General features: G+C 39.5%; 10 protein-coding genes, 2 long non-coding RNA genes, 1 other non-coding gene and 5 pseudogenes across 67 annotated transcripts; 9 read left to right on the top strand and 9 right to left on the bottom strand.

The window, feature by feature from the left end:
• The first annotated feature begins 21,683 nt into the window (after positions 1 to 21,683).
• On the top strand, positions 21,684 to 58,710 carry LOC100894379 (glycerol-3-phosphate acyltransferase 4-like; annotated as a pseudogene). The gene is made up of 10 exons (XR_013525627.1): positions 21,684 to 21,809; positions 32,248 to 32,317; positions 32,481 to 32,780; positions 33,519 to 33,593; positions 34,680 to 34,769; positions 34,910 to 35,003; positions 35,625 to 35,703; positions 37,468 to 37,523; positions 38,022 to 38,107; positions 55,060 to 58,710. The product of XR_013525627.1 is annotated as a glycerol-3-phosphate acyltransferase 4-like (transcript).
• On the bottom strand, positions 36,537 to 170,826 carry LOC100399132 (disintegrin and metalloproteinase domain-containing protein 18). Of its 5 annotated transcripts, none has more exons than XM_054243875.2 (19): positions 170,740 to 170,826; positions 170,246 to 170,328; positions 168,994 to 169,049; positions 166,712 to 166,790; positions 166,271 to 166,347; positions 165,129 to 165,306; positions 147,613 to 147,678; positions 139,040 to 139,111; positions 138,676 to 138,842; positions 137,522 to 137,603; positions 130,019 to 130,155; positions 128,052 to 128,235; positions 112,193 to 112,288; positions 107,857 to 108,055; positions 98,218 to 98,323; positions 95,545 to 95,734; positions 71,084 to 71,164; positions 57,584 to 57,698; positions 36,537 to 36,841 (listed from the first exon to the last, which is right to left on the bottom strand). In XM_054243875.2, the coding sequence occupies exons 1-19, from the start codon at positions 170,795 to 170,797 to the stop codon at positions 36,624 to 36,626; spliced, it is 2,244 nt and encodes a 747-aa protein (XP_054099850.2). In that variant the 5' UTR covers positions 170,798 to 170,826; the 3' UTR covers positions 36,537 to 36,623. The 5 variants fall into 5 exon arrangements, with proteins under 5 accessions (XP_054099850.2, XP_035126249.2, XP_054099852.1 ...); XM_035270358.3 differs by lacking the exon at positions 36,537 to 36,841 and adding an exon at positions 47,084 to 47,998; XM_054243877.2 differs by lacking the exon at positions 36,537 to 36,841 and adding an exon at positions 48,442 to 48,561.
• LOC128929437 (small nuclear ribonucleoprotein Sm D2) lies at positions 120,254 to 120,765 on the bottom strand. The gene has a single exon (XM_054243885.2). It carries the CDS (start codon positions 120,702 to 120,704, stop codon positions 120,348 to 120,350), a length of 357 nt encoding a protein of 118 aa, XP_054099860.1. The 5' UTR covers positions 120,705 to 120,765; the 3' UTR covers positions 120,254 to 120,347.
• Positions 170,827 to 184,225: 13,399 nt separating the features above from the next.
• Positions 184,226 to 264,872, top strand: LOC100398771 (A disintegrin and metallopeptidase domain 3-like). Of its 10 annotated transcripts, XM_035270350.3 has the most exons (22): positions 184,226 to 184,352; positions 184,724 to 184,806; positions 187,369 to 187,543; positions 192,468 to 192,523; positions 193,539 to 193,617; positions 202,809 to 202,885; positions 203,278 to 203,455; positions 204,498 to 204,563; positions 212,741 to 212,812; positions 213,050 to 213,216; positions 214,590 to 214,671; positions 222,558 to 222,694; positions 223,782 to 223,968; positions 236,628 to 236,726; positions 237,389 to 237,584; positions 238,064 to 238,151; positions 238,436 to 238,616; positions 242,772 to 242,849; positions 244,770 to 244,884; positions 260,976 to 261,141; positions 262,124 to 262,174; positions 264,712 to 264,872. In XM_035270350.3, the coding sequence occupies exons 3-21, from the start codon at positions 187,496 to 187,498 to the stop codon at positions 262,170 to 262,172; spliced, it is 2,121 nt and encodes a 706-aa protein (XP_035126241.2). In that variant the 5' UTR covers positions 184,226 to 184,352; positions 184,724 to 184,806; positions 187,369 to 187,495; the 3' UTR covers positions 262,173 to 262,174; positions 264,712 to 264,872. The 10 variants fall into 10 exon arrangements, with proteins under 10 accessions (XP_035126241.2, XP_035126237.2, XP_035126240.2 ...); XM_035270346.3 differs by lacking the exon at positions 187,369 to 187,543; XM_035270349.3 differs by lacking the exons at positions 187,369 to 187,543; positions 203,278 to 203,455 and adding an exon at positions 195,387 to 195,444.
• A 20,830-nt stretch (positions 264,873 to 285,702) lies between these two features.
• On the bottom strand, positions 285,703 to 414,266 carry LOC100398050 (disintegrin and metalloproteinase domain-containing protein 5). Of its 4 annotated transcripts, none has more exons than XM_078347533.1 (22): positions 414,181 to 414,266; positions 413,360 to 413,439; positions 407,201 to 407,256; positions 405,762 to 405,899; positions 404,285 to 404,363; positions 403,867 to 403,943; positions 402,918 to 403,089; positions 401,962 to 402,027; positions 390,899 to 390,970; positions 390,563 to 390,729; positions 389,322 to 389,403; positions 384,361 to 384,497; positions 376,068 to 376,251; positions 351,485 to 351,580; positions 336,798 to 336,996; positions 326,288 to 326,378; positions 325,439 to 325,670; positions 306,150 to 306,236; positions 299,745 to 299,856; positions 292,686 to 292,848; positions 291,330 to 291,380; positions 285,703 to 285,871 (listed from the first exon to the last, which is right to left on the bottom strand). In XM_078347533.1, exons 4-22 carry the CDS (start codon positions 405,848 to 405,850, stop codon positions 285,859 to 285,861), a joined length of 2,169 nt encoding a protein of 722 aa, XP_078203659.1. In that variant the 5' UTR covers positions 405,851 to 405,899; positions 407,201 to 407,256; positions 413,360 to 413,439; positions 414,181 to 414,266; the 3' UTR covers positions 285,703 to 285,858. The 4 variants fall into 4 exon arrangements, with proteins under 4 accessions (XP_078203659.1, XP_078203658.1, XP_035126234.3 ...); XM_078347532.1 differs by having other exon boundaries at positions 405,762 to 405,884; XM_035270343.3 differs by lacking the exon at positions 405,762 to 405,899.
• On the bottom strand, positions 349,563 to 350,592 carry LOC118146794 (protein FAM133B pseudogene; annotated as a pseudogene).
• Positions 414,267 to 414,313: 47 nt separating the features above from the next.
• On the top strand, positions 414,314 to 451,058 carry LOC128929435 (uncharacterized). Its single transcript, XR_008475953.2, has 3 exons — positions 414,314 to 414,485; positions 439,352 to 439,469; positions 450,872 to 451,058. It is a non-coding gene; the product is annotated as an uncharacterized LOC128929435 (long non-coding RNA).
• Positions 439,313 to 621,222, bottom strand: ADAM32 (ADAM metallopeptidase domain 32). 11 transcript variants are annotated; one of them, XM_035270332.3, is made up of 26 exons: positions 618,556 to 618,664; positions 606,607 to 606,686; positions 602,166 to 602,281; positions 582,922 to 582,983; positions 578,761 to 578,836; positions 569,343 to 569,419; positions 567,729 to 567,906; positions 560,132 to 560,200; positions 556,335 to 556,406; positions 555,976 to 556,142; positions 551,736 to 551,817; positions 548,759 to 548,895; positions 538,715 to 538,892; positions 516,101 to 516,193; positions 514,579 to 514,777; positions 483,150 to 483,258; positions 481,206 to 481,389; positions 476,143 to 476,226; positions 469,148 to 469,244; positions 466,051 to 466,213; positions 453,381 to 453,419; positions 449,392 to 449,430; positions 447,879 to 447,917; positions 442,972 to 443,010; positions 440,559 to 440,597; positions 439,313 to 439,438 (listed from the first exon to the last, which is right to left on the bottom strand). In XM_035270332.3, the coding sequence occupies exons 3-26, from the start codon at positions 602,259 to 602,261 to the stop codon at positions 439,432 to 439,434; spliced, it is 2,325 nt and encodes a 774-aa protein (XP_035126223.3). In that variant the 5' UTR covers positions 602,262 to 602,281; positions 606,607 to 606,686; positions 618,556 to 618,664; the 3' UTR covers positions 439,313 to 439,431. The 11 variants fall into 11 exon arrangements, 8 of the variants coding, with proteins under 8 accessions (XP_035126223.3, XP_035126219.3, XP_035126228.3 ...); XM_035270328.3 differs by lacking the exons at positions 602,166 to 602,281; positions 618,556 to 618,664 and adding an exon at positions 621,186 to 621,222; XM_035270337.3 differs by lacking the exon at positions 602,166 to 602,281 and having other exon boundaries at positions 582,922 to 583,000.
• Positions 561,972 to 563,450, top strand: LOC118146793 (large ribosomal subunit protein uL3 pseudogene; annotated as a pseudogene).
• Positions 621,223 to 622,091: 869 nt separating the features above from the next.
• ADAM9 (ADAM metallopeptidase domain 9) lies at positions 622,092 to 743,124 on the bottom strand. 2 transcript variants are annotated; one of them, XM_008979358.5, is made up of 22 exons: positions 742,906 to 743,124; positions 729,116 to 729,213; positions 725,381 to 725,439; positions 723,663 to 723,741; positions 721,522 to 721,598; positions 720,324 to 720,519; positions 718,745 to 718,810; positions 716,201 to 716,272; positions 714,698 to 714,867; positions 712,239 to 712,320; positions 711,282 to 711,415; positions 689,097 to 689,268; positions 680,751 to 680,843; positions 679,563 to 679,758; positions 666,383 to 666,488; positions 660,466 to 660,649; positions 651,944 to 652,024; positions 651,589 to 651,694; positions 644,827 to 644,968; positions 643,367 to 643,454; positions 625,469 to 625,536; positions 622,092 to 623,478 (listed from the first exon to the last, which is right to left on the bottom strand). In XM_008979358.5, the coding sequence occupies exons 1-22, from the start codon at positions 743,000 to 743,002 to the stop codon at positions 623,385 to 623,387; spliced, it is 2,460 nt and encodes an 819-aa protein (XP_008977606.2). In that variant the 5' UTR covers positions 743,003 to 743,124; the 3' UTR covers positions 622,092 to 623,384. The 2 variants fall into 2 exon arrangements, 1 of the variants encoding a protein (XP_008977606.2); XR_013525623.1 differs by lacking the exon at positions 651,589 to 651,694.
• LOC108588027 (PRELI domain-containing protein 1, mitochondrial pseudogene) lies at positions 695,325 to 696,165 on the top strand (annotated as a pseudogene).
• On the top strand, positions 718,964 to 719,029 carry LOC118147061 (small nucleolar RNA SNORD38). The gene has a single exon (XR_004733233.1). It is a non-coding gene; the product is annotated as a small nucleolar RNA SNORD38 (small nucleolar RNA).
• A 429-nt stretch (positions 743,125 to 743,553) lies between the features above and the next one.
• TM2D2 (TM2 domain containing 2) lies at positions 743,554 to 752,375 on the top strand. Its single transcript, XM_002756971.7, has 4 exons — positions 743,554 to 743,845; positions 744,650 to 744,737; positions 747,249 to 747,364; positions 749,361 to 752,375. Exons 1-4 carry the CDS (start codon positions 743,619 to 743,621, stop codon positions 749,572 to 749,574), a joined length of 645 nt encoding a protein of 214 aa, XP_002757017.3. The 5' UTR covers positions 743,554 to 743,618; the 3' UTR covers positions 749,575 to 752,375.
• HTRA4 (HtrA serine peptidase 4) lies at positions 752,007 to 768,629 on the bottom strand. Its single transcript, XM_008979357.5, has 9 exons — positions 766,846 to 768,629; positions 766,449 to 766,548; positions 764,784 to 764,988; positions 763,304 to 763,498; positions 762,190 to 762,222; positions 760,005 to 760,119; positions 759,225 to 759,282; positions 758,742 to 758,837; positions 752,007 to 753,269 (listed from the first exon to the last, which is right to left on the bottom strand). The coding sequence occupies exons 1-9, from the start codon at positions 767,348 to 767,350 to the stop codon at positions 753,107 to 753,109; spliced, it is 1,470 nt and encodes a 489-aa protein (XP_008977605.1). The 5' UTR covers positions 767,351 to 768,629; the 3' UTR covers positions 752,007 to 753,106.
• Positions 768,630 to 770,571: 1,942 nt separating this feature from the next.
• PLEKHA2 (pleckstrin homology domain containing A2) lies at positions 770,572 to 844,505 on the bottom strand. Of its 4 annotated transcripts, XM_035270340.3 has the most exons (13): positions 844,310 to 844,505; positions 843,866 to 843,960; positions 827,742 to 827,905; positions 809,420 to 809,476; positions 800,984 to 801,032; positions 798,568 to 798,665; positions 793,266 to 793,406; positions 791,701 to 791,847; positions 791,310 to 791,378; positions 790,543 to 790,613; positions 785,594 to 785,657; positions 772,977 to 773,054; positions 770,572 to 772,164 (listed from the first exon to the last, which is right to left on the bottom strand). In XM_035270340.3, exons 3-13 carry the CDS (start codon positions 827,880 to 827,882, stop codon positions 771,802 to 771,804), a joined length of 1,278 nt encoding a protein of 425 aa, XP_035126231.1. In that variant the 5' UTR covers positions 827,883 to 827,905; positions 843,866 to 843,960; positions 844,310 to 844,505; the 3' UTR covers positions 770,572 to 771,801. The 4 variants fall into 4 exon arrangements, with proteins under 4 accessions (XP_035126231.1, XP_035126230.1, XP_035126232.1 ...); XM_035270339.3 differs by lacking the exon at positions 843,866 to 843,960; XM_035270341.3 differs by lacking the exons at positions 843,866 to 843,960; positions 844,310 to 844,505 and adding an exon at positions 842,067 to 843,647.
• Positions 829,979 to 830,102, top strand: LOC118146961 (U4 spliceosomal RNA; annotated as a pseudogene).
• Positions 844,506 to 849,446: 4,941 nt separating the features above from the next.
• Positions 849,447 to 854,614, top strand: LOC128929375 (uncharacterized). The gene is made up of 3 exons (XR_013525625.1): positions 849,447 to 849,565; positions 854,302 to 854,385; positions 854,478 to 854,614. It is a non-coding gene; the product is annotated as an uncharacterized LOC128929375 (long non-coding RNA).
• A 43,953-nt stretch (positions 854,615 to 898,567) lies between these two features.
• Positions 898,568 to 1,024,236, bottom strand: TACC1 (transforming acidic coiled-coil containing protein 1). 24 transcript variants are annotated; one of them, XM_035270308.3, is made up of 15 exons: positions 994,808 to 995,303; positions 964,787 to 964,973; positions 963,727 to 963,842; positions 931,882 to 932,998; positions 928,824 to 928,859; positions 927,488 to 927,548; positions 925,185 to 925,392; positions 920,905 to 920,957; positions 915,406 to 915,531; positions 913,549 to 913,625; positions 910,395 to 910,438; positions 908,534 to 908,694; positions 907,598 to 907,704; positions 904,789 to 904,909; positions 898,568 to 903,669 (listed from the first exon to the last, which is right to left on the bottom strand). In XM_035270308.3, exons 2-15 carry the CDS (start codon positions 964,945 to 964,947, stop codon positions 903,601 to 903,603), a joined length of 2,457 nt encoding a protein of 818 aa, XP_035126199.1. In that variant the 5' UTR covers positions 964,948 to 964,973; positions 994,808 to 995,303; the 3' UTR covers positions 898,568 to 903,600. The 24 variants fall into 24 exon arrangements, with proteins under 24 accessions (XP_035126199.1, XP_035126202.1, XP_003734643.2 ...); XM_035270311.3 differs by having other exon boundaries at positions 925,272 to 925,392; XM_003734595.6 differs by lacking the exons at positions 928,824 to 928,859; positions 994,808 to 995,303 and adding an exon at positions 1,024,161 to 1,024,236.
• Between the last annotated feature and the right edge of the window lie 3,862 nt (positions 1,024,237 to 1,028,098).

Below are 1,028,098 nucleotides of genomic sequence, written 5' to 3'. Positions count from 1 at the left end.
AGGGTGTGGGGAAATGACGAGAACAGAGGAGATTCTGAAATAATCCTTAGGAAACCACCTGAATTCCTGGGAGAATTTCAGACTTTCCAAGGCTATGAAATGGGTGGGCTCAGGCCTAGATCTCTAAGGGAACGAGAACAAGGTGACACCGGTGTCCCAGGGGACAGAAGAGAAAATGGAGCCAGGTCTGTCTCTGACAGGGTGAGCTGCTGGAGTAGGATCTGGTAGACCCAGTGGGGTGGAGGGACCCGGGGCTGGAGCTGAGGGAGGGACTGTGCTTCAGCCTCCTCCTCCCACTGCCCCTCCCCTGCACCCAGGAGCCCTTAGTGAGGAGGAGGCCCCAGCTATGTGATGCAGGCCTGGGCCCCAGTCCCTAGTCCCAAAGGGGATGCTCAAGTCTCAGTTACTTGACAAGACATTGCACTTCAGATGGAAAAAATGCTCTTTCGTCTGAAGAGTCCCAGTGCCACGTGGCTGAGCCCCAGCTCCACTCCCCCGGTGATGGATCTTATCCTCACTGGGGTGTGGGCCTATTACTCCCCACTTCCCCAGTGACCCACCCCCACCCCTACCCTACAGAGAAAGATTCTCTGGTTTTCCTCCCCTGGTTTCCACTTTTCCTAAGCAATGAGAGATACTCCTGGGATGGGAAATCTCATGATCCCGCAGGGCAGGTGCGGTGAGAGCGCAGAGAGGATTCCATGCCCAGCTCTCAAACCACCTGTGGGGTGGGCAGGAGGCTTCAGGCCACAGGCTCAGGAGAGGGCCAGGGCTTTGTGAAAGATAGGCCCCAGCCCTGGCTCATCAGCCCTTCCCGGGGCAGGTGCTGGGGCCCAGTTTCCTCTGTGTGGGGTGATCTGGAGCTGTGTGGAGACCCTGCCTGCCAGGAAGGGAAGTGGTAAGGGGCGGCAGCCAGTCAAGCCAGGGCACGCATCCTCTCCTAAAATCTGCCTGGAGAGGCCAGGACCACAATGGAGAAGGCGGGCCTGGCTCCAGGCTGCAGAGAAGCGCTGAGGCCCTAAGGGAGCCTGGCAGGATCTGGCTAGTCCTGAGCTCTGCTTCCAACAGGGTCTGGCCCTGTAACCCAGGGACAAGGCCGGCCAAGACATTGGCCAGGCACCAGGTGGGAAGGGTTCTGGCAGATCAGCCACGCATGCCCCACAGCCCCACGGTGGGGCCCATCCAGGAGCAGGACATCCGTGGGGCTAGAGTCCAGCTAGACGGGTGGGGAGCCTCACCCTGTGTTCTTTGACTCAACTTGTATGTGCTCTTGCAAGCCACTTCATATGCAGGAGCCCTGTGACACTGCCTTCGCCGGCCCCGATGGAGGTGACAGCAGAAGTGCCACAAGAACCAATGGAGGTGATAGCAGAAGAGCCGTAAGAACCAATGGAAGAAACACTGGACAATGGGGTAGAGACCCAGGGGCAGGAGGAGGAGAAAGGGGGCCCCCATAGCAATGAACCAACAGCATCTACCTCGAGGCCCTGGAGACTCAGGCCGGAAGACCCAATGGAGGTGATAGCAGAAGAGCCGTAAGAACCAATGGAAGAACCAATGGATGATGAGGTGGAGACCCAGGGGCAGAAGGAGGAGAAAGGGGGCCCCCGTAGCAATGAACCAACAGCATCTACCTCGAGGCCCTGGAGACTCAGGCTGGAAGAACCAATGGAGGTGACAGCAGAAGAAGCAGAAGAAACAATGGAAGAAACCATGGAAGAACCAATGGACGATGAGGTAGAGACCCAGGGGCAGGAGGAGGAGCAAGGGGGCCCCCGTAGCAATGAACCAACAGCATCTACCTCGAGGCCCCTGGAGACTCAGGGAAACCTCGCTTCCCGCGACTGCAGTCCCAGGGCCTCAAATGGAAGTGTCCAATCCAAGGCCCATGGAGTGCCCAGCGCACACAGCCCTGAAGGAGGCGTCCTTCCCTTTGGGAAGCCTGACCCAGCTCCAGCAGTGCTCCCTGGCCCAGTTCCCGGCTGCTCCCATTGGCCAGAGAAGGGGGCCTCTCAGGTGCTGGAGAAAGAGCAGCTACCCAGCTCCTCAGGCTTGCAGATCCCGGGGAAGGAAACCCAGTGCAAGGATCCTGCGGCTCCAGTAGTAGGCAGCCCCCCCCTCCACCGAGAGCTGCCAGCCAAGCAAAACGGTCAGGGCAACCCCAGCAGCTGCCACTGGTCCCTGCCGAGCAATGGAGGTGGGGCAGAGACGAGGGTCCCTCACCCGCTAAACGTCCCCACCTATCCTTGGAAGGATTCACAAACAACATGGGGGCAATAGGTAGCAATGCATGGCTAAGGAGACTGAAAAAGCGACATGGGAGGATAAACAACGTACAGTAAACAGCAGTGCCAGCCGGCCCATCTCCCCACCTCCCCCACCTCCCTGCCCCAGGCCACCTACATGTCACAGGTCCAAGCTCCTCCTCCTACCTCTGACTTGGCCCACGCAGCTGCGGGGCCCCTCATCCTGCCCATCCCCACCAGCTTCCCCGGCTCCTCTGGCTTCCACGCTGTCACCAGGCCCGACAACCTCCTCAGAGCCTTTTGGATCACACTCAACCCTGAGTGCCGCCAGGCCACCAGAGCCCTTGCCTCCCTTCCCTAAAACGCCGTGCACCCCGGATACATGAGTTTGTTCTTCCTTCACCACAGCCCCATGGGCTCGCGGCCTCCTCTCCACCCCCACGTGCCTCCGGCCTGGTTGGAATTCTGTGTGGCTCTACAACACGCCCTGGCCCCCACAGCTCCCCTCCACACCAGCAGCAGCCGCTGGCTCCAACCACAGTGATCTCTGGCCTTGGGTGCTCCAGCGAGCCCACCGGGGACCTCTCCTGGTGGAAGGAGGCTGCCACCACGTGGGGCCTCTCCACCGGCTCACATGGCAAATTCCAGCAACAGCATCTTCCCGACCACCACGCAGAGCCTTCCTTCTGGGGAGACCCCACACCCCAGCAGACGGAGGCAGGTGAGTGCACATTCATCCATCCTGACGTGCAGAAGCTGCTGGAGACTCTCATAGCCAAGAAGGCAGTGATGAAGCTGCGACAGAAGAAAGAAGGGACAGGGGTGGACTGCCCGCAGATGACACCACTGCGGAAGGAGTGGGACGCCATGACTCCGCATCCCTTCTGGAACCAGAGAGCCCAACCACAGCAGCCACCCTGTCCGCAGAGGGTCTCTGACGCCACGTCCATGTAAGACCACTTTCAACAGAAATGCAGCCAGCTCTTCTGGCTGCCCTTGCTTAGCTAGTGAAAGGAAAATGAAATTGACTCTTCGTCACCCCATTTGGGGCACCTTTTCTCAAACAGTCACTGAGAGTTTGCCACCAGAACCTAGTATTCCCAACGGTCAACCAAATAGTATCATCTCTTCAAAGATGGAAATAAGCCAACACTTCAAGTGGCATGTCTGTGGCAGGGAGCATGTCCACGTGATGGCCGGAAGGCACAGGCCTGTGCCGCTGTCCTGGAGGAGGATGCCGGAGGCACGGCTTGGCAGCTGCTCCTATGGATCCACCTGCACTATAAGCTCGAGCTCACTGACCACCTGTGCTCTCAGGAACAGCTGCCCTGGATTGTCAGCAACACAGACTGTGGACACCGAGGGGTTACTAGTGGTCCCCAGCGTCCCTGATCTCCTCAGATCCACCTCAATGCTTCCCGAATTTCACTGGGAGGGCAGGCAGGACCCCCGCGTGTCTTCTGCCTGATGCTTCGGACTCCCTGGGAATTCCCTCTGGGGCGGCAGCGGGTCTCCAGGTGGCCAGAATCTGCGAGGCGAGTCATGGGGCTGCTCCTGGTGGGTGGCACTCCTTCCTCGCCACCGGTGCTCTGGGAGCTCAGGCCTGGTGGCAGCCCCGGAAAGGATGGGAGCTGACTTGGGACTGCGAGGAACTGGCCTCTCCTGGAAAAGGTGGGCAGTGGGTTCACAGCCTGAGACTTTTGGAGGAGAGAGGGCAAAACCCTCTTCCACTTTGGTCACTTCTGCAAGGGCCATTCAAGATACTCCTTTCCAGGAGGGGTGGCAGAATGTGCCCCCTGCTGGGGTGTAAGGCAAGATGTCCCATGGCCCCTAATCTAGGGTAAAGAAGAGCACAGTAGGCTTAAGACACAGGGTGAGAAGTGGGCCTGGGTCTGGATTTCAGCCAGAGGTGGGGGCTGGGGCCGGGGCTTGGCTGGAGTAAAAGGTTGAGGCTGTGCCACATGGTGGGGCTGGGGTGGTGCCTGGGGAAGCTGTGAGGATGTTTCAACGTCACGTTCACGTGGAACAGAAGTAGCGGCTACATGGAATGATACCCTGTGCCTGTTTCCAGAGGAAGCCTCCTTCGAAACCCAGGCCGCGACCACCAGAAACTCGCTGTTGAAAGAGGGGAGAGCTCAAATGTAATACACTCAGAGTATACCGTTTTAGGCCAAGGCCTTTATTAAAATGATCTTATGTATATAATCTAGTGAGTGGAGAGGACTTTTTTTTTTTTCTGAGACAGGGTCTCACACTGTCCTCCAGGATAGGGTGTAGTGGTGTGATCTAGGCTCATTGCAGTCTTCACCTCCCAGACTCAATCAATCCTCCCCCCTCACTCTGCCAAATAACTGGGATCAAAGGCACAGGCCCCCTCCAGGGATTTCTCATGTTGGCCAGGCTGCTCTAGAACTCCTGGACGCAAGCGATCAGGAGTGCATGGATGAAAGGGTGGGTAGTCAGGGGCTGTGGGAGCAGGGAGTGCATGGAAGGGAGGGTGGGGAGTTAGGGACTGTGGGAGCAGGGTGTGAATGGATGGGCAGCTCTCATGCTGCTCTAATGGTGGGTAGTCAGGGGCTGGAGGAGCAAAAAGTACATGTATGCAAGGGTGTGTAGTCAGAGGCTGTGGCTGCAGAAAGTGAGAGGTTGGGTAGTCAGGGGCTGTGGGGACAGGGAGTGCATTCATGAAAGGGTGGGTATTCAGGGGCTGTGCAAGCAGGGAGTGCATGTATGTGAGGGTGGGTAATCAGGGACTGTGGAAGCAGCAAGTGCATGGATGGGAGTGTGGGTAGTCAGGGGCTAAAAAAGCACGGAGTGCATGGATTGGAGGGTAGGTACTCAGGGGCTGTGGGAGCAACAAGTGCATGGGTGTAAGGCTGGGTAGCGAGGTGCTATGGGAGAAGGGAGTGCATGGATGAAAGGGTGCGTAGTCAGAAGCTGTGGGAGCAGAAAGTGCATGGATGGAAAGATGGGTAGTCAGGGGCTGTGGGGCACAGAAAGCTCATGAATAAAGGGCTCTCATGCTGCTCTGAGGGTGGTAGTCATGAGCTCTGAGCTACACGTAATGCATGAATGAAAAGGTGGGTAGTCAGGAAATGTGGGACCAGGGAATGCATGGATGTCAGGGTGGGTAGTCAGGAACTGTGGGAGCAGGGACTGCATGGAGTGAGGGTGGGCAGTCAGGGGTTGTGGGAGCAGAGAGTGCATGGATGTGAGGGTGGGTAGTCAGGGGCTGTGGGAGCAGGGAGTGCATGGATGAGAGAGTGGGTACTCAGGGGCTGGGGGAGCAGGCAGTGCATGGATGAAAGGATGGGTAGTCAGGTGCTGTGGGAGAAGAAAGTGCATGGATGTGAGGGTAGCTACTCAGGGGCTGTGGGAGTAGGTAATGTGTGGATGTGGGAGTGGGTATGCAGAAGCTGTGGGAGTAGGGAGTGCGTGGATGGGTGACTGGGTAGTCAGGGGCTGTGGGAGCGGGGAGTTCATGGATGTCAGGGGAAGTAGTCAGGGGCTGTGGTAGAAGAAACTATAGATGGAAGGGTGGCTAGTCAGGGGCTGTGGGAGCAGAGAGTGTATTGATGTGAGGGTCTTAAAGTCAGGGGCTTTAAGAGCAGAAAGTGCATGGATGTGAGGATGAGGAGTTAGGGGCTCTGGGAGCAGGCAGTGCATGGATGTAAGGGTAGGTAGTTAGGGGCTGTGGGAGCAGGGTGTGCAGATATAGTAGGGTGAGTAGTTAGGGACTGTGGGTGTAGGCAGTACATGGACGAGAGGGTGGGTAGTCAGGAGCTGTGAAAGCAGGAAGAGTATAGATGTGAGGTTGGTTAGTCAGGGGCTGTGGGAGCGCACAGTGCATGCCTTGGAGGGTAGGTACTCAGGGGCTGTGAAAGCAGGGTGTGCATGGGTGTGAGGGTGGGTAGTGAGGTGATATGGGAGCAGAAAGTGCATGGATCGGAGAAAAGACAGCCAGGGGCTGTGGGGCACAGAAAGCTCATGGATAGAGGGCTCTCATGCTGCTCTGAAGGTGTTCGTCATGGGCTGTGACGCACAAGGAATGCATAAATGAGAAGGTGGGTAGTCAGGAAATGTGGGAGCAGGGAGTGCATGGATGTGAGGGTGGGTAGGCAGGCAGGCGCTGTGGGAGCAGAAAGTGCATGAATGTGAGGGTGCGTAGTTATGGGCTGTGGGAGCAGGGAGTACATGGATGGGCAGCTCTCGTACTGCTCTGAGGGTGCGTAGTCAAGGGATGTGGGAGCAGAGTGTGCATAGACATGAGGGTGGGTAGGCAGGGGCTGTGGGAGTAGGGAGTGCATAGATGGGAGGGTGGGTAGTCAGGGGCTGTGGCAGCAGGGTACATAAATGGACAGCTCTCTTGCTGCTCTGAGAATGGGTAGTCTCGGGCTGTGGGAGCAGGAAGTGTATGTATGTGAGGGTGTGTAGAAAAGGGCAGTGGGAGCAGGGAGTGCATGGATGGGATGGTGGGTAATCAGAGGCTGTGGGAGCAGGGACCGCATGTATGTGAAGACAGATAGTCAGGGGCTGTGGGAGCAGTGAGTGCATGGAATTGAGGTAGGGTAGTCAGGGGCTGTGGGACTACGAAGTGCATGGATGGCAGGGTGGGTAGACAGCGGCTGTGGAAGCAGAGAGTGTATGGATGGACAGCTCTCATGCTGCTCTGAGGGTGGGTAATCCGGCTGAAAGAGCAGGGAGTGCATGGATGCGAGGGTGGGTAGTCACAAGCTGTGGGAGCAGGGAGTGCATGGATGTGAGGGTGGGTAGTCAGGGGCTGTGGGAGGAGAGAGTGCATGGATGGGCAGCTCTCATGCTGCTCTCATAGTGGGCAGTCAGGGGCTGGAGGAGCAAAAAGTGCATGGATGTGAGGGTGCTTAGTCAGAGGCTGTGGCAGCAGCGAGTGCATGGATGGGAGGTTGGGTATTCAGAAGCTGTGGGAGCAGGGAGTGTATTGATGGGGGGGTGGGTAGTCAGGGACTGTGAGCAGGGAGTGCATGTAAGTGAGGGTGGGTAGTTAGAGGCTGTGGCAGTAGAGAATGCATGCATGGGAGGTTAGGTAGTCAGGGGCTGTGGGAGAAGGGAGTGCATTGATGCGGGGGTGGGTAGTCAGGGGCTGTGGTAGCAGGGAGTACATGCATGGGAGGTTAGGTAGTCAGGGGCTGTGGTAGCAGGGAGTGCATGGATGGGAGATTGGGTAGTCAGGGGCTGTGGGAGCAAAGAGTGCATGGATGTGAGCCGGGGTAGTCTGGGGCTGTGGGAGTAGGAAGTGCATGGAAGGGAGAGTGGGTAGTCAGGGGCTGTGGGAACAGGGAGTGCATGGATAAAAGGGTGGGGACTCAGGGACTGTGGGAACAGGGTGTGCATGGATGGGCAGCTCTCATGCATCTCCAGAATGGATAGTCAGGGGCTGTGGGAGCATGGAGTACATGGATGGGAGGGTGGGTACTCAGAAGCTGTGGGAATAGAGAGTGTATGGATGTTAGGGTGGGTTGTCAGGGGCTATGAAAGGAGGAAGTGCATAGATGGGAGGGTGGGTAGTCAGGGGATATGGGAGCAGGGAGTGCATGGATAAAAGGGTGGGGACTCAGGGACTGTGGGAACAGGGTGTGCATGGATGGGCAGCTCTCATGCGTCTCCAGAATGGATAGTCAGGGGCTGTGGGAGCATGGAGTACATGGATGGGAGGGTGGGTACTCAGGAGCTGTGGGAGTAGAGAGTGTATGGATGTGAGGGTGGGTTGTCAGGAGCTACGGGAGCAGGCAGTTCATGGATGTGAGGGTGGGTCATCAGGGGCTATGAAAGGAGGGAGTGCATGGATGGAAGGGTGGGTAGTCAGGGGATATGGGAGCAGGGAGTGCATGGATAAAAGGGTGGGGACTCAGGGACTGTGGGAACAGGGTGTGCATGGATGGGCAGCTCTCATGCGGCTCCAGAATGGGTAGTCAGGTGCTGTCAGAGCAGGAAGTGCATGGATGTGAGGGTGGGTAGTCAGAACGTGTGGGAGGAGGGAATGCATGGATGTGAGGGTGAGTAGTTAGGGGCTCTGGAAGCAGGGAGTGCATGGATGGAAGTGTGGGGAGTCAGAAAATGTGAAAGCAGGTTGTGCAGACATGGTAGGGTGGGTAGTTAGGGACTGTGGCAGTAGGCAGTGCATGGACGGAAGGGTGGGTTGTTAGGAGGTGTGAAAGCATGGATGTTAGAGTGGGTAGTCAGGGGCTGTGAAAGCAGGGAGTGCATAGATGTGAGGGTGGGTAGTCAGGGGCTTTGGGAGCAGAAAGTGCATGAATGTGAGGGTGGGTAGTCAGGGGCTGTGGGAGCAGGGCGTGCAGAAATAGTAGGGCGGGTAGTTAGGGACTGTGGGCAAAGGCAGTCCATGGACGAGGGGTTGAGTAGTCAAGAGCCTTGAAAGCAGGAAGAGCATGGATGTGAGATTGGGTGGTCAGGGGCTGTGGGAGCTCACAGTGCATGGATTGCAGGTTAGATACTCTGCGGCTGTGGGAGCAGGGTGTGCATGGGTGTGAGCATGGGTAGTGAGTGCTATAAGAGCAGAGAGTGCATGGATGGGAGGGTGGGTAGTCAGGGGCTGTGGGAGAGGAAAGTGCATAGATGGGAGGGTGGGTAGTCAGGGCCTGTGGGACCAGGAAGTGCATGGATGTTAGAATGGGTAGTCAGAGGCTGTGGGAGCAGGCAGTGCATAACAGGGATGGTGGGTAGTCACTGTCTGTAGGAGCACGGAGTGCATGGATGGCAGTGTGGGTAGGCAGGGGGTGTGGAAGCACGGAGTGCATGGATGGACAGCTCTCATGCTGATCTGAGGGTGGGTATTCAGGGGCTGTAAAAGCAGGCAGGGCATGGATGCGAGGGTGGATATTCAGGGGCTCTGGGAGCAAGGAGTGCATGGATGTGAGGGTCGGTAGTCAGAACCTGTGGGAGCAGACTACATGGATGGGAGGGTGGGTAGTCAGGGGCTGTGTGAGCAGAGAGTGCATGGATCGGAGGTCAGATAGAAAGGGGCTGTGGGAGCAGGAAATGTATGTATGTGAGGGTGGGTAGTCAAGGGCAGTGGGAGCAGGGAGTGCATGTATGGGATGGTGGGTAGTCAGGGGCTGTGGGAGCAGAGAGCGCAGGGATGTGAGAGGGGGTAGTCAGGGGCTGTGGGAGCAGGGAGCGCATGTATGTGAGGGGAAGTAGTCAGGGGCTGTGGGAGCAGAGAGTGCATAAATGGGAGGGTGGGTAGTCAGGGGCTGTGAAGGCAATGAGTACATGCATGTGAGGGTGGGTAGTGAGGAGCTGTGGGAATACGAAGTGCATGGATGGAAGAATGGGTAGGCAGCGGCTGTGGAAGCCGAGAGTGCATGGATGGAGAGCTCTCATGCTGCTCTGAGGGTGGGTAATCGGGCTGTAAGAGCAGGGAATGCATGGAGGCAAGGGTGGGTATTCACAAGTTGTGGAAGCAGAAAGTGCATGGATGTGAGGGTGGGTAGTCAGGGGCTGTGGGAGGAGAGAGTGCAAGGATGGGCAGCTCTCATGCTGCTCTCATGGTGGGCAGTCAGGGGCTGGAGGAGCAAAAAGTGCATGGATGTGAGGGTGCTTAGTCAGAGGCTGTGGCAGCAGCGAGTGCATGGATGGGAGGTTGGGTATTCAGAAGCTGTGTGAGCAGAGAGTGCATGGATCGGAGGTCAGATAGAAAGGGGCTGTGGGAGCAGGAAATGTGTGCATGTATATTAGGGTGGGTAGTCAGAGGCTGTGGCAGCAGCGAGTACATGTATGGGATGGTGGGTAGTCAGGGGCTGTGGGAGCAGAGAGCGCAGGGATGTGAGAGGGGGTAGTCAGGGGCTGTGGGAGCAGGGAGCGCATGTATGTGAGGGGAAGTAGTCAGGGGCTGTGGGAGCAGAGAGTGCATAAATGGGAGGGTGGGTAGTCAGGGGCTGTGAAGGCAATGAGTACATGCATGTGAGGGTGGGTAGTGAGGAGCTGTGGGAATACGAAGTGCATGGATGGAAGAATGGGTAGGCAGCGGCTGTGGAAGCCGAGAGTGCATGGATGGAGAGCTCTCATGCTGCTCTGAGGGTGGGTAATCGGGCTGTAAGAGCAGGGAATGCATGGAGGCAAGGGTGGGTATTCACAAGTTGTGGAAGCAGAAAGTGCATGGATGTGAGGGTGGGTAGTCAGGGGCTGTGGGAGGAGAGAGTGCAAGGATGGGCAGCTCTCATGCTGCTCTCATGGTGGGCAGTCAGGGGCTGGAGGAGCAAAAAGTGCATGGATGTGAGGGTGCTTAGTCAGAGGCTGTGGCAGCAGCGAGTGCATGGATGGGAGGTTGGGTATTCAGAAGCTGTGGGAGCAGGGAGTGTATTGATGGGAGGGTGGGTAGTCAGGGGCAGTGGGAGCAGGGAGTGCATGTATATTAGGGTGGGTAGTCAGAGGCTGTGGCAGCAGCGAGTACATGCATGGGAGGTTAGGTAGTCAGGGGCTGTGGGAGCAGGGAGTGCATTGATGGGAGGGTAGGTAGTCAGGGGCTATGGGAGCAGGGAGTGCATGTATGTGAGGGTGGGTAGTCAGCGGCTGTGGTAGCAGGAAGTGCATGGATGGGAGATTGGGTAGCCAGCGGCTGTGGGAGCAGACAGTGCAGAAATGGTAGGCTGGCTACTTAGGGTCTGTGGGAGCAGGCAGTGCATGGACTGAAGGGTGTGGAGTCAGGAGCTGTGAAAGCAGAAAGACCATGGATGTGAGGTTGTGTAGTCAGGGGCTGTGGGAGCACGGAATGCATGGACTGCATGGTATGTACTCAGGGGCTGTGGAAGCAGGGAGTTCATGGGTGTGAGAGTGGGTCATGAGGTGCTATGTCAGCAGAAAGTGCATGGAGGGAAGGGGGGGTAATCTGTGGCTGTGGGAGCAGAAAGTGCATGGATGGGAGGATGGGTATTCAGGGGCTGTGGCACACAGAATGCTCATGGATGAACAGATCTCATGCTGCTCTGATGGTGGTAGTCAGGGGCTGTGAGGCACAGGGAATGCATGGATGGGAAGGTGGGTAGTCACAAGATATGGGATCAGAGAGTGTATGGATGGGCAGCTCTCATGCTGCTCTGAGGGTGGGTAAATCAGGGGCTGTAAGAGCAGGGAGTGCATTCATACGAGGGTGGGTAGTCAGAAGCTGTGGGAGCAGGGAGTGCATGGATGTGAGGGTGCATAGTCAGGGGCTGTGGGAGAAGAGTTTGCATAAATGTGAGGGTGGGTAGTCGGACTGTGGACCCAGGGAGTGCATGGATGGAAAGCTTTCCTGCTGCTCTCTGGGTGGGTCATCAGGGGCTGTGGGAGCAGAAAGTGCAGAAATGGTAGGCTGGCTAGTTAGGGTCTGTGGGAGCAGGCAGTACATGCACGGAAGGGTGCGGAGTCAGGAGCTGTGAGAGCAGGAAGAGCATGGATGTGAGGTTGTGGGAGCAAGAAGCTGTGGGAGCACTGAGTGCATGGATTGGAGGGTAGGTACTCAGGGGCTATGGGAGCAGGGAGTGCATGGGTGTGAGGGTGGGTAGTGAGGGGCTATGGGAGCAGGGAATACATGGAGTGGAGGGAAGGTAGTCAGGGGCTGTGGGAGCAGAAAGTGCATGCATGAAAGGATGGGTGGTCAGGGGCTGTGAAGCACAGAAAGCTCATAATTGGAGGGCTCTCATGCTGCTCTGAGGGTGGTAGTCAGGGGCTATGAGGCACAGGAAATGCATGGATAGAAAGGTGGGTAGTCAGGGGCTGTGGGACCAGGGAATGCATGGATGTGAGGGTGGGTAGTCAGGGGCTGTGGGAGCCGGCAGTGCATGGTCGGAAGGGTGGGTAGTCAGAGGCTGTGAAAGCACAAAGTGCATGGATGTGAGGGTGGGTAGTCAGGAGCTGTGAGAGCAGGGAGTGCAAAAATGTTAGGGTGGCTAGTTAGGGGCTGTGGGAGCAGGCAGTGTATGAACGGGAGGGTGGGTAGTCAGGAGCTGTGAAAACAGGAAGAACATGGATGTGAGGTTGGGCAGTCAGGGGGTGTAGGAGCACAAAGTGCATGGATTGGAGGGTAGGTACTCAAGCTGTGGGAGCAGGGAGTGCATGGGTGTGAGGGTGGGTAGTCAGGTGCTATGGGAGCAGAGAGTGCATGGATGAAACGGTGGGTAGTCGAGGGCTGTGGGACACAGAAAGCTCATGGAAAAAGGGCAATCATGCTGCTGTGAGGGTGTCAGTCAAAGGCTGGGAGGCACAGGGAATGCACTAATGAGAAGGTGGGTAGTCAGGTGATGTGGGAGCAGGGAGTGCACAGATGTGAGGGTGGGTAGTCAGGGGCTGGGGGAGCAGGGAATGCATTAATGAGCAGCTCTCATGCTGCTCTGACAATAGATATTCAGGGGTGGTGGGAGAAGGGAGTGCATGGATGGGAGGGTGGGTAGTCAGGAGCTGTGGGAGCAGAAAGTGCATGGATGGACAGCTCTCATACTGCTCTGAGGGTCAGTAGTCGGGGCTGTAAGAGCAGGAAGTGCATGGATGCGACAGTGGGTATTCGGGCTGTGGGAGCAAGGAGTGCATGCATGAGAGGGTGGGTAGTCAGGGGCTATGGGAACAGGCAGTGCATGCATGGGAGGGTGGGTAGTCAGAGGCTCTGAGAGCAGGGAGTGCATGGATGAAAGAATGGGTAGTCCGGGGCTTTAGAAGCAGGGAGTGAATGGATGTGAGGGTGGGTAGTCAGCGGCTGTGGGACCAGGAAGTGCATGGATGGTAGAATGGGTAGTCAAGGGCTGTGGGAGCAGGCAGTGCATGGTCAGGAGGGTGGGTAGTCAGGGGCTGTGGGAGCATGGAGTGCATGGACGGGAGTTGGGTAGTCAGGGGGTGTGGAAGCAGGGAGTGCATGGATAAGAGGGTTGGTGGGCAGGGGATGTGGTGCAATGGGATCGCATAAATGGAGGGCTCTCATGCTGCTCTGAGGGTGGTAGTCAGGGGCTATGAGGCACAGGTAATGCAAGGATGAGAAGGTAGGTAGTCAGGGGCGTTGGGAGCAGGGAGTGCAAGGATGTCAGGGTGGGTACTCAGGGGCTGTGGGAGCATGAAGTGCATGGATGGGAGGCTGGGTAGTCAGGGACTGTGGGAGCAGGGAGTTCATGGATGTGAGGGTGGGTTGTCAGGGGCTATGGGAGGAGGGAGTGGATGGATGGGGGGTAGTCAGGGGATATGGGAGCAGGGAGTGCATGGATAAGAGGGTGGGGAGTCAGGGACTGTGGGAACAGGGTGTGCATGGATGGGCAGCTTTCATGCTGCTCCAGGGTGGGTAGTCAGGGGCTGTCAAAGCAGGAAGTGCATGGATGTGAGGGTGGGTAGTCAGGGGCTGTGAAAGAAGGGAAAGCATGGATGTGAGGGTGAGTAGTTAGGGGCTGTGGGAGCAAGGAGTGCATGGATGGGAGGGTGGGGAGTCAGAAAATGTGGGAGCAGGTTGTGCAGACATGGTAGGGTGAGTAGTTAGGGACTGTGGCAGTAGGCAGTGCATGGATGGGAGGGTGGGTATTCAGGAGCTGTGAAAGCAGGAAGAGCATGGATGTGAGGGTGGGTAGTCAGGGGCTGTGAAAGCAGGAATTGCAAAAATGGTAGGGTGGGTAGTTAGGGGCTGTGGCAGTAGGCAGTGTATAGACGGGAGGGTGGGTAGTCAGGAGCTGTGAAAACAGGAAGAGCATGAATGTGAGGTTGGGTAGTCAGGAACTGTAAAAGCATGGAGTGCATGGATTTGAGGGTAGGTACTCAGGGGCTGTGAAAGCAGGGAGTGCATGGATGTGAGGGTGGGTAGTCAGGTGCTATGGGAGCAGGGAGTGCATGGTTGGGAGGGTGGGTAGTGAGGTACTATGGGAGCAGGGAGTGCATGGATGGGAGGGTGGGTAGTCAGGGGCTGTGGGAGCAGGGAGTGCATGGATGTGAGGGTGGGTAGTCAGGTGCTATGGGAGCAGGGAGTGCATGGTTGGGAGGGTGGGTAGTGAGGTGCTATGGGAGCAGGGAGTGCATGGATGGGAGGGTGGGTAGTCAGGGGCTGTGAAAGCAGGGAGTGCATGGATGTGAGGGTGGGTAGTCAGGTGCTATGGGAGCAGGGAGTGCATGGTTGGGAGGGTGGGTAGTGAGGTGCTATGGGAGCAGGGAGTGCATGGATGGGAGGGTGGGTAGTCAGGGGCTGTGGGAGCAGGGAGTGCATGGTCGCAAGGATGGGTAGTCAGGGGCTGTGGGAGCACGGAATGCATGGACGGCAATTTGGGGAGTCATCGGGTGTAAAAGCAGGGAGTGCATGGATGTGAGGGTGGGTAGTCAGGTGGTATGGGAGCACGGACTGCATGGATGGGAGGGTGGGTGGGCAGGGGATGTGGGGGAACGGGATCGCATAAATGGAGGGCTCTCATGCTGCTCTGAGGGTGGTAGTCAGGGGCTGTGAGGCACAGGGAATGCATGGATGAGAACGTGGGTAGTCACGGGCTTTGGGAGCAAGGAGTGCATGGATGTCAAGGTGGGTAGTCAGGGGCTGTGGGAGCAGGGCGTGCAGAAATAGTAGGGCGGGTAGTTAGGGACTGTGGGCAAAGGCAGTCCATGGACAAGGGGTTGAGTAGTCAAGAGCCTTGAAAGCAGGAAGAGCATGGATGTGAGATTGGGTGGTCAGGGGCTGTGGGAGCTCACAGTGCATGGATTGCAGGTTAGATACTCAGGGGCTGTGGGAGCAGGGTGTGCATGGGTGTGAGCATGGGTAGTGAGGTGCTATAAGAGCAGAGAGTGCATGGATGGGAGGGTGGGTAGTCAGGGGCTGTGGGAGATGAAAGTGCATAGATGGGAGGGTGGGTAGTCAGGGCCTGTGGGACCAGGAAGTGCATGGATGTTAGAATGGGTAGTCAGAGGCTGTGGGAGCAGGCAGTGCATAACAGGGACGGTGGGTAGTCACTGTCTGTAGGAGCACGGAGTGCATGGATGGCAGTGTGGGTAGGCAGGGGGTGTGGAAGCACGGAGTGCATGGATGGACAGCTCTCATGCTGCTCTGAGGGTGGGTAGTCAGGGGCTATAAAAGCAGGCAGGGCATGGATGCGAGGGTGGATATTCAGGGGCTCTGGGAGCAGGGAGTGCATGGATGTGAGGGTCAGTAGTCAGAAGCTGTGGGAGCAGGGACTGCATGGATGGGAGGGTGGGTAGTCAGGGGCTGTGTGAGCAGAGAGTGCATGGATCGAAGGTCAGGTAGAAAGGGGCTGTGGGAGCAGGAAATGTATGTATGTGAGGGTGGGTAGTCAAGGGCAGCGGGAGCAGGGAGTGCATGTATGGGATGGTGGGTAGTCAGGGGCTATGGGAGCAGGGAGCGCAGGGATGTGAGAGGGGGTAGTCAGGGGCTGTGGGAGCAGGGAGCGCATGTATGTGAGGGGAAGTAGTCAGGGGCTGTGGGAGCAGAGAGTGCATAAATGGGAGGGTGGGTAGTCAGGGGCTGTGAAAGCAATGAGTACATGCATGTGACGGGGGGTACTGAGGGGCTGTGGGAATACGAAGTGCATGGATGGAAGAATGGGTAGGCAGCAGCTGTGGAAGCCGAGCGTGCATGGATGGAGAGCTCTCATGCTGCTCTGAGGGTGGGTAATCAAGCTGTAAGAGCAGGGAATGCATGGAGGCAAGGGTGGGTATTCACAAGCTGTGGGAGCAGAAAGTACATGGATGTGAGGGTGGGTAGTCAGGGGCTGTGGGAGCAGGAAGTGCATGTATATTAGGGTGGGTAGTCAGAGGCTGTGGCAGCAGCGAGTGCATGCATGGAAGGTTAGGTAGTCAGGGGCTGTGGGAGAAGGGAGTGCATGGATGGGAGGGTAGGTAGTCAGGGGCTATGGGAGCAGGGAGTGCATGTATGTGAGGGTGGGTAGTCAGCGGCTGTGGTAGCAGGAAGTGCATGGATGGGAGACTGGGTAGCCAGCGGCTATGGGAGCAGGGAGTGCAGAAATGGTAGGCTGGCTACTTAGGGTCTGTGGGAGCAGGCAGTGCATGGACTGAAGGGTGCGGAGTCAGGAGCTGTGAAAGCAGAAAGACCATGGATGTGAGGTTGTGTAGTCAGGGGCTGTGGGAGCACGGAGTGCATGGATTGCATAATATGTACTCAGGGGCTGTGGGAGCAGGGAGTGCATGGGTGTGAGGGTGGGTAGTGAGGTGCTATGGGAGCAGGGAGTGCATGGAGGGGAGGGTGGGTAGTCAGGGGCTGTGGGAGCAGGGAGTCCATGGATGGACAGCTCCCATGCTGCTCTGAGGCTGGGTAGTCAGGGACTGTAAGATCAGGGAGTACATGGACGGGAGGGTGCCTATTCAGGAGTTGTGGGAGCAGGGAGTGCATGGATGTGAGAGTGGGTAGTCAGGGGCTGTGGGAGCAGGCAGTGCACGGATGAGAGGGTGGGTAGTCAGGGGCTGTGAAAGCAGTCAGTGCGTGGATGGGAGGGTAGGAAGTCAGGGGCTCTGGGAGCAGGGAGTGCATAGATGTGAGTGGGGGTAGTCAGGGGCTGTGGGAGAACCAAGTGCAGGGAAGGGAGGGTGGGTAGTCAGGGGCTGTGGTAGCAGGGAGTGCATAAATGGGAGGGTGGGTAGTCAGGGGCTGTGGTAGCAGGGAGTGCATAAATGGGAGGGTGGGTAGTCAGGGCTGTGGGAGCAGGGAGTGTATGGATGTGAGGGTGGGTAGTCAGGGGCTGTGGTAGCAGGGAGTGCATAAATGGGAGGGTGGGTAGTCAGGGCTGTGGGAGCAGGGAGTGTATGGATGTGAGGGTGGGAAGTCAGGGGCTGTGGTAGCAGGTAGTGCATAAATGGGAGGGTGGGTAGTCAGGGCTGTGGGAGCAGGGAGTGTATGGATGTGAGGGTGGGAAGTCAGGGCTGTGGGAGCAGGTAGTGCATAAATGGGAGGGTGGGTAGTCAGGGCTGTGGTAGCAGGTAGTGCATAAATGGGAGGGTGGGTAGTCAGGGCTGTGGTAGCAGGTAGTGCATAAATGGGAGGGTGGGTAGTCAGGGCTGTGGGAGCAGGGAGTGTATGGATGTGAGGGTGGGTAGTCAGGGCTGTGGGAGCAGGGAGTGTATGGATGTGAGGGTGGGTAGTCAGGGGCTGTGGTAGCAGGTAGTGCATAAATGGGAGGGTGGGTAGTCAGGGCTGTGGGAGCAGGGAGTGTATGGATGTGAGGGTGGGTAGTCAGGGCTGTGGTAGCAGGTAGTGCATGGATGTGAGGGTGGGTAGTCAGGGGCTGTGGTAGCAGGGAGTGCATGGATGTGAGGGTGGGTAGTCAGGGGCTGTGGTAGCAGGTAGTGCATAAATGGGAGGGTGGGTAGTCAGGGCTGTGGGAGCAGGGAGTGCATAAATGGGAGGGTGGGTAGTCAGGGCTGTGGGAGCAGGGAGTGCATAAATGGGAGGGTGGGTAGTCAGGGGCTGTGGTAGCAGGGAGTGCATAAATGGGAGGGTGGGTAGTCAGGGCTGTGGGAGCAGGCAGTGCATGGATGTGAGGGTGGGTAGTCAGGGCTGTGGGAGCAGGGAGTGCATAAATGGGAGGGTGGGTAGTCAGGGCTGTGGGAGCAGGGAGTGCATAAATGGGAGGGTGGGTAGTCAGGGGCTGTGGTAGCAGGGAGTGCATAAATGGGAGGGTGGGTAGTCAGGGCTGTGGGAGCAGGGAGTGCATAAATGGGAGGGTGGGTAGTCAGGGCTGTGGGAGCAGGGAGTGCATAAATGGGAGGGTGGGTAGTCAGGGGCTGTGGTAGCAGGGAGTGCATAAATGGGAGGGTGGGTAGTCAGGGCTGTGGGAGCAGGGAGTGCATAAATGGGAGGGTGGGTAGTCAGGGGCTGTGGTAGCAGGGAGTGCATAAATGGGAGGGTGGGTAGTCAGGGCTGTGGGAGCAGGCAGTGCATGGATGTGAGGGTGGGTAGTCAGGGCTGTGGGAGCAGGGAGTGCATAAATGGGAGGGTGGGTAGTCAGGGCTGTGGGAGCAGGGAGTGCATAAATGGGAGGGTGGGTAGTCAGGGGCTGTGGTAGCAGGGAGTGCATAAATGGGAGGGTGGGTAGTCAGGGCTGTGGGAGCAGGGAGTGCATAAATGGGAGGGTGGGTAGTCAGGGCTGTGGGAGCAGGGAGTGCATAAATGGGAGGGTGGGTAGTCAGGGGCTGTGGTAGCAGGGAGTGCATAAATGGGAGGGTGGGTAGTCAGGGCTGTGGGAGCAGGCAGTGCATGGATGTGAGGGTGGGTAGTCAGGGCTGTGCGAGCAGGGAGTGCATAAATGGGAGGGTGGGTAGTCAGGGCTGTGGGAGCAGGGAGTGCATAAATGGGAGGGTGGGTAGTCAGGGGCTGTGGTAGCAGGGAGTGCATAAATGGGAGGGTGGGTAGTCAGGGCTGTGGGAGCAGGGAGTGCATAAATGGGAGGGTGGGTAGTCAGGGCTGTGGGAGCAGAGAGTGCATAAATGGGAGGGTGGGTAGTCAGGGGCTGTGGTAGCAGGGAGTGCATAAATGGGAGGGTGGGTAGTCAGGGCTGTGGGAGCAGGGAGTGCATAAATGGGAGGGTGGGTAGTCAGGGCTGTGGGAGCAGGGAGTGCATAAATGGGAGGGTGGGTAGTCAGGGGCTGTGGTAGCAGGGAGTGCATAAATGGGAGGGTGGGTAGTCAGGGCTGTGGGAGCAGGGAGTGCATAAATGGGAGGGTGGGTAGTCAGGGCTGTGGGAGCAGGGAGTGCATAAATGGGAGGGTGGGTAGTCAGGGCTGTGGGAGCAGGGAGTGTATGGATGTGAGGGTGGGAAGTCAGGGCTGTGGGAGCAGGGAGTGCATGGATGTGAGGGTAGGTAGTCAGGGCTGTGGGAGCAGGGAGTGTATGGCTGTGAGGGTGGGAAGTCAGGGGCTGTGGGAGCAGGGAGTACATAAACGTGAGAGTGGGTAGTCAGGGGCGGTGGGGCACAGGAAGCGCATGGATGAAGGGCTGTCATGCTCCTCTGAGGGTGGTAGTCAGGGGCTGAGAGTCCCAGGGAATGCATGAATGGCAAGGTGGGTAGTCAGGGGCTGTGGGAGCAGGCAGTGCATGGATGGGCAGCTCTCAAACTACTCTGAGGGTGGGTAGTAAGGGGCTGTGGGAACAGGAAATGAATGGATGGGAGAATGGGTAGTCAGGGGCTGTGGAAGCATGGAGTGCATGGATGGCATGGTGGGTAGTCAGAACCTGTGGGATTCGGAAGTGTATGCATATGAGGGTGGGTGGTCAGGGGCTGTGGGAGGAGGGAGTGCATGGATGTGAGGGTGGGTAGTGAGGTGCTATGGGAGCAGGGAGTGCTTGGATGGGAGGGTGGGTAGTCAGGGGCTGTAGGAGCAGGGAGTGTACAGATATGAGGGTGGATAGTCAGGGGCTATAGGAGGAGAGAGTGCATAAATGGGTGGGTGGGTAGTCAGGGGCTGTAGAGGCAGGGAGTGCATAAATGGGAGGGTGGGTAGTAAGCAGTTGTGAGAGCAGGTAGAGCATGGATGGGAGAATGGGTAGTCAGGGGCTGCAGAAGCAGGGAGAGCATGGATGTGAGGGTGGGTAGTCAGGGGCTGTGGGAGCAGGGAGTGCATGGATGTGAGGGTGGGTTGTCAGAAGCTGTGGGAGCACAAAGTGCATGGATGAGCAGCTGTCATACTGCTCTGAGCGTGGGTAGTCAGAAGCTGTGGGAGGCGGGAGGGCATGGATGTGAGGGTGGACAGTCAGGGGCTTTGGAAGAAGGAGTGCATAGATGGGAGGGTGGGTAGTCAGGGGCTGTGGGAGCAGAGAGTGTATGGATATGAGGGTGGGTAGTCAGGTGCTGTGGGAGCAGGGAGTGCGTAGATGTGAGGGTGGGTACTCGGGCTTTGGGAGCAGGGAGTGTGTCGATGGGAAACAGGATAGTCAGGGGCTGTGGGAACAAGGAGTGCATGGATGGGCAGCTCTCATGCTGCTGTGAGGGTGGGTAGTCATGGGCTGTGGGAGCAGGGAGTGCATGGATGGGAGGGTGGGTAGTCAGGGGCTGTGGGAGCAGGGAGTGCACAGATGTGAGCGGGGGTAGTTAGGGGCTGTGGGAGGACCAAGTGCAGGAAAGGGAGGGTGGTTGTCAGGGGCTGTGGGAGCCGGCAGTGCATAAATGGGAGGGTGGGTAGTCAGGGGCTGTGGGAGCAGGGAGTACATGGACATGAGAGTGGGTAGTCAGGGGCAGTGGGGCACAGGAAGCCCATGGATGAAGGGCTGTCATGCTCCTCTGAGGGTGGTAGTCAGGGGCTGAGAGGCCGAGGGAATGCATGAATGGCAAGGTGGGTAGTCAGGGGCTGTGGGAGCAGGCATCATGGATGGGCAGCTCTCATACTACTCTAAGGGTGGGTAGTAAGGGGCTGTGGGAGCAGGAAATGAATGGATGGGAGAATGGGTAGTCAGGGGCTGTGGGAGGAGAAAGTACATGGATGTGAGGGCGGGTGGTTAGGGGCTGTGGGGGCAGAAAGCACATGGATGTGAGTGAGGGTGGTTAGTCAGGGGCTGTGGGAGCAGGGAGTGCATGAATGTGAGGGTGGGTAGCCAGGGGCTGTGGGAGCAGGGAGTGTATGGATGGAAATGTGGGTAGTCAGGGCTGAGGGAGCAGGGACTGCATGGATGGGCAGTCCTTATGTAGTTGCTCTGAGGGTGGGTAGTCAGAGGCTGTGAGAACAGGGAGTGCATGGATGGGAGGGTGGGTAGTCAGGGGCTGCAGAGGCAGGGAGTGCATGGATGGGCAGCTTTCATGCTGCTCTCAGGGTGGGTAGTCAGCGGATGTGGCAGCAGAGAGTGCATGGATGAAACCATGCTCCACCCGCCGGGGATCCCCGGGGCGCAACGTCGCCGGGGCGTCCCGGACCGCAGGCCGCGCACGGCCGCCCGAGCCCGGCACTCGCGCCCCGATCAACGCCCCCCCGGCGGCCGGGGACTTTGAGGGAAAAGGCCAGCTCCCTCCTACTCACCGACCGCAAGGCTCGGCGACTCCAAACCCCTCTGCAACCGCTTCCTCCAGCCGTTGCCGCCGCCGCGGGCCCGGGCTGCGTCAGGACTTGCGCGCGCCCGCCGTTTTCTACGCCGCCCAACGTGACCCCGCCCCCACCGTCCCGCACGCTGCCGCCGGGCGCGCGAGCCGCCAGGGCGAGGACCTAGGGAGAGGCGAGTGCCCCAGTCCGCCGGGTGGGCGCGCCCGGGACGCGCGGAGTCGCCCTCTGGCGGGCGAGGGGCGGCTGCCTGGGGAGGGGCGGGGCGGGGCGGGAGAGACCGAGCCCTGGTCGCCCCTCGGCTGCCGCGTCCCTCTCCGGTAAGGGGAGCCCTTCCCCGCCTCAGGGCGGGAGACCGGCCCCCTCCCGGGCCAGAGGTTCGCACGTGTGTTCCGGAGAAGGTGAAGTCAGCCCGGCACCGCGGGAGGAGGCTAGATCACTAAATCACCTGGTCCTCTTGGGGCTGCTGTCGGTGAGCGGCGACATTCTGCCCGTAGAGGACTCGGCTCGGCCTGGCACGCTCAAGATCTGTTAGCTGCCGGTACCACCACCACCGTTACCACGACCGCCGTCACACCAGCAGCATCCGTGAGTCTCGCCTACTTTGCTTGTCAAGCAGAGGGCTTACGGCGTGAGTGTAGTCCGCCTTCGCCCTCCCTCGCAGCTGCAACTTTCCAACTTGTACCTCCGCGTGGACCTCCTCTCTCTACTCAAGTCTAGCTGGTGCCTGCTGGAGTTTGCACGTGTGTTTCTTTTACCGCATTTCTTTTGACTTCAGACGCCTAACCCAAGCTTATTATCTCCCCTAAAATTGGACCTCCTTAAAATATATATTACCTTTCTTTTTCCTTTTTTTTTTTTTTGAGACGGAGTTTTCGCTGTTGTTACCCAGGCTGGAGTGCAATGGCAGGAACTCGGCTCGCCGCAACCTCCGCCTTTTGGGTTCAAGCAATTCTCCTGCCTCAGCCTCCCGAGTAGCTGGGCAGGCGCGCACCACCATGCCCAGCTAATTTTTTGTATTTTTAGTAGAGACGGTGTTTCACCATGTTGACCAGGTGAAACCTCGATCTCTTGACCTCGTGATCCACCGGCCTCCGCCTCCCAAAGTGCTGGGATTAGAGGCGTGAGCCACCGCGCCCGGCCCGACTTCCTGTTCTTAAAAGACAGTTTGTGGCCAGGCGCGGTGGCTCTGGCCTCTTAGCCCAACACTCTGGGAGGCTAAGGCGGACGGATTTTTGTATAATACTTTCATGGGATGCTTTTTTTTTTTTAAGATTAAAGCCAAGATAAATTATTGTCTCATTTTCATCACATATGGACGCTAGTGTCTTTAAGGGAAGGTAAAGAATGTTTTGTTAGAAGTAAATGTTGACGTTTTAATGGTGGTGATAGTGAGTTTTGTGGTACCAGCTGTTTTGTATTTTAAACTTTCTGAACATCCGGCAAGGTATGGGTTTTCATGTTCAGGTTTTGTTGGGATGAGACCTTTTGATCCCAAGGTCAGGTGGATGGGATTTTTGGATTTGTATTTGCTCCTTGAGTTTCGGGGCAGTGTCTCCACGCGGGGTTTCCTGTTGAGGGGCATCACATGCAATAGTGTGAAGTAGGTACAAGGGGCAGTCATTGTATTCTATAGTATTTTGTAGTCTCCATTTCTCAGCTGTATCCTCATTCGGTTTTCTTCTCAGAAGTGTTTTTACTGGACTCATGACTTGGAGGCCAGACCTTAAATCCAGAGATGGCAACCTGGATAGGGACTTAAAAGGATCCACAAAAACTTGTGACACACTTGGTGCCTAGGCCCTGTTCCCAATAACCCCTTCTAGGGCTGTTTATCTAACATTTTGGTGCTTTCTTTCCCCTCCCTAATTTGTAGACGATCCGACCTTTTATTCCTTGGAGGATTTGCTTTGGGGATAAAATTTTGGTCCTCAGGCACAGAGACATTCACTTTTAATGAAAGAACCCTTGGGCATGACTCCAATCCCAGAATTGCTCACTGAGCGCTATGCCACCTAAGCATTGACCTGAACATATTAGTGCACTCCAGTCCAGATTGGACCACTGATCCTACGTGGAAGGGCTGTGTTTTAAAAAAAAAAGTTTTTGGTAAGCTGTAGTGTGTGAAATTGCTTTTTGTATACCGATCTATGCATGTTTTGTGCATGAGTAGTACTTGTGTTGCTATTCCTGTTGATGTTAAATTACTGTATAATATAAACAGTATGTGCTTTTCTATATCAGCGTGTAAATTTAATATAACACATATGCAGTAATAAACGATTTGTTTTACTGAAAAAAACAAAAAAGAGGTTAGTTGCTGTGTTATTTGGGTAGGTACTCATGCCTGGCATATCTTCATTGTAAATTGTAGCCTTTAACATTTTAAAGTAGACAATTTTTATTTGTCTGTTATCGTGTTGCTGTTCTGCAAGTTTTTCGAAACTAAATCCTACCTTGTGTTATATCAGAATCTCTTGTTTCTGTTCTCTGGAAATACGTTTACTCATCTCTATTTTCAGCCTTTCTGAATCACATTGTTTCAGGTATGCTTCTTTTATATGGCACCAAATTGATTTTTGTGTTGTGAGCCAGTACAATTTTTTTTTTTGTTTTTTGACACAAGGTCTATTTCTGTCACCCAGGCTGGAGTGCAGTGGCCCAGTCTTGGCTCACTGCAGCCTTGACCTCCCCAGCTCAAGGGATCCTCCTGCCTCAGCTTCCAAAGTAGCTGGGACTACACGTGCACACCGCCGCACCCAGCTAATGTTTTTTTATTTTTAGCAGAGACAAAGTCTCCCTGTGTTGCCCAGGCTGGTTTCCAACTGGTAAACTCAAGCAAGCCTTCTGCCTCAGCCTCCCAGAGCGCTGGGATTACAGGTATGAGCCACTGCACCTGGCCTGGAAATTCTTTTTCTTTTAGTGGGGAAACACAAATTCATTGTATTTATTAATATAGCCAACATGTTTCATCTCAACTTTGCCATCTTTTTAGTCATTTATTTATTGGTGTATTTTGCTCTATTTCCTTTTTTTTTTTTTTACTGTGTTTCCTTTTTATGTCTTTTTAGTGTTATGTGTTTAAACTTTTTATGTGTTTCATTTTTCTTTTTTAATGTTTTAAATTGCTAGGGAAGAGTGGAGTTTTGAAGGTTTGTGTTTTTGTTCTACGAGGTTCTCCTGTACTAATATCATTCTAAAAATTTATTTCTCTTTTTCCTTATTTGTTTTTTTACTATTTGGTTTGTCAGCTTCAAAAGATGTTATTTCACATCTACCTGTTAGCATCTAGAAATCAATGAACTTATTTCACTTTCTTCTTTCTCTTCACATTTTAGTTAGATTATTACTTTATTAGAACTCATACTTTTTATTTAGCATTTTTCTACTCTTACAGTATTTATTAATAGTAGTCACATCCCCTGACTACCCACCGTCACATCCATATACTCTCTGCTCCCACTGCCTCTGACTACCTACCCTCCCATCTATGGACTCTCTTCTCTCACATCCCCTGACTACCCAGCCTCATATCTATGCACTCCGTGCTCCCACATCTTCTGACTACCCACCCTCAGAGCAGCATGAGAGCTACCCATCCATCCATTCCCTGCTCGCACAGCCCATGACTACCCACCCTCACATCCATGCACTCCCTGCTCCCATAGTTCCTGACTACCCACCCTCACACCATGCACTCCCTTTCTTCCATCCGTGCACTTCTTGCTCTCTCAGCCCCTTACTACCCAACCTCAGAGCAGTGTGAGAGCTGCCCATCCATGCACTGCCTACTCCCACAGCCCCTGACTACGCACCTTCCCATTCATGCATTCCCTGTGCCCCATTGCCGCTGACTACCCATCCTCCCGTTCATGCACTTCCTGCTCCCACAGCCCCTGAATACCCACCCACAGAGCAGCATGAGAGCTGTCCATCCATGCACTCCCTGCTTCCACAGCCCCTGTCTACCCACCCTTTCATCCATGCAGTATCTGCCCCCACAGCCCCTGACTACCCCCGCTCCCATACATGAGGTCTTTGCTACCACAACCCCTGACTACACACCCTCACCTCCTTGCACTCCCTGTCCCACAGCTTCGAACTACTTACCCTTCAATCTGTACCCTCCCTGCTCCCACAGCCCCTGATGACCCATCCTCCCATCCATGCACTCTCTGCTCCTACATCCCCTGACTATCCACCCTCCCATCCATGCACTCCCTGCTGCCACAGCTTCTTACTACCCACCCTCACATCCATGCACTCCCTGTTCTTACAGCTGTTGACTACCCACCCTCAGTCCGGCATGAGAGCTGTTCATCCATGTACTCCATGCTCCCACAGCCCCTGACTACCCACCCTCCCATCCATGCACTCCCTGCTCCCACACCTTCTGATTACCCACCCTCACATCCATGTACTTTCTGCTCCCAAAGCCCCTGACTTCCCACCCTCACACCATACACTCTCTGCTCCCACAGCCCTTGACTACCCACCCTCACATACATATACTTCCTGCTCCCACACCCCCTGACTACCCAACCTCCCATTCATGCACTCCTTGCTCCCACAGAGGCTGACTATCCACCCTCACATCCATGCACTTTCTGCTCTCACAGCCCCTGACTACCCACCCTCAATTCCATACACTCTCTGCTCCCACAGCCTCTGACTACCCACCCTCTTATCTATGCACTCTCTTCTCTCACAGCCCCAGACTACCCACCCTCATATCTCTGCACTCCATGCTCCCACATCTTCTGACTACCCAACCTCCAAGCGGCATGAGAGCTGCCCATCCATGCACTCCCTGCTCTCACAGCCCATGACTACCCACCCTCACATCCATGCAGTCCCTGCTCCCATAGTTTCTGACTACCCACCCTGACATCCATGCACTCTTTGCTCCCACATCCCCTGACTACTCACCTTCCCATCCAAGCATTTCCTGTGCCTCACAGCCCCTGACTACCACCTTCAGAGCAGCATGAGAGCCCTCCATCCATGAGCTTTCTGTGCCGCACAGCCCCTGACTATCCATCCACCCATTTATGCACTTTCTGCTCCCACAGCCTCTGACTACCTACCCTTTCTTCCATGTATTGTCTGCTCCCATACCACCTCACTACCCACCCTCACACTTATGCACTCCCTCCTCCCACAGACCCTGAGTACCTCCCCTCCAATCCATTCTCTTAGTGCTCCCACAGCTTCTGACTACACAACCTCACATCCATGCTCTTCCTGGTTTCACAGCTCCTGACTCAGCACCCTTCCGTCCATGCACTGCCTGCTCCCACAGACCCTAAATAGCCAGCCTATTATTTCTGCACTCCCTGCTCCCACAGCCCCTGACTACCCACCCTGAGAGCATCAAGGAAGCTTTCCATCTGTGCACTCCCTGCGTCTACAGCTCCTGACTACCCACCCTCACATCCATGTACTCTCTTCTCCCACAGCCCCTGACTATTCACCCTCATGTACATGCACTCCCTGCTCCCACAGCTTCTGACTCCCCACCCTCGCATGAATGCACTCCCTGCTCTTACAGCCCCATAGTACCCACCCTCAGAGCAGCATGAGAGGTGTCCATCCATGCACTCCCTGCTTCCAAAGCCCATGCCTACCCACCCTCCCATCAATGCACTTCATACTCCCACAACCACTGAATCTCCCCCCGCATATCCATGCACTCACTGCGTTCACAGCCACTGACTACCCATTCTCCTATCCATGCACTCTCTGTTCCCACAGCCCCTGACTACCCCGCTCAAAAACATGGCCGTTCTGCTTCCACAGCCCCTGACTACCCACCCTTCCATCCATGCACTGCCTGCTCCCACAGCCCCTAACTACCCACGCTACCTTTTCTGCACTCTCTGCTCCCACAGCCCGAGTCCCCACCGTCTCATCCATGTACTGTACACCAACAGTCCTTGATTACCCAACCTCACATCCATGCACTTCCTGCCCCCACAGCCCCTGACAACCCACCCTCACATCCATGCACTTCCTGCTCTCACAGCCCCTGACTACCCACCCACGCATTCATACAGTCCTTGCTCCCACAGCCCCTGACTACTCACCCTCTCATCTATACACTCCCTTCTCCCACATCCCCTGACTACCCACCCTCACATCCATGTACTTCCTCCTCTCACACCCCTGACTGCCCACCCTCTGAGCAGGGTGAAAGCTGCCCATCCATGCATTCCCTGATATCACAGCCCCTGACTACCCTCCCTCAGTGCACCATGAGGGCGGCTCATTTATGCACTCCCTGCTCTCATAGCCTCTGACTACCCATTCTCACATCCATGTACTCTCTTTTCCCACAGCCCCTGACTACCCAGCCGCACATCTCTGCACCCACTGCTCCCACAGCTTCTGACTACCCACTCTCACATCCATGCACTTTCTGCTCCCACAGCCCCTGAACAGGCACCCTTGCATCCATGCACTTTCTGCTCTTTCAGCTGCTGACTACAGACCCTTAGAGCAGCATGGGAGCTGTCCATTTATGGACTCCCTGCTCCCACAGCCCCTGAGTCCCCACCCTCTCATCCATGTACTCTGCTCCCTCGGCCCCTGACTACACACCCTCACATTTATGCACTTTCTGCTCCCACAGCCTCTTACTTCCCACCCTTGCATAAATACACTCTCTGTTTCCACAGCCCCTGACTACCCACCCTCCCATCTATGCACTCCGTTCCCCCACAGCCCCTGACTACCCACTTTACCATCCATGCACTCCCTGCTCCCACAGCCCCTGACTACCCACCCTCAGAGCAGCATGAGAGCTGCCCATCCATGAATTCCCTGCTCCACAGCACATGACTACCCACCCTCACATCCATGGACTCCCTCCTTTCACAGCCCCTGACTACCCATGTTCTTACCTATGCACTCCCTGCTCCCACAGCCACTGACTACCCACCCTCACATCCATGCACTCCCTGCTCCCAAAGCCCTTGACTACTCCCCCTCACATTTATGCACTCCCTGCTCCCACAGCCCTTGACTACCAATTCTCACATCCATGCACTCCCTGGTCCCACATCCCCTGACTACTCACCGTCCCATGTGCCTCAAAGCCCCTGACTACCCACCCTCACATCTATGTGCTTCCTGGTCCCACATCACCTGACTACCCACCTTCCCATCCATGCATTTCCTGTGCCTCACAGCCCCTGACTACCATTCTGAGAGTAGCGTGAGGGCCCTCCTTTCATGAGCTTTCTGTGCCCCACAGCCCCTGACTACCCATCCTCTCATCCAAACACTTTCTGCTTCCACGGGCCCTGACTACCCACCCTCACATCCATACACTCCCATCTCCCACAGCCCCTGGGCACCGACCCTTCAATGCAAGCACTCCGTGCTCCCAACTCCTGACTACCCAACCTCACATCCATGCTCTTCCTGCTTTCACAGCTCGTGACTATCCAGTGTCCCGACCATGCACTGTCTGCTTTCACAGCCCTTACCTACACACCCTACCATTTCTGCACTTTCTGCTCCCACAGCCCCTGACTAACCACCCTCACAACCATGCACTCTTTGCTTTCACTGCCCCTGAGTACCTACCCTCCCATTCGTGTACTTCCTGGTCCCACAGCTTCTAACTACGCACCCTTACATCCATGTACTCCTGCTTCTGCAGCCCCTGACTACCCATTCTCCCATCCGTGTTCTCCATGCTCTCACAAACGCAGGCTACCCACCCTTTCATCCATGCACTCTCTGCTGCCACAGCCCCTGACTACCCACCCTGAGAGCAGCATGAAAACCGCCCATCCATGCACTCTCTGCGTGAGCTTTCTGTGCCCCACAGCCCCTGACTACCCATCCTCTCATTACTGCACTTTCTGCTCCCATAGCCCCTGACTACCCACGCTTTCATCCATGCACTTTTTTCTTTGATTGTAACTAATTACTCACCCTGACATCCATGCATTTCTTGCTTCCAAAGCCCCTGAATACCCAGACTTCCATCCATTCACTCAATGCTCCCACAGCCCCTGACTACCCACCCTCACATCCATGCACTCCCTGCTCCCACAGCCCCTGACTACCCACCCTCACATCCATGCACTCCCTGCTCCCACAGCCCTTGACTACCCACACTCACATCCATGCACTTTGTGCTCCCACAGCCCCTGACTACCTTCCTGATTTCCCACCCTCTCATCCATGCACTCTACACTTCCTGACTTCCCACCCTCTCATCCATGCACTCACTCCTCCCACAGCCCCTGACTATCCACCCTCACATTCATGCACTCCCTGCTCCTACAGCCCCTGACTACCCACCTTCCCATCCATGCACTTTGTGTTCCCACAGCCCCTGACGACTCACCCTCACATCCATGCACTCCCGTATCCCACAGCCCCTGACTACCCACTTCAGAGCACCATCAGGGCTGCGCATCCATGCAATCTCTGCTCTTACAGCCCACGACTACCCACCCTCGCATCCATGCACTTTGTGCTCCCACATCCCCTGACTACCAACCCTCCCATCCATGCACTCCCTGCTTCTACAGCTTCTGAATACACACCCTTCGAGAAGCATGAGAGCTGCTCTTTTATGCACTCCCTGCTCCTGCAGCCCCTGACTACCCACCCTTACATCTATGGACTTTCTGCTTCCACAGCTTCTGACTACTTTTTCGCAGAGAAGCATGAGAGCTGTCCATCTATGCACTCCCTGCTCCCAAAGCCCCTGATTACCCACCCTCACGTCCATGCACTCCCTGCTTCTACAGCTTCTGACAACCCTCTTTCACGTCCATGCACTCACTTCTCCCACAGCCCCTGACTACCCACCCTCCCATCCATGCACTCCCTGCTCCCACAGACCCTGAATTCCCACGCTGGCATCCATGCACTTTCTGTTCTTAAATCTTGTGACTACCCATTCTCAGTGCAGCATGAGAGCTTTTCATGCATGCACTCCCGGCTCTTACAGCCCATTACTCCCCACCCTCCCATCTATGCACTCCCTTCTCTGACAGCCCCTGACTAGCCACCATAACATCCAAGCATTCCCTGTTCGAACAGCCCCTGACTACCCACCCTCAGAGCATCATTTGAGCTGCCCATCTATACACTCCCTGTTCCCACAGCCCCTGACTACGGTATCTCTCATCCATGCACTCTTTGCTCCAACAGCCCTAGTACTCTCCCTCACATCCATACACTTCCTGGTCCCACATCCCCTGACTACCCACCCTCCCATCCATGCACTCCCTGCTCCCACAGCCCCAGAATTCCCATTCTCACATCTATGCACTCCCTGCTCCAACAGCCCCTGACTACCCACCCTGACATCCATGTACTTTCTGCTCCCAGAATCCCTGACTAATTTTTGTTCTATCTATGCACTCCATGCTCCCACAGCCCCTGACTACACACCCTCACATCCATGCTCTATGTGCTCCCACAGCCCCTAACTACCCACCGTCACATCGATGCACTCCCTGCTCCCACATCCCTTGACTACTTCCTCTCCCATCCGTGCTCTCCCTGCTTCCACAGCCGCTTACTACCCACCCTCACATCCATGCGCTCCCCGCTTTCACAGCTCCTGACTACCCATTCTCACATCCATGCACTCCCTGCTCCCACAGCCCCTGACTAACCACCCTCATATCCATGAACTCCCTGCTTGCACAGCCCCTGACTACCCACCCTCACATCCATGCACTCCCTGCTCCGACAGCCCGTGACTACCCATCCTCACATCCATGCCCTCCCTGCTCCCACAGCCCCTGGCTACCCAACCCTCACATCCATGCACTTCCTGCTCCCACAGCCCCTGACTACCCACCCTCACATCCATGCACTCCATGCTCCCACAGCTCCTGACTACTCACCGTCATATCCATTCACTTCCTGATCCCGCAGCCCCTGACTACCCACATTCACATCCATGCATTCCCTGTTTCTCACAGCCCCTGACTACCACCCTCAGAGCAGCATGAGAACCCTCCATTCATGAGCTTTCTGTGCCCCACAGCCCCTGACTACCCATCCTCCCATTACTGCACTTTCTGCTCCCATAGCCCCTGACTACCCACGCTTTCATCCATGCACTTTTTTCTTTGATTGTAACTGATTACTCACCCTGACACCCATGCATTTCTTGCTTCCAAAGCCCCTGAATACCCAGACTTCCATCCATTCACTCAGTGCTCCCACAGACCCTGACTACCAACCCTCATAGCCAGGTACTCCCTGCTCTGCCAGCCCGTGACTACCCATTTTCACTCCATGCACTCCGTGCTCCCACAGCCCCTGACTACCCACCCTCACATCCATGCACTCCCTGCTCCCACAGCCCGTGACTACCTACACTCACATCCATGCACTCCCTGCTCCCACAGCCCCTGACTACCCACCCTCACATCCATGCACTTCCAGCTTTCACAGACCCTGACTACCCACCCTCTTATTTATGCACTCCCTGCTCACTGTGTTTGGCCACTCATAGGCCTTTCAATGTAAAGTCGTGGGATTCTCCCATTAAAATGTTACTCCTGTCACTGGACCCTCCAAACATATGTATAACTTAAGTTCTTTGTCTGCTCGCAAGCAAAATTGCTGCTTTCTTAGAGTAATTTGGTTGCAGACAGTAGTTACAGGAGGCCTGCGTTTGCCGGTTTGCGTAGCTGCTGTGGGGCAGTGCGGGAGGAATTGTGAGGTCTGTGCTGTCAGCAAGTGAGTTCCCTACAACGTGGAGGCAGAGAGATGTAGGCAGTGAGGAACTGGGCCTGAGGAGCTCACCCCAGCTTCTTGAGTTCTTGCATTTTGCTATAGGTGACTTAACTGTTGGTCCCAGTTATCAAGGAAGGGGCCGCTCTGGGGAGAGGTGGTTTGAGTTTCCTTCTAGACTGTGTGCTTCGTGGCTTCGGTCTCAGGTGACTGGGACTGAGCATTTCACAGAACAGAGATGGACGTGTTCACTGATTGAAAACAGGTCTCATTCTCACTCCTGTATCTTGCTTTCTGACCCTCCCAGTGGGCTACCTCGAGAATGGAGCGAGGAGCCAAGGAGAAGAACCACCAGCTTTACAAGCCCTACACCAACGGTAAGACGTTGTCCTTGTCCTGAGAGGTCCATTTGAACAGTGCTCCCCAGTGCTTCTGGTGCCACACAGGCCCTTCCCTGCGTCAGTGCGGGATGTGTGCTCTGAGTGCGTCTCACGTGCTCTCCCCTAGCCTGCTGCTTGACAGGGACACATTCTTTTGCAGGAATCATTGCAAAGGATCCCACTTCACTAGAAGAAGAGATCAAGAAGATTCGTCGAAGTGGCAGTAGTAAGGCTCTGGACAACACTCCGGAGTTGGAGCTCTCTGGCATTTTCAACTTTTGCCGGAAAGAATGGAGACCATTATGGATGATGAGGTGACAGAAAGATTCTCCGCAGAGGAACGGGAATCCTGGAACCTGCTGAGCAGAACCAATTATAACTTGCATTCCATCAGCCTTCGGCTCACGGTCCTGTGGGGGTTAGGAGTGCTGATTCGCTACTGCTTCCTGCTGCCGCTCAGGTGAGACAGGGCCTGTGGGAAGTGGGGCTTGCTGCTGCCCCCCCATCCTGGTGCACGGCCACCTGCCTGCTCTGCTTGTGTTCCTGTTTTAGAAAGGAGGAGGGGATGACTGTCACTGGCCAGGCCACATGACTCCTTGGAGGGGTACACCAGTCATTCTCTTTCAGAGGCCCTTGGATGCTCTGCAAATCAGATAGAAATAGTTGCATTTCTTAAAGACAGCTTGCTTGTCTAGATGATAGCAAACACACAGACAGGAACATCGTGTGCTTTCTGGCCACTCCTCCCTGGGCATGGCTCATTCTTTCCTGAAGCTTGCCTCTCGAGTACAGAGGCGGTATTGGTCTCTCAGCTTCTCTGTACCGTGTGCTGTTCTGAGTGTGTCTCACCAGGTGCTGGTACCTTCAGGCTTCACCTCCTCTTGCTTCAGAGGGAAGCTGTGCTTCCACCGGGGTTTCTAGCCAAAGGGAAGGGGAGGGCAGCAGGGAGCAGCCCTGCAGCAGAACGGCCAGCTTAGGGATTTTCCAGCCTTCCAGTTGCCTGAGGCCTCAGGAGATGCTGGCAGCCGAGAGCCAGACCCACAGCGCACTGTCAGCTGGAATTGAAAGGATCTCTGGTTCTGATAGGCCTGCTCGCATTTCTAGGTGAACTCTGGTCCAGGTCCCGAGTGATCAGGTCTTGGGGGTGGTTTTTGTGATGCCCACTTTGATGCTCACACCTTCGGCTCTGTACTTACAGGATAGCGCTGGCTTTCACAGGGATTAGCCTTCTGGTGGTGGGCACAACTGTGGTGGGATACTGGCCGAATGGGAGGTGAGTAGAGTGGGAGTCCACACCTAAAGGGCAGTTCGTTCTGGGAATGGTGCTCACATATCGAAGGCCAGGCCACTTCTTTGGATGCAGCCAAATTCATGGAATCTCAGATGGATTAAATAACCCACTGGTGGCTGGGCATGGTGGCTCACGCCTGTTATCCTAGCACTTTGGGAGGCCAAGGCGGGCCAATCACCTGAGGTCAGACATTCGAGACCAGCCTGGCCAACATGGAGAAACCCCATCTCTACTAAAAATACGAAAATTAGCCGGGCGTGGTGGCAGGTGCCTGTAATCTCAGCTACTTGGGAGGTGGAGGCAGGACAGTCCTTCAACCTGGGAGTCAGAGGTTGCAGTGAGCTGAGATTGCACCATTGCACTCCAGCCTGGGTGACAGAGCAAGAATGTGTCTCAAAATAAGAATAATCACACAGTGATAACAGTGGCATCAGCTGTTAAGTCTTTACTTTTTTGATTTTGATCTATGACTGTGTTCTTTTTGCCCTTCAGCCCTCACATTCTTCCCACTTTAAAGACAAAAGGGAGAAGCCACAAACATTTGGAGTCTGAAACTCAGATGTTAGCAGATTTTATAGCTTGTTTAGTTTTGAGCATTTGACTGTGTGGATAAAGTGGTGAGACGATACTGTTTGTAAAATGGTCTGAAATGTCGGGAGGCTTTGTCTGTTTATGAAGAATATTTTCCTCCCTTCGGGAAGTTCTGGGGCTTGGAAACCTTTCCTTTGCCCGGGCTGGTGCAAAGGGTGGCCCCTGGCCTTGGGCCTGCCCCTGGTTGTTGATGTGGGGAACGGAGTTCCGCCTGCCTGTGGTCTCCCGATGCCAGATTCTAGGCTGTGAATTCTTCACCAGCTAACTTGAGTGCATGTAAGTGAGTGTCCCTGTTTCCTCTTTCTTTGCTCATGTGTGAACATAAAGGTGCTCTTGCATCACAGGCTTTCCTGTATGTGCTTATGTCTGTAAAAGCACTTTGCCATCCTAAAGGACTGCTGAGCTGTTCACGTCAGCAACTCTTTCTGTCTTACTGTATGTAAAATAACAGCCAGAATCCTCGTCCTGTTGTTGCAGGTTTAAGGAGTTCGTGAGTAAACATGTTCACTTAATGTGTCACCGGATCTGTGTGCAAGCGCTGACAGTCATCATCACCTACCACGACAGGTGAGCGTGCTGTGTACCCATACGAAGGGAGGTGGCGCTGGCGGGACACCACCCACCTATGCTTGGCCAACAGGAGGATGCTTCTGAGCTTTGAAGTGTTCACACTAATTTTGGTTGTTTTGCATATCTTTTAAACCCAGGGAAGACACACTGAGAAACGGTGGCATCTGTGTGGCTAATCACACCTCGCCGATCGATGTGATCATCTTGGCCAGTGATGGCTATTATACCATGGTAAGAGCTCTTTCTGGCACGTTCTTGAGGCAAGACTTCCTACATTAGACCGGTCAGGGCTAGGAGGCTCCTGGACCCTTCACATAAACACTTTTAAGCGTGGACCCCACCTACACTCTCACTCGGGGGTTCTGTGGGACTGTGATAGGAGATGCCCTGGGCAGAGTGAGCGGTGAGTGTGGCTGGAGAGGATGCTGAGGGTGTTCAGGTAGACCTGCAATGGGAGAGGGAGGGGCTGGCAAGGAGTGTTTCCAGGGCATCTGAGAATCTGCCCAGGGAGAGGCAGTTTTACACAGATAATCGCTCTACTTTAGTGTTTTAGTATTTTGTCTGAGGGGTTTCAGTTATATTTTTAACGACCTATTTCTAGTATGACTGATTAAAAGAAGTTTAAGATTTGGGGAGTCCTGGTAGTGGTTTCTTGGCAGTGAGCAACCTCTTGCCAGCTGGTGTTATAGGTGAGAAGTAGGACCAGCAAGCATTAGCGGTAAGAGGTTGGACCCGCAAGCGTTAGAGGTGAGAGTTTAGATTGCTTATTTATTGAGCTCTGGGGCTTCCTAGAGTGGGGAAATCTGTGTGAGGATGGCTTCACTACTAATGAGTCCTGTGTCTTGCGCTTAGGTGGGTCAAGTGCACGGGGGACTCATGGGTTTGATTCAGAGAGCCATGGTGAAGGCCTGCCCGCATGTCTGGCTAAGAGGTAATGGACAGAAAGTTGCTTTTCTGCTTGGCCAGTTAGAAAGAATGCTGACAAGGCTTCAGGGCAGTTATCCCTCCACAGTGCAGTTATGTGCCTTCCATCATGAGTTTCTACTGCCTAAAACATGAGATTTTAAAAGTGGCTGGGTGCAGTGGCTCATCCCTGTGATCAATCCCAGCACTTTGGGAGGCCGAGGCAAGCAGACCACTTGAGGTCAGGAGTTCAAGACTAGCCTGACCAACATGGTAAAACCCATCTCTACTAAAAATACAAAAATTAGCCGAGTGTGGTGGCAGGTGCCTGTAACCCCAGCAACTAGGGAGACTGAGGCAGGAGACTCTCTTGAACCTGGCTGGTAGAGATTACAGTGAGCTGAGATTATACCATTGCAGTCCATCCTGGGTGACAGAGTGAGACTGTGTCTTAAAAAAAAATCTATATATCTATAAATATATATATATAAATAAATATCTATACATTTGTATGAAATCCTAGTTTTATTTTCCAAGTTAAGAATGTTTATTAACCTTGCTTTATTCATTGTACCCATCATAATAAACAAAATAGGAACTTTTACTGCTGTTTGAAACCTCAAAATGAATTCATTCATCACAAATAAAAACAAACGTAAGGCAGTGGAACAAAGTACTGCTCTGTTTTCAGACTTTAAAAAGGTGAATCTGGTGTAAGTCATGCAAAGAGATTTGCAGCAGACAGAGACATCAAGACAGTTGAGACCAGGCCACACATGGAGTCTCACTCCTGTCATGCAAATGCTTTGAGAGCCCAGGAGTTGGAGACCAGCCTGGGCAACATAGGGAGACCCGATCTCTACAAAACAATTTAAAAATTAGCTGAGTGGCTGGGCATGGTGGCTCATGCCTATAATCCCAGCACTTTGGGAGGCTGAGGTGGGTGGATCACAAGGTCAAGAGCTCGAGACCATCCTGGTCAACAATGTGAAATTCTGTCTCTTCTAAAAGTACAAAAATTACCTGGGCGTGGTGGTGCGCACCTGTAGTCCCAGCTACTCGGGAGGCTGAGGCAGGAGAATTGCTTGAACCCAGAAGGCGGAGGTTGCGGTGAGCCGAGATCGTGCCATTGCACTCCAGTCTGGGTATGAAGAGTGAAACTTTGCCTCAAAAAAAAAAAAAAAAAAAATTAGCTGAGCAAGGTGGTACAGTCCTGTAGTCCCAGCTGCTTGGAAGGATCACTTGAGCCAGGGACGGTGAGACTGCAGTGAGCCGTGATTGCATCACTGCCTTCCGGCCTGGACAACACAGACCCTGTCTCAGAAAATAACAAATAAGACAGTTGAGATTATCTTCCACAGGGAAAGATGTTCTTCCCCCTCCCCAACTCCCTATGCTGCAATTCAGGGACCGAGCATTGAGCCAGCAGGGCTGGGCCCAGCCTGGCAGCTGTTACACAGTCTAGTGACACAGGTTTATTGAGGGGGCCATGCCCAGGCCTTGCGGCAGGCGTCTCCTTCAGGTGGTCCCCAGGTGGAGTGGTGTCAGTGCTCCTGTGTTCACACAGAATTAAACAGTTGTGTGAATTAAGTGGTAACCTGATTTTCTCTATCCAGCTACATTTTTTCTTGATGAGCATTAGATTATACGTTTAAAAGGATACAGCCATGCTTGTCAACTTGGTTTTATACTCAAATCTAGTATCACAAATAAATAGGTTATTTATAAATGTATTTTGACAATGATGCATATAAGGCTGTCTGAGCCTTCATTTTATTTTCCTCTTTGAAAGACTGACTGAACATGTGCAAGATAAAAGCAAGCTGCCTATCCTCATCTTTCCAGAAGGTAAGAAGAAGTTGATTGTCATAAAGCGCTTCTGTGGGGAGTGCAGGAATGTGACTGATGTTTCCTGGGAAGCCTCAGCCCTCGCTGGATTATCTGTTTTCACTGAGTCATGCTAGGGCCCCTTTAGATTGGTTGTAGGACTAAAAACTCAGGCACATTCAGAATTTGAACTAAGAGTACCACATTGTGAGTTTCCCCAATGCAGGAATTTCTTCTCTAACGTTTCAGCTCCTCATGGAGCTCACGGAGTCCTCCTGACCCCACTGTGTGTCTCTGCTTTATCCAGGCTGTGTGTGTGAATCAGGGAAAGTGGTCCTGTAGATAGAGAATTGGAGGCACCATCTTGCCTGTCTCTGTTAAGTGTTTAAGTTAGGTAGGTGAGAGATGTATCTCATTTGAGGAACCGTTAGAAGAATTTTGACTTAGTCTTTAAGAAATGCCTAGAATCTGGGGTAAAGGGCCAACAGAAATAGCATTTTATTGTCTCCTGCATTTTAGGAACCTGCATCAATAATACATCGGTGATGATGTTCAAAAAGGGAAGTTTTGAAATTGGAGCTACATTCTACCCTGTTGCTATCAAGGTACAAGACCTCCAAGGGTGCACACGGTCATGACTGCAGCTGCTGTGAGTGGGGTGCAGCAGGAGGAGGTGGAGAGAGGAGCTAGGGTCGCCAGTCCGCGGTCGATGCCCTCAGCAGAGTGGCGTGGGGCTGGGCTGACGTGGGCCAAGTGCTGCCAGAGGAGGATGCTGAGCGCTCAGCACCCCCTTAGAAGGGCCTGGGAAGTGTGGCATGGGGGAGAGCCAGATTCCCTCCTGCACGCTGCTGCCACCACCATTCAAAAAATGGCAAGCCCTTCCCTTCTTACCTTGCTTCATACACCTAGCTGGAACGTAGGCCCCTCCACCTGGAAAGGTGGCTGATTGCAGAGCATGGGAGTGTGGTTTCAAGCTGGATTTTTGCATTTTGGGGGAGCCGAGAGGATGGTGGGTCCTTACGTCCAGCCCAGTGGGAGAAGCAGCTCCACTGCTTTTAGTTGTGGTGTCATCTTGTAGACCAACGGCAGTTCCTAACAATGAGATGGACTCTGGGAATTTATCTAATCTACCTGGACCCTTTAGGAACTGCTCCTCTAACCCTTCAGGCACCCAGAACTATGGGATGTGATTAGCCAGTCCTCTGCACTTTGTTCCTCCGCCTCTCACCCACTTCACATCCACCAGGCCTCACATCACAACAGCTACAAAACACAGGCTATTATTTATGTTTTGTTTTGTTTTGTTGAGACGGAGTCTCACTCTTATTGCCCAGGCTGGAGTGAGTTCAATGGCATGATCTCGGCTTACCATAACCCACAACCTCTGCCTCACGCGTTCAAGCAATTCTGCTGCCTCTGCCTCTTGAGCAGCTGGGATTACAGGCATGCAACATCACGCCCGGCTTTTTTTTTTTTTTTTTTTTTTTTTGAGATGGAGTTTTGCTCTTCTTACCCAGGCTGGAGTGCAATGGCACGCACTCTGCTCACCGCAACCTTTGCCTCCTGGGTTCAGGCAATTCTCCTGCCTCAGCCTCCTGAGTAGCTAGGATTACAGGCACATGCCACCATGCCCAGCTAGTTTTTTGTATTTTTAGTAGAGACGGGGTTTCACCATGTTGACCAGGACGGTGTTGATCTCTTGACCTCGTGATCCACTTGCCTCAGCCTCCCAAAGTGCTGGGATTACAGGCTTGAGCCATCACGCTCGGCCATAAAACCAATTTTATGCTTGGGCTTTTTGAGGATGTGGAAATATCCTTCGTTGGTGTGAATTATTGTGTGTGAAAATTTTAAAGTAGAAGTTGTTTATGTGAATCACACTATTTTAGATATTTTACTTGCTGGAACATATAATTCTGAATCAGTTAAACCAAAGAAAATGCATTCTTCCACATAACAAGAGGCCTGGGCTGAGACAGAGCCATGCATGGTCCATGGGCAGCACCTGTCTGGTGGTTCTCTGGGCTCCTCTGCTTCAGGGTGCTGGTTTTACTCTCAGTCTGAAGCATGGATTTGGAGACCTTTCCCCCAAGCATCAAAAAAGGGGTGCTTCTTTCTTTATCTCATTCTTGAGAGTGAAAGGTCCTTCTCAGGAGCACCCTCACATACTTCCTGTCCTATATTTTCGGCCGGAATCGAATCATATATCTATCGTTAAGCCAATCAGAGGCAAGAGGAACAGTGTGAACAGCATTGGCTCAGACTAGTCAGGCTGCCCTTGGAATGGGGTCTCCTTCTCCTGAACTGCACAGGGTAGTTGCTGAAACAAAATAGGATTCTTTTAGCAAGGAGGAGGGGGAAATGGACACTTGGTGGGTAACTGCGCCTGCTGGATTTGTACATTTAGTATGGCATGCTATACACATACTGTGCCTCACCTAACACACAGTTTACAGCACCATAAACATAGCCTGCCGCACTATACATGTGACACAGAGCATGGTCCGCACTTCGGGGCTGCCTAAGATGATGGTGGAAAAACAGACCTGTTCAAAGTATTAAGTATAAGTTGGTATATTTTCCCTGGGACGCTAACTAAGAACAATGTTAGGTCAGGGGTTGTAGAGTCTTTTTCGATGATCTTAAAGACATGCAGAGAGGACAGAGGTGGGAGCTTCTGATGGATACTTTGCAAATTGCATCATAAACAAATGAGTGGGTAAAATCCTCAAGCAGCCTCTAGGAGCATGAGCAGTTTTTAGAACTTCTTTCTCAGAATTCCATAAAAAGCCACAGGAACTGCTCATTTGTTTTGAAGCTCAGAGGAGGGTTAGCAAGCCAAGAACCAAAGAAGAGCCTGAGACATTTCCAATTCCTTTTTTCTACTCTCTCAGTAAATAAAGATAGGAGGGAGAAACAATAACATCTTCTTAGAGATGCCAAGGGCACCCACCTTTGCCCTCACTTTGGTCCCCAGATGGCCTCGTACAAAACTGTCTGTTACCTCAGGAAACTATTCTGAACCTATATCAGGGTTTTGCAATTCAAACCCAAGACAAACACCTCTGTGGTCCTTGCAGGGTATTCCCAGCTGACGTTCAAGTCAATAGCAAAGGTAATAATTTTCTCATTCCCTCACCCTCTCTTGTTCCACTGCCGAGGTCTAGAGGCCTCTACATCCGGGTTGCTCACTAATCCTTCTGAAATTCCTGATAGGATGGTATCTATGTTAGTCTCTGGCTTGTATAAAACATCTTCCTATTATGACATTTTCTCCTTTTTCAAGCACCCTCATGTTTCAAAAGAGCTTTTCAAGATAATTATGCCAGCTTCATATATAAACGAAGGACAGTGAATTCCTTTACATTTGTGGTAGTGATGATTGTTGAGTTCAGAGGGGTAAGTGGCTCCCCAGGGGGATGCGGTGAGGTGGGATTAGGGAGAAATGGAGCTGGCCTCTAAATCTCTTACCTCACTCTCAGTATAATATTTTATATGTGGAACGTTTTCTCCCCGGACCCCACTGTAAGGAGAACATGCCCTGCCTTATAATGATGAAGTTAGTGATTATTTTAGGGGAGCTGGGGGAGAGGAGAAAGCATAGGAAAAGGAGAATATGGGGGTGTAGGCCTCCTGTGGCATCTCTGGACCCTCCACGTGTTCTGAAAACAGAAAGGGTCTCTTTAACTACTTCCTAGGTTAGGGGATGGCTGAGTCCAATCACTTTATGTAGCTTTCATTTTTTACCATTCAACACATTTTTATGAGTGAAGCCAAGTTAAGAAGTTCCAGAAAAAGTCTGAAGAGGTAAAAAGGAATCTTTTGGAGGCAATCGATCCAGTAATCCCACTACTGGGTATCTACCCAAAGGAAAAGAGATCATTATGTCAAAAAGATACCTGCGCACACGATTATTGCAGCACAATTCACAATAGCAAAGTCACAGAATCAACAAATGATTGGATAAAGAAAATGTCCGATCATTTTCTAAAATGAAATTGGATAAAGAAAATGTCCAATCATTTTCTAAAATGAAATTCAGCTCCAAAAAAGAGTGAAATCAAGTCTTCTGCAGCAACATGGCTTTCAGAACTGAAGACCGTTATCTTAAGTGAAACAGCTCAGAAACAGAAAGTCAGATACCACTGGTTCTCATTAATGAGTGGGTGTTAAATAACACGTATGCATGGACAGAGTGCAGGATGCTGGACGTTGAGAAGGGTCAGGGGTGAGGGATGAGGAGTGACTTAATGGGTGCAGTATGCACCGTTCGGGTGATGGCTACACTAACAGCCCAGACGTCACCCCTATCCAAGACATCCTTGGAACAAAAATGCACTTGCACCCCTTAAATTTATACAAATACAAAAGAATGTTTCAAGGTTAGCTTTAAGAAAAAGGCAGTTGGAGGAACTTCCAAGTTCTCTTAGGATCATAGTAGCTGCCAAAATTTTAATCCCTCCATATGTTCTGTAAAAACCATATAGAGCAACAAAGAGAGAACAAGTCCTAGCATCTATAACCCATGTCTACAACGTTACCAGATGACAGAGAGCCCTGCAAGCTTCAGTGTGTGTAAGGGACAGGCAACTGAAACAAGAGAGATGGTGCTGCTGCCCTCCCCATGGTGGAGTCAGATGAGGACTTCAGAGCAGAGGAAAGGGCACCTGGGCTCCAGCTCAGATGAAATCACTCTAGAAAGGGAGAGACCCATCCGGGCATGGTGGCTCATGTCTGTAATCCCAGCACTTTGGGAGGCCGAGGCAGGAAGATAGCCTGAGCCCAGGAGTTTGAGACCAGCCTGACAACATGGTGAACCCCTGTCTCCACTAACGACACAAAAATTAGCCAGCGTGGTGGTGTGCACTTGTAATCCTAGCTACTTGGGAGGCTGAGGCATGAGAATTGCTTGAGCCCCCGAGACACAGTCTGCAGTGAACTGAGATCACACAACTGCACTGCAGCCTGGACAACAGAGCAAGACCCTGTCTCAAAAAAAAAAGAAAAACAAAAATGAGACATCTGCCTGAGTGTAAGTGGGGGAAGTGAAAACAAGTCTGAGCTGGGTGAATCTGGCAACAAGCTACTGGAGGATCGAAAAGAAAAAGTATTGTCAGGGCAGTGGCTCACGCCTGTGTCCTAACACTTTGGGAGGCTGAGGCAGAAGAGTCACTTGAGCTCAGAAGTTTGAGACCAGCCTGGGTAACCTAGCAAGGTCCGGTCTCTATTTTAATTAGAAAGAAGGAAGAAGGAGGAAGAAAGAGGAGAAGAAGAGAAAAGAAGTAGAAAAACAAGAACAACAACAACATCGAGAAAAAGGACAAGAAGAGGAAGAAACGAAGGAGAAGAAAGAAAACAAGAAGAATGAAGAAGGAAGCAGAAGAGGAAGAGGAACAGGAGGAGGAGGAGGAGGAGGAGGAAGCCGCAGCAGCATAAAGGTGTAGTGGACTGGAGGTGGCAGTCTCAGGAAAGCAGCAGTTCTGGTTGGTGACCCAGAGAGGGCAGGTGTTCTTTGGAGGTTTAACAGGAAAGAGTAGGAATCCAGAGTCATAAAGTTTTTACATAAACAAAAGATCACCACAGGATCAAAATACACACCCAATCGTTTCCCATGAAAAAGACATTTGTATTAAAACAAAAGCAACAAACTGCATCTTATTATAGTGAAGGATGAGCGGAATCTTGAACTAAGAAATGTCGTCCCCTAAATCCTCCGGCCTGCTGCATCTGCTATTGCTGACCCAGGAAAATATCAAACCCCCTAGGGAAACGCAGCACAACGGACAACCTCCATACAATGCTACTGTGAGAGGAAAATGGGAAATGACAAGGACATTACCCTCCCCATCAAAACCACCACTAACTAGGGGAAAGGGTAAGTCAACACCTCATCCAATCTATGCATTCTTTACAAAGAATTCTGAGATTGGACGCAATCTGAATCTTGGATCAGAAAACTAAAGGCAAAGCGACTAACTGGACAAAAAGTTAAACAAAAATGACAAAAGTCAGACCTCTGTGAAATGAATGATGGACCACTGTCAGAAAAGGTAAGAACCACCTCAGAAACAAAAACTCATCACAAGATTCACCGAGAGAATGGATTCACCTGAAAATAAAACAAGGAAACTGAAGAAAGGAACAAAAATAGCCAGAGAACAAAAATCAAATGAAAATAAGAGGTAAAAATGGGGTCACAAAGACAATAACAGCTATAAATAAATAGGCAAAGAAACTCTCACTTACTGTAATTGAAGTAGAGGAATAAGGCTAAGGAGAAGAACAGCAGCAACAACTAATGTTTATGTAGAGCCATGACACAAAAGCTCTTTCTGAAACAAAAAACAGACAATCATTTTATTTCAAAGATCTATCATGTAACTAGAAGAACTGGGTTGAAACGATCAGTTCTCAACTGTCTTAATAAAACGATCTTACTTTCAAGACAAAGGAAAAAAAATCCATTAAGTGTTCAATACAATACTCCAAGCCGTTTACAATGAAAAGAAAATTGTGCTGGCATCAGCGTTCTCAACTTCAGATATGAAGAAAGACAACAGAGGAGCAATACTGAAATTAATAAATACTGTAAGAGTAGAAAAATGCTAAATAAAAATTATGAGTTCTAATAAAGTAATAATCTAAAATGTGAAGAGAATGAAGAAAGTGAAATAAGTTCATTGATTTCTAGATGCTAACAGGTAGATGTGAAATAACATCTTTTGAAGCTGACAAACCAAATAGTAGAAAAACTTTTCTAAAATCTAAATTTTTAGATTTATTTTTAGATTAAATCTAAAAATATTCTTAAGACTGAAGCAAATCCCAAGACAGTAATTATAGAATAACAATGAAATGAAATTATTTTTATTTCATGAATAAATTATTTTATTTAACATGAAGAAGCAAAGAACTTTAATAGAAGCAACTATGTGCATAAGTGTATTCTTTAAAAGGACAGAATAGACACACTTTGGTTTCTGTGTCCAGCACGTACAGAGTTTGTAAGTTGTCATTTCATCATTCTATAATAACAACAAATAAAAATCTGAACAAACTGAAAATTAACACTTTTCTTAGATCTGTTAAAGAATTGAGATCACAAGACAAAGAGCTGTTTTCCAAACTAGAGACAGATAGGTGGATATAACTAATTATAATTTACCAGAGCAGAAATTTATGAGCAGAAACTTTCATGGGAACCAGTACTAGGGTAGAAAAACCTAAACTATAACTGAGGAATAGATAGAAGCTCAGTGTGGACAAGTCTGAGATTCAACAACTTTATGGGGCCTTCTTTTAGTCCATATTATTATACGTCTGCCTCCAGAAGCCTATCAGGTTCTCACAATGAAAATCAGAGAAAAATCTTCTTATTCTTCTGGAATTAGGAGAGAGGAAAAGAAGCCAGTCTGAAATATGTCTAGAGAATTGTGTTCTTCTTAACAAGGGCTGCCCTCAAGAGAAACTCTTTCATCAGGACCTAAGCAGCTGGGGTTTTAGCAGAGTCTAATTGACCTGGGCGAACTCAACAGCAACCTTCTCTTGCTTTTCCTGTGGGAGAAGGGAAATGTCTCACTTCAGCCCCACTTTATCAACATGTAAAGGCATAGGAAAAACTTAGAAGTAAGAATGAAGGACATAGGTTCACTAAAAGACTAAAACCTAATCATAGAACTGCAAAATGCTTTCCACCCTCAACACCTTTCTAGCATAATCTATTTAGCACTGTTTCTTTAATGTAGAGTATCACGTCCAGTGTTCAACAAAAAATTACAAGCAATACTAAAAGACAAAAACACAGTTTGAAGAGGCAAAGTAAGCATCAGAACCAGATTCAGACATGGTAGAGATGTTGGAATTATGAGATTCGCAGGGCATAATAATTTGATTAATATGCAAAGAGTTTTAACAGAAAAAGTAGATAGCATGCAAGAAGAAATGGACAATGTCATCAGAAAGATTCAAAATCTGAGAAATAAATAATACACTTTAGGATTCAAAAACATCGTTATAGAAATGAAGCCCCTCTTGGGGTCAGTAGTAGACTGGACACAGCTGAGGAAGGAAACAGTGAGCTTGAGAATACATCAATAGAAATTTCCAAAACTGAATATCTAAGAAGAGAATACTGAAAAAAAGAAAGACAGTGTCCAAGAACTGTGGAACAACTACAAAAGGAGTCATATATGCATGATGGTAATGCCAGAAGGAAAAGAAAAATAAAACAGAATTATTTGAAGCAATAATGGCTGATAATTTCACAAAGCTGATATCAGACACCAACCCACAGATGTAGCAAACTCAGAAAACACTAAGCAGATTAGATGTCAAAAAATAATGAGTAGATATATTATATTCAAACTGCAGAATATCAGAGGCAAAGAACAAATCTTAAAAGAATATAAAGGAAAAAAATTTTCCTATAGAGGCTCAAATAAAGAATTACTTCTAACTTCTCTTCAGTCAGCGAAGAAACAAGACAGTAGGGTAAAATACTTGGTGTTCCGAGAAGACACAGACACACACACACACGCACACACACACTCTCTCTCTCTCTCTCTTTCTCTCTCCAGAATTATCCACCCTGTGAAATTATCCTTTGAAAATTAAAGAGAAAGACATTTTCTCATACAAACAAAAATTGAGAAATTTTTTTTGCCAAGTAGATCTCCCTCTCAAGGAATAAAATAGTTTCAGAAAAGGAGTGTGGTCAACAGTATCAGATGCTGCTAGGTTAAGAGAAATGTTCAAAAGTAGTAGTCAAATTTGACCAAAAACACAATATAGCAATATAGGTGGTTTTTTGGGTAATGCTAGCATGCATATTCTTTACTCTTCACTTGGATGTCATTTTCATGATCATAAATTCTGAACTCAGAATGATAATCCCAGCCAAAGTTTACATGTACTAGACACTATAATATAAACTAAAAAATGAATTGTGTTTCTGTATACTAATAATGAACTATCTAAAAAAGAAATTAAGAAACCATTCACAATAGCATCAGAAAGAGTAAAATGGTGTAAATTTTACCAATCTAGTAAAAAATTGGCACATGAAGCCCATAAAAATTAATGAAGAAATTAAAATACACATGAATAAATTAAAAGCATATGTACTTTTTAAGGATTGAAAGAAAATAGGTAAAATGTCCATATTACCCAAAGTGATGTACAGTTTTATTGCAATCTCTATCAAAATTTCTATGGCATTTTTCACAGGTATAGGAAAAAACTGACATTAAGAAGAAACCAATAAAAGATATGAAATAACCAAAGCAATCTTAGGCAAAAAGAACAAAGCTAGAGGTATTATACTTTCTGATTTCAAATTATGTTACAAAGTGACAGCAATCAAAATAGTAAAGCACTGGCATAAAAAAGACACATATATCAATGGGACAGAATAGAGGACAGAACTAAACACTTGAATACATGGTCGACACATTTTTGACAAGGATATATTTTGACAAGGAGATAAGGAACATACAACGGGGAAAGGATAATCTCTTAAATGCTGGTGAATAAATTGAATATTCACATGTAAAAGCAAGAAATTGGACATTACACACATAAATCAAATAAAGATGGACAAAATACTTTAATGTAAAGCCTGAATCTATAACACTTCTAGCAGAAAACAGAGAAAGCTCCTTGCCATTGGTCTGGGCAATGATTTTTTTGGGTATGTCACCAAAAGCACATGCAACAGAAGCAGAAATAAAGTGATTACATTAAATTAAAACGTTTTGCATAGCAAAAAAAAAATGAAATGAAAAGGCAGCCTATAGAATGAGACAAAGTATTTGCAAACTATATATTTGATAACGTATTAATATCAAAAATATGTATTGGAGGCCATACGCTGTGACTCATGTCAGTAATCCTAGCATTTTGAGAGACTGAGATGGGAGAACTGCTTGAGCTCAAGAGTTTGAGACAAGCCTAGGCAACATACAGAGATACTATCTCTACAAATATATATATTTGTATATATAAAGATCATAAAATAGTAAGTACAACCAACACCAATGTATAATTAGATCTAACTAAAAGAGCACTTGAAATAATGTACCAACTATATTCTTTACTGACCTAGTAAGTCTCTGATACAGCATAGCATACTCATTAGGAAAAGTTCTAGAACATTCAGAATTTTGGATTGCCCGATTATAATAACAAACTACTGAAAAACAAAATTATAAACATACCAGTTACACTAGATTTAAAATAGTATATTTAGAAATTAATACAACAAATGTTACATAACATGCATGACACTGGTTAATGAGTAGGATAATTTAAGGTAATATATTAATTCTATATCAGGTTTACCACTTATATTCTGTTCTCTCTGTTGGATAATTTCCTTATTTCATTTCTCTTAAAAATCACAATGATGAAAATTATGAAAAATGGCAGAAAAATGTAGAAACTCAGAATAAACCAGTTGTTCCACTGTTTATTGTAGCTTTTTTCAGTATAAAATTCATCTAGAAATGAATCATAATATAAATTAGTGGGAAGTTAGTGGATATTTAAATAAATTTATATTTTTTCACTTTAATAGTATATATGTGTATATGTAATAATTTAAGTTTTAATGTCTTGCAAGCTGATAGGAAAAAAACAGAACATTTAAGTTCATAAATGCAACCTACAGTGCCATATGTTTCATAGATTTTCTTTTTTTTTTTTTCCTGGTTTGATCTTGTTTTATTTTTATTTTCTTTTTTCTTATTGCATTTTAGGTTTTGGGGTACATGTGCAGAACGTGCAAGATGTTGCATAGGTACACACATGGCAGTGTGTTTTGCTGCCTTCCTCCTTCACCCACATTTGGCATTTCTTCCCAGGCTATCCCTCCCCAGCTCCCCCTCCCGCCGCTGTCCCTCCCCTATTACCCCCAATAGACCCCAGTGTGTAGTACCCCCTTCCCTGTGTCCATGTGTTCTCATTTTTCCTCACCCGCCTATGAGTGAGAATATGCAGTATTTCATTTTCTGTTCTTGTGTCAGTTTGCTGAGAATGATGGTCTCCATATTCATCCATGTCCCTACAAATGACACGAACTCATCATTTTGAATGCTGCATAATATTCCATGGTGTATATGTGCCACATTTTCCCAGTCCAGTCTATCATCGATGGGCATTTAGGTTGGTTCCAGGTCTTTGCTATTGTAAACAGTGCTGCAATGAACATTCGTGTGCATGTGTCCTTACAGTAGAACGATTTATAGTCCTTTGGGTATATACCCAGTAATGGGATTGCTGGGTCAAGTGGAATTTCTATTTCTAAGGCCTTGAGGAATCGCCACACTGTCTTCTACAATGGTTGAACTAATTTACACTCCCACCAACAGTGTAAAAGTTCCTATTTCTCCACATCCTCTCCAGCATCTGTTGTCTCCAGATTTTTTAATGATCGCCATTCTAACTGGTGTGAGATGGTGTTTCATAGATTTTCTATTTGTTTACACATATTTATTTAAATATTAATCTGCTATATACATGTTTAGAATGCTGTTTGCTGCATTCAACTTATTTGTAACATCAAACATTTAAAAGTTAATATAGTAATAGGGATTAAGTTACAATTTTTAAAAATGTATACTTTGAGAAACCACCATCCCATTCCCTTGCTAAATCAGTTTTTCCTCAGAGAAAACCAATTTTAAATGACTAACTTGTCTCCATCTAGTGTTTATATTCTATACATGTAAAGAAAATTCCTATTTATACCTACAATTGTATCTGCATCAATATCTATGCAGCTATACATAACATGTACATCTGTGTGTATATGAGTATGTGTATATCTTTCCACTCATTGACATTCTATAAGCATAGTATTTCCTTTGGGTTGTTTTTATACTTAAAAAAATTGACTTACCATATAATTCTGAAAACTATACAATATATAAATATATTAGTAAAGTTAGCAATGAGTTAACTAAATGAATACCCACATACCCGCTCTCCAGGTCTCAAAAAACTGTCTTTTGATTTTCACTATAGACAAAGTCTATATAATGCTAAAAGATTCAATGCACTAGAAAGGTTTGACATCTGAGCACCCAACATCCGAGCACATAAGTATGTAAAACCATGACCGAACTAGAGGAAGAAATAGAGAGCAATACAATGATGGTAGGAGACTTCAATGTCACATGTTCGATAATGTAAAGAACATCCCAAAAGAAGATCAATAAGAAAACAGAATTTGAATCATACTAAACACCAAATGGAACTAACATACATACACGGAATATTCCACTCAACAGCAGCCGAATGCATATTGCTTTCAAGTTCCCACAGTTCTTTCTCCAGGATAAATCAAATGTTAGATCATTAAAATAAAAGTTAACAAATTTTTAAAAGATTGAAATCAGAGTATGTATCTTCTCAGATCACAAGGGACGAAACTAAACAATTGCAGAAGGAAAACTGAAAAATTTGCAGTATGAGAGAATTAATACACTAGTGAACAATCTTTGTGTCAAAGAAGAAATCAAAATGGAAATTAAATACCTCAAGACAACTGAATATGAATATGCAACATGCCAGAAATTATTGGCTGCAGCAAAATTGGCACTAACAGGGAGGTTCATGGTGATTAACACTTGCATTTAAAAAGAGAGAGATAAAGATTTCAAATAAACTACCTAACATTACACTTCAAGGAACTAGAAAAAGAAAAATGAACTTAGCCCAAAATTAGTAGAAGAAAAAAAATTGTAAGTATTAGGGCAGAAGTAAATGAAATAGAAAATAGAAAACAAACAAAGATCAGTGACACTAAGAGGTGTTTTTAAAATGGTAAAAAAAATCGATAAAATATCTAAAAAATAGAAAATGCAAATAAATAAAATCAGGAATGAAAGGAGAGACATAAAAACTGAAAAGTTATGAGACATTCCTGAGAGATATTGATCCGTAGTTTTCCTCGCTTGTGAAGTCTCCTGGTTTTGCTATTGGGGGTAATGCTGGCATCATAGGATGAGTTAGGAAGTAGCACCTCTGCTTCATTTCCTTAAAGGTATTGCAGAGAATTAGTGTAATTTCTTACTTAAATGATTGGTCATATTTACTGGTGACTATATCTGGGCCTGAGAGCTTATTTAATAGAAGGTTTTTAATTATTGAATTAATTCTTTTTGTACATGTAGGCCTATTAGGATTATCTGTTTCATCTTGTGTGAATTTTGTTTTGTATCTTTTAATTAATTTCTTTAATGAAGATTATAAAATTTGTGAGTATATGGTTATTCACAATATTTCTCGGTTATCACTTACATGTTCATTTGAGCAGCAGTTAGCTTTCTTTCATTTTCATACTAATAAGTTATGTCTTTTTTCCATTTTTCTTAGTATGGCCAGAGGTTAATCAATATAACTGATTTTTTTTTTTTTAAAAGATGGGGTTTCACCATGATGGCCAGGCTGGTCTTGAACTCCTGACCTCAGGTGATCCACCTACCTCGGCCTCCCAAAGTGCTAGGATTACAGGCATGAGCCACCATGCCAGGCCTATAATTGATATTTTCAAATCACCAGTCTTTCATTGATTTTCCTTTATTGATTTGCTTTTTTCCCCTATTTTATTGATATTTATTGTACTGTTTTCCTTGTTTACTTTGGATTTAGTTTAACTTTCTTTCCCTAGTTTGCTAAGATGAAAGCTCAAATTTCTGACTTTAGATATGATATAAATTTTTCTGTAAGTTTTGCTTTTGATGAATCCCACAAATTTTGATAAGTTGTATTTCATTTTTATTCAGTTCAAAATGATTTTAAACTTTCTCTTGAGACTACTTTAACCCATGTGTTATTTGTGAATTTGTTATTTAATCTCCAAGTATTCAGGGCTTTACAGTTTTCTTTTTATTACTGATTTCTAGTTCAATTTCATTTTTGTTTCAGAACATACATAGTAGAGTTTCGTTGCTTTAGACTTGTTAAGGTACACTGTAAGAGAGAATTTGATCTACAATAGAGAATGTTCTATGTGGTCTTGAGAATAATGTTTAGTCTGGTCTCATTGTACGGAATATTTTCTAAGTATAACTAGATCAAGTTGATTGATCATTGTCTTAAGGTCAATTATACACAGTAAGTCCTCACCTAACCTTGTCTGCAAGTTCTTGGAAAATGTAACTTTAAGTGAAACAATATGAGCAGGTCCTCAAGGAAAAAAATCTTTTTTTTCAACAATATTTTATTATAACATTGATGAAAAAAGATGGTTTCATTGTATATAGTTTCATTTCAAGTTCTTCACAGTTTTGAAGAACTTGACCATATTAAGTGAGGACTTACTATACTTACTGATTTTCTATATGCTGTTGTGTCAGTTACTAGTAGAAAGGAGTTAGACTAGTCAACTATAATAGTGGATTTTTATATTTATCCTAGAAGTTCTTTCAGATTTTGCCTCATTTTTTTTGACACTGGTGATACACACACACACACACACACACACACACATACACATACACATTTTGTTTTCTTTAAGACTTGCTCCCCTTATTATAAAACATCACTCTTTATTCTATATGTTTCATTGCTTTGATGTTGACTTCATCTGAAGTTACTACAGATTATCAAGCTTTCTATTAGTTAGTATTATCATGGTATATCTTTCTCCCATCTCTTTACTTTTAATTTACCTGTGTCTTTACATTTAAAGTGTGTTTCTTGTAGACAACATAGAGTTTGGTCTTGTTTATTTAATTTTTTCTAATACACTCTGACAGTCTCTGTCTTTTAAATGATTTATTTAGAATATTAACATTGAAAGTGATTGTTGATATATTTGAATTAATACCTTTTGCTTTATTGTCTTAGCCCTTTCTATTTGTTGCCATTTAAAAAAATCTCTTATCTTGCACTTTTTAAAAAATTGGCTTTCTCTGATTTCAATTGACCATTTTACATTATTCCATTTTCTCTTTATGTTGTATTCATTATAAATTTGTGTGTGTGTGCTCGGCCCAGCGTTTGGTGCCTGACTTTGTCCTGTTTGGAGTTTGTTAAGCTTCTTGGATTTGTTTATTTATGATTTTCATAAAATTTTGAAAGTTTTGGGTCATCATGTATTCAAATACTTTTTCTTTTTCTTTCTTTCATTTTTCTCTCCGTGTGGTACTCACAAAATGAGAATGTTCCACTCGATAGTGGTCTTCAGGTCTCTTGGGCCCCAATCAAATCTCTCCATTCTTTTGCTTTCTGGCCTCAGATTCAACCATTTCAATTGTTCTGCCTACAAGTTTATTGTTTCTTTTTTCTCTCTGCTCAAATCACTTTGATTGTAGTGAATTCTTTTAGTTATTGTACTATTGAACTCTAGAATTTATTCAGTTACATTTAATAATTTCTATGTCTATTGATATTCTCATTTTGTCCATACATGTTTTTCTTGATTTCTTTAGTTCTTTGTCCATGTTTTCCTTTAGGTGTCTGAGTACATTTTAAAGCCTTTGTAAGTCTGAAATTTGGGCTTCTATGGGATGATTCCTGTCAATTAATTTTGTTCCTGTGAATAGGTCATGCTTTCCTTTTTCTTTTTAAGCCTTGTGATTTTCATTGTTGTTGAAAATTGGCTATTTGACTGTTATAACTAGGAAACTCTGATTATCTCCCTGTCTGCCCTACTCAGGGTTTACCAGTTTCTTGACTTCTGAAGACTTCGTTAGTATATATTTTTTAGTGACTTTCCAGGGTATTTTTACAAAGACTGTATCTTTTGGCTTTATGGTGTGATTTTCAGAGCTTTTGTTCAGGCAATGTTTTGACAGGGATTTTTTGAAAAACAGGAGCTAAATTTTAACACTAATAGTACATAGACAAAAAACAAAGGAAACAATACAAACAAAATAACTCTATTCAGTGCAGGTTGAGTCCTGCACTGAGAACTTGGTTACACTGAGCCAGACTTTCACTGAGCATAGAAATTAGCCTTGGGTGACAGCTCATTATCTTCTTAGATATTTTCTAGCATGAATCTTTCAATAATCATGAAACTGGCTTTCTAAATTTCTCCATATATCCATGTAATTTTGAATTTTCTTGTTAAATTCCTAGTTATTTCCTGGTCTGTCATTTGTTCTCAGCGTACCTATCCTATCAGCCTAGAAGAGCAGTTAGTCTTCCATGTTCTCCTGACAACATAATTGCTGATGTAATCAACAATACTCCAACAAATCTAGTCATTCTCTTTTTCTTCTCACCCCACCCTGAAGCAGCAAAATTAATGGCTTTTACAGATAGCTTCATCCTAGTTGAACTACCATGTTGATGAAGTTAGGTCAGGCTAGTCTAAGGTAAGACATCAGTCTAAGGTAAAGAAGGCTGTTTTCATCAACAAAGAAGTAGTTTTCATCAACAAAGGTTGTTAACGTGTAGCCGTGTTAACAGAAGTAGTTTTCATGAACAAAGTTTATTGATATTTAACTTGCTTAAGGTTCACTTAGCTTCTTGGATGCAAGTACTGACTTTCTTCAACTTGTTGGGAAAATTTGGGGTCGTTATTTTTTCAAATGTCTTTTCTGTATACTCTCTCTCTCTCATTTTTATCGGAATCACCCATTAAACATATACAAGAAAAATTTATATTGTCTTAGAAACATGCAACTCATTTAATCTATTTCCCCTTTCTCAAATGTCAGAATTGTTTACTCATTGACAAATGCTTCATACAATTTTCTAGAATTATTCTGTCACAGCCAAAAAAGAAAATCCTTATGGCTTTTTCTTTTAATCTCTTTTTTTCAGAGATTATTAATAATCTCAGAGATGTTTCTGAAACACTATTGCCTACAGAAGTTATCTCCAGTGTTTTTATCTCATCTCACTCTACACAATTGTATCATTTCATGAGTTACTTTATCTAAACACCTATAAACTAAGTATGACTATTTCCCAATGCTCCTAATGATACCACTATCAAACGCCCAATGATATTGTCAAATTAATCTTCCCACAGATAACTTCCATATATCCAAACGTAAATGCATTATCTTCATGCTCTGTTCATCCTCTGATAATTTCATGCAAATTTTTATAACTGTCCATATATAAAACACATTGATCATCATGCCTTTATTCATTGTTATTCACAAAAATTGATACTATGTAGCAACTTTTTTTCCCCCTTTTATTGTCTACTTTGGGACCTTAAGTTAAGGTTACTGATTTCTCAGCAATTTGCATTCCTTAAGACTTATATCACCAAACCTATTTCCCTCATTGCTGCTTGGGTGGACTTTATAAAATGTGAATCTCAATTTTGTTGCCTCACCAGAAACCCAATAACATGTTTGTGGAGGAAATGTGTGAATGAATGAATAGCTGAATCAATAAGTAGTTTATGATACTGACAGGGACAGGGGCAGAAAAATTCTAGGCAGAAAATGTTAATTGGCCCTAACTAAGGCCAACTCTCAAGCTGAAAAGCTTGAGATTGCAGCCCAAAGTGAGAACTTTTCCCGGTTGAATGCTGCCTATTCCTAAACCACCCATATTCCCATCCCACCCCCATCCTGTGCCTATAAAGACCCCAGACTCAGCTGGCAGAGAGGAGAAGCAGCCGGACATCAGAGAATGTGGCTAGACATTGAAGAGAAGTGACTTGACTTCAGAAGGAAACTTGACTGCATCACTTTAGAGAAGAATCTGGCCAGAGACAGCTGGACTTCAGGGGAAGATTATCTTCTCACCTTGGCCCCTTTTCAGCTGCCCTTTCCACTGAGAGCCACTTTCATCAGCAATAAAATCTCCTACATTTACCATATTTCAATTCATTCACATGACTTCATTTTTACTGGACACTAGACAAGAGCTCAGGAGCCATGAGTGTGGGTGCAAAAGGCTGTCACACTGGCCCTCTGCCCTTGCTAGTGGAGAGCAACCACCTCACACAAAAAGGCAGAGGGTCCACTTATCTGTTCATACCTAAGCTGTCTGCAGATGGCAGAGCTAAAAAAGCATGGCAACATGCCCTCTGGAGCTTCAAGGGTCACTGGAATCCCTCCAGATGCTGCTGCAGGGCCCACACCAAGTTTGCTTCTGTCGATGCTCAAAGTGTTCCCCCTGGTTCCTGCACCCACTTGCCTGTGCTCTCCCTCCTTCAAGGGTTGGAATACATAAGGTCCCAGTGAGTGGATTTTGCCCCTGCTGGCACTGAATCAGCCAGCTGGTTCCAGTGCTCATGTACTCCACTTCTCACCCCATTAACTCACACACTCCCTCCTGCAAGGAGTTGAGAACTGCAGGTTGTGTAAATGAGGCACCCCTGTCACAAGTCCCATGAAGGTGTCAAAGGAAATATCCTGCTTCAATATTGCCTTCATTTATAGAAACAAGTAAAGTATAAATATGTATGCCATCACTCAAAATGTGATTGATTTACTGTTATTTCTTTACAAATATGCATTTATATTTGGCCATGTTTTTCCAAAGTTCATTGAGAATAAACACTTATGGTACAGTTTTTTTTTAACAGCCAACAGAGTTTGTAACAATATGGAATGAAAATCTTTCATGTAGTTTTTATTCTTCTATATGTAAATTTTCAAAAATTTATTTAATGACATTCGTTGAAACTTACTCGTACTGTTTTGTAACTTGAGTTAATTAAAGCACAATATCTCTGAGAATATCTGGTTATAGATATTGTGTAAGATCACCAGAGTCATTCCCCCTTAGCTACAGTTTTGGTTGCACAGTAACAACTGTGGTCAACCACTGTCTGAAAATATTAAATGAAAAATTCCAGTAACCAACAATTCATAAGTTTTAAACTGCATGCTGTTCTTGGTGGCATGATTAAATCCTCCATCATTCCTTTCTGCCTCACCAGAACGTGAATCATTCCCAGGTCCAGTTAATTCATGCTCTATATACTACCTGGCCATTAGTCACTTAGCCATCTTAATTAGCAGGTTGCTTTTTATGCCATTACAGTGCTTTGTTCAAATCACCCTTATTTTACTTTATAATGATCTTAAAGGGAAAGATTAGTGCGGCCATAAATTTATATATGCCAAAGAGAAGTCAAACATTCTTTCCTTAAGGAAAAGGGTGAATACTCTTGACTTAATGAGGAAAATGTATTAATACATGCATATTCCAAATATATGTAAATAAAATATAAAGTATATGTATATTTACAAATGTATGTGTGTATTTAAATATTAAAATATGCATATTTACAAATGTCAACATTTAGCAAAATATACATACATACATATTTTCCTCAATAAAAAAAATTCATTGCTAAGATCTGTAGTTAAATCAAATCTTCAATCCATAAAATTGTAAAGAACAAGAAAGTAATCTGTACTAATTTTGCTGATGCATCTAAAACTACAAAAGTTAAGACTATAGGGGATGATAAATGCTTAGTTAAGACAGAAAAGACATTAAATTTATAAGTAGAAGACATAAACAGAAAATGTGTTCTGATTAACGGCAACATGTTGCACCAGAAAACATTTGAACCTGTAAAAATACTTCAGCATGGAATTCCCTGAAATAAATAAGCCATTTATTGCAAGTAAGAGATGGTTACACAGATTCAGGAACAGGTTTGGACTGAAAAATATAAAAATGACTGGAGAGGCTGTGTCTGCTGATGGAAAAGCAGCTGCCACATTTCCAGCAGAATTGATGTTAATCATGGAGAAAGGACATCATCCAAAGTAAGTTAACAATGGTATTGAAATCAGTCTTCTGGAAAAAGATGAACAATAGAACCTACAGTAATGGAAGTGCGAAGGAGGCGCCAGGGCATAAAACACGGAAGGACAGTTAGTTATTATTGTTACTATGCCTAATTGATGAATGAAACTTTATCACAGATATGTATATGTAGGAAAGAACATAGTACATTTAGAGGTTGGCACTATCTACAGTTTAGTTTCAGGCATCCACTGAGGGTTTTAGAATGTATCCCCCACAAATAAGAAGGGACTACGGCAATGTAAATGAAGCCACCATTCAAAATAACTTAGATTTCTTCAATTACTTTTACTTAAAATGATCTTCTATTTTTCTCTGGAAAATAAATTTCCACTTACCAGATTTCTGAAACTTTCCATCATCAATACTACCCCCTGGGGAACCAATCTGGAATTTACAATCTGGAGGCCTATGTCCAGGGAAGCATTGACAATTACCAAAATTATTACAGACCTGAAACAGAAAAATACAGAAAAATAGTTTGAGTCAGTCATCTTAGTCTTTGTATCTGATGTAAATACCTACATTTCATAGAATAATTATTTTTCTTAAGATTATTATGACTATATAATATGAGAAATAGGTTATAAAAAGTAGAGACGACATTTCACCACGTTGTCCAGGCTGGTCTCAAACTCCTGACCTCAGGGTGCCCACCTCGGCTTCCCAAAGTGTTAAGATTACAGACATGAGCCACTGTTCCCAGCCCATTTGGACATTTTCTATTCATGCACTTCAGTGTCTATACAAAATATTGTGATAAAAGAAACATCAATTGACTCGGTCACTTTAATTCTTTATCCTAGCCCCTTTTCAACATTTGACATTATTGATCAATGATGTACATTTTATTTTTAAGTGAATACATTTTCCAAAATAAAGTAACATACGTGCAAAGCAAATATTAAAAATCAACAATCAATTCGAACTTTATGATGAGCTTGCATTGCTAGAAGTTAACATTTGACAATGTTTGTATATTATTCATGCTTTTTGTATGAATATTTCAATTATTATTTTCATTTTAAAACTAAACAAATACATATTTTGCAAAATTCAAACAATAAAAGTGTATAGAACTCAAATTCCTCAGTAATGAATTAAGTCCCATTTCCAACTGTTAAAGATGTTGTGTTTCATTCATATATATCAAATGAATTTATAAATACACATACCCACATCCACAAACTCAAATAAACATACATTAATAGATTTTTGCCAAATAATATTCATAACAATATGCTATGAGCTTATTCTCATATCTGTATGTATGAAAATATCACAGGCACTTTTTAAAAAAGACTCATAATGTTCAATAGTGTGAGTATTCCCTGTAATTTTCCTAAAGATATTGTATCCTGCCCATTTATACTCATATTGCTGAGTTGTTTATACAGTTTGTTGAAATTGATTACCTCTTTTCTACATATCAAAAGAGATTTCAATAAAGTGAGTTGGAATTAAAGCCCTGAGTTCCATGAAGTAGTATTCTATTTTATATGTCCATGTTTTTGTTGTTGAATATTTAGTGTACAATATTTTAATATAAAGGTTTTAAATTAGAATCAGAATATCATATATGCATTTTTTTTGAAAGGGGGTCTCGCTTTGTTGCCCAGGCCGGTCTCGAACTCCTGGACTCAAGTAATCCTCCTGCATCAGCTTCCCAAACTGCTAGGATTACAGATGTGAGCCAGAATATCTGGCCTTATGCATCCTTTTTAACTTATTCCACAACTGTATCCTCTTCTGAATTGATTTACATTTATTTAAATACCTGAATACAACAAAGGATCTCATTGTTTTATTTTACTAACTTCAAAAGAAATAGTCAACAAGAGCAAAGCTATGCCAAATAAATAATAGAATTTTAAAATAAAGAAAATGTGATATTTTGGAGAATATGTAACAATTGGCTGTCAAATAAAAAAAAAACAGAGAAGCACAAACCTTAGACACTTGCTGGCAATAATTCTAAGAACACACATGCACAAAAGATAATCTTACCACATTCTGTACAGTGTAAAGAGACTAAATATAGCATCAGATTCCTCCCTGATAAGACTAAAAGCAACAGTATAGTACAACAGAGTTTCAAAGTTTGACGGTAAATCAAAATATGATAATTCTTAGACAAAAAAAGTGTCATTTAGGTGGAAGACCATCATTTTCACATTTTGATATCAAGATCTCTGAATGCATTTTTCTCACATATGTATTTTTCTGTATATTTTGACAAAGTGTTAATCCAGTACCCTACCCCTCCAATGAAAGCACAAGGACATGATAGAACACTTGATGTAGGATAGCAAATTTATATATATCACACTTTTAACTGTAACAATTTAAAAAACAGAATTAACATAATGCATATAATCCTTTATAATACCAGGAACTTCAAGTCCAAAATTGCCAAAAAAACACAAACGTTAGAGGTTTAGGATAAAGGGTATGTACAAGTGCAAAAATGGTCACTCCTTAATTGGATGTGCAAGGAGAAACAGGTTTTGTTTAAGCTCGGCCTAGAAATAGACAAATGAAAAGGAAACAAATGTTTAAATTTCCAGGTAACTAGGGTCCCTAGGGCCAAAACAGAAGTCACAATATAGAATTTTCTTTGTATTAGGGCAAGTCATGGCAAGATAAAAAATTAAAAATGACTTATAAAAAAATTAAAAGTATGTTGAATTTTATCAAAGTCTTTTCTGCATCTTTTGAGATAATCATGACTTTTTTATCTTTAGTTCTTTTATGTGATGCATCACATTTCTTGATTTCCGTATGTTGAACCAATCTTGCATCCTGGGGATGAAGACTATTTGATTGTGGTTGATAAGCTTTTTTGATGTGCTGCTGAATTTGGCTAGTCAGTATTTTGTTGAGGATTTTGACATCAATATTCATGCAAGATACAGGCCTGAAATTTTTGTTTTTTGTTGTATCTCTGCCAGATTTTGGTGTCAGCATGATGCTTGCCTCATATAATGAGTTACAGAGAAGTTCCTTTTCAACTTTTTGGAATAGTTTCAGTGAAAATGGTATTAGTTCTTTGTACCTCAGGTAGAATTCAACTGTGAATCTACGTAATTCTGGGCTTTTTTTTTTTTCTGGTTGGTAGGCTATTTATTACTGCTTCAATTTCAGAACTTGTTATTGGTCTGCTTAGTGATTCAATTTCTTCTTGTTTCAGTCTTGGGAGAGTGTATGTGTCCAGGAATTTATCCATATTTTTTCTAGATTTTCTAGTTTATGTGCATAGAGGGGTTTATAATATTCTCTGATGGTTGTTCGTATTTCTGTGCAGTCAGTAACAGTATCCCCTTTATCATTTCTGATTGTGTGTATTTGAATCTTCTCTTTTTTCTTCTTGGTTAGTATAGCTAGCAGTCTATTTATCTTATATATTTTTTCAAAAAATAAACTCCTTGATTGGTTAATCTTTTGAATGTTTTTGGGTGTGTCTCAATTTCCTTCAGAAAAGATTTCTGATGAAATTCAACATCGCTTCATGTTAAAAACTCTCAATAAACTGGGTATTGAAGGAACATACCTTAAAACAAAAACAAGCAATGGGAAAACGATACTCTATTCAATAAATGATGCTGAGATAACCGGCTAGCCATATGCAGAAAACTGAAACTGAACCCTTTCCTTACACCATACACAAAAACCAACTTAAGATGGACTAAAGCCATAAAAGTAAAATTGAAAACTATAAAAACCTTGGAACACAACCTAGGCAATATCATTCAGGACATAGGCACTCATGAAGATTTCATGATGCAGATGCTGAAAGCAATTGAAACAAAGTAAAAATTGACAAATGGGATATTATTAAAGAGCTTCTGTACAGCAAAAGAAGCTATCAGCAGAGTGAAAAGGCAACCTATAGAATGGGATAAATATTTACAAACTATGATTCTGACAAAAGTCTAATATCCAGATTTGATAAGGAGCTTAAACAAATTTACCAGAAAATAAACATTAAACAATAGACAAATAATATGAACAGAACGTTTTCAAAAAGAGACACAAATGCAGCCAATAGTTAAATGAAAAAAAAAAAGTCTGGCATCACTGATTATTAAAGAAATTAAAATCAAGACCACGATGAGATACCATCTCATGCCAGTCAGAATGGCTATTATTAAAAAGTAAAAAGAAGAAAACAGATGCTGGAGAGGTTGTAGAGAAACAGAAATGCTTATTGGCACGAGTGTTAATTAGTTTAGCCATTGTAGAAGACAGTGTGGCAATTCCTCAAAGACCTAAAGACAGAAATCCCATTCAACCAAGCAATCCTATTTCTGGGTATACACCCAAAGGAATAGAACTCATTCGATTATAAAGACACATGCATGCTTATGTACATTGCAGCACTATTCACAATAAAAAAGACATGGAATCAACCTAAGTGCCCATCAAGGATACATTTAATAAACAAAATGTGGTACATATACACCATGGAATACTATGCACCTATAAAAAAGAAAGAGATCATGTCCTTTGCCAGAACGTGGATAGAGCTGGAGGCCATTATCCTTGACCAACAAACACAGGAACAGAAATACCAGATACCATTCATTCTCACATATAAGTGGGAGCTAAATGATGACAACACATGGACACATAAAGGGGCACAACATACAGTGGGGCCCACCTGAGTGCAGAGATTGGGAAGAGAAGTGGATCAGAAAAATAACTAATGAATACCAGGCTTCTGTATCAGAAGCCCCCATGACACGTGTTTACCAACCTGCATATCCTTGCACATGTACCCTTGAACTTAAAATAAAGGCTAAAAATTAACTTATAATTAATTTAAAAATAAAAAAAGAAATGTTTAAATGTGAAATATAAGAAATAAGGAGCATATAATGTCAGGGACAACAACAAGCACTTAATTAATAAAATGCAGAGATTATCACAATGCATTAAAACGTGAAAATTAGGAAATAATATGTACATCAGCAAATACAAGCAAAAATATATCACAATGAACATATCAATAAATAAGAAAAATAAGCTATATCAGAAATATATTTTTAGAAAAAAATTAAAAGATGGATAAATCACTGATTTTTATATAAAATATAAGTAAACCACACTTGCATTGGAATAAATTTTAACTCACATGGAACAATAATTGGTAGGGAAAAAAAGTTAAAAATATAATCAATTATCTACATCTTATAATAACAGCAGGTCCAAATTATTAGTTTTGAGCAAAAATTTTGGAAGCAAATATATTTGCATAACTTAACCTTCTCAATCTCATATAAATAAAATATAAAAAGTGTCCCAAATCACTCTATAATCCAAATTTTTCATGTCATGTTATACTCAGAAATGAATGTCTATAATATCCCAATTAGGTAAATAAAAAGAGGGTGGGATAACTTATTTTATTAACTATTCATTAGATTACATAATTGTATAAGAGGATAAATTGCAAAATATTGGGACACATATTTGCCATTATATTTACCTAAAAGTTCTACATAGAAGACAAAATGTCATTGAGAGCATCACTTTGTAAATGTTCTCATATCAAATTCTGTGTTTACTTTGTCACACACATCCCCTGACCAAGAAATATGAATAATAAGCTCTGCAAAATTCCGAATGAGAAAACTGTTTACACAAGTAAGTGATTATAAAATGAAATTACTGTACATGCATTTAAAATTTGTGATAATTAAAATTATTCTAAGCTTCAACAGCATTCTTTTTTTATTGATAAATTTAATGTTAAAATTTCTTGTGATTATGTGATTTTTTTAAAAATCAATTTTTAATGTCATTTTCCAAGCAATGCTATATCTTTAATTTCTAGAATACACAAGCACTTTTAGAAAAATCACATTGTAGGTAATTTAAATGCTATCAAAGTGGCAAAAGTCACACACAGAGAGAATATTCTGGCCAATGCAGTCCCCCATTTCACATTGTTTTACACCCTATACTGTCTGAGTATTTAGAAAATATGTTTTTCTGTCACCTTCCTGTCTCTCTTGTTCACATACATTATACAATTAATTTCTGAGGAAAATGCACAGGTTGTTGTGTACTTCTTCGGATACCCTTAGCTCATTGGGAAAGATCAGAAATTTCAAGATTTTTCTAATCATCATTGCTGCCTACTGGGCAATAGGGTCCCATTATCACATTCTGCTCTGCTTTGTCACTCCTTGAAGATCCTGGGATGGGCTTCTCACTGCAACAATAATTACTCTATATTTTATCTCATTAACCTGTGGACCATCAGACTCAATATCTTGTGGCATACTTGTATTCAATTGGCAGTATAAATGTGGTCCTGTTATTAGATAAATAACTGTGATTTATAAGTATTGCATTTTTTCTAACAAGATTATAAAACATCTCATATTAGCATAAAAATTCTACACACCACTATAAGAACACAAATTCATATATATCATACATAATATTAACACATCTCACTGTGTAATATTAAAAAATAATAAACTAAAGAGAATTTATCCTAGAAATTAAAAGATAATTCAGTTTTAGGAAATTCACTACTATGTTTCACTGAAGATATTAATAGAAAAAAGACACATGATATAATTAGACAATAAAAAATAAATCAATAAAATTGAAGTCTTTCTTCATAAGTTTTTTAGCAACTTAAGTAAATATTGGAAACTTCCATGAATGTAGAATGAATATCATGTACATTATTAAACTTTAGAATACTTCAAGATGCAATTACTAAGCTGAAAAATATAAAAAACAAGTGAGACTTGAAAGTTCTTTAAGGAATGATAATTTCAAACCAATGATTGTTCCTTTATCAAAGAGGCATTTGCCAATTGGGCACATTTAGAAGTGTAACTCCAGCTTGACAGTAATGAGGGCAATTTTTAGTAGACAAACAGCAGAATTATTATCATTTTCCTGAAATGTGAGATTTGGAAAATGGAGTTGTGAAGGGCTAGAACATACAGCCATTATCTCCCTAAAGGTATTTTCCATATTCTTAAACTAAGAGCCAATTCAAAAATTTCTCTAAGCACTGCTGCAATTCTTAGAGTTTCTTGATACTGAGGAGATAAAGATGCTGCAGTTCTTTAGGTGAAAAATTTAGGTACTTATACCATTGAAATATGGTGTAACAGATTTATAAAACTAAGTCTTAGGTTTATAAAGCTGTGAATCTGTATTTACCTAGCTCAAGTTATAAATGGATTTAAAGTAATCAGCCCCACACTATTTCTGCCAAGAGAAAACTATAAAGCCTCTCCTGTAAAACATACCATCATTGTTAAACATTCCATTGCAAATTATGTAAGGAGGCTTGTAAGGAGATAGAAAGGTATCACGAAGAAAATCAGGCAATTGAAATGACTGTTCGAGGTAGCAGAAAATTACTTTAACATAATCAACAAAGAACACTTCTGTGACTCCTGATGTGTAAGGGTCTTTTCTCACACACCAAGCAATTCACCAAAAGATTCTCTAGTGGACACTAGCTAGGTGTCAATACAATACAAGGGAGTATGTAAATTAACAATACTAGGAAAATAGTGGAGTTAGCACTACAAATTCTGTAGACTTTACAAGGGTATAAAGAGAATATGCCAAATAATTACATAGATATGGGACAAATTGATTAATAAAATTCTAAAAATAGAGAAGATGAAATTTCCCCACACTATTGAAACTGATTAAAACTAAAAAGAAATTTAAAAATGAAAAAATAATATGAATAAATAGGGAACACAATACAAGGCTTTAAAAGAAATTAGAAACAGAAGAATAATAATAGAACTAGAAAATAGCTTTGGGGCCGGGCGCGGTGGCTCACGCCTGTAATCCCAGCACTTTGGGAGGCCGAGGCGGGTGGATCACGAGGTCAGGAGATCGAGACCATCCTGGTCAACATGGTGAAACCCCGTCTCTACTAAAAATACAAAAAATTAACTGAGCATGGTGGTGCGTGCCTGTAATCCCGGCTACTCGGGAGGCTGAGACAGGAGAATTGCCTGAACCCAGGAAGCGGAGGTTGCGGTGAGCCGAGATCACACCAGTGCACTCCATCCTGGGTAACAAGAGTGAAACTCTGTCTCAAAAAAAAAAAAAAAAAAAAAGAAAGAAAAAAAGAAAATAGCTTTAAAACAGCTGGATTGAAAAACAATGAATGAAAGGTCAAGAGATTCAGAACAAAATCTAACCTGTATTTGGAACACAGTACAAAACCATAAGTTTGGTGTAAATTTAATCCCAAAAGGATTAAATAGAGAATATAGAGAAAGCAAAATTAAGTAATAATTGAAAATTTTTCCAAATGGAAGAAACATAATCCTTAGTAGAATCCAGTAGCTCTGTGAGTTCCAAGTATAATGAAAGCCACACTGTAGCAAATCATATGCAAACATTTGAACCCCAATGTCAAAAAGAAAACATTTAAAGCAGGTGTTCCTCAAGAAGCAAGAGTAAATTGCATCTGACTTCTCAGAAGAGATCATGTAAGTCAATATAAAATAGATTATATTTTTTAAACTACTGAAAGAAAACTGATATAAAGATAAAACATTCAAAAAATACTTCTCAGAAAAAAACATTAATTTTAGCCACCATACTTTTTTTCAGGCTGAAGAAAAATTTTAACAGAAATAAACACAGAAACAAAGGAAAGGATACAAGAAATAGAAAGAGTAAATATATGATTAGGCAAGAGCAAATAAATAAACATAGACTGTAGAAAACAATAATTGTGGTATTTTGATGTTTAAAATACATAGAAGACAAAATAAATGAGGTCAAAAAATTCACTACCTTTTAAAACAACCAATTGTTCAAAGAAGAAATCACAAGGAAAATTAGAAAATATTTTGAGAAATGTAAATGAAAACACAACATACAAAAAGTTGTGTTATGCAGCAAATGTCTTGCCAAAGCAATTAGGCAAGAAAAAGAAATAAAAAACAACCAAATCGAAAAGAAAGAATAACATAAAATATATTTGCAGATAATATAGTAATATATGTCAAGAACCCTGAAAATCCTGTATAAACATCTTGGACTAATAAATAAACAAAGTTGCAGGATACAAAGTCAACACACACAAAAAAGAGCTGCATTTTAAAACACTAGCTAGCAACGCATAACCCAAAAAGGAAATTGAGAAAACAATATCATTTACAATATTATTAGAAAGAATGGAATACTTGAGAACAAGCTTAAAACCAAGACAAGATATATACATTCAAAATTAAAAACCATTGCTAAAGTTAAAGAAGACATAAAGAAATTTAAAAACATCTAATGTTCATGATTTGAAAGACTTAATATTGTCAAGATGACAGTACTACCCAACCCAAACCAATTTACAGATTCATAACAATCTTGATCAAAATCCCAGGGATGCTTCTTGCACAAATTAAAAAATGCATTACAAAGTTCATATGGAATCCTAAGGCATTTCAAATAGCCTTAAAAGTTTTTTAAAAAAGAATGAAGTTGAATAACTTGTAGTCCCTGAAGACAAAATTTAATGCAAAACCACAGCAATGAAAACAATGTGGTTTGATATGAAGACAGGCATATAAACAAATGGAGAAGAATAGAAAGCCCAGAAATTAACCCTAACATTTGCGGTCAAATTATTTCCATCAAGGCTCCCATGACCATTCAATGGATGAATGGCAATTGCTTCAATAAATGCTGGGAGAAGTGTATATCCATATGTAAAAGTATATTTAGAATCTTATCTCAAGCATACGCAAACATTGACTCAAAATGGATAAAAGATCTAACTGAAGAAAGAGTTAAAAAGTTAAAATTCTTAGATATAAACATAAGGGAAAAGCTTCATGACATTGGATTTGATGATTTCTTTAATATTAAACAAAAGACTAGACAATGAAAGAAAAACAAATAAACATCATCAAAATGAAAAACTTTAGTACACAAAAGCATACTATTAAGACAGTGAAAAGACACATAGAATTAGAAAATAGCAAATCACATATATAATAAGGAATTAGTATCCAGAATATATACATTCTAAAACTCAGCAATAAAAAGAAAACGCAATTTAAAAACCTGCGAAGGACTTGAAAAGAAAATTCTCTAGAGATATATGGATGGCCGATAATTGAAATAAGGCTCAACCTGGCTAATTGGGAAATGGAAATAAAAACTACAGTGATAGTCCATTTTGCAACTATTAAGATGGCTACTATTAAAAATAAATAAATATTGGCAAGAATGTAGAGAAATTGGAACCCTTGTGCTTGCATTGTTGGCGACACTGTGGCAGGGAATATGGTACTCCAAAAAAAATTGAAAATAGAATTATCATATGCTCCAGAAATTCTTCTGGGTATATACCCAAAAGGATTGAAATGAAAACAGGGACTAGAACAGGTATTTGTTTACCAATGTTCATAGTAATATTATTTACAACAGCCAGAAGGTAGAGGCAAATTCAACATCCATTGACAAATGATGGATGAACAATATGTGATATATACATACAATGACATATTTTGAAGCTTAAAAAATAATACAATTTTACTACATTATACAACATGGATGAACTTCTAAAATATCATTCTAAGTGAAAGAAGCTAGACACAAATGGACAAATACTGGATAACACCAATTATATGAGGTATCTAGAGTAGTCAATTCATAGAAACCTCAAGTAGAATATTGGTTACCAGGGGCTGGGGGAAGAGGATAATGGGGGATTTATTTTTAAAAAACAGGCAAAAAATTAGGACACTTCATCATAGAAGATATGTGTATTTAAAATAAGAGTAATGAAAGATGCTCAGCATCATGTATCATTAGAGACCTACAAATTAAAACAACATTAAATCACCATAAACAATAATTAGAATGCTTAAAATACCAATTGCTGAAAACACCAAATGCTGGTGAGGATGCCAAGCAACAAGAACTTTCATTCATTGTTGGTGAGAATGAAAAATGGCACACACACTTTGTAAGACAATTGAATAATTTTCTACAAAACTGAACAAACATGCTGCTATTATATGATTCAGTAGTTATGCTCCTTGGTATTTACCCAACTGATTGAAAAACTTAAGTCCACACCGAAACCTGTAAATGAGTGTTTGTTTAAGCAACATTATTCACAATTGCCCAAAACTGAAAATAAGGAAACCCACATTGTCCTTTAATAGATGAATGATCAAACACACTGTAATACATCTGTACAGTGGAATATTATTCAATAATAAAAGCAAATAAGCCAAAAAGCCATGAAAAGACATGGAGGACTCTTTAACAAATATTACTAAGAGACAGTAAAAAGATCATGGGTTTCTAGGAGTTTATGGAAAGAGATGAAGAGCTAAATATGTGGATCACAGGGCATTCTTAGGACAGTGAAACTATTGTGTATGATACTGTAATAATGGAAATATATTTTTAAGACCCATATACTTTTTAAGACCCATATATTTTTAGGACTCACAGAACATACAAAGAGAGTTAAATGCAATGTAAACTATAGACTGTAGTTAATAATAATGTAAAAATAGTAGCACAGGAATCATAGTGCAACACTCTAACGAAAGATGTAAAATAATAGGGCAGACAGGGAGGGAGAGGGAAAAGATAAATGGTAGTTCATTGTACTTGACACTTGTTTTTATGTAAACCAAACATTGATCTGAAAAACGTCTGCTAATTTTTTAAAAGCAACTATAGAAAATATATCATGAAGAATCACCATCAAAATAGCATAACCTTGATACAAAATCAGAAACATTAAGTATGAGATATGAAACAATCAAATTCATGAGATAGAAATGTTTATATCAAATAAAATACTCAAAAATTGAACAAAAACCAGATCATGGTCGGTTTTATTCTGGAAATTAAAGTTGGTTTACTATTTTAAAAATCAATAAACATATTTGTACATTAACAGATTAAAAAGGAAAATAATAAAGTCAACAAATGCTCAGAAAGTCTTTGATAAAATTTAACATTTATCCATAATAGAAAACACTTGGACTAGAAATAAAAGTATTATTTGAAATTGAAAATTATTATTAAAAATATTCCATAAATATCATAGTAAAGTGTGAAGTCTTGAAATTTTTTTTTCAAAATAAGGACAAGGCAAGAATATCCGCCACTTATATGGCAACTTGCATAAAATTCTATATTTAATATTCTGTTATTTTCTTGACATCTTGATATTGATGCTTAGATTACTAATTTTCAGAGTAATAAATTATAAATGTCTATGGCAACCAATGAAAAGCATATCATTAATAAAAAGAGAACAACACTATTATAATTGACAACATTTCCTGAATAATGGCATTTCACCTACATGCTAATAAAATTGATCTAGAATGGGCCAGGCGCGGTGGCTCAAGCCTGTAATCCCAGCACTTTGGGAGGCCGAGGCGGGTGGATCACAAGGTCAACAGATTGAGACCATCCTGGTCAATATGGTGAAACCCCGTCTCTACTAAAAATACAAAAAATTAGCTGGGCATGGTGGTGCGTGCCTGTAGTTCCAGCTACTCAGGAGGCTGAGGTAGGAGAATTGCCTGAACCCAGGAGGCGGAGGTTGCGGTGAGCCGAGATCGCGCCATTGCCCTCCGGCCTGGGTAACAAAAGCGAAACTCTGTCTCAAAAAAAAAAAAAAAAATTGATCTAGAATGATAAATGATAATGCTGTCTATTGAGATCTGTCACTGGAGTCTATATAAATTTGCCTAGATTCAGTAAGATTTCTATTAACTCATAATTATGTTTGTAAGTAGTTTTTTTTTTAAACATTTTAACTACAAAATATAACAAGTTTATATATAAATTAAAATAAATACATAAGTTATACCTTATGTATTTCCTTTATGAATGTAATATTTCATAGTAAGAGATTTTATCAAAAAAATCTAAAAAGTAGATGTAAAACAATGACTGAATGTAAATAACAATATATTAAGAAAACAATTGCGTACCCAATGAAACATGGTAGCAAAAATGGACAACGTATAACTTTGTGTTGAGATATTATAAAAAAATAAGGTTGAAGAACTAAAATATAACAGAGGAAGTAAAAAATTCAAGCTAAAATTATAATCACAGAAAGGAAAAAAAATGAAACAATAAAATGTGGCTATTTTCTTTGTCAACAACTGATAGCAAATGACTGATAATGTAGTAGCATTTTATATCCTCTGAATCCAAATAATTTAGAAATGATAGAATTAAATATTGATACATTCTGGTGAATTTGAGGTTACTCTTATAATGTTGAGTATAGCATGTACTGATATTTTTTTAGGAAAATAATTTTTTAAAACCCTAACATTATACATTTTAATAAATGGAAATTCAATATAAAAGTAACAAATTTAAATTACCAGATCAAAATAGACAAATAAGAAAAAATAAAAAAGCTTTTTTCAGGAAGTTGCATTTCCTATTGGAAATCTCTCCACGAGAACAATAAAAATATTCCCTGACATATCAACACGTTTTTAAATATACTTTGTAAAATGTTGTATATTCATATACCTTAATTATTAACTGTATGTGGGAGAAAAATAGTATGTTCACAATATAAGTAAAAATGCATTTATTTGTGTTTAAGGAAAAAAGTTTTTATTTAAACATATTACTAATGAAGTTATGAGTGCTTATAGTTCAATACATATCTGATGCAATTCACTTAATATGTAACATAGTGTCAAAATTAGGTAAGTTATTTTTCTTTATATTAGTCTATTTGATCTAGGCAAGTTAAAATAAGACTCTCAATTTATTTGGAGTGATCCACAACAATAACATGCAATTCAGATACAAAAGTGACTTACCCCTTTCCCTTTGCATTTTGTAGTGGCATTACAGTTATATCCCATTAAATGAGCTTTTCTGCAGGTTTTATTTACACAGTACTAAAACAAAACAAAAATTTTACAATTCACAAAACTCATATAAAACAAGAAAAAAATTAATAATTTGATATGTATGCATAAAAGATGCTTAAGTTGAAAGACTTTTTAGTAATATTAATATGGTTATTAATTAATATGATTAAGATAATATTAATCATATTAATATTTACGTTAATATACAAATAACAAAGTAATTGCAAGCAAAAACTCTGAAGGTGTTTGCCTTGACATGGTGTATGTAAGGATTACATGTAGTTTTGGTTTTTGATATTTATAGCTGCGACTGAATTGAGACATTCATCATATGAGTTTTCTATATTATGCTAATGTTTTGATATCAATAATTGATTACATGTTAATAATTTGTCCTCTCAAAAAATTGGAACAGAATTAATTTTGTGTTTAGGTCTTGAATATAATTCATAAATTATCATGTATCTTTGTCATAATATTCATCAGAATAATATGGCAAGAAAAACATTTAGCTTTATTTTTATTACGTGTAAAACTTTTATGGTGTCAAAATGGGTAATACAGTCATGAATAATCACCTGAATATGTGGTGTTTGGCCTCATTTATGTTTTTCTACTTTTTCCTGACTTTGTAAGCTTATTTTTTATTTCAAAATGTCACCATGAAATCTGTTTAAGTCATTCACAATATAACAATACTAAACATAAATAAAAATTACTTTTTAGTTATTTCCTCAAATCTGCATAAAACTAACTTATAAATTATACGTTGCATATGTCAACCCACTTTTGTCCCTCATATTGAGCAAATATCAGATGTTCTAGCCAGAGCAATTTAGCAAAAAATAAAAAGATATCCAAATTGTAAGAGAAAAGAAAAAATACAATAAAAAACTTAGAAATAAAATTAACAACGAAGAAGACTTGTACAATTAAAAACTCCAAATCATTGCTTAAAAATTAAAAGGAACGATTTTTAGCTTCCATGTAGGAATAGGAATATATGGTATTTATTTCTCCGTGCTTGGTTTATTTCAGTTAACCCAATGGTCTCGAGGTTCATCCATGTTCCGCAAATAACGTGAATTCATTTGTTTGTCGCTAAATAATGATTCTTTTGTGTGTATGTACCACATTTTTTTATCCTTTCATCCATTAATGAGCAATTAGGTTGATTCCATAGTTTGGTTATTGTGAATAGTGTGACAATAAACAGAAGACTGTAATTATCTCTTCAACATATTTATTTTCTTTTCTTTGAATAAACACCCAGTAGTAGGATTACTGGATCACATGGTAGCTCTATTTTCAGTTTTGGAAGAAACACCGTATTGTTTTCCATAATAGCGGTACTAATTTGGATTCTCACAAACAGCATGTAAGAGTTACTCTTTCTCTGCATTCTTGCTAACATGAGTTACTTTTTGTATTTTAAAAGTTTGAGGTGCTGAGCTTGCTAGTTAGCTGGGTATGAACATTATACATTATATACATGCACTGAATTACATTAATTGACATATAATTAATTGATATATAAAAATGGTACATATTTATAAGTACAGTGTACTTTTTTTATATACAGTGTACCTTGTAAATGCACAGTTTTTGTATAACAATTAAAAACAATAATTTTATGATTCACAAATTTTATATAAAACAAGGAAAAACATTAAGCAATGATTTAAATATATATGTATAAGGATGCATATACACCATCTGGTTCTTGTGTTATTTCCTTAGGGTAATTGCCTTTAGCTCTATTCATGTTGCTGCAAAGGACGTGATTTTATTCTTTTTTAGGGCTGCATAGTATTCCATGGTGTATATATACTACATTAAAAAAAATCTAATCTAGTATTGATGGACATTAAGGTTTATTCCATCCATGTCTTTGCTATTGTGAATAGTTCTGCAGTGAACACACAAATGCATGTGTCTTTTTGATACAGTGAATAATTTTCCTTTGACTATATACCCAGAAGTCAGATGGTTAGTTCAAATGATAATTATTTTAAGTTGCTTGAGAAATCTCCAAACTTCTTTTCACAGTGGCTGAACTAATTTGCGTTCCACCAATAGTGTGTAAGTATGCACTTTTCTCTTCACCCTCACCAACATTTGGTTGGTTGGGAGAGAATAACAAGGATTTATTTTTAAATGGGTACAGAGTTTCAGTTTGATGACAAAAAATGTTCTGGACATAAACAGTAGGGGCAGTTGCACAATAATATGAATGTAATTAATGAATCGTACACCTGAAAATGGGTAGAATTGTAAATTTACATTATGTGTGTATATTTTATCACAGTAAAAAAAGGGAAAATTGTATATGCCATATGAAGATTATGAAATTGTCCAAATTAAGCCTACTGACTGTAGCACCACCCACTGTAGCACCTCCCACCTATGACATTCCCAGTGCACCTGCTGGAGTGCCCCCTGCCCACGGGACCTCCAACAGAGCATCCTCTGTCCATGATGACCCCTACTGGAGTGCACACACCTTCCACTTGCCATGCTCCTGGAATCCCCTTCTAAGCACCCTGCCCATGGTGCCACATGCTGGAGTGCCTCTGTGGCACAACTCCCACACTCACCAGCACACCTACACCCATGACTTTCCACTATCTCCTATGAAGTGCTATGGCCGGTAATCTGAAAGCACTTTCACAACTCCAGTTCAACTGAAGCTCAACCTCAAAGGACCATCATCTCAGCCCAAAAGCTTCTAAAGCTGATAAACAACTTCAGCAAAATCTCAGAATACAAAATCAATGTGCAAAATTCATTAGCGTTCCAATACACCAAAACAGACAAATGAGTCAACAGTCAACAGAGTCAAATCAGAAATGTACTCCCATTCACAATTGCCATAAAAAAACATATCTAGGAATACAGTTTACTAGGGAGGTGAAAGATCTCTATAAGGAGAACTACAAAACACTGCTCAAAGAAATACAGATGACATGGAAACACATTCCATGCTCAGGGAGAGGAAGACACAATATAATTAAAATGGTCACACGGCCCTGGGCAATTAATAGGTTCAATATTACTCTCGTTAAACTACCATTGAAACTCTTCACAGAATTAGAAGAAAATTATTTCAAAATTCACATAAAACCAAAAATGAGCCTGAAAAGCCACTGCAATCCTATGCAAAGAGAACAAAGCTGGAGGCATCACACTGCCTGACTTCCAACTATCCTGCAGGAATGCAGTAACCAAAACTGCATGGTACGGGTCCAAAAACAAACACAGAGGCCAAAGTAACAGAACAGAGAACCCAGAAACAAGACCACACATTTACAACAATCTAATATTTTACAAACCTGACAAAAACAACCAGTGTGGAAAGCATACTCTATTCAATAAATGATGCCTGGATAAATGGCTAGCCATATGCAGAATATTGAAACTGGACCCCTTCCTTACACTACATTCAGAAATTAACTTAAAATGGATTAAAGTCTTAAACGTAAAACCCAAAAATATAAAAACCCTGGCAATACCATTCAGGACATAAACACAGGTAAAGCTTTCATGATGCAGATGCCAAAAGCAATTGCAACAAAAGCAAAAATTGACAAGTGGGATCTAATTTAACTAAAGAACATCTGCACAGCAAAAGAAACCAAACGAAGTTAAACAGACAACCTACAGAGTGGGAGAAAATATTTGCAAACTATATATCTGACAAAAGTCTAATAACCAGCATCTATAAGGAACTTAAAGTTTACAAGAAAAAAAATTAAACAAAAAACCATTATAAACTGGGCAAAGAACATGAACAGATACTTTCCAAAGAAGTCATACATGAGGCCAACAAACATGGGGAAAAAAGCTCAACATCATCGATCATTAAGAAAATGCAAATCAAAACCAAAGTGAGATACCATCTCATACCAGTCAGAAAGGCTATTACTAAAATGTCAAAAGATAACAGATGCTGACAAGGTTGTGGAGAAAAAGGAATGCTTATACACTATTGGTGGGAGTGTAAATTAGTTCAGTAATTGTGGAAGACAGTATGGTGATTCCTCCAAGTTCTAAAGACAGCGCTACCCCATTACTGGGTGTATACCTGAAGGAATACAAATCGGTCCAGCATAAAGGCACATGCGCAGGTATGTTCATTGCAGTACTCTTCACAATAACAAAGACATGGAATCAACTTAAATGCCTATCAATGATAGACTGGATAAAGAAAATGTGCTACATATACACTATGGAATACTATGCAGACATAAAAAAATGAAGTCATGTCTTCTGCAGGGACATGGATGGAGCTGGATGTCATTATCCTTAGTGAACTAATGCAGGAACAAAAACTAAATACTGCATGTTGTCACTTATAAGTGGGAGCTGAATAATGAGAACACATGGGCACATAGAGGGGAAAAACACACAGTTGGGACCTTTGTTAGTGTGGAAGTTGGGAAGAGGGAGAAGTTCAGAAAAAAATAATAAGTACTAGGATTAATACCTGGGTGACAAAATAATCTCTACAACAGCTCCCATAACACAAGTTTAGCTACGTAACAAACCTTTACATGTACCCCTGAACTTAAAATAAAAGTAAAAAAAGAAAAAATTGCTAATGAAAACCACAATGAGATGTCATCTCATACCAGTTAAAGTTCAGAAATAGGAGGACAGTGAGGTTGCTGAGAAAAGGCAACACTTATAAACTGCTGGTGGAAATATAAATTAGTTCAGCTGTTGTGGAAAGCACTTTGGAGATTTCACCATGAACTTAAAACAGAGCTACAATTTGACCCAGCAATATATATTTCTTTGATATACATCCAAAGAAAAGTAAGTCCTTCTACCAAAAAGACACATGTATTTATATGTTTATTACACCACTATTCACAATAGCAAAGACATGAATCAGTGAAGATGCCCATTAATGGTGAGCTGGATAAAGAAAATAGGGTACACACACATCATGGAATACTATACAGCCATACAAAAAGAATGAAATAATGTCCTTTGTATTATTTCATTCTTTTCATGGATGCAACTGGAGGATATTATCCTAAGCAAGCTGATGCAGGAACAAAAACCCCAAATATTTCATGTTCTCACTTATAAGTGGGAGCTAAACATTGAATATACATAGCAGGAAAAAAAATGGAACAATAAATACTGGTACTGCTTGAAAGGAAAAGATGGGGAAGGGAGCCTGGGTTGGGAGGCTACTTATTGGGTACTATGCTTAGTATCTTGGTGATGGAATCATTTGTACACCAAGCCTCAGTGACATATAATTCATCCACGTAAGAAACCTGCACCTATACCTCCTGAACCTAAAATACAACACAACAGAATAAAATTGTCTAATTTAGACAAGTGTATGTATGAGGAAGGGAGATGATAAGGAATCAATTGATGTATTCTTAACTACCATTTCTCACTGGATCATAGACTTGATTTAAAGTTATACATTGCTGATAAAAATAAGAAAATAAATTATGCATTGTAAATAATTTTAGGAAACAGAATAAAGTACCCTTCATGGCCACTTTAGTATGCTTCTAAATTTATATGAATATTGTATGGACATATTTTTAATGTTTTTGAGATTTTCTATCCTATTCTAAGCAGCACAAGAACTTTCTATATATATGCACAAAAGACCACATGGACATGTGAAAAATAGTTTTATATTAAAATGTATACTAATGTTATAACTGAACATATTTCATTTAATATCTGTATTTCTGCAATCCACTCTGGAAGTCTAGCTGGATGGAAGATACTTCAAGTAAAAAAAATAGGAATCTGTTTTAAAAAATCAATGTGGTCAACATCCTGTGATGAAGGCATTCTTAGCTAATGTTTAATAAATTGCCCCTATATCTGTTGACTCAATACGAATATGCACCGAAGAAAGTCACGGAAACATGCTTTTAATCACATAATACACTGCAAGTGATGGGCAGTAACATAGTTCAACAAAGAAATTTCTAGTTGCACACAGTTCTGATTTCTGTGCATTTCTTTTTTTTTCTTTTGAGATGGAGTTTCGCTCTTGGTACCCAGGCTGGAGTGCAATGGCGTGATCTTGGGTCACCGCAACCTCCGCCTCCTGGGTTCAGGCAATTCTCCTGCCTCAGCCTCTGAGTAGCTGGGATTACAGGCATGCGCCACCATGCCCAGCTAATTTTTTGTATTTTTAGTAGAGACGGGGTTTCACCATGTTGACCAGGATGGTCTCAATCTCTTGACCTCGTGATCCACCCGCCTCGGCCTCCCAAAGTGCTGGGATTACAGGCTTGAGCCACTGCGCCCGGCTGCATTTCTTAAAAGCAAATAATGAATAAAAAATATCTAAGAGTCTGAAAATAATTTTTCTTAATTTTTTTAATGTCAGAAATTGTAATCATTTAAGAAGAAAAGAGATAAGCTATAGTCATTATAGAAATGAAAAGGAAATACTTTAACCAAGATATTAGCAGGCTGTGGTCAGAATGTTTGTGTTCCCCAAAATTCACCTGTGGAAACCTAATCTCCAGTGCAATTATATTAAAAGGTGCAGCCCTTAGAAGGTGATTAGGTCACTAACCCCCATGAATGGATTTAGTGACTTAATAAAAGAGGTCCAAGGGAGCTTGTTCACCCTTTCTGTCATGTGAGGACATGGCCAGATACCAACTTGAAAGCAGAGAACGAGTTCTAACCAGGAACTAAATCTACTGGCACTTTGATCTTAGACTTCCCAGCGTCAAAAACTGTTAAGCAGTGTATCCCTGTTGTTTATAAATTACCCAGTCTCAGGTATTTCATTATAGCAGCATGAATGCACTAAGGCAGAAATTAGTACTGGGAGGTGTAATGATGCTGTAACAAATACCTAAAGATGTGGAAGTGGCTTTGGAACTCACTAATGAGTGAAGGCTGAAAGGTTTGGAAGTGCATACTAGAAAAAGCCTACATTGCTGTCAGTGGAGAATTAAGGATGATTCAGGTGAGGGCTCAGAAGAAGAGGAAAGCTATGAAAAGAGCCTCAGTATTCTTGCAAGTTACTTAACTGGCTGTGATCAGGGTATTAGTAGGAAAATGGATGGTGAAAGCCATTTTGATGAGAGCTCAACTGAAATGAATACCAAAGTACTGGAAATAAAGGGAAAGATGATCTTTGTTATAAAGTGACAAAGAACATGGCTAAATTGTGTTTGTGTCCTAGTGTTTTTTGGAAGGTGGAATTTGGTCAAGGGTGCATCATGCTTTTTTAAAAAAATCACTTTAAACTGTGAGATGAAATAAATAAATATTTATTTACAAATAAAAATAAAAAAACACAGAATTTATAATGAAAAGTAAAGCAAAACTAAAAGATTTGAAAAATTCTTAGCCCAGCCATGTTATAAAGAATGAAAAAGCACATTCAAGAGAGAACACCAAGGATATGACCAAGCCAAATTTTGAAAAAGAGATTAAGCTTTGGGAGGCAGAGGCGGGTGGATCACAAGGTCAAGAGATCGAGACCATCCTGGTCAACATGGTGAAACACCATCTCTACTAAAAATACAGAAAATTAGCTGGGCACAGTGGCATGTGCCTGTAATCCCAGCTACTCAGGAGGCTGAGGCAGGAGAATTGCCTGAACCCAGGAGGCGGAGGTTGTGATGAGCTGAGATCGTGCCATTGCACTCCAGCCTGGGTACCAAGAGCAAAACTCCATCTCAAAAAAAAAAAGAAAAAGAAAAAGAGATTAAGAAAGTTTGGAAACCAGGTGATATTCCCCAAGTCAATGTAAGAATGACCCTGAAGACATTTTAGAGATGATCAGTGCTGCCTCTCTCATTACAGAATCAGAGTTATAAGGCTTGAGGGGCAGATCTATGTCAAAAGAGAAGCCTCATGCACCCACAGGACTTTGGCACTTACTGCTTATGATGGTTCAAGTCTCTGTCCTCTGCATTCTGGCAAATTGCCCCTCAACCATACCAGGTATGGCTCCAGTGGGCCCAGATGGGATGAGGCCCAAGGGGATGTTCGTTTGGAGCACACATTCTATAAACCTTGGGGGTGTCTCCATGGTGTCTTCTCTATGAGGGCCCATAGTGAATAAGCTGTGGAGGCATGGCTGCCTTCAAAGGATGGACTTAAAAGGATGCCCCAGAGACCCTCAGAGCACAAGCAGAGAACTTTCATACTAGGACAATGCCCAGTGGAACTGGGAGCAAGAGTGAGGCCAGCATAAACAGCCCCCACTAGGGCAATGCTTACTTAAGCAATGAGTACAGAACTGTCCCTCAACCTCAGTCACTGATGTGCAACTCTAGCCTAAGAGTGCCTCAGACACACAATTACAACTTGTGAGAGGTATGGCATGGGCTGTAACCAGCAAATCCATTGAGACTGGGCTGCCCAGAATCTTGGGGGCCCAGTTCATGCCCCAGTGTGTCTGGAAGATGTGTTAAAAAATTGTTCTCCAACTCTAATATTTAATGTTTTTTGCCTCATTGGATTTTGGACTTAGTTGGAACCCTTTCTTCCTTCCTGTTTCTCCCCTTTGTAGTGGGCATGTGTATCCCAAAATAGACCCATAAAATATGCCTAATTAATCTTTGACAGTGGTGCAAAAGTAATTCAATGGAGAAAGAAAAGCCTTTCAATAAATGGTTTTGAACTAAATGGTCATACATAGGCAAAAAACAAACAAGCAAACGAAAAAACTTAAACTTCAAAAAAGTGTTAACTTAAAGCAGAACATGGACTTTAATGTGAAATAGAATATATATTTTTGAAAAGCAAGAAAACAGCTTCATGATCTGATAGCCATCCATGAGTGAAGTAATCTTCATCAGAACTCTGAAATCTGGGTCCCAGGACCTCACAGTCATCCCTTGTGGACCTAATCTCCACTCTAGCACTGCACGCAAAGCCTTCAGGTCAGTGGCAATGGACATAGACTCTAGGCCAGCACTTACAGCCCTGGTTCCAACACAGCAACAATACTTTCAAGTATTTTAGACCAGCACCCACTATCCTAGGCTTTAGACCAGCCCCTGTGGACCTAGGCTCAACAGTAACCACAGCCCTGGACTAATCCAAGGCTACAGGATGGCCCCCATGGCCCCAGGCTTCAGATGAACCAGGGTCTAGCACTACTTCAGCAGAACAAGAATCCAGGCCTACCCCAGTACACCACAATGCCAGGCTGTAGCCTGTGGGCTGAGGCTACAAGATCATTTCTGCATACCCAGGCTCTCAGGCCATAGCCCATGGACACAAGACCCAGACATGCCCCTGTATATTCAGGCCTAAGGCCTGCACCAGTGCCAGACCAGCCATCATAAACTTAGGCACCAGGTCCATGCCAGTGGACCGATGCCAGGCCCAAAGACCAGAATAAGTTCTTGCCTTTTCAAATGCATATACATCAATGTAAAACAACAAGAAACCTTATAAAACAAAGAGACATTACACTACCAAAGGAACAAAATACTCTTCCAGTAGCTGGCCCCAAAATATAGAGATTAAAAAAGATGCCTGACAAAGAATTCAAAACAATTTGAAGCAGCTCGGTGAACTTCAACAAAACAAAGAGAAACAAAAATAAATGATCAAAATGAGCAATTTATCAGAAATTAAAATATTTTAAAAAATCAAGCAGAAATTCTGTAGCTGAAAATTACAATAAATGAAATTTTAAAATGCAACAGAGAGCATCTATAGCCAAATTAATCAAGCAGGAGAAATAATTAGTAAACTGAAAAATATGTTATTTGGAAATATACATTCAGAGCAGATAAAAAATGAAAAGGAGTGAAGAAAGCTTATGAATTATGAAATAGCATGAAAGGAGCAAATGTTTGAGTCATAGGAGGTTTTGATGAAAAGAGGACAAAGAAGTAGAAATCTTACTTAAAAAATTAATAGCAGAAAACGTTTTCAATTTGGGGAACAATATAAATATCTGGGTACAGGAAGATGAAAGGTAACTAATCAGATTCAATGCAAACATGACTACATCAAGACATATTATAACCCAACTGTCAAAAGTCAAGTACACTGGTCTTCTGTTATCCATGGGAGATACATGCTAAGATATGTTTTAGAGGATACACAAAACCACAGACAGTGCTGAGCTTAATTGCCATCAACCAGAGCACATTTCTGTTTGTCTTCCACCTACAAATTTAATGTCTTTTTCATCTTATCTAAGCACCTATTATACTCTGTGGCTTGAACTGTGGCAATTTGAGATATGACAGCAAAACTAGCATGAATTTATTTTTTCATCTTTAGATTTTAAGGATAGAAGATTCACTCTTACCATAACAACCTCAGCATACAACTTTTTTCTTTCCTTACTGAAAACTTTCACTTTCTAACTTAAAGAAAATGCTCTAAAGCTTCTCCTTGGCATATATGAATTGTCTGCATCACTATTCTTGTGCTTTGAGACTATAATAGAGTAAAATATGGGTTATGTGAACACAAACACTGTGATATCATGACAGTCGATCTGATAACTGAGATAGCTATCAAGTGACTAATGGGTGGGTCACATATATAGTGTGGATACACTGTACAAAGAGACAATTCACATCTCAGGTGGGAGGGAATAGAATGATGTAAGATTTCATCATGCTAGAGAGCAATGCAGAGTTTAAAATGTGTAAATTTTTTACTACTGATTTTTTAAAAAATATTTTTGACCACAGTTGTGCACAAGTAACTGAAGCCATGAAAAGCAAAACAGGGCCGGGCGTGGTGGCTCACGCCTGTAATCCCAGCACTTTGGGAGGCCAAGGCGGGTGGATCACGAGGTCAAGAGATCGAGACCATCCTGGTCAACATGGTGAAACCCTGTCTCTACTAAAAATACAAAAAATTAGCTGGGTGTGATGGCACATGCCTGTAATCCCTGCTACTCGGGAGGCTGAGGCAGGAGAATTGCCTGAACCCAGGAGGTGGAGGTTGCGGTGAGCTGAGATCATGCCATTGCACTCTAGCCTGGGTAACAAGAGTGAAACTTCATCTCAAAAAAAAAAAAGAAAAAGAAAAGCAAAACAGGATCATTCTCCAAGATGAAGTGGGATTTATCCCTGGAATGGTTCATTGATGCAAATCAATGAATATGATACCTCATATTAACAAAATGAAAGGCAAAATCATATGAACATCTCAAAAGATGCAGGAAAAAAAAATTGACAAGAAGCCACATCCTTTCATGAAAGGAGCACCAATCATGTTAGGTATAGAACAAATGTTCCTCAACATAATAAAACCTATATATGATCAGTCTGCAACTAAACATCATACTCAATGATGAAAAGTTGAAAGCTTTTCCTTTAAGATAAGAGTAAGACAAGGATGCCTACCCTTACCACTTCTATTGAACATAGTACTAAGAGTCCTAGCCAGAGATACTAGGCAAAGTAAAGAAATAAAAGGCATCTGAATTAGAAAGGAAGAATTTAAATGGTCCCTGTTTGCAAATGATGAGTTCTTTTATATAGAATACCTTAAAGACCCTAAGAGGTTAAAAAAAAAAAACTATTTAAAGTAATAAATAAATTGAGGAAAGTTGCAGGATTTGAAATAAATATACAAAATCTATTAGTGTTTCTATACGCTAACAACAAATATTCTAAAAAAGAATAGTAAAGAAGTTATTCTGTTTATAATAGCTCCTTAAAAGTGCTTATGAATAAATTTAATCAAGGAGGAAAAACACCTGAACACTGAAATGTATAAAACCTCAATGAAAGAACTTGAACATGGTACAAACAAATGAAAAGATAGATCATTTTCACAGATTGTAAGTATATTTTTAAGGGTCCATACTATTCAAAGCAACCTACAGATTCAATGCAATCTGTATCAAAATACAAATGACATTCTTCATAGAAATAGAAAAACAATCTAAAATTTATATAAAGCAACAAAAGACCCTGAATAGTAATAACATTCTTGAGCAAACATAAGAAAGCTGACTATATACTACAATATCTGACTTTATACTACAAATTGATAGTATGCAAAATGGGTACTGGGATGAAAACAAATATATGGACAATGGGACAGAATAGAGAGCCCAGAAATAAATTCACACATGTAGAGTCAATGGATTTCAGAAAAATATGCCAAGAACACACACAACATGAAAATGGCAGTCTCTTCAAAAACTGGTTAAGAAAATTTGATATTATAGTCAATATCCATGGATATTATATGTAGAAGCATGAAATTAGACCTTTATCTCACATCATACAAATATTGACACAAAATGGTTTAAAAAACCTATAAAACTTGATTGTAAAATTAATACAAGAAAACAGGGGGAAAGCTCCATGACATTGGTTTGACCATGATTTTGGAAATATGAATTGAAAAGGCAACAAAAGCAAAAATAGACAAATGGGATTATATCAAACAAAATCTTCTGTGCAGTCAAAGACACACTTGACAGACCAGACAACTTATGAAATGAGAGAAAATTTTTGAAAACCATATGTCTGAGGAGGAGTTAATATCCAAAATATATGAGGAACTCTAACTAATGAATGGTAAGAAAACAATCTGATTAAAAATTGGTCAAAGTATATAAATAGAAATTTATCAAAAAAGATAAAAATTGCCAATAGATGTTAGAAAAAAATACTTAAAATCACTAATCAATCATTAGAAAAATGCAAATTAACACCACAATGGGATATCACCTCATACCTGTAAGCATAGCTATTATCAAAAAACTAGAGATAATAGGAGTTAAAGAAGATGTGGAGAAAAGGGAACTGATATGATTTGGCTCTGTGTCCCCACCAAAATCTCATGTTGAATTGTAATACCCAGTGGTGGAGGAGGGACCTGATGGGAGGTGATTGAGTCATGGGGGCAGATTTACCCTTTGCTATTCTTATGATAGTGTGACAGTGAGTTCTCATGAGATCTGGTTGTTTGAATGTGTGTAGCACTTCCTTTTTCTTTCACCTCTCTCTTCTCTTCTCTCTCTCTCGCCCCCACCATCTCTCTCTCTCTCTCCAGCCATGTGGAGATGTGCTTACTTCCCCTTTGGTTTCCTTTTTTTAAACTCTTTTTTTTATTGCATTTTAGGTTTTGTGGTACATGTGAAGAACATGCAAGATAGTTGCATAGGTACACATGTGGCAGTGTGATTTGCTGCCTTCCTCCCCTTCACCTATATCTGGCATTTCTCCCCATGCTATCTCTCCCCAACTCCCCACTCCCCCCACCTCCCTGTCCCTCCCCTATTCTCCTCAACAGACCCCAGTGTGTAGTGCTCCCCTCCCTGTTTCCATGTGTTCTCATTGTTCAACATCCACCTATGAGTGAGAACATGTGGTATTCCATTTTCTGTTCTTGTGTCAGTTTGCTGAGAATGATGGTCTCCAGGCTCATTCATGTCCCTACAAAGGACATGAACTCATTGTTTTTGATGGCTGCATAATATTCCATGGTGTATATGTGCCACATTTTCCTTGTCCAGTCTATCATCGATGTACATTTGGGTGGGTTCCAGGTCTTTGCTACTGTAAACAGTGCTGCAATGAACATTCGTGTGCATATGTCCTTATAGTAGAACAATTTGTAATCCTTTGGCTAGATACCCAGTAATGGGATTGCTGGGTCAAATGGAATTTCTATTTCTAGGTCCTTGAGGAATTGCCACACTGTCTTCCACAATGGTTGAACTAATTTACACTCCCACCAGCAGTGTAAAACTGTTCCTATTTTTCCACATCCTCTCCAGCATCTGTTGTCTCCAGATTTTTTAATGATTGCCATTCTATCTGGTGTGAGGTGGTATCTCAATGTAGTTTAGATTTGCATTTCTCTAAGGACCAGTGATGATGAGCATTTTTTCATATGTTTGTTGGCCTCATGTGTGTCTCCTTTTGTAAAGTGTCTGTTCATATCCTTTACCCACTTTTGAATGAGCTTGTTTGTTTTTTTCGTGTAAATCTGTTTTAGTTCTTTGTAAATTCTGGATAACAGCCCTTTGTCAGATAGGTAGACTGCAAAATTTTTTTCCCATTCTGTTGATTGCTGATTCACTCTAATGACTGTTTCTTTTGCCGTGCATAAGCTGTGGAGTTTGATTAGGTCCCATTTGTCTATTTTGGCTTTTGTTGCCAATGCTTTTGGTGTTTTGGTCATGAAGTCCTTGCCTACTCCTATGTCCTGAATGCTTTTGCCTAGATTTTCTTCTAGGGTTTTTATGGTGTTAGGTCTTATGTTTAAGTCTTTAATCCATCTGGAGTAATTTTAGTGTAAGGTGTCAGGAAGGGGTCCAGTTTCTGCTTTCTGCACATGGCTAGCCAGTTTTCCCAACACCATTTATTAAACAGCAAATCCTTTTTCCATTGCTTGTTTTTGTCAGGTTTGTCCAAGATCAGATGGTTGTAGATATGTTGTGTTGCCTCTGATGCCTCTGTTCTGTTCCATTGGTCTATATCTCTGTTTTGGTACCAGTACCGTGCTGTTTTGATTGCGGTAGTCTTGTAGTATAGTTTGAAGTCCAGTCGTGTGATGCCTCCTGCTGTATTCTTTTTGCTTAGAATTGACTTGGCTATGTGGGATCTCTTTTGGTTCCATGTGAAGTTTAAGGTGGTTTTTTCCAGTTCTGTGAAGAAGGTCATTGGTAGCTTGATGGGGATAACATTGAATCTATAAATTACTTTGGGCAGCATGGCCATTTTCATATATTGATTCTTCCTAAGCATGAACATGGAATATTTCTCCATCTGTTTGTGTCCTCGCTTATTTTATTGAGCAGTGGTTTGTAGTTCTCCTTGAAGAGGTTCTTCACATTTCTTGTTAGTTGTATTCCTAGGTATTTTATTCTCTTTGTAGCAGTTGTGAATGGCAGTTCGTTCTTGATGCGGCTCTCTTTAAGTCTGTTATTGGTGTATAGAAATGCTTGTGATTTTTGCACATTGATTTTATATCCTGAGACTTTGCTGAAGTTGCTTATCAGGTTCAGGAGATTTTGGGCTGAGACGATGGGATCTTCTAGATATACAATCATGTCGTCTGCAAATAGAGACAATTTGGCTTCCTCCTTTCCTATTTGAATACACTCTCTTTCTTTTCCTTGCCTGATTGCTCTGGCTAGAACTTCCAGTACTATATTGAATAGGAGTGGTGAGAGAGGGCATCCTTGTCTAGTGCCAGATTTCAAAGGGAATGCTTCCAGTTTTTGCCCACTCAGTATAATATTGGCTGTTGGTTTGTCATAAATAGCTTTTATTACTTTGAGATATGTTCCATCGATACCGAGTTTATTGAGGGTTTTTAGCATAAAGGGCGGTTAAATTTTGTCAAATGCCTTCTCTGCATCAATTGAAATAATCACGTCGTTTTTGTCTGTGGTTCTGTTTATGTAGTGTATTACATTTATTGGTCTCATTAAATGATTTGGGAAGGATTCCCTCTTTTTGGATTATTTGGAATAGTTTCAGAGGGAATGGTACCAGCTCCTCTTTGTGTGTCTGGTAGAATTCGGCTGTGAACCCATATGGACCTGGGCTTTTTTTGTGTGGTAGGCTCTTAATTGCTGCCTCAACTTCAGACCTTTTTACTGGTCTATTCAGGGTTTTGACTTCTTCCTGGTTTAGGCTTGGGAGGAGGCAAGTTTCCAGGAATTTATCCATTTCTTCCAGGTTTACTAGTTTATGTGCATAGGGTTGTTTGTAATAATCTCTGATAATGGTTTGAATTTCAGTGGAATCTGTGGTGATATCCCCTTTATCGTTTTTTATTGCATTGTTTGGTTATTCTCGCTTTTCTTTTTTTTAATCTGGCTAGTGGTCTATTCTGTTGATCTTTTGAAAAATCAGCTCCTGAATTTATTGATTTTTTGAAGCGTTTTTGTGTCTCTACGTCCTTCAGTTCTGCTCTGATCTTAGTTATTTCTTGTCTTCTGCTAGGTTTTGAGCTTTTTTGATCTTGCTCCCCTAGCTCTTTCAATTTTGACGATAGGGTGTCAATTTTGGATCTCTCCATTCTCCTCATATGGGCACTTATTGCTATATACTTTCCTCTAGAGACTGCTTTAAATGTGTCTCAGAGATTCTGGTATGTTGTGCCTTCGTTCTTGTTGGTTTTGAAGAACATCTTTATTTCTGCCTTCATTTCAATGTTTATCCAGTCAACATTCAAGAGCCAGTTGTTCAGTTTCCATGAAGCTGTGCAGTTCTGAGTTAGTTTCTGAATTCTGAGTTCTAACTTGATTGCTCTGTGGTCTGAGAGACTGTTTGTTATGATTTCTGTTCTTTTGCATTTGCTGAGGAGTGATTTACTTCCAATTATGTGGTCAGTTTCACAGTAGGTGTGATGTGGTGCTTAGAAGAATATATATTCTGTGGATTTGGGATGGAGAATCCCGTAAATGTCTATTAGGTTTGCTTGTTCCAGGTCTGAGTTCAAGTTCTGGATATCCTGATTAATTTTCTGTCTCATTGATCTGTCTAATATTGACAATGGGGTGTTAAAGTCTCCCACTATTATTGTGTAGGAGTCTAAGTCTCTTTGTAAGTCATTAAGAACTTGCCTTATGTATCTGGATGCTCCTGTATTGGGTGTGTATATATTTAGGATAGTTAGCTCTTCTTGTTGTATCGATCCTTTTACCATTATGTAATGTCCTCCTTTGTCTCTTTTGATCTTTGTTGCTTTAAATTCTATTTTATCAGAGACGAGAATTGCAACTCCTGCTTTTTTTTGCTCTCCATTTGCTTGGTAAATCTTCCTCTGTCCCTTTATTTTGAACCTTTGTGTATCCTTGCATGTGAAATGGGTTTTCTGGATACAGCACACCAATGGATTTTGGCTTTTTATTCAATTTGCCAGTCTGTGTCTTTTGATTGGTACATTTAGTTTATTTACATTTAGGGTTAATATTGTTATGTGTGAATTTGATACTGCCATTTTGATGCTAGCTTGCTGTTTTGCCCATTAGTTGATGCAGATTCTTCATTGTGTTTATGCTGTTTACCATTTGGTATGTTTTTGGAGTGGCTGGTACTGGTTGTTCCTTTCTATGTGTAGTGCCTCTTTCAGGAGCCCTTGTAAAGCAGGCCTGGTGGTGACAAAATCTCTGAGTACTTGCTTGTTCACAAAGGATTTCATTTTTCCTTCACTTATGAAGCTTTGTTTGGCTGGATATGAAATTCTGGTTGAAAGTTATTTTCTTTAAGGATGTTGAATATCAGCCCCCACTCTCTTCTGGCTTGTAGGGTTTCTGCTGAGAGATCTTCTGTGAGTCTGATGGGCTTCCCTTTGTGGGTAACCTGACCTTTCTCTCTGGCTGCCCTTAGCATTTTCTCCTTCATTTCAACCCTGGTGAATCTGATGATTATGTGCCTTGGGTTGCTCTTCTTGCGGAATATCTTTGTGGTGTTCTCTGTATTTCCTGGACTTGAATATTGGCCTGCCTTGCTAGCTTGGGAAAGTTTTTCTGGATAATATCCTGAGGAGTATTTTCCAGCTTGGATTCATTCTCTTTATCACATTCTGGTACACCTATCAAACGTAGATTAGGTCTTTTCACATAGTCCCATATTTCTTGGAGACTTTCTTCATTCCTTTTTACGCTTTTTTTCTCTAATCTTTCCTTCTTGTTTTATTTCATTGAATTGATCCTTGGCCTCTGATATCCTTTCTTCTGCTTAGTCAATTCGGCTGTTGAAACTTGTGCATGCTTTACAAAGTTCTCATGTTGTGTTTTTCAGCTCCATCAATTCATTTATATTCCTCTCTAAGTTGTCCATTCTCATTAGTATTTCATCAAATCTTTTATCAAGGTTCTTAGTTTCTTTGCATTGGATTAGAACATGTTCTTTTAACTCACAGAAGTTTCTCATTACCCACCTTCTGAAGTCTGATTCTGTCATTTCATCACACTCATTCTCCATCCAGCCTTGTTCCCTTGCTGGTGAGGAGTTGTGATCTTTTGTAGGAAGAGAGGTGTTCTGGTTTTGGGTGTTTTCCTCCTTTTTGAGCTGGTTTCTTCCCATCTTTTTGGATTTATCTTTGTAGTTGCTGATTTTCAGAGTGGGTCTCTTAAGTGGATGTCCAGTTTGTTGATGACGAAGTTATTTCTGTTTCTTAGTTTTCCTTCTAACAGTCTGGCTCCTCTGCTGTAGGACTGCTGAGGTCCACTCTAGGGTCTGCTTGCCTGGGGATCACCTGCAGCAGCTGCAGAACACTAAGGGTTGCTACCAGTTTCTTCTTCTGCTATCTTTGTCCCAGAATGATCCTAGCCAAATGTCAGTCTGATCAGTCCTTTGTGAGGTGACTCTTTGGATACACAGGGGTCAGGGAGCTGCTTGAGGAGACAGTCTGTCCTTTATAGGAGCTCAAGTGCTGAGCTGTGAGCACCATTGTTCAGAGCTGCTGCACAGGTATGTTTAAGTCTGCTGCAGCAGAACTCATAAACCCCCTTTTTTCCCCCAGGTGCTCTGTCTTGGGAAGTTAGGGCTTTATTTATGCGTTTTTATTGTGCTGCTACCTTTTTTTTCAGGGCTGCCCTGCCCAGCATAGAGGTATCCTATTCACTGTCTGCCTGCAGAGGCTTTGCTGAGCTGCTGTGAGCTCTGCCTTGCTGCCATGTGAACTTCTCTGCAGTCCTGTTTATATGGATGTGGTTAGAACTGCCTTAGCAATGGTGACGCACCTCTATAATGGGGGACTCTCTCTGTAGTCGCGGGTTACCTCAGCAATGGTGGACTACCTCAGCAATGGTGGACTACCTCCATAGGGGTGGAGTGCTTTGGTAATTGTGGACACCCCTCCCCCACAGAGCTGGATTGTCCTGGGTTTAGCTGTGCTTGCCATGAAACTCTCAACCCATGGTGTTTCCAATCGCTGTTTTTTTTGGTGGGGGGCGGGTGTGGAACCTGCTGAGCCTGATCAACTGGCTCCCTGCCTGAGAGCCTTTTTTTTTTTAAAGTTAAATAGTTGACTCTCTCGCAGGTGTTCCAGTCGCCTGCTGAAAAGGCACCAGGATCTGTGTGATTTCCCTTGTGGCAACCCACTGCCCCAGCTGAAACAAAGGCACTGCCCGGGAATCTCCTGGCCTGGCTCCCTGTTTCTGTCCCCTGTTTAATCAGATGAATGGGCGACTGCCTTCCTGGAGCTCCAATCCCCAGCTTAACAGGCCAACCAGACCACTGTATTTTGTACAGAGAACTGCCATGCTGGGAGGCTGGTAAAATAACTGCGCCGGCCAAAATAGCCACGCTGGTTACCCATGGGGCTCCTCCACATGGGAATCTCCTGGTCTGTGGGCGATAAAGATGCATCTGGAAATGCGGCCTCACTGGGGGCTTTCTGCACTTTCACTGGGGGCTGCAATCCTGAGCTGCTCCTAAACCGCCATCTTGGATCTTCCTCCCCTTTGGTTTTCACCATGATGGTAAGTTTCCTGAGGCTTCCCTAGCCAGGCCTCCTGTACATTCTGTGGAATTGTGAGTCAATTAAACCGATTTTCTTCATAAATTACCCAGTCTCAGTTAGTTCTTTATACCAATGTGAGAATAGACCAATACAGAAATTGGTACCAGAGAAGTGGAGCATTACTATAAAGATACCTGAAAATGTGCAAGTAACTTTGGAACTAGGTAATGGGCAGAGATTGGAAGGAAGTATTCAGCATGTGAGAAAGATGAAGGCTATAAGACTCAGCGAGCCAGCTTATCCTACCTTCTTCCTTCTGCTTTGTTCTAGTCAGGCTGTTACCCACATTGAGGGTAGATCTTCCACTCCCAGTCAACTGAGTCAAATGTTAATCTCATCAGGCAACATGCTCAAAGACACACTCAGAAACAATACTTTACCACAATCTAGGTGTTTTTTGATACAAATTAAGATGACACCTAATATTAACCAACAGAAACGCTTGTACTCTGTTGGTGGAAATGTAAATTCATATAGCCACTATAGGAAGCAGTATATAAGCTTCTCAAAATCTGAAAATAGAAATTCCATATGATCCACCAATTCCACTACTGAGTAAACAGCCTAAAGAATAGGATTCCAAAGAGATATCCACACTCTCCTCTTCAATGTAGAATTTTTCACAATAGCTAAATCATGGAAGCAATCTAATCTAAATGTCCATCAATAGATGAATGGATAAAGAAAATGTGGTATATGCATCCAATGGACTATCATATAGCCTTAAAAAATAAATTCTTGCCACTTGCAACAACATGGATGAACCTGGAGAAAAATAGGCTAAATGAAACAAGCCAAGCACAGAAAAACAAATGCTACATGATACTGTCTATATGATAAATCTTAAATAAAAAACTTACAGAGCAGAGAGTGGAATGGTAGTTACTAGGGACTGAGGGGAGGGAGATATCAGGAGATATTAATCAAAAGTTAAAACACTTTGGTTATCTGAGATAAGTAATTCCTAGAGATTGAGTGTATGTCACAGTTTATATAGTTAACAATAACGTATTATACACTTAAGCAATTCCTAGGGGTAGGCCATATGTTAAATGCTTCTATGAGAAAGGTAACAATAATAAGTAAGTAAATAAATAAAAGATTGGGAAAACTTTTTGGAAGTTATAAATAGCTTATGACATGGAAGGTAGTGATCATTTCACAGATGTATAATTATCTCTAAACTCATCAACTTATTGTTTATTTATTTATTTATTTCAAACAGGGTCTTGCTCTGTTGACCAGACTGGAGTGCAGTGGTGTGAAAGCCTCAATCTCCTGAGCTCAAGAGATCCTCTTGCTTCAGCCTCCCAAGTAGCTTGGACTACAATTATGTGCCACCACAACTGGCTAATTTTTAAAAATATTATTATTTATTTTAGAGACAAGTTCTTGCTATGTTTCCTAGGTAGGTTTTGACCTCCTGAGCTCAAGTGATCCTCCCATCTTGGTGTTTCAAAGTTGATTTTGTATGTCAAATACAATTAAACATACAATTCAACCAAAAAAGTAAGTAAAACAAAGTACAGAGTAGGAGAAAATATTTGCCATCTTGCCTTTAGGATATTTAAAGAACAATAAAATTGAACATCAAAAAAGACAATCTGATTAAAAATAGGCTAAAGATATGAACAGATACTTTACTCAGGAGGATACACTGATGACATGTAAGTTCATTATATGAATAAAGAAAAATGTTAAATAAATTTAACCATTAAAGAATGCAAATATCACTATGCACATACAAAAGTTAGTAAATAATAAGTAGTGATAATACCATGCTGGTGAGGAGGTGGAAAATGTGCTCACTTACACACTGCTGGTGGAAATGAAAAGTGGTATAGCCACTCAACCAAAGATTATATCAGTTTCTCATAGAACCAAAAACATACTTATCTTGCAAATCAGAAATTGCACCCTTAGAAGTTGATCTTAGGAAAAGGAAACAATATGCATATTATCTCAGTTTCATTGCTCCATTCTGCCAGCAATGAATTCTGGGAATGGTATAGCTTGTTCTTTTGCTTCAGATATTTGCATAGTCTGGTACTAAAACACCAACCAATTTCATCTGAAGGTTTTACTAAAATGAATATGCTTTCCAATTTGTCATGTGGTTATCATTTCCTCAAGGTCTTTTGGATGGAGGCCATACTCAGTTTCTTCCCATGTATTACTCTTCAACATGGCAGCTTGTTTCATCCAAGTAAGCAATAAAGAAGGGGCAGGAGAACAAAATGGAAAATACTGTCTGTTATAACCTAATGTTACAAGTTATATTCCATCATTTTTTTCCATACTCTAGTTGTTAGAAGCAATTCACTATGTCCATCCTTCACATGGTTGGTAGGGAATGAGTATTATAACAGAAGATAAGATATTGGAGAGTATTTTAAAAGCTGAGTAGCACAGTTCATCTTCTAATGTTACATATATTTTACACACAAAAACCACATTAATTGTCAAGCTCTCTAACATTCTCATTTCATTATAGCATCAGTTCAAAGCCTATTTCTTCATCTGAGTTAACGCCAGCTATGGATTAGGTTCATGGGTACACTTCCTCGAGTATAGCTCCATTTGTAGATCTTTGACACTAGAGAGTAATTTGTCCCTAACCCCATCAATATATAATGGTAATAAAGGCATAGAATATAGATATTTTAATTCAAAGTGTGTGTGTGTGTGTGTGGTGTGTGTGTGTTGGCAGTGGGTAGGGGGAAGGATTAGCGCTAATGAGGAATTACTGGTCCTTAGTAATTCTGAAATAGCTTCGGAGTTCCTTGATTGGGTTTCAAGGTCTGTGAATAATCTCTTTTGGTTCTCAGTTCTGCCTTCTCAGTTCTTATTTGACTCTCTAAGTATTCCTTCCTCTTTCAGGACAGGTAGCACATATTTACCTCTGAGCAACTGTCTCAGCCTGCCTCTTCTCAGTAGAATTTTGGGGGTCCTATAGCCTCTTTTCATTTCGTGTTCTCTTTATGGGCAGCTTCTCAAAAACTGTGGGCCTCCCATGAATCTGTTTGAGATTTATTACATTAAACAAAAGCTATGCTCACAAATATTTTTGAAATGAACCATTTTCTATCTTGGGCTTCTGCTGAGATGGCTGAAGGACAAAGTTCTGAAGTTTCTAGGTGCCCTGTTTTTTTAAAATGTGAGGCACAGTCTTTCTTTGAAGGACTTTTGTATAACTGAGTAACACTCTGAGTCTTTTACCGTAGAGCATTAAGAGTTGATCTTGACTAATCTTTTGGAACTCTTAACTAAGTTTAGAGTCTCACTCTTGTCTGGAGAGGCTCAGAATTTAAATAATGAATGGTTATGTTTTATTTAACAGTTCTTTCAAGTTTTCATTTCATATTGTTATAAGCTGCTAGAAGGAATCAGAAGCTAGATCACCAAGTTTATTATGTACACATTCTACTTTCCGCATACTGTTAAAGACAATATGCTAAGCTCTCTGCCACTAAATGAAAAGAACCTTACTTCCTCCATTTTTCAACAATTTACTCATAACTACCACTTGAGCCCTCAGCAGGCAGGTCCTCAAAGTCCAGAGTTGTACTTAAGGTCTGTCCCAGGCAATGTGAGCTTTCTGTATCTTGGTCTTTAACATTCTTCTGGTCTCTACCCACTTTCTGGTTCTATATTCACTCCCACTTTTAAGGTATTTCTTAAAGCAGCACCATATTTCCAGGTGTCAAATCTGCATCATTATCTATTGCTGCATAACAAATTATCACCTAAATCAATGACCTTAAACAACACATATTTATTATATCACAGTTTCTGTGAGTCTGAAATTCAAGCACATCTTATCTCAGTTCTCTGCTTCACAGTCTCTTACAAGCTGAAATCAAGCCGTTAGCAGTTATCTGGGATTGTTGTCGCATCTGTTAGTCTGATTTGCAAAGCTCCTCTTTATAGCTTGCCCATGTGGTTTTTGGCAGAATTCAGTCCGTCACAGGTTATTGAACTGAGGGCCTCAGATTTTCACTGTCCCACAATTGTTTTCCTTGTGGGATGTTTCATGATGGCAGCTTGTGTCAGCAAAGCAAGCAATTTGAGAAGGCAAGGGAGAGAGTCCATGCAAAACAGAAGTCATTGTCTTTTCTCACCTTCTTTCTTGTCTCTAGCCTCTAATCTTGTAAGTGACATTCCAAAGCATTTGCCCTGTTTTATTTGTTACAAGCAAGATGCAGTCCACAGGCAAAAGAAGGGATTACACAGGGGAATGAATGATGGGAAGTTGGATCAGGAGCAGGCCACCATACAGAAGTTTTTCAAGGAAATAGGGTTGCTGACCCCAGATATAACAATTGACTAACTCATCCTTTATTTCTAGGTTTTGTTTTATGTTTATGCCATGTTTTCTGGAATGTATGCCTTTATATTTCAAGATTAACCAAGTCCCAAAGCCTTTTTGTCCTATTTTTATGTTATGACTCTATAGCTATAAGTGTTTATATATATTCATGCATATATATAGATATATATATATATATACACACATGAGCTTGTATATGCACTATAGCAATGTTTTCTAATATAGATTCTTGTTTGGTTCTTCCAAACCTCTCACATACTTATATTTTGATCAGATACAAAGCAAATAATTTAAGAAATATGTAAAGTCAATTAATGCTCTTTATGAAGGAACAATGAAAAATTTGTATTAAAATTTTATAATTTAAAGCTACCAGATGTCAGTTAATAAAATCTTGTGCTTAAAACACATATGTACTTTTTTACATAAGGACTGATAAAATTTTAATCCAAAAAGCAATGTAATTGGATAACTTAGGCTTGTTTTAATTATCATTTAAATATCACATGGGAAATAAATGCCAGCACAAGGTTTAAATCCATTCAGTATAATTATGATAAATCATCATGGAATGCAGCATATGATAATTAACATAATTTAACACAGTTGAGTATAAATTATCATATTTTGTTACCATTTCTGGACCACACATGGTGCCATCAGCCACATAGGCATTGTCTGTTCCATCTGATCTCACAGAAGTCCCAGTAGCTATAGATAAACATACATGATCTTGAATGTATGAATAAACTGTAGCTTGAACGTCACTTTTATAAGTATTTTTATGTGGCTGAACACAAGCTAATTTTCCACAGAGAACATCCCTGGGTATGGAAACAAAAAATTCCTTATCAGTTTATCTCTTAATGATAAACTCCAAGCAGATAATGAATAGATGGCAACATAAATACTGTTATTTGATAGTATAACACCTGAAAAACACCGAACTAAAACATTCTATGGTGTACTACAACTAAATGCAAATGTCTGAATAGCAAAATTGAAATGTATATGCTTAACTCAGATGTGAACACATAACTTCATTTCCTATTATAGAGCCCAGTTTTGTTCTCTAGGTTCCAGTTGTCTTAGAGCATTCATATCTTACCACCCTCTGGGAGAATTAATCACTTGCCCCACTTTGATATAGCCTGGCCAGCCTGGTCACTTATGACACAAAATTTGCTGAGAGCGGTTAATTGCATTTCTCTTTCTGCACAATTTTATTGTGCCTATCATTCCTCTCAGATCTCTAGACAGTACATTTTGGCAGTATACACACTTTCCATTTTGATCCACAATTTCTCCCAACATACAGATATTTCCAGCATATTTAAGCTTGTCTGTTAAAAATTTAAGAACTTTTAGATCCCCTCTATGCCACAAACGTACCAAAGGTTATATCTTATCCCATTTGTAATCTATCATTGGGTAAAATACTAGCTTCTTTATGAGGCTAACAGTATTTCTAGACTTTGTTTTGAAAGATAATCTATGTCATTTTTTGTACTTGAAATTATTAAAATTTAATTATCAAATACCATCCTCAATGAGAATATCATTTTTAGCCATTGATATGTGTCTATTGAACATGTCATTATTATTTCATCAAAAGTCTCCTCTTAGAGAATTTTACCCATTTGTTTTGGTAGAATTTGTCCTAAAAGACCATTTGAGGTTTTTTCAGTATCAGAAGAATAAGCTTAATTACATCAAGAAGCAAAGATTAAAATGAGATTAAGAGCCGAAACCTAAATTGCATTCCACTCTTTTCCCTCCTCCACCATAACTTCTAGTTTACCAGTTCTCAATATTGCTTTTGATTTGGGCTCTGCTCTCTTTCTAAAATGTATTCTAAACCAGTCTTGCATAGTATGTATGTATCCTTCTAGTCTGGCTACCGAGTACAGATTCTTCCCCCAAGTCCTTTTTCCAAAAACTTGGATTTATGGTTAAATGTTTAGAACTATTTTTTCTTTTCTGAAAAGGAATCACAGTCTGTTTAGATCAGATGATGTATGCTATTCAATAATAGTTTCATCTAATGATTTTATTTTGGAAAACCCATGTACTATTATCACATAAGACAAAGTCCAAAGGAATCATGTTTGCTAACTTTCACAATTTCTTCCAAGTTTCTTTTATCTTTTTGTCATGAATAATTGGAAAGGCAGCAGATGTGCCTCTGAACATCAGGGAGAGAGATTAATAGGGCTGCCATGCCACCATCTTCTGTCTTTGTTAGGATCCACTGTTGCATAACTCAGACTGCTGAACCCTGGTGCCTTGTATTAATACCCAACAGGTGTGGCTGATTATGCAGGGTCTCCTCCTGAGATCCCCACCCATCAGTACTTTCTTTGTGATTCCATCTTTCTTCTTTCCATGTACTAATCCTCCTGTGTTGGGGCAAGTGAGAAGCTCTGTATCCTCTCCACAGCATATATAACCCATTGTAATTTCATGTATGGAGGAGGGTGATGGAGGATACTACTTTAGTCCCACCCTACTGCATACCTTCTTCTTCCATTTCTCATCTTCATAAAGGAATCATATGGTTTTGAACAATACTGAGTGTGGTGCTTTCCTGAGGATTTTATGTTTTTCCTTGGTTATGTCTTTGAGACTAAAAGAAATCTCTGCTTCTCCTTTAATTAACTGTATCTAATCTTTAATGTTATTTCCATTCTCTAATTTTCTGAATCTGGCTCTGTTACAAATGTTTACGATTCTTTAATTTTCAATGAAATTAAGGAAGATAAAATTAAGGAAACATTTGTTATGGGGTAGGCTCTTCTTTTGCTAGATTACTGGATTTCATGAATCCCTTTATTACATGGATTATAGTAACATTATGTCCCAATAGTCTGAATTTAGCTATTAATATGTAATTCCATGCTTTACATATTGATGTTTTGGACACAATCAACAAAAGCATAAATAACTTCTTCTTAACAATCCTATATCTTAAAAATCAAAGCTTGAGATTTGCTTTAAGATTGTTGCTATTTATAGGCTTAATACTAAACCTCATTTGAAGTCTCAATATAGTGTAGCAGTTCTGATTTATGGCAGTGTATGTCCATTTTCTTACTCTGTTACTAATTATTAGCCTTTATTGTTCAATCTCATTTTTAGGATAATATAAAAAAATAGAAAATCCTGAATGGTATAGAAAAAAATATATGCATTGGTATTTGAAAATATTGCTATGTGATAAAATTTAATGTTCATTACTCCCTAGTGTCTCTTGATAAAAATACATAATTTTATGATTCAAAGAAACAATCATTTTCTACATACGTACTTCTGTTCACAAGGCAATGGTTGTGAATTTTTAAAACCACAGTTTTGAGATCTTTCATTCAGAGAATTAACTTCTTTAAAACAGGCAAGTGGAGCACCTTGAGCACCTTAAAATGCAAACATGACAGTTGAGTTATCTTTCTTAATCTAAATTAAATGTTTATCAGTAACAGACTAAGGAAATTATAATTTCAAAAAGATCATGCACTTGGAGGAACAGTTAACATGTATATTTGCCAAGGTATTAATGGGGATTTTCTTCTAAGGCCCTTGCTACCACTTAAGTCAGTGAGTTCTGGTTCTGAAAATTGGTTTAGATTCAGAATGTGGACGTAAAATTTAGATATTTACTGAGACAACTCTCCACAATCTCCTGGTCACCTATTTTTATACATTTCCTTCAATGGAACAAATTGAGTAGTACCCTCATTGACTTACCATAGAACACTGGGAAATTGTATTGTGTAAACTCTCTAACACTTGGTAGAGAGTGTACCCATGTCTGCTACTGTCTGTCTACTGCTTATTAGAATAACACTATTCATCTGGCTTCTGCTAGTTAAGCACTGCTATCTGCTCTTGATTTTTGAAGATATTATCACCTCCATTGCTACCAGTGAGTGTACTACTATAGTGGCATCCCTGCTGTGGCCTACAGAGGAGGCCATCTTTGAAATTTATAGTAAATATGGTTTCCCTTTCTCTAGCACATTCCTTATGTCCTTGGGCTTTTCTGTTTTGCCAAGTCACTTGACCTTAAATACACAGTACAAAGATTATAGTATTCCCACTTCCTGAGCCTTTTTCTTCTTTTCTCCATTATCTGCTATGGCAATTCTGTCATTTAAACTTCACTTAGGGTGAGTCATCATGTTTTTTCTAGGCTACTGGAAGCCATCTTAGTAGAAAGATGTTACTGTCTCCTAGTATTCATGCCGTATGTTAAATGCTGTACTTTGGAAGAGTGTTTCCAAAACAATAAATACTTTCCTATCCCATCTTGTGTTCCTCCATTCAATCTCATGATCAAGCACTCTCAGAATTCAGTCCCGTGTTTGATTCCCTGATTCTGGCAGCAAATACTGACTGGGACCAAATCTTTTTTTGGGCTATAGTTTCTTTAATGCTTTGTAAAGTCCATCACATCCCTATCTCTATTATACTGTGCCTTTTCTCTATTTTCAGCTAGTGGACATGAAGGGTAGTGGGAAGATACCGATGAAAATATTCTTCATGTTATGAAGAGGACAGAGGAAAAATTAGAACTAGACCATTCTATAGGTTCAATAGACCCAAAGAAGCCTGGAGTCTTGAAATTAAGATGGTCATGTTTTCAATTGTCTCTATCCCAAGTGCAGGTCCCATTCTTCACCCATATAGAACCCTAATCCTGAAAAATATACCTAATTAGGAATTCAAATTTGATGGAGTTCAGCTTTTCAATTAAGTCCTCCTTATCACTCTCTAACCTCTTTTTTAAAATATGAGGGTATTTCAATGTAGCTTTGATTTGGATTTCTCTAATGACCAGTGATGATGAGCATTTCTCCATATGTTTGTTGGCCACATAAATGTCTTCTTTTGAAAAGCTTTTGTTCATATCCTTCACCCACTTTTGAATGGGGTTCTTTTTTTCTTGTAAATTTTCTTAAGTTCTTTGTAGATTCTGGGTACTAGCCCTTTCTCAGATGGGTGGATTGCAAAAATTTTTACCCATTCTGTTGGTTGCTGGTTCACTCTAATGATAGCTTCTTTTGCTGTGCAGAAGTTGTTAAGTTTAATTAAATCTCATTTGTCTATTTTGGCTTTTGTTGCCATTGCTTTTGGTGTTTCAGTCATGAAGTCCTTGCCTATGCCTATGTCCTGAATGGTATTGTCTAGGATTTCTTCTAGGGTTTGTATGTTGTTAAGTCTTATGTTTCAATCTTTAATTCATCTGGAGTTAACTTTTGTATAAGGTGTAGAGAAGGGCCCCAGTTTCGGCTTTCTGCACATGGCTAGGCAGTTTTCCCAACACCACTTATTAAACAGGGAATCCTTTCCCCATTGCTTGTTTTTGTCAGTTTTGACAAAGATCAGATGGTTTTAGGTGTGTGGTGGTACTTCTGAGGCCTCTGTTCTGTTCCATTGGTTTATATCTCTGTTTTGGTACCAGTATCATTTGATTACTGTAGCCTTGTGGTATAGTTTCAAGTCAGGTAGTGTGATGCTTCCAGCTTTGTTCTTTTGCTTAGGATTGTCTTGGCTGTGCGGGCTCTTTTTTGGTTCCATATGAAGTTTAAGGTGGTTTTTTCCCACTTCTGTGAAGAAGGTCAATGGTAGCTTGATGGAGATAGCATTGATTCTATACTTTAGGCAGTATGGCAATTTTCACGATACTGATTCTTCCTTATCATAAGCATGGAATGTTTTTCCATCTGTTTGTGTCTTCTCTTATTTTGTTGAGCAGTGGTTTGTATTTCTCCTTGAAGAGGTCCTTCACATCCCTTGTTACTTGTATTCCTAGGTATTTTATTCTTTTTGTAGAAATTGTGAATGGGAGTTTGCTCATTATTTGGCTCTCTGTTTGTCTGCTATTGGTTTATAGGAATGCTTGTGATTTTGGCACACTGATTTTGTATCCTGACACTTTGCTGAAGTTGCTTATCATCTTAAGGATATTTTGGGCTGAGACCATGGGATCTTCTAAATATACAGTTATGTCATCTGCAAATAGAGACAATTTGACTTCCTCTTTTCCTAATCGAATACACTTTATTTCTTTTTCTTGCCTGACTGTTTGGCCAGAACTTCCAATACTATGTTGAATAGTAATGGTGAGAGAGGGCATCCTTGTCTAGTGCCAGTTTTTAAAGGGAATGCTTCAAGTTTTTGCCCATTCAGTATGATATTGGCTGTGGGTTTGTCATAAATAGCTTTTATTATTTTAAGATATGTTCCATCAATACCAATTTTATTGAGAGTTTTCAGCCTAAAGGGCTACTGAATTTTGTCAAATGCCTTCTCTGCATCTATTGAGAAAATCATGTAGTTTTTGTCTTTGGTTCTCTTTATGTGATGAATTACGCTTGTAGATTTGTATATGTTGAACCAGTCTTGCATTCCTGGGATGAAGCTAACTTGATGGTGATGGATAAGTTTTTTGATGTGCTGTTGCAATCTGTTTGCCAGTATTTTATTGAAAATTTCTGCATCAATGTTCACCATGGATATTGGCCTGAAATTTTCTTTTTTAGTTGTGTCTCTGCAAGGTTTTGGTATCAGAATGATACTGATCTCATAAAATGAGTTAGAGAGGATTCCCTCTTTTTGTATTGTTTGGAATAGTTTTAGAAGGAATGGGACCATCTTCTCTTTGTACATCTGGTAGAATTTGGCTGTGAACACGTCTAGATCTGGACTTTTTTTGGTTTCTAGGCTATTAATTGCTGTCTCACCTGCAGACCTTGTTATTGGTCTGTTCAGGGATTCAGCTCCTTTTTGGTTTAGTCTTGGGAGGGTGTAAGTGTCCAGGAATTTATCCATTTATTTTAGATTTACTGGTTTATGTGCATAGAGGTGTTTGTAGTAATCTCTGATGGTAGTTTGCATTTCTATGGAATCGGTGGTGATATCCCCTTTATCATTTTTATTGCATCTATTCGATTCTTCCGTCTTTTCTTTTTTATTAATCTGACTAGCAGTCAACCTATTTTGTTAATCTTTTCAAAGAACCAGATGCTGGATTCACTGATTTTCTTTGAAGGATTTTTTTTCTGTGTCTCTATCTCCTTCAATTCTGCTCTGATCTTAGTTGTTTCTTGTCTTCTGCTAGCTATTGAATTTGTTTGATCTTGCTCCTCTAGTTATTTTAATTATGACATTAGGATGTCAATTTTAGATCTTTCCTCTCTTCTCATGTGGACATTTAGTGCTATAAATTTCCCTCTAGACACTGCTTTAAATATGTCACAGAGATTTTGGTACATTGTGTCTTCATTCTCATTGATTTCAAAGAATATCTTTATTTCTGCCTTCATTTCATTATTTACCCAGTACTCATTCAGGAGGAGGTTGTTCAGTTCCCATGTAGTTGGGCAGTTTTCATTGAGTTTCTTAGTCCTGAGTTCTGATTTGGTTGCACTGTGGTCTAAGAGACTGGTTGTTATGATTTTGGGGTATTTTTGCATTTGTTGAGGAGTGATTTACTTCCAATGATGTGGTCAATCTTAGAGTAAGTGCAATGTGGTGCTGAGAAGAATGTATAATCTGTGGATTTTCAGGGGAAGAGTTCTGTATATGTCTATCAGTTCCTCTTGGTCCAGATCTGAGTTCAAGTCCTGCATATCCATTAATTTTCTGTCTCATTGATCTGTCTAATACTGATAGTGGAGTGTTAAAGTCTCCCACCATTATAGTGTGGGAGTCTAAGTCTCTTTGTAGGTTATTAAAAACTTGCTTTATATATCTGGGTGTTCCTGTATTGGGTGCATTTATGTTTAGGTTAGTTAGCTCTTCTTGTTGCATTGATCCTTTTGCCATTATGCAATGCCCTTCTTTGTCTCTTTTGATCTTTGTTGGTTTAAAGTCTGTTTTATCAGAGACTAGGATTGCAATACCTGCTTTTTTCTCTCTCTCTCTTTATTTGCTTGGTAAATCTTCCTCCATCCCTTATTTTGAGCATATGTGTGTGTTTGCATGTGAGATGGGCCTCCTAAATATAGCACACTGATGGGTCTTGATTCTTTATCCAATTTGCCATTCTGTGTCAAATGTTAGGGCATTTAGCCCATTTACATTTAAGGTTAATATTGTTATGTGTGAATTTGATCCTGCCATTTTGATACTAGCTGGTTGTTTTGCCCATTAGTTGATGCAGTTTCTTCATTTTGTTGATGGTCTTTACCATTTGGTATGTTTTCACAGTTGCTGGTACTGATTGTTCCTTTCCATGTTTAGTGCTTCCTTCAGAAACTCTTGTTTAAGACAGGCCTGGTGGTGATGAAATCTCTCAGCAATTGCTTGTTTGTTAAGGATTTTCTTTCTCCTTCACTTATGAAACTTTGTTTGGCTGGATATGAAATTCAAGGTTGAAAGTTCTTTTCTTTAAGGATTATGAATATTGGTCCCCACTGTCTTCTGGCTTGTAGGTTTTCTGTGGAGAGATCCGCTGTGAGTCTGATGGGCTTCCCTTTGTGAGTAACCCAACCTTTCTCTCTGGCTGCCCTTAGCATTTTTTCCATCATTTCAACCCTGGTGAATCTGAGGATTATGTGCCTTGGGGTTGCTCTTCTTGGGGAATATCTTTGTGGTGGTCTCTGTATTTCCTAGACTTGAATGGTGGCCTGGTTTGCTAGGTTGGGGAAGTTCTCCTGAATAATATCCTGAAGAGTGTTTTCCAGCTTTGAATCATTCTCTCTGTCGCATTCAGGTACACCTACTAAACGTAGATTAGGTCTTTTCACATAATCCCATATTTCTTGGAGGTTTGTTCATTTCTTTTCACTCTTTTTTCTCTGATCTTGCCTTCTCATTTTATTTCACTGAGTTGATCTTCAATCTCTGATATCCTTTTTTCTGCTTGATTGATTTCACTATTGTAATTTGTATATGCTTTGCAAAGTTCTTGTGCTGTGTTTTTCAGCTCCATCAAGTTGTTTATGTTCTTCTCTAAGCTGGTTATTCTAGATAGCATTTTGTCTAATCTTTTTTCAAAGTTTTTGTTTTTTTTTGCATTGGGTTAGAACATGTTCTTTTAGCTCAGAGAAGTTTATTATTAGCCTGCTTCTGTCAATTAATCAAACTCATTATCCACCTAGTTTTGTTCCCTTGTGGGTGAGGAGTTGTTATCCCTTGGTGAAGAAGAGGTGAAAAATCACCAAGAATCCCTTGGTGATTTCAGTCTTTTTGCGCTGGTTTCTTCCCATCTCCATGGATTTATCTATCTTTGGTCTTTGTTGTTGGTGATTTTTGGAGGCAGTCTCTGAGTGGATGTCCTTTCTGTTGATGTTGAAGGTATTTTTTTCTGTTGTTTTTTTTTTTTTCATTTTCTTTCTAACAGGCCCCTCTACTGCAGGACTGCTGGAGGTCCATTCCAGCAAATCATCTGTGGGGGCTGCAGAACAGCAAGGATTGCTGCCTGTTCCTTCCTTTGGTAGCTTTATCCCAGTAGGGTACTCATCAGATGTCAGCCAGATCTCTCCTGCATGAGATGTCTCATACAGGAGACATGGGCGTCAGGGTCATACAGGATATGTGGGGGTCATGGAGTCACTTGAGGAGGCAGTCTGTCTTGTATCAGAGCTCAAGTGCTATGCTGGGAGCTCCATTGCCCTTCAGAGATCCTGGGCAGGGACGTTTAAGTCTGCTGAAGTGGAACTCACAACTGTCCGTTTTCCCAGGTGCTCTGTCCTGGGAAAGTGAGGCTTGATTTATAAGTCCTTGATGAGCTGCTTTTTTTTCAGAGATGCCCTGTCCAGCAAGGAGGGAGTCCAGTCACAGTCTGCCTGCAGAGGACTTGCTGAGCTGTTGCAGGTTCCACCCAGCTGCTGTGTAAACTTCCTTGTGATTTTGTTTACACAGGCAATGTTAGAAATGCCTTGGTAAAGGTGGAGGCTCCTGCATCTCACTCCAGTTAGAATGGTGATCATTAAAAATCTGGAGACAACAGATACTAGAGAGGTTGTGGATAAATAGGAAAGTTTTATACTGTTGGTGGGAGTGTAAATTAGTTCAACCATTGTGAAAGACAGTGTGGCAATTCCTCAAGGATCTAGAAATAGAAATACCATTTGACCCAGCAATCCCATTACTGGGTATATACCCAAAGGATTATAAATCATTCTGTTATAAAGACACATGCACACATATGTTCACTGTGGCACTGTTTACAATAGCAGTCTTAGAACCAACCCAAATGCCCATCAGTGATAGACTGGGTAAAGAAAATGTGGCACATGTACACCATGGAATACTATGCAGCCATAAAAAAGGATGGGTTCATGTCCTTAGCAGGGATATGGATGAATCTGGAAACTATCATTCTTATGAAACTGACACAAGAACCGAAAACCAAACACCGCCTGTTCTCACTCATAAGTGGGTGTTGAACAGTAAGAACACATGGACAGAGGGAGGGGAACATCACACACTCGGGCCTGTCAGGGGGTGAGAGAGCTAGGGGGAGGGATAGCAGAAAGTGGAGGTATTGGGGAGGGACAACTTTAGGAGAAATACCTAATGTTGATGACAGGGGGATGGATGCAGCAAACCACCATAGCATGTGTATACCTATGTAACAATCCTACAAGATCTGCACATGTACCCCAGAACTTGAAGTATAACAAAAAAATTAAAAATGAGGGGCTCTTTATAAGTTAGTAGAGACCCTCTAGATTCACTTTGCTTTCAAATGCATGCTTTTTTGTTATATTTTCCTAAGTTAAATGGTATTTGGCAATAGCGGTTTAATGCCATTGTCCTTAGAGTTATTATTTGCCCCATAAATTTCACTTGTACCTAGTAATGTATTCTTTTTCAGAAGCATACTATCCCAGTCTGCCAAGAGAGTGTATTATCACTTCCACCAGTGATAAGGTGCTCATTGATAGCCTGGCAGAGAGTGATTGGATTTAAAAACTCATCTTTTAGACTATGCTTACTCATTCCACTCTCATTTCCAACTGTTAGTATTTGGGGCCTCTAGGAACTGATATTGAAATGAGGTACACTGTAAAGGCTATTTATTAAAGATCAGAATATTTGGAAGTGGGAAGGAAGCTGGTTGGAGTAGACGAGAAGTCATATTGTGATGCAAACCCAACAAGGTTTTGAACAAACTAGTAGGTAGTTGTGTGGTATAAATAACTTGCCAGTATGTGTTTACCTGCCAAAATAAGCAAGCTTTTTTATAAAAACCCCACCTCACATAATTGTTGCATGTGTCCTGGCCTGAGAATTGTGTGCCTTTGGGCAAAGAGTCTTTGCAGTTGAGACAAATTCTGATAGAGCTGATAGCTGAAGACTACTTGATGACAGATGCAGTATTTTCCTTATTCACTACACCTTAATTTTCTTTTAGCATTTTATTTTTATTTTTTTAATGCAAAGAGCATAGCTATAAGTTTTATATTTATTTTCTTTTACTGTGTTTTTCTCTTGGTTATAAGCTTCATGAGTACAATAATCATGTGACAATGTCCATCTGGTTGAATATCATAGGCTCTTTGCATATAGACACTCATTGTAAAATTTTGAATGAGTAAATCCACTTATATTTCAACATTTCTTTAAAAGTTAAAATTTACTTAATAAAAGAACACAAAATTAATGTAACTACTTGTTAGTTAACATGTCCTATATAATATACCTTAAATCGTCTACTTTTGCCCTATGGTTTTTGGTAACAAAAAAGTAAAAAGCTAAGTAAATGAATCAAAGAGAAAATGGGAGATGAATGAATTAATGGATGAACAAAACACTGCATCAGAAGATGACATTTTGATGCATTCATATTAGTTTTGTAGAGATCCCAGAACATGTAGGAAGAAATACACAACATTTTCCTAAACATCCTCTTGCAATCAGAACTCAAAAAGATATCATGTGTCAAGTAAATCAATTCTAGTTTGAAGGCTTTTTAAATTGAAAAATAAAAGAATAGATTGTAGACTCTCCTTAATGAAACTTACAGAAATTATTAATTTTACTTTTAAGAGATATTTTAAACCCTGTTAAAATAACAAGTAATATTATTCAAATAGAAATAAATATTTAAAAAACAAAAAACACATAAAAGTAGCATCCTAGGAACATAGCACACAGAAAATAGTACTGACTTGTGATTTAAGAAATCATAGTTTTGCAGCTTTTGTTGAATTTTGGTTGAAACTTATTATTCAAATAATTAGGAAGAAAAGATGGATCAGATACAACGTCATTTGGTACAAATTATATTCCTGAGCTTACCACTGGGCAAACAAGTGAACTTTGGTATACCACCTTTACTCAACTAGAAAATAATTATATTTATATGCATTTCTCTGGGTAATTTTGGTGTGTTTATATTTAATTCCTATAAAAATGCAAAATTATATTTTGATAGTATGAATAATTGCTCACTGGAAAAGCAAGTATATATATATATATATATACACAAAGTCTTATTAGAATTACTCTCAAAGCTGTTTGAAAAACAAAATATAAAAATGAATTTTGATTAGGTGGGTTGGGACCACCATTATCTTAGCAGTTATTCCTCAATTAGGAAATATAATTTTTTGAATAAAATTCACTCTGAGCATTGTAAGCTTCATGCCATTAAAATTAGATAATGAATGTGGGGAGTAATAGGAAATTATGTAAATTTTATAATCTACTGATTTACTATTTTAATTTTTACATAAATGATCAGCTATAGACATGGATTTTTGCCCAGATAGCTAAACATCAAAAACAAAAATCAAACTAAAATAAAAATAATGTGTGGTATTATTCTTGGAAAATCTCAGGCACTCTTAAAAAACTAGGCTTCTTTTAAAAAATTAATTTTTATTAATCTTGTGGTTCAGGTTCTTCCACTTCTAGAGTTGTGTGGTATATAATGTACTCTACAGAGAAATGCTAATTTAAGGTAAAAGAAATATAAAAGAAAGAGCAATACCTTTCCCAAATATCTTGGCACACTGGTTATCAGTAGTTTGACATTGTCCATTATAACAATAGGCAGTTCCCAACTTGCACAAATGGCCATTTATTGCATAAGTGTCAGGAACACAACTACTAGAGGTTCCATTGCAGTACTCTGTAAAATCACACTCTGGATCAATACTCTTTCTACATGGAGTGCCTGCTATTAACAACTGGGAGAAAAGGGGAAAATTAAATTATGTTCTGTAAATCACTTTTCTCAATTGCTTAGTCAAAAGATTTATCACATAAAATGTTTCTAATTATTGACATTTGAGGGAACACCAGAGTTCCCAAGTTCATGAGTTTGCCAAAAATAAATAAATAAAATTAAATACAGTATTCATTGTGAAGCTCAGATAAAACTATTTCGAAGACACATAAGAATTCCTTTTGACAGTGAATTTGCAGCTGCTCACCTCCTTTGTGCTCTACATTTTGAGACAAGCTGACTCAGACAGCATTAGAAAAAAACTAAACGGATTAAACATACCTGTTTCTTGTATTTATTTATAGGAACACTGTCTCTACTTTTTTGTTCTTGGAGAGACTCAGGAGTCAAACTTCCTTGTTTTAGTTATTGTCTCTGACTGTTACTATCTTATTTGTATGAGTGAGAAACACAAACTCTCTGTTTTATTTTTGTAAACTTATATTAAAAAAACAAATTCTCATAGAGTTCTTATTGAACTGAACTAATGGAAAAATTTCTTAGAACAATGCATAGTAAACAGTTTACTTTTGCTCAGGCTGGAGTGAAGTGGCATGATCTTTGCTCACTGTAACTTTCATCCCGGAGCTCAAGCAATTCTCCTGCCTCAGCCTCCCGAGTAGCTGAGATTATAGGTGCCTGCTACCATGCCTGGCTAATTTTTGTACTTTTAGTAGAGGTAGGGTTTCCATGTTAGCCAGGCTGGTCTCGAATTCCTGACCTCAGGTGATCCACTTGTCTCAGCTTCCCAAAGTGCTGGAATTGTAGGTGTGAGCCACCATGCCTGTCCTCATTTTTATACATTTATTATTCTCTGAGAGCGTAAAGGCCTCCTTGCATCACTCAGATGAGGTGTACAGTTATTGTCAATATTTTGCAGTGGCCTGACCTATTCAGTTGCCATCCATAATGAAGTTCACCATGTTGAAATGCTGCCCTGCTATATATGTTGATAACACACACACACACACACCAATCCAGTTTAATGGAATTAATACTTGATATAGTTTGGCTGTGTTCACACCCAAATCTAATCTTGAATTGTAGCTCCCATAATTCCTACATGTGGTGGGAGGGGCCTGGTGGGAGATAAGTGAATCATGGATGCAGGTATTGAAAAGGTCTCACAAGATCTGATGGTTTTATACAAAAAAAAAGTTTCCCTGCACAATCTCTCTTATCTTGTCTGCCGCCATATGAGATGTGCCTTTCACCTTCTGCTATGATTGTGAGACCTCCCCAGACTTGAGGAACTGTGAGTCCATGAAACCTCTTTCTTTTGTAAATTGCCCAGTCTTAGGTATGTGTTTATCAGCAGCATGAAAATGGACTAATACAATGATTAATAATGAAACAAAGATGTATAATAAATAAATGAAGTGGCAACTTAAAAGTGATGAAATTTTAAAAAACGTATTCAATTTAAAATTCTATACCTTGTAAATATATATCTCAAAAACAAATGAAACATGAAGACTTTCCTAGACAAAAAATAACTGAGGAAGCAGGCATGGTGGCTGTTATCCCAGCACTTTGGGAGGCCTAAGTGGGTAGATTCCTTGAGCTCAGGAGTTCAAGAACAGCCTGGGAAACATGGTGAAATATCCCATCTCTACCAAAAAAAATACAAAAATTAGGTGGGCATGGTGATTTGTGCCTGTAGTCTTAGCTATTTGGGAGGCTAAGGTGAGAGGATGGCTTGAGTCCAGGAGATAGAGGTTGCAGCTAGCAGAGATAGTGCCACTGCACTCCAGCCTGGGCAGCAGAGCCAGACCCTGTCTCAAACAAACAAAAAAATAACTGAGATAATTTATTTTCAAAGGACATAAATTGCAAGAAAAGTAAAGGGAGGTCTTCAGGTACAAGAAACATGATCATAAACAGAAATCTGCAAAATGAAGTAGAGCTCTGAAAGGAACAATTTATGTTAATTAATTTAAATTCTTTTTTCTTATTTTATTTACTCTAAAAGATTAGACTATATACAGCAAAAATAGTAACAATTTAACAAAAAATATATTTTGTTTTTATAGTATATGTTCATGTTCTATTAGAATTATTCACTACACATGAAATGAGATATGAAATTAGCCTGATTAATAATTTATAAAGCAATGATGGCTAATCGGTAATTTATAATCAATAATTTGTATGTATCAATGATTTAAATAATTTTAAAAGGTATAAATAAGTAGCAACGATAAAATAAAACTACAATTTTATAGTTTTAGAGTTTACAAAGCAACTATAAGTCTCATAAGTGTCTTGTGGGAATTCAAGATAGTATAGTTGTTTGAAAGGTCATTTTTCAATTTCCTATAAAGTTCCATATTTACTATTAGATCCAGCAACCCCACTCCTAGGTATCCAGCTAAGTGAAATGAAACATGATGTTTGTACACAAATGTGCTTATGAATATTATTTATGGTAGCCATATTTTCATCACCAAAAGTGGAAAACAGCCAAAATAGCTCTCAACTGGAAAATGAATTAAGGTACTGTGCAATATCCTTACAATACTTGCAATACTTTTAATATACAGCCACTATAAAGGAATGACCAGTTAATAAAGTTAAGAGCATGAATGAATCTATACATTATGCGAAGACCCTAATTCACATTTGTATATATTGTATGATTCAATTTATGTGATAGTTTTGCAAAAGCAAAATTACAGCTTCAGAAAACAGATCAGTGTTGATCAGGGGCTGCAGGTGGAGTCTTGAATTGAGTAGAAAGAGGCACAGGGAAATTTGGGAGGGGAGTGATGACATCGCCTACTCGTAATTGTGATGCTAGTTATAAGCTTCAATATGTTTCTTCTGACACTTTGGAATATTCACTAACAGAATTTTAGTATATTATGTTATACACTAATAGCTGAATTCAACAAAAAGAATACATAGCATATTTACATAGAGGTGATTTACTAGAATTGGAATAATAAAATATCTTGCATTAAGGAACTTGTTTTTTATCCACATGTGTGTCTTGGACATAATATTATATTACTGCATGAATATTTAGCCCATATTTATTAACACTTGTACAATACATAATAATTTATGTAACCATTCCAATATCAAAAAATACTGTTTGTTTCAATCATATGTGTATGATTTGCATTTCAGTTATCAATGAGTGTGAGTTACTTTTTAAATTCTTTTTTCTTCTTTTATTTACTCTAAAAGTGTGAGTTATTATACACATTTTATATGCTGCACATTTTGTCTGCTATTCATGTTACACTTTTTCCAAAATCATGTATCATTTATTTGACATTATAATTTATTTAATAAAAATAAATTATAGTTTATTTTTATTTAATAAAATAATTTATAATTTATTACAAATTTATAATTATAATTTATTTAATAAAAATAAAAAGTTATAATTTATTTAATAAAAATAAAAAGTTAATAACCTTTTGGATATAGCAATGTGTGCTTTTTCTCCCCTTTATCTGATAATTTAGAATATGGTGAACTTTGTGATTTTATCACTAAAAAATAGAGTCATCACTCAGAATCCATGGGCATTTTGTTCCAGGAACTTACAGATATTACATTCATGGACACTCAAGTCCTTTATATAAAATCCTGTAATATTTGCATATGACTTATGCACATCTCATATATTTTTATCTCTATACTACTTATATTATCTAATACAATATAAATGCTATGTAAATATTTATACTGTATTGTTTAGGCAATAAGACAAAAATAAAAACAAACTGTAACATATCCTTACAATATTTGTACTACTATTCAGCAACTAAAAAAGGAATGATTTGCTAATATACACCACAACATGAATACATCTCAAATGCATCTGGCTAATGTGCCTAATTTATGTTTGCACATATTGAGTGATTCTATGTATAGAATCCATGCAGATAGTAACTGTAAGGGTACCTGTCTGAGATGACTTTTATATTTTATAGCAATTTTCCTTTAAATGTGTATGTTCATGTACTCTATATTTAATTTCACTGAATTTCTTATATATTCTTTTTATTTATCGTGCATTTATTCAGTTAATATAGACTTCTCTTACCACAGTTTAATTTCCTTTTAATAAATATTGATAACTTACCTCACACTTTGATGTACAACATGGTCCAGAACCACATTTTACTGAGTTCTTCAGTTTACATGTGTTATAATCACAGCACTTCTTAAACTGGCATTCCTAAAATTTTACAGGAAGAAATATTACTACAGGTCATCCACTTAAGAACTCTTGTTTCTTTTTTTTTTTTTTAATTTTTTATTGCATTTTAGGTTTGGGGGTACATGTGCAGAACATGCAAGACAGTTGCATAGGTACACACATGGCAGTGTGTTTTGCTTCCTTTCTCCCCTTCACCCACATTTGGCATTTCTCCCCAGGCTCCCCCTCCCACTGGCCCTCCCCTTTTCCCCCCAATAGACCCCAGTGTTTAGTACTCCCCTCTCTGTGTTCATGTGTTCTCATTTTTCATCACCCGCCTATGAGTGAGAATATGCGGTGTTTCATTTTCTGTTCTTGTGTCAGTTTGCTGAGAATGATGTTCTCCAGATTCATCCATGTCCCTACAAACGACACAAACTCATCATTTCTGATTGCTGCATAATATTCCATAGTGTATATGTGCCACATTTTCCCAATCCAGTCTATCATCGATGGGCATTTTGGTTGATTCCAGGTCTTTGCTATTGTAAACAGTGCTGCAATGAACATTCGTGTGCATGTGTCCTTATAGTAGAATGATTTATAGTCCTTTGGATATATACCCAGTAATGGGATTGCTGGGTCAAATGGAATTTCTATTTCTAAGGCCTTGAGGAATCACCACACTGTCTTCCACAATGGTTGAACTAATTTACACTCCCACCAACAGTGTAAAAGTGTTCCTTTTTCTCCACATCCTCTCCAGCATCTGTTGTCTCCAGATTTTTTAATGATCACCATTCTAACTGGCATGAGATGGTATCTCAATGTGGTTTTGATTTGCATCTCTCTGATGACCAGTGACGATGAGCATTTTTTCATATGATTGTTGGCCTCATATATGTCTTCTTTTGTAAAGTGTCTGTTCATATCCTTTGCCCACTTTTGAATGGGCTTGTTTGTTTTTTTTCTGTAAATCTGTTTGAGTTCTTTGTAAATTCTGGATATCAGCCCTTTGTCAGATGGGTAAACTGCAAAAATTTTTTCCCATTCTTTTGGTTGCCGATTCACTCTAGTGACTGTTTCTTTTGTCGTGCAGAAACTGTGGAGTTTGATTAGGTCCCATTTGTCTATTTTGGCCTTTGTTGCCAATGCTTTTGGTGTTTTGTTCATGAAGTCCTTGCCTACTCCTATGTCTTGGGTGGTTTTGCCTAGATTTTCCTCTAGGGTTTTTATGGTGCCAGGTCTTATGTTTAAGTCTTTAATCCATCTGGAGTAATTTTAGTGTAAGGTGTCAGGATGGGGTCCAGTTTCTGCTTTCTGCACATGGCTAGCCAGTTTTCCCAACACCATTTGGTGAACAGGGAATCCTTTCCCCATTGCTTGTTTTTGTCAGGTTTATCAAAGATTGTATGGTTGTAGATATGTTGTGTTGCCTCCGATGCCTCTGTTTTGTTCCATTGGTCTATATCTCTGTTTTGGTACCAGTACCATGCTGTTTTGATTACTGTAGCCTTGTAGTATAGATTGAAATCCGGTAGTGTGATGCCCCCCCGCTGTGTTCTTTTTGCTTAGAATTGACTTGGCTATGCGGGCTCTTTTTTGGTTCCATATGAAGTTCATGGTGGTTTTTTCCAGTTCTGTGAAGAAAGTCAATGGTAGCTTGATGGTTATAGCACTGATTCTGTAAATTACTTTGGGCAGTATAGCCATTTTTACGATATTAATTCTTCCTAACCATGAACATGGAATATTTCTCCATCTGTGTCCTCTCTGATTTCGTTGAGCAGTGGTTTGTAGTTCTCCTTGAAGAGGTCCCTTACGTTCCTTGTGAGTTGTATTCCAAAGTATTTTATTCTTTTTGTAGCAATTGTGAATGGCAGTTCGTTCTTGATTTTGCTTTCTTTAAGTCTGTTATTGGTGTAGAGGAAGGCTTGTGATTTTCGCACATTGATTTTATATCCTGAGACTTTGCTGAAGTTGCTTATCAGTTTCAGGAGTTTTTGGGCTGAGGCGATGGGGTCTTCTAGGTATACTATCATGTCGTCTGCAAATAGAGACAATTTGGCTTCCACCTTTCCTATTTGAATACCCTTTATTTCTTTTTCTTGCCTGATTGCTCTGGCTAGAACTTCCAGTACTATATTGAATAGGTGTGGTGAAAGAGGGCATCCTTGTCTAGTGCCGATTTCAAAGGGAATGCTTCCAGTCTTTGCCCACTCAGTCTGATATTGGCTGTTGGTTTGTCATAAATAGCTTTTATTACTTTGAGATACGTTCCATCGATACCGAGTTTATTGAGGGTTTTTAGCATAAAGGCCTGTTGAATTTTGTCAAATGCCTTCTCTGCATCAATTGAGATAATCATGTGGTTTTTGTTTTTGGTTCTGTTTATGTGGTGAGAACTCTTGTTTCTTAATCTCAATTTCAATTTAGTATTCAGTTGTGTTCAAACTAGTAATTATATGGTATAATTGTATAATTTTAATAAAGCTTTACTGCTTTACCATTTCTTTTTTCTCTTCTTTCTTTCTTCCTTTTTTTTTTTTTTTAACAGGATGTCACTCTTTTCCCCAGGCTGCAATGCAGTGGTATGATCATGGCCCACTGCAGCCTCAACCTCTGAGACCCAGGTGATCCTCCCACCTCATCCTCCTGAGTCGCTGGGACCAGAGGTGCAAGCAATCATACCCAGATGTATTTTTTTTTTCTTTTTGTAGAGATTAGGTATCACTCTCTTGTCCAGGCTGGTCTCAAACTCCTTAGTTCAAGCAATCATCCTGCCTCAGCCTCACAAAGTGCTAGGATTATAGGAGATATGCACCATGCCAGACCCTATTTTACTATTTCAAGAATAGCCACAGGTACGTGCAAGTGCAAGAACTACAGAAATAAAATCTAAACTAGCAGTTGGTCAGCAATATCTATTAGCTAAAATATTTGATAATTAACTCATAGGTTACCAACACCAAAATATATCCTTGGGGGAATAAAAAGGTGGTTTTTATGAGAAACAAATGTTTCTCAATAGTTTCATGGGTGATTTGTTTACTAAGGATTCCAACTGTAAATAAAGTTAGATTCTATGCACATAAACCAATAAATCTAGAAGAAATTGATAAATTCCTAGATATTTACACCTGCCCAAGATTAAACCAGGAAGAATTTGAATCTCTGAGCAGACCAGCAAAGAGGTCTGAAGTTGAGGCAGCAATTAATAGCCTGCCAACCAAAAAAAGTCCATGTCCAGATGGGTTCACAGCTGAATTCTATCAGATATACAAAGAGGAGCTGGTACCATTCCATCTGAAACTATTCCAAACAATACAAAAAGAGGGAATTCTTCCTAACTCATTTTATGAGACCAACATTATCCTGATACCAAAGCCTGGCAGAGACACAACTAAAAAGAAAACTTCAGGCCAATATCCATAATGAACACTGATGCAAAAATCTTCAATAAAATGCTGGCAAACTGAATCCAACAGCACATCAAACAGTTTATCCATCATGATTAATTCAGCTTCATCCTGGGAATTCAAGGCTGGTTCAACATACACAAATCTATAAATGTAATCCAGCACATAAACAGAACCAAAGACAAAAACCACACGATTATCTCAATAGATGCTGAGAAGACCTTCAACAAAATTCAACAGCCCTTTATGCTAAAAACTCTTAGTAAACTAGGTATCAGTGGAACGTATCTCAAAATAATAAAAGCTATTTACGACAAACCCACAGCCAGTATCATACTGAATGGGCAAAAACTGGAAGCATTCCCTTTGAAAACCAGCATAAGATAAGTGTGCCCTCTCCCACCATGTAACATAGTATTTGAAGTTCTAGCCAGAGAAATTAGGCAAGAAAAGGAAAAAGAAAGGTATTCAATTAGGAAAGGAGGAAGTCAAATTTTCTCTATTTGCAGATGACATAATTGTATATTTAGAATACCCCATGGTCTTAGCCCAAAATCTCCTTAAGCTGATAAGCAACTTCAGCAAAGTCTCAGGATTCAAAATCAATGTGCAAGAACCACAAGTATTCCTATACACCAATAACAGACAAACAGAGAGCCAAATCATGAGTGAACTCCCATTGACAACTGCTACAAAGACTATAAAATATCTAGGAATACAAACATGAAGGATCTCTTCAAGGAGAGCTACAAACCACTGCTCAAGGAAATAAGAGAGGACAAAACAGATCAAAAACATGCCATGCTTATGGTTAAGAAGAATCAATATCATGAAAATGGCCATATTTCCCCAATTAATTTATAGATTCAATGCTATCCCCATCAAGCCACCACTGACCTTCTTCACAGAACTGGAAAAAAACCACCTTAAACTTCATATGGAACCAAAAAAGAGCCTGTATAGCCAAGACAATTCTAAGCAAAAAGAACAAAGCTAGAGGCATCATACTAACTGACGTCAAACTATACTACAAGGTTACAGTAATATGGAACAGAACAGAGGCCTTGGAAGTAATGCCACACATCTACAACCATCTGATCTTTGTCGAAATTGACAAAAACAAGCAATGAGGAAAGGATTCCCTGTTTAATAAATGGAGTTAAGAAAACTGTCTAGCCATATGCAGAAAGATGAAACTGGACCCCTTCCTTATACTTTACACAAAAATTAACTCCAGATGGATTAAAGATAGAAACATAAGACCTAACACCATACATACCCTAGAAGAAAACCTAGGCAATACCATTCAGGACATAGGTATAGGCAAGGACCTCATAAGTAAAACACCAAAAGCAATAGCAACAAAAGCCAAAATAGACAAATGAGATTTAATTGAACTTTAGAGCTACTGCACAGCAAAAAAAGCAATCAGTAGAGTCTACAGGCAACCAACAGAATTGGAAAAAACTTTCAGAAGCTACCCATCTGACAAAGGGCTAATATCCAGAAGCTACAAAGAACTAAAGCAGATTTACAAGAAAAAAACAAATAACTCCATCAAAAATTGGGCAAAGGACATGAACAGATACTTTTCAAAAGAAGACATTTATGCAGCCAACAAACATATGAAAAAAAGTTCATCATCACTGGTCATTAGAGAAATGCAAATCAAAACCACATTGAAATACCACCTCAAGCCAGTTAGAATGGCAATCATTAAAAAATCAGGAGACGGGCCCCGTGCAGTGGCTCACGCCTGTAATCCCAGCACTTTGGGAGGCTGAGGTGGGTGGATCGCGAGGTCAAGAAATCGAGACCATCTGGTCAACATAATGAAACCCCGTCTCTACTAAAAAAAATACAAAAAATTAGCTGGGCATGGTGGCACATGCCTGTAGTCCCAGCTACTTGAGAGAATGAGGCTGGAGAATTGCTGGAACCCAGGAGGCGGAGTTTGCGGTGAGCCGAGTTCACACCATTGCACTCCAGCCTAGGTAACAAGAGCGAAACTCCGTCTCAAAAAAAAAAAAATCAGGAAACGACAGATGCTGGAGAGGATGTGGAGAAATAGGAACACCTTTACACTATTGGTGTGAGTGTCAATTAGTATGACCATTGTGGAAGACTATGTAGCCATAAAAAACGATGAGTTCATGTGCTTTGCAGGGACATGGATGAATCTGTAAACCATCATTCTCAGCAAACAGACACAAGAACAGAAAACCAAACACCATGTGTTCTCACTAATAGGTGGGTGCTGGACAATGAGAACACACGGACACAAGGAGGGGAGCATCACAAACTGGAACTGTGGGGGATTGGGGGCTACTGGAGAGTTAGTGGGGGGTGGGGAGGTTAGGAAGGGATATCATTGGAAGAAATGCATAGCAGGAGAGGAGTGATTGCTTTCCCTCTTCCCATTAGATAATAGAAATAGATTTTATATGATATCCAGTTGTCTTTTCTTTTTTCTGTATGTTTATAATGTCTTTGCAGTCTGTAATAGGTCTGTTAAAGGTGCCTATCAATTTGAGTAATTTGTTATATTCGTGTTTCTTTAGGACTATTGAGTTTTATGTATTGATTATCAAGACCTTCTCCATGCCAAGAGTCTAAAACAATATCAGTACTTTTTTCTTATATTTTATTGCTAATTTTAAGGCTGACAGTCTTAATTTTTGTAAAATGTATTCCTCTATTGAACAAATGCTGTGGAACATTTGTTCAAATATAACCCATCATTATATATTCAAACACATGTAGAAATAAGGTACATGCATCCACACATGTATGTGCGAGTGGGTACACAAAACAGAGCTTTCATTTGTGTAAAATGGTGGATATTTATGAAAATACATGTATCAATGCCCTTTCAACAAAGACTACCTAGAACATATCTGTAATGTTAAAAATTAGGCTTAGTGCTTGATGCAGTGAAGAACACACACCACCAGGCACTGTGGAATACTTTAGTAGGAGGGTTTAATGGTAAGATCTGGGGTATTCTGAATATACTGAAGAGTCATTCCTTACCCACTGATACAAATGACATATTACTATCAAGATAATTACAGTATCTTACATTTATTCAATCAACAAGTGTTTATTGAGCATGTGATATTTGCCAGACACTATTCTATGTATAGTTGATACAATAATGATTAAAATACGGACTATCTCTTTCATTTTCCTTATTGTTTATTCTTTTGCCAATACCATATCTCATTAATCACAGCATTTTTTAGATGGTTATTGTTCTAAATTATTAAGGGTATTTGGTTAGTTTTTATTTGCTGATGAAATTTAGAACCCGCTTTTGTAGAAAAATAGTTCAATTTAGGGCGGCATTTATGGAGACTTAATAGAGATTTAATTGGATGTAGTTTGACATTAAGCATTCCCATTCCAAAAAAAAAAAAAACAGTTTTTATTCACATCTGGTGTATGTGTGTGTGTGTTTGACAAAGAATATAACTTTATTTTTATTTTTTAATTGCACTTTAATTTCTGGAGTATATGTGCAGATCATGCAGGATTGTTGTATAAGTACATATGTGGCAAGGTGGTTTGCTGCCTTCAACCCCTCAATCACCTATATCTGGTATATCTCCCCACGTTATCCCTCCCCATTCTCCCCACCCCCACTATCCCTCCTTTAGCACCCCCCAAGTGATTGCAGTGTGTGATACTCCTTTCCCTGTGTACACGTGTTCTCATTGTTCAACACCCACCTATGAGAACATGTGGTGTTTGATTTTCTGTTCTTGTGTCAGTTTGCTGAGAATGATGGTTTCCAGATTCATCCATGTCCCTATGAAGGATACGAACTCATCACTTTTTATGGCTGCATAGTGTTCCATGGTGTATGTGGGCCACATTTTCTTTATCCAGTCTATAGTTGATGGGTGTTTGGATTGGTTCCAAGTCTTCACTACTGTAAACATCACTGTAATGAACATATGTGTGCATGTGTCTTTATAATAGAATGATTCTTTAGGTATATATCCAGTAACAGGATTGCGGAGTTGAATGGTATTTCTATTTCTAGGTTCTTGAGGAATTGCCACACTGTCTTCCACAATGGCTGAACTAATTTACACTCCCACCAAGGGTGTAAAAGTGTTCCTATTTCTCCACATACTCTCCAGCTTCTGTTGTCTCCTGATTTTTTAATGATTGCCATTCTAATTGGTATGAGATGGTGTCTCAATGTGGGTTTGATTTTTGCATTTCTCTAATGACCAGTGATGGTGAGCATTTTTTCATATGTTTGATGGCCTCATAGATGTCTTCTTTTGTAAAGTGTCTGTTCATATCCATTGCCCACTTTTGAATAAGTTTATTTGTTTTCTTGTAAATCTGTTTTAGTTTTTCGGGTAGATTGCAAAATTTTTTTCCTATTCTGTTGTTTCTTTTGCTGTATGGAAGCTCTGGAATTTAGTTAGGTCCCATAACTTTAGTTGCCATTGCTTTTGGTGTTTTAGCCATGAAGTACTTGCTTATGCCTATGTCCTGAATGTCTTTGTTTAGGTTTTCTTCTAAGGTTTTTATGATGTTAGGTTTTTTTTTTTTTTTTCCACTAGAAAAAAACACAGAGCTTTATTATTCTCAACATCAGCGGCAGCGGTCTCTGTAGGACAGGGGAGTGAGTTCTGTTGACTGACAGGGATAGGTGGCTCCTACTTGCCGGCGATAAGCGGATTCCTCAGGACCACGATGACCGAGTCCCCACGCAGGAACATCTTGGAGATGTAGCGGTCTTTGTTGACCGGCTTGGACTTCTTCTTGCCCTTGCCGCTCTTGGGTACCTCAGTCCACATCTCCTTCACGTTCTCCAGCACCATGTTGCAGTGCCTGTCAAAGGCCTTCACGCGGCCCAGGAGTTTCTTATTGTTGCGGCAGTTGATGAGCACTTGGGTGTTGTTCTTGACGGACTGCGTGAGCACAGAGAGTGGACCCGTGTTAAATTCCTCCTCCTCTCGCTTCTGCAGCTCCTCTGGGGTCATCTCACTCTTGGGCTTGTTGAGGAGGCTCATGTTGGTGGCTAAGCTCTCGGTTCACTCCGGTTTCCTCCGCGTTGCTGCTGCCTGAGGAGAGACGATGCTAGGTCTTATATTTAAGTCTGTAATCCATTTGGAATTAATTTTAGTGTAAGGTGTCAGGAAGGGATCCAGTTTCTACTTTCTGCACATTGCTATTCAGTTTTCCCAACACCATTTATTAAACAGGGAATCCTTTCCCATTGCTTGTTTCTGTCATGTTTGTCAAAGATCAGATGATTGCAGATGTGTGGTGTTGCTTCTGAGGCCTCTGTTCTGTTCTGTTTTGGTACCAGTACCATACTATTTTGATCACTGTGGACTTGTAGTATAGTTTGAAGTCAGGTAGTGTGATGCCTCCAGTTTTGTTCTTTTTGCTTAGAATTGTTTTGGCTATGCGGGCTCTCTTTCAGTTCCACATGAACTTTGAAGTCGTTTTTTCCAGTTCTGTGAAGAAAGTCATTGGTAGCTTGATGGGGATAGTGTTGAATCTATAAATTACTTTGGGCAGTATGACCATTTTTGCAATATTGATTCTTCCCAACCATGAGCATGGAATTTTTTTTTCATCTGTTTATGTCCTCTCTTATTTCTTTGAGCAGTGGTTTGTAGTTCTCCTTGAAGAGAAGATGATGGGGTCTTCTAAATATGCAATCATGTCCTCTGAAAATAAAGACAGTTTGAATTCTTCTTTTTCCTGATTGAATACCCTTTATTTTTCTTTCCTGATTGCTCTGGCAAGAACTTTCAATACTATATTAAATAGGAGTGGTGAGAGATGGCATCCTTGTCTTGTGTCAGATAACATAGGGAATGCTTTCAGCTTTTGCCCATTCAGTATGATATTGGCTGTTGGTTTGTTGTAATAACTTTGATTATTTTGTGATACATTTCATCAATGCCTAGTTTATTGAGGGTTTTTAGCATAAAGGGCTGTTGAATTTTGTCGAAGGCCTTTTCTGCATCTATTGAGATGATCATGTGGTTTTTGCGTTTGGTTCTGTTTATGTGATGGATTATATCTATAGACTTGAGTATGTTGAACCATCCTTGCATCCCTAGGATGAAGCCTACTTGATTGTGATGAATAAGCTTTTTGATTTGCTGTTGCATTCGGTTTGCCAATGTTTTATTTAAGATTTTTGTGTTGATGTTCATCATGGATATTGGCCTGAAATTTTCTTTTTTAGTTCAGTCTCTGCCCAGTTTTGGTATCAGGATGATGTTGGTCTTTTTATGAGTTGTGGAGGATTCCCTCTTTTTTATTGTTTGGAATAGTTTCAGGAGTGGTACCAGCTCCTCTTTGTCTGTCTGGTAGAATTTGGCTGCAAGCCTGTCTGGACTTGGACTTATTTTTGTTGGTAGACTATTAATTGCTGCCTCAACTTCAGCCCTTGTTATTGGTCTATTCACAGATTCAACTTCTTCCTGGTTTAGTCTTGGGAGAGTACAAGTGTCCAGGAATTCTTCCAGATTTACTGGTTTGTGTGCATTGAGTTGTTTGTAGTAATCTCTGATGGTAGTTTGTATTTCTGTGGAATTGGTGGTGATGTCCCCATTATCATTTTTTATTGCATCTATTTTATTCTTCCCTCTTTTTTTTTTATTAGTTTGGCTAGTGGTCTATCTATTTTGTTGATCTTTTGAAAATCCAGCTCCTGGATTTGTTGATTTTTTTAGGGTGTTTTGTGTCTCTATCTCCTTCAGTTCTGCTCTGAGGTTAGTTATTTCTTGTCTTCTGCTGGCTTTTGAGTTTTTTGTTCTTTTCAGCTTTGTCATGTCATTCAGCTCTTTTGAAGTATTTGAAATATTTATTTTAGAAAGTGTTTATTAACTTTTCTGTTATTTTACATAGTTTTAATTTTACTAGTATAGTAAATTGGCTTTTTTATTTTATGATTCATTGCATTTTTGGCAATACTATTACTGTTTCTTGTTGTTATTCACTCAAGGTGGTTGGCAAAATATTACAGAACATATTTAGGGAAAGTTACAGATTATAGTCTCAAACCATTTGGAATGCTAAAAGGTTTCATTGGGGCACTTCAAAGGCAACTGGTTGGTCCATTAAGTTAGGAGAAAATAGGGATGAGGCTTTTCCAGTTAAGTCTGTTTACCCCACATCCCTTTTTCTTTACTCTTAACTGTTTACTCATGTTAAGGTTGTGCTGGATGTCCCTCTCAGGGGAAATCAAAGGGGAATTACCTGTTAATGGTGTTTACTCTGGGCCCAGAACCTAAAGCTTTTATCATATAACCATGCTAATTAGCCACAAGTATGTTAACTTAGAACCTCTGTTGTAAAATATTAAGGGAAAAAATGTGTGGACAGACAGAGGGTCTGGGTCAACTGGTTGCATTTTGCCTTCTGAAAGCAGATAACGGCCATCCCTAGTCGAATTGAAACACTATAATGGTGTGAGAGTGCATTCATTCATCCATCATTGAGTCAGGGTCTGCAGGTCAGGCTTCCACAGATGGTGACCCATGTCTCAATTTCTCTCCCATTTTTATATTTAGCCTGATTCTGAATTCTCATTTGTTTTATTATTTTCATATTGTTTTATATTTTGTAGAAATTTTTGTGTTCAGTTAATAAATATGTTTCTTTTTTTTCAGTAAGTAATTCATTTCTGTGTTTTCAAAGTTGATGCATTCCAGTGTGATTATGGTCATTCTTACTTAATGTCAAATATGGTGGATATGCTTGTAATGACTCACTACTATGTATAAAATTTGGTAATTTATTGGCAGGAAGTTTCCTCAAATTGAGGATAAGTTCTCTTCCCAAGCATGTTTTTTTAAGGAAAGGGTATTTAGTTTTTTTCTCCATCAGTTGTGACAAGAATACATTTGTCTTAAAAATTGTTTAGTATAATCCTCTAATGGATACATTTACTTAGTTTGTGTTCCTCAGAGTAAACCTAAGTTGGTTAAGGTATTTTTATTTTGATTATTCTTCTGGATTTACTTGCTAATATTATAGAAATTTGCATCAATGTTTGTTAAACTAAACTTTGTGTGCATGTGTGTGTGTTGTTGAATTTTTCTTTACTACTGTCATGAGTTGAATATTGAGTCTTTATTGTCTATCAGTCAATTTGAATGGGAATTTTTCCAAATGTAGTTGAAAGATCTTAGGGGGTCTCAAAAATATTTTCAGTAGATCTCTGAAGTGAAAACATTTTTCTTAATAATACTTAGATGTTATTTGACTTTTCTATTGTGCTGGCATTTGCGTTGACCATGCAAATGCACGAGCAGATAAAACTGCTGAGGCCATAGAATAAATTAAATCTGATAGTCATTATATTATTCATGATCATGAACTCTAAAAAATCAAAACTGTCCTTGATAAAGCAATAAAACTAATTTGTTACTTTTTAACCCTCAAATACTTCTGAAGATTAGAAATACTCCATAGATGCTTTAAACCTTTGTTATATATTTTTGGTAATTTGTTAATATTTCAATAATTGTAACACTTCTGATGACTCTCATAAGTTAATACTTTAAATTTATATGATAAAATCAGCAATATTATGAAGACATTAGAATGTATTAATATCTTAAATATTCTCCATGTTTTAATGTTCTCTTTATCATTCCTAAATGTCCCTTACATGTTTCTTTAGTTTTACATAATAACTATGCCAAAGTTAATTCATCAATCTTTCCAGGGTCCCCAATACCACACATTTACATGATGATTAGCCAGAAATATTTATAGGACTTAAAAGGCAGTTTGATTCGCATAAAAGATTTATTACAACAGCAGAGCAAGAATACACATCTAGATTAGTAAGGGAAAATATATATCCTATAAAGTCTGGAAAATTCCTTACACAAATTTCATCTACCCAATTTAAGGGAAAGCATAATGAGCATGTTCCTTCTCCATTAGCAAAAAGGTAATATTGCATGTAATGCTTCTGCCCAGGGAAGCCCATTTGAGACTCAGCATTTTTATTTGAGCATGTTCATACTGGCATCCTGATCATGTACTTAAATGATCAGTCATAATAACCAAAATTCTCGATGAGGAATCAGGTGTCCATCATGAATTAAATTGTTCAACATCATAGTCTAGGAAAGCAAATCAACACTATCAACTATGGAACATTTAAAACTTCAAGTTCTGAGACCTGAACTGAAGGCCAACCTTACAAGCAGGTCTTTCTAAAGATGGCAACTTCGGGGCTGGTAGGGTAACTTTTTTGCACAATATTGGATTAATATTACACAGATTATAATGTTTGCATTTGCTATTATTGATTAAAATTATTACTTTGTTTATGCTTATATTTTCCTAATGACAGGACTAGAATATTCATATTATTCTTTTTTAAATAACTCTTTCATTACTTTCTTGTTAATTTTCTGTCTCATTGACATGTCCATTGTTGAAAGTGGAGAATTAAAATCCTCTCCTATTATTGTATGGCCATCTATTTCTCCCTTCATGTCCATTAATATATTCCTGATATATTTAGGTATTTTAGTATTGGTACATTTATAATTGTTATGTATTCTTGATGAATTGTACCATTAAGTAACGTCTTTTGTTGTCTCTTGTGACTGTTTCCAACTTGAAGTCTATTTATGTGTTGTTACTATAGCTGCCCCTTTTCTTTTTTGGTTACTATTTGCATGAAATATATTCTTCCATTCTTTTACTTTCAGCCTATGTGGATCCTTAAAGCTAAAGCTGATCTCCTGGATGAAGCATATCATTTAATCATTTAAAAAATTCCATTCAGTTACTCTGTGTCTTCTGATTCAATAATCTAATTCATTTATTTTCAAAGTAATTATTTATAGGCAAGAATTTACTACTGCCAAATTTTGTAGTTTATTTTTTTTTTTTTGCAGATCTTTTGTTCTTTGCTTTCTCTCTTGTTGTTTATCCTTGTGATTTGGTGATTTTCTTTTGTGTTAAGTTTTAATTTTTTTCTCGTTTGGGCACCTGCCATAGTTTTTTGCTTTGTGGTTATCATAAGACTTAAAAAAGATATCTTATAGATACAATAAATTATTTTATACTGATAATAACTTAACTTCAGTCACATACAAAAACTCAAGGCTTTACCCTTCCCCCAGTTTAAATGTCTTCAAAAATAAAGCATTTCGTTTCCTTCCCAGATGGATTTTCAGAGACAGTGTGTTTTAGGTTAATATTCAGGTTTATTATATTGTGGGAATACATGTTTATTTTCAGATTTTTTAAATAACTATTTTCAGCATGATCTAATGCATGACTGATTTTTAAAAGCACCCATGGAATTTTGAAAATTATGTATATTCTTTTATTCATTATAAAATTCCCTTGCTATTAGATTGTGCTTTTTGGTGACTGTTGTTATACATTATCTGATAATTGATTAGTTGTTTGATAGCCTGAAAGAGGTATATTAAAGGCTTATAGGCTATGGATATGTACATATTCAATGTACTTTGTTTTATATATTTCAGAGGCACTTCGTTGATTATATTAAGTTGAATATCTTGTTCATCTTCTTAGTTTTAACACTTTTAGTCATTGCTATTGCTTTTATACAGTTTAATGTTTATAATTTGATTTTCTTTCATAATATGTCACACACATACTTGCTTTTTGTAGTATTTGCTTTTTAAAATTATTCGTTTCAATGCCAGGGAATCCTTAGAAAATATGTTTGAAAATTGAGAATTTCTAGGCCATTTTTCATGTAAAAATCTAATCAATTCTTTAACTTGAAGAATCAGTATTAAATTGTCTCAAATTTCCCTGAGGCATTCTATATTAACTTAGATATTTTCATTCCCCAAAACTATTTTAAATGTTTTATAGCAAGAGCTCAAGTTGGAAATATGAAGTGTTCATTACATTTATTATTCATATTGTTCTCAATTTTGAAAATACAATATTTTAAAATGTTGATTAGAGAATATTTGAAATGCTCCTCTCCGCAATTCAAATAAGAAAAATTGTAATAGAACATCTGCCCACCAACATTCAGGTTATAATGAAGATGGGCATGTAAGGTACTCTTCAGAAGCATTATTCTGTTTTCAATACTCCCTAATGCAATGTTATTTTTACTTAGATTTCTGAGAAGGAAATCTCAGCAGTGGTATACTAAGAAATCAGAGTAAAAAACTTATGTACTATCTAGTATAATTTTGTTTGTTTTCTATTACTGCTGTTGAAAGTTACCATAAACTTAGTGGTTTAAAACAATAGAATCTACAAAGAACTAAAAGAGATTTACAAGAAAAAAACAAACAAACTCATTCAAAAGTGGGTGAAGGATATAAACAGACGCTTTTCAAATGAAGACATATATGAGGCCAACAAACATATGAAACAATGCTCTTCATCACTGGTCATTAGAGAAATGCAATTCAAAACCACACTGAGATAACATCTCATGCCAGTTAGAATGGCAATCATTACAAAATCAGGAGACAAGATGCTGGAGAGGATGTGGAGAAACAGAAACACTTTTACACTGTTGGTGGGAATGTAAATTAGTTCAGTCATTGTGGAAGACAGTGTGGCAATCCCTCAAGGATCTAGAAATAGAAATTTCATTTGATCCAGCAATTGCACTACTGGGTATACATCTAAAAAAATTATAAATAGCTCTATTATAAAGATGCATGCACACGTATGTTCATTGTGGCACTGTTTACAATAGCAAAGACCTGGAACCAACCCAAATGAAAATCAATGATAGACTGGACAAGGAAAACGTGGCACATATACAGTGTGTAATACCATGCAACCATAAAAAAAAATAAGTTCATGTGCTTTGTAGGAACATAGATGAATCTGGAAACCATCATTCTCAGCAAACTGACACAAGAACAGAAAATCAAACGCTGCATGTTCTTACTCATAGGTGGGTGTTGAACAATGAGAACACATGGACAAAAGGAGGGGAGCATCACATACTAGGGTCTGTTGGGGAGTCAGGGGAGGGATAGTGGGGGGGGTGGGGAGGTTCGGAAGGGATAACATGGGGAGAAATGTAGGTGACGGAGGCAGCAAACTGCATTGCTATTATGTACCTATGCAATAATCCTGCATAATCTGCACATGCACCCCAGAACCTAAAGTACAATTAATAAATATAAATTGTATAATATATATAATTATACAATATATTATATAATTATTAATTATATATATATATAGGTTTGGAAACATGATTCATACATCTTAACTCATCCTCATTATTATATTTTAGTTATTAATTAATGGCATAGTTGCATATTTCATTCAATATATACCATGACAAACATTTCTTAATTTTATCAGAAACATAAAATTGTGCTTAAGTTTCAATTTTTGTTACTGACCTCTTTATTACCACAGTCACATTCTTCATTGGATTCCAAAATCCCATTACCACACACGGGTTGGTTTTGATGTAATGGTTGCAAATTTGAAAACTTCTGAAGGCATTTAACCTCAAATTTTGAAACAAAATATCTGTAGTCTTGCATGCTGCAGTTGCTAAAAATCTTTATACCGCTGGCACTCCTAAAATAAAATAATATTCTTCAGGCAAATAAACCTTGCGAATAAAACCACATCTAGATAACACTCCAAACGTAATCATGCAAATCACAAGATAGCCACCCCATATCCTATACCTTAGCAGAGATTAATCTAACCATAATTAAATTTTAATTTCAATGTTGCTTATCTTTAACATTCTTTAAGAAAAATGCATTGAAAACCTATTTTTCCCATCAAAGTAATGCAATAAGTTATGGTGGTTAAATCTGTGTATCTACAGATCTATGCATTTACATATCTCTATCTCTGTATCTAACCATCTATCTATTGTTCCCTCTACACAGTGTGTTGCTCTTTTGTTGTATAGTTCAAGCTTTCTTCCTTCATTTCAGTCAGACGTCTGCTCAAATGTTACTTCCCAGAGATATCTGTCTTGACAGCACTATTTTCAATTGTGTCCCCTCTTCATTCTCCTTCCACTTTCAATATTTTTCTACATAGCACTTTTGCATTATGTAAAAACTTCATTAATTTTTATTTTCAAAACTTTATCTTATATTACCCAAACTATATACTAAAATATAAGTCTGGGGAGATCTTTATTTACATGTTCACAGGTATATTTCTACTATAATATCCAGGAGAAAAGTCTAACAGATGTAACAGACATTTCAAATATACAGTCTGTGATACTGAACTACTTATCACAACCATGTCTGTCTTCAGTTGCTGAATACCGCATTCTTTCAGTTGCTAAGGCTAACACTGGGGTGACCCTGGACTCTGTTCTTTCTCTCACAATCCATACCCAATGCAAATACACATACATGTTAGACTATAACATAACCAATTCACAATTTTTATTTTGGTTACTTGTTAAAGTGATAATATTTTGGATTTATTGGGTTACATAAGCTATATCATTAAAATATATTATCGCAATTAATTTCATCTGATTCTTTTAATTGTTAAAGCTTCTAGAAAATTAAAAATTACATATATGACTCAAATTTTATTTCTATTGGACAGCACCATATTAGACAATTATGTATTAGAGGGCACTATACCACTATGTTAGACAATCATGTCTGAGATAGCAATACTTAAACAGCAAAATCTGAGATGACAGGTTCGGAGTAGTCCTCTGAGCCTCCAAGGAAAGAAATGCACAGCTACTAAAGTGTCAGAGTTGGAAGTTTAAGAGAAAACAGAAATGCTTTAGCTTATATTAACAGCCATTTGGTGTGGAGCAAACATGAAAAAGTAAGAGAAATATTACACAGAATAATGTTATTTAATCAAATTCTCGCTACTATTTTAAAATACTGTGTTTTAATAGGAATAAGTATCATCAGACTTTTGCAAGACACTGTCATGCAAAAAGCTACAAATATTGGGCACCAAAATCGCTTTACACAAAGTTAGTGTACAAATAAATAGGTACTCAGAAGTTATCTTCTACTTGGAGCATACAATTTTCAACTGAAAATTATAAGTATTGTTTACAAAATGAGATTTTTGTTTAAGATGAGTACAAAACAATTAAGTTTTGAAACTTCTACTTAAAAATTGGACATGACAAAAAAGAATATGAATGTGGTGTCAGTGGGGTGTGTGTATAGATATAGATCAATCTGTAGTATATATCCCTAAGTATACAGAATTTTTGTGTGATATCTCTTCAAGTGTGATATACCTCTCTAGCCATTTGTGTTGTATTGCAAATAAAAGTTTAAAAACTTTATTGCGTTTTGGAAACAGCCTTATAAAAATATAAGTAAAATTAATTAAGAAAACATCTTACACCGCTTCTTGATTCATGATGCATGTAGCTCTCATACAGGAACACTGAGTGACATCGTCATATGTTAATCCTACATTAAGGCCAAGCAGTTGAGCTATAATAACGGAAAATCCCTCCAAACTTATAGCATCTGTATACTAAAATAAAGGACATTAAAGAGAAAAATATTATGTGTGAAAACAAAAGGAAGTAATAACTTGAAATATTTTTGCTCCTATCATATTTTCTATTTTAAATACTTCTTATGTTGAGCATACTTCACAAAAATTATTTTGGTATGCTACTTATTTATCCGCCATAATTGATTAAAAAGCATGAAACAATCAAACTGTGATATTCTCTGATTTTAAATTTTGCATGCTAAAATTCTGTAGCTTTGAACACGTGGTATTTATAATGCAATGAAACAAATTTATTTCACTTCATTAATTCATTCAATTAATAGATAACAACTCAGGGTACTCATGTGTCAGACATTGTGACAGATGATAGGAATATAATGGCATGTGTGAAAGGAAAATACTTTGTTCACATCTATAGCTTATATTATAGAAGAGGAGAAAGACAACAGTAATCTGCAATAAGCTTTCTATATAAAAATAGATTGTTACACATGCTCTTAAGAAAATAAGGTATTCCAGTAGAAAATTTTATGGAGGAGTATAAAATAAGGTTAAATAAGGTAGTTATAACATCTTCTTTGTGGAATTGATATTTAGGCTGAGACATAAAGTATGGAAAGTGACCCAACAATATGCGTATGTATGGGGGCCTGAATGGAGACCTAGTGGCTTAGGCCTGTAATCCCAGCATTTTGGGAAGCCAAGACAGGAGGATTGCTTGAGGCCAGGAATTCAAGACCAGCCTGGGCAACATAGTGAGACTCCGTTTCTACAAAAAAAAAAATTTAAAAATAGCCAGCAAGGTGATGCACACCTGCAGTCCCAGCTACTCATGAGAAGTCAAGGATGACTTGAGCCTTGGAGTTTGGGGTTGCAGTGAGCTATGATTGCACCACTGTACTCCATCCTCAGCTACAGAGTGAGACTCTGTCTCAAAGACAAGGAGAAAACAAAAAATAAATTTGAAGAGAAGAGAAAATATTAAAAAATTGTTGCTAACAGTATGGACTTGAAGTATATTTCATATTATCTATCTTTGATAAATAAATATTGATATGTTTCTTAGCTTTTAATTGTTACAAGCAAAAATCTGAGAACACGTCTAATTTTTCTATATCAATTTAAATTTATAACTAGAAAATGTATATAATGCATATCTAAAAGACAAACAAGATTGTGTACATGTTTGTATGTATGTGACTGAAAACAGAGATTTAGCAATATGAAAAAATAAACTAATAAATATCCTTTCCTATTACCCTGTAATAAACATGGTTAAAAGTCACAGTGTCAGAATTGGAAAGAAGTTGAAGCCAAAACAGAATATGAGGCATGATATCTAGGCTAGTCATCAAGTTTTGGGGCAAGATATAAGAACCAAAAGCTAGACTTTTGATACTTGATCAGAGAGGGAAATATGGTTTTGCACTTTCAATATAAATGGTGTTCTTATTAAAAGAAGGTATTTAGATACAGTGACAGAGACAAAGAAAGAACTTCATGTGAACGGAATGGTAAAAATTGGGGTATTGTATCCATAAGCCAAGAAATGCCAAAGATTGCTAGTAAACCAATAGAAGCTAGGGCAAAGGCAGAAGAGAGATTATCATTCACAGCCCTCAAGAGGAACAACTCTGTTCGTCTTGATTTCAGAATGCTATTTTTTTTTAAATTTTTTATTGGATTTTAGGTTTTGGGGTACATGAGCAGAGCATGCAGGACAGTTGCGTAGGAACACACATGGCAGTGTGCTTTTCTTTCCTTCTCCCCTTCACCCACATTTGGCATTTCTCCCCAGGCTATACCTCCCCACCTCCCCCTCCCACTGGCCCTCCCCTTTCCCCCCCAATAGACCCCAGTGTTTATCCAGAACTGTGAAGCAATACATTTCTGTTGATTAAAGGCTTAGTTTGTGGTATTTTGTTATGGCAGTCCTGGAAATCTAATACAGTCCCCCAAATATAACCCAATGCAATATATCATAAAAGTGCCCGAGGCATGGGGAAAATACATTATATAGTGAGGAACAAAAGTAGAATTACAGCAAAGTTCTCATCAGAACAGTGTAAAAGAGAAAACAGGAGGAAAACCTCCTTAAAACTAGCACTAGATAAGGATGCCCTCTTTCACCACTTGTATTCAAAATACTATTGAAGGGTCTAGAAAGGCAATCAGGCAAGAGAAAAAAGGTATCTAAAGAGGAAGTCAAGCTATCCCTGTTTTCAGATAACATGATACTATATCTAGAAACCCCACAATCTCGTTCCAAATGCTTCTTAAACTGATAAACAATTTCAGCAAAGTTTTAGGATACAAAAATCAATATGCCAAAATCACTAGCATTCCTATACACCAATAGTAGTCAAGAGGCAAGTCATAAATGGGCTCATTTTCTCAATTGTCACAAAAGGAAGAAAATACCTAGGATACAGCTAACTAGGTAGGTGAAAGATCTCTACAAGAAGAGCCACAAACCACTGTTCAAAGAAATCAGAGATGATACAAACAAATGGAAAAACATCCCATGTTTATGGATAGAAAGAATCAATATTAAAATGGTCATGCTGCCCAAAGCAGTTTATAGATTCAATACTATTCCTATTAAACTATCATTAACATTCTTCACAGTACAGGAGAAAATGATCTTAAAATTCATATGGAACCAAAAAAGAGACTAAATTGCAAGGCAATCATAAGCAAAACAAACAAACAAAATACAAAAATGAAAAAAAACAAACAAAAAACCAAAGCTGAAGGCATCATGCTTGCTCCCTGACTTCAAACTGTACTACAGGGCTACAGTAACCAAAACAGCATGGTACTGATAAAAAAAAACTGACACCTAGACATATGGAACAGAATAGAGACCCCAGAAATAAGACCACAGGACTACAACTATCTCATCTTCAACAAACCAAACAAAAACAAGCAAAGGGGAAAGAATTCTCTATTTAATAAATGGTACTGAGATAACTAACTAGCCATATGCAGAAGAATAAAATTGGACCCCCTCTTTACACCACATACAAAAATTAACTCAAGATGGATTAAAGAGTTAAATGTAAAATCCAAAACTGTAAAAACCCTGGAAGACAAGCTAGGCAGTACTATTCAAGACATAGGCAGGGGCAAAGATTCATAATAAAGATGCCACAGCAAGAAGACAAACACCAATAACTCCATAAATATTGGGCAAAGGAAATGAACAGGCAATTTTCAAAAGAACAAAGAAAAAAAGCTCAACATCCCTGATCATTAGAGAAATGCAAATCAAAATCATAATATCATCTCACACCAGTAAGAGTGGCTATTATTAAAAAGTCAAAAAATAATAGATGCTGGTGAAGTTTTGGAGAAAGAGAAACACTTATATGCTGTTGGTAGAAATGTAAATTAGTTCAGACATTGTGAAAAACAGTGTGGTGTTTCCTTAAAGACCCAAAGACAGGAATACCATTAGACCCAGCAATTTCATTACCAGGTATATACCTAAAGGAATATAAATCATTCTAAATACCATGCAGCCATAAAAAAGAAGGAGATTATGTCCTTTGCAGGGACATGGATGGAGCTGGAGGCCATTATCCTTAGCAAACTAACACAGGAACAAAAAATTAAATGCCACATATTCTCACTTACAAGTGGGAGCTAAATGATAAGAACACATGGACACATAGAAGGGAACAATACACACTGAGGCCTATCAGAGGATGGAGATGATCAGGAAGAATAACTAATGGGTACTAGACTTAATACCTGGGTAATGAAATAATATATAGAATAAGGCTACAGTAACTAAAGCAGCATGGTAGTGTTACAAGAACAGACACATAGACCAATACAACAGAACCCAGAAATAAGACGACACACCTACAACCATCCGATCTAACAAAACCAAGCAATGAGTAAAGGATTGCCTATTTAACAAATAGGAGAACTGGCTAGCCATATGCAGAAGAATGAAACAGGACCCCTTCCTCACATCATATACAAAAATTAACTCAAGATGTATTAAAGACGTAAATGTAAAACTCAGAGCTAAAAAACCCTGGAAGACAAGCTAGGCAGTACCATTCAGGATATAGGCATTGGCAATAATTTCATGAGAAAGATGCCAAAAGCAATTGCAACAAAACCAAAAATTGACAAATGGGATCTAATTAAACTAAAAAACTTTTGCACAGCAAAAGAAATGATCAACAGAGTAAACAGACAACCTACAGAATGGCAGAAAATTTCTGCAATCTATGCATCTGGCAAAGGTCTCCTATCCAGTACCTACAAGGAACACAAATAAATTTACAAGAAAAAAAATTATAAAGTGGGTAAAGGACATAAACAGACACTTCTCATAAGAAGACATATATGGGGCCAAGAAACATGAAAAAGAGTTCAACATCATTGGTCATTAGAGAAATGCAAGTCAAAACCACAATGAGATAGTGTCTTTTATCAGTCAGAATGGCTACTATTAAAAAGTCAATAAACAACAAATGCTGGCAAGGTTGTGAAGAAAAAGAAACACTTTTACACTGTTCACATGAGTGTAAATTAGTTCAACCTTTCTGGAAGAGTGTGGCAATTCCTTAAAGACAATTTTCAAAAGAACAAAGAAAAAAAGCTCAACATCCCTGATCATTAGAGAAATGCAAATCAAAATCATAATATCATCTCACACCAGTAAGAGTGGCTATTATTAAAAAGTCGAAAAATAATAGATGCTGGTGAAGTTTTGGAGAAAGAGAAACACTTATACGCTGTTGGTAGGAATGTAAATTAGTTGAGCCATTGTGAAAAACAGTGCGGTGTTTCCTCAAAGACCCAAAGACAGGAATACCATTAGACCCAGCAATTTCATTACCAGGTATATACCTAAAGGAATATAAATCATTCTAAATACCATGCAGCAGAAATACCACTTGACTTATGAATCCCATTACTGAGTATATACCCGAAGGAATAGAAGTCATTATGTAATAAAGACACATGCACACAAATATTTATTGCAGCACTCGTCACAATAGCAAAGACATGGAATCAACCTAAATGGCCATCCCGGATAGACCGGATAAAGAAAATGCGGTACATATACATGATGGAATACTATGCAGTCATAAAAGAAATGAGACTATGTCCTTTGCAGGGACACAGATGGAAATGGAAGACATTCCTGCAAACTAATGCAGGAATGGAAAATCAAATACCACATATTCTCACTTATAAGTGGGAGCTGAATGATAACACATAGACACATGGGGGGACAACACACACTGGAGCCTGTTAAAGGTTGGAGAGTGGGAGATGGGAAAGGATCAGGAAAAGTAGCTAAAGGATGCTGGGCTTAATATCTAGGAGATGGAATGATATGTACAGCTAAACAGCATGGCACACTTTCAACTAGGTAACAAACCTGCACATCCTGTACATGTACCCCTGAACTTAAAAGTTGGAATAAGGCCGAGTGTGGTGGCACACGCCTGAAATCCCAGAACTCTGGGAGGTCGAAGTGGGTGGATCACAAGATCAGGAGATCCAGACCAGCCTGGCCAACATGGTGAAACCCCGTCTCTACTAAAACACAAAAAATTAGCCGGGCGTGGTGGTGCATACCTATAGTCCCAGCTACTCAGGAGGCTGAGGCAGAAGAATTGCTTGAACCTGGGAGGAGGAGGTTACACTTAGTTGAGATCTCGCCACTGTACTCCAGCCTGGTGTCAGAGCAAGACTCCATCTCAAAACAACAAAAGTTGGAATAAAAAATAAAATAATTTAAAATTTTTTCTATCACACAATTTACTTCCCACCTTTCTTGTCAGTAAGTATAGAAGCTCACTTCTAAAAAAAATGAGCAAAATATAAAAGAGGGATACACATAACACAAAGGAAACAAGATTGAAAGTTCGCAAACCCTATTTAGGCAACAGGTCTAATATAGATTGGCACCAGACAATTTCTGCAGACAATTTCTGCAGAATGTCTCCAGGAAAGGAAAGAGGAACTTCTGAAATGAGGAGAAAACTAGAAACTTCTAACTTCAATAATGGGAAGCCAATAGATAATACTCATATTTTAATAGTCAGAATACTTCATGGGCATATATTTTAGCACTGGTAAAAGAATGAACAAACTATTCCTACCCATAAAAACATAAATATAAGTATGATTCATAAGTACCTTCTCAAGTGTTAATAAGATTCTGACTTTGCAAATATATAAAGTTTTAAACTAGATAATATCTAATAGCTCTACAAAATACTAAAATCATTGACTTGAATTAATTCACTTTAATACCAATGCAATTTCCTTGTGTAGCTCTTAAAATGGATATAATTTCATTAGCTCAAATCCAGCTTTGTTTGGTTACCAAAAGTTAAAGAGAAAATATTTTTTAATTTGTGAAAGAAGCAATCTTACCAGTCCTAAAGATAAGCATTTTTAAAAACTTAATAGTTTTTTAAAAACCAAATCACTCCTAGTAAAAAGTAGACATGAAATATATTAACTTATCATGGATAATTTTAACTGAATGGTCTCCATTTTTACATCATTCATATCATAATATTGAGCAAAATAGAGCACACAAGAATACACATTGTGTTCTGCTTACGTAAACTTCAAAAAGAAGTAAAATTAAATTTCCTTTGGTATGGGTGGTAGGTGGGAGGACGCATGATTCATAAGTACTTTCTGAAGGGTTGATAGCATTCTATTTCTTGATTTTTGTGGTGTTTACACCTATGTAGAAACTTGATAAAAGTTAATTGTGCTATATACTTTGACTTGTGGAATCTTCTCTATCTACTATATTTTGTACTTCAGTAAAACTTCTCTTTAAAAAGAAATTAACATGGAGTTATATGGTTGCAAAGAAGAAATTTTTTAATTGAGAAAAATGATTTAGGGGTTGTAGATTATGCAGGAAACAGTTTTATCAATATACAAATTTTCAGTATCTAAAAACAATATATATTATTTATACATACATATATTTATTAAGACAGCATAAAGTATGTGTAAAATTGCAAGCGCAAATTTGTAATTTTTGCTATTTATTGAACTTGGAGCAAATGTGCAAGAGGTTTTAACATTGCTCTAATGCTTTATTTATTTAAAAATCCAAAGCAAATGTTCATGTCCATTATGACCAGTTGGTGAGTGGTTACACTAAGGTTTGTTCACATAATATTCTCTGTGTTCAAACTTTATAAATAAATAAACTTTCTGAGATTCTAATAATTTTATCCCAATGAAATCATAATGAATATACACATACAGAAAAAGATCAAGGGGTTATACACTATTTAACCATTTAAATTAATACTTACATAACATCACATAAGGCTTAAAAACAGTGACATAAAGAAGAATAAAAATTACATACCATAACAATGCCTGCATCGTAGCTTTTATTGCATATCGTGCCTGGAAATGTTGCTCCCACATATTTAGGATGTTTCCTGTAACTACATTATGATAATATTGTCTTTTTATTAACATAGTTATGCAAAAAAATCATAAACTTATTTATTAAATTAAACCTTTTTATAAAATTTTAGAAATGACTTTGCAAATATATAAAATTTCAAACTAGATAATATCTAATAGCTATACAAAATGCTAAAATCATTGACTTGAATTAATTCACTTTAATACCAATGCAATTTCCTTGTGTAACTTAAAATGGATACAATTTCGTTAGCTCAAATCCAGCTTTGTTTGGTTACCAAAAGTTAAAGAGAAAATAATTTTCAATTTGTGGAAGAAGTAATCTTATCAGTCCCAAAGATAAGCGTTTTTTAAAACGAAATATTAAAAAAAAACCCAAATCACTCCTAGTAAAAAGTAGACATGAAATGCATTAACTTATCATAGATAATTTTAACTGAATGGTCTCCATTTTTATGTCATTCATGAACTAAGGCTTACATGTTTTCTAGTAAAACATGTAGTAAAGTCAATATCATAGAAGTTCATGAAATGCAAATTTAAAAAATATTATACTCCAAAATATTCTAATACAAAACTATTTATTGTACTTTTTATTATACATTTAAGTACACTAGCACCTCCACAGCAAGGCTACTTTTTTGTTTTGTTTTATTTTAGTTTATTATTTTATTTTTGAGACAGAGTTTTGCTCTCATTGCCCAGGCTGGAGTGCAATGGCGTGATTTCGGCTCACTGCAACCTCCGCCTTCCTGGTTCAAGCAATTCTCCTGCCTCAGCCTCCTGAGTAGCTGGGATTACAAGCATGCACCACCATGCCTGGCTAATTTTTGTATTTTTAGTAGTGAAGGGGTTTCTCCATTTTGGTCACGGTGGTCTTGAACTCCCAGCCTCTAGTTATCTGCCTGACTCGGCCTCCCAGTGCTGGGATTACAGGCGTGAGCCTCTGCACCGGGCTAAGGCTACTTATTTTTAAGTATTTTCAAAGGGGTTTAAGGAAAGTTAAAGAACACAATAAATTCACTAAGTTACCAATTTAAAATGATTATATATGCAGATATCTTTATTAATGTAGAACATTGTGCTTACACAAGTAAGTATGCTACGTCATGGGGCCGTAGGATAAGATAGTCCTGTTTCCATGCCAAAAATCTTTGTAATATATCATCAGCATTCCCACTGGTGGAAATCTGGTTTTCATTTGACCATAATTCCAAGGAAGACAGTATAACAGTCAATTTGAACTGGGTAAACATCTAAAAGTAAGATTTATGGTACATTTTTAAAGTAACAAATTATTACATTTAAAAAGTACATTCAAAAATTGAGAAAATGTTCCAGTATTTTGAGTATTAAACTAATAAAAGTAGTTGTTATTAATTTGCCAAGATAGAATCCAAATTATATTAAATAAACTTTCTGAAAATGGAAATGTGAAAAAGTAAAAACTTACTGTGTTGACAAGCCCAATAACCTGGGCAATTTTTTGTGTTACAGTCATCATTTCAGATCCCATGTAATCATACTGAAAAAGAAATTTGATTTTTTATGAAAGTATCATTTTGAATCCAAGTGAATGCAATGATGTTTAGGCATTGTATTAGATATTATAAGTAATCTAGAGCTGTTTTAAAGTACATAGGAGAATGTGTGTAGGCTTGAGCAAATTCTAAGCTATTTTATATAAGGGACTTAAGTATTTATGGATTATATATTACATATATACATATATATTATACACACACAGAAATATTATTAAGCCTTCAAAATGGTTATTCTGTCATTTGTGACAACATGGGTGAACCTGGAGGGCATTATAATTGAAATAAGCCAGATACAGAACAGAAAATACTACATGACCTCACTTATATGTGGTATCTAAACAAAACAAAACAAATATATTCAAATACATAGAAACAAAGTGAAAAGGTGGCTGCCAAAAGGCAGAGGGCAGAGTGTTGGGAGAAATGTGGAAATGGCATTCATAGGATACAAAGTTTGGGTTATGTAGAATAAATAAGTGAGAAACCTAATGTACAACATGAGAGCTACAAGCAACAATATTGCTTTATATACTGGAAATTTGCTAAGGTAGATTTTAGGTGCTTTTACCACAAAAATGTAACACTGTGTATACAAAAACATCCTGATGTAGACATCTTAAATATATATACTTAAAAAAAGTAAAAAGAGAGAAGATGTGAATTGCCAATATCAGGAATGAAAGAGGATTATGATAAATAAAAGGGTGATAATAAAGTATAAAATAGCTTACTACATTTTAATACATTTGAAAATATTATTTAAAATGTCATTTGCCAAAATAACCAAAGGTAAAGTTCAAAGGCTATATAATCACATAACTATTAAAGTGGATTCTGTAATTTTAAACCTTCCCATAAAAGAAATATGAGGTTCAAAGGATTATAAGGGTTAATTGTTGGGCAGGTGCAGTGGCTCATGCCTATAACCCTAGCACTTTTGGAGACTGAGACTTGGACAACATGGTGAGACTTCATCTCTATAAAAATTGAAAAAGAAATTATCCAGCCATTGTGGTGTGTGCCTGTAGTCCCAGCTACTCAGAAGGCTGAGCCAGGAGGATTGGTTTAGGCCAGGAGTTTGAGATTGCAGTGAGGTATGATTTTGTCAATACACTCCAGGCTGCACAACAGAGTGATGCCCTGTCTCTCTCTCTGAAAAAGAAGAGTTAATTGTTACAGATATTTAAATAATATGTAAAGAAGAAGTAAAGGCATTTGTACAGAAATCATTCAGAAGATAGGAAAAGGGCAGACATTCTGTTTTATGAAAGCAACACTAACAACAGCTTAACAAGAAAGGGTCTTTTTTGATCTGAGAAACATTTCTATGAAGAAACTGGCACGTATTCTCCAATAGCGCCAAGGTACATGAAAGACAAATATCATAGTACTGCCACAGATTGGAGGAGAAAAAAGAGACATGTCAACTCAATGGAATGTAGGATCTTATAATTGTGGACTAAATTAGGAAAAAGTCATTTATGAGAAAAATGTCAAAATTTTTTTAGTTGATAATAATGTAGACACATTAGCTTTTATGTTTTGATTACTATATTATGATTATATAAGATGTTAACTTAGGATAAGTTATGGAAAAAATATATGGGAACATTTTACTGTTTCTTAACTTCCATGTAACTCTAAAGTTCTTTCAAAATAATAAGTTTAAAATAATAAAATTCAGCTAAAGAGCAAAGGGGAATATCCCACCAATATCATTAGTGAACATTTGAAATGGTGATGCTACAAATTTACCAATTTTTAAAAGTTAAAAAGAATGTATTACAAATTCATTCTAAGAAATTTGATAATTGCCTCATGCCTTAAAGCCATAATATTGGCCATTATGTTTCAATACCTGAATTATGAAGAGGATACATTCAAATCATAACAATCAAACATGTAGAAACTAAAACAAGTTTAAAGAAAATCTAAACTTTCCTATGTATATCAAATAAATTTAATGTGTACTTTAAAATATTCCCTCAAAGAAAACTTAAGGTCTACAGGGTTTCAGAGTATTTTCCAACTATATGTGGAAAGGGTCATATTCATAATACCTAAATTCTTGAACAGATTATAATAAGAAGAAAACTCACTAACTTATTTGATGAGGCCAGGATAATCTTGATAACAAGGGGAAAAATCATTATAAGAAAGGAATATAACATACCATTGTTTCATGAACATAAACCCTAAAATCAAAATCAAAATATTAAATAAAAGATCCAGTTATTTGTAAAAATTGACAAAACTGTAATAAATAAGTGTGATGTATTTTTAGAAACACAAGTATGGTTCTCTACAACCATTGATCATCTCTGTAAGAGCAGGAAAAAAAATTGATGAAAAACAGCTATCCATGATAAAAATCTTGGAAAACAGGGAATATAAGGGAACCTTCTCAATATTACGAAGATCACCTACCAAAAACTAAGAGCTAATATGAAAATTAGAATGGTTAATCTGTAAGTTAGGAAAAAATTTAGAAATATATACATCAGTCTATTTAACACTGTACTTCAGAGTCAAGCTAGGACAATAAAAGAATAAAATGAAATAAAAGTAAAATAAATAGATAAAAATACATGTATACAGAAATAGCAAAAAAGGGGATAAAAATTGGAAAAGAAAAATTAAAATGTCATTATTCACAAGTAATATGATTGTGTACATAGAACAATAAAAAATCTACAAAAAATGAAACAATAATTAACAAGTAAATTAGGCAAAAATCACAAGATATAAGATGAATACATGAAACTCAACTATGTTTTTATAAACCAGAGCAAAAATACTTAAATGTTAAATTAAAAATACCATTTACTAGAGCATCACAAAATCATCAAATGCATAACAATAAAACTAATAAAGATGTCAAGAACACTATAGAACGCTGATGAAAGAAATTAACAAAAAATGTAAAGATGTGTGTGTGTGAGGAGGTTTTCCTTATTCATAGATCGAATGACTCAATATTATTAAGATCACAGTTCTTTCCAAAGTGAGCTAACCATTCAATGTAATTCCAAAATCCAAATTACAGAATTTTTGTAAAAATTTAGAGGGTGATTCTAAAATGGATTTAAATAAAAGGGACCCAGAATAGTCAAAACAATAATTAGGATTACTAAAAGGACAAAGCCAAATAAATTATATAACAATAAAGCTATAGTAATGAACACAGTGAATTATTAATTCAATAAAACAGAAATAGGGCAATGGAAGTGAGCAGTAACATAAGAAATAGGTCACACACAATTCTGCTACATAATTTTTTTAAATTGCTAACACAATTGAATGGAGTAAGAGATATTTTCCACAAGTGGAGATGAAGCAAAAGGTGCCTATATGGAAAAAAGACACTCTTTACTCCCTGCTCACAGCATACACATTCCTCAATTAGAAATATACTGTCATTTTTTTTCTTTTATTTATTTTTTCTTTTTTATTGCATTTTAGGTTTTGGGGTACATGTGGAGAACATGCAAGACAGTTGCATAGGTACACACATGGCAGTGTGTTTTGCTGCCTTCCTCCCACATTTGGCATTTCTCCCCAGGCTATCCCTCCCCAGCTCCCCCGCCTATGCCCCCCAATAGACCCCAGTGTTTAGTACTCCCTTCCCCGTGTCCATGTGTTCTCATTTTTTATCACCCGCCTATGAGTGAGAATACGTGGTATTTCATTTTCTGTTCTTGTGTCAGTTTGCTGAGAATGATGTTCTCCAGATACATCCATGTCCCTACAAATGACACGAACTCATCATTCTTGATTGCTGCATAATATTCCATGGTGTATATGTGCCACATTTTCCCAATCCAGTCTATCATCGATGGGCATTTGGGTTGGTTCCAGGTCTTTGCTATTGTAAACAGTGCTGCAATGAACATTCGTGTACATGTGTCCTTACAGTAGAACGATTTATAGTCCTTTGGGTATATACCCAGTAATGGGATTGCTGGGTCAAATGGAATTTCTATTTCTAAGGCCTTGAGGAATCACCACACTGTCTTCCACAATGGTTGAACTAACTTACACTCCCACCAACAGTGTAAAACTGTTCCTATTGGGCCGGGTGTGGTGGCTCAAACCTGTAATCCCAGCACTTTGGGAGGCCAAGGCGGGTGGATCACGAGGTCAAAAGATTGAGACCATCCTGGTCGACATGGTGAAACCCCGTCTCTATTAAAAATACAAAAAAATTAGCTGGGCATGGTGGCACGTGCCTGTAATCCCAGCTACTCAGGAGGCTGAGGCAGGAGAATTGCCTGAACCCAGGAGGCGGAGGTTGCGGTGAGCCGATATCGCACCATTGCACTCCAGCCTGGGTAATGAGCGAAATTTCGTCTCATAAAAAAAAAAAAAAAAAAGTGTTCCTATTTCTCCACATCCTCTCCAGCATCTGTTGTCTCCAGATTTTTTAATGATCGCCATTCTAACTGGCGTGAGATGGTATCTCAATGTGGTTTTGATTTGCATCTCTCTAATGACCAGTGATGATGAGCATTTTTTCATATGTTTGTTGGCCTCATGTATGTCTTCTTTTGTAAACTGTCTGTTCATATTCTTTGCCCATTTTTGAATGGGCTTGTTTGTTTTTTTCCTGTAAATCTGTTTGAGTTCTTTGTAAATTCTGGATATCAGCCCTTTGTCAGATGGGTACACTGCAAAAATTTTTTCCCATTCTTTTGGTTGCCGATTCACTCTAGTGACTGTTTCTTTTGCCGTGCAGAAGCTGCGGAGTTTCATTAGGTCCCATTTGTCTATTTTGGCTTTTGTTGCCAATGCTTTTGGTGTTTTGTTCATGAAGTCCTTGCCTACTCCTATGTCCTGAATGGTTTTGCCTAGATTTTCTTCTAGGGTTTTTATGGTGCCAGGTCTTATGTTTAAGTCTTTAATCCATCTGTAGTTAAACTTATTTTAAAGGGTGAAGAAAAAAACATAAAATAATATGGAAGTAAAATTATGTCCTTGGAATAAGAAAATATTTCTTAAATTGAAAACAAAAGAAATTTATGTCAAAAAACATACAATGGACTTAAATTAACTGTGATTCAGTGTGTAGGTCTATCAAAAGACATCATTAAATGAATATAAATATAAGACAGAGACTGGTAGAAAATACGGCTATCTGAAAAAGGCCTCATATTTGGAATACGTAAGGAATTCCCACAAAATAGTAAGAAAACTATTAAAATGGAGAACAGCTTATACATTTACTCTGAAAACTATCCAAATGGTAAACAATGGTATGAAAATATGCTCAACTTCAGTCATGTGTTAAATGCACCTAAAACCACAATATGATATCATTATATATCCACTAGAATGGCTGAGATTTTTTAAAGTTTATAAATTCTAATCATTTGTAATGGTATAGAACCCCTGGACCTTTCATACATTGCTGAAAGCACAGGAAATTATTATAACAACTTTTTACCTGTTTACCAATATTGTCTAAAGGTAACATACCAATCCCATGATATAACAATTTTGCTCATAGGCAGATACCAAATAAATTGTGTCTACCAGAAGACATGAACAAGATTGGTTATAATACTTTTATTCATAATGGCACCAAATTGTATTCTTCACAATAGTATACAAGAAATAAACTACTGTTATGGGGAAAAACAGGAGTAAATCTTGAAGACATTATAATCAACAAAATAACACAGATGCTGTAGAACAGATAATCTACAATTTACACTTTTGTATCTATCTAATTGTATTGTATTTATCTGATAAATATTAGCCATTCATCTAAATATCTATTCTATGAAGCCTTTCCTTAACAATTCCTGGCCAGGCACTGTGGCTCACACCTGTAATCCTAGCAATTTGGGAGGCTGAGGCAGGTGAATTACTACTAGGTCAGGAGTTCAAGACCAACCTGGCCAACATAGCGAAACCCTATCTCTACTAAAAATACAAAAAATTAGCTGGGTGTGGTGGTGTGCATTTGTTATCCCAGCTACTTGAGAGGCTGAGGCAGGAAAATCATGTGAACCTGGGAGATGGAGGTTGCAGTGAGCCAAGATCATGCCATGCACTCCAGCCTGGGCAACAGAGCAAAAGATGGTCTCAAAAAAAAAAAAAAGAAACAATTTCTACATCTTTCTCAATTTCATCCTGTAATTTTGTGCATGTATATATTTATATATATATATGCATATACAAAACATATTACATATATTCATATATAATGTATGTAGTGCATCATAATTATTTGATTACATATCTGTCTTTTCCATCAAAATGTGAATTCTTGAAAGTAGAATATCTAGTGATTAATCTGTGCTTTGCATTTAGTAAATACATAATGGTAATAATTTTAAAAATAAATATATATTTAAAACCAGAGGTGTATTTATTCAAAAACTATGCTAAAATATATCTTAAGAATAATAAACAAAAACCATAAATACTGCTATTATTGAAGTGAAATTTCTGTTAGAAATAAAGGTTTTGAAATGACGTGAAAGCAAAGAACTGAGTTAGTTGAAAATGTTGGATAAAAGGATGGGTCATTAGGGGTTAAAGTCAAAGAGATACTGACTGAGCCAGAGTGGAGGAAGCAAATAGTGTAAAACATTCTAGGTTAATTTGGGCTGTTATTCAGAATTGGGTTTAAAACATCACAATTGTTGATTTATCTAACACACCAAAACAAAATATCTTTATTTTAAAATATTAAGAAAATTTTTGGCCAGGCACGGTGGCACACGCCTGTAATCCAAGCACTTTGGGAAGCCCGGTGAGTGGATCACCTGAGGTCAGGAGTTCAAGACCAGCCTGGCCATCATGGTGAAACCCCATCTAATATCTACAACCATACAATCTTAGATAAACCCGACAAAAACAAGCAATGGGGAAAGGATTCCCTGTTCAACAAATGGTGCTGGGAAAACTGGCTAGCCATGTGCAGAAAGCAGAAACTGGACCCCTTCCTGACACCTTACACTAAAATTAACTCCAGATGGATTAAAGACTTAAACATAAGACCTGGCACCATAAAAACCCTAGAAGGAAATCTAGGCAAAACCATCCAGGACATAGGAGTAGGCAAGGACTTCATGAACAAAACACCAAGAGCATTGGCAACAAAAGCCAAAATAGACAAATGGGACCTAATGAAACTCCACAGCTTCTGCACAGCAAAAGAAACAGTCTCTAGAGTGAATCGGCAACCAACAGAATGGAAAAAAATTTTTGCAGTATACCCATCTGACAAAGGGCTGATATCCAGAATTTACAAAGAACTCAAACAGATTTACAGGAAAAAAACAAACAAGCCCATTCAAAAGTGGGCAAGGATATGAACAGAAACTTTATGAAAGAAGACATATATGAGGCCAACAATCATATGAAAAAATGCTCATCGTCACTGGTCATCAGAGAGATGCAAATCAAAACCACATTGAGATACCATCTCATGCCAGTTAGAATGGCGATCATTAAAAAATCTGGAGACAACAGATGCTGGAGAGGATGTGGAGAAAAAGGAACACTTTTACACTGTTGGTGGGAGTGTAAATTAGTTCAACCATTGTGGAAGACAGTGTGGCAATTCCTCAAGGCCTTAGAAATAGAAATTCCATTTGACCCAGCAATCCCATTACCAGGTATATATCCAAAGGACTATAAATCGTTCTACTGTAAGGACACATGCACACGAATGTTCATTGCAGCACTGTTTACAATAGCAAAGACCTGGAATCAACCCAAATGCCCTTTGACGATAGACTGGATTGGGAAAATGTGGCACATATACATCATGGAATATTATGCAGCAATCAGAAATGATGAATTCGTGTCATTTGTAGGGACATGGATGAATCTGGAGAACATGATTCTCAGCAAACTGACACGAACAGAAAATGAAACACCACATATTCTCACTCATAGGCGGGTGATGAAAAATGAGAACACATGGACACAGAGAGGGGAGTACTAAACACTGGGGTCTATTGGGGGGAAAAGGGGAGGGCCAGTGGGAGGGGGAGGTGGGAGGGATAGCCTGGGGAGAAATGCCAAATGTGGGTGAAGGGGAAAAAGCAAACAAACCACACTGCCATGTGTGTACCTATGCAACTGTATTGCATGCTCTGCACATGTACCCCAAAACCTAAAATGCAATACAACATAAAATAAAATAAATAAAATAAAATTTTTATGTCTTTAAAATTAAAACAAAACTTTCACTAACTTATAGAAAGAAAGATAAGTGAAAGAAAAAGGAAAGGAGGGAGGGAGGAAGGCAGAAAGGGAGGGTGAGAGGAAAAGGAAAAAAGGAAGGAAGGAAGGAAGAGAGCAAGGAAGGGAGGGAGGGGAACAAAAGAAAGGAATGAATGAAAGAGTTGTGGAGAAAAAAAGGGAAGACAGAGGGGAAGGGAGGAAAAGAGAGAGGGAGAAAATAGGGAGACAATGGAGGAAGGAAGGGAAAAGACAGGAAAGCAAGAAGGAAAATCTTACTTACCAAAGCTTTTTCCACTATAACATGTATTTCCAGATATTGGGGTAATAGTTTTGAAAGATTTTGTTTCTGGAAAACAACAACAGGGATTTATAAAATGTTAAAATTTATTGAATTTAAGAGAAAAAGATGACATGTAAAGACAGCAAAAAAAATGCATATAAAAACTTCATGAGGACTTAAATATAAAAATTAATTCCAATGTAGAAAATTTTACTTCAAAACATATTCCAAGCTTAAAATACTTCCAGTAAGCCTGCTAGAGTAATGTAGGGGTCTATGTAGTCTCTGTTAATGCTGAATGAGAAAAAAAGAGCATGAATATATAGATATACCTTCTGCTGTCTTCATCTGCTGACAAATGTATAATACCAGTTCACATTTGAACATTTTTCACTGACTGTCTTATGAAGGACTATAGCAACACTAACTGTGGCATACCAAAAATTGTCCATTCATGGAAATATTTGAGAAATCGTAGACTACACTGAAATTTAGATAAATATTGTACTTTATTAATAATAATTGATGATCTATGGGGTATGAGCACAATCAATGATTACTGCATTATATAAAATGGCTCACAAAGCTCATGCTCTGGAACTATTGAATTATTTATGATATTTTACATTCTGTTCTTTCCTGTGTATCCATATGATTATCACCTACAAATCATCCATTATTACCTCCTCATTTAACACTTTATTCATAATTTTACATGAGTTATATTTCTAACAAACTGAAGTACCATTTCACATATAGAAACTTCAGAGAAACTAAAATTTTTACTTTGCTCTAAGCATATTTATTGGTCACTAAATACAAGAGTAAAGAGGGTGTTGAATCTGCAATAGAATAGCCTGAGTTAAAATAAGTAAACAAGCAAAAAAATAAGCCAAACTATCATCTATCAAAACATATTTATTTATTTATTTATTTATCCATATATCCTCTTCTTGTGTATTCATGTATATATGCAATTTTATAAGAAAGGGGGCTCTCATTTTTTTCAACATTCTGAAATATAAAATAAAATAAAAAATAAAATAAAAGCTTTCTGTTATTGGTGGGCTTTTTTGTAATCATACTATTGTATTACCATACAACTTGTTGCTCAAACTGAAATAATGTGAAATGAGAAGACAGGGCACTAAAATAATCAAAATTATATAATTACTAAAATTGATATTTAATTACTAAAAATTTTAACTTTCTCAGCAGAAACCTTACAAATAAAAAGGGTTGACATTCATCTTTAGTCTCTTTAAAAAGAAAGACTCTGCCAAGAATTTTGTATCCAGCAAAACTAGGTTTTATAAATGAAGGACACATAAAGTCTTTTTTCAGAAAAGCAAATGCTAAGGGAATTTGTCACTAGATCAACCTTGCAAGAAATGCTAAAAGGAGTTGTACATCTTAAAACAAAATGTCAATATATACTAGAATAGGACCTCTTGAAAACATAAGATCTATAGGACCTATAAAACAGTAACACAATAAAGAATATAAAGTATCCAAGTGATAATCAGCATGACTGAAACAATATCTCACATCTCAATATTAATGTTGAATGTAAATGGTCTAAATATACCACTTAGAAGACACAGATTGGCAGAATTAATAAAAAAAATTATGAATTACAAATATCTGCTGTCTTCTAGAAACTCACATAACAAGTAAAGATTCTTACAGCCTGAAGGCAAGGGGTGGAAAAAACATTCCAGACAAATAGAAACCAAAGGCAAGCAGGAGGTGCTATTCTTACATCAGATAAAATAGACTTTTAAGCAAAAACAATTTTAAAAGACAAAAGGATGTTGATATGGTTTGACTGTGTCACCACCCAAATATTGTAATAATCCTCATCTGTCAAGGGTAGGGTCAGGTGGAGATAATTGGATCTCGGGGGCAGTTTCCCCATGCTGTTCGCATTGTAGTAAACAAGTCTCATGAGATCTGATGGTTTCATAAATGAGAGTTCTTTGCACAAGCTTTCTATGCCTGCTGCCTTGTAAGATGCCTCTTTGCTTTTCCTTCATCTTCTGCCATTACTGTGAGGCCTCCTCAGCCATGTGGAGCTGTGAATCCATTAAACCTCTTTCCTTTATAAATTACCAGGTCTCTCTCAGGATGTCTTTGTCAGCAGTGTGAGAACCAACTAATACAGATGTCATTATATAATGATAAAAGGATCAATTCAACAACAAAGTATTACAGTCCTAAATATATATGCACCTAACTTTGGTGCTCCCATGTTCATAAAACAATGACTATTTGACCTATGAAAAAAGCTAGACAGCAACACAATAATAGTGGGTGACTTCAACACTCCACTGACAGCACTAGACAGATTATCAAGGCAGAAAGTCAACAAGGAAACATAGGACTTAAACTGTACTCTAGAACAAATGGACCTAACAGATATTTACAAAATAGTCTACCCAAGAACTACATTCTTCTCATCAGCACATAGAACATTCTCTAAGACAGATAATATAATAGTCCACAAAATAAGTCTCAATAAATTTTTTAAAAATCAAAATTATATAAAGTAGCTTCTCTGAGAAGTAGCGTGAAACTAAAAACCAACTCCAAAAGGAACCCAGTGGCGTACTAAAAATTTACACGGTGGAGTAAAACTAAAAATCAACTCCAAAAGGAACTCTCAAAAGAATAGAAATATAAGGAAATTAAACGACCTGAATGATTTGGGGATTAACAATAAACTCAAGATGAAAATTCTCAAATTTTCAAAATGAATGATAATAGTAATACAAATTATCAAAACCACTGGGATACAGCAAATGCAGTGCTGTATATTGTATCCACCAAGTATTCTCTCATTATCCACCCCCTGCTCACCTCCTCACCCATTCAAACCTTTATTGTCTGTTATTCCACACTCTACATCCCTGTGTGCACAGCATTTCTATGCCATTTATAAGTAACTACATGCAGTGTTTATCTTTCTGTGTCTGACTTGTCTCATGTAAGATAAAGGCCTCCAGTTCATCTATGTTGCTGCCACTGACAGGATTTCATCCTTTCTACAATATAACTGTTGGCTATTTGTATGTGTTCTTTTAAGAAACTCTGTTCACCTGTTCAAGTGTCTTGTCCAATTGCAAGCAAAGGCTCTTTAGCTTGTTGCAGTGTTTGTTGTTATTGTTGCAGGTTTTTTGTTTGTTTGTTGTTTTTGCTTTTGTTGTATGTGCTTTTGAGGTTCTGTCTAAAAAAATCTTTGCTCAGACCTACGTCATGTAGTGTTTTCCTTGTGTTTTTCATCTAGTAATTTCATGGCTTAAGGTTTTATGTTTAAATTTGTAACACATTTTGATCTTTTTGTGTCAATTCAGAGATGGGAATTTACTTTCACTCTTTTGTGTGTGAATATTGTTTTCCCAGCACCATATTTTGAAGAGACTGTCCTTTCTCCATTTTGAGTTCTTGGCATCTGTGAGAAAAGAAAAAAAAGAAAGAAAGAAAGAAAAAGAAAAGAAGAAAGAAAGAGGAAGGAAGGAAAGAAAGAAAGAAAGAGAAAAAGATGGAAGAAAGGAAAAAAGAGAGAAGGAAGGAAGGAAGGAAGAATGGAGGGAGGAAGGGAGGGAGGGAGGGAGGGAAAGAAAGAAAGAAAAAGAAAGACCAGCTGTAAATGCATGGTTCTATTTCTGGACCCTCTAAGTTGCTTAATTGCTCTATATGTCTGTTTTAATTCCAATATCATGCTGTTTTAGTTACTGTAGCTTTATAGTATATATTGCTCTTTTTGCTCAAGATTGCTGTAGATATTTGAGGTGTTTTCTTGTTCCATATACATTTCAGGATTGACTTTTTTTCTTTTTCTATAAAGATTGGTATCAGAATTTTGACAGAAATTGCATTGACTATGTGTCTTTAAGAAATATGAACATATTAACAATATTAATTATTCCAATTCATAAACATTTCATATTTTCCCCCTTATTCTGTCTTCTTCAGTTTCTTTCATCAATGTTTTATAGTTTTCATTGTGAAGATCTTTAATCTTTTTATAAAAACTTACTAATGGTTATTTTATTTTTTATAGCTATTATATGTGGTATTTTTAAAAATACTTTATCAGATATGACACTATTGGCATACAGAAATACTACTGATTTTTTAATATGGAGCATGTTGCTTTTAATTTCCATGTATTAGTGCAGTTTCCAATGTTTCTCTTGTGACTAATTTCTAGTTTTATCTCATTATAGTTAGAAAAAAATATATGATATAATTTCAATTTTTAAAAACTTTGTTAAGACTTGTTTTGCATCCCAGAATATAAGTTATCCTGGAGAATGTTCCATATGCAGTTGAGAAACATGTGAATTCTGAAGTTGTTGAATCAGATCTCCTGTAAGTATCCATTGGTCTCTTTGATCTTAAGTGGAATTAAAATGTAACATTATTCATTGTTTTTTTTTTCTTTTTTTTTTTGAGAGGTAGTTTCGCTCTTGTTACCCAGGCTGGAGTGCAATGGCACGATCTTGGCTCACCGCAACCTCCGCCTCCTGGGTTCAGGCAATTCTCCTGCCTCAGCCTCCTGAGTAGCTGGGATTACAGGCACGCGCCACCATGCCCAGCTGATTTTTTGTATCTTTAGTAGAGACCGGGTTTCACCATGTTGACCTGGATGGTCTCGGTCTCTTGACCTCGTGATCCACCCGCCTCGGCCTCCCAAAGTGCTGGGATTACAGGCTTGAGCCACCACGCCCGGCCTATTCATTGATTTTAAACCTGCATGTTTTCTCCTCTTCTGAAAGTGAGGTGTTGAAATCCCCTATTATTGTATATGTAGCTATCTTTTCCTTTAAATCTATTAATGTTTGCTTTATATATCTAGGTGCTACAATATTGGGTGCAAATATATTTGTGATTGTTACATCCTTTTCTTGTATTGACCACTTCATCATTATATAATGTCCTTATTTGTCTGTTTTTACACTTCTTTCCCTTGGAGAATACTTTTATATAAGTATAGCTACTCCTAATTTCTTTTGCTTTTTATTTGCATGGAATATATACTTTTCAAATATTTACTTTCAGTCTATGTGTATACTTACAGTTGAAATGAGTCTTTGGAGACACCAAATAGTTGGGTCTTTTTTTTAGGGTTTCTTTTGTTTTTTTTTTTTACTTTTTCATTTCCAATTTTTATTTTAGATTGGGGGGTACAAGTTCAGGTTTGATAGTAATAATCTGTACATTATTTACATAGGTAATTTGCATTCTGTAGGGGTTTAATTTATAGATTATTTTGTCACCCAGGTAATAAGCATTGTACCCAGTAGGTCCCAACCCTACATACTCAAATAGACCCAATGTCTATTGTTCCCTTCTTTGTGTCTATGTGCACTTGATGTTTAGCTCCCACTTATCAGTGAGAACATGTGGTATTTGAGTTATTATTTCTGCATTACTTTGCTTTAAATAATGGCCTCCGAGTCCATTCATATTGCTACACAGAACATAATGTCAGTATTTTTGTCTGTGTAGTATTCCATGGTGTGTATGTACCAGATTTTCATTACACATTTCATCACTGATGGACACCTAGGTTGATTCTATGTCTTTGCTATTGTGAATAATACTATGATAACCATGGTGTACATCTGTTTTTATGGTAGAATGATTTATATTTTTTGGGTATATATCCAATAATAAATTTGCTGAGTCAAATAGTAGTTCTGCGTTCTCTGAGAAATTTCCAATCGGCTTTCCACAGTGGCTGAACTAATTTGCATTCCCATCAGCAGGGCACAAGTGTTCCCTTTTCTCCATAACCTCATGAGCATGTGGGTTTGTCATAAATGACTCGTGATTTTGAAGTATGTTCTTTCAATGCCTAGTCTGTTAAGCGTTCTTTACATAACAGGATATTGAATTTTATTGAAAGTCTTTTCTGCATCTGCTGAAATACTCATGTGGGATTTTGTTAACCTACTTCTGAATGAGATTCTGGTATGTTGTATCTTTGTTTTCATTGGTTTAAAAGAATTTCTTGACTTCTGAATTAATTTCATTATTTATCCAAAAGTCATTCCAGAGTAAGTTGCTCTATTTTCAGGTAATTGTATGGTTTTTATCGATCTTCTTGGTGTGAATTTCTATTTTTATTGTACTACATTCCAAAAAGTGTGGTCCTTATAATTTTCTTTAATTTATTGAGAATTACATTATGGTCAAACGTGGTTGATTTTAGAGTACATGCCATGTGTACATAAGAGGAATGACTTTTCTGTTGTTCTTGGGGTGTTGTACTTGGAGTGTTTTGTGGATGTATGTTAGGTCCATTTGGTCAAATGCTGAGTTTAGGTCCCAAATATTTTTGCTAGTTTTCTCCCTCAGTGTTCTGTCTAATGTTGTCAGTGGAATGTTGAAGTCTCCCACTGTTACTGTGCAGTTATTGATATCTCTTTGTAGGTCTCTAAGAACTTGCTTTATGAATCTGGGTGTGCCAATGTTAGGTGAAGATATATTTAGGATAATTAAGTCTTCTTTTTTTTTTTTTTGGTTTATATAAAATTTATTTCTAGTCAATTGACATTACAATAATTACTTGGAATTAATACACAATATTTCAAAAGTATTCCTCATTCACTCAAATTATGGACATATATGTATATATATATGGATACATTTTGTATTTATTTATTTATTTATTTATTTTTTTAATTTTTTATTGGATTATAGGTTTTGGGGTACATGAGCAGAGCATGCAAGACAGTTGCGTAGGTACACACATGGCAGTGTGCTTTGCTTTTCTTCTCCCCTTCACCCACATTTGGCATTTCTCCCCAGGCTATCCCTCCCCACGTCCCCCTCCCACTGGCCCTCCCCTTTTCCCCCCAGTAGACCCCAGTGTTTAGTACTCCCCTTTCTGTGTCCATGTGTTCTCATTTTTCATCACCCACCTATGAGTGAGAATATGCGGTGTTTCATTTTCTGTTCTTGTGTCAGTTTGCTGAGGATGATGTTTTCCAGATTCATCCATGTCCCTACAAACGACACGAACTCATCATTTCTGATTGCTGCATAATATTCCATGGTGTATATGTGCCACATTTTTCCAATCCAGTCTATTATCAATGGGCATTTGGGTTGATTCCAGGTCTTTGCTATTGTAAACAGTGCTGCAATGAACATTCGTGTACATGTGTCCTTATAGTAGAACGATTTATAGTCTTTTGGATATATACCCAGTAATGGGATTGCTGGGTCAAATGGAATTTCTATTTCTAAGGCCTTGAGGAATCGCCACACTGTCTTCCACAATGGTTGAACTAATTTACACTCCCACCAACAGTGTAAAAGTGTTCCTTTTTCTCCACATCCTCTCCAGCATCTGTTGTCTCCAGATTTTTTAATGATCGCCATTCTAACTGGCGTGAGATGGTATCTCAATGTGGTTTTGATTTGCATCTCTCTGATGACCAGTGACGATTAGCATTTTTTCATATGATTGTTGGCCTCATATATGTCTTCTTTCGTAAAGTATCTGTTCATATCCTTTGCCCACTTTTGAATGGGCTTGTTTGTTTTTTTCCTGTAAATCTGCTTGAGTTGTTTGTAAATTCTGGATATCAGCCCTTTGTCAGATGGGTAGACTGCGAAAATTTTTTCCCATTCTGTTGGTTGCCGATCCACTCTAGTGACTGTTTCTTTTGCCGTGCAGAAGCTGTGGAGTTTCATTAGGTCCCATTTGTCTATTTTGGCTTTTGTTGCCAATGCTCTTGGTGTTTTGTTCATGAAGTCCTTGCCTACTCCTATGTCCTGGATAGTTTTGCCTAGATTTCCTTCTAGGGTTTTTATGGTGCCAGGTCTTATGTTTAAGTCTTTAATCCATCTGGAGTTGATTTTAGTGTAAGGTGTCAAGAAGGGGTCCAGTTTCTGCTTTCTGCTCATGGCTAGCCAGTTTTCCCAACACCATTTGTTAAACATGGAATCCTTGCCCCATTGCTTGTTTTTGTCAGGTTTATCAAAGATTGTATAGTTGTATGTATGTTGTGTGGCCTCCGGTGCCTCTGTTTTGTTCCATTGGTCTATATGTCTGTTTTGGTACCAGTACCATGCTGTTTTGATTACTGTAGCCTTGTAGTATAGTTTGAAATCCGGTAGTGTGATGCCCCCCGCTGTGTTCTTTTTGCTTAGAATTGACTTGGCTATGCGGGCTCTCTTTTGGTTCCATATGAAGTTCATGGTGGTTTTTTCCAGTTCTGTGAAGAAAGTCAATGGTAGCTTGATGGGGATAGCGTTGATTCTGTAAATTACTTTGGGCAGTATAGCCATTTTCACGATATTAGTTCTTCCTAACCATGAACATGGAATGTTTCTCCATCTGTTTGTGTCCTCTCTGATTTCGTTGAGCAGTGGTTTGTAGTTCTCCTTGAAGAGGTCCCTTACGTTCCTTGTGAGTTGTATTCCAAGGTATTTTATTCTTTTTGTAGCAATTGCGAATGGCAGTTCGCTCTTGATTTGGCTTTCTTTAAGTCTGTTATTGGTGTAGAACGAATGCTTGTGATTTTTGCACATTGATTTTATATCCTGAGACTTTGCTCAAGTTGTTTATCAGTTTCAGGAGTTTTTGGGCTGAGGCGATGGGGTCTTCTAGGTATACTATCATGTCGTCTGCAAATAGAGACAATTTGGCTTCCACCTTTCCTATTTGAATACCCTTTATTTCTTTTTCTTGCCTGATTGCTCTGGCTAGAACTTCCAGTACTATATTGAATAGGAGTGGTGAGAGAGGGCATCCTTGTCTAGTACCAGATTTCAAAGGGAATGCTTCCAGTTTTTGCCCATTCAGTATGATATTGGGTGTTGGTTTGTCATAAATAGCTTTTATTACTTTGAGATACGTTCCATCGATACCGAGTTTATTGAGGGTTTTTAGCATAAAGGGCTGTTGAATTTTGTCAAATGCCTTCTCTGCGTCAATTGAGATAATCATGTGGTTTTTGTTTTTGGTTCTGTTTATGTGGTGAATTACGTTGATAGACTTGCGTATGTTGAACCAGCCTTGCATCCCTGGGATGAATCCTACTTGATCATGATGAATAAGTTTTTTGATTTGCTGTTGCAATCGGCTTGCCAATATTTTATTGAAGATTTTTGCATCTATGTTCATCATGGATATTGGCCTGAAGTTTTCTTTTCTCGTTGGGTCTCTGCCGGGTTTTGGTATCAGGATGATGTTGGTCTCATAAAATGATTTGGGAAGGATTCCCTCTTTTTGGATTGTTTGAAATAGTTTTAGAAGGAATGGTACCAGCTCCTCCTTGTGTGTCTGGTAGAATTCGGCTGTGAACCCATCTGGACCTGGGCTTTTTTTGTGAGGTAGGCTCTTAATTGCTGCCTCAACTTCAGACCTTGTTATTGGTCTATTCATAGTTTCAGCTTCCTCCTGGTTTAGGCTTGGGAGGACACAGGAGTCCAGGAATTTATCCATTTCTTCCAGGTTTACTAGTTTATGTGCATAGAGTTGTTTGTAATATTCTCTGATGATGGTTTGAATTTCTGTGGAATCTGTGGTGATTTCCCCTTTATCATTTTTTATTGCATCTATTTGGTTGTTCTCTCTTTTATTTTTAATCAATCTGGCTAGTGGTCTGTCTATTTTGTTGATCTTTTCAAAAAACCAGCTCTTGGATTTATTGATTTTTTGAAGGGTTTTTCGTGTCTCAATCTCCTTCAGCTCAGCTCTGATCTTAGTTATTTCTTGTCTTCTGCTGGGTTTTGAGTTTTTTGATCTTGCTCCTCTAGCTCTTTCAATTTTGACGATAGGGTGTCAATTTTGGATCTCTCCATTCTCCTCATATGGGCACTTATTGCTATATACTTTCCTCTAGAGACTGCTTTAAATGTGTCCCAGAGGTTCTGGCACGTTGTGTCTTCGTTCTCATTGGTTTCGAAGAACTTCTTTATTTCTGCCTTCATTTCGTTGTTTACCCAGTCAACATTCAAGAGCCAGTTGTTCAGTTTCCATGAAGCTGTGCGGTTCTGGGTCGGTTTCTGAATTCTGAGTTCTAACTTGATTGCACTATGGTCTGAGAGGCTGTTTGTTATGATTTCAGTTGTTTTGCATTTGTTGAGCAGTGCTTTACTTCCAATTATGTGGTCAATTTTAGAGTAGGTGTGATGTGGTGCTGAGAAGAATGTGTATTCTGTGGATTTGGGGTGGAGAGTTCTGTAAATGTCCACCAGGTTTGCTTGCTCCAGGTCTGAGTTCAAGCCCTGGGTATCCTTGTTGATTTTCTGTCTGGTTGATCTGTCTAGTATTGACAGTGGAGTGTTAAAGTCTCCCACTATTATTGTGTGGGAGTCTAAGTCCTTCTGTAAGTCATTAAGAACTTGCCTTATGTATCTGGGTGCTCCTGTGTTGGGTCCATATATGTTTAGGATCGTTAGCTCTTCTTGTTGTATCGATCCTTTTACCATTATGTAATGGCCTTCTTTGTCTCGTTGATCTTTGTTGCTTTAAAGTCTATTTTATCAGAGATGAGAATTGCAACTCCTGCTTTTTTTTGCTTTCCATTAGCTTGGTAAATCTTCCTCCATCCCTTTATTTTGAGCCTTTGTGTATCCTTGCATGTGAGATGGGTTTCCTGGATACAGCACACTGATGGGTTTTGGATTTTTATCCAATTTGCCAGTCTGTGTCTTTTGATTGGTGCATTTAGTCCATTTACATTTAGGGTTAATATTGTTATGTGTGAATTTGATACTGCCATTTTGATGCTAAGTGGCTGTTTTGCCTGTTAGTTGTTGTAGGTTCTTCATTATGTTGAAGCTCTTTAGCATTCAGTGTGATTTTGGAATGGCTGGTACTGATTGATCCTTTCTATGTGTAGTGCCTCTTTTAGGAGCTCTTGTAAAGCAGGCCTGGTGGTGACAAAATCTCTGAGTACTTGCTTGTTCGCCAAGGATTTTATTCTTCCTTCACTTCTGAAGCTCAGTTTGGCTGGATATGAAATTCTGGGTTGAAAGTTCTTTTCTTTAAGAATGTTGCATATTGGCCCCCACTCTCTTCTGGCTTGTAGTGTTTCTGCCGAGAGATCTGCTGTGAGTCTGATGGGCTTCCCTTTGTGGGTGAACCGACCTTTCTCTCTGGCTGCCCTTAGTATTCTCTCCTTTATTTCAACCCTGTTGAATCTGACGATTATGTGCCTTGGGGTTGCTCTTCTTGCAGAATATCTTTGTGGTGTTCTCTGTATTTCCTGCAATTGAGTGTTGGCTTGTCTTGCTAGGTGGGGGAAATTTTCCTGGATGATGTCCTGAAGAGTATTTTCCAGCTGGGATTCATTCTCTTCGTCCCCTTCTGGTACACCTATCAAACGTAGGTTAGGTCTTTTCACATAGTCCCACATTTCTTGGAGACTTTGTTCATTCCTTTTTGCGCTTTTTTCTCTGATCTTGGTTTCTCGTTTTATTTCATTGAGTTGGTCTTCGACTTCAGATATTCTTTCTTCTGCTTGGTCAATTCGGCTATTGAAACTTGTGTTTGCTTCACGAAGTTCTCGTATTGTGTTTTTCAGCTCCTTTAATTCATTCATATTCCTCTCTAAGGTATCCATTCTTGTTATCATTTCCTCGAATCTTTTTTCAAATCTTTTTTCAAGGTTCTTAGTTTCTTTGCATTGATTTAATACATGATCTTTTAGCTCACAAAAGTTTCTCATTATCCATCTTCTGAAGTCTAATTCCGTCATTTCGTCACAGTCATTCTCCGTCCAGCTTTGTTCCCTTGCTGGTGAGGAGTTTTGGTCCTTTCTAGGAGGCGATGTGTTCTGGTTTCGGGTGTTTTCCTCCTTTTTGCGCTGGTTTCTTCCCATCTTTGTGGATTTGTCTGCTGGTCGTCTGCGTAGTTGCTGACTTTTCGTTTGGGTCTCTGAGTGGACACCCAGAATGTTGATGATGAAGTATTTCTGTTGCTTGGTTTTCCTTCTACCAGTCTAGCCCCTTCGCTGTACGACTGTTGAGGTCCGCTCCAGACCCTGCTTGTCTGGGCTGCACCTCTAGCCGTGGCACAGCGAGGGATGCTACCAGTTTCTTTTTCTGCTCTCTTTGTCCCAGGATGATGCCTGCCTAATGACAGTCTTTTGGATATAGAGGGGTCAGGGAGCTGCTTGAGGAGACAGTTTGTACTTTATAGGGGTTTAATTGCTGAGCTGTGCACTCTGTTGTTCATTCAGGGCTGTTAGGCTGCTATGTTTGATTCTGCTGCAACACAGCTCATTAAACAACCCTTTTTTTTTTCTCAAATGCTCTGTGTTGAGGGGTTTGGGCTTTATTTTTGGATGTCCAATCAGGTGTCCTGCCCAGCTCGAAGGCAGACTAGCCACTGTTTGGCTGCCGAGGCTCCGCCCTGCTGTTGTGTGATTCGCGCTGTTCCTGCAGGCTCTGCTGTGGTCTCCGCCACGCCCTGCGGCGGAGTCTCTTCGTTGTAGCGTGTTGCCTCAGCAATGGCAGGCTGCGTCAGCAGTGGGCGTGTATCTCAGTAGGGACGGGTTGCCTCGGCAACGGCTGGCTGCGTCAGCAGTGGGCGTGTATATCAGTTGGGGCAGGTTGCCTCCGTAGTGGTGGACGCCCCTCCCCCACAGAGCGTCTCGGACCGTCTGCCCGGGATAGTTTGATCGAGGTTTTGTTCGTCCCACTGGGTATCCCAAACGATCTGTCCCTGCAATCCCCTGGGCTGGGCTACTGTGCAAGTCTCCTTCAGTCTCAAGTCCAGCCCTCTCAAGTCTCAGGTTGCTGGTTCAACAAGGCACCCGGAAAGCACACCCTGTGGGGATTGCTGGGTAGGGCCGGCCGCCGCCGCCCCGGCTGCCGGCTTCGCCAGGCAGACCTACTGCCTGGCGTCCCGTGTCTTTTTATACTTGGGAGTTTCCCCGTTCTGTGGGCAACAAAGATCAGTCTGGAAATGCAGCACTGACTCACCGTTTGCGGATTCAACGCGGGCTCCAATCCTGGGTTGTTCTCACAGCGCCATCTTGAGTCCCCTCCAATTAAGTCTTCTTGTTGAATTGAACCCTTTATCATTATGCAGTACTTTTTGTCCATTTTGATTGTTGTTGGTTTATAGTTTATTACATCTGAAATTAGAATAGCAACTCCTGGGTTTTGTGTTTTCAGGTTGCTTGGTAGATTTTTCTCCATCTCTTGCTTTGAGAGTATGGGTGTCTTTGCATGTGAAATGGGTCCCTTGAAGAAATTATACTGTTGGCTCTTGCTTTTTCATCCAATCGTCATGCTATGTCCTTTTATGTGGGGTGTTTTCCCCTTTACATTCAAAGTTAATGTTGTTATGTGCAGATTTGATGCTGTCATTGTGTTGTTAGCTGGCCCCTAAGCAGATCTGATTGTGTAGTTTCTCTCCAGTGTCAATTGTCTACCTACTTACATGCATTCGTGTGGTGGACTGTATGGTCTTTTGTTTCCATGTTTAGCATTCCCCTAAGGGCCTCTTGTAAGGCAGGTCTGGTGGAACAAATTCCCTCTGCATTAGCTTGTCTGAAGAGGATTTTATTTCTTCTTTGCTTATAAAGTTTAATTTCGATGGATATCTAATTCTTGGTTGAAATTTCTTTAAGAATGCTGAATGGAGGCTCTCAATCTCTTCTGGCTTGTAGGGTTTTGCTGAGAGATCTACTCCTCACTTAACGAGGCTCTTTGTAGGAAGCTTGCCCCTTGTCTCTCTTTGCAATATTTTTTTTTTTTTTTTTTTGAGACGGAGTTTCGCTCTTGTTACCCAGGCTGGAGTGCAATGGTAGGATCTCGGCTCACTGCAACCTCCGCCTCCTAGGTTCGGGCAATTCTCCTGCCTCAGCATCCCGAGTAGCTGGGATTACAGGCACGTGCCACCATGCCCAGCTAATTTTTTGTATTTTTAGTAGAGACGGGGTTTCACCATGTTGACCAGGATGGTCTCGATCTCTTGACCTCGTGATCCACCTGTCTCGGACTCCCAAAGTGCTGGGATTACAGGCTTGAGCCACCGCGCCCGGCCCTCTTTGCAATATTTTTTCTTTCACAATGAGTTTGGGGATCTGATCTCTATGTGTCTTAAGGATGGTTGTCTTGCATAGCATTTTCCTAGAGTACTCTGAATTTCCTAAATTTGAATAAGAACCCCTCTAGTAAAGTTTGGACATTTTTTGTAACAAATATCCTCAAATGTGTTTTCCAAGTTGCTTGCTCTCTCTTTTTCACTCCATTTCAGGGATGACAATTAATCACAGGTTTGACCTCTTTACATAATCCCATATTTCTCACAGGTTTTGCTCATTCTTTTGTATTTTTTTCTTTGTTTTTGTCTGACTGAATTGATTTTAAGAACCAGTCATGGAGCTCTGAAGTTCTTTTTTTGCTTTTGTCTATTCTGTTGTTAATACTTCTGGCTGTACTATGAAATTCTTCTAGTGTTTTTTTTCAGCTCTGTTATATCAGTTTCATTCTTTCTTTAAATGGCTATATCCTCTTTCATCTTTTCATTGTTTAATTGGATTATTTATATTCCTTGGATGGGGTTTCAACTTTCCCTTAAATCTCAATGATCTTCATTGCCATCTAGATTCTGAATTCTAAGTATGTAATTTCAGCCATTTCAGCTTGGTTAAGAACCATTGCCAGAGATAGGCAGGAAGACATTCTGGCTTTCTGAGTTGACAGAGTTCTTGTGCTAGCTCTTCCTCATCTGCGTGGGCAGATGTTCATTAAAGTTTTTGTCCTTTGGGTGAGGCTTTTTGCTTTTACATTCTTTGATGCCTTGAGGGTGACCATGTTTGTAAGTTGGGTTCAGTCAACTGACTTTGTTTCTGGATGATTTTTAGGGGGCTCATGCTCAGCTTAGTATTCCTGGCTGCAGGCTCTAACCCTGGGGGGTTGAAACCAGGCCCATGGCTTTGTTTTCTGGACCTTCAAGGTTAAACAATGGCTGTGCTTGAGGGGCCAAGGTATTCCCGATATACTGGCAACAACATTCCATTTGGGGATGCTGTTGAAAGTGCTTTGTCTGGGTGATGGCAGCAGGGTCTGCACTCCTGCATGCAGACCAGCAGCAGCTGGCTGGTGGTGTAGCAAGGTCTGCATGCATGTGTGTACATGCGGTGGTGGTAGTGGCCTGTTGGGTTCCACGCATGCATGCCTGGCAGCAGCAACAGGGAGACACGGTGGAGTCCACACATCCAGGTGTGTTCCAGCAGTGGTAGCTCTATGGGGTCTGCATGTGCACATGCACTGGCAGGGGTGAGGCTGCAACAAGTTTCATGCACACATACCAGAAAAATAATGGGGGAAGCCATGAGTGAGTGTGCACCAACAAAGTGGCGGGAGGAGGCTACTGGCACATGTGTGTTGGCAAGGGCCCATCTGCTAAAGCTCTCCAATGATTAGGTAGGGTCTGCTAGTGAAGGAGCTATGGCAGCAACAACAGGGAAACATCCCGGTTGAGTATCTGAGGTAGTGCTGCAAATGAATGTGGCCAAGGAGGGACCCCAGAAGAGTATGTCTGACAGTGGGGTCCACAGATCAGAATGGCCTTGTCCCACAGGCAAGGCAGCCCTGTTTTGTCCAGGTCCAACCATCAACAAAAACAAAAGCCACCTAGAGGAGTGTGGGGAGCCTTGGGGTAGGAGTGCTCCTGGCTATGCTCCAGGTGTTCCTTAACCAAATGCCCTGGACTCTGCACAGGCTGGAGGCCTGTGCCTGCCACTTCTTCAAGCAGCTCTCCCTCCCAGATCAAAGTGTCTGTGGGGGTCATGGGGTCTCCTGCAGCTAGAATTCTGGAAGTTTCTAGTGACAGTGGACCACACCTCTAATATTTAACTCACCCCTTCCCCAGGAGGTGCTGGGAGCCAGGAATGAGTGCTGGTGCTCAACAGCCTTGTAAAAGATTCCTGGCTTCCTCCCCAATCAGCACAGGGTCTGTATCCTCCCTCCATCCTTCCTTCCAAAGATGTGCTCTTCTTTGGTTGGAAGAAGACTGTGTTGGTCTTCTTTGTCTGGTTTTCTGGTGGGAGATAACCTTCCTGACTCTGTCTATTTGGCCGTCTTTGCTCCCCTCCCTCTCATTTTCTTTTCACTAATTAAGCCATGTTATTTCTTTTAGTTGGAGAATATAATTCATTTACATTCAAGGTAATTCTATATGAGTAAGAAGTTGGTATTACCATATTGTTATTTGTTTTCTAGTTGTTTTCTATAAACTTCTTCATTTTTTTCATTTCTTGCTATCTTCCTTTGTGGTTAAGTGATTTTTTTCTCTATCAAAGTAGGTTTTGATTTTTTGTTTTCTGCTTTTATTGTGTCTGTTAAAAATTTTTGCTTTGTGGTTATCAAAGCTTACAAAGAACGTCTTAAAGCAGGTTATTTTGAACTGATACCAAATTAATTGTAGTCACAAAAAAAGGAAAAAGAAAAACTCTATTTTTTATACATTTGGTTCCCATCACAACCTATAGACACTTTTTTTCTCCACATGTTGGTTAATGGTTTAATCTGCAATCTCAGCTTTTTGGTGTTTTCCATAAAAATCATTGATGTGCACTTTGTCCAACCTTTACTCTGCTGTACATGTGGAAGCAATGCTGTTTCCAGCTTTCCATATCTCTTATCTGAAGCCAGAAACCTGAGAGGAATACTTTCTTTATCCCAGTATATACTTTCAGCAGTAATGAACTACAAAATAGAGACAGATTTTAAAGTAGCATATAAGTGTAACATCTCTGGGGACCATACAGATAGATGGTTTCATAGCTCCTCGGGATTTTTTTTTCCCAGGATTCACACAAGCTAATTTAATTTCAAAACACATCAATTTACAGACCTAAGAAGTACTTTGAGCTCCAAGTACAGTAAACACAAAGAGATCCATTCATAGACGCATGATAAGCACACTGCCATAAGACAAAGGCAAAGAAAGAATCTCAAAAGAAAAAAGAGAAGCAACTCATTTTGTGTAAGGAATTCTCAGTAAGAGTAATAGACTATTTTTATCGGAAATAAAACAGAGGCCACATGGTGATGGATTGAAATATTCAAAGTGCTGAAAGAAAGAAACTGTCAAGCAAGAATTCTACATCTAGTCTACCAGCAAATTAAGAGCACTGAGCAATATGCAAATGGCTGCGTATTTTAGAAAGATATGTTCAAGTAGGGTGTAAGATATATATCAAAATATTAAAAGTAATGTTACCAAGGTACTAGAATAGTGGCGACTCTGTTCTTTCTGCATTTATAAACTTTTTTAATAGTATCCATTTTGTTTTTAAAAATATAAACATTATGTTACATAATATACAATAAAATACTAAGCTTGAAATATATAACTTTCCAAATATTTTAGATGAAGTTTCAAGGTTTTATTTAAAGATAGAAAAATATATAAAATGTAGTATTTGTGCTCAATAGCTAACTATATTCCTTTCATGATTTAAAAGAAAACTAGAAAACTACAGAGGCAATTTTCTAGTATGTCATAACATCAGAAAGATGACAGTCACCTGTGAGCTTAAATGAACTTTGTAGGGCTGGTCTTTCTGCCAAATATGGCTGTAATTTTCTGCTAAACTTGATACATTTGGATCATTATTTTTCATTTGATAAATTATATGTTCAAATCTTGCTGAAAATTCCAATGGTTCAATTCCATAACTAGTATTTTCAAACTGAAGCAATCCCCTGAAAATTTAGAAGGCAATAAGGGAATAATTATAAAAATCCCAAAAATGATCCCATCAAAATGATAATCTGAAATGGCATAAGAAGTAAGAAACTATACTAAAGAACACATTTAAAGCCCATTTTCTTTTTCCACTTTTTTGGAGGGGACAGTTTATCATTAGTGAAAGCCACCATATCTGGCTTAGTTTTGCTTACATTTTAAAGATCTAAATGCAATTAAGAATATTTTTGTAAGACAATCACATGAATTAAAGCCAAATTTACCTCAAACCAATATAATTGTTGAGAATTCCAGGAATAACATTACTGTTCTTGCAGAGGTTACATAAGGGAAAGGACATAAGTAGACTATACAGCTAAAGAGGTTGTTCTCTATAAAAACCACATTCAGAAAATGCCAATTTTCTGAGTTGATGTGAATAAATTTCAGAAATCAGCCAATTGAAACCAAAGGGAAGTTAGAGGGAGCATTTTTTTCTCTGCTCTGGATCCTTCTTTTCCTGATAAACTTATCATAAATGAGTATCCCAGCATCAGTAACAAAAATAATTCACCCTCATTCTTTATTCCTGAGGGATCTTCTTAATTAGTTGTTTTATATCTGGCACTAAGCTGAAAACATACTGTATTTTCCTATTATAATTATATAACTAATTAGTGCCATTTTCCATAACTATTTGAGAAAACAGATGCAGAATGCAATAATTACACTGAAGGAGTTGTTTTAAAGTTTTCTTTCATGAATCCCATTTTTCATGATATCCCTGGGTTGATTTCATGGGAATAGGCCCTTAAATCCAAGTATTAACATTAATATAAATAAAATAAAGCTGTTATAAAGAAAACTTTCAGCTTTGATTTCCCTTAAACTTCCACAATTTGCATGTGTTAGTCACTGAGTTTTGTTTAAAAGTGTTATCTTAAATCCTCCATCTATAGATTTCTTATAAGGTGCTATTACCTGAGACCAGAACATATACTGAGGGTCACAAATGAATTTGGAAATTCGGCAGCATATCCTTGGTAATAGCAATGCATCTGCAAAACGTTACAGAAAGGCAAGTATATAAAGTTGTGTTGAATAAAATATGTATTGTTGAACATTTCAGAAGATACAAAATACTAAAATATTTAATAATAAGATCATGAATCATACAGAATTATTAATGCATATTTTCAAAAAAAAAGATATTTGACAATTCTCTTTGCACCACCTAGGTCTCTGTGAGTGTTCTCTTATACCTGGGTTTCATCTCTATCACTTGCCATTTCTAAGTACAAAAGTCAGTAACATGTCAGTAAAGATAAAACATTTGTATTAAAATGTCAACATGAAAAGCATTCTAATGGTAATAATATATCCACTTCAACAAAAAACATAAGGTATCTTATCTTAGTTTACCATAAAATATGGAGACTCAGCATGCAAAGATCCAGTTTCACTATATGTAAAAACCAAGAAGTTCTGGGGTAAGAATGAGCTAAAAAAACCAAGAAATAATAAAAAAGTTTGAGTCATAATTTTAATATAAATGTTAAAAAACAAGTATCACATACATTTTCTATAACATGATTTAATTAGCTTTATATAATGGCATGATTTAATTAGAGTGATTTTATGAGGCATAACAGTTGAAATTCATACAACTGGTGAATCAAGGAGTTTAGACTTCCTTAGCATTGGGGAAGTCTCTGAGATTCCCCTGCATCAGATATTTGTGTGTATGGCTGTGTGTGATGACGTTCAGTAAATGTACTGAGTGTTCACTATCTGACAGACCCTCATGTAGGTGCTGAGATTCAGCAACAAACAAGAAACAAAAAGCCTTAGTCTTTGTGACAGCCAGGGGCATATAGTGCAAGCAATTAGATGACAATAGACAAGGCCTAGGGAGGGTGGTTACAAAATATAGATAGGATTGCATGGAAAAGCTCTGTGAATAGATGATTAAATACCTGAGGAATAAATCACATGGATTTTCACAGAAGTGTTATTCTAGACAGAGTTAATAGAAAATGCAAGGACCCTCAAGCAGAAATATGCTTTATATAAACAAGGAACAACTAGGGAGCAATATGACTGAGTGCGGAGTGATGAAGAGAGACTAGGGTAAGAGATGGTGTCACAGAGATGAGAAGCACTGGAGTGTTTGGGCAGATAAAGACAGCGTCAGACCAAATGTTTTAGTAAAATCAGATAGTGCTATGTTAAGAACAATCTGCAGGACAAATAAGCAGAAGAAACAGGGAGACCACTTAGATGTAAGAAGTGATGGTGCTTTGAACTAAAATAGCATCAGTCAGGGAGGTCTAATTCTGGATATATTTTGTTGGGTTTAGATGTAGATATAAATATATTTTGAATACATGGATTTATAATCCACTGTAGGGGAAAACAAAAGAAAGAAAGATATCAAGTATGACTCTAACTTTTTAAATGTTTTTTTTTTCCTGAAAAACTGATATATTTGCCAATTCCTGAAGTTATTGTGAGAAAGACAAATTTGAGAAGAAAGTCAGAATTCCATCTGGGCATGTTACCTATGAGGATTCTAGTATATACTTGGTTATCAACTAAGTACTCAGATAAGTGAATATGGCATTTATTGAAGAAGAACAAGGTAGAGATATTAATTTGGGAACAACCGATATGTGGATGATATTTAAAGTCACAAGAATTAAACAACCAGGTGACTGAATATAGCTAAAAAAAAAAAAAAATGCAGAAACAGTACCAAGGAGTACTCTAAAATTCAAGAGATAAGAAAGAATCTGCCAAAAATAAAAAGATTGAGAAGTAGAGATTAAGACTAAATAAAACACAAACAGGACATTCAAGAATATGAGGACCACTGATGAATCTATCAGAAAACACTTCTGTGGAGTTGTAGTGGCATGAAAGGTAAACATGAATTAAGTGGGGTAGTCACAAATTAAATGAGAATAATTTCCTCCAGCCTTGGTCAGTTACAAAGAAGCAGGAAGACAAGGGACAGTTGCTGTAAATATATATGTTTGAAGATATATAGAAGAGGCTACTTAATTTAATCTTTATAAAATATTGAGAAAATACAAATCAGGATACAAGAGCAGATTGTTGCTTTGAGTTGTGAGTGAGAACAGAGACTAACTGAAAAAACATGAGGGGTCTTATGTGGGGAAAGAATGTTCTAAAAGTGATTTATGTGTGATGGTGGCAACATTGTATAAAGTCATTAAAATTGTTGAATTTTATAATTTAGAGAATTTTATTTGTAAAGTAGGTTCAGTAAACTTGTTAAAAATAGATACATGTATAATCAACACATAATAAAAATTATGTCACTAGTTGAATTTTTCACCAATAATTATTTGATGTGTAACTGTATTTGATTTCACCAGATATACTTAATATACAACTTGCACTTTTTGGGTTCAATGGCTTATGCTCAATTGTAGATTTTACAAGTATGTAGTTTATTTCATAATTTGAAAATACCAAGCTAAAAATTAAAATGAAATAGTCCTCTAGATTTGATATTCAAGACATAATGAATCCTAAATTGGGAAGTCGATTGATAAAACAAGTCTACATCATATGGCATTCCTGAATTTAAATACTGCACAAAAACCTTAAGGCTGTAAAATCTAAGCTTAAAGCTTTCCCTTTTCCTTAATGAAAAAAAAAAAAAAACCATCTCTTACTTCTTTCTGAGATGTAGAGTATATGGTTGTCCATCAATTGTAATGATGTAAATAATCTAAAATGAAATAAAATAAAATAAACAGTAAAGATTATTAAGGAAATCAGAAATATATAAAATAAAACAAAATTCATCCAAGTTAATCAAAATGAGTCACTCTGTTTGTTAAAAATGAACATAATCTTTAGAATTTATTATTCTAAATAGTAAGAATTTAGTACCTGAATAAATTCCGGGACAGTGTGACCAATTTAATGTGTGGGGGTGACTTTTTAAAATAAAAATGAAAGGAAACTGTGGTATACATACTTGATGGAATACTACTCAGCCATAAAAAGAAAGGAATTAATGGCATTTGCAAAATGCATATCGTGCAAACATAAATCGAAGGGAAGTAGAAGTTGTTGCATTAGTATCAGAGAATGAGAAGGACATTATATAATGATAAAGGGTATCAATCTAGCAAGACGTAACAATCCTAAGTGGGTATGCCCCAAACGACACAGTTGGAAAATGTAAGAAGCAAAACCTGACAGAAATGAAAGACTCTCCTCCCCATTGTGTTCTTTCGGTGAACTTGTTGAAAATTTGTTGACTGTATATGTTTGGATTCATTTCTGGGCTCTCTGTTCTGTTCCATTAGTCTACATGTCTGTTTTGTTGTCGTTGTTATTGTTTTTTTTTTTAATGACAGTACCATACTGTTTTGAATTTTATGTTTTTTAAATACAATTTTAAATCAGGAAGTATGATGCCTCTAAGTTTTTTCCTCAGTAGCTATTTGGCTACTCAAGGTTATTTTGTGGTTCCATACAAAATTTAGCGTTGTATTTTCTATGTCTGTGAAGAATGCCATTGGAATTTTGATTGGGATTGCACTGAATCTGCCTATTGCTTTAGGTAGTATGAGTATTTTAAAAACATTACTCAAGAATAAAAATCAATGGACCCCATAACATAAAAGCAAACAACGTATTGCCAATATGGAGAAAGTTTCATCAGTCTGGATAGACAATCAAACCCACCATAACATTCCCTTAAGCCAAAGTTTCATCTGCAGAAAGGCCCTAACTTTCTTCAGTTTTATGAAGACTGAGAATGGTAAGAATGTCATTTAGACAAAAAGACTCTTTAACACGGTAAATTAGAACACAAGGACAATTTTACAAAGGGATGTGTATGAATTGATTGGGGCCATGTAGTCCAGAAAAAAACAAAACATCATAATTTTAAAAATGTGATCTCTTAATTACTTGCGTTTCTGAAACATCGCCATCATTGATGTTTGTCTGGATCTTCCGTGGTACTGTAATTTGCAGAACTGTTGTTTCGGAATCTGCATGAGGAAAAGCGTATGTGAGCACTCCCAGTGTATCATGCCACAGCGTCCTTTCTTCATTGTCCTCTCATCACCCTTTAAACTTCCATCCCATGAAGACACACACACAGACACACAAACACACACACAGACACACACACCCCCCCCACACAGTCCAGTTCCAGGAAGAGGTTCCTCCAGGTGTGGGAAGTTTACCCTGGCCCTTCAGGTCTTGGTGACCTCAGCCCAGCATGGGAGAAGTGTGGGCTGCCGGTCCCAGACCCTATCCAGCATCCCCCTTCCCGCCGAGGCCCGGGATCCCACACTTGTGGGCAGCTCTGAGGTCCCCATCCCCAGCCTGGCCTGAGCTTCTGGGCCCTGCGAAAGGCCAAAGCCGAAACTCGGCCTCCTCTCCTAAGGGTCACTTACTCGGGCCCTCGGATGTCAGCAGGCTCAGGCCTGAGAGGATCAGCAATAGAGACAGCATTGCGTGGCCGGCGAACCAGCAACAGGGATGGCTGTTGCCCTTGGAACGGCTGCAGCTCGCGGCCAGGGTGGTGGAGGCGGAGCAGAGCTGAAGGGCGGTGGGGTCTGCGGGGCGCTGTTGTGACTCAGCTCCAGGGATCCCAAGGCAGGTGGAGCCTACAGCCCCGCGCCCCCACCCATAGCCATCTGCTCTGGAGGAGGCATGTGGGAGCCTGAGCTTCTGCGCACTTGGGCTCCTTTTTTCCAAAAGTTTGACACCTACAATGCGTTCGGGGGTAACAGATGATTATAAAGTACATTTTACTCTAGACCTTTTGCTGGTGAAGCCTTGACAATATGACTATTCCACATCTTAGCTTTCTGGGAAGAGAGTTGAATTACTGTAGTGGGAAAAAAAAAAAAAAGCCAGAAAAACAGAAATTTACAATATGTTTGGTAGCACCCAGTTGCCAATTTTAGCCATATCTACTTCTAGTTTTCTGCTTTTAAGACTCAGGTCAAAACAAACACATTACATTTTTAAAAATCTATTTTTCTCTTATAAGCAAGTTTATTTTATGCCTTGTGTTTGCTTTTATTTTCAATTGGTTCAAAGATATTCTAAGTTCTCAATGATTTTATTTGATTCATGGATTCTTTTAAAGCATGTTGTATGTATTCCAAACATGTGGGCATTTTATTTAATTCTTAGAAAACTATCTAAAGCATCCAAATAACAAGCTGAATCTTGATTTATCATTTCAGCATCCAGCAAACAAAAATTATAACTAGAAAATGACTGCAAGGACAATTAAAATGCACTTATTAATTTGGCTTTGTATACTTTGTTTCTTAGAAAAATCTGTGGTTTAGAGACAGTAAATGAGAAGCTAGACATCAATTTTTCCCCATCAATGAGGGTAAAGAGTTTGGAAGTATTTACTGCTTTTCAAGTATACGGGTGATTCTGTGGAACGTTGGTGTTATTTCCTCCTTTACTATTTGATAAAATTCATCAGCAAAGCTATCTGGATTTGGAATTTACAAGTTTTAAACTAAAAATTCAATTTCTTTAATAAGAGAAGATTATTCATATTAATAGTTCCTTTTCAGTAAGCCTTGCTAGTTTTGGCCTTTGAGGATTTTTTTCATTTTATTTATCAAATTTACTGATATTAGCATTTTCATAGTATTTTCTCAGTATTTTTGATTGCCTGTAGGATCTGTGGTGATGTTTTTGCTCTCATTTCAGATAATGGTAATTGGTGTCTGACTACAGGTTTAGTAATTTTATTGATCCTGAAGAGATAGCTTTTTTATCTCACTGATTTTGTTTTTATTTTTAAAATGTATAATTTATATTTATTTTTACACCGGATTGAATTTGAAGATTTCTATAACTTTTTTGCATAGAATCTTAAGTAATTGATTTAAACTCTCTTACATTTCCTATGTAAAAGACCAACAATATAAATTTCCTCCAAAGCACTATTTTAAATATGTGCCACAAATTTTGCCTTGTGTTTGCTTTTATTTTCAATTGGTTCAAAGATATTCTAAGTTCTCAATGATTTTATTTGATTCATGGATTCTTTTAAAGCATGTTGTATGTATTCCAAACATGTGGGCATTTTATTTTTTGATGTCTTACTATTATGGGCAACAAATATAATGATTTTTTTATTGCATTTTAGGTTTTGGGGTACATGTGAAGAACATGCAAGATAGTTGCATAGGTACACACGTGGCAGTGTGATTTGCTGCCTTCCTCCCCTTCACCTATATCTGGCATTTCTCCCCATGGTATCTCTCACCAACTCCCCACCCCGAGCTGTCCCTCCCCTATTCCCCCCAACAGACCCCAGTGTGTAGTGCTCCTCTCCCTGTGTCCACATGTTCTTATTGTTCAACACCTGCCTAAGTCTCAGGACACAAAATCAATGTGCAAAAATCACAAGCATTCTAATACACCAATAACAGACTTAAAGAGAGCCAAATCAAGAGTGAACTCCATTAACAATTGCTACAAAGAGAATAAAATACCTAGGAATACAACTAACAAGGAAAGTAAAGGACCTCTTCAAGGAGAACTGCAAACCACTGCAACGATATAAGGGAGGGCACAAACAGATGGAGAAACATTTATTGATATGTTTAAAGTACATATTTTGCATGATCTGAATCTGTTTAAATTCATTGTTTGTTTTTTTTTAATGGCACAGAATTTGTCTAGCTTGTTAAATGCTTCAGGTGCTCCTGAAATAACTTCTGTTGTTGTAGTATGGAGTGTTACAAAAGATCACGTGATTTATTACTGTTTTTAGTCCGCTTATTTTATCATCACTCAGACATGTTGAAACCTCTGATTATATTTGTAGCTCTTTCTCTTAGTCATCTAATGAGAGCTTCAAATACGTAAAGCAAAAGATGTTAGAACAAAAGGAATTATATGTCCTCTGGATGACTTGCTATTTTTATTATTAATAAACTTATTATTAAATTATTATTTTTGTATAAAATATTTATTCAGAAATCTACTTTGCCTCATACGAATGCAGCCACTCCACTCCACCTTCCTTTTAGTTGGTGCTAACCTGGTATCTTTTTTTCATGTTAATTCATTTGTTTCTTTAGCGTTAAAGTGGATTTCTTGTTGACAATGTATTTTCCTCTTTATTTTTATTCAATCTGACATTTTCATATTTTCAGTGGAGTATTTAGAAATCTAAAGTTTGTAATGATTCTTGATATGGTTCAGTTTCAATTTAGTATGTTATTTACTATTGCTTTTCTTCCCTTTGTCCTCTTTTCTAGAGAAAGTACTGAAGAGTTGTTTGGATGGGACAGGTGAAAGGTTCAGTTTGTCTAATTTTTATGAAACAGTTTTAAATGTAGAGGACATTTCAAACAAAATTTTTACAGGGTCATATCATGTACCCTTCCCAAGGTTTCCTTTAATAGTAAAATCTTGTATATCAAAACCAGGAAATTAATATTAGTAAACTTACAGAGCTAATTTGAATTTCATACTTTTTTATATGTACTAATTTGTGTTCCTTTGCATGTAGACATGTATGCAATTTTATTATATGAATAGATTTGTAATCTCAACACCAAAATCAGCACACAAAACTGTTCCATCACTACAAGTAATCTTCATATTACCCCATATGGTAATATGGGGTAATTAATTTCAAATCCCTGGCAGATACTGATCTAGTCACCATCTATCATTTTATTTCAAGTACTTTATATAGACGGGAGCATACAGTAGCTGTTGAGTTTTTTTTAATTGCACATAATTCCCTTAAGATCCATCAAAGTCATTTTAATATAAATAATTCATTCTTTGTTATTTCTGAGTAGTATCTGTGTTATGAATGCTCCAAAGTTTGTTTAATCATTCCTCCAACAGAGGGCGTCTGGGTAGTCTCTAGTTTTGAGCTATGACAAATAACAATGCTAGGAACATTTAAAAGTTTTTGCATGAATAACAAATTTTATGACTCTAGGAGAAATACTCAAAAGTGAAATTATTGAATTTTATAATAAGGGCTGCTACTGTTTGATACAGTACCTAGTTCTGTTTTCTATCTGGACATTTTTTTTTGTTTTTTACTGTTGATCTTCATTTTATTTGTATATTCTAGACAGAAAATATTGGTCAGCTGGATGGTCTGCAAACATATTCTGTTAGTCTGCAGCTTCTTTTTCATCTCTCTAGCAAAATATTTTAAAAATATCTTAACAGGGTAATTAAAAGTATCTTTAATAAGTTCAATTTTTTGTATCGATCATGATTTGTTCTCACATGAAAGAACTCTGGGTCTAGTCCTATATCTTCAAAATTTTCTGTTTAAATTTTTCCAAAAGTTGCATAGTTTTCCCTTCTATATTGATGTTTATGGTCTAACTTTTAAACCTTTTATTTTGAAATAGTGTTTTATTTATAAAAACTTTCACAGCAATATACAGGGAGGTCTCGAGTACTCTTATCCAACCTCCTCATGTTAACATCTTGCCTAAATATACTATAATATTAAAATCAAGAAACTAACAATGATACTTTCTACAGAGACTGTTCAGATTTCACCAGTTATACATGCTTTCATACATATGGGTATGTGCATCTGCGTGTGTAATTCTGTGTAACTCGATCACACGTTGTTTCATGTAGCTAAAATCATATCAATATACAGAACTATACCATCAGCACAAGCTTTTTGATGTTCACCTTTTAGAGACACACCCACCTATTTACCTCATTAACCCTAACTCATGCAACCACTAATTTATTCTCCATGCCCATAATTTTTAATGTTTTAGGAATTATATATAAATACATAATATGTAAGCTCTTGAAACTGGTTTTATTTCACTTGGCATAATAGTCTTGAGGGTCTTCGGTGCTGTTATTTCTAACAATATTTTGTTCTTTTTTTTAATTAAAGTGTAGTATTTTGTGGTAGGGATTTGCCATGCTTTGTGTAACTGATTATTCATTGAAAAGCATTTGGGTCATTTCTAGTTTTTGGCTATTAGGTATTAAGGATTTATAAATATTTGTGTTCCAGTTTCTGTGAGGACATAAATTTTGTAATAAATGTCCTACAGTAATGATGCTGTACTTATAGATCTCTCAAGGTAACAGATTCATTTGCCAAAAACTATGGAGACGGTAGTGCTAAGAAGTTTTTTAAAGGCTGGAAGTTCCCGAGAGCAAGCTAAATTATAAATGAGCTAGAAGTTTAACAGAGAGAACTAGTGATAAAGAAAGCTGAGAAGAGAGTTCTTTTGGAGTCAGAGGAAGAAAAAATCCTCTGAAACTTGCTTGAAATACTATCCCTGCAAACACACTTAGATTAATTCAAGTAGATTGTGAAGGAATTTATGTTTTTTACAAGTTCATAGGCAGAAGGGACTTGCCTTGTCTTGGTTGAGATAATAGAGTGTGTACTTTTGCGTTAATTCTAGAATGAGTTAAGACTTTGGGGGACCTTTGGAAAGGCATGGCTGGTTTTGAAATGTGAGGACATGATATTTGGGAGGGGCCAGTTGTGGAATCATCTGGTTTGGCAGTGTTCCCACACTAATCTCATCTTAAATTTCCATGTGTTGTGGGAGGGACGCAGTGGGAGGTGATCGTTTATAAATATCAAAATATAAAATCTACATAGGTAACTCTGAGCCGAGACAAGTATCTGGAATGCCATATGAAAAAGTTTAAATTTTTTTTTACATGATCAGGGACGTTACTGAAGTATTTCTGAGGATAGCAGAAGAATTTGTCATGCTGTGGTTTGCAGTTTTCAAATTTCCTGAGATGAAGTAGAGGTCTTGAATTCTGTCAGCACTAGAGTCTAGTGATGCAGCTAAAAGACTACAGAATGCACATGGAAAGGTGGGATGAGGGCAGGAACTGATAGAAGGAAAAGAACAAAAATGTTCTCAGAGATATGACAGAGGCAGATTCTATTGGAGAGGTGACTGGATGGATGCATTTGAGTTAGAATAAAAGAGAAAAACTACAAAGATGTCTATTCTTCTGGCAGAGTGAGTAGTGACACCTTTTACCAGTGACATGCTGTATAACAGGAAAATAACTCACTTGGGTTGGAGTGAGAAAGCAGAAGGGAGCGAAGAATGCTCCCTTTGTTTGTTTTTTGTGAATGATGTGATATCACAGTCTAACATTTCTTCAAATGGATTGTCCTAACACAATTTGTTGGAAAGACTATTCTTCCCCACCCCCACTTAATTGCCTTAGGACCTGTATTAAAATCATTTGACCCGAGCATGACATTTAATTACTGGACTCTCTTTTCTGTATCTTGGATCTCTGTCAATCTTTAAAATGGATGTATTTTTCCTTTATAATAACTTTTGAAATTGAGAAGCATGTTTTCAGCAACAAGATTTTTTGGACAACTCTGTTTTCAAGATTATTTTGACTATTCTGTCAGATAATATTTTACAGCTTCCATTTGACAGTTAAGATCAGCTTGACAATTGCTGGAAGAGTAAATAGCCTGTTCAGAATTGTGTTGATTGAATCTGTAGATCAATTTGGGGAGTATTTCAACATTAACCATATTGAGTCCTCCAGTACATGAACATGGGATATCTTTAAGTTTATGTACATTTTGTTTTCTTTCAATAATGTATATTTATTTATTTATTTATTTATTTATTTAATGTATTTATTTGAGGCAGAGTCTCCCACTGTTACCCAGGCTGGAGTGCGGTGACATGATTTCAGCTCACTGCAACCCCTGTCTCCAGGGTTGAAGCGATTCTGCCACAGCTTCCTGGGGAGCTGGGATTACAGACATGCACCACTAAGTTTTAGACATGCCTGGCTAATTTTTGTATTTTTAGTAGAGATGAGGTTTCACCATGTTGTACAGGCTGATCTAGAACTCCTGACAAGTGATCCACCCGCCTTGGTCTCCCAAAGTGCTGAGATTATAGGCATGAGCCACCATGCCCAGCCCAACAATATATTTTTAGTTTATGATGTATGTCTTACACTTCTTTCATGATGCTTTTTTCTGGATATTGTAGTATTCATACTATTTGTTTGGTTATATGTATGTGAGACACCTATTGGGAATGCACAGAGGACTTCTAGAAGTCCTCTTCCCCTGCAGATAAAAATAGACAGATTATTATTAACTCTTTTATTTCTTCATGTATTCACATTGTTCTTTCTTTCTGATTCCTTGTTTCTATTTTTTATTTATGTAAAGTTTAGACAACTTTAAATGTGTAAATCAAACCTATATAAATACCAGTTTATAATAGTGCTTTTCAATGTAACTATCACAAACTTAATGAAAAAGAAACTTGTGTTTCAGTCCAAGGCCAAATGCTTGAGAGTTCACAGGAGGCCTCTGCTACAAGTCCTAGAGTCCAAAGTTAATTAACTTGGAGCCTGGTGTGCAAGGGATGGTAGAGAAAGGCATTTGTCTCTAGGAAGAAGAGAAGGCGTCAGGGAGGTGTGGGAAAGTATTCGCCCTCTTCTGCCTGTTTAACCCAATGAGGCTCCCAGCTGATTTGAAGGTGTCTGCCCACACTGAGAGTGGGTCTTCTTTCCTCAGCCCACTGACTCGCATACCAGTGTTGTCTGGAAATATACTTACAGGCACACCTACAATAAAAACAATGCTTCTACAGACTTCCAGTCATACCTCTACTGAGACAAGCTGATGCCTAAAATTAACCATGGCAATTATTTCCCAGTCTTTACTGATGAGTTTTACATTTCATAGATTTTCATGTTGCAAACTAGTATTTCATTTCAACATGAAGAACTGCTTTTGGTATATCTTCTAAGCCCGTTCTAGTGGTAATGAACTGCCTTTACTTTTGTTTGTTTGGGAGTCTTTATTTCTCTTTTACTTATGAAGGATGGCTTTGATGGATATAGTATTCTGGATGATTTTTTAAAAGTAAGTTTGAATATATCATTCCACACTCTCCTGACCCTCAAGGTTTCTGCTGAAAAATCCTCTTAGTCTTTTGTGATTCCATTGTATGTGGTGTTATTTTCTGTTGCGGCTTTCAAAATTCTCTCCTTATCTTTGACTTTTTACAGTTTGATTATAATATTTCTTGGCGAAGATCTGTTGATATTCAACTTTTTGCAATTTTTGTGGACCTGAATTTTGATTTTTCTCACTAGATTAGAAAAATTTTCTGTCATTATGTATCTAAATAGACTTTCTGTCCCTTGCTTTTTCTCTTCTTGATTTTCATAATGCTTATATTGGTTCACTTAATGGTGTCCTATTAGTTCCGTAGGCTTTCTCCTCCCCCCTTTCTTCCTTCCTTCCTTCCTTTTCTCTTTTTTCTTTCTTTCCCTCTTTCTTTTGCTCTTTCTCTCTGTTTCTCCCCTTCTTTCCCTCTTCTGTCTCACATTCTCTCTCTTGCTCTCTCTTTCCTTCCTTTATTTTTCTTTGTTTCTTTTTTCTCTTTCTCTCTCCTGTCCTTTCTTTCTTTCTTTTCTTCCTTCTTTCTTTCTTTCTTCTTTCTTTCCTTCTCTCTCTCTCTCTCTTTATTTCTTTCTTTCTCTCTTTCTTTCATTTCTGCCCGTATTGACCCTCTAACTGGGTATTCTTAGTAGGGTTTGTCTGATGTTTATCTCTTGATTAAACTAGGGTTATTGATTTTGGGTAGGAAGATTACAGACATTAAGTGACATTTTGATCCATTCTTTAAAAATCAAATGCTATTAATGGTATAGGAGATAGAAAGAAATCGTTTTAGTAGATAGGATGAACAGGGTCCCCGGCAGAAAATTTTCCTTCTAACAAAAAGCAGCTCTGAAACTGCTCCCTTTCTAATGTCACACAGGTCAAAGAAATAACTTCTTTTCCAACAAAGAGCAGCCTCGAAGATCAGGCTGTGAAACACAGATAAGCAACTGGGGCACCGAATGGGGAACTTCTTGGATAATCATCAAACTTCACATACACCATGGGCCCCAGTAAAAACAGTGGGCCTTAGTAAACACACTCCTTTCCCTTTCTCTGGGCACACTAAGATAGGGAAGCTGGAAGCATGGAATGTTTTTCCATCTGTTTGTGTCTTCTCTTATTTCCTTGAGCAGTGGTTTGTAGTTCTCCTTGAAGAGTTCCTTCACATCTCTTGTAAGTTGTATTCCTAGGTATTTTATTCTCTTTGTAGCAACTGTGAATGGGAGTTCGCTCATGATTTGACTATTATTGGTGTAGAGGAATACTTGCAAGTTTTGCACATTGTTTGTGTATCCTGAGACTGCTGAAGTTGCTTATCAGCTTAAGGAGATTTAGGGCTGAGATGATGAGGTTTTCTAAATATACAGTCATGTCATCTGCAAACAGAGACAATTTGATTTCCTTTCTTCCTATTTGAATACCCTTTATTTCTTTCTCTTCCCTGATTGCCCTGGCCAGAACCTCCAATAATATATTGAATAGGAGTGGTGATAGACGGGATCCTTGTCTTGTGCCAGTTTTCAGAGGGAATGCTTCCAGGTTTTGCCCATTCAGTATGATATTGGCTGTGAGTTTCTAATAAATAACTCTTATTATTTTGAGTCACAACAGTATGGTGATTCCTACCTACTTTATTAAGAATTTTTAGCATGAAGCGGTGTTGAATTTTATCAAAGGCCTTTTCTACATCTATTGTGATAATTGTGGTTTTCTGTGATTGGTTCTGTTTATGTGACGGATTATGTCTATTGATTTGCATATGTTGAACCAGACTTGCATCCCAGGGATAAAGCTGACTTGATCATGATGGATAAGCTTTTTGATGTGCTGCTGGATTTATTTTGCCAGTATTTTACTGAGGATTTTGGTATGGATTTTCATGAGGAATATTGCCTGAAATATTATTTTTTGTTGCGTGTCTCCCAGACTTAGGTATCAGGATGATGCTGGTCTTATAATATGAGTTGGGGTGGAGCCCTCTTTTTCTATTGTTTGGCACAGTTTCAGAAGGAATGGTACCAGCTCTTCTTTGTACCTCTGGTAGAATTTGGCTGTAATCCCTCTGGTCCTGGGTTTTCTTTGGTTGATAGGCTATTAATTACTGCCTCAATTTCAGAACTTGTTATTGGTCTATTCAGGGATTTGACTTTTTCCTAATTTAGTCTTGGGAGGTGTAGGTGTCCAGGAATTCATCCATTTCTTCTAGATTTTCTGGTTTATTTGCATGAAGGCGTTTACAGTATTTCTCTGATGGTCATTTGTGTTTCTGTGGGATCACTGGTGATATAATCTTTATCATTTTTTCATTGCATCTATTTGAGTCTTCTCTCTTTTCTACTTTATTAGTCTGGCTAGCAGTCTATATATTTTGTTGATCTTTTCAAAAAATCAGATCCTGGATTCATTGATTTTTTGAAGGGTCTTTCATGTCTTTATCTCTTCAGTTCTGCTCTAATTTTAGTTATTTCTTATCTTCTGCTGTCTTTTGAATTTGTTTGCTCTTGCTTCTCTACCTCTTTTAATTGTGATGTTAGGGTGTCAATTTTAGATGTTTTCTGCTTTCTCCTATGGTCATTTAGTGCTATAAACTTCTTTCTAAGTACTTCTTTGGCTGTGTTCCAGAGATTCTGGTACATTGTGTCTTTGTTCTGATTGGTTTCAATTAACTTATTTATTTCTGACTTAATTTTGTTATTTACTCAGTAGACATTCAGGAGCAGGTTGTTCAGTTTCCATGTAGTTATGCAATTTTGAGTGAGTTTCTTAATCCCGAGTTCTAATTTGATTGCACTGTGGTCTGAGAGACTGTTTGTTATGATTTCCATTCTTTTGCATTTGCTGAGGATGTGTTTACTTCCAATTATGTAGCCAATTTTAGAGTAAGTATGATGTGGTGCTTAAAGAATGTATATTCTGTGGATTCGTGGTGGAGCGTTCTTTAGCTGTGTGTCTGAGTTCAAGTCCTGCATATTCTTGTTAATTTTCTGTCTCCTTGATCTGTCTAATACTGACAGTGGGGTGTTAAAGTCTTCCACTATTATTGTGTGGGAGTCTAAGTCTCTTTGTATGTCTTTAGGAACTTGCTTTATGAATCTGGGTGCTCCTTATTGGGTGCATATATATTTAGGATAGTTAGCTCTTCTTGTTGCATTGATCCCTTTATTGTTATGTAATGCTCTTTGTCTTTTTAAAATTTTTTAAACAGACTTTTTTAAAGTCTGTTTTGTTAGAGACTAGGATTGCAACCTCTGCTTTTGTTGCTTTCCATTTGCTTGGTAAGTATTCCTCCATCCCTTTATTTTGATCCTCTATGTGTCTTTGCACATGAGATAGGTTTCCTGAATATAGCACACCAGTGATCTTGACTTTTTATCCAATTTGCCATTCTGTGTCTTTTAATTGGGTTATTTATCCCATTTATATTTAAAGTTATTATTGTTATGTGTGAATTGGATCCTTTCACTATTATGCTAGCTGATTGTTTTGCCCATTAGTTGACGCAGTTTCTTCATAGTGTCAATGGTCTTTATAATTTGGTATGTTTTTGCAGTGGCTGGTACCAGTTTTACCTTTTCTTGTTTAGTGCTTCCTTCAGGAGCTCTTGTAAGGCAGGTCTGGTGAAACATAATGACTACAATTTAAAAATACTGACAATACAAATCCTGGTGAGAATACAGAATATCTGGACCAATCATGCATTGCTGCAAGAAATAAAAATTGGTTCAACTACTGTATTAGTCAGAGTTCTCTAGAGGGACAGAATTAATGAAATATAGATATATATATTTATATATAATTATATATATATTTATATATAATTATATATATATTTATATATTATATATATAAATTTATGTATTTATAAAGGGGAATTTAACATTTACTCACATGATCACAAGGTCCCACAAGAGGCCATCTGCAAGCTGAGGAGCAAGGAGAACCGGTCTGAGTCCCAAAACTGAAGAACTTGGAGTCTGATGTTTAAGGGCAGGAAGCATTCAACATAGGAGAAAGATGTAGGCTGGGAGTCTAGGCCAGTGTAGTCCTTTCTGGTTTTTCTGCCTGCTTTACATTCTAGCCATGCTGTCAACTGATTAGATGGCAACACCCTCACAGACACACCCAAGATCAATAATTTGTATCCTTCAATCCAATCAACTTGACCCTCAGTATCAACCACCACAACTATTTTGGCAGTTTGTTAGCTCTTATCATACAACCTAACAATTTCATTCTTAGGAATTTATAATAGATATGAAATTTTACATTCATATAAATACATATACATGAATATTCATAGCAATGTATTTTGCAAATTTAAAAACTGGAAGCTACCGAAATAGCCTTTGATGGATGACTGGTTAAATAACCTGTGGAATATTCATGTTATGGATACTACTTACAAATAACAAAGAATGAATTATTAATACAAGAAAAAATTTGATATATCTCAAGGGAATAATCTGAGTGAAAAAACAAATTTCAAGAGCTACTATAAAATGTCTCTTATATACATATCACCAAAAATAATATTACAAAAATGGAGACTAGATTAGTGTTTGCCAGGGATTAGAAATTAAGAGTAACATAAGTCAGTATACGCTATAACCATAGTATATAGGTTCCTTGTGGTCATTAAATAGTTCATGTATATCAATATGTATGTCAACTTTTGTGTTGGGCACACAAAGCTATACATGAAATCACAAACGTAAATTAGATTATGTAAAAACTGGTGACATCCAAAGTTTTGGAAATGAATAATAATAATGATTGCACAGCAATATGGATGTACTTAATTCCACTGAAAAGTAGGTTTAAAAAGCATTAAGATCACCAGGCATGGTGGCTGATGCCTGTAATCCCAGCATTTTGGGAGGCTGAGGTGGGAGAATCACCTGAGGTCAGGAATTTGAGACCAGCCTGACCAATGTGGAGAAACCCCATCTCTGGTGTGGTGCACATGCCTGTAATCCCAGCTACTCAGGAGGCTGAGGCAGGAGAATCACTTGAACCTGGAAGGTGGAGGTTGTGATGAGCCAAGTTCGTGCCATTGCACTCCAGCCTAAGCAACAAGAGCAAAACTCCATCTAAAACAAACAAAAAGCATTAAAAACAAACAAACAAACAAACAAAAAAGCATTAAGCTCATAATTTTTATATAGTGTATTTTGCTACAATAAAAATATGTTACAATAGATAATAAATTGTGAAAAAATTGAAATTAGGCAAACCACTTACCTACATAGTAAGAGAGAAAATTATTTCCACCTAACTATGTTATCCTTCCTTGTGTTAACTCCATACTGATGGGCAAAAATGATTTTCATTTATTCTCCCTAAACTATAAAGTTTTTCTAAGAAACAAAGTGTAGAAAAGTCAATAAATAAATGAATGTTGATTGTTTTTATAGAGTCATTTTATGTGTTTTTTGCCTGATACTTATAAATTGTACTAAAATAATAAAACATAGCCATATATTCATATTTCAGTTTTTATTTAGACTCCTTAGTTTCCTACGAAACTGATTTTTTAGTTTTTTCCTGTGTGTTTCTGTTTTGACCTGAATCTTAAGAGCAGAAAACTAGAAGTAGATAGAACTAAAATTGGCAATTGGCTACTAAACATACTGTGATTCCTATTTTTTTGTTTTCCTTCACTACAATAATTCAACCGTCTTCCCAAAGGCTATGATATGGAATAGTCATATTGCCAAGACTTCACCAACAAAAGGTCTAGTGTAGAAATGTACTTTATAACCCTATGTTACCCGCGAATGCATTGTGAATGTCAAGCTTTTAGAAAAAGGAGCCCATGTGGCAGAAGCTCAGGCTCCCACGTGCCTCCTCCAGTGCAGCCAGCTATGGTTGGGCGCGTCGGGCTATAGGTTCCACCTGCCTCGGAATCCACGGAGTGGGTCCCCGCTGTGCCCCGCAGACCCCACGCCCTTCGGCCCCGCTCGGCCTCCACCACTCTGGCCGCGAGCTGAAGCCGTTTGAAGGGCAACGGCCATCTCTGTGGCTGGGCCACCGGCCACGCAATGCTGTCTCACTTGCTGATCCTCTCAGGTGTGACCCTTCTGACTACCGCGGGTCCGAGTAAGTGAAAAGCCCTGCAGGAGAGGAGGCCGCCCTTCCTCTTGGCCTTTTGCAGGACCCAGAAGCTCAGGCCAGGCTAGGGAGGGGGCCCTCACAGCCGTCCACCAAGTGTGGGACCCCGGGCTGCATCAGGAAGGGGGATGCCAGATAGGGTCTGAGACCTGCAGCCCACACTAGTGCCACACAGGACTGAGGTCACCAAGCCCTAAAGTGTTCTTGGGTAGGGTAAGGTAAACCTCCCACGCCTGGAAGAGCCTCTTGTTGGAAATGGACAGTGTGTGCGTGTGCGTGCGTGTGTGTGTGTGTGTTTTAAGAAAGGATGCCTTGACATAATACACTGGGAGTGCTCACATATGCTTTTCCTCATGCAGATTCCGAAACACCCGTTCTGCAAATTACAGTACCACGGAAGATCCAGACAAACACTGATGATGGCGATGTTTCAGAAACGCATGTAATTAAGAGATCACCTTTTAAAATTATGGTGTTTTGTTTTTCTGGACTATGTGGCCCCAATCAATTCATACATACCCCTTTGTGAAATTTTGTTTGTGTTCTAATTTACCATGCTAAGGAATCATTTGGTCTGAATGACAGTAAGAGTTTTATTTTTTTTTATTTCTCAATTAATATATGAATGTTAGATAACTGTTCTAAAATAGAGATTCAGAAAAAGAATCCCCAAAGTTCTGTAACACAAAGGAACATATACAGTCTACTGGGTTCTTTTAGAAAATATGTACATTTAAGTCTGTATTAAGATATAATTTAGGTTATACTAATTTTTACTGAGCAACATGTTTTTAACATGACAATATATAAGGACTATCTTCATATCTGTACATATATATATAAATCCTTTGTAAAAATGAAAGGGATTTTATCTTTCATCTGATTAGAGTAGGAAAGTAGGTATATTGTAAAATTAAATTGAGGTGATACAGAGAATTCTCTAAAAGTAATAAATTTGTACTAAATGAATGTTTAGACACATGCACATGGGCACATACATCTTTAATGATTATATATGACTGTAATTGACTTTTTCATTGATTTATAAATATTAGATTTACTTTTATGGTAATAAATATGACTGTCATTCTCATAACTTCATAATACATCATATGGATGTAACATCATATATCTTATTAAAATTTCAACTCATGATTTAATAAACCTTCTTTGATAGTTGGTTTATATAGGATCAATGGGCAAGCCATTACAATTTTTTGTGAACATTGCAGAATATCTTCCAGAAAAGTTGCATGGCATTTGGCTCTCATTAACAAACAATAATGATGCATATCTTTTTGAACTGTCACCAGACTTTGTTCAGTTTTCTCATTTCCACCAATGGACACACACACACACACGCACACACCATTGTGAGAGGTAAGAATTATTACTTAATGATGGAATGTTCAGCTCACTAGGAATATTTAACAATTCTAAAGTTGTATCCCAGCTACTCAGGAGGCTGAGGCAGGAGAATTGCCTGAACCCAGGAGGCGGAGGTTGCGGTGAGCCGAGATCGCACCATTGCACTCCAGCCTGGGTAACAAGAGCGAAACTCCATCTCAAAAAAAAAAAAAAAAAAAAAAAAAAATGCGTTCAGCACCTAGAAAGTGAAAATTCATAGCTCTAGAGGAAGAAATTGTCAAAGGCATTTCTACAGTGAGATCTTAAAATGTTTTCCTCAAATGATGGTTGACAAATCATAAGAATATTCATAAAGATAAAGAAAATTTGAACAATAAAAATATTTTTGTCCAGTGGACATATATAGAACATGAATCCAGTGAAATAAATGTATTGTTTTCTCCAGTTTTGGTATTTTTTAGGACTCACTAGACTCTGCAGTTTATCACACATGAATCCGAGAAACATTCATGGTGAGCTTCCTGTTTAGGAAGACAATCTCTGTGTTCCTAAAGCATACCGAGACTTTGACTTCTACCAACAAGGTCTATAGGAGAAACTTTGGCTTTTGGAGAACTCAGCTGAAATCTTTCAGTGATTCTTTAAGTGTTGACATCAAGCAGGGCTTGTCAAAATATTTAGGCAAACATTGAGGAGGCTTCCTTGGCCAGGGATGTTTTGAGCCCTAAAAGCCAATTATAAATATCACTGCATTTGTTTTGGACAAGAATCTGAAATCTCCAAATGTGTAAGGATCCCCAAATATAAAGATAGAGGTTTTCCAACCCAGTTGTAATTTAGCTTTATGCCACTGTAAGTAATGCACATTCTTCTGAACAATATGTAAAACAGTCAACAAAATTGATAACAATATAGAAAGAAAACTAATATTCAAATACTGGTAGTATAAAACTAGTCATTTGGTGACAATTAGGATAAAGCCTAACAAAGTACTCAAAAATGCATTTAGAAATTTTTAGATGTATTTTCATATATTTCACAGGGTGAAGAAAAATAAGTGATGATGGATATTATATAATAAATAATGAAAAAAATGAAGAAATTACATACAGAAATTTTATATGCACTTGAAAATTGCATAGAAACATAACTAAAAGCATATAAATAACCAATATTTTACCTGACGAAACTGTCATTCAGAAATGAGGGATTAAAAAATATCCTGTACATACAAAGGCTGAGGAAGTTTATTACCACTGAGCTTGCCTAATAAGAAATGCTAAAAGGAGTTATTTAAGCTAAAACTAAAGGAGGCTAAATTATAACAGGAACACATATGAAAGTGTAATACCCACTGTAAAGCAAATATAAGTCAATTTCGAAATACTATAATGTTGTAATAGAGGTATATGAGTCACTTATAACTCTAATGTAAAGGTTAAAAGACAAACGTGTTATAATAACTATCATGGCCATAGTTTGTTAATGAATACAAAATATAAAAAGATGGAAATCTTGACATAAATAACATAAAATTATGCATAGGTATGGAAATGAAAGTATATAGTTTTTATGTGATTGAAGTTAAATTTCTAGTATCTTAAACTAACCTGATATGACTATATATTTCATGTAGACCTCATGGTAAACTATGAAAGAAAAACCTATAAGAAATGCACAAAAATTAAAGAGAAAAGAATCAAGAGATACCACTGCAGGTTAACATCAAATCACAGAGGAACACAGGAAGAGAGGAAAAATGCATGAAACAACATATAAAGCAGCCAGAAAACAATGCTCAAATGGCAATAGTAAGTCTTCATAGCAATAATTACTCTAAATTTAAATGGACTATAAACTCTCCAACCAAAAGACATAGAGTGTCTGAATGGATTAAAAGTATCCAAAGATATGCTGCCTGAGAGAGACACACTTGAGCTTTAAGAACATGCAGGGACTGAAAGTGAAGGGATAGAAAAAGATACTGTATGGAAATCAAAATCAAAAGAGGAGAGCAGTTGCTATGCTTTTATGAGACAAAAATAGACTTTAAGTAAAAAACCATAGCAAAAGGCAAAAAAAGTTGTAATGTAATGATAAATGGCCAATTAATCAAGAAGATATAACAATTTAAAACATATATGCACCAAACACAGAGCCCCCTAAATGCATAAAGCAAATTTAAACAGAATTGAAATGAGAAATAATAATGTTAACAGAGAACTTCAATACCCCAATTTCAACAATGGACAGTTTTATATAGCAGAAAATTAATAAGGGACATTTAGACTTAAACTGTACTTTAGACCAAAGGGACCTAAAAGACCTCTGTAGATCATTCCATCAAATAGAACAGATGACACATTCTTCTCACGTGCATATGTAACATTTTCTAGAATAAATCATACTAGGTCACAAAACAAATTTTAACAAATTTAGGAAATGTATAATCACAATCATAATCAATATCTTTTCTAATTACAATGTTAAGAAATTAAATGTAACAGGGAAAAATAGAAAATTCCTACATAACTTGAAATTAAACAATATCTTCTTAAACAATCAATTGATCAAAGAAGAAAAAAAAAGATAAAAAAAGAAAAGAGTAAAATAGCCATAGAATAAAGCAACCAAAACTAAGAGTTCTATTTTTAAAAATATAAACAAAATTAATAAACCTTTAGCAATACTAGGAAAGGCAGAGGGCTCAAATATGCAATAACAAAATTAAAGGAGGAGACATTACAATTGACATCACCAAGTAAAGGCATCAGTCTATGAACATTTTATGCCAAAAAACTGTATAACAGGGAAGAAATAGACAGCATCCTAGAAACACAATCTACATAGACTGAATAATGAAAAATAGAAAATCCGAGGAGATCAGTAATAATTAAGACTGAATCAGTAATCAAAAATCTCCTACAAAGAAAAGTCCAGGACCAGATGACTTAACTGGTGATTTCTACCAAACATTTTAAAAGAAAAAAAGAGTAAATAATGATTATTCTCAAAGGGTTTTCCAAAAAATTGAAGAGGAACACTGCCAAACTTATTTCATGAAGCTAATATCACAATATTACTCTAACACCAAAGTTGGACCAAGATACTCCCAGATAAAACATGAACCAATATCCCTGGACAAAGACGCAAATATCCTCAATAAAATACTACCAAATTCAACAGCACAATAAAAGGACTGTATGTCATAATCAACTGGGATTTATTCCTGGGATTCAAGGATTGTTAAACATATGCAAATGACCACATGTGTATGCCACATTAAGAGAATAAAGGATAAAAATCACATCATTCATCTCAATAGATAAAGCAAAGGCTTTGGACAAAATCCAGCCTTCTTTTATGTTTAAAGTCCTCAACTAATTGGGTGTAGAACAAATTTACCTCAAAATAATAAAGACCATAAATGACAGGCCTACATCTAACATCATACTCAATATGGAAAAGCTGAACATTTTTCCTCTAATGTCATGAAAATGACACTGGTGCCCAGTCTCCCCACTAGTGTTAAACATTGAACTCCATCTAAAAAAAAAGAAGAAGAAAAGGAAACAGAAAACCTGCTTGTAACAAAGGCCAAGGATAGCCATACTCACTTCAACTCAAGTTAACTCCATTAAAATTGTATTTTGTGCCTCAGCTTCTTCCTGTAGGTCTTTTGACTCCTCCTAGCCAAGGACACTCAGTGGAGGCTCAGTGGAAGCCAGAATTCATGTCCTCGCCCACTGGGGCCCACAAAGCCTCCCCTCTCAAGGCTGGGCTAGGCCACCTTTTTGTGCATTCCCACGGTCAGTTCCCCTGCATTTCCACCAGGAGACTGGGCTACCGTAATCTCCAACATTCTTCTCTGACACCCACACCGCACCCAGCAGGGCTGTGCTTTATTCACTCTGCTATCTCCAGTACCCACTACTTAATGGGGCTTTATGGGTGTGTACTGAAGGAAGAAAGGGAGGATTGGAGGAGAAAAGCCTGGAAATGGTAAAGAGATCAGACCAGGTGCAGTGGCTCATGCCTGTAATTCTGGCAATTTGGGAGGCTAAGGTGGGTGGATCATTTTAGGTCAGGAGTTTGAGAACAGCCTGGCCAACATGGTGAAACCCCATCTCTACCAAAAAAGACAAAAAAAAAATACAAAAATTAGCTGGGCATCGTGGCATGTGCTTGTAGTCCCAGTTCCTTGGGAGGCTGAGGCAGGAAAATAGCTCGAACCTGGGAGGGGAGGTTGCAGTGGGGCAAGATAGCACACTTGCACTCCAGCCTGGGCAGCAGAGTGAGACTTTGTCTTAAAAAAAAAATTAATAAAACAAAATTGGTGTATATCTAGCTGCATTTCTCACATAACATCTCACATGTATTCAAAGAAATCTGAGACCAGCCGCTGCCTTACTCTCAGGAAGCAAGCACAGGAAAACTAAGTCATTGCATCCCATCAACAGTGGAGTGTGCAAGTGACAGCAGATGTGGCTCTTCCAATGAAGAGGCCAAGGTATGGGGACACTTGGAAAATCCCAAGCCACACCTGAACTGCCAACTACAGCCAAATGGAGTATTGCCTTCTCCAAACACAGACGGGACTCGGATTGCAGCCCCTGGTCTTAAGCAGGGAAGACCTAAGTCACCTCAATTGTCTTGTGAGAAACCACAGTCTATGCCAAGAGAGAAGTGCCCGTGCAGGCCTCGACATAAAGCCCCTCGGTTAGGAAGTCCTTCTGACCTTCTTTTCTTGGATAGCCCTTCCTTCACAATTAGATGAGAGAAAGTTACCTCCTTGCAAGTTAAGACTAATGTTATTATTGGACTTCACCATGGGTGGAAGTTGCACCAGAAGGATTATTCAAGAATATAAGGGCCGGGCACGGTGGCTCACGCCTGTAATCCCAGCACTTTGGGAGGCCGAGGTGGGTGGATCACGAGGTCAAGAGATCAAGACCATCCTGGTCAACATGGTGAAGCCCCATCTCTACTAAAAATACAAAAAATTAGCTGGGTACAGTGGCGCGTGCCTGTAATCCCAGCTACTCAGGAGGCTGAGGAAAGAGAATTGCCTGAACCCAGGAGGCAGAGGTTGCAGTGAGCCGAGATCGTGCCATTGCACTCCAGCCTGGGTAACAAGAGCGAAACTCCGTCTAAAAAAAAAAAAATGCCTCAAGTGAAATTGTCTATTATCAGATGGCACGATCTTATACATAGAAAATTATAAATATTCTATATGAAGAAAAAGTTAGAATAAAGATGTGAACTCAGTAAACAGTATACGAAAACCAACATAAAACAGATAAGCTGTGTTTTCACACATAGTAAACTAGCTGAAGAATAAATTTTTAAAAAATTTATACCATCATAAAGAATAAAATATTTAGCACTACATTTAACTATGTCAGACAAAATGGTATGACATTTGTCTCTGGGTATATGGAAAAAGAAAATGTAGATTGATAGATGATTGATCAATTGATCAATAAGTAGACAAACAATGGAAATACTCCGTTTTTAAAAAGAAGGAAAACCTGCCATCCATCATCCTGGTTGTACCTGGAGGACATTGTGCTAAGGGAAATAAGCCAGACACACCAAGACAAATATTGCATGATATCACTTATTTGTACTATCTTAAAAATAAACTCAAACACGTAGTAACAGAAATGAGATGGTAGTCACCAGGGGCTAGAGGTGTGGGTGAAAAGAGAAGACACTGGACAAAGGGTAACTTTCAGTTATCAGATTAATAAATTCAGAACACTGAATGTACATCATGGTTGCTATAGTTAATGATAATATTTTGTTTACTTAAAATTTACTAAGAGTAGATCTCAAATGTTCTCACCACATACGATAAAATGGTAACTGTGAGGTGATGGGTATAGTAATTTGGTTGTTTTAATCATTCACAATATATATGCATGTTAAAACATCATATACATCCTAAGTACACTTTAAATAAACACAAGACTTGTTTTTCAGTCATAGCTTAATGAAGTTGAAAAAAATCAAATTGCTTTGAAGTGTTCTGGAAATGAAAGGGACTTTGATTATTGATATAGATATCAATATATCATGAAGATATCACCATACTTAATCTGTTTGGAACACCATACTAACAGATATCAATATCTTCAATATCATGAAGATATCACCATACTTAATCTGTTTGGAACACCATACTAAATCTGTCTGAAACCAGAAACCACCATTAAGTGGAGAGGCTTCTAATTAAATGTGAGCACTCTCAGAAAGTTGTCACTTTGTATGAGATAACACTCTTGAGCTAAGGCAATAGCAAAAGCGGGTGGGGAGAGGAGGATTGCTTGCAGGTAGTACTTCTGGCACCTGGGCAATCATTCTTTTATTCCTCACTGGGAAACTGTGCTGCATTATTTTATTTTCAATTTATTTGTGCTGAGAACTTCAAAATAGAGCAAAGATAACAAAATTCAAATTTCTTCAACTGTTTCTCAGCATTTCTAAACAGTATCCTCATTTTAAATTCAAATCTCATAATAATACATGCTAATGATTAATGATCTGAGTTTTGAAATTTAGACTCCTTGTGTTTATTTAAATTACAATTCTGTTATACATTCCAATTTTGATACATGTAGAATATAATCTACATTTGTATGAACGAATATATGTTTCAACGAACTGTGATGTTTAACATTTACAAAGTTAGAATCTATACCAATTACTTTCCCTCTGAACATTTTGCTACAGGCCACTTATTCCATCAAAATTGAGGGGAAATCATATACTTTCCTGCTTGAAAAACAGTAAGTTATTGAAAAACATTCGTTATTTTGAGTGTCTTAAATTTTTACAATCACTACCCTAAATTGAACTTAAATAAGAGAATGAATATTAGATTTATTTAATAACATTTTATATCTTCTCTGTAATTCATTTTAGTCATCAATTACAGGTTGTCATTTTGAGACTCTTTCAGGGAGGGACTATGCCTTTTCCTAGGTTCCAGAAGGAAGGCAGGATGGCGCTGAATCTTTAGTAAACTTGTGAAGGACATTCATTGCTGTTTTAAGACACATAATAATTTTGGAGTTGTTTTTACCAAAGTATAACATTATGAAAACTAATGTAAATATATAAAATCTATTGTTACTTGTTAAACTAATATTAACTAAGGTATATGAGCCATAAAATCACAGTTGAATCTAAAAGAAAACCTATTTTGAAATCTGGCAGCCCTGCTTACTACTGTACAGATATCTGTGTTTGTCAGTTTGATTTTACTTTATTTTGTGAGACAGGGTCTCACTCAGTCGCCCAGGCTGGAGTGTAGCGGTGCAGTCATAACTCACTGCAGCCTAGATTTCCTGAGCTCAAGCCATCCTCTTGCCTTGGCCTCCCAAGTAGCTAAGACTACAGGCACACACCACCACGATCCACCAATTGATTTTTATTTTTAGTAGAGATGGGGGAATCTCTATACGTTGCCCGGGCTGGTCTTGAACCCCTGAGCTCAAGCAGTCCTCCAGGTTTGGCCTTCCAAAGTGCTGAGATTACAGGTGTGAGCCACCACACCTGGCCCTAGCTGATTATTTTGAATTCATTAAAGCAGCCCCACACTTTTTTCTGATTATACTGGTTATTATTCTTTCTTATATTCACAATATGCTATCAAAAAGCAGCAAGTTAATATAGAAATAAGTCCATTTCATTTTTAGATGTTTGTATTGAAGGCAAATTTTGTTTAATTTTATTACTCTGGAAATTATTTTTAATTAATGAAATAATTACAATGCAGTGTTATTATTTTGATTGAATTAGGTCATTTTTACACCCACGTTTCCTGGTGTATTTATACAATGAATCAGGAATATTGCACAGAGATTCTTCATTTTCAAACGTGAGTTTTTGTTTCTGCCAAGTAAAATTACATTTTTATGTGGTTAAGGTGCCATTGCTAGGGAGGAAATTAACGCTTTATGCCCCACATAATTATTGAGAAAAGAGAACACAAAACTAAATATAATGTGGCAATTAATATGAAAGCATATTGAATTGAACAACTACTTTTTAAAAAATCTGAAACTTAGGAATCATTCATCCAAAAAAAGACATTTAAGGTATGTCTGGAAGTATTAGTAGGAGTTTCGGGGGTGGGGGTGGAAGTGTTTCAAGGAGCTAAGACATACTGAGAAGTTTCAATTGATATACGAGCGGGCCTGAGCAGTGGAGAAAGTGGTAGGCCTTACAGAAAGACCCCAGGGAACCAGTGAGAGTGATGATGGGAAAAAGTAGACAGTGTACAGAATCTTAAGGTCCACATGTGAAACCGCAAAATTAGAGTTATCCGAAAACCTTTTTTCTTTTCTTTTTTTTTTTTTTTTTGAGACGAGGTCTCACTCTGTCACCCCAGGCTGGAATGCAGTGATACAATATTGGCTCACTGCAGCCTCTGCCTCCCAGACTCAGGTGATCTCACCTCACCTTCCCAAGTAGCTGAGCCTACAGGCGCAGGACACAACACCAGGCTTATTTTTGTGTTTTTGGTTGAGATGGGGTTTCACCATGTTACCCAGGCTAGTCTCAAGCTCCTTGGTTCAAGTGATCTGCCTGCCTTGGCCTCCTAAAGTGCTGGGATTACAGGGTGGAAGACATTTAAGAGTCAAGAAAGTTTTCATATTATGTAAGAAAGTTCACTTGACCCTGTAAGATATTTATTACACCCTATAAGGTATTTATTTCCCTGTAACACATTTATACCCTTGACTGGGAGGAAGTGAATGCCAATGACAGGTCACACTCTATTGCTATATTGGAACTAAGAGATGATGAAATCTACATACAGTATGGTAACTGATAAAGGATTTTCCCTCTCTACCAAATTACAATTAGAAGTCAGAAAAAAAAAAATCATGAGGCACCTGTTCTGAGACATGTGACAATAGGCAGATTAGGAATTTTGTACCTGAGAGAATATAAGCACAGAAGGTGAATTTCATGTTTAAGTTTACCCGCTACTGTAGATAGTCTGGACCATAGATAGCATCCAGAGGTGGAACCAAGCAGAAGTCTAGGAGTTTGGAGTTTAAGGTTGCCGATTACTGCCGATTTTTAAGTTTTCTATATTTTGAATATGTCTTTTGTCAAACAAGTGCTTTGCAAATATTTTGTCCCTTTCTGATTTGTCTTACTTTTCAAGTGGTCTACCACAGATCAAAATTTTTATTTTTGATGGGGGCTAATTTATCAACAACTCTTGTTATGATTGATTGTTTTCATGTCAAACCTATGGACTCTATGTAGCATTTGTTTCTAAAGACTTTCTGTTTTTTTATTTTTTAAGTTTTATACTTTACATTTAATTATTTACTTATTTTGAGGTAATTTTGTATAAGGTATGATATTGAGATCAAAGTTCAGTCTTTTGACTAGATGTATAATAGTTACAGCACTATTTACATTTCTAAAAGGTTATCTTTCTGCTTTGAATTGTTCTTCTAACTGCTTTGTCAAAAATCCATGGACCAAGTGTGGATATATTTCTGGGTTATAAACTACAGTGGTTTTTCCCACTTTGTCATACTTTTTAACCTTTTTCAGCTATTCTATTCCAGATATTTTGCTTTTTTATTTTAAATTTAAGTAAAGCTACTCCTGTTAAATCTGCAGATCAATTTGGGGAGAACTGACATCTTTACTATGTTAAGTTTTCCAATCCAAAAACGCAGTAAGTCTCTTAACTAATTTGGTCTGTTATGTATGTCTTTCACTAGTGTTTTTGTTATTTCAGTGTTCAGATCCTGTACATTTTTTAGGTTTATACCTACCTATTTCATTTTATTGGAATTTTAAGTGATATTGTGTTCTAATTTTAGTTTCTACATGTGTGTTGTCATTTTCTAGTTGCAGTTCACTTTTTTGGGTTTCATCTACTATTTTACTATCTTGCTAAATTCACATATTGGTTATATAAGGGCTTTTTAATAGATTCCTTGAGATTTCCTACATAGACACATCTTTTACAAATATAGATAATTTTCTTTTTTCAATCGATAGGTCAGTCTGCTTTTCTTTCTTTTTTTATTTTTTATGTTTTGCCTTGCCTCGCTGTAATTTGCTAAAATTTCCATTACCATGTTGAATAACAGTAGTGAGGGCAGACATTCTTCAGCTATTCCCAATTTCATGGAAAACAGATTCAGTCTTTCATCGTGAAAAAATAATGTTGGCTTTAGGTTTTCTTATATTCTCTGTATCAAGTTGAGAAAATTCTTCTCTATTTCTAACCTGCTAAAAGTTTATTTTGTTCTTTTTTTCATTAATGGTTATTTAATTATAGAAAATGCTCTTTTTATATCAATTGATAAGATTATAAGTTTTCTTTTCTGGTCCTTTGACATGGTGAATCCAATTGATTTACTTTTAAATCTTGAAATAGTTTTGCAAACCTAAAAAATAACAACCAAGTCCTGACATATATAATTATAATTCTTTTTACACATGACTGACTGTTATTATCTTGAGGTTTTTCTCACCAATTTTGATGAGATATTGATCTGACAGTTTTTTTGGACTGGCTTTGTTTTATTTTTGTATTAGGGTCAAATAATATATGTGTAAGGTCCTATAAAGGAAGTTGAGATTGGCTTTTTCTGCATCTATTAATTTCATCCTGTAAATAGTATTATTTATTATGTAATATAGTGTATCACATTAATTAATTTTCTTATGTTGAATCACTGTTGCATTTCAGAGAGAAAGCCCACCTGGTCATAGTGTGTAATACTTTTAATATGCTCTTGAATTCAGATGTTTTTAAATTTTTTTTCTATCTATGTGCATCAGGGATATTGGCTTATAATTTTTTTTCTTATTTATTTATTATACTTTATGTTCTGGGGTACATGTTCATATAATGCAGGTTTGTTACATAGGTATGTATATGCCATGGTGTTGGTTTGCTACGTGCATCCATCACCCCATCATCTACATTAGTTATTTCTCCTAATGCTATCCCTCCCCAAACTCCCCCAACCCCTCCTATTCCTCCCCTAGCCCCCCCATCCCACAAGCCCCAGTGTGTGATGGTCCCCTCCCTGTGTCCATGTGTTCTCATTGTTCAACACTCACTTATGAGTGAGAACATGGGGTGTTTGGTTTTCTGTTCTTGTGTCAGTTTGCTGAGAATGATGGTTTCCAGTTTCATCCATGTCCTTGCAAAGTACATTAACTCATCCTTTTTTATGCCTACATAGTATTCCATGGTGTATATATGACACATTTCTTTATCCAATCTATCATTGGTAGGCATTTGGGTGAGTTCCAAGTCTTTGCTATTGTGAACACTACCACAGTAACTATATGTGTGCATGTGTCTTTATAATAGAATGATTTATAGGTCAGATGGTATTTTCTTTTTCTTTTTTTTTGAGATGGAGCTTTGCTCTTGTTACCCAGGCTGGAGTGCAATGGCATGATCTCGGCTCACCGCAACCTCCACCTCCTGGGTTCAGGCAATTCTCTTGTCTCAGCCTCCTGAGTAGCTGGGATTACAGACTATTAATTGCTGCCTCAACTTCAATCCTTATTATTAGTCTATTCAGAAAGTCAACTTCTTCCTGGTTTAGAGTTGGGAGGGTGTGAGTGTCCAGGAATTTTTCCATGTCTTCTAGATTTACTGGTTTATTTGCATAGAAGTGTTTGTAGTAATCTCTGATGGTAGTTTGTATTTCTGTGGGATTGGTGGTGATATCCCCTTTATTATATTTTATTGAGCTATTTGAATCTTCTCTCTTTTCTTTTTTATTATTCTGGCTGACAGTCTATTTATTTTTGTTGATCTTTTAAAAAAACCAGCTCCTGGATTTATTGATTTTTTGAAGGGTTTTTTGTGTCTCTATCTCCTTCTCGGTTCTATTTTGATCTTAGTTATCTCTTGCCTTCTGCTAGGTGTTGAATTTGTTTGATCTTGCTCCTCTTGTTCTTTTAATAGTGACGTTAGAGTGGTGATTTTAGATCTTTCCTCACTTCTCTGGTGGGCATTTAGTGCTATAAATTTCTCTCTAGACACTGCCTTAAATGTGTCCCAGAGATTCTGGTACGCTGTGTCTTCATTCTCATTGGTTTTGAAGAACATCTTTATTTCTGCCTTCATTTCATTATTTATCCAGTAGTCATTCAGGAGCAGGTTGTTTAGTTTCCATGTAGTTGTGCAGTTTTGAGTAAGTTTTTTAATCCTGAGTTCTAATTTGATTGCACTGTGATCTGAGAGACTATTGTGATTTCTATTCTTTGGCATTTGCTGAGAAAGGTTTTACTTTCAATTTTGTGGTCAATTTTAGAATAAGTGTGATGTGGTGCTGAGAAGAATGAATATTCTGTGGATTTGGGATGAAGAGTTTTGTAGATGTCTATTAGGTCTGTTTGGTTTAGACCTGAGTTTAAGTCCTGGATATCCTTGTTAATTTTCTCTCTCTTCAATCTGTCTAGTATTGACAGTGGGGTGTTATAATCTCCCACAGTTATTGTGTGGGAGTCTAAGTCTCTCTCTGTAGGTAAGAACTTGTTTTTTGTATCTGGGTGCTCCTGTATTGGGTGCATATCTATTTAGGATAGTTAGCTCTTCTTGTTGCATTAATTCCTTTACCATTGTGTAATGCCCTTCATTGTCTCTTTTGATCTTTGTTGGTTTAAAGGCTGTTTTATCAGAGACTGGGGTTGTAATCCCTGCTTTTTTTTTTTCCCTCTCTTAATTTGCTTGGTAAATCTTCCTACATCCATTTGTTTTGAGCCTATATGTGTCTTTACAAGTGAGATGTGTTTGCTGAATACAGCACACCGATGGGCCTTACCTTTTTATCTGATTTCCCAGTTTGCGTCTTTTGATTGTGGCATTTAACCCATTTACATTTAAGGTTAATATTGATGTGTGTGAATTTGATCCTGCCATTTTGATGCTAGATGGTTGTTTTGCCAGTTAGTTGATGCAATTTCCTCATAGTGTTGATGGTCTTTGCAGTTTGGTCTGTTTTTGCAGTGGCTGGTACTGCTTGTTCCTTTCCGTGTTTAGTGCTTCCTTCAGGAGCTTTTGTAGGGCAGGGATGGTGACGAAATCTCTCAGCAGTTGCTTGCCCATAAAGGATTTTATTTCTCCTTTGCTTCTGAAGCTTAATTTGGCTGGATATGAAATTCTGGGTAGAAAATTCTTTTCTTTAAGGATGTCAAATATTGGCCCCCACTCTCTTTTGGCTTGTAGGGTTTCTGCCAAGAGATCCACTCTGAGTCTGAGGGTCTTCCCTCTGTGGGTAACCAAACCTTTCTCTCTGGCTGTCTTTAGCATTTTTTTCCTTCATTTCAACCCTGGTGAATCTGATAACCTTGGGGCTGCTCTTCTCCAGGAATACCTTGGTGGTGGTAGTTTTCTTTTCCTGTGGTGTATTTATGTGGCTTTGGTGTCTGGCCTCACAGAGGAAGTTTGGAAGTGTTTCCTCTTTCAATTTTTTGCAAGAGTTTAAGAAAGTTTTGTGTGGTATTAATTATTCTTTAAATGTTTGGTAGAGTTCAACAGTAAATTTCTCTGATCCTGCTCTTTTCTTGTTCTAGGTTTTGATTACTGATCTAATCTTTATTTTAGTTATGAGTCCTTTTAAATTTTGTACTTTATTATAATTCAATCTTGGCCATTTTTGTGTTGCTAGAAATTTATCAATTTCCTCTATTATCCAGTTTGCTGATATACTTGTTCATACTAGTCTCTTAAACTATCTTTTTCCTGTTTCTGTGGCATTAGTTGTAGTATCTCTATTTTATTTCTGATTTTATTTATTTGCATTCTTTGTATTTTCTTAACATAGCTATGTATAATTTTTTATTTTATCTTTTCCAAATATGAATTTACTTATTTGTTTCTATATGGATTTTCTATTTTTTATTTTGTTTATTTCTGTTCTAATCTTCTTTGCTAATTTGGAGCTTAGTTTTATCTTGTTTTTCTATCTCCAGGTAAACTGAAGTTGAGATATGTCATTTTTTAAAATGTAGGTGTATATTGCTATGACCTTTTCTCTTAATATTGCTTTTCATGCATCTGCTTGTTTTAATATTTTTCGTTAGTTTTTATTTTCATGTTTTCACTTGTCTCAAGGTATTTTCTAATTAGTTTTGATTTTTTCAGCCAGTAGTTATTAAAGTGTGCTAATTTTGATGTATGTGTTAATATTTTAGTTTGCCTTATACTATTTATTTTTAGCTTCATTCTATGGTGTTCAGAAAAGACGCTTGTTATGATTTCAATCTTTTTAAGATTTTTAGACTTGTTTTTTAACCTAATATTTGATCTATCTGGAAAAGACCCAGATGAACTTTAGAAGAAAGTGTATTCTTCCACTGTTCAATGAAATTCTATATATGTTCATTAGAACTATTTGGTTTATAGTAATATTAAAATATTCTGTTTTCTTACTAATCTTCTGTTTGGATGTTCTATTTATTATTTAAAATAAGGTATTAAAGTCTTCTATTGTTACAGTATTGCTGCCTGTTTATTTATTTATGTGTTCTAATATTGAGTGTGTACATATTTATAAGTAATCTATCTTAGCACACTTTAATAACGACTGGCTGAAAAAATCAAAACTAATTAGAAAATACCTTGAGACAAGTGAAAACATGAAAATAAAAACTAACGAAAAATATTAAAACAAGCAGATGCAGGAAAAGCAATATTAAGAGAAAAGGTCATAGCAATATACACCTACATTTTAAAAAATGGCATATCTCAACTTCGGTTTACCTGAAGGAGATAGAAAAACAAGATAAAACTAAGCTCCAAATTAGCAAAGAAGATTAGAACAGAAATAAACAAAATAAAAAATAGAAAATCCATATAGAAACAAATAAGTAAATTCATATTTGGAAAAGATAAAATAAAAAATTATACATAGCTATGTTAAGAAAATACAAAGGATGCAAATAAATAAAATCAGAAATAAAATAGAGATACTACAACTAATGCCACAGAAACAGGAAAAAGGTAGTTTAAGAGACTATTGTTATAAAATGTCAGTTTTTCTCTTACGATGATTTATGTGTTAAAATCTATTTTCTTTAATATGCTTATAAAAATCTCTGCCCCCTTTTGCTTATCATTCACATGGAATTTATTGTTTCATCTCTTTACTTTCACCCTGTATGTGTACTTAAGTCTCAAGTGAGTTTCTTATAGATTTGGTAAGAAATCTAGAATGCTTTGCATAGCATTATTTTTTGGCTTTTTTTTTCTTTCAGCACTTAAAAAAAAATTCATTCCACTATCTTCTGGCCAGCAAGATTTATCCTAAAAAGAAAAAAGTCTGCTCACAGTCCTATGGAGTTTCTTTTGTGTGTGACAAGTTGCTACTTTTTTGTAGTTTATAAATGCTCTTTGTTTTTGATCCTCAATGTTTTATTAAAATAGGTCTAGGTGTGAATATCTTTCACTGTCCTAAATAGAGAGTGACCCAAAACTCTCTACCAGCTTTAGGGAGTCTAGTTTTGCATCCTCCAAGGGTATATATCTCTATATTGTTTCTACTTACTCACAACGGTAATTTTTCCATATAATGTTGCTTCATTGGTATGCTTGTGGGGAGAAGAAGTATCTCAGGGTTTCTGTTTTACAATCTGGCTGAATTTCAGTAATAATATTTTGAATGTTATTTAAATTCTTTTTAAAGTATAAATTATAGATTTTTTGCTATTGTTTTACAAGTTGTTGAGACATTATACATTTTTTCAGCCACTTGTCCTCTATTTTGTAGGTTGGGTATATGTGATTGCATTCTCCTTAAATCTGGTGAGCTTATCCACTGTCATCTGTACTCTAGACTCTAGGGCTTATCCAGTGTTTCATTTTTTTGTTATATATTACAATGAATAAATTTGCATTTGTTTCTTTTTTGGCTTCTTTTTTATTTCCTAAGATTATATTTTATTTCAAGAGAATTTGTAATTGTTCATTGATGCAATTTATATTATTTCTTTCAAATTTTTTTGATATCCTATGACTCATGTTGGGATACTCCTGGTCCTTGGTATGATGACATTTAGTTAAGACTTGACATTTAGTTAAGACTCTTGACCTTATTTTAATATTCTATTTTAGAAGGTAGTCATTCAGTTTGAGTTTAGTTTTATTGTAGTCCACTGTTCCAATAACAATTTTTCTTTTCTATGATTTACCATATTATTGTGTTGCGTTTCATTTTTCTGGCCGAGTTGGACCTTCTGCTGCCTCTTAGGTGGTTAAGCTAGAAGTGTAAATGGTACTTCTCTGGGCCAAGTAGTGTTTCTAGTTGAGGTGGGTGAGGAAGGAATCATAGGGTCGAAAACATTTATCCTGTATTTTCTCTGCTACTAGATTTCAGTGTGCTTGATTCTATATGTACCGGTGACCCTAATATCAGAAGATAGCTCCTATCTGAATGATTTTTTCTGCTTATAGTAGGGAGAATTGGGAAATAACTCACGAGGATCATTTTCTTTTCCTGGGTGCATAGCCAGAAGCTTTTGAGTCTGGATTACTCTCTACTACCAGAGAGAGGTTGGGAACTGGTTTGCCTTCTATCTCTTGGTGAAGGGCTTATAGATTCAGGTTCTGCTGGCACCACTGCCAGTGCAGGTGACTGCTGCTGTTGCTAGACCTGGAGCAGGATGTAGATCACCCCTGCCTGAGTTTGTTAGTCTTGATGGTGTGCGTGTTAACAGTCACATTGCTGTAAATGTGTGTTGTGTAGAATTAATTGGTTCACCTGAGCTCTGATAACTGCTACTAGGGATAGATTTGGCCTACCAATGTCAGCAAGTGGAAGTAGAGATTATGCCTTGTTTTGAGAAAAAGTGTATGTTACTGATAAAAATGTTTGGGAGCAAATAACATAGCAGAAAAGAACTTAGAGGGAGAGATTGTAGGTTGATAACGGAAATTCAATACCTGATAAATAATATAACAATGGTTAAATACTAATGTTTTGACAGTAGATAGGAAGTAAAGATAAAAGCTAGGACTTTGTTTATAAATCATTTATGAATATATCTTTCTATATTCCCTTTTAGGGTCATTGCTTTTATCAAGGATATGCTGCAGACGTTCCAAAGTCAGCTGTGACACTACGTACCTGTTCTGGACTCAGGTAATGGCATATTCCAGATATGTACGTTGAGATTGTACCTGAGCCCTTCGTTTCCAGAAACTTCTTGAAGGGTAGAGTAAATATAGAGAAATAGAAACTTTATTTTCTTAAATACTTTTCTTTTTTATCTATTCTTTTGATCTTTTTTTCTATTCTCTTTTTCTCTATCCCAGGCTGGCAGTCACAAAATGTATTCAGATAAAATCTCTCACTAGTGTAAACTGTATTCAAATTCATCAATGGGGAATCTATACTAATAACACTTTTAGCTGGGCATGGTGGCTTATGCCTGTAATCCTAGCAGTTTGGGAGGCCAAGGTGTGTGGATCACCTGAGGTCAGGAGTTCAAGACTAATAACATTTTAATTTCTTTTTTGTATTTGAATATCCAGAGGATTATTTCAGTTAGTTAATATCAGTTATGGTATTGAACCTTTGGAATCTTCACCTTCATATGAGCATGTAGTTTACCAAATAAAAAATGACGCTATTAGTCATTACTCCTTTCAAGAAAATTACCCAGTGGCCCAATATATAGATCAATCTTACCGGATTCTTGTGAAATCAAACGTGAGTATTCCCATTTATGACTTCTTCATTTGTCTTACTGTTGATAAACTTACTCACTGTGGAATTTTGAAATTTGATGCATTTGAAGAACAAATTTATACTGGTTTTTATTATTTAAAAACTTCAATTGTAGGATATTTGTTTAAAACATATATTTGTTTATTCAGATAGTATTTAGAAAATGCAATTGATATAAATATATGTAATTCTAAAGCATCATAACATGTTTCCCTAATTGCAGGAATTTTTATACATGTATCATTATTTTTAAATTGATTTTGCAACTTACTAATAAAATTTGTACAAATTTGATCAAATTGCTTTATAAGTTTCTTAGACTTGCATTTTTTTATTTTAAAGTGTTACTTTGATAGAAAATATAAAAGTGAAAAGGAGGCAATACACTAGAAATTGCCTGAAACCTTATTGTTTAAAGATAGTGCTCTTAATATTTTGATGTCACTGTTCCAATTGTGCTAAATACCAATTTATAAATTGTGATGGTGTATACATTACTCAATAATAATATGTTTATACTGAATATGGACACATTTTATTGAATGTAAACCTCAATAAAGTTAATATAAAGAAGTAAAAGAACAAAAATAATAAGAAAATAAAGGCAGCATTTGGAGAAATGTATATGGATGTTAGTTTACCTTGAAGATTGGTAAGGGATTGGTGTGCTACAGAGTATATAGGAATGTTAAAAGAGGAAGGAAATATGGGATTCTTCCTCATTTCAATAACTTTTTGACAATTCTAATGATCAATAACATAAAATAAAATGCTTCTGATTTTCTTGTAAAATTTGTGTTTGGAATCCTACCTGCTAAGTAAGCACTCATCCTCTTATGTTATTATTTATATCTATATTTGTATATCTGTGTTCATATATCTATCATCTGTCTACATACAGATAGATGGGTAGCTACATGGATGGTCTATATCTTACCTGTGAGTGTGTGTATATATGCATTGCACATGACAACTGCAATGTAAAAATTTTGAAATTATTTAATTTACGTCCTCTATTTCACAGATAAATTTAGGAGCCGTGCTATTGAAAAGAACTCTGAAAGTACAAATCATTATGGATAAAGCCATGGTATGCAGTATCAGTATGTTTATTATATTTTTATTTTGTTGAAATTTAGAGGGAATATGAATAAAAAACTCTCAACGTTTTCAATGCACAAGTACATATATTTTTTTAAATTGTACTTTAGGTTCTGGGGTATATGTGCAGATCATGCAGAATTGTTACATAGGTACATACATGGCAAGGTGGTTTGCTGTCTCCATACCCCTGTCACCTATATATGGCATTTCTCCCCATGTTATCTCTCCCCAACTTCCCCAACCCCTGCTGTCCCTCCTCTAGCCTCCAACAACAGACCCCAGTGTGTGATACTCCCCTCCCTGTGTCCATGTGTTTTCATTGTTCAACATGTGCCTATGAGTGAAAACATGTGGTGTTTGATTTTCTATTCTTGTGTCAGTTTTCTGAGAATGATGGTTTCCAGATTCATCCATGTGCCTACAAAGGACACAAACTAATTGTTTTTTATGGCTGCATAGTATTCCATGGTGTATTTGTGCCACATTTTATTTGTCCAGTCTATCATTGATGGGCATTTGGTTTGGTTCCAGGTCTTTGCTATTGTAAACAGTGCCACAATGAACATACATGTGCATATGTCTTTATAATAGAACAATCTATAATGCTTTGAGTACATACCCAGTAATGAGATTGCTGGGTCAAATGAAATTTTTATTTCTAGATCCTTGAGGAAGTGCCACACTGTCTTCCACAATGTTTGAACTAATTCACACTCCCACCAACAGTGTAAATCAATGTAGATATATTTTAATCTGTTCCAAATTGTGTCTCAGTCTAGCAGGAGATAAAGAAATGTCATCACCTGCCTTTACAGTAACATGGAGGATTAATATTTATTTATTGATTTCTAAATTGGTATCAATTTTGGCAATAATGTATAACTTCATTTGGAAGAGTTCCACTATATTCTAATCCATTGTAGTGTATCTAGCTGCAGATACCTTTAGATCCACTCCAACTGTTGATTGAAATTCTTCAATCTATTTCTATTTTTTAAGCAAGCTATTTTACTACTCAGCTGGAAATCCTTGTTATTAAACATTATCCCTCAGAAGATTATTTTATGTTTTAGAGTTGTTTATCTTCTCTGGTAGAACTTCTGTATTTTAAAAATGAGAAGAATCAAAGAACGTTTAGTTGATTTTTTTCTCAAATGAATTAAAAACTATTGATGCAGGTTAAATAATACTTTGCTACTAGTGTTCTTATGTCCCATCAATTATCTGCTCATTTGTTTCTTCTTTCCTACCTTTGGACCCATGGCTTATATTTTACATTTATTTCTACCTCTTTTTTTTCTGCTTTGCCCCCCTTTCCAGTCTCCAACTTTAGTGGTTTCCCCAGGAATTCCAATTAGCATTCTTTACTTATCATGATCTAGAATTAATATTGTACCACTTCATTAATAATGTAAGACCCTCAGAGCAGTAAAGTTTCATTTAACCCTGGTAAGTCATTATGATTCTGTTTTCAAATGTTTTACCTCTCCATGTGTTATAAACTGAAAAATGGATTTTTAAAAATGAAGTGTTCAATTATTCTAAAAAGAAATTAAAAAAATAAAAATGTGTTTTTTATTTATTTTATGTATATGTGTGTGTGTACACATATATATGTACATATATATATATATACACGTACACACGTTTTTCACTTGCAGAGCTTTTCATTCCTTCTAGTAGGACTTAATATATGATACTTCTCTTTAGCCTGCTGGATTCTCTTCAGTTTCTTTTCATCTGAAATTTTCTTTATTTCATCTTCACTTTTTAAACATTTCATTTGGAAATAATTTGAAACTTTCAGAGGTGTTACAAAATAATAAAAAGAGAACCCTTGTTCTCTTTGCCACATTTATTAATATTTTATACAATTCTCACTTGTGCTCTCCATTTAAATTTGAAAATAACTTGTAAAGCTCATTATGAAGATTTGCTCTTAAATTCTTTAGTGTGTATTTACCCTGAATAAGACTATTATCTCATATACTCACAGAAAAGGTATCCATTTCACCAAAAATAGCCTTATTAGAATACTTTTATCAAGTCCACATTAACTCAGTTCCATTGCGTTCAGATAACGTGATTTAAGTGACACTCTATTTTTTATTCAAAGAAGTGTTTTATTGCCTAATGTTTGTTAATATGGATCCATGTGCATAAAATTTTATTTGTATTTGAAAAAAATACATATTCTTATTGTATATGCTTCCATGTATGTATGTTTTATCCAACATTCCTTTGGGTTTTTAAAGTTTTGAGCACCTTTCCTATGAATTTGTCTTATTAACCTATTTGTTATTAAGAGACCTATATGAAATGTATCAGTATGATAGTCAATTTCCATTTATAGTTGTGTTAAATCTTTTTTTTTACATATTTTGTGGCCACGTTTTTAGTTAAAGCAAATTTTAAAAGTCTCAATCTCTCTGATGAATTATTTTATCATATGTTGTGATAATAATTTCAATTTTTTGCCTTTAAGTTTTATTCTTATCAATGTATGTTCATCAATATAATTAACACATATTTTTTTTCTAATATTTACCTGATGCTCATCCTTTTATTATTAATATTTCTGTGTTCTTATATTTTATGGGTTCTTTACATTTTTCCTTTGCATATAGTTGTTTTTTGATTGTCTTTGTCATCTCACTAGTATTTGGTCTGTTAATATCTTTTGATTATTGATATATAATCACAAAACAGCTATGCTGATATGTAATTGATATGTAATCACAAAATTGACATATTGATATATAATTGATTGATACTCAGAAAATATCAACAGACTAAACACTAGCTAAATTACAGACAATCAAAAACAACTACATGCAAATTAAAAAGTTAAAGAACCCATAAAATATAAGGACGTAGCAGTATCAATAATAAAAACACATCATCTAGCATCAGTAAAATATTAAAGAAGAAAAAAAAGTTATGTGATAATTATATTAACTAAGATAATACATTGATAAGAATAAAGCTTAAAGGCAAAAAATTGACATGATTATTAAAACGTTGATATTTGGGTTTATTTTTATAATCATATATTTATTTTCTGTTTTTGTTTGATTTTTGTATGTTTAGTCTTGCAAAAGGGTACCTTAATACTACATTGTATAAATATACAATATGATTTATTGGAGAAGGTTACATAGAATTAGCAAAGTACAAAGCCATCTCTAAAGATATGGACCTCAAAGAGTTAGAACAGTATCTCTTTTGTCTGTCTTAGAGCAGAATCTATCCTTTGCATTTTATTTTCTCTCTGAAGTCTTCTGCACACTTACTGGTGATTATTGAAAGTCCCAAGCACCACTTATTATGTTGTCAGTAAGTGCTGAGATATGTGTCTGTACATACAATTAGAAATGATATTTCAGAAAAAATATGATTTCCATTCTGTTGAATGAGAACATATTATTGCAATTCTTTACTTTTATGGTACTCAGAGCTCTGTGTACATAAGTACACTGTTTATCCAGAATATGTAGACACCCAGAGATATTGTGAGTTCAGTTTCAGACTATTGCAATAAAGTAACAATTTCTTTTGTCAATAGGTAGCAAAGTATATTTGGAGAGACTAGGCAATGGGTATGGATGGGTGCTCTCTGTATTTGCATATCTATATGACAAAGACCAGAATATTCAAACCACTTTCTGTAGACAAAGTCTCATTCAACACAATAGCTGATTCAGAAATTCTTCCTTTTTTCTCTCTCCCTTTCTGTGAGAAGTCTAGACGACTCATTTTCCTCTTCTCTTTATTTCTGGATCCACTATTTTAGATTCTTTTTATGGGTCTCCTTTTTTAAATCCAGTTGTTTCAAACATCCAGTTATCCATGCGTCTTTTGTTATGTAACCCAATCTACTATGTCTGCTACCTAAGCATACCTACGTGTTATCCTGTCTATCAAAAAAGGTCATAAAAGCCCAGCAATACAAGTACAGATTCTTCTTTGGACAACAGCCATTGAAGAAAAATCTTACTATTCCTTAAATTTTAATATGTTTGTGATTATCCTCATATGTTACATAACTAAAGATAAATTTTCTCAGAAAATATTAATTTAACCTCTAAAATAGATTCTGCTACAGATAAGCAATAGTAGAAGCCATGAAGAAAAAAAACCAGAGATTAAGAATTTATGAAATTGGACAGGCACAGTGGCTCACATGTGTAATCCCAGCAATTTGGGAGGCCAAGGCAGGAGGATCGTTTGAGTTCAGGAGTTCAAGCTCAGCCTAGCCAGCAGAGTGAAACCCTATTTCTACTAAAAACAGAAAATTTAGCCAGCAATCCCAGCTACTGTGCCTGTAATCCCAGCTACTTGGGAGGCTGAGGCATGAGAATGGCTTAAATTCAGGAGGTGGGGATTGCAGTGGGCTGAGATTCTGCCACTGTGCTCAAGCCTGGGCAATAGAGGAAGACTCAGTCTCAATAAATAAACAAATAAGAAAAAAGAGTTTATGAAATTGTAACTGTTACTTTCCTTCATGCTTTAAAAGAAAATCTTAATTAAATGTATATTACTCAATATCTTAGTGTAAGTTCTGAAATGCTACTTAGCCATGTGAGTTTGAGAACTATTAGGTTAAGAGAAGCAGTCCCAGAGAGGCCGTTGTTGCCTAAAGTGGTGCAACATCTTTTTTCTTAACTTTTAAGTTCAGGGGTACATGTCCAGGTGTGTAACATAGACAAACTTGTTGTGAGGGTTAGTCGTACAGATTATTTCATCACCCAGATATTAAACCTAGTGCCCATTAGTTGTTTTTCCTTAGCTCTCCTTCCTCCCACCCTCCACACTCTAATAGGCTTCAACTGACAAAAACAAGCAATGGGGAGAGGATTTTCTATTAAATATATGGTGCTGAGATAACTGGTTAGCCATATGCAGAAGATTGAAACTGGACCCCTCCCTCACACCATGTAGAAAAATTAACTCAAGATGGATTAAGGACTTAAATGTAAAACCCCAAACTATGAAAACCCTGGAAGGCAACCTAGGCAATACCATTAAGGACATAGTCACGGGCAAATATTTGATGATGAAGATTACAAAGCAGTTGCAAACAAAGCAAAAATTGACAAATAGGATCTAATTAAACTAAAGAGCTTCTGAACAGCAAGGGAAACTATAAACAGAGTAAACAGACAACCTACAGAATGGGAGAAAATTTTTGCAAACTTTACATCTGATATGGTTTGGCTCTGTGCTCCCGCAAAGTTCCTGTCGAATTGTAATCCCCACACGTTGAAGAAGTGATCTGGTTGAAGATGATTATATCACAGGGGATCTTGATGGTTTAAAAATGGTGTTTCCTCCTTCACTCTCTGTCTCTCTCTCTCTCTGTCTCTCTCTCTCTCTCTCTGTCTCTCTCTCTCTGTCTCTCTCTCCTGCCACCATGTAAGACATGCTCTGCTTCCCCTTCACTGCCATGATTATAAGTTTACTGGGGCCTCTCAGCCATGCAAAATTGTGAGTCAATTAAACCTCTTTCTTCCTTCATAAATTACCCAGTTTGGGGTAGTACCTTTATAGCAGATACATATAGTATCTATATGCAAGAATGGACTAATGCAGAAAATTGGTATTGCAGAGAGTGGGGCACTGGTATAAAGGTACTTGAAAATGTGGAATTGACTTTGAAACTGGGTAAAGAACAGGCAGAGGTTGAAAAAGTTTGGAGGGCTCAGAAAAAGACAGTAAGATGTGGGAAAGTTTAAAACTTCCCATTGTATCTTGTGAGCTCCAAAAGGCTTGCTGAATTGTTTTGACTAAAATGCTGTTAGTAATATGGACAGTAGGCTGAGGTAGTCTAAGATGGAAATGAGGAACTTATTGGGAATTGGAGTAAAGGTCACTCTTGATATGTTTTAGCAAAGAGACTCGCAGCATTTTGCCCCTGCACTAGATATTTGTGGAACTCTAAACCTGAGAGAAATGATTTAGGATATCTAGTGGAAGAAATTCCTAATCAACAAAGCATTCAAAATGTTATTTAGCTGCTTCTAAAATTGTACACTTATATGTGTGAACAAAGAGATTATTTGAAATTAGAATTTATCACTATCTATGATGACTATACCCTTATGAAATTTAATACTTTAATAATAATACCTGAAAGTCAAATTACTCCTTGATTCACAGACTGAGGAATGTGTTGTGCTAGTAGGCACAAACACAACATTTATCTCCTTATTTCCATCAGAGCTCTGGATTTAACAGGTGCATTGTTAATATTCAGTAATATTTTAAAATATATATACTTTTTTGGAGAATTGAGCTATCTAGTAAAACAGGCTTTAAGCAGATGTGCTGTCATCCAGACTTTGTTGTTTCTTTTATAAAGCATGGGCAGCGTAGACTGAGCTAAATCTTAAGAACCCTAGAATTTTCAGAATGATAAGTCAGCCCTGGCTTCAATGTAGTCACCAGCTACGTTAGCCCCTAATAAGAGAGTCAGCCTATCCTTCAAAGGTTTGAAGTGAGGAATTGACTTCTCTCTAGCTGTGAAAGTCTGTGATAGCATCTTCTTCCGATAGAAGGCTTTTTAATTACATTGAAAATGTTTTCTTCAGTGTAGCCAGCTTCAATTATCTTTGCTAGATCTTTGAAATAACCTACTACAACTTCTGTATTAGCACTTGCTGCTTCACCTTGCACTTGCTTATAAAGATGGCCTCTATCCTTAAATTTCATGAATCAATCTCTGCTAGCTTCACTGTCTTCTACAGCTTACTTATCTTTCTCAGCCTTCGTGGACTGGAAGAAAAGTCAGGGCTTCCTCTGGATTAGGCTTAGACTTAAGAGATGTTATTGCTGGTTTAATGTTTTGTCCAGACCACTAACACTTTCTTCATATCAGCAATAAGGCTGTTTTACTTTCTTATCATTCATGTATTCACTAGAGTAGCACTTTTAGCTTTCTTCAAGAGATTTTCCTTTGCATTCACAACTTCGCTAATCATTTGTCAAGAGGTCTAGATCTTCCTCAGTTTTTAACCTGTCTTCCTCACTAAGCTTAATCATTTCTAGCTTTCCATTTAAAGTGAGAGACATGGGATTCTTCCTTTCACCTGAACACTTAGAAGCCATTGTAAGGTGATTAATTTGTCTAATTTCAATATTTAATTATTTCAAGGAATAAAGAAGCATGAGAAGAGGGAAAGAGATGAGGGAATGGCTGGGCAGTGGAGCAGTCAGAAACTACACAACAGATATAGATTAAATTTGTCAACTTATGTGGGCACAGTTCATGGCATCTGAAAACAATTATAGTAGTAACATTGCTAATTGCTAGTCATAGTAATAATACCAATAATAAAGCTTGAAATATTGCAAGAGTTACTAAATATAACACGAAGACATGAAGTGAGCATGTTATTGGAAAAAATAGTGCCGATAGACTTACTTGATTCAGGATTACCACAAATTTTCAATTTGTAAGAAATGCAATATCTGCAAAATGCAACAAAGTGAAGCACAATAAAACATTTTATTAGAATGAAGACAAACGACGACAGTATACTATAGTAGAAAAAGTAGACTTGGTAGTTTATTTAGTTGTGGATTTGAGTCTTGAATTTTATCCATAAAAATTTTTGGCAAAGCAAATCTTAAATATGACACTAAGAGCATGACCAATCAAAAAAATTAATTTGGACGTCATGAAAATAAGGCTAGTTGCAGTGGCTCACACCTGGAATCCCAGCACTTTAGGAGGCCGGGGAGGGCAGATCACCTGAGGTTGAGAGTCCAAGACCAGCCTGGCCAATATGGTGAAACCCCATCTCTACTAAAAATACAAAAAATTAGCCGGGCATGGTGGTGGGAACTTATATGCAGGAATACAGGTGCCTGCCACCACGCCCTAGTAACCAATAGATTACTCATTCTTCATACCTTAATACTTTGAATTTCTACATCTGTAAAGAGGAAGATGATCACAATTATCTCATTTTAATATCACTGATTACTTTATAAAATATTAGGCTGATGTTTAGAACTTGGCAAGCATGTGATGTATCTTAATTCTATTTAGGGCCTTTTCAATTGGCCACAGAATTATTTTTTCATTTATATTTAAATCCACTTAAAATGTGGTCGTTAGTTATTTTTACTAGTGATTAAGAAACAAAATTTGTCTTTCAGTATGATTATATGGGCTCTGCTGTGGCAGTTGCAGTTGACAAAGTTTTTCAAATATTTGGTCTTATCAACACTGTAAGTATTTGTATTTTATATTTAAGTAAGCAATATAGCATTGTGTGTGTACATATGTATAACATTTACATTTCAATAAAAAGTAAAAATGTAAATGTAGCCTAATCAACTAGTTTTATTCACCAATGATTTTATCTTCAAAAAATATTAAATTAAATATATTAGCATTAGATATTGAGATGTAATGCCATCTTTATGGTTACCCAAAATTGTAAAACATGTATCTTCTGTTCTCAGATGTTTTCCCAGCTTAATATGACAGTTATGCTGTCTTCCTTGGAGATCTGGTCAGATCAAGATAAGATTTCAACAAGTGGTCATGCTGATGAATTACTACAGCGATTTTTGTCTTGGAAACAAAAATTTTTGTCTCAACGGTCTCATGATATGACATATTTATTAGTGTAAGTACTTCATTCACTTTTAAAAAGGCTTTATCAAATTATTTGATATCTTAGCTATCAAAATTATTTATACATTTTATATAACAATAATCATTAAAAATCTATATGAGGCTGGGTGCAGTGGCTGTAATCCCAGCACTTTGGGAGGCTGAGGTGGACAGATCACAAGGTAAGGAGTATGAGACCAGCCTGACCCATATGGTGAAACCCTGTCTCTACTAAAAATACAAAAGTTAGCGAGGTGTGGTGACAGGTGCCTGTAGTCCCAGCTACTCGGGAGGCTGAAGCAGAATTGCTTGAACCCGGGAGGTGGAGGTTGCAGTGAGCTGAGATCGCACAATTGCACTCCAGCCTAGGCAACAGAGCAAGACTCCGTCTCAAAACAAACAAACAAAAAAGATATATGAAGACTGTTGGCCAACTGCAAAATACAAGATTCTAATAATCATGTAAGACACTAATTAAATCACAGTAGCCCATAGTATACTGTTTACTTTTAGAAAGGTAATGAGCTGAATAATGAAAATTCTTGGGATAAAAACATGATACCTCTCTGTTTGTAAAGACCTTCTCACTGGTGAATAATTGAAACCATCACCTTAACATTACATAAATATAAATTAATTTATAGAGTACAATAATCACATATAATGCTTGTTACAATATGAAATATGAATAAATAACTGAAATAGACCACTTTATTCTCCCTGTGGTTTCCTTCTGGTATTTTTATACTGACCTAAGATGTACCTATTTACCTGCTTGGTTGGTATCTTTCAAAAGTCTTTATATATTTGCATTTTACTAACTTGATTATTTCATGTGCTAAAATCAAAAACACAATTTTAAAGACCTTAAGCAATATGTGGAATATATCTATCAAAGTATTGGAATAAAGAGTCTCTAGGATTGCAGAGCAATGTTAAGATATAGCTATGTGAGGACAGTTTCTACACTCTACCTCTCTTTCTCTTAGTAAATCTGATGCATATTTTATCTCTCTCTCTCTCTTTCAATCCTACCTTTCTTCACACTTTTGGGATGGGTTTTCTACATACAAATTATAGCAATAAACAATTTGACTTTTATATCACAAAATTAATTATATCCTTCCAGTGATGAATAATATTTTGAAAGAATTAGGCACTGCTAGGTTTTGGGCTGTGTATTAGATAATGTTAAACAACTTTTAGAACTTAACTTTATGTGAGTGCTAAGAGATACCCAAATCTTAGTGACTAAAAGAATAAGATACTGCATGTAATTTCTGTGTTTTAGGGAAATACCTTTATATAGAAATCCATCTCATAAAATATGAGTAGTTATTGCTATTTTAAATTACACATATCCACAAGAAAAATTTCATTATTCAGTTACAGGAACCATTCTACTTATGTGGGAGCAACATATCATGGAATGGCATGTGATCCAAAGTTTGCAACCGGAATTGCTCTGGTAATCTTGCACACTGTTTTGACAAATCTTTGAAAACTGTATTTTTAGATTTGAGAATTCAAATGCAATTATTTAGGAGGTTTCTTATTGGAGGTGAAAACAGATAACATAAAATTTATGACTCTAGCCATTTTCAAGTGTACAGTTCTGTAATGTTAAGTATATTTCCATTGTTGTGAAATAAATCTCTGGAACACTTTTTCTTAAGAAAACTGAAACTATCCCCATTAATCACTTGGAGACCACCATTTAACTTTCTGTTTCCATTAATTTGACAACCTCAGTTCCTCATACAAGTACAATCATACAGTATTTTCTTTCTGTGAGTGGTTTGTTTCACTTAACATAATCTCTTCAATGTTAATCTATGTTGTAGCATGTGACAGAATTTCCATTCTTTTGATGGCTGAAATGTATTTCATTGTAAGTATATACCACATTTTCTTTATCCTGTCATCTGACAATGGATGTCTAGGTTATTTCCATATCTTGGCTACTGTATATAATGCTGCAATTAACATGGAAGCACATATGTCTCCTAGATATTCTGATTTTATTAATTTTGGATTAACACCATTTTAACAGTCAATTTATGTGGCTTATTACAAAATACCTTAAACTGTGTAATTTTAGAGAAATTTATCCTTTATATTTGTGGAGGTTGCAAAGTCTAAGTCTAAAGGCCACATCCAGTGAGTGCCTGCTGCTGATGAGGACACTGCAAGGTGACACAGGGCCTCACATGGCAAGGGAGCTGAGCATGCTGGCTCAGGTCTCTGTTTCTCTTCTTATAAAGCCACTAGGCTCACTCTTATTATAACCCATTAATCCTTTAATCCATGAACAGATTCATCCTTTCATAAATTTCTCTTATTTTTCTAAATTTTTTAGTAGTTAAATAGTTTGGGGTTTTAGATTTAAGTCTTTATTTTTATTTGAATTTTGGAAATCATGAGAAATAGGAGTCCAGTTTGATTTTTCTGTCTATGGATATCCAGTTTTCCCAGAACCATTTATTGAAGAGACACTCTTTTCCCCAGCATATGTTCTTGGTAACTTTGTCAAAAACAAGCTCACTGTAGCTGTGTGGATTTCCTTCTGGGTTCTCTATTCTGTTCCAATGGTCTATATGTCTGTTTTATGCCAGTATCTTACTGTTTTGGTTACTGTAGCTGTGTAGCATAATTTGTAGTCAGGTAATGTGATTTCTCCAATTTTGTTATTTCGGCTTTGGCTATTCTGGGACTTTTGTGGTTCCATATACATTGTATAATTTTTTTTTCTGTTTCTGTGAAGCATGTCCTTGGTATTTTGATAGGAATTGCATTGAATCTGTAGATTGCTTTGGGTAGTATGGGCATTTTAGCAATATTTTTCCAATCCGTACATATGGAATACCTTTTCATTTTTTGTTTCCTCTTCAATTTTTTATGTCAATGTTTTATAGTTTAGAGTTTTCATTACTGAGATCTTTCACTTCTTTGGTTAATTTCTAGTTATTTAATTTTATTGGTGGCTACTGGAAATGCTATTATATTTTATATTTTCTTTTCCAGATTATTTTCTGTTGGTATATAGAAATGCTACTGATTTTTGTGTGTAGATTTTGCGCTCTACAAATTTACTGAATGTATCAATTCCAATAGTTTTTCATGGAGTCTTTAGGTTTTCTCAAATATAAGATTATATCATCTGCAAACACAGATAATTTGACTTTTCATTTTTCAATTCTGATGCCCTTTATTTCTTGTCCAATTGTTCTAACTAGCACTTCCAGTACTATGTTGAATAACAGTGGTGAAAGTGGGCATCCTTTTTGTATTCCAGATCTTAGAGTAAAGAGTTTCAGTTTTTCCCCAGTGAGATTCTAGCTGTGGGTCTGTCATATATGATATTTATTATTTTGAAGCCTAGTTCTTCTATACCAAGTTTTTGAGTACTTTTATCATAAAGAAATGTTGAATTTGATCAAAGGCTTTTATAACATCAATTGAAATAATCACATGGTTTTTGTTCTTGATTTTCATTGATATGATGTAGCACATTGATTGATTTCCATGTGTTGAACCATCCTTGCCTCCCAGGGATAAATCACACTTGGTCATGATGAATGATCTTTTTAATGTACTGTTGAATCTAGTTTGCTAGTATTTTGTTGAGAAATTGTGTCAGTATTCATCGGAGATATTGGCCTTCATTTTTCTTTTTTTAATGTGTCTGTTTGGTTTTGGTATCAGGGTAGCATTGGCCTCATGGAATGAGTTTGGTGGTATTCCTTTCTACTCTGTTTTTCAGAATTGTTTGAGTAAGATTAGTATTAGTTCTTCTTAAATGTTTGGCAGAATTCAGCAGTGCGGTGATCAAGTCCTGGCCTTTTCACTTTGGGAAGATATTTTATTATAGCTTCCATCTGTTGTTATTGGTCTGTTCACGATTTTGATTTCTTTATGGTTCAATGTTGGTAGGTTATGTGTTCCTAAGAATTTGTCCATTTCTTCTAGATTTTCATTTTATTGGCATATAGTTGCTCATAGTAGCCACCAATAATCCTTTGAATTTCTGTGGTAACAGTGGTAATGTCTCCTTTTTCATCTCCAATTTTATTTATTTTGATATTCTCTCATTTTTTTTAGTCTAGCTAAAGGTCTCTCAATTAGGTTAACTTTTCAAAAGACCAACTTCTTGTTTCTTTGATCTTTTATATTATTTTCTTCATCCATCTTAATTTCTTCATTGGCCCACTAGTTATTCAAGAGCATATTGTTTGTCATATATGTGAACAGTTTCCAAAATTTCTCCTGTTATGAATTTCTAGTTTTATTCCATTGTGGTCAGAGAAGGTGCTTGATGTCATTTCAATTTTTTGAATTTTTAAGACTTGTTTTCTGACCTAATACATGATCTATCTTTGAGAATGATTCATCTGCTGAAGAAAAGAATGTGTATTCTTCAGTCACTGGATGAAATGTTCTGCAAATATATTTAGGTCCATTTGGCCTATGGTTCAGATTAAGTCTGATGCTTCCTTGTTGATTTACTGTCTGGAAGATCTGTCCAATGCTGAAAGTGGGTATTAAATTATCCAGCTCTTATTGTATTGGGACCTACATCTCTCTTTTAATCTAATAATACTTGCTTTATATATCTGGTTGCTCTAGGGTTAAGTGCATATATATTTTAAATTGTTATATATTCTCTTGATGAATTGACCCCTTTATCATTATATGGTAACCTTCTTCGTCTCTTATTATTTTTGTCTAGAAATCTATTTTGTCTAAGTATAACAACTCCTGCTTTTTCTTGGTTTCTGTGGTCATGGAATATTTTTTTAAATATCCCTTCTATTTGTGTATTCATAGGTGAAGTAGTTTCGCTGTAGTTTCTTGTAGTTAACAGATTATTGAGTTCTGTTTTGTTGTTGTTGTTTGTTTTTTAATACATTCAGCCACTTACTCCTGTCATTTTGTTATTTGTTTCCTGATTGTTTTGTGGTCTTCTCTTCCTTCCTTCTTTCATTCCTTCCTGTCTTCCTTTTAGTGAACATGGTGTTTCTCTGGTAATAGGATTTAATTTTTCACTTTTTATTTGTTGTGTATCCATCATGTTTTTTGATTTGAGGTTACCATGAGGCTTGCAAATACTATTTATAACCCAATATTTTAACCCGACTACAACAACTTAATGTTGTTTCTAGATCCTGTAAGTGTGCTTCATTTTTTTAAATTCTTTTTTATCTCCCTTGACTGTATCTCTTCAAATAGGTTGCCTTCAAGCTCACTAATTCTTTCTTCTGCCTCATTCATTCTGCTATTAAAAGTCTTTAATGCGTTCCTGAGTATACAAGTTCTATTTTTTAGCTCCAGAATTTCTGCTTGATTTTTAAAAATTATTTTGATTTCTTTGTTAAATTATTCTGACAGAATTCTGAATTTCTTCCCTGTGTTATCTTGAATTTATTTGAGTTGCCTCAACAAAGCTATTGTGAATTCTCTATTGAAAAGTCATGCATGTCTGTTTGTCCAAAATTGGTCCTTGGTGCCTTATTTATTTCATTTGCTGAGGTCATGTTTTCCTGGGTGGCCTTGATACATCTAGATGTTCATCTGTGTCTGGCATTGGAGAGTTAGGTATTCATTGTAAAGGTTATGTTTTCCTGGGTGGTCTTGATACTTGTAGATGTTCATCTGTGTCTAGGCATTGAAGGTATTCATTGTAATCTTCTGAATCTTGGCTTATTTGCGCCATTCCTTCTTGGGAAGGCTTTCCAGGTATTTAAAAAACCTTGGTGTTATAATTCAAGCTGTGTCTATCTGCTTTAGGGGACACCCCAAGCCTAGTAACACTGTAGTTTTGCAGATTCATAGAGGTACTGTCTTGATAGTCTCATACAAGATCCAGAAAAATTCTCTGTATTACCAGGCAGAAGCTCTTATTCTCTTCCTTACTTTCTCCCAAATATACAGAATTTCTCTGTTTTGAGCCACCTGGAACAATACAAGCATCCTTGTGGTCACCTCTACTAGGATTATGTAGGGCCACACCTAAAGCCAGCACAACCTTGGGTCTTGCCCAAGGTGTGTTGTAAACACTGTAACCACTCCTTGGCTACTGACTATATATGTTCAAGGCCCTGGGGCCTTATAATCAGCAGCTGGCAATGCCAGCCAGGTTTGTGTCCTTTGCTTCAGGGTAGTGAGATCTCCCAGGTCCAGGAGGATCCATAGGTGAAATCCAGGAGCCAGGGACTAGAGTAAAAAAACCTTAGAAGCCCACCTGGTATTCCATTGTACTGCAGCTGAGTTAGCACTCAAACCACAAGATGGCATTCTTCCTATTCTTCTCTCCCCTTTCCAAAAGCAGAGGAGCCTCACCCCATTGCCATCACCAACACAGGCTCAAGGAGAGCACTGCCAGACTACTGCTAATATTCCTTTAATGCCCAAGGGCCCTTCAGTCAGCTAGAGGTGAATGCTGCCTGACATGCGACACATCCTTCATGGACCGGCTCTCCTCTGGCCTAGGGCAGGTCCAGAAATGTTTCCCAAGAGCCAAGTCTCAGAATCAGGGACTCTGAGAACCTGCTTGGTGCTCTGCTGCCCTGTTGCTGAGGGCCTATATAACATACAAGACAAAGTCCCTTTTACTTTTCCCTCCACTTTTCTCAAGTGAAGGAGTCTTGTCCTGTTGCCACCACAGCTGAGAATGTGCTAGGTTTTACCCAAAGCCAGCAAGTCTCACAGGTTCACCCAAGGCCCATGGCATACTCCCTGGGTATCACTGCTAGTTATTCAGGTCTCAAGGCCCCTTCAGTTAGCAAGTGATGAAGTTTTTCAGGACTGGATCCCTCCCTTCAAGGCAGTGATTTCCTTCTCGAAATGACATCCCGGGGCAAAGACCTGAAAAAGGGGCCTCAGGACTCTGACTGGTGCCCTATCCTGCTGTGGTTGAGCTGGTATCCAAGATGCAAGACAAAGCCCTCCCCTCTCTCCTCTCCCCTCCTCAAGAAGAGGGAAGGAGTCTCTTTTGGAGCTGTGAGCTCTGCAGACTGGGGTTGGGGTGAAGTGATGCCAACACTCCCTTTGTCACACCAGCTGATATCTCAGTAGGCCATGTGCCCCTCGTCCACTGGCTCTGGGCCCAGTTCGGCACTAGGATTCACCTATGAATTGTAGTCCTTGGGGCCTAGACTGCCTTCCAAGTTTATTTAGGTCCCTTCAGCACTTTCATCCATGGTGGTGAGGCTTGCTGGAACTCAAGTTCCAACCACTGGGATCAGCAATTCCTCTCTTGACCAGGGCTGGTTTGAATATTCTCTCCATAGGTGGATGTCCACTGAGTTTGGTCCAGTTTTGTTTTCTGCTCTAACAGTGCAGCACGGAGTTCAGTGCTTCACAATTGCTGCACTCTCCCCTTCCCCAGCACAAAGAAATGCTCTCTGCACCATGCCACTGCTGCTATGGGATTGGAGAGGGTTGGTGTCCATGGTTTTTCTACCTCTTCAGTACCTCTTTTAGTTACATGACATTAAAACCAGAGGCCGGGTGCGGTGGCTCACGCGTGTAATCCCAGCACTTTGGAAAGCCAAGGTGGGCAGATCACCTGAGGTCAGGAGTTCAAGAGCAACTTGGCCACGTGGTAAAATCCCGTCTCTACTAAAAGTAAAAAAAAAATTAACCGGGTGTGATGGTGCTCACCTGTAATCCCAGCTAATCAGAAGGCTGAAGGAGGAGAATCACTTAAACCCAGGAGCTGGAGGTTGTGGTGAGCGAAGATAGTGCCATTACACTCCAACCTGGGTGACAAGAGTCAGATTTGGTCTCAAAAAAATGAATAAATAAACCAGGTAATGTATTGTGCTCACCTGATATTTTTGTTCTTATTAAGGCACTTTTTTTTGTGTTGATAGTTCTCAAATTGGTGTTCATGGTGGGCGTCAGGGGCAGGAGGAGAGATCCTGAGTGGAGCTTTCTATTCTGCCATTTTGCTCCATCCTCTTCCCCAGTTACAGATTTTTTAAAATTATTTTATTTTTTAGTTTCTATATTTGTGTCTGTGTGTGTGTGTGTATGTATGTGTGTGTGTGTATGTAATATATATACATAATGATGGACATACATATGTAATTTATCCCAGATATGCATGGCTGATTTATCATATGAATATAAAATAATGTCCTCAATTATATTAATAGGCTGAAAAAGAAAAAATATATAATTATGGTGGTAGACTCAGAGAAAACAAATCCAAGACTATTTATAATAAATACTCTTGGCAAACTAAAAATACAGGGGAACTTATATAACTTAAAGAGATCATAAAAAAAAAACAGGAAACAACATACTTATTTTGAGAAAATAATACATGACTACTTAGATCAGGAAAAAGACAAGAAAGTAGCTTACCAGTCATGGTCAACATTGTACACTAAAAACACCAAATTCTGTGAGACTAACAGGAACTGTCATTTATTGTTGACAGGAATGCAAATAATATAGCCACTTTGATAGCAGTTTGACAATTTCTTAAAATACTCAGCTTACCCTCACCATATGATCCAGCAATGATCCTCCTTGGTATTTATCTAAATGAGTTAAAAACTTGTATCCACCAAAAAATTAAAAAATTACTTCAAAAACGCACGTGTTTTTAGCTTTATTTATAATTGCCACAGATTGGAAGTAACTAAGATATCCTTTAACAGGTGAATGGATAAGCAGACTTTAGAACATCCATACAATGGAATACTATCCAGTGATTTAAATAATGAGCTGTTAAGCCATAATAAGATGTGGAAAAACCTTAAATTTGTGGTGAGAGAAACCCTTATAAGAAGACTAAATGTGGTATTAGTTTCACTATATGATGTTCAGAAAAGGAAAATATATAATGAAAAGGTTTCTGGAAGCTTGTGAAATGCTATTTGTAATATATTATATTATTCTGCTTTAAAAAATTGTTCTCGAATTAGTTCTGATGTCAAAACTGATTGCCAGTTTAACTTGCCAAAATCTGTATATCTTTTCCAAGTGTCCTTTTGAGAAATATCTTAGTTACTAAAATAATATTTCTCAGAATGTTTTCTGAAATTTGCTGGAATTAAAGTCAATAGTATGTCATAAAAATATATGATTGAATTATTCTTATTTTCGGTCAATGCCATTTTGATTAAAATATTATCACTTAAAAGGAATAAAAATTGCACCTATTTTTATTTCTAAGTAAACAATTAGAAATAATTATTTCTAAGTAAATAAATAGAAGTTTTTAAAGTTTGCATTTGCATTCATGTCATATAGCCAGAAACATTTGACAGGATCAAATGAGTAAAAAAATAAATAAATAAAAGCTTGGACAGTAAATCTAGGTTTTTGTTTGTTTCTATTTAGTATCCAAAGAAAATCACTTTAGAGGCCTTTTCGGTTGTTATGGCACAGTTGCTTGGAATTAATCTGGGATTGACATATGATGCCACCTACAATTGTTACTGTCCAGGAACTACGTGCATAATGAGCCCTGATGCAATGTAAGGAGTTGTTTTTATCAACTCTATGTTTTCTCTTAACAAGTATTTCTAGGATTCCTTGATGTATAACCTCTTGGAATATGATTTAAGAAATTTTATTAGATACAAATGTGCTTATTTAAGACACTAAAGAAAAGATAGAATGTTGTAGAAAATGTGCTAAATCGTTCTACATTCAAGGATATATATATAGGGAAAGTGGGTGCTAATGATACACCTTACAGCAGTCTAGTTGGATTTATTGAAAAACTGTTCAGCATCATCAAGTGAAATAGTACTTAGGTACTAAGAAGTTTGAAAAACAACTAAACTAAGAAGGCATGAGAACTAAAGAGACATGGGAATTTTGCAATGCTTGATTCTGAACTTGATTGTTTTGCTATAAAATGCTAGGATTGTGAGGTTTGGGGAAATCTGAATGGAGTCTGAGGATTAGATATCAATTACATATTATTTTGTGATTTTGAAAGGTCTAGTGTGCTGATATAGAATAACTCATTTCTTTGTAAGAACTACATACATGTATGCAGTGTTTGCAGAACATAATGCTGACCTCTCAGAAAACAAAATTTACTTTTTGGGCTATATTTGCATTATTTCTTTAAGTTTGAGATTATTATTAAATTACACAAAAACTCTTTAAGCAGTATGCTTAAATGTTTAGAAACACAAAAAATAAAACAAAATAAAGCTAATTTAGAGTTTGTACAATTTACGTACCTCAGTATTGGGATAACTTTTTTGATTAATTTTAACAAAGAATAAATAAATATGATTTTTCTTATTAACATAATCAACCATTTTTTATTTCTTAATGTTGACAATAATAGGATATACTCAAATGGAGCTTATTGTCTGCCAAATGTTATTAAATGTGTTGCCATTTGAACTTCCTTTACTCTCTCATATCAAATTACAATAGAAAATAATTTATTTTTTGTTTACTATCTGTATTAAAAATAAAAGCACTCATTTCTCCTTTGGGCTCTTCTCTAATTGAAGTAGTTCAGAATTCATGGCACTTTATTGAAAAGTATTACTTTGATTCTTTTAGTCCATTTATCTAAGAAGTACAATTTAATTTTAGACGATCCAATGGCATGAAGTTTTTTAGCAGTTGCAGCGTGGATGAATTTAAACAGATAGTTCTGCAGCCTGAACTTAAATGTCTTCAGGATAAAACAATTTCAAAAATGACTTACCAAGGAAAAGCTGAAACTTGTGGTAATGGAATTTTGGAACCTACAGAGCAGTGTGATTGTGGCAATGCAGAGGTTAGTGGCAAAGTTTACAGATTATCCAAAGATTTGTTCTTTTGTTAGGTTTTGTGTTTATTTTTTATGGAGTCTATAGATAAAGATGTGATGTAAATGAGGAAATTTTTAAAAATGTATTTACAATTTTGTCAAATATAAGATAGGGAGATATGGGGCATGCAATAACTGACTCATCCTAAATTTAAAATGTTTCAAGTCTAAACCCTGGGTGGGTTTGTATCATTTTATAAACATGAGTAGCAGTATCACCTGTTAGTATCATATACATCAGCAGCATCAACAATATAATCATCATCTAATAATCCTTTCAGTTCCATCAAAGTGACTACATTGGCTGGCTAAGTTCTTAAATGTGTGTTTTAATTTCTTACCTCCTTGTTTTAGTCCTTGCATTGATGTCAACTTGCTTCCAAAGAATTAAGCTACTCATAGTCTTTGGTTCATTGTCACTTATAATAATGTACACAATTCAATGATGATACATCCATGGCTCAACTATTTTTAATTTTTCACCCTTTTCTCTATCCAAAAAGTAAATTCTATCCATAGGCTTATTTAACAATATCATTTTATACTTTGACCACAGCTTTGAATTTTAGACCATTTTAAAAATGTACAGTAATCTTCTGGGACTGTTTTTTCATCCCCTGTATTACTGACAATGTCCATGTAATTTTGTGTGACTGTAGCTCATTTATTCACTTTTCGTGTAATAATTCATTATGTATGGAAATATACAATCACTTATTATATCTATTTATGAGCCGTTGGAGTGTTCATAGGTTTTTTTTCTCCTCCCATTCTGAAGAGTTTTATTATGTCTTGTACTTAACTCTTGATGTACACAAGAGTCTGCTGGCTATACACTTAGATGCGAAATTTCTGGGTTACCAAGTAGGTGGATAATGCCTTAGCAATAGGAAATTAATTTTGAAAATAAATGTGCTGATTAACATCCAATGGCTGTTATACTGGATAACAGATTGTTTACTTCGTGCCTTATTTAACACAGTATTGCCAGACTTTGTCATTTTTGGCAATGTATCTGTTAAAATATTATCTCCTTGTGGTTTCAACTAGACTTTCCTTAATTGCTAGTAAAATTGATTATATCTTCATAGTTTTACTAACCCTATAAGTTTTCTTTGCTGTGAAATGGCTGTTCTTTCCCGTGAAAGGTATTTTTGGTTTGTATTTTCATCTATTAAGTATTTTTTCCTTTTTTTCTTTTTCTTTTTTTCTTTTTGACATGGAGATTCCCTCTTGTCGCCCAGGCTTAAGTGCAGTGGCACGATCTCAGCTCACTGCAACCTCCGCCTCCGGGTTCAAGCAATTCTCCTGCCTCAGCCTTCCAAGTAGATGAGATTACAGGTGCCTGTCACCACATTCGGCTACTTTTTGGGTTTTTAGTAGACAGGATTTCACCATGTTGGCCAGGCTAGTCTTGAACTCCCGACCTCCAATGATCTGCTTGCCTCAGCCTCCCAAAGTGCTGGAATTACAGGTGTGAGCCACCTCACCCAGCCTATCACTTTTATTTAGATATGGAATCAATTTGTAGTTCACATGTGTGTGTGTGTATACACACCCATAAACATAATGATATAAAATTAAACATTCACCATTCATTTGAAGACTGTGCTTTTTTTATTAAGCCATATCATAACCTTGATCTTCAATCAAGTGAACATTTGTGCATGTTTCTGCTTTTGCTCCTCTCGCACCAATATTACACTGTCTTTATAAATACACATTTCTTATTAAGTTATGGGATTTTGTATTATATATTCCCACACTGTTTTCCTGGTTCATAGTTGTCTTGAATATTTTGAAACCTTTGGTTTTTATTGTAAATTTCTGACTTATTTTTCAATTAGTACCAAAAATAAAGAAGACTGATCTCCTGAAAAGAATTGCATTGAATCTTTAGATATATTTGAGGTATACATCTCCGTTTATGTCTGATTTTTTTTTTCTCAGCAGCATTTTGTAGTGCAGAGAATAGATTTGCTGTGAGAAGAAATCTATTTATGAAATGTTCGAAGTAATAGCTAATGGTGTTTGCCAGGAGGATTACTGAGTTGACAGGTCCAGCAAGTCATATAATTCAGAGGGGTGACTATGGGCTTGAGCAAAACATGCAGAGAGTCTTTTTTTTTCCTGGATAGTAATAGAGACATCCATATATAAAAAGGTGTGGCTAAAGGAAACTATATTAGTGTACAGAACTTTATGTTGGGCGGTGGCTGCCTACCTGCAGCATCAACAAGTTGTGTACAGACGGACATGGAGAGTGTAGCAGTAGGCTCTGGAGACTTGGAAAGGTGGGAGGGTGGGAGGAGCATAAGGGACAAGAAAACACCTTCTGGGTACAATGTACTCTATTTGGGTGATGGGTGTATTAGAAGCCCAGAAGGAACCAAAACTGCACTTGTACCCTCTAAATCTATAGAAATAAAAAACAAAATCCTTTTCAAAAAAAAAAAATCTCAGGTTAAGATTTTCTTAAGAAAAGTTTCGTTAAGGGGGGTACCCATTACTTAGGTTAAGAGCAGTGGTGATAGCCTGGAACGACATGATCACCAAAGCATTGTGAGTTGACAGGGCCAGCCCAAATGTCCCACAAGTGAGAGACAAGAGTTTAATTTTTTCTCCTTCTACTCTTGACTCCCCAGGGTCGAAGGTGTTCCTTCTCCTCCTGCCGTGGTTACTCTCGTTTCATGACCACATGATCAGATAATCAGTGTCTGTAGCAACCACTTTACCCTTTCTCCTTGCTCATGATACAAAACCAAACCAAATAGCTGGGTTCACCCCTAGGTGGTTTGGCAGTTTGTTTCTTGTATACTTTATGCCATCTTAAAACGTCCTCTATTCACTGATGTGTGGGCACAAAGTCTCATCTCTGATCTATGAACAAAAGACTGTGAGGGGCGCAGTGGAAAGAAAGGTTACTTTATTTAGAGGGAGAAGTAATCCGCAGATTGGGAAACGCCCTTTCAGGGAAAATCAAAACTGCACTTTCCACAAAAGGTGGGGGGAACTGATACATATCTTACAGAGTCAGCCCTACTTGCATATTTAAGCAGCTTGGGGGAAATCTATGAATATTCATGAGAGAAGTCAAGTACCTGCACAGTGGGTTAAAATATATGTAACATATATTCAATGTTCACTTTGGTGTAGGGTTTTAGCAGCAAGATGAGGTGCCATTTGGTATTTTATATCAAAAAGAGCCAATAGGATAAAAAGATAGTTTGTGCACAGTCTCTGTAAACTTCTCAAAACTGTCTTGAGGTTTGTGGCTGTTTATTAATAAAGGACCAGTCCTCTGTCCATCTGGAGTTATGGCAGGACTGAAAGGTGCAGGTCGGGGGTTTGGGGAGTACTGACTGGCATTAGCAGTCTATCAAGATCCGTTGGAAAATTTTGTGGTTGTAGTTGTTTCAGAAATGCTTTTCAGGAGCTTGCTTTTTCTTAATTACCGGAGAGAAATCTTAGTGCCATTAATAATATCGAGCTATGTGACTGATCCTCCATTTTGTTAGCAATGAGATTCTATTTTTTGCTAGGTCTCATTTTAGCCACAGGGAGTTCATTTTGTCTGTCTGTTGGAATATATATTCATTGTTTTCCCTGTTAGTTGAAACCTGCTGTGGGCAGCCTTGATGACCAATTTACATCATGTCCCATATAGGTGCCAGGATGGCATGGCTACCTGTCCTGAGTATATCAAGTCCCTTGAAGGGACCCATGTGGCAGAAAGACTTTTAGCTAATTGAATAACTTAGGCCAGGCAGGAGAAAAGGGTAGACAGGTTAAAAATATTTTGTTGGAGGTGGGAGAAAACTGCAATCTGGCAGGAAAATTATTAAAATGTTTTGCAGAGACATAGTAAACAAGCTTGTGGTTGGTACCTGTCAGTGAAATGCTTTAACAAACTCCAGTTACACAGGGAAGTCATAGGCATTAGGGTCACAGCTAAAACTCTCTGTCTAGGGGAGATTGCAACACTTACTTGTAAGTAGCATAGCTGTCTTTGTACATATACACATTCCTGCACCAGAACAGCACTGAGGGATGAGACTGTAGCTAGGTTTTCAGGCTCATTTTATCTATCAGTTTTGGATACCTTATGCTGCCATGAATTCTAGTTTTAACAGTAGACTTACAACAACTGCATATACATCTCTCAAGGCATTTAACTATTGAGAAGAAAAGTATGATGAAGACTGTGATTATAACAAGCACTTGAACATCAGCTCTAAAAGGGTTCTCCAGTCTGACAGGAATCCTACTAAATAGATAGAGGAGATCTGTAGTTTGTATAGCTCATAACTATTGAGCTAGTTTGGAAATTCTTTTTATAGGAACCTCTACTTTATCTGAGGTGTTGATGTAAGTGTAACCATTCCGTGGACCACTGTGCAGACTCTTCTTTGTTTGGCTAGGAGAAAATTTAAGGCAATTCTAATTGAGCCAGGGAGTCCAGAGACGTTTTGTCTGAACTTTAGCATTACTTAAGCCAGGGAGTTCAGAGACTTTTTGTTGAGCTCTAAGGCTTTTTGCAGAGTCATTAGCTATCTAACCAATGGTAGTGGATATGTTTCTGAATTATAGCTCTAGTAACATAAACCCAAGCACTTAGAAGTAATAGTTCTAGAATGTTTCTACCTATATTATCTTTACATACTGTTAACATAGACCTTTTAGTTTAATAGAAAAGAGAGAAAGAGAGTCTTTTTGTAAGCAAGCCTGAACCTTTTATGTGTAAGCTGCTGAGGCAATGGTGTGCCCATCCCTATGCAGGCAGATCAGACCCTATGTCACATATAAACACAAAGCCTGGTGAAGGCACAAACCATGCCCTCAAGGGTGTGTTCACTGATGAATTTACTCATGGTAAATGTTGACAGTATTGAATTGAATCATGAATCATTTGAATAGTAGGAACTTAGCTTTCTTTATTCAATCTAGACTATATTTATCTATCCAGTAGTTTAACGATTGGGGAGTTCTACCTGTATAGAAGGGGTTTCTAACATTAATAATATGGGACAAATTAAACCAAAGGGTGGTCATATTTGGGTCTTGAGGCAGCTGGACTCAGAGTCAACAGAGAAAGCAGTTGGTCCAGATAAGTGGTGATAAGGATACGTAGGAAGTCAGTGACAAGTATTATCAATGTCACATGTTTATCATGAATGAATTTGGAAAGTTATTGGTGAATCTAACAATCTAATAGGTTTCTTTTGGTGGCCTCACTTTAGGACAACTTAGTCAAAGCGTTAACATGTCACTCTATGTAGTGAGACGAAGGGAAAGTTATAAAGAAGAGAGTTAAATTTATTTTGAACTGTTCTAATCAACACAACCATTCACAAAGCTCTGGAACAAAAAAAGTTTAACCAGACAAAAAGGCCTATAGTTTTGTAAAGGCTTATGACTTTGCAACTAAGTGTTAGAATACATGAAACTGTCTTACTATAGTATAAGATATCCAGGATAGACAAGATTGCTAATGTTTTAGTAATAGAAATAGTTACAAAGTGATCATAAACACTGGGCATGTTCATTTGAATAAGTAAGGCAAAGATAAGTGTTCTATTTTACATTGGATAGTAACAATTGTGAAAACTCCTAAAGTGGTAAGAACAATGACTATTATAAGGTAAATATAAACACTGATTCATCCAGGCATCAGTGAGAGGGCAGTCTACCTCAGCTGTCATCCTTTTCTTGGCATTGAGGCTTTAGTCAACCTAAGCTTAGTGTCAGATATTGATGCTGAATTCCAGTTCTCAGCTGAGTCTGGTGTCAGTTTTAGGTGAGATATGTGTACCCAGGAGTTAACGACCTGTATGTTAGCAGCACAATGGGTTAGCTAAGAGTACTTGAAATTGACCTTTTTAGTGGGATTGGAGGGAGTCATTCAGCAGTATCTCTTCTAATATATAAAATCTTTAGGCTGGACATGATGATATTGGAGTTCATCTCCTAATTGTTGACTGTAAAGGAATTCACAATCATTTGTTAGTCTTTAGAGCCTTCCTCTAGGACTTGGCAGTAGGTCAGAAGATCTCCTTGTATCTGAGTGGGGGAAAACATTTCTTTGGTTACATACATGGATTGGCCTGTGACCATCTTAAAAGGGGAAAAGCAATGTTTTCCAGTGGGGATGGACTTTACCATTACCAAAACCAGAGAAAGAGCTTTAGGCTAGGGCAGATTGAAGCTGTTTGTAATTTTAGCCAATTGAGTTTAATATTTTCTTGGTTAATTCCACAAGCCCAAAAGATTAGGTGTGGTAAGCACCGCAGGAATGTTGTAGAATAGGCCAAACATTACCAACCCGTTTTAATACTTGGCCGGTAAAACGAGTTCCCTGATCACTATGGAACTTGGTGGAAACTCCACAGGTAGAGATAATTTTCTCTTGAAGTACTTTGGCCACTGACATCACTGTGGCTTGTCTGCAGCGGAAAGCTTTGCCCCAGTAAAACTACATATCTGTTATGACAAGTACATGCTTGTATCACTGAGAAAGGGAAAGTTGGATAAAGTCAAGCAGCCAGTTATAGAAAGGCCCCTTTTGCAATGGGAATTTGCCTAGGATAGCCCTTAAGGACTTCCCTGCATTGTATAAAGGGTGAATTTTGCCTAATGTATTCGCTTGAGAAGCAACCAAAGGGGAGAATCCCCCACAGCACTGTTTACACCATTGAAACCTTTGGGCAGAACTTAATGGTGGTTTTACATATAAAAGTAAGAGTGACTCTCGTAAATTTTCTAGGACTGAATGTCTGTTAGGTTTAGCCCATACTTGGGATCTGAGATTATAATGAGATTATAACCTTGTGTTTGTCTAATTTTCCTTTTTAAGATCTGAGGACATTTTTTGAGATTTCTTTTTGAGATACTGTTGGAAGAAACACGATGTAAGGATGGAGCCTGGATTAAGATAGGCAAAGCAAAAGAGGCAGTACTGTTTAAGGCTGCAGACTTAGCTGTACGATCAGCTACGTGTTTGTCTTTGCTATGTCTAAAGGAGTTGCCTTGAATTTTAATTATGGTCCAGAGCCTTAGGAACTTGAATGGCATCAAGAAATGACAAAAAAAAAAAAAGTCTCTGTTTCTGATGAGCAGTCCAGAAGAGGTTAGAAATCCTCTATTTCCAGAATATTCCAAAGTCATGAGCAACCCAAAAAGCATATCTGCTAGCTGTGTAAATGTTTGCGGTTTTTTCCTTGGCCAACAGGCAAGCTCGGGTAAGAGTATGTAATTCTGCCTGTTGGACAGAAGGCCTGATTCCGTAGTTTTTGTCAGGGAAACAACTGCAAACCTAGCTTGATAGAAGCCAGTAGGGTCTCTGAAAGGAGGCTCATGAGTCTACCAGGCAAAATCAGGATTGGGTAAGGGCATTTTCTTTACATTTATATGGGGTGAAAGAAGAGTGTAAAGGCAATGCAGTCATAAAACTGTTGAAGGCAAAAGGAGCAGAGTTAAGAAGATTATAATGAAAAATAGGTTAGGAAAGAAAAGTATTCCAGAAGCAGCCAATCGACCAGCTGAAAGACACTGGGTTTGGTGAGAAGTGAGAGGGGATTTAACTGAGTGAGGAGCATAAACAGTAAGACGAAATCCCTTTACTCTTTCCTCAGTGGCTTTTATAAGGATGGTGGTAGTGACAACTGCCTGTAAACATGATGGTAGCCCTGGATATTTGGGATTTGGTAGTTTGGGATTCTAGTAACCAATTGGGTAAATTATTATCCCCATGTGGTTGAGTTCAGACTTTCAAAGCACTCCCCTCTTGCTCATGAACAAAAAGGGAAAAAGGGAGGTCACAAACAGAGTGGCCCAAATTGGAGGGGGGAGTGCTGTGTTGGGCAGAGGACAGCTTATCTTTTCAAAGACTTAAAGTCCTGTTCACCATCACTAGTCCAGGTAAGGGGGTCAGGAGAAGAGACCTTAATCAGGGTATGTAAAGTTTGTGCCCCTAAAGAAAAATTAGTGTTATAAGCTCTGCAATAGTCCCTATGTCCTAGAAATCTCCTGTTTTATCTTTTCATAGTGAGAATGGAGAAGAAAATTATGCCCTGAAGGTAGAAAGTGTTGATGTTAAGTCTCGAGGGGTCAGCAAATGTCCAAGAGATTTAACTGAGTCTCAACAAAACTGTAGTTTATCTTTAGAACCCTTATGCCCTTTGAGACGTAGCTGGTAAAGTAAATGAGTATCAGTGAGACAGGTATTTCATATGGGAGAACATAAAAGCAAATCACCAATATATTACAATAGACAAGAAATGTGAAACGGTTGTGTCTTTTAAGTCAGCCTGTAAGATCTGGGAAAAGTAGTTAGGGCTTTCGGTGCATCCTTGAGGGCGCACCATTCAGGTGAAAGGTTGGCCCTTCCATGTGAAGCCAAAAAGAGATAGACTCTCAAGGTCGACAGGGATGCTGTAAAAAAGTACAATAGAGATCAACAGCAGAAAAATACTGGGTGTTAGGATGTATATTGGATAAGATCGTATGTAGAACAGGCAAGACAGGATGCATGGGAATAAAACTTTGTGAATAGCTCTAAGAGCCTGGGCAAGTCTCCATCCCTTTCCATTAGGCTTAAAGACAGGTAGAAGGGGTATGTTACATGGACTGGTACAAGGTACTATAAGTTCCTTGAAAATGAAATTATTGACAATAGGTTCTATACCAGCTAAAGCATCAGGGAGGAAAGGATATTATTTTATGTTTAGTAGAAGTTTGTTAGTATCTCTTTGTGTAGAAATGGGTGGTGCTGATTGGATCGGGCTGACATTGGTATTGATTTATTCCCAAAGGGCTTCAGACAGTTTCTTTAGAGCCTGATGTACAGGATCAACTGAATGACTGGAGACTAACATGGGGAATGCATGGCTGAGGTCAGAGGCTGAAGCGTCAGGCAAGGAGACCTTTAAAACAATGTCTCCCTTATGGGAAAAAAAAAACAAAAACAAACAAAATAAACTGTGTTTTTCAAGAAAGTTCCTTCCTATTATATGTATTGGGGCAAAAGGAACAAGTGAACAGCTGCAATGCCAGTAAGAGGCCCTATTTAGTAAGGAACTAGTTCAGACTTGAAGATAGTCATGGATTGGTTAGTGACTCAACCATCTGAGTAGCTTGGTCACTCTGGGTGGCTGGATTTTAAAAGGAGACAAGGTTAAGCATAGATGCAGTGTCTATTAGAGCTTGGACTATTTTGTATTAATTTTTAAGATAAATCTCTCCCAGTTGATTGACTGAAAGGAGAAAAAAAATCCATGTTTTCTGGGAGTACTTCTAGTTCTGATCAATAAGTATTTTCTTATTGTTTCTGCAGAAGGGGGCTTCTTTACCTTATTGGAGTCTTTCTGAAGCCCTCATTTATATTTTTTGCAGTCTCATTTCAAATGGCCAGAAAAAGCAAATTATACCTTTAGCAGCAGATGAAGTTGATTTCTTCCTATTATATGGAGTTTGCTGATACGGGAGAGACTTTATGAGTTGCTGAATATACAAGGCCATGAATTTCTCAGTCTTTCTTGCAATTCTAGTGCTTGGTGGCTTTAGTCTCTTTTTTCTTTTCCAGGATTTTAGAGAGGTGATTGACCAAAGAAGTTTTATCATAGGATCTCTTAAAGGCCAGTTGGGATCATAGAGCTTAACCAGGGTGCTAAGGGTTTTAACTTGCTTGAGGGAAAGTGAGTTAAAAATATTTATATCATCAGTTAGAGCTTTGATACCAGCATTTTGTAGAAAGCCTTTTGAATCAGCTGGGCATGGTGGCTCATGCCTATAATCTCAGCACTTTGGGAGGCCGAAGTGGGCAGATCATCTGAGGTCAGGAGTTCCAGACCAGCCGAGCCAACATGGTGAAACCTGGTCTCTTCAAAAACATGCACACACACACAAAAATTAGCCAGGCGTGGTGGTGGGCACCTGTAATCCCAGCTGTTAAAGAGGCTGAGGCTTGAGAACTGCTTGAACCCAGGAGGCAAAGGTTGCAGTGAGCCTTTGTGTGCAGTCTCTCTCTAAGTTGCCTGAGACTGGCTTGAAGTTCCTGAATGTCTATCAATAAAGAATGTTTATAAGACCAGTCTTCCATGCAGTTGGAGTTGTGGCAGGACCACAAGGTGCAGGAGAGGGTTGTCAGCTGGCATACAATTAACTATACAAGAATACAGGACTACCCCTTTATTTTGCTAGCCATGATATTCTGCTCTCTGGTGTGTCTCATTTTAGCCACAAGGAGTATACTGTGGAGGAATGCCAATCTGTCTGTTGGGGATACTTTAAGAGCCTGTAAGATCAACACAAGTTATTTGCTTACAAGCATAGCATACACATTCCCATTTTGAAAAGGAGAAATAGACAAGAAGCATTAGGTAACAGGCCTCAAGCAAGTCTGAAACCCAGGAGAGCCAATGATGGGCATTCAGACTCCTGAATAATTTTCTTTGATGACATGTCCTGCATCCTCTACAGACAGGTACAGTGGGCTCCAGGGCATCAGTTAGCCCCACCCATATGGTTTGACTGGGCTTAGTCAAGCCAGCACTACCAGGCTGGCCTTGCATGGGGGTTGCAGCATAGTTCTGGGGTCTCTGTGATAGTCCTACTGTCACAGTTTCACTAGGCACTGCTCTGGGGGACTCTGTGGTAGCTTTGCCCTTGCAACAAGTCTCTGTTGGGCCTCCAGGCTTTTAAGGACATCCTTTGAAATCTGAGTGGGAGCTGCCATGCTTCTACAGCTCTCACTTTCTGCAAGCCTGAAGAATTAGCACCATGTGGATGCCAGCCACCAAGGTTAATGACTTGTACCATTTGGAGCAGTGGCAGGAGCTGTACCTATTGGCCGTTTCAGCTGAGGCTGTGGTGGCTGCAGGGCATTGTGCAGCAGGGCCAGGAGCAGCATCCTGAGGTGGAATTGGTCAGTGAGCTCATGGAGAGTGCCCTGTTCTTATCCTCTGAAGCCATTCAGCCCTCCTAGGTTTCTGGGCCTCACAGCTGGGCCTTTCTTTCATTGCTTGAGAAACAGCACTTGGCTTCTGTATTAGTCCATTCTCTCAAAGCTATCAAGAAATACTTGATACTGAGTAATTTATATGAAAGAATAGGGATTTAATTGGTTTATTGTTCTACTGGCTCTATAGAAAGCATGCATCAGGAAATTTCCAATTATATCAGAAGGTGAAGGGGAAGTAGACATATCTCCCATGGCTGGAGAAGGAGGAAGAGAGAGTAGGAAGAGGTGCTACAAACTTTTAAACAACCAAATCTTGTGAGAACTCTATCACAAAAACAGCTTCAAAAAGGGGATGGTGTCAAACCATGAGAAACCACCCCTATGATTCGATCACCTCCCCCTAGACCCCACCTCCCACACTGGGGATTATAATTTGACGTTGTAGGGAGAATTGGGCAGGAGCACTGATCCTAACCGTATCAGCTTTCTTCTACCTTTGTTCGTCTCTTAAGCAAAAGTGTTCCTCAGCTTGGTTTTCTCTCCGTTCAATGCACTTTCCTTCCTTATTACATTGCCAAGCTATGAACTTTTCAAGGTTTTCTGCCCTATTTCCCTTTTCTCTAGCAGCTTACTGTAAGAAATTAGAAGCAGCCACACAACATTCTGAGCACTTCGCTGTGTAAAGTTTCTTCTGCCAGATATCCCAGTTCATCACTCTTAAGTTTGGCCTTCTCCAAAACCCTCAGGCATGGTCATAGTTCAGCCAACTGGTCATAGTTCTTGGCCATTTTCTAGCAAGGATGGCCCTTTACTCCAACTTCCAAAACCTTGTTCTTTAGCTTTATTTTAACCTCATGAGAATGACTTTTGCTATCTATATTTCTATCAGCATTCCGGTCATGAACATTTATCTAATCTCTAAGACGTTCAAAACTTTTCCTCATCTTCTTGTCTTTTACTCCCTAACAATAATCTATGCTTTTTACTCATATTTACTTATTATTATAAAATCTTCTCCGTCACCCAGGCTAGAGTGTAGTGGCCTAATCTCTGCTTACTGCAATCTCCACCCCAACTGGCTCAAGCAATCCTCCCACCTAAGCCTCCCAAGTAGGTGGGACCAAAGGTACACACCACTACGCCCGGCTTCTTTTTGGTATTTTTGGCACAAAAGAGGTCTCACCATGTTGCCCCAGCTTGTCTTGAACTCCTGAGCTTAAGCAATCCACCCTCCTTGGCTTCCCAAAGTGTTGTGATTACAGGTGAGCCACTGCGCATGGCCGAATCTAGGCTTTTTCTATCCTGCTCCTCCAAACTCAGCCACTCCCATTAAGAGGACTTGATGATATTGAAAAGTACTTGTGGAATAAAAAGCAAAAAAATATATAAAAATTCGCATGCATATTTATAGAAACAAAAATTTTTTTTAAATTGCACTAATTTTTAATAAATCAATTTTAGAATGAAATTGTGAGCACATTCACTATCATCTCTTTTTCTTTCAGGGAAAGTATAAGTTTAAATGAACTGGTGTAAAAATACAGAATCTGAAAGTCATGGTATGATTGGAATTAAGTTGGAGACATACCTTACTTTGAAAATAAATAAAAACTATTTATTTGACTAAAATTTGATGGAAAACATTTAAATGTATTGTATTTGCTTTTAGGGATGCAATTTTAAAAAATGCTGTAATCCTAAAGATTGTACTCTGATTGGATTTGCAGAATGTGGCACTGGACCATGCTGTAACAATAAAACGTGTACAGTAAGTTTTGTCACCTATTTCTTTTTCTTTCTCTTTTTTTACATTTTTTTCCTGAGACAGAGTTTCACTCTTGTCACGCAGGATAGAGTGCAGTGGCACGGTGTCAGCTCATTGCAACCTCCACCTCCCAGATTTAAGCCGTTTAGCTGGGATTGCAGGCTCACTGCACACTCAGCAAGTTTTTGGATTTTTAGTAGAGATGGTTTCCCCATGTTGACGAGCCTGGTCTTGAACTCATGACCTTGGGTGATCCACCTGCCTTGGCCTCCCAAAATGCTGGAATTACAGACATGAGCCACCACGACTGGCCTTTATTACCTATTTCTAATATTCCTACAGGTAATTTTTTAATAAAAACTTTAATACAGATTATGTATTAGTCATTTGTAACTGGTTGATGAATGTCCAAGCAAAGAAAAATGAATGCAAACATAGGTCTGGCTTCATGCTCCGGTGAACGTTTCAGACAGGATTTTTATTCTATGCGTCTCTTGGATATCCTTGCTTTTAAGCTGACAGTTCTCAAACAAGCGTTCTCAATATGTAGTATACAAAGGTCATTGAAGCTCTTTGTTTAACTTAGTCCATTTCAATTCTGGGTAGTGGAGATAAACCAGACTGAACCTGACAAATAAATGTATTTGTTTTTCTTTCTCTAACAGATCCATGAAAGAGGCCAAATCTGCAGAAACAGCATAGATATGTGTGATTTTCCAGAATATTGCAATGGAACATCTGAGTTTTGTGTACCTGATGTGAAAGCTGCTGATTTAGAGTACTGCAATAATAAGACTAGTTATTGCTTTGAAGGAGTATGCAGAGATAGGGATAAACACTGTGTAAAGTTATTTGGAAAATGTAATTGTTTTACCTTTTTTTCTGGGGTCATGTTTAAACTGTAGATATTCGAAAGTCAGTAACCCTCCCAAGAGCCATCCCTGAAAGTGTTTTACATTCAAATTTGGAAATAACATTGCAAATCAAAGCAACTTTGATGTCAAGGGTTAAAATAGACCTAATAACTACAGGACGCAAGAGTAGGACATTAGTCCAACTTAAGGTGGTTGTTGCAAAGGGAGCAGACAATTAGAATAGTAGACAAAAGAGCAGATAACTGATTTCTTAATTAATTCTACTATAATATGAACTTTTCTGTTCTCATGAGTACAGTTTTCAGTAAGTGCTTCTCCTTGTAAAGCCAGTAGACGACACGAAAAATTTATAGCAGATGACACTGACTGGGCAATGTTGTTGTCTAGATGTTTCTCTATTGACTTATCACACATTTACCTTTTAATATTTTTAATGCAAGTAACCATAACTTCTTGTGTTTTCAGTTGCTAAGTCTGCTAGTATTCTGTGTACAGAAGAAGTGAATTTTCTAAATGACAAATTTGGAAACTGTGGTTCCCGTTGTAATTTTTAGTACGTATTTAGAAAAGTATACATCTTCCAAGTGCATGTGTTGTGTTTTGTGTATGTACTGCGAAGAGTGATTTGGAATAAATGAGAGACAGTATCTAGTATATATGGATAGATTTATTTGTTGCATTTAATAAGGCATTATATGTGTTGTGAAGAGCTTTGGTGTAATGATCTGTGTAATATTTTGAATAATCCTCACTTTTGAATTGTTATTACTAATGTAATAACATATATTGTGTGCCAAAGTGACAAACAGGTAATTTTTTTCTGTCTTGTGTTGCTAGTGATATCCTTTGTGGAAAGATCGTCTGTCACTGGACACATTCACAGCTAGTATCAGTGAAAGACTATGATATACAATATACTTACCTTGGAGGCCATGTATGTTTCTCAGCACATGCAAGAAATGGTACAGAGCAAATGACAACCTATACAGAAACTCTAACTATGTGTGGTCAACACAAGGTAAATAAAATTTTTGTTGATACTGTATATAGTGAATTTGCAAGTGAGTGTCTGAAGTGTGTGTGTGTGTGTGTGAAAGAGAGAGAGAGAGAAAGAGAGAGAGAAAGACTGAGAGGATGCTTACATTTTCATTTGTAATTCTACAAATTTTGGTTACCATATCATGATCTTAAGATACACTGATGAGAATTTCTGCTGGTTAAAGAAATTCTTGTTTTATTATTTGTTATTGTTATTAAATTTTTACTACAGATCTTTAAACTTGTTTCCTCTTGCTTGAGAATCTAAGACTCCCTGTTAGGCCAGGATCTGATTTGTGATGATTTGTGTAAACCAAGAACAAAAAAGAATAAAATGGTGCAGAAACAAACAAACAAAAAAGTCAGAACAGCCTGAATAACAAGAACTTTAAAGAAGACAAAACCAAAAAGAGCCAAGTATTTAATCTTGTAGTTATTGATAAAAAATTTCTTTGGTTACAATTGAAATAAAGCACTTATTTTCTCATTAACCTATTGTCCTAATATTTCCCCATAAGCATATTTTGTCTAAAATGTGGCCTTCACATAAAACGTGAGAATAAAACATAGCATTTAAGTTTTTTTAATTTTTATTTTTCTTAAGAATTTTGAGATGCCTAATATAGCTTTTCAAACTAGTAGCCCTGAAAAAAGTATATAATTATCACACATTTTTCTACAAATAATTTACACATAGAAGTATATTTTTAAAATAAAAAATAAGAGATAAATTTAATTGAAAAGTATACTTATCTCAGAATGGGAAAAAATATTCTCCATAAAAGTAATGAAGTAACCAAGGAAGCATACTGATACCGACTCTACTGTGAAGTAATATGTCATTCCTTCAAAGACCATTTAAAACAAACTGAAAAAAGTATTTATTATGAATAAAGAAGCATAAATGCTTAAATATATTAACTGACTTTATCTTATTTTTTTTCTTTTCTCTTTTTCTTTTTCTTTTCTTTTTTTTTTTAGGGGGAGTCTCACTCTATTGCCCAGGCTGGAGTGCAGTGACACGATCTCAGCTCACTGCAACCTTCGCCTTCCGGGTTCAAGTGATTCTCCTGCCTCAGCCTCCTAAGCAGCTGGTATTACAGACATGTGCCACCATGCCCAGCTAATTGTGGTATTTTTAGTATAGACAGGGTTTCGCCATGCTGGTTGGGCTGGTCTCGAACTCCTAACCTTGTAATCCACCCATCTCAGCCCCCTAAAGTGCTAGGATTACAGACATGAGCAACTACACCAGGCTCAATTTTAATTTTTGTAATATATATAGCATAATACAGAATATATTCGGTCTTTGTCTCTGATTCTTGGCACACAGCTTCTAAAAAAACCCTTGGAATTTCCTAAGCGATGGAAGTGTTTTTTGTTCTTGAGAACGAGAACACATTCTCAAGTTCAGTCACACCTGAAATTGTGCTTATTTCTATCAGGTGATTTAGGGTAGGACCCCTAGCTGGCCTTAGAACAGGGCTGGTTATCAGGATGACCAAGTGATTAGAGGGTTGGAACTTTCAGCCTGACTCACTGGACTTTTGGAAGAAGAGAAGCAGGGCTGGAAATTGATCTCTGTTAAAACCCTTGAACAAAGAGATTCAGTGATCTTCTGGGCTAAAAGACATATCAGTTGCTGACAGGGTGGTGCAGCTGGAGAAAGCATGGAAATTCTTCTCCCTTTCTCCAATTCCCTGCCCTAAATATATCATCCATGTAGCTGTTCTTGAGTTGTATCCTATATAATAAACTATTGAATATAAGCAAAGTATTTTCCTGAGTTCTGTGAGCCATGTTAACATTGCTACCCTGTGGAGGGAGTCATAAAAACCTGTAACTTATATCTGGCCTGTCAGAAGTATGGCTTACTTGCACCTGATATGGGGCCAGTCTTGAAAGACGAAGCCCCTTAGCTTGTGATATCTAATGTGTCTTAGTTGTTGTGTTGCTATGAAATAATACTAAGGCTGGGTAACTTATAAAGGAAATCACTTTATTTGGCTCACAGTTCTGCAGACTGAACAAGAAGCATGGTGCCAGCATCTGCTTCCAGTGAGGGGTTCAGGCTGCTTCCACTCTTGGTAGAAGGAGAAGGGGAACTGGCATGTGCAGAGATCACATAGTGAGAGAAGAAGCAAGAGAGAGAGGAGGGAAGTTCTAGGCTCCTTTAAAAAATAATAATAATAACCAGATCTCATGAGAACTCATAGAGTGAGAATTGAGGTCCGTCATTACTAAACAGAGATTAAACAAAGAAAATAAAGCCAATGGATAAACAGGACAAAAAGTTCGTTCTTCAAAAAGATAAAAGTGAAATAATACTGAAGCAGGATATTTCCCCAAACCCTTTGTGGGACTCACGACAGGGGTGCCTTGTTTATTCAGCCTATTGCTCTGAAGTCCTCCCTGGAGGGAGCACAGGAACAAAGGAGGTGGGAACTGGAGTACATGAGCTCAGAAACCAGCCAACCACTTTGGTGATTGCAGGAGTGAACTCCACTCACTGGGACCTGCTGCATTCCGCCCCTCGCAGGAGGGAGAGAGCAGGTGAGAGGGTGAAGAAGCCGGGGCAAGTGCTTTTGGGTGCTGGCAGGAACAAACTCCCTGTGGGCCCCAAAGCCAGGTCTAAGGAGGTGCCTATAACCCCTGAAGCTCCAGAAGGCATGTTTCAGTGCTTTTTTTAGCTCTGCCATCTGTAGATGGTTTAAGTGTTAACAGCTTAGTGAGCCCACAGCTGCCCTCTGCCAGCCAGGGCAAAGGGCCAGTGTGACAGCCTTTTTTATCCACACTCCTGGCTAAATTTATATGACACAAAAACCGCTTGAATAGTCGAAGTAATCCTAACCAAAAGGAACAATGATGGAGGCATCACATTACCTAGCTTTAAATTACACTATGACCCTATGGTAACCAAAACAGCAAGATATGATTATAAAAACATACACATAGATCAATGGAACAGAAAAGAGAACCCAGAAATCCACATATTTACAGCAAACAGATCTTCAACAAAGCCAGCAAGAACGTACATTGGGGAAAGGAATGTCTTCAAAAAGGTGCTGGGAAAACTGGATAACATGCTGAAGAATGACACTGGATCCATACCTTGCAGCATGGACAAAAATGACCTCAAGGTGGATTAAAGACCTAAATGCAATATCTGAAACTATAAACACCTTGGAAGAAAACCTACCAAAAAGTCTTGGACATTGGCCTAGGCAAAAATAAATGACCAAATCCTCAAAAGAAAACACAATGAAAACAAAAATAGACAAATGGGACTTAATTAAACTAAAAGGCTTCTGCACAGCAAAGGAAACAACAGAGTAAACAGATAATCTACAGAATGGAAAAATATTTGCAAATTATAAAACCAACAAAGAACTAATATCCAGAATCTGCAAAGAACTCAAAAACACAACAACAACAAAATAACCAAGTAACCCCATTAACGTGGGCAAAGGACCTGAACAGACACTTCTCAAAAGAAGACATACAGTGAAAAAAACATAGGAAAAAATGCCCAAGATCACCAACTATCAGATTAAAACCATAATGAGATACCTTCTTACACTAGTCAGAGTGGCTATTATTAAAAAGTTAAAAAACAATAGCTGTCAAGAATGTGGAGAAAAAGAAACGTTTATACACTGATGTTGGGAATGTAAATTGGTACAACCTATTTGGGAAACACTATGGAGATTTCTCAAAGCACTAAATATAGACACACCATTTGACATAGCCAATCTACTTCTCAAATACAAAATGAGCATAAAAATATCTTCTTCTAAAAGTCTATATGAATAAATAATAGAATGATGCATAAAAAATATTAAAAGAGGCCCTATAAATTAAAACTTGCTAGTACAAGCTGGCTACATTTTTCTTATACCAGCTTGTAATAAAAATGTATATTTCTGCTTTCTGAAGATAAAATATCTCATTTGCAATATTTTTTATTAAGTAATAACATACCATTTAGAAATTGTTCATATGTTTTTTATTAAAATAAAATGTTACAAAATTCAGATTTACCTGTTCTGTATATCTCCTGTGCATATGATATTTGTACAAACATGATTCCTATCTCTTGACTTTACATTTAGTTGTTTGCTTTCTAACATTTTAGGCATGTCAATCAAAACAATGCAAATTTCTTGGTGACATAAATATAGAAAAGTGTAACAAAACTTGCGGAGGAAATGGGGTATGTAACAAGTTACGCTATTTCTTAGTATAATTAATCTATGGAATAACATTTTCTATGATAATAATAAAGTTCACAAGTATTAGATGTGAAAATTTCTTTTTGAAAATTGTAGATTCACTATATGTATAATATATATATAATTTATGTGTATGATCAGATTGTTATTGGCCTCTTGAGCAAATAAGTATACACTTTGTAAAAAATGCACTATGAAACAGAATCCGTTATTATAACGTTAGATTAAGATTACACAATTTTGGAAATGGATTTATTAAGGATTATGCTTATACTTTTATGCATATACATAATATTTATAATTGTATGTGTACTTAATATTTATGAACATTCACATACTATTATGCACATTGATTTATAGAATCGGAGTTTTCAGTCCATTAAGATCTGTTTCATTCCTCAGCAGCTTCAACTTATTTCACTACGTGGATCATCCATACAATATTTGAAATGCCATTCATTGACAGCATTTCAATTGATGTCAAATTTTAGCTTAATTATAAATAGTAATACAATAGATATTATTATAAATTTACCTTTGCACATTTACCTGCTTTCTTAAATGACTAGCAAATAAAATTTGTTTGGGCCGAATATATAAACAATTGAATTTTCCTAAGTAACATACTGTCTTCAAGAAACATTATACCAGTTTTTTTCTCCCACCTATCATATATGAAAATGTGCATTTCCTCATATTCTGTCCAGCTTAGTTGTATTAATCTTTTTAGTCTCTTTTAACATGCTAAGTCTATTGTTAATTTGCATTTATTTGATTTTTAATAATACAGTTCCTAAGTATGGTCATTTCTACCACTTGCATTTCTGTTTGTTCATGTATAGTAAACTTCTTTACTGGCTTTTGTAAACTTTATGTCATTCTAAGCATGCATTTGTCTCTTTATGGTCAGTGTCTTCTGCCATATTGATGGTTCATATTTTTTATAGTAATTTAGGGAAAAAAACTGACGTGTGTGGCTTACATCAATTTTTCTCCAAAATTACTTACATATCTATTATTTACAGTTTCTTTTTTTGTTGCTTAGTTTTAATTTACTTTCCTAACTAATTTTGTATGTATTGATTTCTAAATTCTCTACTGGCCCTTTTCCTTTCTTTCTTTTAGAGTCTTGCTCTATCATCAGGTGCCAGGCTGGAGTGCAGTGACGGGATATCAGCTCACTGCAACCTCCGCCTCCCGGGTTCAAGCAATTCTCCTGCCTCAGCCTCCCGAGTAGCAGGAACTACAGGCACGCGTCACCACATGCGGCTAATTTTTGCATTTTAGTAGAGACAGGGTTTCACTGTATTGGCCAGTCTGGTCTCAATTTCTTGATCTCGTGATCCGCCTACCTCAGCCTCCCAAAGTGCTGGGAATACAGGCGTGAGCCACCGCTCCCAGCCTACTGGCCCTTTTTCTAATCATCTGCCAGATCGCATTTATACATTCTTTCTTCTTTCTATATAAATGTTGATGTTGTATCTGATTGAGCACGCATCTTGAAATTTTGGCTTTCCCCCGTATTTTTAAATAAAATTTGGCTTTCATCACAATTATTTTTCTTAAATCCAGCACAATTCATAACAAATTTTTACTCCCACAATTCTATAGTTTGTAACATCATAACCTGCATGCCCTTCTAATAAAAAGCATTTAAATTTTATTAAGAATTATTCCTTTTATTTGGAAATGTAAGAGACAAGAAGATACCTCTATGATTTTTGAAAATATATTGCATGGACATTTATTATACTACCTTTTATTTCTAATTTTTTTCATATTAAATTTAAAGCTCCTTATATTAAATGGTAATATTTTAAAATTTTATATTGACTAACAATCATATATAAGGCAGTTAATTTAGTTGTATAATTTGTCTTGTTTTTTTGTTTTGGTTTTAGGTTTGCAATGAACATTTCAATTGTCACTGTGATCCTGGTTATGCTCCTCCAAATTGTGAGCAAGCAATATCATCACCAGGAGGAAGTATCGATGATGGATACTGGCTTTCATCAGGTTAGTCTCTAGATACAGCTTTCTGCTCTCATAGAAATGGTCTACATCTTTGCCATCCTGTGTGACTATCGAGCACCTAGCATGTGGAAAGTGCAACGAAGGAACTGAAATTTCAACGGTATTTTACCTTATTTAATTTAAATTGAAATGACCACTGTGGCTAGTGGCTACTAACTTGGATATAGAGCCAGACAGCTCTAAATCATTCTGCCAACCAAAATTTTCTGTATAGTTATAATTCTAACCTATAAGTGAGCATTTTAAAAGGCCTCCCCTTCACTTCAAGCAGGGTTCTCAGAATATTTCTATTTTACAACAGAGTTTTCTATATAGGAATAAATGATAGAAATGGTTGTAGTGTTATCATGTAGTTTGTGTATTCCAAGGATGTCACCTATTGTGATATCCCAATCCACAATCAAATTGAATCTTTAAATTTAAGTGTTTTTGTAATATTGAGAGAAAAAAATCATTAATTTTTTCATGCCTACAGCATATGAATAGTCTGAGGCACTGAACATTTTTAAATTGATTTGATGAAAAGTCATGAACAAATATATTTGTTTTTACTATTAGAGTTGTGTACTTGAATAAATGCTTGAGGAATTGATTCATATGTCAATATGCTGAAGTGGCAATTACTTTTTTTTTCTTTTTTTGAGGCAGAGTCTTGCTCTGTAGCCCAGGCTGGAGTGCAGTGGTGCAATCTTTGCTCACTGCAACCTCTGCCTCCCGGGTCCTGGTTCAAGCAGTTCTCCTGCCTCTGCCTCCCGAGTAGCTGGTATAAGATGATATTTTATTGTAGTTTTTATTTGTATTTACCTGATGATCAGTGATATTGAGCCTCTTTTAATATACCTGTTTGCCATTTGCATGCATTCTTTTGAGAAATGTTTACTCAGATCTTTTGCTCATTTTCAAATTAAAATTTTTATTGAGTTGTTTGAGCTCCTCTTATATTCTGGTTATTAATCCCTTGTCAGATGAATAGTTTACAAATACTTTCTTCTGTTCAGTAGGTTGTCCCTTCACTTGGTTGATTGTTTCCTTTTCTATTTAGAAGCTTCTTAGCTTGATGTGATCCTATTTGTCAATTTTTGCTGTGATTGCCTGAGTTTCTGAGGTTTTAATCAAGAAACGTGTGCCCAAATTAATGTCCTGGAGAGGTTACCCAATGTTTTGTTTTAGTTGTTTTATAGTTTAGGGTTTTAGATTTAAGTCTTTAATTCATTTTCATTTGATTTTTGCATATGGCAAGAGATTGGGATCTAGTTTCATTCTTCTTTATATGGCTATCTAGTTTACAGCACTATTTATTGAAGAGACTGTTCTTTCCCCAATGTACGTTCTTGACACCTTTATTGAGAATAAATGGACTTTAAATATGTGGATTAACTTGTGGGTTCTTTATGCTGTTTTATTTATCTGTGTATCTGTTTTATGCCAGCATCATGCTATTTTGGTTACTATAGCTTTGTGTAGTATCAACTCAGGTAACATGATTCCTCCAGTTTTGTTCTTTTTGCTTAGGGTGACTTTGACTAGTCTGGGTTTTTTGTCTGCATATACATTTTAGGATTGTGTTTTTGATTTTTGTGAATAATTGCCTTGAGTCTGTAGATTGTTTTGCATGGGACAGGTATTTTAACATTATAAAACTGATAAATTCAGTAAAGGTGCAGAATACAAAATAAACACACAGAAATCAGTAGCATTTCTATATGCCAACAGCTAACAATCTGAAAAACAAACCAAGAAAGCAATTCCATTTATGATAGCTATAACTAAGATGAACTACCTAGGAATAAACTAGGTGATATATCTCTACAATAAAAATTATAAAACATTGATGACAGAAATTGAAAAGGAAAAAAGAAAAATTATCGTGTTTATGAAAGACTTTATGTTTTACAGATGCATGTATTTTGTTGAATGTGTGATTTGCACATATTTTCTCCAAGTCTACAATTTGTTTTATCTCAGAACAAATTTCTTTTTTTTTTTTTTTTTGAGATGGAGTTTCGCTGTTGTTACCCAGACTGGAGTGCAATGGCACGATTTCGGCTCACCGCAACCTCCGCCTTCTGGGTTCAAGCAATTCTCCTGCCTCAGCATTTCACCTTGTTGACCAGGATGGTCTCGATCTCCTGACCTTGTGATCCACCCGCCTCGGCCTCCCAAAGTGCTGGGATTATAGGCATGAGTCACCGCGCCCGACCACAAATTTCTTTTTATATGGCTTTTACTTGAGAAAGTCTACTTTTCTAGTTACTGGATTGTGCTTAAGGTATCAAGTATATGAACTCTTTATGAGTATTAGGACCTGAATATTTTCTGCAATAATAGTTCTAAAATGTATAGCCTTATGGCTTCCATTTAAGCCCATAATACATTCTAAACTAATTTTATATGGAATGAGAGATAAAATGTCAAATTTTAACCTGATAATATGTCAGGTTAAATTTTTGATAAATGGGTGTTCAATTACTCTAGCATAATTTTTTTAATTTTTTATTTCCATAGGTTTTTGGGGGGAACAGGTGGTATTTGGTTACATGAGTAAGTTCTTCAGTGGTGATTTGTGAGATTTTGGTACACCCATCACTCAAGCAGTATACACTGAACCCAATTTGTAGTCTTTTATTACTCACCCCCTTCCCATTCTTTCTCCCTGAGTCCCCAAAGTCCATTGCATCTTTCTTATGCCTTTGCATCCTCATAGCTTAGCTCCCACTTATAAGTGATCAGATACAATGTTTGGTATTCCATTGCTGAGTTACTTCACTTAGAATAATAGTCTGCAATCCCAACTAGGTTGCTGTGAATGCCATTAATTCATTCCATTTAATGTCTATTTCATCATATATATGTATCACGGTTTATTTATTTTTAAATTATGCTTTAAAATCCGGGGTACATATGCAGAACATGCAGGTTTGTTACATAGGTATACACATGCCATGGAGGTTTCCTGCATCCATCACTCTGTCATCTACATTAGGTATTTCTCCTAATGCTATCCCTCCCCTATGCTCCCACCCCCTGCTATCCCTCCCCTAGCCTCTCCCAACAACGGACCTCCAGGTCTGTTGTTCTCCTTCCTGTGTCCATGTGTTCTCATTGTTCAGCACTCACTTACAAGTGAGAACATGTGGTGTTTGGTTTTCTGTTCTTGGGTTAGTTTGCTGATAATGATGGTTTCCAGCTTTCTTTATATCCCTGCAAAGGACATAAACTCATCCTTTTTTAAGGCTGCATAGTATTCCATGGTGTATACATGACACATTTTCTTTATTCAATCTATCATTTATGGGCATTTGAGTTGGTTCCTAGTCTTTGCTATTGTGAACAGTGCTGCAATGAACATACATGTACATGTGTCTTTACAGTAAAATTATTTATAATCTTTTGGGTATATATCCAGTGGATTGCTGAGTCAAATGGTATTTCAATTTCTAGATCTTTGAGGAAATGCCACACTGTCTTCCACAATGGTTGAACTAATTTACACTCCCATCAACAGTGTAAAAGCATTCTTACTTCTCCACATCCTCTCCAGCATCTGTTGTCTCCAGATTTTTTAATGATTGCCATTCTAACTGGTGTGAGATGGCATCTCAATGTGGTTTTGATTTGCATTTCTCTAATGACCAGTGGTGATAAGCTTTTCTTCCTATGTTTGTTGACTGCATAAATATCTTCTCTCGAGAAGTGTCTGTTCATATTCTTCTCCCACTTTTTGATGAGGTTGTTTGCTTTTTTTTCTTGTAAATTTGTTTAATTTCTTTGAAGATTCTGGATATTAGCCCTTTGTCAGATGGGTAGATTGCAAAAATTTTTCCCCATTCTGTTGGTTGTCGGTTCACTCTAATGATAGTTTCTTTTGCTATACAGGAGCTCTTTAGTTTAATTAGATCATATTTGTCTGTTTGGGCTTTTGTTACCATTGCTTTTGGTGTTTTAGTCATGAAGTCCTTGCCTATGCCTAGATCCTGATGGCTTTGCTTAGGTTTTCTTCTAGGATGTTTATGGTGTTAGGTCTTATATTTAAATCATCAATCCATCTGGAGTTAATTTTAGTATAAAGTATCAGGAAAGGGGTCCAGTTTCTGCTTCCTGAACATGGCTAGCCAGTTTTCCCAACACCACTTTTAAGCAGGGAATTCTTTCCCCATTGCTTGTTTTTATCAGGTTTGTCAAAATCAGATGGTTGTAGATGTGTGGTTTTATTTCTGAAGACTGTTCTGTTCCACTGGTCTATATCTCTGTTTTTAGTACCAGTATAATGCTGTTTTAATTACTGTAGCCTTATAGTATAGTTTGAAGTCAGGTAGCACATATCACAGTTTCTTTATCCACTCATTGATTGATGGGCATTTGCATTGGTTCCACATTTTTGCAAGTCCAAATGGTACTGCTATAAACATGTGTGTACAAGTACCTTTTTCATTTGAGTTACACAAACCAGTAGCTCCCCTGTACACCAACAGCAACCAAGATGAGAATAAAATCAAGAACTCAGATCCTTTTACAATAGCTGCAAAATATACAATAAAATACTTAGAAATTTACCCAACACAAGAGGTGAAAGGCCTCTGCAAGGAAAACTACAAAACATTGCTGAAATAAGTCACAGAAGACACAAATGAATGGAAACAAATGGGTAGAATTAATATTGTCAAAATGACTATACTGCCAAAAGCAATCTACAAATTCAATGCAATTTCATCAAAATACCAACATCATTCTTCACAGAACTAGAAAAAAACAATCCTAAAATTCATATGGAACCAAAAGAGAGCCTACATAGTCAAAGCAAGACTAAGCAAAAAGAACAAATCTGGAGGCATCACATTACCTGGTTTTAAACTATGCTATAAGGCCATAGTCACTGAAACAGCATGGGAATGGTATAAAAATAGACCAATGGAACAGAATAGAGGACCCAGAAATAAACCCAAATACTTAGAGCCAACTGATCTTCAACAAAGCAAACAAAAACATAAAGTGGGGAAAGGTTACCCCATTGAACAAGTGGTGCTGGGATAACTGGCAAGCCACATGTAGGAGAATGAAACTGGGTCCTCATCTCTCACCTTATACAAAAATCAACTCAAGATGGATCAAGGCCTGAAATCCAAGACTTGAAGCTACAAATATTCTAGCATAATTTTTTAGAAAAGCTGTCTCTCATATATTAAGGTGTTTTTGCACCTTTGTCAAAAATTAATTGAACACATTTTTGTTGGTATTTTACTAGGTCTCTGTTCTGTTCCATTGATTTGTCTTATTCCATACACCAGTACCACATTCTTTTACGTCTGAAAAAAAGGATTCCTGCCACTTTATTCTTTTTTTTTCAATATTGCTGCAGCTATTCTCAGAACTCTTCTTTCTCTTTATGCATATATAATAGCATAAGTTCATCTATGTTTATTTAAAAATCTTGCTGTGATTTCTACAAATCAAGTTAGGAAAAATTTACATCTTCATTGTTATTGGATCTTTCAATTTATGAACACAGTATATCTCTCCATTTGAAAGAAATCTGCTTTGATTTCTTTAATCAGACTATTGTAATTTTTACCATATATCATGTATTTATTTTTCTTTTTATTTTATTATTATTTGAGCAATTTTAGGTGATCTGTGTTTTTTTGTGTTTTGATTTCCCCTTGTTCCTTGTTGATATACAAATAAATCATTGATTTCTGCACATCAATTTTATATTTCCCCATATAATTGAATTCGGTTTTAGTTCTGAGATTTTTTGGTTTTTTTTGCAAGTTCTTGGGATTTCTACATAGGCGATTATGTCATCTTCAGATAACTTTGAAGATAACCGTTTTCTTTCTTCCTTTCCAATAAGTATTACTTTTATTATTTTATTGCACTTCCTAGACTTTCCAGGCCTATGCTGAATAAGAGTTGTTGAGTAAACAACTCACCTTAATAATTATTTTAGCAGAAAAGAATTTACTTCACCATTAAGTATGATAGTGGCTGTAGGGCTTTCGTAGATATTATTTGTTTGAGGAACTTCCTTTAATATGTATTCATTGAGATGTTTTATCATTAACAATATTAATCTTGCAAATTCTTTTTAGTATTGATAGAAATGTACGAACCTTGTAGACCACTGATATGATTAATTACATTGATTTTTAATTTTGAACCAATTTTGAAAATACAGAATAAATTTTCCTTCATCATGATTTATTAATTTTTGCACTTTATTAAATCTGATTTGTTAGTATTCTTTTAAGGATTTTTGTGTCTAGGTTGATGAGAGTCATTGCCTGTTTCTCTCTCTCTCTCTCTCTCTTCCTTGTACTTGTTTTTATGTTGTTTTGTTATCAACTAAAACTGAAATCATAAAATGAATTGGGAAGTGTTTACTCCTTTTCTGTATTCTAGAAGTGATTGCTTAAAATTAGCATTTAAAAAAATTGGCAATAATGTCCAGTGAATTCATATGGGTCTGGAGATTCATTCCAGAGGAGTTTTTAAAATAAAGATTTTCTTAAATAAATATTTTAAAAATAAATACACCAACAATAATATTATCTCTTTCTTATTAGATGAGTTAAAGTAGCTTATGCTTTTTAAGGAACTAACTGATATTTTTTTACTTCTATCAATTGCCAAGGAGTTTTTAAAAATTCTAATCATAATTATATATTTTTTATTTTATTATGTTAGTTTGTATTTCATTTTATTTTGATTTTTTCTTTATTACTGTATGTGTAGTTTAGATTTATTTCTGGTGCATTGTTGCTTCAATAATTTCTGTAATGTTTATCTTTGCTTTGAATTCTATTTTGTCTGAACTTAGACACAAACTTGTAGTTACCTATAACTTGTAGGCCCAAAACTCTTTTTTTATTTAAAAAACATATTACAGGAAATTTATAAAAGTAGAAATAAAAATAGTGAAAATCAGTTTTATGAAAAATTTCAATAAAAAATTTAAACACGGAGGACTCAAGATGGTGCTGTGAGAACAACCCAGGATTGAAGCTCTCGCTGGATGCGCAGAGAGGGTGAGTCAAGGAAGCATTTCCAGACGGATCTTAGTTGCCCACTGAACGGGGAAATTCCCAAGTATAAAAGAGACGCGGGACGCCAGGTACCCTGTTGAACTGGCAAACTGAGACCCGAGAGGGCTGAACTTGAGACTGAACGGGTCTTGAACCGTGACCCAGCCCAGGGAATCCTAGGGACTCAGTGTTTGGGGGAGCGCAGTGCGACAAACAAAACGGCGATTCCAAACTCTCCGGGTGAAAAGGTTTGCTTAAAGCACAGCTCCGTGGGGGAGGGGCCTCAGCCATTACTGAGGCAATCAGCCCCTACTGAGGTACACGCCCATTGCTGACACAGCCTGCCATTGCAGAGGCAACCCGGTACAACAGAGAGACTCCGCTGCAGGGTGTAGCCCCTGGCAACAGGGCGGAGACCACAGCACAGGGGCAGAGCCTGCAGCAAAAGGGCAAACCTCAGCAGCAGGGCGGAGCCTCGGCAGGCAAAAAGGGACTAGACTGCCTCCTAGTTGGGCAGGACAGTGAGGTGGTCACTCACAAGGAAAGCCCAAACCGCCCCCAAACAGAACATCTGAGAAAAAAAGGGGTTTTCTTATGAGTTAGGTTGCAGCAGAACTAAACATAACAGCCTAGCAGCCCTGCATGAACAACAGAGCTCACAGCTCAGCACTTGAGCACCTACAAAGTACAGACTGTCTCCTCAAGCAACTCCCTGACCCCTCTATACCCATAAGACTGACATTTGGCAGACATCATCCTGGGACAAAGATAGCAGAAAAAAAAACTGGTAGCATCCCTTGCTGTTCCGCAGCCACTAGAGGTGCACCCCAGACAAGCATAGCCTGGAGTGGACCTCAGCAGTCATACAGCGAAGGGGCTAGACTGGTAGAAGGAAAACCAAGGAACAGAAATACTCCATCATCAACAATCTGGGTGTCCATTCAGAGACCCAATCGAAAAGTCAGCAACTACACAGATGACAGATGGATAAATCCACAAAGATGGGAAGAAACCAGTGCAAAAAGGAGGAAAACACCCGAAACCAGAACACCTCGCCACCTAGAAAGGAGCAAAACTCCTCACCAGCATGGGAACAAAGCTGGATGGAAAATGACTGTGAAGAAATGACGGAATTAGACTTCAGAAGGTGGATAATGAGAAACTTTTGTGAGCTAAAAGAACATGTTTTAAATCAATGCAAAGAAACTAAGAACCTTGGAAAAAGATTCGAGGAAATGATAACAAGAATGGATAACTTAGAGAGGAATATGAATGAATTAAAGGAGCTAAAAAACACAATACAAGAACTTCGAGAAACATGCACAAGTTTCAATAGCCGAATTGACCAAGCAGAAGAAAGAATATCAGAAGTCGAGGATCAACTCAATGAAATAAAACGAGAAACCAAGATCAGAGAAAAAAGCGCAAAAAGGAATGAACAAAGTCTCCAAGAAATGTGGGACTTTGTGAAGAGACCTAACCTACGTTTGATAGGCGTACCAGAATGTGATGAAGAGAATAAATCCAAGCTGGAAAATACTCTTCAGGACATTATCCAGGAAAATTTCCCCCACCTAGCAAGACAGGCCAACACTCTATTGCAGGAAATACAGAGAACACCACAAAGATATTCTGCAAGAAGAGCAACCCCAAGGCACATAATCGTCAGATTCAACAAGGTTGAAATAAAGGAGAAAATACTAAGGGCAGCCAGAGATAAAGGTCGGGTCACCCACAAAGGGAAGCCCATCAGACTCACAGCAGATCTCTTGGCAGAAACTCTACAAGCCAGAAGAGAGTGGGGGCCAATATTCAACACCCTTAAAGAAAAGAACTTTCAACCCAGAATTTCATATCCAGCCAAACTGAGCTTCAGAATGGAAGGAAAAATAAAATCCTTTGCGAACAAGCAAGTACTCAGAGATTTTGTCACCACCAGCCCTGCTTTACAAGAGCTCCTGAAAGAGGAACTACACATAGAAAGGAACAACCAGTACCAGCCATTCCAAAATCACACTAAATGCTAAAGAGCATCAACATAATAAAGAATCTACAACAACTAACAGGCAATACAGCCAGCTAGCATCAAAATGGCAGTATCAAATTCACACATAACAATATTAATCCTAAATGTAAATGGACTAAATGTACCGATCAAAAGACACAGACTGGCAAATTAGATAAAAAGCCAAAACCCATCAGTGTGCTGTATCCAGGAAACCCATCTCACATACAAGGATACACAAAGCCTCAAAATAAAGAGATGGAGGAAGATTTACCAAGCAAATGGAGAGCAAAAGAAAGCAGGAGTTGCAATCCTCATCTCTGATAAAATAGACTTTAAAGCAACAAAGATCAAAAGAGACAAAGAAGGACATTACATAATGGTAAAAGGATCGATACAACAAGAAGGGCTAACGATCCTAAACATATATGGACCCAATGCAGGAGCACCCAGATACATAGGGCAAGTTCTAAACAACTTACAAAGAGACTTAGACTCCCACACAATAATAATGGGAGACTTTAACACTCCACTGTCAATATTAGACAGATCAACGGGACAGAAAATCAACAAGGATATCCAGGGCTTGAACTCAGACCTGGAGCAAGCAAACCTGATAGACATTTACAGAACTCTCCACCCCAAATTCACAGAATATACATTCTTCTCAGCACCACATCATACCTACTCTAAAATTGACCACATAATTGGAAGTAAAGCACTGCTCAGCAAATGCAAAACAACTGAAATCATAACAAACAGCCTCTCAGACCATAGTGCAATCAAGTTAGAACTCAGAATTCAGAAACCAACCCAGAACTGCACAGCTTCATGGAAACTGAACAACTGGCTCCTGAATGTTGACTGGATAAACAATGAAATGAAGGCAGAAATAAAGAAGTTCTTTGAAACCAATGAGAACAAAGACACAACATGCCAGAATCTCTGGGACACATTTAAAGCAGTCTCTAGAGGAAAGCATATAGCAATAAGTGCCCATATGAGAAGGATGGAAAGATCCAAAATTGACACCCTATCATCAAAATTGAAAGAGCTAGAGGAACAAGATCAAAAAAACTCAAAACCCAGCAGAAGACAAGAAATAACTAAGATCAGAGCTGAACTGAAGGAGATTGAGACACGAAAAACCCTCCAAAAAATCAATAAATCCAAGAGCTGGTTTTTTGAAAAGATCAACAAAATAGACAGACCACTAGCCAGATTAATTAAAAATTAAAGAGAGAACAACCAAATAGATGCAATAAAAAATGATAAAGGGGAAATCACCACAGATTCCACAGAAATTCAAACAATCATCAGAGAATATCACAAACAACTCTATGCGCATAAACTAGTAAACCTGAAAGAAATGGATAAATTCCTGGACTCCTGTGTCCTCCCAAGCCTAAACCAGGAGGAAGCTGAAACTATGAATAGACCAATAACAAGGGCAGAAATCGAGGCAGCAATTAAGAGCCTACCACACAAAAAAAGCCCAGGTCCAGACGGGTTCACAGCCGAATTCTACCAGACACACAAAGAGGAGCTGGTACCATTCCTCCTGAAACTATTCCAAATAATCCAAAAAGAAGGAATCCTACCCAAATCATTCTACGAGACTAGTATCATCCTGATACCAAAACCCGGCAGAGACCCAACAAGAAAAGAAAACTTCAGGCCAATATCCATGATGAACATAGATGCAAAAATCTTCAATAAAATATTGGCAAGCCGACTGCAACAGCAAATCAAAAAACGTATTCATCATGATCAAGTAGGATTCATCCCGGGGATGCAAGGCTGGTTCAAATACGCAAGTCTATAAATGTAATTCACCACATAAACAGAATAAAAAACAAAAACCACATGATTATCTCAATTGATGCAGAGAAGGCATTTGACAAAATTCAACAGCCCTTTATGCTAAAAACCCTCAATAAACTTGGTATCGATGGAACGTATCTCAAAGTAATAAAAGCTATTTATGACAACAGCCAATATCATACTGAATGGGCAAAAACTAGAAGCATTCCCTTTGAAATCCGGCACTAGACAAGGATGCCCTCTTTCACCACTCCTATTCAATATAGTACTGGAAGTTCTAGCCAGAGCAATCAGGCAAGAAAAAGAAATAAAGGGTATTCAAATAGGAAAGGTGGAAGCCAAATTGTTTCTACTTGCAGACGACATGATAGTATACCTACAAGACCCCATCGCCTCAACCCAAAAACTCCTGAAACTGATAAGCAACTTCAGCAAAGTCTCAGGATATAAAATCAATGTGCAAAAATCACAAGCCTTCCTCTACACCAATAACAGACTTAAACAGAGCCAAAACAAGAACGAACTGCCATTCACAATTGCTACAAAAAGAATAAAATACCTTGGAATACAACTCACAAGGAACGTAAGGGACCTCTTCAGGGAAAACTACAAACCACTGCTCAACGAAATCAGAGAGGACACAAACAGATGGAGAAACATTCCATGTTCATGGGTCAGAAGAATTAATATCGTGAAAATGGCTATACTGCCCAAAGTAATTTACAGAATCAATGCTATACCCATCAAGCTACCATTGACTTTCTTCACAGAACTGGAAAAAACCACCATGAACTTCATATGGAACCAAAAGAGAGCCCGCATAGCCAAGTCAATTCTAAGCAAAAAGAACACAGCGGGGGGCATCACACTACAGGATTTCAAACTATACTACAAGGCTACAGTAATCAAAACAGCATGGTACTGGTACCAAAACAGAGATATAGATCAATGGAACAGAACAGAGGCATCAGAGGCAACACAACATAGCTACAACCATACAATCTTTGATAAACCTGACAAAAACAAGCAATGGGGAAAGGATTCCCTGTTCAACAAATGGTGCTGGGAAAACTGGCTAGCCATGTGTAGAAAGCAGAAACGGGACCCCTTCCTGACACCTTACACTAAAATTAACTCCAGATGGATTAAAGACTTAAACATAAGACCCGGCACCATAAAAACCCTAGAAGGAAATCTAGGCAAAACCATCCAGGACATAGGAGTAGGCAAGGACTTCATGAACAAAACACCAAAAGCATTGGCAACAAAAGCCAAAATAGACAAATGGGACCTAATTAAACTCCACAGCTTCTGCACAGCAAAAGAAACTGTCTCTAGTATGAATCGGCAACCAACAGAATGGGAACAAATTTTTGCAGTTTACCCATCTGACAAAGGGCTGATATCCAGAATTTACAAAGAACTCAAACAGATTTACAGGAAAAAAACAAACAAGCCCATTCAAAAGTGGGCAAAGGATATGAACAGACACTTTATGAAAGAAGACATATATGAGGCCAACAATCATATGAAAAAATGCTCATCGCCACTGGTCATCAGAGAGATGCAAATCAAAACCACATTGAGATACCATCTCACGCCAGTTAGAATGGCGATCATTAAAAAATCTGGAGACAACAGATGCTGGAGAGGATATGGAGAAAAAGGAACACTTTTACACTGTTGGTGGGAGTGTAAATTAGTCCAACCATTGTGGAAGACAGTGTGGCGATTCCTCAAGGCCTTAGAAATAGAAATTCCATTTGACCCAGCAATCCCATTACTGGGTATATATCCAAAGGACTATAAATCGTTCTACTACAAGGACACATGCACACGAATGTTCATTGCAGCACTGTTTACAATAGCAAAGACCTGGAATCAACCCAAATGCCCATCGATGATAGACTGGATTGGGAAAATGTGGCACATATACACCATAGAATATTATGCAGCAATCAGAAATAATGAGTTCGTGTCGTTTGTAGGGACATGGATGAATCTGGAGAACATCATTCTCAGCAAACTGACACAAGAACAGAAAATGAAACACCACATATTCTCACTCATAGGCGGGTTATGAAAAATGAGAACACACGGACACAGAGAGGGGAGTACCAAACACTGGGGTCTATATGGGGGAAAAGGGGAGGGCCAGTGGGAGGGGGAGGTGGAGAGGGATTGCCTGGGGAGAAATGCCAAATGTGGGTGAAGGGGAGAAAGGAAACAAAACACACTGCCATGTGTGTACCTATGCAACTGTATTGCATGTTCTGCACATGTACCCCAAAACCTAAAATGCAATAAAAAAAAATTTAAACACAGAAAACTCAATATTTTACTCTAGTCTTTGAAGGATATGTAACAAAGTGCTCTATGTGTTTTGAATACAATTCCTGCTGTCAAACGTGTATCTAGAACATATCTTTTCTGTAATTGTGAGGAATATTTGAAGTACATCTTTAGTAGGTTAGAGTGACTATACTTTGTGATTTTTGTGTGTGTGTGTGTGCATTTACATCTTCAAAGGCAACATTGATGGTCACAGTTTTGCTGATATTATCCTCTTTGTACAGTAATTAAAATATTTTCAGTTTATTTTAATAACCATCAAAAATAATTACTCAGTTTTTGAACTCCTACACTGACTCCATTCAATCAACTCTGCATAAATTTAACTTCACTATTTGTCCATTTGTGAACAATATCCAATGGTTGTTCATGTACATCTTCCATAGAAGATTGAATACTATTAAGTCTTATTTACAATGCAAGAAATCCCAGGTTTTTATGAAAATATTGCATGCTGAATGTTTTCCTATTAAATGATTACCAGATGAGAATTCTATGTATCCATTTTGTCTTTTGTCTTTTTTCTTTTGAAATATTCCATTGACTCACTCATTCTTGACTTGAAAAAAAATTAGGATATCATCATCTAAAGACCTGTAGTCTGAAATTTCATTTATATGGTCAATTGCAATATTTTTATAGACTAAATGTTTGCATTTTTCAATATTTTTATCTTGTAACCTAATTCATAATTTGATGGTACTTGGAAGTGGAGCTCTTAGAGCCCCCTTGAATAGGATTAGTGTTCTAATAAAAGAAAGCCAAGAGAGATCCTTCATTTTTTCCACTATGTAAGGTTAGAACAAGAAGATGGTTATGATTCATGAAATAGGCCCAGAGAATAAACCTGACTGTGCCTCTATTTTGGAATTCCCTTCCTCCAGACTAATGAAAGATACATTCTATTGCTTGTAAGCTGCCCAGTTTATGATATTTCTGTTACAACAGCCTGAACAGTCTAAAACAACAATAACAGGCGAAACTGCTGCTTTATATTTCTTTGCATTTGTCAGATTAATAATTGTATAATATTTTCTTTTGTCAATAGTCTTCCTCATATTATTAGAAGAAGTAAAAAAAAGACTGAATTCTCAAATGTGTTCAACAAAAACTATGACAGAAAGACCAAAGTCTCCAGGACTTTGTTGTACTTTCTTGATAAGAAAGCTGAAGTTTTCCAAAAGAATAAAAAATGGATCCCAGAAATAAATTTTTACATACATGGTCTAATGATTTTCAAGAATGCCTAAACCATTCATTCAGGAAAGTTCAGTCATTTCAATGTGTCATATTGAGATATCTGGGTATTTGCGTGCTAGTGAATGAGGTATGGCCCTTATTGATACAACATACAAAAATTAACTCAAAATAGATCAACAGTCTAAATGTTAGAACTAATACTATAAACCCTTAAAACAGAAGACAATAGGAAATTGTAATAACGTGCAATTTGGCAATGATTTCCTTGATATGACTCCAAAAGCACCATCAGTAAATGAAAAAACATAAATTAGGAACCATCATGATTAAAAACTGTTGTGTATCAAAGGATACTCACAAGAGTGAAAAGATAATCTGTCGAATGGAAGAAAATAGTTAAAATAATGTATCTAATGAGGGATTAATATTAAGAATATATAAATAACTCTTACAGGGCAACAACAATAACAAGACAAATAATTCCTTTTACAAATGGGCAAAGTACTTGAATAATTCATCTTTGAGGAAATATAAAGATGTGGAGAGGGCTAGTAAGCACATAAAAAGTGTGTTTTTCACATGTTAACATTACTAATCTTTGAGGAAACGCAAGTAAAAACCACAATGAAATATCAATTTGTACCTATTAGAATGGCTATTAAAAAGAAAAATTCAAAGCATATTGAGTGTTGACCAGGATATGAAAAAATTGGAACTCTCTGCATTGCTAGTGAAAATGTAAAATAATGCAGTCTTTGTGGAAAACAGCATGCTAGTTGCTAAAAAAAATTAAACACAAAATTAGCATATTATCCAGAAATTCCACATCTACGTATATGCCTGAAAATGTTAAAAGCAGAGACTCGAGCAGATATTTGTATACCCATGCTTATAGCAACATTATTCACAATGGTCAAAACAGGGAAAACCAAGATGTTTATTGACAAATAAATGGATAACCGTAATATGATATAGGCATACAATGGAAGATTATTTATCCTTAAAATGAATAACTCTGTCACACTCTATAATGTAGATATAAACTGAATACCTTATGATAAGTGAAATAAGCCAGTCAGAACATGACAAATATGTAATTCTGCTTCTATGAGTCTAACTCAGAGTCTAAGTAGAATGGTGGTTGCCAGCGGCTGAGTTCCATTAGTACCTAGGTTAGTCAGATTCATGGAGTCAAAGCAGAATCGTGGTTCTTCTGGGGAGAGGGAAAAATGGTAGGTTAATATTGAATGGATAAAAAGTTTCAGCTTTGTAGAATGAGAAAGTTCTGAAGGAGAGTAGTGGTGATGGTTGCATAACAACGTGAATATACTCAATGCAGTTCACAAAACAATATGACACACTAAAATAGATGACATCATGTAAGTAAATATTAAGTATACATGAAGGGATTATAAGTAAATTTATGTCAACAATGTTATATATTGTCAATGACTGTTTATTGTCAAGTATATGTATAAGTGTATTCAGTTGACATACAAAATGTATCATGTACTTTGGGGCCCAGTGAAAGGATGCTGAATAACACTTTTAAATTCAAATATATTCATTCTTTAACTGTGTTATTTGAGTTCTAAATGTTTATAATTCAAATTCTGTATAATTTGCATATTATTTTTCAAATAGTTAAAAAGGTACTCTCACGTTTTCAGAAAAAAGTGAACCCTTGTTTCCAAAACGACGGGCTGCTCCTAAACACAATGGTCTTTTGATCAGTTTCTACGTTTTTTTACCTTTGCTCGTTTTAATTGCTATTGTCATTCTTACATGGAACAAAATGAAGAGATTTTGGAGCAAAGCAGGAACAGTAAGCAGCAGGTAAGTAAATGTATGATTTTTAATTTAATTTAAAATTCATTATGGGAAGAATTCAATGCAATTCAGAATCCAGGTAGGGATTCTAGGATGGATTGGATTAATGTTTAGAAATACTGAGTAAGTTCTCAGCATATAGCACAGTTTTTTGTTTGTTTGTTTTTTGTTTTTTTCAAATATCAGTCAGCTAAGTATTCCACATGTTCTTACAGGGCCAAAAATACTTAAAGCTATTCAGTAAAGCCTCATTGCCTTTCACATGGGAAACCAAGTTGTCAACAATTGTTTACGAAGTTCTGTTGACTTCCCAGGGACCCCCATTTCTCTTACATTGACAACCAGTTGTGCCAAAAAGGTCCACAGAAATAGTCAGGGAAGAAAAGTTTGTCAACAGAATATGTAGAAAGTAAGAAAATAGGAGATTGTACCAAATGAGTGAGAGAAGTCAGACAGAATACTCTGTATTTTGTGCAAAGTTAATATGGCTCATGTTTTTGTGAAATAAGGCTCATGTTTTTCTGAAATAAGTAAGGTACCTGCACAGCTTTTTTTTTTTTTTACTGTAACACCCCACAAACTGTAATTTGCTTCATGAATATTTAGGGTTTTGAGAATTCAAAAGGAAGAATAAACAAGTAGGATCATTTATTTAAAATGACAAAATCTGGTCACAGCCCAAGTTTTACAACACTAAGTGGTTTCAGGGCTGCAAGGGTAAGAAATGAAATAGAGCTGAAGCAAAAAAAGATAGTGATGAAACGAATGATCAGGAACTAGGAACTAGGTCATTCTCTTTATGACTCAGAGGCTTTAAAATTGATGTCACCCCTTCTTGCCTATGTCCACTGTTTCCAAATTGACTGCTCTGCTTGCATTGGCCACTTGAAACATATTGGTTGGTTAATTAATGCAAATCTAGCTTTTTAAACTTTTCTTGATTTCACTCAAGATTACAGTTTTTTCTAATGTTATCTCTTTCATACAGATCTATCTCAGAAGACAGCAGTAGTACAAACGGACAGTCACAGAGTTAAAGGTGACCTCAAATATTCAAATTGTTAAGAAAATGATAATTCATGGAGTATTGTTTTGCCTTTAACAATAGCTCAGTATTAGAAAACTATTATTCCCATATTTCATCATCTCGACCCCTATTTATTAATGCCATACAGTAACACCAAGATAAGAAAAATATTTGATGTTGATTATTTTATACTGATATAGAAATATTTAATGTTAACTAATATTAGAGATTTATTGAACATTTTGTAAACAAAATGATGTTAAAGAGATTATATTTTTGTAAAATAGTCATAAGCAATCACACCTCCTTTGGCCTTATTTAAGGTTCTCATTGGGTGATTTACACAGATTATCTCTCTACATTTACTGTGATTGATCTTCATTAAGTTGCCATAGGTATTGTTATCCATATTTTAGAGATGAGGAAATGGGTAAAAGGAAATCAATTGGTTTACCAGGAAAAAGTAATTTTAGTGAGTATTTTGTTGGAGTTTAACTTAAGGCAATCTGACTTTAGAGTTTAAACTCTTAAGATTGCCATAATCTTGAACAAATAATAGTCTGATACATGACTGCGGACTGGGAATGGAATTTACATTGATTGAGATGCCAGGCAACATGTTAAGTACACCTTCCCTCAAAAGCAGAAAGATACTTTCTTTTTATCTTTAAGTTGGGATAAAATAGGCATTCACATGTATTGTTCAAAGTTCTAATTCATATGTGTAAAGAAATGATGGTATTTGATGTATTAGGCCCATCACTGACAGTAAACAGAAAATTCAAAAATCCAACCAAGAGTGAGATCAGGAGTTTATCTAATTACTTAGCTCCCATTCACTCATATCTGACTTTGTTGATAGTTAAGTCAATGAGTCTCTGTTTCCCTATCTTCCACTAACCATTGGGAATTAGAGAGCCACTAGGGCCCATACTTTCTTATTTTAAATTGTAAATGGCTCATCATAAACACTACTTCCCTTATCCTAGCAAAAAGTCAAAACCAGACATCCAGGCTTTCCCAGAGATGAAGACAGAGCTTTTCCATTCCAGCTGCAAATCAAATCTATCTCACACAAGCATAGACCTGGCATTATCCATGCAAATATCTTCACAGCATCTTTCAAAACATATACGATATGATGCTAACACAACTCAGGAATGTTGGAAAAATATCAGGAATGTCATTCTATCTGGAGCAGAGTTACCAAGAGGGTTTCTGTTGCAATTAGGTCAGAGAAGTAACACCCATGGAGGGTCTTGGCACTCTTGGAGGCCATCTGTCTTTTACTTTGAGTGAAAGGGAGGAATAACCAGAGGGTGCAGATTCCAAGCATGCGACTTACACTTTAAAAAGCTGCTTTGTTGAAAACAGTCTATATGATGGAAAGAGTAGATGTGGAGAAACCATTGCAGTAACACAGGAGAGAAAAGATGGTGCTTCAGACCAAGGGTAGGAAGGATGGTCTTATGGATACATTTTGAAGGTGACACAATAGTATACTGACAGTTTGGATGTAGAATATAAGAAAAAGTGCTTACATAATATGGGTATTGATACACATCAGGAAAATAGCAGAGCTAAAAAGTAAAACCAGCCCTCTTTTTTACAAAATTTTGGCCTTTTTTTTTTTGAAATAGAGTTCTTGCTCTCTCACCCAGGCAAGAGTACAAAGGTATGATCTCGGCTCACTGCAACCTCTACCTCCTGGGTTCAAGCAATTCTCCTGCCTCAGCCTCCCAGGTAGCTGGGACTACAGGCACACACTACCATGCCCAGCTAATTTTTGTATTTTTAGGAGAGACAGGGTTTCACCAAGTTGGCCAGGATGGTCTCGATCTCCTGAACTCATGATCCACCCACTTTGGCCTCCCAAAGTTCTCGGAAATTGCAAGTTTATGAATACTGAGATATAAAATCCATGTAGATAACCATGAGCCAAAACAAGTATCACGTATGCCACAATGAGAAGTTTAAATGTTCTTCTATATGAATAAGAACATAGGTAAAGTACTTTTTAAGATGGTAAGAAAGGGATTTGGTACTATATGTCTTGCAGTTTACAAATTTCACTGGGATAAAATAGGAAAAATAGTTTCATTCACAATTGGAAAGTAGCGAAGCAGTTAAGAGACTGCTGAATGCATAGGCAGGATGTGCTGAGAGGAGGAAAAGCACGAAAACGTTTTCAGAGATATGACAGAGGCCTGATCTTTAGAGTAGTGACTGGATGGACATTTTGCATTAGAATAAAAGGGAGAGCTAAAAACACTCTTTGTTGATTTTCTTTTATCCATGTAAAGCTTAGAGACTGTAAATTAAAATATAAATATCAATTTAATATTCCCTTCTAATGTAGCTATTACAATTCATTTTTGAAAAATAAGTTTAGATTTATAAATTTTCTGATTTACAGACAGACTGCACTAGTATAATCTGTTTCTCATTATACTAACTAAGTGTTCTACCAATGGTTGAATAGTAAATAATAGCTTTTACTAACAATGAAGATTTAACATTTCTATTTTTCTATATTTCCTCTGCAACAGTAACCAAGTGATAAAATCAAAGCCATAAGATGAAGAAAGGACATTACCAATAAACTCACCATTAATTGATCTGATCTAAAAATGAAAACAAATTTTACTCTCATTTTGTTATGGCTTAAAGATTTCAATTTCACAAAGCAAAATAAATCCTATGACTAAAAGCATAGAAGTTTGTGTCTATTGATTCTTCTACCCACCATGATCCTTAGTAGGAAATAAGTGGCTTTGTTTCCTTTTAACTTTGGAGGTTGTTACATTATAAGCTTATAGCTTTCTGAAACATGAGAGTTCACTGATCTCCCTCACAGGACATGCGGCAGGGCTGTTCCATCACTCCCCACTCAAACCCCTCATCTGCTGGTCTGCTGGTCTGCTTCTCTTGCCACATCTGTAGTAGTTAACAGGTGCACCCTGGGAATTCTGGGGCTTGCCTGGTGGCCACTAAAGCCCTTGTCTCTTTCCTGTAATTCCTCTCTTTCCTGGGCCTCCCTGTCCTTATTATAAAAGATGGAGGTGACTACTTTCAGGAGGTTCTCTAAAGTACTACCTGGCCTCAGGGACTGTAGCTTCCTCCTCATATCGGGGGCTGCATGAGTAATAAATTTATCCCTTAGGATTAGTTGCCCCTCAACTGAATCAGGAGATAGAGAGGTGCTTTACCAAGTCATCTCTGAGCCTTTCCAAGAAGGCAGTGGGATTTTCAACTCCGTGGTCAACCATGGATAGGTTAGTATAATTGAGAGGCTTGGTCCTGCTCCTATGTAAGCCCTCCATTATGCACACCTGTAAGTATCTCCTCTTCCATTCTCTGATCTCACCATTGGGATCCCATCCAGGGTCCTCCATTGGTACTGTCTCTCTTCCAGTTGGATGATGTTCGCCCTCTTCCTTGATGCTATGTCCTACAAAGCTCATCCCCAAATCTCTCTGCTGCTTGTAGAGCAGCCTGTGTCTCAGTGTCTATCAGAGTCTGATTCAAAAGTAACATAATGTCTCTCCAGGTGAGTTCCAACACTTGGATGAAATTCTGGAAAGCCTCTATATATTGGACAAGGCCATCTGAAAACTTGCCAAGATCCCCCTTAATTTACTTTAAGCCTTGTAGAGAGAAGGGGATCTGGACTTTACTGGGTCCACATTCACCAGGCATCTATTGGAGGGGCAAAGGTGAGACTTGGGCTTGTTTCAGGTGAGGATTTCCAGGAGAAGGTGAGAGGCTGAAGCTGGATAGGGAGATTGAGGTGGACCCAGAGGAGCAGGGCTGAAGGGAGCTGGCTTCTTTGCTGGGGGTGCCTCTAGGATTTGTATCTTTAGTTCCCTAAGCTCACCCCTTGCAGCCTTTCTTGAGACAGCAAACAGGAGGGCTGGATCAATCCTACACTGTTGGCAAAGGTCTGGATTGCCCTTCAAGGTATAGACTTGAGATAGCCCTCAGACCATCTGTCCTCCCATCTACGGAAAAGGTCCAACTGCCAGATGGTACTGAAATGAATGGCATTCTAGTCCATAATTAGGCCACAAATTTATGCAGAGGGCTATGAGGCAGTTTCCCTCCATATTCTGAGTGTCAAAGCAGTTCCAGTGGTTCAAGATACACTCTAAAGGAGTACAAGCTGGGGTGGTAAAGACAGCTGGTTGCCCATTCTAAAAGACAGGTGCCACCTGCCAATGCACCCATGAAGCAGGGAACGCCTACCTTTGGATCCCTCAAATCTAGTTTTCCTTTCTAGGACTTCAGCCTGATGCTTGGAATCGAATTTGAGACAAGTTATTTCAGGGGCTGTTTCTATCTATTTAGATGGTCTCAAATGAGCCCTGCTGAATTTTCAGTTATCAGCCAGCAGGGGTCACTCTTCCATTATTTTCTCTATCATAAGCAGAGTGCTGGGGGTAGGGTGGATCACGAGGTCAAGAGATCGAGACCATCCTGGTCAACATGGTGAAACCCCGTCCCTACTAAAAACAAAAAAATTAGCTGGGCATGGTTGCGCGTGCCTGTAATCCCAGCTACTCAGGAGGCTGAGGCAGGAGAATTGCCTGAACCCAGGAGGCGGAGGTTGCGGTGAGTCGAGATCACGCCATTGCACTTCAGCCTGGGTAACAAGAGTGAAACTCCGTTTCAAAAGAAAGAAAGAAAAAAGAAAGAAAGAAAGAAAGAAACAAAGAGAGAGAGAGAGAGAAAGAAAGAAGAAAGAAAGGAAGAAGGGAGGAAGGAAGGAAGGAAGGAAGGAAGGAAGGAAGGAAGGAAGGAAGGAAGGAAGGAAGGAAGGAGGGAAAGAAAGAAAATGTGAAAAAGAAGAAAAAGCTTAAGAGGCAAAAGGGGAAGGTCCTGGAGGAAGAAACCCTTGTTCTGTGCAAATGGGTTACTTTAATCCTTGTATCCTTCCCCTGATTCAGACCTGGCTAAATTCCTTGGCTGGGGAGGAAATGTACCATTGGCACAATGGGCAGGAAGCGCCAGCCAGCTGGCTTTGCTGAATCCCAGTGGCAGCCATGGTCTTTTCCTGCCCCTTGGGGCCATTGGTCATGGCTTGTGCATGCTGTGGACACCTCCAGGTGCCTGAGCCAGGACAGGAGGGAGTAAGGACGGGACATGTGGTAGGCCACATGTGTCTGTGGCTTTTGGGCTGGGAATGACACATTTAAGAACAAAATGGAAATGACTTGTTCTGATTTGCATCTTTGATGGCTGAGACAAATGCTCATTCTATTTAATATTATTACCGCAGCCTACAGTAAAGCCTTTGACATTATAAAGGAAGAGATAACGAGCCATTTCAAACTGTGAGAGAAGAAACAACACCAAATGAAGTCTGGGGTCTTGGCCTGCAGAATTCAGTCCGGGGGCTTTCCAGAAAAACAAAAAATGCCTTTTGTTGCCCCACAGATTTACTCCAGTACCATGTGGTGGCTAGACCTCCCTGAAGAGAAACAGAGCAGGAAAGAGAGAGGTGGCAGGGTCTTGGAAAAGAGGCAGATCTGACAGTTTCACTTTTTAACTCACCTTACTTCACGTCCTGGACAAGACTCCAGCTGAAACAGGAGAGTTCCTAGATCTCCTTGAAGGATGTATGACAGGGGTGTGGCTTGCTTGTTCAGTCACCACCACTGCTCAAACCACAGACAGGCAGGTGCAGAAGCCAGGACAGCACTTTGGTCTCCAGGCCCATGGCAGTGTCTAGGGGTGGGTGCTTGCAACCCAGTATTACAAAGCTCTTTCCACTTTGCCATCACAGATGGATTATGTTAACCAGCTTAATGGGCCCTCTGCCTTTTTTCAAGGGCAGAGGGACAGTGTGACAGCTTTCTGTATTCCAGATCTCACCCAGAAGAATTTGGTCACACACAGGCTTGAAGGATGTGTAATAGTTAAAGAAAGAGGAAAGAAACACAAAAAGTGTCTCAACAGTCAAAGACAGGTTTATTTTAGAGAATAAACCTGAGAGGGGCTTCTGATTTTTTTTTTTTTTTTTTTTTTTTTTTTTTTTTTTTTTTAGTCAGGAGGATTCTCTTACAGACTAAGAGTATTTATTCTTTTCTTAGGGTGAGAGAGCTTTTCATAAGTGTGGAATGTTTCTGTGTTTATGGCAGGGTTGGAATGTCTCTGTCCAGAGGGCAGGTTATCTTGGGACTGACATCTCTCTGGCCAAAGGGGAGGTTATCTTGAGGCTGGTATGTCTCTGGTCAGGAAAGGTTTGGAATTTTTCTGGTCAGAAATGTTATTTGTGATTTATGGTCATGCTGACCTTAGCCATTAGGTTGATGCCCTTTGGATTTAGTTTTTTATCTAGGTGAACTTTAAAAGTGCTTTTCCAAGATTGCAATGCTCCTGCTCTGTCAGGATGAACGCAAGGTTTTATTGAGTGGTGGAGGTAGCTCTCAGTGGGATGGATGAGGAGCTGAAAGAGGGGGATAAAGTGGGAAGATAACCTTCCCCTGGAGCTGAGCCATCAAGCAGCCAACTGCTCCCACCTGAACTCCACTCAGCATTCAGATGTTCCTCCTGTTCTTTCTTTCTCTGCTGTGTCATTCTGCTGTCTGTCTGCTTGCTTTGTTTCCTCATCTGCTTATCTGCCTCTGGATGCTAGGGTTCAAGGTTTATGTGTGTACAGGATAGGGGTCATGGTGGACCAAAAGGCAACTTTTGGGGCATGAAAACAGGAATGCCTGTTCTCGTTTAGGGCCATGGTATCCAGGCTTGAGAGTGGGCCTTTTCTGGGGAACTTCCCTCTTTCACCCTGTGTTTCCCTTTCTCCTGTCCACATCACTTCCACTGTGCACTGGTCCTGACCACCCACTCTCAGATGCCCATGACCATACTGACTACTCTCATCCCAAGAGAGGATACCTGCAGCCCACCCCTCTCTAATAGCTAATTGTCCCTTTGTGTTATTCATTCCAGGTTTTGGAATCTTGAGAGAGGAGGTATTGCTGAGGAAGGTCAGCTCCATAGTCATGTTAGTCATTAGCCTAAATCCTACCTTAAATGAATTGCTCAAACTGAGCTCTGGGTCATAGACATCTGTATGTATCATCAGGTATTATGCTTCCTTGGCCCCATATAAACTGCTCTAGAATATTTCTCTGTCCTTTGGGAAAACCCAAAGCTTCCACTCTGTCTTCCCTTAAGCTGGGATTTTCTGGGTAATATTTTCTTGCCTCAGTCTCCCCTCCCCTCCCCAACTTGCTGAGGTGGGTGCATTTTTACACATCACAGAGCACTACACATGGATTTGGGATCCACCAGTCCACCTGGAGTCTAATTAGGACCTACAGAGTCTCCATTACAAACCCAGACTCTCCTGGGACAGGGGTAGAGGAACCTTACCACAGAGGTCCAGAGCTTCCTATTGCCAGTGTTGGTCAGCTGAAGAATGGATAAACAATATGTGGTATATCCAAACAATGGAATATCATTCAGCCATGAAAAGGAACAAAGCATTGACACTGGTAATTAACATGGTTGATCCTTGAAACCATTATATTAAGTAAATAAAGCCAGTCACAAACACCAGATATTTACATGTGCATTCATTTGTATGATTAGTCCAGAACAGGAACTGCTCTCGAGATACAAATTAGTTTAATGGTTGTTTAGGAAGCAGAGATGGGGGATAAAGAACTTATGTATAGGAGGGTGATGGCTAAAGGGTACAGGGTTTCTTTGTAATAGATGAAACTTATCTCAAATTGACTATGATGATGGTCACACATACCTGTAAACATATTAAAATTTATCGAGTCATATGCTTTAAGTGGGTGATTTTTGTGGTATGTGAATTATATCTCAATAAGTCTGTTTAAAATGCAAATTGGTATGGTTCTACTAGATTTATATCAACCTCATTGCCACTAACTTTGGGCCATTATACTCACTGACCTGCTTCTTCCCATGATTTCGGTTGCCCAAATGTACCAGTCTCTTGCAGTCCTGAGTTTTAGTCCTGACCAGAGTTTTATTTTGAAACTGTCAACACAGTTCATCCCTGTAACGTGGTGTACTGGGGTTTAGGTAAGGGATGGGATAAGGATGAGTTAGGGCTGGGTGCGGTGGCTCACACCTGTAATTGCAACATTTTCAGAGGCCAAGGCAGGTGGTTTACGAGGTCAGGAGTTTGAGACCCAGCTTGGCCAACATAGTGAAACCCTGTCTCTAATAAAAGTACAAAAAAATAGCCGGGTGTAGTGGTGGGCACCTGTAATTAATTCCAGCTACTTGGGAGACTGAGGTAGTAGGAATGTTTGAACTCTGGAGGCAGAGGTTGCAGTGAGTCTAGATTGCACCATTGCACTCCAGCCCATGCAACAGTACCAGATCCCATCTCAAAAAGGAAAAAAAGAGTTAGTTCTGGACACTTGCGGTTTAAGATCTTTGTCAAAGCTCAGGAAGGCAGGTGCATACTCTTCCTTTTACAGTGGTTTCACTTTTCCTCTCTCCCCTTGCCTCCCTGCCCTTCTGATCTCCACAGCTTCTTCAGCAGTGCTTAGGATCACTGTTTACACCAAAGTCGGGTTGCATTTTAAAGCTTTCCTTTCCCTTGCCTCCACTGATTGTTATCTAGTATCTTTTAAAGGATGCATAGTTGAATAAAAGTGTTTTTTGGTGGAATTATCAGGATAAAGTCCCATTTTCTTGATTTGTTCTTATTTGCAAAGATAATAAACATTTAAGTCAGCAGTGGTATGTAAGAAGTTGTTAGTAGTAATTGCTACTAATATATAGTTAACATTTCTATTTTCCTGTTTCTCCTCTACCACAAGAAATAAACCCTACCAGAAAACTGTGATGCAGAGACATTTCCAAGAACCTCACTATGAGAGCAAATGATGCTTACCTGCCCTCACTACAGTAGGGTTTAAACAATTTAAGCTTTTCCACAACAAAGCAGTTGTGCTCCATTGTGTGTACTTGTATCTGGCGTTTCCTCTCCCTGACCTGTAGAAGCTTCCAGGCCCTTGGATTCCATAATGTTGAACCTCAATTGTCACCTCCAGGGCCCTGGGACAGCACACTATACTCTCAAATGGCCTTTTGACCCAGAAACCAAGAGCTTCCAGGGGCCTCAGGTGCCCTTTGTCATTGTGCATCCTGCATTCTGGCCAAGCTGTGTTCTTTCTCTTTGCCTTGCTTGCTGAGCTGGGAACTCTGCAAGTCCACCTAAGTTGACAGTAGCCTCAAATTTATTTTCCTTTTGCTCAGAAGGAGGGTTGGACTATTCCTGGAGAACAATCCCCTGTATCTCTGAGACCCTCTACAGCCCCTTTCCTGGATACCATGCTGGTGCCTCCCATGTGTCACACCTTCTCAGACCCGACCAGGTGAGCAAAGGACATTAGCAGAGGAGATGTCTGAGCTACTCACACACAGCAGGTCTTCCAGGATCTCCCCACTCTGTGCTGGAGAATAGAGTAGGGGTGCACTGCCTTCAGAGAAGAAACAGTCTCCAGTGTGATTCTGAAGGGGAACTAGACTATCCTGTGGAACTGCAGTGACTAACTTTTTGTTTGATCTTTTTGTATCTCAATCACTTTCAACGTACCATGGATAATGTCATACAAGTGTACATAACGCTGGAGAGTGAACACTCATAAATAACCTTTCCTACATTTCAACCCCACCATTGACTCAGGATTAATAATCACTGTTTGGCTGAGATGATTGTTGATGCAAACAGCATAAAATCAGAAAACATTTTTCAACTACAGATTCTGAAGGACTATTCTTGCATACCACAGTTCCGCAGAAGATAGGGTAAGATGAGATTGAAATTTGAGAGAAGGTAAATGACCAATAATAATGGTTTTCCAATTTTTAATTTTAAAGCATTTTTACTTCTTGCATTTATTTTTGTTTTATTTATATTTACATTTGTACGAATGTATAGGGTACTTTTATTTTGAACTTTCATGGCATGTATATAATACACAGTACAGCCATCAAGTGAGGGTATTCAGGGTGTCCATCCCCTGAGTACATGACATATCACTAAGTATAGTCATCTTACTCTGCTGTCAAACATTTACTTTATTTCTTCTACTAGCCGTATGTTTGTAACCTTTAACAGTAAGATACTATTTTTTCTTCAAGCTTAGATTTTATTTTTTAAAAGTTTTTGTCCCATATTTAAATTCACAAATGTAGTAAAATGTACAGTTGTTTTATTGATCTATTTTTTTACTTAGGATTCACCAGGTCTTGTATATTAGATCTGTGAGGATTTTCCATTTTATTTTTATTTATTTATTTATTCATTTTGAGATGGAGTTTCACTCTTGTCACCCAGGCTGGAGTGCAATGGCGCGATCTCGGCTCACTGCAACCTCTGCCTCCTGGGTTCAGGCAATTCTCCTGCCTCAGCCTCCTGAGCAGCTGGGATTACAGGCACGTGCCACCATGCCCAGCTAATTTTTTGTGTTTTTAGTACAGACTGGGTTTCACCATGTTGACCAGGATGGTCTCGATCTCTTGACCTCATGATCCACCCACCTCGGCCTCCCAAAGTGCTGGGATTACAGGCTTGAGCCACCACGCCCAGCCCAAGGATTTTTCATTTTAAAGAAATAAGCTACATATTTATAAATCTCCAATTGAGTATAAGCCATTGAAATAAATAAGTTATATATTAAGTATATCTAATGTAAAATTGAATATAGTTATGCAAGTGGTTATTGGTGGGAAATTAAACTAGTTGCATACTTATTAATATATGTAAATCATATACAAGTTTATTTTTTTAAAACTTTATTCAGTATATTTTACATATCATAAAATTAACTGACATGTAAAATTCAATTATTTTAAGAACTTTATGCAGTCTCGCAGCCATCAACCATGAATCAGTTTTAGAACATTTCATTTTCTATATAAAGCTTTTATGTCATTTCAATTAATCTCTGTTCTCACCCATAGCTCCAAGAAACAATAAATCTCTGTTTTCTCTTTCCTGGTTTGCATTTCATATAAATAAACATTTATATGAACATTTCATATAAATAAAATCAAACAATCTGTTATCTGCCTGCATCTTTTAAAATACATATTTATAACAACTGCCTGCAACTATGTAGTTGAACAAGGCTAGAGAAAATTATTCACACTTAATTAATGACCACCCAAATGAATGAAGGCTTACTAACTTCATGCTGGTTTTTCATGACTCTACAACTGCAATAAAAATATTTACTTTTAAGAGCTCATCAATGGTTTTTATATTTTTTAATGTCAGTGGCTTTTTTTTAAATCTTCACTTTTCTTGATCCTGTTTGCAGCATTCACCGTAGCTGTGTCTACTCCATGAATTACTTTTCTCATTTAGCTTGCAGAGCATTCCAGTCTCATGGTTTAACTCTTGCCATTGCGGTTTCTCTCTTTCTCTCTTTCTCTCTCAACTCTCTCAAAGAGTTGCTGATAACAATAATGTCAATCATACAAAATTATTAATACACATTTATAGGAAGAAAAATGTTGCAAAAACTCTCTTTACTCTTTACCAACGATGGTCCAACATGTATTCTTTGTACCTGGCTTTTATCACTGTCACATGCACTGTCTATGAGAGTCAAATTGAAGTAGTAGTCAAATATGTGGATAAAATATTTGAACTGAATACTCAACATGGAAAAAAATATCAATCTTGAGTAACATATCTGGCTCAAGAGAGAAGTATGTGACAATACATGTCAAAGACAGCTAAGTCTTGCTTTAAAATGAGAAGAATCAGGGGCGAAGCATGGTGGCTCATGCCTGTAATCCCAGTACTTTGGGAAGCCAAGGTGGGTGGGTTGCCTGAGGTCAACAGTTTGAGACCAGCCTGGCCAACATGGTGAAACCCCGTCTCTATAAAAATACACACAAGAAGTAGCTGAGCATGGTGGTGGACTCAGGAGGCTGAAGCAGGAGAATCGCTTGAACCCAGGAGGTGGAAGTTGCAGTGAGCTGAAATCGTGCCACTACACTCCAGCCTGGGCAACAAGAGTGAAACGACATCTCAAAAAAATCAGGGGGCGGGTGGGAAGAATCAGAACACAAACAGCTGATTTTTTATTATATGTATAAAACAAACACTCTTTCAGGACATAGGTATGAGCAAAGATTTTATGCTGAAATTGCCAAGAGCAATTGCAACACAAGCTAAAATTGACAAACGGTATTTAATTAAACTAAAGATCTACTGCACAGCAAAGAAGCTATCATCAGGGCAAAGAGGCAATCCACAGAACGAGAGAAAATGTTTACAGTCTACCCATCTGACAAAGGTCTAATATCCAGACTGTACAAGGAACTTATACAAATTTACAAGAAAGAAACAACCCCATCAAAAAGTGGATAAAGGATGAACAGACACTTCTCAAAAGAAGACATTTAGGTAGCCAACAAACATAGGAAAAAAGCTCAACATCACTGATCGTTAGAGAAATGCAAATTTTGTTTATGCTTCACAAAGTTCTCATGCTGTGTCTTTCAGCTCTATTGGGCCATTTATGTTCCTCTATAAACTAGTTATTCTAGTTAACAGCTCCTCCACCCTTTTATCAAGGTTCTTAGCTTCTGTGAATTCGGCTAGAGCATGGTCCTTTACCTCAGTGAAGTTTGTTATTACCCAGCTTCTGAAGCCTACTCTGTCAATTAGTCAATCTCATACTCTTTCTAGTTCTGCAGCCTTGCTGGAGAGGTGCTGTCATCATTTGGAAGTGAAGAGGCACTCTGACCATTTGGGTTTTCAGCATTTTTTATTGATTCTTTCTCATCTTCATGAGTTTGTCCAGTTTCGATCTTTGAGGCAGCCCTCTGATGACCCTTAGATGAAGTTTTTGTGGGGACTTTCTTTGTGGATGCTGCTGTTGTTGCTTTGTGTTTGTTTTTCATTCAATATTCAGGTCTTTCTTCTCTAGGGCTGTTGCGGTTTGCTGGGGTTTCCTTTCAGGCCCTATTTACCTGGTTTGCTCCTGTACCTGGAGATGTCACTCAAGGAGGCTGGTGAGCAACAAAATGGGTACCTGCTCCTTTCTCTGGGATCCCTGACCTCAAGGGGCACCAATTTAATGCCAGTAGGAACATTCCTGTATAGGATGTCTGACAACCCCTGTTGGGGGGGGGTCTCACCCAGTTGTGTGGCATGGGAAACAGGACCCATTTAATGAGGCACTTTGTTTCTTGGTGGAAGGAGTGTGCTGTGCTGATAGGAAACCCACTTATCTAAGCTGCCCAGATTCCTCAGAGCTGGCAGGAGAAAAGACTAAGTCTGCTGGTCCACAAAGACTAAAGCCACATAACCCCCTAGAGGCTCAGGCCCAGGCCATAGTTCTGTCCCTGAGCCCCTGACTGGAGTTTGAGTTCCTGCAGGGAGGCCCTGCAGCCACCGTGTTGGCTGGCACCCCTCCCCCAAGGAGTTCAGATGGCTTAGACTGCAGGCAACCACAGCAGTGGTGATGGCCACCTCTCCCCCTGGGAACTCAGGCTTAGGCTGATTTTAGTCTAGAAGGTATTGAGAATCAGCACCTCTCCATGGCTGAAACCCAAGGTCCCAGTAGCATGGGATCCCTAATAGGATCTTCCAATCCATGGGTTGCACATTTCCATGGACAAAGCATGGTTTTCTAGGCTGGATATCACACTCATTTATTGCCTCCCTTGGATGGGGTGGGGCTCCAGTGCCCCATTTGGCTCTCTGGTGTTGTGCCACACCACATTGCTCTTCCTTTCTCTCGATGGGTCACACCAGTTACCTAGTCAGTCCTAATGACAGTACCTGGATACCTCAGTTACCAGTGCAGGATTTGCACACTCTATGGATCTTTTTGATGATAACCTCTGATCTCAGCTGCTTCTAATTGGCCATCTTGGCCCCACCCCCCAATAATGAGCTTTCAAATTGAATCACTAATAAAAACCTACCTACCAGAAAAAGACCTAGACCAGACAGATTCACAGCTGAATTCTACCAGACATACAAAGACGAGGCAGTACAAATCCTACTGAAATTATTCTAGACAACTGAAGGGGAGGAATACCTCCCTTACTCACTGCATGAAGCCAGCATTATTCTGATACCAAAACTGGGCAGACACACACACACACACACACAAATAAAATTTCAGGCCAATATCTCTGAGGAACATAGACACAAGACTCCTCAATAAAATACTAGCAAACCAAATTCACCAGCAAATTAAAAAGTTAATTTACCACAACTGAGTAGGCTTTATTACAGGGATGCAAGGTTGACTCAACATATGCAAATCAATAAATGTGATTCACCATATAAATATAATTTTTAAGAAAGCATGTTGCCATCTTAATAGATATAGAAAAAGATTTCAATAAAATTCAACCATTCCTCTGTTAAAAACCCTCCACAAATTACACATTAAAGAAAAATATCTGAAAATAGTAAGAGCCATCTATGTCAAACCCACAGCCAACATCATACTGAAATGGCAAAACTGGAAGCATTCCTTTTAATTACTTGAACAAGTTAGAGATGTTCACTCTCACCACTCTTATTCAACACAGTGCTAGAAATCCTAGCCGGAGCAATCAGGTAAGAGAAAGAAATTAAAGGCATCCAAATAGGAATAGAGAAAGTTCAACTATCTCTTTTTGCAGACGATATGATTCTATACCGAGAAAACCCTAAAGACTCTGCCAAGGGCTTCTAGAACAGATAAACAACTTAAGTAAAATTTCAGGAACAACAATAATGTACAAAAATCAGTAGCATTTTGATATGCCAGCAGTAGTCAAGCTGAGAGCCAAATCAAGAATGCAATCTCATTTACAATACTCACAAAAAGAAAAAATATATCTAGGAATACAGCTAACCAGATTGGACAAAGTTCTCTACAACAACAGCTGCAAAACACTACAAAAAGAAATCAGAGATGACACAAACAAATGGAAAAATTTTCATGATCGTGGATAGGAATTATCAATATTATTAAAATGGCCAGACTGTCCAAAGCGATTTAGACAAGATTCAGTGATATTCTTGTCAAACTACCAGTGTTACGTTTCACAGAGTTAGAAATAAACTATTCTGGGCCGGGCGCGGTGGCTCAAGCCTGTAATCCCAGCACTTTGAGAGGCTGAGATGGGTGGATCATGAGGTCAAGAGATCGAGACCATCCTGGTCAACATGGTGAAACCCCGTCTCTACTAAAAATATAAAAAATTAGCTGGGGATGGTGGCGTGTGCCTGTAATCCCAGCTACTCCGGAGGCTGAGGCAGGAGAATTGCCTGAACCCAGGAGGCGGAGGTTGCGGTGAGCCGAGATCGCACCATTGCACTCCAGCCTGGGTAACAAGAGCGAAACTTCGTCTCAAAAAAAAAAAAAAAAAAAAAAAAAAAAAAGCCTGAATAGCCAAAGCAATCCCAAGCAAATGGAACAAAGCCAGAAGTATCACACTACCAAACTTCAAACTATACTGCAAGGCTACAGTAATCAAAACATCATAAAAAAATTAAAAAGACACATAAACCAATGTAAAAGGTAGAGAATCAGAAATAAAGCCACAAACCTATACATATTTGATATTTGACTAAATCAACAATAACAGACAATGGTTAAAAGACTCCCTATTCAATTAATAGTGCTGGAATAACTGACTAGCCATATGCATAATATTGAAACTGGACCTATTCCATTTACCATATACAAAAATTAACTCAAGATGGATTAAAATCTTAAATTTAGGACTTAAAGCCACAAAAACATGAGAATAAAACATAGGAAAATACTATTGTGGACATCACTCTTGGGGCCTTGGGAAATATTTAATGACTAAGACCTCAAAAGCAATTGCAACAAACACCAAAAGTTGACAAGTGGGACTTAATTAAACTAAAGAGCTTCTGCATAGCTAAAGAAACTATCTAAAGGGTAAACAACTATATAATGGGAGAAAATATTCACAAATTATGAATCTGAAAATGGTCTAATATACAAAATCTATACAAAACCTAAACAATTCACAAGCAAAAATAAATAACCCCATTAAAAATGGGCAAATAATACTAACAGACACTTCTCTAAAGAAGACATTCATGTGGCCAATAAATATATAAAAAATGCTCAACATCACTAATAATTAGAGAAACTCTACTCAAAACCACAATGAGATACTATCTCCCACCAGTCAGAATGATTATTATTTAAACATCAAAAGATAAGATATGTTGGTAAGGTTGCAGAGAATAGGGAACACTTATATACTGTTGTTGGGAATTTAAATTAGTTTGGCCACTGTGGAAAGAAATTTGAAAATATTTCAAAGAACTGTGAGCTACCGTTTGACCCTGCAGTTCCACTGCTAGGTATACACCCAAAGAGGATAAATTATTCTACCAACGAGACACAGGCACTTGTATATTCATTGCAGCATAGCAATGACGTGGAATCACAATAGCAAAGACGTGGAATCAACCTCCATGCCCATCAAAGGTGGAGTGAATAAAAAAATGTGTACCTATACACCATGGAATGCTATGCAGCCATAAAAATAATGAAATCATGCCCTTTGCATGGATGCAGCTGGAGACCATTATCCTAGTGAATTAATGCAGGAGCAGAAAACCAAATACAACATATTCTCATTCACAAGTAAGAACTAAACTTTGGGTACACGAGGACATAAGGATGGGCACAACACACAGTGGGTATTATTAGAGGAGGAATGTCAGGAAGAGGGTGACAACTGAAAAGCTATCAGGTACTACCTTCACTACCTGGGTGATGGGATCATTCATACACCAACCATCAGTGGCACACTATTTACTGACATAACCAAATGTGCACATGTGTCCCTTGAACCTAAAATAATAGAAAAAAAGAAATAACCATTGCATTTAGAAGCATGAAAGTTACCAAAAATTTAACAAAGAGCATTTCTAGTAGAATTGTAGAGGCATTAAGGCCAATGCAAGAGTAGTGAGCATGAATTAAGTGGAGAGACATTAATTATTTATATGAGCATAATTTTATTCAGACTTGTTCAACTCTAAAGACTTATGCAGAAATAAGGCATTTTCATTCTACTAGTATGAAATGTAGTGAAAAGGCAAGTTTCTAGAGACAGAACATAAATTAATTGTTGCCTGGGGCTATGGTTGGAAACAGGAATTATCTGTAAATTGACAAGAGAGATTTTATGAGGTGATGGACGAAAATGCCCTAAAGTGATTTATGATGATGTCCTCAGCACAAGTTATTAAAAAGATTGAATTGTACAGTTGAAGTAGGTGAATTTTAGGATATGTAAAACATATATCAATAAAATATTTTTTAAACCCATAGAATGATTACACCCATAAAAACCTAAACCAGAAGTTGCATTTTCCACTGCCAAACCCCTGTTTTGTAGCCAATAGATTTTACATCAAATATACCTAATACAGAACTTGGGAGTTCTTGGATTCAATTGTTTATGCTCAATTCAAAATTTATAAGGGTATAGCTTATCTCTTAGCTTCAAAATAACAAACTAATAAACTAAAATGCAAGGTCTTCATGAATTTAGAACTCTAGACCTAATGAATCTTATACTGAAAAATGGATTGATAAAACAAATCTACATTTTACTATATTCCTGATTTTAGGTAACATAAAATCAGGTTTTTTTTTTAAAAAGATGTATCTAAACTTTTAAGGGAAAATAATATCTTATTATTTGTTATAAATTATCCCCTAATACATACTGTAGATTCTGAATAACCCTCCTGCTCAAGTATCACATGGCCTGCTTCCATGCCTCATGTCCTCTGCAGGGACATGGTTGAAGCTGGAAACCATCATTCTCAGCAAACTGACACAAGAAAAGAAAAACAAACACCACATGTTCTTACTCATAAATAGGTGTTGAACAATGAAAACACATGGACATGGGGAGGGCAACATCACACACTGGGGCCTATTGGGGGTTGGGGGGACTGGGGAGTAATAGCAGAGGATTGGGGGAGTGGGGAGGAATAACATTAGGAGAAATACCTAATGTAGAAGACAGGGGAATGGATGCAGCAAACCACCATAGCATGCGTATACCAATGTAACAATCCCACACTATCTGCCCATGTACCCCAGAACTTAAAGTATAATAAAAAAATAAAATTAAAAGAAAACCTTTATAGTGAAGTGCTTACACCATGAATCATCATACTTTTCTCACGCCAGGGTTGCATATGTTCATTCATAGTTACAGTGGAATAATCCCAAATAGATTACTTGGATTCCACCTATATTTTCTGCCTCCTCCATTGGGTAAGACACCCTTACCTCCTCCTGCTGATTAGAGCCTGTTTTCCTTAACAGTGAAGTCATTGTTCTTTGTTTGTTTGTTCATTTGTTTACTATTTAATCCCTGGACACAGGTTTCCAACATGAACTGCAGCATCTTCGATTTCTGTGAAAACGCAAAACTGGGCCACTCTGCAAACCCAGTGAGCCCAGTAGAGGTGGGTTTCATATCCTCAGAGCCATACATCCAGGAGTCCTCTGTCCAGTTCTCAGGATTCCTAATTTTTCCTGCAATACCAAAACCTTGACACAACAGAGATTTTTGGATGAGTGTATAGATTCTCTAGAGCTTGTAATTGCAGCAAACAGAACGCCTGCCTGCTTTTCTCCTGTCTGCTTTTCTCCTGTCTGCTTTTCTCCTGTCTGCTCTTTAAGCATGACTGATAAAGGCCTCTTTGTAAGCTACAACTGAAAGTCTCTGGGTCTCAATCATAGCCAGTAACTACTTGTTAACAGCCTTCAATCACTCATTATCCTTCTGCATGCCATCAATAATCAATAAAACTTAGTTACCAACTAACTCCACTGACACACACACACACACACATATATATACACACACACATACACACATACACACACACATGAATATATATATATATTGCACTTTAGGTTCTGGGGTACATGTACAAAACATGCAGGATTGTTGCATAGGTACATACATGGCAATGTGGTTTGCTGCCTCCATCCCCTCTTCACCTATATCTGGCATTTCTCCCCGTGTTATCCCTCCCCAAAATCCCTACCTCCGACTGTCCCTCCTCTATTCCCCTCCGACAGACCTCAGTGTGTGATGTTTCCTTCCCTGTGTCCATGAGTTCTCATTGTTCAACACCCGCCTATAAGTGAGAACATGCAGTGTTTGTTTTTCCGTTCTTGTGTCAGTTTGCTGTGAACAATGGTTTCCAGATTCATCCATGTCCCTACAAAGGATGCAAACTCATCATTTTTTATGGCTGCATAGTATTCCATGGTGTATATGTGCCATACTTTCCTTGTCCAGTCTATCATTGATGGGGATTTGTGTTGGTTCCAGTCTTTGCTAATGTAAACAGTGCTGCAATGAGCATATGTGTACATGTGTTTGTATAATAGAATGATTTATAATCCTTTGGATATATACCCAATAATGGGATTGCTGGGTCAAATAGAATTTCTATTTCTAGATCCTTGAGGAATTGCCACACTGTCTTCCAAAATGGTTGAACTAATTTACAGTCCCACCAACAGTGTAAAATTATTTCTATTTCTCCATGTACTCTCCAGCACCTATTGTTTCCAGATTTTTAAATTATCGCCATTCTAACTGGCATGAGAAGGTATCTCAATGTGGTTTTGATTTGCATTTCTCTAATGACCAGTGCTGATGAGCATTTTTTCATATGTTCATAGGCCTCATAAATATCTTTTGAAAAGTGTCTGTTCATGTCCTTCATCCACTTTTGAATAGGTTTGTTTGGTTTTTTTCTTGTAAACCTGTTTTAGTTCTTGTAGATTCTGGATATCAGCCCTTTGTCAGATGGGTAGATTGCAAACATTTTTTCCCATTTTGTTGGTTGCCAGTTCACTCTAATGATTGTTTCTTTTGTGGTACAGAAGCTCTGGAGTTTAATTAGATCCCATTTGTCTATTTTGGCTTTTGTTGCCAATGCTTTTGATGTTTTATTCATTTTCCTTAGAAGGAAACCTAGGCAAAACCATTCAGGACACAGGCATAGGCAAGGACTTTAATCCATCCAGAGTTAATTTTAGTGTAAGGTGTCAGGAAGGGGTTCAGTTTCTGCTTTCTGCACATGGCTAGCCAGTTTTCCCAACACCATTTATAAAACAGGGAATCCTTTCCCCATTGCTTGTTGTTGTCAGGTTTGTCAAAGATCAGATGGTTGTAGAGGTGTGGTGTTGCCTCTGAGGCCTCTGTTCTGTTCCATTAGTCTATATCTCTTTTTTGGTAACAGTTCCATGCTGTTTTGATTACCTTAGACTTGTAGTATAGTTTGAAGTCAGGTAGCATAATGCCACCACCTTTCTTCTTTTTGCTTAGAATTGTCTTGGCTATTCAGGCTCTCTTTTGGTTCCATATGAAGTTTAAGGTGGTTTTTTCCAGTTCTGTGAAGATGGTCATAGGTAGCTTGATGGGGATAGCATTGAATCTATAAATCACTTTGAGCAGTATGGCCATTTTCATGATATTGATTCTTTCTATCCATGAACATGGAATGTTTATCCATTTGTTTGTGGTCTCCACCTTCTGGGTTCAAGTGATTCTCCTGCCTCAGCCGCCCAAGTAGATGAGATTACAGGTGCCATCCACCATACCCAGCTAATTTTTGTATTTTTGGTAAAGACAGGGTTTCATCATGTTGGCCAGGCTGGTCTTGAACTCCTGACCTCAGGTGATCCACCTGCTTTGGCCTCCCAAAGTGCTGGGATTACAGGCATGAGCCACTGCACCAGCCTGATTTTCTTTCTTTCTGACATATGATCTAGCAATGTGACTGCTAGATCATAATGTATCCCAAGTTTTAGATTTTGAGGAACCTTCAGACTGTTCCCCATAGTGGTTGTACTAATTTATGTTCCCACTAGTAGTTTGCAAGTGTTCCTTTTTCTCCACATCCTCACCAGCATGTGCTATTTCTTATCTTTTTGATATAATCTATTTTCACTAGGGTGAGATCTCATTGTAGTTACTGTTTGTACTTCTCTGACAATCAATTATGTTGAGTACCTTTTCATATGCCTGTATCTCTCCCGGCAATTTTTATGTATTCTTTTGAGAAATGTCTATTCAGGTCTTTTGCCCATTTTTAAATTGAGTTCTTTGGTTTGTTTTGCTACTGAGTTGTTTGAGTTTCCTATATATTCTAGGTATTAATCCCTTGTCAGATGCATATTTCGCAAATACTTTTCTTAATCTGTAGACTGTCTTTTCACACTATTGATTTCCTTTGTTGTGCAGAAGAATTTTAGTTTGATGAAATCCCATTTGTCTATTTTTACTTTTATTTCCTGTTCTTCTGAGATCTTATTCAAAAAAATCCCTGACTGGTCCAATTTTATATAAAGTGTTGTCTCTGTAGTCTTCTAGTAGTTTCATAGTTTGTGGTCTTAAATTTAAGCCTTTAATTGACTTCAGGTTAATTTTGTTTATATAGTGAGAGATAGTGGTCTAGTTTTACTGTTCTGCATGTGGATAGCCAGTTTCATCAGCACCACTTACTGAGGAGACAGCCCTTCTCCCAATGTGTGTTTTGCTACCTTTGATGAAAAGTAGCTGGCCCTGAATACACGGATTTCTCTATTTGATTCCATTGTTCTATGTGATTGTTTTTATGCGAGTGCCATGCTGTTTTCATTACTATATTTTTGTAGCATATTTTGAAGTGGGTACTGTGATGCCTCCAGCTTTGTTCTTTTTGCTGAATATTGCTTTGGCTACCAAAGTCTTTTCCATTTCCATATACATTTTAAGATTGTTTTTTCTATTTCTGGGAAGAATTTCACTAGTATTTTGATACAGATTTCATTGAATCTGAAGATTGCTTTGGATAATATGGACATTTCGACAATGTTAATTCTTCTGTACCATAAACATGAAATCTTTTACTTGTGTCCTCTTCAACTTTTTTATCAATATTTTATATTTTTCATTGTTGAGATCTTTCACCTTCTTGATTTATTCCTAAATATTTAAAATTTTGTAGCTATCATAAATTAAATTCCTTCTTGTTTTTTTTCAGATAGTTTTCTATTGGTATATAGAAATGGTACTGATTTTTGTATATTGATTTTGCTTTCTGCAACTTTATTATATTTTATCTGACAATTTTTTGGTGGAGTCTTCATGATTTTCTATATATATGATTATGTCATCTGTAAACAGGAATATTTTGACTTCTTCCTTTCTTATTTATAAGCCTTTTATTTTCTTTCTCTTGCTAGTATCTGGCTAGCATTTCTAATATATGTTGAATAAAAGTGGTAGAAGTGGGAAGCTTGCCTTCTTCCAGATCTTACAGGAAAAAAATTTCAGCTTTTCCCCATTCACTATGATGTTAGATGTGGTGTTTAATTTTTAACACATGGCCTTTATTGTGTTTAGGTATATTCTTTCTGTACCAAATTTTTTGAGACCACTTGGGTATTCATATTCAGGAAGAGTTGGAGATAGAGTTGGAGATAGTTGGAGCCATGATAGAAAAGCACTTTCAACAAGCTATTGAAAACAAAAACAGAAAAAAGTTGAAATACTCCCCAAGAACAGTGGTTTGCTAGCAATTATTATACAGATATTTCTGTGATGTGAAAGAGGGGAAGTTCACATTGATAGGTTTATCAGTCTCCATGAAGGCTAATTTCAAGCTATCATTTGATATTTCTAGAATAGGAGTTGGTAATACATGCAAATCATACTTTCCCATAGTATAGTAATTACCATAATATAGTATTGTGTAAAGATGCAATAGTTATAACCTAAAAAGCTAAGATGAAAATACAACAAAATAATGAATAAATGATATTTTTTGAATATTAATTTTTAATTTATTTAGACTTAAGTAATTTTTTAGTAATGGCTGTTTAACAACTGGCTTGCTAATAATCTGAAATTTTGATGAACAGCTCTGGTGCATGGAGTGAACTGGCTCTAGCACACCAATACCAAAGGACCTTGTGAACAGCAGAGATGATTCAGGCTCAATGTGGCCTGAAACATAAAAAACTTGATAAATTCTAAAAATACAAAATTAGGTTTATGACTTTGAAGAGAATCTGTATAAGTAAGTTGCTCTTAATTTTTTGCTTCCTTAGCTTTATCATAGATCTACTTTTGGCAAACAGGTATTTTAACACACTAAAATGGGTATACAGCTTTCAAAAATGAGCAGCAGTAAGAAGACAGGGATTGGACTCAGATATCATTGGCATAAATGCCACTGTAACAAGTCACAGACTAGGTAGAGGCTAGGTTCTCTGAAGGACCAGAGATATGTCAGACTTCAGGGAGCTTCTGGTCAACCAAGGATCTTCAAGCAGAAGTGGAAATAGATACTTTCTGCTATGAGGCTAACTAGCAGTCCCTCTTGGCTTTATGAGATGAGAGTCTTAGGCTCCTTTCACTTCATTCAGAACACCTTTCTGGATCCAAATTTGATAGGGTAGAATTTGGACTGCAAATACAAAGAATACAATGGACATAAGTCATGAGATTCAAGCCAGGTGATTTATTTCATAGTTTAAAATCCTCAGCAGTGACAGAGCAGTGGGAGAGAAATTGTGTTTTCTTCCTTCTTGGTTCAGGCCAGTTTCTGATCATGTATATGTTACTCTCCTCTCTCCAAGCATTAACATTCAAGGTTGTTAGAGACTGGTGCTGCAGGAGAAAACAAAACAAAATGCCAGTGTTGCTCATTGTTCTTTATTGTAGCTAACACATTCCTAACTCAAGTAATTTTAAAACTATGGGTGATTAAAAGCAAAAAAATTAAGAAAATAAAAATTCCAGAAAAATATTACCTGTTATCTCAACTAAAGATACTCTTAGTTTTATAACAGAAGTGACTTGTTAAAGTACACTGATTTTTTTAAATCTGCATTTGGTAACTATTAGGTCAATAAACTGCTTTGGAAACTCCATTCTAAAAATATGCAATGGTTTTATTTTAAAATTAAAAGGTCATAATTCTAAGTACCTTTTTGTTAGATAACACCAATATGCACATGTGCACACACATGCATGCATGCACATTGATGAGTATATCTATGTAATGAAATTTTTTAATAATCATCATCCCTGGTGTTGGGACAAATAATGATTACTATTTTATTATTTTACTGACATATTTTTAATCAATGTTTATTATGTGTTAGTACTGTAATAATAATAAGAATGATTCACACACTCACATACACACATTATTTATTGAATAAGAGAAGAAAGTGATGGCAGATTCAAGCATTCCAATTTCTCTGGCTAGAAAAGAATTTTAACACCATTAAAAGTTAAAATCATTCTTTGGAACTTTAAAAAATGAAACCAGTTAAATATAAAATGAATTCAAAATGTTTATTGCAAACATAAGTATAAAATTAAAAATGACAATATTTTAAAACCAAAATAAATAATATTTAAAAGCAGAAATTTATTAACAGTAGGCTAAATCTAAAATCTCAATTACGTAACAGAAAGATGAGTGAAGGGAGAGATTTATTAAAGGTAAAATATACTAAGCTTCCCTCATACTAAAAGGAGTCTCAAAATGCCTCTAATTCCATATGTTCATATTTTGTATTTTCTGCTTCTATTTCCATGTTCTTTATATAAATATCTCATCACTAAGTGACATAGTGGAAAATTGCAAAGAAAATTCAATAAAGTAGTAAAATAAAAGAAGTAGAATTTAAGATATGCTAGGGCTCAGAAAGTATACCACTTGCATATCCAAACTAGCTAAAAAGTAAATAAATTATCAACGTTACAATTGGCTACGATGGACTGATAATTTAATAATAGATATTTTAAAACAATGGAAGTCTTCATATTACACTATATTTATTCTTTGATATCTTCTGGGTATTCATCTCAGTCTATAACTGGACAATTGCTTACAGATATATATTCATGCATACCTAAAAACTGGAAGTAGCATAAATATTCATAATAGACTTTTAAAATAAATGATTTTTTATTTGAATTTGAATAGTATATGCCACAAAATGATATGACTGCATTTTAAGATATAAAATTTTGTCCATAATATTTTCAAAGTAAAAAAATATTTTTAATACTTTGCTTAGAAAAATACTTGAGAAGATGTACATATAAATTGTTGGTGGAAATCTTCATTTATTGCAATTATGAAAATATTTCTCTTAATTCAAGTATCTACCAAAATTTCTCAGATATTTTAATCAGAAAATATACTTTAAAAAACAAGCAGGCTGGGCATGGTGGCTTATGTTTGTCATGCCAACATTTTGTGAGGCCAAGGCAGGGATCACCTGAGCTTGAGACCAGCCTGGGCAACATAGGGATATCCTCACATCTACAAAAAATAATTCGCCAGGAGTGATGGTGTGTGTGCCTGTAGTCTCAGCTACTTGGAAGGCTGAGATGGGAGGATCAGTTAAGCCCAGGAGATTGAGGCTGCAGTGAACTAAGTGAACTGTGATCATGCTACTGCACTCCAGCTTGAGTGACAAAGTGAAACCCCTGTCTTAAAAACTCAATGAATCAACAAACAAATAAACAGGTTGATATTTTAATTCATGTTATTTAATACTAAGGTTTACCTGGATACCACATATACTTCTTCCATATGAATTTCAGAATCTTTTTCCTGATTCTCCTTGCCCGTATCTCCAAAAAAGTTTTGACTGAGTTTAGGTTAAATAAACAGAGACCCACATATACATATATTATTGATAATGGGAAAGAAGGCAATAAGATATCAAGTCGGGTTGTTTTCAGTGTTTTGATCAACCAGTTCTGCCATGAACATTCTCGTGCATGTCTCTTGACCCACACATGTGCACATTACTAATGGTACACATCAATGAGTGGAATCTGCTAGTTGTAAAATACGCATTAGCCAAGTCTTAATAGATTTTACCAGTTTTCCAAATTGATTTTACAAATTTACATTCCCTTAAAGGGCATATCAAAGTTTCGGTTGCTCCATATTCTCACTAACTGACATTGTAAATTGTTATAATGATAGGCACCCAGCATGTGTTTAGTAGTATCATACTGTGTTTTAAATTTGCATTTCACATCTGATCATTGAGCTTCAGTACTCCTGACAGCCAGAGCTCTTACTGAACTGACACCCCCACTCCACTACATACCCACATACCTGGCCACCAGCAGCAGCTCAGCTGTGGTTTTCCTGTGCTGTAGATGGTTTCTTTCTGCATACCACACAACTGATGACCAGATCTGACTCAAGAAAATGAACAAACTTCCCTGCCTCAGTAGGTGGCAGCTACATCTTTTCCACTGAGGCATGGGAAGGATACCCTCTTCTAAGTTAGTCCTTCCTTATGTACTCCCCGTTAGGGTTTCGTAAGAGGATTTTCCCCAATATCTTACAGTTATTCTTCTACCATACTCAAATTACTTTTTATACCCACATCCCCTATTTAAATCACTGTGTGATATCTATTCTCTGACTGCTATAATAGATTACATAAGTATTCAGATTTAGAAGATGCTAAACTCTTGAACAGTAGTCAAAAATATGCTGTACTAGAAAACCCTCATAGCAGCACCACGTGAGAGTTTTAGTAGCTTGATATCCTTGCCAACCCTTGAGGTTGTCAAATCTTTTATTATTATTATTATTATTATTATTATTATACTTTAAGTTCTGGGGTACATGTGCAGATAGTGCAGGATTGTATATATATATATGACATGGTGGTTTGCTGCATTCATCCCCCCGTCACCTACATTAGGTATTTCTCCTAATGTTTATCCCTTCCCAATGCCCCCACTCCCTACTGTCCCTCCCCAGCTTTCCCACCCCCTAACAGGCCCCAATGTGTGATGCTCCCCTTCTTGTGTCCATATGTTCTCATTGTTCAACAACTACTTATAAGTGAAAACATGTGGTGTTTGGTTTTTCTGTTCTCGTGTCTGTTTGCTGAGAATGATGGTTTCAAGCTTCATCCATATCCCTGCAAAGGACATGAACTCATCCTTTTTATGGCTGCATAGTATTCCATGGTGTATATGTGCTGCATTTTTTTTCTTTTTCTTTTTTTTTTTTTTTTTTGAGACGGAGTTTTGCTCTTGTTACCCAGGCTGGAGTGCAATGGCGCAATCTCGGCTCACGGCAACATCTGCCTCCTGGGTTCAGGCAATTCTCCTGCCTCAACCTCCTGAGTAGCTGGGATTACAGGCATGCGCCACCATGCCCAGCTAATTTTTTGTATTTTTAGTAGAGACGGGGTTTCACCATGTTGACCAGGATGGTCTCGATCTGTTGACCTCGTAATCCTGCCTCGGCCTCCCAAAGTGCTGGGATTACATATGTGCTGCATTTTCTTTATCCAGTCTATCATTGATGGGCAATGGATTGGCTCCAAGTCTTTGCAATTGTAAACAGTGCCACAATGAACATACATGTGCATGTGTCTTTATAATAGAACAATTTATAATTTTTTGGTAGTGGGATTGCTGGGTCAAATGATATTTCTAGTTCTAGATCTTTGAGGAATCACCGCCCTGTTATTTTCTTTGATTTTTTCTCTCTATTCCACTTTGGGAAGATAGAAAGATGTGTTTTTGAAAAAATGTGTTGTATTTTAGCTATTTAAACTTATTAACTTTGACTTTTTCTAATGTCCAGAAAAATAAATATGATATCATTTTAGTACCTGATAGTAATGTGTATCATTCTCTTTTTGTTTTGAACTATTAGCTAATGTTAATCAATATTAATCTTTTCAAAGAATTAGCCTTTGTCTTTGCTCGTGTTTTTTTTCTCTTTATTTTCCTTCACATTATTTCTGCTCTTTATTATTTCCTTCTATCCACAATTTTTGAGTGTAAATAACTATTTTTTCCATCTTTTTTGTAGCAATTATAATTAAAATATTTCGATTATTTTCTCTTCTGTAATATGTATCACAAAAGGATCAAAGATAATCTTGCCGAGAAAGCAGAGATATGCTTAATTTTTGTAGAACCTAAAACAGCCTTGACAATAGAATTAGGATGGTGATGGCCCATACTTAACAGTGCTTCACTTAAAAGTAGGAATTCCTTCACTGCAGATATTTATCTCAATATTTGCTAAATGAATCATCACAGGGTTTAGCTTTGTACTTCAAGGATGAAAAGAGAGAACATGAGAAATCATATTAGATGCTACTTGAAATACTCTCTCATTTTATACTCTATCCAGCATTTGGTAAGAAAAGTCTCTATATACTGATAGTAAATGAGGATTATCTAATTTCATAATGTCATATTTGATTCTTCCATAATTTGATCCATAAATTTGCTGTCCCAGATGAATTGAGACTGGGAAATGAATAATAATTCCAAGGTTCAAACTTACTTTCAGTAATTTTTTTTGAGATAATAGCAGTACTGTAAGCATCTATGACATCATTTAGAGCAGGGGTCCTCAACTCCACAGCCATGGACTGTTAGCAACCAAGCCACAAAGCATGAGGTGAGCACAAGCCAGCAAGCATTACTGCCTGAGCTCTGCCTCCTGTCAGGTCAGGTCAGCAAGAGCATTAGATTCTCAAGGCAGCAAGAACTATTGTGTGTGTGTCTGTGAGTGTGTGTGTGTGTGTGTGTGTGTGTGTGTGTGTGTACTGCATGTGTGAGAGATTTAGTTGCATGCTCCTTATGAGAATCTAACTAATGCTTGATGATGTGAGCTGGAACAGTTTCATCCTGAAACTAACCCCTTAAACCCTGCCCTGTGGAAAAAACTTCTTCCACTAAACCAGTCACTGATGCCAAAAAGTTTGGTACCACTGATTAGAGCATCACTTATCTTTTTATATGCCAGTAAGATATCACTAAAACACAAATGCTCCTACTTGATGCTAAAGAAAGAAAAAAGCAAACCCATGATGTACATGCTCATAGATGTAGTTGCTAGTGTGAGTGCACAAAATCTCTCCTTTAGTATAAGTCAAGAAGGAGAGGCTCAGATAGCATAAAACCAAGTTTTATTATTTATTATTATAAAATAACCTATAGTGAGAATTAAACAAATACATAAAAAATGTTTGGTTTCAAACTAACCATTTTGAAGTGCTCCTAAGCAATGATCAAAACATACAATGCGAAATGATTCTACACTCACCTTTCACTGAGGGATGACTTGCTGTTACTGCTGCTTTCTTCTGACACAGAGCTACAAAATTGATAAACTTTGTTTTAAAGTGAGGAAAATTGTAATTCTTGAATAATTAAATAACTGAATGAAAAATATTCTTTCAAGAAACACCATGATTCAAATAAGTGAAATGTCTCCTTTTAACAACTTAAACAGGTACTGTGTTTCCATTAGAACAAATGCCACCAGTTACCTCACTCTGGGCACTGAGTCTTCTCATTCTCATTCTACATTAATCAAGAATTGTGTTTATAAATCCACATTTGTATGCTCAGGTCCCATTATTCTATGATATCCCTAATTCCTCAGTTCCAATGAGCCAAACCATAAAGTAGCACTCAAAAAGTTTAAATACTTTTCTATACAGTTCAATATATTTATTTCTCTCTCTCAGAAAATATAAACATGTTTTATCTTTGCATCTTGCAGTGTAAAACTAGATGTAAATATATCTGTGATGAAATATTGGAAATTATTAATAAGGGGCTCAATATGATATTTAAAATTTTGTATAACTGATTACAGACAGCATGATGATTTTCCTCATTAAATTGATGTAGCCAAAAGTTTAGATATATTGAAAAGTTATTACTATCTCCCATTCTGTAGAATTACAGAGAATAATATTAAGTAAAAATTAAATCACTTGCTCAAAATATCACAGTGTTACATGCAAGATTTACAACTTAAAACAAGGTTTCCTGAAGCTAAGTGTAATTCTCTTCCTACTGCACGGTGGTGCCTCCTGCCTCTTTAACCAGCCATTATCAACTACACATTTCTACTTAAGAAATGATTTTACAAATCAGCAATATCTATATTTAGAAAAAATAAATATTGTCAAATATTTTAGGTTTATAAATATTATCTCTAACTGAGAGAGGTGTTCTAATAAAGGCATTTATCACTGACCTGAGAATCTGTATCTAATAAATTTAGTTTTGGGAAGTTCTTTTGAAATGCAGTGTCATATAATTCTCATGGAGCTCATAGGTGATATGACTGTACAGACAGTGTCAGTAAACTAAGAAGCTAAACCAACCTCCAAAAGTCCCCTGGCAGCCATGTCTGCTCCTACCATGCTAGTGGTAAACTGGGTAGTTTTAGTAATTTGTAAAACAAGTAACAAAAGGGCATCAAACCATTTTAAAATGTCTCCCTGAGCCTCTCCTTATGTTGCCTTACCTATAGTTGGAGATTATTCCTGATGAAATGTGTATACATTTTTCTTGTCTTTCCTAATGTAATAAGAGTAAATATATATGTATATGTACTTTTACATACGTGTGTGTATATTATAAATATGTGTGTATGTATGTATACCTGTCACTTTCAGTTTCCCCTCTGTAGCATAGCTCTCTCAATTTTTTCCATTTTATTAAGACGGCAACAGTAATAATAAGCACAGGTAGAGATATGTAGAAAATGAGTTGAAACCGTTGTTTTGGAAAAGTGGCATGTCTTTCCTCCTCCATGTAGCTTTTCTCTGGAATGAAAAATAGTGATTTTAAGTTATTCCACAGATTTTATCAACACAATGAAAAGGAGAAGATATTATTACCAACATCATTTCCAAACATTAAGCATTTCTTTCACATATGTAAAATGAATATAATAAAAACAAAAACACTAAACTAATGTATAAAATGGGATCTTACTAGAGTTTTATTAATGATTTTTAAGTTCTCAACCTTCCACCACATGATGAACTAATATCTTATTTGTTCAGTTTCTCTGGAGCACCCTGACTAATACAGATTTTGGTACCAAGATATGAGTTACTGCTCTAAAAAATACCTAAAAATGTAGCAGTGTCTAAGGAACTGGGTAATGGACAGAGGTTGGAATCATTTTAAGGTGCAAATTGAAAACAAAAAAGTTTAGATTGCAATAAAGGACTGTTGATAGAAATACAGATACTAAAGGTGATTCTGGTGAGAGTTCAGATAATCATGAACAATGTTGGTAGAAATATGAATGTTAAAGGTGCTACAAGTGAAGTCTTAGAAGTAAAGCAACATATTATTGGACAATGATGGAAAGGTCATTCCTGCTATAAAGTGGCAAAGACTTGGCTAAATTGTGTTCTAAAGTTTTGTGAAAGATAGAATTCACAAGCTGACATTGGGTACTTAGCTGAGATGACTCCTAGGCAAAATGTTCAAGGTATAGCCTGAGTCCTCCTGACTGCTTATGGTAAAATGGAAGAGAGGAGAGATGATTAAAAGGCAGGTGCTGAACAATGAGAACACATGGACACAGGGAGGGGAGCATCACACACTGGGGTCTGTTGGTGGGAATAGGGGAGGGCCATTAGGTGTTAGGGAGGTTGGGAGGGATAACATGGGGAGAAATGCCAGATATAGGTGATGAAAGAATGGAGGCAGCAAGCCACATTGCCATGCATGTACCTATGTAACAATCCTGCATGATATGCACATGTACCTCAGAACCTAAAGTACAATAAAATATATGTATATAATAAATAATAAAGTAATTGAAGTAATTGTTAACCAGAAATTCTCAGCCTATCCATATTTCCAAAAATCAGAACACGTGTTCTGGAGAGAATACCAAAGGTGTAGCTCAAAAATCATTTGATAAAGGGACTATGGACATGAATAATGGAATTTAATCGGCCATCTTGGCAGAAACCAGAAATGTAAGACATTACCAGCATAGATAGAAGTATACTGGCAGAGACACTGCCAGTTGGAAATGAAGGAAAAAGAATGGGACAGAAGGGCTACTTGGCTATGAGCACACTTTATCTTTCAAGAAAAGTAAAGAATAATCATGCCTGTGACTCAAAGATTATCAGGGGTGCCACAGAGCCAAGGACCAAGGCTGCCTTCTCTTTGGTTATAGAGGGTGGGGCCTCCTTTTAAATTTCAGTGGACCAGGTTGCCCTATCCCAGCGCCTTACAGGTGGGACATTGTAAAGATGGTAAAAACAGGGGAGCCTCCCAATCCAAGGGAGTGAGGTTGCCACCTAGGATTGTGGAGGGAAGAACATTAAGCCAAGTAGGATTACTCGCAAGCCTAAGATACAATGGAACTTGCACTGCTAAGTTTTGGAAATGCTTGAAACCGATCACCTCTTCCTTCCTTCTAATTTCTCCCTTTCTGAATGGGGATGTCTGTCCTATGCTTATTTCACCATTATATTTTGGAAACACATAATTTGTCTGGTTTTACAGGGTCACAGCTGGGGAGAAATTTTGTCTCAAAGTGAATCATATCTCAAATGTTACCCATTCCTGATTTAGATACTAGTCAGATGAGACTTTGTACTTAAAATTGATGCTGGAATGGCTTAAGGCTTTTGGGACTCTTGGGATGGGATGAATGATTTTTTGCATATAAGAAAAACATTAATTTGAGGGACACAGAGTAGAATTTTATGGACTGAATTGTGTCCCCCTAAATTCATTTGTTTAAGCCTCAACCCCCAATGTGATGATATTTGGAGATGAGGACTTTGAGAAATAATTAGGGTTAAAAGATGTCATAGTGTGGGGTCCTAATTTGATGGGATTGTTGTCTTTATAAAAATAGAAGAGACCAGAATGCATGTGCTCTTGCCCTCCCTCTCTCTTTCTTTCTCTCTCTCTCTCTCTCAATATCTCTCTCCATTCACAGAATTATTGTTGAAAAGATGTGACAAAATTACTATTAATTGCAGTTTACATCATTTAAAAATGTTAGCCCCCAACAAAATAAGCTAAAAGACTTCTCAATATAGTGATAATCCATTGATCAAACTTATGCACAAAAATCAGCAGATTTCCTTCATGTAACAAGTAATGTTAAAATACCATGACAAAAAATATCTCCCAACAGCCAATTTTTAACCAAACCATACCCTTTTAAAAAATGATAAATTTCTGATCTATAAGATCCTATTATACCTATACACGGATGAAAGACACAAAAGGATACCACTTCACACCCATGAGAATGGCTATCAGAAAAAAGAAAAAAAAAAAAAACAGAAAATAACAAGTATTAACTGGGATGTGGAAAAATTGAAACAGAGAATACCTCATGCAGTGCTCATGGGAATGTAAAACAAAGTCACTTTATATTAATATTTTATATTTTGTTCTTTTCCAGGTAATCTTCCACACTAATCGCTAACCTGAAGTTTTCATCCCAGTGACAAATTCACTTGTGTATAAGATTTTCAGTACTACAACTAGGATAAGTTCTAGGCAAACCTGTGTGATTGATATCCTAGGCCTACCACTCTAATTCCAGATGGAAGTCCAGACGGCAGCACATGAGCCTGCACTCATAGAAAACCTTCTAACCCAACTAGTTTCCTTTAGCCAACTGCAATTGGCTTTTCTTTCATCTCTTCCATTCTGGGGCTTACTCATCTACCCTGAAAGACCTGGGATGATATGCTAGGTGGCTGTATGTTTTGTCCTTATGTAGTCCCTTCTGAGGCCCTGTACCCAGTCATGGAGGCCTTGGGCTTTCCCCAATACAGCCTGGACTCAACATGGGAGAAACACTTGTGATCCTGAATACATTTTAGGGCATTAAGAGTTTGGGTTGCAAAGGTCATCTCAGTGAGTTCAGGTTTATTTCATTATCCTTATTCTACTTATTTTTTAATATCACTGATTTGTGTTAACATAAAATGACCCAGAAAAAATGTCAAATTGTGGATTTTATGATTGCCTTAATTGTAAGCCAAAAACATTATCGATTTTTGTTACTATTTCATGGATATTTTTAAAGAATTTGTAATCTGCTTTTACAGTATTATGCATATAGATATAATCATATATACATATATAATTGAATATATATGTGTTTGTATATGACTATCTGTTTTTTGCATATGCTAGAGGTTAAATTCACATATATTTTTGCTTAATTGTCTACTTAGTACATACAATTATAAAGAGTATATTTTAATCTCATTTTATGATTTTTCTTCTTATAGTTTTCATTTTATCCTAACCCCCAGAGATAACCATTAATAATATTATATACATTCCTGATTTTCAGAGGTTATTATCAACCATTTTAACCTTTGACAAGCTTATAGTCCAGAAAAAAATTAAATTCTACTTGCATTTCTTTAATTTTATGGGGCTTCCCACTTACTTGATAGTGACAGGAAATTTGTAATTTTTCTGTGAATTACTATTTCATCACCTTTGTTTCTCTATTCTATGGGTTTGACCTTTTATAATATATACATGCAAACACAAACACACTTAAGTGTTGTACAGTTATAAGTTATAGACTAAACTATTATGGGTTTTTTTTTTGTTTGTTTGTTTGATACATAGTTTCATGTGGCTTTGTATTGTCTTTTTAAAAGTTGATCACCTGAGGTATGCCTTTATGTAGCATCCAAGCTACAGATGAGTCTGCTCTAAAGTTTCAGGACTTTCTTACAAGGTCCTAAAAGAGATGGGGATAGAGTTGGCAGCCCACCTACATCCCAGTTATTTTGGGTAGGCTTATACCTTCTAGAACTAAGGTATGCCCTTCCCCTCCAGTTGTCCCAATTTATCCATGCCTAATTAATCTCAAAATGCTACTCAGGAGAAAAGATCCAAGATGGCTAATCACTAACAGCTCAGGATTGTAGCTCCCAGTGAAAGCTCAGAGAATGAGAGGACGCCACACTTTCAGACGAATTTTCATTGCTCACGAACCAGCATATTTCCAGTGGAGGAGCCCCATGGGTCACCAGCACGACTCTTGTGGCCGGTGCAGCGGTTTTGCTGGCGCCTTGGCGCCGCAGCTCTTCATGCAGAGTAAATGGAACTGGTTCCCTTACTGACCAGTGTTTGGAGCTCTGGGAAGGCAGAGCCGCTTGTTGTGGACTCAAGAAGGAAGCCAGACCAGAGATTCCCGGGCAGAAAAGCACCATTAGTCTTATCGCTGCTGTTTTGGCTGGCGCAGTGGGTTGCTCGGATCCCAGCACTGGGAATCAATAAACTGGACATCGACTTAGAAACCTAATTAGAAAGGCAGTAATTGTAAAGATGACAGATGGATAAATTTATAATAAAGGAAAAAAACCAGCCTAAGAAGGCCGAGCATACCCAAAATCAGAACCCCTCTCCCTCTACAGGGGATTGCAGTTCCTCATCAGCAACGGAACAAGCCCTGATGGAAAAGGACTGTGTTCCATTATCTGAAGTAGGCTGCAGAAGGTGGATGATAAGAAACTTCTGGGAGTTAAAAGAACTTGTTCTAACCCAATGTAAAGAAACTAAGAACTTTGAAAAAAGGTTTGACAAAATGCTGAAAAGAATAGACAATATAGAGAGGAATACAAATGAACTAATGGAGTTGAAAAATACAACACGAGAACTTAGTGAAATATGCACAAGTTTAAATAGCTGAATTGATCAAGCAGAAAAAAGGATATCAGAGGTCAAAGACCAACTTAATGAAATAAAATGACAAGACAAGAATAGAGAAAAAAGGATAAAAATGAGTGAGCAAAGTCTCCAAGAAATATGGGACTATGTGAAAAGACCCAATCTATGTTTGATTGGTGTACCTGAATGTGATGGAGAGAATGAATCCAAGCTGGAAAATACTCTTCAGGATATTATCCAGGAAAATTTTCCCAATCTAGCAAATCAGGACACTATTCAACCCCAGGTAATACAGAGAACACCGCAAAGATATTCCTCAAGAAGAGCAACCCCAAGGCACATATTATTAGATTCACCAGGATTGAAATGAAGGAGAAAATACTAAGGGCAGCCAGAGAGGAAGGTCAGGTTACCCACAAAGGGAAGCCTATCAGACTTACAGCAGATCTCTCAGCGGAAACCCTACAAGCCAGAAGAGAGTGGGGGCCAATATTCAACATACTTAAAGAACAGAACTTTCAGCCCAGAATTTCATATCCTGTCAAACTAAGCTTCACAATTGAAGGAAAAATAAAATCTTTTATGAATAAGCAAGTACTCAGATTTTATTACCACCAAGCCTGCTTTACAAAAACTTCTGAAAGAAGCATTATACATAGAAAAGAACAACCAGTATGAGCCTTTCTAAAAAGTAAAGAGAATCAACATAAAGAAGAATTTACATCAACGAATGTATAAAATAGCCAGTTAACATCAAATGGCAGTAACCCTAAATTTAAATCGACTAAATACCCCCATCAAAAGATACAGCCAAAATCTAACGGTATATCCAAAGATACCCAAAGACTCAAAACAAAGCGTTGGAGAAAAATTTACCAACCAAATGGAGAGCAAAAATAAATAAATAAACAAAAAGTAGGAGTTACAATTCTCACATTGGATAAAATAGATTTCAAAGCAACAAAGATACAGTGGTAAAAGGATCAATGCAACAATAAGAGATCTTAACCCCCAGATACATAAGACCCGTATCGAGATTTAGGGTATCCAGGACTTGAACTCAGATCCAGAACAAGTAAACTCAATAAATATTTATAGAGCTCTCCATTTTAAATACACAAAATATACATTGTCCACTTTAAATACACAAAATATTGATCAGCCATTATTAATACCCATTTTTAGAATGAAGCAATATTCCTGTTCTCTCTCCCTCTTTTTCCTCCTCATTCTTCCTCTCCTTCTCTCCTTAAAAAAAAAAAAATGCTACTCAGGAACATCAGGACAGGATTAGAAAGAGCAAATTTCCAAAATTAGCATAGAGCCCTTACAATACAGGAGAAAGATTACTGAATTATGAAGTGAATGGGAAGAAAAGACAACCTGAAAGATTCTAGATGCATGAATATGACAATGACTATACTGACACTATTATAAATGGGAAATATAGGAGGCAATCTAAAGTAAACAGCTTAACTGGTTGGCCAGGTGTGGTAGCTCACGCCTGTAATCCCAGCACTTTGGGGTGCCGAGGTGGGTACATCACGAGGTGAGGAGTTCAAGACCAGCCTGGCCAAGATGGTGAAACCCCATCTCTACTAAAAATACAAAAATTAGCTAGGCGCAGTGGCAGGTGTCTGTAATCGCAGCTACTTGAAAGGCTGAGCAGGAGAATCGCTTGAATCCTGGAGGCAGAGGTTGCAGTGAGCTGAGATCACATCACTGCACTCTAGTCTGAGCGACAGGGCAAGATTCCATCTCAAAAAAAAAAATCAACTGGTCAAATTGTTTGCACCAAAGTTTCTTCTTTTAAAATTGTCTAACATTGACCATACTTTTTCTCAGTAGACAATGTCAATATGGATATAAAAAGAACAGTACAATCTTAAACTGTCAAATTTTTTTAAATCTTACAAATAAAATAAAAGCACATTTGTTGACATTAGTTGTTTTGTAGTCTGGCTGGAAACCTATAATTTATCTTCTTACATACTGTATGTAATTAATACAATTTTAGGAAACTAACCTTGTAGGACTAAGTGCCCATCATCAATACTTCCAAACGCTCCTTTTTTTGGTTTGCAGTGAGGAGGATTATACCCGTTTTCACAATGGCAATGGTCAAAATTATTGCAAACCTTACAGAATAAAAAAATAAAATAACTTCAATGGAGACTGATGAATAATCTATACTTAATCCACAGAGTATCTCATTCTAGAGAATTTATCTAAATAGATAAATTTATCAAATTTTCTCTTGCTAATGTTCATACTATAAAAAGTACATCTAGCTTTTGTTGTAAAATCAAATTTTTTTCTAAAAAATTATTTTAACTTTCCCCACAGCCAGGCCCAAATACCTCAAATTACCAGTGACCTGTCACTAATTATAATCTACTTGTGAGTTGACAGCCCAGACTCTAAATTAACTTGCAAGACTAGCAAGAAAATTCCACTGATCTTTATTTACCAGTTTCCATCTTCTATTGCTTATAGCACATCCACCTCACATATTTATCAAACATTTTATACATCCAGAATCATCTTAAATGCTTTCTCTTTGTCTTCTCTAATAAATAGTTTGGTAAGTTTCTTAAGAAGACAAAATTGGGAGGACTCAAGATGGCGCTGTGAGAACAACCCAGGATTGAAGCTCTTGGTGGATGCGCAGAGAGGGTGAGTCAGCGCTGCATTTCCAGACAGATCTTTGTTGCCCACAGAACAAGGAAATTCCCAGGTATAAAAGAGACATGGGACGCCAGGCAGAGGTTTTCGCTGGCGTAGCCGGCAGTCAGGGCAGTGGTGGCCTGTGCCTTAGCGCAGCGGTGCTACACAGTGCTCCACACAAAGCACACTGGTCTGGGTGCCCTGCTGAACCAGCAACCTGAGACTCGAGAGGGCTGAACTTGAGGCTGAATGGGCCTTGGACAGTGAGCCAGCCCAGGAGATTCCAGGGACACAGCGTTTGGGGTAGCGCAGTGTGACAAACAAAACGGCGATTCCAAACGCTCCCGGTGGAGAGGTTCACTGAGAGCACAGCTCCGTAGGGGAGGGGTGCCGCCATTACCGAGGCAACCCGCCCCTACTGAGGTACACACCCATTGCTGACACAGCCTGCCGTTGCCGAGGCAACCCGCTACAACAGAGAGACTCCACCACAGGGCATAGCCCGTGACAGCAGGGCGGAGACTGCAGCAGAAGGGCAGAGACTGCAGCAACAGGGCGAACCTCACACCAGCATGGTGGAGCCTCGGCAGGCAAATAGTCACTAGACTGCCTCCTAGCTGGGCAGGACAGCACAATGGACACTCAAAAATAAAGCCCCAACCTCCCCCAGACAAAGCATCTGAGAAAAAAGGTTTTTTTTATGAGTTCTGTTGAAGCAGATTTAAACATAACAGCCTAAAAGCCCTGAATGAACGACAGAGCTCACAGCTCAGCAATTGAGCTCCTATAAAGTACAGACTGTCTCCTCAAGCAGCTCCCTGACCCCTCTATATCCAAAAGACTGACATTTGGCAGGCATCATTCTAGGATAAAGATAGCAGAAAAAGAAACTGGTAGCATCCCTCGCTGTTCCACAGCTGCTATAGGTGCACCCCAGACAAGCAGGGCCTGGAGTGGACCTCAGCAGTTGTACAGTGGAGGGGCTCGACTGGTAGAAGGAAAACCAAGTAACAGAAATTCTTCATCATTAACAATCTGGGCATCCACTTAGAGACCCAATGGAAAAGTCAGAAACTACACAGACAACAGGCGGATAAATCCACAAAGATGGAAAGAAACCAGCACAAAAAGGAGGAAAACACCCGAAACCAGAACATCTCACCTCCTAGAAAGGACCAAAACTCCTCACCAGCAAGGGAACAAAGCTGGATGGAGAATGACTCTGATGAAATGACGGAATTAGACTTCAGAAGGTGGATAATGAGAAACTTTTGTGAGCTAAAAGAACATGTTTTAAATCAATGCAAAGAAACGAAGAACCTTGAAAAAAGATATAAAAAAAGATTCGAGGAAATGATAACAAGAATGGATAACTTAGAAAGGAATATGAATGAATTAAAGGAGCTGAAAATCACAATATGAGAACTTCACAAAGCATGCACAAGTTTCAATAGCCGAATTGACCAAGCAGAAGAAAGAATATCAGAAGTCGAAGATCAACTCAATGAAATAAAACGAGAAACCAAGATCAGAGAAAAAAGCACAAAAAGGAATGAACAAAGTCTCCAAGAAATGTGGGACTATGTGAAGAGACCTAACCTACGTTTGATAGGTGTACCAGAATGTGATAAAGAGAATGAATCCAAGCTGGAAAATACTCTTCAGGACATTATCCAGGAAAATTTCCCCCACCTAGCAAGACAGGCCAACACTCAAATGCAGGAAATACAGAGAACACCACAAAGATATTCCGCAAGAAGAGCAACCCCAAGGCACATAATCGTCAGATTCAACAAGGTTGAAATAAAGGAGAAAATACTAAGGGCAGCCAGAGAGAAAATTCGGGTCACCCACAAAGGGAAGCCCAACAGACTCACAGCAGATCTCTCGGCATAAACATTACAAGCCAGAAGAGAGTGGAAGCTCATATTCAACATCCTTAAAGAAAAGAACTTTCAACCCAGAATTTCATATCCAGCCACACTGAGCTTCAGAAGTGAAGGAAAAATAAAATCCTTTGTGAACAAGCAAGTGCTCAGAGATTTTGTCACCACCAGGCCTGCTCTACAAGAGCTCCTGAAACAGGCACTACACATAGAAAGAAACAACCAGTACCAGCCATTCCAAAATTACACTAAATGCTAAAGAGCATCAACACAATGAAGAATCTACAACAACTAACGGGCAAAACAGCCAGCTAGCATCAAAATGGCAGTAGCAAATTCACACATAACAATATTAACCCGAAATGTAAATAGACTAAATGTACCAATCAAAAGACACCGACTGGCAAATTGGATAAAAATCCAAAACCTATCAGTGAGCTGTATCCAGGAAACTCATCTCACATGCAAAGATATATAAAGGCTCAAAATAAAGGGATGGAGGAAGATTTACCAAGCAAATGGAGAGCAAAAGAAAGCAGGAGTTGCAATTCTCATCGCTGAAAAAATAGACTTTAAAGCAACAAAGATCAAAAGAGACAAAGAAGGTCATTACATAATGGTAAAAGGATCGATACAACAAGAAGAGCTAACGATCCTAAACATATATGGACCCAATACAGGAGCACCCAGATACATAAGACAAGTTCTTAATGACTTACAAAGAGACTTAGACTCCCACACAATAATAGTGGGAGACTTTAGCACTCCACTGTCAATATTAGACAGATCAACCAGACAGAAAATCAGCAAGAATACCCAGGGCTTGAACTCAGACCTGGGGCAAGCAAAACTGATAGACATTTACAGAACTCTCCACCCAAAAACCACAAAATATACATTTTTCTCAGCACCACATCACACCTACTCTAAAATTGACCACATAATTGGAAGTAAAGCACTGCTCAGCAAATGCAAAACAACTGGAGTCATAACAAACAGCCTCTCAGACCATAGTGCAATCAAGTTAGAACTCAGAATTCAGAAAGCAACCCAGAACTTCACAGCTTCATGGAAACTGAACAACTGGCTCTTGAATGTTGACTGGATAAACAATGAAATGAAGGCAGAATTAAGAAGCTCTTCGAACCCAATGAGAACAAAAACACAACATGCCAGAATCTCTGGGAAACATTTAAAGCAGTCTCTAAAGGAAAGTATATAGCAATAAGTGCCTATATGAGGAGAATGGAGAGATCCCAAATTGATACCCTATCGTCAAAATTGAAAGAGCTAGAGGAGCAAGATCAAAAACCTCAAAACCCAGAAGAAGACAAGAAATAACTAAGATCAGAGCTGAGCTGAAGGAGATTGAGACACGAAAAACCCTTCAAAAAATCAATAAATCCAAGAGCTGGTTTTTTGAAAAGATCAACAAAATAGACAGACCACTAGCCAGATTGATTAAAAATAAAAGAGAGAACAACCAAATCGATGCAATAAAAAATGATAAAGGGGAAATCATCACAGATTCCATAGAAATTCAAACCATCATCAGAGAATATTACAAACAACTCTATGCACATAAACTAATAAACCTGGAAGAAATGAATGAATTCCTGGACTCCTGTGTCCTCCCAAGCCTAAACTAGGAGGAATCTGAAACTATGAATAGACCAATAACAAGGTCAAAAGATGAGGCAGCAATTAAGAGCCTACCACACAAAAAAAGCCCAGGTCCAGATGGGTTCACAGCCGAATTCTACCAGACACACAAAGAGGAGCTGGTACCATTCCTTCTGAAACTATTTCAAATAATCCAAAAAGAGGGAATCCTTCCCAAATCATTTTATGAGACCAATATCATACTGATACCAAAACCCGGCAGAGACCCAACAAGAAAAGAAAACCTCAGGCCAATATCCATGATGAACATAGATGCAAAAATCTTCAATAAAATATTGGCAAGCCGATTGCAACAGCAAATCAGAAAACTTATCCATCATGATCAAGTAGGATTCATCCCGGGGATGCAAGGCTGGTTCAACATACGCAAGTCAATAAACGTAATTAACCACATAAACAGAACCAATAACAATAATCACATGATTATCTCAATTGACGCAGAGAAGGCATTTGACAAAATTCAACAGCCCTTTATGCTAAAACCCCTCAATAAACTCGGTATCGATGGAACGTATCTCAAAGTAATAAAAGCTATTTATGACAAAGCAACACCCAATATCATACTGACTGGGCAAAAACTAGAACCATTCCCTTTGAAATCCAGCACTAGACAAGGATGCCCTCTTTCACCACTTCTATTCAGTATAGTACTGGAAGTTCTAGCCAGAACAGAGATATAGACCAATGGAACAGAACAGAGGCATTGGAGGCAACACAACATATCTACAACCATACCATTTTTGATAAACCTGACAAAAACAAGCAATGGGGAAAGGATTCCCTGTTTAACAACTGGTGTTGGGAAAACTGGCCAGCCATGTGCAGAAAGCAGAAACTGGACCCCTTCCTGACACCTTACACTAAAATTAACTCCAGATGGATTAAAGACTTAAACATAAGACCTGGCACCATAAAAACCATAGAAGGAAATCTAGGCAAAACCATCCAGGACATAGGAGTAGGCAGGCACTTCATGAACAAAACACCAAAAGCATTGGCAACAAAAGCCAAAATAGACAAATGGGACCTAATGAAACTCCACAGCTTCTGCACGGCAAAACAGACAGTCACTAGAGTGAATCGGCAACCAACAGAATGGGAAAAAATTTTTGCAGTTTACCCATCTGACAAAGGGCTGATACCCAGAATTTACAAAGAACTCAAACAGATTACAGGATAAAAACAAACAAGCCCATCCAAAATTGGGCAAAGGATATGAATAGACACTTTACGAAAGAAGACATATATGAGGCCAACAATCATATGAAAAAATGCTCATCGTCACTGGTCATCAGAGAGATGCAAATCAAAACCACATTGAGATACCACCTCACGCCAGTTAGAATGGCGATCATTAAAAAATCTGGAGACAACAGATGCTGGAGAGGATGTGGAGAAAAAGGAACACTTTTACACTGTTGGTGGGAGTGTAAATTAGTCCAACCATTGTGGAAGACAGTGTGGCGATTCCTCAAGGCCTTAGAAATAGAAATTCCATTTGACCCAGCAATCCCATTACTGGGTATATATTCAAAGGACTATAAATCGTTCTACTATAAGGACACATGCACATGAATGTTCATTGCAGCACTGTTTACAATAGCAAAGACCTGGAATCAACCCAAATGCCCATTGATGATAGACTGGATTGGGAAAATGTGGCACATATACACCATGGAATATTATGCAGCAATCAGAAATGATGAGTTTGTGTCGTTTGCAGGGACATGGATCAATCTGGAGAACATCATTCTCAGCAAACTGACACAAGAACAGAAAATGAAATACCGCATATTCTCACTCATAGGTGGGTGATGAAAAATGAGAACACATGGACACAGAGAGGGGAGTACTAAACACTGGGGTCTATTGGGGGGAAAAGGGGAGGGCCAGTGGGAGGGGGAGGTGGGGAGAGATAGCCTGGGGAGAAATGCCAAATGTGGGTGAAGGGGAGAAAGGAAGCAAAACACACTGCCATGTGTGTACCTACGCAACTGTCTTGCATGTTCTGCACATGTACCCGAAACCCTAAAATGCAATAAAATATTTAAAAAAAGAAGACAAAATTGTTATAAATTATAGACTGTTAAATAACATGAAAATGGCAAACAAAAAAACTCATTCATTTTTTAAAATCCCCAAATTGTTAGATTGTTAAAAGAAGGCTGCTGAAAATAAACATTGCAGTTACTTACTCCATGATGATTGCAGTCAACAGAAAAATTACACGAATCCAAATCCATCAGGAATCTAACATGTTTACAATTCATTTCAAAACAGTACTAAAAACAAAGCAAAAAAAAGTACAAAATAAAGTCAGTAAAAAATCAGATTTTTGTGCATGACTAACACATTTAAAAATTCAGGAAAATACCAGAATTCATATTTATCTAAAATTTGCATAAAAAGCTATGAGTGTCCAGTAAAAAAATAATTGTGACTACATTGAAGTAAATGTGAAATAAACTATGTACTTTCAGCTTGTAAAGATGTCATCCTATGTAAGAAGCCAGAGATGTTATTTTTTTTTCCATCTAGTACCGGAAGCAACTTAGAAAGAGAAATTATTGGAAAAATAACTTGATTAGTTCTTTTAGTTCAAGAATTATCTGAGGAGCATTTTCAAATATACTCATGTTTGGGCTCCCCTTGAGAACATTATATCAAAAACTGTGGGGAGAGGATTCAGTTGATTCTCAGGAGCAGCCAGGTTTGAGAACTATTGAGGTGAGATCTTTTTTTTTTTTATTGTACTTTAGGTTCTGGGGTACATGTGCAGATCACGCAGGATTGTTGCGTAGGTGAGATCTTAAAACCATGAGTATGAGCCACATAGGAAGATAGTTTACTATTCCGTGTGACAAAATGCAGAGAAAGAGGGGAAAAAGGACAACAGGTCATTATATGAGGTAATAGGACAATAGGAAACTCCCATTGGTGAGACAGATAAAAGGCCTTCTAAGAAAAAAAAAAAGTTTAATGGGTAAATTTACATCTTTCTAATTTATGGCAGACACTTATGTGATCTTCTTTAATTATAAAACAAATTTTTCTAAATTTACCACTTTGTGAAAGAATTTTATATTTGGAGTGAGTTTTGTCTTTGGGTTATTATAATGACTATAGGCAGAAGCAGGAGAGTCAGGACTCTGTAATGAAGATTTGAGCTAATATAATTTAGATTTCAAAGGTAAGGGAGGCTTCAGATCATATTTGTATTCCATATGTTTCAAAATGAGCAAGAAGTAACAGATACTTTGTTTTTTTTATGTGTTACTTATTATCAAAATGTTACTAAATGGAAATAAATTTGTATTTTGCAAGTATACTCAGAAGCTTTTCTCAAAAACAGTATGTTAATTTAACTTCACATAGTATCTTGACTTAAATCAATTAGAATATTAAAATAGCATTAAATATATTGTTAATTTATAGAATACTAGATGTTTCTAACAATATTACATAATTATATTATGCTATATTAATTGTTAATGTTGTTTTTATATATGTTATATAATAACCATAATGTGCATTGTATTATAGTAGAACATAACATTCTAATACTAGTTTAATTAAAGTATTCATCTACCAATCAGAAAAAAATCAGAGTCCATTATAAAAATTAAAACCAGCATACATTGGCTTTTTTATTGAAACAATAAATACAATTCAAAAAATGTTATTGCAAAAACCATGCTAATGAAGAAAAATTCTTGATCACATAATATCTTACTTAACCAAAACTATTCTTCATCTGAGATCTTCAGCTTTTGTCTAAAAATTTACTCACTAATAATGTATGCAAAATTATAGCAGAATATAAAAAGAAATTATATATAAAAATTATTAAAATATAATATTCTTTTAGAAAGAAGTGTGGAGATCATTAATAACATATACTGCTAAACTTGTATTGCCTAACTTTTCAATATTGTATTTAAACATTCTTTAAGAGGTCCACCTAAGGTCCTCCTAAAGATTACTTAATCATCGGAGTGAAAGCTTACACCATATAAAGACATTACCAGGTGAATAGGTAGACCAGAAAGGAGAGATGGAAACCTAACAAATATATTAGCACAGAAGGCCTGTTTGAATGTGCAGGTCTGAGTCTGTTTTCTCTATCCAGAGACATAAGGAAAACTGTGAGAGTGAGAAACTTGAAACCAGATAGGGAACTCCAACACACCTCTCCCTGACAGAGAGACATGTTGTTGGCTTGCCTGAGGAATCTAATATCCTTCCAGTAGGCACCAGCAAAGACCATGGAGAGCCCCAGTGGCAATAGATAAACCAAGCCAACCAAATAACATTGTAAAGGTTCTCAAAATTAAATTGCCTTTGGAATGACCCACAAAAGAAGGCCAGACCTAAATGAGATTACTTCCTGCTAAAACAGGGCTTTATATTTGACACAGAGTCTCCTAACATAATAAATACAATTTCTGGATACAACTAAAGTCATTCCATGAACTAAGAAAAATAATAAAAATACAACCAATGATATCAGAACCAAGGTGATTCAGATGATGGGAAACATGACAAGGACTGTAAGGCAGCCATTATAGAAATACATCAATAATCAATTACAAATCATCTTGAAACAAAAGAAAATAAATACAAAAATCTTAGCAAAGAAACAGGTGATATAATAATGAACCAAATGGGAATTATATAATGAAAAAACACAATAATCTAAATTTTAAAAAAAAAGCCTAATGACTGAGCTCAATAGTAGAATGAAGATGACAGTGGATAGAGTCAGCAAACCTGAAATAGCAAAGAAGTGTTTATTAATAATCTTGGAACACCACAAAGGAAGGAAAAATCAAGGAAAGGAAAATGGGTAAATAAAATGGACTATCAATTCCTTTAAAGGTTTTTAAAATTATAGTTAATGATTGAAACAAAAATTATAACATCAACAATGACATTTAAATGTAAGAAAGGTAAATACAACTAAAATGGAAGTGAGATTGTTTTCTCATTTTACTCGAAGTGGCAAAATGCTTATTGTAGTAGTCTCTTTGGGCCACATACATATGTTGTAAAACCTTGAGCAGCCACTATGAAAACTACATAAAGAGATGGATGACTTAGAAACATCATAACTGGATCAAGAGACCATCCTCAAAAATGCTTAAATCACCCACTGAAAGGCAAGAAAAGAGAAAAATAAAAATAGGGAGCAGAGGAAAGAAGTAATGAAATAATAAAGACTTAAGCAATAACATTATACCAATCAAAAGACCATGCCACACTGTATTAAAGGCATGACTCAGCTATGTGATGCTTTTAAAAACTCACCCCAAATTCAATTGCAGAGATAGATTTAAATAAAAAGGACAGAAAAAATATATCATTCAAATATTCATCCATAAAAGCAGGAGTAGCTATATTTATATCTGATAAAGTAGACTTCAGAGCAAACAAAATTACTAAAGACAAATGAAGACAATATGTCGTGATATAATAATCATTCCAATGATAATATACAATTATCCTAAATGTGTACACCCCAAACTACAAAGCCTCCAAACACATGAGGCAAAAAGCGATACCACTGAAAGGAAAATAGACAAATCCATAATTGCAATTGGACATTTTGACACCTTTGTCTCAGCAATTTACAGAAATTATACAAAAAGTCAACAGATATTCAGGAGTCTCAATAATACAGAATTTAATTGACACATATGCAGGTCACTACCACCAGTATCAACAGAATAAACATTTCTACAAGTGCCTATGAAATATGAAGCAATATATATTATATTCTATATCATAAAAAACCTCAACAACTTTTTAAAAATTAAAATTATGAGAACATGATCTCATAATAAAATCAAACTTGAAATCAATGAAAGAAATACAACAGGAAAATCTCTAAATATGTTGAAATTAAACAATACATTCATAAATAATTCATGTATCAAATAACCCTCAATAAAACTAAAAAAAATACATAGAACCAAAAGGAAACAAAAATACACATTAAAATATGTAAGATGCAGCTAATACAGTTCTGAGAGGGAGATTTATAAGACTAAATGCTCTGAATGAAGAAAAACCTCAAAGAAATAATTGAAGTTACCACTTCAATAGAGGAAAGTAAGAAGTTAAACTCAAGTAAAATGAAGTAAATTATAATAAAAGCAGAAATGAATAAAATTGATTGCAAGTTCCATGTAAAATTAAAAGCCGGAAAATAATAAAGAAAACCAATATAACAAGGAGTGGATTCTTTAAAAATTTTTTATAAAATTAATAAATTTTTAGCAAGACCAAGAAACCCCATGAAACAAAAAGCAGATTTTTAAAAAATTTTTATAAAATGAATAACTTTAGCAAGGCTGAGAAGTAAAAAAAGAAGACACAAATCACAGATGTCAGAAATGAGACAGAGGATATTATTGCAGATCTTGCAGCCATTACACAGAATTATGAAGAAAGACAATGAACAACTTTACATTTACAAATGCAGAAACTTTGAGGAAATTGACCAATTTCTAGGAAACCATGAACAACCAAACATCACCAAGAAACAGCTAGCTTATAATTCAAAGACCATTACAACAATTGAAGAAATTGAATTAATAGTTTAAAACCTCCTAAAAATGAAATTTCCAGATCCAAATGCTTCCACTAGATAATTCTGTCAACATTTAAATGAAAAATTAACATCCATTTTACACAATCTCTTTCCAAAAATAGAAGAGTGAAAACAGTTTTCAGTTAATTTTATAATGCCATATAAAATGACCAAAATTAGATAAACACATCACAACAAAAACATACAGACTAATATCCCTCATGAATTTGGTTACAAAAATTATTCAACAAAATATTTACAAACTAAATGCAACAATTTATAAAAAATGTGTATACAATTACCAAGTGATATTAATACCAAGTATCTAATGCTGGTTCTACATTTAAAATTTTATTAATGTAATCCAACATTCAATGAACTAAAGAAGAAAAATCATGTGACCACATCAATTGACACACCGAAAGCATTTGACAAAATACAAGACACAATTATTATAAAAACCCTCAATAAATTAGTACTAGAAGCTGGTTGGTTCAACTTAAGGGGCATCTACAAAAAAAATCCTACATCTCACATCATACTTCATGATGAAAGACTTAATACATTCCTCTTAGATTAGGAAGATATCAGGGATATCCTTTCTCAACACTCTTATTTAACATTATACTTTTTGTAGCAATTGTGAATGGCAGTTCGTTCTTGATTTGGCTCTCTTTAAGTCTGTTATTGGTGTAGACGAATGCTTGTGATTTTTGCACATTGATTTTATATCCTGAGACTTTGCTGAAGTTGCTTATCAGTTTCAGGAGTTTTTGGGCTGAGGCAATGGGGTCTTCTAGGTATACTATCATGTCGTCTGCAAATAGAGACAATCTGGCTTCCACCTTTCCTATTTGAATACCTTGTCTAGTGCCAGATTTCAAAGGGAATGCTTCCAGTTTTTGCCCATTCAGTATGATATTGGGTGTTGGTTTGTCATAAATAGCTTTTATTACTTTGTGATACATTCCATCGATACCGAGTTTATTGAGGGTTTTTAGCATAAAGGGCTGTTGTATTTTGTCAAATGCTTTCTCTGCGTCAATTGAGATAATCATGTGGTTTTTGTCTTTAGTTCTGTTTATGTGGTGAATTACGTTTATCTACTTGTGTATGTTGAACCAGCCTTGCATCCCCGAGACGAATCCTACTTGATCGTGATGAATAAGTTTTTTGATTTGCTGTTGCAATCGGCTTGCCAATATTTTATTGAAGATTTTTGCATCTATGTTCATCATGGATATTGGCCGGAAGTTTTCTTTTCTTGTTGGGTCTCTGCCGGGTTTTGGTATCAGGATGATGTTGGTCTCATAAAATGATTTGGGAAGGATTCCTTCTTTTTGGATAATTTGGAATAGTTTTAGAAGGAATGGTACAAGCTCTTCTTTGTGTGTCTTGTAGAATTCGGCTGTGAACCCGTCTGGACCTGGGCTTTTTTTGTGTGGTAGGCTCTTAATTGCTGCCTTGACTTCTGCCATTGTTATTGGTCTATTCATAGTTTCAGCTTCCTCCCGGTTTAGGCTTGGGAGGACACAGGAGTCCAGGAATTTATCCATTTCTTCCAGGTTTACTAGTTTATGTGCATAGAGTTGTTTGTGATATTCTCTGATGATGGTTTGAATTTCTGTGGCGTCTGTGGTGATTTCCCCTTTATCATTTTTTATTGCATCTATTTGGTTGTTCTCTCTTTTCTTTTTAATCAATCTGGCTAGTGGTCTGTCTATTTTGTTGATCTTTTCAAAAAACCAGCTCTTGGATTTATTGATTTTTTGAAGGGTTTTTCATGTCTCAATCTCCTTCAGTTCGGCTCTGATCTTAGTTATTTCTTGTATTCTGCTGGGTTTTGAGTTTTTTTGATCTTGCTCCTCTAGCTCTTTCAATTTTGATGATAGGGTGTCAATTTTGGATCTCTCCATTCTCCTCATATGGGCACTTATTGCTATATACTTTAACTCACAAGGAACGTAAGGGACCTCTTCAAGGAGAACTACAAACCACTGCTCAACGAAATCAGAGAGGACACAAAAAAATGGAGAAACATTCCATGTTCATGGTTAGGAAGAATTAACATCGTGAAAATGGCTATACTGCCCAAAGTAATTTACAGAATCAACGCTATCCCCATCAAGCTACCATTGACTTTCTTCACAGAACTGGAATAAACCACCATGAACTTCATATGGAACCAAAAGAGAGCCTGCATAGCCAAATCAATTCTAAGCAAAAAGAACACAGCGGGGGGCATCACACTACCGGATTTCAAACTATACTACAAGGCTACAGTAATCAAAACAGCATGCTACAGATACCATAACAGAGATATAGACCAATGGAACAAAACAGAGGCACCGGAGGCAACACAACATATCTACGACTATACAATTTTTGATAAACCTGACAAAAACAAGCAATGGGGAAAGGATTCCCTATTTAACAAATGGTGTTGGGAAAACTGGCTAGCCATGTGCAGAAAGCAGAAACTGGACCCCTTCCTGACACCTTACACTAAAATTAACTCCAGATGGATTAAAGACTTAAACGTAAGACCAGGCACCATAAAAACCCTAGAAGGAAATCTAGGCAAAACTATCCAGGACATAGGAGTAGGCAAGAATTTTATGAACAAAACACCAAAAGCATTGGCAACAAAAGCCAAAATAGACAAATGGGACCTAATCAAACTCCACAGCTTCTGCACGGCAAAAGAAACAGTCACTAGAGTGAATTGGCAACCAACAGAATGGGAAAAAATTTTTGCAGTTTACCCATCTGACAAAGGGCTGATATCCAGAATTTACAAAGAACTCAAACAGATTTACAAGAATAAAATAAACAAGCCCATTCAAAAGTGGGCAAAGGATATGAACAGACACTTTATGAAAGAAGACATATATGAGGCCAACAATCATATGAAAAAATGCTCATCGTCACTGGTCATCAGAGAGATGCAAATCAAAACCACATTGAGATACCATCTCACGCCAGTTAGAATGGCAATCATTAAAAAATCTGGAGACAACAGATGCTGGAGAGGATGTGGAGAAAAAGGAACACTTTTACACTGTTGGTGGGAGCGTAAATTAGTCCAACCATTGTGGAAGACAGTGTGGCGATTCCTCAAGGCCTTAGAAATAGAAATTCCATTTGACCCAGCAATCTCATTACTGGGTATATACCCAAAGGACTATAAATCATTCTACTACAAGGACACATGCACACGAATGTTTATTGCAGCACTGTTTACAATAGCAAAGACCTGGAATCAACCCAAATGCCCATCGATGATAGACTGGATTGGGAAAATGTGGCACATATACACCATGGAATATTATGCAGCAATCAGAAATGATGAGGTCGTGTCATTTGCAGGGACATGGATGAATCTGGAGAACATCATTCTCAGCAAACTGACACAAGAACAGAAAATGAAACACCACATATTCTCACTCATGGGCAGGTGATGAAAAATGAGAACACATGGACACAGAGAGGGGAGTACTAAACACTGGGGTCTATTGGGGGATAAGGGGAGGGCCAGTGAAAGGGGGAGGTGGGGAGGGATAGCCTGGGGAGAAACGCCAAATGTGGGTGAAGGGGTGAAAGCAAACAGAACACACTGCCATGTGTGTACCTATGCAACTGTATTGCATGCTCTGCACATGTACCCCAAAACCTAAAATGCAATAAAAAATAAGAAAAAAAAAAACATTATACTGTAAGTTTTAACCACTGCAATAAAGCAAGGAAAAGAAATTTTAAAAATACAGACTGAAAAGGAAAAAATAAAATGTTTTTTATTTTTTCGATTTCCAAATTATTTTCTACATAAAAAAAACCCCAAGGAGTCCACAGTCAACTTCCTACAACTAAGTTAACACAGGACAGTTGCAGGATAAAACATCCACACCCAAAAATCAAGAAGAAAAGGGGAAGGGACTCTCTATCTAATAAATTGTTCTGAGAAAGCTAGTTAGCCACATGCAGAAGAATGAAACTGGACCCCTATCTTTGACAATATACAAAAATTAACTTAAGCCTAAAATTTGAACCTAAAACCTGAAACTATACAATTTAAGAAGAAAGTCTAGGAAATAACACCTCTGTACAAAAAATTTAGGACTAAAGTTCCAAATAGAACTTAGGACTAAACTCCAAAAGCAAATACAACAAAAATAGATCAGTGGGATTTAATTAAACTAAAAAAGTGTCTAAAAAATAACAATAAACACACAACCTACAGAATGGGGGAAAATATTTGCAAAGTCTACATCCAACAAAGAACTGATATTCAGCATCCACAAGGAACTCAACAACTCAAGTGAAAAACAAATAATCTCAGTAAAAGTGGGCAAAGGACATGAATAGACATCTCTCAAAAGAAGACATACAAGTAGCTAGCAAACATGATAAAATGCTGAGCATTGCCAAAGATCTGAGAAGTGTAATTTAAAATTATGATGATATCCCATCTTACACCACTCAGAATGGCTATTCTTAAAAAGTCTAGAAACAACAAATGTTGGTAAGGATGTGGATAAAAGGTAACACTTATATATAATTATATATATATGTAAAGAAAAGGTAACACATATACATATTTCATGTGGAGAAAAGGTAATGCTTATATGTATACTTCATGTAGAAAGGTAACACATATATAATACATATAATAAATGAATTATATATCTATGTATAAAACATATATAATACATGACTTACTACATAGCAATTAAAAAGAATTAAATCATGTTCCGTGCAGTACAGCAACATGGATAAAGGTGAAGACCATTATCATACATGAACTAACTCAGAAATTGAAAATCAAATAATATATGTTCTCAACTATACGTGTAATCTTAAAAGATGGGTACACATAGACATAAAGATGGAAAAAATAGACACCAGGGACCCCAAAAGTGGGGAAGAATCAGGGAGTTCTTACTGAAAATAAGAAAAATAACTTACTGGGGACAATGTTCCCTATTCAAGTGGCAGGCACACTAGATGCCAAAACTTCACCAATACCTGCACATATACTCCCTGAATCTATAAAAATTTAAAAATGAATTATTTGATGTATCAAAATTTTTAAATAATAATTTCTAATAAAAAAGCAAATTAAAAATTTTGAAAAATAATCTAAATAAAATTCTAAACTTCACAAACTATAGATGTTAAACAAAACACTCTTAAGCAACCAGTGGATCAAAGAAGCAATCACTAAGGAAATTTGAAAATACTTAGGAACAAATATAAATACAACACCCCAAAACATATGGAATGTAGTGAAAGAAGTTCTAGGGGAAAAATTTATTAGTATAAATGTTTACAGAAAAAGAGAAGAAAAATTTAAAATCAACAACTGAATTCTATAACTTAGGGAAATAGAAAAAAATTTAACAAAGTAAACTAAATTCTATCAAAAGGAAGAAAATAAAGATTAAAGCAGAAATAAAATATAGAGTAAAACAATAAAGTTAATAAGACCAAAAATTGGTTCTTTGAATGATGAACAAAATTCACAAACATTTATCTAGACATACTAATTAAGAAAGAAAACTCAAATTACTGAAGTCAGAGATAAAAGTGAGAACATTACTACCAATTCTACAGCAATAGCAAGGATCATAAGAGTACAGAGAGCAATTGTTTACCAATGAACAGGATAAGCTTGATAAAACTGACAAATTCCTAGAAACACAAAACCTACCAAGACTAAATCATAAAGAATTTAAAAACCTGAACAGACTTCTGACTCATAAGGAGATTTAATTAAGAATCATAAACCTGATGGGAGAACTCAAGATGGCGCTGTGAGAACAACCCAGGATTGGAGCTCTTCTCGTTGAATCCGCAAACGGTGAGTCAGAGCGGCATTTCCAGACTGATCTTTGTTGCCCACAGAACGGGGAAACTCCAAAGTATAAAAAAGACACGGGATGCCAGGCAGTAGGTCTGCCTGGCGAAGCCAGCAGCCGGGGCGACAGCGGCCGGCCCTACCCAGCAATCCCCACAGGGCGCGCTTGTCTGGGTGCCCTGTTGAACCAGCAACCTGAGACTTGAGAGGGCTGGACTTGAGACTGAACGAGACTTGGACAATAGGCCAGCCCAGGGGATTGCAGGGATTGGGATACCCAGTGGGACGAACAAAACCGCGATTTCAAACTATCCCGAGCAGACGGTCCGAGACGCTCTGTGGGGGAGGGGCGTCCACCACTACTGAGGCAACCCGCCCCAACTGAGACGCATGCCCACTGCTGACGCAGCCAGCCGTTGCCGAGGCAACCCGTCCCAACTGAGATACACGCCCATTGCTGACGCAGCCAGCCGTTGCCGAGGCAACCCGCCCCAACTGAGATACACGCCCACTGCTGACGCAGCCTGCTGTTGCTGAGGCAACACGCTACAACTCCGCCACAGGGCGTGGCGGAGACCACAGCAGAGCCAGCAGGAACAGCGCGAATCACACAACAGCAGGGAGGAGCCTTGGCAGCCAAACAGTGGCTAGTCTGCCTTCTACCTGGGCAGGACACCTGATCGGACATCCAAAAATAAAGCCCAAACCCCTCAACACAGAGCATTTGAGAAAAAAAAAAAGGGTTTTTTAATCAGCTCTGTTGCAGCAGAATCAAACATAGCAGCCTAACAGCCCTGAATGAACAACAGAGTGCACAGCTCAGCAATTAAACCCCTATAAAGTACAAACTGTCTCCTCAAGCAGCTTCCTGACCCTTCTATATCCAAAAGACTGACATTAGGCAGGCATCATCCTGGGACCAAGAGAGCAGAAAAAGAAACAGGTAGCATCCCTCGCTGTGCCACAGCTACTAGAGGTGCACCCCAGACAAGCAGGGTCTGGAGCGGACCTCAGCAGTTGTACAGCGAAGGGGCTAGACTGGTAGAAGGAAAACCAAGCAACAGAAATACTTCATCATCAACATTCTGGGTGTCCACTCAGAGACCCAATCGAAAAGTCAGCAACTACAAAGACGACCAGCGGACAAATCCACAAAGATGGGAAGAAACCAGCGCAAAAAGGAGGAAAACACCCGAAACGAGAACACCTCGCCTCCTAGAAAGGACCAAAACTCCTCACCAGCAAGGGAGCAAAGCTGGACAGAGAATGACTGTGACGAAATGACGGAATTAGACTTCAGAAGATGGATAATGAGAAACTTTTGTGAGCTAAAAGAACATGTATTAAATCAATGCAAAGAAACTAAGAACCTTGAAAAAAGATTTGAAAAAAGATTCGAGGAAATGATAACAAGAATGGATACCTTAGAGAGAAATATGAATGAAATAAAGGAGCTGAAAAACACAATACGAGAACTTCGCGAAGCAAACACAAGTTTCAATAGCCGAATTGACCAAGCAGAAGAAAGAATATCTGAAGTCGAAGACCAACTCAATGAAATAAAACGAGAAACCAAGATCAGAGAAAAAAGCGCAAAAAGGAATGAACAAAGTCTCCAAGAAATGTGGGACTATGTGAAAAGACCTAACCTACGTTTGATAGGTGTACCAGAAGGGGACGAAGAGAATGAATCCCAGCTGGAAAATACTCTTCAGGACATCATCCAGGAAAATTTCCCCCACCTAGCAAGACAAGCCAACACTCAATTGCAGGAAATACAGAGAACACCACAAAGATATTCTGCAAGAAGAGCAACCCCAAGGCACATAATCGTCAGATTCAACAGGGTTGAAATAAAGGAGAGAATACTAAGGGCAGCCAGAGAGAAAGGTTGGGTCACCCACAAAGGGAAGCCCATCAGACTCACAGCAGATCTCTCGGGAGAAACACTACAAGCCGGAAGAGAGTGGGGGCCAATATTCAACATTCTTAAAGAAAAGAACTTTCAACCCATAATTTCATATCCAGCCAAACTGAGCTTCAGAAGTGAAGGAAGAATAAAATCCTTTGCAAACAAGCAAGTGCTCAGAGATTTTGTCACCACCAGGCCTACTTTACAAGAGCTCCTGAAACAGGCACTACACATAGAAAGGATCAATCAGTACCAGCCATTCCAAAATCACACTGAATGCTAAAGAGCTTCAACATAATGAAGAATCTACAACAACTAACAGGCAAAACAGCCACTTAGCATCAAAATGGCAGTATCAAATTCACACATAACAATATTAACCCTAAATGTAAATGGACTAAATGCACCAATCAAAAGACACCGACTGGCAAATTGGATAAAAATCCAAAACCCATCAGTGTGCTGTATCCAGGAAACCCATCTCACATGCAAGGATACACAAAGGCTCAAAATAAAGGGATGGAGGAAGATTTACCAAGCAAATGGAAAGGAAAAAAAGCAGGAGTTGCAATTCTCATCTCTGATAAAATAGACTTTAAAGCAACAAAGATCAAAAGAGACAAAGAAGGCCATTACATAATGGTAAAAGGATCGATACAACAAGAAGAGCTAACGATCCTAAACATATATGGACCCAACACAGGAGCACCTAGATACATAAGGCAAGTTCTTAATGACTTAGAAAAGGACTTAGACTCCCACACAATAATAGTGGGAGACTTTAACACTCCACTGTCAATACTAGACATATCAACCAGACAGAAAATCAACAAGGATACCCAGGGCTTGAACTCAGACCTGGAGCAAGCAAACCTGGTGGACATTTACAGAACTCTCCACCCCAAATCCACAGAATACACATTCTTCTCAGCACCACCTCACACCTACTCTAAAATTGACCACATAATTGGAAGTAAAGCACTGCTCAACAAATGCAAAACAACTGAAATCATAACAAACAGCCTCTCAGACCATAGTGCAATCAAGTTGGAACTCAGAATTCAGAAAACGACCCAGAACTGCACAGCTTCATGGAAACTGAACAACTGGCTCTTGAATGTTGACTGGGTAAACAACGAAATGAAGGCAGAAATAAAGAAGTTTTTCGAAACCAATGAGAACGAAGACACAACGTGCCAGAACCTCTGGGACACATTTAAAGCAGTCTCTAGAGGAAAGTATATAGCAATAAGTGCCCATATGAGGAGAATGGAGAGATCCAAAATTGACACCCTATCGTCAAAATTGAAAGAACTAGAGGAGCAAGATCAAAAAAACTCAAAACCCAGCAGAAGACAAGAAATTACTAAGATCAGAGCTGAGCTGAAGGAGATTGAGACACGAAAAACCCTTCAAAAAATCAATAAATCCAAGAGCTGGTTTTTTGAAAAGATCAACAAAATAGACAGACCACTAGCCAGATTGATTAAAAAGAAAAGAGAGAACAACCAAATAGATGCAATAAAAAATGATAAAGGGGAAATCACCACAGATTCCACAGAAATTCAAACCATCATCAGAGAATATTACAAACAACTCTATGCGCATAAACTAGTAAACCTGGAAGAAATGGATAAATTCCTGGACTCCTGTGTCCTCCCAAGCCTAAACCAGGAGGAAGCTGAAACTATGAATAGACCAATAACAAGGTCTGAAGTTGAGGCAGCAAATAACAGCCTACCACACAAAGAAAGCCCAGGTCCAGATGGGTAAACAGCCGAATTCTACCAGACACACAAGGAGGAGCTGGTACCATTTCTTCTAAAACTATTTCAAACAATCCAAAAAGAGGGAATCCTTCCCAAATCATTTTATGAGACCAACATCATCCTGATTCCAAAACCCGGCAGAGACCCAATGAGAAAAGAAAACTTCAGGCCAATATCCATGATGAACATAGATGCAAAAATCTTCAATAAAATATTGGCAAGCCGATTGCAACAGCAAATCAAAAAACTTATTCATCATGATCAAGTAGGATTCATCCCGGGGATGCAAGACTGGTTCAACATACGCAAGTCTATCAACGTAATTCACCACATAAACAGAACCAAAAACAAAAACCACATGATTATCTCAACTGACGAAGAGAAGGCATTTGACAAAATTCAACAGCCCTTTATGCTAAAAACCCTCAATAAACTCGGTATCGATGGAACGTATCTCAAAGTAATAAAAGCTATTTATGACAAACCAACACCCAATATCATACTGAATGGGCAAAAACTGGAAGCATTCCCTTTGAAATCTGGCACTAGACAAGGATGCCCTCTCTCACCACTCCTATTCAATATAGAACTGGAAGTTCTAGCCAGAGCAATCAGGCAAGAAAAAGAAATAAAGGGTATTCAAATAGGAAATGTGGAAGCCAGATTGTCTCTATTTGCAGACGACATGATAGTATACCTAGAAGACCCCATTGCCTCAGCCCAAAAACTCCTGAAACTGATAAACAACTTCAGGAAAGTCTCAGGATATAAAATCAATGTGCAAAAATCACAAGCATTCGTCTACACCAATAACAGACTTAAAGAAAGCCAAATCAAGAGCGAACTGCCATTCGCAATTGCTACAAAAAGAATAAAATACCTTGGAATACAACTCACAAGGAACGTAAGGGACCTCTTTAAGGAGAACTACAAACCACTGCTCAACGAAATCAGAGAGGACACAAACAGATGGAGAAACATTCCATGTTCATGGTTAGGAAGAATTAATATCGTGAAAATGGCTATACTGCCCAAAGTAATTTACAGAATCAATGCTATCCCCATCAAGCTACCATTGACTTTCTTCACAGAACTGGAATAAACCACCATGAACTTCATATGGAACCAAAAGAGAGCCCGCATAGCCAAGTCAATTCTAAGCAAAAAGAACACAGCGGGGGGCATCACACTACCGGATTTCAAACTATACTACAAGGCTACAGTAATCAAAACAGCATGGTACTGGTACCAAACCAGAGATATAGATCAATGGAACAAAACAGAGGCACCGGAGGCAACACAACATACATACAACTATACAATCTTTGATAAACCTGACAAAAACAAGCAATGGGGCAAGGATTCCATGTTTAACAAATGGTGTTGGGAAAACTGGCTAGCCATGTGCAGAAAGCAGAAACGGGACCCCTTCCTGACACCTTACACTAAAATTAACTCCAGATGGATTAAAGACTTAAACATAAGACCTGGCACCATAAAAACCCTAGAAGGAAATCTAGGCAAAACTATCCAGGACATAGGAGTAGGCAAGGACTTCATGAACAAAACACCAAAAGCATTGGCAACAAAAGCCAAAATAGACAAATGGGACCTAATCAAACTCCACAGCTTCTGCACAGCAAAAGAAACAGTCACTAGAGTGAATCGGCAACCAACAGAATGGGAAAAAATTTTTGCAGTCTACCCATCTGACAAAGGGCTGATATCCAGAATTTACAAAGAACTCAAACAGATTTACAGGAAAAAAACAAAGAAGCCCATTCAAAAGTGGGCAAAGGATATGAACAGATACTTTACGAAAGAAGACATATATGAGGCCAACAATCATATGAAAAAATGCTCATCGTCACTGGTCATCAGAGAGATGCAAATCAAAACCACATTGAGATACCATCTCACGCCAGTTAGAATGGCGATCATTAAAAAATCTGGAGACAACAGATGCTGGAGAGGATGTGGAGGAAAAGGAACACTTTTACACTGTTGGTGGGAGTGTAAATTAGTTCAACCATTGTGGAAGACAGTGTGGCGATTCCTCAAGGCCTTAGAAATAGAAATTCCATTTGACCCAGCAATCCCATTACTGGGTATATATCCAAAAGACAATAAATCGTTCTACTATAAGGACACATGTACACGAATGTTCATTGGAGCACTGTTTACAATAGCAAACACCTGGAATCAACCAAAATGCCCATTGATAATAGACTGGATTGGAAAAATGTGGCACATATACACCATGGAATGTTATGCAGCAATCAGAAATGATGAGTTTGTGTCGTTTGTAGGGACATGGATGAATCTGGAGAACATCATCCTCAGCAAACTGACACAAGAACAGAAAATGAAACACCGCATATTCTCACTCATAGGTGGGTGATGAAAAATGAGAACACATGGACACAGAAAAGGGAGTACTAAACACTGGGGTCTATTGGGGGGAAAAGGGGAGGGCCAGTGGGAGGGGGAGGTGGGGAGGGATAGCCTGGGGAGAAATGCCAAATGTGGGTGAAGGGGAGAAGAAAAGCAAAGCACACTGCCATGTGTGTACCTACGCAACTGTCTTGCATGCTCTGCTCATGTACCCCAAAACCTATAATCCAATAAAAAATTAAAAAAAAAAAAGTATCATAAACCTTCTTAGGAAAAAAATTTCTGGGCATAATGGCTTCAAATATGTAAAGAAGGATTAATACCAGTCCTTCTCAAATTTTTCCAAAAACATGAAGAAGAGGAAATGTCTTCTAACTCATTTTATAAGGCCAGCATTATCTTGATATCAAAGCCGACCAAATACACTACAAAGAAAAAATACAGACCAATAATCATTATGAACATAAATGCAGAAATCCTCAGTAAAATGCCAGCAAACTGCATAGTGTATATTAGAAGGCATATACACTATGACCAATTGAGATTTATTTCTGGAATGCAAGGATGGTTCAATGTATGATAACTGATCAATGTAATAACCACAATAAAATGAAGGAGAAAAACAAAATGATCATCTTAATTGATGAAGTAAAGGCATTTAACAAAACTCAACACCTTTCATGATATAAATACTCAAAGTGCACTCACATGAGGTAGAAGAAAACTACCTCAACATGATAAAAATTCATATATAAAAATCCCATACTTACAGTATACTTAATGATAAGACTCTGAAGCTTTTCCTTTAAGATCAAGAACAGGGCAAGGATACTCCCTATCACCACTTTTATTCAACATTATAATATAAGTTCTAGTTAAAAATATTAGGCAAGAAAAAGAAATAAAAGGGATCATCCAAATTGAAAAGGAAGAATTGAAACTTTTCTGTTTCCAGAGGACGTAATTTTATAGATAGAAGACTGTAAAGACTACATCAAACTGTTAGAAATAACAAATGTATTCAACAAAGGGGCAAAATAGAAAATCAACATACCAAAACCGGTTCCATTTCTATACCAGTAACAATAAACGCTATGAAAGGGATACCATGAATACATTTCCATTTATGATAGCATCAAAAAGTACTTAAAGTACTTAATAATTAATTTAACAATGGAGTTTAAGATGTTCATACTATTCAAAGTGATCTATAAATTCAAAGCAATTACCATAAAAATCCCAATGATTTTTATTACAGAATAGAAAATTTTATACTAAAATTTATATAGAATCACAATACACCCCAAAAACAATCTTGAAAAAGAAGAACAAAGCTGAAAGAGTCACATTTCCCAATTTCAAAACTTACTAGGAAGCTACAGGAATGAAAACAGTGTGGTACTGGCATAAAGACTAATATATTACCAATGGAATAGAATAAATGGCCCATAAATAAAGGCTTGCATATATGGTCAAAAGGTACCACCGAATTTTTACAAGTGTGCTGAGACCATTTAATGGAGAAAAAACAGTCTTTTCAACAAATGGTACTGGAGAAACTAGATTTCCACATGCAAAAGAATAAAACTGAACCCTTATGTGGCTTTAACAACACATACAAAAATGAGCACTACATACAAAATGAACTCAAAATGGATCCTATAACACCACATACAAAATGTGTCTGTATAGCACCACATACAAAAATGAACTCAAATGGATCCTAAAGGTAAGCATAAGACCTTAAAACTATAATACTCTTAGAATAAAATATAGGGTGAAAGCTTCATAATATTGAGTCTGCCAGCTATTTATTGTATAGATCAAAAGTAGATACAACAAAAGAAAAAATAGACTAATTGGATTTCGTAATTGTTTTTCATTGTGCATTAAAAGACACTATCAACAGAGTAAAAAGCAAATGAAACAATGAAAGTAAATATTTTAAATCATATAAGAAGAGTAATATCCAAAATATATAGAGAATTCTTAAAACTCAATAACAAAAAAAAGGAGATTTTAAAACGGGCAAAGCACTTAAATAGACATTTGCCTAAAGAAGATATACAAATGGTCAATAGACATGAAAGATCTCAAAATCACTAATCATTAGGGAAATGCAAATCAAAACCGTGGTGAGATACCATTTCACACCCATTAGGATGGCTACTATCGGAAACAAAAAAAAGTAAGTGTGGTGTGGATGTGGAGAAACTGGAACCATTATGCATGGCTAGTAGAAATGTAAAATGGTATAGCCACTATGGAAGACAGTTCAGTCGTTCCTCAAAAATTTAAAAATAGAATTACCATGTGATCCAGCAATTCTACTTCCAGGTATATACACCTAGAAATTGAAAGCATAGTTTTGAAGATATATTTGTACTGCCTTGAGTATAGTGGCATTATTTATAACAGCTAAAACACAGAATGATCCCAAATGTTCATCAACAGATGAATGGGCAAACAAAATGAAGAATGTAAATACAACAGAATAGTATTTGGCTTTAAAAATGAGGGAAATTCTGACATAGTACAGCATAGCTGAAACTTGAGGGCTTTTGCTAAATGAAATAAGACACAGAGAAAAATACTACATTATTTTACTTATGTGAGATACCTATAGTAGTCAAATTTATTAGAGTCAAAAGTAGAATGGTGGTTTTTCAGAGAACCACGGGAGGAATGAATGGGGAGTTATTGTGTAATGAAATGAGTTTTAGTTTTACAACATGAAAATATTTATGAGGATAGAGGGTAGTGATGGTTGTACAACATTATGAATGTATATAACACCACTAAATTGTACACTTAAAAAAGTTAAAATGGCAACTTTATATTACATGTATTTTACCACAAGAAAAAAATTGGGAAATGAATGCATTGGAGAGTATATTGTCAAAATGAATATAACCAGAAAAATAATTTGTAAACACTTTAATTTTTGTAGTTCTAATTACCATATCAGGACCACACATGGAACCATCTTGCACAAATGTTTCATCTCTGTCTTCAACGTAATAATACATTGTGCTTGAAGCAGGTGGCTTTACTGGAGGTGGCTTTTTCCTGGGTAGAACTGTAGACACACATGTTTGGTCTCGTACATGTGCATAAATCACAGATAAATTTGGACGTGATATTAAATCTCTGTGTTCCCATGTACAGACTAATTTTCCACATAGAATATGCCTAGAAGCATATGGAAGAAAAAAATTACCTTATTGTTTATTGTGATAATATAGATTGCTGATACAGTGAAATTTTTAAAAAGTATTTTACTAATTTAAATCCAAATTTCAACGATTTTCTCTCAATACATATTTTTGGCATGACGACTTATGATATGGTTCTTTTTTGTTTCATTAGGCTGTCTGGCAAGTGAAAAACTAGTGGTTTTTACACTGTTACAGCTGTGATCTGTTCTATAATAGTTGCTGAAATTTGAGAAAACGATCTCTGGTCTTCAGTTTTTTCAATAGTATAAAGGATAAGTAATTCTTACACACATTTGATGTATATAAATATGTATGTTTATAACCTGTGTTATAAATATATCATATATATAAGCTGCATAACAATGTCTAGCTTATCACAACAATAGACAGAGGCCATTTTCATAGTCGTTGTTTTAACATCACAGGCACTGAACACATATTCTTGTAGGCAGTGGATAACACTGTCCAGCTCAGATTATGTAATAAGAAAAACCTGACCCCCAAAATGCCATTTTACTGCATATGTTTTCCAGGATTTTAGCAATCTCTAACCCACATTTCAAATAGATTTATAATTTTCTAATTACATACTGAAAAAAACAATATTCTGTGCCACAGTTTCCAAAGTTGTCTCCTCTGGTATTTATTTCATCAAAACAGAAAATCGGAGCACCTCTTGCACCTATGAACAACAACAAAAACTTAAGTAAATTACAATACAGAACTTAAGTTTTATCATAGAAATGATAGACTCAATCTAGAAATTACAATGTGATCCACAGGAAATTTTATAATTACTCAGAACTAAAAAATTTCTGGGGGCAGAGCTAGGATTAAAAATCAATCTCCTTTTTATAATCCTAGAAGACTTTCTTCTGCATCAAACAGAAAACGAACAGCAACATTATTATAATGGTTATGTACTGTTAGACAAATAAGCAACTGTTTCCCTCTCTATTTCCTATAAATTACTGCCTGCATTACCTCCCTATCCAATGTGAACATGCTGTTTACTCTTACTCCAAATGAAATGGTAGAAAAATAGTATCTGTAGTGCAATAATGATAACAAACACAAAGAACATTTAACTCTCTCCACACTAGAGTCCTCTTCCATTATTAGATTATGATTAGTTCCTAATAATTATTATTAGATCCTAATCACTAAATAAAAATTGTTGGATTTTAAACTTATGAGAATATCAACATTCATCTACTTCAGCCCTTTATATATTTAGTTACATATAATTGAAAAATTTTGAAAAATTCAAACATCTATGATAACTGTCCCTTTACTATGACTTGGTAGTTTAAAGGTAGCTTACACTGATCATGTTTGTCGTATGTAATCAAAATAGAGATCATTTGTTGTTAACACTGTGAATTAACAAGAGAGCTCTCTTCAATAATTTCACAGGTTTTCATACTTGGTGAACACGAACTATAAAGTTCATTCTCTTAAGAGGCACGATTCATACATGTACAAGATGCAGCAGAACGGGCCAGGACAGATTCATGAGTGAAATCCATCAGCAGCAGCAATTCTTTTTCAATAAAGCCTACTCTTGAACTCACCCAATAAGTAAACAGCTTTTGTGTGCATTGCTCCAAACGAAGTGCTTCTTTGATTAAGTCTAATTTAAACTTTCCAGTTCCTCTAAACTATATACAGAGTCACAATTTGGATGACTCAAAATTTAAGGTATAACTCAAGAATAAAAGATAAATAACATCTGAAGGCAATAGTATGAAGAAATCAAAATTAGTGCAAAAAAAATCTATGATGAAAAAAATACTAAAACTCTAGCCTGGGACAGATCATTTTTCCATAACCCTGCTTTAGTGAGGAACAAGCACAGCCTTTGCAATTAGCCAGTGGTTCCCTGGTGAGGCCCAGGAAGCCTTCTCTGCAAACTTCTGAAGCCCACTGACCCAACCCAGAGTGGCCCCAGCAGCCCACCTTGCCCAGGAGAAAAAGCAGCAAAACATGGGATATTACCACATCCCCTGAAATCTCCAACAATTCTTAATAGCCTAACAACTCTGTGGTGCCCCCTTTCAGCTCCATTTTTGAGGGTCAAAATGGAAGGAATTTCTGTGGGTTTTTTGTTTTGGTTTTGTTTGTTTGTTTTTGACTCTTAAGGCCCCTTTGCTCTGGGTGACCCACTGCTGGCCAGAAATTTCTTTTCCTTCCAGGATGATGATACCTGCCCAGGGCAGTCCTGCCACCTAATTATTCAAGGGCTCTGGGAGATTTAGGCATTTTCCTCAGCAGCAGAGATAACCCTGAAGAGGAGCATACGGTAGGGGCCAGACATTTACAAAAACCAGATTTGGTAAAGAGCTTAGAAAAAGGTGGTAAATAGTTAAGGTGTTTGTCCTTCACTCGTTTAATTTTTTTTTTTTTGGAAAAAAAAATACTTAAACTCATTCATTTACCGTAGATCAATAGATTTCCCTACTTTAAATGCTATTGCTTGATAAATAAGCTATGTCTTTCAATATGACAACTCATTAGCACATTTTGTCCAAAAACCAACAATTTGGGGGCACATGATGATTTGTATTAGGTCTGTGATATAAGAATCTTTAGATAGGTTTTACAAATAGTATATAGGTTTTAGCATACAAAACTAATGCCTACTTCAGAATTATATCAAACCTTGCTTAAGGATCATTCTAGCTAACAATGACAGGTCATAGATGACCTAGTCAAAAAATTGAACATTTTTGGGGATCACATGTCATAATTTAATAATACTACTACCTTATATTTGCTGAGTACAGTCATGAGTTGCCTAATGATGAGGGTATGTTCTGAGCAATGTGTCTATTGCTGTGTGAACATCATACAGTGTATTTAAACAAACGAAGATGGCATAGCCCACCACACACCTAGGCTATATGGTATAGCCTATTGCTCCTAGGCTGTAAACCTGTACAGCATGTTACTGTACAAAGAATTGGATCTGATATGCATTGAAATATAGCTACTAACAAGATGGCACTGTGAGAACAACCCAGGATTGAAGCTCACGGTCAATGCATGGAGAGGGTGAGTCAGGGCCGCATTTCCAGACGGATCTTTGTTGCCCACAGAACGGAGAAATTCCCAGGTATAAGAGAGACACCAGGAAGAGGTTTTGGCTGGTGCAGCTGGCAGCCGGTGCGGCAGGGGACCGTGCTGTAGGGGCGCTACACAGTGCTCCGCACAAAGCACACCGGTCCGGGTGCCCTGTTGAACGGGCAACCTGAGACTGGAGAGGGCTGAACATGAGACTGAACGGGACTTGGACAGTGAGCCAGTCCAGGAGATTCCAGAAAAACAGCATTTGGGGTAGTGCAGTGGGACAAACAAAACGGAGATTCCAAATGCTCCCGGTGGAGAGGGTCCCTGAGGGTGAGCTCTGTGAGGGAGGAGCGTCCGCCATTACCGAGGCAAACTGCCCCTACTGAGGTACATGCCCATTGCTGATGCAGCCTGCCATTGCCGAGGCAACCCGTTACAACAGAGAGACTCTGCCACAGGGCATAGCCTGTGGAAGCAGGGCAGAGACCGCAGCAGAAGGGCAGAGCCTGCAGCAATAGGGCGAACCTCACACCAGCAGGGTGGAGCCTCGGCAGGCAAATAGTCACTAGACTACCTCCTAGCTGGGCAGGAAAGTGCAACAGACACTCATAAATAAAGCCCCAACCCCCCCCAGACAGAGCATCTAAAAAAAAAGGGTTTTTTTATGAGTTCTGTTGCAGCAGAATTAAACATAGCAGCCTAACATCCCTGAATGAACAACAGAGCTCACAGCTCAGCAACTGAGCTCCTTTAAAGTACAGACTGTCTCCTCAAGCAGCTCTCTGACCCTCTATATCCAAAAGACTGACATTTGACAGGCATCATTCTGGGACAAAGACAGCAGAAAAAGAATCTGGTAGCATCCCTCACTGTTCCACAACTGCTATAGGTGCACGCCAGACTAGCAGGGCCTGGAGTGGACCTCAGCAGTCATACAGCGAAGGGGCTAGACTGGTAGAAGGAAAACCAAGTAACAGAAACACTTCATCATCAACAATCTGGGTGTCCACTCAGAGACCCAATTGAAAAGTCAGCAACTACACAGACGACAGGTGGATAAATCCACAAAGATAGGAAGAAACTAGTGCAAAAAGCAGGAAAACACCCGAAACCAGAACACCTCGCCTCCTAGAAAGGACCAAAACTCCTCACCAGCAAGGGAACAAAGCTGGACGGAGAATGACTGTGATGAAATGACGGAATTAGACTTCAAACGGTAGATAATCAGAAACTTTTGTGAGCTAAAAGAACATGTTTTAAATCAATGCAAAGAAACGAAGAACCTTGAAAGAAGATATAAAAAAAGATTTGAGGAAATGATAACAAGAATGGATACCTTAGACAGGAATATGAATGAATTAAAAGAGCTGCAAAACATAATACGAGAACTTCGTGAAGCATGCACAAGTTTCAATAGCCAAATTGACCAAGCAGAAGAAAGAATATCAGAAGTCGAAGATCAACTCAATGAAATAAAATGAGTAACCAAGATCAGAGAAAAAAGCGCAAAAAGGAATGAACAAAGTCTCCAAGAAATGTGGGACTATGTGAAGAGACCTAACCTACATTTGATAGGCATACCAGAATGTGACGAAGAGAATGAATCCAAGCTGGAAAATACTCTTCAGGACATTATCCAGGAAAATTTCCCCCACTTAGCAAGACAGGTCAACACTCAAATGCAGGAAATACAGAGAACACCACAAAGATATTCTGCAAGAAGAGCAACCCCAAGGCACATAATCATCAGATTCAGCAAGGTTGAAATAAAGAAGAAAATACTAAGGGCACCCAGAGAGAAAGGTTGGGTCACACACAAAAGGAAGCCCATCAGACTCACAGTAGATCTCTTGGCAGAAACACTACAAGCCGGAAGGACTGGGGGCCAATATTCAACATCCTTAAAGAAAAGAACTTTCAACCCAGAATTTCATATCCAGCCAAACTGAGCTTCAGAAGTGAAGGAAGAATAAAATCCTTGGCGAACAAGCAAGTACTCAGAGATTTTGTCACCACCAGGCCTGCTTTACAAGAGCTCCTGAAACAGGCACTACACATAGAAAGGAACAACCAGTACCAGCCATTCCAAAATCACACTAAAGGCTAAAGAGCATCAACATAATAAAGAATCTACAACAACTAATGGGCAAAACAGCCAGCTAGCATCAAAATGGCAGTATCAAATTCACACATAACAATATTAACCCTAAATGTAAATGGACTAAATGCACCAATCAAAAGACACAGACTGGCAAATTGGATAAAAATCCAAAACCCATCAGTGTGCTGTATCCAGGAAACTCATCTCACATGCAAGGATACACAAAGGCTCAAAATAAAGGATGGAGGAAGATTTACCAAGCAAATGGAAAGCAAAAAAAAGCAGGAGTTGCAATTCTCATCTCTGATAAAATAGACTTTAAAGCAACAAAGATCAAAAGAGACAAAGAAGGCCATTACATAATGGTAAAAGAATCGATACAAAAAAAAGAGGTAACGATCCTAAACATATATGGACCGAATACAGGAGCACCCAGATACATAAGGCAAGTTCTTAACGACTTACAAAGAGACTTAGACTCCCACACAATAATAGTGGGAGACTTTAACACCCCACTGTCAATATTAGACAGATCAACCAGACAGAAAATCAACAAGGATATCCAGGGATTGAACTCAGACCTGGAGCAAGCAAACCTGATAGACATTTACAGAAATCTCCACCCCAAATCCACAGAATATACATTCTTCTCAGCACCACATCACACCTACTCTAAAATTGACCACATAATCGGAAGTAAAGCATTGTTCAGCAAATGCAAAACAACTGAAATCATACCAAACAGCCTCTTAGACCATAGTGCAATCAAGTTAGAACTCAGAATTCAGAAAGCAACCCAGAACTGCACAGTTTCATGGAAACAGAACAACTGGCTCTTGAATGTTGACTGTATAAACAAGGAAATGAAAGCAGAAATAAAGAAGTTCTTCGAAACCAATGAGAATGAAGACACAACATGCCAGAATCTCTGGGACACATTTAAAGCAGTCTCTAGAGGAAAGCATATAGCAATAAGTGCCCATATGAGAAGAATGGAGAGATTCAAAATTGACACCCTATCGTCAAAATTGAAAGAGCTAGAGGAGCAAGATCAAAAAAACTCAAAACGCAGCAGTAGAAAAGAAATAACTAAGATCAGAGCTGAACTGAAGGAGATTGAGACACGAAAAATCCTTCAAAAAATCAATAAATCCAAGAGCTGGTTTTTTGAAAAGATCAACAAAATAGACAGACCACTAGCCAGATTGATTAAAAAGAAAAGAGAGAACAACCAAATAGATGCAATAAAAAATGATAAAGGGGAAATCACCACAGATTCCACAGAAATTCAAACCATCATCAGAGAATATTACAAACAACTCTATGTGCATAAACTAGTAAACCTGGAAGAAATGGATAAATTCCTGGACTCCTGTGTCCTCCCAAGCCTAAACCGGGAGGAATCTGAAACTATGAATAGACCAATAACAAGGTCAAAAGATGAGGCAGCAATTAAGAGCCTACCACACAAAAAAAGCCCCGGTCCAGACGGGTTCACAGCCGAATTCTACCAGACATACAAAGAGGAGCTGGTACCATTCCTTCTGAAACTATTCCAAATAATCCAAAAAGAAGGAATCCTTCCCAAATCATTTTATGAGACCAATATCCTCCTGATACCAAAACCCGGCAGAGACCCAACGAGAAAAGAAAACTTCAGGCCAATATCCATGATGAACATAGATGCAAAAATCTTCAATAAAATATTGGCAAGCCGATTGCAACAGCAAATCAAAAAACTTATCCATCATGATCAAGTAGGATTCATCCCAGGGATGCAAGGCTGGTTCAACATACGCAAGTCTATCAACGTAATTCACCACATAAACAGAACCAAAAACAAAAACCACATGATTATCTCAATTGATGCAGAGAAGGCATTTGACAAAATTCAACAGCCCTTTATGCTAAAATCCCTCAACAAACTCGGTATCGATGGAACATATCTCAAAGTAATAAAAGCTATTTATGACAAATTAACACCCAATATCATACTGAATGGGCAAAAACTGGAAGCATTCCCTTTGAAATTTGGCACTAGACAAGGATGTCCTCTTTCACCACTCCTATTCCATACAGTACTGGAAGTTCTAGCCATAGCAATCAGGCAAGAAAAAGAAATAAAGGGTATTCAAATAGGAAAGGTGGAAGCCAAATTGTCTCTATTTGCAGACGACATGATAGTATACCTAGAAGACCCCATCGCCTCAGCCCAAAAACTCCTGAAACTGATAAGCAACTTCAGCAAAGTCTCAGGATATAAAAATCAATGTGCAAAAATCACAAGCCTTCTTCTACACCAATAACAGTCTTAAAGAAAGCCAAATCAAGTATGAACTGCCATTCACAATTGCTACAAAAAGAATAAAACACCTTGGAATACAACTCACAAGGAACGTAAGGGACCTCTTCAAGGAAAACTACAAACCACTGCTCAACGAAATCAGAGAGGACACAAACAGATGGAGAAACATTCCATGTTCATGGTTAGGAAGAATTAATATCGTAAAAATGGCTATACTGCCCAAAGTAATTTACAGAATCAACGCTATCCCCATCAAGCTACCATTGACTTTCTTCACAGAATTGGAAAAAACCACCATGAACTTCATATGGAACCAAAAGAGAGCCCGCATAGCCAAGTCAATTCTAAGCAAAAAGAACACAGCGGGGGGCATCACACTACCGGATTTCAAACTATACTACAAGGCTACAGTAATCAAAACAGCATGGTACTGGTACTGAAACAGAGATATAGACCAATGGAACAGAACAGAGGCACCGGAGGCAACACAACATACATACAACTATACAATCTTTGATAAACCTGACAAAAACAAGCACTGGGGAAAGGATTCCCTGTTTAACAAATGGTGTTTGGAAAACTGGCTAGCCATGTGCAGAAAGCAGAAACTGGACCCCTTCCTGACACCTTACACTAAAATTAACTCCAGATGGATTAAAGACTTAAACATAAGACCTGGCACCATAAAAACCCTAGAAGGAAATCTAGGCAAAACCATCCAGGACATAGGAGTAGGCAAGGACTTCATGAACAAACCATCAAAAGCATTGGCAACAAAAGCCAAAATAGACAAATGGGACCTAATGAAACTCCACAGCTTCTGCATGGCAAAAGAAACAGTCACTAGAGTGAATCGGCAACCAACAGAATGGGAACAAATTTTTGCAGTTTACCCATCTGACAAAGGGCTGATATCCAGAATTTACAAAGAAACAGATTTACAGGATAAAAACAAACAAGACCATTCAAAATTGGGTAAAGGATATGAATAGACACTTTACGAAAGAAGACATATATGAGGCCAACAATCATATGAAAAAATGCTCATTGTCACTGGTCATCAGAGAGATGCAAATCAAAACCACATTGAGATACCACCTCACGCCAGTTAGAATGGCGATCATTAAAAAATCTGGAGACAACAGATGCTGGAGAGGATGTGGAGAAAAAGGAACACTTTTACACTGTTGGTGGGAGTGTAAATTAGTCCAACCATTGTGGAAGACAGTGTGGCGATTCCTCAAGGCCTTAGAAATAGAAATTCCATTTGACCCAGCAATCTCATTACTGGGTATATATCCAAAGGACTATAAATCGTTCTACTATAAGGACACATGCACGCAAATGTTCATTGCAGCACTGTTTACAATAGCAAAGACCTGGAACCAACCCAAATGCCCATTGATAATAGACTGGATTGGGAAAATGTGGCACATATACACCATGGAATATTATGCAGCAATCAAGAATGATGAGTTCGTGTCATTTGTAGGGACATGGATGAATCTGGAGAACATCATTCTCAGCAAACTGACACAAGAACAGAAAATGAAACACCGCATATTCTCACTCATAGGTGGGTGATGAGAACACATGGACACAGGTAGGGGAGTACTGAACACTGGGGTTTATTGGGGGGAAAAGGAGAGGGCCAGTGGGAGGGGGAGGTGGGGAGAGATAGCCTGGGGAGAAATGCCAAATGTGGGTGAAGGGGAGAAAGGAAGTAAAACACACTGCCATGTGTGTACCTATGCAACTGTCTTGCATGTTCTGCACATGTACCCCAAAACCTAAAATGCAATAAAAAATTAAAATATATATATACAGTTAAAAAAAAAGAAATATAGCTACTATTGAGGGCAAATTTTCAACAGCCTTCTATTGCCCTCAGGAGGCTAGCAAAGTGAGATTGTTTTTCAACGATAAGTACAAAAACTAACTGGCAGTCAGGTGCAGAATTATCACTTTCTAGATGCATTAACACAAGTGGTCACTAGAAGTGGACATACATTATTTTAAAATTAAGATGCTTTAGAAGTCACTCTTGCCTTCTCCCCCAAAAAACTGTACTATTTGGAACAAATATCCCTGTACTCCAGCAGTTCTCACAAAGGACTTTAAAATCTCTCAAAATCACTGATAATACTAAATATGTAGTGAAGAGCATAGCCTGAAAGACACCTGACTGGCAACCCACTATGTGGCTCTAATTAAATTTGCCTAGCATTGAGTCCTGGCTTTACTTGAAGAAACATTCATTATAGATCTGGAGACCTGTCCCATTCCTCCTCATTTTACTGGTCATTTGTTTGTATGGTTTTGTTTTCGTTTTCCCAGACAAAAACAGGCTTGTTTTCTGAGACAAGGTCTTGCTCTGTTGCCCAGGTTGGAGTGTAGTGGCACAATTTCAACTGACTGCAAACTGCTTGCCTCCTGGATTCAAGTGATTCTCCTGCCTCAGCCTCTCAAGCTTGCCAAGCTAATTTTTGTATTTTTAGTTGAGATGGTGTTTCCCCATGTTGGCCAGGCTGGTCTCTAACTCCTGACCGTATGATCCATCTGCCTTTGTTTCCCAAAGTGCTAGGATTACAGGCATGAGCTACTGCAGCTGGCCCTTTGTTTGTATGTAACAATGTTTTAAAGTCTGTAGCTATTGTCTTGCCACATGCTTCAAATAATGATTCTCTTAGCAAAGCAGAACAAAATTACAATAATAATCAAAACCTCACCTTCTTAAATTCCTGGCCTTACATTGATCTAGACAATATTTATAAATCTCTTCTATGACCTGTTTAGAGAAGACCTCAAGGGAGGGCTAAGAATGAAAAATTTCACTCTCTCAGAGAACATGCACTGCAAACATTCAGTAACCTGTATCTTCCAATGAAGCAAATGACATTTACAGAAAATTATCAAAATTGACTAAATTGGTAGTGAACTGAGCCCTCACTTATCAGCAAGCCTTTTGAAACCCAACTAATCGGTGATTAGCAATGCTTCTCTGATTTTTTTTTTTAAAAACCCTTGTTTCTTCTAAGTCTAAACTAAAATCCTCACCACAAATATTATATAATATTTTGAAAAACTGCATTTTCACTTGAAGTTTCTTTTCTGTAGGAACAAGAATTCCATATAAATTCAGAGAGGTTTTTTGTTGTATTTCACAATCAAAAAAATCTCGTTTTTGAGCCAGGCACAGTGGATCACGCCTGTAATCCAGCACTTTGGGAGGACGAGGCGAGCAGATCATTTGAGGCCAGGAGTTTGAGACAAGCCTGGCCAACATGGTGAAACCCCATCCCTGCTGAAAACACAAACTTAGCCAGGCGTGACAGTGCGCTCTTGTAATCCCAACTACTGGAGAGACTGCAGCAGGAGGATCGTTTGAACCCGGGATGCAGAGATTGCAGTTAGCTGAGATCAGGCCACTGCACTACAACCTGGGCGACAAAGAAACTCCGTCTCAAAAAAGAAAATGACAAAAAATTTTTTTCTTTAATGCTAATATACATTATGCAAGAATTCAGTCATTAAAATGTATGTTTACATTTTTGTTCCATAGACTTCATTAACAGACTTTGGCATAATCAGTATTTAGTGACTAAGAAGAAAATAATGATTATTACCTTTTCCGATTAAATCATCACATTGTTTGTCAAAACTCCGACACTTTCCTTTAAAACAGAAGGCTCCACCCGAATCACAATATTCTCCATCGCGTGCATAAGTGTCAGGCATACAGTGTGAACGGTTCCCATTGCAAAATTCAGTGAAATCGCATTCTTTATCAACTGATTTCCTACAAATTGTATTAACTGGTTTGAACTAGGAAGAAAGAGAAACATAAAATATTAAAATATTAAATATTCATGATATTTATTTCTCAGTAGACTCTAAATGCCAGTCCATTTCTTTCCCATAAGTTTCTAATAGCAATCAGAAAATTAAATCTTCTTGTTAACTACTTAAGCATCACACGGTATTCTTAAAATATCTCCTTTTAAAACCTGCAATGTTTTTTAAGTGTTTGTGATGAGGATTTATCATTTTATAAACGGCTGCTGATTTCTTCTTTGGGATTGATATGAAGAAACCAGAAACTGCCCAACTGAGCATAGCCATAATGGATTACAGGTAATTTTTATACTCCCTCGCTCCACTTTGTCTTTCTTTCCTTTATGGATGTCTGCTTATCTTTGGGTTTCTAGCTTCTCTTATAAGCATTACCCATATTTTTATGCACAAGAAATTTAATCACATAAATGATTAAGATATTCTAAGAACACAAAGAAGAAAATTTCATATTTCAAATTTTATGTTGCAAAAAACTTAAAAATAACTTTCATGATTACATATTTCTGATCTCTTCAGCATTTACTCTTTAGCTGATTGCTTCTGGGCTTCCCTTTTCATAAACCTGCTTTTTCTAAGAAGCATGTAATCATCATCTCTGAATACTCTTCTTTCTTCAACACGTGCCCCAATCTCCCATGGCTGTGGTCATTATCCTATACAAAGTAAATAAAAATTTTCCTAGCCTTCAAAGGCACTGAAGGCCCGGCTTACATAACATTTATTTATCTTCTCAGAATTGGGTTCTGCCAAATTTTTCTTAAGTTTTCAAGTATTTACTATCTGCACCAAATCTCACACAAATTCTACAGGTGGTGGATGAGAAGACAAATTCAATATCCACTTGTATCACTCAAGTTTACAGAGTAAACATTTAATTCAAAACCAATAATTCAAAGTGTTTATAAAGGAAAATTTGCATGTGTATAATGAGAAAGTATCAATACTTGTTTCTTCAGAATTTGTTTCCTTTTACAAGGAAAATATTATTCTAACATTTTTAAAAAATACCTATGAACATTCACTTCCTCAAATGGTTTTTGAATCAAGTTTTATCATCTGGCTGGCTCCTCCATTGAGAGGTTAAAAAAAAACTCTTAAAAGTATTTTATGATCACCATTCTAACTGGCATGAGATGGTATCTTAACGTGGTTTTGATTTGCATCTCTCTAATGACCAGTGATGATGAGCTTTTTTTCATATATTTGTTGGCTGCATAAATGTCTGCTTTTGAGAAATGTCTGTTCATATCCTTCGCCCACTTTTTGTGGGGTTGTTTTTTTCTTGCAAATTTTTTAAGCTCTTTGTAGATTCTGGATATTAGCCCTGGGTAGATTGCAAAAATTTTTTCCCACTCTGCTGGTTGCTGGTTCACTCTTAAAAATCAGGAGACAATAGATGCTGGAGAGGATGTGGAGAAACAGGAATGCTTTTACACTGTGGGTGGGAGTGTAAATTAGTTCAACCATTGTGGAAGACAGTGTGGTGAGGGATTCCTCAAAGACCTAGAACTAGAAATACCATTTGACCTAGAAATCCCATTACTGGGTATATACCCAAAGGATTATAAATCATTCTGCTTTAAAGACACATACACATGTATGCTTATTGCAGCACTGTTCAAATAGCAAAGATTTGGAGCCAACCCAAATGCCCATCAATGATAGACTAGATAAAGAACATGTGACACATATACACCATGGAATCCTACGCAGCCACAAAAAAGGATGAGTTCATGTCCTTTGCAGGGACATGGATAAAACTGGAAACCATCACTCTCAGCAAACTGACACAAGAACAGAAAACAAAACACTGCATGTTCTCACTCATAAGTGGGTGTTGAACAATGAGAACGTATGTACACAGGGAGGGGAACATCACACACTCAGGCCTGTTGGGGGTGGGTAGGGAGATAGGGGAGGGAATAGTAGGGGGTAGGGGAATAGGAGAGCTATAGCATTAGGAGAAATACCTAATGTAGATGGCTGGGTGATGGATGCAACCAACCACCATGGCACATGTATACCTATGTAACAAACCTGTGCATTTTGCGCATTCTGCACCCCAGAACTTAAAGTATCATAATTTAAAAAATATTTTATTTTGTATGTATATGAGAGTTATGACTTTAGAATATTGAAAAAATATATTTTCACAATCATGGAGATAAAATTAAATAAACTGAATTGTGTGGCTCAAGAAGTGCACCTCATGGGCTCATCTTTTTGTTCGGGATCTCAACTTTATTGTTATTATTATTATTATTTCAATAATTTGAGGGAACAGGTAGTGTTTGGTTACATGGATAAGTTCTTTTGGTGTGATTTCTGAAATTTTGTTGTACCCATCACTCAGTCAATGTACACTGCACCCAATGTGTAGTCTTTTATCCCTCACCCAACTCCCATAGTTTCCCTCAAATCTCAAGAATCCATTATATTACTCTTAAGCCTTTGCATCCTTATAACTTAGCTCCCACTTATGAGAACATATGATGTTTGGTTTTCCATTCCTGAGTTACTTCACTTAGAATAATGGTCTCCAACTCCATCCAGGTTAGGCTGAGTCGTATTCCACTGTGTGTGTGTGTGTGTGTGTGTGTATACATTGTGTGTTTGTGTGTGTGTGTGCGTGCATATACAGATATACACACAATGCAATTCTCATCAAGATACCATCATCATTCTTCACAGAACTAGAAAAACAATCCTATAATTTAGAGAACACAAAAAGAGCCCACATAGCCAAAACAAGACTAAGCAAAAATGACAAATGTGAAGGTATCACATTACCTGTGTGTGTGAGTATGTATACATACATATATACACATATATACATTAGCTGCATGTGTATATCTATACACACTCACTCACACACACGTAAATATACCACAAATTCTTTGGTTCTTTATCCACCTGTTGGTTGATAGTCATTTAGACAACTTCCATATTTTTGCAATTGTGAACTGTGCTGCTATAAATATGTGTAAACAAGGGTCTTTTTCATATAATGACTTATTTTCCTCTGGGTAAATACCCCAGAGCAGGATTGCTGGATCAAATGGTAGATCTACTTTTGGTTAAAATTTACATTAAAATTTTGAAATATCTTGATACAATCCATAATAATCACACAGTATACTAAAACTTATCAGAGTCAGCAAAAATCATTCTAGTGGGGAAGTTTATAGCAATAAACATCTACATCAAAAAAGAAGATATCAAAAATCAGCCTAACGTTAATTACACCTCAACGAACTAGAAAAACCAAAGTTCAATATTAGTAGAAAAAAATGAAATAGAGATAAGAACAGAAATAAATGACATAGAGACTAGAAAAAAAGCAAAGAAACTGATAAATATTGGTCAATTGTCATAGTGAAGTTACATATTAACTTTTAGGTTTTTGTCTGATAGAATAGGAAATAATTCCTATCATTTAGATAAGATAACCAAATACATTATTGTTTATTTCCTGTGGATATTAACCAGTCTTGAACTTAGCAATATTATTCTAACGTTCTTTTGTTTCCAAATCCTATTTATATAGTTTCGTTGCATACTTTTGAACAAGCCTATTATTCTTCCTAGTTCCCTCATTACTTAGTTCAATAAAACTCTGACACATAAATTTTACTTTCAGAGTAGCCCTTTTGAATTTATTGAAAATTATGCTTTTCTCAGAGTCACTTTATTATTTTTGGTTATTCGTGTGTGTGTGTGTGTGTGTGTGTGTCCAGAAATCTGTGGCAATCTCAACATAAAATGATTATAAAGAATAGCTTACTGAATTAGCATATTTTCAAAAAACAATTCCAAAAATATATATGCATTGTACCCCAAATATATACCTGTTAAATAATTAGAACAAATGCTGTTTTTAAGGTTAGGAAATTGTGAGCCTATAATGTGACTTAACAAGATGGGTAATGGATTTTTTTATTTTTTAAAGGTTTATTACATATTTATTGCCAAAATTTTGAAGTAAACAAAATGTCTTTCAATAAATAAATACATACACAAACTCTTGTACATTCATATAATTGAATATTATCCAGCAATAAAAAGCAATTAGCTACCAAGCCGTGAAATATAGCTATAGAACACAGGTGAACTATAAATGTATGTTGGTAATCGGAGGAAGCCAATCTGAATAGACTACATGCTATATTCTTACAACTATATGACATTCTGAATGACTAAAGTATAGACATAAATTTAAATCCAAACATTCTGATTTCAGTTTTGTTCTATTATGCCACATCATTTCTCATATTATATTATTTTCAATAATACCTCCATATTCTTATTTACTTTTTCTTTTTAGAGATATCGACTGCTCCACTGACATACTGGATGACATTTCCATCATTCTACAATTCTCACTTTAAAAGCTTCAAGGTTACCATTTTAATAGTTATTTCCCACAGCCTAAAAATATGCTCAAATAGTTTTATTTTCACTTATTATCAACTAACACAACTTTTGAGTCCACAATCAGTAAATTCAGGAGAAACATATTTCATGGCTACTAGGTGGGAGTTCATCTTCGTCATGGTGAACTTTTCTGTTTTTAACTTTATTGAGGTTTAATTCATAACTTACATACCATAGAATTCACCTATATTAAGTGTACACTTCAGTGCTATTTTAAGAAAATTTACATATTTGTGCAACAAGCACCACAATCCAAGTTTAGGACATTTCTATTACCATAGGATAAGATCCCTGGTATCCATTTATAGTTCATCCTCATGCTTGTGGCTGGCCCCATGTAACCACTAATCTACTTACTGTCTCTATACATTTGCCTTTTGGAAGCTTTTCTACAAATAAAATCATGAAATATAAGGGATTTCGTATTTAGCTTCTCTAGTATAGTAGTGTTTTTAAGATTGTAGTATGTATGAGTATTCTGTCATGTTTATTGCTCTCTAGTATTCCATTGTATGGATATATCATAAATTTTGCCAATTAGTTTATAGATACTTGAGTTGTTTTCAGATTCTGGTCATTGAATAATGTTGTTATAGACATCCATATTCAAATTTTTGTAAGCACATGTTTTCATTTCTCTTGGGTAGACCTAGGAGTATAATCAATCCTTTGGTCAATTGGTAAACTTATGTTAAACTGTTTAAGAGACTGTCAAACTGTTTCCAAAAGTAGTAGCAACACCACTTTTGGGTTCTACTAGCAGTGTATGAGTTCCTGTTTCTCTGTTTTCACCAATATTTGTTATTTTCTGTCATTTGATTACAGCCATTCTAGTGGGTGTCTCATAGTATCTTGTTTGAATGTATACATTTCTAATGACTAAGAATGTCTTCACTATTTTTCATGTATTTACTATTCCATGTATTTATTATTTTGTATATATTTCTATATATTTTATATATCATTGAATATAACTTTGTATATATTTGCCTATTTTCTTTGATAAAATACCTGTTCAAATATTTCATACATTTGTAATTGAATTGTTTCCCTTCAGTTGTTGAGTTGTTAGCATTATTAACAGATTATGTACACAATTACTATATCAGAAATACAATTCATAGATATTTTCTTCCTCTCTGTGGCTTGTCTTTTTGTTGTCTTAATCATGTTTTCTGAGGCACGAAGGATTTCAATTTCGATGAAGTCCAGTTTACCAACTATTTCTTTTATGAATTATGCTTTTGGTGTTGTATCTTGGAAATTTCTACCAAATTCAAGTTTATGAATATTTTTTCCTATGTTTTCTCCCAACAGATGCATAGTTTTAACTACTGCAGTTAGGTTGATTTTCTATTTTAAGTTAAATTTTGTGTATGACATAATAGAAGGGTCCAAATTCACTTATTTGTATGTGGATAGTGAATTGTCCCAATAGCCTTTGCTGAAAAGACTATTATTCCTTTATCAAATTGTTTTGACTCATTTGTCAAAAATCAATTGACTATAAATATAAGAGTTTATTTCTCGAATTTCAAGTCCATCCTATTTATCCATGTATTTATTGTTATGCCAGTACAATGTTAAGGTAGAATACTTTAGCTTTGTTGTGATTTTTGAAACATGAAATCGTGGCTCCATCAATTTGTTCTTCAGGATTGTTTTAGCACTTCCAGGTCCTCTGCATTTCTAGAATTTTGGGGATGATCTCATCTATTTCTGTAAAGAAGGTCTACTGAAATTTTGCCAAAGATTGTCTTAAATCCATAGATCAATTTGGAGATGTACAGAAAAGAGTTAACATAGCAGACTCAAGACTGCTATACTTAGAAAGCTCTATTCACAGGGCTGAGTTAGAGTTCCTACCATTGCCTAATTAATAAGTCACTGTGCCTTAACTGTTTAGACCTTATTATTTGCAATGAACAACTAATTTCCATCTAAGACACTGGAATTTTGGTAGATGCTAGGCAAAAGAGGCCTATGTGACCAGCCTCCAATAAAAACCTTAGGCTCTGGGATCCTGCCAGTTAACATTTCACACATGTTGTCATAATTCATTGCTGTAAGAATTAAGTGCACCTTGGGTAACTCTACCAGAAAATGACTCTTGGAAACCTGTGACTACTTTCCTTCATACTGGACCCATAAGCCTTTTTTCTTTGCTAATTTTCCTTTATATCCTTTTCTGTAATAAATTATAGTGATAAATACACTCTATGTTCAGTGATGTATCTCCCTACTGATTTAGTGAACCAAGGGGTAATACTGGGGACCCCTGGCAGGAAGGAGAATCGCTGTCTTAACAATACCATCTTTCAACTCATTCACATGGAATAGCTCACCATTTATTTAGGTTTTTGTATTTTTCTCAGAAATTGTTTGCTGTTTGTGTATATCTTGTATTTTTAATGTATGCCTAAGCATTTATTTTTATATTGTGGATGAAAATCTTTTCTTAATTTTATTTTTGTATTTTTCATTGCTAGTATATAGAAATGAAATTCATTTTTGCACAGCAATTGTGTATCATGTGACTTAGCTGAATTCATTCATTTGTTCAAACAAGTATTTTGGTAAATTTCCTAAGATTTTACATACACAGGATTATGTAATCTGCAAATAAAGACAGTTATACTTTTTGTCTTCCAAATTAGATGCATTTTAATTTTTATTCCTACCTAATTTTACTCTCTTGGACTTCCAATACAATGTTTAGTAGAAGTACTGAGAGCTTATATCCTCACTTTCATTCTAATTTCAGGGTGGAGAGCACCGAGAATTTCATGGTTAGTATGTTGTTAACTGTAGGTTTTTCATAAATACTTTGCATCAGATAGGGGAATTTCCCTCCTATTTAGAATTTGTTAATAATCTATAATGGGTGTTAAATTTTGTTATATCTTTTCTCTGTATTACTTGAGATGACCTTGTACTTTCTTGTCCTTTATTATATTAGTATGACGTGTTATGTTAACTATATCACTTTTGCATTACTGAGATAATCCTTTTTGGTCATGGTGGATACTTCCTTTTATTTTCCTTGATTCTGTTTGCCATTTTTGAAGGATTTTTTTGCATCCATATTCATAAGTGATGTTAGTCTGTAGTTTTCTTTTCTTGTGATGTCCTTGTCTAGCATTAGTATCAAGGTAATACTGTTCTCATAAAATAAACTTAGAAGGGTTCCTTCCTCTTCTATTTTCTACAAAAGATTGTGGAGTATTTTGGTATTATCTCTTTATTAAATATTTGTTAGAATCTACCAGTGAAATAATCTGGACTTAGGTAGTGAATTATCAAACTGACCTGAGCTTTACCTTTATGTAGTTGCTCTATCAGGAGATTTGTCTCTGGAAAGAGCACATGAAATATTTTATCTCAAAACAAACTGGCATTAGAATTGAGCAGCAAATTATGGTGGAGCACATCTGCGTAGTCATATAGACTCAGTCCAGTAAACCATTTTCCACTACACTATAGCAAATCTGTTGGTAAATTCAAGGAGCTGATATTCATGTGCAAATGAAATCATTTTTATCCCCTTTAGAACAAGAATCAATTTAAAAATTGTTTCACTAGTCAACCACCTTTTCTTTAGTTTAACATCTCCGTTTTTTTTTTCTTTCCAACTTTTTTTTAAGTTCAGGAGGCACATGCACAGATTTGTTGCATAAGTAAATTGTGTGTCACAGGGATTTACTGCACGGATAATTCTGTCACCCAGGTAATCATCATCATACCCAATAAGCAGTTTTTCGATCCTCGTTCTCCTCACACCCTCCACTCTCAACGAGGCCCTGGGGTCTGCTGTTTTCTTATTTGTGTCCGTGTGTACTCCCACTTAAAAGTGAAAATATGCAGTCACCAACATTTTATAATATGATTCCAAATCATCTTACCTAATTATGATTGGAGTTGACATTTTTGACAGAGAATTCATACTTAGAAAATAAATGTTAGCTACATACTTTAGTTTCTCAATCAGTAACACTGAAATAAAAATAATGATAAAATGAAACATGGGGCGGGGCATGGTGGCTCACGCCTGTAATCCTAGCACTTTGGGAGGCTGAGACGGGTAGATCGCCAGGTCAGGAGCTCAAGACCAGCCTGGTCAGCATAGTGAAACCCCGACTCTACTAAAAAAAAAATACAAAAAATAGCTGGGCCTGGTGGTGGATGCCTGCAATTGCAGCTACTCAGGAGGCTGAGGCAGAAGAATCACTTGAACCTGGGGGGCAGAGGTTTCAGTGAGTCGAGATCGCGCACCACTCCAGCCTGGGTAACAGTGCAAGAATCCGACTTAAAAAAAAACAAAAAACAAAAAAAACATGGCTGAATAATTTGAAGAGTCACATTGACTAGAACCGGTACACTATTTCTCTATTGGTCATTAAATTAGAGCAAAACAACCCCATCTATTTTGTAAAAATACAAAAATTAGCTGGACGTGGTGGCACACGCCTGTAGTCCCAGCTACTCGGGAGGCTGAGGCAGGAGAATTGCTTGAACCCGGAGCGGGAGGTTGCAGTGAGCCGAGATTGCGCCACTTCACTCCAGCCTGGTGCCTGGCGATGGAGCGAGACTCTGTCTCAAAAAAAAACAAAAACTTAGAGCAAAACAGACCACTTTTTTTATGCATACCCCATTCTCAGGATCTCTCTATGGCTTCATTTATCCCCTGAAGCCTCATTAAGGTTTAGCTCAAATGTCACTCCTCAGAAAGACATTTCCTGTTTACTCTGGCTAAAATACCGTCTCCCCTCACTTTCTATTCTATTGTCTTATTTTATATATATTTTTAAACACTTATCACTCTCTGAAACAATCGTGTTTAGTGTTTGTTTGTATGTTTATTCTCTTTACTATCTGCCACTAGATAGTGTGGTGTAAACTATTTCCTGAATTAGTGAATGAACAATTTTAAGCTGTAAATGAAGCTGTATATACATGTCTGCTTCTAATGCAAACTTTTCATCTCACCCTATTTTAGCAAGATTTGAAACATTGGGCTAGAATTCAACCTTCCTAGCTGCTGAAGTCTGCTTGTCACTGTGGGCTTTTTGGAGTCCAAGATTGCTGTAGTTGGTGGGTGGTGATGCAGGCTGAAACTTGAGACTATCTTGCAGAGGAAACAGGTTACTGTTTGGAGCTGAGGCAGGTCTGAAGGCTCAGATCACAAGAATCAGCCAAGATTCAAGGACCTTGGGCGTCTCCCTAGTGCCAGGTTTTACTGTGGTTGAACTGGTGTTGGTTAAAAGGTATGGTACTACTCACACTTCCATCTTTTCTCCCAAGCAGACAGTAACTTTCTCTGTGCTGTGCTGTGCTGCCAGGGGTTCAAAAAGGAGTGATGCAGGTAATGTAAAGCTGTCCTTCCTACTCTCTTTAATGCATCTTTTCTTATCATGCTACAACCAGGTACTATGACCTCTCACTAATACAGGAAGTATTAAGAATAATTTTTAGGCAGCTAGAAAGGGTAAAAGTCCTTGGTGGAATTTTACCCTTTCTAGCTGCCTAAAAATTTAATAAGAAGCATTGCCAAACCATTTCTTCTCTTAACAGAAAGCAGCCTGAGAAGTCAGGCATGGATATGCAACCTGACATCAAACTATACTATAAGGCTACAGTAATCAAAACAGCATGATACCAAAACAGAGATATAGAACAATAGAACAAAACAAAGGCCTCAAAGGCAACGCCACACATCTACAACCATCTGATCTTTGACAAACCTGACAAAAACAAGCAATGGGGAAAGGATTCCCTGTTTAATAAATGGCATTGGGAAAACTGGCTAGCCATGTGCAGAAAGCAGAAACTGGATCACTTCCTGACACCTTACACTAAGATTAACTCCAGATGGATTAAAGACTTAAACATAAGACCTAACACCATAAAAACCCTGGAAGAAAACCTAGGCAAAACCATTCAGGACATATGTATAGGTAAGGACTTCATGACTAAAACACCAAAAGCATTGGCAACAAAAGCCAAAATAGACAAATGGGATCTAATTAAACTCCAGAGCTTCTGCACAGCAAAAGAAACAATCATTAGAGTGAACTGGCAACCAACAGGATTGGAAAAATTTTTGCAATCTACCCATCTGACAAAGGGCTAATATCCGGAATCTACAAAGAACTAAAACAGATTTACAAGAAAAAAACAAACCTACTCAAAAGTGGGTGAAGGATATGAATGGACACTTTTCAAAAGAAGACATATATAAGGCCAATGACCATATGAAAAAATGCTCATCATCACTGGTCATTAGAGAAATGCAAATCAAAACAACATTCCATCTCACACCAGTTGGAATGGTGATCATTAAAAAATCTGGAGACAACAGATACTAGAGAGGCTGTGGAGAAATAGGAACACTTTCACACTGTTGGTGGGAGTGTAAATTAGTTCAACCATTGTGGAAGACAGTGTGGCACTTCCTCAAGGATCTAGAAATAGAAATACCATTTGACCAAGAAATCCCATTACTGAGTATATACCCAAAGGATTATAAATCTTTCTATTATAAAGATACATGCACATGTATGTTCGTTGGGGCACTGTTTACAATAGCAAAGACCTGGAACCGACCCAAATCCCCATCGATGATAGACTGGACAAGGAAAATGTGGCACATATGCACCATGGAATACTATGCAGCCATAAAAAATGATGAGTTCGTGTCCTTTGTAGGGACATGGATGAATCTGGAAACCATCATTCTCGGCAAACTGACACAAGAACAGAAAATCAAACACCACATATTCTTAGTCATAGGCGGGTGTTGAACAATGAGAACACATGGACACAAAGAGGGGAGCATCACACACTGGGGTCTATTGGAGGGGCTAGGGGAGGGACAGAAGGAGGTGGGGAGGTTAGGGAGAGATAATATGGGGAGAAATGCCAGATACAGGTGACATGGGGATGGATGCAGCAAACGACCTTGCCATGTATGTACCTATGCAACGATCCCACATGATCTGCACATGTATCCCAGAACCTAAAGTACAATAATTAATAAATAAATAAATAAATAAAAATTAAAAAAAGAAAACTAGAAGCCTTTTTTTTAATGTTATATTTACTAAGATTCTGGCAATAAGGCACAGCATACCAAGCTTGCCATTCAACTTGTTTATGATAAAGTAAGTCACAGGTACAATATGAAGGTTTTTTTTAAAATCAAACCCTGCTTTTTACATGCTAAATATTTTGGCCAGTAGGCCATTTAACATAGTAATGAACTTAAGACAGCAAGAGTGAGGAGTAAACAAAAGCTAAACATTACAGCCTAAATAAAATTCATACAAAAAAATAAACTATTGCTGGTTACACAAAATGTTCCTGACCGGTTAAAACTTAGTATAAAACATGCATTTTAGAATCTTTATCTATCAAGGTTAGAAAGTACGATAATTCTTCTCCCATGCCAAAGTATAATCAAAATTAATTCAAATGGCATAATGGGTTCTAGTGCTAAAAAATATTCATTATTATTGACGTGGAAGTAAATCCCAGAGCTTCTGGGGTTTTCTTGTGCTGCAAATGGCTGGTTCTCTGGTTCACTCAAAGCAGCATATGACAGCATCCAAGGATGACACTAAGCTCAGTAAAGGGCAAGACTGTTGGTAGCCAGCTCTGACCTTCCCATGAAGCATGGCTACTGTGTCCACAATACAGAATGTGTGAGGATCAAAGGCACACTATTCTGCTAGCTAAGGAGATCACAAACCATCTCCCTCTCCAACCCTAAAAGCTCCTTCCCCAGGTAAATAAAAGTATATGGGGGGGGGAAAAATAAAATACACTTATCTACAGAGTAAGGGTTTTGAAATATTAATGTAATACCTCCTTCAAAATTTCAACTAGAGTCATCTGGTCATTTCTGATTACATCTTAAAGATGTATCCAGATTCAGTTTCTGTTGGTTTATCCTTAGACACTTCTGTTCAAAGTATTAATTTTATTCCAAAATATCTTAACCAGTAGTACGATTGCAGTGTATTATCTCCCAGAGTTATCAAGCACTGGAAGAGAAAAATAATCAGATGTTCAAGCAGCAGGCAACATTTATGGTTCTTTCACACAGTGGCATCTGAGTGGCTACTGAATAGTCCAGGAATAATTCTAAAAACCAGAAAATTCATGCATTATAGTACATATGTTGTAATTTTCACAGCTGAAACTTCCTTAGACATTGTACTTTCTATATAAGGGAGTCCTGATTTTTCTTAATGTTATGGTGAGTCAGGACTTGAACTAGTAGCCTTCTTTTTCTCCTTCTTACTGTGTTTCTAGTGCTTCTTTTTCTTTTTTGTTTTTTTCTGCTGATTTTTCTCATTCTTCACTGCTTGCTTCTTTTTCTGCTTGTACCTCCTCAATATACTCTGATTCTGACATGGACTCACCCAGATGATAAAGGTTTGTCTTTGGAATACATATTTCTCTTTTTTTGCTGAGTCTTTTAATGTCCTTTTCTTTCTCAGTTGCATCTTTTGACCTCTTTTTCTTTTTTAAACTATTCTTACTGTGTGATTCAGTTTCTGACATGGAGCTTTCAGAAGATGTATGTGAATGGTTTTTCTGTTTCTTTCTCCTTTTTTCTTGTTTCTTATCCTCATCTTTAGAATCAGAAGAACTGCTGGAAGAATCAGAGCTTGATGAAGAAGACCTACCAGATTTCTTCTTTTCTTTTTTCTTTCTGTCTTTTTCTTTCTTTCTTTTTTTTTGGATAAGCTTTCACTTCCACTTAACAATTTCTCCTCGTGTTTTTCTAGTTCTTTCTTCCAGTTCTCATTCATTTTTTTTTTTCAAATTCAGCCAAAACTTGGGAGTCTTTCTTTTTCTTTTCTAGTTGCTCTATTACTTCTTCCCAGAGAGGCCTTGGTCAATTCAGATAATCCTGTATTTTTGGCCCTAAAGACTGGATTGGACCCCTTGATCTTGTCACTGCTATTGGGTTCATATAGGCCACGTGATTGTCCCACTTCTCCGTGGTGCTGTGCTGAGCACAGTCCCAGACCGAGAGAAACAGGCCAGAGAGACGGCTGAAGTGGGCCCACCACAGGTCCTTCTACCGTCCCCTAGAAGTTTTTATTTGTCAATACTGGCAACTGTACCTGGTACCCAGCTACATTCAATATGGTGTCTCCTGCTCTTTTTTTTTTTTTTTTTTTCTGTCACCACATTTATGGGTATCATGACAGCCTTCAAGTAAAATCACAGGTAGAGGTATCATGGCTGCCGCCAGATGGAGGCTGCATTTGCATAATAGAAGACTAGGGTGGGAGGGCCAGTTTTCTAGGGATGTAAATGGCACACCTGGCGAAACCAATTCCCTGAGCCCTATATAAATTAATAAGCCTCTGTACAAGCCTCTGTACAAAACTGACTGTTCTACAGGAAACAGGAGCCTTTTCTGGTGACCCACTTTCTCATTATAAGAAAGCTTTTTCTCTCTCACTTCTTCTTTTTCTATTAAATTTTCCACTCCTAAACCCACTCCTCATGTGTGTCCATGTCCTGAATTCTTTCTTGATCACGACAAAGAACCAGGGTATATAACCCAGACAATGGAGCCATTTCATCACCTGGCTTCCTTCGCTCTTATGAAGGTATTTTCATGCATAAACAGTTATTCAAATTGATGTTTCTGTGAGGGAACAATCACTGGAGAGTCCTATTCCACCATCTTGCTCTATCTCTTGTCCACCAGGAATTCATTAAATGGTGTCAATAAGACAGACCAAATGCTTGTAACAATAACTGATATATTGGAATCATATATAATATAAGTTGGAAAATTAAGCTGGGAGAGAAGCATTAGGCATTATGTACAGAGAGTGATAGATTACTGAATGGATTTAAGTATGATAGTGGGTCTTATGTTTCTTGGAAATAATATGGTGGCAAGGACTGAACATGTTTCTGATATGTTTTCCATCTCCTTGAAACAAGTATTCCAAAAAATTTGATGCTGAGCCATTATCAGATACGAATTGCCACGTACCTTGCAATCTTTTGTACAGCACTCTCCAGAACCACATTGCACTTTAGGTTTCATTCTACATGTTGCAGGCTCACAGCATAATTTATGTGTACAATTCTGTAAAAAAAAAAAACAATTGGTAAGTGCTAATCATATACAATTAGGTACCATCAAATAAAACTGTGACATAAAACTTTACAAAGTATAAAGCTTTTCTAAAATTCACAGATTTTTCATAATTCATTCTTTATATGAAATTTATAGAAAATATCTCATTCAGTAATTTGTAAAATAAATGTATTGTCTTGAGGGGGGAGAAAAAGAGGGGGTTGAAAAAACACCTGTTGAGTATTACACTCACCAGCTCTGTGCAATCTGCCCATATAACGAATCTGCAAATGTACCCCCGTAAATAAAATAAAACTTGAAATTTTAAAAAAGAAATGTATTATGTTACTATATTTCATATAATTTCAATGATATTCCCATAGGGCCAAAACCTAGAGGAAACAGTTATCAGATATCTTATTAACTAGCATTCTCTTTAAACACTTTTTTATATTATTGATCTTATAACAGATCATATCAGCCAGATTTATTCATGCATAGAAACAAAAATTAACCTCCAAAATAGTTCATAAAATCACAAATGTTTACTGTTTTCTCAACGCCTCCACTTAACTTCTTTGGAAAAAAGTGAAAAACTAAAGAGTCTAGCGCTACAATGTCAAATATGATAACCACTAGCCATGTGTAGCTATTTAAATTTAAATTAACTTTTAATTATTAACATTAAATAAAACTAATAATTAATGTACTCAGTCATATAAGCCACATTTTGAGTGCTCAACAGACACAGGATTAGTGAAAAGTGTATTGTATGGCACAAAAGGCCACTTCCATAATTATGGAAAGTTCTGTTGAGGAACACTGCTCTAGAAAATGGATGTTTAATTTTACAGTATGGTTTGTATTTATTTATTGGACCTAGCATAAATTTTGTCCTTATTTCTCTTACTGTGGTGAATAAGATTGTTTTATTTTCAAAAACAAAGTCAAGTTTACATTATTAAAATAAGCCCAGATATTTCTTGCTAATATTTGTTTAGAATTTATGTATCTAAGTTCATGAGTGAGTCTGGTCTCTAATTTTCTTCACTTATAATAAGCTTCTCAAAGATTTTTTTGTGTCAGGTTTACACTGGCTTATAAAATGAGTGGAGCTTTGTTTGAAAAAAATAGATTATTTCCTCCTTCAATATTAGAATTTATTAGATAATCTACTGGGCTAGTGGCTGTTGTCAGAAGTTTTTAAAATACAGATACAACTCTTTTGTTAGTTTTAAGAATATTTTAATTTGTTTTCCCTTGAGTCGCTAACTGTAACTTTTGCCATTCTAGTAGTCTTTCATATTCACTGAATATTCATATTTATTAATATAAAATTTTTCATTATGTCCTTTTACTAGCTGTAGTTTCTGAAGCTTTTTTAATTATTATTCTTTTTCAGTCCTGATATTGGTTGTTTATACCTCTTAATTGGTTTAATTAGTGTTATTTGAAAAATTTTAACTTTATTTTAGTTCTTTCAAGGAATCAAGTTTTCTTCCTCTATAAGCTATTATATAATGATTGCTTATTTCTTAATTCTTGCTTTTATCTTCACTATTTATACATTTAAATCTATAAATTTTCATTGAAATATGGTTATAGATATATTGTTGAGTTTTGATATCTAATTTTCATTGTAATATGTTCACCTGCTGGAAATTTAAAAGCATACTTTTTTTAACTTTGCAAATATTGGGGATATTCTGGTTATGTTAATTGGTTTATTGAGTGAATTTCTCAGCAGATAAATAGTGAGGTGATCTATTTCTTGATTTCTACTTTGCTGCAATGTACTTGGTAAACATACTCATGTGAATCTTTTCTTTCCCCTGGAACACTATGCAGACTTATGTCTAGATACAAAACATATTTGAAGCATATTGTTGAGTAAGAAAAGCAATTTTCTAAAAATGCATAGAATATGATTTGTCCAGAATTTTCTCTGCAGAATTATACCCCATATTTCTATAGATACATATATATATATATAAATATAGAATAAAATATCTGAAAAAATATATACAAAGCTGTTAACAAAGGGGACTTTATATATGGGAGTGATGGTCCCAAGAGGAAATTTTACTTTTATCTTTAATGTTTGATGTTTTTACAATTATCATATATTTGTGTATAATTTACACAATGCATAGCTACTTTGAAAATATATAAATTTCACCCCAGTTGTCTCATAACCTCTAGAGCTACATATGGCTTGGTCAAGACCCAGGATTAGCAGGCAGTGACTGGGATAAAATATTGACATGTTGAATATATTTATTATGGTTAAAAATGTGTTCCCAATACACAGTCAATACATTGTCCAAGTTCAATGCTAATAAAAAAATCTTAAAGGCAACTAGAGAAAAGGGTCAGATCATGTATAAAGGGAAACATATCAACTAACACTGAATTTCTCAATGGATATCTTACAAGCCAGGTGAGATTGGGAGCTTGTTTTCAGCATTTTTAAAGAAATTCCAACTAAGAATTTCATATCTCATTAAACTAAGCTTCACAAATAGAGAAATAAAATATTTTCCAGATAAGCAAGTGCAAAGGGAATTCATTACCAAAAGACCAGCCTTACAAGAGATCCTTAAGAGAGTTCTAAACAAGGAAACAGAAGAATGATACATGCTACCACAAAAACACACTTAAATACCTAACCTACAGATCCTATAAAGCAATGCACAATAGAAATCACACAGCAGGCAGCTAACAACTTTATAATAGTAGCAAAACCTCACATATCAGTATCAACCTTGAATTTAAATGCTCTAAATGCCCTTTACAAAAGGCACAGAGTAGCAAGTTGGATAAAAACATAAGAACCATTTGTCTGCTATCTTCAAGAGACCCATATTACATGTAATGACACACATAGACTCAAAGTAAATGGTTGCAGAGACATCTATCATGCAAACACAAAACAGACAAAAAAAGAACAGTCGCTATTCTTAATCAGATAAAACAGATGTTAAACCAACAACAATTAAGAAAAGGACAAAAAATGACATTACATAATGATAAAGGGTTCAATTCAATGAGAAGATATAACTATTTTTAAAATATTTGCACCCAACATTGGAGCACCCAAATTCATAAAACAAGTAATACTAGACCTACCAAAAGACTTGGAAAGTCAAAAATAATAGTGGGGAACTTTAACATCCCCACTGACAGCATTAGACAGACCACTGAGGCAGAAAGCTAACAGAGAAATTCTGGCCTGAAATTATAGTCTTGACCAACTGGACCCAATAGACATCTATAGAACACACCACTCATCAACCACAAAATATGTATTTTTCTCATCTGTCCACAGAGCATACTCTACGATCAACCATATGATTGATCATAAAGCAAGTCTCAATACATTTTAAGAAATCAAAATCACATCAAGCATAATCTTGGACTATAGTGAGATAAAAATAGACATCAATACGAAGAACATCTCTCAAAACCACACAATTACATAAAAATTAAACAACTTGTTCCTGAGTATCTTTTGAATAAACAATGAAGTTAAGGCAGAAATCAAAAAATTCTTTAAAATAAATGAAAACAGACATAACAGCAAAATCTCTGGGATGCAGCAAAAATGGTGTTAAGAAGACATTTTATAGCAGCAAATGCTTGTGTCAAAAAGTTAGACCTCAGATTAACACTCTAACCTCACACCAAGAGGAACCAGGAAAACAAGGACACACTAACCCCACAGATATCAGAAAAAAAAGAAATAACAAAAGTCATAGAAGAATGGAATAATATTGAAACTCAAAAATACAAAGAATCAACAAAACCAAGGGTGCTTTTTGAAAGGATGAACAAGATTGATAGACCACTAGCTACATTAACAAAGAAAAAAGAGGGAAGATTCAAATAAGAATAATCAGAAATGACAAAGGTAACATTATAACCAACCACACAGAAATGCAAAAGATACAAGCCTATTAATAATACTTCTATGCACACAAACTAAAACATCTAGAGGAAATGGATATATTCCTGGAAACCCGCCATCTCTGAAGATTGAATCAGAAGAAATTGAAGCCCTGAACAGGCTAATATAGAGTTCAGAAATTGAATCAGTAATTTCTGATTGAATCAGTAAAAACCTACCAACCAAAAAAAGCCCCAGACCAGGTGAATTCACAGCTAAATTCAACCAGACATACAAAGAAGAGCTGGCAGCAATTCCATTGAAACTTCTAAAAGGAGGAACTCCTCCCTAACTCATTCTGTGAAGTCACCATAACCCTAATAAAAAAACCAGGCTAAGGCACAATGAAAAAAAGGAAAGCTACAGGCTATTATTTCTGACAAAAATAGACATAAAGATCCTCAACAAAATACTAGCAAACCAAATCCAGCACCACATGAAAAAGCTAATTCACCACCATCAAGTAGCCTTCATTCATGCAAGTTTGGTTCAATACATGCAAATCAACAAATATAATTAACCACATAAATAGAATTAAAAACAACAACAACCATATCCATTATCCTAAGTGAATTAATGCAGGAACAGAAAACTAAACACTGCATATTCTTACTTATAAGTGGGAACGAAACACTGGGTACTCATAGACATAAAGATAGCAACAATGGATACTGAGGGCTACCAAAGTGGGAAGTGAAGGAGGGAGGCAAGTGTGGAAAAACTATTGGGTACTAAGCTCAGTGCCTAAGTGACAGAATCAATTGTACCTGAAACCTCAGCATCACACAATACATCCAAAAAACAACCCTGCACATGTATTCCCCAATCTAAAATAAAAGTAGAAATTATAAAATGTAAATAAAATAATGTGTTTCCAGCAGCTCTTAGAAAAAATGTTTTATATATTTTAATTTGGTTATCTTTAATTTGTTGTTCAAATATTGTGCATCTTCAATGATTTTTTCATTTGCTTTTTCTATTGTTTCCTGCCAAAGATGTGTTAACACTTCTTAAAGTGATTAATTTATCTGTCTCTCTGCATAGAAAAATTTTGCTTTAAAATATTTTAAAACTATGTTTGGGTGATGTTTAATTTAGAATTATTGCAGGCATGCTGGACCTAGCCTGTTCTGGCTTGCAAGGGCCAATTTTTAAATTTTCAGAAATCTTGTGAACTGGTTGCTAACAAAGCCATTAACCAAAATTTAATTTCATTGATTTACAATTAAATAAATTGTATTTTTAAAAGTAGCAAATGTTGAAAGCATCATTCCTTATTTTCCTACACTTTAATTTTACCTATGCTTCTGATGATATTAGTGGCTATTATTAGTTTTTGGTGGAAATATTGTATAATGATCTGCTACCATTCACGTTTTTCCAACTCTGCATTTAATAATGTTACATTTGTCGCTTGAAATCCACCACTGTGGGGATGTTTAAAGGAAGAATTTCATCAAGTGCTACAAATCAAGGCCTAAATCAGATTTTGATGATTGTCATAGGGGCTAAAAGGTTTCAGTTTAATAAATATAGTTTGTATGAGGTTAAGAAATAATTCAACAGTAGCTAATATACCAGATTTAATAAAAATAAATTTATTTGGTAAGCATTAGAAAATTAGGATAGAATTCCAATGATCAAATCATGGTTGAATCACAATCATACACTGAGTTAACTATAGAATCAATGAAAGTATTCTGGGAGAAGCACTCTGGCAATATGAATTTACAGTAGAAAGTATTCTTGCTTAACTGAAAGCATGTACCCTTTGACTAACTTAGCTGCAATGAACTACATGCATCTAAAATGTTTAGTTTAATAAATTTTGCCATATGCATTTACCCATATACTCAAGTTACAGAACACTCCCATTGCCAACCAGAGGTACTCCTATTTATTGAAGTCAACCACTCCTTCATACTAAAGATTACTTTTCATCTTTTTGATAATTTCACATAAAAAATAATCTCATATAAACTTGTAAATCTGGCTCATTTCAATCAGCATAATCTTTTGTGATTCACCAATGCCAACATTTTGTTCATTTTTTTATTGCTGAGTAGTTTTCCAATGATTAGAAATAACACAATGTATCTGTCCACATGATGATGGATATTTGGATTGCTTCTAGTATTTGGCTGCCATAAATAAAGCAGCTCTAAACAGTCATGTGCAAACATTTTGGGGGACATATATTTTCATTTCTTTGGAATAAAAAGTACTCAGAGATGGAAATCTAGGTCAAAAGGAAAGTATATATTTAACTTTATAAGACATTGTCAAAACGTTTCAAATATTTTTACACCCAACTGGCAATTTATACAAACTTCAGCTGTTCTACATCTCAAGAAAACACTGTTTTTATCAGAAGGGGGTGTATTTTTGCAGACATTCTGATACATGTGAAGTGTATATGATGTGGTTTGAATTATTTTTCCCAGATGACTAGTGATATTAAACACCACTTCATTTTCTTATTGTCATTTGTAAGAAATTGTCTCTACTGTAAATTGTCCAAATTATTTTGCCCATTTTTATGAGTTCATGTGTCCCCTTTTAATTGAGTTGTAATATGTACTCTAAAAAAATATAGATTTGGTCTTTTTAGATTTTTTTTTAGTAGATAATATTTTTAGAGCATTGTTAGGATTACAGCAAAATTGGGCAGAAGAGAGAGATATTCCACATAACTCTTGCCCACCCACATACACAGCCTTCCTGATTATCAATATCTCAGAGTGGTACATTTGTTACAAATAATAACCCTACATTGACACACCATTACCACCTGGAGTTCAATTTTACATTCGTTAGGGTTTACTTTGGTGCTATATGTGATACGCATTTGAAAAATTCATAATGACATGTATCAAACACCATAGTATCATACGGAGTAGTTTCGCTGTCCTAAAAGTTCTCTGTGTTCTGCCTAATCATCCCTTCCTTCTCTTTAACCCCTAGGAACTGCTGATCTTTCTACTCTTCCCATACTGTTGTCTTTTCTAGAATATCATATCGTTGAAACCATGTGGTATACATAGTTTTTCAGATGGCTTCTTTTACCTAGTAACAAGTATTTTAAATTGCTTCATGTTTTTTCATGGCTTGATAGCTGAATTCTTTTTAACTCTAAATAGTGTCCCATTGTCCAATGTACCACATACTATTTATTCAGTTACCTATTTAAAAACATTTTAGTTGTCTCCAAGTTTTGGCAATCACAAATAAAGCTACTAGAAACATCTGTGTGCAGCTACTAGAAACATGTGTGTGCATGTTTTTTTGTAGATATAAATCCGTAGCTCTTTGGGGTAAATACTAAGAGAGTGATTGCTGGATAATATGGTGAGAGCATATTTAGTTTTCTAAGAAACCACCAACCTATTTTCCAAAATGTCTGTGCTATTTTGCATTCCACTCATCTTGCTTATTAAATAATAAATGAAAATTCCTGTTACCCCACAGCCTCATCAGCATTTTGGGTTTTTGGTGTTCTAGAATTTTGATCATTTAATAGGTATATAATGGTATCTTGGTGTTTTAATTTAAATTTCAACAATAATATACAATGTGGAGCATCTTTTTGTATTTGCTATCTATATATCTTTTCTGACGAGGTGTCTTTTAAAGTCCTTTGCCCATTTTTTACTCAGGTTGTTTGTTTTCTTATTGTTGAGTGTATTAGTCTCTTCTTACACATACATAAAAGCATATCTAAGACTGGGTAATTTATAAAGGTAAGAGGTTTAATTGACTCACAATTAAGCATGGCTGGGAGGCCTTATGACACTTAAAATCATGGCAGAAGCGGAAGCAAACACATCCTTCTTCACATGGCTGCAGCAAGGAGAAGTGCCGAGCAGAAGGGGAAAGCCCCTTATAAAACCATCAGATCTCAAAAGTAGTCACTCACTATCACAGAACAGCATTAGAGTAACTATCACCATGATTCAGTAACCTCTTACTGGGTCTCTCCCACAACACATGGGGATTATGGGAACTACAATTCAAGATGAAATTCGGTGGGGACACAGCCAAACCATATCACTGTGCCCATGGCCCTTCCCAAATCTCATGTCCTCACATTTTAAAACACAATCATGCTTTCCCATCAGGGCAAGTTCCTTCTGCCTAAGAGCCTGTAAACTCAAAAGCTGGTTACTTTCTAGATACAATGGAGATACAGACATTGGGTAAACACGCCCATTCCAAATGGGAGAAATTGGCCAAAATAAAGAGGCTACAGGCCCCATGCAAGTGCACAATTCAGTGGGGCAGTCAAATCTTAAAGCTCTGAAATGATCTCTTTGACACCATGTCTCACATCCAGATCACACTGATGCAAAAGGCGGGCTCCCACAGCCTTGGGCAATTCTGCCCCTGTGGTTTTGCAGGGTATGGACCCCCTCCCAGCTTCTTTCATGGGCTGACATTGAGTGTCTGTGGTTTTTCCAGATGTACGATGCAAGCTGACAGTGGATCTACCATTCTGGGGTCTGGAAAATCAATGGCCCTCTTCTCACAGCTCCACTAGATAATGCCATAGTGGGGACTCTCTGGGGAGGGGTTCAAACCCCACATTTCTCTTTTTTACTGCCTAGCAAGGTTCTCCATGAGGGTGCCACCCTGTAGCAAACTTATGCCTGGACATCCAGGCATTTCCATATATCCTCTGAAATCTAAGCAGAGGTTCCAAACCCCAGTTCTTGACTTCTGTGCACCCACAAGCTCAATACCATGTGGAAGCTGCTAAGACTTGGGGCTTGCATCCTCTGAAGCCATGGCCTGAGCTATGCTTTGACCCCTTTTAGCCATGATTGGGATGCAGGACACCAAATCCTGAGACTGCACAAAGCAGCAAGGCCCTGGGCCCCACCCACAAAAACCATTTTTTTCCTCCTAGGCCTCTGGGTCTGTGATGAGAAGGGCTGTGCTGAAGACCTCTACATGCCCTGAAGATGTTTTCCCCATTCTCTTGGTGATTAACATTGGCTCCTCATTATACAAATTTCTGGAGACAGCTTGAATTTCTTTTTCTCCTCAGAAAATGGGGTTTTCTTCTCTATCACATCATCAGCCTGCAAATTTTTCAAACTTTTATACTTTGCTTCCCTTTTACACATAAGTTCCAATTCCAAATTATATCTTTGTGAATACATAAAACTTAATGCTTTAACAGCACCCAAGTCAAATATTGAATGCTTTGTTTCTTAGAAATTTCTCCTGCTAGATACTCTAAATTATCTCTCTCAAGTTGAAAGTTTGATAGATCTCTAGTGCAGGGGCAAAATGCTGCTGGTCTTATGCTAAAGCATATCAAGAGTCACTTTTATTCCAGTTCTCAAGAAGTTCTTCATCTCCATCTGAGACCACCCCAGCCTGAACTTCATTGTCCACATCACTACCACCATTTTCATCAAACCTATTCAACAAGTCTCGAGGACATTCCAAAATTTCCCCAATATTCCTGTCTTCTTCTGAACCCTCCAAACTGTTACAACCTCTGTCTGTTACCCAGTTCCAAAGTCATTTTCACATCTTTGGGTATCTTTACAGCAGCAATAAACTCCTGGTACCAATTTGCTGTATTAGTTCAGTCTCACATGCTAATAAAGACATACCTGAAAGTGGGTAATTTATAAAGAAGTTTAATTGACTCACAGTTCAAAATGGCTGGGGAGGCCTCAGGACATTTACAGTTATGACAAAAGAGGAAGCAAACATGACCTTCTTCATGTGACAGCAAGAAGAAGTACCAAGCAAAAGGGGCAACAAAACCCTTATAAAACCATCAAATCTCATGAGAACTCACTCACTATCACTGTAACAGCATGAGGGCAACCAACACTATGATTCAATTACCTTCCATCAGGTCCCTCTCATAATGCATGGGGATTATGGGAACTACAATTCAAGATGAGATTTGGGTGAGGACACAGCCAAACTGTGTAACTGAGTTTTAAGAGACCTTTGTGTATTTTGGATAAAGTCCCCTTTAATGTCTGTCCTTTGCAAATATTTTATCAAAATCTTTGACTTATCTTTTCATTTTCTTGAAAGCATCTTTTTCAGAGAAGAAAGTTTTTAAATTTTAATACAGCCCATTTTCTCAATTATTTCTTTCATGGATGTGCCTTTGGTTTATCTAAAAAGTTATTGCCAAACCCAAGATCATATAGATTTTCTATTATGTTATCTTATAGAAGTGTTGTTTGGCATTTTACATTTAGGACTGTGATCCATTTTAAGTTAATTTACACAAAAGGTATAAAGTTTCTATCAATATTCACATTTTTGCACATGGATATCCAGTTTTAGCACCATTTGTCAAAAATACCGTCTTTGCTCCATCATATGGTTTTAACTTATTTATCAAAAATCAGATGACTATACTTATATGGGTCTGTTTCTGGGCTCTCTATCCCATTCCATCAATCTGTCTATTCTTTTGCAAATACTACACTTTCCTGATTGTTGTAGGTTTATAGTAACTCTTGAGTGAGGTAGTATCAGTCCTCAAACGTTGTGATTGTCCTTCTTGTGACTATTCTGAGTCTATTCCTCTCCATACAAACTTTAGAATTGGTTTTTCAGGATCTACAAACAACTTTCTGAGATTTTAATTGGGATTGCATTGAATATCTCGATCAAAATTGGAAGAACTGACATCTTACAATATTGGTTTCCTATTTATAAACATGGAATAATGCTCAATATATTTAGTTGTTTGATTCTTTTAAAATTAGAGTGTTATAGTTTTCCTCATATAGATCTTGAGGTTTTCTTTAGATTTATACTTAAGTATTTAATTTCAAGGAATAAGAATTGTAGATGGTATTGCATTTTTAATTTTATACTACACCTGTTCATTATTAGTATATATGAAAGAGGTGGACTTTTTTGTATATTTACCTTGTATCCTACAACCTTGTTATAACCACTTACTTGTTTCACATAGTTTTTGTTGTTGATTTTTTTCAGATTTTCTACATGGATTATCATGCCATTTGGGAACAATGACACTTTAATTTCCTTCCTCCTAAACTGTATCCATTTTATTTATTTTTATCATTTTATTGCATTACTTAGGGCTTCCAGTGTGATACCAAAAAGTAATGATGAAGAGAGACATCCTTCACGTGTTCTTCATTTAGTGAAAAAAGCTTCCAATTCCTCACAGGTATCGTTGTTAATATTTTTTATTGAGCTGAGGAAGTTTTTCTTATTATTTTTTTTTTGAGATGGAGTTTTGCTCTTGTTACCCAGGCTGGAGTGCAATGGTGTGATCTCAGCTCACTGCAGCATCCACCTCCTGGGTTCAGGCAATTCTCCTGCCTCAACCTCCTGTGTAGCTGGGATTACAGGCGCATGCCACCATGCCCAGCTAATTTTTTGTATTTTTAGTAGAGATGGGGTTTCATCATGTTGAACAGGATGGTCTTGATCTCTTGACCTTGTGATTCACCCCCGTTGGCCTCCCAAAGTGCTGGGACTGCAGGCATGAGCCACTGCGCCTGGCCAAGTTTTTCTTATTCTTAATTTACTCAGAGTTTTTATAATGAATGATTATTGGTTTCTATAAAATGATTTTAATGCATCTATTAACATGACCACATAATGTTTCCACCTTTACATTGTTGATGTGATAAATTACATTAGTTGATTTTCAAATGTTGAATTAGCCTTCCACATTTGGAATAAATCCCACCTACCTGTGTTGTACAATTTTTTTATACATTGTTGGAATTCATTTGCTAATATTTTGTTGGGCATTTTTGCCTCTATGCTCTTGAGTCATATTGTTTTGTAGTTTTCTTTCTTTGTAAGGCCTTAATCTTGGTTTTCAATATTTGAATATGCTAACTTCACAGAATAAGGTAAGAAGTGTTTTCTTGGGAAGGACTCAAGATGGCGCAGTGAGAAAAACCCAGAATTGAAGCTCTCGGTGAATGTGCGGGGAGGGTGAGTCAGGGCCGCATTTCCACACGGATCTTTGTTGCCCACAAAACAGGGAAATTCCCAGGTTTAAAGGAGATGTGGGACACCAGGCAGAGATTTTGGCTGGTGCAGCCGGCAGTTGGTGCAGCTGGCGGCTGGCGCTGTAGCTCAGTGGTGCTACAAAGCACTCCGCACAAAGTGCACTGGTCCGGGTGCCCTGTTGAACCAGCAATCTGAGAATTGAGAGGGCTGAACTTGAGACTGAATGGGCCTTGGACAGTGAGCCAGCCCAGGAGATTCCAGGAAAACAGTGTTTGGGGTAGTGCAGAGAGACAAACAAAACGGAGATTCCAAACACTTACAGCGGAGAGGTTCCCTTAGGGCACAGCTGAACCCAGTATGATGCAGCTCCATGGGGGAGGGTCATCCGCCATTACCGAGGCAATCCGCCCCTACTGAGGTACACGCTCATTGCTGATGCAACCTGCCATTGCCGAGGCAACCCAATACAACAGAGAGACTCCTCCGCAGGGCATAGCCCATAACAGCAGGGCGAAGACTGCAGCAGAAGGGCAGAGCCTGCAGAAACAGGGCAAACCTCACACCAGCAGGGCGGAGCCTCGGCAGGCAAATAGTGACTAGACTGCCTCCTAGCTGGGCAGGACAGCACAACGGACACTCACAAAGAAAGCCCCAACCCCCCGGAGACAGAGCATCTGAGGAAAAAAGGGTTAGTTAGTGAGTTCTGTTGCAGCAGAATTAAACGTAGCAGCCTAACAGCCCTGAATGAACAACAGAGCTCACAGCTCAGCACTTGAGCTCCTATAAAGTACAGACTGTCTCCTCAAGCAGCTCCCTGACCCCTCTATATCCAGAAGCCTGACATTTGTCAGGCATCATTCTGGGACAAAGATAGCAGAAAAAGAAACTGGTAGCATCCCTCACTGTTCTGCAACTGCTATAGGTGAACCCCAGACAAGCAGGGCCTGGAGTGGACCTCAGCAGTCATACAGTGGAGGGGCTAGACTGGTAGAAGAAAAACCAAGTAACAGAAATACTTCATCATCAACAATCTGAGCGTCCACTCAGAGACCCAGTCGAAAAGTCAGAAACTACACAGACGACAGGTGGATAAATCCACAAAGATGGGAGAAAATCAGTGCAAAAAGGAGGAATACACCCGAAACCAGAACACCTCACCTCCTACAAAGGACCAAAACTCCTCACCAGCAAGGGAACAAAGCTGGACGGAGAATGACTGTGATGAAATGACGGAATTAGACTTCAGAAGGTGGATAATGAGAAACTTTTGTGAGCTAAAAGAACATGTTTTAAATCAATGCAAAGAAACTAAGAACCTTGAAAAAAGATATAAAAAAAGATTCGAGGAAATGATAACAAGAATGAATAACTTAGAAAGGAATATGAATGAATTAAAGCAGCTGAAAAACACAATACGAGAACTTCGTGAAGCATGCACAAGTTTCAATAGCTAAAATGACCAAGCAGAAGAAAGAATATGAGAAGTCGAAGATCAACTCAATGAAATAAAACAAGAAACCAAGATCAGAGAAAAAAGCACAAAAAGGAATGAACAAAGTCTCCAAGAAATGTGGGACTATGTGAAGAGACCTAAACTACGTTTGATAGGTGTACCAGAATGTGACGAAGAGAATGAATCCAAGCTGGAAAATACTCTTCAGGACATCATCCAGGAAAATTTCCCCCACCTAGCAAGACAGGCCAACACTCAAATGCAGGAAATACAGAGAACACCACAAAGATATTCCGCAGGAAGAGCAACCCCAAGGCACATAATCGTCAGATTCAACAAGGTTGAAATAAAGAAAAAATACTAAGGGCAGCCAGAGAGAAAGGTCAGGTCACACACAAAGGGAAGCCCATCAGACTCACAGCAGATCTCTCAGCAGAAACACTACAAGCCAGGAGAGAGCGGGGGCCAATATTCAACATCCCTAAAGAAAGGAACTTTTGACCCAGAATTTCATATCCAGCCAAACTGAGCTTCATAAGTGAAGAAAAAATAAAATCCTTAGCGAACAAGCAAGTACTCAGAGATTTTGTCACCACCAGGCCTGCTTTACAAGAGCTCCTGAAAGCGGCACTACACATAGAAAGGAACAACCAGTACCAGCCATTCCAAAATCACACTAAATGCTAAAGAGCATCAACATAATGAAGAATCGACAACAACTAATGGGCAAAACAGCCAGCTAGCATCAAAATGGCAGTATCAAATTCACACATAACAATATTAACCCTAAATGTAAATGGACTAAATGCACCAATCAAAAGACAGACTGGCAAATTGGATAAAAATCCAAAACCCATCAGTGTGCTGTATCCAGGAAACCCATCTCACATGCAAGGATACACAAAGGCTCAAAATAAAGGGATGGAGGAAGATTTACCAAGCAAATGGAGAGCAAAAGAAAGCAGGAGTTGCAATTCTCATCTCTGATAAAATAGACTTTAAAGCAACAAAGATCAAAAGAGACAAAGAAGACCATTACATAATGGTAAAAGGATCGATACAACAAGAAGAGCTAACGATCCTAAACATATATGGACCCAATACAGGAGCACCCAGATACATAAGGCAAGTTCTTAATGACTTATAAAGAGACTTAGACTCCCACACAATAATAGTGGGAGACTTTAACACTCCACTGTCAATATTAGACAGATCAACCAGACAGAAAATCAACAAGGATATCCAGGGCTTGACTCAGACCTGGAGCAAGAAACCTGATAGACATTTACAGAACTCTCCACCCCAAATCCACAGAATACACATTCTTCTCAGCACCACATCACACCTACTCTAAAATTGACCACATAATTGGAGGTAAAGCACTCCTCAGCAAATGCAAAACAACTGAAATTATAACAAACAGTCTCTCAGACCTTAGTGCAATCAAGTTAGAACTCAGAATTCAGAAAGCAACCCAGAACCGCACAGCTTCATGGAAACTGAACAACTGGCTCTTGAATGTTGACTGGATAAACAATGAAATGAAGGCAGAAATAAAGAAGTTCTTCGAAACCAATGAGAACGAAGACACAACATGCCAGAACCTCTGGGACACATTTAAAGCAGTCTCTAGAGGAAAATATATAGCAATAAGTGCCCATATGAGAAGAATGGAGAGATCCAAAATTGACACCCTATTGTCAAAATTGAAAGAGCTAGAGGAGCAAGATCAAAAAAACTCAAAACCCAGGAGAAGACAAGAAATAACTAAGATCAGAGCTGAACTGAAGGAGATAGAGACAGGAAAAACCCTTCAAAAATCAATAAATCCAAGAGCTGGTTTTTTGAAAAGATCAACAAAATAGACAGACCACTAGCCAGATTGATTAAAAAGAAAAGAGAGAACAACCAAATAGATGCAATAAAAAATGATAAAGGGAAATCACCACAGATTCCACAGAAATTCAAACCATCATCAGAGAATATTATAAACAACCCTATGCACATAAACTAGTAAACCTGGAAGAAATTGATAAATTCCTGGACTCCTGTGTCCTCCCAAGCCTAAACCAGGAGGAAGCTGAAACTATGAATAGACCAATAACAAGGTCTGAAGTCGAGACAGCAATTAAGAGCCTGCCACACAAAAAAAGCCCAGGTCCAGATGGGTTCACAGCCGAATTCTACCAGGCACACAAAGAGGAGCTGGTACCATTCCTTCTGAAACTATTCCAAATAATCCAAAAAGAGGGAATCCTTCCCAAATCATTTTATGAGACCAATATCATCCTGATACCAAAACCCGGCAGAGACACAACAAGAAAAGAAAACTTCGGGCAAATATCCATGATGAACATCAATGCAAAATTTCTTCAATAAAATATTGGCAAGCCGATTGCAACAGCAAATCAAAAAACTTATCCATCATGATCAAGTAGGATTCATCCCGGGGATGCAAGGCTGGTTCAACATACGCAAGTCTATCAACGTAATTCACCACATAAACAGAACCAAAAACAAAAATCACATGATTATATCAATTGACACAGAGAAGGCATTCGACAAAATTCAACAGCCCTTTATGCTAAAAACCCTCAATAAACTCAGTATTGATGGAACGTATCTTAAAGTAATAAAAGCTATTTATGACAAACCAACAGCCAATGTCATACTGAATGGGCAAAAACTGGAAGTATTCCCTTTGAAATCCGGCACTAGACAAGGATGCCCTCTTTCACCACTCCTATTCAATATAGTACTGGAAGTTCTAGCCAGAGCAATCAGGCAAGAAAAAGAAATAAAGGGTATTCAAATAGGAAGGTGGAAGCCAAATTGTCTCTATTTGCAGACGACATGATAGCATACCTACAAGACCCCATCGCCTCAGCCCCAAAACTCCAGAAACTGATAAGCAACTTCAGCGAAGTCTTAGGATATAAAATCAATATGCCAAAATCACAAGCATTCCTCTACACCAATAACAGACTTAAAGAAAGCCAAATCAAGAATGAACTGCCATTCACAATTGCTACAAAAAGAATAAAATACCTAGGAATACAACTCACAAGGAATGTAAGGGACCTCTTCAAGGAAAACTACAAACCACTGCTCAACGAAATTAGAGAGGACACAAACAGATGGAAAAACATTCCATGTTCATGGTTAGGAAGAATTAATATCGTGAAAATGGCTATACTGCCCAAAGTAATTTACAGAATCAACGCTATCCCCATCAAGCTACTATTGACTTTCTTCACAGAACTGGAAAAAACCACCATGAACTTCATATGGAACCAAAAGATAGCCCACATAGCCAAGTCAATTCTAAGCAAAAAGAACACAGCGGGGGCATCACACTACCGGATTTCAAACTATACTACAAGGTTACAGTAATCAAAACAGCATGGTAGTGGTACCAAAACAGAGACATAGACCAATGGAACAAAACAGAGGCATTGGAGGCAACACAACATATCTACCACCATTCAATCTTTGATAAACCTGACAAAAACAAGCACTGGGGAAAGGATTCCCTGTTTAACAAATGGTGTTGGGAAAACTGGCTAGCCATGTGCAGAAAGCAGAAACTGGACCCCTTCCTGACACCTTACACTAAAATTAATCCAGATGGATTAAAGACTTAAACATAAGACCTGGCACCATAAAAACCCTAGAAGAAAATCTAGACAAAACTATCCAGGACATAGGAGTAGGCAAGCACTTCATGAACAAAACACCAAAAGCATTGGCAACAAAAGCCAAAATAGACAAATGGGACCTAATGAAACTCCACAGCTTATGCATGGCAAAAGAAACAGTCACTAGAATGAATCGGCAACCAACAGAATGGGAAAAAATTTTTGCAGTTTACCCATCTGACAAAGGGCTGATATCCAGAGTTTACAAAAAACTCAAACAGATTTACAGGAAAATAACAAACAAGCCCATTCAAAAATGGGCAAAGGATATGAACAGACACTTTACAAAAGAAGACATATATGAGGCCAACAATCATATGAAAAAATGCTCATCATCACTGGTCATCAGAGTGATGCAAATCAAAACCACATTGAGATACCATCTCATGCCAGTTAGAATGGCGATCATTAAAAAATCTGGAGACAACAGATGCTGGAGAGAATGTGGAGAAAAAGGAACACTTTTACACTGTTGATGGGAGTGTAAATTAGTTCAACCATTGTGGAAGACAGTGTGGTAATTCCTCAAGACCTTAGAAATAGAAATTCCATTTGACCCAGCAATCCCATTACTGGGTATATATTCAAAGGACTATAAATCGTTCTACTATAAGGACACATGCACGCGAATGTTCATTGCAGCACTGTTTACAATAGCAAAGACCTGGAATCAACCCAAATGCCCATTGATGATAGACTGGATTGGGAAAATGTGGCACATATACACCATGGAATATTATGCAGCAATCAGAAATGATGAGTTTGTGTCGTTTGTAGGGACATGGACGAATCTGGAGAACATCATTCTCAGCAAACTGACACAAGAACAGAAAATTAAATACCGCATATTCTCACTCATAGGTGGGTGATGAAAAATGAGAACACATGGACACAGGGAGGGGAGTACTAAACACTGGGGTCTATTGGGGGGAAAAGGGGAGGGCCAGTGGGAGGGGGAGGTGGGGAGGGATAGCCTGGGGAGAAATGCCAAATGTGGGTGAAGGGGAGAAAGGAAGCAAAACACACTGCCCTGTGTGTACCTATACAACTGTCTTGCATGTTCTGCACATGTACCCCCAAACCTAAAATGCAATAAAAAATTTAAAAAAAAAAAGAAGTGTTTTCTCTACTTTTATCTACTAAAAAAGACCATAGAGAATTGGTATGTTTTTTTCTTAGATGATTGGATGGAATTTACTGGAATTTACCAGTAAATTTATCCTGGCCTGATGCTTTCTTTTTTGGAAGATTTATTTGGTTTAAAGTATATTTTATCAGAGACTAGGATTGCAACTCCTGCTTTTTTTTAACTTTCCATTTGCTTGGTAAATCTTCCTCCATCCCTTTATTTTGAGCCTATGTGTGTCCTTGCATGTGAGATGGATTTCCTGGATACAGCACACCAATAGGTTTTGACTTTTTTATCCAATTTGCCAGTCCGTGTCTTTTGATTGGGGCATTTAGCCCATTTACATTTAAGTTTAATATTGGTATTTGTCAATTTGATCCTGCTACTTTGATGCTAGCTGGTTGTTCTGACCGTTAGTTGATGCGGTTTCTTCATTGTGTCAATGTTCTTTACTATTTGGTACATTTTCGGAGTGGCTGGTACTGTTCGTTCCTTTCTTCTTGTAAGACAGGCCTGGTGGTGATGACATCTCTGAGCAATTGCTTGTTCATAAAGAATTTTGGTTCTCCTTTGCTTATAAAGCTTAGTTTGGCTGGATATGAAATTCTAGGTTGAAAATTCTTTTCATAAGGATGTTGAATATTGGCCCCCATTCTCTTCTGGCTTGTAAGGTACTTGCCAGGAGATCCGCTGTGAGTCTGGTGGGCTTCCCTTTGTGGGTAACCTGACCTTTCTCTCTGGCTTCCCTTAGCATTTTTTCTTCACTTCAACCCTGGTGAATCTGATGATTATGTGCCTTGGGGTTGCTCTTCTTGAGGAATATCTTTGTGATATTCTTTGTATTTCCTGGACTTTAACATTGGCCTGCCTTGCTAGGTGGGGAAGTTCTCCTGGGTAATAGCCTAAAGAGTGTTTTTCAGCTTGAATTCATTCTCTCCATCACATTCAGGTACATCTATCAAATGTACATTAGGTCTTTTCACATAATCCCATATTTCTTGGAGCCTTTGTTCATTTCTTCTCACTCTTTTTTCTCTAATCTTGCCCTCTCATCTTACTTCATTGAGTTTATCATCAATTTCTGATATCCTTTCTTCTGCTTGGTCAATTCAGCTATTGAAACTTGTGTATGCTTCCTGAAGTTCTCACGTTGTGTTTTTCAGCTCCATGAAGTCATTTATATTCTTCTCTAAGCTGTTTATTCTCATTAGCATTTTGTCAAACCTTTTTTCAAGTTTCTTAGTTTCTTTGCATTGGGTTAGAACATGTTTTTTCCCATCTTTGTGGATTTATCTACCTGTGGTCTTTGTAGTTGGTGACTTTTGAATGGGGTCTCTAGGTTGATGTCTTTTTTGTTGATGTTGAAGTTATTTCATTCCGTTTTAAAATTTTCCTTCTAACAGTCAGGCCATTCTAGTGTAGGACTGCTAGAGGTCCACTCCAGAGCTTGCTTCCCTGGGGATCACCTGCAGTGGCTGCTGAACAGTAATGGTTGCTGCCAGTTTATTCTTCTGTTATCTTCATCACAGAAGGATACCCCCGCCAGATGTCAGCCTGAGCTCTCCTTTTTGAGGTGTCTTTTTGGATATACAAGGGTCAGGGAGCTTCTTGAGGAGACAGTCTGTCCCTTATAGGAGCTCACATGCTGAGCTGTGAGTTCTATTGTTCCAGTCAGATAATGGTGGACTGCCTCTGTAAGAGTGGACTTACTCAGTAATGGTGGATTGCCTTGGTAATAGTGGACTGCCTCAGTAGTGGTCAACTTCCTTGGTAATGGCAGACGTCCTTCCCCCCACAGAGCTGGACCATCCCAGGTCCAGCTGCACTTGCTGCAAAACTCTCATTTCAGAGTGTTTCGGATTGCTGGTCTTTGTGGGATGGGACCCACTGAGCCAGATCACCTGACTCCCTGTTTCAGCCCCCTTCTTTTCGGTTGAATAGGCAGCTGTCTCCCAGGCATTCCAGGAACCAGATGAAATGGCCATCCAGATTTGTGTGAGTTTTTGTGTGGAAACCCATTGTGCCAGCTGAAACAGCCATGCTGCAAACTTGTGGTGCTTTTCAGCTTGGGAATCTCCTGGTCTGTGGGCAGTGAAAACTCATTTGGAAATGTGGTGATCACTCACCCTTTATGTTGTTCTCACTGGGAACTGCACTCCAGAGCTGTTCCTATTCTGCCATCTTGGATCCTATCCCCCTTTAATTGGTTTCTTAAGATGTCAGCTTAGGCTGTTGATTTTAGATCCCCTTTTTTTTTTCTAATACATGTAACCAATGTTATAAAGTTTACTCTGAGCACTGTTTTTACTGAATACCATGGCTTTTGATAATTGCATATTTATTTTTATCCAGTTCAAACTATTTTTATATTTCTCCTGATATTTCTTCTATAACCCATGTGTTATTTGAAAATGTCTTTTTTAATCTCCAAGTATTTGGGACTTTCTAGCAATCTGTTACAAATTTCTAGTTCATTTTCACTGTGGTCTGTGGTCAAACATTTTATGATATCTATTTGTTTAAGTTTGTTAAGTGGTGATTTTTGGCTCAGAACATGGTCTGTCTTGGTGAATGTTCAATATGACCTTGATAAAAATTTGTATTATTTTGTTATTGGATGAAGTCATCTGTAGATGTCCACTATATCCAGTTGGTTAAAGTTATTGTTGAGTTCAACTATGTTCTTACTGATTTTTTGCCTGCTGGATCTGTCTGTTTCTGATAGAGGAGTGCTGAAGTCTCCAACTATAATAGTAGATTCATCTATTTCTCCTTACAGTTCTATCTATTTTTACCTCATGTATTTTGACCCTCTGTTGTCAGTCATATACACATTAAAAATTGTTATCTCTTCTTGCAGAATTGACGCCTTTATCATTATAATTGTCCCTCTTCATCCAGGAAAACTTTCCTCACTCTGAAGACTACTTGTCTGAAATTAATACAGCTACTCCAGGATTTATTACTATTAGCATAGTATGTTTTTGGCCATTCTTTAATCTACATGTATCTTTATACTTAAAGAGGGCTCCTTGTAGACAACTGTATTTGTTACAGTTCTCTAGAGGGACAGAACTAATAGGATAGATGTACATATAAAGGGGAGTTTATTAAAGAGTATTGACTCACATGATCACAAGGTGAGGTTCCACAGTAGGTTATCTGAATGCTGAGGAGCAAGGAGGCCAGTCCAAAACCTCAAAAGTAGGGAATCCAATAGTGCAGGCTTCAGTCTGTGGTTGAAGGTGCAAGAGTCTCAAATCTGAAAAATGTGGAGTTCGATGTTCAAGAGCAGGAAGCATTGAGCATGGGAGAAAGAAGTAGGCCAGGAGACTCAGTCAGTCTAGGCTTTCCATGTTCTTCTGCCAGCTTTTATTCTGGCCATGCTGGCAGCTGATTAGATGGTGCCTACCTAGATTAAAGGTGGATCTGCCTTTACTAGTCCACTAATTCATATATTAATCTCTTTTGGCAACACCCTCACAGACACACCCAGAAATAATACTTTGCATCCTTCAATCCAATCAAATGATGTTCGGTATTAACCACCACAATATATAGCTAGATCTTGGTTTTTTATTCATTCTGATAATCTTTTTTATTTTTTGAATCGATGCACTTAACTCATTGAAAGCAAAGGGATAATAAATACAGTTGAATTAATAACTACTATATTCATTACTCTTTTCTATTTGTGTGACTTTGTGTCCCTGTGTTTGTCTTTTTTTTCTTTTCCTTTTTTTATTTCTTTTTAAAGAGAGGATCTCACTGCATTGCTCAGGCCGATTTGACTTCCTTGGCTCAAGGAATCCTCTCACCTCATCTTCTCTAGTAGTTGAAACTACAGGGCTACATCATGATGCTCAGTCTGCCTTTTGTGTTTAACTGAGCATTTTACAGTGCTATTTTCTACCTTTTCTTAGTGTATCAGTTATACTTTTTAAAAACTTTTTTAATGGTGGCCTCAGAGATGAAAATATACCTTTACAACAAATCCAAGTACACTTTCAAATAACACTATTCTACTTCAGGGATAGTGTAATTTATAATAACATACTAATGATAATTTTTCCCTTTCATTTCTTCTTGGTAAGAAGAACAGAATGCTCTAGCTTATTTCAGAATGGTTCCTTTTCTCCTCCTCCTTCTGGAAGCACAAGGGAATTTTTCTCTGATATTCACTGTGAGAATAAGATTAAACTCCTAGAGGTAAAGCTCATAAAAGTATGAGAATATCCTCAATAAATGGGTCCTTCTAGAGTTTTTAACTCTCATAGTTGTATACACTGAGCCTCTGGCAATTTGTCAATTTTAGTTTAGGCTTTTCTACTCCACTACTGGCTGTGTGAAAGTTTAGCGCATGTCCTTCTGCTCTAGCAAGTTGTGGTTCTCTGTATTCACTTGTTGGTCTATTGAATTTGCGAACAGTGGTTCATCCTGTGATCTCATTTCTCTGACAGATCTGAAAAGAGTTGCTGCTTTTTTGGTTTGTTCAGCTTTTTACTTGTTGATAGATTGGAGTTGCAACTTCCAAGTGTCTTAGATGCCTGACTAGAAACTGAGTTTTGTCTTTTAAAATAATTGAATAAAAGTCGTTTGTCAATATATAAATTATGCATATTTTACCACATTCTGGAGCTTGTCATTTTATTTTTATCACAGTCTAAGTGAAAAAGGTTCTGAATTTGAGAAAATACAACTATTTTTCTCTTTAAACTTCCTTCTCTTTGCCATATCTAACAAATTTTGCCTACCGCCAATCACAAAGATTGTCTCATATATTTTATCCCAAAAGTTTTTGAGCTTTAGTTCTAATTTTTAGGTCTTCGATTTATTTCAAGTTAATTTTTTGTGTATGGTGAGAGATCAAGTTTGATTTTATTTACATGTATGTTTAGTTTATACAATTTTGTTAGAAAGATTTTCTTTACCAATTGAATAGCTATGTCCAACCATATAAAGTGGTCATATAAATATCATCTTATAGCTGGATTCTCTGTTTTACTGTATTAATTGCACATATCTATCTTTTGGTCAATATTACCTTGTCTTCATTATTATAACTCTACAGAAAATTTTGACATTTATAGAAATTAGTGTATGTGCTCCAATTTATTTTCTTTTCATGGCTTTGTTTATTCTAGGTCATTTACATTTCCCTAACAATCGTAGAATCGGCTTGTCAATTTCTACAAAAAGATGAGTGGATTTTGATTGGGGCTGTGTTGAATGTATGGATATTACATCTACCAATCCATAAAAGTGGATTATGTCTCCATTCATTTCAATATTTTTTTCTTTTCCTGAGTAATTTTCATTTTAATTGTGAACAATTACATGTATTTTATCTATATTCATCATGTTTTGGGAAACATTATATATATAAAATTGTCCCTTTGATTTCATTTTCTATGTGTTTGTTGTTTGTGCACAGAAATCCAATTCGTTGTTATATATTTATTTCTGTATTCAATGATTTGAAAGATTCACCAGTTTTATTATTTTGTAGATTGCCTAATATTCTATATTTTGAGGTCAAACTGAGTTTTACTTCTTGTTCTTTAATTGTTATGTGTTTATCTTGGAATAACCACAGTGTTTCCTTTTTTTCTCTAGGCAGCCATTCTAAGTTTCTGTGCTCCGCAGGGTTTTCACCACTCCCTTCCTATACTTCAGCACTCCATGTAAGTCACTCTGGTCAAATGTAGTTGTTTATCCATTGCTTTGGTCCTTTCTTGTGGTGGGAGACCAGCATTAGGCGCCTCTAGTACTGTCTACTGAGCTATCTTGCTGATATCCCTTTATCGTCTTTTATAATTATTTTTGTTTGATCTTAGCTTTATATTTTTATAATTATAATAAATTTAATTTCAAAATATTTTGATTAGAATCACCTTTCCATAGAAAATGTTTTCACCTATATTAGCAAACCATGCATTTTTCTACCCCATTGGTTATAATCTACTGTCTTTAGATGTCATTGTTTGTTTTTATTTCTGCTTGTTGTTGAGGGCATATTCCTTCAATCCCTTAGATAACTCTTTGTGGCCATTTTATTTAAATTTGGAGCTAATATATACACTAAATAATGTCAGAAGACATAACTGAAGACAAAAATTATCTAAAGACCTTTTGCTCCATGCTTCCAAAAATAATAAAATTAGAAAAAAAAGGCTCCCATATTTTCCAAAGAATGTGTTTTTCAAATCTATTTTACTAACAGATAAGGTATTTATCTTCTTTACTACCAGAACATTTTTTAAATTTTATAAAAAATGTCTACTAACATCTTTACTGCCACAATCACATTCTTCACCTCCTTCCACCACTCCATTGCCACATACTCTTGGTGCTGTGTAGGTTGTCATTTCAAGATGATCTGTCTGAAGACATGTAACGTCATTATGTGAAGAAATATATTTAAAGTCATCCAAGCTACAGATGCTAAAATCCTTGACACCACCAGAGTTCCTAAAATATAAAAATATGAATATCACACAAATTTTCGTTGTATATTTTTACATATCCGATAATATGGTGCTTTAAAGAGAGATTTAAAGAGCATTAGTCTTCATAGAAAACACTTAGCAAATCTTAAAACATACTTATTACATTATTAATATGTTTTAACATGTTTTTAACTCCAAGAAAAATATATATATTAAAATAAATATATATGTGTATATATGTACATATATACACATTCCAAAATTCTTTTTAGTCATACATCTTGTTTTATACAAGATCCTATGTAGATATGAGGACCTCTAAAAGTTCATAAAAGCACAAATTTAAAATATGAAAATAAATATTTAAACTTATTTCTCAACACAAAGTTCAAGACATTTTTGTAAGCAATGATGTCAACTGTTTAGTCCAGCCCTAAATAACTGAGGATCCTGGAAATTTAACTAGGTTAATTCAGTCTTTTTTTACATTATTAACTGAAGAAGGATGAGTGTCCTTGAAAGAGCTTTTAAGATTAGGAAACAAATAGAAGACAGAAGGAGCCAAATCAAGACTATAAGATGGATGCCTCCTAGTTGGCAGATACTATTCTTTAGCCATCTTGAAAGTCAACAAGCAAAATATCTTCAGCATCCTAAAACTTTTGCCATGACATATGCTCTTAACTGGTCTAGTTTTACTTTAGCTGGACCAGGTCCACCTCTTGGTAGCTGTTGTTTTAATTGTGCTTTATCTTCATGATCGTGCTGGTAAAGCTCTTTCCCTTCCTGTCACAACTCTTCAAAGAAATATTTCAGAATCTTAATTTTCACTGTATACAATTGCATATACTTTATTGAAGTTATATCTGTATAATTTCTGTTTTGGGAAACATTGTATATAGAATTGTACCTTTTATCTCATTTTCTATTTGTTGTCAATATACAGAAATCCAATTCATTGTTATATAAATATACTGATTGTGTATCCAATGACTCGCAAAATTCACTAGTTTTATTTTTATTTTTTTCAAAATTGCTTCAAAAAATTTTCCATCAAAATTCTGCTCCTATCTGTAGCTGATCTGGACACAATGAGTTTGGCACCCATTGAGTGGAAAATTTGTTCACCTTTAATTTTTCAGTCAGAATTGTGTTAGCTGAACCAATTGAAATGTCTATGATGTTGACTGTTGTTCATGCTGTTGTCAGTCTTGTTCAATGACAGCACAAAGATCAATTTTTTTCCTTGTAAACTTACGTTGCTTGCCTGCTACAGCAAGCTTCATCACCAACACTGTCTCATCCCTTCTTAAAATGAGTTTGGCCAATCGCAGTGGCTCATACCTATAATCCCAGCACTTTGGGAGGCCGAGGTAGGTGGATCACCTGAGGTCATGAGTTCGAGACGAGCCTGGCCCACATAGTGAAACCCTGTCTCTACTAAAAATACAAAATTAGCCAGGCATGGTGACACGTGCCTTGAAGTACGAGCTACTTGGGAGGTTGAGGCAGGAGAATCGCTTGAACCTGGAAGGCGAAGGTTGCAGTGAGCCAAGATCTCGCCACTGCACTCCAGCCTGGACAACAGAGTGACAATCCATCTCAAACAAAACAAACAAACAAAAAGGGAGTTTTAACCATTTGTAAACTGCTAATTACTTTGGGGCACTGTATCCATTGATTTTTGTAAAGCATCACTGATTTCACCATTTTTCCACCAAAGCTTCCCTATAAATTGATGTTTGCTTTTGCTTCAGTTTGAGCAGAATTCATGTAGTTCTGATAGGGGCCCTTTTTAATCTTATGTCTTATCCTTCCATATGTCTCAAACTAGATCTCATTCAGACATGTTATGACCACTTGATATAAGTTTATTTTGGTGCCAAAAAATTTTAATCATGTGTAGTTTTTTATAATACACATTTTCCATGAACTTTTTGAAAGCCGCTTATACCTATCCTATGACTTTGTTAAGTGTTTAAACATAGGAATTATGTTATTATTTATCTTTCTAGTACCAAACAACTGAATTTAAAATTTTGGCTGCAATATTTAATATATTTTTCTCTATCTAATTTTATTTTTGTACTGTTTCTGTAAATGCCAACATAAATATGCTATTATTAACTTTGATAACTTATTTTAGAGCTTTTGCTTTCCATAAACATTTTTGAAATAATGTTATAGACTTCTCATCCAGACAAAATGGCATAGACTTATTTTTTTCCTGCTTCTCCCTAAGTACATGTATAAACTCTGGAACTAATGCAAAGAGCAACTTAAGGAGAATCTTGAAAAGTGAGAAGAGAGAGGGAAACAGGTTTGCATTCACAGGACTAGAAGAATGGCATAATAGCTGTGAATCTCATATCTCTGAACTCAACAGAAGTCAATGACCCAGGCTTAATGTTTTCAGAAACACAAAAGGATAACCCAAGGTAGTCTGAGTAGACTCACTCCTCCCCAAGATCTAATAGGAGTCTTGCTGAAAACACCAGATGAACATGGCACCACCAATCAGGGAAATCAATTAGAATCTCTGCTAATAGCAACCTATCAAGGAAGGTGCTCTCCTGACATGCCAGTTTCTATCCAGGTTAACCAAGAAGACAACAACAGAATGACCCTGAAGACATTTCTGAGATCTCTGAGGATGCCTCTCCTGTCATCTCATCACAGGCTTAGAGCTCTAGAAGGGCTGAACGGTTTCAGTGAACAGGCCTGAGGTGGGCTCTACAGGTTCACTGCCTTGGGCTCTGCATTCTGGCACAGTGCTTCTCAGCTTCCCCATCCATTACTCAAGTGGGCCCAGGTGTGGCTCAGCCACCTCTCCAAAAGGCACATGTGGTGAGCCTTGACAATGTCCACACAATGCTAACTTTGCAGACCTGCAGAACGCAAGAGTTGCAGGGACATGGTAGCCTCCACCTAGATGTTTTCAAACGTGTCATCAACAGCATGGGAGCCCAAGCAGAGACTTCTCACAGTTATAGAGCCACTGCAGAGAGCTCCCATTGGAGCAAAGTCCATCAAGGCTATAAGAGTGAGACCACCACAGAAAGTTCCTACTAGGGAAATGCCTAGTGAATCCATGGGAGTGGGAAAGCCCCTGAGGCCACAGAACTTTAAAGCCACCAGCTTGCAAGCTCAGTCTGGGAGAGATGCAGGCATGAGACTCCAAACTGTGAAAGCTGTTAGGTGGACTAAGCCCAGACAAGAGCAAGAATCCTGAGGCTTTGCAGACTCAGCCTCCACTCAAGTATGCCCAGGATGTAGGACATGGTGTCAAAGGAGGTTATTCTCCAGGTTTAAGCTAGTGTTCTTTTTCCTTGTTGGGTTTGGAGTTATGTGAAACCAGTTACCCCTTTTGCCTATTTCTCTTTTTTGGAATGGGAATGTCTATACTGTGTCTGTCCCACCATTGTATTTTGGAAGCACCAAAAAACAATGCAACTTAGTAATTGCACAGGCTCACAGCTGGAGAGGAATTTGCCTCAGGATAAACCATGCCTAGAGCTTTATCCTCATCTGAATTAGAATTTGAACTTCAGACTTTAGAGATGATGTTACAAGAAGACTTTGGGGGCTATTGGGATGAAATGATTGTATTTTGAATTGTGAGAAGGATGTGAATTTGTGGGGTTAGGGTGAAATGCTGTAGTTTGAGTGTGTCCTCAACATTCATGTGCCAATTTTAATACCCAATAAATGCAACAGTATTGGGAAGTAAGACCTTTCAGAGATGACTAGGCCATAAGAACTAATCTTTGAGGATGCTTCTATCATGCATGTCCTGAATAGACTGTCATGGTTATCATGAAAAGTGGTTTAGCTATAAAACCAAGTTCAGCTCCTCTTTTATATGCAGCTGTGCTCTCTTGCACTTCCTCCTGTACAGCATGATGGAGAAAGAAGGCTGTCACCAGATCCAGGCCTCTCTACCTTGGATTTCTCAAACTCCAGAATGGTCAGCCAAATAAATATCTGTTTGTTTGTTTCTTTATACATTAACAGTCTTGCGTATTCTGACATAGGAGCATAAAATGAACTAGGACAATGACTGTTTTTATCAATTCATCCACTGATGGACACTTAGGTTGCTTCCATATTTTGGCTTTTGTGAATAACTGCAATGAACATGGGAATGCGAATAGTTCTTCAACATACTGATTTTAATTATGTTTAATATATACCCAGATGTGGGATTGCTGAATCATATGGTATTCTACTTTTAGTACTTTTGAGGAATTTCCATATTGTTTTTCATAATGGTTGTATTATTTATATCCCCACCAACAGAATACAAGTGTTTCCTTTTCTCTTCATCCTAGTCAACACATACATGTCTTCTTTTTGATCATTGCAATTCTAACAGGCGTGAGGTGCTTTCTTAGTTGGCATTTCTCTAATTATTACTGATGTTGACTATTTCTTTACAAGTCTGTTGATCATTTGTATGTCTTCATCAGAGAAATGTATATTCAGGTCCTTTGGCCATTTTTAAATGTTGACTATTTCTTTACAAGTCTGTTGATCATTTGTATGTCTTCATCAGAGAAATGTATATTCAGGTCCTTTGGCCATTTTTAAATTGGCTTGTATATGTTCTTGCTGTTGAGATTGTGTTATGTATTTTAGGATATTATGCTTCTATCATATGCATGGTTTGAAAATATTTTCTCCCAGTCTGTGGGCTGTCTTTTCACTCTGTTAACTCTTTCCTTTGGTGTGATGTAATCCCCGTTTGTCTATCTTTGCTTTTGTTTCCTGTACTTTTGGGGTCATATATTAAAAATCATTACCCAGATCAATGTCAAGATTTCCCCTTTGTTTTCTTCTGGTAGTTTTAGAGTTTGGGGTCTCATGCTTTTGCATTTAATGCATGTTGAGTTTATTTTCATATGGTATGGGATAAGGGCCCAATTTCATTCTTCTGAATGTTAACATAGCACCATGTATTAGTTTTCTCGGAATCTTTTATTGGAGAGACTGTCCTTTCCCCATTGTGTTCTGTTGGCAACTTTGTCAAAAATAAATTGACCTTCAGATGTGGATTTATTTCTGGGTTTTCTATCCTGTTCCCTTGGTCAATTTGTCTGTTTTTATGCTGTTGTGATTACTGTATGCTTGTAATAGATTTTGAAACCAGGTATTGTGGTACTTCTAGCTTTGTTCTTTCTGTTCAAGACTGCTATGGCTATCCAGTGTCTTTCGTGGTTCTATACAAATTTTATAATTTTTATCTTATTTCTGTGAAAAATGACAATAAAATTTTAATAGAAATTGCACTAAACCTGTAGATCAATTTAAATATTATGACTATTTTAATAAGATAATTCTTCCAATCCATAAACATGTACTACCTATTTATTTTTGTCTTCTTCATTTTCTTTTATCAATGTTTTATATTTATCAGTATTTAGATGTTTCAGGATCACTAAAAATAGACCATTCATATGGCCCATTCATAGAAAGTGCCCTTGAGCTGGCCAAAAGAAAAACAAACTATAATCCTTATTCTAAAAATAATAAGGAGAAAGGGCTTCCCAGGCATGGAGAGGCCTGAGAGAGTGCTAGGCCTATTTTTGTATGTGCTCCATTTGCACTTGCAAAGAGGGTGTACTCTGCAATTTTTTGGTGTAGTGTTATATAATTGCCAACAACTTTAGTTTGATTAATAGAAATACGAGTGTTCCTTAAAATTAATGAACGATCCATATAATGAAAACTATAAAATATTAATGCAAGGAATTAAGAGAACACATAGACACAAAATGGAAAGACATGCCATGCTCATGAATTAGAAGAATCAATATTGTTAAAATGTCCATATTACCCAAAGCAGTCTACAGAGTCAAGGCAATCCCTATCGAAACAGCAATGACAATCTTCATAGAAATAGAAAAAATAAACATAAAATTTATATAGAACTACAAAAGATCCAGAATAGCCAAAGCCACCTTGAGCAAAAAGAACAAAACTGAGAAATCACATCCCTGGACTTCAAATTATACTACAAAGCTATTGTAGCAAAACAAAACAAAAAACAGCACTATCATAAAACAGACATGTACATCAATGGAAAGAATAGAGAATCCAGAAATAAATCCACACATTTACAGTCAATTCATTTTTGATAAAGCCTCCAAGAACATGCATTGGGGAAAGAGCAATGTCTCCAATTAAAGATGCTGAGAATACTGGACATCTACATGCCAAAGAATAAAACTAGACACTTCTCTATTGCCATATATAAAAAATCAAATCGAAATCAATTAAATTTAAAACCTGAAACTATAAAAGTACTCAAAGAAACATTGGGGAAATATGCCAGAAAATACATCTGAAAAAAGATTCCTTGAGTAAGATTTCAAAAGCACAGGCACCCAGAGCAAAAATGCTCAAATACGATTACATCAAGCTAAAATGCTTCTGCACAGCAAAATAAACTATCAGCAAAGTGATTACCAATTGTGAACAGGCTACAGAATGGGAGAAAATATTTGTGAACTGCCCATCTAATAAGGGTTTAATAACCAGAATCTATAAGGAAGTCAAACAACTCAATAGCAGAGAAACAAATAATCTGATTTTAAAATGGGCAAAAGATCTAATAAACATTTCTTAAAAGACATACAAATGGAAAAAATTGCTGCACATCACCAATCACCAGATAAATGCAAATCAAAACTACAATGAGATATTATCTCACCTCAGTCAACTGGCTTTTAACAAAAAGACAGACAAGAATGATGCTGGCGAGGATGCAGAGAAAAGGAACCTTCATACAATCTTGGTGGGAATGTAAGTACAGCCATTATGAAGAACACTATAAATGTTTTCAAAAACTAAAAATAGAACTACCATATCAATCAGCAATTTCACCACTAGAAGTATATTCAAAAGAAAGAAAATAAATGTATTGAAGAGATATTTGCACTCCCATGTTTATTGTAGCATTGCTCACAATAAAGATATAAAACCAACCTAAGTGTCCATCAATGGATGAATCTGGAAAGAAAATATTGTACACATACACTGTAGGATTTTATTCAGCCATAAAAAGAATAAAATCTTGTCATTTTCAACATTGATGAAACTGTGGGACATAATGTTAAATAAAATGATCTAGGCACAAAAAGACAAGCATTACATGTTCTAACTCAAATGTGGGAGCTAAAAGAAATTGAATGCATGGAGATAGAAAATAGAATGGTGGTTACCTGAGGCTGGGAAGGTTGGAGGGGGAGGTAGAAAGGGAATTGCGGATGAGTCCAAAAATACACCTTATTCTGCTAATGAACCCTAGATGGAATAAGATCAAATAAGAACAAATAGATGGAATAAGATCAAGTGTTCATTAGCAGAACAAGGCGACTACCGTTAACAATAATTTCTTGCGTATTTCAAAATAACTAAAAGAGTGGAATTGGAATGTCCCTAATGAAAAGAATTGATAAATGCTTGTAGTAATGGAAATCCTAATAACCCCAATTTGATCATTACACATTGTAGGCTTGGGTCAAAATATCATACCTATATCATAAATCTTTAGGATGCATATATTTATTATGTACAACTTTAGGATGTATATATGTATTATGTATATGATTAAAAATAAAACATTGATGGAACTGGAGATCATCACATTAAGCGAAATAAGCCAGGCACAGAAATACAAATATTAGATGTTCTCACTTATTTGTGGGATCTACTAATCAAAACTCATGGAAATACAGAGTAGAAGGATGGTTACCAGAGGCAAGGATGGGTTGTGGGGTTCTGTAGAGAGATGGGGATGATTAATCAGTAAAAAAAAAAAAAAAACAAAGAATGAATAAGACCTGCTATTTGATAGCACTACAGGGTGATGACAATGAATAATAACTTAATTATACATTTTTAAATAAAGTGTGTAACTGGATTGTTTGTAACACAAAGGATATAAAAATGGGGTATCCATTTTCCATGATGTGCTTTTATCACATTACATGCCTGTATCAAAACATCGCATGTACCCCATAAATACATACATCTACTATGTAACCACGAAATTTTTTCTAAAAAAGTTTGAAAGGGAAAAGAATTAAAGAAAGAAATAACATGTCAATTAAATAAAGAAAATTCTTACACTGCTTTTGGCGTCATTGTGCAAACATTTCCTGAACAATGGCAGATGTCAGTTTTGTCATAAGTTAATCCTAGATTAAGGCCAAGCAACTGCACAATAATGACAGTATATGACTCCAAGGATAAACCCTCTGAATACTAAATATAAGAAAAAGAAAAAGTTAACTAATAATTATAATCAGTTCTAAAATACAACAATATCTACTTAATCAAAAATTAGTAGAGTTATACAAACTTTTTGATGATAGATTTATTAAACATTAATGAGTTCACATTATAGTTACATTAAGTTTCAAAACTTAATGACAATATCATTAAGGTGAACTTGGAGAGAAGCCCATATGAGTGATCTTGGTAGCAGACTTTCTGAGATCTGCCAACAGCCACATGACTAAGCTTGAAAGCATATCCCCCTCCACCAGTCAAACCTTGAGATAACTCCAGCACTTAATGACACCTTGATTTTAGCCTTTGTTGGAAATCTAGAGTTTGAACCACCCGCTAAATTTCTCCTAGATTCCTAACCTACAGAATTGCATTGCTTTTATCTGCCAAGTTTTGGTATGATCTGTTACATCGCAAGATATAAATAATACATCCTCATAGGCATTATTGTTCTCCCGTACATCATTTCCAATGTTTATGTTTTCCTTTAAGAGTCCTGCTCAGATGACAATTCAGAAGACAATTAAAGTCTTGTATATAGAAGAAAGAGCACAGCTTTCACCTGTTTCTAAGTAATTTCAAATTATTTTGAAGTTGCAGGTAAAATTGAAAACATTTTGGGATAACTCAGTCATTATTTGCCTTAATTACTCACATGTCATTACTGTGCATATTTAAGTACTTCCAACAAAATCAATTAATCCTCCTACCACATAGCAAAATAATACGGGCCACTGAACATCCAAAATGCAAAAAACAACATCATAGAAGAAAATTATTTGATATTGTAATGTAAAAAAGTAATTGGTTTCTGATGACCCAAAAGTAAGAGAAAAATTACAGTGAGGGAGTGATAAGTAAAGAGTAGTTCAGAGAAGATGGCCAATATCCACAGAGATGTTTCTAAATTTTTGGTTCTCCATATTGCCCTGGGTTGCTTATTGTTTACTAATGGGGAGAGAAACAGTATGGCCAACATAACAATAAACTAATGCATCAAATGTTTCAGTACACCTTTTAAAAAGAGTAATTTTCACTTCCTGCTTGAATGTAAGCAATCTCTCCTTCTCCATCCCAGGTTTTGATCAAAAGAAATTATGAGGACAGAAGCAAGGAATAAATTGTAGGAAAGGCTGTATTTTTACCAAATTTTGGTAGATCCCTATTCCCTCTACTATTCGTTAGAGGAAATAGAAGCCTCTTTTTTCCCTCATATGTTAGGGATTCTCATAAGTTAAAATGATATAACAGATGAGTGCAAGAACCATAAAAAACAACAAAATCAATTTCAAATCTACCCTTCTATACTCTGCTATAAGATTATGGGACTAAGATTCTGCAAACTATAGTTCCCATATTTTTTTGTTACCAAATTATCTGCAGTTAGAAGAAAGAAGTGGCTTTCTTTTTCCCATGGACTGCTGTTTCTGTCAGCATGGCCCAATCAGCACCATTTTGCTCCTAAAGTGGAAGTTTATTCCAGTATTTGTAGTTTACTCAAGGATCAATAGTTTCCTGACTACAACTTCTTCCAGTACTATCAGAGTTCATCTATTTATGCCCCTGAATGTAGCAGCAGCTGGAGGCAGTACTCCTCCCTGGATGTCTCCTCTTCTGACCTCAATTTTGGGAACCCCAATCTTTCCTTAGTTCTGGAGTGGTAGCTGATCTTTTTATTATCTCTCTATTAACTCATTATTCCCTTTTGACCTTTTTAGACATGAAATACCTGTGTAATTCTCTGTTCTAAATCCTTTTGAAATACCTAGTGTAGTATCTGTTTTCTTAATTTGCCCTGACTTATATGGCATTTAATAAGTAAAAGTCCTATGAGGAATGTAAACTGAGAAACATACAAACAGAAATCAGAATGAATGAACCAGAATGGTAAAGAGACACAAATTTAAACTAATCGTAGTGAAAAATTAAAAAGAAATTTTTAAAAAAAGATATTGGAAGGAAAGTAAGAGCAGCAAGATGGACAACTGGAAGTCCCTCCTACTTGTCCCCACTATAAAGACAGTCAAAACAGTGAATAAGCAACTACATTTTGGTGAAAATAACTAAATGAAGGTGCCAAGTATATCCCCTGGGTAGCACAGAAACTCAGGATAGGCCACGCATGGTGGTTCATGCCTGTAATCCCAGCACTCTGGAGGCCAACATGGGTGGATCACTTGAGGTCAGAAGTTTGAAAACAGCCTGGCCGACATGGTAAAACCTCCTCTCTACTAAAAATACAAAAATTAGCCAGGTGTGGTGGTGCATGCCTGTTATCCCAGATACTCAGGAGGCTGAGGAAAACTGCCTGAACCTGGGAGGTGAAGGTTGCAATGAGCTGAGATTGCACCACTGCACTCCAGCCTGAGCGATAGAGCAAGACTCCATCACAAACAAAGAAAAACACATAGAAACCCAGGATAGCCAGAGAGAAAACCGAAGAAAACACTTTGCCTCCATGACTGTGTCTCCCAGCTCAGATTTGTCTGGAAACATCCCTGAGCCAAGCTGCTGCTATATCCTTCTGTGCAGGGCCAAGCCACTATGGAGCTATTCTGTCTACCCATCCTAGTCCCTACTGTGCCCTCCCTCTCCCTCAGGGCCTGAGCTGAAGTGACACTCTGCCTCCCAGGGAGGCAACCTTCACCTCCCAGGTTCAATGCCCAGAGAAGCCATGGCCACACTGCCTGAGATGAGGAGCCCGGTGCTAGCTGACACCATCATGTCACAAAAAAGGCTAGGCACTTTCATGTACCAACAGGATATATACCGCCCTACTCCCAGAAGTCGCTGATGAGTCCTTTCCTCTTGTTGCCATTGCTGCCTTCATCCCTGCTGCTCCCAGGCCAGGGAGAGAGCACAGATCAACAGCACAATCTGTGGGCATCATTTCAGGGATGCAAGGATGATTCAACATAAATCAATAAACATAATTCAACATTTTGGTAAAAATGAATAATCTCATTCAAACTTGAGCAAAGAACATAGACATTTCTCAAAATAAGAAAGAGAAGTGGGCAACACATGAAAAAATGTTCAGTATCACTAATCATCAAGAAATGCAAATTTAAACCACACTGAGATATATGACATCAATCAAAATGGCTATGAAAAAGTCAAAAAAATGGCAGATAGCACAAACGCAGAGAAAAGGGACACTTTATTTATTTATTTATTTCTGTGTTTTGAGATGGAGACTCACTCTGTCACCCAGGCTGGAGTGCAGTGGTGGGATCTCAGTTCACTGTAACCTCCACCTTCCTGGTTCAAGCGATACCCCTGCCTTGGCCTCCCAAGTAGCTGGGATTACAGGTGCATGCCACCATGCCCAGTTAATTTTTTGTATTTTTAGTAGAGACTGTTTCACTATGTTGGCCAGGCTAGTCTTGAACTCCTGATGTCAGGCAATCTGCCCACCTCGGCCTCCCAAATGCTGGGATTACAGGTGTGAGCCACCATGCCCAGCCCAAAGGGAACCCTAATATCCTGTTGGTAGAAAAGTAAATTACTTCAGCCTCTATGGAGAACAGTATGGAGATTTCTCAAGGAACTAAAAATAGAACTACCAGCAATTCCACCTCTGGGTATCCACCCAAAAGAAAATAAAATATACAAAAAAAGACAGCTGTATTCATACATTAATCATGGCACTATTCACAATAACAAAGTCAGGGAACCCGCCTAAGTGTCCATCAATGGTTGACTGGAAAAAGAAAATTTGATACTTATATACAATGGAATTCCACACAGCCATAATAAAAGAATGAAACAATGCTCTCGGTGGCAACATGGATGGAGCTGAAGGTCATTATTTTAAGTGAACTTATTCAGAAACAAAAAGCCAAATATCACACGTTCTCACTTATAAGTATGAGCTAAACAATGGGCACACATGGACTACAGATGGAAATAATAGACACTAGGACTCCAAAGCAGGAGGGTGGAAGGCGGACTGCAGGTTGAGAAATTCTATTGGATACAATGTTCACTGTTTGGTAATGGGCACATGCAAAACCCAATCCCTACCAGTACATAATATATCCATAACATGTATCCCCTGAATATAAAATAAAATATAAAATTTTAATTTAAAAAAAAATTCTAAGAGGATAGAACCTCCATTAAATGTTATGACAAAATATTACTACTAATAATAAGCATAGAAAGCAGGGTAGTCTTTTGGAAATGACAAATATGCTTACAGCATTTATTGTGGTGATGGTTTCACAAGTGTAATACTTACCTCCATCCTCAGCAAGTTGTGTACATTAAATATGTACAGCTTTTGTATGTTGATTATACCTCAGTTATGTGATTTTAAGATTTAATTAACAAGGTTTTAAAAAAATCATCAAGTAGATACTCTAGAATTTAAAATTTTGGTCTGCTTAATAGCAGATTAAAAATTGTTGTAGAATTATTAATTCTACTTAAAGTCAGATCTCAAGTGAAGCACAGAGAACAAAAATGGGGTGAAAAATGAACACAGAGTGACCTGTAAGATGATAGCAAGTAATTTCACAAAAATACAATCACATCCCAGGAGAAAAGGGATTGGAGAATGTACATTACTCCTTAAGCAGGAGTAAATGTCCTTAATCATCATGGAAATGCATCACGTGCTCATTTGCTTTCTTCTAGCCCCATTCCTAACATACCCCTCGATTATGCTCCAAATTAGTAATATAAAAGCTATAAAATTATGGGGAAACTAAGTAATATACTTATTCATGTTTTAAAACATTTAGGAAAATTTGAAACATGAAAGTATTGAGAGTAAACCAGATAATTACCCACCAGAGCAACTGCAGCAGCATAATCCTTATTACATACTTGCCCAGGAAATGTGGCTCCTATGAAGGTGGAAATTTTCTTGAAGCTGAAAAATAACTTCTTCCATAAGTGAATTGTAAAGTGGTTATTATTGACAAGTTTCATAGCAGCAAACATCAACAAATAATTACTATCTCTACTATCTCCCAAATACCATGCTACTTTAAGTTATACCATTAAAATACATTTTTCTCAAAGTTTCAATGTGAAGAGTATTTCAAAATACACTTTCACTTTTGAATTTGATAAATATCCAGAAATATGATAAGGTCTAATAATTTATGCAAATACTATTGCAGTAATAATTATCATTTTTATTCTGGTATCCTCGATATTTATATCCCTGAAAATTTAAATTTCTATGAACTTCTTCTTCATTTATTTATTTTTTACCAAATTTTTCTGCGTATTAAATTCTAGATAGTATGACAACTCAATACTTCATTTTATTAGAAAATATAAACATAAGAATTAACTAGAAGTAAGTCAGAAATGTAGAAATACAATCTAGAGTAAAGGTTCATAAACCAGAGGAAATCAAATAAATTGTAGCACTCATAATTAAACTTTTAGCTATTCCAATATGTTTTTGTGGAATTTTGCTTTTATTAATGACTTTATGTCATTTGATAAAATATTTTCAGTTTTGCCGCACATTAGCTCCTTGAGGACAAGGACTCTTGCTTACATTTTTCGCATTCCACAGTATCTATATTAAATGTGTAGAACACAATATATATAAAATAAATGCTTATTTTTCATAATGATCATATTAAATCATTTTGAATTATTCCTTTAATGTTATAAAATGTAGCTTCTGCCATTTTAATACATTCTTTTCTTCTGACATCTGTCAAACACCACATAAAATAAAGTCAAGCCCACAACAGAAGACTCTGCCAAACCTGCTGAGCAGTACAAGCTTGCTGTCAATCAGCAGTGTCCATGCTCAGAGCACTGTAGACTTTTTTTATTACAATCGTATTTAGTGAGTTTTTCTTTGTTGACTTAGTGAATAACAAGATGTAGGTGAAGCCATCCTGTGTCTTGACCACATTCTCTCCGTATCTGTAGGCACTTTTTGTTTGCCTCACACTGAAACACAGTCACTTATCAAAAGGCTGGTCTCTTCTGTCAGCAATAAGTTTCCTTCTACCAGCGGTCAAAAAAAAAAAATGAAATAAAATGCAGAATACTATACTTACACAAGTAAGTATGCAATTTGATGTGGTTTAAAGTTAAGATGGTTCTTTTTCCATTCAATAAATTGTACTAATACACTTTCAGCATGCCCTGTAGTATCGATTTTGTTTTTATTTGACCAGATTTCAATGGAAGATATAATAACATTCAGTTGTAACTGGGTAAGCATCTAAAAGAATATAAATTAAAAATTTTCGATAAACTTGAACATTATATTACATTTTATAGATACACACTTGATACAGTACTTTGGTTATGGAAACTCTTCAACAACATAGCAAAATATTATACACATCATTCTTATAAAATATATTTTAAAATAGTTTTTAAAAACTTACAGTGTTAACAAGGCCAATTATCTGAATAACCTTCTGTGTTACAGCGTTTATATCAGAACCCATGTAATCAAACTGCAAAAGACAAATGATTTTTAAAAACTAATTGATGTAATTAATATACCACATATCTTTTATTTTACAATATGCTGTATTCTAAAGTAGCCATAAGAATCCATTCCAACTGAAATCCAGGAAATAAGTAATAATATATAAATCATGATTTAATAAAAATATGTAATAACATGATTTTTTTTTTTTTTTTTTTTGCACTCTGTTGCCCAGGATGGAGTGCAGTGGTGTGATCTCAACTCACTGCAACCTCCGCCTCCCAGGTTCTAGAACTTTTCCTGCCTCAGCCTCCCGAGTAGCTGGGACTACAGGTGCACACCGATATGCCTGGCTAATTTTTTGTATTTTAGTAGAGACAGGGTTTCACCATGTTGCCCAGTCTGGTCTCAAACTCCACCGCACCTGGCCATAACATGATTTTAAGCAATGTTTAATGCAATCAATTTAGCACTATTTCTTTTTAATGAAAATTGAATCCTGAAATTCTAAAATGTATTTCAAGCAGTTATCATTTATATAATTATAAATATAATCCTAGACCAAAAAATAGTATGTGCAGAAAGTAGGAAGATCCTCAATGAGAGGATCACCATTAAAATGATACCGTATACTGTGTTAGAAACATCCTTTTCACAGTGTATTGTAACACATGTTCTAATTTCTTCTTTTTCCAGTAAGCTCTTCCTATACCTAATTGCTTTAAAATGCCAAGACAGTGTTAAATAACAAGGATGATATTAGGTATACGAACCTGGCTTCCAATATTTCACTGGCAAATCTCAAATATTTTTTCATTAAGAGGTGATCAGTTTTAGATGCGTATTCTAGATCATGTTGAAAAACACCTATTTACAAATCTTCCTATAACTAAAGTTTATATGAAAATGGAGTTTAATTTTTGTAAAATGTCTTTTGGAAACACACCAAAATGATAATCGTTTTTATCTTCTGACTTATTGATACAATACATTTTATTAACACATTGCTTACTATTAAACTATTATTACATTCATTCATTGATCAAAGGGGTAAGTTCTATTAATACTGTCAAAATTAATAATAACATTTTGTTTAGAAGTTTATAGCATTAAGAAAGCTGGACCTGTTGCTTAAATGTGTGTGCTTAGCAATAGTTGAACAAATAAATGTTGCTAAGTTAATATTAGGGCACTAACTAAAAATAAGTTGCATATTTTTGCTATGTTCTAGAATAATCATATTAGCATGTGAATTATATCTTTCTGCAATGTTTTAAAAAACATGCCACAAAACTATCTATATCTAACACTGTGGCAAGACCCATTAAATTTTTACCTCTTTTAAATACATCATCAAATTTTCCTTTGCTCATTTCTTTGTTCGTTTCTTTAGCTGCAATTGATTCTCTTCTAATTTTATTCTTCGTTCTAAGTTTCTTACCTGGCCATTGTTTCCTTTCCCTCACAAAAATCAATATGGACTCATAAATTTTTGCTTTTATTCAATAGTCCATTACATTTTTCCCCAACGATGCTCTAGTTGTACCAAATCTGGCAATTTGCCACTCCTTCAATATAACTCTACATCCATTTTATATGTCCACATCAAACACTGAACACTTCCTTGCTTTGTATCACAGCATGATTTTTCAGGGTCACCCTGAAGTTTCTCTGCTTCAGACTTAGAAAGTTCTCAGAGTAATCATATTCATTTTGATGGATAATGGCACCCATAAACCAAGATTCTGGCACTAAAAATACTCATTAGTATTTTCAATGGACATAGTTAGAAAGGCATTTTCAATGGACATAGTTAGAAAATAATGTTTTGAATAACTGAGTTAGACCTCCACTTCCAGAAAAATGTAGCAGACATACATTCCCTGTTCTTCCCAGCAATGAGGGAGGCTAAAAGGGAAAATTTAGTTGGGCAGATTGTTAAAGCTGGTCTTTGACAAAATTATTTTAAATAGAAAGACAACCTGAAAAATCATAGCTACAGACACAAGTAGAGCAGCCTGGGGAAACCTCAGGCTTCAGCTACACAGATGAGGTAAAATCCAGCATAAAAGACTTTTGTTCCTTGTGTGATTAGCAGGCTCCCAGGAGAAAGTTCTCTTCACTTCTCAGACATTTGCATGGTAGGTTCCATGGGAACTTGCACAGGGAGTGGGGGACCTTACCTGAAACAAACCCACAGTTACACAGACAAGAGAAGCTGTACTTTCTGATTACTCAAGATATACCTACAGCTGCATAGATAAGGGTAGTTGCCAAGACAGCTTTACAGATATGAGAAGTTACACAAACAGATACAAAGATGAGAGGAGTTTCTTATAAAAGCTTTTGAATTCAACTGTAAAAGCAGCAACTGACTTGCCCCCTCCACCGCACAGAGAGCTTTCTTTATTTACTTATTAAACTTTCACTCCAACCACACCCTTTGCATACATGCTCCTTAATTATCTTGGTCATGAGACAACAAGCTCATATGACACTGCAGAAAATGAGACAATTGACCGTTTACCCATCTTTTCAGGTATAGCTAAAAACCCTGCATATTATGCTATCAAGCAGATAAGGAGACTCTATAAAGTGGAGAGAAAGCAAACTTGTTAAGGAACTGAAACCTGAAAAGATACATCAGTGAGTTCTATAGATTTTCTTTTTATCCTCTATATCCTAGATAGGGTGATAAAAAAGCCAGCTACCTGGAGATATCAACCCTGAAATGCCAATCAACAGAGGAAAGGAGGGAGGAAGGGAGGGAGGAAAGGAGAGAGGGAGGGAGGGAGGTAAAAGCCTGCTTCCTCCATCCAAAGATGCAGGAAAACGGAAGCACAGCAAAAATAAAAACTTTCAGGCCACTCTTACTTAACCAAACTTCACAGAAAAAAAAATTTCCCCATCATGCACCCACCAGCAAAAGCAAAATAAGGAACATTTGGACTCCTCTTGACTTCTTTTGCCATCTTGCCTTCCATCACCTGATGATGTCATTAGAAGCTCTTACCAGATGCGGCACTTTGATATTGGACGCCCCAACCTCCAAAACAGAAAGCCAATTAATTTCTGTTTATGATAAATTACCTAGTCTCACATATACTGTTATAATAACACAAACATACTACAACAGGGCCCTTATGAAAGAGACCCCAGAGAGCTCTCTAGTTCTCCTTCCACCATTTGAGGATGAAACAAAAAGTCAGCATTCTACAGCATGGAAGAGGGTCTTCACCAGTATCCAACCATGCAGGCACCCTGACCTAGGACTTATAGCACCCAGAACTGTGGGAAATAAATTAATGTTGTTTATAAGCCACTCAGTTTATGTAGTTTAGTATAGCAGCCCAAATGATGATTACAATACAGATACTAGAACTATCTCACGAGGATTTTAAAGCAGTTATCATTAAAACACTTTAATGAGGAATTATGAATATACTTGAATACAAAAAAACCCTGAAGGAAAAAATAGCAAGTCTTGACAAAAAAAGCAGAAAATAAAGAATCAACAAGGATTTTAAAATTTAAAATATAATAACAAAAATAAACTCATAGGGAAGCAGAGAAAGATAGTAGAATAGAAAGCTCCACTGATTGCTCCCCACCCTCCTGCAAGGACACCAAATTAACATCACACACACACACACACACACACACACACACACCCCTTCATAACAACCAAAAATCAGGTGAGCACTCACAGTACTTGGTTTCAACTTTGTATCACTCAAAGAGGCACTGAAAAGAGAAAAAACAGCCCTGAGCCCCTGATGTCATCCCTACCCCATCCCTGGCAACACTAGAGAGCACCTCTGGGTGCTATGAGAGGGAGAACACAGCAATTGTGAGGAATTGAACTCAGTGCTGTTCTGTTAGAGCAGAAAGGAAAACTAGACCAAACTCTGCTGAAACCCACCCACAAAGGGAACATTAAACTAGCCCTACTCAGAGGGGAATCGCCCATCCTAGTGGTCCAAACTTGGGTGCCCCTGAACCTCATCACCTAGGGCCAAAGTACTCTTGGTCTTCAAGTAAACTTGAAAGGCAGTCTTGGCCACAAGGCCTGCAAATTGTAGGTGAGTCCTACGGCTGAAACAGTCCCAAAGACAGTGGACCGGGGTGGGGCAGGGGGATGACATACTGAGGCACCAGCTAGGGCCAGCCAAGGAAATGCTGACATCACCCCTTTCCTAACCCCAGGCTGCAGTCCTTGATATTAGACTTCCCAACCTCCAGAATAGTGAACCAATTAATTTCTGCTTATTATAATTCACCCAGTGTGAGGAATACCATTATAATAATACAAATAGACACCTAGTTCCCAGACAACATTTCTAGACATACCCTGGGCCATAAGGGAACCCGCTGCCTTGAAGGAAAGGATCTAGTCCTGCCAGCATTTATCACCTGCTAACTGTAAAGCCTCTGGGCCCTGAATAATCAGCAGTGATACCCAGGCAATACACTGAGGGCCTTAGTGAGCCTCTGAGACTTGTGGGCTTCAGGTGAGACTCAGCGCATTACCAGCTTCGGTGGCTATAGGGAAAAACTCCTTCCACTTATGAAAAGCAGAGGGAAAAGTAAAGGGGACTTTTTCTTGCACCTTAGGTACTAGCACCACCACAGAAGGCTAGAGCACCAAGCATACTCTTAGGATCCCCAATGCCAGAACTTGACTCTTGGATGGCATTACTGGACTTGCCCTGGGCCAGACAGTAGCCCACTGGCCTGAAGGGTAAGCTCCAGGCCAGGCAGCATTCACCACAAGGTAACTTAACAGACCTTGGGCCTTAAGGAAACATCAGTGGTAATCTGGTAGTACTCCTCAAGGCCAGAGGTGGCAGTGGCTAAGGGGTGCAGTTCCTCTGCTTTTGGAAAGGAGCAGAAAGAGTTGAGAAGAACTGCATCTTTTAGTTTGAGTGCCAGCTCAGCCACAATACAACAGAACCCCAAGAAGATTTCTAAAGTTTTTGACTCTAGTCCTTCACTCCCAGAAGGCACTTCTGGAGCCACAAAGGACCTAGGAGAGTTCACCACCCTAAAGGGAAGGACACAGGCCTCACTGGCTTTGCCACCTGCTGATTCTAGAGCCCCAGGACCTTGAGAAAACCTAGGCAGTGGCCTGGTAGTGATTACGGCAGGCCTAGGATGAGACCCAGCACTGTGCTGGCCTTGGTCTGATGCAGCACAGTCATAGCAGTGGTGGCCATAAGGGTGCTTGTGTCACTCCACCCCCAGCTTTAGGTGACTCAGAAAAGAGAGAGAGACTTTGTATGTATGGGAAAAAGTAAAGGAAGAGAACAATCTAGAGAATGTTCCTGGTTCTTGACCAAGACCAACAAGGCAATATCTCTACCAATCTGCAAGAACCACATCATTACTGGGCTTGGAGTGCCCCCTAAAGCAGATACAACTTAGATCACAGCACCCAAATCCTTTCAAATACCTGGAAATTCTTCCCAGGAAAAACACAGATGAGTCCAGACAGTGAAGACTACAATAAATACCTAACTCTTCAATACCTAACGCCCAGACACTGAAGAACATCTGCTGGCGTTAACATCATACAGGAAAACATGACCTCACCAAATGAGCTACATAAGACATCAGGGTCTAACCCTGGAGAAACATACATATATGACCTTTTAGACAGATAATTCAAAATAGCTGTGTTGAGGAAACTCAGAAATTTCAGATAACACAGGGAAGGAATTCAGAATTCTATCACATACATTTAACATAGAGGTTGAAATAATTTAAAAGGATCAAGAAGAAATTCTGAAGATGAAAAATGCAAGTGGCATACTGGAGAATGCATCAGAGTCCCTCAGTAGCAGAACGGATCAAGTAGAAGAAAGAATTAGCTTGAAGACAGGCTATATAAAAATGCACAGAAGAGATGGGAAAAGAATAAGAAAACAATGAAGCACACCTACAGGATCTAGAAAATAGCCTCAAAAGGGTAAATCTAACAGTTATTGTCCTTAAAGAAGAGATAGAGAAAGGATGGGGAAGAAAATTTATTCAAAGAGATAATAAATAACTCCAAACCTAGAGAAAGACATCAATATCTAACTACACGATTATAGAACCCCAACCAGGTTTCATCCAAAAAAGACTCAAGGCATTTAATAAGCAAACTCCCAAAGGTGAAAGACAGAGGCAGGACCCTAAAAGCAGAAAGAAAAAAGAATCAAATAACATATAATGGAGCTCCAATTTATTGACTTTTCAGTAGAAACCTTAGAGGCAAGGAGAGAATGACATGACATATTTAAAGTGCTGAAGGAAAAAAAATCCTTTTACCCTAGAATAGTATATCCAGTGAAAATATCCTTCAAAGATGAAGGAAAAATAGTGACTGACTTTCCCAGACAAACGAAAGCTGAGGGATTTCATCAATACCAGACATGTCCTATGACATGAAATGCTAAAGGGAGTTCTTCAGTCAGAAAGAAAAAGACATTAATGAGCAATAATCACCTGAAGATACAAAACTTACTGGTAAGAGTAAGTACACAGAATATTCTAGCATTATAACTGGTGCTATGAACTACTCTGGTGTGTAAACTACTCTTATACTAAATAGAAAGACTAAACAATGAACCAATCAAAAATAACAACTACAAAAACTTGTCAAGAAATACTCAGTACAATAAGACATAAATGGAAACAACAAAAAGAAAGTGGGAGGATGAAATTAAGGTATAGAGTTTTATTAGTTTTCCTTTTGCTTCTTTGCTTTTTTTATGCAAAAGTGTTACATTATCATCAGGTTAAAATAATGGGTTATAAGAGAGTATTTGCAAGCCCCATGGTAACTTCAAACCAAAAGCATACAATGTATACACAAAAAATAATGAGAAACTAAATCCTCACCAAAGAAAAATCAACTTCACTGAGGAAGACAGGAATGAAAGAAATGAAGATAAGACCACAAAACAACCAGAAAACAAATAATAAAATGTCAACGGTAAGTCCTTCTTACTTATCAATAAAATCATTGAATGCAAATAGACTGAACTCTCCAATCAAAAGACATAGACTGGCTGAATGGATTAAAAACACTAAATCCATTAATCCGCTGTTTACAAGAAACATACTTCAACTATAAAGACATACAAAGAATAAAAATTAAAAGATGGAAAAGATATTCATGCCAATGAAAACCAAAAAAGAGCATAAGTTGCTATACTTACATCAGAAAAATAGGTTTCAAGACAGAAACTATAAGAAGAGACAAAGAAGGTTACTATATAATGAATAAGGGGTCAATTCAGCAAGAAGTTATAACAATTTTAAACATATATGTACCCAGCCTTGGAGTACCCAGATATACAAAGCAAATTCTCTCTTTTTTTTTTTTGACAAAGTGCTGACAGAGATATAAAGCAATTATTATAGCTAAAGAGACAAACGGGACCCAGCACAATATTAGCTGGAGACTTCAACACCCCATTTTCAGCATTGGAAATATCTTCCAGACAGAAAGTCAACAAAAAAAGAAATCAGATTTAATCTGCACTATAGACCAAATGAATCTAATAGATATTTATAGAACATTTTATCCAAGAGCTGCAGAATACACATTCTTCTCCTCAGCACATGAATCATTCTCAAGGATAGACCAAATGTTAGGTCATAAAACAGGTCTTAAAACATTTTAAAAATTGAAATAAAATCAAGCATCTTCTCTGACAACAATGGAATAAAACTAGAAATAACAGAAGAATTTTGGAAACTATACAAATACATGGAAATTAAACAACATGCTTCTGAATGACCAATGTGTCAAAAAAGAAATATAGAAGAAAATTAAAAATTTTTTTGAAACAAATGATAATGGAAATACAACATACCAAAATCTATGGAATACTGAAAAAACAGTACTAAGAGGTAAGTTTATAGCTATAAGTGCCTACATCAAAAAAGAGTGAACAGGCAGCCTGCAGAAAGGGAGAAAAATTTTGCAATCTATCCATCTGACATAGGTCTAATATCCAGAATCTACAAGGAACTTGAACAAATTTACAAGGAAAAAACAAATAAACCCCTCAAAAAGTGGACTAAGTATATGAACAGACACTTCTCAAAAGAAGACATTTATGCAGCCAACGAACATGAAAAGAAGCTCATCATCACTGGTTATTAGAGAAATGCAAATCAAAACCACAATGAGATATCATCTCACACCAGTAAGGATGCTTATTACTGGGCCGGGCGCGGTGGCTCAAGCCTGTAATCCCAGCACTTTGGGAGGCCGAGGCGGGTGGATCACGAGGTCAAGAGATCGAGACCATCCTGGTCAACATGGTGAAACCCCATCTCTACTAAAAATACAAAAAATTAGTTGGGCATGGTGGCGCGTGCCTGTAATCCCAGCTACTCAGGAGGCTGAGGCAGGAGAATTGCCTGAATCCAGGAGGCGGAGGTTGCGGTGAGCCAAGATTGCACCATTGCACTCCAGCCTGGGTAACAAGAGTGAAACTCCGTCTCAAAAAAAAAAAAAAAGAATGCCTATTACTAAAAAGTCAGGAAATAACAGATGCTAGAGAGAGAGAATGTGGAGAAATAGGAATGCTTTTACAGTCTTGCTTGGAGTGTAAATTAATTCAACCATTGTGGAAGAGTTTGGCGAATCCTCAAGGATCTAGAACCCGAAATACCATTTGACCCAGCAATCCCATTACTAATATATATCCGAAGGATCATAAAACATTCTACTATAAAGACACATGCACAGTACATTTACTGCAGCACTACTTAAAATAGCGCTACTTAAAAAAGACCTGGAAGCAACCCAAGTTCCCATCAATGTTAGACTGTTGATAAAGAAAATGTGGCACATATACACCATGGGATACTGTGTAGCCATAAAAAAGAATGAGTTCAAGTCCTTTGCAGGGAAATTGATGAAGCTGGAAGCCGTCATTCTCAGCAAACTAACACAGGAACAGAAAATCAAATACTGCATGTTCTCACTCATAGGTGGGGGTTGAATAATGAGAACACAAGGACACAGGGAGGGAACATCACACACCAGAGCCTGCAGGGGTATGGTGAGCAAGGGGAAGGAGAGCATTAGGACAAACATCTAATGCATGTGGGGCAAGAATGTGCTTCCAAAAAACCACAATGCCAAAAGAAATACATGTAACAAGGATATTTATAGCAGAATTACTTTTAATAACCGAAAAAGTAATAATGACATAAAGGGCCATGATTGTCAATAAGAGGTGGAGTTAATGTGAATTCTCTCCTAAAAATATTTTTTCAAATTTTTCTAGACATCCTATAGTGAATATTTATTGTTTTCATTATTTAAATGATGATGTATCCTTCTTAAGGAAGATATTGGAGTGCTTTCACAGTGCCCTATCAACTAGTGGAAAGCATGGGAGGAGTCTGCCCAGTGATTTATTTTATCACTGATATTACTTAGAATCGTTAGTACAGGATAATAGTCAAAAGAAATCAGCTTTTAATGAGGCTTTTATTGTTTTTAGGCCATTGCCTGCACAGTCCCAACAGGATTCTCCCTTCTTGAAACTTGACTATAGCTCCTGACACTCCTGGAAAGAAAGATGGAAGAGACAACATCTCAACTTAACATGGAGTATGTAAAAATTACTTGAGGCTGGGCACAGTGGCTTATGCCTGTAATCCCAGCACTTTGGGAGGCTGAGGCAGGCGGATCACCTGTGGTCAGGAGTTCAAGACCAGCCTGGCCAACATGGCGAGACCCCTGTCTCTACTAAAAATACAAAAATTAGCCAGGCGTGGTGGTGTGCACCTGTAATCCCAGATACTCGGGAGGCTGAGGCAAGAGAATCACTTGAACCTGGGAAGCAGAGGTTGCAGTTAGCCGAGATCATGTCACTGCACTCCAGTGACATGACAGAGCACATGTTCTCACTCATAGGTGGGTGTTGAATAATGAGAACCTATGGACACAGGGAGGGGAGCATCACACACTGGGGTATGTTGTGGGGGACTACTGGAGGGAAAGCAGTGGGTGGGGAGGTTGGGGAGGGATAACATGAGGAGAAATGCCAGATATAGGTGACAGGGATGGAGGCAGCAAACCACATTGCCATGTATGTACCTATGCAACAATCCTGCATGTTCTGCACATGTACCCCAGAACATAAAGTGCAATAAAACATAATTCACATATACACATATATATATACACAGTTATTGTTAATGATAGTCACCCTATTGTTCTGCCAATTATAAACTATATTTTTAAAAATTTAATATTAGCCATTATACATATATTTTTTGTTTTGCTAGCCATTGTTCATGGTGTTTTATTTCCTTATGGATTGTGAGCCCATATATGTATGGCTGATATTAATCTGTAGGAATCCAGAGGTATTCTGCTTGAAGTGGCATTCCTCCAGAGATAAATACTATTTGCTTCCATCATGCACCCTCAGCTTTTACCAACCTGGGACAAATGTAGCCTCGTGGATTAGAATCCTAACCACATATGTAATAAACATTCAGAGCCTAAATCCATAGGACATCTAAAGTATAGTCATGAATTCTCAATATGAGTAGTTTGTTCATTTGCTTTTCTTTTTGTTTCATTTACCTCGAACTAAGAAAACAGGTGACAATTTGTTTTCTTCTTTTGCTTTAAAGAAGTGGCATATTTGTCTTGTAGACCACCCTTCCTATTAGACTTGAGGCAGTTAGATATTATTATTACATATGAGGGTTAAGGGCTTAAGGGAGCTGTAATCTACACTTACATCTAGGCCGTAGTTTTCTTGAAACAATAACAATAGTCAACAAGCTTTTGAAATTAAGATGTTTTACTTTGCAAAAGTGAGTAGATGCTACATACAAAATAAATTAACAAAAACTCATTTTATTCATAATTTGTAAGAATGTGTTCATTGCAAATGCAAATAAAATGGTTGATAATTTTCATTGCATCACTAAAATCAAGTTAAAGAGATATGTTAATTCTAAAATAACAATTTATAAAAGAACACTTACCAGATTTTTGTCCACAACAATATACATTTCAAGATATCGAGGGAATAACTGAATAAAGTCCATTTTCTGAAAAACACACGAGTCATAAGAAATTTACAAAAATTTACCTTCTACTGAAATTATATTGAGAGATAAACTGAAAGATACGTTGCTCCTGATTATATCATGAGACCGTTTTCAAGTATAAAATTTAGATACTATTCAGAAGATTCCAGTTCAAAGTGCCCTGGGTAGCAAGGCTTTTCTATTAGACTTCTCAAGATATATAAGAATTCAGGTATCTCTTATTTGTATAATAATTGACACTGGAAATTTTTGGTTTATAACATAAAGCTTTGATTTTCTTAGCCTTTTGATAATTTTCATACTAATCTTTCATGTGAGCAGATTTTCTGCTACCAATTACTAGGAAGTTACTTTTGGCAAACAATGTAGTCTAGAAAAATATTACAAAAATTTACAACCAATGGCAATTTGCTAAAGGCAGATGTGTTATTTAAGGTAGTCTATGGGCCTTTGTAGAGAGAAAAGTTCATCACTTTGCTTTACATGTACTTTATGTAAGTCACTCATCCATTTTTTAATTCTTGTGAAACAAAAACTCAACTGAGAAATCCAAATTGTATAATTTTCTCCCCTAAATTATCTGAGTAATTGAAAAAAGAGATATTTTATATTAATTATCTAAATGCTTATGTATGAAAATTAATGTTTCAGTTTCTTTTATACTATATTCATATCTTCATATTTCTAAGATTAAGTTTTTGCTAAGCTTTCATCTAATGGCAAGGATAATGACAAACACAGGTTTATTCTCTTGCCACTTTAAAAGTCATGCAGGACCCTCATGAAAAAGCAAAATAATTTTAAGATTTGTGAGTCACCAAATCTTGGCTCTGAAACTATTTTTATTTCACAAAATTATAATAAATTAAAATAAAAGAGTCAATACTTACTTCTGGACTTTTTCTGACTTGATACTCTGAACTAAACCAAGAATAAGTGTCATTTTCTTCTAAAAGAATATTAGTATTAGCATACTTTTCTTCATAAATCTTGTGTATAAATCCTGACACAGCGTCCATTGGTTCAATTCCATATGAGATGTTTCTCAACTGTATTGTTCCCCTGAGTATTTAAACAATCAAAACAAAGCTGGAATGACTCTACCAAAGCCATAATATTCTAATGAGAAATTTGAGCCAGTTTTTAAGATTTAAAGTGACCTTAGTTTTTTACTTTGATCTCTTTATCTTCTGAAGTCTTGCTTATACCAGAACTAGACCACTATATCACAGAATACATATTGTCTTACATTACAAATCTGTGATTATCTTCAAGAAAGCATATAGTGACATGGATCTGTGCACTTAAAGGAGTTGAAACCCCTTTCTGTTGTACAGATTCTCTAACCAGCCTGTAGAATCTCTAGGCACTCTCTTCTTTAGTCTTTGATTGCTTCTCTTTAATACACTTAACTATCCTCTGACACTCGATACCTAAATCATTTGTTAGTGAGGGCTGAACTAAAGGTACTATATGCCTAATAATGACTGACTGCAAAGCCAGTGTCTATTAGTCTCATGCATTCCACAATTGCCAATTACTCTAGGAAATTAAAAAATTGGACAAGAATAGAACTTGAGAAAACTAAAGTATGAGATGAATCTCCCTACACTCAAACTTTCTTAAAGCCAATGCAGCAGATCCTGTCAGTATCAAGTAGCTTCTCATCAGGAACAGATAGTGCTGGAATATCAATCCTATTTTATTAGAAATTTCGGTTCAGTTCCTAAGGAACTGAAATAACAAAGGAGATTATAGAATTAGAACAGATACATAGATAATTAATTCATAGGCTAGCAGGATATAATACTGGCAAATTGAGTATCTTTAGTCTACAACCTGAGTCCTGAACATGTGCTGAGAGTCACAAGAGAATTTGGAATACCCGCAACATATCCATTATAATTGCAATTCATCTGAAAAAAATAAAGAAAAGAAAAACTCATGAATAACTTATTTTTAAAATGAACACCTGTTATAATATATAACATATTATATATATAATATATATAACATATATATAACATATTATATATAACATAATATATAAATTTCTATTTATTACTTTAGCTATGTTTCTACTTTAATATGATTGGCAATTACCTAATAAATTTGTGCCAGGTAGAAATAAGCACCAGCCCAAGTTAATCAATTTCAGTGAATATGCAGAATAATATTCTAGTAATTATAAAATATTTGTCTTTTTAAAGAAATCTAGAATTACAAATATGTAAGAAAAAAGTAACCTAACTCTTACCTGAACTAGCAGAGGTTTAGAATGTCGGATGTCATTTTTGTCATAAGAATGAATAAGAGAAGCTGAAGATAAAAGTGATCTAGGCAAAAAATCATAAAAACATGCTCAGGTTATGAAACAGAAAAGTTAGAAAAAATATTCATGTAAAATTGTTTTTTTTTAACTGAAGAATTTAGAGTAGTGCTAATCAACTTGTTCTATCCTATCATCCATGTATTTCCAGCACTTACACTGAATTAGGTACTCGGTGAAACATTTTAACTAGAATGACATACAATACTAACATGCAGATAAATGAGCAACTCAAATTTCTAGAGACATGAAAAGGAAAAAGCATAGGTCCCAATTTCCAGCATCGTTGTCTTTCGAATCTTTGTCTGTATCACTCATTGATTTTATATTTTGTACCCAAGTTTCAAAATCAAATTGTAAGGTTAGGACAGTGATATATTTGGCTATGTGTCCCCACCCAAAACTCATTTTGTAGATCCCATAATTTCTACATGTTGTGAGAGATGACTGAATTGAGGGGTTGAGTCTTTCCCTTGCTGTTCTCGTGATAGTGAATGGGTCTTATGAGATCTGATGGTTTCAAAAATTGGAGTTTCTCTGCACAAGCTCCCCCTTTGCCTGCTGCCATCCACGTAAGATGTGACTTGCACCTTCTTGCCTCCTGCCATGATTGTGAGGCGTCCCCCGCCACGTGACACTGTAAGTCCAGTAAACTCCTTCCTTTTGTAAACTGCCCAGTCTTGAGTATATTTTTATCAGCAGTGTGAAAACAGACTAATGCAGATAGAAAAGAGATTTACTTGTTCTCATTACAAATTCATATTTGCTAAGCTTTACTAAATGCCAAGTTTTTCTCAATAACTCTGGTCAGAATTTTATTTCCCTCAGTAACTATTCAAAAACTTGACACTACCCCTGTCAATCATCCCACATAACTCCCATGTTCCCACACTCTCAGATCACCTGTTCTCATCTGCACTCTTTATCCTTATTTCCTGAAGGTTATGTCTTTTATTTAGAACAAACCCTTACACTGGTGCTACGGATACCATCCTGTGCCATATACAGAGGATACATACTTTTTCTCTCCTATAATTTCAAACTCTTGTACTCTACTAGATTTTATCATAATGCTATTTATAATGATGTTAATAAGTCATTCTCATCCTAAAGAACTCTTTCTTGACCCCATTCTCTACAGTGGCTACTCCCTATGTACATTTTTTTCAATTCTTAACAGATTCCATCAAAGGAATTATCTACACACAATTTATTCACTTTCTAAATTCTTTGTATCCCCAAAACTTCCCTGAAAAAGATTCATAAACATTAGAATGTCAAATCCAAAAGGGATTTTAAAAAATTATTTCTACACTGAACCTCTAGCTTTTTTTTTGAAAACTGTAGCCACTCAATCGACTCACTCAATTTATACAACACTTGATTCTTCTGCTGTTCTTCCTACCTCCCTGGTCCCTTCTGTTTTATCTTCTGTTGGTTGCTGGTTTTGTTGGTTGTTTTATCTTCCATTTTTGTTGCTATCCCAGGAAACATTGCTGTTTTCCACGGTTCAGTCTTTAGTCATGATCTATTTATAAGCACCCTATGTAAGAACACTCATTTAAAAAATACATAACCAAGCTACTGCTTTCTACTCAATCTATATACCTATAGCTAAATCTATTTTCCAATATTCCTATTAAATATTTTCATAGATTCAAATTCCTAGCCACATAGAGCCCAGGATGGCTTTGAATGCAGCCCAATGCAAATTTGTAAATGTTCTTAAAACACTATGAGATTTTGTCTTTTTGTTCTTTTTTTCTCACCAGCTGTCATTAGTGTATTTTCTATGAGGCCCAAGATAATTCTTTCAGTGTGGCCCAGGGGAGCCAAAAGATTGGACACACCTAATCTAGAGGGAAAAACTTACTTGGATAGCTCACGGGTATAAAACCCAAACTCACCCCTTCCTCACACAAATATATCCCTTATTTGTATTCCTCAGTTAATTATACTATAGCCTATTCATTTACTTGAGCAACACTAAATTATCTGAAATTTCTCACTTTTAACTAATCATTCTACCAAATCTGTACTGAGGTCAACTGAATTTTTCTTTCAAGTGCTCTCACTGGTGCTATTGTTCAAACCACCATCACTACCCGCCTAAACTGCATAGTCATATAATTGGTCACCTTAACTCTGACTTTGTCCCCTCAAAAACAGCCTACAAGACTCAATGTGGCTACATAAGTACATGGTTAAAACCATTTTTGGCTCCCAGTATTTGAATCTTCTACAGCCTGGCTCCTACTTATCTTTCCAGAATCTTTTATCTCTATTCTTCAGAAAATTTGTGCTTCAGTAATTCACATTGATTCTGTGCACATCAGAAAAGCCACTCTGTCTGACACCTCTATGCTTTACACGTGATTTCTTCTCTAAATAGAATGTTGGCTGGGTGCAGTGGCTCATGCCTGTAATCCCAGCACATTGGGAGGCCAAGCCTTGGGGGAGGAATATATATATATTCCCCTGTCCTGCCCCTCTTCTTTACAGAGCTAACTCTATCTCTTCCCTTAAGATGCAAGTAATCTCTTACCTCTTCCCTAAAAGCCTTCCCTGACTTCCAAGGAATACTATTTACACATTTATCATATTACCATATTATAATAAAGTTGTTTGCTTTTCTATTAATGCGTCTGAATGTATGTTTTTATATTATAAATTCCTTAACAGGGCAACATATTTTATTCTCCTTTGCATGCCTAGGATTTTACTCAATACCCAGTATAGAGTAAGTATTAATACATTTGAATCAAAATAATTCATTCTACTTATACATAACTTTTAGAAATTAGGAAGCCAAAGTACTAAAATTTGAAAAGATAAAATACTTACTGCTTTTTGAGATGGACAAAATGTGGCTTTCCTTCTATTGTAATCATGTAAACAACCTATAACAAAATTATTAGAAAAATTCAATAGAAACACATGCCAAATAACGTATTTTCTCTAAATTAGGCTTAAAAATATTGACAAAATTAATAACCCATAACCATTATATTGGCCTTCCTTCCCACACAGATACCTGAAGCTTCAGAATTCTGCATTGAGAAGTAGGTGGCAAAGCAGTCACATGCCTGCTATTCACTATTACACTTCTGAGGAAGGAACTTCCCCGATGATTGTTATCTTTCAGTTCAGACAGACCCCCCACATCAAGGATGTCCACCTCAATTGCAGGGACCCATTGGTTGCTTACCCAGAGCTCTCCTGGAAGGTAAATTGTCCTGCTCATTCGAAGACACCCTCCCAAAATACAGAAACACAAGAAATGTAATATACCTCTAGCAACATAACATCAAAAGCCATTGTATTTTACTTATCTGTGTGAGCAATCAAACTCACACATGGGGTTTCACCATGTTGCCCAGGCTGGCCTCAAACTCCCGACCTCAAGCATTCCTCCCTCCTTGGCCTCCCAAAGTGCCAGGATTACAGGCACGAGCCACCACACCCAGATGACATTCTATTTAAAGAAGAAATCACGTGTAAAGCATAGAGGTGTGAGACAGAGTGGCTTTTCTGATGTACACAAAGTCAATGTGAATTACTGAAGCACAAATTTTCTGAAGAATAGAAGCAAAAGATTCCGGAAAGGTAGGTAGGAATCAGGCTGTAGAAGATTCAGAATGCCATGGTCAGATATCGGGAGCCAAAAATGGTTTTAAGCATGTACTCGTGTAGCCACATTGAATGTAGGAATACAATGTAGGAGAGAATACAGGGGGAGTGAAGACATGTCTAGAAAACACCACAGAAGATAACAGAAAAATCAATGGTCATTAAATTATATATTTGGTTAATTTTAGAAACTTATTTTAGCAAGAGAAACAGCATTTAACAGTTTTCAATTCCTCAACTTTACACCAGAGCATAATAGGGTACTTCGTACAACGGTCTATGAGGAATAGGTTGAATGGCTCTGAAAAGAACTCTAAGTGGAATTTAGAGGGGACTCTTAAAATTGTGCCCTCTAAAATCCTTTGATATTAAACAAGTAAGATGAAAATTAAAAGGGAATATGAAACCACCAATAAAATTTAAAATTCATGTATCTTACAAAGCTACAACAAAAACTAAAATAAGGGGGCCAAGGGAGGGAGAACTGGGTGGTTGGGATATCGGGGAGGGATAACATGGGGAGAAATGCCAGAGGTAGGTAATGGGGGGATGGAGGCAGCAAACCTCATTGCCATGTGTGTACCTATGCAACAATCCTGCATGGTCTGCACATGTACCCCAGAACCTAAAGTACAATTAAAAAATAAATAAATAAAATAAAATCACACGTCAATCATATCTCAGTAAAGGTGGAAAAATCTAAATAAATAAACTTAAGTAAGGTTAAATCAGAAAAAAAAAAGCAGAAGGAAAAAACTCAAAAGACTCATTATCCAGAGCCTCCACAACTTTTCATATACAATATCCAACTGATATAAGCTAAATTGTAAGCCCTCCAAAAATTCATTAGATGAAGTACTAATCCCCAGCACCTCAAAACATGCTATATTTGGAGACAGGGTCTTAATGGCTGACATCATACTGAACTGTGAGAACCCTAAAGTTTTCTCATTAAATCAGGAACAAGACAAAGGTCTTCCCCTCTCTCCAGTACTTTTTAATATCACACTGAAAGTCCTAGCTAATGCAATAAAGCAAAAAAAAAAAAAAAAAAAAAAGGTAAATAAAATGGATACAGATTGGCTAGAAAGAAATGTGTGTCCTTGTTCACAGATTACATGATTGTCTATGTAGAAAATCTGAAGGAGGTGCACAGCCTAGGGGGCTGAGGCTCGTGAAGTTCTGAGGCCACAGCCTGGGCAGTGCTGAGGTCCTTGGTACCTACTTTGCTACTTCGATCATCTCTACCTAGAATGTCTTATTAGTTTTCTTGTCCATCCAGCTATAAAAGGAAAATAAATCAAAGATGGCCAAACAGGAACAGCTCTGGAGTGCAGTTCCCAGCAAGAATGCAGAGGGTGAGTGATCACCGCATTTCCAAATGAGGTTTTACTGCCCACAGACCAGGAGATTGCAGGGCAGAAAAGCGTCACAAGTCTCCAGCATGGCTGTTTCAGCTGACACAGTGGATCTCTGCACAACTACTCATACAAATCTGGGCAGCCATATCAACTAGTGCCTGGAATGCCTAGGAGACAGAGTCACCCATTCGACTGAAAAAAAGGCAACTGAAACAGGGAGCCAGGTGATCTGGCTTGGCTGGTCCCACCCCCACAAAGACCAGCAATCTAAAACGCTCTGGAAAGAGCTTCACGGCAAGCACAGCTGGATCTAGGACAGTCCAGCACTGAGAGGGGAAGGGCATCTTCCATGACCAAGGCAATCCACCACTACCAAGTCAGTCTGCCATTACTGAGGCAGTCCACCATTACCTAGGCAGTCCACCATTACAGAGATAGTTTGCCATGACTAAGGCAGACTGCCATTACAAACATGAAAAGCTGCTCATCATCACTGGTTATTAGGGAAATACAAATCAAAACCACATTGACATACCATCTCATACCAATTAGAATGGCGATCATTAAAAAATCTGGAGACAACAGATACTGGAGAGGATGTGGAGAAATAAGAACACTTTTACATTGCTGGTGAGAGTGTAAATTAGTTCAACCATTGTGAAAAACAGTGTGGCAATTCTTCTAGGACCTAGAAATAGAAATTCCATTTGACCCAGCAATCCCATTACTGGATATATATCCAAAGGATTATAAATCATTCTATTATAAAGACATGTACACACATATGTTCATTGTGGCACTGTTTACAATAGCAAAGACCTGGAACCAAACCAAATGCCCATCGATGGTAGACTGTACAAGGAAAATGTGGCACATATACACCATAAATACTATGTGGCCGTAAAAAGCGAGTTTGTGTCCTTTTCAGGAACATGCATGAATCTGGAACTATCATTCTTAGTGAACTAACACAAGAACAGAAAATCAAAGGCAACATGTTCTCACTCATAGGCAGGTGTTGAACAATGAGAACACATGGACGCAGGGAGGGGAGCATCACACACTGGGGTCTGTTTGGGAGGACTAGGGGCAGTACAGCGGAGGGTAGGGAGCTGGGGAGGGATAACATGGGGAGAAATGCCAGATATAGGTGACGGGGTAGGAGGCAGCAAACCACACTGCCATGTATGTACCTATCCAACAATCCTGTGTGTTCTGCACATGTACCCCAGAACCTAAAGTGCAATAAAATATATATATTTTTTAAAAAAGGAAGAAAAGAAAAGAAAAAGAAACCAGAAGGCAGAGGGTTGCAGTGAGCCAAGATCACACCACTGCACTCCATCCTGGGCAACAAAGGGAGACCCTGTCTCAAAAAAATAAATAAATAAAAACTAAGGGGAAAAAAAAAGAAAATCTGAAGGAGTTACCAAAAAGAAACCCTGTAACAAATAAACAATTATGGCAAGATTGCAGAATAAAAGTTAATATTAAAAACTCATTCTCTTTCCTTTATATCAACAATAAACAAATACATTAAACACACAATATCATTTATATTTCTATCCTGAAAAACGAAAGGCTTAGGTATAAATATAACAAAATATGTATTTATGATGAAAACTAATGCAAAAACTCAAAAAGAATTAAATAAACAGAGGGATATTCCATGTTTATAGACAGGAAGAATCAATATTGTCAAGATGCCAGTTTTTTCCAACTTCATCTATAGATCAACAGAATCCCAGTGAAAATATCAGCTGTTTTATAGATATCAACAAAATGATTCTCAACTTTATATGGAGAGCCAGAAGATCCAAAATATCCAATATAATATTCAAGGTGAAAAACAAAGTTGGAAACTTGACACTACCCAACTTCAAGACTTACTATGAGGCTGGGCACGGTGACCCACCTGTAATCCCATCACTTTGGGAGGCCACGGTGAGTGGATCACCTGAGGTCAGGAGTTCGAGACCAGCCTGGTCAACATGGTGAAACCCCATCTCTACTAAAAACACAAAAATTAGCTGAGCATGGTGGCAGGCACCTGTAATCCCAGCTACTCGGGAGGCTGAAGCAGGAGAATCACATGAACCTGGGAGGCAGAGGTTGCAGTGAGCCAAGGTCATACCACTGCACTCCAGCCTGGGCAACAGAGAGAGACTCTGTCTCAAAAAAAAAAAAAAAGAAAAAAAGAAAAAGAAAGAAAGAAAGAAAGACTTATTACATATTTACAATCCTAAAAAAAGTGTGGTGTTTGCGAAATTATAATCAAATATTTCAAGGAAGTAGAGATCCCAGAAAGAGATCCACATAAATATGGTCAATGGATCTTTGAAAAAGAAGCAGAGACAAAGCAATATTTTTAAAAGATAGTCTTTTCAAAAAATTGTTCTAGAACAACAGTATTACCACGCACACAAAAAAATGAATCTAGACACAGATTAAATCCTTCACAAAAATTAACTCAAAATGTAAAAAGCAAAAACTGGGAAACTACTGGAAATGTTCACTAGAAAAAAAGAATCAAATATATTGGGTGTGACCACTGTAGAAATTATGTTATGATCTAAATGAAAAAGACTATAACTGCAAGTAATTTTACAAGCAAATTCAGGAAACTAATTTAAGAAGGAGGTATGTAATTTTGATGCTTATAATTTATTTCAGCTGAACAACAAATAATTTTAGTATACATAAGCCTTATGAAATATTTCTCTTTTATCTATGTACACAAGCATTTAACTGGGTGTTCTATACTTTTATTTACTAAATCTTATAACTGTACATCCTTGGGCACTTTTACTTTTGCAGGTCCTATCCCATATGATAGCAAACATATTCAAATAAAATCACATCCCACAATAATTATAATTTTCTGTTGCTAAAATATATTACAACTTTTTAAATCATTATAGGGAAATAATCACACTGAATTTCCACATTATAAATGCCTTTTTAAAAATCCTAGAAATTGGACAAGTGAGGAATTCAAAGACTGTTGGTGATAACAATGGAAAGGGAGAATTGGTATTGTTAATCTCAGCAAAAAGGAAATTAAACAAAGATTTCTTTCCAATCGGAAAAGGGACCTGTCATAGGGCTCATACACCACAGCATAGCTAGTTATTCACTTGGGAGTCAGCGTGGAGGGGTGTTCAAAGCTGCATGGTAAGCATGTTGGTAAACAAAACTCAGCTACTAGAGGAAGACAAGGCAAAGAAAGGGTACATGGGGAAGGGGAAACAATATAAATTGTATATCCTTATGTGAAACAGAGAGGAAAGGTCTCTGAAACCACTAAATGTAAAAAAATAAATAAATTTGGAGGCCCATAATTATTAATAACAATGGATCATCCTATACTGGAAGAAGACATGTGAGAAGTATTCTCCTGTGTATTATTAGAGAAGGAACATTCACTACCATCCAAACTCGGACTGTGAAATTAATGTGCTCATTAACAGATAAGCCTGCCCAAAGATCACCATTCAGTTCCTCACTGATTTAGTAAAAGCTAAGACAAATCACTAGGGGATCAGTATGGATAGAACTAAGATACCAGAAAACTTAGTTATCAAGATAAATAATATCTTAATGCAACATTTTAAAAAATCAAAATGCAAAAACACACAGTGATGAAAAAAATATCAAAATTTTCAAGACAGGAAGGATCTGATCCTTTAGGTACATGACTCACCTCACTTTCCCCACCCTAATTAATCCTGGTCCTGGGGGAGCCAAGTTTTCCGCTACCTCCTTAAATTTCAAACTTGGAGGATTCTATACCTAGCGTTTTGGCCCCAAGGGATCTTACCCCTAAAATCCTTCATCATCAACAAAACACACACTCAGTCTCACACATTTGTACACATCAAAATGCTCCTTCTTGGTGTTCTCAGCTGTCAGCTCTGCCTCCAAGCACTGCAATCCTGCCTACATTCAGTGCCTTCGGTCTTGACATTAAAGGTAACTTAACATGTCATATGTAAAATATTATTAAAATTACATTATGTTCTGGATCTGTTTTTGCATCCGATGATGAAACCTTCTCTGGAACTGTGGTCTGCAGGAAGATTTTATGAGCATCTAAAAATAAATATAAATGATGTTATTTTGATACCTCGGATCTTGTTATTCATTTCTAACTCTAATTCTACATTTGTTTCTCTACATTAGCAGTTACTTTTAAAGTAATCTACACATCTCGCCCTTTCCACTGTCTTTCTAATTATTCGTACCTGCAAATTTCTCACCCCTTGTCAAGATTTCAAATTATTATTCATTCTCCCCTGCACATCCCTCTCTCAACACACACACACACACACACACACACACACAGTTTGGCACTGGCACAGCCTAAGTTAATGCTAAGTACAAAATTCAGTGTTGTAAAAAGGTGTGGAAATGAGAAAACACAGATGCATCAAGAAAGTGAGATCTTTTTCAGGGAAGAATGTAGAATATTGAAAACAAGGATGATCTGCACATTTCAATGGGGCAGGTGGAGAACAGCAGTTGCCAAATCAGTAAACCCTTGATAAATAGCTTTTTTACTGTGATGCAATTATTCCTAATGTAGCAGAATTTTGTATGTGGAAAAAAATCACATTTTTCATTTTTGTTCATTTTATGAATAAGGAAGCCATCCCAGAGAAGTAAAATGATTTTCTGTCGGAGGCTGCCTCTTTGCCTTTTTGGCCATAGACCTTGAAGCAAGGGGCCGGGAGAAGGTGGGAGAGGGTGGAGTCAGGGTCAAGTCTGGGCTGGAACTGGACCATGAGAAGAGTGCACAAGGTCTCCCTCGGAAGCCTGGATTCCTGGACTTACTGAGTCCTGCGTGCATCCCACCAAGTCCAGTAAGAAGCACCAGAAGAAGGAACATGGCTCGCTGTCTTGGAGCCCTGACGATGAACAGCAGTTAAGACGTTGAGACCTGCAGAGGCGCCGCTCGCGCTGGGCTGAGCGCACGTGAGGAGGCTGAGGAGAGGAAAAGCACACGGGAGAAGGACCAAGACGAAGGTGATTGTAAGCAGATAACGTGCTGCAGGCGGGCAGCTGAGCACTCAAGAAGAGCCTCTCAGCCAGTCGGTTTATTGTTAAAGAAGAAAGGCTTCCCAATTGTTAATTCTCAGGTGAGGCTTTTGTTTATATCTTACTTAGACCATCCCTTTGGTTTTTTGTTGTATTTTGTTGTTGTTGTTGTTGTTGTTTGAGACGGAGTCTCGCTCTGTCACCCAGGCCGGAGTGCAATGGCGTGATCTGGGCTCACTGCAACCTCTGCCTCCCAGTTCAAACGATTCTCCTGCCTCAGCCTCCTGAGTAGCTGGGATTACAGGCGAGCGCCACCACGCCCAGCTAATTTTTGTATTTTTAGTAGAGACGTGGTTTCACCATGTTGTTAGACCATCGTTTTTTAAATTCTAGTTACAGTGAGGAAATAAACAAATATAAAAATATTGTGGTTACTGACAGCAATCAAATTTCTTCCCATTACGTTTATATACCATGCAGTTTAGCTAGAACCAGGCAAAATGAATGTTTGCAGAAACTGTTGCAAACGCTGTGACTTTTAACATTTCATGGTTGCAAACTCTGTGACTTTTAACATTTCATGATTGGAGACACCATCATAGGACAGCTATTGAATGCAGAACAGCCCGTACAATCCCTGCTTAAACAGATTTTCAACAAATCTTCTCTAATGTCCCAAGCTATTACTGCTACATTCTGTGTAATCCTGCAGTTCCTAGCTTTTACTTCTTTACTCAGAAATTTTAAAATTCTGCCTCTAGTAGAAGCAGAACCAGTTTGATTTATTGGGGTCCATAGGCACACTTTCCTTTGCAAATCCTAGGACACATCACATTAAATACACAAATAGAGTCACATTCCCACATTAACTGTAAGTTTTTAGTAAAAATGCTGAAAACATGTTTATAAATATGCTTTGAAATCACTTGAATGCAAATCTAAGAGAAGTTATCAACAGAAAAACAGTAACAATCTTTTAAAAAAAAGAACCAAGAGACCAAAAATAGTCACAAGACATGAAATGAATAGTAGAATGGATACAATTGCTTAATGAAGCAGAAATTTTGAATATCAGATTGGCAAACTCTCACAGAAAAAAACAAGGAAAAAAGTAGGAATGCAAAAATAAAATTAACTTATATGGAAATTAGAAATAGAACTGTCAGTATCTAGAGAATAGCATTTCCCAAAAAAGTGAAAAATCAAAATAAGAGTTAATATTTAAAGAAATAGTGGAAAAAGTTTCTGCACATTTAAAAAGTAAGACAATGATCATAGACTGAAAGAACCCAGAGATTACAAACTGGGCATTGAAGAGGAAAACACACACACACACACACACACACACACACACCCCACTGAAATTTAAAATGGCAGCAAAGAGAAAATTCTAGAATCTTCCAAAGGAAAATAACGGATTGCCTACGGAGGAACATGAATCAAATCAACATTCATAGCCATACTGAATACATGAAATCAATGGGTTATTATTATTAAACTGTTAACTGAAAAATGTGAAATATTATTCAAATGCGAAGACAGGAGTTTTAAATTTGTCTTCAATATTTGCAAAGAAAATTTAATATAAATATACATATCAGAAAGGCATTTCATAGAAGTAAATACATAATGAGGCAAACAGAAGATTCTATTAAGTGATGTCACGGTAATAGCAAATATCTTTCCAGAGTTTGTTTATATATGAGGAAAATTACCAAATCAAATAATGAGAACATATGTATCTAATAACCTAGAAGCATATTTTTAGAAAATATGACTATGATGGGAAGAATGGAGACGCGCAATGTCAAAACGATAATGTTCTCAATTTGTAACATTCTAACATGTATTTATGGAACTAAATATCTTTAAAATATTTCAACAAAAATTGATAGGAATATAGGGGAAAACTGGCAAAAGTTTCATCAGGGTTGGAGATTGAAACACACCTCTTATATTATTGATAGATCAAGCAGGCAAAATTTAACAAAAATATATGAGAATTGGATGACTCAAATAAACGTGATCTAATAAACATTTGTACAATTCTAGATCAACTATAGAGAACAAACATTCTTCCCAACCCCCCATGGAATATTTACAAAATGAACATGTCCTAGGTTTTATAATATTTTGCCAATTTTAAAGAATAAGCATGAGATTGAGTTTACATGTTTCCTATTCTATCGATAATCACTATATATTAAGTGAGCCATTTAGTGAATTTTATATGAAGAAATAATTGATACAGTGGATTGTAATATATTATCTTATCATTAACTTTTCATTTGCCATGTCCTTTTCTCTCATTTCTTGCCTTCTTTTGGATTGATCATTATGATTTTATTTTCCTACTTTATTGACATGACAGCTATGTAGTTTTTAAATTTTTCTTTTAGTGATTGCCTTAGAATTATAGTATTTATTCAAGATAATCTCCCTATCTTAATGTCTCCTGATTATCAACCGTAATTACATTTGCAAATTTCCCTCACAGGAATACCTTGTTTAGTGTTTGAATAACTAGGGAACAGAAATTTTGGAGGAACATCTTTAGAACTCTGCCTGCAGGGCTGGGAGTGGTGGCTCACGCCTGTAATCCCAGAACTTTGGGAGGCCGAGGTGGGTGGATCACGAGACCAAGAGATCGAGACCATCCTGGTCAACATGGTGAAACCCCGTCTCTACTAAAAATACAAAAAATTAGCTGGGCATGGTGACGCGTGCCTGTAATCCCAGCTACTCGGGAGGCGGAGGCAGGAGAATTGCCTGAACCCAGGAGGCGGAGGTTGCGGTGAACCGAGATAGCGCCATTGCACTCTAGCCTGGGTTACAAGAGCGAAACTCTGTCTCAAAAAAAAAGAACTCTGCCTGCAATAATGTCTTCTAGTCCTTCGGACCCTTATCAACCGGGTTTAGATATGATTCTTCAGGTGTCATTCTTTTAGGATGAGGTGGTATGGTGTTTTAACAGGGCTTTAACGTGGCATAAGGTACAGTCTCGGCCGGGCGCGGTGGCTCAAGCCTGTAATCCCAGCACTTTGGGAGGCCGAGTCAGGTGGATCACGAGGTCAAGAGATCGAGACCATCCTAGTCAACATGGTGAAACCCCGTCTCTACTAAAAATACAAAAAATTAGCTGGGCATGGTGGCGCGTACCTGTAATCCCAGCTACTCAGGAGGCTGAGGCAGGAGAATTGCCTGAACCCAGGAGGGGGTTGCGGTGAGCCGAGATCGCGCCATTGCACTCCAGCCTGGGTTACAAGAGCGAAACTCCGTCTCCAAAAAAAAAAAAAAAAAAAAAAAGGTACAGTCTCCCTGAATCTGCCCTAGTGTATACAAACTTCCCATTTCTTTTGGTAGGCGTTGCTAGAGTGGCAAACAAATTTCACTGAGTCTTTCCATAACCCAAGATGCCTAACCTGAATTAGGTCACATACGACCTGAAAACCCCTAAAGTTATATGGAAAATGACAGTGACATTAAAACGATGCATGAGGTTTTTCTCTCCATACACGAAATCGCTGGTATCCTGGAACCTCACCTCTTATGAAGTGCTTTTCTAGGACCTTAAAGCTGCTGTACGATTTATGGATGGCTCCACCACCCTCACATCCAAATGCATAAGGATGGCAAACACATAGAACACAGTCTGATGGTATAGATTTAAACAGAAAGATGAAGGAGCTTAGTCAAGTAGGCAGAACTGAAGACAGTACTCATGAAATGTACCTGGATTTTAACGTTCCGTCAGACTGCTCCTTACAAATTCTGTTACTTGTCTGTGCCTAATGGTTTAGGTAACTTGTCTGGCATTCTAATGGAGAAATTTTGTCAGCATTCAACTGGTTTAATTCCTATGCATTCAAGTTTCTGACATTTCTAATAGAACTGAATAACTAACTTTCTATATGGATGCCCACCAAATTTCTAGAATATACCAACCTTGAACAATAGTGTTGATGTGCAGACAGAACCTATAGACTCTCTGACATGACAAACACACTGAAAACAATGAAGCAAAGGAGAGAATAAAATGGACATGAAGAAAAGGATATTGCCTTTTGTAGGACCCAGACAAGGTGATTCCTACAGGAGCTGGAGAACATCTTCAAGTAGCTCATGAGTGTGAAGTGAGCTATAAATTAGTTCTTGCTCCAGGCATCCTCCATTTCCTAGAAGTATTATTATTTTTTTTTTTTTTTGAGATGGTGTTTCGCTCTTGTTACCCAGGCTGGAGTGCAATGGCGTGATCTCGGCTCATCGCAACCTCCACCTCCTGGGTTCAGGCAATTCTCCTGCCTCAGCCTCCCAAATAGCTGGGACTACAGGCACGCGCCACCATGCCCAGCTAATTTTTTGTATTTTTAGTAGAGACAGGGTTTCACCATGTTGACCGGGATGGTCTCCATCTCTTGGCCTCGTGATCCACCCGCCTTGGCCTCCCAAAGTGCTGGGATTACAGGCTAGAGCCACCACGCCTGGCCTCCTGAAAGTATTAACCCTTACTATCACTGACAGATAGATTGCAATGGGTCACTCTTTATGTTACATCCATAAAGCAGAAAGTATGTTATTACTTTGGCTAATTCTAATTTGGTTTATGCAGAAAGCAAATTCTTCAGCAGCTAATTATCCATGATTCCATACTGTCTGTTCAGAAAACACTTTTTTGCACCTGTTGTCTGTCTTTAGAGAGGGCATATGTATGCCTGTGGTTGGCAGAGCTAGACAAAGGATCTAGGCAGTTCAGTTGGCTTCAGGAAAGTAAACCTACATGCATAGGCCAATACATTGGAGAGACTTGCAAATGTAGGGGCTGGAAAAACCACAATTCCACTCTCCAGTTCCTCCTGGAGTTAACCTACTGCATGCAAATAGTTGTCATTCTAGCTGAAACGTATTGTAGACAAACACTAGCTGTTATAGTGTTGGGTGTGAAATCTCCCTTCATCTGTGTCCAAGAGAACCATAAATATATGGACACATCTCATGTTCACAGATTGGAAGATTTAATATTGTTAAGGTGACAGTACTACCAAAAACTATCTACAGGTTCAATACAGTCCCTATCCAAATCCCAAAGGTGGTTCTTTCATTATCTTTTTTTGTTTTGGGGGTGTTTTTTTGTTTGTTTATTATTCTAGTTTTTTGGAAAAAATAGGAAAATCCATTCTAAAATCCAATTCAATATTTCTGGATTTCTTCAAATAATTTAAAATTTATACCAAGTATGTTTGATTACATTAAATGTTGTGAAGAAGTTACTTCTACAATACATTAGTTAAATATCCAGCTTCCAAACGATGAGTTCGTGTCCTTTGTAGGGACATGGATGAATTGGAAACCATCATTCTCAGCAAACTGACACAAGAACAGAAAATCAAACACCACATGTTCTCACTCATAGGCGGGTGTTGAACAATGAGAACACAAGAACACAGGGAGGGGAGCATCACACACTGGGGCCTGTCGGAGGGAAATGGGAGGGACGGGGGCAGGGGGTGGGGAGTTAGGGAGAGATAGCATAGGGAGAAATGCCAGATATAAGTGATGGGGAGGAAGGCAGTAAATCACACTGCCATATGTGTACCTATGCAACAATCTTGCCTGTTCTTCACATGTACCCCAAAACCTAAAATGCAATAAAAAAAAATTTTTTAATTAATTTTCAAAAAAAGATCCACAAAACAAGAGTTGGATAATTTTTTAAAGGAATATACGCAAACAATTTTTTTAACTTGATAATGGAAATGAAAAGAGAAAGGTAGGAGGGTTGGGGCTATTAAAAAAAGAGAGAGAGAAAGGTAGAAATGCAACCGTGGTTAAATTTCCCAGGAAGAAGAACAAAAAAGACAAAGAGATGGGAAATAGGGTGTGTATGGATAAAAGAGCCTCCACCACAGCAGGTCCCAGGCAAAGGTGTAAGTTTCAGAAGATCTTAGGACTTTCATAGCCACACTACAAATGACAATACAATGAAGCAAAGTCTTCACAACTCTTAAGGAATGTTATTTCTTCCTGAGAATTTTCTATCCAGCTATCAATCAAGTGCCAGGACATATTAAAGACATTTCAGACATTATATGGCTTGAAAGCTATACCTCCCATGTGACCTTAACTAGGGAGCTAGGAGTAGATGTGTTCCCCCTGAAAGGGAGTAAACCAGAGAAGAGAAAAACACGGTGTCCAGGAAACAAGGGGTCCAACAGAAGAGAAAAAATAAAGGAAATCACAAAAAAGGTGGCGAAGGAAGGTGCTGGGATGGAACTGTGCACCAGAAGGGGCAACCAGAATCGGTTACCAGGAGGTCAGGTGCTCCAACAGGTTTCTTCAAGAAGAAACCAATAGAATTACCTCTTTGTCTGAAAATGTCACAGAAAAGCTGAGGTTAGAAAAGAAATGCTGAATGAAAGTTTAATAAGAAACAAATCTGTAGAAATGTAAACATAAGAATAAACAAAACAGACATAAAATCAAGAAAAAATTTAAAATTGTACAAGAAAGAAGTCATCAGCCAGGCGTTGTGGCTCATGCCTGTATAACCAGCACTTTGGGAGACCAAGGCGGGCAGATTATGAGGTCAAGGGATCGAGACCAGCCTGGCCAACATGGTAAAACCCCGTCTCTAGTAAAAATGCAAAAATTAGCTGGGTGCAAGCCTGTAGTCCCAGCTACTTGGGAGGCTGAGGAAGGAGAATCACTTGAACCCGTGAGGCAGAGGTTGCAGTCAGCCAAGATCACGCCACTGCACTCCAATCTGGACAACAGAGCGAGACTCCATCTCAAAAAAAAAAAAAAAGAAGTCATCATACTTCACCCTATGGTTCTGGGAAGAGGATTTCCATAGTCATAATAATGAAAGCCATAACTATGGTACAAGGATGGAAATGCAGGAAGTCAGTCTACTTGTGTGGGGCCAGGAGGATAAAAGAGTACATTATTTCCCTTCATTTGGGAAGTTAACAAATAATGCCTAAACTTGAAAAACAAATTAAGATTTGGCATTGGAACCCTTTTCCTTATACAAGTAAATACAAGGACTAACTGCAAGAGGTGAAGAGGCTGCTGGGAGGAGAACAAGGGGGAAACAGAGAGGAAAGAGGGATGGGGAGTGGGGGCTGCTGTCGTTCTTAACATTCTTATAACTACATCCATCTTAGACAGTAAAAGAAAAAAAAAAGATCGCAAATATCTTTATTTGGTTATTCTCTAAGTTGCTCTTTTCAGCATTTGTATATTTGATTCCGTTTTTATTTTCCACTCATATTAAACACACTTATTTTACAAAAAAAAAAAATCCAGCTTCCATAAATGGAATCTTCTATCACCATTAAATTACAGAGAGAAATAATTAGAAAACAAATAGAAATGTAAAAGACTGGAATCTGAAAAGCTTACCTTAGATATTCATCACTTAAAGATAGGATTGGACATATTCTTACAGAAAGCATTTCTGAGATGAGAAACTAGCAGGAAACTGAATGGAAAGAATGCCTTCAGCTTCACAATCTTCTCCTGAGCATCCAGAAACATGTAAGAAGCCTATGAGAGAGACTCTTGACCCTTTCTTGAATTTATGAAAAAAAGAAAAGTTCTTTGATATTATGAAATTATGAGGCTTACCAAATATCCAGATTTCTGAAAACCACAAGCAAATACCTGCATGATATGTGTTACGTGTCTAAGAAGTTATTCATGGCAGTCTTTGCCAAATGCAAAAAATATGGTCGTCCTGAGTGAATCCTACAAATGAGAAATGCTTCACTGAAATTAAGGAAGATAGACTGACAATCCATTATTTTCTCATCTTTCTTAAAAACTAACTTGTATACTTACTGTCTGATGGTTTTATTTGAAAACAAAATTGGATACATATAAGGAAGATCATTGTACCCTATTATAATTATCACTTAAAAAAAGAAATGTATTCTAGATTTTCAAATATGCATTTCAATTAAAGCCATAGAATATTTTTATTAAGTAGATTAAAATGCACTTACTATTAATATAAATTTTCTGTGGCATAGCAGCTAGCTGAACATTTAGTAATACATTATCATTGAATAATAGATTATAAAACCACAATCTGAGAGACTGAGACAAAATTATCATACCAGGAATGTTTTCTAATGGAGTGTGAAGGTTTATTTCTATTCTGTTTTGGAAGAATTTAGGTTAAAAAAAAAGTCCTCTAAAATATAAGTAAAATAAAATAAATCCTTCAAAAACATTTGAGGTTTTATTGCACATATTTTATAAATACTTGCATAGTTGAGGTCCTTTGAGCAATTCTCAATTATTCAATTCCCAAAAGGCAACTGCTTTGGTTCCTAATGCATCCTGAAGAAAATGCACAATTTCATAAATATCTGTTTTTTACAATGCTATATAACATTAATTTGTGGATTTATAACCATTATGTTAACATAGGTTTTCTGCTAGATAAATGTGTAATATATTTGATTTTGCTTCTGCAAGGTATGATTTCAAAAATTACCTTCCAAGTCCATACAGCTGTAAATCTGAGTCTGAAATATAATCACATGCTTTAATTGAAAGGGTGTACATTATCTATAAGTTCTTATTTTTCCAATAAATAAGGAACTGTTTTGACATTCTTAAGTATAAGAAACATCTTAATAGCATCTAAATTCCCAATGAAAAATGACAATATGACTTCTATTAAGTATATTGGAAATGGTTTCTAAAGATATATCACATCAGATCTGCTTTTTATCTTTTGAAGTTTTTTATTATTATTATTTTTAATAGTCTTATTCAAGCAGCATCATTGTTTGGGGTAAATACCCGAGGTTCATCATCTTGCACCAAGGAATTGAGTATGCAGACACAAGAAGCAGGTTTAGGAGCGGAGGCCTAATAAGCAAAATAAAGAAAAAGGAGAACAGCTCTCTCTCTCTCTCTCTCTCTCTCTCTCTCTCTCTCTCTCTCTCTCTTATGAGAGAGGGGGCCCTGGAATGAGACTTCCAAAGCACATCAGAGTGCACAGGGTTTTATAAACAGGCTTGAGGTGGTGGTGTCTGATTTACACAGTGCCCAAAGGTTGGTTGGACCAGGTGTGATATTTACATAATGTGCTGGGAAGCTAGTCACCCCACCCTAATCTTTTATTATGCAAATGGAGTCTCTACAGGGCCAGTGCTCTATTACCTGCTCCTTACTGTGCACGTGGCTGACAAGAAAGGGGGACTACCTAGTCCCCAGGTAGCTCCTTTCCTATTGGCACAACTGCCAGTATTCACCTGTGCAAGCTTCTAGCTTGCCTTTTTATGTCCTCAGCTTGATTTTACAGGCTGCTCTTTGTTAGAAAAGAAAATGATTTGGGGCTGCTTTTCGTTAAAAGGAAAACCTTACTAAGGACTTCCTTACCCTTACTATCTGTCTAAATAATTTATTCCTAACTCCTATATCACTATGACCTGAATACGTCCTCCCCAAATTCACATGTTGGAGACTCAATTACCAATGTAACAGGACCTTTTAGAGCTGTTTAGGTTATGAGGGCAGCCCTCAAGAATGGGTTAATGCCATCATACAACAGCTTGCAACAGAGACGGTTTGCTCCTTTTATCACTCCTTTCATCCCTTCTGCTAAATAAGGACACAGGTTTTCTCCCATTCAGAAGATGCAGAAACAAGGCATCGTCTTGGGAGCAGACAGCGGCCCTCACCAGACACCCAAATCTTTCAGTTGTGATCTTGTACTTCCTAGCCTCGAGAACTGTGAAAAAAATAAATGTATGTTTTTTATAAATTACCAAGTATCTGATATTTGTTATAGAAGCACTACGGTACTAAGATAGAAATTGATACCAGAGAAGTGGGTTGGTTTTTTTTTGTTTTTTTTTTTTTAATTTTTTATTGCATTTTAGGTTTTGGGGTACATGAGCAGAGCATGCAAGACAGTTGCGTAGGTACACACATGGCAGTGTGTTTTGCTTCCTTTCTCCCCTTCACCCACATTTGGCATTATAAAAAGTGCCTAAAACTATGGAAGCAGCTTTGAAACTGGGTAATGGGTAGAGGTTAGAACAGTTTTGAAATGAAAAATATATAAGCTAGAAAATGTAGCCCATATTGTAAATGGAGCATTTAAAACATTCTGGTGAGAGTTTGAAAGAGAAGAGAGGTAAGAAAAATTCTCATTCTTCATAGACATAGTACTTAAATTGTCATGAATAAGTGGCTGGTAGAAATAAGGACAGTAAAGACTATTCTGATGAGATCTCAGGTGGAAATAAGAAAGAACATATTAGAAACTAGAGGAAAGACTGTCCTTGCTATAAAGTGGCAAAGAATTTGGCTGAATTGTGTCTGTAAACTAGGACTTTGTAGAAGGCAGAACTGAAGAGTGAAACAGCAAAGTATTGAGGGTGCTATGTGTCTTTGGTTGGTTGCAGTAAAATGCCAGAGGAGAAAAATTAGTTAAAGGTGGAATTTATAATCAATAGGGAAGCAGGACATAAAGATTTGGGAACTTTTCAGCCTGGCCATCTAAAGAATGAAAAGGCTTGTTTGGGACAGAATATCAAGTGTATGGCCAAATGGAATGCTTGATAAGGAGATTAGCAGGGATAGAAGGAAGCAAGATATCACCATTGAGACAGTGGAAAATTCCTGTGAAAATTCATAAATGACTCTGAAAACATTTTGGAGATCTTTAAAGCTGCTTTTGTCATCATAGGCCCAGAGTGCCAGGGTTTTGAAGGCAGAATGGTTTTAAGGAGAAGCCTAGGACACCCATGGGTCCTCAGGGCTGGATACCCAGGGCCACCTCGAACCTCTACTCCCTATATTCTTGTGCAGTGCTCCATGGCCACCTCAGCTGTGGCACAAATGGGCCCAGATGGAGCTTGGACCACTTGTCTAAAGGATGTACATAGTAAAATCTGGCAGCCTCCACATGGTACTGATTCTGTAGGTGTATCCATGTGATACATCATATCAACAGAATGAAGGATAAGGAACTTATATTTCAATTGATACTGAAAAAGCATTTGATAAAATTCAACATCAGTTTATGAGAGAAAACATTAAAATATTTAAGATAGAAGACACATACCTCAACATAATAAAAGCCATAGACAACAGACCCACAGCTAGTGGGAAACTGGGAAAAACTAAAAGCCTTTTCTCTAAGATCTGGAACATGACAAAGATGCCACTGTCACCACTGTTATTCAACATAGTACTGAGAGTCCTAGCTAGAACAATCAATATTAAAAAAAATAGTGGGCATCCAAATTGGAAAGGAAGAAATCAAATTATCCTTGTTTGCATATGATGTGATTATATACTTGGAAAAACCTAGACTCCATAAAAAACCTATTAGAACTAATAAATTCAGTAAACTTGCAGTATACAAAATCAACATACAAAAATCAGTAGCATTTTTATATGCCAACAGTGGACAATGTGAAAAAGAAATAGAAAAGGTAATACCATTTACAATAGCCATAAATAAAATTGAATGCCTAGGAATTAACTTAACCAAAGAAGTAAAAGATCTCTATAATGAAAACTATAAGCACTGATGAAGGAAATTGAAGAGTACACAAAAAAATTGAAAGACATACCATGCTCATGAACTGGAAAAATCAATATTGTTAACATGCCTGTATTACTCAAAGCAATCTACAAATTCAATGCAATTCCTATCAATATACCAATAACATTCTTCACAAAAATTGGAAAGAAATCCTAAAATTAATATGGAACCAAGAAAGACTCAGAATAGGCTATTCTAAGTAAAAAGAACAAAACTGTAGGAATCACATGACCTGACTTCAGACAATGCTACAGAGCTATAGTAACCAAAACAGCATAATACTGGCATAAAAATAGACACATAAATACATAGACCAATGGAACAGAATAGAGAACCCAGCATCAAATCCACACACTTACAATGAACGCATTTTTGACAAAAGTCCCAAGAACATACACTGAGGAGCAGTCTCCAATATATGGTGCTAGGAAAACTAGGTATCCATAGGCAAGAGAATGAAACTAGACCCCATCCCTTACTATACAAAAACCAAATCTAAATGGATTAAAGACTTAAATCTAAGATGTCAAACTATAAGACTACTACTAGAAAACATTGGGGAAACTTCAGTACATTGTTCTGGGCAAAGATTTTTGAGTAAAACCCCACAAGTACAAGCAACCAAAGCAAACATGGACAAATGGGATCTCATCAAGTTAAAAAGTTTCTGCACAGCAAAGAATATGATCAGTATACAGTGAAGAGACAACCTCAAGAATGGGAGAAAATATCTGCAAACTTCCTTTCGAACAAGGGATTGATAACCAGAATATATAAGGAGCTCATCACATGACAAACATCGCATGTTCTCACTTATTTGTGGAATCTAAGTATCAGAACAATTGAGCTCATGGAGATAGAGAGTAGAAGGATGGATAACAGAGGCGAGGAAAGGAGTGGAGTGTTTTGGGGGAGTTGAGAATCATTAATTGGTACAAAAAAATAGAACAAATAAATAAGACCTATATGATAGCACAACAAAATGACTATAGTCAATAATAATTTAATTGTACACTTTAAAATGACTAAAAGAGTATAATTGAATGTTTGTAACATAAAGGATAAATGCTGGAGGAAATGGATACCTCATTTCACATTATGTTATTCCATGCCTATATCAAAACATTTTATGTATCCCATAAATATATACACCTACTATATACATACAAAAGTAAAATGTTTTTTTAAAACTTGAGAAAAATTAAAATGAAAACACTACACACCAAATCTATTGGGGTGGAAGAAAATCCATTACAAAACAAAGGTTATAGCAATCAATACCAAATTCAAAAAGAAGAAAAATATAAAATAAAATTTAACAATATTTCTCAAGGACATATAAAAAACAAGAATAATCTTGAAGTTAGTAAAATAAAAGAAATAATAAAGATCATAGCAGAAGTAATTAGAATAGAGAATAGAAAAATACAAACCATGAACAAAACTGAGAGTTAATATCTCAAAAAGATAAAACAAATTTGATAAACCTTTACCTACACTAAGAGAAAAGAAAGAACTCTCAAGTGAATAAAATCATAAATAAAAGAGGGTACATTACAACTGATACCATAGAAACACAAAAGATCATAAGGGACTACTATAAACAATTATATACCAACAAATTGGATAACCTAGAAGAAATGGATACATTCCTAGACACATACATCTACTCTAGACTAAGTCACAAAGAAATAGGAAATCTGAGTAGAATAATGAGTACAGAGATTGAGAGTAGCAAAAAGTTTCTCAGTAAAGGATAGCCCTGGACCTGATGGCTTCACTACTGAATTCTACCAAACGTTAAAGAAAAATTAATACCACTTCTCAAACTTTAAAAAAAAAAATCAAAAGAGAATACTTTCAAACTCTTTCAATGAGGCCAGCATTACTCTGATACAAAAGCCAGACAAGCACATTATAACAAATAAAAATTATAAGCCAATATTTTTGATAAATATGGATGTAAAATTTTTCAACATAAGGGGATGTCAAAAATCATAGAAAATGGAGTTACATATTAATAATAAAAATAAAAAATATAAACTTTATTTCTCAACATAAGTTCCTTCAAGCTCAAGACATTTTTGTTAAATGATAATAACAATCATTTAGGCCATCCCTACAGAACTGAGGATCCTGTGAATTTAACCATAGTAATACACTCTTTTTAACACCACTAACTGAAGAAAAATTATTACATTTTAAAGAGTTTTTGAAATTAGAAAAAAATAAGTCAAAAAATCCAAGTCAAAATTGTATGGTGGATTTCCAATTATTTCTCTTCTCACAAAATTGCCCTTATTTGATTAGAAGAATGAGCAGAAACATTGTCACAGTGAAGAAGGCTCTCTAGTGAAGCTTTCCTGGGCATTTTTCTGCTAAATCTTTGGCTAAGTTTCTCAGAACATAATTATAATAAGCAAATGTTATTCTCTGGCCTTCCAGAAAGTCAACAAACAAAATGCCTTTGGAAATCCCCCCCAAAGCATTGTTCTAACATTTGCTCTTGATGGGAACATTTCCAACTCTTGGTAGCCATTGCTTTGATTGTGCTTTACCTTCAGTATTGCACTGGTAATTCCATTTTCATTCTTCTGTTAAAATACTTAGAATAAATATTTCAGGATCTTAATCCCACTTGTTTAAAATTTCCATTGAAAACTCTGCCCTTGTCTGCAGCTGATCTGAGATTAATTGTTTTGGCACCCACTGAGTAAGAAGTTTGCTGAACTTTAATTTCTCAGTCAGAATTGCGTATGTTGAACCAATTGAGATGGCTATTTTTTTTCTTTTTTCTTTTTTTATTGCATTTTAGGTTTGGGGGTACATATGAAGAACATGCAAGATAGTTGCATAGGTACACACGTGGCAGTGTGATTTGCTGCCTTCCTCCCCTTCACCCACATTTGGCATTTCTCCCCATGCTAACTCTCCCCAACTCCCCACCTCTGGCTGTCCCTCCCCTATTCCCCCCAACAAACCCCAGTGTGTAGTGCTCCCCTCCCTGTGTCCATGTGTTCTCATTGTTCAACACCCACCTATGAGTTAGAACATGCAGTGTTTCATTTTCTGTTCTTGTGTCAGTTTGCTGAGAATGATGGTCTCCGGGTTCATCCATGTCCCTACAAAGGACAAGAACTCATCGTTTTTGATGGCTGCATAATATTCCATGGTGTATATGTGCCACATTTTCCCTGTCCAGTCTATCATTGATGGACATTTGGGTTGGTTCCAGGTCTTTGCTATTGTAAACTGTGCTGCAATGAACATTTGTGTGCATATGTCCTTAGAATAGAACAATTTATAATACTTTGGATATATACCCAGTAATGGGATTGCTGGATCAAATGGGATTTCTACTTCTAGGTCCTTGAGAAATCACCACACTGTCTTCCACCATGGTTGAACTAATTTACACTCCCACCAGCAGTGTAAAAGTGTTCCTATTTCTCCACATCCTCTCCAGCATCTGTTTTCTCCAGATTTTTTAATGTTCTCCATTCTAACTGGCATGAGATGGTATCTCAATGTAGTTTTGATTTGCATTTCTCTAATGATCAGTGATGATGAGCATTTTTTATATGTTTGTTGGTCTCGTGTATGTCTTCTTTTGTAAAGTGTTTGTTCATATCCTTTGCCCACTTTTGAATGGGCTTGTTTTGTTCTGTAAATCTGAGTTCTTTGTAAATTCTGGATATCAGCCCTTTGTCAGATGGGTAAACTGCAAAAATTTTTCCCCATTCTGTTGGTTGCTGATTCACTCTAATGACTGTTTCTTTTGCCATGCAGAAGCTGTGGAGTTTGATTAGGTCCCATTTGTCTATTTTGGCTTTTGTTGCCAATGCTTTTGGTGTTTTGGTCATGAAGTCCTTGCCTACTCCTATGTCCTGAATGGTTTTGCCTAGGTTTTCTTCTAGGGATTTTATGGTGTCAGGTCTTATGTTTAAGTCTTAACCCATCTGGAGTTAATTTTAGTGTAACATGTCAGGAAGGGGTTCAGTTTCTGCTTTCTGCACATAGCTGGCAGTTTTCTCAACACCATTTATTAAACAGGGAATCCTTTCCCTAATTGCTTGTTTTTGTCAGGTTTATCAAAGATCAGACGGTTGTAGATATGTTGTGTTGCCTCTGAGGCCTCTGTTCTGTTCCATTGGTCTATATCTCTGTTTTGGTACCAGTACCATGCTGTTTTGATGACGGTAGCCTTGTAGTATAGTTTGAAGTTTAGTAGTGTGATGCTTCCTGCTGTGTTCTTTTTGCTTATAATTGACTTGGCTATGCGGGCTCTCTTTTGGTTCCATATGAAATTTAAGGTGGTTTTTCCAGTTCTGTGAAGAAGGTCATTGGGAGCTTGATTGGGATAGCACTGAATCTATAAATTACTTTGGGCAGTATGGCCATTTTCATGATATTGATTCTTCCTAACCATGAACATGGAATTTTTCTCCATCTGTTTGTGTCCTCTCTTATTTTGTTGAGCAGTGGTTTGTAGTTCTCCTTAAAGAGGTCCTTTACATTCCTTGTTAGTTGTATTCTTAGGTATTTTATTCTCTTTGCAGCAATTGTGAATGGCAGTTTATTCTTGATTTGGCTCTCTTTAAGTCTGTTATTGGTGTATAGGAATGCTTGTGATTTTTGCACACTGATTTTGTATCCTGGGACTTTGCTGAAGGTGCTTATCAGTTTCAGGAGATTTTGGGGTTTGTGCTGTTAATCATCAGTGATCTTCAATAAGGACACAAACAAGATGCATTTTTTTCTGCCAAATTGGTGTGGATGGTCTACTGCATGCTTTATCTTCAGCATCATCTTGTCTTTCTTAAAGTGAGTTATCCATTTGTAAATTGATTATTTCTTTTGGGAATTGCAGCCCACAATTTTTTATAAGTATCAATTATTTCATCATACTTCCACCCAACCTTTACTATAAGTTGATGTTTGTTCTTGTTCAATTGTAGCAGAATTCATATTACTTTGATAGGGGCCTAAAGAAAAAACTCATGTCTTATTCTTATTGCCTCAAGTTTGCTCCCTTTGGAACATGTAATAACAAGTTAGTTTGAGTTTAATTTGATGCAAAAAAACTTTCAAATCAATGCAAAGTTATTTTGTAATACACATTTTCCATGAACTTCTTGAAGTTTTGTCATACTAGCAAACTGAATTCAATAACATCCTAAAAGAATCAGCCACCATAATCAAATGAGATTTATCCGAGTGGCACAAGATGGTTTAACATATGCAAATCAATAAATGTGATACATCACATCAACAAAATTACAGACAAATAAACCAAATGATCATATCATCAGATGCAGAGAAAGCATGTGAAAGAATTAAACATCCTTTTATTATTAAAAACTTTCACCAAATTACATATATAAGGAATACATCTCAAAAGCACCTGAAGGGGTGTGATGGAAGACATATTACAATCCAATATACAAAAACAAGAATAACTCATTCTATGCAGAACTAATGAAACCAAAAAGAAAATATAAAGTGCCAAAGGAAAAGAATGCCAATTAGAATTCTATGCACAGTGAGGAGTGACAGGTGAGGGCACTATAGTTGAGTGCTCACATCTAGGAGGAAACATTTCAGTGGGATGTGAATTATGAGAAGACAACAGGCATGACAGGAACTAGTGAAGAATGTTCCACAGTGAAGAAACAGCGAGTGGAAAAGGCCACAGATGGGCATAAAACTAGTCTGTGAAGGAGGCCAGATGGTTGTTTGCTATGAAACAGAGAGAGGTCTAGGAGAAAGGCAGGAAATGGAGAGGCTAGGCCTTACAGACAATGAGAAAGCACAAGAGGAAGCAAAAAGGCAAAATAAAAATGATGTGAAATACTTTCAGTGAAAGTAATGTTGCCATTTGAGTGTCAGGTAGAGGATTTTCCTGAAAACTTTCAGATGTGGCCTTTCTGTCCAATAGGTTCCCCTTCCAGAGGCACTTGTCTTAATCCATAAGGCCACAGGTAATAACTGGAAAAACATGGGTGTGAGTAAGCTGTTGTTCTTTTTATAACTCTTACCCCACTTGAAAATAAAAGTGGTGCAAGATTGGATTACAAATAATAATAATTGTATCTTACCAAAATGAAAGTAAATAAAATTTCTCTAACAGAATAAAAGTGTACAGAATTTGCTACCATCCATAATACACTGCACAGAATATCAAAGAAAGTTATTCAGGCTGAGGAAAGTGATTCCAGATGGAAGCACAAACCTACAAGAAGAAATCAAGAACAATTCTGAATGAATCATAACATCAGATTCTTCTTCTTTCTGTTTCATAACACCAGAAAGAATAAACAGGGTTAATGTAAAAGACTATTTAAACTTTTTGAAAGCACTACTGTTTTAAGTAAAAATAATAGCAATATGTCAGAATTTATAGTACACATAGAATTAAATGTAATAATACAAAGGGTAGAAAGAAGTAATAGGAATCACACTGATATAAAATTCTTTTGTTGTTTGTTAAGTAGGATAATAGTAATTGAAAGTAGACTTTGATGCATTAAAAATCCATATTGTAATCTCTGGCTTAGCCACCAAATATTATTAATAATGAGCTACAAAGCACATAGAACAGAAAAAAATCAGATTAGCACTCAATTAACCTGAAATAAGTTCAGAAGGAAAAAGCAAAAGAACAAAAAAGATGAAATAGAAAAATAGAAACTGGTAGACTTAAAATTAATAATATCAGAAATTTAAATATAAATGCTAGGAGTGATGTCAGCAAGACGTCACTTGGTGATGTAAGTAGTCTTGAGTTGCACTACCCACTGTCTCCACAAAAAAATTCAACCAGCAACTATCTACAGATTGGAAAACCCCAACACCTGAAAACAAGCAGGAGACACCTGCATGATGTGTAAAACTGAACGAAGTCTAAATTAGAAGGGTAAGAGGAATAGTCTCACTCTACTATGCTCCCACCTCCCCCTGTAAATTGGCACAGCATCAGACAGAGAGGATTTCCCTAAGCTCACAGTTTCTACAGGAGGAAAAAGAGAAGAGGAGGCAGTCATCCAGCTTCTCTAGCATACCAATTCGCAAAACACCCAGTTGGGACTCACTTCAGAGAGAACACTAGAGGAAATGACACGACTTGAATGCCTGTAGTCAGTTAGAAACAAAGAAAGCAACCAGCACATGGATCCTTGTGGTACCTCTGCATTCTTGCCGGCTGTGGTGCTCAATCAGATATCAACCAGTCCAATAGCACATGTGCAAAACTGAGTTAGTCACCTTTAGAGGCATGGAAGGAAGCACAGTCTAGCTTCAGCTCCTAGACTGGTTGTTTCCCTGCCCAGCCTCAGCACCTATCCCAATAACCCCACAAAGGCAGAGAGACTGCCACCTCCATGGATCTCAGAGAAGCAAAAAGACTGCACTGGCTTGGCCCAGGAAGGCAGGCAGTAGCTCCACACAGCCAAAAAGCCAGAACAATTATCCCACGCAATCCAGCGGACTCACACCTTTGCAGATCTCAGAGAAATGAAGAGGTTATGCCACTTTGACCTAGGAAGGTAAGCAGTGGCTCCACACAGCCAAACAGCTTGTCCAATAACCACACCAAGGCCAGAAGACTTCCATCTCCATGGACCTCAAATAGGCAAAAGAGCTACATTGGCTTGAACCAGGAAGGCAAGCAGTGGCTTCACACAGCCAAAAATCCTGCCCAAAGACCCTGCCTTGGCAGGGATATTTCCACCTCTGTGGTTCTAGAGAAGCATAGAGGTTACAACAGCTTGACCCAGGAAGGCAAGCAGTGGCTCTGCAAAGCCAAAAAGTCCTCCCAAAGAGACTACCACCTGAATGTATGCATTTGGAGAAATGTAGGTGCTAGTCCTGCTTGAGGTCAAACAGCCACTCAACTCAGCTAAAGGTTCATCTCATAGCTCCAGACAAAGAGAGAAGCATATCCCCAATCACACATTGTTAGGGACTATAGCCTCAGATCCTTCCTTTCCAGAGCAGCAACACCACCTAACTTCAGAACACACCTGCAGTCCTGTCCAAATATAGATAGCAGATAGCAGAATTGCACAGCCAGGGAGTACATCTTGTGACTGGCCTGATCAAAAGCCATCAGAGTACTTGGCCACCAGCTCTACCTAATAGCAGAGCCCAGCCAGAGGTTTAGCTCAGATAGTAGCCACCTCTGATACTGGAGCAAGGGCAGCAGCCAGGCAACTTGACAACTCACCACAAGTATTACCTCTCTGGTGTCATCACCAGTTAGCCCTTTCAGAATTACAGGCTAGATTATTAGTGAATTTCTATGCCTGGCAAAGAATGCATGTAAGGCCAGAATACGTGACTCTCTTCAAAGGTACAGACAACAATGAAAGGATAAGAGAAGTACAAAAAAATCATGGAATCCTAACACCTTTAAAAGAAACTAATAAAGCTCCAATAACCCTAAAGATATGGACAGCTATGAAATGAATGCCAATTCACAGTAACACTCATAAAGAAGTTCAGTGAACTACAAGAATATAGAGAGAGAAACTAAATGAAATTTGGTAACAATTACATGGGAAAAGCAAGATTGAGAAATAAATGAAAACAAAAGAAAAATGATAGAAACTCTAGAGATAGAGAATAGAAGGACTGAGCTGAAAAATTTAATAGAAATCCTTAATAGCAGAATTGATCAAGTAGAAGAAAGAATCAGTGAGATGGAAGACAGAGCTTTTGAAATTATCCATTCAAATGAGCAAAAAGACAAAAGAATAAAGAATGTATATGAACATATGGAACCAACTTGGCACAACAGGAGTTTCAGAAAGAGAATACAGAGAGAAGGGGCCACATAAATACATATGTAAAGAAAATGGCTGAAAACTTCCCTAATCTAGAGAAGATACCAATACCCAGATGCAAGAAGCACAGGCAGCTCGTTCAAATTCAACCCAAAGAGGAATTAATCAAGACATATAATAATTAAGCTATCAAATGTCAAAGATGAAGAAAAATTCTAGAATATCAAGAGATAAAAAACAGATTAAATACAAATAAGTTCTAATATGACTATCAGCAGATTTCTCAGCAGAAACAAGCCAGGAGAAAATTGATATAGTCAAAGTGCTGAAGAAAAAAAAACTGGCGACCAATGCTTTCTATTGTAAAGCTTTTCTCCAGAAATGAAGGTGAGAGAAAGATTTCCCCAGACAAACAAAAGCTGAGGGTATGTATCACCACTAGATATGCCTTACAAGAAACACATAGGGAGTTCTTCAAGCTGAAATAAAAGCTGGACCCTAATAGTAACACAAAAACATATGAGAGTATAAAACTCACTGGTAAAATAAGTTCACAGTCAAGTTCAGAATAGTCTAATACTATAATGATAGACTGTAAATCACTTATACATTTAGTATAAAAGTTAAAAATCAAAATTATTAAAAATATAATAATTTAAGGAACATGCAATATAAAAGATGTAAATTATGACATCAAAAATTCAGAATGTAAGGGATGCAGTTAAAACATACAGTCTTCGTTTTATTTGGATTAAAGTTAAGTTGTTTTCATCTTGAAATAACTTATATCTCTAAGATTTTTTTTGTTTAACCTCATGGTAACCGCAATGTAAATACATAAATAATAAAAAGCATGAGATCAAAACATCCTCTTAGAGAAAAATCATTCAATCACAATGTTAGACTATAAGAGAGGAAGGAAGGAAGAAACTACAAAACCATTTGATGAAAATTGACAAAATGGCAGTGCCTTGCCATTCAAGACCTTACCTTGAATGTAAATGCATTACATTCTCCGGTTAAAGACACAGAGTGGCTGAATGGATTAAAAAAAGATGCAACTATATGCTACCTACAAGAGACTCACTTCATGGGTAAGGACACACACCACTGAAAGTAAGGGCATGGAGAAAGATATCCCATGCAAACGGAAACTGAAAGAGAGCATGAGTAGCTGTACTTCGATAAAATGGACTTGGAATTAATAACCACAAAAAACGACACACAGATCATTACATAATAAAGGGGCCAATTCAGCAAGAGGATATATAATCATATATATATAAGCACATGAAATTAGAGCACCAAAATATATAAAGTGAATATTAATTAAGGGGAGAAAGTGACTGCAATACATTAATAGTAAAGGATTTTGAAATCCTACTTATTTCAAAGGACTGATTATCCAAAAAGAAAATCAATAAAGAAACATGGAATTTAAACTGCAATTCTAGACCAAATGACAATAACAGACATTTACAGAACATTCCCTCCAGTAGCTGCAAAATATACATTTTTCTTATCAGCTCATAATACATTCTCCAGGTTAGGTAAGATATTAGGCCACAAAACAAGTCTTAACAAATTTACAACTGAAATCATGTCAAGTAATCTTTTCTGACCATGACAGCGTAAAACTAGGAAACGTTACAAATGTATGCAAATTAATCAACATGCTTCTGAACAACCAATGAGTCAATGAAGAAGAGACACCTGCACTCCTATGCTTATTGCAGCTCTATTCAAGATAGCCAAGATATGGGGTAAACCTAAGTGCTTATCAATGGATGGAAGGATAGAGAAAATGTGGCATACATACATAATGTAATAGTACTCAGCCATAAAAAAGAAATCTGTCATTTGTGGCAAAACATGGAAACCTGGAGGACATTACATTAAGTGAAATATGTCATACACAGAAGGATAAATACCACATGATCTCTCTCATGTGGCATCTAAAAAAGTTGATCTTACAGAAGTAGAGAGTAGAATAGTGGTTACCAGAGACTGTGGAAAGTAGGGAGAAGTGGGGGATAGGGAAAAATTCATCAGCTGCTACAAAGTTACAGTTAGATAGGAGGAATAAGTTCTGGTATTATCTTGCACAGTAGCATAACTATGGTTAACATAGTTTGTACACAGTTGTCCCTGAATATTTTCAGGGGATTGGAACCAGGACTCTCATTGGATACCAAAATCCATGAATGCTCATGTCCCTTGTATAAAATGGCATACTATTTGCATATAACCTACACACATCCTCATATCTATACATTAAATCATCACTAGATTACTTATAATACATAGTAAAATGTAAATGTTATGGATAGTTGTAGTTTATTTGTATTATTTTTAAGTGTTGTATTGTTAATTTTTCATTGATTTTCTTTTTTCAAATATTTTTACCCACGATTAGTTAACGTCATGGGTGAAACCTGTAGATATGGAGGATATACTGCATTTCTAAACAGCTAGATGAGAGGATTTTCAATGTTCTCACCACAAAGAAATGATAAATGTATGAGATGATAAATATGCTAAATATCCTCATTTTCTTTTTTATGCCATATATATTTATGCATTGAAACATCACACTTATGCCATAAATATGTACAATTATTATGGGTCAATTAAAAACAAAAATAAACAGATATAAGTGCTTTTAAGCACTCCAATTTAAAATCATTGTCAGACTAGATTTTTTAAAAATACAAGAACCAACGGCATACTCTGTTCATCAGATACACTTTAAATATAAGGAAATATGCAATGGAAGTAAAAGAATGAAAAAAAGGATCTCATGCAAAGACTAACTTTAAAAAGCTGCCAATAGAAAAAAAAATCTGCGTGGCAATACTAATATCACAAAATCAGAATTCAAAAGTAAGAATACTAGAGACAACAATGAGAATTGTATAATGATAAATTCTTTAGGAAAACATAACAGTCCTAAAGATGCATGCACTAAAATATAACTCCAAAATACATGAAACACAATTAACATGTCTAAAACAAGTAACATAATAACAATAATAAAAAACAATAGTTCACAATTTCAACAGATCTCTCTCAAGAACTGAGAGAAGAAGTGGAAAAACACAAGTGTCAAATGACTTAACTGGCATTTCCATACTCACCAACTGCAAAATGCACATGCACATATTTAGTGCACATAGAAAAGTTAACATCAAAAACATAGGCTAAACCACCTCAAGAAAACAATTTCAAAAACTTAGGATTATATAAATATGTTCTCTTGTCACAACTGATAAAATAATAAGGAAAAAATGAGCTAAAAAATATCAGTATTTGGATTTAAACAGGCTTCTACATAACCTATAACTCAAAATAGAAGTTAAAATAAAAATTTGAAAATATTTTAATCTGAACTATAATGAAGACACAACATAAGATATGTGGAATGCAGCTAAAAATGTACATCTGACAAACTTATACCTTTAAATGCATTAGAAAAGAGGTTTAAAATCAATTATCTAAACTTTCACCTGAAGATGCTAGAACAAAACCAAATTAATAAAATTTGTAATCAATGAAATAGAAAACAGAGATGTAATGGAGAAAAACAACAAAGTCAAAAGCTGTTCTGGAGAGATTCTTAGTTAAGGAGATAAACTCTTCACAAAACTGATCAGAGGAAAAATACCTAACTATTATAAGGAATGAAAGAGGGGACATTACTATACATCCTATAGACATAAAAAACAATGTTATTAATAACTTTAGGCCACAGGTCTGACAATTAAATAAAATGGATAAACTTTTTTTAAAAATACAGTATCTGAAAAAAACCTATCACAAGAATAAATGGAAAATGTGAATAGTTTTCTATTAAATAAATTGAATTTTCCTCCCCCCAAAAACAAAACAAAACTCCAGTCCCAGAGAGCTTTACTGGTAAACTTTGACAAACATTTATTGAAAATCTAAATATTTTAGAAAATGGAAAAATAAAGAACCTTTCTCTAATTCATTTTATCAAGCCTCATACCAAACCCTAATAAGGGAATCACATTTGCCTTTAAGACCCATGCCTAAGGGTCCTTCACAAGCTGCCTCTCTGTCTTCTGGGCTTAACCCTGTGGGTCACTTGGCCAAGGGACAAGAGAAAGGTGGGGGCTAGAGAGGCCTGGATGGGAAGGTACAACCCTTGAAACAAATAGTCCTCCCTCAGAAGCCCAGCTGGGGTCATGGGGAGGATGAGGAGGGCAAATATCTGTATTTACTGGACCTGCGTGCAGTCGGCCAAGTCCCATGAAAAGGACCAAGAGGAGGAACACAGTACACTGCCCAGATCCTGTCCTGAGTAAGACTGAGTAGGGACTGATGCATCTAGGGCCCCAGGTGGTACATCAGAGGGGGTGGCATGGGGCAGGAAGCACTGGGGCAGGAGTAGTGGAAGAGCTCCAGAGAAGAGACAATGGGAAGAGCTCGCAGAGTCAGGCGGGGATGGGGACAGCTGAGATGAGTTTGGATGACTATTACGGGCCCTGCAGGTGCAGAATTGCGGCCCCAGGGGGTAAAGGAAAGGGAAGAAAAAAACAAACAGACTGGCAAGCAAATTGATCCACACTCAATTTATTGTTTCCTTCAGCTGTGACCAGGGAAGGACAGATCGAATTTTCATTTCTCAGTGAGACTCTTGATGTTATCCATCGCCTTCTGAAGGAATCATTAGTTACTGTGGAGGAGAACAAAGACACATGCTCAAGGTACTGATAGCAAACTCCTACCACTGTACAAGCAGGTGGGGTGCTGCAAAGTGGAAAATTCATGTGGCTGGGAAAAAAGAATTCTTGAAAGGATGTTTACAATTTTGCTTGTGAAATTATTTGACCACGAGCCACTTATTTACTTTATACTTTGATTTCTAGGGAACCATCATATTTAATCAGAAGTACTTGCAAACGAGAAAATGTAACATTTTTTAAATTTTGATGAAATGTTTATAAATGTAACAAGTTACTGTCTTTACATTTTTAGAAATTTAAGTTCACATTCATTTTCCTTTTTTAATACCTTGCAGCCAATTTGTGTGTGTGTGTGTGTGTGTGTGTGTGTGTGTGTTGTAAACAGTATTTTAGCCTTTTGTTCTTTGAAAACTCATAGACCCGAAGCAATGTAGTATATGCTGCCAAATGGATAAAATGGTCCTGATTACAGATTTGTTTTATAAACAAATTTACAGATCTTACATCTTGTTAGGTACAATTCTTTAACTCCATTCTATCAACAAGAGCAAGTTCTCAATAAACTTAAGAGTACTTTACTAAACTGAAAAAAAAAGACTAAGTTATTTAAATACTCATTAGTAACAAGATTAGTAAAGATTGGTCATTTAAATGTAGGTCAGTTAGGCTAGACATGATGGCTCACGCTTATAAACCCAGCACTTTGGGAGGCTGAGGAGGGCAAATTGCCTAAGGTCAGGAGTTCAAGACCAACCTGGCCTACCTGGTGAAACTCTGTCTCTACTAAAACTACAAAAATTAGGCGGTCACGGTGGTACAAGCCTGTAATCCCAGCTACTCAGAATGCTGAGGCAGGAGAATCACTTGAACCTAGGAGGAGGAGATTGCAGTGACCTGAGATCACACCATTGTACCCCAACCTGGTTGAAAGATTGAGACTCTGTCTCAGAAAAAAAAAAAAAAAAAGAATAAAATAAAGACAGGTTGTTTATTGGTGCAGTACTTTACCAATTCATCTACCCAATCCATACTTAGAAATTAATTGTGGATTATGAATTTTACTTTAATTTCATACATGTATTCATTTTAAGAAACATCTAATATACTTACCTACTGGTTTGTGTTTGGGTATCTTCCTGTGATTTGGATCTAAGTAAATAAGGAAATAACATTTTTAGGTTCACATAATACGACCTGTCAAAGTTATGTTGTATGTATTTGTTATGGCGATTTCTCCCTCTTTCCCTTCAAAGTGGTACTGAAAAAGAAATATTGGCCAAATGTGTATTTTTATACTAATTACTACCAAAATTCAAAATTCTTGAACCTCTTTTCCTTTTTTTTTTTTAGAGACAGAGTCTCACTTTGTCACCCAGGTTAGAGCACAGGAATATGATCATGGCTCACTTCAGCCTCAACCTCCTTGGGGCTCAAATAGCCTCCTGCCTCAGCCTCCCAAATATCTAAGGCTACAGCCCCAGCCAATTTTTTCTGTTTCTTTGTAGAAATGGGATTTCACTTTGTTGCCCAGACTGGTCTTTAACTCCTGACCTCAAGCAGTCCTCCCACTTTGGCTTCCCAAAATGCTGGGATTACAACATTTTGTAATGTGAACTACCACACCTAGTCTTTTCCATTTTTATGTCCAGAGATTCCTTATTTCTAATCCCCCAACTAAAAGAATGGGAGAGAAAAAGAATGAACTGAAGACAAATTAATCGAGATTAATTTATAGAGAAGATATATAATGAGATGAGTGAGAATATTCAGTGATAATGCGTAATTTTACTTCTCCTATCCTTTCCCTACCTTTGCTATTTTGTATCTTCAAAACTTACTGTTGATTTTTCCTGCTACTCTGACCAGGGGATATTCTTATTTAATATAATTAGTTACTTCCCAAACCAATAAAAAGATTTGTATTTATAGGTGTATGAGTCTACTGACATGTACACCCATTAGATTTCTGGATGTAAAAAAAAATTATTGTTTCACTGTGTTTACCCAAGGAATTGGCTCTACCAACATCTTCCACTGCCTTCCCAACAACAATACAAATACTAAAAATATAAATGTAAAAAGAAAATGCAGTAAGTCCTATAACAGTAAAGGACAGCAACTATGTGTGCTTAGCCTACTAAGTTTAAATGAAAGAATAACCACAGAATACCTTTCTAGTTATGCTAAACACAAAGTTAGAATAATGGATTAACATTCCAAATTATACTCCCCAAATTCAGTGTATATTATCCTATGGATGCTGCCCTTATCTATCCCTCAATCTAGCTGAATTTATTACTTCTTAAAGAGAATGACAATGATACGACTATGGCATATTTTATGAGGAGAGATAATGTAAGGGAACAATTAGAGTGCTTACACCACTAAGAGTTATACGTGCATATGTGAACTTCAAGAGTAACCACTCATTCATTAAGCAAGTATTTATTGAGCATTAACTCTGCAAGAGACTACATGCAAATAGGTAAGGAAATAAGCATGGACATGACCCTCAAGTGATTTCAGAGGCTGAAAGGAGATTAATGCTTCTAGGTGAGCAGAAGATTGGGAGAATTGCAGTGTTTGAGCACTCTATCACAACTCCCTTGGTGACAGTGACAGAGTGGAGGAAACAAAGAAAATCAGCCTTTTTCTCAAACATAGCTTAGAGAAAGTAACTGATGTCTGTAAAAGGGTGCTTATGTTAGGAGACATCTGAGAACAACAGAAAGGATAAAGGAGAAAGAAATACTGTAGCTTTCCTAATGGATGGGGTGCCTTTGTCAGGGAAAACAGAAACTATATAATGCTGTGGTATAGCCTAGAAAATTTCACCTGTGGGTATAAGGGATATTTTGGAATAGCAGTGGGTTTAATGTAACTCAAAAAGGTCACTTTAGGAAAAAGTACTAGACAATACAAGAATATAAAAACTGTAAAATGAAGAAAACATGATGAACATATCAGTAAATATTTGATAACTTCAGAAGGATTGCAAAGCCACAACTGTGGGATGTAGGAAACCAAAAGCTTAAAATGAATTCAGAGAACCCTTGTTAACACAGGTGTGGAGCATTGAGGGTCTGTGGGAAATGTAGAATTTCAGTATGTTCATAATACTGTCTCCTAAATTCTTCCTAAGTGGAAATAATCATTGACTCAGTTATTCACATTGAGTTTTTGTGGGTGTAAATGCAACCTGAAAAAATAACATTTCTCCTTTGTGTATCCCAAAATAAACAATGCAAAATGTTCAGCTTATGATTTAGTTTCACAAAGTAATTATAAATATTTGTATCTTATTAAATTTCACTAGCTTATTTCTTATTTAACACAAGAGTAGACAATCAACAAAAATGTAGTCAATTTAAGAAAAAATTAATTGAAATAAAACTTGTTCAAGAATGGGAAATATTATCAATTGTGGCTTCTCAAAAAACATAGAGCAGTTATTTATGAATTACCAAATTTTTCATTCTGAATTTTCAACATATTTATAAGTAACACTTTCTATCTTGATTACCTGCTAGTATATGCTTGGGCACTATCTTCTGATTTGGATCTAAAAATAAATTAAAAACAATAACAAAAAGTTAATACTAAAAGCTTGCCGTTTTACACCACCAAAACTAATTATTGAAATACTTGGGGCCTGCAAATAAGTAGCATTCTTTTTTACTCAAACACCAAATGCAACTATAGTACAAAATGTATATTCTCTACGAGAGAATAGTATCAAGATAGCAGAAGTTTTTCAAATTACTTCTAAGTTAATGTAAATTTAACTGCAAATTCCTAAATCTGTCCTTCAGCCTCCAAATTCGTTTTGTATTTGTTGATATATAAATTGCAGCAGTTTGTAAATTAAAACTTACATTTACTTCTGACAAATTTGGCAGACTGGACTAACAGGAAAACTTATCCTTTCTATTAGATACACAGAAAAAAAAGCTGAAGATGACAAAAAAATGTGTACATAACTAAGATTGACAGTCACAATGTGTTTTCCTTCTGTCATTAAAAAAAAAGAAAACAATTAGAAGCTCAGAGGGAAACCAAGAGCTAAAGCTGAATTACTTATACCCTAAAAGATGTGGTTTTCATAACCCTAACTTGGAAGGATTTGAGGGCATGGATCTTTACGTGCTAGAAAGCTGGAATGGAGCTGTTTCCCAAGCCCGATAGTCTTTAATGGAAATAATAAAAGCTGTGACCATTGCACTTCAGAACACAACTAGCAAATTTTCTCAGCCACTTGGAAAGAAAAGGATCATCTAGAGATGCAAGAATCACAGGCCTGCACCAGACCTCAACTGCTGAATTCTACCACCCACAAATCTGAGAGCAAGCATGAAAAACACTGCCACATTCATGCCCCAGGAGAAGCAAACCTGAAATACTCTCCGCTCAATGCATGCCTCTACAACTCAGGGCATGCAGAATTCCCATGAGAACATTCACTGCCCTTGAGGATGAGCTTATAAATCTAAAATAGCAAACCAAAAATTCACACATCAACATGAACAGATAATATAAAAATCTTCAAAATGGAAATATTTAGGATCTCCACACAGATCAAGGCAGGAATGAGGCAAAAATAAATAAATAAATAAATAGCTATTAAGAAAATGGAGGATTTGGAAACTGATATAAGGAAGTGAAACAATGTGAAAGGCGTAATAATACATGAAGAGCCCAGTTAAAAAACAGGGAGGCTAGGCCGGGCACAGTAGCTCATGCCTGTAATCCCAGCACTTTGGGAGGCCGAGGCAGTTGGATCACAGAGTCAGGAGTTTAAGACCAGCCTGGCCAAGATAGTGAAACCCTGTCTCTACTAAAAATACAAAAATTAGCTAGGCATGATGGCAGGTGCCTGTAATCCCAACTACTTGGGAAGCTGAAGCAGAGAATTGCTTGAACCAAGGAGACAGAGATTGCAGTGAGCCGACATTGGGCCACTGCATGCCAGCCTGTGTGACAGAGTTAGACTCCATCTCAAAAAAAAAAAAAAGAAAGAAACTTGCAGGCTAAAATGAGAAGACTCTCCTAAATATAGTCATTTCCAATGGAGAAAAGAGAAAGAATAAGAGTCAATAATTGAAGACATAATGACTGATTTAATTTTTTAGAATTAACAACCTGAGTTCTGATATCTAAAGACTATATTGAATCCAGAGCTGTCTAAATAAAAACAAATTATATCAGAATATATAATCATAATATAACAAAACATTCAAGATAAAAAGGAAATCTTAGAAGACACCTAGGGAAAAAAAACACATTAATGGCAGGAGGAATAAATAATGCGACTGACAACCAAGTTCTCATCACTGACAGTACATGGCACATTACAACAACAAGACACTTTCAGAAAAGTCCTCAGCTAGGAGTCTGTAACCAGCTAAACTATCATTCAAAATTGAGTGTGGAATAAAAAAAGGATGGTTCAGGCATTTAACACAAAATGTTGATAATACATAACCACTAAACTGAAACTGAAAGTGTACTGGAGAAAAAAGGAAACTAAATCCCTAATGAAAAATCAGTGGATTCAACAACAAATAGAGCAAAGCAACTGGTAAATATGTTTTAAGATTCTAGCAGGTATTAATTTAATATAAAAGCCATTATAATCGTAATAATAATAGTGGAAGGTAGGATTCTCTAGGTAAAAACCTGGAAGAAGCTAAAAGCCAAATGACAATAATATGCGAGAGTAATGTTTAGAGTTTGCTGATAAATTGCCAAAGATTCTTTTGTTGCTTAGGAAAAGACTAGAAATAGTTAAAGAATTTAGACATTTTAAATAAGTACACTAAAGTGCTACTAATGTGACCCATACTGGTGTTGGGGACAGGAGGCAGAGAAATTCTAGTCAGAAAAGGGCGGGTCCCTGGCGAAAGCTCCACCCTCAAGCTGAAAGCCTGAAACCACAGCCCGAAGAGAGAACCTCTCCTCTGTTTTCCCACTCAAATATTGCCTTTTCCTAAACCACCCATGGCCCCACCCGGCCCCACCCTGCCCCGTCCTGCGCCTATAAAGACCCCAGACGCGGTCAGCAGAGAGGAGAGGCAGCTGGACGTCAAGGACTATGAATGGATGTTGGAGAGAAGTCGTTTGACTTCAGAGGGACAGCTTGATGACATAACTTCAGGGAAGAGTCCAGCCGGAGGTGGTCGGACTTGAGGGGAAGATTCCTGCCCATTCCTTTCTCAGCTCCCCTTCTCACTAAGAGCCACTTTCATCATTCAATAAAATCCCCTACATTTACCACCCTTCAGTTCATTCATGTGACCTCATTTTTCCTGGATGCCAAACAAGAGTTTGGGAGCCAAGAGTGTGGATACAAAAGGCTGTCACACTGTCCCTTTGTCCTAACTGGTGGAGAGCAGCCACCTCACTGGAAAAGGCAGAGGGCCTACTGAGCTGTTAACACTTAAGCCATCCAAGCTAAAAGAGCACTGTAACATGCCCTCTGGGGTTTTGGAAGTCACAGGCACCCTCCCTGGATGCTGCCGCAGGGCCTGCACAGATTTCCCTCCTGCCGGCACCCAAAAGTGCTCACTGTCACTCCTGCACCTGCTTGCCTGCATGCTCCCTCCCAAGTGGTGGAACACACTGGGTCCCAGTGAGTGGAGTTTGATCCCGCGGGGCCAGGGCTAAAATGCCCGGCTGGTTCCAGCGCCCCTGCACTCCGGTTCCCACCTCATTCACCCGTGAGCTCCCTCCCACAAGGAATTGAGAGCAGGTGGCTGAGTAAACAAAGCACCCCTGTCATGAGTCCCCTGAAGGGCTCAGGGAAATATCCTGCTTCGCTGGAATTCATTCCACCTCTCTACTTTCTTTGGCTTCAACAACCTTTTTACTGACCTCCCACCAGTTAAAGATTATTCCAAAGATAAATGACATGAAAACTACGGTGGATGTTATGTCACTAAAGCACAGCCACCATGTCAAGTGATGTCATTTAAATTCAAATGAATAAGTATTCTAAAATGATTCCCTGGTGCATGCTAAGGCTAGTCCAGTGGTTTAATATTCCAAATTAAATGATTTCTATTGAAATGTACATTTTCCTATGGGTGATGCTATCACCCCTCACTGAATGTAGGTAAATAACAACGCTGGGAGAGATGTATTATGTTAACAGGGTTTCAGGATGAGAGCTGATAGACTGAGGGAAGAAGAAATGGAGGAAGCTACAATGTCATCAGGGATATATGGATGAGTATGTGTGTGCATACATGCATGTGCACATGTGTCTATGTGTTTGTCTATTTACCTTTGTGTTTGTGTTTTTGTTTTGTTGCCTCTGTATGTGTGAAAATAAAAGGTAATTATTCATTCATTCCTTCAACAAATATTTATTGATCACTTCCCATACAAACCAAGCATTCTTCTACATGCTAGCTCTACAATCCTAAGCAAGATAGACGTGGCCTTTATTATCTGAGCTGAAAATATAATAAGAGAAAAAGGTCACTGAAGCTTGGAGGGCCCGAGCCCTATATGATAACTCCCTTGGTCATAACAATAAGAAAGGGCATGATAATAAAAATCAACATTTTAAAGACAAACTCATGACTCCAAAGTGTCATTGTAAGGAAAAAATAATAATGAGAAAGATTAAAATGAGAAAAGCAGGCATTCTTATTGAAGAGGTAAATTTCTTCTGGAACAAAAGAAATCATACAATCTTGTTGTGCAGCTTAGAGAGTTTGCCCTGTGAATTTGGATGTGTTTGGGAACAGTAGTGGGGTTGGAAGAACCTAGAAAGAATAACATCAGCCCCCTATAAATGTATATAAAAACAGTAACTCAGAGAGGGAGCAGTAAAAATTTCAAAGCATTTTATATCTGCAGAAGAACCTAAAACCCACAATTGCTGGGTGTGGGGAACTAAATACTTATTGGATTATTATTTTTAAAAATCCACCTTTCAGGAAATGGAGAGGGACCTAGTAATACTGAGAGGCTATGAAAGATTTGGAATTTTTGTTCCTTTGTGGTGCTTTTTTTTCTAACAAATTCTTCTCAAGCTACCCATGCTTGCATTCACTCAGTTTTTCATCAGCATACATACTAGTTTCTGGTTGTACCATCTCCAAATAAAAAAGTAAACTTCCAAGATAAAGAATACAAAAGAATCCTTTTTATGAATTAGCTCCTTAAATATTTCACCAAAAATGTTTTCCTTTGTTTCCCAGAAATAAACTCCCAACACATATTAACTAAACTGCAGGAAAGAAGAGATTGACTTATAAATACTTGCTAGTTACTAGATCAGCAAATAGGTTGTTTTAAGGTATAGTACCTTACTAATTGTGTCTATTCAGTTAATAGTTAGCAAGTAATTGTTAAATATCAATTTGTTCATCTCAATTTTTAACATATATTTATTGTAAAAAAAATGCCTCCTAATTTACTTACTTGCTAGTATCAGCTTGACTGGTGCTTTCTGATCTGGTTCTAAAAGAAAGCAAAAAAAATAATGTTTCCACATTAATACTCAACAATAATGTGCCTCCATAATGAATGAAGGTTAGGTCATTTTATAACCCGTGTTAATTCTTCTATACCAAGAATTACCACTGATGAGTAACGTCAAAAGACTGCTAAATTAGCATATGTAAACAAAGTGAAGTTTTTATTTATTCATATACAATGTTCATAAAACGCTTAAATGTCAAATCTTCAGCTAAGCAGAGGAACAAGAAAACAGATCTTTTTCCTTTTCGCTTTCTAGCACAGAATATATACTTTATTTTAAATGCCTGATTCTGGCCTTCAGAGTCTATCCATTGTTAAATAAATTGCTGCAGGTTGTGATTCAAATCCACACTAATGACAGGAAGACTGAGCTGATGGGGAGGTGTGGTCATTTCCCCCTTATCCCACACATAGAGAAATAGTGCAAGACAACACTATTATTTACTAAAATTTTTCAAAAGAAAGGGTCATTTCTAGTGATAGTTAAAAGGAGACAGAGAGTTGGAAATGCAAAAGGTAAATACAAACTAAATCTGAATGACTTTGGGGGTTCATAAGTCAGTTGCATAGCTACATTGACTTATCAAGCGTTGAGACCTTCTGGAAAGTTAGAGCTGACCTCGTTCTCTAAACCTGGAAGCCCTGAAAGGCCATAACCACCCATGAAATGGGGATAGTTAAAGCTGTAGCCACCAGACATAGAGATGGATCAGGGAAATTGCCTCAGAAGAAGAGATGAAAAAGGAACACCAGGAGGCACGGGAACCCTGACCACTTAAATTGGCTTAGGAATTTGAATGGAAAAATCATCACACAGAGAAACAGGAGCATTAATTCTTTACATGTATAGGATAAGGACACCAATTCATGCTTCCTATGCATTCCAGTGTAACAGTTATTACAAAAATGTATCACACAGGAGGGTAAAACATGACCTCCACAAGGAGGCTTCTGCAAAGCACAGTAGGTTTGTTCATACCAGCATCACCACAAACAACTGAGTAATGCATTGCTCTCTGATGTTGTGATGGCTACAACATCACTAAGCTATAGGAACCTTTCAGCTTCAATATAAACTATGGAACCGCCATCATACGTGTGGTTTCTTGTTTACCAAAACATTGTTATGAAGCACATGGCTGTATAAGACAAGCTGGGTAATTTCTAGGCACTATTCATTCTTTTCCTTTACTAATTATGCATGTCTTATCTCATTTTAGAATGAGCTATTTTATTCCTTGTTTCCTCAGAAAAGACTTCCAGTAAACATTTATTAAATGAAGAAAGGACAAATGTATTAGAAACCAAATTAAAATCCAGATTAGCAGTCTGGATTTTAGTGCATTGCTTTACCAATTGACACTGTTCAAAAATATTTAGAAATAAATTGCGAATTATCAATAAATTCTCATTTTTCAACATGTATCTTAAAAACACCTTCTAAACTACTTACTGGCTGGCATATGTCTGAGTGCTGCCTTCTGAGTTGGATCTAAAAAAGAATTGAAAATCATGTCTCAAGTTAGTACTAAGAAAACTTGCAAACTTCACGAATGATAATGAGGCCATTTAATAATTAGTATTAGCTCTTTAAAATACTCATTACTGACCTGGTGCAGTGGTTCACACCTGTAATCCCAGCACTTTGGGAGGCTGAGGCAGGCAGATCACAACGTCAGGAGTTCGAGATCAGCCTGGCCAACATGGTGAAACCCTGTCTCTACCAAAAATACAAAAATTAGCTGAGTGTGGTAGTGCATGCCTGTAGTCCCAGCTACTCAGTAGGCTGAGTCAGGAGAATGGCTTGAACCCAGAAGGCAGAGGTTGTAGTGAGTGGAGGTGCCGAAATCACGCCACTGCACTCCAGCCTGAGTGAGAGTGAGACTCTGCCTCAAAAAAAAAAGACTAATTACTAATAAATAAAATGATGTCCAAAGTCACTGAACATAGATACAAATAAATAACATTTTTATTTACCATACGCTTCATCCATAAAAAGTGCTCTTTTCAAATTCTGCAATGAGGAGAGTATCCAAAAAACACAGATTTGCTTTTTCTGAACATAGAATATAAATTTGTTCAGAAAAAAAAGACAGATTAGCTATATCTAAACATAGAAGACAGATTTGATTTTGAATGTCTGATTCTGACCTTCACACCCCAACTTTTTGTTTTCTGTTCATTGTTAAAGAAAAGACATCATTTTGTAAATTAAAAGCTAGACTGCTCCCTAGGTAAGCTAGCAGAGTGAGCTGGTAAAACAATTTTTCCTTTCCATTCCTCACATAGAGGAGTGCCAAATAAAAAACACACACATGCACAAACATTTGATACACAATTGAGGCTCACAGCAAGGAAAGACCTCTCTTGCCAGTCAAAGTGATGAAACTGAGAGCTCCCGGGTAAACAGGAGCTAAGGCTGAATTACTTCAGAAGTATCTAAACCTACAGTGCTACCAGTCATGTGAAAGTACATCACACATGATTATGTACAGTACATAATATATGATAATGATAATAAATACTTGTCTTGGTTTATGTGTTTACTATTTGTTTGTTTGTTTGTTTCTTGAGACAGAGTCTCACTCCGTTGCCCAGGGTGGAGTGCAGTGGCTCAAACTCGGCTCACTACAACCTCTGCCACCCAGGCTTAAGCAATTCTCCTGCCTCAGCTTCCTGAGTAGCTGGGATTACAGGCATGTGCCACCATGCCTGGCTAATTTTTTTTTTTTTTAGTGGAGACAAGGTTTCACCATATGGCCAGGCTAGTTTTGAACTCCTGACCTCAGGTGATCTGCCCACCTCGGCCTCTCAACGTGCTGGGATTACAAGAGTGAGACACTGCCCCTATACTGTCCTTTTTATTATTAATTTATAGTATACTCCCTTGCTTATTTAAAAAGAAAAGTTAACTGTAAAACAACCTCTAGCAGGTCCTTCAAGATGTATCCAGAAGGCAGGATTGTCATCCTAACTAATGACAGTTCCAGATATGTCATTGCTCCTGACGACCTCCCAAAAGGACAAGATATGGAGATGGAAGACAGTGATATTGCTTATATTGACCCTGTCTAGGCCAACGCTAATGTGTTTGTGTCTTAGTTTTTAACAAAAAAGTTTAAAAAGAAAAAAATTTATACAAAAAAAGCCAATAAAGGTATAAAGAAAGAAATTTGTACAATGTGTGTTTTGAGCTAAGTGTTATTACAAGAGTCAAAAAGTTTTATACAATTGAAAGTTTATAAATTTGAAAAGTTATAGTAAAAGATAAGGTTAATTATTGAAGAAATAAATTTTTAAATAAATTTAGTGTAGCCTAAGTCTACCATGTCTATAGTTTATAGTAGGACTCAGTAACGTCCTAGGCCTGCGCATTCACTCACCACTCACTCACTCACTCACTCACCCTCTCACCTGGAGCAACTTCCATTCCTGCAAGCTCCATTCATTATAAATGCCCTATATAGGCATACCATTTTTAATCTTTCATATTATATCTTTACAGTACCTTTTCTATGTTTTGATACATAAATACTTATTCAGTTACAGTTACCTACAGTATTTTGTACTGTAACATGCTGTCAGGCTTACATACATAAAGTTATAGGATATAACCTAGGTGTGTAGTAGGCTATATGGTCTAGGTTTGTGTAAGTACACTCTGTGATGTTCACATAACACAATCATCTAACAGTGCAGTTCTCACAGCATATCCTTGTATTAAGGGACTCATGACTGAATTAGTGTACTGCTTGGATAAACAAACAAATGCATGGAATTTTATAGATTGTGACAGAAGCCATGAATCTAGATATATAAATTTCTGTAATAATTATGGGATGGTGAGAGCTAATTACATTGACCTAATTGTTCTGTTCTTTTAATCATCAATAAATAGCATTTTGTCCCTATTCATCCTACTTATGTTTCTCATATTTCTTTTTCTTCCTTCCTTTCTTTCTTTTTTTTTTTTTTCTGGAGCTCACTGGTGATCATGGCTCACTGCAGTCATGAACTCCTGAGCTCAAGCAGTCCTCCCACTTCAGCCTCCCAAGTAGCTGGAACTACAGGCTCATGGCCCCATGCCTGGCTAATGTCTTAATTTTTAATTTTTCAGGCATTCCTCATACCTCAGCCTCTCAAAGTGCTGGGATTACAGGCATGAGCCACCACACACAGCCCCTATTCATGCTTTTTAACCATAACTTTAGTTCTCACTATTTTATAAATCTGTGAACTGGACTTAATATTCTCTGTCAGTGTCAAGACACTTAACTACCCATCTTCAATTTTGTAAAAGTCCAAGGCCTCAATCTCTTGACCTCGTGATCCACCCGCCTCGGCCTCCCAAAGTGCTGGGATTACAGGTGTAAACTACCGCGCCCGGTCTCCTGGTTAACATGGTGAAACCCTGTCTCTACTAAAAATACAAAAAATTAGCTGGGCACGGTGGTGCATGCCTGTAATCCCAGCTACTCAGGAGGCTGAGGCAGGAGAACTGCCTGAACCCAGGAGGCGGAGGTTGCGGTGAGCAGAGAACGCGCCATTGCACTCCAGCCTGGGTAACAAGAGAGAAACTCCGTCTCAAAAAAAAAAAGTCCAAGGCCTTATTTCTTCAAATATTGACTCTTCCCAACTCTAAATGTTCTGTCTCTGAATTCCTTTGTTTCTTAACTGGTCTTTTATATGTTACTATTCTGTTTATCTTGTATTCTGAGTGATTTCTCTAAACAATTTAAAAATAAGCAAGTCTGTTTCAGCTCCTTTATTTCTTGTTTAATGGATTCTATTTTTTTTAATCTCCGTGCAAATCCTGGGCATTTTTTTGAAGTTGTTCTGTATTTCTTTAGATTGCTTTGGCTGTTGGCATTACCACCTCTTGTGGCTTTTTTTTTTTTTTTTTTTTGGTAAGGTTAAGTAGCATTGATTGTATCATGAGAATTCTGTGTATTTTGCTTTGCACAATAGGTATGTGCTTACACCAACATCATCACAAACAAGTAATGCATCGTCTCTGATGTGTTGATTACAACATCATTAGGCTACAGGAATTTTTCAGCTTCAGTATAATCTTATGGAACTGTTATCATACATGTGGTTTGTCATTTACCGAAACATTGTTATGCAGCACATGGCTCTGTAACACAAGCTGGGTAACTTCTAAGCACTATATATTCTTTTTCCTACACATGTCCTATCTCATTTTAGAATCAGCTATTTTTTTCCTTGTTTCCTTAGAAGAGACTTCCAGTAAACATTTATTAAATGAAGAAAGGACTAATTTATTAGAAACTAAATTAGACTGTATGTTAGCAGTCTGGATTTCAGTGCATTGCTTTACCAAGTGATGTTGTTCAAAAAATGTTTAGAAATAAATTGTGAATTATTAATAAGTTTTTGATTTTCAAAATGTATCTTAAAAACAGCTTCTAACCTACTTACTGGCTGGCATATGTCTGAGTGCTGCCTTCTGATTTAGATCTAAAAAAAATTAAAAATGTCTCATATTAGTACTAAGAAAACTTGCCAACTTCATGAATGAAAATAATCCCATTTTATAATCAGTATTATCTCTTTTATAAGACTAATTATTAATAAATAAAATACTGTCCAAAGGTCAATGAACAGAGATGCAAATAAATAACAGTTTTATTTACCCATATACCTCATCCATAAGAAGGGCACATTTCAAATCCTGCAGTGAGGACAGTATCAAAACACTCAGATTTGCTTTTTCTGATCCCTTCTAAACAAAGAATATAGATTTGACCTTGAATGTCTGATTCTGACCTTCATAATCCAACTTTTGGTTTTATATTCATTATTAAGGAAAAGACTACCCCTGAGGCCAGAGATTGAATAGCACTGCCTTAGAAGGAGCTGATGCCCCAGGACTTTGGATACAGAGATACTGTAGGTGAACTCTTTAACTAGAACAAAAGCCAGAAGGGGCCATCTCACCCATGAAACAGGAATAATAAAATTTCTGACCAGGGCCATTTGGAATGCAAGAGGGAAATATGCATAAATAGAGAGAAAATGAATCAAGAAGAGAAGCAGGACTCCCAAGCATCCAAAAAGTGCAGTTTCAGGACCCCAGTTCACAGTCCCACAAATGCGAACACTATGCATGGCAAAATTTTAAAAATATTTTTTCTTTAAGAAAGGAAAAATTAAACAACCGGTATGGTTAGGCTTCATGTCCTCATCCAAATCTCATCTTAAATTGTAATTCCCATAATCGCCATGCATCAAGACCAGGGGGAAATAATTGATTCATGGGTGTGGTTCCCCGATGATGTTCTTGTAATAGTGAGTTTTCATGAGATCTGACAGTTTTATAAGAGATTCTTCCCACTCTGCTTCGCACTTCTCCCTCCTGCTGTCTTATGCAGAAGGTGCCTTGTTTTCCCTCTGCCTTCTGCCATGATTGTAAGTTTCCTGAGGCCTTACCAGCCATGCTAAATTGTGAGTCAATTAAGCCTCTTTCCTTTATAAATTACCCAGTCTTGGGCAGTTCATTGGAAGGTTGCCAGCAGTCTGGAAACACTTTGGCCTCTCCAGTGCAGCAGGGGTTTAACCTTAAGGGGACAGAGAACAAAGACAGGCCTGGTCCCAAGCCCCCAGCGATAGAGCACATAGCCCAGGAATGCCAATTTGAGCCTTGGCCCACTGAAAGCATACAGAAATGAAGCCAATTGCCTAAACATAACTTATACCACTGTAGAACCCTTAAAGCATCAGAAAACTCCACACAAAAGACAATAATTTTAAAGATTAAGAGAACATCAGCCCACACAAATGAGAAAGAACCAGTGCAAAAACTCTGACAACTCAAAAAGACACATTGTCTTCTTACCACCAAACAACCACAGTAGATCTCCAGCTATTCTTCTTAACCAGACTGGAATGTCTATACTGACAGACATATAATGCTAAATCTGGATGGCAAGGAAGCTCATCAACATACAGAAGGTGGAAACTCAATCCAAGGAGCACAGCAAAATGGTCCAAGAGTTAAAAGGTGACACAGCCATTTTAAGAGAAAAATAAACTGAACTTCTGGAAACGAAAAATTCACTGCAAGAATTTTATAAAGCAATTGAAAGCACTAATAACAGAATAGACCATACTGAGGAAAGAATCTCAGAGCTAGATGACCATTTCTTTGAAACAACACAGGCAGGCCAATAAAAAGAAAAATTAATTTTTAAATGAACAAAATATCAGAGCAATGTGTGATTACGTAGAGACCAAACCTGTGACTCATTGGCATTCCTGAAAGAGACGGAGAGAAAGCAAGTAAACTGGAAAACATATTGGAGGATATTTCCACAAAAATTTTTCCAGTCTCACTAGAGATGTTGACATGCAAATTCAGGATATTCAGGGAACCCCTGTGAGCTACCACACAAGATGAAAACATCCCCAAGACACAGAGTCATCAGATTCTCCAAAGGCAATATGAAAGCATAAATTTTAAAGGCAGCTTGGGAGAAGGGGCAGGTCACCTACAAAGGGAACCCCAACAGGCTAACAGCAGTATTTTCGGCACAAACCTTCGAACTTGGAAGGGATTGGGGACCTATATTCAGCATCCTTAAAGAAAAGAAATTTCAGCCAAAAAATTTATACTCAGCTTCATAACCAAAGGAAAATTAAATATTTTTCAAACAAGCCAATGCTAAGGGAATTTGTTACCACCATAGCTTCCTTATAACAGGTCCTTAAGGGAGTGCTAAATGTGGAAAGGGAAGACTATTACCTGTCACCACAAAATCACACTTACATGCATAGCCCCTGATACTATAAAGCAAATATATAATCAAGTCTATGTAACAACCAGCTAACAACATGATGACAAGATCAAACCTGCACATAACAATATTAACCTTGAATGTAAATGGGATAAAACCCCCACTTAAAAGTCATAGAGTGGCAAAGTGTTTAAAGGAGCAAGATCCAACTACATGCTGTCTTCAAAAGATCCATCTCACCTGCAATGACACCCATAGGCTCAAAGTAAAAGAAAGGAGAAAGATTTATCAAAAAAACAAAGTACAAAAAAGAGCAGAGGTTGCTATTCTTATTTAAGATGAAACAACCTTTAAACCAAAAATAATAAAAAAAGGACAAAGAAGTGCATTACATAATGATAAATGGTTCAGTTCAACAAGAAGACTTAATGATCCTAAATATATATGGGCCCAACACTGTAGCACCCAGATTCATAAAAAAAAAGTTCCTAGAGGACCACACAAAATAGTGGGAGACTTCAACGCCCCACTGAAAATCGTATGCAGATCATCGAAGCCGAAAATTAACAAGGGTATTTGGGACCTAAATGTGATACCTGACCAAATAGACCTAACAGACATCTGCAAAATATTCTACCCAGCAACACCACAATATAAACTCTTTACATCCGCACATGGCACAGGCTCAAAGAATGACCACATGCTCAGTCATAAGGCACTTCTCAAAAAATTCTTAAAAACATAAATCATACCAATCACACTCTCAGAACACAGTACAATAAAAACAGAAATCAATAAAGAAATTTAAAAACCATACAATCACATGGAAATCAAACAACATACTCCTGAATGACTTTTTGTTTAAACAATGAAATTAAGGCAGAAATAAAAAATGCTTTGAAACTAATATAAACAAACATATAACAGAAGCTCTGGGACACAGCTAAAGTAGTGTTAAGAGGAAAGTTTATAGTGCTAAATGCATATATCAAAAAATTAGAAAATCTAAGGTTAACAGCCTAACATCTCATCTAGAAGACCTAGACAAACAAGAGCAAACCAACCCCAAAGCTAGCAGTGGAAAATAAATAGCAAAATCCAAACTGAACTGAATGAAATTGAGAGACAAAAATCCAGAGAAAGGTTAAAAAAACTGAAATTTTTTTAAAGAATAAATAAGATTGATAGACCACTAGCTAGATTTATTTTAAAAAGAGATGTCTAAATCAACACACTAAGAATTAACAAAAGTGACATTACCACTGACCCCCCAGAAATTTTTTAAAATCTTGAGAAACTATTACAAACACCTCTATATGCACAAACTAGAAAACCTAGAAGAAATAGATGAATATTTAGAAACATACAACCTACCATGATTGAACTATGAAGAAATTGAAATCTTATACCTATCAGTTACAAGTGCTATGCATACTACCTGGGGTACAAAATCATTTATACACCAAACCCCAGTGACACACAATTTAACCATGTAAAAAACCTGCACATGTATCCCCTGAACCTAAATTAAAATTTGAAAAAAAAAAAAGTGGTAATCTGGGGATAGACAGGGGATTAAAGGGAAAGACCAAGGAGAGGAATTACATACAAAGGAAAATAAGAAATTTCTTGAGGGTTACGGATACCTTTATCATCTTGATCATGTCGATGGTTTTATGGGTGTTACTTTTCAAATGATCAAAACATCAAATTATACACTGAAAATATGTTCAAATTATTGCATATCAATAAAACAATATATTTAAAAAAGAGAAAACTATTGATACACATAATAACATGAACAAATTTCAAATATATAAGCTATGGGATAGAAGCCAGACTGTAAAGACTGCATAATGTATTAATCCATTTATACAAAGTTCAGATAAGCAAAACTGTAGCCACAGGAGACAGATCCACCAGTCTTCAGAGCTGGAAAGGTGTGAGATGAAATATTTGGCATAACAGAACTGCTCTATATTTTATTGAGCTAGTGGTATGTGTGTACATTTGCTAAACTCATAATACTGCAGACACTAAAAAATAATGAATTTCATAATATGTAAATTATACCTCAATTTTCAAAAGCCATATTCTAAATGCAAAAGGAAAAAAAATGAAAAGGAAGAAAAGAAGATGCAGAAAAAGGAGGAAATAGAGAACAACCACCACCACAACCAAGGAGGCTAAAATGGGGACACTAAAAGACAGCAAGTTCAGAGGGAGAAAAAGGCAGAATGGGGAAGTCAATCATTGCAGAGATAATGGCTGAAAATTTTCATAACTTACAGAAAAAATAAAGTTTAAGTATAAAGATAAAAATGAATTAATTAGGCTGATAGCAGATAGCCCATAAATAATACATCCGAAAATTTAAAAGCATATCCTTAAAGGGATAATGTTGTCCACCTAAAATTCCATACCCATATAACCTATAATTAAATACTGAACATAAAACAAAACAATTTCAGTAATAAACATCAAACAGATTATTACACTTAGAACATTACTGTAATATCTACTAGAAAATGTACTTCCTCCAGAATGAAATGGAACCTACAGAAATTATATGCAAGCTGAATAAATAGAAAAAATTGATAAATGCCAAGAAAGATATAACATATCAAGACTGAATCATAAACAGAGCATCTCAGCCAAGCCTGTGGCTCACACCTGTTATCCCAGCACTTTGAAAAGCCAAGGTGGGCAGATCACTTGAGGCCAGGAGTTTGAGACCAACCTGGCCAACATGGTGAAACCCTGTCTCTATTAAAAATTTTAAAAATTTTAAAAATTATCCTGATGTGGTGGTGCACACCTGTTGTCCCAGCTACTCTGGAGGCTGAGGCCCAAGAATCACTTGAACCTGGGAGGTGGAGGTTGCAGTGAGCCGAAAATGCACCACTGCACTCCAGTGTGGGTGAGAGAGCAAGACAAGAGAAGAAAAGAAAGGAGAGGGGAAGGGAGGGGAGGGAAGGGGAGGGAAGGGAAGGGCAGGAGAGGGAAGAAGGGAGGGGAGGGGAGGAAAGAAGGGAGGGGAGCCTCTGAACATATCAAATAGCAAATAGAAGACTGCATGAGTAATCAAAAATCTCCCAACTACAAAAGGCCCTGAATAACCAGAGGAATCCTGAGAAAAAATAGTAAAGCTGGAAAAATTGTACTACCAGACTCAAAATATACTACAAAGCTGAGAAACCAAAACAGCATGGAACCAGCATAAAAACAGACACTTAGACTAACAGAATAGAATAGAGTAACCAGAAATTAATCCACATATCTAAATCCAATTGAATTTTGAAAAAGGTGCCAAGAATATTCACTGAAGAAAGGGCAGTCTCTCATTATTCATATTCATATTCATATTCATATTCATAATGGCACTGGGAAAACTGGATATCCATATGCATAGGAATGAAACTGGACCCCTACCTCTCAATCTATACCAAAATAACAACAACTCATACTGGATCAAAGGCCTAAAGATAAAATCCAAAATAATAAAACTCATAGAAGAAAACATAGGGGAAATGATCAGGACATTGATCTGGGAAAATATTTTATAAATAAGACTTCAAAAGCACAGGTGACAAAAGCAAAAACAAACAAATGGGATTATATCAAATTAAAAACTTTCTACACAGCAAAAGAAACAATCAACATAGTAAAAAGACAACCTACAGAATATGAGAAAATATTTGAAAACTACTGGATTAATACCAAAAATATACAATGATTTCAAATAACTCAAAAGGAAATAAAGCAGACAATCAGATTTTTTATTGTGATTATTATTTTTATTTTATTTTATTTATTAATTTTTTTATTGCATTTTAGGTTTTGGGGTACATGTGCAGAACATGCAAGATTGTTGCATAGGTACACACATGGCAGTGTGTTTTGCTGCCTTCCTCCCCTTCACCCACATCTGGCATTTTCCCCCAAGCTATCCCTCCCCAGCTCCCCCGCTGCTGTCCCTACCCTATTCCCCCCAATAGACCCCAGCGTGTAGTACTCCCTTCCCTGTGTCCATGTATTCTCATTGTTCATCACCCGCCTATGAGTGAGAATATGTGGTATTTCATTTTCTGTTCTCGTGTCAGTTTGCTGAGAATGATATTCTCCAGATTCATCCATGTCCCTACACAGGACACGAACTCATCATTTTTGATTGCTGCATAATATTCCATGGTGTATATGTGCCACATTTTCCCAGTCCAGTCTATCATCGATGGGCATTTGGGTTGGTTCCAGGTCTTTGCTACTGTAAACAGTGCTGCAATGAACATTCGTGTGCATGTGTCCTTATAGTAGAACAATTTATAGTCCTTTGGGTATATACCCAGTAATGGGATTGCTGGGTCAAATGGAATTTCTATTTCTAAGGCCTTGAGGAATTGCCACACTGTCTTCCACAATGGTTGAACTAATTTACACTCCCACCAGCAGTGTAAAAGTGTTCCTATTTCTCCACATCCTCTCCAGCATCTGTTGTCTCCAGTTTTTTTAATGATCGCCATTCTAAGATAATTTAATGGTGTCTCAATGTAGTTTTGATTTGCATTTCTCTAATGACCAGTGATGATGAGCATTTTTTCATATGTTTGTTGGCCTCATGTATGTCTTCTTTTGTAAAGTGCCTGTTCATATCATTTGCCCATTTTTGAATGGGCTTGTTTTTTTCTTGTAAATCTGTTTGAGTTCTTTGTAAATTCTGGATATCAGCCCTTTGTCAGATGGGTAAACTGCAAAATTTGTTTCCCATTCTGTTGGTTGCTGATTCACTCTAGTGACTGTTTCTTTTGCCGTGCAGAAGCTGTGGAGTTTCATTAGGTCCCATTTGTCTATTTTGGCTTTTGTTGCCAATGCTTTTGGTGTTTTGTTCATGAAGTCCTTGCCTACTCCTATGTCCTGAATGGTTTTGCCTAGATTTTCTTCTAGGGTTTTTATGGTGCCGGGTCTTATGTTTAAGTCTTTAATCCATCTGGAGTTAATTTTAGTGTAAGGTGTCAGGAAGGGTTCCGGTTTCTGCTTTCTGCACATGGCTAGCCAGTTTTCCCAACACCATTTATTAAACAGGGAATCCTTTCCCCATTGCTTGTTTTTGTCAGGTTTATCAAAGATTGTACGGTTGTAGATATGTTGTGTTGCCTCCGATGCCTCTGTTCTGTTCCATTGGTCTATAGCTCTGTTTTGGTACCAGTACCATGCTGCTTTGATTACTGTAGCCTTGTAGTATAGTTTGAAGTCCGGTAGTGTGATGCCTCCCGCTATGTTCTTCTTGCTTAAAATTGACTTGGCTATACAGGCTCTCTTTTGGTTCCATATGAAGTTCATGGGGTTTTTTTCCAGTTCTGTGAAGAAATTCAATGGTAGCTTGATGAGGATAGCATTTATTCTGTAAATTACTTTGGGCAGTATGGCCATTTTCATGATATTGATTCTTCCTAACCATGAACATGGAATGTTTCTCCATCTGTTTGTGTCCTCTCTTATTTTATCGAGCAGTGGTTTGTAATTTTCCTTGAAGAGCAAACAATCAGATTTAAAAATGGGCAGGTAATCTGAACAGACATTTCTCAAAAGAAGACATATAAATGACCAAAAAATATGAGAAAAAATGTTCAACATCACTAATAATCATAGAAATGCAAATCAAAATCACAATGGGGTATTATCTTACCCCAGTTAGTATGGCTTTTATCAAAAAGACAAATACTGGCAGGAATGCAGAGAAAAGGATGCTGTTGATGGGAATATAAACTTGTCTAGCCACTATGGAGAACAGCAGGGCAGTTCCTCAAAAAAACAACAAATAGAACTACCATACGATCCAGAATTCCACCACTGGTTATTTATCCAAAGGAAAGAGAATCATTGTATTTTAGAGACATCTTCACTGCCACATCGACTGCAAGCACTACTTAAAATGGTTAAGATACAGAATCAACCTAGGTTTGCAACAACAAATAGATAAAGAAAATGTGGTATAGATATACAATGGAATATCATTTAGCCATAAAAAGAATAAAATTCTGTCATTCACCACAATGCAGATGGAATTGAAGGACATGGTTAAGTGAAATAAATCAGGAACAAACAGTTAAAGACTGCATGTTCTCACTCATATGTGGAAGCTAATAAAAGTTCACCTCAGAAGGAAAATGTAGAACAGAAGATACTAGAGGCTGGAAAAGTTCGGGGGAAGGGAGGAATAAGGAGAGATTTGTTAAAATCTACAAAATTACAGTGAGTTATGAGAAAAAAGTTCTAATTTTCTATAGCACTGTAGGATGACTATAGTTAACAATAGTATATAGTTTCAAGTAGCTAGAAGGAGGATATTGACTCCACAAAAAACAAAGAAATAATAAATATTTGAGGTGATATATATGCTAATTACCCTGATCTGATCATTATACATTACATGTACTGAAACATCACTATGTGCCCAATGGATATGTATAATTATTATTTGGCAAATTTAAAACTATATGAATAAATAAAACTTGCAATTCAAAAAAAGTTTCCCAACAAAGAAAAAAAAAAACAGAAACAGATGGTTTCACTGGTTAATTCTACCAAACTTTTATAATATAATTAATACTAATCCTTCTTAGATTCCTCCAAAAAATTGAAGAGTAGGGAACACTTTCAAACACATGTTATAAGGCCAGAATTACTCTAATACAAAAGTTAGACAAAGACATTACAAAAAAAGAAAATAATAGGCCAACATCCTTGATTAACATAGACATAAAAATCCTCAATAAAATACTAGTGAACTGAATTTAACAGAACATTATAAGGATCACATACCATGATCAAGTGAGATTTATATTTGTGATGCAAGGACAGCTGAAAATACACTCAAGAGACACAGGAAACAAAATTCAACTTATTTAATTAAAACTCTTACCATCTCATTTTAGAAGAAATATACCTCAACATAATAAGAGGCCATATATTACAAGCACACAGCTACATTAAACTTAACAGTGAAAAGCTATCATTAAAAGTTTTGGTCTAAGATCAAGAATAAAACAGAAGCCCCTTTCACCACTTCTATTCAATATAGTACTAGAAGGCCTAGCCACAGGAATTAGGCAAGAAATATGAAATAAAGGACAGCCAAATTGCAAAGAAAGAAGTTGTCTGTTTTCAGATGACATGTCCTTATATGTAAAAAACTTGTCATTTTGCTAAGAGAGTAGATCTTATGTGTTCTCACTATACACATAAAAAAGAGGTTAATAAATAAGGTGATGAATGTGTTAATTATAGTAATTGTGATATTCACTGCACAGTATATACATATATCAGGCAAATCATCAATGTTTGTCAATCATACCACAATAAATCTCAGAGAAAAAAAAAATAATCGAACCTAGAATATAAAAGCAGGATTCCAAAAAAAATTATAATTTGGTGTGGGTAAACAAATCACATGATAAAATGGGGTAATACTATACACACATATAAATGAATGCATACAAACACTGGCAAATCTGAATAAGATCTTTAGCTGTATTAAAAATATTATACCAATACCATTATACTGGCTATGGAAATGCAGTTTTCATGTAAGATGTTATCTTTGGAAAAAGTTAGGCAAAGGTACATGAGAATCCTATGCAATTTTTGAGAATTTTTGTCCTTAAATTATTTCCAAAAAAAAATAAGGATTTTTAGAAAAGGAATGGTAAGTAAGATTGGGAAATACACTGGAAAATCCAAGTATTCACTGACTAAATATAAAGATGATAATAACAAAAATAACACTGGCAAATTTGGGAGAAATTAGAAAGTCAAATGACAGACTGAAAATGGAAGTAGTTAAATGGCTAAGATCCTTGGGTTATTTCAAAGAAGACTATATGTAATGATTAAATTTAGACATTATATAACATTAACTACAAAATCTAAAATTTAAAGAAAATGACTAAAACAAAAACAGAATATAAAAATGTCCAAATAGTTAAAGAAAGAAAGACAACAGAGAAATGAAACCATTCAAGACCAGCCTGGCCAATAAGGTGAATGCCCATCTCTACTGAAAATACAAAAAATTAGCCAGGCATGGTGATGCACACACCTGTAGTACCAGCTACTCAGGAGGCTGAGGCAGCAGAATTGCTTTAACCCAGGGAGCTGAGGTTGCAGTGAGCCAGATTGCACCTCTGCACTCCAGGCTGGGCTACAAGAGGGAAACAACATCTCAAAAAAAAAAAAAAAAAGAAAGAAAAATGGAACCAAGAAAATAGATTATAGAAAAAGAAAAAGAAAAAAGCATGGTAAATAGGAAAAAAGTATGATGGCAAATTTCAGCCTAAGATATGTCATCATGGGTTAAGCATATGAGCATAACAAACTCCACTAGTGCATTTCATATAAAGGTTATGTATAAAACACCAGCTAAATGCAAAGACAGATTGAGAAAAGATTGCAAAAAGATGTACCAGGCAAATGTCATTTTTAAAGAGAAAGTTGATATAGCAATCTAAAACAGTGAAAATTGTATTTAAGATACAATACCACATCACACCTACTCATAGGTTTAAATGAAACATTTATTGGCCATTATTAATACCCATTTTTTTCAGAATAAAGCAATATTTCTGTTCACCCTCCCTCTTTCTCTTCCTCTTTCTTCCTCTCCTTTACTCATTTTTTTTCTTTCCTTCTCTCAAAAGAAAAAGAAAAAAAAAAAAGAAATCAACTTGTAAACCTCTAGATCCAGATCAGCAATGTCTCTCTCTTTGCTTGATTTCCTTCCTTCCCTTCCCTCCCTCCCTCCCTCCCTCCCCCTTCCTCCCTTCCTTCCTTCCTTCATCCCTTCCTTCTTCCCTCCCTTCCTCCTTCCCTCCCTTCCTGCCTTCCTCCCAAAAAAAGATACAATTCGTAATGATTAAAAGAAAATACACCAAGAAAATATAACTAAAACATATAAAGCATCAAAACACATAAAGTGGAAATTTCAACAATCAGAGGGAAAGCTCCAACACACTGAAAATTTTACTTTGCCTCTCACAGAAAATAAAGTATCAAACAAACAGGGGGAAATAATGGTATGTATAAAAATGATTTGAAACAACACAATTTAAAAGTTTGTCCTAAAATCGTTAGAGCAGATATATCAAGCTTACACATTTATAAAAATTTACTTCATTTTTCATTCCAACATTTAAGAGTCTAAATCACACAGACAAGTTTCTCAAAATAAGCTAATAAAATTATTTTTAAAACGATGAAAATAAATTATATAATTCACAACTAAAGACTACAGTTGATTTATTATTTAAACAAGAAACCACACTAGATTTCTTAAAAAAATTTTTTAACTGAATGTCGACTATAGTTTAAAACCTGGAAAGTGTAAAGAAAATGACATATAAGAAGAAGGTTTTTGCTATTAAAGTATTTCTTATTTTTAGAAAATAAGAAAGGTTGAAAATTAATAAAGCATTAAAATCAAGAAATCTAGAGTTACAACAGAGCAAAAGTAAAAAGAATGGAATTGAGGAAAAAGAGCAAAACTTGGTATAAAAAACAATAGAAATATAGAGAATTCAATAAAACTGAAAGTTATATGTATATTTCAAAATTAGAAAAGGAAATGCATCTACAAAGACAGAATAGCTATTTAAAATTATATATAAAACAATACTAGGTTATTGCACATGGATAATGCCACATGTATTAAAAACATGTAAGATACACAAACATTCAGTTTCTCTACAGGGAGGGAAGGGGATCATACCAGAAGGAACTGCAGCTGCAAACACAATGCTTTATTTTATAAGAGAAACAAGAAAAATATTAATATCTGTTTATTTCCCATGATGAATAAGTGAATGCTTGTCATCTCGTTCTCTTAGTGTTTGAATTATTTCTTGAAAATAAAAACGTAATAATCTAAATTATAAATTTCCCTTCTGAAAATTTAACGCAAATAATATTTTTTAAATTATTTCTTATATGAGTCAGCAATGTGAATTAAAATAGTCTGTGGTAAACCAGAAATATGCATTTTTAATAAATATTTCTGGTGTTTCTTTTGTAGATAACATAGATCATCTCCCTTTGAAAAGAAAATAACAGATATATGTGAGTTCTTCCTCTCTCTCAACTAACAGTCCAATGACTTTGGCACACCATGTAAACTACACTTCCAAATCTTTGTGTCTTAAAAAGAGGGTTATTCACAACTACCTCATAAAATTAAATGACATGTTGATGTAATACTCAAAATCCCAAGGATATGTAAAGTATTGTTGCTGCTCATGATATTGTCTTATGTATAACTAGATTCAAATAGTGCTAATGTTTAACTTCAGAACACAAATGCAACTTACTCGCTACTTGAGAATTCCTCTTCCTTGGAATTGGTGAACCACTTTTTCAGCTGTTTCCTTGCCAAAACTACTATGGTTGCCACAATGAGAATAGGAAGAGCAATGGAAAAACCTAGAAGCCAGGTGTTTTCAGTCTTCTCAGATGCCCTTTCCATGACTGAATCTAAAAATAAAAATACAAAAAAAATCAACATAAAAAAACTAAACTATGTACTTTTACTTTCAAGTTGTAACAAATTCATTAAATGTTCTTAATTTGTATTGTTATTCAAGGAACATGGAAAAATCATTCTAGAATTGTAACCATAATCCTTAGGGCTATCTCTACAACCTTTCATTCTAAAAATGTGGAAACCAAATTTTGGAAAGTTCAAAAGTATTCAAGTCTCACAGCAGCTACAGCAAAATCTCACTATAACACTGTAAGTAAGGACAAAAAATTCAATGATATACAATGTGGGATTGCATAATTGCATGGTCATCCAAAAATTACAAGGTGCATTATCAAAGGAATTCAATGTATTTCTGTATATCCAATTTTTCCTTGGTAGATTGTTGGCTTTTGGCCTTGGGGATAAATGTTTATAAATGCGGCCATTGCGCATTGCTAAAAGGGCACTGACATAAAAATTAGAAGAATTTATTCCTAATCCTAATTCTGTCCCTTGCTATCACTGGATATATAGACTTAAACATATCCTCTGAATTCCATGAGAAGAAGAACTTCATTTTGCTCACTGTACATCCCCAGTGTCTAGACCAGCACCTGGACCTGGAATATATTAAGACTTCAATAAATATTTGCTAACTCAATGCATGAATGAATGACAGAAATGGAAGCTGTGGTGCACAAAAAAGAATAATATACAAGCATCGCTTCTGTCATCTCCTAAGCAGAAATTGATAGATTTTTCTGATTTAAATGATAAACTTCTTCAAAGTAAAATCTGGTCTTCTATTCCATTTCTTCTATAACAGAAACACAGTAACAGTACTAAACACAGAGAAAATGTTGTTTGTTTAGAGCTGAGGTCACAGGATCAGTCATAGAGCTGAGAAGGAGAAATTATGTCCCAACTCAAATCCATCTTGAATTATAATCCCCAGGTGTTGCTGAAGAGACCTGGTGGGAAGTGACTGGATTATGGGGGCAGTTTCCTCATTCTGTTCTCATGATAGTGAGTGGATTCTCACAAGATCTGATGTTTTTATAACTGGTAGTTTCTCCTGCGCTTGCACAATCCCTCTTGCTTGCCACCATGTAAGATGTGTCTTTGCTTCTCCTCACCTTCTGTCATAATTTTAAGTTTCCTGAGGCCTCTCCAGCAATGCAGAACTGTGAGTTCATTAAACCTCTTTTCATTATAAATTTTTTTAAAAAAGAAAATATTCTAAAAGAGGAAGTCAATAATATCAGTAAAGAGAAATTTTAAAAGATATTCAGCTTCAATTATGATATTTTAATGTTAGAAAAGAGAGCAAGACAAGATTGAGCACATTCAAAATAGTACAGCTATAGATAATAAGGCTATAGTAACCAAAACAGCATGCTACTGGTATAAAAATAGACACATAGACCAATGGAATCGAATAGGGAACCCAGAAATAAAGCCAAGTACAAATAGCCAACTGATCTTCAACAAAGCAAACAAAAACATAAAATGGGGGAAAGATACCATATTCAACAAATGGTACTGGGATAACTGGCAAGACACATGTAGAATGAAACTTATACAAACAATAACTAAAGAGGAATCAAATACTTAAATCTGAGCCCTGACAACATAAAAATTCTAGAATATAACATCAAAATACTATTCTAGACATTGCCTTAGGCAAAGAATTCATGAGCAAGAACCCAAAAGCAAATGCAACAAAAATAAAGATAAATAGAAGGAATATAATTAAAATAAAAATCTTCTGCAAAGCAAAATAAATAATCAGCAGAATAAACAGACAACCCATAGATTGGAGAAAATCTTCACAAACTATGTATCTGACAAAGAACAAATATCCAGAATCTATAAGGAACTCAAACATATCAGCAAGAAAAATAAACAATTCCATCAAAAAGTGGGCTAAGGACATGAATAAGTAACTCTCAAAAGAAGATATGCAGGGCCAAAAAACATATGAAAAAATGCTCAGTATCATCAATAATCAGGGAAATGCAAATCAAAACCACAATGTAATACTCCTACAAGAATGACCGTAACTTAAAAAAATTCAAAAAAATAATAGACGTTGGCATGGATGTGGTTAAAAGGGAGTGCTTTTACACTGCTGGTGGAAATGTCAACTAGTACAACCACAGTGGAAAACAGTATAGCAATTTCTTGAAGAACCAAAAGTAGATCTACCATTTGATTCAGCAATACCACTACTGGTATCTACCCAGAGGGAAAAAAGTAACTATATAAAAGACACTTGCACATATGTCTATAGCAGAACAATTTGCAATTGAAAAATATGAAACCAGCCCAAATGCTCATCAATCATTGAGTGGATAAAGAAAGTGTGATATATATACACTGTGGAATACTACTGAGCCATTGAAAGGAACAAAATAATAGCATTCGCAGCAAACTGGATGGAGTTTGAGACCATTATTGAGACAGTAAAATACTGTGAAGTAACTCTGGAATGGAAAAACAAACATCATATGCTTTCATTCATAGTGGGAGCTAAGCTATGAGGACACAAAGGCATAAGAATGATACAATGGATATTGAGAGGAAGGATGGGAGTGGTGAGATATTAAAGACTACAAAATTGGATACAGTGTACACTGCCCGGGTGATGGCTGCACCTAAATCTCAGAAATAACTACTAAAGAACATATCAGTCTAACCAAAATCTACCTCTTCTCCAAAAACCTATTGAAATAAAACTAATTAATTAGTTAATTAATTAACAAAAAGAGAGAAAGATTAAGATGGCATGTTTGGTTTCCATTCCTTGAAAGAATTCTGATTATCTTTTCATTACAAATATCAGTTGCCTTATAAGTGGCAAAATCGAACTTAGTTTTAGTGAAGATAAGCAATTTGAGAATTTTATTAAATGGATATTTAAACAGACAGATACTTGCCCATACCTTCCTCAGGAAATACGGAAAATCCTTTGGAACGTGTTTGGCAGTTTGGAGGCTGATAGCCTGGTGAACAATGGCATGTGCTTTTGGAATTACACACCTAGGATCATTTTGAAAAATTAAATTATTATTTTAAAATATGTTTTCATAGAAAGTGATTATCAAGCTTACTTTTGTACCATAACCTAGTGTAATTTTGTTTAACTAGAGTGGCAATCTCACATATCAAATGTTTGCTTTCTTGGACTAAAACACAGACACACACAAAAAGAAAAAAAAAAAAAAAGCCATAAAGTGAGGCTCTCAATATTTGCATCAAGAAAATCTGACACCTTGAAATGCTTACCCACAAATTTACCATGCAATTTCAAAAATGCATACTTAAATTCTAATGAAAATGTGACCCTCCAGTGGTATGCGGGAGCCAGCATATATGAGTCTATTTCTGAGCTCTCTATTTTTATCCATTGCTCTATTTGCCTGTATTTTATGGCAGTAGCATACTGTTCCATACCTTTGTACCTTACCTTTGTACTATATTTTGAAAAGCTTTTTTCTTCTTTTTAAATATGGCTTTTAATTATTTAAATTTTGTTATAGTTTTATATAAATTTTAATTTTCTATTTCTTTGAAAAATAACATGGAGATTCTCATAAGAATTGCATTGAATCTGTAGATAACTGAGTATTAGGGATAGTTTAACAATATTAATTTTTTCAATCCATGGAATATCTTTTAATTTTTTGTATCTCCCTTAATCTTTTTTCATGTTTTATATAGTTTTCAGTGTACAAGTCTTTCACCTCCTTGGTTTGTTTTAAACCTAAGTATTTTATTCTTTTTGATGCTGTTGTAAATGGGATTGTTTAACTAATCTCCTTTCCTAATAGTCTATTTTGGATGTATAAAAATATAACTGATTTTTGAGTGTTGTTTTTGTGTCCTGCAACTTTACTGAATTCAGCATTTCTTCTACTAGTTTTATCGAACCTTTACGGTTTTCTATGTATACAATCATGCCATTTGAAACAGAAGCTACTTTATTTCTTCTTTCCCAGTTGGATGCCCTTTAGTTCTTTTTCTTGTCTCATTGCTTCATCTAGGAATTCCATTCCAGTACTATATTGAATATGAGTGGAGAGAGTGCCTATCCTTGCATCATTCTAGATCTTAAAGTAAAGGCTTTCATTTTTTCACCATTGAGTATAATTTTAGTTGTAGACTTTTTACATACAGGCTTTCTGCTATTCCTAATGGATTGAGTTTTTACAAGGAAAGTATGTTGGATTTTACCAAATGATTTTTCTGCATCCTAATATTATAAAGTAAATTGATCTTTCATCTTCTTAATGTGGCATATCATATTAATTGGCTTGTGTGTTTTAAACCATCCTTGCATCCCTGGGATAATCCCATTTGGTCATAGTGTATGATTCTTTTGATGTGTGGCAAGTATAGTTTGCTAATGTTTTGTTGTAAATTTTTGCATGTATGCTTGTAGATATATTAGCCTGCAATTTTATTTTCTTGTTCAATTTTTCTGTAAATGTTTAACATAAATCATTTGTGAATCCCCCTGATCCTGAGATTTTCTTTGCTAGAAAGTTTTGATTACTGATTTAATCTCTTTATTTGTTGTTGTTCTGTTCAGGATATTCATTCTTGATTTAGTTTTGGCATATTGGTTGTATCATTCAAGGAATCTATCAATTTCTTCTAGGTTATCCAGTATGTTAGTATGTAAATGTACACCACCACAATATATTTTTTCAAACTAGATGTATGTACCTATTAAATCAACCTCTCTTCATCCTCTCCTCCCCATTACACTTTCTGGCCTCTGGTAACCACCCATCTACTCTGTATCTTCAAGAATCCACTTTTTCAACTTCCACATATGAGTGAGAACACGTGATATTTGTCTTTCTGTGCTTAGCTTATTTCATTTAACATAATGACTTTCAGTTCCATCCATGTTGCTACAAGTAATGGGATTTGATTATTTTTTTACATTGTGTATGTATCTCACATTTTCTTTATTTATTCATGTATTCGTGGACACAAGTTGATTCTATATTTTGGCTGTTGTGAATAATGCTACAATAAACATGAGAGTACAGATATCTTTTTGAAGTATTTATTTCTGTTCTTTTGGTTATTTACCCAGTAGTAGAATTGCTGGGTCATATAGTAGTTCTATTTTTAGTTTTTATGAAGAATTGCCATACAATTTTTCACAGTGGCTGTATTAATATACATTCCCACCTATACTGTGTGAGGCTTTCCTTTTTTCCACAGGCTGACCAGCATTGACTGTTCCCTGTCTTTTTGATAAAATCCATTTTAACTGGATTGAGATTATATCTCATAATTTTGATTTGCATCTCTTTGATAATTAGTGATGTTGAAGGTTTTTTTGTATACTTGCTGGCCATTTGTATATTTTATTTTAAGAAATGTCTATTCAGATATTTTGCCCATTTCTTAATCACATAATTTGTGGAGTATTTTTTTGCTATTGAGTTATTTGAGCTCCTTATATATTCTGATTATCAGTCCTTTGTCAGATGGATAGTTTGGAAATACTTTCTCTTATTCTGTGGGGTGTCTCTTCACTTTGTTGATTGCTTTTCTTTTTTTTTTTTTTGCCTTGTGGAATCCTTTTATCTTGGTGTAATCCCATTTGTTTATTTTTGCTTTTGTTTTCTGTGCTTTTGAGGTTATATTTTTAAAAAATTACATAATCATTGTCTTAGAACTATTTTCCTACATTTTCTTTTGACAGATCAGTAGAATAACCAGAGTTTAAAATAACCTATTGTATATTTCAAAATACCTAGAGAAGAAAAATTCAAATGTTTTAGCATAAAGACAAATATATGAAGTGATGGATATCTTAATTACACTGATTTAATTTTTATAAATTATATGAATGTGTTAATTATCAATTATACCTCCACAATAGGTACATCTATTATGTGTCAACAAAAAATAAATTAAAATAAATAAATAAAACAACTATATTTTATATGCTGAAAGCTCTAATGGATAAAGTAGACTGCGTGTAAGAACAGATGCGCAGTGTAGACAGAGAGATAAAAATTCTAAGAAAGCATTAAAAAGAAGTGCTAGAGATCAAAAACACTGTAACAGAAATGAAGAATGCTTTTGGTGGGCCCATTAATAGACTTAATCATAGTGGAAATGAGAAAAGATCTCTGAGCTTGAGGATGTCTAAATAGAAACTTCTAAAACTAAAAAGCCAAAAAAAAGATTGGAAGAACAGAATATCCAAAACTGTGGGACAACTAAAAAATGCATAACATACATGTAATGAGGATACCAAGAGGACAAAAAAAATGGAATAGAAGAAATATCTGAAGCAATAATGGCTGATAATTTTCCAAAATTAATGGCTTACAACAAATCACAGATCAAGCAACGCAAACACATGCAAAAAAATCAGGACAAAAATTTGTATCTAAACCTAGTAACTTTCAAACTACAGGAAATCAAAGAACAAATTTGGAAAGAGGCCAGAGAGAGAAAACACCATATTTAGAGAGGCACAAAGATAAAAATAACACTGGGCTTCTCTTCAGAAACCACATAAACAAAAAGAGTGTGGAGTAAAATATTTAATCCTTTGAAATTATCTTACAAAAGTGGAAATGAAATAAAGACTTTCAGACAAGCAAAAATTTAGAGTATGTCTTACCAGTAGACCTGCCTTTGAAATAACTGTTAAAAGAGATTCTTCAGAGAGAATAAAAATCAGCAAACCTTATTTATATAAAGAAAAGAATAGTATTAGAGAAGGAATTAAGTGAAAGTAAACTAAAAATTATGTTTCTTATTCTTAATTGATCTTAAGATAATTGTTTATATGGGTTCACTATTGTATTCTAGCAAACATTTAAGGGAGATATTATACCACTTTTCTATAATATCTTACAATCTCTTTCAGAAGACAGAAGCAGAGGAGATGCTTCCTCATTCATTCTATCAGGCCATCCTTACTCTAATATCAAAACTAGAGAAAAATATTATAAGAAATGGAAACTACAGAAAAAATGTCTGTAGATGCAAAGATGAAAAAACTCTCACTAAACATTAGTAAATCAAATTCTATAATGCATATAAATAATTATGCACCACAACCAAGGTTTATTGCAGGCATGTAACTGGTTCAACATTAGAAAATTAGTTGATGTACTCCATCTCACATCAATAAGTTAGAGAAGAAAAATCACATTATCATATCAATAGATACAGAAAAAGCATCTAACAGGAAAAAAAGCCAACACTTATTTGTGATTTAAAAGTAAAGTATCAGCAAACTAAGAGTAGAGAAAAATTTTTTCATCTAACAAAATATAAAAAAAAAAAACCTACAGCTGACATCATACTTAATAGTGAGAAATTAAACACTTTTCCACTAAGAAGGAGAAATGCAAGGATGTCTCCTCTCACCACTCTTATTTCAATATTATACAGGAAGTTCTATCTAATACAATAAAATAAGAAAAAAATAAATACTGATTAGGAAGGAAGAAATAAAACTGTCTTTGTTCACGTGTAACATAGACATCAATTTAGAAAATCTAAAAAGAGTTGAAGATCTCTTGGAACTAACAAGTGATGATAGTATGGTTGCAAGACACAAGGTTAATGCACAAAAGCCAATAATTTTTCTATTCACCAGCAATGAACAAATGAAACTTGAAATTAAAGATAAAATACTATTTACATTAGCACCCCCAAAAAATGATGTACTTAGTATAACTCTAACAAAATATATGTAAGATCAATATGAGAAAAACTATAAAACACTGATGAAAGAAAAAAGAACTAAATAAATGAAAACACATTACATGTTCATAGATAGAAAGACTCAATATTGTCAAGAAATCAGTTCTTACTAACTGGATTTATAGATGCAACACAATCCCTGTCAAAATTCCAGCAAGCTATTTTGTGAAAATCAACAAACTGATTCTAAAGTTTATATGGAAACACAAAAAAATCAAGAATAGTCAAGTTACCATTGAAACAAGAAGAACAAAGTCAGAAGACTAATACTACCCAACTTCAACATACTGTAAGTCTATAGTCATCAAGACAATATAATATAGCAGAAAGAATAGTCAAATGAATCAGTGCAATAGAATAAGGAGCCCAGAAATCAACAACCATAAATCTAGTCAACCGATCTCTGCCAAAAGAGCAAAAGCAATACAGTAGAGAAAAGAAAGACTTTAACATTAGTGGTAGCTGGACATCAAAACGCAGGGAGAAAAAAATCTAGACACAAACCTACCACCTTTCAAAATATTAATCCATAATGGATGATAGGCCTAAATGTAAAATGCAAAGCTAAAAAACTCCTAGAAGATAACTCAGAAAAAACCTGAATGACCTTGGGTATTGCACAGACTTTTAAGATGCAATACCAAAGGCACAATCTATGAAAGAAATTAGAAACTGGACTTTATAAAATTCAAACCTTCTCTGTGAAAAGCACTATCAAGAGAATAAAAGATAAGCCACAGAACAAAAGACATATTGGATATGTGACCGTTATTCAAGATATGACAAGAAAACGTAAAACTCAGCAAGAAAACAAACCACCTGATTTAAAAATGGGCAGAAGACTTTAACAGGCCTCTCACCAAAAAGGGTAGATAGAAGGAAAATAAGTATAGGAAAAGATGCCTCACATATGTCATCAATAAAATGTGAATTAAAACAACAGTGAAATACCTCTACACCCCTATTAGAATGGCCAAAATCCAAAACATGGACAACAAAAAATGTTGGCTTGGATGTGGAGCAACAGGGACTTTCATTTGCTGCTGGTGGGAATGCAAACTGGTACAGCCACTTTGAAAGATGTTTTGTCAGTTTCTAACAAAACTAACCATACTCTTATGATATGATACATCAGCCACAATCCTTGGTATTTACTCAAAATAGTTGAAAATTTATGTCCACACAAAAACCTGAAGAAGGATGTTTATAGTAGCTTTATTTGTAATTACCAAACTTGGAAGCAACCACGATGTTAGGTGAATGGATAAATAACCATGGTACATTCAGACTATGGAATATTATTTAGCCCTTAAAAGAAATGAGCTATCAAGCCATAAAAACACATGGAGAAGACTTAAATGCATATTACTAAGTGAAAGAAACAAATCTGAAAAGGCTGCATACTATATAATTCCAATAAAATAATATTCTGGAAAAGGAAAACCTAGGAAAATAGTAATAAGATCAGTGGTTGCCAAGGGTTAGGGAAAAGAGAAGGATAAACTGATGGAGCACAGAGAATTTTTAGAGTAATGAAAATACTCTCTATATATCATAATGGTGGATCTGTATCATTACACATTTGTCAAAACTTACAGAATGTGTGACACTAACAATAAATCCTAATGTAAACTGGACTTTGGGTAATAATGATATGTCCTTGTAGGTCCTCAATTACAACAAATAGACCACTCTGATGTGTGATGTTAAAATTGGGAAAGATCGTGTCTATGTAGGATGAGTGAATATATGGAAAATCTCTGTACTTTCTATTTTTCAAATCTCTGTGAACCTAAAACTTCTCTAAAAAAATTAAAGTCTATTTTTAAAAGAAGAGAAATAAAAGTTTTTTATGATCCATGTGTATTCACAGACACAGGAATTACAGCATAATTATCTTTCCATTGAGAACCAGATTAATGTGTTTATCAGGAAATTTAACACCCTCTAAAAAGTACCCAATTAAAACAATATATATTTAGGTCATTAGCAATTTAATTCTACTCAAAAGATCCTCTGTAACTAATTATGGCTACTGAATTTAATGACTTAATTCAGCTCCCAACTGAAGCTAGATGCAATGGAGTTTGGCACATGGTAGTGACCCAAAAAAAGTTGATAAATTAATGAGTGATGCAAAAAAGTGTCCAAGAAATGTGATTCAGGGAAACATGCGCTTACTTACTCCATGTCCAGAACACTGTTGTGAACAAGCGTGTGCTGAAGCCTTAATTATCCTTGATTCTACACATTCACGATTTATACAGACCTAAAGAAAAACGCATACAAAAGAGTTTCCATGTCAGAGGGGTACAGTCATCCTAACATTACAAATAAGTAATTATATGATATAAAATCATAGCCATTCAATGATACAAATTTTCCTTTAGGTGCTGCTTTCACTGCATTCCACAGGGTGTTGAGTTTTGTTTGTTTGTTTTGTTTTTTGTTTTTTTTGCAAGAAAAGATATTTGTGATTTCTTTGCATTTTAAGTTGATATTATTATAACTGTTTCTTCATGTAGTTCTAAAGCAGAATAAAACAACAACAAAAAGTCCAGTGATTTCATAGTAACAGAGTTTCAGCAAACATCCAAATAAGGATATAATGTTGTCTACTTAGGATGACATCACAAAGTACCACAGCCTGAGTGGCTTTAACAACAGTGATTGATTTTCTAACAGTTCTAGAGGTTGGAAGTCCAAGATCAAGGTGTCTCAGGGTTGGTTTCTCCGGAGAACTCTTCTAGACATGCCTTCTTTCTATGCCCTGACATAGGTGAGGTGTCTCTTTGTGTATCTAAATCTATTTTTTATAAGGACACAAGTCACACTGGAATAAGATCACAGTTTTATTTTATCTTAGTTACTTCTTTTTTAAATTTTTATTTCAATAGATTTGGGGGAGCAGGTGGTGTTTGGTTACATAAACAAGTTTTTTAGTGATGATTTCTGAGATTTTGGTAAAGCCATCATCCTAGCAGTGCACACTGTACCCAACATGTACCCTTTCATCCCTTACCCCCCAACGTTTCCCCCCGTCTCCGAATTCTATTGTATTATTATGCCTTTGCATCTTCATAGCTCAGTTCCCACTTACAAGTGAGAACACATGATATCTGATTTTCCATTCCTGAGTTACTTCACTTAGAATAATGGTCTCGAACTCCATCAGGTTTCTGTAAACGTCATTATTTTGTTCCTTTTTAAGGCTGAGTAGTGTTCCATGGTGTGGAAGTTCACGATGTGACTTGGGTGCAGTTATAAGCATTCAGTTTTAAAAGGAAAACAGAGCACAAAAGTTTTTAAAAATTGCAGCCTGACAATGAAATAGAAAAGAAAATCCCATTTTCTGAGGAGAAATTCAAGCTAGCTACAGAAACTTGCATAAGTAATGAGGACCCAAATGTTTATCACTGAGACAATGAGGAAATTGTCTCCAGGGCATGTGAGAGACCTTGGTGGCAGCCCCTCCCATCACAGGTCCGGAGGCTTAGGATAGAAAAAAAATGAAGTTACTGCCATTTTTGTCTTCGGCTACCAGAACAGGCATTGAAAGACCACCAGATGGGAGCTGAGTTGGGCATGTCTGAGCTCAAACTATCCTTGAGTAGGGCTTGCTATGACTGTTGTGGTGGATAGGGGAAGGGTGGTTCTCAGGCCAATGGCGTTACATTCCAAGAGGGATCATGGCTGCCTCTGCTGCTTCATACGGGTCACCAGGGAAGTGGGGGAAAGTCAGCAGTGACAGGTCTCACCCAGCTCCTATACAGCTAGTAAGGCCAGTCTCACTCCCACCATGGTCTCCCAGTAGCCAACAGAGCCCAATTTATATCCAGCCCTCTGGTACACAGGACTGAGATCTTGCCCTAGGCTACAAGCCTACCTACTGACAAAGCAAGCAGAGCTTTCAAGCCTTGCTCCAAACTACCTGCCTTCTTTGCTCATATTTCCACTTCTTGTTCAGCCCACCACATTCTGCCCAGAAAAATTCATATTTTGTCAAAATTTTTATAAAGTTAAGCTGGAAGTCTCCTTCTCCTTGTGGCCCTTCCCCAATTCCTCTGTCCTCCCCAGGGACCTCTCTGAGATTAAGTCAGAAATGGCTTCCCAGGGCCTCCCAGAGAACTAGGAGTTCCTACATGGCTGTTCCCGCTACTTCTTCTACTTTTATGTTTTGCTTGGCTCCCTAAATTCATCTCAGCTCTAGGTAAGGTTAAATTCTTCTTCTGTATCCGGATTTTCAGATTCTCCAGTAAAGGATGTGTATCCAGAGCCAGACTTTCCCCCACTTACGCATTGGGCACTTACAGTTTTACGGCTGTCTCGCAAAGTTTGCAGCAGCAAGCTGCTTCTTTCAAAGGGTCTGTGAATTCTTTAAGTTTTCCTGGTATGTTCCTACAGTGGTTCTTGGAGCAAAATTCATGATGTGAGTCTTCATATGCTACTCTGTCCCTCTAAGTGAGAGCTGCAAGTGAGTCCTGCCTCCTATCTGCCATTTTTCTCCCTGTGTCCTCCACAAGTTTTGATAAGTTGTATTTTCATTTTCACTTATTTCAAAATATTTTAAATTTTCTCTTGGGAATTTTTCTTTGACCCATGTGTTATTTAGCCTAAAAGAATACAGGGATTATCCATATAATCATAATGTAAACTACAAATTTTTAGTGATAATGATGTGTCAACTTAAGCTTATCAATGATAACAAATATTCTATGCTGATGTGGGTTATGCATAGTGGTACAGGCTTTGTGAGGGAGAAGGGGATAAAGAGTATATGAAGACTTTTTTGTTTTTTTCGCTCAATTTTTGCTGTAAACCTAAAATAGCACTAAAATGTAAAGTATATTTTAAAAAAAATTTGTTAATGATTCAGGGCAGAAAAGTAGAGGATAGCAATGAAGAAAGATTGATTATTGAAAAAATACTTATAACCAAAGAACCACTTTTTATTATAATATCATAAAATCTAACATGACTATTCCTGAGTACACAGCTCAAAGAATACCTTGTATTAGTTGCACATGTAAAAGTTCTACATAGTAAAAAATTAACTTCATATAATAATGGCATATTTTTTATAAAATATGATCTATCATTAGAGTCTCATAAGTATTTAATGAAGATAATAGAAATTTTGTTAAAATATACTAGAGGTGCCTATCATTATACTATTGAATATATAAAAAATTCAGACATAATTCTCCTAACATTAAAGTGTAATCATCAGAGAACTGAAGATATACTCCCAACTCCATTACTTATGGCAATTGCAGCTTCCATAAATTGCAGTTTTCACCTAAGTACAATAATACTTTTCAAAAACATGTTATTTTAGAAAAAGCAAATAGGATTAGAGTTTGTTTTTAGGTTAAAATGCAATAACATATGTGAAAATCATTTCCTGTTAAACATTAAAGAACAGTACAATACTTTTCAAATAAATGGCATCACAAACCTCTTTTAAATCCTAACAATCTAACTCTTTTAAGCTTTTAATTTGTTGAGTCTACTCACTAGTCCTTGACCATGATGGTGTGTCTAACAAGTCCTTTTGGAATACAGCATCTGTTGTCTACCTGGCTCAGTTAGAATTAAGATAGAGCCCCACTGCATAAGAACACTAACTTACAGAAACAATACTAATAATATTTCATCATATATGATTAGTAGTATCATTAAAAACTACCTGGTAAAATTTGTTTTCACACATTATTTCTGAGAAAAATTATCTGGGTTATTAAAAAAGATTCAATTCTTATTAAATTACTTCTCAAATCATCTCAAACCACTTATTAGTTGTGTTGCATTTTTTAGGTTTTTTCTTTTCTGCTCCATGGCCTAAATACATCTACTGAGCTCCCTGGCCTAAACCTCCAGCAAGAGGGCATTATGACTCGAAGGCATGAAAATAAATCAATTTCAATCAGTCTATACACTTTACCTACAGTAAACTTTATACTATAAAACCACTAAAAGTGGTTATTAAAATATACATTTTTATATCTAAAGATACTAAGGCTTAATGATATTAAATTATTTCTTAAAGCTCATTTATCAGTGGCAGAGTCAGAATTCAAATTTATGAACATCTATCTTAAAGCCTACACTTTATACTTTTTATATTTCCCTATGAGCAAAGATCTGGTCAGGAATTAAATAAGATTTCATTTTCATTTTTAAATATTTAAATATTTATTTATTTATTTTATAAGTTCAAAGATTTATTATTTACAGATCCTGGGCAGGGAGAACACAATGTATCAGGAGGGGAGTCCTCCATCCCCAGGTCACACGACACAGGAATGAAGAGTCAGACAAATGGGGGTGGGAGGAAGGAGAGAAAGAACTAACAATATACATATGTATGGAAGAATAGTATATGGATTGCTTTAGGTTTGCAGACAAATTCCTGAACGGTCCGCTTAAGAAAAACATGGGGAAAGCTGAGAGCCCAGTCCCCCAATCAGGAGAAATGCCTTAAAGTACTTATCTCTGTCTGGCTTGAGCTATTTGGCTGTTGTGTTCTATTTCCAATGCCTAGGTAGCAACCTTTGCCATTAAATGAGATTATTCCCATTAAATTATATTTTAAAGCAATTTTAACTGCTCTGTCTTCTCCTGATTTGGGTTGGTTTCAAAGATGACAAATTATAATGATAACAATCAACAATAATAGCCAAACTACATTTAGTTATTATTATGTCCTGGGCATTGTGCTAAGCAATTATACTATTATTTCATTTAGTCTTCACAATACCCTATTGAATAAATGCTATTATTGTCCCTACTTCACATACAGTTGAGATATCTCAGACTAGCTAGGTAACTTGAAAAATGTCAAACAATATTTGATTCTATCTAAGCAGCCTGATCTAAGTTGTGTTGTTATTCATGGGGCCACAAAGAGGCATATATTGCTAAGTTAGATTTCTTCTTTCTTCTCCCAAGAAGAAAAGCAAGTTTCCATGCTATGAGGTTCTTAACCACAGTATATTCCCAAGACTCTCTTCCAAGGAAACCTCCAAATATTTGGAGTTTCCTTGCTCATAACACTGAAATTGTAAGGGGGGGGGTCCAATGTTGCCATTTTCCTCTTACTATTTGGAGACTAATTTAAGCTTATTCGTTTTGCCTCCAAACATATAAGATTATATAATACTAGAACTGAATTAAAATTTGAGACTTAAATAAAAAGATGAAAAATGAATAAAACTATATTTTTAAAATAAATTTTTAATTATTTACCCTTTCAATATCACATGGAGAGCCGCTTTTGACAGCCAGTGGATCTGGAACTGATCGTGGCAATTTGTAGTCTACAGTCACGCATACAGAATCTCGTACGAAAGCATAAATCACATCACCATTTTCTTGATGGAAAGGTGTTCGAGTAGGGTAGGTGCAAACTAATCTACCACATATAAGATTCCTGAAAACATTTAAAAAATGATTGTTATATATTAGGAATGTATTAAGAATGCTTTGGATTTGCTTTCTGTGTTGAAAAAAGAATGGTTCCCCATTTATGGCAATGTACCTACAGAAAACATAGTGCTTTCACAGTAACTTGTAAAGTAAAACATAAAAAAGTATAAATTCACTGATCCTAGCTCAACTTTCAACGGTACTATTAGAGGCATTTTGAGCAAGAGTGACTCTATCTCGAAAAGAGGCTAGGTAAAATAAAACTAAGACCTACGGGGCTGCATTCCCAGGAGGTTACGGCATTCTTAGACACAAGATGAGACAGGAGGTTGGCACAAGATACAGGTTGTAAGCTGATAAAACAGCATGAAATAAAGAAACCAGCCAAATCTTACCAAGACCAAAAAGGTGACAAAAGTGACTTCTGGTCATCCTCATTGCTCATTATACTCTAATTACAATACATTAGCATGATAAAAGATACCCCCACCAGCAGCATGACAGTTTCCAAATGCCACAGCAACATCAGGAAGTTACCCTATATGGTCTAAAAAGGAGAGGAACCCTCAGTTCCGGGAATTGCCCACCTCTTTCATGGAAAACTCATGAATAATCCACCCCTTGCTTAGCATATAATCCAGAAGTAACAGTAAGTATAGGCAGCTGGGCAGCACATGCCACTGCTCTGCTTACGGAGTACTCATTCATTTATTCCTTTACTTTCTTAACAAACTTGCTTTCACTTTAATGTATGAATTTGCCTCAAATTCTCTCTTCCACAAGATCCAAGAACATTTCTTCAGGTCTGTATTGGGACCCTTTCTGGTAACAATACTAGTGGTCTGCTATTTATTGGGCAGATTACATATTTACTGTCAAATAATCAATTCACTACAGCATTTTATATCACCCCATAGCGGGAAAGAAAGTTGAAAAAGTTGTAACCTCTACACTCAAGGACTTTACAGTCTAATACTCTTACTATGGCTTATGATACTAATATGATTCAAATTCCATTAAAAATGTTACAAATTAAATAAATCTTTACAGAGGTTTAAGATTCTCTCAAAAACTCTATGAAGTTTACCTTAATTATGAGGTTAGAAGACACATTCTAACTTACACAGTTAGGGAAAACTTTATAAAGCAGATGCCATCTGAGTCAAAGCTCACAAATTACTAAGATTTCAACAGAGACATTGAAGTATTTCTAATCAAAAGTAACAGCATAAATAAATCAAGGAAGCATAAAACTTCATGAGTCTACAAATTCCATGAGTGTCTGAGGATGATTTGCTAACTAGGATTTAGCCCAGTGTCTGACATATAGTAAGTGCCTAAGAGATGTTTTGTAAAAAAATAAACTCATGATCAAAATATCAAAAACCTGGCTCTTCAGATTCAGGAGGAATTGAACTGCATTTTATAGACACTGAGCAGTCTTCCTTTTGGGCAAGTAACAAAGTGGATGGAAAGAAAAAATGAGCAGGAAAGGCTCAGTGGGTATTACAAATTTCAACTTCTGATTGGATTTAGAAATATAATGGCCATTGATGTATAAATGTTTAAACAGAAGATGAAATTTTAGCCTGCATCACAAGAAAGATGTCAAGGCTGGAGATTTTGATGTGATTCCCTCCCATGCACGTGCAATAGTTTAAACCGCTGGAATGAATGACATATACTAAAGATAAGGCGGCAAGGAAAGTTTTTAAAAATCTTAAAGAATATAAGAAAAATATCATTTATATTTGTAGAGCATACCTCCATCCACAGAGCACATATCTGTTATATCTGTCCCTACCACAGTTCCCAAATCTGTCTGATTGAGATTGTATTTCTTCATAGCAGGCAAATGGAGCATTTTTTGAACCTGTTAACATTAGAAATACATTTGGATTAAAACATATTTTGGTTTTTCATCTTCCTCCATTTCTGCATATAATGTTCCTTTTGTCTCTCCATTAATATCTAATTAAAACATTTTTCTTAGTTGAGGTTGCAAGAAAAGAGTAAAAAGTAAAAGTGAAAGGCAATGGCCACTGTTATTGCTCCTTTTGCTTCATTTTCATTCATTTCCATCACAAAAGGTAATATAGGTGGAGGGGAGATGTCATAGAAGTGTCAACTAGAAGAGGGCTCAGTGAAAGAAAGCAACAGATAAATCAAGAAAACGGCTGGGGGGTCCAAAGTGCCTCCCGCCGGAGGTCATGACGCTTGCGAAGGCGAGGTCATCAGTTCAAGGCTAACCTGAGCAACCTCATAAGCTCAAACTGATTGGCAAAAAAAAAAAAAAGAAAGAAAGAAAACGGCTGGGTGCGGTGGCTCACGCCCGTAATCCCAGCATTTGGAGAGGCTAAGGCAGGCAGGTCATGAGATCAAGAGACCGAGACCATCCTGGCCAACATGGTGAAACTCCATCTCTACTAAAACTACAAAAATTAGCTGGGAGTGATGGTGTGTGCCTGTAGTCCCAGCTACTTGGGAAGCTAAGGCAGGAGAATCGCTTGAACCAGGAGGCGGAGGTTGCAGTGAGCCAAGATCGCGCCACTGCACTCCAGCCTGGTGACAAAGCGAGACTCTGTCAAAAAAGAAAAAAAAAAGAAAGAAAGAGAAGAAGGAAAGAAAGAAAAAAGAAGGAAGGAAGGAAGGAAGGAAAAAAGAGAAAGAAAGAAAGGAGGGAGGGATAAACGAAGGAAAAGAAAAAGAGAAAGAAAGGAGGGAGGGATAAACCAAGAGCAACCTATGTATTTATCTATTTTTTCCTCCATTATATTGGATTTATTATTTTTCTGTAAAAAAAAATAGAAAAGATTTGGCAGCTGAAAACACCAGTTTACAGTTACAAATTCAGTAGGTTTGTTCTGCAGGCACACGGGTTTTCTCTGCTCAAAGTCTCACTATGATGACATCAAAGTAATGGCTGGGGCTGCAGTGTCATCTGAGGTTTGAATCCCCTTCAGAGGTCACTGGTTGTTAGTAGAATTCAGTTTTTTGCAGTTGTAGGTCTGAAGCTCCCATTCATTTTCTTACTAGCTGTCTGCCAGGGATTGCTCTTGGCTCTTAGAAGTTCCTCACAGCTCCTAGTAATTTGGCACCCTCAGAACACAGCAGCTTTCTTCCTCCAAACCCTCAGGAGAATCTTTATGACATTTTCTGTCTTTTAAGGGCTCACGTCATTAGTTCAGGTACAGTCAGAGTGGCCTCCTTTTATGTTAACTCAAAACTGACTGATTGTGGAACTCACCTGCATCTTCAAAATTCCTTGACCTGTATTATATAAGCTAATCATAGGAAGAATATTTGATCATATATTCATTGGTTCTACCCCAACTCAAAGGGAGGGAATTATCCAAGGTGTGTCTACAACAGAAAAACTTTGGGAGTCACTTTAGGATTCTACCTAGCACAGTTACCTTCCCCAAAATGAACCTCTCTAAATCTAACTGCCTTATCTATAAAAGTAGATAATTGTTATGAGAATTAATATTATGGCTATTTAGTCACTATTGATTCCCATCTAATCCCTCTCCATTCTCTTTCAAGATCAAGAAAGTTTCTCCTGTTTACCTGTACCTTCTATGACACACATTTTTTTTCTTCCTGCTGTTCTTTTTTAGTCTTTTGCTTTCTCCTTATCTTAATGCCTTTCCACCATTTTTTATATTTATCCATCACAGGAGATTGTACAGATTCCATGAGGATAGGCAATGCTAGTTCTGAGTATTCACAATGTTTACCCAGTACAATAGTCAATGTGAGATACCAGGTTAGGAATGCCAATGCAGAGCTTGTCAAATACTGAGAGATTACCCAGAGAAAGAAATCTGAGAACTCAATTCAGTTTGGAGAGATAATGTAAAAGAATATATTTGGTCACAAAGCAGTCAGATGACTTCTGCTGAAAGTATAGTCTTCATCCAACTCAATTTTATTAGTCTACCTATGGCATCTAAAGTTATCAATCATTAATTTCTCCCTTAAACACTCTCTCCTGTTAGTATTAGATAATCACTTTCTCTCAGTCTTACCTTGGTTTTCAAAAGTGAAATGAAAAGACTAATAAAAAGGATAGCACTTTGCAAATGTAAAGTCATATGTTAACTATTCCCTGTAATCCTGTATATTGACTAAGTTTAGTAAGCAAAAGAATTTGCTCTTCCACAATCCAAATGGTGTAATTAGATCCCCAGTACTCTATTATCAAATGCTTTGACATGCATTAAAATAGTGGATGCACTTTCATAGACAGTTGTGCATGGATGGCACCAAGGCAATACATGTTGGTGCTGGAAAATTATTTCAAATAATTTAGATAATCCTTCATGAATATTGTTGAGAGTTTGACATTACACTCCACGACAACTATCAGAGATAGCAGATCTAATAGAAGTCCATTGTATATCAACTGGAAAAAGGGAATGACTGAGATGTTAGGTAAAGTCTTAGCTTTCACAGCATGATATCTGACTCACCTCACCTTTGACTAATAGGTACTTACAACTTAACATGTCCTGAAACCAAATTCTGTTTCATCCCCAGACTTCCTTATTTCAGTTTGTAGAACCAATAGTCCAGATATTCAGGTCAAAATTTATAAATCTTTTTTTTCCCCTCACTACCAGCCTCCACCATCTAATCCAAGTTTTACTGATGCTACCTCCCAATAAAGCCAGAGCATAGTCACTTCTCATCAGCTTTAGCTACCAGTCTATCCTGAGCAATCATCCATTCCCTTCTAGCATGCTGCCTGCTCATTAACTCCCTGCTTGTATTCTCCACTCCCACAAAACATTCACCATGTATCAGAGTGATCTTTTCAAAAATAAAAATCAGATGCTAGACTCTTTCTTAAATATCGCTACCAGCTTCCCGTTATACTAAGAGTAAAATCCAGTTTTCTTACCATGGTCTTTATTCAGCTTGATTCACTATACTTCAGCCATACTGTCCTTCTTTTTATTATTGAACATATTGAATTTTTATCCAATGCAATACTGTAACATGTTCTGTATTTCTCCGTAAATGTTTTTCCCAAATAACAATGCATAAGAACTATCTTCAGGTAATCACAGTTTCTATCTTCCTGGTACTTATCATAACAATAAGGGACCATCTACAAATAAAATTTCCAGGAGCAAAAGACAGTTGTGCATCCACTATAACAATATTTGAAATGTATTATAGACCTTGAGTCTGGCAGTCTGGGGCCAAATATTAACTAAATGAATGCATTCCCTCTGGAGACTAAGGTTTAGAATGTAATTAATTTACAGTAGAGAATTCTGGATGCCTGGATCCCTCTTGATAAGATTATCCTATATATTTTACCAAGAAATGGACTAGAAAGACCAGAAATCTTAATATTTATGAAAAACAAAAACTGGATAGAAGACAATAATAACTAAATAAGAGGAGAGGTAGCCATAGCTTACACATTCACCAAAAAAAAAAAAAAAAAAAAATCTTACAGGAGATATTGGAACCATTGTTTTATTGTCTGAAAATTTTCTGATAAAAGTTGTTATGATGGTTAGCTCAGTTGGTTAGAGCATGGTGCTAAAAGTTGCTATGAACAGTGAGGCAGAAATCAGTGTAATTGGTTAATGAAAAGGTAATTTATATAAAAGCTTCACACCCCCCATCAATTCTTTCACAAACAGAGAGACTATAAACATGAAGCTGAAGGCTTAAAGTAGAGAACTCCTCTCAATAAGGTAAGTACATGGATAAGTCTAAAGTTTTGTGGATTTTAGCCCAAGAATAAAGCCCTGAAGGTTTTGGCCTGCCTGCTATTTCTTGCCTACCTACCCTAAAGTGAGCCAGTTGGTCAACATATCTATTATAAACAGAGCTTAGTATTTACCCTTCAATCTAGATAAGATGCCTGTGGCAAAAATTAACTATATGAGTCTTGGAGTGGTGGCTCCTGCCTGTAATTCCAGCACTCTGGGAGGCTGAGGCAGGTGGATCACTTGAGTTTAGGAGTTTGAGACCAGCCTTGCCAACATGGTGAGACTCCCATCTCTACTAAAACTACAAGAATAAGCCAGTTGTGGTGGTGCTTGCCTGTAATACCAGCTACTCAGGAGGCTGAGGCAGGAGAATCACTTGGGCCAAGGAGGCAGAGGTTGCAGTGAGCCAAGATCACACCACTGTACTCCAGCCTGAGCAACAGAGGGAGTGAGAATCTGTCTCAAAATTTAATAATAATAATTAACTTATACAATGGTAAAGGAAACTCATACCCACTACCCTCTTAATCAACCATCAAACCTACATCAATAAATACAAATACACAAACAATACTCACAAAACATTTGAAGAAAATCCATAACCCCACACACAAAAATACAAGGAATATAGAGAAACCAAATAAAATATTGTGAAGGAATAAAGGAAATAAAGACATGTTTAAAATTCAACTTTAAAATGTTCTCACTCTCTCCCAAAAAAGGGAGTACCAAGTCCTCTCAGTCTCTTTACCAGTCACTGGTTATGCTAATTCTTCTTCTGATTCAGTCATAGTCCCATTTAGACAGTCTGACATCTAAAGACTAAATTATAAATGGAAATGTACACTAAACTGCAGTTAAGTGAGTTATTAGATATAACCATAAGACAGACATCCTTGGATTTCAAAACAATATATCTAAAGGAAAAAGAGGATATAAGTCACTGGTCCAAAGCATATACACATTCTTTAGGACAGCACCTCAACTTTACAGGTTGCTGTTTCCCAGATGATTCCATACTGAGCCTCCAATGGATGAATAAATCATTCTAGAAGTCCAGCTCCTCCTGTTAATGCAATAAGTGATAAGACCAGTGAAGTTCTTAGTGCTACACTCATTAATACTGCTGGGAAATCAGTGATTTGTGACAAGAAATGTTGTATTGGCTACCATAATGATAAAGCGGGCATTCCAAACGTACACATATATGATTTCTGCTTCTGGCTAGGATGTAAAGGAATACTAAATACATTTTTTCCAGGAATAACAATAGAAAAAAATGCAAAAATAAAAATATATTCTTTATGTAACCAAGGAAGAGTAGTGGATGCAAGAAAACCTGAATTAATTCTATGTCAGATTAAAATGTGGCTTTTGGCCAGGAGTGGTGGCTTATGCTAGAATCCCAGAAATTTGGGAGGCCGAGGTGGGAGAACCATTTTAAATCAGGAGTTTGAGACCAGCCTGGGCAACAGAGCCACCACATCACTAGAAAAAACACAAAATTTAGCCAGAAGCGGTGACATGTGCCTGTGGTCCTGGCTTTGAGGAAGGCTGTAGTGACAGGCTTACTTAAGCCCAGGAATTCACAGCTGCAATGAGCTATGATTGCACCACCAGACTCTGGCCTGAGTGACAAGCAAGACCTGTCTCAAATAAAAAGCAGCCTATAATCCCAGCAATTTGGGAGGCTGAGGCTGGTGAATCACGAGGTCAAGAGATCAAGATCATCATGGTCAACATGGTGAAACACCGTCTCTACTAAAAATACAAAAATTAGCTGGGCATGGTGGCACGCGCCTGTAGTCCCAGCTACTCGGGAGGCTGAGGCAGGAGAATTGCTTGAACTCAGGAGGCGGAGGTTGCGGTGAGCCGAGATCGTGCCATTGCACTTCTGCCTGGGTAACAAGAGCAAAACTCCATCTCAAAAAAAAAAAAAAAAAAGCAAAAAACTGAGGCTTTCATGCATGAGCAGAGAGTCAGAGCTTATTCTAAACCTATATGCAGGTGCTTCATCTAGATATGAAAGAATCAAGAATGGGTCTGCCATAGAAAAAGAGAATGATATTAGCTAAGCCTTGGATAAAAGTGTGAACCAGATGGACAGACTGGAATCTGGAATATCCCCAAATTAAAAAACAAATTGTATGCCCACAGTCTGCCCAAAACACACACACACACACACACACACACAAACAAGAATTGTGCCAAGAAAGAAGCAGTGGAAAGAAAGCTGGAAAATAGAATGAAATCAAATCATCCATGTACTCTGACATTCAATGACCCTACCAATGAATCCAAAGGTGAACCAAAATACACAGTATCTGAAAAAAAGTATTGTATAAACTTAACAGCTGATTGGGCACAGCAGAAAGAAATATTCACAAGGCAGAAAGAGAAAAAAATCTTTTAAAAGAATAAAAAGTGGAATTCAATGATATGCTTCTAATTTCAAGTGGTGTAATAGAGATATTTGGAGTACACAGAAGTGATTAGAGAAAAATAAGGGATAAATTCTTGAGGACACATAGCCAAAACTTTCCAAAATTGACGAAGAACAAAAACTCATGAATTCAAAATAACAAATAAATTCCAAGCATGTTAAAAAGAAAGGAAACAATAACAATATCGAGTCATATTAAAAGATAAAGAGACTAAAAGCAACCAGAGGTGAGAAAAAGTACATTACATATAATATCAATAAGAGTGACAGAGATTTGAAGAAAAATAACATCAGCAAAAATATAAGCCATTATACAAGGAATGGTATCATTAAATGCTGACAGAATAAATCTGTCAACAGGATGCAATACTAAGTAAAAATATTATTCAAAAATAAAGGTGATAGATTGCTGCAGCATCCAGTTGTGACCAAGAAATTGGAATCAGACTTTCCCTATAATAGTAAGCAAATAGAAGAATGAATAAGGTACTTGAAACAACAGTTTTCAGAAGTTAGAAAACAGGCAGCGTAGGATTTTTATATCTGAGAGAGGAAAATAAGAGGTAAGCACTACAATCACTCTAGCTTTCTGCCTAGAATAATTCTTTTTCTGAATTCCACTGTCAGAAAAAGTAAAGCGTGATAGTCTTGATGATCTGAAGAGAAGAGAATAAAGTTGAGTAGGCTGAAGTAGTTGGAAGAGAGCATTGCATGCAGGAAGAGTGCCAGAAAGACTGCATAAGGCTTGTCTTGACTCTCTGCCTGAATACTAAGCTATACATGAATAGGAAGAGACTTTAAAAATCCTCTATTAGATGTCAAAGAACATCTAACAAAGGAAAAACAACTGGGAATGTGTAAGATGAACAACAACTTGAGTGTACACAGGGTTACAATATTTCCCAATTCTGACCATCCATACTAGACTGCACCGAAAAACGGTGACCTTCAGTCAAGGCACCAGAAAGAACAAGCAATAGGAACAGAGCACACTAGTCCTACAGTGAAGGCTACTTTAAAGCAGCACTAACCTTCAACATAAGCTTTGAAAGAGCCAAGATAATATGCAAGTAAGTTAGAATGCCTTCCTAAGGAATGTAAACAACATTCTTTAAAGAAAGACAACAAAATCCAGAGAATGAAGGATACAACAAGTACAATATACAGCATCCAATAAATAATTACTAGATGTAAAATAAGGCAAGAAAATTAGATCCTTACTAATAGAAAAGTTAGTTAATAGAAATAGGTCCAAAAATAATGTATATAATATAATTTATATAGAAGAGCTTTAAATCACTGATTATAGATAGTTCCCAAATTACAATGGTTTGACTTACAATTTTTCAACTTCATAATGGTGCAAAAAGTAACGTGAATGCAGTTGAAACCATAGTTTGAATTTTAAATTTTGATCTTTTCAATGCATTACAAGAGATATTTAACTCTCTATTATAAAACACTTTGCATTAGATAACTTTGCCAAAGTGTAGGCTACTATAAATGTTCTGATCATGTTTAAGTTAGTCCCAAGTAAGCTAAAGTAAATGGATTAGTCATATTAAATACATTTTTGACTTACAATATTTTCAACTTATGATGGGTTTATCAGGATGTAGCCACATCATAAGTTGAAAAACATTTGTTTCAAGAATTTTTTTTTAAATTCAGAATAAAGAAGAAATAAATATTATAGAAATAAACTATGAATGATGCAGGGCTGAAAATTATGAACTGAAAAACTCATTGGATAAGCTGAAAACAACAAATGACAATTTCACACAATGGACATAATGACGTATTAGATACTGCAGAAGAAAAGAGCAATGAACTTGAAGGTACAGCAATAGAAACTATCCAGACTAAGTTACATAAATATAAAGGCCAAGACAAAAACTGAAAAGTGCACTCAGTGCCCAAGCAAGATAACTCATATGTTGTTGGAATTCCACAAAAATAGAAAAACAAAAAGGACAGAAAAAATATTGAAAAGTAATAAGCAACATTTTTCTAGATTTTATGAAAACTATGAATTCACAGATCTATAAAGCTTCAGGAAAGCTTAGATGAATAAAAAGTAAATCAAGAATAAAAACAAGAGAACCAGGTTAAATAAAAGTAAAAGCAAGTTAAATCACAATGCAAACACAGAAAAAACAGTGACAGAGAGAAAAAGTTTTAAACTAGCCAAATGAAAAAATAAAGGTAAATATCTGTGCTAAATATTGATGCAAAAATCTTCAACAAAATACTAGCAAACCAAAATCAATGACAGTTAAAAGGTCACAGGACCAGGTGGGTTTCATCCCAAGAATGCAATAACAGTTCAACATTCAAATTCAAAAATCAGCTCTTCCATCAAAATGGCTGAATAGGAACAGCTCCAGTCCACAGTTCCTGACAAGAGTGATGCAGAAGGCAAGTGATCTCCACATTTCCAATCAAGGTACCAGATTGATTTCACTGGAACTGGTTAGACAGTCAGTGCAGCCCAAGGAGGACTCTGTCAGAAAAGAGTGGGGTGTCGCCTCACCCAGGAAGCACAAGGGTCTGGAGAACTCCCTTTCCTAGTAAAGGGAAGCCATTAGGGACACTTCTGACACTCTGGCACTTTGCTTCAGATATTACACTTTTCCTACAGTCTTCACAACAGCTTTTTCCCCCTCATACCCTAGTGGCACCTAGAATGCCAGCAAGACAGAACCACTCGTTTTCCTAAAAAAAGAAAAAGAGGTGGCTGAAGACAAGGAGCCAAGTGATCTAGCTCGGTGGGTCCCACCCCCTCAAACCAACAAGGTAAGATCTACTGGCTTGAAATGCTTGCAGCCATCACAGCAGTCTGAGCTCAACCTGGGACGTTTGAGCTCAGTGGGGAGAGGGGCACCCACCATTGATGAGGCTCTGGTAGGCAGTTTTAACCTTGCCTGTGTAAACAAAGTCACTGGGAAGTTTACACAGCAACTGGGCAGAGCCCACAGCAGCTCAGCAAGGCCTTTGCAGGCAGACTGTAAATGAGACTCCCTTCTTGCTAGGCAGGACATCTCTGAAGAAAGGTAGCAGCCCATCAGGGACTTATAAATAAAGCCCCCACCTTCCTGAGACAGAGCACCTGGGAAAAGGGACAGTTGTGGGTTCCACTTCAGCAGACTTAAACATCCCGGCCCGGCAGCTCTGAAGAGAGCAATGGATCTCCCAACACAATATTTGAGCTCTGATAAAGGACAGCTGCCTCCTCAAGTGGTTTCCTGAGTCCCATGTATCCTGACTGGGAGACACCTGATACAGGAGAGCTCTGACATCTAGAAGGAACCCTTCTGGGATAAAGCTACCACAGGAAGAAACAGGCATCAATCTCTGCTGTTCTGCAGCCCCTGTGGGTGATGCCCAGGCAACCAGGGTCTGGAGTGAACCTCCAGCAAACTCCAGCAGACCTTCAGCAGAGGGGCCTGACTGTTAGAAGTAAAACTAACAAACAAAAAGTAATAGCTTCAACATGAACAGAAAGGACATCCACTCAGAGATGCCATCCAAAAGTCACCAACTGCAAAGACCAAAAGTAGATAGATCCATGGAGATAAGAAGAACCCAGCACAAAAGGGATGAAATTGCCAAAAACTAGAATGCTCTTCTCCTTCAAGAGATCAAACTCCTCACCAGCAAGGGAACAAAATTTGATGGAGAATGAGTTTGATGAAGTGACAAGAGGAGGCTTCATTAGGTGGGTAACAACAAACTTCTCTAAGCTAAAGAAACATGTTCTAACCCAATGTAAGGAAACTAAGAACTTTAAAAAAGGTTAGACAAAATGATAACTAGAATAACCAGCATAGAGAAGAACAAAAATGACTTGATAGTGCTGAAAAAAAAAAAGCATAAGAACTTCAAGATACATATATAAGTTTTAATAGCCAAATCAATCAAGCAGAAAAAAGGATATCTGAGATTAAAGATCAACTTAATGAAATAAAGAGACAAGGCAAGATTAGAGAAAAAAAAAGTGAAAATAAATAAACAATCCTTCCAAGAACTATGGGATTATGTGAAAAGACCAAATCTACCTTTGATTGGTATACCTGAAAGTGACAGAGAGAATGAAACCTAGTTGTAAAACACTCTTCAGAATATTGTCCAAGAGAATTTCTTCAACCAAGCAACCCAGGCCAACATTCAAATTCAGGAAATACAGAGAACACTACAAAGGTATTCCTTGAGATGAGCAGCCCCAAGGCACACAATTGTCAGATTCACCTGGGTTGAAGTGAAGGAAAAAATGCTAAGGGCAGCCAGAGAGAAAGGTTGGGTTACCCACAAAGGGAAGCCCATCAGACTCACAGTGGATCTCTCAGCAGAAAACCTACAAGCCAGAAGAGAGTGGGGGCCAAATATTCAACATCCTTAATGAAAATAACTTTCAACTTAGAATTTCATATCCAGGCACACTAACCTTTATAAGCAAAGGAAAAATAAAATTCTTTATAAACAAGCAATTGCTGAGAGATTTTGTCACCACCAGGCCTGTCTTACAAGAGCTCCTGAAAGAAGCATTAAACATAGAAAGGAACAGCCAGTACCGGCCACTCCAAAAATGTACGAAATGGCAAAGAGCATTCACACAATGAAGAAACTGTGTCAACTAATGGGCAAAACAACCAGCTAGCATCAAAATAGCAGGATCAAATTCACGTATAACAATATTAACCTTAAATGTAAATGCGCTAAATGCCCCAATCAAAAGGCACAGACTGGCAAATTGGATAAAGAGTCAAGACCCATTGGTGTACTATATTCAGGGGACACATCTCAAGTGCAAAGACACACATAGACTCAAAATAAAGGGATGAAGGGAGATTTATCAAGCAAATGGAGAGCAAAAAAAAGCAGGAGTTGCAATCCTAGTCTCTGATAAAACAGATTTAAACCAACAAAGATCAAAAGAGACAAAGAAGGGCATTACATAATGCTAAAGGGATCAATGCAACAAGAAGAGCTAATGACCCTAAAATATATGCACCCAATACAGGAGTGCCAGATACATAAGGCAAGTTCTTAATGACCTACAAAGAGACTTAGACTCCTACACAATAACAATGGGAGACTTTAACACCCCGCTGTCAATATTAGATCAACGAGACAGAAAATTGACGAGGATATCAAGGACTTGAACTCAGATCTGGATCAAACAGACCTGATAGACATCTACAGAACTCTCCACCACAAATCCACAGAATATACATTCTTCTCAGCACCACATCACACTTATTCTAAAATTGACCACACGATTGGAAAGAAAACACTCCTCAGCAAATGCAAAAGAATGGAAATCATAACAGTCTCTCAGACCACAGTGCAATCAAATTAAAATTCAGGATTAAGAAACTCACTCAAAACTGCACAACTACATGGAAAGTGAACATTCTGATCCTGAATGGCTACTGGATAAATAATGAAATGCAGGCAGAAATAAAGATGTTCTTCAAAATCAATGAGAATGATGGCAGAATATATCAGAATCTCAGGACACATTTAAAGCAGTGTTTACAGGGAAATTTATTGCACTAAATGCACATAAGAGAATGAGGAAAGATCTAAAATCGACACCCTAACATCATGATTAAAAGAACTGGAGGAGCAAGATCAAACAAATTCAAAAGCTAGCAGAAGACAAGAAATAACTAAGATCAAAGCAGAACTGAAGGAGATAGAGACACAAAAAACCATTCAAAAAAAATCACTAAATCCAGGGGCTGGTTTTTTGAAAAGGTCAACAAAATAGATAAACCACTAGTCAGACAAATAAAAAAGAAAAGAGAGAAGAATCAAGTAGATACAATAAAAAAATAATAAAGGGGATGTCACTACCAATCCCACAGAAACACAAACTACCATCAGAGATTACTACAAACATCTCTATGCAAATAAACCAGTACATCTAGAAGAAATGGATAAATTCCTGTACCTTACACCCTCCCAAGACTAAACCAGGAAGAAGTTGAATCCCTAAATAGACCAATAACAAGGTCTGAAATTGAGGCAGCAATTAATGGGTTCACAGCCAGATTCTACCAAAAGTAAAAAGAGGAGCTGATACTATTTCTCCTGAAACCATTCCAAACAATATAAAAAGAGAGAATCCTTCCCAAATCATTTTATGAGACCAACATCATCCTGGTACCAATAAAGGAAAATTTCAGGCCAATATCCATGATGAACATTGATGCGAACATCCTCAATAAAATACTGGCAAACTGAATCCAACAGTACATCAAAAGGCTTAGCCATCACTATTAAGTAGGCTTCATCCTGGGGATGCAAGCCTAGTTCAACATGAAAATCCATAAATGTAATCCATCAAATAAACAGAAACAAAAGCCAAACCCACATGATTATCTCAATAGATGCAGAGAAGGCCTTCCACAAATTCAATAGCCCTTTATGCTAAAAACTCTCAATAAACTAGATATCAATGGAACATATCTCAAAATAATAAGATCTATTTATGAGAAACCCACAGCCAATATCATACTGAATGGGCAAAAACTGGAAGCATTCCCTTTGAAACCTGGCACAAGACAAGAATGCCCTCTCTCACCACTCCTACTCATCAAAGCATTGGAAGTTCTGGCCAGGGAAATCAGGCAAGAAAAAGAAATAAAGCATATTCAATTAGGAAAAGAGAAAGTCAAACTGTCTCTATTTGCAGATGACATGATTGTATGTTTAGAAGACCCCATTGTCTCAGCCCAAAATCTCCTTAAGATGATAAAAAACTTCAGCAAAGTTTCAGGATACAAAATCAATGTGCAAAAATCACAAGCATTCCTAAACACCAATAACAGACAAACAGAGAGTCAAATCACGAGCAAACTCCTATTCACAATTGCTACAAAGAGAATAAAATATCTAGAAATACAACTAACAACTAACAAAGGATGTGAAGGACCTCTTTAAGGAGAACTACAAACCACTGCTCAAGGAAATAAGAGAGGACACAAACAGATGGAAAAGCATTCTATGCTCATGGCTAGGAGTAATCAATATCATAAAAATTGCCATATTGCCCAAAGTAATTTATAGATTCAATGCTATCCCCATCGAGCTACCATTAACTTTCTTCAAAGAATTAAGAAAAAACACCCTAAACTTCATAGGGAACCAAAAAGAGCCTGCGTACAACCTAAGCAAACAAAGCTGGAGACATCATGCTACCTGACTTCAAACTATATATAAAACTATATAGTAATCAAAATATAGTATACAATATAGTTTACTATATTGTAGTATAGTTTGAAATGTGTATTACTATACAGTAATCAAAACAGTATGGTACGAGCCCCAAAACAGAGATATAAACCAATGGAACAGAACAGAGGTCTTGGAAGTAATGCCACACATCTACAAGCATCTGATCTTTGACAAACCTGACAGAAACAAGCAACGGGGAAAGAATGCCCTGTTTAATAAATAGTGTTGGGATAACTGGCTAGCCATGTACAAAAAGCTGAAATGACCCATTCCTTACACATTATACAGAAATTAACTCCAGATGGATTAAAAATTTAAACATAAGACCTAACACCACAAAAACCCTAGAAGAAAACCTAAGCAATATTATTCAGGATATAGGCATGGGCAAGGACTTCATGACTACAATACCAAAAGTAATGGCAACAAAAGCCAAAATAGACCAATGGGATCTAATTAAACTTAAGAGCTTCTGTAAAGCAAAATAAACTATCATTAGAGTTAACTGGCAACCAACAGAATTAGAAAAAATTTTTTGCAAGCTACCCATCTGACAAAGGGCTAATATCAAGAATCTACAAAGGACTTAAAAAAATTTACAAGAAGAAAACAACCCCATTAATAAGCGGGCAAAGGATTTGAACAGACACTTTCCAAAAGAAAACATTTATGCAGCCAACAAGCATGAAAAAAAAAGCTCATGATCACTGGCCATTAGAGAAATGCAAATCAAAACCACATTAAAATACCATCTCATGCCAGTTAGAATGGTGATCATTTAAAAAATCTAGAAGCAACAGATGTTAGAGAATATGTAGAGAAATAGGAATATTTTTACACTGTTGGTGGGAGTGTAAATTAGTTTAATCATTGTGGAAGACAGTGTGGCAATTCCTCAAGGATTTAGATATAGAAATACCATTTGACCCAGCAATCCCATTAGTGGGTATATACCCAAAGGATTTTAAATCTATTATAAAGATGCATGCACATGTATGTTTATTGCAGGACTATTCACAATAGCAAAGACTTCAAACAAACCCAAACGCCCATCAATAATAGACTGAATAAATAAAATGTGGCACATATACACCATGGAATACTATGCAGCCATAACAAAGGATGAGTTCATTTCCTTTGCACGGACATGGATGAAGCTGGAAACCATCATTCACAGCAAACTGACACAAGAACAGAAAACCAAACACCACATGTTCTCACTCATAAGTGGGTGTTGAACAATGAGAACACATGGACACAGAGAGGGGAATATCACACACTGGGGCCTGTCAGGGGTGGTGGATGGCTAGGGGAGGGATAGCAGGAGGTGGGGTGATTGGGGAGGTATAACATTAGGAGAAATACCTTATGTAGATGATGGGGTGATAGATGCAGCAAACTACCATTGCACGTGTATACATATGTAACAAACCTGTGCATTGTGCACATTTACCCCAGAACTTAAAGTGTAATTAATTAATTAATTAATTTAAAAAACAAATTCTAAAAGCAATAATGATGATACATCACATCAAAAGAATAAAGGACAAAAACTGTATAATGATTTCAGTAGGTGGTGAAAAAGAATTCAATGAAATTCCATGTCCCTTCATGATAAAAACTTTCAACCACTGGGATATAGAAGGAACATACCTAAACACAATAAAAACTACATATAGAAAACTTACAGCTAGTGATATAGTTTGGATATTTGTTCCCTCTAAATCTCATGTTAAAATATAATCACCCATTTTTGAGGTGGGGTCTAGTAGAAAGTTGGTTCATGAAAGGCTTTTTGCTGTCCCAGCAGTAATGAATGAATTCTTACTCTATTTGAACATGTGAGAGCTGGTTGTTTAAAAGAGCCTGGCATCTTTCTTGCTCTCTGTTTTGCCATGTGACATGCCTGCTCTTCCTCTGGCTTCCACCATGAGTAGAAGCTTCCTGAGGTCTCACCAGAAACAGGTGCTATCATTATGCTTCTTGTATAGCTTGCAGAACCATAAACCTTTTTTCTTTATGAATTACCCAGTTTTAGGCATTCCTTCATAGAAATGCAAAACTGATTTAAAAAGCTAGTATCATACTGAAAAGGGGAAAAAACCTTTCCTCTAATATTTAAACAAGACATGGATTACAGTTTTTAACATTTTAACTCAACATAGTATGAGAAGTCTTTACTAAAAGATCTACTAAACATCTCTACTGAGCTCTAAAAGGGCTCTACAATGAAAACCATAAAACACTGATTTCAAAAAAATCAAAGAAGACATAAAAAATAAAAATATATCAAGTTTATAAATTGTCAATATTGTTGAAAGGTCCATACTACCCAAATATTGTTGAAAGGTCCACACTACCCAAAGCAATTTATAGATTCAATGCAATTTCTATCAAAACATTAATGATTTCTTCATAGAAATAGAAAAATAAATCTTAACATGTATATGAACCAATGAAAGACTCAGAATAGGTAAAGCAATCCTAAGGGAAAAAAAAAAGTTGCAGGCATCACATTATCTAACTTCAAATTATACTACAGAGCCATAGTAACTAAAACGGCACAGTATAGTAACCAAACCAGACACAAAGACCAAATGAAACAGAATAGAAAAGTAAATTCATGCATTTACAGCCAACTGATTTTTGGCAAAGGTGCCAAGAAAACAAAATGGAAGAAAAAATGGTCTCTTCAATAAGTGGTGCTGGGAAAACTAGATATCCACATGTATAAGAATAAAATTATCCTTATCTTTCACCATATCAAAAACCAACTTGAAATGAATTAAAGACTTATTCTTTAATTCTGTGTCTGTTAACTTATACAATTCTTGTAAAATAAATACTGTTTTAGTTGATAGTGGGCAGAGGGTGTTAGTGTGCAAAAATGAGATATATGGAACATCTCTTCACTTTCCATTTTCTGTGAACCTACAACTGCCCTTAAAAAACAAATGTTATTAATTTTAAACCAAAAAAAGTAATATATATTAAGCCATTAAAAAATACTCTGTCATTTGTGACACAGATAAACTTGGAAGACATTATATTAGGTGAAATAAGTCAGGCACCAAAAGACAATTATCACACATTCTTACTCATATGTAGGAGATAAAAAAAATTTAGTCTCATGAAGATAGAAAGTAGAATGATGGTTATGACAGGCTGAGAAGAATGGTGGTGGAGGATAAACGGATAAGGAGGGGTTAGTTAATGGGTAAAAAAAAAAAGCACTTAGATTAAAAAACCCAAGATATAGTCACAATAAGGTGACTGTAGCTAACAATAGTTTATTGTATATTTCAAAATAACTGTAAGAGTGGAATTTTCTTAACAAAAGAAATAATTAATGCTCCATATATGACAAACACATGTTATATTATATTAATCTTACAGTTATAGTAAATGTCATATTAAATATTTTAAAACCTTGAAGACCTTTCCTTTAAAATGTGAAACAAGACAAAGGTGCGCACTGTCACCACTTTTAACGCAGTATTAGAAGTGATAGCCAGAGCAATTAGAAAAGAGGAAGAATAAAAGAGTCATCCAACTTGGAAAGGAAGAAGTCTAATTATCCTTGTTGGCAGATGATATAATCTTATATTTTTAAAAACCTAAAGACTCCACCAAAAAAACAGAACTGATGAACAAATTCAGTAGAGTTGCAAGATACAAAAAGTATGTACAGAATCTGTAGAATTTTGGTATGCTATTCCAAACATCTGGGGAAAAAATCAAGAAAGCAATCTTATTTACCATAGATAAATTTTAAAAACTTGTTCCTTTATAGCAATGCAAAATGGACTAAGACAGGAAATTGGTACCAAGGAGTGTCCTAATAAATATATATAAAAATGTAATAGACTTTAGAAGTAGATAATGGGCAGAGATTGGAAGCATTTACAGAGCTCAGAGGAAGACAGGAAGATGAGTTAAGCTTGGGAACTTATTAGAAACTCGTGAAGTAATTGAAATAGAAATGCCAGGTGGATGAGGTCTCAGATGGAAATGAGAAACTTACTGGGAACTGGAGCAAAGTACACCACTGTCATGATGTATCAAAGAACATGGTTGCATGACCTAGGGCTTTGTGGAAGGCATAACTTAGAAGTAATGACCTAGCGTATCTGGAGGAAGATATTTCTAAGCAGTAAAACCTTCAAGAAGTGATGTGGCTGCCTTCAACAGCTTATAATCATGTAAACCAAAAATAAAATTCTAAGCCCCTATATGAGTCCATTTTCAAACTGCTGATAAAGATATACCTGAGACTGGGGAGAAAAAGGTTTAATTGGACTAATAGTTCCACATGGCTGAGGAGGCCTCAGAATCATGGCAAGAGGTGAAGGGTACTTCTTACATTGTGGCAGCAAAAGAAAATGAGGAAGGTGCAAAAGCAGAAACCCCTAATAAAGCCATCAGATCTTGTGAGACTGATTCACTACCACAAGAACAGTATGGTGGAAACTACCCCTATGATTCAAATTATCTCCCACTGGGTCCCTCCAAAACACATGGGATTATGAAAGTAAAATTCAAGATGAGGTTTTTTTGGGGACACAGTCAAACCATAGCATTTCACCCCTGGCTCCTCCCAAATCTTATATCCTCACATTTCAGAACAAATCATGCCTTCCCAACAGTCCCCCAAAGTTTTAATTATCTCCAGCATTAACTCAAAAGTCCGCAGTTGAATGTATCATCTGAGACAGAGCAAGTCCCTTCTGCCTATGAGCTTTTAAATTCAAAAGCAAGTTAGTTACTTCCTAGATACAATGAAGGTACAGTTATTGGTAAATATGGCTATTCCAAATAAAAGAAATTGGTCAAAACAAAGGGGATAAAGGACCCATGCAAGTCCAAAATCCAGTGAGGCAGTCAAATCTTAACACTCCAAAATGATCTCCTTTGACTCCATGTCTCACATTGAGGTCACACTGATGCAAGAGGTAGGTCTTATGGTCTTGGGCAGCTCCACTCCTGTGGATTTGAAGGGTACAGCCTCCCTCCTAGCTGCTTTCATGGGCTGGCATTGAGCATCTGTGGCTTTTCCAGGCAAACAGTTCAAGCTGTTGGTGGATCTATTATTCTGGGGTCTGGAGGAGAGTGGCCCTCTTCTCACAGCTCCGCTAGGTGGTGCCCCAGTAGGGAATCTGTAGGGGCTCCAACCTCACATTTCCCTTATTTACTGCTCTAGCAGAGGTTCTCCATGAGCACCCCGCCCCTGCAGCACACTTTTGCCTGGACATCCAGGCATTTCTATACATACTCTGAAAACTAGGCAGAGGTTTCCAAACCTCCAATTCTCGACTTCTGTGCACCCACAGGCTAAACATCATGTTTAGCTTCCAAGGTTTGGAGCTTGCACCCTCTGGAGCCACAGCTTGAGCTGTACTTTGGACACTTTTGGCTAAAGCACCTGGGACACAGGACACCAAGTTCCTCGGCTGCACACAGCAGCGGGGCCTCAGCCCGGCCCATAAAACTATTTTTCATTTTAGGCCTTGGAGCCTGTGAACAGAAGGGCTGCCTCAAAGGTCTCTGACATGCCCTGGAGACATTTCCCCATTGTTTTAAAGATTAACATTTGGCTCCTTGTTACTTATGCAAATTTCTGCAGCAGACTTAAATTTTCCCCAGAAAATGGAGTTTCCTTTTCTTTCTTTCCTTCTCTTTCTTTCTTTCTTTTTTTTAATGGAATTTCACTCTTATTGCCCAGGCTAGGGTGCAATCTTGGCTCATTGTAACCTCCACATCCTGGGTTCAAGTTATTTTCCTGCCTCAGCCTCCCAAGCAGCCAGGATTACAGCATGTGCCACCACATCTGGCTAATTCTGTATTTTTAGTAGAGATGGGGTTTCTCCATGTTTGTCAGGCTGGTCTCAAACTCCCAACCTCTGGTGATTCACCTGCCTTGGCCTCCCAAAGTGCTGGGATTACAGGCATGAGCCACCATGCCCAGCCTTGGAGTTTTCTTTTCTATCACATCATCAGGCTACACATTTTCCAAACTTTTATTCTGTTTCCCTTTTAAAACTGAATGCTTTTAACAGTACCCAAGTCACCTCTTAAATGTTTTGCTGCTAAGAAATTTCTTCTGCCAGATACCCTAAATTATTTTCCTCAAGTTCAAAGTTCCACAAATATTTAGGGCAGGGGCAAAATGCTGCCAGCTTCTTTGCTGAAACATAGCAAAAGTCACCTTTACTACAGTTCCCAACAAGTTTCTTATGTCCCTGAGACCACCTCAGCCTGGATTTCATTGTCCATATTATTGACAGCATTTTGGTCAAAGCCATTCAACAAGTCTCTAGGAAGTTCCAAACTTTCCCACAATCTCTGCCTGTTACCCAATTCCAAAGTCACTTCCACATTTTCATGTATTTTTACAGCAGCATCCCACTCTACAAGTATCAATTTACTGTATTAGTCCATCTTCATGCTTCTTATAAAGACTTACCTGAGACTGGGTAATTTATAAAGAAAAAAAGGTTTAATGGACTCACAGTTCCACATGGCTGGGGAGGCCTCACAATCTTGTCAGAAGGTAAGAGTCACATCTAACATGGCAGCTGGCAAACAGAAAATGAAAGCCAAGCGAAAGGGGTTTCCCTTTATAAAACCATCAAATCTTGTGAGACTTATTCACTGCCATGAGAATGGGGGAAAACATCCCTATGATTCACTTATCTTTCACTGAGTCCCTCCCACAACATGTAGGAATTATGGCGCTACAATTGAAGATGAGACTTGGGTGGGAACATATCATGCAGCATTATTTATAATAGCCAAGATATAGAATCAATCTAAGAGTCCATCAATGGATAAATGGATAAAGAAAATGTGGTACATAAACACAGTGAAATATTCAACCACAAAAAAACTCCTTTTTATTTATTGCATGATTCAAAATAGTGGAGTAGATTTGGAATGTTGCCAACACAAAGAAATGATACATATTTGAGGTGATGCATATCCCAATTACCCTGATTTGATGATTACACATTGTATACAGGTATCAAAATCACATCTACCCCATAAATATTCACAGCAAATACATATCAGTAAAAGAAAAGAAACTTGCTGAGATTTAGCTTTTCAACCTGTATATGTCAAACCACACAATAAAACTAAAACAAACTGGTAAAGAAAAAAAATACTGTAGGCCAAATGGACAAAAGAATCACATACAGAATATTCCATTCAACATCAGCAGAATACACATTCATCTCAAGTGCCTAGGGAACATTCTCCAGAACAGAGCATATTCCAGGTCATAAAAGAAGTCTTAACAAATTTAAACAGAGTGATTTAGCAAATACCTTTTCTAACTATGGTATGAAGCTAAAAATCAATAAGAGGAGAATAATTGGAAAAATCATAAATATGTGGAATCTAAACATATTCCTGAACAACCAGTAGCTAACAAATGATAAAAAGAAAATTTATAAATTTTCTCCAGAAAAATAATAAATGAAACACAAGCAAAGTTTATGGTATGCAGCAAAAGCAGTTATAACACAGAAGTCTATAGCAATAAACATCTGTGTTTAGAAGAAAAATGATCTTGGATTAACTTTGCATCTGAAGAAACTAAAGAGAACACTAATCCTCGGGTTAGAAGGAAAATAATAATAAATATTTGAGCAGAAATAAATAATACCATTAATTTAAAGATAGAGATCAGTATAAGAGTTTTTTTTTAAGATAAGCAAGATTGAAAACTCTAAGCTAGATTAATTTAAAAAGAGAGAAGAACCTAATAACATTACACATGAAATAGGGGACATTACAACTTATATGAGAAAAATACAAAGAAGTATAAGAAACTACTGTGAACAGGGGGAAGGGAATCAAGATGGCACGGTGAGAACAACCCAGGATTGAAGTTCTCAGTGAATGCGCGGAGTGGATGAGTCAGGGCCACATTTCCAGACAGATCTTTGTTGCCCACAGAACGGGAAAATTCCCAGGTATAAAAGACATGTGGGACGCCAGGCAGAGGTTTTGGCTGGTGCAGCCGGTGGCCGGCGCTGTAGCACAACGGCGCTACACAGCACTCTGCACAAAGTGCATTGTCCTGGTGCCCTGTTGAACCGGCAATCTGAGAATTGAGAGGGCTGAACTTGATACTGAATGGGACATGGACCGTGAGCCAGGTCAGGAGATTCCAGGGAAACAGCATTTGGGGTAGTGCAGTGGGACAAACAAAATGGCGATTCCAAACACTCTGGGTGGAGAGGTTCCCTGCAGGCACAGCTGAACCCAGGATGGTGCAGCTCCATGGGGGAGGGGCGTCCACCATTACCAAGGCAATCTGCCCCTACTGAGGTACACGTCCATTGCTGACGCAGCCTGGCATTGCCGAGGCAACGTGCTACAACGGAGAGGCTCCACCCCAGGGCATAGCCCATGGCAGCAGGGCGGAGACAACAGCAGCAGGGTGAACCTCACACCAGCAGGGCAGAGCCTCGGCAGGAAAATAGTGACTAGACTGCCTCTTAGCTGGGCAGGACAGCACTACAGACACTCACGAAGAAAGCCTCAACCCCTCTGAGACACAGCATCTGAGAAAAAAAGTGTTTTTTTATGAGTTCAGCTGCAGCAGAATTAAACATAGCAGCCTACAGCCCTGAATAAACAACAGAGCTCACAGCTCAGCACTTGAGCTCCTATAAAGTACAGACTGTCTCCTCAAGCAGCTTCCTGACCCCTCTATATCCCAAAGACTGACATTTGGCAGGCATCATTCTGGGACAAAGATAGCAGAAAAAGAATCTGGTAGCATCCCTCATTGTTCTGCAGCTGCTGTGGGTGCACCCCAGACAAGCAGGGCCTGGAGTGGACCTCAGCAGTCGTACAGTGCAGGGGCTAGACTGGTAGAAGGAAAACCAAGTAACAGAAATACTTCATCATCAACAATCTGGGCATCCACTCAGAGACCCAATCAAAAAGTCAGCAACTGCACAGACGACAGGTGAATAAATCCACAAAGATGGGAAGAAACCAGCGCAAAAAGGAGGGAAACACCCAAAACCAGAACACCTTGCCTCCTACAAAGAAGCAAAACTCCTCACCAGCAAGGGAAAAAAGCTGGATGGAGAATGACTGTGATGAAATGACAGAATTAGACTTCAGAAGGTAGATAATGAGAAACTTTTGTGAGCGAAAAGAACATGTTTTAAATCAATGCTAAGAAACTGAGAACCTTGAAATAAGATTCAAGGAAATGATAACAAGAATGGATAACTTAGAGAGGAATATGAATGAATCAAAGGAGCTGAAAAACACAATATGAGAACTTCGCGAAGCATGCACAAGTTTCAACAGCCGAATTGACCAAGCAGAAGAAAGAATATCAGAAGTCAAAGATCAACTCAATGAAATAAAACAAGAAACCAAGATCAGAGAAAAAAGCGCAAAAAGGAATGAACAAAGTCTCCAAGAAATGTGGGACTATGTGAAGAGACCTAACCTACATTTGATAGGTGTACCAGAATGTGACGAAGAGAATGAATCCAAGCTGGAAAATACTCTTCAGGACATTATCCAGGAAAATTTCCCCCACCTAGCAAGACAAGTCAACACTCAAATACAGGAAATACAGAGAACACCACAAAGATATTCCGCAAGAAGAGCAACCCCAAGACACATAATCATCAGATTCAACAAGGTTGAAATAAAGAAGAAAATATAAGGGCAGCCAGAGAGAAAGGTCGGGTCACCCACAAAGGGAAGCCCATCAGACTCACAGCAGATCTCTCGGGAGAAACACTACAAGCCAGAAGAGAGTGGGGTCCAATATTCAACATCCTTAAAGAAAAGAACTTTCAACCCAGAATTTCATATCCAGCCAAACTGAGCTTTTCCTTCAGAAGTGAAGGAAAAATAAAATCCTTTGCGAACAAGCAAGTACTCAGAGATTTTGTCACCACCAGGCCTGCTTTACAAGAGCTCCTAAAAGAGGCACTAAAAAGGAACAACCAGTACCAGCCATTCCAAAATCATACTAAATGCTAAAGAGCATCAACATAACGAAGAATCTACATCAACTAACAGTCAAAACAGCCAGCTAGTATCAAAATGACAGTATCAAATTCACACATAACAATATTAACCCTAAATGTAAATGGACTAAATGCACCAATCAAAAGACACAGACTGGCAAATTGGATAAAAAGCCAAAACCCATCAGTGTGCTATATCCAGGAAACCCATCTCACATGCAAGGATACACAAAGGCTGAAAATAAAGGGATGGAGGAAGATTTACCAAGCAAATGGAGAGCAAAAAAAAAAAAAAAAAGCAGGAGTTGCAATTCTCAACTCTGATAAAATAGACTTTAAAGCAACAAAGATCAAAACAGACAAAGAAGGCCATTACATAATGGTCAAAGGATCGATACAACAAGAAGAGCTAACGATCTTAAACATATATGGACCCACTACAGGAGCACTCAGATGCATAAGGCAAGTTCTTAATGACTTACAAAGAGACTTAGACTCCCACACAATAATAGTAGGAGACTTTAAGACTCCATTGTCAATATCAGACTGATCAACCAGACAGAAAATCAACAAGGATATCCGGGGCTTCAACTCAGACCTGGAGCAAGCAAACCTGATAGACATTTACAGAACTCTCCACCCAAAATCCACAAAATAGACATTCTTCTGAGCACCACATCATACCTACTCTAAAATTGACCACATAATTGGAAGTAAAGCACTCCTCAGCAAACGCAACACAACTGAAATCATAACAAACAGTCTCTCAGACCATAGTGCAATCAAGTTAGAACTCAGAATTCAGAAACCGACCCAGAACCACACAGCTTCATGGAAACTGAACAACTGGCTCTTGAATGTTGACTGCATAAACAATGAAATGAAGGCAGAAATAAAGAAGTTCTTCGAAACCAATGAGAACGAAGACACAACATGCCAGAATCTCTGGGACACATTTAAAGCAGTCTCTAGAGAAAAGTATACAGCAATAAGTGCCCATATGAGAAGAGTGGAGAGATCCAAAATTGACACCCTATCATCAAAACTGAAAGAGCTAGAGGAGCAAGATAAAAAAAACTCAAAACCCAGCAGAATAAAAGAAATAACTAAGATCAGAGCAGAACTGAAAAAGATAGAGACACGAAAAACCCTTCAAAAAATCAATAAATCCAAGAGCTGGTTTTTTGAAAAGATCAACAAAATAGACCACTAGCCAGATTGATTAAAAGGAAAAGAGAGAACAACCAAATAGATGCAATAAAAAATGATAAAGGGGAAATCATTACAGATTCCACAGAAATTCAAACCATCATCAGAGAATATTACAAACAACTCTATGCACATAAACTAGTAAACCTGGAAGAAATGGATAAATTCCTGGACTCCTGTGTCCTCCCAAGCCTAAACCAGGAGGAAACTGAAACTATGAATAGACCAATAACAAGGTCAGAAGTCGAGGCAGCAATTAAGAGCCTACCACACAAAAAACAGCCCAGGTCCAGATGGGTTCACAGCCGAATTCTACCAGACACACAGAGCAGAGCTGGTACCATTCCTTCTGAAACTATTCCAAAGATACAAAAAGAGGGAATCATTCCCAAATCATTTTATGAGACCAATATCCTGATACCAAAACCCGGCAGAGACCCAACGAGAAAAGAAAACTTCAGGCCAATATCCATGATGAACATAGATGAAAAATCTTCAATAGAATATTGGCAAGCAGATTGCAACAGCAAATCAAAAAACTTATCCATCATGATCAAGTAGGATTCATGCCGGGGATGCAAGGCTGGTTCCACATACACAAGTCTATAAACATAATTCACCACATAAACAGAACCAAAAACAAAAACCACGATTATCTCAATTGACGCAGAGAAGGCATTTGACAAAATTCAACAGCCCTTTATGCTAAAAACCCTCAATAAACTCGGTATCGATGGAACGTATCTCAAAGTAATAAAAGCTATTTATGACAAACCAACAGCCAATATCATACTGAATGGGCAAAAACTGGAGGCATTCCCTTTGAAATCCGGCACTAGACAAGGATGCCCTCTTTCACCACTCCTATTCAATATAGTACTGGAAGTTCTAGCCAGAGCAATCAGGCAAGAAAAAGAAATAAAGGGTATTCAAATAGGAAAGGTGGAAGCCAAATTGTCTCTACTTGCAGACGACATGATAGTATACCTAGAAGACCTCATCGCCTCAGCCCAAAAACTCCTGAAACTGATAAGCAACTTCAGCAAAGTCTCAGGATATAAAATCAATGTGCAAAAATCACAAGCATTCCTCTACACCAATAACAGACTTAAAGAGAGCCAAATCAAGAACGAACTGCCATTCACAATTGCTACAAAAAGAATAAAATACCTTGGAATACAACTTACAAGGAACATAAAGGACCTCTTCAAGGAAAACTACAAACCACTGCTCAACGAAATCAGAGAGGACACAAACAGATGGAGAAACATTCCATGTTCATGGTTAGGAAGAATTAATATCGTGAAAATGGCTATACTGCCCAAAGTAATTTACAGAATCAACGCTATCCCCATCAAGCTACCATTGACTTTCTTCACAGAACTGGAAAAAACCACCTTGAACTTCATATGGAACCAAAAGAGAGCCTGCATAGCCAAGTCAATTCTAAGCAAAAAGAACACAGCACGGGGCATCACACTACCGGATTTCAAACTATACTACAGGGCTACAGTAATCAAAACAGCATGTACTGGTACCAAAACAGAGTTATAGACCAATGGAACAGAACAGAGGCATTGGAGGCAACACAACATATCTACAACCATACAATCTTTGATAAACCTGACAAAAACAAGCAATGGGGAAAGGATTCCCTGTTTAACAAATGGTGTTGGGAAAACTGGCTAGCCATGTGCAGAAAGCAGAAACTGGACCCCTTCCTGACACCTTACACTAAAATTAACTCCAGATGGATTAAAGACTTAAACATAAGACCTGGCACCATAAAAACCCTAGAAGGAAATCTAGGCAAAACCATTCAGGACATAGGAGTAGGCAAGGACTTCATGAACAAAACACCAAAAGCATTGGCAAAAAAAGCCAAAATAGACAAATGGGACCTAATCAAACTCCACAGCTTCTGCATGGCAGAAGAAACAGTCACTAGAGTGAATCGGCAACCAACAGAATGGGAACAAATTTTTGCAGTTTACCCATCTGACAAAGGGCTGATATCCAGAATTTACAAAGAACTCAAACAGATTTACAGGAAAAAAACAAACAAGCACATTCAAAATTGGGCGAAGGATATGAACAGACACTTTACGAAAGAAGACATATATGAGGCCAACAATCGTATGAAAAAATGCTCATCGTCACTGGTCATCAGAGAGATGCAAATCAAAACCACATTGAGATACCATCTCATGCCAGTTAGAATGGCGATCATTAAAAAATCTGGAGACAACAGATGCTGGAGAGGATGTGGAGAAAAAGGAACACTTTTACACTGTTGGTGGGAGTGTAAATTAGTTCAACCATTGTGGAAGACAGTGTGGCGATTCCTCAAGGCCTTAGAAATAGAAATTCCATTTGACCCAGCAATCCCATTACTGGGTATATATCCAAACGACTATAAATCATTCTACTATAAAAACACATGCACACAAATGTTCACTGCAGCACTCTTTACAATAGCAAAGACCTGGAATCAACCCAAATGCCCATTGATGATAGACTGGATTGGGAAAATGTGGCACATATACATCATGGAATATTATGCAGTAATCAGAAATGATGAGTTCGTGTCGTTTGTAAGGACATGGATGAATCTGGAGAACATCATTCTCAGCAAACTGACACAAGAACAGAAAATGAAAGACCACATATTCTTACTCATAGGAGGGTGATGAAAAATGAGAACACATGAACACAGGGAGGGGAGTACTAAACACTGGGGTCTATTGGGGGAAAAGGGGAGTGCCAGTGGGGGGGAGCTGGGGAGGGATAGCCTGGGGAGAAATGCCAAATGTGGGTGAAGGGGAGAAAGGAAGCAAAACACACTGCCATGTGTGTATCTATGCAACTGTCTTGCATGTTCTGCACATGTACCCCAAAACCTAAAGTGCAATAAAAAAAAACGACTGTGAACAATTATAAGACCCCAAATTGAATAACATTGACATAAGAAAAATTCCAAAAAATATACAAATTACCAACACAGATTTTGGAGGAATTAGAAAATCTGAACATATTAATAATAAATAAGATTAAATCAGTAATCAAAAGCCTTCTAATGAAGAAAAACCCAAGACCTCAGGGCTTCATCTATAAATTCTACCAAAAATTTTATAAAGAATTGCTTTCAATTTTTCTCAGCATTTTCCAAAACTCAAAAAGAAAGACAACTTCCAACTTCATTATATGAAACTAGCATTACCCTAATGAAAGTTAGACAGACATTGCAATAAAATAAAATTGTGGAAAAATATAACTCATGAATATGGATGCCAAAATTACCAATTATGAGGATCTCATAAAAAGATCATACACTATGGTCATGTAGTATTTATCCCTTGGATGCAAAGATAGCTCACAATATAAAAATCAATAAATGTGATATACCACATTAACTGTTGAAGTATAAAATCATAAGATCATCTCAATTCAAACACTTAAAGCATTTGAACAAAATTAAACATCCAATCATAATTTAAAATGCTTGATAAATTAGGTATAAACACGATATACCTCAACATAATAAAGACCATATGTGATGAACAGAAGCTAACATCATACTCCATGGGAACAAGTTGAAAGCTTTTCTTTTAAAATCAGGAATAAAGTAAGGATGCTTACCCTTCCAGGTTTTATTGACCACAGGACTGGAAGTTCTAGCCAGAATATTTGGGCAAAAAATAAAAAAATTAAAAGTCATTAAAGTAGAAGTTAAAAAGTAAAATTATCACTGTTTGCAGTGACCATAATAGAATCCCTAAATGTGCCACCACAGACTAATAAAATTCAGTAAAGTTGTTGGATACAAAATCAACATATAATAATCAGTTGTGTTTCTATAGACTAAAAACAATCTAAAGATAAAATTAAAAAGACAATTTCATACAACATGGACTCCTAAGAATAAAATACACAGGAATATTAACCAAGAAGTGAAAGATGTATACACTGAAAACTATTTTTAAAAAAGATGGTGATAAGTTTCCTCAGTTTTTCATGTTTCTTATTGTATTGCATTGATAACTTCAAATTTGATGGAGCAGTCACCATTTTGAAACTACAGAATGCTTTCACTGATTAAAAAAAATCTTACTCTATGGGTGGGCAAAAGGATGTTAGTAGGGTGGGATGGGATTGTTCTGGCTTTGGTGGGGACACAGCAGTGTACCCTTCAGAGCAAGGGGTCTGGAGCAGCTAAAGCTGTGGTATCTGCAGGAGCAATCAGACTGTTGGGTTTTCAATGGTAAAGGATCCTGGGGTCCTGGTGCTCTTTTTCTCCAACCAGGGAAGTCATGGCCCTAGGCAATTTCATTTGCCACAAAGTCTGGTTTGAGGGCATTCTCTTACTGGTATCTGATGCACAGTGCCCATGCAGTAGCCATGGAGCCAGCATCTGAATCACAAACACACATGAAGGGACTAAAGGGTACAGGGCAGCAGTGACACTGGTGCCCTGGGTGAAGACAGCCCTGCTTCCACATAAGTAGTGATGTTGGAAGTAGAGTGGGTATTTGTGGAGTAGATGGAGAGTCAGGGTCTTAAGCATATGTGGGTGTAGAGCAACAAAAGCTTCCAGGTTCAGTGTGAAGACTCACACATAGCTGCACTATCTCTGAACCTGAGGTGTAAGTGCACACAATCCAGACAGGAGCCATAGCTCCAGGGTCAGGGGTGTGCACAGGATTAGGAGGGGTATTTGCCCAAGTCTCAGAGCTATAAAACAGTAGCTGCTTCTTGGAAGAAAGGCACAGTTGGATCTCATTTTCCATGCAAAGGCAGGGATGACTGTTGGTTACCTCAGTGATAAAAGATGCCACTGTCCTCTACAGAGCAGGCCACTGGAGATGACAATGGCACATGCTGAGTGGCTAATACTGATAGCCCTCTCCCTTTGTTCATAACCATCTCCATATATCTCAGATGTGCTACTCTAATCAGCAATCCTTCTTTACAGTTTTTCTCCATTTTTTTCTCTGCCTTGCTGGTAGAAGGTTTTTGGATGAACCTTGGAGCCTTCACAAGACTATTAAGACTATTATTATTCATAGATAATTGCCTATTTTTGTTTTTTGTGAGGGGATGAAGATAGCCATCTCCTAAAAATCTTCTGCACAACAAAGGAAAAAATCAACAGAGTGAAAAACCAACTTAAAAAATAAGATAAAGTATTTGCAGGTCATATATATATATATAATAAGAAATTTATTTCCAAAGTATATCAGTAACTCATAAAACTCAGTAGCAAAAAAAAAAAAAAGATTAAAAATGGAGAAAAGATTGAATAAACATTTCTCCAAGGAATACATATAATTCATCAAGACATATATGAAAAGATGCTCATCACTAATCACAAAACCACAATGAGATACCACTTCACAACTGTTATAATGATTATTATCAAAGAGATCAAAGATAACAAATGTTGGTGAAGATATGGAGAAAAAAACCCTTGTACACTGTCAGTGGGAATGTAAACTGGTAAAGCTGCTATGGAAAACAGTATGGAATATGCTTATAAATTAAAAGTAGAACTACCTTATGATTCACAAATCCCAAGTGGGTATAGATTCAAAGGAACCGAAGCAATATTGCAAAAGAGACATCTGCACCCCCGTGTTTATTGCTACATTATTCACAATAGCCAAGATTTGGAAACAACCAGGGTCTATTTGGTTGAAAAAGTATAGCACAAATCTTGATGTGATGAAAGTCAGAGTTTTATTTGTGTTCTGAGTGTAAGAGAAGAAAGTTCACTTTTAGCTTAAACAGATAAATGGAATAAAATGTGATATATATAATGTATATGTTTATCTAGATATATATTCAAACACACAAAATGCAGTATTATTCAGGCATAGTAAGGAGGAAAATCCTGCCATTTGCAATAATGTAGATGAACCTAGAGGCCATTATGCTAACTGAAGTAAGCTAAATACAGATAAATACTGCATGATCTCACTTATATATGCAATCTAAAATTGTCAAACTCAAAAACGCAGAGAGTAGAATGATGGTTGCAAGAGGCTGAGGTAAGGGGAGAAATGGGGAAATGCTAGAAAAGGGTACAAAGTTTCAGTTACACAAAATAAATAAGTTCAAGAGATATAATGTACAACAATGTGACTTTAGTAAACAATATTGTATTATATGCTTGAAATCTGCAAAAAGGATAGCTATAAAAATTCTTTTAAAGGATAAAAAAGAAAATGGTAATATGAGATGTTAATCATATATATATATATGTTAATCAGCTTAATTGTGACCAATATTTCACAATGTATACAGTTATAAAAACAACATCATACACCTAAAAATATACCATTTTTATTTGTCAATTATACTTCAATAAAGATGAAAAAATATAAACATTAGAATTAAACAGAAGTATTAGTGTGTATACGTTTACTTATGTATATAATAAAATATATATAAATATAGTCCACATTTTATATATATGAAAAACATTCCCCATTGCCTTGGTAAAGTTAATAAAAATGTTAAGGACTAGCTATTTAGATGTACCAAAATGATATTACCTTTTCCAAATACAGACTCACAACGTGCATCAAGATCATGGCAGTCTCCATCATAACAAATAAATTTACTGTTTTTGCATAAATGTCCATTGATTATAGTTATGTCAGGACCACATTCTGGTGAGCTTCCATTACAATTTTCAGGGATGTCACATTCAGGATGTGCTTTTGGCCTACATTCAACACCTGACTGTAAAATCTAAGAGAAATTAGAATACAAAAAATAAAGCATTAAATATAGGATTACTGTGTTTATCAATATTTACCTCAAAACTGTGTTAATCATTTTCTCTTTAGTCTAAATATTAATGTATATTAATACTTTTTATACAAAACGTACTGCTAATATTAAAATATAAATGGAATGTTATTGACTAAAATAAAAGACTATGTACAAGAAAAACACAAATCTGATGTGATGAAAGTCAAATTTTTATTTGTGTTCTCAATGTAAGAGAAGAAAGTTCACTTTTAGCTTAGAAAATTTATGTCTTTTCAGCAAAAATACTATAATGTAGTCAATTTCCAAATAAAAAACACTTTTTTCAAGCCATAGTTTGTAAGTGTGGAATACTTTAAGATCCTGTGACAAATTGAAACACAAATAACTGCAGAGGGAAAAGAAGTGTGATTAAAAATGCAGTTCAACTATGAGAGTCTTTGCAGAGGAAGGAATCCAACTATAATCTTTCTCTCAAATCATGGATATATGTAGACTCTTTCATACACAGAATTGTGGAAATTTGCAAAAAGAATCTTAAATAAAACATCATCTCATAATTCTTAATTGAACTTCCAGCTGACACTAAAAAGATTACAGAAATAAGAATGCAATCAGATAATAACATCTTAAGAAAATAACATATAAAACTGTGTCAGTCCGGACGGTCAGAAGATAGAATGCATTACAGATAATTGAACAAAGATATTCTCATATGAGAAACTTGTTAATAATATTTTAAAAGAGCCAAAAAGAAGAACAGAAAACAGGAGTCAATGTCTTCATTGTATAAACTAAAACATAGTTTTTAAGTCAAATGATCTTTGAATAATAAGTGCAAAGTTTAAATGTTAATGCTACATGTACCATTTGGAAATTGTTACTTCTAGTGAGTTTCATTCCTTATACAGTTAGGGAAGTCTGCTGTATCTTTCAATTACATATAAGTAGATAGTTATTCACAACCCATAAAACATTTTTATTTATAATAATATAAATATTATATCATGCAAATAAATAATTGTCCCATTCAATGGAGATCTCCTGTATTGAAGAATCCTATATCTCTAAATCAAGGCAATCAAAGCTTAAAAAACAACAGCCTCAGCTTAGTGAAAATATTGACATATAGAACATCTAAGAGAAGTTAACAAAAATCAGAAATCTGGTTCTGAATTTATTATCTTTCTCTTTATCCAAAAAGTAATTTAATTGATTTACAGCTGTAGGTCTAAGTGTTGTAAAGTCTCCTGCACATGATTTGATACATATTTGAAAGATGTTCAAAAACTTAAACCTTACTTGACAGTCTTTGCAGCATAATCCTTTATAACATGTTGCTCCAGCTTTCAGCACACAAGTTTGAGAATCACAACAGCTTTCAGGTCCACATTGCTATGAGTTAGTGAAATGTATAAGTAAAAATACATCATGACAATAGTAAAATCTTTACTAGGAGCTATATTTTGATAGGCTTACTTTTTGAATTTGGAAAACGACATGAATGTTGCTGATAGTTATAGGTTTTAACATCTCTAAACATCTAAAAGACTAATGTAGAACCTTTACTACAGGTTATACGAGAATAACTACTAACCTACTTACCTTCCTCTGGACCATATTCTCTACTTAAAAGACATGGAGAATGTCAGAATGGATAAAAAGCAAGATTCCACTATATGCTGCCTATAAAAATATTCATGTATAAAGACACATATAGACTAAAAATGAAGGCATTAAAAATATGGTATCTGCACATAGAAACACAAAAGAGCAGGAATAGCTATATTTAGATTAGATAAAATCGACTTCAAGTCAAACACTGTAAAAGAAAAAAGGTGGTCCCTATATAATACTAAAGTAGTCCATTAAGCAACAGAACATAATAATTCTAAATATAGTGCATCTAACACCAGTGAACCCAAATATACAAAGCAAACATTAATAGAAATAAAAAGAAAGATATAATACCTTGCAATAATACTTGGATAATTCAACATCTCACTCAGTAATGGAAAGATCACCCAGACCAAAAAAAGAAATCAACAGAGATTTCAGAGTTAAACCACACTCTAGACCAAATGGACGTAATACAACATTTCATCAAACAGCTATAGAATACATATTCTTTTCATTAGCAAGTGAAACATCTAATAGACCAAATGCTAAGCTAAAAAACAGATCTCAACGAATTTTAAAAACAATTAAAATAATATGAAGTATATATTCTGACCATGATAAAATAAAACTAGAAATCAATAACAAGAACTTAGGAAACTACACAAACACATAGAAATTAAACAACATGCTCCTGAATGATCAATTGTCAATGAAGAAATAAAGAATAAAAATGAAAAGTTATTTGAAACAAATGAAAATAGCAACACAGTATAACAAAACCTATGGGATACAGCAAAAGCAATACTAAGATGATAGTTTATAAGAATAAATGCCTACATCAAAAAAGGAAAAAATTGAGGGGGAGGACTCAAGATGGCGCTGTGAGAACAACCCAGGATTGGAGCTCGCGTTGAATCCGCAAACGGTGAGTCAGAGCTGCATTTCCAGACTGATTGTTGTTGCCCACAGAACGGGGAAACTCCCAAGTATAAAAAAGACATGGGACGCCAGGCAGTAGGTCTGCCTGGCGAAGCCGGCAGCTGGGGTGGCGGCGACCGGCCCTACCCAGCAATCCCCACAGGGCGCGCTTGTCCGGGTGCCCTGTTGAACCGGCAACCTGAGACTTGAGAGGGCTGGACTTGAGACTGAACGAGACTTGGACAGTAGGCCAGCCCAGGGGATTGCAGGAACAGATTGTTTGGGATACCCAGTGGGACGAACAAAACCGCGATTTCAAACTATCCGAGGCAGACGGTCCGAGATGCTCTGTGAGGGAGGAGCGTCCACCACTACCGATGCAACCCGCCCCAACTGAGATACACGCCCACGCTGATGCAGCCAGCCGTTGCCGAGGCAACCCGTCCCTACTGAGATACACGCCCACTGCTGACGCAGCCTGCTGTTTCTGAGGCAACATGCTACAATGAAGAGACTCCGACGCAGGGCATGGTGAAGAGCACAGCAGAGCCTGCAGGAACAGGGTGAATCACACAACAGCAGGGCGGAGACTCAGCAGCCAAACAGTTGCTAGTCTGCCTTCTAGCTGGGCAGGACACCTCATCGAACATCCAAAAATAAAGCCCAAACCCCTCAACACAGAGCATTTGAGAAAAAAAAAAGGGGGGGTTATTTAATGAGCTCTGTTGCAGCAGAATCAAACATAGTAGCCTAACAGCCCTGAATGAACAACAGAGCTCACAGCTCAGCAATTAAGCCCATATAAAGTACAAACTGTCTCCTCAAGAAGCTCCCTGACCCCTCTATATCCAAAAGACTGACATTAGGCAGGCATCATCCTGGGACAAAGATAGCAGAAAAAGAAACTGGTAGCATCCCTCACTGTGCCACAGCTGCTAGAGGTGCACCCCAGACAAGCAGGGTCTGGAGCGGACCTCAGCAGTCGTACAGCGAAGGGTCTAGACTGATAGAAGGAAAACCAAGCAACAGAAATACTTCATCATCAACATTCTGGGTGTCCACTCAGAGACCCAATCGAAGAGTCAGCAACTACGCAGACGACCAGCGGACAAATCCACAAAGATGGGAAGAAACCAGCGCAAAAAGGAGGAAAACACCCAAAACCAGAACACCTCGCCTCCTAGAAAGGACCAAAACTCCTCACCAGCAAGGGAACTAAGCTGGACGGAGAATGACTGCGACGAAATGACGGAATTAGACTTCAGAAGATGGATAATGAGAAACTTTTGTGAGCTAAAAGATCATGTATTAAATCAATGCAAAGAAACTAAGAACCTTGAAAAAAGATTTAAAAAAAGATTCGAGGAAATGATAACAAGAATGGATAACTTAGAGAGGAATATGAATGAATTAAAAGAGCTGAAAAACACAATACGAGAACTTCGTGAAGCAAACACAAGTTTCAATAGCCGAATTGACCAAGCAGAAGAAAGAATATCTGAAGTCGAAGACCAACTCAATGAAATAAAACGAGAAACCAAGATTAGAGAAAAAAGCGCAAAAAGGAATGAACAAAGTCTCCAAGAAATGTGGGACTATCTGAAAAGACCTAACCTGCATTTGATAGGTGTACCAGAAGGGGACGAAGAGAATGAATCCAAGCTGGAAAATACTCTTCAGGACATCATCCAGGAAAATTTCCCCCACCTAGCAAGACAGGCCAACACTCAATTGCAGGAAATACAGAGAACACCACAAAGATATTCCGCAAGAAGAGCAACCCCAAGGCACATAATCGTCAGATTCAACAGGGTTGAAATAAAGGAGAAAATACTAAGGGCAGCCAGAGAGAAAGGTCGGGTCACCCACAAAGGGAAGCCCATTAGACTCACAGCAGATCTCTCGGCAGAAACACTACAAGCCAGAAGAGAGTGGGGGCCAATATTCAACATTCTTAAAGAAAAGAACTTTCAACCCAGAATTTCATATCCAGCCAAACTGAGCTTCAGAAGTGAAGGAAAAATAAAATCCTTTGCGAACAAGCAAGTACTTAGAGATTTTGTCACCACCAGGCCTGCTTTACAAGAGCTCCTAAAAGAGGCACTAAACATAGAAAGGATCAACCAGTACCAGCCATTCCAAAATCACACTGAATGCTAAAGAGCTTCAACATAATGAAGAATCTACAACAACTAACAGGCAAAACAGCCACTTAGCATCAAAATGGCAGTATCAAATTCACACATAACAATATTAACCCTAAATGTAAATGGACTAAATGCACCAATCAAAAGACACAGACTGGCAAATTGGATAAAAATCCAAAACCCATCAGTGTGCCGTATCCAGGAAACCCACCTCACATGCAAGGATACACAAAAGCTCAAAATAAAGGGATGGAGGAAGATTTACCAAGCTAATGGAAAGCAAAAAAAAGCAGGAGTTGCAATTCTCATCTCTGATAAAATAGACTTTAAAGCAACAAAAGAGACAAAGAAGGCCATTACATAATAGTAAAAGGATCGATACAACAAGAAGAGCTAACAATCCTAAACATATACGGACCCAATACAGGAGCACCCAGATACATAAGGCAAGTTCTTAATGACTTACAAAGAGACTTAGACTCCCACACAATAATAGTGGGAGACTTTAACACTCCACTGTCAATACTAGACAGATCAACCAGACAGAAAATCAACAAGGATATCCAGGGCTTGAACTCAGACCAGGAGCAAGCAAACCTGATAGACATTTACAGAACTCTCCACCCCAAATCCACAGAATACACATTCTTCTCAGCACCACATCACACCTACTCTAAAATTGACCACATAATTGGAAGTAAAGCACTGCTCAACAAATGCAAAACAACTGAAATCATAACAAACAGTCTCTCAGACCATAGTGCAATCAAGTTAGAACTCAGAATTCAGAAACCGACCCAGAACCGCACAGCTTCATGGAAACTGAACAACTGGCTCTTGAATCTTGACTGGGTAAACAACGAAATGAAGGCAGAAATAAAGAAGTTCTTCGAAACCAATGAGAACGAAGACACAATGTGCCAGAACCTCTGGGACACATTTAAAGCAGTCTCTAGAGGAAAGTATATAGCAATAAGTGCCCATATTAGGAGAATGGAGAGATCCAAAATTGACACCCTATCGTCAAAATTGAAAGAGCTAGAGGACCAAGATCAAAAAAACTCAAAACCCAGCAGAAGACAAGAAATAACTAAGATCAGAGCAGAACTGAAGGAGATTGAGACACGAAAAACCCTTCAAAAAATCAATAAATCCAAGAGCTGGTTTTTTGAAAAGATCAACAAAATAGACAGACCACTAGCCAGATTGATTAAAAAGAAAAGAGAGAACAACCAAATAGATGCAATAAAAAATGATAAAGGGGAAATCACCACAGATTCCACAGAAATTCAAACCATCATCAGAGAATATTACAAACAACTCTGTGCGCATAAACTAGTAAACCTGGAAGAAATGGATAAATTCCTGGACTCCTTTGTCCTCCCAAGCCTAAACCAGGAGGAAGCTGAAACTATGAATAGACCAATAACAAGGTCTGAAGTTGAGGCAGCAATTAACAGCCTACCACACAAAAAAAGCCCAGGTCCAGACGGGTTCACAGCCGAATTCTACCAGACACACAAGGAGGAGCTGGTACCATTCCTTAAAAAACTATTTTAAACAATCCAAAAAGAGGGAATCCTTTCCAAATCATTTTATGAGACCAACATCATCCTGATACCAAAACCCGGCAGAGACCCAACGAGAAAAGAAAACTTCAGGCCAATATCCATGATAAACATAGATGCAAAAATCTTCAATAAAATATTGGCAAGCCGATTGCAACAGCAAATCAAAAAACCTATTCATCATGATCAAGTAGGATTCATCCCGGGGATGCAAGGCTGGTTCAACATACACAAGTAGATAAACGTAATTCACCACATAAACAGAACCAAAAACACAAACCACATGATTATCTCAATTGATGCAGAGAAGGCATTTGACAAAATTCAACAGCCCTTTATGCTAAAAACCCTCAATAAACTCAGTATCGATGGAACGTATCTCAAAGTAATAAAAGCTATTTATGACAAACCAACAGCCAATATCATACAGAATGGGCAAAAACTGGAAGCATTCCCTTTAAAATCTGGCACTAGACAAGGATGCCCTCTCTCACCACTCCTATTCAATATAGTACTGGAAGTTCTAGCCAGAGCAATCAGGCAAGAAAAAGAAATAAAGGGTATTCAAATAGGAAAGGTGGAAGCCAAATTGTCTCTATTTGCAGACGACATGATAGTATACCTAGAAGACCCCATCACCTCAGCCCAAAAACTCCTGAAACTAATAAGCAACTTCAGCAAAGTCTCAGGATATAAAATCAATGTGCAAAAATCACAAGCATTCGTCTACACCAATAACAGACTTAAAGAAAGCCAAATCAAGAGCGAACTGCCATTTGCAATTGCTACAAAAAGAATAAAATACCTTGGAATACAACTCACAAGGAACGTAAGAGACCTCTTCAAGGAGAACTACAAACCACTGCTCAACGAAATCAGAGAGGACACAAATAGATGGAGAAACATTCCATGTTCATGGTTAGGAAGAACTAATATCGTGAAAATGGCTATACTGCCCAAAGTAATTTACAGAATCAACGCTATCCCCATCAAGCTACCATTGACTTTCTTCACAGAACTGGAAAAAACCACCATGAACTTCATAGGGAACCAAAAGAGAGCCCGCATAGCCAAGTCAATTCTAAGCAAAAAGAACACAGCGGGGGCCATCACACTACCGGATTTCAAACTATACTACAAGGCTACAGTAATCAAAACAGCATGGTACTGGTACCAAAACAGAGATATAGACCAATGGAACAAAACAGAGGCACCGGAGGCAACACAACATACATACAACTATACAATCTTTGATAAACCTGACAAAAACAAGCAATGGGGAAAGGATTCCATGTTTAACAAATGGTGTTGGGAAAACTGGCTAGCCATGTGCAGAAAGCAGAAACTGGACCCCTTCCTGACACCTTACACTAAAATTAACTCCAGATGGATTAAAGACTTAAACATAAGACCTGGCACCATAAAAACCCTAGAAGGAAATCTAGGCAAAACCATCCAGGACATAGGAGTAGGCAAGGACTTCATGACCAAAACACCAAAAGCATTGGCAACAAAAGCCAAAATAGACAAATGGGACCTAATGAAACTCCACAGCTTCTGCACGGCAAAAGAAACAGTCACTAGAGTGGATCGGCAACCAACAGAATGGGAAAAAATTTTCGCAGTCTACCCATCTGACAAAGGGCTGATATCCAGAATTTACAAAGAACTCAAACAGATTTACAGGAAGAAAACAAACAAGCCCATTCAAAAGTGGGCAAAGGACATGAACAGATACTTTACAAAAGAAGATATATATGAGGCCAACAATTGTATGAAAAAATGCTCATCGTCACTGGTCATGAGAGAGATGCAAATCAAAACCACATTGAGATACCATCTCACGCCAGTTAGAATGGCGATCAGTAAAAAATCTGGAGACAACAGATGCTGGAGAGGATGTGGAGAAAAAGGAACACTTTTACACTGTTGGTGGGAGTGTAAATTAGTTCAACCATTGTGGAAGACAGTGTGGCGATTCCTCAAGGCCTTAGAAATAGAAATTCCATTTGACCCAGCAATCCCATTACTGGGTATATATCCAAAAGACTATAAATCGTTCTACTATAAGGACACATGTACACGAATGTTCATTGCAGCACTGTTTACAATAGCAAAGACCTGGAATCAACCCAAATGCCCATTGATGATAGACTGGATTGGAAAAATGTGGCACATATACACCATGGAATATTATGCAGCAATCAGAAATGATGAGTTTGTGTCGTTTGTAGGGACATGGATGAATCTGGAGAACATCATCCTCAGCAATCTGACACAAGAACAGAAAATGAAACACTGCATATTCTCACTCATGGGTGGGTGATGAAAAATGAGAACACATGGACATAGAAAGGGGAGTACTAAACACTGGGGTCTATTGGGGGGAAAAGGGGAGGGCCAGTGGGAGGGGGAGGTGGGGAGGGATAGCCTGGGGAGAAATGCCAAATGTGGGTGAAGGGGAGAAGAAAAGCAAAGCACATTGCCATGTGTGTACCTACGCAACTGTCTTGCATGCTCTGCTCATGTACCCCAAAACCTATAATCCAATAAAAAATTAAAAAAAAAAAAAAAGGAAAAAATTTTGAAATTAGCAACCTAATGATACATCTCAAGGAACTAGAAAAGCAAGAAGAAACCAAACTTAAAATTAGTGGAACAAAAGAAATAATATAGATCAGAGAATAAATAAGTATAAGGGACTCTAAGTGCATGTTGAATAAAAACAAAACCCATGCATCTGCTGTCTTCAAGAGATCCATCTTATATGTAACAAAATGAATAGGCTCATATGAAAGGGTTAGAGAAAGATTTATCATGCAAATGGAAAATAAAACAGAGCAGAAGTCAATATTTTCATATCAGATAATACAAACTTTGAATCAACCACAGTAATAATAGATAAATAATGACATTACATAAAGAGCTCAATTGAACAAGAAGAGTTAATGGTACCAAATATATATGCACTGAACACTGTAGAACCTAGATTCTAACTACTTCCAGACCTACAAAAACACTTAGTCACATAATAATGGTGGAGAACTTTAATACCCCACTGACAGTGTTAGACAGACCACCCAAGGCAGAAAACTAAAAAAGAAATTCTGAACGTAATTCGACACTTGACCAATTGAACCTAATACACACAGAGTACTCCACATGTTCAACTACAGAATATACATATTTCCTATCCATGCACAGAACATACTCTAAGATCAACCACATGCTTGGCCATAAAGCAAACCTAAATAAATTCAAAAAATTGGAATTATGCCAATCACTCAGATCAGTGAAAAAAAATAGAAATCAATACCAAGAAGATATCTCAAAACCACACAATTACATGGAAATTAAACAACTTGCTTTTTAACGACTTCATATTGTTCAAAGAGACACCAAAGAGGGTGAAAAAGAAAGTCTTGAATTGCCGACACCAACTATCCCCCATCCCCTAGCAGCAGCTTCACAGTGCAGAGAATCTGTATGATGAAGGGAGGAGAGCACTGTGATTGTGAGGCTTTGCATTGAATTCAGTGTTGCTCTGTCACAGTAAAGTAGAACCAGGCTATACTCAGCTGACCCCTGTCCCTAGAAGCAGCATACAAGCCAGCCCTAGCCAGAGGGGAATCATCCATCTGATCAGTCAGAGCTTGAGTTCCAGCAAGCCTCACCACCATGGGCTGGAATACTCTGGGGCCCTAAGTGAACTATGACACAAGGACTGCAATGCCTAGAAAAGTCCTAGTAGTGGTCTGGGCTCTAAGCCAGTGGGCTGTAGGGGAAAGTGACCTGTAGAGATACCAGCCAGGGATACTAAGGGAGTGCTTGTGCCATCCTTCCCCTAACCTCAGGCAGCAGAGTGCACAGCTCCAATAAGACGCCCTCCTTCTGGATGAGAGAAAAGAGAAGAGTAAAGAAGACTTTGTCTTACATCTTAGATACCAGCTCAGCCACAATAAGATAGGGCACTGATCAGGGTTGTGAAGTCCCCATTCCAGGTCCTAGTTCCCAGACATTTCTAGACACACCCTGGGCCAGAATGGAACCTGCTTCCTTGAATGGAGCAACCTAGTCAAGGAAGGATCAATCGTATACTGACTAAGCAGCCCTTCGGCCCTAAAGAATGAACAGTGATACCCAGGTAGTATGCTGTAGGCCTTGTCATTCTGGCTTCAGGTACAAGCTCAATCACAGTGAGATAGAGTACAAAGAGGGCTCCTGGCTTCCCTGATTCCAGGCTTTAGCTGTTAGATAGCATTTCTGGACCTGCCCTGGGAAAGAGGAGAGCCCATGCCCTAAAGAGTGAGTCCCAGGCCTTGCATACCCACAACAAGCTGACTAAAGAGTCATTGGACCTAAACTGAACATCGGCAGTGGCCTGGCATTACTCCCTGTGGGCCTGTGGTGGTAGAGGCCACAGAGTGAGGCTCCTCAGCCTATGGAAAGGAGAGGAAGAGTGGGAAGGACTGTGTCAAGTGGTTTGAATGCCAGACCATCCACAGTAGAATAGAACACAAGGTATATCTCTAACATTTCTGACTCTAATCCCTAGCTCCAGGATGGCATCTCTGCACCTGCCCAGGGGCTGTGATAACTTGCACCCTAAAGGGAAGGACACAAGCCTGGTTGGCTTTGCCTCTTGCTGACTGTAGAGCCACAGGGCCTTGAATGAACATAGGCAGTAGTCAGGTAGTGGTTACAGCAAGCCTTTGGGTGAGACCCAGTGCCATGCTAACTTCAGGTTTGATCCAGCACAATCTAAGTGGTGGTGGCACCAGGAGTGTGTCTCTCCAATCCCAGCTCCAGACAACACAGAGAGAAAGAGAGATTCCATTTGTTTGGGAGAAAAAAAAGAAAACAAGTATCTCTGCCTGGTAATCCAGAGAATTCTTCCAGATGGTTTCCAAGCCCATCAAGACAGTACCTCTAAGAATCTGCAAAAAATATACATTACAGAGGTTGGGGTAACCCCTAATGAAAATATGGCTTAAAACACACACCCAAGTCCTATTGAATACTCTGGAAAGCCTTCTAAAGGAGGATGAATACAAAAAAGCCAAGATGGCAAAGTCTATAATAAATACCTAACTCTTCAATGCCCAGAAACCAAAGAGCATCCACAAACATCAAGACCATCCAAGAATATATGATTTCACCAAATGAACTAAATAAGACATCAAGGACCAATCCTGGAGAAACAGATATGTGACCCTTCAGACAGAGAATTCAACCTAGCTATTTTGAGGAAACTCAAAGAAATTCAAGAGAACACAGAGTAGGAATTCAAAATTCTATTAGATAAACTTTTAAAGTAAATTATTTTAAAAATCGAGCAGAAATTATGCAGTAGAAGGATGCAACTGACATACTGAAGAATGCATCAGAGTCTCTTAATAGCAGAATTGACCAAACAGAAGAAAGAATTGGTTAGCTTGAAGACAGGCTATTTGAAAATCCACAGAAGAGACAAACAAAAAAATAAAAAAGAATGAAGCATATCTACAAGATCTACAAAAAAGCCTCAAAGGGCCAATCTAGGAGTTATTGCCCTTAAAGAGAGGTAGACAAAGAGATGGGGGTAGGAAGTTTTTTCAAAAAGATAACAGAGAACTACCCAAACCTAGAGAAAGATATCAATATCTAAGTACAAGAAGGTTATAGAACACCAAGCAGATTTAACCCAAAGAAAACTACCTCAAAGCATTTAATAATCAAACTCCAAAATGTTTAACATAAAAAATCCTAAAAGCAGCAAGAGAAAAGAAACAAATGATATACTATGGAGATTTAATATATCTGGCAACAGACTTTTCAGAGGAAACCTCACAGATCAGGAGAGAGTGGCATGACATTTAAAAGTGCTGGAGGAAAAATTGCCTTAAGATAACATTCCTGGTAAAAAATATTCTTTAAACATAATGGAAAAATACTTTCCCAGAGAAATAAAAGCTGAGGGATTTCATTAACACTGGATCTGTCCTATAAGAAATGCAAAAGATAATTATTTAATCAGAAAGAAAAGGACATTAATGAGCAATAATAAATCATCTGAAGGTAGAAAACTCACTGGTAAGAGCACCTACGAAGAAAAACACAGGATGGCTGAATACAAACAGCTCTGGAGTGCAGTTCCCAGTGAGAAAAATGCAGAGGGTGAGTGAACACTGCATTTCCAAATAAGTTATTACTTCCCACAGACCAGGAGATTCCCAAGCTGAAAAGCACCAAGAGTTCCCAGCATGGCTGTTTCAGCCAGTGCAGCGGGTCTCCTCATGAAAACTCACAGAAATCTGGGCGGCAGTTTCAACTAGCTCCTGGAATGTCCGAGAGACAAAGCTGCCTATTCAACTGGAAAAAAGGGGGCTAAAACAGGGAGCCAGGTGATCTGGCTAAGCAGGACCCACCCCCACAAAGACTGGCAATCTGAAATGCTCTGGATTGAGAGATTTGCAGCAAGTGCAGCTGGACCCAGGACAGTCCAGCTCTGTTGGGGGAAGGGCATCCACCTTTACCAAGGCAGTCTGCCACTACCAAGGCAGTCCACCATTACCAAGGCAGTCTGCCATTACAGAGGCTGTCTGCCATTACTAAGGCAGACTGCCATTACCAAGGCAGTTTTAACTATACCTCTATAAACAAAACCCAAGGAGGTGCACAGCAGCTGGGCAGAGCCCATGGCAGCTCAGCAACACCTCTGCTGGTGGACTGTGACTAGGCTACCTCATTGCTGGGCAGGGCAGCTCTGAAAAAAAGGCAGCAGCATGTCAGAAATTTATAAATAAAGCCCCAGCATCCCAGGACAGAGCACCTGGGAAAAAAAGGCAGTTATGAGTTCCACTACAGCACACATAAATGTACCTGCCCAGCAGCTCTAAACAGAAAAAAGAAGCTCACAGCTGAGCACTTGAGCTCCTAGAAGAAACAGACTGGCTCCTCAAGCAGCTCCCTGTTGTCCATATATCCAAAGAGTCACCTCATAAAGGAGAGCTCAGACTGACATCTGACAGGTATCCTTCTGGGACAAAGATAACAGGAGAAGAAACACAGCAACCCTTACTGTTCTGCAGCCACTGCAGGTGAGCCCCAGGCAAGCAGGATCTGGAGTGGATCTACAGCAGTCCTACAGCAGAGGGACCTAACTGTTAGAAGGAGAACTAAAAAACAAAAAGAAATAACTTCAACATCAACAAAACGAATGTCCACTCAGAGACCCCATCTGAAATTCACAAGATACAAAGACCACAGGTAGATAAATCCAAAAAGACGGGAAGAAGCCAGCACTAAAAGGATGAAAACACCCAAAATCAGAACACCTCTCCTCCTCCAAGGGATCACAACTCATCATCACCAAAAAAACAAAGCTGGACGGAGAATGAGTCTGTTGAATTGACAGAAACAGGCTTCAGAAGATGGGTAACAACAAACATCTATGAGCTAAAAAAACATGTTCTAACTCAATGCAAAGAAACTGAGAACCTTGAAAAAAGGTTTGATGAAATGCTAATGAGAATAAACAACTTAGAGAAGAATATAAATGATTTAATGGAGCTGAAAAACACAACGAGAGAACTTCGTGAGGCATACGCAAGTTTCAATAGCCGAATTGACCAAGCAGAAGAAATGATATCAGAAATCGAAGATCAACTCAATGAAATAAAATGATAAAGCAAGATTGGAGAAAAAGAGTGAAAAGAAATAAACAAAGCATCCAAGAAATATGGGATTATGTGAACAGACCTAATCTGCATTTGATGGATATATCTAAATGTGACAGAGAGAATAAATCCAAGCTGGAAAACATCCTTCAGGATATTATTCAGGAGAACTCCCCCAACCTAGCAAGCCAGACAGATACAAAGAACCAGGAAATACAAAGAACAACACAAAGATATTCCTCAAGAAAAGCAACCCCAAGGCACATAATCTTCAGATTCACCAGGGTTGAAATGAAGGAGAAAATGCTAAGGGCAGCCAAAGAGAAAGGTTGGGTTACGCACAAAGGAAAGCCCATCAGACTCACAGCAGGTCTCTCGGCAAAAAATCTACAAGCCAGAAGAGAGTGGGGGCCAATATTCAACATCCTTAAAGAAAAGAACTTTCAATCTAGAATTTCATATCCAGGCAGTCATAAATGAAGAAGAAATAAAAATCTTTATGAACAAGCAATTGCTTAGAGATTTCGTCAACACCAGGCCTGCCTTAAAAGAGCTCCTGAAAAAAGCACTAAACATAGAAAGGAACAACCAGTACCAGCTACTCCAAAAACATACCAAATGGCAAAGAGCATTGGCACAATGCAGAAACTGCATAAACTAATGGGAAAAACAACCAGCTAGCATCAAAATGGCAGGATCAAATTCACACATAACAATATTAACCCTAAATGTAAATGGGCTAAATGCCCCAATAAAAAGACACAGACTGGAAAACTGAATAAAAAGGCAAAACCCATCAGCGTGCTGTATCCAGGAAACCCATCTCACATGCAAGGGCACATACAGGCTCGAAATAAAGGCATGGAAGAAGATTTACCAAGCAAATGGAGAGCAAAAAAAAGCAGGAGTTGCAATCCTAGTCTCTGATAAAATAGACTTTAAACCAACAAAGATCAAAAGAGACAAAGAAGGGCATTACATAATGGTAAAAGGATCAATGCAACAAGAAGAGCTAACGATCCCAAATATATATGCACCCAATAGAGGAGCATCCAGGTACATAAAGCAAGTTCTTAATGACTTACAAAGAGACTAAGACGCCCACACAATCATAGTGGGAGATTTTCACACTCCACTGTCAATATTAGGCAGATCAATGAGACAGAAATTAACAAGGATATCCAGGACTTGAACTCAGATCTGAACCAAGCAAACTTAATAGACATCTAAAGAACTCTCTCCACCCCAAATTCACAGAATATACATTCTTCTCAGCACCGCATTACACCTACTCTAAAATTGACCACATGATTGGAAGAAAATCACTCCTCAGAAAATGCAAAAGAATGGAAATCATAACAACCAATCTCTCAGACAACAGTACAATCAAATTAGAACTCAGGATTAAGAAACTCACTCAGAACTGTATAACTTCATGGAAACTGAACAACTGGCTCTTGAATGTTGACTGGATAAACAATGAAATGAAGGCAGAAATAAAGATGTTCTTTGAAACCAATGAGAACGAAGACACAACGTACCAGAATCTCTGGGACACATTTAAAGTAGTGTCTAGAGGAAAATTTATACCAATAAATGCCCACATAAGAATCAAGGAAAGATCTAAAATTGACACCCTATCATCAAAATTGAAAGAGACAGAGGAGAAAGATCAAAAAAACTCAAAAGCTAGCAGAGGACAAGAAATAACTAAGATCAGAGCAGAACTGAAGGAAATAGAAACACAAAAAAAAACCTTCAAAATATCAATATATCCAGGAGCTGGTTTTTCAAAAGGATCAACAAAATGGACAGACTGCTAGCCAGATTAATAAAGAAGAAAAGAGAGAAGAATCAAATAGATGCAACAAAAAATGATAAAGGGCATATCACCACAGATTCCACAGAAATACTAACTACCATCAGATGACTTCAAACCACTGTATGCACACAAACCAGTAAACCTGGAAGAAATGGATAAATTCCTGGATACTTGCACCCTCCCAAGCCTAAACCAGGAAAAAGTTGAAACCCTGAATAGGCCAATAACAAGGGCTGAAGGTGAGGCAGCAATTAATAGCCTAGCAACCAAAAAAAGCCCAGGTCCAGATGGGTTCACAGCTAAATTCTACCAGACATACAAGAGGAGTTGTACCACTCCTTCTCAAACTATTCCGAACAATCAAAAGAGATGGAATCCTTCCCAAATCATTTTATAAGACCAACATCATCCTGATACCAAAACCCAGCAAAACCCAGGTGCAAGTATCCAGAAACAAAAAAATAAAACTACAGGCCAATATCCATGATGAACATAGATGCAAAAAATCTTCAATAAAATACTAGCAAATCAATTGCAACAGCACATCAAAAAGCTTATCCATCATGATCAAGTAGGCTTTATCCCGGGGATGCAAGGCTCGTTCAACATATGCATCTATAAACATAATCCACCACTTAAACAGAATCAAAACAAAAACCACATGATTATCTCAATAGATGCAGAGAAGGCCTTCAACAAAATTCAACAGCCCTTTACACTAAAAACTCTCAATAAACTAGGTTTCGATGGAACATATCTCAAAATAATAAAAGCTATTTATGACAAACCCACACAATATCACACTGAATGGGCAAAAACTGGAAGCAATCCCTTTGAAATCTGGCACTAGACAAGGATGTCCTTTTTCACCACTCCTATCCAATATAGTATTGGAAGTTCTAGCCAGAGCAATCAGGTAAGCAAAAGAAATAAAGGTATTCAATTAGGAAAGAAAGAAGTCAAATTATCTCTATTTGCAGATGAAATGATTTTATATTTAGAAGACCCTATCATCTCAGCCCAAAATCTCCTTAAACCGATAAACAACTTCAGCAAAGTCTCAGGATACAAAATCAATGTACAGAAATCACAAGCATTCATATTCACCAATAACAGACTTAAAGAGAGCCAAATCAAGAACAAACTGCCATTCACAATTGCTATGAAGAGAATAAAATACCTAGGAATACAACTAACAAAGGATATAAAGGAACTCTTCAAGGAGAACTACAAACCACTGCTCAAGGAAATAAGAAAGGAAACAACAGATGCAAAAACATTACACATTCATGGTTAGGAAGAATCAATATCATGAAAATGGCCATACTGCCCAAAGTAATTTATAGATTCAATGCTATCCCCATCAAGCTACCTATGACACTCTTCACAGAACTGGAAAAAAACACCTTAAACTTCATATAGAACCAAAAGAGAGCCTGCATAGCCAAGACAATTTTAAGCAAAAAGAACAAAGCTGAAGGCATCACACTACCTGGCTTCAAACTATACTACAAGGCTACAATAATCAAAACAGCATGGTACTGGTACCAAAACAGAGATATAGACCAATGGAACACAACAGAGGCTTCATAAGTAACACCACATATCTACAACCATCTGATCTTTGACAAGCCCGACAAAAACAAGCAATGGGGAAATGATTCCCTGTTCAATAAATGTTGTTGAGAAAACTGGCTAGCCATGTACAGAAGGCAGAAACTGGACGCCTTCCTGACATCTTACACTAAAATTAACTCCAGATGGATTTAAAGATCTAAACATAAGACCAAACACCATAAACACCATAGAAGAAAACCTAGGCAAAACCATTCAGGACATAGGTATAGGCAAGAACTTCATGACTAAAACACCAACAGCACTGGCAACAGAGGCCAAAATAGAAAAATGGGATCTAATTGAACTCCAGAGCTTCTTTACAGCAAAAGAAACAATCATTAGAGTGAACTGGCAGCCAACAGAATGGGAAAACATTTTTGCAATCTACCCAGCTGACAAAGGGCTAATATCCAGAATCTACAAAGAACTAAAACAGATTTACAAGAAAAACACAAACACACCTATTCAAAATGGGTGAAGGACATGAACAGACACTTTTTGAAGAAGACATTTATGAGGCCAACAAACATGTGAAGCAATGCTCATCATCACTGGTCATTAGAGAAATGCAAATCAAAACTACATTGAGATACCATCTCACACCAGTTAGAATGGTGATTATTAAAAAATCTTGAGACAACAGATTCTGGAGAAGATGTAGAGAAATAGGAACACTTTTATACTGTTAGTGAAAGTGCAAATTAGTTCAATCATTGTGGAAGACAGTGTGGCACTTCCTCAAAGACCTAGAAATAGAAATACCATTTGACCCAGCAATCCCATTATTGGTTATATAACCAAAGGATTATAAATCATTCTATTATAAAGACACAAGCACATGTATGTTCTTTGAGGCACTGTTTACAACAGAAAAGACCTGGAACCAACCCAAATGCCCATCAATGATAGACTGGACAAGGAAAATGTGGCACATATACACCATGAAATACTATGCAGCCACAAAAAATGATGAGTTAATATCCTTTGTAGGGACATGGATGAATCTGGAAACCATCATTCTCAGCAAACTGACACAAGAACAGAAAAAGAAACACCACGTTTTCACTCATAGTCAGGTGTTGAACAGTGAGAACCCATGGACACAGAAAGGGGAGCATCACACACTGGGGTCTGTTGTGGGGGTTGTGGAGGGATAGCCATGGGTGGGGAGGTTGGGGAGGGATAACATGGGGAGAAATGCCAGATATAGGTGACAGGGGAATGGAGGCAGCACATCACATTGCCATGTATGTACCTATGTAACAATCCTGCATGTTTTGCACATGTACCCCAGAACCTAAGGTGCAATAAAATACATATTAAAAAAAGAAAAACACAGACTATTATAACACTTTAACTGAGGTGCATAAAACTACTCTTATTCTAAGCAGAAAAACTAAATGATGAACCAATCAAAATAATAACTACAACTTTTCAAGACATAGTACAATAGATATAAATAGAAAAAAACAAAAATTTGAAAAGCGGGGGGAAGAAGTAAAGCAGAGTTTGTATTAGTCTTCTTTTTGCTTGTTTGTTTGTGCAAATTGTGTTGCTAAGAGCTTAAAATATAGGCTATAAGATAGTATTTGTAAGTCTCATGTTAACCTCAAATCTAAAAACATACAAAAGATACACAGAAGATAAAAATCAAGAAATTAAATCATATCACCAGAGGAAAATCACCTTTACTAAAAGGAAGATGAAGGAAAGAGAAAGATAAAGGAAAGGGAAAGGAAAATGAAAGGGAAGGAAAGTAAAGGGGAAAAAGGAAAAGTAAAAGAGAGGGGGGAAAGGAAAGGGGAAAGAGGAAAGAAAAGGAAGAGAAAGGGAAAGAAGAAAAGGAAGAGAAAGGAAGGGAAAGGGAAGGGAAGGGGAAACGGAAAGGGGAAGGAAAGAGGGGAAAGGGGGAAGGAAAGGAAGACAACAAAATGGCAGAAGACATTATTATTTATCAATAATATCATGGAATGTAAATCAACTAAACTCACCATTCAAAAATCATAGAGTGGCTGAATGAATTTTAAAACAAAAAAAATTAATGATCTGTTGCCTACACAACAAACACACTTCACCTATAAAGACATACACAGACTGAAAATAAAGGGATGGAAAGGTATCCCTTGCCAATGGAAATTTAAAAAAGAGCAGGAGTAACTACTTATTTCAGACAAAAAGTATTAAGAGACAAAGAAGATCATTATATGATGATAAAACATTATATGATGATAAAAGGATCGTTTCAGCAAGAGTATATAACAATTGTAATTCTATATGCATCCAACACTAGAGCACCCAGATATATAAAGCAAATATGATTAGAGCTAAAGAGAGAGCCCGACCCCAATACAATAACAGCTGGAGACTTTAACACCCCACTTTTGGCACTCAGCAGATCTTTCAGACAGAAAAATAACAAAATCAATAAAGAAACATCAAACTTAATCTGCACTATAGATCAAATGGATCTAACATATATTTACAGAACATGTCATCCAACAGCTGAAGAATACACATTTCTTTCTTCAGCACATAAATCATTCTCAAGTATAGACAGACCATATGTTAGGTCACAAAAGAAATCTTCACACATTCAAAAAAATAAATAATATCAAGCATCTCTTCTGACTACAATGGAATAAAACTAGAAATCAGTGACAAGAAGAATTTTGGAAACTATTACAAATACATGGAGATTAAGCAATATGCTCCTGAATCAACAGTGGGTCAATGAGAATATTAAGAAAAAAAATTTTTTAATTTCTTAAAACAAATGATAATGGAAATACAACATACCAAAACCTATGGGATAAAGCAAAACAGCACTAAAAGGTATGTTTATAGCTCTATGCACTTACATGAAAAAAGAACAAAAACATTTCTATATGGTAACAGTGAACTATCTGAAAATCAAGAAAGTAGTACCATTTACAATAACCACAAATATCATTCTCAGCAAACTGACACAAGAAAAGAAAATGAAATACCACATATTCTCACTCACAGGCGGGTGATGAAAAATGAGAACACATGGACACAGCGAAGGGGGTACTACACACTGGGGGTCTATTGGGAATAGGGGAGGGACAGCGGGGGTGGGGAGCTGGGGAGGGATAGCCTGGGGAGAAATGCCAAATGTGGGTGAAAGGGAGGAAGGCAGCAAAACACTCTGCCATGTGTGTACCTATGCAACTATCTTGCAAGTTCTGCACATGTACCCCAAAACCTAAAATGCAATTTAAAAAAACAATAACCACAAGTAAAATAAAATGTCTAAGAATTAATTTAATTAAATAAGTGGATGGTCTCTACAATGAAAACTATAAAACACTGATGCAAGAAATTGAGAACACCAAAAATGAAAAAAATATTCCATGTTCATTGATTAGAAGAATGAATATTGTTGAAATAGCCACACTACCGAAAGCAATCTATTAATTCAATGCAATCTCTATCAAAATACCAGTGACTTTCCTCACAGAAATAGAAAAAAACTCCTAAAATGTATATGGAACCAGAAAAGACCCAGAATAGCAAAAGCTATACCAAGTAAAAAGAACAAAACAGGAGGAATCACATTACCTGACTTCAAACTACAATACAGAGGTATACTAACCAAAATCATTTGGTACGGAAACGAAGACCAGTGGAACAGAATAAAGAACCCAGAAATAAATCCATTCATCTGCCGTGAAGTCAATTTTGAGAAAGATGCCAAGAACATACACTGGGGAAAGAACAGTTTCTTTAATAAATGATGCCGAGAAAACTGGATATCCATATGCATAACAATTAAACTAGACCCCATCTCTCACCATATGCAAAAATAAAATCCAAATGGATTAAAAACTTAAATCTAAGATCTCAAACTATGAAACTACTACAAGAAAACATTGGAGAAACTCTCCACGACATTGGACCGGACAAAGATTCCTTGAGTAACAACCCCACAAGCACACAAAACAAAACCAAACATGGACAAATGAGATCACATCAAGTCAAAAAGCTTCTGAATGGCAAAGAAAGCAATCAACAAAGTGAAGAGACAACTCAGAAAATGAGAGAAAATATTTGCAAACTACCCATCTGACAAGGGATTAATATCCAGACCATATAAGGAGCTCAAACAACTTTATAGGAAAAAAAAATCTAATAATCTGATTTGAAAGTGGGGAAAAAGATCTGAATAGACATTTCTCAAAAGTAGACGTACAAATGGTAAACAGGTATATGAAAAGGGGTTCAACATCAATGAGCATCAGAGAATTGCAAATCAAAACTACAATGAGATATCATCTCACCCCTTTAAAATCGCTTTTATCCAAAGGCAGGCAATAACAAATGCTGGTGAATATGTGGAGAAAAGGGAATCCTTGTACACTGTTGGTCGGAGTGTAAATCAGTACAACCACTATGTAGAACAATTTGGAGGTTCCTCAAAAAACTAAAAATAGAGCTACAATATGATCCAGCAACCCACTCTTAGATAATTTGTAAAAGTACAACTGCTTGTGTATACGATAAGTGTATGTTTATAAGAAATTGCCAAAATATAAGGTGGCAGATATCCAAATTACCCCGATTTGATCATTATACATTCTATAAGGTATCAAAATATAACATGTATCCCCAAAATATGTGCAATTATTACATAACAAAAAATTACTTAAAAAGTAAATTTTAAATGTTTTCTCCACAAAAAAGGTTATGTGAAGTGATAGATTTGTTAATAACCTTGTCCTAATCATTGCAGAATGTAAACATATATCAAACTGCACTGTATCCCAGAAACATATAAAACTATTATTTGTCAATTGAAAGTAATTGCTTTTAAAAAAAAAAGTCACTGGTAAGAGCATGCTCAACATCATTAGAGTAATCAAGAAAAGACACATTTAAACTCCTACAAAACCACTGGAATAGCTACAATTTAAGAATCAGATGATAACAAATTCTAATGCAGATATAAAGGAACTCAAAGTTTCATATGCTGCTGACAGGAGTGTAAGAGGATACAACCATTTTGGAAAATATGTTGGCAATTTCTTATAAACATACACTTGTTGTACACACAAGCAGTTGTACTTTTACAAATTAAGAATAATGAATCAATAGTGTTAACAACTTAAATGTCCATTAGCAAGTGAATGGTTAAAACAGATCGTGGTATATCCATACAATTAAATATTACTCAAAGTTAAAAGGGGGAAACTATTGTGATATGAAATAAGTGGATGAATCTCTACAACACTATATTGAAAGGAAGAAGCCAGACACAAAAAACATGTGCTGTCTCACTTCATTTACATGACTTTCCAGACCAGGCAAAGGTAACAGAATCAGAAATTGTCTGGAGACAAGTGGAGGTGGAAATAACTGCAAAAGGTTATGAATACACTTTTGGGGATAATGAAAAAATATATATCTTAATTATACCAATAGTCATGTACATTTGTTTAATCTCATCAATCTGTACACTTAAAATGGGTGCATTTTTTTGTATGTGGATTATACCCCAATAAAATTGATTTAAAAAAACAAAATCAAGAAGAAAGCCAGGTGCAGTAGGTGATGCCTGTAATCCCAGCACTTTGGGAGGCCGAAGTGGGTGGATCACCTGAGGTCAGAAGTTTGAGGCCAGCCTGACCAACATAACAAAACCCCATGTCTACTAAAAATACAAAATTACCCAGGCGTGGTGGCTGGCACCTGTAATCCCAGCTACTTGAGAGGCTGAGACAAGAGAATCACTTGAACCCAAGAGGCAGAGGTTGAAGTGAGCTGAAATGGTGGCATTGCACTCCAGCCTGGGCAACAAAAGCAAAAGTCTGTCTAAAATAAATAAATGAAAAAAATAAAATAAAATAAAAAATGAAGAGGACTTGTTCTACCAAATTGTTAAACATAATACAAAAACATAGTAATTAAAATAATGTGATATGGGACACGTAATTAAGACCTATGACTGTAACAAGCCCTAATAAATTTCTGTCTACCTTGTAACCAAGGAAATTTATAATATCTGTGTACCACAGATGTTGCAATATTGCAATGCTGCAAATATTGAATTATATGAAAGCATTATACCCTGGGCCTTTGAATTTATTATATTTTCAAGGTTTTCCTATCAAGTGAATAATCAAAATTATCTGGTGTTCATATTATAATATTGATACAGATTCCCCTACTACTGATTCCATTGTGAGGTCATACCCTAAAGGACACATTGGGCTGCTTAATCAGTCTTCATTAAGAGATCTGTAAATGTCCAAAGATTAAGCAGAGATTTGTAAAGAACCTTATATAGTTACTCTGAAACCAAAAGCTAATTGTAGACTCTCCTCTTTCCCATTTCCAATAATTTTTTGCAGTACATTTTAAACTTGTTCAAAATTCTTCAACCTACAAAACCTAGACAGTATTGTCTTGGATGTATTTCAACCCAACTTTACTTACTGTCAACATTCTGCATGGTACTCATTCACATTTGAGATATATGACATTTATGAAAAAGATAAACTAAAACAATAAATTTATTAATCAATTTTCCTAGTTATCAGACTTACTGCCTCAGTACCACAATCACAGACTTCATTTCCCTCTAATCTGCCATTGCCACAGGATGGTTTCTGAACTCCTTGCATTTGTGGCTTGTTCTGAAGACATTTGGCACCCATATTTGAAATGAAATTTTGAAAGTTCCTCAAACTGCAACTGCTAAAAGTCTTCACACCACTGGATTGCCTAAAAATGAATCCATATAATGTCATTGGCAATATACTTCTGAAAACACATTCCTATATGATATAAATTAATTTTGAAATGTTAAATTCAATTGGCAATTACAAATGTTTATAATAAATGCTTAGAGGCCAAAATCATACTTGAGGATGTCATGTGATTTTATTCACTGGAAAATATGCTCTTATTAAAACAAAATTAAGTACAATTCAATAGCAAAACATACACATAGTAGTCCAATTTTAAAACAGGCAAAGGATTTGAACAGATATTATTCCAAATAAAAATCAGCACCCAGATTTGGACAGATACTTCAAATAAAAATTAACACCCAATTAACTACAAAATTTTATTAAACAAATGATACTGTGCTTAGTCCTAAACTTCCTCAAAGATCTCAAAAAAATTGTATATTTATCAAATTTATATATTATTATGTCCATATATAAATAATAAAGAGAATTCAGAGAACAGTTCCATAGGATGAGTCAGTCAATTTTCACTACATTTTTATGTGATAAACATCTGTAAGGCAAGAAAGAAACAGATTTATTGAGTACCTATTATGTGCCAGATTTCATTACCTAATCCTTACCACAAACCAAAAGGTTGGTATTGTCATCATTTTACATAAATTGAACTAAAGTTCAGATAAGCTAAAATCCTTAAAAGTCAGCTTGTAAATTGGCAGAATGAGTATTCACACACAGTTTTTTTAATTGTATATATTTATGGTGTACAACATAATGTTTCAATATAGGCATACATTGTGGAATAATTAAATCAAGCTACTTAACAAATTATCTCACATACTTATCCTTTTTATGTTGAGAGAACATTTAAAACCTACTGTCTTAGCAATTTTCAAATTCAGTGCATTCTTTTTAACCACTGTCACCATGCTGTACAAATTCACAACAGCCTTGATATGGAATCAACATGTCTGTCAATATACACATGGACTCAGAAAAATCAAAATAAATATTTTTAAAGATAATAATTAAATCAACTTGGACAAGTAAAAAAAGAAATGTGTTATATATACACACAACAGAATACTATCCAATCATTAAAAAAAGAAGAAAATCCTGTCATCTGCAACAATATAGATGAAGAAGCTACTGAATATTATACTCAGTAATATAAGCCAGGCACAGAGAGAAAAATACTATATAATCTAACCATGAGTTTGTCCTAGGTTCCTACATTCATAGTTATTCCCATTTCATGTGCCCCTTCCCTTTTTTCACTTCTGAACTGGTTTGTCTGTGTATATTGTCTTGAAAGTGAGGATTTAAGATATGAGATGTGGAAGAGGAGGCAGAGCAAGATCATGGAATAGAACCCTCCAGCAATCATTCCTCAGTAGGGACACTGAAGTGAACAATTATCCATGCAAGAAAACACCTTCACAAGAGATAAAGGAATGAGGTAAAAGATCACAGTAACTGGTTTTGGCATAGTAACAAGAAAAGACATATTGAAGAGAGTAGAAATGATAGTTTTGCAATACTACACCGTCCCTTCCCCAATCTAAAGCAGTGCAACATAGAGAGTGAATTTGTCAGGAGAGATAGGGCATGTTCAGGGTCGAATGTGTCTTTCAGGAGAGGGAGAAGGAAGTGTGCATGGGGCTTTGCCTGAGAAACCTGTACCAGCCCCACTGCAGTAAAACACAGCACCAGGATGAATCCCACAGTCCTGTTCCAGGCTGGTGCCCACAGAATTCTAGACCTTCCCCAGTTCAGAAGGAAATACACCACCCCAATAGGATGGAGCCAAGCCTTGGCCAACTTCAACACTCACTGATGAAAGAAGCTTTAGGCCATGTATAAATACTAGTGACAGTCAGGTAATAGTGACTGTGGGTGTTAGGTGAGCAAATCCCCTTAACCATTACTCTGCTGGTCTATGAGGCCATGGGCTTCAGGTGTAAGCCAGTATGCTGCCAGTTGCAGGGGCCATGAAAGTGCATGCATCACCTCTCCCGCAACTCCAGACAGCGGAGTGTAGACAGCAACTCCTTCTGCTAGCGGAAAAGAAAGGAAGTGAGCGAGAGACTTTGGGCTTGGAAATCCAAGTCCACCAAGGTTGGATACATAGGGAGTCACAGCATAATTGAGTTTAAGGTGCTATCTAGTGCTGAAATGGCAGCAGCAACCACAGTCTTGACTCATCAGTCAGTACTCTTGAAATTTGTGTAAGGTCCTCTGAAGAAGAGCCAGTACAAACAAGGCCAGACCATGAAGACTAGAATAAATATTTAATTCTTTAAAGCCCAGATATAGCCATAAGCATTAATAACATTCAGGAAAATATGATTCCATCAAACATAATAAGACACCAGTAACCAAACCTGGAGAAAGCTCTTACACAGATAATATAAAATAGATATTTTGAGGAAGCTCAAATAACATTAAGAAAACACAGAGAAACAATTCAGAAAATTATCAGAGATAGTTAAATAAGAGATTGAAATAATTTTTAAAATCAAGCAGAATTCCTGGAGCAATAATAGATAAACTGAATAATTAATACGTGTTAGAGGGTCTCAAAAGCAGAAGTGATCAAACAAAAGGAAGAATTCATGAGCTCAAACACAGGGTATTTGAAAATACATCAAGAAGAAAAAAAAGCAATTGAACAAAGAGCACTTAGTGGATCAATTAGATAATATCAAAAAGCAAATGTAACAGTCATTGACCTTCAAAGGGAGTAGAGGAAGAGAAAGGGGTTAGAAAAGGTTATTCAAATAAATGATAATGGAAAATTATCTAAACCTAAATATAAATATCCAGTTACAAGAAGGTCAAAAATCACCAAGAAGATTTAACCCAAATAAAACTATCTCAAGGCATATAATAATCAAACTCTCAAAGGTCAAGGACAAGAGAGACCCCTAAAAGCAACAAGAGAAAAGAAGCAAATAAACTATTAAGGAGTTCCAATACATCTGGCAGCAGAATTCTCTAGGGAAACCTTAAAGACCAGGAGAGAATGGGATGACATATTTCAAGTCCCCAAGGAAAAAAACTTTCAGCCAAGAATATTGTACCCAGAAAAAGTATCCTTCGAAATGAAGGAGTGATTCAAAACACCTAGGCCAACAAAAGTGGAGGTAATTCACCACCATCAAACCATAAGAAATATTAAAGTAAGTTCTTCAGTCTAACAGAAAAGGATGCTAATGAGCAACAAAAAAATGTGAAGAAATAAAAGTAAGTAAACAAATTTAGCACACTCTAACACTGTAACTATGGTGTGTAAATCATTCATATCTTTGGTATGAAGATTAAAAGCCAAAGATATTGAAAACAATAACAAATTTTAAGAGCTAGGTAATATAAAAAAACGTAAATTTAGAGATTAAAAAGTCAAAACTGGGGAGAAGGGAGTTAAAGTGTAGAGTTTTTTAGGTTATGTTTGTTTCATTCTTTGTGATCAAAAAATGGTTATTATCAAAAAGAAAAAATTACACACTATAAAAGATGGAGATAAAGGCAATATCTTGAACATTCATAGTGAAAATGTAAATTACATGACCATTATGAAAAATAGTATGAATCTTCCTCAAAAACTTAAAAATAGGACTCCTATATGATCCAGCAATCCACTACTGAGCATATATCTACAAAAAATAAATCAGAATGTCAAAGAGATATCTGCACTCCCATGTTTACTGCAGGACTATTCACAATTGCAAAGACATGAACTTATTCTAAATGCCCATTTACAGATAAACTAATTTTTTAAATGTGGTATATATGTATATATAAAAAAAGAATGTTATTTCACCATAAAAAAATGAAATCCTATCATTTCTGACAACATGAAGGGAGCTGGAGGACATTATATTAAGTGAAATAAGCCAGATACACAGACAACCACCACATGATCACACTCGTGTGAAATTTTTAAAAAGTTGATATCATAAAAATAGAGAAGCTGGTGAGGGAAAGAGAGAGAGAGGAAGACGGGGAGAGGTTGGTTAGTGTGTACAATGATAGCTAAATGGGAAGAGAAAGTTCTGGAATTTTATTATACAGTAGGGTGACTATATAAAATAACAATGTAGTGCATATTCCAAGATAGCTAAAAGAGCAGATTTTGAATGTTATCACCCTGCTGAAATGATAAATGTTTAAAGTGATAGATATGGGAATTACCCTAATTTGAACATTATGCAATGTAGCATATGTTGAAACATTACGCTGTACCCCATATGCATGTAAACATTTTGAATCATTATAAATTTTAAAAATGTATGAATGAAAAAGGTATGAGTTGCCCACCTTTAAAAAGCATATATAAATTAAACTATCAAAATAATATCTCAGGAATAGGAGGGGGCTTCAAAATGGCTGACTATGGGAGCCTGGTACTTTTCTCATGCACAAAAAAGACCAAAAGAGCAAATAGATAATCAGAGGTTCTAAGATAAAACACCGGAATTTACTGGAGAAGTGACAAATAACCTCTGAGGCATAGAAAGAGAGAGAAGCAAAACAGCCAGCCTGGCCACAATCAGCTCAAATCCCGAAGCAACTCCTCATTGCAAGAAAAAGTAAGCAAGATCCAAGACATCCACATTTCTATTGTGGACTCCTGCAATCCTAGTGACAGGACAGTCCCTTAGCCAACACAGGCTCTGAGATTAGTGTAGGCAGGTGCCTCAAGTCCACAAGTTGGTACTGTTCCACAGAGGATGTTTGTGCTGGGTCCCAAATACCCCCATCCCCTTCCCACCAAGACCCAAGCTGACACAGCACTACAGCATTTTGAGAGCCTAGCCCCACCAAACCACCAGATTCAAGTTCAGATCCTGAACTGAATCCCAACAGTTCTGGCATCTCCACATCCCTATCGCCCTACTGGCATAACACCACATCCACCCAGAGGGCTGCACTATCACAAAATAGGATTGTCCTAGGCATATAATTGTGTCTCTAGCACTCTTGCTGATTTAGTGTCCTATAGCCCAGGAAGCACTTTGCCACTACCCATTGGAGTTTTGTGGCCAGCAGTCTAGGAACACCTTGGTTCTGCCATGGCAGCAGGTTCCTAATCTCAAGGAGCCAGAGAACAAAGCTGGGGCCTGATACTAGTTCCACAGAGTTAGAGCATGCAGTCCAGGAATCCTGAGCTCCAGAGAGAAGCACTACCAGGAAAGGAAAGACCATTACCAGTCACTATAAAAACACTGAAATACACAGAGCAGTGACACTATAAAGCAACCACATAAACAAGTCTGCAAAATAACCAGGTAACACGATGACAGTATCAAATTCACATATATTAATACTAACATTTAATGTAAACAGGCTACATGCCCCAATTAAAAGGCATGTAGTGGCAAGCTAGAAAAAGAAATAAGACCCAATGGTATGCTATCTTCAAGAGAACCACCTCACATACATAGGCTCAAAATAAAAGAATGGAGAAAAATCTACCAATCAAATGGAGAATAGGAAAAGCAGATGTTGCAGTCCTAATTTCAGACAAAACAGACTTTAAACGGATGAAGATTAAAAAAAAGACAAAGAAGGGCACTACATAATGGTAACAGTTAGAAACAACAAAGGGGATGTTACCACTGACCCCAAAGAAATGCAAATAACCATCAGAGACTACTACAAACACCTCTGTGCACAAGCTAGGAAATCTAGAAGAAATGAATATATTCTGGGACACATACAATCTCCCAAGACTGAACCGGCAAGAAATTAAATCCTGAAACAAACTAATAACAAGTCCTGAAATTGCATCAATAAAAAATAGGCAACTAACCGAGAGAGAAAGCCCAAGACCACACAGAGTCACAGCCAAATTCTACCAGATGTACACAGAAGAGCTGGTATCATTCCTGCTGAAACTCCTTCTTTACGCCACATACATAAATCAATTCAAGGTTGATTAATGACTTAAATGTAAAGCCCAAAAGGTAAAAACCCTGGAAGACAACCTAGGTAATAATCATTCTGTACATAGGAACTGGCAAACATTTCATGATGAAGACTACAAAAGCAATTACAACAAAAACAAAAATTAGGATTTGATTAAAGAGCTTCTGCACAGCAAAATAAATTGTCAAAAGAGTAACAAACAGCTTACAAAACAGGAGAAAATATTTTCAAACTATGCATCTGACAAAGGTCTAATATTCAGCTTCATAAGGAACCTAAAAAAATTTACAAGAGAAAAACAAACAACCCTATTAAAAAGTGGGCAAAGGACAAGAATAGGCACTTTTTAAAAGAAGACATACATGCAGCCAACAAGCACATGAAAAAAAAGCTCAAAACCACTGATTATTAGAGAAATGCACATCAAAACCACAATGAGATACCATCTCAAACCAATCAGCATGGTTATTATTAAAAAGACAAAAAACAGATTCTGGTGAGGTTGTGAAGAAAGAGGAACACTTATAAACTGTTGGTGGGAGTGTTAATTAGTTCAACCATTGTAGAAAACAGTGTGGGATTCCTCAAAAAACTAATAATAGAATTACCATTCAACCCCGCAATGTGATTACCAGGTATATACCGAAAGAAATATAAATCATTCTATCATAAAGACTCATGCATGTATGTGTTCATTGCAGCACTATTTGAAATAGCAAAGACATGAAATCAACCTCAATGCCCATCATTGGTAGACTGGATAAAAAAAATGTGGTGCATACACACCATGGAATACTATGCAACCATAAAAATAATGAGATCATGTCCTTTGTAGAACCATGGATAAAGATGGAGGCCATTATCCTTAGCAAACTAACAGGAACAGAAAACTAAATACCACATGTTTAGGCACTGAAGGATGAGAACACATAGACACATACAGAGGAACAACACTGGGTACTATTTGAGGGTGGAAGGTGGGAGGATGGAGAGGATCAGAAGAAAACAACTACTGGGTACTAGGCTTAGTACCTGTGTGGCAAAATAATCTGTACAATAAACCCCCATGACACAAGTTTACTTATATAACAAACCTGCACATGTACACCTGAACCTAATATAAAAGTTTAAAAACACACACATGAATAGAATAATTCCATTTAAAAGTGGCAAAGGATTTGAATAGACATTTCTCAAAGGAAGACATACAAATTACCAACCTGCTCTTTTCTGACATGAAAAAATATTCAACATCAATAATCATTGGAAATTTTTAAATCAAAATCACTATGAGATACCATCTCACCTCAGTTAGAATGGCTATTATCAAAAAAGATGTAAACTAACAAATACTGGTAATGATGTTGAGAAAAGGCAACTCATTTCACTATTAGTGGGAATGTAAATTCATATATCCATAATAGGAAGTATTGTGGAGGCTTCTCAAAAAAATTGAACAACTACAATACAAACCAGCCATCTTTTTACTTGGTATTTATACAAATGAAAGGAAATCAGTATATTAGAAAGATACCTGAACCTTCATGTTTATTGCAGCACTATTCACAATAGCCAAAACATAGAATCAATGTAAATGTGAATCAATGGATGAATGGATAAAGAAAATGTGGTATATACATCACAGTGGAATACTATTCAACCATAAAAAATGAAAATTTTTCATTTGTAACAACATGAATGGAACAGGAGGTCATTATGTTAAGTGAAAAAAGCCAGGCACAAAAAGGCAAATATCACAATTTTCAACCATGTGCAGGAGTTAAAAAGTTTAACTCATAAAGATATAAAGTAGAATGATGCTTTCTAAAGACTGGGAAGAGTGGGTAGGGGAATCAAGAGAGGTTAGTTTTAAAAAAAAGAAGAATGAAACAAGGCTTTGAAATTAGATAAACTTGTGACTAATGCCAACCCTATGACTTATGAGGCCTTAGGCAAAGTGATTAAATTATCTAAGTCCTACTTAATTTTCTCATCTGCATAATAGGGATTATGCTCATCTACCTCATAGATAGGTGAGGCTGTGAGAATTAAATATAATTAATAAGTGAGTGTGTAATTCAATTATCTAGTTTTTAATAGGTACCCAATAAATCACTGCTAGTATTACTGATACCACTAAAGTTTGTCCATTAATTAACTGTGTATCTAGTAAAAGTAGATCACTTTGGCAACCTATAATCCAGGGACTTTTTAATAAACACATTAAATTTAAATATGTAATTAATGACATGCTTTCTTTGTGAATTAACATAAAATAATGTGTGAGATGTACTGTGGATATGCAAAAGAGTTACACATGTGCTATTATTAGATTTTGTAAAAATTAATATAATATTTTAATCATACACAAGTGATTTGTAAGAAATTGGAGATTATATATTGAAGGCTTTTTAAACATAAAGTACCATATGATCCTAAAGGTTTACTAAACAGATTCAAAACCCAAGTCTGCCACAAACTAGCCATCTGACCATGGGTAATTATCCTTTTTATAACTTAGCCTCTCATCTGTAAAAATGGGAATAATAGGAACTGCCCTATAGAGATATTGTGAGAATCAAGTAAGTTAATATATGTAAAGTGCTTGGAATGGTCTCTAAAACGTAGTAAGTACAATGTAAATATTTGTTCATCTTATTATCATTAATCTTAGGCCCTGGATGACCTACACAAAACATGTTGTCCTAGCATACTTGGGAGTAGCTGGCCATGTGAACAATTAGCTCAAAATAATCATTTTCATATTGTTGTGCTATAGATAGATAGATAGATAGATAGATAGATAGATGGATTCCATTTATCCATCTATATGGATATATGCATATCATATATATATATTGATATGTGGACATGTGTGTGTGTGTATATGTATGCATATCATGTATATATGTTCACATATATATGACATGATATACATATATGATATGGCATATATATATATGCATATATATGTATATATGTGGATATATATGCCAGGCATATATATACACACGCACATACTTTTAGAGCTAATTTGTAATATAATTGCATTATATAAACTATGTTGAGTTCAAGCTATTTTTATGGGTATATATGTTGAGTTTTAGTTATTTAGAACATAAGAGTTAACTTTAAAAGGTGCTTAGAAGTACCCATAAATATAATATGTTTTCAAATTTTAATGTCTTATTTTCACTTCTGATCTTTGACTGTTCTTCAGGAATGAATAGGTTATGCATACCATAGGCCATTTTACAAACAGAAAAACTACAAAATACTAATGACAGCTGCTGTAGTTCTTATCTGATATACCATTTTGGAAAGACTGATGAGTTTAGAAACCACTCTAGCTAATCAATCACATACTCATAGAATTCTACAATTTAGAAAAACCCTTTCCTATTTCTCTTTCTTCTTTCATTCTTACATCGCCCTGTGAAATAAAAGAAAATAGGCATAATTATTCCCATTTAAAGATGAGAAAAATAAATCTAGGCAAAGTCAAGTAATTTATCCCAAGTCACACAAATATATATATGTAAATATATGTAAATATACATATATATTTATATATATATAAAATGTTGGTCTCCAATTAGGACTTCTGACTTTTTTAGATAACAAGTTTTTTTTCATAATACCAAACTATGCTAAAAGTAAAACCGAAAAAAACCTTGTCTAAAACAAAGACCACTTATTATGGCCTGCTGCCATATTTTTAAAGATCCTTACTAAGTGCTTTCATATTCTTTTTCTAATATATCTTGCAGATTGGATTTGTTATCCTTGATTGTCTTTAATGAACACTTCATACTACTTTTACACTTAAAATTACATGTTTATATTTTGTAGTCAACTTGGTACATTGATAGCTAATTTGTGCTTTAAGTAAATACTAAATTTTCAGACTGAATATTTAAAATGAAATAAACATAAGCAATAAATGAACATTTTGTTAAAACTTACATAGCTTCTGGATTCATTATACAGATGGATTCTGAACATTGACATTTCTTTGGGTCATTGTATGATATTCCCAGATTGAGGGCCAGCATCTGGGTGACAATAACTGAAAACGTCTCCAGAGTTATCTCCTTGGGGTACTATAATACAACAAAAAAATTATAAGGAAAGATAATTCTTTAAAGGATGGCTTAAAACATGTCTAATTGTGCACATTTTATTGTTTTATCAAATGCTAAATAATCAGGGAGATATGGATCCTTCAATAGGTGAAAAGATGAAGCTCTTCTTATGAAGTTATACTGAGATTGAAGCATATTGAGTGTATGCCAAGCTTTGTGATAATTTAGCAATTGAATACCTAACATAATTCTTAGGTAGTTACTATCAATATATAAAAGACTCATTTCAATGAAGAAAATCTACATTATGGTGTTGGTTATATGGACCATAATCTTCAACTCATCTAATTTTTTACAATGGCTCTAATACTAATTTTGGATAATCCATCTCATCTCCCCACCACCAGCTCATGAAATGGCCACATAATCAAATTACCCAATTTAAGTGCTCACCCTGCTGCCTGCTAGAAACCTCATTGACACAGTGACTGATGTGAAAAGAAGCCACAGAAAACGGATCCTTGAGATGGCACTATTGGATTAGGCTGTTCATATATTAAACACAGGTAACTTCCTTGTGAAAAAGAAATGGGGCACTAGTAATTCATGGTATGCAATGGCATCATGATTTCTCAAATTATCACCAAAGCTGGCATAGGATATGATGCAGGAGGAGGCCAAGTTGTGAGTTATGGTGACAAAAGGGATAATAAAGATTTTGGAGTCAACCAATTTCTTATGACAGCCCTAAAGGATGCATATAATGAAGAATAGAAAGGGAACGCTGCAAATGAGCAATGGAAAATGTAAACAGGGAATCAGAAACCCTCTGCAGCAGCAATCAAGTAACTCATCTGTAGTCATGGATTGACATGGCTAAGGACCAAGCTGGAACCCACCAGATTTGGTGGGAAAAGCATTAGCATCTGAAACTTGGGAGGTGAACAATTGGAATAACATCTCTTTACTTCCTTTGCCATCAGAGAAAGCTCTCTCCAAACAATGAAAGAGCCTCTACATTTGAAAAAAAAAGAAAAAGAAAAAAAAAGTTTTCATGATGTTAGCTGGAACATTAGTCTCACTACCCCACAGTGCCTCTAGGTCCATATCAAGAATTAATTCCCAACATGGTCTTGAAGGAGAAGTATAAATGTACTGCTCTGGAAGGGGATAATTTGTACTTTGAAAGGGATTGATCAGACAATATGAAATAGAAGGCTAGACTGGAACAAATTTAGTGTAATTCATAACTCACCTTGGATTTTGTATTTAATGTGCCAAGTAAAAGCAGGAGCCATGTTAACTGAATTAGATTTAACAGGAGCCTACTGTCCTCAAGGTGAAAATATGGGAGTTTTCCTGGCATACCGTAGGTGAAGAAGTGCTGAGTTTCAGGAATATGGTAATATTGAATGAATCTACTGTGTGGAACCTGTTGGGTAACTACGCTTGATCAAACTTTCAAGGAGGGTTGGAAGGATATTTCCTTCAAGACGCTAGGAAATGCTTTGTGAAAGACACACAATATCATCAAAACTCTCTGCTAGTTGATTTTTGTAGAGTGGAGATGATGGTAGCACATAGTGCAATGGAACTTAGTTCTCTGAAACCAATGGAGTTTTGTGGGAGAGAGGGGTTGTTTTTAGTTTTTATGAGGGTTTTTTAAGACAGAGTTTCACTCTTGTTGCCCAGGGTAAAGTGCAATGGTGTGATTTTGGCTCACTGCAACCTCCACCACCTGGGTTCAAGTGATTCTCCTGCCTCAGCCTTCTCAGTAGCTGAGATTACAGGCACCCACCACTATGCCTGGCTAATTTTTATATTTTTGGTAAAGATGGGGTTTCGCCATGTTGCCCAGGCTGGTCTCAAACTCCTGACTTCAGGTGATCCAACCGCCTCGGCCTCCCAAAGTGCTGTGATTACAAGCCTAAGCCACCACGCCCGCCCCCAATAGGAACACTGAGACTAAGGAGAGTTACAGGACAGGTGACACTGCTTAACTGAGACAAGGTAGGTGCAATTACCACCAGAAGCTAAAGAGGCTTACAGATTATCAAAGTTGTTTTGACCTACAGTGATTATGATAATTATTTCAGGGTCCCTAAATCACACTGAAGGTTTTCTTGACATTCTAGGTCTAGTGCCAAAAACCTAACATGAGGTGCTATGATGCAAATTCCCAAGCCTAAACCAAATCGCACCCTCAGGGATTCTCAACTAAGAGAGTACCTTTGAGGAATGAACCTGTTATAAAGATGAAACTGTCACTATTCCCCACCCAAGCCTTCCACAGAGGGACCTGTAGCTATTCACAGAATAACTGTACACAGGAAAAAGAATACTCAACTTCTCTTCATCTTCCCCCTACCCACTGGTAACCACCATTCTGCTCACTGCCTTTATGTACAACTATTATGTATCAACAAAAAATAAGTTTCTAAAAACATGCTATAAAATGTTTTAATTTAAGTCTTTTAAGAAACAAAAAAATATATGTATCAATCAAAATATTAATAGTGGTTATCTCCGCTTAATGTAGTTTTTGTTTGCTCTTATTTTGAATCTATTTTATCTACAAGAATATTTCTCCAATTTTATGTGTGCAAGCAAAAATCTATTGGACTTACAGAAATTTTATTGAAGATAAGTTTTCACAATGCATTACTCTATATATGCAACAAGATATTGATCTATAAAATATTCTTTCTTCTACACACTTTAAAATTTTAACAGTAATGAAAAACAAATGCAAATCCGTAAATGTAAACATACACATAAATTGTATAAAATACATGCTATCACATTAAATAATTTTTAAGTGTGTTAATTTTTAAAAATAAGATTAAATAGTTACATACAAATGCAACTCCTGCAGAATAACGAGTAATACACATCTTTCCAGGAAACGTTGCTCCCACATAATCAGGGTAATCCCTATAACTAAATAAATAAGTTTACATTTATAATTGATTTTAACAGACAATTTAAATGTGAGAATTCCTACTTATAATTTAAGTCTGCAGTTCATAAAATCCAAATCTAAAGCAAACTGAGGTATGATCTTTCCATACATCCTTAATTGTTTCTTTGGAATATCATTTAATATGACATATTAGTATTAATTCCATTAAATGCCCTTGATATCTGAACATATCCAATAGATCCAAGTTTCAAGGCCTTTAGTGTCCTCATCACATCTGGTTATGCTTACCAAAGGCTTTGCTCCAATATTCTGATAAAAAATGCTTTGTCAAGTGACAATGACAAATCGTTTTAATATATAGATTAAAATGTGTTGCTCCCTATAGGGGAGTTCAACAGTTCAACAGTTTCCTGTAGGAATGCTTTATTGTTTCACACCTAAACATTATTATTTAAGCTTTGAGGAAAGGGCCATATAAACTGTCATATAATAATAATAATATTCTCACAGCTTTACATTACCTGATGCATTTAATTCTCAAAAAAAAAAAACTAGTGAAGTAGTTATTATTTTTGTCACTATTAAGCAAAACAAATACCAGATGGGAAGTGAAAGAAACTCTCTCAAGGTAGCATGATTAATAAATCCTACTGAAGGATCTGAACTTAGGCAGTCTGAATCCAAGCCATATTCTCAACCACTAAGGTATAGATGCTTGGAGCATCTATACCACTAAGCATCTCAAATGCTTAGTCTTGCTTTGGCTATGTGGGCTCTTTTTAGGTTCCACATGAATTTTAGAATTTTTTTTCTAATTCTGTGAAGAATGATGGTGGTATTTTGACTGGGGATTGAATTGAATTTGTAGGTATCTTTTGGCAGTATGGTCATTTTCACAATATTGATTCTACCCATACATGAGCATGGGATGTATTTCTATTTGTTTGTGTCATCTATAATTTATTTTGTTTTGTAGTTTTGTAGTTTTCCTTGTAGAGGTCTTTCTACTCCTTAGTTAAGTATATTACTAAGTATTTTTTTTTTCAGCTATTGTGAAAGGAGTTGAGTTCTTGATTTGATTCTCTACTTGGTCACTGTTGGTACATAGAAGAGCTACCGATTTGTGTACATTAATCTTGTATCCAGAAACTTTGTTGAATGCTTTTATTAGATCTAGAAGCTTTCTGGAGAAGTCCTTAGAGTTTTCAAGGTAAATGATCGTATTGTCAGCAGTGACAGTTTGACTTCCTCTTTACCTACATAGATGGCTATAAGGGCTTTTTGAATGCTTAGATACTAACTTTTTTTATCTCTATGACAAATACATTTTCATATCTATAATTTTTCTATAAACTTTTTTCTTTGCTACATGAAAACTTTTACATTTCATATGGCCAAATTTGTTAATCTTTTCTTTCTACTTTTGGGTTTCCTGAATAGTGTAGAAGGTCTCTCCCACCCCCAGATTTTAGTCTGCTAAATTTTTCTTTGGGATTAATATATTACTTCTTATAGAGTACGGAATTCATAGTTAGAACTGGAGTTGAACCTTTGAAGGAGGAAGGAAAGGAAACAAACATTGACTAAGCAAGGCAGTAGATCTTGACATCTGATTTGATGTGAAGTGGGCACATCAAAAGATGTCAGTATGAAGTAAAATATATGTTACTGAGCTCATCAGGAGTATGCATAGAATAGAGAACCCAGAAATAAACCCAAATACTTATAGCCATCTGATCTTCAACGAAGCAAACAAAAACATAAAGTGGGGAAAACACCCGATTCAACAAATGGTGCTGGGATAACTGACAAGCCACATGTAGGAGAATGAAACTGGATCCTCACCTCTCACCTTGTACAAAAATAAACTCAAGATGGATTAAGCACTTAAATGTAAGACCTGAAACTACAAAAATTCTATAAGATAACATTGAAAAACCCCTTCCAGACGTTGGTGTAGGCAAGAATTTCATAACAAAGAACCCCAAAGCAAATCCAGTAAAAACAAAGATAAATAGTTGGGACTTAATTAAACTGAAGATCTTTCCCACAGCTAAAAGAATAGTGGGCAGAGTAAACATATAATCCACAGAGTGGAAGAAAATCTTCATAATCTATACATCTGACAAAAGCCTAATATTCAGAATCTACAATGAACTCAAACAAATCAATAAGAAAAAACAAACAATCCCATCAAAAAGTGGGCTAAGGACATAAACAGACAATTCTCAGAAGAAGCTATACAAATGGCCAACAAACATGAATAAATGCTCAACATCACTAATGATCAGGGAAATGTAAATCAAAATCACTATGCAATACCACATTATTCCTGCAAGAATGGCCATAATAAAAAAACAGTGGATGTTGGCATGGATGCAGTGATCAGAGGACACTTCTACACTGTTGGTGGAAATGTAAACTATGGAAAACAGTGTGGAGAATCCTTAAAAATCTAAAAGTAGAACTACCATTTGATCCAGCAATCCCACTACTGGGTATCTACCCGGAGGAAAAGAAATCATTCGTTGAAAAAGATACTTGTGGCCGGGCACAGTGGCTAAAGCCTGTAATCCAGCACTTTGGGAGGCCAAGGTGGGTGGATCATGAGGTCAAGAGATCAAGACCATCCTGGTCAACATGGTGAAACCCCATCTCTACTAAAAATACAAAAAAAAAAAAAATTAGCTGGGCATAGTGGCGTGTGACTGTAATCCCAGCTACTCAGAAGGCTGAGGCAGGAGAATTGCCTGAACCCAGGAGGCGGAGGTTGCAGTGAGCTGAGATCACACCATTGCACTCCAGCCTGGGTAACAAGAGTGAAAGTCCGTCTCAAAAAAAAAGAAAAAGAAAAAGATACTTGTACACGCATGTTTATTGCACCACAATTCACAATTGCAAAATCGTGAAACCAACCCAAATGCCTATCTATCAACAAGTGGATAAAGAAACTGTGGCATATATATACAATGGAATACTACTAAGCCATAAAAAGGAATGAATTAACAGCATGTGCAGTGACCTGGATGAGATTGGAGACTATTATTCTAAGTGAAGTAACTCAGGAATGGAAGACCAAACTTCGCATGTTCTCACTGATATGTGAGAGCTAAGCTAAGAGGACGCAAAGGCATAAGGATGATACAATAGACTGTGGAGACTTAGGGAGAAGAGTGGCAGGGAATGAGTGATAAAAGACTGCAAATTGGGTTCAGTATATACTGCTTGGGTGATGGATGCACCAAAATCTCACAAATCATCACTAAAGAAATTATTCATGTAACCAAATACCACCTGTACCCCAATAACTTATGGGAAAAAATATGAATATTGAAGATAATGAAATTATTTTTAAAGCCCTTACAAATTATAAGGAAATAGTCATATGACAAGAAAAGGCAATTACAGAAAGACAGATACAAATGGCCTACAAGCATTTGAAAAGATGCTCAAATCCATCAGTCATCAAGAAAAAGGCAAATTAAAATGACAATGACATTAAGTTGGATCCATCAGACTACCAAAAATTAAAAGAGCAATAACATTTATGGCTGGCAAAGATGTGATGGAAAGATTAGTCTCACACAAGCAAAAGAAAATATTGACATGCCAAACTTAAATATACATATAGACATATATAGTTTTATTGAAAGACATTTGCTGATTATTGCTAATAAATTAAATATGAATAAAATTATAAATATATAGCTATAATTTATAATTAGAAAACTAACATTTTTAAATTACTCAGAAAATTCATTAGGATAAAATCTTTGTAGCCACGTTTATCCAGCCTTTGGTCAAAGCTCATATAAGAATACAAACCTCTCAGGATAAATTCCATCTCTTTAAGTAGTGGTTAAGAATATTGGCTCTAGAGTTACAAACTGTAGGTTCAAACCTTAGAAGTACCACCAGATCCAAGAATTCCAAGCTGGCTTAACCTCTTGAAACTCTCAACATCTTCATTTAGAAAAGCTTTATAAGCATAGAAATAAATGTTAGTAATGTTTTTTATTGCCTGACAACCAGAAATTGAGCACAAAGCCTGAATAAAGCACATACTAAATAATCAAAGCATGGATATTCAGAAACGAATAAATTGTTTAAATTAAGCTACATAATTATCACAGATGTTTGTTTTCTTTCTAGAAATAATGCAACATTATTCTTACATTAGTAGATATGCAATATCATGAGGCCTTAGGTTAAGATAAGATTGCTTCCATTCTAAAAATCTTTGCAATAGTTCATCTGCCTCACCAACTGTAGAAATCTTATTTTCCTCTGACCACAATTCCAATGATGACAGCACAATAGTAACTTTAAATTGGGTAAACATCTAAAAACAGAATAGATAAATACATGCATGATTGATCTTTATTTTATAAAGCCCTAGAAATTAATTCAATGTTTTTACAACTCCACACTCAGTTTATAGGGGTGGGTTAATTATCCAGGAATATCACATCAAGTTTAGGCAAATTATCATTTCAAAACAAAAATTATTTTATATAAAAAGGAAAATACTTACTGAATTTGCAAGGCCAATAATTTCGACAACTTTATTTGTTACTATCATGCTATCAGAGCCCAAGTAATCATACTGAAAAACAGAATTAATTTTATACTTAAGTACAATTTATTATGTAGTGTTTTTAAGAGTCATTTCAATCTAGAGATGTGAGGCTGCTTTGGAATTCAATAATTCAAAATAAAACATTAATAAGTAAATAATAAATATAAACTGGATCCCTCATGCATTGCTGGTGGGAATATAAAATGTTAGAGCCACTCTGGAAAATAAACTTATTTCAAAACAAAGAATGAATTTACCATATGGACCAGAAATCTCACTACTGAGCTTTTATCTCAAAGAAATAAAAGCTGATGCTCACACAAATACTTGTATATGAATGTCTATAACAGCTTTATTCATAGCAGCTAAAAACTAGAAACAACTCATATGTCCTTCAATGGTTAAATGGTTAAATAAACTCTAGTACATTCCTACCATAAACTCAGCAATGAAAAGAAACAAATGTTGATGTATGGAACCACCTGGATAAACCTCAAGAAAATTATACTCAGCATAAAAACACAATCTCAAAAGGATATAGACTGCCTGATAACTTTATGCAACGTGTGTGAAATCACAAAGAAGAATGGCTTAGCGGATACCAAGGGCTCAGGAGATCGGTGTGACTCTAAAGGGATCACACAGGACAGTCCTGTGGTGATGGTACTGTTAAGTATCTCAGTTGTGGCCATGGTTATGGAAGGCTACCTATGTAATACCATTGCATAAAAGCACACACACAAATGAGTGTGTGTGCATACGTACACATACATATACATCTCTCTTGAAATCTAAAAAACTGGATTGCAACTATGTCAAACTCTATATATCCATAGACAAACTCTTATAATACATCACTGTGGATGTTCCACAAGAGCCTCAAATTATCCCAAAGTAAACTCATATCCAAAATTAAAATATTCAAAACTTAATTCATCTCTTCCTTCAAAAATATGTTCCCACTTATATTTTCACTACTGTAGTGAATCGTATTATCATCTACCGCACCCTACATTTATTACACTACATGCTCCACGAGAGCAGAAACTGTTCTGTTTTATTCACTGCTATATCCCCAATAGCTAGAACAGCAACTGGTTATCTAGAAGATGCTCAATGAATTTGTTAAGTAAATGAATAAATCAATCAAATCAAGTTCTTCTAATTCAACCCAATCAGTAACTTTTAAAGATGTTCCTTTATTTTTATTTCTGATGCCACTAATTTATGTTTTCACCTTGATCATTAGAATAGTCTTTTATTTATTTATTTATTTATTTATTTATTTAAGATGGAGTCTCACTCTGTCACCCAGGTTGGAGTGCACTTGGCTCACTGCAACCTCTGCCACCAGGTTCAAGCAATTCTCCTGCCTCAGCCTCCCAAGTAGCTGGGATTACAGGTGCACACCACTATGCCTGGCTAATTTTTGTACTTTTAGTAGAGATGGGGTTTCGCCATGTTGGCCAGGCTGGTCTCAAACTCCTGACCTCATGATCCACCTGCCTCGGCCTCCTAAAGTGCTGGAATTACAGGCATGAGCCATCCTGCCTGGTCTAGAATTGGCTCTTAAATGGTTCCTCCTACCTGTTTTCCCACCAGCAATTTGGTCCCTACACTATTACCAAAATGATTATTCTAAGGTAAAACAGAACTATGTCACTCCCCTATTTAAAATATTTCTCTCCTTACTGACCTCAGTGTGGGCCCTGAATGATGTAGAGTGTCCCCTACCATTGGAAACTGACTAACAACCTGTCTTTTCAATAGCAACCATCTCCTGATCTGTTGGCTTCAATATAGATGAGTAATAATAAACCTTAATTTTTTTTTTTGAGATGGAGTCTTTCTCTGTCACTAGACTGCAGTGCAGTGGTGCAATCTCAGCTCACTGCAACCTCTGCCTTCCAGGTTCAAGCAATTCTCCTGCCTCAGCCTCCAGAGCAGCTGGGACTACAGGCGTGCACCACCACGCCTGGCTACCTTTTGTATTTTTAGTAGAAATGAGGTTTCACCATGTTGACCAGGATGGTCTTGATCTCTCAACTTTGTGATCCACTCACCTCAGCCTCCCAAGGTGCTGTGATTACAAGTGTGAGCCACCACATCCGGCCCAAAACCTACATTTTAAACTAAAAGTTGGAACCACTTGGATGCTCTTATAGTATAACACCTTACAGTTGTGTTGCCATATCTGTCTCTGTTATTAAACTGTGTTTATATAGGACCATATGCTTTCTTCAATCATGGCAATGAATTCACTATGCCATGATAATATGAATTATAAAGTCACTAAAGAAAATATGAATACTATTTGTCTTTATACGTCCAACAGATTTTATACCTGCCTAAGGGTTTGCTTGTGTGTTTGTTTGTTATTGAAATGGAATCTTTCTCTGTTGCCTCTGTTGCCCAGGCTGGAGTGCAGTGGTGCGATCTTGGCTCATTGCAACCTCCAAGTCCTGTGTTCAAATGATTCTTCTGCCTCAGCCTCCTGAGTAGCTGGGACTACAGATGTGCTCCACCATGCCTGGCTAATTTTTGTATTTTTAGTATAGATGAGGTTTCTCCATGTTGGCCAGGCTGGTCTTGAATTCCTGACCTCAGGTGATCCACCCATCTCAGCTTCCCAAAGTGCTAGGATTACAAGTGTGAGCCACTACACCTGACCAGGGTTTTTCTTTAATTAAAGAATATGTAAACATGTATAAGGACATAAAGAAATGTTGAATCAGCATTATATGACTTGAAAACCTGGCAATTTGGACAAGGTTTTGAAACTACTCTCAAAATATATAACATAATCCAAAAACAGAAGAATTTTCATAACCAAAATGTTCCCTAGAACTTGAGTCATATTGCCAGAAATATCTCAATTTTTTCTCAATAGCTCAATGTCTCAATGTTCTCTTAAATGTTCCCTTTTCCCTGTACTCTAATAAATCAAGTTATTTTCATATTTTTCTCCCAATCCCTCCTGGTCCCTGACCTTAACTCTGGCTTCCTGACAAGTTCTAAACCCTAGGAATAGAATTGGTAATAAGTATTAATCATACCCACTGTGATGTTCCATAGGAATACACAAATTCTTATCATCAGAATAAAACCTAGAAAGGATAATTTAATCTCTATTTTCTAAAAGCTTTCAACTATTAGAAGAAATAAAGACATACCTAGTTGACTGCAAACTAAGTTATCACCCCAAGGTTCGGAAATTCAGAGGTCTTATGGAAATTAGGAATCTCAAGATATTCTTTTCATCAGGTAAACAATGGACTAAAATAGGTGCCCCACCAAATACTGCTAAAAAGCATCTTGACACATTAGTGAAAGTAGTTCTAATATATAGTTAGACTATCATCACTTTTGTTCCAATAAATATTCCATAGGATAGCATATTCCCTAGTCTACATTCTGCTCTTCAAACTTCCCTAAAATAGAATTTCACTTTTACCAAAATCACCATTAAAAGGTGGTATGGATTGAGAGAGACCCTAGAAATGTGAAGTGCCAGGGAGACAAAAAAAAGACATTTTGTTCTGCAGTATTGTTATGTAAATATTTCAAATAAAACATTTCCGATAAAACTTGCATAATTTTGACTAATTGGTTTCTCAGTTTGCACATTTTTCCACTATTGTCTCTGATATGTGAGTAAGAACATCGAATCTTCTAGTTTCTATTTAGCTAGCTAGGGATAATCATATATTTGGACCAAATATTTCAGAGCAAAGAAAAAACAAAACACATACCAAAGCTTTGTCCACTACAATATGCATTTCCAGAAAAAGAGGAAATAAATCTGGAACCACTGGTTCTGACTAGAAAAAAAGAAAAACAGCATATAATACATGAAAATTTTCATAATTTGTTTACTTGAACTCTTCATTAAAGCTATTACTACAGCACTTACAAGATATGCAGAGGTTTGCTTTATTAAATTGGTTAAAAATCAATGAATAAAGCTTTAAGTTTTATGGCAATGTACTCAAGTAGTAAGAAGATTGCCCATGAAGTTATGACATCTTTCTCAATGTACCTGCAATTCACAATTTATGAACTAAGAAAAAACACTAGTATTTCCATCTATTTCATCTGCATGTAAGAAATAAACTTTGCTTTAAAAATTATGTGTTGATTTTTCCAATGTTTTCATTTTTCACTCTTTTCTGTATTCATGTCCTTTGCAATAAGACTTTGTAGTACCTCTCATCTACAGAGAGTGAAGAGGTGAGTTTATTTCTCCTCTCTCTCAATCTGGGCTGAGCCTTGTAACTTGCTTGAGCCAATAAAGACAATAGAAGTGCTGTTTTGCCAGCCTCAAGTCTAAGTCACCTTTCATGCTTCCATTCCTGATCTTGGAATCCCTACCTGTACACATCTGGCCAGACTTCCAGATGAAAAGAGGAAATGGCTTATTCATGCCATCACCCCAGAAAAAACATTAAAAAAACAGGATAATGTTTGAGGAGAGGGGTAAAAAGCTGCTGAGTTTCCATAAGAGAGTACTGTAGTGCTTGAACTTACCCACCTACCATCACATCCCACACATCCAGCTCACTGGTATCCATGAAGATAGAGGCCCATGTTCCTGGTGTGGCTTTCCCATGCCAGAGGAAGAAATACCAAATTTGTTCTCAAAGAATTATGGTTATGTGTTTTGAGTGGTTCCCTAAATGTTTTGCTCAAGAGTTTCCCTTTGTTTCCTCCACCATGAAATTTCACAGGGTTGGAGTGGACTCCAAGGCAGTATTATAAAAAGCATTTCAAGGCAAATACACTGGCCAGAGCCACCTGGAGCAATAAAAACAGATGAGGAAAGCAGCAGACACACTAAAAAGCCTAGGAAGAAAGAGGCTGGGGAAGGAAACAGGTGCAGAAATGAAGGCTTTGAAAACCTCAAGTATATACTGGGAAATCTAGAGGGCTACCCACATGCCCAAGGCTGGACACATGCTCAGAAAACACTTGAGGAGACACTAAGCTTTCTCCTCTGCCTGGCTTTTAGACATTGTGCAAGCAAGAGTCAAGGCCAAGGTTTAGTTGACAACATCTGGAATAAGTGGTGTAGATATACCCAAACCCAGAGTCAATCTGTAAAAATCAAGAAAGTCTTTTTTTTTTTTTTTTGGCTTCAGCAATTTAAAGAAATCTCTCTCACATCACTAGGTGACTACTAAACAATATTGTTTACAAAATATTTCTTTACTTTATAAAAGTCAGTAAACAAGCAAACAAACAACTACAACCCACAACAAGCAGTAACAACGAACCTTGCTAGGGAGTGAGAAAGAATCTGATTTCCAGCATCATCACATCAAAATACTCAAAATGTTCAGATTTCAGAAACAAAAAGAAAGTAACATGGCCCATTTTCAGAAAAAAAAAAATAGAAATAGTCCCTCTGGAAGCCCAGACATTGTGCTTACTAGACAAAGACTGTAAATTAATTCTTCTAAAATATGTTCAAAAAGCTATGGAAAACTATGCAAAAAGAACTAAAGGAAACCAGAAGAATGATGCTTCACCCAATAGAGAGTATCCATAAAAATATAGAAATTATAAAAAGGAAATTATGGAGCGGAAAAGTAAAGTAAATAAAAATTTACTAGGATTCAAGAACATAGTTGAGCAAGCAGAAAAAAGAATCAGCAAACTTCAAAACAAATCAATCAAGATTATTCAATCTGAGGAGCACAATAAAAAAAGAATGAAGCTCATGCAGGCTCTGATGACATGTCTCGCAGGAAGTCCTTCAATCCCAGACGTGGGTCCCTAGACTTCCTGCCTTGGAAACACAGGAGTAGGCATTATGGCAAGGTGAAGAACTTCCCCAAGGATGACCCTAATAAGTTGGTCCACTTCACAGCCTTCCTGAGATACAAGGCTGGCATGACACATCATGTAGGAAGCTGGCCAGCTAGGAACAAGGTGAACAAGAAGAAAGTGGTGGAGACTGTGACCATTGTGGAAACACTGCCCATGGTGGTTGTAGGCACTGTGGGCTATATGGAACCTCTCAAGGCCTCTGAGTTTTCAAGATCATCTTTGCTGAGCGCATTAGCAGTGAGTACAAAAGGCGCTTCTGTAGAAACTGGTGTAAAGCTAAGTAGAAGGCCTTTTCCAAGTACTACAAGAAATGGCAGGGTGAGGATGACGAGAAGTAGCTGCAGAAAGACTTTGACAGCATGAAAAAGTACTGCCAAGTCATCCTCACCAATTTCCATACCCAGAAGCACCTGCTTCCTCTATGTCAGAGGAAGGCCCACCTGATGGAGATCCAGGTGAACAGAGGCACTTTGGCCAAGAAACTGGACTTGTCCCTGGAGAAACTAGAACACCAGGTACCTGTAAACTAAATGTCTGCGCAGGACAAAATGATTGTCATCAAATGGGTGACCAAGGGCAAAGGCTACAAAGAGGTCACCAGTCATTGGCATGCTAAAAAGCTGCACTACAAGACCCACTGAAGTTGTGCAAGGTTGCCTATTTTGGGGCATGGCATCCTGCCTCTATGGCATTCTCTGTGGCACACACTGGGCAGAAATGCTACAACCACTGCACTGAGATCAAGAAGAAGATCTATAAGATCAGTCAGGGCTACCTAATCAAGGATGGCAAATTGATTAATGCCTCCAATAACTATGACCTGTCTGACAAGAGCATCAACCCCCTGGGTGGCTTTATCCACTACAGTGAAGTAACCAATGACTGTGTCATCAGAAGGGCTGTGTGGTGGGAACCAAAAAGCAAGTGCTCACCCTCCACAATTCTTAGTGCAGACCAAGCAGTGGGCACTGGAAAAGACTGACCTTAAGTTCATTGAAACTACCTTTAAATTCAGCCATGGCCACTTCCAAACCATGAAGAAGAGGCATTCATGGGACCACTCAAGAAAGACCAGATTGCAAAGGAAGGACTTAATACCAGGAACAGATAGTACAGCTGGCAGGATCTCAATAAAAGTTATTTGATGCTGAAAAAAAAAGAGTGAAGATAAATGAACAGAGCCTAAGAGACCTGTGGGAGATCATCAAGCACATATATAAGAAAAGTTCCAAGCAGAAAAGAAGAAAGGGGCAAAAAGAAAAATTGAAATAGTAATGGGTGAAAACTTTCCAAATTTGATGAAATACATGAATCTACACATCCAAGAAGTTTTAAAAACTTCAAGTATAATAAACTCAAAGGAATTCACACAAACTCACATTATAAGTAAATTGTCCAAAGTTAATCAAAAAAAGAAAGTCTTGAAAACAGCAAGAGAAAAGCAATTCCTCACAAATGAGAGATCTTCAATAATATTAACATCTAATTTCTCATTAGAAACGAGGGAGGCCAGAGGCAGTGGGATGACATTTAAAGCACTGGAGGAGAAAAAAAGAATTCTGTATCTGACAAAGCTATCCTTCAAAAATGAAGGAGAAATAGGATGTGCCCAGAAAAATAAAAACTGAAAAAGCTCACTGCTAATTGACCTGCCTGCTTATTACAGCCTGAATGGTATCCCAGTAAAATTCATATGTTAAATATCTAACCCCAGTATGTCACAGAATGAGACTGTATTTGGAGACAGGGCCTTTAAAGAGGTAAATAGATTGAAAATTAGGTCATTAGGATGGGCTCTGATGCAATGTAACTGGTATCTTCATAAGAGAAAATTAGAAAACAAACACAGAAGGAAGACCTTGTGCAGACACAGGGAAAGGATGGTTACCTATATGCCAAGCATAGGGGCCTCAAAAGAAACCAACTTACTAACACTTTGATCTCAAACTTCTAGGCTCCAGAATTGGGGGGACAAATGTGTTCTTGTTATTTAAGCTACCCAGTCCAATGGTAAATTGTTATGGCAGCTATAGCAAACTAATAAACTGCACTACAAGAAATGCCAAAGGTAGTCCTTCAGTTCAAAATGAAAGCACACAAAACAGTAACAAGAAGCAATAAAAGAAATTACACAGTAGAAGTAAATACATTGGTAACTATAGAAGGTATTATTATTGCTGAGTACAGCAGCTCACACTTATGCTCCTGGCACTCTGGAAGGCCAAGATGGGAGGACTGCTTTGAGTTTGAGTCTAGCCTGGGCAGGAGTTTGAGTCTAGCCTGGGCAACATAGGGTGACCCAGTCTCTATAAATCATAAAACAAATTAGCTGAGCATGGTGGCACATGCCTGTGGTCCCAGCTAATTGGGAGGCAGAGGCAGGAGGATCACCTGTGCTTAGGAGCTAAAGAATGCAGTAAGCCATGATCACAGCATCAGCACCTCACTTCAGCCTGGATGACAGAGTGAGACCCTGCCTCAAACAAAAAAAAAGAAAAAGAAGATATTATTATTATATTTTTGGTTATTCCTCACTTTTTCCCAAAGTATTTAAAAGAAAATATATCAAACAATAATTATTAAGCTATTGTATTACAATTGCTTGTATGTATGATTAATATAGCTTAATGTACTAGATAATTTGTAATAATAAAAATGTAAAGAAGGCAAAGTTGTATAGAAGCAGAGTTTTTGTATACTATAGAGGCTAAGTTGGTATTAATTCAAACTATGATTGTTATAAATTTAAGATGTTAATTGTAATATTCAGAGTAACCACTAAGAAAATAACTAAAATACGTAAAGAAAAATAAATGAGAAGGGAATCAAAATGATATACTAGAAAAAAATCAACTAAACAAAAGAAGGGAGTAATAGAGAAACAGAGATCAAAAAAAGGTGTAAGACATATAGAAAACAATTAGCAAATGTCAAATTAAGTGTTAATTGAGCCCAGGAGGCAGAGGTTGCCATGAGTCAAGATCACCACATTGTACTCCAGCCTGGGTGACAGAATGAGACCCTGTCTTAAAAGATAAATAGATAAATAAATACACAAATAAAATTATTTTAAATGTAAATATATTAAACTCTAAAAGACAAAGATTGTGCTGGGCCAATGGCTTACACCTATGATTTCAGCACTTTGGGAGGCCAAGTTGGGAGGATTGTTGAGCCCAGGAGTTCAAGACCACCTTAGGCAATATGAAAAAAAAACTGTGTCTACAAAAAATATAAAAATTAGCCAGGCACAGTGCTGTGTGCCTGTAGTTCCAACTACATAGGAGGCTGAGGTGGGAGGATGACTTCCAGGAAGTGAAGCTGCAGTGAACTGTGATTGTACCACTACACTCCAGCCTAGGTGACAGAGCAAGACCCTGTCTCAAAAAAAAAGTGGGGGGGGGTTTAAAAGATGAGATTCAACTATATACTGTCTACAAGTACTTAGGTACAAAGACACAAATAGGCTGAAAGTAAAAGAATGAAAGCCGTATGTATTCCACGTAAATAGCAACCAAAAGACAACTGAGATGGCTATGCTAATACCAGAAAAAAGTAGACATTAAATCAAATAATTTTTATAAGAGACATAGAACATTATACATTAATGATCATGAGGTCAAGAGATCGAGACCAGACTGGACAACATGGTGAAACCCCTTCTCTACTAAATATACAAAAATTAGCCAGGCATACTGATAGGTGCCTGTAGACCCAGCTAATTGGGAGGCTGAGGCAGGAGAATTTTTTGAACCCAGGAGGAAGAGGTTGAAGTAAACCAATATGACACCACTGCACTCCAGGCTAGGTTACAGAGTGAGAACCTCTCTCAAAAAAAAAAAAAAAAGGAAAAAGAAAGTATTCTGCACCATAACCAGGTGGGATTTATCCCATGAATGCAAGAGTGATTCAACACACAACACTCAATCAAGGTAATACATCACATGAAGAAAATGTAAGGGGGAAAGCATGGAACCATCTCAATCAAGAAAAAGCATCTGGGGAGTGATCCAAGATAGCCAAATAGGAACAGCTCTGGAGTGTGGTTCTCAGTGAGAACAATGCAGAGCGTAAGTGATCACCACATTTCCAAACAAGTTATTACTGCCCACAGACCAGGAAATTCCCAGGCTAAAAAGTGCCACCAGTTTCTAGCACGGCTGTTTCAGCCAGCGCAGTGGGTCTCTGCACAAAACCTCACACAAATCTGGGCAGCCGTTTCAACTGGCCCCTGGAATGCCTGGGAGACAGAGCCGCCCATTCAACTGAAAAAAGGGGGGCTGAAATAGGGAGCCAGGTGATCTGGCTCGGCAGATCCCACCCCCACAAAGACCAGCAATGTGAAATGCTCTGGATTGAGAGTTCTGCAGCAAGGGCAGCTGGACCTAGGACGGTCCAGCTCTGTGGGGGGAAGGGCGTCCACCATTACTGAGGCAGTCTACCACTACCAAGGCAGTCTGCTATTACCAAAGCAGTCTGCCATTACTGAGGAAAACTAACACTACCGAGGCAGTTCTAACTACACCTTTGTAAACAAAATCAGATGATCCACCCACCTTGGCCTTCCAAAGTGCTGGAATTACAGGCGTGAGCCACCATGCCTTGCCTGGTATTTTTTTCTTTACTGACAGAAGACAGGGAGAACATATACTGGGAACAACAAATACTGCCACGCACTCTTATATAAACTATGCATACGTATGCCAATAGTAGTAGGCATCAAAATTTTCTATTTCACAATTGCTTGTGTAAGCACCAACACATGCAGTTACATAGTATGTTCACTGAACAATTTACATGACGATAACTGGCAATTCTGCTTATGACATTTTAATTATATCTACGATTTAATTAATGCTGACTCATTGGTCATGAATATAACCTTTAAAAATATTGACTTTATTGAATAACTTCCAGGAATGTAGGAGCAGAAGCAAGGACTGAGTTTTTAAAGTTTATATTACATATACATGAGGGAATTTTTGGAAAGTACTAAGAATGTAACAAACACAATAGGAACTAAAATAAAATGGATCATAAAAAGTAAATGATATATTGGTACAATGAGAAAAAGGTGATATACAGTTTCAAGGAAATTGTTAGGTAATGAAAAGATGAATAGTCAGGCATGGTGGCTCACGCCTGTAATCTCAACATTTTGGGAGCATGAGCAGGTGGATCGTTTGAGGCTAGGAGTTCAAGACCAGCATGGTAACATGGTGATACCTTGTCTCTACAAAAAATTAGTCTGGTGTGGTGATGTATGTCTTTGGTTCCAGCTACTCAGGAGGCTGAGGTGGGAGGATTGCTTGAGCCCAGAAGGCAGAGGCTGCAGTGAGCCTTGATCAGGCCACTGCGCTCTAACCTGAATGACAGAGTGAGAAAAAAAAAAAAAGATAAGGATGTTCACAAGGAACGGATACTTGCTACAATTGTACAATGGGCTCATAAATTTATTTTTAAAATAAATTAAATGGAAGTAATAACTGCTTTAAAATAATAATAAAACACACAACTTACTTTATCACTTATAAAAATGTTGTCATCCATTGGCTGTTCTTCCAGGCTTCTGCTATATTCACTGAAAATTGTAAAGTCATTGTCTTCATTCTTTAATTCATAAAGAACATGCTGAAATTCAACTGCAGATTCCAGAGGCTCAATTCCATAAGAAACATTTTCAAATTGCAGTATTCCTCTGTGAAATTATGAATACAATTTTAAGTGCTTATAATCAAAATCTATATAATGAATTTCTAACAAAATCCAAAAGAAAAAAGATACAAAACATTTTAAGTCCAGTATTTTGATCTGAATTCTGTCTTAGAGATGACTCTGAAGAGACAAAAGATTTCCCTAATCCACAAAACAAATTTTCTATTTCATTTCTGTGTAGTTGTAACAGGAGCAAAAGTTACTTAATCAATTGCTAGGTATACAAGCATATACCTTGACAGTCATTGAGTCATTCTGTTGTTTTCCAAGTCAGTGTCTCAATGAAAACAATTGTAAACAGAAATCTTGATGACTTTCTCTCTTGTTTGCAATGCTTTTGAAAAATTATTATACTGCATATGCAACAAACATATATATATAATGAGAAACTTTACTTTAAAAAATAAAATTTGGCCAAATTATGAAATTTATTAATTTTGCTTATATAGTCTGAATAAGAACTTAAAAGCAAGATTTTAAAGAGCAAATGACTTGTATGACTATTTTTGTCTGAATACAGTTAACAGCCCAAGTCACTACTCCCTAAAAGACAAATTTCAGATCCAAATTTCAGGCTTCTATGTAAGAAGCACTGAAAAAGAATATTTGTATGGGAAAGCAAGCATTCTACACTACAAAATGAAGGTGGAGAATTTCCTGACAGAATGGAAAACTCTCTAAGCCATAAGGAGGAAACCCAATAACTCCTGAAGAGCTCAAGATAATAATATCATTTTTAAAATGACTATTTTTATGAGTACTAAAAATTATTTGTTTATATATAATTTGCCTCCTCAGTGTGAAGATGATTTCCTTGAGAAAAAGCATCTCTTGTTTATCTTTATATCTCCAGCACTAAAACACATGGTAGGTAACATAAATATATTTTCAGTCCAGTATTTTGACCCAAAATACTAAGCGTAGTATTTTGTCTTAGAGATGACTCTGAAGAGACAAAAGATTACACTAATCTACAAAAACCAATGTTCCACTTCACTTTTTTATAGTTATAAAAGCAACAGAAATTACCTAATCAATTGCTAAGTGTGCAAGCATATGGCATTACAGTGATCCAGACATTTCCCTGTTTTCTGAGATAGTGACTGAACTGTCCTAAACTTAGCTCCTCCAACCCTTGTAGTCAAACATGTTCAATTGTCTTTTCTGTAGTCAAGGAAACATAAGGCATAGAGCAAGGAGACGAGGAAATCTAAACCTTTGGAAAGGTTAGAAATGTCTCTGGTAAGAGAGGAAAGTGGGGAGAAACAAGAGAATTGGAAATATGTTCAGAGGGGACTATCATTAAATAATCTCCACATAGGAATCCTCCTTCAGCCCCACACTTAATATAAAGAGAACAAATTCCCTGCAGCCAAATATCATAAGTACAGTGTTCTGTAATCAACAGTAGAAAGCAACCTCAGTCCAGAGCATGTGCTGACTGTGACCATGGACTCTGGATAGCCTTCAATATTTCCTTGGTAGTAGCATTGAGTCTAGAAAAGAAAAAAAGTATAGTTATTTAGGAAGTGACAAAACTTTCTAATAATTTCCTACTTCTATGAGATTACTATTTGACACCCTGCTCCCAAAGTGTTGTCTTATGTTTTAGGTAAAAATGTCTTCCAGTATATAAATTTAGGTCCTCAATTAAAAGACAAAGATGGTGAATCTGGATTTCTTTAAAAACCGAATTAATATGCTGCTAAAAAACAAGAGTCATAAAAATATAATGACACAGGAAGATTGAAGGTCAGATGCCAACACAACCAAAAGGATGATTCTGAATTTCCATTAAGAGAGGAAATGTGGGTCGGGTGCAGTGTCTCACACCTGTAATCCAAGCATGTTGGGAGGCCAAGGCAGGTGGATCACAAGGTCAGGAGATGGAGACCATCCTGTCCATCATGGTGAAATCCAGCCTCTACTAAAATACAAAAAATTGGCTGGGCATGGTGGCGCACACCTGTAGTCCCAGCTACTCAGGAGGCTGAGGCAGGGGAATCACTTGAACCCTGGAGGCTGAGATTGCAATGAGCCGAGACTGTGTCACTGCACTCCAGCCTGGTGACAGAGCAAGATTCTGTCTCAAAAAAAAAAAAAGAGGGAGAGAGAGAGAGAGAGAGAGAGGAGGGAAATGTGAACTTTAAGGCAAGAAGCATTACTAGAGATAAACAGGGACATTTCATTTCATAATAATAAGCATTTCAATTTACCGGGAAGACACAAATATTCCAAATTGGCATTTACTTAATAACATAGCTTCAAAATATATAAAGTCAAAATTGAAAGAATAGTAAAAATGTAAAAAATCTACAGTTAAAAAAAAGTTCTTTAAAGTTCATTTCTCTCAGTAACTGATAGATCAAGTGTTCAGAATCTATAGAAGGTTTGAACAATGTGATTAGTATGGCCTAGTTAATATATGCAGAATACTATACCTAAAAACTTTAGAATATATGCTTTCTAAACACACATGGAACAACTACAATACAGAAACCATACTCCAGGCCATAAAGCAATCTGTTGACTACAAAGAAATTAAATTGTACAGAGTTGGTCTCTGAGCACAGTACAATCAAGCTAGAGATACAGAGTCACAAACATTGTTACATATGTGAATATTATATAATTTCCAATATTCAATGGTGCTATAAATTTTATTATAAATAAATATAAGATTTCTTATAAGCACACTGCTTTATGATGGAACTAAGGGAAGGAAAAGGGAGCAATAAAGCAAAATGATAATCCCATCCAATATAAGTGAAGCAATGTGATATCTAATTTAATATTTCAACACATTTTTATTATATGTCAAGTGTGTGCCAGGCACTTTTCTAGGCACTGGTGTTATATCAGTGAATAAAACAGCCCAAAATCCCTGCCCTCGGGATGATTATATTGCACTGGGAAGACAGAAAATAAAGTAAACAAATAAAATATATGGTACATCATGTATCAATAACTGCCATGGGAAAAAGGCAAAACAAGTAAAGGAAATAGAGAGAGTATTAAGAGTAAAAGATCAATTTAAAGTAGGGGTTAGTCAAGGACTAATAGGGGATTTTGAGTAAAGACCTGAAGGAAAAGAAGATGAAAAAACATATGGGTCTCCTGGAAAAGACCAAGCATTTGGATACCAGGAAATAGTATGAAGTCTTTGAAAGGAGAACTTAGCTGGCACATTTGAAGAACAAGGCTGGAACAAAGAGAACAAGGTAGAGAATAACAGGAAACAAGGTCAGAGTAAAAGGGAACCAGGTGACTTTGGCTTTCACCCTGTGAATGGCTGGAGGCCATCTCTTGAGGGTCCTGAGCAGAGAAGCAAGGTGATCTGACTACATCTTAACAGGATCAATATGGTTGCCATGTTGAGAACTGACTGAGGCCAGGCATGGTGGCTCACGCCTGTAATCCTAGCATTTTGGGAGGCTGAGGCAGGCAAATCACCTGAGATCAGGGGTTCAAGACCAGCCTGGCCAACATGGCAAAACCCCATCTCTACTTAAAATACAAAAATTAGTTGGGTGTGGTGGTGCATGCCTGTAATCCCAGCTATTCAGGAGGCTGAAGCAGGAGAATCGAACCCAGGAGGCAGAAGTTGCAGTGAGCCAAGATTGCACCATTGCACTCCAGCCTGGGCAACAGAGACTCTGTCTCAAAAATAAATAAATAAAATAAACAAAACTGACTGAAGGGATGGACAAGGTAAGGAAGCAGGGAGATTATTCATGAAGTTATGGCAATAATCCAAACTAGAGAAGATGTTTACTTGGAAATGGGAAATTTCAGTTAATGGAGGCAGAGGAAAAAGGTGCATGCTGGACACTTAGTTTAAAGGGCAGGGTCAATAGGATTCATGGATGTATAAATGATGGATGAGATGAGGAGGAGTTAAGAAAAAAAGAAAGAAATTTTGATCTGTGATTTGTGTCCCATAACATTTGTGTCCACTTTTCTTGTTATTTAATTTATATTCTTACAAATATAAGTAACAAATAAATATTTTTATTTAACAAAACATAAATAAATTTAAAAATAGTGCCCATATTCTCAGGAATGCAAAAGGTCCTAAGTCAATCTAATTTGTCTTTACCAAAACTTCAGGAAAGCCTGATCATCAATCAGTAAATGTCTTAAAATACATCCCTTATGAATCCTGAGAGCCTTCTGTATTAATAAAGCATTTATTTATTTTTTTATTGCATTTTAGGTTTTGGGGTACATGTGCAGAACATGCAAGATAGTTGCATAGGTACACACATGGCAGTGTGATTTGCTGCCTTCCTCCCCTTCACCCACATCTGGCATTTCTCCCCATGCTATCCCTCCCCAGCTCCCGCCCCTGCTGTCCCTCCCCTATTCCCCTCAATAGACCCCAGTGTGTAGTGTTCCCCTCCCTGTGTCCATGTGTTCTCATTGTTCATCACCCACCTATGAGTGAGAACATGCGGTATCTCATTTTCTGTTCTTGTGTCAGTTTGCTGAGAATGATGTTCTCCAGATTCATCCATGTCCCTACAAAGGACATGAACTCATCGTTTTTGATGGCTGCATAATATTCCATGGTGTATATGTGCCACATTTTCCCAATCCAGTCTATCATCGAAGGGCATCTGGGTTGGTTCCAGGTCTTTGCTATTGTAAACAGTGCTGCAATGAACATTCGTGTGCATGTGTCCTTATAGTAAAACGATTTATAGTCCTTTGGATATATACCCAGTAATGGGATTGCTGGGTCAAATGGAATTTCTATTTCTAGGTCCTTGAGGAATTGCCACACTGTCTTCCACAATGGTTGAACTAATTTACACTCCCACCAGCAGTGTAAAAGTGTTCCTATTTCTCCACATCCTCTCCAGCATCTGTTGTCTCCAGATTTTTTAATGATTACCATTCTAAGATAATTTAATGGTGTCTCAATGTAGTTTTGATTTGCATTTCTCTAATGACCAGTGATGATGAGCATTTTTTCATATGTTTGTTGGCCTCATGTATGTCTTCTTTTGTAAAGTGCCTGTTCATATCATTTGCCCATTTTTGAATGGGCTTGTTTTTTTTTTGTAAATCTGTTTTAGTTCTTTGTAAATTCTGGATATCAGCCCTTTGTCAGATGAGTAAACTGCAAAATTTGTTTCCCATTCTGTTGGTTGCCGATTCACTCTAGTGACTGTTTCTTTTGCCGTGCAGAAGCTGTGGAGTTTGATTAGGTCCCATTTGTCTATTTTGGCTTTTGTTGCCAATGCTTTTGGTGTTTTGGTCATGAAGTCCTTGCCTACTCCTATGCCCTGAATGATTTTGCCTAGATTTTCTTCTAGGGATTTTATGGTGCCAGGTCTTATGTTTAAGTCTTTAATCCATCTGGAGTTAATTTTAGTGTAAGGTGTCAGAAAGGGGTCCAGTTTCTGCTTTCTGCACATGGCTAGCCAGTTTTCCCAACACCATTTACTAAACAGGGAATCCTTTCCCCATTGCTTGTTTTTGTCAGGTTGATCAAAGATTGTATGGTGGTAGATATGTTGTGTTGCCTCCAATTCCTCTGTTCTGTTCCATTGGTCTATATCTCTGTTTTGGTACCAGTACCATGTTGTTTTGATTACTGTAGCCTTGTAGTATAGTTTGAAGTCCAGTAGTGTGATGCTTCCTGCTGTGTTCTTTTTGCTTAGAATTGACTTGGCTATGCGGGCTCTCTTTTGGTTCCATATGAAGTTTAAGGTAGTTTTTTCCAGTTCTGTGAAGAAGGTCATTGGTAGCTTGATGGGGATAGCATTGAGTCTGTAAATTACTTTGATAGACTTAGTGTAAGGTGTCAGAAAGGGGTCCAGTTTCTGCTTTCTGATTTTGATTTTCATGATATTGATTCTTCCTAACCATGAACATGGAATGTTTCTCCATCTGTTTGTGTCCTCTCTTATTTCGTTGAGCAGTGGTTTGTGGTTCTCCTTGAAGAAGTCCTTTACATTCCTTGTTAGTTGTATTCTTAGGTATTTTATTCTCTTTGTAGCAATTGCAGTTCATTCTTGATTTGGCTCTCTTTCAGTCTGTCATTGGCGTATAGGAATGCTTGTGATTTTTGCACATTGATTTTGTATCCTGAGATTTTGCTGAAGTTGCCTACCAGTTTCAGGAGTTTTTGGGCTGACACAATGGGGTCTTCTAGATATACTACCATGTTGTCTGCAAATACAGACATTTTGGCTTCCTCCTTTCCTATTTGAATACCTTTTATTTCTTTTTCTTGCCTGATTGCTTTGGCTAGAACTTCCAGTACTATATTGAATAGGAGTGGTGAGAGACGGCATCCTTGTCTAGTGCCAGATTTCAAAGGGATTGCTTTTAGTTTTTGCCCATTCAGTATGATATTGGCTGTTGGTTTGTCATAAATAGCTTTTATTATTTTGTGATATGTTCCATCAATACCGAGTTTATAGAGGGTTTTTAGCATAAAGGGCTGTTGAATTTTGTCAAAGGCCTTCTCTGCGTCAGTTGAGATAATCATGTGGTTTTTGTTTTTGGTTCTGTTTATGTGGTGAATTACATTTATACACTTGCGTATGTTGAACCAGCCTTGCATCCCTGGGATGAATTCTACATGATCATGGTGGATAAGCTTTTCGATGTGTTGTTCCAATCGGCTTGCCAGTATTTTATTGAAGATTTTTGTGTCTATGTTCATCATGGATATCACTGCTGAGTTTTGGTATCAGGATAATGTTGGGCTCATAAAATGATTTGGGAAGGATTCTGTCTTTTTGGATTATTTGGAATAGTTTCAGAAGGAATGGTAACTGTTCCTCTTTGTGTGTCTGGTAGAATTCGGCTGTGAACGCATCTGGACCTGGGTTTTTATTGTGTGGTAGGCTCTTAATTGCTGCCTCGACTTCAGATCTTGTTATTGGTCTATTCATAGTTTTGGCTTCCTCCTGGTTTAGGCTTGGGAGGACACAAGTGTCCAGGAATTTATCCATTTCTTCCAGGTTTACTACTTTATGTTTATAGAGTTGTTTATAATAATCTATGATGATGGTTTGAATTTCTGTGGAATCTGTGGTGATTTCCTCTTTATCGGTTTTTATTGCATCTATTTGGTTATTCTCTCTTTTCTTTTTTATCAGTCTGGCTGGCTATTTTGTTCATCTTTTCAAAAAACCAGCTCTTGGATTTATTGATTTTTTGAAGGGGTTTTCGTGTCTCTATCTCCTTCAGTTCTGCTCTCATCTTAGTTATTTCTTGTCTTCTGCTAGGTTTTGAGTTTTTTTGATCTTGCTCCTCTAGCTCTTTCAATTTTGATGATAGGGTGTCAATTTTGGATCTCTCCACTCTTCTCATGTGGGCACTTATTGCTATATATTTTCCTCTAGAGACTGCTTTAAATGATCCCAGAGATTCTGGTATGTTGTGTCTTCGTTCTCGTTGGTTTCGAAGAACTTCCTTATTTCTGCCTTCATTTCATTGTTTATCCAGTCAACATTCAAAAGCCAGTTTTTCAGTTTCCATGAAGCTGTGCGGTTCTGAGTTGGTTTCTGAATTCTGAGTTCTAACTTGAATGCACTATGGTCTGAGAGACTGTTTGTTATTATTTCAGTTGTTTTGCATTTGCTGAGGAGTGATTTATTTCCAATTATGTGGTCAATTTTAGAGTAGGTGTGATGTGCTGAGAAGAATGTATATTCTGTGGATTTGGGGTGGAGAGTTCTGTAAATGTCTATCAGGTTTGCTTGCTCCAGGTCTGAGTTCAAGCCCTGGATATCCTTGTTGATTTTCTGTCCCGTTGATCTAATATTGACAGTGGAGTGTTAAAGTCTCCCACTATTATTGCATGGGAGTCTGTCTCTTTGTAAGTCATTAAGAACTTGCCTTATATATCTGGGTGCTCCTGTATTGGATCCATATACATTTAGGATCGTTAGCTCTTCTTGTTGTATCAATCCTTTTACCATTATATAATGTCCTTCTTTGTCCCTTTTGATCTTTGTTGCTTTAAAGTCTATTTTATCAGAGACGAGAATTGCAACCCCTGCTTTTTTTATTCTCTCCATTTGCGTGGTAAATCTTCCTCCATCCCTTTATTTTGAGCCTTTGTGTATCCTTGCATGTGAGATGGGTTTCCTGGATTCAGCACACTGATGGGTTTTGGATTTTTATCCAATTTGCCAGTCTCTGTCTTTTGATTGGTGCATTTAACCTATTTACATTTAGGGTTAATATTGTTATGTGTAAATTTGATACTGCCATTTTGATGCTAGCTGGCTGTTTTGCCTGTTAGTTGATGGAGATTCTTCCTTTTGTTGATGCTGTTTAGCATTTGGTATGCTTTTGGAATGGCTGCTACTGGTTGTTCCTTTCTATGTGTAGTGCCTCTTTTAGGAGCTCTTGTAAAGCAGACCTGGTGGTGACAAAATCTCTGAGTACTTGCTTGTTCGCAAAGGATTATATTTTTCCTTCACTTATGAAGCTCAGTTTGGCTGGATATGAAATTCTGGGTTGAAAGTTCTTTTCTTTAAGAATGTTGAATAATGGCCCCCACTCTCTTCTGGCTTGTAGGGTTTCTGCCGAGAGATCTGCTGTGAGTCTGATGGGCTTCCCTTTGTGGGTGACCCGACCTTTCTCTCTGGCTGCCCGTAGCATTTTCTCCTTCATTTCAACCCTGTTGAATCTGACGATTATGTGCTTTGGGGTTGCTCTTCTTGTGGAATATCTTTGTGGTGTTCTCTGTATTTCGTGGACTTGGATATTGGTCTGCCTTGCTAGGTTGGAAAAATTTTCCTGGATAATATCCTGAAGAGTATTTTCCAGCTTGGATTGATTCTCTTCGTCACATTCAGGTATACCTATCAAACGTAGATTATGTCTCTTCACATAGTCCCACATTTCTTGGATACTTTGTTCATTCCTTTTTGCACTTTTTTTCTCTAATCTTGCCTTCTCGTTTTATTTCATTGAGTTGATCTTCAACCTCTGATATCCTTTCTTCTGCTTGGTCAATTCAGCTGTTGAGACTTATGCATGCTTTGCGAAGTTTTCGTGTTGTGTTTTTCGGCTCCATCAATTCACTCATATTCCTAAGTTGTCCATTCTTGTTATCATTTCCTCAAATCTTTTTTCAAGGTTCTTAGTTTCTTTGCATTGAGTTAGAACATGTTTTTTTAGCTCTTGGAAGTTTCTCATTACCCACCTTCTGAAGTCTGATTCTGTCATTTCATCACACTCATTCTCCAACCAGCTTTGTTCCCTTGCTGGTGAGCGGTTGTGGTCCCTTGTAGGAGGCGAGGTGTTCCAGTTTTGGGTGTTTTCCTCCTTTTTGCGCTGGTTTCTTCCCATCTTTGTGGATTTATCCATCTGTCATCTGAGTAGTTGCGGACTTTCCAGTTGGGTCTCTGAGTGGACATCCAGATTGTTGATGATGAAGTATTTCTGTTTCTTAGTTCTCCTTCTAACAGTCTAGCCCCTCTGCTGTAGGACTGCTGAGGTCCACTCCAGGCCCTGCTTTCCTGGGGAACACCTGTAGCAGCTGTGGAATAGTGAGGGGTGCTACCAGTTTCTTCTTCTGCTATCTTTGTCCCAGAATGGTGCCTGCCAAATGTCAGTCTGATCAGTCCTTTGTGAGGTGACTCTTTGGATATACAGGGGTCAGGGAGCTTCTTGAGGAGACAGTCTGTACTTTATAGGAGCTCAAGTGCTGAGCTGTGAGCTCCCTTGTTCATTCAGTGCTGCTAGGCAGGTACGTTTTAGTCTGCTGCAGCAGAACTCATAAAGCCCCTTTTTTTCCTCAGGTACTATGTCCCAGGGAGTTAGGGCTTTATTCATGAGTATCTGTTGCACTGTCCTGCCCAGCAAGGAGGCAGTCTAGTCACTGCCTGCTTGCAGAGGCTATGCTGAGCTGCTCTGGGCTCCGCCCTCTTGCTGTGGGCTCCGCCCCATTGTCATGGGCTCCGCCCTGCTGCCATGTGTAATTCCCTGTAGTCCTGTTTATATGGGTGTGGTTGGAACTGCTGGTGATGGTGACCCACCTCTGTAATGGCAGACTCTCTCTGTTATGGCAAGTTGCCTCAGCAACAGCGGGTTGCCTCAGCAATGGCAGGCTGTGTCAGCAATGGCAGAGTACCTCTGTAGGGTGGGGTGCCTCAGTAATGGCAGACACCACTCCCCCACCCAGCTGCACTGTCCTGGGTTCAGCTGTGCTTGCCATGAAACTCTCAACCCCAAACATTTCCAATTGCCATTTTCTTTGGTTTTGTGGGGCTTGGATCTGCCGAGCCTGATCACCTGGCTCCCTGCCTCAGAGCCCTTTTTTTTTATAAAGTTGAATGGTTGACTCTCTCCCAAGTGTTCCAGTCACCTGCTGAAAGGGCGCCAGGATCTGTGTGATTTCCTGTGTGGCAACCCACTGTACTGGCTGAAACAACATCGCTGCCTGGGACTCTCCTGGCCTGGCTTACTGTTTAAGTCTCATTTAATCAGATGAATTTGCTAATCTGCCTTCCCAAATCTCAAATTGCCAGTTTAACAGGGCAACGAGACCAGTGCATTTTGTACGGAGGGCTGCTGTGCTGTGGCACCGGCCAAAACAGCCTTGCTGGCCCAAACAGCTGCGCCAACCCAAACAGCTGGCAGCCCGTGGGGCTCCTACACCTGGGAATCTCCTGGTCTGTGGGCAATAAAGATCCATCTAAAAATGTAGCATCCACTCACCCTATGCACTTTCACTGAGGGCTGCAATCCTGAGTTGCTCCTATAGTGCCATCTTCTCCTCAGGAACTCTCAATAAAGCATTTATTTAATGTAAAAAATGATTTTTATTAAAAATCCATAAAATACAGAATTTAAATCTTACCTGAATATCTGAAGAATGAGCATTCATGGATCCTTGCTTATACAAATAAACCATAAAATTATCTGCTATAAAGTATCTGAATATAAAAAAGTGAGAAAATTTTTTTAATTATTCTATTTGAAACATATAAAAACACAGTAAACTTGACACTTTCAGCCAAAATCTGACCCACCCTCTGTTTTGTAAATAAAGGTTTACTGAAACATAACCATGCCCATTCACTCACATACCGTCATGGCTCTTTTCATCCTGTAAGACCAGACATTAAGTAGTTTGGACAAAGAACATATGGCCTTCAAAGTCTAAAACATTTACTATCTGAACCTTTACAGAAAATGTCTGTCAACCTGACATAAAGGTAGCATTTTCTTTTGACATATATTTAATGTTTACTTAGAGCAATATACATTTACTCAAAAGTTTTTCTACCTTAATTGAGCCCAATGTAAAAGACAGCTGGGTGCGGTGGCTCACACCTGTAATCCCAACACTTTGGAAGACTGAGACAGGTAGATCAACTGAGATCAGGAGTTTGAGACCAGCCTGGCCAACATGGTGAAACCCATCTCTACTAAAAATATAAATACTAGCCAGGTGTGGTGCCAGCACCTGTAATCCCAGCTACTCGGGAGGCTGAGGCAGGAAAATGAGAATCACTTGATGCACTGGAACCAAATCATTGTCTGTGTGCTAAAAAAATAAAAAAGAAAGAAAAGAAAAAGAAAAAGAAAGAGATTCACTTGAATCCAGGAGATGGAGGTTGCAATGAGCCAAGATCACGCCTCTTCACTTTAGCCTGGGTGTCAGAGTGAGACTCCATCTCAAAAGAAAAAAAAACTAATAGACATAAACTGGAAGTTGGATTGTAAGAGTTTTCTGTTCTTACATGCTAATGCTTTATTATTATGCACATATATTACTTTCATAATGAAGTGGAAGAGTATTGTATAAAGGTCTTACTCATCCGAGTATAAATGTCCAGTCTAAGTTCAACTTTGGTATTAATCCTTGCACTCATGATGCCATTTTAGTTAAGCTTCTTCACTTCATATTCACTCTGCAACCCAATAAGCCACCCACACTAGCTTCTGTTGGAAGGCCTCCATTGAAACTGATCTCACAAAACTTACTAATGACTTCCTGACTGTCCAGTCTAAAAGACAATTTTACATCAAGTAAAAATACTTGACGTGAGCAGCCAGGCAGGGTGGCTCACCCCTGTAATCCCAACGCTTAGGGAGGCCGAGGTGGTGGAATGCTTTGAGCTCAAAAGTTCAAGACCAGCCTGGGCAACAAGGTGAAACCTCGTCTCTATGAAAAACACAGAAATTAGCCAAGTGTGGTGGTGCACGCCTGTGGTCCCAGCTACTCAGGAGGCTAAGGTGAGAGGATCACTTGAGCCAGGAGTTCAAGGCTGCAGTGAGCTGAGATCGCAACACTGCTCTCCAGCCTAGGTCACATAGAGAGACCCTGTCTCAAAAATAAATAAATTATAAAAATAATTTTTAAATAAATTAATAAAATACTCTCAAGCACTTCATACTGTAGACCACATTCCCCTTCCTGAAATCATCTCTCTTCAGCACTAATGATACCACTTCCTCCTGGCTCTCCTGGATCTTATTCATTTCTGTGGTTTCATTTACTACTTTTATTAAAAGGCTGCTTTTATTATTATAGCTATGCAGTATATTTTGAAGTCAGATAGTGTGATGCCTCCAGCTTTGTTCTTTTTGTTCAGTATTACTTTGGCTGCTCAGAGCCTTTTGTGATTCCATAGCAATTTTTACTATTTCTGTGAAAAACATCATTTGAATTTTGGTTGGGATTGCATTAAATCCATGGATCATTTTGGACAGTATGGACATTTTAACAATATTAAGTCTTCCAGTCCATAATTCTTTCATTTATTTGTGTCTTCCTCAATTCCCTTCATCATGTTTTATAGCGCTTGGTGTACAGATCTTTCACCTCCTTGGTTAAACTTACTCCTAAATATTTTATTTTTTTTTTTAGCTATTGTACATGGGGTTGTTTTCTTGATTTCATTTTTTGGAAAATTTGTTATTAATGTATAGAAATGCTATGATTTTTATAAGTTGATTTTATATCCTCCAACTTCACTGAAATTGTCTATTGATTCTAACAAATTTTGGTGGTGTCCTTAGGGTCTTCTATATATAATCTATATATAACATTATGTCACTTGCAAACAGGAACACTTTAATGTCTCCCTTTCCCATTAGGATGCCTTTTATTTCTTTTTCTTGCCTAATTGCTCTGGCTAGGACTTCCAATACTATGTTGAACAGAAGAGGTGAAAGAAAATGAGAATCCTTAACTTGTTCCTGGTGTTAGATGAAAAACTTTCAACTTTTTACCACTGAGTATAATGTTAACTATGGCTTTGTCATACATGACATTTACTGTGTTTAGGTATAGCTCTTCTATACCTAATTTGCTGAGAGTTTTCATCACTAAAAAATGTGGAAACTTACACTTCTCTCCCCCATCCTAAACTAAATTAACAACCATCTGAACATTTCCCCTTGTGGGATATCCCACAAGCCCTTCATATCCAGCATCTCCAACAGGAAGCCGTATCCCCCAACTCAGGTCTCTTCTCTTTCTCCCTCTACCCCACCAAATCCCTGCCACCACTATACTCAATCTGTTACATCTTTTTTCTGCCACATCAGCATTTCTTAAAAACAAAGGAAACTCCCTATCTCTACACAGTCATAGTTCTGCTTCTCATTCTTTTTCATATAGCTTTCTAATTGTCATTAGGCTATCATAATCATTAAGCAGGTAATTTCTCAAAATGATATACACATGCCCTATCCATCTCCCAAGCTCCACTCCCTCCATTTCTCAACACTGCTTATGGTCTTAGTAAGATGTTCAAATACAATGTGAACTCTCTAACTTTCCCTCATACTCCTAACAAAGATCTCTGGGTTATCATCCACCATATTCTTTTTCTTTTCTGTCTTAAAGACTACATTAACTTTTTCTTTGGGGGAATTATTTAGTATCTGACACACAATAAACCACTTGTTTATACAGTTTTTTGTTTGTTTGTTTTTTTGTGACAGTGTCTCATTCTGTACTCCATCACCCAGGCTGGCATGCAAGTGGCCCCATCTCAGCTCACTGCAACCTCTGCCTCCCAGGTTCAAGCCATTCTCCTGCCTCAGTCTTTCAAGTAGCTGGGATTACAGGCACGCACCACCACCCCTGGCTAATTTTTGTATTTTTTAGTAAAGATGGGATTTCACCATGTTGGCCAGGCTGGTCTCAAACTCCTGATCTCAGGAGTTTCATCCACCTGCCTCAGGCTCCCAAAGTGCTGGGATTACAGGAGTGAGCCACCATGCTTGACCTGTTTACACCTTTTATCTCTCTTTTCCTCTCCTTAAGAAACTTTCCCTCAACCAAAATACTTTGTTTTCTTTTCCTTCAAAAATATTCATGTAAGCCTCTTCTTTCTCTGAAAGATGTTTTTGAAAGAGTCTATACTTGCTACCTACAGTTTCTCATAATCCACCTCTCTTGAATGCCATGTAGTCTAGTTTTACTAGTTTGGCTGAAGCTCTCCTCTTGAATGTCAAAAATTACTTCCAAGCCAGCCTTTCCCAACTGGGTTTCCATCAGAGAATTAAACTGTATAGAAAATTATTTCAATTACTTCATTAATTCTTGAAGAGTGGCATATAGCTAAGACTATCTTCCATAAACTACTTGCCAACTTTCCAACAGTATAATATCTAATTTCTATATTAAATCCCTTATTCCATATTCATCATGGTCATCCCACTTCTCTGATAAAACTCTAACTGATATAATCAGCTATAGATATACTTCTTTTTGTGACATCTGCTCTGATGATAGGCCCTGCTGGTCCTGCCAACTTAATATCATAAATTAGTCTTCAGGAGATAAGTCCCTGTTTTTTGTTCCTAACTCTCATTTACCAAAGACTACTTGAGGCATTAAAACCAAAAGTTTAATTAAGTCATGAGAGAATATTTGTTTATTTAAGACAATAAAAAATTTTAATAACAACTCCTTTTAATTTTCTCATACTCCATTTTCTATTACAAGTAAATAGCTTCATAGAAATAAAACAAAATCCAAAACTAAAGAATAAAAAATTACCTTTGTTTAAGGTGCACAGTGTATGGTTTCTCATCTATTGGAATAATGTAGGATATTTCTTCCTAGAGAATTCAAATAACTGAAAGTGAAGACAAATTTAATACAAGAAGCAAAACAACAGTTTTATGCCTATTAATCTCTCCAAACAATGTTTAAAAGGTCTTTATTAAATTTCTCTGACTACATATGATTTAAAATCAGCAACAAACATCAAAGAAATTCATATTGATTTATTTTATGATAGTTTTTTACTATTTCCACAAAAATAAACACAGTCTGAGGATTTATATAGGATTAAAAATCTACCTATAGGATGGGAGGGGAGGACTCAAGATGGCGCTGTGAGAACGACCCAGGATTGGAGCTCTCCTTGAATCTGCGGAGAGGTGAGTCGGAGCTGCATTTCCAGACTGATCTTGGTTGCCCACAGAACGGGGAAATTCCCAAGTATAAAGGAGATGTGGGACGCCTGGCAGTACCTCTGCCTGGCGAAGCCTGCAGCCAGGGTGGCGGCGGCCGGCCCTACCCAGCACTCCCCACAGAACGCGCTTGTCCGGGTGCCCTGTTGAACCGGAAACCTGAGACTTGAGAGGGCTGGATTTGAGACTGAACAAGACTTGGACACTGGGCCAGACCAGGGGATTGCAGGGACAGAGTGTTTGAGCTAGCCCAGTGGGACAAACAAAACCGCGATTTCAAATGATCCCTGTGCAGTCGATCTGAGACACTCTGTGAGGGGGGGCATCTACCATTACCAAGGCAACCCGCCCCAACTGAGATACACGTCCACTGCTGACGCAGCCAGCCGTTGCCGAGGCAACCTGTCCCTACAGAGATACACGCCCACTGCTGACGCAGCCTGCCATTGCCGAGGCAACCCGCTACAACAGAGAGACTCCACTTCAGGGTGTTGTGGAGACCACAGCAGAACAGCAGAGCCTGCCCCAACAGGGCAAGCCTCACAACAGCAGGCGAAGCCTCGGCAGGCAAACACTGGCTAGTCTGCCTCCTAGCTGAAGAGGACACCTCAACGAACATCCAAAAATAAAGCCCGAACCCCCCAACACAGAGCATTTGAGAAAAAAATGGTTTTTTCAATGAGCTCTGTTGCAGCAGAATCAAACATAGCAGCCTAACAGCCCTGAATGAACAACAGAGCTCACAGCTCAGCAATTGAGCTCCAAAAAAGTACAGACTGTCTCCTCAAACAGCTCCCTGACCCCTCTATATCGAAAAGACTGACATTTGGCAGGCATCAACCTGGGACAAAGATAGCAGAAAAAGAAACTGGTAGCATCCCTCACTGTGCCACAGCTGCTAGAATTGCACCACAGACAAGCAGGGCCTGGAGTGGAACTCAGCAGTCATACAGTGAAGGGGCTAGACTGGTAGAAGGAAAACCAAGTAACAGAAATACTTCATCATCAACAATCTGGGTGTCCACTCAGAGACCCAATCGAAAAGTCAGCAACTACGCAGACGACAAGCAGATAAATCCACAAAGATGGGAAGAAACCAGTGAAAAAAGGAGGAAAACACCCGAAACCAGAACACCTGACCTCCCAGAAAGAACCAAAACTCCTCACCAGCAAGGGAACAAAGCTGGACGGAGAATGACTGTGACGAAATGACAGAATGAGATTTCAGAAGGTGGATAATGAGAAACTTTTGTGAGCGAAAAGAACATGTTTAAATCAATGCAAAGAAACTAAGGAACTTGAAAAAAGATATGAGGAAATGATAACAAGAATGGATAACTTAGAGAGGAATATGAATGAATTAAAGGAGCTGAAAAACACAATACCAGAACTTTGTGAAGCATGCACAAGTTTCAATAGCCGAATTGACCAAGCAGAAGAAAGAATATCTGAAGTCGAAGACCAACTCAATGAAATAAAATGAGAAACCAAGATTAGAGAAAAAAGCGCAAAAAGGAATGAACAAAGTCTCCAAGAAATGTGGGACTATGTGAAAAGACCTAACCTACGTTTGATAGGTGTACCAGAAGGAGACGAAGAGAATGAATCCAAGCTGGAAAATACTCTTCAGGACATCATCCAGGAAAATTTCCCCCACCTAGCAAGACAGGCCAACACTCAAATACAGGAAATACAGAGAACACCACAAAGATATTCCGCAAGAAGAGCAACCCCAAGGCACATAATCGTCAGATTCAACAAGGTTGAAATAAAGAAGAAAATACTAAAGGCAGCCAGAGAGAAAGGTCGGGTCACCCACAAAGGGAAGCCCATCAGACTCACAGCAGATCTCTCGGCAGAAACCCTACAAGCCAGAAGAGAGTGGGGGCCAATATTCAACATTCTTAAAGAAAAGAACTTTCAACCCAGAATTTCATATCCAGCCAAACTGAGCTTCAGAAGTGAAGGAAAAATATACTCCTTTGCGAACAAGCAAGTACTAAGAGATTTTGTCACCACCAGGCCTGCTTTACAAGAGCTCCTAAAAGAGGCACTACACATAGAAAGGAACAACCAGTACCAGCCATTCCAAAATCAAACTAAATGCTAAAGAGCATCAACATAATGAAGAACCTACAACAACTAACAGGCAAAACAGCCACTTAGCATCAAAATGGCAGTATCAAATTCACACATAACAATATTAACCCTAAATGTAAATGGACTAAATGCACCAATCAAAAGACACAGACTGGCAAATTGGATAAAAATCCAAAACCCATCAGTGTGCTGTATCCAGGAAACCCATCTCACATGTAAGGATACACAAAGGCTCAAAATAAAGGGATGGAGGAAGATTTACCAAGCAAATGGAGAGCAAAAAAAAGCAGGAGTTGCAATTCTCATCTCTGATAAAATAGACTTTAAAGCAACAAAGATCAAAAGAGACAAAGAAGGCCATTACATAATGGTAAAAGGATAGATACAACAAGAAGAGCTAACAATCCTAAATGTATATGGATCCAATACAGGAGAACCCAGATACATAAGGCAAGTTCTTAATGACTTACAAAGAGACTTAGACTCCCACACAATAATAGTGGGAGACTTTAACACTCCACTGTCAATATTAGACAGATCAACCAGACAGAAAATCAACAAGGATATCCAGGGCTTGAACTCAGACCTGGAGCAAGCAAATCTGATAGACATTTACAGAACTCTCCACCCCAAATCCACAGAATACACATTCTTCTCAGCACCACATCACACCTACTCTAAAATTGACCACATAATTGGAAGTAAAGCACTGCTCAACAAATGCAAAACAACTGAAATCATAACAAACAGCCTCTCAGACCATAGTGCAATCAAGTCAGAACTCAGAATACAGAAACCAACCCAGAACCGCACAACTTCATGGAAACTGAACAACTGGCTCTTGAATGTTGACTGGGTAAACAATGAAATGAAGACAGAAATAAAGAAGTTCTTCGAAACCAATGAGAACGAAGACACAACATACCATTATCTCTGGGACACATTTAAAGCAGTCTCTAGAGGAAAGTATATAGCAATAAGTGCCCATATGAGGAGAATGGAGAGATCCAAAATTGACACCCTATCATCAAAATTGAAAGAACTAGAGGAGCAAGATCAAAAATACTCAAAACCCAGCAGAAGACAAGAAATAACTAAGATCAGAGCTGAACTGAAGGAGATTGAGACAGGAAAACCCCTTCAAAAAATCAATAAATCCAAGAGCTGGTTTTTTGAAAAGATCAACAAAATAGACCACTAGCCAGATTGATTAAAAAGAAAAGAGAGAACAACTAAATAGATGCAATAAAAAATGATAAAGGGGAAATCACCACAGATTCCACAGAAATTCAAACCATCATCAGAGAATATTACAAACAACTCTATGCACATAAACTAGCAAACCTGGAAAAAATGGATAAATTCCTGGACTCCTGTGTCCTCCCAAGCCTAAACCAGGAGAAAGCTGAAACTATGAATAGACCAATAACAAGGTCAGAAGTCGAGGCAGCAATTAAGAGCCTACCACTCAAAAAAAGCCCAGGTCCAGACGGATTCACAGCTGAATTCTACCAGACACACAAAGAGGAGCTGGTACCATTCCTTCTAAAACTATTTCAAACAATCCAAAAAGAGGGAAGCCTTCCCAAATCATTTTACGAGACCAACATAATTCTGATATCAAAACCCGGCAGAGACCCAACGAGAAAAGAAAACTTCAGGCCAATATCCATGATGAACATAGATGCAAAAATCTTCAGTAAAATATTGGTAAGCCGATTGAAACAGCAAATCAAAAAACTTATTCATCATGATCAAGTAGGATTCATCCCGGGGATGCAAGGCTGGTTCAACATACGCAAGTCTATCAACGTAATTCACCACATAAACAGAACCAAAAACAAAAACCACATGATTATCTCAATTGATGCAGAGAAGGCATTTGACAAAATTCCACAGCCCTTTATGCTAAAAACCCTCAATAAACTCGGTATCGATGGAACGTATCTCAAAGTAATAAAAGCTATTTATGACAAACCAACAGCCAATATCATACTGAATGGGCAAAAACTGGAAGCATTCCCTTTGAAATCCGGCACTAGACAAGGATGCCCTCTTTCACCACTCCTATTCAATATAGTACTGGAAGTTCTAGCCAGAGCAATCAGGCAAGAAAAAGAAATAAAGGGTATTCAAATAGGAAAGGTGGAAGCCAAATTGTCTCTATTTGCAGACGACATGATAGTATACCTAGAAGACCCCATCGCCTCAGCCCAAAAACTCCTGAAACTGATAAGCAACTTCAGCAAAGTCTCAGGATATAAAATCAATGTGCAAAAATCACAAGCATTCGTCTACACCAATAACAGACTTAAAGAAAGCCAAATCAAGAACAAACTGACATTCACAATTGCTACAAAAAGAATAAAATACCTAGGAATACAACTAACTAGGAACGTAAAGGACCTCTTCAAGGAGAACTACAAACCACTGCTCAATGAAATCAGAGAGGACACAAACAGATGGAGAAACATTCCTTGTTCATGGTTAGGAAGAATTAATATCGTGAAAATGGCTATACTGCCCAAAGTAATTTACAGAATCAACGCTATCCCCATCAAGCTACCATTGACTTTCTTCACAGAACTGGAAAAAACCACCATGAACTTCATATGGAACCAAAAGAGAGCCCGCATAGCCAAGTCAATTCTAAGCAAAAAGAACACAGCGGGGGGCATCACACTACCGGATTTCAAACTATACTACAAGGCTACAGTAATCAAAACAGCATGGCACTGATACCAAAACAGAGATATAGACCAGTGGAACAAAACAGAGACACCGGAGGCAACACAACATATCTACAACTATACAATCTTTGATAAACCTGACAAAAACAAGCAATGGGAAAGGATTCCCTGTTTAACAAATGGCGTTGGCAAAACTGGCTAGCCATGTGCAGAAAGCAGAAACTGGACCCCTTCCTGACACCTTACACTCAAATTAACTCCAGATGGATTAAAGACTTAAATATAAGACCTGGCACGATAAAAACCCTAGAAGGAAATCTAGGCAAAACTATCCAGGACATAGGAGTAGGCAAGGACTTCATGAACAAAACACCAAAAGCATTGGCAACAAAAGCCAAAATAGACAAATGGGACCTAATCAAACTCCACAGCTTCTGCATGGCAAAAGAAACAGTCACTAGAGTGAATCGGCAACCAACAGAATGGGAAAAAATTTTTGCAGTTTACCCATCTGACAAAGGGCTGATATCCAGAATTTACAAAGAACTCAAACAGATTTACAGGAAAAAAACAAACAAGCCCATTCAAAAGTGGGCAAAGGATATGAACAGACACTTTACAAAAGAAGACATATATGAGGCCAACAATCGTATGAAAAAATGCTCATCGGCACTGGTCATCAGAGAGATGCAAATCAAAACCACATTGAGATACCATCTCACGCCAGTTAGAATGGCGATCATTAAAAAATCTGGAGACAACAGATGCTGGAGAGGATGTGGAGAAAAAGGAACACTTTTACACTGTTGTGGGAGTGTAAATTAATTCAACCATTGTGGAAGACAGTGTGGCGATTCCTCAAGGCCTTAGAAATAGAAATTCCATTTGACCCAGCAATCCCATTACTGGGTATATATCCAAAAGACTATAAATCGATCTACTATAAGGACACATGCACACGAATGTTCATTGCAGCACTGTTTACAATAGCAGAGACCTGGAATCAACCCAAATGCCCATTGATAATAGACTGGATTGGAAAAATGTGGCACATATACACCATGGAATATTATGCAGCAATCAGAAATGATGAGTTTGTGTTGTTTGTAGGGACATGGATGAATCTGGAGAACATCATTCTCAGCAAATTGACACAAGAACAGAAAATGAAACACCGCATATTCTCACTCATAGGCGGGTGATGAAAAATGAGAACACATGGACACAGAAAGGGGAGTACTAAACACTGGGGTCTATTGGGGGAAAAGGGGAGGGCCAGTGGGAGGGGGAGGTGGGGAGGGATAGCCTGGGGAGAATTGCCAAATGTGGGTGAAGGGGAGAAGCAAAGGAAAGCACACTGCCATGTGCGTACCTACGCAACTGTCTTGCATGCTCTGCTCATGTACCCCAAAACCTAAAATCCAATAAAAAATTAAAAAAATATCTACCTATAACTAAATTGTACCTCTTATGAATGAATAGGGCATGTGCTGTGCTAAAATACCTATTTAGGTGGCATCATTGGGATAAGAAGATAGTCTATATCAGTAAGGTTTTCTCTGTCCGACGTAAAAATTATTTAGCCATTTTCTTAAAAATCCTCCTAAGATTTATTGCCTGTTCCCTATATTTTAAACAGAAGGTTATTGAACAAAATTTAATACTGTCTTTGATTTTGTAACTAATATTTTCAAGTTAGAACAAGAACGGCAATAGGCTGGAATATCTGTAGGTCAGTGAACCTCAGACATGAGATTTTATCCAGCAAAAAGGAACATGTGAAAAGCAAGTTAGAAAAACAGAGAAAAAAAATTAATTAAAACATATAAAAATAAAAAGAACACAAATATCAAAACACAGAAAAAAATAAGCATTCCAGGATCTCTAATTTCTAATTTATCCTCTCAATGTCTTTAAAAGATATACCATTGTAAAAAAAAGCAATAATTATAATGATATATAATTGGCTTTAAAAAATATAGATTTAATAATGTGACAAGAATAGTACAAAGAAGAAAGATAGAATTCCATTATATTGGAGAAAAGTTTCTATATTTTACCAGAAATAAGTATTAATCTGAAGTAAACCGTAATAGTTAAGATATATATTATAATAACTGGATCACCATAAAGAAAATTAGTAAAAATAGCAAAATGTTGAGTATAAATTCCAACATATAAATATCTACATTTGATGCAAATAATCTAGAAATCCAAACCAAAAAGCAGAGACAGATTGGTACAATGTATTAAAAAACAACCTCGGAGAGAGATCCAAGATGGCCATCTAGCAGCAGCTCAGGGTTGCAGCTCCCAGTGAAGGCGCAGGGACTGAGTGGATGCCAGACTTCCAGATGAATTTTTGTTGCTTATGGATCAGGAGATTCCCGGCGAAGGAGCCCCATGGGTCACCAGCGTGACTCTTTTGGCCGGCACAGCTGTTTTGCCAGCGTCCTGGTGCAGCAGTTCTCAGTGCAGAGTATGGGGGACTGGGTGCCCTTTTATTTGGCGTTTGGAGCTCTGGGAAGGTAGAGTCACCCATTCTGATTGGGAGGGGGACTGAAGCCGGGAGCCAGATAGGGAGATTCTGGGGCAGAAAAGTGCCACAAATCTCAGCACCACTGTTTCAGCTGGCATGGTTGCCGCACAGGAAATTGCATAGATCCCGGTGCCTTTTCGGCGGGCAACTGGGGCAACTGGGAGAGAACCGACCATTCAATTAGGAAAAGAAAAAGGAGGACTCCAAGTCGGGGAGCCAGGTGATCAGGTTCGGCTCGTCCCACCCCCACAAAAAAACAGCAATTGGAAACGCTGACAGTTGAGAGTTTCACAGCAAGCACAGCAATAACATCACCACCAACAATCTGGACATCCACTCAGAGACCCAATCTGAAAGCAGCAATTAGAAAGACGACAGGTGGATAAATCCACAAAGATGGGAAGAAACCAGTGCAAAAAGGCTGAAAACATCCAAAATCAGAATGTCTCCTCCTTCAGGGGATCATAGCCCCTCATCAGCAAAGGAACAAGGCCTGATGGAGAATGAGTGTGATCAATTGTCAGAATCAGACTTCAGAAGGTGGATAATAAGAAACTTCTGTGTGCTAAAAGAATATGTTCTAAACCAATGCAAAGAAACTAAGAACTTTGAAAAAAGGTTTGACGAAATGCTAATGAGAATAGACAACTTAGAGAGGAATATAAGTGAATTAACGGAGCTGAAAAACACAACACGAGAACTTCGTGAAGTATGCACAAGTTTTAGCAGTCAAATTGATCGAGCAGAAGAAAGGATATCAGAGATCGAAGACCAGCTCAATTAAATAAAACAAGAAGACAAGATTAGAGAAAAAAGGATAAAAAGGAATGAGCCAAGTCTCCAAGAAATATGGGACTATATGAAAAGACCTAATCTACATTTGATAGGTGTACCTGAATGTGATTAAGACAATGAATCCAAGCTGGAAAATACTTTTCAGGTTATTATTCAGGAAAACTTTCCTAACCTAGCTAGGCATGACAATATTCAACTCCAGGTAATACAGAGAACACCACAAAGACATTCCTCAAGAAGAGCAACCCCAAGGCACATAATCGTCAGATTCACCAGGGTTGAAATGAAGGAGAAAATGCTAAGGGCAGCCGGAGAGAAAGGTCAGGTTACCCACAAAGGGAAGCCTATCAGACTCACAGCAGATCTCTCAGCAGACACCCTACAAGCCAGAAGTGAGTGGGGTCCAATATTCAACATCCTTAAAAAAAAGAACTTTCAACCCAGAATTTCATATCCAGCCAAACTAAGCTTCACAAGCAAAAGAAAAATAAAATCTTTTGTGAACAAGGAAGTACTTAGAGATTTCATCACCACCAGGCCTGCTTTACAAGAGCTTCTGAAAGAAGCACTACACATAGAAAGTAACAACCAGTATCAGCCTTTCCAAAAATATACCAAAAAGTAAAGAGCATCAACATAATGAAGAATTTACATCAACTAATGGGCAAAACAGCCAGCCAGCATTAAACGGCAGTATTAAACTCACATATATTATTATTAATCCTAAATTTAAATCGACTAAATTCCCCAGTCAAAAGAAACAGACAGGCAGATTGGATAAAAAGTCAAAACCCATCAGTATGCTGCATCCAGACTCATCTCATATGCAAGGATACACAAAGACTCAAAACAAAGGGATGGAGGAAGATTTACCAACCAAATGGAGAGCAAAAATAAATAAATAAATAAAAAGCAAGAGTTGCAATTCTCGCCTCTGATAAAATAAGACTTGAAAGCAACAAAGATCAAAAGAGGCAAAGAAGGACATTACATAATGGTAAAAGGATCAATGCAACAAGAGCAGCTAACGATCCTAAATATATATGCACCCAATATGGGAGCACCCAGATCCGTAAGACAAGTTCTTAATGACTTACAAAGAGACTTAGACTCCCACATAATAATAGTGGGAGACTTTAACACCACATTGTCAGATCAACCAGACAGAAAATTAACAAGGATATCCAGGACTTGGACTCAGAACAGGAACAAGTAAACCTAATAAACGTTTATAGAACTCCCCACCCCAAATACACAAAACATACATTCTTATCAGTACCACATCACACCTACTCTAAAAGTGACTACATAATTGGAAGTAAATCACTCCTCAGTAATTGCATAGCATTTCACAGGTTTAAATGAAATATTGGTTGGCTGCTTGTTTGTTATTTTCCTCCCTTATTCCTTCCTGTCTCCATTGTTAAGCACAATTATTGGGATAAAAGAGGTTTTCAATACCCGTTTTTAGACTGCATTCTAAAGCAACACTCCCGTTCTCTCTCCCTCTTTCTCTTCCTCTTTCTTTCTCTCTTTCATTCTTTTTTTTCTTTCTAAAAAAAAACCTCCAATTACGTACTGTCTACAAGAGAAACACCTTAGATTCAACACACAAATAAGTTGAAAATGAAAGAATGGAAATATATATGCTGCAAATAGTAACCACAAAAAGAAGTTATAATAATATCAGACAATAGAGGCTTAAAGACAAGAAACATTATCAGAAAGAAAGAAGGGCATTTCACAAAAGTAAGTCATCAATATAGCTTAAAGACATAAAAATTATAAGTGCAAATCATCAATATATCCCAAAGACATAAAATTATAAGTGCACACACATTAAATACCAAGCCTCAAAATACATGAAAGAACAACTGACGGAACTGAAAGAAGAAATAGACAATTCAATAATCATATTTGGAAACTTAACTACTCCACTCACAATAATGGATAGAAAAACTAGACAAAAAATCAACAAACACATAAAAAAAATCTTCAAATAAAACTATTGACAGAGTCTCATTCTGTCACCCCAGCTGTAGTGCTGTGGCACAATATCAACTCACTGCAGCCTCTACCTTCTGGACTCAAGTGATACTCCCACCTCAGCCTCCCAGATAGCTGAGACTACAATTGTGTGCAAACATGGCTGGCTATTTTTTTCATATAGAGAGAGAACAGGTCTCACTATGTTGCCCAGGCTGGTCTCAAACTTCTGGTCTCAAGAGATCCTCCTGCCTCAGTCTTCCAAAGTGCTGGGATTACAGGCATGATAAATGAAACTATTAGCCAACACAAGCTAACTATTAACCCACCAACTGCAGAATTCATAGTCTTTCAAGTGCATAATCAATATTCCCCATGATTGATCATTTTCCTAGAGCACAAAAATGTCTCAAAAAATAAATCACAAAAGCACATTTTTGCTTCAATTGAATTAAATTAAAATCAACACGAGAAAAAAATCTAGGAAATCCTCAAATATTTGAAAATTTAAAAACACCCTTCTAAATAACGCATGAATCAAAAACAATGCAAAGAAAACTAGAAAATATTTTAACTGAATGAAAGCAAAACCACACCATAGCATAATTTATGGAATGCTGCTAAAGGAATGCTTGTAGAGAAATGTGTGGCTTTAGGTAACTATGTAGAAAGAAAAGAAAAGAAGAGGAAGGTATCAAATTAATAACTTAAATTTCCACCTTAAGACATTTAAAAAACGATACAAACTAAACAAAAACAAACAAATAATAAAAAATTTTAAAGCAGAAATAAATGAAATGAAAACAGAAAAATAAAGAAAATCAATAAAACAATATTATTCTTTGAAAAGATCAACAAAATTGACAAACCCTTAACTAAACTGACCAAGAAAAATAATATTAGGCCAGGCACGGTGGCTCAAGCCTGTAATCCCAGCACTTTGGGAGGCCGAGGCAGGCCGATCACAAGGTCAAGAGGTCAAGATCATCCTGGCCAACATGGTGAAACCCTGTCTCTACTAAAAATACAAAAAAAAAAAAAATGAGCTGGGCATGGTGGCATGTGCCTGTAGTCCCAGCTACCTGGGAGGCTGAGGCAGGAGAATTGCTTGAACGCGGAGGCGGAGGTTGCAGTGAGCTGAGATTGCGCCACTGCATTCCAGCCTGGCACCTGGCAACAGAAAGAGACTCTGTCTCAAAAAAAAAAAAGAAAAATAATATTAAAGACACAAATTACCAAAATAAGAAATAAAAAGGTACTTCTCTACTGTCCCTTAGAAATTTAAAGTATTGTAAGAAAATGTAGGCAGGCAGATCACTTGAGGCCAGCAGTTCAAAACCAGCCTGGTCAACATGGTGAAACCCCATTTCTACTAAAAGTACAAAAATTAGCTGAGTATGGTGGTGGGCACCTGTAATCCCAGCTACTTGGGAGGATGAGGCAGGAGAATCACTTGAACCTGAGAGGCAGGAGTTGCAGTTAGCCAAGATTATGCCATTGCACTCTAATTTGGGTGACAAAGTGAGACTCTGTCCCAAAAAAAAAGGAAAGAAAGAAAAAAAACAAGAAATGTGATGTACAATTTTATGCCAACATATTGGATAACTTAGACAAAATGAATAAATTTATAAAAAGAAAGAAGTTACCAAAACTGAATAAAATCCAAATAGACCAGCAACAAAGATGACACTAGTAATTATAAATCTTCCCTAAAAGAAAGGCCAAGGTGTAGATGAATTCAATGGTGAATCCTATCAAATGCTTAAAGAAATAATATTAATCCTTCACAATTCTTTCAATATAGAGAAGAAAGATTTCTAAATGTATTCTACAAGGTCAGAATTATGCTGGTTATACAATTATATAATAACGAAATCTAGACATTACAAGAAACAAACTATAGACCAATAGCCCTCTTGAAAAAAGACACAAAACTCCCTAATGAAATATTAGCAGACAAATTCCAGTGACATATAAAAAGAATTATATACCATTTATCACAGAAATGTAAGAATAATTTAACATCCAAAAATTAATTCATGTAGCACACCACATCAAAAAACTAAAAGACAAAAAAAAAATTATCATCACAATAGATTCAGAAAAAGCATTTGACAAAATCCAATAAACATTCTCAGTAAAATCCGACAAATTTGGAATAGAAGGGAACCCCTTGAACATGATAAAGACCTTTACAAAAATCTTACTAGTTAACAACAAATTGAGTGTTAAAAGACTGAGTACTTTCCCCCAAAGACAGAAACAAGGCAGAAATGTCTCCTCTTGCCACTTTTATTCAACATTGTTTTAGCCATTGCAATAAGGCAAAAATAAGAAACTAAAGACATCTAAAAAGAAAAGGAAGAACAAGGCATAAAACAGAATAATGCCATATTTGCAGTGGCATGATCCCATTTGTAGAAACTCCCAAAGAATCCACACACAAAAAAAAACAAATAAACAAAAACATAGCTAATGAACAAATTAGGCAAGATGGCAAGAAACATGATTAATAAACAAAAATTAATTTGTATGTGTATTTCCATATACTGGAAACAATCCGAAAAATCAAATTAAAGGAGCATTTTAATTCACAATAGCATGAAAAATAATAAAATACTTGGTGATAAATTTATCAAAAAATGTAGAAATCCTCCTGTACACTGAAAATTACCACATGAAGAACTGAGTACCCCTAGGATGAAGAACTGAGAACTCCTAGGATAAAGATTGGAGTACTCCCAGACAGGGGAGATTGGGGGCCAATATTCAACATTCTTATGGAAAAGAATTGCCAACCTAGAATTTCGTATCTGGGCAAACTAAGCTTCATAAGTGAAGGAGAAATAAGATCCTTTCCACACAAGCAAATGCTGAGGGAAATCATTACCACCAGCCCTGTGTTAGAAAAACTCCTGAAGGAAGCACTAAATATGGAAACAAAAAAACAGTTACCAGCCACTACAAAAACACTGAAGTATACAAATTAGTGACACTATGAAGCAACAACATAAACAAGTCTGCAAAATAACCAGCTAGCATCATGATGACAGAATCAAATTCACACATAACAATACTAACATCAAATGTGAATAGGCTAAATGCCCCAATTAGAAGACACAGAATGGCAAGCTGGATAAAGAGCCAAGATCTATCAGTATGCTGTCCTTAAGAGACCTATCACAAATGCAAAGACATATAGGCTCAAAATAAAGAAATGGAGGAAAATTTATCAAGCAAATGGAAAACAGAAAAGAGCAGCAGTTACAATCCTAGTTTCTGACAAAACAGACTATAAACCAACAAAGATCAAAAATGAAAAATAAGGGCGTTACATAATGCTAAAGGGTTCAATTCAACAAGAAGAGCTAATTATCCTCAACATATATTCACCCAATACAGGTACAACCAGATTTAGAAAGCAAGATCTTAGAGACCTATGAAGTGACTTAGACTCCCATAAAATAATAGTGGGAGACTTTAACACCCCATTGTCAATAATAGAGAGATCAACTCTTTTGATTATAACTGGTGTCACCAAGATGGATACTTAATTAAATAACCCCATTTATAAGAGAAGATACTTTGTGTAAGAAAGAAGAGATGCCAGATTTAGTGTTTTAATGTCATCATCTTCACATGGTAGTTTTTAAACAATTAGAATGTAGTAGGGAAAGAAAATATCATACTGAATAAATGTCATTCTAGTTTAGATAGCATTGCTAAAATACTTACACTCGTTTACTTCTCTATAATATAAAATCTTCATTGTTAAATCATGTTCCCTGAAATGTGATAATTACACAGTTTTCCCTCCACACATGAATACCACCACTAAAATTATTTTGTAAGTTTCCAGACTAATACATACATCATCTGTCAACTCTAAAGTTTCAAATAAGTGACTTTTTAATGATAAAAGATTAGTTTAAAAACTATATGAATGTGGTTGAAGATCACAGAAAATTAACAAAGATATATGGGACCTGAACTAAATTCTGGATCAAGCAGATCTGATAGATATCTACAGAAATCTCAAGATTAAGAAATTCAGTCAAAACCAGACAAGTACATGAACATTGAACAACCAGTTCCTGAATAACTGCTATGAAAATAATCAAATTAAAGCAGAAATCAAGAAGTTATTTGAAACTAATGAGAACAAAGAGGCAGCATACCAGAACCTCTGGGATGCAGCTAACGCAAAATGATAAGAGGGAAATTTATTAGCACTAAATGCCCACATCAAAAAGCTAGAAAGAGCTCAAGTTAACAACCTAACATCACAACTAAAAGAACTATAGAACTAAGAGAAAACAAACCCCAAAGCTAGCAGAAAACAAGAAATAACCAAGATCAGAGCAGAACTGAAGGAGAGATATGAAAAACACTTCAAAAAAAAGTCAATGAATCCAGAAGCTGGTTTTTTTTTTGAAAAAATTAATAATACAGATAGTCCACTAGCTGGACTAATTAAGAAGAAAAGAGAGAAGATTCAAATAAACACAATCAGAAATGATAAGGGAGATATCACTACTGACCCCAAAGAAATACAAACAACCATCAGAGAATACTATAAACACCTCTATGCACATAAACTAGAAAATCAAGAAGAAATGGAAAAATTCCTGGACACATATACCCTCCCAAGACTGAACCAGGAAGAAATTGAATCAATGAATAGACCAATAACAAGTTCTGATTAAGGCAGAAATAAATAGCCTAACAAGCCAAAAAAAGCTCATCAGGACCAGACAGAATCAGAGCTGAATTCTACCAGGGGTGCAAAGAAGACCTGGTATCATTTCTACTGAAACTATTCTAAACAGATGAAAAGAAGGGACTCTCCCCTAACTCCTTCTATGAGGCCAGTATCATCCTGATACCAAAACCTGGCAGAAATACAAAAAAAAAAAAAAAAAAAAGAAAAAAGAAAAGAAAAGGAGAAAACTTCAGGCCAATATCCCTGATGAACATCAGCACAAAAATCCTCAATAAACTACTGGCAAACTGAATCCACCTACACATCCAAAAGCTTTCCCACCATGATAAAGCAGGCTTCATCCCCAGGATGCAAGGTTGGTTGAACATATTCAAATCAATGTAAGTGAGTCATCACATAAACAGAATTAAAGACAAAATCCACAATTATCTCAATAGATGCAGAAAAGGCCTTTGATAAAATTCAATAGCCCTTTATGTTAAAACCCTCAGTAAACTAGGTATTGAAGGAACATACATCAAAATAATAAGGGCCATATATGACAAGCCCACAGTCAGTATCATACTTAATGGGCAAAAGTTGGAAGCATTTCCATTGCAAACTGACACATGACAAAGATGCACTCTCTCACTCCTATTCAATATAGTTTTGGAAGTTCTGGCCAGGGAAATGAGGCAAGAGAAAGAAATAAAAAGGGTGTTAAGTAGGAAGAGAGGAAGTCAAATTGTCTTTGTTTCAAGATGACATGATCCTATATCTAGAAAGTCCCATCCTCTCAGCCCAAAAGTTTCTTAATTTCATAAGCAACTTCAGCAAAGTCTCAGGATACAAAATCAATTTGCAAAAATCACTAGCATTCCTATACACCAACAACAGGCAAGCAGAGAACCAAGTCATGAATGAATTCCCATTCACAATTGCTACAAAAAGTATAAAATACCTAGGAATACAGCTAGTGAGGGAAGTGAAGGACCTCTTCTAGGAGAACCACAAACCACTGCTCAAAGAAAAAACAGAGGACACAAACAACTGGAAAAACATTCCATACTCATGGATAGGAAGAATAAATATCATGAAAATGGCCATACTGCCCAAAGTAATTTATAGCTTCCACATTATTTCTATTAAACTACCACTGACATTCTTCACAGAATTAGAAAAAAATCTATTTTAAGACTCATATGAAACCAAAAAAGAGCCCACAGAGCCCAAATAGCCAAGATCTGAACTCAGTTCTGGATCAAGAGCTGAGCAAGAACAAAGCTGAAGGCATCATGCTATTTGACCTCAAACTACTACAAGGCTACAGTCACCAAAACACCATGTTTACTGGTACAAAAAAAGACACATAGGCCAATGGAACAGAATAGAGAACTCAGAAATAAGACTGCATGTCTACAACCGTCCGATCTTTGACAAACCTGACAAAAACAAGCAATGGGGAAAAGATTTCCTATTTAATAAGTGGTGCTGGGACAACTGGTTAGCCATATGAAAAAACTGAAACTGGATCCCTTCTTTACACCCTATACAAATATTAATTCAAGATGGGTTAAAGACTTAAATGTAAAATCCAAAACAATAAAAACTCTAGAAGAAAATCTAGGCAAAACCATTCAGGACAGAGGTATGGATAAAGATTTCATGATGTACACAACAAAAGAAACTGCAATAAAAATTGACAAGTGGCATCTAATTAAACTAAAAAGCTTCTGCAGGGCAAACAAAAATATCATCAGAGTGAACAGACAACCTACAGAATGGGAGAAAAATTTTGCAATCTGACAAACATCTAATATCCAGAGTTTACAAGGAACAAATTACAGGAAAAAACAAACAATCCTATTAAAAAGCAGTCAAAAAAACATGAATAGACACTTCTCAAAAGAACATATGCATGTGGCCAATAAACATATGAAAAAACTCAACATCATTGATCGTTTGAGAAATGAAAATCAACCACAATGAGATACCATCTTACACCAGTTAGAATGGCAATAATTAAAAACAACAGATATGGTGATGTTTGCATAGAAAAAGGAACACTTTTACACTGTTGGGGGCAAAGTAAATTAGTTCAAACATTGTGGAAGACAGTGTGGCAATTCCTCAAAGACCTAGAGGCAGAAATACCATTTGATCCTGCAATCTCATTACTGGGTATATACCCAAAGGAATATATTATTCTATTATAAAGATACATGCACATGTATGTTTATTGCAGCACTGTTCACAATAGCAAAGACATAGAATCAACCCAAATGCCCATCAATGATAGACTAAATAAAGAAAATGTAGTACATCTCTACCATGGAATACTATGCAGCCTAGAAAAGAACAAGATCGACATGGATAGAATTGGAATACATTATCCTCAGCAACTAATGCAGGAACAGAAAACTAAACACCACACATTCTCATTTACAAGTGGGAGCTGAATTATGAGAGCATGTAGACACATAGTGGGGAACAACACACACTGGGCCCTGTCAGAGGGCTGGGGGAGGGAAAGCATTAGGAAGTATAGCCAATGTATGCTGAGTTTGATACCTAGGTGATGGGATGATATGTGCAGCAACACACCATGGCACACATTTACCTATATAACAAATGCATGCCCTGCACATGTACCCCTGAACTTAAAATAGATGTTTTAAAAAAAGAAGACCATGTGAGGTGGCTCATGCTTGTAATCGCAGTATTTGTAATCCCCTCCCAAAGGGGAGGCCGAGGCGGGTAGACCACCTGAGGTCAGGAAATCGAGACCAGCCTGGCCAAAATGGCAAAACCCCACCTCTAATAAAAATACAAAAATTAGCTGGGTATCATGGTATGCACCTGTAATACCAGCTACTTGGGAGGCTGAGGTAGGAGAACTGCTTGAACCCAAGAGGTGGAGATTGCAATGAGCCAAGACATGTCACTGCATTCCAGCCTAGGAGACAGAGGGAGGCTCCATCTCAAAAAAAAAAGAAAAAAAAAAAGACAGAAAATTACCAGACTTTAATAAAATAAATTAAAGATCTAAATAAATGGGGGTACTGTATATGTTCATGAATCAGACCACTCAATATTGTAAAAAGAGCAATTCTCCCCAAATGAATCTATACATATTAAATGAAATCTCTATCGAAATCCAAGCAGTCTTTCTTGTAAAAATGGACAAGTTGATCTAAAAATATGTATGGAAATAAAAAGGACTTAGAGTATTCAAAGCAATTTTGGAAAAGATAAATAAAGAATGAAGGATTTATACTACCCAATTTCAAATATTGCCCTAAAATGCATAGTAATCAAAGCAGTGAGATCATGGTGCAAGGAAAATCAAGTAGATAAATGGCAAAGACATAAAAGTCCAGAAATAAACCTTTACATTTTTGTTTACTTGTTCTACAAAGGTACCAAAACAATTCAGTGGGGAAAATATAGTCTTTTCTACAAACGATGGTGGGAAAGTTGGATCCACAGGTAAACCAAAAAAAACTGAACTTAGATTCTGACCTCACACCATATACAAAAGTTTACTCAAGTTGGCTCACAGACCCATGAGCTAGTAGAAAACACAGAAGAAAATCTTTGTGAGCTGGGGTTAGGTAAAGAGCTTCTATTAGTCTGCTTAAGTTGCCATCACAAAATACTACAGGCCTGTGACATTAACAACAGAAATTTTAGGACCAGGTGTGGTGCCTCATGCCTGTAATCCCAACACTTTAGAAAGCCAAGGTAGGCAGATCACTTGAGGTAAGGATTTCGAGACCAGCCTGGCCAACATGGCAAAACACCGTCTCTACCAAAACATATCAAAAAATAGCCAAGCATTGTGGCACATGCCTGTAATTCCAGCTACTTGGGAGACTGATGCATGAGAATTGCTTGAACCTGGGAGGCAGAGGTTGCAGTGAGCCAAGATAGCGCCACTGTACTCCAGCCTAGGCAACAGAGGAAGATTCTGTCTCAAAACAAAAATTAAAACAGAACTGTTATTTTCTCACAGTTGTGGATATTAGAAGTCCAAGATCGATGTGCCAGCAGGTTGGTTTCCAATGAGGCCTCTCTTTATGGCTTGCACATATCTCTTTTCTCACCATGTTCTCACACGGTCTTTTTTCTATGCATGCAGGGAGAGAGAGAGAAGGACTTCTCATATCTCTTCCTCTTCTTATAAGGACACCAGTTCAATCAGATTAAGGTCACACCTCTATGATTACATTTAACTCTATCTCCTTAAAGGTCCTATCTCCATACTGGGGGTTTGGTTTTCAACATATGGATGTGGTGGGGGGCAAAATTCAATTCATAACATTATTTCCTATGGTACCCCCAATACATTTCCTTCTTGCATGGAAAATATGTTCATCCCATCCCAAAGGCCCCAAAGCCTTTAAGTCATTCTAGCATCAATTCCAAGTTCAAAATCTCATCTAAATGTCACCAAATTCAGGTATGGGTGAGATTCAAGTTATGATTCATCCTGAGGCAAAATTCCTCTCCAGGTGTGAACCTGTGAGATCAGACAAGTTATGTGCTTCCAAAATACAATAGTGGGACAGGCATAGAATAGCTATTCCCATTCCAACAAGGAGAAACCAGAAAGAAAGGAAAGTAAGTGGTGACAATCCCAACAAAGTCCAAAACCTAGCAAGACAAATTCCATTAGACCTTAAGGTAGAAGAATACTTCTTTGACAGGATATTCTACCCTGCTAGGCCCACTTGGGCAGCAACTCTCCCATGGTCCTAGGAACTGGCCCCATCCCCTCAGCTCTGTAACTCAGTCTTGCCCCCACAGCTCTGGGTGACAGCCTTGTTCCTGAGGTAATAAACAGTGACATCCTAACCTACTGAAATCAAGGAGGTGGTCCTACTCTCTGAAACCAAAGACAATGCAGCCTTGCCCACTGGACCTGTAGCAGGAGTGGCAGCCCTGATGATCTCTGAATTGCTTCCAGGGTCATTCTCCTCTTTTCTTGAAGGATGATGCATGTTTGAAGCCAGACAACTCTATTGTCCTATCCTGTAGAATCCCAGAAGTTGAATAGCCTTCCTTCATTCAATCCAGTTTTCTCTGTTCCCTTCAGTCCAAGCTGGCAGTGTTTCTGCTGATGTAATCCCATCTCTGTTCCTCGCTTCAGCTGACATGGCAGATTAAATCACAGGGAATCTCTTTATAGCCTCGTTGTCCAGCTACATCTTTGGTGTTCTTTCCAAAACATGATTTTTCATTTTTAAAAATGCAAAATAGCCTGAAAATTTCTCAAATCTTCAAGTTCTCTTTCCTTTTTGCTTAATAATTCCTTTCATTTACCTCTCTCCTCTTGCATTTTGCATTTTACTATAAGCGGTGATGAGAAAACAGGCCACATCTTCAGCATTTTGCTTAGAAATATCCATGGCTAAATATCCAAGGTTGTCCCCATAATTTCTACCTTCTACAAAACACTAAAACATAATTCAGCCAAGTTCTTTGTCACTTTTTAACAAGAACCTCCTTTCCTCCAGTCTCCAATAACATTTCTCATTTCCATCTGTGTCCTCACCAGAAACACTTTTTTTTTTTTTTGAGACAGAGTCTCATGCTGTCACCTAGGCTAGAGTGCAGTGACATGATCTTAGCTCACTGCAATCTCTGCCTCCTGGGTTCAAGCAATTCTACTGCCTCAGCCTCCCGAGTAGCTGGGACTACAGGTGCCTGCCACCATGGCCAGCTAATTTTTGTATTTTTAGTAGAGACAGGGTTTCATCATGTTGGTCAGGCTGGTCTCAAACTCCTGACCTCAGGTGATCTGCCCACCTCAGCCTCCCAAAGTGCTGGGATTACAGGTATGAGCCACTGTGCCCAATCCAAAAACACCTTTAATGTTCATATTTCTACCAGTCCTATTCTGTTTAATGATATGTATATTTTCTAAGACTATAAATGTTTTCTGTATAAGTCTTTTCTTTTTGATCCCTCATTAGAATTGCCTTTAGCATCCATATTTCTACCAACAGTTCCTTCAAGGCAATCTAGGCTTTTTCTTAGCATGCACTTCACCAGTCTTCTAGCCTCTACCCTTCACCCAGTTCCAAATCCACTTCCACATTTTTAGGTATTTGTTACAGCCGGACCCCACTTTACAATACTGATATACAATACAATACAGAGTAATCGGATTACTCTGCTCAGGCTACCCAAACAAAATGCCATAAGTGAGGTGGCTTAAACAACAAAAATGTATTTTCTCACAGTTCTGGAGGCTGAAAGTCCAAGATCAAGGTGCCAGCAGGACTAATATCTGATGAGGGCTCTCCTCTTGACTTGCAGACAGCTGCCTTCTTGCAGTATCATTTCATGACCTTCACTTTGTGTGCAGGAACCCCTGGTATATCTCCTCTTCTTACAAGTACACCAGTCTTATTACATTAATCAAAGTCCTACCCTTATGGTCTCTTATAACCTTAATTACCTCCATAAGGCCCTATCTCCAAATATAGTCACATTAGGGGTTAGGGATTCAACATATGAATTTTGAGGGGCTACAATTCAGTCCATAATAGAACTCTTAGATACAAAACCAAAAACAAGATCCTTAAAAAGAAAATTTGATAAGCTGAATGTCAGCAAAATTAAAAATGTTTGTGTTTCTAAAAGCATCACTGAGAAAAATGAAAAAGGAAGCCAGAAATTGGGAGAAAATAATTACAAATTATATCTGATAGAGAACTTGTATCCAGAATATATAATAAATTCATAGAATTCAAAAACAAATAAGCAACTACATTTTAAAATAGGAGAATAATTTGAGTAGCCATTCCACAGAAGAGGCATATAAATGGCTCATGAAAAATATTCAACATAATTGTTCATTAGAGAAATGCAAATTGAAGCCAAAACCGCATACCACTACACTCCCACTACAAGAGCTTTAATCCGAAAGACAGACAACGTCAAACATTCACAACTATGTGAAAAACCTGGAACACTCAAAAATTGCTGATGTGACATATAAATTGGTACAGTCACTACAGAAAACGGTGTAGCAGTTTCTAAAAATGTGAAGCACAAACTTACCATGTGCCCAGCAATTTCACTCCTAAGAACCTACCCAGGGAAAGGAAAATATATGTCCATACATGAATGTTCATAAAAGAATTATTCATAATACTCAGTATCGGAAAACAATCCAAAGTCCATCAACTGGAGAATGAGAATGGATAAGCAAAATGTGGTATATCCACATTTAAGAAATAAAGATTTAAAATGTGATAAATGCTATATTATGGATAAACCTAAGTGAAAGAAGCCTAATACAAAAGCTTACATATTGCTTGTTGCCATTTATGTAAAATGCTCCTAAGAAGGCAAATACATAGAGACAGACAACAGATCAGTGGTTGTCAAGGGCTGGAGAAACACTACAAATGTGCATGAGGGATCTTTTTATGGTGAGAGCAACATTCTACAACTGGACTGTGGTAATGTTTACACAATTCTATTTATGTACTGCTACAATAATTGTTGAGTTGTACACTTAAAATAGGTGAATTCTGTGGTGCTATAAATTGCACCTCAACAAAACTGTTAAAAATAGAATGTTTTAAAGATCAGTCACTTATAAGCAAAGCTTGCTTAATTGTATTTCTTTACTTAAAATCTCCTAAGACACCACTATGCACATGGCAAGTCTAGAGAAATAGTTACTAAATAAATCAATGAACAAGTTATTTCCCTTTCTAATAAAAATAATAGAATAAAAGGTTTCTTCTTGTCTGAGAATTGCTAGGTGTAGGGGTAGAGATTGAGAAAGAGGCTCTAGTTAAAAGATATTGCCTTTGACATTTTGGAGAAAATTATTCTCTTCATATTGATGTCCTAGAGATCACTCAGATAAAACACTTAGTTAGGCCAGGCGCGGTGGCTCATGCCTGTAATCCCAGCACTATGGGAGGCCGAGGCAGGCAGATCATGAGGTCAAGAGATCGAGACCAGCCTGACCAATATGGTGAAACCCCATCTCTACTGAAACTACAAAAATTAGTCGGGCATGGTGGGGCATGCATGTAGTCCCAGCTACTTGGGAGGCTGAGGCAGGAGAATCACTGGAACCCAGGAGGCAGAGGTTGCAATGAGAAAAGATGGTGCCATTGCACTCCAGCCTGGTGACAGAGTAAGACTCCATCTCAAAAAAAAAAAAAAGTGTCAGATAAAACACTTAATTCTACGTTCTCTTCTATATGTAAACTTTTAAAAATAATTTACCATAAGAAAATGACAAATGTTTAAAAAGTACAGAACATTCTAACTTACATATTTGCTTTTACCATCAAAGCTTTTAATTCCTATCAGTAGAGATATGAGACATTATATTCATACCAAAATGGGTTTCACACATTTCATAGCTATATAATAAGAAATTTCACATAAACATTTAGGTTGTAAAAAAATATCTCTTACGTTTTCCATTTCTGAACTGTCATGTGTATTTGTTTGGATTTTCTCTGGAATTACAATTTGCAGAAATGAATTTTGAAAACCTGAGGAGATAAAAAAAAAAAAAACAGTTAGTACCTTGCCTTAAATTTGACTAAATATCTGTTCAGTTTGTTTCATAAGATGTACTTGTGTGGGTGTGGGTGGCTCATCCCTGTGTACTTCTATAAAAAGCTTGAAAACACTTAATTTGAAAAACAGACAAGATACTTATGAAAGAACAGAAAAGGAGAAGGGAAGAGGTGTTCAGCTCGCACAAAATGTGTGGTCCTTGAAGAAAATAGAACATACACACCAAAAAATTCAAAGACGTACTTCAAAAAAAATCCTGAAATAAAAGATTTAAAACAATAGACTAGAAAGTATACTGTATTTCAGGAGTAATTGATCACTGCTTTAAACTGAGATATATTCTACTGAAATTGTTGGGTTTCCAAGATAAAGAATCCCTTGAGAATATGATAGAAAGAAAAAAAAGGAAAATCATGTTATGATAAGGGGAGATAAGCAGGCTGGCTTGAGAATTTTTACAGCAGTTTTAATGTTAAAAGACTAAAGAACAATGACTAGAAAAGAACTTTAAGAAAAGACAGTAAAGACCCTATAAAAGTATACCCAGCAAAAGGTCATTCAAATATAAAGGCAAAAGATAGGTATTTACAAGCAAAAACTCAAAAAAAAAAGTTTACATGTGTCTATCACAAAAGTCAGAGACATTTCTCCCAATAAAAATATCAGCAGAGTTTTGGCAAAAGGCCTAACAGTGAGTACAAAATAATCTTAAATACAGACTAAAGACTAAAACAACGGTGATAATCACAATTATGTAACAGACGCAAATGTTAAATGCTATGGTTACATAAACATAATATATACAACTTCAGGAACTGTAGCAGAAGAGAAATATCATATAAGCATACTGATTTCCTTAAATCTGCTTAACAGCGTGATCCAAAAAATGTGACTTAAACCTAAAAATAAGCAGTATAAGTAGAAACTGTTCAATGGCATAAAGGTACAGAAAAATTAAGATTAAAAGTATGTTTTACTGGTTACTTTTAACCAGTCGGGTGCTGTGGCTCATGCCTGTAATCCCAGCACTTAGGGAGGCTGAGGCCAGTGGATCACCTGAGGTCAGGAGTTCAGTCTGGCCAACATGGCAAAACCCTATCTCTACTAAAATTACAAAACTTAGCTGGGCATGGTTGCACATGCTTGTAATCCCAGCTACTCAGAAGGCTGAAGTAGGAGAATTGGTTGAACCCAGGAGGCAGAGATTTCAGTGAGCCAAGATCATACCAACAGAGAGAGATCTGTGTCAAAAAAAAAAAAAGTAATCATAATCATTAAATGCCACAACTAACATCATACTGAATGAGGAAAAGCTGAAAGCCTTTCCTCGAAGAACTGGAACAAGACAAGCATGCCCAGTCTCACCACTCCTATTCAATAGCACTGGAAGTCCTAGCCAGAGCAATTAGGCAAGAGAAAGAAATAAAAGGCATCCAAACTGGAAGAGAGGAAATCAAACTATCTCTCTTCACAGATGATATGAAATATACCTAAAACACCCATAGTTTCTGCGCAAAGGCTCCTAAATCTGATAAGCAACTTCAGTAAAGTTTCAGGATACAAAATCAATGTAAAAAATCACTAGCATTCCAATACACCAGCAACAGCCAAGCCTAGAGCCAAATCAAGAAGACAATACCATCCAAAATAGACATAAAAAGAACAAAATGCCCAGGAATACAGCTAACCATGGAGGTGAAAAATCTCTACAAGGAGAATTACAACACTGAGCAAAGAAATCAGAGATGACACAAACAAATGAAAACCCATTCCATACTCATGGATAGAAAGACTCAATATTGTTAAAAGCGCCATATGGCTCAAAGCAATTTACAGATTCAGCACTATTCCTACCAAACTACCAATGTCAGTTTTTCAAAGAATTAGAAAAAAACTATTCTAAAATTCATATGGAATCAAAAAAGAGCCCAAATAGCCAAAGCAATCCTAAGCAAAAAGAAGAAAGCAAGAGGCCTCACACTACCTGTCTGCAAACTATACTACAAGGCTACAATAACCAAAACAGCATGGTACTGGTACAAAAACAAACATGTAGACCAATGGAACAGGTTAGAAAACTCAGAAATAAAGCCACATGCCTATAACCATCTAATCTTTGACATTCAACAATAACAAGCAATGAGAAAAGGATTCTCTATCTATGGTGCTGGGATAACTGGCTACCCATATGCAGAAGACTGAAACTGAACTTTTTGCATCAATCAATCCAAGATGGATTAAAGACCTAAATGTAAAACTTAAAATGATAAATACCTTAGAAGAAAACCCAGGACATGCCATTCTAGACATCTTTGCCTTGGCAAAGATGAGGAATTTTTTCATGATGAGGACTCCAAAAGCAATTGCAACAAAAACAAAAATTAAGAAGGGGGACTTGATTAAACTAAAGACTTCTGCACAGCAAAAGAAACTATCAACCAATAAACAGGCACCTACAGAATGGGAGAAAATATTTGCAAACTATACACCAACAAAGGTCTAATATGTGGACTCTGTAAGGAGCTTAAACAATTCAACAAGCAAAAAAACAACCCCATTAAAAAATGGGCAATGACATGAACAGGCACTTCTCAAAATAAAATATACATGTGGCCAGGAAGCATATTAGAAACTGATAATTAGAGAAATGAAAGTCAAAACAACAAGTGACATATCATGTCACACTAATCAGAATGACTATTATTAAAAAGTCAGAAAATAACAGATGTTAGCAAGGTTGCAGAGGAAAGAGAATGCTTATACATTGCTGGCGAGAATGTACGTTAGTTCAACCACTGTGGAAAGCAATGTGATTTCTCAAGAAACCTAAAACAGAACTTCCATTTGACCCAGCAGTCCCATTACTAAGTATATGCCCAAGGGAATATAAATCATTCTACCATAAAGACACATGCACACATATATGCATTGCAGCACTTGTCACAATAGCAAAGACATGGAATCAACCTAGATACCCATCAGTGGTGGACTAGATAAAGAAAATTTGACTATGCAGCCATAAAAACAATGAAATTGCATCCTTTGCAGCAACATGGGTGCAGCTGGAGGCCATTATCCTAAACAGATTAACACAGGAACAGAAAACCAAATACCACATATTCTCGCTTACGAGTGGAGGCTAAACACTGAGTACACATGGATGCAAAAAGGAGCACAGTAGAACCAGAACTTACTTGAAGGTGGAGGGTGGGAGGAGGGAGAGGACTGAAAAACTACTTCTCAGGTACTATGCTCACTCTACCTGGGTGATGAAATAATTTGTACATAGAACCCCAGTGACACGCAATTTACACATGTAACAAACCTGCACATGTACCTCTGAACCTAAAATTAAAGTTGGAAGAACAATAAAACTTATTTTAAAAAAGTTTGTAAACACGATTCCTTGCTTTGACTGGAAATTATGGAATCCTGAAGTGACAGAAGACAGATGTAACCCTTGACTCTCAGAGACAGGTGAGCACAATTATCAGAAGACACCACAAGAACAGAGTGAAAAACAAAATCCCTTCACTTACAGAGATCCTTGGTGGTATTTAACTGATCACAGAGTCCCTAGGAATGAACTAGATGAGCAGGCTAGTCAAGAAAATTGCAGCCTGTGGTGTGCAGAAACTGATGCACTCACCACGAGGACTCACAGCCCCTTACGTGGTTCCTACACCCGACTTAGTTCAAAAGCTTGCCGCCTTTTCATTGAGGAGTGAGAGAGTCCTCTCCAGGAAGGACCATGCCATGCAACCACAGGAATATGCTTCAGATCTTCCCCTGGAGCCTCCTCCATAGTGTCCTGTGTCCTTTAACCAGGGCATGATGACTATGCCCTGGTTAGGGGAAATAGCCAGGCTTTGCAGGAGTTTTATTTACTGACTCTGAACTGACACTAACCCTGAGGACTCAAAATACCAGCATGGTCCATTGATCAGAATAGGGGACTTATATAGACCAAGGGATAAACTATGACCTGGATCCATCAATGGCAAATGAAATTATAGTATCTGTAAAATGTAAAACTAGCTCCTTGAAATTACAGTCTCATTAGTTAGTTCATGTGAAATTATAGTTGCTTACTGAAAAAAAAAAATAGATTCCATTGTCTTGATTTGTTGAAACAGATAGATATAGTTAATACCTAATACGCAGCTACTGACCTGGCAAATGTTATTTTCAATTCCAATCAGCAATGGTGATAAGAATTAACTTGACTTTATCTGGCAAGAACAATAATACATTTTTCACCACCTTCCCTGCAAGCTGTCAACTGTCCTGTCACAGCACAAAGGGACACAGGCTGTTTTGATTTCCCATTAGAACATCATGCTGGTCAAGTTGCATGATATTAAGGACATCATGGGAATGTATTTAGTGAGCAAGAAGTAGCAAGTACCCTAGACAGGTTAGTAAGATACATGCATGCCAGAATGTGGTAAAAGAATCTATGGAGGTATAAGGGAGAGTTACAACCCCTGAGTTTCTTGGGGTCCAGTGGCTGCAACATGCTGAGATATCCTGTACAAAGTGAGATGCTAGTGGCTATACCTTGCATAGCCCACCACAAAAAAAGTGGCACGAGTGACCAGCCTTTCTGAATTCAGAGACAATACATACTGATTGGGGGTGTGAGAGCCTGAATTGTTCATCGGGTGACCTGTTAATCTATCAAAATTGACTAGGACCCAGCACAAGAGAAGACTCTGCAGGAAGTCCAAGATATAGATGACACTGTCCTGCTGCTTCAGTGTTATGACACAGGAAACCTTGCAGTACCCACTATACTAACACTCACAAGGTTACTCAGGTGACTGCAGTCATCTGGCAGCTAGCCTAGGGCAAGGCAGACTAAGATAACCCCACTTATGTCATTCAACTGAAAGGCCTAGGTTGACTCATCTCCAATTCACACACCCTCTTATCACCCTCGTCTAGGTCCTGAACTCCTGGCCTCAAGTGATCTGCCCACCTCAGCCTCCCAAAGTGCTGGGATTACAATCATGAGCAACCATGCCCAGCCTCTTCCCAACTTGTTCTATGTCAAGGCAATCCCAATGAAAATTCCAGCAAGCTTTTTTGTGGATATCAACCAACAGATTCTATTGTTTACATGAGGAGGTAAAAGACCCAGAATAGTCAACTCATCATTGGGGTATAACAAAGTCCAGAAGAGGAACTGGACATACCCATAGCATTGAACCTAACGGTTTCCTTTGTAAGGACATATCCAAGAAAAATGAAAACATATGTCCACACAAAAACTGGTATGTGAATGTTCCTAGCAGCATCATTCCTAACAGCCAAAAGTTGGAAACAACCAAATGTCCATCAACTGATGAATGGGTAAACAATAGCAGTCAGGACAGTGCTTCAATAGAGCAAAGTGGAAGCTGCAAGGCCTCTTTAGGCAGAGACTTGGAAGTCTCAAAACTCACTTCTGCCACATTCAAATGGCCAGAGCAAGTCATGAAGCCAACCAGATTCGGGAATGAAGAAATACATTCGACCTCTCAATGAGAGGAATGACAAAGAAATGTTGCAAAAAGGAAGCACACACAAGGATGGAGGAGATTTTCAGGCCATCGTCATCTTTGCAATCAATTAATTCAACACATGTGATATGGCTTTCTACTGTTACTAGTCTGTGTGTTTCATTGTGAATTATTGGGGCCCACATCTCTATAAATAGTCCCATCACTAAACTCTATTTATTTAAACCATTTCAGTGTATCCTCAGACTCATGACAGGTCTCTAACTGACATGTACCTGTGTCCTTTGGGGGCGGAGGAGCAGTGATAGTTTAATGTCTACTAAAAGTGGCATTTCAAATGAATGGGGGAATGATATGAAATTCAGAATTCATTATCCATTATCCATTTGAAAAATACAAATACAGTTTCCTATCCAGCACCAAAATGTGAATTACAAGATTTCATGTACAACGTTATAGAAATATTAGAAAGACTGAAAGTCTAAATTTTCTAAAGCTGTAAAATAAATGAATATGTCACTTCAAAAATCTAGCAGGTATAGGCCAGGAGCAGTGGATCACACCTGTAATCCCAGCACGTCAAGAGGCCGAAGCAGGTGGATCACCTGAGGTCTGGAGTTCAAGACCAGCCTAACCAACATGGAGAAACCCTGTCTCTACTAAAAACACAAAATTAGCCAGGCGTGGTGGCATGCACCTGCAATCCCAGCTACTTGGGAGGCTGAGGCAGGAGAATTGCTTGAACCTGGGAGGCGGAGGTTGTGGTGAGCTGAGATCATGCCATTGCACTCCAACCTGGGCAACAAGAGCAAAACTCCATCTCAAAAAAAAAAAAAATCTAGCAGGTATCATAGTTTTCATACTAAATCTAGGCAAAGCCTCAGAATCATTTTCAACAAAACATTGTAGGTAGTCACTGCCACTCCATCAGATGTCAGCTCTTCTCACATCTGATTTTTTTGAGACAGAGTCTTGTCCTGTCACTTGGGCTGGAGTATAGTGGTGTGATCTTGACTCACTGCTTCACCTCCCCTGTGCAAACCAATTCTCCTGCCTCAGCCTCCCAAGTAGCTGGGATTACAGGCATGTGCCACCATGACCAGCTAATTTTTGTATTTTTTAGTACAGATGAGGTTTCACCATGTTGGCCAGGCTGGTCCTGAACTCCTGGCCTCAAGTGATCCACCCACCTCAGCCCCGCAAAGTGCTGGGATAACAAGCATGAGCCACTGTGCCCAGCCTCTTCTCAACTTCTTTCTATGTCAAGGCAATCCTAATCAAAATTCCAGCAAGCTATTTTGTGGATATCAACCAACAGATTCTACTGTTTACATGAGGAGGTAAAAGACCCAGTATAACCAACTCATTATTGAGGGACAATAAAGTCCAGAAGAGGAAATGGACATGAGAGGGGAGACTCCCTCACCTCCTTCAATTTCACCTCTTCCCCCCTAACTTCCAGCTGGGAAGGAGAGTGAAAAAGGAAAAAAAATGAAATAAAGTATCAGAGAGCTGAGAAAATGACTCCCTCTTTAGTTCCCAGAATCTCTGCTATCTGTTAACCTTGAAAGAGCTGTAAATGAATGCTATCTCTGCCAGCTGGAGCCTGACACTGGTTCATGACCCCATGTATCCACAGACCAGGCTCCCTCCTGGAAATACCTCTGTCAATAAACAGCTTCTGTCTTGTATCTGTAAGCCCCCCCTCACTTGCTGGTCCCCTCTCTCGCTGCAATATGAATTAACAAATCAGTGAAGCCAAAAGATTGTATGACATAGTTCTGCCTCAGTTTCCCCTTTAGCATTATAAGCCTGTAAAAGGGGAGATAAACTGCAGCTCGGGGAGCTCGGTAAATGAGGCTGTAGTCCCCTGCAGCTCCCAGCTGAATAAAAAGCCACTTCCTTCCTCAGTTCAGTGTTCGAGACGTTTGTTCCACCGCTCCTGCTACAGATATACCTGTACCATTGGGCCTAACAGTTTCCTTTTTAATATCCAAGAGAAATGATTTCATTTCATATCCAAGAGAAATGAAAACATATGTACACACAAAAACTGGTACATGAATGTTCCTAGCAGTGATATTCCTGACAACCGAACGTTAGAAACAACCAAATGTCCATCAACTGATGAATGGATAAACAAACTGGGGTGAATATATACAGTGAAATATTATTCATCATAAAAAGGAATAAAGTTCTAATGCATTCTGCAATAGAGATGAATCTTGAAAACATTATGCAAGTGAAATAAACCAGACAAAAAAGGTCATATTTTGTATGATTCCATTTATATGAAATACCCAGAGTAGGTAAATCCAAAGGGATGGTGGCTGCCAGGTAAATCCAAAGCAATCAGTGGCTTCAGGGGCTGGAAGGAGGAGGACATGAGGAGTGATTGCTTAATGTGAAAATGCCATCCCCAAATTGCTGAGCAAGGTCCCTCAGCTGACGGTACCATCAGCAGTTTGGTGCTGGTATTTTCATTCGAAAGTTTAAATCCTCTCTTCTGAGTTGTAATAAAAAAAAGACAGCCAGAATTTCTTGCACTTGTAGTTATGCATATAATTATAATTTGACAACATTAATAACAGAAGTTCTCTCGTTCTTTGCTGGGGGAATGCATATGGTACAGCCACTTTGAAAGACAGTTTGGCAGTTTCTTTAAAAACTAAATATTCTCTTAACATATGATCCAACAATAGCATCTCTTAGTATTTACCCAAATGAGTTGAAAACTTATGTCCACACAAAAACCTGCACAGAGATGTTTATAGCAGCTTTATTCATAATTGCCAAAATTTAGAAGCATTTAGTCATTTAGTAGGTAAGTGGATAAATACACTGTGGTAGGTCCGGACAATTGAATATTATTCAGCACTAAAAATAAATACGTGATCAGGTGCAGTGGCTCATGCCTGTAATTCTAGCACTTTGGGAGGCAAGGCAGGCAGATCACTTGAAGTCAGGAGTCAAAACCAGCCTTGTAAACATAGTGAAACCCCATCTCTACTAAAAATAAGAAAAAAAAATTAGCTGCGCATGATAGGAGGCATCTGTAATCCCAGCTATTTGGGAGGCTGAGACAGGAGAATTGCTTGAACCTGGGAGGTGGCAAGTGAGCCAAGATCCTGCCACTGCACTCCAGCCTGGGCGACACAGTGAGACTCCATCTCAATAAATAAACAAATCAGCTATCAAGCCATGAAAAAGCATGGGAGAACCTTAAATGCATATTATTAAGTTTAAAAAGTCTATCTAAAATGGCTACGTATTCTATGAATTCAAATACGTGATATTCTGGAAAAGGCCAAACTATGAAGACTAAAGAGAGAAATCATTGCCAGGGGCAATGGGGAGGGAGGGATAAATAAGCAGAACACACAGGATTTTTAGGGCAGTGGTAGATGCATGTCATTGTACATTTTTCAAAACCATAGAATCTACAACATGGAGAATGAACCCTAATGCAAACTGTGGACTTTGAATGATAGCAATGTGTCAGTGTAGGCTCATCAACTGCAACAAGTGTATGTCATGGTGCCAGATGTTGATAGTAGAAAAGGTTGTATATATTTGGGAACAGGGACTATATGGAAACTCTTTCAACTCAATTTTGTTATGAACCTAAAAGTGCTCTAAAAAATAAAGTTCATTAATATTCTTTATTTTTTATTTTATTTTATTTTTTAAGATGGAGTTTTGCTCTTGTCACCCAGGCTGGAGTGCGATGGTGCCATCTTGGCTCACTGTAACCTCTGCCTCCTGGGTTCAAGCGATTCTCCAGCCTCAGCTTCCTGAGTGGATTACAGGCACATGCCACCACATCTGTAATTTTTGTATTTTTAGTAGAGACAGGTTTTCACCACGTTGGCCAGGCTGGTCTCAAACTCCTAACCTCAGGTGATTCACCCACCTCAGCCTCCCAAAGTGCCGGGATCGTGAGCCACTGTGCCAGGCCCTATTAATATTTTTTAAATGGTTAGATGGTAAATTTTATGTGTATTTTACAACAATTTAAAATAAAAAATAATACATTTAAAAATACATGGATAACATACCAGAGTTCAAGATAGATAATGAATTTTAATACAGCATGTTAAGAAAAGTTCATTGATATGTTCTACATTGCAACTAAACTTTACCATTGGTCAAGTTTTAGGTAATATACAAGGAATACCTTTAATTATCTGAAAAAAAAGGTAAAATTATTTCTTTCTTGTCCTTTTCCAACTACATAGGCTAGATTTTCTTCAGATACTTCACATGAAATATATAGCAAGAGATTGCAGAACCAGAAATTAGAAGTAGCTGTCTTCTATTAAAGGAGACATTAAAGAGATTCACAAAAATGTTGCTCTTCTCATATTTTTTGTTTGGAAAATATATTTTTATTTTAAAAATGTGATACTTACGTTAACATATAAAAGGCATATTACTTTTTTTCTCTTTGAGACACAGTCTCCCTCTGTCACCCCGCTGGAGTCCAATGGCACAACCTCAGTTCACTGCAGCCTCCACCTTCTGGGTTTAAGCAATTCTCCTACCTCAGCCTCCTGAGTAGCTGGGATTACAGGCGTGCACTACCACACCTGGCTAATTTTTTTGTATTTTTAGTAGAGATGGGGTTTCATCATGTTGGCCAGCTGATCTTGAACTCCTGACCTCAGTTGATCCACCCACATCAGCCTCCCAAAGTGCTGGGATTACAGGTGCGAGTCATCGCACATGGCCATTACTTTTAATGAATAAAACACACATTCTTACATTTCTATTTTAATTTCTAATATGTTAAACATTGATATAAATCCACATAAAAGCTCTTAGAATCTCAATAATTGTTCATGTATAAAGGAGTTCTGAACCCAAAAACTTTGAGAACCACTGCATTCAAATTTTGTATGTGTTAGGAACTGAATGTATCCCACAAAATTCTGTGTTGGCTCCCTAAGCCCCAGTATGACAGTATTTGGTTACCGCCTTTGGGAGGTAATCAAGGTTAGATGAAAGCATACAGTGGGATCCTCAGGATGGGATTCATGCCCTTATGGGACATCAGAGAATTTGTTCCTGCTGTCTCTTTCCCTGTACACAAAGAAAAGGTCCTGTGAGGCCAGGCGCAGTGGCTCAAGCCTGTAATCCCAGCACTTTGGGAGGCCGAGGCGGGTGGATCACGACCAGTAGATCAAGACCATCCTGGTCAACATGGTGAAACCCTGTCTCTACTAAAAAAATACAAAAAATTAGCTGGGCATGGTGGCGCGTGCCTGTAATCCCAGCTACTCAGGAGGCTAAGGCAGGAGAATTGCCTGAACCCAGGAGGCGGAGGTTGCGGTGAGCCGAGATCGCGCCATTGCACTCCAGCCTGGGTAACAAGAGTGAAACTCCGTCTCAAAAAAAAAAGAAAAAGAAAAGGTCCTGTGAGTACACAGGGAGAAGGCAGCTGAATTATAGCAGGATAGGAAGGAGAGTAGGAAGAGTTGTCAAAAACGTACAGTATCACAGGGGAGGTGTACATGCAAGTAAAATGTCTGGATATGCCCTTATTTTCCTTCTCTTTTTACATACTATTCTGATCCTTGTCAGCGGGAATCGTGTCACTTCCTGCCTCTCCACAGTGGTCCATTTGCATTGTTTGGAGGTAACTACAGTTTATTTAGCAGTTCTCTTACTAATGAACTTTTATAGTTTTTCAATCATTTTGCTGTTAATTAACACATTAGTCAGATCCTACTGCCATAACACAATAGCATAGACTGCATTGCTTAAACAACAGAAAGTTATTTTCCTCATAGTTCTGGAGAACTATGAGCTGGAGTCTCCCTCTGTGGCCCACTGCACTCCAGCCCGGGCGACAGCAGGGACTCAGTCACAATTTTTTTTTTAATTTTTAAATAATTAGGATCTCTCTTGCCCAGGCTGGAGCCCAATGGGTGCAATCTCGGCTCACTTCAGTCTCCACCTCCCAGACTCACGTGGTCCTCCTCCCTCAGCCTCCCAGGTAGCTGGGATCACAGGTGCGCGCCACCACCTCGAAGCATTTTTTAAAACTTTTTTGTAGAGATGGGGTCTCGCTGTGTTGCCCAAGCCAGTGTCCAACTCCAAGGTCAAACTGCCTGCTCTCCTCGATCTCCCAAAGCCCCGGGATTACAGGCGCGAGCCCTGGCGCAGGGCCCTGAGTCTTCGCCTTCCGGACGGGGCGCCCACTCTCCTGGAAAAGGCCCGGTTGCCAGGATAACAGGGCCAAAGGGACCCAGGCAGGGAGGGTCCCGGGGGCTTTACAGGGAGTTGGGCCGCAGTGTGAGCACCGGGACCAGTGTCAGGGTCTAGGCTGGCTCACCGGGTCTTGACGCCAGGAGGCAGCAAAGCACTGCCAGCAGCAACCAGAGGCGGAACATGGTGCAGCTTCGGGACTACCAACTGGAGGCCGTTGGGATGCCGGAAGTTACGGGGAGTTACCGGGAGTTACCGGAGACGCGGGGACGCGCGGACGCCGGGGGCCGTTCACAGCGCGTTCATGGAGCAGCGTTCTCGGGAGGCCCGGGAACCCGGGTGCTCTCTGTGTTTAGCGCCCAGAACACTCCGTGTTTAGCGCCGAGACTAAAAAATCCCGCTTCCTTCGCAGCGCGCCCCAGACGCGTGGTTGCTGGAGCCATCTGACCACCCAGCGCCCTCGGTCGCGATCGCGCTCGCGCTCGTCGTCTTCCACTAATTTTTCGCTTTGCGTTGATGGACCTCAAGAACTGACAGCGTGTGCTCTTCTGCCCCAGACATTTCCCGGGTGCTTTTTGTTTTTGAGGCGGGGGAGGTGCTCACTATGTTGCCCAGGCTGGTCTCGAACTGCTGGATTCACCCTCATCAACTTCCTAAGTAGCTAGGATTTCAGGCATCTGCCACCCTGCTGGGCTTCGTAGGTCCTTGCGAAAGCGAGTATGTGATACTTTCCGAATTAAAATCTATATACACACCCAAATATATATTCATATTTACCAAAGCTGTTTCTAATATTTTTTTCAAATCTATTTAGCCACATGTGTGAATATCCCAAAGAATGGAAAAGTGAGTCGTTTTTCAATATGAAACGTCAGCTCTTCCTAATTTTGAAGAGCGCCAGCTGCATTTTTTTTCCCACTAACGCTACGCAAATAAACTTCATAACCAGGCTTTTCCCCCCATCCTCGTTCTCCGCAGGCCGTTGGCTAAAACTCATGTGATGTCTTTCTATTGTTCAGAAACTTCTCAGCGCAGTAAGTACTCATTTCATGAGTGAAAGAAGATTCTTGCCCACAATTACAGTACTTACATCCCAGTAGAAAATTCTAGCCAAATGTCTCAGCATAGTAAATTTTTCTGAACTCAGACCAGAACCTGCCACCTAATTTCTCCTATCGCCAGTGCTTTGGCAGCTCTGACTTTGGGTAACTTTCCTAAACACTGCTTTATTCCCTGGAACTGCAATGCCTCCTCCTTCCCAGCCCCATCCCAGGTCTCCATCTATATACATTAGCATTTCATTCTTGTTTCCCTTTTGTTACCCAGGCTGGAGTGCAATGGCGCGATCTCAGCTCACCGCAACCTCCACCTCCTGGGTTCAGGCAATTCTCCTGCCTCAGCCTCCTGAGTAGCTGGGATTACAGGCACGTGCCACCATGCCCAGCTAATTTTCGTATTTTTTTTTAGTAGAGACAGGGTTTCACCATGTTGACCAGGATGGTCTCGATCTCTTGACCTCGTGATCCACCCGCCTCGGCCTCCCAAAGTGCTGGGATTACAGGCTTGAGCCACCACACCTGGCCCAGCATTTCATTCTTTTCAAATCCCAAACAATGGATTCATTTCTCATACTACATAATAGGCCAACACATAAACTAAAAGGCCTCATGGGAACAGAGAAAAATCTCACTTGGGGAATTAACACATTTAAAGTGAGATATGAAAAGCAGTGTGATTTCTCAAGGAACCTGAAACAGCACTCCCATTTGACCCACCAATCCCATTACTGAGTATATACCCAAGATAATATGAATTATTCTACCATAAGGACACATCTACCCAAGGGAAAGGAAAATACATATCTTGTTCCATTTTATGGCTGCATAGTATTCCATGGTATAGATATATCACATTTTCTTTATCCAGTCTATTGTCGATGGGTGCTTAGGTTGATTCCATGTCTTTGCTATTGTGAATAGTGCTGCAGTAAGCATGTGTGTGCATCTGTCTTTGTAACAGACTAATTCATATTCCTTTGGGTATATACCCAGTAACAAGACTGCTGGGTCAAATGCTATTTCTGCCTCTAGGTCTTTGAGGAATCACCAACGTGATTTTATGGATGCATGCAATTTCAACAGGGCAATCTATGCCTGAACTTAATAGCATGAACAAAAACAAGGCAACAGGCCCAGCGCAATGGCTCACACCTGTAATCCTAGCACTTACCGAGGCCGAGGTGGGTGGATCACCTGAGGTCAGGAGTTCAAAACCAGCCTGGTCAACATGGTGAAACCCCATTCTCTACTAAAAAATACAAAAATTAGCTGGGCATGTTGGTAGGTGCCTGTAATCCCAGCTACTTGGGGAGGCTGAGGCAGGGAATCGCTTGAACCCAGGAAGTGGAGGTTGCAGTGAGCCAAGATTGTGCCACTCCAGCCTGGGTAACAAAAGCAAAACTTCATCTCAGAAAAACAAACGCATACACATGCGTGCACGCACATACACATGGCAACAAAAAAATACACTGAGCTTTTATCTCAATAGGAACAGCCAATGCTAGTTAAGACTGCTTTTAGGCAGCTGCTGAGCCACAGCTAATTTCACCTAGCTTTCTAACAATACAGTAAATGCTTCAACTCATCAATTAGTGATAAGTATTCGGAATGAATTTCTGGTTCTTATATTTTGTTCTTTCTCACTCCTCAATCTTCCCGGTTTGTATCTTTAATAGGACTGATTTTGTATTATTCTTACTTGCGTGTATGGCTCTCTTCATAACAGAGGATGACGTCTAAGTCAGGAAACATATCCTATCCAGAACTTAGATATCACAGGGCCTGAAAAAAATGGTAGGGTTTTGGTAAACATTCATGAAATTTAATAAAATCTGATTTAGGTCTAGAAAATCAGATTTTATTAAATCAAATTGTGCTTAACTCTATGGTTACTGACACAGGCTTGATAGAAGAATGCAATACTCTGAACAAGGTCAGTTTGACACATTGGAGTCAAACAGAGAGGTCAAACTTGCATATAGTTTATCCTTATTTATTCTTTTTGATGATAGAAAGGATGTCCTTTACTATTCTCAAATTTTGAAGTGGCATCCATGACCAAGAAAGTAAAACACATAAAGTATATTTTAAAATATATCGAAGTAAAAGAAGTCCAGATCCAACACTCTTTTTAAAAACTTTCTAGTCAAAGATCCAAGGAACTATCTAATTCCAAGAAAAGTGTTAGGTTACATAGTTAATACATTACCAACTGTAAAATTTCAGTGATAAGCATTACAATTGCAAAAACTGAGGCTACATGAAAGGGACGAACATTTGAGTCTTATATTCATTCAGAGATTTACAATGAAATGATGGGCCTTCATTTGAGATTGCTCACAATGTTTAGTATGTACACCTGATCTACACCTGATCGTTCATATAACATCATATAACATGCTGTTTTCAGAGAGCGGAAATTTTTGCCTTCTTAAAACTAATCTGTTTTTCTTTAATAACAAAAAGTCATTGTGCACACTTTGGCAAAAGTCTGAAAAATGAGTGAGATAATATCTATAAAAGTTTGACTAGGCTTGTTATCTAAAATTACAACTTTTTAATAAGATTATAAATAGTTGAGTAGGAAGCTACTAGAAGACACAGAGAATTTCAAGTATTTTATTTATTGTAAATGTTGTATCTGTATATGTATATATACACAACCCAAAAACACTTTTAAAAAACTAATGAAATTCAGTTAATAAACCTATTAAACTTTATTATGAAAGGTTATGAAAAAATTTTTAGTGCTTAAAATTTTACTATCCATACCATTTCTGCCATAGTACAAATTCATTTTTTAACACAGCTAAGATGATAACTCATAGATACCACAGTAACTTTTTTGTATGTATTTAAGAAAACCTTTTTTTCCTTCTTTCTCCAGCCTAATTTCTATGAAAATATTAGTGTCAACAAAGACATGACCCAGCACACCTTAGTAAATGTAAACATTCTAAATGATTTAATAGCAAGCTTTGAAAGTTCAGATTTTAGACTTAAAGTGCTCATGAAATTTTCAAGTGGTTTTGTAACAGTTCAATTGATTGAAGATTTTATAATTGCTCCTGCTTTATTATACTCATGAATCAACAACATATTTGATTAGATCTATTAAATATTTCGTACCTTAAAGCTTATAATTTATTTAAAATAGTGCTATTGTGAAAGGATGTCATGCTTTAACATGATTCATAATAGAAATTCTAATATTAATTTATCTAAGAATTATCTATAGTTGAAAGATCATAAAAATGGAAGTGAATAACTGTGCATGAATACACACTCTTTTAGTATGTTTTGTACTTTCAAAATAATATGACATCTAAATTGTGGTTCTTGTGCATTCTTTTGAAGACAGAATATTTGCTTATTCATGTAGTGAATAACAGACAAGATTCTAGAGTATGATGATTATTAATTCATGCAAAATGAAAAACATTACATATCACTGGCAGCTGATTAGTCAGTTTTCACAGGTATTAGATTATCACGTTTAATCAGAAACTACATTAATGATAACTAAGGTCAAAAATTCAGAATAACATTTATACACATAATGACAAATCTTACACCAATACAGTTAATTTCAGAATCATCACAATAACATGTTCAAAATAACGTAATCCATGATTAGTGCATTAACCTCACCAATGGCTGAATAATTTTTTAATGATGGAAAAGGAAATGTTACTGTAAATTCCCTGGCTTTACTGCATTTCCTTGTATTTCCCAATTCTCACACTCAGTTTCTGTTTATCTGTGTTAGTAAAGTCTGTTTTGTGATATTTTGTTTTCATTCATAGTTGCAACAGGAAGAAAGGCTTTTCAAGAAAACAAGAAAAAAAAAGTATTAGCTCAGTTCCCTGAAGACATTTGCAAAAAGAAGATTAAAAAATCAAGTGAGGGAACTATATAAAGGAGGTGCAGGAGCAGGACGGGCAGGAATTAAGTTTCCCTGAGATGATACTTTCGGTTGTGGTGGAGGTGGCCTGTGAAGGAAAAAAAGATAGTTAATGACGTGTTTAGACTGGATGAAATAATGCCAGATTCATTACAAGCTCAACATAATACTATCCTCAACACCTCTGATAATAGGAAACAGTACTTTACATTCTGAGATCAGTATTAAGATGATATTCAGTGGCTAAAGGGCTCTAATTAGAGTCTAAAATGGAATAACTATTTTAAATAATGCTACTCCACAATCAACAATTTTATATGAAGGTTCTAGTTTACATGTTTTGTTTTTCAAAAAATAAAAGCACAAGAAATGGCAAAGATAAACTAAAAGACAAGTGAGGACACTAAGTGATCAAGCACTTGTTTGTGCTGCTAGAATTTAAGGGTAGCAAATTACTGGTAGGTGTAAACCTAGCTGTTTACAGCTCCTTCAACATAAGGGAGCTCCCTCAACATGAGATCCACTCTGAGAATTAAATGTGTTAAGACTTCTATACCTGTCCATCTCAGGCTTCATACTTCCACCTGTGGACACCCTCGCCTAGCCTCATCATCCAATTCTAATACACCTCTACTCCAGTAACACACTAGAATGCTACCTGGTGAATGTCTCCCTCACAATTTATATATTCTTCCCCTGATCCTCAGTTGGATTTCAATGTATTCTTGTTGTATAATAAAGATTATGGCTGGGTGCAGTGGCTCACTCCTGTAATCTCAGCATTTTGGGAGGCCGAGGCGGGCGGATCACCTGAGGTCAGGAATTTGAGACCAGCCTGACCAATGTGAAGAAACCCTGTCTCTACTAAAAATACAAAATTAGCCGGACAAAGTGGTGCATGCCTGTAATCCCAGCTACTCGGGAGGCTTGAGGCAGGAGAATAGCTTGAACCCAAGAGGCAGAATTTGCAGTGAGCCAAGATCATGCCACTGCACTCCAACCTGGGCCACAAGAGCAAAACTCCATCTCAAAAAAAAAGATTACATATGAAGACAGTCCCTGGAGTTGCAATGCAATTGTAATTTAAAAGACTTTGTGGGGTGGGAGGGTCACATGCATTTTATGTAATACGAAATGAAGTAATAAATTATCTTCCTTCCAGGTGATTTTAAGCCCATGGATTGAGTCTTTGGTTTCAGTTCTTGTGTTTTTCAGTTCTAGAATTTCCATTGATAATCTTTAAGTTTTTAGTTCTGTTCTGAAATTCTCAATCTTGACTTTTAATTCCATGACATCATAGTTAAAGTCCAGGTCTAATCACTATTAACTGAATACCCTCTCAGTCTGTTTCTATGGTCTATTGTTTCTTGGTTTTAGTCACATTTTATTTTCTTTGACACTTGGCTTTTTCGATCATGAGCAAAACAAGAAACTATAGAAATCAGTTGAAGGTCTCGTTCACTCTACTTCTGGGTCCCAGCACCAAATCTGGGATGTTTGCTAGAGTGCCTCCTCTTTGGCAGGGTTCCAAATTTTGTCCCCTCTGCCCTGTGAGTTTAAGTTCTCCTCAGCTTACTAGCCTCGCTGTTGTCAGAACAGGTAAACTCGTCTAGAAAGGAAAAGTGGCCCCAAAGCTGGAAACATTTCTAGATTTCCTCCTCTCCTGACCTTACCCCCACAATTCCTCACTTCTTTAGTTGTCTGTGCCTTCAAACACTTATTTTCTTATATTGTCCAGCTTTTTTAGCTGTCTTTGACAGGAAGGCTGTTCTAACCGATCTGGTTTCCTACTGCTGGTTATCTCAAAGGCCCTCGCTTCTGAATCGTATGCACATGAAAGCTGTGGCAGCAGAATCTATGTCTTGCTCAAGCTTCTTTAACATTTCATTTTGACCCTATACCAATATGACAAAATTTATATAAAAGTTATTTTAAAACCTTTCTGCATATCATGTTCTTGTAAACTGTTGACAATAAATACCTTGTACTAAATTACATTAAAATATAGGGGAAATTATTAGACATTAACTCCTGGGTTTTATTCCAGTCAAAAAAACCTAAGCAAATTTTCTTCTTACCTTGATGGGAACTGCTGAGGTTGCTTGGCTGCATAGGTTGGTACTGGAAATCTGTTTGCATATATAGGCTAAAAAGAAAAAATAATAAAGTTGTTAACATGATGTGCTCATAACTATGATTTCTATAAAAGAAATCCAAATATTTAAAATCAATAAACACACTACAGGTGAATATCCCTTATCAGAAATGCTTAGAGCCAAAAGAGTTTCAAATTTCAGATTTTTTTCCAATTTTAGAATAGTCACACATACATAATCAGATATTTTGGGGGAGGGGACCCAAGTCTAAACAGAAAATTCACTGATGTTTCACATACGCCTTATACATATAACCTGAGGGTAATTTTATACAGTATTTTAAATAATTTTGTGCATAAAACAGTGTGTGTATGCTGAGCCATCAGAAAGCAAAGGTGTCACTCAGCCCCTCATATGGACAATCTGTGGTTGTTTGGCATCACCATCACTCCTGTCTCTGAATTTATATGCTACTGGTAAGCAATCATTTTCTTACATGTATTCACATATAAGTGCTCAACAGTGCATTTTGACTGCAACTCGTTACGTGAGGGCAGGTGTGGAATTTTCCATTTGTGGCATCATGTTGGTGCTCAGAAAGTTTGGGTTTTGGAGCATTTTAGATTTTCAGATAAGGGGTGTTCAACCTCTATTTATTTATAATGCTGACAGTTTAAAACATTTTGTTTGCCATATCTTTACTATTGAATGTGGAATACTTAATTCTTTTAAGGTATTTTTTTTAATTCAGTAATACCAAAGTACTATGTGGTTCAAATCAACTGTATTAATTAAAAGATAACATATTTCTTATGTCAATGTATTTTAAATAAAATCTTCCAAAATGTATTGCCAAACCTATACAGCATCTAACACTATAAATACCACTAATCTAGAATCCTTGACTTTGAAATTCATGATATTCTTCCTTGATGAAGTAGTTGACATTTACAACAAACTGAAACTGTATAACAGCCGCAAATAAGAAAGTAAAAGTAGTATTTTTCATATGTTACATTACATTAGAAGACATTAGGAAGATCAGATGGAATTACTGAATCACTAGTGAAGTGACCTTAACCAAGATGTTCTTTACTATCTACTGTTAATTCCTAAAGTTCTATGATGGGCAGAGAATGCACAGTGGTGGAGAAGACCTTGAACACCCTCTGGCCTCTACCATAGAACAGATGGTCTATCATCTGCAAATTTTTCCCCATTGAATCATTTATATGTACTGTGAAAATAGAGAAAAAAATGCAACAAAATGTCTCCATCTCTTTCCACAAGCCATAGGAGCAGCACTCTAAAGGGATCAAGTCCACTTTTGGAATGACAATGTGGTAAGGTGATGGGTATGGAATTAGCTTGACTGAATCTTACAACAAGGTATAGATAGACCAAAACATCACATTGTGGCCAGATGCGGTGGCTCACGCCAATCTATAATCCCATCACTTTGGGAGGCTGAAGCGGTGGATCACTTGAGGTCAGGAGTTCAAGACCAGCCTGGCCAACGTGGCAAAACTCCATCTCTAAAAAAATCAGCCAAGTATGATGGTGCACACCAAAATTCCAGCTACTCGGGAGGCTGAGGCAGGGAAACTGCTTGAATCCAGGAGGCAGCGATTGCCATGAGATGAGATCACGTCCCTGCACTCCAGTCTGGATGACAGAGCGAGAATCCATCTCAAAAAAAAAAAAAATCACACTGTACCCCAATAGATACAGAATTATTATTTGTCAATTAAAAATAATGAAAACAAGCTAAAGATTTATAAGCAAGCAAGGTGCTGCATATGTTAATTCGCTTGATTTAATCATTTCTACATTATTTACATAAATCAAAACATCACGCTGAACCCATAAATGTATACAACTATGATTTGCCAGTTAAAAATAAAATCAATTTAAAAAATGTTTAACCTTGTTTGGCATTTATCTGATATATACTTTTAAATGTAGGCAAAGACCTATTTACAAGGATGCTTGATGCCACATTTTTTAATGGAATGAGGCTGGAAACAACCTATTTTTAAATTTCTGGTAAATTTATAAGATGGAGCAGTATGCAGTTACTAAAAAGAATGAAGTACATGTTCATTTCTTGCAAAGAGTGGACCAAATGTCCAGAGAAAATTCCAAGTATAGTGCATTTAAAATGCTGGCTAAAGTATTTAAAAGGTATTTTTAAATACTTGGCTGAGTTGGTGGGAAGTAAGAAACATCTTACAGGCCAAAAAAAAACCAAGAAGGTATGAAAGAGTCCAAACTATGGAGTTGCCTTTGTCCTGTGAACATCTTCCTATCCTTGGCAGGTGGCAGTCTGTGTTTTCAACAACACATAGATAAAGGAGGCAAAACCTGGGGCCTGAGCCGGATGGAATGATGAATACAAGGACCTATATGAAGCCTAGACATATGAAGGGTGATATCCCATGGGTTAACCAGAAAAACAAATACCTGCCCCGGAGAAGCTAAGTGGTGATACTGCCTTGGTGCTGATAGACGGGGAACGAAAAAAAAGTCTCCACAAAGAAATTCTCAGCATACACCCATCTTCATAACAGTATGGGGGCAGAGTTCATAACATTTGTGTGGCCAAAAAAAAAGAAAGAAAGAAAAAAATTCAACAAAAATTTCCATTTAAAGACATCAAAGATTGACCATGCCCCCAAGCATCTGGCAAAGAAAAATAAATACTCTCAGAAGGAACTCACTATAATTCAGGACCCAAATATATTTATTTCCAATATAAAGTTGCAAAGAACGTGAGTTTACAGTCAATATCACAAGTGCACTGAGAAATGAGCCACCACAAGAGTCAGCAGAAATAACAAACCTGAGAACCCACCAAGGGCGTACATACTAAAATGACCAGATAGAGCACATAAAATAGGTGCTTGAATATGCTTTAAGAAATAAAAGCTTTAAAATATATAATAAAACTGTAACAAAAAAATCACAAATAACCAGGCAGATTTGAAATAGAACTAAGTAGAACTACAGAAATGAAATATACTATAAAACTAGTTATATTAGATATTCAACAAGTCAGTTAAATATCAGATTTGCCATTTAGTAGACTTAGTGAATGGAAGGTAGATCCAATATGATCAGAATGGAATACGCAAGAATAACTGGATATATCAAAGAGAGGTTAAGAAACAGAGAGATAGTAAAAAGTCTAACATGCAGGATGCATGAAAGAGTTAATCAGATAATGAGACAGAGGCAATATTTAAAGAAATAATTGCTAATAATTTGCCAGAATTGAAAAATATAAATCAGGTTCAGGAATTCTACTTATTGGCAAAGGAGTTTTTTTTTTTAAGTCCACATCTACACCAACTAGTCTAAAGATATAGAAGAAAAAGCCACATGGAAAAGACATTATCTACAGCAGCAATTGGAGTAACAATTTTTAAATTGCAACAAAGGAAGTTAAAATGTAGTCTTTTTAAAGCTTTTACTAGGAAAAAAAAAGCTGTCAGCCAAAAACATTCTGAAAAGACAAAAACTGACAGAATTTACTACCAAAATACCTTCACTAAGGGGACTTCTAAAAGATATGCCAGAAGGATAAGCTGAGATTCAATAAAGCAGGAAAGTAGACAATGAACTCAGGGGAAATAGCTAAAGCTCACAGAGCATTTCACTTGTACCAGATGCAATTCTCAGTGCTCCACACATACTAATCCCTCTGCTTTTCACAGAAGTCAATTGTAATTAGTACTATTATTTTTTTTATTTTACAGATGAGGAAACAAGTACATAGAGTTTGAGAACCTTGCCTAAAGTCACAGCTTACGAAGTAACAAAGGCAGTACTCAACCTGGGCAGTTTGGCTCACAGTCTATCCTCTTAACAACTCATTTAATTGGTGCATGACATCACAAACCTAAACAAACATTTCATAATTCAATAGTTACATCTATATTGTAGAACTTTAAAAAAAGAATTAAAATACTAAACAGCCTACTAATTGGGAGGAAGTGATCAGAATTAAAGCATTCTAAAGTCTTTATATTATTTAGAAGAAAAGTAATAAATATATTAATTTAGGCATTACATATGCATTTAAAAAATTTTAGAATTATCTCTTTAAAAAGATCTTATCTATATATCTGGGTTAACTTCCCAATAAGACTAAACGCTAGCCCAGGAGGAAAGTGAAATGTGGCAGGAGAACCAAATCAACCCAAAAGAATATAAGAGGAGTTGGGTATGAGGGGGAAAAAAAAAAAGAAAAAGAAAAATAATGAAATCACAAAATAATAAACTATTAATAATGATCACCAAGCTAAATGAATTACAGTCTCCAGTAAAAAGACAAATAGTTTTCAAAAATTAAAATTCTAGAATTTTTATTTACAAGAGTAAACATAAGAACACAGTTGCATGTAAAAAGATATGATGTAAATATTAACCAAAAAGAAAAATTATTGCTGTATTAATATCAGAAAAAATAAATTTCACATGAGAAACTGTCTTTCCCAAGGTTGTGTATAAGTACTCTGACTACCAAAAGCTGAAAATCTAAAAACAGTTATCAGGGACTGCTTTAAAGACTTCTAATAATCAATATGAAAGATGACATCTAGAACATGAGGAAATTTTAAATATTCTTTCATTGAAACTGAAAGCATTTCTCTTAAAATTAGGCATAAGGAAAGAATATCTGCTTTTACAATTGCTATGCAACGTAGTACTAGAAGATCTATTTAAGATCTAGTCAGAGCAACTAAAAAAGAAATAAAAGGCGCCTAAACAGGAAAGGAAGAAGTATCTCTATTAACAGATACAGCCAGGCAAAAAAGAACAAATAGGCACAGAAGAACAACTGTTATATGATTCTGCTTATATGGGATAATCAGAATAGGCAAATTGCAAGAGATACAAACTGGAACAGTAGTTGCCAGGGGCTATGGTTAGGGGAAATGGTAATACTTCATGGGTACAAAGTTTCTGTCTGGGGTAATGAAAAAATACTAGAAAATGGGGTGATGGTAGCATAACGCTGAGAATGTAATTAATATTAATGTCACTTAAGTGTATTCTTAAAAATGGTTAAAATGTCATAGAGACCACCCAGGTGCAGTGGCTCATGCCTGTAATTCCAGCACTTTGGGAGGCTGAGGCAGATGGATCACAAGGTCAGGAGTTCGAGACCAGCCTGGCCAATATGGTAAAACCCTGTTTACTACAAAATAGAAAAATTAGCCGGGCATGGTGGTATGCGCCTATAGTCCCAGCTATTCAGGAGGCTCAGGCAGGATCACTTGAACCTGGGAGACAGAAGTTGCAGTGAGGTGAGATTGCGCCACTTCATTCCAGCCTGGGTGACAGAGTGAGAGTCCGCGTCAAAAAAATAAAAAAGGATAAGCGCAGACTGACTAGAAAAAAAAAAACAAAAAACAAAAATGTGAAAAAAATGTCAGAGAGACCACAGTATCACAGACAGACACCTGAGGGTGCTATTGAGTAGAAACTAGCCAAACCTCCCCAATTAGGAGATTGCACGAAAAACCTCATAGATACAGAGGACACATCCCCAGAAAAGATATGAGCGCCTTCCAGAATTTCTAGCCAGGCTGAGTAGCATATGTCCTTGTATAAAAGAAGACTGCAAAATCTGGGAAAGACAGCTAATTCTTCAAATGCCAAAATCCCAACAATAAATGACAAATAATACAAGGAAATAGAAACATGGCACATTTAAACTAAATCTCCAGAAACTGACCCTAAGGAAACAGATATATACAAATTACTGAAGAATTCAAAAATTACCATAAAAAATTAAAAGAGAATGCAAAGAGACAACTAAAAGAAATCAGGAAAATGATATATGAACAAAATGAGAATATCAACAAAGAGAAAAGACTATAAAGAAGAACCCAAACAGCAATTCTGGAGCTGAAAACTGTAAGGCTAAATTGAAAGATTCACTAGAAGTATTCGACAACAAACATGATGAGGTAAAAGAAAGTATTAGTGGACAGCAGAGAAGCAAAAAAGGTGAAGAGAAAGGAAAATAAATAGCAACACAAAACCATATGAAAATATAAAACTCAATAATAAAGATAAGTGTACAGACAAATAGAGAATCCTGTAGTACTATGAGTGTGAAAATCACTTTTAAATCTTGTTAGAATGTTAAAAGCACAGCATAAAAAGTAATGAATCTGTGTTAATGATATGCAATAGAAAAAGAAGCAATTTTGTGTCATCAATTACATGAAGTAGAAGAGGAAGACCTATGAAGGGGTAGAGTTTTTGTGATTGAAGTTATCAGTTTAAAATAGATTTCTATAACTTTTAAAAACTATTTTATGTAATTACAAAAATGTCACAATATGTGTGCTATAGAATATGCACAAAGGAAAATGAGAATATGCTATAGAATATGCACAAAGGAAAATGAGAATCAAAAACATTCCAACTATCCTCTTTTAGCTATTTTGAAATATATAATAAAAAATAATAATTTATTATATATTTCAAAATAGCTAAAAGAGGATAGTTGGAATGTTCCTAACATAGAAATGATAAATCCTTGAGGTGATGACTATCCCAATTACCCTGATTTTATCATTACACATTGTATGCTTGTTTCTTTTTTTGAGATGGAGTTTCGCTCTTGTTACCCAGGCTGGAGTGCAATGGCGCGACGTCGGCTCACTGCAACCTCCGCCTCCTGGGTTCAGGCAATTCTCCTGCCTCAGCCTCCTGAGTAGCTGGGATTATGGGCACACGCCACCATGCCCAGCTAATTTATTTTTGTATTTTTAGTAGAGACAGGGTTTCACCATGTTGACCAGGATGGTCTCAATCTATTGACCTCGTGATCCACCCGCCTTGGCCTCCCAAATTGCTGGGATTACAGGCGTGAGCCACCGTGCCCAGCCCTGCTTGTTTCAAAATATCACGTGTACCCCATATGATAGGTACAACTATTATGTATCCATAATTGATTTTTAATTAAAAAGTAATCAAAAGAAGGCAGCAAGGGAAGAAGGGGCAAAAACAAAATAGCAATAGTAAGTCTTTCCCTATCAGTAATTCCTTTAAATATGAGTAAATATTGATGCAAATGGAAACCAAGAGAACAAGGATAGCAATATTTACATCAGACAAAATGATGTAACATCAAAAACAGTAAAAACAGAGATGAAAAGGGGCATTAATGGTAAAGGGGTCAATTCATCAGAAACATATAACAACTGTAAATATATATGCAGCCAATTTAGAGTACCTAAATATATAAAACAAATATTAATTAATTTAGCTCTCTGGAGGGAGAGCTAAGTGGCAACCCAATACTACTAGGAAACTTCAATACTTCACTTTCAACAATAGATAGATCATCCAGACAACAAATTAGTAACTCAAACTAGACTTCAAACAAAATAGATCTAACAGATATAATCCATTCAACAAAAGCAGAATACACATTCCTCTCAAATACACACAGAACATTCTCCAGGATAGATACCATGTTAAGCTGCAAAACAAGCCTTAACAAATTTTAAAAGACTGACATCAAGTATATTTTCCAAGTACAATGGATAGGACTCAAAAATTAATCAATAACTGAAGGAATTTTAGAAAATTCACAAATACATGAAAATTAAACAACATGCTCCTTAACAACCACTAGGTCAATAACAATAAAAAGAAGTATTTAAAATACAGCTGACCCTTAAGATACACAGATTTGAATTGCACAGGTAGACATATATGCAGATCTTTTTCAACCAAACACAGATTGAAAATACAGTATTCATGACCCACATATACAGAGGGCCAACTTTTCCTTATACGTGGGTTCTGCAGGACCAATGGCAAGACTTGAGTATAGGTCAAGTCTTGAGATTTGGCTATATGTGGGGGTCCTGGAACCAATCCCCAATGTATACCAAGAAACAACTGTATCTTGAGGCAATAAAAATGGAAACACAACATAACAAAATGTATGCAACACAGAAAAAGCAGTTCTAAGAGAGAAGTTTATAGCAAGCAAGTCTATTCCAATAAATGCCTACATTTTTAAAAAATCTCAAATAAACAGCCTAATATTATACATTGAGACTTAGAAAAAGAGAAACAAACTAAGTCTAAAGTTAGTAGAAGAATGGGAATAGAAAAGATCAGAGCAAAAATGAATGAAATACTGACAAAATACTATTAATGAGAAAAAAAACAACAAATAAAACTAAGAGTTGGTTTTTTGAAAAGATAAACAAAATTAACACACCAGGTAGACTAAGAAAAAAAGAAAGAGGAATCAAAATCAGAAATGAAAGAGGAGACATTATAGTTGATACCACAGAAATACAAAGTTTTATAAGAGACTGCTATGAACAATCATGCACCAACAAATTGAGTAACCTAGAAAAATTAATTCCTAGAAACATACAATCAAGACTGAATCATGAAGAAATAAAAACTCTGAAAAGATCAATAATAAGCAAGGAGATTGAATTAGTAACTTTAAAAAGTCTCCCATCAAAGAAAAGCTCAGGACCTGATAACGTCACAGCTGAATTTTACCAAACATTTAAAGAACAAATGAATCCTCCCAAACTCTTCCCAACACTTCAAGAGAAAGGAATATCTCCAAACTTATTTTACAAGGCCAGCATTACCCTGAAACCAAAGCCAGACAAGGACACAAGAAAATTACAGGCCAATATCCTTTATGAACAAACATGCTAAAATTTTCAACAAAAACTAGCAAACTGAATTCAGAAGCACATTGAAAGGATATTTCCTGATGACCAGGTGGGATTTATTCTGGGAATGCAAGGATGGTTTAACATATTCAAATAAATAAATATGCTACACAACATTAGCAAACAAAAAATATAAAGATAACAAAACGATGATTATTTTAAGAAATGAGGAAAAAGAATTTGACAAATTTCAACATTCTTTCATGCTAGAAACTCTCAACATTGTTCTGCCAGGCGTGGTGGCTCACGCCTGTAATCCCAGCATTTTGGAAGGCTGAGGCAGGTGGATCAACTGAGGTCAGGAGTTCAAAACCAGCCTGGCCAACATGGCGAAACCCCATCTCTACTAAAACTATAAAAATTAGCTGGGTGGGGTAGCACGTACCTGTAATCTTAGCTACTCAGGAGGCTGAGTCAGGAGAATAGCTTGAACCAGGAGGCAGAGGTTGCAGTGAGCCAAAATCATGCCACTGAACACCAGCCTGGGTGACAGAGTAAGACTCTGTCTCCAAAAAAAAAAAAAGAAAAGAGAAAGAATGAATGAATGAATGAATGAACCTCAGAATAAAGGCCATACATCACAAGCCTACAACTAACATCATACTGAACAATGAAACACTGAAAGCTTTTCCTCTAAGATCAGGAATAAGACAAGGATGTCCACTCCTACCACTTCTACTCAACATAGTACTACAAGTTCTAGCCAGAGAAGTTAGGCAATAAAAAGAAAATAAAATACATCCGAATTGGAAAGGAAGAAGTAAAACTGTCTTTGTTTGCAGATGGCATTGTCTTTTATATAAAAAAACCCTAAAGAGTCGACCAAACAAATAAATTCAGTAAATTTTATTTGTTAGAACAAATAAATTCAGTAAAGTTGCACAACACAAAATCAACATATGAAAATCAGTAGCATTTCTATACACTACAACAAGCTATCTAAAAAAGAAATCTGAAATAAATCCCATCTAAAATGACATCAAAAATATATACATAAATAAAATAGAAATAAATTTAACCATGAAAAATAAAGATCTGTACAAGGAAACCTACAAAACATTCATTAAAAAACTAAAGACATAAATAAATGGAAAGATATCCCATGCCCATTGATTAGAGGTATTAATAGTAAAATAACCGTACTACCCAAAGCAATCTACAGATTCAATGCAATACCTATTAATATTCCAATGACAACTTTCATAACAGTAGAAAAAATCCTAAAATTCATAAAGAACCACAAAAGACCAAAAATCACTAAAGCAATCTTGAGCAAAAAGAACAAAGCTGGAAGCATCACACTACCAAATTTCAAAATACACGGCAAAGCTGTACTAATTAAAACAGCATACTACTGGCATAAAAACCCACATAAAGATAAATGGAACAGATTAGAGAACCCCAAATTCACAAATGTGTGGTCAGCTAATCTTCAACAAAAGTGCCAAGAATACACAATCAAGAAGGGAACATCACTTCAATAAATAGTTTGGGGACAACTTCATATCCATATGAAGAAACACAAAAATGAACTGGTACTTCACTCCATAAACAAAAATCAACTCAAACTGGATTAAAGATTTAAACATAAGTGGGGAAGGATCCAAAATGGCCAAATAGGAACAGCTCCGGAGTGCAGTTCCCAGCTAGAACAACACAGAGCGTAAGTGCCCACCGCATTTCCAAACAAATTTTCACTGCCCACAGACTGAGAGATTCCTAGGCCGAAAACCACCAGGTGTTTTCAGCACAGCAGTTTCAGCCGGTGCCGGGTTGGCACACAGAAACTCACACAAATCTGGGCAGCCATTTCATCTGGTACCTGGAACGCCTGGGTGACAGAGATGCCCATTCAACTCAAAAGAGAAGGGGCAGAGAGAGGGAGCCAGGTGATCTGGCACAGGGGGTACCACCCCCACAAAACAAGCAATCTGAAATGCTCTGGATTGAGAGTTCTGCAGCAAACGCAGCTGGACCCAGGACAGTCCAGCTCAGTGGGGGTAAGGGCAACCACCACCACTGAGGCAGTCCACCACTACCGAGGCAGTTTACCACTACCAAGGCAGTTCACACAACAGCTGGGCAGAGCCTGCAGTAGCTCAGCAACACCTCTACTGGCAGACTGTGACTAGACTACTCCATGTGGGGCAGGGCATCTATGAAAAAAGGCAGCAGCATGACAGGAACTTATGAATAAAGCTGACCTTCCTAGGATAGAGCACCTGGGAAAAGAGGCAGTTATGAGTTCCACTGCAGCAGACTTAAAAGTACCTGTCCAGCAACTCTGCACAGAACAGCAGAGCTCCCAGCATAGCACCTGAGCTCCTATAAGGGACAGACTGTCTCCTCAAGCAGTTCCCAGACTCCAGGATACTCAAAGAGACACCTCATAAAGGAGAGCTCAGGCCGACATCTGGCCAGTACCCTTCTGGGACGAAGATAACAGAAGAAACTGGCAGCAACCCTTACTGTTTTGCAGTCCCTGCAGGTGATCCCCAGGCAAGTAGGGTTTGGAGTGGACCTCCAGCAGTCCTGCAGAAGAGGGGCCTAACTGTAGGAAGGAAAACTAAGAAACAGAAAGAACTTCATCATCAACAAAAAGGATATCCACTCAGAGAACCCATCCGAAAGTCACCAACTACAAAGACCACAGGTAGATAAAGCCACTAAGATGGGAAGAAACCAGCACAAAAAGGATGAAAACACTAAAAACCAGAATGCCTCTCCTCTTCCAAAGGATCACAACTTCTCAGAGCTAGGGATAAAAGATGGATGGAGAGTGAATCTGATGAATTGACAGAAAAGGCTTCAGAAGGTGGGTAATAACAAACTTCTCTGAGCTAAAAGAACATGTTCTAACCCAATGCAAAGAAACTAAGAACCTAGAAAAAGGTTAGATGAGATTATAACTAGAATAAACAGCTTAGAAAATAATATAAATGACTTGATGTAGCTGAAAAACACAGCACAGGAACTTCACAAAGCATACACAAGTTTCAATAGCTGAATCAACAAGCAGAAGACAGAATATCAGAGATTGAAGATCAAATCAATGAAATAAAATGAGAAGGAAAGAATAGAGAAAAAGGAGTGAAAAAAAATGAACAAAGCCTCCAAGAAATATGGGATTATGTGAAAAGACCTAATCTACGTTTGATAGGTATACCTAAATGTGACAGAGAGAATGATTCAAAGCTAGAAAACACTCTTCAGGATATTATCCAGGAGAACTTCCGCAACCTAGCAAGGCAGGCCACCATTCAAGTCTAGGAAAGACAGAGACCACCACAAAGATATTCCTCAAGAAGAGCAACCCCAAGGCACATAATTGTCAGATTCACCAGGGTTGAAATGAAGGAAAAAATGCTAAGAGCAGCCAGAGAGAAGGGTTGGGTTACCCACAAAGGGAAGCCCAACAGATTCACAGCAGATCTCTCCACAGAAAACCTACAAGCCAGAAGAGAGTGGGGGCCAATATTCAACATCCTTAAAGAAAAGAACTTTCAACCTATAATTTCATATCCAGCCAAACTAAGCTTCCTAAGCAAACGATAAAGAAAATCCTTAATGAACAAGCAATTGCTGAGAGATTTTGTCACCACCAGGCCTGCCTTACAAGAGCTCCTGAAAGAAGTACTAAACAAGGAAAGGAACAACCAGTACCAGCCAATCCAAAAACGTACCAAATGGTAAAGAGTATCGACACAATGAAAAAAATGCATCAACTAATGGGCAAAACAACCAGCTAGCATCAAAATGGCAGGATCAAATTCATACATAACAATATTAATCTTAAATGTAAATGGGCTAAATGCCCCAATCAAAAGACATGGACTGGCAAATTGGATAATAAGTCAAAATCCATCAGTGTGCTGTATCCAGGAAACCCATCTCACATGCAAGGACATACATAGGCTCAAAATAAAGGGATGGAGGAAGATTGATCAAGCAAACAGAGAGCAAAAAAAAGCAAGAGTTGTAAACCTAGTCTCTGGTGAAATAGACTTTAAACCAACAAAGATCAAAAGAGACAAAGAAGGGCATTACATAATGGTAAAAGGATCAATGCATCAAGAAGAGCTAACAATCCTAAATATAAATGCACCCCAATACAGGTGCACCCAGGTACATAAAGCAAGTTCTCAATGACCTACAAAGAGACTTAAGACTCCCACACAATAATAGTGGGAGACTTTAACACTCCACTGTCAATATTAGACAGATCAAAGACACAGGAAATTAACAAGGATATCCAGGACTTGAACTCAGATCTGGACCAAGAGGACCTAATAGACATCTACAGATATCTCCACCCCAAATCCACAGAATATACATTCTTCTCAGCATGCATTGCACCTACTCTAAAATTGACCACATAATTGGAAGTAAATCACTCCTCAGCAAATGCAAACGAACAGAAATCATAACAGTCTCTCAGATCACAAGGCAATCAAATTAGAACTCAGAATTAAGAAACTAACTCAGAACCGCACAGCTTCATGGAAACTGAACAACAGCCTCCTGAATGTCTACTGGATAAACAATGAAATGAGCAAAAATAAAGATGTTATTTGAAACCAACAAGAATGAAGACACAACATACCAGAATCTCTGGGACATATTTAAAGCAGTGTCTAGACGGAAATTTATAGCAATAAATGCCCACATGAAAAGCAAGGAAGGATCTAAAATCAACACCCTATCATCAAAATTGAAAGAGCTAGAGGAGTGAGATTAAAAAAAACTCAAAAGCCAGCAGAAGACAGGAAATAACTAAGATCAGAGCAGAACTGAAGGAGACAGAGAAACAAAAACCCTTCAAATCCAGGAGCTTGTTTTTTGAAAAGATCAGCAAAACAGACAAACCACTAGCCAGATTAATAAAAAAGAAAAGGCAGAAGAATCAAATAGGTGCAATAAAAAACGATAAAGGGGATATCACCACTGATTCCATGGAAATACTAACTACCATCAGAGATTACTAAAAACAACTCAACTCAACGCACATAAACCAGTAAACCTGGAAGAAATGGAAAAATTCCTGGACACTTGCACCCTCCCAAGCCTAAACCAGGAAGAAGTTAAAACCTTGAATAGACCAATAACAAGGGCTGAAGTTGAGGCAGCAATTAATAGCCTACCAACCAAAAAAAGTCCAGGTCCAGATGGGTTCACAGTTGAATTCTACCAGATGTACAAAGAGGAGCTGGTACCATTCCTTCTGAAACTATTCCAAACAATCCAAAAAGAGGGAATCCTTCCCAAATCATTTTAGGAGACCAACATCATCCTGATACCAAAACCCAGCAGAGACTCAAAAAAAAAAAGAAAACTTCAGGCCAATATCCATGATGAACATAGATGCAAAAATATTCAATAAAATACTGGCAAACTGATTGCAACAGCACATCAAAAAGCTTATCCATCATGATCAAGTAGGATTCACCCCAGGGATGCAAGGCTGGTTCAATATATACAAGTCTATAAACATAATCCACCACATAAACAGAACCAAAGATAAAAACCACATGATTATCTCAATAGATGCAGAGAAGGCCTTCAACAAAATTCAGCAGCCCTTTATGCTAAAAACTCTCAATAAACTAGGTATCAATGGAACATATCTCAAAACAATAAAAGCTATTTACAACAAACCAATAGCCAGTATCATACTGAATGGGCAAAAACTGGAAGCATTCCTTTTGAAATCCGGCACTAGACAAGGATGCCCTCTCTCACTACTCCTATTCAACATAGTATTAGAAGTCCTAGCCAGAGCCATTAGGCAAGAAAAAAAATAAATAAATAAAGGGTATTCAATTAGGAAAAGAAGAAGTCAAATTGTCTGTATTTGCAGATGACATGATTGTATATTTAGAAGATTCTATCATCTGAGCCCAAAATCTTCTTAAACTGATAAGCAACTTCAGCAAAATCTCAGGATACAAAATCAATGGGCAGAAATCACAAGCATTTCTATATACCAATAACAGACTAACAGAGAGCCAAATCATGAGCAAACTCTCATTCACAATTGCTACAAAAAGAATAAAATACTTAGGAATATAACTAATAAAGGAGGTAAAGGACCTCTTCAAGGAGAACTACAAACCACTGCTCAATGAAATAAGAGAGGACACAAACAGATGGAGAAACATTCCATGCTCATGGTTACAAAGAAACAATATTGTGAAAATCGCCATACTGCCCAAAGTAATTTATAGATTCAACGCTATCCCCATCAAGCTACCAACGACCTTCTTCACAGATCTGGAAAAACCACCTTAAACTTCATATGGAACCAAAAGAGAACCTACATAGCCAAGACAATCCTAAGCAAAAAGAACAAAGCTGGGGGCATCATGCTACCTGATTTCAAACTATACTACGAGTCTACAGTAATCAAAACAGCATGGTACTGGTACCAAAACAGAGATATAGACTAATGGAAGAGAACAGAGGCCCTGGAAGCAATGCCACACATCTAAAACCATCTGATTTTTGACAAACCTAACAAGAACAAGCAATGGGGAAAGGATTCCCTATTTAATAAATGGTGTTGGGAAAACTTGTGCAAAAAGCAGAAACTGGACCCCTTTCTCACACCTTACACAAAAATTATCTCCAGATAGATTAAAGACTTAAACATAAGGCCTAACACCATAAAAACCCTAGAAGAAAATCTAGGCAAAACCATCCAGGACATAGGCATAGGCAAGGACTTCATGACTAAAACACCAAAAGCATTGGCAACAAAAGCCAAAATAGACAAATGGGATGTAATTAAACTCCAGAGCTTCTGTACAGCAAAGGAAACAATCATTAGAGTAAACCGGCAACCAACAGAATGGGAAAAAATGCTTGCAATCTACCCATCTGACAAAGGGCCAATATCCAAAATCTACAAAGAACTAAAATAGATTTACAAGAAAAAAACAAACAAACCCATCCAAAAGTGGGCAAAGGATATGAATAGACACTTTTCAAAAGAAGACATATATGAGGCCAACAAACATGAAAAAATGCTCATCATCACTGATTATTAGAGAAATGCAAATCAAAACCACATTGAGACACCACCTCACACCAGTTAGAATGGCGATCATTAAAAAATCTGGAGACAACAGATGTTGGAGAGGATGTGAAGAAATAGAAACACTTTTACACTGTTGGGAGTGTAAATAGTTCAACCATTGTGGAAGACAGTGTGGCACTTCCTCAAGGACCTAGAAATAGAAATTCCATTTGACCCAGTAATCCCATTACTGGTTATATAACCAAAGGATTATAAATCGTTCTATTATAAAGACAAATGGACGAGTATGTTCATAGCGGCACTGTTTACAATAGCAAAGACCTGGAACCAACCCAAATGCCCATCGAGGATAGACTAGACAAGGAAAATGTGGCACCATGGAATACTATGCAGCCATAAAAAATGATGAGTTTGTGTCCTTTGTAGGGACAAGGACGAATCTGGAAACCGTAATTCTCAGCAAACTGACACAAGAACAGAAAATCAAACACCACATGTTCTCACTCATACGTGGGTGTTGAACAATGAGAACACACGGAACCAGGGAGAGGAGCATCACACACTGGGGTCTGTTGCAGGGGGCCAAGGGAGGGCCAGCAGCAGGGTGGGGATTTCAGGGAGGGATAACATGGGGAGAAATGCCAGAGGTAGGTGATGGGAGGATGGAGGCAGCAAACCACATTGCCATGGGTGTACTATGCAACAATCCTGCATGATCTACACATGTACCCCAGAACCTAAAATACAATTAAAAAAAAAAAAAAATTTAAACATAAGACCTGAAACTATAAAACTACTAAAAGAAAACATAAGTAAATACTCTTAGCAGTAGTGCACGATACATGTAAAAATTGTTAGGATGGCAAATATTAGAGTTTTTTTACCATTACTGTTAAATTTACAAAAGAATCTTGAGAACAAGTGTTAAAATGCCAAATTTTATATATTTTTTGCCAAAATAAAATAAGAAATATATACATATATGTCAATGATGAAGAAGAATATACAGATAATTTCTAACTAACATGCATAGGGCCTATGTACCCATCCTGTATATATAATGATATGGAAAAATTTGCAAGATATATGGCTAAGAGAAAAAAGGACATAACAATTGCTTTTTATATATAAAAAAGGGGTGGAATAGGGAGATCCTGTGTGTGTATATATATTAAAACATGAAGAATGATTTCTAATCATTTTCAACATTGAAAATGAATGAATCACAGCTACATCTATCAATAGAGATAAATCACAAAGTGACATAAAGGGGAAAAGCAGGCTGCAGATATATGTGCAAATTATCAAATAAAATGTTTTTTAAAGCCTTAAAACTGATTTTTAAAAATATTACATTGCTTAGGAATATATGCAGATCAGTAAAAGTATATAATGATCTAAACACTCCCTAATACACTTGCAGCAACAGTGATTATCAGTCCTACAGCTGAGACAATTAGGCCTATCCAAGAGCTCAGCACCAGGTCTTTGGTATATCCCATAAGGAGACAGGTATTGAAAACAGAAAGAGCAGACAGAAAAAAGTAGTGATAGCATAGGTCTCATGTCATTTCCCAATCCTGGTTGCAAAGCAAGGCATTCCTAATGTCCAGGTGCCTTTTTTCTGTGTCCTCTATGCCAAGGACTCTGCTGGTTTTCCTTTAAAGAACTCAGGGGGCAGGGCACAGCGGCTCATACCTGTAATCCTAGCACTTTGGGAGGCCCAGGTGGGTGGATCATGTGAGGTCAGGAGGTCAAGACCAGCCTGGCCAATGTGATGAGATCCCATATCTACTAAAAATACAAAAATTAGCCGATTGTGGTGGCACTCGCCTGTAATCCCAGGTATTTGGGAGGCTGAGGCACAACAATCGCTTGAACCTGGGAGGCAGAGGTTGCAATGAGATGTAATTGTGCTACCACACTCCAGAGTGGACAACAGAGCAAGGCTCTGTCTCAAAGACAAAAAAATTAGGGACCACCTACAATACTCCTGAGTTCTTAAGAGGTATCTATGTTTCTAGCTATGTAGATATAACATAAATTTTTTTTTAAATCTTTAAACATTTGATCTTTTAATACAGTAAAGAAAAGTAAGTATAAACTTACAACTTCTCTGGGAGATGTCACTGGAGAAACATGTCGAGGAACACTCACTGGCTGTCTAGAAGGGTTTGCTTGATTTTTGCCATCTGACCTGAAAGATACAATTACTTTTCATCTAAATTAAGATTAAAACATTTCTACTTGAAATATTACACACATTTTGCATTTTCCCAAATACAGAATAATGATGATGGTAGTGGTGGTGATGATAATCATGACACAGTTAAAATTTTTATGCCATTTTAACAGCTTTCATGCATTTTAAATCCTTATGGTATTAGAAAGCATTACTAACCACATTTTATAATTAAACTAAAATTTTAAGAAATTGTGAAATATGGTGAGTTAAGCCAATGATCCCTTAAGTTTTCTCCTCAAATCTTCCTAAAATCAGAAAAGAGTAAAAGCATATTCTCAGGTTGCCAAGTAGTCATTTTAAAAGTTAGGAAATCCAGCCAGGCACAGTGGCTCATGCCTGTAATCCCTGCAATTTGGGAGGCCAAGGCAGGTGGCTCACCTGAGGTCAGGAGTTTGAGACCAGCATGGCCAACACGGTGAAACCCAATCTCTACTAAAAATACAAAAATGAGCTAGGCGTGGTGATGGGCACATGTAAACCCAGCTATTTTGGAGGCTGAGGCAGGAGAATCACTTGAACCTGGGAGGCAGCTGTTGCAGTCAGCCAAGATCGTGCCATTGCACTCCAGCCTGGGCAACAAGAGCAAAAGCTCAGTCTCAAAAAATAAAAAAATTAGGAAATCCAAGGGTACCGAATGAATTGGCTGGAAAGATATGCTTTAGACATGCTGAGGTGACAGCAAGTCAGTGCACTGGAGATGTATGGAAGATAGCTATAGTTATGAAACTCAAAAAACTTCAAAAATGCAGATGAAGGAATTATTTACATAGACTGGTCAGTTGGAAGTGTGATAGGAAGTATTTACTTACTCCACCATCAGAAATTGGTGTTAAGCAAAATGAACCCTGAGCACTTTCAGCAGCCTAAAGGCTGACCACCATAATCTTTTCCGATCCCTGTTGTAAGAGGTGGTATGGTCACCACAGCCTTTCAACCCATACTAATCATGTCAAAAGGTCACAGAGATAACTTAGAACCCTATTTTAGAGGATTACCAATCTCTGTGATATGACTATCAGCATTAATACTTTATAAATTATTTAATATAGGCTGAGCATAGAGGCTTATGCCTGTAATCCCTGCACTTTGCAAGGCTGAGGCAGGTGGATGGCTTCAAAAGTTCAAGACCAGCCTGAGCAACATGGCAAAACCCCATCTCTACAAAAAAATACAAAAATTAACTGGGTGTGGTGGCACACCTGTAATCCCAGCTACTTGGAAGGCTGAGGCAGGAGAATCACCTAAGCCCAGGGAGGTTGAGACTCTGCCTCAGAAAATATATGGATATATTTAATATAGGAATTAAAAGAAAAAATTTAAGTACTCATATGTTTGTGATCTCTTCTTTCTGAAGAAGCTTCTGCACAGTTGATCTCTCTTGATGAAGATAAAAATAGCACAGACAATAAGGGGAACAATTAGGAAGAAGAACACCAGAAGTCCGTCCCTCAATGCAGTATTCATTTCTAGAGAGAAGAATTTTACATCAACAGTCACCAAACTCATACTACCCAGAAAATACTAGAGGATTATAAATATTTTACATTGATTTTCCCATTACTCAAAAATCAAACTGACATTAATTGAATATATTGAGAAGTCTTTCTCACAGTTCATCCCTGTCCAGTTTATTTCTGCCTTCACAAAAATAACCACTTTTATTAGTTTCTTCTGTAATTTTACAGTATTTCTTCAAGCAAACAATCAAGAACAAAATATGTTTCTATTGTCAACACTTTCTTACACAAAAGGTAACATACTATTTATACCATTTGGGGCATCAGTTTTTTTCTACTTATCTGTACATAGTGGATCTCCTCATTTTCCACAGCTATACAAAACTCCATTGTGAAGATGTTCTAGAGTTTATTTAACTTGTACCCTACTGATAAACACTTTTTTTTCAATCTTTTGTTACTACCATTGTAGCAACCAAAATAAGTTGCTATAATAAATAACCTTGTACATATGTCATATCATATGAGTCCAGGTATAACTACAGGCTATCTCCCTAAAGCAGAATTGCTGTATCAATAAACAAGTGCATTCATCACTCTTTTTAGGTATTGTCAAATTGTCTTTCGATGGTAATGGTTACAATTTATAAGAATATTACAAGCAATATGTAAGAATTCCCCATAGCCTTACCCACAGAGCCAAATCCAGATTTTTGCCAACCTGGTAGGTGAAAAATGTTATCTTATAGAATTTTAATTTACTTTTTTTTTAATACTATGAGTGGAGCATTTTTGTTTCTTGTTTAAGAAAACGTTATTTCTTTTTTTCTGCTCAGTCCTTTGACTATTTTTCTACTAAACTCTCGCTTTTTTCTTCTTAATTTCTAAAAGTTCTTTAAATACCGGAGAGATTAGCTTTGCCTGTGATATGAGTTGGAAATGTTTTCCCCATTTTAACCTAGAGCACTATGCTTTTCCCCATGCAGAATTTTATTATTTATGTATAATTGAATCTATCAATTTTATTTGTATGCCTTCTAGATTTTAAGTTTCATTGTAACTTTTACAAATTCATTAAGTTTTATGTGTTCTATATTTTTTGAGAAACAATACAGTAGCTATGAAGAGGAGTGGCAAATTGATTCATAATTTTAATTTGTATCAGAACCAGAAATTTCTGTTAAAAGTTGTATAAAACTATATGAAACAATATTTATCCCAACTGAAAATCAAAACACAATTGTCCCTGGAACAATGTGGGTTTGAATTGCACAGGTCCACTTACATGCAAACTATCTTGTGCCTCTACCACCCCTGAGACCAACATTTCCTCTTCCTACTCTACAGGAAGATGATAAGGATGAGTCTTTATGATAATCTACTTTCACTTGATGAATAACATATACATTTTCTCTTCTTTGTGATTTTCTTAATAAATTTTCTTTTCTCTAGCTTGCTTTATTATAAGGATACAGTATACATACATATAACAGAAAAAAGCTGTGGTAATCAACTGTTTATGTTATTGGCAAGTCTTCCAGTCGACAGCTTAGTAGTCAAGTTTTGGGGAAGCCAAAAGTTACACATGGCTTTTCAACTATCAGGAGTTGGGGCCCCTAACCTTTGCATTATTCAAGGGTCAACTGTATAAATAATTAAAGCAAGCTTAGTATTATCATTTTATACTTACTAATGAGCAAACAAAATTTAAATTGAAGCATTCAACACTGGCAAGATTATTTTGAAATTGAAACCTTCGCATTGTTAGTGGCATTACACAAATGTATCATTTCTTAGAAATGTTTACTCCTAAAAGAACCATAAAAAGAATTATTCTCTTCAAACTAATCTCATTACTGGCCATAGATACTTCAACTGGGAAAATGCATACACATTAACATGTACACTATAATGGTAACAGTGCATTATCAAAACCTTAAAAACAATCTAAATGTCAAATAATTAGAAAACGGCTAAGTGAAGTTACAGCACATCCACTGGATGAAATGATACACAGCCGTTAAAATCCATAGTTCTAACTTCCAGTTATAGCCAAGGTGGAATAACAGAGGCCAGATTTACTCTGCCAGCTAAAATAACCAGAAAACTAGACATACTATATGAAACAAGAGTTTTTCGAGACACTGGACATCAGGCAACAAAAAGCAATGATCCATGAGAGGCAGAAAAAAAAATAAGGTGAGTCTTACAATTGTCCCAGGTTTGTGCCTAAAGAAAGTTAACAGACACTGATGAGGGGTTTGAGCACCAAAGCAAAACCCAGTGGTCTCTCTCAGTTAAAGAGATGGAGCTGCTATTCTGAAGAGGCCAAGGCAGCTAGAGTCCCCAAAGTAGCAAAGGGAAGAGAGCTACAGAGAAAACTTGAAAGATCTGCATCAGTGCTGACAGATACATGTAAGTAGACCATGGGAAGCTGGAGAAAGAACCATTGTAAAAAGATTGATGGAAATAAGCCCTACAACTCACACAGGACTAGGAAGAGTATTTGCTCCTACAATTCAGTGGGAAACTTCATAATTAATATGGCACTGAGCAGGATAAACAGAAGTGGTTTTGTCTCTGTAATAAAGCAGAATCAGTCCTAGACTAAATGCTATTCAGGTCCAGCCTTAAAAGTTTAAAAGCAAGACCCTGAAGTTTCAAACTATGTTCAGGTAACTCAAGCATACTAGTACAATAGAAATGCAAAAATATCCAATAACCCACAAAGTAGGATTTACAATTTCCAGCATCTAATAAAAATTTATAAGGCTTACAAAAATGTAGAAATATATAAGGCAAAAAGAGGGAAAAATATCAAAACTGAGACATTATATCCATGACAGAATTAGTAGACAAGGATATTAGCAGTTACTACAACTGTATTCTATTTGTTCAAAAACTTAAACACTGAGCATCTTATGTAGTGTTATGAAAGATATAAAAGAAATGGAAGTCTAGAATAAAAATGACAATGTCTAAAATGGAAAACACACTGGATCAAATTAATGACAAATTTGACTTCATGGAACAAATGTGAACTGAAGAGTAGTAACAGAAGTTGCTCAAAATTAAACACGAAGACAAAAGAGTAATTTTTAAAAATCAACAGACAGCCAGGCATGTTGGCTCACACTGATAATCCCAGAACTTTGGAAAGATTACTTGAAGCCAGGAGATTGAGACCTGGCTGCCCAACATGGTGAAACCCCGTCTCTACTGAAAATACAAAAATTAGCCAGGCATGGTGGCACACAAATATAGTCCCAGCTACTCAGGAGGCTAAGGCATGAGAATTGCTTGAACCCTGGAGACAGAAATTGCCACAAGCCAAGATCATGCTACTGCACTCTAGCCTGGTCGATAGAGCAAGACTCTGTCTCAAAAAAAGTAAAATTAAATTAAAATTTAAAAAAATAAAATAAAAATAAAACATCAACAGCCAGTCAGTAAGATGTGAAATAACATCAAGCAGCCAAATATATATAAAACTGGAGGACTTGAATGAGAAGGGAGAATGAAGAAGACAGAAAAAAATATTTGAAGAAATCACAGCCAAGAATTTTTCAAATTTGAAGAAAACTATACAAGCATAGATCCAAAAAGCTCAAAAAATCCCAAGTACACCAAGGCATATTATAATAAATTATTAAAAACCAGAGATAAAGAGAAAAACATCACAAGCAACCAGAGATTCAAAAAACATATATACAGCAGACATTACATACAAAGAAAAGGATGACAGCAGATTTTCAGGAAAAAAATATGCAAGTCAGAAGACAAGGAATATTCTTAGAAGTAAAAAGGGAGGAAAACTATCAGCCTAGAATTCTTGCCCAGTTAAATTATCACACAAGTAGCAAGGCAAATTAAAGATTTTTTTCAGACATACAAAAGTTAAAAATATTTGTCACTGGCACACCTGCATTATAAGAAATGTAAACAGAAATCCTCCAAGCAGAAATTAAATGATATTAGATTGAAATGCAAATTTACACAAAGAAATGAAGAGTACCAGAAATGCTAATTATATGGGTAAATATAAAGACTTTTTCTATTATTAAGTCTCTTTGAAAGATAATCAACTGTTCAAAGCAAAATGAATAACAATGAATTGTGGGGTTTATAACATAAGTAGAAGTAAAACATGACAATAATGGCACAAAAAGAGAGAAACAGAAATTTACTAAAGTATTATAGTATCACTACAACAGAGACTATGACAGAAAATATCAAGACAGTAAATTTAAACATAAACACATCAATAATCAAGTTAAATATAAATAATCAAAACAACTTAGGCAGACAACGGCAGATTAGATAAAAAGCAAGACCCAACAATATCAATATTTACTATAGCATGACATAAAGAAGTAAGTAAAAGGATGGGAAATTTTTCCATGCTGACTAATTAATAGAAATCTGAAGTAGCTATATTAATAATATCTCAGTGCAGAACAGAGAATATTACTAGGGAGAAAGAAGGCTATTTTATAAAGGATAAAGGAGTCAATTTACAACAAGGATAGAATAATTCTAAATGTTTATGCACCTAATAACAAAGCATAATAATAAATAAAGCAAAAATTGACAGAACTATTAAGAGAAATAGGCAAACTGGCAGTTATAGCCAAAGAATTCAATATTCCTCTCAATAACTGACAGAGTAAGTAGACCAGAAAATCAGTAAGGACATGAAAGATCTGACTACCTGTTAACTAAAATGAACTAATAACTTAGAGAATATTCCACCTAAGAATAGTAGAATACATATTCAAGTGTACACAGAACTTTTACCAAGATAAACCATATTCTGGACTACTAGTTTCAAAAAATAAAAGGATTCAAGTCATATATAATATGCTCTCTTGCTACTGTGAAATAAAATTTAAATCAGTAACATTAAGGTAACTAAAAAGGCCAGGCATGGTGGCTCACACCTGTAATCCCAGCACTTTGGGAGGCCGAGGCAGTGGATCACCTAAGGCTGGCAGTTCAAGACCAGCCTGACCAATGTGGAGAAACCCTGTCCCTACTAAAAATACAAGAATTATCCAGGTGTGGTGGTGGGTGCCTGTAGTCCCAGCTACTCAGGGGGCTAAGGCAGGAGAACAACTTGAAACTGGGAGGTGGATGTTGCAGGGAACAGAGGTCGCGCCACTGTACTCCAGCCTGGGTGACAAGAGACTCTGTCTCAAAAAAAAAAAAAATACCTAAAAAATCCACAGAGATTTCAAAAGAAATAGCACATATCTAAATAATCTGTAAGTCAAAGAAAAAAAAATAAAAACAGAAGGTATTCAGAACGGAATGAACATGGAGGTATAACATACTAAAATTTCTTGGATTAGAGGAAAACTGATAACAATAAAATGCCTATATCTGAAAAGAAAAAGGTCCCAAATCAATGACCTCATTTTCCACCTTAAGAAACTAGAAAAAAGAACAAATGAAATACAAAGCAAGCAACTAAGAGAAAATATATACAAAATACATATTTAAGAAAGAACTTGAATACTTGAATCAGTGACATGCAAAGAATTTTCAAAACTCACTAAAACAACCCAATTAAAAACTGGAAAAAAAGACTTAAACAGACACATAACCAGAGAAGATATGTAGATGGCAAATAAGTACAAGAAGAGATTCTCAACATCATTAGTAATTAGAGAAATGCAAATTAAAACCACAATGAAATACCACTACATACCTACTGGAGTAGATAAAATTAAAAAGACTGACAATAACAAGTGTTAGAGAGGATGTATGGAAATTGGAGCTCTCATATACAGCTAGTGAGGATGTCAAATGGTATAGCCACATTGTATAACAGTTTGGCAGTTCCTTTAAAAGCTTAACATACACCTACTATATGACTAGTCATTCTAGCTGGTTCTCTTGGGTAACCAAGAGAAAAAAAGCATATGGTCTCACCAGAAAGATACCAGTAAACTGGAATTTTAAAAGGCAAATCAGTAATTAGTATAGTAATTAGTGCTAACAGTACTAGAAAAGCAATAGAAGGGAATGATAATTCAGATTTAGGCAGCCAGGGGAAACTTCCTTTAGAAAATGACATATAATCTGAACCCTAAATAGCAATTAGCCAACTGCCCACAATGTGAAAATAATATGGTATGAAAGCCCAGAGGTAAAAGATAGTAGCCTATTAGAGGAAATCAAAGAAGTTACAATATGTCTTTAGCACAGTGAAATGAGGCTGGAAAGGTAAGCGAGGGGCAAGTCATGCAGGGCATTTAAGCCATGTTAAGGAGCTGTGGACTTCATTCTAAAAGCAACTCAGACGCACTGAATTAAAGCAAGACGCGGACATAATCAAAACAATTCTTGAAACACTAAACTCTGTAATGCAGAGTGAAACATGGATTATAGGAAGCAAGATGAAAAATAGGGAGCCTACATAAGAGGCTATAATGTATGTCCAGGCAAGAAATTGAAAGTAATAAATGGGGATGAGAAAAATGGAAACATTCACAAGGAATTTAGGAGGCTGAATCAACATAATTAAATGTATAACTGATGTGGTAAGTGAGGGAGAGGTACGAGGATGCCCAATTTATGCCTTGGGCCACTGGGAGATCACACTAATTTTCTTCTATATTACTTGCCATTGTATGTAGGTCCACTGTCCACACTTCCTCCGTATCCTTTAGTCTCACAATTTGGGGGAGCCCAGCCATTTTCACAGTGACAATTCTTATTGCTATTACATACCTTCAAAACAATCAAAATACCACTTTTGTTAATTGTGAATGTTGCTCTGTATCGTCAACTCAAGAATGGAAACCAAGAGAAAGGACTAAATTCATATAAACTTACTGACACTGTTTAAAAATAAAAAATGTATCAGGAATCTAAATTCCCCAACATCTGAAAATCCTGGGAATTCTCATCTAGTCCTCTCTGAGATTTCTCATTATTTGCACTACTTTCATGAACAAACCAAAAGGAAACATTACCTACCCCATGTCCATGACACTTTTTCTGGACATCACAGTCATAATTCAAAACAGAAGCATCTACACACTGGAAGTTTCTACAGATCTGGGGAGAAAAAAAAATGAACTAAGTAAAGAAAGATTGAGCACATAAATATAGTTGACAAAGCTAGAAAATTATGCAGTTAGCAATAAAACGCAGAAAGACAAAATGTCTTCAAAATACACCAATGTATGTTAATAATCACCTGGAATTTAAAGCCAGTAATTTTCGAACCAAATAAAAGCTGGGATGGGGGTTTGGAAGTAATAGTGGTATAGCTTACGCAGACACAATCAGTAGATACTGTCTGTATTCATTACATCTTTGAGAAAAATATATTAATGTGTTTTTCTTGTTGTTAAGTAAACAAGCAGAATAGAAAGATATATAACTAACAAAGTGCACACACACACACACACACTCCCTACACAAATAAATTGTATAATACTGCAAGAGAGGAAGATAAAATAGAAAATATCAAGAAAATAATTTATATATATACTTGCACTTTAGGTTCTGGGGTACATGTGCAGAACATGCAGGATTGTTGCATAGGTACCTACATGGCAATGTGGTTTGCTGCCTCCAACCCCCATCACCTATATCTGGCATTTCTCCCCATGTTACTTCTCCAAAGAAAATAATTTAACATCAGCAATAAGATCAAAGAAATAGGATGAAATGTTAATAAATTAAATTGTGCCAATAAAAGCCAGATATTTATATTACACTGAGATACAAAAAGCCTTGTAAACATGACATGAAACCAAGACAAACAGATTAGACTGATAAATTTCATGATATTTTAAGGCTGGGCGCCATAGCTTACACCTGTAATTCCAACACATTGGGAGGTCGAGGCAGGCAGATCACGTGAGGTTAGGAATTCAAGACCAGCCTGGCCGACATGGTGAAACCCCGTTTCCACTAAAAATACACAAATTAGCAAAAATAATGGCGGACGCCCGTAATCCCAACTACTGGGGAAGCTGAGGCAAGAGAACTGCATGAGCCTGGGAGGTGGAGGTTGCACCAAGATTGCACCACTGCACTCCAGCCTGGGTGACAGAGTGAGGCCAAAAAAAAAAAAAAAAAAAACATGCTATTCTAAAATAGGCTTATGTCAATTGTAGATCATATTTACACAGATATAACTGACTGTTAATATTCTTTACATATGAGAAGCCTTAAAAAATAAAATGGCAACCTAAAAGTAAAACAAATATGTACTTCTCAAAAAAAAAAAATATGGATCTAATAAAGTACGGAAAGATGCCCAGCCAGGTACAGTGGCCCACACCTGTAATCCCAGCACTTTGGGAGGCTAAGGAGGGAGGATTGCTTGAGCCTAGGAGTTCAACACCAGCCTAGGCAACATAGTAAGATCCTGTCTCTACAGAAAAATTTTTAAAAATTAGCCAGGCATGCTGGTCACACCTGTAGTCCCAGCTAGCAGGAAACTGAGGTGGGAGAATCACTTGAGCCTGGGAGGTCAATGCTGCAGTGAGCCATAATCATACCACTGCACTCCAGCCTGAGCAACACAGCAAGACCCTGCCAAAAAAAAAAAAAAAAAGATGCCCAAGCAGGAAAACACAAACTAAAACAATAATGAGGGTTTTTTTTTTCATTTCAGGATGCCAAGAATGTAGAAAGATATAAGACACCCTGACAATTAATTGTTACCACCTTATTCAAAGGAAAATTGCACTTTCTATAAAAAATTTAAAAGTGTATCTCTTAATTTTAAAAGTCTACTCTTAAAATCTATCCTACATAAATACTCACAAAAGTGGGTGAGATTAATCTACCCATTTAATCTAGATTAATCTCATTTAGAGATTAGAAAAGTGTTCAGCATCAGTTAAATAAACTGTAAACAATACAAATGTCCATACTGTGGCTAAATAATTGGTCTATCTATAATGGAATAAAGTAGATTTTTATATAATAACCTGAAGGATCTCTGCCCTGTGCTGTTGAATGAACACATTTCAGAATATTATTTAACGTCTAATCCTTTTCTTTGTTTTCAGACAGGGTTTCCCTCTGTCATCCAACCTGAAAGTCGAGTGGTGCCATCACAGCTCACTGCACCCTCAAACACCTGGGCTCAAGTAAACCTTCTGCCTCACCTCCTGAGTATCTAGGACTACAGTTGTGCGCCACCACACCTGGCTAATTTTTTAAAAAATGTTTTGTAGAGATGGCGTCTCACTATGTTGCCCATGCTGATCTCGAGCTCCTGGCCTCAAGTGATCCTCCCACCTTAGAGCCTAGATTACAGGCCAGATCCACTATGGCCAGCCTCATTTTTCATTTCTTAAAGTGCCACTGGGCAGGGGAGTATATGCATTTGTAAATACCCAGAGGGAGAATTGCACAGATATACCACAGTGTTAATAGTAGTTACCCCTAGGAAATAAGTCTGAAAAGAAGAGGAATGAGTGTAATATCAGCAGGACACTTTTGTAGGTATGCATGTATGTATGTATTTAGAGATGGAGTTTAGCTCTGTTGCCCAAGCAGTGGCATGATCTCAGCTCACTGCAACCTCCGCCTCCTGGCTTCAAGCAATTCTGCTGCCTCAGCCTCCCAGGTAGCTAGGACTACAGGTATGTGCCATCATGACCAGCTAACTTTTGTATTTTCAGTAAAGATGGGGTTTTACTGTTGGCCAGGCTGGTCTCAAAGTCCTGAACTCAGGTGATCTGCCCGCCTGAGACTCTCAAAGTGCTAGGATTACAACAGTGAGCTACTGCACCCAGTCAAGACATTTATTTTTTTTACACAGTATGTTTTAATGTTTTAATAATAAAAATATGATATTCCCATGCTTTTTTTAAAAACTGTTTCCAAAGGAAGAAAAAACTTAGATTGGGGTATAAAATAAAGTCTATATGTTACTCAGAAGACAAATATTTAAATCGACATTAAAAAGAGTTGAGCAAAAAATCTATTAGGCAAAACTAAATATAAAGAAAATGTGGTGATAATATTAACTAAGGTAAAATTTAAGACAAAAACATTAAAATAAAGCAAAGGGCATTTTAAGTTAATAAAAGATAAAATCCACAACTAAAATGTAACAGTCAAAAAACTGCAAACATAGCATCAACATTCTTAGTGTAAAAAAATCTTTAACATGCTCATGGTTAGGAAGAATCAATATCATGAAAATGGCCAAAGTAATTTATAGATTCAACGCTATCCCCATCAAGCTGCCATAGACCTTCTTCACAGAAGTGGGAAAAAACCACCTTAAACTTCATATGGAACCAAAAAAGAGCCCACATAGCCAAGACAATCCTAAGCAAAAAGAGCAAAGCTGGAGGCATCATGCTACCTGACTTCAAACTATACTAAAAGGCTACAGTAATCAAAACAACATGGCACTGGTACCAAAACAGAGATATAGACTAATGGAACATAACAGAAGCCTCGGAAGTATGCCACACATCTACAACCATTTGATTTTTGACAAACCTCACAAAAACAAGCAATGAAGAAAGGACTCCCTGTTTAATAAATGGTGTGGGAAAACTGGCTAGCCATCTGCAAAAAGCTGAAACTGGACCCCTTCCTCAAACCTTATACAAAAATTAACTCCAGATGGATTAAAGATTTTAACATAAGAACACCATAAAAACCCTAGAAGAAAACCTAGGCAATACCATTCAGGACACAGCCATAGGTAAGGACTTCATGACTAAAACACCAAAAGCAATGGCAACAAAAACTATAAGGAAAAATGAAAATAGTTGCTGAGAGACTTTTTTGAGACAGTCTCACTCTTGTCACCCAGGCTGGAGTGCAATGGCGTGATCTCGGCTCACTGTAACCTCCACCTCCTGGGATCTGGCAATTCTCCTGCCTCAGCCTCCTGAGTAGCTGGGATTAACAGGCACCCACCACCACACTTGGCTAATTTTTGTATTTTAGTAGAGATGGGGTTTCCCCATGCTGGCCAGGCTGGTCTAAAACTCCTGACCTCAGGTGATCCATCCGCCTCAGTCCCCTAGAGTGCTAGGATTACAGGAGTGAGCCACTGTGCCTGGCCAAGACTTTAACATTCCTTTCTCTAAATTTTTAACACTTTAAGAACTATAAATAAGCATTTGAGAGACCTGAATATATACTGAAACACTGCATGTTTGATAATTATATATTCAGGTCATTTATCAAAAAATGAACAAATAAAATCAACCTTATTAAACATGAATGTTTGATTCCAAACCGACATGAAAACCTTATGGCTGTTTTGGTTCTATTTTTGGATTTTTCATAGAGACAGGATTTCACCATGTTGTCCAGGATGGTCTCCATCTCTTGACCTCATGATCCACCCACCTCAGCTTCCCAGTTGCTGGGATTACAGCCATGAGCTACCTCGCCCAGCCACCTGACCCTGACAGCTTTTAAGGGCAGCAATATATGCCTAATTTCCAAAGCAAAGAGTTATTTTCACAGTCAGTAAATCTTCACAAAAATTCTATCTTCTCTTATGTTAATGTTTTGGGAAGAAAAAAAGGCAAACCAGGCAATTGGCACTTTTGTCTACTACAGCAATATTTTCAGAGAAACTCTGATAACTTTGATAATACATATTCTTAATAATCAAGCCTTCCAATAATCTGCATCACCAGCATCATGAATTCATCTCTCATTTATAGCCTGCAGATTCACTCAGTCAATAAATGTCAATCAGGGTCTCATACTGCCACTGCTGTGCCATTCTCAATCAAGTTTACAGAACACTTCCAACATCTAAAGAACCAGGTACTGGGTGCCCTTTGATTTTTTCATTTAATTTTTAAAATTAAAATACTACATGCACATGGTTAAAAACTTGTTGGCCAGATGCAGTGGCTCATGCCCATAATTCCAGCACTTTGGGAGGCCCAGGTGGGTGGATCACTCAAGCCCACAGAGACACAGGTCTAAAAATATTAGGCAGGCATAATGGTGCATGCCTGTGATCCCAGGTAATTGGGAGGCTGAGGTGGGAGTACTACTTGAGCCCAGGAGTTCAAGGATGTGGTGAGCTATGAACCCACCACTGCACTCCAGTCTAGGTGACAGAGTGAGACCTTGTCTCAGGAAACAAAATAAAATAAAATTGTGCTGAAAGGCTGATGACAAAAACAACTGTCTGACCCACTCTTATCTAATCTGCCAGTCTAGAAGCCAAGAGGCAACTCTAGTTACTTCCGTTAATTAACTGATCTTGGTTCTAATCATTAGTGCTACTATTAATTTTTCCCCTCTAATGTCTTGTTTTTTATTTGCATTTATTCACTTTCAATAATTTCAACTTTTATTTCAGATTCAGGGGATACATGGGTAGGTTTGTCACATGGGTATATCACATGACACTGAGGTTTGGGATGTGAATGATCCCATCACCTGAATGCTGAGCATAGTAGCCAATGGGTAGTGCCCTTACCCTCCCTTCTCTTTCCACCCTCTAGTATTCCCCAATGCATCATTCCCATCTTTAGGCCCATGTGTACCCAATGTTTAGCTCCCACTTATGAGTGAGAACATGCAGTATTTGGTTTTCTGTTCCCATGTTAATTCTCTTAGGATAATGGCCTCCAGCTGTATCCATATTGCTACAAAAGACATCATTTCACTCCTTTTTAGGGCTGTATACTATACGACTTTATATAAGGGATTTGAGCGCCCATGGATTTTGGCACCCTCAGGAGATCCTGGAACCAATCCCCTGTGGATGCTGAGGGATAACATATAACCCTGGAAGGCTGTGTGCATTTCCAGTCAAGTTAGGGACAAGACAAAGATGTATACTATCATCTTTATTATTTAAAGTTATTCTGAAAGTCTTATCATTGCAATTATACTAGAAAAATAAATCCAAATAGCAAATATCAGGAAATCAACTTTTTATCACTGACAGGATGATTACTGTTTACCTAGAAAATTCTAATAAAAATATGTAATAGTAAGTATATAGCCAGTAACAAAATAAATATATACAAATGAATTCTTTTCTAAACACCAATAATAACTAGTCAAAAATATAGCTTTTCTTATCAATAAAAACCAATTCGAAAATATAACATAAATTAGAAAAATGAGACCTATTTATATTAAAAATATAAAATACCTAGGAATAAAACTAAAGAAAAAAATACCAAGAACATTTATGACTAAATCTTTAAAAGAAGATCCTCAGAGAGATTTGTTAAAGTGTACAAAAGTACAGCTAGTCAGGAGGGGTACGTTCCAGTGTTTTATACCATTGTAGGATGACTATGGTTAACAGTAATATATTATGTAGTTTCAAACAGCTAGAAGGGGGATATTGACTCCCAGCACGAAGAAATGATAAATGTTTGAAGTGATGGATGCCCTAATTATCCTGATTTGATCACTATACATTATATGTATCAAAACATCACTAGGTATATATAATTATTACACATCAATTTAAAAAATTATCCACCTGGAATCCCTTGTTGGAAAAAAATTAAATGTAATTTAAAAAAAGAAGAACTCTCAAAATGGAGAGACATAGCATGTTCTCCTAAAAAAGACTCAATAATGTAAAGATGTCACTCTACCCATAATAAAATTATAATTTTAATGTCATCCCAACCAAAATTCAAAAATGCCTTGTTTTCTTTTTTCCACCTTGACAAAATAGACTCAAGTTCACCTGAGATGATAAATAAATTAAAATAGTCAAGGAAACTATGACAAAAGAAGGTGCATTTGTACTACCAGATATTAAAAATATATAATACAAAACCATCCAATCTAAAACAGGGCAGTACTGACACATAAGTAGACAGATCAATGGACTTGAAGAGAAAAACGAGAAATCAAGGCCAAGCATAGATAAAATTTAATAGGTAATTCAAGATAAAGGAGATTATAATTAAGGTTGTTAAGGCAAATAATAAACCATTCTGAAAAAAATAGCATTAGAACTTAACATATAGTAATAATTTCTCAGTGAATAAATAAAAAATGCATGTCAATTTAATATTAAATGGATATACAGAAATATTCTACTAAATTAGAGAGATATGTATTAAATTAAGAAATAAAAAATACTAGAAAACAATGATCTGATACTATACTGAGAAAGGTCTCTCAAAAATATGTAAGTTGGAAACCATAAAGGAAAGAAATAACAGATTTCAGCATATCGAAATGTAAACATGACAAACTACTAAAAACAAAAAGAAGAGGCAAGCAATAAGCTGGACAAAAATATTTTCCACATATGATATATGACATTATATATAAGTTAAAGTTCTTTAAAACCAGTAAGAAAGATAAGCCAATTTTAAATGGACAAAGAACTAATCACAGAAGAAGGAATGACCTTATATAAACACAAAAAGTCAGTATCACTAATAAGCAAGAAAGAGTAAAACAAACAGGAAAGCATTGAAAGCTTTAATATAATAATAGCCAACCTCGACCATGGTATGGTGAACTCAAAACACGTACACACGACTGGATGGCAGCTAAACTAATTCAAACTTTTCCAAAGATAAATTTGGTAAAACTATATCTAAAACCTTAGAAGTATGCACACGACTGTAATAGTATAACCTCAAAAAATGATCAGGGATGTTCTGAAATTTTTATTTATAAAGTCATTTGTCTCATCATTGTTTATAACACCTGCAACAATCAAGTTTATTTAGTTGCAAGGACAGGCACAAAAATATATGGGTCTTCTTGTAAAGAGAAGTGAGAAACAGAAGTGGAACCGAAAACTTGGGAGAAACTGAAGTAACCTGAAGGTTCACCCATCTGTCTTTTTCATGGGCTAATCAGTCAATCACATATTTTCCTTCTCTCTCTCCTCCAACTGAGTTGGTTTCTTCAACTTACTCAACAATCCTGCTCCCTCTTATCTCTTGTATATGGCTTAAGGCTGCCACATCCCTTTCACTCTAGTTTCTACCTCATGGCATCTCCCAAAGAATTCTTACAGTTTCTGCCCACACTCTTAATTACCTTCCTTAATTTTATATTCTCCGAAAAAGGGTATTTGGCCCAGGGCATCTTCTCATATAAAACCACTGGTAATAAGTCATGGGCTGACTGACTTTGGCCTTGTATCTAATCCAAACAGCAGAGGTCGGGTGATCAGGAACATGGGCAATACAAGCTCTGTGACACTTCTAGTATAGAGACACACACAGACACACACCCCAAAATTCAGGACATCACCAAAGTATCCCAATAACAGCAAACTGGCTAATAAATTGTAGCATATCAGCAGGGAGGGAATCATGCACAGTATATTGCAAAGTGGAAAACATAGGTTATCTGACCCCAGTAAAGAAATATGAATGATAGAATTATAATTCTCAATTTTCTTGGTGACTCTGTATTGTCTAAAATTTCTATAATGAATTTAGATTACTTTTACAATCAGAAAAGAGCAACCACTTACTAAGTATAATTTTTTTTAACTTTTTTCATTTTACTTTGTAAATAAAAAATATTTTGATCACCTTTCCAGCACCACATTTTGTGCCTTCATTAACCATCCCAGGATCTGGAACATCTGATCCTAGCTGGAAATCCACACCCCAACATGTGGTGCCTCGACTAGGCGTTTGAATAATAGCAGGCACAATTCCAAATACAGGCATTTCTTGTACATTCTCACACTGAAGCTTTCCACACAAAGCATTCCTATAAAGAGAGCGAAATAACACAACATAAAATGATTTCCAGTATATATAACGAAAGAAAAAAATTATATATTTGCATATGGACAGAGTTTGCTGCTATGGAGGGAATCTCAACAGAGAAAGTGTAGGAGAGCAACAGAGGTCAAAGTAGCTTTCTTTAAATATGGCAGAAAAGGGAAAAAAAGAGGTAAGTGGATGCTAAGATGCAAATAAGGGTACCAGGTGGTACTGATGCTGCTTCTTTTACCACACCTAATCTTCTTCACTGTCTGTCTAGAGCTCAAAAGTATAACTAATATAGTTGTTTCTAGGTATAATTTTATAAGTTCTATTATACAGAAAATAACAGTAATACCAAAATTCAATTGTGTCTTCTCACAGAGTTATGATAAGGAAGAAATTAGATTCTATAATGCCAAATAAGAAAGGATTCCACCCCTCTTTGCCTGGCTAACTTTTGGTTACTTACTTTAAGAGTCAATTCATCAACTCATTAATTCATTAATTAAATATCAGAACTCTAGGAAGGCTTCCCTGACCATAATCCTTATTGCTAAGGCTGTGTGAATTAAATGCCCTTCCTATATCCTTTCATAACACTCTAGGTATTTCCAACAACAACTCCTATGATGTTATACTGAGATTTCCTGTTTCTTTGATTGTCATCTGATCCAAGCACCTACTCTATATCTGAATCTTCTCTATTATATCACTCCCCAGTCATCATAGGATATTTTTCCCCAGTATCTCTAATTTACACCCTCCTGAAACTGCTCATTCTAGCTACCATCACGTGTTTGCTTATCATGTTAAAATCTACCTTTGTATAACATTTTCTCATTAGTCCCAGATCTTCCCCCAACAGACTACACAGATGTCTTTTCCTACTTTCACACAGCAACTATTTTAGGACAATTATTATGCATCTCCTAAATACTTACTTCACCAGGTCACTATCCTACAATCACTTTTCATGCAACAAGGATGTTCCCTCCTAAATATGTTCCAGTTTGCCTCACTGCCTCTTGAAGCATAGTGCTCAGAATGGAGCATGAAATTTCAGTGAGAGCCTGGTGAGCAAAGGAAAAAATGGAGCTCTTATTTATTCTAGATACTGTACTTCTATTAAGTTCAAGATTACAGCTTTTATAACTACATTATATTATTGATGTCCTTAAATATATCACTAACTAAAACTCCTATTTAATTTTTGCATGTGCTATTAAGTCTTCATCTTCCCTTCATCCTGCATTTAAGAGTTAATAACTTTCTCCCACCTTTACATTTATTCTTACGTCACCATTTATTTGCTAGCTGACCTGACAGAAGTTCTTAAATTTTCTGAGCTTCAGTTTCTTCAGCTGAAACAATGAGATAAATGACATCTATTTCACATAATTTGCTGAAATTAGATATGAAAACCTCAGAAACAAAGTGTAACATAAAGCAGACCTCAGTTAAAATCTGTTGGAGCCTACCAAAATTCACATTGCTATGATACACCCATACGTAGGCTTGGTGATACATTAAAGATTAAAGGAGGTTTGGTGATGTATTGAAGAGTACAAAAAAATACTCTTGGAATATAAAAAGCTGTTACAAATCATTAAAACAAAGAAAATCACTTCATCAGGAAAATTAGCAAAGATGTAAACAGGGAGCTCATAAAATAAGAAATGTAAATAGCCAACAAAACTAAGAAGAGATGTTCACTGCTTTACAATGCTAATAGAAAGAAAACTCAGTTATAACCCTAGTAAAATAATTGCTCCAGGCAAGGATCATCCTTAAAGTGAAACACTGGTAGGGAACTGGATAGTCATATGGCACAATATCATCACTCCACATATTACCTGATAGCTGCAATTTTAAAAAGCATAACTCCACAAGAGCAAGATCTGGTCACTGCCACTTAGTATCACTAATATTAATAAGACTTCCCAGCACTAAGTGACTCCTTGATATAATGCATTGCTTATGAACATCCTCACCAAAAATAACTAACCTGAATTCAACTAAGATTTTGGGCTTAGGGCCAGGTGTGGTAGATCATGCCTGCAATCCCAGCACTTTGGGAGGCCAAGGTAAGCAGATCATTTGAGATCAGGAGTTCAAGACCACCCTGGCCAACATGGTGAAACCCCATCGCTACTGAAAATACAAAAATTAGCCAGGCGTGGTGGCACACACCTGTAGTCCCAGCTAATCCAGAGGTTAAGGCATGAGGATCACTTGAATCTGGGAGGAGGAGGTTGCAGTGAGCTGAGATCACACCACTGCACTCCAGCCTGGGTGAAAGAGTAAGGCTCTACTCAAAAAAAAAAAAAAAAAAAAAAAAAAGGATTTTGGGCTTAACTTCTGATTTAAAGAAAATTCAGATGATAGAAACAAGTTAAGCAGCACCAAGAAGAAACCAAAACAAATCCAGAACATGAGCCCCCTGGCCCAGCCATTTCCATAAGTCAATGTCACTGAAAAGAAAAAATATCAGTCTAGAAGGGTAGGTTAGATTAAAAGTGACTTAAGTGACATAACAACTAAATGCAATGTGTGATCCTTGATTGAGTCCAGATGTTGAAAAATACCAGATATAAAAGACAATTTGAGGACACTTAGGGAAATACTGATATTGATCAGATACTAGATATTAAGAAATCATTCATTTTGCTAGGTGTGATGTGATCATGTGAATGGCCTTATTTGTTGAAGATGAATATTGAAGAATCTAGGAGTAAAGTATCATGTCTACAATTTACTTAAAATGGTTCAACAAAATGTAGATGAAGCAAATAATGATAAAGCATTAATAATGTCTTGGTTTAGGATATACTGGTATTTATCACACTATTCTTTCTACTCCTCTGTGTATCTGGAATTTCTCTTTTATAACACTTGAAAAGATGACACTGTCTACGTACTAAAAGATGACCCTTTCAGTGAAAGGAACATGTGGCTTATATTTATAAATGTGTATACACACGAAAAAAAATACAACAAAAACTTAAGGGCGTATCTCTGGATGGTAGGACCATATGAAATACTTTCTTTAAATGTTTCTAGATGTTTTTGGTAGTTTCAAAGACTAGCAAAGACTTTTCTAGATTCTAGATGCATTCTACAATGAGGATGACAATAAAACAGTGATGATGATGATGATGATGATGAATTTGACAATGAGCCAGATATTCTTCTTAGTACTAACACCCATTAAGTCATTCAGTTCAAAACAATACTTGGAAACAGGTGCCCTTATTATCTCCATTTTACAAGAGAAAAATGAGGTATGTAAAGTGAAGTAACTTGTCCAAAGTCTCAGAGATATTAAGTGATTGAACCAGGATTCAAATCCAAAGAGTCTAACTTCAAATGTATATTCTTAATGACTATATTATTTCTGTATTACTAATTATAAAATGCCTCTTAAATGAGCTATTCAGTAATTTTTAAGTCTAATAAGTATAGTTGATATTTTCAACAAGATATTCATGAAAATATGATATCAGACAAGGCTAAAGACAAGAATATGGTATATGTCTAGCAAATTCTCTCCAAGTCTGCATTAATCCACTTATCCCTAGATTTTAAATCATTTCATTCAATTGGTTATATTAATTCTACACCCATTCATTCTTCATATCATCTGCACCTTCATTCATTCAATGTTTAATAGGCAATTATTATGTTTCCTCCAGGCATTATGCTAAATGCAAAAGATAAACGTGTCACTGGACCATACAGTTTAGTCAGAAAGACTGATAACAAAAGAGCCACATAAATAATGAAACAAATACTTCCAAGGAATATTCCAGAAATGAAAAGAATTTGCTAGTAATAAAAGGGCCAAGTCATCAGGAGGGCATAACAATCCTAAATGTGCATGCACCTAGTAACAAACTTAAAACACACACAGCAAAAATGTACATACCTAAAAAGAGAAACAGACAAATCCACAATCATAACTAGAGACGTCAACACACCTCTCTCGGAAATTGAAGGAACAGATACAATACACACACATCATAGATATGAAAGATTTGAATAAGACTATTAATTAATTTGACATTTATAGAATAACATCTCTAACAACTGCAGAATACACTTTTTCTTTCAATTACACACGGAACATTCACCATATATATTCATCCATACATTGGTCTGTATGGATGAATGTTACATGTGTAATTGAATAATGCACATCTCAGTAAATAATGCACGTCAATAAATTCCAAAGAACTGAAGTCTCAATGGAATTGAACTAGACACCAAAACCAAATAGATAAACCAACTACTTAGGAATTAAGCAATAGGCTTTCAATAACACGAGTCAAAGGAAAAAATTCACGGTGTAAATCAGAAAATGTTATGAACTGAAAAATAATGAAAATCTAACATATCAAATTCTATGAAAAAGAGGCAAACAACATCAAGAACACCTGTCAGAGGGAGAGCTGATCCTACTGAGAAAGTGAAAGAAGTCTTCCACAGGGAAACCACACTGCACCTGAGATCTGGAGGATGAAGAATTGAGCAGGCTAAGAGGGGAGAAGACAGCATGGTGAGCAGAGGGAACAGCAGCTGCAGAGCCCTGTAGCTGCAGACCACATGCAGCCTAGTAGGGACAGAGCCTCTCACAGAGGAGGCAATGAATCCATGAAAATAAACAAAATTCCATGGGGTCAGGGGAGAAGAAGGACATTCTACACAGTCACCAAAAAAAAGATTTCTTCAAGAAGGAGAAAATGGCTAGCATAACTGAATGCTACTGACAGGTCAAGTATAATAACATGAAGACCTAAAAACGACTGTCAGAATTAGTGGCATGGGGGTCATTGTTGCTATTTCTTCTTAGCAAGCACTGTTTCACTGTAGTTGCTTAGCCTAAGAATAATTTCAAATATATAAAATGTTAGTGTGAGGAAGAAAATACCCTTAAATTAATGAACATATGTGGATTGAGATTATAGATGACTTTTTCCTCCTTTGTAATGTTTTATTATTGTTTTATAAAAAGCAAATGTTAATTGTAGAAATATAAAATGTTTTAATTCATCGTTTTGAAATTATACAAAGCTAGAAGAAAATAATGAAGTTCAGAGTTGATTCTGCAGGTACCTTTTTCTAGAGACGTAATCTTTTATTGAATGGAAAATGAAAACTGTATTTAGCTGAGGTTTTTATTATTAAACAAGGATAAACAAAGAGTCTAAAAACCACTAGATTGTAGTTGCTGTCTAAAAGGACAAATTATGTTACCAGTTCTTTTCCTAACACCAGAGTCTCTCTGAAGCTTTGTATTGTAAAATGTTTGAAAAGTTAAGCATTTAAGGGGGGAAAAAATCAGTGGTCACAGGGAGCAGTTGTAAAAGATACTAGAGATGGCCAGGTGTGGTGGCTCATGCCTGTAATCCTGGCACTTTGAGAGGCTGAGGCAGGCAGATCATGAGGTCAGGAGATCGAGACCATCCTGGCCAAAACAGTGAAACCCCATCTCTACTAAAATACAATAAATTAGCCAGATGTGGTGGCACATGCCTATATCCCCAGCTACTCAGGAGGCTGAGGCAGGGGAATCACTTGAACCCAGGAGGCAGAGGTTGCAGTGAGCCGAGATCATGCCACTACACTCCAGCCTGGCGACAAAGCAAGACTCCGTCTCAAAAAAAAAAAAAAAAGATACTAGAGATGACAAATCTTATCATCTTTCATATTCCATTATGACCTCATCTCCACTTACCCAGTGGCACACTTCTTGTATTCATTGCCAGAGAAACCACAATTGCCAAATCTGTCACCTTTAGAATTCACTTCAATGAAACAATCTTTGGGGGCAGCCTTGGCTTCTGTAATATTAAACATTTAAAAAAGAAAAAAGGAAAAAATCGTTATGGCAATTTAGTTTTAGAAATAAAAGTATTCCCTACAACAGTCTAAACACCTGGATGAACGGCCTCAACACCTCAGAAAACCTTTCGTGCCTTACACTTAATCCGTTTTTGTTGCACGTCTCATGTGTAACAACAAAATGCAAAAATAAAGCTTAAGTTACACTTTAAAGTTAGCCTAGACTCAAATACTCAGGTCTTAAAAGGAAAGCTATTAAATAATAAATTATAAATAAATTAAAAACCATGCACAGTATGGTACCATTTGCAGCATATTCATTCTCACTGCTCTCACATATAAATCAACTGCACCACTGGTTAGATCAACTAGGAAGGGTTAGAGAAAACACTGCCAGCTATTGCTTTTGCTTTTTTCATTTACCACATATGGATGCTTGGTTTACATGTCCCTATGAATTAGATAAATTGACAAACACTCATGACAGATGACAAACTATCAATCCATTCATGCTTTCCTTTTTTCCTTTCTTTGTTTTTTTTTTTCTTAAGAGGCAGGATCTCACTATGTCACCCAGGCTGGAGTGCAGTGGCACATTCATAGCTTATTGTAACTTTGGACTCTTGGACTCAAGAAATCCTCCCACCTTAGCCTCCCAAATAGCTAGAACTACAGGTACATGCCACCATGCCTGGCTAATTTTTCTTTTTATTTTCTGTAGAGATGGGCTCTTACTATGTTGCCTGCACTGCAAGATGCCTATTTTTAAATAATAAAAATGTTTTCTGGCTACTAAATTGGCTAAGTTTTAAAACTGAAAATACTTGATGTTGGAAACATTTGAAGAAATAAACAGTCACTTATAGCTAATGAAGGTATAAAGTGGTATAATATTTCTGGAGATTATGTGGAAATGTCTTAAAAGCCTTTAATACAGCAATCCTGCTTCTGGAACTTTATCCTGAAAAATAAATGGAAGCCACAACTAAACTATATAGATATTTACTGCTAACACTGTTGACTGCCTAAATAAATTATAGTATATCATTAACACAATGTTGTATAAAAATGCTTAACATGGAAAAGTTTTCACAATTTATTGTTAGTATTAAAAACAGGTAGTTACATTTTAGCTTTTCTTTTCTTTTTTTTTTTTTTTTTTTTTTTTTTTTGAGACAAGGTCTCATTCTGTCGACCAGGCTAGAATGCAGTGGCAAGGTCATAGCTCACTGCACCCTTAACCTCCCAGGCTCAAGTGATCCTCCTGTATTAGCCTTCTAAGTAGCTGGAGTGCAGGTATGCACCACCACACCTGGCTTTTTTTTTTTTTTTTAAGTGAGGCAAGGCTCACCTGCCAGGATGAAAGGGGGCAGGTTTTAAAGCAGTATGTCAATATGATCCAATTTTCATATATTATACACTCATAAGCATAAAAAATAAGTGAAAGATGTTCATCAAATTTTCAACAGTGGTTACTTATCCAGAATATTGACAGGAGAGGAAATGTTTATTTTCTACCTTTTGCTTATTTGCACATTCAATATTTCAATATGTCCTATTCCCATTTAAGAAGTAAACCAATGTAAGTTATATTCTTTTAACAACGTCTTTAATTAAAGTCTAGCAATAGGTCTTCATCAGCTCACCATGCTTATGGTGGCTGAGATTACGGTTTTGCTGCTTTCTGTTGTGTGACCTCAGGCAAACCATTTAGCTCTCTGACCCCTGCCTTTCTCATAAGGTTTTTTTAAGGCCCAAATTTGATAGTAAGCCTCAATACCTTCTCTTTTGTTAGCTCTCAAGTTCATCTATTTAATATTTATTTGGTGTTACTAAAAATACAAGGAATTTGAGAATGCATGAGCTAGTGAAAGACTTTTAAGTCTTTATTCTCCACAAGTTCAAAAGTTCAAAGGAATAAAAACTAGACCCATGTTACTATTACTAAATCTTCTAAGAAAAAAAAAACTAGACCTGTAACACCAGAACTGACTGACTTATCTTTAAAATCAGAAGCTATCAACAGACCTCAGGTAAAATGTCTAAATACATGCATGTATTTTTCCTCCCTCTTAAAATCACACAAAAGCAAAGAAAGTAGATTCTTTTTTAATTCATAAACTCATAGACAAATGAAACTGAGAAAGGAGACTGCACAAAACTGTAGAAGCCGAAAAGAAATTGGTTAAGTAGTAAATGACTCAGTGTATCTCAGAAAACGAAATCTTGAGCTAGCAACAGAAAAAACTGAGATCAACCCTTCTTATACCGTAGAATTCCTCCGAGATAAGAAACTGGTAGTAAGCGGTAACTCTGGACATAGAGAATAAAGAGGAACAGGTGGCAGGAATAAAGAAGAAAATTTTAAAATCCGTTTAAGAAGCAGTTTGACCCACAGGTCACCTCCCACCTTTGTGAAGCCAAGTGACTGTCTCTTCTCTACCCTGACAAAAGACTGGAGGTTTATTTTCTGGAGATAGTAAAATACAAGGTTCTGGGACTCAGAGATTATCAGGCACATTAACAAGCATAGAAAATGTTCTAAAAACAAGGGGATGAGCTGAGCATTTACCTACCTATACTGAGGTCCCAGCCTTATTCTCCCTCACTTCCTATTTACTTCCCAGAATGCTGCCTTGCGCCTTCAGGCTGCAGATAGATAAGGTCTTCATAAGGGAATCTAACCAGCCCAAGATGGAAAAAGTCTAAAGATGTGGGTTTTGGCATTTTCCAAATTTTAAAGTTCAGCCATATCTCACCATCTGCTACTTACTCTCCTCTCTTAGACCAAGGACTATCGGAGAGCTGAGGAACCTGGCTGATGTGAAAGACAGAAATTCAAACAAAGAAAAAAGGTAATGTGGAACAGAGGTTACACAGAAGAAAGAAAACTTTTTAAAAATTGTGATTAATATATTGACAGACATGAGAGAAGATGCTTCATGCATGGAATAAAAACAGATTATTTCAGGCCAGGTGTGGTGGCTCAGGTCTGTAATCCCAGCACTTTGGGAGGCCAAGGCAGGTGAATCACGAGGTCCAAGGCAGAGGGATCACGAGGTCCAGAAATCAAGACCATCCTAGCCAACATGGTGAAACCATGTCTCCACTAAAATACAAAAAATTAGCTGGCCGTGGCAGCATGTGCCTGTAATCCCAGCTACTCAGGAGGCAGGGGAATCACTTAAACCCAGGAGGCGGAGATTGCAGTGCACCAAAATGGTGCCACTGCACTCCAGCTGGGCAACAGAGCAAGACTCTGTCTCAAAAAAAAAAAAGAAGAAGAAGAAGAAGAAGAAGAAGATTATTTCTTAAAAAGATATGGGGAAAAAACTCAGAGAACATAAAAGAGTTCCTGAAAACTAAAATCATAGTTCCTGAAATGAAAAACAAAATAAAAGAATTAAAAGATAAAGTTGAAGAAGGTGCTCAGAAAGTAGGTCAAAAAGAAAAACACAGATAAAAAGACAAGATAAGAAAATCCAGGAAATCCAATATACAAATAATATATGATCCAAGAAAAGAAATCACACCAAAAAAATGAAAAGGAAGAAATGTCCAGAACTAAAAAAAATGAGTTCCCAGATTAAATGTACCCACCAATTACACAGCACAGTAAATAAAAACATACCCATATCAAGGCATATCACCTTGAAGAGGTGATTTTTCTAAGCTTTTTCAGAGGGGATAAGGGGAAAGCTAGGTACAAAAATCAGAATGGCTTCACAGAGTTTTCAACAACAACTCTGTAAACTGGAAGACAACAAAGCAATGGCTTCAAAACGGTGACGGAAAATGATTTCAATCCCCATCAAACTACCAATCAAGTATTTAGTCCAAATGAAAGCATTTTCACACTTGCAGGATCTCAAAAAGTTTACCTCAAATTCACCCTATTAGTTTCTGTAGGAAACTACTGAAAGGAAAGCTCCATGTAAAAGGAGGAAATAAACCAAGAAAGAGGGTAATATGGGAAATGCAAACAGGAGACTCAAAAGGGAGAGAGCCAACAATTCACCTTCAGGTTACGGTGAAAGATCTCAGGATAAATACTGAGACAGAAATACAGAGTGTGATGGTTAATTTCTGTCAACTTGACTGGGCAATAAGGAACCAAGATGTTTGGCCAAACATTATTCTGGGTGCTTCTGTGAGGATGCTTTAGGATGAGATTAACATTTAACTTGGTAGACTGTATAAAGCAGACTGCCCTCCTTATTATGGAACCCCTCACCCACTGAGTTGAAGGTCTAACCAGAACGAAAAGGTTGACACTCCCTTGAATAAGAGAGAATTCTTCCTGATGGTCTTCAAACTGGGATATTGGCTCTTGCTGGGTCTTGTCCTGCTGGCCTTTGGAATGCAACTTACACTACTGGCAATCCTGGTTTTCAGGCCTTCAAACTTGGTCTGGAACTAAACCTTCATCTCTCCTGTGTCTCCAGCTTGCCAACTCATCCTATAAATCTGGGATTTTCAGTTGCTAACCATAATCACATAAGCCAATTGCTTATAACAAATAAACAAACATATATATAATATGTATATATCTGATTGATAATTGCAGTCTAACTAATTCAGATTTGGGACCAACAATGGTTCCAGAGGAACAGAACTTTGAGAGTGAGTTTTCTTAACCAGTTCCAAGATTTCTAGAATGGGCTATCTAATCTGATTAGATTTTTAAAGACACTTATGACTCCATTTCCAAAAGTAAACACAGTACTGATAGTTCATGGCATGATATGGTAATTTCAGTATAAAAAAACATCACCACTAGAGACTCCTAATCAGAGAGAAGCAGCAAGGATCTGGGTAACTATGTATATGATACCTTCAAACATTTTTCTCATACTAACAGTATGAGATTGCCTGGTTGCTCCTTATTTTACTGGACAAATTAGGGAAAGATAATAAGCTTAGGGAGCTTATTGTCTTATTAACAATAAGCTCACTATTAATTTCTGTTCAAGCACCATATAAGTGACCTGAAAGTTTCTGTGTGTGCCCTAAAGGACAGCCATATTGCCTGTAGTTGCAAAGATGAGACTGCTGAAAATCAAACCTAGAATCTTATCCTGTGACTCGCTGAAAGCAAATTGAACTCCTAGCCTTGTAGGGTATCTACTGTTAAATTGAGGGTATTGATCGGTAAGGAAAAGGAACTGGATCTTGAAAGTTGGAATGAGGACATATGGAGTGACCTTGATGGAGCTGGGTACACTGAGCCTCTAAATTCTCTTTTTTTTTTTTTTTTTTTTTTAAAGAGTCTTGCTTTGTTGTCCAGGCTGGAATGCAACAGCACAAATCTCAGCTCACTGCAACCTCCACCTCCCAGATTAAAGTGATTCTCCTGCCTCAGTCTCCCAAGTAGCCAGGACTACAGATGTGCACCACCTCATCCAGCTAACTTTCGTGTTTTTAATGGAGATAGGGTTTTGCCATGTTGGCCAAGCTGGTCTCTAACTCCTGACCTCAAGTAATCTGCCTGCCTCACCTTCTCAAAGTGCTGGGATTACAGGCATGAGCCACAGCACCTGGCTGAGTCTCTAAATTCTGATGAGTCATCTTTGCCCATAGAAATAGCCTCTCTACCATCTGAGAGGACTAACCTTGCATTGCCTGAGGAAACTGTAACAGCCTCCCTGGAGGCAGCTGCCATGCAAGACAATGCCAATTTCCCTCAGGATCCACCTCCAACATCCCTCATTGCTTCTAAACCTATAACCAGACTGGAGTCACAGAAAATGTCCCTAAAGGTGAAGTACTAAGTACGACCCATTAGGAAGTTCACCACACTCCAAGACTACCTGAGTTTTCTAATTTACACGGACAGAAATCCAGGGAACATGTGTGGGAATGGATATTAGGGTGTGGGATAATGGGGAGGAACATAAAGGTGAATTGGAATGAATTTACTGATGTAGACTCACAAAGCAGAGAGTCTGCATTGAATGCTGCCATTCAGGGAGTTAGAAAGTTCTCTAACAATTTGTTCGGTTGGTTGACTGAAACGTGAATCAAAAGGCAGCTCGCAGTGAGCAAGTTGGAAATGCAGGGCCTATGTCAGTTTAATGCAGAGAAAAGGATTCAAAGTCTGAGGGAGACTAAAATGTTGGGGTCTATGTGTCACTTAAGATCTACTTACCTAACCTGGAAGAATCCAGAAAACACACTTTTCACCAAGACTGTAAGAAATAAGTTTGTAAGGGGAGCCCCAGCATCCTTGAAAAACTCTGTGATTGCTCTTATCTGAAGGCCAGACCTTAAAGTAGAAGCTATGGTCACTGAGTTGGGAAAGGTAAATGCAATAAAAGTATCAGATCCTAGGTGATAACAAAGTGTCAACATTCAACCACAAAAGCAAGATGGGCCTGGTTACCATAATGAACAGCAAAAGTCAAAGCAGCAATCAGAATAATCTGACCCATTCAAAAACTATGGCATTGGCTAGTTGATCACACTGTTTCTGTCTAGAGTAGAAGGAAGACAGGAAGCTTGCCATAGTCTTACTTGATCTGTACAAGTAAGAAAATTCTAGGCCAAGTAAACAAAAGTCTAACTTCAATAATAAAAACAGAAAGTCACAACCTCTTAATCAATTCCTTAACTTGAGCCGGTTTACAGAAACAGAAACTCTCAAATAAAGGCGGGGTAGGTCTCCCTAAGGAATAACCCCCCTATACACTGCCAAAACTTTATACTATTAATCATTATTCCAGACATTTCCAAGGGACCTGTGGCCTTTTACCAGGGCAATTATTATGTACTGAATGTTTGCATACCCCTTCAGTGTTTATATACCCCACAATTCATCTGCTGAAGCTCTAACCCCAATGTGATGGCATTTAGAGATGGGCCTGTGGGAGGTAATCAGAGTTAGATAGGATCATGAGGATGGGACCCTTATGATAGGAATGGTGGCCTTATAAGAAGAAGAGAGAGACTCCGCATGAAGAATCAAATTGACTGGCACTTTGATCTTAGACTCCCCAGCCTCTAGAAATCTGAGAAGTGCCTGCCATTTAAGCCACACAGTTTACTGTTAGAGCAGCCTGCTATGGTTTAAAGGTTTGTCCTCTCTAAAATTTATGTTGAAATTTGTCATTGTGACAGTATTAAGAGGTGGGACCTTTAAAAGGTGATTAGGCCATCATGGCTCTGCCCTCATGGATAAGATTAATACTATTATAAAAGGGTGTGTTTGGCTCCACTTTGTCTCTTGCCCAACCACCTTCCATCATGTGATGACTCAGTAAAATGACCCTCATCAGATGCTAGCACCTTGATCTTGGACTTCAAGTCTCCAGAAATGTGAGCCAATAAATTTCTGTTCACTATTAATTACCCAGTCTGTGGTATTTTGTTATAATAGCACAAAAACAGACTGAGACAGAATTGATAAGACTAAGACACTGTGCACTGAGAAAACAGAAATAATTAGACCTTTCAGGAACACAGAACACCCCCATATCTGAAATGATAATTCAGCAGACCCAAAATATCACTGTGGTCAACAAGTCAGAGTAGGGGCTTATGAAGTCAGGTGATTGATAAAGTTTTACCGCAAATCCATCTCACAGCAGATCTAGTGGGTCCCTAAACCCACCTTGTGGGTTTTTCCCATAGTTTCAGAATGCATAATTGAAACAGACACACTCAGCAGCTGGCAGAGTCACCACACTGGTTCCCTGACCTGTGCAGTGATGGCTATTATGGTAAGAAAGGCCAGGTGGAACCCACTAGAACTGACTCTACCTAGGAAAATAGCCAAAAGCAATATCATCTTTGGAGGGAATGCAGATTCATGTCAACATCAAGGACTTGAAAGATGCAGGGGTGACAACTCTCATCACATCCTCATTCAACTTCCATATCTGGCCTGGTCTCCAAGACAGACAGATCTTGGAGAATGATAGTAGATTATTATAAGCTTAGCTAAGTGGCAACCCCAATTGAAGCTGCTGTACCAAATGTACTTCATTGCTTGAGCAAATTAACACATCCCCTAATACATGGTATGCAGCTATGATCTGAAAAATACCTTTACCTATACCCATCCACACAGCCTACCAGAAGCGGCTGCTTTCAGCTGGCAAGGCCAGCAATACACCTTCACTGTCCTACTTAGGAGGAATATCAACTCTATAGTTCCATGTCATAATTTGGTTTTAGGCATCTTGATTGCCTTTCCCTTCCACAAAATATCACCCTAGTCATTGAAGACATTACGCTCATTAGACCTAATAAGCAAGAAGCAACTACTCTTGACACTGGTAAGATATTTGCATGACAGAAAGTAGAAAATAAATCTGACAAAAATTCAGGGGCCTTCTAACTCAGTGAAATTTCTAGATGTCCAGTGGTGTGGGGCATGTCAAGATATCCTTTCTAAGGGGAAGGAGAAGTTGCATCTGGCCACTCCCAAAACCAACAGAATGGAACAATACTTGGTGGTCCATTTGGATTTTTGAAGGTAAAATATTCCTCATTTGGTTGCCTAACTCTGGCCCTTTTACCCAGTGACCCAAAAAGCTGCTAGTTTTGAGTTGGGCCCAAAACAAAGGGAAATTCTGCAATAGGTCCTGGCTGTCAGGCAAGATGCTCTGTTGCTTAGGCCACTTGATCAAGCAGATCAAACAGTGCTTGAAGCAGCAGTGACAGACAGAAATGTTTAGAGTCTCTGACAGTTCCCTATAGGTCAGGTGTAGTGCAGGCATTTAGGATTTTGGAGCAAAGCTTTGTGATCCTCTGTGAATAACTACTCTCCTTTAGAGAAACAACTATTGGTCTACTACTGGACCTTAAAGTAGAAACTGAATATTTAACTATTGGCCACCAAGTTACCATTCAACCTGAGCAGCCCATCATAAACTGGAAGTCATCTGACTCACCAAGCTACAAATGTGCAGCAGTACTCCATCACGAAATGGAAGTGCGACGTATGTAACTGGGCCCCACCAGGGCCTGGAAAGCACAAGTTACATTAAGAAGTGGCCCAAATGCCCCTGCTCCCCATTCCTGTCATACTACATTTTCTCTCCTAGCCAGCACCTATGACCTGGGGGGAATTTCCTACCCATCAGGTGACAATAGAAAAGGAGACAGGGACCTGGCTTGCAGATGGTTCTACATGACATGAAGAACCAAAAGTGGATAACTGTAGCACTACAGCCCCCTTCTGGGTCATCCCTGAAGTCCACCTGACTGTTCACTTTCCTTGGAAGAAGAAATAGCCAAACGTGATTACATACCAATTTATGGCCTATAGCCAATGACTGGGTGGTATGGCAAAGATATTCGTGTCCTATGTGAATATTTGCCAAAGGGTGATCTCAGCAGAGGAGAATTTTAATAATCAAGTAGAGAAGATGACTCATTCTTTCCCCCAGCCACCTATTCGCATCCACAGGCTCATGAACCAAGTACTCACAGTGGCAGGGTAGGAGGTGTGTATGGGCTCAGCATCATGGACTTCCTCTCAACAACTGACCTGGCTATTGCTGTGCTAAGTGCCCAAATTCTCCAGTAGCAAAATCCAATCCTGAGTCCCAAATATGGCACCATTCCCTAGGTTAGTCAGTCAGCTGCCCGGTGGCAAGCTGATTACATTTTTCTCTTTCCATCATGAAAGAGGCAGTGCTTTGTTCTTACTGGGATAGACACATACCCTTCATATATTTGCCATCCCTGTAGCAACACTTCTGTGAACTACTAAAACTACTTTCTGTGGATGTACAGAATTCCCCCCACCACCACCATCATAATATTCTACACAGCACTACTTCAGACCAAAGAATTCACTTGACAGCAAATGAAGTAAGGCAATGGGCCCATGCACATGGAATTCACTGGCCTTACCATGTTCCTTCCCAACCCTCCTGAAGCAGCTGGCTGACAATATGGTGGAAATGCCTTTTGGAGACTCAGTTACAGTGCCACTAGGTAGCAATACCTTACAGTGCTGGGGCAAGGTCCTCCAAAAGGCTGTATTTCCTCTTACTCAGCAGCCAACATCTAATGCTGTTTTTCCCACAAACAGAATTCATGTGTCCAGGTACAAAGGGGTAGAAATGGGAGAAGCACCACTCACCATTATCCATAGTGACTCACTAGCAAAATCTTGTTTTCTGTTCCCATGACTTTATGCTCTCCTGGCCTAGAGGCCTTAGTTCCACAGGGAGGAATGCTACCACCAGGAGCCGCAACAATGATTCCACTGAACTAGAAAATAAGCCAGGGGCCCAGCCACGTTGGCTCCTCATACCTCTGAGTTTTGCCAGGTAGAATTACTGATCTGAACTACTAAAAGGAAAACGGACTACTACTCCACAATGGAGGCAAGGAAGAGTATGTCCAGAATGCAGGAGATCCCTTAAGCATCTCTTAGTATTACTATGCTCCATGATTAAGTTCAAGTTCAATAGTAACAACCCAGTCTAGGCAGGACAGTTTGGGTCACCCTAACAGGTAAAAACCACAGACAGCTAATGTGCTTGCTGAAGGCAAAGGGAATACATAATGGGTAGAATTTAGTTATAAATACCAGCTACAACCACGTGACCAGTTACAGAAACAAAGACTGTTTCATTAAGAATAGGTGTGTGTGTGTAAGAGAGAGTGTGTGTGTACACATATACACATGTATTGAGCAAATAATGTTTTCATTCCTTACACCTTTATCATGCAACATAAGATCTATTGACTTGATATTACAGTGTTTAAGTATTGTTAACTATATCCCGGCATTTAAGTTATGGGATATCAAGAAGAATAAACATCACTCAAGGACTTTACCTCCTTTTCTGGGAAAGAGGTTAGTGAGGTTCTAGCTGTATGCAGGATAGTGGTATTATATCACGCTAGGTGGAACTATGTCCTTAACAAGGTCCACATGTAGAGATTTGGTATAGTTTCAGAAGGTAACTATGGGTTTCAAGTTGACAAGGAGTGGACTTTTGATTAGGATTAATTTTACCCCCTGTAGTAGGGTTAATTTGACTCAACCACAGAATTCCCAGATATTTAATCAAACATAATTATGGATGTCTCTGTAAGGGTCATTTTGAATGAGATTAACACTGAAATCCATAGACTGAGTAAAGAAGATTGCGATCTCTATTGGAGGTGGGCCTCATCAACCAATTTTAAACTTGAATGAAAAGGCCAGTCCTCCCTCAAGTATAAGAGAAAAGTCCTCCTGAAGGCCTTTGGAGTGAGACATCAGCTTTTTTCCTGCCTTTGGAAATGAACAGAAACACTAGCTCTTCCATGGTCATGAGCCTGCCAGATTTCTAACCGGAACTATACCATCAGCTCTACAGGGTCTCCAGATTGCTGACTTACCCTGCAGATCTGACACTTACCAGCCTCCATAATCACATAAGCCAATTCATGTATGGGCTCATGCTATTATGCAGGATTTATTACATGAATCTAATATATCAGATTCCTACAGGAGAAGAATATATTAGATTTTCATGTAATAAATATGTAACATATTACATATTTATTATATATATAAATAATATACTATACATAAATATTACATTCATGTAATAAATCCTCCAGATTACATATACAGTAATATATCTATAGTAATGTATCAATTAACAACAGGGATATGATCTGAGAAGTGAATTGTTAGGTGATTTTGTCATTGTGCAAACATCACAAAGTGCACTTAAACCTAGGTGGTATAGCCTACTACACACCTAGGCTATATGGTACAGTCTATTGCTCCTAGGCTACAAATCTGTACAGCATGTCACTGTACTGAATACTGCAGACAATTGTAACATAATGGCTTCTAAACATAGAAAAGGTATCTACACATACCTAAACATAGAAGGTTATAGTAAAAATACAGTATTATAAGTTTATGAGACCACTGTTGTATATGCAGTCTCTCACTGACTAAACTGTTATGTGGTATAAGACTGTATATATAAATGTGCAACACAGTGGTTCCATTTCTCTGGAGACCCCTAACTAATACCAGAGAGAAACCAGTCAAGACTGAAGAAGAACAGAGGCCTTCCGTTCAGACTTATTTGAAAAAAATTGAAATAAATAGAATACTTGATGCATCTAATCAACTCAAGGCACAATCAGGCCATTGGTTAACAATATAATGGTCAATTAATGGAAACTACATAGAAAACTAACCAGACCAAAAGAGGGAGATGAGAGACAGAGAGAGAAAGAAAAAAAGAGAGAGAGAGAGAGAATTAGTAACTCCAGAAAAAACAAAAGGCGGGAAAGTAATTGTAACTTAGTATATAGTTCAGTTATGAATAGCATTAATGTGGCCATTATACAATACACATTCAACACTGCCCTAAAATTACAATTAATCCATATTGGGAGGATGGAGAATGGAAAATGAGCATATAATGGGAAGAAAACTATCTTATCTTCTATAGTGAGAAATTAATAACTACTGCCTAAAACAAAAAAAATCAAAACGTAACACTGCCAAGAGATTATCTAAAGACCTAGCAGAAGTTATCAAAAATCTTAGCCAAAAGGCAAAATTTCCTCAAGTGATGGGAACACTGGGTGGGAACAGTCCTTATTTGTTCATAATATGCATTACATAGTAATGTGGCTCTTTATGTGTATGCCCTTGATAAAAATAAGAACTTTAGCAAGAAAAAATACATAAATTTTTTTAAATCCTAAATATCTATCAGTAAGAGAATAACTAAATCATGATCCATTTATCTAATGGAATACTTTAATGTACTATGATATATCAATATAGATGAATTTCAAGAACATACTAACTGAACAACTCAACATTATTAAAACTAGAGGATACTATATATGTATCTGTGTGTGTATGTTACACAAAACATAAAAAGATATGGACAGTAAAAATAAGAAACATCAACTAAATCTGTGCATATTAAATTCATAATCATGACTGCCTCCAAAGAAGGAAGAAAGGAAATATGATGAGAAATAAGAGAGCCTCAACTTTATCAATAATGTTTCATTACCTTTTTTAAAAAATCTAAACCAAAAATAAATAATATCAAAACAACCAATAATAAATGATGATATCTTACTTGAGCCAAAGATGACTTGACACTGAGCATCATAATACTGGCACATGCCATTGTAGCAATAGGCTTTATTATTCTGGCAAGGATATCCATTCTGAATAAAAACATCTGGCTGACAGAACTGAGAAGAACCATTGCAATACTCTGGAACATCACACTCACTGGTTTTTCCTCGGCATAAAGTACCTCCTGGAAGGAACTAGTGAAATAAGATTCAAATTAAACAAATATATCAGGACAATGTCCACAAATTAATCAAATGTGAAACCACAGCATTTACATCCATAAAGCATTCTGACAATAACAAAAGATTAGCCCAATAGAAAAATGAACAATGGCTAATAGGCAATTCATCTAAGTTGTAACTATGGAAAATGAAGAAACATGACCTCATTTGTAACCAAAAGAAATGCAAACTAAATAAAAATACAAGAACCCTTTACACCTATTGAATTAACTAGGAGTATAGCACTTGCTAGTAACCAATAATGGCATAAGGAAATAAGTATTTGATAACACTGTTGGTAAAAACATAGACTGGCACATTTAGAAAAGATAAATAAAATGTATATCAAAAACTTACTTTGAATATTCTGTACCAGTGACTTCTCTTATAAGTAATAATTGGAAGCAATCAAAATGTCTATCATTAGTTGACTAAAGAAATTATGATATAACTGTACAGGTAATACTACTTATATAACCATGCATAATAGAACTACTACATGAATGGGAAAAAAGTCTATGGTGTCATATTGAAAAAAGCAGGTAGTAAAAATACATGTATCTGTGTTTAACCATTTAAAAACACACATACACACATACACTCATATTTGTACAGAAAAAAGTGATTATGTTAACAAATTATCAACAATGGTTACCTGAAGAGTATAAAATGACAGAAGCTCTTTCATTCTCTACTTTCTATGCTTTGGTGTTATTGAATTATTTCTAACAAGCATATGTTACTCTAAAAATCAGAAAAAATGTTTCTACTTAGAAAACAACCTCAACAGACCATTTAACATAAAAGACTGTGCTTTAAAATTATACACAAGTGTCATAAAAAATTTTCCCATGACCATAAAATAAAAAAAGTGTTCACTTGGAGATATCAAAAAAAAAAATTTGGATATACACAGATATTCTCTTTCTTTTTTTTTTGGTTCCCAATAGGGAGGAATTCCTTACCCGACAGTCTTTACAACAGTCACCATATGCACACTCAGCAAAGGATTTAAGTTTACAAGTACTTCCTTCACAGCAAGGGTCCAATTCACATTCCTGTGAACATAAAGTGACTCTCAATAAAGAAGTTAGTTACTAACATTACTATTCATTAATAAAATTCTTATCTCACACCTAAAATCTACTTCATTCTAACATGATTGTAGCAGTTACTCTCCAGAAACAGCTGCTTACTATCCCTCTGGATTTAACAGTGTCTCTTTAATTGCAAGTATTTAGGTCTCAACATATTTCAAAGGACAGAAATCACAGAGTGTGTGCCTTACTTAATCTATTCAGAATGCTATAACAAAATACCATACACTTAAAGTACAGAAATTTATTTTCTCACAGTTCTGGAGGCTAGAAATTCAAGATCAAGCTTTCCACTAGTTCAGTTTCTGGTGAGGAATCTCTTCCTGGCTTGCAGAGGGCTGCCTTCTTGCTATGTGCTGACATAGCCCTTCCTCAGTGCATGTGTGCAGAGAGAAGGCAAGTGAGATGTTTGGTGTCTCTTCATTTAAGGACACTGATTCTAGTGCATCAGGACCCCACTCTTATGACCTCTTTTAATTTTAATTATTTCCTTAAAGGCCCCATTTCCAACTGTACCATGCTAGTGGTTAGGGCTCCAACACATGAGTTTTGGGGAAGCATAAACATTCCATCCATAACACTATGTCTGATGATCACAGAAAGTTAGCGTCCATAAAGGCTTCATGCTCAGGGTCTAACTACCCTGTTGGGTGGCTCTTCGCCCTAGTTGGAAACTCTTTTCACCTTGCTTGCTTCTTTCATTATACTTTGGGCCGCCATAGCTCCTTCTTACCACCAAACTCCCACCCACAGAGACACCTTCTGTGTTAATATAGCAATGTCAATGTTCTGTTTTTTATTCTGTGGTACAGTTTTATAAGATAACACCACTAAGGAAAACTGGGTGAAAAGTACATGGGACTCTATGTTATTTTGCAACTTCTGGTCAGATTATAATTATTTCATAATAAACATTTAAAAATAAATGAACTTTAATGTACATCTTGAAATACACCCAAAATAAGTCAAAATGCATCATGGAACTAAATGCAAAACCTAAAACTATAAAACTTGTAGGAGAAAACCTTTGCAACTATGGAATAGGCAAGAAGTCCTTAGATATGACACCAAAAGAACAACCGATAAAATGACAACTTTATAAAATAAACTTCATCAACATGTAAAAAGATACTGCTAAGTTAATTAAAGGCAAGCTACAACTTGGAAAAAATATTGACAATCTGACGGAGAACTTGTATCCAGAATACACAAAGTAGTCTCAAAACTCAATAATAAGTAACCAAAATTTTTAAATAAGGGGAAAGAGTTGAACAGTTATAACACCACAAGATAGCCTGATGGCAAATAAGCACATGAAAACATGCTCAACACATCATTAGTCACTAAGAAAATGCAAATTAAAACCTCAGTGAGGCACCACCTTACACTTAATAGAATGGCTAAAACTAAAAAGACTGACCACATGAAGTTCTGGGGAGGATATGAAAGAATGAGAATTCTTATACACTAAGGATGAAAATGAGAAATGGTATGCAATCAATTACTTTAGAAAACAGTTTGAGAATTTCTTGAAAAGTTAAATATACCTCTATCAGTTAAACAAGTCATTCCACTCCAGGGCATTTACCCAACAGAATTAAAAACATAAGTTCACATAAATATTTGTACATGAATGCTGCAGGACAGTGGCTTCATGAAAGAACAGGGAATCGGGAAATAGACAATGTATATAGGAACTTAGTTTATCATAAAAGTACCATTTTAAATGGTTCCACAACAATTGATGGTTAGTGGATAAGTTTAATTTCCAAGCTTACTCCACATGCCCCCTCCTCAATTAAAGTGTTAACATAAAAAATATAAATTAAAAAAAAACTAAAATGATTTGTAGAGGGACTATGATGATGAGCTATCAATAGGAATACTAAAAGCCAGATCAAGATATGAATTTCTGAAACCATTATGGGAAAAAAATTACTAAGTTTGCCTTCATTTAAGTTTTAAATTTCAACATAAAATGTAACCTATGAAAAGTTAAATAAGCTATAAATAAAGAATATTAGAACAGATATAAGGAGTTATGTCCATCTTATATAAAGAGGCCTAAAAATCAATTTAAAAAAAGATTCAATGAACCAACAGAAAAACTGACAAGGACTACATAAAATAATTCAGAGAAGAAAATGATGCCTATGATCTATAATCACATGAAAATATGTAAACTAAAACAGTATCTTCTTATTTTTTAACTCATTAGCTTGCCAAAAACAAGACAACAGATTTTATCCTGTGCTGGTAAGACTATGGGTACACAATGGCATAATACACTGTTGTCAGAAAAAAAATATTAGCTTCTGATAAAAGTTAAAATGTACATGCTTTTAGAACTAGTAATTCTACCTTTATGTACAATATATCTTCGAAAAAAATTTGTATACATACATATGAGGTGTGTATATTTATATATATATATATGAGAGGTATGTACAAGGATGTATATGCAGCACTGTTTCTCCACTAATTATAGCAATTTATTAGAGTCGGGTTAAATAAATCATAGTATTGGAATGCTATTCAGCAAATTAAAGGATTATGTCTACATAATACAATGATACAGTAAAATGTCCAGGATACCGTAATAGAAAAAAATCTGCACACAACTGATTTTAAGTCAATTTTAAACAATATTAAGTCTGATTTTATTTACGCACATAAATAAAAGCCAGAGTGGTATCACCAAGATGGGAGAATACAAAGTCCTGGATTCTCCTTCCTCCAACAGACAGTGCTGCAATAAACATCCTTGTACACACCCCATGTGTATATATACAAATATTTCTCTAAGATAGTTACATAAAGGTAGAATTACTAGATCTAAAAGCATGTGCATTTTAACTTTTATTGGAGGCTAACAAATTTTCTATAAAAAGTCAGCAATTCAACAGTAACACACTAATCAATTCCCTTTGAGAAACCCAGAAACTAGTTAAGAGGACACTACATCCCAGGCAATTGTAAAACCAGTTACATTGAAACCAGTAGGAAAACTGGAGATACTGTCTCACCACAATCCCAACCCATGGCACAACATATATAATCAGGAGGAAACAGCTCCCAGCATGTCCCTGAGGAGTGAAAGAGTTGGGCCACACATCTAATATTACACAGTTTTTTAGAATGCTGCCTGAGGGACTATCTTCTATCTCATCTGCCTCTGAGGACATTTAGGACCTGGAACATATTAGGCCCCTGGGGGGTTTCAGAGAACAAAGGTGGCAGGTTAAAGTAGCATGTGGGTACTTGCCACAGCTCCTCACCCTGTCTCAGCACAAAGAAAATAATAAAAAGTAAGCTCTTAGCTTCTCCTGGAGGAGGACCACATATCCAATGCTACAATTTTTCCAGGAGCTACCCAAGGACACTCAGACACTTGCCCAGTTCCTCTACCCAATTTAACACAGTGATTAAAAAAAAAAAAAAAAAAAAACACTTCTAAGCTTTTCCCTGGAAAGAGAAACAGTTGGATCACATGCCACATGTTCCAACTTCTCTAGGGATTGCCCAGCAAATTCACTTCTCTCTCCCCTCTCTTGGAACACTGATGGGCTCCAGTATAGTGTAGACACCAGTGGGCTAACAACCACGTAAACAGCAGTTTTAACAAACATGAAAGTTTGAGAGGCCCAAAAAAGCTTTAGCCAGGTTAATTAGTGAAGGTCTCCTCACTAATTTGGGGGCCGAAAATACACTAACTTAATGGAAGAATGTAGCAGAGGAGTTCAACAGTAGATCAGAGCAAACAGAAGTAAGATTAAACAAACTCAAAGTCAGGTTGCTTTATCAAGTCAGAGGAGCAAAAAGAAAAAAGAAATAAAAGTGAAGAAACTTAAGGGACTTATGAGACACCATCAAGAGATCAATATATACACTGTGGTAATCCCAAAAGGAGCAGACAAAGAAAAAGTACCAAAAAGCTTATTCAAGGAAGTAATGGTTCAAATTTTCCCAAATCTGGGGAAGGAAATGGATATCCAGATGCACATTAAAAGTAAAATACACCATGATCAAGTAAAATTTATCCTTGGGTATAAATTGGAATGAAATCTCATATATAGCCTTATTATATTGATGGTATTTTCCTCTATTTTTAGTTTGTTGAAAGTTTTTTGCATGAAAGGATATTGAATTTTATCAAATGCTTTTTCTGTATCTATTGAGATGATCATGCAACTTTTATTCTTCATTTTGTTAATGTGTTTATCTCATTAATTTTTTTTTGAGACAGGGTCTTACTCTTGTGTCACCCAGGCTACAGTGCAGTGCTGCAAACACAGCTCACTGCAGCTTTGGCCTTGTGGGCTCAAGTGACCCTAGTGCCTCAGCCTCTTGAGTATTTGGGACTACAGGCACATGTCACCATGCCTAGCAAATTTTTATATTTTTTGTAGAGAAGGGGTTTTGCCATGTTGCCTAGACTGGTCTCGAACTCCTGGACTCAAGAATTCTGCCTGCCTAAGATTCCCAGAGTGCTGGGATTACAGGCATGCACCACTGCACCTGATCTCATTAACTGATTTTGTATATATTGAGCCATCCCAATTTATATCCCAACTTAGTTCAGACATTTAGACATATAGACCAATGGAACAGAACAAAGAATGCAAAAATAGCTGGGCACAGTGGCTCACTTCTGTAATCCCAGCACTTTGGGAGGCTGAGGTCAGGAGTTCAAGACCAGCCTGGCCAGCACGGTGAAACTCCATCTCTACTAAAAATATAAAAACTAGTCAGGTATGGTGGCAGGCACTTGTAAGTCCAGCTATTTGGTAGGCTGAAGCAGGAGAATCTCTTGAACCCAGGAGATTGTGCCACTGCACTCCAGCCTGGGTGACAGAGCAAGACTCTGTCTCAAAAAATAAATAAATAAATAAATAAATACCCATACATATGAGATCACCTGATCTTCAACAAGGATGCCAAGAAAAAGTATGGCAAAGGTAGTCCCTTCAACAAATGGTCCTGGGGAAACTGGATATCAACATGCAAAAGAGTGAAATTAGAAACTTATCTTACACTATAAACAAAAATCAACTTAAAATGAATTAAAGACTTAAACGTAAGACCTGAAACAGTGAAACTCTTAAAAGAAAACATAGAGGAAAAGCTTCATGACATTGGTCTTGGCAATGATTTCCTGGATATGATGCCAAAATTTTAGGCAACAGAAGCAAAAATAGATGAGGACTATATCAAACTAAAAACCTTCTACACAGCATAGGAAGCAATCAATAGAGTGAAAAGCCAAGTTATGGAATAGAGGAAAATAACTGCAAACCATATATCTGATAAGGGATAAACTTTCAAAATAGGTAGGAAGTGTAACAGCTCAATAGCAAAAAAAGAAAAACTAATAATCTGATTTAAAATGAGTTAAGTATCCTAAGTATTCTGAAGTAACTCAGAAGCAGAAAGTCAAATACCGCATGTTCTCACTTATAAGTGGGAGCTAAGCAATCAGTATTCATGGATATCTAGAGCAGAATAACAGACAATGGAGACCCCAAAAGGTGGGAGAATGGGAGGGATGGAAGGGCTGAAAAATTACCTATTGGGTACAATGTTCACTATTTGAATGATGGGTACATGAAAAGCCCTCACTTTACCAATATGCAATATAACTTGTAAGAAACCTGCATTTACATCCCCTAAATATATTAAAAAGTTAAAAGAAACAAAAAACAAATTAAATGAGCCTAAGACTTAACAGACGTTTCTCCATGAAGATACACAAATGGCCAACAGGTATATGAAAAGATGCTCAATGTCACTCAACATCATGGAAATGCAAATCAAAACCACAATGAAATATCACGTCATACCTGTTAGGATTGCTATCATGGAAAAAAACGAGTGTTGGCAAGAATGTGGAGAAACTGGAACTCTGTTGTACTATCTGGAAGAATGCAAAATGGAGCCGCCACTATGGAAATATTATGAAGGTTCCTTTAAAAATTAAAAATATAACTACCATGTGATTTAGTAATTCCACTTCTGGATACTTATCTACAATGAAATCAAGATCTTGAAGAGATATTAGCATTCCTATGTTCACTGCAGCATTATTCATAGTAGCCAAGATGTAGAAACCGCCTAAATGTCTGTCAACAGTTGAATGGATAAAGAAAGTGTGGTAGATTTTTTAAAAGTACATATATACATACATATACACACATACAATGGAATACTACTTCCAAAAAAATAAGGAAATCTTGTTATTGCAACAACATAGATGAAACTTGAGTATACAATACCATGTAAGCGAAATAAGGCAGCCACAAAAGACACAGTACTGAGTGATTCCACTTATATTAGGTATCTAAAATAGTCAAGTTCATAAAAGCAGTGAACAGAATAGTTGTTGCCTGGGGCTCATGGAACAGAAAATGGGGAGTTGCTGATCAACAGAGATAAAGTTTCAGTTATACACAATGAAAAAGTTCTAGAGATGTTCTGTACAACATAATACTCAGACTTAACAATATTGTATTAGACATTTAAAACTCTCTTAGAAAGGTCAATTTTATGCTAAGTATTCTTACCACATTAAAGTAAAAATAAATCCTAAAACAAGCTCAATATTTATAAATGTACCTACTGTATACTGTATATAAATGTATGGAAGAGTCTAAAAAGAAATACATAACTCTTATACGAAAAGGAAGTAAAAGATTTATGGGGGAAAAAAAGGTGTGTAAGGTTGCTTTTACTTACTATTTGAATTTTTTTTCCAAGCCAGGGTCTCACTCTGTTGCCTAGACTAGAGTGCAGTGATGCAATCATAGCTCCTTGTAACCTCAAACTCCAAGGCTCAAACAATCCACCCATGTCAGCCTCTGGATAGCTAGACCTATAGGCTCACACCACCATATTTGGCATTTTTTGCTAAGAGGCAAGGTCTTGCTATGTTGCTCAGGCTAGTCTCAAACTCCTGGCCTCAAACAATCCTCCCACCTCAGCCTTTCAAAGTGCTGGGATTACAGATGCGTGCCACCATACCCAGCCCTATTTGAAACTTTTATACCAAAAAACACCCTGTGATATTTGAGGGAGAGTAAGTATTTTTTAAGAGTAATTTTGTAGGGAGAAAGCTCAAGAAACAAATACAGATTACTATTTGAGTAAGTTTGCTAGTAAAGTTACAAGAAAACAAGACTAATAAAATATTTCAGGAAGAAGTTGAGAATGCCTAGAAAGAGAATGGTCTTAGTCATCCTGATGGCATCTTAATTTAGAAATTAAACATAACTTGCTTAGATCTCATTTTCCTCATCTGAAAATGGGACTATTAAAACTACCAATCTCTTAGGGTTATTATGAGGGTTATACTGTGCAAGATACATACCAAAAGTCCCTAACGTGCATCAATACTGCCATAAAAGCCCAACAAAGCTCCATTATAAGACACATACTACCTTTCTGGAAAGCAAAGTCACCTGATAAAATGCAGGCATGGTCAGGTAGGGAAGAAAAAGATGCACTAGTGGAGAAGATTGAGAATACAGTAGAGAACTTAACACACAGCTGAACAAGTTTCTTTCAAACTTAATGCAAGGTCTAGGAGAAAAGGGCTCAAGAAGGCCATGTTGAGAAGAGCATGACTAAGTATGATAAGGAATACAGCTACGGAACAATCCTAACAAAGATGGGCATGGGTTTAGAACAATGAGTATGCATTAACAGGTCAAAAAGCCAGATATCAGTATATACACTGAAGGTTAACAAAGGGAGAGTGCTACTTTGATTAGCAAGAACTTTGAATATTGAAGGACTGTGGAGGATGGGCCAGTTCCAACTCATTTTTAAAATGAGTCCAGCTAAATAAATATTTCTGCAATGGCAATGTCAGAATGGTGAAAGCTCACAAATAAAAAGCCAGGTGAAAAACTAATTCATTCTTTAAAGTAAATAAATAACCTAATAATCATAACTTAAATCATAGAAGACAGAAAAAAAAAAAAAATAGAGACTAAACATGGCACATTCCCTGACTTCAAAACAGATGGCACCATTAGTCATACTCTGAGAAGATGATGACCAATCCCTGGAACATAGCCACACAAACAAAATAACAATCCTCATTGTGCCACTAAATTTTACTTTAGCTCCTATGCCAGAGTTGCCCAAAACAAGCAATTTAATTTCTTGCACATATTGTGGCAATTTTACAAAGCAAAAATCAAAAATTAAACTAACCTTTGGAGTACCACAGTCACACTCTTCCCCAGCGTCCACCAACTTATTACCACAGAAGGGAGCACTATAGGCTTCATCAGGCTTTGGAATATTAAGAAGGCAGTTTCCTCCTTTATTTAAAGTTAACTTCTCAAAGTCCTCTGCACTGCAACTGCTAAAGTTTCTGGAACCTCTATAATAAACATTAAGAAAAAAATCTTACGTCACAGTGATTACTCACTTTGAAAATGTTAAGTCATGTCTTTAACCCACAAAAAGTGAATATTTTAAATGACAGAAAAGAAGCTAATAAAAGTGGACATATATGAGAAATCATGTCTACTGATAAATAATGAACATTACTTCAGCTACAATATAAGAATTCACTATTTCATTACAATATATTATACTTCCAATAAAATATATTTAAAACATATCACTAACATTGAAATACAAAATGATAATTCTCCGTATCAGAAGAGACTTGAAAAATTATCTAGCCCTATACAGAAAAGGTTTTACTTATCCAACACAGTAAAGGTTCTTAAAATATTGGAAGCTAGCTGTATGTTGTCTCATTTTCTATTCTGAAGGATAACACTGTTATGCTCACCCATGCCTATTATCACACACTAGGAGCTCTGCAAAAATAATGTGAATGGGCAACTCCAGTTCAGATGCACGCTAGTCATCAAGAGACAGACTGCGCAGTATAGAATGTCGGCTACTCCTACATGATAAGTTTTCAGTTTGAGCTTTATATATAATAACTTTTATGATAATTCCTGGGAACCATGGTTAGTACTTGGAAGGTTAGTTGGCCTTTAAGAAATTATCCAACTTGAGCCACATGAGATTTTACACCTGGGATTTTTTTAGCTACTGTTGTACTCAATAACTACTTTCAGATAGTCCCACAGGCTATTTTCACCTTTGAAAACTAGTGGAAAATACACATATACACCACCTATATCTTTGATGAATCCACATCACATTAAAATTCTATTTTATTTTTGCTTTTGTAGCCTGAGTTTTTGGTGTGATATCCAAAAATCATTGTTAAGGCCAATGTCAAGGAGCTTTTCCTCAATGTTTTCTTCTTAGAAAGTTTTATGGTTCCAAGTCTTACATTTAGGTATTTTATCCATGTTGAGTTGATTTTTGTGTACAGTGTAAGATAAGGGTCCAACGTCATTATTTTGCCTATAGAAATCCAGTTATCCCAGAACCATTTATTGAAGAGAACTATCCTTTCCCTATTGTATCTTCCTGGTGCACTTGACAAAAATTAATTGACTACAAGTTTGGATTTGTTTCTGGGCTCTCTATTCTGTTCCATCGGTCTAGGTGTCTGTGTTTATAGTACTACTATACTGTTTTGGTTACTATAGCTATCAAACTGAAATGCTCTGCAAGCAAAGATAACAGCCAACAAAATGAAAAGTCTACAGATAGGGAGAAAATATCTGCAAACCATGTATCTTATAGGTATTAATACCAAAAATACACTTTTTAAAACTCACACAACTCCATAGCAAAAAAACAATTAACTGTTTTTAAAATGAACAAAAGACTTGAAGACATTACTCCAAAAATGACATAAAAATGGCTAACAGGTGCACAAAAAGGTATTCAATATCATTAATAATCACGGGGCCAGGGGCGGTGGCTCATGCCTGTAATCTCAGCACTTTGGGAGGCCGAGGCGGGTGCATCAGAAGGTCAGGAGTTCAAGACCAGCCTGGCCACAATGGTGAAACCCCATCTCTACTAAAAATACAAAAATTAGCTGGGTATGGTGGCGGGTGCCTGTTATCCCAGCTACTCGGGAGGCTGAGGCAGGAGAATTATTTTAACCCAGGCGGCAGAGATTGCAGTGAGCCGAGACTACGCCACTGTACTCTGTACTCCAGCTTGGGCTATAGAGTAAGACTCTGTCAAAAAATATACATATAAATAAAAATATCAGGGAAGTGCAAATGAAAACCACAATGAAATATCATTGTTAGGATGGCTATCATTGAAAAGACATGATGGCTGGGCATGGTGGCTCACACCTGTAATCCCAGCATTTGGGAGGCAGAGGCAGAGAGATGACAAAGTCAGGAGTTCAAGACCAGCCTGGCCAACATGGTAAAACCCCGTCTTTATTAAAATACAAAAATTAGCCAGGTGTGCTGGCACACGCCTATAATCTCAGCTACTCGGGAGGCTGAGGCAGGAAAATCGCTTGAACCTGGGAGGGGGAGGATGCAGTGAGCCGAGATTGTATCTGCACTCCAGCTTAGGCGACAGAGAGACACCGTCTCAAAAAAAGAGCTAGTAAGTGCTAGTGAGAGTATAGAAAAAAGGAAACCCTTGAGCACTGTTGATGGGAATATAGACTGCTGCACCCATTGTGGAAAACAATAGGAGTTCCCTAAAGAAATTAAAAACAGAACTATCATATGACCAGCAACCTCACTTTTGGTATACACCTAAACTAAATGAAAACACCAACTCATAAAGATGTCTGCATTCTCCCATTTTCAGTGCAGCAATAGCCAAGATATGGAAACAAACCAAGTGTCTGGCAACAGTTTTTTTTTTTTTTTGAGACGGAGTTTCGCTCGTTACCCAGGCTGGAGGGCAATGGCGCAATCTCGGCTCACCGCAACCTCCGCCCCCTGGGTTCAGGCAATTCTCCTGCCTCAGCCTCCTGAGTAGCTGGGATTACAGGCACACGCCACCATGCCCAGCTAATTTTTTGTAATTTTTAGTAGAGACGGGGTTTCACAATTTTGACCAGGATGGTCTCGATCTGTTGACCTCGTGATCCACCCGCCTCGGCCTCCCAAAGTGCTGGGATTACAGGCTTGAGCCACCGCGCCCGGCCTTGGCAACAGTTTTATAAGGCTGATTATTATTCATCCTTATAAAAGGAGATCCTGACATTTACCACAATATGATGAACCTGAAGGATGTTATGCTACATGAAACAAGCCAGACACAAAAAGAAAAAAATCTTGCATGACTTATTTCGGAATCTAAAAAAAGAAGTTGAATACCCAGAGACAGAAAATAAAACACTGATTACAGTGGAGGCAGATGAAACGGGAGATGTAGGTCTGATACAAAGTAGCAGATATGTAGGGCAAACAAGTCTAGAGATCTCAGGTACAGCATGAGATACAATTATTACGTCTAGTAATAATTGTATTATATTCAGAATTTTTGCGAAAAGAGATTTTAGGTGCTCTTTGCCACACACACGCAAAATGGGCAACAATGTGGAATGATAGATGTGTTAATCTGCTTGACTAACCATTTCACAATCTATATGTATATCAAAACATGTGCACTTTAAATAAATACAATAAAATTTATGTATTACATATAGTTGTATTTTTTCAGGAAATTTGGTACTCTGAATCTCTTTTTCATCAGTTTGAGCAATGGTACCAGAGTAGCAGCAGGAGTGAAAGCTATGTTGCATTACAGTTAATGAAGGAGCATCCCTATTTATGGCTGGGTCTTTTGCACCTCCAAGGAACTCTAAGAAACATATTTCTTGCCCTGAGTAGTCATGTTAAACTCTTCTTTGCTAACTGGTCTCCGGTAGAGTTGACAGTACTGACTCCTGCCTCTTGGATTGGGATGCAGTCTGTCTAGAATATTTTGGTACTGTTAACTGCTATTTGAGTAAAAAAAAAAAAAGTCTATAGATGTGGGATGCAGAAGGATTTTAAAAGACTGACTGGCAGAAAAGGAAAAAAGAAAGAACATGAACAATCAATGGTTTGCGATAAAAGAATAATCGAAGGCAAAATTCTGACTCATGGAAAGAAAAGATTTAGCATAAGGCTTCTAACAATAACAGAAAGACTTGTCTTCCTTATTCTTTTTCTTGCTACCAAGAATAGTGTGGGAAGGAGTCCTTTTGTGCACTATCAATCAACCAGTCATTCAACAAATATTTACTGAGTATCTATTATGTACAAGGCATTCTTCTTGGTGCAAGGGATGAAACAGTGAACACAGTAAAAAAATCCCTGCCCCTGTAAGGTTATGATTATGATTCAGTGATTTACTTATACAATAAGTAAATTAAATAGCATATCATAAGGTAATGAGTACTATGAGGGTGATGAGCTCTGCAGAGGAAGGGATGCTTGTGATTTTAAAAGGACAGTCAGGGCAAGCACCTCAAACATGTGAGAGTTCAATTAAAACTGGGTATCTGGGAGGAAAACTCTACAGACAGAAGGAATAGCAAATACAAAAACTCTAAGGTAGAAACTTTCCTGGCAGCTGAGTCAGTAAGGAAATGAATCATGAGAGGTACAGTCAGCAAAGACGTGAATAGGCCATTGTAAGAATGTGGCTTTCTACTCTAAGTGGAATGAGGAAGTTGGAAGGGGGAGACCATGGAAAGTGCTGAGCGGGAGTGACATAATTTGACTAACGTTTTAATAGAACCACCATACTTGTTCTGTTAAGGAGAAAGACCACAAAGAAGGCTCTTACAGCAATTCATTAAACAGATGATGGCAGACCAAAATGATAACAGTGGGAGCTGTAAGAAGTGGTTGGATTGTTTTTATTTTAAAGGAACAGCCATTAAGATGAAGAGTGAGAAAAAAGAGAAATCAAGAATGACTTCAAGGTTGTTGTACTGGGATACAAGAAGGAAGGAGTTACCATTAACTCACATGGGGAAGACTATGGGTAGGTCAGATCTTAGGATGACTTTAGGAGGGACCACAGGAGTTTGAGGCTATTAGACTTCAAGTAAAAACGTCAAAGCAGTATATAATAATTATTTGATAAACAAAGAAGACTGCAGTTTAAACACAGGCTTGTAATTGTTTTTCATTTTGTACTGTTGATCTTTAGGTGATAAGTACAGTGCCTGCCACAGAGTACACATGCAATAATGTTTTCTGTAGGAGTATATTTAATAATGTAATCTCAGTGCTTTGGGAAGCTAAGCCAAGAAAATCACTTGAGCCCAGGAGTTCAAGGCCACCTGGGCAACATAGTGAGATCCTGTCTCTACAAAAAATAAGCTGGGCATGGTGGAGCACACCTGTAGTCCCAGCTACTCAGGAGGCTGGGATGGGAGGAGTTTAAGGCTGCAGTGAGCTATGATCATGCCACTGCTCTCCAGCCTGGGTGACAGGGCAAGACCCTGTCCCCCTCCCCAACCCCCGTCAAAAAAAAAAACAAAAACACCCACACACATTTAAATATATATTTGAATATGTATAATTTACAATATATATATAACTTATAAATATATTTTTATATATTTAATTAGACAATGGCCACAGAACTTGTGCAGGCATATGTAGAGTCCTATATTTTAGTCCCTAATTTTAACCTACATAAAGTCAACCACCTCTAAACAAGTTATTTTTTAAATACTCTCATTATTTAGTAGTTGAAAGATATTTTCTCATAAACAATGTTTCAAATGTTTGATCCTTCAGCAATCTACCAGGAAAAAAAAAATGTTTCACCCACAATGAATTGACTACAGAACTGAAAAGCATAACAAAATCATAGACACTTCTGGTGCTTTTTAACAGATGGAGATAGTAACATCCCCTGTGTCGGCCTTCAGTGAGACCTTAAAATGCTTTGGAGGCCACAGTGATGATGTCCTTTCACTGGCCATCCCTGGCTGGCACCTAGAGCAATAAGAATGATCTTTCTCCGGGGGCCAGGGTGGCTCCGGACAGTTGTCCTGGCGCTTGAGGAGGCAAGGCCATGAGTTCAAGGCCAACCTGAGCAACGTTACATGCTCTCATTGATTGACAAAAAGAATGATCTTTCTCCTGATACATGGCTTGAAAAGCAACTCAAGTATTTCTATTCTCTATCACCTCTAGACTCCACAATATTAATGATTTATAATCTCTCCTCCTCTCTTTTCTCACATCTATGTGACTTTCCCAAAATGGTTTCAAAAGGAGATTGACAATGATGAAAATGTTTTACCTGAAAATGATGAAAAAAAAAAAATTTCAACATTTAGAACATAAAATGTCAAAGCAGTATATAATAACAGAAAGTATTTCTTTGAGTACTCTGAAAATTCCCAGAACACATTTCCACCATTACTATACTGATTCCCACAGCCTAAGATTAGGATGTCTTAAGAGAAGATTCTGGTGCAACCAAACAACTCATGGCGGCGGCAGCAGCAGCAGCAGCTTGGATGCGGTGCGGTGGTGACCTAGCTATGAGCCTGGCAGCGGGTGTGTGCCAAGCCCCAGCCAGGCCCAGCCCCGGCGTGCCTCCCAGGCTCCACACCCCTGATGCTGTGCGGGTGCTGAGCCCGCTCGGGCCAGGACAATGGTGAAGTATTTCCTGGGCCAGAGCGTGCTCCGAAGTTCCTGGGACCAAGTGTTCACCACCTTCTGTCAGCAGTACCCGAATCCCTATAGCAAGCATGTCTTGACGGAGGACATAATACACCGGGAGGTGACCCATGACCAGAAACTGCTGTCCCGGCGACTCCTGACCAAGACCAGAAGGATGCCCAGCTGGGCCGAACAACTGTTTCCTGCTCACTAGGTGTACATCCTGGAGGACTCTATTGTGGACCCACAGTATCAGACCATGACCACCTTCACCTGGAACATCAACCACTCCCGGCTGATGGTGGTGGAGGAACGATGTGTTTACTGTATGAACTCTGACAACAGTGGCTTGACCAAAATCCGCCGTGAAGCCTGGGTCTCCTCTAGCTTCCTTGGTGTCTCCAGAGCTGTCCAAGAATTTGGTCTTGCCTGGTTCAAAAGCAACATGACCAAGACTATGAAGGGTTTTGAAAATATCTTGGCAAAGCTGCAAGGCAAGACCCCTTCCAAAACACTTGTTGGCCAAAGAAGACAAGGAGAAGGCAAAGGAGATGGCACTGGCAGCTACAGAGAAGGCCAAGGACCTAGCCAGCAAGGCGGCCACCAAGAAGCAGCAGCAGTTTGTGTAGCCAGCCCACCACCACCACAGCACCCCAGACAGCTTGGCTTAGCCCCTCTGCCCTCCATCCATTGTACTTAATGATTAAAAATCAACTTCCAGCCCTATCTACTGTCTGGGTGGTGGGTTGAGGGTATCCAGTTTGGCACCCGCAGTACACCAGGCACGTTATCCACGGCTGAGCCAGGTCTGCTTATTCTCCCATTGGGCAGCTGAGGACCCAAGCACAGAGGTGCAGTGACTTGCCTCAGGCCCCATGTAGCCTGCAGGCGAACTGTCAATAAATGCTAGACTGGAAGCCCCACAAGGGCAGGGCTCTTGGTTTCGTTCTCTGATGTGTCTCAAGTACCTGGAACAATATCTAGCACCTAACAGGCACTCAATAAATACTTGTTGAATTCAGTCAGCCCGATCCCCACCCCCAAAAAAGAAGATTCTAAGTGCTGGTAGCTTTCTCCTGATACATTGATACATGGCTTGAAGAGCACTCAAGTATTTCTATGCTCTATCACTTCTAGACTCTACAATATTAATGATTTATAACCTCTCTTCCTCTCTTTTCTCAAATCTACATGACTTTTCCAAAATGGCTTCAAAAGGAGATTGACAATGAAAATGTTTTACCTGAGAATGACCAAAAAAAAAAAAATTCAACTAAAATTTAGAACATTATTTCTTTGAGTACTCTGAAAATTCCCAGAACACATTTCCACAATTACTATGCTGATTCCCACAGCCTAGGATTAGAAAGTCTTAAAAGGAGATTCTAAGTGCTGGTACTGAATTAGATTAAGAAAAAGAACACCTGATTATGGAAGCTTGCTGATGGAGGTGACATTGAGGGGCAGAGTTAAGAAAGCCATTTCTCTAGAAAGGCATCTCCCAGGAAGAGCAACTCACACTTTCAGGAATCTAAGAACAAGGCATGAGAATAACACTGTGCCCCCAAAATATCATAAATAATAACAAAAAAATCTTATTATGAAGGTATATTATCCATTTTATTAAGCAGAACTGGTTCCCAATGACTGAGTTATCTGAGGAAAAAAATAATGAAACATCTACAACATCACTAGCCTCGAACAAAATGATAGAAAATTAATATTTATTAAACAGCCTATGAAGTATAGGGTAGGAAAGCAGCCTTCAAAAAAAGGTTTAATACTACCTTGGTAGTAAAAATGAATCTGAGGAAAAACGAAAGAAAATATTACCGAGGATAACCTCATCCTAGTTCAGAAGAAATTCTTTAAAAAAACATTTTAAATATAATGGCTACACAATATAAAATACTACATGAAGCCACAATACACAACAAGAAAGGAAAAAAAAACAGCAAATAAAGTCTAATAAAGTATCCTAATACTAGTTCCAGGATTATCAAATGGTAGCCATAAAACATTATGCTTACTATGATGAGGGACAAAAGTGAAAAGTGTGAAAACTTGGACAGGGAACTAAAATCTACAAAACTAATACATCAGATTCGAAAAAGAACCAGGCAGAAATCTGACAAATGAAATAAGCAAAATGAATAATCCAATGGATAAGTTTAACAACAGACAAAATATATATGAAGCCAGAATCAGTGAGATGAAAGGTGTCAGAAGAAATAACCCAGAAGAGGAGACAAACTCAAGATGGCACGGTGAGAACAACCCAGAATTGAAGCTCTCGGTGAACATGCAGAGGGTGAGTCAGGGCCACATTTCCAGACGGATCTTTGTTGCCTACAGAACGGGGAAATTCCCAGGTATAAAAGAAACGCGGGGCGCCAGCGCAGCGGTTTTGGCTGGTGCAGCCAGTGGCCGGTGCAGCAGCGCAGCGGTGCTCCACAGCGCTCTGCCCAAAGCGCACAAGTCCAGGTGCCCTGTTGAATCGGCAATCTGAGACTTGAGAGGGCAGATTGGCATATCCATCTGATTGAACGGGACTCGGACAGTGAGCCAGGCCAGGAGATTCCAGGGAAACGGCGTTTGGGCCAGCACAGTGGGACAAACAAAATGGCGATTCCAAACACTCCAGGTGGAGAGTTTCACTGCGGGCACAGCTGAACCTAGGACAGTGCAGCTCGGTGGGGGAGGGGCATCTGCCATTACCCAGGCAATCCGACCCTACTGAGGTACACTCCCATTGCTGATGCAGCCTGCCGTTGCCAAGGCAACCCGCCACAACAGAGAGACTCCACCACAGGGCGTAGCCTGTGGCAGCAGGGCAGAGACCGCAGCAGCAGGGCAGAGCCTGCAACAACAGGGTGGACCTCACACCAGCAAGGTGGAGCCTCAGCAGGCAAATTGTGACTAGACTGCCTCCTAGCTGGGCAGGACAGCGCAAGGGACACTCATAAAGAAAGCCCCAACCCCCCCGAGACAGAGCATCTGAGAAAAAAGGGGTTTTTTTATGAGTTCTGCTACAGCAGAATTAAACGTAGCAGCCTAACAGCCCTGAATGAACAACAGAGCTCACAGCTCAGCACTTGAGCTCCTATAAAGTACAGACTGTCTCCTCAGGCACCTCCCTGATCCCTCTATATCCAGAGGACTGACATTTGACAGGCATCATTCTGGGACAAAGATAGCAGAAAAAGAAACTGGTAGCATCCCTCACTGTTCCATAGCTGCTATAGGTGCACCCCAGACTAGCAAGGCCTAGAGTGGACCTCAGCAGTTGTACAGTGGAGGGGCTAGACTGGTAGAAGGAAAACCAAGTAACAGAAATACTTCATCATCAACAATCTGGGTGTCCACTCAGAGACCCAATCGAAAAGTCAGCAACTACTCAGACGACAGGTGGATAAATCCACAAAGATGGGAAGAAACCAGTGCAAAAAGGAGGAAAACACTCGAAACCAGAACACCTCGCATCCTACAAAGGACCAAAACTCCTCACCAGCAAGGGAACAAAGCTGGACGGAGAATGACTGTGATGAGATGACGGAATTAGACTTCAGAAGGTGGATAATGAGAAACTTTTGTGAGCGAAAAGAACATGTTTTAAATCAATGCAAAGAAACTAAGAACCTTGACAAAAGATTTGAAAAAAAATTCGAGGAAATGATAACAAGAATGGATAACTTTAGAGAGGAATATGAATGAATTGAAGGAGCTGAAAAACACAATACGAGAACTTTGCGAAGCATGCACAAGTTTCAACAGCCGAACTGACCAAGCAGAAGAAAGAATATCAGAAGTCGAAGATCAACTCAATGAAATAAAATGAGAAACCAAGATTAGAGAAAAAAGCGCAAAAAGGAATGAACAAAGTCTCCAAGAAATGTGGGACTATGTGAAGAGACCTAACCTACGTTTGATAGGCATACCAGAATGTGACGAAGAGAATGAATCCAAGCTGGAAAATACTCTTCAGGACATTATCCAGGAAAATTTCCCCCACCTAGCAAGACAGGCCAACACTCAAATGCAGGAAATACAGAGAACATCACAAAGATATTCCACAAGAAGAGCAACCCCAAGGCACATAATGGTCAGATTCACCAGGGTTGAAATAAAGGAGAAAATACTAAGGGCAGCCAGAGAGAAAGGTCGGGTCACCCACAAAGGGAAGCCCATCAGACTCACAGCAGATCTCTCGGCAGAAACACTACAAGCCAGAGGAGAGTGGAAGCTCATATTCAACATCCTTAAAGAAAAGAACTTTCAACCCAGAATTTCATATCCAGCCAAACTGAGCTTCATAAGTGAAGGAAAAATATAATCCTTTGCGAACAAGCAAGTACTCAGAGAGTTTGTCGCCACCAGGCCTGCTTTACAAGAGCTCCTAAAAGAGGCACTACACAGAAAGGAACAACCAGTACCAGCCATTCCAAAATCACACTAAATGCTAAAGAGCATCAACATAATGAAGAATCTACATCAACTAACAAGCAAAACAGCCAGCTAGCATCAAAATGGCAGTATCAAATTCACACATAACAATATTAACCCTAAATATAAATGCACTAAATACACCAATCAAAAGACACAGACTGGCAAACTGAATAAAAAGCCAAAACCCATCAGTGTGCTGTATCCAGGAAACCCATCTCACATGCAAAGATACACAAAGGCTCAAAATAAAGGGATGGAGGAAGATTTACCAAGCAAATGGAGAGCAAAAAAAAAGCAGGAGTTGCAATTCTCATCTCTGATAAAATAGACTTTAAAGCAACAAAAGAGACAAAGAAGGCCATTACATAATAGTAAAAGGATCGATACAACAAGGAGAGCTAACAATCCTAAACATATACGGACCCAATACAGGAGCACCCAGATACATAAGGCAAGTTCTTAATGACTTACAAAGAGACTTAGACTCCCACACAATAATAGTGGGAAACTTTAACACTCCACTGTCAATATTAGACAGATCAACCAGACAAAAAATTAACAAGGATATCCCGGGCTTGAACTCAGACCTGGAAGAAGCAAACCTGATAGACATCTACAGAACTCTCCACCCCAAATCCACAGAATATACATTCTTCTCAGCACCACATCACACCTACTCTAAAATTAACCACATAATTGGAAGTAAAGCACTCCTCAGCAAATGCAAAACAACTGAAATCATAACGAACAATCTCTCAGACCATAGTGCAATCAAGTTAGAACTCAGAATTCAGAAACCAACCCAGAACCGCACAGCTTCATGGAAACTGAACAACTGGCTCTTGAATGTTGATTGGATAAACAATGAAATGAAGACAAAAATAAAGAAGTTCTTCGAAACCAATGAGAACAAAGACACAGCATGTCAGAATCTCTGGGACACATTTAACGCAGTCTCTAGAGGAAAATATATACCAATAAGTGCCCATATGAGGAGAATGGAGAGATCCAAAATTGACACCCTATCGTCAAAATTGAAAGAACTAGAGGAGCAAGATCAAAAAAACTCAAAACCTAGCAGAAGGAAAGAAATAACTAAGATCAGAGCTGAACTGAAGGAGATAGAGACACGAAAAACCCTTGAAAAAAATCAATAAATCCAAGAGCTGGTTTTTTGAAATGATCAACAAAATAGACAGACCACTAGCCAGACTGATAAAAAAGAAAGAGAGAACAACCAAATAGATGCAATAAAAAATGATAAAGGGGAAATCACCACAGATTCCACAGAAATTCAAACCATCATCAGAGAATATTACAAACAACTCTATGCACATAAACTAGTAAACCTGGAATAAATGGATAAATTCCTGGACTCCTGTGTCCTCCCAAGCCTAAACCAGGAGGAAGCTGAAACTATGAATAGACCAATAACAAGGTCAGAAGTCAAGGCAGCAATTAAGAGCCTACCACACAAAAAAAGCCCAGGTCCAGATGGATTCACAGCCGAATTCTACCAGACACACAAAGAGGAGCTGGTACCATTCCTTCTGAAACTATTCCAAATAATCCAAAAAGAAGGAATCCTTCCCAAATCATTTTATGAGACTAACATCATCCTGATACCAAAACCCGGCAGAGACCCAACAAGAAAAGAAAACTTCAGGCCAATATCCATGATGAACATAGATGCAAAAATCTTCAATAAAATATTGGCAAGCCGATTGCAACAGCAAATCAAAAAACTTATCCATCATGATCAAGTAGGATTCATCCCAGGGATGCAAGGTTGGTTCAACATACGCAAGTCTATCAACGTAATTCACCACATAAACAGAACCAAAAACAAAAACCACATGATTATCTCAATTGATGCAGAGAAGGCATTCAACAAAATTCAACAGCACTTTATGCTAAAAACCCTCAATAAACTCGGTATCGATGGAACGTATCTCAATGTAATAAAAGCTATTTATGACAAACCAACAGCCAATATCATACTGAATGGGCAAAAACTGGAAGCATTCCCTTTGAAATCTGGCACTAGACAAGGATGCCCTCTGTCACCACTCCTATTCAATATAGTACTGGAAGTTCTAGCCAGAGCAATCAGGCAAGAAAAAGAAATAAAGGGTATTCAAATAGGAAAGGTGGAAGCCAAATTGTCTCTATTTGCAGACGACATGATAGTATACCTACAAGACCCCATCTCCTCAGCCCAAAAACTCCTGAAACTGATAAGCAACTTCAGCAAAGTCTCAGGATATAAAATCAATGTGCAAAAATCACAAGCATTCCTCTACACCAATAAGACTTAAAGAAAGCCAAATCAAGAACGAACTGCCATTCACAATTGCTACAAAAAGAATAAAATACCTTGGAATACAACTCATAAGGAATGTAAGGGACCTCTTCAAGGAGAACTACAAACCACTGCTCAACGAAATCAGAGAGGAGACAAACAGATGGAGAAACATTCCATGTTCATGGTTAGGAAGAATCAATATCATGAAAATGGCCATACTGCCCAAAGTAATTTACAGAATCAACGCTATCCCCATCAAGCTACCATTGACTTTCTTCACAGAACTGGAAAAAACCACTATGAACTTCATATGGAACCAAAAGAGAGCCCGCATAGCCAAGTCAATTCTAAGCAAAAAGAACACAGCCGGGGGCATCACACGACCGGATTTCAATCTATACTACAAGGCTACAGTAATCAAAACAGCATGGTACTGGTACCAAAACAGAGATATAGACCAATGGAACAGAACAGAGGCATCAGAGGCAACACAACATATCTATAGCCATACAATCTTTGATAAACCTGACAAAAACAAGCAATGGGGAAAGGATTCCCTGTTTAATAAATGGTGTTGGGAAAACTGGCTAGCCATGTGCAGAAAGCAGAAACTGAACCCCTTCCTGACACGTTACACTAAAATTAACTCCAGATGGATTAAAGACTTAAATATAAGACCTGGCACCATAAAAACCCTAGAAGAAAATCTACGCAAAACAATCCAGGACATAGGAGTAGGCAAGGACTTCATGAACAAAACACCAAAAGCATTGGCAACAAAAGCCAAAACAGACAAATGGGACCTAATTAAACTCCACAACTTCTGCACGGCAAAAGAAACAGTCACTAGAGTGAATCGGCAACCAACAGAATGGGAAAAAATGTTTGCAGTTTACCCATCTGACAAAGGGCTGATATCCAGAATTTACAAAGAACTCAAACAGATTTACAGGAAAAAAACAAACAAGCCCATTCAAATGGGCAAAGGATATGAACAGACACTTTACAAAAGAAGACATATATGAGGCCAACAATCATATGAAAAAATGCTCATCATCACTGGTCATCAGAGAGATGCAAATCAAAACCACATTGAGATACCATCTCACGCCAGTTAGAATGGCGATCATTAAAAAATCTGGAGACAACAGATGCTGGAGAGGATGTGGAGAAAAAGGAACACTTTTACACTGTTGGTGGGAGTGTAAATTAGTTCAACCATTGTGGAAGACAGTGTGGTGATTCCTCAAGGCCTTAGAAACAGAAATTCCATTTGACCCAGCAATCCCATTACTGGGTATATATCCAAAGGACTATAAATCGTTCTACTATAAGGACACATGCACACGAATGTTCATTGCAGCACTGTTTACAATAGCAAAGACCTGGAACCAACCCAAATGCCCATTGATGATAGACTGGATTGGGAAAATATGGCACATATACACCATGGAATATTATGCAGCAATCAGAAATGATGAGTTCGTGTCGTTTGTAGGGACATGGACGAATCTGGAGAACATCATTCTCAGCAAACTGACACAAGAACAGAAAATGAAATACCGCATATTCTCACTCATAGGCGGGTGATGAAAAATGAGAACACATGGACACAGGGAGGGGAGTACTAAACACTGGGGTCTATTGGGGGGAAAAGGGGAGGGCCAGCGGGGGGTGGGGGAGCTGGGGAGGATAGCCTGGGGAGAAATGCCAAATGTGGGTGAAGGGGAGAAAGGAAGCAAAACACACTGCCATGTGTGTACCTATGCAACTGTCTTGCATGTTCTGCCCATGTACCCCAAAACCTAAAATGCAATAAAAAGTTAAAAAAAAAAAAAAAAGAACCCAGAAGAAAAAAAACAAACAAACAAAAAGATAGGAAACACATGCTGAGAAACATTGTATACTCTGCCCCCATGGCTCCTTTGTGGAGGATGCTTGTAGTTTGTAGTTAGTGGTAGGCAGGGAACAGCTGCCTACTTGGTATATTCTCTGTTATGTGTTTATGTAGAACACATGTGTATGTAATAAGAATCACCTGTCAAAGAGCAAATAAGTACATGGATGAATCTCTGGGCCTTCAGTCCTGGAGAGCTGCAAGCCCCACAGGTTCTCAGGCTGCAGGTCCCCAGAACAGATCCACTCTGTTGGCTAACTGGATGTCTGCCTCTCTCAATACCTTCAGCCTGCCTGGGTGGGAGTCTCCCGGCCAAGCTGGTCCTCGGCAAACATATATTTTAAAAAATAAGAGACAAAGGAGATATAGTGAGATCTAATACACGGTTCACTAGAATCACAGAAGCATAAGAGACAGCAAATGTGCAGACACCCTATATACACAAGTAATATGTAAAGAAGCAATTTGTAAAGACATGACTGAGAATTTTCTGATTGGGGCGATGCAGCCCACCATGGCACATGTATACCTATGTAGCAAACCTGCATGATCTACACACGTACCCCAGAACTTAAAGTATAATAAATAAATTTTATAAAGAAGGAAAAAAATATAGCAAGCCACAAACTTTAAAACACCAAAAAATTTCTCAGCAGGATATGAAGACATATATGTGTTATATATATATAACATATGTGTGTATGCATGGTTTTGTTTCTTTCTACAACAGGAACATGATAATGAAACTTAAAAAAAATAAATGTAAAGAGAAAATTGTGAAAATAGCCATAGGTAAACAGATGCACTTCAATGGAATAATGGTCTGACATCTCAACAACATGGAAGCAAAAGATAATGGAAAAATCCCAATATGATGAAAAATAACTGACGATCTATAATTCTATATTCAACAAAATATCTTCAAAAAAAGAGAAATAAAGACACCCTCAGGAGAAAAACAAACAAAAATTAAGAGATATATACTACTACTAAACACACACTAAAGGAAAGTCAGAAGTAGTTCTTTGATCAGACTGAAAAATGAATACCAAATTGAAGCTCAGAGATGCAAGAGGACCAAAGGGCAAGGGCAGTGGTCAAAATCTAAATGAACGACAATAAACAATTTTCATTAATCACTAATATCTTCCTGGCACACAGCTATATAAGTCAAGAAACTGATGAATAGAGTTAAAGCACTATATAGTCTTTGAACTGTTTGGGGAAGGATAAGATTTAATAGTAGACATAATAAATCAAGAACATATGTTATAATTTCTAGGGTAACTTTAAAAAAAATAAAAGACTGCATAATTTCTATTCTGGAAATACGTCTAGAAGGAAAACAGTATACCTAAAAACATGCTATCTGTCAGGCCACAGTGGCTCACATCTATAATCCCAGCACATGGGGAGGCTAAGGTGGGAGGATTGCTTAGGCGTAGGAGTTCAAAACCAGACTGGGCTATGTAACAAGATCCCATTTCTACAAAGTAAAATAGAAATAAAAACATCCTATCAACCCAAAAGAAATAACACAGAAGATGTTGTTGTTGTCCCTTTTCTGATACATAATAGATGTGTATTTTTAGAATACGTGTGATCACTTGATTCATTCAAATAATGTGTAAAGACCAAATCAGGGTAATTGGAATATCCATCACCTTAAATATTTAAGACAGAAGACTTTTAAGAAAACCATAAAAGAAAACAAATAAAGGAGATATAAGATGGTAGATTTAAACCCAAATACTGTATTTAATGGATTCTAAAACACATTCTTTTCATATTTAAATAACTTTGAAATTGAGATTCATTTCAGATTGAACTATTAATTTCATTGACATCATATTTCTCAGGGGTATGTAAAAAGTAGTGTATCTTGATTAAATGTATCTGTAATTACAGTAAATATAAATATATTTAGTGATATAAGACATATTTTCAATTTGGATTAAAAATAAAATTTAAATATATGTTTTGGAAGCATTACTATTAAAAATAAAAATAAATACACTGTCAACACTAAAAAAAAAATGTGGGGAAGGTAAAGTAATATCAGATTATTGGTAGTCCTAGCTACTGCAGTAAGACAAAAAAAGGAAGTAAAAGGTATACTGACTGGAAAGACAAGACAAAATCTCTCTCTCTGTCTTTGTAGAGAGATAATATGATCATCTATACAGGAAATCAAAAAGAATTGAAAAAGACTCCTGGAACTAAAAAGCAATTACAGTAAGGCTGTAGGATACAAGGTTAGTTTACAAAAGTCAATTGCTTTCCTATATGCCAGCAATAAAAAAGTAGAATTTGAAAGTAAAAACATAGTATCATGTACAAAAAATGAGAGCTAGGTATAAATCTAACAAAATATGCATAAGATCTACATGAGCAAACTGTAGTACTATCTGATGAAAGAATCAAAGAACTAAATAATTAGAGACATATTTCGTGCTCACATACAGGCAGACTCAATATTATCAAGATGCCAGTTCCCCAACTTGATCTGTATTTTCAATGCAATACTAATCAAAATCCCAGCAAATTAATTTGTGGATATAGATGAAACTAATTTTAAAGTTTAATGGAGAAGCAACAGACCCAGAATAGCCAACATAATAGTAAAGAAGAACAAAGTTGAAAGTCTGATGCTATCTGACTGCAAGACTTATTCTAAAGCTACAGTCATAAAGACTGTGTTACTGGCTAAAGACAAACAGATAAAAAGAACAAGATAGAGAGCCCAGAAAGAGTCCCACACACACACAGCCAACTGATCTCTGACAAAGGAGCAAAAGCCATACAATAAAAGATAGTCTTTTCCACAAATGGTGCTGGTACAACTAGATATTCATACGCAAAAAATAAATAAATAAATCTAGACACAGATCTTACACCCTCCACAATTAACTCCAAATGGATAAAAGACCTAAGTGTAAAATTCAAAACTCTAAAACTCCTGGAAGACAACATAGGAGAAAACCTAAATCATCTTGAATATGGCAATTATTTTTTAGATACAGCACAAAGGCATCGTCCATGAAAGAATTAAAATATTAAATGTATGCTCTGTGAAAGACAATATTAAAAGAAGGAGAAGATAGGCTACCAATTAGCAGACAATATTTGCAAAAGACATATTTGATGAAAGACTCTTATCCTAAGTATGCAAAGAACTCTTAAAACGAAAAAATAAGAAAAGAAATCATCTGATTAAACAATGGGCCAAAGACCTTCACAGATGCCAAAAGAAAGTATACAGAAGGCAAATAAACACAAAAAAAGATCATCTAGATCCTACATCATCAGGGAAATGTAAAGTGAAGCAATGAGATACCACTACATGCCTATAGGAATAGCCAATATGTAGAACACTGACACCACCAAATTCTGACAAAGACGCAGAGCAACTGTAATTCTCATTCACAGCTGGTGGGAATACAAAATGGTACAGCTACTTTGGAAGACAATTTACACATATTATCTTAACATCTGATCCAGCAATCACGTCTCTTGGTATTTACTCAAAGGAGCTGAAAACATGGTCACACAAAACCCTGCCCACAGATACTTATAGCAGCTTTTTTCATAATAAGAAGCCAAAAATATGTCCTTCAGTAGCTGAATGGCTAAATTAACTGTGGTATAACCAAACAATGGGATATTTATTATTCAGTACTACAAATAAATGAGCTATCAAGACATGAAAAGACATGGAGAAACCTTAAATGCGTATTGCTAAGTGAAAGAAGCCAATGTGAAAAGGCAACATACTTCATGATTCCAAATATATGATATTCTGGAAAACACAAAATTAAAAAAGATCAGTGGTTGCCAAGGGCTGGAGGGGTGAGGACAGATGACTACATAGAGCACAGATAATTTTTTAGGGCAATGAAAATATTCTGTATGATACCATAATGAGGGATACTTGTCATCACACATTTGTCCATACCCATAGAATGCACAACACCAAGAGCGAATCATAAGGTATGAACTTTGAGAAATCATGATGTGTCAATGTAGGTTGGTCAATTTTAACAATTATACCACTCTGCTGAGGGATATTGAAAACGGGGCGACTATGCAAGTGTGGGGACAGAAAGTATATGGGAGGAATCTTTCTACTTTCCTCTGGATTATTCTGTGAACCTAAAATTGCTCCAAAAAAAAAGTCTTTTCAAAATATTGAAGAGGAAGGAACACTTCCAAACTCATTTTATAAGGCCAGCATCACCCTAACATCAAAGTCAGAGAAGGCACAATCAGAAAAGAAAATCCTAAGTCAATATCCCTAACATAAATGTAAAAATCCTCAAAAAATACTAGCAAACAGAACTCAACAACATGTCAGAAATATCAGGCCCTCTGACCAAGTGAGATTTATACCTTGGACACAAGGATGGTTCAACATATAAAAATGTATTAACACCATTTTAACAGAATCAAGGATAAAAGTCACATAATCATCTAAACAGGTGTTGAAAAGGCATTTGATAAAATTCAACATTCTTTCACAACAAAAAATCTCAACAAACTAGAAAGAGTGAAATCACTTCAATATAATAAAGGCCACATATGAAAAGCCCACAGCCAACATCATACACCAAGGTGAAAAATCAAGCTTTCCCACCAAGCTGGACAAGACACAGGTACTCACTTTCAACACTTCTATTGAAGAGATAAGAAGTCACTGGGAGAATAAGGCTGAATAATTCCCCTGGAACCCTCTCTACCAGGTCCCTTTAAGCATCAGTGTCCCTCTATCTCAACTCCTGTAGGGATAGTCTCCCCTGCAGCTACAGAGACTCTCCCAGATCCAGTAACAAACAGTTCCCTCCCTTTCTATCTACTATATCCCTAGCAAGCATATACACATTCAAGTCAACCAAATTTAAAAAAAAAAACACTTTTTTGGCTCTTCCCTTGGAGAAAATGATGGAAACCTTATATTTGAGATCATGTTATCTTCATATTTAAATGTCAATATGCGTTGTTTTCAATATAATATTCTAAATACCATTCCCCTCAAAATACTTAATATTTACTTAATATTTAATTATACAGTAAGTCTCTTTGTCATAGGGTTTACTTTAGGGGAGTAGTTTTAAATACCAACTCACTCAAAGTAGGGGAGTGGTTTTAAATACCACCTTGCTCAAAGTTTCTGTTACTAACATCCAGTTTTGTCATACTGAGGCCTGTTCTGTTGTTTTACCACCCTTGGCCCTCCCAATCCTCCATATTCCACTCTATTTTATTTCACATAGCACTTATCACCTTCTAACACCCTATAGTATTGATTTTCTCATGTTTATAGATTGTCTCCCACTCCCCTCCAATGTAAACTCTTTGAAAGGCAAGTCAATCTAACTCACTGAGGTATTCCAAATGCTGAGAACAAAGTCTGGCATGCAGTCAGTGCTCAATAAATGTTTGACAAGTTGGTGAATAACGTATGGGTCCACTCTTCATTGTTTCCTCACCATATTAAATTCCACTATGGCACTGTTTCATAACATTCCCTCCTTAACTCTGAATGCTTTTTTATTTCAATCTCTTGACTTGTCTCATTGTTCATTACTCATTTCTTGTTTCCCTGAATTCACGTCTTTCTCAACTTCACTTCTGGCCAAAGCAAATGCTAAATTTACTTCCCTCTACTACAGGAAATCTTTTACAAACATATGACTTTCCTTACGTACATTATTTTATAAAGCATGGATGTTCATAAGTACTATTTTAATTCTTCCATATCTATTTTTCAGCCTAGTATTTGTTCAAAAACTATAAATTCTGCTTGAGTACTTCCCTTTATACTAGCACGTGACTAGAATTGTCTTGTCCATGCAGATCTTTAGCTGAAAGGCTGGTTGACAGAAGTTTTTATTACTCTGTCAGTGCTTCGGAAGCCTGAGAGAGGTGGGAAGGGGCATGAACACTTGGGGCCATGGATATTCCCCATGTGAAATCTTCATCTGTTTGTTTGTTTTGAAACAAGGTCTTAACCTGTTGCCCAGGCTGGAGTACAGTGGTACAATCATTGCTCACTGCAGCCTTGAACTCCTGGGCTCAAGTGATCCTCCTGCCTCAACCTCCTGAGTAGCTGGGACTACAGGTATGTGCCTACACACCCAGTTAATTTTTTAATTTTTTTTTTTTTTAGAGACAGGGTCTTACTCTGTTACCCATGTTGGTGTTGAACTCCTGGTCTCAAGTGATCCTCACAACTCAGCCTCCCTAAGTGTTGGGATAATAGGCATGACCCCCCCATGTCCACCCTGTATTTATTAAAGATACCATCTCTCATATCTAATTTTCACTCACACTCAGCATCTACACACGTACACACTACTGTTAGGTTCAGCTCTCTACTTAGGACTCCTGCCTTCTAAATTAGGAAGGAACCTCACTGGCATTACGATGACTCTGCATTAGAAATCTGTATTTCTGATGCCCAACCACCAGGAGACCTTCTACTATAATTATTTTTTAGCTTTGGGACAGGAAAGGGTTCTAAGATCAGATCACAGGCTCTGACTTCCTGGCTTTGAATCCCAGTCAGCAATTTGCATGTGTGACCTCAGTTCCCTCATTTGCAAATGGAGATAAAGTATGTGTACCTCAATTCACAGATGAGCAGTAAGTAAGTGGACAATCTTTTAAAAGCCTACAACAGTGCCTGTACATAAAAAGAGCTTAATGAATGTTAGCCATTCTCTCTCCTCTTCTCTGTCTTGCCTCCCACCTTTAGCTCTATAAAACAGGATTTGTTGATAGAAATATGTCACAATCTTTTCTACTTACAGTGACAATGCAGCACTTTCTCAAAAAGGGGTTTGTGAAGAAATTTCTTACACAGTCCTTCAGTGAAATCCAATCCACACTGAATCTAGCAGAACTCCCCCCTAATTTCTACTTCAGATATAAACTTTGCCATGTTCTTATACTCTTTGTCTATAATTGGTTTACAGAAGAGTATAGTTACATACTTTAAGTGTTGCCTTCTAAAAGCTCTCTGGAATTACTTAATTAAAAAACAGACTTCAGCTATACATCAGGTAACAAACCTGCATGTGTACCCCCTGAATCTAAAAGGCTGGGAAAAAAAAATAGACTTCTCATTGGTGTGTCATGTAATTAATTTCAGGGAACCAGAAATAACATGGATCTACGATACCATATAAAGAAGAAAGAACCCAGGTACTCACGATGTTCCTGAATTCATGATGCAGCTCTTTACTGCACAGGAACAATCTCTCCCATCATCGTGATTCATTCCAAGATTATGACCCAACTCATGAGCAACAATAGATGCAAATGTCTCCACAGTGATTTGCCCAAACTGTTCAGACACATAAAGGTAGTGATTAGGTTTCTGAACACAAAGAAAATGTTTTGCTGCTCAGATTATTTTTTGCACAAAAGGAAATTTATTCACTACACTGTTGACAGCCTATACAATAAATCAAGCATCCAACGAGTCTTTATACATTTCAGTAAAAGTAAAATGTAAAAAAGTACATTTTTTTACATTTTTCAGTAAAAGTAAAATGTAAAAAAGTAACATGAATCACACACTAATGATGGACACAGATCCTTCAAGCAAGAGATCAACCACTTTAACACCTATAGATTACTCACGATAGTTCATAGGAAAACAAGTTGATGGTTCTAATTTAACACCCATAAAAAGTAAAGAGCTACTACACTCATCAGTGGGAGTTGAACTATGAGAACACATGAACACACAGAGGGGAACTTCACACACCAGGGCCTGTCGGGAGGTAGGGGGCAAGGGGAGGGAGAGCTTTAGGACAAGTATGCATAAGGGGCTTAAAACCTAGATGATGGGTTGATAGGTGTAGCAAACATCATGGCACATGTTTACCTATGTAACAGACTTGCATGTTCTGCACATGTATCCCAGAACTTAAAAGTAAAATAAAATAAAACAATAAAATAAAAAAGTAAAGAGCTAGTAGACATAGTACATATTTAATAATTTGACCCGGTCTGTAGGGAAAGAACATATCTGTCACTTCTACCGTGTCCCTCATAACACTCAAAATATTGTTTTAAGGACCAGGGGAGGAAGTATACAGTCAATAAATGCTTGATATTGTCCCAATGCAAACATCCAAAGTTAAACATCAAGAACAACGTACCACATTAATCCCGCCTGCGTGGCTCCTTGAACACACTGTTCCCACAAATGCCATTCCTGCAGTTCCACCAAAACCTTTCTTTCTAAATGAAAATGTAAAAGTTATAAAATGTTCTTGGGGAAAAAGAAGGAACACATTGCTTTTATTGTATGAATAATCTCAACTGGATTGGGAGAACCTATAAAACCTGGCAGAAAAGTGGCAAAGAAAAATAACATTCTAAAATCAGAATATAATTATACCTTATCTACTTATTAATTTTTTCAGACAAATGAAGACACTTTCTGGATACCAAGACAAATTTGTTTCTTTTTACCTTCTAGATGAAACCTCTCCTTAAATACATTAGGTTTATTTATTCACAAATTTTAGTGAGGAGAGATAGATAACAAAGAGAATAAATATGTTTACATGGGCAGCTGCAGGGCAGTGAGCACAGTGAACGAGAAAGTCAGAAGGGGCTGGGAGCAGTGGCTTATGCCTGTAATCCCAGCACTTTGGGAGGCTGAGGTGGGCAGACCAACTGGGGTCAGGAGTTTCAGACCAGCCTGGCCAACATCAGGAAACCCCATCTGTACTAAAAAAAAAAAAAGAAAAGAAAAAAACACAAAAATTAGCCAGGCATGGTGGTCCACACCTGTAATCCCAGCAACTTGGGAGGCTGAGGCAGGAGAATCACTTAAACCCAGGAGGCAGAGATTGCAGTGAGTCAAGACTACAGCACTGCACTCCAGCCTGGGAGAGAGTGAGACTCTGTCTCCAAAAAAGAAAAAAATTCAAGATAGGCCTTGTGTGCCTCCTCAGTCACACCCCATATACCTGTACCTCAGCACCTGTTCCCTCTGCCTGGACTTCTCTTCCCCAGTAGTAATATACACCCAGACTCATTCCCTTACCTCCTTCAGGTCTTTACTCAGAAGGCATCTCCCTCACTAGGCATTCCCTGGCCATGTCACCTCAAAAGTCAACCTCATTCCTCCAGTGCTTTTATATCTACCTCCCTGTTTTATTTTTCTCCTTACCACTTATCATTGGTTAACATGCTACATGTATTTATTTATCTCATTTATGGCCAATCTCTTCCACCAGAACATGGACCCCATGAGAGCAGGAATTTTTGCCAGTTTTGTTCACTGCTGTGTCCCAGTGCCTGAGGTATACATCCAATAAATATATTTTAAATGAATGGATAAATCCTTCTCTGGGCCATCTGACCAGCCAGGATAAGATGACTAGAGGTACTGACATGAGCTTGACAAGGAAACATTCCAGCCAGACCACCCTATAGTGAACTTAGAGTCCCCAAGATGCATTCATGGACTTAATGCTTCCAAAAAGCTTTTAGGGACCCCATTCTCAACTGTAAACAAACAACTAAAAGTCATCAAACATCTGGGAAATGTCTCTAACAGGATAGATGAAGACTACAGAAACAGAGGGGGTTAAGATAGTTTGGTGGGTGTGGTTGGGCAAGGCATGGTGAGTATGCTTGAAACCTGCTCTTTTTGGTATTTTGTGAACTAGATGGCATTCTCACTGGTTCGAGGATGTGTCAGTACCTTAATTTTACTAAAAATTAAGACCCACACCAAAACACATCATCAGGAAAATCCAGAAGCCTGGGAACCAAGAGAAGATCCTGTAGGTTTCCAGTGACAGGGGAAAAAACAGACCACATGCAAAAGGTCAGAAATCAGAATGTTTCAGACTTCCCAAAAGTAATTCTGGGACAAAAAAGACAAAAGAGCAATGCCTTCGAAATCATGGAAAAAGGATTTCATGGATAGAATTTTATACCCAGCGACACACCTATAATTCCAGCACTTTGGGAGGCCAAGACAGGTGGATCACCTGAGGTCAAGAGTTCGAGACCATCCTGGTCAACATGGTGAGACCCCCATCTCTACTAAAAATACAAAAATTAGCCAGGTGTGGTGGCTCAGGCCTGTAATCCCAGCTACTCAGGAGGCTGAGGCAGGATAATTGCTTGGACCCAGGAGGCAGAGTGTGCAGTGAACCAAGATCATGCCATTGTGCTCTGGCCTAAGCAACAGAGTGAGACTCTGTCTCAAAAAAAAAAAGACAAAAGAAACTCAAAGCATGTCTAGGAAATACTGAGTTACTTAGGCCCTAGAAACTCAAATTGAGGCAATGTTTAAATTCTGTTCTGAAACTGGGAAAACATATTTTCAGACACACATAAGGTCAGAATGTTTTCTTTTCATGTATCTGTTCACAAAAAGCAACTAGAAAACACACTATACCAAAATGAGGATATAAACCCAAGAAAAACGGAGTTTCAAAAGAGGTCTTATTATCATAATGCCACATCAAGCTAAGTTTTCCTCATTTAAATGAATGCCACCAAACCTCAAGAGAATATAATTCTAATATAAGAAAATAAGCAAAAATTATTTTGATCATTTCATTAATAGTACTTTAAAAGAAAAAACATTTACAGAACTAGCTGTGCACTGTCATGTCTCCGACGTGTGATAAGAAATTTTTCCCGCCACTGCACGAAGTTCCCCAGCACATCACCAGCACCTCCAACTAGGCTGATCAGGTTTCCACTGGTCCAAATCTCCAATCCAACTAGCACAATTCGAATATTTAACATAATATACATCTGGGAAGAGAGAAATAAAAGTATAAAGAATGTGAGAAAAATCTTTTAACCACATAAAGTAACACAGCTACTTAAATTAAAACTTACCTACCTAAAAAAAAATCTTTCCTCTAATATAACGAGACTCTCAGCCAGGCACGGAGAGGCTGAGGCAGGCGGATCACCTGAGATCAGGAGTTCAAGACCAGACAGGCTAATATGGTGAAACCTCATCTCTACTAAAATACAAAAATTAGCTGGGCATGATGGTGCACGCCTGTAAGACCAACTACTTGGGGAGCTGAGGCAGGGGACTTGTTTGAACCCAGGAGGGGGAGGTTGCAGTGAGCCAAGATTGTGCCATTGCACTCTAGCCTAGGTAACAGAGCAAGACACATCTCAAAAATATATATATATAATGAGACTTTAACCTCTCAACAGTCTCAGTTTCCTCAACCATAAAATGGTAGTAACAGAGATTCAAAATCCTTATTATCTTCCATTGTAAAATCCGACAAGGTCTGCAAATTAAGTTTTTGGTAAAACTGGTTCTAAAATTTGCCCTGATATAATGCAAGCCCATTCACAGTCCACTATTATCCCATTTAATGTAAATATTCCTATATTTCACTGCAGAAATATCAATGAGTCTGATTACAAGGTGCTATCCCAAGATCCTGTCGCAGGTATTATATAATACAGAGTGAACCACGCTATTTTTCTAAAATTATAATCACTGGTACATCAGAGGTTTAAGATAAAGGACTGTGGAACTCATATCTATTTCATAGGGGTACTGTAAGGAGTAAATGGGTTAGTTAAGTCCGAAGCACTTAGCTCAGTGTCTAGCACACTGTCAATATTCAACTGAATGCTAACATCATCCTCATCATCATGCTTGATGTTCATGTCAGCTTTGTAGATAAAATTACTTTACATCTAATTCTTTAATATCTTCCACTGTATGAACTCCAAAAATCTCAAACCAAACACACACACACACACACACACAAATTATCATCGTATCATATTTTCAGGGTAGAAGGCAGCCTTATTCAAAATAAAATGCACTCAATAAAAATTCAAAAACCTTTTCATAAATGCCAAAGCACCTAAGCCTAGCTACTCTGAAGTTAAAGTAGATGCTAATATGAAATCTCTTGTTCTTCTCAAAGTATTTCTATACTGATACTTTGCTTTAGACATTAAAAAAAGTTACAAAACAGACCTCTAAAAGACTGGGTCATTGATTGAGGCCCAATGATAATCAGAACTCAGAATGAGACACTTTTTAAGTTCTGTTCTGAGACAGAATAGGACAGAATCATCCTGATTGACAGAAAATACAACTTACACTATCCAAGTAGTTTGCCAGGCGAATCATCTCTTCTCTCACAGCAGTCTGATTTCTTCCCATCATGTCATACTAGAAAAACAAAGAAGGAGAATCATTATCACCAAAGTAGATGAAGAATAAAAATGTGAGGCCGGGTACAGTGGCTCATGCCTGTAATCCTGGCACTTTGGGAGGCCCAGGCAGGTGGATCACCTGAGGTCAGAAGTTCAAGACGAGCCTAGCCAATATGGCAAAACCTTGCCTCTACTAAAAATATGAAAATTAGCCAGGCATGGTGGTGGGTGCCTATAATCCCAGCTGCTTGGGAGGCTCAGGCAGGAAAATTGCTTGAACCTGGGGCGTGGGGGGGGGGGTGGGGGCGGTGGTTGCAGTGAGCCAAGATCCCACAACTTCACTGCAGCCTGGGTGAAAGAACGAAACTCCATTTCAAAAAAAAAAAAAAACAGGAATAAAAATGTATCTGTAATTTGTTATAATGAAGATAAGAATCCAAATATTTCCTCTGAACAAAAAATTGAGGCATTTAGACATTTATCAACACTTCAAATTAAGAAATTGTAGTGATAGGAATAAAAGAAAAACAGGTGAAAGTGTGAAGTAATAATGAAAGAGCACTGAAGTCCTCATTTTCTCCAAATTAGTAGAACCTTAAAACGAATTATCTTCTTAATGTTCCTTTTATTTATTTTAATGCAAAAATATTTTCAAGCATTTCACAAAGGTAGAGTTTTAAGCAATAAAAATGCATAGATAAAAGAATAAAAGACAATCTAAAGAACTTCCTGACCCTTTCACCTCTTAGGCTAATGACATCCCCAATAAACCTTTTTTTTTTAATTTAACAGAATTTAGTTGAGCAAAGAACGACTGATTCAAGAATTGTGCAGCTTCCAAACCAGAACAGGTTCAGAGAGACTCTGCACAGCCACATGGTAGAACAAGATTTATGGACACATACTCAAAAAGAAAGTGACATAGAGAAAACAGAATTGAGGTACAGAAACAGCCAGACTGGTTACAGATCAGCACCAGTAAACCATTTCTAAACCCTGGGCTGAATTAATAATGCAAGATTAACCAATAATCACTAGTTAAAAAGTCATATGTAAATGAAAATGTATAAAAGTTTAACCATCTTAAGCCAAACAAATATGATTAAATTTTTCTTTGAGACCTGGCTAAACTCAAATGTCTATTTTTGACATTATTTTATGTAACCAATTTAGCAAAAGAAAAATTTTCAAAGAATTTATGATTTTGCTCTATGCTAAAAGCACTAATATCAGAATATATCAGATTTCATTGGTTGGGGATCTAATCATGATTCTCCTAAACAAGAAAAAAAAATAATTTAATACATTTAACAGGACTTGATTGAAATTGAACCATTTTTTTTAACCATTTTCTAACTGTATATAACAAATATTTCTGGAAACAGCAATGAAGAAAAACATTTTGAATCTTGGTTTTTGTGACTTGTTCAAAACAGTCTACGGAAGCTTTTTACCCACTGCTTGGGGCAGAGTTCACACTTGCTCATATTCCATGTGCTTTCCTTCTACTACTTGAGGGCAATGAACCTATAATGTACAAATCCGAGTCTATCTCTTAATAATATTTTCTCCAAATTATTTATTCGGGATGGCTTGTTATTTTCCAACCTACATACAACAAGGAATTTTATTAAAACCAAAACAAAAAAAACCTCATAGCTGTACAGTTTCCTGTACAGTTTCTGTACAGTTTGCAAGAAAGAAACTGCCATAATATAAGTTTCCACTAATAACTTTTTCACACTAACGACAAAGTTGGAAGTAAAAGTCAAACAAAACACTTCAATACTATTTTAAATTACATAGCTGTTGTATCAAATACTTATTTGTACCTGATAAATATGTGAAGTATTATATATCAATTTTTAAAAGCAACAAGAAAATAAATAAATAAATTATACAGCCATTATCTCTAAAACTGATAATCCTATAAATGCCAATAGGGACACGTTACTTCTCTTAGTTAAAGCAAAGCACTTAGTTCTGTTTCTTAAGTATAAATAAAGAAAATGCCCTCATGTGATCCTGTACACTGAAATTAATACTATTCCCTTCCAAAGCATGCCAGGACCCGGAGGTTTTCCGTCTCTTAAAGTGCAATATAGGTTATCTGAAATTCTAGAAAGCAAAGCAATCTGATTAGCCAAGGAAGCCAAACCTTTTATAGCCATAGCCCATTAAAGTAATCTGAAAAGTTCTCAAGAACCTGATAGGCAGTACAGATTCACTCAAAAAATTTAGCATAAGCAAGTCATCAGCAAGAACAAGAAAAACAAATCATTAATAAAAGATAAAGTTAAAGGCAGTCACATTTGCTACCCTTAGCTTCTGTTGGTATTCTGGTGGTATTCTGCTGGTATAAGGTTTAAGGGAAAAAAAATTTTAGTTTTACAATCATCATTTAAGTAAAATACAAACAAACTGTAGTTTATATTTCCTTCATTAGATGCTTTTCATGAAAAAAAAGAGAAACTGTCATCAATCTTACCCTTTCCTTGTCTACGACAATGAACAGCTCCACATACCGGGTCTGTGGCAAGACAGCTCTTCTTCTCTGTCAAAACACAAACAGCATAAAGGCAAAAGAAAGTTATAAGACTATGGTCACATCCTAATCTCTCATCACTATTTCATGTCTGCTAAGAACATGCTTAACATATCCTAGATCGATAAAGTGAAAAACATGTTTTTTGAAATGTTATCTGCTTCTTAGTGATAAAACTTTGCCCAGTTCTGTTACTGACTTTAAGTGATGATAAACTGTCTGAGGGGGAAAAAAATGTTTTTGAAGTGTTAGCTGCTGTTATCTGCACTGATAGGAGAAAAATGCTACAGATAAATGGGTTTCTTAAGTTTACAAAGCATAATTACCAATTTTCTAAAATCAAAATTACACACACACACGCATGCACACACACACACGCGTGCGTGCACATACATATTTTAATGAAAAACCCCATTACTACAATGAGAGATAAAGAAAACATATCCACTAATATCCCAGAGCATAAGTTAGAACAAGGTTGCCATTTTCAAAAACAACTAGTTTTGTCATTTTACAAAAATTCATGCAAAGTAGAATAAGCAAAATTTTTAAAGTTTTCCAATGTTTAAAGTTAAAAAGAACAGTCCAACAGTCAAATGAGTGGATAGCAGGAGAGGCAATAAAAATAATGGCATAAACTAGTATGAGTTAATTAAAAATATGCTTCTTTCATGGCAGCAACATCATCTCTTATGTGGAAAGGTACAATCCCTGCAACTGAAGTTGATCTAGTCCTAGAATCATTTCAGTCTAAGAGACCCACGTCAAGAGTATATCATGAAATGCTATAGCAGTCTCCAAATAGGGATGAGAGTGTCCTTAAAACATACCTGAAGTCATTAAAGTTCTAAAGCTATATCTTTCTCTTTCTTTAATCTAGGGTTCAAGAATCATCATTCGAGTTGTCTAAGAGGTACGTACATAAAAAGTCTATTTGCACTGGGTACACTGGCTTACGCCTGTAATCCCAGCACTTTGGGAAGCTGAGGCGGGAGGATTGCTTAATGCCAGGAGTTCAAGACCGGCCTGGGTAACATAATGAGACCTCATCTCTACAAAAATTTTTTTAAATTAGCCAGGCATGGTGGGTGGCACACACCTGTAGTACTAGCTACTGGGAGGCTGAGGCAGAAGGATTGCTTGAACCCAGGAGGTCAAGGCCACAGTGAGCCATGATCACACCACTGCACTCCAGCCTGGACCACAGGCAAGACCCTGCCTCAAAAAAAAAAAAAAAAAAAGGACAGTGTAATGGACCAATATGTAGCAATACTAAATAGGATAACTGTTGCAGATTTAAGACCTAGTTTCCAAAACCCGCAGAATCTAAACTGTACTTAACTTGGTAGCAGGAACTGTATATTGCTCATATTTTCATCCTCTAGTATGTATCGCAATGTCTGGCATATATTTCACAAAATTAAGAAAAGAAAACACTAATCATAATATTGGTTTCATGAATAAATACATGATTTTTCTAAAATGGTAGTCTAAGCAATGAAGAATTATGTTATTTCCTTACTCGAAGTAGCTGAGTCATGCTGGGAAACTCTTCCTCTTCATCCTTTGTGGTTTCTTTCTCTATATCTTTGTTGGAAACTCCACATTTCAGAGGCTCTTTGTGGACATCATCCATTCGGTAAACAATGTGCTCAAAATGAGAGCTGTTCTGCAGGGGTTCAATTCCATAGCTCGCATTCTCTAAATGCAGCAATCCTCTGAACGTTGTATTACACATACACAAATTTTAAGAAAAACAAGATACACAAGGAATCAGAAAACCTAAGTTCAAGTCCTACTTCTTAAATATGTAAGTAGGCGTAGCATGATATAGAGAAAAAAATAGAGGCTTTAGAATCAGACAGATGGGGCTAGGGCGGACCTAAATTGAAAGTTACTTAGCAGCATCACTGCTGTTAAGTTACTTAACCTCCCTGAGTGATCTACGGGAAATGGAAGGCACTACAAAGTGGTGGCTAAGAATGCAGCATCTGAAACAGAGAACCAGAGTTTGAATTCCAAATGTTTTCTATTAGCTGCAGGACTCTCAGTGAGGTATTTAACCTCTGCCTTGGTTTACACACTGCATAGGATTGTTCTGAAAACAAAATTACTTAATAAGCACAAAACACACAGAATATATTGCCTGGTCCACAGTAACTACTAAATAAGTGTTGGTACTTAAGTGAAGATAATCATATCCATCTTATATAGGACTAATATTTATTAGTTCAATCAATCACATAATCAACCAATCAGCACATTGCATGACCTCAAGGAATATAATTTTAATACTATAATAACTTAATTTGAAGTGTAATATGTTATCTGAACCTCAGTTTGCTCACCTAAATATGGAGATAATGAGCTCTTATTCACAGTCATAATGAGACTTAAATACAAGTCTCAAATAATACAAAGTGAAAATTTTATAAATATAAAGTGCTACAGAAATTTAAAGTATATTTTATTTTAAATAGCAAAAATTATTTAGTGTTCTCAAAACAAATTTCCTCTTCACATATTAAAACTAATCAACTATAATACTTTCTTAAATAAACATGCCAAGGATATGTGAAACACAGCTATAAAAATGTTCAGTAACATCAAATTAAATTCCAATTTTGCTAAGTGCCCACAATGATTTAATCTGGAGACAGAAATAGGAAAAAGGATAAGATATAGGGAAAAGAAAAAAAAAGATAGAGGAAATTGCTTACCTGAGTCCAAAACAGTCGCTAAGAGCAACAGACGAATTATAAACTCCCTCCACATAGCCCCGATAATGACAATGATTCTAAATGGAAAATACTGTATTATCTTCAAATATTGCTATCTTGCTGAAAATCAACAAAGAAATTGCAGAGCTAACAAAATTACTTAAGGCCAGTCAACTAAAAAGTTTTATTTATATTATTGGCATCTCATAGTATCACATGGCATTCTTTAGACCATCTGCAGACTATCTCCTACCACCCTACAAGTACACAAATGTTTAGGCAGAATTCCAGGGGATACAAGGTACAAACAGCTCTGCCTCAACGACCTTTCAGCCTAGAAGCAGGACAACATGCATTATGTCATCTTTAACATTTTAAATCACAGTCAGTCCAAGAAGCCAACAGCAGCTGGCTGACAATTCTCTAAAACTGTGTTTGTGTAAAATGGTCCTGTGGAAGACACTGAATGATGCTTTATAAACTTTTATCTTCAGCAATAGAGTCCCTAGGGGGAAGTACGTAAATTTTTCAGAGAAACTTAATTTCATTTTATGGACAAAAGTATATGTCATTATATTTGACAATCTGGCCATGTTTAAAAAAATCAAAGTATCAAAGTTTTAATTTGTATTTGAAATCTACAATCACACTTTCATCTACCTGAACAATATTAAATAACTAAGAAATAAGTGAGACTCCATCTGTCTTAACTGACATTTTTCAAACACCCAACATAACAACTCAATCATACTTATGATACTTAAGAATTATGTAAGATAATACTTATGTAAGTTTCTATATAATTAAAATCTATTTTTAGCAGTTTTAAGAACATATACTTTCAATAACAGCAACAAATAATAATATTCATTGAGTTAAAAATTGCCAGACTGACTGTTATAAGCATCTTACAAGTATTAACTCAGTTAAGTTTCCATACAGTGGTAAGTATTACTCCATTTTAAAGTGAAGATACTAAGGCACAAACAGACTAAAGTAACTTTGCCAGCAAATAATGAATCAAAATTCAAGCCCAAACTGGGTATGTCTGAAGAAAGTATGCCAAGAAAGCTCTACAAGGAAGAGTATGCCTTTTAACATGACTATTTTTGTCAAGTGACACAAATTATGTGGTCTTTGGCCTTCTGCCTTGGTAATTGTTGGATGCATGACTGGATGGATGGGTTATTTTTTTATCTGGTTTATGCTGTAAGGTGAATTCAAACTCCTCTACTAATTTTCTATTAAACAACAGACCAATGATGGACTAAGATAAAGAAATCAGATAGTGGACCGGAAGAGGATAGGCCTAAGTCAGCATTTCCTTGGCTTTTGTAAGTACTAATAATTAATCCAAAATAAAGGTTTTTTTGCCTCCTATTTATTTTAGGAATGCTGCAAAAGTGCACAACCAACAGAAACAATTCAACCTAACAAAGTATTACAAAGTTCAGAAGAAAAAAAAATGTAATGGGAATAAAGTTTTCTCATGAAAACCACTACAAAAGAAAAAAATGTATACTACCTAACTGCCAAAAGGACTGTAAAACACTCAAACAAAACTAGAAATGTTTATCCTCTAGTAATAAACACACAAAGCCAATTTTGACATCTGCCAATTATTTTGAGTATTCTGGCCAGCTCTGTCCCCAAGAGTACTCTGTTCTCTGATACAGAGAGGACCACACCTCTTTTAGGAAAGAATTATTTTCAGCAAAAATTTAGAACATTAGAACACATAACAGCAAATGAATGGTTTTATTTACTACATATTAATGATAAATTAAATGTTTTAGTAAGTGCATTTTTAGAGATATTAACTTTCAACACAAAAATCAAAAACTCCTATTTTCAAAACATACCAAATTTTTCCCTTCATCAGTAAGGATTACCATTAAATAAAAGATTGATTTTCCTAGTCTTTAAGAAATAACCTTAATTACTGAGTACCTGGAGAGCTGTAAAGTACAGTTTACTCTATATAGAGGCACTCACTTTTCCCAGGATAACCTACATGTTATAACGTTAAAGGTGCCCCATGGGGCTGTGCAATGTAACAGTCCTGAGTCCCTACAAAGAACTCATTTTTAAATTATAACTGTTTTAAAAATTGCTGTGGAATCAAGAGGAAAACATATTACCTGTATATTGGGATGGTCAGTGATTAGAGTCCCTTCCTTATTATAGGTATAAACTACAAAATCTTCAGGCAAAAGGTCTCTGGAAAAGAAATAAAACCCCATTTAAATTATCTACAACTAAGGACATGATTCATAAGGCATTATTTATAGATGAGATGAGCAGGAGTAAATAAGAACTTTCATCAGATAAATTATTATTTTAAAAGGTGCTAATGTGAAATTAAGGGCTCATAAATAGCTGGGTGCAGTGGCTCACACCTGTAACCCCAAGATTTTGGAAGGCTGAGGTAGGAGGACCACTTGAGGCCAGGAGTTGGAGACCAGCCTAGGCAACATGGTGAGACCCTGTCACTACAAAAAATAAAAAACTGGCTGGGCATAGTGGCACATACTTATAGTCCTAGCTACTCAGGAAGCTGCGGAGGGAGGATTGCTTAAGCCCAGGAGTTCAAGGCTGCAGTGAGCTATGATCATGCCACCGCACTCCATCCTGGATAACAGAGTAAGACCTTGTCTCTTAAAAAAAAAAAAAGAAAAACAAAAAAAGGAAAAGCTCATAAACAGACAACTCTGAAATAGTGTACATTACTTACAGATAAATAATATTTAATATTAAGCCACACATTTTTTCTAATAGTCATAAAATGCTAGCTGCAAAAAACTTAAGATATCATAAATAAGGTCCCTACATGTTTCAGATACAACTCACAGGAAAAGTAAAAATTGGGTTATTGACAGGATATCATATTTACAGAAGAAAAATAAATGGTTTTTTACACTCTTTTCTAAAAGTTCTATACAAATAAGAAGAATTAACCTCCTAAGTACGGAGGCAAAGTTCTGCCTCAATTGTTGAAAGAAACAATTATTCCTGATTTCCAAAGCTTCACTCAGTGTTAGGAGGTTGAGTGGCATAAAGCACGTATATGAGGATCAGGTTGTCTTGCAGCAGGACTGGAGCAGTTGTATGCTTATTTCCAGGCCTCACAGACAAATCAGGGATGCAATGTGCTAACCAGTGATTCATAAACATGCCATTACAGGTTCAAAGCTCCCCTGGAGGCATCCGGGACCAGCCTGTCTACATTGACTAGAAATGAATAAATGGAAGGTTTTTATCTGATTTAGTTGGATACACAGCCTGACTTTAGCTACATGATCAGTGAGGTATAAAAGATATCTTCAATAAACTTGTGTCTGGACTCCCCAGAAAATATGATCCCTCACACATATCTCAGCAGTTCATAATCTGGAGGCAAAGCACATCTGTACAACTGAGAAAGGGCCCTGGGAGTCGTGCCTTGATGATTGTCTACACTTTCTTTGTCCTGATGCATTACGTCCTTTACCTTTACTAAAGTCTATGTGAGTAGGCATGGGAGTAGCCTGTGGAACCTTAGTCTTTCCTATAATTGGACCCTATTCAGTGGCTGCAGGCTCCCCTGCCCGCAACTTCCTAACACATGCATAGCCTTTGCTCCCTTAGTGATGCATTTGGAAAGAATAAACCAGGGATGCTTGGCTTTGGTCTCCGCCTTCTTTCCTGTTTGGAAATCACTGTCTGCCCAGGCAGCTACCACTGTGCAGCACCAACATGAACAGCTAAATCCGCTTAATACCAGGGTTCAGGAGCCACTAAACCATATCAAACTAGAAACAAAACCAATATACGATTGGACAAACATTACTGAAAAGTCAAGATAAATCAAATGTCTTACTTGTTCCTTTCCAAGTGAATAATATGCTCTTTTCCTTCAGCCTGAATAACATAAGATACCTAAATGCACAGATGGAGAAAAGAATAAAAAAACACTGTCTTAAAAATTACTTTTCAACAACACCTCATTTATAAGAAGCAGGAATTTCCATCCTGAATTAAAACAAGAAGGAAAACAGGTACTGGCTGAACTGCTTAATAGAAGAACTTTGTGTCTATTCTTAAATAATAATTTTATACTCTGATCATCCCTTCCCTCCCCTAATAACTGATCATGGAAAATAACCTTCATGTCTATCTAAACTCTTCTTAAATTCATTTCTAATTCAACTATAACTGAAGGGATTATCTTCTCAATTATCTTCTCAAGTCCATCAATGTATCACCTACAGTATAAGATAGTTCCTGCTTTTCTCTAAATGAAATGAAACTCTTGGTTTCAAGAGATTATCCCCAGTTCCAGTTATATGAAGTTGAAAAGAAATTCAGCTCCTTTTATGATATGAATTACAGAACTTACTTCATTTCATCAATTCTAAAACATGCTTTTTTCACTTACATTAATGTCCCTGAAATGAGGACACATCATACAAAGGCACAGCAGTCCAACTGGCAGCACTTTGCCTTTTTTTTTTTTTTTTTTTTTTTTTTTTGAGACAGTCTCACTCTGTCACTCATGCTGGAGTGCAGTGGTGCAATCTCAGCTCACTGCAACCTCCACCTCCCGGGTTCAAGCAATTCTCCTGTCTCAGCCTCCTGAGTAGCTGGGAGTACAGGTGCTGAATGGCTGGGGGTACAGGCACCCACCGCCACACCCAGCTAATTTTGGCATTTGTAGTAAAGACAGGGTTTCACCATATTGGTCAGGCTGGTCTCAAACTCCTGACCTCAAGTGATCACCCGGCCTCCCAAACTGCTGGGATTACAGGCATGAGCCACCCTTCCTGGCCACTTCTCTCTTTTTATTAGTGTACATAAGACAATATGGTGTGTCTCACAATTGATGGCATCTTAGAGTCAAGGAATTAAAGTAACATCCTCCAGTTCACGAAATCATCTTCTCTACCTCAAGCAACTCTGAAACATCTTCCCTAGCAACTACCATGTCATTAGCCACAAGTGCTTAGCGTGATCTCTGGAACTAAGAGATCTGACTTTGCCTTAATACTTAAATTTTTTAAAAAAGTCATGAAGGGACTCGTCAACTAACATTATCAGAAGTGTCTATTTAATGTTCCCTACCATTTCCAGACTCAGTTACCATTTTGTCAAGAAACAGCATCATCCCCTCCACCATGCCTCTGCCTTCTAAGCACTAGATCAACCTATGGATCCTGTCATTCTACCTCCACATCCTGCAAGGGAATCCAAGAACCTTTCAATATTTACCTCAGTCTCCAGTGGGCAATCAAAACCATCAAGGTTTTTCCATTGCCACCGCTTTGGCATGTGCCTTTCTATTCATTCTGCTCTTAGACAAACACATGATGTAAAAACATCACTGCTATGTCTACTAGAAAGAAATCTGAGAAACTGAAGATTGTTTTGTGATAGTTTATTCCTCCTCCAAGTATCTGCCTGGACTGTTCACCCCACTCCTTCTGGTCTTTACTAAAAGGTTACATTCTCATAAGGCTTTCCACAGCTATCCTGCTGAAACATGCAGTTCCCTCCCCAGCAACCCACCACTTCCAGCCTCCTAAATGGTGTCTAGCATACAATAGTAACTCAATAAATGCTTTGAATGAGTAAATTACACTCACTGTTGAATGAGCAAAATCCAGTTCAATGTGAACTGACCATACCACTTCCCAAATATTTACCAAAGCATAAAAATGACAGTTATTTATGATAATCACAAGTATCAATGAGGGAATTACTGTTGAAGATACTATCAGAGACACAAAAAAGTATAAAACACAGTCCCTAGGCAAAAAGTCTACCATCAACTGAAGACAAGAAGGAAAACAGGTGGCTCACGCCTATAATCCCAGCACTCTGGGAGGCTGAGGAGGGTGGATCACTTGAAGCCAAAAGTTCGAGACCAGCCTGGCCAGTATGGCGAAACCCCATCTCTACTAAAGATACAAAAATTAGCTAGGCATGGTGGCGCATACCTGTAGTCCCAGCTACTTGGGAGGCTGAGGCATGAGAATCACTTGAATTCAAGAGATGGAGGCTGCAGTGAGCCAAGATCTCGCCCAAACAGGGATTAACTGATTAACTCTATTCTAAGACAAAACATAATCAGATGGTAGGCTGTCCAGTTCAAACCAAAAACAAGTAAAATGTATAAACTCTTCTATGGAGGAGATCTTAGAGTCATTCATTCCTCAGTTGCAGAGGAGCAAATGGAGTTGAATGACCAACCCAACTAGTAGTGGTGCTACTCACAGGGAGGCCAAAAGCTCCCTGTGCTCTTTTTACAATGCCCATTCCCTAAAAAACAGACATGCTGCCTTACATTTCTGAATGTATCAGCAATTCAGATATTAATACAATTCAGAATAAGCTAAATTCTGTGCTTTATTACCTGCCATTGTTAAATTATAAGAACATTTAATTATACTTCTATAAAGCTGAAAGGCTTATAAAATTAAAGTTCAAACAGATTATTTCTGAACAAACTTTACAGAAGAATAGTAGAAAAAATAATTTTTGTGCACTGGTTACCCCATTAACAGCACAGTAAGTTTCTTCTAATATGGAAATAAAATTTGTATTTTAGTAAATATTCCCTAATATAAAATATATGCATTTAATACATTATTACTCTCCAGTGTTAGTAAAGATACACTATAAAGTGTTCTAGCTATCACAAACTGAGTGAGGTTAGTTCTTATAATAAAATCACTGTGACCATTGCCTGTCAGTTAAAATGTATATAATCAGCATCCTATCCTAGTGATAGAATTCTATTTAACTGTTTTATTCTGTTATGTTTCAAGTTGATCATATTGTCTTCAAAAAAGAAAAAAAAAAAACTGGCTGGGCATGGTGGCTTATGTCTGTAATCCCAGCACTTTGGGAGACAGAGGCAAGCAGATCACCAGAGGTCAGGAGTTCGAGATAAGCCTGGTCAACATAGTAAAACCCTGTCTCTTAAAAAGACCCAAAAATTAGCCGGGTACAGTGGTGCACGCCTGTAGTCCCAGCTACTCTGAAGGCTGAGGCAAGAGAAACACTTGATCTTGGGAGGCGGAGGTTGCAGTAAGCCAATATCAAGCCACTGCACTCAAGCCTGGGCAACAGAGCAAAACTCTGTCTCAAAAAAAAAAAAAAAAAAAAAAGGCCAGGCATGGTGGCTCATGCCTATAATCCCAGCACTTTGGGAGATCGAGGAGGGAGGATCACAAGGTCAGAAGATCGAGACCAGCCTGCCCAACATGGTACCGTCTCTACCAAAATGTAAAAAAAAAAAATTAGCCAGGCGTGGTAGTGCACACCTATAGTCTGAGGTACTCAGAAGGTTGAGGTAGAGGAGTCACTGGAACTTGGGAGGCAGAGGTTGTAGTGAGCCAACACTGTGCCACTGCACTCCAGCCTGCCAAGAGAGCAAGACTCCATCTCAAAAAAAAGAAGATACTAAGGCTCAATATATTGTTTTTACTAGCATAATGTCCACTGGACATCACTACCAGTGTCAATATGTATGTCAATTGCTACAAATAACACCTTTGTGCTAAAATAGAAAAGAAAAAAAGTAAATACACGCTCTTCTCAAGATATAACTTACTTGTTTTGAATAGGGCCTAGGGGCTTCTCTTCTTTCTCTAGTTAACCTCCAAGGAGTTATAATTTCATAAGAAGAAAGACGTGAGGTTTGTTGAAAGCCTACAGAAAAGGCAATAACAAATATAAGAAGTGAAACTGAAAAACTATATGGGTGCACAATATAATGAAAACCAAATGCTGAATGTTCAAATCAGAGAAAAATCACCTGACATTCCCATATTATAATATGCATGTAATAAAAGTAGTTTAATATAAAGTTGTATTAATACAAAAAGATAGCAATATATTAGATCAGTATGAGGGGGGAAATGTATTTCCTTAAAGAAGAATACCAGTCTTTATCCAACATTATATATATATATACACACACACACACACACACACATACATATATACTGTTCAGATATATATATACTGTTTGGATAAAGACTGATATATGTATACATATGTAGCTATCATTTTAAATGTTTTTGGCTATAAACCCTAACCCTCCTTTCTCAAAAGAAATCTTAAGGTATAAACACAAGAGGAAAGAAAAGAACTGGTTTGGTAGGGGAAATGGGGGAAAGGCATCCTAGAGTCTAGCACCCTTCACTATCTCCCATTCCTCCCCTTCATTCAGCATGAATGACATCCTCCGAGATGATACTACTAAACACTTACTGCTATAGTTTGTATATTTGGCTTCTCCAAATCTCATGCTGAAATTTAACCCCCAGTGTGTTCATGTTAGGAGGTGGGGTGTTATTGACAGGTGTTTGGGTCATGGAGGCGGATCCCTCATGAACAGATTAATGCCCTCCCTGAGGGGGCCAGGGTAAGAGAAAGAGTTCTTGCTCTATTTGTTCCCTCAAGAGCTGGTTGTTAAAAAGAGCCTCTCTCCCGCCTCTCTCTTGCTTCCTCCCTCACCTTGTGACCTCTGTACTCGCCAGCTCCCCTTTCCCTTCTGCCATGAATGAAAGCAGCCTGCAGCCCTCACCAGAAGCAGATACCTGTGCCATGCTTCTTGTACAGCCTGCAGCAAATCAAATACACCTGTTTTCTTTATAAATTACCCCGTCTCAGGTATTCCTTTAGAGCAATACAGACTAAGACACTTATTAAATGGTCAAGGACAGTAAGTGGGAAAAGATACTTTTAGTATCTGATGGGTTAACTCTAACAAGTACACACCCAACAAGGTAGCCACTCTCTCAAATTATAGCCATTAAGCCATCACAAAAACAAAAACTTTATAAAAAATTTCTTAACAGCTAAGAACTTTTCGAAAAAGTCATGTAGACTTACTCCCATTTCCAATTCTGTTCAGTTTATTGGCATGGAATCCTGATGTCTTAAGCAGGGCTTGGGTTCTAAATCCATCACTTGAATGTAAATTGAGTATAATCAAAATTGCCAACACAAATCTCTTTGGAAGACACACCATGTCAGAGTCCAATGTATAGTCTCTCAATAAGTCCAACCCAACCTTTTTCCATCCAGCATTATTACCAATGGCTTAAGCCTTACTAACCTCACCTCTAGATGACTATGATACCTTTTCACCTGGTCTCCCTCCTCTTACACTCTCCTCTGTTGATCCAATCTATATGTTCACTCATTAATTTCCTCATACCCCTCAGATTTCTTAAATACAGATTATTTACATCTAGCTTTTTCCAAGATAACATTGTATATAAAATGTTTATAACTGTGTCTGTTTTTGGATTAAAAAGATGCAAACAGCTGCAAACAAGAAACAAAATATATCATATCCAATACAATGAATGACAAACAGTTTTTAAACTCTTTACTCATTAACCCCTTATACTTCTATTATACAGCATATATGTCCAAATGTGGCTTCAAATCATTACAGTAAAAACACCATAAATGGACTCTGATACTCCAAGGCATATTTATGACACACTACAATTTAATATTATTGAACTATTTAGAAATGTCAATTGGAAACCATGTCAAAAGAAATCTATAGCCTTAACAGATGCAGACTTCAAATCACTGGGCAGAAATATTCGTTATCCTAAATTAACTGAGGAATGGACCATTTCCTTACCTAAAATAAACCTTTCAATGACCTTTGGTTTTCTTAAATTCCTAAAAACACAAGTTTATATATTATCCCTAAAAATTTCATTCCAGAGTTGGGCATGGTGGCTTATGCCTAGAATCCCAGCACTTTGGGAGGCCAAAGTGGGAGAGTCACTTGAGCCTAGGAGTTCAAGACCAATCTAGGCAACATCACAAGACCTTGTCTCTACAAATAATTTTAAAAATTAGCTGGGCATGCCGGGCGCGGTGGCTCACGCCTGTAATCCCAGCACTTTGGGAGGCCGAGGTGGGTGGATCACGAGGTCAAGAGATCGAGACCATCCTGGTCAACATGGTGAAACCTCGTCTCTACTAAAAATACAAAAAATCAGCTGGGCATGGTGGCGCGTGCCTGTAATCCCAGCTACTCAGGAGGCTGAGGCGGGAGAATTGCTTGAACCCAGGAGGCGGAGGTTGCGGTGAGCCGAGATCGCGACATTGCACTCCAGCCTGGGTAACAAGAGCGAAACTCTGTCTCAAAAAAAAAAATTAGCTGGGCATGAAGGTGTGCACCTACAGTCCCAGCTACTATGAAGGCTAAAGTCCAAAAATGTCATGTTTGGCTTATTTGGTATAAAAATCATATAGGAAGCATTGTCAAATATGAAATAGTGTTTGGCTTTCTTTTGTAAAAATGTTATTGGTATATGTTCCAACATTATGAGAAATGCCTATAATTCTGATATGACTTAATATGTTATTAATAATTATTATGTAAAATTGTTGTATGCCACAAAGGTAAACAAATTTCCTTGTCAACTATGGCTTTAATGGTGGCTATCCTAAGACTTTTTGGCATCCACAGAAAATTGTTGTCTCTTTGTGATCCTCTTCTAAAGGTGTTTTATAATCAGTTACAGGACTTTAACAGGTGCTCTTAAATGCAGGTTTATGATAACTTTGGAGATGTGACATTAGAATAGAGGAAAAAAACTTTCAGGACTTGCATGGAGAGGTGAAAAGTTTATGAATATCAAGCAGAACAGGAGTTAACTGCATGGACTGAACTATCAGAAGACTAAAATGATTCCTGTATGACTTTTTGCTTAAAACTCGCTGATCCTTTGTTTTGTTTTTCAGAGCCAAGAAAACTTCTCTTTTATTTAATCACTGTGAACAAAATCTGAAGCACATTTCTACCTGACTTCTCCAAAATTTGGAAACCAGTTGTAAGTATTCTTAACTTATCGGCAATATAGTTATTTGCATAAGTACAATAAGAATCTGTTTTCCTTTGCAACAGGATACAACTGGAGAAACAGGTTATTTTACCAAGTTTTGACTGGAATGTTGTGCTTCCCTTTAAGGAATCAAATTTGATTTTACAGAACCAGTAAAAGCCCTTCGGGAAAAATGGCCACATACCTTGTCTACACAGTCCCTGTACAAGGTTCCTGACCTGTTGTAAATAAAGAATGTCACTATCTACAGGCCCAGGAGTGCCAAGTTATCTTGGGACCTCAAGAGGAAAGGAATTTACCCAACTCATCCCTGTATTTAACAATACAAACGCATGGCTGAGCTCAGCTTTAAAAAAAAAAAAAAGCCTAATCTGAGATTCCTTATGGAAGAAAGTTCCATCAAGCCAATTAAAAAGTGCCTATGGCGAGGCTCGGTTCACACCTCTAATCCCAACACTTTGGGAGGCTCAAGTGGGCAAATCACTAGGTCAGGAGCTCAAGACTAGACTGGCCAACATGGTGAAACTCCATCTCTACTAAAAATACAAAAATTAGCCAGGCATGGTGACACACGCCTGTAGTCCCAGGTACTCAGGAGGCTGCAGGAGAATCACTTGAACTTGGGAGGCGGAGGCTGCAGTGAGCCGAGATGAAGTGAGACTGCATCTCAACAACAACGAAAAAAAGTACCTATGTGGCAAATAATTATTCTTACTGCACTAATTTCAAATAATCAGGCCAAGTATAATAAGACTAAACCTTAATTTGCAAACTATCATGTCCTACCAGTCCTATCATGATTTGTTTTTAATGAAAATAGGAGACAGGGGAGAGAAAAATTATGTTTCAAGAACTAAGATACACCTGTCATTAAATTCTAGTCTTATCAGTTGTTTTTGAGTTCTCGCTGCAATTTGCACTGACTCTGCTAATCTCAGTGAACCAATCAGTGATCTCTAACTGCAGCTCAGAAGAAACAAGACGGATGGCTAATGTTAACATCTGGATCAGTATTCTAATTCTGGGCATATATTGGAATTAATTAATGACTCTCTATCAGCTTGGTTCCAATAATTACCCAGTTCATGGAATGCTTTTCTATTTAGTTTACTTGGAATAATTTTACTTATTTTGCTTTACTGTCATGGAATATATTGTTTTTGAACTCTTTGTTTAGGAATGCAAGATAAGCTTACTGAATGTTTTCTTAAATTGAACACTTATTCAACTTCCAGATTATCACCTTTTGTGTTGTGAACTCAACAGAACCCAGAGTTGTGAATGACTCTCAGGATACTGATGTCTGACTGAGCTCCTCTCTACCCTGGATACAAGATACCCTATAGTTAGGCAGGGATATCATTGCTCCTATTCAGCCTGAAGAAGTTACAGAAGATAGATCTTTGTTCCTCTACAATCCTTAGGATTAAGGTTCCCATGCAAAAGGATGAGGGAAAATATGTCAGAGACCCTCAAACCAGACTGACTCCAACTTGAATAGGGGCTGGGTAAAATAAGGCTGAGACCCTACTGGGCTGCATTCGCAAGAGGGTAGGCATTCTTGGCCACAGAATAAGATAGGAGGTGACAAGATACAAGTCACAGAGACTGCTGATAAAACAGTTTGCAGTAAAGAAGCCAGCTAAAACCCACCAAAACCAAGATGACAACGAAAATGACCTCTGATTGTCCTCACTGCTCATTATATGCTAATTATAATATATTAGCATGCTACAAGACAGTCCCACCAGTACTGTGGCATTTTACAAATGCCATGGCAAGGCCCAGAAGTTACCTTATATGGTCTAAAAAGAGGAGGAACCCTGAGTTCAGGCAAATCCTTGCCCCTCTCCCAAAATACTCATGAATAATCTACCCCTTGCTTAGCATATAATCAAGAAGTAACTATCAGCATACTTAGCTAAGCAGACCAAGCCACTGCTCTGCCTGTGGAGTAGCCATTCTTTTATTCCTTTACTTTCTCAATAAACTTGCTTTCACTTTTTTTAAAATAAAAGGCTCTTTAAGTAAATCACTACAGACAAGACTATATATGCTGGTCAGGCATGGTAGCTCAAGCCTGAAATTCCAGCACTTTGGGAGGCCAAGGCAGGAGAATCCCTTGAGCCCAGTAGCCCAACTAGCCTGAGAAACATGGCAAGACCCTTTCTCTTCAAAAAAAATTTAAAATCAGTGGGCACAGTGGCACATGCCTGTGGTCCCAGCTACTCAGCAGGCTAACGTAAGTGGAAGGATCACCTGAGCCTGGGAGATCAAGGCTGCAGTGAGCCGTGATTACACCACTGCACTCCAGTCTAAGCAACAGAGGGAGACCCTGCCAAAAAAAAAAGAAAGAATATATATGCTGATAGACACAGACAACTGTTATACTAGAAGGTAAACACTACAGAACCAAAATGAAGTTTTTCATTACAACTCAGAAGCAAACAGAACAGTGAAAAACAAATGCCTCCAAAACGAGAGCACCTGTAGTTCTCATGGGCAGACAGGTAAAGAGATTTTATTTTTAAATAGATTCAGTTACTTTATAGGTAAAGTTAGTTTGCTTTACCTATAAAGTAACTAACACACCTAGTTTCAGGCCAAGACTAGAAACCAAGTCTTCCATCTTCTACGAATCTTTTACCCAGACTGCCAACAAAGTAAAATAAAAGCTAAATACTAGAAATTTATATAACTTTCTTTCCTTCTTTTCCATTTTAAACACAACTCTCATTTTGAAAAGCAAAATGCAATAATTATTTATTTTTAAAAAGCTTTCAAAATTATAGCACCCTGGAATAATTTCTGTATGTAAGAGCTGTTATTCTGATATTGACATCTTACTTTTAAAACCCAAGCATCCTCTTCTGAATGAAAGCCATGCCATAAAAATTTCTAAAATATCATAACAAATGCATGTACTGGGGAACGCCATCAAAATAATATATACTAATTGTATAAAAATCCTCCTTCCTGTGTTTTTATCCCCAAAATTCCTTTCTTATCTCTAGGTCAAGTTTTTCTTCTGTTTTCCTGTTCATCTCCTGCATAGATTTTCCCCAAATTCCCTTTGGGTTTTTGTGTTTTTTTTTTAATTCCAAATAGTAGCACTTTCTCATGGGAAGCAAAATAACATTTTTTTCTTGTTAATACAAAAGAAGAGCTTTAACATTATTTGTATAGAGCTTCAACTTCAGCACTACTGACATTTTGGGCTGGAAAATTATTTGTGGTAAGGGGGCTATCCTGTGTACTGTGGAATGTTTCGTAGCATCCCTGGCCTCCATCCACCAGATGCCAACAGCATCCCCCAATTGTGATGGCTAAAAGTTTCAGGCCAAGATTAGAAACCAAGTCTTCTGCCTTCTATGAATCTTTTACCCAGACTACCAAAGAAGTAAAATAAAAACTAAATATAAGAATATTATATTTAACTCTCTTTCCTCCTTTTCCATTTTAAATAAAATTCTCATTTTGAAAGCCAAAATGCCACAAGTAATCATGTTTTGTTTTGTTTTTTTGAGATGAAGTTTCGCTCTGTCACCTGGGCTGGAGTACAATGGTGCAGTCTCGGCTCACTGCAACCCGGCCTCCCGGGTTCAAGTGATTCTCCCTGCCTCAGCCTCCCAAGTAGATGGGATGACAGGCACCCACCACCACACCCAGCTAATTTTTGTCTTTTTAGTAGAGAGGGGGGTTTGCCATGTTGGCCAGGCTGGTCTCGACCTCCTGACTTCAGGTAATCCGCCCACCTCAGCCTCCCAAAGTGCTGTGGTTACAGGCGTGAGCCACCTCGCCCAGCCTTAATCAATTATTTTTAAAAGGCTTCCAAAATTATGGCACCCTGAAATAACTTTCTTGCTTTTAAAAATTCTTGTTATTAAAAAACACAAGGAAAGAGGATTTTCATACAATTAGTAAATATTATTATGAACGACATTTCCCCAAAATGTATATTTGTTATGATGTTTTGGAACTGTTATGGCATGATTTTAATTCAGAAAGTGGATGCCTGGATTTTAAAAGCAAGATGTCAAATGCCTTCTGAGGCAAAATCTCCCCCAGCTGAAAATAACTGGTATAAAGATATAGTTCACAATGAAAATAAAAATCTTAATACAATTCGACTATATGGGGAATACAAACTACTAGGTTAGATTTCTGACAGAAAAAGTATACTGTCAAAAATCACATCACTTCCAGCAGACCAGAGATTATGAGATTAAAAATTTGCATTATCAGAAAACATGGGCAAAGCCTAACAGCTCATGTCTGTAATCCCAGCCCTTTGAGAGCCTGAGGCGGGCAGATCACTTGAGCTCAGGAGTTTCATACCAGTCTGGCCAACATGGTCAAACCCTGTCTCTACAAAATATGCAAAATTAGCCAGGCATGGAGGTATGCACCTGTTGTCCTAGCTACTCGGGAGGCTGAGACACGAAAACTACTTGAGCCCAGGAGGGGGAGGTTGCAGTGAGCTGAGATTGTACCACTGCACTCCAGCCTGGGTGATGGAGTGAGACTCTAGCTAAAGAAAAGAAAGAAAGAAAATATTGGCCTGAAGATAACATGAAGCATTGAAACATGATAATTAACACGTCTAATCTTAAAGAAAGAAAAGGTGTTACTTGCACGTCTTTCTTTCTCTAACTCCTCAGATGTTTCTATACACTGTAGTGTTTTAGAGGAAATCTGAGCAGGCTTTTCATAACAGTAACTGTAGTACAGGGAAGTGAGTTAAAAGAATTTTACCTAATTGCAAAGCAAACAACTGTGAACTCCACACCATGGGCTTCTTTCATTTTTTTCCTGCTTACTACATAAACAAACAGCCACCTTTAAGTACTTCCACTGTAGAAAATAAAATAAACCTGGCCTCCACATTCAGGATGAGTAAGAGAATTCTGTTTCCAAAGTACTTCTTGTAGAGAAATTCTTTCAATTAGATCTACAAAGCCCTCTTATTTTGAGCCATATAATAGGTTGGTGCAAATCTAATTGCAGTTTCTGCGTTTGTTTTTTTTATTTTTAATTCTAGTATTCACCAGGTCAATCCCAGATAAACACATACCACATATTAATAACTACCTTCAAACATACTTAATTATAATTCCTATTGCTATGTCCTACACGTACTTTTTTCAATGTTATACTTTTCTTAAATATTTACCCATCTTTACATTTAAGAAGAAATGGCTTCTGTTGTTTGTTCTAAGTGCTCCTTTGGGAGAAACACCACCCATTTCTAAGATTTAATGCCCTAGACAATTTAAGTTCCTCCAGCAAAGAATTTAAGGTATTTGAGACCAAGGACAGTATCTTATTCATCATGTATTTCCTGCACTGGTACAGTGCATATTCAATAAAATATGTGTTGAATAAATAATCGCTTCTGACCTTTATAGCTAAACATACATAGTTCTCATAGTAGTAATTATCACATGTAACCTAAAGTAAACCTTACTTTTTCTGATTAGCATCTTAAACATCCACTTTTCTACAAATCTACATAGCCCACACATTTGTCACTTTGATAGCAAAATCATATTTCATTTTATTGCTATACCACAGACTGCTTAATCACTTCTCCCAACTTCTCTCAAGCAGCTGGGATGGGAGGTTAGGCCCAAGGTATATTCACAACAGGATTCTAAATCTTTGAATACCACTGATCAGAAAAGGCTTTCCTGGGCTCTACTCATGTGAAGATTCTACACTACCAGAGGGAAGGGGTTAAAATCATCCTAAAATTACTTAAATCATGAAAAGTCTCATTAAAAGAACAACTCATCAAAGAGAATGAGACATTTCCCATGTATAGGAATGAGTTATGACATAGAACATGTCTGGGGATGATATCATTTTCTTTTCTTCCAATAAGGTTTAGTAACCTATTATTTATGTTACCATAAACATCAACAAATACAAACACAACTGCATATTTAAGAACTGACCAAGTTAAGTTAATTTCTAAGGTTCCCTAGCTCACTCTTAAAAGATGTGATTTAGGGCCGGGCGCGGTGGCTCGCGCCTGTAATCCCAGCACTTTGGGAGGCCGAGGCGGGTGGATCACGAGGTCAAGAGATTGAGACCATCCTGGTCAACATGGTGAAACCCCATCTCTACTAAAAAATATAAAAAATTAGCTGGGCACAGTGGCGCGTGCCTGTAATCCCAGCTACTCAGGAGGCTGAGGCAAGAGAATTGCCTGAACCCAGGAGGCGGAGGTTGCGGTGAGCCGAGATCACGCCATTGCACTCCAGCCTGGGTAACAAGAGTGAAACTCCATCTCTAAAAAAAAAGATGTGATTTAAGGCCAGGCATGGTGGTTCATACCTGTAATCCCAGCACTCTGGGAGGCTGACACAGGAGGAATGCTTGAGCCCAGTAGTTTGAGACCAGCCTGGGCAACAGAGCAAGACTGCCTCTCCACACACAGAAAAGTTTTTTTAATAAGCCAGCATGGTGACGCAACCCTGCAGTCCCAGGGTTGCCCAGCCCAAGAATTGCCCAGTCACTGCACTCCAGCCTAGGCAACAAAGCAAGACCACGACTTGAAGAAAAAAAAAAAGATGTGACTCAAGCAGTGTCCCACATATGATCACTTTGGGAAAATAATCTGATTAAAACAACAACATGAAATAGAAAATAAACTATAATAACCTCTCAATATCCAAACAACATTGTGCCATTCAACTTTAGCTGGGTCCACATTAGACCCATTCAAAGACTGTGAGGAGGGCCAGGTGCAGCGGCTCATGCCTGTAATCCTAACACTTTGGGAGGCTGAGGTGGGTGGCTCATGAGGTCAGGAGACCAAGACCAGCCTTGCTAACACAGTGAAACCCTGTCTTTACTAAAAATACAAAAAATTAGCCAGGCATGGTGGCACATGCCTATCAACCCAGCTACTCGGGAGGCTGAGGCAGGAGAATCGCTTGAATCCGGGAGGCGGAGATTACAGTGAGCCAAGATGGTGCCACTGCACTCCAGCTAGGGCAACAGAGTGAGACTCCATCTCAAAAAAAAAAAAACAAAAAAAGGACTGTGAGGGATCTGATACCCCAAAAGGACGGCATTCATTTATGAGGCAGTCCCATAGTGCTGACTCAAAAGGATGGCATGACTCCAAGCCTCCAGTATATATTAGGTATCAAAGAGAAATATGAGGCTATGTCATATGTTTGAGCTTGTGGATATTCCCAAAAAAAGCTTCCAGTTACTTAGAGTTTCCATCTTTTGAGGGATTCCATAATAAATTATATAATAAACCAGGATTTTTTTTAACAAAGAGCAAATATAAATTTGCTAAGTTAAAGCTTCAAGTGCTTTTTGAAACATTTGGAAACCAGTAACTAGGTTTGTACATATTTTAATTATAATGTTTTCTTTTTTACTTAAAAGTTTGAAGCCAGGCGCGGTGGTTCACACCTGCAATCTTAGCACTTTGGGAAGCCAAGGCAAGTTCGAGATCAGCCTGAGCAACACAGTGAACTCCCATATCTACTAAAATATTAAAAAATTAGCCAGGCATGGTGGCATGCACCTGTAGTTCCAGCTACTCAGGAGGCTGAGGAGGAATTGCTTAAACCCAGGAGGTGGAGGTTGCAGTGGGCTGAGATCACACCACTGCACTCCAGCCCAGGTGACAGAGTGAGACTCCAATGCAAAAAAAAATAAGTTTGAAAAAACCAAATCATTCTTAAATGTAAAAGGCTACATTTTCCTATCAGCACAAATACAACATATCAAATTCAAATATTTTGCTGGCATCTAAAAACGAGATACATATGGACCTAAGTTTTTTTTTTTTTGAAACTGAGTTTCGCTCTTGTTACCCAGGCTGGAGTGCAATGGCACGATTTCGGCTCACTGCAACCTCCGCCTCCTGGGTTCAAGCAATTCTCCTGCCTCAGCCTCCCAAGTAGCTGGGACTACAGACGCTCGCTACCATGCCCAGCTAATTTTTGTATTTTTACTAGAGACAGGGTTTCACCTTGTTGACCAGGATGGTCTCGATCTCTTGACCTCGTGATCCACCTGCCTCAGCCTCCCAAAGTGCTGGGATTATAGGCGTGAGCCACCGCACCCGGCCTGGACCTATGTTCTTACTACACAAATCATTTCACAGTGACTCACCGTGCGTAAGCTTTCAAATTCATTTTCTTTAGAATGCCAGTCTTTGTTTAAAAAAAATTTCTAAATCTGTTCATCATAATTACAATCTTAGAAAATCAGAAAAGGTTTCATACCTGATTCCCCTTGTCATTTTTTACAAAGACACAAAGCTACCTTTGTCAGTACCAGCTTAAAAAGACACATACAAAAAAAAAAATTACTGAAAGTCAGCTGTTTAGAAATGATACTGCATTTCCTTATTGAGACAATGTTATAAATGGTAGTAAAAATCCTATAAGACCTACTTAACTACTAATGCAACTGATGTGTGTGTGGTACTTATTAAGTCCTCCAATTTCTCCTTCATTCCTGGAAAATGTTTCAGCACATTTTAAACATCTTGTACTGCAAAAATTTGGTCAGCTGATTTTGCATGAACATTCCCGGAGAGAAACAAGAGTTGACTCACTGCACACTATTACAAAAGCCTCTTAACCAGTCTCCCAATCTCCAGTCTCTCCCTCTGAGATTCTATCCTTCACAGTGTTGCCGGTTTTCTTAACAGAAAATGAGATTAGGTCACACCCCTACTTAAAACCTCCCCTGCCCAAAGAACTTCCTACAGGGTAAAGTCCAAACACCTTAGCTCCGTACAGAAACCTTCCCAAATGGTACCCACCTACCTTAGTTTGATCTTCCATCCCCCCCTTTTATAGTCTGCATGAAGTCGTATTGACATTTTCATCATTTTCTAATAAGTCATGTTCTTTCATATGCGCCCCCCATACTCTTGAAAAACTTTCTTCTGCTTAGAATATATTCCTACTATTCTACTTGAAAGACCACCGATGTAGCCCAGTTCAAATATCATTTTCTCTATAAATCCTTCCCCAACATCTCTCTGATACACTTAGCATATTTGGTCACCTTCTGCCCCTCTACAAGCAATTGCGTGGTGTTTATAGTGGTTCCATAAACGTTGGCTAAATTTTGAAGAGGCATACACATGCCGAAGTTAAGGAGCTGGCCCAAACCACACTTAAAGACCATCAGGTTTTCCATTCATCGATATGCAGGTCGGTAATGACTGACAGTTATACTAACATTTAAAAACAGTCTTATTTATATTTACAAACGCACACACACACACAAATCAGAGATTAATGAAACTCCAGATGCATAATCATCTCCACCTTAAACATTGGTGAATGTTAACCACCTAGAATATCACCGGAAAAGTAGTTTTAACCAGAAGAAATTTGGCAACTTCCCATTCAAAACATTTTCAGAGTTCAACATTTCCACATTGGGGCAAATTTACTTAATTTCAAATGAAGCAGCCAAAGATAAGGGAAAAAAGTAATTAGTTTCCTGAAGGTCAACAGTCCTGTGATGAAGTCTTCTATTATCACCTTTGAATAACTCTCAATCAATGATTTAGTAAAAACTCCCATTTCCATCATCTTCTGTCGCTGATACAGAAAATACAGCCATATAAACAATTATCTCATACAAATCCAAAATAAATAACTTGTTTCCAGAAAGACACCAGCGTGCTGACAATTTGCTTCCACTAGGTTTGGGTACCTCCAATACAAATATCTTACATAGTCAAGGGCAGTTTCACAATTCAAAAACGACTTCACACAAATGATTGAATTCCTACAATAATCCTGTGAGTTCAACAGAGCAGGGATTATCCGTCCGGATTTAAGACAGTATGAACCCAATAAAAACACAGATTTTTTAAAACCGGTTTGGCTATCGAAATGCAGCACGTTGTTTACAAAATAAAGTATTCTTACTACAAAAATGACCCAAGATTAATGAGCGTTCCCCACCTCCCCCCACCTTTATTCCACCACTAAATTTAGCTGTGTGGACCCTAGGATAGCATTAACTCAAAATCTCAAATTATAACCTGCAGCAAAAGTTCCCTCTCACAGTCTCTTTCCAAGTGACATTAACTTCACCAGCGGGAGCCAGCTCCCTCCCTGCAGGCGTTTGGAGACTGAACCCCTGCGGGCGCGCCCAGCTTACCCGGCTCTAGCCCGCCGAGGTCAGCGCCTGCCCCAGCGCGGGCTTCGGGGCGTCTGGGGGACCCGGTTCCGCGCGAGGCGGCGGGGGATGGGGGGACGCCCGAAACGGCTCCACCGAGCAGGACACGGAGGAAGCGGCACTGGGCAGGGGACCCGGGCCAAGAAGGGCTTGGGGCGCCAGACCCCGAGCCGAGGGTGCGACCCCGGTTCGCACACACCTGGGCGGGTACGCACACACCCCCGACCCCGGGTCCGATCGCCAGGTCGAGTCCCTCCACTCCCAGGCACCACAGGTTCACTCCAAGCGCCCCGTCCCGAAGAAGCAGCCGTCCCAAAGGACTGGGCGAATGGACACCCACCTGGCCGCGCCCCACCAAGGACTGGGCCCACCAGGCCAAGCAACAGCAAAGACCGGACGCGTAGGGTCCCAGAGGGTGGGCAGGAGCCAGACCCCATCTCGACCGATTCCGCAGGTTCCTCTCAGCACTCGGTCGCCTCCGCCTCCGCCTCTTCCATCATTTTCCAACCCTGCCGGGGCCCCAAGGCCGGCCGGGAAGCGCGGGCACGCGCCCGGGGACGAGCACGCGCGCGGCACTGACGCAACTCAGCCCTCGGTCCGAGCTCGCTCCCGACATCGCCTCGCTGCGCTGACGTAGGGAAAAATCCAGTCCCTGGCGCAAGAATAGGATTTCTAAACCCGCCGCGGCCACCCCCACTAGTCGGCCAGCCAGTCATATCCACCCCGCCCCGTCGGCTCCTGGGCACGCCCGCCATGGGGTCGACGGATCCGATTGGAGAATGCATTTAGCGCAAAAGAAGGAGGAGCGTGAAACCCTGAAGAGGAATCGAGAAGCAGAAGTGGGGGGCGATGCAGTCCCGCCCATCTGCTCGGCTTTTTCTGTTGGTTGGCGGAGGTGGGCGGAGCGTCGAGTTGCGCGTCCATTGGCTGTTTGGCGGGGCTACGCGAGCCGAGCTACACGGAAAAGGCCTGACCACGCAGTTGATAGGGTCTGTGCTGCCCGACTGGGGTTGTTATGGTCGTGGCTGGGTCTCCGCTCCAGGGCCCAGGAAAATGGTGCTGGGTGGTTGCCCTGTGAGTTACTTACTTCTGTGCGGCCAGGCAGCTTTGCTGCTGGGGAATTTACTTCTCCTGCATTGTGTGTCTCGGAGTCACTCGCAAAATGCGACCGCCGAGCCTGAGCTCACATCCGCTGGCGCCGCCCACCCGGAGGGGCCCGCGGGTGCTGCGAGCTGGGAATATGGCGACCCCCAGTCTCCGGTCATCCTCTGCTCATACCTGTAAGTGGTCGAGGCAGGTGGAGGTGGAGGGTGTGCCAGGGATATATGGGTATTGGGGGAAGGTGGGATGGAGGGGAGGCTGCTTTTTTTTCAGACCCTGCACCGTGGAGAACCCAGTGGTCAACATTCGGGAGGTAAATATCGTGACCCAGGTTCACTACCCATGCAGGGAAAACTCGTGTGTGTCAGTGGCAGAGCCTTTGGGATCCCGAAAGAGGAGAACTGGGAAGGAGTAACATATAGCCTCTGGAAGAAGGGCGTAAGGTTGTGCTTTCTCTGCCCTGCGCCCTTTAGCCCAAGAATAATATTGGTTGAATCAATGCCAGTACTGAATAAAGCATAAATGAAGTAAATGACTTTTCTCTGCCTACAAGGCATTTTTTTAAAGCAATCAATATCCTTACCGTTGAAGAATCACGCCATTTTTTAACCTCTCTTTTTGATCAAACAAGAAAAGGCATTTGAGAAATGCAAAGAGGACTGAGAATCCTTTGACTTAAATTTTGCCCCCAAAATCTTGTGGTTGTTTGCCTACTGAAGAGATGAAACCATGTCAGAAGTAGAATCTTTATAGAAATAGGACCAGAAACACCTCCCTTCTCCAACAAAAGGTTCATTTGGGTGGCTGCCCATTTGACCTGCTGTGCTTCAGTTTAATTGGCTTGGAAAGGGGTCAGCAGAGTGAAACTGAACCCTAGAAAATTTGGTGAAGAACTGTTTTTTGCCTTTTTTGATTACGTGCATGCAAACAGCGATTTGCAAATACTGTATGATGATGATCATGATCTTACTGGTGAATTACAGACCCGATGAATTTATAGAATGTGAAGACCCAGTGGATCATGTTGGAAATGCAACTGCATCCCAGGAACTTGGTTATGGTTGTCTCAAGGTGAGTTTTTGTTTTGTGGTAAGAGCAAACCCTTCCATAAAGAAATAGTAATGTCTACATGCTGTTACCTAAAAGTATAAGAGGTACAAAGTTTTTTGAAGAATTTCATCAGAAAGACTGTTACTGGAAATTTCCAGCATGGCCAAGGCCAGTGACTGAACAAGACATTTGGTTTCCTCATGAAGGAGCACTCTCAGTGCCAAAACCGCCCAGGTGCAAAGACCAAGCTGTCTTTGGTTCCTTTGGCCATTGACAGATTTTGAAACTAAAATGTCACCCCTGGCTCCCCTTCAAGGCATGCACCTTTCCTAAAAGAGCCAAAGAAAATCTATGTACTTTCCAACACTGATGATGGATTGGGCAGTATCTTTGTTACACATGCATCTGGGGCAGAGCTTCTCTTGCCAGTGACATTTCTTTTCTCCAGGCAAGCAGGTTCCACCATGTCCTTAGGAGATAGATAGGGTCTATCAGTATGTCTTTGTAGGACGTTAAAGCATTCCAGGGGAAGCCTTGGTTAACAGTGGCTTCTTGGAATGGAAAAAAGCTATTACATTCCATTAATAACATCCCTAAAGCTGGGTATACATTCCTAATCAATCTCTAAAAAAAATAATTGCCGGGCGTTTGGGAGGCCGAGGTGGGTGGATCACGAGGTCAAGAGATCGAGACCATCCTGGTCAACATGGTGAAACCCCATCTCTACTAAAAATACCAAAAATTAGCTGGGCACAGTGGCGCGTGCCTGTAATCCCAGCTACTCAGGAGGCTGAAGCAGGAGAATTGCCTGAACCCAGGAGGCGGAGGTTGCGGTGAGCTGAGATTGCGCCATTGCACTCCTGCCTGGGTAACAAGAGTGAAACTCCGTCTCAAAAAAAAAAAAAAATGAAGCTTATGTATCTTCTCTCCACCATGGACTCACCATCCTGTTATGCTTCAAAATGCAAGTCAAAACTCGGTCAGGTGTTGAGGATAATGGGAAAGCATTTTTTGTACTAAATCAGACACAGGGGCCGGGCACGGCGGCCCATCGCTGTAATCCCAGCACATTGGGAGGCTGAGGCAGGTGGATCATCAGGTCAGGAGATCGAGGCCATCCTGGCCAATGTGGTGAAACCCCGCCTCTACTAAAAATACAGAAAAAAAAAATTCGCTGAGTGTGGTGGCCTGTGCCTATAATCCCAGCTACTTGGGAGGCTGAGGCAGGAGAATCACCTGAACCCAAGAGGCAGAGGTTGCAGTGAGCCAAGATCACAGCACTGCACTCTAGCCTAGCAACAGAGCGAGAGTCCATCTCAAAAAAAAAAAAAATTCAGACACAGAGAAATAAACCTGACAGTAATAGGACTAAAAAGACAACTCTTACTGAAATCATATATAGAGAAATATTTTTTAAGATAGTGAAATTTTAACTGTTGATAATTATTGATAAAAGTTTGAGTTAATATTGTATAGAAATCACTTTTGCCCATTTTAATTAAAAATTGAGTTTATCTTGCAAGCATTTTTATTTCCTAGTCCCTTCCCTTTGAGGAACTTGCCGATGAACATAGTAATAAGCACTGATATCAGGTACTAGTAAAAAATTAGTATCTGTGATTTCTCGGCTAGAATTCAGTCAAGCAATGGCAAGAGGGTAAGAGCTCCAGTTCTGAAATTTTTGGCTGGAATTTAAACTTGCAGATGTCCCACAGATATCAGGTAATACACATTTATGACCTAAATAGAGTCTTGAGTCAGATGATCTCCTGAGTTTTTTCCTAATTCTATTCATTTATAATAGATATAAAAGAGACCTCTAATAGGCAGTGACTTTTTAAATACCCACTCCCAAATGCTCAGTTATATGCTCTTTTTCCTGTGAATATGAGATAAGTAAAGCATTGTATGCATCTCTTCTAAGTGGCTTTTAATGCCATTGTGCGTGTTTGGGTTTTTTTTTTTAAACTGTATTATTGAAAAAGCCAGTCATGAAGAGAAAAGCAGGAGTCTATTTAAAACAATGTACATTTAATATGGACTCATCTAAAACCACATGAAGTTTGTCACTAAATTCCTTGCCCTTGAGCATAGCTGTACATCAACCTTGTTGGAATAATTGTAATCCTGAGGCAGCTTTTATTAGTGAATATAAAGATACATGTTTGTGGCCGGGTGCAGTGGCTCTTGCCTGTAATCCCAGCACTTCGGGAGGCTGAGGCAGGCAGATCACAAAGTCAGGATATCGAGACCATCCTGGCCAACATGGTGAAACCCCATCTCGACTAAAAATACAAAAATTAGCTGGGTGAGGTGATGTGAGCCTGTAGTCCCAGCTACTTGAGAGGCTGAGGCAGGAGAATCATTTGAACTGGGGAGACGGAGGTTGCAGTGAGCCGAGATCTCACCACTGCACTCCAGCCTGGGCAACAGAGGGAGACTCTGTTTCATTTAAAAGAAAAAAAAAAAAAGATATATGTTTGTGTCAGTTGCTCTGGTGAGTTGATTTTGGTCTTGGTTGTTATTCCACAGTTCGGCGGTCAGGCCTACAGTGATGTGGAACACACTTCAGTCCAGTGCCACGCCCTAGATGGAATTGAGTGTGCCAGTCCTAGGACCTTCCTACGAGAAAATAAACCTTGTATAAAGTAAGCGTTACTTTAAATGGTGTAGTTGGTACTTGGTTGGAGGTAGAGCCATTTTCCTTGTCTTTTTTTTTTTTAAGAGACAGGATCTTACTCTGTTGCCCAGGCTGGGGTGCAGTGGTATAGTCACAGCTTACTGCAGCCTGGCCCTCCTGGGCTGAAGCAGTCTTCCTGCCTCAGCCTCCCGAGTATCTGAGACAACAGGCACATGCCACTGTGCTCAGCTCATTGTTATTTTTTGGTATGACTATTTTTAAGCACCAAAGAGGGACTGTGACTACCATTCTGCATAATTCATTGACAGAAGCAGTATGTTTATGGTAGAGAGGATTCTGGCCTTGAGCCCAGAAGGTAAGTGCTAACTGTCTCTTTGTCTAACTAGCTAAGCGCCTTTGAACACTCAGTTTATCCCTCATCTACAAAATTTGGGCCATATGATCTAGCCCCAAAATTCCAACAATAGGGATAAATCTTGTGCAAATTACCTTAGTATTTCAGGAATAAAGGTTTTATTATAAAAAGTGTGGGCTCCACACTCTGAAAATCAGTTTATCTTAAAGGTAAAGGATCAAGGTTATTTCTGTAAATTCTGCTTGAAGATGCAGAATTGCCTTACACAGTTTGCTAACTGAAAGAGTCTATGGCTGTGACGAGTAATATTAGAGTAACTGCAGCTATGTCAGCACAGTGTATAAAGGCAGAACCTTATGAAGAAGTCCTTGCTTTTAGCTGCCACAAAACAGCAGGAAAGAGTAATGAAGATCCAGTGTTCATTTAAGGACAGGGCTTCCTTAGAGAACTACACGCAGGAAGCCAGCTGAGTCTCAGGAAAAGACCCTCTACAGAGCAGGATGGGAGCCCAGACTCCTCCTCCTGCCATGGTGCCAGTTGTGTAAATGTGCTTGATGACTTCTTGTCCAGTCCAACTCTGTAAGTCGGTCTTTGTTCTTAGAGATCTCCATATCTTAGCAAGTAATCTATTGCGACCTTCTACAAACTAGAGATTCTTAAAGGAGAGTAAAATAAGGGTGAAGAGGGTGTATTATAAAAAATATATATATTTTTTTAGAGATGGGGTCTTTTCTGTTGCCCAGGCTGGAGTGTAGTGGCACAAATGTGGTTCATAGCAGCCTCAACCCCCTAGGCTCAGGTGATCCTCCCACCTCAGCCTCCTGATTAGCTGGAACTACAGGCATAATCTACCACAGCTGGCTAATTGTTACTGGGTGTTTTTTTTTTTTTTTGTAGAGACAGGGTCTTACTATGTTACCTAGGTTGGCCTGGAACTCCTGGGCTGAAATGCTCCTCCCTCCTTGGCCTCCCAAAGTGCTGGGATTATAGACATGAACCACCACGACTTGGTCAAAAAGTTTTTAAAATTATTTTACGTTGTAATGTTTGACATCTTAGAAACCTTCCTGGCTATGAGGAGACTGCCTTTACTGAAGCTAGTCATTTCTTGGAGATAGCAGAGGGCCCAACAGGGAGCAAGCTTTTGATATGCAAACTAGTTCAGACGTATATCTTCTGTTTCTGGCCCATACACCCCAGTAAATAATATTCTTCTCACTTAATCTTCTCAGGGCCAAGTGCCAGGCAACCAGGGACCACTCCTATACCTTAAAGCCTGCTGAAATTATTCAGACTAGCCAATTCTAAACTATTTGCCCTGCCCAGTCTTGCCGTTCCTACAGAAACCCCAAGGAAGATAGTGACCTAAAACCCTCCCCTTGCTTCTTTCAAACCCCCAGGTATCTTTGCCAGGTAGCCCTGTATAACATCATGTGCCTCCTGTCTCTAGAACCTATGAATATAATAAACTTTGGTTTTTCCTGAGCCTCTCACCTCACTGACCATATCATAAAAGAAAACAAAATGGAGGGTAAAAGGCCACAGAGGGTCCACTGCACCTTCTCATCACTTATGTTAAATTCACTAATCTTTAAGTGTTTGAATTTTTGTGCAATCAGACATCCTCCTTTTTGTTCCTTTCACCAAGGTATACCGGACATTACTTCATAACCACTTTACTCTACTCCTTCTTCCTGGGATGTTTTGGCGTGGATCGATTCTGCTTGGGACACACTGGCACGGCAGTAGGGAAGCTGTTGACACTTGGAGGACTTGGGATTTGGTGGTTTGTTGACCTTATTTTGCTAATTACTGGAGGGCTGATGCCAAGTGATGGCAGCAACTGGTGCACTGTTTACTAAAAAAGAGCTGCCATCAAGGCCCAGGGAGGAGGTGAAAGCTCTGTCTTTTGAATTCATCTCTACAGGCTCAAAACTCTTCTTTGATATCAGACCTGACGTTAGTTTCCCTCTTTTGAGGTTTTGGTTAAGAAGGTTTCTTTGGACTTTGGAATTTCAACCCAGATTTTATCTTACAGACTAGAAATGACAAGCAAAAAGTGTTGTGGGAATCAAATTTGTACCTTTCCTCGTGCACAAAACATAAAGGATAGTGACGAGTTTATAAGCTGTGGATGAGTTTCCAGAGTCTTCCTTTCTGTACACTGCTATATGTTCAGTCCTTTGGAGCAAGTGGATTTAACAAGTTGAGCCAAGTAAATATTTGTATCCACATTCCTTTTGTGACCCTGAGTCTTCCTGCAAGGAGATTTGAAGCTGAACAATGAAAATCTTCAGCAGAAGTGGAAATGGCCGTGGAATGTAATACACACTGAAAGTCTGACTTTCTGAATTTAAATACAGAATAAATTTTGCCAACCTGGAGTACTATATGAGTATTTTCAGTATGGGGAGTAAACTAAAAATTATATTTGTTTTGCAGAAATCTAGTCATTTGAAATGAACCACCCTATTAAGCTACCTTGTGTCTCCATTATGTTCCAGAGTCAGTATATGCAGCACAAAATTTCTTCATTCCAATCATGTTTTGAAAGCCAGCGGCATCAGACGTGTGAGTTGAGCTACTCCTCCTGGCAGAATTGTCCAATCCAAAAATCATCATTTACCAGCCCATGTTAGAAATTTGCATTTACCAGCCCATGGTAATAAGATTTCCTACAAGTTTCTGTAAAACTATTCTTCGTGATTAGGTGAGATAAAGTAAGGAGTCTTGTGGCTTCAAAAAGAAAAATATACTTCTGCTAAATTGGGACCTGATTTATGAGAGCAAAGAGAAACTGAGCACATTCTCAAAAGAAGCATAATACTGAAGCTCTCCCTGTGTGCTGCAGCAGTCAGAAAGAGATACAGCCACACTTTTGTATTCCCAAATCACCAAGAATTAAAGGAGATGTTCCAAACTGTAAATGGTTTTAAAAGCTCAGTTCCCATCCTTTGCAATCCAAGTTGAAAGAACTATTAATATAAAATCAAAGGTGGAGGCTGGGCGTGGTGGCTTACACCTGTAATCCAAGCACTTTGAAGGCCAAGGCGGGCAGATCACCTGAGGTCAGGAGTTCAAGACCAGCCTGACCAACATGGTGAAACCACGTCTTTATTTTTAAAAAATAAAAATCAAAGGTGGGCAATGTGGCCAAGTCAGTGAAAGAGCCTGTTACTCAGAATAACTTACAAATTCTAGAAATAAAGTAGTCCTCACTCGAAGTTTACCTCATAATAATTGACTTTAAGACCAGATATCACAGTTAACTTCCCTGGATACATTCTATCATTTTGTAGCTCTCCTAAGAATTTCTTGCTTTATTATTCCTGATGAATATAATCACTGTTCTTACATTATTAAATGTGGCAATTTTGTATAAAAAAATTAAAACAGACAAGCCTATTTTGTCTTGAAGGTTCTGTACCACACTGACCTTAACCTTGCTTATAACGTAACAATTGGTAAACTTTTAATTCATAATCTCTATACCCTAAGTCAGTGTTTATTAAAATTTTATGGGTCATGAAGAAACTAGATCCTCTCCCCAGAAAAATGCATGTACACGGAATTTTCATAGAACTTAAGGGGGTTCATCTATACAATTTATGCACGAAACAAAATCGTACTTGCACCCCATAAATTTATACAAATAAGAGTCTCAGAGAGTTCAAGGATGCCAGTTTTTTTTAAAAAAAAAACTCACTTATAAGGGAAGTCTGAAAAATAAAAACAAATTGTAATATTACCCAAAATAAGATGTTACTTTAAACCTTATCAAGTTCTGCCTCATTTCACACTTTTTTCTAACCTAAAAATATTCATAACCCCATCGGAAGTTTGTTTTCTTTAAAAAATAAAAAACTTTGTTCCCAGCACAGTGACTCAAGCCTGTAATCCCTGTACATTGGGAGACTGAGGCAGATGGATCCTTTAAGGTCAGGAGTTTGAGACCAGCCTGGCCAACATGGTGAGACTCTTTCTCTAGTAAAAACACAAAATTCGCCGGGTGTGGTGGCAGCCACCTGTAACCCCAGCTACTCAGGAGGCTGAGGTAGGAGAATCACTTGAACCCTGGAGGCGGAGGTTGCAGTAAGCCAAGATGCTGCCCCTGCACTCCAGCCTGGATGACAAGAACAAGACTTTGTCTCAAGAAAGAAAAACTTTGGCAGCTCCAAGACTTGAAGTCATTTATGTTGCCGGGAAAAGAGCTTGGTTAAAAGGCTAAAAGACTGGAAACTACTGAAGATGCCCTTGTCACAGTCAGAAAAGCTGCTGGAGACAAAAGTTCTTACTGCTAGAGTGGTAATTTAATTTCAGAATCATCAATATTCCTGTGTGACAATCCAAAGTTACCGGTTTCCATTTGACTTCTGAGTAACACCCATTCTCCATCTCCCCGCAAACCTGGCCAAATGTGATACAACCTGAAAACCTGATGCACTAAAGGAGTATTACTTAAAACTTGATTGCCTTTGCACTTTATTCAGGTTGTTTCTTAAATTTTGGTAGATAGATCTATTTGTATATGTGTGTATTATATCTAGTTTATGGCTATATAGAAGGTTTAAAATACTACAGTGTCCTTCTTTCACGGTTAAATTAGAAACTGCCTGTTTTTTAGTTGTTTCTTATCTTTAATAAAATGTTATCAGTTCCCCCAGACTTTTTGGCACCATGTTCTTCTCTCACTTTGCATAGTCAGGCATCATAGCAACAGTATAATACCCCAACCTAATGATCCCTGAGAATGTATGTATGTGTTTAAAACTCCATTTTCCTTTTTAAATTGTAATTTCATAAAAGATGACCATTTTTCTTTGTTTATTTTTATTTTAAGTTCTGCGGTGCATGTGCAGGATGTGCAGGTTTGTTATGTGTGCCATGGTGGTTTGCTGTACCTATCAACCCATCACCTGAGTGTTAAGCCCAGCATGCATTAGCTATTTTTCCTAATGTTCTCCCTTTCCCTCTCTCCACCATACCCCCTGCCAGGACCCAGTATGTGGTGTTCTCCTCCCTATGTTTATGTGTTCTCATTGTTCAGTTCCCACTTATAAGTGAGAACATGCAGTATTTTGTTTTCTGTTCTTGTGTTAGTTTGCTAAGGATAATGGCTTCCAGCTCCATCCATGTTCCTACAGAGTACTATTCCTTTTCGTGGTTGCATAATATTCCATGGTGTATATGTACCACATTTTCTTTATCCAGTCTGTCACTGATGGGCCTTTGGGTTGATACCATCCATTTTTCTTTGTAAGAAAAAGATCCAAAAACTCCATGTTTGGCACATCTTCATACAAAACTCCATGTTTGGCACATCTTCATACAAACCAGGTAATATAACTGGGTTTTTTTTTTTTTTTTAGATAATCCCACTTTAAAGCAAGGTATTTAATTGATTATTTCAGGTGTGACTGTCAGGAACAAATTACTTCTTCCCCGGAGAACAACCATAGAAAGGGAATCACTGTCAAGAGCTTCAACAACATCAGTTGTGGTAGTAACAGGTTTCCCATTTATGTTGACAATTACATCGTGGCCTCTCAATCCAGAGCTGAGAGAGGGAGGGGAAAAAAAAGACCATGAAACTCTTAAGAAAAATTTCACTTATCCCCATCTATAATTTAATATGTCTGTCTTAATGGCACTATTTTGCTGGCATTGAGCGTACAAAAATCCGGAAATAGCCTCAATCCTTCCAAATCTTAAGGCTATTCTAAAATATGCTGCAAAAAAGTCACCTGGAGGACAAATGTCCTATTTACCTTTACAAAATTAATTTCCTATTGGAATCATGTAAGAAGTTTATTCCTCCCATTTTTAGGAGTTCGTTTGGAATGGGGAGTTCAGCTTTTAATTTCTATCAATCCCTGACCTCTGTAAACTTCAAACGTACTCCCAGCCCCAGCAGCCAAAGTGAAAAGCCCAAGTGATATGTTTTCTCCCAGACACTTAAACCCTGATCAGTTTGATTCCGGCAGTGCACTCGCTTGCCCATCTTCCCCGCAAATTTATGGAGCTGAGAAGGATGCTGAGCTGCATTATAGGAATTTTGCTTCCAGTAAATCAAAAACCCAGCAACTTCTGAGTCTAAGTATGTCAAGCTCCGGCTCTAGGCTCCTTTTCCCCAAAGTTATGACTTTATTGTCTTCAACATAATTGTTTCACATAGACTATATATTCTAGAAGCAAAACCAGCTCCAAATAAAAATACTACAATACAGAGATAGCCGTGCCAGTGATTTGTCTTAAAGGTGAAAATAGGCTGAAAAAGGAAGAGCAAATGACTCCAGGAGACAGCATTTAACAGAAATGGGAAGCTCAAGGAAGAATGATAATGTGGTTTGATCATCAAGATATGTGGGGTTTAAAAAGGAAGTTTAAAGCAAGAGGATGTGAAGAGAAGCTTAAGCATAGAACTAAAAGCAAGAAATACCTTAGAAAAGTACAGTTTAGGAGAACGACTTGGGACCAATAAGTACAAAGAAAGAACTTATAGATAGCTTACTTAATTCATACTACTGCTATGAGTCAGAAAAGAGAAAAACCCACAAATTATTACTAATAACCTACTATGCACTAAATATGAGGACTATGGCTCAGACAGGACAAATGAAGTCTGATGAAATCCCACACAAAAAAACGTCACGCAACTTGTGAGAGGCTAAAGCGGGATTTCATCAGACTTGGGAACCTATCTTCTTGCCACTAAATCACTCTGCCGCTCAGAAACAAAAAAGCAGCCACAAAAGCAGGATAATAGAAGGGGTAAGCCAGGACCCACATCCCTGCTCTCTGCTCTCTCATTTACTGTGTTCTACGAGTTAATTAACCTATCCGTACCACAGCTCCTTCCTCTGTAAAATAATACCTATATCATAAAACTGTAGGTAGCACAAACAGGTGTATAAAACACTTCAAATAGGCCTGGAGCTGTGGCTTACTCCTATAATCCCAGCACTTTGGGAGGATCACCTGAGGTAAGGAGTTCAAGATTAGCCTGGACAACACAGTGAAACCTTGCCTCTAATAAAAGTACAATAATTTGCTGGGCGTGTAATCCCAGATACTTGGGAAACTGAGGCAGGGGAATCACTTGAACCTAGGAGGTGGAGGTTGCAGTGATCCGAGATCAGGCCATTGCACTCCAGTTGGGGCAACAAGAGTGAAACTCAGTCTCAAAAAAAAAAAAAAGTAAAAATAAAACACTTCAAATAGTGCCTGAGACATAGTAAAAATTTTAGTGATGTAATTATCATTATTATTAGGTATAAGTGGGTGAAAGCCAGAAAGAATGGATTTGTTTATTTTGAGACATGCTCTCAGTCTCTTAACCAGTAGGGTGGAGCAGTCATGGCTCACTGCAACCTTAAAATCCTGGGCTTACATGATCCTCCTGCCTCAGCCTCCCAAGTAGTTGGGACTACAGGCACATGCCACCACACCCAGCTGATTTTTCCAGGCTGGTCTCGAACTCCTGGTTCCAAACGATCCTCCCACATCAGCCTCCCAAAGTTCTAGGATTTACAGGCATGAGCCACCATGCCCAGCCCCAATTTCTGTTTATCCGCAACTTCCAGCACTTTCACATACATATGAATCACCTAAGAATCTTGTTAAACATGCAGATTCTGATTCAGTGGATCAAAAGTGGGACCTGTGATTCTGCCTTTCCAACAAGCCCCTGCCGAGCTAATGACACTAGTCTACAGACCACATTCTGAGTAGCAAGGACTTAGCTGAAAGAAAGAGCTTTGGCTGGGCCGGGCACGGTGGCTCACGCCTGTAATCACAGCAATTTGGGAGGCCAAGGCAGGTGGATCACTTGAGGTCAGGAGTTTGAGACCAGCCTGACCAACATGGAGAAACTCCATGTCTACTAAAAATACAAAATTAGCCAAGCATGCTAGCACATGCCTGTAATCCCAGCTACTCAAGAGGCTGAGGCAGAGAATCCCTTGAACGTGGGAGGCAGAGGTTGCGGTGAGCCTAGATCACATCATTGCACTCCAGCCTGGGCAACAAGCGTGAAGCTCCGTCTCAAAAAAAAAAAAGAAAAGAAAAGAAATAGCTTTGGCCTTGAACCTAGAACTTTAAAATAAGGAAGTGGAGGAAGAGTGGAGCAGAGCAGGAATGAGGAAAGTCCAGAAAAGCCAGGGACAACCCAAATTTAGTGACATGAGACTTATGACAGCTATGCTGAACAGTTAGTGCTCTCTGATTTCACTAGGGGGAAAGTCCCAGTGAAAGTGGTGCCATAATCTAAACAGATTCCTGAGCTCCTGAAAAACAAAAACAGTGAGAAAAGTATAATGAAGAAGTATAAAAGAGAAGCCCAGGAGAACGATATTTGTAGGACAAGCTACCTCTTCCCACAGTACTTAATGTTTTGAAACAACAGTGAAACCAGCTGGAGAACTTTGTTTTGGAAGCTCTTCTAGCCTTTGCTTCATTACACAGGTCTTAGTCCTAGCCTCTGATATTGTCATTCAGAATTTGAAGAAAAATGTGGGTTTTGTAGAGTTTTGGTGTAGTTTCTTTTTTGTTTGTTTGGTTTTTGTTTTTTTTTTTGATACAGGGTCTCACTGTTGCCCAGGCTGGAGTGCAGTGGCATGATCACAGCTCAATACAGCCCAGACTCAGGTGATCCTCCCATCTCAACCTCCCCGAGTAACTAGGACCATAGGTGCAAGCCACTGTGTCCAGCTAATTTTTGTATTTTTTTTTTTTTTAAAGCAAGTCTCACTTTGTTGTCCAGGCTGTAGTACAGTGGCGTGATGCTAGATCACTGCAACCTCACCACCCAGGTTCAAGCGATTCTATGGCCTCTGCCTACCAAGTAGCTGGGATTACAGGCATGCACTACCTCACTAATTTTTGTACTTTTTATAAAGGGACAGGGTTTCACCAAGTTTGCCAGGCTGGTCTCAAACTCCTGACCTCAAGTGATCTGTCCACCTCAGCCTCCCAAAGTACTGGGGTTACAAGCATGAGTCACGGCACCAGGCCTAATTTTTATTTTTTGTAGAGAAAAGGTTTCATTATGTTGCCCAGGCTGGTCTTGAACTCCCAGGCTCAAGTAATCCTCCCACCTCAGCCTCGCAAAGTGCTAGGATTACAGGGGAAAGCCAGCATGCCCGGCTGAAAAATATATTTTCAAATACCTAAAATATGGCTGGGTGCAGTGGCTCACGCCAGTAATCCCAGCATTTTGGGAGGCCAACGCGGGTGGATCACCTGAGGTCAGGAGTTAGAGACCAGCCTGACCAACATGGTGAAACCCTGTCTCTACTATAAATACAAAAATTAGCTGGGTATAGTGGCAGGCACCTGAAATGGCAGCTACTTGGGAGGCTGAGGCAGGAGAATCCCATGAACCCAGGGTGCGGAGGCTGCAGTGAGCCAAGATTGCACCATTGCATTCCAGCCTAGGTGACAAGAACGAAACTTCATCTCAAGAAAAAAATAAAAATAAAAACCTAAAACATGTTCTCAAATTTTAACACTTTAAATTCTTCCCATTCTTAATAATAACTATTAATGGGCCTGCCGCGGTGACTCACATCTATAATCCCAGCACTTTGGGAGGCCAAGGCAGGTGGATCACTTAAGGTCAGGAGTTCGAGACCAGCCTGGCCAACATGGCGAAACCCTGTCTCTACTAAAAATACAAAAATTAACCAGGTGTGCTGGTGGGTGCCTGTAATATCAGCTATTCGGGACACTGGGAGGCAGAGGTTGCAGTGAGCCGAGATCACACAATTGCACTCCAGCCTGAGGGACAACAGTGAGACTCTGTCTCAAAAAAAAAAAAACCTGTTAATGAATAATTAATAGTTACTAATACCTAATAGGTACTAAACACTTAATAATTATTAAGTAATGACTATTCATATGGAAAGAGTGGGTTGGGAATTCCTAGCCAAATTTATTGAAACTTATGCTATTAACTCATAACATGAGCTCTTCTTAGACTATAGAGAACCACCTCCCTCCCAAAATACAAAAAAGGCCTTTATAATTACCCAAGTCCACATCAGCACTGTCCTATAGACAATAATGCAAGTTACATATGTAATTTTAAATTTTCCTTGTAGCCACATTTTTTAAAAATGTTTAACAGATGAAATTAATTTTAATAATATATCTTATTTATCATTACCTATCCAAAATGTTATCATTATAATGTGATATTTTAAAAATTATTAATAGGTATTTTATACTCTGTTTCCCATGTCTTTGAAAGCCACTTGAAACAACACACACCCCCAATATGCTATTACACAATGATAATATCTTTTTTTTTTTTTTTTGAGACAGTCTCGCTCTGTTGCCCATGCTGGAGTGCTGTGATATGTTCTCAGTTCACTGCAACCTCTGCCTCCAGTTTCAAGAAATTCTGCCTCAGCCTCTCAAATAGCTGGGACTACAGGCATGCACCACCACGCCAAGCTAATTTTTTTGTATTTTTAGTAGAGATGGGGTTTCACTATGTTGGTCAGGCTGGTCTTGAACTCCTGACTTCAAATGTTCCACCCATGTTGGCCTCCAAAAGTCCTGGGATTACAGGCGTGAGCCATTGCTCCCAGCTGATAATATCGTATACAATGCAGTAATTAAAGTTAAATGCAGTTCTTCCAAAACATTTCACAGAAAAATATTTTGTATTTGGGCATGCCTATTAACTTTTGTATTTTTAGTAGAGACAAGATTTCACTAGGTTGGCCAGGCTGGTCTCAAACTCCCGATCCCAGATTATCCACCCACCTTGGCCTACCAAAGTGCTGAGATTACAGGCGTGAGCCACTGTGCCCAGCCCGGGCTTTTTTATTTAAATTAAACTTAATTTAATTCAAAATTCAGTTCCTCAGTCACACCGGCCACATTTCATGGGTCCAGTACATACTACATATGGGTAGTGGCCACTGTATTGGTTAGACCAAGTCTATATACCCTCCATGCGTTTTACCATGGCACACATCTAGAAAAAGCAAAGGTAGACGACAAAGGCCTGCCCTTCTCTTACCTTTCAGCAGATGTTCCTTCGATCACTTTACATACATAAACTCCAGAACTCACATTGGGGAAAGCTGGATCACGCATTTTCATTTCTTGAATAAGGCTAAGGGAAGTGAGAAGATTAGGAACACAATGAATTAGCCCTGGTAAAAGCCTGGAACTCTCAGTAGGAGTCTGTTCTGCTCAAGGTTCACAGGGGTCTAGGAAGACTCCATCGAGCTAATCACAATCATTCTAATCAGCCTGGAGGTGCAGGGTGAGCCTTTATGCCAAAGCCTAGAAACACTGGACATTATAAAATAGAGCCACAGTGAAATAAACTATGTATAGTCAGTGCTGACGAAGGCAGAGGCAGATACATAACCCTGAGACAGATAGGGCCTAGTGTCACAAGAGTGTGGCCCACATGGCTCAGCTTTTCTGCTAAGACTCTGCAGCTACAGTTTTTGCCTCTGAAAAACAACCCAGACATATTCAAACATAGGCTTACGGCATAGTGAGGGGCAGCATTTGCAGACCCAGATATTTCTTCTGTGAAAACGCTTTTCCTGGAAAGGAAAGTTATGATGTGTTACAACAAAACCACTTTCCTGTTAGCACAGTTTAAAAGACACCCACGTTCCAGGATCTCTTTGCCATCATAGCTGTCCTTTCAGGTTACTGCATGAAACACAGGCTTCAGGGAACCTCTGTCATTAGCACTTATTCTCCTTCCACCCAGCTCTCTGTCTCCAGCCCTGGGTTTCATTTCCACATTAGCTCAGTCCAAATATTTCTCAGTACAACTCATGCTTGGCTTGTGCCTAGTCCTGCAATATTGCTGCCCGAACCACCATTATAGAAGCTGAGTACAAATGAGCAACCCAGTCATCTACAGAATTCAGATGGCTGTCTCTGGGCTGGGCAAGGTGGCTCACGCCTGTAATCCCAGCACTTTGGGAATCCAAGGCAGGTGGATCACTAGAGGTCAGGAGTTCAAGACTAGCCTGGCCAACATAGTGAAACCCCGTCTGTACTAAAAATACAAAAATTAGCTGGGCATGGTGGTGGGTGCCTGTAGTCCCAGCTACTCAGGAGGCTGAGGCAAGAGAATTGCTTGAACCCAGAAGGCAGAGGTTGCAGTAAACCAAGATCATGCCACTGCACTCCAACCGAGGTGACAAGAGCAAGAGTCTGTCTCAGAAAAAAAAAAAGGCTGTCACCACAAACGATTGAGTGTTTCTGAAAAGCACAAGAGGAGAGTCCCGCAAAAAAACCCAATTTGCTTTACCTTTCAACTGGTGCTCATGGTATTCTGCCAAGAACTCCCTAACTCGATCTGAAGGGACTGCAAAGGAGATTCCATCAGCCATCCTCAATGTATTGACGCCGATCACATCACCGTCCTGGCAAGGGAGGGGACATCATTTAGTCATGAAGTTTTGCAAACTGAAGAGGGCAAGACCAGAACCAGCAGAGGAAGGAGTGAAGCTAGTTACTTAGGGTCAGAAAACAAGGCCAAGACGAACTTTGCACATCTTCAAAAGAGAGCAACGGATATTCCTTTTTAAGACAAATAGTGTGATGGAACAGCAAAGGGTAACTGTACATGCACAGAAGTTATCTTCTTTTCATGGCCAAAGGATCAAGGATGCTGAGGATTGTTAAAAATCTTGAGCTCATATTTTTCTTTAGTAAGTTACATTGACTTTGAAAGTGAGCCACAGTTTGTATTTTGACACAGGTAGAAGGACAAGAAGTATTTGCCTTTTTAATTATTTAACTGAAACTAAAAATAAACATGAAAAAGGTAAAAAGTTGTGGGGTTGTCAGCAACACTGCATTGAAACTGTTCTGAAAAATTGACGAAATTGACCTTAGAGAACAAAGCTTTGCTAAGCTAAAGGGATGAGGTAGAAAATATTTTCCTCTTTATGTACCTCATCTTCCTTCAGCCTTTGTTAGGTAATAGGAAAGGACAGAAAAGAGATTTCTTATTTATTTATTTTTTGAGATGGAGTCTTGCTGTGTAGCCCAGGCTAGAGTGCATTAGTGCAATCTCACTGTAACCTCTGCCTCTCAGGTTCAAGTGATTCTCCTGCTTCAGCCTCCCGAGTAGCTAGGATTACAGGTATGTGCCACCACACCCAGCTATTTTTTTTTTCTTTTTGTATTTTTAGTAGAAACAGCTTTCACCATGTTGGCCAGGCTGGTTTTGAACTCCTAACTTCAGATGATCCACCCGCCTCAGCCTCTCAAAGTGGTGGGATTACAGGAGTGAGCCACTGCACCTGGCCAGAAAAGAGATTGCTGGTTGTATTAAACTACAGATTGTAATTCAGTAGGTCTGGAGTGTGGCCTGAAATTCTGCACTTCATTGATGCTCTAGTAAATTCATTGTCTAATGGAGAAGGCAGAAACAAAACAAATAAAAATTACATGCAATGCTATGAATTTAAAAAACCCATCATTTTGCATACTATTCATTCTAAAAGCAAATGTAATATTTAAACAGGAACCAAAAGCAATCAGTGCAAAGGGACTCAGAGAAGATGATCACAAGCTGTATGTCAAACAGCATTGCACTCTCTTAGGTTTCCACACGTATTTGAGCAACTGGAAACCCTGGTATTTCCACTAGGGACACAGAATACAATTTAAGAATACATGAAAGAGCAATGTATTTGGGAGACTGAGGCAGGCAGCTCACTTGCAGTCAAGAGTGCTGGTTATGGCTTTTCTCTCACCTATAAGCAGGTCAAGAGGTCAAGACTAAAAATTTGGACATTATGTAATTAGCATTTTTAAATGAGAGACAGTTCTTCATATGCAGCATCAGGGGACCTTCAAGGAGCTACATTTCATAGCACAGCTGGTCATTTGGCATAAGTCTGGGTTTAATATCCAGGGCTTTTGGCATGGAGTGGTGGCTTACACCTGTAATTCTAGCACTTTGGGAGGCCAAGGAGGGAGGAGATCACTTGAGCTCAGGGGTTTGAGACCAGCCTGGGCAACATAGTGAGACCTCATCTCTATTAAATAAATAAATAAATTTCAGGGCTTTTAGTAACTAGCCAATGAAACTAGAAAGCATGAGGAAGAGAAAAAAATTCAAAGGAAGCTGAAGCTAGAACCCTAGTGTTTTCAGTGGGATGAGATCACACACCAGGATAACAATCTTGAATTTTTTTCTACTACTGACTTAAGGTCCAAAAACAGAAAAGCATCATTCCTCAGCTCTCTACACAAGAGTAGCACCCAAGTCTGCATCATGGAATATGTAAAGACATTTTTTTCTGTTTTTGTAGATATGGTATCTTGCTATGTTGCCCAGGCTAGTCTCGAACTCCTGGCCCCAAGCAATCCTCCCAAATGTGCTGGGATTACAGGGGTGAGCCACCATCCCTGGCCTGGAATTAATAAAGTCTTTGAAAGTTAAGAAGAAACATGAAGCAACAAGGAAAGTGGTCACTTACCAAGTTCACCAGAGGACCACCAGAATTCCCTTGCTAAAAGCAGAATTTGAAAAAGACATCAGTGAAGCCAATGAATACATTTCCCCTTGTTCTTTATACATAACTCCCAATTTACCAAAAGCAGCCCACTATAGTAAGCTCCTTTCCCCCCCAGGCTGGCAAAATTGTGCCCCTATCATCACCAATACTGAAGTCAGCATAGGTAAAGAACAATAGCAGTGGGACCACCACCTTCTCTCTTTTTTTTTTCTTTTGAGATGGAGTCTCACCCTGTCACCAAGACTAAAGTGCAATGGCGAAATCTCAGCTCACTGCAACCTCTGCCTCCCAGGTTCAAGCGATTCTCCTGCCTCAGCCTCCTGAGTAGCCAGGATTACAGGTCTGTGCCACCACACCCAGCTAATTTTTTTGTATTTTTAGTGTAGACAGGGTTTCACCATGTTGACCAGGCTGGTCTTGAATTGCTGACCTCATGATCTGCCAGCCTCAGCCTCCCAAAATGTTGGGATTACAGCTGTGAGCCACCCTGCCCCACCAAGGAATCCCCACCTTCTTACAGGAAGGGTGACCTCCACAACAGACCACCCAATAGCACAGATGCCAATGATCACATCAGACAGGCTGGACTCTAACAAAGTGGCATTCCACTCCTCCTACAGTGATTTAACCAAACCTGGATATCCCCAAAAGACCAAAGGGGTCACTCTGACATTTTCTTCTCACTGAACTGCCAATATTGTATGACCTGAGGATAGGCCTCCTAAGTCAGCAATCCTCAAACTTTTTGGCACAGGGACTGGCTTTGTGGAAGACAATTTTTCCATGGATGGAGAAGCATTTTGGGATGAAACTGTTCCACCTCAGATCATCAGCCATGAGTTACATTCTCTTAAGAAACATGAAACCTAGATCCCTCATATGTGCAGTTCACAATAGGGTTTGTGCTCCTGTGAGAATCTAATGCCGCTGTTGATGTGACAGGAGGCAGAGCTCAGGCAGTAATGCTCATTTGCCTGTGGCTCACCTCCTGCTGCATGGCCCAGTTCCTAACAGGCCATGGACGTGTACCGGTCCCCTGCCCGAGGGTTGGGCACCTCTGTCCTAAGTGACTTACATTAACTATGGCATCAGTCTGGATGTAGTCCACATCTGAATTCTCTATCCCCAGTTCTTTGCTCCCTCGATGGGTGGTGCTGACAATTCCTGCAGTAGCTGTCTTCTGCAGAGAAAAAGGGCTGCCCAAAGCCACCACAAACTCTCCAGCCCGAAGGTCAGATGATCTTCCCAGCAACAGTACAGGAAGGTCAGCCTGCATGTGGCCAAAGAGGGATGAGGAAGACAGAAAGTGTAAAGAAATCAAGATCAGAGTTGACCGTGTGTGTCTAACACATATATGACGCTGTCTCTATCACCTTGGCCCTTACCACCTGAGAAGCACTCACTCACACAGGTTCTATGACTGCCTTCTACTTCTTCCTCAAAGTCCATCTATTGCGAAGCTCTCAATTGTTAAGATAACTAGGATCATTTCTAAGATCGAAAATAATTACTTTGTAGAAATTACTATTAGTAAACAGCCAGTGAAGTCACTAATGAACATAAAGTGACATTAGCAATTTATTCAGCATCATTCCAGCTCAAATCTTAACAGTCAAAGTGAATAAGCCACAAACAGAAAGGAGATCACCCAGGGCAATGCTTCTCACACTGTAATGTGCATGCAAATCACTGGGGATGTTATGTAAATGCAGATTCTGAGTCAGCACATCTATCTGGCTGAAGGTTGAGATTCTGAATTTTGAAAAAGCTCTCAGACACCATGTGGATATATCTGGTGTGCAGACCACCAGTACTATATGTAGCAAGGACTTCAAAGTATTCCTTAGCAGCTTTGAGTCCATTGCAGTAATTTCTGATATCCTAAGACAAGTAGAGAGATAATTTTCCCTGAAGCAGTTGAAGGAGGGAAAAAAAAAAGACTGCTTGATAGTTCATAGAAACAGTTAGGGGACCAGGCACAGTGGCTCACCCCTGTAATCCCAGCACTTTGGGAAGCCGAGGTGGGTGGATCACTTGAGGTCAGGAGTTCAAGACCAGCCAGCCTGGCCAACATGGTAAAACCCCGTCTTTATTAAAAGCACAAAAATTAGCCAGGTGTAGTCATGGGCGCATGTAATCCCAGCTATTCAGAAGGCTGATGCAGAAGAATCACTTGAACCCAGGAGGTGTAGGTTGCAGTGAGCTGAGATTGAGCCACAGCACTCCAGCCTGGGTGACAGAGAGAGACTGTCTCACCGAAAAAAAGGAAGGGTGGAAGGAAGGAAGGAAGCAAAAAGAGAGAGAGAGAAAGAAATAAAGAAAAAAGAAAGGAAAGAAAGAAGGGAGGGAGGGAAAGAAAGAGAAAATAAGAAAGAAAGGGAGAAATACAGACAGGCATGGAAGCAAATAAAAGAGAGAGTAAAGAACAGAAACCAGAGAAAAGCATATACTAGACAGAAGAGATATGGTATGAGAGTGTAGTGGGGCAGAAGATATCAGCAAATAGATAAAAATCCCCAAATATGCAGATTCTGACTCAGCCCTGAAATACTCACATTCGATTCAATCTTAATCACCGCAAGATCCAATTTAAGGTCAATATCCTTGATAATGGCTTCATAGTGGGCCCCACTCTGAAGCTCCACCTCAATCCCCTGCTGGTTCATGACAACATGGGCATTGGTAATAATGAGCCCGTCCTCAGACACTATGAACCCAGAGCCACTGTACACAGGAACGGGCTTGCTGCCGGGAAGTAACCTGTCTCCACAAGACAACAGTGTCAACAGAGGGCAAGAAAGGTAGTGGATACAGCCATATAACCTGAGAGTCAAGAGAACTTCACTCTTATTAAACATACCTCCATCAAAGTTTTGTTTTATTTTGTTTTGTTTTTGAGATAGAATCTCACTCTGTTGCCCATGCTGGAGTGCAGTGGCAAGATCTTGGCTCACTGCAACCTCCATCTCCCGAATTCAAGCAATTCTCCTGCCTCAGCCTTCCAAGTAGCTGGGATTGCAGACATGCACCACCACACCCGGCTAATTTTTGTATTTTCTTTTCTTTTTTTTTTTTTATTTTTTTCAAAACCACAATCAGAAGAAATTTTTGTATTTTTAGTAGAGACAGGGTTTTGCCATGTTGGCCAGGCTGGTCTCAAACTCCTCAGGTGATCGACCCACCTCCGCCTCCCAAAGTGCTGGGATTACAGGAGTGAGCCACCATGCCTGGCCTTCCATCACAGTCTTCTCAGACATTTCACTTTTCCCTGGCTATGTGTAAATTTTCTCTATGTATTAATTATGCATGTACATGGACCCGGCCATCTCTTGTGAGCATGGTTGAGAGCTGGCTCTAGCTCTCCTTTTCCAGGGACACTGCTTCCTCAGAGCTGGTTAGCGTAGCAATCCGTGGGTTCTCTGCTACAAAAAGGCTGAACCTAATGCTAATATTATAGGCAAAAGTCAGACTTCTACCACAGTATCAAGGACCCTGTCAGGAGAGAATCAAAGGGCTCTGATTCTGGCTTAGTTTCCACCAGCAACTGGCTTCATGAGGTAGGACAAATTAACACAGCACTCTGGGTCTGGATTTCCTTGCATGCAAAGTGGGAGCTGAGCAATATCACGACCAAAATGCCTGCTAAGCTGGGTGCAGTGGCTCACACCCATAATCCCAGCACCTCGGGAGGCCAAGGTGGCAGATCATTTGGGCTCAGGAGTTCGAGACCAGCCTGGGCAACTTAACAAGACCCTATCTGTACAAAAAATACAAATATTAGCTGGGTGTGGTGGCAATGCCTGTAGTCCCAGTTACCCCAGAGGCTGAGGTGGGAAGATTACTTGAGCCCGGTAGATGGAGCTGCAGTGAGCCGTGATCTGTCACTGCAATTCAGCCTTGGAGACATAGCAAGACCTTGTCTCAAAGAAAAGAAAATGCCTACTAGCTCTTATATCTGACCTTCAATTTTGTCTGTGCAAGGACGGGGGAAAAGCCCCAGCTACCTAAGGGGGCAGGGGGAGCTCGGGTTTGGAAGTCAGCATCCGCGTGCCTCTGCTCGTTAGTCAAATGACCTTGAACAGGTTATTCAACCTCTTTGCGTCTCAGTTTCCTTACAGCGGTTTTTTGGGATTAAATGACGCTTGAGAAGGGCCTGGCGCAGGTACGCAGGCAGGAACCACTAGCTGGGCCAGTAAGAGGTCTTCCTCCTCCCCCTTTACCTGCGCCACAGCTGCAAGTGAACCACCGATGGCGCCACCTTCTCCACCACCGGGGCGATGAAGTTGTAATTGCTCCTGAGCGGGCCTGCGCTCCTGGTCCCTATTCAAAAAATACCAGCTCAAGGGTACGCCTCGAGGGAACCAGACCTGCTATGCTGGTTGGGAAAATGTTAAAGGCAAGACAGTGTTCAAAACGTGCATGGGGAGAAACCACGCAGCAGCCAGTAAAGAGCCCCTGTTAAGTAAGAAAGGAAATCGGGAACAGTGAGATCGAGTCCAGGAGGCAAATGACTCAGGAGGACCCCGCGCGAACTGTGCGGTCGCAGTGAAGTCTTGTGTCTATACGCTCCTCCAGAGTTAGAAAGCGTCCCGAGGGCGCGCGCCCCCCGCGGCTCACCTGTATCCCTGCAGTCCCCCCACTGCACCGGCACCGCTGGCACCTCGCCCCGGCGGCGCGCGGCGCGGTTGTTCGCCCGGAGCGCGCACAGGCTAGGGTAGGTGCGTCTGTCGCTGCCGCACACGGCCGCCCCCAGCGTCGGGCAGCCGCAGGTGCTGGGCAGCCAGGGGCCCAGCGACTGGAGACACTGCAGCCCCGGGGCACACGGCCGGCCCCGCGCCCCGCCGCAGACTTCACCCTCGGCCGCCGGGCAGACGCGGCAGCAGCGGCACAGGTCTAACACCGGCGCGGTACCCAGCGCGCAGCGGGGCAGCGCGGGGCAACGCGTGGGCTGGCAGACCGCGGGGCACGCCAGCTGGGCGTGTAGCCTCTTAGCCCCGGCCCAGGGGACGGGCACCAGGAGCAGCAGTAGCCCCGGCAGGAGGCATGGTCCCAGCCCAGCAGGCCGAAGCTGAGGTCTAATCATCCTTCTTCCTTCCTCGTTTCCACTCTTCAGTGACTTCATCTGGACCTGCAAACGCTCCTAAATGAGCGACACTTTCTCCCGGCCATGGCGCCGCCTCCGCTGGCCCCCAAACTTTAAGGGGCAGAGCCTGGCATACCTCTCCATATACACACCCGTACATTCCCCACCACCCGCCCCCGTCCCTACCCGGAGCCAGGTCCTCCCCCAGGCAGTGAAGGGAAGGTCTCCAGCACTACCCGGAGTGGGAACCTACCTTGTGAAATCCCTAAAACCGACCATGGGGGCAGACTGATAAGAAAGCTCACTCACCTAAAGGTCAGAAGGTCAGTATTAGCAAAACACACGACCATATTTCAGTATTTCACATGGTTTTATTACAAAACAAGCCACAAAACAGTTTTAGAAAAATTTTGCTACATACCAATTAGGAGATCACACAAAATGAGAAGCGTAACAGTTTCCATGCACCCAGCCTAGTGCTTACAGCAAGTGCATTTCACAGCTGAAAACATCACTGCTTTAAAACACAGAATCATGCTACCCCTTCATAAGCAGAGGGGGAGGAGGTCAAACAGTATGTTTTTGCCAAACATGTGCTTTATCTGAACTCTGTCTAGCATGAAGGACTGGCTGTCGCAGGCAGTAACACGGAGAAGAAAAGGAACAAAGGAAGAAAAGGGTGCTGGCAGACAAGATTTAACAAACCTGTCCACTTCCAACTTGTCAGAAGTTTATAAACAAAGTTCACGTGGGACACTCAATTTCCAAAATGCTGTGACCTCCACCTATGTTATCTGATTTATACTGAAAACAAACCTACTAAATTCCACTCCTCAACTACTAAAGCTGCTGTTTATTCATGGGGTCCTTTTAGCTCATATAAGTGTATATTTATATTCGGAAATGGAAAAGAAAAAGCTTTTGCTTCAAATAGACTAAAAAGCTGGACCTTAAAACTACTTTCTTTCTCTTGGGAGCTGAGAATTCGACTCAGAAATAGATATATGACTCCGATATTCTGACCCGAGGTCAATCTCTATAATGTATGCCTCAATACCCTTATGACTTCTCACTTAACACTAAGGGCCAAATTATTTTTGCCAACCATCAGCTGACCCTGAATAAGCAAGTTGATAGAAGCTTTCAAAAATACTGGATGGTGGCTCACGCCTATAAAAAAAACCAGGCGTGGTGGCTCACACCTATAATGTGAGTACTTTGGGAGGCTGTGAGGACGGAATCACTTAAGCCCAGGAGGTCCAGACTGCAGTGAGCCATGATCAGGCCACTGCACTCCAGCCTGGTGACAGAGTGAAACACTGTTTCTAAAAATAAAAATTAAAGATTAATGGATGGCATTATCCAGCCATAAGGAAGACCACCTGGAATACTGTTATACACAGTGGGTCAAGACCACTTAAAAAGCCTTATGAAAAGAGCACAGCTCAGGTGAGGTTTTTATTCCACAAAGAAAATGCAGTACATTTTTTAGTTCCTTTAAACCTCAGATTTATTCCAGAGCCTATGCACTTAGTCACTAACCTATACTCTGTTTCCACCCTATTTTTTCCATTTGGTTCAATTGTATACATTTAAAACTAACTGCACTGGTCAAATACGTACCATCTTTGGTTCACATTAAAAGATTATGGTTGGCTGGGCACGGTGGCTCACGCCTATAATCCCAGCACTTTGGGAGGCCAAGGCGGGTGGATCACGAGGTCAAGAGATCAAGACCATCGTAGTCAACAAGGTGAAACACTGTCTCTACTAAAAATACAAAAATTAGCTGGGCATGGTGGTGCACGCCTGTAGTCCCAGCTACTCGGGAGGCTGAGGCAGGAGAATTGCTTGAACCCAGGAGGCGGAGGTTACGGTGAGCCTAGATCGTGCCATTGCATTCCAGTCTGGGTAACAACAGCGAAACTCCGTCTCAAAAAATAATAATAAAAATTAAAAAATTAAATATTATGGTTTAAAATTGGCCAGAAGGTATTAAATATTGACAAAAAAGGAAGTTTGAAATACAGTTTTGGAATGAGAATGCCCTTAGAGTTTGTTTCATTAACAATAATAATTTATCTGATATTGAACTACATTAACAATGTTCTGGCTGGGCACAGTAGCTCACACCTGTAATCCCAGCACTTTAGGAGGCCGAGGCAGGAGTATCACTTGAGCCCAGGAGTTTGAGATCAGCCTGGGCAACATAGCCAGGCCCTGTACATAAAAAATAGTAATAATTAAAAATTAGCCAGGCATGGTAGCACAACCCTGTAGTCGTAGCTACTTGGGAAGCTAATATGGGAGGATTGCTTAGCCCAGGAATTCAAAGATATGATGAACTGTAATCACATGACTACACTGTAGCCTGGGTAACAGAGTGAGACCCTGTCTCTTAAAAATTAAAATATATATATATATATATATATATATACACACACACACACACACACACAAGCAATGCTCTAACTTGGAATTCCCAACTGTTTGCCAATCAGCGTCCTCATTTCCCTTTATCAAGATAATACCATATGGATCCTAAGTATGTTTAATTTAACACATTCTCCTTATTATAATGGCCAATTACTTTAGCAATAGTAATCTATCGGATAATTTATTTAAAAGAGAGAGAGATAGATAAATGGGTAGATTTTAACAATGTAAACATCAAAAGAGAACATTTTTTTCCGTGAGTCAGGGAATATTTAAAGAGATCTCAAAAGTTCTATTTTCATTAGTTCCACATCACATATTTTGTGCTTTCTTTGACTAGCCAAAGAATTTCCTTGGGGAAAATGTGAGGGTAAAACCAGAGCTAAGGAGCTATAAGAATTTGGAATGGCTTCTTGAAATCATGCTACTCCAAGTATGTTGTAACCTCAATCACTCATAAATACATAACTCCCAAACCAAGAATTTCTGAGGGCAAAAGCATACCACCATGTGCAGGAAAGGCATGGAAGGGAGAGAAAGAGGGAACGATGTAGATTTCCTGTTTTATTCCAGGACGACTAGGTTAAACTCTGTAGCCTAAAGCTATTCATTTAAACTGAGTTTAGCCTAGTTGTCCTGGTATAAAAGTAGTCAGAAAAAGTTCTCAGTGTGACACAGACTTCAGGGAAATTGCAAAGCCTGAAAGAAACATAATTCCCCTCAATCCACTATGGATGTTCTCACCAAGTGTTTTTACCTCTGCATTAGATTTGGACAGGAGAGCAATTTATTCAGGTAAAAATGGTTTGCTTAGTCTCTTGCTCTAGTCACTGATTTTTAATCTAAAAATACAATTAATTGATCTAGCTGATGAAAGTTACAGACAGAAATAAGCTAAGTTCTCTCTTCCTTTAGGGAATGCTGGCAGCAATTCACCATACAAAGTGGATGGAAGAATCCTCCCAGGGACACTGGAAATAGTATCTTCTTGTCAAATGGAAGGAGGTATGCCCTAAAATTTGGGTGGGACATTGAATTTTCTTTTATTTTTTGAGATGGAGTTTCGCTCTTGTTGCCCAGGCTGGAGTTGGATCTTAGCTCACTGCAACCTCCACGTCCTGGGTTCAAGTGAATCTCCTGCCTCAGCCTCCTGAGTAGCTGCGATTACAGGCATGCACCACCATGCCTGGCTAATTTTGCTTTTTTTTTTTTAGTAGAGATGGGGTTTCACCATGTTGGCCAGGTTGGCCTTGAACTCCTGACCTCAGGTAATCCACCTTCCTCAGCCTCCCAAAATGCTGGTATTACAGGAGTGAGCCACCATGCCCAGTCAGCACTCAATTTTCTATGCTCTTCTATTGGAGAGATCTCTGGCAGGCAACTCTAACCTCTAAATTAATGTTTCTATGCCAAGTTTCTTTAAAAATATCTCTCTCTAGATTCTCTTTGTATCTATTCATGTTAACTGTGTGGAAACTCAGCCTATTACAGGGTCTGATCATGCAAGAACACAAGGCTTCATTCAAAGGGCAACAGCAAGAAGAAAGAGAAAGCAAGTCTGCGAGGGTACAAAACACACAGCGTTTAAAATTAGACTAATGCTGGCCCATTCCAAAAGAGCAGCGAAGCACCTGGACTGAAAACAAAATGAAGAAACTAAAATAAGGACAAGGAAATAAAACTTGGTCAGTGGTGAAACTGGACTTTCAGCCCTCTCTGGACAGGAGCTGCTAAAATAACCCCTCCCCAGGAAGACCTCAGAATAGTTAGAATAAGTAGCCTGCTCTTCACTGAGTATGCCTACAGGTCTACATTAATGACTTCCTCAAATTAAATACACTGCATTGATATTACACACACACACACACATATACACACACACACACACACACACACACACACACCCCCAGCTGGATGGGCCTCTCCCTCCCAAAGAGCATCCACAGGAATATGAATGACATAAAGGCCTCTGACTACCCTCCAACAAGGTAGAGAAACTGAGTCACAGCCTCCTTCTCTCAAGTCCTCCCTCCCTCCCACAGCTCTGTGCTCCATCACACATCAGAGGTCCGTATGTTTTCATCATCAAGGTTGAACAGAAATGGCTTTTCCTTGGGGTGCTGGGGCTCCGATCTGTGCCTTAGCCGGGAGCTGGGCAGCACCCCAGCAGCACTGCCCTCCCCAGGACGAGGCATGAACAAAGAGTCCTCTGAAGTCTCTTCGGCTGGAAGTAGCTTCTCCCCAGCCTGGGGGACAGGTGTCCAGGGCTGCCAGGAGGAGGCCATCGAGGGGGCTTTGCAGAGGACTTTCTTCTCCTCCACAGGTGGCCGCCCCCTGCACAGGATAGAGTTGGGGCCACTTGAAAGGCTGGAGCTTCCAGGTCGGGTCAAAGAAATTGATCTAGAAAAGGACATTTCCTACAAGAATAAAAGGAAGAAAAAAACAAAGGAAATTTAGGGCTTTTCAAACAATTTTTATCCCAAAGTCCCAGGAAGAGTACCCAACCAGGATGACTACTTCATAGGTCCAGGGATGCTTGCCCACAAAAACGAAATACATTCAACGGGATTCACTCCAGATGGTGGCAGTGAGATTTGCAGGACATATCAGAAATTCCATTTCTCAGCCAGGTGTGGTAACTTATGCCTGAAATCCCAGCACTTTGGGAGGCCCAGGTGGGTGGATCACCTGAGGTCAGGAGTTCAAGATCAGCCTGGCCAACATGGTAAACCCCATCTCTACTAAAAACACAAAAATTAGGCAGGTGCGATGGTGAGTGTCTGTAATCCCTGCTACTCAGGAGACTGAGGCAGGAGAATCACTTGAACCTGGGAGGCAGAGGTTGCAGTGAGCTGAGATCATGCCACTGCACTGCAGCCTGGGTGACAGAGCGAGACTCCATATTGAGAAAGAAGAAAGAAATGAAGAAAGAAAAAAGAAAAGAAAAGAAAGAGAAAGGAAGGAAGGAAGGAGGAAAGAGAAGAAAGAAAAAGAAAGAAAGAAATTCCATTTATCTATTCAACCATACCTCACCTCCTCCCACAACCAGGAAGAGAAAAATAAAAATGTGTACCCAAATTAGCAGAAAGAGAAAAACAGGCAAGACAGCCTGGGGCTTCAGCTGCATCTTGGGACCGGGCTGCTTGCCTATATCACCAAATAAAACATGCCCACTTGAGGGGAATTCATCTCTGAGTTGACACTGTGCAACAGAAAGGAAGTGACTTACTCTGGGGTGGCACTTGAGGGCCTGGACAGCTGCCCCGATCTCCTTAATCCAGCTGTGCATGTCTTCTGGACTGTCCGCCTGAAAAACATCCATGGCTCTTACTGAGAAATTTTGGGTACTATGATTTCAGCTTCCAAGTCTCTGACTCAATGTTGGTTTATAAAATCACACCATTAGGGGTAGAAAGCATCTCAGAAATCATCTACTCCAGCAGCTTTCAGACTTTTAAGGACATGTTTTCCCTGCAATATCTTATTTGACACCCAATAAATAAAACCGCTCAAAGTGGAGCTGCTGGCCAGGCACGGTGGCTCACGCCTGTAATCCCAGCACTCTGGGAGGCTAAGGCGGGCAGATTACCTGAGGTCAGGAGTTCAAGACCAGCCTGACCAACATGGAGAAATCCCATCTCTACTAAAAATACAAAATTAGCCAGATGTGATGGCGCATGCCTGTAATCCCAGCTACTCGGGAAGCTGAGGCAGAAGAATCCCTTGAACCCAGGAGGCAGACGTCGCAGCGCCATTGCACTCCAGCCTGGGCAACAAGGGTGAAACTCCATCTCAAAACAAAACAAACGAAAAATCAAAGTGGAGCTGCTCTGAAATGGGGCATACGCTGTGGCAAAGGGAAAGTTTAAGACCCCATCCCCTGTTGAAGTCCGTCACCCCCTCTAGAAAACAACTGATCCAGTCTGCCCTCCTACTTTTACAAAAAAGGAAAATGAGGCCCAGAAAGCCAAAGTCCAAGGTTTATGGCTGGTCGAGATTCGACTTCTCCTCACTCCCAACATAGCCGCCTTTCCACTGTAACTATCTGAACAGAATAATCCCACTTTCAGTTCCAGCCCTATTAAAGCCAAATCCCTCTGTAAATCCTCCAAGATATGTACTGCCTTCAGAAATGGTGCTTTTCTCAGAGTGCAAGCTACTGGGTCTGTTTTGAAACTTACAAGGAACTCAAACAACTCAACAACAGCAACAAAACCATAAATCATTCCATTAAAAAGTGGACAAAGGACATGAATAGTTTTCAAAACAATACATACAAGTGGCCAACAAGCATATGAAAAGATGTTCAATATCCCTAATCAATGGAGAAATACAAATTAAAACCATGATGAGATATCATCTCACACCAGTCAGAATCGCTATTATTAAGGCAAAAACCAGATTCTGGTAAGGATGTAGGGAATAGGGAATGCTTACAGACTCCTGATAGGCATGTAAATTAGTACAACCTTTATGGAAGGGAGTAGAGAGATTTCTCAAAGAACTAAAAATACAACTACCATTCAGCTCAGCAATCCCACTACTGAGTGTCTCTCCAAAGGAAAAGAAATCATTATATTTTCACATGTATCACCCAAATCTAAAATAAAATGTAAAAAAAAAAAATTTAGACAGTTGTGGGGCTTGGAGCACCGAGCTTCACACTATGTAGGACAAAGCCAAGTTACTGAAGTATTTCTTCCCAGAAACAACCTATAAACCCCAGAAGGGGGCAGCAGCGGCTCTTTGAAGAAAGGGAGGAAACTCCAGCGGCCTCGCTATTGCAGGTGGAGCCCGTCAGTGTCCTCAAGCTTTACAGGAGTTGAGCTCAAGTGAACAGGGCAAACGCTGGCTGAGGGCCCCACCTGGTGTTATAGGCTGCATCAGGCGCCAGACCTATGACAGAAGATGGGACCAGGCGGAATCCTCCGGAAATATGCATGTTGGCCTTCCTCTGTCTCCAGCACCATCCCCTCAGTCCCATCAAAACACACGGGCGTGTATTGGTGTGCACGTGCAGATGTATGTGCCACCACCACACACTGGCCCCCAAAGGTCTCCACATCCTCCCCTCATTCTCCCTGTCCCCAAAGTGACGCCTTCTCTTTGCATTCTATCAGGAAAAGACCTGACTAGTAGAACCAAAATTTTCAAACCTGCATCCCTGCCCCTTCCTGTCACCGCAAAACAAACCCTCCTTGGTTAGGTGTGTACAGGAGATACCTACAAGGGGAAACAGTTCATGCCCAGTACGAGGGCAAGAAGGATGTAGTGACAAGTGCCCCAAGCGAACACCTTTCTAACAGGTGTTCTATCTGCAAACTTACTAGCACTCTCTCCCTGCTTGACTTTTTCCAGTTATTTAACAATCTGGTAGTTTCCTAAGAAAAAGACAAACCCATCCTTGGTCCTAAAGGATCACCAAGATAAGGACTACAAGACCCTTTCAGAAGTTTCCTTACAAATATCAGGGCTGGCCTGTTCAACAAGCTTAATTATTAAGAGAATTAAATGACCTCAATTGGGAAAACCTGTTGAAACAGGGCCTGGGCCGGGCATGGTGGCTCACGCCTGTAATCCAAGCACTTTGGAGGCCAAGACAGGCGAATCACCTGAGTTCGGGAGTTCAAGACCAGCCTGACCAACATGGTGAAACCCCGTGTTTAAAACAAAAGAAACAGGGCCTGGGGGGCTCTGTAAGTAGCAGATAGTACTGTTGTTTTCACTGCTATTATATGATATGAGAGAAACAAATGAAGCTTAAATGCCACCATTCACAGATATGCGCACTGCCCTCTCCATAAGACCTTTCTTCAGCTTCCTCATTCAGCTTCCTCATTCTCAAACTGAAGATATTTCCTACCTCAAAGATCAAATTGTCAAGATCAAATAAGATCATGTATTTGGAGGTATGAAACTGCTGTTTTGGCCTGTAATCCCAGCACTTTGGGAGGCCGAAGCGGGTGGATCACAAGATCAAGAGATCGAGACCAGCTGGTCAACATGGTGAAACCCCGTCTCTACTCAAAATACAAAAAATTAGCTGGGCATGGTGGCGCATGCCTGTAATCCCAGCTACTCAGGAGGCTGAGGCAGGGGAACTACCTGAACCCAGGAGGCGGAGGTTGCGGTGAGCCGAGATCACGCCATTGCACTCCAGCCTGGGTAACAAGAGCGAAACTCCGTCTCAAAAAATGAAAGAAAAGAAACTGCTATTTTGATTTTGAATGAGATGGAGGTCATCGTCCATTAGGAGAAAAGCATTTATTAGAGATTTTCCTCCTAGGGAAACACAAGATGATTTGATAGGAGGGACAAACAGTCTCCTATGTCACATCGGAGATTTGACATTTTCATTAAACAGACAGGAACATCCTCAGTATGACAATCCAGTAATCAGTTTCCAGGGGTGTTAAGCTACCTCCATGCTCCTTCCACCACTCTAGTGAAATGTTCCTTCCACCACTCTAGTGAAATGCTCCTTCCACCACTCTAGTGAAATGCTCCTTCCACCACTCTAGTAAAATGTTCCTTCCACCACTCTAGTGAAATGCTCCTTCCACCACTCTAGTAAAATGTTCCTTCCACCACTCTAGTAAAATGTTCCTTCCACCACTCTAGTAAAATGTTCCTTCCACCACTCTAGTAAAATGCTCCTTCCACCACTCTAGTGAAATGCTCCCCACCATGTCAAATGCTACTCCCACAGGCCACAGGCCACCTGCCTGACTGCGCTTTGAAGTACTGCCTCACCACAAACTCCTTCTCCAAGAGTGCCACAGAGCAAGCCTGGATCTTCACCAAGCCTCTGCTTAGCAAGAAATTCACAGAAAACTAGGAATCACCTGATTCAACTGGGCACTCAAGTACAAGAATCAAAATACCAACTATTATTCTTGGATGACTACCTAATACAATTTGTTATTTTTTCCTATTTGCAGGTAACAAGAACTCATTAAGGACAATATAAAAAATAAATGTAGAAAAATAAAAAATTAAAATCGGCTGGATGCTGTGGTTCACGCCTGTCATCCCACAACGTTAGAAGGCTAAAGTTTAGGATGTGGGAAGATGGCTGAAGCCCAGGAGTTCGAGACCAGCATGAGCAACAGAGCAAGACCTCTTCTCCCTTAACCTTTGCAATTAAAAAAAAAAAAAGGAAAAAACAAGAAAAAAATAAAATCACTTTAAAACCTCACAAAATTCTAAAATAACAACTGAGAGCAAATGCAGTCTTTTTGTTATTCATTTTTCTTTGTTTTCCAAAATACATTTTTTTTTTTTTTTTGAGATGGACTCTTGCTCTGTTGCAAGGCTGGAGTGCAGTGGCACAGTCTCAGCTCACTGCAACCTCCGCTCCCCAGGTTCAAGTGAGTCTCCTGCCTCAGCCTCCCGACTAGCTGGTATTACAGGTACCCGCCACCACACCCAGCTAATTTTTACATTTTTAGTAGAGACAGGGTTTCACCATGTTGGCCAGGCTGGTCTCAAACTCCTGACCTCAAAGGATCCACCCGCCTTAGCCTCTCAAAGTGCTGGGATTACAGATGTGAGCCACCGTGTCCAGCCTGATTTTTTTTTTCAGTTAATAATAGAAGGATTTTTCCATGTTATCAGACAGCTTTGTAAATATTTTCAGGGGATCCCAGTAGATATATCATGGTTTACTCACCTAATCCTTTAAAACAGTGGTCCTCAACCTTTTCAGCATAGGACTCAGTTTTGCGGAAGTCAATTTTTCCATGGACTCGGAGGAGTGAGGGGAGGGGGATGGGGGTAATTTCGGGATGAAACTGTTCCACCTCAGATCAGGCATTAGATTCTCATAGGGAGCACACAACCTAGATCCCTCACATGTGCAGTTCACAACAGAATTTGCAGTCCTATGAGAATTTAATGCCGCTGCTGATCCGACAGGAGGCACAACTTGGGCAATAATGTTTGCTCTCCCACTGCTCCCCTCCCGCCGTGCAGTCCAGTTCGTAACAGGCCATGGAGTAGTACCAGTCCACAGCCCAGGGTGGGGATCCCTGCTCTAAAATGTATTTTTAATTTTTTTCTTATTCTCCTCTTACATAAATAATGCTGCAACTCACATCTTTGGGCCTACAGCAAAGCTATTTTTTTGTTGTTTTTTTTTTTTTAATGAAACAGAGTTTCTCTCTTGTCACCTAGGCTGGAGTGCAGTGCTGGGATCTCGACTCACTGCAACCTCCGCTTTCCAGGTTCAAGTGACTCTCCTGCCTCAGCCTCCCGAATAGCTAGGACTACAGGCATGCACCACAATGCCTGGCTAATTTTTTGTATTATTAGTAGAGATGGTTTACCATGTTAGCCAGGATGGTCTTGATCGTTTGACCTCATGATTTACCTGCCTCGGCCTCCCAAAGTGCTGGGATTACACGGGTAAGCCATTGAGCCCTACCGCTTTTTTCATATTTAGGAATATTTAGGAATCCTCAGCTCCCAAGGCAGTTACTAAATTAAAGAATTCACACCATTTTAAATCTCTTGTTACATCTGGACAGAGAAATTTCTGGCCAATAATAAAAATTTCATATGCCAACATTTTTGCTACATTCACCCTTTCTAGAATTAAGTATTATAATTTTTTAAATCTCTGCTAATATGATAGGAAAAATAACTAAATCTCTTTCTTAAAACATTTAGTAATTAATGAAGATGGAAACTGTTTACCAGTTATTTTTCTTCTCTAATTCTCTAATTCCTTCTTAAGAACATTTTTTGGTCAGATAACCTAGATAGTAACTTAGCCATGAAGATAAATGCTGCCCCCAATACATGTTATTTTAAAATACTACTCAAAAAGAAAATCAGATATTGCAATTAATTCCATATGAGAAGAAACAACATTATTTTATAGAGATCACAATTACAATCTTTTATTTTTATTTAAAAATTTTTTTGGGAGCGGGGTCTCCTGGCCTCAAGCAAGCCTCCTGCCTCAGCCTCCCAAAGTGCTGGGATTACAGGCATGAGCCGCCATGCCTGGTCTATAGTCTCTCCTAGTAGTTTCAAGAACTGGGATTCATGAACAACAAAAAGTCAATGAAACTCCAAAATTGCATGCAAAAATTATGATTATGTACGTATGTTATCTTCTATGGAGAGCCCGTGCTTAGCGTTCATCAAAATCTTAAAACCACATCACAAAGAAGCTTCATGAACCAGAAGTTAAAAAAAAAAAAACCACACAGCTGAAGTGCACCCACCCGTGATGAATTACTATCAGACTAAAAACATGCTTTAAACACAGTTAAACAAAAACGGAAGTACCAAGGTCATAGCTTCATCTCTTCCTGGTGTGCTTATGTGTGTGCACCTGTTTCTGGTGCTTGGTTCGAAAGAAATAGTAGGGTTTTTCCTCGAGGGCAGTTTTTGAGATGAGAGGGACAAAGGGTATTAAAATGACTTATTGCAACCTGCAGTTTTATTGCAGTACGGTAAGATTCTATTGACCATCTAACATAAGCCCAGCACTATAATAGATACAATGGTTTGAAGCAATGAATTCTAGAGGCCATCCATAAAGGCTTCCCTATCTACCTCCGATTACTGCCATTACCACTATCCAAAATTTTTAGGCAACTCTTCCTTCATTCTATTCCCAATCACTGCAGCCCTCCTTTCCCAAGAACTAATGCCATCTCTAGACACAGTCCTGCCACATATGACTGTGTAGATTGCACACTACATAGTTCTGGGTGACATCATTCACCCTGTAGTCTAAATTAAACAGCAAGTATCCAAAGAGTTTAATGCAACACTCTGCAACTCACTTGAGTCCACTTATAGCACCCTAGTTCTGACAACTGGGCTAATGCCAAGCTCCTAAGACCAGTTTGCACCACATTTCTTATTTCGAGTAACTAATTTTCCTCTTGATTAAATGCCTAATTCCCTTGACCCTCTATGAATGGGAAATGGGAAAATGGTGACTTCTGCTTGCCTGGTATCTCAAGAATTGAAATCTGATTTTGAACTTTTGCCCAGAACTGAGTACTGTTTACCTGCTGACAATCTTGATGAAATCACTGGTCTTTCCACCTGCTTACATACCTGGTTATTTCCAGATCTTGGATTTTTGGTCATGACAATCCATTTACCAAGATACCCAGGTACCCCAAGTTGGTCTTCCCCAATAGAGTCAGACTTTTCTGGTTGTCTGTGGCCATACCCCCTATATCAGGGTATCAGGGGCTCTGGACCAGGCTGCTCTGGTTTTTTGCTTTGTTTTTTTTTTTTTTAACTTTTGTTTGTTTGTTTTTAGAGACAGGGGTCTCGCTGGGTTGCCCAGGCTGGTGTTGAACTCCTGGAGTCCAACAATCCTTCCACTTCAGCCTCTCAAAGTGCTGGGATTACAGGTGTGACCCACTGCACCCAGCCTGGACCAGGCTGCTCGTAAACAACCCAAGTGAGCAAGTCTTGTCCAGCACCTGGTGCTTCCCAGCTGGTTCCATAATTCATTGGATTATGATTTTGCACAAATAATTTACCTTCGAAGCCTTCATTTTCCTGTGTGTAAACGAGATAACTTCAGAGACAGCTGAGATTTAAGTGATCAGCTTATACTACTTATACTACAAAGTGACAAACTTTAACTTATACTACCTGTAAGTTGTTTAGCACTATACCTGGGACATCCAGGTGTCCAAAAAATGGCAGCTTTTTGGCCTGGCATGGTGACTCAAGCCTGTAATCCCAGCACTTTGGGAGGCCGAGGCAGGTGGATCATGAGGCCAGGAGATCGAGACCATCCTGGCCAACATGGTGGAACCCCATCTCTACTAAAAATACAAAAAATCTAGCTGGGTGTAGTGGTATGCATCTGTATTCCCAGCTACTTGGGAAGCTGAGGCAGGAAAATTGCTTGAACCTGGGAGGCGGAGGTTGCAGTGAGCCAAGATTGCATCACTGCACTCCAGTCTGGTGACAGAATGAGACTCCATCTCACCCAAAAAAGAAAACAATGGTAGCTTTTTACTTACAGAAAAGACTACTACAGTGTGAGAAATCACAGGGGACAAACTATACATAAATGCGACATGTGAGTTAAATGGGCAATACCTCAGTCATTAGAATCTAACTTGAGTCTTTCTCTGCTTTCTGGGAGTCTTCTCCACCTTGATCTGCCGTGATCTTTGGTCTAGCTCTATAGATACTCAAGATGAATGGTTCTTTCTGGCAGATTTACTAAGCATAGCCTTGGGGAGCGGGTCAGAATGACACTTTGGCACAGTGGGTAAAGCTGCCAGCATCTTAGCACCAAACTCTACCAGTAGTCATATTCTTTCACCTTTCATGTAAAACACAATTTTTAGTTATTTATTTAATTTTTTGAGAGAGAATCTTGTTCTGTCTCCCAGGCTGGAGTGCAGTGGTGTGATCTTGGTTCACTGCAAACTCTGCCTCCTGGGTTCAAGCGATTCTCCTGCCTCAGCCTCCCAAGTAGCTGGGATTACAGGTGTGCACTACCACACCTGGCTAATTTTTGTATTTTTGGTATTTTTACTATGTTGGCCAGGCTGGTCTCAAACTCCTGACCTCAGGTGATCCTCCTGCTTTGGCCTCCCAAAGTCCTGGGATTACAGGTGTAAGCCACTGTGCCCAGCCTAAAACATTATTTTTACTTTAGAACAAATGACTAACATCAAACTGTCAGTCAAACTTTGAATTCAGAATTAGGTATTTGGTAGATTTTTATCCCCCAAATGAGTAAGTTTTAAGCTTTCAAAGCAAAAATTAGAATTTCAAAAAACTTCCGGGTGCCTCCATGAGCTTGGCAGTATTCTACACTCAAAGACTGTTAATGATATTAGTGGTAATATTTTCATGATGTGATTTTTGGATAGTACATAATAAAATGTGTCAACATTTTGAACATCTGCATATCTCGGTGAGACCACTATTTTCTGAATGACCAATGCATGCTGTTAAAAACCATGCATGGATAAAAAGTATTTATTCAAAGTGTAAAACTGACCGATGGATTTTAATGTAAGAGTATAAAACTTTCTTGATATGGCTTTAGAGTCCACATTGCACCTAAACATTAAGAAATTAACCTTTGTCAAATTTTGGTATAGAATTAAATATCCACAATTACCTAAAAAGGCTATTAAAATATTCCTTTTTTCCAAATACACATCTGTGTGAGGCCATATTTTCTCCATATTCTTCAATTAAAATAACATATGACCACAGATAGCACGCAGAAGCAGATGGGAGAATCCTATTGTCTTCTATTATGCCAGCCATTAAAGATTTGCAAAAATGTAAAGACAATACTACTCTTGCTATTTTTTAGAAATTTTTTTTTTTTACAAAATCTGTTTGGTTAACATATAATGAGTTTGTGATTGCTATATATTTTTTTTAGACAGGGTCTTTGAAGGGTTTTGATTTGTCACCCAAGCTGGAGTGCAGTAGTGACTGCACCCTCAAACTCTGGGGCTCAAATGATCCTCCTGCCTCAGCCTCCCAAGTAGCTGGGAATACAGGTGCATGCCACCATGCCCAGCTTTGTAGTTACTATTTTTAATAAATGGATACATATTTTAAATGATTTCTTATCTATAATCTTCTCTTTCCACTGTTTTTGAGTTAGGTGCTGTAAACAGATTTGTCCACTCTCTCATTTATTTATTCAGGGTGATGGCAGTGTTCTATCATCCCAGCAATGTAGGGAGCAGAAGGCAATGGAAGACAGGGTGATTAGAATCTTCTGGAAAATGTGTGTACACTCATGTAGATGATGTAATATCTTTGGAACATCTTTTGGTTGGGTTTCGTGTTTCCCAAATTGCTGTCTTCAATTCAAAGCTCTCTCCTGACTCTCTCATTCACTTAACAAATATTTATTTAGTGTCAGCAATGTGCCAAGCAGTGTGTATCCAATGGTCTTCACAACACGTCTCCTTGGATGTCCAGCAGGCACTGCAAATTCTGAATCACCCACGCTAACCTCATGTTTCCTCTCAACAGCTCCTCTTCCCATGCTCCTGTCACACTGACTGCTGCCCTGAGCCACCCTGAGGCTCAGGCCAAACATCCGGGCATTCTCCTCACCTATTCTCTCTCCCTTCATCCAACCCACTCTCAAGTCCTGGAAAATCTACCTTTTTAATATGTATCAAATGTTCCACTTTTCTCCATCTACCCTCATTCAGACTTCCTTTATCCCTCGCTAAATTATTAGCAACAGCCTTCAAACTGTTCTCTCTCGTCCTATCTTAGCCCTTTCTCCTCCGTATCCCACACTGCATGGGGCCCAGCAATCCTTGACAGCATGTCATTAAAAGGACTGGGGTTGAATCATCTCCATTTCACAGATGAGAAAAACAAGGCTGTGGAAGCTAAATAACTTCCAAGTGATATTTATTTATTTATTTAGAGACGGAGTCTTGCTCTGTCGCCAGGCTTGAGTGCAATGGTGTGATCTCGGCTCACTGCAACTTCTGCCTCCCAGGTTCAAGCGATTCTCCTGCCTCAGCCTCCCAAGTAGCTGGGACAACAGGTACCCACCACCACACCCAGCTAATTTTTTGTATTTTTAGTAGAGATGGGATTTCACCATGTTGTCCAGGCTTGTCTTGATCTCTTGAGCCCGTGATCTGCCTGCCTTGGCCTCCCAAAGTGCTGGGATTATAAGCATGATCCAACATGCTTGGCCCAAGTGGTAGATTTTAAAGACAAAGCAGATCAGATCACGCCCTCTGTTTAACCTCTAAGGTCATTAATTCTAAAGATAAAATACATGCTCTTCAATAAGGCATGTGCGGGTCCTCCGTGCCTAACTGTCCCCTCCTTTGTGCCCTATGCTCCTTTCATCACCAGGCTTTTAAAAAATACCTGTTACTTCCTTTGCCTGGGCCACTCTTCCTCCCACAGACTTTAGCTGTATCTTTCTTCAGGAACCCTGCCCTGACTCCCTAAGACTGGGTGAGGCGCCTTGCTTATGATTCACGTGGCAACCTGTCTTCAGTCTAACGGCAGTAGCACTTATCACACCATTTTAAAAATTTTGTATTCCCCTACCCCTTCAGGGAGGACCTGTAATACATTTAGACTATTGTCACATTCTGCATTTCCTGCTGGGAAATGCAGAATGTGACATGTAGATGATGTAGTATCTTTGGAACATGACTTGACTTCCTAAATTTTTTTCTCAATTTTCATACATTAGGTCAAGTCCTTGTGCTGTGAAGTTCTTCATCACCCGCCCACCATTACCATGTCATACAGAATCATTTCACTGTCTGCCAATTACCCTGTGGGTCCATCTCCCCCAACGCTCCCTCCCCTGCGCCATGCCACCATTTAACTACCTATAGACTTGATGAGCTCTCTCTCTTGGGTTCAAGATTCATTCCGTTTAACCTGGTGTTCCCAGCCTGAGACAAAATGCCCAGTACTCTGAGGATACTCTACAAGTATCTGTGGAATGCAAGAACTACAAACTTGTACTGCATCTACAGGTTAAACCTTGTCCCTGAGTGGTAATGGTGCCAGTGAATGAGTAGCTCTGATGCCCATGGCAGCCCATTCCACAGCTCCAGTTTGCTCCCAAGCCCCCAGGCCCCACTCCGTTGTCCCTTCCTGGATGGCATGTGTTTGTCCAAATGGGTGCAGCCCTGAGATGACTAAGTGACTCAAACGCCTGCCGGGCTCGGGCGGAAGGACTCGTGACAGGAACTGCTGCCCAAGCAATGGAAAAGGGTACCAGCCCCTTGGGGAAGGGATGCTGCTTACCAGGGAACTACACGCAGCAGAGAAGAAAGGACAGTGGGAGCTCTGAAAAGCTTGAGTTGTGAAGCCCCGCCTTTAAACCAACCTGCTTACTTGTCAGGTTTTTATTTCTGTTCTTTTTCTTTTCTTTGAGACAGAGTCTCACTCTGTCACCCAGTCACCCAGGCTGGAGTACAGTAGCACAATCTTGGTTCACTGCAACCTCTGCCTCCCAGGTTCAAGTGATTTTCCTGCCTCAGTCTCCCAAGTAGCTGGAATTGCAGGTACACACCACCATATCCAGCTAATTCTTTTGTATTTTTAGTAGAGACGGGGTTTCACCATGTTGGCCAGGCCAGTCTCCAACTCCTGACCTCAAGTGATCCACCCACCTGAGCCTCCCAAAGTGCTGGGATTCCAGGCATGAGCCACCGCGCCCGGCCTTAAGTGTCAGTTTTAATACTAAGGCCAGCATCACCACGAGGCTGCAAATCAAGGCACTCTCTGTGTATTGCTAGGCAGGCTGGGTGAGGACTTGGCCCTGAAAGTCTAGTCCCTGCTTGGAAATCTGCCTTTCTAGCTCCAATGACTTTAGAAGGAGTTGGGAGAACTCCAGAGCTGCGGGTGGAGGGAGAAGCTCCTGATAAGTGAACCGTCAGAGCCTGAACAATGGCTTCCTCTGTGCAGCTGGGCTGTGCACCTGGTGCCTGCACAGGGCCCTCTGTGCTTTTGTCCTTCCGCACACAGTAATGTCCACACACAGACGAGACTTATAAATACCCTCCAAAGGAGAAGTGAAATTACTGACCAGTTCTCCTTTTCTCTGCTTAGCTGGAGCCTAGCAGCTGAGAGCAACTGGTACACACTCACATTCCCCAGTAGAGCGGCTCAACCTGCTTTCATTATTTTATGGTTGGGAAGCTTTTGGCAAACATCCTGTTTTGGATGAAATGGGACTCAGACTGACTCTCAAAGGCTAAATTTACTGCCTAGAAACTTCAAGCAAATGAGAAGAGAAAGCAAAGGAAAGGACAGGGCCGATGAATGCACCATTCACAGAAACAGAATGCCGGAGTCTTTTGGAAGTGAGCATTTTACCTGCACGTAGAAGGTCCTGGAGCTTGTTATTATTTCAAACAGGTTGTCCCGCATTAAGAGATCACTAGACGGAGAAAGAGAAAGAACATTACGGCAGCTGGCATACACATGGAGGATCAATATGTCCGAAGTTAAGACTCCAGTGCCCTCGACCATAAAAATGGAAGTTGCATGGCAGGGGTTGTTCCCAGCCTTTCTTCCTCAAGCTCCTGCCTTGAAATCAACACTCCAGAGGTTTCCTCATTTCCTAGAGGGTCTCAGGAGGCTCTTCCATCCAGATGGACCCTCCCCAGCCCCTTCTCCCAGCAGCAGTTCTAACAAGCTCTTTTCCCTCCAAAACCTCCTGCCTAATATCCAACCCGTCGCCCCCCCACCCACCATCTCCTACAGTTTCCTTCCTGCCGGCCTGCCTCCCTCCCTCCCTTAAGGTGTATGAGGTGCTTTGTGGGAAGCACCGTTTCAGGGGCTTTTTTGCAGATTATTTCATCTAATCTTCACAATAGTCCCGGGGAGCACTTCAGACTTTCCCCATTTTACAGATAAGGAAACCCAGACCCACACTCAGAGTCAAAATGACTCCTCCAAGTTGCTGGGTATTTGGAACCCAGGTCTGACTCCAGAGTCTCTGCTTTATTTCTTTGTTTTTTTGAGACAAGGTCTGGCTCTGTTGCCCAGACTGGAGTCCAGTGGTGTAACCATGGCTCACTGGGACTACAGGCACATGCCACCACTTCTGGCTAATTTTTGTATTTGTTGTAGAGACAGGGTTTTCCCATGTTGCCCAGGCTAGTCTTGAACTCCTGAGCTCAAGCAATCTGCCTGCCTCAGCTTCCCAAAGTGCTGGGATTATAGGCACGAGCCACTGCACCCAGTGAGCCTTGGCTTTTAATTACTCCACTGCCATTGGCCTCTCCTAAGGAAGCCAACTCTCCATTCCCTAAACTGTCTCCTTCACCCATGTAGCAGCTCCATCAGCTTCACTCAGCTCCTGCTCCTTGCCTCACTGTGTAGGGCCCAGGAGACGAAGAGCTTAAAGACGGGGAAAGCAAAGGGAAAGAGGATGACTTTAGGACACTTCTTTAGGGAACACTACTGGGCATGGGTTTTGGAAAAGAAACCCTGACTTCTGCAAGGAAGAGGGCAGGAAGTAGCTGATGCTCAGTGTCAAACCTCAGAGCAGCCCAAGTTATTTCCCACTGTTAAATGCCTTTTATGTATATCCCCTGACACGTCAGGGAGTATATTAGGAGTAAAAGACCTAATTCCCACCCAATGAAAGATCATGAGGGCCAGGCATGATGGCTCATGCCTGTAATCCCAGCACTTTGGGAGGCCAAGGCGGGCAGATCAGTTGAGTTCTAGGCCAGCCTGGGCAACACGGTAAACCTCGTCTCTACAAAAAAAATACAAAAATAAGTAGGGTGTGGTGGCACACATCTATGTCCCAGGCACTCAGGAGGCTGAGGTGGGAGGATCACCTAAGCCTGGCAGGCAGAGTTTGCAATGAACTGCGATTTAACAACTGCACTGCAGTCTGGGGACAGAGCAAGACTATCTCCAAAAAAACAGAACAAAAGGAAGCAAAACTGTAACACCGGATGTTCGATTGTGTGTTGTATGCCAAGAGTTGCAAAGGACTGATCACAGGTGGAGTTGGCTTCATGAATGAGAAAGCCTGCAAGTAAATAGCAGGGGCTCGGCCAGTGCCACGGGTGCCTGGGCAAAGGAGTGCATGAGACCAGAGACCCAAGAGGAAGAACAACAGGACAGGGGCCAGACAGACCTGGGGCAAATCCTGACTAATGTAGGGAAGAGACTTTTGAGAATGTTGTAAAAACTTAGGAAGCCTTTGTGACGCCAAGTGTAAAACAGAGATACATGAGAGGACCCCCTTTATCGGGCTGGTCACTACAAAGACCAGTTAGTTATAAAGTACAGAAGGCATCTGGCATAATGTATGTCACAGAATAGTCACTTGAAGCACATTTCACCAACTATAATTACTTTCTGTGTTTCTGAATAAAAAATGGCTCTTTCGCCAGGCACGGCAGCTCACGTCAGTAATCCCAGCATTTTGGGAGGCCGAGGCAGATGCATCATCTGAGGTTGGGAGTTTGAGACCAGCCTGACCAACATGGAGAAACCCTGTCTCTACTAAAAATACAAAATTAGCCAGGCATGGTGGCACATGCCTGCAATCCCAGCTGCTTGGGAGGCTGAGGTAGGAGAATCGCTTGACCCTGGGAGGCAGAGGTTGCAGTGAGCGGAGATCCCGCCATTGCACTCCAGCCTGGGCAACAAGCGTGAAACTCTGTCACAAAAAGTAAAAAAGTCTCTTTCTGGCTAAAATGTCTTAACCTTTCAAATTCTATTCATGCTTAGCCAGTAAAGTCACATAAACAACTACTGAGGAGGTGAAAGAAAAGCAGGTGGGAAATCCCCACGCCTTTCACATCCACTTCTCAGGGTGGGAAGGGCGTGAGGGGGGTGAAGCTACGCATCGGACTCCGTGGACACTGCTGCAGACGGGTGCACCACAACCTCAGAAATCAGCACTGAAGAACTTTTCCATGCAACCAAACAACACCTGTTCCCCAAAAACTACTGAAATTTTAAAAAATTAAAAATCTAAAAAAAAAAAATTAAAAATTTAGATGAAGTTTTGCTCTTATTGCCCAGGCTGGAGTGCAATGTCACAATCTCAGCTCACTGCAACCCCTGCCTCTGGGGTTCAAGCGATTCTCCTGCCACAGCCTCCCAAGTAGCTGTGATTTCAGGTGTCCGCCACCACACATTGCTAATTTTTTGTATTTTTAATAGAGACAGGGTTTCGCCATGTTGGCCAGGCTTGTCTTGAACTCCTGGCCTCAGGTGATCTACCCACCTCAGCCTCCCAAAGTGCTGGGAGTGGATTACAGGTCTAAGCCATCGTGCCTGGCCTAAAAAGATACGTATTTTTTTAAAATGACACAAGGCTACACGGTGCCTTGCAACTCAATTCACTTGAACAAATATTCAGTGATTATCAAGATGTCCTAAACCCCAGGACTGGGTTCCAGGGAGGCCAAGCAGTCTAACAGACCTGGAAGCCCCCGAGCCCTAAGGACCTTCCTTCCCTGCTAGTCCCTGACTTCTTTAACTCAGTTCAGTGTGACGCTGGCAGAGTTAGAGTCAGGGAAAGTTCAAGGCACTCTCAGGATTTAATAGTAAGTTCCTTATGGTTCTCTAAGCTTCTCCAGTGTGCCCAGGTGGTCTCACATCTGCAAGGGCCCTCCAGGGTCCAGTACAATCAAGGCTCCCACCATGCCCAATCTTTCCTCTGCCTACTTCTGGAGCCACACTTACGGAATTTCCATCTATAGCTACTTTCATGAATTACAAATTGTCACTGGGAACCCTCCCCTCCATCTGCTGTACTCTGCAACTGCCAGACTCAGGAGGGTGCTTCTGTCCCTTCCTCCCTGGGTCACACAGCATGTTGTTTTCATGCAAGACTGTTCATGCCTTCATGGGAGAAGAGTCGGCCTGCTGTGAACAGTTTTCCTGATGTCTGCAGGCACAAGCCCTGAGACAGAGAAACATAAACACGCAGTCTCTAAAGACTGCAGATTGATGGCCAGGAAGAGGGTTTCTGGATGCCTTGATACCCTTGGGGTCTCTAAAATTTGGGGTTTTTTTGTTTGTTTGCGTGTTTGTTTGTTTGAGACAGAGTTTCACTCTGATACCCAGACTGGAGTGCAGTGGCATGATCTCGGCTAACTGCAACCACCGCCTCCCAGGTTCAAGCGATTCTCCTGCCTCATCCTCGAGAGTAGCTGAGATTACAGGCACACACCCACCACACCTAGCTAATTTTTGTATTTTTAGTAGAGTTGGGGTTTCACCACATTGGCCAGGCTAGACTCGATCTCCTGACTTCATGATCTGCCCGCCTCGGCTTCCCAAAGTGCTGGGATTACAGGAGTGAGCCACCACGTCCGGCCTAAATTTTAGTTCTATAGGCATCTGTATTAGGTGTTGGATCTGGACGATCCCTTGCCAAGTCCCAAACTCATCCTATGCAATGTGACACTTGGAAGGTAACCATTTCCTAGCGGACAGAGGAATATCTTTAAAACACCTGTTCTGGCTGGGTGAGGTGGTTCACGCCTATAAGCCCAGCACTCTGGGAGGCCGAGGAGGGTGGATCATGAGGTCAAGAGATTGAGATCATCCTGGTCAACATGGTGAAACCCCGTCTCTACTAAAAATACAAAAATTAGCTGGGCATGGTGGTGCACGCCTGTAGTCCCAGCTACTCGGGAGGCTGAGGCAGGAGAATTGCTTGAACCCAGGAGGCGGAGGTTGCAGTGAGCCAAGATCATGCCATTGCACTCCAGTCTGGGTAACAACTGCGAAACTCCGTCTCCAAAAAAAAAAAAAAACACAAAAAAAAGACCTGTTCTTCCTTCCCAGTGGGAGTAACACAGAGATGTTATGAATCACCCTTGTGTTAATGGGACATTAGGGTCAAAAGGAGGAGAAAAGGCATAAGAAGGTCAGGGAAGAGGCACTAGTACAGTGATATGACCAGAAGCACTGAGGTTAGTGACCTAGAGGCATGGCTCTCCTCTGAGCCTGAGTCGAGCATCTAATCCTAATATCTGAGAAGCATCGGAGCCCCACTCTTTGTTTCTATATCCTTTCTTTTTGGCCACCAAAATCTATTACACAGGCCTGTCTGCTTGGGAGCCAGAGTAAGGTATGGGAAGAGGGCAAGTGTGCCCAGGGCGGTCTCCTCCCTGCGTTGGCTTGGATGCACTGAGTCAGCTACAAGGTGCTAGTTAGGCTCCTGTACCTGGCTCCTTGAAGAAGATAACTCTGGCATAGAGTCTCTAAAGGGTAGTAAAGAGAGATTTAAGAGGACAAATGGAGGTTTGGATCAGAAGAGATAAAGCAGACACAATTACCCAGACTTGACCAGACATTCATGGGTCTTGAGAACATCCTTAAGAAATATAGTACGCAGTGGTTCTCGATCCTGGTGGAAAGAACAGAGAGACAGGTAAGTGAGGCTGTCTGTGTCATATCATGACCCAGACCAGCTGATCAACACCGCTTTCTAAGAGATGGTCAGCTCAAATCAGGTTGACAAACAACCTGGTCTCAAAATAATCAGCAAGACAAAAAAAAATCTGGCTGGGCAGTGTGGCTCATGCCTGTAATACCAGGACTTTGGGAGGCCAAGGCAGGAGGACTGCTTGAGGCCAGGAGTTCAATATCAGCCTGGGCAACATAGTGAAACCCTGTCTCTACAAAAAAATAAAAGAAATTAAAATTAGCTGGGTGTGGTGGCACACGCCTGTTATCCCAGCTACTTCAGAGGCTGAGGTGACAGGATCGCTTGAGCCTGGGAGGTCAAGGCTGCGGTGAGTCATGATGGCACCACTGTGCTCCAGCCTGGGTGACAGACCCTCTCTCCAAAAACAAGAAACAAGAAAAAAAATCTAAGAAGATGCTGTGTTGCTGTGACTCTAGCCACTCCACAGCTCACTGCAGAGGACACTTTACTGTCACTGTCAAGATGTGTGCACAGAGTGGATGGAGATAAGACAGAGGCGCCTTTGAAATCTCTCTATGCCCACATCTCCCCTCATGCACGCTCTCCTGTGAGTGTGCATCTGTGCACCTGTTAGTTTCCATGACCTCTCAGAAGGACAGCAAAGCTACTACAAACCTGTTCACACTTGAAGTAGCAGATGGTAAAGTCATCAAGTGCAAAGAAGCGACGTTTCCAGCTCTTCCGCTGCAATAAAAAAATAAAGGACGTAACCTTAGCAAGAGGTCCCCAGCATTGTGGAGGGTGTTCTAATGCTAAGCTCCCAGGGACCCTGCCCCATGGAAATCTGGCTCCCATGTTCATCAGGGACAAGGGTTTCTTCATATCAGGGGCAATACCTCTGACAGGTGGGGGCCAATGGTCAGTCCCAAAATCTCATCCTTGAAGGTAGAGGCTCGATGGAGACTGAGGCAACTCCTGTCAATCTCCTCTCCCCTCTGCTATGTCTACAGCCACTAACTCTGAGGAGTCACAAGAATCCCATTCCAGCCCCTGTGCTGACACTCACCACGTTCCCTTGCTTCACGCAGTAACCACTCTTAATGAGGGGAGGCCCGGTGGAAGCACGGCAGCCTGATGTGGGGATGTAACTCTGAGACCTTCGAAGGATGGCATGGGACCCAGGCTCACTCCCTTCCTGCCCGTCCCCACCGTTCTGCAAGGAAACAGGGTCAGGATCAGCACCTCCCTCCCTCTATGCAGCCGCATCCCCACCCACCTCCCTCTACCTGAAGAATCTCTCGCCTCTTTGCCCGAAGTCAAAGAAGAAATAAATGGTAGGCACAGTGGCTCATGCCTGTCATCCCAACACTTTGGGAGGCCAAGGCAGGAGGATTACTGGAGCCCAGGAGTTTGAAACCAGTCTGGGCAACACAGTGAGAACCAGTCTCTACAAAAAAATTAAAAATTGTTTTAAATTTTTTTTAATTTTGATATTAAAATTTAAAATTTTTAAAGCCAGGCATGTAGTCCCAGCTACTTAGGAAGCAGAGGTGGGAGGATGGCTTGAGCCCAGGAGTTGGAGGTTGCAGTGAACCATGCTTATACCACTGCACTTCAGTCTGGGTGACAGAGCAAGACTCTGTCTCTAAAAAAAATTAAATAAGAACATGGCAAAACCCTATTTCCATCAAAAAATACAAAAAACTAGCCAGGCATGGTGGCACCTGCCTATGGTCCCACTTGAGCCTGGGAAGGCTGAGGTGGGAGGATTGCCTGAGCCTAGGAAACAGAGGCTACACTGAGCCATGATTATGTGTATTTGCACGTCAGCCAGGGCAGCAGAGTGAGACCCGTCTCAAAAAACAAATTAACTAAATAAAATAATTTAAACAGGAAAATAAACCTTTCTTTTGCTCTGTCATGCACTCAACTGGGTACTTTCACAGAGCCAGCGTCAGGGAGGTTGGGCCGACCCAGGAGAAACAGAAGTATAGAGAATGCGAACCAGGAGGGACACTGGGCTGGTTTCCGGCCTCGTCACCTTCCTCTGTCCCATTTCCTGTGGGTTTCACAAGAGCTCATCTCCTGTGTCTCCTGTACACGGGCCACATGGCTTCAAGATACAGTGGCAGCTGGGCATGGTGGCTCATGCCTGTAATTCCAGCTCTTTGGGAGGCCAAGGCGAGTGGATCACCTGAGGTCAGGAGTTCAAGCCCAGCCTGGACAACATGGTGAAACACCACCTCTACTAAAAATACAAAAATTAGCCAGGTGTGGTGGCACATGCCTGTAATTCCAGCTACTCAGGGGGCTGAGGCAGGAGAATCTCTTGAACCCAGGAGGTGGAGGTTGTAAGTCAGCCAAGATCACGCCATTGCACTCCAGCCTGGGCAATAGAGAGAGACACCACCTCAAAAAAAAAAGATGCAGTGGCCTCCACTTCTGCACTGCCATCACTAACAGCCATGAATGGGGATGTAACGTGCCCTGTACTTTCCTGATGGCTCTACTGGCACCAGCTCCCCCACTCCCACCCTCCCTTCCCCAGTACAGTGCTGTGAGCACATCATGGGCACACCATGGACACTTCTACACCCCGACTCCTACTGCATCCCCAGTCAGGCCCCTCACCTGGCTGATGGGTGTGTGGACCACCACCCCTCCAATGATCTCTGTCTTGTAGGCCACCTGTGGCTTCTTCTCCAGGGCTGGAGGAGCTGCTAAGCTCTTGAGAACTTCCGTGGTCACAGGCAGGCCCCCACCTTTGGGTACCTGGGGAAAGCGGCAGCAACAGTCACTGGGGAACAGAAGGTTTAGGAAACGTGGGGAGCCCAAAGCAGAATGGGGGTGCCGAGAGAAAAGCTAATGTGCCAATCAATTATAGTCAGACATCCGTGTCCTCCCCAGGCCTTCCACAGTCCAAATCCAAATGTGAGCGGCTCAGCCAGCAGTGCCCTCCCCACACACAGATACAAACCGACTCCAGGGATTTCTTGAGGACCTACTATAAGCCAGCCCTTCCCTGGCTAGAAACCAAAGATCAAGTGTCAAGTGAAACACACATGGATCCCCACCCTCATGACACTTACATGCTAGTAGGGAGAATAACCAAAAAAATATGTAAAACAAACACACTGATTATAAATGGTGGTGAGTGGCACCAAAAAGATCACGGGAGCTGAGGCAGCACACAGCAGGGACCTTCTGGAAACAGAGTGGGCAGGGAGGTGTCCAGAGAAGGAAGCAGGGAGACGCTCAAACGGCAACCTGGAGGCTAAACAGAAGCCTGGGGCCAGGTCTGAGGCCTCACACCTGTAATCCCAGCACACTGGGAGGCCAAGACAAGAGGGTCACTTGAGCCCAGGAGTTCAAGACCAGCCTGGCGAACATAGTGAGATCCTGTCTCTACCAAAAACGAAAAAAATTAGCCAGGCGTGGTAGCACATAGCTGCTCAAGAGGCGGAGGTGGGACAATCTCTTGAGCCCAGGAGTTGGAGGCTGCAGTGAAACATAATCACACCACTGTACTCCAGGCTGGGCGACAGAGACCCTGTCTCAAAAAATAATAAATGAATGAATGAAACTGGGAACCCGAAGCTGGGGGAAGCCATTCTGGGCAGATGGAACCGGTAAAATCCACGCCTATGAAGGGACAGAACAAGGGGTCTGTGAAGTCTGGAGCCAGAAGGCGTGTGGTACAACGTTTGACCTCTCACAAACCACCTGAGCGACCTTCGGCAAATCATCAAACCTCTCTAGGCCTAAACCATCTCATGCATAAAATGATAAGAATAATAATATTTATTGTAAGCATTGTTGTGGTTACCAAATGATAGAGTATACTAAGCACTTTAGAAACACAACTAAAAAGAAAAACATATTACAAAATATTTTAATTAAGGGATCCCAGGTGGCAATAATAATTATACACAGAGCCCTTTTAGAAGAATGAGTTATCGGCCAGGCACGGTGGCTCAAGCCTGTAAAATCCCAGCACCAAGGAGGCCAAGGTGGGCAGATCACCTGAGGTCAGGAGTTTGAGACCAGCTTGGCCAACACAGCGAAACCCCGTCTCTACTGAAAATACAAAAAAAAAAAAATTAGCCGGACACCATGGTGCATGCCTGTAGTCCTAGCTGCTTGGGAGGTTGAACCCGGGAGGTGGTTGCAGTGAGCTGAGATTGCACCACTGCACTCCAGCCTGGGCACAACATTCAAAAAAAGAAGAATGAGTTATCTTTATTCTTCCTTCACAGAGGTATGGTACCATAGCTGATGAAATCATCATAGAATTTGTATGGTTAGTTGGAAATCGCAGGCCAGAGGTTGCAAATTGGTGGCCCACCGACTGACTTTGCCCGAACAATGTTTGGTTAGTCTCACACAGTGTTGTTTTCAATCTGCATCTAAATTTTGAGATATTTCACAGAAAAATCCAGAATATCGGCTATGTAGCAGTTCTGTCTTAGACAGAACGTAAACTCCATGTTTGCACAGTCCCTACTATTCTCCCCAGCAAAACAGGAGAGGCCAGGGGTCAGAGGGCACTTATCCTCATTCCTGTTGCCACATTTCTTCCTCCTTGCCCACTTCACTCATTTATACTAGAGTCTGCAAACGCTGAGGAAATCTTACATTCATAAGAAAGAAAGAAAAAAAAAAGAGGCCCAGAACAGTGGAGTCATTTGCCCAAAGCCAGGATTAACAGCTGAATGTTGGCCGGGTGTGGTGGCTCACGCCTGTCATCCCAGCACTTTGGGAAGCCTAGGCTGGCAGATCACCTGAGATCAGGAGTTCAAGACCAACCTGACCAACATGGTGAAACCCCATCTCTACTAAAAATACAAAAATTAGCTGGGCGTAGTGGCAGCTGCCTGTAGTCCCAGCTACTTGGGAGGCTGGGGCAGGAGAATCACTTGAACCTGGGAGGCGGAGGTTGCAGTGAGCCGAGATCACACTCCAGCACAATTGCACTCCAGAGTGGGCGACGGAGTGAGACTTCATTGCAAAAAAAGCAAAAACAAAACAAAACAAAAAACAGCTGAACGTCTACTCAACCCTGACTTTCCACTGGAGTCCCGGCATCACAGTGCCCACCTTCAGGAGAATGCAATACTCTGTGTCTATCTGCCAGGACGTCACTGGGATTTCATGAGAAAAGCTAAAGTCCTCTCCCACTTCTTCTAGAGCTTTCAGAGTCAGACAGGCCTACGGATCCAGACCCTTTCAAGAGCTTGGAGCTACATGAGAGCCCTGTCATTTGGTGTCTGTTCAAAACGCACCCTGATTATGCTGGGCCCCCACAAAGAAGATGAGACCTTCTCTTCCTGGACTGCGCACTCGGTTTACATAGACAAGGATGTCCTCTGCCCCCTCCCTACTTCCCCAAATCAGGCCAGAAATTCCACCTCTATTTTCCTTCTGGCTGAGAGATGCCAGCAGTTACAGTTTCTCCAGGCCTCCATTCAGTGTCAGGCAGTGCACTGATAAGCCTCTTTGCTGTGTTATCTCTAATCTTATCAGCTAGGCATGATTTTCTCCACTTTATGAGGTCAACCCAAGCTCATTAAAATTAAGTGATTTGGCCCCAGGACTGCCTGACTCCTTGTTGCTGCATGTCACCACCTACCTAAGCTACCCTCTCTAATTTTCTGTGAGTTTTGTTATTATGTAACCACATTTTTAGGGATGTTGATTTTTGCGGGGGTATTTAGTGACAAAATCACCATGGAACTGTAGAAATTTCCCCTAAATGGCCCAGATGAATTCCCGAAACCCAGCAAAGAAGGAGGGAAGTAACTTTTTAGAGTTCCCAGTGGCCAGAAAAGGAGGCACAGAGCTTGGCTGCTGCATTTCCTCTCAAAATCCCGAAGACCCCTATCTGTCACTGCTTATGCTCCTGTGTCATGCACTGCTTCAGATCAACAGGCAGACCCTTTCCAAAGCTGCTTCTGCTTCCTGAGACTTTGGTAAGAGATAGGGTTTCACTCTGTTGCCCAGGCTGAAGTACAGTGGTGCAATCATAACTCCCCACAGCCTCAAACTCCTGGGCTCAAGTGATCCTCCTGCCTCAGCCTCCTGAGTAGCTGGGACTACAGGCATGTGCCACCACACCCAGCTAATTTTTTTTTTTTTTTTTTTTTTTTTTTTGTATTATTAGCAGAGACAGGAGATTTCACCACGTTGGCCAGACTGGTCTCGAGCTCCTGACCTGAAGTGATCCACCCACTTCAGCCTCCCAAAGTACTGGGATTACAGGTGTGAGCCACTGCTTTATTTTATTTTTGTAGAAATGGGGTCTCCTCTATGTTGCCCAGGCTGGTCTTGAACTCCTGGGCTCAAGTGATCTTCCCACCCTGGCCTCCCAAAGAGCTGGAATTACAAGTGTGAGCCACCACGCCCAGCCAACTTCCTGAGACTCTTAATCAGCTGGTGGAAGACAAATTCAACCATAACTAAGCTACATAGCGTGAAAACAAGGTGTTTTTTTGGTCTGTCCATATTCCAGAGGCCTTGTTTTACCCATCTGTGGGGCATCCTCTGATGAGGGAGAGGCACAGAGACCTCATCTGCGATGTAAAATAAATGCTCTCCTTTCCTCCGCTGGGCAGACTAGCCCACAAGAAGAAAGAGAAGAATCCAACCACGAGGGAAAGCTGTGCTTGATTTTTTTTTTTTTTTTTTTTTTAGACTAAGTCTCACTCTGTCATCCTGGCTGGAGTGCAGTGGTACAATCTCAGCTCACTGCAACCTCTGTCTCCCAGGTTCAAGCAATTCTCCTGCCTCAGCCTCCCAAGTAGCTGGAACTACAAGTGTGTGCCATCACGCCTGGCTAAGTTTTTATTTTTAGTAGAGACATGGTTTCACCATGTTGGCCAGGCTGGTCTCAAACTCCTGACCTCAGGCGAACCACCCACCTTGGCCTCCAAAATGCTAGGATTACAGGTGTGAGCCACTGCACCCAGCCATCCATCCTCTCTCTTTTCATCACTCTGTCTTTTCACGGGTTTACCAAGGTTTATCAGAATAAGAAGCTAATCATCAAAACTGCTTATAGGACTCAGTTATATTCCAGTTGGGTCTAGCAATACTAGACAGGTGTACACATTTCTTCTATACAGATATTCACAGGAACCCTGAGATATCTGGGAGGATAATTTGCCACTGCACGTAGTAGTTATTACTGAAAGCCCCTCAAACGTAGGCATTTCTGACTGTATGATACAGAAACAAACTTTTCAGCATATAAACCATGGTCTATATAAGCCAGGAGTCTGCCCATCTTATTGATTACAAGTCTGTTTTTTTTCCAAAACATATAGTTTTTACTCTCCTTCCTTCTTACCCTTCTTCCTTTCTTTTTCTGTATTGCTTAGGAAAAAGAAAGGAAGTCTTCATTAGCCAGCTCAAGGGAAAAGAGCATACTCATAGGGTAGTCCATGAAGCAGCTCTGTGAAGCTTTTAAGCAGAAGGCTTTTCCAGGACAGGGAGGCAGGCGGCTTGCACTGAACTTGCAGGCAGCCTCTGAAAATAAGAAGAGTATCCCCCAAGCTGGGAAAAAGTTCTGACTTCCTTCCCCATATGCTTTTCCCTTTACTTGACTTTTCATAGTCAGCAATCTATTTTCCAATCCTACCACATTCCGAATCAGCATCCCACAATCACCAGAGAAACAGGACTGACCGGGAGCCCTCCCTGGAAGCACAAAGGGGATGCTCCATGAACTTCCCCTTGAACTTGATTCAAACCTAGACTCTCAGTTCAACTTGTGGTTGGTCAGCCAAGGAACAAGAAGACGTGGGAGAGAACTAGGTACAGACCGGGCTTCTGGGAAAGTCCCTGCTGCCATCTCAGTTTTTCCCAACCCCAACCAGGCCATATCCTGGGAAGAGGCACTTTTACTACCCCAGAAAACAGAAAACACAAAACTTACGGTGATCTTGCTGGCTTGGTTCAAGGCTTCGACCCAGTCCTTCAGATCTTTCTGGTCATTGGCTTGAAGGAAATATCTCTGAGACAGGGCATTGATAACTACAAAAGCCACGGAAAAGAAGGGAAGACATTCCTGGGTCAGAATACAAGCAACACAAGTCTCCACAAAGCTAAGGTGTTGGAGGGAGCAAGATGGGTGAACTCCACAAAGCAGATTAATAAATCTCCCATGATCTTAAGTCACTTGTCTGGATACTTAGGAAGCCCCAGGCCATACCTGCTCACTCTCTTTCCCACCTTTAAAAGCATCCCATCGGCCACAGAAACAACACCTGATGATGTCAACAGCAGCCTCAGTGTGCTGCTCTGCAGTGATGAGGCTGCTCCTCTGCCGTCAACAAGATACACTAAACCACATTCTGGCGCTGCTAATACATTTACTGTCAAGATGGTATATACAGAATTTTGGACTCGTGCTTGGTCTCCACTGGCACAACTGGTCTGGACTGGGAGGCTTGTTTGTGGCTGGGAAATATGACAAAGCTTTCCTGAGATCAAATCTATGACCTTGGCCTCACTCTAAACCCGTTCTTCCCTCTGAGCATTCCAGTAAGTCAACAATTTACTTCCATGTTTATTATTATTACATATATATTTTTTAGATGATAACCACAAAACTTGAGACTCATTTCTGAGCTTAGCTATGAAATTTGCAAGAATTAGAAGAATGAGAATACCAAAGATGTTTGAACCAATCTGAAGTGGAGACAAAGAACAGCTCAAGGGAATATTTTATTCTCCCAGCATATTTTCCCAACCCCAACCAGGCCATATGGGGTAGATGAGCAGGTGAGCCTCATGGGGTAGATGCAGAATTTATCTATTCATTCATCTGACAAATATTTACTGAGCAACTACTATGTGCTAGGAACCATCTTAAATGCTGAAGATACCACAGTGATAAGGCAGAATAATATCCCTGCCTTTGTGAAGCTTACATTCAGAACCACCCCAGAGAGGCAAGAGAAACTATTTGTTAGCATTTGCTCATAGCACTTAGCACAGTTCTGAGAACACAGTAGGAGCCAAGTAACTATTTGATGATGGATTCACTGAATTCACTGACTTGAGGCACCCATGGACAGTGACTCTGCTTCCTACACCATCCCCCAACAAATCACTCTGGACAACTGAGACCCTCAACAGAACACTCCTTGCTTTCTCATATCCCCTTCCTGGCACTGCCTTCCACCTCCCTTCTGAGTCCTCCATCTTTTCTGAGCACACCATTTCTCAGCTCTAAAATAAGGATTTGTAGAAACTTCTAGTGGACACTTTGCACCTGCCCTGTGGCACTGAGAAAACTGAAATGCATGTGGACAATTATTAAAAGAAAAAACGTGTTCGAGATGATAGATACTGATATGTTTGGATCTGTGTCCTCACCCAAATCTCATGTTCAATTGTCATCCTAGATGTTGGAAGTGAGGCCTGGTGGGAGGTAATTGGATCACGGTGGATTATGGGGGCGGGTTTCATGCTTTAACACCATCCCCCATGCTGTCATCTCATGATAGTGAGTTCTTGTGGAATCTGGTTGTTTAAATGTGTGTAGCACCTCCCACTCTCTTTCTTGCTTCTCCTCTGGCCCTAGAGAGCCTAAAGATCATGCAGAACAGTGAGCCAATTAAAACTCTTTTTTTTTTTTTTGAGATAGAGTTTCACTCTTGCTGCCCAGGCTAGAGTGCAATGGCGCAATCTCAGCTCACTGAAACCTCCGCCTCCTGGGTTCAAGAGATTCTCCTGCCTCAGCCTCCCAAGTAGCTGGGATTACAGGTGCCTGCCACCATGCCCAGCTATTTTTTTTTTTTTTTGTATTTTTAGTAGAGAAGGAGTTTCACTATATTGGCCAGGCTGGTCTCAAACTCCTGACCTCAGGTGATCCACCTGCCTCGGCCTCCCAAAGTGCTGGGATTACAGGTGTGAGCCACCGTGCCTGGCCAAACCTCTTCTGTTTTTAAATTACTCAGTCTCAGGTATTTCTTTATAGCAGCTCAAGAACAGACTAATACAGATATGCTAATTACTGTACATATTATGGGGTACACATTACATACCCCATGAATATGAACAATTATTATTTGTCCATTTAAAAAACAAAACTAAAACAAAAAAAAAAGAGAGAGAGAAAGAAAACAGAAATGTTACTAGTCCCTGGACCTCTGCCCTTACATTATTAACAACCTTTGCAGCAAGACCAGGGAAAAAATATCACTTGACACCCAGGACCGTCATTGTGATTTAAGTCACTCATACGCACAGGGTATAGTCACATGTGATCACAGGACTGTCTCCACACAAAAGAGGAAGTTGCCATATCAATATTAAAAGAGCCCATCCCCTGGCTTCGTACTTACCAAAGCAAAATGGAGTTTTGGGTTTCTGCTTTGGGGTAGCTATGCTCACCTAAATCAAATAAGAAATAAAAGAAACATGAATATGTTTCTTAAGATATTGAAAATTTCTTATTGTGAAATTTCTCATACAAAAGAGTATATTAAACAGATGTCTACATTTTTTAAAAATAATAAATGAAAACCCTGTACTCATCATCCAGATTAAGAAATAAGCATTATCAATCCTACTTCTTAGAAGCCCTGTGTGCCCCTCCCTGATAGAATTCCCACTCATCAGAGATAACCATTATCTTGATGTCTGTTTATCTTTACAAAGAAGATGTGTTATTTACTTATTTATTTAGAGATAGGGTCTCACTCTGTCACCCAGGCTGGAGTACAATGATACAATCACAGCTCACTGCAGCCTCCAACTCCTGGGTTCAAGTGATCCTCCAGCCTCCGCCTCCTGGCTAATTTTTTTTAATGCCACCATGCCTGGCTAATTAAAAAAAATTTTTTTGCAGAAACAGGGTCTTGTTATGTTGCCCAGGCTGGTCTCAAACTCCCAGGCTCAAGCAATCCTCCCATCTCATCATCCCAAAGTGTTGGGATTACAAGCATGAGCCACTACACCCAGCTCAAAAACACTTTTAAAAGTCATTGAGTCCTGACGAAAACCTATCCTGGCCTCATTCACACTAGCAAGATTCCCCTCCTCCCTTCTTCTTTCAACCACCAACCCTCTTCCTAAACAGTTTTCCAAGCTGAAGGCAGTATTGCTACAAATGCATGGATTCCCATCACAACACTCAGATAGATGAAGCAGCAAGCCGCTCGCTGTGCTCAGACACACGGAACAGTTGCCTTTACATTTGCCCTCATGGCCTAGCCATGAAAATAAGCACCTTCCAGGTGCCCAGAGAGAGGCTGATGGAACCAGAGAACAGGCCTATATATCTCAGGGAAGGGCAAGAAACAGAGGAGGTATTTCTCTACCTCCTGTTGCTGTATTTAATCTTGCTTTGGCAATCCTACACCTGGCATGTACACTCCTGAGTACCTGCATATGTGAACTCACATCATTCGGGCTCAAACAAAAGAAAAAAAGGAAGGAATTAATATTCCACCACATGCCCACAAAGATTAGGGACAATCCTTGACGGAGGCTGAGCCTCCCTGGAGAGAGTTTCCACCACTGAGCCTCTAAAGAGGCAGCCACCTTCGCATGGTTCCTAGGCTGGGGACTATTCACATAATGTCACAGTCCTCCCCTGGATACCATTCTTTCCATCCCTTTGCAGCCAAGGGTATTCTTCGACATCTCACCTAGTGGCTCCAGGAGTGGTTCCCACTTTATTTTGTTTGTTTTTGGGTGTTTTTGGTTTTTCTTTCTTTTTTTCAAGATAGAGTTTTGCTTTTATTGCCTAGGCTGTTCAAGCAATTCTCCTGCCTCGGCCTCCGGAGCAGCTGGGAATACAGGCACCTGCCACCATGCCCAGCTAATTTTTTCTATTTTTAGTAGAGACAGGATTTCATCATGTTGGCCAAGCTGGTCTCAAACTCCTGACCTCAGGTGATCCACCTGCCTCAGCCTCCCAAAGTGCTGGGATTACAGGTGTGAGCCACCACGCCCAGCGGTTTTTCTTTCTTTGATATAGGGTCTCACTGTTACCCAGGCTGGAGTGTAACGGTGCGATCTCAGCTCACTGCAACCTCCACCTCCTGGTTTCACCCAGGCTGGAGTGCAGTGGCACAATCACAACTCACTGCAGCCTTGACTTCTCGTGCTCAAGTGATCCTTCAACCTCAGCCTCCTGAGTAGCTAGACTACAGGCATGTGCCATCACAATCAGCTAATTCTTCTATTATTGTAGAAATGGGGTCTACCTATGTTATCTGGGCTGTTCTCAACTTCCTGGACCCAAGTGATCCTCCTGCCTCAGCCTCACAAAGTGCTGGGATTACAGGCATAAACCACTGGAACTGGCTGATTCCTACTTTGATGGGCAGCCTATTAGAAGCCAGGTGCCAAAGAAGAAATCCTGAGTTGAAATTAAAGCCTCTTCCTGGCTGACGGTGGCTAGGGTCTAAAAATGACTGACCCACCAGTCTGTCTAGGTTCTTACTCTTGGCTCTAAGTTCTTGCTATACACCTGCCCAGATTCCTAAACCAAAATGAATATTGCCCCAAATAAATGGGAACTGAGGTAGCACCTTATAAAAGATCAAATTAAAGTCAGGTAGTCAGAGACAGAGTCTCAAATGACAGGTGTCCCAGCTGAGTGACCTCCATTTCCTGTTCTATCAAATAAGGGATCATAACATTGTGCTTTCATAGGGTTATCATGAGGGTCAAATATGATAGTGCAGGCCAGGCGTGGTGGCTCACACCTGTAATCCCAACCTCTTGGGAGGCCAAAGTGGGTGGATCACAAGGTCAGAAGTTCAAGACCAGCCTGGCCAACATGGTGAAAATCTATCTGTATTAAAAATACAAATAATTAGCCAGGGATGGTGGCGCATGCCTGTAGTCCCAGCTACTCGGGAGGCTAAGGCAGGAGAATCACTTGTACCCGGGAGGCAGAGGTTGCAGTGAGCCAAGTTGCACTGCAACTGCACTCCAGCCTGGTGACAGAGCAAGACTCCATCTCAAAAACAAAACAAAACAAAAGATAATGCAGGTACGACAGCCATTCTTCCACACAGACTCTGCTCAACCCAGGAGGGATTAGTTATAGCTTTTGATACCTCATTTCCTTTAAAGCCTCACTCCACACATCAATATAGGCAATGCCCTGCCTAGAACTATGGATAAAATGCTGAGGGCCCATGAGTTTCTCTGGGCCTGCAAAACTGTATGAAACCTGAAAAAAACTGCCCGGTATCCTACATTCAAAGTGAAGATGCCATATCTAATGTTAATAAATATTTAACTAAAAGCCTATATAACATCATATCGACCTCCCTGATGAGTACTTAAATGCGTATAAGATGTTACCTCAAGTCAACGTCATTCATTTTTCAATGAAACATTAAAAATTTTTTCATTTGAAAATAATTGGTACCAGGCCAGGCACAGTGGCTCATGCCTGCAATCTCAGCACTTTGTGAGGCCAAGGTGGGTGGATCACTTGAAGTCAGGTGTTCGAGACCAGCCTGACCAGCATGGAGAAACCCCATCTCTACTAAAAATATAAAATTAACTGGGCATGGTGGTGCATGCCTGTAATCCCGGCTACTTGGAAGGCTGAGACAGGAGAATTGCTTGAACCCGGGAGGTGGAGGTTGCAGTGAGGCGAGATCCTGCCATTGCACTCTAGCCTGGGTGACAAGCAAGACTCTGTCTCAAAAATATATATATATATATAAATTTTCCTACTTCACAAGAATCCTTTTGTGTGTGTGCAAGATGATTGCAAAGAAATTAGAGCCAGTTACAAATTGGATGAGTTACTCAGAGCCAAATCGTTCCAAAAGTAAAATGATTAAAATCCTTTCGAATATTTTATAGCCAAACAATTATATTTAATAAGGGATGTGGGCGCATTTTGAGATGTGAGGTGAAAGCCATAGAGCGTAAGAAAGACCTTTAAAAAAATGAAGATTTGAGCAAAGGTAAACTCACTTATCCCGAGTTCGGACACAGACCATCCAAATTCAGTTGTGTCTTAACTCACAGGTAAGAGGACGCTGGTGGGTCCTTAACACAATGGTCCGGGCCCACAGGCATCTTGCTTCCTGGGTTTCTGACCCACTGCCCCCCGCCCCCCGGCAACAACAATTTGGACCATAACGCAGGCCTCTGTCCTGCTTACACCTGAGTGTTGATCTGTCAGTAACTCGTTTCCTTGCTTTGGCCCTCAGTGTCCACACTCCCACAGTCCTCTTGTGCATAACTCCTGGTTGTCCTGCCCCTGATGCCTGCATGATCCTGACCACAGCAAAGCTGTCTTTGGCCATCCCAGCCCTCAGAACGCACCTATCTCACGCCTCCCCTTCTACTTCCAGCTTTTATTTATTTATTTGTGAGTCAGAGTCTCGCTCTGTCATCCAGTCTGGAGTGCAATGGTGCGATCTCGGCTCACTGCAACTTCTGCCTCCTGAGTGCAAGTGATTCTCCTGCCTTAGCCTCCCAAGTAGCTGGCATTACAGGAATGCACCATCATACCTGGCTAATTTTTTATATTTTTAGTAGAGATGGGTTTTCGCTATGTTGGCTAGCTGATCTCAAACTCCTGACCTCAGGTGATCCACCCGCCTCGGCCTTTTAAAGTGCTGGGATTATAGGCATGAGCCACCACACTTTGCCTTTGTTTATTTTAGAGATGAGATCTGACTCTGTCACTCAGGCTGGAGTGCAGAGGCACAATCATGGCTCACTCAGCCTCAAACTCCTGGACTCTAGTGATCCTCCTAATTCAGCCTCCTAAGTAGCTGGGACTATAGGCAATTGCCACCATGCCCAGCTAATTTTCTTTTTAAAATTGTTTTTGTAGAGACAGGGTCTCACTATGTTACCGAAACTGGTCTTGAACTCCTGGCTTCAAGTTATCTTCCCACCTCGGCCTCCCAAACTGCTGGGATTACAGGCATGAGCCACTGTGCCCAGCCTATTTCCAGCTTTAGAATGACTTTGAAAAGCTGGGAACTCCAATACCCTTTCTGGCTTATTAGGAGAATTGCCTTTTCTCTGAAAAACTCCTATTTGTCACCAACTAGAGAGAGCACCCCAGGTAGACAGTTTTCACTGTTTGGATAACAAATGCTCATTCTGACCACAACTGATTAGCCAGCCTGTGCTGTGAGAATGCTACCCATGTGCTTATTATGGGAACTGGAGCCTTCAAAGAGACGGTCTGGCTTTGTGTTTGTTTTCCTCTGTTTATCCAGTTTTGGTCAGGAGGCATGTGTGAGTGCATGCGTGTACAACTATCACTGGCCTCATGCCTAACGGCTTACCACGGAAGGGCGATTCGGCAAACCAACTCACTGCTGAATTAACAAGATCGGGTCTGGTTCTGCCCTGACTGGTTCCTGCAAGGGTAAGACCCTCAGTGTCTCTGATCGGCTTCATAATAGGCAAAGCCAGAGTAAAAAACACTATTCCCCTTTGCCACAGAGTGGCAAAAGAGGACAATGAAATGATTCTGCCTGTTGCTGAGTTCCACAGAAAGAAAGGCCAAGGTGGGGCCAGGCGCGGTGGCTCCCACCTGTAATCCCACTTTGTGAGGCTGAAGCGGGCGGATCACCCGAGGTCAGGAGGTCAAGACCAGGCTGGCCAACATGGTGAAACCTCGTCTCTACTAAAGACACAAAAATTAACCAGGTATGATGGCAGGCGCCTGTAATCCAAGCTACTTGAGAGGCTAAGGCAGAACAATCGCTTGAACCCAGGAGGCAGAGGATGCAGTGAGCCAAGATCACACCACTGCATTACAGCCTGGGTGAGACTCCACTCAAATTTTTTTTTTAAAGGCCCAGAAGGAAATCTAACTTATCATGGAAACGTGGTGGCTTCGCCTCTCCCTGACATTCGGTGACTATGGAGACAGGACTCCTGCCCACTGGGAGGAATAATCCTACTCTACCCCCACCCAACCAGGGATCATGCCAGGTGGTTACAGCCTCTTTCAAACACCATGAAGAAACAGAATATCCTCATGAAGAGGCGTGGCTGCAGCAGGGGTGAGGTCACCCGACCGTCTGACTCCAGTGAGGCACCAAGGTGCAGCCATCTGCACAGCTGAGGTGGCCACAGGTGGGGCACTGCACGGCAGTGGTTGACTGTGGGTCCTGTGAACACACCAGCAGCAAGCAGAGGTCAGGGATGTGAGCAGGGAGTGGGCACAGGTTCTCCGTAGAGTGACGCAGACCGGGCTGCTCCACAGCTCAACAGACTCTCAGGAACTCGCCCTTATCAGATCAAACACAGACCACAGGAGCTGCAAGCTTGTCAGCGGCCAGGCACAGCTAGGGCCAGCCCCACCCTGTCTGCACTTGGCCGGAAGAGGAGCTGGGGCCCCTCTGGCAGAAGCAGCGGCCACAAAACAAGGTCTCCTAGCTCTGCTCTGGCCTCTGCCACAGTGTCTGGGGTGACCTTGCCCCACGAGGTGGCATCAGGAGCAGAGGAATAACAGTCACCTACACAGTATGGGGGTCTCTGGCCCAGCTTCAGGAGGTCAGTGGGCTCCCTGGAATTATAGGTAAAAGCAGGGTGTGTCCATATATCTAAGCATTTACCTGGAGAAGGCGTGCATGCTTTTCATCAGCCTCCCTCGCAAAACAATCCACAACCCCCCACAAGTTCTTTCTGAGAGGTGACTGAAAGCAAGGCCCTGACAACTGGTACACAGCTGGGGGTGGGACAGTGGGGTTGGCTATGCAGTCGGGAGTGGGTTGAGGGTGGGGGTCATAGGGCAGCTTTAATTATTTTCCAGTTTGTTAAGAACTGGTTCTGTTGCCATAGATGCTCTAGATGACATCCAATCATCACTTTCATCTCTGTCTGTCTCGGGCCAGAGGCCACAGGCCCATCCTCATCTTCTGGACACTGGCCCTCAGCAGACAGCAGAGAAACACACACTCGGAGCAGAGAGCCCACCTACAACTCTCTGGCCAGGCCACCTGACACCGTGGCAAGAGCTTTCCTCCAGGAGGAAATACCTAAGGGTTAACAAGAAATGACCTGGAATGCAGAGCTGGAGTCCAGCGTCTCGGTGGCTACATTTCTTTCTGGGAAAATCCCCTGCTTTCTGGCAGGGGGTCAGGCAGGAGTTAAACGCTCTGAGCTCTGTGTAACCCGACCCAGTGGCAGCTGTGGGTTTTGCAAAATGCCCACCCAGCCCTGCCTTTCTCGGGATGGAGCTAAACAGCAGGTCACCCTTTCCAAACGGGGCAGCCTCCAAGGCTGAGAACTCTAAAACCCTCATCTGAGCTGCATTTATAAATCATGATTCAGCAGGAGATTGAATTCACTCTTCCCCAACCAAAAAAAAAAGGTCTTCCCAAACCCTCTCACACAGGAGAGGGTTTCATTTTTCATTTATTACTGCGAGGTTCTCTGCTCTAAATTCTCTGTCTCCGACCCTCCTGGAGAAATGACCTCAGAAGCTCTCAGCAAGATGAGGACAAGCCAGGAAGGGCCGGCAGGCCTGGGCCTCTGGCTGCTCTGGCTGGGGGAGGCGGCCACATTTCTCACCGCAAGGCATGCACAAATTGCCAGCAGCTGTACTAGCAAGGCTGGACTTGAAAGGGCCCTTCCCCCAGCCCTGAGGTCATTCTCTCCCTCTTTAATCTGTCCTGACGCTGCCCTGCATCTTGTATCTTGGTACCGGGCCGTGTCTGCCAGACTCTGCCTGCACACCACAGGCACAGGGACGCACTGCCCCTCCAGCCAAGGGTGGCCTCTCCTCCAGAGGCCCCCAGTCCCCTCCAGGTTCATCTTCTGATCATCCAGGGTGCAAGGCTCCCAAAGCTTGTGACAAGATGGAGCTGGTAGACTCTTGACTCAGGGGCCCCCAGGTCTCAAGGTCCTGAGGATGAGAGGGGATGGCAAGGCAGAAGAGGCCCCCAAGAGGCCTGCAGTGAGGGGGCGTGGGGAGAGCAGGGCTTCTGAAACCTCAGTACTGGCCGGCTGCCACCTGGCTCTGCTCACTGTACAAAGAGTTCCTCTTTCTGGGGAGGCTCTAAATCTCCCGGCCTTTTTATCACCGCTGCATCACGGGTCAGCAGCGGTGCCTGCTCCAGGGAGGGACTGCTAATAGAAGCTGAATTCAGTAGTGACATGTGGGCACCATTAACCAGCCCTCACCCCAGCTCTCAGCACAAGAGAGGGGCTGCTCCAGCCCCTTCTGTACAAACAGGACTGGGGGCGCCTGGCAGCCACCTGCCCTAGTCCCCATCGGTGATCGGCTGCTGAATGTCCTCTTGGCAATCTGAGTGGCTTCTCGGGCCTCCTTAGCCTTCCCTCCACAGTGATCCTGTCCAGGTGAATGATGAAATTCCAGTGAAGCCCCAGCATTTTCTGAGTTACTTCTGTTTGACTGTACCCTTTGAGAGAATCCACAGTTGCTGGATTTTTGGTGATTGTTTTTGTGTTCCCTTTCGTCCCGATTACAAAAAAAAAAAAGGTCACAGGTCATGTCCCACCCCTACCCCAGCTCCACCACCACAAAACCCGTCCTGAGCAGGAGCTGGGATCATTAAGGGTTGATGTGTTCAAGGAGGAAGAGGCCGCAGGCCCACCCTCCAACAACTTTCTAACCACATACCTCTCCAGCCACCCATCAGCAGCTAAGCTTCCACAGGCAGTGTGTGGGGTCGGGGAGCATTTCAACACCATGCAACGTCCCAAAATACTAATGGCCGAAGGACTGGGGACTGGACACTTCCCCTTGCTTAGAAACCAGATCGACTTACAGAGCATGAATTCCCAGAGTTCCAGGTCAACATTACCTTCGAGATGTAGGTCAGTTGCAAAGCTCCGACAGCTCCTGCCCCGACTGCCAGATTCTGAAAGACACAGTTTTCATTTTAAGAAGGCTGTAGAAACAGCACCAGGAGACAGAAGACCAAGATTCTAGCTCTGTTAATGCCACTTTCCTGGTAACCTTCAGCAAGTTACTTTAATGTGCATTCCTGACCTGTGATGATAATTTCTCGATAATGATTCAGGATTCCTGATGGACACCTGTGACATTAACATTACCCCCAAGCCTTATCTATTAGAGAGAAATATTCTACTACAATAGTAAAAGTGTATGCTCACACTGGGCATAGTGGCTCATGCCTATAATCCCAGCACTTTGGAAGGCCAAGATGGGAGGATCACTTGAGGCCAGGAGTTTGAGGCCAGCCTAGATAATGTATCAAAAAATCTTTAAATTAGCTGGGTGTAATGCCTCACACTTGCAGTCCCAGCTCCATGGAAGGTTGAGGTGGGAGGACCGCTGGAGTCCAGGAGGTGGAGGCTACAGTAAGCCCTGTTAGTGCCACTGTACAACAGAGTGAGATCCTCTTTAAAAAAAAAAAAAAAGAAAAAGCGTATGCTCCACTGTGAACAAGTTCCTTAACCACTAAGCCTCAGCTTTTCCTTCTGTGGAATAGGGATAATAGTATCTGCCTCATAAGAAAGCTATAAAAATGAGTTAGTACATTTAAGAAGGCGAAGTGGCTCACGTCTATAATCCCAGCACTTTGGGAGGCTAAGGCGGGCAGATCGCCTGAGGTCAGGAGTTCCAGACCAGGCTGGGCAACATGGTGAAACTCCATCTCTACTAAAAACATAAAAATTAGCTAGACATGTGGCACACACTTATAGTCCCAGCTACTCGAGAAGCTGAGGCAGGAGAATCGCTTGAACCCGGGAGGTAGGGGTTGCAGTAAGCTGAGATCTCACCACTGCACTCCTGCCTGGGCAACAGAGTAAGTCTCCATCCCCCAAAAATAAAAAAATAAATGGATACATTTAAGAGCACTTGGAATTGTCCCTGGTATGTAGAAGACTCTCAGCAAGTGTGAGCTCTTATAGTTTTCCATGTGCCCTGACATCTCACTGACTCTGTCCTGTTTTATGCCAATGCAACATTTTTAATAATACATAGGATTCAAGCTCACACAGTATAGAAATAATATATATCATATATATGTTATATATATTAATATATATCATATGTTAGATACATTTTTAGATATGTTATATATATTAATATATTATATATATATATCACAGCCCTGTGAAATGGGGTATATATATATCTGCTCAGCCCGTTTAACAGGGCTGTTATAAGTAGCAAAGGGAAGACGTCCGTACAGTATAAAACACAAAGTGAATGCACTATCACCACAGCAGGAGACTCACAGGCACCAGGTCTGGCAATGAGCCCCACCCTGGCACACGCTCTCTGGCTTTCTAAAGTCCCCATTGGCAGGGATGAAGCAGCAAAAAGCCAGGGCAGTCCCACGCCAGAGTCAGGGTTAAGGTTAGAAATCACAGCTGTGGGGCTTCGAATGAACACCATTATCCTATGAATCTGAGATTCTGTTCATAGCTCTTGCTGACCTCTTAAACTGTTGCCAAAAGCCTTCCCTTCAAGAAAAATCTCTGAAGCCCCCATTACCTGGGGTCCTCTCAAAGCAATAAAAGGAGGTGAATCTTGGATAAAGGGAATTTAGTAAATGTACCTAAGAATTCTCAGTGAAATGACCTATCCTATCAGGAGACAGCCTTAAGAAATGTCTCAGGTGTGCCAGGCGTGGTGGCTCACACCTGCAATCCCAGCACTTTTGGAGGCCAAGGCAGGTGGATCACTAGGTCAGGAGTTCGAGACCAGCCTGGCCAGCATGGTGAAACCCCATCTCTACTAAAAATACAAAAATTAGCCAGGCATGGTGGTGCACTCCAGTAGTCCCAGCTACTTGGGAGGCTGAGGCAGGAGAATCACTTGAACTTGGGAGGCAGATGGAGGTTGCAGTGAGCCAAGATTGCACCACTGCACTCCAGCCTGGGCAACAGAGTGAGACTCCATCTCAAAAAAAAGAGAGAAAGAAAGAAATGTCTCAGGTGGATCAGGTATGGTGGTTCACACCTGTAATCTCAGCACTTTGGGAGGCTGAGGTGGGAGGACTGCTTGAGTCCAGGAATTTGAGACCACCCTAGTCAACACAGTGAAACCCCGTCTCTATAAAAACATTATATATTTCTTTTTCTTTTTGTTCTTTTCTGTAAATATCTCCTCAGGTAGTAGGGAAGAGTCCTTCTAACCCCAGTTATCTAAATTAACACACATCGTCAGAAGCAAATTCAAGCAAGAAAATGGACGAGGATAATACCACCAATATGTTTTGTATTCTCAAAACCTGAGAATCTTAGAGTGGAGGACCTAGAAAAGCCTGCACTCCTTGTTCTTGCCTTTGTGAATGAGGCAGTAAGCTAAGAGCTGCCTCTCACTGCCAGATTCACATGTCAACTGTGGACAGTCTGATTTACACTTCTATTTACACACTTTTTCAACCACATAGCAACTGCTTTTCAGGGTTCGTTTGTTTGTGTTTAGGAAACCTTTATTAGGTAGGGAGAGACAGGCCTTGTAGCCCCTAAATCAGAATCCATATAGGAGCCCCAGCTCCCAAAAGGCATGAGTGACAGACACTGCCCTGGAAGGGAATGAGAACCGCTCTGGGCAAAGACACTGTGCTGCCCAAGGTCAGACTTCCAGAGGGGGACCCACAGGCTCCAGGGACACAGGAGCCACAGGACTCTGCTCAGGACTAAGCGTCTGCCACCACCCCCGACCCGATTTTGCAGTTTAGGAAAGTGGCTCATGAGTGAGGGGATTTGTCCAAGGTCACATAATTGGTGGCAGAGCCTAAACCAATGCTGACTTTCAAGGCCAGTGGCCTGGAAGTGGCATGGGGTAATTTGAAAAGCCTGAGCTGTTGGAATTCTAGCCGTGACATTAACGCTCTGTAACCATAGGCAAGTCTCTGTACCTATAAAACGGAGATGATAAACCCTGTTTTGTAGGGCGCTGGGGAGAATTCCACGGAAAGACACAAGACAGCCCAGCCTACTGGAGTCCCAATTCCCCTCCCACAGCGCTAATTACAAGATGCAAACGCCGAGTCTCAGAGCTGCTGCTGCACTGCACACTCTCCTTACCCCAAATCGCAGCCCAGTGGCCTCCAGAGTCCCAGCCTGAATTATGAGTGATGAAGTGGGATTTGGGGAACCATTCGGACGCTAACCCATACGGCACAACAACTATGAGCTGATCGGGTTTCAACTACCTCATCCCCTCTGCCCCTCGAGGGCTGCTCCACCCTCTGTCCCAGCCGCCCTGGCAGCTCTCCCTGTTCAGAGAGAAGGATGTAGCACCCAGGACCCCAAGGGTGAGGGCGGGGGTCCTCATCCCTTCACCCACACTCCACCCACAGTCTGTTCCTCAGCTCAACTGTACCACCTCTCCGCCGGGAGAAGCCAGGAAAGGCCAGGAAAATATGACTTGTGTCTGATGCTGTCTCCCTTCCACCTTCCTCCTCACCCAGGGGAAATGGGAGACACAGGAGAAAACAGCCCCAGGATCCCTGAGGCTTGATCCAAATTGATGCTCAGTGTCCACTCCACTGACTGGCCCTAGAAGATGGACAGTGACAGCTGAGCGCCAGATGACACATCGGCAGTCCCTGGCAGGTGCTTCCTGATCAAGAAAAACAGGGAGGGCCTGCTTGAGCTGAGGGCCAGGCAGCCAGTGTCAGGGCAGGAAGGCCAAGAAACAGCACCTAGGGAGGGGCAGGGCATCAGAGCTGGGGAGGAGAGTCCACCCAAGCTGTCCCCCTCTTCCCTGGCCACAGATCAGACTCCTTTAGGAGAAGGACAAACTCAGGACTCTCCTCCCCAAATCCTTCTCCAACCAACTCCAGCCTGCCGTGGCCTCCCCCTCTCTGGATTTAGGCACACAAATCCTTCTCCAACTTCAGCACGCATCAGAATCTCCTGGAGAGCTTGTTTTTAAAACCCCAAGAATGGCCGGGTGCAGTGGCGCACACCTGTAATCCCAATACTTTGGGGGGCTGAGATGGGAGGATCGTTTGAGGCCAGGGGTTCAAGACCAGCCTGGGCAACATAGCAAGACTCTGTCTCTACAGAAAATAAAATAAAGAAATTAGCTGGGTGTGGTGGTGGCGCATTTGTTGTCCCAGGTATGTGGGAGGTTGAGGTGGGAGGATTACTTGAGCCCAGGAGTTTGAGGCAGCAGTGAGCTATGATCGTGTCACTGCACTCCAGCCTGAATAACACAGTGAGACCCTGACTCTATGAAAAAGAAAAAAGAGATTTTTTTTTTAAAAAAGCCCACACTCAATCTTCCCCCACAGAACACTGAATGAGAGTTAAATGGAATGTGGTCAGAACATGTACTTTTTTTTTTTTTTTTTTTTTGAGACAGAGTTTCACTCTTGTTACCCAGGCTGGAGTGCAATAGCGCGATCTCGGCTCACCACAACCTCCGCCTCCTGGTTTCAGGCAATTCTCCTGCCTCAGCCTCCTGAGTAGCTGGGATTAAAGGCACACGCCACCACGCCCAGCTAATTTTTTGTATTTTTAGTAGAGACGGGGTTTCACCAGGATGGTCTCGATCTCTTGACCTCGTGATCCACCCGCCTTGGCCTCCCAAAGTGCTGGGATTACAGGCGTGAGCCACCGCGCCCAGCCAGAACATGTACATTTTTAAATGCTCCCAGGCGATCCCTAAATAGGCCCAAGTTTAAGAACAGCTGGTCAGTAGGACAAAACTCTAGCCTTGGACTCTGTACTTGGAGTATGTTTTTCTGAGAGTTTAGATAAGCCCACCAGGTTCATAAAGTATTGGAAAATCAGTGCAGCTCTGCTCACCACCGGCAAACAGCGTTTCCTTGTGACATCTACCAGGTTCCAACTTGGAGGTCACTTCGGTTTGCAGTTCCCATAACCTAGGCAAGGCCTCTGTGGGACAGGAATCAGGATCAGGTAGAAGAGGCAGGAAAGGACTGAACCCCGTTGAAAAGGGGATCAAGAGTGTAGGAGCTGAGTCGAGGCAAGGGCCACAGGGATAGCGACAGGAAGCATCGAGATGAAGGCATCTGAGCAGATACAAAGTGGAGCCAGTGGGTGGTGGGAATGAGGTTCTGGAGGGCAGCTCATGCCAATCACCTCAGGAAATTTATTTATTTACTTTTTTGAGATGAAGTCTCGCTCCGTTGTCCAGGCTAGACATGCAGTGGCATGATCTTAGCTCACTGCAACCTCCACCTCGCAGGTTCAAGCAATTCTCATACCTCAGCCTCTCGAGTAGCTAGGATTTACAGGTGTACATCACCACGCCTGGCTAATTTCTGTATTTTCAATAGAGATGGGGTTTCATCATATTAGCCAGGATGGTCTTGAACTCCTGATGTAAGGTGATCCACCCGCCTTGGCATCCCAAAGTGCTGAGATTACAGGCAAGAGCCACCATGCCCAGCCACCTCGGGAGATTTCTAAACAAACTAAGATGCATGCTTCATCCTCAGGGTTTGAAATGGTCTGGGATAGGGTCCAGGCAGCTGCCTGTTTTCAGAGCGTCCAAGGGATTCCATGTGCCTCCAGGTTGGAGGCCATGGCTATAGGCACCAGCTAGTCCTGCTGACTCTGTCCTAGAGACACAGCAGCTGGTGAGAGAAAAGGCCACGCCAGCCAGCAGCCCACAGAGTCACCCTGGCTGCTGCAGCAGCAACCACCAGAGAGGAGGGAGGAAAGCAGGAGATGGGGAGGGAGAGAGAATGGAGATTCTGGTGCTGTGCCTGGCTGGCAGCGATCCCACGTGAGGATCTCTACAAATTGGGAATGGCCTGCACATTTGTTGGACTTCTAAATTTTGTGGAACCACATAGGGAACAGGGCAGGTTCCTGCTAAAAGATAGGTGCGTTTAGGCCGGGCGTGGTGGCTCACGCCTGTAATCCCAGCACTTTGGGAGGCCCCACAGAGTGGATCACCTGACATCAGGAATTCGAGATCAGGCTGGCCAATACGGTGAAAGCCCGTCTTTACTAAAGATACAAAAAATTAGCCCAGTGTGGTGGCAGGCGCCTGTAATCCCAGCTACTTGGGAGGCTGAGGCACAAGAATTGCTTGTACCCAGGGGGCAGAGGTTGCAGTGAGCCGAGATCATGCTACTGCACTCCTGCCCAGGTGACAGAGCCAGATTCTATCTCAAAAAAATAATACTGATAATAAAGATAGGTAGTTTTATCATTGCCAGTACTTTCTTTTTTGCTCATGAGCTCTTCTGCCACTAAGGGCCTTGAAGGAGCTAGCTCCCCAGGAGGGGAAACTGTATGGCTTATTCTTTTCCATCACCAAGGAAGCAGCTGAGGTGCCCATACAGGGATGTGGCACACCTCCCACGTGAAGCCTTTTTCTAGCAACAGCAGTCTTTTTTGTTGAAGGAGAAATTTTTACCCATGTGACTTCTACTCCCTTCCCCCTCTTCCAGTGAGAGTCAAAAAGAACAGAGAAATGACCAGAAGACCCAACTATCAAGCCATAAACTCACAGAATGTCAGGACTCAAAGGTCCTGTGTATACCTCTTCATTCACTATACATGAGTCCTCTAAGGCTCAGCTGGGGAAGTGACTTCCTCAGGAAGCCAAATTAAAGGCAGAGCTCAAACTCCTAACATCAATCTGGTGCTTTGGCAAAGTAACAGCCTGGGAAAGAAAGAGGGAAACTGACATATATTTAGAAATTATGATGTGCCAGGCATGCTGCTAGGCACTGTCACACGTGGTCGCCTATTCCTAACAATCCCATTTCACAGACAAAGAAACCAAGGATGGGGCTGGTGAAGGAACCTGCCCAAGGTCATATAGGCAGCAAGCAGAGGAGCCAGTATTCAAGCCCACCTCTTCCTGATTTCCAAATCCCATGTGCTTTCCTTGAGGCCCTGCCACCTCCCACGAGACATTATCAATGAAAGGTAAATACAAGAGCAGGACCAGCAGGGTTACACCAAAAGAGGCCCAGTGTCACTGCCCAAGCTGGGCAGGGCAGGAACTTGTCCAACTGGTTCTTGGGTGCCAAACTCCAATAGACCAGGGATTCAGAGCAGAAAAGGGGAAGGAAGGAGAGATGCTGGTACCATCTGACCTTCTCTTGCAGGCCCTTGGAGTGTCCAACAGGCAGTAAAATGCAGCTAGCAGGAGAAGGAAGGAGGGGATATCCCTGCTAATCTCAGAGCTAGGGCACAAGCTGACATGGCTGTCCGTGAGCTAAAACCATAGTTCAGCCACCAAAAGCCAAGGCCATCTAGACTCATAGTAAAGAACATGCCTGCGGAGGGGATACAGCTCGGGGTAGACGTTTGAATGCAGGAGAGGGGTGTGACAGGATTGGGAAGGAAGAGCACAGCTGCTGCTGCTCCACATTCCAAAGCCCTCACCCTGACATGGCAACCAGAGCAGGGAGCCAAGCAATTCCCAGGCATCAGGTGACCTGGGCTGTGGCTCTACCTGCTGCTCTGGTGCCAAATGCCTCTCCTCCCCTCTGCCCTGAAGGTCCACTTGCTGATGCTAAGGTGGGGACACAGGACATGCTAATAGCCACTCTCCCCATTCTCCAGTTCAAAGTGTGTATTTAATCTTTCCCTTCAGGACAAGTGGATTCTATATCATCCTCCACTGCATGGGTTTAATGTTTTCATTCTATTACTTGGATGTCAATTTCTTGTTGACAGACAACAAGAAATCAGCTTTAGACAGGATGAGGTTCGCTGTGTGTAAGTCTCTCAGCCATCGCATCCCCCATTCCCTTTATTTCTGTCTTCCAACTCTGGTGACAGAGACTTAAAGACCAGGTCAGGCTGGGCATGGTGGCTCATGCCTGCAATCCCAGCACTTTGGCTGAGGTGGGTGCATCACTTGAGGTCAGGAGTTCGAGACCAACCTGGTCAACATGGTGAAATCTTGTCTCTACTAAAAATGCAAAAATTAGCCAGGCATGGTGGCATGCACCTGTAATCCCAGCTACTTGGGACGCTAAGGCAGGAGAATCGCTTAAACCTGGAAGGTGGAGGTTGCAGTGAGCCAAGATCACATCATTGCACTCCAGCCTGGGTGACAGAGTGAGTGAGACTCCAGTTCAAAAATAAAAAGAAAAACAAAACAAAAACACCAGATCAGAGGCCTGGGCTTCAGATAATCTCCTGGACGAATTTGGGTCCCAACTCTGAGTGTGGGCCACCTAAGTGGTTCCAAAGCTGTAAACCCAATAAGCCAACTCCATTAGCCCTTTCTTCAAACCAGCCTCAAACTCAATGTCATTTCCCCTCCCACTTCTCATCGGTTTCCCTCTTCCCTCCCCAATCTCTGTCAGTAATCCCACCTCCTTTCCCCAGTCAACCAGGTACTAAGCTTTCAAAGATTCTTCCCTCAAGTGGCCTCTAAACCCGCCCCCCCCTCCATTCCCAGCACCTCAGCATATCAGGAAGCTCTGTGACAAATCCCCAGCTGTCATCTCCAGCTCCTGCTCACCCCACCTCCCCATCCATCCCAATGTCCAGGCCAGAACAAACTCTCTTAACAGATAACATCTGCAGCACTTTAGAGCTGTCAAAGCATTTTCACATACATTATTTACTCTTCACAGCAACAATGTCACAGATGGAGATCATTGATGTCATTACCATATATTGCAGATGAGGACAGGAGGCTCAAAAATGGATGTTTCCTTAATGAATGTATTCATCATATTGTCCTGTGCTCAACTGATAAAACTAATAAAAGTGGGCCCTGAAGCAAAATCTAGTATGAACCCCTCTCCCAAACATGCAATAACCTCCTTTGCCTTAGAGACACAATTTAAATGATAAGAAATTAATTAAATGACTTTTTTTTGAGACAGGGTCCCATTGTGTAACTCAGGCTGGAGTACAGTGTTGCGATCACAGCTCACTGCAGCAGCCTCTAACTCCTAAGCTCAAGTGATCTTCCCACCTCAGCCTCCCAGTACCTGGACTACAGGCATATATCACCATGATTACCTAATTTATTTTATTTTATTTTGTAGAGATGGAGCCTTCCTATGTTGTCCAGGCTGGTTTCAAATTCCTGGCCTCAACTGATCCTCCCACCTCAGCCTGGTGTACCATTATAGACATGAGTCAGCATGTCTGGCCATAGCATTCTTTGGTACATAACTAGATATATAAATATAGAAAGAGATGTATATAATAAATACATTGAACAAACGTTGAAGGTTAAAATCTGACAACAACATATAACCAAAGAGAAGTTTTGAGAAAACTCAGAACAGTCATCACTATGGTTTTGCAGTAGTTATTTAACCTCTGCTAAGTTTCATAGCTTCTATCTGTTTAGCGGCTTGGACTTTAATACTAAGTAGTGCTAACTCTCAACACAACTGTTTCAATGTGCTGCTTGGTTTTTAATTTTTTAAAATTTAGACAAAGTACATCCTGTTATAAAGATATGAATTATTTTAAAAATACAATGGCTACAGCAAACACATAAAGCAAAATTGCACTTTTTAAATTTTACATTAAGCTCTCAAAAAACCCACACATAATTTTAATTCTAAACATGTTTTGAGCAGGCCCGGTCAAATCTAGTAGTGAGCTATGATTGCGCCCCTACACTCCAGTTTCGGAGACAGAGTGAGACCCTGTCTCTAAAAAAAAAAATTTTAAGTACTTTTTAATAATAATTTTACCCTTAGCAAAATTTGCGTTTGGTAAAAGTACAGATCAGTCACTTAAAATCTTCTTTTGGGATTTTTTTTTTTTAACCATAGGATTCTGAGTTCTTACTCTAACATGCTATAGACAAAAGCACATCAGCAATTCTACTGACTTCTGGAATCACATGTCCACATGGATAGTTAAAATACCAATTAACAGGCCGGGCACGTAATCCCCAGCACTTTGGGAGGCCGAGGCGGGTGGATCACAAGGTCAAGAGATGGAGACCATCCTGGTCAACATGGTGAAACCCCATCTCTACTAAAAATACAAAAAATTAGCTGGGCTTGGTGGCGCGTACCTGTAATCCCAGCTACTCAGGAGGCTGAGGCAGGAGAATTGCCTGAACCCAGGAGGCGGAGGTTGCAGTGAGCCGAGATCACGCTATTGCACTCCAGCCTGGGTAACAACAGCAAAACTCCGTCTCAAAAAAAAAAAAAAGATACCAATTAACAAAATCCATGAATTTAAGACACTTTGCCCAAACAATTACTGAAGATCTGAAAGTTATCATGATCTTAGGAGATAGCCTCATAGGCAGAAATCATCTCCAGATAGACACAAGAAACTGTTAAGACTGGCTGCCCAGGGGACTGAAGTGGGAGGGAGAAATTTGTCACTAAATCTGCTTTCCTGCGTTTGAAATTTTGAACCATGTGTATCTATTGCCCAAATTTTTTTTTTTTTTTTTTTTTTTGAGACAGAGACTTGCTCTGACTCCTAGGCTGGATTGCACTGACTTGATCTGGGCTCACTGCAACCTCCGCCCTCCCAGGTTCAAGCAATTCCCCTGCCTCAGCCTCCCGAGTAGCTGGAACTACAGGCAGGCACCACCACACCTGGCTAATTTTTTTTTGTATTTTAGTACAGACGCAGTTTCACCATGTCAGGCAGGAGGGTCTCGATCACCCGCCTCGGCCTTCCAAAGTGCTAGGATTACAGGCGTGAGCCACCATGCCCGATACTGCCCAATTTTTAAAGAACGTTGTTTCCTGGTTCCTGGCATTTTGACAGTTGAAGCATACAATGCAAAAATTATTCCTGGCTTTCAGCCAAAATATGCTTAGGAAAGTTTCACTTTAAAAAAAAAAATGCCAATTTTCACCTAGCCTTTAAGACAACAGCATTGTCCATTATACATTATTTGTTATTATAACGTCCTCCCATACTTTTTTATGCTTTCTACTAAAATGTACCAAATATCTGTCTTGTTACCAACACTGCTAATGCTCTTCACCCCATCAATAGAAAGAACTGCTTTCAGTTTATTAAAAAATAATCAAATAAAAGCAAAGGGCTTTCATTGGCATCCCAGTGTTACCAAGAGCCATGCTATCGTTTTGGTTATTTGATCATCCATGAGTCATACCATGGCCTTTGGAAAGTAAAAGCGTCTCCGTATTTTTTGAAGAAAGAGGAAAAAAAAAACATTTGACAGAGTAAATTTGACAAGACCAGCAATCTAGTGGAATATTGTTTTCACCCATCTGTTGACTCTTTGTGCAGGGCCATAGTATTTGGTCTTGCAATTACTCAGCCAAGTGGACATTAGAGGAGTGGGACATAAGCAATACTCTGCAACTGAAACATAGTTGCTCTGCAGATTGCTGTACTAGAGTACAGCGGCCCTAAGAAATTTCATCTCCTCTATCATAACGGAAACCAATGTGAAATTAAAATGCAAGCGCTAGTGCTTGCTATAATATTGTAGTAACATTTTAAGAAAAATCCAGCCAGCACGGTGGCTCATGCCTGTAACCCCTGCACTTTAGGAGGCCGAGGCAGGTGGATCACTTGAGGTCAGGAATTCAAGACCAGCCTGGCCAACATGGTGAAATCTTGTCTCTGCTAAAAATACAAAAAAAATTAGCCGAGCGTGGTGGTGGGCGCCTGTAATCCCAGCTGCTCGGGAGGCTGAGGCAGGAGAATCACTTGAACCTGGGAGGCAGAAGTCATAGTGAGCTGAGTTCGAGCCATTGCACTCCAGCCTGGGTAACAAGAGTGAAACTCCATCTCAAAAAAAAAAATTGGTAGATCTCATGCTGAATGTCCTTACTATCATTTTTTCAAATTATGCTTGCTTGCTCTTGTCAACATATTGATTTTTAAATGCATTAGCCAAATCAGTGTTCATCATCAATAATACTGAGATTTTCCACTTATATGAGTCCTTTTTAGCTAATGAGTTTTTGTTCTGTATCAGTTTAGAGTCACCACTGCCTGAATGAGAAGCCTTGATTCATTACTTAACCGCCCTGATTCTAAATTCTGCCAGCCGTTTAAGGCTGTGCCTGGCCCATGCTGTGTTCTGATCCCTGACACACCCCTACTGTATGCCCATCTAGCAGACATTGCCACTGGCCTCCCAAATTCCCTCCATTTATTTTTGCCATTTGGCTGTGCCTTCCAGGGCCCGCATCCACAGCTCTGCTTCAGAGAACTGCCTCTGGGCTGCCGGAAGCCATTCTGCCACATGTGCAGAGCTGGAGCCAGTGACTGCCCGATGCAGGCACAAGAAAGCCCAGCTCCCTGAGACAAGGCTGAGGCATGACTCACCCAGAGCTCCTGCAGGCCCACAGTGAAAGGAGGCTTGCTCAGATTTCCACCTGAGCTCACACCCTTGTCTGGCCTCCTCCCTTCCCTGTCCTCCTTCCCCAGCAATCTTCACAGTCCCCGCAGGAACGTTTCCTTAGCAAAGAACTTGCCAACAGATCTTGTCTGAGCATCTGACTCCTTGTCTTAGGGTCTTCTTCTGGGGACTCTGACCTTAAATGCCCCTCCAACCAGGCGAGCTCATTTCCCTTCCTTTACCCCACAATGACTGTTGTTTCCCACACTTAGAATGCCCTCCTCCACTTCTTCAGCTCTGCTTGGGTCAGGGTGGGTATAACAATCAAATGACATCTTGTAAGTGAAAACCAGGCCAGGCGCAGTAGCTCAGGCCTGTAACCCAGCACTTTGGAGGCCGAGGTGGGTGGCTCACCTGAGGTCAGAAGTTCGAGACCAGCCTGGCCAACATGATGACACCCCCGCCTCTAATAAACACAAAAATTAGCCAGGTATGGTGGCACGCACCTGTAATCCCAGCTACTCAGGAGGCTGAGGCAAGAGAATTGCTTGAACCTGGGAGGTGGAACTTGCAGAGAGCTGAGATCACGCCACTGCACTCCATTCTGGGCAACAGAGTAAGACTCTGTCTCAAAAATAAATAAATAAATAAATAATAAAAAGCAAAGTAAGTGAAAACCCACAAAATGCTCTGCAAATGTGAATAATGTATAGCAAAAATGAACCTCACACATTCTTCAACATCTGGATCTAGTGACACCTCCTCTATGAAAGGGGGCCCCCAGCTCTCCCCACCCCATTTGTATTTAATTGTCTATTTCCCCAAAAATGGTATAAACTCTATGAAGGCAAAGACTGTCTTGTTCACTGATGTAGCAGCAGTATCTAGATAAGCATCTGGCACACTGAACAAATTTAGTAAATATGTTAATAGTGCTATTGAACTCCAGGATCTCCTGTTCTCAGGAAATGACGGGATAAAAGGCAAGTTAAGGATCACCTAGAGAATCGGCCAGGTGGCTCATGCCTGTAATCCCAGCACTTTGGGAGGCCGAGGCGGTCAGATCATTTAAGGTCAGAAGCTGGAGACCAGCCTGACCAACGTGGTGAAACCCCATCTCTACTAAAACACAAAAATTAGCCTGGTGTGGTGGTGGAAGGATCACCTAGAGTGCCCACACTCCACAGGATAAATGACTTGCCTAAGATGTAAATCAACTTATTGGCAGAGCCAAGATTGCAACCTTTATCTCCTATCTCCCCAGCCTGAGAACTTTCCATATGAGACTCCAAGCCTTACATCGTTCCCTTCCGGGTGGCGGCAAAGGAAAATGGCAACCCCTTCTCTTTCATCCCAAATACTGGCATCCAGGCATTGACACTGGCACTTAATAACATGCCACCCTGTTATAATGATATGCCAGGATTATTAGCACCATGGTTTTCTGTGTGTTGTTTTCCTCTCTGCAACAAAGCCTGAAGCGTCCTGGTGGCAAAGGCCTCATTTTCCACATCATCTATAGGACCTTGCACAGGGCTGAGCACAGACGTCAGTAGGGGAGACAGACAAAGGGAGTCTGCACACCCGAGTCAGGTGGACCTGGCTCCAGCTCTGCGTTTACCACCTGCGCAACCAGGAGCAAAGAGGGACAGCAGACCCTGGGCCCCGGGATCATTGAGAGGTTCAAAGCATTTCATACCATGGCTGGTACATGACAACCACTTAGTAAATATAAGTTGCAATTAGTAATAACAGAAGTAGCAGCAGCAGTAGCAGATTTAGGCTCAGTGAACGCCAGATAACCAGGGGGCTTCAACACACAAAGATCGGAGACCTGGGTCCAAAAATCTTCTGCTTATTACTGCCTAGTAAACAACTAAGAAAACATTATCAGGGGTCTCCTTTTTCCTATCACATAAAGATGTTCAACGACCACACATGGTTCTCAATGCCTCTCTTCGTAAGAATGGATCCAAATCCCCCAGATCAAAATCCCCAGGATGCCTCTTTCTATAGAGCTTCCATTACATTTTGGTCCTATCCCCAGACTCAGGAAAGCAATGTTGGGCACTCCACATTCCCTAAGGACCTGACTTCTAACCACTTCCTTCCCCGGCCCTCTTTAGTTCATTCATTCATTCATTCATTCAATGAACACATATTTATTAAATGCTGGACACTATGATCAAAAACTAAGCCACATGAGTGCCCTACCTTCTAGGACCTCCCAGCCCTGAGAGTCCTCAGGTTTCTCTTTCTTAATCAGAAACTGAGTTCTCCCAAGCCACCCTTAGATGCCTGTCTCATTATCAGCAATAATAGCAGGGGCACTAGCGTTAGACTGCCAGGGTTAGAATCTCAGCTGTGCCACTTTCTTATCATGTAACCACAGGCAAATTCTTCCCCTGCCAGCCTCACCTACCTCATCTTCAGAATGAGAACAATAATACCTACCAATTAGACTTGTTGTCAGAATGAAATAAAAACCCAATGAAGTGTGCTTGGCACATAGTAATAAATGCTCACTAATACCATTTTATAACTTACCTGAAACACCCACATTTAAATCTGGAGTGGCTGTTTGGCCATTCACACGGCAAAGAAATAACCTAACCACAGAAGAAGTAAAATGTCCTGAACTATTTTGGTATCATAGCAAGACTCTCCTTTTTCAAGAATATGCCAAGCCAGGTAAGCTCTACTGCTTCCCGGGAAAACGTAGAGAATCCCCAGTAGTGGGCCACTAGTGAGTTCTACCTGGTAATTCAAACTCGAAGAAGCTTCTACCACAAAACACTCTGAGATCTCAGCTGGCAGGAAAGAGTAAGGGCCTGACCTGGCTGGGGGAACCTGCTACGGAGGCTGACCCCAGAGAGTCTAAAAGGCAGTCGAGGCACAGCATCTAGGCTTAGCGCAGGTTCTGGTCCCCAGCGACAATCAAATCAGAGTGAGGGGAATCCTAACAACTGTCAATATTCAAGTTCCAAGACGGTGTCACTGTGGTCCTGGGTGATTTGCCGCTGACAGCACAAGTCTCAGTCTGTGACCCATGGTATGAGGAAAGATCCAACTCTCCAGGGAGGCAGCTGGCAACACCCAGATAGGGTTCCCCAAGCAAGTCAATTTGAGTGAAGCAGAGCCGTAGTGGGAAAGCATGGCATGAAGCAGGTAAATCAAGACAAAAATCCATTCGAATGACTTGTGCTCAGATGGCAGGTGAGTGGGAGGAAGTACACAAAGAAGGAGAATGAAGAACGAATTTGAAGACCCATAAGTTACCCAGGGCTCATCTCTGGTGTGCCCAAAGCCAAGTCTACTGGCAACAAAGACTTAACTCCGGCCAAAGTAGGAGCATTACTTGAAACCAGGAGTTTGAGACCAGCCTGGTCAACATAGTAAGAACCCCCCACCCCGAATCTCTACAAAAAATAAAAATAATTAGCCCAGTGTGGTGGCACATACCTGTAGTCCCAGCTACATGGGAGGCTGAGGTGGGAGGATCCCTTGAGCCCAGGAGTTTGAGGCTGCAGTGAGCTATGACTGCATCATTGCAATCCAGCCTGGGCAACTAAGACGCCAAATTAAAAAAAAAAAAAAAGGCTGGGCATGGTGGTCAAGCCTATAATCCCAGCACTTTGGCAAATCATTTGAGGTCAGGTGTTCAAGACCAGCCTGGCCAACATGGTAAAACCCAGTCTCTACCAAAAATAACAAAAATTAGCTGGGCACGATAGTACGTGCTAGTAATCCCAGTTACTCAGGAGGCTGAGGCAGGAGAATCACTTGAATCCAGGAAGCAGAAGTTGCAGTGGGCCAAGATCGTTCCACTGCACTCCAGCCTGGGTGACAGAGTGAGTCTCTGTCTCAAAAAAAAGAGAAAAGAGCAAAGGAAGGGAAAATGATATCGCAGGGCCTGAAGGCAAACTAGGCCCATTACATGACAAATAGCAGCATTCCAGGCTGAGCTGAGGGTGTCACAGTGTGCCTAGAAAGGGTTTATTCTGAACACTCAGCACTTCAAATGAAAATAAGCAACAGGTTTATCAGGGCTGCAGGGTGAAACACAGGGCTCAGTCACACTTAGGGTTAATCTTTCCTGGAGAAGGCAATTAGCAGCAGCTGACTTTCTGAGTATGTTTTCCGCATCTATACTGTCTTTCTCAAATGCCCACAGCCACTAGATGATTAGTCTCTGGACAGTGACCTAGAGATTCACATACTCGTTTTCTACAATACATCTTAAAGCACAACTCCATCCCCGGGACATTCAGAATTTCCTCTTCCCAAACCTCAGAACCAAAGCCAAATCCCAGACCTCACACCCCTCTACATCCCAACACAGCCACAACCTATGATCTTGCTGTTCAGAGGCCATGCCAGTGTTTGCAGGCCCATTCCACCAAATTGCTCAAGGGTGGGGGAGGGAAAGAGCTAGCAGCACTCAGGGCCAGAATAAGAAAAGCCTTGAGATCCCAAATCAGGGTGAAGCAACTTGTTCCCAGAGCGGAGATGACTCCAGGGACTCCCAGACATAGTAATCAAAGGTAGGTAGCCCCCATCTTTGTGCCTGACCTCTGCAAGATGCTCAGCAAGTCACCTAATTCTGGCCACGTCCTTGACTACAACCAGTGCAGTGTCTGAGGCTCTCTTCTCATCTGCACCATGAGGAAGCAAAACTGGGTAACCTCCAAGGGCACCTCCAATCCAGGACTCTAGGACTTCCTGAGTCAGGAGACCAAAGAAGTCCAACGTGCGTCCGGCTCAGGGAAGCAGGTCACATTCTCTGCTGGGGAGGGGCCCCCAGACTAGAAGAGCAGGAGCAGCCACAGGCCACAGCCCTAGAGAGAAGTGACAGGAAACAAGCCATGCCTTGGAGCCTGGATGCAGGACTTGGATCTCACAGGCAGATCCTGGCTGGCCTCCATGCAAGAGAGCAGACACCAGATGCCAGGGTCAGGAGAGTGTCCTTCTCTCCAAGCTAAGATCTGAGATGGGTTTCTGCGTGTGTGTGTGGTGTGTATGGTATGTGTGTGTATGTGTGTATTCCTATGGTATGTCTGTGTGTGTGCATGTATGTGTCTGTGTGTACATGGGGTATATGCGCATGTGGTATGTGTCGGTGTGTGTGCGTGTATGGGTGTGTGTGTGTGTGTCTCTGTGTGTGTTGTGGTGTGTGTGTATGTGGGTGTGGTGTGTGTGTATGGGTGTGTGTGTGTGTATGGTTTGTCTGGTGTGTGTATGGTTGTGATGTGTGTGTATAGGGTGTATGTATGTGCATGCCTGCATATGTATGTGTATATATGTGTGTATGGTGTGTGTCATGTGTGGTATGTGCATGCGGTGTATGCATGTGCCTGTGTAGTGTGTATATGGTGTGTGCATGTGTGTATGTGTGATGTTTGTATGGTATGTGTGGTGTGTGTGCATGAGATGCATGTGTATGAGGTGTGTGTGTCTGTGTGGTATGTGTGTATGGGGTATGTGTGTGGTGCATGTGTGCATGAATGTTCATGTGTGTGTGTGTGCCTGTGTATGGGTGTTGTGCATGAATGTTCACATGTGTGTGTGGTATGTGTGTATGGGGTGTGTGTGGTACATGTGTGCATGAATGTTCCTATGTGTGTGTCTGTGTATCTGTGTGGCATGTGTGTATGGGGTGTGTGTGTGGTGTATGTGTGCATGAATGTTCACGTGTGTGTGTGTGGTATGTGTGTATGGGGAATGTGTGTGGTGTATGTGCACATGAATGTTCGTGTGTGTGTGTGTGTGTGTTTGTGTGTGTGTGTGTGTGTGTTGTAGAGCTGACCCCTCCCTGCTGATCCTCAGGTTGTGTTACTCATGAGCCTAGGGCTGGAGGCTAACCCCGTGTGTATTCCTCTGGCGCAGTGATGGGCACCCAGTCACCCCACCCCTTCCCATTGACCCGAGAATCTCACCTGGGGGTTGTCCATGTACCAGAGGAGGCAGTTGGCCTGGGTGTCCAGAATGAAGTACCTCCGCAGAAACTTGCCGCTGTTCTCATGCTCCTCGATGTCCAGAAACCCACAGATTCGGTTCTGCCGATCCACATAAGGCATTCCTGGGCTCTGCTCACATCACCCTGCGTGCAGGAGGGAGGTGCTGATGAGAACGAAGATAAAGCAGCTCTGCCTCAAGACCTGCGGGAATCTTTCCCAGAAGTTGAACTGAGACTCTCTCACCAGCTTCCTTCCGTGGGGCACCAAATGTTCCACCACAAACCCTGGAAACCACTCTCAATATTAAACAACCATAAAAATGCATTCACACGTATTCCATGCACTTTTCCGAGGCTCTATGTGCCCAGGATAGCATTGGGCACTTTACATCCATAGAGGAGATAAGCTCAAACTTTAGATCAGCAGCCTGCATTCAAATTCCAGTTCTGGACACTTGTTAACTGTATGACCACCAATTATTTAACCTTCACGTGCCTCAGCTTCTGCATCTGTAAAACAGGGTTAATAATAGTACACCTCGGGCCCAGCATGGTGGCTCACGCCTGTAATCCTAACACCTCAGGACACCAAGGCGGGCAAATTGCCTGAGCTCAGGAGTTCAAGACCAGCCTGGGCAACATGGTGAAACCCCGTCTCTACTAAAACAGAAAAAATAAGCTGGGCAAGGCAATGGTGTGTGCCTGTTGTCCCAGTTACTCAGGAGGCTGAGGCAGGAGAACTGCTTGAACCCAGAAGGCAGAGGTTGCAGTGAGTTGTGCCACTGCACTCCAGCCTGGGTGACAGAACAAGAGTCCACCTCCGCCCCCCTCAAAAAAAAGTACACCTCATAAGGCTTGGGCTGAGAATTACATGGTATGCATATAGTAAGTACTTCCTCAACAGCAGCTATTATCATTGCTCTGCATAAAACCTTGTGAAGTGGCTCACAACTCAATTTTATACATGGAAGAAACTATCTCAGAAAGGATGTAAACTCCAATTCAAACATCTGGATAAAATTCTGCCAGGCTCTTGAACAATACCCCACAAGCACGGGCAACCAAAGCAAACATGGACAGGTAGGATCACTTCAAGTTAAAAAGCTTCGCACAGCAAAGGAAACAATCAACAAAGTGAAGGGGAAACCCAGAGAATGAGAGAAAATCTGCAAATTACCCATCTGACAAGGGATCAATAACCAGAATATATAAAGCGCTCTAATAACTCTATAGGAAAAAAATCTAGTAATATAACTTAAAAATAGACAAAAGATATGAATAAACATTTCTCAAGAAAAACACATACAAATGGCAAACAGGCATATGAAAAGGCGCTTGACATCACTGATCATCAGAGAAATGCAAATCAAAACTACAATGAGATATCATCTCACCTCAGTTACAATGGCTTTTGTCCAAAAGGCAGGTAACAACAAATGCTGGTGAGGATAAGGAGAAAAGAGAACCTCTGTACGCTGTTGGTGGGAATACAAATTAGTACAACCACTCTGTAGAACAGTTGGAGGTTCCTCAAAAAACTAAAAATAGATCTACCATATGATCCAGCAATCCCAGTGCTGGATATATACCCAAAGAAACAAAATCAGTCTATCGAAGAGGTATATCTGCATTCCTATGTCTGTTGCAGCTCTGTTCTCAATAGCCAAGATTTGCAAGCAACCTAAGTGGCCATCAACAGATAAATGGATAAAGAAAATGTGGCTTATATATATAATGGAGTACCATTCAGCCATAATAAAGAATAAGATCCTGGCATTTGTGGCATCATGGATGGAACTGGGGATCATTATGTTAAGTGTGAAAGAAGCCAGCCACCGAAAGACAGACAGCTCATGTTCTCACTCATTTGTGGGATCCAAAAATCAAATCAATTGAACTCATGGAGACAGTAGAAGGATGGTTACCAAAGGCTGGGAAAAGTAGTGGGCTGGGGAGGAGGCAGGGATAGTTAATGGCTACAAAAAAAGTTCAAAAGAATGAATAAGACCTACTATTTGATAGTACAACAGAATAACTATAGTCAATAATAATTTAATTGTACATTTTAAAATAATTAAAAGAGACTGGACGTGGTGGCTGATGCCTATAATCCCAGCACTTTGGGAGCCCGAGGCGGGTGGATCCCTTGAGGTCAGGGGTTCGAGACCAGCTTGGGCAACAAGGTGCAACTCCGTCTCTATTAAAAATTTAAAAAATAGCTTTGTGCAGTGGCAGTATCGTAGCCAATGAGGTTTATCCGAGGCGCAATTATTGCTAATTTAAAAATATATATATATATATGTATAGTAAAATATATATATATTGTATATATATGTATGTATATATATTAAAAAATTAGCTGGGTATAGTGGCACATGCTTGTAATCCCAGATGTCCTGGAGGCTGAGGTAGGAGAATCTCTTAAACCCAGGAGGCAAACGTTGCAGTGAACCAAGATCACGCCATTGCACTCCAGCCTGGGCAACAAGAGCAAAACTCTATCTCAATAAAATAAAATAAAATAAAAACTAAAAGAGTGTAACTGGACAGTTTGTATCACAAAGGATAAACGTTTGAGGGATGAATACCCCATCTTCCATGAAGTGACTGTCACATGCTGTAAGCCTGTATCAAAACATCTCATGTACCCCATAAATATAGACACATATTATGTACCCACAAAAATTAAACATTAAAAAATTTTTTGAAAATTCTGCCAGGAATTTGTGGCTTAATAGCCACAATGGACAGCCTCTGCAGCTCCATGAAGATACTAAGAGATTAAAAGGCAAGAGGTTTCTGGATCCTTGAGGTAGGGTCACAGCCCTGGCCCAGCAACTCTTATGTCACTTTGCTGTCACTGTTGTGGGCTGAATTATGTCCTCAAAATTCCTGTGTGGAAGTCCTAACCCCGAGGCCTGCAGGCCCAGAGGGAGACACCCTCCCACAGGGTGACACCAGGCAGATTCAGATCTATCAGGCCAATTCTAAGTAAGGATGGCAACTGGTGGTGTGGCAATTGGTGGCAATTGGTGGTGGTCTCTCCCACCCCCACAAGGGGCAGTGCTGAGAGGCAGCCCCTAGGAACAAATGTCCCCCAAACACATACATGGATACCAGTGGCCCGTGAATCCCTTGATACAGATGAGGTCAGGGGACAGAAGACAAAGACATCAGGGAGACGTGTCTGGGGATCCCACAGCCACTGACTGTGAAAGGATAAAGAGCAAAGCAGGGGAGAAGCAGGGCAGAGGTGAAACAGCACAGCTATGGAAGAAGTCAGAGGAGCTGCCATAAAAGAGGTGGTGAGAAGGATCAGCAGTGGGCAGAGGAGGTTTGGGAAATACGGCAGAGAAGAAGGACGTCTTGCCGCACAGCAGAGGCCAGGGGAGGCACACCCCTGCCCAAAGCAGCATCCTTCCATATAGCACCTGTGGACAGACCCAGTGCCTCCTCGAACAACACTTCCATCCCAGCTCCAGTTTCACCATGGAGCAAGTTTGCATTCAGAAACAGGATACAGACAGGCACAGGCAAGAATGAGGAACAGACACCACGGGAGGAACGTGAAGTCCTGCCGCAGACACTGGGTCAAAGGCAGCAAGGGAAGCGATCTGGCGCTGGCTGGGGCGGAGGAGCATATCCTGGAGAGAAGTCACAGCTCCCCGGGGTGATGGGGAAACAGGAGTCCCACCAGAAGGGCTGGGTCTGCCTTCTGGAAGGGTACAGAGCTGCCTGTTCAGAATGATCCCCAGCTCCCCCAAGAAAACCAGGCAAACCCCCTTGATGCCCAACCAGTCACAGAGACAGAATTTGCAGGGGCTGCAAGAACTATCACTACTCCTGAGGCATCACAGGAAATACACAAGCTGCCGTAGAAGAGCAAAGCTGTCTCTGAGCCCAGTCAGTAAGCACAGTGTACAACTTTCAAATTTCTCCTTTCAGCCTGCAGGATCCATCATGCCTGTCTTTTTCTCTTTTTTTCTTTTTGAGATGGAGTCTCGCTCTGTTGTCCAGACTGGAGGGCAGTGGCACAATCTGGGCTCACTGCAACCTTCGCGTCCCCAGGTTCAAGTGATTGTCCTGCCTCAGTGTCCTGAGTAGCTAGGATTACAGGTGCATGCCACCACGCCCAGCTAATTTTTGTATTTTTAGTAGAGATGGGTTTTGTCACATTGGCCAGGCTGGTCTCGAACTCCTGACCTCAGGTGATCCCTCCACCTCGGCCTCCGAAAGTGTTGGGGTTACAGTCATGAGCCACCGCCTCTGGTCATGCCTGTCTTTTTCTGAAGTCAGGGGCTAAAGAAGGCACTCTTTCTACAATCTTCCCAAAGTCCAATTTTGTTTCAGGAGCCTCAAGGTGGGAGAGGGTCCTCACAGACCCATGGGAAAGATAAGCATTCAGGTTACAACATCTCTTGACTGCGGATCTATCCCTAGAAAAAAAAGCAGCTGCTCAGATGTCCCGAGAAGCAGCTGAGTCACAGAGCTCATCAAGAATGTGGGAGGCAGGGGGAAGGACTGGCTGCAGGAGAACAGAGCATGCAGGAGAACAGAGCATCACTCGGAAACGTGGCTCTAACTGGCTGACCCACGCAGCAGCAGCACACTCAGATGCTGCGCACAACGTGAACCTCAGGTCCTGAACCCTCATCCTCTGACAGTTCATTCTGATCCCATTTGTACATACCTTGTCTCAATAGCTGCTAGGATTGGGTCCACAGAGCTGCCCCAGGCCCCCGAATCCCCTGTCCTCGCCTCTTCAGCCATGTCACCATCATCTGCCACATCTTCCCTGGCTCTTTCTCTTCTTCACAGAGACTGTGTGGAAATCAACCCTGCCAGCTCATCCCTAGCTTCTACTATTATAGCCATGACCCAGGGAGGGGAGAAAGGGGAGTGCTAGTAGTAATTGGTACTTAGACAGGGAACCACTTCATGCACATATATATGCTGTCACCCCCAAGTCCCCTGCCAAGACCAAGGCAAAGCTTCCAAATGTCTTTTCTGGCCTGGCGCGGTGGCTCGCACCTGTAATCCCAGCACTTTGGGAGGCCAAGGCAGGTGGATCATGAGGTCAGGAGATTGAGACCATCCTGGCCAACATGGTGAAACCTCATCTCTACTAAAAATACAAAAATTAACCAGGCATGGTGGTGCATGCCTCTAATCCCAGCTACTCGGGAGGCTGAGGCAGGAGAATCGCTTGAACCAGGGAATTGGAGGTTGTGGTGAGCAGAGATCACGTCACTGCATTCCAACCTGGCAATAGAGTGAGACTCCATCACACACAAAAAAAGTATTTTCTAACTCTCAAACACTCTTCCAGTTACATAGGTTTTTTTGTTTTTGTTTTTTGTTTTTGAGATGGAGTTTTGCTCTTGTCACTCAGCCTCCCAAGTAGCTGGTATTACAGGCATGTGTCGCTACATCCAGCTAATTTCTGTATGTTTAGTAGAGACAGTTGCACCATGTTGGCCAGGCTGGTCTCGAGTTCCTGACCTCCGGTGATCCACCCGCCCTGGCCTCCCAAAGTGCTGGGATTACAGGCATGGGCCACCATGCCTGGCAAAACTCGCTTATCTTAAATTTCATTTTATGTTTTTATTTTTTAGAGACCAGGTCACACTCTGGTGCCCAGGCTGGAATGCAGTGATGTAACTGTAGCTCACCACAGCCTCCATCTCCTGGGCTCAAGCAATCCTCCTGCCTCAGCCTCCCCAGTAGCTGGAACTACAGGTGCATACCACCATGAAGGGCTAATTTTTTAATGCTTCGTAGCGAAGGGGATCTTGCTATGTTGCCCAGGTTGTTTTCAAACTCTTGGGCCCAGGCAATCCTCCCGCCCCAAGCCTCCCAAAGTACTGGGATTACAGGCATGAGCCATCACACCCAGCCTTAAATTTCATTTTGTTCTGAGTTCCCTAGTGTGAAAATACTGGGCAGAGGGTGACCTAGGGTGGTTTATCCCAGGAGTTCCCCAGGAAAGCCTGTAGGCATCCTGACAATACCCGGCCCTCATCTCTTGGGACAACATGGAAAGCATTCATACTGGGGCCAGGTGCAGTGACTCACACCTGTAATCCCAACACTTTGGGAGGCTGAGGCAGGCGGATCACTTGAATTCAGGAGTTTGAGACCAGCCTGGCCAAATGGTGAAACCCTGTTTCTACTACAAATACAAAAATTAGCCAGGCATGGTGGGGCACACCTGTAATCCCAGCTACTTGGGAAGCTGAGGCAGAAGAATTGCTTGAACCCAGGAGGTAGAGGTTGCAGTGAGCTGAGATCATGTCACTGCACTCCAGCCCTCATGCATGTAATTCCAGCACTTTGGGAGGCCAAGGCGGGTGGATCATCTGAGGTCAGGAGATCGAGACCATCCTGACCAACATGGTGAAACCTCATCTCTAAAAATAAATAAATAAATAAGAAAGAAAGAAAAAAAAAGAAAGTGTTCATGCTGGGTTAGAGCTCTAGATACCCCTCTCTCTAGATGGTCCTTTCACCTTTGCTCTCATACCATAATGAAACTATCTGGCAAGTAGCTTCCCGGCCTTCAGGACTCACAGCTAACAAAGCACACAGGATATCTATAAGAGAAGGCTCTACCCAACCTGCTCAGCTCCCTATCTTCCCTAGCCAAACCTCCCTCGGGTTTTCTGGATTCAGTGCAAAAATCATATAATATAACAATGCTGGAATTATTTTAACAATCACTCCAGCCAGCAATTTTCACATTTGCACGCTTTTTCATGTCCCTATCCACATAATTGGCCTTTTTAAAACTGAAGATGATGTCATGAGCATTTTCCACGTTGCTACATAGTCTTTAGAATCATTGTTTCTAGTGGTTGCATAACATTAATGGACTGGTTTTACTATAATTTACATACCATTTCTCTATGATTAAACTGGAGGCTGTATCCAATTTTTCACTATTATACATAATGCTAAAATGTATATGTTCATGCTTTGTCTCATGGAAAGAGAATAAATTCCAAGTGATAATACAATGAGATCCCAGGCTATAATCTTTCATAATTCTTGAGTCCTTTTACAAAATTGCTTTCTAAAAATATTTTATCTATGTTGCAACCAGCAATATATAGTTACCATCGCTATAATCTTACGTATATTGAATGTTCTCATTATTTTAAACTATTACTAGTTTCAAATACATAATGATGTCTAGTGAGGTTGCACATTTTTTAAACGTTTGTTTCCTATTTCATCTACCTTCCCAGACTTCATTAAAAGCAAATCAAGAGTATGTGTGTACAGAATTCCTCTTTCTGTCTCCCTCCCTGTCCTTCTCTCTTTCTCCCTCTCTCTTTCTCTCTCTCTCTCTCCCCCTTCTCTCTCTCACTCATAAACACACGCCAAATCAAACCAAGAAATAGCCTCAGATAATTCCAATAACTAAAAAACATATTTAAAGCCAGGCTTGGTGGCTCATGCCTTTAATCCCAGAACTTTGGGAGGCTGAAGTGAGCAGATTACTTGAAACCAGGAGTTCAAGACCAGACTGGGCAACATGCCAAAACCTCATCTGTACCAAAAATACAAAAATTAGCCAGGCATGGTAATGCATGCCTGTGGTCCCAGCTACTCAGGAGGCTGACTTGGGAGGATCACTTGAGCCCTGGAATTGGAGGCTGCAGTGAGCCAAGATCACACCATGGCACTTCAGCCTGGGTGACAGAGTAAGACCCCATCTCAAAAACAAAAAAAGTAATTTAATAAAAAGAAAAACAAAGTGGGAAGTTTCATATGATCCAGATTTCTAAATAGAATATAAGTTCTTAAGTATGTACTACAAATGAAATCAAGTATTAATGATAAAAGTGAAAATTGGAGGCCAGGCACGGTGGCTCAAGCCTGTAATCCCAGCACTTTGGGAGACCAAAGCGGGTGGATCACGAGGTCAAGAGATCGAGACCATCCTGGTCAACATGGTGAAATCCCGTCTCTACTAAAAATACAAAAAATTAGCTGGGCACGGTGGCACGTGCCTGTAATCCCAGCTACTCAGGAGGCTGAGGCAGGAGAATTGCCTGAACCCAGGAGGCAGAGGTTGCGGTGAGCCGAGATCGCGCCATTGCACTCCAGCCTGGGTAACAAGAGCAAAACTCTGTCTCAAAAAAAAAAGTGAAACTTGGGGAAAGAAAGTGAGTTTGCACAGAATTACCCATTGGTCAGTGGCAGAAAGTGGGTTAAATGGCAATTAAACTGAGAGATTCCTGGCCAACACCCGCCAGTTGACTAGAAGCAGCTCGTGAGAAGGAAGAGTCAAGGCTGCCTGCCAGAGAATGAAATGGGGTGGGGGGGCACTGGGAGGTATCTCTGCCCCAAATAGCTCTCTACTGCCCATTTCCATGCCTTAGGTTCCACCAGTGGAGATTCGAGCCAAGAATAAAATTGCCCCAAGGAACTGAGCAACGGATAACTTTGTCAGGCTCATAAAATACAAGAGACAGCTGAGACCCAGACCCTGAGAAAATAGTACATAGCCCAGATGGGACGGAGAGGCACTAGAGGGGCTGAGAGGGAAAGATCACTGCTGAAAACAGATGTTGTCTACTTGAAAAAAATGTTCCTAGGATTCTTATACAGCCAGGACAGAAGTATGAACCTTTCTGGAGAGCAACTTAGTTATTTATATGTAACAAGAAAAAAAAATTCATACCCTTTGACCTAGTAATTCTACTTCTAGGATTCCACCCAAGTCAATCAGCAAAGATGCAAAGAAAGATTAAAGTAAAGGCCAGGCGTGGCGGCTCACACCTGTAATCCCAGCACTTTGGGAGGCCAAGGCGGGCAGATCACCTGAGGTCAGGAGTTCAAGACCAGCCTGGCCAACATAGTGAAACCCTGTCTTGAAAAAAATAAAAAAAGAAAGATTAAAGTAAAAAGATAGCAACTGCAATAGAATTTATAGTAACAAACAACTGGAACTGCCCGGAATATCACACTGGTTAGAAAATAATTAAATAAACAACGGGACATGCTTGCAAGGAAATATTATGCAACGATTCAAAAATTCTGTTTTCGGGAAATGTTTAATGAATGAGGAGAAAACACACCATATCGTAACTTTTTTTAAAGAAATGAAATGATGCATAATATGCTCTCAATCACCCAAATATTATTCTTATATTCCTATATATGGGCTGTTTTAAAACTAGATATACAGTCACCAAAATAGTAAGTTATTATCTATGGGCTATGAGTGGAATTTCATTTACTTGTACATATTTTTCCAAATCTTCTACAAGGAGCATGTGTTACTTTATTTAGCAGGAGAGAAAGCTATTTAATTCCACACAGACTCCCACCCAAGTGTATAAGTTTTGAATCTGAGAATAAATTTCTCAAGTCTCCAGAGTCCACAAACAAACAAGGCTTTGCCTAAATTATAGCTCTCTTGGAACTTTTTGGTGTTTTAAAGACCAAAACTTAATAAATAAATATTTCACATCTCACAATTATCTAAGAGCCTGACACCCACCAGCCCGGAGGGCTTTAGCTCCCTCCAAGCTATTTGGGTTTCTTACTTTGTTTGGCAACATCCTCTGACCGCCTCTCCTCCTTTCTCCTGCAGGTTTGGCCCTTGCTCTCTGGTCTTAGGAAGAGCCCAGGTCCTCCGGCCGACAGAATACTTAGCCCCACGGTGATGCTGCTATTCCTCTATTCCAACAACACACGGGCTACACCTCAACAAGTGCTCTGGGAAAAGGAAATGGGGACCCCGACAAGAGTCCCCATTGGAGTTTTCCTTCTTGAAACTTGGGAGATAGGACTGACATTTGAAAATAAGTGCCAGGTGAGGTGTTGTGCACCTGTAGTCCCGGCTAAGGCAGGAGAATTACTTGAGCTTAGGAGGAGGAGGTTGCCCTGAGTCAAGATCTCACACCATTGCACTCCAGCCTGGGTGACAGAAGTGAAACCCTGTCTCGAAAACACATTAATTAATTAATTAAGAGGCTGGCTGGATGATTGAAAAGATGAATAAATTGAATTTTTTTTTTGAGATAGGGTCTCACTCTGTTGCCCATTCTGGAATACAGTGGCACCATGATGGTTCACTGCAGCCTCCACCTCCTAGTCTCATTTGATCCTCCCACCTCAGCCTCCCAAGTGGCTGGAACTACAGGTGTGCATCACCATAACCAGCTAATTTTTTTATTTTTTGTATGTTGCCCAGGCTGGTCCCAAACTCCTAGGCTCAAGTAATCCTCTGGTCTCAGCCTCCCAAAGTGCTGAGATTACAGGCATGAGCCACTGTGCCCAGCCAGATAGATTTATTTATATAAAAAGCAATAAAGCTATTACGTTATGAGAGCTGTGGTTTGCCGAATAGCCCTCTTGATTTTGAAGATGGCTAACATAATTTGGAGACAGAAGAAAGAACAGAGGGAAATATGGGAGACTCGTCTGCCTGACTACTCCCGCACTTTTGAGATAAATAATAAGAGGAAGTGATAACAGAGATAAAGCCTTAAATGGTATTGGCCCAAGTATAAAATAATCTACTACAACTTCAGTTCAAAAATTAAAAAAGAATTACTCATTTTTTAAATTTAGAGATATTTCTTTCACATTATTCTGTTGGCAGGACAAGGAATTTCTGGGATTTTGCTCCAGAAAATATTCAAAAGGTGCTTTTTGACAAGGAGTGGGGCGTGTGGTACATACATCTTCGGTCCCCTTACTCCTCCCAGGGCAGAAGCTGGGGGCAGCAGTGTCAGTAGTGAGCGAGAGGTCCTGCCAAGCAGAAATAGCTAAACTGGGAAACAGGAGAAAGTTTTTCAGGAAATAACATCAGAGATCCCAGACAGGACTCTATGAAATACAGCAGACAGGAACTGAGGTGTAGAGATATGAAGCAGTCACTCACCTATTTGCCAGAATAGATACGGACTACATCAACGGAGCTCACATGTGTTTAGATTTGCAGAATACAGAGTCTTCACAGGGTACAAGCCCAGTAAAAACAACAGCAAAATGCAAGCATGACTATTTGAGAATACACCCCTGAGAATGGGTCAAAGATTATAACTTAGGAAGTGTGGAAGCCTCTACTTCCTACTGCTCTAATATGGCCACATTTTGAAACTGTCATGATAGCAGATTCCAAATAGTCTAAGGCGGGAGAATAAAGAGCGAGAGAAGGGAATGTACTGAGCACAAGTTCCCAGAGGAAGTGCAGGGTGAGGAATGCAAACATGTACAGGAATGAGGGCGGTTCAGACAGGGTGCTGGCTTGACACTGAGATAGCCCAATCCCCACTGGACCCTAGAACTTGGAGTCGAGGGCAAGAGATACTCAAGAAGGAATTTTTTTAAAAATATGGGGCGGGGGTGAAAGGCAGGAGTAACTGGAAATTGATACCACTGCAATAATGATGCCAAAAACAACAAAATATTTCAGGCACTCATGACCTCTCTTCACAGCAGCCTCATCTATGTTCAAAGAAAATGTGGTTGTTGGAGCCTGCGGGAAACAAAAGCCTGCCCCGGGCTGAAGGCTCGTCAGACCATCACCAGAAAGGGCACGGGTGCAGGCACGCAGCCACACTGGCTGCACAGCCTGTAAAAGCTGAGATCTCCAACTTTCGGAATTGTGAAAGTTCCCCCACAATAAATTCAGTTTCACTGTAGGGCTCCCTAACAACAGCTGTGAGTCCTGAAACTCTAACCTTCATTTTATAATGGACCATATCAACCAGAGGGTACTAATACATGGGCAGCAAGAGAATGAAAAGAAAACATCATTTCCCTGACCTACTGGCCTTTTGCAAAGTGTCAGGGTTAGGGTAGGGGAGTGGTGAGGGGGAAGGGTAAATGGCCTAGCTGTGTCCCTCTAAAGACAAGTGCTTCTGATTTAGGGAAGGAGGAGTGGTAAGGACGATGTGCAGGTGACAATAACTAGTATTGAGTATTAAAAAAAATTTTTTTTAGAGACAGGGTCTTGCTCTGGTGCTCAGGCTGGAGTGCAGTGGTGCGATCATAGCTCACTATAACCTCAAACTCCTGAGTTCAAAAAATCCTCCTGAGTAGCTGAGACTACAGGCACACACTACTACAACTAGCTAATTTTTCACTTTTTTTTTTTTTTTGTAGAGATGGGGCCCTCACTAGATTCCCCAAGCTGGTCTTAAACTCTTAACCTCAAGTGAACCTCCCACCTCAGCCTCCCAAAGCCTGGGATTACAGGGATGAGCCACCGCATCCAGCCAATATGAGTGAGTGTGTGTGTGTGTGTGTGTGTGTGTAATGGAGTCTGGCTCTGTCACCCAGGCTGGAGTGCAGTGGCATGATCTAGGCTCACTGCAACCTCCGCCTCCTGGGTTCAAGCAATTCTTCTGCCTCAGCTTCCCTAGTAGCTTCAAGCACTACCACACCCAGCTATTTTTTTTAGTAGAGATGGGGTTTCACCATGTTGGCCAGACTGGTCTGTAACTCCTGACCTCAAGTGACCCACCCACCTCAGTGTCCCAAAGTGCTGGGATTACAGGCGTGAGCCACCACCCCCAGCCCAATATGAGTATTTTTGAGGGATCTTTTGCAAGAAGATGACCATTCAAAAGGGTGTGTTGATTTCAGTTACCCATCCCATCTGTGCAGTGGAGTGAAGGGAAAGATTATGAGTCTCAAGCCAGACAAACCTGGATGCAAACCCAGACAAGCTGCTTAACTCTTCAGGGTCTATTTCCTCATTTGCAAAATGGAGATAACTGCTTTACCTACTTCAAAGGCTGCTGTGAGGATTAAATGAAACAGCGTGTGAAAAGCCCTGGACAGCAGACATTGGGTAAATATTGTTGTTGTTAAACTTCATGTGTGGGTGCCTAACAAGGAGCACATGGTCATCATTACCACTGCAAAGCTGCTTAACCTAGGGCAGGCAGCTGCTGCACAGGCACCTCCACCCCTCCAACGCCAGTGAGCAAATGGCAATGAAAAAGCTGCGACTCTGACATCCCTCTCACAGGGAAAGGCATCAGTTCCCCTCACTCTTCCCTCTACTCCAAGAACCACCGCATTTTACATCTCTAAAAATTCTCGGCTGGGCGCAGTGGCTCATGCCTATAACCCCAGCACTTTGGGAGGCCAAGGTGAGTTGATCAACTGAGATTGGGAGTTCAAGACCAGCCTAACCAACACGGAGAAAACCCGTCTCTACTAAAAATACAAAATTAGCCAGGAGTGGTGGTGCATGCCTGTAATCCCAGCTGCTCAGAAGGCTGAGGCAGGAGAATCACTTGAACCCAGGAGGTGTAGATTACGGTGAGCTGAGAGCACACCATTGCACTCCAGTATGGGCATCAAGAGTGAAACTCTGTCTAAAAAAAAATTATCCAGCGGGTTTAAAACAAAAAGTCCGGGCAATCCGCTGGCTCCTTGGCCAGGCTACCTTGAGAGTTAACAGAAACCTAGACATACTCATCGGTTTCCAAGGAAAGGGCCCTAGAGCTGCCTCTTGATCCAGCCACAGGCAATCACACCATCAGAGGGCTGTTTCGCAAGGGCCCAGCCGAATTTAAGGCCCAACCTCGCACTTTAACTGCAGTGCTTCTCAAGAGTATAAGGACAAGAGGACCCAGCTTCCCATCCTCTGCATCTGAGCTGACCAGGCACTATGGGCAAAAGGCACACCACAGGGCCAAAGCCCCCCAAGACTTTTGCCCACATTGGGCAGTATCAGAGGCCCCTGCCCCAGCAGGGCTGGGACCTCCGCAATGAGAAGGCTTTAATGCTGAACAAATCACTTCAATCAACTGGAGTCAGGGCAGGAAAGGGGCTTTCAGAAGGAACAGTAGAGTCTCACTGCACCAACCCCTGGCCTCCTCCACCGACAGGATGAGACCGCATCCCTCCCACCTCCCGGCTGCCCTATCTCCCCCCGCCTGCCCAATTCCCCATCTGAACAACGGGCTTATATCAGGCAGGGCCAGGATTTTTCTCTTCCCATAGGCTGTCACACTATAATATTTGCTCTGCTTCCTTCCTTTCCAAAGCCTACCAGATTAGATTGCTGGAGTCCCATCCAGCTCACTAAGACAGATGGAAAATGGAAAGGAAGGCAACCCAAACTGTTCGTGGTGGAAAGAGAGGGAGGGGGCAGAGCAACCCAACATCCCAGCACCCAGATCCTCTTTTCCAAGCCCTAGGTCTATCACAGCCAGAATAAGTCAAGCCACAGCAGTTTCCGTGAATCAGAAGAGAGACTCTGATGCACTGTGGTCTGCAGCGAGCTCTCATCTGAGTCATCCAGCCTTTCAGCAGGGGCACCACCCACCTGTCCATCTGTCCCATGAAGGAGACCAGTGCCGGTGGATGCACACACTTCCTGCTGCTTGGGTCTTCCTAGTATCCCAGCACTTCAGCAAACACTTGGCAAGGTAGTGGGAGGGCTGCTCTGGAGCTCAGCTGAGAGGGTTCATCAGCCTTCCCCTTCCCACTTCTGCAGAAACAAAACCTGCAGGTCTTCAAGATTTATTTTAACCATTCTAAAATACCGAGCTGAATATGGTTCAGCTCACTATCATGACATGATGGCATCTGCAGGCCCTACTTCGTTACACAGAAGAGAGAAGAAAGCACCAATAACAAGGAAAAAGAAAGGTATGCAAAAACTCTTCACCAAAGGGCAGGCGGTTTCCCAACCAACACCAAGGTAATTACCCATCTGTGAAATGAGCAAGGCTCCCATTACCAGCCAGCTAAAACTCCACTAGGATTGCTACAGTCAATTTGCAGAAAGTGTGCTGTAATGTACAAACAGGGCCAAAGGATATTTAGGTGTAAAGGCAACATCCGGACTAATAACTCCCATGTACCAGCTTGGTGATCCAAATTGCTACAGGTTTCAGGATCAAACGCACTGCTCTTTTCTCTGCCATTTGGAGAAGTGCAGACAATGCATGTGTTTGCATTCATTCACTAATGCAACAAACATTTACTTAGCACCTGGTACATGTCATATGTTGGGCTGGCCATAATCCAGACTACAAGCTAGACCTCTGATAGTGCAAAAGTCACCTGCCTTCAAGTGGCACATAGTGAAGAAGGCTAACATCTGGGATGATGATGATGCTTTCTAAAAGCTTACTCTGGCTTCTCAAAACAAGTATGCTTACAAGTCCCGGAAGGTCCCAGAAGATAAGTTCCAGCCCTCCAGAGGTAAAGGAAAAATAAAAGATAAGTAAATAAGGCAGGAGATGTGTTTTGTTCATCACTGCCTTGCATGTATAATACATGTCAACTGAATGCAACCGATATAGAAAACAAAAACTTCCATTCTTTCAAGATCTTTTGCTTTACGGTTTGGAAATCTTCCACACCAAAAGGGAAAAAGGGACTTGGTCCGATACATTAAGAACACCATTTGTACAATCTGAGGACTTCAGCCCCAACTGCACCTACAGCTCAGCCTTCAGAGCCCCCAGAGCCACACAGCTGGCTTCCTGATAGGGTGCTCTCCCCTCCCTCCTCTCTGCCGTTTACTGTCCTCTGAAAACCCCACTTGGAACCCTAAAGAAAGAAAGAGGGCGGGCAGGAAGAAGGAATGAGAAGGGGAAGATACATCCTGAACCTGTGTTCACCAAGAAGGAAGGAAGCCAAACCTTAAGGCGAGGGCCTGGGGGCAGGGCTGGCCCCGGGAGAAGATGTGAGGGTGCTGCGGCCTCCGCTGGCCCCGCTCCCCTCTCTGGACGTACGGAGACCCTTTTCCTTTGAAAACGTCCTGGCTCCCCCCGCACCACCACCACGCTTCTTTTTTCTTTCTTTTTTTAAAAAAAATTTTGGTGAAATCGTCTTTAGGAATGGAGCAGAAAAGGGAAGCGTGTAAGGTGAGGAAGAAGTTGATGAGAGAAAGAACGACAGCTCCCCTCGAGGGCTCGCCCAACCTGGCACCGAACCTGCATTTTAGGGCAGTTCTCTCCAATTTCCTGGAGTTCCAGAAGCCCAAAGGCCAGGCTGCACCCAGAGGAAAGGACGGGTGTCCCTAGGGGAGCCTTTTAAGCCTGTCAAGTCAAAAGGTAGTGGGGGAAGAGAAAGAGGAGTCTCCACGGCCCCATCCGCACCCGAGGGACTTGCCTGGGGACGTTCTCTGCTCTCCTCCCCTCCCGCAGCCCGGGCAGTCGTTGCGGGGCCGGTGCCCTAGCTCCAGAACCCGCAGAGAAGTTTCGCCGCTGCAAACGTGAGAAAATGCAGCTCAGCAGAACTCCCGCCCCCACCCTCCCCGCGGCCCCACCCCCGCAGCCCGACCCCTGGCGGCGGCGACCTTGGCCACCGGGGGCACTTGGAGGATGGGCTGCCCTCGGGGCTTTCCCAGAGGGCTGGAGGAGGCCTCCTGGGTCTGCGGCCACCTCCCCTCGCCTGTCAGCCACCAGGACCGGCGTACGCAGCCTTGCGCGCGCGCGCCCCCAGCGCCCCTAGGCCGCCTGGCCCCGCCGGAGCGCCCCCTGCACCCCCAGCCCTGCCGGCCCCGCGCCCCTCTGCTCCGCTCCACTCCTGGGCCCGCGAGAGCGCCCAACTTACCCCGCCGTGCGGGGGCCGGGGCTCAGGCGAAGCGCGTTACATCGGGTGGGGTCGCCCCTCCGGCCGCCGGGTCCGCCGGGTCCGCCGGGTCCGCCGCGCTCAGTGGATTTCTGGGTCTCGCTGCCAAACTCTCCGCGCCTCTGGCTCCCCTAGCTCTTGTCTCCCCCTGCACCCCCTCCTTCGCTCCAGTCCCTCTGCTCTTTTTTCCGGGTTAATTACGTTTCGCATTAAAGCAAAACCCAGCCCCGGATGTGAGTACAATGCTCTGCGGAGCCTGCCTGGGAGGGAGAGGGGTGCCGGGGCGCCGCGGGCTGGGAGGGGGCGCGGCTGGGCGCCGGGGCCGCGCCGGGGAGGCGGGGCGGGGCTCCCAGAGGCTGCGCCGGAGGCAGCCCGGGGTCCACGCCGCGCAAGTGGGACGGGCGCCCAGAGACTGCCCCGCTGGGAGGCCGGGCCCCGACGCTCGTTCGGGCAGCAGGTGTCCGGGCAGGGGGGCGTCCTCGCAGAAGGAGGCGAGCTGGAGCGCGGGCTCCCTCGGGAACCCCATTTCCTCCTCCCAGAGCCCCACCCAGCGGCCTCAGCCCGGCCTCCTTCAGATCCTGAGCTAAGAGCCTTTGGGGGCCGAGGAGTTAGGGTTAGGGTTAGGGTTAGGGTTAGGGTTAGGGTTAGGGTTAGGGTTAGGGTTAGGGTCCCAAGAAGAGTGGCTACTTCAGGTTGTCCTAAATGTGCCCTGAGAGACAGTGGCCCGGAACACTCTAACCAGGGTTATAGGAACTTTAATTTCTTTCTTCTTATTATTATTTTTTAATTAAGACAGGCTCTGGCTCTGTCGCCTGGGCTGGACTGCGGCACAATCACTGTAGCCTCCACCTCCTGGGCTCCAGCGATCCTCCTGTTCCAGCCTCCACAGTAGCTGGGCCCACAGGTACCTACAGCGCGACCGCTGGGACTTTTTCGGTGTGGCGCGAGAGCTTGAGGGTGCTCTGGGGAAAATGGGAAACAGACAAGCATGTGTTACGTAGACGTCGCTAAGAGGAGCTAAGAGCTGCTGTGCGCCGATGCCGCCCCTGCGCTATCTCATTCGATCCACGCCGCAACCTATAGGTACCAATCCCGTTCACGGTGAGGAAACCGAGACTCAGGTGCGTGAAGTAATTTGCTCTGGGTCCCCAGTTAGTAAACGGCAGGTCTGTCAGGTTCTGACTCCGGCCTCCCACGTGGGGAGAGAGACATTTGAATATGCATCAAGTCAGGAGGACAACATCCGAAACATGACAATGTAATGGATTAGCGCGGGCCTGCAGGGCGGTGCGCCGGGGTCTGGCCATCCTGATGCAAACGTTATTAATCAGGTGTAAAGCCTAAGAAACTTTGAGAGAGGCGGGCGTAAGAAGACGCCGAGGTTCTTCAGGACAAGGACTGGATTTGCAGGAAGGCGGGAGAGGCTGGGGCACGTTCCCGGAGTCATAGTGGAAAGGCGGCCCCCTTAAGTCTCCAGGACCCGAGGCCACAACTCCTGGGGAGGGGTCTAGGGTCAATGAGCCAGAGGGAGAAGGACAGCCCGCCCCTCACATCTCGAAAGCACCAGTGATGAAACCACACAAGTTTTCTCTTCTATTTTGATTGCCAAAGCAAAAAAATGAGCCGCGCTTGTCTCCTCTAGGTGTGGGGAAAAAAAAAAAAAAAAAGACTGCTTTAGAGCATTTTGCTTTGAATGAGGAAGAAAGGGGGGAAGCAAGAAAAAAAAAATCCCTTGAAATAAATACATCAATGTTGTCTTTTTTTTTTTTCTTTCCCCTGTGTGTGGAGGGTTTTGGCCCTCATCTGTACGTTTCAGGCACCAGAACAAACTGAAGAGCATCTCTGGAAGCCAGGAACCTGGATTTGAAGCCCAGCTCTACCACGTATTGGCTTTGACCTCTGGGCAAGTTATTTAACTTCTCAATGTCTGTTTGTTAGGAAGGGTCAGTGAGTTAACATTTGTGAAGTGTTGAGATTCCTGTCCAACATGAAGTAGGTGCTATGTAAACTTTTTTTAATTTAAAAATTAGATGATCATTTTCAGTGTGAAAAGCAACACAGTTTCATCCAGCTCCAAGCAAATCTGAGTGGAACAGAGGGTTTCCAGTATGAGCAATGAGGTAGATTTCTCAGATTTCATGGTATGGTTCATATTAAACTCAAAACTCTACTCCCCATGGGGCTGCCTGAGCCACTCCATCACAGAGCCACAAATATTTCCTAAGCACTACTGTATTGGATGCTGGGAGGCAAAGAGAAGCAGAAGGCCTTGGGTGGCAAGAGAATACAAGTGTCTCTAGAAGGCTGCAGCAGCCTTATGACCTGGGAATGGCACAGAGAGTAAGTACTGTCAGCTTTTAGAAAGACAAGATGTAGTCAGGGGCAGCGGCTCATGCCTGTAATCTCAGCACTTTGGGGGATTGAGGCAGGAGAATCCCTTGAGCCCAGGAGTTCGAGACCAGCCTGGGAAGCTAGGGAAACTTCATATCTACAAAAAATTTAAAAGCAATTCAATCATCCAGGCATGCACCTGTGGTCTCACCTACTCGAGAGGTTGAGGTGAAAGGATCACTTGAGCCCAGTAATTCAAGCCATGATCATGCCACTGCACTCCAGTTTGAGTGACAGAGTGAGAACCTGTCTCAAGAAAAAAAAAAAAGAAGAAGGAAGTGTGTCTCTGTGTGGGGTACGGTGGGGGGAGCTCAAGAAGAGAGTGGGCTTTGAAATAGAACTGAGATGGGTAGGGTTTGACCACAGTGAGAGGAGGCCAAGAACATGTTGAGCTGAGGGAGGGTCATCGTCAGTGTACTTGGGGTGATGCTCATTCTCCATTGGAACCCCACTGACTGCTACATGTGCCTCTGGCCAGAACCTGGCCCCAGTTAGATGACAAATCCTGCACTAATGTCTACTCTTTCATCCCTGGATCTCCCAGGGCTTCCTCAGAGGACCCACACCCCAACCCCTCCTCTAATGTTACCTTGAAGCAGGTGTCAAGTGAGTCTGCACCCTGCTATCTTTTGTCATCCCCCTCTCTTTGGGGGACACTTTTTTATTGTAATAAAATACACATGACATAAATTTCGCAATTTTAAAGTGTTTATGTAGTGGCTTTCGGTACATTCACTATGTTGTACAGCTCTCACCACTGTCTAGTTCCAACCGATTTTCGTCGCTTCTAAAGGTAACACCTACCTATTAAGCAGTCACCTCCCAATCATCTTTTCTCCCAGCCCCTAGTCGCCACTAACTTGCTTTCCATCCGGTCTACAGATCTGCCTATTTTTGATATTTCATATAAGTCATATGAGTCGAATCATAACATATGTGGCCTTTTGTGTCTAGCTTCTTTTTTTTTTTTTTTTTTTTGAGACAGTGTCTCGCTTTGTTGCCCAGACTGGAGTGCAGTGGTGTGATCTCAGCTCCCTACAACCTCTGCCTCCCAGGTTTAAGTGATTCTCCTGTCTCAGCCTCCCAAGTAGCTGGGACTGCAAGCCTGCACCACCACGCCCAGCTAATTTTTGTATTTTTAATAGAGACTGGAGTTTCACCACATTGGCCAGGCTTCTCTGGAACTCCTGACCTCAAGAGATCTGCCCACGTTGGCCTCCTGAAGTGCTGGGATTACAGGCGTGAGCCACTGTGTCCAGCTGTGTCTAGCTTCTCATGTTTCCTTTTTGCCATCACTTTATTGACACATTTTGAAAATACAGTATTGCTATTGCCTGATTTTATACTTTTTGTTCAGCGCAATAAACAGCCCTAATGTCTGAGAATATCTACCTGTGGGGAAAGAAATGTCAAAAAAGTACCTTTCGCATCAACTACTTCAGTCTCCTTGCTGTCCCAAGATAAAGTCCAACAATTTGCTCAAGGTTTTAAAGCTGTAATAGTGGCAGAGTTGGTTCTAGAACCCAGGGTTGGCTACCTTGGTATTGGTATAGAAACCTTGCCACCAAAATGAGAACTTCTGGCCTAGAACCTAAGAATCTAAACAGAAAGCCTTATGCACTACTCCAAGCATTTCTTCGTGTACTTTCTATTCATTTTCAGTGTTAATGGCTGGTTAGCTAGATGACCTAACAACCTCCAGTGGTGAGCAACTGTACCCTGCCGGGAGCTATTGTTCTCTGTCCTCACAGATACCCATTACATAAGGCTGCAGCTGGGGCCAGTTAGTTCTATTAGGGAAAGTGTGGGGCCAAAAAAGCCAAGGTCATTGGTTTGATTCTGGTTTGGGCCAGTTCATGTTGCACAGAGATGAATTGCTCCAGGGCTACACACTGCACCTCTAATGTTAGCCAGTCATTTTATAAATAGTTGCTATGGGTTTTGATAGCAAAGTATGAATAGTTCTGTAACATCCATTTCTAGAACGATTACTCAAAATGCCATTGTGCTATTCAGTCCAATTCATTCAACAATTGTCTGAACCCATTACCATTTTTCCTCTTGTATGTCTTGCATTTACTTATTTTCCAGGTACTTACTAAATGCTCATTGTGTTACCCGTATTATCTCATTTAAGCTTTATAATGACAATGACCCTGCTATTATTTTATGGTGATGAGATGGCTAAGGTATAGAGATGAAGCCTGGATACAAACCTGGACAGCCAGAGACCAGAGCCTGGTCTTTTACTTACCAAGCTCCACTGGTAGATACAATGTTAAGCTTGGTGAAGGATACAACATCCCTGACACTTCCTACGTTTATCATCATTTAGAATCTTCATTCCATTTCACCTAGCAATTGCATATCCAAAGAAAGTTATATGGATATATAGATAGCAATATGTGCACTTATTTATGTTCACTGCAGCATTGGTCTAATGGTAAAAACTGGAAATCACTTTCATGTGCATCAAGAAGGGATTGAACAGGTGCATCACTACAATCTTATGCTATGCGGCAGTTAGAAAAGAATGAAGGCTGGTGGTGTGGTTCATGCCTATAATCCTAACAGTTCGAACGGACAAAGCAGGAGGATCCCTTGAGCCCAAGAGTTCCGACTAACATGGACAACATGGCGAGGCCCATCTCTACAGACAATTTTTAAAAATTAGCTGGGGATGGTGGTGCACACCTGCAGTTCCAGCTACAACTCAGCTGAGACAAGAGGATTGCTTGAGCCTAGGAGTTCAAGGTTGCAGTGAACTATGATCCCACCACTACACTCCAGCCTGGGTGACAGAACCAGATGCTGTCTCAAAAAAAAAAAGAAAAGAATGAAGATGAGGTAGATATCTATGTGAAAAATACTATACATTTTAAGTGAAAAAAGCACAGAGCTTTACATATTATATAATTCCATTTCTGTAAATAATTTTTATATGAAAAAGTCTATAAGAATACATTCCAAACTGTTAACCGCAGTTCTCTTAGAGCAGGGGAAGAGGGGTGATAATGGTGGATTTCACTTTCAAAGAGATGTATTCCATGACATTTCTTTTTTTTATTTTTTTATTTTTTATTTTGCATCAAGCATGCATGCATTTGGTTATTTTAAAAATAAAATAAAATAAAAAAGAACAGGAGGCCGGGCATGGTGGCTCATAGCTGTAATCCCAGCACTTTGGGAGGCCAAGGTGGGAGGATCACCTGAGGTTGGGAGTTCAAGATCAGCCTGACCAACATAGAGAAACCCCTTCTCTACTGAAAATACAAAATTAGCCAGATGTGGTTGTGCATGCCTATAATCCTAGCTACTGTGCATTTTATGTGAAAAAAGTAGAGGAGGCCGAGGAAGGAGAATCCCTTGAACCCAGGAGGGGGAGGTTGCAGTGAGCCAAGATTGTGCCACTGCACTCCAGCCTGGGCAACAAGAGGGAAACTACGTCTCAAAAAAAAAAAAACAAAAAACAGGAATGATTTAAATTTTTAATAAAATTTTAAATTTCCATAAGAAAGGAAATCATATTGCAGCCTTTGAGCTCATCCCTTACTAAGGAGGGACTATAGTGTGTACAGAAACAACTACCACAAAAGCCAGAAACTGATACATGCAGAGGAGAGCAGAGATGAAATTCCCTGGGGAGATTATCAACCAGCTGTGGTTGAGAGGGGCAGGGGAAAATGCATGAAGCAGATGGCCCCTTGCAAAGACCTTGAAAGAATGAAAGAAAGGTAAACGTAAAATGTAGAAAGATGAGGAAGGGGTGAGATTAGGTGGATTCCAGAAAAAGAGAGGATCAGAGGCAAAGCACAGAGCAGGAGCACATAGGATCTATTCAGGGAAGCGTGGCTGGTACAGTTCAGCTGAGCACAGGAGGACATAGGAAGGATTTTCATAGAGAACAAAACAGGAAAGAAAGGTAGCTGGAGGGTCTTTATTGCTAAGCTAGGGAGTCTGCACTTATTACTTTAGGCTTCAAGAAACACTGAAGGCTTTTGAGCAAGAGAGGAACACAGGTGGAAGTGAACTGGCTGTGATTTCATAGTTACTGGCTGCCTAGTAACTAGACTCTGGCTCCCAACTACCTAGTTCTGACTCCTGACTGTCACTAATTAGCTGAATAGCCAGGGACCAGTGACTTCTCCGTGTTTCTATAAAATGGGAAAGGTGATGATGACAGATAACTGTCTCATACCATGGCATTTGGAATTCATGCTTTTAGGGAACATGGTAAGTGCTGACAATGCTAAATTTGAAACATCAGTATCATACCTTTGGATTTAAATCCTTGTATTTCATTTGAAACTTTTATCCCAAAGAGCTAACACTATGTGATAAATTATTAACTATTCTTTTTCCCTCACTCTCAGGGAATTAGAGATTTTTCATCTCATTTTACAGATGGAAGAACTTAGGTTTTAAGGAGAGCATAGCATCTCAGAATCACACAGCCAGTCATGATCTGAATCCCTGAGTTCTGAATGGTAGTTCCATGATCCTTGCCCAGTACTTAAGGTTGTTTCTTAGCTCAAATTCTCAGAGCCGTGAGAGCAGGAAAACGGGGAGTGGCAGAAGCTTAGGAAATTTCTGTTTATAGGGTTAGGGAAACAGCAGTAAAACACAGTAATAAAGTAAAATTTAAAAAGAGAAAACTCCGGTGGAACATCTGGAAGTTTGTAAAATCAAACTCGTAAAATATAAACAGGAGATATAAATATATATACACACACATATACATATATACATACATGCTTACACATGCTAAAGTTATTTCCTAGTAAAAAAGTTTGGAAAGCATTGCTGTACTGCTAAGTCTGACACTAACAGTGTCCATTCTCGGCCTCAGAATGGAATGTGCGTGCTGTCCCCAGAAATAACAGTCTGCTGGCCAAGAGCACCGTTCCTATGGATTCATGCTGATGGCATTGTTTTCCCATGAGTTTGAACAAGTGCAGAGCTCCACTCAGACTCCTGTATCGTCAGTGATGCCCTGCGGTTAGAGGGAAGAACTGGGACTTCCGAGTTCAGAGTGAGAGAATGAATATGTATGATTTTGGATCTATGACCATAGAGGCTGAGGCAGGCGGATCATGAGGTCAGTAGTTCAAGACCAGCCTGACCATGTTTTAGCCTGTATTTGACTTCATTTTTGCTTAGACTAGTGAAATAATTCACTGCTTCAGTACTGAGCCCACACAGGGGCTATGTTAGTAAATACTTGTGGGTGAATATAGTCAAAGTTATTAGCAAGAATAAACTCCAGCCAGTTGACTCCAAAAGATGCCTGTGGTAGCCGGAGAGGTGGGTTGACTTTTGCATCAGTGATTCCCAACACAAGCTGATCGTTACAAACCAGAGAAAACAAAGAAAAGCAAAAAGTATATTTGGCCACATGAATTTATGTTCTTTTATTATTTTGTTAATAGGCAACATATGTACACAGTACAAAGTTCAAAAGGTAGAAAAGAATGAAGTCCATGCTTCCCTGCTTGACCTCTCAATCCTGTGTTCTCACATACAAGGGAGTTACCAATTATTATTATTATTATTATTGAGACCAAGTTTCGCTCTTGTTGCCCAGGCTGGAGTGCAATGGTGTGATCTCGGCTGATCTCAACCTCCACCTCCCAGGTTCAAGCGATTCTCCTGCCTCAGGCTCCTGAGTATCTGGGATTACAGGCATGTGCCTCCATGCCTGGCTAATTTTGTGTTTTTAGTAGAGACAGGGTTTCTCTATGTTGGTCAATCTGGTCTTGAATTCCCAACCTCAGGTGATCTGCCTGCCTCAGCCTCCCAAAGTGCTGGGATTACAGGGGTGAGCCACCACACCTGACCCCAATTATTTTTTAAAATACCAAATAACAACAGTGAAAAGCAATATTTCTTCTACCCATGTTCTCAAACACACTGTTGCTCTTACCAGAGATTGTGTGTGTGTGTGTGTGTGTGTGTGTGTGTGTTTAATACTAAATATTCAGTTTTGCAAGGATATACCTAAAAATGTTAACAGTAATTATCTGAGTGGTGGACTTACAGGTGATTTAAAAAATCTTCTGTATTTCTGGGGTTTCCAAGTTTTTCTTTAATACACATGTATTACTTTATGATTCAAGAAAAAGAAAGCACTCGTTTTACAAGTAAATAGTTTTTACCGTGAAATTACTTCAGTGCTGTTACAGACGTTTTGTGATTTAAAAACAACATAGAAAGCCAGGCACGGTGGCTCATGCCTGTAATCCCAGCACTTTGGGAGGCTGAGGCAGGCGGATCATGAGGTCAGTAGTTCAAGACCAGCCTGGCCAAAATAGTGAAACCCCCATCTCTACTAAAAATACAAAAAATTAGCCAGGCATGGTGGTGTGCACCTGTAATCCCAGCTACTTGAGAGGTGAGGCAGGAGAATCGCTTGAATCCGGGTGGCAGAGGTGGCCGTCAGCTAAGATAACACCACTGTACTCCCACCCAGGCGACAGTGCGAGACTCTGTCTCAAAAATAAATAAATAAAAACAACATAGAGGCCGGGTGCGGTGGCTCACACCTGTAATCCCAGAACTTTAGGAGGCTGAGGCAAGTTGATCACAAGGTGAGGAGTTTGAAACCAGCCTGACCAACATGGTGAAACGTCGTCTTTACTAAAAATACAAAAATTAGCTGGGCATGGTGGCAAATGCCTGTAATCCCAGCTACTCAGGAGGCTGAGGCAGGAGAATTGCCTGAACCTGTGAAGCAGAGGCTGCAGTGAGCCAAGATCATGCCACTGTACTCCAGCCTTGGCGACAGAATGAGACTTCATCTCAAAATAAAAAACCAACATAGAATTAATGTCATTCTCAAAAAATGCTTGAAAATACCTGCCATGTCTGGGTGCAGTGACCTATACCTCTAATCCCAGCACTTTCAAAGCCCAAGGTGGATGATTACTTGAGCCCAAGAGTTCGAGATCAGCCTGGGCAACATAGCAAAACTCCATCTCTACTAAAAATACCAAAAAATACAAAAAATCAGCCAGGTGTGGTACCATAAGCATGTAGTACCAGCTACCTGGGAGGCTAAGGTGGGAGGATAATTTGAGTTCAGGGAGTTGAGACTGTGGTGAGTGATGACTGTGCTATTGCACTCCAGCCTAGCCTGGAGGACCACAGTGAGGCCCTCTCTCAAAAACAGAAAGAAAGAAACTGCCAGTCTGCAGATATATTTTTCAAAAAATTTTAGCCAGTTTTGTGTCCATTCACATTGAAACTCCTGCTCCTGGAAAAGAGATACAAAACCTAGTTAGCAGCTTGCGCTTTGAGTCCTAGTGAAACTCAGCATGAGTCACTGGAGACAGGTAACTTGCTCAGGAATCTTCTTTCAAAGTTCATCACAATTTGTATGATGACTCCACATGTCCATCAAACTACATTAAAGTTAAGTGTAGCACCAGGCTGGGGAATTAAGGCCAGTCCAGCTTGACTCCTTCATTTAGCAATTAAACTATCACAGACTAAATTTATCCTTACAGCTAATACTTAATGATGCTACAGGTGTTTTAATTGCCTGAATGACCAAATGCACCCTTCAGTGTCTGAATTTGTCACAGATCCAGCTCCCTAAGAAGACATATAGGAACATGGTCACCTTTCTGGCAACTTCAGTCTCTGGAACAGAACTCTGAATTCCTAAGGTAAGAAGAGAAGGGCCTCTGAGTAGCTAGCCAAAGTTCTGGGAGCCTTTCTTAGATTTGATTATTGATTCCAATTGCCTATCTACTTTCAGAAAGTGTGGCAGTATGGTTTCCTAGCCCTCAACAGATCAGAAACCTCAGGAGAATGGAAGAGCCATTGAAGAAGTGGGTGAGAGGGTGTGGAGGAGTGCATGGTTTTACCCAGTTCATTCCTATGTTCATAAATGGGATCCCTGAAAAGTTAACTAGCATTTGCATAGGTTGCATGTGCTCCAGACAATCTTCATCGTTCCTGGGGATGACCTTGGAGTAAGAAGTGGCCCATACCTGTAATCCCAGCACTTTCTGTGATCAGTGCCTTTGTTTTAGGTGGAAAGTGCTATGTGGTTTTGCTGGTAGGAGGGGAGACCTGGGGTGGGCGGGTGTCGGTGGAGATCACTTTTGCAATGATAAGAGCAGCCTTAATGATATTATATCATGTGCATTATGTAATTTTTTTGAGATAGAGTCTTACTGTGTCGCAAATAAATAAATAAATTTATTTATTTCACAGACAAAGTCTTGCTCTGTCACCCAGGCTGGAGTGCAATGGCGTGATCTCCACTCACTGCAACCTCCGCCTCCTAGGTTCAAGCGATTCTCCTGCCTCAGCCTCCAAGTAGCTGGGACTACAGCTGCGCGTCACCATACCTGGCTAATTTTTGTATTTTTAGTAAAGACAGGGTTTCACTATGTTGGTCAGGCTGGTCTCAAACTCCCAACCTTGTGAGCCGCCTGTCTCGGCCTCCCAAAGTGCTGGGATTACAGGCGTGAGCCACCGCGTCTGGCCATGTATCTTTTTCTTAATAAAAAATGTTTTTAATTAATGTTCATAAGACTTTACAAATAAAAAGCCTTGGAAAAGTATACAAATTTAAAATACTGTACCACATTGAGAAAAACCACAGTGAGCTATACTTACACATATATCAGCATGGCTAAAATGAAAAAGGGTGACAGGCCAGGTGTGGTGGTTCACGCCTGTAATCCCAACACTTTGAGAAGCTGAGGCAGGCAGATCACTGGAGACCAGGAGTTTGAGACCAGCCTGGGCAGCATGGCAAAACCCCATCTCTGCAAAGAAAAATACAAAAATTTGCCAGGTGCGGTGACATGTGTCTGTCATCCCAGCCACCCAGGAGGCTGGGGGAGGAGGATTGCTTGAGCCCAGGAGTTTGAGGCTGCAGTGAGCCATGATCACACCACTGCACTCCTGCCTGGGTGACAGAGCAAGATTTTGTCTGTGAAATAAATAAATATAAATAAACATACAACTATCATAGGACCCAGCAATTGCTCTTCTGGGCATTTATCCCAGAGAAGTATACAGGAATGCTTATAGCAGCTTTACTTTGGGCAATAGCCCAAAACTGGAATCAACCCAAATGTCTTTCTGCTGGTGAATATCAGACAAAATGTAGTTCATCATGCCATGGAATACTGTTCAGCAATAAAAAGGAACAAGCTATTGATACACTCAGCAACCTGGATGAATCTTCAGAGAATCATGCCAAGTGAAAAAAAGCTGATCATCATACTGTATGATTCCATTTATAGAACCTTTATGTATAGAAATGGAGAACAGATTCGTTGATACCAAAGGTTAAGAAGTGGGTATGGTGGGAGGGAAGTATGTGTGGCTGTAAAAGAACAGCACAGGGTTATTTGTGCTGATGGAAGTGTTCTGTGTCTTGGCTCATTCAATGTCAATATGCTGGTTGTGGTATCTCACTATGATTTACAAGAGGCTACCATTCAGGAAATGGGGTAATGAGTGTGCAGGCCTTCTGAATTATTTATTAGAATTGCATGTGAGTCTACAATTATCTCCAAATACAAAGTTTAATTAAAGAGTTTTAAAGCTAAAACATTTATTGTGAGTGTGCTTAAATAGATGTTATCTATTTTTATTTTTAAAAAATCACTTAAGGATGGGTGCTGTGGCTTATGCATATAATCTCAGCACTTTGGGAGGCTGAGGCAAGCAGATCGCTTTAGTCCAGGAGTTTGAGATTGGTCTGGGCAACATGGCAAAACCCCATCTCTACAACAAATACAAAAAAATTAGCCAGGGCTGGGCATCGTGGCTCACGCCTATAATCCCAGCACTTAGGGAGGCTGAGGCAGGTGGATCTCTTGAGGCCAGGAATTTAAGACCAACCTGGCCAATGTGGTAAAACTCTGTTTCTACTAAAAATACAAAAAATTAGCCTGTGCATATAGTCCCAGCTACTTGGGAGGCTGAGGCAGGAGAATCACCTGAGTTCAGGAAAGTCTGCAGTGAGCCATGATTGTGCCATTGCACTCTAGCCTGGGTGACAGAGGAGACCCTATCTCAAAAAAAAAAAAAACAACTTATGGTGAACATATATCCCTCTTGATCCTGGATAACTGAGGCATCCCTACTTATGAAATCCCCAGACTGAAGTTTCTTATGGACTGTGTTCATAAGCACAGTTTTGCACATTGGAGCTGGCAATCCTTAAATTGTAGGGGGCAAACATTCAGTTTTTAGTTCTGACTTAAAGAGCAGTACTTCATTCCTCTGCCACCTCAACTGCTACAATCCCTCTCACATAGCTGCCCCCAAGAGCATTTCCTCTGCTATGTGGGTGTATGGTTGCTTCCATCCATTTTTCTACCTACTTTAAAAGAAAGTTTCAACATTTGGAGAAACTACACCAGAACCTCACCTGGTATTTGAGAAAGTCTCTCTCCAGAAGAGAGCAAGGCACACATCAAGGCTGGTTACTTTCAATGTGTTGCCATAAACTCTGCCATGGTCGTCCCCGATATTCCAAAGGTGACATCATAGTAGTGAGCATTACATTCAGAAGCAAGCATTGCAGCAAAAGCCTGCTGGAATGCAGCTTGTAATTATGTGTCCCTGAGTACACCATGAATCAAACTGGGGCCTCTGAAATGTAACTGCATATTCTTGAAATAGTTCAGCCAGAAGGTCTAGGGGCTGATTTCTTTCTGGTTTCTCCAATTTAAGTCCTTGTATTGTGACCCTGTAACTACTACCCAGTTCAGAGTAGAAGGGCTGCATAGTGAGGTATGAAGAACTTCGGGCTAAGAATCCTCTGAAATGGTAGGGACAATGGTGTCTACCATTTCTATTGTTCAAGGCTGTAAAGGATTGGGAAATATAAGTACAATGTTGTAAGCAGGAATGTTAGTGAGAGGATGGCAGAAAGCAACAGTCTTCAGCTAGTGCAGTGGCTCACAGCTGTAATCCCAGCACTTTGGGAGGCCAAGGCAGGCGGATCACCTGAGGTCAGGATTTCAAGACCAGCCTGACCAACATGCTGAAACCCCATCTGCAGTAAACATATACAAAAATTAGCTGGGCATGGTGGTGGGCACCTATAATCCCAGCTACTCGGGAGGCTGAGGCTGGAGAATTGCTTGAACCCAGGAGGCAGAGGTTGCAGTAAGCCGAGATTGCACCACTGCACTCCAGCCTGGGTGACAGAGTTAGACTCTGTCTTAAAAAAAAAAAAAGCAACAGCCTTCAGACTTTTCCTTACCTACACCCCCCAAAACGCTGAAAAACTATGTATCTCTTCACACACTTACAAGTTTGACATCTGTAACTTTTAATCGCAGCTTTAAGTGGTCACAAAGGATGTATTCTGCAGTTGTTAGCATGGGATGTTTTGAAATAAAACTGTCATATCACTCTTTTTAATGTAGCCAATCGAATCTAAGTACAGTAGGAATATGACACCATCATTCATTTTTAAAATTGAACAAGTAGTTCTTTGACAGCCAGAAATGTTAAATCATCCCCTTTCTTTCTTGAACTATACTTTCATTCCACTTCCCCTAAAGAATTGTATTCAAATGTCAGCTATTTTTATGCTTGAACATCTTTTATTGATTGCCCTGTCATATTTTCTGAAACAAAAATGCATATGTAAATTGATTTACAGTGTTAAAAAAATCCTGTGTCCATAAGGCTCTGTTAAAACCGTTTTTGAGACTAAGTCATCATTACAGTTATTAATAACAAGATAAAAATGTATTTTATTGATAGTTAAACACAAAACTGTAAAATAGCATTAGAAATTATTCTCTTCATGAGATGGATGAGGATGAATTTTTAAATATATGTATGCTTATATATTTACTTACATGCATCTATAGTTGACAATTATATGTAATGAGGTTAAGTATTCATCAATTAATATTACTTATTGCAATAATGAGCAGAATGTAGTGTCAATACTTTCCCTACTTCTTTTTTTCTTTCTTTTTTTTGTTGTTGTTGTTTTTGCAGAAAGTGATTTATTTAGGCAGAGAAAGAGAAAAAGGAGAAAGAAAGAGCTTCCACGAGATCGTGAAAGGGGATCCAGATATGGAAAACAGCTGAGAGAGAGAGGGAGTGAGAGCAGAAAGCAAGCAGAGAGGGTTTGGAGGAAGCTGGGCACAGCACTGTTTTTAAATTTGGCCAGGGATTCCTGCAGAACCTCTGAAACTCCCACAGCCCAGCACCCCTGCTCCTAGTGTTTCCTTAAAGGGACAGGACAGATTGCAAGTAAGAGGAGTATCCAATATAACTTACCACTCTGAAGCTTGCACCTCCTCCTGGCTGGCTCACCAATATTTGTGGCCGAATTTTGGGGAGCAGGAGAGGCTCAGCTCCCCTGAGAGCATGTTCTTCCAAGCCCTTGGTCTCTCACTCACCCAAGAATGGGAGGGAGGACCCCGCCAGGCATGGTGCACCCGCAAGTAAATATCGGACGCCAAAGAGTTTTGCAGAAAATGGTTTATTTAGGCAGAGAAAGAGAAAAAGGAGAAAGAAAAAGAGCTTCCACAAGATCATGGAAGGGGATCCAGATATGGAGTCCCTCCCTATTTCTTTATCTTTCTTTCTTTTATTTTTGGGATTGAGAATGGCTGTGTATCCCAGGCTGTAGTGCAGTGGCACAATCTCCGCTCACTGCAATCACTGCCTCCTGGGTTCAAGTGATTCTCCTGCCTCAGCCTTCTGAGTAGCTGGAATTACAGGTGCCTGCCACCATGCCCATCTACTTTTTGTATTTTTAGTAGAGATGGGATTTCACCATGTTGGTCAGGCTGCCATTGAACTCCTGGCCTCAATTGATCTGCCTGCCTTGGCCTCCAAAAGTGCTGGAATAACAGGTGTGAGCCACTGCTCCTGGCCCTAATACTTTCTCTATTTTTTTTTTTTTGTCTTTTTTTTTTTTTTAGACAGTCTCGCTCTGTTTCGAGGCTCTTTTTTTTTTTTTTTTTTTTGTCTATATAAAATGTTTATTTTTGGAAGACTGTGTGGTCTGGTGTTTGAGAGGGAACTCCAACCCCATCAGGCCAACCATGGAGCTAGAAACAGAGGCAACAGGAGGGGCAAGGCTGGTGCTGCCTGCTCTACCCCTGCACAGCTCCGAGCAGACCAGGGACTGCTCCGCTCTCAAGGTGAGCAACAGCTGGTACTGTTTATGCCCCTGGCATACCCTGAGAACCCATGTGACTTCTCCAGTGCTCAGCCCTTTTGCCCCTCCTGGGCCTGAACCACTGTGTCAGCACACACTCACCCTAAGTCTCTGAACAGCACTGCAGAGCCCAGCTGCAACTGCCAGGTTCAAAGAGGAATTTTTAATGTTTGCCCACTTCTGATCTCCATCTTCCTTCTGTCTCCCACTTTCAGGCTGAATGAAGTACAGTGGCACGATCTTGGCTCACTGCAATCTCCACCTCTTGGGTTCAAGCAATTCTCCTGCCTCAGCCTCCTGAGTAGCTGGAATTACAGGTGCATGCCACCATGCCCAGCTAATTTTTTTGTGTGTTTTTAGTAAAGACAGAGTTTCACCATGTTGGCCTCAATCTCCTGACCTTGTGATCCACCCGCCTCAGCCTCCTAAAGTGCTGGGATTACAGGCATGAGCCACCACACCAGGCTCTATTTCTCATTTTTTTTTAAATATAAGCTCTGAGCAGCTTTGTTCACATTATTAAGTAGATGAGGCTGCAAGGACTTTGTTTTGACAATGTCCAGGGCTGATGAGAGGCAAGAAAACTGGGACATAACCCAGAAAGGCTTATGGCTTAAAAAGGGATCCTGGAATGACTAAATCCACTTTTGCCAGAGAACCTGAGATCTGTTTTTCAGCAGGGCCGTATTTGGTAACATCATTCAATTCTGTTAGAGATCTCCTTCAAAAATTATTCTGTGGGGAGGCTTTGCATGCATGGGGTTGGGGGTATATGGGGAGGCTTTGCATGCATGGGGTTGGGGGTATATGGGGAGGCTTTGCATGCATGGGGTTGGGGGTATATGGAAACACTCTCCACTTTCCACCCAGTTGTGTTGTGATCCCAAAACTGCCCTACAAAATAAAGTTTTGTTTGTTTCATACAAAGTCTCACTCTGTCACCCAGGCTGGAGTGCAGTGGTGTGATTGCAGCTCACTGTAGCCTCTGCCTCCCAGGTTGAAGCAATTCTCCCCACCTCAGCCTCCCAAGTAGCTGGGATTACAGGTACCCCCCACCACACCTGGCTAATTTTTGTATTTTTGTAGAGACAGGGTTTTGTCATGTTGGCCAGGCTAGTCTTGAATTCCTGACTTCAGGTGATCCCTCGGCCTCAGCCTCCCAAAGGGCTGGGATTATAGTTGTGAGTCACCAAGCCTGGCCAATAAAGTTTATTCTTTAAAAAAAATTTATTCTAATGATTGATCTATTTATAGTCAATTCAATTAGGTTTTTCTCCAAATTTTATGCATAGCAATGAATTGGGAATAGCTTAACCTGTGAAAGGATTTGTATCTCAGTTAGAAAAGTCTTCCCTGTCTAAACATAAACATGGATATTTCTCCTTGTCCCTTGTCTTGGCCCTGAAGGTTTTTACAATCCAGGGCCATGTCTTTCTTTCCCTTTTTAGAAGTGAGAGAGGGCTTTTGGGAAAGAAGAGGTGGGATGACAGAAGCCAGTGTGAACTGGCCCCCACAGCATCTCGGGCAGCTCTAGACACTGATTCCCTTAAAACCTAGCCCTCTGGGTACCCACTGTTTAAACACCACTGTAAAGGTGATTCAAGAACTGCCTCAAATGCACAGAATCCTCAGGTCAGAGTTTTAGTCATTTGCTGTTTGTCTGAAATTCAGATTTAACTGGGTGTCCAGTATCTGTCTGGGAATCCTATGCAACCCAAGTCATTCTTTTGAAGAGATGGAAGAGATGAGAAAAACTGATGCCTAAAAAGTATGCAGGCTGGGAATGGTGGCTCACGTCTGTAATCCCAGCACTTTGGGAGACCAAGGCAGGTGGATTACTTGAGCTCAGGAATTTGAAATCACCCTGGGCAACATGGTAAGACCACATCTCTACAAAAAATCAAAAAATTAGCTGGGCATGGTGGCTCGCACCTGTAGTCCCAGCTACTTTGAGGCCTGAGGCAGGAGGATGGCATGAACCCAGGAGGTGGAGGTTGCAGTGAGCCAAGATCAGACCACTGCACTCCAGCCCGGGTGACAGAGTGAGACCCTGCTCAAAAAATAAATAAATAAAAATAAAAAGGAGGCAGTTCTTCTCCAAGGGTCTTTTCCCTTTTCCTCTGCCCAATTCTCAAATGTGTTTACTGCTTTCTTGCCTTTCACGAGTGCCCCATTTCTATCCCACCCCACAATCTTTTTATCATCCTTCTTACCCAAAGCAAAATGTAAGCAGAAAGAATGACAAAACTGCCAAGGTTCATGAAGGGAAGGGGCTCCTGGAGGAAACCCGGGTGAGGAAAAGGGTTTGAGAGGTGCCAAGAGACACAGGCAGGACACCTCTGTCCCGTCACCCCGCAAGCAGAGGCTAAGAAAAGGAGGGAGAGCAGAGGTTTCTTCACAGCGGACACTACATTTATGTAAAATGTGTGAATATTCTCCTTTCCAGTCTAGCCTGTAGACACATAATAAAAAGACTCAAGTCCAACTACGTGTCTAAGACTCCTTGGCACGCTCCTGATCTGTTCCTTAGGAATGATACTGACCAAGCCTTCCGGCTTTTTCTTCCCCCTTCAGTGCCCATTCACTGCTGCTGCCCTCTCTCACCCCTTCTCATCCCCCCAAGCACCAAAAATAATTTGAATTTCAAGCCTTTTTTTGGCCTTCCTGTGGGTGTGGGAGGACCTCCTTTGGGAATTGTTCTGGTTCTACTCGGCTCCATCTGTAATTTGGCAAAATGTCTGCGCCCTACCCCGACCTGTTCTTCTTAATATAAGTGGAGTTCGGATCCCCACCTCAAAATATGTAGCTCTTAGGATAACCAAGGTGGCAAGATCCCCCCCAGGGACCCTCCTCAGGCAGCCACTGAGGGTCTGAAGCCTCCACTCACCCCACCCCTGGTTTTGGAAAAACAACTCTTTGAAGAAACAAAGCAGCTCCTCCCTAGCCGGCAACAGCTTTAAAGGGCAAGGTGATTGCAAGAAACAGGCAGGCGAGATCTGTGCTCTTCAGTTCAGAGGAGCCAAGGCAAGTTCCTGTTTCAAAGACAGTTTTAACAACTGATCAAGTTCAGTGAGTTCTCTCTCTCGCCGCACCACCCCCCCACCCAGTGTGTGTGTGTATTATTTTCCTTCTCACCAACTCACCTGTCCCTTCCATGGTCCTCTGAGGAATAGGTGATTTTCCTTTCTGAAAAGGCCTGTTGCCCAGGCTGGCCTCAAATGTCTGGGCTCAAGCGATCCTCCCTCTTGGGCTTCCCAAAGCAGTGGGATTACAGGTGTGAGCCACCTTGTCTGTCTATTGAAATGCATCTTTATTAAAAATCAAAATATAACCAGGATCTCTAGATCTAACCACCCCACCTGCAGTCCCCCTGACACCTGCCCCCCACCCATTTCCACTCCGTCTTAGCCCTTCCTTAGCTAGCATCTCTAGACTCTGGTAAATGTTTGTTATTGACAAGAAAAAGGAAAGGGAAAAAATGAGAACAAGAAAAAGGACCGCACACCTAAGAGTTTTCTATGGTTTGGGACAGTTTCGTTTTTCTTTTATTTTGTTTTTAAGATCTTAAAGGTTTCTCTTTGAAAAGATGGTATCACAGGACATACAGAACTGCTCTGAAAATGCAACTTTACTCATCATCACTGGTGATTAGAGAACTGCAAATCAAAACCACGCTGAGATACCATCTCATGCCAGTTACAATGGCGATCATTAAAAACTTCTGAGAAAACAGATGCTGGAGAGGATGTAGAGAAATAGGAACACGTTTACACTGCTAGTGGGAGTACAAGTTAGTTCAACCATTGTGGAAGACAGTGTGGTGATTCCTCAAAGACCTAGAACTTGAAATACCATTTGACCCGGCAATCCCATTACTGGGTATACACCCAAAGAAGTATAAATCCTTCTATTATAAAGACACATGCACGCGTATGTTTATTGCAGCACTGCTTACAATAGCAAAGACCTGGAGTCAACCCAAATACCCATCAATGATAGACTGGGTAAAGAAAATGTGGCACATATACACCATGTAATACTATACGTATTAAAAAAAAATGTGTTCATGTCCTTTGCAGGGACATGGATGAAGCTGGAAACCATCACTCTCAGCAAACTAACACAAGGATAGAAAACAAAACACTGCACGTTCTCACTCATAAGTGGGTGTTTAACAATGAGAACACATGGACACAGGGAGGGGAAACCACACAGCAGGGCCTGTTGGGGGGTGGGGGGCTAGGGAAGGAATAGCATTAGGAGAAATACCTAATGTAGATGACAGGGTGATGGATGCAGCCAACCACCATGGCATGTGTATACCTATATAACAAACCTGCATGTTCTGTACATGTACCCCAGAACTTAAAGTACAATTAAAAAAAAGTAATGAGAGAAAAAAAGAAAAGAAAAAAGAAAATGCAACTTCATTTGCAAAACACTGCATCAAAATATTACACGGTCATGTAATCTAATGAACTGAACATGCATTCATGAAATTTAAAAAATACTGAGCAATGCATTGAAAAAAGCATGATAACAAAAGACAACTCATATAGTTAAATAAAAATTACAAAGGTCCTGAACCAATTAATGGTTGGTAACAACGTCATTCAGAAATACTAGGTTTCAATAAAATCTACTATTTATTTCTGCATGCCTAGTTCACGAAGAAACTGTTTGAACTTGTGAGGTAGATAATGCTGAGTTAATTTTACACCTCAAAGATACAAGTTCGCCATACTTAAAGCTCTTGTTAGGCCAGGCATCGTGGCTTACTTCCAGCACTTTGGGAAGTTGAGGAGGGTGGATCACCTGAGGTCAGGCGTTGTAGACCAGTCTGGCCAACATGATGAAACCCCGTCTCTACTAAAAATACAAAAAATTAGCCAGGCATGGTGGCGGGCACCTGTAATCCCAGCTACCTGGAGGCTGAGGCAGGAGAATCACTTGAACCTGGGGTGGGGAGGGCAGTGGGCAGGGACAGAAGTTGCAATGAGCCAAGATCACACCATTGCACTCCAGCCTGGGCGACAAGAGTGAAACTCCATTTCAAAAAAGAAACATAAAAAGTTCTTGTTAATGCTGGAATTAGTTACACCTCAGTAAAAGACAACAGTCAACTAATAAGAATGGCATGACATAGGATATGTAACAATTTCACCATGCATATACTCACTTTCTGTTTCCTGGTTTTATATATATATATATATATTTTTTTTTTAATTTAATTTAATTTTTATTTTTGAGATGGAGTCTCGCTCTGTCACCCAGGGTGGAGTGCAGTGGCGTGATCTTGGCTCATTACAACCTCCACCTCTTGGGTTCAAATGATTCTCCTGCCTCAGCCTCTTGAGTAGCTGGGATTACAGGCGCACGCCACCACGCCTGGCTAATTTTTGCATTTTTAGTAGAAACGAGGTTTCACCATGCTGGCCATGCTGGTCTCAAATTCCTGACTTCGTGATCCGCCCACCTTGGCCTCCAAAAGTGCTGGGATTATAGGCATGAGCCACCTGCACCTTATAATCCCAGCCTATATTATGGTTTGAAATAAAGATGCATTTCAACAGCCAGGCAAGGTGGCTCATTCTTGTAATCCCACTGCTTTGGGCAGCTCAGTGGGGAGGATCACTTGAGCCCAGAAGCTTGAGGCCAGCCTGGGCAATGTAACAAAACTCCCACACTACAAAAAAGTTTTTAAAATTAGTCATGCATGATTTCACACCTGTAGTCCCAGCTACTTGGGAGGCTGAGGCACGAAAATTGCTTGAACCCAGAAGGCGGAAGTTGCAGTGAACCTGGGAGGTGGAAGTGGATTTTGCCTCCTGAGTAGCTGGGACTACAGGCACCCACCACCACACCCAGCTAACTTTTGTATTTTTAGTAGAGATGGGGATTCACCCTGTTGGCCAGGATGGTCTTGATCTCTTGACCTCAGGTGATCTGCCCACCTCGGCCTCCCAAAGAGCTAGGATTATAGGAGTGAGCCACCACACCTGACCAATAAGGTGTATTTCAAATAACAATCGATTAAACTCTTTAATGGAGAAAGGAGAATAATAATAATAATAATCTTCTAAAACAATACTGCAATGGGCTTTTCTTCCTCCTAGTTTTCTCCCCCCAACCACAGGCTTTATAAAGCATAGTCAAAATCATATACATATGATTGAAGGGACATTGGGCTGCAGGGAGTTATTAATTAATAATTAATAATATTTATTATTATAGTGCATCATAGTTGTACATATTTATGGGGTACATATTATGTTTTTTATTTTAGAGATGGGGTCTCACTATGTTGTCCAGGCTGGTTTCGAACTCCTGGGCTCAAGTGATCCTCTCCTCTCAGCCTCCCAAGTAGATGGGACTGCAGGTGAGAGGCACTGTGCCTGGCACCTTTTTTTTGGCTAAGCATTGTCTTGTAAGCAGTTTTTTCCATACAGCCTCAGCATTTTGATGACTGTATGATATTCTTTTCCCAATTGTTGAACATTTAGGCCATTTCTAGTTGTTTTGTATGTTACATACATAAATTATTTTTAAAATAATTGGCCTGGCGCAGTGGCTCAAGCCTGTAATCCCAGCACTTTGGGAGGCCGAGACGGGTGGATCACAAGGTCAAGAGATCGAGACCATCCTGGTCAACATGGTGAAACCCCGTCTCTACTAAAAATATAAAAAATTAGCTGGGCATGGTGGTGCGTGCCTGTAATCCCAGCTACTCAGGAGGCTGAGGCAGGAGAATTGACTGAATCCAGGAGGCGGAGGTTGCGGTGAGCCGAGATCGCGCCATTGCACTCCAGCCTGGGTAACAAGAGCGAAACTCTGTCTCAAAAAAAAAAAATAATAATAATAATAATTGTCTATTAGTTTGCTAGGGCCACTATAACAAAGTACAACAGACGTAGGTGGCTTAGGCAACAGAAATTTTTTTTCTCACTGCCTGCAGGCTGGAAGTTCAAGATCAGGTTGTGAGCAGGGCTGGTTTCTGCTCAGGCCCCTCTCCTGGGCTTGCCATTAGCCTGTGTCCGCAACATCTCTCTATTTGGGCATCCCTGGCATTTCTTTGTGTGTTCAAACTTCCTCTTCTTATTTAAACACTGCTCAGACTGATTTAGGGCCCATTCTAATAAATTCTTTTTAACTTAATCACATCTAAAGGCCCTATTTCCATATACAGTCACATTTTGAGGCACTGGGGTTAGGGTGTTAACAAGTGAATTTGGGGTTGGGGGAGGCATAATTCAGTCCCATAACACATTATGTTTAAATTTTTCTCACTTGCATTTTGGACCATTTTCTTTGGATAGATTTCCAGAGTGGGAATTACTTGGTCAAATGATAAAAGTATTTTAAGACTCTTGAAAACTGCTTTTCCAAAGAATATAACAATTGGTACCACAGCAGTCTGCTTAAATTAAAAAATAATAATAATAAGTGAGTGGGCTGAGTGCAGTGGCTCACACCTGTAATCCCAGCACTTTGGGAGGCCCAGGTGGGTGGATTACTTGACGTGAGGAGTTCAAGACCAGCCTGACCAACATGGTGAAACCCCTGTCTCTACTAAAAATACAGAATTTAGCTGGGCGTGGTGGTGGCAGGCACCTGTAGTCCCAGCTACTCTAGAGGTGGAGGCAGGAGAATTGCTTGAACAGGGGAGGCAAAGGTTGCAGTAAGCCGAGATTGTGCCACAGCACTCCAGCCTGGTGACAGAGCGAGACTCCATCTGAGAAAAGAAAAGAAATACTCCTTACTGGCAGAGGGTGGTGACTCATGCCTATAATCCCAGCACTTTGGGAGGTCGAGATCATGAGATCTGGAGATGGAGACCTCCTGGCTAACATGGTGAAACCCCGTCTCTACTAAAAATACAAAAAATTAGCCAGGCATTGTGGCACATACCTGCAGTCCCAGCTACTTGGGAGGCTGAGTCAGTAGAATCGCTTGAACCCAGGAGGCGGAGGTTGCAGTGAGCTGAGATTGTGCCACTGCACTCCAGCCTGGGTGACAGAGTGAGACTCTGTCTCAAAAGAAAGAAAGACAGAAAGAAATATACCTTATTTAAATAGGCAGGTAAAATAGAGAACTCTTTAAGTGGACCTGTATGAATATAAGAGAGTAGACTTCTGAAAGGAAACAGTATTGTTAGGACTGAGGATATGGTTCTTGGTCTCAGGTGCACCAACTGTATTGATAAAATTCCTGCTACATATCCACATATTCAGTGCACCAGGTTAAAAGCTGTTCTGCCCGTCATACCTTCCTTTTGTTGAAGACAGGGTCTTACTCTGTTGTCCAGGCTGGAGTGCAGTGGTGCAATTACAGCTCACTGCAGCCTCCACTTCCCAGGCTCATTCAGTCCTCCCACTCAGTCTCCAGAGAAACTTGAACCACATGTGTATACCACCATGCCTGGCTAATTTTTTTTTTTTTAATATTTGTAGAGATGAGGTCTCAATATATTGCCCAGGATGGTCTCAAACTTATAGACTCAAGTAACTGTCCTGCCTTAGCCTCCCAAAGTGCTGGGATTACAGGTATGACTCACTGCACCTGGCTTACACATCATTCTTTGATTGGCCCCAGGGTGACTGAAACCCTTTGTCCTTTTCTCAGAGGGGACAGGCAAGGGCAGGTGTCTCTCACTTGGCCTTTTACACTCTATTATCTGAGCTCTGCCATGATGGGTACCCATTGAGTCAGCCTGGGAGCAAGCCATCCCAAGGAGGCCCGGGGAAGCCCTGCAGGTCCCTGCAGCCCAATGTCCCTTGTATCCATAGGAGAGATGTGTTCTCAGAAAGAAACCACACTCATGTCTCCTCCCCTTTGCAGCCATACCCCCTTTATTTATTTATTTATTTTGAGACAGAGTCTTGCTCTTGTCACCCAGGCTGGAGTGCAATGGCACGATCTCAGTTCCCTGTAACCTCTGCTTCCCGAGTTCAAGTGATTCTCCTGCCTCAGCCTCCCAAGTAGCTGGGACTACAAGTGTAATTTTTAGTAGAGACGGGGTTTCACCATGTTGGCCAGGCTGGTCTTGAACTCCTGACATTGTGACTGTCCGCCTCGGCTTCCCAAAGTGCTGGGATTACAGGCATGAGCCACCGCGCCCAGCCACGGCCATACCCTTTCCGTCCTCCTTTGATGGATGTCTTTCCTTTGACTTCAGTCATCGTGGGTGTGGACAGCTCCTGAGTATGTGTCTGCTGCTGGGGCCTGTCTACTTCTCTCTAGATTCCCATATCGAATTACATGCTGGTCTTCTGACTCCAAATGCCGCACACCTAATACACCTAAAATTAATCTTGTTGACTTTGCCTCATAAACTTCTCTCTCTTGCATTCCCTGTCTCTATAATAAAGACATAACTTCCACCCCGTCACTCAAGCCAGGAACTGAAATGTCATTGTCACTCCTTCTCTCTCACCACCCACGTCCAATTAGTCATCAAGCCGTATCGATTCCCACTGCCTACATCCCTTCCATCTCCTCCTCCCTGATCCCGGCTCCTCCTCGCCTTAGTTCAGGCTCATGTTAGTCCCTGTTTGGGTCATTCACTCATTCAGGCTCTGGAGGCATGTGGGCAAATAAGACGGAAATGAGTCCTTCCCTCATGAAGCTTGTTTGAGGGCACGAAAGACAATAATCAAAAAGAATCCCATGTTTATGATCTGTTAGAGCAATATGAAGAATATAACTGTCTGCTTGAAGAAGGGGAAATTAAAACAGACTAAGAAAATAGTTCAGAAGGAAGAGTCACGGAGAGAGCTCAAAGACAAACACTCCAAACAAGAAATGCAAGGCTTTGAGGTAAAAAGAGCTGACCATATTGGAGGGGCTGTGGCCACCATATTGCTCTGAGAAGGAAAGCGGAAGTACATGGCATGGAGAATTGGGCAGGGTCCCTCTGGGCAACAATGAGAAGTCTGAATCTTTTTTATTTTTATTTATTTTTTATTTTTTTGAGTTGGATTCTCACTCTGTCACCCAGGCTGGAGTGCAGTTGTGTGATCTCGGCTCACTGCAACCGCCACCTCCTGGGTTCAAGGGATTCTTTTGCTTTGGCCTCCTGAGTAGTTAGGATTATAGGTCCCTGATACCGCGCCCGGCTAATTTTTTTTTTCATATTTTTTGTAGAGATAGGGTTTCTCCATGTTGGTCAAACTGGCCTTGAACTCCTGACCTCAGATGATCCACTCTCCTCTGCCCTCCAAAGTGCCTGGATTACAGTGTGAGCCACCGCACCTGGCCTCTTTTTCATTATTTTCTGTGTTTTTATTTATTTATTTTTTTTTTTGAGACAGAGTCTCATTTTGTCACCCAGGTTCAAGATGCTCATGCCTTGGCCTCCCAAATAGCTGGGATTCAGGCGTGCAGCACCACACCCAGCTGATTTTTGGTTTTTTTTTTAAGTAGAGATAGGAGTTCACCACATTGCCCAGGCTGGTCTTGAACTCTTGGCCTTAAGCGATCACCCACTTCAGCCTCCCAAAGGGCTAGGATTCCAGGTGTGAGCCACTGTGCCCAGCCAGAAGTGTGGATTTCATCTTAAACTGTTAGAAAGTGTTCAGCAGGAGGGTGGCCTGTCTTCCTGGGCCTTCTTTAGCTTTTCATCCTTCTTCAACATGGATTCAAGGTTGATCTTTCCAGGACAAGTTTCTGATCGTGTCTGTCTGGCTTTTAAACATTTCCAGCGGCTCCTGTTTGTCTACTGATAATACCCAACCTGCTTAGCTCAGCCTACAGGCCTGGAATGCTCTGGCCCCGTGTTTCACTCCATTCTTCTTTTTCCCTGTGTCTCTTTATCCCCTTTGCCTGTGGCCATGCCAAGTGACTTCCAGGTGGCCTTGTGGGTTCTGCCGCGACTTTTCTCAGGATACATCTCTCTGGGCACAGCATCCCCTACAACATCATCATCAAACAGAAATCTACACATCCTGCAAGACAAAGGTCGAATGTCACCCCATCTTTCCTAGTCATTGTCCCCCAGACAGAATGGAGTGTTCCTGCTGGGCATGGTGGCTCATGTCTGTATTCCCAGTTACTTGGCAACTGAGGAAGGAGGATCACTTGAGCCCAGGCGTTGAAGGCCAGCCTGGGCAACATAACAAAACCCCATCACTAAGAAAAAAAAATGTTTTTTCTAATGGACGATTCCCTCTCTGCCTCCTCAACATTTGACAGCACGTCTGTTCACATACATCTGTCCCTGTTCATACATGACCCTCTGTTACTCATAGTTATTCCCTACCAATGCGCACAGAGCTTGGAGTACTTTATTATGTAAAAAGAACGGATTTCCCCTGTTTTGCATATTTAGATTAGACATGATAGTTCTGCCAAAGGAGCAGGAAACCAGATGCTTAAAGCTCACTGAGAATTTCTTTTTTTGTTTTTCTTTCAGACAGAGTCTCACTCAGTCACCCAGGCTGAAGTGTGGTGTGCCCACCACTATGCCCATCTAATTTTTTTTATTTTTATTTTTAGTAGAGACAGTTTTACCATGTTGGCCAGGCTGGTCTTGAACTCCTGACCTAGTGATTTCCCCCACCTCGGCCGCCCAAAGTGCTGGGATTACAGGCATGAGAATTTTAATGAAAATGTCAATTGAGACATAGCAGATCTGTCTTTGAGCTGCCAGTATTTTCAACATAAGCTACATTGGCATGTTGAGCCCCATTGGTAAGGAGGGAACTTGGAGGGAGTTTGAACCAGGAAAAATAGCTATTGGGCACAGTATTTTGAAGCCTGTTTACTTGTTAGCCACCTCTCCTCATCCTACAGCGTCCAGACTATTTCCACAGTCCTCATCTAATCACAGATGGTACAAGGGGATGCATTAGCTGCTTGAAGCAGGACTGTCAGAGACAGAAGTTGTCACTTCATAATTCCTGCTAAAGCCGGACATGGTGGCTCACACTTGTAATCCCAGCAATTTGGGAGGCTGAAGTAGGAGGAACTTTTGAGGCCAGGAGTTCAAGATGAGCCTGGGCAATTTAGCAAGACCACATCTCTACAAAAAGATTCAAAAATTAGCTGGCTGTGATAGCGTGTCTATAGTCCCAGCTACTCAGGGAGCTGAGGTGGGAAGATTGCTTGAGCCCAGGAGGTTGAGGCTGCAGTGAGCCATGATTGTGTCACTGCATTCCAGCCTGGACGACAGAGTGAGACCCTATTTGAAATCTTTAAATAATTTCCTGGTAAGTGCTCTGCACTGTGGAGTGTAGGTGAAGGAAAATAAAAAAGTAAATAACTTGCTGGGTGACGTGGCTCACACTTGTAATCCCAGCACTTTGGGAGGCCAAGATGGGTGGATCACCTGAGGTCAGGAGTTCGAAACCAACCTGACCAACATGGTGAAATCCCATCTCTACTAAAAATACAAAATTAACCACACATGGTTGTGCATGCCTGCAATCCCAGCTACTAGGGAGTCTGAGGCAGTAGCATCGCTTGAACCTAGGAAGCAGAGGTGGCAGTGAGCTGAGGTGGTGCCATTGCACTCCAGCCTGGGCAACCAGAGGGAAACTCTGCCTCAAAAAAAAAAAGGAAATAACTTGTTTCTCATATCTGGGTAAGGGAGATATGGACCGTGTCCACAGAAGGCACCAATCGATGTTTGTCAGTTGACACGCTGACAGGCAAGACATAATTAGAAGATAAACTAGGTCTCTATAATCAAGCACTGGTCGGTCTGTTACAGGCAGCAAAACAGATGTCTTTAAAGGTCTCTTCACCTTGGTGTTGAAGGTCAATACATGGCTCCTACCAGCTGTGTCTACTTATCATGGGCCAGGCCACAAAGGAGTATGAAGCAAAGAGAATCCAAAAATTACCAGATGTTAAAGGTTACAGAAAAAAAGAAAAAGAATCAGAAAATGACCCTGCCAAGTGCTCAGAGTAGTTTCTCTGCTGCCTAACAAAGTGCTTGCCGTGTGCTGAGAAATTCATTCAGAACAAGGGCCCACTCTGCCTTTCCAGCAGTTGCTGCTGAGAAGAAAGTCAGGCAGAAGTGGCTCGGAGGAGCGCAGAGGTGGCCAGGGAAATACATCTGGGAGCCGTCTGTGCAATTCTGCTCTCCAGGTATGAGAACTGCCATCACTGATGACTTGCATGAGTCCATACTGAAAAAACTCATGGCGGGGACACCGAAGGCAGATGTGTTCCCTGTGCCAAAGACCTGTGGTGCTAAGTTCTCTTGCTCCCCAGCACAGCTGATTCAGAAGCTTTGCCAAGTGGACATCATTGCCTGTACCCATGTCACAAGCAGCTCAGCTTAGAAAAGGGCAGCTGATTACAGCTCCAATGAGATGTAACCGTGACCGATTTCTGAAGAAAGATGTGAAGACTTTGAATCAAGCTATAAACGGTGATGGCCCTTCCTCCCATAACTGCTAATTGTGGTGATTTCACTTGGTGTTAAGCATCAAGCAAAGGGTAACTTTTTCTTTTTTTTTTTAATCATCTTACTTCTTGCAGAGATAGGGTCTCACTACATTGCCCAGGCTGGTCTCAAACTCCTGGCCTCAAATGATCCTCCCTCCTCAACTTCTTTTTTTTTTTTTGAGATGAATCTTACTCTGTTGCCCAGGCTGAAATGCAGTGTTGAGATCTCAGCTCACTGCAACTTCCACCTCCCGTGTTCAAACAATTCTTGTGCCTCTGCCTGTTGAGTAGCTGCGATTATAGAGGGCCACCACTTTGTCTGGTGAATTCTTATAATTTTAGTAGAAATGGGGTTTCACCATGTTGGCCAGGGTAGTCTTGAACTCCTGACCTCAAGTAATCTGGCCCGCCTCAGCCTCCCAAAGTGCTGGGATTATAGGCGTGAGGCACCACGCCCAGCCCCTCCTCCACCTCTTAAAGTGGGGGGATTACAGGTGTGAGCCATGGTGCCCAGCCCAAAATGAAGTTTTAGTCAGTGTGTCGCCTCACTTAATGGTCAAAATTTCAGCTATTCGTTTTGTTATTTTTTTAGCTTTCCATATATTTATGTCTTGGCTCACTTATAATACAAAGGACATGGTGTTTCCAGAGTAGGGCTCCCTGTAGTTCATTGTACATAACAAACTTGTGCAAAACATCTGTGACTGGACTGACTTAGCAAGTTTTAGCCTCTTCGATCACAGCAAGGCATGAATATTGATTAACTATCACCTCCTATAGAGTCCATCTTCACATGGCTCCAGTTGTACACACGAGAAGGTCCTTTACGGCTATGTTTAGCCAGCTTTCGACCTCTGAATCTCTTAAAAGTTTCTTGCATTCTCATTTGCTTGGTCAGAATCTTCTATCTCTTCTGCGGAATTAGAACCTGTGTCTCCAAAGACAATTAAGGAATTTAATTCAGTGGCATTTTGTTTCTGGGGATAAGAAATGGTAGCATTTGTCAGATCTATTATCCACCAAAAGCATGAACTTTCTCCAACATGGGGACCCAGGGAGGGTGAATCTTTGCTCTGAATACCAATTGTAAACACAAATTCACCCTGCAACACAGAACCTAAACCTCGGTTTTATTTTTATTTTTATTTACTTATTTTTTTAAAGACGGGGTTTCACCATGTTGGTCAGCCTGGTCTTGAGCTCCCGACCTCAGGTGATCCGCCCACCTTGGCCTCCAAAGTGCTTGGATTACAGACGTGAGCCACCGTGCCTGGCCTATTTTTATTTTTGAAACAAGGTCTTGCTCTGTTACCTAGGCTGGAATGCAGTGGGTGCAATCATAGTTCACTGTAATCTTGAACTCCTGGACCCCAGTGATCCTGTGGCCTCAGCCTCCTGGGTAGCTGGAACTACAGGTGTAAGCCACCATGCCCAGCTAATATTTTACTTTCCTGTAGAGGCTTCACTGTGTTGCCCACATTGGTCTCAAACTCCTGGTCTTAAGCAATACTCCTGCTTTGGCTTCCCAAAGCACTGGGATTACAAGTGTAAGCCACCATGTCTCATCCTAAATGTTGGTTTTAAAAAATAAAACAAGGCTGGGCATGATGGCTCATGCCTGTAGTCCCAACACTTTGGGAGGCCTAAGGTCAGGAGTTCCAGATCAGCCTGACCAACATGGAGAAACCCAGTCTCCACTAAAAAAACAACATTAGCTAGGTGTGGTGGCACATGCCTATAATCCCAGCTACTCGGGAGGCTGAGGCAGGATAACTGCTTGAGGGAGGTAGAGGTTGCAGTGAGCGGAGATCGCGACATTGCACTCCAGCCTGGGCAACAACAGTGAAACTCTGTCACAAACATAATAATAATAATAATAAAATAAAATAAAACAGCCAGACACAGTGGCTCATGCCTGTAATCTTAGCTACTTGGGGGGCAGTGGTAGGAAGATCTCTTGAGGCCAGGAGTTCAAGATCAGCCTGGGCAGCATAGTGAAACTCCCACTCTTAAAAGATTTTTAAAAAGAAAAAAAGGTAAAACAAAGATGTCAGAAGCAGCTGATGTTAATAACATTGTGACCACACCCAGTTAGCTAATTTGTTTTCTGATTAGTTGCTTACATTAGCCACATCATCTTAAATAACTTAGGTTTTTACCTCCTAATATAAGCTTAGCAGTAGCCTATCTTTAGATAAGTCACTTAAAGTTTCACTTGAAAGGGATCAAACGAATCAATAATTGAAGATGGAATTAGACACACCGGGTCCAAAAAATTACGTACCCAACAGTCAGCTTTTGTGAGTTGGCACTTCCCCAGCCCCATCATCCATATTTTAAAATGTTGAGTGTGCGTGTGCACCAGATGATTCATCCAAGCTGCTCTGGGAAGTTGTCTCTGCTGGTGACAGTAAAGCCAACCCACCCTCTGTCCTCCCCTCTGCCTGGGGAAAATGCAGACTATCAGTTCTGTGGCACCGTCACAGCACATCATGGCCTTCTTTATTTAGGTGCAATGCTGGTGGGCAGTGTGCTCCTACACACAGCTTTCCATCTCTTGATCACATTTCCCCACCACTTTATCTGCCTGCAGCACCCAAATGTTCATGCCCAAAAAGAGAGCGAGGACTGGAAGATACCCGGGGTCCTCAGAACCCGCAGAACACGCCTCCTTGGCTTCCTTGGTCCTCATATCCAAAAAGGTTAGATATTAAACTGTTTCCCAGCTTTGTCAGTGCAGGAGCCTTGCTCTCTCTTCCTGTTTACCAGAGATATAACAACAGAGATTCTGAAATTGCTGGTGGTACCAGCTCTTGGGTTCTTATTTTCTTTCTTTTTGAGATGAAGTCTTGCTCTGTCACCCAGGCTGGAGTGCAGTGGCGCAATCTTGGCTCACCGCAACCTCTGCCTCCTGGGTTCAAGCCATTCTTCTACCTCAGCCTCCCGAGTAGCTGGGATTATAGGCGCCCACCACCACGCCCAACTAATTTTTGTATTTTAGCAGAGATGAGATTTCACCATGTTGGCCAGGCTGGTATTGAACTCCTGACCTCAGGTGATCTGCCCACCTCAGCCTCCCAAAGTGTTGGGATTACAGGTGTGAGGCACCACATCCGGCTCTTGGGTTTCTTTTAACAAAGATTTTGGGGGCAGATCTGTGCTCTGAGGATAAAGCTAACCACCCTAAAATCAAGAGTCCTTCTCTGGGGATTGTCCATCTCTCCCAGTGTCCCCCACCTTGAAGACCGTGTCTCATCCCTTCTCCACGCCCTCCAGAGACTTTCACAGTCAGAAGGAAAGTCGGGCTTTTCAAAATAAACAAACGAACAAACAGCTATAGATGTTTCAAGCCAGCCCTACAGGCTTCCAGCTGGCTCCCTACCCCTCTTTTAATTCCCCTACTCCCGGCTCCGAGTCAATGACTAAAGCTCTCCAGGAGTATTTATGGCGGGGGTATCTGTTGTTGACCTTGCACTAATCCTTTGGCTCAGGGCTGCTCTGCTCTGACGAGTCACAAGGGTGATTGGGTGGGAGTAGGGAGGAGGACAGTGCTTCATCCAGGAACAGTACATTTATTTATAGAACAGGCCTTTTCCTCTCCTTCCTAGAATCATCTGTTAATGCCGCGGTTGCCATATCCTCAGACACTCCCTTTGGGAGATAGATGATGGTTGCCCAGGACTTCAGAATTAAGGTCAAGGTTCTCGAAGTCAGGACACCAAAAGACTCCTCTCCCCATGTCCACGGGACAAACCCGAGGAGGCTCAGATTCCTAAGAGCTGTGGACCATGGGGCCTCATGATTTCCCCAGTAGCCCCAAAGGTGCAGCCGAATGCTCTCTTCTGGAGACGCATGACTCAATGCCTGCCAGGTCGGGAGTGGGAGCTCAATTCCTGGGAAATTCTGCCCTCATTCTGGCAGTATTTGGGGTCTGATAGGCCTAATAATCCCCTCCCCGCCTTTTTTTTTTTTTTTTTTTTTTTTTTGAGACAGAGTCTGACTTCTGTTGCCCAGGCTGGAGCACAATGGTGTGATCTTGGCTCACTGCAACCTCTGCCTCCCAGATTCAAGCGATTCTCCTCCCTCAGCCTCCCAAGTAGCTGGGATTGAAGGCATGTGCCACCACACCTGGCCAATTTTTGTAGTTTTGGTAGAGACGGGCTTTCTCCATGTTGGCCAGACTGGTCTTGAAATCCTGACCTCAGTGATCCACCGCCTCGGACTTCCAAAGTGCTGGGATTACAGGTATGCACAGCTAGTCTGATAATCCCTTTGGGGATTTCTGAAAAACAGGCTGGGAAATTTCTGTGGATAAGAGAGTAGGAAGATGCAAAAGGCATCACCTTGTTTATCTTGTAGCACGCAATTGCTGCTATCTGCATTTAAAAAAAGAAAAATCCAGGGCTTCAGGCAAGGAGTGAAAATGAAGGCCATCTGCACAAAGCGGGAAGAGGACTCGAATCCACAAGTCCTGCTTTAGCTTGCGGTTATTCAGCCCACAGTTATCTGCCGCCCTGCTGTGACCGATTGCTTCTCGGGTTCAAGTTCTGACTCAACGAGACAGCAAATCAGTTGTGGGCAGAAGCCTTAGGGCACAGAGCTCGGTACAAAATTAGTTCTCAGAAATCCCTTGTGGATTCTCAGACGTGGATTCTTGTAAGTGACTATCATTAGCATAAAAATATGTTTTTTTGGCCGGGCGCGTGGCTCACGCCTATAATCCCAGCACTTTGGGAGGCCGAGGCAGTGGATCACTAGGTCAAGAGATCGAGACCATCCTGGTCAACAAGGTGAAACGCAGTCTCTACTAAAAACACAAAAATCAGCTGGGCATGGTGGTGCGCGCCTGTAGTCCCAGCTACTCTGGAGGCTGAGGCAGAAGAATTGCCTGAACCCAGGAGGCGGAGGTTGCGGTGAGCTGAGATCGCGCCATTGCACTCCAGTCTGGGTAACAACAGCGAAACTCTGTCTCAAAATATATATATATATATATTTTGAACATGGTGATGTTGATGATGATGATGATGATTGATGATGTTATGATGGCAGAATCCTACTGGAGAAAGGAACTTTGTGGGTTTTTTTTATTTCTTTCCTCCCTCTGCCCAGAAATTACAGTTCAAATAGTAGGTTTTTAAAAATTATTTGCTAGATTATCAAATAAATCATAATTCTAATCATTCCATGTCTGTCACATGAAACCTTTTTTTGTTTTTAGACAGGGTCTCACTCTGTTGCCCAGGTTGGGGTGCAGTGGCGCTATCTCAGCTCACTGCAACCTCCACCTCCTGGGTTCAAGCGATCCTCCCATGTCAGCCTCCCAAGTAGCTAAGACAACAGGCCTGCACCACCACTGGGCCTGGCTAATTTTTGTAATTTTTGTTGAGAGGTGGTTTCACTATGTTGCCCAGGCTGATCTTGAACTCCTAGGCTCAAGCAATCTGCCTACCTCAGCCTCTCGAAGTGCTAGGATTACAGGCCTGAGCCACCACGCCCAGCTGCACATGGAACATCTAAGTTGCTTGGTGCTGATTTTGATTAGGCTTGAAGCTTTGCTTTCTCTTAAAGAAACAAAACAGGCTGGGCACGGTGGCTCACACCTGTAATCCCTGCACTTTGGGAGGCTGAGACGTGTGGATCACAAGCTCAGGAGTTTGAGACCAGCCTGACCAACATGGTGAAATCCCATCTCTACTAAAAATTAAAAAAAAATTAGCTGAACATAGAGGTGCGTGCCTGTAGTCCCAGCTACTCTGGAGGCTGAGGCAGGAGAATTGCTTGAAACCAGGGGGCGTAGGCTACAGTGAGCCAAGATCGCGCCACTGTACTCCAGCCTGGACGACAGAGCGAGACTCCATCTCAAAAAAAAAAGAAAAGAAAAACAGGATCTTGGGAACCTGGTGGTCAGTTCTCCATACAGCTCATCTGAGTTCGTGCTATCACAAGGTAGTGGTTCTTAAACTTGAACCTTGCATCAGAATCACCTGGAGTTTGTTAAAACACTAGCTGGGGCCGGGCATAGTGGCTCACACCTGTAATCTCAGCACTTTGGGAGGTTGAGGTGGAAGAATCACTCAAGGCTAGGAATTTGAGACCAGCCTGGGCAGCACAGTGATGTCCCATTTCTGCAAAGTGAGAGCCTGTCACTATTCTGGGTATGGTGGCTCCTGTGGTCCCAGCTACTTGGGAGACTGAGATAGGAGGATCATTTGAGTTAGAGGCTGCAGTGAGCCATGGTCGTACTACTGCACTCCAGCCTGGGCAACAGAGCAAGACCCTGTCTCTAAAAAAAACACACACACACAAACAAAACTCACTGCAGCTGGGCCCCAGAGTTTCTGGCTCAATAGCTATAAAGTAGGTCTCAAGAAGATGAGACCTTAAAGTTCTCATGCAACCCTGCTGCTCCTAGTGATCTGGGCCCCATTCTGAAAACCACTGCCCCAGGGTGTGTTAGCAATGTCTCAGAATCTCCTACCTGGAACTTTATTTGGGGGTTTAAGAAAAGTCCAGGAAATGGACTCACAACTTTGTGTAAAGAGACCTATGGAGAGGTCCCTCTGAGAATTACTTCTCAGAGGATTGCTGTCCCCATCAACAAGGGCCCACTTCCTCTAGAATTTACAGATTGTGGAAGTGGGACAAAGGTTACCAGGAGACCATGTGGGGATCCTGATCTGTCTATAGGCTCACCTCTCCACCCATCTCTTCTCACCACTCCAGCCCCAGGTGATTTTTTTTTTTTTTTTTTTTTTTGGACACAGTGGAGTTTCACCCTTGTTGCCCAGGCTGAAGTGCAATGGCGCAATCTTAGCTCACTGAAACCTTCACCTCCTGGGTTCAAGCAGTTCTCCTGCCTCAGCCTCCCTGGTGGCTGGGAGTACAGCCTGCGCCACCATGCCCAGCTAATTTTGTATTTTTAGTAGAGACATGGTGTCTCCATGTTGGTCAGGCTGGTCTCAAACTCCCCATCTCAGGTGATCCGCCTGCCTCGGCCTCCCAAAGTGCTGGAACTACAGGCATGAGCCACCGCGTCTGACTCAGGTGATTTTTCTAAATCAGAAACCAGATCATCCCAGTCTTCTGCTCAGACGCCTGTGATGGCTCATGGTTCCTCCACAGCTTGACCCCTCCCTGGCTCTTCAACTTTGCCTCCTGTTGCTCCCAACCTTCCAGCATGCGGTCTCTTGCCTCGTTCCTCTGCACGTGGTTTTTCTGGATGTAGAGTGCCTTTCCTGTTCCCTCTCACCTGCATCCCAACCCATAGGATTGTCTACCCCCATATCGCCAAGTTGTCCACCCCCATTTCCACTCCCTCATCTCCCCTCCGCTGGCTGCCATGGCCACAGTTTAAACCCCCAACAACCCTCATGACCAGAGTTGTTGCACTGGTGGCATTGGTGGTTTATTCTCAGACTCCCCTGCTGGACTATGGAGAGATTGAGACTGGGTCTCCTGAATCTCTAATATTCAGCATGCTGCTGGGATTGTAGAGGGAGCTTGGTAAAGGTTTGCTGAATAGGGAACAGGCACAGTGGCTCCTGTGGTCCCAGCTACAATCCCAACACTTTGGCTGAGGTGGGTGGATCATGAGGTCAAGAGATCGAGACCATCCTGGCCAACATGGTGAAACTCTGCCTCTACTAAAAATACAAAAATTAGCCGGGCATAGTGGCAGGCGCCTATAGTCCCAGCTACTATGGAGGCTGAGGCAGGAGAACTGCTTGAACCCGGGAGGCGGAGGGTGCAGTGAGCTGAGATCATGCCATTGCCCACCAGCCTGGGTGACAGTGAGACTGTCTAAAAAAAAAAATGTTTGCCGAATAAATGGAAACTGCTGAAGACTCAATACTAACTGACCACACACTTCATCAGTCATTACTCATGTTACTGGAAAGGGGTCTTGATCCAGACCGAAAGAGAGGGTTCTTGGTCTCTCGTAAGAAAAAATTCAAGGCAAGTCCATAGAGCAAAGTGAAAGCAAGTTTATTAAGAAAGTAGAGGAATAGGCTGGACGTGGTGGCTCATGCCTGTAATCCCAGCACTTTGGGAGGCCAAGGCGGGTGGATCATCTGAGGTAAGGAGTTCGAGACCACCCTGGCCAATATGGTGAAACCCCATCTTTATTTTTAAAAAAAAGAAACTAGAGGAATAAAAGAATGGCTACTCCATAGACAGAGCAGCCCTGAGGACTGCCGGTTGCCTGTTTTTATAGTTATTTCTTGATGACGTGCTAAACAAGGGATGGATTATTCATGCCTCCCCTTTTTAAACCATATAGGGTAACTTCCTGACCTTGCCATGGTATCTGTAAACTGTCATGGCTCTGGTGGGAGTGTAGCAGCAAGGACGACCAGAGGTCACACCCGTCACCATCTTGGTTTTGGTGGGTAGAACCAGCTTCTTTACTGCAACCTGTTTTATCAGCAGACCTGTATCTTGTGCTGACCTATCTCTTCCTGTGACTAAGAATGCCTTAACCTCCTGGGAATGTAGCCTAGCAGGACTCAGCTTCTTTTTACCCAGCCCCTATTCAAGACGAGGTTACTCTGATTCAAATGCCTCGAACACTCAGGAAACTTCTGGACATAAAGCAACAGAGAAAAAGTTACATAAGAGTTGGTTGCAGGTAAAGATGAGAGGCAGGGATGGAGAGCAGGTAGGTGGGGTGACCAGTGGTCCCTTAAAGTCACCTGCAGTAAAATGAACTCCCTGGCTTTTGTTGTCCTAAAGCAGAGGTCCCCAACCCTTGAGCCAGGGACTGGCCTATTAGGAACAGGGTCACACTGCAGAAGGTGAGCAGTCCTGGAGCAAGACTGCCAGAGCTCCACCTCCTGTCAGATCAGCATTAGCATCAGATTCTCATAGAAGCACCAACTTTCCTGTGAACTGCATGTGCGAGGGATCTAGGCTGCATACTGCTTATGAGAATCTAACCGGGGCCTGACAATCTGAGGTGGAACAATTGCATCCCGAAACCTTCCCCACTCTACCTCCCCTGGTCCGTGGAAAAATTGCCTTCCACGAAACTAATTGCTGGTGCCAGAAAGGATGAGGACCGCTAAAGATTTGTCACTGTCCTGAAGCACAGTGACAAAAGTGTGTCCAGGACCAACAAAGGAAACTTTAACGGGCCTTGGGGGAGGGGAAGGAAGTTAGAGGTTTTGCAGAAAGGGAAGTAAGAATTTCACAAAATGACAGTATCTTTAAGAGTCGCCTACCTGCCAGCTCCTTAGGCCCCAGGCCCCTAAGCCCCTTCTTCCCCCTCAACTAGGTAGCCATGTCTTCTTTCTTATTTCCTTTTGATTTGATGGCCTTAGATGGTGACGAGTTACTCAGTGGTCCAGATTTTGTGTGGTGCCTGGAAAGACGAGGCATCCTTTTTTTTTTTTTTTTTTTGAGATGGAGCTTGCTCTTTTATCCCAGACTGGAGTACTGTGGTGCATCTCGGCTCACTGCATCTTCCACCTCCTGGATTTAAGCAATTCTCCTGCCTCAGCCTCCTGAGTAGCTGGGATTACAGGCATGCACCACCACACCCAGCTAATTTTTGTATTTTTAGTAGAGACGGAGTTTCACCGTGTTAGTCAGGCTGGTATTGAACTCCTGACCTTGTGATCCGCCTGCCTCTGCCTCCCAAAGTGCTGGGATTACAGGTATGAGCCACCACACCCAGCCGAGATATCTTATTCTGCACTTCATATATAAGTCAGCTTCACTTCTGAGGCTATTTTTATACTTACAAGGTTGACTTCCAGACCATAGGATCGAGTTTACTATAGAAGCACTGGCCTGGGCGTAGGAAGCCCTGGCTCCCCTGGCTCCCCTTTCTGGCAGGGACCAGCTAGTTGCTTGCAATTGGGCAGCTGCGTTTTCAACTTTCACTGCTCAGGCAGCACACTTATTAAAACTGCCCACTCCAAGTTTATTTATGACTCTTGCAAACCAATTTGCAGAACTGTTTCCCATTCCGAAGATTGTGCCTTAGTAAATCTGGACCTGCTTTCAAAGTTCTTCAGTGATATCACTGCCTGCGAACTCCAACAGCCAGGGAAATAGGATAAACAAAAGCGACCCTGGTGGGAAGTTCTCAAGTTCCAAATGGTTGATCTTAAAATCCGGCTGAATTTATCGGCTGGAGCCACCATTGACAGAGTATTTCTGGTTGACCTCCCTGCCCTCTGCCCTCTGCCCCCCCTTCCCCCTGCCACTCCCTCTCTGAATGGGAAGCTTCTGGGCCCTTCTATTTGCATCTGCAAAGATACCTCCCCTGGGATACAGGCCGGGTGTTCTTCCGGGAACCAATTTAAACCCAAAAGGGCCTTTAAAAATACATTTAATGGTTGGAAAGGATCCCTCTCTTTTTAACTTCTGAGCTCATTCCCTCTGGGAATCAAGTGACATTTCTATACCGGTGTGTAAGCTGTTTTTTCTTTAGATCAGTTTTTGTGTAAACATTCCTCTGCAGAATTATTTTCATTTTTAAGGAAACTTCTTTCAAGTGTCCAGTCAGACTGATTCCTATTCTGTTCCCTTCACAAACCCCCAACTCGATGCTCTCTCACCCACCAACTTCCCCATTTCTCAACAACTCACATTCAAACTGATTCTACTGTCTGTTAAAAGATTTCCCTGAGCAGGCATGGTCATTCATGCCAGTAATTCCAGCACTTTGGGAGGCCAAGGTGGGCAGATTGCTTGAGCCCAAGTGTTCGAGACCAACCTGGGCAACATAGCAAGACCCTGCCTCTACAAAAAAATGTAACATTAGCTGCAGGTGGTGGCATGTCCCTGTGGCCCCAGCTACTCAGGAGGCTGAGGCAGAAGGATGGCTTAAGCCTGGGGGCTGGAGGCTGTAGTGAGCTATGATTGTTCCATTCTACTCCAGCCTGGGCAACAGGCTGGAGTACACCCTTTGGTGGGGGGCAACACCCTGTCTCCCCACCAAAAATGATTTCCCCAACTTCCTTAAATTCCCACTTCTCAAATCTTCCCTGGGCTGTTGCCAAGACAAGGCTGACTAGGCTGGACAAGCACTGAAGAAGTCAGGGAGGGGAAGCCTAGCCGGAGGTATCATTGTCTTGCCCCAGTGCTGTCCGCAGGGAAGCCAGGCAGCCCTGACAACGCAGACTCGGGATCAGCAAGACAGGTGCAGAGTTGGGTAGAGGACCAGTGTTATAAGTAAAATTTTCATGCTGCAAAAGAAATAGCACTTGAAGATAAATCCTCCCGGCAAGGCAGTTTACTTCTTCTTCTTTTTTTTTTTTTTTCTTTTTAAGATGGGGTTTCACCATAATGGCCAGGCTGATCTTGAACTCCTGACCTCAGGTGATCCACCTACCTCGGCCTCCCAAAGTGCTAGGATTACAGGCTTGAACCACCGCACCCGGCCATGGCAGTTTACTTCTTTAGAAGGATGTGGCACACGGATGGAGCAATGATGGCCACTGCACACTTGGACTAGTAGGGAAGGGGTACTTATGCCTGATGGGGGTCATCCCTACTGCTGTGTCGTGCCCCTATTGGCTAGAGTTAGACTGCACAAGCTACACTAATCCCGATTGGCTATTTTAAAAAGAGCAGGAGTCTGAGCTGGAGTGGCAGGGTGGGTGTTTTGGTGGGAAGGACAGCTACGGGCAGGTCAGAGCAGGTAGCCAGGGGAGACCTAGGTGACCAGCATGAGTCAGGATGGAGCGGGGAGTCGGGGGAGGAGGAGGAACAGATGTGAACTACTGATTAGAACTGCTGGAGAAGGAAGTTAAACTTTAAAATAGAGAATTAAAAGAAGAAACTTTAAAATAGAAGATTAAAGAATAAGAGAGCTGAACATACTGACATACTGATTCTTTGAAGAGAAATTTAGAACTCATTGTATTCAATACCAGCAGCAAGTCTGAGCAAAGGTGAGAACAGCTTTCTCACTGAGTGACTGACGGGAGCCTGGCAGCTGTAGTCGGAAAAGCCAATCAAGTTCTCTTCTGCCACCGAGAGCTCAAGTGCTCTTTTGGTATTTCTTGTAGAGAAGGGGCCTCCCTGTGTTCCCCAGACAGGCCTCGAACTCCTTGACTCAAGTGATTGTCCCACCTCAACCTCCTTTCTTTTTCTTTTTCTTTTTGAGAGACGGAGTTTCACTCTTGTTACCCAGGCGGGAGTGCAATGGCGCGATCTCGGCTCACGGCAACCTCTGCCTCCTGGGTTTAGGCAACTCTCCTGCCTCAGCCTCCCGAGTCGCTGGGACTACAGGCGCGCGCCACCATGCCCAGCTAAGTTTTGTATTTTTAGTAGAGACGGTGTTTCACCTTGTTGACCAGGATGGTCTCGATCTCTTGACCTCATGATCCACCCACCTCAGCCTCCCAAAGTGCTGGAATTATAGGCGTGAGCCACTGCACCTGGCCTATTTTTCTTATATACATCAAGAAAGGTAAAGTGGCTGTGTGGAAAGAATCCCTAAGTAATAATCCTACCACTGCCACCAAGTTACCGTGTAGCTTTAGATGTTCACTTTGTTATTCATGTCTTTCACCCATAATATCACAGAGCAGAGGTGGATCATCTCTAAGGGAATTGCCCTTTGGCAGTAATATCTTCTGGCCAGCAGAAAATGGCATTGCTTTGACCCATCAGTATCATGATGGGAGCTTCAGGTAGTCATTTTCTTCCATCCATCCTGGAGGGAAGGTCAGATTTTCCTTCCCCCTCCTGGAGTCTCTTGCTGGGAATGACATCATGCAGAGTGACAAGAGAAAAGCACGCAGATCTGATTAACGTGATTGATTGACATGTGCATAGGAGCCCTCACAAGAAAAATAAAGGCACAGAGAAGCAGCTTATACAGAGAGCTGAAGGTTTCTCTACTAAGTTGAACGAAGAGTAGTAAATTGTGGAAAAGTAAACAGAAGGATAAGGGTTAGTGTCATAAAGTTTGTAGTTTTCTCTTGGTCTTGACTCCTCAGCTCTAGTAAAGAATGGTGGCTTCCTCCTAGTTTAGGGAGGGCATCTCTCATGGGGGAGTTTCATTTGCTTTTAGGAGGAGAAGGGGAGATCAGAGTCCTTCTTGCACCTGCTGGGTTTGTTGTTGTTGTTGTTGTTTGTTTTGTTTTGTTTTGAGACGGAGTCTCCCTCTCTCACCCAGGCTGGAATGCAGTGGTGTGATCTTGGCTCACTGCAATCTCCGCCTCCTGGGTTCAAGTGATTCTCTTGTCTCAGCCTCCTGAGTAGCTGGGATTACAGACGCCCACCACCATGCCTGGCTAATTTTTGTATTTTTAGTAGAGACGGGGTTTCACCATGTTGGGCAGGCTGGTCTCAAACTCCTGACCTTAGGTGATCTGCCTGCCTCGGCTTCCCAAAGTGTTGGGATTACAGGCATGAACCAGTGCCTGGCCGGACCTGTTGTTTTTGCAGTGCATTTAGACCCAGATAATTAATATGCCAAGGCAGCATATTTTGGGGTGGCAGGTCCTGAACTTCTTCACTACTTCGGCATGTCAAGTTGCTCAGTCCAGTTCTGACTTCAGCTCTCTTCTTGCAACACTATGGACACAAGCTCCCCATGCCAATTCTCTTCCTTGATTTTCTGAGCTTGGATCTTTCAGCACTATTAAAAACAGAGACACTAATTTGAGGAATTAGCTGATGTGGTCACTTGAGGTCATATAGCAGCTGTGGCCCTTCAGGATCTCACTTTTGGAAAGAAAACAAAAGAAGAGGCAAGAAGGTTGATTTGATAACTTCAGATGTTTAGGAAACAAAGCATTCCATTCCAGGCACTGAGCTGCGGGTGGAATCATGGTTCCTCCCGGGTTTTGTTTCCTATCAAATCATAACTTGGCCAATGTTATCTGGTAAATGTAAACTGTAAACCAGTGCTGTGGAGGACAGTGAAGAAACACTTGACCAATTCCAGAGCAGTTCTACAATACCAAGTCCTAGGAAACAAAATTTCTTTTTAGTCTATTACATGCAACAAACCCTTTGTCAGATGCTCTGGTGTAAGGAGACAAGTATAGAAACAGTACTCCGGAAGCTTGAAATCAATCTGTAATCTAACACAAGTGCAAAACTGGACAATTAGAGCAGTGCCTCTCAATGACTGAGGGATATATTGCAAGTAATTTATTATTAATTGACACTCAGGACGCCAGAGTTTGAAAATGGTTTGGAAAATATAAATTAGAGTGAATTCAAGGTCATCTTTCAGTATTCAAAATGTGTTTAGGCCGGGCGTGGTGGCTCACACCTGTAATCCAAGCACTTTGGAGGCCAAGGCAGACAGATCACCTGAAGTTGGGAGTTCAAGGCCAGCCTGAGCAACATGGTGAAACCCTGTGTTTATTTAAAAAAAAAAAAATGTGTTTAAAGAATCCTCTGCAGGAATTTCTCTGAAGGGAATTGTTTTTGTTTAGGAAATTATCTTGAAGGAGCATTTAGGTATTAAAAGATGGGAGCGAAAAAGAAGCCTAAAAAAGATCACATGGAAGAATCATGGAATTGCTCTGCATAAGAGGAAGAAATGTGTTTTTTTTGTTTGTTGCTGTTGTTAGAAATAGGTAAAGCTAGAGGTGGAATAGCTTATTTTCATTTTTAAATTAATTGTTATTTTTTTATTATTATTATTTTTAGAGATGGGATTTCCCTATGTTGCCCAGGCTAGTCTCAAACTCCCGGCCTCAAGGAATCCTCCCATCTCAGCTGGATTTATAGGTGTGAGCCATCACATCTGGCCTTGGAGTAGCACTTTTAATTTCCTTCAGAAACGTCTTTGCATTCACTTGTGGCTGTTTGGCCCAGAAAGCCTTGGTTTCGTCCTGTCTTGGCTTTCAACAAGTCTTCCTAAGTTCAGTCATTTCTTGCTTTTGATTTAAAGTAAGAGACAGACATGTGTTACATTTCCTTTCACTTGAACACTTAGAGGACATCGTAGGGTTATTAATTTCCATATTGTTGTGTCTCAATGAATCGGGAAGCCCAAGGAGAGGGAGAGAGTTGGGGAAATGGTTGGTCGGTGGAGCGGTCTGATAACACACAACCTTTACTGACTAAGTTCACCATCTTATGTGGATGTGGGTTGTGGCACCCCCAAACAAAGACAGTAATAGTATCATCAAAGAGCACTGATCACAGATCACCATAGCAGATATTATGACGATGAAAACGTGTGCAATATTGTAAGAATTCTCAAAATGTAACAGAGGGAGGCAAAGTGAGCACAAGCTCTTGGAAAAATGGCACCAGTGGACTCACTTGATGCAGGGTTGCCACAATTTGTAAAAAACACAGTCTCTGCAAAGCACAATAAAGTGGAGTGCAGTAAAGTGAGGTATGCCTGTAATGTCATCAAGGACATCTTCAATTTATATAAATATATATTCTATAGTACTGACTTCTGTCAAAAGAAACCTGTGAAAGACTGAAATAGGCAAGAAAAGCCTGGTGCGTGCTCAGATTTGCTCACCTATCTGTGTTACCTCCATCTATCTATCTTTTTCTTTCTTTCTCTCTCTCTCCCTCCCTCCTTCTTTCTTTCTTTCTATGTTCTCTCTCTCTCTCTCTCTCTCTCTCTCTCTCTCTCTCTCTCTCTCTCTCTCTCTCTCTCCCCCTCTCTCTCTTTCTTTCATCATGGAGTTTCATTATGTTACCCACACTGGTCGCAAACTCCTGACCTCAAGCGATCTTCCTGCTTCAGCCTCCCAGAGTTCAGGGATTACAGGCATGAGCCACTGTACCCAGAATCTCCATCTTTTATTGTCCCTGAGCTCTTGCCCAACTCTATAAATGACAGTAAACCAACTCTTGTCCATAGAGCACAAATGGACTGTCTGATAGAATAATGGCCTTGAGAATAAACCCATTTTCATCTATTTATATATTTATTTTGGAATTCCTTATTTTCTTTCTCTCTATATATTTTAGTATTATTATTCTTATTCTTATTTTGAGATGGGGTTTTGCTCTTGTTGCCCAGGCTGGAGTGCAGTGGTGCAATCTTGGCTCACTGCAACCTCCACCTCCCAGGTGCAAGCGATTCTCCTGCCTCAGCCTCCCAAGTAGCTGGAATTACCGGCATGTACCACCACGTCTGGCTAATTTTGTATTTTTAGTAGAGATGGGCTTCTCCATGTTGGTCAGGCTGGCCTCAAACTCTCAACCTAAGGTGTTCCACCCGCCTTGGCCTCCCAAAGTTCTGGGATTACAGGCATGAGCCACTGAACCTGGCCTATTTCTTTTTTTGAGCTCTACTTTGAACCAATTATAACATTTCCTGGTTTCTTAGTTTAATGAGCTTAATAAAATCTTTGACATGAGTTGATTTTGTGTATCTGTTGAAAGTCATGGCTGTATCCTCTTCTAAAGATTCCTTGAAGACTGCAGTTACTGTGAAGATTAAGTAAATTCATGCATATAAAATCCTTACAGTAGTGCTTGGCACCTAGAAAGCACATATATGTTAATGATTCTTGTTAATAACTACACGATAGCACTCAATTCACTATGATATCATTTTTTATGTCACCTACAATGGAAGGTTCATTAAGGTTAGGAACTTTGTAACTCCAGCACTGAGAACAGTAATCAAACACCAGGAACTCAAGCACAGCAAACACGGAACACTGCCAGTAAATCAGCTGAATACTGAATAATAAATAAATTAGAACAAGGGGCCAGGCTCTGACAGGGGTGGCTCACGCCTGTAATCCCAGCACTTTGGGAGGCCAAGGTGGGTGGATCACTTGCAGTCAGGAGTTCGAGACCAGCATGGCCAACATGGTGAAACCTTGTCTCTACTAAAATACAAAAATTAGCTGGGCGAGGTGGTGGGCTCCTATAATCCCAGCTACTCAGGAGGCTAAGGCAGGAGAATTGCTTGAACCTGGGAGGTGGAGGTTGCAGTGAGTTGAGATCACGCCTCTGCAAATTCCAGCCTGTGCAATAGAGCAAGATTCCCTCTTAAAAAAAAAAAGGAAGTGGGGGCTAGCAAATCTATTTTTTTTAATTTTTATTTATTTATTTAGATACAAAGTTCTGTTCTTGCTGCCTAGGCTGGAGTGCAATGGCACGATCTCAGCTCACTGCAACCTCCACCTCCCAGGTTCAAGCGACACTCCTGCTTCAGCCTCAAGTAGATGGGATTACAGGCATGTGCCACCTCGCCTGGCTAATTTTTTGTATATTTAGTAGAGACAGGGTTTCTCCATGTTGGCCAGGCTGGTCTTGAACTCCCAACCCCAGGTGATCCACCTGCCTCAGCCTCCCAAAGTGCTGGGATCACAGGTGTGAGCCACTGCCCCCGGCCTTTTTTTTTTTTAGACAGAGTCTTGCTCTGTTGCCCAGGCTGAGTGCAGTGTCGCAATCTTGGCTCTCTGCAACCTCCACCTCTTGGGTTCAAGTGATTCTCATCTTCAGCCTCCTGAGTACCTGACACTACAGGCACCTGCCACCACATCTGGCTAATTTTTTGTATTTTTAGTAGAGATGGGGTTTCACCACGTTAGCCAGGATGGTCTCGATCTCTTCACCTCATGATCTGCCCGCCTCGGCCTCTCACAGTTCTGGGATTACAGGTGTGAGCCACTGTACTCGACCAGCAAATCCTTTTTTTAAAGGATCGCATAGTAAATACTGTAGACTTGGTGGGCCATGTGGCTTCTGCTACAACTGCTTGATTCTGTTGTACAAAAGTAGCCATAGGTAATGTGTAAACAAATGTGTGTAGCTGTGTTATAAAAAGATCTTATGCATGGACACTAAAATTTAAATTCAATGTCATTTTCACATGACATCAAGTATTATTATTTTTTTTATTTTTATTTTTTTTCCCCTTAACCAGCAAGCTGGGTGCAGTGGCTCATGCCTATAATCCCAGCACTTTGGAGAGGCCAAAGTGAGAGGATTCCTTGGGCCCAGGAGTTCGAGACCAGTCTGGGCAACATAGTGAGATGCTATCTATCTCTCTTTCTCTTTTTTTTCCAGGTGCTCGGTCACCACGTAGAAGTGGGCATGAGCAAATTTGCCCTCAAGATCCCTGTCTCCAGAAAAAATTTAAAAATGAGCCAGATACAGTGGCTGATGCCTGTAATCCCAGCACTATGGGAGGCTGAGGCAGGCTGATCACCTGAGGTCGGGAGTTCGAGACCAGCCTGACCAACATGGAGAAACCCTGTCTCTACCAAAAATACAAAATTAGCCAGGCGTGGTGGCGCATGCCTGTAGTCCCAGCTACTCGGGAGGCTGAGGTGGGAGAATCACTTGAACCCGGGAGGCGGAGGTTGCGGTGAGCCGAGATCGCGCCATTGCACTCCAGCCTGGGCAACAAGAGCGAAATGCCATCTAAAAAAAAATTTTTTAATGAGATAAGTTGTGTGAGCCTGTAGTCCCAGCTACTTGGGAGGCTGAAGTAGGAGAACCACCTGAGCCCAGGAGTTGAAGATTATAGTAAGCTATGATTGTGCCACTGCACTCCAGCCTGGGGTACAGAGCGAGAACCCTGTCTCTAAAAAAACAAACAAATAAATAAAAATGTAAAATTCATTCTCAGCATGAGGGCCATATGAACACCAGCAGCAGGCCAGATTTGGCCCTGGGGCATAGTTTGCCAGTCCCTGAATTAGACAATGGACACATCAAGAATTACGCCTCTTCCTACAACCTTAAACTAGCCCTTCTTGCCATAACAGGGGTTCAAATAATTTTTGTTGAATTAAGTAACAAATGGATAAAGGCAAAAGGGAGACATTTTATGAGAGTAACTTGCTAATCATTAGAAAGATTCCATTTGCAGTGATGACAACATGATGGCTGTCTTGGCCACGCCCATCATGTGAGTGGGGTGGCAGTGACTGGACCCACCTGCATCAACCAAGTCCTTTGTCACCATCACTTTTAACTGACAATCTTAAGAGACATCGATGGTTCTATACCCTGCCCACAAACTGCCTGAAATCCTTTCTAGAACAAAACAGAATGATAAATAAATTTAGATTTATCTGCTGATCAAAACCCATGTGATCGAGGTCACATTGTAACATGCCTCTTCTAAACAAGCCAGGGAAATGTTGAATTATATTATGCTGCCATTGGTCAATTTTATAGACCAGAATTAGGAATTTTCCAGCATTAGGAAAATGGCAGATCCCTTGTCCAAAAGCACAAATAGGCCCAGCATTTGATCCACCTACACAATCGAAATGGACCCAACTGCAATCTACAGATGCTGCCTACTTTGCCTCCTGGTACCCATGCCTCCCTCCCCTTCCCTCATATTGTCTCCCAAACAGAACAAAAGCACTTGCCTCCAGCCAAGTGAACCCTCTTCTCCCTGACGATCATGTGTGCATGAACTCTGTGTTACTAAAGTTACACTCACAAAGGTACAGCTATATTTTCGCTTAGGGGTTCATAATTCCATTTCCTTTTTTTTTGTGCCTATGATCTGATTTCATTTAGGGCTCAGGCTAATTTAGATAGCGGACTTTCAAACAGGAATTCCATAAAAAGTAGCATTTTTCAATGCAGGACTATAACCAAATAAATTAGGAGAACAGCTGTGTCAGGAAAATATCTCTGGAATAAGAAAGAAAACTGAGAAGAGGCTGGAAAACAGCTCTGAGATTTAAAGACAAATTTAAAACGTTTGAACACCTAAACACATACGCAGTTTAAGAACAGAGTTAGCTGGGCGCGGTGGCTTACGCCTGTAATCCTAGCACTTTGGGAGGCCAAGGCGGGTGGATTACCTGAGGTCAGGAGTTGGAGACCAGCCTGACCGACATGGAGAAACCCCGTCTCTACTAAAAATACAAAAATTAGCTGGGCATGGTGGTGCACGCCTGTAATTCCAGCCACTCTGGAGGCTGAGGCAAGAGAATCTCTTGAATCTGGGAGGCAGAGGTTGTGGTGAGCCGAGATCGCGCCATTGCACTCCAGCCTGGGTAACAAGAGCAAAACTCCGTCTCAAAAAAAAAAAAAAGAACATAGAGTTAGTTTAAAGTTCTGGTATTTTATAGGTGTATCGGTGAGGAAAGAGGTTCACAGCATTAGCGTGGCTGTCCCAGGGCCCCAGGTCATAGGCCAAGGTTTTGAACCCAGCTCTCTTCTCAATTTGACCTGAACTCATTTTAGAGAAGATGCAGGGAGGAAAAGGAAATGGTCTTGTTTTCGTCTATGGCAAATTATCACACGTTAATTTGACCTTTTATAGCTTTAAAAATATATTAAGTACATCTTACTGGAAAAGAGATGGCCCTGGGCCAGGTGCAGTGGCTCATGCCTGTGATCCCAGCACTTTGAGAGGCCGAGGCAGGCAGATCACTTGAGGTCAGGAGTTCGAAACCAGCCTGACCAACATGGTGAAACCCTGTCTCTACCAACGACAAAAAGCTAGCTGGGTGTGGTGGCACATGCCTGTAACCCCAGCTACTCTGGAGACTGAGGCAGGAAAATTGCTTGAACCTGGGAGGTGGAGATTGCAGTGAGCCGAGATCGTGCCACTGCACTCCAGCCTGGGTGACAGAGAAAAGCTCCATCTCAAAAAAAAAAAAAAATAAGTAAATAAAGATGGCCCATGATACCACCACTTTGTCATTTTACTATAACCACAGTAATGCTGGTTTCTAAATTAGGGCTGAGGACTTCATAGCCTTTCCTCATAATAATGCTTGTACAAGGAAGGGTGTGCAGGAGGAAAGATAGCTTTCTCCCATCAGCACCTACCCAGGATTCGGCACACAGCAAATGCCCAATTAATAGCTACACACCAGCAAGACACAAAATAAGAAAGGGGCCAGGTATGGTGGCTCATGCCTGTAATCCCAGCACTTCGGGAGGCTGAGGTGAGTGGATCACTTGTGCCCAGGCTGGGCTGCAGAGTTCAAGACCAGCCTGGGTAACATAGCAAGACTCCATCTCTACAATTTTTAAAAAACTAGGCAGGTGCAGTGTAGTGCACCTGTAGCCCCAGGTACAAGGAGGCTGAGGGGGAAGGCTCACTTGAGCCCAGGAAGTCAAGGCTGCAGTGAGCTATGATTGCACCACTGCATTCTAGCCTGCGTGACAGAGAACCCTGTCTCAAAAAAAAAAAAAAAAAAAAAAAAAAAGGTGGGGGGGAAGAACCAGGAAAGGGTGGGAGCAGAGAGCCACGAAAGGAAGATAAGTGTAGCAAATCTTTGCAACTTTTCTGTAAATCTAATATGATTCCAAAATAATTTTTAACTGTTTAGAGAAATTATTTCCACAAATATCCCAATTGACCAACTATTTTATCACACCTCTGGCATTCTCTGATTTGTATTTGATTTCTGCCTGTGTGACATTGCGGTGAATGATCTTGTCTCCTTAAGCTTATTTCCTGAACTCAGACCCTCATTCAACTTCAAATCTGATCACATTTCTGAAAATATGTGGCACCTTATGACTTGGTCACTTACTTCACACACGTATTCATTGCCTTGCGGTTACTCAATTGAAGTGTGGCGTTGGGGAAGAACAGACACCCACATCTAGTTAGGATTGAAATGAGAGATCTTATTTACAGCTAATATGAACAATTCTAATTTAGAATTGAACTGTGCAAAGAGAGTTAAGTCTAAGTTGGAATCAAGGCGAATTCTGGCTTCTAACAGAGGAGGTTTCATTTTTTCAGCTGTGAGCTGGGTTAGTTTTTGGCGTCACTGAACCTGAGTAGCCTGCCCCCTGCTGCCTCTAAGAGGAGCATGAGTTTATATTGGGGATGGCAGAGGGAAGGAAGAATTTTAAGTTTATTTTTCTTATTTTTTAGTAGATTTTATTTTCTAGAGGGCTTGTTGGGTCCACAGGCTTTTATTCTTTACGTACTGCCGTTCTAACGTTCTCTTTTCTTCTTTCCATCTTAATTGAGATTAGTACGGAATATTTAGTTTGTGTTTTCTGAGTGCAGCTTCACGTTCCCGTTCGGAAGTTTTGATTTCTTCTTCGAGTTGCCATAAACTGTGGTTGTGGGTTACTAAGTGTTCTAACTCTGTAGCTCACTGTAACAGATGGATATTGCAGTCATTGTTTTTACTCCCATAAAATCTTTGATCCAACAACTCTCTCTCCCTATGCCCTAAAGTTAGTGGCTTTTAAGCTTTTTTAAACTTTCTTTTTTAAAGCTTTAGGCCCGCAAACCAAGATGTTTAAAATTACAACTCCCTAGACACAAATGATATCATGTAAGTGTAAAACTATTTGCTTTTACAATAAGCGTTCACTATTCTATTCTATTCTAATTCATAGCCTCTAAAATGGGTTTTGACCTGCAGTTTGAAAGACGTGGCCCTAGAGAAAACAAGCTTTTGGGAATGGAGGACCCCAGTGACCACTCATACACAATTGCACTAGAAGCTGATGTAGGAAGCAAAATCATATTTGACTTATTTTTAAAATTTTTAATGTTGAGGCCGGGCGCGGTGGCTCAAGCCTGTAATCCCAGCACTTTGGGAGGCTGAGGCGGGTGGATCACGAGGTCAAGAGATTGAGACCATCCTGGCCAACATGGTGAAACCCCGTCTCTACTAAAAATACAAAAACTTAGCTGGGCATGGTGGCGCGTGCCTGTAATCCCAGCTACTCAGGAGGCTGAGGCAGGAGAATTGCTTGAACCCAGGAGGCGGAGGTTGCGGTGAGCCGAGATTGCGCCATTGCACTCCAGTCTGGGTAACGGTAAGAGCGAAACTCCGTCTCAAAAAAAAAAAAAAAAAAAGAAGAAAAGAAATCCGCCACCACCCTCGGCCTCCCAAAGTGCTGAGATTACAGGCGTGAGTCACCATGCCTGACTGAATCATATTTTACACACACATTTTTGCTGAAAATTCATGATGTTATACAAATCAACTGAAACGGAGAAAGAAAAAATATGTATCTGGAAAAATATGGACTAAATAAAAGACAAATTAGAGTGAGTGCCATTCTTACAGTGAAACAGAAGGCGTATTCATCGTTGCACATCCAAGAGATGCTGTCCGGACTCCTTAATGTTCGTAAAATATGAATTTTTGTAAAATATTGTGATTATGGCTGAATGCACGAATTTAGCTAGTTGTGCTGTTATTTTTGATGCCTAAAACAAAAATGTCTCCTTGGTCTATATAATGTCTCACAGTTGAATGTTTGTGATTATGAGTTTGCACATCTTAACTTCGCACATTTTGTTAATTTATTCTCAGAAATGCAGAAAATAGAGCTGGGTGTGGTAGCTCACACCTGTAATCCCAGCAGTTTGGGAGTTCGAGACCAGACTAGCCAACATGGTGAAACCCTGTTATCTACTAAAGTACAAAAATTAGCAGAATGTGGTGGCTTGTGTCTGTAATCCTAGCTACTCAGGAGGCTGAGGCAGGAGAATTGCTTGAACCCAGCAGGTGAATGTTGCAGTGAGCTGAAATAGCACCACTGCACTCCAGCCTGGGCAGCAGAGAGAGACCTGTCTCAAAAAAAAATGCAGAAAATACAAGCCTGTCTTCAGTTAATCTCATACATTATAAGCACCACGATCTCTCCACCCTCAGGCATTAACTCACTTAGATAATAACCTCACACCTACATTTTTTCTGTCAAGAAATGTAGACAATAGCCGGGCATGGTGGCTCATGCCTATAATCCCAGCACTTTGGGAGGCCAAGGCAGGTGGATCAAAAGGCCAAGAGATCGAGACCATCCTGGCCAACATGGCGAAACACCATCTTACTAAAAATACAAAACTTAGCCAGGTGTGGTGGCACGTTACCTACAGTCCCAGCTACTCGGGAGGCTGAGCCTGGAGACAGAGCAAGACTTTGTCTCAAGAAAAAAAAAAAGAGAGAACTGTAGACTAGGGATGGCTTTCTTCTCAGGAAGAATCGTTTTCATTATCCTATTATTTATATTTAAATGCCTTTTTAATAAAACGTAAAAACAATTTCTCTTTGGCTAGCTATCCCTCCAACTTTTCATGTTTCACTTTAAACTCTGCAAATAAATTCGTAAGTGAATGAATACATGTTGACAAAAAGGTATTTGATTTTCATTGGTCCTTAAGTGCCTATAAACTTAGAAAATGATATAAACACTACCCAAACCTGGTATTTTTTTGGATTTCAAGAGCTTGAAAAGAACTAAGTGTCAATTAATTCTTTTTTCCTCATTTTGAGTGAGGGCAACAAAGTTCACTGACATACACGAATGTGATCTTGGCTTCACTGCTTCTCCCATGAGGCCTGTTTCCACTGTAAAAGGACTTCAGTTGGCTAGATTGGGGTTTTTCATGCTTTGACCATTAGCCACAGCAAGAAAGTCATTTTTTGTCATGACCAAGTACACATATATTCATTTATATCATTTATATCTGTCACAAATTTCATAAAGCAATACTTATGCTTATTTGCTGTTCACCAAAATGGCCCTGTGATCCACTATTTGTAAAAGTATGAAAAACATTGGTGGTCTTAAATTATTTGTTCTTTATTAAGAATAAAATTCTGTAAGATAGTAGCAAGGCGAATTTCTATCTTATTCTTTCCAATAATTCTCAGAAACAGATTTCTACTCTGTTTAGCATTCCGCAAATGGCAACCATCATCAGAGACTTCAGAAGATTCTCTCCTGGCGATTCAGAAACGCAGGGGTGAGAAATATGCCTTTTAGGGACTGTATAGGCTCACCGTCTTTTACAATGCAGTGAATAGCAAGAAAAGTGATAGTGCTCTGATTTGCCTAAGTGGATCTCCCACTAGTTGTAAAATGAAGCCTTAACTGTCCTCTTAATTTATCTTTTCCTGTAATACAACCCACAAAATTTCCTGCCCCATCTACGCCTTTAAAGCAGAGATTTGGCTTGGCCAGTATTTAAAAAGTTATTCCTGGTACTGCATTAAACCTAGAAGAAACCAAACATAGCAACTCATTGCTCTGCACTATTTACACAGTTCTACCTTACCCCATGTTCTTCAAGGAGTCAGAAAGCTTGGGTAAATTAGACACTTACGAACTGAAAAATGCCAGGGCAGACAACCAGTCTCTAAGCAAAACCAAGAAGCACCCAGCTAAAAACTTTGTTTGCACAGATGCAAAGGCAAGACATCTACATGAGAATCAATATCTGAATTCCAACGTTTTGTTTTTAGTTACACACCCAACCACATGCACAAAATGAGTGTAGAGAAAATGTCATGTTTTCTATTTTTAGGTTGAAATATGGGGCTCATAAAAGCAGGGCTGCCATAAATTTTCACATTCAGGGATACAACTTATAACTAGGAAAAGAACCACACCACACACACACACACACAAACACACACAAATTTAACAGTGGTAAACAGTTTTTATTCAGGCAATGAAACATGGAAAAAATATATTAGTAATCATTATAATAATTTGTGAGTATAACTTTTACAAATAGTTACGTGACATATAAAAAGGGAAATTACTGTGCATATAAAATTTATGTAGATGAATATTCCACACAACACAATCCTGATAGCAGTAGTCAATGCAGCGCTCATCCCTCCAGATGAGGGGCTCCTCACACACTTCATGGCACCCGTGGGGACACAGTGGAAGCAGATGTGCAATGAACATTTACTTGGCACATTAGTATAATGGGTATCTATTGGCAAACACACACTTGCTAACAGCAATACTGAAAAGTTTACTGCTACCTCAGATTTAAAAGAAAATGCCTGGATCTTATCCTGACGGCTGAGAAGGACCGAGACTGAGGCTGTGGTGTGGTCACCTACATGCTGCCCTGTATCTGGACTGAGGATGCTTTCAGAGTTCAAATTTGTATATGTCCATTTCAAAATTCTTCATAAATATAGAATTAGCAGTTAATGATGTGACCAAGAAATTACTGTTTTGAGTATTTCAGATACCACTGAAAGACAGAGGGGGAGGAAGTAGCATCCTGACAGTTCTAAAAGAAGGATTGATACAGGGAAGGTTCAGACCACATCTCAGCTCTGAGCCTAGCCTCCTCCATACAAGTTAAAGCATACACAGACCGCCACAGGCCAGCATTGCACACAACATCTCCATATTAGAACTATAACCAGAATATATATTTATATAATAGCTGTAACCATATTATAGTTAATAAAGTCATTCCTTAGGAATCTTGTTTGTCCAAATCTAACTGCATGCTAAGAGGCACAGAAATGGGATTGCATTTGGACAAAAAACGACGGAAAGTGCAATCTTTAGTCTCCAGGATACAAGCTCTGGCACTAGGGGGTGGGTCTTCCCCGGAGAATGCTGCTGCTGCTATTCTCTTCCAGAGGAGATCCTTTGAGAGGAGAGTCTGTTATATCGGTCTCTTTACTTTTACTCTATGGAGACTCAGGATTTAGTGGTAAATTGCTTTTTAAAAATAATTGGAATCTGGAGGCTAGTCAAACCTTTTTGGACAGATATCTCCTCGAAATACTTCTTTATTAAAGTATTTGAAGAAGATGACTTCTTAGACCTTTGGCTTGACATTCTGGGATTCCCAGACTATATTGTTCTTTCATAAGCAAATAATAATCTGTTTTCATTTAGATTCTTCAGAATAAATATATCTTTACTTTAAAGTCCCTTGCTTGAATCATGTAATCTTTCAACACAGAGTTTTTATCTTCCCAACAACAGGATAAAGTTAGAAATGCAAGTCAGAGAGCAAGCTCACAGTCACATGACTTCAAAGGGACAACAGTCAGAGACAGTTCATGAGGTGGCTACCAATTGTAATGAAAAACCAAAAGGAAGTTAAAAGGGGGCTTTAGAACTTTTACTCCACTAAAAAAGAATGTGCTGAATCACTTCCAGCTCAGCGTACACAGGCCTACCAAAGCTTGCTCTTAAAAACCGCTTTTGAGCTTTGAGTGACCATTGAGACCTTTGTTACCTTTATGGAAAATGAGTGTTCACTCCGGCTGCTTTTAGCAGCCCTGCTTTTAGCCCAGGAACATTTGGGGGCAGTTTACTCTCCCTGTTTATAATTAGAACAAACTCAGGGCTGTCTAATAAATATCTCAGTATTTGTGTGAGAGCTGTACAAAGTATGGGTAGGTTGAAAAGGGAAATTGTCTGGAAAGCAAATTCAACTTGAGCTATTCTCCAAAACGAAACATAAATCTTCCCTTAGATTCCATACCATTTGGGAAGGCTGCCAAATCCTTGGTTTTTCACCATCATGTGCTGCTGTACTTCCTAATTTGGGCTGAGTCTGAAGAAGCTAGAAACTGCATGATAAAACTGGGCTTCCCGGTATTTCCAGAGCAGTTTTACAGAACAAAAGGTTTGGGTAGGCGGCTGAAAGGAGATTCTCCAACCTTGGGAGCTCTGACTGTGACTATCTCTGCAGCCGCTGGGGAAATTGTTCAGTCGGCCTCCTCACTGTTGCATTCCCCAATTAAAATACTGCTGGATAAAGACTACCTACACTTTGGCAAAGTCAAAAGCTAACGAAATGGCTTTGGATCTGGAAACTCAACAGGATCACCTAATATTCCCAAATCACCATCTAAGCTGCAGCTGCCTTCTACTTTTTTTTTTTTTGAGACAGGATCTTGCTGTCTCTCAGGATGGAGTACAGTGAGTGACATGATCATGGCTCACTGCAGCCTTGACCTCCCAGGCTCAAGCGATCCTTCCACCTCAGCCTGCCAACTAGTTGGGACCACAGGCATGTGCCACCACGCCCAGCTAATTTTTATATTTTTGGTAGAGACGTGGGTTCACCATGTTGCCCAGGCAGATCTCAAACTCCTGGACTTAAGCAATCCTCCTGCCTCAGCCTTCCACAGTGTTGGGATTACGGGAGTGAGCCAGTGTGCCTGGCCCTTTTTCTCTTCTGTAACAGGGTTTATTATTGCCTATATAGTAGGTTATTTGGCTCTCATATGTATTGAGGCAAACTCTATACTATATTCTTACTCTCCAGAGTTTTAAAACTTTTTTATTTTTAAAGAAAAATAAACATACTTCTTTCTGCCCAATATATTCTCTTGATCTGTACAAGCTACATTTTAGTTCTCTTTGGAGAGGAGGCATCTGTTAAGTTAGAATGGGGGATATTTCCTTGTAGCAGTCATGGCTGAGAGGCCAGGGCAAGGATCACTTAACGAGGGTCCTTTGGTGCTCCCTGTCTCCCTGTGCATCAGCCTCATTCACTAGGGTCAGGTTCTTACGGGACCCCTCCACCAGTGTGCTAAGGAAGGACTGCCGTCATCTCTGTTTAACACAGAGCTACTTTCTTAAACCAATAAGCTTAAAAAGATGACTTTGAAATTTATAGTGGAGGACACTAAAGGCCTTCATACTTAAAACAGATCAATATAAAACAAGTAAACATGAAAACTCCAAAACACAGCAGCAAAAAGATTTAGCAATCAATGTTTCTTTCTGCAAAATGCAAAATTAACTTCTTTAGTTGTAGAGGACTAAAGAGGAAAGCAGTTATACCAAGGCAACACGTGCTCCTGGTACTATGACCACTAGGACAGCATTCATATTACACCACAGTGACTGCTTTCAACGCCCAAATGATTGTCAAACCACTTCTCAAACGACAGATAATTTCTGTTGTACTTTTTTATACAAAATGTTAAGACAATAGGCTTGAAAATATAGCCTAAGCACCAATTATGATAAATGCATATTGGTAAAACGTGACTTCTGGCTTTAAAAGACATTATTGACCTCCCTGGGGCTAAAGATTGCACCCATGTGAGTAACACACTGCTAAAGAAAAATTCATTTTTTAAGATCTATAGAGGTTCTCCACTAGGCACAATTCATTGCTGAAGTTGGATCATGCAACAGTTTTACGAGAAAAGTAGGAAAGCATACATATACGGAATATAGTGCATATCACCATAAAGACTTTCAGGGTATAAGATTAAGACAGGAGAGTGCTTTAAAACACTTGAATGGATTTGGGTTTCCCTATTCAAATAAAAGGGAATTCATTGGGATTTACATGGACAAATCCATGTTGGGGTTAATGACCCACCACTCTGAACTGAGTCCAGTAGGAACTTGAGGAATTTGGCTTTGTTAGTACAGACAGACCTTCTCCTCAAACTCCTCTTCCCATTATTCAAGCTGTCTTTGTTTAAAAATATCAAAACATACTGATTTTTGGAGTGTTTCACTTGACTTTCACTGTTCATTTTGTTAAAAAATTCTGTCGTAAGTTAGAAGGTATTTTTTGCTTTTTTTCTTTTCAACCTCTGAAGAACAATGCATCACTCTTGGGGGAAAAAAACCTCATTTCTTCACCTTATAATTGGTAATGGTGCTACAGTTACCTTTTAATTAAATAAGAGCTAAGCCTTTTACAAGTAGATTTTCTTCACATATTTGAAATAGAAAGATCTAAACTCCGTCTCAATAAAAAAAGAGAAATATAATGAAGACTAAATATCAACAAACAGAGGCAGAGGAAAGTAAATGACTCTAGGGCAGATTTGCCAAACCCTAGCTTGGAGGACTTCCATATTGCTGCTCTCCCAGAAAGCAGACACTACCTTCAGTCTGAGGACTAGCCCCAAAGGGGCCACACCCATTAAAGCTGATGAGTGCCTCAATACCAGGGCAACAAAACTTCACCGCAAATAGTCTTCTCCAGATGTGAAAACCCAAGTCTGTGGTCTTCGCATCTTTAACCCCCCAAATTCTTAAGTTAGCATTCTGAGTCAGGACTCTACATCAAAATAGGGTCTTACATCTAAGGAAATATGTTCTATAGAGAAGTTCTTACTTGACTATGCTTCAGAGAAAAGAGCAGCAGCATCTATAAATATACAAGTATGTGTGTGAGAGTGCATGTAATAAAAGGGCACCCAGAGCCCCTTCTTGTTTATAAACTGGAAGTAACATTAGGGCAAATTGCCTCCTTAAATAAAACCACTGATATTAAAAAAATTAAAAGATTAAATAAAAAGGTAACAAAAAAATCAGACAGGTGGTGAAGACCCAAAGAGGATTCACAAAGCCGCAAATTTAACACACTTGGGAAAGTAAAGATGACTTTAAAACAAACTAAACATAAAGAAATCACAAACCCAAACTCAGCAGCCTAAGGGAACCTTCAAACAGGGAACTGGGAGACTCCAGCACTGTCAGGTCACACTCATTTCTAGACTAGACAACCCTCTAGGGTTTCTTCCAGGGCTGTTGCATTGGCAGCAAAGCGAGACAGGCAGCAGTAGGCATGTGCTTTTTTTTTTTTTTTTTTTTTTTTTTTTAGTTTTTTCTCTGCAAAGGGGCAATTATTCCTGGATAAGGCAAGATAATTGTGGTCACAAGAGAAGCAGCCAAATGCAGATCTGCTGAGCTAACAGAGGGAGTCTCAGTCTGTTTTTCCCAGCTTTGCAATCAGCTCATCACAGATTTTTGTCAGTTCTTCGATTTCTTGGTTCTGAAAGACAAATGACAGGATTATGCAGGCCACTTTGTATTTTGAAGTAAAGGCAAATATAGCTAACTAGTTCCAAGTCTGGCTATACCCTACCCTAGATATCCGAATTCAGTAATTCTCAACTTTTCTACATCAGAGATACTTTAAAGAAAAAAAGGCTACACATCTTCTCCTCAAAAAATGTACTCATAAAATTATGCTTAAATTGAGTAAGGGGTGAGAATAGTCACCAGTCTTCTGAAACTTGTGAACCTCTTAGTTCCCCAATTTTCTTGTTATCAGAGAAATTATCTACAGTACTTGTCAAAAACACAAGTATCTGAGTCTCACTCAATCCATCAGCATCTCCAGGGATGCTGGAGTCTGAATCTCCCAGGGAATACTGTGCTAGGGGCTATCAGACCCTATGATAAAAACTTCCTGCTCTTGATGAATGGATGGCACAGGTATGAGTAGATAATTGGAAATGCAGTAAGGAAAACACACCGGACACATATAAAAATGGAAAGCTAAAAGTTGCTTAGTGAGAAATAGGAATTGTTGCTAATACCGGTTTTCACTTATCTAGAGCAGTTTCTCAACAGCAGCCCTGCTGATATTTTAGGATGGGGAAGTCTATTGTCCGGAGCTGTTTTGTGCACTGTAGGATGTTTAACAGCATCCCTGGCCTCCTGCAACTCCCACTGGTGACAACCAAACAAATCTATCTCCAGAAATTACCTAACACCTAACACCACCCGGAGGGCAAAACTGTCCCCAACTGTGAACCACTGACCTAAAGCAATGAAGGAGAAAGATGGCTTCATATTAATATATTGTGTAAAAAACAAAAAGAAAGAAAGGCAGTCTCATGACCCCAACTAGGAAGGAGCTCTGAACTGCAGTTAAAATGCAACTTCCTCTCTCCACTCTGGCTGTGGGTGATTTCCACATGAAGTGCTTGTGAATGTAATGGTTTGACTTGCTTGTTTCCACGTGGATCAGTTCAGAAAAGAACTGGACTGAAGTGTCTGAGTAGAAAGCCAAAGTCTCTTTCACCCAGATCTGTCATAAGCCAATCACTGCTGAGGAGGAAAAGCAAACGCCTCTGTGGCCACCCACACCAGGCCCCTTCTGTACCTTCTGCTGCAGGGCCCGTTCCAGGGACTCCACCTTCATCTGTTCTTTCCGGAGTCCAGCGTGGAGAGCTGCACTCTCAGCCTTTGCTTTTGTTCGAACCTGAGCAATCTCTTCATTGGCTCTGTTTATAGTGTTTGGGTGGAGTAAAGAGACAAAAAGCACAAGGTTAGTCACTGGTCAAAGCCAGTCAGGATACTACACTGACATCTGTGAGGCACAGGCCCCGCACAGATACCAAATAAATGACTGTGTGGTAAGAGAAAAAACAAAAATCAGTGACCTAAATAATTCCATTTTAATTTATAAAAATTCAATTTACAGACACTTCAAAATTTCTGTCTCACTAGCAAATGGTTTCTACAACAGTCTTAGAATTTTTTTAATCCAGTACAAAAGCGGACTAAATAATTATGGAGACGATCACAGCTAGAGTCAGGATACTAACCCTGATGTCTATGAGACACAGGCCTACCAGAAGTGAGTTTATTAATGAGATGCGAAAGGCCTTCTTAAAAGCCATAAATGTCAGTTGATGAACAGACAGTAAACTGATGAAAGGATGCTAAAGCCTCATTAGTAATCAGAGGCATATAAAATAAAACAATAAACTTTAAAAACTGATTGAATTGGCAAAAATTAACAATGATGTTTTATCCTGTGTGGGCTGAGATGCAAGGAGACAGGCAGACTCATGTGCCAATGGGTGGATGAAAACTGGCACAGCCTTTTAGAGGGCAATGCAGTAGTCACCAGGATAATTTAAAGTGTACACGCCCTCAAATGCAGCCATCTCACTTTCAGTTACCTATTCACAGAAATACTCCCACCTGGCACAACAGTGAGTGCACAGGACGATCACTGCAGTGTTAACTACAAACTGTCTAAATGCCATCAACAAATAAATGCTATAGTTCTATCACCTAATAAAAAGAATGAGATTCAGCTATATATTCTGACATGAAAAAATGGCCGTGATATGCTTGCTACTAAGGGAAAAAGGAAATTGTCTAATGTGACTCTAATATTGTAAATAGTTTTTACAGTTAAGGTTCAAAACCATAGTATTTATAAAGACACAAAGAAAAGACTAGAAGGATATACAATAAACCTATGTATAATACATAGAGGGATCTATATAACCTATGGAGAAGAACACATAAGAAGCCTAATTACAATACTATGGGAGTGGGAAGGGGACAGGGGAACTTTTGTTTCTACATATAGAAATTTAGACAGTAAAATGTATAAGTATGTATTACCTTTTAGTTAAAAAGTCAATTTGGAGGCTGGGCACGGTGGCTCACGCCTGTAACCCCAGAACTTTGTGAAACCAAGGTGGGCAGATCACTTGAGGTCAGGAGTTTGAGACCGTGCCCAATATGGTGAAACCCCGTCTCAACTAAAAATACAAAACTTAGCTGGGCTTGGTGGCAGGTGCCTATAATCCCAGCTACTGAGGAGGGTAAAGCAGGAGAATCACTTGAACCTGGAGGCAGAGGCTGCAGTGAGTCGACATTGTGCCACTGCACCCCAGCCTGGGCAACAGAGACTCTGTCTCAAAAAAAAAAAAAAAAACAAACAAAAAAATCAAGTGGGATACTACTCCCCAGGATAAACTCCAAATGTATTAGATTTAAGGATTAAAAAAATTAAGCCATAAAGTATAAGTAAAACATGAGAGAATATTTTCTACCCAGCATGGGGAAGATCTTAGTTACTATGACAAGGAATCCAGAAGTTGTGAAGGAAATGACTACCACATTTCACCACATCAAAGTAAATTTCTGAATATCAAAAAACACTATAGGCAGGGGCAAAAGACACATGATAAACTTGAAAAATTATTCAAAATTCTTATCACAAAGGGCTGGTGTCCCTAATATATAAAATATATAAACCGACAATAGGAAAATGGGCAAAGAATAGAGTCATTCTTAGTAAAGCAAATATATTAATAAATGAATGCTGAAATATATTCCATTTCATTCATAAGATAAATACAAATCAAAGTTACATTGATTAAAATAAATGCTCTGTTACTTGCCAAAAACAAACAAAGACCTATGTTGAAATATCATTTTCACCTATTAGATTTTCAGAAAATCAAAAAGTTTATCTATTGGCACAGCTGTAGAAAAAAAGAGATGCTCTCATATATTATACAGGGATATAAAATGATAAAAGTCTAACGGGGCCAATCTGACAACATTTATAATAATTATAAAATCATATATGCTTTGGCCTAGCAATTCCTTTTCTAACATACAGATCATAAAGATAACTCACAGGCATGCAAAATGATCACCTACCAGGTCACTTACTACAGCACTGTCTGGCAGCAAGACATTTTAATTAACTTTAATGTCTAACGGGAAGAGACTGTTAAATAAATGACACATTCCAACAATGGAATACCATGTGGCTATTAGAAAACAAAGTGGAAGCTCTTCTTGGACTGAGATGGAAAGATTTTCAAAATTATACTATGAAACAAAAACAGCAAAGTATGATATAATCATATAAAAAAGGAGAAAAAAATTATAATAGGAAGAAAAAACAGAAACCAACAACGATGATTACCTGGTGTAGAAAAAGGTGGGAACCCAGTGGAAGGGGGCAGGGGTAGAGATGGGTACTATATACCACTTTTGGTTTTTAATGTTTTAACAATGGGAAGAGGGTTTGAAAGGTGAGATAAAACACACACATACAAATACAACCTGGAGCTGCAAAACAGTGAATTTTCTTTCCTTTGTCAGTTTTCCCACAACATCATGAAAAGTAAAATCCAGAATTTATAAGCTCTTACTTGTCCAGTTTTTCTTCTGCATGGATTTTCAGGGCCTGGTATCGCTGCTCTTCTTGTTTAACTCTGGCTAAGTAATCCTGAGCACATTTCTTCAAGGCTTCTTCATTCTGTTCCAAAGCAAAAATTGAAAATAAACAGGTCATTTTGTTTCTTCTACTAGTAATCTACCATGAATCAGAGTTTTCCTTTTTTAAAGAATGGAAAAATCTAATTAATTCAGATATCTTTTAGTCATACTCTACAGTAACTTGAAATAGGTACATGTAATTCTGAGGAAATTCTACATAATGTCCTCATGTTAATTTTCTGTGTCATATAGTAAGGGTCAGTTATACCAATAGGCCTACTTTAGGAAGGCAGTTATTCAAAACTGAATGGCAATTTGACTTCCATACTTGATAAACTGGCCAGTTTCATTTTTCTTTTAATAGGAAAGTAAAGACATTTCATTGCTGTAATTGTGTCTTGTTGATATTGTAAAGGTAAATTAAATCAACAGGCCCATTTACACCTAAATTTGAAATATTATACTTAATGTCTTCTAGAATATGCAGCTTGAATTTTTCAGTGACATAGAATTCCTTTTAATCCCTTTTACTAATATGGAAAAGGTAAATTATCAGAAAGAACGTTTCCAGAATTCGCCTGAGGTCTGAGGGTTCAATGCTCTCTATGCCAAAGCCTGGGGCTTACTGGCTTGATGCAGGAGAGGAACAGCCAAGACATGCCACCAAGTGGACTGAATGCCTGAACAACCAAAGAAGGGAAAATGTGGAAAAAATCCAGCTTCACTGGAATAGAAGATACCAGGCCAGTAGACCCTGAGCCCCTATTTAGAAGGATACCCACACCTCTGGCATATGTATTTGATGACCGGTTACCAAGGAAATACAGTACTGAAAATATACCAGGAGACAGTGGAAAAAAACACACTACCTTCTTGAACCCTTCCAGAACGCCCTTCAGGTTCTCATATCTCCTGAAGAGATCAGAAAGGGACCTTTCCACAGAGTTAAGGTCGGCCAGGGCCTGTTCCTTCTCCATGGTCAGTTGCTGGAAGCTTTTCTGAGAGGTCATACTTGTCCTCTGTTCATCTTCTGGGAATCACAAGTCAAAAATAATGGCATGTTTATTCAACAAATAGAGACTCCCCAGAAGCCAAGCAGTGTTCTCAGTGGTAGGGACTCAGCCGGGGATGTGACCAAGTTCCCGCTCTCATGGCTTATATTCTATGGGGGAGATGGGTGGTGACAAGCGATGGGGAAAAAACAAGGCAGGGTGAGGGAAATGGGGGCAGGGGAGGGGGTTGTTATTGCACACAGAATAGCTGCTCTCAGAAGAGATTTGAGCAGAGACTGGACAGAAATGAGGGTATGAGTCACACAGCTACCTGGGAGGAGAATATTCCATAGAGAAGAACAGCTGTGGTAAGGCCCTGAGCTGGAAAGGCATTAGGTGATGTAGAGAGTAGAGAATATCATTTTGGTAATTCAGTGGAGAAAGGCCAGACTTTGGTTTAGGGAGTCAATCCTTATGATATGGATGAGAAGAGACTCTAAATTCAATGCAGGAGGATCAATCCCTGTTGTTTTGTAAAGGCACCATGGGGTCTGATGCAGAGAAACTAAAACCTGCACTAGAGTAAGAACCCTGCACTAAAACACAGGATGCTCCCAGCAGGTGTTAGTGATGTGGTCAGGCCACCAATGCTCACAGAATTCAAGGCCTGCCATCCTCTAAGATGAACCTAACTACAGTTGACCCTCATTATTCACCAAGTCTGTATTTCCAAATTCACCTACTTGCCAAAATTTATTTGTAATCCTAAAATCTATCCTCCTGGACTTACACGGTCATTTGTGGATGTGTGCAGAGTGGCAAAAACGCTTTAGTCATCTGATGTGTACACTCTCAGCTGACTGTGAACAAAGCAATACTCTGCCTTCCTGATTCATACTGCAAACAAGTGCTCTCCATGTGGTCTATTCAGGGCCATGTTTTTTGCATTTGTGTGCTTTTTGCTGGAGACCTCACTGTTCCGAGTGGCCTCCAAGGGCAGTGCTAAAGTGCTGTCTAGTGTTCCTAAGCACAAAAAGGTAGTGAGGTGCCTTAAAATACATACAGAACTCTGTTCAGACCTGAGCCAAAGTGCCATTGACTGTGAGTTCAATGTTAATGAATCAACCATATATATTAAATAAGGTGTCTTTAAACAGGAACGCACATAAGACAAGGCTATATATTGATCAATCGATGACAATGCTGGGGCCAGACACAGGATAACTCTGTCTTTCCCCTAGAAGCAGTGTTAAGTATCACTAATTCAGTGTTTGCAGCAATGTTATAAAACATATCTCCCATGAATAATGAGATCTGACTGTATTTAAGTGACAGACAAATAAAAGTTAGTGACATGGTCTGAAAATCATCCATGGATCTGGCTATGGTCTTATAGTTTATGCCACCCCCCCAACTCCAAATCTGTGTGTTGAAACCTAATCCCCAATGTGTATGTTCAGGATGAGAGTGGGCATGGAGGGGGATTCGGGAGGTGATTATGTCAGGATTAGTGTCCTTACAAAAGAGACCCCAGAGGGCTGGCCAGCCCCTTCTAAGAGGAATGGGCCCTCCCCAGACATCTCATCTGTGGGCACCTTGATCTTCTTTGTCTCCAGAGCTATGAGAAATGTTTGTTGTTGATAAGCTAGCTACCTTACAGTATTTTGTTATAGCAGCCTGAACAGACTAAGATAGATCCTATGGCTCATACCCTTGAAAAACAAAATGTTCTTCTTACCAATCATTTGAGCAATAGTCTTTTCATATTCAGCTACAATTTTCCTAAATGAGAAAAAAAAGAATTTATTACCTGAGAGAGGGTTTTCAGACAATGAAAGTTGGAGAAATGCTGCCCCAAACAATTAAACACATTAATGTATACTGACCATTTATGTAACCCATTTATCTCCATTGGGGTTCTCATTCTCTCTCTCTCTTTTTTTCACATTATACAAAATATACAAGGTCTTTCAGGGTTCAAAAAGGTTTTTGTTAAGATTTTATGTTTAACCAAACTTATATTTTACTTACAGGAACAGCTGCCTTCACTTTCTCTTTGCGCCTATTTGAATACTGCAAGGATAAATTCTGCTTAGGCGAGTCAATATTTTACAAACTAAGTTAAAGACCATCTTCTGGGTTCTTCCTAAGAGATATAATCTGACTTTAGGTTTTCCTGGCCCCAATCCACCCTTTCAGCTGCTCTACCTTTGATTCAGTTACAAGTTTTATTTTGTGTCCTAATTCCAAAAGTATTTCAGTTATTTGAAGACTTTAAAGATCACCCTCTTGGGTTAACCTTTCTTCTAGTGAAGTGTGACAATGTCCTTCTGACTCAGTCCAGTGCTGGGTGCTCTGTGAGCAACATCATGTCCTCCCCTGCCCTCACTGGTGGTGCCCCCATCACTTTTGACGTCATAGCCAAGTTGGTTATTACAGATGGCTACCACCTTCTAAGAGCAGGAATGTCTCCTCCCTTCCTTTCCCTCAAGCCCAGCATAGGTCCTTACACGCAGGAAATGCTCAAAAGACAAATAACAGAAGAGCAACAAATTAGAGGGATATTTTTAAATGTTTTTTAATCATTCAAGTGTTGACCATATAAAAGTCTTTCATATAGACTTTTCTAGTCAAATCAGGTCTAGTAGGAGTGAAGCCAGATTTTGGCTTGTGAATAGACTTGAGTGAGAGGCTGGACAGTGAACTGCAACTGAATAAAAACCTAACATATTGGAGAAGTTAAATGTCTTTAACGGGTATTTTAGTTTAAAGTTGTTAGTTATGAGATTAAGCTCCATTGCTAGTAAGAGGCCTAAAGTGGTCACACCTAGGGCTGTGAGCTTTAGGTAGGGCGGTATAGCTGTTTAGGGGAATGAAACAGGAATGATACTGTTGGTGAGGAGGAACTCAGTGAAGATACTACTGATTGTTAGGCGCTTAATTGACTTAATTAGGAAAGGATTATTTTTGTCAGTAATAATCAGAGTGGTGAAGTGAGGTTGTCCGACTAGAGTGAAGAAAATAATATGGGCACTATAGACAGCTGTTAAGGAAGTGGCAATGAGAGTAAGAGAAAGGGCTCAGGTGTTGGTGTCCGAGATGTTAGTAATTTCAATAATAAGGTCTTTAGAGTAAAAGCCAGTGAGGAAAGGCATGCCTGTAAGTGCCAGGCTGCCAATAATAAGGGAAGAGGAAGTGAGGGGTAAAGTCTTGAATAGTCGTCCTATTTTTCAGGTGTCTTGTTCATCGTGTGGATGATGGACCCTGAACACATAAATAATACAGCTTTAAAAAAGGTATGAGTGCAGATGTGAAGGAATGCTAGGTGTGGCTGATTAATGCCAATTGTGACTATTATAAGGCCCAGCTGGCTTGTGGTGGCAAATGCTAAGATTTTTTTGATATTGTTTTGTGTGAGAGCATAGATTGCTAACAAGGTGGTAATAGCCTCTAGACATAAAGTCAAGGTTTGGGTTGATGGATTATTTTCTATAAAGGGTAGAAGTGGATGAGCAGGAAAACTCCTGCTACAACTATAGTGCTGAAGTGGAGTAGGGCTGAGACTGGGGATGGACCTTCTTATGGTGGATGGAAGTCAGGGATGGAGGCCCAATTGAGCTGACTTTCCTGCTGCTGCTAAGAGGAAGCTGACTAATGGAAGGAATCAGGGGTAGAGTTTAAAATAAATGCTTGTTGAAGCTTTCATGTGTTGGAGGATAAGAAGAATCATGCTATAGCTAAAATAAAGCTGATGTCACCAATGTGGTTGTACAGAACTGCTTGGAGGGCTGCTGTATTAGCATTTGCTCGGCGTGCCATCAACCAATTAGTAAGAAACACGTAATTCCTATGCCTTCTCATCTGATAAAAAGTTGAAAGAGGTTGTTGGCAGTAACCAACAAGTGAATTATTTATGCGTTCTTTTTCTCCTCTTTGATTTCATCTTTAGTCATTCCATGGCTCATAACTCTGCTTTCTAGAAAGTGAGGAAAAATAAAAAGACTTTGATTTCAAGTCAGTCAATTTTGTTTCTTGTTAACAAGCTTTCGATCATCTATTTGGTGGTTATGTAAACTCTCATGCATAATTAATTTTTAAAAAATATTATGGACCAGGTGCCATGGCTAATGCCTGTAAACCCAGCACTTTGGGAGGCTGAGGCAACATTTCTTGAGCTCAGGAGTTAGAAACCACCCTGGGCAACAGAGCGAGAGCTCATCTCTAAAAAAAATTATGCAGGTGTGGTGGCACATATATGTGGTCCCAGCTACGTGGGAGGCAGACGTGGGAGGATCAGTTGAGCCCAGGAGGTCAAGGCTGCAGTGAGCCATAATCACACCACTGCACTCCAGCCTGGATGACAGAGAACATGCCTCAAAAAAAAAAAGTAGTATTATGAATTTCAATGTCTCTATCATTGGATAAATCCTATTATTCTGTATTCCAAATGGATATTTGATACAAATTTTTGTCAATTGTTCTAAGAAGAATTACATGGATTCCATTTACATGTTATGTTCTGAACAACCCAAGATAAACTACAGTATTCAAATATAATAACTGGTTAACAATAAATCCTGAAATAACATTCTCTCTCTCTCTCTTTTTTTTAATAAAAGATTGGGTTTCACCATGATGGCCAGGCTGGTCTTGAACTCCTGACCTCAGGTGATCTACCCACCTCAGCCTCCCAAAGTGCTAAGATTACAGGCGTAAGCCACCATGCCCAGCCTGAAATAACATTCTCAATCACAAAGCAAGGTGTAAATAGCAAAGCCCTCAACCTCTCAACACTTGGTTCTGTGATAAGCAAACACTGTCATCACTTCATCTGTATCAAATCTAACAGTGCATGGAAGTATCCAGCCCCTCCCCAAAACCTCCAGTCTAACCTCATCTCCAAGACTTCTTGCCGGGTCTCTTCATATTTCTTCTTCCATTCCTTTGCTTCAATCTCTTTAGTGATTATCTAGAGTATAATAAAGCTTAGTTTTACCCAATCTAATACAGTTTGCAGTTAAGACTGGGGACTGAAACAGCATACAACCAGGTCTAAACCATGGTGTTCAATCTGTATTAGGAATATAAACCTCAATATTTAATGTTTGTAAACATTTGGGAAAGTGTACTCTAAGCCACCTAGGATGCTGGGATGCAGATAAGAGAACAAAGATGAGTAGAACATCTCCCAGAAATTCCAAGTGGTATTTACAGCCTCTGTGAACTTTACCTTGGTCCAGGATCTATCTCTCAGCTCTGCAGGGCAGACCCTGACTGGAACAGATACCAAGAACAGAGCCATCTGACTGGCAGGTATTCACCCTACCCAAGGCCATGTAATCGCAGTTCACCAGAGAATGAAACTGCCAGAAAATCAAAGCACTGGAAGTTGGCATGAGCAGCACATTCTCTTTCTATAGAGATTTTTGACAGCTTCATAAAAATGGAGTCAGAAGGAGGGGGCTCAGATGTATAACGCCCTGAGCTGGCTACATCTAGCTATAGGACCCATCACCATGGGTAGAGTCTTGCTGATCAGCCCGGAACCCAGGCTCATAATTGGGATGCTCTTGCTGACTGGAAGGAAACACTCTAAATTCATTGCCTCAAACTCCATTTGCCCTGGGTGGGGCTTGGATGGGCAGCCATGGCTCCCCTCTTATGGTACTTCCCTGTCTGTGTCTCTCTCTTCCTAATTGGTAGTTTTGTTATATTTATTAGGATCTCAAGAACATAGCGAGGATCCTGTCTGCTTCAGGTAACCAGGTACCTCTTTACCTTGATCCATTAGGTAGTAGGAAAAAGATAAAGTCACTTTTCTCATTTATAAGATTTTGGCCAGGCACAGTGGTGTATGCTTACAGTCCCAGTTACTCAGGGAGCTGAGGCAGGAGGATCACTTGAGCCTAGGAGTTCGAGGCTGCAATGAGCTATGATTGTGCCACTGCACTCCAGCCTCGGTGACAGAGGGATCTTGTCTCTTAAAAAAAAAAACAAAACAGACTTTGGTGGGCCTCCTTACCATTGCTCCCAAGTTTTGAAAACAGGACTGACATCCCTCATTACCAACCTGATGCTATTTTATAAAGCTTTAAAAGACCTACAGCCTAACCACTTTCAACATACTGTAAAAATAAAATTGTCACACCTTCAAGAACAGGTGGAATCATCAATAAATATACAAACCAAACACACAAAATACAGCATAGAAATATGACAGGAGATGGTGGATAACTGATTAATGGTACGTAACAACATCTTTCATATTTTTCACATAACCAGGAAAGGCCTAACAGTGATCTATTTCGAGAAAAGGCTGTTCAAGAAAGAAAGGGTAGAACTATTTAAAAGAATGAATGGAAGTAGGAAACAACTGTCTATTACCGCAAAAAATTTAAAAATGTTTAGGCAAGAGCATATATCCTCTGCAAAATAACAGCACTGGTTTAGTTACATATATGAGCAAAGCTGGCAAAATTAGATATTTTAAATGTCAGGGCTGAAAGAAAAAGAAGGGTACAAAATTCTTAAGAATATTTCAGATTGTCAACATTTTTCCCCAGAGACCAGAATGTCAGGAATCCAGAGCCACTGCCACAGGGAGCCCTTTTTATGACCTAAACAAGCTGCAGGAAATAAGAGCTTCTAGCCTGGGATAACTTGAGCCAGCAGAGATGCAATCTACCTGCTGGTACATGGGCCTTACAAAGAAATGGAGTGATAAGTAGACTAAACAGGAGAGCTTTTACCTCTTCTCTTATTAAGGTGAGCACAGCTGTCTTATCTGATTCGCTGAGGCAGATCCCATCCAGGGGGCTCTCACTTCCACAGGACACTGACACAGGGGCCTTCTCTGCAGAGGACTCCAGCAGCCCCTGTGGGGAAAGGGATTGCATTAAATAAGTCAGTCTTCAGCTTCTTAACCCCAGACATCCTTCAACAACTTTCTCATTACTAAATTGATCACACCCTTTAAAACCATGTTCAAAGAAAAATCAGCAGGAGGGAAGTTTTTTAAAAAACAAATCTAATTATGGGAGTACCTAAAGAAAAACTGTCATAATGACTATCAGAGTGGTCTTAGCTTCTGTTGAACAGATAACCTGGAGAAATTTTACTCTGATCTAGAAGGGAGAAAAGTGTACTTATAAGAGGGGTCAGTCACCAAAGAACCACATGGATAAGAGAAACACACTCATGATTAAGTTTCTGGGGATGATAAGCTCCATATAAACAGAATTTTCTTTTTTAAAAAAGCAAAACAAAAACAAGTGACAGCTGCTCCTGTTACATATCAATGCTTTACATGTATCTTTATTTAGCCACTGCAGATGGAAATGTTTCTAAAATACTAACTTTCAGGCCTGAGGAGGCAGAAATAGCAAATATATTTGAGTTCTTTGAAATCACACCCCCACCCTTCCACATGGATGATTCAGGATCAGCATGAACTTCCACTGCTCTGCGGCGACCTCTTGCTGTAACACAGCCAGCTGGGTGTGCACCACTGTTGCCCATATGCACAATGATCATATGTATTGTAAGTCAAGGTCCGTGCCTGTGGGTTGGTTCTTCCTCGCTACTAAGTTCTCCACTCCTTTCTGGCAGCACTTTGCCTTCTGAGGTGCTGGCTCGCTTCTATCAGAAACTCAGGTTCCAGAGCAAAGCACTGGCAAGCATTTTTCTTTTTTTTTCATTTTTAAAAATTTCATTTTAGGTTTTGGGGTACATGTGAAGAATATACAAGATTGTTGCGTAGGTACACACGTGGCAGTGTGATGTGCTGCCTTCCTCCCCATCACCTATATCTGGCATTTCTCCCCATGCTATCTCTCCCCAACTCCCCACCCCTCACTGTCCCTTCCCTATTTCCCCGCTACAGACCCCAGTGTGTGATGCTCACCTTCCTGCGTCCATGTGTTCCATTGTTCAAAACCCACCTATGAGTGAGAACATGTGGTGTTTGATTTTCTGTTCTTGTGTCAGTTTGCTGAGAATGATAGTTTCCAGGTTTATCCATGTCCCTGCAAAGGACACGAACTCACTGTTTTTGATGGCTGCATAGTATTCCATAGTGTATATGTGCCACATTTTCCCTGTCCAGTCTATCATCGATGGGCATTTGGGTTGGTTCCAGGTCTTTGCTATTGTAAACAGTGCTGCAATGAACATTTGTGTGCATGTGTCCTTATAGTAGAACGATGTATAATCCTTTGGATATATACCCAGTAATGGGATTGCTGGGTCAAATGCAATTTCTATGTCTAGGTCCTTGAGGAATCGCCTCACTGTCTTCCACAATGGTTGAACTAATGAACTTTGTACTATTTCCTTCCTAAAAGGCATTTTTGGTGGCTATACCTCCCACCCATGGAGGTAAACTTTTTACATAAATGAGTCATCTAATACTTTGGGAACATCCAAAATGCCAAAGTGACCTGGAATAATCTTAATCTTAAATGTGGGATAACTGATCAATTAGTTATTGATTATAATCAATCCGTTACATCTTGTGTGAATCACACTAAACAGAAAGTCCAAGGTGAACTTAGACCAGTGACTTTTAAATTTTCAGTCATCATAGTTTTACCCTCTCTCTAGAAAACACTCAGAAACAGAATTTTAGCATGTGGCTTCAGAGACCTCAGCCATGAGTCCCAAATAGAAACGTGTCTCCGGCCACAGAAAAGAAAAGTACAAAAACCACAAGCTGGCAGTGCCCATGTTCCAGCAGCATTTGGGGGAGGGCAGCCTACTATGCCAAAGGAAGTCCAAGGTCCCCACAAAAACCTCTTTTTTTTTTTTTTGAGATGGAGTTTCGCTCTTGTTACCCAGGCTGGAGTGCAATGGTGCCATCTTGGCTCACAGCAACCTCTGCCTCCTGGGTTCAGGAAATTCTCCTGCCTCAGCCTCCTGAGTAGCTAGGATTACAGGCACACACCACCATGCCCACCTAATTTTTTTTTTTGTATTTTTAGTAGAGACGGGGTTTCACCATGTTGACCAGGATGGTCTCGATCTCTTGACCTCGTGATCCACCCGCCTCGGCCTCCCAAAGTGCTGGGATTACAGGCATGAGCCACCGCGCCTGGCAAAAACCTCTCTTTTTTCTCTTGGAATAGATCTACCACTAGAACCAGAAGGCACTTGCAGTGAACAGCCCCTAAAATGCCCCCCCCCCAGTAACCCCTACCTCCAGTACTAATCCTCTCCCTATGTAATCTCTTCCCTTTGAGTGTAGGCTGGACCTAGTGACTCATCAGAATATGGCAAACGTCATGGATTCACCTCTGAGGTTAGGTTCTGAACAAACTCTGACTTCTGTGTTTTGGCCCATATGGCAAAGATGTCTCTGCCAACAGTGGGGACCCAAGACTTGCCAACAACCACATGAGTGAGCCTGGAAGCAGATCCTCCTCAGGATCCTCCCCAAGTCAAGCCTGGAGATGACTCCAGCCCCGGTCAATACTTTGCAGCTCGCAACAGACTCTGTCAGAGGCACCCAGCAAAGCTGCCCAAGATTCCTGACCCACAGAAACAATGAGATAATAAACACTTGCTTTAAGTGTCGGAGTAATGTGTTACACAGCAGTAGATAGCTGATATATCCCAGGACCTTTGAATCATCTCATAAATTTCTTGCGCCTTGTTTCTTATCAAGAAACCGTAACTTGCCTAAAGGGAGGTAATACAGGAGGCCAAGTTGACATTTGATTCACCAGTTACATTTCCAATTCCAAATCAATAACATTTTAAATTAATAACATTTCATGGGTCAGTCTCTTGTGAATTCTTAGTTTAAGCCAGAGTCCCCAGGTTGAGTCAACTTTAGGAAACAGATTCTCAGTGCTTCCCATGGCTACCAAGTTCATGAGAATTTGGGAAATAAGCCCCCTAAAAATCTTCTTAGCCAGGAAAACATCACTGTCCATTACAGAGTTCAGCATCTCATTCATTTGTTGAGGGGGTAAATGAATTCAGTCTGTCTGCTTAACAACTCAATGCTAACATATTTGGGGTCCAGAAGAGGCGGTATCCTGAGCTAGAGGTGGAAGATCAGACTTTGGATGGTATATGATGTCTCCAGGCAAGTAGGCTCTTCAGCCTGCCAGTTTTCCTCGGCCACTCTCTCCTCTGCCTGGCCACATCTATAAGCCTCACTACTCACAATGCAAAAGCTCTTACAGGTGTAAGGGCAGGAATGTATGCCCTGGCCTACTTTGGCCATCTTTTCTAGTCTCTTAGGATTTAACTTTTTACATTCCTTAGTTGTTTAGAACATCTCACAGGGGTGTCCAAGGGAGAGAATACCGTCATGAGTTCTTAGTTTCTGTTTCTGGTTGGGCCAGTAAAGCCCCTTCCTTGTCCCTCTTTTCTGCTTATCACTAGAGACAGAAACTAAAAACCATGGCTTCAGGCTGCTAAAAGTCTAAAACAAAATGACAGAACAACAACAGAATTAAGCAAGTTGGACAAGCTTCTTATAGAATCTACCATCACAGAGAATTGGCTAGAAGATGTCTTTCAGGCCTGGGCCCTAGTATATCTTTAATGAAGATGCTAAATCAATCAATTATATCCTTCCAAAGGGGCTTCATTTCATGTTTGCCAATGCTTCTCTCAGCCCCTCAAAACGTTCACAATTGAAGACCAACAAAGACCTGTCTATAGACAATAGAACTCAATGGATGCCCTGTTGCAAATTTACAGTGAGCACAGATACCACAGATTCCTGTGGCTGCGTCCTAGCGGCAAGAGAATTCGCATAAACTAATCTGTGGCAGTGTGCTGACTGTGCTCATCCTGTCATTTGCCTTCAATCACAGCACAGCAGTACCAGCCCCTGTGGTACTCTAACAGAGACACGCCTGGTAAAGCCATATGAACTCAACTTTTCTTCTTTTTTTTTTTCTTTAAATATATATATATTTTAAATAAAGATGGGGTTTCACCATGCTGGCCAGGCTGGTCTTGAACTCTTGACCTCAGGTGATCCACCCACCTAGGCCTCCCAAAGTGCTAGGAATACAGGTGTGAGCCACCAGGCCCAGACATGAACTCAATTTTTAAGAAGTTTATAACTCAAAAAGGAAAGTTAACTTCTTACATGAAAAATGCTGTGTAACAACAGCTGAAAAGCAAGGTGAGACTGACTCCCCACCGCTGACTGTACTCTGGCCTTAGTCCCAGCCACCACCTACTGCCGGGCACAAGACACATAGGAATGGATTTCAGAGCAACATGGAGAAACTTAGAAAGTAAATGCTGATTAAACAGATTTTTTTTCATTCAACGTGTTACGTGGTGAAATTTCTTTATACAATGCTTATTCAATGCTCTAAGGAAGAAGTTAATTTACGTTGGGAAGTTCAAATGGAGTTGCTTTTAAAAGGTCACAGCATATGATATGTTCCTCACCAACTGGCTCCAGAGACAGTGTTTGCCACTTTTCTTTTTCACTCTTTCCCATGTTTCCCATCAACTCCCCACCAGTGTATTCCAGCACACCAGTGTATTCTTGCATACCACTAGTGTACTCTAGCACTTTACAGCTTAAATCTTTCACACTGTCATTTCATCTTATCCTCACAACCACTTCGATAAGGCAGATGGGTGCTGCTCATTTTATGGATGAGTAAGTTGGGAATCAGGAAGTTTAAAGTTTGTTTCAAGAACTGAGTAAACCAGCTGAAGTTGGGGCAGACTGCTTGAGCCCAGGAATTTGAGATCAGCCTAGGCAACATGGCAAGACCCCATTTCTACAAAAAATACAAATTTACCTGGGTGTGGTGGCACGTGCCTCTAGTCCTGGGAGGCTGTAGAGGGAGGATCACTCGAGCCCAGGAGATGGAGGTTGCAGTTAGCCAAGATTGCGCCACTGCACTCCAGCCTGGGCGACAGAGTGAGACTGTCTCAAATAATAATAATAATAATAACTATACCTCAGTTAACCCAATACATCCAAAATATCATCATTCAACATGCAGTTAATATTAAAGGTTGAGACATTTATGCATCCTCTTTTTCTGAGTAGCTACAGTTCAAGTGCTCAATAGCCACCTGCAGGTAGGGGTACTGTATAGAATACTGCAGAGACTACATGTTCCTCAAGTGAAGAAACTGTATCTTATTTACATTTTATTCTCATCACCTAACACTGACCAGAATTTAGCAAATTCACAGGGACTTTAAAACTAATACTGAAAGAAACCTGAGCCCCACCGGGCCCTCCACATTAAGGAACTTACAAGCACAGCAGACCCGTCTTCTTCCATCTTCTGACACATCTCCTTCTCTATACCTAAGAGAGAAAGTCATTTTTATAGTTAACCCAAGGAGTCAGTTTCTTTCCTTCCTAGTGAAAGGTTCTTGGAGACCCCAGTGCAGGTCGAGAATGACTATGGACACATGAAAAGCATTTTAAGATTTTATTTAAGGCCGGGCACGGTGGCTCATGCCTATAATCCCAGCACTTTGGGAGGCCGAGGCGGGTGGATCACGAGGTCAAGAGATCGAGACCATCCTGGTCAACGAGGTGAAACCCCGTCTCTACCAAAAATACAAAAATTAGCTGGGCATGGTGGCGCGTGCCTGTAATCCCAGCTACTCGGGAGGGTGAGGCAGGAGAATTGCTTGAATCCAGAAGGTGGAGGTTGCAGTGAGCTGAGATCGTGCTATTGCACTCCAGTCTGGGTAACAACAGAGAAACTCCGTCTCAAAAAAAAAAAAAAAAGATTTTATTTAAAAGGATCCCTGGCATTTTGTTGGGCATTGTGCAGTTCAGCGTTTGTCAGCCTTCAGGCAGAAAAAACAGCAAGGCTGCCCCCTTGTGTCCATTAAAAGTTTGGACAATGCATTGTGCTAACCGTGGTATTATTTCAGAAAGGGGTCCCTGTATTAACACCGAATGTTTCTTTTATCATCAAGTCAGATTGGATTTAAATTCCAACCCAGAAGGGTGGCCTTGATCTAATTAATATAGCAGATAAGATAATAAGCTTTAAAATTCAAGCCAGCAAAACCAAACTCATTCTCCCCTCCACACCCTTCAAATGGGCTTTCTTGTCTCAGGTCCATCCTCTAGTAGGGTGGAGGGTGACACTTAAAATAACCAGAAGATGGCCAGGTGTGGTGGCTCACACCTGTAATCCCAGCACTTTGGGAGGCCAGGGGGGTGAAATCACCTGAGGTCAGGAGACTAGCCTGGCCAACACAGCGAAGCCTTGTCTCTACTAAAAATACGAAAACTAGCCAGGTGTGGTGACAGGTGACTGTAATTCCAGCTGCTCGAGAAGCTGAGGCAGGAAAATCACTTAAAACCCAGGAGGTGTAGGTTGCGGTGAGCCAAGATCGCGCCACTACACTCCAGCCTGGGCAACAACAGGGAAACTCAATCTCAAAAATAAAAAAAATAAAAAATAAAATAACCATAAGATCTACTCATTGAAGTAAATGTAAAAATACAGAAAAGCATACAAAACTTTAAAGTTACAATCCTCTACATGGCAATCACTACTATTGTTGCCAATAGCTAATTATTTAAAACACAAATGTGACCATCAATCCCTTGTCCAAAAACCTTCAACTACCTCCCTACCTATAGGATCAAGCCCAGATTCCACGGCATGACCTTATTTCCCACTTGCCATGTACTCACAGAAAGCAACTGGGCATTTTACCAACATGGTAGCTTACTTCTCATGGCTGTGTGAGAGTCTTGTTTCCTGGAGAACATCTAGTAAGTATCCAGCAGGACCCAGCTCCAGCGTAACAGGGCCTGTAGCCACTCCCCTACCCAGGACCACAGCCTCCACTTGCCTGTGATGTGGCTGATCAGTTACAGCATAACCATTGTTTAAATCTGTTTCCTCTGCTACTTGCTAACTTTGAAGATAGCACTGTATGCAATAGGGATACATAAATTTTTGTTGAAGGAATTTCCTCCAGTGAGAAAGAATATAATTAATAAAAAATGTTTACCATGTACTGTGTCAAAGGTGACTCAAAGATGATCATCCCATAGTCTCTAACCTCAGTAAGTTTATAATATTGCCTTCCTATAATTTGCACCCTCCACTAGGTGCTGTGGAACAGGAAGGGGAATAGGAAATATGGGAGGACAAAGCACGCTGGAGATACCTGAAGGGGTGTGCAGAACTGTGTAGGAGGTAGCAAAGGAAGACACTTCAGATGGAAGAAACCAAGGCAGGTATAAGAATACTCAGGATTAACTCTGAGAAACTGGAGGAATGGCAAACAAGGTCTTTGGGAAAGACGTCAGGGCAGAAGACAGTGTTGGAAAAAATCAGGAACAATGCCTGGCACATCATTTTATAGATGAGAGACTGAGGCCTGGGATGGAAAGGAGACCAGGGGGAATAAACTGCTCTAAGTCCTGACTTTCCATCTGCTTCCCTGGCTTAATGACAGTTCATGACTTTTAAACTTCTGTGCATAAAAGCCTATAAATAAAATTATGTTGCTTTTTTTTTTTTTCTTGAGACAGAGTCTTGCGTGTCACTCAGGCTGGAGCGCGGTGGTATGATCCCAGCTCACTGTAGCCTCTGCCTCCCGGATTCAAGTGATTCTCCTGCCTCAGCCTCCTGAGTAGCTGGGACTACAGGCGTGCACCACCACACCTGGCTAATTTTTGTACTTTTAGCAGAGACAAGGTTTCACCATGTTGGCCAGGATGGTCTCGATCTCCTGACCTCATAATCTGCCCACCTCGGCCTCCCAAAGTGCTGGGATTACAGGTGTGAGCCATCGTGCCCAGTTTTTAATGTTTAATGTAGTCAGGAACATGGTTCTAAAACTTCTCATAAGTAAAGTTTAAGGCCAAGGATATAACTGGGAACCCAAAAGAGGGGCTTAGCTCTAGAATGATCTGATGAGTCTATCAGTAAGAGGCTGCAGCCCTGGTTAGTCCAGGTTCCTCATTAGCATGTTAAGAAAGATCCTACAGTGCACTGGTCAATCTCAATCTACCACATCTGTACCAGGAAAATTTATAGTAGCCTACTGTCATGAAAATAATCTCTTCACACTTTGGCATTGTGGCTAAAAGACCATGGAAGCAAACTGCTTAGAGTCAAATCTAGTTCTACCATTTACAAGGTTCAGAACACACTACACCAACATATGGCGCTTTCACATTTGAGGAACCAGCAGCAGGAAGTTCTCCTGGCCCCCCTCCTGCCCTCTCCCCTGAAGCAGGCCATAAAGGAATCCCTCAGACCTTACCCTGAAAATAGGTCATAAGACCTTATTACAGAGGAGTCCTCCCTATACCCAGAGAAAAACAATGTCCTTATCCTGAAAGACATAGACACCAAGAGGAATTGTAACAAACAGGACTTGCCAAGTTCCCCTAGTTTATTGCCATTAGATCACACTCTTCTGTCCTCCAATTATACTTCTGCAAAACTATCTGTAAAAGTACAGTTTTCCCTGTTTCTTTGGGTCTTCATTTCTGGAGGCTCTAATGTCATGTCAAACTTATATTAAATACATTTGTACGCTTTTCTCTTGTTGATCTGTCTTTTGTTAGAGATGTCTCAGCCATGAACCTTGTGGTAAGGAGGAAAGATACCACTTTTCTGTCCTATACTAGCCAAGAGACTTTAATCAAGTTACTTAACTTCTTTGCCTTACTTTGTTTCTCCAAAGAAGGGAGGAAAGGGTAATACTTTGCTATGAATGAGTATATGCAAAGCACTTAGAACAATGCCTGCACATGGTAAGGCACCCTATGTATTAGTTATTATTTCTGTAAGTTAAACAATGAGCATAACAATCACAAAAAAGTCAAACATATGACATAGTTATAGGCCATTTGATATAGTTTGAATATCTGTCTTCTAAATCTCATGTTGAAATCTGATCAACAGTTAGAAGTGAGGCCTAATGGGAGGTATTTGGGTCATAGGAGCAGATCCCTCATCAATAGCTTGGTGCCCTCTTTGTGGCAATGAGTGACTTCTCACTCTGTTAGTTTCTGTGAGATGTTTGTTAAAAACAGCCTGGCATTCTCCACCCCCTCTTGCCATGTTACACATGTGCTCCCCCTTGCCTTCCACCATGATTGGAAGCTTCCTGAGACCCTCACCAGAAGCAGGTACTGGTGCCATACTTCTTCTATAGCCTGAAGAACCATGAACCAAATAAACCTCTACTCCTTACAAAGCAGCCAGTCTCCGGTATTCCTTTATAGCAACGCAAATGAACTAACACACCACTATACTTTAAGATATGACCATATTCACATAAAATTATAAATTCAAGCAGTCTCACACACCTCAGCATCTACTATACAACTTGCCACAAGTATCCCTATATCCCTAGTACTTCAATAAGCACTTTTTTGTCTCCCTTTTCTAGGTAAAGAAGCAAAGCATAGGTCAGCATCCTAAATCTATCCTTCGAGTGACCCAATTCTTTAATCTCTGTAAGGCACCTCCTACTTTATTAGGCTTTCAGGCATTTCCATGCTTATGTACATTAGAAAGATGAAGATATGCTTCCATACCTGCTTCTGAGGATGAAAACGCATGATTTATGGTAGACACGGGAACATTGGAACATTCAAAGTACTCCAGGTCTTCCTCTGGCTCACCTTTCACCTCGGCCCCAGCTGATTTCTGACCACATGACGTGGATGCCAGTTTCTCCTCATCGGTAGCATGGCCATCCCTATTAGAAATGTCTGAAATCTTGGAGATCACTGCCCCTTCATCCTGAGAAACACAACAGAGAAGATGCTACCCTTTAGCAGGGCAAGCAATGGGAAAAAGTGACATCCCATGAATGGAACAAAGCGGACACAACTCCATACAGATATGTGACAGAGTTAACCACAGATCTGCGTACAAAGCAAGGAGGAAGTTGGAGTCTTTCGATTGTGAGATGCTGTTTTATAGACCCTAGCTTCTGTAATTTGAGTCTGTTTTAAAAAATGAGCTTCTCTAGGTTAAGTCTATAAGCAAGCAGTTTAAGTGGTTTAAGACAGTGGTTTTCAATTTTTCTGTTTGTATACCTTCTATTTTTTTTTAATCTATGTACCCCATTGCATTTTCAAGTGACATCTAAAAACTCTTTGGCATAAGTTTAAATAACTGCAAAGGGTGTGACATCTGGCATATTCTAAATACTGAATTTGCTTAATGCTATCTAGTTACCTGAGTGATTTGATACCATATGATCCATTTTAAATTTACACGAACAAGTTCAGAAATTTATGTTATTCCTTTTCCTCTCTAAATCTGTACTTCCATTCCACCTACATCAAGAAATTATTCCAATGAAAAACATCTGCATGTTCGAAAGTCTTTTAAAGATCTCTATCCAATGTCTCTGTGAAAGTCTTTTCTTTGACTATAAGTCTTAACACAAATTTTTATATCAATTACAAAATGTTTTATTGCACTAATTCTTAAAAACTTTTACAGTACAATAAATATATGGGTTTTGCTTTGTTTTTTTTTTTAAAAGAAAACCAAAGATAAATTTTTCATAGCTCTTGCTGCCTACTTTAGCAAAATCTGAGGGAGAATCTTTTACACATTTGTAACAGATGAAAAACAACTCAGATTGCAAATTTCCCCCCACCACACCCGTTTTACATCTATACCATATACCAAGTTTCTGGTCCAAATTGTATAGTAAAAGTTACATTAAACTGGATTCTATTAACCAGTGAATGTATTTCTGTAATAAGTATACTGACATAAAAAGAACAAAAGGATCTCATTGCAATCAGATGGGCCTGGGGTTTGGTTTGTGTTTTGCAATTAGTTCATCTGGTCTTGGATGGATATTATTTATTGCTAGAATATAACAAAGGTCAACATCAATTTTATTCCTGGTTTCTATTTTTATAAATTATAGCCATTAAGAAACCTTATTTATATAAACAATAGATGAAACAGAAGGTAGTTCTGTAATGAAAGTGCCTCTCAATTCTTTGAACCCCTTTCCAAGTTAGTGCCAAAAAAATCTATCATCAGGCCGGACGCGGTGGCTCAAGCCTGTAATCCCAGCACTTTGGGAGGCCGAGGCGGGTGGATCACGAGGTCAAGAGATCGAGACCATCCTGGTCAGCATGGTGAAACCCCGTCTCTACTAAAAATACAAAAAATTAGCTGGGCATGGTGGCGCGTGCCTATAATCCCAGCTACTCAGGAGGCTGAGGCAGGAGAATTGCCTGAATCCAGGAGGCGGAGGTTGCGGTGAGCTGAGATTGCGCCATTGCACTCCAGCCTGGGCAACAAGAGTGAAACTCTGTCTCAAATCAATCAATCAATCAATCTATCATCAAACATTGTTTTTAGATCTATCAGCTGATAATTCAAGTCCTTCTATATTGTTGAAAGCAATGAATTGGAAAAACATCTGACTTAAGAAAAATACCATCCAGATATTAACAGTCAATTATCTTTATAGAATCTACACCAATATTTCATATCTTCCCTTTGGTGCCCTGGAGACTTTTACACCCTGTGGTGATGCATCTTTATAGCATTTAGAGTGGGAATTTTACTCCCTCCCCCACCCAGAGAGAGAGAGAGAGAGAGAGAGAGAGAGAGAGAGAGAGAGAGAGAGAGAAACAGAGAGAGAGAGATAAACAGAGAGAGAGAGAGACGAGTCAATGTGAAAGGGTTCCCTTGTCTTCAGGGAAGAGAATCTGGAAGTAAGGATCTGGAAATTGGCTTCCTTAAGGCTGAGTACTCAGGCACCCATTGGAAAGTCCTTTTTAACCTCCCGCCACAGGGATGCAAACTCCCGCTGGGGGACCCCTGGTCTAAGACATTCTGGGGATGGGCACAGACTCACCTGAGAACATGCATCCAGAGCGAGTGACTGGGTTTCATGCTTCTTCACCTTACAGCCACTCCTAGAAAAAGAAACACAAATAAGCCAGTTTGGAATCACACTAACAACTGTCAACGTATGAAATGGGGCAGACAGCAGTGTGTGAGGATAGAGGCCAAAGCGTACAGCACCACACAAATCATACATCACCGCGTGAGAGAGGCAGGGACACCTTTTACGCCTCCGAGTTTTCTTGGGAGAGACAGGGTAAGCAAAGACCAACAGCGGGGCTCATTCTCTGAAAAGACCCCCTCGCTTGCTTCTGTAAGTTGTCAAACACTAGCACTCTGATATCTAGTTTTTAATTACACGCCACCAAAAGCTTTTCAGACAGTACAGCCTTAGCAGCTGGAGACATTCAGTTCCTCTGAGCTTCACTCACTTGGCTTTGACGTTCATAGAAAAATCATCACGCTGGACCAGATTCTTTAAAAATTCTTTATTGCACTAAAAGCCATAGAAGTCTCGTAAAACAGTTCCAGTTAGACTTGTGTGCTCACAGAGAAGAACCGTGGTCAATAAAAAGTATAAAAATAAAAATATGTAATAAAGTGTTACCATTCCTATTAAGTAGTAAGATGAAAGATGAATGCCACGTACTGCACAAAGCCTGAAACTTGGGAAAGCTTGAACCACCTGTTATTTGTAGACTAGCACACAATTTGTAATCACAGGACTAATTCAGATTCTTTTTTAATAAACTTAGTATTTCCAGTAAAAACACCACTGTGACCAAAAAATGAAAAAAAGTTATTTGCAACTTTTTTTCTTTTGCAAGAATAAAAAGACAAGCACGTAAGTTACCGGAATGTGCATAATCACTAGTTCATGATCTTCTTTCCCTAATCTTCTTACTGAGTGCCACCCTCTGCCACCAAACTCAAGTTGAGCGGACTCAGTAAAATTTATTAACTGTTCCAAGCCAACAGCTTTATCCTACCAAAAAAGCCAATGATTTCTAATATTAAATATCAGAACAGTCCCTCAAACCACTGCTGTGATGATCTTGGGGCCAAGCCAGTTCTTGGTATTGTCAAAGCGCCATGTGACACCTGCCAAGCCAGGGAGTGCAAGCTCTTGCACCTAAGGTGTAAAGGCTGAGCCCTACTCCCTTAGGTATGGACAACTGCAAGGCTAAGCTGACACATGAAGTGGCCAATGAAATGCAAAAACATCATCAGAAGATCAAACTCAGAATTAGAAGCAAACATGCTATGGAGAGATGGCTAGGGGAGGGTTGGAGGAGAGGAAACTGCCAATGGTCCCAGGGACAAACAGCAGCAGCAGGAGTACTTACAACAGAAAACAGAGAAATTTCACTTGTTCAGTAGTCCTGATGCACCAATAAAATTAGAGACAGGAAAAAGACAGACAGATGGAGAAAAAAATCATGTAAAGACTGGAATATTTAACTCTAGTCTGGCAGATGTAAAAGCTGCACAAATCTTTGTATGAGGTGAGATATAAATTAAAAATGTCATATTCATGAATGCTATCACTAGTGAGTGAATGACGAACAGACCTCAACTATAAAAGAGACTGGCAGAAACACTCAGAAATGCCACAAATCCAAATTTATACATGAAAAATAAACTTCCAAGAGGTCTAGCACTCCTTTTTTCTAAAAAGAAGAAGACAACATTTTTGATTGCATAAAGACTTTAAAAGAAACCTATTAAGTGTATTAGATCAAGAAGTTTATTCCACAAATACAGAATAGGGAAAAAATCAACTGGGTGAAGGTGAGGGTGGTAGGACTCGAGATGGTGCTCCTTGCTGCTGAATATAAAGTGTAGAATAAATTACCCTTTATTTGGCCCAAATTTCATCTTATTTAAGGCACTTCTTGCATGCAACTGAAACTCTCACAAATGATGCCTTATTAACTTCAGTAGGCAGAAGCATCCCACATTTAAGGGAGGAAGTACCTAGGCAGTGACGTGCCCAGTACATACCCTAAGTGCTGTCTAGAGAGAACTAACCTTAAAAGCCACAAAAGAGGACACCCAGTCAATAATATTTTTCAACAACCATTTAACTGCTTATATTTAATCAAAGAACAGATTGAGAGCTACTAATGACATTTCACTCCCCTTAACCTTTCTGGGGCTGCTGAAGAACTGGTTTCTACATCACTCTACTTTCTTGGTTCTGAAGTTGATCCTTCTGCTCTTTATACCTTTGGGGGTCTTCCTTTTTGCTGAAAGTCACTATGCCACCTGGAGTTTTTAAGTCACAGAAATGCTGAGAAGCATTTCCCCAACACATCTACAGTGACGACTACAAACGTGGTGCTTCTCATACTCCTTTTTCATATTTCATCCTGCAACTCATTGGTCCTTCTTTATATCTATGTTTTACCCAAATGTTTTAGTAAAATGTCATAGGGCCACAAAAGGATATACAGTTATGTGCCACGTAATGACATTTCACTCATATATGTGATAGTGGTCCCACAGGGTTATAATGGAGCTGAAAAACTATCACCTAGTGATGTCCTGACGATCCTGACCCTGGTAAGCCTAGGTAATGTGTGTGTCTGTGTCTTAGTTTTTAACAAAAAAGTTTACAAAGTAAATAAATATTTTACACAAAGAAAACTTATGGAATAGAAATATAAAGAAAATATTTTTGTATAGCTGTACCATGTGTTTGTGTTTTAAGCTAAGTATTATCACAAAAGAGTCAAAACTTCTTTAAAAATTTAAAAGTCAATAAAGAAGTTACAGTAAGCTAAACTTTATTATTGAGGGAAAAAATTTTAAATCAATTTAGTGTAGCTGAAGTGTACAGTGTTTATACAGGCTACAGTAGCGTGCAGTAATGTCCTAGGCCTTCACATTCACTCACCACTCACTCAATGACTCACTCAGAGCAAATTCCAGTTCTGCAAGCTCCATTCATGGTAAGCACCCTATACAGGTATATTATTTATTATCTTTTATACTATATTTTTATGTACCTTTTCTATGCTTAGATATGTTTAGATACACAAATACTTACCATTGTGTTACACGCCTATAGTAGTTTTCTAAGACAGGGTCTTGCTTTGCCAGCCAGGCTGCAGTACAATGGCATAATAATGGCTCACTGCAACCTCAACCTCCAGGGCTCAAGCAATCCTCCTGCCTCAACCTCCTGGGTAGCTGAGACAGGCATGTGCACCACTACTCCCAGCTAATGAAAAACAATTTTTTTTTAAGAGATGGGGTTGGAGGAGGGGGTCTCACTATATTGCCCAGGCTGGTCTTGAACTCATGGCCTCAAGGGATCCTCCCACCTTGGCCTCCCAAAGTGTTGGGATTACAGGTGTGAGCCACCACACCTAGCACCTATAGTATTCAGTACAATAATGTGCTGTGCAGGTTTGTAGCCTAGGAGTAATAAATAGGCTGTACCATATAGCCTAGGTGTGTAGTAGGATACACACCTAGGTTTGTGTAAGTTCACTTTATGATGTTCACACAATAAAATCACCTAAGGATGCATTTCTAAGAACTATCCTGTGGCTAAGTGATGTATGATTGTATTACCATCTACTCGAGTTTTGTGATAAAGTAATCGTGCAGCAAAGTTAAACTGAAACTTGATATGGAATATGACCTTAGATGATTATGCTAACAACTCTACGGACCTTGCAAAAGTCAAATAATTTCCCAGGAGAGATGGGAGGACTGACTAAACCAACTAATTTACTCAGTTTTAACTGAACATTTAAAATAGTCTTCATTCTTATTGGAAATTTACCTCCTTGCTGATGAGCCAGAAACTACACATGGAGACAAGAATTCTCACCAACTTTTAGTGGTAGGTTTGTTTCCAACAAAAATCACAGCTGTTGATGTAAAAAGACTTCTTTCTACGAGACCCTTTTGGACCATTTCCCACATATTATTGACACTACACAGGTAATTTATAGGACTGGAATTTCTGTCTTATCCATAAAGAATCTGAAGACTGTGGCAAGCACTGACATTTGAATTGTCTATAATGTGACTCCTCACAGCCCAGCCAGGATTTCTGAAAACCATCAAATCTCTACCTATCTCTCATGCCATTCTTTATTTTTTTCAAACACAAAAACATAAAAAGTCCCAGGGCCAGGAAAAAAAGAGCTTAGCTGATTAAGCTGAGGATTCAGAATAAGATAAAAAATCTAAAAGGAAACCTCTGGTATTTCTGATTCCATACAACAGTTAGGCCAAATAGTGAAGACTACAGGATACCGTTATAAGCTTTGTATCAACCTCGGTGCACTTCAAAGGTAAATTCAGTTCAACAAAGCCAAAAGTAGCTGGCTGCCTAACTCACAGAGAAGACACAGAGCACGACACCCAGAGCCCGCTGTCACTCACGTTATTAAACGCGACTTTGCCTTCTTGGGTGACTCTAAGATTTCATTAACATGATTACCAGTGGGAGAACAAAAGTCACTGCTTGTTAAGGTCGTAGTTGGTTTAAAGGGATCCATGGATTCGTCAGAGTTATCTGGGTCAAAGTGGTAAGAGCCCTCGGAAGAAAGGGGTGGGGAGTTCTGCAGAATGGAATGGCTCCCAAAGGGGTTGAAGCTGGGGTTATCCCACTGACTAGGATCTAGCTTGGAAGATGGTTGGGAGAGAGGCCCGTCTCGTGCCACTGGGTCTGTAGGCTGTTCTACACCTGCTGACTTACTGATGCCATCTTTTTGTATCTTGGGAGTCAGTTTGCTACCCGGTTTCCTGCCAGGTTTCCTTGGAAGGGCTTTCCTGGCCTCTGCATTTCCCACATCTTCTGTGAAATCAAACTCAAGCTTGAGAGGTGAGCTCCTCGATTCCTCCCCCAGCTCAACCCCTGAGTCGTTGGTGTCACTACTGAGGGTGCCGGGAGTTTCCTTAAGGTCAGGGGGAGACTTCTGGAACCTGGCACCTCCTAGCAAAGAAGGACTTGTGTTCTCATCCAGCTCTTCAGGACTGAAGTGGTAGGATGCCGTGGGGAGAGGTGTGCCCTCCACAGCACCATCAGCATCTGAGAACTCTCCTCCAATTGCTTTCTTCCTCAGAGGGACAGGCTTGGGCTTTCTCAGCTTGCTTCTTCTGCTGGGCACAGGCTCTGGACAGGAGTTTCCAGCTTTTAGGTCAGCTTCTGTGGAGGCCTCGAGGGTGACCCCCAAACTGCCTTCTATCATTGCCTCATCTTGGAGGGTGCCTGATGGGCTGAAAGGCAGAGTCGTGCCTGAGACTGCAGTTACAAAGCCATGAGCTGCTTTTGCTCTGAGGGCTGCCGAGATATCCGTGTTATCCTTCGTTTCTATTGAAAATGGCCGCACGATGGAAATTTTGCTAAAATCATGTTCAGGTTCTTCTTTGAAATTCTTGAGTGAGTGAGAGTCAACAGCCTGCTGTGGCACCTTATTTTCTGAAGGTTTAGAACAAGTCCCAGATGAACAGTTTTCAACCACTTCTGCTACAAGCTGTTCATCAGCTTCTTGTGATTCTAAAATGGGAAAAAAAAAACCCATCTATTAAAGAATTATCTTTCTGTCATCGGTAAATATTCTGTCCTACCTAAATTCACATAAACAAATAGCAAGTTCTTTCCTCTTTACTTCTATTAAGCATCTCTAAAGTTCAGCAAGGACGGCAGCACAGCCTGAAAGAGAACAGCTGGCACAACACCCTAAAATAAATTTTCTTATCCCAAGTTGTATATGTGCATTATCCAAGTGATAAGAATACCAAGTACACCAAAAGAACTATTTAGAGAAAGGATAAATAGAGCAACAGGCTGCTGCAATGTATATTATGTGTTGTTAACATTCTGTAGGTTAACACTGGTCTGGAGGAATCTTCAGAAACCAACAGCTACGGTGCAGGGATGCAGACTGGCACTAGGACAGTTCCTAGGCACGGCCTGACAGCTTTAGGGTCAGAGCTTTATGCAGTGAACAAATCTGAATTCAAAAATAAACTTAAAAAACCTACTGTGACCAACTCAGAATCATCTCTCTGTAGACCTAAAAACTAAAAGAGCCAAATAAGAAGCTAATTTGAAAAACCAGTTACAGAAATGGCTTTAAAACAAATAGCCCTTACTTCACTAAGACACAAATTATAAAACAATGAAGTTATTTTTTCTTTAGAACCTCTGTCTCTAAGATGGGCCAGGAATTCTCTAAATCACCTGTGAAAAATAAAAATCCTTTTAAATTGGGGTCTTACTAGGATGAGTGCTACAAATATTAGGAAGGTGTAAATGAGGTAATTTCATTAAAGTACAAAGTGATTTCCTGACGTAGATATCTGAAATAAGAGTAGCACAGAAAACTCAGTGAATTGGTTATAATATCTCATGATTTAAAAGAAAAAATTAAGAGATGACCCTCTAATCCTACTTCCTAATCCTGATCCAGGATCAGAGTCAAGTACCTCTGGAATATCATTGGAATAGTTTTTATTTTTGTTTCTCTTGAGACAGTGTCTCTGTTACCCAGGCTGGAGTGCAGCGGCCTGATCATGGCTCATTGCAGCCTTGATCTCCCAGACTCAAGTGATCCTCCCACATCAACCTCCCAAGTAACTGAGACCACAGGCATGAGCCACCATGCTTGGACAGACTCGCTAGGCTCAAGCAATCTGCTTGCCTCTGATTCCGAAAGTGCTGGGGTCACAGGTATAAGCCACTGTGCCTAGGCTGAAGTACCGTGGTGTGATCACAGCTCACTGCAGCCTCAAATTCCTGGGCTCAAGCAATCCTCCCACCTCAGCTCCCCGAGTAGTTGGGATTTGGAATCATTTTTTAAAGCACTCACATACCTTTCTCATGAATCTTTTATGATTATTATTGGGTAGTGGTTTATAAATTATACTTCACAGATATATTTCAGATAGTCTACAAATGTTCAATTAAATTTTTTCTTTTAACTATATGTTTAACTATTATTAATAATTATAATGTATTAAAACATCTCAATGCCTCATAACCAGAATTTGGTTTAACATATTTCAAAAGGATTTGTTATAAAAAGAGATAGTAAATATGGCAAAATCTTGGTAACTGTTGTCCAGGGATAGGTAAATGGGAGTTTCCATTGTACTATTTTCTCTGTCATATAGTTGCGAAACTTTTCATAAAAAATTTAAAAACTCAACTGCAATACATACAAAATTTTAAGAAGAACATTTTAAAGTGTATTGACAATTTCACTAACGTGTACAGATTCTATTACCTCTCTCCACATATGTGAACTGTTATAAATGTGTTGTTTCTTTCTGCTGATGACAGGGAGAGAGACAACTAAAAACAAGTCATCAACATCCTAGAGCTGCAAATATCTATGTGTGTCCATGTGCAACCGGCTCAGTTAAAAGACGGGCCAGGCCGGGTGCGGTGGCTCACGCCTATAATCCCAGCACTTTGGGAGGCCGAGGCGGGTGGATCACAAGGTCAAGATATCGAGACCATCCTGGTCAACAAGGTGAAACCCCGTCTCTACTGAAAATACAAAAATTAGCTGGGCATGGTGGTGCACGCCTATAGTCCCAGCTATTCGGGAGGCTGAGGCAGGAGAATTGCTTGAACCCAGAAGGCAGAGGTTGCAGTGAGCTGAGATTGTGCCATTGCATTCCAGTCTGGGTAACAACAGTGAAACTCTGTCTCAAAAAAAAAAAATACAGGCCAGTTGACAACACTGAGTCTTGAATATATCAAGGTGTAGATAGTTATTACTCCTTTTAAGTTTTAGTCCTTATTGTCAGCTTTTTAGATTTAACACAGGTGGTATAATAAAAAATATATTTTGTCTTTGTCCTCAGTTCCTGGCACAGAGCTCCTATAACCCTTGGAACCTCCTGACTGGACAGAGTGTCTTTTTTGTGCTAATAAATGACTGGGTTCTGGAGGTCCCTTGACAGCTGCAGGAAAGGACTGGTCACCAAAAATACCAAGTCAACTTTCAGCACTGCCCCTACTCCTTCCAGAGAGGGGAGAAAGGCTAGAAAATGAGCTCAATCACCAAAGCCAATAATTTAATCAATCATGCCTATGTGATAAAACTTATAAATACCCGTAAATGACAGGATCAGGGAGCTTCCAAGTTGATGAGCATGTTGACTTACTGGGAGGGTGGTGTGCCCAGAGGGCATGGAAGCTCTGTACTCCTGTAGGTATGGGGATACCTTGCCCTGTGTATCCCTTCCATTTGGTAGTTCCTGAGTTGTATCCTTCATAATAAGCCAATAAATGTAAGAATTTTCCTGACCTCTGTCAGTCATTCTAGCAAATTACTGAAACTGAGAAGAGGGGTTAGGAGAATCCCCAAATTTACAGCCAGTTGGTCAGAAGCACTGGGACTTGTGACTGGTATCTGAAATGGCAGCAGTCTCGTGGGACTGAGCCCTTAACTTGTGGGATCTGCACTAAGGAAAGATAGTGTAAGAAATGAATTTTTGGAAACCCAGTTGGTCCTAGAGAATCTGAGAACATCCAAAACAGGAAATGTGCCTTTTAACAGTGACTATTTAATAGACATGGCGCTATTTTTTTTTTTTTTTGAGACAGAGTCTTACTCTGTCACCAAGCTGGAGTGCAGTGGTGCAATCTGCTCACTCTGCCTCTTGGGTTCAAGTAATTCTCCTGCTTCAGCCTCCCGAGTAGCTGGGACTACAGATGTGCACCACCATGCCCAGCTAATTTTTTTTTGTATTTTTAGGAGAGACGGGGTTTCATCATTTTGACCAGGAAGGTCTCGGTCTCTTGACCTCGTGATCCACCTGCCTTGGCCTCCCAAAGTGTTGGTTTTATAGGCGTGAGCCATCACACCTGGCCGACACGGCACTAAATTAGCTGAGATTTTTTTTTTAAATGTTTTTTTTTAAACATCTCAGTTTTGTATTTTCTACCAAGACGATTTAAACTCATGAGGAACCACTTTATGTGCTATTTCTAAAGTTTACATCTATAAAATTGATAAATTGGATGCATTGTTAGATATTATTAATACCTCAAATCTGAAACACAAATTCCCCTCTGCTCCTCTTTCAGAATTTTGGAATAGTTTAATTAAGGCACACTCTCAGGTACTAAGCTGAATAATTTAAAAACTCACCTGCAACTACTGACCTGCATAAATCAAGATTATTTCTTTCTTTCTTTTTTTGAGACAGAGTTTTATTCTTGTTGCCCAGGCTGGAGTACAATGGTGTGATCTCGGCTCACGGTAATCTCCAACTCTCGGGTTCAAGTGATTCTCCTGCCTCAGCCTTGGCCTCCTACGTAGCGGGGATTACAGGCATGTACCATCACGCCTGGTTACCTTTGTATTTTTAGTATAGACGGGTTTCTCCATGTTGGTCAGGCTTGTCTCGAACTCCCGACCTCAGGTGATCCACCTGCCTCAGCCTCCCAAAGTGCTGGGATTACAGGGGTGAGCCACCACACCCAGCTAAGTTTTTCAATAACGTGTAACCCAAACACTACTGAAATAAATTCGATTTTTTTTAAAGACATGGCCTTGCTATGTTGCCTAGGCTGATTTCAAACTCCTGGGCCCAAGCCATCCTCCTGCATGGCTGGCTTATAGGTATATGCCACCATGTCTGGCTTAGTTTTTAATTAGACTCTGATTTAGTTACTTTGTATGTTTCAATCTCACAAATACAATTGTTTTTAAAACTAATGTTTTCAATCTTTATAACTATAATATATATCACCTTAAAATCTGTTATATATCAGAGTCCACATAATTTTTCTTTTTTTTTGAGAAAAAGGTTCCACTGTCTTAAGATTTTGAAAACTATGGCTAAAGTAGAAGGTGCATGTCTAAATATAGTAATATGTAAATAAGTGGGGATGAATAGGCCTTCTAGGAACTAATACACATGACCTCCTTTCATTTGCTATGGATATGTTTTCCAATAAATTTTTCTATTTGGTTCTTTTAGTTCCTCAGTCTATAGAGAGGCGATTCTAGGGCAGATATGGGAAGTTTTCCATTTGCGTTTTTGAAATAGTCTGATGATTTAAACTCTGTTCTGTGGAATAGGGAATACAGTTATGTGTTGCTTAACAGTGGATTCTGGTTATCATCATCATGGCAATTTCATCATTGTGTAGGTCATTGTGTGATCATCATAGAGTGTACCTGACACAAACCTAGATGTATTTACTACACACCTATGGTATACCCTATTGCTCCTAGGTCACAAACCTGAACAGCACATTACCATACTGAAATACTGTAGGCAATGGTAACACAATGCTAAGTATCTGTGTATCTAAACACGGAAAAGGGAAAGTAAAAACATGTTATTATAATCTTTTTTTTTTTTAGACGGAGTTTCGCTCTTGTTACCCAGGCTGGAGTACAATGGCGCGATCTTGGTTCACTGCAACCTCTGCTTCCTGGGTTCAGGTAATTCTCTGCCTCAGCCTCCTGAGTAGCTGGGATTACAGGCATGCACCACCATGCCTAGCTAATTTTTTTTGTATTTTTAGTAAAGACGGGGTTTCATCATGTTGACCAGGATGGTCTCAATCTCTTGACCTCATGATCCACCTGCTTTGGCCTCCCAAAGTGCTGGGATTACAGGCTTGAGCCACTGCACCCAGCTGATATTATAATCTTATGTGATCACATTGTACATCCTGTTAGTTGTTGATCAAGATGTCATTATGTGGTGAATGACTGTATTTGTATTTTTAACTTCCAAGGATTCAAATCGCTCACTGCATAAAATTCTAATCCTCAAACTGTCAGGCTGTGCCTGGAAACTCAGTACCAATCTGTATCCCTAACATTTAAGCTGTTGATGTCCAATGGCTTCTCTGGACCTACAGAATGTTAATATCACGTAAGATATATATGCAGTAGACACTTGTTCTACTTAGTCTTTTTGTAAATAAGTACTATTTGCATTATCCAACTGATACAAATACTCAACAGATTCTCTCTCAAGATTCTGAATTAAGACAGTAAGTGGATCTGTAAGAGACTGAGATCAGGATAAAATAGAGACAGAAGACCATCCTATCCCAGGAGACAACTGATAGAGAACAGAGGTACCTGAGGACTTTTCAATGCCCACAAAGGCCTACTTATACTGCCCAGCTTAATTTCCATGAAACTCCCCTTTCTCAATGATGTATGTGTATTTGAGCTAGTCTGAGTGGATTTCTGCTCTTTGAAACCAAATGTATCTAAACTTAAGTGCACAGAAAACTCAAATCCCAAGATTCTGAGATCAACTGATGCCACCTAATGAGAGACAAATACATAAGCCTTTTGGATATGACAGGATAGGCATTACAGTCATGTCCTATGCAACGTCCTCAAGGAGCCCAGAGGAGGAGAGCAAACCTTCATATAAGTACAGGATGAGAGACCTACCTGAGCAACCAGCCAACATTTTCTCACATGTGATTGCAGTTAACTGCAAACTCAACACAACCCATGGTGGCATAACTGAGCACAAAGCAAATGCAACCTCAGATCCCATTAACAGATAAACAGAAACATCAATGACAATAGTATTGAGTAAAATGCACTGAGGGGTTGGATGGATCAGGCAATGGGCTATTAAGAGCTCACCAGGATTACCTTATTGAACCAAGACATCAGTCTTTACCAGTAGGCAAACCCAAATCTGTCCAACACTAAGGCCTGGCTGCTAAGCCTTAGGTTAAATTCAGCTCCTGATGGCCAGAACAGTTTCTCATAGTCTCTCTCATCACATAACATCTGGGATTGTGAATTCAGTTAGATTCTGATTCAGTTCTAAGTTCCTCATCTTAAAAAAACTATGGACAAAAATGAACGTCCTTAGAGGAATGTGGATCAAGGTGGCGTATCTGTAAACAATTACACTAAGACATTTAGCCTAGAAAACTAAGAAACATTATAGAGTGCATAAATATTTTAAGGGCGCTTGAGGTAAAGGGCTTAGAATTATTGTAGCTTCAGAGGATAAAATTAGGATCATGTGGACAACTATTAATATTAAGAGGAAAGTGGATTTCAAATCAATGTAAGAGAAAACTAACAGGCAATGAATGCAAAGAGAAGCTAGCTCCTTATCCATCAGGAATGATTCGCCCCCGCCCCTCCATTTCACTCACACATTCACTCAGTCATTCAACAAACACCTGAGCATTTTTATGTACTGGGCTCTGTGCTTGGCACTGGGGATGTAACAGCAAGCAAAAAAGAGGAGGGCTCTGTTCTCATGCAGTTTAGAGATTATCAGGAAAGAGAGACATTAATTAAATAATTACTGAAAGAATGTAGGGGAGAAATGAGGCTGGGAAAATAGAAAGGCATCATGCTTAAAGAGCCTTGCAGGACTTATCAAGAATCTGGTTTTATTCCAAGAGCAACAGGAAGCCGTAAAGAGTTTTTAAGCAGCAGACAATATACTCAGATTTATATTTTGAACAGACCCCAGCTGCATCGTGGAAAAGGATTAAAGAGAGCAAACATGGAACATGTAAAACTGCTAGTATGTCATTCTAGGGGCTTTGGTAAGGGTGATGCTAATGAATAGGAAGAGGAGCTACATTCTAGAGAGGAAATAAGGAGGTGAGACTGATAAAGCTGGGTGATAAGCTGGACACAGGACTGAAGTAGGAGGAGGTAGCAAAGATGATTTGTAAGTTTTTAGCCTTAGAAACTAGAAGACTAGTGCCATTCAATGAGATGCAGGAAATTCTAGTGAATGCTTGGGGACTATTGGAGTGGGGTCATGGGTTTGGCCTTAAGACATGCTGAGAACTGTTTCAGGATTTTTTAAATCATTCCATATTTCATTTCAAAAAAAATTTTTTAATATAGCTTAAATACATTGTTATACTTTATTTATTTTAGAGACAGGGTCTGACTCTGTCACCTAGGCTTGAACACAGTAGTGTGATTCTGGCTCACTCCAACCTCAAGCTCCTAGGCTCAAGGGATCCTCCCTCCTAGGACTCCCAAGTATCTGGGACTACAGGCACACACCACCACAGCCAGCTAGTTTTTAATTTTTATGTACAGATGACGGTTGCACTATATTGTCTCGGCTGGTCTCAAACTCCTAGGCCCACAGCATCCTCCCACCTCAGTCTCCTAGAGGCCTGGTATTACAGGTGTGAGCCACCATGTCTGGCCTGTTTTGGAATTTTGAAGCAGAGATGTTGAATAGATAGCACACTCAGAGAAGAGATCTAGGATGGGACTAATATTTGACATCACCAAAGCCATGGAAATAGATGTGATCATCAGAATTCACACTGAATACTACATATTAATAAGTGATATCCATTCTATGTTTCATCTTTGAGCTTTAACATACTTTAAATCCTAATTTTAAAAATTTTAAGTTTTAAATACTTATTTATTTATTGGAGTCAGGGTCTTGCTCTGTCATCCAGGCTAGAGTGCTACGAGGCAATCATAGGCAACTGCAGCCTCAACCTCCTAGGCTCAAACAATCCTCCTGTCTCAGGCTCCTGAGAAACTGAGACTAAAGGCACACGGCCAGCATGCACAGCTAAGTTTTTTTTAAAAAAATTGTTTCAGAAACAGGGTCATATTATGTTGTCCAGGCTGGTCTCAAACTCCTGGCCTCAACTGATCTTTCTGCCTTGGCCTCCCAAAATGCTAAGATTACAGGTGTAAGCCACTGCACTTAGCCAAAAGTTTATTTAAAAAACAAGTTTACCCAAAAGAAAAAAAAAAAACTCAGATAAAGCCTAAATTTTAAATATCTTTTTAAATTAAGAGTATATTATTGATAATAACATCATAGGTATAATGACATGATCATATGTGGTATCATGACATGATATCTACAATTTGCTTTTAAAAATATCTAAGTAACAAAAAGAAAAAAAAAGAGGATAGGGAAGCAAGTATGGCAAAATCTTAATATTCCTTTATCTGGGCAATGGGAATAGAAGTTCTGCTTTCGTATGTAGTGTTGGAAGTTGATCCTAGCTTTTAAAAGTTTTTTTACAGTTATATAATTTCTCTTCCCCTCTTTTTGTCATGGACTCCCAAACATTTACTACCATTCTCCTCACAGGATCCCAGGGCCAGAATATCCATGGCTATGTGTTCTTTCCCTACAGCTTCCAGATAACCTAGTGATTAAAGGGAAGGGAAGTAAAGCGCTACCAATGCTCGGCTGTCAGGAGCTGAGAAGCCCTTTTCCCCTCCTTCTAACAAGTTCCACATTCATCCACCTCTTGGGTTTTTTTTCTTCTCTGTTACCAGACTCCTTCACCATCAATCCCACAGCCCCCAAAGAAATGAGTCTATGAGAATAACTCTCTCCTAGCTTTCTATTTCTGCCCTAATTTCCTTAAGACAAGAACAGAGCCTTCCCTCCTTCCTCCACATGTACCCACTCCTTTCAGGTCCTTCCTCCTTTCTCCATCATCTCCACCAGCTGCTTTTACCAAGCTGAAAACCTGAGATTCTCGAAAAGGGCTGTGTACCAATCAGCAATGGTAGCGAAGCCGCCCAAGAGCTGGGGAAGAAGGAGAAAAAAAAAAATGGAGCACATCTCAGCACAAGACAAAAGCTCTAGGTCCAGCCCTGCCCCAGCAACTGTCCTTGGGCACCAAACACTGCAAATTAAGGAGGGTCAACAGCTGTGTCATCTTCTCACTCTATACCTAGGAAGGGTAGTACTGTGTGAGATGGCTTCACCTCTACATGCTCCTCTCACTGGTACTTGTGTTCCTACATCAGTCAAGCAGCTGCATAAATCAAGAGATTTATGCAAAGTTTGCATGAGTGATAGGGAGCCTTATCTGTTATATCATAAAACGCATGACCCTGCCATGGTGGAATGGAGAAGGAAAACAAACACCACCCCACTCCAGTCCCCAGGCTGAGCAGAGGGCTGAAGGAACTCCACAGAAGACACCTCTGCCCAGTCATTTCTTGGCCAGCTCAGGGCAGGTGCCAGGTAAATAAATTTGCCCAGTCCTACACCCAGTCACTGCAGACCTCGGCTGGGTCTGGCATCTTCAATCACCAAGAGAAGGTCCAAACAGGCAGAGGCAGTGGGTGGGAGAGGATTGCTCCTTTACTTAAACCAGTTTGGGGAGCCCTGAGAATGGAAAACAAGAGAAAAACAAACTAACCACATAACTTGAAAAGGTGTGTTTGGGTAAGATTCTATTTGCATTTACACTATCAATCAGCAAGTGTCTCAGTACCAGCTGACCTAGTGCTGCCCTAAAACACTAGGCCAGGCCCAGCAGCTCACACCTGTAATCCCAACACTTTGGGAGGCCGAGGAAGGAGACTGCTTGAGCCCAGGAGTTCAAGACCAACCTGGACAACATGGTGAAATCCTATCTCTACAAAAAATAAAAGTAAATTAGCCAGATGTAGTGGCACACACCTGTAGTCCCAGCTATTCAGGGGGCTGAGCTGGAAGGACCATTTGAGTCCAGGAGTTAGAGGCTACAGTGATCTATGATCACACTACTGCACTCCAGCCTAGACAACAGAGCAAGTCCCTGGGAAATGAAAAGAAAGAAAAAGGAAAGAATCTAAACTTCAGGTATCACACCACAAGTGACTTTAGTAAGAAGTCATATACCCAGATTCTCAGTAGGCTCCAGGTCCCAGTCACCCATAATGAAGAGTTTGGGCCACAAATGTCAGGCCTTGCTTTTCATCTTAAAGCACTGTTACGTAACTAACCTACCTTTATGCGCTTTTCCATTTTTACAGAAATCCTGTGTTTCCTAAAAACGTTCTTCCCTTCCAAGGCACTGAAAGGCTCTCTCCCTAGAATGAGTTTAATGAGTTTAATTCTGACAAGCACAACACTGCCTGGCGGCTTGGTGAATACAGACAGAGATTAGATCAGTAGATGAATTAAAAGCAAACACAGAGGAAATACAAAAATAAACCAAAATTTCCACTCCTGGCCCATTTGTTGCTCTTAATGAAACTCTTCCTTTCAATAGTCAGCCTTCTCTAAATCTAAAAGGTTGTGTGAATCGCCCACGGGTGCTCTTAAACAGTAGATGCTTTTTATGCTTATTCAGGATAAAGACTATCCTCCGTAGAAAAGAGTTCTTCCCTCACTCTCTAAAGGCATGGAATGCAAAATTTTATGGATTGAGGGAAACACTTTAACATTCAAGTTTGCACTCTGGTATGCTGAAAATAGACTGGGTTAAAATTAAAATCTATGAAAAAACTTGAAAGTCTTAGAAGAGGGGAAATATTATCACAAAATATTTTATATCTGTCTACTCCTTTTATATCTGTCCACCGCTTCCTCTCCTTTAGACAGATAGCCCTTTTTATGGGTTTCTAGACATTTGATGTGATAATTGAGAAAGCTGCCAAAATTTGAACAAGTCTCCTGTATTCTCACACACACACACACACACACACAGAGGCTCTTTCTGACCTCAAAACACATAAATAATATCTCATATCCAAGTGGCTTCATGAAGGGGGCTGGCCACCAGAAAGACCAAACACATGATTAGAAGACGAGAATTTTCAACCCTCCCCACCTCCCATCTCTGGGGAGGGGAAGGGGGCTGGAGACCAAGTTATAAAAATTCTTGAACTATGAGCTTCAGAGAGCTTCTGGGTTGGCAAACACTTAGATGTGCATGGAGGGTGGCGCTCCCAGAGAGGGCGTGGAAGCTACACACCCCTCCTTACACCTAGCTCTTCCATGTTTCTGAGTTGTATCCTTTATAATAAACCAGTAAACATTCTTATTTTCCTGAGTTCTTGGAATCATTCTAATGAATGATCAAACCTGGGTGAGGGTATGAAAACCCTAAAATTTAGGCCAGGCACGGTGGCTCACACCTGTAATCCCAGCACTTTGGGAGGCCAAGGCAGGTGGATCACGAGGTCAAGAGATCGAGACCATCCTGATCAACATGGTGAAACCCCGTCTCTACTAAAAATACAAAAAAAAATTAGCTGGGCATGGTGGCACATGCCTGTAATCCCAGCTACTCCGAAGGCTGAGACAGGAGAATTGCCTGAACCCAGGAGGCAGAGATTGCGGTGAGCCGAGATTGCGTCATTGCACTCCAGCCTGAGTAACAAGAGCAAAACTCCGTCTCAAAAAAAAAAAAAACAAAACCCAAAACTTGTAGCCAAGTCAGACAGAAGTGTAAGTGACTGAAATCTGGGACTTCCAATTGGCATCTGAAGTGAGAGCAGTTTTGCGAGATTGAGCTCTGAAACCTCTGGAGTCTGAGGCTAACTCCAGGAAGTAAGTATCAGAATAGAACTGACTTGTTGAAAACCCAGTTGGAGCTGGAGAATCAGAGAACCAGTATAGAAAAGATACTGCATATTCCACACGCTACAGGTTAGCCACTGATAAACATAAACACAATCTATCGAGCAGCAAGAATACAGGCCTAGAATCCTTCTTATTAAGCACAAAAATCTCTTTTTACCCAAAACCAAGTCCCCTTCTACCCATTTATCCTCTGCCTCCATTTCACCACAGGACTCCCATCCTCAACCTAGCCAGCCCATCCCCGCTTCTCCTCCCAAGGCAGAGGGGTGGAATTTATGCTCTTTCTGTTACACACACACACACACACACACACACACACACACACACACGCCATGACTCAAACATGCTTGAGAGCCCACAAACACACACACACACACACACACACACACGCCATGACTCAAACATGCTTGAGAGCCCACTAATTAATTCTAGAGCTATTGTCGTTCATCTGATTTCTGTTCATTCATAGGATGAACTTAAGAAAACCCAAGTGGACCATAAACCAAGGAAGAAGGGCTCCAGGCTACCTGCTGATGGCATGAATGGAGTCAAGGACATTGCTCTATGCTGTCACACCACTGAGGGCAAGCATGGAGCCAGAATGGGAAGCACACGGCTTGTCTCTAGAACAAACCCCCAGGGCCATGTTTCTGAGCACCACCCAGAAGTCAGACAGGGAACCCACATGACCACACTGGGGCCAGGCATCTCAAACAGATGAAATTATCCCCTCACTGCTCTACTCTGTCCTCATTAGTGGAGGTGACCCCACAGCTTCACACAACTGCCCAGGTTGCAATATGTCTCATATTAAGTAAGCCTTTGACAACAAACGAATAGACACACTGGCAGTGGCCTAGATTTCTGAATTCAAGCCCCAACTGTGCATCTCTGCCATGGAGGGCCACACAAAAGACATGCAAAGGATGCCACAAATTTGGAAGGCTCAGCATTAATGGTGAAATTTTACAAACATAAAAGCAATTGACTGTAAGCCACAGTATTAAAAAATTCTAATAAAGATCCAGACCAGATGTTCAGCGTTGGCACTCTGCAATTCATTTAAACCAGGAGCTTTGTCAGGACCTGAAGCCCTAAATTGGAATCACAGAATATCTTCACAGATCACCATCTAGCCAACCAACCGAGCACAGGTCCTTATCAGTAGCAGCATACCATGTGCTAGGCACAGGCACAACTGAGTCCCAAAATAAGTGCAAGGTGCCTATTCAGCATCCAATTAAGGAGGCAAAAGCTACACCCAAGGCCCCTTGAGACTAGCTGAGTACTGAATCAGGAGGAAAGCCCTACCACTGCCTCACAGGACTATCACCATTAGGGCCCACAAGACGTTTGCACAGAAAACCCTGTGCCTGGACTTCTGCTTTTAAAGGAGTCATTTCCTGTGTCACCAGCTTCCCTTTCTCAATTAGTTATTTCCTTTTTAAATTTGTTTTCATATTCAGCAAAAGAAGAAAACTCTAGAAAAAAATGATGCTTTATTTTTGAAATCCAGCTGATCTGTATTTTTAAAGGACCTTTATTATTGACTTAGAAGCAAGCTGGGAAGAGGCAGGAATGAATATAATGCATCTAAGGTATGGGCTATGAGAGGTTAGGAAGCCAAAGAATGGGCCATGCTCAGTGATTCCTCAGAGAAGAAAGGAAACAGCTGCTCTCAGTGCTAGCCAGGAACAAATGGGTCAGAGCCCAAAGATGACTTCCTGATGGGGTACTGATGCCCTTTGACCCTGATAGTATAGGATCTATGTTCTCTATCCCTCAAGAAATAGGCAGATAGGTCCCAATATCACTTTAATTGCCCTTTCAACTCAATCTTAGTTCATATTCCTTTGGTAACAAGGGTAATAATCTCTACCCTCAAGTGTAACTCACAAAAGAGAAAGAAATCACAAATGTTGAACTTCATAAACTGTAGACAGTTGGGAGGCCAAGGCGGGGAGATCACTTGGGCCCAGGAGTTTGAGACCAGCCTGATCAACATAGGAAGGCCCTGATTCTACAAAAAAAAATTAAAAATTATCTGAGTGCAGTGGTATCTGCCTACAGTCCCAGCTATTCAGGAGGCTGAGGCAGGAGGATCACTTGAGCCTAGGAGGTCTGAGGCTACAGTAAGCTGCGATAGCGCCACTGCATTGCAGTCTGGGCAAAAGAGTGAGGCCCCATCTGAAAAATAAAAAATTGCAACAGTGATAAACTCTGGGCTACTCTTGACAGTGAATGTGAAAAATGCAAAGGAATTTAATAACTAAAATTGGTTCTAGAAAAATTATGTTTTCTAAATTAAAAATTTAGAACAAATAAAATACTCATACAGCCTTCAAAGCACTTCTATAAACATTACCTAACTTGATCCTCAAATCAACCCTGGGAAAAAGGCACAGTAGAAATTATTAATTCCATTAAAAAATAAGAAAAGATACTATGAGTAACAGTAAGCTAACAAATTAGGCAATTTCAATAAAATACATAAATGCCAAGAAATTCACAAACTAATGAAAGCAACTCAAGAGGAAACAGAAAATGTGAATGGATCTAAAATAGGCAGAGAGATTAAGCTGGTAAGTTTAAAACTTCCCCCAAAGAAAAGACCTGGACCATGCTGGTGAATTCTACCAAATATTTAAAAAATTAATATTAATTGTTCGTAAACTCTTCCAAAAACATACTGAGGGAAGAAGCACTTTCCAACTCATTCCATCACGCCAATATTACCCTGGTGCCGAAGCCAAACAAAGGCATCACACGGAGAAAAAAACTACAGACCAGTATCTCCTACTGAATACAGATGAAAAATCCTCAACAAAATACTAGTAAATGAAATCCAGCAACACCTAAAAAGGATTACACACCACAAACAAGCAGGATTTATCCCAGGAATGCAAGATTGCTTTAATATCTGAAAATCCATTAATGTAATATACAACAATCAACAGAACAGAGGACAAAACTCACATGATGTCAATATACACAGAAAAAGCATTTGACAAAATCCAACAACCTTTTATGATAAAAACACTAAACAAACTAGGACTAGAAAGGAACCTCCTCAACTTAATAAAGGGCATTTATGAAAAACCCACAGCTGATGTTCACATTTAAAGATAGAAGACTGAATGCTCTCACTCTAATGTCAAAAACAAGACAAAAATGTCAGCTCTTGTGACTTCTCCTCAAAATTGTTCTAGAAGTTCTAACCAAGGTAATTAGCAAGAAAAGAAATAAAAGGCATCTCTATTGGAAAGGAAGTAAAACTATCTCTATTTGCAGATGACAAAATCTCGTATATAGAAAGTCCTAAGGAATCCACCAAAAAACTAAATGAAACCAACAAGGCTGTAGGATGTATGATCAATGTGTAAAAATCAATTGTATTTCTATACACTTGCAATGAAAATTCCCCCCAAAAAATTTTAAGAAAACAATTCCATTTATGACCGTATCAAAAAAGAAAATATTTGGGAAATAATTTAACAAAAGAAATATAAGACATTGATATAGTTTGGATATTTGTCCCCTCCAAATCTCATGTTAAAATTTGATTCCCAGTGTTGCACTTTAAGGCCTAGTGGGTGATGTCTGGGTCATTGGGGTGGATCCGTCATGAATGGCTTATTCTTGTCCTGAAGGTAATAAGTGAGTTCTCATTCTATTAGTTCTTCCCAGGTCTGATTATCAAAGAGCCCAGTGCCTCCTTCTCTCTTTCTTTCTCCTTCTCCTCTCTCACCATGTGACACACCTTTTGCCTTCTGCCAGAACTGGAAGCTCCCTGATGCCCTCACCAGAAACAGATGCCTGTGGCATGTTTCTTCTACAGCCTGTAGAACTGTGAGCCAAATAAACCTCTTTTCTTTATAAATTACCCAGCCTCAGGTATTCCCTTACAGCAGCGGTCTCCAACCTTTTTGGCACCAGGGACTGGTTTCACAGAAGACAATTTTTCCATGGATTGGGAAGATGGGAGGTAGGGATATGGTTTTGGAATGAAACTGTTTCATTCCAAATGAAACATCAGGGATTAGATTCTCATAAGGAGTGCAAACTTAGACCCCTGGCATGTACGCTTCACAACAGGGTTCCCACTCTAACGCCACCACTGATCTGACAGGAGGTGGAGCTCAGGGAGTAATGCTCACTCACCCTGATGCTCACCTCCTGTTGTGTGGCCCATTCGTAATAGGCCCAAGGGTTGGGGATCCCTGCTTTACAGCAATGCAAAACAGACTGAGACAACTTATACTATAAAAACTACAGGGCCAGGAGCAATGGCTCATGCCTGTAATCCTGGCACTTTGGGAGTAGCAGAGATAGGAGGATCACTTAAGCTCAGGAGTTCGAAACCAGCCTGGGCAACATAGACCCTGTCTCTACAAATAATTTAAAAATCACCTGGATATGGTGGCACAAGTCTGTGGTTCCAGATACTAGGGAGGCTGAGGCAGGAGGATGGCCTAAGCCTGGGAGGCTGAGGCTACAGTGAGCCACTGAGGCTGCAATGAGCCATGATCACACCAGTGCAATTCAGGCTGGGCGACAGAGCAAGACCATGTCTCAAAAAACAAAAAAACAAACAAACAACAACAACAAAAACATTGTTTTGGCTGGGTACAGTGGCTCATGCCTGTAATCCCAGGACTTTGGGAGGCAAAGGCAGGCAGATCACAAGGTCAAAAGATTGAGACCATCCTAACATGGTGAAACCCTGTCTCTACTAAAAAAAATACAAAAAATTAGCCAGGCATGGTGGTGTGCGCCTGCAGTCCCAGCTACTCTGGAGGCTGAGGCAGGAGAACCGCTTGAACCCGAGAGGCAGAGGTTGCAGTGAGCGGAGATCACACCACTGCACACCAGCCTGAGTGAAAGAGGGAGATTCCATCTCAAAAAACAAACAAACAACAGCAACAACAACACTGTTTGAAGCAATTGAAGACTTAAATAAATGAAAGATATCCCATGTTCATGGATTGGAAGATTTAAAGTTAAAATGGCAATACTTCCCAAATTTTTTTACAGATTAAACACAATCAATATCAAAATCCCAGCTGCCTTCTTTGCAAAAATTAACAAACTGATTCTAAAATTCATACAGAAATGCAATGGACTCAGAATAGCTAAAACAATCTTGAAAAAATAGTCAAATTTGGAGGCCTCATACTTCTTGATTTCAAAATTTACTACAAAGCTATAGTAATCAAGACAGTGTAGTACCAGCATATTGAGACATACATATCAGAGAAACAAAATTGAGAGTTCAGAAATCAATCCTTGTACCTATGGCCAACTGATTTTTTACAAGGGTGCAAAGTTAATTGAATGGGGAAAAGAATTATCTTTTTGACAAATGGTGCTGGGACAACTGGATATCCACATGCAAAAGAATGAAGCTGGGCTACTCCCTTACACCACATGCAGAAACTAACTCAAAATGGATCACAGATCTAAATGTAAAAGCTCACACTATAAAACTGTTAAAACAGAAGAATAAATCTTTGTGATTGTTAGGCAAAATTTTCTTAGACATGACATTAAAGGAACGAGAGACAAAACAAGTAAACTGCATGTTACCAAAATTAAAAACTTTTGCACTTCAAATGATATCAGGAAATGACATCCTGGCCAACATGATGAAATCTCATCTCTACTAAAAAAAAAAAAATACAACAAATTAGCTGGGCATGGTAGCATGCACCTATAGGTCTCAGATACTCGGGAGGCTGAGGCAAGAGAATCACTTGAACCAGGAGGCAGAGGCTGCAGTGAGCCAAGACTGAACCACTGTACTCCAGCCCAGCAACAGAGCAAGACTCTGTCTCAAAAAAAAAAAAAAAAAAAAAAGAGAGAGAAAAGACAATGGAAGAAAAATTTATAGTCACATATCTAAAAAGGAATTTGCATCTAGAATACATAACTTAGTGATTAAAAAAAGATAAAGAACCTAATTAAAAAGTGGAGAAATAATCTGAATAGACATTTCTCTAAAGAATATATACAGGCTGGGTGTGGTGGCTCACACCTGTGGTCCCAGCACTTTGGGAGGCTAAGGCAAGAGGATCTCAAGATCAGGAGTTCGAGAACAGCCTGGCCAACATGGTGAAACCCCATCTCTACTGAAAAAATACAAAAAAATTAGCCAGGCATGGTGGTATACACCTGTAATCCCAGCTACTCAGGAGGCTGCTGAAGGAGAATTGCTTGAACCCAGGAGTGGAAGATGCAGAGTTGAGATCACACCACTGCATGCTAGCCTGGGCAACAAAGCAAGACTCCATCTCAAACAAAAACAAAAACAAAACCTAAGAAAACCCAATATATACAAATACCCAATAGCTACATGAAAAGATGCTCAATATCATTAACCATTAGGGAAATGCAAATGAAAACCACATGCAAATCAAAACTACTTCACACCTACTGGGATGGCTATAACTAAACAGGCTGACAATAAGAAATGTTGGAGAGGATGTGGAGAAATTGAAACCCTTAAATACTACTGGCAGAAATGTAAAATGGTGCAGCTACTTTGAAATAGTTTGGCAGTTTGTGAAAATGTTTGACATAAAGTTGCCATACGACCTAGCAATTCTACTCCTAGGTATATACCCAAGAAATGAATGTAAGTGTTCATAGCAGCATTATTCATCATAGCCAAAAGTGGAAATAACCCAAATGTCCGTCAACTGATAAACAGGTAAATAAAATATGGTATATCAATAAAATGGAGTATTGTTCAGCAATGAAAAAGGAATAAAGTCCTCATAGTTGCTACAACATAGCTGAACCTTGAAAACATTATGGTTAGTGAACTGACTCAGTCATACAAGACTACATATTCTCCTATTCCACTTACATGAAATGTTCAGATAAACAAATCTGTCAAGACACAAACTAGATCAACAGTTGCCTAGGACTGGGAGGTGGGAAGGAGGAGGAATGGAGTGTGACTGCTAATGGGTATAGGATTTCCTTTGGGGGTGATAAAATGTTCTAACAATTAGATTGAAGTGACAGTTGTACAACTCTGTTGGTAAACTAAAAACTACTGTACAACTTTTAAATGGTACATTGTATGGCAGATAAACTATATCTCAATGAAACTATTTTTTAAAAAAGAACACGGAGGCTTAGGCCCAAGGGAAATGGAGCAGGAGGAATGTCCTGTAATTTCTAATAAAATGTTCAACTATACCACACAGATTAAGATTTCTTTTTTTTTCTTTGAGACAAAGTCTTGCTCTATTGTCCAGGTTGGAGTACAGTGGGGCAATTAGTGGGGTGATTATGCCTCATTGCAGCCTCAATCTCCCAGGCTCAAGTGATCCTCCCACCTTAGCCTCCTGAGCAGCTGGGACTAAAGGCACATGCCACCATGCCCTCATTTTTTTTTTGGTACATTCAGGATCTCATTTTGTTGCTCAGGCTGGTCTCAAGCAAACCTCCCACCCTGGTTTCCCAAAGTGCTGGGATTACAGAAGTGAGCCAGCATACACAGCCACAGTACATGCTTTAAATAGTCTCTTATGTGTGTCACTTGGAGAGACACATGCTTGAGAGAGGTGGTAGGTCTCACCATCCGATCAATTTGGGGTTTTAAATTTCTCTTGAGGAAGCCCGCATGTGCTACATAAATTCTATTTACGGAAAGAGGTGAAAAAATGACATCACCCCTCTCTTCCACAACATATAGCTAAAAGTATGGTATATGAAGCATCCTAGAGTTATGATAATTGTCAAGCCCAAAAGGCTTTTTTCGCTTTGTGGGCAGGGGGGTTTTTTGAATTCTAATTTTTAACATTTGACTTTTTCCTTTTAACACTTGACTTCCAGATTTGTGGGAGAATTTTCTCCCTCACAAATTCCCTATCTTTTGCTGCTAAACTTCTTGGGAAGCCAAGGAAGCCAAGAGGTCTGGGATACAGGACAGGGTTGAAGAGTTGACTTCAACTCCAGAGTTGAAGCCCCACAGGGGCCTTACTTTTTGTATCCCTGGAAGCAGAAACTGAGCACCCAAACCAGAGTTGATGCACAATCAGTGCTCACTGTAAGGCAAGCATCTGATACACAGAGGACCCCTCCTCACCTGATGATCTGCTGCATACCGACAAAGCCTATCTAATTGTTGTTCAGTGATGCTGTGGTTCAGCTCTATGCTAACAGCTGGGGAGCAGCTTGGCACAGCTCTTCTCTTGGCCCTTTGCCCTGAAGGCCCCAGTCCTCCTTTCCACGCCTTGGTCTTACCCTCCCAGCCCTCTTCCCCTAAGCTGAATCAAGAGCTTCAGGAGGGAAACAAGCATCATTCTGGCACCAAACCTTTCTGCTCAAGTGGTCTGCCCTGAAGAGACTGTTAATCAGGTGTATACTAGCATTTAGGAAAGAGTCCAAAATTTGAGAGTTTTTTTTCCCCCCAGTTTCATGTCTTTGGGTTCCCAGTCCCTCTAATTCCTCCAATGTTGAAATGTATTTTATATGTATACATTCTCAGCCACTTAGTCATCAGCCTTAAAATGGAGAAGTAGACACAGTTTCCTGTCCAGGGTTGGAACAACCATATAATAGGTCCTTTTCCAGGAATGCAGAGTAGAATCTAAGGGTATGGGCTGCATAGCTCACATTTCCCCAACAACCACTGGGGCCCAGGCTCCCCAGAAGCATGGGAGAGGGGTGGGGTGGGTGAATCAACGCACACCATCCTCTTAGGTACATCACCGTTTTAAGATGTCTCGGCCAGGCATGGTGGCTCACACCTGTAATCCCAGCACTTTGGGAGGCTGAGGCAGGTGTATCACAAGGTCAAGAGATCAAAGACCATCCTGGCTAACACAGTGCAACTGCATCACTACTAAAAATACAAAAAATTAGCTGGGCATGGTGATATGTGACTGTAGTTTCAGCTACTTGGGAGGCTGAGGCAGGAGAATCTCTTGAATCCAGGAGGCGGAGGTTGCAGTGAGCCGAGATCATGCCACTGCACTTCAGCCTGAGTTACAGAGTGAGATTCGTCTCAAAAAAAAAAAGTCTCACCAACCAAAGCAGAAACACACACATACACACACACACACACACACACACACACGCATAGCCTCTGATAGAACCCAGACAACTACCTGTTTAAACCCCTTCCTTCCTAACCTTCAAAAAAACACCAAACAGAAACATTACCCAGAAGCTAAGGGAGGGCAAATTTCATTGCTTTTTGTAAGAGACAGGGCACCAACTGCACTGCTGTTCTCCTGAGTTAAGCTTCTAAATCCTGAGAGAGGCTACCCCTAAAACTTAAGAGTTTATAGGTAAAGAATAATCTGGAAAACCACTTGCTAAATGAAAAAAGCTTGTAGTAATGATGAAGAAAGTACTTCAACTTTCCAAAACAGTACTTTATGCTATTTTATTTAAAAAGAGACACAAGCTGGATGTAGTGGTACATGCCTATAGTCCCAGCTACTCAGGAGGCTGAGTCAGGAGGATCACTTGAGCTTGGGAGTTGAGGCTGCAGTGAGCTATGATTGCACCACTGCACTCCAGACTGGGCAACAGAGCAATGAGGAGTCGGGGGAGGGGGGGAGGAGGAGGAGCGGGAGGAGGAGGAGGAGGAGGAGGAGGAGGAGGAGAAAAATAAAAAGAGACCCAAACTGTATCTCTGAAGGCCAAGATTATAAGGTAAGAGGATGGGACTCAGTTATAAGGAAGTGTCCACCCACCAGGAAGCCAAAGCCTCCTCCAGAGAAGTCAAGTCCAGCAATGAATGTGTCTTCTCTTCTCACTCATGAGATGCCCATGGGTTCTGGAACCATCTGGATTTGTTTGAGGTTATATTTTAAACAGAGTAGAAATCCCCTTCCACAGACAGAAATCATGGAAGGCCCTCCCAACAAAACTTCTCCTCCATCCCCAAGCTATTCTGGCAGGAAAAGCAAAGGGGGAAAGAGCACGTGCTAACAGATGGGGCTCCTGTGCAGAGATCTGGGATTGTGTAACTTCAATCTGCTGCTGCCAAACAACCATAATGTGCATCTCTTCAGAAATAATTACTGGAAAATTCAAAATACCAACTGCCTCTCTCACAAAGTAGCAACCACCCACACGGAGCTGAGAAGCTGATGCTGGATAAGGAAGAAGAGGGAGGAATGTTCAGCAAGAGAGGGGCTCCAGACAGAGCAACCGCAGCCAGCATGCTGGGTGCATGAGACACATTGATGGCAGGACCACAAGCCAATAGGCAGCTATAGCATTTCTTTGGCCAATTCTGCTCCCGTTTAAGGAGGAGGGCAGCAGGAAGGAGTGGGGTTGGGAGGGCAGTGAAGAGACTCCAAAGGAAGAAAGCAATGGGAAAAGCTTTGCCATCTAAGAATGTATAACCTTGTTTATCCTTTCATGCAACTTTTTCAAAATGTAGAAAAGGGCCTTGTGGTAGCCAGCCTTCAGGAGATAGTCCTAATAAGTCTCACCTCCTTGCTCTTGGACTGACCTGTATAAGCAAAAGGATACTGTGGAAATAAGTGTGACTTTTGAGGCTAAGTCACAGAAGATACCACAGCTTCTATCTTTCTTGCTCTTGGATCATTCACCCCAGGGAAGCCAGCTGCCATGCTGTCAGGACACTCAAGCAACCTAACAGTAGTCCACATGGTAAGGACTGCAGCCTCCCACCAACAGCCAGCACTCACAGCCCAGGTGAATGAGTGAGTTGCCTTAGGAGAGGATCTTCCAGCCTCAGTCAAGTCTTTAAACAACTGCAGTCCCAGCAGACATCTTGACAGCATTCTCACAAGTGACCTGAGCCACACCACCCAGCTCCCAAATTTCCCAACTACAAAGACTATATGAGATGTTCATTGTTTTCAGTTTTGGAGTAATCTGTTATGTAGCCAGAGGTCATCAATAAAGGCCTCTTAAAAACTCCTTTATCTACCACAAAATAGGCACTGAGTCCCAGGCAGCTGCAAACACCTCCACACACCTGCCTCTTCTCACCCATGCATGACTCAGGTGGAGACTGAATGCAAACACCGGCACTGAATTTGTCCACTCCTTCTTTATTTTTCACTGATGAGCTGAAGCTAGGCCTTGAGGAGGCAAAACATTTTCAATTCCACTGCACTACTTACCCAGTGATGATTTTCACTTGATGATTAATCTATAACTAAATCGTGCTGTAGGCTTCCTAACTTCTGATGTTTCAACTTCCTAAAATACATTTCATACTTCAGAATAATATGTGCCAAATTCACACATGTGGAAGATGTACTTCCTGATTTTTCAAAACTACTATCACTTAACAGGATACGTAAGAAGACATTTTTCCCCATCACACACCCTGCTCTGGCAACATCTTAAGAATCTTTATTTCCTCTTGATATGTCTTCTCTTTAGAGAACAAGAGAGAGGCTACACAAATTCCCTGGAGAGAAAACTTCTAAAATATATTCAAAAGAGCTCCTGATCTGCAATCTTAAAAGCTGAATTCAAAACCCAAGTCCACTACTAGCAGTAAAGGCTCTGTCCTCAATTTCCCAATCTGTGAAATGGAAATAACTTATGATTCATAATCATGATTCACAGAATCATAGTTATAAAAATCAAATAAGATGTTGCAAGCAAAGATTACTTGCTTCCAACACATCCAATAAATAAACATGGCGGAAACAGATAGTTGGTGAATCTTGTAATGGGAAAGCTGTAGATCAATCATTTATTGTCATATTTCCAGCAATGATATAAAAAAGAAGGTACCTTGACTGGCTAAGAGAGTATCTGCATCTGCCAAGCAGAAACATCAAGATACATTTTTCATCTGTGAATTAATAAAATACTCCATGCCATTATTATCTTCCCTTGTGAGTTTGGCCACCATCTATCTAAACTCTGGAGATGTGATCATGTTTGTGTGAACTCATAAAATTAGGTCATGTACATGGAAAGGTGATGGTGAGATTCTGAACTGACAAGCAGCAAAGCCTTTCTAAGCCCGGCTTTAATAGTCACCAAGCAATTTAGCAATGCTTGTTTATCAAATCTCCACTGAGAAGACTATTTTGGGTGGATAAACTATGATCTCCCATAACTACTCTGGATTTAGGAGATTGTGACAAAATCGTTTACACACCCCAAGGCTTCCTCTGGGCAGTATAACTGGTCACCTGAAAAAGATGGTACAACTGCTATTTAAATGTTTAAATGGCTTTAGACCACATCCGTTTTGTAGGTGGGGCATTACATGGCAGCATTTAGAAGGATTGCCCGCTCCCAAAACACATACACAGGTAAAAAGTGTCTCTGCCACTAGAAAGTACCAAAGCAAGTTATAATGCTTTATTCAATGCTTGGGTAAGCCCAAAATGGGGGAGTGGCAGGTTTTGATTTTATCACTCATCTTAAAAGAAAAATTGTGACTTGAGAGTTACTAAAATCTTTCCTTTCCACAGGCAGACTTTGCTCCCCTGCCCTGGAGATTTTATTCAGACACTGTTGGTCCTCTGTGGTTCTGCACTCTCACAAGTTTCTGCTGGAAAAACTATACATTTTTCCCTAAGAAGACATTCCCTCGGGTAAGGCAGCACATAGAAGCAGAGGTGCTTCCTAGTGGCATGTTCACATTTTGATAGAGCAACAAAAAAACCACATGACTCTGATCCCATTTATTAGCTGGTTGGAATCTCCAACTTCAGGGCTAAAAATATATTTAAAAAAAGTAACTATATCATGCAGCTAAGATTTTCCAGCTTTAAACACCTTAAAATGGAATTATATAATACAAAAAAATCAAACTGTGAAAGAGCCAATCATAGCAAAACATTAAAAAATTAAAATTAAATTAAAAGCATTAGCCTGGGATGCTGTTGAAGGAGCACACGGTTTGGAGTGATAGACTAGGTAATATGTAGGGTCCTAATTAGTCATTTCTAGGAAACCAATAAAGCATTCCCTTGTCAGGGGCAGGGAAAGGTTGTTAAACTAAATCCCTGAGAGGATATACCTGTAGACTTGAATGGAACACTTCAATGTGTACCTAATGAAACATTTTCACATAGTATTTGATTAAACATATAACCCAAAGCCTTAGCCTTAGAATAAAACATCAAAGGCTCAGATTTTAACAAGGTTTCCGTTCTGTGTTTTCTGTATCTCTCTCTCTCTCACACACACTTTCTCTCTCTCTAAAACATTCTAAAAATACACCATACCAACCTTTTAAGAGATCTGCACAGTCAACTTACAAATTATCACACAACCAAAGTTACATTAAAGACATTTAATGAATTGAGTATGGTTGGCTCATGCCTGTAACCCCAACACTTTGGGAGGCCAAGGTGGGAGGATCACTTGCGCCCAGGAGTTTGAGATCAGCCTGGGCAACATAGTGAAACCCCATCACTATTTTTTTTTTAATTTAACAAAATAAAATGTTAAAAAAAATTTAATGGGCAAAAGTTAAAAGTCTATGTATTTGTACTTCTATTAAATGATTCCAAAAATCTCCCCATTCTTCCCTAAGTTCCTTTTTAAATTTTTTTTTTTTTTTTTTTGAGACGGAGTTTCACTCTTGTTGCCCAGGCTGGAGTACAATGGTGCCATCTCAGCTCACTACAACCTCTGCCTCCTGGGTTTAAGCAATTCTCCTGCCTCAGCCTCCTGAGTAGCTGGGATTACAGGTGCCCGCCACCACGCCTGGCTAATTTTTGTATTTTTAGTAGACACAGGGTTTCACCATGTTGGCCAGGCTGGTCTTAAACTCCTGACCACAGGTGATCCACCCGCTCTGGCCTCCCAAAGTGCTGGGATTACAGGCATGAGCCACCACATCCAGCTTTAAATAATTTTTATTCCTTCTTAGATCTTTGAGTCAATTGAAAATCAAGTTCATTGACAGACCAATTATATCACTTCACTTTTGCAAAGATGATAAATAGCCAGGCCACATCAGGCTCTCCCTGGGCCTTCCTTGAACATGCAGGCCTAGGCACCTCATGCCCACAGTTCATTTGTTCAGCAACTATAACCTTGCTACCTTTTTACTTTTAAAGTCATCATCCCAAATTACTTAAACTTTGTATTTTTACTGAAATTGTCATAAGTATAGATACAGGTTGACAATTTCTTTTCTGTACAATACAGTAAATATGTTAGCCTTTTGCCGACATTTGGTCTCTGTTCCAAGTACTCAACCCAGTTACTGTGGAGCAAAAGCAGACATACACAATACCTGAATGAGAATGGCTGTATTCCAATAAAACCTTATTTATGGGGATGAAAGCAGTGGCTGAAACCTGAGATCCCAGCATTTTGAGAGGCTGAGGTAGGGGAATCACTTACTTGAGCCCTGGAGTTCAAGACCAGCCTGGGCAACATAGCAAGACCCTGTATCTACCAAATTTTATACATATATATTTATATATATTAAACTTTATGGGGCCTGAAATTTGAATTTCACAGTTTTCACACATCACCATTAAACCATCTTCTGCTCGAGAGCCATGCAAAAAAATGGGGCAGGAAGGGTTTGGCCTATGAGCCCAGTTTGCTGATTCTGATCAAGACTACCAAAACTGTGTCAACAAACAACTTGGCATTCCCCCACAGGCCTGAGGCAGTAAATATCTATTTATAGATTCCATTTATCTCTTTCTTCTATTCTGGGGAAAATTCCAGAGAACTACAGTATGTCTTTGAAATTCTTAGGCATTTAATTAACACATCAAACTGGAGAGGTATAACAAGTTGTTCCAAGGGTGATGGATAGCTTCTGCACCAATTAAGATTCTCTTTCTCAAAGAGAGGTAACAATCTGTAGATAAAGGTATGTGTGCTTGAGGAAGGAGGGCTATGTTGGTGAAGGAGAAACTTAAGGGGCAGAATGTACCCACTGTAGTTTTTGTGACTAAAACAGCTACACAAAGCCACAGCCACTAAGTCCTCCATAAAACACACACACACACACAAGCCAGGCATGGTAGCTCACGCCTGTAATCCCAGGACTTTGGGAGGCTAAGGAGGGAGAATCCCTCTAGGCCAGGAGTTTGAGATCAGCCTAGGCAACATGGTGAGACCCTGTCTCTACAAAAAATTAAAAAGTTAGACAGGCAGGTAGTGTGTGACTATGGCCCCAGGTACTCAGGAGCCTGAGGCAGGAGGATCACTTGAGCCCAGGAGTTGGCAGCTGCAGTGAGCTATGATCATGCCACTGCACTCCAGTCTAGACAGAGATCCTGTCTCAAACAACAAAACGGAGGATGAACTTGAGATTGTACCCTCAAAAGTCCATTCCTAGGGGATGTTTCTTCACCAATATACTTCCCAGCAAAAAGTAAAAACAATACAATAGCAGCAATGTTTAACATCTTTTGTGGGAGAAAACAGACAACAAATACAGACCAGCCCAAGCTTTACAGCTGCCAGTCTGGTTATTTTCAGGAAATCTCTTTGGCTAGAGTTTTATTTTACCAGGAAGCCTAAAAGCAGCTTCTATATGTGAATTCAAAAATAAAAAAAAAATCTACAACTTTATCCACCACTTAACTCCAGGCATACAACTCTTAGGAAGAGTCATTATAGAGTTTAGATACTGCAAGTTCTTAAGGTAGTTTCAATATAAGAAAAGTCATTTCAAAATAGTGTTAGATGTTTTCCTGAGTTGAAATCATTATACAGAAGTGAGCATTGGAGCCCTGGGTATGGTAAACATAGCCCACACATTTGAGGGTCATTATATACCAGGAAGTCAGAATCTTTGCATATTTCAGCTCTAACTCTTGACTGCCTAACTCCTCATAAATCTTTCCTCTAGAATGATTAAGTCTTACATAATTTATAATTGCTGTCCAACCACGTCTTAGAACCACAGAAATATGAAAGACTATGAGGAACAAAACGATCAATAATTTTGGAAGAAAGGGAACTTATCCAGTCCCAGAAATTAAAACTTCAATATGAAATGACTCTGAAGGGCCTTCTGCCCACTGGAGTTCCCCCAATCAGACCTGTGCTCTGGCTGTCTTTGCACACTTACTGTCTGTGTGTTACAAGGTCATCAGCAGTACTCTGGACTAGCTCTAGATGTTGCACACAAGGACCCTGGAAGTCAGAGTACAACCAGGCTGATGAGCAGTCATCCTATTGTTTAAAGATCCTAAACTGAAAGCCTTCATAATATGCAGGGTTGTTTCCTGGACTGGACACTCCTCCACCCCCACAATTACAGTCTGCATTCATGAACTACCCCACAGAGCTTTCCTGATCCATAAACATTTAAAAGCTTTCCTTTTAGAGAGAATGAAAAAGAGTGTGAGAGTCACTGATACAGGAAGGACCAAACAATAGGGTCTCTGTGGCTTTGGGGGCCCAGGTCATCCAGGCCTCTATTCAACTGGCAAAGAATCTGGCAGGATGAATCAGTCTAGCAGCTGACAAAACGATAAGGAAGGGCCGCCCAAGCTGACAGCAATTCAAAAAGGCTTTCAAACAGCTCCTTAACATGTGTCTTAGGAGCTTTATTTAAATTTGATGGGAAGGCCACCAAATAGTTCTTTCAAGCTTTAAAATCTCCCATCTGATCTGCCAATCTTTACAGAAGAAAAGGGAAGCTATAAGGAACAAGTGGTATCTTCATCACTGAGAGTGCTACACAGCTACATGTCACACACAAATTCTCCAGCATATAAACTTGCCTATTCCCCTGTCATCCCTGCCTAAAACAATGGCAAAATGCAACCTAGGGCAAGTTGAGGGCATTGTTGAATTCACAGTGGGGTAAGCACAGCATGAAGCTCTCAATTTAAAGCAAAACCAAATCAGCTTTTTGCTGATGTCATGTTACCAGTAATTCCAGCTCCATCATCCAGTCTATTCCCACAGTAACTTGACTTCCCTAGGCAACCTATGAAGAAGTTGCTAAGCAATAAACATACTTACTGGGGAGAGGAGAAAGTCACATTCAGTGCAAAATTTAGGTAGCTAGATAACTGAAAGCTGGCTCTGCCACTTCAGGGTGACTGTCAGATACTGGAACAGAGAAACCACATAAAAAGGACCTCCATCCTAGAGTCCCTTTTCCATACAGCAGCCAGGGAGCCTTTTGCAAAAGTTGTCAAAGCACAGTCCCTCTGCTCAAAGCCCTCTGTTACGGGAGTCTCTCAAAACAATATGTTAAAGTCCCAACTCCTAGTATCTGTGAATGTGACCTTATCGAGACCATCCTGGTCAAAATGGTGAAACCCCGTCTCTACTAAAGATACAAAAAATTAGCTGGGCATGGTGACGCGTGCCTGTAATCCCAGCTACTCAGGAGGCTGAGGCAGGAGAATTGCCTGAACCCAGGAGGCGGAGGTTGCGGAATCGTGCCATTGCACTCCAGCCTGGGTAACAAAAGTGAAACTCCGTCTCAAAAAAAAAATAGTATCTTTGAAAATGTTACCAAGTTACCACAAGGTCAAACTGGATTAGGGTGGGCCCTAACTTCAAGAACTGGTGTTCTTACAGGAAGGGCGTGGGAAGACAGATACAAAGGGAGAAGATGGCCATGTGATGAGGCAGAGACCAGAGCTCTGCTGCCACAAGTCAAAGAACATTAAGGATTACAGACACCCAGCAGAGGCCAGAAGAGGTGAGAACCGACTCTTCCTGGAGCCTTCAGAGGGAGCAAGGTCCCACCATCTTCTTGACTTCAGACTTCTAGTTCTGATTTCAATTATCCAGTACTGTGAGAGAATAAATTTCTGTTGTTGTAAGCCACTCAGTTACTTTGGTATAGCAGTCCTTGGAAATTCATACACCTTCCAGTGATTTTCCACCCTCCTCAGAAAGAAAACCAAATCCTCACTGCAGCAGCAGCATCATCTGGACCTCCTCTGACCACACTGACTTCAGCTCCTCCTGCTCTCTGAGTAGTCAGTCCACAGTGACCTCCGGGCTGATTCTCAAACGGTACAATGAACTCTCCACCTTAAGGCCTCACCTGCAGCAGGGTGGTGCTGTCAGACCTTTGCAGATGCCACTCCTTCTGCTGGAAAGGTTCCTACTTCAGGAACCTCCAAGGCCTGCTCCCTCAATCTGCCTTCAGGGTTCTATTCAAATCACCTAATCATGAATGCTCCTCCTAACTCCTCTTTGGGCCTTCCCTATCCCCACCCCATATTCCCTATTCTCTCTTGCCCTGCTTTATTTTTCTCCACAGTGCTTCACACGAGCTGACATAGATACTTCACTTAACCCTTAACAGGTTCTCCCTCCATGTTAGCTCCGTGAGAAGAGGACTTCACTGCTGAATCACATTGCACTCTGTTTAGTGAATAAACATATGAATTCTGTGGGGACAGGTGAAATTTTATTCCAGACTGGCTGTGTGACAAAAAAAAGGTTTCTACTAATTAAGTGAGACAGCAGAAACTTCTGCAGATGAAGGGCTAGGCTCTTGAGGGGCTGGGAGGGAATCCACGTGCCACGTTTTCTTAAGCAGACTGAAGGGCTCACCACATTCCTGCATGGAAGTGGGCGAGGTTAGTGATGCTGAAACAGCCTCTGAAGAATCCTCCTTATCAAACATTAAGTCAAGTCTTACTTGTAATTTTTGTCTGCAGCTACACCCCAGTAGAAAGCAACTTAGCCTGAGGAATTTGTGAAGTCAAATATAAACACGATCTTCCTACTTTAGTACCATACACATTTTTTTAGGGAATGAGGAAAAAGGCCTAGTAGTAATGTTTGATAATGGTAATCTCATACTGCAAAAGCACAAACTCTGCTCAGAGGAGAAAGCCTGATTACCACACATCTAAAAATAAATAAATAAACCAGGAGGTTTAAAACAGCTCTTTCTGGGTAAACAATCCAAACCCTTTGAAATGGTCCTAAATTTACCTTTTTTTCCTTCCTTCATTGACATTTTTCAAAACTTTCAAAACAAAACAAGCAGGAAAAATGCAAGTTTTCCTTTACCTTGGCTTTTGGTCCCAGATCCCACCAATCCGAGTGATGGATCACAGGACTCATTGAGAGGTGATCGGATCGGGGTTTCAGCTTCAGGAGTCTCAAAATTACCTTCAGAATCCGAGCTGCCAAGGAGGAAAAATGAGGAATTACCACTTTCAACGGTATTTCTGAAACCCTTTGAAATCTACATATTCACCAAGGCTAAGTGCAGCAGTTTTGTCTAACTTCACAACCAACTAGTCTTCAGCAGGGTCTGGCCCGCGGGAGGTGGCTGAGGTCTCTGAGCAGTGCCCTCCTCTGGTTTTCCAGGCTGGCATCCTGTCTCTCTGAAAGCTCCTCCATTCCCTGGAGCGTTTCTCCAGCACCATTTATTTTTGAGGTCATCCTTCCCTCAGACACCTGAAAAATGCGCTTTTCCAACAGACTCCTTTTGTCACAAGAGCCCCTTCCCAGATGCTTTAACAATTAATACTGGTCCCACCCCCGAGTTAGGCCGACGATGCAAGGTATCCTTTTTGCTCTGTAGGCCTCTACCTGTCTAGAACTCCCTGGGCCCAAGGCTAAGAATGCTGTCACCTGCCTTCCGCAATCACGCGGGTGACAGCCCGGCAGAGACCACCATTTCCCAGCAGCTGCCAGGGGCCTGTCATCACGCGACCTTCTTCACCGCGGCTGCATTTTGGGTACACGGTATGGCCCCAGGAAAGGCCGAGGAGTGACTTCTTCCCCACAGGAGGGCCCTAAGTTGAACCGGGTGAGATCAGTGACGCTGCCCCTGTGTGAAGGGGAGGGGGCTGGGGGTTGAAGCTTAGAGAAAGTGACCGAGGCCAGCAGGGATGCGGAGAGACTGCAGATTCTGGGTTGGGTTCGGAAAGCTCCTGGCGAAATGGGGGCCAGAAGATCCTGAACTTTCGGACGCACACGGGGACCTGGCTCCGGGTGGGGACGCGGCACGGCCGTGAGGACGGTTTCGCGGGTGGCGACCACACACACACACACACAGAGGGAGCCACGGATGGATGGAGGCAAGCGCGTCTGCATCTCGGCGGGGACGCCGTGTACTTGCCTGAAACTCAAAGATTTGGTCTCGGCTTGCGAGTCCTCCTCCTCCGGATCGCCCTCGGGCCCGCCGGCCTCGTCCTCGCCGGCGGCCCCGCCGCGAACCGCAGACCACGTCCATTTCGCCCACTGCACTGGGGACAGGATCTGCCACGGGCTGAACGCCATGAGCGCAGCTCCTCCAGCTCCAGCTCCTAGGGGCAGGGGAAGGGGTGGGGAGAGCCTTTTTCTCTTTCAAAATGGAGGGAACCGGTGACAGGCGCCAGCAAACGTTTCCAGCGGAGGCGCGGATGTGGTTAAACGAGCGCCGTCGGGGCCCTGGTGGAGCGCTTCCTCCCGCCGGCGACCGGCGCCGCGTCCTCCTCAGCCTCCTCCCCACACGGTGCGGTAGCGGCGGGCCCCGCGCCGGGCTCCCTTCGCCGGGAAGACGCCTGTCCTGGGGCCTCCTCAGGTACCCGGCCAGCGGCGCCCGGGGGCTCGGCCTCGGCAGCTCCCGCTCCGCGCTCGCGGACTCCCGCCTCCGGACCGGCGGGGCGCGCATCAGCTGCCGCCGGAGCCGCGCCCCAGGAGCCGCCCCCTCGGACCGTACTACTCGCGCGCGCGCGGGGGCGGCGGCGGCGGCGGCGGCGGCGCCGGGACTTTGAAGTCGGCGGCGCGCCCGCCGGATCCCCCCACCGCGGCGTCACGCTGGTCGCGCCCCGAGTGCGGGCGGGGGCTTCCCGGCCGTGCCCTGGGACCCGGGCGCCCCCCACGGCTCCGCCGGCGTCCGGAGCTGAGAAGGACCGTTTTCTGAGTTGGGGCACGCCACGCTCTTCCTCTTTCCTTATTCCTTTTTGCAATTTTCTAAATGTTTTCATCTTGCCCCTGTAACTTAACGGCGACTGTGATACTGGACCGCACACAAGTTAAATCCCTTGTTACAAAAAAAAAAAAAAAAAAAAAACTGCAAAACTTCACGGCCACTATGGACTCCTGTTTTCCCCTACTTAATACTGGCAGCGTGGGAGATTTCAGCTCGTTCATCTCCATCCCTTGTATTCCCGGGATTTGGAAATCCCTCGGCAAAGCCACCAGAGTGGCCCAGGACTGGAATTTAAGATGCCCTCCTCCTCCTGAACCGCACTGGGGAGGCTTCCTAAGTTCTCAGGTCTTGTCTTGGGGAAAGGGTGCTAAATTATCCTGTGAGATTACAGCCGGATGGGTTTCCCATTCTCCTTATTTATTTTATTTAAAATACAGACGGGGTCTCGATATGTTTGTTGCCCACGCTGGTCTTGAATTCTTGGCCTCAAGCGATCCTCCCGCCTCTGCCTCCCAAAGTGCTAGGATTCCAGGTCTGAGACACAGCGCCTGACCCCATTCTCCTTTTTGAGATTTTCTTTTCATAACTTGTAAGTCTTTGATTTCTGACCTCGTTTGCTGCTTCAGTAACAAGCCAAGAGGCCTGGTGACATCTTTAGGTTTGAAGGCAATGGGAAATAGCTGATGTTCTTCATTTCCCTTGGAGGGATTTCACGTAGGGATTGTTCCTCTCAAAACCACCAGTGCACCTTCTTCCAAGTGAATAGATTGCCTCAAACACCAGGTTTAATTATCTCCTTGCCTGGATAAGGTATTTCTGGTGCTGCTGTAATTTCCGAGTGTGGTGCATCTGTGAGGCGCCTGCAGGTTCCCACAGAGACAGCAGCTCCAAAATGTGCACGTTGAAACTTGCACGAGACTAACTGTTGCCTCTGAAAGCAATTGGCGTGTATATTCATCGAGACTGTCTTACACATTTGATAACAAAAACAGGAGCAAAATACAAGATAAGGCTTGGCAGGGTAGTTTTATCACAAGGGAAGGGCAGGAGTAAGCCTGAAGTCTAGAGAAAAGAAAGGGGTAGGGTGTTGGGATGCTTTCCAATTCATCCTGGCTTCTTCCCAGAGATAAACAAACTGTCCTGAGTGTTCTGGCGACTCTAAAGAAGTAAACTAGGCAGGAGGTGCATGTGAAATATATCACACCACTTATCCAACTATTGCAGTTTGTGGTTTATGCTCACCCAGCAAATCTTCAGGTTCTACAGTCCCCCAGGCTCCTGGGTTCGACACAGTGTTCTGTTGCTGGGAAATAATATTACCCCAGCAAATCAGTAACTGGCAAAAGCTAGGTCCTGTTCTTTCTCCTGAATAGTTCTCTCATCTTTTCATTCCTCTGCATCCCCCGTGGTGACTGACATAGTTCCCACACTCCCTATCTTTCATGATCTACTGTAAATAACTCCCATCTGGTTTTACCTCTGAAGGCTTTCTTGCCTGAGGTCACCCCTGCCTGGCTGATCAGTGACTTGAGCTCTAATCTTGCAGTTCCCATTCCCCTCTATGCCTGTGCCTTTGTATTCCCAGCCACAGTCAGTAGCGAACTGGTTGTCAACCGTTAATGTACCCAAGAATCATCCACCAGCCTTCTTTAAAAAAAAATCCGGGCGCGGTGGCTCAAGCCTGTAATCCCAGCACTTTGGGAGGCCGAGGCGGGTGGATCACGAGGTCAAGAGATCGAGACCATCCTGGTCAACATGGTGAAACCCCGTCTCTACTAAAAACACAAAAAAATTAGCTGGGCATGGTGGGATGTGCCTGTAATCCCAGCTACTCAGGAGGCTGAGGCAGGAGAATTTCCTGAACCCAGGAGGCAGAGGTTGCGGTGAGCCGACATCGCGCCATTGCACTCCAGCCTGGGTAACAAGAGTGAAACTCCGTCTCAAAAAAAAAAAAAAAATCCAAATTGCCAGCAGGGTCTGGAAATCTGTGTGTTCACCAAGTGTCCTTGGGAACTGTTATCACAGGGTAAATTTGGGAAACAGTGCCTAGCTTGAACCAACTGCTTGCTGCTTCGGGAACATTCTCCCTTTGCCTGAAGAGGGAGCTTTGTACATTCCTGGAACACACCTTTTCCCCCACCCCAGCCCACCCCAATTTCCCAGGCTTCCTCTGCCCAAACATCCTTCACCACTTAGCTCAGGTGTCTACCCGGGGAAGCGGGCTGATTCTCCTTCCTTTCTATCATTTCTGTACCCCGAACATTCATAAATAACTCTTCCTGTAGCTTTAGATCTGAAATTGAAAGAGATCATTCTTAATAGTTTATACAGAGACTACAGGCATAAACCAGGAGTGTCTCCAGAAGACCAGGATGTAAGGCCATTCTACACTTAGCATACTATATATAACATTTATTTATATATCTGTCCTACAAACTTCTAAAGGGGCTTTAGCCCCTTTTGAGACTTCCACCAGAAATTAGGACAAACACACACTCAGTAGGTGTTCAATACATATGTGAGAAAAAAACAAACAGTCTAGTTTACAAATAGTCCTTGTGAGTTTGGCTAGGGTGACATAAATTCCTAAAGCCTGACTCCTCCTGGGGGAACCTAGTTTCTGGGACAGAAGATAACAGAACAGGACCAGTGATGGCCACAGTAAGATTAAACCTCACCTATGCAGCAATTTCCTTTTTTTTTCTTGACAGAGTCTCACTCTGTCACCCAAGCTGGAGTACGATTCCGTCTTCTGGGTTCAAGCAATTCTTCCTGCCTCAGCCTCCCTAGTAGCTGGGATTACAGGTGCCTGCCACCATACCCGGATAATTTTTGTATTTTTTTAGTAGAGATGGGGTTTTATCATGTTGGCCAGGCTGGTCTTGAACTCCTGACCTCAGGTGATCTGCCCACTCTGGCCTCCCAAAGTGCTGGGATTACAGGTGTGAGCCACTGTGCCCTGCCTGTAACAACTTCTTGACACTGGACAAGCAAGTAAATGCCTAAGGTTTCTGAAAATCACTCCTCTGCAAGTTCTTGAACTTAGTGTGAACAGCAATGAATATGAGTCCGTTGGCTGGACCACTCCTCTCAGTGTGCTGCTCCTAGTCCTGGCTTCCTTCTTACCTGGCACGGGTTGCAAAGTCATAACTAGGAATACTCAGCCCATCAGTGAAGACCAGCCATTGTCAACAGGAGGCTGTGGCCACCCTATCTGCTTTTCTGCCCCACCTCAGTCTAACCAGGCAAGGCATGGCAGTCTTAACCTTGCAAGATCAGATGTTGACCTAATTATCCTTTATCTGTAGACTATAATCATCTATAGAATTACAATATTCTCTCCACTACCAAAAAACACCGAAATCAGAAATGTACACAATACATTTATATAGAAAATTATAAAGAGAAGCTCCTTTCTAACTTTTTAAAAGAGAGGAGTCAGAGTATGTCCATAGTTGATAGTCTTTTGGGCCGGGCACAGTGGCTCAAGCCTGCAATCCCACACTTTGGGAGGCCAAGGCAAGCAGATCACTTGAGGTCAGGAGTTCAAGACCAGCCTGGCCAACATGATGAAACCTGTCTTTACTAAAAATATAAAAATTAGCCGAGTGTGGTGGTGGGTGCCTATAATTCCAGCTACTTGGGAGGCTGAGGCAGAAGAATCACTTGAACTGGGAAGGCGGAGGTTGCCGTGAGTGGAGATCACGCCACTGCATGCCAGCCTGGGCAACAGAGCAAGACTTCGTCTCAAAAACAAAAAAACCTCTTTCAGAGTTCCAGGTAGATTAACAAAGATCCAAACTGTATTCATTAAAGACTTGGCTGACCCCTGACCTGGGGTCCGCTCAAAGACCTGGCCTATGCTTTGCTCTGGTGAACAACTCTTGTCATATCCATCCATTCATTCATCTATTTTCTTCCGTATCACAAAAGAAAAGTTTGCTTTCCCCAGAAAGTATTCCATTCAACCTAGGTCACAGATCAAACCTACAGCAGAACTGCCACACAGAAGAGTTACACGGTATCAGCTCTCAGAGAAGCTGGGGGAAAAATACACACACACACACACACACACGATGATATTTACACACCAGAGTCATTGAAGAGCCAGTTCTATGAGATTCTCTCATTCCCATCAAATAGTCATGACTATATGTTTATTGACTTTATAAGAAAGTTCACTTTAGTTCTCTACTCTGGGATGTTAACGTATTAAAGAAGCAGTTGTTGAGTGCCAAAGATGTAAACAGAGTTAGGTCAGTCTGTTTATTCTAAGTGAAGAAAATAACCCCAACATTATCACTGATTCTTCCCACCAACTACCACAAATACGAAGCTGAAAACAAACCAAAAACAGACATAAAGCTCCTCTTAAAGCAGTGAACAAACTATCTTCAAATTTAGAAGTATCTTCTATTCCAATAGATACGTCTGGTATTTCCTGCTAAACAACACTATTGTATTTACAGAGCCTGTTATACAGGATGTCATCTTGGAGGATTATTCTTACTGATTTAGTACAGTTTGTTTCCTTCTGTTGAACTCAGATTCCTTTTGAGCAGATTAGGCTTAAAAAAGAGGGCCGTCCAAGTCCAAGTCTGAGAGTTTTATACCTAGAGCTGAAACAAGAAAACCATCTGAGGCTGGACGCAGTGGCTCACGCCTGTAATCCTAGCACTTTGGGAGGCCGAGGTGGGTGGATCACCTGAGGTCAGGAGTTCAAGACCAGCCTGGCCATCATGGAGAAACCCCATCTTTATAAAAATAAATAAATAAATAAAAATAAAAAATTTTTAAAAAAAGAAAACCATCTGAAACTTCTTCATTGTTGTTTATAAATGTAAGAGTCTAATAAAGGGCATTACTTCAAATTTGAAATATCTGCTTTACTACACTTAATAAAGGGAGGGTGGTTTGTGGGGAGGGTAGAATTTAAGACTTGAATTAAAGAGGATGAAAGAATTCAGGACATTTAAATAGAATAATATTCCTGGCTGGGTGTGGTGGATCACATCTGTAATCGCTACACTTTGGGAGGTCGAGGTGGGTGGATCACCTGAGGTTAGGAGTTCGAGACCAGCCTGGCCAACATGGAGAAACCCTATCTCTATTTTTAGTACAAAGATTAGCTGGGCGTGTGGTGTGCACCTGTAATCCTAGCTACTCAGGAGGCTGACACAGGAGAATCGCTTGCACTGGGGAGGCAGAGGTTGCAGTGAGCTGAGATCGCGCCACTGCACTTCAGCCTAGGGGCCAGAGAAAGTCTCTGCTTAAAAATAATAATAATAATAATAATAATAATAATATTCCTTCTCCTGAAGCCATTTTATTACTTCTTCTCTTGCCCATTTCCAAAATAAAATAAGTTTCCTAAATAATGCATCCTCAAAGATTACACTAGTCATATAACCCAAATGTTTTGAGAGTCTTGAGGAGACCACATGTCATCTTCTCACTAAGAAGTTACAAGATAACAGACTGGGATGGTGGTTAGAAAGGGCAGTGAAAGCAAAAGCAGATTCATTGGTGGGAGGATGTGGGGAGAAAAAGTCCACCCAGAAGAAAAGAATAAAATCACAAAAAGCTTTCCAAAATAACTGTGACACCCACTCCGCCTTAATTCCTTAGTCTAGGGATTTGAAGGGATTTCATTATACTAACTCATGTGTTTGTGACCAATAATCTTCCTGTATTTCTAGGAGTAAAAAGATGGGAAAATAAGCAGCAAACTCCATGACATGATACGCTGCCTCCTGTCAACTCCAGCTCTTAACTCTTTAGAGTAAAAGTTTCTTTACTATATTTTGGTCCTGAAACTCCAAGTTGGTAAAACACTATTGCTAAAATGGCAATACTACCCAGTTAACTTATAGGGATAATTTGATTTTAATCAAAATTCCTAGGGGATTTTTCTTAGAGTTCATCAATAATGTTTAAAAGTTTATCTGGGCCGGGCATGGTGGCATGTGCCTGTAGTTCCAGGTACTTGGGAAGCTGAGGTGGGAGGATAGCTCCAGCCCAGGAGTTCTGGGCTGTAGTGCGCTATGCCGATCGGGTGTCCGCACTAAGTTCGGCATCAATATGGTGACCTCCCGGGAGCAGAGGACCACCAGGTTGCCTAAGGAGGAGTGAACCGGCCCAGGTCGAAAACGGAGCAGGTCAAAACTCCCGTGCTGATCAGTAGTGGGATCGCGCCTGTGAATAGCCACTGCACTCCAGCCTGGGCAACAGAGGGAGACCCCGTCTCTTTTTTATATTTTTTTTTTTTAAAAAAAGCTTGTCTGGAAAAATATACTGGTGAACATATTTTAGATTTTGTAAAACAACAACAACAATAACAACTAAGAGTCTACTAGTCCTACAAGACATTGAGACATATTTACACAAAATAGCCAGATCTTTGTTCTGTAACAGAAAGCCCAGAAAAGCTCTTACAAGAGACGGGAATTTATTGTAAACTAAAGAAGATGGCTTGAACCCAGGAGGCAGAGGTTGCAGTGAGCCAAGATCGTGCCACCACACTCCAGCCTGGGCAACAGAGTGAGATTCCATCTCAATTAAAAATAAATAAATAAATAAAATAAACAAGATGCTACAATATGTAAGGAGATGGAAGATTTATGATTGGAGCATAATTGAGAGAGAAAACAGATCAAGTTAAACCCTTACCTCAGAGCATATACCACGATAAATTCCAGATGGATTCGATGGCTAAATAATAAAAATTGAACCATGGGGAGAAAACAGTCTACAAGCAACAGAATCTGTCAGACTTCTGTAGGAAGGACGAGGATCCAACTTAGAAGTAATTAATGAAATCAGACACCAAATAAAGATAGATTTGGCTACATAAGAAAAAAAATGACGCTTCTAACTGTGTGCCTTCAAGTTAAAAGGCAAACAACAGGTCATGGAAAAACAAAAGCTGTTAGTATTGTTATTACCTAAGGAACTCGTGGAAACCAATAAGATCACTTACGCCCAGGGCCAGTTGCGGTGGCTCACGCCTATAATCCCAGCACTTTGGGAGGCCGAGCTGGGCTGATCACAAGGTCAGGAGATTGAGAACATCTTGGCAACACGGTGAAACCTCATCTCTACTAAAAATACAAAAATTAGCAGGCTGTGGTGGTGCTAGCCTGTAATCCCAGCTACTCTGGAGGCTGAGGCAGGAGAATTGCTTGAACCCAGGAGGCGGAGGTTGCAGTGAGCCAAGATCACATCACGGCAGTTCAGCCTGGGCGACAGAGCGAGACTCTATCTTAAAAAAAAAAAAAGATCATTTAAGCCCCAATAGAAAAATGAATGATTATAACAGCTTACTATGTGTTAGACACTACGTTAAGTACTTTATATGCATCGTGTCATTTAATCGCTGCCCCCCCCCCCACTTACTCTTACAATCTCATGAAGAAAGTGTTGTTTTATTTTATTTTGATGTGGAGTCTTGCTCTTTCACCCAGGCTGGATGGAGTGGAGTAGCACGATCTCAGCTCACTGCAGCCTCCCCCTCCCAGGTTCCAGTGATTCTCCTGCCTCCAGAGTAGCTGGGATTATCAGCGCATGTCACCACACCCGGGTAATTTTTGAATTTTCAGTAGAGATGGGGTTTCACCATGTTGGCCAGGCTGGTCTTGAACTCCTGACGTAAGGTGATCCTCCCACCTCCGCCTCCCAAAGTGCTGGGATTACAGGTATAAGCCACCACATCCAGCTGTAAAGTATTGTTATGGCCTTTTTTGTGTTGTTTACAGGTTAAGTTGGCTGCATTTTCACCCTTTAGAGCAGAGGCTGTTGATCTGGGCCTAGCAAGGAAGGGTTTCAGAAGGTCCTGACCTTCCTGAAATTGTAAGCAAAAGTATGTATGTAAGCATGTTTGCACCAGTCTCTCCCTCTCCACTTCCCCACATACAGTCAAGTTCCACTCCAGGAACAATGCTTTAGGTTAACTAAAGATTGATTGATTTTCAAATCTGAAAGTGGAGATAATATAAGATTCTTCAGTACAAGGAAGTCCTAGCCAAAGAAGCCTGTCTCTGGAAAATCCAGACCTGCCAGAAATTAATATAGGAAACAGCCAGCTTTGAAGACCCCAAGAGGGTAGAAAAAGGTGGAGAGCAGGCCTAGCAGTGCTCACCACTCCAGGCAGGGTGTGCCTTCCCAAATGACCAGTGGGAGGCCGTGGCATTGGGCAGCCTATGGGTTCCATCTAAGTGACTGTGTGCTGACCGAAGTGTGAAATGCTCATTATAAGGAGGCATTTGTCGGTTGAGTCAAGTTACCACACAAAAAAGAGGGTTTCAACTAGGCATGGTGGCTTCTTCCTGTAATCCCAGCACTTTTGAAGGCTGAGGGAGGAGGATAACTTGAGACCAGGACTTTGAGGCCAGCCTGAGCAACATGGCAAAACCTCATCTCTACAAAAAATAAAAAAGTAGCCTGGCGTGGTGGTGTTCGCTTGTAGTCCCAGCTAATCTTGAGCTCGGGAGGATCGCTCAAACCCGGAAGGTCAAGGCTGCAGTAAGCTGTGATTGTGTCATTGCACTCCAGATTGGGCGACAGAGTGAGACCCTGTCTCCAAAGAAAAGAAAAAGAATCTCAAGGACTGCTACTGTTACAAATGAGAATCCTCAAAGGCACATAAAATTGGGCCAGAGCATAAAAGGCATACTTTATGTGGGAGGTGCAAAAGGATTCATTTTAACATCTCTTTCTTTGAGATGCTCTTTCACTATACTTCCTTTTAGGGTAGTTTCTTCTAAGAAACTATGTTGATGAAGGAAACAGCACCCAGGAGCCTCTCCCCATCTGGGAAAAAGGGCCAAGGTTCAGCAGGGAAAGGAGGCATGAAACGGGTTGCCAAGGCCCAATTTTGTGAAGCAGGAAACTTAAAAACTGGGGGAGCACTCCTTAAGTGCTAGGGCCACACTAGAATGAAGGCGCTCATGCAAGTAAGGGGCCTGAAGCTTAAGTTTCCTCAGCTTCACGGTAAATTCAGCTGTGCTCAGAGCCCAAAAGAAATCCCTGGCTGTGGCTCAGGAGTGGTCCAGCTGGCTTCAACTCTGCAAGTGAAATGTCCATTTATGGAGCCAGGGGGTCACATTGACCTCTATCTTCTTAAAGAAAATGAAAATATTTAACTGTTGGAAACTGGATAAAACTGTCAAAAGATATCTCCTACACAGACTGTGAAACCTAACTCATGGCTCTGTTCCTTCTATACCCGTTGTAAACACAGACACACACACACACACACACACACATGATTTTAATTATTAAGATAAAAAAGCAGAAGTCCAGGTGTAGTGGCTTACGATTGTAATTCCAACACCTTGGGAGGCCAAGGCAGGAGGATCGCTTGAGTCCAGGGGTTTGAGACCAGCCCGGACCACATAGTGAGAGCCCATCTCTACACACATGCACGCACACATAGATACATAAAAAACTATAATGCTGCTTTAACACTGTGTGTCTATGCACCTTTACCCTTTGAATTTCCACATGACCTGTGGTAGAAAGTAATTCCCTCACCCCACATCCCACATCCATCATTTCCTTATTTCTTCCGGTAAAAGAACCCTCTGAGTTTTTGCTGAACACATGGTCACCCATCAAGAGGCCAAGTTTTCTGGCTTCTCTACACCTAAGTGTGGCCTTGTGACTCAGTTCTGACCTATAGGGTGTGAGCACAAGGGGTAAATGCAAATTTAGGGCAGTGTCTTTTTTTTTCTTTTAGAGACAAAGTCTTGCTCTATTGTCCAGGCTGAAATGCAGTCACTGCCACCTCGAGGTCTTTGGCTCTAGCAATTCTCCCATCTCAGCTTCTTGAGTAGCCGTGACTCCAGGTGTATACCACCATGTCCAGCTAATGTTTTTTTTTTTTTTTTTTTTTTTTTGTAGAAATGGGGTCTTGCTATGTTTTCCAGGCTGGTCCCAAACTCCTGGGCTCAAGCGATTCTCACCTCTTGGCCTCCAGCAGCAGTGGGATTACAGGCATGAGCCACTGCACCTGGCCCCTGGGCCAATGTCTTTAAAAAGTACACTGCATTGTCTAGCCTCTCCTGGCCGAAGGTGAGCCAGCTTCTGCTGTGTGAGGACCACGCTCTGGACAGGATAGAATCACAGAACAGACAGAACTTGTGCCAGGCTGACCGGGGAGCAGAGCAGCCTGAGGCCCTAAACTAATCGCTGCCTGAGGACTGTTCTGTGAAAGAGAAATAAGTCTTTTTTGTTTTTGAGATGGAGTCTTGCTCTGTCACCCAGGCTGGAGCGCAGTGGCGTGATCTCGATTCACTGCAACCTCTGCCTCTGGGTTCAAACGATTTTCCTGCCTCAGCCTACCAAGTAGCTGGGATTACGGGCTTGTGTCACCACACCCAGCTGAGTTTTGTATTTTTAGTAGAGATGGGTTTACCATGTTGGTCAGGCTGGTCTCGAACTCCTGACCTCAGGTGATCCACCTGCCTCGGCCTCCCAAAGTGCTGGGATTATAGGTGTGAGCCACTGTGCCTGGCCTAGAAGTCTATCTTCTTTATAGGACTGTGTCACTGGGTCCCTTTGTAATGGCAGCCTAACCTCTGCTCTCACATTACAACCTCCTCTGGGGCATTTCAGCATCTAAGCTTCCTTAGATGAAGGTATGAGAAGAACCTGCCTTCAATTTCATTCCACATTCTTCTGAACAGCATTACCTTAAATTCCCTTCAAATACTGATGCATCTTTAAAAACAATAAATGAATACAGAGCATCCCTAATCCAAAAACCTAAAATCTGAAATGCTTCAAAATCCAAAACATTCTGCTTGTCAACATGACACCACAGTGGAAGATTCCACACCTAGCCTCATGTGGCCAATCAGTCAAAATTTTGTTTCATGTGCAAAATTATTAAAACTGTTGTTTAAAATTACCTTCCGGCTATGTGTAAAAGGTGTATATGAAACATAATGAATCTCATGTTTAGACTTGGGTCCCAACACCAAGCTATCTCATTATGTATGTGCAAATATTCCAGAATCTGAATCTGAAACACTTCTGGTCCTAAGCATCTTGGATAAGGAACACTTTACCTGTATCTCAATGATGTCTTTTCTCAGAACAGAAAATTCCCTAACCACAAGACTCAAGCCTGCCATGTGAATGATGTCCTAATTATCCTAAAAACAGGACTGAGACTACCCTTCCTTCTGCTGTAATGATTTCAGCTGTGATACTGACTTTCTAGAAATTAGGCAATTGAGTTTTTAAAGACGACTGTTTGTGGACAAAAACATTGAAGAGGGAGGGAGTGAATATTTAGATTCCACACATATTGTTTCTTAGAGTAAAATCCTAGAAGTGGGATTGTTGTGTCAAAACAAACTCATTTTCTATTTCGATACATAGAGCCAAACTGCCTCTGGAAACGCTGTGCTCATTCACGTTTGTAAACACAGTATATGAGACAGCCTTTCCCCTAAACCTTAATCAATGCTGAGTTCAGTCAGTCTTTTGAAACTCTGTCAAATGGGTGGAAATGGTAAGCCATCACCAATGATTGCTGGCCTTATTTGAACACATGTTTATTTCTGAAGTTTGAATGTGTTTTGATGGATTTATTGAAGCATTGCCTGCCTTCCTTCCTTCCTTCCTTCCTTCCTTCCTTCCTTCCTTCCTTCCTTCCTTCCTTCCTCCCTTCCTCCCTCCCTCATCCCCTGCCCTGCCCTGCCCTTCACCTCCTCCTTCCCTTTCTTTGGTAAATGGAGTGTTTAAGTCTTTTACCTTAAATAGTAGTACCGAATGTGTGGACCCTCAGCCAGCAACATCAGCATCACCTGGGCACACCTTAGAAATGCAAATTCTATAGCCGGTCATGGTAGTGTGTGCCTGTAGTCCTAGCTACTCGGGAGGGAGGCCGAGGTGGGAGGATCACTTGAGCCCAGAAGTTGGAGGCTGCAGTGAGCTAAGATTGTACCACTGTACTACGGCCTGGGCAACAGAGCAAGGCCCTGTCTCAAAAATAAATAAAGTAAATAAATAAATAAAACAAAACAGAAATGCAAATTCTTGAGCTCCACTTCTACTGAATGAGAAATTTTGGGTGGGCCTGGCCATCTGTGTTATAAGTAGGCCTCAGGTGACGCCCATGCACACTTAAGTGCCTTAACTCACTGTTTTCTTTCTCGTCATGTTGTAGACCCTCACTCTCTTACACAGAAACATGTCTCCAACACCCAAACTGGAGACAAAAAGCTTTTTGATCAGCAGCAAGTTCAATTATTTCCTCCTCCAAATGGTACTTATGATCTGAACATCATCTTCTATTTATTCCCTTTTGTCCACAATATCCTGAAACCCGTCAACAAACCTCAGGAGCACACGATGTCCCCAGCACTGAACTCACAGCCAAATCACAGCTGGAAGAGAGATTTTCTGTCCTTGTCTCTGTCTCATGTCACCCCCCATGTTCGATCCATAATCTATATTATCTCTGAAATACGGTTTGGAGATCTTGGCTCCATCTCCCACTCCAACGCAGGGTTGGGCAAGTGACTCAGGCCTGAATAAAGAGCATCTCCTCCCCCTGTCTCTCCTGTCTCTTTCCCAATACAACACTTGGTTTAGCAAAGGGCACAAGACTCAAGCCCATCTATTTCATGTGTCCTGACAATCTCGCCAAATTTTTTCAATGAGTCAGCAAGATGGACATTTTCATCAGTGCCCGGCCTCTTGGTTCAATAATCCCCTTTATTTAAGATACTGTGTAAGCCTCATGCAGACAACTGCTAGAGCATTCCCTGGGCTGGTGGGTGCCAGAAATGGACATGTGAGATCTCAAGGCAACATTCCTTCGCCCCGTTCCACGGCTCCTGGCCCATCTGTTTGGCAAAAAGCTGCTGAGAGATTACCAGAATTCACTCTCCCTCCACAACACCATCAAGGGCCACATTTAAAGAGTTCCCACGACGGGTCAGGTGCGGTGGCCCACTTGTAATCCCAGCACTTTGGGAGGCTGAGGCAGGTGGATTGCCTGAGGTCGGGAGTTCAAGACCAGCCTGACCAACATGGAAAAACTCCATCTCTACTAAAAATACAAAATTAGCCGGGCATGGTGGTGCATGCCTGTAATCCCAGGTACTTGGGAGGCTGAGGCAGGAGAATCACTTGAACCAGGGAGGCGGAGGTGGCAGTGAGCTGAGCTTACCTGGCAACAAGAGCTTAACTCCCTCTACAAAAAAAGTAAAAAGTTCCCCCAACTCTCAGGGATAGAGAGTCCTGGTGCTGGAGTCCTTTTTTTCTCCCTTGAGAAAGAAGCTGGCTCTTTTCCCCCATCCCCAATAAGATATTCAGAATAATTTCATCTCCAGCCATCCACGCTTTAAAGTCATTCATTCAAAGACATCCATCGTGCTGCTCTCTCAGCAAGGGCAGGACACTCAAGGGCGCTGCTAGTCTCAGTGTGACATGCAACGCAGGAGCCGCGCAGACAGCTGAGGCGAGGAACTGATTCTCGCACAGACCTCAAGCCTCTGGTGATGAAAGTGGAAGACAGCTCAACTAGGACCAAAAAAGGAAAGAATATGATTCGGCTCCCACAGAGGGTTAGCGAACTTTCGAAGGGGAAGAGCACGGCGGAGGGGACAGGGGAGGGAAAACCCGAGGAGGCAACGGGACGAAATCCACGCTCCTCTCCAGATTGTTGAGAAGGCAAGAAATCTACTACCCCTGGAGAGATGTCTGCTCACTGCTGACCAATGCCGCCCCAGGACCCCTCACTGCTTGGTAAAGAGCTTGAGAATTCGTGGGCTTGGCCCTGCCAGCTAGAGTGACACCACAGCCTGAGGGCCTGCAGAGGGCTCTTAGCTCAGTGGCAAAGCCGCGGGCTCCTTCCCTGCTGTGGGAGGAAGGATGGGGGAGGCCAGAGCCGGCAGCGCTGGGAGCACACATGTTCACACTCACAGACATGCCACGCCACACAGGGTCCCACGTATACACACACCACACTCGTGCACAGTCACACATGTACCTCCCCCAGCAGCCTCACACACACATCACACACCCCCACCCATACCCAGTCACACACACCACACACCATAGACACACACACCAGTCACACACTACACACATCACACACCCCCACCCATACCCAGTCTCATGCACACCACACACCATACACATACACCAGAGTCACACACCACACACATCACACACCCCCACCCATACCCAGTCTCATACACATCACACACCATAACACACACCAGTCACACACCACACACGTCACACACCCCCACCCATACTCAGTCACACACACCACACAACATACACATACACCAGTCACACACCACACACATCACATACCCCCACCCATACCATTTCACACACACCACACACCATAACACACACACCATACACACATCACTCACCCCCACCCAGTCTCTCACACACACACACCATACACACACACCACACCCTCACCCATACCCAGTCTCACACAGACACCACACACAATCACACACCACACACACAATCACATGCCACACACCCTCACCCATACCCAGTCTCACACACCACACACAATCACGCACACCACAACCCTCACTCATACCCAGTCTCTCTCACACACATACCACACACACAGTGACACACACCACACACCCTCATCCATACCGTCTCTCTCACACACACACCCCCACACAGTCACACACACACCACACCCCTGACCCATATAGCCTCATGTGCATATACACACATCACACACACACCACACCCCCAACCCATACAGTCTCACATACACATACACACCACACACACAGGCCCACACATTGAGTCTCCTGTACACATATAATCACACACACCACACCTCCCCCACTCTCACATAAGCCCACAGTCACGCACACACCTCCCACACACAGTTTCACATATACGTAGTGACACACACACATCGCACATACACACCTCAAAGTCTCTGCGTCTGACACACACTTCTCAAGCACTTCAGTGCTAACACACGGCTTCTTGCTCAGCCCCATGGGCCATTCATACAGGGATATGGAATCAATCAAACAAGACACACAATTATCAAGGGTGGAGGAGGACAAAATTCAACCCTCCACACTCCCGTTCCTTCTGCTCCGCAGCTTCGCCAGCGGGAGCCGCAGGAGCCACCAGAGGGCACCAGAACGTTCCATCACACCATCCATCAACACATGAGTGTGTGAAGAGAATTTCTTCAAAATTCGTATTTCTACAAATACAAAGAGTCACAATGAGCCCCCTCTGCATCCAATGAAGGGTGTTTATACTGCAGTTTAACCAGCGGATCCCAATGAACAGGCACTGCAAGACCGCAGAAGGGAGACTCCCAACTTCTCAGAAGCTACAGGTCTGTGAATAACAGGATTTGAAGACACGCCCCTTCGAGGCAGGATCCCGACCAGCAGAAGGAACGGGATGTCAAAAGGTCAATTTTGTTCTCCTCTATTTTCTCCTTCCTTCCTTTCTTCCTTCCTCCCTCCCTTCCTTCCCTTCCTCTCTCCTTCCTCCCTTCCTCCCTCCCTCCCTCCCTCCCTCCTTCCTTCCTTCCTTCCTTTCGAGACAGGGTCTCACTCTGTCACCCAGGTTGGCGTGAAGTGGCACGATCTCAGCTCACTGCAGCCTCGACCTCCTGGGCTCAAGAGATCCTCCTGCCTTAGCCTCCCGAATAGCTGGGACCAACAACACACCTGGCTAATTTTTTAAAAAATTATTTGTACAGACAGAGTCTTGCTCGTTGCCCAGGCTAGTCTCAGACTCCTGGGCTCAAGTGATCCTCCCACCTCAGCCTCCCAAAGTGCTGGGATTACAGGCGTGAGCCACCATGCCCGACCCCTAATCTATTTTCTCCTACGTGTACTATAAAGTAGTATCCGAATGGCCCTCTCATTTTATCCCACCCAGCAAAGGAGTTGGCTGAAGAAACTCTTGCTCCCCACCAAGTCAACGCAAACCAGAAACTTGGTGCATGGTGGCTGGCGCCCCCTGGTGGGAGGACAAGAAGCAGGCAGGAGACGGAAAACAGGTGAAAGACCACTCTAGACTCTGCTCTGCCTTCTTCCCCCTTATTGCCAGCTACTCCGGAAATTTGTGCACATCTCTTGGTTTTAGTCTTGTCTTCAAGAGAACCTGCCAATCTCTGCTTTGGGTATCAACTGTAAAGGGCCCAGGTTATAAGGACTTGAACCATGTTCCCAAGTGCCTGTTACTATGGCCCACGGGGCACTCATTAGGAACCGGGGCTTCACACACATCCGCCCAGAATTGCCACAGCCCGATTATCATTCAGTCATCAAGGGGTTCGAGGGCCTTCTGAAGCCAATGGATACACAGGTGTGAAAAGGCAGAGGAAACGTCAGTCATCCTTCTCCCTTTGTATCTTGCCCAAGCCTTCCTAGTTTTCTGTTCTCAAAACCCTATTTAAGAACAATTTTGGCCAGGCGCCACGGCTCTGGCCTGGTAATCCCAGCACTTTGGGAGGCCGAGGCAGGAGAATCATGAGGTCAAGAGATCGAGACCATCCTAGCCAACATGGTGAACCCTTGTCTCTACTAAAAATACAAAAATTAGCTGGGTGTGTTGGCACGCGCCTATAGTCCCAGCCACTCAGGAGGTTGACGCAGGAAAATGGCTTGAACCCAGGAGGCAGAGGTTGCAGTGAGCTGAGATCCCACCACTGCACTCCAGCCTGGCGACACAGCCAGACTCCGTCTCAAAAAAAAAGAACAATTTTGACGTAGCCATAGAAACATAATATTTTGCCGTTGTTAGGAAAGCAAGACTCATAGACAAAAATACTTCAGCAAAGAAACCCAGGAGAGGTCTTCTGCCTGCTCTGTGTAAATGTAATACAGGATTTTTCTACAGCTATTTAGGTACAGAATGGGCTGGTCAATGTTTTCTCAAACATTTACATCTCTGAAGCCATCTTATCAGTAGGAAATAGCCATAAAAACTCCTTTTCTAGTAGATAAACAGAAGCCTCTACTGGTTAATGAGTTGCCTGGGTGGCAGAAACATCCTGGAATTGACTGGTAATTTGTGTCCTCTGCTACAGCCAGGTTCATCATGACGGAAACCTAGCTCTCTGGCTTTTCCAGGCCTCAGTTTCTTCATCTGTAAAAGGCAGATAATCATATCTATTTCATGGGATCCACGAAAGGATTAAATGGGATAATGGACAGGTTTCAGGGTCTCTGACAGTCCTCATTTCACATATGGTGTATATGTGTATTTTCACATGGAAAGATCCCTAAAAATTTGATCATATTATCAAGAGATCTCTGAACAGTTTTCAGAACTATTGCTGTACAGCAAAGCACCTTTGTAAGGTTTCTGGGAGCTCCTATCTTTACCAGTGACATTCCATGCTGTCAGGTTTTCATGAGAACATGCAGAGGGTAAGACAGATAAACAGGATGGGTTTTTCTCAGAAACAGAACTACTCTGCCTTTCAAAACTAGACAGGACTCTGAAGTTTCTATGTAACACTCCTAAATTTAAGCAAGCTAAATATATTTTGCCTAGAAGTGTTATTAATATCACATGCAGAAGACATATACAATTGATAAAGACAAAACTGTGCTATTGTACAACTGTACAGACAAAGAAAAAGTTACATCCAAAGTATCTGTAACAGTAGCCTTGCAACGTCAAAGTAAAGGATCCCTGTTCAGAGTCACTCCCCAAGGGTCCCAGGTCTCCACAAAGAAAAGTAAAAGGAGCTGGAAGTTAAAGGAGAAGCAGAGATTAGTGGTTCATCATTTGTCCTTCCTTATATTAAACCTGTTTGTGCTTTATGTCCTGTTATTACAAAAAATAAACTCTACGGACTGCCCCTGAAAAATATATGCCTAACAAAGCATACTGATGACGGAGAGCATTTGAAGGTGCCACCATTTCAGCAGAGGAAGCTAAATTGCGTAAAATGCAACCTTAAGATGGACTCGAAATTGATTAGGCTGGTAAAAAAATCTATGGGAAAAGCTAAGTTATAGATGTCCTATTTTTTTTCCCAGCTCCACACATCCCCCTCCATACACGAGGCCATTTCCTTTTGTTTGACTTTTCAGCATAAGTCCTGTCTGCAGAATTATAAACATATGTTCAGATTTCATATGTTTAGAAATGCTTTCTTCTGCTCGTGTAAATTCCCACATACATAATCATGTTCACAGTGACCGAACATAAGAAGGCAGTCAATTAATCCTTGTTGAATGAAAAAGAATGAAAAGAAAAAGACTAACAGTTGTTCAGTGAATGGGAATAAAAAGACAAACACTATCAAGGGAAAGCTGAAGACCAAATATCTTCCTGACTAGCAAAGGGGCAGTGTTAGCCTCGTGGATATTCATGTGTGGACAACAATCTCCTTTAGAATCAGAAAAAAACAACTTGTCACTTAAGCAAAGAGAAAAGAGATCCAGCACTTATCTCTCTTCTGGATGAGACTCAGGCTTTCTTGGTAGAAAAAAGCAAGAAAAAGGTTATTTTCCATAAGATAATTAGCACACAGTTTGGAGGGGAGGGACAGGTATGTAACTCTACACCAAGTTCCAATGATCTCAGGATTTTCTCACAATCAAGTGTCCAATACGTGTGTGTGCTTGGAGGCGGAAGAAACTGTTTTTGTCCTAGACAAAGAGGAGGTTTAATGAGGCAGAAATAAAATTATACATTAAAAAAAAAAAGAAAGAAGAGCCATCAAGAGTTAAACAGAAAGAAAGAGAGGTTATGATACTAAATTTCTTTTTTTGAGATGCAGTTTCACTTTGTTACCCAGGCTGGAGTGCGATCTCAGCTCACCGCAACCACCATCCCCCAGGTTCAAGTGATTATCCTGCTTCAGCCTCCCAAGTAGGTGGGATTATAGGCGCCCACCACCATGCCTAGCTAATTTTTGTATTTTTAGTAGAGATGAGGTTTCGCCATCTTGGCCAGGCTGGTCTCAAACTCCTGACCTCAGGTGATCCACCTGCCTCGGCCTCCCAAAACGCTGAGATTATAGGCATGAGCCACCGTGCCCAGCCTGATACTGAATTTTTTAAATGGTATTTCAAAGTTGTGAGAAAGGAAAGAATCATTTAATCCTTAATACTAGTAATAGAGTAACTGGTTAACTATTTTAGAAAAAAAAAAAAGTAATGTTAGAGCCTTATCTTACACTACTGTTTCTAGAAAGTTCAGCTAGAGCAAATGGTTTATTATCAAGAAAACAACTAGAAGAGGTCTCTGTGCCTGCTTACTCATATATAAATGGGAATGTGAAATTGTATAGATCTCACAGGGTAATTTTGAGGTTCATGTGAATTAATGAATGTAAGACCTTAGCATTTTCATGTTCCTTTTTTTTTTTTTTGAGACAGAATCTCACTCTGTCACCCAGACTGCAGTGCAGTGGTGTGATTTCGGCTCACTGCAACCTCTGCCTCCTGGGTTCAAGCAATTCTCCTGCCTCCGCCTCCCAAGGAGCTGGGATTACAGGCATGAGCCACCACGCCTCGCTAATTTTTGTATTTTTAGTAGAGAAGGGTTTTCACCATGTTGGCCAGGCTGGTCTCGAACCCCTGACCTAAGGTGAGCTGCCCACCTTGGCCTCTCAAAGTGCTAGGATTACAGGTGTGAGCCACCGCGCCCAGCCAAGACCTTAGCATTTTCCTAGCATATGGTAAGTGCTCAATAAATGCTAGCTGGCCTCATCATATAAAGAACTCTTACAAATAAATATGAAAAAATTAATATCTCAGTACATAATAGGCAAGGAGAAATAACAAGAAATTAGGGAATTCAAAATGGCTAATAAACATAACATTCCCTTACTGATAAATTAAACATAACCCTTACTAATGAATTAAAAATTAAAACAAGATCGCATTTTTTTTTTCTTTTACCAGATTGATTTAAAATGATAGTGCCCAGCATTGAAAAGGAAGCTCTGGGTTTGGTCACTGGAAAGACAGACAAAGGCAAGAGTAGAAGTGGGACTTTCAGTCTTATTCCTCTGGGAAGGAGAGAGGCTGAAGGTTGAGGTGATCACCAATAGCAAGGGTTGAATCAGTCATGCCTATGTAATGAAGCCTCCATAAAAACAAAAGGACAGGGATCTCAGAGCTTCCAGATGGCTGAACACATGGAGGTTCCTGAAGAGTGGCCTGCTCCGGGAGTGCAAAGACTCTCGCACCCTTCCCCTCATTTCACCCTATGCATCTCTTAATCTATATCCACTTTGCACATGCTCCCCTTCACCTGGACTGGCTTTCCCTCAACTCCCCTCACCTGGCAACTCGCGACCTTCAAGATTCCTTCCAGAGTCAATTCCTACCTGGGAACTGGGGGGCTTCCCACTGCTTGATGGTCTCATCTTAGAACCGCCAACCCTTGCTGGACCCAGTGCCTCACGCCTGTAATCTCAGCACTTTGGGAGGCCGAGATGGGTGGATCACCTGAGGTCAGGAGTTCAAGACCAGCCTGGCCAACATGGTGAAACCCTGTCTCTACTAAAAATACAAAAATCCACCTGGTGTGGTGGCACACGCCTGTAATCCCAGGTACTCAGGAGGCTGAGGCAGGAGAATCGCTTGAAACCGGGAGATGGAGTTTGCAGTGAACCAAGATCGAGCCACTATCCTCCAGCCTGGGTGACAGAGGCAGGAGGATCATTTGAGTCCAGGAGTTTGAGGCTGCAGTGAGCTATGATCATGCCACTGCACTGCAGCCTGAGTGACAGAGTGAGACTGTGCCTCAATAAATAAGCACATGAAAAGATGATCAGCATCATTAATCATTAGGAAAATGCAAATCTAAACCAAATGAGGCCGGGCATGGTGGCTCACACCTGTAATCTTTGCACTCTGGGAGGCTGAGGGGGGAGGATTATTTGAGGCCAAGAGTTCAAGACCAGCCTTGGCATTGTAGCAAGACCCCCATTTCACAAAAAAACTTTTTTAAAAACCAAACAGCTAGGCATGTTGGTGTGCACCTGTGGTCCAGCTACTCGAGAGGCTGAGGTGGGAGGATTGTTTCAGCCCAGGAGTTCAAGGCTTCAGTGTGCTGTGATTGTGCCACTGCACTCCAGCCTGGGTGACAGCCAGACTCTTGTGTAAGAAAAAAAAAAAAAAAACAAATGAGATACTGTGCGGGGGACAGGGGTGGGGGGAACCCTGCAAGGGCTGTGGCAAGGGTCTGAAGCCTCAGCCTGTTCCCATATAAATATTGATTTAGGAAAGATTTAGAAATATAAGCACGTAGTTATTCCTTTATATAATCATATATAATCTTATAGTTACTCACTTATAATCATAAAGATATATACTCAATATAACTTTTAATTTTACTAATGATTATAAGGTTATGAAGCATGGAACTGAGGTGACATTGTGACACTGTGATCCTAAGGTAAGACGCTGTAAGGTGACACTGTGACATTGTGACACTGTAATCCTAAGGTAAGATGCTGTAAGCCCTCTGCCTGCATAAGGGCTGCCAGAGGGCTATGCGGTCGTGCCAGCACTGGGAAACCACCTGCTGTTTAGCCGGCTAGGGAAGGAGACGTCCAAGATGGCGGAGACGCCCAGGATGGCCACACATCTCCTTCCTCGGGGGAGGTAGGAGAAAACTCCGCTCCTTCAAGCTCTTGCGGTAGGCCTGACAGCTGTCAGGGAAACCCACAGACATCTGGGGGCTTAAATGTCTCATGTGATGCTTTGCTTCAGTGGTCACGTTCCATGTCCACTCTGACGCTCGGCTTCTGCACCTGGTTTCTCTTTTTCTTAGAAGATAAGAATTAATAATAGTAACATAATCTTAATGTCCTTGATAATTCTGACAAATATGTGAAAAGTACTGATGTATTAGGTTTTCTCCTCCTGTCCGCTACTTGAAAGTCCTGGGCCCCCTATCTCCAATACACGTGATTTACCTGATCCTGTTACTGGCCCCCATTACCTCACTCTACCTTCCCTGCCCCCAGCTTCATACTCAGTAAAAGTCAGAGCGTCCAGGCACTCGCGGCCACTGCTGGACTCTGCGCTTCGGTCGGCAGTGGACCCCGGGCCCAAACTCTCTTTTCTCTATTTCATTGTCTTGTGTCATTTATTTCCACAGTTTCTCATCTCCACACTAGCAGGAGGGGCTCACAGGACCCTGTAGGGCTGGACCCTACAAGATAACACTTCACACCCATTGGGATACCTATTTAAAAACGACAACAGAAAATAACAAGTGTTAGAATGTAGAGAAATTAGAGCCCTCATGCATTTGTTGGTGGGAATGACAAATGGTACAGCCACTATGGAAGACAGTTTTGTGGTTCCTCAAAAATTAAGTGGGTTATCACATGATTCAGTAATCCAACTCTCGGGTATATACTCCACAGAACTGAAAGCAGGGACTCACAGATACTTGCATACCAATGCTCAAAGCAAAATTGTTCACAAGAGCCAAAAGGTGGGGCCAGGCACAGTGGCTCAGGCTTGTAATCCCAACACTTTGGGAGGCCAAAAGCACTTTGGGTCACCTGAGATCAGGAGTTCGAGTCTGGCCAACATGGTGAAACTCTGTCTCTACTAAAAATACAAAAATTAGCATGGGCACTACAGGTGCATGCCTGTAATCTCAGCTACTAGGGAGGCTGAGGCAGAAAAATAGCTTGAATTTGGGAGGTGGAGGTAGCAGTGAGCCAAATCATGCCACTGCACTCCAGCCTCGGCGACAGAGTCTCAAAAAAAAAAAAAAAGAAATAGCCAAAAGCTGGAGCCAACTCAAGTGTTCACTCATAGATGAATGAATAAACACAATGTGGTCTATATACACAATGGAATATTATTCAGCCATGAAGAAATTCTGATACATGGACAAACCTTGAGGACATTATGCTAAGGGAAATAAGCCAGTTGCAAAAAGACAAATGCTGTACAATTCCACGTACATGAAGTACCTACAGGAGTCAAATGTGTAGAGACAGAAAATAGGATGGTGGTTGCCAGGGGCTGGGAAAAGGAGGAGTAAGAAGTTACTGCTTAATAGGTATAGAATTTTTGTTCGAGATGCTGCAAATGGGTAGTGGTGATGGCTGTCCAATGGACTTAATGCCACTGAACTGGATTACTTAAAAATGGCCACAGTGGTGAATTTTATGTTATGTATCTTTTACCACAATGAAAAGCAACAACCAAAAAGCACCCAGAGTAGCCAGAGTGAGCTTCGTCAGAAGGGGCCTCCCTGCGCCATGGCAGGGTGGACAGCGCCATTACATTTCCAGACCTTGGTTAGCAAATTCATGCACCCTATACCCCACCCTGGCTACCAACCAACTTAGACTCCAAATAATCCACTTCCTTATCTCAGAACAACAGCAGCTGTCCTCTTTTTTTGTTGTTGTTTCTCTTCTTGATTTTTATTTTATTTTATTTTTTAAGACAGAGTCTTGCTCTATTGCCCAGGCTGGAATGCAGTGGTGTGATCTTGGCTCACTGCAACCTCCGCCTCCGGGGTTCAAGCAATTCTCATGTCTCAGCCTCCCAAGTAGCTGGAATTACAGGCACCTGCCACCACACTCGGCTAATTTTTGTAGTTTTAGTAGAGACGGGGTTTCAGCATATTGGTCAGGCTGATCTCGAACTCCTGACCTAAGAAATCCACCAGCCTCAGCCTCCCAAAGTGTTGGGATTACAGGCAGGAGCCACCAAGCCCAGCCTCTTCTTGATTTTTAATACTTGAACCATGTACCAGCTGGGAGAGACTGTGGGTGGGATAGGGGTGTGGGACAGTTATTCACTGCGGCTAAAAGACAGAAGAAATTGTGGAGCAAAATTATACCCGAATTCCCTCAGAGTTGCGCTCTTGATAGAGTATCTATCTTAGTTTTTAATGATTTGCAGAGAGGGATTTTCCTTCCCTTTATTAACTCTTTTTCCTATTTCAGCTACCCTCATGGTCTAGAAGTTGCAATATCTAAATTCAGCAGATAGAAAAACTTTTGTCATGCAATTCAAACCATTTCCTTTGGGATTGGCTTCACCGGAGATGGAGTCAGCCAACATCTAAAAATTATATACTTCCACATGTCTTGGGGCCCTTCTCCAAGTTAAATACTATAATTCTTTTACCTTTTCATCATAGAGCTGGTTTCTCTGGGTCTTCTCCACAAACTTCCTCTAAATCTTTCTCCTAATTGTATACTAAGACATTTTCACGTGGACATTTGAAAAACTTATTTTTTTAAAGACAGAGTTGCTCTGTCACCCAGGCTGAAGTTCAATGGCATGATCTCGTCTCACTGCAACCTTCACCTCCCGGGTTCAAGAGATTCTCCTACCTCAGCCTCCCAAGTAGCTGGGACTACAGACGCCCACCACCATGCCCGGCTAATTTTTGTTTTTTAGTAAAGATGGGGTTTCACCATGTTGATCAGGCTGGTCTCAAACTCCCAACCTCAGGTGATCTGCCCGCCTTGGCCTCCCAAAGTGCTGGGATTATAGGCCTGAACCACCGTGCCCAGCCTTAAAAAACTTCTATAGCAAATGAGAATTGACATGCTTTTAATGACAACAAAAATTTTGTGTTGAGAAGGTGGTAAACAATACATTAATTCTGAAAGCAATAAATTTACACGTTGCTCCCTAAGTTTAGTTATTTTAAGGCATGTTTTCTTGTGTCTAAAACCTCCAAGCCAGCACCTCTCCCTTAGTGTCAGGGACATGTGCCCATTAAAAGGCACTTCATCCTAGCTGTTGCTGACTTTGCAGTTCACTACAGTATCACATAGTCTGCACCTAGTTTACTCGATCAGGAATTCACACAGCAAAATCACTCAAGACGTCAGAAACTCCGGACTTTACCACTGACCTTTCCATTATGCTAAATTCCAAATGCAAATAATTGGTCTGGGAATCTAACTAGTAAGAATTGACAGCAGGTGCAGATCTTAACTTCCAGGCAGAGAACCTAAACAACAGACAGCAGATAAGTTCGTTACATACCATATCCCTAATGAATCCTACGTTCCGCTTTGTCTCATCCTTCAAATCTCTCCACAAATTCCTCACTACTCATAGAAAACCTACCTTGGCCACATCGCCAAAAATAAACAACTAAGGAATGAGTGATTTCAAACCTTTCATCAAACCACCATATCCCCAAATGTAATCTCCATCCTCTTGGTAGTACAACTTTCTGGAAAAGGAAAGTGAAAAATGAGAAAAACATTAACTCAAAAAAGTTATTTCCTTTCTTCTCTCAGAGGCCTTGCAGAATTAGCACACAAATCAAACTTCCCTGCAGAAGAGACCCTGCCTTACTCATGAATGTACCTTCCAAAGAGCCCAGCATAGCATCTGGTTCATGGGTATACATACGTGCAAATATGTCCATAATAACTATGTATTGCACACTCACTACGTGCTGGCCATTGTGTTACTAATATATACCACTTCAAAAATGAGGTCTGAGGCCAGGTGCAGTGGCTCACGCCTATAATGCCAGCACTTTGGGAGGCCAAGGTGGGTGGATCACTTGAGGTCAACAGTTCGAGACCAGCCCGGCCAACATGGTGAAACCCCATCTCTACTATAAATAAAAATTATTTTATTTGGTGTTGTACCTGTAATCCCAGCTACTCAGGAGGCTGAGGCAGGAGGCATCACTTGAACCTGGGAGATGGAGGTTGCAGTGAGCCAAGATCGTGCCATTGCACTCCAGCCTGGGCAACAGAGTGAGACTGTCTCTAAAAAAAAAAAAAATTAGGCCTGATTATTATTGCCATTTTATAGATGTAGAAAATTGCCCAACTGAAGAGTTAAATAACTATTATTTCCAGTGTTTCCTAAACTAACCTCCTAAGTGATCTAGCTGGTATTACAACCCAGGTCTGCCTGACTCCACAATTTCTGCTCTTAATCACCTTCCTGGGCAGCCTCATTGAACAAATGAAGTGAAATTTCCACTAGCTTTTACCAAAGCTGGCTCATTTGTTTCTTGGGTTTGGAGAAGGTTAGCAGCTACAATTCTCCATAATAATGAATTCTATCTTAAAATCAGACATTTCTTTTCATGTACATCTATACTTGTTTATGTTTCACAATAGAGCTCTTATAAAAGAGATTTAATCTGGTTACTTTTAGTACCTGATTAAATTATTCTGAGATACAAATTGTGAACATTCTGAAACATACTTTCTTCCTCAAAAGACAAATGCCAGCATTAATGTATTACTCATATGACTCTCATATTTTTTTTTTTTAAAAAAAAGAACAATAGATTTTGAAAAAGCTACAGCCTGAGTAGGAGAACTTCCTTGAGGTCAGCGTTATCCACAACAGCCATACGTCCGGCAGGAAGTCTGTAGCGGGTGACATTAACAATGAATCGCCCACTTTCTTGTATCCTGGAGAGACTTGTGGCTTAGACTTGTGGCTTCAGACATCTGAACGAGGCAGGACTTGGATAAAAAGCATCCTTTTTGCTTTTCATGTATATTACAGGTTGGAATCTTGCGTATCTAAAGTCTTTCACTTGGGCATGCCAAATACTTTGTGAGGCTGCCTCATTGAGCAGAGTCTACACATGCAGATGAGGCCAGTAATCCCAGCACTGATTGCATGTGTTTATGTGCTTAATGTATTCGCTTGAGTAGGAAGGGCTGCATTCCTAGGCAAAGACCAAGGATAGCCTTTCATGTTGATCGTTTTTAGGCAAGCTTTGCAAAATACACAAGGTGCACACAGAGCCTCCATGAAGAGAGAGATCCTCTATACATGTTTATATTATACAGTTAAAATGAGTAGACTGCCAAGCCACTGGATAATTTAATAACTGCTAATTTAACACCCTAACAACTGAATCCTACCTCGCATCCTGAGTTGATTTCTTCAGCATGCCATAGTGAATGACTCCATTATTTACTTGCAAGTTACACAGTAAACCTGGCCACACATTCACAAAAAATAGTCAACTTTCATCCTCAGTTAAATTAGTATATTGCTCAGAGATAAACTATAACTTATTATTCATATATATATACATGACTTTATGTCAATCTCAGAACAGCCTGTGAAGTAGATATTGTTATAATTCCTGTTTCACAAACAAGGAAACAGACACAGAGGGGTTAAGGAAGAGATAAAAGATCTCCAGCATTAAGGAGCAGCACCTAGAAATTAAACGCATGGCTATTTGCCTCCAAAACTCTTAACTTCATCTCAGTTATGAGTGTTATATTGCCACTCATTTTGTTTTTTGAAAGTTAAATTGGCCAGACGCAGTGGCTCACACCTGTAATCTCAGCATTTTGGGGAGTCACGAGTGGGTGGATCATGAGGTCAGGAGATGGAGACCATCCTGGCCATGGTGAAACCCTATCTCTACTAAAATACACAAAAATTAGCCAGGCTGGTGGTGTGCACTTGTAATCCCAGATACTCAGGAGGCTGAAGCAGGGGAATCGCTTGAACCCAGGAGACACAGGTTGCAGTGAGCCAAGATCGCGCCAATGTACTCCAGCCTGGCGACAGAGCAAGATTCTGTCTAAAAAAAAAAAGAAAGTTAAATTGACTTTGGCAATTTTGCCTTATTGGCTATTAAGCATTGCTATTGCAGATTTCCTCCTTATTCAAAGAAAATTAAAGGAAAAAGGAGGGTGTGCTCTGCCAGTTGAGACAAATTTTGATTGTTTCCTAGGATAGTTCCAAGTGTTGGGTGGGAGGCGGCTGCAGCATGAGCTCTGGAGTTAGGCAGTCTGGGGTCCACCACTTTCTAGCTGTGTGACCTTGGACAAGTTACTTGATCTTTCTGTGCTTCAGTTCCCTCGCCAGGAAAATGAAGAGAGTAACAAGAGCAGTAATAACTCAGTGCTCTTGGGGGTTAAATAACATGTGGCGCATTTAGAAGCGTTTTGCACATGTCATGTGCTCAGTAAATCTCAGCTATTCTTTTTTTTTTTTTTTTTTTTTTAGACAGAGTCTCCCTCTGTTGCTCAGGCTGGAGGGCAGTGGTGCAATCTCAGCTCACCACAACCTCCTTCTCCCGGGTTCAAGCGATTCTCCCATCTCAGCCTCCCAAGTAGCTGGCACTATAGGCTCACGTCAACCAAGCCAGGCTAATTTTTGTATTTGTAGTAGAGACGGGGGTTTCACCATGTTGGCCAAGGCGGATCAAACTCCTGACTTCAAGTGATCCGCCTGCCTCGACCTCCCAAAGTGCTGGGCTTACAGGCCTGAGCCACAATCGCCTGGCCTCAGCTATTCTTATTAATAAGCTGCCTGAAGTAAGTTTAGATTTGTGATCATCAATAAACGTTAGGAGCCACAATTAACATTTGGATATTCCGAAAGATACTTTGTCTTGAAAAGATGATTTAAAAGCCTTCCCACCGTCCAGGCTGCTTTTGTGATGGTTAAGTGTATCTTTCTAAAACGAAATAACTCCCACTCTGGCTGCTTTAAAATAAGGAGTATGGACTCCTTGACATTGCCGCAATTCCAAGACACGCATGCATTAAAAAAAAATTAATCAAATACTTAAAGACTATTTGGGTTTCCAAATAAATCGTTATCCCCTCTCTGTCTATAAGCGTGGCCATCTTCCAAACAGTGGGACTTGCTCCTAATCACGTTCTCGAAAACTTTCCCTTCACTGCTTGCATTACAGTACTCGGTGTCCCCAATTGTTGCTGTCCCAGAACAAAAGCCTAATTGCTGCTGCTACAATACAGCCCTTTTTTTTTTTTTTTACTGAGATCATCATGAAGCCCTTGGAGCAAACAAGAGAGGGAGTTCTTGCAAGCAGCAAGGACGGCGTCAAAATTTCTGGACCCCGAGGGCCAACATGAGCTGCGTTTAGAGACTCTGGGGCCTCTCTCATGGTTTTACCTCCCTGCAAATAGCTATCTTTTGAACGTTTCAGAGCTCTTTAGGACACGTGGGTTTTCTGCTTGGACGAGGCCAGAAAAACTCGGGGTCCCCTTATCTCGCCGGTGCAGCGTGGAATGGAGCAGGACCACAGTCCCGCCCGGACGCAATCCGGTCGCGGTGGGGTACTGGGGGTCTCTCCCAGCCGGGCGTACCCGGGGGCCCCGCAGGCCAAACCCAGAGCGCTCGTGTCCCGCAGCCGCGAGCGGCTACTCCACCTTCCCAGCCTTTCTGGGACCGGCCCCGCGCGCTCCATCCATGACTGGCACGCAAACCCCCAAAGGCGGCCCCCGGACAGGGCTCTGGGACTCACGCGGTCTCCGTGGGTCTCGGGGACCTCTCCCCGGCGGGTTCCCGGCCCCTCGGGGTCTGAGAGTGGGAGCCTCCCATGGCGCGGAACTTGGCGCCCGGGCTGCACCCGCCAGTGCTGGGCGGCGGGCGTCTCTTGACCGACCCTGGGCGGGGAGGCAGCTGGGCGGGAGGAAGGGTGGGGCGAGGGTGGGTGGGGTGGGGCGCCCGGCCGTAGGGTCCCAGTTGCTGGGAAAGAGGGGGAAGGAGGTGGCTTCAGACGCCGCCAACTTCTCCGCGGGTTGCAGGGCCTCGCGGGGGCCGCCGCCTGGAGCTGGGGAGCGCCCGGGGCGCGCGGGGCTGCGAGGAGTCCGGGCAGCGGTGCCTCCTCGCCGGGCAAGGGAGCCCCTCAGCCGCACGGGGCAGCAGGTGGAGGGCGCGAGGCCTGCGGGCGCCCCCGGTCCCCGAGCACCGCGGACGTCGCCCTCTCCGCCCGCTGGGTCCAGGGTTGGAAGGGAAGCGGCGGGAAGAGGCCCCGGGAGCAGCTGTTCAGAGAAGAAGCAGGAGGGGGCGGTGTGTGCCAGGGTCGGGGGACCCCGGCGGCCGTGCAAGGGGCGTGGCCTTTTCCCCAAATCGCTTCTGCCTCTTGGGACGCGAGGGAGGCCTGGACTGCGTTGCACAGAACACTGGAGGCATTCTGGTTTTGCTTCCAACTAGCTGAATAACTTGAAACAAGTTATTTCACCCTCTCTGAATCTTGTTTCCTTTGTCTATAAAATAAGGGAGTATGTTCATCTTTAGCTCTTAATGTCCCTTTAGGCTCTGACAACCAAGCAATGAGTTTTCCTCCAAACTATCGGAAAGAAAAAACAAACAAACACCTAGCCCTATCGTCTCATCTGTGACCCAGCTACACCTAGCACCTCCCGTTTCAGCATCTCATGCCCTTCCTCACCATTCCTGCCTCACCATGTTAGGCTGGTCTTGAACTCCTGACCTCAGGTAATCCACCCGCCTAGGCCTCCCAAAGTGCTGCGAGATCGCGTCACTGCACTCCAGCCTGGGCAATAAGAGTGAAACTCCATCTCAAAAATAATAATAATTATCTCTTCACTTGTCTTTCACTAGAATGTAAGTTCTTTAAAGGCAGGAACGCTATGTTGTTGTTGTGAAAGACCGTGTCTCTTTCTGTTGCCCAGGCTGGAGTGCAGTGATGTGATCAGAGCTCGCTGCAACCTTGAATTCCTGGACTCAGGCAGCCCTCCTGCCTCAGCCTTCTCAGCAGCTGGGACCACAGGTGCATGCCACCACACCCATTTTTTTTTCTTTTTCTTTTTAGAGACAGAGTCTCACTATGCTGCCGAGGTTGGTCTCAAACTCCTAGCCTCAAGTGATCCTCCTGCTTTGGCCTCTCAAAGCGCTGGAATTACAGATGTGAGCCACCGCACCCAGCCAGGAATGCTTCTTATCTCTGTATTCTAGCTTAGTGCCCAGCACAGTGCCTGGCTCATGGTTTATATACAATAACTATTTGCCCAATGAATGAATGAGTCAGTGAGGAAGCACACAGAATTGTGTATGCTAACTTCATTCTTGAAGCTATAGGGGAATAAAGATATTTGTGACTACATTTTAGTTGTTCCAGAGAGAATCAGAAAATGCATATTAGAGATGTATATTTATAATAGATTTCTCTTTTATGTATCAGATTTTGACTATCTGTTTATAAATTATCTTCAGTCTACTTTGCCAGAAAGTTCCCAGGGTCCAGGATGTTGGCACATGGTAGACATAAACAGAGTATTTTGAAGTGGAAAAGTAAACAATTAGTAAAAGTAGAGTGAGACTCAGATCTCAGGGTCCAGGATGTTGGCACATGGTAGACATAAACAGAGTATTTTGAAGTGGAAAAATAAACAATTAGTAAAAGTAGAGTGAGGCTGAGATTTTTGAAGGAATTCAGATTTTTGTATGAGGAATTTCAGTTAACTAAAGAAAAGTTGACTCCTGTGGGATTTTTTTTTAGAGGCGGGGTCTTGCTCTGTTACCCAGATTAGAGTGCAGTGGCATGATCTTAGCTCGCTGCAGCCTTGAACTCCTAAGATAATTTTTCTTTGAAGTTCAGATTCTTCCCACAGTCTGTTTGGAACACTATGGCAATGTGATTGACGTGTCATTGAGAAGGCAAACAGGACCCTGTCAGAGCTGCGGTTACCTTCAGAGGAACACTCAGCCTCTCCCAGTGAGAAAGGTCTTTATTCTCAGTTGGTCATTCCAAGGGAAGACAGGAGGGGGAGCGGCAGGAGAGGAGGGTGGAAATGGGAATGTTTTCCTTCTCTGGTAGACAAGTGGGCTGCCGAGAAGAATCTTGCTACTGTCAGTGCAGAAAGGCACAGGGTGATACCACTAACATGGTTGAAAGTAAGGGAAAAAGCCTGGGTGCGGTGGCTCACACCTGTAATCCCAGCACTTTTGGAGGTTAAGGTGGGCAGCACTTGAGGTCAGGAGTTTGAGACCAGCCTGGCCAACATGGCAAAACTCCATCTCTACTTAAAAAAAAAAAAAAAGAAATTAGCTAAGCATGGTGATGTGTACCTGTAATCCCAGCTATTCGGGAAGCTGAGACATGAAAATTGTTTGAACCCGGGAAGCAGAGGTTATAGTGAACTGAGATTGCACCACTGGACTCTACCTTTGGCAACAAAGTGAGACTCTGCCGAAATAAAGAGAGAAGGAGAGAGAAAAGGAAGGGGAGGGGAGGGGAGGGGAGGGGAGGGGAGGGAGCCCACACCCTCTTGTGTTGCAGAGAAATTGAGACAAGAGAAACAGGAACTCTGTGAAACAATGTGAAAGATTAAACATCTGGGACCCAAAGGGCATCTCTGCAAAGATGCTTGTGTGTTGACCTTTTTGGCTTTATGTTGCTTACTGGGTTTGCTGCCCTGACTGGCATGGCAACTGGGGCTTTGGGCCAGGCTGGGTGAACACAGTGAAGGGAATGTTGTCTTTGGGAGATAAACTTATTAGGGCTTTTCAGGAAAAAATGTCCAAGACAGACCAGAGATCCCCAGACACCGCTTACTGCAAAGCATATAGCTTTGCCCTTCTCATGGAAGCAGAACCAAGACATATTTCTCCATCCCAGAGCCTGGCTGCAGATCTCCAAGAAAGGCATAGACTGTGGGATGTCTGCGGTTTCTCTGATTAATGTCTCTGGGTTTAAACTCTTTCTTGCTTTTTATATTTCAGTTAAAAACGAAAGGCTGGACACAGTGGCTCACACCTGTAATCCCAGCACTTTGGTAGGCCAAGCGGGGAGGATCTCTTGAGCCCAGAAGTTCGAGACTAGCCTGGGCAACATAGCGAGTCCCTTGTCTTTACCAAAAATAAAAAATAAATTGGTTGAGCCTGGTGGGGCTCACCTGCAGTCACAATTAGGAGGGTGAAGTAGGAGGATCACTTGAGTCCAAGAAATCGAAGTGGCAATGAGCTGTGATCACACCACTGCACTGCAGCCTGGGCAACACAGTGAGACTCTGTCTCCAAAAAACAAAACAAAACATTGCAGCATCCCCAGTGATGATACTGAATTGTTATTATGCAATCACAATTTCTGCTCTGATGAAAGTTATTCAAGAAATGGAGAGGCCGGGTGCGATGGCTCATGGCTATAATCCCAGCACTTTGGGAGGCCGAGGCGGGTGGATCACGAGGTCAAGAGATTGAGACCATCCTGGTCAACATGGTGAAACCCCATTTCTACTAAAAATACAAAAATTAGCTGGGCATGGTGGTGCATGCCTGTAATCCCAGCACTTTGGGAGGCCGAGGCGGGTGGATCACGAGGTCAAGAGATTGAGACCATCCTGGTCAACATGGTGAAACCCCATCTCTACTAAAAATACAAAAATTAGCTGGGCATGGTGGTGCGTGCCTGTAATCCCAGCTACTCCGGAGGCTGAGGCAGGAGAATTGCCTGAACCCAGGAGGCGGAGGTTGCGGTGAGCCAAGATCGTGCCATTGCACTCCACCTGGGGTAACAAGAGTGAAACTCCGTCTCAAAAAAAAAAAAAATGGTTCTCTCCCTTAGTGTGGTTCTAAAATGGTACACTCAGAGGCCAGCTGTAAGTTATAGGCAACCAGGCTGTTGTCCCCAACGACTGAGAAATTTCATAATGCCAATTCTAGGGCTCAGAACCATTCACAGAATGGAGGAGTTTTCCTTCAAACAGACAGCAGGAGGATCCTAGCTGGACACTACTTGGTATTGCATTTGATGCAGAACATAAACAGAATAAAGCCTTCATTTTTTGGTGCCCTGTAATTCACGCCTAACTGTGACACAAGAAGGAGGAGGAGGAGAATGAAAAGAGAGGGAGGGAGGCAGCCCTTATGTTCTAGTCTCTGAGTCAGTGGGCTTCTGAATACATGACCAGCTGGACACATGGCCGGCGATGGAGTCCAGGCAGGGTAGAGTTTGATGCCCATAGTTAAGGTTTCCATTTGTACTTTACAATTCAGTCAATAAGGTATTTTTGTTTTGTCTTGTTTTGAGACTGAGTCTCACTCTGTTGCCCAGGCTGGAGTGTAGTACAATCTCGGCTCACTACAACCTCCACCTCCAGGGATCAAGCAATTCTCCTGCTTCAGACTCCCAAGTAGCTGGGAGTACAGGCACCCACCACCATGCCAGGCTAATTTTTGTATTTTTAGTAGAGATTGGGTTTCATCATGTTGGCCAGGCTGGTCTTGAACTCCTGACCTCAAATATTCCACCCGCCTTGGCCTCCCAAAGTTCTGGGATTACAGGTGCAAGCCACTGTGCCCAGACAATAAGGTATTTTTTAAACATTTGAAAAATAGCAAGGGAAGAAAATTTAAGCCATTGAAACTCAAGATTGTCCATAAGATTGCAAAATACATCCTTCAGTTTCAAACTCTATCTCCAGAATGCTACTTATGCTCTGTAGAGGGATGGGCACTAACAGTTGTTGGATAGCAAGGACTAGGCTTGATGGTTAACAAAAGTAACCACATTCAGGCCTCATAGCACTGGGGAAAGAAATAACAGTGGGTAATACTTATGGAGCACTTTTTATGTGCCAGATTCTGTTATAAAGGCTTTAGATTTATTAACTCATTTACTGTTCACCACAACCCTATAGCTAGGCAGTTTTAGTATTCTCAGTTTGCAGTCATCCTTCAGAAATACTGCAGGTTCCATTACAGACCACTGCAGTAGAGTGGATATTGCAATATAGTGAATCACACAAAATTTTTGGTTTCTTGGTGTATATAAAAGTTAGGTTTACACTATATGATAGTCTGTTAAGTGTACAATAGCATTATGTCCTCAAAAATGTACATTCCTTGATTTTAAAAATACTTTATTGCTAAAAAAAAAAATACTGACACAGAGACATGGAGTGAGTACACGCTGTTAGAAAAATGGCACCAATAGACTCATCCAACACAAGGCTACGAAAAACTTTCAATTTGTAAGAAATGCAATATATGCGAAGTGCAATAAAGTGAGATGCAATAAAACAAGCGGTGCCTGTACAAATGAGCAAGATGAAGCACAGTAAGGTTAAACATACCCAAGGCCACATAGCCAGAAAATGGCAAAGCTAGATTCAAACCCAGGTAAGATAGCTCCAGCACTATATATAGCACAGGGCTTAGCCTCTATACTTTATTGCCTTAATCCTTTCACTGCACATCTCATTTTAAGATCAAGAAAGTCAGTTTTAGAGAGCTAAATGATGTATCCAATATTTAAATCCAGTTTTCTTGATTACAAATGCTATGTTCAACATGGATTTTTTTTTCCCCCTAGCAATCATGCCAAAGGAGAATTACCCTTCAAACTAGCTACTTTGGGAAGTCACATGCTTTTCTCAGAGCTACCCATCTCTCCTCATTTGGAAACTATTTAAACACCAATTTATAGATCAAAGAATAAAACTGGTTCATTCCTTAAGAGTCACGTTGTTCTTGAAATCAGGTAGTTTATGTGTTCCAATATTATTCTCTTCTTTCAAAATGATGTGGCTATTCTCGGTCCTTTGACTTTTCATATAAGATTTAAAATGCTTTTGTAAATTTTTTTCAAAAAAAACTGTTAGGATTTTCATGTGAATTGAATTGAATTTATTGAATAATTCAAAAATGATTGCTAGCTTAACAATATGGAGACTTTCAATCCATGAACATGGTATAGCTCTTCATTTATGTAGATCTTCTTTAATTTTCTATCATATTTTATAGTTTTCAGCCTACAGGTCATACATGTTTTTTGCTAAATATTTTATGCCATTGTAAACAAAGTGCCTTATAATTTAACTTTCTAAATGTTAGTTTCTAGTATGTGAGATAGAATTGATTTTTGTATATTGCATCCTGCAACCTTGCTAAATTTACTTATTACCTCTAATAGCTTTTTTGTGGGTTTCTTAGGGTTTTCTATACAATGTCACTTATACATAAGGACAACTTTACTTATTCCTTTCTAACATGTATACCTTATTTTTCCTTGCTTTGTTGCGCTGACTAGGCACTCCTATACAATTTAAGTTAAATAAAAATGGTGAGAGCCAACATCCTTGCCCTCTACCTGATCTTAGGAACAGAGCATTGATTTTTCACATTTTAGTAGGATATTAGTTGACAGATTTTGTAGGTGCCCTTAATCAGGATGAAGATATTTTAGTTTATTCCTAATTTGCTGAAAGTGTTTTTTATTGATAAAAAGGTATTGAATTTTGACAAATGCTGTTGCTGCACCTATTGAACTTATTATATTGTTTCCACCTTCTTCCTTTTTTTTCTTTAAAAGACAGGATCTTGCTATGTTGACCAGGCTGGAGTGCAGTGGCTATTCACAGGTGCAATGATAGTTCACTACAGCCTTGAACTCCTGGTCTCCGGTGACCCTCCTGCCTCAGCCTCACAAGTAGCTAGGACTGCAAGACCTTTTACTGACTTCTTATAGGCCTTCGAAACTATAAATTTTCCTCTAAGTCCTATGTTAGCCAAATTGTCCCACTGTGTCTGTGTTTTTGTCTTTATTCAATTAATTTGTTGGATTATATTGATTAACTGTCAGCTGTTAAAACAACTTTGCATTGCCATTTGATCACAGTGTATAACCTTTTTTATATGCTGCTGGCTCTGGTTTGCTAATATTTTATTGAGGATTTTTGCATTTATATTCATGAGGGATATTGAATTGTAGTTGTTTTTTTGTTTTTGTTTTTTTTTTCAAGACAGAGTTTCGCTGTTGTTATCCAGACTGGAGTGCAATGGCAGGATCTTGGCTCACTGCAACCTCCGCCTCCTGGGTTCAAGCAGTTCTCCTTCCTCAGCCTCCCGAGTAGCTGGAACTACAGGTACGCACCACCATGCCCAGCTAATTTTTGTATTTTTAGTAGAGACGGGGTTTCACCTTGTTGACCAGGATGGTCTCAATCTCTGGACCTCGTGATCCACCCGCCTCGGCCTCCCAAAGTGCTGGGATTACAGGCGTGAGCCACTGCGCCTGGCAGTTTTTTTTCCTTAAGATTTCTTCATCTGGCTGTAGAATTAGAATAATACTGGCATCATAAAATCATGACTCCTCGTTTATTTTCTTAAACAGTTTTTGTAGGACTGGTATATTTTTTTCATAAATGTTTGTTAGAATTCACCAATAAAACATCTGAACCCAGAATTCTGTCAGAAAGTTTTTAAGTATAAATTCAGTATCTTTAATTGGCACAGGGCTGTTCAAGCTCTCTATTTCATCTTTGATCAAATTTTAATTTATGTCTTTCCCAGAATGTGTCCATTTCATCTGTGACACATTTAATGTCATGAAGTTGTTCATAACAATAGAGAATTGTTATTCTTTTAATATCCAAAGTAATAACATCCCTTCTTTTATTCTTTATATTGTTCATTTTTTTCTTTGCCAGTCAGGCTTGAGATTTATCAATTTTATTTGTTTTTTCAAAGGATCACTTTTTGGTTTTAATGATTTTTTTATCTGTTTTTTTTTCTGTTCTCTAATTCATTGATTTCTGTTATTAACTTTATTATTTCTTTCCTTCTTCTTGCTTTGAGTTTAATTTGCTCTTTTTGTCTATATTTTAATAGTGAAAATTAAGATCATTGATTTAAGACTTTTCCTCCTTTCTTACAGGCTTTCGAAACTATAAATTTCCCTCTAAGGGCTATATTAGAAACACTGCACAAGTTTTAATACATGCATTTGTATTATCATCACTGCAAAATATTTTCAATCTCTCTTGTGGTTTAGTCTTCAGCTCAGCAAATATTTAGAAGTGTTTTGTTTAAGTTTCCAAGTGTTTGGGGTTTTCCTAGTTATCTTATTGTTCTTGGTTTCTAATTTAATTTCATTATGGTCAGAGAACAAACTATTTGATTTCAACCTTTTTAATAATTATTGAAACTTTTTTTATGGTCCAGAATATGGTCTATCTTGGTAAGAATGCCATGTGCACTTGAAAAGAATATGCATTTTGCTGTTGCTGAGTAAAGTGTTCTAAAAATATGAATTAGGTCAAAGTGATGGATAAGGTTCAGATTTTCTGTCTTTGTTGATTTTTTTTGTTGGTTACTTTATCAACTTCTGAGAGACATTAAAATTTCCGATTTTAATTGCCTATTTCTTCCTTTCATTCTGTGAGGTTTTGCCTTATGTAATTTGAGGCTATTCTGGGCACAGACAAATTCGTAACTTTTACATCATCTTGATCAACTATTCCTTTTATCCTTCTTAAGTACCCTTCTTTACCTATTTTTTTTAGAAATCTATTTTATTTGATACTAATGTAGCCACTCCAGCTTTCTTGTGCTTACTATTTACATGATGTATCTTTTTCTATCCATCTATATTTGGTTTCCTTCTGTCTTTATATTTAAAGTATGTCTTTGTACATAGTTATATTTCGGGGTTTTTTTTAATGGATTTTTTTAGAGCAGTTTTAGATTCACAGCTAAACTGAGATGAAAGTACAAAGAGTTCCCACACACCCCCTAAGCCTACACAAAGGGCCTCCCCACTATCAACATCCCACACCAGAGTGGTACATTTGTTACAATCAATGAACCTACATCGATGTGTCATTATTATCTGAAGTCCATAGTTCAGAGTTTGCTCTTGGTATTATAGTTGTATGAGTTTTGACAAATGTCTAATATATTTACGTACATGTAGCCGCCATGACAGTATCATATAGAATAGTTTCACTCCTTTAAAAATCTTCTATGTTTCATCTATTCTTCCCTTCTTCCGCCCAACCCTTGGCAACTAGTGATCTTTTTATTGTCTTCATAGTTTTGCCTTTTCCAGAATGTCACATAGTTAGACCCATCCAGTACACAGCCCTTTCAAACTGGCTTTTTTTCACTTAGGTAATATGCATTTAACATTCCTCCATGTCTTCATGGCTTGACAGCTCATTTCTTTTTAACACTGAATAATATTCAATTGTCTGGATGTATCCCAGTTTATCCATTTGCCTACTGAAGGACATCTTGATTGCTTCCAGCTTTTGGCAATTACGAATAAAGTTGATATAAACATCCATGTGCAGGGTTTCGTGTGGACATAAGTTTTCAGCTCATTTGGATAAATACCCAGCTGTAAGATTGTTGAATCATATGGTAAAAGTATGTTTAGTTTTGCAAGAAACTGTCAAAACTGTCTTTCAAGGTGGCCAAACCATTTTGCATTCCCATCAACAATGAATGACAGTTCCTGTTTTTCCACATCCTTACCAGCATTCGGTGGTGTTAGCATTTTGAATTTTGGCTATTCTAGTAGATGTGTAGTGGTATCTCATTGTTGTTTTAGTTTGTAATTACCTAATAACATGTACTATTAAATATCTTTTGAATTTTTTTGGCATCTGTGTATCTTCTTTGGTGAGATGTGATACTTGTTTTTGTATTCATTTAAAAACAATTATTAATCTCTATCTTTTAACTGGCGTGTTTAGCTCATAAAGATTTAATGTAATTCTTGAAATAGTTGGGTATGAGTCTATCATTTTTGTTTTATTTTGTTTTCTGTTTGTCTCCTCTGACATTTGTTTCTTCATTTCTTAATTCCTGCCTTTAAAAATTATTTAATATTTTAAGATGTATTGTATTTTAATTTTCCTGATGCTTTATAGCTATTCTGCCTTATGTTTAATAGTTGATTTATAAATTACGAAATTCAACCTTAACTTTTCACAGCCCATTTACAGTTGATAAGGTACTTCATGTAAATTCTATAGCTGACATGTACGATTTCTTAAATAGAAAATTTACCAGCTGAAGTTAACAACCAAGTGGACATGTTAAAGGGAAGAGTAAATGTTCAGATAGATCAATCAAAATTACTCATAATGAGTAACAGAGAGGAAAAAGATTTAAAACATAAGGAACAAAATCTCAGAGACTTGCTTGATGGTATCAAACAATCACACATACATGTAATTGAAATCTCAGAAGGAGAGAAGAAAATCAAGTAGAAAAAATGTTTAAAGAAATAATAACCAAACACTTCCCAGCTGTAATAAAAGTCAGAGATTTGCAGATACAAGATATTAGACAAACACCAAGTAGAATAAACGTGAAAAAGTCCACTCCAAGGCACATCTCTGTCAAACTGATATAAACTTTGAAAGCAGAAAGAGAGCAACCAAAAAAGGCGGCTTTCCATTTGACTCTTTTTTTTTTTTTTTTAAAGATGTGGTTTCACCATATTGGTCAGGCTGGTCTCGAACTCCTGACCTCTGATAATCCACCCACCTCAGCCTCCCAAAGAGCAGGGATTACAGGCATGAACCACCACACCCGGCTTGGCTCTTCCTTATTGTATCCATTTCTCTGATGAAATGTCCCATTTCTGAGCTGAGATTTTGATTCATCAAAAACAAGCTTTTTTTCCTTAATTTTTAAGCTTCATTGTAGATTGCTATAAAACCTCTTAAAACTATGAAATAACATAACACTGTAAAACCCTTGCCAGCTGGGCATGAGAGCTTACACCTGTAATCCTAGCAGTTTGGGAGGCCAAGGTGGGAAGATTGCTTGAAGTCAGGAGTTTGAGATCAGCCTGGACAACATAGCAAGACCATATGTCTACAAAAAATATTTTAAAATTAGCTGAGCACTCTGGCTGAGGCAAGAGGATTGCTTGAGCCCAGGAGTCTAAGGCTGAAGTAAGCTGTGATTGCACCACTTCACTCCAGCCTGTGTGACAGAGTGAGACCTTGTCTCAAAAAAAACAAAAAACAGAAAACAAGGCTGGGTGTGATGGCTCTTGCCTATAATCCAAGCACTTTGGGAGGCCGAGGCAGGTGGATCACCTGAGATCAGGAGTTCTCTACTAAAACTACAAAAATTAGCTGGGCATGGTGGCGTGTGCCTGTAGTCCCAGCTACTCGGGAGGTTGAGGCAGGAGAATAGCTTGAACTTGGGAGGCCGAGGCTACAGTGAGCCAAGACTGTGTCACTGCACTCCAGCCTGGGCAATAGAGCAAGACTCCATTTCAAAAACGAAAACAAACAGAAAAAAACCCCACCAGAAAACAAGAAATAAAACCCTTGCCTTTTAAGTTTCAACATCTTATTCATCTCCTTATCAGATCTGATTGACTTTTCTCTTAAGACTATGTTCCATTTTCCTGTTTTTTTAAATATGTCACATAATTCGGGTTTCAATCTTGGATATGATGAATGCTAAATTGTGACGATTCCAGATTCTGTTCTTTTTCTCTGATGAGTGCTGTTTTTCCTTTGTTTTGCAGGTAATTTTCTTGCTGGGTCTGAATTGCAAGCTCTGTTTCTGTGGAGGTAGCTCCACTCTGAGTTTAGATCCTTTGTCTTTAGCTGAGCTGCTTTGAGTGTATTTTGCACGTATGTGGGGCAGGGGTTGATCAGAGATTTGGCCTGCAGACGCCCTCTTTGACTCTTGCTTTACTGGATTCCTTCACTGATTTTCTGCATTCTTGATCTCCTCATTCCTCAAAACTCATAGCCTAGGCGCAGCCGGGTGCTAAGAGCCTGAGGGTGAAGGATTTGCTTATTTGACTCCTCATATTCTGTTCTCCAAGCCAACATACAACAGCAGAGGCGATCCACTTCCATCCCCTCTTCAGCTACTTCAGGCAGACACTTTGTGTACCACGTCCAGATGTTAGAGTTATTTTCTGCAGGAATGGTCACAATACCCAGAATCATCTATAATACCCAGAAGCAGAAGCTCATATATTGTTCTTATGGTCATATCCAGTTTTATCACCCCCCGCCCTTACTCATCACAGTTGTCCTTCGTGGTCTTGGACAACTTTCAAAATGAAAGAATACTGAAAATAATTCCCATGGGTTCTGATGGCAATTTTAAGGGACACAGCCTGAAGGGATTGAGCAATGGGAACATCATCACATGGTTGGAATAAGTCTGTAATATCTCAAAGTGGCAGAAGCTACTATTGCCTAATATCAGTTCTTTCTTTCTCTCTAAGTAAAACAAGCAAACAAAACCCAACCCTGATAGCTAGGCACATAGCTATTGTGAATAAAAGCTGCATTTCCCAGTCTCCATTACACCTAAATTTGGCCATGTAACTAAGTTATGGTTTTTGTTTTTTGTTTATTTTGAGACGGAGTCTTGCTCTGTTGCCCAGTCTGAAGGGCAGTGGTGTGATCTTGGCTCACTGCAACCTCCACCTCACAGTTCAAGCCATTCTTCTGCCTCAGCCTCCTGAGTAGCTGGGATTACAGGTGCATGCCATCACGCCTGGCGAATTTTTGTGTTTTTAGTAAAGACAGGGTTTCACCATGTTAGTCAGGCTAGTCTTGAACTCCTGACCTTGTGATCCACCTGCCTCGGCCTCCCAAAGTGCTGGGATTACAGGCATGAGCCACTGCACCTAGCTGATGTAACTAAATTCTACTCAATGGGATTAAAATAGAAGTGTCAGGCTGGGCACAGTGGCTCATGCCTGTAATCTCAGCACTCTGGGAGGCCGAGGCAGGTGGATCACCTGAGGTCAGCAGTTTGAAACCAGCCTGGACAACAGGGTGAAACCCCATCTCTACTAAATATACAAAAAAAGAAAATAGGACTGTCAAGTTCAACTCCCAGGAAATATCATGAATGAGGAATGCAGAGGTGAGCCCTTTACTGGTCTTTTCTTTTCCCTGCTGGCTGGAATGCTGATAGCATCGCTGAATTCAAACAGCCATATGTATTTTTTCAAGACCCGTCAAGTGCAGTAGTGGGAAGAGGGCAAAGAGTAGAACAAGGAATCTGATCTGTAACTGACTGTGAACAATCAATTGAGATAGCTCACTACCTTCAGACCAGCCGTCATGCAGCCATAATTAATCATGAAGAACAAGCCATGTGCTGAGGTTAAAGAAGCCTGAATCCCTGAAACCATGGGGGCTCTGAACCTGCCCTAGCTTCTCACCCAGAACTATTGTTTTGTTTTAACAGGGTCTCACTCTGTCACCCAGGCTGGAGTGCAGTGGTGTAATCATAGCTCACTACAGCCTCCAACTCCTGGGCTCAAGTAATCCTCTTGCCTTAGCCTCCCAAATAGCTGAGACTACAGGCACAAGCCACTAAGCCCGGCCCAGATTTCTTTTATGTGAGAGAAAAATGAATGTATATATCATTTAGTCACTATTATTTTGAGTTTCTATAAGACTCACCCAGCTCAAATCCTAATTAATACTCATTAAATTGGGGAGAAAAAGAGTCCCATTCTCTTGTAGTCAGGCCACCTGTACCTGGAAGAACTGTATTTCTTAGCAGCCTTGCCAGCAATCATTTCACTGTACTCTATAGATAAGGAGTGCTATGTAAACTAGCCCCAACTCTAACACTGCCCAGGCCTAAAGTTCAGCTGCAGATGAAATGTCTATAAAACTGTGCCCCCACCCCCGCCCCACTGCCATTATTATCAAGCAAATCTATCCCCTGTCCCAAATACATTTCCTCTTGTATTTCTTCGGGCAGGATGTTTCCTTTCTCTTCCTCCTCAAGGCTGCCTGACTTACTCATTCATTCAACAAATACATACTGAATGCCTACCTTGATATCTGTCTTACTTCGAATTTATCTTTGCAAAAATGATGGATGAGGTGAGAGTTTTCTGGGGCCTGCTACCAGCCTCAGGATGAACCGCTTGCAAATCTGTACCTTAACCCTAACCCACCTCACATTATTGTTTTGGCACTGCCTGAACAATGAAAAATCAAAACTAAGAAACTGACTCACAGAACAGAGCTGGAAAGGCCCCTCAGAGGCCTTCTAGTTCCACCTCCTTTCATTCACACAAGTAAAGAAGTAAGTTGGCCAGGTGCGATGCCTCACGCCTATAATCCTAGCACTTTGGGAGGCCAAGGTTGGTGAGTCTTCTTTTTTTTTTTTTTACGGTGGTGGGGAAGGGAGGGAAAGAAGGAGGGGGTGAAGCTTTTGAAGTCAGGAGTTCAAGACTGAACTGGGCAACATGGTGAGACCCTGTCTCTAGTAAAAATACAAAAATTACAATTTAGTAAAAAATACAAAATCTAGTAAAAAATACAAAAATCTAGTAAAAATACAAAAAAATACAAAGTGCCTGTAGTCCCAGCACTTTGGGAGGCCAAGGCAGGCAGATCACAAGGTCATGAGATTGAGACCATCCTGGCCAACATGGTGAAACCCCGTCTCTACTAAAAAAACACAAAAATTAGCTGGGTGTGGTGGTGCGTGCCTGTAATCCCAGCTACTCGGGAGGCTGAGGCAGGAGAACAGCTTGAACCAGGGAGTTGGAGGTTGCAGCGAGCCAAGATTGTGCCACTGCATTCCAGCCTGGGCGACAGAGTGAAACTCCATCTCAGAAACAAACAAACAAACAAACAAACAAAGAAGTAAGTAAATACACTCCATGCAGCAGAAGTAAAGACTTGCCCAGGGTTATAGTTAGTAGCAAAGCTGGAACCTGGACTCAGCTTTCACCACCCCCACCCAGTCCTTTGTTTTTTCCTCAATGATAATTTCCTTCATTCACATTTAATTCAAATACGAAGATTACACATCTGTTATTTTTCACTAGAAAATAAAAATGTTTACTTTAAAATCCATCCCAGGTATATTCATCGTCAAAGAAAAGAATTATCTTTGATGGTTTGTCTTCGCGTTTGATCTCAGTGTGCCTGGAAGAGGCAACAAACCAGCAATCAAGACCAGGACCTCTCTCTGGCCTTGGAACGCTTGGGACGGGAAGAGAATTAAGTCAGGTGAGAGTCACATGCTCAATTGTAAGGTAAGTTTTCAGCTCAAGTTTCCAGCCAAATACCTTTTGCCTAAGGCTTATTCTCAGCAATTTTCTCTACAGTTCCACCAGCCACTCTGTGTGTCACTGTTTTGTAACACTTTGTGGTAGCAATGCCGAATTCTGGCCAAAAAAAAAAAGGCTTTGTTCCTCCATTTCAAGGTGATACAACTGTCACCTATAATAAGTGGGTGGTTTCCGGAAGAGAACTCCTGATTCAGACCCGTGACCCTGCGTCCCGGCTGTGGAAGCAGCTGCCAAGTGTACACTTCAGTCTGTATTTTCAGGGAGAGGAATAAAAGCATTTGTTTTTATAAACTTGCTTTGTTTCGTATTCTATTTACTTGTCATTTCTTTTCCTATATAGTGGTTCAGGGACAGTGTGCCCTTTCTGCCATTTTTATCGATTTTTTTTAAAGCAGGCATTTTGTATGCCCTGGCAGTATTTGCAGAGACAAAGTCTACCTATAATTTAAACATCTTCAACCCAGTAACCGCAAGTGTCTTCTTGGAATATTGACTCTATTTTTTGGGTGTCGTCTAATTTTGCAGTCATGAGCTGGTGCAGTGTTTGGGTATTGAATCGTGGATTCTAGTACCATAGTTTAGTCTTGCAAGGGCAGGGCAGGAAGAGTTCACCCACCAATACTTTATTTCCATTCACTAACCCAGCAGGTTCTGGCTTCAGTCATTCCACGGAGAAATGACAAAGCAGACAGAAAAACCAGGAGACTGGCCAGAATCCTGAGGCCCAGGGTTCAAAGAAGCTCTTCAATTTGTAAGCTTTTGTAATTAAAAATCAGTATGGATGGTACACTGTGTAAAACTAACAGCATGGGCCAGGCATGGTGGCTCATGTCTGTAATCCCAGCACTTTGGTAGCCAGAGGCGGCTGGATCACCTGAGGTCAGGAGTTCAAAACCAGCCTGGCCAACATGGTAAAACCTCATCTCTACTAAAAATGCAAAAAAATTAGCTTGGCATGGTGGTGGCCACCTATAATCCTACATACTTGGGAGGCTGAGGCAGGAGAATTGCTTGAATCTGGGAGGTGGAGGTTGTAGTGAGCAGAGATCATGCCACTGCACTCTAGCCTGGGTTATGGGGGTAACTCCATCTCAAGAAAAAAAAAAGCAGCATGAATATTTTTAAAAAGGCTACTATTCTCTGGCTGAACAAAACAGTCAAGGTCTATGGAAGCTGAAAATGCTGCAGAACAGAAGCAAACATTCAAAGGAAGTCTCTGAAGACAGGAAAAGTAAAATAAAGGTTCTTTTGGCTCAGAAGTCAAGACTATCCTTAGAGGCCACAGAGTGACCTTAGGAACTCGTGAGCCAGAGAGAGCGGCCAAGGTACAACAAAGCACAACAGGCTTTTAACCTTAAGCTGGTTAATACAGGAAGAATAAGCACAGGCAGAACAAAACATCAGAGCCATGCTTTCTTCAGGAGGTTTGAAAGTTTTCCATCTTCCTGCAGAGAAAGACCAGGATTGCACTAAAATGACTCTGCACCTGCAGCTGGAAGTCCAGCAGCACCCATAAGAATGAGAGTTAAGATGTCAGGAACTAAAAGGATGGTGCCTGGCCAGGTGTGGTATATGCATAGATCAGTAGGGAGTGCTGTTGTTTTGCTTTTTGCATGTTCCACAGGGAGGAGATATTTCAGACAAAGATTTGGTTTTTGAAGTCTTAGCTTGAAATATTTCCATTTTCTTGCCCATAGTCACAGACTTTTATGCATGTTCAACTCCTTGATCTATATTGCTATGGATGCTGTAACTGCTTTCTTGAGCATTTGGGATCTAAAAAGGTGGGCGGCCAAAGTGGGCTGATCACCTGAGGTCAGGAGTTTGAGACCAGCCTGGCCAGCATGGTGAAACCCCATCTGAACTAAAAATACAGAATTAGCGGGGCATGATGGTGTGTGCCTATAATCCCAGCTACTCGCAAGGCTGAGGTGGGAGAACTGCTTGACTCAAGGAGGCAGAGGTTGCAGTGCACTGAGATCGCGCCACTGTACTCCAGCCTTAGTGACAGAGCAAGACTCCAATTCAAAAAAAAAAGGTGTGAGCAGCCCTAGACTTTGTCTTCTGGCTTCTCTGCCCCTCCAGGAATGGTCCCTGGGAAAAAGGGGGTATTCTGAGCCTACTTCTAGGACACAGCAGGGCATAAGATAATGAATGCAAGAAGGGAAGCAGAGGCTTGAGCATAGTAGGCTGAATGTGCGGAATGGAATGCCTGGATCACCTGGATTGAAGCAGGCTGAAGGCAGCCGGGCAATGGGATCATCTGGTCCCAAATTCCACCTGATGGGATCATCTGGTCCCAAATTCCACTGCTCAAGATTCCTGACCAGTGATCAGCCAACCCCTGTTTGGACTCCTCAGAGATATTTCTGGCAGACCTCAGATCAGTACTCAGATCTCACTCCAAGAAAGGACTTAGCAACCCAGCTTCAAGGAACGTGGTTAGCTGGGCACCTCCAGCTGTTAGTGCCTTCTGGGTCTGTCTCGTCTCTTGAGCTGAAATCAGTCTTCTCTGGCAGCCCCCAGACAATGACTGAGCAAGGCAGTAGCATAAAGTCCTGGCCACTGCTGCCCAACAGGGCACTCCTCTGAGGACCAGGCTTTGCTTTGGTGCTCCCCAGGGGGCAGGCAGAGACTTTGTTTCCCCTGTATCACAGCCTGAAGGCACTACCACCCAATCCTGCTTTCTGTCCTCTGGAGAAGGACCCAGGCTGGTTGTGGTGGCTCATGCCTGTAATTGGAAGGTCAAGGTGAGCAGATACCTCAGGTCGAGAGTTCAAGATCAGCCTGATCAACATGGAGAAACCCCATCTCTACTAAAAATACAAAACTAGTTGGGTGTGGTGGTGCATGCTTGTAATCCCAGCTACTCGGGAAGCTGAGGCAGGAGAATCACTTGAATCCGGGAGGCAGAAGTTGCCGTGAGCCGAGATTGCACCATTGTACTACAGTCTAGGCAACAAAACTGAAATTCTGTCTCAAAAAAAAAAAAAAAAAAAAAAAGAATGGCTCCCAATCTGAGCTCTAACGTCTAGGTGGGATCTGGACAGAGGGACCGTTGTTTTCTGTGGTGTATTCTATCTCTATGCCTTATTTGCAGGGTGGGTTTGCTCAAGCAGCAGTGAGGCAATGCTCTTTCTGGTCTCCAGCCAGGGACCAACACACTGGCCTGTGCTGAGATAAGGAGCCTGTGGCAGAGGTAAGCCAGCCGCCTCACTAAGCACTGCTGCTCCCCTGCCCGACCTCCACAGCAAGACTTTCTCCATGAAGGAAGCTGCGAGTGGCTTTCTGTTCCAGCCCAGTGTCCTGATCTAGTTGAGGATTGGCACTGTGAGTGGCACTGAGCGAAGTCACCATCCCCAGTGTTGTTTCCTCTTTCATGCTGCGTCACAGACTTGACATCGAGTACATTCCCCTGCCGTTCAGTAATTGAAACTATTGGTAGAACTCCTACAAAGAATTCTCGTAGACTGCGGGGGAGGAGGCCAGTTGGTGAGAAGGTGTGATAGGGAGGCACGGTGAAGAAGTCCTTAGATTGAGTACCAAGACTTCTGTTTTACTCCAGGCCTTGTTGCTGACCATCTGTGGGTAAGGAAATTCCCACTCGCGGACTCATTTTCCCTGCCTGGTAAAGGAGGTGACAGAGCTAGGTCATTCCTGAGGGCCTCCCAATTTTTGTGCTCTGGGATCCAACCCTTGAGTCAAATGACTTCTGCACCGTAAATGTCCCTATGCTGGGCCCTTCCACAATTTTTGTGTCCCCATCACAGCCCACCAACTTGTCTTCTCCGAGTGCTTTGCCTGGTGACAAATCAGCGGGCTTCAGAATGGGACAGTCACAATGATATCTGGCTGCCAGCCAGAAAAATAAGAAAATTAGAGTTTGGAGCTGAACAGAATCTTCAGAAATGTCTCCCCACAGAGATTGCTCTCTACTTTTGTCAAGCATAAGGGTATCCATAAATGTGTGCCATTAGAGGGATACTGAAGGAACTCTGGTGTGCCTCTCTCACCCTCTGCAGTAGGCTGAATAATGACCTCAAATTTATCAGGTCCTAATCCCTGGAACCTGTAAAGGTTACCGTTATCTTATTCTTTTATTTTATTTTGGAGACAGAGTCGTGCTCTGTTGCCCAGGCTGGAGTTCAGTGGTGCAATCATAGCTCACTGCAGCCTTGACCTCCTGAGCTCAGGTAATCCTCTCACCTCAGCCTCCTAGACTCAAGCGATCCTCCTGCTTCAGCCTACCAAAGCACTGGGAGCTACCGCACAGGCATGAGCCATAGTGCCCAGCCAGGTTATTTTATCTGGAACAATGTTATATTATTTGTAAATATCTTACTGTATTTGCTAATGTGTAAATATCCTCCTATATTTGCTAATGTGATGAAATTAAGGATTTCTGAGAGAGGGAGACTATCCTGAATCAACTGGGTGGGCCTGATATACAACCCTAAGCATCGTTATACAATAGAAGCAAAGGAAGATTTCATACACACAATATCACCACGGAGGTCAGTATCAAAGGGATATGGCCCCAAGCCAAGGAATGCTGGCAGCCACCAGACACCAAAAGAGGCAAGGGACAAAGACCAGATGATCTCCTGGAGCTGCCGGAGGGAGTACCGTCCAGTCAACCCCTACCAGCCCCAGGGATGCTGATTTTGGACTTCTGGCTTCCAGAACTGGGAGAGAATGCATTTCTGGTTTTGTTCTGTTTTGTGCTACCAAGTTTGTGGTCATTCATTAGAGCAGCCACAGGAAAATAACACACCCTCTTCCTAAATTTCAGGAACATCTTTCTTTCCTACCAATTTTATCCTTTATGCTAATAAACAAAGCCAGTTGTCCAGTGGCTCAGGATCCATCCTATCAGTCAGGATTCCCGCAGGTAACACTTTGACTTGAGGGCTTAATAAAGGGACCATTTACAAAGGTCTGAGGAGGGTCTGACCTTTGTAAATGGTCCCTTTATTACGCACAGGAGACAGCGGTGCACAGGAGACAGCTGCCCAGTGTGGGAGACGCTGTGACTGCCTTAGGCCTGAAGGGGCAGGGGAGAGAGCTGAGTGCAGAGGGCCGGTTGCTGACAGGAATCGTGGCCTTCAGTCAGGGTACGCCACCAGCCCTTGGCAGCAGTGTGAAAGGAAGCAGGGGACTAAATATTCCATGAAACGCTCCCCTCCCTTTGAATCTACCTGAAGGTGCCCTCCCGGCTAAACCTACCTGGAAGATATGAGGGCTCCAGTCTGGTCAGCCTCCCAGGCACAGTATGGGTGGGAAAAGGTGGAGAGTGATTTCTAAGGCCAAATGGAAAAATCCAGAACCAATGTAACTTTAGCTCTCTCTCAATACTCTCCACATGATCAATTTGGTTTCAAAAAATAGAAGGACGGCCAGGCACAGTGGCTCGCCCCTATAATTCCAGCACTTTGGGAGGCCAAGGCAGGCAGATCACCTGAGGTCAGGAGTTTGAGACCAGCCTAGCCAACATGGTGAAACCTTGTCTCTACTGAAAATACAAACATCAGCCGGATGTGGTGGCATGCGCCTGCAGTCCCAGCTACTTGGGAGGCTGAGGCAGGAGAATCGCTTGAACCATGGAGGTAGAGGTTGCAATGAGCTGAGATTGCACTACTACACTCTAGCCTGGTAACAGAGCAGGACTGTCTTTAAAAAAAAAAAAAAAGGACCCCTGGACCTTGCTCTGTAAACCTGGCCAACTCCCCACCTCTCCGAGCCTCATTTTGCTGTGAATAAGATCCACTTCACCTCTGGTGCTCGTGATTCTAGAAGCAGGTCTCGTGCTTTTTCCCAGCCTCCGCTGTTGTGTGCCTCAGGTCCTGACAACTGTGTATGGACTAAGATACATCTATCCAGGCCTCCCTTTTCCATGACGTATCCTTGCATCTGAACAAGCACATGTGGTGCCTGCTGGAAATCCAGCCACTCTGAGGAAGCGAGCAGGCTGTGTTCTCACGTGGTATGCCAGCACACACGGGCATGCTAGAAAGGAAACTTGAGGCTCTGAAAACCAGGCCGGCCCTGGAGAGCCAACTGCGAGAGACCAGAGACAGGCATAGGGCAAGGCTCTCCCTGACAGGCTGCGTCAGCTGGCCACAGGCACCCCTGCTTGTTCCCACAGGAAACTCAAGGGGGCCTCACAGCCAGCTACGGCTGGTGCAGCCCTTAGGCTAGCCAGCAACTCGCATTGCCAGGCCCGGCAGGCCAAGCAAAGCCTCGCTGCCAGAGCCATGTAGATGGTGATGATTAGCCAGAAAGCCAACCTGTGGAAAGTTCCAAGGGCCAGGAAGGTCCCTCGTTGACCAACAAACATACCAAGCCCTCCCTGCCACCGTGGGGCATTGTGTTCTGTGTTGTATTTGCTTTTTCAGCTCCTCCTTTATTCTTGTATCTGTCTGGGACCTCCTTTTAAAAATACAGGCTGATGGCCAGGCACTGTGGCTCATGCCTGTAATCTCAGCACTTGGGAAGGCCAAGGAGGGCGGATCCCCTGAGGTCAGAAGTTTAAGACCAGCCTGGCCAACTTGGTGAAACCCCGTCTCTACCAAAACTACAAAAATAAGCCATGCATGGTGGCGGGCTCCTGTAATCCCAGCTACTTGGGAGGCTGAGGCAGAATTGCTTGAACCTGTGTGGCGAAGGTTGCAGTGAGCTGAGATTGCACCAGTGCACTCCAGCCTGGGTGACAAGAGTGAGACTCTGCCTCAAAAAAAAAAAAAGCTAAGGCTAAAGAAGGCATGTGCATTGCCTCTAGAAGACTGAAAGTGAGAAGGTGTGGAAGCTCTCCCCTCTCTGCCATCCCCAGTATCTTTGGTGGCCTGGGATGAGCAACGGCTTTTCCTTCCTTTCCTCAATTCCCTTTACTTATTAAACTAGGACCCTACACAATGAGATGGACCATGAATGAGAATGTTTTGCGGTGCATTATTTGGGGCAGGGATGTCTAAGGGGGATCCGTATTCCAACATTTAAAAAAACTCTCCCAGAACTGCTCATTCCTAAATTCCATTGTCCTCTTGTTTCCAGCAAAATAATTTGATTCTTTTTATAAACACGCCCACACTCGGGCAGTGTATGTTTTAAGGTTGTCCGGTGAATTAAGAGCCTCGAGGCTTTCCTGGAGGTGAGGAAGGAAGGACAGGGGAGAGGGCTCTGGGCACCCAGGAAGAGCATCACATCCGCTTCCCGCTGCTGCCGGGTGCTGCCTGTGTTGAGCTGGTGCTATGAATTGTTCTGAAAATTCAGGTAAGCAGCCTCTCTATAAAGGAAGACGGCAAAAGCCTGCAGTCCGGACCTCAGACCGTTAGAAAGGAGAGTGCCTTTCCTACCAGGGGACAGATAATCACAGTGGCATGTGGCCAGGGGTTTCCTGGGAGTCTCCCTGCCCTAAGTACATCTCCCCTAGTCACTATCGCACTGAAGCCTAGAAGTCCCCTAAGAGAGCAGCACCAGTGTATGAATTCATTTGTTAATTACTTTCAAGCAGTTTCCTAAACATCAATTGCTGGTTAGAGGGGGTTCTTAATGGACCAAATAAATAAATAAGAGGATCAATTCTGCATATGAGAGACGGAGGGTATTTATTGCAGAGCGGGGCTTGGTGGAAGTCCACAGCTGGGATCGTCTCTGTCTTGTTAGAGCATGACTGAGATCCCTGGAAAAAAGAAAAAGATGTCCCCAATATCTTGAGCACCCTGGGTTGAGCGGGGAGGCCTCTGGGAGCGCACAGAGAAAGGTGAAGAAGGCAATTTGCTTCACAATTTTACCCACACCTGGAGCTGCCTGCTCCGTTTCCTTGCTCAGACGCACTTATGCCATGCATCTCCTGCCCAGAGCCCTCTGAATCTTCCAAACTCTGCTCTCCAAAATGCCTAAGTGTGTTTTGCTCTGACTAGCACTGTGCCCATGCTGCAAGAGTTATGGCTCTGTCCATCAGCTTCTATGTGCATTCTCTTCAAACAGACACAAATGGCTTAAGTTGGAAATGATCAGATTTACTAGAACTATAATGTCGGGTTTAAGCACCTGCACCCAAATTAGATATGCCAACTCCGGCACTTCCCAGCTGTCTGCTTTTGTGCATATTATCTCCTACTCTAAACCTTGCTATCCTTATTTGCAAACTGGGGATAATAATAGTATTCACCTGACAGGGCCGTGAGGATTAAACACATGAGATGACGCCCAGGAAGGATTTAGCACAATGCCTGGCTCCTGGTAAGTGCTCAGTCAATGTCAGCCATTGATTTATTTCTCATCTACTTTTACCTCCAGTCAAAGTTGGCAAACTAGTTTCAAGATCATTATATGTAATCCAGACTCAGGCTGAGCTCACAAATTTGTTCTTTGAAAAAGCCACAGAATTCTTTTGTAAGTCATAATCTCCTTTCTGTTTTTTTTTTTTTTTAATCAGCTACATTTAGCTCTTAAATTTCACATCTCAGTTTGAAATTCTAAAGTCATCCTTCCAAAAATACAAGTGGCTCATCCAACGGCGTTAACTCATTGAAAAAAACATATGTTTGCTTTATATAACATTAGATCAGAGGTGGTACTCATTTCCACAACCACAAAGGTAAATAAATTACGCTGATACTGTTTTCACTTTCTTTTTGTTGTTGTTGTTGTAGTTGTTTTGAGACAGAGTCTTGCTCTGTCACCCAGGCTAGAGTGCAATGGTGCAATCTCAGCTCACTGCAACCTCCACCTCCCGGGCGTAAGTGATTCTCCTTCCTCAGCCTCTAGAACAGCTAAGATTATAGGTGCCAGCCACCACACCCAGCTAATTCTTGTATTTTTTTATTTTTTTTTTTGAGACGGAGTTTCACTCTTGTTACCCAGGCTGGAGTGCAATGGCGCAATCTCGGCTCACCGCAATCTCCGCCTCCTGGGTTCAGGCAATTCTCCTGCCTCAGCCTCCTGAGTAGCTGGTATTACAGGCACGCACCACAATGCCCAGCTAATTTTTTGTAATTTTTAGTAGAGACAGGGTTTCACCATGTTGACCAGGATGGTCTCGATCTGTTGACCTCGTGATCCACCCGCCTCGGCCTCCCAAAGTGCTGGGATTACAGGCTTGAGCCACCGCGCCCGGCCTAATTCTTGTATTTTTAGTAGCGATGGGATTTCACCATGTTGACCAGACTGGTCTCAAACTCCTGACCTCAAGTGATTCACCTGCCTCCCAAAGTGCTGGAATTACAGACATGAGTCACCACGCCTGGCCTACACTTACTTCATTTAATGCAAAAATATGATTTGGCAATGCCAACCCTAAAGACTAGCTTTTTGTTTGTTTTTCAGTTTTATCTCTGGGAGAACAGCTAAGCTCATCCCTGAAGGTCCTAGGCTGTCTCTCAGGGTCCTTCCTACCTGGAGTCCAAGCACAATCCTTCTCTTCCCAGCTCAAATTGAAATTACATTGCATTTGTTGGTGTCCATTTTATAGTTTCAAGCACCAGTTACTTCTTATTTCCAGGCTGCCCCTAAACTACTTTCCCTTTGGTTAACACAAGCACCTCTTTTACATATAATGTATTTATTGAGTGTTTACTATATGCCAGATGCAATTCTAAATGCTTCATGTGGATTAAGTCATTTTAACTTCATGATATCTTTGCAAAATAGGTACTGTTATTAATTATTATCCTTCTCCAGAGGATATCAGCATTTTGAAGAAACTAAGGCACACAGGTTTGTGTAATTTGCCCAAGATGACCAAGCAAAAATGTGGCAGAGCTGAGATGTGAGCCCAGGCAGTTTGGCCACAGAGCCTGACACTTTCCCATTGAATGATACCACCTCAGTAGGGTGCGGTGGCTCATGCCTGTAATCCTGGCACTTTGGGCAGCTGAGGCAGGAGGATCGCTTGAACCCAGAAGTTCAAGACCAGCCTGGGCAACATAGGGAGAGCCCATCTCTACAAAAAATTAAACAATTTTTAATAAAATAACCAGGTGTGGTTGTGCATGCCTGTAGTTCCAGCTCCTGGGGAGGCTTGGGTGGGAGTATCACTTGAGCCCAGGAGGTCGAGGCTACAGTGAGCTAGGATTGTGCTGCTGCACTCCAGCCTGGGGGACACAGCAAGACCCTGTATCTAAAAAATAAAACCAACAAACAAACACGATACCACCTCTTAGGGAAAAAGTGATGTTTCTCAGGGATGTGGTTTGGACAAGCATCCTAACTCCACTTATTCACAGGAGCAGTCTTCCTTCCCAGAGAACATTCCGTCCCGGCCCTGTGACCCTGCTCCTCACAGCCTATTCTCAGGGGCATTCTTCAACAAAATACAAAGGAGCCACGCTCACAGCAACATCCCTCTTACTTCTGTTGAACAGGGCTGCAAAAATATTCAAGGCAGTGTGGCTCAGACTCAGCGGGAGGGGCCCCAGTCCCACCTTCACCACTAACTGGTGGGCGCCCTCCGGTCAGTCACTCAATGGGCCTTCCTTTCCACTCCATGCAGCAGAGTGGGGGTTGCACTGAAAGCTTCCTTATAGGGTTTTGCGAGGGTTCCATGAGCTCATCTGTGTAATGTGCTTATCTTCGTGTCTGGTTCAATAAGTAATCTGTTATTGTTAGGAAAGATCAATAATTAGCGGTTACCATTATTGATCACGCAGTTCATAACCATAAGCACAATTAGAAGGACAAATTCAGAAAAGACTTGCAGAGAGAGACCGGGTTGTAATATTAGCTCTCTGGGGCTCTGCCCCTTGTCTGTCCCTGCACGGGAGGTCAGGTGCCTGAGACAGACGTGCTCACTTGCTGAGCCTGGTTGGCACTCCCACCTCCAGCGGGCTCCATAGGGCAGAAGGCGATCATTAAAGGAAGTGGATGAAAGGACCGAGTAGGAGCCGAGACGGGGCAAGTTAGAAATCCCCAGTCAATCAAGTTCATTCCATACACAGTCATTTTCAGTCTAGGCAAAGCAGTGCTTGTTGCAACTCAGCAGTTCTACAAACTGTTTTAAAAGCATGCTTTTAACTGTGAGCCTTGACATAAAAGTCTGGTAAGGATAGAGCTACTTTGTTGGAAGTATGAAGAGGAGGCTCCTGGTGCCCTGAGGCTCCCCGTTGAACTCCACAAAGGGGACCTGCATCCTGCATCCTTTCGGAAGAGCAAAGATGTCCTTAGATCACAAGATGTTTTCTTTTCTTTTCTTTTCTTTTCTTTTCTTTCTTTCTTTTTCTTTTTTTGAGACAGAGTCTTGCTCTGTTGTCCAGAGGAGGGTGCAGTGGCTACAGTGCATTGATCTCAGCTCAATGCAACCTCCACCACCCTGGGTTCAGGTAATTCTCCTGCATCAGCCTCTGAGTAGCTGGGATTACAGGTGCCTGCCACCACGCCCAGCTAATTTTTATATTTTTAATAGATACGGGGTTCTACCATATTTTCCAGGCTGGTCTCAAACTCCTGACCTCAAGTGATCTGCTGGTCTTGGCTTCTCAAAGTGCTGGGATTACAAGTGTGAGCCACCATGCCCAGCCACACAAGACCGTGCCCGGCTACACTGTGCCTGGCCACACAACTTTTCTAAGTTCAGAAGCCGTGTTCTAAGAGAAACAAATATATAAAATAGACATGAACTCAGCTGGGTGCAGTGGCTCATGCCTGTAATCCCAGCACTTTGGGAGGCTGAGGTGGGAGGATGGATTTAGCCTAGGAGTCTGACACCAGCCTGGGCAACATGGCACAACCCCATCTCTAAAAAAAATATAAAAATTTTCTGGGTGTGGTGGTGTACACCTGCAGCCCCCATTACCCAGGAGAGTGAGGTAGGAGGATCCCCTGAGCCTGAGCAGTCAAGACTGCAGTGAGCCAGGATTGTGCCGCCGCACTCCCGCTTGAGCAATAGAGTGAAACCCTGTATCAAAAAAAAAAAAGATAAAGTGCAATAAAATATTCATATACATATATATATTTCATATATACATATAAATATATATATATTTATAAATTTAGGTAGAAAAATTAGGAAAACTTAGGAGGCATTTTTGTTTCAAAAATAAAATGCCCACCCCTGAATTAAACAAAAGAAAATAAAAAAAGGAAAACAGACATGAACCCTGCCTTTTCAGAGCTTAGAGTGTGGTGAGCTGGCAGCCACAGACTCACACTGGCTGGCAGGGCAAGTGACTTCCAATGTGCCTTGTGGGAGGCACAGATCCTAACCTGCACTACGGCCACCTCCTGCAGAACCCTGGGGCCTTTCTGTCGGAACGGATCCCTCAACAGTTAAACCGTGCTCTGTCCGTAAACGCAGGACACTGATGCTCAAGGATCACTTGCTGTTGTGATGGGGAAGAGCATGCTTGTATTATTCACCTACTTCAGTAAAATAATGTTAAAATTAATTTACCTCTCACAATACCTCCATGAGGTGGAGTTATTACCCCATTGTCCAGATGAGGAAACCGAGGCTGAGGGCATTTAACTTACTCAAAGTCATCCAGTCAGACAATGCTGGAACCAAGATTCAAACTCCAGTCTTCCTGGTTTCAGAGCACAGCAGCATGCACTCAAGACTGAAAATGTCTCATTTCAGAGACCACTGACTAGCTGTGTGTCTAGCCTCAGTGTTCTCATCTGTATAATGGGGGCGAGGGTGGTAATGTCCACCACACTTAGAGAGGTAGCTGGCACACGGTAAGTGCTCAAGAATTAGTTGCTACCTCAGAATCACCAACTAGCAGGTAACGACTATTCTGTCCAAATCACGCTGTCATTATTTAGCCTGTCAGAGAACAGGGCAAGGCAGTATGTAGCTATGAACAGAATATGTGGTACAGACAGGAAAAGCCACAGGAATTCAGAGAAAGACCACTTGAAATGCTCCTTTTTTTTTTGAGACAGAGTCTCACTCTGTCATCTGGGCTGGAGTGCAGTGGTGCGATCTTGGCTCAGTGAAACCTCCACCTCCTGGATTCAAGCAATTCTTCTGCCTCAGCCTCCTGAGTAGCTGGGATTACAGGCACCTGCCACCACACCCGGCTATTTTTTGTAGTTTTAATAGAGGCAGGGTTTCACCATGTTGACCAGGCTGGTCTCAAACTCCTGACCTCAGGTGATCCTCCTGTCTCAACCTCCCGTTGTGCTGGGATTAGCCCGGCCTGAAGTGCTCCATTTTTGACTCCTTCATACATTTTCAAGTACTCCTTATGCGGAAGTCATGCTGAGTTCTCTGAGCAGGTCCAATGTCAGCATGTGTAAGGCCACAGCCGGCCTTCCAGAGACTGAATGTCGGGAGCTCATCCCTCACGAAGCAAAGGGCCACATGCAGGCTCTTGGGTGGACCAGTTAGCTTTGCCCCAGAGAGAAACGTTTTAGATGGCACCTGGGTTCTGTCCATAGACACAGGGCACTGATGCTCAAGGGCTCTGACCAGGGTCTGTGCCACATCCCTGCACCCAAAGAAACAACTCGAGGCAGTTGTCCCCATGATAATGGGTGGAAGGAAGGGACGGAGCAAGCCTCTGGGCCAGAAGAATGTGTGGTCCAGTTCCCGGGAAACAGCCGTTCCCAGTTCATCTGCAGTGAGAAGCCTTTCCCGGCCCGTCCCCTTCTCACTTCTCTCTAAATCTACTTCCAGATAAAGGTGTTTATGACTGCTCCAGGGCAATTCAGGGGCAGAGAGAAAAGAGGAGAGGGGAGGAAAGGGGAGAGAAGAGGAAGGGAGGGGGAAGAAAAGAAAAAAGAAGAGCCAAGAAAAGAAAAGCGCGAAATCAGGGATTCATAATATTTACTTGCTAGAATTCTGCCATTTAATACCTCCCACAGCAAACAAAATATGTGCTTCCAGAGACCCAAGAATTAAAGTTCAACTTGGAAAGAGAGAGGGAAAAAGAATGCCTGACCTTATTCCAGATTCCTGGCCAGTCCACCCACCACCCAGCGCACACCCAAGCCAGGGCAACACCTCAGCCCTGGGCTTAAAGGACAAGTCTCGTTTTGCTTAGTAAGTGTGAAGTGGCTTCAGGAATGTGCAGTCCCCATTTCCTACCTCTTCGGCGGGGTCCCCACGGTGGCTCCCCTCTCCCTTCTGTGCCACCTGCTACCGCTGATTCGGCATCTCTCCTGGGGAGGCTGCGGGGCGATCAGGGAGGAGTTCCGAGGAAGGAAGGGGAGGGCATGGTCTCCCAACCAAGCACTTGGTTCCAGGGAAAAGGATGTTTTGTAACTTTCGGCTTGAATTTCCAGAGCCAGAACAGGAAATGTCCACGGGGCTGGAGCTCAAGTGCGAAGTCAGCCGGGTCTCGGGTCTCCGGCTCCTTTCCCAGAGGCGCTTCCTACGTGCTCCCAACGCTGGCCCTGTCTGTAATTTAAAGCTCCATCTGAATTCTGGTGACTTTCCCCCCCTTATTCCTTCCTCTAGCACTTTTTTTTTTCTTAATGGAACGTCAGCTTAATTCCTGACATGCTGGAAAAAGTTTCTTTTTCTTCAGCTTGAGTCAGAAACATGCTGTCCTTGTGAGAATATTTCTCCTATTACAAAGTTCAGTTTAAAGAGAGAACTTTTGCCAACTTTTGTACTGAGAACATTTTTGACAGACATTTTTTCCTCTGATTGCCTAGATTCCAAGAAACATACCCACCCACATCCCTCTGACTGCTTTTTTTTCCTTCTAATGGAAAAATAGTAATACTAGCTGGTTGGACTGAGCACGGTGGCTTGTGCCTGTAATTCCTGCACTTTGGAAGGGTGAGGCAGGAGAATTGCTTGAGCTCAGGATGTCGAGACCAGCTTGGGTGACATAGTGAGACCCTGTCTCTATATAAAATTTAAAAATTAACCTGGCACAGTAGCTTGTGCCTGTAGTCCCAGCTACTTAGAAGGCTGATGTGGGAGGATCACTTGAGCCCAGGAGTTGGAGGCTGCAGTGAGCTATGACTGAGCCACTGCACTCCAGCCTGGGCAACAGAGTGAGACCCTGTCTCTAATGATAATAGTGGTAATAATAACTATAGCTTAGTTGCAGTGCAGGCTGGGTGTGGTGGTTCATGATTGTAATCCCAGCACTGCGGGAGGCCAAGGTGTGTGGATCACCTGAGGTCAGAAGTTCGAAGCCAGCCTGGCCAACATGGCAAAACCCCATCTCTACTTAAAATACAAAAAGTAACCAGGTGTGGTGATGGGCATCTGTAATCCCAGCTACTCAGGAGGCTGAGGCACAAGAATAGCTTGAACCTGGGAGGCAGAGTTTGCAGTGAGCTGAGATCATGCCACTGCACTCCAACCTGGGCAATAGAGTGAGACTCCATCTCATTAAAAAAAAAAAAAAGATTCCAGTGCAGATGTTCTTAAACTGTGGACCGGTAGGATACGGCCTCACTCAGCCTTGTCCGTGTGACTGGTTTCCCCACAGCAGTGTGTGCATGCTGTGTGGTAAACCGGGGTAACGGTGGTCTTTAAGGATCTCTTTTAGTTCTAGGTCTTTCTATGATGGTCACACAAGAATTGGCTACCTTTTTCAAATGGGATCCCATTTCAAATCACAAACTCTGTCTCCTCTGCTCCCCCCACACCAGGGATAGGCCTGAAGATAGGTTGTGATTTGTGAGGTGATTGGGCAGGAGTACCCGGGTTGAGAGGCTGATAGCAAGATTCAGTTGTTGGAAACTGCCCACGGGGTGGCATGTCTGTGAATTGTCAAATGCCACCACAAATTGGGGACCTTTAGGGCACTCGTTGACCCCTACAACAAAACTCAGTCGTTTTCATAGTGCTAATTGGGAATTTGTTCACAAGCAGGAAATGAGAACATCTCCACTGTTCTATGTATTAAAAGAAGGTGGGTAACAAACACATTTACAGTATAAGTAAGATTGTAAGAAAAAATAATTTGTTAGGCCAGGTGCAGTGGTTCATGCCTGAAATCCCAGCACTTTGGGAGACCTGGGCAGGAGGATCACTTGAGTCCAGGAGCTCAAGACCAGCCTGAGCAACCTAGGGAAGCCCTGTCTCTACAAAAATAAGATAAAATAAATTACGAGTGTGGTGGTGCACGCCTGTAGGCCCAGCTACTTGGGAGGCTGAGGCAGGAGGATCGCTTGAGCCTGGAAGATAAAGGCTGAAGTGAGCCATGATTGCACTACTGCACCCCAGCCTGGGCAGTAGAGCAAGACCCCATCTCAAAAAAAAAAAAAGAAAGAAAAAGAAAACCAAGTTGCCAATTCATCAGGTTAGAAAGTTTCAAATATTTTAAAAGTATCCTTCATTTACAAAAATTATACTGTACACACAACAGTCTGAGGCTAGCAGTTTCTAGATTGTTGAGTTGATATACTCATTACACATAATTTTTATCTAGTCAGCAAAGCAAGACTGACCCAAGGTGATATTTTTCTGTTCTGGCTTGAGTTTTGTACCTGAATTTGAAAGTAATTAAAATGTATTTATATTCTAAAATTTAGATATTCTACCATTTCAAACTCAATGTAGTGTGGAGATAATCCTAATCAACAAAGTTTAACCCAGCATTCAAAGTATGTAGTTAGATGTCTATTTTATAATCTAACATATTTAAACACAATATTAAAATAAACACATGATCTCAAGAACAAGACTCTGAAAAGACAGATTGAGTCTAATTGATATCTAAACAATAGACAAACTAAATTTTAAAAAGATTAATTATGCCCCCACTTAAAGACAGAAGTCTAATTCCATGGACTTGAAGAATATGTAGTCTCATGAACACATCTGGCCAGAGCTATGGGGGTGTCACTTAGCAGAGTTAGTGAGGTGGCACTTCTAATTCTTACCCTGAGGACAAGGTTCACTAACTAGATCAATCACCTCTTTTTCAATTGTTAGACTACTTGCCTTAGTATCATAAATATTGACACAAGTATAAAAATCTCTCATTGGACAGTAAAAGACAGAGCTGAAGGTGAGATAAAAACCCAGGCTTTTCAAGGTGAAAGCTAAACAGTATTTCACAAAAGGCCAAATGCTGGATTGGTTTGTGGATGAGGGACCATACCAAATTTAACTGGCTACATAGCTTTGATTGAGTGCTTACTACGTGTGCTAGGTCTCTTTGAGGACTTCTCAGATAGAATGTAATTTTTCATACAACAGCACTGTATAAAGTATTGTTGCTTTCATTTTACAGAAAAGGAGCTGAGGTTCTGAGATGTATATTTTGCAATTTTACTTTTCAATGTTAAGATTGTTCATGATATGAGTTTTTGCTTTTGTAAAAAAAAAAAAGATTTATTATATTAATGGTGCCTGCCTAGTCCTGCAACTCCCTACCATGTTATATATTAAAATTGCAAATGTCATCCATCATCCATTGATTCATCCCAGTCAATAAATATTTAATGAATATCGATGTGCATAGCACTGGGCCAGGAGATGAATGACTCAAACCAGGAGACAAAAACCCTAGGGATGTTTGTAATATCTTTCTCTCTCTCTCTCTCTCTCTCTCTCTCTCTGTTTCTCTCTCTCTCTCTGTTTCTCTCTCTCTCTCTCTCTCTCTCCTCTCTCTCTCTTTCTTTCCTTCTTTGAGACAGAGTCTCACTCTGTCGCCAGGCTGGAGTGCAGTGGCACGATCTCAGCTCACTGCAACCTGTGCCTCCTGGGTTCAAGCAATTCTCCTGCCTCAGCCTCCCAAGTAGCTGGGAATACAGGCATGTGCCACCAAGCCCAGCTAATTTTTGTATTTTTAGTAAAGATGGTGTTTCACCATGTTGGCCAGGATGGTCTCAATCTCTTGACCTCATGATTTGCCCACCTTGGCCTCCCATAGGCTTGAGCCACCGTGCCCAGCCTCTTTTTTTGTTTGTTTGTTTTAAGACTGAGTCTTCCTCTGTTACCCCGGCTGGAGTGCAGTGGCATAATCTTGGCTCACTGCAACCTGCGTCTCCTGGGTTCAAGTGATTCTCCTGCCTCAGCCTCCCAGGTAGCTGGGACTACTAGTGTGGGCGACT

This window comes from Callithrix jacchus, chromosome 13 (genome assembly GCF_049354715.1).
Source record: "Callithrix jacchus isolate 240 chromosome 13, calJac240_pri, whole genome shotgun sequence".
Lineage (NCBI taxonomy): Eukaryota > Metazoa > Chordata > Mammalia > Primates > Cebidae > Callithrix > Callithrix jacchus.
This window is presented reverse-complemented; position numbering and strand designations above follow the sequence as displayed.

Bases quoted from the DNA above. Each gene is read 5' to 3' on its own strand.
- ADAM32 (XM_035270327.3), bottom strand. From the start codon at position 618,613: ATGTTCCGCCTCTGGTTGCTGCTGGCAGTGCTTTGCTGCCTCCTGGCG. The intron at 538,893-548,758 runs GTAAGTTTTAAC...ATTCATTTTTAG, and splicing joins ATAATGAATCCAGAAGCTAT to GCAATCCAGTGGTGTGAAGA. The intron at 514,778-516,100 runs GTAAGGTTTAAG...AATTTCTCTTAG, and splicing joins TATGCTGCAAAGACTGTCAA to ATTTTACAGTCAGGTGTTGA.
- LOC100398050 (XM_035270343.3), bottom strand. From the start codon at position 414,235: ATGTTCCTTCTTCTGGTGCTTCTTACTGGACTTGGTGGGATGCACGCA. The intron at 403,944-404,284 runs GTAAGAGTTAGG...TATTTTTTTCAG, and splicing joins CTAAACCTCTGCTAGTTCAG to ATGAATTGCAATTATAATGG. The intron at 376,252-384,360 runs GTAAGAATTTTC...TTTATATTTTAG, and splicing joins ACAATGACGCCAAAAGCAGT to GAACTCTGGTGGTGTCAAGG.
- TACC1 (XM_035270308.3), bottom strand. From the start codon at position 964,947: ATGGCGTTCAGCCCGTGGCAGATCCTGTCCCCAGTGCAGTGGGCGAAA. The intron at 963,843-964,786 runs GCAAGTACACGG...CCTCCTTGGCAG, and splicing joins ACCAAATCTTTGAGTTTCAG to CTCGGATTCTGAAGGTAATT. The intron at 910,439-913,548 runs GTTAGACTGGAG...TTTCTCATTTAG, and splicing joins CAAGAAGTCTTGGAGATGAG to GAAAATTGTAGCTGAATATG.
- ADAM9 (XM_008979358.5), bottom strand. From the start codon at position 743,002: ATGGGGTCTGGCTCCTGCCCACCCTCTGGGACCCTACGCGTCCGGTCT. The intron at 718,811-720,323 runs GTAAGGAAATAA...GTGTTTTGACAG, and splicing joins GCATGACTCAGCTACTTCGA to AGAAGAAGAGCTGTCTTGCC. The intron at 651,695-651,943 runs GTAGGTAATGTT...ATTGTTTTGAAG, and splicing joins AAAAGTGTCATGGACATGGG to GTATGTAATAGCAATAAGAA.
- TM2D2 (XM_002756971.7), top strand. From the start codon at position 743,619: ATGGTGCTGGGTGGTTGCCCTGTGAGTTACTTACTTCTGTGCGGCCAG. The intron at 743,846-744,649 runs GTAAGTGGTCGA...GGTGAATTACAG, and splicing joins GTCATCCTCTGCTCATACCT to ACCCGATGAATTTATAGAAT. The intron at 744,738-747,248 runs GTGAGTTTTTGT...GTTATTCCACAG, and splicing joins TTGGTTATGGTTGTCTCAAG to TTCGGCGGTCAGGCCTACAG.
- LOC100399132 (XM_054243875.2), bottom strand. From the start codon at position 170,797: ATGCTGTCTCTATTGCTGATCCTCTCAGGCCTGAGCCTGCTGACATCC. The intron at 166,791-168,993 runs GTAAGAGATGGT...TGGTTTTTTTAG, and splicing joins ACTCTACATCTCAGAAAGAA to CTCATTCTTACCCCAGAACT. The intron at 139,112-147,612 runs GTAAGTAAGATT...TTTCTTTTTCAG, and splicing joins TTATAGTGGAAAAAGCTTTG to TATGATTACATGGGATCTGA.
- LOC100398771 (XM_035270346.3), top strand. From the start codon at position 184,295: ATGCTGTCTCACTTGCTGATCCTCTCAGGTGTGACCCTTCTGACTACC. The intron at 184,353-184,723 runs GTAAGTGAAAAG...TTCCTCATGCAG, and splicing joins TCTGACTACCGCGGGTCCGA to ATTCCGAAACACCCGTTCTG. The intron at 238,152-238,435 runs GTACGTATTTAG...TTGTGTTGCTAG, and splicing joins GGTTCCCGTTGTAATTTTTA to TGATATCCTTTGTGGAAAGA.
- HTRA4 (XM_008979357.5), bottom strand. From the start codon at position 767,350: ATGAAGTCACTGAAGAGTGGAAACGAGGAAGGAAGAAGGATGATTAGA. The intron at 762,223-763,303 runs GTAAGTCACTTA...TTCTGCTTTTAG, and splicing joins AGACTGATGCCATAGTTAAT to CAAGGGAATTCTGGTGGTCC. The intron at 759,283-760,004 runs GTAAAGCAAATT...TTTCCTTTCCAG, and splicing joins CCATGAGCACCAGTTGAAAG to GAAAAGCGTTTTCACAGAAG.
- LOC128929437 (XM_054243885.2), bottom strand. From the start codon at position 120,704: ATGAGCCTCCTCAACAAGCCCAAGAGTGAGATGACCCCAGAGGAGCTG.
- PLEKHA2 (XM_035270340.3), bottom strand. From the start codon at position 827,882: ATGCCTTATGTGGATCGGCAGAACCGAATCTGTGGGTTTCTGGACATC. The intron at 791,848-793,265 runs GTGAGGGGCCTG...GTTTCCTTGCAG, and splicing joins TCCACACACCCATCAGCCAG to AACGGTGGGGACGGGCAGGA. The intron at 790,614-791,309 runs GTTTGTAGTAGC...TCTTTCCACCAG, and splicing joins GCTACTTCAAGTGTGAACAG to GATCGAGAACCACTGCGTAC.